Here is a 1,119,364-nt window from a genome sequence, read left to right on the forward strand (position 1 = left end):
AACAAAACTTACTTCCAGGCTTTTGAGATGAAAGCTGAGATGGCAAAATCAGATGGATCACACCAAAGATTTTATGCATGTACACCCCTTGAATGTAATGGGGTTAAACCTATAAAATATGTGTTTCTGCTTGATTTTTCGAGTTCAGACGTGTGTCATTTTTGGACAGTTTAATGTGTTTAGATGAGCAGTGCTATTGCATATTGCTAGGTCAGACCAGGAGATGATTTGCAGCCTCTGTAGCAGACTGCACACTCAGAGCTAAGGAAGGGAAGGAGCACTGAGGACACGTTTTGGAGCACTAAAAAAAACACTTCCCACAGTACCTGGAAGGGACATTGACACAGGTGGGTGGCTCGATGCTGGCAGCAGACACAAGCTACAACCTGCCATGCTGCTGGAGCTGTGACAACACGGGTTTCGCTGCGGGACGCCGGGAGGAGGTTCCTGCACTGGAGCCTTCCCGGGGCTGTGAGTCACGCTCTGTGCCCATGAAAAGGATTTGTCAGCTGCCTGGCCCACTGTCCTGGCTCTGATAGTGACTAATGGTGGCTGCCATGGGAAAGCACAGGAACAGGCTAAGCGTGCTACACCTCACCAAGATGTTTTCCCAGCTGTGGCTCTTTGGGGCTCAGAGGCTCCTGGATCCAGAAATGGCCTTTTTGTTACCCAGTATTTTTTTCCCCATTGACTTGTTGACCTAGAAAGCTGCTCAATTCTCATTGTCCTATGACAAGGCATTCCTCGTGTGACTCCACTGGGTAATGAGATAGGTGCTGTGTTTTAAAACTCTCTCCTACATCTTCCTTTGGCTTCCTCCCCTCCTCCATCCCAGCAGGGGAAGAGACACTGCCCACCTCATCCTCACTCACCTTTTCCATGCCACTTATGATTTTACACTCATGCCAGCCTTTGGTTAACTCTTTTATGGCTCAAGAGGTTCAGCACATTGAGCCATTCCTTGCAGAAAGCATTTCCTACCTTTGATCACCCTCTCAGAATGGGGAAAGATGGTTAAAGAGTGGCTCAGCTCCATAAATCATGCTGACCATCTGGACAAACATGACTAGCATGCTATCAGCTTGCTAATACTCCAGTGACAGGAAGAGAAGTGGGCCATGCACAGCCTGGGATGCAGGAAGGGCAGAGCTGGGCCCTGGCTCTGCTGCCCTCAGTCTCACCAGGCTCTCACAGAGGGTGCAAACACATGAGCTCATGGCAGTGATGGTATCTCCAGAGCACGGTCCCACACACCTTCCCTCCCCCTCAGCTGAAATCACATCATGGGACATTCCCTGGCAGCATTTGGGATGTGCTGCTCCTGGCCCAGGCTCAGCTCCTGCCTCCACTTGTTGCTCCCCTAAGCGTTGGCTGTCGGTGCCTCTGCCCGGCTGGCAGCACCAGGCTGAGCTCTGTGGCCACTGCCAGGCTCCTGCTGCCACAGAAAGCTGGCACTGCCTGGAGGATCCCTGCCAGCCAGGGAGATGGGCCCAGGAACCTTGGGAAGGCACCGTGCTCCGGGAGTGGCACGTCCCTGCAGTGCCTGGAGTCCGGGGCGGTGTCACTCCATGTGTCCCCGATTTCTGCAGCACTGCCCCTGGCACTGCAGCAGCTTTTCCACTGCCAACCCCTCGTTCAATGTGCAGAAGATATTTCCCATCTGTAGCAATCTGGGCTGTGAGCTTCCCTCGTTCCCATCAGCATGTTTTGTGCAGGGACAGCTGCGTGTAAGTGTTCACTGGGTTTTTGGGTCACCCACGTCAGCCGGGAAATCTTAAATGTCTGAGGAAATAGTTATGAGGAAATGTCAGTGATGGAACATCCAGAGAGATGGGAGGGCACAGGACAACACAGAGTGATAGTTGAAGTGCAAAGGCAAAACCAGCTCATTGAGCTGAGCCCCCAAAAGGTTGTGTCAGGACCTGTCAAAGCCCAGATTGTGTCTGGCTCTGCAGTTCTGGGTCAGATCCAGCTCCACTGTAAATGAGATTTTGCCCAATATGTTTTTGTCCTGAGTGCAGACACAGACTCAGGTGATGGATGACCCCTGCCTGCTATGCCTCTGCTCCAGCAGATAGCCCTGTTGGAAGTTCAGGGAGGAGGTTTGGGTGCACCTGAGCCCCTATTTTTCTCAGCAGGATTCAGGTTTGGTGGTGGCATTTTCTTTAATCAGCAAAATTACTTCCCTTGGAACCACAGATTTTTCTATCATGATTTCTCAGGAAAATATTATTTAGCTCATGTAAAACAAGTCTGAGGTTGCATTATGAGATGGATGTGATAGAACACGATGGTAATGAATCACCTCATATCATGTTTTATTGTGATGTGTCAGCTGAGAAAGGCAGAAAGCTATAGGTGTTTCCACCAGCCCAATTATGAAACAACCACTGGTTCATACAGGAATTAGTAAGTTTTTCCTGGGTTAGTTTAGCAGATAGATTTTAGTCTGTCATTTAACAATGTGGTTTTTTAAGCTGCCAACAATGAGCTGCCTCAGAATCTATTTTCCACCCAGAAAAGTCATGGGTCTCTTGCTAGAAAGGGTTATATGTGCTCAGAAACTCCAGTCATCAGGATGAGACAATGAAAGGGGAGAGGTTTTGAGATGGCCTTTATTTTAGAACTGTCTTCTGCTGGCACTGACTCGAAGGGGGTGATGATGCCATCACCTGTTGCTGCTGAGAAGTGAGATTATGGAGGTACCATTTGGAAAGCCAGGAGGTTACAGAACAGGCCCCTGTTCTTCTCAGTTTAACCCAGTGACAGAGGCCTGCACACAGGCACAAGTGCTCAAGGTAGGTTTTGTATTTCTGTCCCTGCTGGCTGTGCTCTTGGTGGTCATTCCCAAGGACAAAGGACATTCCTCCAGGATGCTGCAGAAGTCTGAGTATGAAATCGTGTCTGTGGGATGTGGATGATGGAAGTGGTGCAAACCAATGGGTCTTGGTCCCTCTCCACCAAGGTCTCACCACCTGAGACCTTCAGCCAGGTGCTTTGCTGGCAGCTGAAATGCCCATGGATCTGCCAAGGCTGCACAAGCAAACAGCCTCTCAGCTGGGCAGCCTGCAAGTATCTGGTCAGAGTGGAAAAGCATTTTTTTTGGTAGAAGCTTAGGCAAATATTGAGAATAAGGATGTGTATGCTCAGCTTTTCTTGTGCTGTTTGTTTTGACTGCTAGTGGACTCAGTGCAGGGCCCCTGTAGTTTCCAGCCCCTCATGCAGGGGACAGATCTGGGGTAAGCACAAGTGTCTTCTCTCCACAGCCCTGTGGCTTCTCCTGACCACAGCCCTTCTGCAGTCCCCTCCCTTCAGCCCTGTGTCTTTTAGCAGCAGAAAAAGTCAATTCAGTGAAACGCTCTGGGGCTTTTGCTGTGTCAATAAGCAGAGGTCAGGGCAGGACCTTTCCCTTCATTTCTGTACAATGGTTGGAACTGCTCTTCTCTAAGTGTTGGTCTCACACCATTAACCCCTTACAGCCCTGGTTTGAGGAGAAGGTTTCCTAGTGCGTCATAACTGCTTCAGAGGAGGCATCCAGAGAGGGAAGTTGAATAATGGAAATGTTAACAGACCTTTCATTACACACCTGATACATCATTACTTAATTTTTGTCTCCTGTTTTTATAGGGTTTTTTTCCCCCAATCAATAGCATTCATCCTACTCAGTGAACGGTCTTGATACTGTTTTTATGGCATGAAAATTCCTGTTGCTTTGACTGGCTCCTATTACCAGGTGACACTTCTTGGCAGAAAACAATGAATCTTCCTATTATTTGGAAAATAAATGTGATTTATGGGAGCAGCAATTGATAGTGGTCTGTGCTTTGCCATCAGCGTGCTTGCTTTCCTGAAATAAGGCTTTTACCTTTGGAGCGTGAAGGCTGTTTGTCTAGTGCTGCAGAGCAATTGTAGATATGTATTTTTAACCTCAGATTTCATGAAAAAATGTTAAAAAATATGTTAAGGAAAACATCTGTTACCATTTTAAGGGTTTGGTGCCTATGCAGGAAGCAGTTGTGTAGGTGTGGAGCTGAACGGGCTGGCAGGGAAGGACGTGTTTTGGATACTGGAGATGGTGGAAGGAGGAGGGGAAAGGGCAAAGCTGACCTGAGACCTGCTGTCACTTCCCTTCACTCATGGTAGAGATGATGGTCAGCACTGAGGATTCATTATTAAAACCCCACAATACTAATAACAAAAAATGGACCAATGTAACTGCAGGGAAGGAGAACCTCTTCCCCTAAGAGCTGTGCAAGACATTACCCAGAAATGTCTGGGGACATCCGTGAGGCAGTTTCTGTTTTTTCTTTCATTCTTGCTCTTTTTCAGCTATCTTTGCTCCAGCTGGTTGGCCTTGGCTGTCCTGGGCCAGCTCTCCCCCAGCCAGAACAGAATTGGGTTCTCTCCTCACTAATGCTGAAAATGTCTTGTGCTTCTTGAAGGACAAATAAATTAAGGTCTTGCCTATTTGGGAACACTTTTTTTACCTTTCACGGAGCAAATGAACTAAGAAATCTCCTGTATCTCTTTGGATTTTTTAAAATTAGAAATAGCCATGGTGTGGTGGGTTGATCCTGGCTGGATGCGAGGCACGCACCAAAGCCACTCTGTCCATTCCCTCTGCAATTGGACAGGAGAGAGAAAATATAATGAAGGGTTCATGAGTTGAGATAAGGACAGGGAAAGATCACACACAGATTAACAGCCAGGCAAAACAGGCTTGACTTGAGGATGTTATTTTAATTTACCCATCAGAATCAGAGCAGGATAATGAGAAGTAAAATGAATCTTAAAAACACCTGACCCCCTCCCCCTCTTTATGTCCTCTCCTCCCCCACTCCTTCTTCCTGGGCTGTCTCTTCCCCTGCCAGCTCTCAGGATTTGGGGAGTGGGGTTACAGTCCCTTCATCCACATTGTTCCTGCTGCTGCCCAGGGAGAGAGGTCCTTCCCCTGCTCCAGTGTGGGCTCTCTCCCAAGGGAGGCAATTTTCCATTAATTGCTCCAGCTCTTGGGTCACTCGTCCATGGGGCCAGTCCTTCAGGCACAGCCTGAAATTACTGCACAGAAGCTTGGTAAGTTCAAAAGAGAAAAAGAGCCAATTTTATTTCTGACCTCACAATATATAGAGTTCCAAAAGTGACAGTGGATTGGAGGACGAAATTGCCACCTCTCCAACCACACTGGTCAAACCAACAGTCTAACAATTCTCTCCTTCCACAAAGAAGAATGCAAAATAATCATTATTTACATGAACAATGCGTGGGAACTCCAGCAGAAATATGTAAACATCAGAAGGCATAGAAAACTTTTACAAGAACCTTAAAACGTTCAAAAGAACTATACAAAAAAACGTTACACTTTTAAAAATCAGGGCAACAGCAGCCTGCATCAGTGTGGGTACCCCACAAGGGCCCAATAACTCTTTTTTCTCTTCTCAAATATGTTATCCCAGAGGCATTCCTACGATTCCTAACTGGCCCAGCCTTGGCCAGCAGCACATCCATCCTGGAAGCATCTGGCATTGGCTCTGCTGGACACAGGGGAAGCTTCCAGAAGCTTCTTACAGAAGCCCTCCCTGTAGGGTGGGAATTTTCATCTTCTAGGAATCAACAAATCAAGAAGTCAACAAGCTCTGTCCTACAATGCACTGCATCAGGGGCCACATTATTTTTTTGCAAAATTATTGGTAAAAAATCACACATCCAAAAAGGTTCACCTGCACATTTGTACAGGAAAGGCTGAACACTGAACATACACCTATTGCTGCTGCACAAAGGACCAATGACACAGGGACCAAATTATTTCCCTATACAGAACTGAGCTGCTCAGAAAAACAGTTAATCAAGATATTTTCATTAAGGTATTTTGACAAAGATGAATGTTCCTGGAGGAAGCAGGTACATCAGACAGGAAGAGCTGGACCATTAATTTTAAAAAGTCAATTTTCTGTCAGGTAAAGTTGTATTCTGGATCAGTTTTACTGCTCCTTCCTGCCAGCCTGCTTGCTCTGCTTTGGGGCCAATTTCTGCTCATGCTGAAGTGAATACCCTAAAGTTGTTTCTTTCTTCACAGAAATAAATATTCAAACATACACATCCACATGTATATGGACCTTAAACATCTTTTGGGATGTTCTTACCTACTTTTATTAGGCCAAGAAGATGGATACTATCCCAGCAGCTAGGAAGCTGAAGTGAACTGGAATTGACTTTATCAATCTTAAAGCAATGGCATCAGCACTTTTCTGAATATCTTTGGGCAGAGCCTTTACTTTTCAGGCCTCTGAATTTATGTTCAGGCAGTGCCAAACACTGGAGGGATCTAAGCCTGATTTGGGATTCCTCAGTGGAACTCCTTTGTTTTTGGTCAAGAGGATTATATTATAAAAATCTGATCTGCTCCAATACGTGGGACCATATAATTTCACTTAATGATGCCTGCATTTAAGTTATGATCTCATGGCAAGCCCTGAGTCTATTTCATAGAGAAACACCCATCCACAACTGGAATACTTATCTCTTTTAAGCATCATCCCATACAGAAGGTAATTCAGTTTACTCAGTGCCCCAAACAGCAGCTCCATCTACACAACTGGCTGCAGGGTCTTTGCACAGGTAGGAGCATCTCTGGCCAGGACTAAATGCAGGGTTTGTCCTGAGTTAGCTGCAAGGAAAGGGTTTTAGTGGGGGAAATGGCATAAATACATCTTCCAGGGTAGCTATAATTACACAGACTTTGATAAACATAATTACACTGTTGTTAAGGGGATTTTGGTGTATTTTATTTCTTCCACTTGCAAGAGCTGGATAAGAGATAGAGAGCTGCCAAAGGGAGTGCACAGTTTTGTTTCCTTATCTGAAATTAGAGCCCCAGGACACAGCTGTATTCTTACACTTTGAAGATTAATTTAAAAGAAATACCATGCTTTTTATATCAGACCCTTGCCTTCTGTCTGGGATTTCTGTCACGTGGATGCATTTCCTGCAGGTGCAGCTTTTCCCACTTTACTGCCCCTTTTTGGAGGGGATGTATTTGTGTGTGTACTTGTGTGCTCACCTGGTGCAGGACTCAGCACTGTGTGTTTTAGCACTTCATTTCTAGTTATAAATACCTTTACTGGAATAATGATATGTGAACCTAAAGAGGTGTTAAACATTAATTATATCAACACAGATTCTGGAATTATTTAAGGCTTCATGCATGTAACATAAAGTATTGTTATATGCATCATTACCCTGAGTCTCACTCTTAAGGGATATTTTTTTTGATCAGAAAACAGAGAAGCCAAGTAACAGAAGTACCATGTTGCAACCTCAGAATCCAGTCATAAGTTGATGACATTATCAGGATGTGCCCTCTATAAAAGATCCCCAAAAAATCATCCTATTTAAATTAAACCTTGTGGAGTGCACAATGCTTTTCTGAATGGAGCTAGCCATTCCTTAATTTAGTCCTGCCAGCTGCTGTGCTATTTGCACTAATATATGCTGATATTCAGTGAGTTAAATCTTGATGCAACCTTCCAAGTGCAGTGGGGAAGAAATCCCATCAAGGCACTTTACCCTAAAGCAGCCTTCACCAACTGCTTTGTATGGCTCCAAACACGGAGCACTTTGCTGTGATGAGTGAACTCCAGCACCCACAGTAAACCCCCAAATCCTGACACCATTTCTGAGCCTACAAGGAGCTTTGCTCCACAAAGTTTAACGTGCTCCAGTCAGGTTCCTGACTTCATAAAGAAAGCTGAGGTTGCTGTGTTCCTGACTGTTGTCAAAAGGAAACCAACACTGAAGCAGCTTTTTGGCATCAGCCAAGTGCTTTCTGCTTTGTCAGCTACTACCTCAGCCTTGTTTTTGATACAGCTGCATTTCCCAGCATATTAGCCTGATTTATCAGCTTTGTAAAAAACCAGTATCTCTTTCTTTTGAGTCTTTCTGGTTTTCTGCAATTCCTGAGCATTTGGGCTTGGTGAACTCATTATTCTAGAAGAACCTTTTTTTATTTTTTTTTTTTCTGGAGGAATCTGCCCTTATAGACATGAAAATCAAAGCTGAAAGTGGCTTGTTGTATGATGCACAGCCACATTACAAACAGAACTCTGTCCTTTACAAGGTGGGATTCAGGGTTAAGAGACTGGGACTCGGAGGGTTTTCATGCAGTTCCTGACTCTGCTTCTGATTTCTTGAGCCAATCTTAGAGTGGTTTCCAGTCAGCCTCTCTGTTCCCCCTGTATATCTCTTGCACTTCATTCAGTGCATTTATCTCATTATTTTTTCAGACCAGGAAACCAAAAATGCTGCTTCACAAGGCAAACAGAGAGAAACAATGTGGAATAATGCACAATAAATAGTCTTGTTTCAGCTTATAAATATGAAATTAAACCCTGTAGGGTGTTTCTCCTTAGAGCAACACTGAGAGAGCACATTTCTCCCTGTCCCTGAAATCTAGACACAGCAGAGAGGGAGATGGGTGAGGTCTGCTAAGTGCCCTGCTCCACCCTCTGCCTGTGGCTCTCCTTGTATCCCCTCTCATTCTGAGTAATTGTATTTGCAGTGCAAGTATTTGTACAGCCACAGTCACATCCGAGGGCTTTCCCAGAGATAAGGGGCTCTATTTCACTTCCATCCACAGCTATCTGCATTACAATGAAATTAATTTATCCCTTGTTTGTCAAGAGAAAACAAAACTGAACAGCTGAAATGGTATTTGGAGGAGCAGCACATTCCTGCCCTTTGGCATAATTCAGCCTGTAACTCTTTGTCCAGCTGTTCCTGTGCCATGATGTCCATCCACCACTCTGGGATGTGGCACTGAGCAGCCCTATAGGAAGACACCATCTTGATTTATAGTAAAATTTCAGCACATCCGTTACCAGTTAAGTCATTAAACCAAATGGTAGTTTAATAACCAATTAGATATTAATCCTTCAGTTATTTATCTTCTGTATTTGTGACCTGACCCTTCTGTAGGCACACACATTTTGGGGGTAAGGGTTAGTGCAGAGGCAAAGTTCCCAGTTGTCTTCTGGCTCTCCCTCAGCTGCCCCAGCACACTGGATGTGGGTCCCACTGGAGTGGAACAGACCATGGGACTTTCCTCTCTGGAGGGTTTAAATACATTTTCCTGCTTATTAGACAAATGTAATGGAATTCTAACTATCCAAGACAACAAGTGTGGTAAAAAGATGCTGTAAAAACTCAAGAATCCAGAGCAAAAGGAGGAATGTTTAAGAAGACCCTTAAAGCAGCTATCTTTAATGGAATTAGATATCTTAGCTAAATAAATAAAAAGCTATTGCTTGTAAAAAACCCCAAGACCTCAGTGATTTCCCTTGAGGTAAAATCAGTAGAGCAAAAGAAGGAGAAAAAACCAGACTAAAAAAAAATCCCTCACCATAAACCCCAAAGGGACTTGTCAGCTCTACAGCAGAAATTGGAGAGACTACTCAAGCAAGAAGAGGATTAGGCTATCTCCTATCAAAGCACCCAGGGACTGGATTTTTACAGCAACTTAAACAGAAAGTGTTAGAGTTTTGGGTTTGGATTTTTTTTTTAAATTATTTCCAGCTGTGGCAAAGACTGGAAATAAAAAAATATACACAATATTAGCCCTAAAGTGATGTCTTTCCAGCAGGACCAGTGCCTGTGTCCTCCTTCTAGGTCCACTTTAACCATTTTAAAAATGTGAAACATTTACACCTTTGGGTAAATCTCTGAGGACCCATGTCCCACGCTGCTGAACACGAGAGTGAGCTGGCCTGGCCACGAGAAGGACAGGACACAGCTGGTGACAAAGAGTCCCAGATGCTGCCAGCTGCAGGAGAGCTGGAGGCAGCCACAGATCCTTCCTCCTAATCCTCTCTGCCCTGGGCTCCTGATCCCAGACACATCAGTGTTCAGCTGTTTGAATCTGCTCAGGCTTCCACAGACAGGCATGGCCAGATCAGACCCCTCTCTGCTGGGACAACACGCTCCGAGCTCGCTGGCTCCCTGCAGGAGCCCCACACTCATCCCCCAGGCACCTCCCTGTCCCACAGACACCATCACTGCTTTTACAAGTAGCAGAAATTGGGCAAATTATCACTGCAGTGTGAAGAAATTATTCCTTATTAAAACTCAGCCCTTTTTCACTAAGCCCTCAAGATGGTGCCTGGGTTCAGGTGTGTCCTGGAGTCCAAGCACTGAGGGGAGGGCAGTGGTTACATTGCTGCTCTGCAGTCCTGCTTGCTCTGGCACAAGTGCCCTCGTTGCTCCTCTCCTTCTTTACAAGGAGCTTCCAGAGACCATCTCTAGGCTCAGCCCAGCTCCAGCCCTCTCTTCTTCATTTCTGCAGCTCCTCAGGCTGGGCTGGTGGCACCTTCCAGGACACAGAGAAGTTGGTGCATCCTTTGTCTTTCTTGTTGTATGGCTTCTGCTGTCGTTTGACAGTAAATTGTGCCAGGGCTACTGAGCATCTTCACCTGCCCATCTTCAGACTTGTGTGTTCAGTGACTGGTCCTTCACTGTCCCTCTGTGATTCAGTCCTTTAATCAGTTTTCCCCCAAAGAGAGAACAGATAGGCTTTTAATTTGTAGTCTACTGGGCTTTCAATTTGCTCTTCTGAAAGTTATTAATTCCAGGACAAACACAATTTTCTCTCTCTTTTTCAGCCCAGATTCTGGTGCTGTTGAGGTAATGTGTCTCTGTCTGTCTAGCTTTATATAACTGTCTCCCTTTCTCTTTCTTTTTTCCTTTTTTTTTTTTTTTTTAATTTTCTTTGCCACTTTATCAACAGCAGGAGAAAAACCTGTTATCTCCTCCCTACGGGCAGGGCACCAAAGAGATAAAAAAGTAATTCCAAAGCCAAAGCTCAAAGTCTACCTGCCTAGCCTTCATCCACCAACCCTCCTTGGCCAAATCTGTGTGTCCAAAGCTTGGGGCCTCACCAGGTTCTCTTTGGAGATTTCCTTTAACACCCCTACATGTTCAGCATTCAGAGAGACACTGCCCCAGGTCTGTGCAGCAACCTGAGCTCCTGCGGGGGGTCACCACCAAGGTGCTCCATGCCCATCTCACCTTCAGAGCTGGCCCTGAAAAGGCCACGTGCCCGATTTATGCTCAGGGGATGAAACCTCCTGCTGGGCTGGAGTAGCTTCAAGTTCATCTCCTCCCTCAGCTGCCTGAAGGCTTCAACAGCTTCATCTGCTGCCCACAAGGCTCTGCAGCTGTAGGGAGAAGAGTCACTGGACATATCTCAAACAGCAATTCCAGGATTTCATAAATGTGGGAATGCTTGACCTTAACATCTGGCATCAGCAGAGTTCTCTCCATAGGACAGCTTCATATGGAAGTGGTGTTTTTAGCCCCTTCCCCTATAACATTTTGTCAGTTTACCTTATCTTGATGCCATTCCTTAAAGTGTTTGACTTGCAACAGTGCTTGTTAGGCATTGGAGTGCTCAAGTTCTGCTTATAAATCTAAATAACTCATCCAAGTTAAAATAGGAATTTATTTTGAAGCTATCAATCCAGTTTGAATTTACATCACTTCTTTTTAACCTCAAGACTTCTACAAACAATTGCCTCAGTATATGAATATTATGTTATCAAATAATTTTCAAGGATGCTATTAGTCTAGATAGGGCTGTATTAAGGCAAACTGTATCAAAGAATTCATTGCTTATTGCTCAATATGTGATTACAATGGATTCCATATCTTTACAAGTTTACAGGCATTTTATTATGACTGGCATTAATGGTAACCTTTCAAAAGAAATATATCTGTATTGTTCCACGTTGTTAGTAACGTGATTCTAATCCCTACTTCTCCTAGTTTTCCTCTTTTAAAAATTCTTCAGACCAGGATTTTGCAGACCACTACTATCATTCTTGAATTATTTCAGATTAATAATTTTGATGCCAGGGAAATATTTTACTGATAACTCTCTCACTACCTGCAAAACCCATTCATATTTTAAAATCTTAGAAAGAAACCAAGAAATTTGCCAGTTCCCAGCTGTCATTTGCTCATTATAGCCTACCTTTGGAGTGTTGCCAGAAGTTCTCACCAGCCTGCTCCTGATGTGCATGTGGCTCTTTCAGCAGCATGTATGGCTGGGGACAAGAAATAGGCACATGGGAATGATGGCTGCTGATTTCAATACAGAAATGCTCTTTGACCTTGACCCCTGCCTGGAAACCACAGTATTGTTAAGTCTCTTGTTGTCTCTTTTCTTTACTTCTAATCTGTGTAGGTTTTATTACTAAATACAGTTCACAGATATCACAAACTAGGAATAAAATCATGCTGTTGGCAGGACACCCCCAAAGTCTGTCTGCCAGGGGTCTCATGGGACCTACTTTTTGCACAGCCTCAGAACCTTCCCACTGACCCAGCACAGGAGCAGAACTAATATTAAAAAGCCCTAAACTCACTGTTAGTGTAGAATAATTGTCTTTAAAACCATTAACCCAAATCCCAATTGAATTAATTTGGCAAAACTCGAGCCCTTGGAGTAGCACAGACACCATTTGTGTGTGTGTGTGTGATAGCACAGATTTCTTGCTTAGGAAGATTTATCTGATATAATGACATAGCTGCATTTAGATTGTGTGAAGCAGTATGTGTCATAAACTGCTTGAACACTCGTTACACCTGATGAATGAAATAACCCTCCTGGGCTGGAGAGAGATGTTGCTGTTACAGATTATGATACATCATATATCACATCTGATTGTTATTGTTCTACCCAGGTTATTTTATGTGTAAAAGGGATAGCACCAGCAGGAATAAGTCCTGCTTATTTTGGAAGAAACAGATGCTCTGCAAACAGGAGACAGAGCAAAAAGCTTAGAAATTGGGAAATCTGCTGGGAATTGGGAAATCTGATGGAAAACTCTGACAGTCAAAGGAATTGCAGGAGGACTTGACTATATGGAGAAAGCCTGAAGAATATTATTATAGATCAGTTATTATATTGTGGGTTGTTTTTTTTTCTGAAATACACCAACTTGTATTCTGATTTTAATTCCTTCTGAGTGCTCATCCTCTGGAAATGTTGCCACAGGTGCTGCTTATCCCTTGCTTGGGTCTCTCAGGTTGGAGTCTGGTACTCAATGGTACTGATATGTGTCTCTTCTGTCCCCAGGGTGCACCAGACTGGGGCCCAGATCTGCATTTCAGGGGCTCTTTAAACTCTCTAAGTCTTGGGCAAAGGTAAATTCCCCTGAAATTGCAGGCCAAGCACTGTTCTCTTTGTGTAATCTGTATAAACTCATATTTTTTTATTAACTGGTAGCACAAATCCCCCAGTTCTCAGGTTTACACTTTTGGTTGGCCATGTATCTGTTGGCAGGCAGGGAGCAGCTTCCTTCAGCCAATGCCAATTCCTGATGGAGTCAATGGGTTCTGAGCCAGGCCAGCTGCCCTTGGCTGTGAACTGTAAAATAAATATTTCTCTTAAACACTGAGCATCTTGACTATTCCAAGAATGTCTCAAAAGCCATCTAGGCTATGTCAGCTCTTCTTCATATGCAAAGGGGAAAAATCCCTTCAGAACTGAGGCATGGGAAGTATGTAACACTGAGATGTGTCATTGTCTAAACTCTGGGCAGGGTGGGATGTTAGGGAAGGTTTCCAGGGAACCAGGAAAACTTTCACAAACTTACTGGCTGACATCCGTGGCAAATGTCATTCCAGATATGGCAGCGAATTAAGCAGCTCTAGAGCAAAGTAAAAGCACATCCAAAATAAAAATCATAGCACTTATATTTTAATGTTAAATGCTAAAAAATCAAGTGCTGTAAAAATCAGTGAGCATAGGGAAGAGATTTATAATCCCTAGTAGTATTTAAATGAGTAATTTTCTGTGATTATGATTAAAAACAAGTTAAGTCTTTAGATGCATTCAAATGTGTGAATTGTTTCCTGGCTTTCAGAGGGACCAGTCTTTAAGTTGCACGCAGTGTGCCTTGCTAAACTGTGGTCAAAATTTCTCTCACCTGGCCAGTGATGGGTCATGCTGGGATGTGAAAACAGTGTCTCTAGATTAAAGTGTCTGTTTTAAATCTATTAAATAGATAAGCAAAGCAAGCAAACAAACAAAGGCTGCCTTTCAAAGAAGTCGACCGAGGACTCAAAACCTTCTTACTCAGGCTACATACAATTTTAGAACTGAACATTGTCCTTTAGTGATTCTCCTGTTTTACATCCATTTGCTTCTTTATAATCTCTCTTTCCAATCCTCTCTGGGGCATCACTGGATTTGATCCCAGTGTCCTCCCAATGCTGACAACATCTGGATTACTGGGTTCCTAGGATGGAAAGCACCCATAGGTGGCTGTGTCCTTGGACCTACTGCCTAAGCACCTACAGCAGACAGCAGAGCTCTGGTCAGGGCAATCCATTGATCCACAGGAATACTGGAGATCATCCTGAAGTTCTGACCTGCCTTTGGCCACATGGTTCCCCTCTGGGCTCCAGAGCTCCTACTGACAGCAACTGCAACAGGGTCCTACACGCAGCCACCCTGGCAGATCCCTTGGATCCTGTCCTAAGCAGGACTTGGATCCTACCTTTGCTGTCCAGACTAAAACCCTGGCACATCTTTATGATTGGTCAGTTCCTTTTTGCTCAGTTTTTAATCTTTCCTCACAATGTTTCCTCCTTTCCACATCCTTTCCTAATCGTGGCAGGTGATAAGGCTGTTCTGCCTGTCACTCAGGCTCCCAGCCCAGCCATTGTATGAGCTGGGATTTGGCTCATCTGTGATTACTGAAATCTCAATGCTTCTTCATTTCTGACTTCTCTATCAGCCAACCCTTCCCAGCAATGCCCACAGGCAAACCTCTCCTCCAGGCACCCCATTTTCACACTTATATCCTTGCAGGTTTCTTTCAGCTACCCTTGCGAAATTCATTCCTAGCCTGCTCCTACCCCTGAGCTACAAAAGGTCATTTTCCATCCTGGATTGCCTCTCACCTTTCTTTTTCCACACTGACACCTCTTTCTCAGATACTGAACATCAGCCTGTTGTCTTGGCTCTCTGGGCACAGCCTGGCCAGCTCCCAACCTTCTGCCTCAGCTTCCACTGCCTGTCAATGCACTTCTCCCTGCCAGGGTGCCATCATTCCTGGTTCACTTTTCCAACAAGAACCTCTCTAGTTTCTTCCATAGGCCCTGGGGCTCGGGAGAGACATCTAAACAGCCACAACACGACATCATTATCTGCCTTCAGAGCTCTTATTTTAATTATATTTTGGCACAAGGCTTAAGAAAAAAAACAAAACCCACCTTTGACATAGTACTTTATAGAAATATTTTATTATACAGAATAAATGTAGTTGTTCATGATTTCTTTGATTTTGTGTATATTTTTTATTTTTAGGGTATGAACTACATTCAGGAGTTTGTTATTAGAGAAAACCAAAGTACATCATTAGGATAAATTAAGGAGGGTGGTAACTTTTTCATTCAACAGAAAGACAGGACTAAATTTCCTGTGAGTTGGATATTGTGAACTCCCTTAGGAGCTGTGAATGCAGACATCAGTTTGCCTCATTCATTGGCTTTTTCCCTAAGGTAACAGAGCATGGGGCTAGCTTTGGGACATGTGAGACCACCTTATTTCACCCTTATTTCAGCATAAAACCCTGGCTGCTTCTTCAACGCTGCACTTTTTGGAGAAGCCACTGGAGGGAAACCTCCACTATAAAAACAAACTCAGCTGCAACTGCTCCAGCACTTCCAGCCCCGTCTCTCCTGCTCTCTCTCGGATGGAAGACTCCAAACACAGCTGTTATATTTCTGGCTGCAGATTACTTCTAGTTTAAAATCAAATTTTAACATGACATAAAGTTATTGGTTCTATAGACACAGGAGGAAAAGAAAGATGGGGAAAATGTTTGTGTCACTTTGGACCAGAGTTAAAGCTCACAACTTTAACAAAGGGGAAACAATGTTGGAATTCCTGCTCTGGCAAAGCCCTTCTTGCAGAGCACCTGTGCTGACACAAGAAAAGAATCCAAGACTGAGGGGGAACAGCCATAGCTTGAGTCTTCAGCCACCAGACACATTTAGGCAACCAAATAATCTCTGATGGCCAGGCTGCTCCTCCTGCTGCTGAGGGTTTTGTGAGTGATAGCCACAGCAAAAGTGAAATTATCTCATTCTGGGTCTCTGGAAGCTGCATAATTTCCCTTTTCCACACCAGGTCTACTCCTGCTATTGCAATCACAGGTTCTCTAATCTAAATAAAGTTGTATATATGGCTATCTGCTACTTTTCCAGAAAAAAAATAATAGCCACCAAGAATGTGGTAATCTGGGAAAAATATGCCAAATGTATCTAAAACATATCTGTGCAAACATGATTCTATTTTTGTCTGAAACAGAAGGCAGGAAGCATTTATGTTCCTGAGTACCTAAATTTATCTTGAAAAGAATTTATTGAAGTCACCATAGAAACAGAAATTTGGAAGTATTAGACTTATTCCAGTTGTTGCAATTACTATTTCCTCCACAGCAGGATCTTTTATATTACAAATAATGAACAGATCAAGATCTATTATAATCTTATACTATATATTTTTGCTCTTTAATGGGGGAAGCCCCCAACTCTCATGGCATGAAAAACTTCCCTTTCACACCCCTGCTTTAATTTACTGATCAAAAAGAGAAAAAAAAAACACTTCAAATATTTACTTGGAAGTAAAGATATAAAGAAGTTTGCACATGCTGTGTATAATTTTTGGGCAGTATCCAGGAGTGTTTGTCAGATTTAAAAATGCTGTTTTATTTTCTGATTGATAAGCAAGGTCCATGACTCACTGTACACAGAACAAAGAATCTGCTCAGCCTGGTGGCCCAGTGGTCACTCCAAATTGTGTCATCTGCTGGCACAGCTGCTGCTTGCAAAGCCATTTTAAAAATGACCCCATCGCTGGCTTGCAAAGACCATTTTTGTAGCTTGACTTCTTTAACCACAGCATCCCTCAGCTGTGACCCAGCCACGAGCTGCAGCCCACGCTCTGTCCAAGCTCTGGACATTCCCCCTGGTTTCCCAAGGGGATTTACACACCCCACGTTCCTGCTGGATTGCCTCACGCTGACCACAGCCAAGCCAAGGAGCTCCATTCCAGAACTACTGATAAAGAAGCATCCCACAAATGCCAAACTCTGAAACAGCTGGTTCTGAGTGCTAAAAAACAACTTAAACCATGAAAGCACAAAGCAGCCTCTGCTCTCATCCTTCCTTTGTGCAGCCTTTCACACCAGCTCCTCTGTGCAGTGGCTGTTCCAGAGTTTCACTTTCTAGTATGGATGACACAAATGTCCTGGCATGGAAGCTTCACCTTTTCTCACTGGATGTATTTTCTAAAAGCCACAATGTAATCCTGTATGCACAGGTTATATTTATCACAGCTGGCTTAGGCAGCGACAGAATTAATTAGGAAGTGTCTCAAATGTCAGATCATTAAATGAAATTGTAAAAAGGTAAATTGTAGTCTTCAGCAAGTAGAGATCTCAGAAAATGATCCTTGAAGCAAATTGCAATCGTTGTAAAATATTCATTTCTTCTTTACAATAGGGACAGTGTATATGGCTCCACATAAACACTATAACTTTCTAATTTGATGTGAAGGTCGGTATAGAGGTCGTGATGAAGAATTTCTTTTAGTCTCTGAGGAATGACTAAACACTGAACAAATATTTAATTTGCATTTTACATTACTATTGAATAGACTTTTCTTCTTCAAAAAATCCCTGTAGAGCTTATTTCAGTTCCTGTCAAAAATTTACAGGATTAAAATGGAAAAAAACAAGATATAGAACAGCTAACAGTTGACAAATTCTTCTTTTTTAATAACAAAAAAGGTAATGTAATAGTCAAAAATGGGAAAATGCAGCATATTTCTCTCTTTCTATCCTAACATGCAAAATTTTATAGCCTGAAATCAATATTTAGACTCTCTAATAGAAATACATTTTAAATGGAGAAATTCTTGTAATATTGTTTTAAAACCATGGAGGTGAGGTCTGTTATTTAATGCTCTCTTTGATTCTGGAGACTAACAGGAGATTTCACTCTCAGGATGCCAATTCTCACCTACATTGCAAGAGGTAGCAAATTAAGACAGAAAACAGCATGTGGGGACAACACATTATTTTCCTCCCTTCTCCCTCTTCCCTCCCCAAGTCAATCTGTTTGGACTGTGTCAGCTGTGGTGTCACAGCAGTGATTATGAAAAGGGATGCTTTGAAGGGGTAGCTTATTAAATTTAAACACAGCTCCTCTAAAGCAGGGGTCTGAAATATGGCAGGATTTATTAAAGGGTCTTGTTTTTTCTTGAGATTACCCCCATATCCACAATTTCTGTGTGGGCACCCATCTGCCTGGCCTCACTGTGTTAAAATCTGTGGCTCTTACACCTCCCACACTGATTACTGATAAGAGGGTCTTGAGATTGGCCACCCTCATGGGAACCCTTCCCTGGAATTTCGACTCAGTTGTGTGGTTGCAGAGATGGTCTCTACTCCCTTTCCTCTGCAGAACAGCTTGGACAACCTATTCCTGAACTTAGTGATTGCTTGGAAAGTGAAGCCACTTCAGTGGAAGGCCTCCAATATTTTTTCCCTATAAAACATCTTTGACAGCAATGTTGCTGATCCCTCCTAGAGTCCCAGAATACTTTGGAAGAAGGGAGTTCTCAGCAGAAAAGTGAACATAGATACTTGTGTTGCTGTCCCTCTCTCCTCTGCACAATGCTGGAGAGGGGAGCTCTTTCCCACCTCTTTTCCCAGCCCTAAATTCAGTAAGTGAGAGGTGAGCATGGTCTGGAGCACAGATGTGCCTCTCCCTGGGACTGTGCTGGAGATGGCAAGGGACAAAAGCAGCCAGTGGTGACACGTGCAGATATGGAGCTGAAAACTTTGAAATTCAGGTTTCAACGCTGCCCTTGTGACTCATCTTTGTTAAACTGTGTCAACACCTGGACCCAATGAAGCAAATCCAGAGGAGGGTGATGAAGATGATCAGAAGAGGGTGATGAAGATGATGAGAGGGCTGGAGCATATCTCCCATGGAGACAGGCTGAGACAGCTGGGGTTGATCAGTCTGGAGAAAAGAAGGCTCCAGAGAGTCCTCAGAGCACCTTCCAGTTCCTAAAGGGGATGCAAGAGAGCTGGAGAGGGACTTCTGACAAGGACATGAAGTGTTAGAACAAGGGGGAACAGCTTCAAACTAAGAGGGAAGTTTAAAAAGGGATATTAGGAAGAAATTATTTACCGTGATGGTGGTGAGGCGCTGGCACAACTTGCCCAGGAAAGTTGTGGATTCCCCACCTCTGGAGGTATTTGAGGCTGGGTTGTGGGGGCCTCTGAGCATCCTGGTCTGAGTGGAAGGTGGCCCAGCCCATGGCAAAGGCTTCAGAACTAGGTGGTCTCCAACCCAAAACATTCTATGCTCCTATGATATTGGTCCCCACAGACTCTTATGGCAGCTTCACCTAACCTGACACAGCCTCAACCTGCTGTAACAGAGAAAGTGTTCCCACCTAGAACTTGGCAATTCTCCACTGCACCACCAGACTCACAGCACTCAATGAGACTGGCAGAACATGGCAGTCAAAATGTCTGTGTCCCTAAAGGGACACCAGAGTGACTGACCATCAGTCTCTAATCCTCCACCAGTCTTGCAGAGTTGCTTTCATTCAATCTTCCTTGTTTTCTTACCTGGTATCACACAGACTCCATGCATGCTCCTCCTATTGAAAGCACAAGCCTTGGTCATCTGTCAGGACTTGGAATTTTTTCTTTGTGAACTGTTAAAGCTGCTTCTGCAGAACATAAATGCCTTTTCTGACTCCACTCCTCTGTCTTCATTCTTGATGCTGAGGATATTCAAGGAGTATGGGTCATGTTGCATGAGATGTAGGAAGCTTAATGCACAAATCAAAGACCTTCTGTTTCATTCATAAAGAAATAATATGAGATTTTGTTTTCTCTTAAATAAATGATGATGGGCATTTTTTTAAAAGGAGAGAGCAGTAATAATAGAAAGGTCTGTTTGCTCTTTGCTTCCTATTATACAATGATTTGCCTGAAAGAGATATCAATTATATTTGTATAAGAACATTTTTTCCTCTCTGGTTTTAGCCCTGTGTGTTGCACTGATTAAGGGGAATTGATCTTTGCTGCCACATGGAAATGGGAAAACAAACATCAGCTCAGTGGTTGTATAGGATGTGCTCAAGGGCCATAATTTGAGCCATGAGGAACACTTTGTGGCTCAGACCATGCAGACAAGTCTATCAAATGTACAACGTGTCATATACAGATTTCTGTTTAGTGGACCTTTCTGTCCCAGCCTCCACATTTATCACTGTCTCCCTGACAGGAGCTCTGCCCTGTTATCCTGACTTGTATGTCATTTATCAGTGTTAAGTACAACAAAAGAGTATCTCTTTAAACCCCCTTTACCCTTTCACATGCTTCTACCCTTGAATAATGATATCTGTCTCTGCAGCCACAAATATTCAATTTCATCCTTTCCTTTGTATTACGTTAGTTGCTCAAAAAAATGATTAAAATGGCATTAATGCACTTTAAAATGAAAATGATTATATTATTGTTGGAGTCATGTGTAAGAGAAAAGATAAAAGCATTTGGGTGCTTTTGCCCCCTTTTTAGGTCTGTCAAGGCAAAAGAGTTTTGTATATATATGTATATACATAAAAACCCCATCCACAAAGTCAAAATTTGCAATGCCATTTCAGCCCAAATCACACAGCCCCAAGCCCAAAGCTGAATTTTCAGCTGTGGGTATAAATAGCTGTGTCCAAAGGGAAAAGTGTAAATTATGACATAAACACAGGCATTAAAACAACATTCATGGTCTTTGAACATACTTTCTTGTATGACTATTGCATTTATTTTATTCAAGAATGAAGAGGAAAGAGGTGAAAATGGGCCACAGAAACCTTACAAAGGCTGCACAAAAAGTGTAGCAGCACTGAAAACAATTGCTAGAAGAGATGTTTTCAAGCAGCATTTCATGGCCATGCCTGCTGCCATGTTTTATAACAACAGACTGCCTTTATAGGAAGTTGGTAACATGCTGGGAATCATAAGCTTCACAGAATTTATGTTTAGCTACTGCCTTGCTAGACATTTTATAGAGATGTGTTAGCAACTCTCTATAACAGGTATGGTTCAGGCTCAGGTTATTAATTATAGCTTGCAGATTCAATTTATAATCAATAAAAAACCCAAATGAATTGTCAGTTTGAAACTTTGCTTCTCATTTTCTCGTGTGTACATACACATAAATCATGCAGTTCTCACACCTCCTGCTCTATTTCCCAGACCTATTTCCCAGTTCTCCTTCTGAAAAGCAGAAAACACCTCATCTTTCACATTTTTCCCAGCCTCCTCATGCTCTTGCATTGGTTGGATGCATTCCCTGGCTCTCCTCATCACTGTGCTGGATCCTTTCAGACACCACTTCCAGGATGCTGGGACCTGCAGTCTTGGGCACAGCAGTGAAGGAATCTCTGCAGTGGGAGAGAGCACTGCATGGCACAGCTCCTGCAAAGTGATGGCACTACTCCAGATCTGCATCCTGAGACAGACATCATTTGTGCAACATGTGTCAAAGCCTCTGTGACAAAGAGGGGTAAGTTGCTGTATGGTGAAAGTACCTGATGCTGAAGGAATGCCCAGGAAAGGATTATTGGATAAAAACAGGACACCTGCTCCTGAAGCTGGTACAACACCAGGAATACAAGGATACATAGAAATGGGGGAGAAATTTGGAAGGTAGGGTGTCTCTAGGAGTTCCTGATCCCCAGGTGTGGTAGCTGAAAAGGCTCTTCGGGTGTCTAGGAGCTGGAGGTTTGTTGCTATCCCTGAGCAGATTTGTCTTTTGTATTTGTATCCTTGTGACCATTTGCTTTCAATATTAAGAGCTTGGCCATATATCCTGTTAATTGCCTCCTCTTGTTTTGCCACGGAGTTTACTTGATCCCCTGCATTCCCTGGTCTTAAATACACTTAGCTGAAAATCACTATATTTCTATTGAGTAGAGGCAGGTTCTGGATCAGGTTTTCAGCTGAGGGAAACAAAAAACTCTTAACGGGCTTACGAAAAGGACCCCATAATGGTGTTTGCAGCACTTGTGTGCTGGCATGGCACACTCTGGAGTCTGCTTTGCACTGATGAGTTGCTATCACAAACTGGAGATCTGGGAGCAAGCCTCTCACAGAGGCTGCCAGCTGGCACAATACATTTTCCAGCTGGCAAGCAAGTCCCAGCCCCTGACTGTCCCAGGAGCATCTCTGGAGGGCAGTGAGGCAGTCTCCTTTCTCTGGCTGCTCTGCAAAAGACACCACCAGAAGACCCATCCTGGTGTGACCATCACATGTTTGCAATGCTTTGGATGAGCTCCTCTCATACAAAGCCTTGCTCAAAGCCACTAAGGCAGCAGTTTTTCCAAAATGGGATAAACTGACCTAACAGCCACTTCCCAGTAGAATCAGTGCCTACTCCTTTCCCTCTCCTCCATCTCTGCTGCCTGCTACATACTCTTGTCATTAGCCATGTGGTAGGTATGTGGCTCTCTGGATCCCTCTGCAAATGGCTGCAGCTCATTCACTCAGAAAAACCCCATTTTTTGTTCCTTGGTTACCACAAAATTGCAGGAAACTGGACTGACAGGCAGCAGAAGACCATGAGAAGGGATTGAGGAGAATAGAGATGGTGCACAGGAGATAGTGGGAGCCATGTCTGAGTGTAGGAAAAGGGCACAAGACTCGTGTCTGTTTTTAGGGCAGGAGTGAGCCATTAGACCAGCCCAGAAGATCATGACTCTAACCTTAGCTCTCCTAGGAATTTCTCTCCTGGTACAGCTGAAGGCAGCCTTCTCACAACTGCCCTGGGGCTGGTGGCTTACAGCTGCCACACAATCAGCTCATGACCTTTCAGTCATTTCCATTGATGGGTGTTATTATTTGGGTGTTAGTTCCAAATGTATCAGTTAACATTTTGCACCTTGTATTAATTTTACCCAGTTTCCATTATTTCAGTTTGAAGCATAATGCAATCCCCCCTTGTACCCCATGAGTTCTCTGTTGGGAACACCTCCCAGCTTTGTGCCATCAGCACACACCATCAAATACTCCTGGCATTTGTGCCAATTCAGTGTTTGCATCTAGGGTATGTTTTCAACCAACCCCATGGTACTTCACATACCCTGATGGAGTATGGCATGTTGTCATTTAGTCAATCCTTGGATGTTAAACATCCTCTTGGCAAGATTGTTATAACTCCCACTGAAATCACAAGGGGTCTTGGCAGGGATGAGACTGTGTCAGGCCACTGTGCAGAACAGGCTGGAAAGTTTGGGACCAGTAAGTCTAAGTTTTAAATAAAACATTTTGAATATGCCAGTGTTTTTTTAGGGTAAATTTTGTAGCTTTTTATTGATCAATACAATGGAAACCTCACCACCACCTCCCCCCCCCAACCCTCACCCTGTGTTTAAACAAAATTACAGTGAATTGCTCAAAGGCAAAACAAAATTCTCTGCTCAGCTGTTTGGCTCACATTCATCTCCCTTTACTCCTATACAAGTGACATTTTAATTAACTGTGTCAGGTGGATGTGTAACATCTCTGCTGAAAAGCCTGTATCTGCTCAGCTGTGTGTCATAGTTTCTATACCACCAAGATCTACTAGAGGTCACGCTTTTGTGGCAGGAGTATCCAAACTCTAAACAAATACTTCCTAATACATAATCTGTCTAAGCTTTTCTTCTACTTGCACAAATGTATGGAAAGTAGTGATACACATAGACAATTTTTTCTAAAAGCAAGCAAAAAAAAAATCTACAGCAGGTTCAAAAATCAGTTCTTTGTGAGTAATAAACAGTTTTGCATGGGACTGGCTGGGTAAATGGTAGTGATTTTGTTCCTCAAGTGAGTGCTTTTAGCTATGAATACCTAAGTGTGCAAATGTAAACTGCTGCTTCTGCAAATATATGTGCAGCTCTGAGGTTCATTTTCTGTGAATGTTAATGGACACAGAATTCAATCACATGAATATTCAAAGAAAGTGAACACAAAAGCAGCACAAGGGTGGTTGAAGTGAACAGATGTAAAAACGTAAGCCCAGAATCATGGTTCCCAGCCCCTCACCAGTGCAAGTCCCTTCAACTTTGAGAGCTTTACAGTATTGATCAGATTCTGAATTTTCCAGGTAAATATAAAGTAGTACAAGCCATGACACTCCACAGAGTCTTGTGAGGAACATATCAGTTGTGTCAGGAAGTCTGATTTGGATCTGAAGCCTTCCTAGTCAACTGTCAGCTTAGACCTACATGGGAATGCTGTGGCACAGGAAATACTTCTGCTGGGATGACAAGGATATGGTCAAAGAAGACGATCACTAGCTTTATGAGAGTCCCTTGTCAACCAGGAGTGAGGGAAATGATGTGAAATTCTGTGAAAGGGAAGGGATGAAGGTGAGCAATATTTTTATTATTTTAAAAAATAACAATGTATGGTGGGGTTTAAATTGCAAGTGTGTGCTTTAACATCAGTGAACAGGAGGAAGAAACAAAGGAGGAATGGAAATCTATATATACATTTATACATGGACTTGAACATATATTCTCAATCTAGCACCTTTAGATGTGCCCACTTAGCTGCAGCTGTGAGTGGGAACCTCTGAAAGAGTCACTGAAGCAGGAGTGGGCATACAAATAGAGTAAAAATCCAGGTGGCTGGAGTGCTGCATTTTGTTATTCAGGAACTTTCCTGATGCATTTTAATTTTAACCCATAAAGAAATCACACAGACATAATCTACAGGGAAAGAACATTGGAGGCTACAAACGAAACCAGTTGAAATTAAAGAGAGGCAATTCAGACCTTTGGAAAAGCGAGTGGCATTTTCCCAAGCACATTGTGAACACACAGTCAGTGGGAGCTCACCACACATCAGTAATGTGAGTAAATGGCAACTCCCCTGGGGAAACTGAGGGGAAACTGAGGCAAGTAGATGACTGACTGGAACTCTGTTTCTGCAAAGCACTCAAAATATATCCTTCAAACATGGGCCATCCTCACTGATGTCAAATGATGTTTTCCTGAACTCAGTAACTGTTTGTCCCAAATTCCTTCTCCTTAAAAGAGGGATGATGTGATGGCTGTGCTTAGAATCATTCCATGGTTAGAAGTATGCATCAATTTAGTTTGGTGAGAAAAAAGCTACACATATGGCTGAAGGCCAGGAGAGGGTCAGAGATGGGCTTGAGACAGAAATATTGTTGAGAACATCAGGCACAACTATCACTGGGGTGGCAGTAGGAAGTGAGGAAAAGCAAGAACTGAGACTGGAGGTGACAGATGAAATACAAAAGTATGTAGGAAGCCTCAGGAAGATGCACTGTTGAATCTGTGTTTCTGTTTCAATGGAAATTAAATGTAGCATGCTTACTTACCATGCAGAGTACACAGGAACCAGCCTGGAGCTTCCTAGATAGTCTTGTACTGCATCAGCAAAGTGAGGAATACTGTGGAAAGGCTCCTCTCCCCTCATTCACTTTGGAAGATGGGCAAGACTTGGCAGGGCAGAAATCAGCACATTCCTTTTAATCCTCTTCTTAAAAACTAAGACAAACCTGTGCAGTGATTTGTGCAAGCTCTATGCTCAGAATCTTCATTTCTTCATAACACCTTCATTTCTGCCACACAGCAACTAGTTTCTTTAATAGCTACAGAGGAAAAAAGATTATTTATGTAGCTAATAGGAAGGGTTTGGGTTATGTAGTCAATCTAGTAGGTCTTGAAGCTGTTCTAGCAGCTTAACAGCTGACTACAGACTCTCAGTAATCAAATCTAAATAAATTTTCAAGGAAATTAAATACTACTTTTCATTATTCTATCTTACTGGCACCATGTCAACTGCTATTTTACTGATACTCCAGAAAAATTAGATCTGATAAAAATTTGCATTTCAGTTTACATTATTTATCAGAATTTTAGTTTAGAGTTCATAAATGCCTCATAATGATAATAACTGCAACTCCCTGCACAGTTGCACGAAGACCTACCAAAACTGTAGCACTTATTCTCTGTGTGACTCCAACACAGAATAACTCCCTCTCTACTCCACCTGGTGTCAGCACCTTCTGCCTCTACCAGAAATGCCACCAAATGATTTGAAGATGGTATAAATGTGACTGAAATCAATTTAATCAAAGGAATTGTCCACATTGATACAAGGGGAGAGCCACTGTGGTAACTTACAGAAAATTGTGGGAAAGGCTGGTGCTGCCTGAGTGCTTTTCCTTTATTCTTCAATGAGATGATCTGGTGAAAAAGCAGAATTTGAGTAGGTTGCAACTCCCTTAACTGGAGTAATTTAGGAAGCAGGCATATAGTCTACACCAGCCACGTGGGGTCCCTCTACATTCAGTGAAGAGGAAAGACACCTTCATCCCTCTATTTGTGGCCTCTCAGAGCTTATGCTGAGGGGCCACTGTGATTTTGGCAATCCTTCCTTAGGAAGACTTAATTTTCTTGGCTGGGATTTGCCAAAAATGCTGCCTTAAAAGAAAAAAAATCTCTTTGAGTGTATTTTTCACAAAACGCCGTGTTCTTTGAAAAATGTCTGATCCTTCACTTTGAACAGCATCCAAACTGAAATAAAACCTAAACAATATCTAGTTGCTATTTTTCTTTTTCCATATTCCAATACTCTCTGCCTTCTCTTCATTTTTCTCTTTATTTTCCTTTGCTTTTCCAATGGAAGGAAAATAGATCAGAAAATACAGAGAGTGTGAGGACGATTAAGCTTATTTAACTAACCTGTTAAATGCTTTCTAGACATACAGCCAGGGATCTGCTTGAGACTCTCAGGGCAGCCACGGCTTCACCATAGGATATTCTCTGCAGAACTGTATGGGATTAAGTGAGCAGGGTTACCTGTTCACTTTTCCTCAGCCATTAGCCCGCAGCAATCTGCTCTCCATACTCTCAGGCTGCTCAAAGTTGAAGGGACATGAGAGAATTTACAGTAATGGCTCATTTCTGCCAGGTCTGTGCCATGGTAGCAGATAGTTCCTCTTTCCATCAACCTGGTGGCTCAAAGCAGGCAGGATGCTGCAAGTCAAACAGAGCAGCCTGGTTGATTATCCTGCAAATATTTTGCTTTTTCAAATTTGCTTACATACCAAAATATGGGTTTAGCTGATAAAAGCCAACAGCTCCATCACAGTCCATTACAATCTATCAGGCAAATACTCAGTAATTTCCAAATTAGCCCATGGACTACAATACATTCAAGTCATCTTCATAATCTCTCTGGTGAAAAAGGCCCACCGTTATAGGAATTTCCTAAACATGGATTTACCAGACAGATAGCTTGCAATGTAAATGACTTGTGTTTGCATAGGTAGAATGCATATCAAAATGCATGCTCAAATGAGAGACCATATTGACTGTCTCTGAGTTGTTATGGTCTATTAGATAAATATTATCTTGGTTCAGGATAGTGGTAGTTTTCTATATGCACAGTTTCCTAATAAGCCATATGGACTCTCAGATAAAATTGTGCTTTCAGATTTTAAGAGTGATATGGCTGAATAGCTGCAATGAGTACGAGGAGGCTCCTGTTAACCAATTAATCAGAATGTGTCACGGAATGCCCCCTCCCTGTTTTATGTTAGGATGTGTTACAATACTCACCCAGCAAACATGCACTGCTCAGTGGTATTTTGGCAAAAGCACATGCCAGGGGCAAGGCAGCCAATCCCTGTACAAGAATGGTGGTTGTATTAGTATCCCTGTACTTCTGTGATTCCAGTCATCTTTTTATTATTTTTCATCCTGTTCACACAAATGCACACAGACTTACAGCCACTGCTCACCAATATTAACAGAAAGAATCTTAATGGTGTCAAAGACATGGATTTTCATCACACGTTGCTTTTTCTCACTTAATAATAATGTATTACACACATTTTTCATCATCAGTGGCAAAGATTCAGTGGATTTACATTTCATCTACATGGAATGTAAGCTCCAGAAATCCCTGCATAACCTGTAAAGTGTTCACATGAACTAAATAAGCCTGGGACACAAACCAAGAGAAAAAATAATTTGCTGAAACCAAGTGTCTGAATTTTGTAGGTGACCCCCCAAGCAATTTCTCCCTCCTTAATGAACATGGATATTTGTCCAGTGCATATGTACACTACACTGATGTGGAAAATGATGTTGTGAATTCTAGTTTATTTCAAGTGACTGTGTTTTCTTAGAGTTGACTGTTTTTCTCCTTCTGGCTATACATTGTGAAAGAGGTCTCGTTTCCACAAAAAAAACCCTGTGACTTTAAGAGGACAAAAAAGGACATTATTTTTGGATAAATCAAATTTTGTTCAGCTTTTTCTCATCATTATGGAGTAAATTTTCTCCTGAAGAGCAACAAAAAGATGTGTCTACACAGCATGGTTCAGCATTTTGCAGAAATAACTGAGGCAACCTTAGGGTACCACAGGCCTTATAAATGACATCTGATGTGTTTTCCCATAACTGTCCCCCAGACTGGGCAGCACATCAGTGCATAAATACCTGGTAAAAGGTTTTTAAAAAATATGTAAAACGGTCTCCCAGCAGAAAAAGTGCTGCATGGCTGCTGTGCTGGATGCTCCCAGATGGCTGCAGAGGATGAATGTCACTTTGGGAAAGGGAGGCTCCAGATACAGGCAAGGTCATGAGTGCCATGACATTATTCCTCACAAATGGGTTAAATAACTTTTGGTTTAGACCCTTATTTTACCTGCAGACCTCAGAAGCTAAAGCAGCAGACAGCATATTATAAAAGTAATTTGAAGAGGTGAGAAATGTAACTTCATTTGGTCCTCTGTTCCACTATTCCTTATTATCTTAATATTCTTTAAAAGCAGCTCTGCTTTGAGTGACTGAATTTGTTCTCTGAAGCACACTGCTGAAATGTAAACATCATACAACTTTGATTTCCTCTGAATAGAGAACACATGCTGTTCCTGCAAAGAACATACAAGATTGCTTTTAGAAATCAAATGTTAATTATGACTGGGGATTGGAGGACACAATAAGCTTTTGCCCATTCATTGTGGTCAAAGATAATTTCCAAGCCTCTACAAAAATTGTATTTTGCAGGTCTGTTTGGACTGTTGTATTTTATTAGGAGAGAAGTACTTCCATTTCCTAGTCCTGGCACACTGTGGCTGCAGGCACTATCTAATGCTCTTGCCTACCTTTGCAAAGAGGACATCAGCATCTTGTCTGTGCTCATGCTTACAGCCATCCTCCCATGAAGAAGAGTTAAGATTCTCAGCTTTAAACAGCTCTGCTGTGCTGTAAATGTGCTGTTGAAGCTTTTATAGGCCAAGTTGCACAATGATATCTTTCTTTCTGTGTACATTAGCCTGTATGTCAAACTTCTAATATGAAAATAACACTATTGTAAGCCTGAAGCATTAAGAGGTATCAAAAGAAAGCCAATGGCAAAGTTGCTTTATCTTCCAAAAAATTTGACCACAGGCAAATGAAGATGTGGTCTGGGTTTCCACTAAAACATGTAACTTACCAAACCAAAGCTGCACACTTGGTAGAAGTTTTGGATTCCCTTTGCTTTTCCAGGCTTTAGTAGTTTATGCAGCTTATTTTAACAATGAAAGAAATAAATTAGGAAAGAGCTGAGCATTGACAGTATTTCAAAATTTTGTTTCTGCACCCTGTGTTCAGTGCACCTTTGGCACTGCCAGACTCTGAAGCCAGCAGAGCACTCTGTGGCCAGCCCTTCTGAAGGCAGCCCTCCCTTCCATTCTCTAAGGAATGCAGCTCTCAGGAGATTTCCAGCACAGCCCAGGCTCTGTTCAAAGGCTCAGATAGGCTTGAATAAACATCTGACCTTCTCAAGGAAGAAAATGTAAACTTCCCTCCCCTCCCTTCCAAGCTGGGATTCTTTTGACGTTCTTTTCTACTATTTGTCTTTATTTATCAAGCAAAGAAAATGTGTTTGGCCCTATATAAGAGCAGATTTTCAAACTTGAAGAAGTTTTTCAGCTATAATGGAAAGAAGTGAAGAGTTCAAAATTGTGAATAAAGTTTGTGGGTAGAAGTTTTTCAGGTTTATATATTGGGAAGAATAAAAAGAGTACATAAACCCCCAGGCATACATCACATGATGAACCCCATCCCCAGCTCTGAGAGAGAACTGTGCTTTCAATTATATTGCAAGTTTTGGGGAAAAAGTGCAGAACTGTGTGGCTTGATCAGCCAGGATTTCATGTTTTTATTTTATCAGAGCACTGCTATTTTCAGTGAATTTTAATGTGTGCCATCAAACCCCAAAAGTAACTTAAGCAGATGTTGGTTTTCTTTTTATTAAATGCATAACTTTTCTCTTGTGTTTTTCACTGAACACTTCACGTTCTCCTCCAAATTGTTCTAGGTTCAGCCTCCAAGAGAGTAGTGATGGAAAATCAGGCCATTTAAAAATAAAATAGATTACTTCTGCACAGCTTTCTTTAATCAAAACCATTATAACTGAAGGCTCAGAGCCTTGATTACACCTCTTCAGAGGGCACCCCTTGATTTTTGCACGACATCCCTGATTATTTTATTTACTTATTTATTTATTTATCAGCTTTTACTTTTGACATTGATTTCTAGGTCGCTGAGTTGAGGCTTTTTCTTGCTTTAAATGGACTTGCTTGTTTCTCACTGGCAGGTTATTTTTCTTACAGGGGCTATGAAGTAAACATGCCTCTTTTTCAGAAGATGACAGAAATTCCTGTGATCACATATTCTTGGAGTTCCTTCTCTTTTGCCTTCCCCTAGCCCCTGTGGTGAGCAAGATTGGACCAAGAGTCATTCCTCCCGACCTCTCCCGAGTCCCTGCAGAGCTAAGGGCCAAAAGGTCATTTTCTCAGGTTCCCTCTGGAGGGAGAATCCAAAGGTCATTCCCTCCCTCCCCAGCTTACCCCAAGTGCATCTGAAAGACATTTAAAACTCCTTTGGAGAGGGAGAGGAGAGACCGAGTCCATGTGCTTTACCTACTGCCCCTCAACAGCCAGGAGATGTGAACCAGGGCTGTGCATGAAATGTTTATCATAGAATCCCAGAACTGTTTAGGTTGGAAAAGACCTTTACACCATCAAGTCCAACCATTTTCCCAGCACTGCAAAGTCCACCACTAAACCATGTCCTTAAGTGCCACATCTACATGTCTTATAAATACCTGCAGGAATGACGACTCCACCACATCCCTGGGAAGCCTGTGCTTGATAACACTTTCATTGAGAAAAATTTTTCCTAATACTCAATCTAAACCTCCCCTGGCACAACTCAAGGCCATTTCTTCTTGTCCTACCACTTTTTGCTCAGGAGGAGAGACCAACTCCCATCTGGCTACAACCTCTCCTGTTGTAGGAAGCGATGAGGCCCCCCTCTTCTTCAGGCTGAACGCCCCCAGCTGCCCCTCAGAGGACCTTGATACTCAAACCTACCCAGGTCTGGCCTTGGGTTCCAAGTTTAGCACCGTGAACTTCAGCATGGATGGGCAGAGATTGATCACACTGCTGTGACATGGGCCTAACCATTTATGTTCCTTTCCCGCAAATCAGCCTTTTCCTTTTCACAGCCCCCAGAATCTTTCTTGTCCTCCCAGATCTGGGTTTCACTTGGAATTAACCAGATGCCATTAGGGAGTTATGTTAAACAGCTCTGAACATCCCCATGTTCCTGGTTCTTGGGAATGGGGGCGCAGGGATCATTTTATAAGTCCCCTTAGAAAACAACTCCCGACAGGCTTCCACAGCCTCACCCAGAGCTCCTGCTGCTGCTGCCTGCTGCCCTGTCATCCATAAACCCTGTGGACCAGTTTAGGATTTCCCAAGACAGAAGTAAATAGTTAATGCTAGCTCCTCTACACTTCCTCCTCATCCTTTTAAAGGAAAAAGTCTCTTCATTGCTTGTTCTTTGAATGATGAAGTAAAAGCGAGCGATTTCTCATCGTTAAATTCTTTGAGCTGCCTGAGGAAGGAAGGAAGAGAAGAGCAACACTTATTTCACAAGGTCCCCTGCAGAAGGGGGGCACCAAGGGTCACTTCCTCTCAATCTGTCCCCTCCGAAGGAGAGCAGTCAGGCTGTGTCAATGCCATGGTCCCTTTGTGGCGGGAGGTCATCCTGTGCCCCAGCCCCGCTCTCGCTGGGACGCACACACGCTGCTGAGCCCCGGCTTTCTCTCGCACACGGGGGGCAGGGGAGATTAGTTCTTTTTTCCTCGCTCTGCTTTGTGCAGAGGGAACTCACAAGTCACTACCTGGGCCCCTTTCGAAAAGAGACAATAGCAAAAGGGTTTTTTTTTTTCTGGGGATTTTCCAGGCTGCTGGGACACAGTAGGATTAGCTGAGCAAAGCTTTAAAATCCAAATAAAAGTGAAGTGCTGAAGTACAGGTTTCGAGCCACTTGGAGGTTTTGGTGACATTCTCAGCACAACTGCAAATCCACTGACCTATCCCTACACATCAGCCCAAAATTTGGGGAAAACGCTTCCATGAAGTACTTTAAGAAAGCAAGGATCATGTGAAATACACTGAAAAATTCAGGTTCTGTGTTGTCAGACAAGAAACAACAAATAAAATCACCTATCCTACTTGTTGTTTGGGGTTTGAATTGTTGCAGGTAGCTCCTTTAAAGTCTGATCTCAATCTTTTGAAATAACTCATGTTCTGGCTGAATTTCACAGGCTTTAGGTCAGGCCATGACTGGGCTTCTGTCCTTAAATTAGTCTCTGGGCAGATCTTTAAGGAGCTAATGGGGAATTTTGAGTCAAGAGCTACCTTTTCATAGGTATCTTCTGCTCTTTCAAGTCTGGGTTGAATTTTGTTCAGATAGGGGTTGCAGTTCCTACTGAACTCAATGATCAAGATTTTACTGCCTTCAAAGCAGACCTCAGAGAAATAAGCATGGTTTAGCTGCTTACTTTGTAACGAGAATTTGGACCTAGGATGTAACTAGTAAATACTTTTAACTTGTTAAGGTATCCTACAATTTCAGCCTTCACTATTTTAAATGACACAAACAGCAAACTGCTCAAAAGAGATGTGCAGACGCTCTACGTACTCCTAAGACAAGAGTAGAGAAAATAATTCTCCACTTGCTGAGCAGAGAAGCTAATTCAGCAGCATGAGTTAACATATGCCCAGAACCTCCATGTGAAACTCACTGGCAAGATTGAAAACCTTTTGAAACACTCCAAGACCATGTACAGGAGATGAAATTGTAGTCAAGGCTTCCTTTCCTTTCCTTTCCTTTCCTTTCCTTTCCTTTCCTTTCCTTTCCTTTCCTTTCCTTTCCCTTTCCCTTTCCCTTTCCCTTTCCCTTTCCCTTTCCCTTTCCCTTTCCCTTTCCCTTTCCCTTTCCCTTTCCCTTTCCCTTTCCCTTTCCCTTTCCCTTTCCCCTTTCCCCTTTCCCTTTCCCTTTCCCTTTCCCTTTCCCTTTCCCTTTCCCTTTCCCTTTCCCTTTCCCTTTCCCTTTCCCTTTCCCTTTCCCTTTCCCTTTCCCTTTCCCTTTCCCTTTCCCTTTCCTTTCTTTTCCTCCCTTCTATCCTTGGCTTCCTTTCTTAAGGCACCCCTGCCTTTCAGACTGCAGTCTGCACATCAGAGTGAAATAATTCAGGACTTTCCCTTCCAGCTCTTGAGCTTACACAGAGTTTCTACAGAGGCAGTAGCACTTAAATGTGGAACAACATAGTTTTTATGGCCTAGGTGAAATATCTCTGATGCTGTGAGGTGTGAGCAGTAAATGGTTACAAAGTGCTTCCAGATCCCTGTCTAAGTGTGCAGTATTGTTACTTACAGCATCTCACCACTGTGAAGCTCGGGACTGATGCTGTTCATCAGTGCATCAGAAAACCCCCTTACAAATGAAGATTTTAGCCTTTGCAGATGAAGTGACAGATTATTCCACACACTGTGTTGCAGTGACACAGGTGGGGGTCCTCTGCCAGCACCGAGCCTTCCTCCCCACACACGGAGTCATTCAAGGATGTGAGGGGGACAGGGTCCCCTCTCCTGCACACACTCACTTGACTCATTCAAGCGTGAGCTCCTATTTCCACCTGTGCCTGCGGATCCATGTCTTTGCCCTGCAGTGTTCCACACTTCAAATGGAGCATGTGAAGATTCTTTATGAATTGTGATGGTTTTGTTATTGTCACACAGCGCTGTTTGTTAAAAAAAGAATACAATGAATTCCACTCATTGCAGTATCCTTTCCTCCCCTCCCTCCCCAAATGCAAATACGAATCCACTTAAAAAGCAGAGATCTTTTGACTTCTAACAGAAACTTTTATCCACATAAGAGGATAAGAAATTCATTAGCATCAGTTGTGTGATTGTAACAGCTCATTAGAGAGCACTGTGCCTTTCACAGTGAGCATGCCTCCAGTCCTACGTAGAACCTGTCAAAGTTAAGGATAAAGGTATGGGACAACTTCACCATCTTGGAAGGCAATTTCTGATTTTTAACTATGCAGACCACAAGGTTCATTAAATTATTTTAATGAACAGTCACAGGCCTGATGTTCAAATCTTCATTTGTGTCTAATTACAAGCCAAATATGAAATTGGTAAATTGATCGTTCTTGACATGAGAAAAAAAATTATGGTCATTAATTATGTTTTCAGAATATTTGTTGTTGGGTTTTTTTTAAACTAAAATAAATATTTTGATCTCAGATTTGTCTGCTGCAAAATACTGCTGTGAAAACCCTAACACAGCTTCTCTTCAAACAAAGGGGAAGATGCTACTTCTGAACAGAAAACAAAGTAATTAGTCATACTAATTTGTTGAAAGAAAGGAAAGATAAATAAGAGTTCTCAGCCATTCATCAGATCAAAAATTTAGTGATACAGTATTTTTTTCATTTGTGGAATCTCAGAAGGCATGGCCTTGAGAAGGCAGGTAGTTTGCAACATTATATAAAAATATATGAGGGGAGATTGGAATGTATTTTTCAATCTTCCCCTGGCAGCCTTCACGGCTTTATTCAATTTATACATCATCTCTTGAAGTTCAGTGCGGGGCACTGGGTCCCAAAATGTACTTTGAAGCATCCATAGCAAATCTTCTGATCTCTGCTCTTACTATCTGAGCAACATATGCATTAGAGTGGAATTTGAGATCAGCTTTTAGGTTGAGGGGTGAAGCGCTTACTTAGATAACCCACAGTATCTCAGCTTCAAGTGCAGTGTTCAAGTTTAGATAAATGATTGCTTTTCATTTTCCCTGCAGATAAAAGATACAGGTTTATACTAGGATTTACAGACCTCTCTACCCACATGGACATCAAGTGTTTCTTTTAAAATGTATGTTAAATACAAATATTCAAAGGCAACGACTTCCTTATGACATTCTGAGAAAAATGATACTACTTTACAGAAGATGATGGTTGCAGTAAGGTACCATTGTGTGCCTTCTGCAATCAACAAGCTTTTCTGCCTTCACTGCTCTTATTTAATCCAAACAAAACTCAATCCCTTTCCTCCCTCTCACAGAAGGAAAATTACACATTTTTTGCGTGTGTAGCACAACTGCAACAAGAGTTCACAAAACTCCACGAAGGAATTGCATGTGGTGAGGTTCACTGCTTTCAGCACTTTTTGTTTCCAGGTACAACTTCTACTACAGCAAATTTTTGGGTTGTTTCCACCCAAAAAATCCTGTCACTTGCATTTTTGCTTTGTTCCCCCGTATGTCATCCGAGAGCAATGACTGTGTCGTGTGATAAGACAAGACACGGGCTTGGAAGGGCAAAGCCGCAACGCAATGATTGTTGCTGGAGGGTGCAGTGGAGGGAAAAAAATAATCTGATTTTTAAGCTGATTCTCTAAAAGAGATGTGTCATTCACGGGGTAGCACAGCCCGCTCTCGAGGAGCATTTCTGCTCCGCGAAAACCAAATTAAAAAAAAAAAAACAAAAACAAAAAAAAAACCCCAAAAAAAACCCCTGAAATTCCTAGAAATGGACAAAGAAGCAGATAAATCATCCGCTTCCCGTGCCCACCACGCAGCTCCCCTCAGCTCCGCAGGGCGCGCCCGGCCGGGACTGCCCGGCCGCAGCGCCCGAAGCTCGCCGCGCCCTCACAGCCCGCCCTCCGCTCTGCCGCGCCTCCTGATTGGCCCGGCGGCAGCTGTAAGGCGCCGGCGGATTGGCCGGGCGGCGCGCGCCGTTGCCATGGCTCTGTTGCTAGGGAGGCTCTGCCGTCTCCAGGCCCTGCAGGAAACATGTAATGAATTATGGATGCTCGCTTCGCTCAAAGAGCGCCTCATCTGTAATGCAGATGAGCTGCCAGGCCTCCCCCCCATCCCGTCCCCCACCCCCCTTTTCTTCTAGGTTCTTAAAAAAAAATAGTTAAAAAAAAAAATCGGGGGATGGAGCGGGGGGGAAATCAGTTTTAAATCAGAATCTGCCGTTTGCGCGTCCCCCGCCGCAGCAGTGGCTCCCGAAGCCGACGGCAATTCTCATGCAAAGGCAGGGCCAGAGGTCACTATCTGTTATTTGTTCAGGAAAAGCTTGTAGGATTTTTCACTGAACTCCATGACCTGCTGGGGTATTATTTTTTCCCCCCTCTTTGGTTCGGAGACAAAATAGGATACAAACACCAGAAGTGGCGTTTTCTAACAGCTGGGGAGGAAATCGCCCCCTCGGTGCATGAGGAAGGCAGCAGCCAGGCTGGCTTTGCTTGCCTCCTGGAAGATACCTTTGCCCAGACGTGACCCAAGACCTTCATCGCTGTGGTTGAGAAGCTCGGGCCTCTGGAAATGGTAGCTCAGAAACCTTTGGCAGTGGAGATGCTCCCTGTGAATGCCACAGCTGTAACATGACCGCTTCACTTCCAACAAAGCTGGACCTTGTTCCCCACAGATCACTCCCCAGCTGGAACCCCTCCAGCCCCGCTTGAACAAAGCCTCTGGTGCTTCATACCTGAATACACAGGTTGCTACAATTCATTTATTCCTCCTAATGTTCTTTGAATAAGAAGTATGGTGGATGTTATGCTACAGAAATGATAATATTTGCCTATACCTAATGAATACTGATGTCAGAAGAGACACCCCTCTTGTGCTCATGAAGGGTTTTTGGTTAGTGTTTTTTTTTTTTTCAAACCAGGGACAAATTGTTTCAATCCTTTCTGTGTTAAGCCTCCATGGACAAATGTGATTTGAAAATTTCTTAATTCTACCAAAAATTATGAACCTATTCTTGTTTTGAATCAGCTAATTTTGGTCAGACTCAGCTGAAAGTGGGCACCCATAGCTGTCCAAATATTGACCAGAGCAGAGATCTCTTTGTACCTTGAAGGTTCATCACTGATGTGAGAAATGACATGCTCCTCCTCAGAGCCTTGTTTTTCAGAGAAGTCTACACTAAACAGTTTACTCAGCAAGGAAATTACTGAGCAAGTAGATGAATTTCTATGTATTTTGTATTGTGGAATTTTATGCCTTGTGCACCTAAGATCCCGATTGGTTCATGGTTTTTCCTCTGGGAGAAGTAAACTTCAGTAAGAGCTCTGAGATGAAGACAAAATGTATCCAACCCTCCTGGATTCAGAGTAGAGTGATGCCTTGTATCTAGGATTGTTAAACAAAATGTTCTGTTGTGTAAAAACCATTGAGCACTTAAAAAACAAGAAAGTCTGTGAAACACTGTATACAGGAGAAGAAAACGCTTACGGTGAGTCTGGCCATCAGGCAGTCTCTAAGAGCTTCAGTTGTAACAGTCCTTATGTTTTATTATTTTCTATTATTAAAATGTTTTCTGTTGAAGCAAATGATTAAGGCAAAACTGTATTGTCTATCCCACCCATTTTTGAAAGAGATTTCATCAAATTCCATTAAAAAAATTGAGGCTATAGAATTAGAGAACACATGGTACTTTAAGTTGAGAAGTGTCTGAGATATGTTTAGCTGAAAACATGTTATTAAAATTTATATATATGGATGTATTCATTTTGTTGATTTTTAATTTTTTTTTTTGGTGGCAGTGGTTCCCTGCAACATGCACTAAACCAAAAGATATGTTAACAGTTTGCACTTGCAGGAAATGTAGACAATGATTTTTGTGAACCAAATAATTATGGCTTACACATTTAATTTATTGATCTTCATTTTTGTATATAATACTTTATGTCCAAGGCAGTGGATGATGATTATTCCGACACCCATACACGTGGCACGTACCATGAGATTTGGGATAGCTTAAATAGTCAGCAGAGAGGCAGCAAATGACTTCCTAGCGCATAAGCAATTTAAACAAACCCATATTTCCAGTGCTTGAAATGGCCCTAGCATCTCTCCCATGCTTTCTATTGAGGAATCACAAGAAATTCAACCAGCAGCAGCCAAGCTCTTTCTGTAAGTCTGCTGTCAGGTTGTGGAAAGCTCTTGTAATGATGTCTGCAGCACAGCTTTTGCTTTCATGCATCAGTCCAAGCTTCACCAAAGCACTGCTTGAACCTTCAGAGCAGAGACACCTCAACTCCAGCAAGCCTTGCATCTTCCCCAGGACATTTTGCAGGCAGCTCCTCAGGAGGAACCTTGCTGAGTTCTCCTGATTAAGATTTTGTAATTCCCTTTGCCATGTTTGTGCGCTGAGGGGCGAAGGAGGGGCTGGAGGCCTCTGGGGTATGGACCTAACAACCTGACTCAAATGGATACGATACATACTGGACAATAGTTCAACTGTGAGAAGGTCTGGAGTCACCAACAGGGAGAAAAAAATGATGCAGGAAGCTCTCACAAAAGAATCAGCTCTTAAAGAAAGAGCTGAATGAGGAAAGGGAACATTTTGGTGTATGATGAGCGGGAAGTTGATGTGTGGCCAGGGTGGAGCAGGAGGGAATCTTCAGAAAGCAGGAGCAGCTAGGAGAAACAAAGGAAAAATAGTAATCTATATTTTTTTCTTAATTTCTGTGGCATCTGATTGAAAAAAAAATCAAATAAATTTCAATGGAAAAGAACAGTCATATTTCCCCCAAATTTTAAATGTTATTGTTGTTTTTCTTTTGGTAGAAGTTTCTTTCATTTAGAAACAAAGGGCTTCTTTCAATTTACTTTAAAAAATGCAAACTTGCTAATGCTCCTTTTCTATTAGAACTGTATAAACAAAAAAGCTTTGCATTTTTATCAATAATAGTTTTAAAATTGTGCTTTAGTACAAACATATTCTTCACAAAGATCCTTCTGTAATTTAAAACATTTTTTCCTGAAGTAATTTCAACCAGTTTATGCTATCAGTAATCTTCATAGAGTTTACATTAATCCACAAACATTGTATAGTGTGATGAAGTTGATGAGAATCAACAAAGGATAGAGTATTGCAGCCCAGATAAAGAAACCCTCTGTTTAATGCCAGCTGCTCAGGAAATGTCAAAAGTAAAGTGAGTTTCAGGTCAAGGGCACTGGGAACAGTCTGTTAGCAAACCCTAAGACAGGCAGCTCTTGTTATTAGTATGAACAAGGATATGGTGAGTTCTTTTTAATCTACCCCTGGGCCTCCTTCTGGCTTCCCAGACATGAATTTGTCCCATTTGGGCTCACCTCTGTGGGATTGCTGGGAGTTTTTCAAAACATGCCCTCTTTGCTCTCTCTAATGTTCCCCATCAGGTTCGCTAAAGGCCAGGATTTCAGTGAAAATCCTGCTCCTAGGAGATCTGTGGGCTCATTGCCAAACCTTGAAAGTGAACAACATTGTGGGCAACTGCTCTTTTTTTCACTTGTCTTGACAGCAAGGATTTTCTTCAACCCTGGTTTTTTTTTTTTTGCCATGTACCTGTGAATGTACCTTGTTTATCACCACTTAAGGGAGTTTTACCTCTTGATACAATGCTAAGTTGACAGGTGGGACATCTGAGGAAATAGGACCAAATTGTTGGCAGGGTAATAACTGGATGAACCTCTCTACTGGATGAACCTCTCTATTGGTAGCCCTTTCATGAAGGGTGGGCACTCTTTCATGTGACTGGGAAGCAGAAGAGCTGGTTTGGGAGAATGAACATAGCATATGCTGATGCTGCTTGATAAAAATGTCCCCAGCAAGGTACTGTAAAATGAGAACACTGTTGACAACCCCTCTGGAATGAACAGCAAAGCAACTTGGCTCTGTGAATTCAGAGCCATAAGAGGCACTTTGCTGTAGATGTCCCATGACTGTGCACCAAAAATACAAGGAATTTTGCAATGATTGTTCAGAATTGTGCAGGTTAACAGCACAGTATGACTCTTTTCTTGCTGATTTCATTAATCTCTTCAAATTTTCAGGGATCCTTTAAAATGCATGTTTAGTTCTTGAATGTTATGTTTTGGACCAGAGGAAAAATCCTAGTACAAAACTCTGCAATGTATTTTGTAACATGCTAACTGTAAACGTTCTGTGGGATATGACTTGTGCATCTTTATGATACAGCACTAGGTGAAAAACTTCTTCAGTACAAAGCATATAAGCTCAGCCAGAGCTTATGATGAAGCCTACTCATTTAGAAATTGTCATAATATGCAAATATGTTCTCACATTTTATTGTTTGAATAGTGGATATTGGGAGATATAGATTTGGAAGAAACAGATGAGTGACTCAGAGGCTGCTGGTGCCATAATACTTTATGGTTATTAGAGCCAGATAGTCTTTCAGATTTGGTTCTGTTTGCAGCATAATTGTCCTGTGAGAAAGAACAGCCAATATGATGCAATCTACTATGGATCCAAACCTTTCTGTCCACAGTGACAGCATTTATTTCATCATGTTAGATATTTACAGAGGAGAAATTTACTGCAGATCTAGTGAGCCCAGGCATTGGAGATAAACATTATTTGGCACATAATTTGCTTGATCTATTTAGTTCTGTCTTCCTTAGATTGAGACAGGCCTGTGTCCTGGAAGTAGGTGTGTTGGGATCGGAAGGCCAAAATGAGTATATTGTCAGTGTGTTAGGGTGATCCAGGCTCTTCAGGAAACTCACTTTATATTTGTTTCAAAAGATCTCTGTACAGAGCAGCCAGGGGATCAGGCCCAGCCAGTAAGGGTTTATGAAATGTAGGCCTTGCTTGACCAAGCTCATCTCCTCCAGTGACAAAGTGACCTAAGTGGGTGAGGGAAAGGCTGTAGATGTTTACCAGGATTGTAGGAAAGAAAGCCTTTGACACCATTTCCCATAGCATTCTCCTCCAGAAAGTGGTTGTTCATGGCTTGAAGAACAGGTGCTCAGTTTACTGGATAAAAACTGGCTGGGTGGCCAGGCCCAGAGGGTGGTGGGGAATGGAATTACATCCAGCTGGTGGATGGTCACAAGTGTGCTCCCCAGGGCTCAGTGCTGGGGTAAATTCTGCTTAATATCTTCAGCAGTGATCTAGGTGAGTGGATTGAGTGTGCCCTCAGTCAATTTTCAGGTGACACCAAGTTGGTTGGGAGTGTTGATGTGCTGGAGGGCAGGAAGGGTCTATAGAGGGATCTGGACCAGCTGGACTGATGGACCAAGGCCAGTGGTATGAGGTTCAACAAGGCCAAGTGCTGGGTCCTGCATTTGGGTCACAACAACATGAGGCAGTGCTACAGGCTGGGGACAGAGTGGCTGGAAAGTGGCCCTGAGGGAAAGGACCTGGGGCTGCTGGCTGACAGCAGCTGAACATGAGCCAGGTGTGCCAGGTGGCCAAGAAAGCCAAAGGTACCCTGGCCTGTATCAGAAATGGAGTGGCCAGCAGGACCAGCAGTGACTGTCCCCCCGTTCTGGGCACTGGTGAGGCTGCGCTTCTAATCCTGGATTCTGTTTTGGGCCTCTCACTGCAAGAAGGACGTTGAGGTGTTGGAGAGTGTCCAGAGGAGGGCAACAAAGCTGGTGAAGGGTCAGAAGAACAAATATTGTGAGGGAACTGAGGTTGTTTACCCTGGATAAAGAAAGCTCAGGGGAGACCTTATCACTCTTTACAACTGCCTGAAAGAAGGGTGTAGCCAGGTGGGGGTCAGTCTGTCCTCCCAAGGAATAAGCAGCAGGACAAGAGGGCACAGCCTAACTTGCACCAGGGGAGGATTTGACTGGATATTAAGGAAAATGTTTTCTCTTCAAGGGTTGTTGAGCACTGGAACAGGCTGCCCAGGGAAGTGGTGGAATCACCATCCCTAGAGGTATTTAAAAGATGTGTATATGTGGCACTTAAGGACTGCTTCAGTGGTGAACTTGGCAGTGAGGGGTTAAGGGTTGGCCTCAATGATCTTAAAGGTCTTTTCCAGCCTGAAAGATTTTGTGAAACATCTCATCCCTGCTACTCTTTGCTGTCTGCCACACAATCCTCTTTCACACAAAACTTGTACACAAACCTGGGAAGAGCCTTTTTCTGAATGAGCCAGGAACAGTTACTCCAAAGCAACTGGTTACTGGCCTCCCCACTATTTGAGCAGCAGCTGTTGGTAGGATCATGGCAAGTGGAGCCACAGAATCTGCTTTAACAGCAGCTTGGTAGCTGCTTCAGCTTTCCAAGACAGCTGGCAGCTGAGTTGTGAAGCTGCAGCCAGCCAGCAGTGAGATGCCTAATACATGTCCAGAAATCACTGCGTATTTGCCATGATTACCATAGTGACACATCCCACTGTTTTGTCCATGCTCTGTGATCAAATAGAATCAGTCAAGATGTTGCCATTTATCCAAAACTGGAATAAAACAGTGAGATAAGAGGAATAACAGCACTTTGGATGTGGATCCCATGTGCCATAATTCTACTAGATTACAAACAGCTTCTGTTATGTATGGCCTGGGAAGAAAAGGTACCATGATGGATAGATTCCTTCTGGAGAAAGGACTGTGGTACCAGAATTAGGGATGTTTCATAGAGAATAAGTGCCTGTGTTGCAGAGATGTTGATATGGTAACAGGTGGTGTGAAAAAAAGCAGCATAGATAATTGGAGTGTAATAGTTAAAACATTAGTCGGCTTATTTGCAAGCAAGAGTTCCAATTTACCTTCAGCAATCCCTGTGTAATGCAGTAGGCTGCTGCATTGTGCAGTGTTTGAGCTTTTCAATCAGGTCTTGAACTCATAGCTCCTGGCAAAGGTGGCAGGTTTGAATATCCCTGTGCATATATAGGAATTTTGTTGGCATTGGTATCAAAACTCATATTGTGATAAAGGAAAACAGCATTGATCCTTGATTTCTTAAGAGTAATCCTTATAAAATAGGAAAGCACCATAAGATCCTCTAGTTTGATCTCCTGTATAATGTGGTCTATTCAGTTGTGGTTGATACACAAATATTTTCATGGTTTAAATGATGGTTTTAGTTCAATTAAAGAATTTAATTCTTCAGGGGTAGAAGTTGAATGCCACAGGCATAACACAGAAAGAACAAGCTGTAGTGCCAAGTATGTGTGAGGCTTCAGTGATGATGGAGAGTTTATTAAATGGGACATGCCTAATTGGTCACAATTAGTAAAAGTAGTGCTTTCTCCCACCTCTTAACTATTTTTTTCCCAATTTGACTTGAGAAATTCTTTCCAACTTTTAATCAATACCGTTTTGTGTATTTAAACCAGAAATACATACATAGTATCCAGGAACATTTGTCTCTGTCTGGTTAGAAGCCAGATCTTTGGTGCCTTTTTGTCAGTTATAGCAAGTCTGTAATTTTGAAAGCAAACCTGAACCCTCAAACAGTCAAATAAATAAAAATTCCCAATCTCCATATGCTCAGTCATCTCCATCTGACCAGCTGAGCATGAGAGGGAGAGGGGGAAGGGATCCTTCATGCCCAGGCTTGCTCCTGAGGTTGTATTGAAAGCACATCTTTAGGAAGGTGTGTGGTATTGCCTTGCAGCCTCCAGCCAGTAGTGAGACCCTCACCTTCACTGGTAATCTTTTAGTGTTTAATTACCCTGTCAGCCAGAAAGTTACATCTTGTTTCAAGGTTGAATTTGTCTAACTTTCAGCCATTCAATCTTGTTCAAGCTTTTGTCAACAGAGATTGAAAGCCCTTTATTAGGTGTCTTTTCCACCAAGGAATACCTATATAAACTGATAGAGTCATTGTATAACTTACCTGGTGTTCTGCCTCTAAGAATCACTTCCCAGCTCTTGCTTTCCCTACATCTTCCTGCCTGAGATTTCTTCATTCTACATGCTGGATGGTGAGAAACTGACACTGTCTTCTAATAAGAGATGAGGAAAGATGAAGAAACTATCTAAGAAAGAAAGAGGAGAGGTTCAAAAGGAATTGCTTGGAAGAGGCATTTTCTCTTGATTTCAGCTTATTTCTGCAATACTGAGAAGCAGTACTATGTCTTAGACCACGCCTGGCACAAACCAGCCAACCTCCAGTGGTGGGGTCAGCTCCTCTCTGTGGAGCTGTTGCTCTTTATAGCACTTGATGATGTAGGAAGTGCTTTACAGAGAAGCACATTAGGTTAAGGAACACTGGCTAAAGCAGGGATAACCTGTGTGGTGCTCTGCAGAGTCATGGTGAAATCACAGAAAACCCCAACCACTTAATTTAGCAAGTCATGTTAAACACAAAGGAACAGTTACAATTTCACTAACAATTTGCTGTCAATAAGTAGTTTGTCACTGTACCCCTCCAGTTATTAATTTATATAATCAGCATTTACCTTTCACATTATGAAAACATTAAGACAGACCTGCCATTGTAGAACATCACTAGATTAGGACAAAAATGTAATGCAGTTCCCATAACACCAAAATGTTGATCTGTAATATTAGCTGTTTATCCTGTAATATTCACTATTTATAGCCGACCAGGTCTAAGCATTTAGTGTAAAAGGAGAGAGGAATTCAGAATAAGAAGGTTAATGCAGCTCTTCCCCAAGGAGGAGCTGTGATTAGAATTCAACCTTTGCTGGTGGCGTAGTTTTTGTGTGTACCCTACAGGTGTAAGTTCTGCAGCAGTGCTTTATTTCAAACATCTTCATTTTTCCTCTCAGGATGAAGCAAATGTTTTAAATTACAGCTGTAGCATGGAAAAGAGAATTCAACTGAAGCACGAATATGAGTCATGAAAGTGTTTTTGCCTTATTTTCAGGGTAATCACTAAACACCTGCTAAATTACATTTTAAAAAATTACCCAGTATTTCACAGTGGGTTTTATCCTCTTGTTTATTATTTTCTCTCTTAAGCTCCACTCTCAATCCTTGATCTGCGTGGGAAGATTGCCTCATCCATGCAGAGCTCCCAAAATTCAGCAGAGCTCTGCATGTACTGATGCTCTGCCCAGGCAGGGCTGATTACAGGACAAGGACTGAGTTTTGTGCTACTGGGACAAACCTTGGGGACTTTAGGCAGAGCCTTGGCACAACACTGGGTACACCAACAGAGCATGAGAGAGGAAATCATTACCCAGAAAAAAAACATAGACTTTTTCTGAAAGCTAGTACTGCAGAAATAAAAAAAAATAAAAGTGACTCATCCACATTGATTTTGTCTAAACTTTACTTTCCCACAACTTTAGTGTTGTGAAAATGCCTTGTGGAGGAGAAGAATGTTGTAGATGGGCACTCTCCTCCCTGAGATGTGTAGTGTATACTTGGTTACTGAGCCTCCTGGGAACATTGTGGAGGGTGCATACTCAGTTGTCTGTTTTGCTTTTTATATTTTCTTTAGTTGTTTTTCAGTCTGGCACTGAGTGGGCAGACAAGACTCTTGAACAATCTGTAATTGCATCGTGTCACAGTTGATGAGGTTACAAAGGAGTAAATATCTAGTTGGTTTTAGAGAGGATATTTTTAACAATACTCACTCTACATCTAATAGAGTGCATCTGTGTCCTCTGTGGGCACTTTGCCTTAGATAATATAAAAGGAGAGCAATGGGGAAAAGAGCAGCATAATTATATCTGCATAGTCTTCAGTAGAATCAGTTTCTGCAAATACACACTTGACATTTCAACTGTTTCATACCAGTGCTGCTCCTATTGATGCCAGTGGCATCTCTGTCCTTGAATAGGATTAGGATTGAATTCTGACTGTTGAATCTCTTATGGCAAGAGAGGTGGAAGTTTCCCAGCATGACCTGATTGCCATAGGGAAAGAGAAAAGTTTGATTAGACCATCGTATCAGTAATTCTTGACCTGGGGTCGTGACTGTGTCTTGACAACTTTCCCTTCTTTTGGATCACAAGGAGAGACCAGCAATCCAATATATTTTCCCGTTGTAACATGGGTCACAGCACAGAATAAAATAGTTCCATCAGCCTGCCTCTGCTGGATTGTTACCTGCTGTGTTTCCACTTCTGCTAGCCAAATGTTGGCATCTCAGTGATACAGAGCAGCCTGCTCTGGACAGTATCACGTATCTAAAGTGATATGAAATCATATTGCATTTATACCACTCAGAGCTGAGGGAAAAAACCTTTTAAAGAGTCAAGGGCCACTTTCACTTTATAATGGCAATGTAGAAAGATTTGTTTGAAAGGCTATTGGATACTGATGCTTGAAGTTCTTTGGTGAAGCAGTTACTGGACACACACATGGTCATATTTATTCATTTTTTGTTCTCCAACAGCACCTACTAATACACATGTCTGGTCCAAACATAGAGAGTGACATTGCTTGAAATCCCATCATTTCCAGCTTTCAGGACTGGTATGGGAACAACCAGACAGACTTCCATGAAGCAGCATCAACTCACTTCAGCTACTGCTCTGCTTTTGCAACCTGAGGATGAGACTCAGGCTATTGGGAACATCCCCTGCCTCTCAGCTTCAACATTCAAGGTTTTGCAAGTATATTGACCTTGAGCAATGACAGACTTCCCTCTGCATATTATGATGAAATGGCAGAACTCCCTTCTATAGAGGGATATTATTCCCTGGTTTATAGTGCAGGAAAAATAACTTAAAAATACCTTTAGGAAAATAAGACAAAATTGAGTAAAGGTAATAGTGCACTTAATTTGCTAAAACCAGGATGTAAGTGCAGACCTATTTTCTAGAGTCACTTGCTGAATTTCTGAAGAGATTACTAATAATTTGTTTTTGTTTTCCTAGCCTTGCTCTGTCTCTCTTCAGCATCTGACAATAGAACCACCTATGCAATACAGCAGAAATTATCAAGAAATCAGGGGAGTGGTTAGGTGATAGTCCTCTTGAGCAGCCTGCTAAGAACCATCTTTGGAATGAGAAAATTCAGAAGCAGTGTAGGAGAAATCCATCAGCACTTGCTTGCTTTTTTCCTTCTCTCTTCTCTAGCCACAGGAGACCAAAGCAATTTCTGTCCTCTGTGCCTGTTGTCCTATGGAAGGATTATCCCTTCCTCCAGCATGAAAAGTTATTTGTGTCTTCTTTTCATCTACCATTTACTCTATTTTCCCCGTCTTGAAGTTTCTCCCCTCTTATTTAAACAGTGTTGCTCTGTTTTTGGCAGTAAGGAGTGTGGGATGCAACAGAGCCAGGCCTGCCTTCATCTAAAAGGCTGAAAGAAAAGAGTCCTTTTCCTTCTGGCTTTAACATACTTTGTGACATCTCTGCCTAATCCTCACCATTCTCTTTCTCTGTCCCTGCTCCTCCTTTGGGCTGCCCACTCAAAAACTCCTCTTGCTACTCTTCCCCCTGCTTGTGATGTAAAACCTCTAAGACATCCAAGTAATGAATGCTGTCTCACCTCTTTCTCCTCACTCATATGCCTGCAAGGTGAATGAACATCCTCACAACGGAAGGAGGAGATAAAAAATTCCCCATGGAAATATCACAGATACTTAAAATAATTTGGAGCAAAAATCCCTGCAGGTTTATTGAAACCCTCCTCAACACACAGATATTTATTTATCTGTTTTACTGCATTTTGCTTACGTCAGGAGCTGGATTGCTCCTGTACAGTCCCCTGGCCAGGCACATAATTGCTACATACTCTTTTGTACTGCTGCCACCACCTCCACCATCAGGCTTTTTCCCAAACAATTGCCTGTGCAGCCTCAGAGCAATCCATCTCCCTGCTGACACTGGGATAGCAGTGCTTTGGTATTAGGGGTCTCCTAGGAGCAGGTGAGAGTCTTGCCTCTTTTCTTGAATATCATATGAAGTAAATGCAGTGCATTTCCCCTTCCATAATTAGCAAAGATGTTAAATAAAGCCAGGGTATCTCTCTGACAGCTCCAGCCTCTCCTCGATGTATCTTGTTGGCCATCATTTCCATGCAGACACACCGACCTGATGTAGTGTCATTTATCTTTACCTTTTGTTTACAGCCACTCAGCCAGTTGTCACTCTGTGTGACAGCGCCTGTATTCAAGCCAATATGAATTTATTTTTCAATAAAGACTTTCTGAGAGCAAAGCTTATGCCTCACTAAGGATACAACTAAACTGCATTGTTGGCAAGACCTTTTCCTTCACCATCGTCTATTATATTCATGATTAAACAAATGATAGTGTAACTGGCCTTTCTTTTTTTGCTATTTCCTGCTCAGGATTTCTTCCACATGTTGATACTTATCTTTTCAGCTGAATAGTCATTAAATTCTATTGCTGTGCATTTTGGTAATAACAATTTTTAGGCGTCCTTTGATTTCCTTCACCTGTCTGCAGCTCCTCAAGATTGGTTTCCTTCTCAGCTCCATGGACATGGAACTGTCAGACTCCATTGGCTGTAGGCAGCTGGAGACCCCAAGAGTGCCAGGACTAACTATGGTCTCATGTTTTGTCCTAGGAGAAGGATGCCTGACAAATGTGACATCAGTGTGTGTGAGGCAGGGCATAAACAGCTTTTTGTATGTTGCTGTAGTCACAGCAGTTGGTTTTGGTTTTGAGCTCCTTCCTTTTCTTCCCTTCCATTTTGCCTGGCTGTTCAGTGGAGGTGAGAGGAGAAGAGTTGGGTGCAGGGGCAGCATCCCAGGGAGAGCTGGGCCACATCTGTTTGTCCTCCCCTTGCCTGCACTCTGTGGCAGTGTGCAGGGAGCAGCCTCTTTGCGATGCCCTTGGACAGAGGCAGGAGGATGCACTCACCCACTGGGTTTCCTGCACTGTTTCCTTCTGGACAAAGGCAAAGCTGGATGGAGGCAAAGTGCAGGGACTTGTTTTCCATGGTGCATACCAGAAGCAGGTTCAGCACAAGAGTTTGCTACACTGTAAACAAGTAATGACTCCCTTTTCCCTTTTTACTGTTAATGTATTCATTGCCAAAGTAAATGTTTCATTTCCCAGTACTAATGCAGCTCAAGAACCAAGAGCATGTGTATTCCCTTCCCTAATGTCTCTTACCCCCAACAGCACATAATATATAATTGCACAAAAAAGTCTGGGAGACTAAGGACATACCATAAACTGCTCCCAGTCTGTCTACAACTTCAAAACCAGGAACCATAGGCGGCCCAAATGCACAACTGGATGAACTATTTTATGCAAAACTTCTGGTGAACCAAGAAGTTTTCATGATACTAAATATTTACTGGTAAAAAAATGCTATCTCACTGTGAATTTTGCTTTCTAATTTCATAGGAACTATGCTTCTTTGTAAAACTGTCAGGGTGGTATATTTGATTTCTTTAGTTGGAAAGTACATTTTAGCTAGAAATGACATGAAAATTTATTCAAAAATGTTCTAAATTCTTAACATCAGATGAAAAATAAAATATTTTGGTACATTAAGCATTTTATCTGATATAATGATTTTAAACTATTTTTCTGTTTGCAGATAAGTAACAAAGTAGTTTGTTACTTATTTCAGCATCATTTTTTCAGAGACACTAGATAAAAAAATCCATTATCTGTAAAGCTCAGACTAGAGAATCTAAGTAATGAGAGTTATGTTGAAAGCATCTTGTGGTCTTTAGACAGTCGATGCTGACACATATATATAATATATATGTGTGTATGTGTGTTTATATATGCACCTCTATGAAAGCATGAGCATATATTTATAAACAAGGGCATTGTGCCACAGGGGTTTGCCCTCAGATGTAGTGGCTCCATATAGCTCATGGAGAGGCATGCAGTCAGCATTATTGTGGATATTATTTCTTTATAGCTTTGGACCCAGGCCAAGACTTAAGCACACGGTTATATATGAATATATCAATACTTGCACTGAGCTTTGTGTGAGAGTTTTCCTTAAGCCTTTCCCAAAAATCTTCCCATGAATGCACAGTGTGGGATTTTTTTACTAACCCTTTTAATAGTCCCCCAATCCCCAAATTGTCTTTTGCTTTGGCAACTACTGTGATGTAATACATGTGTGTGCTGGCAGTGGTACATAGGGTGCTGAGGGCAGTATTTACACAGCTCTTGGAGAAGGTGTTCTTGCTGCCATCCCTGGAAAAATCAGGATAGATAAATTCAGTTTCATAGAGAGCTTTCTATGCTGGGCATGGATCCAGCAGCCTGGCCCTGATCCTTTACCCTGAGGCCATATCTCAGTTTTGCCTGCCTCCTGAGTCAGGTTGAGCTGCCTTTGCCTTTATCTGTGGGCAGAGTGTATAGAGTGAGAGGAGCAGCACAGCCTGCTCAGCCGTGCCCAACGTGAGTGCTCCTGGGGCGCAGGTGCCACCTCGTGCTGTAGGTGAAAGGAAAGGCAGGGCAAACAAGCAGAGCAGCCTTTGGCTGCACAGAGCTGCAGATCAGGTCCCCAGTGGCCTGCTCCCTGCTGATGGACAGCAGCGTGTTGTGCAGGCAGTGTAGCATAGCTTGTTTAATGCTGCATTATGGTAATGAATACTGGGGAGCCATTAACACAGGAATCTCAGATTTCAAATATAACGAACCACACACTTCAATATTTTCTAGCAATGTCTTTTTTGGAGCCATAAGCACATGATTTTTTTTAATCAACTTTCATCCCAAAGCAAATTTTCTCACTAAATACCTCTTTAATCAATCTATTCACAAATGTATATATATTTATTTTTAATAATATTTTTTAATATTTTCCAGAAACATAATGACACTGTTATTTTTACCCATGGTATGTTATCTATTTAATATTATACAAACTTTCTAAAACCAAATTAAACAAAAAAATTGGCATCAATCCACTGAATTCAGGTACTAATAGAATAAAGTAGATGTTTTCAAACACTAGAAAGAACGGAAAAATATTGCCTTGACTATCAGATTGCATTTCTTTCCCATTGAAGCTCAGTGGGTTTAATTAAGTTAATAATTAACTATGCATCTGCACAGGTGGGCATTTTTATTTTATTCAACTTATATATTTATTTCCAGCTTGGGACAAAAGAACTCTAACAAGCAGGGAAAACATTCCCCATAGCTCTACTGCAGTGTGTTTTTTACTATCATTTCCATTGGAGTGGTGTTAATTACTTGGGTTTGTAACTCAGGCATAAAAAATTTGCACATGGTGAAATTTCTCAGAGAAGATTTTCTAAGTTTTATTAACTGTTGTTTTTAGATTAGAAAAGCTGAAAAAACACCCACCTTTGTTGCAGGTGCTCTGAGTCTCTCCTTGCTGTGAACTGATTTGGTCCAGTCTGGCATTGGGGTACCATTTCCAAAACCATCTCTGGAGCTGCTGCCTGGACCTTTGCCTGTGGTTTGCATGAGGGCAAGGCAGGTGCTGCTTTGCAGCTGAGGAACTACCCAGATGCCCAAGCCAGTCTGGAGCAAAAGCAGCAATCACAGTTTCAGTTTCTTCAGTTCCCCTTCCAAAGTGCATGTGGAAGTTTGTAAACCTCCAGCAGACATTCTGTGGAAGAAAGTCACCCAAGGCTTCTCCACTTGGAATGAAGCTCTTCCTTCCCATCCTTTACACTGCCCCCCCAAAACTGCAATAGATTTCTCACTGAATTTCCTCTTGCATAGAAAAACCAGGAGTGCTTTTTAGTGCTGCCATTCACCAAACCTCCTTTCCAAGATGGTTTTTACCTCAGTTCTTGCCAGAATCCCGGTACTGGATGGTACAAATGCTGTAAACGGACTAATGTGGGCCCAGCAAGCGCTGGAACTGCTGCTTTGAGCTGAGCTTGTGAAAATAATGAGCTGGGTTGTCAGAGTCCTTGGTCAGCAAGGCAAGAGAATGAGAACCCTGCTGCTTCCCTGCTCAGTTTGCAACTCCAGCTGCTGGCAGTAGCAACTATTCAACTGAAATTCCCTCCAGTGAGAAAGGTCTTTGGCAAGATGGAAATGTTGAGGTTTTTTTTCTCCTCCTCTGTAATTTTTGTAGGTTTTTTGGCATCAGATGCCTTGTGTCTTCATACAAAAGTTCTTTTCTTTTTCTTTTTTCCTTTATTTTAAGCTGACATTTTGATTCTGCCTTAATTAAACCACTTTGGAAGAAGCACGAGTCTGTTTTGGAATGAGTTGCACTGGTACAAATTTTGTGCAGAGGCATCTCTGTTTCAGAGTGACTACATCCCTTCTGACAGTCCTCCCACAGCTAGCCTACCTTGCCTTGCTTCAGGCCTGCATCAGGATAGACTTTTTTACCTGCATGAATCCTACTGCTCCACAAGCATCCTGACCAGATGTCACAGGGCACTTTTCATGCCAAGAGAAAACCTTTTGTGCTTTTCCTTCCTTGCTTTTCTGCTTGCCTCCCCTCTTCCATTAAATTACTGACCCAGTGTGGATGTCATGCTCCAGGATTTCTCAGGGCTTTTTTCTCTCCTAGAAAAAGAGCATGTCCAGTCCTCACTGGATCTGTTCTTTGCTGTGACCTCCCAGAGTCTGGGGCAGAGCATGCAGGAAGAAAGCACTTGTGGGGACAAGGGCCAGCACCCTACTGCATCCAAGGAACACATGTGCCTTTACTGTGATACAAAGCTGCTCTTTAGCTACTCCCTCCACCTTAAGTTATGCACATGATTTTTTCAGGTTTTTAATAGTTATAAGTAGTGGTTGTTAAAAGATAAGTGATTATTTTTTTTTTTTGCTGTTGCGCTTCAAACCTACCCTCCTTCTGCCCTGCTCATATGGTGCTCCTACAGATTTACAATTTAAACAGCTTTGTTTTGTTCCAGGTGTCTAATCTTGCAGCAAATGGCCAAATATCCCACCTCTCCCTCATGTCCATGGGCTTTATCTTTCTCTGTCTTGCCTCTTCAGAAAGCACTGTAGACATTAAAGTATTTTTGCTTACCAAATTAAAAAAAACCCTCAAAATTTGTTCAGAAAAGCCACAAATGATCTGCCTATTAGGTGTTTGTGGTTCTTGACTGATTCGATCAGCAAATAAAGGAATCTCTACTTGCACTTTTGCCAATATGAATTTAGGATGCTTCGAGGGCTCTGAAGGGGCTTCACAGTGCCCAGGTTTCCTCCTCAGCACTGTAAACTATATTTTTAGTAGAGAAAAACTATCTTTTTAGTAGAGGAGGTAAATTGCCAAAATTAAACCATGACAACATGACAAAAACCCATGGAGAGGATAAGGCAGAAATTCCTAGACATCCTCTCTTGCAACTCCAGTTCCAAGCCCATGAACTCATTCCCACCAGCTTGGGATGTATTTCTGAGACTGGAAAGCACCTTCATGAAGAATTTTTTGTTATTTTAGTAAAATCCTTGGAAATTTTAAATCCTTAGATATTGAGATTCAAATGGTTTATTATTAAGTGTAGTTATTTTAAGGTGCACTTTTATGATCAAAAAATATATGGGAGATATGCCATAGCCCAGTTTCTGGGCTGGTCTGTGGAATAATGGACAGCCTCTTCATGGGGCTGAACACTGTTGATTCAGTGTTTCCTTCATAACCCAGCAAGGCCTTTCTGACCACCAATCTGGTATGTGAGCATTGCTCCATTTTCCAGGCTTATAGAACCTTTTAAAGCAATATCCATTTCTGTTCTGCAGCCCAACACTTCAAGAAGTGAAAAGAAATCTGTGGAGGTTAAGAAATAATTACAAATCAACTATTAGAATTACAAATATTTTTACCCTGTGCTGTTGCTTAGTGGATTGAAAATTGAGCCCACTTGGATGAATTAAATGAAATGTGGGAAGAAGACTATTGGGAAGTGATTAGCTGGTCCCTGTGTCCTGGAAGTCTGGTAAGTCACTGCTAGGAAATTCACAGCACCCCTAAAGCCAAACAAGCAAATACTGGATTCACAGGATGTCTTCCTAGGGCCTGCACAGCTACTTTGGAAAAATCCAGCTGTACAGTAAGCATGAAAATGCTCTTAAACTGGTATTAAAAATATCTCTGAATGTGTTAAATAAAAATCTTCTATCAAATGCATTGTTTTAGGAGTGGGACAGAACTGAGTAAGGACATGTCAGATAAAGCTAGGTCATTTCTGGAATTCTGGCTCTGTGATCCTTCTCTTGAAAGAGAGACAGAGAAGCAGTTTAATTCCAGGGAAGGAAGCAGAGCAAATGTTTCTGCTTTGAACAAGCAAAGAGAAGAGGGAAACTCTGATCATTCCCTGCTCTGCCTGGGCTGAAGGGCAACTCCAAGCTGTCTCCTGTGCAAGGCAGACAGTGGAATTAGAGCCAGCATAGTCCAGGCTGCTCACTGCTCTACCAACTATGTTTAGTAGTGGGTATTTTATTTTCAGCAGCAGGATTTTGTCTTGTAATCCACATCACACAGCACCTGACTGGCAGATGTCTGGGTACACAGGGAGGCTAGGAGGAATCAGCCTCCCTATGTTTGGTTTGTTTGGGAGTGCTGGAGTTTTTTTGGATGTGACTATTTTGATCATATTGTCTTTATTGCAAAAGTGAATTTCTAACTACACCCACAGTTCTGGGTGAATAAAAAGCCAGACCTCGCATACAAACAATCCATTTTCTAAAGTTGTTGAAATGGCAAGATCTTTAAAAATCTGTCTGTTCATTAATATATAATAAACCTACACAAGCTTGCCCTGAACTAATTTAGTAGATAAGATCTCCTTTTGCGGATAACTAAATGAGTTTTAGAACATTCAGGGTATTTTTTAAAAATCTTGTTTACATTTACAATTGCTTGTAACTCTTTATAGCCATTTAATGACTAAAAAAGCATGTCCACAATCTGTCCCTGGCTGAATTCCTCTGAATAGTTCAATGCCACTCATTCAGAGCAGCATTGGCTTAGCATGTTGGTTCAGTGACCAGAGTGATTTTTGAATCAATGTAACACAGGAGAGGGTTTACATTACTGCTGCCACAAAATGTAATCAACTGCCTAGCATACTTGTCTGAAGAATTATTAAAGCATAGAATGCAAAGTGGCAGAAATAGAAGTATAATTCTAGTAAAATCATCAAAGGATGCAATAACCGAGTTAGAAAATGCAGTGACAGATCTAATTAACGAACTAAATTACAATTCAGTCCAAAAATAATTGTCATTAGAAGTAAAATCACATTTCTGTCTGAAGCGTCTCAGCATGTTTGCCATAGTGATTGCTAAAACTAGAAAGAAACCCACTCTCATTATTTTTTTAATGCAATTATTACACACAAAAATCAGTCATGAAATCGAATATGCCAGTTTAGCAAGCAATTCTCAGCTAAGAGCCTTCCCTCTCACACCACAAGGTACAGATTTAGGCTGGGGCTGATGGCTTACAGCACTTTGTTTTTGTGCTCATGTTGGAGTCAACGATATTTTTGGACTGAGTCCTTCCTCCCAAAGACCTCTTTGTATTCTGACTTAAAACTACAGACCATTTAATTTTAATATTGACCTAATTGCACATCTGAATCCATTGGAAGCTGTCTAACAAAACAAAAATACTAATAGGACATGTGCCAACTGCAGTTTAAGTTGGGCTGCTTTTAATATAAGCTGAAGAGCTTTTGTATTAAGCTCTAACAATGGCTAATACAGCTGCTGAGCTGATTACTTAAGCAACTTCTGGATATGTTCACACGTCAAATTTGAATTCCAAGTATTTTGCATATTGTTTCCACCTATATAATTGTCCACTGGCCCTTATCATTATTTATTATGCAAAACAGATTTTTTTTTTTTTGAAGCGTGAAGAATGAAGTAATTTAGTATGCAAACAGTTAAAACTCTCATGTGGATTCCGATTTCGTATGTGTTGATAAATTCACTTATGATGAGTGACAGTGTGAGATTTTTTGGGGTCATATCGGTCACTCTTTCCATGACACTGATGAAAATGATAAACTAAATGCCAGAAGTGTCCCTGGCGCATCACAGGATGAAATGTGTAAAATGTCAGTGTCTAGCCTGTGTCTATTAATAACTAAATATGATTGTGTGTAATGAGCAGAGATTTTCATGTTGATTGAAGTATGATTTCTTTTGATCTTCCAGATGTTGCTGCTTAGAAATTCATATTGCTCTTTTGCTGCTAAATGCATAATGACCTTTTAAAACCTTTTAACTGTTAAAACCCCTATTATTTTCAACATAGTCAAGGTTCCATCTTTTTTTTTTAATGTTGATTGGAACTTTCTTTCTCTTCCCATCCTCACCTTCCCTTTTGCTTGCTCTGATCTCATCTTCCTCTCTCTTTTTTAAACCCTTCTTTTCCTCTAATACATTTCTCTAGCAAAGTTCCTAACATCACACAGACTCCTGTGCTCAGAGGAGCAGACAGCCTAAGAGGGCAGGACCCTGTCGTCACTTGCATCACTTCTACCCCCTACATGTCCCAGGCTGTTACCCAGCATTGCTGGAAAATTTGTCCTGAGCAACCATTTCAGGCAAACACCCAGGTCACCTCGCTTCTGAGGTAGAAAAGGAACAAAGGCAGGTGTCAGAAATGAAGAATCGTGTAGCTGACGTTGGTAGTGGAGTGATCTGCTCTGAAGAAAGGAATTGTGGAGCATTGTAAGCTTTCTGCATGAATAATGCATTTGCGTCGCTCATTTTTGGGCTTAGTCACACCCTGCCTTCCACATTTGGCCCCTTTATGGTTGCACCTGTGCATGAATGGTGACTGCCGGAGAGCCTGCAAGAATAAAACGAGTCCCTGAGTAAAGGCAGCAGCAGTAGCAGCAGCAGCAGCATAAACATCTCTTCATTATTCAGCTTTTGTGCCAATCCCACGTTGGCACAAGGCTGTCTCTGGCCTGTGTGACTCAGCCATGTGAATGCAGAGCTGCTTCTGCACCCTGAAGGTGTTTCAGGCGCTTGACTGATTCGATCAGCAAAGAAAGGAATCTCTACTCCTTGCACTTCTGCCAATGTGAATTTAGGATGCTTCAAGGGATCTGAAGGGGCTTCACAGGGCCCAGGTTTCCTCCTCATCACTGCACCACTCCAGCACTGTTCACACCAAAAGGACCTTGGGACACAACCCAGCCCAAACTCCCATTTCAAGCAGGGCCAGCACTGGCTTGAGACCTATTTCACCCAACCCATTTCAAGTATTTAGGAGGGGTCTGGAAGGAGAAGTGCACCTGGCTTTTTATGTTTGGAATGGTGTATACTTAATGGGTCAAGGGCTAGATTCTCCTTATAGTCTTGTTCTGGGAAGTGCAGTGTCTTCAACCAGGACTCCTCTAAATTAGCATGAGGATAAATCTACTTGAAAAACTTTGACCAATTCACTGTAAAAGAACTTTTCTATCTCAATTCTTCTAAACCCTCCTTTGGGCCCACTAGGAGTTGGTTCAGCTCTTCTCATTAGCTGGATGCTGGCACAGGGCCATGCCTCAGGTGTTTTGTGTCCTCTGAAATGGGGAGGTGGCTCATGGATTTATTTAAGCTGTTGTGTAACAGCAGGAAAATGTACCACTTCTGCTTGGGCAGTACATAGGTGGAAGAGACAAGAAAGCAAAGTAAAGCATCTAGCAAAAGAAATCCCATTTCACCAAATTTTTTTACACCTTGTTCCTGGAAATAGTCAACATAGAAAACAAATTATTGTAGTTTGAATTACAGATTCTGTGGCAAATATGACACACAGAGCCAAACCCAAGAAGATCCTAGATCCTTGGAGGCCCAGACCAAGTCTACCATGACAGGTAAAGAGTGTCTGTACCAGATGATTATTTAGTGATTAAAAATGCTGTCTGTCATATGGCATCTTTGCAATGTCATTGTGAAAATAGATGCATCTTTTACTGGTGTCCCTGTGGTTTTGTTTGTCCCTAATGCAATAGTGACAGTCCTGGGGCCCTATTGCTCTCAGCTACCTCTGGTTCCTGTGCAATGTACTGTGTCCTTCATTATATATTCTGGTCCCATCTGGTCTGACAAGCCTTCTCCATCCTCAGAAGCGATTACAAATAATAATGATGACAAAACCCAGAGAATTTTTGCTTTATTTTGAAAATGATTGTTTTGTGTTGCATGGCGGTGCTTGCTGCCTCTCTCTGGGGTCTCCTGGCAACCATTTGCTAGCCTCCTGCCATCAGATCCATATCGAGCAAGGGCATCTGGAAGCTCATTTGGGATGGAAACTGCTCCCTTTCACCATCCCTGCTGGCCTTCTGTGGGCAGAGGTGAGGTTACTCTGCATGCAGTGGATTCGTGACCATCACTCTGATAGAGGCTATTTAAGCATATTGTAGCAGTTTCATTTGAGTGTTGCCAAAATATTAAAAGAAAAGCTGGTGATAATACAATATCAGCCACCAACACTGCATAATTAAGCATGCATTATTTGCAGTTGATGTTTGTCTGTTTAATAGAATTAAGGATAATTAAGAGGAAACTGAGGAGATATCGCTGCACAATGTAGCAATCTACCACAGCAAGTGAAACAGGGGAAGCAATGTCTCTGAGTAGGATTGCTTACCCTGTGTGGTGTTTGCTCCTTTGTTTCTTCAATGGGTCACTTATTATATATTAAAATTATATATTTGTATATGTATATGCATACATACATGGGTTAAGTGAAAAAGGGACAGATCATAGCTAGGGCACATTAAGATTTTATAAGGCCATGCTCAAATTTTGAGAGTAGAGGCATTTACTATGTAGGGCTAAGATGGACATACCCCAACTCTCTCTCATCTGGCATCCTTTCCTTTGTTTTCACTGAGATGCCCTGTGACTGTTCCTGTCTGATCACATTCCCCACTCTCCTCACCCTGAAGCTAACATCTCTGCACTGGCTGGAGTAAGTCCAGAGGTTGTTAAATGCTGTTTTGGCCACTGGGTTTTGCTGCAGGAGTGAAAGTGGATGAATGCCTTGTGCCCATCCATACCTTGGTAAGAGCCCCTTCTGACATCCCACCTTGGGGCTAAGCCTCCTGCCCTGGCTGTGGTGCTGCAGATGTAAGTCACCTTTCTGTAGCTGGGAAGCCTTTTGCTTTAGGTCTGTTCCTTTAAGCAAAAGCAATAAGGACAGTGGAGGGAGTGTGGCTAAAGATGTATTTACTTGAAACATCCAGAGCTCTGAATATATCACCAGCATGGGCCACAATGGCCTAGGGAACATCTGTGCTTCAGCTTTGCTCAACAAAGACAAATATGTCTCACTCAGTGCTTTGTTTTTATATAAGTTTCCATATCAGTAGAAATAATTCAATGTTTCTTGGTAATTCTGTTAAGGCAGGCTCACCAGTTTCTCCACTTCAGATTCAATAGTAATTGTGTTGATATTACCTGCAGGTATCTTTGTAAGATAATGCTGTTAATGTCGCTGCTCCAGAAGCTTTATCAATACATTAATTGGTGCAGGAAAATTGACAGCCTGCCCCTACAAGTGCCTGGCTTTGAGCAACCTGAAACTGAAATGATTATTTGAAATTATTTTCATTTTTGAGGATAGTGCTCTGCAGAGGGACAGCAAGAAACAGCATCCTTAAATGGCAGCCAGGTTTGCTGAGTGGGTAACTAATGCAATCACTATTTTTGTTTGTTCCTGTAGTGAACACATACCCAAGGGCTTTGATGAGGATTAGGGTCTTTGTGCTCAGTACTGTGTTACAAACAGCTTGAAATCAAATGTGGATTTATATATAAGAAAATGAAACTGCTCCCTTTCAGAAAAATTGAATTCCTTTCCCAACAGGTCAATAAGTGACCTCAGACAGAAGTGGTTGAAGAGAAGAGACAGCTGCCATGATGTGCAGCAGAGCTTCCTGATGAGAGTCCTATATCTCTAAAAGACTCCAGCAAGATGAGTCCCTGCAGTAACACAGAGCTTTGGGGGAAAAACATGCTCCAAGATAGGAACTCTGTCTTTATTCCTCCCGCAGTGCCTTTGCAGACAGGCAGAGTTGGTGGTTCCCTGTGGCAGCAGTGGCTGGCAGACTGCCTTGCTTGGACAAGGCACATGGCAAAGCCCTCCCCACTCCCTGGTCCCCAGTCCCTGGTCCCCAGCCCCTCTCTGGCCAGGCTCTATTGCACAGATGCTGGCAGATACTGTCAGAGATAATGATTATTAATCTGTTTCTTCCTCCTCAGCAACAACTGCAGAAGCAAGTCTAGTTCTCCTTCCCAGGCTTGTCCCTTCCCCCTCTCACCTGATCTCCTGTTTCTACCCACAAAGTTTTCAGGCAGATAGCTCAGAGACAGCTTAGAAAAGCAATCTTCCCCCAAACTGGTGTCTCCCAGCTTTTCCTACAGTCTTCCTCTATTTTTTTTTTTTTTTGGTTTTGCAGTATTGAATTTTACCTGTAGTAAGGATCAGCCTTGAGCTGACTTTGCACTCTTAAGCTCTGCTGAGAGCTGATCCTGAATTGCAGATTTTTCCTGGATTTTGCAGAGTTCTCTGAGGTCTAGACCTCCTGACACTGCACAAAAAAGCCCTGAAGAGCGACCACAGAGGGGTAATGAGCATTACTGCCTGGGAAGGTGGTAGAGGCCCCATCTGTGGAGATAGGGATGTTGATGGGGCTCTGAGCAACCTGATTAAGTGGAAGATATCCTTTCTCACTCCAAGGGGGTTGGACTAGATGAACTTTAAAGGTCCCTTCTAATCCAAACTATTCTATCATTCTATGGATCTATGAAAGTGGCCTGAATCCAGCTGCTCTAGCTTGCATGTATGATTAAAATTTTAGGAGCCTGGGCAGAAGGAAAAAGAAATGGATGCAGCTACCTAAATATTTTTAGATTTTTTTTTTTTAATTGCAGTCAGTGCAAAGGCATAAGCACCGATAAAGACTTCCAGAGCTTGCTCCTGTCTCCCATATTTATAATGTGTGAGGAAAGAAGAGGAGATTCACTGGAAATGTTAGTTGTCTTTGTGCCTTTGGAATCTGCTCCATCACCCCTTTCTATAAAGGCAGGATTCTAGTACTGGATGGTGCCATTTGTTATGTTATGAACTACATGACAGAACTTAGAGTACTGATTTAAGATGGGAATCATCTAGCTCTCAGCTTTCCCCTTATGCAGGAAGATCTGGGATCCCATTTCCCATTTACTGTATCCTGGATGAGAGCAATCACCAACTCTTCTTTCCAAGCCACACCAGGGTACAGCCAAGCTGTCAAGAGTCTCATGCAAGAGACAGCAAGCAGGAGGGAGCCATGCATGGTCAGTCATCAGGCATGCACAAGTTTTACCATGGCTTTCTCCTAGTTCTTATCCAGTCACTCTTAACTCCACCAGAAGATCTGTCCCAGCATGGTGCAGCCACAGCAGCAACAGGGAAATATCTGCACCACCCTGGTGGTATCAGAAGTCCTGGCTTACATGGAAGCTGAGAGGGTGCAGGGGCCTCTTGGTCTATGCTTGGGTTGCTTTAGGATCAGTAGCCTCCACCATGCTGCCCACACCAGCCACTGCAGCAAAAAGTGTGGGCAAAACTGGGGCTAAACCTAGGTGGATTTAGCTATCATCACCCAATATGAAACTGTTGAAAAGGAGCAGTTTTGACAAACAGGACCAGTGTCTGATATTTGTAAACCAGCATGTGTCTGTGTTCATATTTATTCACACCATTCTTCAATGCTCCAGTTCCTAGATTGGTGTGAGGATAGTTCCTCAGAAATTAATAACTGTTAGAGCCTTGTGGCTCGGTGGGTTGTTTACTTCCTTACATCATTAATACTATCCTTGTAGGGAGGATGAGTGTTGAAAATAATAAACACTCTTTCCTTCATTAACATGCTGAAGGCTGTGGAAGCAAAGGCAAGACATGACTGCTAGTTACTGTGGGCCCTCAAAAGACACAGCTGGTGCTGGTGCTTCAGTCCATACTCAGGTCTTTTCTCCTTGCTGTCATAAAATAGTGATACAATCACACAAGTCCAAGTTTCTATATTTTCTGGCATGTTGACTCTTCTGCTGTCTGCCTGTCTATCTGTATATGTATTGTATATACATCACGTAGAAAATAGACTGGATTTTACGTATTGGGTGTGGGTATCACTCATTACAAGAATTCACCCTGAGCACTGGTCCTTGGTGGGGTGCTGGCTCAGTAGGTGGCACTATTTCCTCTGGATTTAGGACCAAATCTGAGTCCCAGCACCATGTGTGAGAGCCTTAAGGCCCAGTTTGAGTCAGGTATCAGGGCTGGTTGCTTCTGTGCAGGACATGAAGCAGCACTTCTGGCCATGGGTAAGAGGGGGCCTGACTTTGGCGTTGTAGTCAAAATTAATTTCTGTAGTTTCATTCTGATTCTATAAAGCTCTTCTGCAAATTCAGCTGGGTATGGCATTGGTCTTTTACAGTCTAAAAACTGCTGTCTGGTATTCAATATGTTATAGTAACTCTCTTAAACTAGTTATTACTAGCTACCCCAGAAATGTCTGCATTCCTACAGCAGAAATGTGTCCCTATACATTCCTCCCCTCATAATGTTGAATCTTAATTAATTGCTGCTTATAAAGTGCTTTCAGGTCCCCAGAGGAAAAAATAAGTGGTATGGAAGTGCAAAGTATTGTTAATTGTTATTTTAGCACTTTAAAAAGCATGAACCTGGCCCTGAAAACTAGCCACAAAATAATACACTAATTCCAAATTCTGCATGAGAAAACTCAAGGCCACAAGGGAATTTGAAAGGTTCCTAATTAGGCAAAACTCACAAGGCAGACAAAAACTGGAAGACAAAGGTTAAACAAAAGAGGCAAGAATATATTTCACAGGAATCCAAAACACAAGTAGAGAAATGCAGTGATGGACAGATACTTGGTGTGGACCCGAGGCCAGGTGCAGATGCACAGGGGAGATGCCTGCACATTAGCATACATCACTCTGCTAAACGTGCTGGGCAAACCCAGGCTGAGCAACTTCCTTGGAATGACACCAGGGATTTGCTTGGCCCCTTTTGTTTTGCTGATATCAGAGAAGAGACAGGGGAATTAGACTGGCACTGATAACTGCCTGCCATGCACTCGGGGGAGAGGGTGATCATTTGTGTGCTGTTGGCTCTGCCCTTAAGGTCTTTGGATTTTGTGGTTTTTCCACCCATATTATTATCCTTGCTATTTTTAGAAAATTCTGTAGAGAAAGAACAAGTTGTTAAAAATACTAACTTAAACTAAAAAAAGCGAGTAAAAGCTTTGGGGCCAGATTTACAAGAACAGATCAGGATACTAACAGCCACTTTATGCTCTAAATCTAAATGTAAATTTTTAAACTTTCTTCTCTTCCCTTTAATTAAATTTATTTAAACAGGAAATGTTTAATTCCCTAAATACAAAAGTTTCCACTGCTCAGTTTTTCCAGGTGCCATTGCACTGTGCTTGCACAGATAGACCTTCACCTGCAATTTGATGACTCTGAGATGCTTGACATCTGTTTCACTGATAAATTTTCTCCCTTTCCCAGAGTACCAAATCCTGAAGCCATCCTTTTCCTCCATATCCTTGCATCTTCTCACAAAACACAGCCAAATACTCCTCCCTGCTACACATGTAAACCACAGCTCTTTTGAGTATCCCTGAGACAAAATCCCTGCTTTGTGTGTTTTGGGACAGAAACTCACAGATCTCCCCTCTTTATGGAAACTTTCTGCCAGTGGGGTACTGACTGAGATAGGATGTGGCTGTCTTGGTCAATCCAATAAGTTGTTCTCAATGTAATAGAAGCCTTTTCCTTTGCATTTGCAACTCAGTATGTACAGACTAAGGCAAACAGTGCTGCCTCTCCTCCAGTGCAGGTAAGGATCCAGCCCTCAAGGCTGCAGAATCAACTCTTTACAGCTTCTTGTTCCCTGTGCCTTAATGAATATGTATGTTTTCATTGCAGCGTGGAATAGCTCAGGTCCCATGAGCACAGCAAGCAGGAAAATGTTTGATTTGTGAGCCTGAGATAGGGAGCAGCAGTAGTTGAAATTCAGGTGCCACAGGGATTTCTGTATGGGAGGAGAGCCACGGTATCTATATAATTTAGGTACCAAGGAAGCCTGTAAGATGGCTGGTTTGGAAGTTAGCACATAGACCAGCAGTTAGACACCTCCAGCACCCCAGTGAATCAAGCTCCAGAGGCTTCAGCACAGTATGTAATCCATATTCACATATTTTCATTATTCAAAAAGGTTTTTACCTTGCCTGGAAATTAAGCACAAAGGGCCTATTTCTGGATGTTGCATGGATATAACCCTTGGCAACTATCACTGAAGTTGATCAGTAAAACAGCGTTTCACTTTTGCCTCTTTGAAATGGGATTTGTTCCATACCTAACCACACAGTTGTCATCAGACTGAACCATACACCTGCATAAGAAAGTGTCTCTTTTTTTCCCATTGCCACAGCATTTCCTCTTTAGACATTCACTACACATCTGAAGGCTCCACAGTTTACTCAAAAACTAAAGAGCTACTCTTTCCTTGCTGGTCTTTTACTGATGTTCCTTGAGCTCAGGATGCAAAAGTCAATGCTCATTTCCCATCCCTGGAAATGTTTCAGGCCATGTTGGATGAAGATCTGGGCAACCAGGTCTAGTTAAAGGTGTCCCAGGGATCTATAGCTAGATGGTCTTTAAGGTCCTTCCCCAGCCAGACTATCCTTTGATTCTGTAATGAGTCTATGATTTTCTTGACATAGGCATATAAGTGTAGCACCCTTGAGAGAATGACACAAATACTTTTTGGAGAGGTACAGCATCTCTCTCTTGGGCTGATTTTTGCTTAGTACATGCATGTTTTTAAGGCTAAATATTCTCAAGAAAAGGTTAAGACCAGAGTCAGTTTTCATTTGTTTTCTTCCAATCAGTCACAGCCCAGGTACTTAGAATGAAGTTTTGTGAGGCAGCTCAGCCTTCAGTTCCCCAGTCTGCAAAAATGTTACATCCTCCCATGCAGATCCTGTGGTCTAACTGCTTCCCTTGCATTTACTCTGATATTTGGACCTTGTATCAGCCAGTCTGTATCACTACAGAGAAAAAACCATTAACATACAGGAAGAAAAGCAGAAATGGATGTTTAGTGTCCTAGCTGAGCCTATGTGAGGGATATGGGGTGGGTGAGCACTGCCAGCAGCAGCAGGGATGGGGGCTGTACCCCAGAGAGGTGAGCTGTGAGCTTGCCCTCTCTGCCTGTGAAACTTCCCCCTTAGAGGTGAACAAGTGTTGTTCCTCTGTAAGATCCACCTCACAAGCCTTCCAGCACAGCTCCCAATCTCACATGGATTAATTAGAGCACACTACCATTACACACACCACACAGCAATCTGGGAGGGGAGTGGGAGAGAAGACCTAAGAAGTGATGCTAGCTGTGGCAGGAGAAAATAGATTGCTTTTCTTCTGTGTTTCAGCCTAATTATTGTACTGAGAGTCTGGCTTCACTGGTATCTTAGAGCTTTAGGGCTCAGTGCCGAAAGTAGGATAAGTGCCAGTAGCCAGGGAATGGGGTACTTGGTACAAAACAACAAAAACATCTTCATGAAGGCAGTGATCTGCAGGACTCTAATTAGCTCTGGTAGCAGCAGGGCCCAGCTGTGATGCTGAGCACAGATCTGAAGCTTGAAGAGACTGGCCAGCCACAAGCAGGCTCCAGAGCTGTGCCAGAAAAGAAGGGAACAGAGGAAAATTCTGCCACAGTGACATGAAAGAATGCTCAGAAGGTGTCTTGGGCTCCTGTGCCACCTGGCTGAGTGGCTCAGAGCCTGCATATAAAGACCACTTTCTGGGAAATGGAAATACATCTATGTTTAATATTAGAGCTTGTGACTCATTTTCTCTATTTGCTATCCCAACTGCATAACCAAACAGAGTCTCCAATCTTCCTTCCTATGACCTTCAATCATCTGTTGGAAAGACACGTCACTCGGATGAAATGGAGAGAATTTATTCAGAAATTTCACTAACTGAGATGAAGCAACCTCTGTGCTGCATTTGTCCATCTTTCCTTGAAGACCAAAGATGAGGTGAGTCACACAAAAGGCAGATTTTTCTATCAGTCTGACCTCACAGTGCAGTCTCCATATTTTGTTGAATGCATGAAGCCGATAACCTTATCCTTGTCATGTTTTCACAGATCTGTGCCTCTTTTCATTGTATTCCTTCAGGCAATTCTGTGTCTATTTTGTACTTAACCTCATAGTTTTGATTTGCATAGCAGGTTGCCTATTCCTTTGCTTTTGCACATTTCTTTTGTTTAAGAAAGAATTCCATCCTAATCCCTTGAATTTGCTCATGATTCTGCCATTAATGCCTCAAAAGAAAAAAAAAAGGTGCAAAATATACAAAATCTCTCAGAGCCCAGAGAAAAAGAGTATCCCAAAGAACGTCAGTGTTAAATACTGTTGTATATCCATGCCCTCCAAATGCATTAATAGGTTAGAAAATGGAGATGAGTCTAGGTTAAACAGACAGCTTTGTCACTTTGCAGATGACAGGCCTTTAGACTTACAAGATAAATAAGACAATTCAAGCATGCCTTTACCACTCACTCCTCCTGATGTTCTTACAAAAGCTTATGCAATTGTGTACTGATGTAAAAGGCACTTTCCTGCCTGTGATTATTTATGCAATCAGTAAGACAAAATTTGTGATGAACTAGACTCTGTGGGTCAGCCTCTGATCATTTTAATTTGAATGTTGGATGAAGAAAAAATGTCACAGGCAGCCAGTATCCTGGAAAAGAGAAGATCTGTAGGGTCACTGACAACGGACTGGCAGTGAGTTGTCACAGTAGACTTTGCTGGTTATTTGCTGTCTTTCTGTGAATCATCTGTTCTTTTGCTCCTTGATCACAGGCTTAGGCTCCCCTGCATGCAAGGCAGATGCCTCATTTGTGGGTACCAACAGGATTCATGTCTAAGATGAATGTTGAGCTGCTCAGATCTGTTAAAACTGAGAAACTTCTGGGCACAGCTGAAAATACAACATGAATTGCCTCAGGAACACTGGTGTTCAAGGCTGTGATGCCTGCAGATTTTTAGGTCCCCCTTGATTTCATGAAGAGATGGGGAGAAATCAGTGGTTTGATATCTGGCTGATAGCTGGCAGTGAACAGAGTGCTGGACTCTCATGAAATCCCATCTATGCTTTTGTGTCTGCTTTGGGCTCCAGCTGAAGAAGGAGAGGAAGTAACTGCAGCAGGTGAAATGGTGGACTACCAAAATGGCATGAGGTTGGGAGCTCATTTTCTTGTGAGCTCAAGAGAGTTGAGTCTGTCCTGCCTTTCTGGAGACAAGGCTAAGGGACACACTTGTAGCTAAAAGCACTTGATGGGCAGCTACAAAGAAGACCCAAACCCTTGGTACTTCCAGGCACTATAAGGCTGAGACCACAAAATGAGATTTGGGGTTTCCAGACTGGCTCTGAACATTAAGATTTCAGCAGGAGGTACAGCAGTGGAAGAGTTCACCAGAAATGTTGATCAACCTCCATATTTTGAAGTTTGCACATCTCAGCTGCAAGAAGCCACAGACTGGTCCCTTGTGGGTGATGAGTAGAATGATGGAGACTAGAGATCTCCAGATGTCCATTGCAACCAGAATTTCTGTGATTCTGTGATCTAGGAAGGTTTTAGCACATTTTGTAGCTGAAATGCAGTTCCAGACTTCTCAACTGAGACTAAATTAGAGCAGGAGACTAGAACACAAAGAACAGAAAGCAAAAGTTTTGCTCTAAAAACCAGTGCATCAGAAAATTGAAGGAATTGTGTCCCTATGCTATTGTAATCTGAGGAGTTTTGTGTTTGCCATTACATTGAATGGGCTGACTGTGAGTTTCTCATCATGATGTGATGAGTTAGGAATAACTTCAGAAGGAGCCTGCTGGAAGGAAACTCTGCTTGCTGGAATGGTAAAAAGCTGCCTCTCAGCTGACAGCAGAACAAAGTCTTTCTATGCTCTAAAATGATTCTCACAGAGACCAAGGAGTGAGTGTGTGTGTGTGGCCCCTTCTATCTCTTGACAGTGGTTGTGTCAAGAATAAAATGAATTTTGGAATAAAATGTTGGGGAGAGAGAAGGAAATACCTTGGGTAGAGAAGTCAGCATTCATTTTACTGTTACTGTGTTTTGGAGCAAGCAATACTGAAATCTTAGGCTTGCAGATGTGGTGATAGCCCCCAGTTTAGTCTGCAACAAAGTCTGCTGTCCCTACACAAACACACACACACACATCTACACCTTTCAAATACCCTCTAGCACCACTCACCACATACTTCCTATGTGATTAACACATTCCTGTTGAGTGGGCAAAAGTAGCATTTCCAGTTTTTGCTGTATTCCAAGTCTTTGACTGTCTGGGCTGGCAGCTGCAGGGGAAGCACAGAGTGCACTCAATGTCACCTAATCCCATGTGTCAAACTGAAGAAGGAAATTGCAGCTATGGCAGGCACACAGCGGTGTGCATGAGTAGGAAACCTAAAAAAGAAATAAACTTGTAGATCTCCATCGGTCTATTTAAATACAATATTTTATTCCACTCTGTGTAGCTTTTTATACAGTTCTCATCACCATAGCAACAGAGGTCCAGCACTTCAAATGGAATTTAGGTATCCTTCAGCACCCAGATCTGTCAGCTGGGTGTTATTGCAGTCACAAAATATTATTAAGCTTCCACACACTCCTGTGTTTATTTAAAGTTCCTGGATACAGGTGCTGCCCATAGCTGAGAATGTGCTAAGTGTTCCAGCCCAAGCTGAAACAAGACTTAAAGATCCCCAAATACAGAATTTCCTCACTTCACTATCCAGTACCTTTGAAACTCTGGGGAGATGATTAAATGAGCTGTGGTTCACCCAGTGGACAGCCTAGGGACAAATATGGCCCTGTATTCATTTTTTACCTCTGCCAGTCTTGCCACCCTGGCAGGCCCCTCCAGCTTGCTGGTTAAAGAACTGATGTGTGACAGGCGGGTTCAAATTTTGCTCTGAATCATTTGATGCAGAGAAATATGACTCCTCTCCCACATCCTACTTTAACCCTACTGCCAGCTCTCCCTGTTTGAATGAACATGCTCAAGCAAAAAATTTTCTCTGCAGAATACCTTCCCCTCAGGGGAATGGTTCGAATTTTGCCTCAAATGAAGCAAAACCAGGGAACTGAGCTGGAGTTTCCTGCAGCGCAAGATTAACAATCATCTGTCATGGTTTGGCTCCATTATCTTTTTGTAAAGAGAGATATGTATGCGGGGGGATTTTTAAAATATACATATTTCTGTGTGTATAAATTGTCTCCCTCTTTGCATTCTTCTACTTGGATGAATAGCGTGTGTGTACTTAGCAGCATTGCACAGACTTTGCATGCATAAATATTGTTGTGTACATTTTTTATTTCCCCTCTCTAAATATATGTGGAATGCAGTGACGTTTCTGTTCAGGCAGTGTGCAAGGAAGGCTGTGTGTGGATGTGCCCTGTGTGATGGGGGAAGGGGATCTCCTTGACACAACACTTATTAGTATCATCAATCACTGGGGATGTCATTTCCAAATTCCCTTTCCCTTACCTAATTTGCTAAACCTAATTCTTTATCACACTAAAAAACCCAGCATGAGAGATGGAAGTGATAATAGGAGATGGCTTGCTCTACTGTACCGAGGCAACGTCAGCCTGGCACCTTCTGGAGGGATTTCCCATTTTCTCTCTCTTTCCATGTAGAGTGCTCTGTATGTGCTCAGCCCAGAGCAATTAGAAGCCCATTGCATCCCTGTTTTACTGTGGCTTTATTTACTTCTGGCTCCTCAGTGAGCTCTTTAGTTGCTGGAGTTCCTAAGTCAAGCATTTTGCTTGATTTGTCTGCTGGTGCTTTCTTGGCTTATTTTGCTAATGCATCCAGTTCAGGACACCTCCAGAATACACTTCATTAATCTCAACAACCTAAGGCTGTACATTTTTTTTTTCCAAGTCTGGCACTAAATTAGCCAAAGACCTTTATCAAAAACTTGCCTTATTGAATTTGCCAGTCCTGTCGTACTTGTGCAAATAATTGCATGCCTGTAAAACTTAGAAGGAGGAAAACAGCAAGCCATGTGTGGAATCTAAACTACTGACTCAAAACTCCCATCCCTGCCATGGACAGTGCCAGAATCTCATCTTATATGTTCTGACACATTCCATATGCAAGTCCTCTTCCTGTCAATGAATTTAACTCACCAGAAATCATTGATTTCCCTGAGTTTGTTCACAGGATTGTCCTACACACAGACTCCTAATGGAATGAATGGATCTGCATCCTGCCCACATAGATTATAGCACTGGATTTGGGTTCAATTATTCATGGACGTGACTGTTTCACCAGCAGACCTTAAAAATAAATAGCATCTTCTCTCAGTTGTTATAAAGAGGATGCCAGAGAAAGAGAACAGAAACATATGAAAACTGTAATAATAAGGCAGGTCAGAAGCCATAGGAGGAGATGACCTTCAAAATTTCATGCACATTAAGGGGAAGAAAAACCCAAACAAGCTCTGTTTTTCATAAAGCAGGGATGGTGCATCCAGTGTGTAAAGCTTTTAACACCAGCATAAAGAATCAGTGAAGCCTGACTCTTACATTTGATGAGAAATGAGTAAGACCCAGAATACAAAGTTGTCACCAATTAGCAGCATCTCAACTAAAAGTGTGAATATTTTTAGAAAACTGAAAGGATTCAAGACTTATTTTTAAACAAAGAAGGGGTTTTAATCAGATGAAGGGATGGATATTATGAGAGATGCTTTACAAAAATCCATTGGGAATTTGGTTGCTTAGTGCCAGGAGGAATAGTACTTAACTCTTTTTTTTTTCTTTTCTTTTTTTTTTTTTTTTTTTCACTTTGGACATCTGTAAATCCCCCAGTGACTACAGAGTCCCTTGAGCTAGACCACTGGGACTCCCTGTTCAGATGCTGTCATGATGACATCAGTCTTGGTGGGAGCACAGGAAATATCATTCTGGATCAAGGCACACGAGGGGAGTGTTTATACGAGTCCAGAAAAACTGACCACACTGGGAAGGTCCTACTCAAAAGCTGAAAAATCACCAACTCAGGCTGAGAGCAGTCAGGATTTACTAGAAATTTGGGAGAGAATGTTTCTGACACAGAAGTTGCTATAACAGGAGACATGCAATGAGGGGTCTACTTTGATATCCAAATCTGTGGTGTTGCACCTCACTCACCCTGAGTGACTTCCAGGCAGTCAAGCACTAAAACTTTGTTACTTGAATGCCCCAGGGGTAGCAGCAAGAATTCCAGCCATGAACTCTGCTATTTTCTCAGAGGTTCTAACACCTCCAAAACTGCTGTTCCTTTGCAGAGAAGGTACCTGTTTGCTTATCTTCCTCACTGAAAGCCATGTTCAAACAGCAACAGCTGGGAAAAAAAAAAAAAAAAAAGGCTTAAACAAGGTATTTGAAATTGCAAAAGCTTTTCTGAGAAGGGATTGACTACTACGCTTACACAATGCTCTGCACTCAGCTCTTGGTTAGCTTTTAGGCAGCTCTGTAAAATTTATTCTCCAAGGAAAATATAAAATCTTTAAAGGCTAGAAAGTTTCAGTATATCTATGTGAGAAGTATCTAACATAAGAAAAACCTCTGCTTGCTACAACCCAGATATTTATGGTAAATGTGCTCTGATCTTGTGATTTCACACCAAAAGGGATTCATGCCACTGCCAAATGTCCAAGGAAAGGCACCATAAATCTCCTTGTGTCCCACTGAATACCCATAAAAAACCCTACCAGATTAAGTCTTCTTTTCTAAGCTGTAAGTACCTTATGGAACTTTTAACACAGTGAGGCTACAAGGAATGCAGCAAAACTTTGGCACTGAAAATACAAGTTTCTTTTCAATGGCTGGTTGCATCCCCAGATCTAGAACTACAACTCCTCCCTACAGTAAATGCTCCAATATTCAGACCGTCTGAGGAGTATGGGTATTGATTTAGTCTTTTTAAGAAGAGCTAAAATGTAAAATACTTAAATAAAATTTAAGTGTAAAATTATATGTGATTAGACATAGATAGTAAACCTCAATTCCTGCATATTTTGTGAAGGTTGGCAGGTTTTTTTTTTTGCATCAAATCTGCTATGAGAAAACATTTAAAAGTATTTCACTAAGTAATGTGGCCATATCTGCCAGAAGCAAGGGAGCAAACCCTATATAGATGATGAATTGGAGAGCTGTTTATCTTAGCTAGACCATAAGAACCAACTGCAAAGATGGACAAACTCTTGCCCCTAGTGGCTGGGTTTCCACTCCTCCAGGGCAGGTTGAATTTAGCTAAGTCTCTCTGGTTTTTTCAGTCTGTAGAATATTAAAGATGTCAAACTGTTGCAAAGATACAACTTTCTTGCATACTGTGAAACTAAACAATATTATGCTCCATGACATAGAATTTTTTTGGCAGTTAAGTATCTTATTATTCACAGTTGTCCTTCATCAATCACTGTAGTCCTGTAAAGCCATGTAATACTGTGCCTGGTAAATTTTCTCAACAAGTCTGGAAGATTTGTTGTATTTAGATCAATACCACAGCCATTTGGTTGGAATGTACTAAGAAAAACATTACTTTTGCAAATCCACCAAGTCATGTACTGAGGTGCAATACAAGCTAGGAAGGTTATGAAGGTTATGAAGGCAGTTGTCTCAGTCTTCCTGCTGCTCAAAGGGCTGTACAATAATTTTGGTCCAGGAGCCAGCTTATTTAAAGTAAATAAATAAATAAGCCCAGGCTTATTTAAAGAATCAGCAGCTTTCACCTTGGTGTAAGGTTTAGTGAAACTCATTGTTTTTAATTTGCAGCTTTGAGAAGTGTAACCATCTATGTTTTATAGATTTTTCTTTTCCTGTGAGGAAACTCATCAACTTTGATGTCTGTAACTATTGATTCTCTGCATTAAGGGATTGGTAAAACAGATTAACCACAATAGCGTGTTAATTAAGACCATGTTTCAGCTTTCCAAAATTACTCTCTTTTTGCAGAAAGCTGATGAATTGACTGGCATTAGAGACCATCCAGCCCAAGGAGCCAGAAGGTACAGATCACAGGGGAAATCATGCACATACCCAAGAGAAGGTTTGGAGAGAGTGCAATCCCATTTCCACAATGTTCTGTGTGGGTCTGTTTGTATCCAAATCTGTAGTGATGCTAACAGGATGCTCTGCATATGCACAGCCTGCCAGATCTTCAGCCAGGCTGAGACAGGATTTGCCATGCATGAAAATTCCAGGATAAGGGGTCAAGACTAGAAACAGGACTTTGTTTTAAAGATGTTCTGCCACACAAAGGCAGTCGTATCAGCCCAGGAACATTTCAAGTTTTCTACATTACCTTCAACTAAAGCAATAATTTGCCTCCTTCCATCATTAACTTTCATGCCTCTTGTGCAGTTAGGCTTTACTCTTTGGAGAAAACTTGTGGAGGGTTTGTGCCTGGTCCAGAAGGTGCTAACCTGAGCTGGGACATCATCATGACTGCCCCAGACAAATACTTTTGCTCTGCTCTTGTGAGATTCCCCCTGGAGTGTTGTGTCCAGTTCGGGGGTCCCCAGCCTCGGAGAGACATGGACCTGTTGGAGTGAGTCCAGAGGAGGCCACAAAAATGATCAGAGGGTTGGAGCACCTCTCCTACAAAGACAGACTGAGAGAGCTGGGGTTGTTCAGCCTGGAGAAGAGAATGTTTCAGGAGGATTTTAGAGCTCCTTTCAGTACCTAAAGGGGTGTAAAAGAAAGATGAGGACAGAGGCTTATCAGGGTCTGCAGTGACAGGACAAGAGGTAATGATTTTAAAAAATAAGGGTAGATTTAGATTTGATATAAAGAATGATTTTTTTTATGGTAAGTGTGGAGAAACACTGGCACAGATTGCTCAGAGATGTGGTTGATGTCCCATGCCTGGAAACATGAAAGGTCAGGTTGTACAGGCTTTCAACAACCTGATCTAGTTGAAGTTATCCCTGCTTATTGCAGTGGGGATGGGCTTTTAAAGGCTCTTTCCAACCCAGACTATTCGACAAGCCAATGACTCTGATGCAGGCTGGTAGTTAATGCTGCTATTCATTCAAGTTTCACTTGCATTGAAGTGTTAGTTCTGCAAATGCCCAGTGCTCTTCTGATGTATTCAGCCAGAGAAAATGATGAGAGTTTGCTTTTTATGCAATGATGTGGATTGCTTTTTAAGCTACTCTGTCTGAAAGCGAGAAAAAATTGAATCAATGTCCGAGGGGTGTCTCTGGTGGCAGATCAGGCTGGTCTGATCCACTGCCAGACAGTACCATGTGGGCAGAGAGTCACCTCCAGCAGCAAAACTCCCTCTCCATTTCTTCCCCACCCTCATTGCCTAGTGCAAGGATATCCAGCAGACTCTTGCCCCTCTTAATATCATGCAAGCTGGAATGTTTTTTGTCCAAAAAAACCATTGTTAGCACAGCACTTCAAGGTCACGTACCTTGCTGTACCCAGTTAATTTCATTTTCATGTATATACGTTAAAAAATTGAGGAACATGAGCTGTACAGCTTTTGAATATTGTTTAAAAATACGTCTTTCCTGGGTAGATGGGAGTATGCTAAATGTGTATATCTTTTAGAAAAAGCCTAAATTTTATTACTGCTATGATTTCCCACTTTCACTATTTTCTGGAAGGAACAGGGTTATTTTGTTCAGATAGTATTTTAGTTGCTTCTACCCATTTTCCTTCCCCCCTCCCCAGAAAGCTTTCTTTTAATAACAGTTGTTTTTTCTTTGCAACTGCTGGGAAGAGGAGTCCAATAAACCCCTCCTTAGGTTCCTTCCAGAAATAAAATAAAAAGCCCATCTTGGCTGTCATTCAGGCCTGCCTTTTCATTAATTCTATTTCAATGTATTTTATGTGACCGTGTGCCTGCCTTTGCAACAGCAAGGAATCTCAGTGGGATGGAGCAGCTTAATCGATCAGCAATCCTGGTCACCCAGAAAGAGTGTTAATTGGCCTCAGTACTTGAAGCATGTGACACTGCCTGACCTAATCATCAGAACTGGAGAAGTCAATAAATTAGAGGAGAAATGCAGATGGATAAAATAAAGACCCAGCTCTATACAACACGCTGTGAACATTGTTCCTGAATGGTGCTATATGGAAAAGCCAAGTTAAGCATTTTCTGGATAAGGCCCAGGGGAGCTAAGAGCAAGAATAATTTCATGTTTTCAGAGTTTCACCTTTTAGTCTTCCATCACGTACACTTGATATGTCTCAGCAATTTGTCTGAAATCTCCTAACTGAACCTGTGAAAATTATTCATTCTCTCACTCTAATAACCAGCAGTGTAGCTGCTGCACTCGCTCCTGCACTCCCTGGGGGTGGACTGAGGCTAGCCAAGCCAATATGACCTGGTCAGGGGTTTGGCAGGGACATGCCCAGGCTCACCTCCCTCTGAGAGAGGAGCAGTGCTCCCACAAAATTTGATGTCTGGGTTAAATACTGCAGGTGAGATCTCGGCTCCTTCTGCCACCATGGGAGAAGGTTGACTTTGTCACAGGGTCTAGCATTTAACTACTGATGAGCAAATAACTTCAGGCTGCTAATTTAGACCCATGAAGAAGCTGGTGGGAACACCTCCCACAGAACAGCCAGTGGAGGAGAGTGGATTGCCCTGGGAGATAGGGCAATCCACTGTCAGGGCAGTGTCCTGTCAGCCTTATTGAAAGTTCTCCCTTCCCTGTGCTGCAGGTGGAGGACTTTGCTCCCTGGAGGCAGCAGGGGTGACATTCCAAGTGTTGGCTGCAAAGGAAGTAGCATGTGCAAGCCCAGGCTGTGCCAGTAAACATGGAAAGGACTGCTCCAGTGACTGAAGCATGTGGCATGTCAGCCCAGGCAGAAGCTGGCGGGACAGAAGAGTTCAGAGCCCCAAACCTGCCCTCTAATGTGGAATGGCTGTGTAGGGGTAGAACCCTTAACCACCCTTCTGTGGGACTAGGCAGTGTCAAGATTGGATGTGGAATAATAAAGCTCTTTGTCCTGCCTGCTCCAAAGGCATAGAAAAGGCAATGAGTTAAAGGGAGGATGGTGTAAGGTGTATCACTGTGCTGGTTTTGTCTGGGATAGAGTTAAATTTCTTCACAATTTCTAGAATGAGGCTGTGTTTTGGATTTATGCTGAAAACAGCTTTGATAATGTAGAGATGTTTTTGTCATTCCTGAGCAGGGCTAAACACAGAGTCAAGGCCTTTTCTGCTTCTCATATCACCCTGCCAGCAAAGGTGGCTGGAGGTGCACAAGATACTGGAAGGAAACAGAGCCAGGACAGCTGACCCCAGCTGGGCCAGGGGGTATCCCACACCATATGGCATCATGCTCAGTACAGAAAGAGGGGGGAAGAGGAGGGAGTGGAGAACATTTGGAATGATGGTGTTTTTCTTCCCAAGTCGCTGCTATGTGTGATGGAGCCCTGCTTTCCTGGGAATGGTTGAACACCTGCCTGCCCATGGGAAGTGGTAAATGAATTCTTTGATTTGCTTTGCACATGGTGTGGCTTTTGCTTTACCAGTTGAAATGTCTTTATCTCAACCCATGACTCTTCCAGCTTTTACCCTTCTATCAGATTTTCAGTTTCCTACCACGGAGAACCACCTTGTGTTGGTGGAATCACTGGAGGGGACTGGTGGGAGAGGCCCTGCTGCCAGCTGGTGTGGGGATGCCAGCAGATCCAGAATAACTCTCAGATCCCAGCACAGCCAACGTGATAGTGAAGGGTTGGATCTCCTACACCAAAAATTACATCTGTCCAACCATGAATAAGTGAACATGTGTCTTGTAGGAGTGCTGTGGTACTATTTTATCCAGCACAAATGTCTGGAGGGACATTTATCCATCTGTTGGCCATCCTGTGCTCTTATTTATTCTCCTTGTTTTTTTTTTTTTTTTTTCTGCTGTAGTTTATTTATGTCGAGATCTGTGTGAGATATATCTCTCTCTAAAACAGCTCCAGAGATAGTTGCACAGATAAACATCTGTTGCAAGGTATGGTCCATAGAGAAAAAATACTGTGTTAGCAAAATTGCAGCCAAAAGTAAGAGGCACAGTCCTATTAGTTGCAACTGGTCAACAGAATGCATTTCCAAAAATAAACAAAGCATAGGAAAAAAAAAATATCAGAGAGAAAGTTAGCAAGGCACTACAGACTCGTTTGGTTCCCCTTTAAGTTCCAGATGTTCAGAGACAACAGAACTTCTGATTTTAAGCCAAATATGAAAGGAAAGTAGATTGGATTATTGTAGCCTGGCAGACATGAAAGAATTTAAGGAATAGGAGCAATAAAGTCTCCAGACCAGCCAGGTGAAAAGTGCAAACCTATCCTGTTCCCTCTGTCCATAGCTCACTTTTTCCCAGAGCCAAAAAAAAATCTTTAGCATATCCTTTTCCTGCTGGCCTTTCAGTGGGGCAGACAGGATTTTTAAATAACAATAATAAAGCGTTCCATTTGTATTTTAATGAGGAAACATTTCTTTTTATCAGATTACCAGACCTGTCATGATTCACCTCTGAGCCCTTTGCTTAGCTAATGAATTTATGCCCCTCTCTCTAGGGGAAAAAGATATTTTCATTTACAAAATGATGCCACTGTCAGCATATCTCATGTTGAGATGAGGCAGGAAAAGAAATCCCTGCTCAGCTTCCTTGGTGCTGGTCTCTCCTTCCTTCTGTGTTTGGTGCTGTAAGAGGGTAGACAGACCATTGTTCAGCTCCAACCCTCTTCTGCTCAAGGGCTGCTGTCTGGTCTCAGAGCCTTTGGGGTCAGGAAAGACCACAGTTACAATGGAAAACCTCACACCTTTATCCCTTCTCAGACCAGGAGCTGCTTATTCTGTTACTGCACAAAAGCTCCTTCATTGACTTAACTTTGGCACGAAGTGAGTGGAACACGCTCCCCTATCCTTCACCAAAAGGTTGAATAAGAGTGAAATTTTGGCTGAAACATGGTGAAAAGGAGGCTGGACTGTGGGTCTGGAGGTGATTCTGCTCCTCTGGCATGAGCACAGTGCTAACCCATATGGTAACAAAATCCCCCAGATGGCTTCAAACTTTGCTGAAGACAGTTTGCCTTCCATCCCCATCTATTCCTGAGCCACTTCACACCATGCCAGGGCAGCTTCTCCACTCTGGTTTAGGATCCCAGAGTTGCTGCCCATCACCTTCACTTTTATTGTGGGTAACTGGTGAATTTAAGGGTGAAGATGGCTGAAGAGCAAACCTGTGTCTCAGTACAAGGGGCAGACCTAAGTCCTGGAACACTATCTGGTGTTGGTTTTATAGTCTCCAGCTAAAAAAGAAAAATAGATGTCTTTCTTTCCCCCTACTTCAAAGTGCCAGTTATTCATAATCCTCACACCAATCTGGCCTGTGCAGGGGCAATCCTCACTCTCAGCTTGGTGCTGCAGTCCTCCTGGCACACCAGTGAGGATTTGTGGGAGCTGGGTCTAGCAGCTGCCTGTTGGCATTCCCGTGAGATGCAGGGTCCCTGCTCAGGGCCCTGCACACGCTGGGGAATGGCAGCTTTCAGGGGAGACCTAAAGCCCATGGCAGGTGGGAGTCCTTCCACATCTCATGATGCTTTCCTCCTGCAAGGGAAGCTATTCAGTAATGGCCTGCCTGCTTGCCCAGCCTGTATTTTCCACTGGGAATGGTACTTTTCTGCTCTTAGCCCACAGATAATTCTGGGCTAAGTGATTTACCACTGTTTCTTTCTCTCTGCTGATTTGGAAGGAAGCTGAAAGGATTATCTGGGACTACTACTTAATTTTTAGTTGTTTGGATTAGAGGAAGCAAATCCCACCTTCTACACTTACATTACTTACTGAAGGGTAGGGGAGCAGATGTTATGGGGATAGGAAAGTGTATAAGTAAATACTTATTAGAGGGTTTAGAAAAAGATCTGTTAGTTGTACACTGCTGCCCTCTTACCTCTTGCCTCCTGGAAGATCTAACCTGTCAGTGCATTCCCTCACTCTGAATATAGGCAGGAGATGTTTTTCAAGTTTATCCTTATGCTTCCTTTCCTTCTTGCACAACCCTCTCAATCTCACTGTGCATTGAAAGGAAACTCAGACAAGTAATTAAATTACTTTTCCCTGACTTAAAACACTTAATAATATTAAATGAGCTTTCATGGAAGCCAAAAGTAAAAGCTATAATGGCATTTTCAGCCAGCATTAAATTGTTAATTAATTGACATACATTAGAAATAGTGTAACTTGTGCAGCATCAGCCATTATTTCTGAAGAAACATTTAAAATGGGATGGTCTCAGTGACTCACATTGGTCAGATGCAGCTAGGTTTGTGTATATAGTTACAGGAGTCTGCTTTAGGAGGGAGGACCAGCACTGGTTATGTATGACAGGGCTGCTTGTGTCTGCCATTTACCTAAGTCCTGCTTGTACAGGACTGGAAATCAGAGAGAATTGAATAAGTTTTTTCAAGCCAGAATTCTGTCAAAAAAGGAACCTTTGTGGACATTTATATGGTTTTGTGCACATTAGATGTTGTGTTGGCAACTTACAGAAAGGAAAGTTAGATGCAGCAAAAAAGAAGGTCTGTGAAGATCTTCCTGGATAAATACCTACAACACTGACAAGAAATGTGTTCTTTTTTTTTTACTGAGAAGAAGAAGATTATCAGAGACAGGAACTTGCTCAGCAATGAGATGACAGCTCTGGCAGATCACTACAAAGATGTCCATCCTTTCCGTTCCTTGGTGATGGTACAGGAACCTCTGCTCTAAGCTCTCTGCTGCAGAGCAAGCACCCACATCTTTCCTGCAAGATTCTATTCTTGTGCCTCACATCCTCATGTCAGAGGGGGACCAGCTACAAAGTACATCCATCTCCATCTGGCCTCTTGGCCATGGAGGATAAGGAGGTGGAAGTCGAGCAGGGCAGGAATTTGGCACAACAGAGAATCCAGCATGGGTCTGGTTCAGCAGACAGAGCCATAACAAAACCTTCCAGAAAAAGATACCTGGATGTCTATGAGCCAGTAGTGCATCAAGAAATGTTTTATTTCCCAAGTCAGGTCATTAGCTCATCATGTTGTTATAGTGTCTTTATTCTCTGAACTGCAGAGAAAAAAATAAAAGCAATTGAACTTAGCAAACACAACCAAAGTGTTTCTTCAAAAAGCTCAGCGTTTAGTGCTGTAACTGTAAGGAAAGCCAAATCCTGTCTAACTGCTTAGGAACACAGTTTGGCTTAGTTGCCTGTCTTGAGGGTCTTTGTAATGGAAATATATGGCATGGGCAGGAAGGTAATTAATTTCAGATTAACCCTAACAGATCCCAGCTTGTTACTCCAGCTTCTATATTACCATATTTAAATAAAATATAATGAAAATACCGTGTCTTCTTAGAATGAAGAGTAGAACAGATGAGAAAGTCAATGCTAAAGACCTTCTGTTCTGCAAGGAACACCTCACTGGGTGAGGTCACTCAGCTCCTTCAACCATGCACAGCTAGACACACCAGATGTTAAATCAATCTCCCTTTTCAAAAAGCATTGTGTCATAAGCACTGCTTATGGAAATAATGTCTAAAGAATCAAAGAGTTTTTCTGGAAAAAGTGGAAGTTTGTTTTTCCCTTTCAGCCACTTACCAGAGCTCTGTTTTCCTTTCAGCCTTGGCAATGCTTTTATCAGGATCACAAAGCTGTGGGTCCAGTTTGGCCTCTGCTCAATAGCTCAGGTGTAGCATCAGGAACACCTCAAGAACTGCTCTTGCTGATGCTCTCTGTTGTAATATCCACCTTCAGGAACAAACATTTCTAACTTGGACAATACAATGAAACCTGTTGGAAAACGGAGCAGACTTCCTGCAAGAAGGAAATGGATGCCACATTTAGAAACAAGTGCTAATGGAGCACTGCTGTAGACTAGTTTTTATTTTATATGAACTCATGCTTTTGGCTTTTTTCCCTTTCTTGCTGTCTTGTGTTGGAAAGCAACAGTGCCTCTGGTCCCACACAATGCTGTCACTGGCTGTGAGGTACACAAAGCCTTTTAGTGCTACCCAGCACAAGGGCAGCTCTCCAGCTGTGCCCTGCTGTGGTCATTGCAGCAGCTCGTGCCCGGGCTTGGCACACACTCAGGTAATGCTGCTGAAGTCACAGCCCTGCCTTGAATCCAGTTCTGACAGCAAAATTAGGGTTTTCAGAAGCTGCTGCCTCTTTTGGACTGGTGGATTATCTGGGAAGCTGCTGTTCTGTCAAATTCCCTCCCATACGTTAAATTTTGGTAGAAGATACAGAATCCAACTACTAGACACATGATGTAGGACTCAGATCCCTGAATGTAAGCATCCAACATTATTTGAGGCACTTCAGAAGATTTTAGCCACCAGCACAGGGCTGGCAAACAAGCAAGACCTCAGATTCAGCCATTTGGCAGGAGTGCTGCAGGGTGGGCAGGGGACCCACAGCATCTGCAGTGACATCAACCACTCAGCAGCAAGCACTGAATCCTGCCCAGAGGGTGGGATTCAGCTCATGGATTAAGAATTTATTTTTAAATCCTTCCATGTGTGCTGCTTGCCTGAGTGTGCTCTACAATGACAACCTTGGTGGTGGAACCTACAGAGGGATTTGTCTACACAAGGCATCTCCTTTTGGGGAGCTGGTTGGCAATCAAACAGCATCAAGGGAAATTTCAATGAGATCTTCAAAAGATATTTTTCACAAAGAGGACCCAGAGGAGTCTGCATTGCTGGAGATACTCCAAAGTGCCTGGGAATGACCCTGAGCTATGTGCTCCAAGTGCTGTGTTGAGTGGGGCTTGCACTAGCTGAGCTCCACAGCTCCATTTTTAGCTCATCCAGAAGCTCTCCTCTGACTCTAAAGGGATATCAAAGCTATTTTATTGTGTCCTACTCTATAAGCAGCATCCACACCCCTGTGTCTAGATCCTGCATAACTGATGGTGTAAAGAGGAGGAAGAAGCAACAAGGCTTTTGCAGGGTCAAGTTGTGTTGCAAAAGCCTCCTAAAAGACTTGAAAAAAATCAGTGAGTTCAATGATGTGTGTGATTACTTTGTATTTAGTATTCCTAAAAACATTTGGCAAAAGCTGTCTCATGAAAGGTTCTTAAATAAACTCAGTTGCCATTGCATTAGGGGAAAGTTTTTTTGTGGGTTAATGAAGGATTAAAAGTTAAGAAACACGTTGTGAAGAAAGGGACAGTTTTTGTAGTGATGGTGATTCCCCACTTTAAACAATAGGAAAAAGGAAGAGGTGGCAGATTGTGAAGGACACACACTCTATTACCTATCATTATAAAAACAAAAGTAGCTGTGAAGTGTCCTGGAGAGACCTTGTGATACTGTAGGACTGTGAGGATGGCAGATGAAATTACTGGAGATAAAGTAATTCATATAATTAAATACTTCTTAACAATAAAGATATAAAGACGACCTGAAGAAAAGCATTTGGTGCTGCTGTAAATGAGTGACTGTGAGCAGAACCTCAATGGTCAGCAGTGGAGAAGGGCAACAAAACATTAGACATTCTAAAGAGGAGGAAAATATTTTAAATATCTAAAACCATCACTGTGACACTGGACCACAGCCTGGCCCCTGTGTACCTCGGAGTGTAGTGCAAACAGACTTGGACAAGTTAAGGTGAAGGGTAGCAAGCTGATCAAGGCACAGGACATCTTCTGTAAGAGGGGACATGAGTCATCCCCATAGAACAGGAGAAATGAAGGAGGAATAGGATAAGGATGTCTATAAATTCAAGGTCTATAAAATCAGAAATATTTTCTCTTTTTCATACAAGTGATTCAATTCAGTTTTGAGGGAATAGGATTACAATATAGAAATGAGATGCTTTTGTACTTAGCACATAGTAAAATTTTGATGTTCTCTGTTTCAGGGTATGGGGTGAATAGGATGAATCACCTCATGGTGAAGTGGAAGCCAAACCAGTTAATTCCCACTCTAAAAATGCTCTGTTTTCCTTTATTTACCACAGAGGAAGCTTATGATGAGTGGGTGGTTTGTGGAAGCCCATGAAAAGCTGCTCAGAGGCTGGTTAAGATGAATCCCACCTGTACTATATGCTGGAAATGATGGGAGCAACACAATCCTGTATTTTTGAGAAGTGTGAGCAAAGCTACTGCAGGAAAAATCTGGGACAGTGCAGTACATCAGCCAAATAGCCCAAACCTTAAAAAGCCTGAAGTCCCAGATTGGTCATCCACATTGAGTCTTTTATCTGTATTGCTGATTTAACCTACATGTGGGGGGGTTAACTTGTACACTCTCAAGGGGAGAAATTAATTTTTGACCTAAGAAGAATTTCCCCAAGGACTCAGTTGTTTCGAGCACACATAAACCCAGCCTACCTGCCACCCCTCCCTGTGGCTGTGCAGTTTTTTTGCCCAGCATCCAAAACCAGGAATAGCAGTCCCATCAGCACTTGTTTTTACAGCTGTGTGCACCTGTGCAGTGTGAGGGCAGAGCAGCACTGCCTGCATGAATGAATGATGCACAACTGGTGGCTTTGGTTCCCCCTAGAAGATTCACAATGCTCCAGTATTTATACAGTTAAACACATTTCTCTTTTTGTCCTCCATCTGATGTTACCAGAGTTTTCAGAAAGCTGTCTTGGAGATGAAAGACCTTTTAAATTACACAACAGGAAAATAGCTGTAATGGTGCATATATTTTGCTTCCAAGATGAAAGTCGCCTTCTTACACTGAAAAAGGCACAGATATTAAAACATGTATAATCTACATAAACAAGGTTTAAAAAATGTAAAATGTGATTATTCTGATAGGAAGGAAGCGAGCTGGACCAGGACCACTTTAGGTTTCTGTTTACATTTTTCTAGTGATTTCCAGGTAAGTGGAAAACATATTTTAAGTCTTCTTTAAAACACAAGTGAAATTTCAACACATAACACAGGACATGAAAACTGCCATGCCAGGGCTGTCTAAACCCAAAGACATCTCACAGTATGTATTTAATGGGAAGATCCAAAACCTTCATATAAAGGACAGTGCTTATGGGAAAATTACTTCCTATACCCCAGAAAAAGACCCTTTATTGAAAGCTGTGTTTGTATGGTAACCTTATATTTATTTCTCTTAGCCTTATTTAATATAACAGTGAGAAGTTTCTTTTGCCTATTCAAATACTCCTATGAACTGCTACTATTTTAAAACTATAAATCCTTGGCCATTTTGTGATGGTGTGATCCACCAGCCTTCCCAAAAACATTTTCCTGCCTTTAATTTTCCTGCAAGCAGGTTCCATTTAATCTGTTTGTTAACTTGTACACTCTGTGGCACAGGCTCTAGGTGATCTTTTTCCACTTTCTGGCAATACAAGGAGGATCCCTGGAATTTAGTGATTCTTCTGCCTGCTTCACTTTCGACCTGAGCACAGGAATCTGTCTCAATCAAAATCCTGTAAGGTGCAGTATTAAGGACCACACACCTGAGCCAGAGCTGGCTGAAATCTATTTTCAGAGCAGAAGAAATGTGCATATCCCTCCCTGTGAGCCTCCTGTTCCCACCTTGGTAGTCAGACCCCACCCCTCCAGCAAGAGACATCGGCACCACTCCCACCCCCCAAATAAAAGCAAAGCACCAGCTGTTAATGCTGTATTCACAATACCATACTCCACAGACAACGTGACTTTATTCACAAATATGATTTTTACAGAGGTAGAACAAAATACTTTGTATAATCTTTTTTTTTTAAACTATATACATATAAAGAATATAATAGAATGACGAGAAAGAAAAGGTTGTAAACAAAACAATATTATGCCATCAAATACAGTACAAACAGCATGCATGAACAGCTTCAAATGAAATCTTGCTGGTGTAACTATTTTTTTTCTCATGTGGTAAATGAAAAGTAGTAAAGAGTCATGCTCTAATTGGATTGAGTATGCCACAGCTCTGCAATTTTGTTTTAATTATTTTTTCTTTTACAATAAACCAACAGGATCACTTTCTTTTCACTGTGGTGGGGAATGCTTTTGTAATGCCCAATGTAATATTAACAGAAAAATATAATAATCAAATCTACAAAGTGTACTCTCATTTAAAAAGCAAAACCATAGAAACTGTACAGTTTTAAAAAGCGAATTATCTCAAATGCTTCTTAAGAGAATTTTCTAAAGAAAGAATAAAATATGCAGAATAAAAATGAGGAGAGCTATTGTTCTGTAACAAAGCTAATCAAATACTTGTTTTCTGTTCCAATAAACAGTTTTTTTTAATTAATGACTATTCTGGAAATTATGAAGTGGGCCAGGTTTTATTAATGTTCCACTTGACTAATAAAGCATGAACTCCTTACAGGTACTATAGCTGTCATTCCCCTGGGAATGGATGGGATTGGTTCTGCATGCATGCTGGAGACAGGGACAAGGTTTAGTCATGGGAGTAGATTCTAAAAATATTTTGAAATATGTTAAACATTTAGTAGCTTCTACAAAAATAATCTGGCTTGTTTTGCTACTGGATTGAGATTTGGATTTGTGATTTTCTGCTGAAATTCATTCCTGGCCAAGGACTTCCACTGGGATGGGAGTTACCTGGGCTGCAGCAGGTCCCATGACAGTGGCCAACAGCAATGGTTACAGGTCACACCTGAACACCTGCAGCCAGCAGCAAACCCACACTGCTGTTCAGCCCTGTGCCTCAGCCTGAACCTCGAGCATCTGGGATCTGGGGAGTGGTGCTGCCCTGCCTCTCCATTCCTCTAACTCCCAGCCCATGTGAAGGCTGGAGAGAGCAACTGTGCTTTTACTCCTGTGAAGCATCAGCTCTGGTGACAGCCACCTTTCTGTCTCTCCTATCTGGACACTGTGACTGCACCAGCAGGGGTCTGGTCAGCTCCCTGCCCTGCTCAGGGACAGCAGCTGTGTGTGCTGCCTGTGAATAAACAGAGATTTCTGCCTCTGAGCAGTGAGGAGCAATGGGGTTAAACTGCCCTCCTGCAGGTCACCACCTAAAATGTCACTTAAAGGTTCAAGCACACAAACAGAACCTGTGCACTCAGTTTGTCAAGAATGTAAGCATATCCAATATCAAACACGTGCTGTTTGTGGCCAAGTCAGGCACCAGCCCCAGCTTCAATGGCAATGAGTTTACTAAAGATCAGCAAAAAATTGAACAGAGAAGGATGGTGGGTCTCATTTGACTCTGAGCTCCCAGGTGATCCCAGTGTTCAGGCAGCTCAACTCAACCTGACAGTGAACATGGGGTGCACCCCACATCTAGTGCAAGTGACTGGGGGTTGGCCTGAATGACCTCCTTCACCAGATCACAAGGATTATGTTAACTGCAGTAAAAATAAATTCCTGCCCTGCATGGCAAATCCATCTCTGTGGCTTCATCCATGGCTTTAGCATCTTCCTGGGACATGGATAGTCAGATCCCTCTAGATTGCCCTGGTGCAACTGAAAGCTGCGTTTAACTAATTGACCCTGCAGCAGATTATCACCCCCAGAAGCAGGGCATTAATTGAGAGGTGTGAACAGTGTGCTATGCACAAATGAAACATTCTGTGTGGTTGTTTACAGTCAACAGAATAAGCCTTGCACCTCTTTGTGGAAGAACTGTACAAAACATGGCTGAAATAACAGGATTGTCGATGAAGGTCAGTGGGAGATACTCTAACCCTCTGAGTAAGACTGCATCTTTCTGCTCTACAAGCATGAATAAAACAATACATTCCTGCCCCATTAGCCTTGGGGAAGATTAATGCCCTCTAATCTACTCTAAATAAACTCTGAAGCATCAAGTCCCACACTCAGCTGCTTGTGAATTAATAGGGATCACCCTGAAATTGCTATTATGAAATGCAAATATTTGCAAAAGAACAATTAAAAAATATTCCTGAAGTACAATGAAAGGCTCGTCAGTCATGTTTGTGGTATACACAGGGACAGTAAGGAGGCAAACACTAATGAATCCCAGGGCAGAAATCTGTGGTAAAACCCCATTAGCCCATTGGCAGTGGGTGATGGCACAGCATCTAACACTGGAAAATCATTCCACCCAGTAATCAGAGGGCTTGACTTAGGATGCCCCAGTTTTGATTCTTTGGACAGTTTGCATACACCTGTATTTTCAGAAAGCTGCAGTACGTGGCTCACAGTAAATCTATTTCAAACACTTGCTGATACAGCTCAAACTGATCTCATCTGCCCTGATCTTAAATTTTGTGTTAGCTAAAGTAATAAAAAAATCCTGGTAAACCTAAATTATCAAATGAAAAAGGCAATTTTCTCATTTATACTCCATTAGTTTTTTTAGTTATTGCTAGGAAAGCTCTAAAATGCTTAGGTCATAAAATAAACATGTGGCTTAATGTACAGTATGTGTACTTAAGAGGATGATGGCATCTGCAGTAACTGCTCTGCACTGCTATAGTGATGGGATGCACAAATTAAGCAACAGCATATATCAAGTAAAGCATACAAAAATGTATGGCAAAAAGTAACAAGCCTTTTGCTTTTTTTCTTTACTTTTTTGTTTTTTATTTTAAGGAACTCTTTAATTGCTAAAAAGAAGAAATCACCAATACCCACACCTACAACACAAAATTGCAACATGATTGATTTTGATTGATGCTCATCACCTTTGTGCCAGCAAAACTGTGTGATACTGTTATTTTTAACATTTCACTGATTAGAAGTTTATGAAAGCTCCCCTTCCCAAATTAAATTCAATGATATATTTTCCAGTGTTGAAGTTAAACAATTAGCCTAATACGGTTTCAAGCACACAATACTCATAAGACTTTGGGAAAAAAGCACCCCAGATTCTTACGTCACGGAGATGTAGGATAGCAGATGAAAAAGCATCCAAATATTCACTTTTGAGAATGAAATTAATAGCTTAGATCACTTAGGTGCCTTCAATAATTTTACTCTCAGGCCCTTTGTTCAAACATATCAGAGTACTTTCTATCAATAATGTAAATTCCTTTAGAAGAGTGCCACAACTAAACCTGTGAAATCACAGAAGCAAGATTGCATATCCAAACCATTTACAGACATATTTTAGAAGTACTTTGCAACAGTAGGCATTAGGCTTTTGAGAACACATGAATCTCTGAAATTCAATCTTTGTGCTGCTTTACCCCTTCATGCTCAGTTCAAATAGGTGTCCTGCAGAACAAGGAGTGAGCAAAGCCTCTGCAGAGAGCTGCAACAAATGCCTGGATCAGACAAACTCGATGAGAGTCGTAAAATGCAGATTGGAGATTTCTTCTTCAGCCAGGCTTTTACAGAAATACACTTTCCTGGCTAAAATGGATGGCGCAGCGGAGCTTTACAGAGGGAAATGTAAAGATATAAAGGGGAGAATCCCATTTTCTTCCTCAGTAATCCCATAAAACCAACAATCTCTTTCCATAACAGCTCCAGACAATTACCTGACTGCTGACAGGACCTTTCCCATCACCTGAAGGGAGCCTATGCTCTCCTCTTCTGTGCTGTCATGCCAGGTACATGAGTTGTGCTCATTTTTCCCTAGCTTCCCATTAATGTGACCAACATGTTTTCTCCCCAGTTGCAACAACCATGCAAGCCTCTTTTCTCATAGCTCAGATTTTGTGCCTCTCATGGCACAAAGCTGAAAAGTAAACAACAGTTAAGAAAGCATTTGCTTGCCAAAGCCTGGCATGAGAAGGTGCAAGCTCTCCTTGCCAGAGTCTGGACCTGTGTTTGCTCACACCCACTGCACTGTTTCATGCTTCAGCTTGGCACTATATGGGAACAATCACCATTCTCTTCAGCCCTCACTCTTATTTAGCTTTTGAGAAGTTGAAAAATATAACAGAACACTGTTTTCTGCACTAATTACCCACAATATTGTATATTTGCTATTAAGAACATTAATGTGTGCTTTCAAAGTGTGACATTCAGGGCTTCAAGGATGTAGGAGGAATTAGATGGATTGTTCTGTCACTTAATCCGAGGCTTTGATGTACTTTAAAAAAATTGTTTAAACCCCCAAAAAACAGAATACACATTTTAACTGTTGAACTTTTACCAGCTAAAGCAGTTTGTGAGGACCCTATCACTATGTGGTTACAACAGAAGATACACAGTTAAGGTCAGGTCACGGTTTCCAAGAACATTCACAGGGACTGAGGATGAGGAAAACGAGGGATGGATTCTGCAGGAACCTTCAGGAGACTGAGCTGCTCACTGGGGAAGGGCCTTGAGTATTGCATTCACTTCCTCTGCCACTGCTGTCAAAGCAAACTCAAACTGCTCCTGCGGAGAGAACAAATGCACACCCTGAATAACAAAACAAAACACTTGCCACAAAGCCTGGTGCTCTATTCTGCAGCTGAATGTCCTCAAGACATTGTTAGAAATATGAATATGCACGGTGAACTGTACACTGCAACAGAAAGGAACAAAATGTTCTGGGAGTATTGATGTCATATAACATGTTTGACAGCATCTTGAAGCCAGAGTCATTTTAATGGAGAAAAATGTTAGTAGCAGAGCCCAAGCTATTGGGGCACAGTGATATATTGCCATTGCATGGTCAGAAGGGCTTGGGAGTAGCTGATCACCAACCATTTCCTTCTGACACAGAGATGGGAAGTTAATACATTATTGAAATATGAAGTAAGTGAGATGCTGTAAAGCAGAGACTTTGGCTTTTCTCAGAACTGTTTCTAGTTGAAAGAACCTAAAATACATATCTCCTCCCTTGATATCTATTATATAGAACAATATCTGTTTTTTGGCTTACCTGTCATTGATCTTCTTGAACCTCTCTTTTTAATGTCCATTCCGCACTCAGAAATTATGCAATTTTGTTAAGACCACTCCTATAGAAGAAATACTTGGGAAGGCTTTTCTCTGCTTTACTGTAACCTCAACACCAAAATTATTTACCAGCTTCTGTCCTGGGCTGGCAGAGGTGTGAGGGACACAGCCATGAATGGCTACTTCTTCTAAATGCAACCCTAACACACTCTTGAACTGTGTAGTCCTACAGAAGGACAAAGCAGTTTTAAATCCTCATAGTTAACAGGTGTTGCATTTTCCAAGCAAGTGATTTTTTTTCTCAGTAATTTAGCTTACTGAAATAACTGACAGGGTGATTTGGAGTTTGAGACTTTCCAGTGGAAAGTTTTCTTAAAATACAGGCAAATCAAAGACACCAGATAAGGACTGTGGAGAAATTCCTGAATTTTCTGGAAGTACTCCAGAGGTTTAAGCCAGCTGGAGGAAGAACTGCTGAGGAATCAACTCTGAGGATGCAGGTTTGAGATGCACCCTTCAAAGCAGCCCAAGATCACTGCTGGGACACTGTCTGTGTCTCCCATTAGAAAACTGGAGGTCTGTACCTCTGGCACCTCAGTTGGTGCTGCCAGGGGCTGTGTGGGATGGTTACAGAACACAGCCACCCCCAAAAGTGATCACTGAACCGATAACATTAATTTTCCACAGTGTTTCATTTTACTGCAGAAAGGTTCAGGAAGGATGAAAGAACAAGCTACAGATGTACAACTCATAGTTCAGAAAGGCACCTGACTCTTAATTCCTGCAATCCAGTGCCAGTCTTCTCTGCCTTGTCTTACCCGACTGCAGTCAGCTCCCATGTGGAGATGCTTCAGAGAAGCAATGATGGGCACAGTGCCAGAGCAGAAAAAGCAGAATAAAACAGAATAATTTCTCAGCGACACTGCCATTCAAGAATTTTGCTGTCTGCTTGTTGCTGTCAAAGTGGCAGCCATGTACACTTGCTGGACTGCAGCCAACAGCTTTTAATCAGACATCAATTCACCCTGAAGAGTAGGACTCATCCTCAGAAGGCACTGAAGATGGTGTGCAAGACTGCCTGAGGCTCCCTGCACTGTCTAAGGTCTTTGCAATTAAAGGAAACTCTGGGAAAGATGGGGCCATCCAGGAGCATCAGTTGTATTTTAACTGGAGCACAATGAGTGTGTGAGGGAAGCTGGAGAGCAGCAGGGTCAGAGGGGGCATATATGGGACATTTTGGGGCAGAACCAAACTGGATGCTTGCACCAGCTCAAAAAGCCTGAGGAAGTGTCTGCCTCACCAGGGACTGAGGAACAGGCAGTGTGACCTTAATGACTGAGACAAAACAATTTGCAGAGTATAATCTGCACAGCCAGAGCTCAGAACTGACTGCAAAGGGACAGGAGAGCAGAAATAAGATGTGTGAGGACATGGCCTGTCAGGGATGGCCAGCTGAGCTCTTCCCCTCCATCCTTCTGCATAACACAGCCAGGTGAAAGGCAGGGAGTGCATCTCCCACTGATGTGCATCACCACTCTCCCAGGAAAAGTCTTCCCACACCTTCCACACTTTTCCATGAGGACAACTGCAGTTAGAGCAAATTAATGTCAGTAATTTCTAAAGGAGCTCAGTTTGTTGTTTTGTACAGCTACACTGCCATTCACATGTTTTATTTGCATGTACAAGACTGCCTGGAGATGAATTTTAACATCTAGCTTTGCCTAGAAAACGTAGCTGGACAGACATTCTGTGGTCTCAGTTCAGCTATAATGCAGAGGTGACAAGAATATACTTAATAAAAAGTAACTATGGCTATGTTTCATTAAGTCTACAAATAAAAATTCCCAGGTTCATGTAGCATATATAACAAAGAAAGGAATCTATCTACTATTATAGATTGTGAGAGGATATAGGAGACAGGAAAAAAAAAGAAATATATATTTTTCCTATCACAGAGAATACACTTCGTCCTTCATTACTTTTTCCTCTCATATGTGACATATCAATTCTATTTTACAATTCCCCTGGAAAAAAAAAAATCCAACAAACCCACAAATCCTCTATTATGCTTCTTAGAAATGCAGAATGCTGTTATGATAATTTCATTTCAATTTATTATATACAGTGCTTCTGAATTAAAGATCCCTTCCAGAAGACAAAATTCTGCAAACAAATCTTTCCCATGCCTATTGGAAAGGTGGAGCGCTGCCTGCTGGAAACAAAATAACATTGCTGAAGGAAGTTGGTGTTTATTTTGCCTAGGGATATTCTGTAATTGGCATTTCTAACCTGACTTTTAATCCATCGTTTTAAATTACTCCTAGAGTCTAATATTCCTCATTTGTATTCAGTTGGGAAAGCACAGGGGTTTGTTTAAATCCATCAGAAAAAATTCTCTGGGGATTATGCATTGCTAGCATGTAACCAGATATTTATAATTTGCAAGACATTAGCTTGAATAAGTGATTTGGGTGGTTTTGAGAAAATGACAATGATGGAAGAAGGAGCAAGAGGAGAGATAAGCAACATCCTGAGAAAATTTTTCATTCTGGATGAAAACACAGGATACATTTGTTTTCTGGAGCTCTTCCAGACAAATGTTTGGAGGGAAAAAACATGTATTGAGGGAGATTTTCATGGAATTCAGGTAACTATTGGTGGCTAAGTAGGAGAAGTTGTTCATATAACCACATTCTTTGGTTCTGGAGCAATGTTTTTTTCTTTTGTTGAAGGCAACAAGCCATAATTTCTCTGCCCTGAAAAGGAAACTATAATCTGAGCTCTATGTTGCCACAGAGCTGCTACATATTTTGAATACATTTGCAGAGTAGCCCAGGATTTGCATCTTACCTCAGAGTAAATATATATGACATTGGATACTGTGTGCTATTTGCCTTTTGTTCCAGTTGGAATAATCAAAGCAGAAAAAGACTTGTGCAATTTTATGTCTTCCTTGCAGATAAAGATTAGTTAGATTTGACTGCTCATCTTTATTTTTTATGCACTTACATAATTGGTAAATAATAATTAACATTCCCCAAGCTGTTTCTCAGCAGTACTTTCCCCTAGTATTAGTGGAAAATAACATGATTGAGAAGAGAGTCAGGAAAAATTATGAACCAATGATTCCTGCAACACACATTTATTTCACCTTTGCCCCTCAGGAATTTCAATTCACTGCAGAATTTTCTATCAATTCCAGCCTGGCCAAGACACAGTGCTGTCACATTGCTCTTGTTACTCAGTTTGGGACTATAACTATCATTTGATATTTTATAAGGCCATAAACAGATTTATTTCACCTTCATACCATTAAAGAGTTCTTTTATTGTCATATTTGCAGCTCTTAACTTGTGGCATATATCCCACAATATCATTCCATACATCACTAGACTTGTTAATAACAGAAAGTTTCATTTCTAATTTAAGGTACTAGAATTGCACCATCAGCTTCTATATTTAAAAATTTTACATTGTAGAAAAATGTCAAAACTATTACAACTGACAGGAATTTGAGAATAAGGCATTCATCTCACCAAAGTGTAAAAATATAGTTGCCATGTTACATCCATAAAGGCTGATGCAAGCTCCTCCATTCAAAGATACTAAAGATTACTTGATTCCCTGCAAAGTTTTATTTCCTTTAATTCAAAACTTATGAGTTCTTTTTTTCAGCAAAAAATATCAAATGCAGCAGTTACATTCTCTTTAATGAGTAGAAGCTTTCAAAAAAATATTACATGCCACAGTTAAGCACAGATACGCTAAGAAAATAATCCATAGTTCAGGATGAAAGCAAGAACATTCTTTCAAATGCACATTTTCTTTAGCAGGCAAGATTGTTGTCTTGACTGCCCTTCATATATGATAATCAAGATAGATGCTGGAGATGTTACAAGAAAGAACAGTAAACACCAAAGAAAGTAACCTAGATAAATCTTCAGCATAAATAAACCTCAGTTGGTAGGGAGCCAAACAGAGTAATCAGCAAGCGACCTGCGTTAAATTAGGTCATACCCTTTCTCTTCTGTCATGAAAACAACTACTGTGAAAGACCTTTAATGTATTTAAAATCCCAGTGGATTTATTGACAGTACCTTTGTCTGGACCATGCCTGGTCTCTGGTCCCTCAAGTGCTCCAGGGTAGCAGCAATATCAATCTCTTTAGCACCTGCAACAAACCACAAATTGGGCTGAGTTCAGAGCACAAGATAATCCATGCTGCATCTGTCAATCTCTTGCTATCGGGTTCCCTTTGGGCTAACAGTCCAATTGAAAATTATTACATCCATCTCTCAGCAGACTTGGCAGGCAGCTGCAATTTTTGTCTTCATATAGAAAAATAAGAGGTTGGGGCACCTTTTACTAACATTAATTCAAGAGAAACCAGAGAAAAAACAAATTCTTAAAAATGTCTCTGCACCAGAGCAGAATATATTTTGTGCAACTTTAGGGTCTGTCATGGCAGTGCCACTGAGTGTCCCCTTTGTCACTTCTAAGATTATGCACTGAATAAAGGGCCTGAACCACACAATGATTAATGCTGTAAAAACAAGATTTAGGTGACCTTTTGCTACCTGCAGCTGGCACCCAGAAAACCTGTCTGTGGCTTCCTAGATCAGGACCTTGCTGTGTGGCCACTGTTTCACCTGGCCAGTCTGTGACATTTTCTTTAGGTTCCACTCCAGGTGTCTGGCCACAGCTGCCCTGTAGCCATTGGTAGCACCAGGGCGTGTGAAGCAGGCACAGACAGCCTGGCTGGGACTGGCTCCCTGCCCCATGCACACAGGGGAGCTTTCTTTCAAAAATGAACTATGGAGATCAAAGCAAGTCCTTGAGACTCTTCCCATTCTTATAATCCACAAAGATTAGAGAATTGAAGGGGACAGGGAGATGCTGATTTCCTCCTCAATTTCCTCCAGTGACTGATATTTCAAGATCACCCTCCTCATTTTCCTTAAGTGCCTAATCTGATATTTTATGAAGGGACTGAGGGGGAATCAGGATTTTGGTCCTTCCCGTATGAGCTTCAAGAATAAAATGCTGTCTGGAAAGCCTTTGAGGAGAAAATTTCACATGGAGAATTTGGTTTTCTTGTATCTGCTCCCTTCTGCATCTTGCAAGAACATCTCAGGGTACCAAAGCGCCAGGCAGATGGGCCATTCCACCCCATCCCTGCTCCACTATGCCCTACTGCCCTGGGTGGCTGTTCACTCTCCTAGGGCTGACATGGGCCCATAGCTACAGGAGCTTGGACACATGCTGACCTCAGCTCTCTCCTGTTTTGTACATTCACTTTTGTCATTGGATGGTTTATCAAGAGCAGGGATTGGCCACAATTCTGGAATCTGCTCTATTTTAAGGGATACTCAGTGGTGTGCTCTGAAGAAGACTTGTCAACTGCTTCCTGCTGCCTTCTCCTACAAATTTCCTGAGCCACCCTCTGCCAATTTGGGATTTCCTTCTGGAGGCATTTAAATATCCCCAAATATTCACAGGGGTCTCAGTGGCCAGCTTGTGGGCCATGCACCTAGAGCATTGCTGCTGCAATGTAACTTGTACACATCTAGAACACATACTTGTTGAATTCCCAGAACTAGATTTGGAGAATTGGACCCAACACTTACCACTCTTCCTACAGCTCTTGTAATTTAAGGGCTTGTCTATCTATAGTTGGGGTCATATCAATGCAAACATCATGCACCTCCTCATTTTCCCAACTCAACTTTATAGCTCAACACCATCTTTTAAAAAATCCAGAAAAGCAATGAATAGTGAATGATTTCATTTGGTTTCCTGGATAAAATAGATGAAATTATATTTTAAAATATTATCAGCTCTACAAGAATTATTGATTTGGAATATGTTCTTCAAATAAATGAAAATATGTTCTTCAGCTGTATCAGAAATGGAATGAATTATTTCAGTAAATATAATATTCACAACTTAGAAATGGTATCTTACAGACAGTTTTGCTAATTACCATGGATTGAAGCATTGCACACCTTTTGCTCCCCACCCCTCCCCAGGATTTACAGCAATGAGCTTTGAAAAAAAATAGAAGGTTTTATTTTAAAATTAAAACCCCCCAGATCTCCTTACAACAGAGCAAAGCAATACTTACATACACTGTAAAGTCTGATAACAGTGACAGTAATTATACCTTAAATCTGTTGCAGGTTTTGCAGTGGCAATTAATCTGGAAAGCATCACTAAAGGTGCTCTCTTCACAAACCCTAACACTGGTGTAACACAGTAGCTCTCTTCAGTGTTTGCTCTGACACATACATGTGCAATTATGTGGGATTTTCCTGTTCCACCACAGTTGTGGATGGAAGCAGAGCTATGTGAGTACTGCACATACTTTACAGCCTCACTTGTAGCTTCATTTGATTACCAGGAAACAAAATGTTCCACTAGCATCTTGGTTCAAAGTAAGAGGAATTCTCCTTTCAGAAATTAAGATATGAGAAATATTCAAGACACTGCTATCCATGGACAAGGTTAACCACAGTTCTGAGCTTCCCAGGTGTATGGTGCAAGGATGAACTCAGAGATTCCCCTTCTGCAGCTGGCAGGCTCAAGTACCCATGACTGTAACATGTATGTCCCCCCACCACTGAGTGATGATCTTTATTTGAAAATATTCTACCCTCAGGACAAAAAGAGAAAAGGTTTATGACAAGACATAGTTACACTTTTTAATGGCCATCTGAGTTTACCTTTGAAAGAGTTAATTCCTCCATTTCTGTCATGCAGACTGCGGCATTTACTAGTGAACTGATGTTTGCTTTTTTATCATCATTAAGGGAATGACATGACTAATAGTATGAACAACACTTGATTAAAAAATCCTGATTTAGGAAAACACCAAAGAATATGCATGCACTGGAACATAAGAAGAGTCTTAGTGGTCTGGGGTGCTTAATGGGAAGCTTGTCCTGAAGAGTTTTGTCAGTAAAGTTCCTAAAACATCAGTTTTTACTCACTAGTGTCCCCAGCCCATGTGTTGTGATCAGCAGGTCACCCAAAAGCATTTCAGATGTCCTCAGCCATAGGTAATTTTAAGGAAAAGCAAAGCAAATCAAGTGTCTTGTTGAGATGCCATTGGATTAGAGACAATCCAAAGCAGAGACAGGGATTGGTTTGCTGCACCATTTTTATCACCTCTGAATGCCTTGGATACTACAGTGATGGGAAATACTTAAGTGCCTGGAGAGACTGATCAATGAAACTTAGTGCTGCAGAGACAGGACACTGTTTCAGAAGAAAAACATCTTGGAACAAGAAAATTCACAGGACAGGAGATGAAATCAATGGCATAGGAAAAAGCCAGCATGACTCATTCTCTCTCTACATGAGTAAGCCTCTCTTCCTCCTCTGCATCTACATGTTCTGCATCTATTCCCTTATTGTGACTAAAACAAATGTGTTTAAATATATATTGCTTGTCCTCTACTAAATCTCATTTTGTGATGAGGGCTTTTTTTCTATTCAAGCTTAGGATACTCTGCTATTGGATTATGTAAATTCAGCTCACTGTCACTGGCGTGTGCAATAGTCTGTAAAAAGTTTTCTGGTGACAGACACAGACAAAGACATTTTCAAGGTACAAAGGGAGGTCTGAACCCCACCTGCCTTCACAGGTGAGAAGAGCTCGGTGTTTAAGTGCAGCATGAACTTTCAATTCTCTTTGGAATTATTTTGCTGGAATCTGACACAAATTCAACACTTTCTCTGCCATGCTGAGGCTTTATCTTTAATCTGGGAGTATGACAATATGGCATTCCATTCTACACTACCCAATAACAATTTATTTATGCTTTTGAGCCAATTCAGGTGACAAAAATCCAGCATATGCTGCATGACATTGGGAGAGGGGAATATTGCATCTAAGGACATTAGGGTCAAGTCATGCTTATAGTGAGATGGCTGCAAAATATCCACATACTGCTAAGGCATTTGCAACATTGCTTATCTGGAAAGCTCACACAAACTAAATTTGATGCAGTGGTGTAGAGCAAAAGTTAGAAGAGCTTGATTCACTGATTCCAAGGATATCCAATTATTGGAAGTATTTTGCTTAGGCTTCTGAACTATTAAGTCCAGTAATAGATGCAGATGTAAATTCATTGTCATACCACAAATAATCTAAAGGAAGGGTTAAAAATACTAGGCTGGAGAGCAAGTGACATTTGGAAAGGAAAACAAAACATGTCAAAAATACAGTATTTTCTATCTTTTCTTCCCACCAATATATATGTGTCTGCTAGTGGTTTCAGAAGCTAAAGAGAAGGATAAAAGAAAAAGCATTTATACAATAAAGAACTGCCTTTTCATCTTTTGACTGCATTTCACTTTGCAGGGAATAAATTTGGGTTGTGTTTGAGACAGCCTTTTTCACAAAGGATTTCATTGCTTGTTTTAAACGAACATACCAATGTAACTTAGTGTGAGACTGAGCTAATATTGTACCAACAGTATTGTGAAAAATGACTGTGCAATGTGCTATTTTTTTCAAACAGAACATACATTTGCAGTAATTCACTGTGAGCCAGATACTGCCAGCCTTCCCCTGCCCCTAGCAGCTCAGTGAGCTGGCTGAATAAATACCTCTGAAAGCACTTCCACACCAGTGCAAGCCAGATTTTAACTTCAGTAATTAACTATCATCTTCCTAAAGGCTTGAAGCATTCACAGTGAGTGCACAACAACCCACACCAGGAACATTAACTGGATAAACTGAAAGAAAACAGGAGAAGATGCAAGCTGAATGATATTTTGCCCCCAAGGAGAGAAGAGGTTTCTGAAGTTTAGGGTCATATCCTTTGCAGCCCTTTCTCTCCCCGCAGGCATGAATGCTGGATGCACACTGGCACTTACCAGCTGGTGCTCCTGATTAGCAGATCTCAAGGGGTTAAAGTGTTTGCCCTTAGACAGTTGTGTAAGTGGAGTATCCAGCATGTCATAAAAACATGGGCAAATTCCCCTTTTTTCCTGCAATAAATAACAACCCAGCCTAATTCTGCCGCATGACCAGCAGCTCACAATATTTAAAATCACCGTGTATTACCTAATGTTAGTTTTATGACTATAATAATGAAAGCTTCCCTCTCTTCTCATTCCCCTCGACATGGCAGGGGTCCTATTTTGCTAAGCACAAGACACGTGAGAAACCTTCTGTGGAGGATGGTCCCTTCCACATTGTAGCAGTACTGCTGTCACTATGATGGCACAGGAATATGACAATGTTTGTCAAGAGGAGTAACATCTTTAAATGCATCAGCTGGGAAGAAAAAATGAAGACATAGCATTAAAAAGTTTTTTCAGGTTCAGCAAACTACAGAGTTTGTGCATCTGAAAATGTGCTGGGTTTTTTTTTCAGTTATAAGAGCAATCATCATTGTTACATAAATGCATGAGAAGTTTTAGCTTAATTAAGGTAATCTTTGAGATTTTTATGTAATAGGCTTCAACATAAACTGAAAGTAAAGTCAAATCTTCTGTTTTATTCAGTGCTAATGAAAAGTGCAGTGTAGATTCTGTGAGACTGATAGAATTTTATATTAAGGCTCTGTCTTAAAAGGAATATTTTAGATTCTAGATGCTCTGAATTTCCTGTGTATTTATAAAAATAAAATGATGCTTAAATACTTCATCAAAGCAGTTATTTGTGGGGGGTTTCCTTTTAAATATCCCAAACTGAAGAATTTTCTTTGTGAATCTTGCACAAATACATTTTGCTCATAAATATTAAATTAAAAAGGATTTTTTTTAGTTGGGAAAAACTTCCAGCTATACCTCAAAAAGATATAACTCTGCAGAATGGCTATAAATTTGTTACTGTGAGTCCTAGAGGATGGCTTGGTCATTAGGGGGCTATGTTTAGATAGATTTCAGTTCTCTTGCGGACTGAGATTTTGACTTCCTGCTAAATGATTTAGCCCACTTGGGCTAAATCATTAAATTCACCCTATGTTTCACACCATCATTTCTAAAATGAACCATTTTTTCCACCTACCTAATGAGTTGTTATGAAAGCAAATCCATTAATGATTATAAGGTACTTGGACACTAGAGAGGTGAAGACCTAGATAGATCCTCTTTTTTTTGTCCCAATACCCATTGCACCTTTTTTGTCTGTCTTTCTGTTTTTCTTGACCACAAAGTGATCACAATACTGAATATATGAGGTAGGAGTCATGCTGAGCAGTTGTAAAGGGGGCATTCCTGGCACCTTTACCATTTCTCCTTAAGGAAATGATGATGATCAGTGTGGGAATAAGCATTTTTCCCAACAGAAAAAATGGAGTACTAAGAGCAATACAGAAATGACATGTCAAATGCCTTGCTTTTTGTAGCAGAAAGTACTCAGCTTCATTCTAGTCAGATATTACCTGCCTGATGCATCTTTTTATATTTATTATATTGCATAGATTTTGAATTAGGCCTTGAAGGGCAAAGGGACTTGTTAGCTAAGATTAAAAACTAGCTTGTTAAAATCTTGAAGGAACAGTGCCTTCCTACCACACATCTTTACGCTGCTGTTGCTAGAAGCTGAAGAAGAACCAATTAGTGTTTGCAGGATGCTGCTGATCAGCAGCCTTTAGCCTCGGACCCTGCATGGCTCAGTCTTCCCAGGCAGCCGGGAGTGCTGCAGAAAATACACTTGTAATAATGTGAAACAGCAAAAATACACTTGAGAAAGAAAATGAGGGGAAACAAGTGAGGACACTAAGCTGTCTCATCACAGCGTGCCTGTGTTTAGGAAGAATACAAGTGTTTGTCATGTTTGGGTGATGGCTGCATGACTCATGTCTAAACGTGGCGCGTCACGGTCAGAGTGAATGCGCGCGCGGCGGCTTCATGCTGCCTTTCTTCCCTCCCCATCTGAACTCTGACAAAGAGGCTTTCTTTGGTGCTGCATTTTCTGGTCCTCTTCTGCATTCAGCTTTGCCATAGCAAGGGGATAGTGAAGTATGGAGACCAAAGGACAGGCAGTAAATAGATCCAGGTCTGTCAGGAGCCTAATACACAAACACACCCATCTACGCTTCTGTCTGCTGTAGTGTGTAGAGACACAAGTGGGCTCTCTGGGGAGTTGGGAGGGTAAATCAGCACTCGTGGACTGTTACACTGTCCCAGCCACACTGTTTCCAATGTCTAATGTGGCTGGACATAGCACAGATATGCTGCAGATTTGCAAATCTCCTAAAGCCCTACATGCCTCCAGCTTCCCACTGAGAGCTTCTAACGAAAGGCTCATGTAGCTGCCCCAGCAAGTGTTTGCCCCATTGAGTGTTTAATGTTGCAGCAAAACATTTAATCACACCATATGAGGGGCAAACTCAATCTGATTAAAGAGAAAAGGGTCATAACTAGGGGGAGTGTAACACCACTTCTTCACTGACCATTAGTTTTAATAGCAAACCGGTAATATTTACTAACTAGCTTAGTCTCAAAGGCCCAACCTCATCTCATCTACTCCAGCCATCCTTGAAGTTGGAATTGGAGTTAGTCATCTCCTCTCTCAACAGCTAAGAAGGAGAGGGTAAGCTCTGATGGGCAATTCATTTGCCTGAGAATTATCCTCCAGAGGTGTGTATCGTTCTTCTTGATGACTGAGGAGACCCAGACAACTAGGTTAGGTGAGATGCTTAACACCAGATGTTTTATGTGCCTAAAGTTAGTTGGAATGAACCTGGGCTGAAAAGAGCTGAGTTTCTGCTCTTCACTTCTGGCCTCACAAATGCTAGAATCTGCTAAAGCTTATGGTGTTTGAGATCTGTGCTTTGTGTCTGTAGCCTTCCCTATTTCCCTTACCTCCACATTTGGTGATTTTGAAGGAATGACAGACGAAAGGCAACATGGAACCACACTGAAAAGATAAACCAGCACTGCAGTGTAGTGAAGGCCATGGAAGTGAAAAATGTGTGCTTTGAGTAACTGCTGTTTGTATAGTGCTCTGCTGCAAAGAAACAAGAATATTTTCTTCCTTCTTGCACAAAGTGCCCACTAAATAAAAAACACTTTTAAGTATTAGAGATAAAAAAGAGGCCTGACCATCATCTGGAAACTACAAAAATAAAAGCAACTTTCATTTGTAGTTATCTAGATGTCTACTGCTGTAGCTCTGCTCTTGGCCAGGAGGATCATTTGATGCTTTTCATGGAAAGAGAAAAGCGTCAGCAAAATCCTACTGAGGGGTACACTTTTAAAGATAACAAAAAAGATTAATGTATTCAGGGTCTCATTTTCATTATAAATTCACTCTTTGAGATTAACAAAATCTATGTGCATGTGTGTGTAGTTAGGGATGGACCCAGCCTATGCCTGAGTCAGTGAACTGTCTGTAATTTCAGACAAAATACGTAAGTGCTTCTATGCCCCTAACAACCCAAATTAAAATTTCATTACCTTTATTAAAAAGAAAACCAAACAAAAACAACTTCAACAAAAGCACCCAATGGGCAAAGCAAGCATGTAAGTGTAGAAGGGAGTGCTTAAAGTAATAAAAGCGAAGTAATTAAAATTATTGTGACAGTCATGCACACACAGAGTATACGTTATATATATGCATTACATAATGTGCTACTGTTTACACATTTTGTATTAATACTTGAAGTCTGCATGTAATAAATGTACAAATGTGTAATGGCTTTGTCAGTACACAATCCAAAGGAAGGTGACACTGAAGATGGAAGACATAGGCATAATCTAATATTTTAAAAAATTATACAGGAAAATAATGCTTCTAAGTTTTACACTGATTTTAACAGCCTTGCAGGGATAGAGATTCATTGCTGACATGTCAGTTTTTAAGTTAATATCCTTTGTCAATGCAGAAAAAAACATGCAGAAACCACACATTCTAACTGAATGCAAATGGATGCTAATTTGAGGACCAATCCTTCCTCACTTCCAGTGTGTGTGTGAGAATTGTCACATTGTATTCTATACATTATAGGAATTGTTTCTCTTTTAAAATTAGACTTCCTCCAACCTCCCCAGAAGTTAAAAGTAAAATGAATATGCCTAAATTACTACATAAGAACTGCTATAGATATGGATGCTAATAAGGTTTTTTCCTTATGGGGTAAAATATCCCATGATCACCTATTATCACTGTAGAAAATACCAGTGCATGCATCTAAATTCAACTTACATGTGCATGTGCAGACACACATGCATACACAAAGCACATATAAAGCAGGTACTGTGAATGTGCTGTTACTCCCTGCTAATAGATGTTCCCCAGGATCAGCTCCCATGGAGTTTTACACAATTTACTTCTTTTAGTATCTCTTCCAGAAACTCTTGGTTCATTACCTGGCAGTTGATTTCCATTTGATGAATCAAACACGAACAAAGTTAAGATGCTTATTGCAAAAATGACATTTATGAAAACACATCTCACTTGGCCTTAAAAAAATCTTGAAGTCCCCTTTGGAAAATATACATTTTCTTTCCAGGAGACACAGAAGTAGCTCGCCTACATAAATCTATTAAATTGTAAGAACTACATTTTACATTACTTTCATTTTACATTGCACGTAGGTGGTAAAGCTCTCACAAGACAGTATATGAAGTGACCTGAATAAAAGATGCAACTGTTATGGATTCAATCTTTAAACTATTTAAACAGAGTTTATCCTTAAAAGTGACTAAACTGGTCCAGTTATAGAAATTATGGAATAGTTTTAGCTCCACTTTAGCTAAACTTTAGCTAAACTTTACTTTATCCTTTACTGCCAGAAGACCACCACTGGTCAAATGAACACTCCTCTGCTGCATGAGATTAGCTACCAAAAAAGAAATGGTTTTACTCTCTGTATATAAACTTCCTTTTCCAAACATGTGCTCAGCTGCTTTCAAAGCTGCAGCACAGTACTACTATGACCCAGCTTTTTCACTTTTCCATATCCTAACCTACCCATGGTGGGAAAAACGCTGCACAAATTCCTTATCTGCTTGTCTCCTCCTTAGTTTCAGTCAATGACCTCTTGTTTTCAAATTAGTCACTATCTCAAGCTGCTTACTGACATCAATACATTTCTTTCAGGGTCTTCCAGCACTCTATGGGGACCCCCCTTTGTGCTCCCTCTCCCAAGGAATAGCCCATGCCTGATCAGTCTTTCTTCACAATTTATTTGCCCCTAACCCTGGATAATGATTGCTTTCTACTATACTTTCCTACTCCCAAGTTGTTTCCAATAAAATCCTAAGAATAGCAAATAACTGAAGAAATATGGCTCTTTTAGGTTAATCCCTGACCACTAAATTATATAGATATACATATATAAAAGCTAAAGAAAATGTATCAATAACATGTTTGCTTTTTGCTTGAAATCTTTATATTCTGTAAAGGAAACCCCTAAAAATGCAGACCATACAACATACAGTGAGAAACATCAACCAAGAATACCTTTCCCATGGTCACTAATTCATTTCAGAGCAGAAGCTTGTAGAACATGCTACATTTTTATCTTCCTTTTATAAGCTATTAATCAATGACTCCATACAGCCAATAACATGCGAAAAGCTCTAAAGCTTTTCAGATGCCCAAATGTGTTTTTCAAAGGAAATAAACACTATTTTAAACAGCTTTTTCTAAATAGTAAGAGTTTGCTGAGCACCTCAGGCTGGACTGTGAAAAACTATCCTATACATTCCCTATACACTTGTGCATGTAGCTGGGGGCCCAGCTCTCATAGTGATTAATTATCTGCTGGGAAAGGCTGCAAGAACGAGCACTATTTGCCTAATTGTGTTTCCAGGGTAACTCATTACATAAAAGTTACAATACATAAATGCAGTTCATTGGAAAAACCAGCCTTATAACATACAATATGTTTACATGGACACGAGCAACTTCCTTTGGAAATTGAAACAGCAGCATTTCAGATTTACATGGTTGGCATTACTGCTGCTGAGAACTGAGGCAGTCTTGTGGACAGCACAACGGTAAACAAAAAACCCCAAATTTTTTGGCTCTGTGTTTTTTCTTCTGTGTTTCTAGAGATAATAATCTGTCTCATCCAAATCTCAAAGGCCAGCCATGTAATTAATTCAAATTTAGACCCTGAAAACAATTCTGTTTTTAAGTCCTGAATTTTTCTGCTATAATTTTTTTCCAGAATACCACTTATTTCTAATCCCACTTTTTGACCCTCTAACTAGTATTACCTTAAAAAAAAAAAAAGAAAAAAGAAATCTCCCATTTACACTATATATTGTCTCAACCTCTGAAGGAAAGCAGTATGTTAAATTTTGTTTTCATGGGAGAAGCTTGATCCTGGGCTGAGGAAATATTCCCTCATTCACCAAAAGCAGGTCAGAAATAGTCAGCTCTAGATTTGTATCAGAACAACAGAACAATAGAATTTTCTCAGACTTTGCATAAGGACTCAAAAATAAGCAGATTTAATTAATTTTAACATGACTATGGGCAAGCATTTCTTTTAATAAAATCCTTTCAGAGAGGAGCTAACCTCACAACTTCATTATGATGGTTAAACCCAAACAGCAGATAAGCAAAACCTCAGCAAGGGTTCAGATTAGCCCAAATCATTTGATCACGATGAGTCAGAAGGCGAATTAAGGAATCTTTTGTTTTGCCTTAAAATGTCACGGTATAAACTGCATCTGCTCAGGAGCTGACTCACAAGACCCTCAGACAATAGGGTAGCAGGGGCAAGGAAAGGACTTGGGGAGATAACCTCCACAGCCAGCCCTGGCCGGAGTGTGCATGCTCATCAATTATAATCCAAGCTTTTGAATGCAAGAGAATAAACCATTGGTTCGGCTTTGCTAAATCAAATCTTTTTTGCTGGGTTTTAGAATTTGGAAATCAATACTTTAAAAGGATTTTAAAATTCATATTCGCCTTCCCTTTGACTCATCTTGTTTCAGCTAGTTCAAACACAAGAAAATGGATGGTCAGCAAACCCTAAGCAGCTGCTGGCTGGATGAATATCTAAAAATCACACTATTATCTATACTATCCAACCCTCACAGTTCAGAAAAATGAAAGTGGGAAGACCTCATAATTTTTTTAAAATTTTTTTTTGGTGCCAGAATCACTCAATAAAAATGTCTTGCAATATATCACACTTTTAGTCACTACAATCAGCCTGCGGGAAAGACATGAAATGAGAAAATTCTCAACTTTTCTCTAGATCACACAAAAAGAAAAAAATCTGATCAGCTCAGCATTACTGCGAGTTTGGGGTGAAGAAGAAACATCAAGTAGACTAAATCTAAAGCATCTTGTCTTCCATAGTAACAAAGGATAAAACTTGTAAATACATCAGGAACATTGAAATTCTCAGTAGAAATCAGCCTCAGAGGAAATCAGCCAGTCCCTATAAAAATCCAGCAAGCATTGTTATCTACAAAAACAATCCATTATAATTTTTTGTATTTATTTAAATAATCAAAATGCACATGGGTTGAACAAAATCACGTCTCAGCTTCTAACTCAAAACTAAAGCTTGTCCTAAGATGGCTGTCACTGAAATGTGAGGTGATTTGGTAACTGTATTAAAACTTTAACACCCATGTACAAATAGTTATCATAGTTAAATAGGTGCCGTGGTTGAAACATGTTAAATAATATTAAGATATGTTACTGTAAGGCCAGATTCAACACTGTTTCATGTTTCTTATTGCCTTGATGGATATAGGATCAGAGTCTCTGCATATCACAGAATCAGAGAACACCGGGTTGGAATAGGACCTCAAGGATCAACTTGTCTAATCTTTCTAGGCAACAGCATATGAAACTAGGAAGAAAAAAAAAATACAGTAATAAATGACATGATAAATAGCTACATTTATTATTGGAACAATGAAACAAAAGGATCTACTTGGCATTGTAACTCCCAGCTGACATGACACTGGAATGACAGCACTGGACAGACACTGGTGCTCTCTGCCTATTCCAGTATCTCAGATTATTTCATGTGGCTGTTAGGAAAAGTGCACAGATGCAATCATTGCATTTGCTGCACCGGAGACAGTGGAATTTATTAAGAACCTCCCCCAACAGCAGATCTGTCCCAGTGCCCCTGTGAGCTCCTGCACATCCTTCCACCAGCTCAATTCACCTCTCAAGTACACCTTTGGGAGCATTTCTGCCCTCGTTACCAACTTTTACTGTTCTGCAAGTGCCCTGAGCTGAATTTAAAATTTTAAAATTTTCGTTCCTCAAAATTCCCTTCATCAGAGGAGTTGGAGCCGTCAAATTGATGTGGCAGATGTCAAATACAAAATCCGCCCCAGCTTGGTTTCTTTTGCCCTGCTTTAGTTTTTAGGAACAGGTCCCTTGTTGGTGGCTTTCAGCTTCTAAAATAATATGAGGGTTGGCAACAACAGAGTAGTAGAAGATATGAATTTATAACGCGTTTAATAGACTAAGTGTTAGCACTAATTCAATGAGCAGGAGAAGAAATTGTAAATGACAAAGGCATTTACAGTTAACTGTCTAAGAGAATGCAGGGAAGTAAATCATTACATGATAAAAGAGCTCCTTTGCCCAACCTATTAAAGACCCCACTAAAGAGCCAAGGTATTTATTGATTGCTTTCTACTTTCCCACTGCTGAAACTAAGTGCTCCTCTATTTACTTTGATTTAAAAATGCATTATTGTCTACTTTCTAATAAACCAGACCACGGAACAAGAAACTCAAATTATTCTAAGTTTATTCTTAAAAGTCCGTGGTGGTTTTTTTCGGTTGGGTTTTTTTTTTGCCTTTTTTTTTTTTTTTTTTTTTTTTGAAAGACTGAAGGCCTTAATCCTTAAAAGGCTTTTTGAAAGAAGGGTTCCTCGATGCTGGCCCTGCAGCTGGGCCCAGATTGAAAGTGCACTTACATTTTTATGTTCAGCGCTGAAGGACTCTGAAGTTAGCCCTCGCACTGCACATAAAAGCTTTGGAAAGGGCATTCTTTGCCACTCGTGCAATTCATTCTCTAAGAAAAGGAAATGGAAAGAAAGATTTCATGTCCAGGGCTTCAGGCCTTTGATCATTTGATGAACATTGGATCCTCAACCTGGGCCTCCAGCTTCTCAGGCCAGACAAAGAGCGCCCCGGCCGCACAGGCTGGGCCGCGGCTCCCGCCCGAACAAAACCTTTGGCGGCCGCACAGTGTGACAGCCTGGGAAAGGCCCACCTCAGCAGGGCTGAGATGCCCGCTCTGCCCTTTGATCTTTCATTTAAACTCCAGCCAAAGCACCAGGTCAGGGGATTTCGCGTCGCACACCCCCATGGGCAGAGGGGAGCAGGTCAAGAACAAAATGGGGGTGACCGATCTCCAAAAAGCCCTGTGACGCCTTTCTCTGGCCAGTTTCACATGACTTGTCTGGCATTGTGCAGCGCTAAGCCCACACTTAAAATGGAATTTGACATTACATGGTACAATGGAGTCAATAAATGGCATTCTTCAGTGCTTTTACAACAAAGTCAACCCTCCCTTAAGTGGCTGAAAGCCTCGAGCTAGAAAATACTCCTCATTTACTTCTATATGCCAATAAATTGCATATAGTTTAAATCTAGTTTTCATTATGGCTTCTCACTGCTGATAGCCGAAATGAGTGAACAAACACTTAACAAAGGTCCACATTAATTTTATGATGTACCATTGCTTCTATTTTTAAAGTCTACGTTGTCACGTGGCAAGTAACAAGCATTGGAAATATCTCCATATTCCTTCACAGAGCAAAAACCTATTTTCCAACGAGCATGAAAAACTAATCTCATCCCACTGAAAAATTTATTTTCAGTACAGCGCAAAGGAGAAGGCAAACATACAACTTCTTTTAGCATCAGTGGCAAGTTCCACATGATGCTTGCGGGCAGAAAATTCAGTCCATGTTTGATGAGACATGTTAACAAAATCTGGAGAGAAAAGAAAGAAAAGCTAAAATCTTCTTTCTAAAGGGACCGGATACCACCATGTCCCAGAGGACTGGAATATTCAGGATGCAACAGCAGATGACTGCAAAGCATGGAGAGTATTTTTAAACTACATATAAAAGTACGTTTGTGTTAGAAGATATTAAACACTGTAAAGTGATTAGAATTCAAAGAACTAAATATTGTTTTTCTCTATAAATTTGTATATTTTTACAACTAATCCTTTTTCATTAAATACACGTGTGGGTATAATGCTAGATCTGGCTTAAGAACTCAGGTTAAGAATCAATAAAGGAAAATTTATTTTTGTTTATTTGGTCAGGTTTACAGGCTCACTCTCATCCTCCTTTCTTCTGAAGACAGTATCAGCATTAAAAATATGGTCAGTTCTAACAAAGATGATTTCCGAGTATCTCAAGTACTTCCCACCATGCACAACTTACCAATCAAGAAAAAAAATAAAAATGAATGGTCCCAATCTCTAGATAATCTATAGATTGTTCATTTTAACAAACAAGTTTATGTTTAGTTGACAGATTATTTCCCACATCATAAAATTACACATCACAGATGAGACTTCTAAGAAACAGAAAAGTTAAATACATTGTTCAGTATCAAAGAGATAGTGCCAGAACTGGCAATGGAGATTTATTTTCAGTTCTCTGTCCTGTTCACTACAGTCTTTTTCCTTGTAAGAAACAAATCTGTGCCAGACACGAGGCCCTGTCTGGCACCACCACTTCTACACGCGTTGGTGGCAATGGGCAGCTCCAAAAAAGGAAATAATCACATCTGACCGTCATGGTGGGGCAGGTAACACCCACATGGGCAACAGCCATGACACAGCCTGGGACCTAGCTCCTGTAACCACTAAATTAGGGTTGCACAGCCCCAAGGCATCTCTTGTAAAAACTGTAATAACTATTTTAAATGATAAATTCAAAAATTCAAATACTTCTCAACAGCACAAACACACCTCTCATTCACAAAGCATTTGCGTTTGGTATGAAAATAAAACTACAGAACATTCAGGAAAGAGTACAATTTGCCTCTAATTTATTCTCAGATTTTCTGTGAATATTGCTCCCCCACTGTTGTCATGGCAACACAAGCACATATTTCAGCTCTGAGGAAGTAACAAGCCTTTTGATTCTCACCTTTGGCCATTTTATTGAGAACCATGTCAATTAGAATGTAGGTTCCACTTCTTCCCGCACCATCGCTGCCAACAGAAAAGGAAAAAGAAAAAAATAAAGCCTATCAGTGTGCATCTAGACTCAGCATGAAGGTACCTGTCCTTAACGTTACCGTGTTACACTTGGTGCGAGAGGAGAGAATGAGGGGTTAAAGGAGGGTACTGAGAGGAGAGAAAGCTTGCACTGAATAAACACAAGCTGCTTGTGGAAGATTAACTACTACCCTGCATGGATAACAGGGATTTGTTTTGATTTTTCAAGTTTATGCAAGAGAAACATTTTAAACAACAGTGGAAAATCCTAAACCAGGATACCATTTCTATTAAAAAAGTGTACATATAATTGACCTTACAGTCACTAATATATGAGATGAAGAACTCAGAGTAAGTTTGACTAGAACATTATCCAGAACAGTTAAAAATGCTCCAGATTGCATGTGACCACAGTGATCACAGGGAATGCAGAGATCTGCTCAAGAACAAATATTTAATTACTGAGGACTGCAATTTTTCTTCACTATATATGAGCGGTTTGTTTTTTTTTGCACTGTATCTTTCCCTTTAATTGTTCCCTAGTAACAATGACCAGAAAGAAATATTATCTTGTAATTTTAAGAAATAGCTTTAACTTTTGTGTATCCATAGTCCTTCCTCAGAGATGTGAGACCAAGCCTCAGGAGGAGGAAAGCTCCCTAATCTGAATGCAGCTTGTGTCCCTTTCAGAGAGCAACGTGTAATTGCCAGCGTGATGCTCTTTTAGAGCTGCTGTTAGCAAACATAATTAAGACTTTAAGTAAAAGCTTTTTCTTCTTTCCCTCCCCAAAATTTTTACAAAGGTGCATGTGTGACCCATTAGGCTGGTATATAGTTCTATTAATTAAGACATTATTTTTATTGATAGCTCAATTTGTGTAAAACAATTAATGAAAGAAAAAAAATAATAGAACAGCATGAAGCACGTTATTGTATTCTGTTTACAGTCAGGCTATGAAACTTAATTTCTGTAGACAGATTTTTTTCTTTCAGTTACTAGATCACTATTTAGAGAAAAGGAGCTAGTGGTAATAATTTTTTTTCTCTGTCTGTGAAGGGAACAAAGACACAATCTTATTAGTTAAGCTGAATAATGAGAGACAAGACAGCAATCAGGCCCAATAAAAACAAAAACTCCTGAGCTCATGGTAGATATTTCCATCCATCCCAGTAAGGAAATAGCAGGAAACATGAAGGTTCTTCATTGTGCATCAAATAGCTCCTTTCTGATGTTTCCTGAAGGCAATGCAGACAAACCCACTCTGGAACATTCAGCTCCTGGCATCCTCACGTGAGAAACACATCCCCTCCCTCCTCACTCCCATCCAAAGTGAAGTGCACATGGCAAACATCCTGCCTCTTAGCAGGGCTCTTTTCTGTCTTCATTATCTACAAGGATATTTTTGATAAATAAGTCAGAACCCCCAGTGGCAAAACCCAACATTAATGTTATTATGGTAAACTTTTCCACTGAACTGCCTGACAGCTTTAGTGTGCATCTATCATGTTGTCAGGCCTAAAAATACTCTGTGCTTAAGGAATTACTCAATCCATGGGCAGCCTGGCATTGCCCTCTTCTTACCCTGATCACTAAAAACAAGTAAAGAAGAAATAAAACATAATTAAGTGTTAATAAAATAAAGCAGACTAAATTGGGAGGGCATGCAAGGAACACCTGTAATTTTGAAGGAGATGTATGAAACTGAAGTGCTACTTATACTAGAATAAGTGTGGCCATATGTTGTTATGCCATGGCTCAACATCTAAAAAGTTATATGGAACAATAAATTTGTGATGAAAACAGATCCTAAGTATTAAATAGCATTAAAACTCAATTGAGTTATACTTAAAACTTTTAGCCTACCTCACTGTTTAGTGATTAATGTAAAGCTTTAATTTGCCCATTTTGTTTATATCTGTGTTAAATTCTTGCATATACAGAGCTCTCTAAAGCTATTTTAGAAATTGTACTTGCCTGCAATGAACAACTACTGGACAAGAGCGACCCCTGTAGCACTTGTTTACTTTTCTGAAATAAAACAGACACAAGAAATTAATTAAGCATATTATATACTGTTTCTTTTGCCAACTGTCAAAAATAAGAAATAAGAAAATGCAAATATTACTGTCTTTGAATAAATACTCAGGTTGATAGTTTCCTAATATAACAAGCAACTAGGTAGATAATCTTTAAAGTTTGATTCTGGTTTACTGCCCAAGAAATCCCAGAAAACATTCCATTATTACTGTTGTCCTGGCAAAACAAATGAGCTATTTTCTCAAATGGTTCATTTCTTAGCTGCAAAACTATGATTATCTTAAGATGCCTTGATTTTGAGGAAAACTTTGAGTTCATGAGCTTACTCAAGGAATATCAAGGGTCATCAAACTGAATAAAAATTTTTAAAAGGCTATTCCACTACACCTTGTACAATGTGCGCTGATCTGTAGCATCACTTCTTCCCAGAAAGGCAAATGCCAAATCTCCTGAAACACTTCTTAAAAATTCTAAAATGTAATCTTACCATAGTAAAAATAACTAAACCCATCAGTACGCTTTGGTTCTACTGCTTTGGTTCTACTGCAGAAGTGTTATATATTTAATATTTACACATTGTTGTCTTCGACAGCTTCCTGATTAAACCCTTTCAGTGGCAAGAGAATATATGTGAAATCAATCAATAAAAGTACAGCCACAGAACAGGTCAGCTGATGTGTAAACTCTATGAAGGAATTAATTAACTAGTGCTGAAGTAAAGCAAGATACTCATTCTAAGAATAGAGCCCACAAAATTGGCTTAAATCTATTTAAATTGCCTTAAAAACACCAAAATCCCAAGCCTTCTCTTTTGCTCTAGGATATATTTTGCATGTCAAGAACATCGCAGGCCAAAATCCCGTAAAATATGCACACATATGTTAACAAGGCAAGATGAATAAAGGCTAAAATAGGAAAGCATTGCTTCAAGAAATCAAAACCTTTCATTCAAATTATTTGATGAGATGTTTGAGATTACTGGAGCTAGAAGGTCTCCTGTAAAATAATTTCATAGGGCAGCTGACAAGGGGTGCTCTAATAGTATAAGGTGTGCTCCCCAGCTCAGTGTGTTACACGGGATCCTGATAACTAAAGGGAGCTGCCGAAATCTGACAACAGTGGTGTGATGTTATTATGAATTTTAAAGCATAACTAACCTACTGAATCATTTAGTTCTTGGCTGTTCATCTATTCACTAACATCTGTGCTGTGAAAACATGCACATATCTTTAAACACTGCTTACAGTATAGCCTGAAGATGCCTAAACTTCTGACAGGGTGTTGGGATACCTGGAACTCAACCCAAATGGGCTATGGAGGTATTGGTGATATCCCATGAAACCATGTTATCATATTCTTATTTTTGTTAGTTCAGATTCTAACCAAACTTGAGAACAATATTAAGTTCTTGTTGGGATTCCCTTTAGACATTTGAATTCAGGGACTTTTCACAATTCTTACTCTTTTGCTTACTTATGTAAATCATACTTGCAGAGACATTCTGTCTCTATTTATATTCACTGGATGTAAGTAATTAGTGCAGTAGAACGATGCTCTTATTAAATGAGTGGTAAGTCATTGAGAAGAACATGACCTCAGAAGTTAAATGGACCATTTATATGTCCATAAATATATCTATATGCAGGCAGTAACAAACAAAACTTCAATGACTTGGGCTACAGCAGAGTTTTCACAGGAATAAACCATTCAAATTCTGACAGTCGTATCATGAGGATCAGGTCCTTCTTTATGATACAATGCCTGGTTTGGTTTTTTTTTTTTTTTTTGGGGGGGGGGTTACCTTTTTTTTTTTTTTTTTTTTTTTGTATTGTACAGTAAATTATATTTGAAATGTCTGTACCAACATCTGAAACAGTCAGCCTGCATTCCCCAACTTGCTGCTGGTCACTGTCCCCCCACCCCCATCAAGTGCATCAGTGAAGAGTTGTTTTTCCATTTCAAGTATTAAATAAAAGCTAATCACAACAGGGGGGTATTTACCGTTTCTCTTTCTGCTTGTGTGGTTCCTTTGTTCCTTGCGTGGCACCACTAATATGATATTTGCATGTTGTGACTAGCCATCTACCAAAGTCCTAATACCATTTCAATGACAAACTCGATCTAAATCTATCAGACCTCTCAGTAAATCAGACAGCCAGAGACACATGTTAGGGAAAGACACCTTATGTTTGTCAGTTTTATTGAAGGCGTTTCAAACATTCTCATTATCACACATTTCAGAAAACACATTAAAACAAAGGGTTTCAATCCAGCTGGTTCATAGCTTTGTCTATATATAGCTTATGAAAATATTTAGAAGTGCAGCAACATCTCATTTCATTCTTAGTTCTGGCTAATGAGAGTGAGCTGAAAATTCATCAGTAAGCAAAGTTCTTGAATGTTGAAGAAAATATATATTTTATATATATATATACATATACAGGAAGAATTAACTTAGAAAGAATGATTAGTAATACAAACCAACCCTTGGCTCATTGAGTGAAAAAGAAATCATCATGCAAACCATCAGCAAGCAAAGGTCAGAGGTCGTTAGAGGCTCAGAAAAGGGGTTTCCCACATTGTCCCTGCAGCAGAGTCACAGTTTCCAATGATCACTTTTGTGACTATGCAACTGGGCTCATATTACTAGCTGCAACATCACAAAAATGACACTGGCAACCGCTAATTAGCTGGCAAAATAAGAATTTGTCCATTTTTAAAGTGAGCAGTGTTAGTAAATGCCATTGCACACAGCGAGAAGTGATAGCATAATAGATATATATTTTAAGCAAAGCCCTCACATGTGATGCTAATTATCTTTTAGCTTAGCAGTCCCTCTTTAAAGTGTAAATGTGCTCCCTCTGGGCTTCAGAAATATTTAATGACACATATCAGTGCATGACTAACAAGCTAGTCCAGAGCAATAATGATTGGTCTATTGTTCAAAATGAAATTAGGACTCCAGAAGCATTTAAAACTGACCAGTGGTTTCCTTAGTAGCCTCACCTCTCAGGGACTGTCTTTTGTACAGATTTGTAAAGTATATAGAATAATATCTTTTTGGCAATTTATTCCTACATTATGAAAGTATGATAGATTATTCAGCAAGGTTTAATGTATTTGCTAGATGCAAAATCATCTAAATCACTGTCTGATACACAGTAAGAGAAATGTAAGCTTTCAGTTTTCAAAGAGACTTGCAAAATTTACTTCAATAAAAATGTTGAGGTCCATATTTCCACAGACTCTGGGCAAGGTAATTTTGGGAATCCAATTTTTCTTGGTGATGAATTATAAAAAATAGAGGGTTGGTTATGTATATGCTTAATTTCATATATGTATGTGTGAATATATAAATATACACACATATCCATATATATATACAAACACACTGAATGCACATAAAAACATAGATAAGATTAAAAGAAATGAGAGCAGCCCCTTCCTAGCACTACCCTACTAAGAGTATGGTAGCACTGTCAGACATTTTTCTGGGGGCTTTATGACTCAGCTGTTGTAATCCAGCAGAGTCTGTACTTTCAATAGAAAGCTTCAGGTGCAAAACATGTATTGTATAAATGAATTCCAAATACATTATTTTAGCAATAGTGCATTAGTTTTTTTGTCATTAAAAAAGAACAAAAAAGAAAAAACAACCCGAAGATCAGATGACCAAGAAAACTGAGATTCATAGACCAGCTATTGTGCATGCCAAAATTCCTTTTCAGGTGGAATTTTACTATGCATTCAGTACTATGAGTTCATTGTACAAAATCTGCACGTAGCAAATGATTACAGTACCCTACACTGGACTGTGAATACATGTGAAATGAACACTCAGAATTCAATTAAATCTTAACAGGTTCATTCCCATACTGGCTTAAAATACAAAGATTGGCAGCTCTGCTACTTTTCTCATCTAGTTATCATTTTTCTTTTTCAAAGTATTGCACAACACTTCTTCCACACGGCTATTTAACCCTTACACAATGTCACTCTAAGAGGCGCTTTCCTGGCGGCGTGAACTGTGACTTACTGTGGATCTAATCCTGCAGCTCACGCAGGGACCTCAATCCTTACTGAAACGAGTCAGAGGCGAGGTGCTCTGAACTTCAGATGTCCTGGCTGTACAGGCTCATTTATGCTCCAGTTAGAATTGTGAGCAGATTTGCCACTAACTTTGAAAAGGGCAAAGCCGGATGTTGCACCAGCTCTGTGCTGCAGCCTCACACAGCTTAATGGAACCGAGTCACAATCCTCACTACAAAAATTCACTACAGGCAACTTCCTCGGTGCCACAAGCAAAGGGAAATCAACCTATAAAAATCATATTAAAGTTGAACCCAGAGAAGAAAACCTTGAAAATTCAATTACAATTTCAACTCCATTCTATGGCTGTGCTTCCTTGCTCCACTGCTGCTTTTGTGTTGTGACTCTGTAGTATATCCTTACATCCTCACCTAGCCATAGCTCCAAGTGACTCAGAGCAGCTGCACTCCATTACCTGACCTGCACCGTGTGAGATGTCTCTCTGCTTTGAAAAGCCTTGCAATACGTACAAGAATACTGAGTACATGAAGGGTGGCATTTAGCCCTAAATTTTTAAGGGTAGAATTTTGCCAACAGACAACTGTGCAACCAGCTCCTGCTGGCTGTATGCCAGCTCCTCCCCTCGGGTGCAGATGCACAACTTTGACTCGCATCAGTCAGAGCTCCCAGCGCTCGTTGAAAGAAACAAGTTTGGATCTTTTGAGCTCTGAGCCCCGTGTAATCACTTTGGGGGGTTGTAGATAATATTGTAGAGCAGAGAGAACAGCACGTGATCCCACAGGCCGCTGGTGGATGGAGCACCAACTCCCCAAACCTCCTGGAGATTCTTTTCATTAGTCATAAGCGCGTCGCTGTGGATTAGCTGGTACACGCTAACACCTACACGTGATGCACTGGGCATGGTTTGCAATCAAATGAAGATTATTTCGCTCCAGTATTTATCATGCATGGCTTTCATTTTCAAATTAAAATTTAGATAGGCACAGCAAACATTAGAGAAGGTGGAAGGTGGTGAGGACTTTCACAGCTTTTGCCTTTGTATATTTGTATTTTAAAGCCACACTGACTTTCTTTAAAGTTCCAAAGGGTACCCTTTGTCAATATTTTCATCTGCTTTCTCAAGCTTCCACCTTCCTGCAGCCAAAGGTCTGCAGACCTCGCTGTTGGATCCTTATGAGCAAATGGTACCATGGGAATGATGTTATCACCGTACGACTCCATTGTGATTCTTTTTTTAAAGCTCACACTTTCTAATTTACTTGTGAAAGTCCTTATATAAGGATCTTGGGGGAGTCACACGAAAAGCCTGGAAGTTGCAGAAATTGATAAATACTTGAAAAACAAAGAAATACAGAAGCATTGAGATTATACAAAAGTAGGAAAGGTATCGATCTCTAAATGCAAAATGAATATGTCAAACCCAGGCAGCATCTCTGTGTGAGGCAACGCTAGACATCAACCTACTGACGATATTTCTCTTGGTTTAGCACTTGGCATTACAGGCTGAGGAGCCCACTTTCAACCCAAAAATCTTTAAAGGAAAAAAAAAAAAGCACTAGTTCCTCAGACCCGTATGGTCTTAGAAGAAGCGCCATACTTTGTGCTTTACCTGCGGAAATCCAGAAGGGATCTGGTGGAAGCAGGAGCCCTCTGATCGTTCCAGCTGAGGAAGTGGAACTGGGTCACTGTGCGGGTCTCGTTGGTCTGCAGGTTCTTCAGGTAGAAGCTCCTCACGAGGAAATCCTCGCACCAGATGTGCTCAGAGACAAGATTTACCTACACCCACAGGAAGGAAAAAATGGAGATCAGCAATTCTGGTTGCAAGTCATGTCTCCAGGATTGCAGGTGTAAGATTTCTGGGATGAAGAAAGTTGCACGAAAATTTTATTTTTATTAGCAAATTGGCCAGTATTAAGGGAAAAAAAAATCATTTAGCAATCAATGTAGCTGTCAGAAAGGGGTTAGCTGCCATTGCTCTTGCATAGAAAATATAAGAAAAATCTTGACAATTTTAATGCAAAAGGAAAATTCACTGAATTATATCTTTATAACATTATGTGAACAAAAAAGATATTTTGTATTGAAAATGTGTTAGACTGGCAGCTCTTTTCTTTTCAGAAATGTCTACAAATGCATTGTCCAGCCCACCCTCAGTGGTCTTAAAAATCTGAGTTGAATTCACAAGAGAAGTAAAAATTAGGTTTCTTTTGCTATTAAGAAAAATAAACATTTAAAAATGCAGGTTATTTGCAGAGCTCATCTTTTCAGAAAATGATTTTATTCTCCTTTTAGTTTAAATAACAGAATTACTTCACAATTTCTCCACATTTCTTCATATTTGGCATTGTGGTATTATTATCTTCCTCTACACAGCTGGACCACTGGAAAAATCTGACAGTCGTTGTCAATGTTGCATTGCAACATAACTTGTGATATTTTGGGCTAGAAATGCAAAGCAGAAAATAAAAATATATATTTGTTGTGACTGAGGCAAGAGATAAAAATAGATAGGATTAATTACTACAGCAATATAGAGGTTTTTCTACAAAGATTTACATATGGCTATCCTAAGGCAAAATCCACTAGTTCTAAAAATACTAGTTTCCTATAAAACACAAATACACGCTTTCATATATCAACCACTTGCAAAACCATTCAAAATGCAAACATTATTGTCCTTTTTAATATTGCAATATTTCACCCACTATTTACTATACTTTATTCGGTGGAAAGCACCTTGCTGTTAAAGCTGCACTCCAATTTTTTTTGCAAATACAGAACTATCCGAAGGCACACCAAATGTATTTCAGAGTATGCAGCTCGACCTTCGGGTTAGAGCACCTCCAGCATCCTTCTGCCCTTATGGAATCAGCCCCTGCACTTACTGTCACGTTTGCAACCAGAAATTTTGTGCAGGTACCTCGTAGATGTGGTAGAGGTTTGACCCTTCGTCTGGCCAATAGTGGTAGCACTGTTTGACTCCGTTTTCCACGAGGGGTGTCAGCATGACAATAACGACACAGCCGTTCTCCCAGACCATCTGCAGACAAAGAAAGACACCGTGGCCACATTGTGACTGCCTAATTACTGCGTGACATGTATAATTACTGCACTCAGACACACAATCAAAATTTATTCCATTCACAGGAAATTTATTTCATTTTCATTAGACACTTTTACTCTGCAGCTGCTTTCAAATCCCTGAATAAACTGGTACCATATTTTGCAGGCGGCCATGAAATATTAAAGAATTTCCTGCGATTTCAATTCAGGTCATCCCCAAAATCTCTGCTGGCTCCCCGTACCATGTTCAACTGCTTTTCTGTCCAACTTTTAGATCCACTAAAGGAACACTGAATGATGCTTGCAGAACACCCATCTATTTAAGATATGATATTTAACACTGAAGCAAGCACAGACCTACTAAAGTCACATGTACTGAAACCTGTTTGTGTTCTCAACCCCATGTCTTTTCTCAGTTTGTCAAGCAGCAAAAACCATTAAAGTGCTGCATTGCTGAAACGATCATAAAAGTTGCATCTGAACCACAGTAATGAAGAAAAGGCAGAGAAAATTCTTGTTTTTTCCAGAAACATTTTGGATAGAGAAATCATACCTCCAAATGCACATTTATAAAAGATTCATTGCAAATGTGCATTACTTTCTTTTTCCTTCTTTCTTTCCTTCTAACTTTCCTTTGTCTTCTTTCTTCCTTTGTCCCTTTTTAAATTTTTTTTCTTTTTATTTTCCTTTTTCTTTCCCTCTTTTCTACTTTATTTTTCTTATTTTTTTCCTCCCCTCCTCCTTTCTCTTTTCTAGTTCTGTTTTCCCCTTTTCTCCCCCCTTTTATTTTTTCCTGGAGGTAGAATGAAAGTCCAACTTGTGCTGCAGACAGTGCACTCACAGAGCACAGGTACAGCAGAAGCAGAGGAAAACAGAGTATATTCCTGTCAGCATGATCAGTTAATAATTTAGACCAGCCACAGAGGAGGATAGAAGAATCAAGCACATCCTCAACTAAAGGATTTGTGGATGTCTCTCACAAACACCAAACAAGCAGAAATGCTCTGGTCTGGCATATCTCTGTTCCAAACAGCCCATGACTGAACAAAAAGGCTCCTATGAATTAATACCAAGCAGCATAATCACTAAAAACTGTTATTATTATGCTGTACATTGATGTTATATTTGCCTACAACTTTCATTGTCTTATTGCTAGCATATAAAATTACTAAATGAAGAGTAAACTGCTCTTTTTGTGAAGGGTTATGTTTATTTCACAGAAATATTTATAAGCAACTGTATTGACATGTAAATTTTGTCAACAAAAAAGGCTTTTGTCTAAAATGTGCAAAGAAGAGATGATACATTCAATTCAAGGATTATTTTTTAAATTACATATCAAATAAAAAGGTTTCCCATTCATGGATAATGATGTTGTCTTCTCTTTTAAGAATAGCTTGCATATAGAGAAACAAATAATGTTTTTCTTCCCTTATTTCATTTTGCAGCATAATTAAAACTACTTTTAAAACAGGCTTAGAATTATTTAGAGAAATGAATCTAGGGTTTACACAGAATAGGGTTATTTATCATTTTGAAAAGAAGTGGGGTGAAAAATTACAGTGGAATTTAGGAAAAATATTTTAATTTTTAGCCCCTTAAAAAATGCTTTTTAAATAAAAATGTTTGTAATTTCCTCATCCTCACGTTAAAACCTCACAATGCCACAAAACCATTTAAACATACTTTAAAATTATAGACAATTTACAGATAGATGTATATTTATCATTGTATCTTTTTTGTACTACATTTGTTTCAGGCCACAGCTGGAAACCTTCTTTATATGTAAGGAAGATGATACAGATTTCTTTCATTCTAAAATAGTTTCACCTTTTTCAGTCAGCAATCAGACTAAGATAAGAATTCAAAACATGCATCTTACTTTAAAACTAGCCCCACTAAATCAGTACTTTCATCACATAACGATTTAATGTGCCTCTAGAAGGTATAGAAGCTCATTGAAGCCATTACGAAAATGAGGAGAAACACAGTTTTTATGAGTGTAATAAAAATACAATGATCTAGACCATAAACTAATCATCGAGCACTCTGCTTGTGCCACCCAAGTGTAACGTTATAAAAGCCCACTCATTTAGAGAGGAATCCTTACAGTTTGGCAACCCTGTTCATTGGTTCAAAGACAGAGCATTTCATTAGAGAGGGGCTGTCTGCATCTCTGAAGATTTCATTAAGCATAAATCCAAATGAAAGTTAATTTAAACAAACAATTTCAAAGTTACTCTGGGGTATAATATTTCTTTTAGGTCATTGTGTGAAAAGTAGAAGTCAAATCTACTAAATCAAGAAGGCAATGCAATGTAGTGCCTCCATTCCTGTTACAAGCAACTGCCCCTGCATCTCCTGTGCTTACCATTGAGATGGGATTTTCACTAAGGCTCACCACCTGTGACTGGAGGACTACAGCATTTTCATTGTTTCCTTGCTGATTTAAATATTAGAACATCAGCTTGGTATCTATTACCACGTATTTCCAAATAACTTGGAAGCAGGATGAGTCAAAGGCAGCTCACAGTTTTACACTGTCATCTGTTTACCTCCTCATCTTTCAGCAACTGATGGGGTTTTCAGAAGCTGCATCTCCCAGCACTTCACACTTGGCTGTGCTCAGTGTCCAGACACACTCATAAACTACAAAGTGGCCCCAAGAATGTGTCTTGGTAAAGAAAGAACTGGACTCAGACCTGGTCTGCACAATCCCAGCACAGCCTCTGAAGTGCCTGTGGTTACCAAAGAGACATTTCAGCAGGCCTTGGAGAATGGAGGAAGAAGTTCAACTGCAAACATGCAGTAATTCACATATTTCTGAACTTTGTATGCTTGCAGAGAAGAATAAAGAGGATAGCAGCTCCACAGAGCACAGGCTTTTCTTTTTATGTAGCACCCAGCAAAATTAAGCCTTAGACTCTAAGTTTCTACAAAAACTAAATATATTTATATATATACGCATCATATAATATACACATGTATATATTTGCAATATATAAAACTAATTTTATTTTATTTTACTTTTTAAAAATCACTTAGCACAGGCAGGCTCATGTTTGTAATTCATGGTAATATTTTCAGCAAAAGAAGAAGAAATGTTGAATGGAGTCCTGTGAAAGCCCAAGTTCTGTACAGGAGCTCACTGCAGAGCCTGCAGTGCATTCTTTGCTGAAAAGGGAGGACACTGCATGATTTTGTATGAGATGTCCACCTGTAGGCCTAGAGAATAACATGTTAATGATCTTTAATGAGGTTCTGCTGTATGCATCATTCTCAGAACACTTCTTGGACAAGAATAACACCATCCTGTTCCATTTGCTGCAAATTAAAGGCTGAATCCTGCAACCCAAAGATGAGCAGAGCATTTGTGATCCTCAGAATTCCCTGTTGATGAAATCCACCAAGTGTAGAGACCTCATGCTGTGGTTATCCAGCATTGCCAGCTCCATATAAAAGGCTTCCACATTGGGATGAATTATATTTAGTAAGAATTACTTGAAAAGAAGCACAGAATTGGTTTTTCATGTAATGATAAAAACAAAGTCACAAATAGCAGTGTTACAACAATGCCATAAATCTGATAAAACATCAGTTTTTGATAGTTTATACTTTAAAATGTCCTTGTTTACTAGCTTGTAAATAAAATTGTTAATATGAACCCCTTTTCTTTTTCAGACACTTTATCACTTTGAAGCTTCTTTTTATAATAAATAATTCTTCTCAAACTCCTTTTTCAGCCATTTCTGTCATTTTTGTGATGGGGAAATGACAAGATATGAACTCTGCCCAGACACTCTTCATTTAATGGAGACTAGTAGAGAGATTTCCAAAATGCAATGATTTAGAAGTAGAAAATAGATGGGATAATCAGTTAAATCAATCCAGTTCACTAAATATAACCTGCAAATCACACCAGCTGCTCTCTGGGAGAGACCTCCAGCAAACTACAGAATTTACTTTTTCAGTCTTTTAGGCTTCCCATACAATTGGTATAACTGGTAAATACAAAGACTTGGGAAAGCAGATGAAGAAGCAAAGAGAACCCAAATAATTTCTGATAATCAAAACTCAATATTAATAAACAGGACTCCTAAAAAACAACACAAGGTGCTAACCCTTGCTGCATCAGATAGCATTCATCCCATTACATATTGTGAAAATAATTAACTCAACTGTGATGTCTTTCAAGCTTTTAAAAAAATTAGGATCTTCTAACTGAAGGAAAAAATTGTGTTGAATTTAGATTTTTGTTACCAACTTCACAATTACCAAATTCACTAGTCAGAAAGTCATACAGACTTTTTTATTAAATATTTTGTTTGTAAATGACATAATTTTAATATGAAATGGGTCAAATCTGGCAAGGGGAGAATTGCCATTTGTAAATCATAACGGTGCCTGAAAGTTAAGCAAATTTGTAGAATGAAAGATTAATGGTCAACAATCTGTACTTAATTTAAAAAGTATCTGACTGCAGCTGGAAAAATGACTTCAGAGAGAACCATACATAAATACACACTTGTATTGTGTCCCCTTTCTGCTGTAGCAACACTTATTTGAAAGTCATAGGGAAAGGCAAATTCAAGATGACTGTATGTGTTGCAATAATTTCCCTTTCTGCTTTTTCATAGAGACATAAACTGTTCTTATTCTTCTCAGTAGATTCATAACAAGCCTTATTATTAAGTAATTTAAACATGAGCTTTGTTTAGAGCTGCACCGCTGACAAAACTACATTAAGGAGCAAAAGTCCACCAAAATAATTAGAAATTAGCTTTTCCTTTAGTACTGAAAATGTGGAAACTAAACAATACAGGGCTACAAATTTTAAGGGACCATTTCTAAGTACCTTCTCCAACCAGAGCCATAATTAGAGGGAGCATGGTAAAAGCAGACTCCTTCACTGAACGCTTATGGAATTTCTAATGCTGTATTTATTTCTCATGGCATGACAAGTTACTAGAGCTCTAGGGGCCACTGTTCTGTGCCTATGTCTCCCTTGCTGTTTTTCCTTTATTAAATTAAAATATGCATATTTTACACATTGAATTGCTTTCTGTTGGTTTTCAGCTGCTCTTCTGTCTGAAGGTGAGAACTAATTAGACATGCAGGAAGTCCCATTCCAGGCAAAGAAAATAAAACTTGGGAATCACAACTGCTTGAAAGCCCAGTGTCTGCATAGAACAAAATGCAGAAGAATAATTTAGTCTGTAAATTAATTTCAGCACTCATAAAACGTGCTGAACTGGAAGAACATAAACCAGCATTTAGAGCAGACAAGGGTTTGGTACAGTTGTTCCTACTCAGCCCATGGGCTTGGAACACTGACTTTGCTGGAAGACTCATTCAGCAATGGGGACATGGTCTCCTGCTACTGGGATTTGCCCTTGGAGACTACTGATGACTAATCCTTTTTACAGAGGAAACAGTCAACTGACAATATTTTACTGAATTCCAAAACTGGAAGAGAGAAGCAAGTGTTGCTGATGAGACATGCAAAGATTTGTCATGTCCTCAAGACTGTGATTCAGGAATCAGTTCTTAATATGCCACTGTGATCTCAGAGGAAACCAACAGTCAATTTTTTGGACTGATGCTGTCAACTTACTCCTGAACAGGGGTAGAGAAAAGTAAAAATATTTTTAGATTAAGAAATGCAGGACTGGGGCAACAAAAAGCAAATGGCAGTTGAAGGCTGAAAGGCATTTCCAGTTGCAAGACTATTTCATGTACAGACAAGTAATGGAGGCAAGATGGGTAAGGAAAAGGATGGGTTTGACACAGAATTGTAGGATGATGAAGATTTTCCTTGCTTCCTAGAGGAGCATCCCAGCCACAAAGGGGCAGCACTACCTGAAATCTGCCTTCCACCTCCTGTCTGACTCTGCTGCTCATGAGTGGGGTCTGCTCTGTCATCCTTGCCAGACTGAAGCACTGGGGGATCTATCCAGCCTGAGCTACAGATCTGTTTAGACAAAACCCGTGGAGTTTTCTGGTCTAAACTACAAGTGTGTCCACTATGAAGGTGGACTGTATTTCACTTACTCTCATGACTTACTGCTATAGGTGCACTGTACCTTACCCAGCATTTGCAAAATGAGGAAAATCATATTTGTCTAACTCAGCTGCAGAACTTCAATAATGTTCAGATAATGATTAATTATGTTCTTCATGGAGGGAGGACATCACAAGAGCACAACAAATGCTTACAGAACTATATATATGACATATTATTTCATTTTCCAAGGCAACTAAAGCATGGCATGAAGTGCTTGTTCCCTCCCCATATTTCACTTAATGTGGTAAATTAAAAAAAAAAGTGAAAATGCACTTCCCTCCAAAAAGAAGGAGGGGAAAGAAGGGCAAATGTGGGTAGATTTATGAAAGAAAGGCATTATATAGAATATTTTTCAGAAAGAAAATTTATGTCCTCCTACAGAAATGTTCATTTGGAGATGACAAACCTTAGCAGACATGCAATTTATAAAACCAGCATAATTAAGAACAATTTTTCAGTGAAAGGACAGTTGGTTTTAAGTATACTAACTCTTAGAAATAGTTTCTTGCATATTATCATCCCTTGCTTCTTAGAATACTTTGCAAGTTAAGACATGTACTACATGTCAAATATTTTGTGGAATTATAACCCAGCACATACTGAAAATAATAAAATTTTATGCCTCCAGAATTATTCACAACATGGAACTCCTGCTGCGAAAACTTGTTATAGATCAGAAATGTTCTACATCCTCTTTCTTTTGAATTATGTTCAAAGAGATGTTGAATTTTAATAGCGCTATGTGAAAGAGCTGAGTGAAATCTCACTGAAGCTGCCGGACAAAATCATCACCTTTCATTCAAGATAAATGTAAGAAACAAGCAAACTCTTTTATGAAGCCTGATAACTGAAATTACAGAAGTTATCATCAAAAACAAGAGAAACATGAAGCATATGGACCTGTGAGCTTCTCTAGAAACTGATATGCTTAATGCAGAGAGAGAGCATTAATCAAGGCAAGATGATTAATCCTGATAAGCAGCATAAATGTGTAAAAGGAATAAAGACACCACCAGCAAAGCTCGACAAACTAGCATTGTGATCCTGGTAGAAGAAAAACTGAAAGAGAGGTTGGGGGTAAAACACTGGGTGAATGAGATTTGGAAAATAGAAGTTATTGACTGTTATTTGATTCTGTCTTTGTTCAAGGAAATAAAACTCTGTTATTTCTTTGTAAATAAAATGGAACTCTATCAAAGCAAAACCCTGTCCTGAGGATGAATTTTCTTTCCAGCTGAGAAGAAAACAACCCACAGACCTGACAAATTGTTTAACCACTCAGGTAAAAATGGATTAATACCATGTGAGGACAGTCATCCAGTTTTCAAGAAAGGGAATCATGAGGTGGAATTCCCACTGAACAAGAATAGAATCAATAGAGGATGTATTTCTCAGAAATAGTAATTGGTAAAAAATGAAAACAAGACCAGATAAAATTAAAAGAAGACTTAAATCAGCTGGAGGCTTTTCAAAATTAATTAAAGTAGTGGCTGGAAAATTTCCAGAGTGGTCCAAGAGATGACAAGCGGGTAGAGATGAAATCTCTGCTTGAGCTGCAAACACAGAGCATCCAGACAGATTAAGAAGCCCTGTGGCAAAACAGATCAATGAGATGACTGACAACACAACTCCTGCAGGCTAGAAAGTTTTCAAAGGAATAGGTAAGCCAGGAAAGTTGGAACTAACTTGGCACTTGCTAACTTAGAGAAGCTATGCCAAGAATCTAAGGAGCTGGAGAAATAAACCAGAGGGACACAGATAAGCATGGAGGCTTTTTGCCATTAGAAAAGTCAGTGTAAGATTGCTGCTTTTGTTATCATTATTTTTCTTACAGTATATACAAATTCTAACACCATTTGCAAATAACAAATATCCAGGCATTTGGACCATCTCCAGCTCAAACATGTGCCTTTGAAAGAAAAACTTTCATCAAGCTGATCCTTCAGGTCAGCTTGGAAACCCAAATTAATAGAAAGTTTTACAGAAAATTCTGAGACTAATGGCCTACTCTAGAGGCCCAAATTAAATGGTACTGAAGAATGATACCTGCTCTTCTCCACCCTACCAAAAAGACTCAATCTTCCAAGAGGTGGTCACTAGTGAGATAAATGGAACTGGTGCCTCTTCAATCCCATAATGGTACTAGGCTTAGATCACACTGAATCACACAGAACCACTGGGTTGGAAGAGATCTTTAAGATCATCAAGTCCAACCCAGCCCTAACACCTCAACCCTGGCACCCAGTGCCACACCCAGTCTTTTTTTCAACACATCCAGGGATGGTGACTCCATCAGCTCCCTGGGCAGGCCATTCCAGTACTTTATTACCCTTTCTGTAAAAAACTTTTTCCTAATATCCAACCTATAAATATAGGTGCAGCTTAGACCTCACCTGTACTAAGAATGCTAAACTACATGAGCCTGGGCCAAGCACCATCAGTGTTGTATGAAAAAACTCTGCCTAGTTTGAGAAAGCAAAGGCACTGAGCTGACTATGATCTTTGTTTGGATCTGGGCAACTCAAATACAGTAAATGGGAATTTGTTTGCTAAGTGTCTAACAGCACTTGCACTAAAATACTGGGCACTGGATCAACATAACAGGTTTTAGAGGGGCCTGCCAGTAAAACTAGAAAAAAAGATTGCCCAAAACTAAATTATCTGTTTGTTAAAACCTACAAAGTATTGTGACATTCCACAAATCCATTCATAGCAGGCCAGACTACTTGCTGCTGTAGAAGTAGTCACTGACTGGTGGGAGAATATCATGAAAGCTTGAGAGAAAGCTGGTCTAGAAACTATATCTGGAATAAGAGCATGAAATGCAGACAGTCAGTACAGATCGGAAGCAGTCTGGATTTCATTGTGGATATCAGCTGTGTTGCGAATGCCAAGAAAGTTGCCTTACACTGTCAAGTAAAACAAATGTTCTGTAGACAAGAGTTTTCTAGAAGTCAGCTTGAAAAGCCTACAGGAGTGGAGACAATTACAACAGGTTCTTGCTGGGGCAACCTTTCAGCCAAGACACAACGGAGTGACTGATGACCACTGTGCACCCTGACTGTTGGGAATCTCAGCAGCCAAATCTCTGCAAAATAGGAATCAATACATCCAGCAAATATTGCCATGGAAGGTGGTGTCAAGCTCCAAGAGTTTCTGTTTGACTTGCTAAAGCATGACATTGTGCATTTAGACAAGGAACAGCAGAATAGTCCCAGGTCCCTCTGGAGGCAGCTGCTCTTCTCACTATCAGTCAGAAAACTGCTTCACTGAGCACAAAAAGGGAAAACAGAAATGCAACTCTGCAACAGCTGGCATTAAGTGGAGGAGGGAGAGGGAGGAGAACCACTGAGAAGATGTATCAGGAATGAATAATTGAATCATTAAACAATCCCTTGCGGCAGCATCATGGAAGCACCATAAACAGCAGAAAACTGTATCCAAGTAAATATCAACTGACTGTGCCTTGACAGGAGTTAAGACTGTTTTCCATAGCAAGTTCAGGTTTCCTATGCTTTACATTAAAATAGGCACAATTAGGTGAAAATAGAAATTAACTTTTCTCCTGCAAGTGGGCATAAACTGCAACATATTCAAGCCATGGCTTTTGACTTGCAGACTTCTTTATTTTCATGGTCGTGGATGCAGTGTTCTGCAAGGAACTCATATCTCTTGGCCTGTTTACTACATCTGGTTGACAGCCTGGGCTGTGTAAATGGTCTGGGACAAGAACTTGGACATTGAATTGTGATTGACAGGCAGTTTAAGAAAAGTGGGTCATGGACCAACCCAGGACACTGGCATAGGTAGATTGTTATGTTGAAGTGACAGACATCATCAAAATAAATTTCAAAAAACACCTTTTCTATGGAACCTAACCGAAGAAATAGTAGAAGAGCATCACATCAGAAATGCACACAGGCACACTCAAACCAAAGCTGAACCACGGCTCCCAAACAGCTTTTGGTGAGATGTTTACAGCAAATCTGGTGGAGGGCTGGAGTGAACTTTCACTGATGGATTACTGGAAGAGAAATAGCAAAAGCAGCAGAAGGAAAGTGAAGATTTTCCACACAAAATAGCATGAGGAAATAAAGAAAGAGAACTTTTAAGTATGAAGTGGAATGAAGAAGATGGTGCCACAGAACAAAGTTGTAGTCTTTGTGACTGTGCAAACAGGGTGCCTAACTTTTCAAACTGATGTGGGAGAAATACAAAATATATCCTTCATACTATGTTTGTATGATTAATTCTGATTTCTGCAATGCTTACTCAAAGTGGGCTTTTTAAATGCTGTATTTAAAAACAAGAACATATATTCTTCAACTTGTAAAGAGGCATTTACAGGTCAAAGTACACACAGTGTAGATAAACAAATATGAAAAAAGAAACAATTAAAAACCTGGACCATAGAAATCATAAAATGTCATTAAAGAATAGCTAACATACTATTTGATTTTGCATGTGTAGCTTAACAAATACATTTTCAAGTATCATGCCTGTCAGAAGGAATCCATTTACCAAGCAAAAAAGATCAGTCTTCTCAATTTTAGCTAATTACCAAACAGTGAAGACAAAATTCACAAGCTACTTGAAGATTCAAGCCAGACCAAAAGCTCACCTGACTTCAAGCAGAAAGCATTTACTCTGCCCTTCTAGAAAACAGTCCCAAAATATCTTGGACTGAGCACTTAAATATCCATGCGCCCAAAATTCAACAACTTTTTTGAAAATGTCATGATTACTCATCAGAAAAATCGTGACATGAAAAGAGTCTTCATTTGAGATCAGTTAATAATTTCTAAGGATAGGTCAAGTGATGCAGATGAAGAGATGACTTCAACAGATGCAAGCTCCTAAAATACAATGACACTTCTGAAATTGTCACACAGACATTCTCTTCTCTTCAGAACAAAAACTTCTAAATTCATAATGCAAAACAAAAAATAAAAGCATATGTTCATGTTGATAATAAGCCCCAGCTGGCCTCCTCCCCAGGCAGCTTCTGCAAACTTTCAGACACAGTTCTGTACTTCCAAAGGAATACCTAACATTCATATCCATCACACCATCACACACATCTACAGCGTGTGTATGTCCAAACCTGAGAGCTGCACAGCACTAAAACACCTGCTTGCAAAGTAAGCTCCTAATTATGCATCAAAAACTACTCCATTTAGTCCCAGTCCTGCAAAGAATTCTGCTCCTACTTAAATTTATGCAGCTGGGTCCTAACTGCCTGTGGCAGGGGAAATGCATAAAGATTTAAGCATATTGGAGAACTGGGACACGTGTGGAATAGATTTCAATGGAAAATTCATGGCACTTGGTGTTAGGTCCTTTCTGATCTGGAGAATGACAATGAATTCTGGCTACACTCTTCAGGCCCTCTGAAAATCACTGAATTCTTGGCAGTAATTTAGTTACAGTGACTAGGCATTAAAATATAAATACTTTGCCCTGAGGTTCTCAGTATAATTTTCAGAGAAACTATTCCTTAGCAGGGCTTGTTTTACACATAAATGGCTTGAATAACCATGCACTAGATTTTAAATATTTTGAAATCAAGGTCCATTTACAGTGACTCAAGCACAACATACTTTTACGCAAATTACATTTCAAGAAGTAAAGGAAAACTTGTGACATAAATTCAACTTTCAAAAAGATGTTTAACTTACCTGCCAGAAGTCAGCAACAGTAGCAGGGAGAGGGCCCTGGGTGGCAATATATGCAGGGTTTCGGGGGTCATGGTCCATCTGGAATAAGGAAGAAGAACACAGACTGGATTTATTTGAAGGAAATCCCTTGGAGTGTTAGAGACAGAAAGCTTGTGAGGGCAGAACAAAAAACTTCCTAAAAGACTGTCATATCCATCCACCCTTTATTGGCAAGTAAAGTGTTTTATTTCTATTTGTGAGCTCAGAGGAGAAGTTTTCCCCCAAAAGACTGATGACACCAGATGAATATCAGCACACGTGATGAGCAATGTCCCATGTCCTCAACATGCAGAGGAAGATCATTTATGGTGGCTGACAAAGGCATTTATTTGAGATCAGTACTCGTGGTTTCATAGCAACCTAGGAGCCTTTTGAAACATTTTTCTACACTGAATGTTAAGAATGCTCCACACATCTAAATATGTTCTCCATTTCCACCATGCAAGTCAAGGGCACATGTAACTAAAAAACAGCAAAAATGGGGAACAAATTCAGTTTCTGGCTTTTTCTGGTTAGCTGATTTATCTAAATGCATGGATTTGGCCTCAATGAAGGAAGTTCTGCTTAAAGACCTTAATTATTACGTTTAATTCAAGGAGCAGAAAATTCACTGAGCAGAGAAAATAAAGAATCTAAGAAACAAAGCCATCAGGAGTAAATAGGATTAGTGTGTTACAATGAATGTTTTTGAACTGATGGGTTGTTTTCTTGGTTCTAAATCTTAGGACCCATTCTGCTGAAAAAGAAGATCTGTTGATAGGATTAAAAAACAAACAAACTCATTCTAACCCTGAACTGGGCAGGACAAAACTTTGAACATAAAGAAAAGAGACCCATTTCAGCTCTGAGATGTGTGGGTGTGACTCAGTGACACTGAAGTCGGTAAGAGTTAACTTATACTCATGTAGCTGAAGGCAGAATTTGTCTCAATACACAGTTCTGTTCTATAAGTAAAGATCTGAATAAGAATGAATGTGAGTCACATTCGCATTAACAGGCATCTCCTGAATTTATTGATAGCCTATCAAAATTTTCAGTGATGGTACATGTCAGCGTAAAAAAGGCACCTCATAATTATGTGCAACATAAAAGAGGGAAGAACCATAAAAGAACAGATGTAAGTTATTCTAACAGAACAACAATATGATGAATGTTGTAAAAAGGAAAAGAACACTTTTATGTTTCTAATTTTCTGATGTATAATTAAGCTGGACTTAATATTAAAATTCTCCATGACAACACAACACAGGTAAAAGTCACTGACTCCATTTAGACTAAAAGCTTACTTCTGATTCATCACCCATAGTTACAAAAACACCTTGACCAGGATGTCTGTAATACCATCATTTTATTCCAAGTTTCATTGGGATGCTTCTCTTATCAGCAAATAAATCTTCCCAACAAGCAACTGCTCACTAGAAATGTCAACCTTGCTTTCTTTGCCTTTTGTCAAAAGCAATTCTAATAGCAGCACATTTACTACTGTGGGTATTTTAACACCAATGAAAACTAGCTTTCTTCAGAAATTGGTATTAATAAAAAAGCCCTTAGGAAAAATTTCAAAAGGGGCATTTTTTTTGTTGTTGTTGTTGTGCTTTGCTTTGTTTTGTAAGAATTGAGACTCTGAACTAAACACAGCTGAAAACAACAGTAAATGTGATCAAGCAAAGTCAAGCTTACAAGCAGGGGGGAATTTTATTTTCGGTTACAGTTGAAATAATTTGTTGTTGTCTCGTTTCGAATCCCAAAGATCTACAAGATTTAATTTTGTGGTGAAATGATTTCCTATGCTGGAACTAAAAATCTTAACTTAGAAAAATTGACCTACACCAAGGAGGATATGCTACTCCCAGAGGAAATTGTTGTAGGCTGCATCCACTCAGAACTGATGTCATTTCTCCACAGGCTAGAGCTTGGCTTGGAAAAGTAACCAACAGTAAATGCACCAAACTTTAGAAAAAATAAAATTTACTTTGAATTCTTCCTAAATTATTATTTTTTTAAAATGTAGATATGCCAGAAAACAAAGGCAGAAGAAATCAAGGATGATGCAAATAGTGCTGTCATGGAGGAAATACGTCTCAACATTCAGCTGATAAATCAGGAATAGGCCAATCTTGGCATTTCAGCATTAATCAATCTCTGTCACAAAGGTGCTGTTGGAACGTGGCAGACATTACAATAAGCACAGAATGGTGAAGTGTATCAGCAGTTTAACAATAATTCAAAAGACAATTACAATTATTACATTCCAAGCACATTGTGTTGCACAAAAAACAATTATGAGCAGAAACTCTTCTTGCTTGGAGCAAATAGAAAATGGCAGAAAATGCTATCACACTATTAAATGATCTTTAACTGAACAAAGATAAGAGCAAAGTTTACACTAATTAAATGAAATTCCTGGTTTCATCAATTTTGTATTACATGCACTGTTTAAAAGACCATGGATTTCAAGAAAAGTGTGAAAAATCCCTACTCTGGTCACATTCAATTTAATATGAGTAGGTGATGGCAAGGAACAGTTCTTGAATGTTTTTTCTTTGTTCTTTTTTATTCTCCCAAGGTCAGCAAGAACACCAAGGGCATCTTAATCTATCAAAGTTAACAGAAGTTTGAATAAAGAAATAAAGTCAGTAATGGGTTTTAAACTAACTAATCAAGGATCAAGTAAAAAGTTTTTTTTTTAATGTCAGTAGTCATTATCTTCTTTCAAGGATCCCTCAGATTTCTCACTTCAGGAAAATAAAATAGAAAATGTATTCTCCAGAGAAGAATGGAGAACTCCAGACTCCATACAATCAAGTATTAAAACAAAAATTGATTGTTTGCTAACATTTTACATCAGAACAACCTTCAGAAATCACCCTAATAATAATTGTTCAAAAAGAACATCATTTTTCCCTCTATTTCCACATCAAAGCACCAAGTTCACAAGGCTTACATCAGAATGGGATTGAACAGCCATTGTTGGAAAGAAAAACCTGCAATTATTACAACTGTTCTGCTATGGTGGAATTCTCATTTTGTGCTGCAGTACAGCAAAGGCAAATCTGGTGATAATGTTTCAATCTATTTTTCCATGATTTTATGTTAGGGGTCAAGGGTTACTATAACTGGCCATGCAATTGATTGTGCTGATTTCCATCACTACCAGTATCAAAAACAAATGAAAAGAAAAATGAGGAGCACTGAGATTTCTTCTTAGAATGGAAAAACTAGAGCAAACTTTAGTGGCACAACTTGTGTTTTCCTACAGGGCTTTGCAGTATCAGCTGACTTACAGTACCCTAAAGTAGGAAAATATATGAAGAACATAATCACAACTGGTTGCATCTTGTTAATATCAGACCAGGATTCCACCTTGGCTTTACTGCAGAATAAAAGCTGGTTCTTCCCTCAAGAGTTCAATTATCCAGCTGCCTTATTCTAAGACTTTGCAAGAATTCCCTGAAGAATACTGAATTTTGTTGCGTTTTTGATAGAGATTGTGCTGCTGCATGATTTCACTGATAATGCTGATGAAATACAGAAAAATCAATACATTGTGGGAGTAAATCCTTGAGAGTGGTACATGTAGATTCTTGTTAAGCAGTCTTGTAAAACTGCAAACTGAAGTAAAAGTGTCAATAGGCATCAATGACCATTTTGAAATTTTATGTAAATAATAATACTGATGAAGTCTTTCCCTTTACCTTCCCTTTCATCTTGTCAGATCTTTAATTTCCACAGGGTGAGATGTGGTCTCAGTCACACCATATTTACCTTCCTTTAAAGCCTCCGAGTCCATCTGAAATATTCCTGAATCATGAGATCAGAATGAAATCCAGTGTAGACCAAATATAACAGAAAATAAGTTGAAATCTGATTAACACCTTAAAAATTAGTATGGATTCAACCTTCTGTGTGGCTTCCAGACTTAATGTGTTTACAATACCAAGAAAATCTACTTCCATGCATATATTTATTACACAAAGTATAGATAGTCTTTAAAGAAGAAGTGTATTTGTTTTTGCAAAAGAAAGCATATCCTGCAAATGCAGATGAATTTTGTAATCATTCACCTCAGCATTAAAATTAAAAAGGTACACTAGTCCTCATCTTCATGTTTGAATTAAAATTTAAAACAATTTTTTTAATCCTTCCTTTTAAGCCCCTAATGGAATGAAAGAAGCAAATCTGGTTGCCTATGCCATTATGAATTTCAGAGTCTATTCTTGCTGATGAAATTTGTATGCTGTATTTGAACAAACTGTCATGCTAATGACATTCCTCAGTCTGGTGTCTTCAATAATAAGCAAACTGAGTTTTTAAATGTAGTTGATGGGATTTTTCTCTCTCAGACACCCTATGAGGAAAAACAGAATTTCCCATTTACTTTCATGACCTCTGATTTAAAAGCAAAGATTGCACATTATTTACTACTGGATGATTTTCCTGAAATTTAATGAGGACTAAGTACAAATATGACAGAAGTAATTATCACAGTTTTATTCTGCACAGTCAGGGTCTCCTTGTGCTGTAATTGCAAGCCTTTCATTCAGCTGCCTATACCAGAGTTATTATCATAGTACTTTATGTTATTTCAGAGAGGAGGGAAACAGATTTCTACCTCACTTTTACCCTGCAAATATATCCTAAGGACTCATTTTCCCTGGCCTCATGCTACAGCTAAATAAAAGACATATGGGAAGAACTTGGACTAAATCTTTCCAGATTCTCTTCACCCATTCCCAGCTGCTCTGAGGCCACCAATATAACCTCAGTTTTCACATCCTACTGTGAAGTATTGAGGTATTGAGGGGGGGCAGCATTTTTCAAAAGGAAGAAACATGTGGGCAGGTGGCCAGCTCATTGTCTAGCACAGGGATTTTTTTACAATGTGCTGCTGCACTCATTTAGACTTCAGTGAAGGTTGAGTGAGCCCCAGCTGGAGACTGGACCACTGACCCAGAAGCTGGAGATACCCAGCAACATGTACAGGACTGGCAGCCTCCCTCTCTGAAGCTCAAGTGGAATTACTTTATTTTACACTCTTCCTGCACCAGACAGCTCCCACACACAGGGAGGAAAAAGCCTCTTCCAGTCAGTTCATCCCATACTGATCCTGTGCTATCAATGCCCATCTCACAACAGTGCTCACTCCTCAGCCAGGCACTGCAAAGAGAAATGCACCAGCAGCATCACTGTATTGACAGGATAATTACTGAGGTTATTTAAGCTGAAACAGTCTGAAGGAAAGAAATGGTAGGATTTTTGCAAGAGTGAGTGAAAGCAGTTGTGCTGATACTCCACATCCACTTTGTGCTTTCAGGGACACTCACTAAATGTGTGCCTGCTACCAAAAAAGATCTCAAGCAAACAGCAGTACAAATAGCACATATGTCCAACTTAGGCTTCAATATTTGTATAAACACAGTAAATATTCCAGAATCAAGTGCCCAATTCAGTATTGCAATAGGCATTTGAAGTGGGGAGGACAAAGACTCTGCCACTTTTATATTTGACCCCATTATACAAAAACTACACCAGATTAACAAATATATTTACACTAATCTGAGGATATTTAATTTGGCTCAAAATTCAGCAGTTTGCAGGGAATCTTTCCATACCATGGGCTTGCAAAGCAGGGATTTTGTCCTATCAGCCCCACACTGCATCATCTCCAGGAAACATAGTTTGATCTATTGCTTTCAAAATAGCAAAATGACTACTGGCTAAGTGGAGCAAACTCATGTAACTAACTGGAGCATCTCTTTCCTTGGAATAACAGGTCTACACAAATGTCAGCTGTGGCATCCTCTCCTTACAGTAGGGTCTCTATCCTACTATGAAGAAGAGGAACTTGAATTTTTTCTTGGCAGTTTTTCTTGGCTGTGCAAGTTACTGGGCACTAATCCCAATCTAATGAAACACTTGTGAACCCACTTATTTCTGGGCATAGAAGTATTTCTGTAAGAGATACAAAGACAACCATAAGAATTTTTGGTTCATCAGTGTGACTTGTACTGAACAGAACTCTTGAGTCTGGGATGACAACAAAAAAAAGAAATATGTTCTAACTCTGCAGAAAGACCCTTATTAAGAGCTGATGGAAAGGCAAGATTACAGCCCTTTGTGAAAACACAAGAGTTAAAGCTGTGGGAGTTTACATGCTTGCATGAGCTTTGGGAATTTTGACAAAGCAAACTTCTTCCCAGTTTTGTCAGTGGGATATCCTAGTCCTATTCCTTCACTTACAACACTACTTCATCTAATACTTTACTCTTCAGTGTAATTAAAGAAACAGCTACACTATAATCCAAAATTACAATTGCAACAGACATATACACACATGCAAGAATTCACCCCCTTCTCCAGCCAAAATTGTGTACTAAAACTAGTTAAGCTGTGCCTACACAGACCTTTGGGCAGGTTGCAGAAATCCAGTAAAAACCCAGCAGTTGTACAACACTGAACCCCACCTAGCACTGTCTACAGATGCTGTAATTCCACTTTGATACCACGTTGTTGCCATGTGAATTACAACCAAGCTCTTACAAGAATACAGTATCTCACTCCCAGTTATCACCTCCCACTCCTGTCCTTCCCACAAAACCTCTCAGTTTCTACTATCAGATGAAGGCTTGACCAAACATAACTCACCAGCTGGGTCCTGAAGACACAAACAGAGCACTGAAGCCCTGGAGCTGGACCTCTGTGTATGATTTTACAAGCAGGATGCACATTCCTTGTAACAGGGCCTGTGATCCCCTGATCCTGGTGCCAGACACAGCTTGGTCTAGTCAGAGACATACCTAAAAGCAGTCTAAAAACTCTAATCTGTGCCTATCTACCCTTGTCCTCTGAAATAGAAACTGGCAATCCCTCAACATGCAGGTGCTTTGGCTTCCCCTCTATCCTAAGCCAAAGACAAAAAAATCCCAAAGGTGTTTTTTTTTTGGCTTCTTTCTGTGTGTTTTTTAACTCTTTGAATAAAGCACTTTTATGTGTTGAAGGAAATGAAGCTTTGAACTCTGCTGAAACAAAGATCAGGGAACACTTTTTATGTAGCTGCTGCATGTTTTTTTAAGGAAAAAAAGTATTATCAACAACATTGGAAGTAAGCAGCCTGTAATTTCATGCTGTTGCAAATTGTCAGCTGCCTTGCCCACACAAAGTCATTGAACTGGGGGAGTGATACTCCCCAGGAAAATGAACCAGTAATGGCAAATACAGCCCACTGCAGTGGGAACTTATTTTCCATCCTAAGTTCTTTCTCACAGTTGCCCTGTAATAACTTTTTGGCGCCTAATTAATGTGAATAAGAACTGTGATAAAAAGTGGCTGCAATACCAGCAGTCCCACAAGGTCAAGGACACAGTGCCTTTTCCCCCTCCACTCGGATATCCTGACACTTCCATTGAGGTGCTTTGACAGGGCAATGCCACTGGCATTACTGTACCTGTTGAGTGTCTGCAAATAGAGATCTTTTCTCCTTATCACCTTTCATGGACAAGAAGAGGACTCACATTAACTCACACAGTCATGGGAAATGGCAGCTGGGCAACACTGGAGTGTCTGGACACAAAAATTGGACTGACCTACTTTGCAGTTGGAATGAATACTCAGGGGCTAGGGGATCCTGCTCTTGCTTTCAAAACAGCAAGCTCAGAGAAGAACCAGGAGAGCTACAGAACCACCAGACTGTGCATCACTAGGTCAACAGAATAAGAAAGGTAAGAGGAAATGTCACTTCCTAATGCAGAAGAAGCTCAGAAGTCTGTGGAGCTCAGGCCTCCAGCCTACAGAAACAATTCCTCCTACTGTAGCTAGTAGGACAATACAAAAATGAACAAGCTATTTTTACCTCTCAGGAGAAGGAAAAGCTCCACTAAAGTAAAGCACTGAATTTTATAATATGTAAGTTAATAATTTCTAATATCAAGTACAGAAAAACTGACAGTATTACAAGGTAGAACGAGGGTTATCTAGTGACTTTTTCTTAGTAAATAAACTTCAAGGATTGCATGCATATATATTTCTCTTCAATTTGAAAGGACAGGCTGCAGCACCAGCATTGTGAGGTACTCACAACCTGAGATTAGCAGTGAGGTGCCTGGAGTGACCCTATTTTGGCAACAAGGATCAACTACTTGGAACACTTCTCATAAATTACCATACTTACAATTGGACTGGCATTGATGTAGTCTGAATTGTCGTGGCTACTTTCACCTTTCAGACATATCCTGGAATGGTCATCTGCAAAGGAGAAAACAAGAGAAGAAAGTTTCTACACAGTATTCTACACATTTTATGTTAGACAATTCAAAGCCAGAATAATGTGCTTTTCAAGAGAGGAAAATATCAGAAAGGATGTTTCCTTCTGACTCCCAACCTAGCCATAGGGTGGATACAGCCACAGTAACACAGCCTGACTGAGGAATGAAACAATGGGATATTGCAGAGGCTTGGTATCACAAAGGCTGTGTCCATGAGTTGCACTGATGTGCTACAACCTCTCATAGGAAAAAAAAAAAATCTCTTCTGTTCAGGGAGTTTAAGATTTAAACTAGGCAAACCACTAAAACCCCCCAGTATTATAGCAAACATTCCTGTGCTTGCAGGGTCATGGAAGAGGGAAGCTGATGGGACTTTGTCCATCTGGCTTCTCTAAAATAGGAACAGCAGGGGCATGGAAGTACTGAGAGCTGGGCAGTAAGTTAATCTGTCCTGGTCAAAGACCAGTGCTGTGTGGTGTTCCACTCGTGACATGGAGAGACAATATGACTTGGAGATGATCATGGGAGAGGAAAAATGCCAACAATTTCACTTAAAGCACAACTGGAGCACACACAGATATCTTACACTTCAGACACCAGTGAAGAAAACAGCAATTCTGGACATAGGAGACTCACTCCTGTTTGCCCATCATCACAATTATCACTTTTTAACTTGGAATTATACTGCTGCTAGCTCAATTATATTTAAAGCTGGTACACCCCAAACTCTAGTCCTTTTTTATTTTATAATTATTTCTACATCAGAACACATATAATGGACAGGTTTTATTTGTCTGTACTCAGGCAGAGACAATGCAGATATCTGCATCTCTTCCAATCATCCAGACTCACTTGCTGTTATGAGAAATGTTTCTATGTGATGAATCATTTCATCCTGTTTTAGCTGTCACAAACAGGCCAAATTGTGTTTAAGAAATGCCATTTCTTTCCACTGACTGAAGAAAGAAAGCCCAGACCACACTCAGATAATTTTAGAGATGTCTAAGTCTACATATGAATTCCAAACAACTTGTACCTGATATATAACCAGCACAATTTTTACTTCTCAGGAAACCTATCCTGCACAGTATATGGTAGAAAGAGGTTGTGGAGCTGCCCTTTCTGTAACCCTCTATAGCTGAACACAGATACTGATGTTTTGAGAGGATTGAGGATGAAAAGGACAGGACAGGGAACATGCTCATGTACATTTTTCATTTCCATCCCACTTTGGCACCACTGCACAAAAAAATCCAAAATATAAATAAGAACTTTTGACACCTGAGATCTTGGGCTACCAAATATTTTTTACAGAAGGCTTTGCAATGAGCAGTGTCACAGAGTGCTTTGAAGAATTGCAGCTCTGAAACCTTCTGGCTTTGCAGAGGTAGACAGGTTACATGCAGTAAATGTGGTCTCTCACATACCTTAAGCTAAGCAAGCACTCAGGATAAGCCCTGTTCATTGAATAGCAAAAATGTTTGAACTAATCACCAAAGGAAACGTGTGAAATGTTTTCAGAGGATGAAGGAGAGAGAGCAGACAGTGATTCATCAGTACTTAGCAAACAGATGTCAGGGTGACTCTCCAGTAAGAGTCAGGTGTGAGATCAGTAACTTATGGATCTTTTTTTTTCAAAACATAGTGTTTTCTCCAGACCCTCTGATTTAGTGTGCCATGTCATTATCTTGCAGTCTTGGAGGGCTTATCAGAGGGCAAGACATGCTAAGGGTTTGGTAGTGAAAAGGTGTTGAGACTGTGTTTGCTCTTAGAAAAAAGAAGTGTACAAAAAAGGTTCTACATGTCTTTCTGCGTATTTCAAGAGTTTGCACCCATGTGTGCTTCCATTGCAGCATCAAACATTCATATTGACAATGAACAGATTGTGCTTGTCTGTGCATCTTATCACCTCAAAGCTTCTAGGAACAAGCATAATAGCTCTTCTGAAACAGGCAGGGGAAGAAGAAAATGAAAAAAAACCTCAAAAGAGTACCATGGACACAGATTATGATGTTAACAATGAGCAACTATGGGGAAAATGCCAAATGTACAGATTTTTTTTGTTTGTTTGTTTTTGCAAACTGCATATTGATTATAAGAGAAGCAGGAAAAGCAGGAAATACAAGTAAGGAAGGTATGTCAGAAAAGGAAAAGGAGAGGGGAGAGGAGAGGAGAGGAGAGGAGAGGAGAGGAGAGGAGAGGAGAGGAGAGGAGAGGAGAGGAGAGGAGAGGAGAGGAGAGGAGAGGAGAGGAGAGGAGAGGAGAGGAGAGGAGAGGAGAGGAGAGGAGAGGAGAGGAGAGGAGAGGAGAGGAGAGGAGAGGAGAGGAGAGGAGAGGAGAGGAGAGGAGAGGAGAGGAGAGGAGAGGAGAGGAGAGGAGAGGAGAGGAGAGGAGAGGAGAGGAGAGGAGAGGAGAGGAGAGGAGAGGAGAGGAGAGGAGAGGAGAGGAGAGGAGAGGAGAGGAGAGGAGAGGAGAGGAGAGGAGAGGAGAGGAGAGGAGAGGAGAGGAGAGGAGAGGAGAGGAGAGGAGAGGAGAGGATGGTAATAAGGAAGTGAAAGAAAAGACAAATGCTGTAACTAGCTACTGCAATCTGGCCAAGCTACAACTCGTCATCATTTTAAGTATCTACAATAGCTGCTGCTGAATGCTGAACTGCTTTGCATTTGCTATTGCTCCAGCCAAGCAACAACCAAAAGAAAAGCAAAATGTATAGATGGATCATGTGGCAGACAGAGGCTTCCTAAATAAGAAGGTTAATATTAACCTGTAGCTCCAGAGAAACACAGCACAATGTTGGGTTTTATATACATGTAAAATATAAATCATAACATACAGAGGATAGAGCATCAAGGACATGATATAAGCAAACACACATGAGTTTGCAGTATATAAATCTTAATTTATAGACTGAAAAATCTATGCTTTGGTGTATACACATAGATATCTTCATGTGAGGTGGTTAATGGAGCTTGATTTAGGTAGCTAAACATGAACATAGACTGTTTGAGAAACTGTAGGGTAGATGAGACATTGAACAAGGAAAACAGACAGGACACAAGACCCCAACACTTTTACCCAATTAGACCAGCATCTGAAGCTCACACAAGATACAGTGGCATCCTAAAGCTCTTTATTTCACAATAAAACAAATACCAACTCTGGCCACTGCACAGCTCTCCTGATGTCACTGCACTGACTGGCTCCTCCCTGGCTGTATCAGGGGCTTTGTCACCAGCCTCACATGGAGGCAACTACATGGAGACACTTAAATTCAGGCATCCTGATCTACAGTGTCACAGACTCATGCCTAGTTTCTTCTGATATTTCAGAGTCCTAAAGACACTTGGGCTAGCAGGCAGAGGGTCACAAATCTCCCACAGGGCTGGTGTTATACCCAGTACCCAGTTCTGCCTGGGTACCTTGAGCACTTTAGGCATCTCAAACAACACTGGATTCCTGTGCTTAAATGACTTAGTCAAGCATAAAATGTCATTACTGTCTGAATTATTATCTGAATAATTATTATTAATTATTATTGACCAATACTGAAGTAGTATGTCATCTCAACCTTTTACTTTTCTCTCACTGGCCCTGCATCTTGAAGAAGATCATTTTTGTTGTTAGATGGAGACTGAATGCTTGTAAAATAAGACTCACATTTTCCCTCAGTCTTTTGTTTCCTTTTGATCAGATACTTCTGAAGGAACAGAACCAATAAATATAAGGTTGAAAAAAAAGGAATATGGGCAAATTTAGGTTCTCTGAATCCAGGCATAACAGAAGAAGGCAATCAACCTGGCACAACCTGCCTGGATCATAATTTTCTTCCTTTTAGGTTTAGACTGATTTTTGTGGTTTTGTTGCTGTTTTTTTTTTTTTTTTTTTTTTTTTTTTTCATACAAAGCACTACACAGGACTCCACTGAATTAAGAAAGTGAAGAACTACTGAGAAATGAAAGTGATGCAGCCTGAAGATTATGAAGAATCATAATCTGCTGATTATCATTATTTTGCCTATAGATGATCTGCAGAAAATAGAACTTTTCTTTGCTCTGAACTGCTCAAGTTCATTCACTTCAAAGCACTGTTTGCACATGCATCCATAACATGGATAATGCACACAACTCCCTGCTCAGGTGTTCCCATCTCTGGTGCACAAGCCCAGGCTGTGCTCTTAAGGCAAACAAGACAGGTCTGGGTGCATGTTCTGCCCCTAAATGCTTTGATCTCCTTTAGAGGAAAGGCAGCACAGAAATAAGCAGGTTGCTTAAATATATACCACGACCCATGGACATGACTGTGGTGGACATTTTTTGATAGATGTCCACTGCAAAAAGTTGTTTGCCAAATGTTTAAAATACCTGTATATATTCATGGTGTACATGAATAAAAACATACAGCATTGACTCTATTGAGATGGGTTTGTTTTCCAGAGATGCAAAGGGAGAAAAAAAATTGGAAAGCTTTTTTGAGCTGCTCATCTATTCACAAACAAAATAAGCATCACTAAATTATACCACTAAATATAAACACCATGTGCTCTAAATTGTGGCAATCTGCTTCTTGATTGGATAAAAGGATACAGTTTTGTTAATCTAGAAGGTCCAGGTGACTTGAATTGTTAGTATTTTTTAAACTAGTAATTAGTTAAGTGCAGTGTCAAGGTGTTCTGCTATCAAGTATTTTAAAAGCTGTTTGTATAGAAAACAGAAAAGTTAGGTACAAGAGTAATCTATGATAAAAAGTTTTGATAATAATTAGATGAGCTATATAATCAGTAAAAAAATATTGCATTACTTCAAGACTGGTTCAGAAAGAAAACCACAAAGCAAATACAACATATTAAAGCTTCTTTGAAGCCTTTCTAAGAGGAAATCTTCTATGTGAATTGGCAATCTTGTTCTACCCCTGTCGAGGTGATTATGATTATGAAAGGGGTAGGGAAACACTAACAAGGCATTACTCTGTGAGAATACACTGAATGGAGCATAACCGCTCTGTAGAATATCAAAAGCATATCAGGTTTGTTTCTTCATACATGATTAACCAAATCTATTGCTTTTTTGCTATAGTTTTAGTGTCTAGCACACTTTAAAAAAAAGGTGGGCAAACTGGGTCTTCTCATCTTAGAGTCTAAAATAACCATTGCCTTATCAAAATTTATTATTGTTTAAACTCTATACCATACTTTCCACCCATCAACAAAGTAGTAAGTAGTTCAAACATGCATAAAATGACAGCTGTTTACCAGTGCACAGCAACTTCAGAAAGTGAAGGCAGATAATTTTGTGCAATTCAGTGAAAAAGGAAAATTCTCAGTGCACTAATATTTGTAATAGAAATTTCCACATTGAAGAAACAAAGCAAATGTATCATTTTATCCTTTTAAATGTATTTAAATAGTTATAGTTAAAATGTCAGATAAATTGCAGTCACCCTATCCATGTCTAAATCTTCACGAAATCTCTTTTAGGCAGCACTGATTCAGTCTAGACCCAGATATGGGAATAAAGGCATAACAACACACCATGGAAGAAGCAATGGCAGAGAAACAAAGGCTGCTCAGTGCTGGCTGATGCATCCAGAGCTCCAATATGATGAAAAGAGACAGATTACCTGTCACCATCCCTGAGTGTATTTAAAAGACATGTACATGTGGTATTCAGAGATGTGGTTTAGTGGTGACCTGGCAGTGCTGGGTTAACCACTGAACATGATGATCTCAGACATCTTTCCCAACCCAAATGATTCTATGACACCCAAGTTAAAAATCTCTGCTCTTTAGCACTGTCACAGCCATGATACCTCTGGATTTGGAGGTAGAAAAGTCTAGTCTGAAGGTTTCTATCTTATAGCTCATCATACCATGAAGACACAGTTTCTACATCAGTCAAATAACCAGCACCAATTTCTGCCAACATCTGTAGCTCCCATACTGTCTTCTGTGGCAGCAACCAAAAACAGTCTAGCTTAATTTATGAGCAGGAACTTGAAATATCTTAAGATGGTCTGACTGTAAGTCCATATTGATAGAAGACTTTAAGCAGGAAGATTAACTTGGATCAATACATATTTTCATGGAAAATTTTCACTGCCTACCATGTCCTTTAAGAGCTGTTTTTTTTTTTTTTCAGGATGTAAAAGGACACAGAAGGCTTGCACTACTTTAACTTTCATGGTGAATTTTTTAGAACTTCTCAGCAAGCCTGATCCCCAAACACATGGAAATCAGCAAACTGCTGCTGTTGCCCCAAAAGGCTTTTGACCAGCACCGAATTTACTCAGGAGAATTAATACTGCTAAGTTGCTCTAATCCTCTTCTAAGTAGAAAAGTATTGCAGAAAGAGCCACTACATAAACAAAGAAGACCAACCCTTCTGAAGCAAATATGCAGGGACTGATGGGCTCAGTTAAATTACCATGTCCTTCCAGAGATTCTTCACTCTAAATCTGGCTATGACATTTACTTAAAGTGTTACCTGTCATTTCTCCATTTCTAAAGGAGGAATACTACTTACTCAAGACACTCTTAGGGAAAATTAATGTTTTCAGGGCACCTTAAAAATTAAACCAGCTATATATGTTTGCCAAGCTATCCAGCTGGATTGTGGGCATGCTGATTGAGAGCATTTTGGTTGCTGTGGACCGTGCATATATTCTCAGTTTCATTTTCGTTTCATTGGTTGCTTAATGAAATATGTGTCCATACATTACTAATGTAATCTATAAGATATATATATGTTTGCACAGCAAAAAATATATTACTTTTATTTCAAGCTCAAAAGGCAGCTGCTTACAGGAAAGAGCAGATTCTAGGAATATAAACATCGGGGGGTATTTTTAATCATTATTTTTATTTTTGTTATTTAGAGAGCCTTGAAGAGAGAAGCCAGTTTGCAAACTTATCCACTGAAGCCTAAAGGGGCTCTTTCAGTACAGCTGAGTATCTGATAATCAGATTAGCTAGCTCTGCCTGTAGACTGCTGCTATAACTGCTGGATGGACAAGAGACCAACATGTCTTGGTCAAAAGAAGAAGAGACTTTACTGAATAGCTACAGGCAATTCCAGTACTGACAATCACTCTCTGTGGAATTTGGTGAGACAGCACAGCTGCAGCAGCAGTGTGACGTGGCACAGTTGTGCATTTTTGTATCATAAATGCGACTCACGAGGAGATAAACAGGGCCTGATAAGACAACAGGACACGCACCCAGCCCGCAGTCACAGCCACAGCTCTCCAGTACCCACAGAAACCACTCCAGGTTGTTTACCTGCCCTCTGCAGCTTTCACAGCCCTGGGCAAAGAACAATGCACCCAGAAGTCAGAAGGGCAGGATGAAAGGGAAGTGTACGTACACGGCACCACGGCCCGGCAGCGGTTCTTCTGCACGTTCTCCTCCTGCTGCGCCGCGCTGCTCTCGTTGGGCTCGGCCTGGTACGCACACAGAGCTTCCCACTCCTTCTCCAGGCGGTTCTTGTTTTTCAGGTGATCTTCCATGTAGGACTGGAATTCAAAGAGTACTACATTAAGCAATAACTTAGCTAGGCTCAGAGCTAAGCTTAAAGGATGTTGCTCAAAGCATGGGAATGCTGAGCTTTGGGGAAAAAAAGGGGCTTAGTTTTAAGGTTCATTTATTTACTTAATAGAGTTTACTCCAAGCTTATTTGTGCTATAAAAAACGAGAATGATAAAATGTACCATTGCTAACAGAGAGGAAATGTATGAAACATCCAGTCACTGAGCTTTAGGAGGAAATTATTTCTTCTTTAGTACTTAGAAAACAGAAGCCCAAATGTCTCTTTCATCAGGCAATGAAAAAAACCAAGTTCCATTGACAAAAATTACTACAAATACCTTCTGTCAAAACAAAGGATTTTACAACCAAAGTTCAAACACATACACATGTCAAAACAGTGATGGAAATGTTGAAAAGAATTTAAAAATTGCTAGGATGAATTGTTGAGGCTTAAGCACTGGGTCATCAGAAGCTCATCTTGCAGATGAACAGGCACAGAGAGGGCCTTGAACTGAGGAGATGTTGCTAATTATTATCAATATATGTTGTTATACATTGTACATTGCATTCAGTTAAGAGTATTGGGAAAAGCATCACCGAAGAAAACTGTCTGTGGTGGGAATGATGGGCCATCCAAGTATCTTGGTGCTGATCTTTCGTAGTTCTCCCAAGGCTAGAGCTCCAGTCCAGCAGTGGATAAGAATTCAGCACCAAAGATTTGAGAAAAGTGAAGCAACATGGATCAGAAGATAATCCAAGTATATGAGGGGAGGACAGCAGAAAGGAGGAAGAGTGGGGAAACCCAGAAATCTTCCCTGCCCTTTAGCATGAAAATTAAGAAAGTGATCACCTAGTACTTCAAGCCTACTTATACAGGCTCATTACCTTGCAGAGCCTGCCATCTTCTACAACAAGCAAGAGTCATCTCACGTTACACCTGTTCATATCTGCAAATTAAACTCAATACTGCCTTTACTAGGTAGGTTGAAATTAACATTAGTAAACAGATTTAAAAAGGACAGACTGTTCGGGAGACAGGCTCAGGGCTGAGGTCAGTAGCAGAGCTTCTGGCCCAAACATCAGCCACGGTGGTTATTGCTGGAACTTTCAAGAATACAGCCCAATATGTAGCAAAACTTGTCTAGAAAAAGCTCCCAGAAAGGATTGACTGTAAAGTTAAAAAGCACTTTAATTGCTTAGGAAAAAGCTCCCAGAAAGGATTGACTGTAAAATTAAAAAGTACTTTAATTGCTTAGGAAACCCTTTCCATAGACAATCTCTGTGATGTCAAATTGCTCCTCCCAAATGTGCTTTAAAGAAGAAAAGCTCTCATGCCCAGTCTACAGGTTTAACAGAAGGTGCAAAAAGCTTGCAGCTTGTCCTCTGCCAAACAGGAGCTCTGCAAATCTGTTGTGCCACTGCGCTTCCCACCTGGCTGGCAGGGCAGGATACAGCTCCCTGCTGCAGCTAGAACAGCTTTTTGATGACAAAAGAACCCCTGACACACAGCTTTGTTTGGTGCAGGGTTTGTCAGGCTGTCTTTACACAAGGTTTGTAAATCAAAGCTGGTACTGAAAAACCAATTCAAGAAGCGACGCTTCCAGAAGGGACATCTTTAAGGACACATAAAAATATTGCATTAGAAGAAAGATTTCTAAAGGAGGTAAAAAATAGTGGTGGCCTAGATACAATCAAAACACTGTGTGATTGCTGCTTTTCTATAATGAAGGAAGAAGCATTGCAGTGGACAGAGCTGTGACCTGACAGATGTGGAGCTGGGAGAGCAGCGTGGCCCGGTGTGTGTCAGGGTGTGGGTCTGGTAACACGTTCCCAGCATTAACTTGCAAGTTAACAGGAGGAAACCATCCTCTAATAGTTTGTTTGTCCTTGTCAAAAGGCTGTTGTTACAAGGGAAAGGAGGGAGGCTAAAGATCCTGTTCTTTTCTCCTAGCAAATCTGTGCCTGGACATGTATACTGAAATCATAGTGGAAAAAAAAAAAAAAAAGATAATCCCTCCGAGCAGAGAGTTGCTGGTATACAAGAATTTTTATGAGGCAAAGGGAAAAAATAGCAAAATCTTACAATACCACCCAGCCAAGACTGCTGGCTTCAGAGCAGCTGTTTAGCATGCAGCAGAGATCAGGCAGTCAAGGACCAGCTTGTAGCATCTTCCCATTTTAAACCACAGTTTTATAATCTGATTCATTTTGACATGCCCATCACCAATATCCCACAGACTTCAGGGACATTTTATGCAGATATACAGATCTGCCAACACTGAATCTCTCCAAAATATTGGTAGGTCCACAAAGCTGTACGAAAAGGACCATGAACATTTGATTCCTAAGGCAGGACTGAATGCAGTAAGGAGCTTTCTGTTGACTCCAGCTTGTCTCTCTGATGATTTCAAGGATTGTATTTTAAAAAGAAATTTAATTTCCTTTTTAAATTGTTAAATCTGACACAGTTAAGGTAAAGTTTACTGTTAAGGTAAATTGACTGCTTTTATTGCACATGAACTTTTAAATAACTCAATGTTCTTTAAAGGTTATTACTTTTACCTTCATTTTTCAGGTAATCTTGAGTGTAAAGATACATGAATTTTCAAATGAAAACACACTGAAATCTCTACTTTAACCAACCATTTTTTGTGTGGTTTCAGTTCCTGCATCACATGGATCAGGTTCACAGGGCACTTCCCGACAGACCTTCCAGAGGTGTTTGACTACTTGAATGGACCCATGGAAGGCTCTGCCCAATATGAACATCTGCTTTACACACATTTTTAAAAGCTACTGAGAAAGCAGCTTGCTTTAAAACATTCAGGAGACAGACAATTCCCTCAGAGTTAAGTAATCTTTCATTTACAGTCCTTCAGAGCCCCCACGCTCATCCCCACTTTGCTAAACAGAAGCTTAGTGATTTTGAAACACTCTCTTGGGAGCTGCTGGATGTACATTAAATTGAGTGGAACTTCTGATATTTTAGAGATTGTATGTCTACTCAAATCCACTCCTTAATTAGGATGTTTTGATGAGACATTCTGCAGTGTTTGCGCGGTGCAAAAGAAATTCATTACCAACATGTCAAACACGCACATGATTGTCCTTGTCCCAGAGCAGCAGGTAAAATAAATAAAGGTTGTCACCACTGTTATTGCAATGATCCTCAAGCCTGCTGAAAAAACCAGAGGTCTAGACTCACCAATATGGGCACAACAAGGCAAGTCCTGTAATCCCAAGTATATGCTATTATTTAAACAAACACCATCTGCTTGCACAGATCTTCTGATGCACCTTAAATTCCATTAACCTTACTTTTCCTTCCCCAGGGCCTCACCTGCAAGGACAATTGATAGCCCAGTCCCTACTTTCTCTTGTTTAGACAGAGGAGATAATCTTGCTACCAAACATGCTGTGGGGATAAGGAGATGTGCTGATGTAATGAGGACAGAGTGGATGTATTATAAAATCCATTATTACTGTGTGAGACCTGCCAGTTGCAAGGCAAAAGGGGAGCTTTCAGCAAGAGGATGAAAAGCTGTCCCAGGGACAGTGAATGGGCTAAAGTCACACTGCCAGTGGCACATATTAAGACAGATTCCATATGCCTGAACCCAGGCACAAGGACAGAGCACAGTGGCCCAGCTTGGTTTTGGTAGAACATGGGTTTGTTAGAGCTTCCTGTGTGCTCTGCTGATGCTGTAATATGATGTCCAACTACTTCGGTTTTCTTTTTTTTCTTCTTTACACTTTTATCAAGAGGGGTGTCCAACATATACTCTGTGACTAAATAAGGTTAAAAATGTAACTATTACATTCTAATTAACTGATCAATCTTTAACTCATAGAATCACTGAATCATTTAGGTTGGAAAAGTCTCTCAGATCATCAAGTCCAGCTGGTAACCCAGCACTTCCAAGTCCACCACTAAGCCATTTTCCTCAGTACCACATCTATATGTCTTTTAAATACCCCCAGAAATAGTGGTGACCCCACCACTGCCCTGGACAGCTTGTTTCAGTGCTTGGCAGCCCTTTTGGTGAAGAAATTTTTTCTAATATCCAATCTGAACCTTCCCTGGCACAACTTGAGGCCATTTTCTCTTCTCCTATCACTTTTTACTTGGGTGAAGAGACACAATACTTTCTTCAGAGGCAGTATGGTTTGCATCTGTCAAGATATTTGTTTTAAAAATGTCTATTTTATTAGCTGATGTTCAGTTCCCACAATTATTTTTGACAACATACTTCCAGTACAGTACTTGAGCAGAAACCCTTTTCATGACTGAGGATGCATCTTTCAGTGAAAATATGTACAGCTCTCAAATTGACAGATCTTGACAGGTCTAATCGAATTTCAAATGTCAGCTGAAGATGTGGATGTGAAATTATCTTAATCCTTGTGAATGGTGACTGCTCAAACCCACACTGTACACCCAGCAGTGTGGGAACCACTGCTTTCAAACTACTGCTGCCCTTCACAGAGATGCAGAGGGCCAGGCAGTCCTGTCATGCTTCCCAGGGTTCCTCAGAAGGAGGAGAGAAAATTCTAGAGGAGGGAATTTGTCTTAGCTATTATATAGCAAATTGCGCAGAAAATGCTATACTTGAAAAAAAAAATTGTTTTTTATTCTCGCCACTTAATTTAAATAATGTGGTTTTTTGCCTTTGTTCCTTGCTAACTCATGGGTTGCATCGTTCTGGCCCAGGATACCCCAGAATTCTTGCTACTCTGTTTGAACTTTAGTACACATTGCATTGACTACATGTAAGAGGAATACTTTTCTGCATAAATCCAATTCGCTTTCAACACCACATATGGTTTTGTCCTTCCATTTTCTGGATTAATACCTTATCATTAGTGGCTTCACAGTAAATTTCTCTGTTCCCACTCATATTACTCACAGTGCTATAGAATTCAGAGACAGAAGCAGCCTATCTGATTACTTGCTTCCAGTCTTCAAAGGCCTTGCTTCTCCAGGCCTTCAAATAATGTAATTTCTTGTACTTCACTAGAATCTTTCTAACATTTGGCTGTTCCATATCTAAAGCAGAAGCCTAAAGCACAGTTCATTGCTACTTCTTGGGACTCTAACTGTTCTGAACTATACATTATATACCTGGAAATATACAAATATTTTTAGTAAGGAATACTAGTTTTCATTTGAGATATTTTTTTCATAGGGATGTCAAAAATATTGCTTTTCTATTTCAAACTTAATTCGCTACTCATTTTCAGCAAGCCATGTATTTCAACTTTAGTCTGTTTGCCTGGAATATTGCTGTTCTCCATAATGTCTGCTTGTATATTCCAGTGTCTTCACAGATCATGAATTAATGGATATATGCAAATTATAGATATGTCTTGTGACTCTTTTCTTCAAAGATAATTTCTTTGTTGTACATGTTTCCAGGTTTAACACTTTCAAACTTTTGAATTACTCCTCTGTCATCACGTCTGTGCAAAACTTTAGACTGTGAGGAAAGTCATTGTCACTTCCACTGATTTCCACATCATTATTTAAAAAGTTAAATATAATTGGATCTAGGAGCAATTCCTGTACTCTGCCAGACACTCCTAGACATAGCTTTCTATCATTACTTTTTGCATATCAACCTTTTGCCTCATTTCAATCCACATAATTGTCCTCTAAAAAATTGGCATTAATTTTTCAATTAACTATTCATGAGACAGTGTCACGACTTTATTAAAAGTATGTATAACATCTGTTGTTTTCACTTCATCTACTGGGTTTTGTAGTTTTACTTAAATAAAAAGCAATCAGGTTTGTCCAGGTAAGATTTGCTCTTTAGAAAATTATGCATATTCCTACTCATTGTTCAGCTATCCAATGGAAAGGGTGAAGGAGATTAGCAAACACACAAAGGAACAACTCCAGCCTTCCCCATCCTCTTAAATGACACCCTTACATTTATTTTCCTTTTATGCCCTTGAAAAATCTCTCTCTAGATAATCAGCAACTCCTTTTTTAATATGTGCTGCATTATTTTGTAGGACTAAAGTCTAGACTTGAGGAATAGCAACAGAAAAGTTCATTTCTCTTCTCTGTTCTTGCTCCCCACTCTTCTTTGTAAAAAAATAATTTTTAAAAAATTATTAGTTTATTTTTCTATTTTGGTGTACACAAGCCTGTCTAGATCAAATAAAGCCCCCTGAGATCAGTGTCGCTATCACAACTCTGAGCCATATTCAGATCCTGCAGAGCACCACAATGTTTTTTCTATACTTTTTAAGCATTTCTCACTTCTCAGCACAGTTTCGTAGTAACACTGAAGTTACTTTAGGGTCTTGCTTGCAGATCAGTCCTTTTTCCTCAGCTGCCCTGGTGTCCTTGCACAGACAAAAGGCTGGGAGCCCATCACATGTTTCCAAGAAACTTTCAGTGGTGCTGAAACCTGGGAGCAGAGCCAAACTATGTCCCTGCTTTCCTACTTTTCTTCCTAGAAAAGCAGAACTTAAATAAATAGAGTATGCACTATCTCAACCAATTTCAGTTTTTCCATCAACTAGCATGTTAAGAAAATAATTTTTTTCCAATAAATTGTTGTTCCATGGAAGTCCCACAGTTGTTTCTGGTGCTCTAATCCAACCAACCCCCAGTAATGCAGAGCCTGTACCAAGACCAGCTCCATCTCTGAAGCATCAATCCATAAATGTCAGGAATACCAGCTTTAATATTAAAGATCAATTTCTCAATATTAACTGCAAAGAAGTGTGGCTTTATAGGGGTAGTTATATTTGGCTTATATAGACATATAAAATAAAAATTCTGTCGTGGCAGCTCATTGTCAGTATCTCACAGAACTTGTATCTGGAAGAAATCTCAGTAAATTACCATCTGGCTATAAAGCCTCACATGCTCTCAATCCCAGGGAGTGTTCTGCATCCCTACTTTACTGGAACCAGGATTTCACTGATTAGTCAGTCATTTCAGGCTGAAGGCTCCTTTCTCTTTTCTAACTTGTCCTGTGCCATCTCAGATATCCTGCTTATAGTAACCACAAATGAAAAAATATGGGAAGTAAAAACTTGGAAATTTGTATTTTCTCTTTGCAAAAGACACCGAGAAATTATTTTTCCTCTTCAATTTGCAGCCATATTACTACCATGATTTGTTTTGCTCTAATAGTTCTTGTATTTCTCAGGACATGATTGCACCAGTGAAAAAAATAGTTTTGAAGCTTTTCAGTTAGGTACTGAAAAATACTATGGAGCTCTACTTGTAATTTGGCATGAAACACTACTAATATCATACATAATATGGTAGGTGATGAAGGAAAACTTAAAAAAAAAGCCAGAGAGAGGCAATTCACTGACAAAGCAACTATTCAGTGTGGTTGAGAATAATATCCCTAGATTGCTTCAAATAGGTTGTATTATTCAGAAATAATTTAACTTCCATGGTGATACCAGCCAACAATAAAAATGACATTCCATAGTTTCAGTTTCATATTTTTAGATATAAAGCTCATTGTAGACACCTAAGCATGCACACATAGAGCAGTTGTGCTTTCAGCATGTCATCTTAAATAATGTTAAATTGTTGTCCCTGGTTTGCTAGAGAAGAATCACCTCTGCACAAGAAGTGTAAGGCATTATTTACCAGACTGGACCAGTGTGCAACTTTGACAAGAAAGGCTGTAATTCACAGGCATGTTAGATGGCAACCAATGTTCTGTTTCCTAAATTAATACACCCTTGATGCAGCGTACATCACCATCTCTCCCTCTCCTAATGCTCTGATAATAGAGTTTTGTAACTTGTAAAAGGATTACTTCAATCCAATCAGCAGGTGCTGGGATCACTGTGTGTCACACAAACACTTGCTAATCCCTTTTCTTACAGCTCCCAGCTGCCAAAGGTGTTCAGTGAAATCCCAGTGAAGTGGATGGATACAACCTGGTCTGGACTGACACAGGTTGTCATCTCTGGAGGAAATCTTGGAAAATACATGTGCTGCTAAGAATTGCTTCAACTGGAATGGTGGAGGCAGGTATACTTTTAAAAAGAAATGCAGCTATGAAGTTAAACATTTTAAAAATGGAATGCTTAATTATGAAATATTTACTCTACCTGGCTCTCTAAATATAGCAGAAGATAAAGAAATTCACTCTACAAGGAATCCCTTCTTAAGGAATATCAGCTACTTAATGGTGTCTTCTAGGTCTTAAAATACAACCACCCTCATCTCCTCCTCCTTATCCCCTTTCTTGAAATCTAAATTATGCCTCTGAAGTTTCACCTCTGCAATTACTTTGCTTTAAATAAACCTCAACAAAAAGGAGAAGATGATTGCCATAAAAGGAATATAATTTGCTCCCTTACAATCCCTGTGTTTCTAAAGCTCCTTCTTGTCCAACTGTCTGAAAGTGCTCACATTACTTCTGCAGGGGAGGCAAGTACCACTGCTGCTTCACAGATGGGAAATGAAAGGGCAGGAACATTGAAATGAATTTCCCAGGGTCAAAGAATATGCTCCTAAACCACTAATTTTTGCAGGAATATTCTTGACAGCTGTTTTTTACTCCATGATCATGTTTATAGACACGGCTAAAAGTCAGGACACCTTAATGAATCCATATCTGAGAACATTTTTGTAATTAAAAGTATACCAAATGTTCTGACTGCGATGGAATTAGTACAGATTTTGGGTTGGGGATTTTGTTTAGAAGTACATGGTTTAAGTGTCTGGTGAGTAGATAAATTTATGCACATGCTGAATGCTGTCTATGCAAAGACATGCCAAGGTAAATAATATATATGTAAAAGATGAATCATTCAAAAGCAGTTTCTAAAATTTCTGTACTTCTTATAGTAGATTTCATTAGAAAAATCTTAAATAATAGCCTTCACAAAAAGGAACAATATTACTTTAAAAAATTAAGGTCTAAACCTCTTAGCCAAATACTGCTATTTCATAGCACAAGATATGTTGTGGCATTTCTTAAAACCAAAAATAAACACAAAACAAGAAAAACTCAGCCCAAACCTCCCCATTAAAGACAGCTCTGCAGTACAGGAACTGGCACCAAGGAGAGTGTCAGCTGAATTCTTCAAGTGAGACATTTTGGGAAACATTCCTGGTAGCTTTGTTAAAATGTAAAAGCACAAGCATGTAAAAACTAGCTGGAAAACTGAACTAAAATATACAAATCAAGTCCTTTGACTCTTTGTGATAAATATTGACACCCAACACCACTCTCACAGAAAACTGCTATTTTCTTCTTACACATTAAATCAATTTTTCAGATGATCCCGTCTCACTCCATTTTTACTAATATTTTAACACCATACCACAATCCAAGACATATTTGTGATTCATTTATACATCTGTTGTGTGTCTGAAATGAAAACTTTAAAAATATATTACTGCACACTAATTACCTGGCTGAAAACATAAAACCAAATTCCCTGGCTTCTTCTCGTAGCCCTGCTAACTCAATTAAGCATCTAAATTTGGGTTCCCTGTTGGATACTGTATTTTCAAATTTAAATTTTAATGAATTACAGTCTGTGTTTCTTTTCAGAGCACTTTTATAGTCATCTTCCTTTACTATATATATAAAAATTACCAAGAGATAAATAAAAAATTCTGAAAACATCATGTTTAAAAATAATCCGCTCTTTAAGCGTGGTCAGGTTCTACAGAGATAATGAGACCAGTAAAACCCAGGCAACCATGACCAAGTATATCCAAGTGACACAGAACATGATGTGATTTATAGATATTCTGGAAAAATATCACTATGTTAGACACTTACCATCTTGAGGGCAGACAGGAAAATATTTCTTTTACATACATAATATCCCTGCTAAAGAAAAGGGATAAGTACTTACTTACTGCTACTCAAAAGTCAAAAGTGCTTCACCAGGAAAAAATAATAACTCATACAGGAAAACCCCTCTGCTTTTCAGTGTGGGTTTAGGGTTTTTTTTTGTGTGTGGTGGGGCAAGGTAAGATATTGAACTGAGTGAGTTTGTATCTAAACACACACAGAGGTTGTAGAAAATTGAAAACATGAAATATGAAATCCAAGAAGTCTTGCAATTTGTGCTATACCCACAGGCAGACTATGCATATAAGCACAAGTGACCATCAGGTTACCTGAGAGAAAAAGCAGGGAAAGAACAGACTGGATAATCAGCCTTTTCCTTAGAAATCTCCTGTAACAGAGACCAGACACTTAGAACTCCACAATCATCTTCAAATGATCACATCCCTGCACTCAGGACCATTTTGGAACCACGTCCACTACCTACAAAGTTCCATGTTTGCACACAGAGAAGCAACACTTTGTGAACTGCCAGTCCCATGGGTGCAGAGCAAACTCAGTGCAATAGCAAAAACAAGGAGCTTGACTATACAAGACAACTCAGAAAGCAGGTTGAAAGAATACTGATTTTTTAATGGTTGTACTTGATATTGGAGGTCTCTTCCAACCTAAATGACTTTATGATTTTGTGACAGTAGGAAATGAAGAATTTATTTTTCCACAGAAGCTTTTTCAGAACTTAAGGGACAACACTTCTGCCCTACCCCTTCCATGTCACACTCACAGCCACGTTGAAACAACATGCAGTAGGAGAATAAGCAATGCTGACTGTGAGCAAGATGCAGCTGGCATCTCCCCAGCTCCCAAATCTGGAGGAAGTGTCCCATTTTTCAGGTAACCTTTTATCTATGCACCATGGGATTTTCAACTGATGCTGGCCTAGCTCAAATATTTTTCTCATGAAAGCATTCAAAAGGGATTGTGAAGTGATGATAGAAAAGCTTTAGAAGTGCATAAGCTGAAGACATCCTGCCTACTCCTGGGACTCTTGGGTTTCCATGGAAGCCAGTAAAGAATAACACTTTAAAAAAGTTTGAGGAACACTGGTCTAATCCACAGATGAAAATATTTGAAGTGACAGAGGGCAAAAATAAGAACAGGGGAAAAACAATGTGAAAGAGGACAGAAGAAAAAGCCAAGAACAGACTGTAGAGGTCAACAAAGTAGTGAAATGATGAAAGAAGACACTATACTGCAAAGGAAGAAAGAAAAACAAAAACCAGAACACAGCTAAATGCTACAGCAAGAAGCAAATTTTGGTCATAACTGGTAACTCTCAACATTTCCTTTCATGCTGTTTCTTTTCCTTGGAACACTTCCCTTCAACTTCTGAACAAGGAGAATACATTGAGAGGGTGACAGGAGTAGTTTAGAGTAGACAGTAGGAGTATGGATGACTGTTAAACAGAAAGAAAAAGAACATAAAATTTGGTGCATGTTCATGATTGCTAAGGATTTAGCAGATTGGGTATATATTCTTGAAGAAAACTTATCAATTCAGAGAAGACTAAAAACGTGTGGAAGGGATCCTTTTCTATCATAGATTTCTTTACTATAGACTGCACATCCTCAGTTTGGTTTTCACAAGCTTTTTCAATATGTATTTAATATCTTTCAGTCAGCTCTTCAAATATGGGCTATTTTGCTGTTAGATAATGAGGTGAAAACTAAACCAGGAGAATGAAATCTGACAAACCCAAGTCCAGAATTCCTTTATACTTTCATGTCTTAAAAAAAGAGTTATGAGTGACTTTAAAGGGCAAAAGTATTATCCTTCCATACAATCCTTTTTCTGTTAAAGGCAATAGGATGAGTTGTTAGAGCTCAGCACAGGGACACCAGGGAATGGGAGCCTACTCCTGGCTCTGTTTCCAGCCTTAAGGTTTGTCTTGGTCAAGATGTTTCCCTGCCTGTGCAGGAGTTTCCTGGACTAAAAAGGCAGGATAATGATAGTGACCTTTAAAAAGAGCTTTGAATCTACTGATCAAAAGTAGTAAATAAGCATTAGCTTATTATTATTTGGGTTACTAAAGTGAGTTGAAAGAATCTTGGTGACTTTAATCAAAATTTATTTTATCAGGCGTCAGAATCATACCTGAAGGACAAAGTTTCTCAAAATTTTTTTTATGAGGACACACATATGCTAAATAAAATGCTGGTGGATACCCTCAGATACCACAGAGTTTTCTTGGTACAACAGAACTTCAAATGAAACAAAAGCCATTTATGGACTTTCAGAAGAAGCAGTGTGTTAGGCACCATTAGTACATTTACTACAGCAATTAGACACTATCATGATGTTATCAATCAGATTGCCCCAATGCAAACAAAGACACCCACAGGTGAAGGGAGGCAAAGAAAAATGAAGAAAGCACTTTTCTCAGGCAGGCATTACACACACACACACCTAAGAAGCAGCAGGACACCCCTCTGCTGTGAGCCAGCACTATCCTGGGGATCTTCTTGCTGTGCTTAATAAACCAAACCCTTCCAGGTGCCTTCCCCAGCAGTAGATAAACAGCTGCATCAGAAATACTCCTGCATTTAGAAAAGCTTTGGGTTTAGATTCTGTGTTAACTTCATCCTTGAAAAATTCCATGTTTTAAGTCCACCACAGCCTACTACACTGGCATGGTGACTGTCTCTTAATGCCATGGTCTACACAGTTTGTTGTGATTCCTACAGGTTAAGAAGCACTTTTGATGCCTTTGGCCTAACACATAATTATAATATATGAAATATGATTTTGTGATGAAAGGGCTTCTCTGGTATGATTACTGCATGCTATTTACCAACTGCTATGTTTAAGCTAAAACTCCTTTGGTATTGTCTGGTGAATGAAGTGGATGCAGACTTCAGGATGTGTCCTGATACTCCTTCTGCAAGAATGCTCCAAGGAATGTTGTAGGACTACAGATAAAAGGTTAGTTCTGCAACCTGCAGTTTTTGGGGTGAGCCCAGTGAAGTTCCATGTGCTCCACACAGAGGTAAAGCTTGGAGAAATCTCATGGTAGAGCAGCTACATGAGGGTTTGTTGTGTTGATGGCACTTCTACACATAGTCCATCTACTCATGAAAATAATGTCTTAAAGCATTTAAATGATCTCTATCTATTCTATTGGTAAAATTTGTCACTGGCAAAGACATGTGACATCTTTTCCATTAGCTTTTCTCTGTAATGTGACACAGGCAGATTAAAAGGGTTCTTTAACATACATCTCCTCCAGTACTGATGTGGCTGAGACCACTGCAAATTAAATTTTATAAATTATCACTGCTGTGCTTTTCACCATTTATGTCACTATATATTTGCAATTTCCTCATCCCAAGGAACACAAGCAGCCTTGTCAGCTTCATTTAAAACAGTGCTGTAAGAGACAAAAATTGCAAATATTGCAAGGAAAAGTTTTAAAATTTAAAATGCTGAACAGTTTTCCATTAACACAGAAAAGTTAGTTGTATATATTGTATCTCTGCTCCCAAATGTTTATCTATACCTATAGAGGATACCATTGCTGCTCATGGGATTTGTACACAAGCATGCATGTGGGTAAAAAGCACCCACCACTGAACAGTCATCTCCAGGCACATGATACTAAAACCAATATACAAACCCTAAAAATATACCAGTATTTAAAGGTATAAGAAGGCCTAAATAAACATGAAGTAACACTGTGTCATAAATATAACACCAAGATCTAGGGCCTGATTCTGACTGGGCTCCCACCCGCTAATCACTCGGCTGCAGACACAGCCGTGGGTGCAATTTCAGCTCTCAGATTTTCCTGCTGTAGCTTTTTTCCCCTTGTTATCTCAGTAGACATCTTCACTTTGGTGAGATAGATATTGAGCTACCATCCTGCTACACATTCTAGGAATATGCACACAGCAAGCAGCTCGGCATCAGCTCACACACGAACAGCCTTAGCTCCCATAAAATATTCATTCATTTAAAAAATATTTGCACCCTGCTGTCAAACTTAGACAAATTCATACTGAGCCTCAGAAAATAGCTGTTTTAATGGTAAATGATGTTCCAGAAACCTCTTTCAGGCTAAACACTCTCGTCAAAATTATTTTAATAAGAAAGATTAACAATTTCAACATTAGCTGCTAATCCTCTTTCATTTGAAACTGTGCTGATAAAATTCTTTGCTTGTCATTCAAATAGTAAGTAATAATTATAGATTTGGGGCCTCCATCTCTTGCTTCATTAATAGTAAATTGCATGGAAGTCTGAAGCATAAAGTCAGCTTTGATACATCTCAAAATGCAATTTCCATAGCTTTCCTTTGCTATGTACAATTAATTACAGAGTTAATAAGGGGAATATGTTAATGAAAGGGAAATTATTCACTCAGACCACCTGGTCTTATCAAATTTCTTTAATATGTTTCCTTCTTTCTGTGAATTTGCATGACAGCAAGAACACAAATCATGGTGCGCATTGCTAGTCCTTTAGTATTTTTATTTGCAACCAGCTAAAGTCAGTCCACTTAAATTAAATATAGAAAGAATGAAAGTAGTCAGCAGTAAATAACTGACTGCATTTGTTTTCTCAAGTTCAGTACCTTTATAATTTTAAAATAAAATCGTGTAAATAGCTTTATAATTACCAGACTCTCTTCAATGCTGAAGTACAAATATAATGCATCCAGAAAGGAGACATTGTCATCTTTTATTTTCCTTAAAGAAATGTGCTGCATGTGCACATATTTAATAAAAGATGTACAGAAATGTGCTTCAATTCACTGCAGTCTGACAGCTACTAGAGCTTAGTTTCTATGTGCAGTGGAGTTTTTGGATGTTCATGGGAATATTTTAGTTGGTACAAACAGCCCAATCAGAAGGTGGCAAACCTTCACATAAATCATCTTAAAAATAACACAGTTGTGATACATAGTCAGAGAAATATTTTTTAAAGATGAGTCAAATCCAGAAACCAACCATCTTCAAGAAACCTCGATGGATTTACTACTGACCAGACAGAGGACAAAAACATTTGAGACCTGGACATCAGCCCTCATAATCATTCCAGAGAGAAAAAGGCCAGAGAATAATTCCTAGAGCAGTGGCAGGCTGTGCTTGGAGGAGGTGATGCTTGTGGGCAGTTTATCACTACTCCCTTCTATTCTTAGTTCAATGCAAAGGTCCAACATACAGCCAGCAACAAGAGGCAGCTCATAATTCTCCCTTGCTATGAATAGGGTTTTCTTGGCCAGCTTGGCAACCTAAAGCAGCATTAGCTCATGAGTTTAGGAGAAGAGGATAAGGGAGACATGACAGCATTGAGGGAGAGCTGCCAACTTTAGGAAAAAAAAAGTAAGATATTACTCTGGTCTGAAACAAAAGGACAGTTACATAAAGGAGACAAACTCAGTAAAATCATGTCTTTTATAAAGACATACTGGGGCAGGGATGTAATTTCTGAGGATGGAATATACCTGGTTTTGACCAAAACGTAAAACAGTCCTCTTTAATTGAACAGCAAATACTATGTCATCCACTTCCAAGTAAACTTCACAGATTATTTTAATGTTTATCTCCTAATTTAAAAATGTTGCCACAGCTGCGTCGTGGGTGCATATGCAAAATTTGATCATCACAGGAGCATTTTGTCTGTGTCCTACACATCAAATTTTCCAAATACCACCCAAACTCTGTTACCTTGCTCAGAAAACACTGCCAAATTATGGTCTAATCCCAGAAGGAGTTGCAGAAAGCAAAGGGTAAGAGTTTTTAATCTTGCCCTGAAGAACTTTGTTGAATCAGACATTGTTGAATTGGTGGAGGGGTTGAACTGTCTTCATTACCAATAACCAGACCATGTTCAATAACTTTTGCTGGATGGCCCACACAAAAACAAAGGGCTCTCCAAAATATTGATGGGAGTTCTCCTAAACTGCAACTGGCACAGCAGTGCAAAAACACAGTGCCAATATTGTGTCTCTTTGGAAGTATCATGAAGCAAGTCCTGGCTTCACCCTGAACTCTTATACATTTCAAGGAGCTCTGAAGCTGCAGTCCCATTTACCACATTTGATCTTAGCAGTGTGCCATGTCTAGCAACCCATGTGAAGTAATTTCTTTACCCCACAGTGAGTCAAAACTCACAACCTGCTCATATCTGAACTCTGCCACCAGTTCAGAAATACTCTGTAATGTATATTATCATCTTGGATTTCCTGCCTGAGAAGTCTTCCTGAATTGTCCTCTTTCTAGTATCCTTCTAAACAGGCGTTTCCACCTGCTAGATCCAAAACATGATTAACTGCTGTATCTGCTACAATGAGTTATCAAGGATTTAATGCATGTGATGTGAGCATGCACAATAGGAAAAATACAGCAAGAGCACTTCATCACTGAGGATGCATTTGGAGCCAAAAGACAAGATCTCTCAGATAAATATTAATCTCCAGGAGACTCCATGGTTCATGAGACTCTCAGAAGCAGCTGAGTATCCAGTAACATTCCTTGTCTTCAACCTGAAGTATCAAAACTCAAATAATTTTAATTAAATCCCCATTTATTGCTACTTTCTACAGCTGATAGTTGTCTTGCCTTGACATTACTTGGATGTCCTCTAGAAATGCAAGAAAGCTGGGTGAAACAGAAAAATTCCAGACAGCCACCAAGATTTATCTCAGCCAAGAAAATGATCCTTTCTTTTTACTTGGTGCACACAGTTGCATAACCTAGTTTTGTATCGCATATTTCTCCCAATGTAACACTGTTAAAATTAGTAATCTAGAATATTAAGAGAAATGTTTTCTTCATCTTTCTACTAAAAGCCTTAGGGAATGATGTAAGTTGGATAAAAGCGTTCAACCAAAGCAGCTTAAACAAAGCTGGAATAAACACTGTGCAGTCAAATCACAGAGTAAGATGTAGTCATAGAAATTTGGTGAGTTATTTCTAATCATGAATACATTAGGGGAAAACAACTGGCATGGAAGAATTTAGGGAGAAAAAGCGTTTTGAAATCAATTTCATACCATGTTCAAGAGGAATGTTTTTCTCGATTTAATACTGACTGTGCAATTGTCATTATTTCCTAAAGCCCATTCAACAAAATTAATATAGAAAATGGGGAGCAACTTATTATGAAACAAATAAAATGGAAGAATCAAAGGGTAACATGTTCATGAATATTTTTTCTGAGTTTTATTGATATAATCTATGTAGTACATACATCCATTTATTAGATTTATGGATCTATTAGTAGAGCTGTTTCCATATGCCAGGAGATTTTTTTCCACTTTTCTTTGCAGCTTTTCTTTGCTCGTGTATCTCAAGTCTCAGCTTTAAACAAACACAGGCAAATGTTTCGAAACAACTTAAACATTTGGGGAGGGAAAAAAAGATGTAAAATGAAAGGATAAATACTACTTCATCAGCAGATCTTTCAGGAGGCAGCCAGCTCTGCTTGTCCCTAAAAGCATGACAACTCAGGGAGAGATGGGTAAAGATTTTCCCATCCACAGTGTTTATGTCCTTTTGGGATATTGGCTATCCTGTCACTGAGTAACACAATTTATAACAGCCCTTTCCCTTGTGACTCCTCCTGTCCAACTGTTCATGATGAAATGGCCTTTAGGGCCAAAGCTTTCTTGGGACTTAATTTTGTGAGACTTCTACAACTATTTATACTGGCACAGCTGAAAGATAAGTTGGGATTAAGATCCACTTAGCACATCTGTAAGGAGTTTATGCTTTGAGCTAAACTTTGCCACTGACTTCTTTCCCTTCCCATGTGAGGGAGGATTTTTTCCTTCATTTTCTCAGCCACAAGCTTTTTTTAAACAGGGTATTTATATTCTTGAGATGCATGAAGAGGTAATGCTGGTAGAAGGAGACAGTGGGAAAAAGCAAAAAATATTAGAATCCATTTAATAATCAAACAAATGATTGTGACAAAGACCTTGTTTTCCATACCTGCACTCCTCACCTTAGTCCCTGCCAGCATTAATCACCTCTGCAGCATCTGTGTCCCCAGGCAGTGCACTGCACTCACGCCCTCTGTGCTGCTTTGCTCAGGAGATGCTCAGTGTGTATATGGATTAAGGTCAAGGTGGAAAGTACACATGCTTCTTGCTCAGTGCTATTTGTCCTTACGTGCTGGAGCTACTCTCTTCATTTAGAGAAGTGTGTTTAGATGCCTTTTGCTCCCAATTTTATTACAGCTTTAGGGATAAAATGAAGGAATTTCAGCAAGATGTAATACAGGATCTAGCAAATACCTTTTCTTGTTGCAATGTGTCTTCAGTCACTCAGTTCTACACTCTTCCATATTCAATTTAAAAAAAAACAACAAAACTTTTGCTGCTACCCCACAGAGCTAATTTAAAAAAGAATTCATTCAAAAAATGAGAGTGAGGGGAAAATTGCTAAGAAACCATCAAAAAGTTACTATTGAGAGAGCAACAGATACCATCAATACCATCAAAAACCCCCAAGTTCAATCTTGTAAACTCTTCTCTTTCCCTGTTACCCTTCCCAGTCCTACAGCAATCCTGCCAGTGATTCAGCATCAAAACTAAAGTGGATGAAAATTCAGCACCTGGGGTTTGCCTGTTTTACCAGGCCCCCACCCCATGTCCCCAGCCAAGGCTGTGTCAGCTTCTGAGACACAATCTGTCCCAGCACTTTGACAGAAAGTTCTCATAGGAGGCCATCCTTCACTTCTCTATGGTGAATGTCCTCCTGGTTTTACAGGCATATTGCCAAAGACATGGGGATTAAGCAGGCTGATATCTCTTAGATAAAAGCCCATAGATTTCAGGCTCTAGTTCATCTGTTCTCATCTCCTCATTCAGCCCAAGTATGAAACTTCCTTCTCCTTCTGAAAAGTACATAATCACAACAATTACACATTATTATTATTTCCAATACATAAATCAGTTTCATACCCTCTGGGAGAAGACAGCTAAGATTTCAGCTTACAAAAAAATCTGAAAAAGACCTTTTGTAAATTCACACTTTCTGAAATTCTAATTTATGTATAATGTTCCGATTTCTGCACGTCTGTCTTTACAAGGAAAAAGCCAACAAAACACAGAAAATCACTTCTGCTTCTGCAAATACCCTCTCTTATATGGTATTCAGATAGCAGCCTCATAATAGTATCACCAAAAGCATACATTCTCTTCTTGCAGTACTCTTCTTCATTTAAAACCTCATAAAATATTATAATTATTTTAACCAAAACAAGGCGTGGTAAAAACATGCAGCAGGCGTAGGAACCAATCCACCTTGGTGCTGAGCTTGTGCTACAGCACCATCAAAAAAGACTCCCTGTAAGCTGCAAACATCAACTGGATTGTGCAGCACAAAGGAGGCATCTCACAAGAAATCCACTCTCTGCCTAATTCTCTGGAGAGCTTCAGAGCCACCTACTCACTTCATCAAGTAGAGGGGGTATTTATGGACTCAAGTCAGCACCAACACTTCATTAAATACCTAAAATTCAGGAGCCCAAGTAGGGAGACTAAATCTTTCCTGATCACTTTTAAACCACCTTTGGTTTTCTTGCTGGACTGCAAATGGAATTGTTGCCCTTTATTAGAACTTCTCTTGTCGGCTGCAATATAGACATACACATGAGAATAAAGTGGGTGGAAAATTAAGTTCCTATGCTTTCCCTTGTGGTGGCCTTCTGAATGATGCTTTCTTGCAAAACCAGTGGTGACCAAAATGAGGGCACACATCCTGAGCTGTTGCTGCTGCTAAAACCAGCCAGTCAGTGCCACAAACACGACTGCATTAAACATGCTCCTCTAATTACACTTTCCAAAGTGCTTGGATATTTTAGAAAGACAGAATTAAAATGTGCCATATGCACCACCCTCCTGTTAGAAATGTGATGAAAAAGACAGTGAAAAGGAAAAAAAAAAACCCTCTGAATGTTGTTATCGCTGTCCTTCTGGGCCTCCTGAGCCCTCCCTGCTTCCTCCTGCCAACAGCTCAAACCACCTCACGCTGCTGGCAGCAGTGCAGGGAAGTGGCAGAAATGCAGAAATGCAGGATTTTTCCCTTTGAAGGCTGGTTTCTAAGTGAGGACACTGCCCCACAGCCACAGGGCTTGGAAGATTCCTGGTTCCTGCACACCTCGAGCACTATAAACAATAGGCAAGTCCTCCAAGAAAGCAGTACCTGTGGCTAACCCAAGTTCCAACAAACCCCAAGCTGAGATGACTTAGATATGACTGCAGGTATGACTGATAGCATTTTCCACCAAATTAAACAGCTCCACAGAAATATTTCTGACCAATGCTACCTCTGAATAAGACTGTGTGGAGCCATTCAGCAGTCACACACTTCTAAGCTATTTTCATTAAAGTTTTATTCTCTTTATGAATCAAAAAAATTATTTCCTGCTACCACTTTACACAGTAATCCATTGTTTTATTTTCTCTAGGGAAACCCTGGCACCTATGAGCAATAAGGACTGAGGAACCTTAGTTCAGCTAACTACCACTGCACGTTGTGGAGCTCAAAACCACATTTACAGACCTGTAAGTGCATTTACCCTGCAAAGCAAGAGGGTATCTGCCATTCTTACTAGGCCCTTTGCTAGTATTTCTCAGGTGTTTTTTTGGGCACGGAGACATTTTTCAAAGGAAATACCTACAAAGTTTAAAAGGAAGAACATTGTGGCAGAGGGAAAAGAGAAGAACTGAAAATTGTCTTGTATTGAACAGTATAAAATTGCAGTGTCTCCTCAGTCTCATCCACTTGTATCTGCAAGGCAAAGGGAGGAAGAGTTCACCTCTGGTGAACTCCTTCTGTTGCTGAGGTCCAACAAGCCACAGCATCCCCAGAAGGAGAGAAATTCAGGTAAATAAGGTATTACAGAGATGTGCATTTATTTTTGAGCAGAATATAAACTGGGTCAGCTCTCTGGTTTCATTGTGACCCACAGTGACACAAAACATGAGCATTTCTGATCAAGCCCAATCATCTGCTCCTGTGCTGTAGCTGAGAGATGCTGATCCTTCCATGTAAACCTAACCCTTCTCTGCCTTCAGCAAATCTTGTATTTATGGTTTAACTGCTTCCTTAAGTAAACATCCCACTGCCTGCCTGACCCTCCTATCAGACTTGCCCTGATAGCAAAGATAAATGCATATTTCGATGCTAACACGTATTTTCTTCCTAATTGTATCATCTGAGTCCATTAAGAACAAATATTCCCCATCTTCTATGTCACAGCACATAGGCAGACTCCCCTGAATGACTGATTTTTTTGTTTGTTCAGGTTAGACTTAGCAAATTAACTGTTTTTACTCTCTCTGTGTGGCTTGCACTCTCAAAACCCTACAGTATTTCTTTACCCTTCTTTGAACCCTCCCCATCTAAGATGTAACATCTGCTGTTAGAAAGTTAACACATGTATGATTTCATCCAGGTTTAAGCAGGATTGACTGAATTATGAACACTGAACACTCTAAGAGTGATCTTGACCAACCTGACTATTTTTTAAAGTTTATTTACTGCCATATGAAGACAATTCTTTCTTGCAATTTTGCAGAAATTTGCAGAGCCAAAACAAGAGGTTCCCATATGCAACTTCCTCTCCTTTAAACGTGATTTTGAGATTATATTTTTATATTTCTCAATAATACCACTGAAAGCAATTTTGCTCAATTTGAAGTAGCTGAAACTGTTTGCAAATGTTAAATTAGTATTTCCATCTACACAGGAAATCTTGCTCTTATTTCCATACAAACATATTGCCTAGATCTTTTTGAATCCTTTTTGCCTCAGAATTTGTATTTATTTTGAGACTGGGCAACTGGAAATGTTTGGGGTTCCCAATCCTCCCACTCCCCCCAGCCCCCAAGTATTTTACTTAACTATGAAAGGAAATCAAGTGGATTTTAATTATGGTTAGGCAAAAGTGGAACAGTCAAAACTGTAACAAATGGTTTTCTGTCATGGGAACAAGACTTTCAAGATGCACTTGTCTAACAGATATTAATATAATAATTAATTAATTACTTTTGGAAGGGGATGTATTTACTCAGGATGATAAACTCTGAGGAAGCATCTGGTTTAAAATCCTACCCTGCTTTTGCTCTGTTTTATAGCTGACTCGATCAAGGCTGAAGGAGGTCAGTAACTTGGCTGAGGTCAAATTAGGTTTTTGGATATTGCCTTACTTCATTCCTTTCTCCACAATGGGAGGTTGGCTTGTAAGAACTTGAAAAATACCTCATAAGATAGTACCTTTAAATTTAAGTCCAGAAAAAGAAAGAAGTTTAAAAATTATGACCCAAAAGTATGACATGATGGAGAGAAGTTTCCAGAAATATGGCAAACTATCAACTGCAAAGAATGCTTGCTTTAGGTAAAGACAGAAGTCAAATATACAAGCAAAATAACACAACTTTTGGTCAAGTTCTTCACCACAACCTAACTTCTACTCGGCTAATGTCAATGTACTCTAGAGAGAGTAAATATTTAAAGAAAGATGAAAATAAGGCAGAAAAAATGAAGGATTACTCTACAGCTCTCCCAACAGGACAGAAACAATCTCCACCAGTCCCAACCACTGGACTCTGACTCTTACATGCAGAAAACTCTTCAGGTGTCCATTTTCTACAGTGATACTGGTCTCAAGCTGTCCTTGGAAGCAACCCAATATTTCCAACACAGACTCCATCAATGGAATATATTTGGATCATTTCAAACATGAGAAATCCAACTTGGAAGACACTTATCCAAGGACAAAAAAAAAAAAAAAAAAAAAAAAAAAAAAAAAAAAAAAAATCCAGGCAAAGCTCAAATTTCAGATATTTCAGATCCCTTTTCTGAGGGTGACAGACACAAATTGCTCCATATTATTAATCTTCTGTTGCCTTCTCAGCTCAGATATCTCCACACACTGGAGACACATGAGAAAAAGCAGTGAGCTGATCAGAAATTTGGCAGCTTTCTTCAGTTGTCCAAGCTAAGCTAAACATAAATTAATAGGACAAGAGGACACCACAGGGCTTTTTTTTCCTTAAAAGCAGGCATGCAAACAATTCATATTTTCAGATTAAAAGAACGTTCCCGAGAGAAGAAAAACAAAGATATAATGAAAAAAAAGATAGGAAATAAAAGTGCCTGTTTTAATTATACAAAGTTCAGATTACCAATGAAGCTCAGGAATATTTTTCACTCGTGAAAACACGTTTTAAAGCTCTCCTTCCAACAGCTGTGTGAAATTCAGTGGGAATTTCTGGAAGACGGGAGCGCCTTACCAGGATCATGTGACCGGTGGAGATGTCCATGTTGGACTGGACCGGCTCCTCGCTCCAGGACGAGGTGCTGCTCCGGGCCGAGGGGCTGGGCACGGGCCCATCGCTGAGCTGTGAGGAAACGCTGCTGATTCGGGACGCGCGCGGGGGCTCCGGGCGGTCAGAGGTCTTCACCGCCATGCGCTGCCGGCATAGCTCCTGGAGACAGAGAGAGAGAGGGGAGGAAACAACCTACAGCTGAGTAATTACAGGATAGAGTCTACTAAAGACATATGATTTACAATATGTTTCCAGAGCTGGAAGTGTTTTCCCCCTCACTGCAGTAATTTTTGGGCGGCTGTCTGTTCTGTTAAGCTACAAAGGGATGCTCAATGAAATTACTACACGATGACTACCCTAACCTTTCAAAAGTGGCTGCACGCACATCTCCGTATAGATAACCAAAAATCCTATTTTGGAGCTTGACTCCTCTAGCAGATATATATTTTTTTTTCTTCCCCTAATATTGCCCCACATTCTGCAAAGCCACTTTTGAACCACACAACCTCCTGAAGTTAATGGGGTTGCACGGGAGTAATTGAGAGCACTGCTTGGCCCTGGATATGCAAACTCAGCAAGCTCAAGGCAACTGAATTGATGTGCTCTCCAATGTAAATCCTAGTTGATAGATGCCTCATTTCTCTTCATTAAAATAGCAAACTCGCAACACTTCCTCCCTGATGTGGGGCAGAGAGGATGAAGAATGACATTAACGAAGAATAAAAGCAGAAATCTGTCATTGTATTGTTTAAGCAGCTTTGGCGAATAAAGGAAATTCAAGCTATCACACACACTAATGCAAGTCGTGTTGAAACACCAAAATAGATAGCACTGGGAATACGTATTTTCAGTTGCTCTCATGCATAGAATTCGTGAAAATATATAGAATTCTGGTTAGGTAACAGAAAATCCTGCTGGTAAAACCAACTCCTAATAGTATAAAATTCTGATTCTAACAAGATGAGCAGACCCACAGTTACTCTGTCATGTTGCAATGCTGTTAGAATCAGCTGTAGTGGTGAGACCACAGACACTGTAATAAAATGATCATTTTTTTAACATATGACTATTGTCCATGAGGGGTCCTTGGCTGCTTGGTAAGTCTATAGGATGTGGCCATATTGCACACACAGTGTGGGAACAAATTTATCTCAGATTACTCATTCTGCACAGACAAGTACTAGAAGCTCAATCTTTTGCCTCAGGCTAACAAAATAATACAGGCTGAAAAATTCATACCACTGGAATGCCATGGCTTCTGTTTTCTTATTCATTGATAATTTAGTTGCAGCCCAAGTGCCATTAGTAGGATGATCTGAAAACCATTATTTATCAAGTGCAATAAAATCTTTTCACACAGGAGTTCAAAATATAACTTAAGACTACGTTTAGGGCTTTTTTTAACCTTGCAAACTCTAGGACACTGAAGGGGGATCCTAATCTATGTAGCAGTAAGCATTCAAACAAACTCCCTGAAACCATCATATAGAAACTTCTGTCACCACATGACAATGATTAAAGACCCCTTCAAATATTCTTTTCTACCAAAACTTCTGTCTTATTTGCCATTAGAGGTGCTTATGTGGACTCTTACTATTTGATGGTATTTAATACAGTATGTATATATATAGATACATATATGTATGTATGCATGTACAAATTAAGATACATTGAGATGAAATGTGTATAATTTATAAACAGGATATATTTCACTGAGCTACAAAAACACAGTCAACAGAAGCTTGGGAAGCAGAGATTACTAATTCTATATGGTGTCAGTTGTTGGAATAACTGTACAGAAAACTGCTACCTGACTCCATCACTGCATTTTTTTATATTTATTGATTTTGTCTAGGCCATGAAAGAATTTTTCCAATTTTTACCAAAAGTAGGGGTGTTCTACACTTGAGTAGTATGTATTCTGTCAGTTGGTACCTTTGTAGCATGAAAACATGAAAAATATTAGAAAAATAACTTAAACTTCAAAAGTATGTTTAATTGACTCACATATATTGCTGTTAAATAGGTCAGTTAAACTATCTGTACTAAACCCAAGATTTTAATAAAGGAAAAGATATCTTATATTTTTAAATGTAGGAACAAAGAAAAAACCTCTTTTTCTCCTTTTCTCTGGAGGATCACACACTTTATAAGAAAGGATAGCAATAGTCCTCACTGTCTATTACTAACCTCAGAATGACCCTGCAGTAGTGTAATTTCAAATCCCAGCTTTTAGCAGGTTTGGGAAAAATAATAACAGAGTGGAAGCTTTTTAGACAGAAAAATAAATCTACAAAAAACCAAAAAGCTGCTCAGATGTTTAAACATCAGCCATTCCCAGAGAGAATGGTTTATTGGACTAAGCAAAAGTATAATAAGTAAAGGTATAAAAATAAGAAGTCCATCACATAAAACCTAGAAGGATGTGTCTTCTGGCTAGCATGCCATGTGGCATTGATATGAATTTATTATATTCTAATAGACATCCTGCCACTTGACTCACCCCAACTCTGTGCTAACAATAGCATTTGTACTCAAACAGGATCTTTGTTTTTAAGTTGATCTGTTCCTGCTGTTCATATCCTGCCTCAAGCCATAATCCTCTGCTTTTACAAGTGGTTGCTGTGGAAAGGATTATAGACCTCTGTTAACAAAAAAGAATTGAGATCAAGTGATCTCTAAGAAATTAATGTACCATTTTTACATGAATTATAATGACAAAAAGAAACAATCTTTAGACAATTGATTCTGGACCAGATTAACCTCTAACCAAAATATTTTTGGACATAAAGAATTTAGTATGCTACTAAGAAATGTTGTTTTAAAATGAAGTTTAACATGCTCATGGTCCTTGTGGAAGAAGATGAAGTTGAGAATCCTAACAAATTTAAATACATTTTTTTAAAAATTACCTTCTCTCAAATTTTAACATATTTGTTTCCTGACATATAAAGAACCAAAATAATAATTCCCAGAACTGCTTTTACTGTCAAATACCTCAAACAAAGCACCCACGTCACTGCACTCTGCCGTAAAAAATGCTTAATGTAAACAGGAAGGTCAAATCATAGCTGAAGCAAACACACTTCTGATTTTCTTGACTGGAGTTTTAAATCTCCATGACAATGAATTTTCCTCTGCCTGCAGACAGAAGATTTTGGGTTGAATTTATTTCCAGATCAGTGTGACAGCCCTCGACAACTCTACCTTGCCCCTTTCCCAGCTAGCCCAGCCCTGGCTGAGGAACCTGCCCCATCCCCATGCACACATCAGCCACCTCAGGACAGCCACAGCTTCTGCTGCCCCAAAGCCACCTCTCTGCCAGCCCAACCATTCCAGCTCCCACCTGGGTTTCTAGCCTGGCACTGCAGGGACAACATGTTCAAGACCACCACATGTAAAAGCTTCGAGTGTTTTGAGGAGCCATTTGAGTTCCTCCAGGACAGACGGACAAGGAATGTCCAGCTGAAAGCAGGGAAATGTCTTTACGTGGAATTTGGCATCAGTGTTCCCTTCCTACAAAAGGCATTGGGAACAGCGGGGTCTCAGAGTGTGGGGTGTTTCACACCATCCCATGGCACTTACTGAGCTGGCATCTCTTCACAAATGCAAAAAGCCCTGAATGGTTCAGACCCTCATAAATACAATATCTGTTACTTGTGCACTTCTCTGCATGCTCAGGTATGCTCTGTCTTCCTCTCCAAAATCTTTACTCTCACAAGAATTTTGCAAATCAGCCATTTACTAAACCACAACTAGAATTCATTCTTGACTAAAATGTCAAAGCTTCATACTGTGAGAATTATATGAACTGTATTTCTGTATTGTCTCAGCCATTAAAAATATTTTCTAAGAATGAATTCAATTTACTGCTGCATTTCTATATTTAGCAGAGTGGCTGAGGCTATTTCTGCCATGCTGCGACTCAGTAATGTCTAGCCATTGTTTGTGTATAGTTCTAGTGCCATTCTTCATTTAAAAACATCATTTACACCTAAAAAAGCAACCATAATGCATACAGTGAAAGATGAAGAAACGATCCTCCTGACCTTCAGGCTATGATCTAATGGATGGGTTGGACATAAACATTTATTTAAAAGGTAATTTGAAGTTTATGACATTATTTCCCATCACATGGGAATTGCTATCATACTAAGGCACTTACTCTGTTTTTTATTTCCCAGCATTTATTATCAAACTGATATGGCGGTCACATGCAGTATATAATGGAGAAGTAATATTGCTGTATGCCAAAAACTGCCATAACCAAGATAAATATTCTGTAAATAATGTTGAGTTAAATGAGTTCAAAGCACTGCACCATGATCATCTGCAGCGAGCTTTTTATTTGACACACAATTGATAACCTTAAACAAACCATAAACAGTATTCTTGGAAACCCCTCAATCCTCTTCACAATGAGGTTCTAAAATATTCCTAATACTTGGCTGTCCACACAGAGACAGGCAGAAGCATGAAGTGCAACTATTTCCTCAAGTGCAACAAATAGATTCTCAAATCCATACATTCTACTTGTGAATTAACCACTCTGCAGCATAAATGTAGCTTATCCACATTTAAAGAAAGGCATTAAGAGACTTGCTGCACCTCCTGGACAAAACTGAGAGCCAGTCTTGCCACCATATTTTGTTAGGTGGGTCTCTGAGCCTGAAGGGGTAAAAAACTCTCCTCTCAAACGAGGAGGCATCAAATCTGTTCAGAAATTGAGCCCACAGATACCTGTCCAGGCTGTTCTGGAGATGTGAGTTGCTTACCAGCAGGAGTTTTGGGCTCTGTCACCAGCCAGTGATGGGAGCTGCATCTCCTGCCATGTGGCTTTGTGATGCACAGCAGCCACTGCTGCCACAGAAGGGCAAGGCAGCAAAAGAGAGCTCAGAGAAAATTTTATCTGTCATCTACTGGAAAATCCACTTAAGGAAATTGGAAAATCCATTGAAGCTGCACAGTTTCTTGAAACGTTTGGTTTTAGAGAGAAATATATGTATATGCCCTGGTAAGGATTATGAGTATAGGTAACCATAGAACTTAAACCAGATGTAACTGAGGCTAATGGATAATATTGAATCTTTTCCCTTGATTTATTGGCAAAAATGGAATTTGAGAACCACAGGTGACACAATACAGGCAGGAGAGCTGACTGGAACATCCCAGTTAAGATGCCAACGTTCACCTCAGCTCTGCAGTCATTAAACACGAGCCATTGCACCTCAAAGCTGCCTCCAGAAAGGATATTGCAAATGTTTTATGCAAATTCTCTAAGCAATATCTTCAGGTATTCCAAGTCCAGCCAGTGATGATGGCACATGAATCATTCTCTTCTAGCTGGTACCAGGAACATGATAAATGTTCAGTCCAAAGCAAACAAAAATAGCTTTGCATATAAAGCACTCCTCTTTTTTCCCAGCCACTTTCACCTCAGATCTGACTAACAGGTGATCTGGGATCTGAGGGAAGTGTCAACTTTTCATCTTATTTAGAAAAAGAAATATAATTTCATTACAATATATTAACAAAAATAATCTATTTTGTAACTGATCCCAACATTTTCACAAAACAAAAAATTAAGTCCAGGAAATAGGCATTTCCACACTTTAAATAATTTTTGTTTAGCAAATTACAATGGAAACCACTTTAATTAGTCCAGAAATAAGTGTGGCAAAATTATTCTAGAATTAGCAAAACATAAGAGAGAAAAAAGCTTTCCATAATTATTAAGATAATTATTAAGAAAACGAAGAGACACTAAACCAAACAAATTACTGTTTATTAAAAGTGATAGATGAGTGTACACCAAGCCCTTCCAACCTGACCTGCCTAATATTCTAGCAATCAAGAAACAAATCTGCCTAAGCAGGTCTGATCACAAGAACACTGTGTTAATTTTATATGTGAAACAAACATATTTCACAGAAATTTTAAATTAAAACGCTGACACTTAATTCTAAATAATTCAAGACTACACCTTTTAATAAAATGTATAATGAAGAATAAGAATATAAGTAATCTATACGCTAGGTATGGAGGAATAAGACCTTTAAAATGCCTTTTTTTTCCCCCTCAGCTTCAATGCATTTAATTCAACAGAAGTCTCATTCCCCTTTTCAGAAGGTATTATTCACAGGATGAGCTGAGGTCTGCATGTACAGCCTGAATTTTACTGTTCTGCAATGGGTGCAGTCATCAGACAATGAGATTTTAAAAATGAAAAAATAAGCTCTTTTTTTCAACAAATGGATCTAGGACTATAAACATCATTATTCTCTAACTAAATTTGCTTAGTGTTTGCTTCACCACTACAGGGTGAAGCTAAAGTAATTTGGCCGCCTTTGTTTTGCTTTTGCATACTTGATAAGCTTCCAGGTGTTATAAATTTAACTTTAACTTATTTACTGTATTTGTAGCTTTGGGGATAATTACAGCTTTATTACCATTTATTTTTGAGTTATTGAAACATACTTTCAAGCTTTAGCTTAATTGTAACATACTTTTTGTCCAGCAATAAAAGAGCTGTTTACATATAGGGAATATTTGCATGTATATTTTCTATTCTTCTCAGAAAAGGCAACTGTATCTTATATCTGTGTCCCTTCAGAAAAGAGATAAAGGGTTATATTTGAAAAATGATTAAGAGTAATATATTGAAAGAAACAGCATCAAATGTATAATTACACATCCATACTCTGAACAATTCATTTTTATTTACACTTGTATGTGATAGATCTTGGGAGGAACAGAAACAACAAAAGAAAGAAAGAAAGAAAGAAAGAAGAAAGCTAAATAAATTTCTTTGATTGTCAATGCAGCCTTCAAATGCCCAGTTCAGTTCACTATCTGCCCTCTTGTACCACACTCTGTATATCTGAATATAACTCTGAACCTTGGGACAGGGGAGGATTACTTTGCTTGATTTTTAAATGATCTAAAACCAAGGGATGCCGTTTCTTTTTGAGAGCATCACGGCCAAATACAGGCTTGAGAATCATTCTCCTAACAAAACCTCAATTTTGATTGTGGCTTGTGAAACTTAAAATTTCAATTATTTTAGCATTGCATGTGTTTCCTGGTGATGACTCATCAATTGTTATTTCCCTTTCCTCATGTATACAAAGAAAGTCGAGGCCATGAAGAAAGGGAAAGGCAAAGAAAATATGGCTAAATTTAAACAAAAAAATTACTTTTCCTTTTAAAAAAAAAGTGTTTTTAATTTCTTTGTTTTATTCCCTCTCTTTAAATTCAAACATTTGCACAGTCTTGTCCTACCAAATGGAATGAAAAGCCATCATGGTCTTGTACACATCTCCAGGAGTCCAGCAGACATGAAAATTGCACAGAACCAAAGGTGCTGTCTATGCATTATAGCTTAAGAAAATAGTTTTACTTTCATCCTTTCATCAATCTCTCATCAATGATGAAGCAATCTGAACAGTCCAGAAGCTCCTGGAGGAGGCAGGTATATCCATGGCTCACATGGCCAAGGAAGACATGACAGCATAGGTCTAATGATATTTCTCTGAAATAATGTTAATACTGCCCTGCAATCCATGCCAGGAGAGCACAGGTATCTTTGGGGTAATACTGCTTTCCAGAGGGTCAGTAAAATTTGAAGTTCATGTTTCGTTTACTCAGCTGGGGAATGTTTTCCTATACAAAAACACAGAAACCTCTGACTGACTGGAGTATGACAGTTTGGAGCCTTTATTTCTAAAAGTTTTATGAAACAGATGCTGACTAAAGAGGACTCCAGCACCCTGGTCTTCACAAACAGGAGTTACACAAAGAAAGGCTGTGATTCTTTAGACTGATTTGGAAGAGTATCTTCCTTGCACAATGACATGATGGTGGCTTCCCTAAGAATTTAAAGGGACTACCTGGATGACTCCAAGGAAATCAGTGTTTGTTTTGAATAAGATATATCTGCAAACTATGTACCTGAAGTCACCTGAGATCTACAGGTGTAAAAGCACCCAATTTTTCTTCTCAGGTTGTTCCTGACAATGTCTGAGTTTTCCTGGCCTTCCTGGCGGTTCAGACATCTGCAATTCTGGAAGTGATAGTATATCACATTGACCTACCTGCCACAAAAAATAGTGGTTTCAACCAGTGCTGGTTTCTAAATTGCATTTCAGCTGTGCCTGCATATAATGTTTTACAAGTATATGAATATATGGCAAGTATGAAGCTGAAGAGGAAAGATTTCTTAAAGGAATAACCAGAGAGATAAAAAAATAGCCTGTAAAACACACTTCACCTTTGCCATGTTTCTTTCATCTTAACTAACTCTAATACAAGCTCATGAGGGCACAGCTGCTGCTTAATATGAATTGGCACAGAAAATTCCCCTCTAGCACAGTGAGAGCCACACAGCACAGTATGGGTTACAAATAAACCATAGTAACAATTGAATTAACCTGAAAGGCCATGCAGAACCACGTGTAAATCCATCATGTATTCTGACTTTGTCTAACCCACCCAAAGCCTGACCAGCTTCCAGCAGATGCCAGTGCTCTTAAAGATAACTGCCACAAATGTTTCCTTTTTCACTCCCAGCATTTATAGTTGCCTGGGGCCCAAAGTGGGCAAAAAATGCAGTCCCAAGACAGCTGTAGTTTCTCAGGCAAGCTATACATTAAGGCTGTCTAGTCCACTATTTTATTGCCCTGCAGGACTGAAAATGGAAGATCATTTCTGCTAGAAATAAGAATTCCCAGCAGCCAACAGGACTCAGTGAGCACTTCCAGCCTGGGCAGAAACAAAATAGCCACTAGTTTATGTCTAAAAATGTTATTCTACTCCACTACAAAGATTAGTATTGCTTCTCCCTAAATCTGTGTAACTGCATTCATGGTAACAGAGTTTCTAAAAGCAGTCAGAGAAATGGGAAAAGAAATCCTAAAACTTCTAAAAACCCCAAATACTTTTTTTTTCCACAGAAGGCAGACATACACCAGAGGTGATGCAAGGATAAAGGAAGTATTTACCAAAGATGGCCATCATGACAATTTTTTTTAAAAAACATCATCTAGCATGACAGTTAAAATTGCCAGTCATTACCCACTCCTGATTTGAAAACTAAACTCACTGCTTCTCACCCACTCTCCACTGAAAAAAATTAAATCCCTCATCAGCTCTGCTGGGAAGACCAAATGCAAATTTAGTGCACAAGTGTTAAAAAAGGATCTATAAAGAACAAAGTTACTACTAAGTCACGGTAGGTTATTAAGAGCCAAATCTTTGGTAATACAGAGAAACCCTATTTAAACTATGGGAAAAAAATAGTATGTATAAGTTTCCTTGTGTCTCTGAGTACAGACATTCTATCACACATCACAAAGGTCTTCAAGGATTAAAAAATGATCAATATTTCTACACTTTCACTGTACTGGTGTCATAGGAGATACTGGACAAACTAACAGGGATTTAATACTTGGTACTGATGGTCAGAGATACAGGGAGACCTCATATTTTGGAGAAGACAGCAACAGCAGCAAAAATGCACATTTTTTCTTGGGCTCTCCCATATCTCTCTGTACAGCCGTGCACAGCTGGATCAGGGTTGTGCCCTGAGAGTGCCTGGCCAGAAGAGACCTGCAGCCTCTCCACTGTCCCTGACCTGTCCCATGGCACCAGTTCCACTAAATACCCTGCAACAGCAAGGGGTTAATATGGGTGTTTGCATTCAAATAAAAGGACTTCCCTGCCCATGACTGAGGTTCCTGCAATTTCTTTTCCCAACCCATGCAAGCACAGAGGGTCACTATTATTCCTTGGACCTCTCCACCAAGCACCAGTTTTGTCTGCAAGATGCACCATGGGAACAGCACAGGAGGACAAGTTCAAAGTAGGCCCATTTCTTAAATGGTCACACTTATATTTGGATTATTTTAAGAACTGAGGCATGAAGCTACAGGCATCTTCTAAAACATAATAATGTTTTATTAGTATTTTTTATCCCAGAATATTTTTTCTCATGTGGCTCCTTTGGTTTTTGAGATTCTTGCTAATAACCTGTGCATCAACAACATTCTGCAGAAAGCGTTGCTTGTTGCAGTTGTATTCTGCCGATAGCTTTTTTATTTATTCTAGTATTTTATTTTACATACTTCATGTAACTGAAAATCTTTGTCCTGGTGGCCAAAGACAGAATAAAAGTCTCACTCTTTCTTCAGTTTCTCATTTTATATATTTTTTTCTTTTCTATACTATTTGTTACTATTTTAGAAGAAATAATCTGCCTTTTCAATCTCTCTTCATAGGAATTTTCCATGCCCTTAATCATTCTTGTCACCTTTTCCCTGCTCCTTCCATTTCTGCATTGTCCCTTTGGCGATGGAGTGACCAGCACTCACAGAAGCCTTGAGCATTGATTTATACTTAATTAACTTCTAAAGTCCTCAAAGAAGCAAACAGAATTCTTTGTTAACAATGCCTGCAGAGCAATTGGGTTGATTCAGACCTCCAAAAAGAAGCTGAAATTTGGAACAGCTTGCTAGGCAACCCTTATGTATGTTTTAACTTCACACCCAAGTGCTTTTCAGTGAGGTTAACTAGGAAATGCAGTTCTTTATTTTGTTCTTGGGGGGTCACAATACACAGAATTTACATGCTCAAATTCCCATGTTACTATACATACTGTTACCACTCAGTACAGAGGGAGATGTATGACATAATTTCCCTATATAAGACAAATTTATATGTGTACATTGTTTTGCTCCCAAAAACACATTCAGCTCCATCACATTTCTCCTTCTATTTGGTGTAAATAGCCAGCCACTGGCAGCTTGTGCTGTGAGCCACTGCAGCAAAACCTCTTCCAGCAAATCACTCCATTTGAGGCATTTTTCTTTCCCAGAAGGCCAGAATGAACTCCAATTGAGAAGCTGAAAAAAGTAAAATCCAAGTTTCTTTTTCCTATGCCATCAGAAAGGCACCAATGTAGTGAATTTTACTTTTTCACCATTCCCTCAATTCTTTTCTTGCTAGTGGGGAAGATCAGTATGTCTCTAACATGGGAATATTCTCCAAACACACTTCTGAAGACCAGGGGGATGTTGAGAGCAGCAATACCAGAAAATGGGTGGTGTTGGTCCTAAGGGCTCTAGGGCAGCCCACTTCAAACCAGCACCTCTGCTGCTGTCAGTGGGACCAAGGACCTTCCAACCTGCATGGAGTGCAGGGCTCCCCAAGCCAGGTGACACTTGGTGAGGGGAAAAAGAGTGATTTCAATCAGCCAAGCTAAGCATGTAATCCCAATACCAAAAGTAAGCTTTATCAGGATAATGTTGAGCTGTTCTCACTTTGGAGAGCAAGATCAGCCCTCTCTGAGACTTCCTGAGAGGTTGCCAGAACACGGCTCTGCAAAACAACAGCCACCCTATGTAAAAGGAAAAAGCTGGAATCATCAAGAAACCTGCAACAATGTCAGCTAGACAGGAAAACAGAAAAATAAAAACTGCACTGAAATTCAACAGGGTTTTATCTGCGTGAAAGATTAATTTTTTTAAAAATCATTGCCCTGCTTAAAATCTGTGCTTGTTCAGAATGCAGTCATCCCAACCAATCAACAATAAAACATCACTCATTTGCCTTTAGTAAAAAGTACAGAAACTGGTCAACAAAGCTAGAGAAAACCACATTAATTTCCTCCTTTGGATAAGCCACTTAAACTAAATTTGATTTTCTCCCATTCAAAAGCTATTCTTTTTCACCCTCCAAATTAATTTTGCTTCTTTGAGGGATTTGACTTTTAGGAACATCCTTTTACAGTCTCCCATCTTCAGTCTTGGTTTGGTTGTTTGCTAAGAATACAAGTGATGAAAACTGAAAGCTGCAAACCTGAACTGGAATGAGAAGAGCTGCAGGAATGCCTCAACTGAAATAAAGTACTGGGATGAACTGATAGCTTAGAACATGTCACAGCAAAAAACCCACAGAACAAAGAAAGCAGGTGAGCTGCCTCAGCCCTTTATCATGGCTTGCTGGTGTGCATTAGATCACTCAGATTATCTTTTACAGCTCTTTAAACCACTAGAAAAAATTTAGATCTCTGTTGTGCACAAAATTACAAGAGAAAGAAAATATCTTGGATAGAAGGCCCCCATCCTGGGAGCCAGAGCTTTTTCTCTGTTGAAAGAAATGAAGCTTGGCCTCTTGTCCAGCCAACACAAATCACATCCTCAATGTCTGACTTGTTGTAGCTCAGCACACAGGCCTTCCATGGATCTCCTTGCCTTCACATATCACACACACTCACGAGGCTGTTTGGGATGACACCTCTCACTTGTGCCCTTAAGACTGGAGCATCACGGCTCTAGGAGAGCTCCAGCCTGCTCTACCCAAACTTCTCTTAAGTTTAAGCTTATATCACAATAGAACAAGCAAGCCCACACTGAATATTCTACTTGGCAAAATCCCTACAAGAGTCCCTACAGGGCTACAGGCAGAGAAAAGTGGAGGATTTGAGACTGACTTTTGTCCATCTGTCCCACAAAGCAGCCAAATCCGTAATGCCTTGCCAGGGTAAAACCTCAGGTGGCTGAGATCAGCCTCAAACCCTTCCCAAAGGCAAAGCACAAATACACAGTGCAGGAGGGACAAAGACCCTTGGAGGAAGGATGCTGCTGGTTTGGGCAGGACACAGCCCTGCTCTGCCCACAGGGCCAAGCACAGCACGGAGAAGGAGAAGGAGAAGAAGGAGAAGGAGAAGGAGAAGGAGAAGGAGAAGGAGAAGGAGAAGGAGAAGGAGAAGGAGAAGGAGAAGGAGAAGGAGAAGGAGAAGGAGAAGGAGAAGGAGAAGGAGAAGGAGAAGGAGAAGGAGAAGGAGAAGGAGAAGGAGAAGGAGAAGGAGAAGGAGAAGGAGAAAGAAGCGATGCAGCATTCCCCGTTCCCTTCGACTGCCCACCCTGGGAGACTGGTGTGCAGGAGGAACAGATGTACCAAGAAGAAAGCAGTAGGATGAATGTTTTTATATACCTTACAGACTCCAGAGAATAAACTGCAACCTGTTCTTGCTCAGACAACATGGTCCTACAAGAACTTACAAGCATCATCTACCACAGTTCCTTATGTACACAAAATTATTTCTACTCCCTTTCAGAGGTCCTGGTGTAAGATTTATCCTGAAAAAAACCCCAAAAATTTCCAGTTAAAAACTTAAAAATATATATTTTTTTTCCTTCTAGTGGAGCATTCTGGAGGAATATGAAAGGATCAGCAAGCCAGATTGCAGTGTTAGCTGCTGAGCATTCAGAGAACATACAATAGAAGAATGTGTCAAATCTGAAATGTGATAACAGAGATGCTGCAAAAGAAAAAGGAATATCCTAAAACAGAAAAAAAGGGTAGAAGTGTGTAGGAAAGACAGGCCTGATTATCCTCTACATAACATGGGAAAAAAAAAAAAAAAAAAAAAAAGGCATCGAAGACAGTACAGTTATTCCAGAAAGAAATCAGGACACTTGAGATGATGTACAGCCTGGAACTGCAAATCAAATACTCTCCAGCCCATTAGGCAAGGCTGTGGTTATCTTTGGCTTCTTTATAACGTACAGGCTCTGGGACATAATCAATTTACCAGGGGGAGACAATCCATTGTACTTATCCAGAACCAGCCCACGCTCAACTGGCAAACAGCCTGTGGCACCACAGGGATGGGTGAAAGAAGCTCAGAAGCAGGAGCAGAATGCTCAGGAGCCCAGACCTTGGTGGTCCAGGACAGGAAGCTAGGGCAGATAAAGCAACAGGAATTCTCACCCTCTAAAACCACATGGCTACAGCCAAATTATTAATAAAACTGTTGAGTGAATTTATTTATTTTTCTTTGTTTGTGCTTACTCTGCTAAGAAACTGAGGAAAGTTGAGTTGCCTGACCTGAAATAGTGCCAGGACCATTCAAAATATTTACTGGCTTAATTTACCAGTTGAGATGCAGCCTGCAAGTCCAGAGCACCTCCAGCACATTTTCTAAGAAATGGCTGTTTGGGTAGGAACTCTGGATTTCCCAGTAATTAAAATGAGTCACTAACTTAATTTTGCCTCCTACTATTTTTACTTAGCATTTTCTTACATCCTAGATACACAGAAATTATACTGCAAGATGCTTGGGGCACATTTGTCCTTGCTTCACTAAACATCAAGCTTTTGAAAAATCGTACTTTCAAAAAAACAAACAAAGTTGGCTAAGAGGAGAGGGTCAGCATCACCTTCTCTTTGCCACTTTTTTTGGCAGAAAAATGGACAAGTACTGGAAAAAGATAGTTTTTAAATGAAAATGTAGCATGCATGGCACCTTCTCATCCAAGCACTCCAGGACTTGCATATATGCTCATTTTCCTTCCACACCTGCAACAACCTGCTTGCTCTAATGTAAAGGAGTATTTTACTCCTAGGTGTTGCTGCACTGCCACTGCTGCAGCAACCCATGGTCTGGGCTGTGAAGGTGAAACCTCCTCTGGTAAGGGCTAGTCCATTTCTCCACCTCTGAATAATTCACAGAAGTTATTCATGGAGACAGGAAAAGGCTGGAGAAGAGCCATCAGTCATAAGCCCAGCAAGTCCCTTTCCCATGGCCTGTGTGGTTCCCAGGGCTGCTCCTCAGCCAGGCTGGGTGTGCTGGAGCAGAGGGGCAGAGCAGGGACAGGAGGTGACACGAGAGCTCTGTCCCTCGAGACACACACCACAGGCTCAAATAAAGACTTCCAGAAGTGCCCTCTGAAATCTCTGCCATCAAGCTCCATCCAGCCTTTAAGATGGGCATTTCTCATTAAGCACTACTTTGAAGTTGATTTTAAATGCTGTGTTAACAAATACACCCCTATTTATTTGTATCCTGATTTATTGATCAAGCAAGCTTGATAAATTTAGGCTGATTTATAAATTCATACAGTATTTTGGAATGCTATTTTGAGCACTGCTACCATTTAACTCAATTTTATGGCTACCACAGGAAACGAGGTTGGTGAAAAGCAGCGTCCACTGCACCACAGGAACTGAGGATAGCTCTGAACACTAATCAGATAAAAAATTGACTAAAAGTTAAATCCAGATTTGTACACATCCTGTTTTGCTTCACTCTGTTTTGACCTGTTTGACTTCAAAGAAGTGTTTAAACATAAGGCAAACTCTTCTTCTAATCACCTTGAAACACTCCCCCCTTCTTCTACTCTCCCAGAATTGCAATGTGTGACTACTGTGAATTCTGTGTAGTCACACATATTTTGTACACTGTGAAAACTGTCTCGCCTTAAAGTGAAGTGGTTTATGTAACTACTGTACATACAAAGTATCTGCAGGTTCCTGAGAATTTATTCTGAGACAAAATGCTAATCAAAGAGAGACAAAATTGTTCACACAATACACAATAAATAGACTTAAATGGACAAGAAAAACTCTTCTAATTCATATACAATGCCATGTGTGCTTTATCACAAACAATTACAGCTTGTCCTGTAGCTTTACATAGTCATGAGATGGTCTCTTTTTGCCTCTTTAAATATGGACACAGGAAAAGAAAATATTAAAAATGCATTATGCCCTTTGTTTTCCCAGAAGAGAACACAAGCAAGCCCTTCACAGCATTCTGCCTTAAGGCAAAATTTTCATCTATCCAAAATCCTTAAAAAATTTATTCCTTCTGAAATGTTTACTAAATACTCATGTACTGAATAACTTCATTCTCAGTGATATCTTTTGTGCTTAAGTGTAGGAGGGTCCTTTAAAATTAAGTTTTATAAAGGTAGAAGGTAATACTTTATGGTACACATTATCCCCAGTTTACCAGTTTCCCTTGGTAGTAAGGCTGAAATATTACTGAGAACTTGATAAATACGAACAGCAAAATTTTCCTTTTCCCCACCCCCTGTTTTCACTTAGTCCACAAAATTTCTAAGGAGTTGACATACAGTATTACTATAACATTAAGGTCTAATATTATAATAACAAGTTTGCTTTTGAAATTCAATCTAGAGTGTAAAATATTAAGCCATATTAGAGGTAATGAGTTATCTGTATTTAAACACACAACCCATGCATGATGGTTAAGTAGAGTGTTTGTTTCCAGCAGATTCAGTTGGAGTCTTTTAAAATATTTGCAGCAAAATATTTATTGTAATTGTTGCAAAGAGTGTGTTCTTAACATCTCTAATAAAAAATACCAGCAGGTTCAAATCAGTAAGAGCACGGAGAAGTTCTTAGGGGCTTTGAATCCAGCAAGATCATGTAATTAATAAGACTGTATTTGACAAAGGAATATATAATTTATACATAATACAATACATGTAATAATGTAGAATTTAACATATAATTTACAATTATATGCCTGACAAATCAAGTTAATTGGACAAGTTTTTAAAACAGCTGATGATGTAATCCATCTGCATGTAACCTTGAATACTTCAGGCAGTTTAAGAAAGAACTTCATTGTAAACTGTTTGGTCTTTTCCTCCTCACTTTTCAAAGGAAGTTCTTTTGTCTGAGATGAAGGAAAATTAAAAAGAATGTTATTGACATAAAATATTAAAAGGCAAGCTTGCTGAAGCCAGCTTCAGAGCATTTTAACTTTTGCCTTTTAATTCCATTATGGGCAAGGTTTTGCTGAGCATTATCAGTGATGCAGAAGACCGTGCTCATAGGAAAGTTCTGCAGTGCAAAGTATAAAATATGCTGATGATTTAGCATGCACACGCCAGCGTTCCCCACACAGGGGTCAAAAGCCAGGGTTCAGCTGGACTCACAAATACATCACCCTGAATCAAACAGAGCATCCCTAAATCATAGCAGTCACTACCACACACTCATTACATTAATAAATTGCTCACTAATGGGAGCAGTGACAAGTAAGATGTGCACTTAGTGGCCCTGTTTGCTGCCTGCTCCTGATGCCTGAGTGCCCGTTTTTCTCTGGGTTATGTTCCAAAGTCTTCAAAGTGCATGAAGAAAATCTGCTCAGTGTTGTGAAATAAATCAAAGAGTGTCTGCAGAAAATTCCTAAAACGCTTCTGCCCTAATCTCCTGGACCAGAGAGTGGGCTTGCAGAATGCTAAACTTGCTTTTCAAAGAAGATCAAAGCAATGCCAGCAACAATTAAAAGCAGGGGTGCAGGTGCGCGCATGCGCCGGGGCTCCGCGGAGGCACCAAGAGCCTCTTTTTAGTCATCCCTGAATGCTAAGGCTGACTTATCTAATCATTCCACGTGTGGTTTGAAAGGACAGGAGATGTGTTTGTGAGAGACACCAAAACTGTCCGCCTTTTTGGCTAAAACGTAACATTTTATGAGACACACTGTTTCCATTAATTTTGAAAAGCTCCTCAGCTACTGTCTAAATAAACCAGCCTGTAATTTTGTTGTTTAGTAGAGTCAAAGATAAATGAAGTTTCAATTGTGTAGCTATCCTTCCTCCTGTTACTTAGTCTTTCAGTAGGTTTTCCCTACTTCAACACTTGGAGGGCCAGCTGCTTGCCTCACCCCAACACCTGAATAACCAGGTTTGGCAGCTTATCCTGCACTGCAGCAATTCAATCTGCCTGCTTCAACTTTTACCCAGTACAGGTTGTCCTGCCTTCTTCACACAGTTGCACAAGAAATACTTGTGTTAGTAGCTAAGTGTGAGGAGTGCTCGTGCCTGAGGGAGGGTGATGCTACATGACAAGTGCTACGCCTCCAGTATGGGGGGAGACTTAGCAGCCAACCTGTTATTTCTCTGATAATATGGTTTGTCTGCTTCCCCCTTCTCAAGATGGCATTTCATTGCACAAATGGGAGGAAAAAAACCCCAAGTCCCGCCAAAAAACAGCCATGGGAAAAAACTCTTCCGAGTTCACAGGATAAGGAAGGAGTAAAACCCTGAATGAACTCTCCTGGCTGAACTGGGTTAGGATGAAAAATGCTTCTACTAAATGCTGAAAATTTAGGTCAGTCTTGTTTATGTGAAGATATAAACAACTGACATTTTGAGAAGCATGTGAATTGAAGTGATATTTCTGTGTTCTCTCTGAATCACATTGGGCCACCAGGCACTTTTATACCAACCAATTTCTCTCCCTTCAAATTAAAAAAAAAAAAAAAATCTGAATTGCCATGTCAGCTGTGAGCAGCAACACATTGGAGTACCATGCTTCAAAGCCTAGTGGTAGCAGCCCCTGAAATATTTCATATTTCTAAAAAACACTGAGTTAACTGAGTGGCTATGTGGGAAACATAAATGAGAACCAACTGTTTTGAAAGCTGCCTGCCTCTTTCCTACCCCCATATTAATACAGGTTACATTATTCCCCTACAAGTATCCAGAGAAGATGAGGAAAAAGATAGCAGATACCCTTCTGAGACCTAATTGATGTTATCCAAAACATGCATCACACCAGATATCCATTACACTTAACACAGCTCAACATAAGGTGATTCTGACAATGTGAATAGGGCTCAATCCTATTTCTCTTCAAATCCACATGAATAGTTTATTATGTTCAGACCCAAGCACAGCGATTCATTTTGATAAAATGCTGCTTAGCAGCATCAAAACTGCCTGAGCATTTTGTCTGCCTATACTAGGGCTTCCTACTGCTGCCATTGAAACAAATGGCAGAATTCCCATTTACTTCCATGGGTGAAGAGCCAAGCTCTTAGAAACCTTTGTTTTTAAGGAAAAACATTTTTCCTCCCACTCATGACTGCAGTTCTCCTGAAAACCCAATGGAACCGTTTAAGAAGTCAGGTGGTCAGGAGCAGGCCCAGAGGTCAGGAACAAAGAATATTAATACAGCCTTGCTATTGAAAAACTGAGCAGAAACCTCGAAGCATTGTTGTTGTTTTCAAAACAAAAAATGACATTCTCAGATCTAAATATGAAGATTTTAAAATATATATAAATCTGTGAAGAAAAAAAGGAAGCACATATTTCATTTAATGTCTGGATTACTGATTCTTATTAAACAAACCAAGCTCATTATAAAATCAATATCAACCACTACACTCCCAGGAGAAATGGCAAAAAAGGTCACTCCAAGAAATTCAAACAATTTTCCTGCTGGAAGGGCACGATTTTAATTACAGATACTATTAATTAGAGCTGTCAGTAGGAAGATTGTCCTGTTAATTATCAGAAATTCAGTTTCAAGTGTGGTTTTGGAACCTGGAGGGCTTTTCAAAAAAATTAAGAATTCCTGTATTCACAATTAACGGAAGAAAAGGCTACCTATTGCTTCTGTGCTTTAAATAAACCAATAGCTAGTCACCTATTAAAATCAAACAAAAATATTTATGGCCACAGTCTCATTGGCCAACAAAACTGATAAAACTGCTGTTTTGTTCACACTTTATCCCAGAGAACATTTCCTTTTTTTGTCTTCAGGAAATGCTCTTGTTCTCACTTAGTCTTGCTTTGGAAGTCATTAAATGCAAAGATGTAATTTAATTTTTTTAAAGTAAACATTTCTTTAAAAGTGAAAACTAAAACGATTCCTGAAGATACTAATTGTTACAGTAACATTCATATTTATTATTCTGTACTTAATTCTCTCTAGACCCAGCCTGTGGAGATATACTTAATACATTACATCTTTAACATCTAAGAGATACAGACAGACCCAAACTTTGTGAGGAAATATGAGTTTATTCCCATAATACTCTCAGCTGCCAATTTGAATCTATCTCAGCTCCAGGATACAGAAAGGTCAGAATGTCTGATCCTAAGCAGAACAAGAAAGTAAAGTAAAACTTGACAAAAAAGTGCCATTAGCGAGGCACTGTGGGTGCACAACAGACAGAGATACTACAGAGACAATGTTTACACATTCTCAGATTCTTTTTCCTGGTTACACTCCAAATATTTTTGGATAGCAGACCTGGGCTGTCTGGTATAGGACCATAACACATGCACTACCACACCAATAGCACACCAAGAAATTCATGCCATAACATCTAAAACAAACTTCAGGAAGATGCAGTGTCTCTCCACCCAACACTTTTGAAAGTGAAAGAGAAAGCTCGAGGTTTCTGATTTATTTCCGAGAAGCTGAGTGCAGTCCTCCAGCATTACTGGGTACACATCTGCTATCATTGTTCTCCTAGAACCAGTCCTGGTTTACCTCCCATCTATCAGCATTAGATTTCATTTTATCTGAATAATGGCAGAAGGTGGCAACAGATCGGGTCAAAGGCTCTTTTCATATCAGACCCTGAAGAAGTCGATTACTCAAAAAGAGAGACATCTTCAGATAACTGTGCAATCCATTCCTCATAAATGCTAAAGATTTTCCGTTATTAATAGTGGCAGGGGTGACAGATTATGGATATTAATGCTATTTTTCTGAGAATTCCAATGGCAAGGGCTGGGATTTTTTTTTTTTTTTTTTTTTTTTTTTAATGTTTCTAATTAGGCACAAATTTACAGCAGCTACCAGAATAGCCAAGATTAATACCCAGTAGTAAAAAGCTGCTACACCGAATCCGCGGGACTATGAATAGAAACGGGGGGGGAAGAGTCGGAAACAAACCCACCCCCGCGACTCCCAGGGCGAGAAGGCCCCGGGGGTCTGCCGGGCAGCGGAGGAGGAGAGCTTGGTCCTTACCTGGTAAGCAGTGGGAGCATCGGAGCCGGCGTCAGCCCCCAGGGCCGAGAGCTTCTCCTTCAGGCGGTGGTGGGCGCGGTGGCGGAGGCAGTAGGCGACCCCCGACGCCGCCAGGACCCCGGCGATGCAGGCGAGGGAAAAGAGGGTGAGGAGGAGGAATTTCGCGGACTGCGCCTCTTCCCCGCGCTGCGCGAGCGGCGGGACGTTGCTTTTCTGCAGGGAAGGAGAGAGAGGCAGCGCCTGAGTTGCGCGGTCGCGGAGCAGCGCGGAGCGGGGATCCCGTCGGGGGGAACACTCGGCAGCCCTAACTTTCGGCCGGGGAGGGAGGCAAACAGAGGGGAAGAGACAGGGCTGCTGCCGGGTCCCGCTCCGTGCCCTCCCCTCCGCCGGCTCTCAGTTAACTACCGAGAGGCGGAGGCGGACCCGCTGGATGCGCGCAAGCCCCGCGGAGCGCCCCGCGGCTTCGCGCCCCGCTCGCACCGCATCGAGAGCCAGGGGCTGCGAGGGGCGCAGCAAGGGAAAATCCGGTTTTTTCTTAGTGAAAAATAAAACACAGGGGGAAAAAAAAGAAAGTAGGTGGCGATCCTTCCTTTTGTCTGTTGTAGAGGGAAGCGGCTTAAAAAAAAACCCCGATAGTTCCAAACTCCTCCAGATTACTATTATTTTTGCAGCAATAGGAGAGAATCCTTCTAGTGCATTTCACTTGTCTCCATGTGCTAAAAAGTTGTACAATAATTTCCCCTCATTAGCTTCATTATAACCTATATTAGCAACAATTAAAAACGCAACATGAAAATGAAAAGACCAGGCGCGCAAATTGCAGCAAGACTCATTTGGCCTGCATTCCCCCTTTCACAATTACCAGGGAAATGAATTGAAAAGCACGCCCCTGCCTCAGTCCTGGTTGCTACAAGACGAGAACAATTAGCAAACTCCTTTCCACCACCTAATTTCGCGTGGTAACAAAATGGATTTTTCCCCATGAATGCCTAGCCGGCCTATTCATTATCTCTCCTCTATTAGTAATTTTCTGCTCCGTATTCAGCTAGCCAGCTCTTAATTTCCTCCTGTCTTGCAGTGTACACAGTGGCTCTTATGTCAGGCCCGGTCCATTTTTATCTTGTAATCATAAAGGCCACCAAAGCAATTATCGCTGGTCTTGACTGTAAAAGCTTGTCATTAATTAGCCTCCTTGCCTTCAGTGCTGAGGATTAGCCGGGGCTGAGGCTGAGTTAATGGAAATGCAGGTTCAGTCAGACTCCCGGATTTTCTTGCCCGGATGCGCCGCGCGGAGGAGGATCGCCGGTCCGTGCGCCCCGGCGGGGCGGCGGGGGGCGGGCGCGGGGCTGGCCGCGGCCACCGGCCGTGTGCCGTCCGCGCAGCCACCGCCGCGCCCGCCGCCTCCCCTCCCCTGCTCGGCAGCGGCCCCTCCTCCAAATCCCAACAGCCACCAGGGGGAGGGGGCTGCACCCCCACCCCACCCCGCCCCGGCCGCGGGGGGATCCGGGGCCGCCTCCTCGCCACCGCCCCCGCCGGGCACCTGCCCCGGCTGCCCCGGGGGAGCGCGGCCCCGTCCCGCGCCGGGCGGGGGACACGGGAGGGGCAGCACCGACGGCGCCGCCGCGGTCCCGCTGCTCCCGCCGCTCGTCCCCGGCGGGGTGAAGGGCTGCTGCGACTGCCGTTAGCATCGCCCTGAAAGGCCCCGTCCCCCCGGGGCCAAGGGTCGCAATCTGCATCTCAATAGGCGGCTCCCGCCGAAGCGCTGCGCCCCGGGACGTTAGTCCTTGTCGCCGCGGTGTTTGGCCCCCATCAGCCAGGCAGGGACAAGCCCCGCACCCCCGGACTCCCCCGCGGGCCAGCTCCGCTCATCGGGCGGCTCGGGCAGCCGTCGGTGCTCAGGGGCACCGACGGGAGGAAAGAGGCTGGCGGGCAGTTTCGGACACTGCTCCTGAGCCTTACTTCTCTGCTATCTCCACCACGGTTTTAAACGATTGCTTTTTTTCTCCGGATGCCGTGTGGCAGAGCCGCACCAAGCACACGGGGAAGGGCTATGCGAGAGAAACGATGACAATGATGGGAGCAAAGTGCTGTCAAAAGCTCCGAGTAAACATGCAGAAGAGAAAGGGCGGCAGGCTCTTTCTCCCACCGGAGTTAGAGCTATTTTAGATGTTGCTTCCAACTTTGCCAGGCAGTTTTCCCCGCAAAGCCGAGGCCGCCGTCCCAGGAGCTGGCTGCCCTTGACAAAAGAATTGCTCCAAGACCACCCCCCTACCTACTCCTAGCGTACAGCTGCACTCGGCAGCCTGAAGCACGGGGAAGAGTTAGAAACCTTCCGTGGGGCGTTCGGCATTGCTTACACCTCGGCAAGCATCTGCCTGGGGGGAATCTGTGTAGCCCCGTCCCTGGTGACAGGCTTCGGACGGGCGAGGGCTTACAAAGCCCCTGCACGTCCAGGGGCAGCGGCGCCCACGCCTGCCCCGACCCCCGTGCCCTGGGAGGAGATGGAGGCCCCGCGGCGGGAGGGAAGGGGCGAAGGGCCAAGGGGCCCGGCCGCTCCCCGCTGCCCGGCGGCGCCCGCCACGTCGGATCCGCCGAAGGGGAAGGCAGAGGGGCTCTGCCACGGAGCCGCCGGCCCTTCTCCCGCTCCTTTCCTCCGTCCCGCCTCACGGGGAGCAGCTCCAGAGCAGCTCCGGAGCCGCTGCCGTCGGGGCCCGGATGACTCCGCTCTCCCCTCCCTGCCCGCGGCGGGCTGGTGCTTCGGGCCACCTCGGCCAGCCCCACGCCGCCCAGGGAGCCACCAGCGGCTGATGGCCCCTGCCCCGTCCCGCAGGAACCGCCGGGAGAGGCCGAGCAGGGTCCCATCACCCGCCTCCTGCTCCAGCTCCGGGCCGCGCATCCGCGGCGTCCCCGAGCCCCGGGCTGGGGACACCGGGAACGGCAGAGGGTAGCCCGGCCCGGTCCCCCAAGTACGTCCCATCAGAACACAGCCCCCACTGTCCCCGCGGCAGCTGGAGGAACCCGCTGCACTTTCATCCTGCTCGATGCCTGACCAAACATCACATTATGAAACGGGTAAAAATTAATCCGACGTGTTAGTTACCAGCTCCCTCCGTCCTCCCACCTCTCCCCGCAGCCGCCCCCGCTGCCTCTAACCAGGAGCACAGATTTCCCCACCTCGCCTAACCCCCTGATTCTTCCTGCAATAAGGCCCCAGCCTGAAACGGAGCCCAGGGTTAATTAGAGGCGTCCTGTCAGCCTTGACTTGAAATTGAAAGAAAAGTGTTTAAATATTTATGAATTTGACATTTACAGTCGGATGTCTTTTAAAGCAGAACACCTCTCCCTGTGCTGGCTGGGGCTGCCGTGGTGCGTGTGCCATGGTGCGTGTGCCTGGGGTGGAAGAGGAACAATAGCTATTGCATAACAAGAAAAACAAATTACCTCCCCACCCAAGGCTTAACAAATAAATGGATCACATAAATTACACGCAATTAAATATTAAACTCAGCTACATGTAAGTATGCATTTTTTAAACTTCACATAACGGAATATATTGACATTCCTCTGAATGATTTTCTCCTTCGAAAAGTGTGGACTATCAATGAAGTCCCAATGAAGGAAAATAACTAATTCCTAAATGAATGGCTTAGAAAGTGAATCTGAATGAAGAGGCTTTGGAGGTGTTCATCCAGCCTTTACTTGCTTTGAAACAGCCCGACCTAGCTTAAATGCAAAGAAAGCAAAGAACAACAGCACACCTAACACCCAGTGTTTACTTGAAGTACACTGTTTCTGTGTGGGTCTGTGGGTTTTTTAAGAGGAAAGAAAATTCTTAGGGTCTGATCTCATGTAGGCTTTCCTGGTCCCTCGACAGAACACATTTTATATACACCCAAAAGTGAGTCATTAACTAGAGCAGCCATAACACCGGAGTCACAAATCACTGCTCTAATCAAAGAGCAGCGTCCCGTTCCGCGGTGTCATCCCATGATGCAGCAGAACAGTCGACATTTCAAACGAATCCCAGGCAAATGTCAGTAAATATTTAATGTACGCTTTCATGTAAATAAGTTCTCACACCTATGCTGGAAGTGTTGGAGAAAGTCTTTGTAAGAGCAGAGAGGAGCTCCCCATGAAGTGATGTGGAAGCTCACCATCCAGATGCCTCAGCAGAATTACACTTCATTATTTACTTTAGGACACAGGGCATGATTCTAGTCCTTGCAAAACTCTAACTGAAGTTGAGGTTTTGTTTTGCTTCATAAATTTAAAAATATTTAAAACCAATTTGCCAGTTACTGCACCTGACCACTCTTCCAGTTAGCAATGGAAAAATCACTGAAATTAATTTTTAAACAACTCAACATTATCATTTTTTTTGCAATTTCCACATGCTTCATTTTTTTAAATTTATATTACACAGTTTTGTTTCTGAACAATAATGAAAAATTGAAGATTTCTTAGTAAATATGGGCAAAAAGAGGAACTTCAGAATATGATTGTTTCAAAATATTAGAACGTTAAGAAACTCAAGAAGTGCTATTTTTAATTTGGAATTCACTATAGAATCTAATAAATGAGAGAAGTGAGGCGGAAATAATCATGTATTAATTCTGTGCATTACAAAATCTTTTCAGAAGCTATTATCAGAGCAAGAGGCATTGTGGTTTGGATTCAGGGTGGGAGAAATCCTTTGTGCAACTGAAAGCTATTGTTCCTCTGTGCAGATGAAATTGTACTTGCAAATATGCCATTCAAGGAGGGAAAAAAGTACCTAGGCAGAAAAAAAGAATTCTACAAGAAAACCATTAATCTTAAAATTAAACTTCTCTAAAATAAGTGTTGGTTCATTGTTTGTTTGTTTTCTAAGGAATATCCTGTGTTAACAGTTGCAGCCACTGACATTACATGAAAATATAAAGGATATGCATATTATGTCCTTATATAGAAAGCATGAAGAAAGGGATGTGTGTGGGTGTGTATATATATAATGTGTGTGTGTGTGTTCATATGTATATATACACACATCCGTGTATGTCTGCTCATTTATATAAATCTAAACTTAAGTTCACTTCTAGTAATTTCCCTCTCTCAGGGGTTATCTGAGACTTGTATAGGTTGATACACTCTGCTGGTTAAGTTTTGATAGGTTACTAGAAAACCAGAGAAGCACTTTACGTCAGGAGGAGGCTGGCTACCATAATCTGTCCCCGGGAAAGCTACAGAGAAGATATTTTTACCTTTCATAAAGTAAGAAAACAAAACAGAAGGGAAAGCAGCATCTCCCCCAGATGTAGATGCTGTGCCTCCTCCCCTGCTGTGCCCCCCAGTCAGGTTAGGCAGGGGCAGCAGGGCCTGGGGATGTTCACCTTTTGTGCATGTAACACCCCTTGTGTTCAGCACTGCACTCCCAAGCTGCTTGGTCCAGGCTACTTGTTGGTGCTTTAAATACTATCTTTAGAGTTACTGAGAGATTTCTAGGGCCGCTACCTTCTGACTCCCTGTTCACACCCCCTCCTTCTCTCCCCAGAAAGCTCACCTGATGCCAGGATCACTTTCAGCAAATGTCAGTTCATCACCTGAAACGAGGTCAATTTAATGCTTTTACTCGGGAGGATGAAATCGGATGGGAAGGCACTTTTTGCTTCTTTTAGGGGTCGGAAAGATTAGACAAATCGACAAACACAAAAGGCAGATGGATTTCTGGGAACTGCAGCTTAATTCAAATCACTGAGAAAGGTCACTGCAAAAGCCACAGATCTATTCATCTGTAGGGGTACAATGATCTTTCCACAACCTTCAACACCACAAAGCACTCTGGAGCGTCTCTATACCTTTTAGTAGGATTAATACCATGAACAATGACTGAATACAATCAAGAATTCACCGAGTTCAAAGATCCCTTGATCAATGGTAGATATTTTCTTCTGGCTTCCTAAAGGTAAACATAAGTGAAGTTTCTGGTTAGAGTTACAAGACATTAGAGCTATTATTCTGAATCCCACTACAAGGTAATACCGAAATGCCGGAATGTCCAAGCACCCCGAAGAAGTTTGTGGCATGGTGATAAAGGATAAGGTTGTGAAAGAGGAAATTCAATGAGCTTCAAGATTTTCATGAGCATCTGGGTATTTTTTTAAGTCAGCAGTTAGGTAAAGAGTAAAGCACAAAAGCCTACAGCATCACTGAGACAGTGTAGGGATAACGCACAACTCAGGAAACCGGACATCCACATCCATGTCTGTGGAAGAGGTAGGTGAGTCGGAGATGGAGGAGCGTGGCCCATCCTGTCCGAAGCCGCACAGTGCACCTGTGAGGTGGCAGCAAGAAGAGAGCGCGGAGACGGTGAAGAAACCACGGTGAAGAAACTTCGATCCCCGTCTCTAAGGACTCGGGGGCAGATAGGGCAAAGCAGCAGAGTGGGTGCACCAGGAAGCAGGTTTTCCTCCGCAGCCCAGGCTTTGTTAGCCGGAGTAAAACCGTGAAAGAGAGGGACTCGGCAGGTCTAAGTCACAGAGTGTCAGAGCCCGAGCCAAGAGGACGGTCAGAGATTGCCGAGCTTAATCAAATGTCTTCAGCTAGCAAGGGGAACACGAGCCGCAGCGCCAGCGCTGATCTAATGCTGATGCTGAAGGCACATAATTCAGGGATTAGATAAGGCGCCCTTACAGCCGAGTGCCAGCAAACGAGCCAGCTCTCGGTTACGCTGGCAGGCGTCGGCAGATCCGTCGGCGGAGCAGCCGCCCCGTCTCGCAGGGAGCCGGGCCCGGTCCCTCGGCCGTCCCCGCCCGGGGACGCGGCTCCGCGGCCGCACGCCCGCACCCACCGCGGGGTCCCGAGCCGGGAACACGTCCTCGCCCCGCCGTGCCCGCTGCCCCCTCCGCCCCGCGCCTGTTCGACGGCCCCGCGCCGGGAGCATCCCGGGGCTGCGCTCGGCCGGGGGCGCGCAGGGCTGTGGCGGCCGCGCGGAGGCGAAGCGAGCCCTCCGCCCGCCCGCGCTGCTCCGCGGAGACCCGGCCCGGCCCCGACACGGCTGCGGCTGCCCCGTCCCGGCCGCCCCCCGGCCCACGCCGCGCACAAGGCTCTCCCGAGCGCCGGCCGGGCCGCCTCGAGAGACGCGGGCGCTGCCCACACCCCTCCTCCGCCGCATGTACCTGCTGCCGGCGGGCCGGGACGGGCCCCTCTCTGCGAGGGGTCGGCGCACCTCGGCGGGCTCTAGCAATCCTCCTCCGGTGCCAAAACTTCCCCCTCTCACCCCCCGCCCCTCCTCAGCGCAGACAAAGGCGGCGGCCAGCACAGTCGCCCCTCGCCGCCCGCGGCCGCCTCCCGGCGCGGTGCGGCGGGGGCAGGCGGCGGCCCCGGGCGGCCCGGTGGTCCCCGCGGGGCGCGGGCGGAGGATGCCGGCGCGCCCCGGCGCTGCCCTCCTTATATCGGGCGGCTCGCAGCCCCTGCCGGCTGCCGCACATGGCCCATCCACCGGTTGCTATAGCGATGCCTCCCCTCCACATGTTGCTGGCAGCAATTGGCTAAGGAGGTCTGGGCTGTGCAGAAACCCTTCGCCGGAGTGCGACGATGAATGGACACGGGCTGTGTCACTCATTTGGAGAAGCTGTTTGGGGTTTCTGTTGTGGATGTGCGTTGTTTTTTTTTTTGGTTTTTTTTTTTTTTTTTTTTTTCTTTTGGTTGATTTTTTACGCGCACCCTCCCCCATCTTTTTCTTTTTATTTGCTTTTTAAAAATTATTATTATTATTTTCTTGGTGCCTGTCTTGCAAGATGGAAGTGGAGGGTAGAACAATGACAGAAAGCCAAAAATAAAATCAATAAGGACAGCAAGAAAAAGCTACAAATCATTTGAATCACAATACAGCAAAGGAGCCCACAACGCTTCTTCCTGAAAAGACTTTCCTCAAAAAGAAAAAAAAAAAAAAAAATCCACACACTGCCAAGCAAAGAAGATCCAAACTTTCCCCCCTCTCGTCCTCGTTCTCCAAATGACACAGGAAATTAGGAAGGAGGAGTGTGTTCCGACCAGCCCCGGGACAGTAACGAAGTCCAGTCCGATAAATAGCGAGAGGCACCGCTCGGAGCCGGCGCGGACGAGCGGGGCCGTGCCGGGCCCGGCGCCGCGCACCGTAACTCCCAGTCAGAGCCCAGGGGCCCGGGGCAACACCGACCCTCGTAACGAAACGGACCCTGCAGTCTTCCCCAGCTCCTCAAATTCCCGCATGCCGCTGGCAACACGCTGTGCACCCCCTCCCCTCCCTAAACCCCAGCATCTGCCCACGAAGCGCCCCGGCTGCGGGAGCGGGACGGGAGCGGGCGGGGAGCGGCAGGGGGGCTGCCGGGCGCGGGTGGCAGGTCCCTTCGGTCTCCCTTCCCCCGCCGATGGACAGCCCTCCCGCTTCCCTGTCCCCATTGTTTCCCGCTGTCACTGCGGCTGGGGACGGCAGGCAGGGCAGAGCCGGCTCTCCTCTGTCCGTGGAGGCGGGCAGTCCTTTCCCCTTCCTCTTCCCTTTCCCCTTTCCCTTCTCCTCCCCAGCCGTCCCGCCCCCACGCCGCCTGTGCCCCGGCCTGCCCCGGCCCGAGGGCGGCGGCTGCTCCCGGGCAGAGCTGTCCCGAGCCGGGCAGAGCTGTCCCGAGCCGGGCAGAGCTGTCCCGAGCCGGGCAGCGGCACACACCTCCCTCGGCAGGAACCCCCACCCGCAGCGACCCCCGCGGCGGGACGGAGCGGAGGAGGCAGTGTGAGGGACGGCACGGCACGGCACGGCACGGCACGGCATGGCATGGCACGCCATAGCACGGCATGGCATGGCATGGCCACCCTTACCCCACACCCCTGCTGTCCTGGCAGCCTTCTGGGGCTCGGCCACTGCCGCCTGCCCGGCCCCGGCGGGTTTTGCCTTCCCGGCTGGAACGAGCGGCCCTGGCTCTTCGCGGGTGTCCCAGGGACACCGCATTAGCGCCGTGTAGCAATTCCTTTGCCCCCTTTTCCTCTGCAGAGTATTCATGCTGCCAGCACCCCACAGTAGCCAGCACCTGGGTAAGGGAAAGGGACACGCATCTGTGCGGGGTGCCAAAGGAAGGACGCCTGAGTTCTCAGAGCATCCTCACCTCGCCTCAGAGCGACACTTCACTTAAACTTGCAGGACAGCACAGAAATGTCATCACTATCCCCTGTACAGGAACGTTCTGCCGTGTCCAGAAAGTGCAGAGTGATTTTGCCATGGGCTCCCCCCACTCACAGCCCCACACCCAGCCTTCCCATCCCAGGGCAAGGAAGATGCTCTTTACATCCACCACCGTTTCTGAAAAGGTTTCCAGGCAGGAGAAGTACTCCTCACCTGGCTTCTGCTCATGCAAAATCCTTCACGTTCCCACAGATTAAAAAAAATTTGGCTTCTCCAAACATTTCCTTAGCCACGTTTGTAGTGCTTGGTCTGAAAGCATTGCTCTGTCAGTTTGTCATCCTGAGAGGACCCTCTCCGTCTGATATTCTCCTGTCCCCGGAAAAACCAGAGCATACATAATCTCCTCACTAACCTGCATTCCTTAAGTTGAAAGATAAATGAACCCGCCAAGTGATTTCATTAAAAGGATGCGTGTGTTTGCATATTGATCCTTCTAATGAACTGTCTGAAACTGATAAATACTTCCATTAGCTTTGTAGTTTGTATTTAGTATTTAAAAATATATTCATTAACATATCCTGGAAAAATATTGGATCTTTTCAGAACTGTCAGGTGCTGAATGGGTTCAACATGAATTTGACTGGCCAAGTGTCAAGAGACAGCAAAATACTTGTTAAAACACATATATTTTTTTTAACAGTAAGATTTTGAAGAATTTGTGGTGAAATTTAAAAAACTTTTCACATTTATGTAATTTTAATTACTTTTATCCCATTCTAAATATGACCTTTGAAGTGATGATAGATACTTGTGAGGGTTATGTCACAGGGAGAAATTATTTAAACATAGATTGTTTAACGTGTTATTCATTACAAATGTAGAAGGTGTTGAGAGATAGAAGAAATAATTTTCAATTGTTTACTCATTTTAAATTTAAAATCTGTTTTAAAAGCATCTATAGAACTGTTGGTCACATATCAGTGAATTGACTTACTGATAAATTTTCTCATATGATTTAATTAATTAAAAAATGGGAAAACAAAAAACCCCGTCATCAGCAGCATTTAATTATAAAATTTCTAGAAAGTTTAACGTCTTTTTCTTAGAAAAAAAGTTGACATTGAAAGTATAAATGACTTTGAGACAGTTTCTTTGGGTTTAGCGCATCTAAAAATACTGCTATTTTGAAGATTCACATTAACATTCATCCGAATTCAAGAGCTGTGTCTGAACTATGCCTAAACTCAAAATATTCTAAATCTTGCAATTTCAGTGAGAATGATGCTGAAACATATTCCCATTTTGCACAGAACAAAACTCTTGCCTGAGAACCACCAATGTTTGTCAGGACTCCCCAAAAATCTGTTCTTCATAACTGGGCACTGAAAACCACACTGACCATTTTCCTTAATTTCTGATTACAGATCTGTTTGCACTTCTAAGTTTAGCCTCTTCATTTTGCAAATGCATGCACCATACACAGCATGAAATAGATTTTCATTCTTTTAAAGCATGTATGATAAAACTAAAACACCATTTAATCTCATTTGTTGTTTTGTTTATGAGTTATCCTTTGGAGCCTTGCTCATTAAATACAGATCCAAACATGCTGTGGAGGATTTTCCATAGATTTTCTGTTTATGTGGATATTGAAATCAAAGTTGAATTTCCTTCATTCTGATGAACAAAACATTTTTTCCAAATATTAACTACCTATACCACCTGCATTTAAATTACTTTAACTTTAGGAATACATGTATTAAGAAAGAGGCAGAAGTCCCATGTCTTGAAAACACTACACCATTCTTATAAATAAAACTAACACCTAGGACCATAATTTAAAAGTAGAGTTAGCAGAATTTTAACCACTATACTCCATTGAGTTTTATGTCTTATCTTCTCATGTTCATCTCTGAAGATCAACAACAGACACATTCTACTAGTAAATTCTAGAGCTCTTAGCTTTATTAAGAAAATTATTTCATTCTGGCTAAGATTTGAATCTAATTAATCTGTCTTGCAGTTTAAAAATGATAACTAAATTCAAGCTGCATACTATTCTTCAGAGACAGCTTAAAATATTAATTAAGTAAAGAGTGCATTTTCCATTTATTTTAATTACATTAATACAGTTTCAATAAATAAAATAGTTCAGTGCTTCATCAAAACAAACTTGGATGCAAATTTTCCTATTGATTAGTTTTATGTTCACATTGGCTCTTGACTGTTTATTTTTAAATAGGAAAAATATGCAGAAATGTTTGGGGGTTCCCATTAGTGAAGTGAGGTCCAACTGACTGAAAAGGTCAGTTCAGTCTTCCAGGAGGCTGATGTAGCCCTGTAAAAGTGGCATCCTGATCAAGTATTGCTTATAAAGGTAATTAGTGAGACAAAACTGGATGCATTTATAGACATTTTTAAACAAAATGAGATTTTACTGTATTACGTTTTTCCTGGTAACTTAAAAAGCCCCAAAGCTGTTAGAGCTCTCTCATCCACTAACAAAATATTACAAGACCAGTGGATAAATTCAATTTTTAATATTCAATTTAATTAAAGCTGATGTGTTCTAGATTTGCAGGTGCATCTCTTTCTTAAGATAAAGCACAGGACAAGGGAGAGGATTCTTGTTAGTAGCTACATCAAAAAATAAGTGTAATTCTACTAATTCAGTAATAATTATATCCTTCAAATATTTGAGGAGCAGCATCAGCTGAAGGAAAACTAAATATTGAAGACAAAGTTTCAAAATGCCTTAGGAGTCACAGCAGGTGTTTTGCAACGTGTCCATTATACAGAACATTTTGAGTGTCTTTGTAGGACCCAATCCTGCACACTTCATTTTAAGAAATTAAATACAAATCAACAGAACCAATCAGAATAGCACCTGGAACACAGTAGCCAAAGTTTTCAGAGTGAGGCTTTATATAAATTGGTATTCCACAAAAGAAAAATAAAAATCACTATTCAAACTTTAATTCCATTGTGATTAGGTTTATATGCACAGAATGTAGATATAAATATTAATCTGTTTTCACATAAGACTAAACACTATTATTATGAAAGCCTGGTTAAGAAGCTTCTATAAAAATGTCAACTTAAAACATGTTTAATGGCAAAACATGATGAGAAATGCATGATTTTACACTGTGATCTTGTTATAACAAAATGTGGCTATCATTGAAATGCTGGACTCCTTTTATGCATCAGTGTAGTATGTGCCAAGAATTCAGAGAACTGTGAGGTATCAGTTTTCTCTACTGTAACATCAGCAGATTAGTTTGTTAAAGTGCTGTGGAAAGGGTGTTTGTTTCTTTCCTGAGATGAAAACAAACTAGTACAGTTTAACTATGAAAAAGTATTTTCAGAATAGTAGCTAGTGCTGCAAATCTGAAGGAGAATTGAAATCAGATGTGTTTTTTCTGCCTTTGACACAGATATTGCTCTTTCTATCTTATCTCCTAATACTAGTAGCCTCAGGACAAACATAGATTACATTAGAAAATTGTCCTTCATTATATTGATCGAAATTCACTTCCAACCTACCTCAATCTGATGTTAGAACATTTTTATTAGCTTTAAATTGTTTGCATTATACATTTAAATTAATAAAATACTTTTATAAATAGTTTAAAGTTCTGAAGCAGACAGTTTACAAAGTTCTTATGTACTTCATACAGTCCCATTGAGTTTCTTTTGGCACTGACCTTCCATTTCTGACTGCAGAGAACCACCTCTGTGGAATATTCAGCAATGCCTTCTATGAAAATGGATGGAGACAGCATTTAAACTGGTGTACAAAGTTTTGAGAAAAATTAGAATTGCAGAACACTGTCTGGCCAATTGAAGTTCATTTACTGGAAGAACTCCACTTTATTTTTGATTTCTAGTTGCTGCTACCATTGCTTTAGTGTCCCTGAAAAAAGCCTTGATTATTTGTTGTGATACACAGAAACAGTAGAAGTCTGAGCAGCATAAGAAATATCACCAGCAATACTGGTCCTGGAACTGGGCTTCAATGGATAATTTGGCAAAGATGGCAGACACCCAATAAAATCCTAAATGTACTTGTGCTGTATCTAATAAAGACACCTCCTCCACTCACACCCCACTTCTCTATTTTAGAAAGCAATTTACCAGGGTTTTCCTCTTTTTCTCTTCCTACTGAAGAAATGACAAAATGTCCCTTCTTCGCTGGAAGCAGGCCCTTAGCCAATAAAGCAAGTGGGCATTATGTCTGTGGCATTTGTAATATAACTAGAATGCTGAAAATATTAACACTTACTAAAAAGAGAAGGAAGATCCTGACACTTATAGGAAGGAGGATAGAAACTACATAACTTTCAGAATGTCCCTTTCTTCTCTGAGTCATACAAGCATTTGAGAACATTGAAAAATTTTGCCTTTTCTGACTGCAGAAAAAAAGAAGGCGACATCATCAGTTTATGCAAGTACAAGCTATAAAACCTAGATAAACAATCATGTGTGATAGCATGCTAATGATAGTGTGCTAGCATAAATGTGTCACATAGTCATTTTAAAAATATGTGCTTTAAATATGTAGCTTCAGATTACATATGAAATCAGAAAGGTTGTTGAAAAAGCACCTATCCTATGTTTTCCACTTAATGAGGCATGCACACACTCCCAGCAGAGCTTTTCAATTGATTTCAAAACAGAGTTCAAAATCATAATTCCAGTTAAACCAGTAAGACTTTAGAATCAGTGCTTTACTGACACAGGTATGTCAATCTCCAGCAGATGTGGGTATGGTCCCTGGGTTTTCACTTGGTGCTTGAAGTGATTATCATGAAGTCTCCTTTTTTTTTAAGTAGAAGAAGAAGAACAATGGTGCAATTTATACAAACAGAAGCTTTCATCTTCAGCTTTGGTCTTAGAAGTGACACCTAGAGTGTATTCCCATAACTTTGTCAAAGTTTCAGAAGGGCCAAGAGTGGAGGGGTCATGTCAAAGCCTGAGCAGACGTGCACTGACAAGCCTCTCATGCAACACTAATTGCAGAGGGAAAGCCAGAATTTCTGAGATGTTCTGTTTATCACTTTTTTTTAGTGATTTGCTCAGTCCTTTGAAAGAAAGACCTTCTTGTCTCTTCCCTCCTTTTAATCACTCTGTGTATGATAACTTTGTACAAAAAGTTTTCAATACATTTTAAAGATTTCTCTTAATTCAATATCAAAGTTTAAATTGTCAGTAATACTGATGATGCAGCCCATTCAGACACAGAGCTCAGGAAAATTTGGGAATTTAGCATCCAAAACTATGTACAGAATTTAGTTTTCCACAATGAATTAGGCAGTCTCCAACACAGCTGCTCCTAAGTTTTATGAGTCATATTTTGTTGTAAAATCAAGGAAATTAATGGAATTAATTTATTTATTTACTTATGTAAAATCTTATGTACTTATGGAATCTTTTAATCTGGAAGTCCTTCCAGTTTCCCTCTGCTCCTGGCCTCAGAGCTCCTGAGGGCACCATGGAGATCTCAGGACAGATTTTAAATATACCCAGGGAAGAGCTACAAGCTTGGTGCCTGGATCAATTGTCTGGTGCATGAAAGTGTAACTCTCCCAGAGGCACCTCAGAGACCAGGAAATGTGTGCCATAACCAAAGCTTGCACCTTTTCCTACTACCTAGCCCTGCTAGCAGGAAAAAAGCACTGTAGGGTCTGACTTCACAGGTAAAAGGAAACTATGCCTGAAAGTATTGCACTGTTTTAAAACATACACCTACAGGAAGTTTTAAGAGTTGTAGCTTAATTATTAATTAATAAAATTATTTTTAAAATTCTACTGTTTAGCTCTTCAAGCAAATTGAGAAGATGCTTTTGAGGAAAGGGTGTGTGAAGATACTCCTTAAGGCTTTCATGTTCCTATGTCATTATCGCTAATTCACTGGTTTTAATAGTTTTGTTTCTCTGGCTATGTAAAGCTTTGGGATTGATTATCCTGGCTTCACTAAGCTTCCCTAGCATTATTGGGGATTTCTGGGCTGCAACCCCACTATCTATGTTCCCCAAAATAATGCTTGTTCCTTTCACCCTGCCCCCTGCCTCCAAAACCCCAAGTCAAGTCCATGAACCACAGAAAGTTCTTTTGGTCTCCAGTGAGGGCTTAAGTGAGGTGCAACCCCTGCCTTGGTCCCCTGCTGGTCTGAAAGGGCTTATAACAAATGTAATTTCTTCTCTTTTATGTTCAATATTTTAGTTACTCTAGTGTTGATCACAATTAAAAATCAAATGAAAAAATGTCGTCCCCTTAGAAAAGTTACCATAGAAACAACACCAGAGAATTCCCTTTAAAAATGTCAAGATTTCCCTCACATTTAAATACAGACTCCCAGGCATTACTCATGCCCCATTAAAAACTGTAACACATCCAGTGAGTCATTAGTTTAAAAATACATCTACAAACATACACTCTTTTAGGATAGAGATGTTTTTGTCTCAATAAATGTATATCATGACATGACCCAACTTTTGATTTTATCTTTTCTACCTTACATCCCCAGAGAAAACTTGAACACTGTCGTCTCTTGTTCAAACACCTGACTGAGGAAGGAGAGAACAAAAATGAAGAGTGACAAAACACATAGAATGTAAGCAATGCCAGCAAAAGCTACTGGGAAAGGAAGAATAACTTTGAAAATATATTTACATGGTAGTAGACAAGATGAATGGAAAGAAAATTGTCTGAAATGAGACACAGTACAGACAGAAAGAATTTTAATGTTGTATCTTAAAGTAAGAAAATTTTAAATTGAAAAATGTCCTAATTTAATGTAATCCAGGCCACACTACTGGGCTTTCTAACTTAATTTTCATTTCTTTATACCAATCTGTATCATAACATTAATCTCACATGTGATGCTGCTCCATCCTCCTTCCATGGCATAGCTGGCAAACTCTGACATATTCTGGCAGAGCAGAAGAAGGTCCTTCGCATTAGACACTTTGATCATATGGAAGCAGGAGAAAATAAGCTGTAGTCAAAGTGGAAGGTGCTTCACAAGTAATAATAATGTAAATTTAAAGAAAATTCAGAGCTGGTCACAAAGAAAGCTGATAAATAGTTTATTCATAAACTCTTGCATATTTAGAGGAGATAATAATATAAAGGCATTGTGCCTTCCCTTTGCATTACTGGGTCTGCTGTAGATAAACAGCATGGCTGAATGGAACTAGATTAATGATAATAATGACAGTTTTCTCATTTTCTTTGTAGTAGAGCCAACCTGAAAATGAGGAAAAACAACAAAATTGAACTATTTTTTTGTTCTTCAGGCTCTTATAAAAATGTTACATTTCTTTTTCTTAATGTAGGGAGTCTTAGAAATTTGCTTCTGAATTTTTAGTGGTAAAAGTCCTCCTAATTTTGCTTAGCCCTATTTTCTCCTTTCTTTTTTATCTCTTTCTCTATTTTTTCCTCCCTTACTAAAAGAGAGAAAAAAACCCATCAGAGGACAGATATAAGGAAAACAATAAACCCAGTTTAAAAAAAGCACCAAAAAATCCTGGTTTTCTTTCTATCAATGCTTAGCTTCCACTGAGCACATAAATTTGCCAAAAATGCTGCAAACATTTTCCATATTAAAGAGAATTTTCAAATAATTTTTTTTTTTAATTTATTTTTTTTTTAACACAGAATCACAACATGGGGATGGTTGGAAGGGACCAATAGAGGTCATTTAGTCCAACCTCCTGCTCAGGCAGGTTATGCTACAGCAATTACTCAGGATTATGTTCAGACAGCTTTTGAATATCTCTGCAGAAGGAGACTCTGCAACCTCTCTGGGCAACCTCTTTCACTGCTCAGCCCCCCTCTTTAAGGCTTGTAAAATTCTTCCTTATGTTCAGGGGGAACTTGCCACTACCCACTTACTAATTTATATAATCAGCATATTCTGATTGTTAAAATATAGTTTTAGGTTTTCTGCTATCAGAATTGGGTTCTGTGCTCCCACTTCAGCTGTATGACATGGAAAAAGAGAATAAACCCAAGGAATTAACTGAGATTATATGAAGGTGAAAAGCAGTATCTTATCAGGACAGATGTATGCAGAATACACCATCAGAGAAACATATTCTGGAAGTGATCCCACTCTTTAAATTAACTTAAAGATTTCGATTATAAATTTCCTGCCACTCAGAAAGATAAATGTAGTATTTTCATCCTAAACCCAGGAAGGGCAGTGCATAGTACAGCTGTAAATGAGGTATCCTTGGTATCTTGCTTCTGATTTAGTTTATTGCTATTTCTAAAATGAAAGAACAGGTTTTGGAAATATTTAGATATCATTTATACACTTGGATATAATTTTTCACCAGCACCACTCTCATGAAGGGTTATATTCTGAATTTTACCCCAAATTGTAGCCCAGCCATGCTGATAATAGGCTTTGCTCATTAGGCATTAGCAAGAGGCAGAAATTTGCCACTGCCAGCATGGACTGAAGGGAAAGGTTTAGTTATGAAACACAAGCATATTGTGGCAGGTTTTCAGCTGGAAGTTGATTTCAAATCTTTGGTAATTATGCTTCTATTCAGTGCCACAGAAGGAGTTTCACATAGCAATAGATCTGTTTGTTTCAAAACGCAGTTGATCAACATTGTCTGGAACAGCAAAACACATTTTTTGGTTTATAGACTCAGTGCCATAACATTCTGGGGTGCCTGTGAGAGCTGGACTTTGTATCTGGATATCAAAGGCAGGTGATTAACGTGCTGAAGCTGCCCTGGCAGAGAGCTCCCCACTGGCCACACACCTGAGCACAGGCTATTTTTACATGAAGTGAGAAATTTGCTAAATGGAGGTGCTACTTTCTTCAGTAGCCCTCCTCACCTTATTTCTTCAGCAGGATGTATTTAATTTCTCCATTGTGAGAGTTTATCTGTGTTTACCTCATCATTCATCTGCCTTTAGATAAGAACAAATATGTAATGGGATTAATTCAAAGCTTCAGCCCTGACGCCCCTTCTCCGTGGTCCTGTACCTCTGCCATGTATAAGTAACAAACCTGGTCCTAAAACCATGACAAAAATCTCTGTGCCACTTCTCCTGTCTCCTCTCTGAGAGACAAATCTCTGGAGCTGTAACAGTTTACACTGGGGAAGGTCTGTCCTCATCTATTTTTATTCACACGTATGAATCACACTTCCATGCACCACAGCTAGAAATAAAACAGTAGTCCACCTCAAAGCCTTAAATTACTCAGGGCTTAATTAAGAGGATGATAGAACAGATATAAAATTTAAGATGCAGTCAAGTGGGTAAATTAATGTAGATACAAGCTCGTGTGTCTGCTGTATACCTTAATCTGGTAGTTTCACACAGAACAAATTTCCTACCCCTTTTTTCCCCCTAGATGTACCACAGTGTAACAACCATGATTACCATTATATGACAATTACACAATTTTGAAATTGCAGGGTTTGGAAACATGACTATCATATGTATGGCAAAGAAAAATGGTATCTTTCTGTATCTGTTCATCTCATCCATGAGTGAGTGTTGGATTTTGGCCCACCCCAGTTGCTTTGTGACTCTGCAGTTTTCAGCCAGCTGCAGACCTGGGGTAGGCAGGTCCTTGAGGATTCCCTTGCATCAGAGAGGCAGAAGAGTGGCTGTGTATTGATTCCTGCCAGCCTTTACAGAAAAGCCACTCCTTCAGGATAGGAACAAACTTAAAACAAGAACATCAAGCTTCTTTGTAGAGATCCCCATTCTCACTTTGAGTGGTCCCTCAAAATGGGAAATGTCTCAGGAAGAAGACCAGAAGGCTCCTGTCTTATCCATGGATCCTATGAATCCTGTATACTCTTTGTAAGTTTGAGCATTCATTGAGTTGAGTTTGAGCATTCATCTACATGGAAACAAGAGGTGGAACAAGCTTGCATACCTCATCCCAACCATTTCATCTGGCTCTTCTTTCAATGGGATTCCTTGTTACAATTTGGTTTTTTAACAAGAAATTTCCCCACTGCACTGGGTTACTTGCAATAAATGCAGAGCTGGGGTAAAATATAGCATATTACCAGTTTCCTTGGTAGGACTTTGGTTCTGTCAAAGCTTCTACTCTGAAGCCCAGGTTACTTCAGCTGATGGAGCAGTAGAGGGGAGATGCTTAGGAACAAGCTCTGACTCTTTGCCCTATCAGACAAGTTCTAGTAGAATATTAGACCAGTTTCTAATTTCTCTTGGCATTCCGTCTCACCACTTATGTCTTTGAAACAACCTCTCCATAACACTTTAGATTTTAAAAGGCAATTCATCTGCCTGAAGGAAAATGAGCAGAAAACCTAAAAAACAGATCATCAAGGTCATTATTTATTTTTAAGCTGCTATCCTTCTGTAAGTTTCCTACAGAGCCCTGGCTTTTGCTTTCTGTTGTGCAGAACAGAATTTAAAGGGAAGACTATGGATCCAAGACTATGAAGGCTCTGTTGTTTTATACCCTATTACAACACTGAATTAAGAGATCCAAAAGTTAGGTTTTAATCCTGGTTTTGTATGCTAATATGTGCTAAGAAGGGGAAGAGAATTTCTAAAGATTTTGATTGCAATTTTGTCAACACATTTATCAAAATGAGTGTTGAACAAAATAAACTCTATTTGGACAGAGAGCCTGCCCTCATTGTAATCAAGAGCTAGAAAATAAGAATATTATAAATTGCTTTTCAGTGGCTAAGAAAGGGAATAAGTCCAAAGGGCTTTTTAAAGGAGACAAAATCAAACAACTGTACTATCTCACAGGTATGGTGTATGGTTTAGAGCTCCAATTACAAATCATAATTTTCGAGGGTGTACTCCCTGAAGGGTGACACAGGCTGAGCTACTGCATCTCTCAGGTTTCTGCTGAGGAAACCTGGGCTGCCAGCGCTGGTCCCTCGGCTGCCGGGGCTGCATCAGCCGGTCACTGCTAACTGCAGGGCTGCAGGGATGCTGCAGCTCCTCTCCTGCTGCTCAGAGCTGGGGGCATTCCTCCCTTCCCACTCCCTCATGGTGTTTCCTTGGGGGAGGGCTCCTCAGGACTGGAGCTGTGCCCTTTTTCAGGAGAGGAGGAGGCAGCTGGGAGCAGACTGATGCTGCTCGGAGGGAGGGGAGTCACGACTTCCCAGGAACTCGCACACCATGCTCAGCAGGGCAGGAGCAGGGCTGCAGCTCCAGCCCAATCCTGCTCCAGCACATCAAGGCACTTAGAGAAGAGAAGCAAAGAATCACCTCGGAACCATCCTCTGTGCCTCTAAAAGCTGCTCTCAGCTCAAGCTCAGACCCAGAAGGGACATTTTGTCACATGCTGAGACTCATGCATTAGAAAACTGTGTAAGGGTGGAGTGGGGAGAGCTCGTGCTTGGGCACATCTTTGGTCTCTCACTCAGAGATGAGTGCTGGAGCCCATCACCACCTCTGAGCAGAAACACTGCATGGCCACCACGGGGCAAACTGGCCAGCCAGGCTCACTCACTGAGAGACCTGATGTGGGTAACACAAATCATTGCAGATGCAGTTAAAAAAGTTGATATTGTCTGATACAAGTGCAGATTCAGACTGGATGCCGTGCTCTTGACTGCTGCAGACAAACTTTCCCAAAGGCACTGGGCTGCCCTCAGCAGGCACTGACTGCGTGTGACCACTGAAGAAAGCAAACAGAAATGCTGCAAGAGCTTCCTGACCACACAGAGATGTGTATCACTGAGGGAGAGACAAGTGAGGGCAGCTGGACTACAGTTTTGGATGTTGGCTCTTAAATCCTGCACTGAATTCAGCCCCCAGTTTCAGTGGCAGCTGCATTATGCATTTTCCTCAGAGTGCCAGCTCTCAAGTTTCTCAGAGTAGGGACATTCATCATCTACTGAACTGCTGGATTATTTATCATTGAGAAAAATCAAGGACTCTTAGTTATACATTAATTTAAAATATTAATATCAATCTATTTGTCAGTAAAACTCTCTAAATGGTTATGAAATATGTGTGGTGCAAACAGATTTTACTTAGAGGAACACCAAACAATTCCTTAAGACCTCTTTTGTTGGAATGCAGCTTTAAACCCTGTGACTAAGATGTGCTATGTTTTTAACACCTCTCCAGTGGCTTGCTGCTTCTCTTTATTAAAAAGGATCCCAGCAGAGAATTTTTTCTTGCTGTAGATCACTATTGCCCCTCACAGTAGAAAATGTGTGCTCACACTAATTTCTATATAGGAGATTATTATTATTTTATTGTGATGATCAGATCTGAACAACTTGTCCTGGCAGAATGATTTATGCACCTCATTTCAATAAGAATAGGCTTCCATTTGATTTTAAAGAAAAGATGGGATTTTTTTAAACAACTCTAGTTAAAGAGGATTACAGAGACCTCTGCAAAAACAAAAGATGCAAACATTTTATTTATTTCTTTACATGTGCCGAATAATATTGTCAGCACAACAACAACAGGTTAATTTTAAAGCCTAGAGGTTGATATCATAGGCTTCTATTGGTAGGTATAAGCTAAAGGTGGGGGCATTTAGGCAGACAGGAGGGGAATAGTGGATTTTATGGGCTGATTGGGACTCTAGATGGAGAAATCAAGATACCTGCCTGGGGCTAGGACAAGGCACCTTCATGGAGAGCCCTGTTCATCCTCTTGTGGCCTGGCCACACAAGGAAAATCACACTGGCATAAACCCATCACACAGCTGGACCAATCAATCCACAGCTGGGGTTGGTACCAGTGCACCTACTCCAGACTGGGGGGGAAATCAACACCTTTCTTAAATACAGAGTTTATCAGAGCACCTTTCTGAATCCTCCAAGGTGCTCATCCCCCAATCAAAAGATTTAATTTCATATATTATCCTCTCCTTTTCAAATTAAAGTATGATCAGTGGATCAGATGGAGATGAAAGGATGAATGGGAAGAGCCTGATTTCCATCTTCAGGTTCAAGCCAGATCTCATCAGAGCAGCATAAAAAGCCCTTCCAGAGCTAGCAATGTCAGCTAAGTGGCTTTTTCTCCAGGTTTCCATATGTTTTTGGACCTTGGGAAGGTAAAGTGATAAGCAGGCATTGAGTTTACTTTAGTTTTCTTCCCATGTCTGCCCATGACACTTGGTATAATCTTTCTTGTTATTACATTTATCAGTTCCTCAGTTTTCTTATTTGTAAAATGGACATGGCAGAACTTCAATTCCTCACAAGGTTGTTGCAGAATTCAAGTCATTAAAATTTATAAGATGCAGTCAAGCTTTTAGCCAAAAGTTACCATATAAATGGTGAAGATTGTAACAAAAAAAAAAAATCACATATACAGGTTTTTTGTGCTATCATAGTCATTTGCTACATTTTTCTTTGTGGCCCAAGCAGAAAAGTTATAGGTGGGTATTGGAAATTGGCACATCCTTTTTGAAGAAAGTGTAACTCCCCTTTGGGACCACCAAAGAGAGCTGCCTCTGGACTGCATGGATTTCTAGCAAACACAAGTAACATGAACTCACTGAATGTAAGGTCAGATTCCAAGCTTACTGCAAGGCTTTGATAGGACACTACCAACACAAATTTGAAAACAGGACCAGGCACAGAAAAAATAAAATTAAATTAAGCAAGTATTTTCCAAGTATTTTTACTCTGGATGAACAATAGGCAAGAGGGACATAATGCAGTTAATTTAAATATGACAGCTGATAGACAGATGTTCAGACAGATTCCTGTAACAAATGCCACAAAGCAGGAATAAACAAAGGTGTCTTTGTGAAATATACCAAAACCAAAGCACTAAGGGAACAAAAATGATTTTTCTTTGGAGGGGGGTGTTTATTTTGTGTCTGAGGATTCTAACAGATCTTCAGGATGGCTGAATGGTTCCTTGTATCATTGCAGTGCCAACTCTGCAATTTCATAATCTTCCTCAGATCTTATAATATGTCATGGATATGCAAAGTCAACTCCACCCAAAAGATGAAAAATCTAAAGTATAATGAGATGGCTGCTAAGGGATAGTTAGTTTCATTAGAAAATGACAAAAAAACCTATTTCAATGCAGTCTTGGGCAAAAAGAAAAAAATAAAGAGATAATAATAGTTTGGCAAACCCCAAATATATGAATATCTGAACAATGGATTTGTTACATGCAGGTGGGTCAGAGGGATAAACTGCTTGGTCTAGCTAAGAAAGCCTGATATCTAATGACCCTTACATTCCAGTACCATGACAAAAAAAAACCCAGCCCCAAAACAGAGATGTCAGATACAATAAAAATTTAAGTTGGGATCAGAGCTCTCAGGCTCTATTTCAAGCTCTTGACTCCTCCTGGGAATGCAATTTAACCTCCCAATGAAAGATTTTTCATAAGCACCCGAGGGATTCAGAAGTGCAACTCTCATTAATTTTTATTAGACTTGTGGAACCCTCACTCCTTGGGTACTTTGAAAATCTCCCTCCCTGTGTTTTTTAGTTGACTCCCCAGTTAAATAGACATAATAATTACAACTGATCAACCTGTTTAAATAATACAGTTTTAATATCACTATTATTTTCATAGGTTATACTCAGCACTGAAATAAATGCATCATAATAAATAATGCAGAACTTTAACATCTGTTCTGGTTAGTAAATAATTCACGAGTCAATAATTAATTTTCTAGCTGTTCATTTATAATTCATAAATATTTTCCAAATATTCAGAGTCTGAAAATTTTTATCTGAACTATTATATGAACTTTTCCTTTTAATTATTACATACTCACAATTTGTGTCATTTAGTTGGGCATTTAATTAACACAGTACTATGTTCCTTATCCTGACTGAATGAGTAAAATTTTTCAAAGGTTGGAAAGAAAGTCACTGTCAACACCGAATCATGAATATTCACTTAGCATGACTTTTCAGTGCCCATGAAAGCTCACAAAAAGCTTTGAGGACTCACCAGCATTTTCATGAACAGAATGATTTATGGAGTCATCTTGGTGCAGTTACCCATGTAATGTACACTTGTACTATGAGATTTCATCAGCCAACTCTCCTACTTCCAGTGGTTCCATTAGCCACTTCTCCAGTTTACTCCCAGTGCTTACCTACTTCAACTATTTAACATATTTTGAAGCTTGAGGATCAAAGTTTAGTTTGGAATATTTTTTTAAACAGCAACAATTTTTACAGGGAAATAAAAACTCTTTAAAACATTAATTTAATAATTCCCCAAGAATTTAAATGCCTTTTATATCCTTTCACATTAGGAAATGGGGTAAAAGCACCTTTGGCACACCAGACTGTGACTGTTTTAACACAAAAAAAAAAAAAAATAAAATAAAAAGACCCCAAAGCTCAATCACTGCTTTTAATTTTTTTTATTCTGCAAAGCATGCAGTGCTAAATATTGCAGAAAATCATTACCCTCACTGTGCATTTGCAATGGAGCTTAGCAGCAACAGTCCTGAAAGATTGAGATGGTCCAGCCTGAGGCACCTTCCCTGGCTGGTTAGACTGGGAAACTCGTTTCTGTAGGATACCTGGGCTATGGATAAGAATGAGTCTGCTCTGGCTAAAGTGTTTTGAGGACACGTATCTTGTTCTTTCTCCAGTGGCTCCACACAGGGCCAGAGCAACTTTGCTCTTTGATCACTTCATGGAGAAATGGAGTCCTTAGCTGCTGCCTGAATAAGGCCTTGTTGTTTCAAAAGCAGAACAAATAAATATTCACTTGTTACTTTCCCCTTGAAAGGGAATTCTGCATTCACCAAGTGGTCCTGATTAGGCTGCTGAAATATTCTAGAATCAAAATTGACAGTTTTTGTCTGGTTCTCCAGAGGATGCAAACTATGAAACTATTTTACATCTAGATTTAAATGCTTGTTCAGAATAACATTCTGCCTGCAGCTCGTGCCTGTGTGGGTGCATGGACAAAGGTACAGGGGTAAAAAATGTGTCTGGAAGACAGGCTCAGGGCACAGCCTTCTGTCTGCAGCCCCAGTGGCTGCACTTCTTTCACTAATTAGACCTTGATCAGACTAATCATGTATGCAGTCCTACTGAATGCAATGGGACTACTGCTGGGGACAAAAGTAAAAAGCAAGTTTAAGTGCTGCAGGTGGTTAGATCATCAATAACTGGAGCCAGAACCTTTCATATAACAACTCAAGTAGGGAGAAGCTATCTTCTACCCAGCATTTCCATACCTATTGCTTCACCAGAACCATTAGGATTGTTATACAGTGAATATCCCTGAAACAGCAAAGTATCATTATAATGGATTTTTTGTTAAGTGTTCATAGCATCCATAAGCCTATTCACACAGCAATGTGCAGCCACAAAGCTTTGAAGAGTGAGGTTTAGAGAGTGGAAAAGTAGCACAAAGGTAATTCAATAAGATGTTGGTCTAGCAAACAGTATCAAAAGACTAACTTTTACATAGATCGTGACATTTACTTTTAAAGCTAAGAAGATTTTTTCTTATTCATATTATTTTCATTAGGCAGCTACACTTGTTACGGATTTTTTCCCACTCGGGCACAGATGAATGAGACAAAAAGCCATATATTTAAAACATTAATATAATGGCCTGATACCCTGTAAATAAAGCTTCGTTGATTATCCATTTGCTTTAAGTGTCTCTTTTGTTAAGCCACCAGTTTGTAGGTCATCTCTGCCATTTAATCCAAAGTAGCTGTACCAGGTACTGGCCCTTGAACATAAGCATCACCTACAGATGTAGGAAGCAGATAGCAGGTGTGTTCATTGTGCTCTGCCAGGAAGATCTTTGCAACTTTTAAAAGGGATTTGGTGACACCAAAGATAGGGTCTGTATTGTCATCCATGCTAAAATGAATTTTGAAATAACAAAAATGCTTAGGGAGGTGCCACTATAAAGGCTGTCAAAGGCACTGCCACAGTTTCCTACCTTATCTTGTTTTAGCCACATGTATATTTGTTTAGCAAGGGACACGTGGATCGGGGGGGTGGAGTTCCCCTCCTATGAGGAATGTCTGAGAGAGTTGGGATTTTTAGCATGGAGAGTAGAAAGCCTGGGGAAGATCTTACTGTGGCCTTTCAGTATTTAAAGGGGGCATTTAAAAAAGATGAGAAAGTTATAATAAAAGGAAAAGGAGTAACAGTTTTAGATAGATTTAGATATAAGAAAGAAATTCTTTATGATGAGGATGATAAGACAATGGAATGGGTTGCCCAGAGAGGCTGCGGATGCCCCATGCCTGGAAATGTTCAAGTTGAGGTTGGATGGGGTTTTGAGCAACCTGATCTAGTTGAAGGTGCCCCCTCTATGCCTGCCCATGGCAGGAGGTTTGGAACTAGGTAATCTTTAAGGTGCCTTCCAACACAAATCAGTCCATTAATATATGATTTTATGATGTTGGCCCCTGTAGCCCAATCATTTAATTACTCCATGTACAGTGGAACAACTTCAACAGGAAAGCCTGATAGAAAGCACCTGAGAACATGCTGGTGAGTTACAAACTTCAGACATGTCAGTATATTTCTCAAAGCGTGGAAATTGAATCTGGTTGTCCGATGTCCTTGGTGATCTACAAGTCAGAAGATAAGGCACTGTCCGTGGACAGTGTCTCCAACTACTATTGTTTTCTTTTTCTTGAAATCTGTCTGGTGGATAAAAATCTACAAGTAGAATAAGCTCCAAGGTTTTAATTCCCATCTTGATCTCCTGATTTTTTGTCTTTCCTTTAATATACATGACTTAATCCTCTTTGGCTTCCTTAGGCAGTTCCTAGTCAGTTTTATGGTTTATTTACTGGATCTGCAAACCCTATGCACTGAATGAGTAACCTGCATGGTGAATTTCTCACATATAAATTTGGTTAATAACTAATTGTCATTAGAGAGAGCTTTTTTTTAAACTAATAACACATAGAAGAAAGTTACTTCAGAAATGGTGCTTATGAATTGTGCTGCCATTAGTCTGACCACATTGGTGAGAAATTAAAACTGCATTATATCTAAAGGAATAATCGAAGTCACAAAGAGGTAATTTACTCCAGTGCCTAAAGTATCAGGAGTTTTGTGAACAATTGATAGATCCTGAAAGTGGGCAAACTTTTACAGAGAAGCCCATTTCAGGCAAAAGTATTGGCAGGCTGATTGGGAGTGAAGGAATCCATGGCATTTTGCCCAACCTTCTCCTCTTGATTCTCAAATAATGCGTGGTTTGAAGTGATAGCAAGTCAACATCTCATTATATGCTGGGCCCTCCTCTCACAAGTCACATCAGCACACAGATTCCCAAAGTGCTGACTCTCAAAGGTGCAGCAGACTTGTCCAAGCTGTTCTGAGCATCAAGATGCATTTTATATAACATGATATTGGAAATAACTTCACCCAAAATGTCAAGTTTATCCTAAGTATATTTGATTACAAGAGTTCCTAATAAATTGTAAGATTATAGAATCCTAAGGAAAAGGAAGGTTTGTAAGTCCTTTGTTACAAAGGGACTAGCTTTTAATTTTTTTTTTTTTTTAAGTTATGACATTTTGCCTTTGGATGATTTTCTTGGCAAATACTATAGACCAGTGTCAGAAGGGGAGGAGAAATAGAATGACTGCATGATGCTTTCTATTATATGCATCACACAGTGCCTTTTGGTTCAGTAGACATAAACAGCTTTAAATTTCAAGGCTAATTCAAACTGGATTTTAGAAACACAAAGTCTTAAAATATTTGCACCAAACTAAGGGATTATATTCTTATCTTATCCTTAGAAAAGCTTTTGAAAAATATATGGTATCTCAGATTTTAAATTGGGTCTTCAAAACCCTCTTGTCTGGAGCTGTGTCATCTGCTTGGTTGCCTATTGTCAAAAGGTAAAATGTTGTATAGAGAAAAGGATTTGCATAAATTGCTATCACCTGCTGGCCATCCAGGTTAATGAAGGTGGGGAGAAAAATAAGGCAGGATCCTTTGAGCCTAATCTTTCTTGACTGTTTCTGTGCCAAAACAGATGAGCAAAATATTACTGTGGTGTTCTTCTCAACTTCCATTTACAACCTGGGCCTAGCCTTTCCTATTGCTATCACTGAAATCTTTATCTCCACTGACTGAAATCAGTTATCAGAGGGTGGAGGAACCTTTTGATTGCACAGATGCTTTTAGCCTTGTGCTCCCCACAGGCACCAGAAAAGATGTAGTACAGGAAACTGTGGGAACAAGCTGTACCAAGAGAAAATTCCCCTTAGTGGCTTGAGCAGAGCATAGACAGCAATTGAACAGTCAGGCCAGAAACAACAATATGAACAAAAAGAACATTAGGAATGCTTGTGTTCCTAAATGAATTGAATACTTGGTAAAGATGGGTTAAAAGGGCAACCTATAGCACCCTGCAGCTACCTAAAGGTTAATTAAAGAGGTGGCAAAGCCAAACTCTGCAGCACTGGTAAATGACAAATGAGGACAGTGGTCACCAGCTGTGGCCAGTGAGACCAGGACAGCCCAAGAGAGGCTGTGGAATTTCCACCCTTGGTGTTTTCAAGACTTAGGAGGACCAAACCAGGACTGACCTGAGAATGCATTGGCAGCAGCTGCAGTTTGGAGTTTGGCCTAGAGTCAGAGGCCACATGTCCCTTCCAATCACCATTTCTGTGACACCAAATAATGTTAAGTGAAAGTTAACATGGTGGATATAAGTATTTACACAAAAGATAATAAAAAGTATAGCTCTTGTGAAAGCAGTAATTTTGTTCTAAGGGATAAAGAATGGTTCTGACAAATTATTACAGCATCAGGAATTTTACCAGTCATGTCAAATGAATTGATTTTTGTAGTGTCTGTTCTTTCCTGTTTAGACAATTCTCAAGAAACTACCATTAATATTCATGGGGATTTTATATTTACATCAGAAGAGCAGATAACAAAATAATAGACTACACTCATCTACAGGTAAGTATCATTTGAAACAGAGTCTCCACACTGCACTCCACACTCTATTATCTAACATAGTTTGCCATGTATGACTTTTCAAAGTACACTCTTTTGGGGGTGCAGCAGAAGAAAAGGAGAGTTGCTTTATTGCTGAGGATTTTTAAACAGTTGGTGAGATTGACCAAAGCACAGCCTGGAAATCTGATAGAAAAAGTAATTGCACACATATCAGGCTATTCTGGTTTATGTGCTATGACAAATACATTGCCACATATATTGAAACACATTTAACAAGAATGATTATAGTAGTGAAGCCCTGGATTATGCCCTGTAAGATGATCTATACATGGAAAAGCTGTTTGAGGTACATCTGCATTATTGTTCATGGGCAGATCAGCAGTGCTGTGCTGGGACTGCTGCTCAGTTTGTCTGAGCTGCACCCAGCCCACTGCACAGGCAGAGCAATGCAATACTTGGATTTCCTTCAGGGAAATCTCTGATTGATCTGCAGGAGACTTACACCTGGGTATATGAAGGAGTACAAAAAGCAGTGCAAGGGATGCCCACAGAAGGTTAATCCCCTCTTAGAAGTTGCCAAGTAACAGTACCTGGAGCTCAGGATCACCCATTACTTGACAGCTCATTCCAAAGACTTTGACATGTGATTATTTTTGACTGAAAACTGCTATTTCTTGGTAGTCTGTTTGGGCAGTACAGGTTGAGGGGGGAAAGAGAAAGCCCTCAATTTATTTAGATCGGCAGAGAATCTGACTTGTCTCACAATTGTGAAGTTTGTATTCACATCTCTGTAAAAGCTCCCTAGTCATGAGAAAATACAGTGGCTTCTGGACTGGTATATGCTAATATACCAAATGTTACTCACTCTGGCTACTCTTTAGAATAGCACTATCTCTTTAGAATGCAAAAAAATTCATTAGAAGGCAGGTGAAGTAAATTTGATTTTGTGAAGCTATCATGTGAGTGCAGTCTTACATACAGAATGGAGAACACTTATGTTTTGCATATCCTAAGTATGTAATTTCTGTTTGCTGGAGGTTCTTTTCTGTCTGCCAGGGATTTTTCCTCCACCTTTTTAAAGAAATAATCAATCCCCTCCCAGCATACAGGTAAATAAACATGTACCAGCAACTGGATTAAGGTCAAAAACACAACCAATGTTCTGTAAATACCCAAGATTAAAAAAAATGTATTTTTATTATTTCTGTTAGAAATGTCTCCAATATTTGAATGCTGTGACATTTGAACAATAATAATCTTTTGGCTCTCACTGACATGTGCATTTTTGTCAGCAAATACTGATACATGGTTTTCAGATTTAAAACCTTTATGTAAATTAAGAACAAGACCAAAGCCAAAAGGTCTTCATCTGGCTCACGGCTGCCATTCTAGTATTAGTGAGTAATGATGTACAAAATAGAATATTAGCTAAAGTTTATTTAATAGAAACAAAATGGCCATTTCAAAAGCATTCAAAATAATATAAAAGACATCAATTAATGTAAAACATAATGAACATGCAATTCCTTGTAGTGAAAAACATATTTTACAGGACTTTGGCAGACAGTGTGTATGTAATTGAAATAAAAATCAATATAATTTGTTGTATAACTTAGACTCAAATTAATATATGGGTTAGCAATTTATATGCCAAGTCTCAGTTCTCAGGGATTAGAAACAGCTGAGATATACTGCAACACGCACGGAGGTTTATGATGTGAAAATGCTGACAGATTCAAATAAAACAGCACTGCTGCTATGGCAGGTTGGAAACCTGATCTGTGAACTATTGCTGGTTGGGTGTAAGTGCTTGAATCTCCAGCTTCAGTCTAAAGGGTTCATGTTTGCCCAGAGGATGTTGCCTAGCCTATACCTCTTTGTTTACAACACTCTTCAAAGTGATACTGTACAGTAAGTGAGCTTCAAATTGGCTACTTGTGGAAATATTCTGTAGTGAATCACCAGCACAAGGCTTGCATGACAGCTGAGCCTGCTTAACACCTTAAAGAAGGGATTAACAGATGTATTTTCTCAAGCACTGTGAGTGAGCCTCCTTTCCTATCCTGTCTCTGGGTTTGCAGCACTGTGGTCCCTGCCCTGCTCTGATACCCCAGTGCCCAGCACACCTGGTCACTGCAGCCAGATTTCCAATTCAAAAGCACCCCAATGGAAAATGACATTCTTTCTAAATATATATATATATATATATATATATTTTTTTTTTTTTTTTTGCTGTGGCCTTACCCTGAAGCTGAAATGCCTAGATTATGCAGAAGCTCACAGCTAGACTTCAGGCTAATCCCTCTGGATGAGGGGATGTTGTGGCTTTCACCCTGTAAATCTTTTTGTCAAAGTCATTTTACAGTGCAGCATGTCCCTCTCACTGAGGAGCTCTTCTCATGACTCCTGGCCATCCTGGACAGTTACAAGGGATAACTCAGCCTCAGTCACTGCATTTGATCTCCACTGAGATTATTATGTTTTACTGGTTCCTCAGGACATGGCTAAACAGGGTTTATAGTGCCCTGGGAGTATAAACATGCTTCTTTCAAGGCACATCTCTGCTCTACTTTCTATAATACTTCTCCAAAGTACAAAAAAAAGTAGTAAAATAAAAACAAATTAGCAGGAAGTAGACTCTGAATGCTGTACTGAGCATGCAATTCCTCGAGGTGTGAGGTAATTGCAGCACCTAGCTGTCATGGTAACAGGCACGACTGCAATTAATACAATTTAAAGTGCACTATATGTGGAAGATGCTTGGTACAATCTCCATGAGCCTGCTTGTTTATAGCCACTGCAGCCTTCTTGCTTATCCCAGCTGAAAACTTTCCTGATGCATTTCGGCCAGATTTCCTTCAGGGATTTCAAACCTTGAAGCAAAGCTGCTGCCAGCCATTCATAAACAGAATGACACTAAATTTCTCTGCCCTGAGGAATAGCACCCATGACATAGGATTTGAAGAACTGAGCCTTTGTTTTTCTGTAATGTGTGCTCTTGAATACCAGGAACTAATTTTATACTGCCTAAACCTCCTTTCAGCTGGGCAGCCACCCCATCAGCGTGGCTCTCTAGCCAATGTCAGGCTGCCCTGGAACTGCGAAAATCAATGAAGGTTAAAATCACACACATGAAGGCATTGTGTTGATCGGCACTGCCACTAATTTAAACCATTTGGGGAGGCTAAAAATGCAACCCAATTATTTTCTATTTGCAATTCTAGTGTAGGGCTAATACACAGAGCAATACCTTGTATATAAGGAAATGTAAACCTGTCAGTTTGCTGCTAAGTGACCCAGCTTATACAGATGTAATTAGAAAGTTATTAATCCAGAGTCCCTTTAGCCATGGCTTCAGCTGAACAGCTCTGCTACTAATACTATCCATTAAATTGCATCCATTTATAGCTGGAGCACTATCACTTTTTAATAGCACTACTCCTAACAATCAGCTAGCATATGCTGCTTTAAGCATTAATCCTTGCATGCCATTGACTACTTATAAACACAATATACATTAAAATTAAAAGAACTGCAGCAGCACTACCCTTGCAGGTTGTGATTAGGAGGTACTCCTTCTCTTTGAGGTGTGCAGGTGCCAAGAGCCAGACCTGGGCAGAGCAGGAGAGGCCAATGGGACTACATCGTGCCCCTCTGGAAGCTCACCTAGGGTGATGGCTCACCTGAGCACAGGACTGTGCTGTGACACCTGCAAGTGACCTTGCCAGCCTGGTGGTACCACTGAGGCATCTCTATGATTCCTTCACACCTCCTTTATAGAGTCTGTGACCAAGAGAAGGCAAGGTTTAGCAGAAATCAGACAGATAAGACCTACATCAAAGTGCAGCTGATTTATTTTCTGGGAGAATTTTTGCCCCATACCCATCCTTTCTCAGAACAGCCCATGAGATCACAGAAGAACCTGATTCCAAATGCTAGTTAAACTGGGAATTTAATGGGACAATGCCACAATGGGAATTTGTGGCATGTAATCAGATACCAGGTCTCCTCTGTCTAGTCCTTGAGAAAGGTTGAATCCTATCCCTAGGAAAGATGTTCTCATTCCACTGAGCCCTCTGAACATTTCTGAAGTCCACACTTCTGCACAGGTCTGTACAAGAGTTCATTAGATTCACAGGAAAAGATCTTCAAAATAGGTTCAATTGGAATGCAAATAAAGGCCTGTGGCAAAAAGAAAAATTTCCTCTTTTTGAGTTGACCTTTTCTATTTCCATCCATACTGAGTGATCTTATTAGCATGAGACACAGGATAATTTCAGTTGCAGCCCTTTTTGAAATCAGGTGTTTTCCGAACTCCCTGCTCTTTCAGTGGGAAAGTACATTTACTAGAGATTGAATCTAGAAGCATCCAGGCTTCTGAGGTTGTACTGCATGAAATAGTTTAATTAGGTAATGGTACATCAGTATTTTTAGGAGAACTTTAATTTATTACATGGAAGTGATCATAAAAGTTGAATGAGTTCTGAAAATAACTTGTTCTTTTCTGAGACTATTAAAAAACCTCATCTTTATTTTTGGATTTAAAATCTATCTTAATTTTAAACTGTATGGATACAATGTACTTAGAACATATATAATTAGAAAGGAGAAGTCTAGATTGCTCTAGATCAAGAGCAGTAAAATTTTCCTTAAGCCTGGTAGAGGAACTGAAGGTGGTTTAGCATTGGAGAAAAAAATTGCTTTATCATAAACTGACTTGCTTCTCAAATTCTTTCAGGTATAATCTTCTGTTAGCTGGGTCTGCTGGATCTAACCTCAGTTCTACAGATATGAAGACTAACAGAAATGGAGGAATTCTCACCATTTAATAGCCCCTATATAGTCTTTTCTTTCTATCTTCTCTTCTGCATAGGGTGTGATATTAAACTCTAAGCCCAAAGGTTACATCAAGGGACAGTCCCACACTTCCCATGCAACTGTGGGGGAACTTTCACTTCCCTGGAGAGTGTAGGAACTGTGTTGCTGACAATGGAGTTCTATATATGAATTCCATCAGAAAACTTCCTCATTTTGAACGAGGCATCTTTAAAATGAACGTGTTCAGCTCCTATACTCCAAAAGTATGAAACACTGAAGGGCAAAGAGAGAGCCTGGGTTTTGAGCATTTCTAGGAAAGAGCATGAGTTCCAGCAGATAAAGGTACCTGGCACTGGACAGTGGAAGATCTTAGAAGTAAAAAATCAAACACATTATGTTGTGCTAAAATACTAATAACTGCACGGGAACCATAGGTTTTGAAGCACTAAGAAGTGTACGTGCACTTCTTCATCAGAAACATGGGTACTGAAAATATAAATGTGGAAAGAATCAGTACAGACAAACCTCAGCATAATGGATTAGGCTGTCTTTAACAGGGGAGAGGAGCAATCCTTAATCACAGGTGAGCAATCTTAATTGCCCTGATCTTTGAAATAGCAGAAAACTACAGCACAGAGCACAATATGGCATGATTTTAGATAAGCTGTACAAAATTTTTCCACTGTTGACTCACCAGTACATGCTCTAGATGAGGCACGTATTACAAAAGAAAATTTCACTAGGAAAAAAGTCTCTTCAATTTCTATTTGTTGAACAGTGATTGTATGATTGAACAGAAGATGCTACATTTCCTGCTGAATTAGATGTTTTAAGGTGCCTCATTATAGCAGTTGACTACATATACCTGTATGTTTTACAAGAAAAGGGCACAAAGGGTCCTATCCAAAGAGAACTCCTGAGCCTGCATATTACCCCATTATAATCCACATAACCAGCTCTGACCCAGTGTGGCAGCTTGCTGATATATTGCAGTAACAACTACGTATACACATTGTAATACAGTCCAGGCTATTACCAATAAAAGTCAGTTATTTGGCCTCTGACATTTATACAAGCCATGAATATCCAGAAAAAAGAAAGCTAGATCCTGCTTTCCCCTACTTCTTGTCTTCCTAATGATGCAGTTTTTTTCAAACTTGTTAACAACCCTGTGTCCAAGAGCTGTTCAGCTCTATGCAGTCATTGTGCACATTTCCATTTGCCTAAATAAATGCAAAACTTTTACTGAAGCTCTTTTACAGAGATTTTTTCCTCTGTGCTTTTGACACCTCAGTTATATTCTCTCTACATTGTAAAATGAAAAATCTTAGATGCTCTGACAAATAGTCCAGTTTTGATGTTTGCATGGTGATGAGCTTCCCTCCCAGGAATAATTTATAGTATAAAGCAAAAGCTGGTAGATCAGACCAATTTCTTAAATTTTGCAAAGTAGAAACACAAGACTTTAAAAAAAAACCCCAAACGTCCTCTATACCAGGCACACTTGGACATATGCTGTTTTACACTGACTTCAGCCACTGTAAATATCTTCTACCAGGAATCTATGAAAATTTTAAATACTTCATTCAGCCTTGGCACAGGAGCTCCTAGATCACTTGGTTTAATATCTTTACTAAAACATCTTAAGTCACTTGGTTCAGATAAAACCTGTGTAAACTGAGAGAAGCCTCATGCCATACTCAAACTGTCTGATCTCAGCATCAAAACTCACCCAAATGTACCCGACTTCTGATTTAAAGAGCTGGTGGGACCACACAACTCATCTAACTTAAGACATGGGGTAATGAACACTTGGAGAATTATGCCTATTTTAACACTTAAATACAGGCCTTGCTGCCCAACCTGATTGCCACAGTTACAAATGTGGGCTTTTAGCTGAAAATCTCACTGACCAGTCCTGAAAAAGACACAGCCCTAAAGTTAAAGCTGCACTCCAGAACAATGGGGGCTTGACTTAAGCCTAAAGACTGTGTAAGGACTGTGAGCAACAACCCAGCTGGGCTGTTGCTGAAACCTGAAAAGCTTCAGGCCCTAAGATGTTTTTCCTGCAATGCCAGCATTTGGTCCCAGACTCTCTCCTATCTTGCTGATAACTGAACTACTCACCTCATATCACACTTCTGCCTTGCCATTGTCTTTCAGGACTTCTCCATTTCCGGGTCTTGTTTGTCAAAATTTGTCTTTCACTCTAATTCAGCTGAGTTTAACCAACAGGCAGGATCACCTGTGTCCCAGTCAACACAAACTGAATCAGACAACAGCTTGATTTACACCAAATTTGAGAAACCTGACTGCTGTAAATGTATAGTAAAAGAAACTTGTTGAGACTGGGAGAATCTACAATCCACTCTGGGCATTTTTTTTTTAATTGAATACAACATTATGAATTTTGGGAATGGCACATCTACTCTCCTCCAGAATATCAAGAGGAATGGTGGAGGTGAATTGAAGGGAGAAAAAAATGTATTAAAGGCTATTAAACACAAAGATACCATCTCTGATGCAGGAAGTCCCTGGAACACGAATCACCAGAAGATGGGGAAGTACATCAGCAAAGTGTCACTGGCCCTATTCCATCCTGCTGTTGCCTGCAGCTGAACACAGACTTCCATGGTCCAAGAAAGATGTTTTTATGTGCCCAGGCAGCCAGGGGGAAAATCATCAATATAATCAACTGCATTTTTTGCTAGAGTGGGGCTGGGGTGTGTGTGGGAGAAGAAATTGGGAGGGCTGAAGGTGGGACTGCTACTATCTGCTTCAGGTACCTGGCCTGAATGCCAATGGCACTATCTCAATGTGGGTGTCTCCCCATGAAGTTTAAGGTAATGCCTTTCCAAATGACTGCCTCCTAACCAGAGGGAAGATGGTGGTGCTGGGAAGAGGTGGGAACATGAAGCACTCTGTCAGAGAGAAGGCAACAGGTGATCTACAGACTCCACTGAATTAATTGAAGGGGGGAGAAAAGGGGACAAATTGGAACAGCACCCCCATCCCTGCCAACAGAATGCATGTCTTTTGTTAAAGGCACCACAGAGCAAACATAGTCCCAGGCACAAAGGGAAAGCTGAACTTTTAAGGTCTCTGTTACTAAAGAAGACCTGAAAGAACTGAGCTGGGCCATGATTCTGGATGGCAGATGCCCCAACAGAGAGGAGCCTCCTTATAGATGGTGTATGCCAGGTATAAATCTCTACTGTCAGGACACGTCACTCCTTGAGGCCCCCCTAACAGGGGGTGCAGAGTTAAAGAACGTGGAAATTTGCTAAAAGTCTAAAGAAGATCACTCCATTTCTGAACAACCTGCAAAATACAGGGCCAGACTGTGCACTGACAGAGCAGTGGAGCCTGTTTCACAAAGAAGGACAGGCTCAGTCAGCATTTGAGCTGGGGTAGCACAAATCCTGAGCCCTAACGCTGTTGTTTCAGGAAGCAGATGTGTTTCTTTTATGCTTTGCTCTTCATCTCAGACCCCAAGGGCTGAGGAAAGGAGGGTGCCACCAGGCCCGGAGACGTGGGCAGGAGGTGCGCGGGGCGGGTGCGGAGACACCGCGCGCGGGCGGCTGACACGTCCCATAGCCCCGGGCTGCCTGGATAACCTGAGCATCTGGCAAGTCTGTCTGCTGCAATGTTCTACACCATTTGTCCAAGATATTCTCCTCTCTCCCTCTGTGCCACTCTGTGCAGTGACCTGGTGGACCCCCAGGAAGAGTCCAGCTCCGATGCAATTAGCACAAACATCAGAAAACGTCTCCCTGCTGCACAACTCCGTGCAGCCAGGGCACAGCTTGAACATGTTTATCCTGTGCAAAGCTTATGAAGAATTTGCATTAGAAAACAGAGACAAATGGAAATTTTGGCTTTCACTGCTGTTTTTAAAGGAAGTGCCACCCAAAGAGCTATTTACCTATTATCTAGATTCTGTTGTTGATAGTGCTAGCATTGCAATATGAATTTTTAAAATTTATTTAAAGCAATATTAGGAAATGCATTTTACACCATATAATTATATTAATAAAGAAATTTGTTTGATGTTAAATATTTATTCTTCTCTTCCTGTAATCATACTTTTGATGCTGAATACATTTAAACTGAAAAAATGCAATTTCAAATGTCTTCAACCTAGTTTTATGATTGTTTGTCAATCACAATATATTAAACCATTTATGTTCTGAGTGGAGGGTTTGGGTTTTGGTGTTTTTGTTTCCTGGTGTTTTGTTTGATTTTATTTAGTGGTCTGTTTGGTTGGCACAGTGAAACAAGTAATTTGGGTTTAACATGTAGAATTTAACTAAACTTTATTTATTTTATTGTCAAAAGTAATAATAGGGAGTAATTAAGTACTTTGAAGATGTGCATTTAGTGGCCTTTGAAGCATAATCACATTAAGATAAATAATGAATTGCATCTGAGAAAGACTATGTCCCTTAATGCTTATGTCTATTGCAAGGTGCATAAATCACTCAATTTAACAGCAAAGAAAAATGTGCTGAAGAGCTGTAGTTGCACTGGTTTATTTGATGTTGGGAGGGCCTAATTTTGGTTTTTGTTTGTTTGTTTTATTTTTGTGCAGTAGTGACTCCCAATCATTGAAAACAATGAGGTGCACCAGGCCCAGCATCTCCAGCTGGCTGAGGAAAGGGATTGTCCTGCTCTGCTCTGGGCTGGGGCGGCCTCACCTCGAGTGCTGGGGGCAGTTTTGGGCACCTCATCATATGATGACTATAAAGGTGTTTGAGATCACCCAAAGGAGAGCCATGAAGATTCTGAAGGGTCTATAGGGGAAGCCATGTGAGGAGTAGCTGAGATGGCTTGGCTTGCTCAGCCTGGAGAAGAGGGGACTGAGGGGAGACCTCACTGTAGTCTTCAGCTTCCTCATGAGGAGAAGCAGAGGGGCAGGCACTGATCTCTTCTCTGTGATGAACAGTAACAGAATCTGAGGGAATGGCCTGAAGTTGTGTCAGGGGAGATTTGGGTCAGATACTAGAAAAGGCTTTTCACCCAGAGGGTGGCTGGGAACAGGAACAGGCTTCCCAGGGCAGTGGTCACAGCACCAAGGCTGACAGAGCTCAAGGAGCATTTGGACAGTGCTTTCAGGCACACAGTGTGACTCTGGGGTTGTCATGTGTAGGGCCAGGAGTTGGACTGGGTGATCCTTGTTGATTCTTTCTAATTCAGGAAATTCTGTGACTCTGTGATTTGCATAAAGCCATTCCCAGACATGACCAGTTCCTTCAAATAATCACCATCCACGTCCATGACTGCAAAATTCACTGGAAGAATTTCCCCACTACCGTTTTCCAGCAGGTCATGGTTATGGGATGCATAAAGAGCTTGAAGAAGCCAAGATGGGCTGAAGAGCTAAATGATGAAAAGAATGCAGCAGCCCGAGTTCTAATTTGGCTCAATAAACTGTGCTCCTAAGCAACCCATGGGGTCTCTCACAGACACCAGCATTCAGGATACCAGATGAGTTTAAACTTCAATCAGAGGTGCTGCAGTGCCCCCGAGGAGAGAGATTTTGCTTCTTTGCCAGGAATAGCAGCATGTTTTGTGACGTGCAATAGCTATGAAGTTAAAGGTAGATCAATATTAAGCATGATTTGCCTTTTCTAAGGGCAAGAGGAAGGACTGTGGAAGAACCCAAGGACTGACATAGACTCTGCAAAGGAAACCCCTAAGTTATGGCTCACACTAGCCTGAGGAAGAAGCCATTTCTCTTTGGCATCCTTTCAGGTCCTTGTAGCAGAGACCTGGTGGGACAGCTCTCCATTGCCACTCAGGGAGGATAAATATCACTGCCAGGACACCAGACAGTAGCTCCTTCTGTGTCCTGGCATTACATTTGTGTCAGTCAGCTAAGTCTTCATCCTGTTTAATACATAAGACTAAAGAGATCACATTATGCACTGGTACAACCACAAAATCAGTGCTACTTTGCCCGGCAAATAATGGTATATGTCACTTCTGATTACAATTGGTTCAAGGGGGCAACAAACCTCACAGTGTGTGCAGCCTTCAAAACACCTATTAAAAATACACTTTTATGTTGTAATTGCTCACTAAAAAAGATGCATCGATTTCTTTCCCTCACATCTGAGAAGCAATTGCACAGACCTATTCAGAAGAATGCACATAATATACTTGAAAAACTAAGCGTGAAAAATCAGTTTAGATTTCACTGAGTGTGAATTTGGGGAGAAAAATTATCCCTCCACCTTCTCACTACTAATGCAGTAGGGTTTATTTTTGAATGAAGGCAATATGAGCTTAAATTAAATGTCAAATATAATTTAACATTAAAGCATGAAGTGGCTGAGCATGTGCGTGTCAAAGCTAGCAGCTCTTCTGAGTGGTTAATTGCCATCTACAAAATAATAACCTATAAAAAGATCTCTCATTTTCAGTAGTGAGGCTTAAATTTACTGTACTGGAATAACTCTAACAAAATAGAGCTTAGAAGCCTTTTTAGTCACCCATGCCACATGAAGACACACAATGACAAATAAAAACATCTGCAATCTGGCTGCCTACTTCTCCCGGAGATGTCTAGACTCCTTTTATAATCAGCAATGAGAAATAGACACTTCTAGGCTGTAGTTCATCTTGTCCTAAACTAGATATCTAAAATAGGCCAGAAGAATCGCATCTGAAAAATGCCCGTTTCTCTCCACTGACTGTAAAGGGAGCCAGCAGTGATTAATTCAGAGGTAGAAAGCTACAAGGCAATGTGTAGTTTTGATTATTTTCTGCCAACATGATCAACTGACCAATTCTGCAATTACATTTCTTTTCCCCTGACATCTGATAGGTAACTATTATTAGTGTTAGAAAGTGACTATTTTAGGCAACATGTTGCCCATTTTAGAAAGAAGTGAAATCCTTGCCAAAAGAAACTCCCAGTCTGAGACTTTAGCTTTGGGGCAGAACTCCAGAAAGACATTACAGCAGCCAAAACAGCTAAAACTGAACAAAACATTCCCAAGGGACCTAACCTTCCATGCAGTTGCTCAATTCTGGATACACAAAAAGTCCCTTGGGGCAGATATAGACAACTTTTTAAATGAAATGTTGGCTACCAGTGGGCAGAGTTCTGCGTTCTGTTGTACAGCGGACTGGCTGGAAACCACCACTAAACCAGCTGAGTTCTACTTGAAGGAAGGGGCAGTTCCAGTAGGGGAATAAAAACAGAGACAACACAGGTTTTTTATATTGGTACTCTTCTTTCTCAAGGTTACGAACTAAGTTTCCCTTTCGAATATTTTTTTTTTGTTTGGTGGTATTCCTAAATAGGTAAAAGTAAATAATATAGAAAATTCTGAATCAAATGCATTAGGAACAGCTAGACAAAATCCTGATGTGTGAAGTTAACAGCAAAGCTGTCACTGACTTCAATTGATTCAAAACTTCAGTCCTTCAGTGTTTAGAACAATTAAAAATCTAAGATTTTTTTATGGAATGTGAAATAAAAATACACCATTATAATATCTCTATGCAACTATATCTGCAAGAAGAAAGAGGAAGAAATTTGAGATAAGGAAAACAATAAATTATTTTTGTAAAGGCATTAGCACTGGGGTCAGTGAATATAAAAACAATAAACTATAATTTTCATCATGATTTCTTGTTTGTTTCCGAAGTGTTAAATCCACCAATACAGAAGTTTTGATATAAAAATTGACAAGGGTCATGCAAGTTTCATGATGGAGATTGCTGGAAAGTTAAATTAACATTGGAATTTGAACACTAAATACACCGTAAATAGCAAGAATTACTATGTAATCATAAAACATCGAGATAGGCTTCTAAATGCTAGACATAATAAGGAGTGAGTCATAGGGATGAAGAAAATGGAGGGTAAGCAGGGATCACAGGGGAACGAGTACACAATTCTTGTCCGAAACTTTCTACCAAAACAGGTGTCTCTGAGTACTACCTCACTGCCTTTTTACTTTGTGATTAAAAACTTTGAAATCTAAGCAAGGCCTAATTCTCCCTGAAAATTACTGTGTTTGCTCTCCAGTGTCCAAAGTCAGCACAGACAGCGGGCAGGAGCCCAACACGGGCCAAGGCCAAGGCAGCTCGTGCCCTGGTGCCCCAGCCACACTCCGCACAGCCACTGCCAAAGGTGCAAATCTGCAGGAGGCTTTTACACGTCGGCGCGAGCCTCGGGCACGGCGCTGGCATCCTGCACTGCCGCCGGCTCGGCCACCGCTCGCCGGCTCCGCGGGCGGTCGGCCGCCAGCCATCAGCTCCTCCTGCCCGCTGGGTCTGGGCTCGGGGGCTGCCACGTTGGCTCTGGGCCCCGTCAGGGCGATGCTGAGCCACCCACAGGCCTCGGTCTGCCCAAGCCGCAGGGGCTGTGTGTATCTGGAGGCACAGCGGCCATGGCGGGGAGCCCGCACCCCGCTGTTTGCGTGATCATCCCTGTGATCGCTGGCTGATAAAGACGCTGAGGGCCAGAGCGCCATTTCCACAGTGTGCACAGGACAATCCTCCTCTGCTGCCATCCCTCCCTTTGACATCCCATGAACAAGCACAGGGCTATTTCATGCTCCCAGCTAAGGTCTAAGTTGGTGTGGGTCTGGAGGGGAAGCCATGTGAAGAGCGGCCTGGAGGAGACTGAAGGGAGACCTCACTGCAGTGCCAACTTCCTTCTGACGATAAGAGGAGGGACAAACACTGATCTCTCTGGTGGCCAGGGACAGGACCCAAGCCTCAAGTTGTGTCAGGGGAGGTTTAGGTTGGATATTAGAAAAAAGCTCCCCAGGAAGTGCTCACAGCACCAAGGCTGACAGAGCTCAAGGAGCAATTGGACAGCGCTCTTGGGGACATGGTGTGACTCTTGGGAATGGTCCTGTGCAGGACCAGGAGTTGGACTCGGTGATTCTTGTGAGTCCATTCCAACTCAGTTTATTCTGTGATTCTCTGTATTCATGATTTCCAGTTTGATGACTGCTAGGAGCTTGCTGACATGGCTCCTCCTCCACATGTAGCTTGTGTTAAGCTGTTTACAACCCCAGTGCCTTTCCTGCTGTGTGATGACTTCTGCCAGCCCTCTGCTGTATGGGCTCACAAAGGGACATGGGACTATCTGCCCTGGCAATAGACACAGGTGCACACCACAGAAAGCAGAAGGCTGTGGTAATCATATCTTCCTCATTTCAGAGGTATCCTGTATTTTGATACTTTTTGCCAGCTCAAGATAGGAAAAAACAAAGAAGAAAAAGACACCAACTCAGTTTACTAAAGAAGATAGTGTAACATCCAGAGGATGCTTTACTCTGTGGAGTGACTTGCATTGGCCTTGCATTTCAAGAGGGACTAGAATGTCCCTGTGCAGTGACTTGGTGATTACATGGTGAGAACAAGAAGTGGGTCAGAAGAAAAGGCCTGTTTGGAAACAATGGCAGTAAAACTTGGGCAGGGCAAATGTTACTTAACCTGGCACAAGGACTGCTGACAGCAGTCCCACCAGAAATATTATCTATTTAACTGTTAGTAATTTGGAACTGGTGCAGTGTCATGTAGAGTAATCACTGATTTATATCATCTGGTGGGTCCATTTTAGTTTTGGTTCTCAGATTACTCTACAGATCTAGAGATCTCTACACATGCTACCTGAAGTCTGGTAAGCTGCTCCCATCAATGCCATGATGCTTCATTAACATACTTCACCAGCACCTCTGTTTTCTGTATACCTGATGTCATCCTGAATATTTTAAAATAAGAAGTAAATACTTTGTCTGGCAAGAGAGGATCTGAATACCTTTACTGGTCATCATATTAAAAATCTACCTGCAGTATTTGGTGTATGGTCTCCAAGTCTTACGCAAATTAAACTCTATCATAAATAATTAAGAACTTTGAAACCTCAAGATTTGCTGATTTAACAGAAAAGATATGTTGTAGCAAACAAATTTCAGCAAATTTTGCTGAGGTGGTTTAGATGTTACTGCTCTCAGTTATTTTTCCCATCTTTCTGCCAAAGTTACTGCCCCTGGACAGACGGACAAACTAAAACCTGGGCCCATATCTCAGACAGCCCCTTCAAATTGCTGAGATATCCGTCTGCAAAGGGATGTCCTTGAAGTACAGGTGTCCACTCTTTTTCTGTTGACAGGGCAGAGTTGAAATAAACATCACCATCAAAAGCTTTAATAACAAAATACATAACCCCAAAAATATACAAAAACTACTTCAGTTTTCTCTCACTTGTTCTCAATGAATTCAAGTCACAGCCTTGTATCTCTACAACTGTCCTGTCTATGCTAGCTGCTAATTTTAGCCAGGGTACTCCATTATAGGGCAAGATGAAAAGCAAGTTATGAAAGGATGTGAGGCATAGCTTTCCTAAACCTTTTATATTTTTAAGTTGCTCACTCAGCTCCCAAATACCTTTTCTAGTTCTCTCACAATTCTAGCACACAGAATGGAAACACAAAGTGCCAAACAGATGCAGTTATTTGTAAGAAAAAGCCAAAACCTTCAGTCCTCTCTCAATGATCTCTGACTTTCAGAATCTTGTCTTAACATTCATCAAATATTCCCTTTGTCTGCTGTCATCCCTCTTAAATACATAAAGAGCTCATTCATGAATGTATAAACTTTTGTCAGTCTCTAAAGTAAATGGAGTTTTCTTTTAAAATGCTTTAAATCAAACTCACTCAGTGCATGGTGCTCTGTACTGTTATTCTCCTTTCTTTAGTGTTTTTGATCATTTTTTCCTGACTTCTCCCTAGCACTGATTTCTCAATTTTGGAGCTGTGCCCTGTATTAATGTTTAGGCAGAGTATTTTGATGTTTTTCCTGTCTCACTTTTTAAAAAATTCTCTCCTAAAACTGGTGCTGATAAAGGTTAAAGATACTCAAGGAAAATGTAATTGGGACTTTTGTTCTTCCCCTCCATCAGCACCCCATTTTATGAAGAAATAATCAAGTAAATGTTGAAGGACTAGAGATTCCATTTGAGATGCATCAACCTCTGCACCTGCACAGGTAACAAGCTTTGGTTCATCCCACTACAAGTATTAGGGCCCAAACTCACAAAAGACCAAAGACCACAGTCCAGGAAAATGCTTTTCTATAGGAAGCAGTATTCAGTTTCTAAATTTCCTACTTGAACCTATTGCATGCTGAGGGAATTATGATCTTGCATGGCTAAGCCATTTATGTAATTCTGTGCAAGGATTCCACCACTTTGTATTCAAGAGTCAGGCCATCTCTTCCCAAAAAACATTCCATATTCTTTGGACATTGTTTCATGTAATACCTTTCTCTAATGGTTAAATCCTCTCTATTCTTCTAGTGACAAGGTTGGCAACAAAGCAGCAGACACTGAATCAACTTTAAGACAGAACAGCTGAAAGAGCAAAGAAATCTTTCTTCAGTGTATGTGTGTATATATATACACATGCACACATTTATTTTTGTATAAACTTTTGTATTACACTCACTTGCAGATATAGAGACATCTCTGTTAAGAAGCAATGGAGAACTCTGAGATAGAGTAATTGGAATCGTGTCCTTCTGCAGCTCCTATTCACTGCTGGTGCTCAGCAATAAAAAGAGAATTGCAACCATGAATCACAAACACTACTGTGCTGTCTTAATACTGCCTTTCAAGAACTGAAAAGACAAATACCACTTAGTCAAGGAGAAACCCTCATATATCTGATACACCTCCAAATGCTCTGTGATTAATCTTTTTTCTTAAAACCAAACAAAACCAAACAAACAGTGATTGAACAAAAAAATCCCACATCCGACAATCTAGATTTCTAAAGCTTTGATGGAATGAGGCCACTGGTGAGCAACAGTAGAACTTTACATAGGAAAAAAACCCCAAACACTTTACTAAAGCTATCAAAAGAGCTATTATTTTAGGTAGTTTTTGGGTAAATAAAACAACACTTACTCCTTTAAGTGATTTGTTTGCATTAAATGATTCATTTGCATTTATTTGTCTAATCCCAGAGAGGTTATTGTGCTGCAGCATACTCACACATTCAATTGGGCTATTCTTTAAAGCCAAGTGGTGTGGCTTCTAAAGTGGGAGTGTGGACGCTGGATTGCAGCAGAGTTGGAATCCACTACATAAATTGAAAGAGTTTGCTATTCTTTATTGTCAGTATCACGCTTGCTTGTTGAAAGAACATCAGCCTTTCAGCAGTGGGAAGAGGGTGGCCTGGGGAGCAGGAGGGATTCCTGAGGTGCCATGTGGCCCTTTGGGAATCCCTGTGAGATGTGCTTGCAAAAGCTCTGGTGGCTGCTTCTGTTCTCACTGCGAGTGCCTTTTGAACCGCTTCCATAAGCCTCTTCAGGATTATGGTCTCACAGTGCTTAACTGGAAAGCAGTGAGAGTTTGTAGTGCAGATCCTTCCACAATGGCATGAACAGCCCTCATGCTTCAAGGTAGGATGGGAAGGTTTTGGTTGGGCTGGCTGCCACTGCCACTTTGGCCTACATGCTCATGCTGCTTCTCTTGCCCCATCTCCAGCCCTCATCTGGACCAGGGAGCTGAACCAAGAGACTATAAAGAGTATGAAGTCAGCAGATTTTTGTCCACTTAGCATCCTGGACTGGGTGGATCAGCATGATTAATCACAGGTTTAATGTAAGAAGGAAAAAGGATGCAGATAGCTGGGATAGGTCAGAAGAAAGTTTTTACAATGGTTTAACTATATTCTTAAAACATACCACCAGTCAGTCCGTCAGTCTATCTATCTGTCTATCCATCCATTCTCCCCCACGTGGCAGGATTTAGGAGCTGTGCTTGAAAGAGACACTTACGTAAGTGCTAATGCAATCTGAATAAATGGTGGCATTTAGGCAGGGGCAATGTGGGGGTGAGACAGCCATTACATAATGTAATTGGAGATTTATCCACCAAAGCTTTACACTTGGAGTGGGACAAACTGGGTGTCCCAGAAACCAGCAGTTAAACAAACACTGAATTTGTAAACCCATTCAGAATTTGTAAAAAGTATTGTTGTTTTATTACTGTTATTTATCTTGATCGCGTTTGTTCTGCTTAGAAGAAATAAAACACAGGCACTCTTTGCCTTAATTGCTGGGTCTATTCTTTAGTAAACAATGAAAAGTGATTAGAGATGTTTTTTGGCATGCACAGTCCAAAACCACCTAGTGAGAGTTCAAAGAACAAAGCAAATGCTTGTTGAAAGAAATTACTCAGCTAGCTAAACTTGTATATCTTCAAGTCAGACATTTTTTCGGCATCTTTACCCCATTTATCAATGCACAATTACTGTCACTATTGTGTTGTGTCATTAGGCGTAAGGTTACAAGTGCCAGTCGGAATAAAAAAATTGCAGTAATGTTGGCATAATTTTTCATTATCATCTTCATTAACCACAGCTAGTGGGAGTAAGAGTTTATCCTTGCTGTTGTCATTGTCATGACAACGCTTCCAAAGCTTGTCTGCCGAGAGTTCACCAGATACAAAAAACTGAATGTCCTCATTATTCCACTTCTCACACTCTCACCCATGCCAAGGGTGATCTGAGATGCACAGGGCCCTTGATTTATCCCCTGTGATTTCTCTTGACAGCCTGGTATGGTGTCTCAGCTTAAGGCAATCGGTCTGATTTCACAGTTTAATTACTGCTAATCTGAAGGAGCGTGGCCAATGCTAATGAGCCAGCAGCAATCAAAGCAGTAATGGCTAAACCCACCCTGTTTCATTCTTTTTTTTTTTTTATTATTAAAACACCCTTGTCCAGAAATAAGCAAGTAATTTCTCCTTTTCTGCACAACAGCAGTGAAAGAACAGATGAGCTTCACGTATAATTTGGTGTTATTTCAGAAGCAGATCATAAGATTCCTTTATATTCTGCACTTACACCTCTTCTTAATGTTAGTTTCCAAACAGCTTTGAGTCAAGAAAAGGATCAATAATTAGAAAAGACTCATTAGCAGATTACTAGCTCAACTGCAGAACAACCATGCTGGCACACTGGGCCCAAATTTTGGGTGGAGGTCTCCTTGATTTTTGCAGCTGGGCATCACTGAATTATGCAGTGAATAAAAATATCTATAATGGCACTGCAAAAGAGAACACAGAATAGCCAGAAAGGGAGTTATTGTAATTACAAAACTGGATAACAATCTACCCTGCAAAATGACCTGTCCCTTCAGTTAGCACCATCCGATAGCAACAACTTGCACATTCTCCCTTTTCTTGATCTTCTCTCCTATTGCTGAAATAGACAAAGAAAAGCATGGAAAAAAATCTTCAGAGCTGATTTTTGTCAATCTTGCCAGTCAAATACATGGAATAACTATAGGAAAACAAAAACATTTGGGTGGGCCTTGCATCTGCTTTTCCATACATCCTGCAGCTGTGTTAGAAATTTCTTCTGAAATTTTCCTTGGTTTTCTTCCTCAGTAGACTTCAATTTAAAATGTTTACCAAACTTCACTGTGATAATTTGATTAGCATACAAAACCTTTCACTCTTTAATGACTTTCCAAACAGGAAGTCACCTATTAGAAGCAAGTCCCCCAACACCAGTGTAATCCAGGCTACTTCAGCCACCTTCAAGCAGATATTCCATGTTTACTCTGGAGAGCTGTATGTGGCTTATTGGAATGGAACTATTACTTTTTGGAATGAAGAAGAAAAGCTGTGTTTTGGTGCTACTATGTGTGATACATGGTATATAAATAGAAGGTTAGGCAATATTTTGCTTGTTAAATGACATGGGAGGAAGATGTATAGAGAAATCCTCCATAAAGAAAACAGTTTAGAGAAAATTTTGAAGAATATGAACAGCTTGTCTCAAGCTTATCTGCCATTACTTGAAATTTGGTGTTGCTCAGTTAACCTAAAGGGAAACAGTTTTTCACAATTTTGTGGCCCCTAGGAATACCTCACCAGTGCACAAGATCACATTTTCTTTGCAGGAAAAGATGTTTAATAAACCAGTAAATATTAGGATGTATGATTTGCTTTTTACAGCAGCATCATTTAAATGTGAAATATAGCAAGACAATGGCCCTTTGTAAGATTAAGGCTATTATAAATCATTTAATCTCAGCCATTCATTAAAAAGCTTTTCCATCCATGATCGTTTCACATTCGCAATGTTGTATTCAAAAATACAAAAGTCCAGATTGTAATGCTACAGAGATCTGTTATTTTGCACTATTTAAAAAAATACGTAACTTCTTTTTTCCCTCTTTTTTTTTTATTGTCTCAGTACAAGGAAAATAATGCTATGGGTACTCACAAAATATGGCTAATTCCATAAGATAGAAGAGATAAAGAGAGTGTCACAGGAGGGGAACATCATTCTAATAATATTTTGTACTTCATCATAGCACTGTCAGAAGACGCCAATGGAGACTCTAAGTCATTTTAAAGAACCACTTCATTTACAGGGAAGGAGTTCACTCCTAATTAAGTTGGAAAGCCTCCAGGGCTTTCTTCAGCTTTTGCAATTCTGATTTCCTTGGAGAACTCTTGGTAAATCTAAGAGATCCAGAGATTTCAGTGTGATTAAGACCCTATAGACACAGACATTAAAATGGCAGTAGTCAAACTATGCCATAAATCTTACACTAAAAAAAAAAAAACAACCAAACAGCCTGCTAACAACAGCTCAGGTAAACAGAACTAGAAGTCTGTTGGAATGACAATAATGCAACATAGTCATGGGGAACAAATCGTAAAAAGGAAAAGAAGGAAAAAAATCTAGGTTCAAATCACTTGTCTTCCTTAGTACGGCTCTTCTTCAATACTTATCTTAGATGGCTGAGGAACTAGTAAATCTTGACATAAGCTTAAAAAAAAAAAGCTAAAAATCTAGGAGCAAAATTCAAACTGTGTATGAGGGAGTTACAATTCTCTTATCTTCTCACTTAAAATGGTTCTATAAGGCAAGAATTTAATCTGGTGCCACCAAACTGATGCTGTATAGCTACATGAAAGATCTGAAGTGCTGTAAATAAAACTAACATTTTCATATAAAGCTAAATTCTCTGGCTTGGTTCACTGAGAAACTCCTCAAATCTATCAGTACAACAGGCAGAAGAGAAGGTGGCACAGTAATAATAATAATAATTTACAACTCTAAGATGAGAATCAAATAACCTGATTTCCACTTACACCCCTATTACCTCATTCTGAACTAAACTGTTTATGTCTAACATAGCAGTGGACTGTCCATATATACCCACTCTGACACAGAAGGCAAGGAAATATGCATTCTTATTTGTAGTTTGTCCTTTTTTATTGAATATCCTTCAGAAGGTCTAGGTTGATAAGAAGTTGTCAGTCAAGAGTAAGTAGCAAACACAGAGACTTGGGCAAAATTGAGGCCTTGTAAATTTGGGTCAAAGAGAGCAAGCTGCACTGAAAAGAAGTAATTTTATGTCATTCTGAATAATGGAAAGTACCACAGCCATTGAATTATCCTTCTCTTCCCATAAATGGGAATTACTAGCAGAAGTGGAAAGCCTTTTTGTTACAAAAGTGATAGAAGCATCAAGTTAGAGATGTCATTAACAAATGTAGGGTATTTTAGTGAAGAGTGGTGTGATGGAGCCTGTGACAAAAGAAACACAATGATGAGAAAAGACTTCTAAAAAATGATGCAGGGACACATTAATCACATGGAGGCAATGAAAACCAAAGAACAGACTGCCAAGAAATCTCAGCTGATTTCCTTCTGGATATGGTGAATTAGGAGGTCATCTGTTTCAGTCAGCCATGGACTGGCATCCTGGTACTCTCCCCAAAAAAGGAGCTGCTCAGATAATAAACTACCATAGAGGCCAGACTCAGAGCTGCTGAGACTGCACTTCTTGCAAAGATAGAACTGCTCAATACAATAAAGCAACTACCTTCTATTATTCTAAAATAATGTTACTGCTGAGGTTTTTTCATTGCAAGACAGGAGTGAGACTGCAGTATCAGGTCACTGCTGTGGAAAAGAAGGGATCTGAGTAATCACACAGAAGAGTCAGGAGAGGGGGCATTTGAAAAGAACACAAAGGAAGAAAACGAAAATGAATAAAATTGGAGTGATCTTCAAACAGAAACAAAAGTCAGAGGCAAAGGAAAATAAAAGAAAGCAAACTTGGTTTGTTTAGCCACCAAGACTAATTCCCCTTCCTGTTAGAAAAGACCTTCATAGATCAAAGTATTAGAGCACTCTGAATTTCACTTGGGCTACCAGTGATATCCTGATTAGATTTGTATTTAAACAGAATTCTCATACATTTCAATTATCAGAATCATTGGCGCCAAGTGCTCTTTCAAGTTAGACCTAAATTATCCATTCTCTAACAAAAAGTGAAAAGGCATACAATATTGATACCCAACATTGCTCTGCAGAGCCATATATACTTTTAGCAGTCATAAGCCTAAAGAGAAGTGTTCTGTATTCATACAGTTCCACTGGCAAACTTAACACTTGCTACAGCAAGCAAAAGCCAGCTCATTCTTGGCTTTTAATTTCTTTAATATCTGAAGGCTAAACTTTCATCCTAGTCTTCAAAATTGTTCTTCGGAATAATTCCTCCTGTGTACCCAAAATGATAAAAGAAAATAATTTAAAGATACTACAAAAGGTACTGGTTTTCATGTATTTGGGCTACGCACCTTCTAAAAACAATTGTTTTTAGAAGAAAAAAGGGTGTGCTATTTGAGGGGTAAAACCAGAGGTACCCCAAACCAGGGCTCTCTTTAAACAATGATGTGTGATCTAGGAAGTTGCACATTTCCATATTCCTAGCAGTGAACAGGAATCTAATATCTATTGATACAGCCCTGAAAGATAAACATTTTCAGTGCTACTGACAAACATCATAAAACCACCCAAACACAACAAAGAGAAATGAAAGGCATCTCCATAACAGGTCTGGGCACCAATGGGAATTGTAGTTGTTACTTAATTGCACATGGACATATATAAGGTGAGAACATTTTTCACTTAAAACTCATCAGACTAGGAATTTTGTAAATATGTGCTATTCTGACTTAACACCTACATTTTGATTCTAGGATTTTAAAATTACAAATACTTTTTTGGTTTTTTGCAAGGTCGTTGCATATCGTCTCAACTTGTACTTGCTGTTGTTCAGTATACCCTAGGGGTCATGCTGTTACTATGTCTTACACTGTCTGTAAAATTATGAAGAGCATGCAGGATAATAGGGAGAATTCATCAACACAGTTTTTCTGCAAATAATCTTCCAGATTATACCAGAATTTTACTGCTCAATAATCTTCCAGATTATACCAGAATTTTACTGCTCAAGGATGATTCTGAATCACAATATAGTGAAAAAAATTCATCAGTGCTTGATGCTATTGTGGACCTTTGAGTGCTTTGTGGCTGCTCCCATCCTCCCTACTCTGATGAAAGCTGAAAGCAGCCTCTTTACACTCACTGTGTTTTCTTCCAAATCCCTTCCAAAGTATCTGCACAAGATCCTACTTCTGCTCCCAGACACTTTACTTATTATAGCAATTTTCTCTAGAGGATGATGCTGTCTACCTCATCTGCAAGACACAGTAGAAAGTAAAGATGCTTTAAAATGTCATCCAGATATGTCCTTCTCACATATCCTGCTCAGTGTCACCTGTAAGTTCCAGTTTCTGTGTGGGACCACATACAGTTACCTGGAACAGAGAACAGCTAATTCCCCATCTTACAAGATGTACCTTTGAAACTCTAATAATAATAATGCACTATAATAATTAAATAGCAAAGATTGCTTGCAATTTTTCCCTTATCCTGATGAATTTGAAAGTGAAACATCTGCAATATATTTCTAACACCACACCACCAACATATCTGGATTATAGTTCTCTCTTGTTTGATAGTTTAAATAATTTTAGAAAAGTATTAGGTGAAATGTTAGGTGCACACCTGCTGTTTCCACTGAATTCTTTGTCTGGAAGGTAGGATAACACTACTCACAATTCACAGTTCTCTTGCACAGAAAAATAAACAGAAATTATAGTGTGAATTTATCAGTCAGGTTCAGGTCTTATTTCAAGTAGGTAAAATGTCTGGGCTGTAAAATTTAGATATAATTCATATGTACAGTGTGTCCTCTTGGGATCCCGTAGGGTGTAACTGTCCTTTACAGATCAGCCTCACCAGGTGAAATTCCAGAGTCAAAACCTCACTTTGCTTCTCATCAGTGAGAAGGAAGAATATCAAAGGACTTTCTATTACTAGAGAGAAACAAGGTCATCATCATTATCAGTGATAACAACTCTAAATGGATGTACAAAACTTTTGCAGAGTTGGAAACTTGGCACAAAGAAGCTCAGATGCAAACTGTTTTGTATCATCCAAAGCCTCTGGGCACAGAATTTTTCCTTTTTAACCCTTCTGCACCAAACAGCAGCTCTTTAAAGGATGCCAGCAGCCTCCCTGCCATTTTTGTGGCAATATTTAGTATTCACAGAGTCATGTTTCGAGGTGTCAGTAGCTGCAGCTGTCCTCATTTGTGTGGTCCCAAAAATAAGGTTTGAATAAGACTTCTACCTCCATGGCCTGGTGAGTCTGTCAGCCTGCAAGCCCAACATTTAGCAGATGGCCATGTTTAGCCAGTGAGCCACAGGAATGACAAAGAGCAGGAACCATCTCTCCTTACACCATTTAGAAGGCACTGAAGCACAATTCTGAGAAGGGGCTCCAGGGTATTTTTATATATATATATATATATATATATATATATATAAAGAGGGGGGAAAATAATTCTTAATTCTAAACTGTTTAATCACTTCAGTTGAAGTGATGAGCTAAGTCAGGCCATTCTACCTGCCCCTATTATTTTGTTGTCTCACAAGACAGCCAGTGTCATCCTCTACAATAATCTCTGTAGGACAGAAAGAAAACCAAACACACACCTTCCATTTAAAATTATTTTTAGTCTGTTGTTTGAGTCATCTTTGTCAATATAACCCAGAGGATAATGAACACCTTCAGCAAAGCTAACTCAGGTTATTCTTTCCATCACCACTAAACATATCTAGAATTCATTAAGTCATGCCCTGTAATTTTTAAAATGTTGTTAAGCTTTGAATCCATGTTCTTCAAATAAGAAGAGATCTGATGTTTCTTATATATGTTACTTGCAGACACAAAAAAGAAAAAATGTGCATGAGCAATCTTTAGGCTGCCTATTTGGCATCTTCATTTGATTCAGTACATAGCAAGAGATGTAACACATATGTTTAAACCTAGTTTAGTTGCTACCAAGGAATTATTTTTGCATTATTTTTGTATTGTTTTGTATTTACTCTCCCAACTATGCTAAAACAACACCAGTAGATGGTAACAGGCAGTGTCATAAACATTTTATACTTTATGTATAAAATACTATGTATTAATATTCTCTATTAGTCTCCTTTAAAATCTTCCTTAGCAGTAAAAGAGGCAATATCATCCTAGCTGGACATCAACTCATTAGTGCAATGAAGGCAGTCTGGTTCTTGTTTTAGACCATCTTGTGACTCAGACAATCTCATCTTGTTGGTTTACACTTAATTTGCCTCATTATCATTTCAAGCATAAAAAGATGATAACTTCTTTGCTACATAAATAGAGACTCTGGTCATAACAAAACACTCCCCACAGGCAAAAAAAAAAAAAAAAAAAAATCTCCTGGACATGCTTTTAGTCTGTCTTTGCCTGTTAAAACCACACAAAAAACCCCCAAAGAAACCAAACCAGACCACACTGTAAGGATATTTCTCATTTCTTCTTTGCCTTAGGCCAAAGGCACCTGGGCTACCGAACAAGTAAATTGTCCCTCACCAATGACCAATTTTAGGGTTGTACTCCTTTGTGGCTGTTACTTGAGCCAGTTTAACTGCTTTTTAGCACTAGCCTGAGGATATGCCTCTTCCTGCTTCCAGTCCTTCTCCAAGAATCCTCAGCTTAACATGAAGAAAGCAAGGAGTATGATGGACCAAAAAAAGAAAAAAGTCCCCAAAACAACTATCTGGGAAGCCAGAAAGATGGGGAGAGGGAGAACAAGTTTGTGTTTCTTGAGGTACCAGCAGAGTACACACTGAAAGTAGAGAGGGATGGGATCTTCTTCCCTTTGGAAAGATGGGCAGAGTACTAAAACAATAGTAATACTATTTTCCTGTCTTGGGCCAGGCTGGTCCATTCTCATGAAAGAAAGCATGTAAAATATCCAGACAATTGAAGATATCTGTCCTCATCTAGCCCAAAGCTGCCAGGTGATATTCCCCTAACATAAACTTCTAGTTTCCGTCAGTTAAAAATTTTGTGTTTTCCTGAGCTGGAAGTGGTAACCAGACCACTTTATTTATCAACCTTTTCTGCATCTTTCTGTCTTGAATTTGTCCAATCTTTTCTTAAAGATCTTTAAACATGTGGAATCCAAAGTATCCTGTATCAATGAAATCCTCAATTTGTTTTGCATTAGGCATTAAAAGTGCTTTCCTGCTGCCTAGCAATTTCATGGTGCCCCTGCTTCTTATTCTGTGGTAGCAGGGGATGATCAACTCATCCCTATATCCTCTAGATCATGTATAATTTTGTACATGCCTTTACATCTTTGCTGTTCACAGCATTATGCACATCATGAGACTCCTTTTTCCACCGGATGAAGGGATTTGGTGCATTCAGACTCTACCTGTACAGAAACTGCTCAATTCCCCTGTTCAGGCTGGCACCTTCTCTACAGAACTTCCAGTTCTGTCACATCCAGTGGGAGACAGGGTAACAAAGCTGCACATATCTTATGAAGCACAGGAACATCACAAGTTAGAGCTGGAAGGTATTTTCTTCTCTGTTCTGTTCCTTTTCCGGTAACTCCTTTTTGTCTGATGAAGTTGCATTTTTACAAGCTTCTGGGCTGTGTGCCAGCATGATGTGAGATGACTTGATGTTTTTAGCATTATTCTTCTAATCTCTGACTTTTCAGCAGTCATGTGTCCTGTGGGATAGCTTCCCAGGAAAGAAATGAATTGGCGATGACTGGACTGTCACTGCTACCTGTGTACCAGCCACCTCTGCTGCAGATACCATCTCAAAGCAAGTGTTGCTGCTTTGGAAAGGTCCCTGTGGGAGAAGGCAGGTCCACACCATGGCTGAGCAGCTGCATTAGACACCACAGTATTCTAATGTAATTAGAAAACAGCTGGGAAGGAACAGTCAATTGTTTTTTGGCAGTCACGGCCAATTTTGCACCAATGCAAATGATGAATCAAATCCTGCAAGTTTACAATATCTGCTGAGAGCATAATGGCAGAAGCCATGCTAATGATTTTAAATCTTGTTTATGCCATTTTGGCTGATGGACTAGTCCCCTGTCTCCAAGAAGCCTCCAGTGTGAAGGAATTCCCACACACTGCACCATAAGACCTATTGGGCAAGGAGAGGAGAGCCAATCAGTAGGGTATGGAAATCAGTTAGCCACCTTTTAGCCACAGACTAAACACAGTGTGTTCTTCCTTTTTGGAGCAAAACCCATGCTGTTAAACCTTGCATTACCCAGCCTCAGCAAATATAAAATTTTCGAGAGAGAATAACACAAAGTACCCCATTACTACCAGGCTGCTCCTGCCTGACTATCCAGCCCAGTCCACTCACTATGTAGTAATGCATGAGAAATTGTCATGTAGGAGAAGAGTTTTACTCCTATAAACTTGTTCCTCATACCAGTTTTTTTGGCAAATATTTAGCTCTCTAAAGGCTACCAAATACAGCCTGTAAACTATCATCTGCCCCTAAAATGTGTGCAACTTTACTATCTCAGTGATGATGATAATCCCTAGGGCCACATCCTCTTGCTGAGGCCCCCCATTAGATCTTTTGAAATTATTGCATGTGTCAGTGGGATTGAAAATGCCTCATAGGAGGATAACTGCTAAAAATATATTTTTGTGTTTGTAGCGGTTCCTGTTAACATGAACAAATGGAAAACACTTAGCAATGCTTGCATAAGTGCAAACTTTGAGATAAAGATGTTAGAAACAACATTTCAAAATGGCCCTTTTCCCTTCTTGTTCTGGCCCAAAAATAGCTGCCTGTAAGTCTTGAGATGGCAGTACTTTTGGCCAGATAGTCAATAATTTTAATAGAACTAGCATGGGACATAAATGCCATCCAAAAATGGATTCATGTTTAATCTGGTAATCTGATCCCATATGGCACTTTAAAGAGTGGGAGGAATTAGTGTTTGCTGCTTAAAGAAATTACCCAGAAAATGACTGCTGAAGACAGACCAAATAGTACCTCATCAGCATTCATTGTGAAAAAGGCAAACAGCACAGGAACAAGAGAAGTTAAAAGGTGAGCCAGCAAAGAAAGCCAAAATTTGTTCCTGCATGGCTGGGAAAAGGATAACAATCAGATGATAAAGGCAATTTCACAAAGTACTGGATATAAATAAAGAGGAATTAGAATATATTGCACAGGAGGATAGAAGACAGTTTAAAAACCAAAGCTAACAATAAAGCAAGCTCCATCCTTAAATACCCATTCACCTTCTCTACAGTTCTGAGGTGTTAAGAATGCAGATTTTTGTCCCAGAGTTATTCCTAATCATCCTAATAAGGGAAGCAAAGGCCTCAGGCACAAAGATCATAATGAAAAGCTTGGTTCTGACACTTAACTGGGCTTCATGTCACAGTTTCAGGACACATTTCTGGGAGGCAAAAACAGGACAATGTGCCTCTTTCTGCCTTTGTCCCTCAGTCCTGCAGATGTTTGTCTGTGTGACCTTGTGATGAACTACATCAAGAAAGTGAACTTGCAACTAATCCTGTTAAAGAACTACAAGCAAGGACTGAGTATAGTTTTAATACAGCTGAGGTCAGCCAGTTCATCTATAGCCCTGCAAAAAGTGGCAATGGCACAACTGAGGAGCCACCCCTGGAGTGAGCAGTTGGAGCTAAATGGAATAAACAGATGGAGTTGAAGAGGAGAAAAGCGGGAACAGCTCACGCTGCCTTTGATGCCAAGAGCGACGTCCGCAGAAACACAGCCTCAGAGCTCCCAGTTTGTGCTGTCTCTGGAAGTGTGTTCATATCTGCATAAACACAGTAAATACAGCCTTTGTGCTAAAAAAGAATTGTAATGGCCAGAGAATAAAAATAGCTGAGGGATGAAACGGGATGAACATCCAAAACACTTCAGATTCGGGCAGGCAGAACAATAATGTCATGATGCCTTTTCTGTTCTTCGTCTATCAGGAGGCTCAGCTAGCCTGACCTGCCCCATGTTGGCAAACCTCCTTCATGGCATCGACCTTTCACTTAGCCCACCCCCAAAAATCCTACAAGATACGAGGAGCCTTTCTCTTTTACTGAAATTAAGGAAACTGAAAGGCACCAAAACAATGGCTAGTGAAGTTGCAGATAAACCGGCACATGGTTTGTGGCTTGCAAATGTATTGAGTGTTTCTATAACTTGACATAGCCATGTAGCATAGGTTAAAAACCAAAGAAAAGCTATTTTCACCCTTCACACCTCTCTGGAAAAGAAAGCATTTAGCAGAACAAAACGGCTGTTGTAAAATGAAATAAGATGTGACTGCTCCCATATGGGGATTACACAAAATACACCCCTGAAGAATTATTCTGTTGCTTACTTCTGGGGCAAGAATACAGGATTTATCTGTAAAACCAGCTCAGACCAGGGCAGTGCAGTGGCTAATGAAACCCATGCCAATATATGTCCAAATCCTTTCCTTTGTGTCACCAGTTCAAGCACACCAATTTGTGACAGAGCTCTGAAATGAAAAATCACAGCCCAGTGCACAGAGATAATATAGACAATAACTAAGCTTTTGCTGCGTGCTTATGCACACATGCAACACCCAGCATTCATCTCAGGCAGAGCTTGCTGGCTTGCCAAAGCCAAATGCCCTGAGATAAAGAGTCCAAATTGGGGGGGAGAAAAAAAATAAATCTCTTATGTGCAAGCTATAAATGAAAAAAAACTCATGATACTTTTTAACTTTTATCCTGTGGTTCTGAACAGACACAGCCTCTATGTTCTGCCCCAGTGTCCAATGGCAGGGTTAATGCTATGGTATTACATCCTTAATGGCTATAATTTTCTATTTATATATATATTCTCTTTAGATAATATTTTCTTTATGTATTTCTCTCTTTTCTCTCTCCTTTATAAAAATAATTTGCAGAACTAAACATTTTCTGTTTTGTTTAGGTGGCAGTTGAGGCAGAGGGAGGACAACATCCCTTTTTCTCTAAAAAAATTACAAATCATTGAGTGAGATTCCCTAAAATTAAATATAACATAAGTGCCATAGTAATTTAAGTGTCCTCACAATCACCCAGGTTTTCACAGCCCATGGCTAGTCTGGGTGTCAGAGCAGCAGCTATCAGCTCTACACATTTTAGAAACTTTGATGAACGAAAAAAGAGAACCCTACCACATTTATGAGAACAGTATTTACTCACCAAGGGGGTAAATAAATACAAGTGTCTGTGCAAGTTTGACCTTGCCTGCCCCTTCATACAATTTTCTATCTGTGAGATGCAAAGCTACAACAGACTCTCTCTCAGGGTCCCTTTCAGTAAGGACTAGCAGTTCCCCCAGTCTCATGCCACACCACATTTACATGATTTTATATGGATATAGATTAAGGCAGATTATAGATTATTGCCAGGCTGGATAGAGCCAAGATAGAGGCCTTCCCTAATTAAAAGCACCCAGCTATCACCAAGGACCTCTTCCAGGCTGTACTTGATTTCCCTTCTTCCATTTCTCCTTTCCCTCCTCCAAAGGCCTTTCTTAACTCTTTGCAGAAAAATGACAATAGGTGGGCTGAGCTGACATAAAAACAAATTTCCCTACACTCACATTCTTTGTGCTAAGTTCAGCCAAGATTTCCTTATTTCACCCAAGGGGAAGGCAAAGAACACGTTCCTAAACCCAGCTTTTTATTTGCCCAGCAGTCTGTTGGGTTGTGCCATTATTGGAATGTCCAGCTCACTAACAGCACAGCGTTCACCTTCCATCAGCTTTTGCAGCAAAGTGTTTATTGACAGGTCAGAAAGGAAAAATGGCTGATTGAATAAACCAGAGCAACTGTAACCATAATCCTTTGCTAAACATACCCCAGAAGTGTCATTCACATTCTGCAGTGTGATTAAGAATATCAATAAATTATGGTTTTTATTTCAGGATTTGTCTAAAATAAAGATGATATCCTGCCTTTTTGTGACTGCATATGGTCTTTAGACTGTTTCCCTTGTTTGTGTTGTTTCCTGCTCAGGAGTTCAAGTTCTAATGACCTTCTGTGTGTCAAATAGAAATATCACCACTTTGCATCCTTGAAAGGAATCACATTAAGAAATCAAAAGGTTAAACTCTATTATCTGGAAAGACCAAGTTCCCCTTGTATCTTGACTGCTTTTATGCAAGTTCACATTATTACTTAATATGAAAAGGACAGGCTAGAGATGGGACAGGAGATGTGCAAGATGTGTCATGAAAAAGTTGGAATTAATAGATGGGTCTCATCAATCTCATCTTGTATTTGTGATTAAGACAGTGCAAAGTGAATATACACCTTTAATAAGAAAGAGAATGTCAAAAACATGACAGTTATAAATCCAAGGTCAACTGTAGCCTTCAAGGAGTTTTCTTAAGCAGTAGTGATGGATTCCCAAATTGCTAAAAGTTTTACATAAACCAGTTTGACACTATATTGCCACATGTTCCACAGCATAAGAATTTCAAGGCTTTCAGCACATACATCTGAAGGAGATTATAGAACCTTAGCCTCATTCTCTGTAGCCATGTTATTGAAGCCATGAAGGGGTTCCCAAAACCAGGAGTGCTAAATTTTGCCAAGCAATGGCCATAATTTTCTTTTATAAACAACAGCTTATAGTGCTGTAGCCTTTAGCTTGTCTAAGCTAAAGCCCACAAAACTCTTGGGAAAACCCTTTTAATGTCCTTTTCATCTTGGAGGCCATGTAAGCATCCCATACCAACCTTCATACACTGGTGAAGTTCAGCAGCTTTCAGGCTAGTATACCGTACTATTTAACAATTTAGAGCAAACCTACACATTTCTTTAAAAGCAAATGCAGTCTACTCTAAAACAGCATTTCCAGGGTTATTTTAGGTGGGTACAATATAATCACTTTCACAGTTTAACGGCATATGTTTTGCCTTCAATCTCTATATAGTCCCTCTGAGAACATAACCTTACATAACTCTTTTAAAAATTATTATTTTAAAGATAATCCCTGAAAAAGCTTTACCTTGTTCTCCCACAGCTCTCTCAGTGAATCCCAAAGTCTCTAAAATCCACGTAAAGTCTCCAGCTTTCAGGGAATGACACAGCAGTTCAGAATAAGTTTTCCAGAAAAGAAACCTTCAGGCTGCTGGCATTAAGCACTGCTCTTTGCTTCAGTTCCTGTAACTTCTTCCCAGTTTCATCTTCCTCCCCAAATCAGCCATCATTATCTCTACACTGTTAACACTGCAGCTCATTAGTTGCAGTAGTGGGCAACCTAGCTCTGTATTTTTCTCCTTCCACTGGTTTTCCATTATTCTTTGCCCATCTAAGTATGTTTGTTCATTTCTAGCTCTTCTACAGGAGTTCATTCATGCCAAATAAGAGGACAGATGTAAGATACCAGAGCAGACAGACACACACAGAGATGTATTTATATGTAGGATTCCTCCCAATTTATTTTATGAGAAATTATTTTTCCCAGCATATATTGGGAAATAAACCAAGAAAGCAAAACTACAAATATTAATTCCTCAGAATTACCAGAACAGAGCATTTACACTCGTACTGTGGCTCATATTGGCATCAGTTATAAAACAGCACATCCAGAACAGAACTGCAGCATGTGTCATGGTCTTATTTCTAGCCACAGATTCCAAATTTTAAATCTAGTCTGAAAGATAATTTCCGTGGGCAAACCATCCCCTACTCGAAGGAGCACAACTTTTGGTGCAGTGTCTTTTCAGGGGCCCTGATCCTTTGCTGCCTTGTCTTGATATTGATACTTTTGCTCAAAAGGTATAATGTGCTACACTTCCTGCTGGAGCCCTCACTCCATTCTCCTCTCCTGCTGAGCAGGTGAAAATGAACAAAGAAGCTGCAAGGCTACAGCACTATAAATCCTTACACTTGTATTTCCAAATTCCTTCTATCAGAAACATTATATTTAAAAGTCCTAGCAGAGAAGAGGTTATTTTTAAAGACAAATAAATTAAATTTGTCTGTCAACATTTCAAAAATTCAAAGGGTCCTGTATAATTTTAGTACTATTTTACATCTGATGACATTCTGAAAATAACAGTTACACCTTTATAAAAACCAAATATTATTAGCTTTAAAAAAGTTTTCCAAACACATCCTTTCTTGGAAATATATTTTAGAGTTTTGGTTGAAGGAATAAAAAAGTACCCTTTCCTAGTTTGACTTCTCTCTTGAATTAATTTGATTCTCATTCCGCCTACTGTGTCCCCTTTGCTCCTCCCTGAAGCTCCTAAATGAGCTCTGGAGTGATCATGGGAAGGGCTTGCCAGGTAATGGCAGCCAGAGGCAGCAGGGGGGGCTCACACATAGGGTTACTTTGCTGGCCTTGCATATTTTCATCTTCATTTTCACTCCTTAGCGATGGTAATGGCAGAAGACAGAATTTCCATAGCAGTATTAAACTTTGGAACCTAAATTTTCTGATGATTTTCCTTGGAATTTCTGTACATGAATGCTTTTGATGATAATTTATATCTATTTCTTGCATTGAGACATTCATCAGTAAATCTCAAAGCACTTTAGAAAGGAGATCAATGTCATTATCATCATTTTGAAATTAGCTTACCAAGAGATTATTATTTCTGGTACAACGTGATTGCTGTATAAAAGCAGTATGAGTGCAATGGCATTTGCCTTTGTGCCATAATCTTAACACTGCTATCTAAAGATTTCTTCAGCCAAATCAGAATAAGACTGCCTTAGTCTTTTCTTCTATCTTGAAAAAAAAAAAAACCTCACAAAAACAACAAAGGAAGGATTGAAAGAAATATGAGCCTTTTGACTAAAGGAAGAAATACAAGTTAACATTACTATATATTTTACTTAAATCCAGACATATAATTCCAAAAAGACTGACAGACATCAAAAAGAACCATATTCACTAAAGGAAAGCCTTGCTGCTTGAAGGCTTGCTGAGCTCTGTCCTTCACAGAAAAGACTTCACTGATATATTGTGGAAAAACTTGCCCAATCTTGAATAACTCTGTGCTTTCTCTCTCTAAACAGAGAAAATCCAGAGGCCTTCAGAGAATTTTATGCTAAAATGCCATATAGGAAAGTGTTTGCTGTTTGCCATTCTGGTGCAATGCATCCACTACAGGGCTTAAATGTTACCCTCAAAGTGCAATGCAAGACTCAGGAAACTCCCCAAGACCTTCTTGCAAGAGAGGGAAGAGGAAACATAAGTAACAGCAGCCAAAGCATCTCTGAGCAGTATTTTTTTTATGAACACCCTTAGTACAGCAAAGATCTACACTGAATTTTTGCATATTTTTTTGCAATAAATGCATGAGAAAAAAAAAATAAAGAAAAGCCTATAATAGTCAGAAATCATAATTTTTGCACTGCCAAAAGAAAAAATATGGACAAATATGTCCATATTGTGTTTTGAAATGAAGAAATGTGTTTTGAAGTGAAGAAATATGTATTGTAAATAAAAATGAAAGGTGTGGGATTTAATAACTTGACTGTTTCTACCATTCAAGCATCAGCCTCAAAACAAAAAGCACACAGAGCAAGAGGAAGTTCTGCAACCCTTTCAATATTCTTCATTAGACTCCATCATCCACAGCCCCCAGAGTGAACTGCATCATCAAATCAATTGCACCAAAGCCTCCACTGATTTATGAAATGCCTCACCATGGAGTTTTCATATAGTAGTTATTTAAGTACTGAAAAGTCTTACCTATAGATCCTCAGGTAATTACACACTGAGAAAGCTCTGGCAAAGCAGACTTTCAGCAAAGGGAGGCCACTGTAGGAACAAAAGCCTTTTTACAGCTGAAATCAGGCATGTATTACAGGTTTGTGTTTTTATAGGGCTGCATTAAGAGCTGAGCCCCAAGACTAGCACAAAATGAGAGCAAAGGGACTTTTCCAGTGATAAATCTGAAGAGATAAAAAAGCATTTCCAGGACCATCACTATGATAAAATCCAGATACAGGTTTTTCCTTTACAACTCTCTGTTTAAATAATCATTTGGTGACCTGTGATGGCACACATACATATGCATATAGTAGGTGCTACAAACATCATCTTTCTACAGTTCAGCTTGGATTTTTATTTTTAATATTCTCACCACCTTTATTTCCCACCCTTCACCAGCACAGTCAAAAAGAGCAGCCAAATTTCTGCATGCAGGAAAAGGATCTGCTGCACCCCTGCTTATAGGATTTGAACAGTGGACTTCCAGGGGAGGTTCCCAGCCTCCACACTTGTGGACCACTGTCCATAATGGTCTGGTTAAAAAGCATTCTCATCCCTTTTCTCTGAAACCTGTCCTCCAAACACAGCAGAAATGGAGCTTTACCCACTCTGCAATAGAGTAAAAACAGCACCAGCATCCTTGTCTTCACCAGGGGAAACTATTTTCCTCCTTTCCTTCCCCCTGTCCAAAGTCTCTCAAAAAAATGAGTTGGATAAGTGAATCAGGCCTCATCCCTTCAGAGAAGGGAAAATGACAATGTTTATATGTTTTATCCCCTTTTAAAAAATTTATACACAGTTTATAAACATCGACACATGTTTATGCTCATTTTTAGGAGGGTGGGTAAACAGAAATTTGCAGGATCTTTGCACCAAATTCAAACAAACATAACCCCTCTGGTCAGCTTCAATCAATTCAGATCGCAGCTGTAGACTCACTAATATTTTGGAAAAATTGCTGTGTTTTGTGACTCCCAAAGAAACCTACACCCTCTCAACAGCAACACCTAAATCTATCTACTCTGCTCCAGAGTTACATGAAAAATAGTTACACATCATCAAGCTACACAGAAATATATCTTATATACATTAAATCTCTACCAAAATGCAAATATAATTTTAATGCAGAAGTGAGCTATTGCATCTCTGTGATGCATCTCATATGAGCACAGTCACAAGGTTTAGTTCTTACCTCTGCTGCTTACAGTGATATATTAATAAAATTACCATTTCATTGATATCCCAAGACCTACAGTTGCTTATAGGTGTCCTATTGTTTACAATTATTACAAGTAATTAAATATCATAGACTGTGTGATTCAAAGATGTATCTTTGGTTAAAATCTATCAAAAAAAAAAAGCCCCTCAGCTGCTGGATCCTAACCAAAGAAAATAAAATCTTAACCTAGGCTCCATTTTCTTAGAAAGCACATTATGGGGAGATTAGGAGGAAGATGAGGTACTCAACAGGAAAAAAAAGCTAAAAAGGTCTAAAACTGCCTGCAGGTGGGCTTAATAGGACATCCTTGAGTTTTAGCCTGCATCAAGGCTAAGAACTAGCATGCAGGCAACCTGATCTGAGTCAGCAGAACACTTTTGTTTTGAAGCATTTTTTGAATAAAACATTTTGAATGAGATTTTTTTAGTCAAAAGTTAGAGAAAGCCAGAATCAATATTGCTATCCTGAACAAAACCCCTTCTAAAAAGGGAAGGTATTTTAAAATTATAAACCACATGAATTTGCACTGTACTTGTGCTAATACAGACCACTGACTTCTCCTGGGTCACCCAGCAAAGACTCTGAATATTTATGAACATATTGTCCTTTGGAAGCTGAAACCTCATGTAGTCTTAAGATAGGATTTTCAAAAGATTGAATCCCTAAGTCCATTTAGGATCTTTCCCATAAATCCTAATCCTAACTGCTTGATGGGGCTTTTCCCTGTATACCCTACCTTTACTATTTTTAAAATATAAAGGCAGCAGAGCTGATGTTTGGAGTAATGTAATAGAACTCTGGATAAAAATGCAGCATCTGGTCACTGAGATTTTGCTTTCAGAAGTGACTGATTTGTCACTGAACAATGTGCAATTTATCTTGGGGAAATCCAGATGACACAGTGTTTTTCAACAGGTGTGACTCACTCACCTCTTCCTCCCAGTGAACTTTCAGTGGTAAAATCACCATCAGGTTTGGCACTGGGTGTACTGGCCTTCCTGCAGCTGCTGCTCCTGCAGTGTCAGTGACCTGTGCTTGTGGCACAAGGAGTGGCTGTGCCACCAGGCTCCCCGTGGGATGCTGGAGCTCTCCAGCAGCACATCCATTACCTGATGGCAGACAGCCCTGTCTCCAAGAGCAGCAGCATCCCTCAGCAGCCACGAGCTAGGGAAAAAAAGCAGCTGTTTCCAAATCTTTTTGATATGATATGCAATGCACTCAAGCGAACCTCCCTTCATCTCCCCTGGGATATATTATAAATATTATGAATTTGTATTATTAATACTGTATGAGTGGTGGAATATTTACTGTAAGTGTGGGGCCTTAACATTTGTACAACTCAAGTGTGTCTAGGGAATCTCTCACTAAGTGCTGATATGCAACTGCTTCTGGATAAGTGTAAATATCACAGGACAAGATTTCATAACAGTTTAAGACAGAAAGTAAAAAAATGTTGTATTATCCTACAGGGCTGATGCTGGAAAGCATGCAGCTGTATGACAGGCAGCCAAGGGTGAATTTTGACAGGGTATTAGGCAGCCAGGGTAGCAAAAGTGTAATAAGATCGTTAACAAACAAGAGATCAATAGCCTTTTAATTTCTCCACCTGAAATACTGTAAAATGCTCTCTCTAACACGAGGTTTTTCAGGGACGGATGTCAACTACTCACTAATCAAAGCTACTTTCTGCAGCAGTGCTGTGCCTCACCAACCACCCTTTAAGAAAGCGTTCCTGATTTACTTGTGAATCAAATTGCTCTCCCAGTCCAACGTGGGATTGCTGTAATAGGAGAAAGCAACAAGGGAGGACACCTACTGATACATTACTTTTCTATTTTATTAGCAGGAACCATGTTAAAGCCAATTAAATTTCATAGAACTGAGATCAGTTGTTCTCTTCTGGAGATTCCCATGAAGGTTTAAAGCTAAAATGAAGAGTCTCTCACAGAAACCATTAATTAGAATTGTTCTTAATAAAAAGGGAGCACAAATGCAACCAGAATATGAAACTAGTGCTGCTGATTTGGCATGTCTGCTACTAAAGTTTTGTTTGTAAAGTCTGTTCTCAAAACTGACCTTAGTAGTCCAGTGACATCAAAGCTGCTCATCACAAGCAAGACGATTTTCTGATTTCCAGTGCACATAAATGTACAACATTCTTAATTAACTAGAAATTTCTGTCAAAACTTAGTATTGCATATTTCCAGCTACCAGGACCAGGAAATGGCCATTGAAATGCATTTTTCTCCTTTTGATGCAAAGTACAGACTATTCTGCTGGACCTTTCATAATTACTTGTGAAACAGGTAAATTCTCAACTGTTTGTCTTTTAAAGTGTTCAAGAAAACTAACCTAGAAGAGACAAAGTTGAACCTAAATTCCTAAATATACAGTTCATTCCTTTGGAAATAACAACCGTTTTGGTTTTATTTAGAATTAATCAACTCCCTTTAGTCAAATTTCCCCCTCTGTGCCCCCTCCTCCCCAAAATGAAAAATTGCATTTTCCAATTTTTTGAATGGCATTCTTGAGAAAATGTGATCAGCTGTTGCTCCAGGAAAGAGCAGCCATGCTTGTCAAGCTGCAAGTGTTTCATGGCTCACTCAAAATAATGCTCAGGAGAAGGAAAAGCCAAACTATGCCAATATATTATCACCAAGTTCCCTATAACAGCTGCAAAATTCTTTCTGACCTCAACATGCTCCAGCTTTTCACTCTTGGGAGCTCCTACCCACCTTCTCACACATACCAAGTCATCACTTCAAACAAACTCTCCTATAGTTTCAATAATCAGCCTAAAAAACCCTCTTATTTTAAAAATTGTGCAGGAATTTATTTCTATCACCACCAGAGTTCTACCTCTCTTCCCCTGTTTATTTCCCAGTTTGTTCTGATAAATTTTGATCCCTGGGCATATTTCTGCTCTGTGGCAGAAGTCCTATAGCTTTGCACTGGAGTATTTCAAACCTAACTGCCACATCAGCCTCCTCTCTGGATTTCATCCACTTAGACCTACCCCATTCTGCTTTGTCTTGGTTTCCCATCTCTTCCCTCTGCAGACTTTTTGCTTTTTTCATTTATATTTATGTGTGTGTATATATATGCATAGAAAAATAAATATATATAGATATCTTAAATAACTATACATAGATATCTCAAACAGTCTGATTTTTTTCTTGCCAAAAAAAAGCATTCATACCATTAGAAGAGTTCAGAACAAGATTCTGATACAACTCCCAATTCAAATATATGCGTGGTAGTGAGTAGAGGTGTTCTCTTTCTGCTCTGTCATAATCTTATTTCTCCTACACAGAGGTTTCACACTGTAGTTGTCTGAAGGTACCATGCAGTAAGTAGTATGAGCTCCCCAACTGCCACCTTCTGGAAGAACATGTGCCACAAACTGCTTTAAAATTGGTTTCTATTTATTCATACATTTGGCACTTTAAAGCTGTGATATATAATTTAATACAAAAATATAAAATCAATACTGATTTAGTTCCAACTATAAAGCAAGTTGAGCACAGATCAATTTTCATAACATGCTTATAATCATTTAAACACCAACTGATGCCTGATGAAAAAAAAATGGAGAAGCATTTTGCTGGTTGCTGACTTATGGGAATAGATGAATTCTGTGAGAGAAGAACTCTGCATTCAGTAAAACAGAGCCTTCACCCTACAATCCTCTTCCTCCCCACCACTGCTCTGTTATGGTCACTGTACAAGAAGCATGGGACTAGGTCTTCTCAAAGAACTATTATACTCCAGTATTTCATGAAGGATTAGCAACTTTCAGTCCCAGAAGCTTCCACAGAGCTGTGGACCTGACGTTACATAATCCCCAAAATGCTGGATTAGGTGGGTCATACAAACTTTACTTTTTAGGGCTGCCAGGGACCACATGGGTCAGCCTCTGCAAGCACTGCCAGGACTTGGTGAGTCTAGGCCTTGCACTGTTGAATGTGAATCAATAAAATGGAGACAACTGGGCTTCTTTGTGGCCAAAGGGACCAATTTCCATGGGGTTCTTAGTCAGTTCCTGTAAAATAAATAATCTGAGTACTGACAGAAATGCATTCCATTGCACTTGAGAAAGCCTTGTGAGATGTTAAATTCAGAGTCAGCCCTAGTGGGGACCACCTCAATCTCAAACACATCATCAGCCTCCAACTTGCTGTATCTGCTGCTGCTACAACAGCCCTGGGCTTCTGTGACACCCCTGTGCCCTTTTGGGCTGGAGCTGACCTGGGCCATGGAACCAGAAGCAAACCCAGAAGGGAACACGTGCAGGAGGCTGCCCAGAGGCAGCTCATCACCTCTCGCTGCAGAAGGCAGATGGTTGCACCTCTGAGCTAGGTGGCTTAGCCTTAAAATTCACCCTGCAGGTGAATGTGATGGGTACCTGGGCAGCCTTGTGAGGAAAGGGATCACCTGTTCACCAAGACAAGCAGAGACAGCAAAAGGTTCCAATTCTTCAAGGCTGATTTTTATGACAGCACAAAATACTAACCCTCAATGCAGTAACTACTCATCGTGTAGTGAACACTCAGCAATGGGGAGACCAAGATTTTTGCAAAGGGTGATTTTCAGGCCCTTACTGGGCCAACCCAGCCCTGACACACAGTTCTGGATACATGGGCAAACCTCTATAGCTCAGAGTCCTTGCAGCAGGCAGGTCTCCCCCTCTTCACAAGCATCTCTCCTTCTCTACCCTTGCAGTGGACCTCTGTTTGCAGCCCCTGACCCCTGAGATCTGGTGTCCTGATTTCTGCCACTGGAAAGGGAAACAGCCTTTTTGGAGAGATCAGAGCCAAGATGAACACCTCCAACTTGTCATTCTTTTTGGAAAAGCATACAACACAACACAGCCTGCAAACAAATAAACCAGCTAATTGTAACTTTGCCAGAGTGAGGCAAGTTTCAGATACCTTCAACAGTGTTTAATTTTGAGCTAATATAATAAAGGATTAGTTACCAGAGAAGTTGCTATTCAGTTTTGAGTGAACTTGGGTAAGTGACATCTAACTGAAGTGTACAACTTCCTCAGACATTATGATATACAATTAATCAGATATCCTGATAAAGAGTCTTTTATTTCGGACCAAACTGAGGAGCTCTGGTCAGGGAAAGACAAGATTTTGCATAAGCAAAGTCTTTGCTGGAAAGCAGCATTCCTCCATGAAGAGGTGTAAACTGTGTGAAATGGAGCAGCCCATGATCCTCTTCTCCCACTGTTTCCTGAAGCTTTAAATGTGACTCCTTATACTTTAATTAAAAAATTAGAAAAGCTCCCAACACCCTCAAATCCATGATATTCCTCTTTCTAGTAAACTGTGTTTTGATTTACTGTGAGGACAGAAACACAATCAAGAGTAGCAATCATTTCCCTATTACATTTTAAAATTTTGATCTTATTTCAGATTATAAACAGGAACATCTTCTTAAACCAAGAATTTCAATAAAGAAATGTCACTGCTGCAGTGATATCCAGTGTCATAGATATTTCTTTACATAGTACTGTATTTACAGACCAAAAATCTCACTAATGCACAACTAGCCTAAAGAGGCAGCTCAGCAAAATATTTTGTTAGTGCTGACAATTTACAAGTTCCTCATATTAACACATGAAGTCATGTGGGATTGTGTGAAAGCATTTTTAGGGTCTATTCTGCTTATCTTCATAATAAAACTCAATATTATACATTGCATATCATCTAAAAGATGTTGGAATCCCTCACAAATTAAACTAATATTCCAGCTGGAGAGACAAAAACTAATTCCATACTGAAAGTCAGTATTGGTTTAACAACACACACCACTAAATAGGAAATCATCTTGTACTCTCATACCTGCTTCTGCAAAACATAATAAACCCCTAATGAATGGGAAAAGATGATTTTGTTGGAGTGCAAGGGAAGCAGTTAAGATAGTCTGTTAAAAATATGAAATAAATTGAGACATCAACACTGGTAAAAATAAAACACTTCAGTCATTGATGACTTACCAGAATGGACATCCCCTTCTAAGAGTCATATTTTTCCAACTTTGATGGAAAATAGATGAAACTTTGACCTTTTGTGGGATTTATTCTCCCACTGATACTGGGGTATCCCAATATAAGCCTGTAACGAGTCACACTTGGAAGAAGGGAGGCAGCCCCACAAACCTTTCCAAAGTGGAGGCAGAACAGCAAAGCCTTGGCAGGCAGAGGGGTGTGAGTTATTTTTATCAAAATGGGAATTGTCCTTTCCTGGGTTTACAATCCAGAACTTAGATTTGTATCTGAGACCTTGTTCCTCATGGTCTGCAGGACACGTGTTCCCATATCCAGAGTTTTCAGTTCAAGTCTTGCTTGTTCCATCCTTTTGGAATAATTTGTGAACTAGGTAATTCTTTTCTCTAAATTTGAACAGACCTGCAGTCTTTGTTGAGAGTGCATTTAGAATGTGGGTTTTTTTTGAATAGAAGCATCAATCTCCCAGAGGGTGACTATTTGTACAGCAAGCTAGATAATTCTTGGTAACACTTGCATATTTTAAATATTTTCATCCTTAAATAGTTATTTATAAATACATTTTGTTCTTTATTGACTTTGCTCTTTTCAATTGCACTCAACAACATTAAATTCTGGGTTTTTTTTAATGTTTCTTGCTCCTTTGCAAAGCTAAAATTTTGGAAAAGAAAGAAAAAACAAACTCTCAAAACTTTGTTTTAAATGTATTAAATCCATACCAATCGTATGGAGAGCATTTGATTAATGCCATAATCATTCTCAGAATGTCTGTGTTTCACTTAAAGTGCACCACACAGAATTTAAACATTTAAATGCTGAGCAAATATTGTCATAGAATTTCATTTCCTAAGCATCAGTGTGACATTTTTCACCTTTAAATAATACAAATGAAGCCAGGAACAATCTGCTTATAAATAAGCATGAACCTCTGGAAGCCCTGAATGATGAGCTACCACTACAGGCAGTGGATGTGTTTTCATTCACAGCACTAGGGGCCTGACCCAGACCCTTGATGAGTATTGTAATTCCCTGTGTACACAAAACAAAACAGAAGATGAGTTAGTGACTGGAATCAAGTTCTGTGTCATAGGTTGTCTTAGGAAATGACATTTTTCAGTCCCTTCTCTTTTTGGTTGTTCAAGCCATACCTCTCTTTCCTTGCTCCTTTTATCTCCCTCTTGAATTGCATTTCAGAATCAGAAATGTTTTGCTCAGTGTATTTGAAAAAGAGTTGTCTCATAGCTGCAGTTGTTTCCTACAGCTACAAATCCACATTTGACCTTCACACTGCATTTCAGTACAGCACTGCTTCATTTTTCACACATAATCTGATTTCATTATACAGGTCAGAATTAGTCATAATGAAAAGTTGAACTAATAACAAGGGGCACAATTGATGCCTCTTGTCTCCTCATTAAAGCACAGGACTTTAGTTTATGATAAATGGAACCATAACCAAACATACATGCGTAAGTACCACCAGAGATTTAAGATTTTTTGCCTTTTTTTTTCTTCTTTTTGTTTTCTTTTGTATTTCAATTTTCTGAATAGAAAGTAATCAAGTTGGTTTACTTAGTTTTATTTAGATTGGAAAGACTTTCATTTATCTGCTTGTGTAAGATGTTCCACTTCCCATACAACAGCAGCAGCACATTTTTTAATGCACAGCTCTGCATGAAAACAGAACACAAATCCCCAGCTCTCCACCCACTGTGGAATCTGTGGGTGACAAAGTGCAGTCAGAAAAGCACATTTGCAGCCTGTAACAAAACAAATGTTATGATGGAGAAGAGAGGAGAAAAGGAAGCAATTTTTAGAAAAGGTTTAAACCATCATTTAGCCTAGCAGGAGGATGTGACTGACTTGCCACTTTAAGGCTTTATTGATTAATAAGATTTGAGGATACAATATAGTAAGAAAAGTTTCCTCCCTTTTTTTAAAGAAAAATAACTTCAAAAGATGGTACACAGCTATTCAAAGTTGCTCATATTTGCTTTGGGATTGAAATGAAGCCTTTGAGCATCAGGAATCCGTTCCAGAGGGAATGAATGATGTATTTTGATTTTTAGACTTGCTATTGTACTTTTAACACATCTTTTGGCAACAATTCAAGTTCTTATTAGTTAAAGTTGGAATGCCTTGCTTATCTGTGGTTGAACAGACCAAAGCTGAGGAGCCAGTGTTTCTATATGCTACTGTGGAAAATGGGATGCTTACTGCTTTGAAAATATAAAACAAGGCTCCAGACCTGCAGTTGACTCCAAGACTGAAGCCAGCATAGATTGCAGTCAGTCCCATGATCAGAGGTTACATATTATTTAAAAACTATGTTTTTTTTATTAACCTGAAAAGAAAAAATAAATTTAAGTGTGTGTAAATTGTAAATTATTTTCACATGAAACCCCTGATTTTATTGTCAGTGTACTTCTTTGTCTGAGAGAAGGCTTGACTGGCAAATCTAAGACCTCAGTCTCTAACAAATAGCTTTATGAGAAAAAAAATTAATAGGTATAGAAGAAAAATGGGTAGTTAAATTTTATACCAGTTGAAGAAACAAGTGTTTTCACAAATGGATTTAGGAAAAGAAAATTCTAATGTGACTTCTATTGCCCAGGCTAAGTTAGAGACTTGCCCTGATGGAAAGTTGAAGCCAGAGAAATCTAAGACAAAAAGAGTTTTAATTTCTTCCATCTATATTCTGTTTCACATATTATTTCTTTTATGTCATGTACTAGAAAGGACTCCCTTTCCCCTCCCCCACACAACACTTTCATTAAAAGAGAAATAAAAAAACCCAACCCAACAACAGTAATTCAAAGCTTGGGAAAAAAAAAGGAAAGAATTCCAGATATCAAAAATGAAAGATTTTTCCCTTATTTCCCTCTTAAAATATCCTAGTTAAGAGTTCAAAGCCATTTTTTTTCCTTATAGGCTAAGATGGAATAAAATGCCATGCCCAAGATTTGAGTACAATTTTGAAAGTACATGTAGAATTCTAATCAGCAACAGCAGGAGAGACTACATACCTAAGAAAAATATAGTTATCCTTCAGAGTCACTAACCTTTGCAATTTTCATTCTTTAAAGAATGTGGCTCAGAATTGAAACCACAATAACTAAGCTGCATTTTTCACCCATTTAATGTAAAGAAACTAACCTAGACCTATTGTTTTCACCAGGGATGCACCTGCATCCTTGCCATGTGGTCATAAGCAGGACAGTAACATAGCTGGGAAGTGAATGGAATCCTGTGCCCCAAAATAGAGCATTGCACTCACTAGGCAGGACAGCATTCCCATTTGTAAACAGATCTTAGTGATGCTTCCAGTGTTGCATAAGAAATGGAGGACAACCAGCATATCATAAAAATTTGAAGACTCTCCCTGCATTGAAATGAAAATGGAAGAAATAACAAAAAATCTGTCAAAGAATAACTAGTGATGTGCAGAATTTTCTTTGTATTAAACTGAGTTGGCATAAACCCATTATGAGGGATGTCTCTCTGCTATATCATTTTCACTTACCAAACCTGATCAATCTATATAGGAGTTGATATTTTCCCTGTGACATTTAAAATAGTCCAGCCTCTTACTAAGGGTCTACACCAATTTTTAAATCATAATACTTCCAAGTGCCATAGGAAAGGGGCACATTCTAAATGTAGGAATTTCTGAAGTGATGATCTGTGGTACTAAGGTTGTTTGCTGCACTTTGGACTTTACAAGGGGCATTATTTGTAAAAGCCCCCCATGGCCAACAGTCAAATTTCAGCTATCGATCAGTATTGAGTCCTTGGGGAAACATAATAAACAGTAGAGTTAAATAGAGGTTTTTAATAGCCTGGGATTTAGGTTATGCCCTAATTATGAAGTTTGAATTTGTTTCTGTGTCTGGCTGTGAAAACAAAGCCCCATGCAGGCTATACTATTACAATCCCCACCAGCAGCAGAATGAGCAATCTGCACATTTGCTGTGACTCTGTGAGTGCTGTATCACTTCATAAAGATGCCTGTCATTTTTAAAAGATAAAGGAGCATTCTGCAAGAAACCTCCACCACTCTAATTCAGATTTTTTTCCTCTTCTGGAATGTATTAGAGTCTCAAATATTCCTGTACACAGACATGCTTTGGGTGACAACATGCATTCAAGAATGGTTACTGTTTACATCCCCAGCCTGGGGGTCAGTGATTCAAAACCATTTATAAATTCAAAAAAGAACTTTTGCACTTTAAATGGTGGTGAGCAGCCTAGTATGAAGGACTACTCTTAAAGATTTTCATAACCTCTCTCATTTGTAGGGTTTGTTTTACTCTTTAGGATATTCCGGGTGTTTTGCTATTAGCTTTCTGTTAACACATGAAGTAAATTGCTGTTGTGCATTAAAGCAACCAAATTTGGCTGTTTGAATGCTGAAATGACCAGCAGTTTCTGTTTATTTCATAGCTGATTAGAAATCTGCCTTTTGCACCAAAGCAGTATTTACAGGGTATTCATGTAGCAGACACACAGTGTAATCTTCTTTCTCTGCAGCTGACAGCACACAGAGATGTTCAATGTAAAACTCAATGATGTACAAAGAATTTGACTGCTATGAGATAACTGGTCCTTTTCTTAACCCTCTCCTGATGGATTATGGGAGACAGACAAAATAGGGATCTGCTACCGGGCTGATAAGTCATTTCTGTTCTCTAAAATAGGAAAGCAGGGCCATATTAAAGGTGAAACCATTTATAAATATACTCCTGTGGAGAAGGAGATGGACAAAAGGTTGCATGGGATGTTTGAGTACCTATTAAAAGAAGCAGGAACACAAAAACTGAGCAGATCAAAACATGCCTGTTTGCATATGCCTATTAATTCTGAGACAAACTTTTGAAGAATAGTAGCCAACATATTCCAGCCTGAGTAACAGAATTGGGCTAAGTTCACAGCAAAGCACTTAAATAAATCACTTGATTTTCAGAGGATATTTGAAACTCAAATACAAAATATAATTGCCTACCTTTAGGCATAAAAGAATGAAACTGCTGACAAAATTAAAAGCTCTCAGCAGCCATGAGTTCAAGGAAGGTCAAAGATTGAAACCAAACATTCACACACAGGTGATAATTATTTTTTCTTCCCCCTCCCCGCTCAATGTCTCTATACAATGTCATATGTGATCCAAACATTAAAAAATGCATAATATTGTCTTAGGCACAGCCATACCTGACACTTAGTAAATCTGATGGAAAAGTTCACTGTAACTGGCTACTGCCTCTGACTTTAATCCTTCTTTTGGTGGAGGTTGTCACAGTAATATAAATTTTCTCCTTTAGTTAAATTTGCAACACTGGCATGTGTTCATCTCTAGGATTTAAGTGTGTTAATGAGATGGTATCCCCCCAGAAGTCTTTATATATGAATTTACACTCATGGTATGCACTCACAAGCTCATGTACATGGGGAAGTGCTGATATATTTTATAAGATTTTACCTTGAAATTGTCCTTGTTTAAAAACATTTGATCCTCTGAAAAAGCCCTTGTGATGTTTGTTTATTTCAACACAATAAACCAATGATGTACTAGGAAGTTGATTTTGAGATGCTCTGTTTGGAGGCCCACCTCTAGCAGTTGTAGACAATTTTTCATTAATTTATTTTCTACAGTTTTACAGAGGAATGGAGATACTGAAAGTGCCATAACAACCAGAGAAACTAGAATGGGCCCTGTTTCCAAGTGAAAATGTAATATAATTATCTATCAACAAAATTTTTTTATTAGAATACTTTAAAAAGTTATTTATGTTGGTATGTACTGCAATTCTTCATTTCTCTTGTCTTCAGTTAAACAGTTAATCTCCTAAATGCTCTGTCCAGGATGGTAGAATTGAGAGAGAGACTTTGAAAATCTTATTTTTCAATGTAAATCTTATTTTAAAAATTCAGAAAAAATTCTCTGTCTCGATTTCTTTATAGAAGCCTGTTCTGACAAAACCTTTATATTTTAGATCTAACACTTTTTCTTAGGTGCTCTGATTAAAAAGGACAAACTTCCTCAACACATTTTCTTCTCCACAGGAGCCAGGGTTTGTTTCAGTTTCAAACTTCACTAGAAGCATCAGACATCAAACCTTTGCCCTAGAAATTACAGGCTGCACAGACAGTTTCTGAAGGACGTGCAGGAATTTTATTTGCATGTTTTTTCTGTTTCTAGTACTTTGCCTTTACTACAACTGAAATAACCATTGTGCAGAGAATGTGCAAGCATAAATAAAGGAAGCTGGAGTAATAAAGATCTAAGGTGATATTTACTGGATATTTAAAGCCATTCAGTTATTAATTAAAATAAATCTGGTGGCAGCTGTCCCAAATTTCCTTTTTAAATGCTTTAGGTAGTCCTTTTCAATTCTTATTCTTGAATTGTTAACATCAGCTACATCTGTAAGATGTATATCTGTAAGATGTAAGATAACTTGCATGAGAATGGGAAGAGAGAGAATTCTTTCTGTGAGTTGGACCATGAGGTAAATAATCCACAAAACTCTTCCCTGTGCCTTCTAGGAAGGATAGTCCTCATGGACTGACTCTTCTGTTGGAGAGACAAAAAGACAGTTTTGGTTGTTACTTGGTGCCCTAAAGCCAGGTAGGCTCTTAGAAGCAGCAGCTTTGGGAGCCAGTCATGCCTTCTGTTGCCCACAATAACTGACATGCTACACATGCAGGAGAAATGTTTTAAATATTAGGATTACAGTGAAAAGTGCTCAAAAATTAGGGAACACCAAAATCCATCCAGCTCATAAATATGTATTTTGCTCCTGTCGTTAATTACATGATCACAGACCCCTTTTTCACAAAGTCCTCAGCTGGTGCTTTCTGAATCAGCAACTGCTGAATATTTTACGTTCACTGTGTAGTTTTTGCATTAAGCCTCGGGGGTAAAGTGAGAGAAGGTAACCTGCATTACCCATGAAGTCTAAATACTCGAGGAAATGACTGCTGTGAAGTAACTGAGCATGCTTTTGGTTTGCTCAGTTGGGGTAACTCTTCTGTAACCTACCCAATTAATTGCATTCTTGGAAAGTATCAGCTGGTCCCAAAAGGGGTTTCCTGCGACTGATAGTGCCCCATGTTGTTCAACATCTTCCTGAGTAAACTGGCAGATGGGACTGAAAGCACCAATTTTGCTGGTGACACAAGCCCAGGTGGTGAGAAGAACATGGCAGAAGGGTGACCCACGTTACAGACAGCCCCGGACAGGGTTGGGAGAGGGGACAAGGGAGAACACCACGAAGTTTAACAAAGGCAAGAGCAAAGTCTTGCACTTGGGGTGATATCAGTGACAAGCTCAGCACACGCCAGGCTCTGCTCTGGGGAGCAGCCTTGCTGAAGGGGGCTGGAGATCCTGGTGGGTCACACCCCAGCCAGGATCAGCAGGGCACTTCTGCAGCAGCAAAGGCAAAGCAGGCAAAGCTGCATCCCCAGGGCAGGAGCAACAGAGAGAAGAGCTGTGACCATCCCACTCTGCTCAGCCTGACAGGCTGCACCTGGAGCACAGCCAGCTCTAGTCACCACAATTCAAGAAAGACACAGATAGACTGGAGAGACCCAAAGGAGGGCCCCAAAGGTGCTCAAAGGGCTGGAGCACCTGCCCTAATGGAAAGATTTAAGGAGGTAATTCTTTTGTCCCTGGAAAAGAGAAGGCTCAGGGAGCACCCTGTCAAAATATTCCAGAACTTATAGGGCAGAGAGAAAGAGGATGGAGTCTTTCTCTTCACAAGGGGCCACATGGAGAAGGCAAATGACAATGGGTATAAGTCCCAGAGGAAAAGTTTCACGTCAATATAAGAAAGAAATTGTTTACAGTAAGAACAATCATTAACTGGAACAACTTCCCCAGGGGCATGGTGGAGTCTCCATCACTGGAGGTTTTCAATATGTGGTTGGACAGGAGGCCAGATAATCTCATCTGGGTTCCCCTTCCCATGGAAAGAGAGACCAGATGATCTTTCCAGGTCCTTTCCAATCTGGGCATTTTAGGCAATTGCAATGGTAGACAGCGCTGCCATTCTCCCTATGCATTAAATGTCTTGAATATTTTGCCTATATTTAGTCCCTAGAATTAAGTCCAAGTGATAAAATAAAGACAGAGGCCTATATAGAGGCAGGTAAATTAAATTAATTTGGGGGAAAAGAGTAATTAATGAATCTATTTTAATCTGAAATGCTAAGACTTTTAAAATTAAAACATATTGCTGTTTAATGATCAATGAACACAGAAAGGAGTTTTTATGGGGAGAGATAATTTAAAAAAAGTTATTCAAAAGCAAAAAATAAAACAGCTTAAAACTAGTAAATACAGATTGCAAGTTTTTGAAGACTTAGAGCTGTCTTTATGAAGACAAAGTGTTATCTATATGTAATTGAGATTATTACTGCTGAACTATGCATAAGAGAGTGATTACAACAATGCTTCACTGGCCTGGTTAGTTGGGGTGAAGTACTACTCCCATTATAGTTGCTAGAAAGTTACAGGTTTCCCTTCAGCATTACTGAATTTCTAAAGAAAATTTAGGAGTAGGGTGACTCACATGGTGTTCAGGCTTGATTTGCAGTGAAGATGCCATTAGTGAGAAAGAAGACAGAGCCCTAAATTGCTTTAACTCTTTCCAGTACTTGATTCTTCACTACATGACACACAAACCAGCAGAACTGAGCTGGAAACTGTCTTTTTTGCCTGGTGAATAATTAAGGGGTTTCAAAATTCTAATTTTATTCATTAACTCAAACACAATAATCTGCATTTTGCCCTACAGCAAATTTTAATAAATTATTTGAATGACAGTAAGCACATAATTCAAATAAGGTACAATGATTCACTGCTATTTTGGCAATTTTTAAGTTCTAGATGTGAATTATTATAAAAATTCAGAAAAAAAACCCATGCTGTTATGAAAACATATCCAAGTGTGCATCTCAAAATTCCAAAGCTTATTTTTTTAAAAAAAGCCTGAATTTAAAAAATTCTTTGAAATTGTCTGCCATTAGAAAACTTTTAAAACAAACTTTAAAACAATTTAAAACAAAATGTTTGACTAGCCCAGTGAAGTATACCACACATGCTGCATAAACCTAACTATTAATTCTACTTTTTTTAAACTAAGCTTGGAAAGTAACATTCTGACTGTTTTATAACTGCATTTATTTTATTTTTTATTGTCATTTGGTTTGGGTAGGACATCCAGAAGTGCCTGGCTGGGACCTCAGGTCACTTCCCAACACTCCATGCTGCCGTGCACTTGTTCCACAGTAAATGTCCCCATCCATGTCCTGCCTTCCTGGCAAACTGGCAGACATGTGAACAACATCTGACTGTGCAAGACTCCAAAAAAAATCTTAGTTACCAGCAGAAGCACTCCTTGCAATAAGATCTGGTGGTTTCCTAATCTTCCATGAGCCTTCCCGGGGCTCGACTCTCAGCTTCCCAGTGATTGTTTCTCAGGACTTGTGGTAAAATTAAGTTGAACAGATCTTAAAGGATAACTTCTGTTGGTCACATCATTGAAGTGGTAAGGTCTTCATTCTGCATGTAGCTCTGTTATAGGCCAACTGAAGCACAAGGAAATACATCCAGTTTGGGAAAACTATTGAAATGCAGAGAAATTGTTCTCCCAGCATGAATAAACGTTAGCAGATTTTGGCTAATCTGAGTTAGCAGATTTAGGGTGTACTGTAACTCACAATTTTAGACATTGCACTATTTATTGCCAGTCTCTTTCTTCTTATTTTTTAATTGCAAGGCTAGAGTTAAGGTAATGAACAAGAGCATTTGCATAGCAAGGACAATGGTGGGGGCTTCCCTTGTTGCTGTGCCCCTGCAGCCTCCAGCAAATCTCCTGCCAGCACCAACCACCCAGACAATGCCACCTCCCTCTCTTGCACAAACACTTCACAACCTGTTGATACTCAACAGAGGAATTGGAGCACACCATTTCCATTGCAGCTGTAAATCAGTGCGAGGGAAGCAATTAGAAGTGCCCTAAAGTCTGATTTAGTTAAGACCATAGGAATTACCCAAGAGACAAAAAAAATCATCTTGATTAGCACAGATCTGTTCCAGCAGACCTCCACCAAGCATGGATTCACCACTGCCTTTAGCAAGAGGACTTGCAAACACAATGTAGAGTGTCACATACAGATGATTGCTTCTGTTTGCAAATAATCCTGTGTGCAAGATCTGAACTGTGCTAGCCCAGCACACACAAATCCCTCAAAAAACAACAGAAATAACTTTGTACTGTGGCATTGCAGCTTTGGATGCAGTCTCAGCTTAATTAATAATCAACCCTTACACTTTGGAGGGCCACCTCTCAGCGCTGTCACACATTTCCTTCAGCACGCTTGCTTGCTTTTGGAGAAATAGCTGCAAGAGTGACAAGTGCATGAAACAAAATTACCCCCCTCAAACCAGAAAGAAGGTGTCCTCTCAAGGTCATGCTCAGACAAATGGCATGAGCTGTGTGCTAAATCTCCAGCAATTTACCTGGGCTCGGGTAAACAGAATCCTTCAGTATCCTGTGAAGCTCTAATGCCAACTCCTCCTCCTTTTCCTCCTCTGTCTCCCATATCAAATCCATCGTGAAGTTTCAAGGGGGAAAAGTACTCACAAAGGTTATTCTAAAGCTCAAATCTAAATGCATTTTTAAACACTGCTGAACTCACTGCAGATGCCACACACCAGACAAAGAGCTGCAGAAGGCCCACAATACACTAATTCCACTGCTAGAAGAAAGGCAGAAGACTTCAATCAATCTCAAAATTAACTTTGCATTTAAAAATGTAACAGCCTCTGCACTGCATAGTGTCAATTCTTTTATCATGATTACTTGTTATGTGTCAAACCATTTAGTCTCACCTCCTATTGTGCTGTGATTGAGTTCATGACAGCAAACATACTGGCCATAAAAACAATGGAAGCTTGAATGCTGTCTGAAATATTTGTTTCATCGAAGCTGAATAATCAAATGCACATTAGGATTTTTTGTCAACAACTTTAATTTAGTTCTGTTTAATTGATTGCCTATGCCTTACCCATTTTTTCCCTCTATAAAGGAGGCCTGTAGGACAAACAAGGCTCAAGATAGCTAGCCAAAACTCATATTCTGTAAATAAAGAAATGGCTGAGAGCATTTTTATCTATTTGTTTCACAAATCCTCCTATTTTCTTCTAGTATCCCTTTTGTCCATTTAAAGCTTCTGTATCAAGCTGGTGGCTTCAATCTTTATGAACTGGATGCCTAAAACATTTTTGGTGAGCTACAAACCATTACTTGAATTGCTTGTAACATCTATAAACTTGTTTCTTTAAGACATATTTTGGTGGTCCAAAATCTGAAAAGGTCTGGACTTGCTGGAGCTTACTACTCAGTGAATGTGCAGGATGTGTGGGATGGGCAAACGCTCCTCTCAAAGGGGCTGGAGTAGAAATGGAGGCAAAGCTCTCCTCATCTGCTGTGCTACTGAGCACTGATGACCTGGTAGAGAGGATGTCAGAGCCCCGGGGTCACTGTGCTGCCTGGGGACAGAGCTTGTGAGCATCCCAGGGCTCCTGACTTCTGCTCTGGGACTGTCCCAGTCCCACTCCACACTTCTGGAGTGCAGAAGGTGTAAAAGCACATAAAAAACAGAGAGGAAATTTTATAAGTGGCCAAGAAGGGAAATAAAACATCTTCCAGCACACTCAACCTTGTTATTGGTCTTCCGATAATTACTGTTGGCCACAGCAGCAACAGACATGGGATCCTATGAACTAAAGTTATCTGTTGCAGCATTTTTGAGAGAAAGAGGACATGAGTTATGAGATTTGAGCTACTCCAGTCTAGGCCTCAGATCTGGGCCTTGTGAGGCCTTCAAGCCTCTGACGCATTTAGAAATTAAGAGTTTGTGGTGCAGTTAGAAATAGTATTAAGGTGTGATGGGGACCACTGGGCTGTCTGGGTGTGAATTAGTATAGGTTTATAGTGTAAGGTTTAGGCCACCTTAAGGAAAAGGTAAACAATGTTAGCTTGCCAATCAGAGTGGTTTGTAATCTGTAAACTATGTAGAAGCTTATATAAACTGCCATCTTATCTCGAATAAGGAGAGAACGTTTGATTAACCACATTGGTTCAGATCTGTGTTTGTCCTGTCCAGCTTCCCTTTTTCTGAGATTCCCTGGCTTTTGTTATCTTGAGCTTGTTTGTTTGTTCTACTCTTCTAAACCATTTGTTTTTAAGATGTGGAAAGCTCTGAAACTCATATTGCAACCTTTTAATGAAATGCCTTTACTTGAAATCTTGCGTGAATATCACTAAAGTTTTGATTTCTCTAACAACCAAAGAAAGGCCATGTCCTGTAGCATATTTTTATCAAATTCCAGATTAATTAAAAATGTTTCACTCCTTCTTTGAATTTAGGTGCAAATCTTACCTACCCTGTTTATTGCAAAGACATTTTCACCTAGAGAACAAAAAGTATACTTTAGCCTTGTGGTCCCAGTGTGAAAATTTGAATACAGTCCCACAACTAGATGAAGAAATATACCAAGGTGAATACGTATATAGAGAAAGAAGAAAAAAAAAAAAGGAAAATGGGCTGTTTTGGCTGTGGTTAAAATCAGAAAACAGGGGGCAACACAATGATGGAAGATATGCATTGTTATTCACTATGAATGTCACAGATTATTTTCTCTGCTTCACAACCTCTAAGTGCTAGTCCACTTTTTAACCTGCTCCTTAGATCTGAGAGCACTGCAGATCTGCCCACAATACTACTTTATTAACTGCAGATAATGAGGTATGTAGCACTTCAAATAACAATACATCAGTCAGCAGAACAGGGAGCCAAATGCCTGGCTTGGTTTGGCTTGCTGTTTACCTTTACTCCAGCAATTATAATGGCTTGAGGCTGAGGCTGGAAAAATAAGAGAGATGGTATCATTTATCTTCTTATTTTTTAATTTTTTTCCCCAAAGAAAACCTTTGTAAGAAAGAAAGGTAATGTTATTTTAAATTGAATTCATGTTTCTTATTTATTCTTTATTGTGAGTACCTTTTTGTCCTACAGGCAAAGCCAGCTGAGGCAACCACTGCCAGAGATAATCAAAGGACTTGGGTTCTTTGACCCACTTTGACCATGGCACAGCACTGATCATCCAGAAGGGGAAAATTTAGTGTGTGACTCCTGCTGAGGTGAAAGTTGGAGGAAACTGTTTCTACTGTGTCAGATTTGTTCCTCATATCTCAGCAGCAAGGGCTTCATCCTCTCTCCATCCCTCTGCCACACTTGGCCTGCCCCTGGACTCTGGATTAACAAAATTAATTTTTTTATTTTTAAAAATACTTTACAATTTTTTGACTAAATTTTGGTTCAATTTTTCTATGTATTAACCTCTGAAGGATAAGATGGAAAGAATAGACCATCTAATTTTCCCAGTTAGACAATCAAGCCCCTAACTTATAGTGAGAGAGTAAAAAGTGAGAAATATTGGAAAGATGAGTTTAAGAATAGAGAAAAACTGAACAATTTCCCCTTCAAAAAATTATAATGAAAAAATATTTTTATGTGTTTATTGGCTCATTTTTGAAAATAGATATTAAGTTAAATCAAAACTGTCCCCACTCATATTGTCCAAAATTGAAATACTCACACAACAGTCATTCCAAAAATAAAGTATTAATTGTATACTAATATTTCTAAGGTCATAGAAACAATGTAAGCAAATAACTGTCCTCCAGCTCAAGCCACATTCCTGATGAAGACTGAGAATATGATCAGCAAAAAGAAAAAGACGATTAGTTCTTTGAAATTTTATTTATTTTTGTAATAATAATATTTTCTCCCCATCTACGTTTATAAATATTTTAGACCAAATTCAGAAATTATATAAGTGCTGTGATTGTTTTAATACCTTCACAATTTAATTAAATTGCCTCACTGAAGAAAAATTATTTCCCATTTTCAAAAGGGAAAATGCAAAAAACCCATCACCTCACCCAACCTGTGGCAATTTTTCTCTGTTTTTGTCCACATTTTCCATCTTACTCACAAAACCCATGATTAGTGAGAAAAGAATCCTCTGTTTTTCTGTGATTTTCCATTCAGAAACCACGGCATAATCTGGACTCTGTTTGCTTTATAAGCACATACTGATGAGTGAAAATGGCTCCAAGACTAGGACTGTTTCAGGGGGAAAACTGAGGATAAGCTAGAAATAATCATTATATTATTGGGATTAGTTACAGAACCAGAGAGTTGTTTGCCCACAAGTAAGACATGCTGATACTCCTGCACAGAGGGGCTGGGAAGGGACAGTGGATCCCTGTGGGATGTGGGATGCTGGTGTCCTCCTCACATGGCAGTACCAATGCCTGATCACTGATCCCCTTTATGATTACAGGTCTTTCAACATCCTGGATGCAAAATCCCACAATTAGAAGGGCAGAACCTCCCTCGTCAGGAAGTTTCAAGTCCTAATTCTGCAAATCTGTTCTCAGAGGTCAGACATGCACATGGTCAGCTGTAATTACCCACCAGGGCAACAGTGCTGGGATTCCCTCCTTACTCCTCCTGTTGCATCAACTGCATTCTGGTATCAGTGATATCAGAAACACTTCAATAAAAGAAGCCTCAATGTCAAAAAAACACCAGGTTACAGGTTACAGAAAACTGTGGTTCAAAAGCCCAACCCAATGTGCCAGGTTGTCAGTGCTTCTACAAGTAACAAGTAACACACTTTATAAACTTGTCTGAGAGGCCAGAGAACGTCTGACAGCTGTCTGTTTGCCATCATCTTCATATTAATCTAATACTTATCCTGTGGTCACTAGCTGAGATTGACAGTTTTGTGACAGAGGTGTAGTAGTTTTAGATTCCAAATCAATTTAAATAGCAACCACAAAAAGACTGTCTCGAAATGACATAAAGAATGGCTTGTAGCATCAAGGTTTAAGGCTAAAAAAAGTTACTTTCTGCCTGTATTGAAATGGAAAAATTTTGCTGTATTGATATGGAAAACTCCTCTTGAGCACCTAAAAACAGCTAGGGAGGAACAATAACTACAGATTGCAAACACCAAGATCAATGGTAAATGAAATATATGGTAAAAAGGGACAGTGATGGTGTCCTTTAGAGGAACACTGAGCTTGGCTTAATTTCCATTGAATTGGCTATTGTGTTTTGAATTCAGACTAGGGAATTGCAACTGTCTTTTTTGGCCTTCAAACCTCCTCTGTTTCAGTTCCACAGCTGGAGCTCAAATCCAAAGATGAAGTTCCTGGCTCAAAAAAGGGTGCTGCAGAGCAAGAAGAGAGATAGCCAGACACCTACCTGACACTAGCAACCCTTCCTAGCCAGGAACTGGCAAAACAATGTCTCTTGAAAAAGAAGGGAAGTCAAGGAGATTTTGGACTTCAAAGATGTTTTGTGATTAAATATGTGGGAAACTAATTTTGCATGGACCTATTTCCCAGTAAACTTCAGGACTATGAGACCTGAGGGCAAGGTATTTCCAAATGTGTGTATAAACTAAAGAATTTAAATACTTACCTGGTTTTCAGTTTCTAGATAGCTGTAATTCTCATCCACTAATTATTGCTGGCTAGCTGCTGCCAATTTACTGAAGGCTTCTAAATTGAAACAGATGAATTTGAAAAATACTTGCCTAAGCACTTAGCTAAATTTAGACTCACAAACTTATGTCCATAGGAAGGAGTATTCATTGCAAGTTAATAATGATAAAAGGAAGGCCTAAGACCTGCTTTCCTCCAATAAATGCATTATTTTGCTGTGCTGCATCAAACCAGCTGTCGGTGACATTTCCAATAAGCTGCTGCAAAACTGAAACTAATTATGGAGACAGAAAATACTGACTGAGAAAAAGGACAGATAAGAAAGAAAACACCAAGGTAAACTTCTCAAAAAATCTCTTTTGCATCATCAAGATCTTTCTTGAAAAGCTCCATCTCTGCTCTTTATATACATGGAAAATTAGCATATCATTTGATAATGACCTATCAAAACCTATGCTTTGATTACAAGCAGCTGCTTTTGATTACAATCAATGAATCACTAATTTGTGCTCAACCACATAACAGTTGGACTCCATCTATTATTCATCTTGAAGTGGAGATCCTATTTTGAACTGGATTCCGAATTTGACTAGAGCTTTTTACCCCCTTGGCTATTAATAATTTTGTTTTGAAGTTAGGTCTCTAAGGTTTCATGATGGCCTCTTTTGTTATGATTAAACTCTGGAATAATATGCTCAGCTGTTGCCCAGATCTATACACCTTTCTCTCTGACTTTATGTGTGGAATGGGATGACTTAAGTTTTCTAACAATCACATGATACTCTTTTAAATTTCAAAATATTTGGCTTTTATTACTAGCATAGACTGAGCTATATTCACAGGGGACTGATATGATATTTATTTTCAGTGGTTGTATGAGATCTGTAGATCTCTGGCTTTCTTTACAATGAATATATATATATGACATGATGAAAAGACATGCAAATGTCACATGGCTTCTCAGTTTGAGTTATTTTGCCTGAAGTCATGGGATATAATCCACCTTTGTCATTATATTCTGTGTGCACAAACAACCACATTCTTCAGATAATTCCAAAAATTTCAAGCTCTCAGATGTCATGTTCAGAAGCTTTGATTATATTATTGCTTGTTCAAGATAAGGAACAATATGTTTTTTTCTTAGATTATTGATTATATTGTTCATAAGAGTGTGTGAATGACTTCTGGTGAGGAAAAAAAACTCTCTGGTCTGAGCAGCTTCCAGAGTAAAACTGTCTGGGCCCACAAATCTGTGTGACTCCATCAACCAACACAAAGTGACACCTCATTTGATAAATTAATGATGATTAGACTCAAAATGAAACTAACCCTCAATGTGTGCTGTTTTCCTATCAAACTCAAAATAAAAATAATTCACCATCAAGCAAGTCAATTAATTTATGAGCCCAGAATGTCACAAAATGCCCTGTCATTCTGTTTGGGTGGTGGGACTGATAGTTGGATGTCTGTAATTTAAAAGGTTCTATTCTAGAAACTGTTAAACATGTTTGATTTATGCAGAAACACTTGATAAAGCAGCTCATATCTCAGAGGCTGAATACTGTCCTTAGTCTAAATCTGAAGGCAGCTCAGGATTTGGGCTCAGCCTCGAAGAGCATCACCAGTGCTTGGTGGGGGTGAACACAACCTTGCTCCCCAGTCATGGGTTCTCTTACTCCTCAAACCCCATATGAAATGTAGCAAAACTGTGACCCTGAAATGCAGGTGAAAACCAGTTCTAAGTACCCTGTAAAATGTTAACCTGAGGAAAGAAAATATTAATATCCTGCTTATAGTGGGAGAGTATAGAGAAAAGTATCAGTTTTTACAAGACAGTCTGCTTGGAAAACAATATTCTTCCTTAGATTTACCCTTAAATTGCACTTTACTTCTGTGTGTGAGATTAACCACCCACGAGAAAAAGCTGAGTGAAAGTGAGATATCTTTTCAGTTCAAAATGATGGGCATGAGTAGTTGCAAGTGTAAAGTGGCACCCACAAAACCAAAGATGCAATTTAAAAATCCCACCTCAAGCTCAACAAACATAGGCTCCCAGAGACCCCAGTGTAGCTCATGTCTCTGATGAATTCTTCCTGCTCCTCCAGCCTCTGCCCATTGACTTCAACATGAATCATGCCTCGTGATTTTTTAAATAGTCAACAGAATACTGTAATCTGTAACCCTTGCTCATGTTAATAAGTACTTAATAATCTCAACAGGATCTGGATACACATTGGGACTGCTCCTGAGAATAAATTACTTCCCATTGAACATAAGGACTCAGGCCCATTTTTATTTACACATTATATGTGAGATTCACAAAAAGCCTGTGAAAATTCAGCCTGAGGTCTCATTGCAAGAGTTGCTGGGAGCTAAGTGCCTCTGAATAGTTGGCACGTAGCACCAAACAGCTGACAATCAGTCAATCCATGAGACAAATTTTGCCCTCAGATGTATGTTGCTTCCACTGAAGTCAGCAAGTTACACATACTTCACCAGGGAATTTGATCATAAAATAGCTGCTGGCATTTTAGAGTTCATTTTTAAGCAAGGTGCTTCATTAGAAAAGTTGCCATGTAACTAAATGTTTAACCACAACCACATAGATTTGAAATGTCAGAGAGGAATAAGTCTTTGCAAGCCTTTTTGCTTCCCAGGGAAAGCTACACAACTCACTGGGCCTTTTACAAACCAACAAACAAACAAACAAAAGAAAAAGAAAAGAAATGACTGCCTGCTCAAGAAAAACCTCTGTGAAAGAGAATGGCTGAGTGGAGCCACACAGCAATTCAGCTACAATGGGCAGTAGCTTCAAACAACACAAAGCCTGCATAAATGTCATATTTCCATTACTGGTAGACTGAAATCTTTGCAATAGAGTTCTTTTTAATAAGACTCAATGTCACCATATGCTCTAATTGCTGTTAAAATGAAGTTTATCATGTCTGAAATCTTTCAATTTATAAACACATCCACAGCTCAGGGCAGAGGTAGGTACACAGTGGCAGCACACACTGAAATTACTATCAGCAAAACAAATGTAGGAGGGAAAAAAATCCTTGCCAAAGTGACAGAGTTTTGGTGCTCAATGCCCTCTGTGTGGGAGCAGACCCCAGGCAAAATCACAGGCTCTGCTTTGTAAGATATCCCCTAGAAAGCCAAGGTGAACCTCTGTGGCTCATTGCACAGATCTAGGCTGAGGAAATCAAGTTAATGACATCTTTTTGTTGAACACAAAATGCTCTTTTAAATGTTTTCTGGTTTCACTGAATTTGCCTGAATGCAAGTGGAAATCAACATGTAAAACTGAGCTCAAGCATCCTTGAGTGTCTCATGCTGTTTCAAATATATAAAATAAATAAGATATAAAATCTTGGTGGCAATATAAAGGTATTTCCTATGGACACAAAACACAAGGTGAACAAAACTTTCACTCATGTCAGAGAAGCATTATGAATTATCATTGTTTGCCATAGACTATATATATATATGTACTCACTGCTAGAAAATACATATATACTAAATCCATATACTCAATAGTATACATATATATATATATATATATATATATATATACATATACACACACACACACTCAATCCTAGAAAATTGATAACACTATCAGACAACAAAGATCAAGTGAATTCACTTTAAACCAGGTTCTTTCTGGTCCACAGGGGCACTAAAGAGCTCTGGTAGGTTGCAATGTGGGGTTCTGCTATCAAAATGTGCTACCAAATGATGCAATACAGAAAACATTTGTGGAAGAAATGTGTTTCATTATCAGGATTTTGGACTATGGTGAATCATACCCTAAATTTCTAGAAGCTGAGTGTTGGTGAGATGTGGATGTCTCTTGAAATTTATTTTTGTTCATTTAAAATTCAGTTTCTTTAAATGAAAGGCAGGCACAGAAATATCTACACACAAGATCCATGTGCTCTTTCATTCAAAGTTTATTTTTTTCTCCTAGTCTTCAGTAGCATAAGCAAAGAATTTAAAGACAGTGAAGAAATAACAAAATAATGTAATTAAAAATTCAGTAATTGCTAAGTTTTGAGTGCTGCTTTAGAGCATGAGTGGGGTGCTATTTTAATGCATCTATTAATGAAAGAAGTCCTATAAGTTGGATGAATATGATATGTGCAGCACAGAAAGACAGATATTTTCCAGCAGTAGCAATTATTTGGCATGAGATCTACAAAACACTGGTGAAACATATGTGACTTGACTTTCACATGAGAGGTAACTGCACCTTCTCCAAAGTTCACTGTGATTCCTGGTGTTCTGGTGCTTTCCTCTGAAAATTGACTTAATCAAACTAACAATATGAAAGAAAGAACCTTTTATTTAATAGCTTTCCATTAACTATCATTTTGTCATCTTAGTATACTCTTTGGTAACACGTCTGACCAATCTGCCATGGGATAAGAAATTGTGAGTTGGGAGAGGCTACTGGGAGCAGTGAATAGGTTTCAGAACCTACAGGCATCTCCATATGATATTCTGCAGTCTGCTGTATGCCAAGAGACTTCATCCCTTTGCTTCCCTTATATCTTTATTTCTATTGAGAGCTTCCTTCTGAAGCTGAAGATCTAGGGGTAAACCAAGCTGTGCATATCATCAGATATTTCATAAGAATGAAAAAGAGGACAGGATAAAGGCTGTGTATGACAAACAGCATAAAAACACAAAGCAAAAGGGCAGGTACCTTCAGAAAACAGATTTATTCCCAGAGAAGCACTTTCTGTACCCTAATGAACATTAGTCTTCCTGCCATCCTGCAGCCTAGTGCTGGCTGGTTTTCATGGTGGTGTATTTCTGGAGGCTTCTGAAGGAGATGCAGTGCCATAGCACAACTATGGCACCATTCTGATATAAAAAAAAAAAATAACAAAACTATTGTTCCCTGATATCCAGCTGGATTGGACTGATTGTGAGTGAAAAGGATATAAATTAAAGTTGAAGTTCTAAATATTAAACCTGCAATCATCTGAAAAGCTGGACAGCAGGTACCATCAAAATGGGCAGACATAACTCTTCAGGGGTATATTCCCAGGGGTGGAATGCTGCTCTTCCTACTGGTTTGCATGTCTGGGAGCACTTTAATAGCATGATTAAGAGTTTTTGCCAGAACTGTCAATATTCACTGCCTGCTGCCCAGGGAGCAAAGTGAGTGTAGCTGCATGGGCAAAAAAACTGGTTATGACCTTCATTTTCCAAAGTTTAAACCTGCAAAGAAACACAGTCACCATTTTGTTTCACCTTTGTGGAAACATAGATCAGAGATAGCTTTTCAAATCCAGCTATGGTAGAAGTTTAATTAACATAATGTCAGCATTTCATGTTGCCTTTCCTTTAAAAAATAAATGCACCAACTTGAATATCTTGAATAACCTGACAGATATTTTTTAAAAATCAGTTTGTATTGTGATGCTTGAATTGGTCTCGGAATCATCTCCCTTTTATTATAATTTTCTTTAACTTAGGGAAAGGAATAGCAGAAGGCATGGGTTTTGAGAGAAAAACAAACAGCAGAGACTAAACTTAGGTCTATGTATTCCACCAGTGATGCCAAAACAAGCTATCAGATTACTGCACAAAAGGAATTAAAAGCATGACCTATACATTTATTTTTGCTCACGGTTTTCACTGTTCTGTTGGTTTTTATTGCAAGACTTAATTAAAATTAATAGCAAGTCAGACTGGCTTCAGATTGTTTGGAATCACTACAGAACAATTGGATTGTATCTCCACCTACTGTTAGTACTCAGCTTGAGAGGGGTGTAACTATGGCATTTAAAGCACAAACACAAATGATGGTCTGGGATACCAGCTGGGCAGGTCATGGGCAAGAAAGCAGCAGACAGAAATAATGGAGAAAGCTGAGATTTGGCTAAACCCCATATTTTATTATTACTGTAAAAGGGCTGCAATGGGAGCTTTGAACTTTTGTATGCTGTTTCCTTTCTTGCGTCAAAATCTGGTGCATTCATGCAAAAGGAGCAAACAGCCTTTCCTCTTATTTCCATACATTACTTTGGAGATTTTCTCCTTCTTTGTATCTATGGCAAAGTTTCTTGTGAAGCCAGGGCTCACAGAAGCACCAGCATGCTTTGAAGTGCATAGTTTAAACACACTTCAGAAAAGGTTTCTCAGGAGCAGCCTTGTATTTTACATTAATGAAAAACATTCCTCTGAGATTATGCATATTTCCCTGCAGATGCTACCTAAGAATGTGTGGACTACATCTTGCCATCCCTAAATATCCTTTTTTCCCCCTTGGGCTAAAGCAGCCCAAGAGCATTTGATAAATTCACTGCAACAATTGCCTCCTAGATACCATCCTGCCAAGCTCTGAATTAGGCATTTTAGGGTAAGAAAAATGCTTCACAACTACCACATCACTGGACCTGTCCAGCCTGGCCAGTAGAAGATGGGTACAACTTCAGCCTTCCTCATCCAAGGCCTCACTTACACTTACCTGCGTTCAGGGTTCAGGCAGCCACATAAATTCTTCAGGTGAGCAAAGGAGGTCTGGTCTTCTCCAAGGGCAAGATGATGGTGCCCCTTTTCCTCCACTACCTCAGTGTTTGAAGCATCTGACCATATGATGTGGGCTCCTGCCTTGATCAAACATTTCCTCCTCCCACCTCGGATCCCTCCCACCAGACAGCTGAAGCCTCCAGAGCTGGAGCATCCCATGGAAGCTCCTCATGGTCCATTCTGATGGAACCCTCCCACTTTGTATGGCCCAATTAAAAATTCATTGGGTCAGAGAGTAGTGAGCATCCCACTGTAGCTCAGTAGTTTTGTCAGGCCCTGGAGACAGAGTTCCATCTCTGCTCACATGAATGTTGAAGTTTTTTCTATGGATTTCCCAAAACAGACACAGTCAGGTCAACACACACCCAGGGGGCCAAGCACATGGGTCAAGTGCTGTGATGGGGAGGGAAATCTGGGCTCTGCATCCTGGATCTGGGGTGAAGCTTGAGTCAATTTGTATGCCCAAGGAATGAGATTTTTTTTTTAGATTTACCTGCTGCTCTTGCTTGGACCAAGGAATCCTGGGAAGCTTTTTCTGACAGCACATTTCTCCCTCTCTCAGGATTTTTCATAGAGGTGCACAGAGAGAAATGGAAGAGAAAACAATTTTTATTTCTACTCCTTGTTTTTCTCATGTGGAATGTGTTTAGAAAATTGTTTACCTGGGGTGATTGTTTGATTTGATTCTAGTGAGGATTGTTTGAGCCTGATGGCCAATCCAGCCCACCTGTGACTGGACTCGTGCGAGAGGGTCACAGAGTTGAGTTAGAGAAAGTAGTATGTAGTTTTAGTATCTTCCTTTATATAGTATATTAATGTATTTTAGCATAGTCATAATAAAGAAATCATTCAACCTTCTAAATTGAGTCAGACATTGTCATTTATTCCCATTAGGTTCACCTGTATTTACAATAGCTTTTCTTTAATTACTGAACTAAGTTTGGAAAAGAAAGCACTCAGTGTCAGGAAAAGCCAGGATTATGGTTGCCTCATCAAATCTATCTTGCTCTCTACATGTATTTTGAAATGGTGTTTTATAAGTTCTCCTCTTCGTTCAGGACATCTTATTTTTTTGCACCTATATTTACATTTGGCCATTGGCCTTGTTTACCTCACATTACACAATGCCCTCTGTGATGACAGATGTCAGTTTTGAGGATAGATTAATAATTTTCAATACTTTAATTTCATACTTTGGTACTCATTTTCCCAGTATACAAACACTACATAATTTTAATGAATTTCATATCCTGCTAGTACATGTGGGTATTATTCCCTCTGTACAAAGTGGATTTGAAGCACTGAGAGATTTATGTCAAAAGGTACTCATTAATTTTGGGTACAGTCTGAGCTGTCTCTATATTTTTTAGTATTTCATATATTCACGTACACTCTTCAGTTCATACATTTGCTATGTCAGTGCTCACCAAAATCTTGGGTCAAGCACTATATGGAAGGTCTTGTACATCTAGAAAATGAGAAAGAATTGACAAAACTGGTGTAAGAAAATTGCCCACTGTCATAAAAGTCTCTCTGGAGAAAAAATTAATTTTGCTGTTTTAACCAAGAGACCATCCTCTCTCATTCATTCTATACTTTCTGACTTAACAAAGGAGGTGGGGGACTCTTAATCATTTGCTTTAGTGCAAAGTCCTAGTTCACTGACAGACCTGACTCTTCCTGCATATGAATGAAGCATGATTCTGTAATTAAACAAGCTAGCTTAACAGACATGGAAAAATGAGACAAATTAAGGATGTACAAAAAAATGTAAGTCAGGCATTAAATTTCAAGGGCTTAACTTTGCGTTCTTTTTCCAAAGAAAATATTCTTTTTGGAATAAAAAAATATATCCACAAGATTTTGATTCTGAGAAAAAAGGACTTTCCTCTTTAGCCTTCATACAGACTCCAATATAGCTTGTCACTTGACTTAATATCCATCAACCAGACCTATGTCATTTAGGCTACTGGAATCAAGTACAGAATCAAAGAATCATGGAGTTCTTTAGGTTGGAAAATAATTCTAAGATCATTGAGTCCAGCACTTCCAAATCCAATACTAAAATGTGTCTGAATTCCACTTCTACGCATCTTTTAAATACTTCCAGAGATCTTTAAATACCTCCAGAGATGGTGACTTCAGCACTTCCCTGAGGAGAGTCACTGTGTTACCATCAGTTCCACATCTCTCTGCTGATGCAGGGAGTCTCTCAAACAAAAACCAGCAATGTCAGAACTCACTGTGAAGGAAGATACTCTACATAATGTCTTCCAAATCTGAACCCATCTTTTTCCCAGACCCTCGGTTCTTCACCTACCCAGTCCCAGTATGAAAGTTTCTCTCCATGGTAGTCTTGGTTGTATCTTTCCTGGCCAATTCTCCTGCAGACCAAGGGTGGCCTTGGTGCATTTCTTGTTACAAGATGTCATCCCTGACACCTTTCCAAAGCCTTCTTGACTGCTGTGTCCTGTGGTATTGCTGGTACAGCACAGAGGTTAAGGTCCCCTCTAATAACCAGGTCTGTATTATAGAAACTTCCTTTATTTATTTAGAAAACATTTCTCACCCTGATCATGCAGGATCAAGGTCCACAAGCTCTCAACAAGCATTTTGCTACCTTGACCAATGATGGGATGGATTGTCTGGTGAATTCAGATGCTAAAATGCCACCAACTTCTTCAGGGCATGTGCAAACCACAGACATACACAGATTTATAACTACTTTGGAAAGGATTTCCTGGATTTCCATAAAAAAAGGGCAAAAGACATGGCTTCCCCTACCCATCAGCATCAAACAAAGGTAAAAGGGATGAATCACTGGGACAGTTAAAAGGAAAAAAAAGCACCATAACTTTTTCATACTGGCTTAGGTTCAGTTTTCAACAGTGCAATTTCAAAAATGACTGAGTTGTTTTTGTTGTAATTTTCCTAAGAAAATTCAGCCAGAAGCAGAGAGTATGTTAGGTACTTTCTGATTATTAAAGTTTGCAGCTGAAATTTCTATCAAGGAGTGCCAAGAAACTTTAATGGTTGGTAATTTTGTCCAAGGTATAAGCTATAAACAAAGTAACTAAGAAAGAAATTTCAAGATGCTTGTATGTGGCACCTTTTCACCATATCCTGAAAGTTACCATGAATGGAGACTGTACCTCCATCAAAAGTGCCTTTTATCTTCCAGAGAAAACACACAGCATACAAATGTATCGTCTGTTCTGCTTCCAAAAGCAGAAAAACTTAAAAAACAGATTAAAAAAAAAAAAAAAAAAAAAAGAAAGAAAGAGCAAATACTCAGTAGAATTGCACACTTTTGAGCTCATGTGCGCCACAGTTTCAGATGCAAGTGAATTCATTTAGCAAGTGCAGTTGTCATAATTTTCTGTTAAGCTCTCAGGACTGGTGGGGACAGCCACCTTAAAGGAAGACTTGTGCATGACTAAAAACCAACCTGCACTTCTGTCAGACCCAAAATTAAAAAGAAAACTTTATTAATTTTATGGGGCCCACATATCAGCCTGGTCTTGAATATAAATATGCTAATGGATTTAGGATTTTGATTCAAAATGGATGCACACCTTGCTTTTTATTTATTGGTTATGCTTTCTGGGTTATCTCTTTTAAATTAAGTCTGTGATTAACTTTGATGTGTCTATCAACACTAGATCATAGGCTTACTCATCCAATACTGCTAGGAAGTTGAAGTATTTTAATGACAATCTAGGAATGAGAAAAACATTAAAGCAAAAAAAATTAGTAAGGCTCCAAGAAGGTAACATTGTATTAAAGCCAACTTCTGAGATGTCCATGTACAACTCAAACACACATGCAAAGACAGAGATTATCTTTAAATTTTACTGTTGCTCTGAGTCTGTCAGTTATTGACTATCACTGGTATAATGAAAAAAAAAAAAGAATTGAATGACTAATAGTCCAAAAATTTGATCTTTGCTACAATAATACCAGATCACTAAAGAATGAGTTGATTATGAAGATACAACCCAGCTGTCACATCACTTGCATTTTCAGATCTTATCCAAGCAACAGTATATAAGTTTAAATAATTTTTGTGAGAAAGTCAAACAAGTTGAATGGATCCACTGAAGTGTCCTGGAACATGTATTCCTGATTGACTGAAACAAAACATGAACTATCCTCACAAAGAATTATTTTAATAGTCCCAGGAGTCAGTTTTGTCTGCACAGCACTTTAAAAGAAAACTGTAAAAGCTAATGATAGTAGGAAAATGTGTTTTGTGTCTCAAAATTGATGCAAAGATGATTATATAATTATTATTTAATATAATTAATTAAATATAATTATATTAATTATATTTAATTATATAATTATTATTTATTATTATGGGGTTTGTTTTGTTTTGCTTTTAATTTCTACTGTATCTTTAAATGTGAGCATTTGGTGTCTCCCAATGTGCGAGGCAGGACTTCCTCCTCCCTCAGCCTTCTGCTCCAGAGCTGATTCAGAGTTATGTGCTGGAGCCAGGAATCTGTAGGAAATGCAAGTCCTTAAGAAAATTAGCCTAGTTCTCAAGAAAAAAAGTTCTGACTTAAAAGAGCCCCTCCCCAATATTGTAATTCTAATTTCAAATGTGTATGGGATATCTCCTTTTATGTTTTCCACTGATTGTGCTGATAGCACAAGATAAAGAAGAATGTTGTGTTATTGCAAACAACTATAATTTTGATGTATATAATTCATTTTTAATAAGGACAACTTATTAAAATTTCCCCACATATTTCCCCTTAGAAATGCATTTAAAAGAGTCTGCAATAAACTACATCCTACAAAGCAAGGCTATTTATAGGCAAAAAACTGAAACCCAAGTATGCTGGTTTCAAAGAAATTGCTTAAGGAGGTGCATACTAAAAAGCTGAGCTTGTTTGTGCACAAAAGCTCAAACAAAGATTTTTACTGGTAATTCAGAAACTTGGTGTGCATGTAGGTGGGCTAAAAAAATAGCAAGTACACAGTATTTCCATATCAAACAAATTTTGATATCAAAGATTGCTCCTGCAAAATGTAAAAAAGCAACAACTTTCTCTATAAATAGATATCCTGCCTTCAGAAACAAGTTTTCAGGATAATTTTACTGGAAAAGGAGGTAGGGGACAAAAGATCTCAAATGAGATGTCCAGCCAGAGCAGTTTAGTGTGGCATTTCTGTCCTGCCCCTTTGAAAGCTGTTCCTTTGTTTTCCAAATCTGAGTCCTCCTGCTTTCCTCTCCAGAGTACCTGATGAGAACTGTATTTCTCCCGTTCACAGCTTCCACAGAGGATGTAGAATACAGTGTTTTATGCCATGCAATGATGTCCTTCCACTCTGACTGATAGCATCAATAAACTCTTTACTGACACTTGAACAATCAGGGGGTTTAGGTTTGGATGTTAACACAGACAGAAATCAGGTGTTGCTGTACATCTAGCTGCCTTTAGGTCCTGCCCATCCACCCCCCTGCTCCTCAGCACTGGTTAGGATTTCATCCTCTGATGAGTGTGTGGAGGAAATCCATTGAGGAAAAACAGCCTTTTTCAGCAAACTCATGCAGCCTGGGCTGGGTTGGCTTCCTCAGTGGTCCATTCCTTGCAGCAAACGAACATTGCAGGAGAAGGAGAACATTGCAAGACCAAGGAAGGTGTCTATTTTACCCCTTCTCATGGCTGAAGAAATGAGAAATGTCATATTGGCATTCTAGTTGTGACAACCCCTTATAACAACAGCATGATATATTCCAGGACTGCCTGCTCTCCAAGTCCTGTTTCCAGTGCCTGGACTTGGACCCTCACGTGCCATGCTTGTGTGCAATTAATGGACAGGAGGTCAGTATGAATGCAGGGCCAGCCAGCAAAAAACTGTACATCAAGTTCCTTGGATGCTTCAAGGAAGAGAAATGGATGAGACATCCATTGTGGCCTTCAGCATCCGTTTAAACTGGGATGATATCAAGAATAACAGAATAATAGAAATTTAGGAGTGAATGAATGATGACTCATATGGGTTAAACTCAACTTCTAAAAAATACGTACTTGAAATATTTGGCCCGTAGCCTGCTGTGCATTTTTACATTGTGTTTTCAGAAATAAGAGGATTTTTTTGGGTTGTTCAGAGGCAGCTGTACTTTTTGAAATGGCTTATAGTGTATCTTTACTTTACACTACACTAATGGACTTCTCTGATGCAGCAATCCTAATCCATTTGGGCTGCTATGGATTTCTGTAAACTGGAGATAGTTTTGTTCCCAATTTAAACATGGATTTGAATGAACATTAGTGATGGGCAAACTGAAATTCTGGAGCTGCAGTTCAGTTTGAAAAGGATTAATATTGTTGTTTCCTGGCTTTACACAATATGCAACTGCAAATGACCTCAGGAAGGGAAAACCCTCTGGTGACACTTTCAGCAATTCATACATTTGGGGAAAACTAAACCCACAATGAAGGAAGTGCAAGAGGATGAAAACATATTGTTCAAATGACTATTCTGTTAAAGTTTTGTTAAAGTTTTGGGCTACACCAGACTGCCCAAACTGGAATTGTTACTGGTTCATTTATTCATACTTCAGCATTTTCACACTGCTTGGCTGTACTTTCTAGTTTCAAGGGTGTGCTCTATTGCTCTGAAAGCACCTTCTCAGATATGTCAACGAAACTTCTCAAACTCATAGTATTCTCTGAGGGCAAGAAGTAATTTTCTCAGCACTAAACACTTTCAGCACAGCAGTATTATAACAGAATCATAGAATATTTGGAGTTAGAAGGGATCCACAAGGATCCAACTCCTGGCCCTGCACAGGACACCCCAAGAGTCACACCTGACTGAGAGTGCCTGAGTGTTGTCCAAAGGCTCCTTGAGCTCTGTCAGGCTGGTGCCTTGATCACTTCTCTGGGGAGCTGTTCCAGTGCCCAAACACCCTCTGGGTGAAAAATCTTTCCCTAATATCCAATCTAAACCTGCTCTGATACAACTTCAGGCCATTCTCTCAGGCCTTGTCACTGTCACCACAAAGAGACCAGTGTCTGCTCCTCTTCCCCTCACAAGGAACTGTACCTGCAAATATACTTAATAATAAAATGATATATAAAATAATAACCAGTATAGGACTATATGAATATATACAATTCAATATAAAATATATTTATTGTATTGATTGATTTGTTTATTGGGTTTTGGTGTTTTATCAATTTTTATTTGCAGATGGTCCATGATACCCAGGGACATATCTCCATGCAGTGCTGTAAATTTTTAAGAGGGATAAGCATTTGAACCTATAATACTTGATTTGAATCTCAACATGCTATAAATTAAGTATATCTATTGACTTCTAAACTCCTTACTCTAGGAATGCAGGCAAGAGTTCTTCTCAGAGTGGCAGAAGAGAAGGAAGGCTAGCCTGTAGGCACTGTCTTAGTGCAGAGAAAGGATGTATATGTCATGGACTCAGCCTTCAGAAAGACAAATGACAATTTGGACACTTGTGGAAAGAAGAAACAGAATTAAATAAAAAAAAAAAAAAGAGAATTTCTAAATGTCTTTTGGGAAAAATGTTGAGTGTGTTTTCAAGAGAATCCTTCTTGCCTTGTCACCAATAAAAACTTTATACAAGAGCAAGCTTAAATGATGGCTTTTTTTCCCCTCTGCCTTTACTCCAAATATCTCGAAATTTTTCTTGCTTCAAAAACAGTCAAGTAACTTTTGTCAAAGAGAAAGAACCACAAATCTCTATGCTGCTAACTCTTATTTTTCAAGTTAGGCACAACACTTGGTCCTAACTCAGTGACTCTTGTGTATCACTTTTTTATGAATGGCTAAAAGCAGAAGTGTGCAATTAAAAAAACAAACAAACAAACAAAAACAAAACAAAACAAAACAAAACAAAAAACCAAACCAAACCAAACCAAAACAACCAGCAATTAGAAGGAAATATTTATGCTTTGATTATTGAGTTTGACACAACCTGGAACATATGGCATAAGTACACATTCCTCTTTTTGGGTAATGGAAAATATTTCAAACAATTTATACTGGTTATTAAATAGAAAACATGAGTGCAATAGATAGATTTATGTTTAAAAATACTTCTAAAGACAACAAAGCTAACTGCAGTGAAGTATTGAAGGTACTATCTGTTGTGACCAAGGTGATTGCAACCTCTGGACATTTCAACTCTGTTCCTGACTTTGTCAGGCAACAATCAGTGCCCTGGAGTCCTCTGCTTTCTGGCCTGGCAAAGTTGGTTGCTATCTTCTGTATTATACAATACAAAGTGGGACCAAATGAAATAGATTTAAAACATCTCTTAAAAATAGAAATCATAACAGAAAAATAAAGGTTAATCAGAAAATACATTTTTTTTTCTATTTTGTATTAAAAAATTGCATTTTTCATAGAGCTGGAGATGCCCTTACTTCTTATTGCAGGAACACCTTCAGATTTGCACATTTCTAAATGCTGACTTGCTGTCCACAGGGTACTTGTAGAACAGCATATGGTGCACTCTGGACAATTTCCCCCCCTACTAGAGAACCACAGTACAGCTCTGGCAAGCAAGCATTTTAAGGATCAACAGAAAAGTTGGGAGTTTATTTTCTGTGTTGGTCCAATTAGAGCTACCCTGCAACTCCCAACGTCTTTCTATTCTCTCACCTGCCATAGCTGTCAGGAATTTGGAAGTGTGTACTCATTTAAATCGATACCAGATTGCCTTAAAACCACTCACACAATATGCTCTAGACTGTATTATTCTCTTCAAGAAGGTCTCTGAGTCAGTTCCCTGTTTCCTTTACATAAGGGACTTTCTCAATTAAATTCCATTTAGGCATCTTGTCTGGTGTTGATTATTAAATGAAATTGCTTTTACACTGCAAAGATGTATAAGAATAACACACAAATATTTGATAAACCAAGCACACAAGTACACACAGAGAAAGAAACACATACCAAAATGAACATTTGTCCATGTTTGTACAATATAGAGAGTAAAACCCATTTATAGCATCTGGTTTTTTATTTCTGTGGTTTCTGCAATATTCTCATCTATAAATCCCCCAAAGCACCTCCAGGATCTTCACTTAATGTGTATAGGCATTAGCATATTGCCACTGCAGCTCATAGAAGCCCAGTTTGCTGAAAGTCAAATGTGTTGAATGAAATGAAAGTTGAGACTTCTCAGCATCTGAAGGATGCAGGCTACAAGATAATTGGGATGCAGTTAAACTGGATTTGTAAATTCAGCTCTATTCAGACTTGTACTCCCACTGATCAATTTTTTTTCCCCTGAGTCTTAGAGAGCCTTGTGCTTCTGTATCTGATTTATGGTGTATGGGAGGCTACACAGACCAAGAGAACTCTATACAAGAAATTAGACTAATATAATCGAAGACCAGCTGGCAATACATGTTGGGCAAAAAAGGAAGATGTGACAACTTCAGCTAAACCAACAGACAGAATCACTTGATTTGGTCTCTGCACATCTTTAAAATCATGCTTTGTGAACATTGTTATGACAGGGAAAAACAAGATTTTTTTCCCCTGTAAAATTAAATGTCACTCTTGATAGCATAATATCTGAAACATCATCCTTCCAAGTCCATAGCAATACTTTACACAGAAAATTAAACTCTCTCTCTGTTTATTGAGTGGATAATGCTGTCTTCGAATGTGTGAGAACCCCTGCTAGGTGAGAAATTAAAAAAGAAGCACTATAAAGTCTAATGGTATGTATGAAATACAAAAAAGAGAGAAAAAGGTAACTTAATTGGTAATCAGAAGAAATCATAAAACTAATCATGCAATTAATGTCTTAAAAAGCTGGCATATGAGGTGTGTATAATTACCAGAAAACAATGCAGTGATGGTTTCAAGAATTAATGAATTAATGATTGTTGGGGGGAGGAGGATTTAGTCTGCAATTTTAGATGTTAGCTTTAAATCCATGCTTAAACTATTACTTTACTTTGTTTACAGGAAATACTGTCATCATACACACATAGAGAATTTATCTCTGAAATTAGCATTTTTTCAATATTACATTGGAAACATTTTCCTTGAGAAAGATGCAGATGTGTTCCCTTTTCCTTGATACAGCTCCCCATCCTCCCGTCTTGTTCATGAAAATTGAGGACTCTTGGCAAGAAGAGTTTGGGCAGCACATACATCAAAATGACACAAAGACTAGAGAAATTCACCAATTGCAGGTGCCAGAATAAATTAAAAAATATCTTGACATATATAAATATTTTAATTTTCTCTTTAAAATGTAAAGTGCTACACCACATATTATCAATTGTCCTTTGTTTTGTACACACATTAAAAATAAATTTGTGTTCTGGTGCTGATTGCTAATTTACTGATGATCTTATATATCAAGATGTTAATTTGTTGATAAAATGAGGTGATAGAAAATTACAAATGATTTAAGACTGCTGTACATCAAAACATAAGCATTCCTTTGATTTGGTTGCCAACTACAAAGATTTCAAACCATGGTATGTAAACATTGGTCTTTGTTCCTTTTTTTTTTTCCTTGTCATGTGGCTCAAATGTGTGCATCTGCTGCTAGACGTGATAGCAATGCATGACGGATGGAGGCATGGATGAAAGGATTCCTTTTTTTATGACAACAGAGCCCCAGAATTCAAAAACTTTCAAGGAAGGGCTGAGAGGATGGTCCAGAGAAGAGGATGCTGGCTTAGGACTGAGGAGATCCTGGATACCAAATGCATCCCCAGGGCCAATAGCCCATCCCTGACTTGGCTCCCCATTTGTAATTGAAGGATGCACATTACTGCCCTACCTTCATCAACTCTCATAAAAGTAAATGCCTTTGAGGCTGCCAGGTAGATGGATTCTATAAAATGAGTAGAAAGATGAGTGTACAGGTAGAAGCTTTAAAAGTTGTACAGCTAATAAGGTAGAGATTTTTAAACTGAAAAATGGGTGAATCTTTGCAAAACACACCACTGTAGAAATGTAAGCCTTTTCTATGATAAGTTTGGCAGAGGCTGGGTTCCCACAATGTCTGTGGTGCTCCAGGACTTGATCTGCTCATGGGTAGTTCAGGTCTCAGCTCAGCTCCTCTCTCCACCTCCAGATAATGCTCTCAGTTGGAGAAAAGAGGAAAGGAAGGAAAAAGAACAGGACAGAGCAAAGCAAAGAAGATATGGAAATGAGGCTGAGGATATATCAAGCCAATTCTCAAGTCTGTTGCTGCCTTTCCACATGGGTTATGGACACAGTTAATTTCTCTGTTCCAGCTCCCAGCTGTAGCAGTGGTTATGATACCTGGCTGTACCTCAGAAGGGCTCCACCACCCCTCCTTTAATGGCTGGAGCAGCCACTCAGTGGTAGGGATGGGGCTTTGAGACAGAATAAATATCACAGGTGAAAATATGTGCATATGTGGTGTCTGTGTGTTGAAGGACTGAAATACAGCTGGGGAACAATAGCCACTTCCTATGAACAGCCACCTACACAGAATAATCTCTGAAATCCATAAATCCAGACTGATCCAGCCACTGCTTGCTGCAGCCTCATTCTCGAGTGTCTGCAGGAAGGCATCAGAAGGAATAGGATCATCACTTGTAGGTGTTGAGGCCCCAGGGCTGTCAGCTGCCCCAGAAAGAAACAATTTTTTTTTTAAAAAAATAAGTGTGGTTTTGTTTTCAGTGCATTTTCATTCTTCAGTGAGTATGGGACTGGTTTTGGTGCAAGCTAGAGAGTCCTACAGCAGTTTTGGTATTTCTAGATCACTAATTTTCTATTTTGCTGTTGCTGAAGCTCTCTGCTCCCCTGTGTGTGACACTGACTGCCCTGTCATCCCTGTGAAGTTAGTGGCACAAGGCTGCTGGGAGGGCTGGACAGGACCATATTTTGGTTTGGCAGAGCAATGACTTCACTAAACATAACTACTGAGGGCAAACATATGCCTTTTTCTGAGCTGGCATAGAGCTGGACTTCTGCTGTCCTTTGAAATCACAATATGTGGTGTGTAAATAAGATTTATTGTTGCTCTTTCTGCTGGAAACAGACAAAGGAGATATCTGGAGACAAAAAAAAGACCTAGTCTAAATCATATACATCATCATCAGTTTTCTCTTTTGCATTCTGCAAGATAAGCCTTGTCTTTTCTATTTTTGCACCAATAATATAAACACTGATCTACAATAATAGTATCTGATCAACAAGATAAGCTATTATTTTCTTAATAGCCAAAGAACACCTGAGATGTTGATTTCTCAGTCTTTAAAAACATAGGAGTGATCTAACCAAGTTAGATGACAAATCCAGATATTGAAAACTCTTCTTGTGGCAGCAACCACAGGTGGGTGCTTGGAGAGGAGTAAGAACAGGTGGAGAAACAAGTCAGGACACTTGCACTGGCACTGGCACTGGCCATGTGATGATTCTCTCTCAGCCTCCACCCTGTAACATGGTGGGATTTAATTTGGAGGCTTCAGGATTTTGAGCTCTTCTGTGGATACCACTTGATCTGAAATATGGTCTAACATCCTGGGATGTGAAAGCCTCTATTCCTGCCTCTAAGCAGAGAGAAGAGGAAGGGTATTCCTGAATCTCACACTCTAGAGGTATCCCATTTAAACTGTCCTCATGTACTGAAGTTTTGGAATCTCTTGACAAGTCTGAACCATCCTAACTCTTTCCAAGCTTAAGATGTTAAGAGACTCTAAATCAAGTTCTAATGCATTCACCTTTATCTTGCCTTATAAAATGTCCAGGAAAACCTGATTGTTTTCCTGATGGAAATCTGGTTGCTATGCTTTATCAAGAGGAGCTGGAATTCAATATTTAACACCCAAGCATAATTGTGCATTTTCTTGAGATGAGAAAGGACAAGGAAAGGCTGAACCAACAAATCAATGGCTCCTGCAGTTCTGCAGTCTGTCTCCTTATCCATATTATCCTGCAATATGACACAAAGGTATTCAAGAAATTTGAGAGAGATCTGCTTTGCTCTGACAATCCATAAAGTCAACAAAAATTAACTCCCTCATCTTGAATTTCCCTTGACAAATATCCAACATCAGGAAAATTCTACTTGTAGCACTAGAAGAAAATTTCTCAGTACAAGACTTTTCTAGGCATCAAAGACATTGACAACACTCAGAAATAATCAGAATTATTAATTTTCCTTTCCATAAAAAGTTATTAAAGTCTCAAAATTTCTAACTGTATATTTTATAATCACAAATGTTAGCACTTCATCTTGATGTAACTTAAAAAAATCCAGATCAATTTAAGTAAACTTATTCTTAAAATTTAAACATGAAAATACATGTTTTGATTAATATGACTAGGTAATGCACGAATTAGAAAAATAGATTACTGGAATTTCTATCCTAAACCCACAGTTTACTGTATAAAAAATTTATGCTGTAAAGTTCCAAAAATGAAGCCTCATTTTCAAAATTGCCTAGCATTTTGGATCTCATCTGATTCAAACTGTAGCTTTGAGTACTCACTAGCTTTGAAAATCAAATGACAGTGACACATGCTAAACACTGAGCCCAAATCTAAATAATTCAAAATTAAAAAGTACCTTTGAAACGCTAGTAAGAGCCTTGATAAGAAGTGAAATAAAGTTTTCAGCACAGTGCAGAAAAATTCCTGAATCTTCTAACTAGAAATATTCAGTCATGTCCACAAGACTTCTCTTGCCCCCCAGTCATGATCTGCTTTAGTTTATGCTAATTTCTTTCACCCAAGCTGTTCCTTAAACCTATCTTACTGATTGTTTTTTTTTTTACAAAGCAATTCAGCATGATTTAATCTTACATGACACACAGACAGTGACTTAATAATTAATATGCCGAGGAAAGCAGGTAAACTAAATCACCTCTTAAATTAAGAAACCAGATCCTTTCTATTAGAGCATAAACATAATTTAAAACATTGATCTTAATAACTCATGCACTATTAAGGAAAAAGCAGGTGGCTTAGTGTTGATAATGCTGAATTGATATTACAGAAAAATATCAGAATCTTAGGTTGGTGTATTATGTACTTGAGTTGCTTTCTAGCTGTACCATCACCATTTAAATCGTTAAATTAGATTCCTATTCATGAGACACACTCTTCTGAATTTTAACATGCATATTTTAATTATTTTTAGAAATTAAGGGATAATGTTTATTCCTGGTGGATACTATTTCTTTTATTTTATTATTAAAATAGCATGGTTTTAAACATTAACTATGAAAATGCAGGAAGCAGGGCAGGTATCTCCCTGATAATCAGTAAACAAACATGCTCTTTCCATTAGCAGGTTGGGTGAAAACAGAGGCTGAGCTGGAGTCAGTGCACACTGAGTGCCCCAGCATTAGAAGTTCAGCAAGGGTCACTGATGAGACTGAAGGCAGTTTTATTTAGCTCTGTGCAATGGCCATTTCAAATCTATATTTTAATTTCTTTTTATGCTTACAGACCTGTACCACAAAGCTCCTGTGCACAGTTTACAGCTGCTCAGCATCTCTTCCAGGCAGAAACAGAGAAGTTTGTCTCCTGCCTGCTCCCCAGACCAGAATTCACCCCTAGTTTCTGCAGAGTAACATCATAAATGCTACACTGAGAGCCAGCAGCTTCCACTCTGATACATCCAAAGAGCTGAAAATAGGGACACGCTGTCTCCTGCTGCACTATGTGCCAATTTTGCAGTGTTTTTTTGCACTTTGATGGTGAAGATGTAGCATTTAAATACATATAGCAGAGCAAGGCTGAAAGAAAATGCCTAAATGGTGGTATATAGAATCCACTGTCACATCTTCATGAATTATGAAGGTAAATTTGTCACAATGGTCACTTACTCATAGAACTTTCCTAATTATCCCTTGTATATTTTGAACCTTTGGATATTCCTTCATCTTCCCCCTAGACAAACAAAACCTTTGTTAAAATACTGGTAATATTTACATCTAGATCTCTTTTTCACATTGGGCAAATTTAAAAGATGAATTTAGTTACACAACAACAGAATGAAAATATCAGGGAAAATAAATGCCACGAGGAAAAATCTTTACACTGTGACCTGCAAAATATGATTATTCATTTAGATAAGTGTAGTTTAAAATGCCTTACTGTAAGATCTGCAAGGACCCTGTAAGAAATAAACTCCAGATGTGGATGCAAACTCACCAATTCATGCCAAAGTTTACTCTTTTAGATTAAAAATAAGAAGAAAGAAAAAGTAAAAGCTGTACAAGCAGGGATGTGCCCAGTAGGAATTCTCTAGTTGATAAGTTAATGGTATGGTCCAGGGCTGTATTCTGATTCATCATCACCAGTGCCAAAATGATGTGGTTTTACTACTGTACAAGTTTCATTAAATGTCCTTGTTGATACTGAAGGTTGACAGAAATTGTTATGAATTTAACACTAGGATGGAGGCAAGAGTTAGTGATCTCACAGATAATTTAACTTGTGACAAGTCCTTTCACAGGGAATACAATTTTCTAAAGGAAACCACAAAGAGTTCACGAGTGCATGTGAAGCAAGCTGGGTGTCAGGGGCAGGTGCTGCTCACACCTGCCAGACAAGCATTTGTGTCAGAGCACACAACACAGACTTCAGATAAACCACTTGCTATTTAGATGACATTTGTATCTAGAGCAGTTCAGGTTTTGGAGGGATTTGGATATACAGGCTCTATTCTTAAAATTATTCACTTAGGTGCTGTAAAACAGGTGTGTAAAAGAAGGGAATGAAACCTGCTGTTACCAATGGATGCAGAGGCTCTCAGTTCAAAGCTTTTGTTGAGTGTGAAATGTGGCAATAAAAGAGGATCAAACATGCAGTAAAATACTCTTCTGGGAGCTAAAAAACCCTTCGTGCAATCAGTGTTAAATAATTTGCTCACCAAATTGAAAAACAATATGACCAGTGCCAGACGAGCTGTGTATGTGATGTTGCCACTAAACAAACAGGGGAGTGTTCCTCCAGCACATGGCCCAGGATGACAGGGAGGCTCCACTCAAAATGTCATTACTAACTCCAAATCTGCCTGCTAGGATTTGAACAGCACTTCTTTGAAAAGAATAACCAAGGATATCTGAACATGGGAATGAGAGAAAGGAGTCTTTGGTCCCAGTTTTGGTCTTATTAGTTTAATTTAACAAATATTTTCCCATATCCTTATGCTGCTGCTTGAAAGCTGCTTTTGATGAAAGCAGAAGCAAACCACCTCCCTCTACTTTCAAGCAGGGCTCACATACCACACAGTCAGTTAAAAAGCTAATGAGGCAGGGATGTAGCAACAGCTCCTTCCACTAGACTGATCAACCACTTTACAAATGAACATGGTAAGACACCCAAACATGCTGAAATGATCCTTCAGTCAATTTCCAGCTATATTTGCCCCTCAAAACAGAAAGAAAGAGATGAATTACTTAAAGTTGCTGTAGAGCCGACTGAGAGAAAGAGCCAGACACATGAAAAATGCTATTTTTGTGGAGAATGGCAGCTGCCATGGTGTAGCACCACTTTGTGGTCTGGGGCTGCTGCTTAATAAATGACAGCACAAATCCTGCTGCAATCCTTTAGGAAAACTTCTGCAAGACAAAACATCTTGTATACATGCAGTGATAACCACACATTAGAGAATGAAGCATAAATGGATTGTAGGGCAAAAGCCATCTGTTGTACCTGCAGTTTATATTTAGTACTGTGTGATAAAATATCTCCAAAGTCACATAAATCATTGTGATATTCTAACCCAACCCCTATGATCTCTATTCAGAAACTGCAGCAGCTATCTTTAAAGAGTCCTTCCCAACAATAACAAAATCTGACCCTAATAATGAGATCAAAGTTTAAAATTACTAGGTACTTCATGATGGAAATGATTGTTCTGTTATAATTAATAAAAATTCAACCCTTGCACCCATAAAACATGTTAAATTTTACTAAGTTACAAAAGGATTGGGTTTTAGCTTATACTAACATGTGAATAGGAATTTGGCTTATGGGAAGCAGATATATGTAGTCCGTGGAATAGAATTTACAATTAGGAGCATAAAATTTATAATAAAATTGTAATATATTTTTGTCTTTAGTTCCCAGTAGAAATAAATTTATTTTTTACATTTATGTCTTTGTGAATTCTCATAGACCTTATAACCATTATTTGCAGATTTAAGTCCCATTAAAAGAGACAAACAGAACAAAGCTCTGTCTGCTCTTCCCTGTGCTTGTAAGAATAACTTGTATAGGTCTGTGAGATACCAACTGCAATTTGTTGAAGCCTTAAGAAAGCCCTGGACCTGAAGCAAGTTATATGAAGTCTGGTCTGTGCTTTCAAGCCTAGCAAAAGCTGTGTGGAGTTTGGAACTCAGACTAAGGTCAAGGAGTCCCCACTAAAAAAATCCCGGGGGGATCTTCAAAGAGACCATGGCCATGCCATGGGCAGCTACACCGTGCTTCCAAAGGGAACAGTTCTTCTTAGCAGGGCATTGGCAAACAAGGTTGTGCTCTTCCTTTTGGGATAGCTGCCAAGTGGTGTTTATGACATGCAATTAGACCAAGGAAGTGAACCCAAGGAATATAGGAAAGCTCCTTAATTTTCCTTGTCTTTTTCCTATATGCAAGAACAAATGGGTGTAGTAGACTTTCTACTATTGGTGCTTTATCTTCCATCCCAATGATTCTAATGTATTTGTTTGAGACCTATTCAAAGCATTTCCTCCATTTTTTCCTTAGCATTTTCAATCACAACTGTTGTAGGCAGATGGTCCCAAGCTCCTTCAGAGATGGAAGCAGGAACAGGGGAATAAGCTCTGTCACTGACTGTGTCCAGAACATTTCTAGTAAATTCTAAAAGTTTCTCCAGGACCAAACAAGACTGCACATTTATGCAAAGCCCATGGTTATGTACAGAAAGAAAATAGCTGCAGGGATCTTTAAGTTTGTTTGTTAAGCTAATTCAACCAGCCAGTCCACAAGGTATAGAGAAAGCCATGACAATGATGGCATTCCTCACCCTGCCCAGGCCTGGCAGGACAGGGAAAGAAGGTTTTATGTGATTATGGGTGATTGCCGCCCCAAAGGCATCTGTGGCAGATACATTTATTACATGCAGAGCATTTGATGCATGCCTTTGAGCAGGTGAAAGAAGACAAAGAGAAATCATCATTATTTATCATGTGCCAGATGGCAAGAATGCCAGAACCAGGACAGTTCTCCTAGGGACACACCAATATCACCATCAGTCAACAAAAGACTAAGGACAGAAAAAAATCCTTGGAAAAGGCATGGGACCAGATTGCACAAACAAGTTAGTAACACCCAGAGGATGATATTTCCTTACAGCTAAGGGGGCAATTCCCACCTTTTCCTTCTGCCTTTAAAAATTTGTCCTCATTTTCTAATGATGGCGCTCAAAGTGCCAGTACAGAAAGGAAATCTGATCCAGTGTTGGCAACCACCCCGTTTTGAGCAGGAGATGAGACACACTGGATCTGAGGTCCATTCACACAATCTTTTCAAGGCTTTGTTTTCGCTTCTCCAGATGCTTGTAGAAGCACACAGGCTTTGAAATATGACAGCAATATGAAGAAACTTCACCATAAAAAAGAGAAACAACCTTGCAGTCAGCACTGGATGGGCATTCCAGTCATGGTCATTTGGGCCACAGGAAGAATAAGGTGCAGTTGACAGTTCACCTCTGTCCCTCTTTGGAGCTACAGACTTCATACAGAACCAAATGCTCATGCCTGAAGGATGCCTGGGTCACCTGGGCAGTACAGATGCATTTACCTGCTAATCTAGAGAATGCACTGTTCCAAATTTTATAAATGCATCGCACAGAAAAGAGCGAGTATTTAGAGGATTTTTTGGCATGGTTTTAGTAGAAAGTTAAAAGGTCAAAAAAAGGGTAAAAAAAGTACCCCAAGGAAAAATACCATGTGAAGGGTTGTACCTTGTACCAAAACACTCAAGCACTGCTGAAGGCTTGAGAAAAGTGTATGTGGCAATCAAGTCCCCCTTATACCATGCTGTAATATCTGAAATAGTGGGTCATGAATGCACCCCATTGTCACCCTGATTATTAAGATTTTCTAAAGCTTTCTGAGTTTACATTCTGTTAGAAAACTTTCCCACACAATTTCTATAAACATATTGTTTTGCATTCCTTCATCGGGGTGGAGAAACTTGATGTACTAGTGGTTTGTCCAGTGTCTTTGGAGAGGTGGCCCATTCACTCTCCAAACCACTGTCACCTTTGGAAAAGTATAAAAGCTGGAGTCAGAAAATAAACTTTCTTCTTTACCTTGCAAATAGCAGGTGGCTCCCATTGTGCTTTCACGTGTCCTATAGCGACACCCCATGATACTTCTGCATTTGTGAGATCTTTTCTCTTGCCCAGTCTAGTATGACATGGGAGATGCAAACAGACTGTTCATCATGCAATTCACAGGTAAAATCTAAATTATAAAAATTCCAGAAAATTCCACAGATGTCTTTTTGGCACTTCATAATTTTCCCTTACTAATGTACTTAAGTTGTAACAATCATCTGAAAGACATAAAATATGATGGGGAAGGTGGAGGAAAAGAAGCACTTACTGCTATCTCTATACTGGCAAGATAAACGCCAGTCGTAATCTGACCTGATATTAATTTCTGTATCAGAAGGGGTTTTCAAAAGAAATCAAATGCTAAATACTTCTATGTAATTGTAAAGAAAGTAACCTGAGAAGTCATGGGCTATTAACTAATCACTATACTTCAACTAACAGCAGCATACAGTTGCTAGGTAACCCCTGATAAGTTGTGTTTATTGGCTGGCTGAGAATTGCTGGAGAAAAGTCATTCTCTCTGCCAGCACCACCACCACCCAAACCATCACTGAGTCAAAATTATTACAAAGGAGTTTCTGTTTTGACTGATTTTATAGGAGATAAATGGTGACTACGTTGTGTTTAGACAGATGAAATCTGCACACTGGCTGATAAAATCTAAAAAAATGCAATCAATGAAGTGCATTTGTTGCTTTTTCAATGAGTTCATTTACCCTTGACATCATAATACTGCATGCTACAAATCAGATGATTTATTTTTATATATTGCATTATATTTCAAAAGATGTAAAGAGTCAGATGACTGGAAGCTGACTCTGAAAATCAATGAGGAACAGATACCTACTGGCATATATGAGCAGTGCTTCCCTTCTACAATTTCTACAATTTTTTAACACTTTTTACTCTATTTCACACTATCACATTTATGTGTTTGATAGAAACTGAAATTCAGTTTCAGTTCCACCTGAGTATTTTTTTTCTTTATTTTCATTCACCAAGTTAATATTGAATAAAAATTAATGCTAATTCAGTAAATAACTTTTGAGGAAATATTATACTGACTTGTTCTGAATAGAATAGAAATGAAAACAAGTCTAAAATCAAAACAGAGAAGACATCCCCAATATCAAGAACTACATGGAAACTACTGGCAGAAAGGAATAGGTTTAATTTTTTTATCCAACTGCGTAGCAAACTATTTTGGCAAAGAGACTTGATGACTTCTATCAATGACCTGTAATGCTTTCCTTGCCCTGGAAAATCATACATTCTCAATTAAATTATTTCAAAGCAAAAAAGATAAATTCAAAGGTATTTCATCCTTCTAAATTTCTGAATTTTACATTGTGGGAGAGTTGTCTCCCTCTTCTGGAAGGAAGGAGGAAGCACTGGAAAGAAAGAACAAAAGTAAGAGATGACAACATTATTATCTTTTTCTTCTAAGTTAGCTTTGAGATTCGAGGACGCACCAGGGGTTTCTACACAAACAGAGGAGAACCACAGTTGTTTGCATACATTTGAGTGACATCACTATTTTTGTATCCCCATCACACACCTCCTGTGCTGGCATCAGCCAGGGCTCCTTCCATGGCATACATTGCTCACAGCTTGATGCAATGAACTGCCCGACAACTATATTGAGAAACAGCTTGTTTGGTTTTTCTAATTTGGAAAACAAAGGCGGACTGCAAGCTGCGCTGACTGGGAAGTCATACATCTTTAACACAAAGTAAAAAGGAAAAGAAAAGAAAAGAAGGAAATGTCCTTTAGATACCACAAACACCTTCCTCTTCCCTTGCAAAGTGTCCTGTCAGCATGGCCGACCCCATACCAATTCTCAACACCAGCCAAAAAAGAATGAAGTCTTTATTCTCTTTGTGTTCAAAAGTTAATATTAGGGAACTTGCCAGTAAAGAGAGGGTTTCAAGCTACTAGAAAAGACTCTTGATCAGCTATGAAACTCATGCAGATTACAGACTATTCAGTGCTTAGGCCAGCAGTTTTCAGAGGGTTGCCCTAGAAGGTAAATCACCCACTGGGTCATCAATTCGTGTGCTACATGAAGTGTAGGACAGACTAAAGAGCTCTCTTATGGACTCTTAGAAATGCACAAGAGTTGGGAGACTGGCTGGACTCTGAGATCTGACTGCTCAAGCTCAGTGTGCTCTGTGGGCACAGCCTCAGTGCTCTGTCAAAGATAGCCACAAATGGCTGACATGGAGTTCGGTGATTATTTACACCATTTGCATCTTCAGCCAACACTACTGTGATATCCTAGTTTACCTAGTTATTTATATGACAGAATCATTTTGACATCTTAGACATAACAGAGTTATTCAGTCTTAGCTTTTAATCTGAATTCCATTTAACTATGCAGCCCCAGCTTTTGACTTTCCCTTTAATCAGCGATGGGAAATAAAAGGCAATTCCAATCATAGCTGGACTCTGCTGATTATAGAGCTCAGCTGACTACACTCCTATCACAGATGATTCAGTTAAGTGTCTGTACAGCCAAGTTTGGGGTGGATAATGTCACTTTTCTAATCAGTGGGCTCATATCTCACTGGAGGGTAAGGGTGCAGGGAACTGTGAGCCAGTCTTTCAAAGTGTTGGGAACAGCCAGAGCCAGTCTTATGGGCTGAGATCTGGAAATCACCACTCCTCCAGTGTCCCATGAAACAAGAGCTGGGGTAAAGTTTCTATTAATGAACAGGACTGCACCCAAGAAATAAATTGCATGTACCATTTACCTTCTCAGGAAATAATCCAGCAAACCCCTGAGCATCTGCTAATCTTTCAGGTATTTAGCATGAGGGAATGCAGCCCAGTGGTTCCCTGTACCTGCTACATCATGGTAATTAATAATAAGCATATAAGAGACCTGGCATGAAGCAAGGAAAGGAGCTTCCTCTGAAGGCTGTACATCCTAAATGGGCTGAGCAAGAATACTGAATTCAAATCCTACAAATGTGGTTTCTGTTCTCCCGAGCCAGAAAAGCCACAGTTGGCACAATTTTTCATTCTGCTCTTCTGACTTGTGGTCTGATGGCAGATGTTTTAGACTACATTTTAAATTAAAGGCAGGCGCCAATACAATATAGTGTTGTGACATACAGATATATTAAAGATGGCTTCCTTCTTCTGTTTCTTTGGGTTATTTGCATTCTTAATCAGAGACAGAATTTGGCTGAGAATCTGGGAGTCCCCAGGATGAAGCAGAAAATTCAGCAGAAATTTAATTGCTCAAAATGCATCAAGTTGCCATATTTTGTTTATTTCCTGAGATTCAATTACTAAAATCACCAGTCTGCAACTCCAAATTGCATGACAACTGTTGAACTTACAGTCTCACAAGGATAATCACCCCAGAGCACAACAACATACACATTGCTCCACTGCCATCAATTAATAAAGCTACCAGTAATTAGAAAGGGCAGAATAAACTCCACACCTCCTTTATTCCCTGTCTGGTATAATGAGGATGCCATTCTATTGTCTTCTGGGTGGGTTCTTTTGGTACCTCTGTTGATATCATTTTTTACAAGGCACATTGAGTACAAACATGGTTTCACTTTGCAAAATGTCTCAGTGCCCTCACCAGTCTGTTCATCCTTGTCAAATCAGGATTTCACACATTGTTTTCTGCACAGTCCCTAATCTTAGCAAAAGTTTCATTTCCCCAGCCCATTGCCACCGGCTATTAGTCTGGCACAAAACTCAAGCTCAAAATGAAAAAGATAAAACAGAGAAAAGACAGCAGACACAGCCACTATTGCTCTGTTTTGTCTTGTCACACCTAACAAAATATGGTTAATAGCACTGTTGTGTTATTGGTGAGCCAGAGGGACAACCAGGTGTATCTTATCATGTGCTGTGAACATTACCTATTCATGAAATATTCTGTATCTGCCCATTAGCATTTCCAAAGTTCAACATGTCAATAGACAGAGAAACATTTCATTGTCTCATGGATAAAAACCAGCAATAACAACATGGCATTAGCCACTGTGGATGTTACTGGCCAACAGGGTCACAAACAACACCTGGATCTACTCCAAGCTTTGACTGTTAAAACCAAAATAGTAAAATATTAAAATGGCAGTTTAAAATTTTCACACATTAATAATATATTCTTAAAATTTTATGGCATTCTGATAAAATCTTATCTATCTGACAGACTTTTAGCATTTTTGCCTACTTGGTACTAGCAAAGTAGAGAAATGGAACTTATTTAGAAAGAAGACACAATTATTTTTATTTTATATATTTATTATATATTTAAAGATGTAATGAAACACCATCAATATGTTAAGAAATTATCTGCAGATTCTGGCTTATCTGAGTGAAAAACTCTCTTCTCTGGCTTAGAAAAGAATGATTTTCTTTCAGCATTCAAATTTGCATGCCAATATACTTTGCATATAATTTACATAACATAGAGTATCACAACCACTTTGCCTCTTATTGTAAAATCCAAGATCAGCTCCTAGCATTTCATAGCTAGGATTATTAAAACATTTTGTTAAGTCAAGTCTGAAGATAAGCTTCCATCCTGATTCTTCTGGAATTGCACCCTAATGGGCAGGAAAGGTGAGTGTCTGGTTCTGACACTGGGTAGGACTTTGGGTCCTAAAAATTTCTCATGGGCTTGTTTTTAAATCTGGGTAATTTCATTTAAAATCTTTAAAACTTGTATACTTAATTTTAAAATGAGAAAGGTGATCATTTTTATTCCCTTTCTTTCCTAATCTTGTCTTTTCGGTGATTATCTTAATCACTCAAAGACACAGCTTTCCTGTCACTTTATGTGTGGGCAGGTACCCAGTGAGATCCCAATCCTGTCTAGAAAGCATTACTGTAATGCTCCTGCTAATCAAAACTACTCAGCCTTTTTTCAATTAAATGATTTATGCAAAGAAATATCAATTTGCTGCAGAATTCTTTTTCAATAGGTCCACATAAGTTTTAGGGAAACTTTGAATACAGAATTTCTTTTCATGTCAAAAGCATGATTTTTTATTAATGTTCAGTTGGCAGAAAGCTTTACCACCATCTATAGTTTAGTGTCAGAGCACTCCTATGGGAAACCAAAGTCCAAGCCTTCACCCATCTGACTCAGAAGAAGAATCTTGATATAAACCAGGAGCTATGTTGAACAAATACCCGTCCCAGGGTCTCATAAGCTATCTGGAATATTAAAATAGCTAAAAAAAGTAGAAACTGTTCCAGGAGGGTAATGCTCAGTGTAGCTAATGAGGTTCAGCCCACAGAGAAGAGCCATACAGAAAATCAGTGTCCCTCCTTCTGCATAAGGGCCTACACCTCTCCTCAAATTTGGGTCTCTGTTCTGTTTCTGTCATGAAAAAATTCATCCAAATGGGAAAGCAGTAATGTTCCACAAGCTCTGCAGCACACAGACCTGCCAAGTGTGCACGTGGTACTTTTGTGGGAAGATCAGAGTGCACATCCAGAAGCTGCCTGTGATACTTCAGTAGTGTGCAGTAGCAGCTCCCTGCATGAAGGCGACTGGAAATGGGACCCAGGACCACAGCTGAGGTCCATGCAGCACCTGAAACCTCTCTCTTACCTGTGGTAAGGACCTGAGGATATAACTTAATACACTGCCACCTTAACATTTGAAATTTGGCTGCATAGTGGTGTGAGTACTCATATGATGTTGGATATATTGCTTACAGGTACACTACACTGCTTATCTCCAGATACTGCTTTGAGATGTATTATACCTTAATAGATTATCTGTGGCTGAAATATTTAAGACCAGGCTGGATGAGGCTTTCAGCCACCTCATCTAGTGGAAGGTGTCCCTGTCCATGGCAGGAGGGCTGGAACTGGATGATCTTTAAGGTTCCTTCCAACCCAAACCATTCTATGATGGATGCTTTAATCCATGTAAGAAGGTGAAATGAATAAAGAAGAGCTTGGTTCAAATGATGCTGCTGAACCTCGACACAGGCTCCTGCTGTTCTGCTGCAGAAACTGATGAACTCCAGAGTCTATTCACTGTCTTGGGAAAAGGCAAAGAGAAAAAAAGCAGCTCTCTAAGAACCACTCTGATGAAATGGGAAAGAGTTAAGAGGGGTCATTAACACTCCCAGGCGTGCATCTTGCTGGAGCAGGTAGCACTAGAAGAATGGATGACTCTCTCTTTTTGGAACAAGTAATGGAATTTCCCAGAAAATATCTAACTGCTTTGCATTATCTGGCACCTGCACACCAGACACCTGTACAGCTGAACACCCATCTGCTATATATGCTACATGCATTTCCTTTCTCTTTTTTTAGCTTGGCAAAGGAGTTGATTAGGAAGATAAGGTCTCTGAAAAACACTTTGGACAAAGATGCCAGCACAGATTGTACAGTTAAAGATATCAGGTCTGCCAATACATGCACACCACACTTTTCAGGCTGCTTACACTTGCCTCACAATAATTTATTGCACAAATTACTGGAATTCTGGAAAAAAAAAAAAAGCATATCTCCATATTCCTATTTATTATAGAGTTCATAAAGAAAGGGTGCAGTCCCCGAAACAAGAAAACAAGAAATATTTGTATTCTAACTCTCTTTTCTTGGTCAGCAGGAATATCCTTTCTTTCAGAGCAGGCTCTGCCTATATTTCTGCTCTCTCCTGCTACAGCCAGTATAGCTGAATGTTGCTGATATATTTTTTTGCTCAGTTCCAAATCTTAAAAAATATGCTTTTTGTATGGCGATTTCTGCAGGAATCCAATAAACTCAGCGCAGGCATTTCGAGTGTTAAGAGGACTGACTCACACATTCCTGGTGTGTGCACAACAATCAGGAGCTGAATGGAACATCCCTGGATGTGTTTAAAAAAAGACTAGATGTGGCACTTGGTGCCATGGTTTAGTTGGGGTGTTGGGGCTGTTTTGGACTCAATGATCATGAAGGTCTCTCCCAGCCCAGTGATTCTGTGAATTCTGTGTGTTTGAGTCTGTGTGTGTGAACTGTCCAGTGTCCAGTAGCACACACAGGTCTGTCAGGTAAATGTCAGAAAACACAAGACCCTTCCACAAAAGGACATCCTTTATACACACACACACATATATATGCGTGTACATGTATATATGTGTATATATATGGGGTTATTTGTAGGATCAGAATCTTAATGATGTGCCTAATTTTTTTAAAAGGTCATAAAACCATGAGAAGCACAATGAAGAACAAGATACTGTGTGCAACTACTGAGTATAATAATAATAATAATAATAATAATAATAATAATAATAATAGCAGCAATAATAGTAATAGCAACAGTAAATAATGAAGTATTTCAAGGAAAATACTTCTCTTAGGACAAACCAGATTTTCATGCTAGTAAACAAAAATAAGTATGAAGAAATATTTTAAACTGAGTATTTTAACATGCAAGTATATTAGTTCAACAAATTATTTGATACAGACAACATACTATTCTCACTTTTGGATAAACTTTAATACTTTTTTTCACATTTTTTTGTATGTTGTCTAGTCAGTAACTGCCTGACTGTTCTGTTCAGTGCACAGCACACAAAATACAAGTTACCTCTTCAGGCTGTGCATGTGTGCACACTGATACAGAGATACACACACAAAATCCTAAAGCAGCAAACTGCACTTATCTTCCCATTTTTGTATCATACATATTTCATTAAGCTTCATGCAGAGTGTCTTCTGATTTATGGTAATTGTCAACAAAAGCAAAAAATGCCAACCATTTTAACCCTACAGTACTGAGGATTTAACTGGGATAGAATTAAAATGTTTAAGGGGGAAAAACCCACCACAACACCCTAAGCCACTGGGAGCTTGACCCTTGAGATGTTGTCAATTTTTTATTTAATTTTATTGTGTTTGTTGTCTGTAGAAGCAGATGCCAGCAGCAATATCTGATGTACCGGACACCTCCAGTGTTATCCCAGCATGCTCATGGCCTGGAGGACTTGGAGTAAGACTAATTTCCATATCAAACCCAATTTAGATGAAACATCTTGGTTAAAAAAAAAAAAAAAAGAAGAAGAAGAAAAAAAAAGCCAGTGCATCAATAGCCCCTTGATTAGATTTTCATCTCCTGAGCAGACAAATATGAATATTTATTACCATGAATGCAGATTTCCCTCTTTCCATTGCTCTGATCTTGAATATTACCCACTGCTAATTTTTATGAAAATTTGGGCAACATAATGTTTTCACATAAACTGACAGTTCTTGAGATAATCCCATTATTGTTTGGTGGGAAATGACAGTTTCCGCTTATTCATGTGTTAACGAGGGATTAAATATTGTTTTTCATCACCATAATCTAAGATGGACTGGAAATTAAAATTCAAACATTGTGCATTAGCAGAGCTTTGAGGACCAGAATTTGTTTGCATTCACTTAGTAAAGATCTGTAAATGAACAGTTTAACAATCAAGTGAAATCCATGTCATGAAACCAGCAGTGACATTTGTAAAATGAAGTCATTCCCTGCTAAAGGTAAAGAACCAGACAGACAGACAGACAGTTTGCACAGTGAGAGCAAGTGCACAGTGAGCTGTTGCCAGCCACAGTGGCCCTGGGCATTCCTGGGCCAGGTCACTTTTCTGGGGCACAGAATCACGTCCCTGTGCCTTGTCACAGGTGCACTCACCCTCTTGCTCTGCTCAGGTCACACAAAGTCCCTCCCTCCAATCTCTGCACGGCACTAAAAGCAGCCACGCTGACCCCGGAGCTGTCTCCAGGCCTGGCTGTGCTCAGGTCTGCCTGTGCAGTACAGTACATTTCATTCTTCACTGAAATAAATGGGTGTTTTGCAGGAGCTGCACTGTTCCAGGTCTCTCCTCATCTATCTGTTATCTCCTTGTGCCTAATGCCCAGTAATGCAAATCAGAGACACCTACATGTTCCAAAGTGAAAGTGGAAACCTGCTGGGGACATGCTGCAGTTCAGGAGCCACTTCATTGCTGTTTCTACAGAAACTTTGAGTTAGTAATTCAGTGAAGTATGTTTGCATTCTTATTGCAAAACAACTCCACAACATTTCCCTTTGAAACCAAAGTGCACACAAGACTATGCTTAGTCAAAGCAACTCCAACGTTTTTCTCAGCTAGATCTTAAAGCTATCTCATCAGGATAAATTTGCTGATTAATTCAAAAAAGAAAAAAAACAAGCTCCAACAAACTCATTTATTAGGAATCATCACATTTAAATTTAGAAGCTTGCTTAAAGATTTCTGACAAAAATTTGCTTTAATATGTATAACAGATAAAGCCTTGCATTCTGAAGTAGTTTGAAGTGATGGACACTACAGCCATGTTGCATTTGAGGGTGGAAACTTAGTGATGTACAAGTGCAAAGCAGTTCTGAGAAGGATCAATAAGAATGTGCTATCAAGCCTTCCCAGAAAGCAAAGATCTTAAGTTTTACTGAAGTACCTAAAGCTTAGTACTGAAAACCCTACAATAAATGACACAATTCTTTTAACCCACAGCTGAAGTTTTAATTTTATTATTCTTTAATTTTAACATGCCTTTACACCCATGCTCCAAAGGTGACCACAGTGAAGCTGCCTGATGTGAATGGTTCCTGGAAAGGATCTTGCTTAGATGGAGAAGCAAACAGCCCAAGAGTCCTAACTGGCACAGGACACAATGTGAGTGACTGACAACAACTTGACAGTACAGACAAACGTGGGACCACGATAGGCTCTGGGTCCTGTTCCTGTTCATTTTACCAGCTCTGGGCCCCTGATGTCAAGGATTCCTATAGGAAAGTTGGATGACTTAAGAGTTTGAATCTTAGAACCCTTATTCTCCGTGCTTACAAACCCAGAACAGAGGTCCTGACAGGTTCATTTCCATGTTGACCTATGTGGGAGCATTTCCTGGCCAGGGTCTTCTAGAGAGAGGGCTGAGAGACTGGGATCTGCCACTTCTTCCTCTCCTTAAATAGTTAAATATGTGTTTGAGATTGCTTGAAATCCACGTGTTCCTGACAGGATCAAGCTCCTAGCTGTGGAGATGGAGCATTCTCCCTTCTTTACAATTTCTGACCATCTCTATCCCTCAAACTTCAGACACTTTAAAAGAATTTAATCTGCAGCCTCCCCAGCTGACCCATTACACCACCCAAGATTTTGTTTTCCTTTGAGTCATAATAATCTGTCTGCTGGTAGAAGGAGGTTGCTGAATTTCATGAATCAGTAAGATATCTAGTACAAACAATCATGTTCTCCTATTTAAAGATTCTTTATTAATATATTGAGTGCAGGCTGGCAAATCACAGTTAAGGTGAATAATAGCATTGATTCTTAAAGAGAATTACCCTGCAGTTTGCTCGATGTAGCCAGTGCTAGTATCTAAATCTCTTCTCTCTGAAGATTTATAATGGTTCGTAAGGGAAACTCTGCTTTAAAAACAATGGCATGACACAGCCTAAACCTGAGATAAATCCTTAAAACAAACACATGCTACGTTTTAACCAGCACAATTTTAAAAAAGAGAAAAAAGGAACAACACTGGTAGGATGCATAAGTTCCTGAAGCCACAAGGTAAACCATATCTTGTTTCATTTTACATGATACTGAATAAAAATTGAATTGCTGTAGTTGCCATGGCAACTGCCACATCACTTGGCACTTCTGCTCCTTTAAATCACACAGTGCTACTGTAAAGGAACTCATGAACCAATGTGACACTTGAATACTTGTGCTTTATATACTGTTTCAGGAGGAAAACATAAATCAGTATAGACTGATATCTGTCTCTGAAAATCAGGTTTGCTATATTTTTCTTTACATTATAATCTCTTCATTTCCTTGTCTTGTTCTTTAAAAATTTGTAAAGAAGATGGAGGGTGTTGTCACAATCAGAGCACAAGAAAAGAAATTACTACTGACACATGATTTCCAAACTGAAGCTGTGACCTGTCATTCAGATGTCAAAATACCTCTGCTATGCAATATTCAAATCAAATACAGGGGATAAACATTGGAACTTTGCCCCTCCACAACCAGAGACGGTGTGATATGTGACAGAAGACAGTCTCAGGAGCATCCAGGCATATCTTTAACTCTAAACTTAGCAGCAGCTTAAAAGGAATGCCTAACTATATACTTAAAGCTAAGCATATTCTAAACGTTTGTAGATTTGGGGTCATGACTTATATTGTCTTAGTATGCTCTGTATACAACATGCAGTAACAGAAGATAGTTGACAAAATAATGTGGTAAAATGATACACATATTTTTGCTGCATATTTTTCTGTTTTTAAACATTTAACACTTTTATTAACACTCTGGATGCAATTTACTTGAAAAGCAGCCCTCTAGTGGGCTATGCACTGTAATGAATAGTTAATAAATAGCATTAACATGATATCTAAATATTAGTTAGAATGCATTTTTCAAAAGCATACAAGGTCTTAAATAAATGAGCCATAGATCTTCATCATTCTGTTTGGTGAGATTTAATGTTCTGTTTAGCTTTATTCCTAAAATTTTTTGAAGTGTTACTTCTAAATGCTACTGTGTGACTAATTTCTGATTAGCATAACTTTACTATTCAGGTGTACTTACAAACTGTAATAGTGAGACATTATTCACTGTTAGTAAAATTTCACATAAGTAGTATATTTCTAGTAGAATTCTATGTAAAATACAAATCTAGTGTTTTTTAAAGGTTACACATCTTTAGAATCTGTAATTTGTGCATGTGGGATAAGGTAAGTCTTTCTCATTGTGCCTTCACCAAGAATATTTCAAGGATTGTACTCCTAAAAGCTTTTTATTTAATGCCATTGCCCTTATTTCTAGAAATAAATTTGCATGCCTTAAGGCAAAGAACCATTTTGTGACCTGATCCACACTTTATCCACAATAATGCATGTGGCTCCAAACACTGCCCCTTACCACCACAGCCACAGTGGTCAGCAAAAGCCAACAGCAAGAGCTGGCTGTGGGAGCTCCAGTCTCACATAACAGGAAAAAATAAACCAACTTGTTGATCTTTAAGCCACGGGGTTTGTAAGAAAAAAATGCTGAAGGCAGGCATGGGGGAAAAGCCCTCCCTGGTGCCCTCTGGTCTAAGAATGTTTCCCCTGCAGAGCAGAGGTGTCTGCCTCACATGTGCCTGTGCCTGGCTTCAGCCTGATAAAAGAAGGGTGGGTTTCAATGGAAGTGGAAAAACTCAGCTGTGTCTTGAGCTAAAACTCGAGTATTTGTACATGCACAGCTGCTGTTCATACACCATGTCTCAGACCTACGTCATCTAAGTGATCTTTGGTACAGCATCCAGCATCCCTTCCAACCCTGGATAGCCCTGGGCAGTACCTGCTCCAGGTCAGGAGCTTTTGGCTTGCCAAGATGTCACTGTAACAGAGACAGCTGGAGTAGATCCCAGGCTGACTTGGTCTTTATAAGCCAAAATCCAGCACTTAGCACTTTACCTAGTAGTCAAAGATCAGAAAAAAGGTTTATACATTATTCTACAACAACTGAAAATGATTTGTCGAGTTCTGCACTCCAATTTTTTATGGCTTTCCAAGCCAGTATCATTCTAGGTAAAATCTGGATATATAGGGACAATAGGGACAAAATCTGGCACAATTAAGGAAGGTAAGAAGCTAGAAACCTGACTCCTGCCTCTGAAGCCTGTACATCACTGGAAAGTCTGTCTTATCATGTCCTCTAGCTTCACTAGAATTTTTAAACACAGATTTCTTTATTGTAGTAACATCACTTTATGCAACATCAACATAATTCTACACCTATCAAAATATCTATAAATGAAAATATCCTGAAACATGTCAAAATATCACTGCTCTATTTTAGGACATCTAGAGGTATGGTGAAGCATTCATTCTGCATATATTTTGGGTTATTTCCATTTGCTTTAGAAAACTGTTCTAATTTTTATGTCTACCATATGAAAGCCATGATTCAAATCCTACAAATCAAGTTATGATTCCAGTGATTAATTTCTTCTGTGCATTCTTACTGGGAAATTGAAAGAGGTAATTTAATGTAACTTATTCTGAAGTGGGTGCTGTTTTGCCAGTTCAAGACAGGAACAGTGCCATTCCTTTGGTTTGTTTCAGGCCTCATTCATTGATTATTCAGCTCACAGACTCTTATACCCCAAAAATGGATAACATTTTCTTGACTCACTGGAGAGCCTGACTTGTTACTCTGAAACTGTGGTTGAAAACAAATTGCAGCCAAAAGCTGAATAAACATTTATCTGTGTCACAGTAATTTTGGTCACAGCCAACCTGAGGATGGAATTGAACTTAAAAATACTGTGTTCCTGTAATACTTCAATGGTGCTTATGTAGAGAGCTAGAAGTAGTTATGTTCCTAAAGGATGCTGAAGGGATACCTGGCATGGTGACCCCTGTGCAGGGCTGTGGCTCATGGTGTCTGCTGAGCTCCCTTGGGCTGGAGAGAAACTCCTGGGAACAAATCCAGTTGGAATAATGCTGGTGTGGGATGGGGCTGCTGCTGCTGCTGATTCCTGAGCTCAGGAGCTGTGGTGGAGTTCAGGTGGAGCTGTGCAGCTGCTACAGAGGCTCTCCCTTCATGTGAGACAAAATGTTATCCCCAAGATCTTGCAGGAGGGCTCAGCCATTCAAAGCATCAAGTTCAACTCAAGTAATTGTTCACATCAAGTTGGAGCAGAGGAGAAGAGAGTTATGGGTCCTGCTTAAATGCTGTTTAACTCTTCAGTTTTTTACCATTATTGTGTCTTTCATGGTATTATGCAAATAGACATCTAAATAACACAACACATACATTCATACCCTCATAGACACAGCTGAACAGCTGAAGATGACCTCAGGACTTCAGAGATTTATTTCATGTGTAGGAGATCAAAAGAAAATACCTCAAAGCTTCATTGTATTTGAATAAACAAGAAGATGTGAAATGCTCATGAAGGATTTGTCTGGCACAAACATGCATGACAATGAGACCAACAAATCTCAAATGGATACTGTAGAGGAGTTCTACTGGTTTTTTGGTTTTAGTTTTTTCCAGCTCCTGTTTTAGGTGCTGGAAAACTGCAAATAAAAAATAAACATCTTGGCAAATATAATTCCAGGGATGATCAGTACTACAGCAATGCACAGATTGTCAAGATTATAACCTCAGCACTGTTTTGTTCTACAGCAGAATTATTCTGGTTTTCTGGTAAAATCACCTTCTTGCAAACAAGATAAGTGTCAAAATAATTCTCATTTTAAGAGTGATACACATTATAGCAAACTCTAATCTAACTTTCTGGATCCTTGTACTGTTGAATATTCTGTTAAAAATGTTCAATGTTGAGGTGAAAGTAAGGTGGAAATACTGGTAAAATATGTTCTATGATGGCCTGAAAGAAGCTCTGCTTGCCCAGAGTCCAGACAGTGCTTTGCATTTTATCATTCACACCTTCCCACAAAGTGTACAGAACTTTTAAATCAACATCCTGAAACATGAGCAGCTTCTGAAGTCCCAGCTTAGGAACTCATTTTTAATCCTGCTAAAGCGGAGTCTACCTACACTGACACAAGGCAGCAAGCTCAGGCCTAGCTGAGAGAATCACAAGCTGTGGAAATCTTTTACATGACATAAAGATGATGAACTGGATTGCAGCTGTGGCAGACTGCAGACTCATGTTGTTAATGACTATAGAGCACATGTTTATGCAGTGACATAAAAGCAATTCATCAGCCCTCCCTGGACTTGACTGAATGGCTCAGTAAGCTTGGTGTGAATTTCATAGTCTGTTGTTGCTTTTGAAATGTTTTTTCTTGAGATAGGGGAAAGAAAGTGATGGATTGAGGAGCTCTGAGAAGCATTTCTCATCTCCACAGAGGAAAAGACAGTTTCCTTCCAGCACAGCCAAGGCCTGGGAAGTCACTAGTGTCCACACATTCCTTACAGAGACACAAATCCTGTTATCATAGACCGACACCTAAAACAGATTCCACTGTCCAGAGCCACACATGAATTACTGCTGAGCTTGGGAGGGCTCCTGCATTTGTCTGGACAGTGGCTCCATTTGCCACTACCATCTCTTGAGGTATTTCAGTTATGAAAATTGCCTTGTCATATCAATCCTTTTTATTTTACATGCCTGCACATGAAGATTAAATATCCATTAACTTTGTCATGCACCTCACTGCTGTCCAAACAAAAAGGTAATTTCTCATTCTCTACTAAAGTTTTTCTAAGTACTTTTGATTAGAGCATCTTGACTTTGATTTACTGTCACCATTATATATAATTCCATTCCTAATTCCAGTGTGAAGTAAAAGAATGCTTATTTAACAAAAAGCTCTTTCATTATCTTAAAATACATACTTTCTATAGTTTCAATAATAATTATTCACCAGGGTGAATAAAACACAAACTGCAAAACTGGATTACCATATTTATATTTAACCTGAAATAGCCTGAATCTGATACTGTATCAACAGAAAAAAAAAGCTTGGTTACAGCACTCCTCTATTTTTTTTTTATGTGAGACCACAGAAATGTATTCATTAGGTACACAATCATATCTGATAAGATTTAGAAAGGAGAATTTGCACAGCTGGGAGAATTCACATCCAACAAAATACATAAGCAGCTGAATACATGTTCTTCTATCACCTTACTTGGTCCAAACCACGTGGTTCTTTCTCTGCTGATCACCCTCTTTCAGATATAACCTGGATTGTATTTAGGCCAAAATGTCAGCTTTGCTTGGGTTAGCCAGTTATTACTTTTTGCCTTCTAATAATATATATTTGGTAGAGTGTAATGCACAAAATTCTGTCAAAGTCTTCATTAATCCAAGTTATATCAGTGTTTTTTTATAAAAAATTTACAACAGCCTAAATATATGGAAGGTGAATTCTATATTGACTTTTTCTAAACTAAACACAAGAATCAGGCTGGTGAGGTCTCTGGCCTAAGAACTCTTCAATTTTTCATGCTCTGTTAGATGGTCTTAGAATCTAGGAAGTCCTTAAAGTTATAGCTCCATAACATTCCTAGACTACCATGGTTACAGCAATCCTATTGCTACAATCCTATTGCTATTAATTATACATTTAGCAGGTGAAAACTTCCTGCATTCCAACTATCCAGAAGGGAATTTTTCTTCCATTGACCACATATAATACAAAAACTGATTTAACAGTCAGCATCTAAAGTGGGATTTCATTCTCCAGCTGATTTCACAGCAGACTGGAATCCATTCAATGACTGGAATTGGACAAAATACATGGAGGTATTTTATTAGCATGGATGAGTCCCGTTGGGTAAAATTAAACTGAGTGGCTTCCACAGCCTGTACCCCAGTCCTGGTTCTCCTGCTATTAAACAGAAACCAGGGGCTGCAGACAGCACAGCCACAAACTTCAGCCTGGCCTCAAGTCAGGACACAGCCTGAGGTGCACAGCCCCAGCAGGCACTTCCCAGTTTCTAAGGTTATGCACCCATAAGAAACATTCCCAGATAAATCAGTTAAAGAGAGATTATGGCTTCCATCTTCTGATGATTTCACCTATTTTTGTTTCCAAGTTCCCAATCTTTCAGCTTTGGCCCTCAGCATCACAGCAGGTCTCAGTGTTATCACCTCTTCAAGACCGAGCCTTTCAGTAATGTGAATGAAGCTGCACAGTGAATCTCACAAATCTCGTCAAGTTCTTAGGCATGAAAAAATCAGGACATCCTTAGGCAGGATAATCCTTAGGATTATCAGAAAATAAAAAATCAGAAATAAAACCCCCAAAAATCGGTAAAGAAAGAAAACAACCTATACCTTCAGTATATTAGAAGTTAGTAATTCATTATTTTTAATACTGAGAATAATGCAGTCACGAGAAAAAGACATTTGCCTAGCCTTGTAAGCATTCACCCCTAGGAAAATTACTTAAATGAAAAGGGAAAAAAAGAGATAACTGTGTACACAAAATTAGCACGAGAATTAGCAATCAACTGTAGTTCATACAAGGTTCTTAGCAGATAGCATCATGTTTATTAATAAATGATGAACTGCTTAGTGGAGTTTTTGCTTAGTGATATCACTATAATAACAGAAACATGTTTTATTTATATTTCAAGTTACATCCAAAATAAGTGAGACATTCAGATGTCAGATTCTCTCTAATATCTAAAGATTCTTTACCCCAAATTCAAACTTCCACTGTTCTAGATGAGATAGCACTCCATGAAAACCAAGGGGAATAATATGACGACTTCAGTCACGTTGCTCATCTTTGGGGATTTTTTTCCTGTGATACAACACAGCAAAAACTGCATTTTTTAAAACTGGCTGCACTTTTCTCATAAGGATGGTATTTTTTTTCTCTGTGGGATATAGTGCTATTTGTGCAGCAGATTGTATTTTGACAGATGCAACTGTATCATAAAAAGGCCCTTAGCACCATGAGACTGGTAGCTCACAAACGTTCATGAGCTCCAGAATTTCTTTTAAAAATCCCAATAATGAAAATATTTTTGAGAATGTAAAATGCCTGAAAGGCACTTACCTCCCCCACACCAGTCTGCAGAATTTTCAGTCCAGTTGTTTTTTCAAGCTTCTCTTTGTTTATGGCTGTAAGGAAACATTAAGATTGAGAGAGTTAAAGGAAAACTGGAATATGTATGATTTTACAGCAGTTCCCACCAACCCTCTTTCCTTCATCAATAAATTCATGACAGTTCCTACCTATTCCATCTATGGAATATCTTTTCCTGAGAGCACCTCTGCTAGTCAATTTTTTGAATGCATATTTATGCTATTAATTGCTCATTATTTTGTGAGAAAGAAAGCCAAGCTAATTCTATTTTCTACAATATTACACACATTTAACACAGATACACAATTTGTTTGGAAAGTTCTTTTCTGAGGATACTTCCCACTTGCTTGCATTGAAGAGCAGAGCAGTAATTTACCATGAGAACAGTACTGTCATTGTGTAGGACTTTTCACAACAGGACTTTTCTTATCTCACAGGTAAAAGAGTTTATTTCACACCACCAGGATGCAATGCACAATTAAAAAAAAAATAGTTTTTTCTCTTTATCTCTATATCACTAAAAGCATTAAAAACTAAAATAAAGCAACCCAGCATAAATCAGTTAAATGAAGGTAATAATCACCAAGACTACAATTATACTTGCAACCCAAACCCGCTCAAGGCATGGGCTTGAGCACTGTTGTACAATTGCCCATTCTCTTAAACCTATGCTCTGATATGTGATATCAGGTCTGATATGCTTTTGGCCTGTGACTGCTAGCAGCCTCAAAAAACAGTGCTCAACCACAGTTCTGGGAACAGAAGGATGAGATTATTCCTAGCTGGGTGTATGGGTACTGCCATCCCATTTTGGATGGGAAGGTTTTAACCTTCCAAATGCAAATTTTGTCAGTTGGACTTGTGGCCAAAACCCAGGCACCCGGCTTGATTTATTTATGAGTGGCAATGAAGTCTTGCAGCCTTGTTAACCTCTCCTTCCTTCAGCTGCCTGGAATCCAAGTGAGTCATCTGGGTTCTCTCTGTTGTCTTTGGAAAGGGATGCACATTTAATGTGGTGAGTCATCCCGCACATCTTACACATATCTGCAGGCACCTACCTCTTCTTTGATTATGAACAAAATTTGATAGATGCAGCTTCTCAATTTTGGTTGCCTGAAGCAAACCTTCCAATCCGAAAGGGCAAGTACTAGAAACATACTGCACACTGTAAATTTATATGAAAATACTTAAAGGAATTAACTTTTTTTTATCATTTGTGAAAAATTCCCTTTAATTGTTGTCATTTGAAACATTTAAAACAGCTAAAATTTCAGCAGACATTTCTTGAAGATTATTCTGAACTGATACTTTACTGAGTTTGTCCAAAGTGCAACACAAATGACTCACATTTATTCCAGAGGTAAGTCAGATCATTAGGCTCCATCCCACCACTTATGGAAATATTTTTGTAAGAGTTTTTACATGCAATGGCTCCAGAAGTTACACCTCTAGCAATTCTAACACAAAAACTTTTCTGACTGCCTTCTGCAAGGGGTGAATTTTGCTCCCAATTCAAACAAAGAAGAAAGCTCTGTACACATTTTAGACCCAGACACTCTTATTTTTGCATCCTTTTAATACGCTGATTAAGCAGAGAATACATGGAATCCCAACCTAAGAAAGTTTAAATGCATTTTTCCTGAATGACACCTTAAAACCTGCATGCAATACTCACATACTTAACACCCGAGCCATAATTTATACATTTACAAACATATTTATTCTACCCAGAGCCAAAGGGACCCTGTGAAGGCAAGCTGAGTGAAATATGAAATTTAAGATCACATTTTGCGGTTTTGTATGCCTTGTGTGGTATGAATTTCCAAAAAATAAGTAAATATTTGAAAATATATGTCATGCTACCACACTGACCACCTCACACCCAGAAAACACATTAAAGGCAGATTTCTACTAAATGCAAAAATATATTTATAAAATGAGAATGTTCCACAGCCTCCTTCAAAGAAACTGAATGGTCCAACAAAGGATTCTTTGGCAGATTAGGATAAAGAAAACTGCACAGCAGAGTGGCTGCAAAATAAATGGCTATAAGTAAACAACAAAGCTTAAATCCCACTGTGTAATTTCTTACCACATGAACAGTTAATAGAAAATATTGGGTGTGCTGAATCGCTGAATTTTATAATTACTATTACAGATTTGACCTCCTTTTCATAGGTTTCCTGCAGACATTAATTATTGAAGCTTTGATATTAAAAAAACAACAACAAAAAAGGTTTATTTAATAGCCCTGCTTTCCCCCTTGAAACACAAAGGACGGGTCTGACAGCCATGCTAACACAAACCCTGCCAAAATTAGGAGGCATGAAGGCACGAGGTGTTATTGATTAAATCATAACCGGAAAATGGCCAAGCCAGGCTCTGTCAGCTGTGGAGGGAGGCACGGCCGACAGGCTCCGGCGTGAGCAGGAGAGAGTTTTAGCTAACCTTGAACTCCACAAGCTGCCCAGGAAGGTCAAGAAATTCTGTCAGAAACCGTGCTGAAGCTGAAGCAGTAACCACGTATCCAGCAGCTGCTTCCAGCTGTGGAATGGTGAATACAACCACTTAACCTTTCCTATGCAGGACTATAACGTAGAATTTGAAACAAGAAGACCAAGTCAATATAGATAGATGGAAGAAGTGGTGGGACAATGTATTCAGATATTAAGAAAAGGCTACTAATTCTCTGAAAATTGGCCCAAATTTTTGAAAATATTTTGGTGTACTAACTGCTAGCTCTTATTCAAATACCAGTATACAGCAGCTCATGTTTCAGTTGTAAATTTTATGAAAGTAGAAATTACAATTGTGGGTATCATGATATATTGCACATTTCATCAAGGTTATATTTTTATGGTCACAGTTTAAAGTCCTATAATACTAATTGAGAACTGACAAACTTGTGAGCAAAGAGGCATAATAAGGACTGCTATTCAAAATTAAAAAAAAGCAAACAAACAAACAAAAAAAAAAAAAAAGAAAGAAAAAATGCCCAAACAAAACCCCCCTCAAACCAGCTAGCAAAATAAAAATCCATTTTTTAATCTTCCATTGAAACAAAAACGGCTTCCAAACACAAAAACGGAGGCCTTTAAATTAAATTCACTAGATGAAGGATATGCAAATTACCTGAAGAAGCGGAGCCCTATAATGTTCTCAAAATTCTGCAATAGCCTATTTAATTAGTATTTTAATTTATCAGAATAATTCTTTGCACTTGACAATTTATGTAGTATTCCATATAATTAAGCACGTAGCTACAGTGGAATAATTTTGCCTACTCTCTGTATACCAGTTATTTTAACCTGAAAGAATCTGTGGAAGTCTCTTCTGTGATCTAAATTACAATGGGGACAACTTAATGGCTTTGCTCTATTAGAGAGCATGATGAGGGTGTTACTGAGTGTTTCAGGGTAGGGATTGTCACTGCTCATTCTTCCTCAATAACCTCAGGGAGGCCTGATGTGTTTTCTGAGGGCAAACGTTTATTTCCTTTAGCAAAGTTATCTGTCAGTGGCACAGTCAGGAATTGGAGTGCGTAGGTTTGGCAGGTTTAACCTCGGAATCCATCAGTTATTAGAAGGAGCAAGTTATGGAGGGCTCTGAGCAGAGCTCCAGCCTCATTATTGCACTTCTGGAAGGAGCTTTTCTATCTAGCACAGCTGCAGCCTCAGCTGACTCATGGGAGCACACACTGGCACGAGTGAAGAAAAGGGAACCAGGGAAAGGGTTCAGCAGGAAGCCTCCCCAGCTTGGCTCCCAACCTATTGCAGGATTTACCTTCCCCAAAGAAGTAACCACCCTTAAATACAAAATAATGTTTCCTGGGAAGATGGCATCACTCACCAGGAAAACTTGATTTTTGGTTTGTATCTGACTTTGAGTTGTATTGAATTGAATGTAAGGAGAAAAGTATTTATGGGTACATGATTCCCCTGACCTCTATTACCTGCCCATTTTGGAATGAGCCAATTCATGCTCTAGACTCACTAACTATATTGACTGGACCTCCAGTCAATAAATTGAGGGCAACTAATTCAGATTGAGGCTGTCAGATGAATTCTACAACCACTTTTTTCTTTCCATCATCTTGCTGCAAAGCTCCTTTCAAAGAGCCACATTTAGAAGAATTTCATTTATTTTCCTCTCTGAGGATAGGAAAGAGAAAAGGAGAAAGGGAATTCCAGAGAGACAGTGCTTATTACAGTTTTTAGCTTTTTAACAAGTATCTCTAAGACAAATAAATATTTCATTTATTTACCTCAAGTTGGACTTCTCTTTCTCCTCCCCTACAAGGAGCTCTTGAATATTTGGAAAGGTTCTTCATAGCATGGTTCAAAGAGAGTGCCTTTGTCTTTGGCATGGCTACACACTGTGCCAGGCATATACACAGCAAATCAAAAGCACAACATGGAATATCCCAAATGCATCAGCTCAGAACAAGAATGACCAACTCAAGTGACCAGATAACGTGAGAAGAAGGGTGACTGTAATACATTTTACAATGCAATTAGTGAGAAACAAGTACACAAGCTGCAGGCAGAAGGTATTTTCTCCTCCAATCTTTACAGGGTGATGGCACGGGATAGCTGCTTCATGTGTAATTTCTATTTAACTGGCAGCCAGGCCTGGAATGGAAATGGTTGCAAAAAAGTCAACGCCACATTGCTGTGCTAGCAACAGCCCGCTAAATACTATGTCATATTCAATTTTCAAGTCATTTTTCAAGTAACTTTAATTAGATATTGTTTCAATCTCATGTGCATTAATTTAATTTCTGATATCAACATTTCAGCTTTCAATCTGTTCAGATGCAGTACCTTGCTGCCTGGAGTAATTTAAAATATTGTTTGCATCTCTAGCAATTTTGAGAGCACACATCTTTTACAAACTGCTCCAGCCAATAAAACCAGCAGATGGAAATTCAGACCATGCTCAACACTCCCTGTGCACCTTTGCATTCTCACAGATTTTGGTACGAGGCAGCTAAATCTCCATGCTCACAATCAAGCAATTTTCCATCTCTGTTTGTATTTAATTCTGTACAACAAATACACACAAAATTCCTTTGTAAGTGAAATAGCAACACAGAATGTTTCCCTAAGAGGGAAACTGGGCCATACTTGAATACCTATCAAGAACTGTATATTTTTTAAACTTATTCACTCAAACAATGTCACTTTTCCCACTCTAAACCATCTACCTCTTATATCCATGCCCACGTGATATTAAAGGATAGAGTAGCAATGAATTTATACAGCAGGACCTCAGGTACCTATGTCATTGCATAGATTAGGGATGCATTTTAACACATTCTTTCTGCATGACTGCTTGTATTGACTTATTTCCACTTCTTCAACAAACAACTGCTCAAATGTATGTTTTCCTTTAACTTTCCTTTAAAATTACCACACTGCAATTTGGGAATTATCTAAAATCTGCTATTTAAATTGTATTTAAGGGGTTTGAGATGTATGAAATGCACATTTTTTTATTTCTCTGGAATTTTTTTGCTTTGTGATGGGATCCATCTCTACAGCCTTTGCTGTCTCAACTAAAAAATCAGTCAAATTCCCTGCCTTGTCAAGAGAAGTAAATAGATATCACCAGAGATTTACTTATGCCATCTTGAGATCGTTATAGTTTATATATATATATATATATATATGCCTGGAAATGCCTGCTGCATCAACCAATCCTATTTTTTTTTTTTTGTTTCCACTGGCATTTCCTTGTAAGAAACACATGTACACAACCTCCAAAATACTTCAACAGTAAAACATTTCAACAGACAATGCCATGGCTACAGAGAGGGATTTTTAAGGTGTGGTGTAAGGATGATTCTGCTTCTGAAGTATGAACAAACCCAGTTTATATGAATTAGAACTGTAGAAATTAAAAACCATCATCTATCCTAAATATTTTTTTTTTGGCAGAACATCAGGAACCCATTATCAATAATATTCTCTTAAATAAACAGATTGGTGTCCATCAAAAGAGTTATGTATCTTGTTGTCTTTTGTATATATGTGTGTATATATGTATATATGTATATATATATAGTTATATGTTGCATATGCTTTAGAAACACAAAATATATTTCAATGAATGTTTAACAGTGACAATTTTTAACACTACTGGCCATTTTAACAGTGACAATTCAATGCTGCACATTACTTGACAGAGTGCAATGCATGTATGTATAACAACTCGCTTGCATACTTAAAACACTTATCCATTATTTATAACAAAAGTTGTACCAATTCAGCCAGTGTTAGCAGAAAATGAAAAAAAGAAGTGTCATTCCACTTTTCACATCAAAATTTGCTCACATAAATATTCCTTGACAAGTTTCAGCTCTGAGCAGAAAATTCAGATGAAACAACCAGCAGGGTGTTGAGCTGAAACTGGAGCAGAGCAGGTTCAGGTAGACCAAGGTGTGACTACCAGTGCAGTGCTTCTCTGCAGAGTCATTTCTGGGTGATTGCTAATGTCTGGATCAACTATTAATGGTCCTATTAAAAGTCCCATTTAGCTCAATGTCAAAGTTCACCATCATGAGTCCAACCTTAACATTTAAAAAACAGAAAGGAAGATTCATGGTCCCAGGGGATGGGCAGGCAAGAAAAACCACCTGGACCTTTCTTAGCCCTTCCCATGCAGAGGACTCTTGGCCTCCTCACATTCACCACTCTGTGAAAAGCAAAAGTCCATAAAACAAGCTTAAGGCTACAGTTTTTTTCCTTTTAAATAGAAAAATTTTTGGAATAACAATATAAAGGAACAGGTTTTCTGCCATGTTTTATTTCTAGTCAAGAATTCAACAGATTGCTTTAATTTTCTTGGGCTGAAAATACTACACAAAAAAAGCAGATAATGGCAGTAACTCAGCTTTTCAAGAGTAGCTAATATTCTAGTTTTGTATTTGCTTTTTCATTCTATTTGAATAGCCTCTCTTTCCATATAACATATTTTGGTCCCTCAGGATATCCATTCCATCTCCTCTTTGTGATTAATTATTTTTAAATAAACAGAAAGAACCACTGAAGTCATCCAGAGGTTGATCTTTATGGTTGTAGCTTTGTAGAAGTTCAGGAAAGTCTGTTATCTGGAACTTAACTGTGGTTTCTTTAGAATAGATGATCTGTTACTGGGGCAAAGGAAAGGACTAAACCATCTCTCCAGAAGTCTACAAGATACTTTTTCTAGATTTTCCATTATTAACACAAAAGAAATGGACAGACTCAGGAAAATAAATCCAAAAGTAGTTGTTGCACTTTTAAAGAAGCAATCCACACCTCCCTAGGGTATCCCTGGAAAGTACACTGACCCTTTTTCATATTATAATACATAATATTTTAAAATATCCATATTAGCATCTAATTATTAATCCTCATATTTGTTATGCTCTACTTTTTTATCATTGTCCTGCTTTCACCATTTTGAGTTTTAGCCTGCAACAGTAAGAAATGTATGAATTATTCTTACACATTTAAAATTTGTCAAAATCTTTGGATGGGCACTGTGGTGTATTTGTGCTGGTTTATAAAAAAATTATCGGACACTACCACTAATTCTCAGCTTGCCAAATGTTATTTTTAATAAATACACATTCAAGAACTGTCATTTTTTTCCCAGTCATTTCCTCAGTTAATAAAACAGCACCCTGTAGGTTCATTTCTTTAATGATCCAAAACACAACTTGGAGACACGTTATTTGTTATTCATCTACGACTACACTTAATGTCATCCTTGTGGCACAAATGTAACAAGACTGAGTCATAAAAACATTAGCAATATTTCAACTGACTGGCTCACTAAATCATGAATAGCACAGCTAATGCACAAGGTCATTCACTAACAAAATCTATTTGCTGTGCCTCAGAATAAAATGAAAATATTTATTACCAAGGATGCCACTAGTAACAAGAGTCACAATAAAGCTTTCAGATGAGAGTGAAGAGAGACGATGTTAACTTGCCCATTGTTTCTCAGAACAGTTTTTCATAATTCTGCTTTCATGAAAATTATGGAGGCTATTTCACTACCTTTAAAAGGAATTCTTGAAAATCAACAAGAATGGAAAAACCCTTATATTTCAGAAATACAGGCCAAATATTATTTGAAGAATACAAACTTTAATAATTTCATAAAAAAACATTATTTTTATCCTTGGGTGGGTGAAGTGCAAAATAAGGAAGATAAATGCTTGCCTACAGAGATAACTGTGTCCTAAATGCATTTACAGGATTTGAATGTGCCTGTGTCTGCAGGTATGAACATTTGATGGGAACGAGGAGAAGCACATAACAGGAGAGATCTGAGTGTGTGAAGGATGGCTGCTTTGCAGTACTCAAAACATTATGATTATTACAACCTCCCCTACAATGCTGTTCATGGCCAGAATCACTGTGCCAAAGGCACTGTGCAAACATGCTAAAAGGTGGTTCCTGTGCAAAAGAGCTCGTATCTACCAAATGAGTGGAGACAGTAATTGGTGGCAGAGGGGTAGAGATAACAAGAAATGGATATTAGGCAAGAGAACAGGAGAATGCCAAAGCTGCCTCCATCCACACAACATTCTTTCTCTTATGCTTTGGCATGGGAAGTGATGTGTTCAGCTAAGCCTTATAAATCCTTTACAAGCTGCAGCACTTTCACTGTTTCACTGTTAGGGGCAGAAGAGACTTATTGGCAGAGTTTAAAACAAGGAGAAATGGCAGGAAAGGACACTGATCATCTCTCCCAGAAGTGCTGGAAGCAAAGGCAAAGCTTTCCCATTCTCTAAATGGTGTGATGGAGAGGTCTCTCCTTTGTGGTAGGTTTAACCCAGTGCTCATTGGAATGAGTTTCTGCTGGCACCATCCCTCTTCTAACAATGCTATGGAAACATGTTTAGGACATCCCTTCAAAGTGAAGAAAAGGTTACTTGGGCTGTGCTGCTTCCAATGGTGCCAGCTCCATCTGAGCAGGTTAAAAATCTGATTATAAACCTCTCATTGGGCAAAATGCTGTTCTGTGTCCCAGACCTCTGTGCGCTTTGTGTGAGAATCCTGCATCCCAGGAGCAAAGCATTTCGTCATGCTGTGTTTTTAAAAATAAATCATAAGCAACTGCAAAACATTTAGGATAAAGAAGACAGGTGAAATGGCAGTGAGAGACTGTGGACTAATGCTGTGAATCAGGAGTCTGCCCTGCTAAAACTGTTCACTGTCCATCAAAATGCCAGTTACACCCTCTTATAAGTAGCCCCTTATCCTTTGTATTTTCAAAATGTGCATCATTAGCAAAAAATCTGATATTTAAACTAGTTGAGCCTACTTGGTAAATTTGGCTGGCATGGTTTAGAGAGTGACCACAGAAGCAGTTCCACCAGCCAACACAGAACAGCAGTAACCTCTCTCAAGGGTATGATAACCCCTTTCATTGGCACTGATACATTCAGAAGGAGACATTGGCCCACAGCCTTTATAAGAATGTCAGACTTGTATGGATTATGCAATTTAACACATAGGAATCATAACTGCATACAATTTTTGAGAAATGTAAATGAAATGCCTAATCTGCTTTATGCATACATGGGCACAGGTCACTATTAGAGTGCCAGCAATTTCAAGCAATTTCTGCATGCTATTTTTGGAAAAAAAATAGCACAGTAGCATTCTAATGGGGTGAAAATCTATAGGAGAGTTAAAAGTTCAGTGAAACATTTTCTGACTTTTGTCTGACTGTCCTACCAAGACAGGCTGCAAAGTACCCTAAGACTGTGAACAAAACCATGCTTTCTCCTCCTTGACACTGTGGCCATAGCACAGGTTTGTTTCCAGGGTTTCCCCTTCATGGAAATATATGGAAACTAGCCTTAAAAGAAATATTTGCTACTGAAAAAGAAAGGTGGCCATTGCAAGAGCAGGATAGATAATGACTTCCTTGGGAAATAATTTTGGGAGAAAGTGGTTTGCATATTTCCTGACCATTTTGCTTTTGTAGACTGCTGGATCCATGACTGATTTCTAAAGGAGAGCATGCAGCTGTGAAGGCAATTTAAAATTCCTTTATATATGTATATCTATATATATATATCCCTATGGATCTATATTACATACCAGAGTCCTGTACTTTATAAATACCTACAATAATCTACACATACACACATAACATGCATGTCTCAATGTAAGATGCAAACATATAGCTCTACTCTTCAAAAATGAATACAGAACTGTAGTATAAACATAAATTAAGTATGAGGTATACATCTCCACCCATCGAGATTAATGTATACTATTATCCCTTGACCCCTTCTTAATGTTCCATTTTCCCACATTTCTGAAATATTTATATCATACAGGGTGTTAAATTATAGCAATTAAGACCATAGTATGGTTTTATTAATATTTCATCAGGAATGTTTCATAATTTGAATTTCCTTGGTGCCCTTCTGTTGCTTTGCTGAACACAGGGAATGAAGGGCATTCTGTCTTGTACTTCATCTTTGCAGAACTTTAGCTGCATTTTGCTTTATTTAGCGAAATAAGATGCAGAGCTTTGTAGCTACTGCCTTTTTACCTGGTGACTGATTCATGTGACTGTTCCAGGTGTGTTATGGCCTGTTCTATGTCTCCAACAAAATAAAGACACCAGCAAACCATCAGAGATGGTCCAGAGAAGGGCCAATAAAGGGACTGAAACAAATTCAAGGAGAGGCTCAGCCTGGGGTTTGTCCAGCAAAGACTTCACAGAAGTCTAAATGGTAATTTAACTGCTGCTGGCTGCTTCTTGAGCAGGATTATAAAATAGATGGAATCAGAATTTTGCAGAGACTCACACCAAAAGGACTTGAGGAAAGTTGCTACAAAGGAAATTTTGATTGTACTGAAGGAACAAATTATTTTCTTAGTAAGTGATGACTAAGCACTGGGACAGGCTGCCAGAAGAAGCTGTAGAATTCATTGATATTTTCACAATTCAAGTGGATCAGGGCCCCAAGAACACAAATTTCAAATTTGGCACTGCTTTAGATTGGTTGTTTGACCCAATGACCTCCAGAGGTCCCTTCTGACTCCAATTTGTCTGTGATTATAAATATATATGTATCAAAAACCATTAAAGACAATGATCTTCACAAGAAACTCTTATTTCATCCCAACATTTCTGAAGTACTGACAATTCGTTCCTTGAAATAGATACTACATATTTTTATGATGAAAGGCTGCTGTTCTCAAAAGTACCATCATCAGTCAGACCTTGGATCAGCAAAGCAATTTTATTTCTGGGTCAGTTTGCTCTTATGCAGCCAACCACTTTAAGATGTTTCAGCTGATGAATCACAACCAAAAAGCACTGGAGTAAAGAGGAGAAAATGAAAAATTTGGGAAAATTCAAAACCAACTAATATTTGGGGCATGCAAATCTTCATGGTCATCATAACAGGGCCAAACTAGGTTATGAGAGCAAAACTGGAGAAAATGCAAGGATTAAAAATTGGAACATTATGTGAATAGGGAAAAAATAAAAGGAAAGTTTTTTAGAGAAAAGAAAGGTCTCTTCTTGAAGCATTGTGATGTCACTGCAAAAATGGCAGGTGGTTAAAGGACACTGAGTTTTATCTCAGCCAAAGCATGAGGCAGACACCAAGGGAGAGGAGAAAGAGAGAGCCATGGAAACACAGAGGGATGGGGGCAAGGAAAAAACTACTCAGGACTTCAGATTAGGTTTGGCTACTCCCTACACTTTCCAATCTGAAATTCAAAGGCAGTTTCCAAACGTAGTTTTAGATATCTGAAAATTAGGCATTTAGTTCAAGTTTCTTTGGTACTTCCCTTACAGCTGATAGAGAGAGGCACTTCCAGAGAGTGCTTCATCCTCTCCAATGAAGACATAATTCACACACAAATACAATGCCACCATCCATTTTACATGCAGACATGATACCCTAAAAGCAGCTGGGGATTGATGCAAAAACTCCAGGAACTGACTTTCATGATACAGAAGGTAGGTGATCTTTCAAGGAAGGGGGATATCGAATTAATGGGTAGAAAATCAACATGGAAAGAAGGGGAAATCTCTCCTAACCACAGGCTGACTCACCCAGACTATAAAAAAAAAAAACTTGTAACATTTTAGATGTTGTTTGCCTATGATTCTGAAAGTGCAATTTCAAATGCAAAAGTAATTTTGGATTTTCTCCTAAAAAAAAGAAACCAAAACAGTATTTTTTCTCCATTCATATATTTTTAAAATTTTATATGGTCTAGAATATAACCTAGTAGTGAGTAATACTAACATAAAGTGATAAAATTGACCGAGAAAAATTCAAAGTGAGAGAATAGATGACAAAATGAGAGCTATAAAACATTTCATTAATTTTAAAATACCAAGAATGGTTTTTACTAAGTGCAGACTACAGCATCTTATTTTTGTTTTCTGAATTATTAAAGTGCTTTTTTGTTCTGCAATTATGTTACAATATATTTTAATCTATGAATTCTTTCATTCATTACTCACAGCCTGTTTTGAAGCTAATTGAATGTTAAAGTTTTTTGTATTTCTACTGTGGGTAAAAAAAAACCCAACAGGATTATGTGTACTACAAGATTCAATTTTGATTGATAAGACGTACAAAAAACTTCCTATCCCATAAAATTTGCTGAATAGACAAAGTTGACAAATCCTCAGTTGGAACAAGTATCTCCAGGGTTATGCTGAAAGGATTTGGTTGTTGTGGGAATTAATATAAATGGGGGCCCCAGCAAAAGAGCAATCTCTATATTACATTGTCACACTGCAGGAAGGCTTGATGCTCCTTCAGGTAACAGTGTGCCAAATATAAAAAATGAGCAATTTCAAGCAATTAGTTGCACCAAAGGTTGAATGAGAAGCTGAATGTCCTTCTGCCTTACAAGTGGGGATAGGAAGGAGAAAGGAGGGTTGTTTTTCACCTATGGGATGGGTGAGAAGATGAAGGCAAAATAATTTACAGGTTGCTCCATCCCTTTTTGATGGCCAACTTAATTAGATGTTCTGTAATTTTGTATCTGGATAATTCCTTGGGTCAAGTTAGAAATGCAAATCCTAAAAAACCTTATCTTTAATGGATAAAAAGACCAAGGTCCTGTAAATACAGATAAATGTAGGATGGAATTATATGCAAGGTGTATGTGTTTTGTGTGTACGATGTATGGTGCTGCAATAGGACTTGCATATATTTGAATATTCATCAGATCTTCAATATCTTGGGAAAAAAGTGCAATAAAGGCAGAAAGAGAAACAGAGATAACAGGGAGAAGATGCATCTCCTTCATTTCCCTAATTTCACAGTGTATAATGATCTACCCATCTATTTTCTTATTTAAAAATATCAACAAGATGTTTGGTATTATGAATTACATTAAATAATAGACATTAATAATGCATTATACTCTTGAATCAATTACAATCTTTAAATTAAATTCAAATATATTAATACTTAAATAATAATTAATATAAAATTAACTTTTAAATATAGCACTGTATTACTTGGTGGGAATTATATTAGTAGTTAGAATACTTTAAGGATATAAGCCTATCTAAATAAAATAACAGGCACTGCTGACAATTCATTAAAAGGAATTAGAATATACCATCTATTAGATAACTCTAACATATAATGCCATTATTATATAGATCATATTATGGCATCTACCTCATTCTTTTAAACACTGCCACACTATTACTTGTGCAATTTTACTATGTACTATGCCACACTTTAACATTATTTCAACAGCAGTAGTGCTAAAGGAAAACAGCAATTTTATAGAGCCTAATACATCTGAAGGGGAAAGCACTCACAGTATCTAAATATGTTTTCTACGCAGAGTTTGAACTGCAGTTGTTCAAAGTGAAGCCTTGCCTTTGGTGTGGAACATGAAGTACTTGGGAGAGAAGAGCAGAGCAGCATCAAAGGAGGCCCCACCATCTGATGGCACAGAATGCATGTATTGATTTCAGATTTTGAAAGGCTTCCTTTACCTTGAGTAGTTCAGAGATCCAATGAAAGTCTGAACAGACCCCAATGAATTTAAATGCTGCTCTAACTAAAATGTAGTGTTTGAGAAGGACATACAAGTTATTCTATTATAAGGCTTGTTATCAGTAAGCACGGTAGTAATTCAGAGACAAATATATGACACATTGGACTTTTGGACCAGAGAGATTACACAAACTACAAATATTACTTGTATTTATAATTGTCAGTGGACTGTGAAGAAGAAGCTAAGCTACCTTTTATAAGGTAGGCAGAGGTTGCTTTTTTAACAACAATTAAGTTAAATTACTTAAACAGCCTATTTTTCTGACAAGTTAATATTATACAACATATTTTCAGCCTTCAACAAGTCACAAACCAATTAAAGTGACTTTTGGATTTGACTTTGGCATTAGGTCTTTTTCAAACCTACAGCTTTGAATTTCATATACTGTTTAGTTTAATTAATCAATATTGACTTTCAAAAGGACCATGATTATGATTTTTTTAATTGTAGCAGAATCAAGAGATTCTTGTCATATTCAAGATGCTGATCCCATCTTAAACCTGGGTGCTAGATAATACCACATGTGAAGATGCTCCCAGTAGGGGAGGGAACATTGCACATATGTTAAACAAATTTTTTTTGAGAATGAGGGAAAGTGCTTTTGTGAAAAGTGAAAATAAAATAAGTAGATAACTGTCTTTTACGTCCATTATTAGGTTTTGCCTCAAATTTGTTTTAAATTTGTGCCTGTTTCTAATGGGAAAGAATACCTGTGGGAAGAACACAATTCTTCCCTCTGCTCATGTAATCAGCATCTGACCCACAGTCAAGCTCCCTGGCACATACTTGGGCACATACCTGGGGGATCCTGAGATGTTGCTAATAAAAGTTGCAGCTGGTATTCCTCTCACAGAAATTACAACTCTAGAGCAGAATCTGTGTTTGTGTCTGGGCTGCCAAGGTGGAACTCTGCATCTTGGCACGCTCTGCCCTCTCCGGGCCTGGCAGTGACAAGGGACAGCTGGACACATGCCCCAGCCTGCTGAGCTGCCATGGCAATGATAGCCCTTGGCAAAATGAACAAGTAGGAGCCATACATAACATTTCCCATTTTGCAGCCAAAGCTATCAGAGCATGTCTGCCTCAGTCCCATAGCTGAAGCCATCCCTGTGCATCCCTGCATCTCAATACAGCCCAATTAATCTCAATTTATTAAGAATTCAACTCAGAAAAAGGCATATTTTCCCTACTGAGCTTGCATTTTTTTCCTGTTTTGCAGTTTTATTTGAGCACTCATGAGTTAGGCACAGTGTTGGTTATGTGGCTGATGACAGCAAAGGTGTCTGAACAATTTTTTTGCTCTAGTCATAGTATAAAACAGTCATAGCATAAAATATATAAATACAAATTCATATAAAATTCTTTTATGTGTTTGTAAATTGTCTCCAACATCCTGATCTTATGGCTTTGTCAGACTTAATTTGAAGAACAGTTTTCTGTGCATAACTCCTAGGCCATAACTCAGAGGTTCACCCAGGGCTGAAACTCGGAGTGAGCTCGTAACCACCTCACTGATTTCACTGCCGTGCTCCAGGTAGGTGCTGTCAAGGGGGAACCATATCCTGTTGATTTTATAGGGTCACACTTTCATGGCCAGTTGGTTCAACTCCCTCAAATATAACTGCTGTGCATCAATTTTAGCTAGACATAAAAGTCATATCAAGCTGCTTCTGCTTTGTGACTGGAAAGAGTTGCATAATATAGACACATCCCCTTTGTACAGTAAAACCTGCATCAGTAAAAGCCTTTGTCTTCCATATAGGATAGGAAAATTGTGAAAGAGTGAGATAAAAGTGATTTGTGTAAGTCACCAAGCAGCCTACTGCCAAAACCAGAACCCCTCAGTGTCCTGTCAGATGTTAAAAAATATAATATTTCTAAAAATACTCATAGTTTAACATGTCCACTCCAGCACAGAACTGGTAATCGAACACTACCAAGGGTGCAGGATAAAAATAAATAAGTGAAAGTAAAATAAAATTACAGAGCTAAAGAAAACAGCTGGGCTAAATATTTTTTCTCTTTTTTTACCCTCAGCCTTTTTCCAAAGAAAGGTAAGGAAATTTTCTGTGGGGAAAAGAGAAACCACCATTGGGAAAACAGCAGCAATCAGTGCACAATAAAATAACATTAAGTGAAAGATTCTTTATTATAAATACATCTAACAATTCATTGTACTTGATACTTTGGCCCATTTAAAAACGAGCTGATAAAGCAACATTATTTCTTAGACTGATAACCAGCTTATTGGATTTCAGAGGGGTCAGAGGCTACCTTGTTTATTTAGCTGAAGTAGTCTTTTAGCTCTCTGATCTCCTCAGCCTGTCGTTATTATTAGTCTTCCCTGAGTTCTGCTTTTCAAATACCTTGTCTCCAGCTCACTTTGCATTTCCTATTCAGCAATTTAACCCTACAGACAGTTTATAAAACAAGATAAAAATCCATAAATTAGGCATCCAAGGGTGCCTGTGCCCTATATCTTTGTCAAGGATGATCACAATCAAACGCTTGTTTCTCGAGACAGCCTGTCAGCAAGCACAATTACAGGTTTTCAACTTGCCCTGCCATAGCACAAGGCAGGAGTCTCATGTAGGGAAATAGCTTCATATCATTCTTCAACTGTCTCTTTTCTGTCTCTTTTCTTATTTCTACTTATTTTCTTTACAGATTGTCATTAATACTTCTTTGAGAAACCAAGACTTTATTAACTATGCAATATTACTTATTTATATTTTTATATGGGCACAGTTATTTCAGGGACAGTGTAAAAAAATGGAGTTTTAACCCAGGGAGTTTGGCAGCTCTTCCATGTCACCACAACAGTGAGGGGAGGCCAGTGAGAGGCACGGGTCCAAGATGCCACAGCTAAACTGTGAGCATCACCCCAGCAGTGCAAACCCTTGGAAACACTGACTTCCTCAAGATCCTTTATTTCTAGAGCTGAAGGGAAAATCTTCACACCATAGTGTAGAAATTTTGCCACAGACTTCACTGAAATCCTAATTGTGCAAAAGTTTTTTTCTTGTTTTGTTATTTTACAGTAGAGGAAGATATGCTAAGGACTGAGAATGTGATTTAGAACTATGACTCCTGGGCCTTGGACAGTAGGAATAGTGTATTCAGAAACAACTTTCCTGTGAGTAGTGGCAATTTTTGGATTAATGCTGTGGATTATTCATTATCTGAAACAGCACTTATTCCAGCAAATTCCAAATTGTGCTCTGTTGAGCAAGGAAAGATGATAATGATGTATTAAAAGCCTGTGCAACTGCAATAGTTTTGGAACTCCCTGTTTTGGACAGAGGGTGTGCGTGTGGATGTATAGGTGTGTGGATGTGTAGGTGTGTGGGTGTGTACAAAAATTAACCCAGTCCTGGCCAGAATCAGGACAACACAAGTCATTATGATGAAGTTTAGTATCAGGATAGAATATTTTTGGATTTCTGAGAGAAAGTGGATACATATTTAAAGATTCATCCTGAAGTGAGCCTTCGTACTCTGCTGTAAGGAAAAATAGGATGATGCTATATTAGTTTAGTGTCTTTTCCTCTTAAATTCCTCTAGGAGCCATGATATATTAGAATATTCTGCCATGGTCTGAGGGCTTCCCTATGCCTCAGAGCCCCCTCCAGGATGGTTCTGTCTTGGAGCTCCACCAGGAATACCCACATCACATCACATCACATCACATCATACTTGGCTCCTATCCCTTCTGTGTCTGTCTCATCACCCTCATCCTGATATGGTCCCCAAGGAACACTCACAGGCCAGGCTTGAAAGTCTCCCATCAGAGTCACCATGCCAAGAATCTCTAGGTACATTTGCATATTTAAGACACCTTAACTTCTCTCTCTGCAAGCAGCAAAGAACTCAATATTTCAATAAGTCTCCCAGCTTAATTTTCTATTTCTTTCCTAGAGGAAACAGATCTGTTATCCTAAATATGAGCAAGCATCTAGACAGCCAGGCAGAGCACTGACACAGTGGTACATCTCAGACACTAATTCCAATGCTGTCTCCTGGCTGCCACATTTTCTACTTTTCTAGCAAATATTGCCACTTGCACAAATGTTATCCCACTCATAACAGGCCTCCAGGCAGATTACAAACAATTAATTAGTTCCCTTTGATTCCAATGATCCAGGCAGCTTTTCACCTTTGTACTAATACACTCATTGAGACTGAAATGTCTGAACTGTAAATTCAGGGAAGCTACAGGAGATCATGTCAAAAGTATTGTTTAGGTAAAAAAGAGATAACAGCCACTCTTTCCTGGTTATCCACAGAGCTTGTCATTTCCTTGCAGAAGGCAATGAGGTTGGTCAGACATGGTTAGCCCATGATTAATTCATGCTATCTAGTCCCAGTCATCATCCTGTCCTTCATGTGCCCAGTAATAGCTTCCACTCCATAATTTTCTCAGGGTTCAAAGTGAAGCTGGTCAGCCTCTGATTCCTGGAATGTTCCTTCTTGCTTTTTCTGAATATGTGTGCAACACTGGCTTTTCTGCAGCCTTAAACACCAGTTTTCACAATTTTCAAAGAATATAGAGTGACATCAGCCATGTTTTTGAGTATCCTTGTATGCATCTGTCTTGACCCATGGACTTTCCTATGTCAAGATTTCATAAGAGCTCTTTGACTCAACTGTCTTCTATTATTGCAGATTGCAGTTTCTCTCCTTAAAAACTCTGTCTGCATGTATTGACTTGGGAGACCTTATTTTTGCTGCAGGTCACAATGCTGATATTGAGCACTTCTGTTTATTCTGCGTTTGCCTATTTGTACCATCTGCCCCATTCAGAAGCAGGCATTTTTTCCTTTTTTTTCATTTCCTTTTCCTGTTATTTTTTAACACAGTGGTAGAAGCTCTGCTTGTTAACATGTCCTTCCTGCATACACCCTTTTTGCTCTGGAACTCAGTCCTTATTCCCAAGCCAGTTTCCTGGTACATCTCCTTTTCCAGAGTACCAGGAAAGATCATTCTTGAGCTTTCTGTCTCAGATACCTGCCAGTTCTCCTGAGCTGTTTTTTCCTTTAGAGTTCCCTCTCACAGGATCTTGCCTACCAGTGTCCTGAGAAGCCAAAGCCTGACTTCCTGAATTCTAGGAGGTTTTCCTCAAATTCATGTTTTCCTCATTCCCCTCAGTCTTGAACTCCCTTTTCTCTAGGTCACTAATTATCATAAGCTTAATACAATTATATATGTTGAGATGAGTTCAGAAGCATGATTTCTCACATTCAATATGGATTTCCACTTTTACTTCTTGATTCAAATTGTGCTTGGAACACAATTCATGGAACCTGTGCCTAGGAAGGCCCATGAGGTTTAGAGATGAGGTTCTCCATGTAACTTATTTACATTGTACAAAGGTACAGGTCTGGGATAGCCTCCTTAAAAACATCTGCTTGTGAACATATTCTTTAACTCTGACTGCACTCCCTCTTTGGTTCAAAGTTCAGTGTTTGGGCTCATTCATTGCAGTAGTCCACACCTGGGCACCACATGGTGTCATTTACAGTTTCTGCAAGGTACTTGCCTTTAAATCATACCAGCTGCACAGCTATAAATTAATTAGAGGTGAGGCAGGAGAGGATCAAATCAATGAAACACAATGCAATCACAACTGGTGGTGTCTACATTTAAGAAAGTCTGTTTTTTCCTGGTGAGGCTGAATCTCTTCAGAACTGCTCTCTGTTTCACTGCTTTAGTGATTTTCCTTCTTGCCTTTCTAAAGAGCTTTAAATAAAATTTTGTAGTTCACCATAGTTGGGTTACCATGGATTTTATTCTCCCTAACTTAAAGTTCTCTCTTGTGAGGATTTTAAGTTCAGTATCCTTTAAATTATTCCAGGCAAATAACCCAAAGAAAGCCAAGGCAACAATGTCTGGGGTCTCAGACCTCTTCTGGTCTTAAAGCATTGTATCATCTCTCAGTCTTGCAAAGTCTTCAAACAAGTGCTTCATACACCTATATAGCAGCAATTTTTTTAATGGAAATGCTTTCTGTTGACAGTGTAAATATGATACCATGTGAAGCATTTGAATGATGTAACTCAAACCATTCTACTTTCATTACTTTTAGCAGGAGACTATTCCACAATCTCACCTTTGATAGATCTCACCTTTAGGAACATTTTTTTTTTTTTTAACTTAATATTACTTATCTGAATTCCACCCCAAGACTGTACAGAAATCTCTATAGAGTTCTTTGGATAATTCCTCTTTATACTTACTCGTTTCTTTCAGATCACTAGCAAAGGTTCTCCTTTCCCAAACCAACCTCATGGTCCTTCAGTATTCAGTCCAACTGAAAAATCACTTGGTTTTCAGGAACCAAAGCTCCAGGGTTTTTCATCTCAACTCTTTAAATCCTTAATCTTAAAGGCTGTAGATTTAGCAACTCCTTCTCTTTTGATGGACCTTATTACTAGAACATGCAAGGTCAGAATCTAAGATGACTTTTTCTCATTTTGAATAACTTTATCTGCTTATTTATTTATTACAATCACTTATGATTTCTTTGGTTCTGAGGACATCAAGGAACTGCAGAAATGTTACTCTTTTTGGTCTTTCATTACATGAAGCTTGCCAAGAGTTCATTAAAGCATTTCAAATAAATAAATGTATCATTACAGCTATCAGCATGTGACCCTTGATCTAGCAGTTGCTGTAGCCTTTTCATCAGATAGGAATAAATACTTTGAGAACTGTTGTATAAGGAGCTGCTCAAAAAAGACGATAAATGACCTCTAAGACAAGCTAAGTGTTTTTTTGTTTTTGTTTTAATTTAAAAATTAAAACCTGTAAAATAAACAGTAAGGAATTTCAGTCTCCTGAATGTAAAGCATTGGAAGAAGGAAAATATATGGACTCCTCCCTATGGATCAAGCAGGAATGTCCCATGTTGATCTTCTGCCTTGACTTTATAAACAGCAATCCCCTCCAGAGCTTGCTTCCATCTCACAGTGCTGCTGACTGATGGATCTGTTCCTGACTGAATGAGCCAGAAGGGGAAGAAGAAAAAGGCAATGTCAAGTTGCCAGTGAAGGACCATGAGGTTGGTTTGGGAAAGGAGAACCTTTGCTAGTGATCTGAAAGAAACGAGTAAGTATAAAGAGGAATTATCCAAAGAACTCTATAGAGATTTCTGTACAGTCTTGGGGTGGAATTCAGATAAGTAGCATTAAGTTCAAGAAAAAAAAAAGTTCCTAAAGGTGAGATCTATCAGATTGTGGAATAGTCTCCTGCTAAAAGTAATGAAAGTAGAATGGTTTGAGTTACATCATTCAAATGCTTCACATGGTATCAAAAGACAATATTCACTTTGTCACTTCCACATTTCTTGTTATTATTTTCTTACTATTGGGAACACTTGTATTGCTTTTTGTATGTTTATTTGTTTTGTTTTGTGTTTTTTTTTTTTTTTATGCAGGTGGCAGACAGAAGAATTGGAAAATGCAGAATGTTCATAATGTGGAGTTTCAGAGGTGTTTTTTTCATCCTTCATAGAGTAAAGATCAGAATGAAATTGTCTTCAGCAATTTGAATGTTTTATTTTTCCTGAATGGAAGAACACCTGAAGTGCTGAGGTGTAATTTGGTGCAGAATATGCACTGCCACATTGCCAGGAATATATTTCTCAAGGACCTACTGTCCACTTATGGCAGAGAGAAGGGCACTAATGACAGCAGAAATTACACCTGCCACAGGAGACTGACAATGGTTCTTGCCCTGACACGGCCATTTGGCTACACTGGTATTTCAAACACTCCCTATCTTGTACTAACCACAGGACATTTCACAAATGCCATTTTTACTCACCAAAAATATACACATATGGAAACACAGACATTTAACATTGTTGCATATCAATGCCTAGACTTTAGTAGCATAATTCCTAAGGGAAAAATGACAATGTGTATATGTATAAACACACTTAATATAAAATTGGACTGAAAATTAACAGGCCCTTTAAAGCATGCATCTCTTTGAGCAAGGATGTGTCATTCCCAGTATACAGCTCCAGGACAGCTGAGGCCTTTGGTGAATCAGAAGTGTTCCAGAGAAACCAAGAACAGAAAACCAAGTGTAGTTCAGCTCCCTCTGCCAGCCTGGCTCCCCAGGGCTGCCCAAGGGCCCCAGCAGCACTTTGGTGGTTCCTGGTAGCCCAGAAGATTTGTCACAGCAAATCTGGCAACAGAGATATGTCTTTTAACAGGCTACATTTTGTAGCCAAACCACTTAACCTGGAAGTTTGCCTGGACTACTTAGTCCTGCAGAGAAGATGGGCAAAGCAGTTCATAACACCATAATGCAACCAGCCTGCTCCTTGAACCTGAGCCGGCTTTGAAATGCTACCTGAGGCTTCTGTTCAGGGTGCAGCAATCGTGGGATATTACTTAGAGATGTATCCAAAATCATCAGCCCACAGATGAGGGGACAAATGAAACAAGCTAATGGAAATGCACGAAAGAAGTAAGAAAATAATTTTATTTTGTGTTTAGTCTCTCAAAAATATCATTCTCTTTAAGTGGATCCTCCTGACAAGACAACCCTATTTTCAAATCTTAGGGTTATATGATGGCAAAGTAGTGCAAGAACTTCTATGAATACATATTATGGTAATGTAAATTATTTACCCCAGAAGTCACTAGAGCTATTTCAAAAATATCCATAGGTCATATATTTTCAGGTACATGAATCTTGCCTTAGCATCATTGCTAACTTTTCTTGGCTTATAATGCTTATATTTTTTTTCAAATTCACACAGAAAGTTGAACAGCAAATTAAGAAAAATATTGTAGAAATTGAATAAAAATCAGAAATCTCTTTTAGCTAATTCACTTTGTACAAATGGAATTCAATTGCACTATAAGAGACTAGGCTGGACATAAATGATTTTAAAGTCACAGTGAAATCAGTGATGAGCACAGAACAGAAAAGGTACCACTTTAATTTGAAAAACACAATACCATAAATACTAACTCTAGCTCTAAAACCATAGAAGGAAAGAGGCACTAAAAGCATAATTCTAGGACATTAACTTCATTTTATAAAATGCAAGCATCCTATTTGATACTGTTGGGAGAGAAACATGGAATTGGAGATGTCTGTAAATGTTAAAGTTGTCCTGCTCCAATCTTATGCTAAATTATCCCAGCAATTCTTTGCTTTCCCTCTCCATTCGCCATAATAACTATTTATTACTTAAAAAAATGCTGGAACTTCTAAGATTCTTTGGTTTAACTTAATGTTTGATTCATAGTCATATAAAATATTAACTTAGAATGTTGGGTCACCCAGCAATTTGTAAGAACAAGGTAACAGCACATGACAAAATTATTATTTCTTATTCGTTATTTTGGTATCTGTTCATTATATTAAAAATCCAACTACTCTGGTAATTTGTCCACATTTTTTAGTTGTATGTATGAAACATGTCTTGCACAGATAGTCTAACACTTCCTAAATGCTTTCATGGTTTTACTGCTGCTACTCCAACTCAAAATGCAACAATTTGCTTGGAACAGTATTAAATCTGTGCACACTTTTAATTCTTTGCTTCAAAGAATGTTTTTGTATCAGAGGATAAATCCTATGGCTCTCTAAAGAGTTCCCAAAAACAAAGTTTTATACCTCAAACAACAAGGTCTCATGGTAGCACTTCCCTTACTAGCACTAGCATGCTCATGAGTACCAATGCGTTGTGCTCTCCAAACACAGGAGAAGATGGAAATGCCAAGAAATCTTTGGCATATCAGTGATTAGGGCTTTTCATAGATCACCTTTGACTTGAACTTTTGCATGAGTTATGTTTGGGACTACCCTGGCCCTGAGCAGAGGAAGTGTGGCATAGCAGAAGGAAAAACCTCACAGTGATCAAAGCAAGCACATTTATGTCCTAATTGCAAGTTTCCTGCCTAGGAGTGGGACATGAAGAGACCACATGTGGAAACTGGACCTAACTAATAATTATGGCAGGTATTTTAAATGTAGTTGTTTTCTACTGCTTCATTCCTTTTTTAGAAAAAAATACCGCCACCGCTGTTTATTTCTAGTGCACTCAGATCCAACATCCTGTTGTGCCAAGTTATGCAAAGACAAAAAGAAGCAAACCTCTAACTTTAAAAGCTGAATCGTGAATTCACAATAAACCATAGTTCAAAAGATGGATGTTCAAGCCCACACTTTATCATCTGTGTAAAGACATATGTGGATCTAGAAGGAAAAGCTCTGAAATATCCTGGATACCTATCAAAAAAAAAAAAACAAACAGAGGTATCTAACTCTCTGTACAGACTACAAGGGTATATAAAGTGACTAACTCTGACTTACATGTCTAACTTTTGATGTGTAGATTAGGGCAGATAAATGTGCTCCATACTGTGAAAGAAAAAAGTGACTTAGAAGAATGGAGCAGAGTACAATCAAATACATGCATCATTATTTTTTATTACTATATAAGCAGAATTATAAACACCATCTATATTCATCTCTCTCCAACCTGCCCACTGGTAAGTGATTTATGTTGACACATATTATGAGACAAGATCTGTAAAAGAAGGTAACAGCTTTAATTCAATAGATCATATAGTTGGGGTTTTTGCAGCTACAAGAGTGGGCCCAAGAAAAGCATTTTCATCATTAGAATTCTTCCTCCTCTCACATCCCTAAGGATCAGAACTGTAGGACTATTACCACAAAGAGAAGATGCATGATAGCAGAAAAAAATTTGAAGAAGAAAATACTAGCTAGTGGGTCAGTTCTAGGATACCCAGGTCTCAAGTAAGCCAAAGAAAAGAGGTTTTTTAATAAAAAAATAGAAAATTATAAAATCAGAGTTGTTACAAAATAACACTAATTATACAACCTTGTGAGAATGATTTTCATTCTAGCACATGCACACAGTAAATTAGAGATTGGGGTGCTATCAAACACAAACTCCTAAGAGGAATCATTGCATTTGCTGGTTCTCATCAGGTATTCAATCAGTGCAGAGTTCAAATCAAGCCAAGTCTTGACACAAAAATATATTGTTAGTCTACTACCGAAATGGCCCAAGCGGAGGTTGACCTTCTGGGAGTTGCACCTCCAGTCATCATGGCAATCTCAGCTGGAATCTGAGTTAACCAGACAAATCATAACATCCACTCTGAATAGTCATGCACCACTTCCCTATCTCTGCAATCAACTGAGCAATCCCTTCTGTATTCCTTCCTATGGGACATGTGAAAAAATTGCACTTCTGCCATGCCCTTGTAACAACCTGCATTTGTTAGAACTACAGAGTCCAATAAGCTTCAGTGCAGATGGAAAAGCCAATAAAAATACTGATTAAAGTGAAAGAAATGGCTTTGCTGGTAAAGCACACAGGAGAACCAGCACTTCAGTCCTTGTGTGCTGATTGCCACATGTCTGATAGAATCGTGCTTCATCATTGGCTTCTTTATTGTAAAAACATAGAGAAAGGATAAGAGAAAACAGCTGGGACTTTGATAAGAAATCTAATATGTAAGAAAAATTGGAGCACAAAATCAAAAATAGTGACATTCAGGAAAAACTCTCTGAACCTCCCTGTAAAGGGGAAGGTACTGGGTTGTGGGATTTTTGGCTCCAAGAGTAAACTGAAAAGAAGAGGATAAATTAATCTGCTTTAGAACAGAAAGATGCTTGTGAAAAATGGAGATGACAATAAAAAGGTCCTTCAGCATTTCCTGGAGAAGGAGTGTATTGGGTTTGCATGGCCAGGTTTTGGTTGACAGGGGGCTACAGGGGTGACATCTTGAGAACCTGCTGGAAGATTCCTCCACATCCAGCAGGGTCAATCCCAGGCCGCTCCAGGATGGAGACACCACTGGCAAAGCTGGACCAATCAGAAATTATGGTAATACCTCTGTGCTAACATATTGAAGAGGAAAAAATTACAGATGTAATTGCAGCCAGAGAAGAGTGAGAACGTGTGACAGGAACAATTCTGCCAAGGTCACTGGGGAAGGAGGGGCAGGAGGTGCTTCAAGTGCCAGAGCTGAGGTTCCTCTGCAGCCCATGGTGCCAACCATGGTAAGGCAGCTGTGCCCCTGCAGCCCATGGAGCTCCCTGGGGATGCAGAGATCCACCTGCAGCTCATGGAGGAGACCATGCAGAGGAGGCTGTGACCCTGTGGGAGGCCTGTGCAGGAACAAGGTCTTGGCAGGGACCTGCAGACCCATGGAGAGAGTAGCTCATGCTGGTTTAATGGTAGGACTTGTGACCCTGTGGAGGACCCATGCCTGAAGAACTGTACCCCATGGAAGAGTGACCCACCTTGGAGCAGTTCATGGAGGGCTGTCTCCTGTGGGAGGCCACACACTGGAGCAGCAGCAGAATCAATTTGTGATGGATTGGCTGTATCCCCTATTCCCCATTTCCTGAAGGTTGGCATGGGGAATGGAGAGCCCACGAAAGGAGGGGGAGGGGGGGAAAGGTGTTTGAAAGATTTACTTTACTCTCATTAGTGAACTCTGATTTTGTTAGAAATAAATTAAATTAATATCCCCAAGATGGGTCAGTTTTGCCGGTGGTGGCATGTGGTGAGTGACCTCTCCCAATCCTTATCTCAACCCATGAACCCTGTGTTGTATTATCTCTCCCCTGTCCAGCTGCAGAGGGGAGTGGCAGAGCAGCTTTGGTCAGTGCCTGGCCAAGTCAGGAACCTGGAGAGCAGACCAGTGATGGGGTGGGAATCACATACAGGGGCCAGAAGCAGCAGTGGTGGCTGTGCTCTGCTGGCTGTTGGTGGCCCATGGGACACTTCCATCACCAACACCTGGCTGCCATGTACCCATTTTACACTGACTTGCACTAGTGGTGCTGAGGAACAGCACTTTCTGCACTCTCCAATGGGTTATACAATTTTATGCTTCATCCCCCTACCTCACATCCCAGGGATGACATCCCCCAGAGAACACAAAAGCAGATAAATGTGAAAAAAGTTACTGTATGAGGTCTGGGAGAAGAGTTTTTTCCACTAGTGTCAAGTTAAAAGAGGTTCCAGGTGAGAGGAAGCCAGCTGTGGCTGCCAGGATAAAAAGGCAGCTATTTGAACCTAATTTGATATTTTAATTCCAGCAGCCTAAAAAGCTTTCAGTTAACTAAAGGCCAAGTGATTCTCAGCAGAGGAAAATTAAAAAAAAAAATCTGAACAGAGAGAAGGACGCTTTTTAGTCCCTCTAAAGTGAAATGCTGTGAACCATACAATTCCAATTTCAACCTCCCACTTAAGTATTCATGTGGATATCCTTTGCACTGCAGTGGGAGTAAAGGCACTCCCAAAGTCACAGTACTACAGCTCTTTTTCATGGCAATGTACTTCAAAGGAATGGGTTTACAGATCTACTTACAGGTGCTTAGGATCGATTTGAAAATGTGTGAGGCATTAAGGCTCATCTGACCTCACAGATTAAACATGATATGTCATTTCTACAATAACTTGCAAAATCTTCCCATGGATGCTCTCATTCCCATACATCTTGGGGTCAGCTATCTGAAGAGTGAATAGGAACTTCTGTTTGCCAGTGTCTCTGTACCATATTTGCTCATCAGGGGTCTGCAAAATCTTTCACAAAACCATTATAACAACTGCTAGCAATGCAAAAGAAGAGAACAAATATGAAAACCTGAACTGAGGAAGCACTGTTTTGGTTTTTTGGTCTTTTTTTGTTTGTTTGCTTTTTTTTTTTTTTTTTTTTTTTTAAGATTTTATTCCATCAGATCTAGTAAAAATATATATTTGTAATCTAAGAGAATGATGTTGGGAAAGATGGATAGAATAGGAAATAAATGTTCAGAATTAGCAACAGTATTATATTCTATAGTTTATGACATTTCTCACAGGCAAGTAGAAGGTAAAAATGTTGGCATAATCTAGAATTTAAAATGACTTCAAATATTTACTTCAATAGTATGAAAAACATTACTCTGTAACTTTATTAGTCCTCTTGAAACATGTTTTTAGGCATATGAAGAAGAAGGACATGGATAAGTCAAGAGGAATTCACCAAAGTTATAACACACCTCACCAACCTCACTGCCTTCTACAATAAAATAAATAGATTTGTGTATGTGTTTCTTACTTTTAGGTGCATCATCACCAATAAAGTGAATACACTTAGAAATAATAGGTATTTTCAAATTTTTGGGCATGATTTACCTTCAGATCTCAGCATCTCTGAGATACTGTAGCAAGAAGCTCTGCTTCAGGGCACCCATGTAGCAATCCAAAACTTTCATGTCACCAGGATGATACTATTGCACAAAAGTACATTTTGTTCTGAAACAGGAAACCCTGTTTACATTTTTCCTTTCAGGAGCACTAATATTAAGGAACTCTTATGGTTGGACTAGATGATCCTGAAGATCTCTTCAAAAATCGATGACTCTATGATTCATGATTCTATGAATGTGACTGGCTCTACCCTCCACTCAAGGCAGGCCCTCCATTTCCCTGGGCTGTGCAAAACTTTAGGTATTACCTCATCACTCTCCAAAATGCGATTTTGGATTGTATGAAACATATTATTCAATAATTTATAGCCTTCAAGAATTGTCATTTCATCCTAGACAAGGCATTAGTCAAGCCTGTTGAGTTAGTCACCTCTTGGCTTGGCTGTTCTGATTTCCTGGGTCTGAAACAGAACGCGAACACACAACACTGTTCTTTGAGAATTAGAAAGCTATTCAATCACACATCAGCTTCTATGATATTATTTTAAATACAGAGTATTTATAGGATAAAAAAAGCAGTAATTGTAGGAATAGAATGGAATCACCAAGAAATGCTGATTATTTTGCACTGTGAGGGTGAAGCAAAGCATCCGCCATTTAAACACCTTTGTCTTCTGCAGAACAATATGGTGCAGGAGCCCTGACAGAAACACAAATGTATAATTTACATAAATGTTAATTTACTCAGTGTAGATGGTATTATTTTTTTAGAGATATACAAGATAACGCAAATTAAGAAAAACAATTTTTATTCTACATTTGTCAAAATTCCTCACTATTATTGTAACACATGCTGACCTTGTAAAGGCTAAAAGCTGTAAAGAGCAGCTTTGCTGAAGTAACAAGAGCTAAAATATTGTGAAAATTAACTGAATGGAAGGTAAAAAATAGTCTCAAACTATCAGCATGAGAATATACTCTTTCTGGTGATAAGGAAAATAAAATTTAAAGGAACAAATAACTCTGACTTCCTGTCACTATTAATGAAATTTCATTTACCTTTTCTATTTAGCAGCTATCAGTCTTTATATATCAAATTTAATTTTGCAGTTATACATTATTTTTCAGTTGTATCAAGAAATTAACTTCATGGATTGTAAAGCCAGATGGGACCACTATGAGCATCTAATCTGACCTCATAAACCAAAGAACATTTTTCTTGATTAAGTTCAAGCTGAGTGTGTGTGTGTGCACATATACATATATATGCATATTTTTAAAATTGAGTGTCTGTAATTATAACAACTCAAGTCCTAATCTAAACCTAAGTCTGCTTAAACCACTGGATTATGGATAAGAGCCTTAAAGCTGACACTTCCAAAAAATAAAAATGGGTTTCTTTTTTTTTTTTTTTTTTTTTTTGGTTATTTGATTGCCAGATTGGAAAGACGGTGTCACTTGCCTTTTAGCATTCAACAAATGTATTTCAGTGTGGGAAAATAATCAACGTTTTAAAATTAAAATTCATCGTTACCTTTTACTTACAGCACCTGAATAATTGTTAAAAACAACTAATTACCTGCATACCAGAAAGCACATTTAATTAGCTGCTCATAAACAGAATACATTTTGAAAGCCCTCCAGGGGGATAGGTGCAGAAATTCCATTAACCAAAGTTGTGCGTGAATTTGAGCACTTCGAAAATATACTCTGGAGACCACTTTTATGCATATTAGTTTTTCTCTTCAAAGTACTTACCCCTCTTCCATGTGTGCATGAATGAGGAGTTCTGTCCACCTACAGGGGTATGGGGTTTTATGAATGAAGGAACAATGGGGCTTTTGCCTTTTGGAACTGAGGGAAACAAAACTGATTCAAGGGTCTTTTCTTTTATATACTCAGGGAAAAGTTATGGAAATTACATCAATATAAAATGGGAAATTTATATGCAAGAAATGAGTTTCATTCAGAGAGGGACAGAGTTGGCAGTCACTGGGTGTCTGGCTTTGCCAGGCAGCCCTGTCATGGAGCATGAGTCATTCAGAACCTTCTCTTCAGTTTTGCTACAATATTAAGACAACAGCAGGATAGTGGAAAAACATCACCCCTCTCTTGCCCTAACAATATTACGGCCTCTGGGAGCCACACACTGACACACACGCCTGCACCATCTCTCACATGCATTCGCTCCATCCAATTTTCTCTTCTCTGCAGCCCAAAACGAAGCTGCAGCCAACTTATTGAATCTAACAAATGCATGGGCTCTTTCTCTTTTAAAAGGAGCAAGTTATCTGGGTTCCCTCTTGATGAAGTAATGTCAATCCTTGTCTAACTTATTTCTTTACTGCAGAAGTTGTCACCTTCAAAATTAATGGTCCTTTCCAGAGAAGAGTGCCTATCGCAAAGCATTTATCTGATTGAGCTGGCAACATTTTCTCCAAGTACCATTCTCCATCAGGAAACACTTTTTCATTGAAACTAAAATTTTTACATGAACATGTTGATTTTTATAGCATTTGACAAAAAAAAATTAATGCCTCAAAAAAAACTGGAACATTGAGCTTTCTTACTTGATTTTGTTGTGATGGTGCAGTCTTGTTCTATTTTTATTTGCACTTGTTTTAGAATTTAATTTCTAAATAATGCAATATTTTTCCTATAATTCAATATTATATTCTAATGTTCTGAGATTGTCAGGCTGAACTTTTTTGACACTGCTGAAATGGAAGTTCTAATAACAGTTATATAGAGGTCTAGAAATATGTTTACTTCAAAGTTTCTTCTTGGTTATTCAGTTGCAGTGGTTTTATTCAGTGTTAAAATATTGATATTTCACTGAAGAAGGAATTTATCAAATGTCTAATAACTATGTAAGTAGGTAAGTGCATGCAGACAGTTTTACACATAGTGGTTTTTTTTTTTTCTCTCTTGGCATAGGGAATTCAACATCCTCTGAAATACATACAACATATGGAAAACTTTCACAAACACATGTTCAAATAGGAATTACCTGAAGGCTACACACATTACTGGTTTTCTTGCTTAAAGAAGAATTTCAAAATTAATCTTTTTGTACTGGTTGTAGCAAATTGTTTAAAACTATATGTTTGCATTTGTGTGTGCATCTCTGTATATGTATTCATACTCATCCAAACCCTTACAGTTAGTTTTCATTATACATTTATTTACTTTACTAAATGTTTCCCTCACAGTTTTATACATTATGTAATGATTTGTGAACTGTGATGACTTAGGAAAAAAACTAGGCAAATCCCATGTAGAAAGTCTTGCAGTTTGACTCTTTAAGTGGTATTTCACAAGCTGAAGCCAAATTTTTTCCAGTATTATTGATTTGCTGGAGCCAAAGCAGCTGCACCTTCAGGATCACGTAGGTAGTTTGTCTCATGTGATTTCTGCATTAATGCGCAATTTTATGGTAGTCTTAAACACTGCTTATATTGCAATAACGGTGTCAAATAGCCTAATCATAATGTGATTGATTCCCTGGTCAGAAGAGGTGAAAAAAATGTCGTGTAGGCAAGATGATGAAGGGATGAGACCTTACCATGTGCCTGGAAATACTAAATCCCCCAGCAGACTCCTGTTTTACCCTAGGTAGCAAATGGTGATAACATTTGGAGAAAGCAGCACATTTAAGGCATGATTTTGCCAAGTTTCAGACACCCACTGATGGTGCTGTGGCCCAGTCTCCCAGTTGGTACAATGCAAACAGAGACAGCTCTGTCACCTCCTTTACTTTGCCTTTGCAACATTAAGCTCTACACATACCAAGCCAAACCTTCCCATCCTTCAGAGGAGATATTTGTTTTTCTATCTTTATCGTGCCAAAATTCATATTCCTCGTCCTTAGGAATAAAAATTAAAAAAAAAAAAAAAGAAAAAATACATGAGAAGAGGAAAAAAAAAAGAAGAAAAAAATGAAAGAAAAAAAAAGAAAAAATAAAAATAAAGAAAAAAGAAAAAAGAAAGGATGGGTCAGCACAAATATATCTCTGGCCATGAATTTAAAAAGTCATCTTTCTATCGCATTCTAGATAGAGATGGTGAGCACTCACAGTCTCCAAACTGGGTAGAAATTTGATTTGAAAAGCTTTACTACTTCTTTTGTATAAAAGACAAAATACTGTAGAACACAGAAGAAAAGTTTCTTGGCATTTTTGAGCATATATAGTAAAGAATAATGAGCTTTTATTTTATATTTTTGAAAGTGCTTTGAAGTCATGAAAATAATTTCTACTATCTAGTATTTCTTATGATAGCATTAGTCATGATGAAATCATGTACATCAAACAAGGAGTTCCTTATGAATACCTTCACAGTATTGTCATCATTTCCATAGTATTCAGCATTAAGTGACTGCAAAGTAGCAGAATTTTTAGCATCAGCTGAGAGACAGTACATTTCACATCTGCATTAAGACACATGGATTAAAAAAAAAAAAGAAAAAGGTGTTTCATCATTGTAAGAAAGCCTGTGGTAAAACAGCAAGGCTTTTCTTGCCTCAGGCAACAATAGCTACTAGTTTAACTCAGTGGTCAGAGCACTCCCTGGAGAAACAAAAAGCCTTAATTCTATTGCTGGCACTAACTTTCCCTTTGTTAGTGGCACATGTACAAAATTATTTTTAAAATACCACCACATGTATTAAACACTCATTCCAAGATGACTTATAAAAACAATGTTCCATATGTGCAAATGAGATTTTGGCAAGCACAAAATTATATGCAGAAATTACATTTGGGCATGGAAAAGACTCTTTTCACTAACCCAGATAGATATTTAATTTCTATGGGATAAATTGCATGCTACCTATTCACTAACATAATTTTCCCGCTGATGATTGACATTTAGATATCAAAGAGGAAAAAAGATAGCATAACATTAGATTGCACATCTCAGAGGAGTAAAAGGTATTCATTAGTCTAGGTATGCCAGCAAATGGCATGCTAAAGTCTTGACAAAAATCATGTCAAAAGTCATGTCAATCTTTTTTTTTTTTTTTTGCTACTTCAAAAGCGCATCTGTCTGTGGATGACAATCACTCATTCTGGCACCTGAAATATAACAAATAATATCCACACTCGAAAAAATGAAAGCTGGAATCGATGCGTGCTACCCGGCATTGCTGACCGGAATTCAAGGACATGAAAATGCAAATAGAGAGGGCTTGCTGCTCCCACGGGGAGGGTGGGCAGCTCAGGGGCAGCGTGGAAAGCAGGAAACCATGGCAAAGGAGCTCAGGCCTCCAGAGGCTGTTTAAATCCCCAGAAAGGCTCTGATGCACAAACAGCAGCACAGCCCTGGAGCAGAGGGCAATTGGAACACCTTCCTCCACAAGGCATCTCTCAGCCTGTTCAGAAATTGTGTATCCTGGCTCTAGAGAGAGCCCCAGCCAGTGCCTGGAGCTGAAAAGAAGGTGGTGTCTCTGATGAAACACAATATTTGTGTAAGGGTTAACACAGAGGGGAGAATGAGGAATAGTTTCTTACTCTTTTTTACATAGATGGAAAAAAAAAAAAAATCAGACCTCCTGGTGGGAGAAAGCCAGGACCTGCACTGAGTAAATAAAAAGAGAGCTGCATTGCAGAGTAACTGGACAAAAATTATTTTCTTCCACCAGACTAAACTATTCAGAGGAGATGCACTACATATGAGAATGTGTGCCCTGCATTTGTGTCTAGTTTTCCTTCCCTTGAAAAGAATAATGCTAACAATATAACAATAGCAAAATAAGGGAAGGAGGAAGATTTGCATTATCTGTGCTCATTAACCTAAACTATAATGCTTCTCTTAAATATTAAATACCTTTCTATGATTAGAAATACATTGTGAAAGGCTAAAAGAAATAGATGGTGGATTTTTTTAAAATAATATTTCTCTATGAGACAATGAGAAAAGCAACATAGCTCCTTTAATCCTGTAATCTCTCTGGTAGCAATCAGCTTGGGGTACATTTCAGTTTGTTCACTTGTCATCTACATTAAGAGTCCTTCAATGAGCTTTTCTTTTAAAGTAAATACAGAATGACACATTTATAATTAGATCTCCCTGACCATTCCTTTCTAGGTTTGAAGGATATGAGGTGTGGACATGTCATGCAGACGCTGCTCCTGATCAGTGTGCTAAGGAGCTTAGACTTTCACTGTTGATTAGTGAATTGTAAAGCAACCAACAAAATACACCATGGGTGCTGTTGGTTCAGATATTGTAACCTCAGTTATTCCCTGCATTCAGGAACAGTCAGACATTCAAGAAATGTTTTGAACCACACTGAAAAATAAAAGGAGTTCAAACTATTCCTGAATTTCAAGTAAAGATTATTCAATCATTTAAGAACATAAGCCCTTGTGGGCACAGCAGCAAGTAAGCCCGTGTTTCTGTTGAGCCTAAGAGTAATAAATATGTTTCAAGATTATTAGGAATGCATTATAGTATTATAGGTTAGTATTTGTAATTCCTCTTGATATTCAAATATTTTTTTTAACTTCATGGCCATTCAAAATGTCCATAATATTATTTTTTACTAAGGCATAAAATAAGACTGCCTTGTTTCTTCCCTCTAGTTCAGATTTGTTTTTAATCATTCATGTCTTTGGTATCTATGAGAAAATTTTTCAACAAATGCATGATTTTCTTTCTACTAATAGCTTAATGAACCTAAATTTTCATTAGCTCTTCAAAATAAGAGCTGTGTTCCAATACAGAGATCTATGTTTGCATGCTTTCTTTCTTAATATATATATATATATATGATAAAGAGGTTTTTTTTTTTTACAGCCTTCTTAGAAGAAGAACCAGAGATAATTACCCCACATATGTTCCTTGGTTGCATTCACTGATTAGAGGAAAATACAAGAATCCCTCCTTAGTACTTCAGCTGTGCAACACTAACTTTACTAATGGAAGACCACTTTGGGATTTTAGTGAATCAGCAATGTTCTTGAGCTTTCTGATTTTTAACATGACTATTCAGCATGAACATGGACCTCCTGGAGCCCCAGCTCTTTCACTTCCATCATGATTATAATGCTAAAACAGATATTTGCCACTGTTCTAATCTCCCTCACTGTACCAGGAAAACAGTAGATAACTTCTCACCTTTTTCTTCACAAAGTAAAGCTTTCCATCCCAATTTTCTACAGTTAATAAAATCTCCTTTGCCTGTTTTATTTTGTTCTGCTGTGTATACTTCATCACATTTCCACATTAAATTAATCACTTTACCAAATCCCCACTCAGTATCACCTAGCATTTAAACATCTATATTTTGTTTGTGACTCAAACTGACTATTTACTACCTCTTTTCAATCAAACCTCTTTTCAAACAATAGTACTCTTGCAAATTCTAAGAACTCTAATCCTTCTGTTTTTGTAAGTATAAGTGCTCCAACAATACTAAATAAAACATGGCCAATGACTTAAATTTAGCTTTGAGGCATGACTTAATCTTCACACTGGTCCATGCACTTGCCCATCTCCTCCTTTTGGCTGTTGCACTACTCTGTGACCACAAGACAGAACAATTTAATACTTGTGGGGCAGGTTTTGAGATATCTGAAAAAGGGACTGTGTTGTAGGTCACCAGAGCTTTAGATGAAATATCTTAGTTGGCACCAATTCTCTCTCACATAACCAGACCCTGGAAAGAATGATTACACCATCATTATGTAGATTAGATGTCATCTAATGTTTGGGGTTCTGAGAATGCTGCAGTCCAGTCACTGGTTGCAACACATATTGTCAACTATTCTTAATCCAGCATTATGACACAAAATTAATTCTCAAGCAAGTAAATTTTACCACAATGAAATATTTTACTTACAGTTCACAAGGAACAAGAGAAAATTGTTCACCCGTCTTGTGTAATATTGATTTCCCTGGGCATTATAAGTACACAATTCCTCAAAAGAGAAGGACTTTTTAAGACGTATATCTAAGTATGGATTTGGAACTGGATTTCAGACATTTAGCTTTACAATAGGGAGATTAAAATTCTTGGAATAGTACAAAAGTTAAAAAAAGTAAGAACTTGTCAGGATAGTTGTAAGCGATATAACATGACATACAGAAAAAAAAAATACAGTCAGGCAAAGAGGAAAGAAAATATCAAAAATTATAATTGTGTAATGGAACAAAGGAAGTCTGTAGAGATACTTAAAAAGAGTGAAATGGTCAAATCACAAGCTACAAAAATAAACCTAACAGATACACTTGGTAAACATTGAAGTTATGGAGTTAGGTCTAAGAGAAGATGCAAAGTAAATATGTTTGAAAGTTAGCAAAACTTCTGCACAGCCTATAGACAAAAAAGAAAGAACAGGGGAAAATAAAGGAAAATGGCACCCAAGTCTATGAGGAAGATGTTGTCATCAGCAGTATGCCTTAGCTACCAACACATATCAATTCCCTGGAAGTTACAGGCCATCATCCAAGAGAAGAGGTTCACTAGATTTTAATTTTGCTGTTCAGTTTTTAACGCAACTCTGGGGTACAATCTGCATAAATTAAATGCAATAACTGAGCCAGAAGATTCCAAGCAAATACTGAGGAGTCATTCCATGGGAAAAGTGTGTTTAATAGTTCAAATGAAATCTAAGACTTCACCACTTGTCAGCAGGACACGATTACACTAGGCAAGGCTCTGTGTTAGCAAATCCGATGTTGTTTCCAAACCAAAGCAGTAACTGATGTCATAATACAAGAATCAGAAAACAGAAAATTAAAGAGTCCAGTGACAATACATGGCATGTAAAAAAAAAAGCAGTTATATTCTCTTCAATGTCTGATTAATAGTAAAAACAATAATAAATTTTAAAGGACACTGATGTTTTGAATTAATGGAATTATAGATGAGAAAACATTGGATTTTATTTTACCTTTATCACATTTAATATGAGATCAGAACATCTCATACTGTTATAGCTCCATTGATTTAAATTAATTTAACTTTCTGGCTAACTATAAATCAGAGACCAGAATCAGGACCAATTATCCTCAATGAGCACAAGTATTGCAAGGAGCCAGCAAAACTCTCAGGACTACTTGTAAGGAAAGAGCTTTCAATCTAGGGAATATTTCACATATCTCAGTGGAAGTCACCAACAGTCAGTGCAATCTTTGCATGGATTTTTATATGACCATGTACTAGGAAAAAAAAACACCTTAATTGAGCTAATTTAGAAATGTTCTCCCTGATCAATATATTGATTTAGCTATAATTTGATTCTTAGCCTCGTGATCATCTTTATGTAGCTCTGTAAGTGTATTGTGAATTTGAAATGGACACAAACACCTAATGAAATCCATTAACTAATAAAACAGTGATCAGTCAATTCATGAGAAATGGTGCAGATTTTTAAGACGAATGGCTAGTTTTACATAAACATTGCATAATCTGTTGCTACAGCACTGTCTTGTTTAATAATGAGAGAATGATGATGTTTTAAAGGACATGAATTTTATATTTATCACTACTTTTGGAAGAAAATAAAGTAGCAGGGAATTCTTTTCAAAGCCACAAGGAGAGCTGAGTTTGTTCTTTTGTACTGAACTCCATGCATTCAACAAAATGGTCTATTTCTAAATATATATTCTCTCTTTATGGACCTTTCAGCAAAAAAAGTGTTGTTTTGAAGCACTGATTCTGTGTTTTGATCCACTCGTGATTGCTAACATGCCTATGAATCTGGTCCCAAATCTTAAAGCCTGGTCTTCTGCACCAGACAATATCTTTTTAAGATGTGCCACAAAAATCCTGTTCTTAGAATCAATAAAGATACTTAACTGATATTTTAAGGATGAAAACTAATGAATACCTTGTATTATTTGAATTTTGAATATTGAATTACATCACTGTAATTCAAATCCCTCACAGTCTCTGGAATGAATCCAATTTAAATTAGATAATTAATATTGCTGTCCCGATTTAAATTAGATCATATTGCTGTCCTGATCAGTGTTCCTGATTTATTTCTGCATGGTAGACAACCAAACTATGTCCTGAGAATGCCACAGTGGACTTCAGATCTGGTATTAGTTCTCTAGTTCTTTCCTCTCTTGGGAAATTTACAACCAACCAGTTTTCAGTGACACATCAAAAGCAGAAATACTTCCCTTTTATTTTTTTGTAAATAAACTTCATATATACTGTAAAAAACAGTGGAATTCACTATAATTAGAGAAATTTGACCTTCCTGCACTGTTTTCCAAAATCTTAGTTCAACTACAGCTGGAGGCAAAGATTTTCATTCAGCCTCATCTTTCCGACACTTATTATTTCCTTGCTGGCATGTGTTTGCCTATTGTCAGTTAGAATTTCCATGTCTTTACATTTATAAAGAAAAGTTAAACAATTCGACCAAACCCACAAACATTTTTTTTCCTCTTTCCTAGGGACCAAAGTGGCAGCTTTCTTATTACATATCAATTTGCAGCTCAAAATCAGGAAGAGATCAATGCAAACCATCTGCACCTTGCAAGTTTTAGCAGATCTCCTTTTCGTCACTCTGAGTAAAACAGAGGAAGTTATGCAGAGCATGTGGTCTGCTTTCACAAATAATTTCTATGGAAAACAGCAGTCAGACAGTAATACAGGCCCAAGGTGACCTCATTACTGAAATTTGTTCTAGTTGTCATTAGACATATCACACTGTGTCACTCAAATCGGGAAAGGAATAAGAGATACTGACACGCAGCACCAGTGATTAGAGATGAAAAATACTGTTACGCCATCAGAATCCCTTGGTAGAAAAGAAATATGTACAGTGTTTAAGATTCATTCACCCCCCCGATCTGTCACTACTACCTTCATGGCTTTATTCTTTTGCTACTTGTTAGTTCTCCTTCACAAGGGACAACACCTTTTCTTGAAGGATATTTCAGAGGCCAGCGTTCGCTGGCTGGCAACCTTGCATAAAATATTGCAGAATTTTTGGCAGTGACACCCTCCTGTTGTGTAAGGATATATGCTGAAGTTGCAGCAGGACAACTTGGACAGCTCCTTTCTGGGTTCATCACTGCAGACTCTTGTCCCTGCTTTACTGCAGTCACGGCCTCACTCCTCACAGTTGCAAGTTCTGGTTGGATCAGGCCAAATTTTGCCATGACCCTCTGTAAATTGATAAGCTACAAGGAATGATTCCAGTGACTCAGAAGATGATACCTCCCTTGCCAGAAGCCAAGAATGGTTGGCAAAGACCCTACTGCTCCTGCACAATTCTGATTTCCAGATTTCCCACCTGGTGAGCAAATATCTTGGTCAATCTGGCTTTTGGACCCTCTTGCCCAAAGGATGCACTTCCACCCTGCAGAAATATTCTATTGTTGTGAGTCCCCACAGAGACAACATCCCTTGGGAGTTTCAGGACACACCTCCTGAAGCACAATAGTTTGAATGAGATTGGTGCCACATGCTAAAGATTAGTGAATCAGAGGAAAAAAAATTCACCTCAGTTACTCAGTTTTAAAAGTTTGATCTTCCATGGCCCAAATATATATTTAATTATTTTGCATCATGATTCCCATTTCTGTCCTGTTAAATTCATAATTTCTTTCCAATGCACTTTGCACTTTTTTATATCTATAGTGAATAAGAATGCTGAGCCTGAGTCAACTATTTCCTTACAGAAATTAAAATATTTGCTTTGTCATTCTCTCTTGAAAATATTTATTTTGTCATTCAGATGTCTTCCACAGGTGCATGTTTTCTTAAAACAAATGAATGTATGGTTAACTTCCCTATGAAGTCCAACATTTTAATTACTGTTTAATCACAACTGTTTAATCACTTAAAACTGAAGACTGTTTTAATCACTGTCTTCACAAGGACCACAACTAGATTTTTAGTCAAATGTAAATACAATCTCTATTAAGCTTGTCATATTGTAGAATCTGACATAATACAATATTGTCGTATTCCTCTTTCACTAAAACTCCTTTCAGTGCTAACAGTACTTACTGCAGAGAGTGGAAGTATGTAATTGCATTCAATCACAATGTTGATAAGTTCATTTTTTTCTCAAGATGTATACTTTTTACCCATATACTTTCAGATTGTTGCCTACTACATTTATTAGTCCTTTCTGGAATAGTGGCAGTCCTATTCTACTATTAACTTTACTGGTAGAAGAAATAGGGCAATCTAAAAATGAGAAGTCCAGCCTGTGACAGCTCATCATACATTATAAACCAGCCTCGGCACATCTGTGGGTAAATTGTCTCTTGTGAACTGTTCTACAGCTGTTAGGGTTCATGTTGTTCCCTCATAAACCAGAAATAGGAATTTTTATTACCTCTGGCCATAATTTAAATTACATGAGCCCAACTCCATGATGTAGATTAGTGTACTGTCATGCAGTTCAGCTTTTATTTTGGCACACTACAATGCAGCTCTCACATGAACTCTACTGTCAGTGGACATCTGATAGGAACAGAAAGGATAAACACACACACAGAGTATTAAAAATGCTAGAACAAAACCTTAGGTCCATAAAGAATTATTACTGTACTTGCACTGATTCTCATAGGTTATATTCTTGGCAGCTTTACATCACCAGAGTGAATGGTTTGAGCACTTTGCTCATACTCAACAAACACTCTAAAGGTCAGTGCTGTCACCCTTTCACTAAACATCACCAAAAATAGCTGCATAGCTGTTCCAGGAGCTTTTACTTTATTTATTAAATAAAATTTGAGCTATAAGGTTTTTTTTTCCAGGCCTTACATTGCAAAAAATGAACCCAGGTTTTTTGAAAATGATTAAAAGTTAGTATTTTTGAGTAATCTGTCCAAATAAGAAATGTATTCCACTACAATATTTTAAAAAATAAATTTACTTTTCAAATTTAAAATATGTCACATCAGAACTAAGAATTGCTTTTCTTGTTATAAAAAATGTCACACACTCTCCCTCCTCCCTACATATATTTTTTAACTAGAAAAAGGGGTATTTTAAGAAATATGGAGAGGTTGCAAAAGAAATAAAAAATTACACACTCCAAAATGAAGAGTGGAAAAAGAAGAAAATAATCTCATAAATTCCAGCAAGAAGCTGAAGTTGTCCCTGGCTAGATTTAACCAGAAACTTACACTTTCACAATAAGTTCCAAGCAGAAACATTCATTTGGGACATAATACTTAATGGATGAAATACATAAGTTATGATCTGAATTTTTATCTAAAAAGTCATAGTCCTTTATTCTTCTATTAAGCCCTACACTTCGATATACCTTAGAGTGAGCTGCAGTTTATAAATTGCCAGGATGCAAAAGAACATGAATGTTACTCTAAGCCTGTTCCAGCAACTTGCTTTAGAAAGTCGTAAACATTATGGCTAATTAACAACCTAATGGAATGCTGAGAATGAAGGTCTTGCTTCTCTGTGCACTTCTGGGCTTGCCTTTAATTGGTAAGAAATTTCCAGGGCTATAAACAGAACATGACATCTAAGCAACACTCAAAATTTACTTCTGGCTTTTCATCTCAAATAAAAATAACAATTATCATTAGCTTTCTGATTAATTTTCATAAATCATCATGGCTTGAATAGAGAGTTGCTCAAACCCAAGACTTAGATGAAGGATTTTTGCATGTCTCCTCTTTGATTTTATTCAGTTTGTCATTGTAGGAAACAGTCTCTAAATATATAATTAACCTTTTTTTTTGATCGCAGCACAAAATGCATCATACAATCATGGTATCATATCAAGGAGCTGTGATGGTTAAGCTGTGGACCTATATTCAGAAGCTCTCAGAAGTCTCCTTTCCTGCTATGCCCCAGATTGAACCACATAACCTTGAGCTAGCAGCTCAGTATCTCCACCTGCAAGAAGCATTTCCATCCTTAGTCTCTAGACACTGCAAGGTCAAGAAAAGTGCTGGGGGTAGCATCAAACCTGGATCTGCATAGAGCTCTGGACAGCCCAGCGTACTACTAATTTTACTAAACCATTGCTTACTCTCACCCTCACTATGAATAGTGAATTAATTCAAAAACTTAGTCCACAAGAAACGTCCCCCACAGTTTTTTTAATCTTTCAAGACATGACCTACAACAGGAATAAGCCATGATTACTTTTGGGACTGAATAAACAGGAATATAGCTCCAACCAATCAAAGGAATTCTTCCAAGGTTTGAAAATAAGATACCGTTTTCATTTTGGTTTGTCAGTTTTTGTTGGACTTGTTTGTTTCTTTTTTCCCCAACAAAGAGGAACACAACTAGCTATTCCAGATGTGAGCTTCCCCGATACTTGTTTATTAAGTGTGAGGCCTTGCTCCAGCAATTAAAACCTCTGGGACTGTATGCAAACCAGGACATTTGCATTTGGCCTTGAGCAAGATACCTCCTGCACGACAGTGTGCTCCCCACAGTTTTGAACATGCTGACAGACTAAAGTAACCAAACCACCAGAGAGCCAAGCGCTGGAACCTGCAATAATCCAATGGGAAGGGTCACAGGCTTTATAAATAATAACATGGTAAACTAGCACAAAGTCTGTGAAAGAATCTGGCTCTGAGGTGACCATTACTGTAAAGTTGGAAAGGTTTTGCCATGGATAGCAGCCAGCCAAAGGTAGGATATTTAAAAACAGGGGAAGACTCATTATTTTGAAGCTGATGAATATGATTTCCATGATTGACCTTTCAGGGCCAGATTCTGATCTTGAGGGAATAGGCTAAATGTTATCAACAGCATGGGCTCATGGAGATCTAATGATAACATGGCCCCATGACCTGTCTGGCCAGCTGCTGCCCCTACTCTTGTATTTTATAGTCCCTTGAAATTAAAGTACAATTAACCGTCTTTAGAAAAAATCTAAATAATTTCTAAACAAAGTAGCTTGTATCACCCTGTGCAGAATCATAGCAATAGTTTTCATTTAAATACAAATAAAAAGTAGGCAAAACTGTAGTTACTGTTTCTTGATACTGAATCTTTAGTTATTGCAACTTCTATTTAGTTGCATGTTAGAAAGATTCCTTTATTTTCTTTTTTTTTTAATCTATGGACCTCAAATGGATAAACTCTACTCCTAGATAAGATTAATTTTATTCCTGCAAAATCAATCAGAACATCCTCTTCCTCTTTTAACAGAATCTTCAAAATAGGACTTGAGTGGACACAAGTGCTGGGGGCTGTGCCAGGGGCTTATTCTCATATCCATGTAAACTACATCTCTGGGGGACAGAATTAATTTCTATGCAAAATTTTCCTTATGATTTACCAAGAATTTTATAGTACATATCCTAAGCTGAAATTTAAAAAAGAAAAAAAAAAGAAAAAACAAAATAGAAAAAAATATTATTGGACCAGAATAAATCCATAAAAGAGACTTGAAGCTATAATATTTTTTTAAATGATAAAATAAATTTTTGCTTATTTTCTAAAAATTATATACCTGGATTACAAACAAAGAAACATGTGTCAAAAGCAGAAATCAAGATCAGTTTGGCTTTAATCTCTGAGCATAAATCAGAATAAACACTGTTTAAAAAAGCCAGTAAGGTTATTAAGAATTACTAGAAAATGCAAAAGAAATCCTCTTTGCATGTGAGCTGCAGTTGCAGTAGTCAAATGGAGAAACCTGGCTAAGTCTGAGGGAAAATATGCAATATGCAAACAAAGCATAGCTTTTTTTGCGACCTGACATGCACTAATAGCTAACAAATGAGAGGCTCTTTCAAATGAGCTGGTCCTCCACGGCTGAATTATGATAGGCAAATGGGATAGGAATGAATTAAAGAGCAACGCTCCCTGGCACAATATGCCTTTGCAAAAGCTACTTCCCTTCAGAAGTTATCGGCACCTGCCAAAGCCACAGGGATTACCCTTCCAGGATATAACAGGAGAGGAAATTTTGGCTCCTGACCAAGAAGCCAGAAACTGAAAAATGTCCTAACAAGTGAAGTGAGAAAGCTAAGCGAAAATTCTTTTAGGAAAGTAATAGATTTATCCCTGCCCAACCCTGACTCCTCATTGACATTTAGCCCCTGCACTGCGGCTTTAGAACTGTTCACAGAGGACTAAAGAAAACAGCAAACAAATCCAGGCCTAACAGGGTATGCTTCATCACCCAGCCATGGTTCACTGAAAATCAGCAAGTGCATAGGGAAATTTACTCACCAGTGTACTCTGTCCCACTGGCAGAACATTGTCAGTGCATGTGCCACGTGGCCCAGAAAGCCAAAGCCCAGAAGGAAACCCCATGCCATGGGGAGTACAGGCTTGCAGTGGGATGCAGATTGCAGGATTGCAGATTGCACCTGGAACTGCTGCCTTGAGTTGAACAAAACACCCTGGGACATGTGTCCAAAGAATAGCTCTGATTTGCTGGTCAAGAAAGACAGACCTTGGTTCCCTTTGGCAAGAATTATAGTGAGAATCCCCACCTGGTTGTCCAATTCCATTTACACCCCTCTATGTTCCAGCCTCCTGAAGGTCTTGAACAACCTCAAAGCTCTTCAGCTCCATTCAGTCCTCTTTCTAGTGTCCAAATATGGTTATTTATTGTAATGTCTAGATAAGGCACTCTTTGTACCCTCTCCCTTTTCACTAGCTCTTTTAATTTGCTCACAAATAAATACATACAGCTACAAAAAAAATATTCTGTCCTGAAGTGTGTGATGGCAAAAAAACAGTGAATAAGGGGCAGAACAGGCACAGGATGAAGGGACAAACGAATACAAAAAGAGAGAAAGACAGCCTAGACATACAAGAATGGATGGGTCTGCTCTGTATATCTACACCAAGGTCCTCCCTAGACACATATTTGATGGTAGAGATTTAATACTTTATGGGTTTTTTTGTGAAAATAAGGTGAACTTTGTTTTTACTCCAGTGATTGATTCTCATAAAAGTTAAGTAGCCACCTATGAATAATATTTACTTTAAGACCCCAGGTGCTAGTTGTCTCTACTATAAAGATGAAAATATAAATTCTGATCATCTATGCTCAAGGTCAGTACTGTTCACCACAGTAGAAGTTCTGTTTTACTATTTCTTTTCAAAGTCTTGGAAATAATAACTGAATATCCCATTCAAATTCACATACTCAAGAGATGGGAAATTCTAGATTAAAACTGTTTATGGAACTCATTTTGGACCTCTTGAACATACAGACTACTTTTCCATGGCATAGCTGCAGTGCTTTTTGTGTGCACTGTGCATGGTATTCTGAGAAATGGTATTTGGGGAAAGAATCAGGTTTATCTAGTGAATGAGGCTTTCATTTCTCTCTGCCTCATTTGTTTCAGGAACTGGAAGGTATATAATGAACCAACAAGGGACTACAGAATGGGAAAATAAGATTTAATGGTTAAGGCAGCTGCCACCGAAGAAGTAAATTCCATTTCTGGATCTGCGACAGAGCTCCTATGTGATGTTGGACAAATTACTTCACATTTCCCAGAGATGACCATTAATTTGATGTTCCTCATTTTCTGGTATTTATACAAGGCAACTGAGCTGAGCTATCGAACACTTATAGCTGCAATTGTAGATTAAAACTGTATTCACATACATATAAAGATTGATAAAAATTGTACAGACAATGAAAGAAATGCTATTTAGAAATTAGCTGATACACTGTTAACTATTTTCCTCTGCCACCTGTAGGGATAGCAAACCCATGAACAGCCAGGGTATTGTGCACATAATTTCATTACTGTCTGTGAAGCATTAAGTTATGATAGCTGTGAGAACAATGAAGCAACCAATAATTTTATATTCAGTGCAGGTTTTGAATGATGTGGTGGTGAGGAAAGCCCTGGGGCCACATCCTACATGAAGAGGATGGAAAGAAACACAAGCTAACTTCTGATGAAGCAGGGTCATGTGGAAACAAAAGGTATTAATTTTTAAAAGTATGTCAGAGTTCCTGCACTCCAAGGGGCCAAGCTCAGTTTTACAAGAGCAACCTTAGGCCTGCTAGCACGTAGTTCTTGCATGGACTTGATTTTGTTCTTTTCATGTAGATATAGAGTTGTGTTGTCGTATATATATTATAGGTTTTATGTGAGAAGAGAAGAATCCAGGCACCTGCCCCATCTCCCATTTCTAACCTAGGCCACAGACAAATGGCAGCTTGAATCTAAATTCATACCTTAAAGAGGTGTAGAAGAGGTGACAAATGTGATAAAGATTAATGTCTTAAATTTGGGAATGAACCTCCAGATTGACAAGGCTTGAAATGAGCATGCAGATGGATGTGGCCCCACTGTCTGAAAAGGCTGCATCCAAGGTTGTCCTCAGAAATAGGCCTGACTGCAAAAGCAGATATTCCTGCAGGGAGAGAACAACCACTTGTTATCTGGACAGGACCCACTGTCTCAGCCCTTTCATTCAGGAAGAGCACTCAGGCTGAGCAGCAATGCCCAAGGCCACCAGTGGGCATTCCCTGCTCAGTTCATGACCCAGAGGATGTTAAACCTTAGCTGGTCCATGGGAGATGGAGATGGGCTGGGCAGGCTGAGGTGTGCCCTGGAGCTTGGCTTTTACCTTGCTGCTCATCTGAGCTGGGCAACTCCACCACTGTGTCTGCCCAGATTGGGACAGGACGTGTGGCCAGGTGACCCTGAGGTGTCACTGGCTCACTTCTGTACATGCACTGAGGCTGTACTTGTGCACACTGAAAACACAGAACAATTGTTCTTTCCTATTAATACAGATTCTGCTGAAGGAAGGAAAGAACTGGAGATACTTTGGCAATTCACTAAAACTTGGAGTTATGATAAGGAAATCACAGTGCAGGGAAGTCCTATCTTGTTACCACCTTCCCTATTACATGAAAGGCATGAAAGAAATTAATATTGTGACAGGGTCATGACTTTGCTTATAAAACCTGCATATTAAGTGGTGGAAAAGATTACTGCCAAATGCCTTGTTTTACTGTTCACTCTCTCTTGCAGTCTCCTATTTTGTGATACTTGCTATAGCTGACACTCACTTTGCCAAAATATATTACAGGCCACATGGAAGATCATATATCAGCAAGTAATGGAATCAAGTTAAAATGCAAGTTTCCTATAATGAACTGAGCCAGCCCATTTCAGCATTATGTTCAGGTGTTACACTGGGAGAGAAGATAGGCTTCAAGGTACATTTTAAATTTGATTGCCTGTGAGAAAAAAAATATGCAACTTCAAAATTTCACAACATGCCTGCTTTTTAAAGCTTAAAGCAGTTTCATTCACGAGGCTTATAATTTGTCAAAGTATTTTCACTAGATTTGCATGCAAATTATGAAATACAAAACCAATTTAGTACAGCAAAGAAAATTATTTCAATCACTAAGGGAAATAAAAGTAACTTTTACTTAGAGCATGAGAAGAAAAGAAAAGCAAACAAGAGATTAAAAATATCATCTCTTGATGAATTCCATTGTTTGGCCTAGAGAAGATTAGCCAGAAGAGTAAAAAATATTTAAGAATCTATTCATAAATATTATCAACCCTAAATCCACATTCTGAATAAATTAAACATTCCTAATCTTTCATATCTTCATTCTATGCTTTCCTGATCAGAGCAGACTAGAAGCGATCACCTGGACCTTAGGGCAAAGCAGGGGTGAAATTTCCCCATTCCGAACTCCAGATGGTATGAATTTTCATGGACTCATTGAAGTAATTTCAGTTCTGGTACTTTCCACTCTGTTAAGATTCAACTCCACATTAATTACCTCTATAAAGTAGTTTATAAATGCTTATTTTGGATCTCACCAAATCAGTAAGTTAAAAAAGCAGTGAGTAAATGCAGCCATGATACTCATAGATTATCAGGAAGCCATTACATAAAGCAATTCAATATTGATGGGAAAAAAAAGTGTTTAGCAGATCTCTATCTGGTCACCTGTATCCAAGCCAATGAAGCCCCTTGGTGTTCATGTCTCAATCAGAACAGTGTTTCCATACCAAGGCTGTAGGAGAACACACTGAGGTGATCAGTGTAACATTCCACTGAAATCCTTCACCCAAGCATGCATCTCCACACACAATCTAAGTTTCTCACCTGGTATCTTATTGGTATTATAAAGAAAACATAATTCTCACTTTAAAAGCAGATCTTAGAATCATGGAATAACCTGAGTTGGAGAATCATTATGTCCAACTCCTGGCCCTGTACATGACACCCCAGGAATCCCATCATGTGCCTGAGAGCACTTTTCAAATGCTTCCTGAACTCTGGTTAGGCACCTCCTATCTTAGAGCCCTAGTGAGATAATTTGGAAACAAGTATTTTTAGATATTCAATAGGATCTTTCCTAAAGGAACTATGTAGTTAAAAATATTTTGATACATAAAGTCTTAAAAGAGCCTTGTGTCTCATTGGCATTTGAGTATCAGGAAGGCAGAAGAATTTGGTCTATTTTTGCTAATTTTGCTGATCACCTTGCAAGCAGTGAATGATCCATGAACAAGAGGTATGATTCCTCTGCTATTCCAAACTAGCTATTTTTCAAGTGACAGTCAGATCCAGATAAATAGATTTCTTTGATTCTTGATATTCTTCCATTCAAAAAAAAAAAAAAAGTTAAAAAAAGAAGTAAAAAAAAAAGAATTAAAAAAGTCTGAGGATAGAACAAACCAATTTCAAGCTCCTGGAAAGAGTATAAACATATTCAGATATAAATTTCTAATATCTGGGTTGTTTTTTTTTTTTCCTTTCAATAGACCAAAAAGACCCCCTTTCCTTTATTAAATTCTTCTTAATTTTCTATTATCTGTTTATGACTACAGCCCCCAATGAGCATTATGATTAAATTCTGGTATTTGTCAAAGGAATATAAAAACCTCAAGATTTCCTTCTACAATACTGTCAGGATTCTTCCTGATGCACCCTATACAGTAGAAGAGGAACGATGCTGATGCTGTTGCTGATGATGATTTGGCAAATATCTTAAAAAAATAAGATCACAATAAAATTTTAAGAAAATGAGAAAATTAAAATAATTAGAGGGCAATCTGAGAAAACTATACAATTATCTATGACAGTAAATGCAGAGCAAGAGCAGCTTTAATGCAGATGAAAAGTTTTGTATGGATCCAACTCAAATACAGGGAAGCAAAAAACATTGTCTTCTGCCACAAAATGCATTGGGGAACAAGAGTAGGATTTGATAGGAAAGACCCATATCCCTGTGCTGAATTTATTCTGAAAAGGAGAGAGCATTTCCATACAACTCCAGAGAGCCACCAGAGTGGTGCACAGATGTTTATGTGGCACATAAATGTGGCACAGCACTGCAGAACCCTGATCTCTGTGCACCACTGCAACATGAGCTGGTTCCACAAACTATTTACTCTTGGAGAGTAAGGAAGAGAAATTATGCTTTCCCCATAGGTGAGAAGGCAGAAGAACCTCACACCTACCTCTGACTTTGATTTTAGCAACAGCAGGACAAAGAACATTTGAGAAGCTTCCATTCCAGTTAACAAGCTAGAAGGTGGTATTTGCAAAAATTAAATGCAACATTCCAGTATATGCACATCAGTCTTAAGAAGGACATACTGTGACCCACTCCTTTAGGCAGCACCTTGTGAAATGATGCAGAGGTACTTGCAGACACAGCAGACCATCACCCCATCTTTCTCCAAAGCAATTTCTTAAGAGATGCTTCCCAGAATAGTTCTATTATCTGATAAATGTTTGGAGTGATAAATAGAAAGTCCTGATGTGAAAGTGTCCAAGCCCCCTAACACAAACTGTCACATTGGTTTGGGTCCATGTGAAAACACTGCACTGGGGACATTTGACTTCATTTGATAGAGCCATGATATTCATTCACCAGTGCACAAGGATATCTTCATATCTAGGGTGAGAACTCATAAAATTGTTTCAGAAAACAGCTATCATACATTCAGGCTAAAACTGAGATGTAAATACCTGGGGTAGGAACAACCTGCACCACCTACTTTGAAGTCTAGACCAATCCTGTATATAACTATTTTCCAGAAGAGTGGGGACATTTTTTGTTGTTTGTTTGTCTGCCAACTTGTGTTTCTTTTCTGGTTAAGATACAACAGCTCCTGAATTTAAGGACTATCATAATCCCATATACCTGCAGCTCTCAGCCCCACCATGCTGCAGTCTTGGACTGCTGGCATACAGACACAATGTTTTGTATTGAAGTGGAGGAGCAGACAGCGTCACGAGAATCTCAATATCCATACAGTCCTACAACACAAATAAACACAGTTATTTCATGAATTAAGCCTGCAAGACAATAAGGAAGCTCAGTTTTCACTGCTTTTAATACTAATGCTGATACTCTGCAAAATGATGGCAGCTTTCCTTTTTCATGGGAAGTCCCATTGGAATGTTTAGCAACAATTAATAATGTGGTGTATGGTGTAGATGTACTGAAATATTTCTAAATGCTCATTATTGCAAAGTGGAATTGAAGGGAGAATTTTTTATCCACAGTTATGCAGCAACTTTTGTGTACTTTTCATCATTAATATTTAACCAAACTGTTCACAAATAGGGCTATACTTTCCTGAGATGTATTAGGCCAAGCCTTTTACCTACAGTTAAAAAGGTAAAATATTAATAAAAAAATAGCAATTCCTACTATGGAACCTTAATATAACTGCAGAATGATTTAATTTGCAATTCATCTTAAATGTGCAGTAACTTCTAGAACTACAAAATTAATACAAAGGTGAGCAGTTTACTTTCCTCTAAGTAGAAACTGAAAATAGATTTCTTCACATAAAGAGGTGCTGAAGTGGGACTTGAGTGGTATAACTTAAAGAAAACCATAAAATGTTGCCAGAAATAACAGATAACTGTCCCTGAAGTCAATGCCTCAGGAAAGTACTAATGAAGAGTACATCCCTGGAAGTGCCATTTTTCATACAAGATATAAAATCTTCTGATTATTGTGTAGATATTTTTTGGGTATTTTTTTGCTAATGCTGGAGACCTTGGCCCTTGAATTTGTGCCGAACTAATTAGATTTAATTGCATTCTGCACATCTAATTCCTCATGCAAACTTCTAAGCTATTATGGAGTGCTAACGTTTTCTTCCCAAGTACCTGTTACCCTCCCTTCTAAAAATTTTTGAAATTCTCTGCCTGTATTTCTGTATTTTATTAATAATATTTCCTATATTTTGGTGGAAGGGGGGAAGGGTTATTTTGAAACAACAGTTTTTCAAAATGTAAGATTTTAAGAAAAGAACTGTGAGACTATCAAATAAATACAAACAGAATACAAAATACTCATAACACAATATGTGTGCAAGGATTTTTTGATTCAAATTTGTTTAACATTCTCCTTTTGTGTTGGCTGTTTCTTAAAAAGTAAACGGTACCATCTGTATAGACCATCTGAACTGAAGTGACCCTGAACAGGAACATGAACAGAATGAACCCACAGATAATCCACAGCATTTTGTTAAACCCAAGGATAGCTAATTTACTTCCAGAAAATATGGACAGCAATTATTACTAGAAAACTTTAATGAAAAAAATAATTGAGAAGAATTATTTTAATTTTGCAAGCATTACTTTCCACAGGAGTTTGTTCTTTGGCATAGTTTTCACCAGTTCCAAAATATAAAGAAACAAATCATCAGGGCTGGTTCTGAAACCAGCATCTGTTTTCCTACTCCTGTCAAAACCATTTACCTTTATTTAGTGTGAAGTTTGGCTTCTACATGAGCAGAGCCTCTGATACAGGGTATCAGTACACGCCTGTGAGAATTGTGTGTGCTGCTCAGCATCTCTGCTGAGCTGCCTGTCCAGTCCCACATATGCTGCTGCTTCCACATATGCTGCCAACAGCAGCAAATAACAATCAAAGAGTGGAGATGAAGAATAATTATGTTTAAGGAACAAGGCAAGAGCCTGTAGAAAATCAGAACACATCAGGATTTCCTTGAGGAGATATTGGCTTCCTAACCTTGCTTTCGTGCCCGCTTGGTCCTCAACAGCTCCATCCCCACCTACCCTCTTCCAGCATCCTGCCTTTGGGCACTGGCCCCAGCAGCACTGGAGCCACGATGGAAATCACTGGTACAGCTCCACATCCTCCTTTGCTCCAAGTGCTCAGCTGCTGCTGCAAGACCAGCCCGTACTCTTCTGGAGCCTGTCTCTCCCGCAGGGAAGTCAGGATAACTCGATTTGCTGCTGTCAAGGAAAGGGTTGCCAAGCCAAGAGATCTGCTTCTGCTGAGCCCTTGGCACTGAAATCAAGCCTGTGGTTCTGTCATGCCCTTTTTGTTGCTTGGATTCATGAGGAACTGCTTCCTCTCCCTGCACAGCTAAACTGTGCCACCGTGGGAGGCTTGAACTGTGTTTTTAAACAGGCTCCCTGCTGTTCTGTGTCACATTCTTTCTTCTTTTTCCACAGCAATTTCATATATATTACATTCTAAAACAGAGGGCAAACTCCAGAAACGAGCATCCTGCACACAATTTTCCAACGTTCATGGCCAATTTGCTGCATTCTGCTGTGAATTTCCTGACAAGGAATTCAGAAACTATTAATATTGCATTTGATCCTTCCTCCTTTTTCCCTTGTACCCACCAAGGCTTGTCTATTCACAGTACGTGAAACAAAGGGAGGGGAGAATCTTCAAATTCCAAAATCTTCCTACTTACTCAATTTTACATAAATTAGATTAACCCTGACTTCTTGAAAATGCTGACTTCAAGAAAAAAAAAAATTTGAGGATATAACTGACGGCACTAAAATGGAAACACCAATTAATATATTTAGTCATGTCCAAGGTCTGATCTAATAAAGAATTCAGATTATTTATGTTACATTCCCATTTTCACTTTTCAGTCATTTAAGTAATGTAAAATAAATGATGTGTTAGATTAGCTTATTGGCTTGCATTCTCTTAGAGTGAAGTGTTCTGAAAGAAGCACTAATGATAATCATTAAAGGTAGGAAAAAGTTAAAATTCAAAGGAATCTCTCTAAGTCCCTCATTCTTTGCCAAATGCACACATATCTTTATACATATATATATGTATAAAAAATCAGAGGCAGTGAAATAAAAAATGTCTTTGATTTCATTTCAAGAAAAATGTCAAATGCAGAGATACATCCACTATCCTTTCCTAGATATCAAAGCTATTTTCAACAGAAGGGTCTCTGCTCAGCCAAAAATATAGTCTGTTTCCATACTGCAGATGAAGTCTGCAAAAGCTCAGAGAAAAGAGAGAGAAAAAAATCAGTTTTCATGGCCGTGTACCAATTTCTACAGGATGAAAGATGAAAGCATTTTTGGTTGAATCAGTCGGTATCTTTTAATTAGAAGAAGCATTTCCAAAAGTGTCTAGTTGTCTCTAGGAACACAAGTCTCGGTCACTGACTTCAATTTTGCTACAAAAATTATACTATGACTTAGTGACATCTTTCATGAAAATGGATCAATTTTTCTTTCATAAAAAATGCAAGAAAACCTGACTTTCAAGTCATTTGGCCTTTTATTATAATATATTACATCCCATGCACTGTCTTGATGACATTTACTGTTTCCTATGCAGGATCCCACAGTATGTATGAGTTGTCCGAAGTTCAAAGAGGGCAATCATTAAAATTTGACATTTATGTCAATGTGTGCACAGGGAGTTTACCTTTTCATTAGCTGCATATATATTTTTTATTTTTTTTCTGGTGGAAAAAGCTGATTATGAAGTAATGAAAGACTTGGAGTGATTTTGTGTGATCCCAGTTGAGACTAATGGGTAATTCTTTATTATCACAACTGAGATTACTGGGTAAAGAAATTGATTAAGGATAGGGTTTTTTTGTTGTTATTTGCTGAGTTGTCAGGAGGTGTTGAGTCATGCTGTGAGAAGTTCGAGTGCTGAATCTTCTGCTGGCATATACAGAAATGTCATGTTATATTACACAGCATGCTGAACTGAGTTAAAAAAATTCTTTGTACATCATATGGTAGTTTGGTAAACAAAAACTATGAACTTCACAAATCTGGTTCCCCATCCAATTGTATCTTATTTTTCATGCCTGATAGCCTCAGATTTTTTCTGTGCACACGTCTCAACATTTGTCTTTCTCCAGATGAACAAACTGATTTAAATACTGTAAGGATAGGACTGTTGACAGCCAAACTGTAATAGGTCATTATTTTGGTGCAGAAGTGTTTATCAAACTCCTCCTGATAACAAATTTCATCTGTTGCATCTTTTCCTTGTTTAACCAGGGTACAACAGTCCAGCAAACTTATGCCTCTCAACTTATCCCGAAATAATTTTTTGTAATTGCATTATAAACTCACTGAGAAGACAGAACAATGATGTGATAGCCAGAACCAGCTGACAGACTCAAGGGAGCTTATGCTTGGTCATGGCATTAAGTCAACATGAAGAGGAATGAATGAATTTTTGTGCTGAGTTTTCATTTTAACCAATTTAGCTTTGTTGCAGTGCAGCCAAAATCCCATGCATGTGGGTCTTGGCTGACATACACCTGTGGTCCTGAATACTTGGGAGAGAAAAGGAGAGCCATTCCAAGGAATAAAACTGCCTCTGAAAAAAAAGAATGTTGACCACTTCCCTTCCAAAGCCTGGCTTGAAGGAAACCAAGGACAGATGAGAACAAGGCCATCAACATTCCACTTAAAAACTCTTTCTGAAGGGTTCCAGAAGGAATAGGCAGTGAGACCATCACCCAGCAATATCAAGCCGAAATGTTGTTCTTATTTTTTTAGTTCTTATTTGGTCTCACTTGTTGTTCTTTAATCCTGTGATTAAAAAAGAAGTTAGACTCTACGGGCCTTTAGGAGAAGTTTGCTAAAATTCTCTCTACACTCAGTGGAGGCAGTGGGCATTAAACTCATGTGGTATTTCTCAGCACTGCAGGTACCACCAGCTATCTCATATTCTGTTAAATGCAAGAGCACACCATGCAAGAAGTGGCCACACATTTATGAGGAGTAGGACAGTCAGAAGTCTCAGCACCTGTTCTTCCAGAGCCTGCATTTAGTAGCTCTTATTCAGACTAATTTAAGTCAACTTTGCATTAGAGAAGCGGACCTAAAGATCTTTGCAGACAACATGAGAAGGAAAAGCCTACTCAGGTCAAGATAAAGAGGAAATTCCTACCTTCTAAAGTCTTCAAAAAAAGGAGATTTTCCCCAATGACACCTGTACAAGTGCCTTCTAGATCTCAATTCTGAACTATATTTGCTAATAATTTGAGTGCTTAGTTAAAACAAAAAAAAAAAATCCTTTTTTTTCCTCTTCACTTTTATTGATCTAATTTACCTCAGGAATTTACCTCTCAGGAATGAGAAGCCCTTAATAAGACTATGCATTCCACAATGCAATGTCATCAAGGTATAAATTGGGCCAGCCCATCACACCTTTATGTGTTTTCCCATCTGTCTCTTTAGCAATTTACAATGTAATGTTAGTTATGACATTTACCTAAAGACTTCTATTGCTTCGGTGTCGAAGTAAATATTCTGAAAGTTTTTTTATACAGTATTTACACATAATTATTTCTGTAAATATTTTAAAAGCTGCCCAAAACAGAGAGGAGTTTTAAAAGGCTGCAGGAAGAGGTTTTGCTTTGTTCAGCTTCCCACTGCCCTTTTTACTAACCAGCCTGCAGCTTCTAATGCGCTGCTGACAGCCACCTTTCAGATTTCTATATGTCTTGTAAAGACAATTACTGAATTTATCCAATGAGCCAGACTAGGAACATCCTAATAGCTGTGTGAAAGGCTAACAAGCTGGAAGCCTTTGAGGTTGTGTCAGTGTCTCACATCCCTTGATGTCAGAGAGTTGATAAAACTGTTACTAGTTCAAGAAGGCACGCACCCATGGTTTCTCCTTTCAGTCATTCCCTTCAACCAAGGCTATGCAGTTAGGGTTTTGTATCTCAGATGTGGTAAGTGGGCTGAAATGCCAGAATTCACTCCTCAGGAACTTCACAAACAAGGGAGTTTGTGTTACAAAGAAGACTGAGCTGTTAGCAGGGGGAGAAACTGTCTCTCTCATTTCCAACTCACCTATTTATTATAATTATTTTTAATAAAGGGAACACCATCTTAACCCTCTTTCTACCCATAACCTGAGCAGGATGTTGATGAAAATATAAGGCTTCTTTATAGATTATTCTTTCTTGGAAGCACCAAGCATGATGCAGCTGTTACTGCATCATATATGGTCTGACAAAGTTCAGCTGTGAGCAGAGATATCCCACTCCTTGTTTGGCCCAGGAAACTCCTCAAGCCTGGGGAAAAAATTCAGAATTTAACTTCTCAGAGCTGACAGCCTCCTAGCACTGACTGGAGTCAGCCACTCTCATTTCCGACCAAGCTGAACAATACCTGGGCTGAGTGGGATGATTTCAGCTACAGGTAGTGCTCGGTGTGAGCCCAAACAGCAGAACTCACCCAGAGCTCCCATCAGTGATCATTACAACAGTAGTAATAAACTCACCAACTTTTATGTTCATAACACCATGTGTGTACCCATTATCACACAAGAAATAATGCAGTAATGAATATCACCACCACTACAAGCCATTAAGAGTTCAGGAGATCACAGCACTACAGTGTAGTAATCTAGGACAACATGTAGTGATTGAAACAGTTGAGTCTAAAAGTATCATTTGCATAGAGGCTACCTACTGAAACTGAGTATAAACAAAGGTACCAGTCCTGGTATCTGTATAGAAATCCACTTGCACTGTGTAAAGGCCTGGGCTCAGACAGATGCAGAGCAAAGAGTGCCACCTACAGAACTGCTGGGAACAGTCACTTCGGTGTGCTAGGTCCCCTTGCCACTTGCAGACCATCTATGATGATGTTTAGTTAGCAGCTCTGGTGAGATTAAGTCCAGGCTGCAGTGCTCTCAGAGCCAACAAATTAAACGAAAAGTGAAGCAACATAAGAGCAAAGCTGCTAAACAAAAGAGATGTTTGAAATTTTTTCTAATACTGCAGCTATAAGAAATCATCTTGCCGGCTCAGAGCAATCCTGCTTTGAATGCATACTTCCCACGTGTTTGACATCCTAACACAGCTCATTTAATACTTGCACAGAATCCATAATACACAAGAAAATCTCAGAAATGCTACCATTGCCATTTTACTTTCATAAGGGTGCCCTCAATGAAAAGAAGCGCAGAAGTTAAAATCTGTGCATTCTTCCTGCTTTGCCACCATCAGTTGAAGTCTGCTGCTCACTGGGGTTAATGCGATGGCAGCTTTTTTGGTAGCTAGGGGCTAGTTGGCAGCTCAGAAACAGATGGCAGGTTAAATAGTCTCAGCTGGAAGGAATTTTTTGCTTTGGCCTTTTCTACCTCCCTTTAGACTAATGTGTGACCATATCGTGACAGGAAGATTTTAGGTGGTGTCAAAAAGTACAACAGCCATCCCTTACCCACATGCAAACATTTCTCTATCCAGCCTATAAACTGCTGTCATGCATTTAATGATGACCACACTGTTGACTATAATATGGCTGGACTGTGAACTCCCATTTCTATTAAGAAATATGCTTGTTCTGGAAGTCTTAGTACTCAGATATTGGGTGTACAATAAAAAATTAAAAGAGGCTGCTGTGGCAGTGGAGAGAGTAAAAACATTTTTTTCCTTTCACACCTGATATTTGTAAAAAGCTATGATACCCTTGGGTTTTGTGTGTCAGATGGCTTGCATATCCTGAAAAATCAGATTATTTGGGGCTAAACCTGGTCAGTCTGCTCAGCTCCTGTGTGTCTGCCAAGGTTTGAGCCAATAACATATTGCAAGAGCCAATGCAGTAATTATACAATCTGATGTCTGCATGCTACCAAAATAAACTCACAGCTAATGATGGCAGTGGTACCATCATTTAGCAGGTTGAAGAAGTGTGCCATATTTAATGCTTTCTCATGAGATTGCCCTCCTAATCTGAAAGAGATTTAAGGCACTTAGAAATGTGCAGCTTCTCCTTTCTGCTGTTTTCCTGGTCACATTGGGCCTCTATGCTCTATCCCTCAAATAAACAGAAAAGCTGCTTTCACAGCTCATCTACAGATACGAAATTACTTTCACGGTGGCTGAGTGCTCTCTGCTATCCAAATTTCTCACAAAAATCATTGCTTTCATTTTCTTGTGCTACTGAGCTGAACAAAGATAAAAGAAGTCAAATAAAGATTATTGATTTATTGTTATCATTTCTCGTCCCTTCTCCTCCTTAGGAGCATCATTGTGTATTTTATATCAACATATGCAGCAGCAGCAGCAATGCCACAAACGAGTCAGCTTTGTGACTCTCTGCAAGCTTGAGTTATCAGCAGCCACCTGTGCCATACTCTGTACTGAGGAATTAGTGATTTGGAAAATTATCCAATCCATACTATCAAATCAAGGGAAAGATCTCTTGTTTGCAATTACTCCCTCAGAGCTTGCTGCTGCTCCTTCCTGCATTTGATAAAATTCAGGTAGTGGAACTACAGCACTGGACCTTTACAGTGACAGTTCACTGGGCTTTACAAGTATATTCTCAATGCCACGAAAGATGATAGAATTATTACCAGAGGGTAATTATATTGATTTTTTTTTTTTTCTCTCAGGTTGAAGGTAGGTTGTATAACTGGGAACTTACAGTTAAATTCCCATTCCTACTATGCATACAGCACAAAAGCCAGGAATGTTTGAAATCCAGTGTTGCAGAGGCTAAGACCCACTGCCATGGCAATAACTACAAAATAGCAGATTTCTCCCATCTCCTGTTGATGTATCATGAGTCAACTTCTCCAGAGCCAGAATGGGAGCAGACATGAAGCCTTACAGATGCCTTTTCAAAAGAGCTATTGACATGAATCCATTAAATATTTCTATGAAGGGCAGTAAAATTAGGCCCAGTCCCCAGCTCAAATTTCTTTTTATTTTTTTTTTTTTAGACACAGAAACTTGAAGAAGCCCTTGAAATAGCTGATGAGTCAGCATATAAAATCTGTGCAACTCAAAAGAAACCCAAACAAACAAAAAAATGCTGCAAAATTATCACATAGTTACAAGGCCTTGAGAGAAACCCAACCAGTAAAAGTCACCAGCTGTATTTTATGAATGCAGAATACCTATCAGCATCTTGGAAACAACTGGATGAACTTGTTTTCAGAACAACAGAGTTTACATTGCAGTAACTAAGTACACAATTTATCCTGCAGGATGTCTTTTATGACAGATTGGGAATAGAAACAGGCTAACACAGTTCCCTGGTTAGGACAGACACCTCAGGCTGTGGTAAAACATGACCTTTATAGATATCTAGCAAAAAAAAACATTTAAGAAACAGATATAACATCATGACCTTTTTAGATACATAGCATAAAACATCTAAGGGAAAGTTCTGCCCCTCTTCCCCTCTGCCACTGAAGCCATGGACACAGCAGGAGCTGCCCAAGGGCCACTGGTGGCACTGGGAGCTGCAGCTGCTCCTGAACCCTGAGATGACATAATGGTGCACTGATTACACTGAACTTTGCCACCTATGTGCCTGTTGTTCTGACTCCCTACAGTTGCTGGAGGGCAGGCAGGCAGCTCCAGAAGTGGGGTTTTACATAAATGTCTCAGGCAGAATACAGGAAGTCTAAAACATACTTTATGAGTTCTTCTTTGGGGACTCTTCCATGGCTTTGACTACAAAGGGGCTGCTAATGGCTAATGAGAGTTCACTTGGATGAATGGCACTCAAGGGATGACACTTACACACCCTCTGGGGTGACAAGGGACTGCTTCTGTGGCTCCAGCACACAGAAAAGATCACATTTTAGTGGAATTAGTGCAGGATACAGGATTTCCTCTATCAAACAGAAGCCAAGGCTTAACACTATTGCACTGCACTTTTGCTTCTTAATGGAAAATTATCTTGCAAAACTGGAATTACTTCTCTGACAGACTTTTGTTTTTCTCACATGAAAATAAACCAATATAAAAAGCCAAGAGTTTTTTTCATTAAGACTGAGAAATTGAAGATGTAGCACTGCTAATGACAGTGTTTTGCTGCTCCTACAGTCCTACCCCAGTCAATCCCATTCCAGATACAGTCTGTAGGGTATTTTTAGTAAAAACTGTTCACTAATGCCATGTTAGTGAATATTCAAAGGAGAAATTTTTGAGAAATGATAGGCTAATCAGAACTGGAAAAACAGATACTAAATAAAATCTCCACTAAGAAACCAAGTGCATTGAAGAAATCGGGAAGAAAATAATAATTTAATAATCATTAATCATTTTAATAATAATTTTAAAAAATAATTCAGGATTAAAGATACCAGTAAAGTTAGGTGGAAGTTAACTAAACTCTGGGAAAAAAGTGTAGAGTCCCAATGGAAGTCAAGAGACATGGCCAACACTCTAAAAGAGGAAAATCTGAGAGTCTAAAACTATCTTTGAGTGAAAACCAAATCAGAGATACTCAGAGGACATTGGAATGAGGAGAATGAGAACAATTTGCTGAAGACTATCACAGGTTAATGAAGCAGTTAAGGAAGAGAAAGGTCCATCTGAGAAGGCAAATGATCCTTTGCCTCAGTGAAACAGGAGACCCTTGCTCCTTTACACTAATTAAGAATAAATTCTACAAAAGAGAGGTGCCAGGAATTCTGGAGCAAATATGAAGCTTCTGAAAAAGCATCTAAAAGTCATCTGAAGTGTATACAATTCACTCTGTGCTTTTTTGACGTGTGCAGCACAGTGCAGCTGTATTTAAAATCAGTGCAGAGATACTGAGTCACTCCAGGGGATTACTGACCAGTGAATGTAAATGGCAGCTCAAATCACAAAAACAAAACACTTGGAAGATGATGATAATAAAGGGGCTAATCAGTGCTGGTTTTTCTGAAGAAACACCATATCTTTACTCAACACTGTATCTCTATGTATTATTTTCTAGAAAAGCCATCTTAAATGCCCCCAAACCACTGTTTCCACTCCCCTCACATATATTGTAATGTCCTTACCAACAATTGTGCCACTGTAATTTTTGGAGAACCTCAATTAGATTGAGTACAATAAGCTTCCTTAAAAATTATATTTATATTTAATAACAAAGACTGTATAACCCAGCTCCCATAATGTTTACTATGCAGAAGGCATCAATAGGGGCACAACAGAAAAACAAGTTCTTCAAGATTAGTTTAATTTAGAAGAAAACATGTCTTAGAGTTACAGTCTTGGAAGCCTTGCGATATGTTGATAAAATAATGAGGAAAGAAAAACCTTTTGACAAACCTTAGTTGGATTGCTAAAATTATTTTTCAAGATCTTTTATAATAGATGAGTATAGGTAAGAAACTAGAAAGTAAAGAGAAAAACAGAGAACTGCCCCCTCTGCAGTTCTGCCCACAGAAGCAGCCTCTACCCCCAGAGAGCAAATGACCAGAGGAGAAAAAAGCCAAAAGATATGATTAAATGGTGCATTTTTATCATGGTGAAAGGCTAATGACAGGCCATCCTGTGGTTACTTTCTAGGTCACTGGCTATTTAATAGATTCATTAATAATCTAGGAAGGGATGGTATGTATGTAGGCAGAAAATCAGGCACAATGTAATTTTTCAGGTAATCATGACAGAGGACTGAGAATTGAGCAGAGCTTTGCCAGAATATAGGTTTGCCTTTTTTTGACAATTTTGCCCTAACTTATCACCAACTAATACAGTATTAAAACCACAGGCCTGCTCCATACAGAATACAACAGTTTTATCATAATTTTATTCTTTATGAGTTCGATGCTATTTTCATTTTAACAGATAAGTCCACAAGTTACACATATTTTTTATTTCCTTTCCTTGTTTTTTCTTTTAGAAAATCTCCCAGAAAAGAATGTAGAGTTTAGCAGTAAGACTAGTAAAATATCAAGAAACTCCAGAAATCAAGTGTAATCCAATAACGTAAATTCATCAATGCTGAGCTTAGATTATTTTTTATATACCAATACTCCTCATCTACCCTATCCTTCTCTCAGTGGAAGGGAAAGAAAATAATATATTTTTAAAATTAATTTTCATTCTTTCAAAAAATAAAGTAAAAAGCAATAATCCTATTTTTAATTAAATTAAACTCAGATATGAAGCTTTTATGCTTAAAATCACCTAGAAGTCGATTTTGTAAAGAAATATTCACACAAAATTATCTTTATAATATAAGATTTGAGACTTTTGCCATCATTCTATTTTGTGCAAATGCACAGGTACTAAAGTATACCTAATTTCTTTGTCCCTCACAGCCCTAAGAGGAGAAAAATTGTCAAGGTCTTGAAACCCGCACAGCAGCCGTACCCTGTATACAAGTGTGGAATCATAAGACTGCTTCTTAAGGTCAGTGCAGCTTATGGTAATGAATATGGAAAGGTTACTATTGTTGTCTTTTGTTGATTTCTCCTCAAAAAATGCAAAGAACAAAAAGGTCACTAAGCAATGTTTCTAAGCTACTTTGGAATTTACTAATCTATCACTGAAGAAAATAAAAAAAAAAGGGTTAATAAAATATACTCTAGACACAGAAAAGCAGATTAGAAGTGGCATTTAACTGTGAAACCATCTTTAGACAGAGAAAAAATAACCCCCAAATCAGAAAGGAAAGCTACTTTCAGACTTTGATCACTAAATAAATATTTACAAACTGAACAAAGCTTTTTAAAGTACAAGGCTGGAGCCCCATGACACGTCATTGAGGAATACATCTGTGACAGTGGAGCTGACATCTCTCACTGTAATGAGTGCTACATGCAACAGCTCTGTGAAAAGTGTGCTTGTCCAGACCAGTGGCAGAAATTACTGTGCTTGAGTTTTGCAGCCCAGCCTGTCCTGGAAGTGATTGAAAAAGCCAACAGGGTGACAGTGCAATGGTGAGAAGAGACCCCAGCATGGTGTACAGAATTACCAAATTGTGAGATATCCAGCAGGGATACAAACCTGCATTTTTGAGCTTGGATAGCGAGGTGTTTGAATTAGGGGAGCTTTGAGGAGAAACCCTGTCAAAGACAGTCTGGATTGGCAAAGGGATAAAGGAACCAGGACTGCAAAATATGTCCAAAGGAACTTCTCAGTCTTGGCTCCAGGCTGGGGAGACTTAGATGTAAATTTAAAACAATATCTCTGTCCTCTGACATGTGTCAGTTCAAAACAAATTATAAAATGGGTTTCAAGTCATTTTTTAGTTGCCACCAGTGCCTTCAAGTGGAGGGATCCACTGTGGAAACCTCTGGTGATGACTAGGGTCAGGAGATTACCTGAGAGGGATAAACTTGTAATTCAATCTCAATAGACAGAGCTAGGGATAGAGAAGCAGAAGTGCACTCTGAGATGTACATCTCAAACAGCAGAAATAAAAGGTAATCTTTTTCTAAGAAAAATTAGTAAGAAATTATTGGTGTTTGTATATGGATAGTCCAATATATCTGTCAACAGGATACACAGATCATAGATTCTGAATTATTGCACATATTTGTATTTCTGTGGTTTTCATGTCTTGTGTGGCCCTTTAGCTTAACTTGTCTACAGTGTTTGTGCAGTGTGATGACAGAGTGGAAGAAGCAGCATAATCTTGACATTTTGGCATTACTCTTCATCTATCATGCCTTTTGTGGAGGTTACTATATTATTTAAAATGCCAAATGCTCAGAACAATATAGATAAGCCAAATTCTATGAATTTTAATGGGAATATTTTATACTTCAGATTCAAAATAGGCTTCTTGTTTGAGAGGAGGATCAGCTTTGAAGGTAACTGTGCAAACAGTGGCATCGTCACACTGAGCTGTTTGGTAGAGTAAGTTTTGAATGAACAAGAACATGTAAGAAGTATTTTCATGAAACAGCCCTTTCACTGATAGGGGATAGGTTAATCTATTTTTGAAATTCAGAAGTCACAAAGCAATGGGTGCTTCCTATGTAATGGATTGAGCTGCTGGACTTATGTGATCATTTGTTTGCACTTTGTAAAAACAGAGTTTACGGAATTAAGGGACATAATTACACATATTGAAGAGGAAATAAGCACAACTAATCTATCTCTTTTCTATTACAGAGAATGACAACTTTAACAAAAGGAAATTAAAATAGAATTTTAAAACTCTAGGGCCATTTTCTCATGCTGAGCATATTCTTTTATGTGGGCACATATATAGGCAAAGGTTTGAGTCTGAATTTGCTTCTCAAGCCAATTTTATGTTGAAAGCACATATGATGTTATGGTCAAATGGAATGCAGAGAGAAGAAAAGAATTTCAGATTTCATCTGCATTTTCATTTCAGTATATATGTCAAATGCTTTCCCTTCTTTAAATAAAGGTCATGAAAACACAGAGATTTTCTTTATATCCTAAGAGATTCTGTAAAACAAGGAAGATGTGGGTGGAATGATTTGGAAATTAATTCTTTTTGAAATACTCTACTGCAGTCAATTCAGGACTGATGTCCTGAAAAGACAGTATAACTCTCGGAAAATTAAGCACACAATTAAGAATGAGATTTTGGAGAAAGTTAGTTCTGCATATCATTAAATGGTATGCAAAAAATATGGAAATTATTTATTGAATAATTCACAAGGCATTGTTATTGGCAAAATAAAAGGTATCTTAAAAAAAGTTTTGATATGTTAGTAGAGGACAAATGTGTAAGAACAGAGCTGAAGGTCAGCCACAGTTTGAAAACAAATTATCTTCATTTTAACTTCTTCATCTCTCTGAAATTACAAGAGATCATCTTACTTTTTTCTGAAACAAATATAAGGTTGATACCTGTGGTTGTGGTGGGTGCTGTAATGATTGGCTACCTCAGCCTTGCACAGAAAGGCAGAACAGCCACGCATCAGCTGGACAAAATCAGCAAAGCCCTGCAAAACTGGTGATGGAAATGACTCAGCAGTGATTCACTACCACAGCAGCCATCAAGGTTAACAAGGAATGAACAAACTACTCCAGTACTCCTGAATGTCATAATGTCTATTCACTCAATATGGTTAAAACAAAATTAAAAAAAAAAAAAATATGTTTTGGGTCTTCCCTATAAAAGAAAGCTCCACAGTGTATAAAATATATAAAACCACCTGGATCTCTTTTGCAGATTTTTTTTGTCTCTATAGATAAACTGGATTGAAAGCTTATATAGAAAGAGTTTAACTAAAGAGTAACTAATGAGATTTCTAGAAATAATTTTCCCCAGACAAAGTGCATAACAAACCAAACAGATAACTCAATTTCAATGATAGCTAATATAAACAAAAAAATTGTTCCAATTCTTGCCACAATTTAAATAGGAGAGGCAATTTCCAGAACAGACTATTCAGGTGGACTAGAAACAGATTTTTTTTCTTTCTCTTCCCAGATATTAGAGAATCTAGAAAAAACTGAATTACTGGAAGAGTCAAATCAGTTGTATCAACAAGTACATGCTCAAGAATAAGAATACATGACAAATTCAACACAAATTCTTCCACAGAAATGTTTCTTTAGTTTTTACAGCAGATACTAAAAAGGGAACAAAAGACCTCTGAATTTTGAAAAATTGCCGTTTTTCTCATCACCATGAAAACTGAAAATACTTGGAATGTTTTGTGAAAGCGACCTTAATAAAATATTTTATAACAAATGGTAGAGTTAATTATGTTTTCATTCTGTTCAAATTTATTAATTTTCTATTAAAACATAAGACTGGACCTTTCAGTGCATCTTGATGCAAGTATCCTTATATTTGAGAAATGGTTCAACTGTGGTCTGTTAAATTAACATCAGCAGAAATATTTACAGCAATAGAGACATGGAACACATATATTTTAGAATCAGATATGTAGGAAAGATCTTTTTTACTGAAACATAATATACACCTTTGCAAACTGTAAAAAGCAGTAGTACTCACATATATCCTTTTCTCATTCAGCTTTTCAAAACTCAGCTTTCCATTTCTGCTCCCTTATGGCTTTTAAAGTGCAAATACATTTCCTGTAACCATGCTTTTCAAGCAGAAAACAGCCAATGGATTGTTTTTTTTAAAAAAGGAGCTTTTTCAGAGCCAACCCTAACTGAAAGAAATGGGACAATTTAGAACTTTGTCCTTCTGCACTGAAGATTTGCAATTGACTTCACTTGCATCGGGACTGGGGCTCTAAAGGAGATGTAGAAATTAGCTTTGAACAGCTTACTAAGTAAGTAGCCATAACTGCACTCCTTACTGAGATACAAAGCTGATCATTAATAACTTGGTAATTTAGGGGAAAAAATCAGGGTTCTCAAGCACCTTGCAGAAGCAGACTGGAGGACTGCATTCAAGGAATAATGACAGAAATAAAAGAATAAAATTGCAACCGTCTTTCTTCCACTTAAAAAAAAATAAAAAAAGAAAATCAATTTCTGGATAAGCCCAGGGTCTTGGATACTCTTCACACAGCAGAACAGAAAGCACTGTCATTATTTTTTTAAACATATATGAAGATAAATGCCTTAATCGGTGAAAAAGAAGCACATGATGGTGATTTGAAGATTTTTGGTTTTGTGAACATAAGTCAGCTCCTGTAAGGAAATTCAGCAAAACTTCAAAGAGATAAAAAACCCCAAACCAGTCCAGCTTTTACTTTATGCATTTTTCTATCTCATCAAGAGAAGAATTCAACTCCTGCATGAAAATACCTGTTTTGTTCCAATAAGAGACAGCAGCTCCCTTCCTGAAGCCCTCTCACAAACAAACAGTTCAGAATTGCTTCCATGGCTAAGTTAGCTCACGGCTCTGCTCGACTGGAGCAGCTGCAGCCAGCGGCTCAAATCCAATTCATAACATGCAGGGACTGATATTTTCAAAAGAAAATAACAGCTAATATAGATGAAAATAAAAGAAGGCTTGATATTAATCTCCAAGTTATTTAATTTTTAAAGATCAAAGCTTGGAATAGGGAGAGGGTCAAGGCTAGAAATGAAGCGTTCTGAGGACAAGGAAATTTGATGCCACGCTCAACAACCACATTTTGGCAAAGACAAGTAGGAGGGCAACAACCAGGAGGGATGGAAAGCTCCTTTCTGAAAATGATTAAAAAGAAATCTCTGTGTGAAGATCTGACATAAATATGACTGCAGCTCAGCTAAAGAAACACCTGATATCCTAGCATAGAGACCAGTTTTACCTCTTTTTCCCAAGAAGGTGGTGTTGTAGCCCTGTGGGAGAGAGAGGTGCAGCAGGAGCCTGGTGTCTGCAATAGGTTCAGGCTGGTGCTGCTTGCTGAGATTTGCAGATGTCAAGACCTCACCACCAGGAAGGTTTGCAGGTCTGTGGTGTTTCCACTGTCCTAAGCTCTGACAGATGAGATCACAATAACAGAGATGTAGCCCTAGTATGCTAATTATCTTATTTCTTCATTAATGACTGGAATCAAAACTTTGGAATCAAAGATTTTAAAGTGAGGAAATCAAACTTCAAACATCCTGATAGGCAAAACAATTTAGCTAGTTCTCTCATTTAATAGCAGTTATCTTTAAGCCTCTTCTATAAATTTTCTTCTGCTTCAAGAACTTTCCTTCTTTCTTTTTGGTGATCTTCACCATTCACACTCATTGAATGTAGGTAGCTTAATCACTTCTGAATTTTTATATTTCTTGCCTGTTTTCATCTACTATGTCCCTTAACTGTCCTTTTAATTTGTGTCTTAAATGCTCAGATGTTGCTCTGTTGGATCTCTCTACCTTTGGAGCCTCCATCTTCCCCTTGGGAAGTCTGGGATCGGACTGCAGGCCACTCACAGAGAAGGAGAAGCATGGCAACAGATTTCTCTCTTGTCTGGGCAAAAAGCAAAAACCTCAAGGGCTGGCAAGAGCCCAGGGCAGCAGCCAGCCCTTCTCCTGTATCTCCAGCTCTCCCACAAGCTCCATGCCATGCACCCCCCATGCAGGAGAGAAGAGATGCACACCTTGACAATGCTCCTCCAGCACCTTCCCCTTCACCTCGAAGCTGAGGATTTTTACTAGGTTAATGCTTCATTCCTAAAGGTCAAAATTATCCCTGGTGGAGACTGAGCTGAATGTGCACAAGGCTGAGGTGTCATTTGGGCTGCAGGATTTGAAACCAAACCCACAATCCTTCTCTGTATGACAGCTCCTCTATTAATTGGCTATCCTACAGCACCCATGCATGCAGTGCTGGTAATTAAGGCAGAGTCAACACCCCCAGATTTAAAGAAAGATTGCTTGGTTAATTAGGATGCAATTTGTTTTTGTATGCTTCTAGAAATTGCTCCAATAATAAGTTTGTGTACTATTACTACAAAATTAAAAACTGTCAGCAAAGCTGCTATAATTAATGTCTCTGACTTAAAGGCATAACTCTTGAATTTTGAGAGTTACCTTTTCTAATAGTAAGAGAAAAAAATTGCATAGGTTCAAAATATTGAGATTAAATCTGTTTGTTTATCAGGAAGATGAATATCACGTCTCCCTATTCTCCCAGGATAACACATCCTATTACATTTATCTTTTTCTAACTTTTTTTTCTTTTAGAATCACTGCTATTTTAAAGTAACCCATTATTAGAGACAAAAGAGTGACAAATTCCCTCAGCTCAGCAATACAAGAATTTCCAGCATAAAGACCTCACCCTAAAAACTTTACATCCCGTATCTGACACACAGTCTACCAAAGATGTGTATCTAAGCACTGCAAACTGTCATTTTTGGGGCAATGCATAGCAGGGAACAACAATAACAAAGGGGAAAAAAAAAAACCCCAACCCACCTGACAACAGTATAAACGACAATAATAGAGTTTAGGATGTAATCACTTAGCTGCTGTCTCTGACCACAGTGGTGGAATACTACTTTCCAGCTGAGTTTAGGCTCTGAAGGTCATTAGAGATGTGTACCAATAAACATACACTCTGCTATCAGATTAGCAGACAAAACAGTTTCCATGGCAACCCTTGGACTAGAGAGCTTGCCTGCATTCAGCATTCATTTAAAATATATTTTTTTCCTCCCTCAGTCTCCTTGGAGTCAGTCCTGTGAAACACAAGTGCTTGCAAGCTCTCTAATCTGCGGCTGCCTTTGAAAACCCATCCAACGGGTGTTGAAGCTGAGCCAATTAACAGGACGAGAATTGGGTGAATTGCAGAGAATCTGGCAAGGCTGTGTTTACCAATTAGGGTTTTTTTTATGATGCAAATGTCAGCTATGCTGAATATGAAACTGTTAATTGCATTTTTCAGAGACACGGCTACAAGGTGAAACTAATCATACAAATGATAACTGGGTTTTACCACCTACAGTGCTTTAGTATTGCACTTGCACTAATCTGTATTAAAATAGCCCATAAATTTTTACAGCAAAAGAAAAAGCAGGCCTTAATATACCCTCCTGAATTTTGGGGGACATAAGGAATCAGGGAAATAGATACATGCAACAAGGAAAGCAAACAAATTATTGCTAACAAAAAAAATAGCAACTTTTTTTTTTATTTTTAAGAAAATATGCCTTTGTTACAAAACAAAGAGAAATAGAATCTAATAAGCTCAAATGAAAATCCTCCTGGTAAAAGAAACTGGTAAAGATGTCAATGAATAGGAAGTTTTCTGAGGGAATCTGTCCAAAAGAATATTTGGGATGAGGATGGAAAATGCTTGAATCAAAAGTCCAGAAGAAAAATGGGTATAGTATATTTATGGAAAGTTTTATAAGATACTTTAAAAACAGCGGGAGAGTTCGATATATAAGACCCCAGACTGCTGACAGGATTTGGAAATACTTTAGTCTGAATGAAGAGGACATCCTGTTTAACTGGCCCAAGTTTAAATACAATAATTCAGTACAGGAAAGAGCAGGTAAATGAATTCTTTCATCTAGACTTCCTCATAACTTAAGCCTTATTTCTCCAAGGGTAAAACCCACCCCAGTTATGGGAGACCTCAATGTGAAATACTTAGAAAAAGTAGTTAAATTAAATCCTTTAATAAAATTTTTGATGAAACAATGAAATCTGATTTTATCTTCAAGGATTTCTCAGTATGGAAAAATAAACCAAATAAATGTTCTACCATTTTCTCCAGTAAATGAGATGCTGAAGTTTTATCATTAGATAAAATTATGAGATTACATTTCTGACGTGCAGCTGGTGAATATTTAGACAGCAAACCTTGCCATTAATAACACAAAACTACTAACACTGCTACTACCATTACCTCTTCCAATTAGAAGTACAAGGTACTTTGAGCACACTTGGTTAATTTTTTCCTGTGACAAACTAAATTAAACAGTGATGAGAAATAAAATGAGGTCCTAATGACATCTGAATATGTTCAATTGTCTTCAGGTAGGATTAAAACCACAATAATTTTGGGATCCAGATTCCCACAATGCTCTAGAAAATTTAATCAGTTCTTCACTGAATCCTTATGAGAAAAATAAAAATAATTATGATCTTTCTCATTACTTAGATAATTTCTGTCAATCACAGAGAGTCAGAAAGACACACAAAACCTCCTGTCATCAATTAGGTTGTCATAAATGTATCTCTATGCCTGTACCTTTGTCTCTTAGAACACAAAGCATGCAGCACAGCAAACATTTGGAGAGCACAAATATTTGCTAAACTAATGTATTTTGTGGTCAGCAATCACGTGTACATGACACTTAGACAGAAAAGAAAAGCATCAGGCAGAGAGGGTTTTCAAATGTTGCATTTGAAGACGAGGATCAAAGTAAACACTGCAAAGAATAACCACAACTAGAGTAATACACCAGACAACTTCAATTGAAAGTGGCATGGCTTAAAGTAAGATAATAGGGTTGAATAATGCAAATGACCATATCCCATGTGGGTTTGCACAAGAGATCCTAAAACCACAGAAAATTAGGAAAAAGGCATTGAAGAGCAGATTCTTTAAGAGATTTTCTTAAAAGAATAGAGAAAATGAGGACAGCTGGGAACCTTGAATGCACAGCAGGATGAGGGGCAAGGGAATGATTTGCTCTGTAATAAGAACTGAGGGAAACAGTGACAATTGTAGAAAGTGCATGACGAAAACTAGCCAGGAATGAATGGCCCATGTGTTTCTGAGCTGCACTGGCAATCAATCATCTGTTTTCCAGCAAAAGACAAAATAGAAATTTGAATCGCAACTGCTGCCAGGGTGTGCTTAGCCCACATCAGTCCAGCATTAAGACAGCAAGAGAAACTCTGTCAGACATGATAAAATGGTTATTAGGAGGGACATGTTTTCATGAGCTCCAGAAGACAGATGGGTCATGTCAGAAATGAACTGCATCTAAATGACATGCTTCTCTCCATTCCTTTGTGTATTTATTTACCTGAGCTTCTCATATTCGTGGGCTGATTCACAGGATGCTAAAGACATCCAGTACCACTGGTATATACACATCTGATAGCTGAACATCTGAATTCTCTTCAGAAGTTTCTTCTAACCAGGAAGTTGCTGGAGATTTGTTCACTTCCACTCTCCATAATGTTAAATGACATGGATTTGTAAAATCTGTTTTGCAAGAATTTAGTGGCATTCAAATGTGGCCAGAAATCATCTTGATTTCAATTGTTGCAATATATGAATTCAAAGACCTTGGATTTTGGGATTAAAGTGAAAGAGAAAAAAATAAAGTAATTGAGATAATGATCAAAGGATAACAAACCACAGTTGTTACTGAAGATTATAAAGTGCTGAAAAATCTGACTGATTATCTCTGCAAACAAGCTATCAGATTGCTGGAAATTGATGGAAGCACAGAGGCTATTAGGAAAAAAAAAGATAGCTTTGCAATGAATGACAAAATTAGGATCTGCCTTGTATATCCCTGAAGTTGTTGACAGATGAGGAACATATCCTCTGATTCCTGAGAAAGAAACATTACTTTAAAATTACTGCATGAACAGCAGTTCAGTATCACAGTATGAGGAAACTCATAATTTTTGAATAAATCTTTCTGGCCACAGAACGCAACTGTGAAGATTAGGAGCAAGAGCAAACATTTCAAGTTATGGTTTTAGAGATATAATGAGTGAGATGTAGGACAATTCCCAAAGCTTAATTGACCAGTTGGGAATACTTAATATGCTCAGGTTAATAAACTCAAGGAAACAATTTAGGACAGAATATGTCATAGACTAAAACTGGAATCTTTCAAAATGATCTATTTTTTCTTCAGGCATGACTTTTGTTCAGGTATTTTGCTTTCTTTTATTTTTTTAATTATTTTTGCAAATAGGAAAATTCTGCTTTCACATTTAAAATCCTGCCTTTTAAAGCTATAATGTAGAAATAAACAGTTGCTACCACATTCAGAATACATGTGCTCAAAAAATATTGTCTTCCTTGAAGATTGCTTGATATTATAAAGACATAGAGGAGGGAAAAGGTGAGAATGAAACATGAAAGTCACTAAAATGGTAACTGGACCAAGTTTTGTCATAGTGTTGCTTACCCTTGAACATACTTGGCTTATTCACCTTCCTGGGGACATAATGTTCGTAATTCTTGCTATGTGTTAGTAGGACTTTTAATATAAAGGATTCAAAACCAGAAAATAATTCACATTAAGGAACTGAATTAGGAAGAGATGTTCATCCTCCTAAAGAAGTCTGAGAAAGGTGTGGCTACAATAACATCTATGACATGGATAAATCAAATAACAAATTATAAATTATAAGAAGAAAGTAACATTTTCTATTGGTGGAATTCTTATGCTTCTTAGTGTTGCTCCAGGTTTGTAATCCCATCATAATGAAGTAGGTATATGCACAACAGGTAAGCATTCTGAGTATACAGGAAATCTGATTTTTTGTTATTTTCTTCTCAATATTGCTACTTTTAAGATGTGATATCACAGATAATCTTTACTATGTTAACAGGGAACTTCTCTAAACTGGTATCATACAGAAATGTTTTCTCTCTCCCAGGCACCATGGTGACTGCAGCATTAAAAATAAGCACTGTCTAAAGAGAGATGAATGAAAACCTGAGCGTGGCATCCTGCAAGCCACAGCCAATAAAACCACTGAAAGTTGGATTAAAACTATGTGGAAAGAATACTCACTGTAATTTTTTCAACAAGCATCTGATATGCAAGTGTCACAGAGCTGGAGCTACAGCAGTGTGAGTCAGGAGCATCCTACCTGTCCTTCAACCAACTGGGACATTTTCCACAGACTTCTACACACACACGACATAACTGCGCTTGACTCACAGTCCAAATGCTGTGGTAACCCTAGGGGTTGTAGTATCCTAAGGTTACAAGGTTTAGCACACTATAATCATGATAAACCTGGTAAGTAAAACACCTAGACACACCTCTGGCCCAAGGTGAACCCCATTGCTGTGACACATCTGCTTCTGAGTTCTGATTGACTTGAAGAAAAATTTGCATTTTCTGAATGACAATGTTCTGTCCAATCTGTGTTAGAGTAATTAATCTGATGAATTACATAACTCCAAACAACTACTGGATGTCGAATTGGAAAGAAAAGCTGAAGACTGCATATCTTGAGAAACATTTTAATCAGGAGGTATTTGAATTTTTAATCTGACTCATGTTGTTTTGTGTTTACTACTTGTTTCTTTGAAAAGTTTTCATAATCCTAATGTGAAAAGGAACTTTGTGGATCACTGAGACTCCAGAGAGAGTAGACTCAAAGTCCAGGATAAGTCTAAATAGTATAATTTACATAAAAAGCAGAAAAGTATTTCATAAATTTACAAAATAATCATTAATACCATTATAACGTAATAGAGAAAATAAAGCCCTGGTTTAACCTTGCAAGGTTTCCACAAGTAGAGTTTACCACACTCATCCCCAGTGGATAGAATATCTAAATTTCTCCTACAAATTAGAAAAAAAAAGTCCCTTCTGGGTTAAAAGTAAATGAAAAGAAGGGATGCCAAAACATCCTTTAATCTGTGTTCCTAGAGCTGTCTTAACATTATGCCTTTCATTCCTCCAAATGATATGGTTGCCATGTCAAAAGCAAGCCTGAAGCACAATACCTGAAGACCATGACATTTTTCAAGAATCTGAAAGGCAGAAACTTTTGAGAGTGACATTATTTCACATCCTAGGTATAAAAAACTCTACACAAAGTGATAACTTGCAGTTTTGGAGTGATTGAGGGAACAGGGGAAGCCAGTTCAGACATCCCTGTGAATGTGAAGGTTTAGGAGCAAACCAACTCTGAGCAGGAGAGGACAAACCAAGTGAGGGACCTGAGGGTCACTACAGGGATCTGCCAGCACATGTGACAAGACTGTTGATTTGCTTGTGTGGACTCACTGTGAACAAATTAATTCATTGAGTTGAGACCATCAGGTGAGATGAAAAAGATAAAATAAAGCAGGCTTTACAATAGGGTAAACTCAGTAATGAAGTTGGAAATATGCTTATTGAGGTGTTGGTACTGAAGATTTAAATTTGCATTGAAAAGCTTTGACCTAATTTTAGAACCTATAGATAATTTATTTTATAATAGATTCAGTTAAAATACATTGGTTAAATATAATTGTAGCTATTGAACCTGCACATAACTTAGAGAACTTCATGTAACACCTTTTAGACTTAGCAAGATGTATGACATATAAATAAGAAATTTTTATAGTAGATTTCTCTAGTTAGAAATCTGTAATATTGATTACATAAATAAACATTTCTTCATTTTAGTCTTCCCAAAGTTACCAGTGAACAGAATGAAAGAATGGAAATGCATGAGGTTTAAATAGCAAAATGAAAACCGACATAGAAACTAAAAAGAAAGCCAAAAAGGCAAACTATTCCATTTGGCCACTTTCTTTCCTTCTTCTAATTATTTTTAAAAATATCTTCTCAAATAACAGCAGAGTGAACAGCCGTGATTGTTAGAGTGTCTGCTCAAAAGTTGCAAAAGTATTTTCTGGCAATGGTCATGAGATTTTGAAAGTAAAAACAAGAAGAGATGTACAGTACATTTCATGTATTGATTGACCTTTGTATGTGACAGAAAAGTACCTTCACTTTGTGAGCACAAATTACAACAAAGTTTAAGGCAACACTTCTACCTTTGTACTCACAGATCTCAATTTTCTTTTCAAGACTATAATAAAGTCCAACCTGCAGTTCCACTACCCTAGCGTAAGCACAAATTGGCTGAAGTTTGACATTTCCTAGAGCTTCCCACATTTTGGGAAGAAATGCGTACTGGCAAAAGTGTTATCACCTCCCACATGTTCCACTATATCCCAGCCTGGGTAGAAGTGGGGATCACAGCTGTCCTCAGGGAAATAAGAGCAGAAGAAAATTGTATCCAGGGCACTGGAGCTGCACACTGACTGTGGCCAAGGTTGAAAGATGAAACTCGCCCTCTCCAAGACACAGAAGAGGATACTTTCTGAACAGGCAGGGCAGGTTTTTTTAAACCTGGATCACAGAAAACAAGTTGTTCTAATTCACAAGTTTTGTAGCTGGAACCTGAGGTTATATACAAAAAACATGTCCTCTAAAAGTAGAGAAATAATGGGTCAGAGAATCATAGGATGGTTGGGTTGGAAGGGGCCTTAAAGACCATCTAGGGCCATGGGTGGGGAAAACTCCAACTGGACCAGGTTGCCCAAAGCCCCATCCAGCCTGGCTTTGAACACTTCCAGAGATGGGGCATCCACAGCTCCTCTGGACAGCCTGTGCCAGTGCGCAACTCAACTCATTAACAGCTGAGTGGTTCTTTAAGGAATACTCTGAGATTTAATAAAATTGTTCAGCCACATCAGAATGTCTTAAAAAGCAAGCATATCTATTTAAGCTTTTACAGAGCTTCTACTCAGAAAATATAACTATTGTATTTTGCCAGAGAGAACGTTTTCAGGCTCATTCTGTCCCCATACATTTTCAGCCCTGGCTGAAATAAGCATAACCACATATCAGTTAGGAAATTCTCATCAATCCTTAAATTTCAGACAGAGCTAATAATTTTATTGCATCATCTTGGAACACATGTCACTAGTCATTACATTTTATTTCTCTGTTTTCATTTCTAGTACTGCATACAATAATTCAAATTTCCTCATATTTCCAGGAACGCAGTCAGGTAAAGGAATGGATCTGTTATTACACTTTTAATAATTGGTTCAAAATCAAATTGTTGCTGTAGATATGGATACATCCTCAATATATTTCTAAAAATGGGAGGGGAGGGGAAAAAAGCAAACCAAAGCCTGGGACTAAAATAATTCCAGAGATCAAGTCCACTTTTTTCTAGAAGGGATGCAGTATGTTGTGAAAAAACCTTTATATAGCAACAAAGGTAAAGACCAGAAAGAAATGTAAATAAATAGAAAAGCATATATTACCAAAGTTAAGCTTTATGGATGGATTAGTGAAAGAGAACCCTGCTACGGTTCCAGAATAAAAATTTCCTTTCAGTTTATTTTCTGTTGTATAGGTTACTTTTCCATTTCAGTGGCTTCTGTAACAGAGGCAATTGGTTGTTATTGACCATTTGTATGGGGTTTCATTGGCAGTAGCATTTTCAGGGAAAAAAGTGCCTTTCCAAAAGATCCTATGTTGCTTTAAAGCATGTAGCAGTTTCAGTATGCCAAATGCAGGTCGTGCTGTGAGCCATCACAGCAGTACACAGATATTGATTTAGATAGAGACTAGAGAGCTGGGGAAGATAGAAAGGGCACAGTGTGCTTTCTGATGCGTATGCATTATTTAGCTTTCATAGTTTCATCTGAAGTTAGTGCCTATTTAGATAAAATTATAGAATCGGTATCATTGCGTTCAATACAGGTACATCAAATTACCTCTGAACCAAAGAGATACAAATGATATGGCTTATTTCTCCTTGGAGCTACTACAGAAACAGCTTTTAGTGAGGATCCATTTTTTTTTTCAGCTTGAAAAATATACCTGCAAAAAGTACCATGTTGTGACAAACAAAGAAAAATGGCTTCTTACCCGCTTGGTTCCAGAGAGTTACACTAGAGAAATCTACCACACAAATTCCACTGATTCCAATACTCATGAATGTCAAATGATTGACTTGACACAACTAATTGGGAAATTCCCCAATACTGAAACATGCTAATTTTCACAGAGCAAGGAAGAGAAAGGCAAAAGAAGAATGCAAGGAAGATTTATTCCACTAACAAATGTAGAAAATAATAAAGAGGTCACAAGAGATCACAACATTTACATTTGTAGCTTGGATTAAAGTCCCAGTATTTTATTTTTACTTCCATACTCTCTTAATAGGTCTTAAACTGGAAGAGAAAAATAGTAGACTCAAATCACCATAAATCATTCTTTTGGGAGGGCCATATCTTGTACTTGAAAATGAAATTACAATAATTTTGCAACATTTTCCACATGCAGAAATAACCACGATAAAAAGATGAAGCACACACACACCACTGAGAAATATTTTAAATAGAGTTTTCTGTTTAGAGTTTAGTATTTTGTAATTCTTTCCAAATTTTTGTACTGTAATAGGGTCATGTAGAAATGACTGACAAATTCTAACATTGCAGAAGATGGACTTCATCCTTATGTTCATCTGTTCATTCTGATCCTGACCTACCAGCCATTTGCACAGGAACATACTAATTAGCAGTATTAGCACCAAAAGGATTATTGTGTGAATAAGCACTTGCAAACCAAACTGAAACACGCACAACCTCTGATAACAAGCTGACCAATAAATATATTCAAAAGGAAACACTTATTTGACTTAGCAGTGCAGAAACATCAACTTCCAGACAAACACACAAAAGCAGAGGATTTTTACACAGGAACCACTGAGAGCTGAAACCCTCTAACAACGAGCCATTTTCTAATAAATTGTTTCCTGTCGTATTTTTCTACCAAAAAATTAGATATTTACTTGATATTAAAAATTACCTTATGCTTCACTTGACAAGCAAGCTCATCTTTTAAGGAAAAATAACCCAACTACACCTGTCACAAGCATCATCACCAACTGCACAGCACATATATATTTAGTAGAGGTAAAAACCCCAACACACTAATTCCGCCAAAAATTTATGCAATGGCAGGTGATTTTTTCACAGACAATGATTATTTGCAAACATCACAACAATAGGAATTACTACAATTTTCTGAATAAAAAAAAACCCCAATAACATATGACATAAAGATAAGCCTAATTCAACCCAAAAAGAAAAGTTTCCAGTTATAATTAATACTGGTCATTATCTTTCATAATGTAGATGATGTCTCAGAAGCACAATATTGTTCTGGGCACATTTGAAGTTTTATCTTTAACGTTACTATTCTATATTTACTAGAGGTGGTTCTGACACGGAAGTGCACAAATAGAAAGATTACATTTTGCTGTGGAATTACATACCAAAATCTTGCTGTAGTGGCTTCTTTTTTATTTTCCATTGCTTAGTTTAAAAGTCCCTTGAAGATTTGGCTAATTAATGAATTGATATCAAGCAAAACTTCAAAATGGCATTTAAATTATGAAATAACCAGTAATTTATTATTTAAATGGGGTTAAATCCCATTTTGTCTAAAAGGATACCACCAAACAAACTTCCTGTGTGCTACACACAAATAACCCCACACTGGATCACAGCAAAAATTTATTGGGAGAATATTTCTGATGGCAAGACAAAGTTCTGAAAGTAGTTCTCTAAGTAAAAACTAAGGAGACAAGTCAGGAGTGGAAAATCACTCCTTTCCATCTTTAGATCCTGGAGAAAACACTACAATTATGATGCTGCAGTTCATTATTTGGGGACCAGGTCCTGCTGGTCTTTTCTGCACACTTTTCCTACTGAAAATATCACAAGGACAGCTGCTTTCACAGGATTTTTCAGAGAGTCTCAGGAGATCTTCGTGTTATGCTACCACAGTACTTTGAATGACAGTCAGAGAGCAAAAACAACAAGATCCAAAGAGAGGAAAGCCTGAGGATTGGGATTGTAAATAGGCAGGGAAGTATAAAGAAAGATAAGGAAAAGGATTGTGAAAAGGGAAGGATCATAAAATATCAGCAAAAAGATGGAGTTGGGGAACCAGAAAACTAGACAAAAATAGAAATTAAGTGAAAAGGTTTACAGCAAAGAGGGAAGGGAAGGGAAGGGAAGGGAAGGGAAGGGAAGGGAAGGGAAGGGAAGGGAAGGGAAGGGAAGGGAAGGGAAGGGAAGGGAAGGGAAGGGAAGGGAAGGGAAGGGAAGGGAAGGGAAGGGAAGGGAAGGGAAGGGAAGGGAAGGGAAGGGAAGGGAAGGGAAGGGAAGGGAAGGGAAGGGAAGGGAAGGGAAGGGAAGGGAAGGGAAGGGACCTTAACATAGACTAATTAAAATGGATGGTTTGAGTAAGGCCTGACTGCAATTTGCAGTAAGAGGCAAGAGATGAACAGAAACCAGATGCTGTGTAACTAGGAAGACAGACTAGACAAATTGTGAGTAAATGGCATTTACAAAGAAAACCCAGCTTAGAATACATGTGCTATTTTATTTTCCATTAGTAATGGAAACATTTGTTGAGTCTTTAGTATCCATTTATAAATTCACTAAAATTTTGCAGAAGCAGGTAGGACTAATAAGAGCTTGCCTGACACAAGTCTGGTAAACAATGATTTTTCTGTATTCCCATGCTGTATTTTTGGTATGTGTTTCTTCCCTTCTTTGCAATAATGTTGACACCAAGCTAAAAATCACTCTCTACACACACATACAAACACAGAAAGTCAAGATGCAAAACTGTTTGCTTTTTTTTCACAACTAAAAATATTCATGTTATATAAATTATGCCCATGGGAGCCTGTTTCTTCAATGAGAGTGCATTTAAAATTTGATTCTCTTCCTTTCCAGGCACTGGGGAATCTGGCATTTACGTGTGCAGTGACCATAATGGTGGATATTCAGATAGGAGAGGGAAGAGATGAGTCATGATTTGAAAAGAGGACTTAAAAAGGAATTAAAGGTAGCAGCAATCATTGTGTGCTTTAAGCCTGAACCGAGGGCCAGGGATGTCAAAAGGAGTGTTTTCATTAGCTTCAGTGCCCTCTGACTCAAGTTCTTTTAGATTCTAGAGGGCAGGAAGGATTATGTTTTGGAAGGATGTGAGATTGAAATCATACACAGGCATTAAAAATGCCTCTTCTCTGCCTCAAGTGTGGCACAGTAACAATTGTGTGATGGGGGCTGAAATAAGACTGGCTACTCACAGTTATGAGAGCACAATCACATTCATATCACTTACCAGAGTTGAAAAACATTATTATGTTTTTCCTCAAGTTACTTCTCTACTTATTTTCTCAATTTTTTTCATTTTTAGGGATTAAGCACAGAGAGAAAAAAAAAAAAGACTAAAATGCCTAGTACTGTGTTCTTTCTATAAAACAATCACTCCATGTAGACTCTTACAGTTAAGTAAAGCTACAATTAAGGCAGTATTTTGACTAATTGCAAAATGACATTTCCTCAATATTAGTCTTTCTTTTTCCCTCAATATTGCAGAAGAATTATATCATTTTAATAGATAAAATTTCTTAAGTCTCCACAGACAAAAACATCTTAATAAGATGCAAAATGTTATACTTCTTCTAGTCTGCCTCTCTTCTCTTTCTCCCCATGTCCAAATCCCCAGAATACATGTGGAAAAAATTAGTGACAGCATGAACAAAATAGTATGACTACAAGTATGCAGATTTATAATTTTCACACTTTTTCTCTCATGTAGTTTTCTAGAATTAGCTTTCTAAAGAAAAAAAAAAGGAGATGCATTAAAATTTCTAAATCTCTCTTTTCCATCTTAAAATATTAAAATATTGCTAGTACATGAAGTGAGAGGGTTATGTCTATTTTTACTTTAGAGAACATAGATAAAAGGCAGGCAAAACAGCTTTTTTTTTTTTTTCTGGACTGCTTCACATGCACATACACCCCTTTCCAGTGTTGTTTTAATCTCAACTGGAGGTGACTACTCATTTGTAAAAGAAAAGAGGTTAAGAGGCACTAAATAAAGATGACAGATAGCTTCATAAAATAATTTAAATTACTCTGAAAAAGAACTGGGCAGAAAACAAAGATGACGCTGTTTACAGTAACAATATTTAAAATGTATTAATTAAACCCAGAGCAGAACTACAAAAGGGAGAGGTGCTTTGAAGATGGAAAGCTCTGAATGCCACAGAAAGCTTTGAAGTTTCTCAGTTTCCTTTGTTTCTCACTCATAATACATGAGGACACTCTGCAGTAGCTAAGCTTTAACTTTCAAGGGACCTTTTTCTGTTTGTTCCACCATTAATGAGAAAAAAAAAAAAAAGAATCATACCCTTCTCTTGCTCTTCATCTTTAGAATTCATGGCAGAGCGATCCACTGCTGCCATGAGAGTTTCTGGTTCCTGTTTGGGAAGGCTGATTTAATCTGCTGAAGGTTACACTGCCATCACTTGTGCCAAATCTGTGCCAGCCTTTAGCACAAATTAATCAAAGCAGTCACTTAGTACAACTTCCACTGCACAGGAGAGGCAAAGGCAGCAGAGCCACAGCCTCAAAGCCTTAAAACCAAATCTAAAAGTTTTGGTTTCATATTCTACTACTTGATTTTCTCTCTGTTCCTCTCCAAAATATTTCCTCTGACAGTCATTTTAGTAGAAAGTTAGATCAATAGTAGGACAAATTTTCTACTGGTACCTTACTCATTAATGAGGATGTACAAATCAAGGGGAAAGGAAAAGTTAGAGGAGTTTTTCACTTGCTTTTCCTCGAAGCTGTCCTTGAGTTGAGTATTGAATCAAAAGGATAATTCACATACATCTATAGGTTTCTTGACCTTTCAAGAGGAAAAAATAATTTATTGCTTATGATTCCTGCAGTAACAAAGGTGATTCCCCTTCCTCCATTACACTTTATAGATGTAGGTATAGCAGCTCCACTATGCACATTACATGCATTATCTCCTGAGATAGCATGATCACATTGTCATGCAAACATGCAAATCACCCCTTCTAGTTGCCATGGTTTTAAATTGAAACCCTGGATCCTTTTATCATGGCCCAGCATAACTTACTGTAAAAAAAATGCAGCAAGTCAAATCTGCAGGCCCATCCTGCATTACACCAGAGGAATTCAGACAGCTCTAACCCACCTACTATTTAGAGGACTAAATCCTAGGTATAGTTTTTAAATTCCTCTAGAACTTCTGATGCTGCATCTGAGTCCTGTTAATTAAAGCATTTTTACATAAACTGGCTCACATTGCCTCTAATTTAAGACTAAATGAAAGGAATGAACGTCAGGTTCCCAGCCACAACACAATACCACTGGGAACGTGCAGCCTTCCAGTTTTAGCACTCATAAAATCCTGCATTAATGTGGTCAGAGCAGATTTACGTTAAAAAGGAAATTTAAAAAAAAAAAAAAAAGCTTTGCAAGTCTATTCATTGATTGCTTTTACAAAGGCTTAGGAATGAAATACCACAGAAGAGGTGAAGTCCAAGGAGGGGCAGCACAAAATTCTGTGTTGCCCTGCTTGAAGTGCTCCTGTAACCCCCATGTATGAGCCAGACACAGCACTCTGAGGTTCACCGCTCTGACTTGTGCCAGCCCTGTGTGAATGGCTGGAGAGATGTGAACAAATCCACTGGAAACAATATGAAGACTTTAAACTTTCCTGTGTGAAATTACCTAACAGCTGCTAAAAGTTTTGGGTGGCTATTAGCAAAAAATAGGTTCAAAAGAAGAAAGTTAAGTGCTGTCTCACATCTCAACAACCTGTGTTTCACTGCTGGACAACTCATTATTGATTAATTAGATTAACTCATTAATCTAACTTGTGGTCTGTTTATGAGAAAGTTAAATTTCCAAAGACCTCTGCAAGAGAATGGAGAGAAAGAACCTCCTACACAGGGTGAGTCAGAGCTGCATCTTAACTTAGATGCTCTGAATTGTCCTCTGGGGAATCTTCCCTCAGTTTGAGATCTGTATAAGGTGATTGTGCTTCTAATTTAGCCATATGAACTGTTTGTCCTGAATAACGGGGTCATAAACACCTTCCCAAAAGCTCACTAATACCTGTCTGGACAGGAACCAACACGCAGAATCAGCCAACAGAGAAATAAAATATGAAGGCCAGGTCAGATAAGACAATCCTGCTTGTGGTGAGCTTCAAGGATGAAACCTGAGAGCCCTGGTTGTCCCCTTCTCAGAGTGAGGGAGCCTGGACTGGATCCTCTGCATTGCTGAGCATGGAGGAGCTGCTGGTGCTCACAGGAATGTGAATGTGGAGGGAGGTGCCTTCCTCCTGCTGCCTGTCCCAGAACAATATTTTCTACAGGTCTGTGCCTCCTGAAGTTGTTGTTTGCTTATTGTAAACTCCTAGGAGTTGTTGTTTGCTTGTATTTCACCCAAGATAAGAACAATATCAGCCAGGTGAAAGTCAAGAAACCCCATATGTTCTAAGTTAAAAAACAGAAAGTAAACTATTAAAAGTATTTGCTACATAACCATCCTCACTGTTATCTTCTCTCACCAAAATTAATATTTATCATACTTAATTAAACTCTCTTTTACAACCATCTATACTCCACTTCAAGCCTGAATACTAAATATTTTTAATAACTATGGCTAGTACACTGATTCATGCAAACACAAGTCACACATCTCTAGTCTAGAAAGGTGGTCAACTGTCACGATGGGATGTCCCATGACATGAGCTCTGCACTCCAGATTTTATGAAAGTTTCCTGTGTGTTTGTGACTTCTTTCAGTAAGTTAAAATGGAATTTAACTTCACACCACCTTGAAGCCTCTTTAGCTTATCTATAGTAGGTTTAAGGTAACATTTCCACCGTCTATGGCACTCTCATGTCAGTGCCAGAGGATGTTTGTTGCTGTTGTTTTTTATTTTGTGATTTTTAGAGAAATGTGATCTCTCTGTTCACCATTAAGATGACAGAACATAGTCCAGAAGTGAGTGTTCCACCAGTTATTTTAAGACAAACCATTCGCTTCCAGTGTAAGAAGGCCTCCAGTGGTCTTTCTATACTTTTAAAATTAGGAATTAAAATTATGAAAAAATGCTAGAAAAAAAATGCTTTTCCACCTATAATCTCTCGTTCACAGGTAGCTATATGCCTCAAACAAGAATTCAGACACTTTTAAAACAACCTATATCAAGTGCTATTCTTAAAAAATCTATAACATAACAATGTATAGCTCAGAAAGTCATAAATCTATTACAAATGTAATTATTATTTTTAAATAAAATTGATGCAATTAATATTCATGGCTGTGAAATCACAGAATCCCAGCTACACCCTGGGGCTTTTTATTAGTCCCTTTGACTAGTATCCAGTTGCTTTCAGTTTCATCTCTCTCTTCTTTGTAAATAACCTGGTTGATAGTCAGATTAAACCAAGCACTTCATGGCGCCCAAAAGAAATTCTGATTTTTGGAGGCTGAGTCTCATGCACTCAAGAAGCTTCACCATCCTTTTAAAGAAGAGTTAATGAATATTTCGCACTCAGGAGACACACATGTAAAACCCATATATCCAAATACTAATTTATTCTACTTATACTTTAACATATGATACTTTCCCTGGGGGAAAAAAAATGAAATTAAAAAAAAAATTAAAAAGGTAGCATATGACTTGTCTTAAGTAGGAAAAGCAGCATAATTTTAATGTCTATTTTTGTATTAGTCTTCTATGACAAATGTTCTGCCCCATCTGCCAGCATAAACTAAAAGGCTCCAAATTCCCTTCCTCTCCATTTCTCACTGATGTTTATCTTCCTATGTGTTCTCTGCACCTACTCTTTCTCTGCAAATTGTGCTGGTCTGATGATTTGGAAATATGTAACTGCCTTGTGGCTACTTTGTTTGAAGTAACTTTGACATTCACATCTCTGTAACATCTTCGTCTTTGAAACCAATGGAGGAAAAAATATCCTAAGGGAAAATTTATTACCACTGTTACTTCATTGATTTCAGATAAATTCAAGTAGAAATAAATCTGGACCAAGCATCCAAGACAGCATTATTTTGTTACAGCACTTAAGAATATACTAATTAGTCCAAATTGCTATTATGGTATCAAGCTGCAAATGCAAACATCCCTTAAATACAGAGACACAAATGCAGTAATACAGTGCTAAAAAGCCAAAAAGCAGGAAAAATACAGTAAGTCTGCCACCTGATAAAACAGTTCATGTCATAAATAATTTTCTTAAAACCCCATCCCCAACAGTGACTAATCCTAAACACCGAGGCAAGCCTATGCAAAAACGAGGCCTTGTAGAAACAATTTCCAGAACAGTGCTGCAAAACAAGTTAGGAAGTTTCTAAGTCAGAGGTGGTGTTTTTCCTTTTGTCAATTAATGTCTTTTTCTTTCACTAAATTGTGTATCAGGGTTTTTTAAGCAACATAAACTATAGTGTTAAAAAAAAAATTAGCAAGGGCTTTGCTCAATAGTGCACTGTCTGCAAAGCCCCTTCTTTCTGCTTGTTATCAGCTTGGTTTCACACAGTTACCAATGAGGATGCTGTACATACAATGTTAGGACTGTTTACTATATAAAACATTACAAAATTGATGGTCCTTGGTTCCTGTTCTGAAGACAGAAGAAATCTTCAAACCCTACACAATGACTCCATGCCAGTCATGATTTCACAAGCTTCTCGCATATCTTTCCATCAGTCATATCACTTTTAGCAGGCTCCTATTCTATTAAATCTTTCCCTGCACACCAGATGTTCCAAACCTTTGATCTTGCTTGTCACGCCTCTCTATATCTCTGCCCATAATAATATACTTTTTGGAGGGGAGTGGAACAGAGCTTCATGCATTTAGGAACTCAGGCACAGCATGGTTTTCTGTGATCTGTTCTCCTTTTTCCTCTCTTTCCTTCCCTAACAACAGATTTGCTTTTGTTGCTGCTATTGAGCACTGCACTGGTATTTTTATAGAACTATACATTAAAAGCAGAAATGTCATTCCCAAGTACTTATAGTTAGCTCACTGTCCATCACTGTGTTAGCAAAGTTAGAACTGAAGGTTTTTTCAGCCCCAAGTATCCTATAATATTTATAAAAAATGAATTTCATTCGCTAATTTATTGCCCAGTCACTCATATGTCCTTCTCCAACATTAAACAGTCAGCCCTTGTCTTGAATATCTTGAATATCTGAACATCCTCCACAAGTTATTCTGTCCTTTTCACAGATCACTTATGAATCTCTTGAAGAGCACAAACCTCTGTGGAATTCAGCTGGCGACACCTCTGCATTGTGAGAAAGGAACATTTATTCTTACCCTCATCTGCCTCTCTTTTTACTGGCTATTTATCCCTGTGAAGACCTCCCTATTATCCCTGAGCAACTTAGCTGCTTTGTTGAGAGATATTGCTGAAAGCCTTTGGAATTCCATGGGACCCATTATCAACAGTATCTGCCTCTAACACACAATTGTTGCTGAATTCAAAGGCCTGAAGCTGGGAGGCAGGACTTTCCTTTTTAAAAGTTGAGCCATCTCTAATGTGCCATACACACTCACTAAATCGCTTTCTGTGATTTCATATTTGGAATCATTTATACAAATTTATAAAAATACAGCTATTTGGTTCAGTGATTTGTCATTTCTGTCAATCTTCTCTGTGACTCTTTTCTAGAAACTATTGTTCTATTTACTGTGTTCCAATCTGTACCAATGGGGCTTCGCCATGTCACCCACTGACTCAGATATTTCATTCTGGAGAGTTTGAATTATTTTGAGTAATTATAATCCAGCAAAAATTACCTACTATTCTTAATTTTGTCTACTTGCTCCATAGATTCAATTTCAGACATTGTATGGGGAATTTTCCATAATAAAAGATTATGGTGTCCTTTTCTTAGAGCTACTTTTCAAAACTGTTGATCCTGTGGAATCTGTGAGAGGTTTCCTGTCCCCAGTGAGTTTGAAAATTATTTATTATTGGTTTCTAAGAATCTGCGAGTTGCTTGATTGATCTTTTTCATCTACTTTAATACATTTTTATACTTCATTTGTTATTACCATCCTTTCTAATTTTTCTCTTGAACATACTTCAGATTTCTTAACATATTTTCAAGTAACTTCCATTTCCATTCTGTTTTACCATGTTTTCTATATTTTGGTCTTCTTGAAGTATTTTTACTACATAATAAGAATTCTGCTGGAATTCCTAATATGATTTCTTTAAATAATCTCTGTAGAACTGGAATCCATCTAATATTTTTCACAGCTCCTTTTGTATATTTTTAGCTATATTTTTATATATATATATATTATTTCCCCTTAAAGAGGTTTTCTGTTTCTGAAATGAAGAACAGGAATAGTAGAGTTTTATTTTTTCATTTGATGGCATGTTGAATCTGAGTAAAACATGGTTTCTCTTACAGAGCAGTTCATTGAGAGAAACATTATCAGTCAAGTCTTTCAGCAGTGCTCAGGATCAAGTTGAATTGCTCACAGATTCCCTGACTGCCTACTTCCATCAAACAGTCATTAAGGGGGTCAAAAAACACAGATGTGGCAATTACTCCAGAGAGGACAGAGCATTTATAGTCTCATTCAGCATGTCACTGCATCCATTGTAATTCTATCATATTCCCCCTACTATTTTTCTTATTTTATTGCTTGTTTATGTATTTTGAATTTTTATTTTTATTCTGTCTTCTCTATTCATTTTCATATGTAGAACAGCATTTCAGTCATAACTCGCTGGCATGGCTTTTCATGATGTGCTAATCTGATTTGATGATGAGCTTCCTTTAATATAAAAATGTTAAATTAGAGTTTCAGAAAATTCAACAAAGGTTGAATTGTCCTTTGCACATTTGGTATCCCAGAGTCTTAGAATCATGGAATTCTTTTCACCAGATCAGGCTGCCCAGGGCCCCACCCAGCCTGGCCTGGCACACTTTCAGACAAGGGACATCCACAGCTTCTCCAAGCAGCCTGTGCTAGTGTCTCATCAACCACACTGTAAAGAATTTCTCCCTGATATTTATCTAAAACTGCCCTCTCTCAGCTTAAAACCCTTGTTCTATCACTATCTGCATGTATAAAAACTTCCTCATTTTTATTAGCTTCATTAAGGCTTCAGTGAGGTGTCCCCAAAACCTTCTCTCCTCCAAGCTGAACAATCCCAACTCTCTCAACCCATCTCCCTGGGAGAGGTGCTCCAGCCCTCTGATCACACCAATCAATGATCAGTGATAAATGATAAATGATCAAGGCCATTTATCTAGACACAATCCACCAATAGAAACATTTAAAATACTATTTACAGTTCAGAAAACTATAGTGTGATACATAGAGATTTTAATGAGATTGCAGTCAGGCAACAAATATGCAGAAGCTGAAGCATGGGGTGTTTAATACAAAGAAGCCTGAGCAATTTTGTGCTATTACCATGCTGTAGAAATCTCAGTAAGATCCAAATGGTAAAATATATTTTCCATACATTATAGATGCATACACAACGTGCAATTTTACATAACTTGAGTACCCTCACTTTTCAAGGGAAAAAAAAAGAGAACACTTGTTCTGGCTTTGCCTGTGTTGAAGATCCAGACTTTTCACCTCAAAATATTAAATTGTGCAGAAAAGCTTCCTCACACTTCATGGCATGCAGAGGAGGTGCTCACTTTCCTGCCACCTTAGAAGGCTGACACACACTGCTGAGAGTAAAGGAATGTAACTCTTTACTAACCTTGTCCAAAGATGGTGAGCACTAGGAAATAAAAGCCAGTTCCTGGTGGATATTAAGCATCTGGGCAACCAGAGATGTGTTTTTCATCACCTCATGTGACAGTTTCAGCTTCAGCTCTCCTCTCTATGGACTGCACAGCTCTTTGCAAACTTGATTAAGGCTCAGACAACTTTCTGTGTTAGGCCTTCTGTTATTTTTCCCACTCAAAAGAAGATATAGGGGACTTTTTTAAGGCCACGCAAATGGCAGTGGTTAAATTAAAGGTGTTTGTGACAAACTGGTTGAGTTTAATATGTGGAAGACTGTGACAATGACCATTTACTGTCTTCTCAGCTTCTCTGTCCTCAGCCAAAAAGCAAAGGAAGCTACTGTAAACAAAATAATAGTGTTTACAGTAAAATCCACATCTTAATTAGGCAACTTTAAAAATACTTCATCTTAATGATTTAAACCAATTACTTCCTTATTTTATATTTCAAATAGTTTTTTACTTTCCTGACACATGTATTGGTAAAGAGTAAATTAAGGCAACAACAAGAAAATTAAAATTATGTATGATCATCAGAGTATACTAGTGTTGTTACCGGAAAGCATTGGAATTCTCCAAACCAAAAAAGCACAAATGTACCAAATCTCTTCCTCCTTCTTTCTTAGTAATATATAAGGAAAAGCTCTTCCTAACAGTCCTCTAATTATAATTATGGTCATTAATACGAAGGCTACATATGAAATCACCCAAACCATCTGATACAAAATATACATAAATAAATTAAAATATGAATGTAAGACTGAATGTAGGAGGAACTATAATTACATTCAAATATTTGGTAATTAGGACATCCAGCAGTAAAGGAAAAAGCATTCCTTTCTCCAAGAGTCTCTATATATTGTTATACTCCATCATCACTGAGAGGTACAAAATCAGTACACACAATAATCAAATTTCTGAGTTCTTTCCTATTGCACTTTGACAGCCCCAAGCCCCAGGGCAGCATCTGGCTGTGTCAGGCTGGGCACCCCTGGAGCCAGTACTGCTCAGCTCCAGATGTGTGAGGCAGGTTTTACAGGAAGGACAGAAAAGATGTTTTTTCTTCCCCTTTTCCCCCTGTAAATGCCCAGTAGTCTGCTCTCCAGAATCAGGTTCAAGCTTGGGAAAAACGGGGGTTTCCAGTCTCCCTGAGGTGTGATATCTGTGGACTCTCAAGGAATCCAATTTTTGGGGAAGAATCATTATGGTTTTTTCCTTCTGTTTATTTTCATAAAGAGCTCTGTTCTCAGGATTCTCAGTAAACCTCATTTCAGCTCTATCCAGGTAGCTAAACTCTACTTAGGTAAGAAAACTGAGATAACTTATTTATCCATTTTCCCCCGCTGGCTAGCACTGTTGGCTTCCAGCCCATTATTTAAAAGTTTTGCATAATTTTCATTGCTTCCCCTCTCTTGGACTAAATTCAGGTAAAAGGCTTCCTTTTCCTTCCAAGGTAAATCCCTTAACTTGGTGATCCTGTGGCCTTCCCTATGTCTGTAATTGTCTGGGGTTTGTGTAGTCAAATCTAAGTAAAATATTGGAAATTAAGATTATTTCAGTAAAGGCCAGAAATGAGTAGTTGAATCAGTCTGGAAATCTAAGTGTGTTAAACTCATACTTATGTTGTGTTATGCCAGAAATTATGTAGGTATAGTGATCCGCAAGAGAGAAATTAGAATGAGTCTGATGTGATCATGAAAGAATAGATCCAGTGGTATGTTTTACAAAAATTGTTAAAGGCTATCAGCTTTAAAAATTTAATTATCAGGGAAATTCAGGTACATAAATAGAAGAGAAATGGGAGGGTACTGTAGGCTCATACATGCAAATATGTAGTAGCTAGTTTAGACTGGCATGGCTTGTTTTTGCTTGAAAGTGAACCACTGGCACCTGAAAAAGTCAGAGCTGCTTATAAAAATATATATTGAAAAAAACTATATTCAAAATGCTTGAGCAAATCCCCAGGGCAGACAGAGCTGAAGTCTAAATGTCAGTGCTCTTTTAGAGACAAGATCAACCTATAACCTTATCAGAACACAAATTATGTCAGTGAACAACATCCAAAACCTGCAGAGGCATTTGAGAGATTTTTGGCATTCTAATTTATGGATTTCAGTTGCTGTTTTCTAACTTTCAGGCTGCTCAGAAAAAGACTTTTTTTTCTCTTTAGTTCTTTTTTTTTTTTTTTTAATTGGTTACAAAAGTCCTGGAAATCTACCACTTTTATCCTTGTGCATTTTGATGATGCGTATTACTGATTAGGAAGTGTCTCAGCTGGTAATAAGTTCCCTTCATAATTTTTTTTTCAAATGCTGTTTTTATGCAGTTCATACAGGAATCCAATTAGCATATCATTGTGACTGATTAAATATGCCTCATGTAAATTTACATGTCAAAATACATACTGTACTTAAACAAACAGACAAGGATGCCAGTCTTCTGTAAACAGCTTTGCATTCATAAGCTAACTCAGGAACACAAAAGCTTATATTTAAATTCTCATTGACTACCTGAATAGAGAGAAAGGAAGATAGAAAGGTAATGTTACTCATGCATGAAGTGAGAGAATGAATATAGACATTTGTTTCTCTTTGTCTCTGAAGAAAACTATTGACAAGAGATTCCCCATCTGCATATGAGGCTGTCACGTCAGATTAGCTCATCAGGTAATGGAAATTTGGCCTCTGATCCAGAAAAGGTCCCTATGCACTAAGAATCAAGACTGTTTCAAAGAGATTGTATTATCTTAGACAGCAGGATTAAATTAATATGGGAATGACTTCTACTGGAGGAAATTTTTTGTTAAACATGTGCTAATGTTTATTATGCAGAGCATCCACTTCTCATAAGTGATCTTTCTTGACATTTATTCATTACTTGTTGACCTTCCTTGCAACTGAATAACAAACAAGTAAGTGGACCCCCTCTGAAGCATGGAGCCAAGACCTCTAAAGATGCATTCATGCTAGCACAGATTATGAAACAGTAGAAGAAATGACACTGATCTGTTCTCAGACAGATCAAAATGATCCCCAAAAAAATGAAAAATTCCTGGGATCAATCAATAAGGACTGGGCTCACAAGTGGATGTTGTAGCTACCCTCCTTAACCAGCAAAGAGAAGAATTCAGTTTCAACTATTTTTTCAACAAATAGTTCACTAATTTACATTAAATATACAACAAAAGGAGGGACTTGGAGATGTCTCATCAAACTGCTACAGTGCAGTGTACTCTTTGCTCTCCTGCACTCCAGGTCAGTGAATGTTCAATTATTCCATGCAAAGCCTAACAGCTTCTAGTGGAAAGGCTGAGAATCTCTTCCCAGAACTTTACTAGCATTGTGATTAAAGGTTCAAACTTGCTAAAGCACAGGAAAATAGTGAATTCATATATTCATCCTGACCAAGTGAATTCCTGATAATAGACTGAGACTTCATCCATATAAATTAATCAGGAAGAACTGATTATATAGATTTGTATCATGGTCTGTAGTACAGGCCAAAGGGAATAAGCACACCAGGAAGAGTATCAATTAGCTGTAGAGAAAATGCCTATGCATATTACTAGATATATTCAGCAAACAATTCAAGTTGAAGTTGTGTTTTAGATGTGTTTTCAATTGAAATTAGATTAGGGTACCACTGAGCATGGCAGAAAAAAAAAAAGCTTACCTTAGCTCTGACTTTAATGATGTCTTACACGTAAATAAAATGTTAATTTGTTCCATATAATCTCCTTCTGATTTCATACAAAACAGAAGAGGGAAGGAAAGAACAAAACATAGCATGGAGATATTTTCTGCACAGCAATGGTGTGTCTCTGCCAGAGAGATAATCTATCCAATTGCATGTGCTTATTACTCCATCTTATGTGTATTGCGGCACAGAGAGATGAACTACATAAATCACTTCAGAGTCTGAAATAAGAAATGAAAGTGAGAGGCACTTCAAAATAAATGTAGGATGTTGAAATAGTGAAATAATAGAAATATCTGGACAATGAAATAACATCTTGATACTGAAATTACAAAAAGCACATGTCTCATATAGTATAAAGTAATTGATATGTGCCTATGGTTGTTATTGATTCCATATACTGTTTCTGTTACTTCATTTAATATATATTAAAAAATTAGAACAGATTTCTGCATTCTCGAGTATCTAAAATCAGCAATTTAGAATGTTTCTTTGACAGATTTACTACTGACAGAATAAAATCCAGTTTATTTTTTAACCCAAATGTGAAATGTTTTTAAAAAGGTTCAATCTACATCACAAGCTTCAGTCTATATTAATAGGAATCTGAATTGTGAATGTATTAAAATAAACAGGAATTTGTTGATTAGCTCTAACTGCTGTCAAAAGGATAACATTATAACATTAATAGAAATAACTGATGTAAAATTTTCAAATATGGCAAGAAGAAAACTGTACTTTACTAGAGTCAAATCAACTACCTATCCATTTATTTTATCTTTGCTGGAAATGTGGTACAGATGTTTAGTAAAAGTACAAACCACTGTTGTTGGAAAACAACAGGAAAAAAATTTACCTGAAGAAAACTTTTTGCTTCTTTTACCTTCCTAAAATTTAACCATATGCCTTTATGAAACTTTATCACTATTTAATATCAAGCAACTATCAATGTTTTAATTATTGACAGAAAGCCCTAAATGATCTCTTATTTAGATAATTATTTTAATTTCCTAAGCCTTGTTTAAGACTAACTTGCAATCTTACATGTGTCTCTCACAGCTTGTGAAGAAAAGCTAAGGAAGACCTACACTTAATAAACACAGACAGCTTTTTTAGTGCTTGTAACTGAGAAACATTAAAGTGCCAGAGCATCACATTCAGAGGAGGGTATAGGTGGAATTCAGTTCTCAAATTGAGACATCTAAACCAAAGTGTCTGCAGAGACATGCTGACATATCAGTTGGTTGCATAAGCTCCCAATGTAGTTAATAAAAGGCAGAAAAATGGTGGCATAGATCAGTAAATATCCTTAACAAAAAGATGTTTTGCTTTTGTTTATTGAGAGAAAAATTCCACTATTACCCATATATGCAGTGAAAAAAAAGCATACATAGACAATTCTCTAGAGGGGATTTCTCTTTGACAGCAGTGTGCAATTGCGTATCACGTGGATAAAAAAAGATGTCATTTCAGTTTATCTACAATAATGATTTACCTTACTGTATGTAAAAGAGAAATTAAAAAAAAAAAAACAAACAGTTTCACTGGAGAAAAAAGTCTTTCACATGTTAATAAAGCTGTATAAGTTGTGTAAATTTTAACTCTCAGCACCGTAAGAGTCATCCTATATAATTTTCAGAGAATGTATAAATTTTTCAGCTGGTGACTTTGAGGCTCTATTTGCCTGTAATAGGGAGATGATTCAGTCACAGTTCAACCAACAATGCATGTAATATTGTCTCTATTAAAGCTGAGAAAAATCACAAGAAAATACTGAAAAATTGAAAAGCACATTGAGTAAAAGTGGCAAATATCACATCTGTGATTTAGTAGCATATGGCTTTTTCCTTATTTTTTAAAGGCAATGACATTTAAAGCTGCTAATTAAGATATGTCCAAAATGGCATTCCTTGAAATTTTTATTCACAACACAATTAAAATTGAAATTGTTCTTAAAATAATAAAAAATATTGTTTAATAACACAGTAGATATATTAGGAAATGGCACAAATAAAAAGATGTTGCATACTCAATGAGGCTAATGGTCTAAGTTTAACAGCTGATAGAATTTTATTCACTGAAATATTTGTTCTCTTCAAGTAGAACATCACTTTCCCTCACTCTCCAAATTCAATGTTGTTGTGTTTTGTTTGTTTGTTTGTTTTTTTTTTTTTTTAAGCAAAGCACAAACCAGAAGGTCTCACAGAAGGTCTGCTAACCTCCAAATGTCTCCCTAACAGAGGCTAAGCTTCACACTCCTCCAGCAGGTTTATAATGATGTAAGAATGGTTTTCCTTGGCAGCCTGCTTTGTGCCCAAATTTTTTGCAATATCCTGGAAAGGGGATAGACAAAGTAAAGCTTCTCCTGAAAGATGGGAATCCTATGGTGTGATAATGAGCAGAGACTCAAATTACAGCTGAGTTAATCCCTGAAGGGGTCTCCTTGCCTCTATTGCTATAAATATTGTCAGGAAATAACAAAGTAAGGATTATTTATCTTTTGAAATCACTAAAGCCTTTGCCAAGAATCAGGAACAAGTTGAGAGGAGAATTTTAGAATGTATGCATTTTGGATTTCAAGTTTCACTGTTGTGTTTTGCAGTTCTTGTCAGTAATTTAGACAAAGATTTGCTTATACGTATGCAGTTTGTGCAGCAAACAGCATTATTTATCTATATTGGATAATTTTGTAGAATCAGATGCTCCTAGAAGAACACTCAGAGATGCTCCAGGCCACAATAATGCAAAGCACTTCTGCAGAGGTGGAAGGAAAACAGGTTGGGGGAGAAAGGTTAGAAGAAGTGACAGTGTATATCAAAACCAAGGTAGCCTTTAAATAAATCAATTTAAATATCAGTTGCAACCTACCAGAAAACATTTTTCAAAAAGACCTGCTGTTCCCACACATTGATGTGCAAACTGGTGACATTCCATCACAAACTTCACTTGCCAAAAAATGGCAGCCTGCTTGGAGAGGAGTCAAAGGCAACACCTGCTGCAGAACTGAAACTGCTACAGTAATTTCTGAAAGAGGGTCATTAAGTGCCCTAATTTATTTTTTTTTTTTGAGTGAATGGAGTCTGCTCTTAGTAGAGGCTAGATGTGCACTGAAGTAGAATAAACCATTTGAAAATTACTTTTAAAAGCCACTGGCAACAAAATATTACCCTTTGCCCTTTTCTCCCACTTATTTATTCTGTTGCCTAAACACAGCAGCACATGCCCTTTGAGGTGACCCAAGCACCTAAGATATCAGTATGGGGTGGCCAGAGGTGACTGAGGGCCATGAGAAAAAACCACTTTTCTGAAAGAGCTTCTGGCAGCCAAAGTATTGCTCAGTGCCCAGAATGCTACCAGACCATGCTGAATTTAGTGAAGTACAACCCATCCTTTTTGCACAACAGAAGGTGGAAATACCTTGCTCCAAAAAATGCTGCCCTTCCCTTAGCAAAAGATTTCCATGGCCATATTAATTCAGAAATGTGCTCTAAGGGTGCTTGAAAGAGATCTGAGGGATTTGCTTTCACTGGGAGATGCTGTTTAGTCTGAAATCTAAGCAGGACTTCTGTTGTAGTTAATGGAGAACAACAGGATCCTCAGGGGCATGGTACACACTTGACCTGTCTTAGACACCAATCATAAGTGTGATAGACATGTATGAGATAGATGAGCTAGAGGAGTTCCAGATGAGACAGACACCTCTCATGGGATGAGATGTATTAGCCTCTGGAAGCACTTATTGCACTGCACTGATTGCAACAGCAGCCAAGGTTGACTGGCTTATACTTAAAGCAGCTAAAACGAAAGGCACCTGAGTTAGAGGAGACAAAATCCACTCTTACATTTAAATGTGATTACAAAGAATTGAGTTAGCTGACACAACACTGACCAGGACTGATTGGGTCCGTGCTTAGAAGGACAACTCCAATTCAGCACTGAGCTGCAAGGTAGCCACTGTAATTAGTTGGCATGATGCTAAACACACTTGTTTTCTTCCAAGGCATTCAGTCAACTCATTTTTAACATGAGCAGAATCATTCACCAGTGAAAGGATGCAGTCTCAGAAATATGGGACAGTTACGAATGATCCACCTGAGGTATTTATGGAAAAAAATTAAAATTCTATTCTGAACACTTCAAAATATGCAGTGGCAATGAAGAGAAAATATTAACTCCCATTTTAAAATAGGAAATTACATATGTTCTGATGAACCTATCAATTAGTTTGAAATAAAAATTAGAATTCTGCATTGCTAAACAGAAATCTTTTTTAAAAAAGTAGAAGCGTATGAATGAAAAAATCAACACATTCTGCCAATGCAAACTGACAATATTTGAAAGTGTTTTCTTTAAAATAAAATGTGAAATTAGCCTGTATTCTGTCATAAGTTGAGTGAAGCTATCTTAATTTAAACCACCAAAATTTGTGTTGCCATAAGGACAGACAAGGGAGTTTATGCATGTATTGAAACTTTTAAATTCCAGTGCCACTTACACATATGAAGATATTTATGTAAAATAACAGGCATATAATTATAAAGAGAAACAAGTGACAGCAATAATGCATTAATGGTATTTTTTGTTTTGCTAAAGATGACTAATGAACTGAATTTCTATGGAAATATAGGGTGCCTGACATTCTCATACCTACCCAATGAGTTCATAATGATTACTGCTATTACAATGAATACAAAATTAATGAATAATAAATTAAATCCTTACACTAAATTGATATTAGGAGCCTCTTTAAGTCATTTTTTGTAACAGTCAAGTCACAATCCATAATAACCTTCTGAGAATAACAAGTTATGGATTTAATTACAGATAAAAAGAAATATCTTCTATTAAAATGTGGGAAATTAAGCCTTAAAAAAATTAAAAATAGAGTAGATTTTGGAAAGTAGCAAAGAATGTTCATAAACTAAAATAATAAAATTAATGAAAAAGGAAATTAGAACGTCATGTTTTTACATATAATGTTTTCAAAAGAAATATGCCAGGGTTAGGATAAAAGATGAACTAGCCAAGCATACTTATGAAAATTTGTAAGGGTTTATGACATATAAATTTAAAAGAACTCTCTCATTTCTATATACAAAAATCCTCTCAGAAGAATTTAGCTAACAATCAAAATAAGTGTCATGTCTAAATGTGGTAATCATCATTCAGAATTCATCAGAAATCTAAAACATTGAAGAGAATTTTTGTTCTTATAATCTTTCCAGAAATTTTCTGGGGAAAAAATAATTGTCACCTCCAAAATATATAGCATTTTGAAAGTTTAAAGACTCTTGGAAATAAAAGATGGAAGATATTTTAAGGGGACAGGACCTTCCCCTGTGTCCCACCACATTTAGTGTTAGAGGTTCTGTATGACTATATTTAATTAATCTGGACATTTTTCAGAATTAAAAATAATTATTTCACCATAAATCATAAACATTTTGATTTATCATGACAAATACCAGCCTGTTAAAAGTGATTCTGACAAAGTCACTGGGGCAGCTTGGACTCCCTGGCATGCTGCTGGAGACCTGTGACTCCCACTTCCCTTGGCACAGGAACAGAACCCATCTGAACATTTTGGAACATGTTCAAGAACTCTTTAAGATCTTCAGAAACAGAAGATGCACTCAAGTACATTTCCATCAGGTACAACAGTTCCTGAACAGAATGGTGAAGAGTGAAAATTAATACTATAACTGAAGTTTCAGATGTGAGAAAAAGAATTCAAGAAATAATTGTCTCAACACAGAGAAGGACAGAGCACATTTAAAATGTGTAAAAAGTGATTTTGCCCTGGAGTTGGTTTCTATATGAATGGCTGTATCTGGTTCCTTTAGCCATGTATCATATCTCCAGCAGTTCTCAGAAGGAAGAGTATGGAAATCAAATACAACTGGTTCCACCTTTTCCAAAAAATGTCTACATTAACTTCTAGGAATTCTCTTTTTAAGGTGATTAAGGTGTCAAAATAATGCAGAGTATAAAGGGTATAAATGTGCTATCTAACTTTAGCACGTGTAAGCATCAACAGAGAATCTCTCCCACAACAGTGCCTGGGCAAGGGTAGGGCTTGACCAGCAATAGATTTCATGTTCCAGAAGGGATCTACCCCAAACCCAGCTTTACCTCTTATGCTGCCACTATTCATTAAACCAGTAACAGTCGCTTAAAGAACAAGGGTGACTTGCAAGTTTTTATCCAGAACAGGGACTAGGAGCATGAAGGATGCTCATCAGTGGCACCAGTGATAACCCAACAGCCATTACCAGATGCACACTGCTAAAAGCCACGCTGGTGCCTATTCCTAAGGGTGTCAGAACTTGCACTTGAAGGTGTCCATGTGATAGTGAAAACATGCTGTGACTGTTTGCTGTGTTACTGACCATTCTGTCCTGAGAGCTTCCATTTCCCCCTTTTTCTCAGTGAAGAAATCTGAGATGTAAACATCTTTTGGAATGAGAATTCTTAGATACTTACTGCCTTCTGTCTAAAGCAAAGATTTATTTAACTGTATGGCAATATTCCACTAAGTTTGTTTAAAACTCTTAAGGGCAAGTTATAATTCATTTTGGTACATACGCCTCTACACATAAATATCTGCCAACTGTAGCATTTATGGTTGTTAGCTGCATAACAGATATCAGTTAGTAATGGATAACAGTTTAACCAAATTAGAGCTCTTAAACTTTCTGATGCTCCTTACCTACATTTAACACAGCAAGAAACCAATATTAAGTGGATGCACTTATTCAGACTGGCAAAGAGTATCAGATAAGCTGAAGCAATATGTAGAAAAATATGCAATAAATACCCAAACACAGCCTCATCACCACTTTAATAACCAGAGAAGACAATCAGCTCCCTTGTCCATACTGTCACTGAGGCAAACATCTAGCCAAACCTGCTTTTCTAGCCTGACCTAGGTTCCAGCTCTTTTTTGTCCCCACTACTGATTTCAGATATTTAGTTATTCTATGAGAGTTATTCTATTTTCCTGCTGCCAGCAGGAAAAAGAGCCTTGGATAGAATGAGAGGAAAAGGAATCAGACAAGCAAAATTGCAAGAGGAGTGAGAAAACCATTGCAAATATTTGGACCCATCCATGTTTACCTCAGAAAACCTGAGAGGGGCATCTGATTCTTCAACATAAAGTTAAAAAGACATTAACTTACAAAAAAAAATTATTAACATATTTTACTAAACCTTATAGAAAGCAGAGTATTTGGAGCTGCCAAGTTAAAACAGCTTACTTGCCTAAAATGTCACTTTGAAAATACTAAGTTGCAACATAAAAGGTTGCATACAGGTTCTGTATCAGGTGGATTTCTCAATCTGAAACACATTAAAAAATAATGTTAAATTACTCTTAATTTAATGTAAAACAACTTCATAACCTCTCTGGCTCCCCAGTTCTCAAGTGGAAATAATTTCCTGTGAAAATCCATTTTACAGCCAAGGATAGTAACTAGACCCAGTGTGGTTGATTTTAGCTGCACATTTCCCATTAATGCTAACTTGAGATCCACAGATATATTGCTGCACATGGGTGCAGGATATACCCTCAAGTTGTTAAATTAATGAAGAGAATTAATACATGGTGATTCCCATAAACAGAAAAATATAAAGAAAAAGAATATCATAAAGAATAATATAGTACACAAAATCCATTCAAAGAAGGAATGATGGGGAGGGAAAAATAGGAAACATTTTCTGATCTCTTCTCAAAATCTGTTATGTTCTGATCTCTTTTCAAAATCTGCAATGACATAACAGTTGAAAAAGGCTTAACCTTTTCCTATAAAAATTCAACAATGAAATCCAGAACAAAAATATAGTCTTTTTCTCAATTAAAATTTATGTTTCAGATTAACCGACTGTTCTTTAGACCTAGATTTAAAGCTTTATCTCTTTTTGCTCTGGATGATATGTAAAGGCAAAAAGTGTCAGAAGAATATTTTCCTCAAAGTTTCTGTGGCAGAACTGGTCAAGGTTAAAAACCACTCAGCAAACCACCAGGATGTTTTGATTGCTACCAATGAAGTTCTACTCCAGCTCCAACTGCAACCACTAAAATATTGCAACCTTCTCTCATCAGGTTTAAGTCTAAGATTTGGCCAACAGATCCCTACTTCCATTGCCAGAGTACACACCAATCAGTCCCAAACCATTACTTTTTGACTGCATTACTTTTTGATTGCATTCTTTCTCCATGTACAGTAAGAATTTCGTGGTCACCAAATACATATACAAACACTAAATTGTGTGTGAAATCAATGCAGACCTGAGGGGCTGTCTGGAGTTCAGGATCATAGCTGAACACCTTGAACTCCTCTGAAACCTTCCCTGTTTCTATCTTATACATATATATATATATATATATACACACACACACACACACACAGAGACACTTTCAGTAGCACAAAGAACACCATGATAAGTGAAAACAATAATTTCTAGTTTCGTCTGATAAAGACATGAATATATCAGGAAAAGACAATCAACATCATAAAATAAATTATACCTATTATAAAAAGCTTAATTGTTTTCATAATTGTATTAATACAATTATTTGTTCGGGTTTTTTTCTTTCATATTTTCTCATACCTTGCTAAAGCACTTTAGCAGTTTAAAAGCCCTCTCTATTAAATAAATCCACTCACAGAGTAGTGCTGGATGAAGTGAAAATGCCCACAAGAAAAACAGGAATATTTTGCATGCATTGAATTTTTGTATTTGAAATTTCTAGCAATTTTTTTTTATTTTCAGCAACTTTATTAAATTCAATAAGTGCATCCTTTTCCTTTTCCTTTCCTCTTTCTTTTATTTTTATTAATGTTTTTCAATGTAAAATAATAGTATTATAATTATTTATCTCTCTGTACATGTATAGCCAAATGCACACATGTATAATAAACAATACTGATGTTTATATATAATAGATTTATATATAATGCTATATATATAATACATACTCTGTGTATATATATATAATACCACATATACATATATATATATAGAAATATACATTTACTCTGTACCACAGATTTCACATATTTCTCCAATTTTATACTGGATGTTTACTCCTAAGCACCCATTTAGTTAATTTTTGTGAACTCTGATAAATGAATTTACCCTGTACTATTAGTTCACATATGCTCAGTGCAAAACTACAGTGAAAACTGGGTTCCACAACTTCTAATTACAAACATTAGCTACCTAAGACTTCTCCAGCTGAGCAGATTAGCATAGATCTTCTCTGCTGACAGCTTTGACCTTCACTCCAGCAAACACTTGTCAAAATGCCAAAAGTAATTACCTGGCTGTTTAGGAAGGAGTAATGGGGTGTAGCTACCTACCTTTTCTTGTTACTGATCTAAAATATCTATAAAACTTTGCCAAGAGGCACCCTCTGGATTTTGGCATATACATTTTTTTTCTCATCTGTCTTTTTTTTTTTTCTTTTTTTTTTTTTTTGGTCTTTTTTTTTTTTTTTCAACAGAACATCAAATATTTGCTATATGATCTCCTGCCAGCCAATCCCATCACAATCCTGGGGGGCAGTCTAAATAACCCACTAGATGGATCTTTCAACCAAAACCATTTTATGACTGCTGTCATCCTGATTTTGTTTCACTGATGCAAGCAGGAAAAAATATATTTAAAAACAGCAGAAGCAGCACAGAGACAAAAGGTCATAATTATCCTATGGTGATAGTACTGTCTATCCTCTGAATTATCTTATACAGTATAGCTTTTTTTTTTTTTAATAAAAAGCCTTTTACTGTTCATATTTCTGATTTACAATTAAGAAAGCTGAGCTGCAGAGAATTTACAGGTATTACTTGAAAAATCTATGGCTGAATCTAAATCTAAATCTAGAATCTAAGCCTAGAGATGTCTTCTGACTTCAGACAACATAAATTCATACAATTTCTCTTTATCTGGAAGGTTCAAATTTATGGAAAGTATCTTTTAAACATAACAAAGGGATTTAACATTTTCCTGAGGACTAGGTAATTCTAGAAAGATTTAAGTATTTGCAGATTATTACAATGGTCAATCACCTCTAAATCCTGAAAACAACTTGTCAGCCTACGGAAAGCATCATCCCCAAATAAGAACAAAATCAAATGTGAAAAATTCGACTCAGTCTTATCTTGCATGTCAGAATGGATATGTGAAGCTCAGGAAAGCTCAAGGTGGGGGTAAAACCCCTTTCTTTAGAAATAGATAGTGAGGAAAACAAACAATTCATGCAAATCAAGTCCCTGGCCTTGCAGTCCCAACATTCCCTAACAACTGTGCAGTGTCAGGCAGGAGCTGCTGCTGGTGAAGGAGCCTTCAGCCCACAGGAGAAAGACTGCTCAGAATGAAGGCAATGTTAACACAGGTCTGAGCACTGCTGACAAGTGTGCCCTTGTGAGCACTGCCAGAAAACTCTCCAAAAACTCTCCCAAAGCTCTCAGATACTTCCTAGTCCAACTATCAAGAGCTCATTACTTTCAGATACATCCCTCCACAAACGATCAGCAGTAGAAGGTCATGCAAGTGCCTATTTTCATGGCAGATGATCTGTGAATCCCCTGGACCTTCTAACTAAGCCTTTCTCAGCCAGAAACCCCCCACCTGCCCCTTCATCCAGGGTCACCTCCCTCCCAAGATGTCAACCTGTAAATGCAGTTTTACGAAGAGAACAAATTGCTCCCAGGTTTAGGGCAGCTGTCCTTACACACTGTTACCAAAACACCACGTTTCTGGAGAGGGGTCTTTCCATGTTATTACTTCTCTCCAGGTAAAAGGGACAACAACCTGATTCTGAGATTAATATATTGATTTTCTGTTTTTACTTTAAATGCTTTAAATAAAAACTATTTTTCATGAAGTAGCTATTTTACTCCTGAAGTAGCACTGCTTTCACTCACAATTTTTATTCTTTGGCTGATATGAAAGCTATCAGCTAAAATCACAAGACTGCTAATCATCCAATTTCATATATTAAAAATAGGATATTTAGTTACATCAGATAAAGTCTATTTTCCTGTTTGTACCAACTGAAATAGAACACTATCTGTTCCACATTATCCCTGTTCCACATGGTGCCTAGCATTTATTTGCATGCACAGTTTAAAATCGTTTGGTTAATCTTGTTGTTCCACATTTTGAGAAGTTATAATCAATCTCTCTAATAGGGGAAAAAAAAAGGTGCTGTCTGTTCTTTCCAAGGTAAAGAAGGTTACAATGATATCTGACATAAATCAGAGTTTCTTCAATTCCCTTCTTTATGCTTACCTAGAAAGTAACATAATCATCAAAAAATATTACAAAGCCAAACTATTCTTTATATAAAAGCTGCCTGGTATATACTCACATTACCAGATTTCTTCTAACAGTCACATTCCTAAAATTTGTTTTAACATGCCTGGGATGTGCTGTAAACAGAGATAGCATCTTAAGTATACTGCACAAAAATGCATAAAACTTTATTAAAGGACTATAACATTTAGAGATGTCTGGAATTGTATTTATTATTGCTGTATATGTCATCTTGCATATGTATTTAAATTTTCCTGGAAAATGTGCTGCTGCTCACAAAAATGTGAAATAGAAGCAATTTGGCTAAATAATATGGTGAATTACAACATTAAGCAATTGTCTTGGGATTGGGGATTTCTGCTTGCTTTAAGTCAGAAATAAAATAAAATTAGTTCTCAAATATTTTAGTGTGGGGACTTTTTGATGCAATGTCCACAGTGGGACCCCCAGCAGTGCTGCTGTATGAAAAATGAAAAAGTATTTTGCTTCAGTCACATATTCTCTGTGTCATGGATTTTAGAGCAGCTATTTGCTGATTTTCACCAACTGAAAACTGTCCAACATATAAATTGTATGGGTCAGTTTCAAATATCTGTGCATGGAAATCTCTAGGAAATATAAATGGAAAAAGACTTTCCACTACCATAGTCAAAAATGTATTGGGAGATTTCTTTGGCTTGAAAAAAAATCACTTTGCACTCCAACTACAGGGCAGTTTCATCCTGGATTATCAGCTCTGTAGGTGTGAAGAAGTCAGCTGCAAGAATTTGGTTATTTAATAGTATCACACATGGTAATATTTATCAAAATTCAAATTTTTGTATTTTTACTTGATCTTAAACTAATTTTGAATTCTTAAAGAGCTGTCAGCAAAGAACAATCTGAATAAAGGAGACTTATGTAGAAGAAATCAGGATTTGCAGAAATCAGAAGACCTTAAGGGATTGATCAATTAAAAAAACCCATATTTTTGAGTACCAAGCAGCAATTACAGGAAGAAGCTTTCCAGTGTACTGAATTCTACCACCCTGACTTCCACCAATCTTCTCAGATTTACATGCAGGATCTATGTATGGGAGCTCTATCTTCAGCAATGTCTCAGTGATTCTGTGGACAATAGTGATGATTTCTCTCTCAAACTTTTAGTCACCTATGATAAATGTCACTTCAGATAATCTATCTTTTCTCTTTGAATGTAGAGGCAATCTAGACAACTATTTTTTAATAAATGCCTAATATTTAGACAGCTGCAACAGATTTAGATCAATTCTATCCTCACTATTAAAATGCATTTAAATATAGTACCAGAAGTCTCTTTAAAAAAAAATCAGCTTAAAAATCTCTATTAACCTCCAAACCACAACATAAATTACTTAAATAGAAGACTCATTTTTACCAGTCTCCATAGGCCTGCTTATAGATTTCAGAAAAAAAACACCTAACAGAAATACATGGGTTTCAATCTAAGCTTCCATTCTGCTATTTCCATTGAACTTGTGTTGTTCAGGTATTCATTATTGTATTCCACAATATTCTAAGACCTCTTCTACACCAATGGTGTGTTTCTCCTTATTCTAGTTTAATTGACAAATTTTTATTAATGGGTGTAAATAAGAGACATGAGAATGAAACAGTATAAACTATAATTGCTTTAAATTAAAGACAATTAACTATATAATGCTAATTAGCTCTTTTTGTTTTACTCCCCCGTTCTACAAAATTATTAAGCAGCTTTACAATTCTCAATAAGGAGCTGGATTTAAGGAATTATGCTGGAATAGATGACATGACTTTATAGTTGAACAGAAGAAAGTTCTGCAATTTTCTGTTAAAACAGAAAGTGGTTTTAAAGAAAAGAAATATTTGTCTCTAAAATTAGATACTTCACGGTTATTCTTAGAGGAGAGGGATGTATGTTCAAATGAATTCTACCCTTACTAATCACAGCATTGAACACCATAATTAGAAGGAAGTCCATGGAGAAGAGTCATAACCAAAGGTACTGGTTATTCTTCAGGACTGAGACACATTTTCTGAATGGTAGCACTTATTTCTCATTTGTTCTATTTTTCAACAGAAGAACAAGGTAGGAAAGAAATGCCATCTTGAAAACTCATTAATCATTGTATCAGACATTTGGTACTTCAGGAGACAGTTCAGTTTCTGAATAATCTTCAAAACCATAATGACATCCTTTATTCAACAATGGACACATTTGAGAAAAATAATTCAGATGGATTTGATGGTACAGTAGTGAAGGGAAATCAATCCATTACAGAGGACTCAGGAGGTGAAAAAGGACAATGTGAACTCAAGGTTTGAGGAGAAGGAATCAGGATTTACACCAAAAGACTTAGGAACTTAGGAACAGAAAAATACCTGTCAAGCCTTTATGTTTCACATTATGGACCAAAGAATTGTAATCCTACTTAAACCAGGGACATGGCAAGTGAAATTCAGATGAACCTCACAACCTCCTGGCTACGTTGTTCAAAGTTTCTGACACAGAAGCTTTCACTTCTCTTCAAAGTTGAACTTAAAATTATTCACAGACACATTCTTTGGTACCGTCTCAGAGAGCAAGATAACTTTGGTCTACAAAAATCTAAATAGAGAGAAGGAATTCAACAAAAAACTTTAAATTTGTTCTGTTTACTTCATCACAGCTGAATTATGATCTGACAGTGAATGACTAATGAATATTTTCAAAACAACCATCACTGCTCACAGCTGTGGGGTAGAAAAGGGAACCAAGACACTGCCAGCATGGACATGTTGGTGCCTGAAGCAAGAGTTCATCTTGCTGAGACTTCTCACAAGACTTGCAAAGCTTATGCCAAGAATCAACAAGAAAACCAAGGCTGGCTATAGTGATTTTGCTCTTTGAAATTGAAGTTTCCTCATTTTGATACCACAGAATTCAGATCTCCTGCACTGACAGCCACCATGAAAAACAAGGTGGATGTTATTAGCAAACCAGCACAAAAAAAAATACTGTCAAATTTCATTATGTCAGCAAGAGAAGCAGTACATTGGAGGCAGAATAAGGCATAAATGCTTTCTTCACCAACTGGATGCAGGCTCACAAGAGCTCGGCCACTTAGTCATCCTAATTAAGAGCAGAACTATGATATCTTGGACCACTCCAAACCAGACACCAGCAGCTGAAAACAATACACAGGGCAAGTTAACTCTAAGGGGTTTAAAGTATTCATTTAACTCAAAAGTACAGTTTAATGCTAAAAGCTAAGGATGGTGTTTTGCCTGTTTAGAGCTGCCAACTCCAACAAAAACATTCACGCTCAATGTCAAAAATTCGATTGCATATTTTTTGTCATGGATATTTCAGCTGAGCTGAGATGTGACCAAAATTTATAGATGTTAAATCTCAAAATATGTAAGATTACAGATTTAATCATTTGCAGTAATTTAAAGCTGATGAGAAATTCTGTTTTAAAATCTATTCCAATAACTTTGAGGCAGTGTCTTTATTCAAATTAGCTTGTTATATTGCATAATACAGTAAAATTTGAATAACAATATATTATGTTTTGCATTTTTGTGTTTCAGTAGAATTAATTTTGTGATGTTTTATTTTCAGAATTAAATCATTCACAGAGAAATGATTTTTAGACAAGAATTTCATATGATTCAACAACCTACTCTCTAAGTCAGGATAATAGTCCCCTTCAGAACCATCTGCATTTTGAAAACGTGAATTTCACCAACAGGGCAACAGAAAGTTTAAAAAAGATTAAAAAAAAAGAGAGAGAGAAAAGCCAACCACAAAAACCATCCAAACCAATGGTTTCATTAAAAGTTATGAAAATTTAAAAAAAAATTGAAAAGTTTATGTTCCTATATATACATTAAATAAATCAAAATTTCTGACTTTCCTTACTGGTGTCTATCACAAGGTATCTTAGACACAAGAACCTGCACACAAGACCTGTTAAGTGCCTAATACCTGGTTATGCACAGCCTTTCAATGTGCTGTCTGTCCCCATCACTACCTTGCCCACACTATGCCCACAGCCCTTTGCTTTTCAGTCTGCACCTGAACACCTAAAATGTTGCAATTCAATACAACACAGAAAGAAATAGAAGCATGATTCTAACACTAAAAAAAATTTCAGCAGTGCTGAGCACCCAAAACTCTCCTACATCTCTTTTCTATGTGTTCAGATTATATATATCTGCCCATTACAAGCACCTGATGTCAAAATTCTTTCCTTGGAAGCTTCAAGAAGTTTCCACTTTTCTAATTATCACTGTCCTTGCCTAAATGGTAGAATTCTGGACTACATATAAAGTAATTTCATTCCTCATTTTTACATCAAATATATTACAATTTTATATAGAGATATCTTACTGATAATTGTTCTCTGCTAGGTTTCTCCTGACCTTTAAACTGAAGAGAAAAAATATACATTTGTTTGTCTAAATGATGACGTGCCAGTTGTAATTACTCCTAGAGCAGGTAACTTATGTCTTGAGAAAGTTTGTTTCTTCAAAACATTGGGATTAAATTACATTGAACAACCAAACTTGACTTATTAAACAGAAATAGGCTAGAGGACAGCTACTTGATGAAAGATGTATTCTATCATTTGAATGTCAAAGTGTGTGAAGCTGGCAAAATGTTGGTTTTCTGCTCTAGAACAAATAAAGGTGTTGTTAATGTGAGAAAGCAAGCTATTCACAATTTTAAATTACTCTGTTGTCAGCTTCCTCATATAATTATATAGCCCTAGAAACTGAAAAAAAAACCCAACCAAAAGTAATCAAAACATTTACACAGAATTGGAACTGTGAATTACTGGGGAAAAAAGTTTAATCAGCAAGAATGTCTCTAAAGGATTTTAGAGAGCTTATTTTGCCTCAAGACAGGTCACGTGTTTATTCTTCACCAAGAAGAATAAACCTCAAACTCCAAGACAACAGAGGCAACCATTTTTATTATCATACTTCCATATCTCTTGTTTTTAGTGGATATTTTAAGTTATTCACCTCCCTGCATAGTTGCTAAATAGTCCCATGTCTTCTCTAACTTGCACATTTTTCAAACTCCACAGAGGAAGATGGAAAACTTTAAATATAGTTCCCTATATTTAAAACTTAAATAGTGCAATTAAAATATGAAGTGTATCCATTTGGGTTACAAAAATATATGCTACGTTAATAATAAGACCCAACTGCTGCACAGAAACTTGTGGCTATCAGTGAGACTTGCACATACATAACACCTGCATGAATAGATTCCTTTTGCAAATCTGAATAATTTACATTCCTGTACTTACTATGGCATCTGATTACCTCAATTTCCAAATTCTTTTAATTTCTAAGGATGTTACAGACTGTGAAGTTCTTCTGTCCATTTGGTCTATTCATTTCTCTAAACAAGATCTTCTTTCCAAGCTCCTGGAGGGATGTCAAGTTACCTAACAGCAGTACAGCATGGAATTGTGCATTTACCTGGGCCTACCTTGGAAGTATGCATTGGTTTATTCTCCTTTGGCTTCCCTTGGTAAATTAAGTACTTGGAATGCTTTTCTTCAAGATATTGTTGATTTTAAACATTTATAATTATAACTACAGCCTGAAAAAACTTCTTATGTAAGTATATATTGCTGTTGATTTTTTAAGAGAATTTATTTTTGGCTTAGAGATCTGGAAGTAAGACGTTTGCTTAAAATAAATGAATTGATTAGTGAGTACATTGACAAGCACTGCAACTTCATGAGTTAGAAAGGAAAAATAAGATATTTTTAAAATTTAAAATATTTGAGGGATGGATAGAATTGTGAGCGCTTTTTATTTTTTTTTTTTTATATAAAGAACAAACACAAGGTTTAGTTATGACAATACTATGACCACACTGAAATACCAAGAGGAACTTATGTAAAACTCCTATAAACCTCTTTCTGCAGCCATCAAATCCTGAAAGTTTTAATTCACTAAGCAAACAGAAGTAAAAAAACTATTTGGGATATTAATATAATAAAGAGTAGATAAAATTACTGCATAAAATATGAATTTAAATTGGTGAATCTGCAGAAATTCTTAGAATCATAGGAAATTATGGTTGGAGAAGACCTCCAAGACCATCAAGTCCAACCTTGACCAAATACCACCTTGCCCACTGAACCATATCCCAAAGGGCCACATCTGTTTGGTTTTGAACACTTCCAGGGATGGTGACTCCAGTCTGTTCCAGTGCTTAGCCACCCTTTCAGTGACATTTTTCCTAATATCCAATCTGAACCTCCTTTGGGACAGCTTGAGGTCATTTCCCCTTGTCCTGTCAGTGCTGGCCTGGGAGAAGAGACTGACCTCCACCTGGCTACAGCCTCTGCTCGGCAGTTGTAGGCAGTGATAAGGTCTCCCCTGAGCCTCCTTTTCTCCAGCTCTCTTGGACATTCCTCCCAGGGTTTATGTTCCAGATCCTTCACCACTTTGTTGCCTTTTCTCTGGGGTGGCATTATTTTGTCCCCAGAACCTCCCCAAGAAAAATACTCTTGGTTTTTTTTCAGTAGCATTTAAGTTAAGGAAGTTGAAAACAACTACTTTGATTTCAGTGATAAGAAAAACCAGAATGTTATATCTGAAATAATTTTGCTGAAATAATGAATCAACATTTTTACTTTTCAGAGTAACTTGTTAAGAACAGGCCAAGGCACATCAGGAATCTCCTGGACTTGACAATGTTTCCACAGCCTTGCTAAATTTCAGTGGATGTCAATTCCTTTAATTTCCATATGTGTAAACTTTTGAATACGTCTAAGCTTCATTATCCACAACTGGAAAAATTATAAATTGCATTCTGATTTATTTTAAACCTGCCTTCTGCCAGTTTAATCTGTCCTTACAATTACACATTCACTGTGCAACTATAGAGCTGACAGACCTTTCTCATACCATAGTCTTTTTTTTTTTTTCCAAAATAAATTTTCCTTTCTTACTGCACCACTGGTTATATGGAAGATATTCCATACTTACAGTCATGACTTCTGTCTTTCCCTGAATCTTTCCATTTCAACCAGAATTTCAAATCTGTCTGAGGTATGAGAAGCAGTACTATGTGTGGTATTTAAATACAGGCAAATGACATATTTATGAAAGAACAAATTATATTATTCTGTTTTCTATTCCATTCCAAATAATTCTCAAAAACAATTTTTCTTGTTCAACTGATAATGGAGACTGAACTGTCATTTTCATCAAATTACCTATCACTACACTAAGTACATTACCAAGTAGACCTTGTATGCAAAGCTATTTTTTCTCCATATGAAATTTTTTACAGTAATTTACAATTAAATTCATTTTCTATTTTGAGTCCATTCACTCAGCTTTATACATTTCTAAGACCAACTTTCACCTTTAATACTGTGAATAATTCAGTATTAGCAGGATTTCTCACCATCCTGCTCACTCTCTTTTCTAATTCACTTATAACTTATTCACTTATAACTTGAATGTTACAGTCCAAGCAGAGACCCTTCCACCTTTTTTTTTTTACTATCTTAGCCTTTTAGAAAACTAATACTTTTTTCCGGATCTCTGTTTCTTGCCTCCTAACCAATTAGTGATTCACCATTTTTCTGTTCCATATTCCACATCCTAAGAAACTATTGTTTTCCTTAGCAACTTCTGGGAAGATCTTGTCAAAAACCTCTGGCAATCCAGTCAGGCTCTACCATTAGCATCATATTTGTTGACCCTTTCAGAGAGATTCAATACGTTTACAAGACAGGGAAGATCATTATTATAAAAAAGCCATATTAATTTTTCCCAGGGAAAAAATCATATCCATTCATGAGTCACATAATTAAGTGTTTATTGTAAATTTGGAGTTCTGACAGTACACATCTAGGGTTTTTTACTGTTGCTACTCTTTAATCACCAGTTAACAAGATCCTTCTGCAATGCAAAGCGTTCTGCAGAGGAAAGTTCTGGTCTAGGAGCTACCCCAGTTCTTTCTGCAACTATATTCATCCATGGTGAAGCAAAAGGAGAAGTTAATTAATAGATTGGAACTCCTAGTGTTTATTTACATTAACTTTTCTTGTTTCTGTTTTCAAGCAATATCACAACTCATTTACTTCTGATTTTTAAAGCCTATCAATTGAGTAATTTGGAAACAAATCAGTCATCAATTCAGATACTTTGCAAAAATTGTTTTTGCAGTCAACAACTCCATAATACAGTTAATAGCCAAGCTGAAAAAGAGCCAATAGGAGTCCTTAGAACAGTGGTACTTACTCAGAAGCATCTTAATTCTAGAAATGTTACCTTTACTTCCAAGATTAACTTGCCATTGAAATAGTTGAAGCAGCAAAACAACAAAGGAGTATTTTACCATTTTTTGTTCCAGAAATTAAGGCTAAGGTGTAATAACATTTTTGTTCCCTGAGAAAAAGTATCAGAAAAGTGATAATCTTTTACAAATGACTAATGTGCTTTTATGTTTTTGACAACACTGAAGAGTTTTTCACCGCACTGGAACTCGATGACAAGCTTCTATTTCATTTTCTTGACAAACAAGGTAGTCTCAAACAGTTTTAATGGACTCAAAGATGTTAAACTTCAATTTTTTATGTGCCACTCACCTCTCAACTCTCTCCCCCTTTAAATGTCAGTGTTCTGGGAAAACAGGATGTGTCTGTGCTTTTTGCAGTGGTATTGACTGCTAAACAGACACATGGGTGGTCACAGTTTGGGAAAGGAGGACAAGGACTTACCTGCTTCTTTGGCAACATCTGCAGTTGAAATATTTTGGAGGTTTGAGTGCACTCGGAAGGTCACAGCTGGTCCCAGCACGCTGAAAGAGATTATTAAAAAAATGTAAAATTCATAATCAAGAGACATGGCATAATATCCCTTATCAAAATAGGTTTTTAAAGAGAACCTATTAAGACACCATTTAGCCCTCTTCCTTTTGCTTCATTAGCTACATTTGCATAAATTTTTATACCTCTTGTGGTTTCCTGTGTGTATTTTGTGCCCGTCTGAAAGAATTTCAATGACATTAACTAAACTTCAGAACACTTCTGTAAATACTATTCTTATTATGAAGATGGCAAAATGGAGGCACTGAAATTGTTATTCAGTCAAGTTCAGCATAGATTATCACTGGAATTCAGCATCCAAAGAAGATTACATGTATATTCACATTTTATATTCCCAATATCAACACAACTTCAGTTCCTGTTTTTACAACTGTAAGTCAGAGGGACAATATAAAAACTCTGAATATTTATCTTAATCATATTCTGCAAGAATTTGTGTAGAGAAGAGGTTCTGGACATATCTGATCCAATAGTTGGTTTTGACCAGAAAAATACCTCAAGTATTTATCATTTGACAACAGAGGGGATCACAATTTTTGAGAGGAAAGTATGTGAATGTGTGAAGACCTTTCTCTGTGTAGCCTGATGGTCCTTAATGGTGCTAAAATCTATAAGATATTTACAGAGGAAGGTACTGATTAACCAGATGTAGAATGGCAATGTACTCAGGGTTTCACCAAAAAATATCACTGTGTAATTTTAAGGAAAAATAAATCTGTATTAGTAATGTTGCATTCATTCTCCATCCCAATAAACATCCTACATGTACATCTGATGAAAGGAATTTCAGCTGTGATGCCCTTAAAACTATACTTAAATACTTATCTACAAAACACATAAGAAAAATACACACAAAAATATAGTGAATGTATTATTAAAGAAAAAATTCTGGGGAACAAGAGACCACATAAATTATGGTGCTAGAATTTACAGAGGAGAAGAGCATAGTGTCTGAAGAAAAACAAAAATTAACAATATTTATAAAAGTTTACTTACCTAATATGTACTATGCAAGTTCCTAAGATTTTTCAAACTCATGTTATCAGTGAAAAGAATTACATTTATACTATGAAGAGCAGCCCTGCTTAGAAGGTGAAGTGCATGGGCTAGAACTGCTCATGTAACAGCTTTTGACTTCCTATAGCCGTGCCTTAGGAGAGAATGAAATCTGAAAAATTGCTGCATAAAAGAAATAACTTGAAAAATATTCTGTTTCAGGGCTTGAAATGAAGTGTTAAGTTATTCTTTTAGTAACACGTTCATCTCTTACAGTCATAGAATGGACTGCACTTAATGAAGTGTGCTTAATTGCATCACATATATCCTAGACAGAAATACCTTTAAACTTTTTCCATTTCACACAGAAAAAACCTTTTCTTAACTATAAGACTTTGCTTTGAGGTTACAAAGGGAATCCAAGTAAGAATAAGAATAAGAAATATCTTTTCATCTTTTACTAGCAAAGCATGCACTGCACACATTTTATTCTGGAGTTAACAGGGACTACCATTAATCAATCATTTTTCTTGAAGTACACTTGGATGGAGGGGAGAAAAATAAAACAGATTCTATTGTTAAAGGACTCTCTAAAAGCCTGGTCACTAATGGCCAAAATCAACTTCTAATAATGCCAGGCAAGTATAGAACATTTGTCAACATCATATTAATATTATGGATTAAAGCACTCAACAATTGCAAGTACTTTTTATTTGAGATAACAGCTTTGCAAAAATCCAGACTGTTCTGTCATTAACCCTGAGATTATCAACCATAAAATGCATCTGTTTCGGGATACCAAACACTGACTTCTAACTAATCTTGCACTGTCCTTTCTGTGTTGCCAACCTAAGAGAAATGCTGATTCCTCTCAAGTGCTCAGATATTTACAGTGCCATCAGCAACCTGCTTTAAATAAAAGCAGCATCACCCCAGTATGTAACTCTTGCATAACCAAGATAGGAGGGAAAGAAAAACCAGTTTCAGATATTCCCCCCAAATATTCACTGTATTACAGAACCTAGAACCAACACAAAATTTCGACCACAATGTAGTTACACTTCAGCTCTATCAACAAAGAGAAAAAGTTTCCTGCCCTCCTTCCCTTACTTGAATGTTTTACTTTTACCTCTCAGCCACTCCCCACTCCCTCCCACTTACCTGCCCTGCCCCACTCCCAGCAGTCTTGCACTTCCTGGCATCAATTAAATCCCACAGACTAAAATTGGGATAATTTCAGTGCCCAGGCAGTGAGAGACAGGGATTGCCAAGGAGTGAAGCCTGCCAGCAACCATCCCACTATTTTCTACTAACTCCACCTGGATAATCCAGGAACACGGGAAGATCTGAGCCATGCCCACAACAGTGTTGCCACAAGTGTTGTCATTTCTCCTCACTGCTCAGGGAAAACAAGAACAAAAAACAGGGCAAGGAAAAAAATTCCTTACGCAGGTGGGATGATACCGAGTTAAGACCATCCTTTTGCAAGAAAGAATAAATCTCAAAATCATTTAAAACACCCACTAATATGTTGCTCTGTGGGTCATTGTTTTCCTCTACTGTAGCAATAGAATTATTGTATGTTAGAAATCACCTGAGCACCACAGCAGCCTGGCTTCACTAGGAATATTTGCAAAATATAGAAAACAAAGTGGCTTTTGTTACAACTTCTTGCACATTGGCATTCTGTTTATTTAAAAGCAAACAAAAGACCTTGAGATTACTTGGTCAAAATTGCATTTCTGCTTGATGTTTTGGGAACTGACTGCTTCAGGAGCTCATAAAATGAGATTTTTCTCATGGGGGCTTCTGGCAAAAGCACTCAATAAATAAACATTTCAATAACAAAAGATGCTCTTTAGGGAATTCCTCACTGTTCATTATGTGTTGGATGAGAACATTTAAACAAAACCAGTAATTATTTGACTGCAAAATATTTTTAAAATACTTTTTAACAAGAGGTCAAGCAGCCTGAAAAAGGGTTTCAAGATGCATAAAATGCAACTTTGATAGGAAATTTGTGTTGGCTAGATGAGACTGCTTTCCTGTGTCAGACCCTCTGAAACCTGGCTAACATTAATGGCAATTGTCTTCAAATTGTTCTAAATACAAGGGCTCACTGAGGTGCATACATTTGTTTTTAAGGTGATGAATTGCAAGCAAACCATTCCCACAGACAAGGGAAATGCTGGGGGAGCTGAGACATCACCCCTGCTGTACCTTACCCTAACCCAGCTGGGCAGGAGAAAACACTCACATAGAAACCACATGGACCAGGCTGAAACCTCACCCACCTCTGACATCTGCTGCAACTGAGGTTAAAAATGTTAGGCAGTATTTTTTGTCTATCCCTGTCCTACTATAGTTACCTGCTACTACAATTACCCCCAGGTAAATCTGTAGTCACTTTTTTCTGGCACAAATGAACTTATACTCACTCAAGTGAAGATTGTGAATTTTAGAAGGCATCTGGACTATAGAATGTAATTGCACTGATCACTTTTTCCTTATACTTTCTTAATTATTTTTTTTAATAAAGGTAAGCAATTCTGGCTTCAAGGATAAAAAATAGTGACTTCTCCCTGCACAAAATTTAATGTCTGTTGCAATGACCTGCTACATTTATTATTTGAACTTTACCAACTAATTACCCTCCCCCGCTGGCTGTCACAACTTTTGCCTTTTTTTTTTCACTTACAATAATGTTGCCTTCAGTCATAATAAGGGTTTTTTAACAAAGACATTCTAAGCATATTGCAAATTGTCACCCTTATGTGCTGTTGTCTTTTATTCTGTTTACTAGAGATGAAATAATTACAGTGTTTATACCAAAATGACTTGAAGGTTGATTGCTGATTTAATAATATCCCCTCCCCTTGGGTTTATATTTCCCATCTGAAGGTGGGAGGGTGCACAGCACACACAGAAACAAAGAATATTCTTTGTATAAAATAGAAGTATTTCCTTTTGTTAATTATTTTACAACAAACAGCATTCTTATATTTTCCCCGTCAACAAATGAATGATCTGAATAAACAGAGCTGGAGCGTGATCAATATGGCAAGGTCCATATCACTTTCAAGCCGTAGGTTATAATTATATTTATGAATGACAGGATTTGAATCCCCATAAATGATGTAGCAAGCTTTGCACGCCTGCTCCTCTCCCTCGTGTGCGCGTCCTCCAGCATCACGGACCGCGCCTCCGCTGAGATGCAGGCGCAGTCTATCGTACCCCCTAGTGGAAAAGGATTTCTGAAACAAGTGCCAACATGGCTCTGTGCACTCTTGAAGATGAGACATAGAGCCAGATGGAAATGATTTGAGGTGGCATCTCATTTTTAAGACACAGGCAGAGTGCAATTTCTCAAGACTGGAGGAAGATGAGGAGATAAGGATTGGCTATTTCCAACATGAAACATTCTCTTAATGAGTCGATTTAATAAAACAGGGCCTGCCTTAATAAAGCTTAGATTTGAAATTAAAGTCACTACTTGTCTATATGTTCATTTCAAAATCCTTTAATCTCTGGAGGTTAAGAAATGCAATTAGTAACGCTCCAGAGGACTATGCAAAGCAAATTTTATTGCAGTGAAGGTAATTGTCTCAGGAAACGTTTGGTGGGCTTGAACTAATGACTTGCAATGTGTACACATTTCAATGCCTTCTGTGTTTAGGAATTTGAAGCTTATGTCCATTGTTTATATTGCACTGAAATCTCCTTTTCACCTTCTCAATTTTAGAAAAATTAAGATGCTCATGTTACTGTAAATGTTTTATATATTATATTTAGAGGTATATAAACATAGTTATGTCAAATCAAATCAATGGGGAAAAGCACATAATTAGCAGAGGCATCTTTATACTACAGTATGTTTCTACAACATGATTTACAGAGAAAAGCAAAGGCAGAGAATTTCAGCTGGACATTGACACATAATACATGAATGGATTAAGATATGTACATAGGCTGTCTTGTTCTTCTGATACTCAGCGTAGCTGTAAATCAGTTGACCACTTGATTCAAGTTTGACCAACATTTTTACCAGAACTCTTGACCAGAATTTATTTTGTGAAGCATTGCATCATACTGTATTTAAATTACAGAAGCAGATACCTGACTGAGCTTCAAAGATTCAGGAAAGCTTGCAAAGGATGTGTTGTGCTGACCTGCTACAAAATAACATCCCTGAACTATTGAGTAGAGAATTATTGATCATCACTCAGACTTAATACTAAAAAGACACACATCTCTCACTCTTTAATATCTTTATTGTTCAAAGATTTGCTTCACTTTGCACCTGGACTGCAGAAATATCAATGTAGAGCTATATGTATTTTCACATTCTTATTGACAGGTATGTATGTACAGCCAGTGATCAATTAAAAAAATCTTTTTCTGTTTTAGCAAAATGAGTTTTTTAAACCTTTCTCTGTAAACTCGCAACATGCTCCCTAAAGTGCAGAATGGTGCACAGTGTTCCAGAACACCCTGCAACACAGCAAGTATAATATTATCTATTTATATTTATATCCTTCATATACACTAAGCGTGAACAATTTGCACCATTCTCTGAAGTGTTCTTGCACTAAACAGTGCATAGAGAGAGAAAGTTAAAGATTTGTTGGACTGGCATTCCACCTGGTGTTAGACAGTGACCAGGAACTAAAGATGGAAAAGCAAAGTCCCTGCTAAGGGAAAGACACTAACAGCAGTGCTCACCAGGTAGTGGCTGATTTCATATCACCACTTGAATTTCATTAGAGGGGTTTCCACCAGGCAGCTGGGAGGCAGAACAGGTAGACCACAAAGATTAGAAAGACTGACAGTTTCAGAGCAATCACATCTGGCAAATGCAGCTACATGGAAACAAAATTTAGGTCTGGATTTGATGGTTGCAGCCCAGATTTACTTCTGCAAGTTACATTCTTCATAAATCAGGTAAGGCCTTGGGCACTTTGTCGTGCCCTCTTCTCTCCCCCTGACATGAAAAGCACTGAGGAGTGACTGCACAGGGCAGCATTTCAGTGGCAGAGATGAGGCCACGACAAGGTGCTCAAATAATGACACACTACTGGCATTAGAGTAATTTCCAGACTGAAGTCACAGGAAAGGGATGACTGGTCCAGAAAGGGACACTTTCCAAAAACAGCAATCTATGTCTGGTGAGTCTCTGATACTGATACTAAAAGATGGAGCTTTAATTATTTTACATTAATCATTAATTTTGTATTAATCATTTAATCTAATGCATCAAAATCGTGCTAAGTACACTGATCCTAATTTACATTGCAAAAGATGATGAAAGAGTATTTTAAAGATTTTACAACTTGCTTCATCTGAGGTGAAGATTATTTTGCTAAGACTACAATTTAAATGATTTAAAAAAGAGACAACGCTTAATTTAGAGATTGATGCTACACTCAGTTTGCCCTATTTTTATTCTTCACAAAATGCAACTTTTGATGATTACTCAATATCTATGAATAATTTGCAGAGTTTTAAAATAATTTTTCTATTAATCTGTCACAAGCCATGAAACTTGACATTTTCACCACACTGAGTACATGAAAGTTGCCAGCTTTGCCTGCCATGCAAATAAGGTTCTTAATTACAGTATTTAAAAGAACAAAACATACAAGTGCTATAATTTCTTATGGTAAAAAAAAAAAAAAAACAACAACTGTTTGGACCCTGTGAGGGTGGAAAAATGGTCTCAAAAAGCTTCTTAAATGTACAATGGTTTTTCTTGCACTCCCCAAGGAATAAGCTGCAGGATAAAATTTATGTCATAAAAAAGGAAAAAAAAACATTCTATTTATATTTCCTTTCTCCTTCTTTATACCTTTGTATCTGCAAACAGCAGAAATTTTTCATTTTCACTCAGTAAGCCTTCAATGCATTTTACTGGCCTCAGCCCTACTCACCCTCTACACACCTGAGTTGTTAATGGAACTGGCTGAAAGCACATAGAAAATTTGTCTGCTGGGATGACAGGCACCTTTTGCCCTGCTTGCACAAGCGACTTTCAATCCTTAATGAGGAGCATGACTCACATGTTAGGGTGGCTACAGAGGTACAGGTTCAGAATATTCAGAGCTTTGATAGGATCCATGTAGGACACAAATTGCTTGCATCAGTATTAGGCAGCACAACCAAAGACCAAAAGAAAAAAAAAAAAAAAAAAAAAACCACCCAAACTTTGCAACAGTCTTAGTTCAAAAGGCTACCAAATTCTGAGTGCTACAACCAGAGCTCTCCTGATTGTCTCCATAAGGACCTGTTGGCTTCTCCTTTAGCTCTGAGAACATCAATGAGATTTGTTCTTGAGGCTGCCCTGCCAGCTGTGAGGTAGAGATATTTCCTTGGCAAAGGAGGCACTGCAAGTGGAATTTATTGGACTTCTTCAGTTGCACCAACAGATGCATATTTGCTCTGTCTTTATGAATCTTAAGGAATACAAACCCTTCCACAGGCAGGTTGTAATTCAACTTATTGACCTGTTTATGCAATATTTACTGGCTAGGCTGTAACAAAAATGCAAAAGAATTCTTTATATTTTTTTTCCCTGGGTTAGCAGGTCTGAATGCTCATGCAATCCAACCACCCAGGTCACAAAATGAAAGTAAAAAATGTGTGTTTGTACTTCTAGGAGAATCAGGCAGCCAAGGGCAGGAGGATCAAGACAGACATAGACATAAAATACTTTTTATATTTCTTCTAAGAGGTTATTCTCTAAGCAAATCCCAACATGAAAATCTTTTTCTCATTTCTAATATTAGGAATTCTATTTGTGGATGAAGCTTTAGTTCAAGAGTGAGAATCACAGTTCTCTGTTTCTATTCTCATATGTGTCATCAAGTCCTGTGCCATTTTAGGGAAAATGAAGAAAACTGCCTTGGGTTTCAATCTACCCATCTGCAGAATGGAAATTATTACCTGTTAATAATATGTGAAGTGTTATATAAATCAAATGCAATGGCACACACTGAATGACTTGCTTGAAATAAAGGAGTAGATCCTGCCTACCCTGTAATGTTATGAACTTTGATTTTATTAAAAAAGGAATATGATGGCATTCTCAGTCACACAGAGAAATGTGTAGTAGAGAAATATGAAGTTAAAAAATGTTAGACTTCAGAAGTTCACATATTTGTAAAAACCTTTTCTTGAGTAGGAAACTAAGAGTTCATGGAAATATATCAATAACAATGGATTCATTCTGCTCTTGATTACAAAGGTGCAAATCCTCTGTTTTAATGAGATGAAATGTTGTAATGGAAAGCCAAGCACCACACATATTATTTTTAAGAATCTCCTTAGATTTTTATTGTCTTTCTCTTTTGTAACCTAGAATTCATAAAATGCTGGAGGCCAAAATCCTTCCTGTTACTTTAATGACTTTTATATTTTTCTAGGAGGAAAGTTATAGTGGAGAAGGCAAAATTATCTTGGTTATATGCACATTCATTTAAGAAAAGAACACAAAATGTATTGTACCTCAGGGGGAAAAGCCACAAGACTAATGTAATGCTAAGGTTGTGGAATAACTCATTTTTAAGTAAGGAAATGCATCGTTTAAATTTTCACCTTTTTTTTTCCTTATCATCATTCCTCTAAAAAGTGATGAATCTTTATATTATAAATTAGTTGTCAAATAAGACAATATGTACCAGAAAACACAATGTAATTTCTTATAAATGCCTGCATGCAATGAGTTATAGCAATACATTTTTCACATAATTTGTTTCCCAGACTCATTAAATCTGTGGGAGAAGTCAACTTTGAATAAAAGGGGTTCCATTATTTCTGAGCTATGCTTTTATAACACTTTAAACAAGATTATGTCAAATAAACACAGTTATTTTTTTGCTATTTAAATTCAGAGAGCAGATGACAAATACTGCTCAACTTTCTTGAAAGGTCTCTCTTTTTATTGAGACTAAGCATGCTACAGTTCAAAATGAAATAAAAATCTTGCTTAATTTCTGGACAATAAATGGAGTGGAAATAAAAAAAATCCATTTCTAGTTAATGAATGAGAATAGGATGAGTTACAGAACATTCCCCTCAGTAAATCTAAATGACATAGACAAGAGAATCCAGAATCTGCCAATCTGGAAAAAAAAAACTTTGCAAGAATATTAATCCACAGATGTTCAACATACCAGAAAAGATTAACCACACCAAATCAAGGAGAATGGAATAATGGAGAATCTGCACAATGGAGAATCTAATAAGACCCTGTGCTACCTGTCCTACCACTGCTCAGTGGTTAAATATAATCTTCCCTCACACTGTCCTGCCTCTCAATAATTTCCTGAGTTGTTCACATTTAGAGCATACACACACCACATGTCATAACCCATCAGCACAATGGAGTGAAAATGCCAAGTATTGTTCCACTGTTTAGGTTCTGGATGACTGAATATGATTAACTGGTTGATTGAATTTTTCAGGTGTTATAAAAGTACCATGACAAACAATGAACAGAACCTACAGTGCATGATTAGGACTCTACAGCCAATGCATGTGTTTATAATAGGTGAGGCTGGGAGATCCACTCCCCACTCTGCCTGCCCAACACTTCCAATTTGGAAGTGTTTTAAGCTTCTCCAAACTTTCACCACTTGGTTTGATTTTCAGATATCTTCCTCAGTTCAAGTTCTTTTCATTGGGATGGTTGGCTGGCTTTTCAAATTGTATTTATTCCAGCCCAACCGTTCCAGCTCTTCCTAAGAGCAGGGATAGTCATCAGCAGGGTTTGATTGTGTAAGGCCTGTTCTTTGAAAAGGAGGTGCAAAATGTCTCTAACCCCAGTACTTGGAAAGAAGAGATTTGAAGTATGAAAAGAATGTGCTTGTAACTTGTCTTCATGATAAGCCTTCCAAATTCAAGCTTTTGTTAAAATCACTGTTAACACAAAACTGGTAAAAAAACATGATTAACACTATGGATGTGCTACTGTATGGCAGGAAAAATCTATCTTCAAACACAGAAATACAGCCTTTCATTTTAAAGTGTTTTTTTCAGTAGGATCCTTGAAATACAAAGATGGATGGTAGTCAAGTAGTAAAGAAGACTAATATCTTCAGGGATCTTAATTTCAATTTTATCAGACTTCAGGAGGTATGTTGTAAAAGAAGTATGGAATAACAAAGATTTAAAGGTCCTGCTGTTACTTTAAATCCTGTTGAAATCATTCACTTCAGACTTAGACTCGGTCTCAGTTCATTTGAGGGAAAATAAGTAAATAAAAAAATACATAAATTACTGAAATTATGTTAAAGGTCAAACACCATTGTCTGAATGAAGAGCTGATTCCTGGGACTGCAGAATGCTCAGGGGATGGAATGCTCAGCAGATTGGAGTCAATGGGATCTCTGTTCCAGTCAGGGTAAGTTCATTTCAGAGGAGGCTGAGTAAGCCATGCAGTGAGACATCACGCTGGACACCTCATAGTGGTAAAAGCTTTGACACTAATCTTCTCATGCATAACTCCAGCTCTGGATAGTCCTAATAAAACTCCATACCTCATATGAGTTAAATATATCAATTCATGTTTGCCAAGCATTTTGATAGTGGAGTGAAGAGCACTATAGGAAAAAAAAAATCCAAACAAAACCAGAAGGAAATGGGGTTTCTGACCTCAAAGCAGAATCTGAATAAAGTGCAATAAATAAAACCTGAAGCCACACATTGAACAATGAAAATAAAATGAAACATTGAAGAGCTACTCATTAACTGAGGATTTCTTTTCTGCTGATGAATAGAGCAGTTGGCTGTAGAAAAATATATAGATGTGATTCAATATTTCAGAAGTCTATCATAATTAGTGTTATTCAAAAGATTGGCCATCTGAACAAAACAAAACAAGAAAATGGCTCGAGTTCAGTCCAAAGTAATTTTTTTGTTTATTCTTATCACCTAAAATAAGTCAAGCTTAGTTAATATTTGAAAGTAGTTATTACTTTGAATTTATAGTATTTTCTTTCAAAATGTGAAATCACATAGCTATGTCTGCTGCAAAATTTGAAAGCTATTTTTCAGCTGAAGTCTTCATATGTTTAACCTGAATTTTTCATTTTTTATGTAATAAACTATTTCAGTAAACACTGAATTCACCTGTAGTCCCAGTGTGGGTAGGGAGCACTGTGAGGGGAAAGCTGAACAACCAGCCTGAATCCTGAGTGATGGAGATTTAGACTTTGAAAGATGAGGGATTTGGTCTTTTAACTTAGTTTTGGATGCACAATATAAATGCATCAATCCATGATAGGGGAAGAGTGGTTAAATGTAATGGACATTAAATTAGATAATAAGAATCAGTCTTTTCAACTTAAAAAAAATCTACTTATATTAGCATTTCAAATTTAGCCTAAGTGTCCTGCTCACTCTTAACATTATATATATAGATTATATGGTTGTATAGTGAATTGTTACGCTTCAAAACAACAGTAGCAGGTTGAGATTAATGTAGTTTTATGGAATGAATAAAGAATGCTCTGCTAGAGGTTTTCTGCTGAAAAATTATATATTAAAATAGAAATGTTGGTTAAGTTAGCACATCTTCTGAAAGTTCAGTTTTTTGAGTACTGAGTTTTGGTATATTAGAAGGCAAAAATGAGGAAACTGTCATTAAGATAAATGGGTGGAGGAAGCTAAAGTGGAACAAAATGGAGGAAAAAGAGACACCTAGAGCAAAAGATCTTCAATGGCAATTGGGAAAATCATATCAGTCTAGAGAGAATGTAATATTCAGCTGAAAATCTCACTCTTACCTGGAGGCTGTGAGTGGAAGGATATAAGGCCTGAAATACTATGAAATCAGAATAATCTGTTTTCTTTCCATACAAAGGTAGTCACCTAAGGTCAGAGCTGATACTTCCCCTTTACAGTGTTGGCAGGAAATACCCCAAATGTGAGAACATAAAATACAAATTCAAAAATTATTTGTATTCTCATCAGAAACCAGTTAAGTCATTTATGCTCTAATCAATGACTTTGACTATTAAGTCTGTGCCATTTCCACTACTTTCAAAGTTGAGCTTGGAGATTTTGACATCTTTCTTATATTTGGATGTTTCTTGATAAAGTTTCATGTTGTGAATAACTCAATTACAAGAAGAAAGCCAATGTTGCAGATTGCAAAGTCAAACTTTTTTTAAAGAAAATAGATATAAACCCTCCTAAACATAAGTACCCCTCTGACTTCAATCCCTGATACCAGTCCAACAATCAATCACCAGGGGCATTGGACACCCATAATTAGATTATAAAATCATAACTATAGTAATTTTACGTCTGCTTGCATAATTACATCAGCATGCTAATATCCTTTTAATGGTCTCTAATGATGGAATAAGAAATAATGGAATTTATTTGACAGCTACATAACCATTAACAAAACATATTAAGCATAACTATTACTCCCATAAAGATTCTGTCTGTATCCAAAAGTGACAACTAACATGTTGGGTCTTATTTTCAACGTTGAAATATTTCCAATTATGAATTCCCTAAATCTATTCCCACTCATCTGCTTCACAGGGTGAGCAGAGTTTTTGTCAATGTGAACTTGACAACAAATCAGCTGTAGAGATGGACTGAATGCTCTGAAGATAAGCCTGGGGATATCCTGTGAACTGAAGTCTATCCTTAAAGTTGGCAGACAGAAATTTCATCTTCTGTGAAAGACAGAAGATAAAATAAGCTGATGGCTACCAAGCACCAGCTAATCAAGAGCTAACACAGGGTGCTGGATTCCTATCCATGGCAAAAGCAATTGATCACTTACGTAACTCCAAAGCACAGGGAAAAACTAAAAATATAGGGAAGAGTGAAAGATATTTGCAGACAAAACTAACCAAAGACAGTAATTTATTAGTGAAGCAGTTACTTAAAATTTTCTCTGTTTGGTTCTTTTTTGGATTTTTGGGGGTTTTTTGTGTGTTCTTGTTTGTTTGACTTTATTTTTCTGATGAAAGGACTATAAACTGATAACTGATAATTTAAAGAATTTTAAAAGAACTCATCTTTTACCCTCTCTCCTCAGTTCTCACACCATTCCTATTTATACTCTCATATTAACCCTGTGATTCCCATTAATGTCATTACTCTGAAATGTTTGCAATGATCTAAAAAAATCCAAGTCTACACTGTTACTTTCTAACCTTGGGAATTCTTGGACAGAAAATAGAGAATTGAGAATTCTAGACCAAGTAAATACTCAGGTCAGAGTTAAAGTAGGTTAGTATGACAAATTCTCACCCCTTTCATAACTCCTCTTTCCCCAGGCTGACTGATAGTTTTTTCTACATAACTTCCCATTTTTACAAAAAAAAGAATCTTTAAAAAAGAGGGTACTTTTATCCACCAGTGAAATAAAATAAATCGCCCATGATGCCTTAGCCCAAGTAAGAAGCATATTTCCTGATATGTCAGTGGTGATTATGGCATGACATCAGGTTTTTCCTGGAGCCCCTCTCCATTAGGCCACAGAGAAGATAACCAGAGTACTCAACTTTGTAGTTTTCCACTGATAGTCGTGCAATGGCAAGAAAATAACTACAAAAAGTGTTAACTCTTTTTTTGGCAAGGCCTTTGTCTAAAGCTTCTACTACTGCTTTATCTACTAGTCAGGTCCACCTTCCTTTAGTACTTTATGGGCTTAACTTGAGTCAAAGCATCTCATTCTCTTGGACAAAGAAAATTTACTATGGATGAATTCTTCACTAATTTGAGATTTAGGATAACCCTTAACAGACTTACAGATTTTTAAAAAGGCAAAGACTGGTAAAAACAGTGTATGGATGGAAAGAATGCTCAGTCCTGATTGGACTTCCTGTAATTCATACCACACTTTTAAGGTACTGACCATACAAATATTTTCAGTACAGTCACGTGACTGTGTATTAATAGATGCAAAATAGGCAGCTAATTCTGCACATTAAAAGAAAGGTCAATCACAGCTGGCTGTACCACTGGAAGGATATTTTTCATTAGAGAACAAGTCTACAGCCTATCAATTGCAATGTGTTGTGATTTATCAAACAATAAAAAATAACAAAAAGGCTTTATATTAAAAATTAGAAAGGTAGGTAAAAGTGCTCTTGTACTGTAAATAAATGAAGTTAATGAAGCTGAACCCACTGATTCAGCAGAGAAATTGTTCCATGGGATTTCTCCTTTAAATGTGCAATAGACCTTATCTGCTAGTGTTCAAAGTCAAGTTCTTTACAAGAAAGAGAATAGAATTTCTTTTTATTTTCAATTTAAAAACTCATTATTCATACAAAAAATGTATTTCATGAGATACAACCAAAATAAATTAATCAAAATAAACAAAATATGGAAATATTTTCCTTTTCAATAACTAAAGCCAATACGTATTTTCCAGGTTTCTGAAAAGATTTTCTCACCAGTAGTCAATATCTCCATACAATACAGTTATAGAAGAGGTAATTTTTTTTCCTTTTACAATCAAGAATAAACACTTCCACTAAAGACGAAACATCATCAGAGTATGATTTTAAAAAGAGTATTAAGCAATTAATTTCATTCTGTTAATGAAGATCAAACAGTAGCTGATGGCAGCAGAGGTGAGGCTGAGAAAGATGCTGCAATTCAGCAACCCAGCTCATGGGCCAAGGCAAGTAGTCCCAAACCTGCTGAAACACAGGCAGGAGCTGGATGCTACCCAGACATCAGTTATTTCCTGTGTGCCCAAAATGTGACTTCTTTTCTCAAAACCTTCCCACAGCTGACCCTTCTTTTCAATTACCTTTACATCAAACTCCTTATGTTCTATGCAGAGAGGCTGAAGTATTGTGAAATACATGTTTCTACCAAAATGCCTTCAGAAAATCCTCAATCTAAAAATCTTCACTAGACATGGCAGGTCATAACCTCCTAGTTAATGAGATTAACAGGCAGAGCATTCATCAGGATGATTCATAGAAGGAAAACCAGTGTTCAGCATAGCTGAACTCCCTGTGACTTGTTAAATAAGTAGCTGACCAAAAAGCATGACCTAGTGTGCCATGTGCCAGACTCAAAGCCAGGCACCCAAGTTTTTATCTATCTCTGATGTCTTTTTTCCCCCTGGCAATTCTGGGTAAAATGACCCTTCAGAAGACTTTCCTTACCTATAAATTTTTAAATAAAGTTGGTAGTATTTGTATGGCATTTGGAACAGAACATTTTTCCCTATGAAAGAAGAAAAAAATTTCATTCTTTCTAATTTTCTCAAAATACTTTGTTCCCATGTGTAAGTAATGTTACAAAGATCATCAATATTATTTTTTCCCCTCCTGCCCATTCTTGATTTTGACAGTAAAGATCAGATATTTCCTTGTAAGACAAACTATTAAAAAATGAGTCATCCAATAAAACAAAAAAGGAGAAAATACCATGTACATACTTGACATCATCGAAGACACTCATCTGCAGCTTCAGGAGATCTGCCACTTCCTTTATTAACTCCAAGCCCTTTTCCACACTTAGGGGGCTGTTGAAAGGGAGCAAGAAAACAGAACATTAAAAAAATGGAACTCATCAATACTTGAGAGGCTAAAGGTCCCAAAAGAGTTATCACCTTGGCCTCTTTGAGTCTGAAAGCCACCACTAACTGTATTCCTGTCACATAGTGATCGTGATATCAAGGGAATTGGGATCAGGTGCTTCTTCAGGCATGATGAATCACCTGAATTTTCCAGCAATAAGACAAACAATAAGGTGCAAATGGAATTGTTAGGAAGTGTAATGGGCCCATGATGCAGCAACCAGTTCATCTCAGTCCTCAATAAAAAATGTAATAAAGTAAAAGGACAGAAAGAAAGAAAAGGATTGACGAGACAAGGAGGGAAACAAACAATGAAAGTCAAATTGCAGGCTCGGTATCAAATGGACAAGTGAAAAGCATATTTTTAAATTCATTAGATTTTAAAATGAATCTTTGCACAGTGAAAGGATACAAAATTATTATGGATTTGAAAGTAAACAATGGAGCAAGACACACAGTCCAGAGGACACTGATTAGATACATAGGATTTAGTTTAGTGTGTGCATACACTGCTGACAGAGACCCCTTTAAATCTTTTTAACCTTTGTCAATGCCACATTTACATTTTTTAATTTAGAAAACAGGTTGCAATCAAGCCTAACACAATATGACTGCTATCATTTAAAAAAGCATTTATCCAGATGCAAAATTTATATTTGCAAAAATTTCAGGTGATTAGGGCTGATACAAGTCCAAATATGTATTAAGAACATTCCATCCCTAATACAAAGATCCTACCTTACTTAGTTGTTCAGTACTGTGGAACCAAATAAAAAAGTATTAAATAAAAAAAAGATACAGAAATTATATAACAGTGTCCAGTGAAACAACAGAGACAACATTCTCTGTCTAAATTATGGTCATAGATTTATTCTCAACATTGTTAAAGCCCCAAAGACATAAAATTATACCTTACAAGTATATCTAATTTATGCCACGGTAAAGCAGAAACAACTTTGCTGAGATTAACCCACAGGAAAAAAGAGGTTCTGTATTTGTTCCTTCAAGGATTTATAATAAGTAGGAGAAGAAGGTGTCAAAAAAAGCATGTAGTATTAGACACAATCTTTTCAACAAAACTAAGGGAAAAATATTTTTCTCAAAGCTTTTTTCAAAGGTCACTATTTCTACCTCAGAGTTAAAGCTTTTTGATCTAATTTTACATCATGGTAATTCCTTGCCACTATTTTATTTATTGTCTGCAATGAACACTGGGTTTGGGTTTTGCTTTTGGTTGGTTTTCTTTTTGGTTGTGGATTTTTTTTCACTGGTTTCTGCATGCACTGCCCTAAGGGCACCTCTATTTAAATAATGGGATAACTCATGTGGATCTTGGTTAGGATGGAATTGCTCAGCCTCCCTTCATGCTACTAGCCAAAAATGCTCAAGAGACCTCCTGTCACACAACCAGAGGTAGCCCCTCAAGGCACCAGATAAATATAGAGATTTTCTAGATTTCTAAGACAGAAATGTTCTTGTGTGAAAACAACAAAAGGATCTGATTGATTGTGCAAGGGGAAAAAATGTACTATAGATTATTCGTAAAACTGTAATACTTCAAGGACTGACAGTGGATAGAAACGTGATTATTCTCATCACTATGAAAGCAGATTGTCATAGTTACTCTGGGGTTTATGTGTTAATTAAATCTTCTCTCCCAAAGAGGTTGGCTTAAATTTTACAGAAATGATTGGTGTCAGCAAGTGGGCTTTTACTGCAATAGCAAGTCTGATGCAGGCAAAGGCTGCTGTGTCCATTGGTGTTGCTTTTTAACCAGAGCCTCACTTGCAAAGCTCAACCTCCTACTTCCAGCTTACCCCTCCCCGCTCCTCTGAAAAAGCTTTCCCCAGATTCAAAACCAAGATATGCTGCAGTAAGCCAATGCAGCAGCAGTAAATGGGGGGTGTAATCAGAGCATTTAAATGCTACAAACCAGCAATAATGCTGGAGGGGAAATGGATGAGAAAGTGGTGCAGCAAGCCCATTGTTTTGCAAGCCTGAGCATCCAAGATCAGTCCTAGTAACTCTCATGAAATATCAAACTCAAACACAAAGGTTCACATACTCAGATGCAGTTTGATAGGCTAGGAAATTATCATTCATAATAGCTCAGGATAGCTGCAGGATGAGCATTCTATGGTATCAATACTATTGCTGATCCCACAGTCACATTTGAGGATTCCCATTAAGAATGATTACAATCACAATATTTTCCAATGCAATTTTTCTAACTTCCCAGAGTTGATACAATTTAGTACTGTTTATTACAGTTCTATGACAGCTGTGTTGTAGGACAGGAGACTATTCAAAACCTTTCTCTAAAAATGCCAGGCCATGAGTTTCCATGCTCAATTAATGCTTTACTTCTCTTTAGTGTTTAATTTTGCTCATTGCTGCATGGTTTTTATGGTGATTGCCTTTAACTTTGTTTACATGGCGAGAATCACATCATTTCCACCAGCACAGTGCTAACCAAACTGGCCTACCCTGTAACTGCACTGTTCACCAACATCACCCATCTCATTTCAGGCTTTCACAAGGACAATCTTCCAAACATCACCTGTTCTCCCACCCATAGCCCTGCCACTCATCCTCAGTGCAACCACTCAATACTTTTAGAACAGATGATTTTGTGATGTTTCACATACTACGCTTAGTTCTCAGCCTGCTCAATTCAGTTTCTGTATTAGGGAGTAGGGTTTTTCATAGAAATATGTCTTGTCTATTGACTGTGAAGGTTCAACAGCTATGGAATTAATTCAGCAGGATGTGTTAAGACAAACCAAGAAAGAAAGACAAAAAAATAAGTGTTGAGATAAGGCGCAAATAGTGAGACACTCCAGACTAAAGTTGTAACAGTAGAAAGAAAGCTCTCAGACAACCCTGACAACTGAAATATCTCATCAAGGCCAAAGACTTGGAGAAAAATTGTGGGTAGGGTTCACACTGCTCGGTCTGATCTGTCAAGATGGTCACTGCAGTTCCCAGGGGGGATCTGGGAACTCCTTGGGTGCTGTTTGGTCCTTGCTGGCACCCCAAGCAGTACAGCACAGAGGGATCCCTGGGCTGTGGCCCCTCACATTCCAGGGCCAAGACAGGTCCAACTCAATGCAATTTTTCCAGGAGTGTGTGATAAGGCATTTCAGTACACCAGTAACAGTGAATCCTCAAGAGAGAAATCAAGAGATAGGCCTCAGAGATACAAAGCATGAGCTGGTAAAGAAACAATAGTAGAAGAAGGACCTTTCATGGATGCTATTTACATTTCCCAAATTCTCTCTTGAGGTTGGCTAACCCCTTCTATGTCCAGGAAAACACATGGTTTCTGCAGTGCCTTTAACACCCAGCTTGAAGGCCACTGGAATTGGCTTCCACATCACAGCATGCTCAGCAGAGTTCAAGTGTTTGGACAATATTCTTGGGCACATAATATGATTTTTGGGTGTCCTGTGCAGGAGCAGGAATTGAACCTCATGGGTCCCTTCCCACTGAGGATATCCTATGATTCTATGATTTGATTTTACCACTACATTTTTTATTTCCTTGAAGGTTTCTGATCACCTTTGGGCTAGATTTTGGCCTTAGGAACTGCTGGATGGCAAAGCACCTTTTTGCAGATGATATAAAATTGCCAGCCTGAGACAGTGCTTACTTTGGGTTTCCTACCTTTGCTCTCATTCCATTTGCTGTAGATTTCTCTTTTGCACCTTCTTTTAAGGTAAGTAATAACAGCAGCTAAAAGAAAATGTGATACATCTCACTGTTTAAAATAATTCTTTTGAGGTCCTTTTTAGGTTTTCATCTCCAGTTCTCTTGGAAGATGAAATGAGAGTCAGAAAATGTATAAAATTAATGTATAATGTACTTCCTTCCATTGCTTTATTTTCTAATACCATATCTATCTGTGAGTGCTACCCTGTTATTTTTTTAGTTGATAGATTCAGACCCTACTGCATCAGTAGCAGAACTCTGTCTCACTCAGATGCCAATCTCTATCTCATATTATTGGTAGAATAACTTTGACACACTAATGACAATGAATAAATAAGTGGAGAATTAAATATAAATATTTCCTTTGGGGTTTATAAAGATACATATAGATAAAGATAGATATAGTTTCAAAGTCTTTCAGAGTGTCATCTGCAAAATATTTCACTACTGCTTTTGTTAGTTCACTTTTCAGGGCAGGGCTCTTGCATTATTATACCTCCTGGATAATATGGCTTATATCTCTGCTAAAAATAGCCAATATTATATGGCAGTACTGCATTATCCCTTCAGATGAAATTACTCCCCAGCTCAGCTCAAGACTCTGATGTCATGATTTAATGTCACGACATAGCCATGAAAACTTCTGTAGCCAGTTTAATCATGTCAAAAATAAATCATCCAGTTCAGATCTACTTGGTTGACCTAAAATAATCCTGAGCCAATTAGCTCACTATAAGTTCATTAGGAGTTTGGTCTAACACAAGAAAAAAAAAAAAAGCCCCAAAAACCAAACAAAACAAAACAAACAGCCAAATAAAAAAAGGCAGGATCTAGCCTATAAAGCTATCTTATTTAGAGATGAATCTGAAATTAAAACACATGAATAAATATCTCTTAACTTTAATGTGAGCTGTTGAGCACTTCTGAAAATTAGTGCAATCCATTTAAATGCTCAAGAGTGGATTTGGAAGCCCAACTTTATGTAATTGTCAAAGTGTTTCCACAAAGCGTACTGGACATTGAATACCAGAAAATTAGATTGTCTGGTGAAAATAAGATTTTGTATCATCCAGTGTCTAGGTCCCTCCCAGTGAGGAAGCTGAAAACAGAAATATTTTAAGGAACAATCCACTTACAGAGGTAATTTAAATAATACTGCACTGAATTATAATCTTCCCCTGCTATTGACTATTAAGATTTAACTTTTCAATTTACAAGAAAAATGCAGTGATGAGAAGTAATTTTTAGAATCTGCTCCAAGGAAGTTGGCACAGCTTAGAACAATCCCATTAAGTGAGTTTCTCCTCAGTTCGAGATACAAAATGCATAGTAATGCTAGCATTTTTTTTCTTGCCTGTCTAAACAATCCCACTGTCTTCAGTGGTTTTATACATAAATGAGAGAATACCTGTAGCTAAACAAGTGAGAAACAGAATATGTCTTCATCTAGTAGAGGTCTATCAAGTTACCCCAGTCAAGACAATTTCTTATCTGCAATTCCACTGTCCATAAAATGAAGGCAATTATACCAAAATTCCTTGTCAGCTGCCTGGTATTTTTATATAAAAGACAATAATGTTATTATTTGACTTGCATCCATTATGGGTCTAAGAGCAGATGCACCAACACTATTGGGTCTATATACCACTCCCTACCAAATATGAAGGAGATGTAGTAGCAAATACTACGCCTCCTGAAAATTAACTTAAAAATTTCACTTATTCCCCCTACCAAAACTTTTGTTCCAAACTATGTTAGCACAGGGCCTCTGACTGGTTTTAGAGCACATCTTGCTGATTTTAGAGTATATTTGGAGCATCCTGATCCCAGTGAAGTTAACTTCAGACTCACTGGTGAGTTAGAAGTCTTGCTAAAGGCCTGCTGTGGGCAAATAGAGTAGGAGACCAGTCTTATGGGCCAGGCTTGCTTCATGAATGGCCAGTTAGAGCACTTTAACAGAAAAGCAGAGCTGCATATTGGATGCTGATCTCAGAACCAGTTCATCTTCATGCTCCAATTCTCTGAACAATGTTACACGTCTTCAAGAAATTCCCAAGATTAAGTACAAATCTGATGAGTGAGAACAAACATTTTGAATAATGGCCTATTTTTGACCTGGACCTAATGATTTATGCATTCAAGGCTCAAAGTTTCCCCTTCTGGTTAAAGAACAAAAAGGAAACATGTAAATGAAGGCACAGGAGTTCTGTGGGGACACTGGCAGCATGGCCAGCTCTGCATGCTGAGATAAATGGAGCTCAAACTCTAATATGGGCCAGTGGACAAAGTCAAAGGGAACAAGAGGAAAAACAGAAGTAAACAATGATGAAAACTATATGTTCTGTATTTCCCAACATGCCTGTCAAAACAATCCCCTAAATTGAACCATTTTGGTAGCAAGAAATCTGATGCAGTTATACAGATGGCTTGATTGCTGGTGTTTGCCAAGCCTGCTCTCAGCCCAAGGAGAACAACATGTAGTTCAGTATTATGCTGAGGTTATGTCAGTCTCACAAGCAGTTGCTCTCACTTGCTTTTCCTCCTCCCAATTGCCAAGTGCCATTGGAAACCCACTTACTGGAGACTGAAATGCTCCCTTAGTGCCATCATTCAAATTATGTATTGTCTTTACCAGACTGTACCTAGTGCCCTTCCAATAGTGTTTAGCAATTTAATGCAGCACGGTGATGGACATCCAGTCAGCCCTGTCAGATTAATTCAATTGAATCATTTTTGCAAAAATGAAGAATAATATACAGTACAGAAATGTGCCTGACATTGGAATTGCACTCTTTAAACCTCAATGTCAGTCTAATCCCCAGTAAAATCTCAAGTAAGGTAGGGTTCAATCCACCCAAAATTTGCTTAGATCAGAACACAGACAATGATGGCCAGTTTGCCCATTTTTGAGAGCAATGAGCACTACAATAAAATTGCAAGGCATTTCTTTTTAGACTCAGAGTTGCCTGAATGCTTAACTACAGTATCCTCCCAGCAGTAAATGTATTTTCTGGGCAGGTAAATGCCACTCATACCCAGCCCCTTTTTCTGTCCAAATTTATGCACATTGGCATGGACACTCCGTTTATGTCCTGTGGAGAATCTTCAAAAGTTTGGCTACAACTGAGCTCAGCTTGAATAGTATTTAATACACATCTAAATCAGAGAATGAAGCAGAGTTTGAAACCAGAATCTAGGAATTTTGGGGAGGACACATTTTATTCAGACTTATGCTGACATTAAAACCACTTTCAATGCACACATGCTCAAAAAACTAAGTTTGGACCAGCAGTCTTTCTTACTCCTGAGTGTTGCAAGTTAAGAGTCAGGTGCATTATTTTTCTGTTACTTTTAGGCCTGAAGACAAACCACTGGGCCATCAAGAGGATGATGGACAGCGTTATCTCTCATTTCTGGTACACAGAACACTCTTCCAGCATGTGGGAGTTAAAACTGCTCAGACCAACTTCAGTAAGGTCTCTTCCATCTCCTGCTTCACTTCCCAAGCTCCAAGTGACAAGCAGAAGACAGACAGAAGATCCTAGACACAGTGGCTGTCAGCAGAGCAGCACTAGGCATGCTGGATCCCTGAACATCCTACTTTGTTTGGCATGTCTCAGTGAAATGGAGATATTTTGCAGACTGGGCTGTCTTCTGGAGTCTTCAAAGGCCCCTTCTAATCAGTGGAGGAAAGAAGGTGTCTAACCTCCCTGTGTGGGTATGTCTTCACCTGTCTCTCAAGAAGCTCCATGATGTGAAATGAAGTGGATGACACCTTGGGGAACATGTGCAGCATCCAGCAGTTTGGTACCTAAATGAGGCACTGGCTTTCACTCTAAATTCTGAAATAACCACATTTCTGCTTTACACCTAGAAATAGACCTTAAAGGGAAAAGATATTAAACACATGGGGAACAAGACACATACTCAAAGCTCTTGAAAACAGAAGCTGAATGGATGAAATCTGTTGAAGAATTTAATTTCAGTAATCAACTTTTATTAAACAATGGGAGCTACACACAGATTATGCCCTGCAGCCCAAAGTGTTGTGTTTGAATTGTAAGCTTCTTTCTCATTTGGTTCCTTATCCCACAGATTCACTTGTTAGCAAAAAAAAAAAGTCTACCAGAAGGTCTGCCTGGATGAGTTCACCAAAGATCCATGGCTCCCTGTGGTGGTACTTTACTGTAGGAGCTAATCTGAGTTTTGATCTGAAAAATAATTTTGTTGATCCTGCCTTCCACTATATTTATTTTGAGTGTTTCTATTTAAGATTTTTTAACAGTCATTCTCTTAGTGAACACAAATAGGAACTGTTTTTTACATTTAAGATTTTTTTTTACTGCTGAGCTGAGAACTGGGAGTAGTTTTTACTCAGTAAAATTGCTGAGAATCATTTTTTTCTCACTAGTCTTTCTAAATACTGAATTCTAAGAAAGATGAATTTCCAAGTTTAAAATAATTATTTAAGGAAGTTCCACCTGGCCATTCCTCAGTAATATCCTTGTTTTGATTGACATCAAATCAGCTTCCTGTCACTGACAGAGCAACAGGCTATAACGGTATCACTTTCTTAATATGCAGCACAGTGTCCTTAGTACTGAAGATAAAAAGCTAAACCTAAAAAAAGAAAAATCAAAGTTCAGAAATATGAGTCTGGACTACCATATGGAATGCATTAGAGAGTCAAATAAGGAGTCTGTCTTTAGGATGAATAATGTTGAGGACCAGTTTTCTCTGGCTGCTAACACCATTTGGCAGCAGTATGGACTTTGACTGGTGCAGGCAAAATCCCTGCTGGTGGTAAGCTGGGAGGGACAGCCTGGCCAGCCCCAGCCAAGCTGCCATCCTTCCTCCATGCCTGGAAAAGAGCAGGAATGTCTGTCACAGGGCTGAGGCTGAGGGATGAGACTCTGAGGTGTGTGGAGTATTTCAGAGCTCCTGTAAAATGACTTACAGGTGTGCTAGGAACCATTTGCTTAGGACTTGCTCTAATAAACATAAAGTATGAAATTCAGTAAAGGAGGAGTGTGGGAACAGGTAACTTCTGCATTTTTAACCATCCACCTTCATGGGCCAGTCAGTCTTGGTTTCTTTCCCTTCCTAGCTCCCCTCTCAGTGCACTGCTTGGCAAGGAAAAGCAGAGGAGCCAGAATGGCAGGACCTGGGCACTGCCTGTCCGTGGGCAATGGGCTGGTGCACACCAGCCATGATTGCTTTGCCTGCTAGAAGCAGTCAAGAGAAAAGGATAAAGAGCAGGAAAGAAATTTCCAGTTCCTGCTGCTGGGATCAAGAAGGAGTGAGAAGAGCCATGCTGAAGGAAGCACATTCCCAGCAGTGCATGTTAACCCCAGACCCTGAGTCAGTTCTCAGCAGCAGCCACCAGCACAAGACTGGAGATTATTGTAGACCACCTCAGACATGCTACTGCCTGATTTTCTAAAACTAGCACTAAATACAGCATAGCTCAAAAGTAAGTGCTAAGAAATAAAGTCCAAGATAATTCTGGAAAAATTCTAAGAGAGGGCAAGAGAAGTGGTCAGCTGTGATCTGCCTCTGTAAGTCTGTAAGGACCACCTAAGAATCCGTCTATCCTGGGAAAAACAGTCCTTTGACAAACAATATACTCCAGTTTCTAATGAACATTAGTTCTTTAGTTTTCTTTCTTTTATCTTATTTTTTTTTTTTTTTTTGGCTTGGGCACTGTTGTATTTGCACCACTAATAATCAAGAAAGAAAGAGGGAAAGACATTAAGAGAGTTATTCGGTAGCAGTATTCAAAAAATAGTATTTCCTTAGTTCCCTGAGGGAAAATTGAAACAGTGAAAGGGTGTCTATGAAATTGCCATTATTCAGGCACTTGCCCAAAACCCAGTCAAAAAGTAGCAAAACACAGATATTCTATCCCAAGAGTACTATGAACACCTGACCAAATAAATTAGAATATTATACATAAAAAATCAGTCTAACTGATTCATTCTCTGACTCCAGAGGTCAGGAATGGTGCCACGTTTTCCTTACATGATCCTCATGAAACATATGAACCTTGTGTTTAAAAACAGTATCAGTCAAGCACTTTCTGTGTGTCACATGTGCACTGTAGCCTAGGCCAAGAAAAGACAGATACCAGTGTGAATTCCTCTTGCCTTATACCCTGCAGCAAGAGTATCCCTTCTGAAAAGAAATAAGATTATGGTTATAATTCTACAAACAATTACTTAATATGATTATGTATCTGCTTAGCAATTAGAAAAATCTCTCTTTTTTAAAAAAAAATCTCCTCTTGAACTCTTGACCCCAGTGCTACATATTACACTAGTTTGTGTTTTAGACATATTGGGAAATGGGCCACTGCCTTCAGGATTTGCATGCTTTCTTTTAAATTTTCAAGTCTGAAAATATGTGCCACCATATGAAGAGCAGGATTCATGTATATAGATATAACAAATCTTCTGTTCAAATTTTTACAGCCTCAGAGCACAGACTATGAGGAGTTTAAAGAATAACTTTGCTTTTTCTTTCTTTTTCCCCCCAAAGTATTATTTTTGTTAATGTCTATTATTCTGTCACACTTATTCCAGCTGAATCTCATCTACCATTGTACTCCTTAATCCCTCAATGTATTTAAATCCATCTGGAATTTTTCTAAATCCTCCATAGTTCTCCCTAGCAGAGACAATTTGCCGATGGGGTACCACTAATCTCTGTACACGCTGAGGAGCAGCAGTTCATGACAAATCTTCCTCTTCTATCTCATAACCAGCTCTTAATCCACAGTGACACTCTGCCCCTTGCTCTGTGACTCACTCTCCTTAAAGTTAATGTGAAGAGCATCCCATTTATGTCCTGTTGATTTGAAGGGTAGGTACAACTTGTGGTTTTGCTGTGACAGCAGCTTTTCTCCCAGGAGAGTCTGATGTATCTCAGCAGAAGATGCTGAGGGTCTTCCATGTGTGGTGCTGCCACAGAGGAGAAGAGAGGGTCCCTGGCACTGCCTCCTGGAGGCCCAGGCTCAGTGGTCCTCACATACAAATAGCCAGGACTTAAATTGTGTAGCATTAAATAGGAGCTTATAATTAATGTGGTCTCAGATCACAGCACTTCTCCATCTCACATGGTTTAATTATTTTGGATTTTCCTGGGGTTTTTTTTGATTTTTTTTTTAATCTTTTTTTTTCTCCTCTAAGATTGGTAAATATTTTAACAACCAAAATAATGGGAAACTCAGCTACTGATGTATGAAATAGATTGATGTGAAACTCCTTGTGTGCAAATTTCAGTAATAACTGAGGCATGGGAGGGCTGCTGATGGTACTGTAACAAAAAGATACAGCTTTATCAAGGTGCCACTAGAGATTTTCACTCCTCTCTTCCCAGTGTCTCCTGTCTCCAGGGAATTGGCTTCATGGCACTTTTTAGTACACCAATACCATGTGTACCAATGTTCTCTGAAGTGAAAGGTCATTTACCAAGCCTGGCTACTGCCAACGTCTGAGCCACCCACCTCACAATCCAAAGGAAGGATGTCACATTTACCTGAGGAAGGAATAAATGGAGAAAGATATCATCTATTCCTGCCCCAAGGATGGAGCATGTGCTTCTGCCACCTCAGGCAGCACACAGACTGCTGGAAAGGACAGGGCAACACAGTGACATGACTCTGCCATTCCCATCAGGCTGACAACCACCAGTATAAAGCTATCAAATCCAGCTTTCTCCAGCTCCTACTCCTCTTTTTCTAGACACAAAGGAAGTTTCAGTCATCACAAGAACAATGCATATTATCCATACAATGGAGAGAAATGGAGACCCTAGAGGGGTTTTCTGGAGGTCACAGAGGAGGTAAGTGCCATGGCAAGGACTACTGGGAACATTTTTAATAGAAATTTTATAGCATTGCCATTAAATTCTTTTTAAGCCTACCAAGCCTAAGAAAAATATTTAGACACTGAAACTGTATTTATTTCTCTTTTCTGGAAGTGCCCTGAGAGTAACTCATTTGATAATCTATAATAAAAGTCCTGGGCAGTGATGCTTTAAGTCCATGGTGTTAGAACAGCCTGCCTTGTCTGTCTGAGATTTTTGTCCATGCTTCAGTGTACCTTCATACATCTTGGAGCATACATCTCCAGTAAAGACTGGGAAGGAATGCATTTCACTGATTCATTTTGGTTTGAACACAGTCTGTGTCTTACATTAAGTTAAATAATGATTAATTTTGTAAATGGTTCACATTTATCCAGAATTCATGAGAGCAACTGAATAACTTTGAAGCACAGAGCTATTCACTGGATTGTTTGAGAGCTGTCTGACTTCACAGCACTGTTATTGTAATCATTTTAAGGGCACTGCAATTTTATTGCATTGGGCTGCACTTTGGTTTTTTTATGCTTGTTTCCTCAAAGGCTATATTAGCCATAAAACCTTTTTAAGCTTACTTCTGTTTTGACAGCTCAGCAAATTCCCACTTTCTGTAATTTTTTCCCTCTTTTCCCACCATCAGTAAGTGTGAATCTAAACCTCTTAATACAGAGAGATTCAAGTCCAGACCAATTTGTAACACAAATGACACTTGCTAAAAATCAATGGCAGTGGTCGGGCTATGAAGGTCAGAGGAGATAACAGCATCCTGCAAACAGGAGAGAGAGAGAGAAGTTGAGAAGGACCAACTCTCTGGAGTTATAATCAAAGTGTGACACTGTGCCAGCCTGTGCTTGCATTACTTCAAACATTCAGTACCTCCAGCTGTGTTAATAGTAACAAATTCATACAGATGCTTTGTCGCCTGCAGAAGCACAGAAATAATGGCAATAATTTGTGCCATGATTGTGTTGCCCTCCCTTCTGAGGCTGAAATGGACCCCACCAAAGTACTCCCTAATGCATTTTAAGCTGAATCCTGGAAACAGCTACAGGGTTTACTTGTCATGCACCCTGAATCTCTGATGCAAAAAAGCCTTGAAAATGCAAACCTGTTCTTTCATATCAAATTACTTCTTCATACAAGTAATTAGTAAATGTGATTGAGCACAAATGATGATACACATTTTAATGCACTTTTGACTTTTTATTCTTTCCCTTCCTTCCTATCTTCTATCTTCCCTCAAGGCAGCATAAAGCCCAGACCAATTTATAATGCAAAATGACAAAGAATATCCAACAATACAGTGTTCAAAAAAAGGAGTTCAAGAAACAGAAATACTCATTCATAAAGGGACTAAAGCATCTCCTCTATGATGACAGGCTGAGGAGGTTGGGGCTGTTCAGCCTGGAGAATGGAAGGTTGTATAGGGGACCTCAAAGCAGCTTTCCAGAGTCTGAAGGGGACCTCCAGGGAAATCAGAGGGGGCTCTACATCAGGAAGTGTAGTGACAGGACAAGGGGGAATGGCTTCAAACTAAAAGAGAATTGGTTTAGGCAATATATTAGGAAGAGATTCTTTACTGAGACTCTGGCACGTGTTGCCCAGAGAACTTCTGTTCAAATTTATTCACTGATTTTCTATTCATGAAATTACTTCATTCTAATTTTTAGTGGTTGAGCATTTATATTTTATACACATAATGTGAGTTAAGAAATTTTAAAAAATAAACCATGAAAATTAAATGATGGCATTTTTACATCTGAGCTTCCCAGGACTGGGCAGAACAGCACTGATGAAAAAGTACTGGCAATAGACTGCACTATGATTCAGTATGTTGCATTCCCAGGAATCCTGATCTTTGGCTTTCTTGTTCTCACTCATTTCAAAAGTTTAAAATTCATTACTGTTTCCTAATGACCTGAATGGTAATTACCCTAAAAGCACTGTGATATCCTAGAAGAACTGACCATATGTTATTGTGAGATATTGCAGCATCTCAGGGTTTTAACAACTCCCACTGTTTATAAAAACAAAGCACAGCCCCCAGCCCCATCCTTATTTTGGTCATATTTCATGTGTAATTCTGTATGACCTGAACCTGCTTACTGAGAGGTGAAGGAGCTGGACCTGAACCAAGGACATGGAAGACCCAAACATAGGGTGCTAAAGGAGCACAGAGGCATGGAAAGAGGAATGAGAATGTCTGGGAATGTCTGGCCTGGGAAACCAGGCCAGCAGCCATTCCTCTTCCACTAAGTGGAGTAATACAGATCTGAGGGAGTTCTTGTGGTGCTACCAAGGACTCCAGGCACATTCCCAAAATTGTCCACTGCATCAGGACCAGAGTGAATTCTTGCCTTTAGTTGTTAGTGCAGCGGATTGGATGGTCACCAGCCACATTAGAAAATTAGAAAAATTAGAAAATTAGAAAATTAGAAAATTGGAAAATTTTCTCTCTATGTTCCTCTAGAAGTAAAAATGCAGAGCTGGGCCAGAAAGAAATGAGAGGAAAATATGTGTGAAAGCAAAGCCCTTCAAGGAGGGAAAGATGGACACTGGGAAGGACTCTTGTAAAATTATCATCAGCAGGTTGAGAATCACGTTCTGTCACAATATATTTCAACAGATTTTGAAAGCACAAAAGCTAAGGGCAGCTGAAGTAGAACAGATTCTTATATCTCTGTGCATAGAAGAGATAATAAAAATATACAAAACTGAATACACACATAAAAAAAAAGGCAGTATTTATTGCTCTCTGTGACAAAGCCAGATTAACTACTGCTGTTATTTTTTGTGGATGAATAGGAAGCATAAAGCATCATTTTCCTATGGGAATATATAATATCAAAATTGAGACAGTGAAGCAGTAATAAGGGGGGTATGATCTCTGTCACTTTCTAAGAATCACAAAAAACTGAAGAATTATAGATAGAAAAAAGATTTCATGTCTAAAAAACTCTAGGGACCATGAATAATTATGCATGAAGAGTTGGCAACAGAAAATTCTAGAATTATGTCTCTCTACAGGTTTTGGTGCTGAGACAAAGACCAAATCGTGCCTACTGGATAATAGTACAGGAAAGGATTTTCCATGTGTATTATTCAGATAGGGGGTCAAGCAATGTTGTCAGAAGCAAAACCTTTGGCTTTAAAATCAATTATGGACACTTAAGGAACTTATTTATACAAGGGAGGAGTTATATAAGGGAAGTAAAAAATCAGAGATAAAAATTTTACATTTAACTTTTTTTCTAATGTCAGCAGTGCTATTCTTTGATGATTTTAACAGACTTCAGTAGCAGCAGATTTTCTGGTTTATGTGTGTTTATAATTTCTCTTAATTTTTAAAGCTAGTTGTAGAAATTAAGTGAAGAATATGAATAAATCTCTTTCTCTTAATAAAGTGCACTTGTAAGTAGAATGATGATTTCAAAAAGAACAGTAAGATATACAGAGAAGGTCAAATCAGTGTTTCTTTTTGAATAGATGTCTTAAAAGACAAGAACATTCTGTTATTATTTTCTAAAAAGAGCTGCAAAGCCTCATGGAATATAAATGCTCAGCTTCTAAAAAACATCAAGATCTATTAAGTGAAAATGATAGCAGCCTTTTTTCATTGCTGTAGATAGTGTGATTAATTTTTCCTATTTATTTTAAATTTAATTTTTAAATGCAATTAAAATGCTTCCACCTGGTAGGGGAAAAATAATGGAGATCATAAAAATACAATTATTTAATGATATGCCCAGGAAAACAGAAAACTTGAGGAATAAACCAAGACTTCTTTACAAACCAGCTTCAGGGTCCTAACCCGAATGCCATCCTGAGGAAAGTAATCATTATATGCAAAGCAGTATCATTTATCACATTTGTAAAGGTGGAGAAATAATATCAAGCATTTGTAATTAACCCAACCCTTCAGCACATTAAATGGGTCAGACTAATCATATCCCAAAGCAACTTTATACTGTGAACACAAGCCCCATTTCTTCCCAGCACCTGAGCTGAACTGCAGTTCCCTCCAATGAATGAGCCATGCATGCAGCATCCAACTCGGTTCACGTGGTGGGAGCAGATTTACAACCTATACAATCTTACACAGACAGTCTGCAATTGGGAGCCAACATATGACAAAACATGAACTATCCTGGAAATGTGTGACACAGCAATGCCAGAAGTTGGCTCGCAAGCTAAGAGAGCTGCCATGAGCTGCCTGTGATCTAGTCTTTCTATGAAAAACTTCAAGCACAAGCCCTCTGATAAAATCACAAAACAGGACAGGATGCTCGGCGTTAGGTGTCCAAGCATGGTTTCAGACAAGCATGACTTGATTTTGAAGCTTGAAAGACTCTGTGATTAGCAGCAGAAAGAGATGAACTTTCAAACTAGGATTTTTCTTAGTGCATTTAAGTCTAGCTACTCAATCTCATATTTGACAAATTGCATGCCAGCTTGGCTATTTAAACTGCTGAGCATGCAGCACCTTCCATTTAGATTTACTGGAGGTGGTAAGAACTACATTTTCTGGAAACTCAGGCTCTGGATTTCCTCATGAGACACTCAGGAGACTAAACACTGTGCAAATGTTTTGATTGTGGGATCCAGGCCCTCATTTTAGAGCAAATACTGCCAAACAAATGGGAGAACTGGCATTCTTCAAAGAAAAAAACATTTCCCAAATGTGAAGCACCAGAATTTCAGAAAATAGAAAGAGTCCAAAGGCAAGACTTCTCTGACTAGAGAGCACACACTGATGTATCCCAACTATAACAGAGGTACTTTATAATTATGGCAAAAGTAGAACACAAATGAAAATAACATCTTGTAGATTAATTTAAAAAAATAAGATTACTTCAGAATTTTAGAGTTTAAATTAATAAAACACTTCAAAGCTTCAAATTACACTGAGAAAGAAAAAAATCTTACATAAATACTCCAGCAGTAGAATACCAATTTTTTGAAAGAGAAGAGAGTAAACAAAGTAAATCACCAATTTGATTGGTTTCTCAGAATAATGAAATACTGAAGCAGCACAGTGGAGGATTTGCTGGACAATTTTCTACACTGAAAGTGTCAATTCATTCCAAAGCTTAGCACTGATGGATAATATGGATTGGTATGGATTGCAGTGCTGCAACCATCTGAAAGGTCACTTCACTTGACAAACACAGCAGGAGTGACCCACTGTTCTTGCCATTGACAGACTGCCATTTTGACAAATCTTTAAAGTATCACAAATCTTTACTTCAAGTATTAGATGGAAATGCTTATATTTGGTTTGTGGCACAATTAAATGCTGGCATCTTCCAAGCATTTCATGGAGCTCAGTGCAGCAGTGCTAACACCTCCTTGGATTGTGCTTGAAAAACCTCAGAAGCTAATAGGGAATGGATCTCTCCACAAATGTCAGCTATAGCACTGAGCAGAATCATAGGATCATAGAACTATTTAGGTTGGAAAAGACTTCTAAGATCATCGAGTCCAACTGTTAACCCAGCCCTGCCAAGTCCAACACTAAATCATGTCCCTAAGTTTCACATGTACATGCCTTTTAGACACCTCCAGCCATGGTGACTGTTTCAAAGCTTGACAAACCTTTCTAACCTTTCTAGTTTTTCCTAACATGCATTTGGTGCAAACTGGGCTTTTCCCTCTGCAGAGCCTTCCTGCCCTCCAGAAGATCAACACTCCCTCCTAAATTTGTTTCCGCACTTGATCCCTTCATCCAGATCATCAACAAAGATATTAAACAGAACTGCCTTCAGTACTGAGCCCTGTGGAACACATTGCTGTCTACTCAGAGTTACAACCATGGATGTAACTCCACTCCCCACCACTCTCTGAGTCCGGCCACCAACCACTAAAAACCATTAAAAATGGTAAAGCTAACCTATCTTTGTGTATATGGACTCCTCTAGAACCAAGAATCTTTGGACAAAATACCTTCTTCAACAAGTTTCATTGAAAAATAACAGACATAATTCAGAGAAAAGTCATCAGTGGGAGACTAGCTAGGAAGAAAACCAGGTAAGATGATACAGTGAAGAATCTCCAGGTTGTGAACACTGAAATTCAGAACATCTCCCATTTCACAGAGCTCTGGCAGTTCTAAACTTTACTGCATTTATGAGCCAAATAAGTCTGGATAGCCAAATGAGATGGTGTCATTATGATACTCTTTGGAATAAAGGAGTCTTACAGACTGATATGAGTTAAAAGAGCTGGGGGAAAAGGGAAGTAGTGCTGAGCTGGGGAAAAACTGTCTTCTACCGCATTACATAACATTCCTAGACAGGAATGAAGAGGTGCAGTTAAAGGGTATTCCACCAGTTTCTGGTCTGTTTCTAATGTGCAGCCACATGCATTTCAATACAACACAGTATAGTAAAACCAAGAATCCTCTACAGTTCTATTGCCTTCAATCCCATTAATAAGTTTAAGACAGTCAAAAGAACCAGTACATGCTAAAGAAATTTCTGCTTCAGTTTTTCTATGATGCTGGACAGTGATTTGTAAGCTCATCCTAGAAATTCCCAATTTCTCACAGAAGAGGAGTCAGGATTGCTAATCAAACATAACACTGTTTTACAGAGGGGAAAAGGATATGAAATTGCCTACATGGTTGCCTACATGGTTCTAAAATCCCAAATCCTGTAATGAACTGTGCATCATTAGGGGGGCTAAAGTTGCCTTTTTGAAAGTATAGTATTAAATGTCAAATTCATTAGTGGCATGACTTGAAAGCATTAGGCCTTTCTTTCGAAACTAGCTGCATATGTGATGTTTGGATTTCTATATGTGTTATTTTCAGATCAAAACAAAACCACAGAGAAAATACTGTGCTGTATTATTGTGTGTCGTTTTCTGAAAGAATGACTCAGGCATTGATATTTAGACTACTTTCAAGTCAAATATTTAAAGCTCCCATCCTAACCATAAGCACACTTAGTGACATATTGGAAGGTCACTAGAACATGAGAAGATAGAGAGAGGTCTAAGCAAAAGACCTACAAATTTAATGTCTTCTGCAAGGGAGGAAAGGCAACTGTAAGAAAATGGAACTGTTTGCTTGTATTTTCATCAAAGTACTGAACAGGTTCCAAACAGTTTCAGATGTATTAAAAATCAGGCTGTGGCATTTTCCTCTTGTGCATTCATATTTCACTAGGTGCAATAACTTTGTCTTTTCCCCCGTTAAAAATGCCATTCAAATTGGCTGCTGTACTTACTCTTTCACTGTCACAATATAGCCATATTCTTCCTCCTGAGAAGATTTCACTTCAAGTTGTAAGCCTTGTCCTGTGTTTTTCTGAGGCTTTTCATAGGAGTTTCCTTCCTGCATTAAAGCATTCTTAATCCAGTAGCTGGTCTGGCTGGGGTCTTCGGAGTCAGATTCACTGTTCTTTGCAGTTGTCAGCTCCCTTGAGAAAGTCTCACTTTTTACATTTTCCACACCAGCATTTGTTTCTTCTGAGGAAGAAGGGTCAGTTTCTTCAGATTTCTTAGTTTCTGTCTTTGTAGGTTCTTCAGCAATAAGGTCTTTATGAATATTTTCAGCTAATGCGTTCTCATTCAAAAATCTAATTAGTTTTGCAGTGTTCTCCTGTATTAAAAGAATAACATTATTTTTAAAACTAAACACAGGAAGGTTATACTCACCAAACCTGGATACAATTTTTTCAAACTCTTATTGGTATGGTAGAATCTACTCATACAACTGTTGCATGGTCATTTTCTTAATTTCTATAAGCTGCTAGACTATGTTAAGAACATGCTGTTTATTCAGTAATAATAAAAGAGCATTAAATTATGCCACAATAGTTTTTTTAGTAGTTTCCATGTGTCTTTGTGTTTAAGTACTGACAGAAATTAAACTTTGTTATCACATAAGTTAATGAAAAGGACAAAAAATAGAAATGTCCATCAATATTCCTGGGTTGGGCCTGAAAACTTTCATACCTCTTGGGTCTCACAAGTTATAACACCAGAAAAGGAACAGATATTATCTGACCAATTCTGTTTCCCTTCTTCATCTCTAGAAATGGTGACAAACTGTGTGTGGATGATCCAACAATCTCAACATATGATCACAGAAAACCAAAATCTGTCTAATAAATCAACAATAAGCAAATGAACCAGAGTCAAAACAGGTGCCTCGAAAAATTCATTAGTTAGCTTCATTACATAACTTTATTGCAGCCAAGCATTTGGGAGGAAATGATGGCTAATGGGCACTTTGTGCTCTGTGTCACATGAAATTCTATTCAAACATTCCCTTCTCAAACTGTCACTAAAAAATTTATATATGAGATCCACAGTAAGTCTGTTGTGACTACAGCACTTCATTCCTTGATGATTTTCATGTGGGTGTTTAAAGCTCCTGCCACTCTGTGTGTGCTTCCCTTGTTTGGTGGAAGGACCAAAGAGATTTTACTGTGAACACAAGAGGATTTGCCCACTTACGAGTCTTGCAGTATTAGCTTTTCATAGAGTACCTAGTAGGAGAAGTTTAACACATTTTTTAAAAATATTTCTTTGAAATTTTTTTGCTCCATGAAATGGAGAAAAAGAAAGATGAATATACCTCAAAAATGGCTAAATATTGGACAGCAGTCCATAGGATAAAACTCAAAGCTCAGGAGGAATATTGTAAAAGTAATTTGGATTAAAATGCTAATTTTGGTGTTACTAGCTAGGGTGCAAGATGTAATGCCTAGAGCTTTTGTTCCCTAGAGCTGATGTTCCCCAGGACTAAAAGCCAAAGGGGAAAAGAAGCAAATCTACTGATTTGAGGAAAAGCCTGAACTTTGTGAATCTGTTATAAATTCTGTCTATTTAAAAATTAGAGAAAGGGGGGAAAAAGGACTTGATTTTGATTTTTGAACATCAAAACCCATTTTGGTTAAGGTTTAAATAAATGCTCATTTAATATTTCAGTGCATTAAAACAACATGTGTGTTATTGAATCATAGCCACACAAAACTTAGAACAAGTCTTGTATTTCAGAAGTGTGAGTTTGTCTCTCACTGCGTACAGATATTCTGAGATGGAACACTTTTTTTTGTTAAAATACTGGTACTATACCTCTTTATCATTTCTCACACTGGCTTCGTGCACTCCATTATCTGTAGGATATAAAAAGCACAAATATAGAGTTATGAAGGGCAAACATCATATACAAAACAAAGACTTCTCATAGGGTGCTTTTTAGCAATGTTTTTTTTTTTATGTGATTTAAACATTGAGACATCAAAGCTGAAAAAGCAGAGTAAGGAGCACTGTATAATTTGTTATTGTTATTCTAACCCCACTTTGATATCAAATTAATGTGAGATCAATAGACAGAATACTTCAAGAGCCAATGTAATAGTGTTATTTTGCTAATTAAGTGTCAAATCATCATATGAGTTTACCAATATCTGAGGAAAAAAAAACCAAAACAGAATAAAATGGCTCTAGCTTGCTGGATGGACATTTATGGTAAAGGAAAAGGAAACATGTACTTCCCTTATATCTATTTTGATGGAAGAAAATGAAGTATTTCAAAATATATCATTCACCAAAATCATGTTACAGTTTAACTACAGTGATAATATTCAGTCAGTTCCTTAACCTCAGTCAAATAATACTGGCTTTTTGCTTTATGAACTGAATGTCATTCATCTTTCCCAGCATGACTCAAGATAAATCCTCAAGTTGGCTCCTTTTAATCTACAACAAATCAGAATAACCAGAATATCCCTAGCTAGTAAGGATTTCAGTATACCACCATGAAAACAGTTAAAATCATTTTTTATGACCTACAGTACACTTTTCTGACATACTAGATATTACAGCATTCCTAAAATAGAAAAAGGATGAGCAGTAACTTATGCTCCACTGTGGTATTCACTCATTAATGGTAATTACTGTGGCTTCTGAATCTGCATCACCAGGAAAATATGTGTGCTGACAGAAACAAATAACCATAATAACTCTTCTTATTCCCTAAGAAAGAAAGGGAATGAGTGGGTTTCTACCTGTAACTTGTCACAGATTTTTTTCTGCAAGTAGCTGTGGCATGTTAAAAAATGACTATCTGTAAAACATATCCTTTTTCTCTGCATATTTTGAAATACATCTTGTAATATAATAATTTCCATTATCATTTTGCTTAAACATCTCATTTTCAAGAATAGGAAATTATACCACACAGCAAAGTGGAAATTAGACCAAAAGCAATTCTTATTTCAATATAATTGAGTGTGTAGATTTATCTTGTTTGTGAAGCTTGAAGACCAAGTGTTCATAAACAGATTTTTTTGGTAAATGAAGAACCTCCTGTAAAAAGAAAAAAAAAAACAATCTAAAATTCCACAGCCATGCGGGAAATACAGAAACTTTCCCTCACACTTCTTTAAAACTGATTTTTAGAAGTCTAGCACTAAGGTGAAGCAATAGAGGAAAATCAGGGTAGCTGTCTTTTGCTGTACTTCTAAAATAAATACCTGGTATATTAACACTGTTTTCCATTAATCCAGTCTGAAGCTCTCCCCTTCCTTGAGAATCTCCTTTCTTCATTTGTGCTTCTGTTTTGTCTTCTTTAGTTTTTCCAGCACTTTTTTCTGTTTCTTCCTGAATGTCAACACTTTGGATTGCAGTGGCAATGGTATCAGCAATTTCATCCAGTTCTGTTGAGCTGAGATTCTCCACATTCACTTGGTGTTTCTCTAGGTCCTTCAATACATTTTTAATCAGTGTCTCTGGATCAGAAAACAACATAAGCACATTTAGCTGCATACATGAAACACATGTGCTTATATTTTTCCTAAAAAGTTTTGATAGCTTTCTCTTCATGGAGAGTATCTGTTTTTTAAAGGAAGGTGAACTCAATTCATGTTGCATTCCTTACAGAAAACACAATATTCCTACTGGATGTTAAAGTTTATGATGAGGTGAATCTGTGCCAGGAAAGGGAGATGTATGCTGTTATAGCCCAGCAAGTACTCCTAGAGAGAGGGCATGAAATGATCACTTTTTCTTTACATAAAGAACATTCTTTCCTAGCCTAAATTGACTCAAAATACTGAAAGCAAGTGTTAAAGTAGCCTAATTTCTTTTTTTTTTTTTTTTGAGCTGCAAAACAGTACAAACAACATTATTGTTTCCTAGAGATCAGTTTTCTTTGGTGATTTGCTTTCACAAGATAAGTAGTTATACAGAGTTCTGGGAAAAAAAATGAGTCAGATATTTTGTCTTTTAATCAAAAAGCTCCTCATCAATTAGAAGGGGATATAAATATATGTCCATTATATACATGGATATGTAATGGACAAAATATCTAAATAGTATTAATCTCTCTTGGAACATATATATTTTTTTCAAATATAAATTTACATATATAGATAGATATAAATATAGATGATATAGAGAGATATATAGAACTTGTTTTGGTTTGCCAGCTATGAATGTTTTACCAGTCACATTGAGAAAAAACAACAAAACCAAACAGCAAAACAACTTTGATGTGATAAAAGTTTTGAAGATAAGGAAATTGAAGGACAATGGATATTAAAGATGAGTCAGAAGATGAAGCATAACATCTCCCCAGGGGAGGCACTTTTCTGACTGCAATTGCATCTCCACTATCAGTCTGTAGAGATCTGCAAAACTCAGCCTAACGCCCCATGGAGTGTGGAACAATAAATGTGCTTACTGTAGCACACCAAAACCATTTCCAACCATGCCTCTGTTCTGATTATTCATTTTGAGAAGAAATTTAACATATTTATGCATATACATGCAAGCAAGAAAACTCTTTCACATAGTATTGTGTAGGAAGAGGAAATTAAGGGCTGCTTTTAATTCTCTGTTGAACGTATGAGTTTACATAGAAGCACTCTGAAGGTGCCATCCAACCTTTTTTCTCAATATTAACACTATCTATATTAGGCCCAGTGGTTGGACATCATCATCTGTGAGCAAGACTTTGGGATCGTGCTGTCAGCTTTCAGGCTCACATAAAAGTGAATTTAAAAGTAGCGAAACAGGGAAAAACAAATGTCATAAGAAGGGCTAAAAATAAGGATTTTTCTTTTTACTCACAACAAAGGAGGAAGAAGTACATAGAGACTAGAAAAGAAGTTGAAGTAGTTAACAGACTTCAGGGAAGAGGCAGTGGAACATCTGTGATTTTGCAGGGTGACAAGCATCAAGAACTGTTTTTCACTGGGAATAAAAGGCCAAGTCCTTAGACACATCTGTCATTTTTTGGACCCTTCAGCATCTCACCATCAGATTCCTAATTCCATCTCAAAGCAAAGACTAATTTCCCCTGACCTGACCCAAAATTCACCAAAAAAAATAATGCCATTTTTCCTTAACTAATTAGTCCATAAAAGGCAAAAGAGCTTAAACAGCTTAAATAATAGATTTACTGTGAGTCTGAGAGTGTGTTGACATATGGGGAAGGTGTTTCTTTTATGTACTTTCCAGGTAAAAAAGGAAATATCTTTCCAATAATCCACCATGATGTTATTACAAAATTCTACTTCTTTGATTATAAAATTCAGTAATATAAAATACAATCTAATCTTGTAAAATGTGAACTTTTAAAATTTCCTTTAAAAAGCATAGTTATAGGCACACTTAATTGTGATTATCAATAAAAAAGATAGGTTATATGTGTGATGTTACTTCAAATTGACAGCTGACAAAGATTTTGGTACCATACTGGAATAGCAGAGAGCTTTGTACAGGAAAGCAAGTGTTCAGAAATTGAATCAAAGATGTAAACTCAATCTGTGCCAAACTCTCTGGGCCAAGATATGTGGCAGCAGCAAAATTAACACTGAAGTTTGATGGAAGCTTAGCAACACTTCAGAGAAAAAACTGAAAAATTTCCTTTCATTTTATTGTACCCATCCCCTGTCACTAATTTAATAATACAGTAAACACATTGTGACCAATACTTTAGTTTAGAAAGGCAATTTACAGGAGCAAATTAAATTGCAACAAAAATTTTTAATAGACTTGATCAACCTGAGTTCAAGACACTTTTTCAAGAAGCACAAGAGCTACCTGGCAGAAAGGTGGAGTGTTACACAAAGCAACAATGCAGAAAACTAAGCTGTAGGAAGAAAATTGTACTGTTGCATTACCACAGGAGCCTTGTGTCTGCTTAGGTATCATTTCTGATCTTATCTTTTTTAGAACTATTGGACAATATCTTGACAGAAAAGCCTAAATTATTGAAGCAGAGCTAATAAAGTCAGCAATGAAAAGACAGAATATATGTCAGATCCAAATCAAAACTAAAACTTTACAAATAAAACATCATTTGAAGACAAATGATAAAAGAGAATTATATTTCAGAACATATATAATTAAATTAGTTATATTAATGTAACACAACTAGGTTTTTGTTTATTTCATTTGATTCACAGCCAGCTGTCAAGACCAACCACTGAGCTACTCTGCTACTCAACAACATGCAGGCAAATGTAGCCTTGTCATTTCCATTCCATTTTTTCCAAACTAACTTTTTCTCTTTACTTATATTCTTAGCCCAGTCTTATCTCTCCATTCTGTCTTCAGATTAATATTTAATACCCATTGTCAACAAAAAAGCAGTCTTAATCTCAAACAAATGGTAATGGGGGAGCAGGGCAAGGAATAACACAAAAAAAAAAAAAAAAAATTGCCTCAGACCCTGTTCCAGGTAATACTGACAGGCTCATTGGAGGTTCTTCTGGCTCACTAAAACCTCAATATTATAATATAACATTATATATTAAATATATATGTTATAATATATAATATATTATAAACCATCCTTATATTATAACAATATAAAATATCTATATTATATATGAGATAATAATATATAATTATATAATTATAATATAATAGTATATAATATTATATATTATAATATATATTATGTCATATATCATATTATATAATACTGACATTCTTGCCCTGGTTATTGCCACCTGGGCACAGTTCATCAAACAGATTCCTAAATGCTGCATTGATATGAGTAAACTTTGGCATTATATCTACTTTTACTGAACAACTACAATGTGACTTAAAATCCCAAGGACCAAAGGTAATAACCAAAGCCAGTAAGTATGAGGACCATCATGTTTTTAGTACCCCAGGAGGGTCAGTCACCAAAGTGTCTGTAACATCCTGGTGAAATGCAGGTCTTCATAAAGAGTCTTGCTAACTTCATGTGCCTACTGATATGATACTAATCCTTGCCCATGGTAAATATGGATATTTACACTTCTTGTTATGGCACTTGTCCATGTTTGCAATAATTTGTAAATTACTGGATAACACTGATAAACAGATAAATATCATTGCATCTGTTTGCAAGCACCTTTGGGTAATATGATGTATTTATTAAAATCAGAAAATATTGTTGGAGAAAGACCAAAAACCAGATGGATACTGCAATGGCACAGCACTTAAGCAGCACATGTATTTGAACATGCATTTACCTGTGCACAGCTTTTATAGTCTCCCACTGACTCCCTTCTAAGTAGACTCAGCAATGCTCAGTCATGTTTCACAGGGCTTGCAAACTGCAAACCAGATTTCTCCCTTAGCTCCAGCTTTCCAGCTGATGAATTCAAACTTCCTTTTATAGTTACCCTGGAACCATAATGGCAGTAAAAGCATGCATGTCCTAGAAGATGTAATTTTTCATATAAGCTCCACCAGAATGCCCTAGTAGGAACAATAGCACCTTATACAGGGAAAACAGCTTTTTATTGTATAGCATATAAATGATGCCTCATATTCTGCTGGCACAAGATTCAAAGCCAGCTTGTCTGACAACCACATGGTATGGGAGCAGTGACTTTGTTAGAAATTCCACAGTGTGGTCTGTGTTCTTCAATCCCATCACCCTTCTGACCACATGTTAGCTGCCTCAGCAGCTGAGCACCATACGGAATGGTGATCCCAGCTTTGCCAGAGAGAGGATGTAAAAAAAAGAAAAAGTATTTTTGTTCCATAAACATGGAAGTTTGCTATTTTTTAAAGACATCTGAATTACTAATTCTGTGACCTTTTCAAAGGAACAGAGAGACTCATTCTGTAATATTTAACACATAAAAAATCAGTAGACTAGAACAAACCACACAAAACTGAGCCAAATGCTAAATACGGCTGGTGCAGAGGAGAGATTAATAATTCCAGCGTTCCACAGTGACTACAAAGGCAGTACCCACGCACATCATGCTACTCCTAGTGGTAACAACTTCTAAATCTGATAGAAAAATAACTCCACATTTCCTTCTTTTGTATTTCTCCCTCAGGGTGCCTTGTTAGAGAATTTACCTGCCACTCTTTTGCAGCAATTCTCAGTACTAATCTGCTCAGTACCTTCTGGATTGTTCTCCCAGCCCAGTGCCTTTGTCTAATCCTCTGTCAGATGGATCAGAGAATTTAGCACCCCATCCATCCAGATTTTAACAGTTCTGTAGTTCACAGAGTGCAAGAGAAAAACAAACCACAAGCCTACAATAATCCATAAACACAAGAGAAATTGGAGAAAGGTTAACAGCAGAAAGAGGTTGTGTGGTCATTCTGGGAAACCTGAATCTAAACCACTTTCATTCCAATGGACATTTGGACAGCATTTTAAGCAATTAATATGCCAGGGTCTGTCCTCACTGCCATTCTTGTGAGATTATTAAGGGGCTCAAAAATAAAAAGGAAACCACAGTATTTCCTACTCAAATAATTCATAATACCTTGTCTATGCAAAATTTAATAGCAAATGCAATGGCAGAAGTTCCTATAGGGCATATTATGTATGAGAAGTCAAAGTAGTACAACCCAATGAATTGTGAAACATGTTATTCTCTGTAAGTGTTAAGCATTTTTTTCCCAGTTGGCTCCTACCAGGAAAGGTGAAGTGGAACAGCTGGAGGATAATGAAACCAGCATGTGCCTAGTTTGTTTTGAGTCTAGGAACAAAATTGTCTAACCTGTGCAAGAGACTTACAGTGCCACCTGGATTTGATTTTACATTATAGTTCATTCCTTGAAACCTATTATCTCTGGGCACCATACCAAGAATGCTTTCACTTCTGAGCATCCTTTAAACTGCAAGCTTTATCTTTCCTCTGCTGAAACTCTGACATTTCTGTGTGTTTGTGTGTGTTCTGGTTTTGGAGGATATTTTAAAAAACCACCCAAAACAAATCAAAGAACACTACACTTTATGGATGATAAAGAGGGATTCAAAGGAACCCTCTTACATATCACCAAAACCCATTGGGGTATTGGTGACTTCAGTGTAACAGATACAAGTGCTTGACAATGGCTGGGGATCAAGTCTTTCATTTTTCAGGCATTCTGAGCCACTGTAATAACATTGATAGATTAGTTTAAAGAAACAACAAAATGAATTGTAAAGTCTACATGATCCCCAAGACTCATCTTATAAAGCAGTGCTTTAAGTGCAGCACAGCATGGGGATGTTACTTTCCATTTTAATTTAAATATTTTTTGAACTATCACATACCGAATAAACTGCGATCCAATCATTGTTAATCAGCATTATCAAATAAAAGATGAAAGCCCAGGAATTGGGTTCTTTGTTACAGAATGTCCAGACAAAACTAGATGCAACCCCACTTTCTTGTTCACCTATCCATGGAACTGACAGACTCGTCCCTTCTCTGTGTCCTGCACCAGAATTCATCTCACTGTTAATTTCTGTGCTTAACTTTGAACTTTACCCATGATCCTTGAATTTATAGTTAAAGAGATGTGGAACAAAACCAAGCATTTCTGTATTATCTATATATATAGTGTGGGATGAATGCATAAAACCAGATTTTGATAGCGAAGATATACCCGTAATTATGCGTTGTTTGTAAAATGCTTTGAAAATATAATAAATTACATAAACGCTATGTCTTACTTAGTGCCATATATTTCTGCACACATATGGAAGGTGGGCTGAACAATGTGGGTAGATGTTTGCAGGGAAAGAGTAGCTGGAATGGTGAAAATTATTACTGCGTTGTGGCAGATATAAATATGCCAATACTAGGAGATATAGCAAATGTCTAATTTTATTTTCTTTTTCTCAAAAATGTTCAGTAAACAAGAGGGAAACTTCAGGTAAGCAACAATAAGTAAATATCAACTTTACCATCCACAATGCTCAGAGGGTCTTGCTGGGGAGCAGATTTGTGACTCAGCATCTCTGGGGTTGGCCTCTGCGGGAACAGCTTCCGCATTGGGAAATCTTCCGCTTTGCCTTTGGCAAAAGTTCCATCGGAAGGACTGACCTGTGTAGAGTACAATCTCTCAGGATAGACCTGGGAGCCTTTAGTCCTGCTGTGAGGGCTGTTCCCACTGCTCTGTGCAGACAGGTTCTGGGTGATGTAGGAGTGCAGCGCGGCCATCAGGCTCTGCTGCTCCCTTCCCTTCTCCGGCTGCCGCTGGCGGAGGCTCCGGCCACGGGCACTCTCAGGGAATTCCTGCTGGGATTTCGATGCGTGGGCCAAAGCTGGTGATGGCTCCTTGGGGTTCTGCCTCGTGTAGTACCTCAGAGGGTCATTGTAGACGTAGCTCTAGAGAGAGCAGAAGGTGGACAAAAGGAAAGGGTCAGAATTGCTTTGTAATTATCGTGCAGGGATTTGAGGCAGAAGCCTTCGTGCTTTACCAGCCAGGAAAACAATAACTGGAACTTGCCATGCAAATGTAAACTGCAAACCACAGACTGTAAAGTGTGCTTCAAAAAGGCACAACTGTTCAATGTGCAAACATACAGTTTATCAAATTGTTAAAAAGCAAGAGCAAGAGATTAGAGACAGAATAACATAACTCAGTGTTACCTATGTGTGAACTATTTCCATTCAGACAGAGAAAGAAAATTTAATAAATCTACTTTCCCTTTTCCCTTTTTACTTAACCTGCAAAAATAATTTTTCCAATTACTTACCAAAAACTAGCATGTCAAATTAAAAACGTCATTTTTAAAGGAACACCAAGTAAGTAAACCATTTTATTGCATATATTAAGTACTTTGTTCTATTTTAAATGAAATATTTTTCCACTAAATTAAATCACTAATAAATATATCATTTGACACTGGGAAAAAAATGATAAACATTTAAATTGTTTTTTAATTAAATTATTCTTTTCAGGAAAAGCGCCACAGCAAATTAAACAACAATGTTAAAAACATGTCAATCAAGCTCAAATCACATTTTTACTGAAAAAGTGCTGTGGAATAAAAAGTGGAAAGGTGGGCTTGCAGTACAATTTTCTATTTTCAGTTTCTCTTCTCATGGATACTATCACTTAATCCTAGAGGCTTTTTTGCTCTGATCACAACCTGAAGGCAGGCCTTTTCATCTATTAGCAAATGAGTTCCATCCTCCTAAATAATTTCAAAAATCATTTTTCTTCAGTTGTTGCTAAATACAACTTTGAACTAAGAGGTTTACTTATATCCACAATAATTCTAATTAGATTCTTGGTTTATGATTCCCTGAGGACACTTGCTGAGGTTACATCCCTTCCTGTATGTTTGCTCCAGGATGGGTCCTGCTTCTCAGCTGTGCTCTCTTGGTTAAACTGTCAAACTCCATCACAATGTGGCAACCTTAGGACAGGAATTATGTCAGCTCTCACTGCTATAAATTATTGTGAATCACTGGTGTCCCTGTGCACTGATGACACAATGATTTAGGACAGAGGGAGCTGCAAAATACAGAGGGAATGAAGACACTATACACTCCAGAGGAAGGCAATTAGAAGGATTCAGACAGAAAAATCATGATTTATGTATTTGCTAATGTACTTTGCAAAAACAAAATAAGTAAGATTGATAAACTCCTCCAGAGATGAAGAATTAGTTTTAGATTTTATCTAGGTCCTAATTTCTGGACAATAATTTTGCTCTCCATCTGAACAATTTTATTTCTTCTGTGGACAGTCAGTGGATTTTATATGTTAATATATGTTCATACCTATTTCTTTCCAAGAGAGTTTTCTTCCCCTTAAGAAATGATTGAAGAGGTTCATTCCATGGTTCCATATCATGATTTAAACAGAATTATGGTATAGGCAATTTTATTACAGAGACAAAAGGCACTTTGGTTTGTGACCTACCAATGCAAGGCTTTGGATTTCTGCAGTTGGTCTTTAACATAGAAATGTGCTTTGTGAAAGCCAAGAAATTGGGCTGCAGTGAAGCAGTGTCAAAAAATCAGAGCTAGAGATCAAGCAGCTTTGTGTATGAAATATTTCAGTGTCCCCTGGGAACTCTATCAAACAGCAGCAGTGCAGCTCTGGTTCAGTGCTCCAGCTGCAGGGTAGGCATTGCTCTGATCAGCTCCAAGGGGGAGCCAGTTGTCAAAATGCAAGCTGAACACTGTTTACATGCTTAATAGCAAAGCCTAAATATGAAAAACTTCCAGTCAAATGCATTTATCTCCCTTTTTGAACGGGTCTTTGCCTAGGGTAATTAAAAACCTCTAATGAAACTCACTCCAGAGTGAGGAGGAGCTGCAGAGGATGACACAAAGCTGCCCAGGACACCCTGAGCAATTCACTGAAAATTCACATAAGCTGCCATCTGCCTTGCCCACTCCTGTTCTCTCTGTCTTGCAGCCTTCCAGAGGACCTCCTGGGCTGAAGGGAAGGAAGAACAGGGAGCTGGGAAAGGGAGAAATGCAACAGGGGGAAGAGGACATTCCCCATTCAGTCATGGAAAAACAAGAAATTGCTCAATCCAACTCAGTAACTGCACCCCAATTTGGATTGATGCCCCATATACAGCTCTCTCTTTTCTCCTAAGCTTTATTAGTAAGTGTTAGAGGGGAAGAAACTGCTGGACACTCACAAACCTTGTGAAAGATTAGGGCTAGGAGATGTGGGCTGGCTTCTGATGAGTTATTTAACAAGTCCAAGCGTTGTTTAGCATTAACAGATCAGTGTTTTACTGCTCTTGCAGACAAGGAGCACATCAACAAAGAAAAGACCACCAACCCACCAAGTGATCATGCACAAACTGGATAAAGGTGTGTGCCAGTCCTGGGCTCAGAGCTGCACCTCTGTCAGGAAGGAGCAGCCTCTCAGCAGCTTGACAGGTCACACTTTGGGCAGTAAGGGATGAAATATTAGAAGTTCTAATTAAAGTAGAGCACTGATAGCTCAGCTGTCTTCACTGATAGCAGCCCTTCTGATGTAGTTTACTCTGACTTTAATTAAAGGGGTCTCACAGCTCTATGGCAATTTCCCACCTGCAGGAGCAAAAAGTCCCCTTCCTTGCTGCTCCCATCTCAAACACAACACCAGAAGTACATGTGATATGCAAGAGGAAATCCAAGTAAAATTGCAGCACTGATAAATACAATCCTAAACTATGGGTTTGCTTAAGTGGTATGGGGGAAAACATCTAATTTTTATGGCAAAATATAGAACAAAAATATCAGTAATGTGTAATTTAGAATCCAGATACAATTTACATCTCGAGTTATTAATAACAATTGCAGAGCACTGTGATTATCTTATTGGAAGTGGGTTTTGCAAAACCCACTCCAGAACATGGACACTGCTAGTTTGATTAATGTCAAAGTTAAATAGCATAGTCCATGGTTAATGAAAAGAATATAAATTCCCATACTGGTGCCTTCTAACATTATGGAGAAGCAGAGGGAAACACAGAGCTGGAAATTTTTGAAAGAAAATACATTTCTGGATTGATTACACAGGACTCCATATGATGTACTGCCAGTAATAGAACAAAAAACCCCACCCCAAACAAACATTAAGTGGAATGTACAAGAATAAAAAATACACTAGTTGCCATATAGATGGTTTATACTGAGAAGGGTATACAAGCCCTGGTTACTGTGAGGAACATTTCATTTTTTAATAGGTAAAATACTGTTCAATTATCTCATGTCACTGATACAAAGCCTTTGAAAAGTATTCTGAATTTATAAACCCCTCAGTTTAAAAAAAATCTTATTTCTCCATCTGCACAGGATTTCCCTCTCCTTCATCACCTTTCAAATAAGCTATCTCAATAATTCACACATTACAAAAATCCACACACACTAACCTTTCTGAAGATGGAATTGTTAGGGCAATGTCTTGTATGGTTTAGGTATGTAACTAAATTACATTTTCTGCATGAAAATTCATGGAAGGGCACATTAAATTACACTGCAGACACACTGTGCAAAAGTCTATGAACAACATATTTTATTAAAAAAAATACAAATTAAAAGAGTGGTGCAGGATTAGATACATAAAACATAATGCTCTTCAATTTATCCACTAAAGGGTAGATTGACTTGAATGTTTTGCATATGTGCAGAAAGAATGGAATCAAAATTATAACAAAATACTTCCTTTCTTGCACATACATTTGCTAAATCTGGAAGGCACATAAAGCTAACAAAAATCCTTTTGAAACTTATAATGAAGGAATCTTCTGCCCTCAATTTAATTTATGTTTTTGTGTTTGATGCATTTGCAGACATTAACCCATGTTTGCTACCACTTAAATTTGGCTGAAGCATGATTCCACCTACAACTCTTAATTTACTGTGCCTATTTGACATATTGACATTATGGTCTCTGAAATTAGAAGATAGTACCATAACAAACACTGGAAGGCCCATCTTTATGGGGGGATAAAATAACATTTTCCAAAGACTACTAGAAATGAAATTACCTCACACCTTAACTGACTGTGTGGAGTGAAAGAAGTTTAGTTTTTTGTACCAGACACAGTCTGGATGCTCTGTGACTCACACAGACTTGCCTCATGCAAACTCACCACATGGGAGATACCTGTAGTCACGTGAACCCCCAAAATAAACACCAGCACAAGGGCACTGCCTGATTGCTGAATCAAAGGGTAGCCTTGGAGCTTGTACTGCTCAATTTACCTTTAAATTGATAGAAATCCACCCAGAAATGAAACCTGAGGGCCAAATGGGTGTCAAGGAGGGAATGACAGCATGAAAGTCCCAGGGGTAGGGCTGAGCAAGCAGCACAGCTCTGTCCCCAGAGCATCACAGCTGAAGCAGCAAGTCCTGTGACAACAAAGCCTTAATTCCTTCAGCTGGTGAGCTGCTGTGGCCACACAGTGCTGTCCTGTCAGGATATCTCAGCAGGCTTCCAGCCAGGTTCAAGCTGAAAGGGGGAAACCCTTCACAAGCTCTGCATGCTGTAGACATGACCTTACACGCTCTGCACCAAATTCAGTGGTAGCTTTCTCTGAAAAGAATAACTACAGCCAATGAGCATTTTCAATTGTTTGAGCAATAATGAAGCAAAGGCCTTTTCTACCAGCTGCTAATGACCTTTTCACTAACTATAATATTATACCATGCACAAACCCCAAGAATTTGTAAAACTAATTCAGAATCCAGGAACTGGAAAAGAGGCCAAATCAATGCTTCCTGCAGTGATGGGACAGCATCAGGCCATGGCCTTTCCACAGATTCATAGATTTAAGGCAAGAGGCAACACTACAGTTATCTCACTTGACCTACTATTTCATTGATAATTTTCTGTAACTATCTTTTATTTTCTTTCTGAAAAATACAGTAGCTTTGAAACCACTTAAGAACTACATCAGAGAAGGTGGCAGAGATTGTTAATTAATATTATGTAGTTTGGAGTGTCAAAAACTTGATCAAACAAAAGGAGCCTTTAGAGTCTGCTTTGATTGAAGCTATTCACAACTTTGTTTCCTAATCTTTGTTATGAAACCACAGTGCAACAGGACCATCCAGGCTCTGACTCTCAATAATCAATAATCTCTACTCAATAACCTCTACTGCTGTAATTGATTTCAGAGATTTGGTTTCTACTCTTAAACAAAAAAAAAAAATTCAAAAAAGAAAAGGCAAAAAAAAAAAAAAAAGAAGAAAAGAAAGGACAATACACTGGCTTCTTTCTGTGTAAGTTACTACTTAACAAAATCTCTTTTAAGTCTCAGATGTTCCCAACCATTCTTGATCTCCTTTGGAATGATCATATCCACTTGACTACCCTTCAACTATCTACAACAGACTCTCCTTCATGGATAATTTTTATTGCCAGTTGATGTTACTTACTGTCTTAAGTTTTCATAACTACCTGTTGTTTTCTCTCTTTCCCTCTGACACATCTCCATTCTGTGGGCCAAAGCAACATTTCCTTTGGTGTGGAAGGAGTTCTGGGTGGTCTTTTCTCAGCATTCATGATTGGCTCAATATAAACAACAAAGGTCAGTTTTACACACTGGGACACATGGCTTGTCTCCACACATAAAGGATAAAACACCTGGGAAAAATGAAGGGTTGATGACCCCCAGTAACCTGATCAATGGCAAGGGACCCCTGCCCTGGCTCCATCCAGGGCCACCACAGTGAGCCATCAGCCATCACGTCTAGGAGTGCCACCCACCAGAGGGCTGATGGGAAAAGCTCTCTGCACCACCCTGCAGACTGAAAAGAGTTAACATTTGCAGGGGTGTGGGACTCCTTAAGAGATGCAGGACTCCTTCTGGGTGCCATCTTGTCATTGTCCGAGGCACACTATGGGATGTTTAGGAAAAAGGAGTAGTCTGGAATGGCAGCATGTAAGCAGGCTGACCAACAGACCTGTCTGAGCATGGCTCATGTCTGTCCTGTCTTCTCAGCAAACTCCATTTCTAACCATTCTCTCTTATGTACTTTGTGTCCTGTGGTGCCTCCTGGCAATACCTGCTCCACTTGGCCACTGCCTGGACATGGGGACACAAGACTTGAGGCATCTTTACCTCTGCATTCAGGAGCTCCCTGACAGTGGGAACCAAAGAGTGACAGTCAGCCCACAGTGATGGGGCAGCCCAGAGATCAGTGCTGACGGCTCCACCAGGGTGTATCAGCTTCCCTTTCCTGAGAACATTTTGCTCATAGGCCAATAAGTCTGTTACTCAAAGTTTCAGTGAATGATGTTTAAACACTTTTCTGTAGGCATATGCTAGTATATTGAGCTATCTCATTATCTAAAGATGATTTTCATAGAAACATGACGATCTTCAACTGCCAAAAGTTAAGCACATTAACATCAATTCAATATATTTATAACTCCAACACATGAATATAGAAAATACTTTTATCCTAAGAAATGCAAGTGAATAGAGATCTGCAGGATTGATGTCCACAACATTGCTTTACAACCCCATTGAAAATAACCTTCCACTTGCTGGATAACTTCTAGAGGTCAGCTAAGGTATTTTTCCACACTAAAAATAAAGAAATTGTTGATCCACTGTCCTGAAATGTCTACACCAACATACTCACACAGAGGTAGATAAAGTAAGTTTAAATTTCTGTGAGCTCTACCCTCTCATTTGATAAGTATAACAGAAAAATAAAAATGGATTTTAAAATTTGTGTCAGCTTCATCATCTTCTATTTACTGATTTCAATGTACTGAAGTACAGGGAGTAAATATTTGCAAGACAAACAGCAAACTCACAGGACAAATTACAGAAGCAAATTCCAAACACATGGCATTTGAAAGAAAAAATAGTTGGTTTTGAAGGGAAGGGTCTGAAAAATAAATAAATCTTATTATCCAGTCAGTATTTGAGATTTTAAAAATATCAATCTATGTTTCATCTGGGAATTACTAGAAATTAATTAACTGCCCTTTTAAATAAGACTCCAGACTTGACACAGATCATTTATAATAACATTTCTATGGCACTTATATCTTCTAATAATTGAAAAAATAATTAATCCTTTTGAGATACCTGTGTGATAAGGGAAATGGTGATTTCTATGTTAGATGTTGAAACTCTGTCATTATAACCTGTATAAACTGATGGGTTGTAGGTAAAAGTACTGGTTGGATCTAAGACTTGAGCATGATACTAGCACCAGAATGCTCCCTTGCTAAATTATTAGTTCAAAAAATAAATCACAAGTCACATTAGATCACCAGACTGTGCATTTATGCCACACACAATATGATTGCAATTTTACTAGGCTTTGTGTCCATGATTCTATTTGAGCTTTAAATGTGTGCATACCAGTCCTTCCAGAAAAAAAATCTACACCAGATTCCTGCAGAATGGCCATGAGGATGGAAATTACAGCATCTCATTTTCTATATTTAAATTAAAACAGATGAATCACAACTTGAAAACTCTCTTTTTCCCTCCATTGATCATGGAATGAATTTAGTCTGATGTGCACCAATACAGACATCTTTATATGGTCAAATGATTTCTGCTCCAGTGCCTATGGAGGTTTGTTTGTTGGGTTGTTTTGGTTTGGTTCTGGATTTTGTGGGGTTTCTCATTGGTTAGTTTGGGCTTTTTGTGTATGTGTGTTTGTTGATTTTTTTAAGGAGGATTTATTATTTCCATTTTGCTATAAGAGCCATGAAGACGAGAAAGATCTGAAAGATTAAATACTTTTCTGGGATTTGTGGTTTAGCTTTTAGTTTATGCTTTACCAAAAAATTATTGCATAACCTCAGAAAATCTGTCTAATCTGTCTGTGAAGTAGGGGCATTTACTCTTCCCCACTTTGTAATGGCTGCAGGCAAATGGATCCACCAATGCTTGGGAAATGTTCAGCTATCACTGCATAATTATGCCAATAGAGAGGCAATTCTGCAGCTTCAAGGACACATTCCTTTATCAATGATTCTAGAAATATTTTTATTAAAGTGTTCAAGCACAGCTGAATTATATTTTTATACATAATCTCTTATATATGAAATATTAAATTTCACCTTTATACAAACAGTTTAAATATATACACTGCAAGAAGTTTTTTTTTTTTTTTTTGTAAAAATTTTGATGAACTTCATTCAGTCCTCCCTGTATTTAAATCAGTGTTAGATAAATAAAGGTGCTGCTTTTTTGAATTAAAGCTCAAGGTTAAAATGTGCAATGACTAAGTAATTTCTTACTAGTTAATCACAATAATTATTATTTGCAGAGAAGCTCAAAGCATGTCTTTGAGCACTCATGCACTCAGATTTTCTAAAATAAATAATAATTCTGTTCAATAATTACCACATCTCTTAGTTCTTTTGGTGATCAATTACAAATATTCAAACAATTGATTTTTTAGGCCGGCAAATATATGAATTTTTAGTTTATATAATTTATATAATTTTTACTTGCAGCTTCTCCCCTTTCAGCACAATTCCACTACTGAGCCACAACTCTCTGGCACTAACCCATCACTTTACCTGTTTCTTTTCCCCCTCATGATTTGAAAAGGCCTTTATTAGCCCCTTCTTTGATGTAAAGATTCTGTTTTGTTTTGGTTTTTTCACAGAAATCTTTACTTTAAAATTTATAAGAATACCTAAGATGCAGAGATTTCTATAATCACAATAACTACAGAAGAAGTCTACCATGAAAATGAATGCAACTAAAACACAAAGAAAAGTAACAACAGAAAATTCATTAAATTCCCTAATGTATCTGCCATAATTTTCTCTTCTCCCCATCCTACCCACAAGGGCCTGAATGGCACACTGGCCTGACGAAAACCTCAGCAGCAGGTGGGACCAACCCCATCTGAAGTCATCAGGGACCAGGTCAGGGGAAGGAGAAAAAGCATCTCCATGAATTGCTTCAAGCCACAAAACCCAAATCATAGGGCAGAGATTCCTGCAACAAGAAATACAGCCACAGCACAAGTGTGATGGCAACTTCCTAATTCCTACAGCCTGTCCAGCAGAAAGTACATTTGGGGCAGGCTTCAAATAAGTTCTCTTTCTGTGATAAGTAAAACTTTTCTTGGTCAGATGAAATCTCCCATAACCATTCAAACACAGGCGTACACACCAGCAGCAAAGGCAGCAAGTTCTCCTTTGCAGCTCTGAGCTTTAGCAATACCAGCCATGTGCTGTCTTCCTAATCCAACAAAACCCTGAGCCTCAGTTTCTGTAGGAATGTCAAAAGTGCAGTGGGTTTTTCAGGGGTTTGGGTGTTTTGATATGAGAGGGGTTTGTTCCAGCTGGAGTGGAGAAGGGACAATTCACACATGACTTGAAGCCTCTGCATTTCTCACCTCTGTAGCTAAGATAAACCAATTCTCATTAAAATATATGCCTGGGTATTTGTTATTTTCCATACTGCATCCAGGTTTAGTAGAAAGGAATCACAAAGACTCACAAAGACTTTGTGAATGGTAAAAATTTCATAAAGCCCTTTCTTAAAGTGTGTGTAGGGAAGACCAAGAAAACCAAACACAAAATCCCACTAGCTAATGCTTGAGTAACAAATGCCACCAAGTGCCCATTTCCTGAACAACTCTTTTCAGCTGAACTAAAGTGAAATATTCTTTCCAACTGTAACCAAGACACACCAAACTTCTGATTTGCCTCTATTTACTGTCAGAGTCACTATCAGATGGCTAGATTACAGCCTGCAGTAGATACTGCCTGTATACTGAGAAATAATTCTGAGTTAGTGATGAAATTCAAGTGCTTCAAAAATCACCTGAAGAAGCTCTTGCAGTAAATGGTAGATGCCATAGGAATTTTGTCAATCACATGATTTAAGCTTACTGGTAGTGTTTCTGTCACTGCTGTATAAGCCTCAAGCTGACAGTTGCTTGAGCAAGGGAAATAGAAAAAGAGTTACCTGCTTTAAATTTTGTGATGCTTTATTTTACAACTTTTTTCATAACTCTGTGTGTGATGTCTATTCAGTAATTTTGAAGCTCTGTAGTTTTATTCTGATAATACAAGTGGAAGACGGTACGGCAACTGAAGACTGAAAGTTTGTAAAATATAATCATGTGAATATACAAAATAACACTTTCAGAGTATAAGGAACATTTTCAAACCTCTTTATCTTTTATCTCTTTGTTTTACATTTGGCCAGAGACCTCTGATGTCAGGCTTGGACCCTGAATCCATACAGGAATTCTGTCAAGAAGCACTAAATTTCTGCAAGATTCAGACACGTTTCACAGCACGTAAGGTATCAAAGCAACCAGAGTAGTGTTATAGCCCCTACTCCCCAACAGCAGGAATGAAGTGACAGAGGTAAAAGAAAATTATTTTTGAGAAGGGCAAACCCTAAAAGCTGCAGTTCTAAGTAGTGTAAATTGCCTCTGTCTTGTGCTTATTTTAATTAGAGAAGGACAAAAAAGTTTAAAAGATCAGATCTTGCTACAGTTATTTAATGTGGGTTTGTAATCTACATATTAAGCACAAAAATAAGGTACCAATATTTTGCTGAAGCTTGCAATTAAAGTGCACAAAGTAGCTATCTTCAATTTCAAATGGTACAAGCATATTAGAGGTAGCTCATCCAGTTACTTTTCCACCTTCTCTTTTCAAATTTTTTAAATTTTATGAGTTTTTTTCTGTTTCTCGGAGCAGCAAAAATTCTGGTTTTGTCTCTTGTTTAAATGCTATTTCACTAACAAAACAACAAATCAAGATAAAAATATTACGTCCCTCTTGCTTTTTCAAGAAGAGCGGTTGCATTTTATTTGCCAAGGATAGGGAAACATCTCCAGGATCATTTGAAATTCACGGCTGATCATTAGTTTTTAAAATAATTTTTCTTTTTCCTTTTTTTTTTTTGACTTTCAATTATAGGTAACACATCTGACTCAATGTCTGTTGTTTCAAAATGCTCCTTAGTAAATAGAGGTGTACAGTTTGCTCCTATACGTGCTTCATTCCCAGATTTTCTCCTCTTTATCCCACTCCCCCAGGCTTCAGAGTACACATCTCCATGGCAACACTCGATAAGGTTGGTGGGTGGTGTTATCACAGCAGGCTTCCCCACAGAAGGTCTCAGCCATATGGATTATTTATGAACTTGCATGACAACACCAGACCCACTGAAATACTTCTTGAGCAAGTTTTTGTTGAAAGCCAGTGACACAAAACAGAGCATCCTCACTGCAGCCAGGAGGAGAGTGGAGGAAAAGCAGCACCAAGCAGCTCATCAGGAGGTTCCTGATCCCTCCACAGAGCTGCCTTGTCACTGCCTGGAAGCTCCTCTTGCCCCAGATGAAATTTATGTGCCATAAATCACAAGTAGTGTCTATAAGTCAGTGAGAATCTGGGACATTGTGCTTCTGACAAGAATAACAACCATGACCAAATGGTTGCTACAACTGGTGCTGTTGCCAGGAGTTGTTGCAGATTGGGTGTCTCTGAGTTAGTCCCTGAATTAAATTAAAGCAGTTTGGCTTTGGCACTATAGTTTCTTCACCTGACATTTTTCCTAAAACTTTAGTATATTTTTGGCAAATTTTTCATTTATACTGATGCATTGAAATAGCACAGGCAATTTCTTGTAAAGTATTGCTGCAACAGCAGCCCAGTTCTTTAAAATCAAAGAGTGCATGCTTTGCTTTTTGAGCAAAATCTACAGGGCAATAAGGGCCTGCTGTATGGAACCCCTTCATCCAATAATTTAAATAAATTTAACAAGTTGCATCTTAGAGTGAGACTGATTTTCTCTAGAAAGGGAAAAATAAACCCGCTTTAGTTCTCAAATAGGCATGTCTGTAGTTTTTGACATAGTCAATACTCAATGGTTGTGATTTATCTGCCCAGCTATCTGTACATTTAAAATGTATACATATGAACCTTAACTGGTCACAGTGGGCTTCCTTATGATCAATAAGAAGTAGGAAATGTGAGGCACAATTTAGCAGACCCATTTTTAAAATCTGCTTAAAGATTATATGAATTGTAGCCTAAGCAGCACAAACACCAGCAAGAATTCACATGGTAGCTCAGCCACGTTTTTGGAGAGTAGCTCAGATGCAGTTTCAGATCAGCCAGTCAAGATGCTACCACCTTTATCCCACTCTTCCTTCTTCATCACATGCTATCCATCCCTAATTAAGGTAAAATGCTCCAGATTTGACAAGCTGAAGCATTTACAATGCTGAAGGTGATTCATTTTGAGAAAATTTAGTGCACTTATGATAATCAATTGGAGTAAATAACAATATCTGGTCTTCAGACAGAGGGGAAATTTCAAAAATGAGAACTTGGAGAAAAAGGAAGCCAAAATCACATAATGTAAGGACCACATTAAAAATACTACCTTGATAGAAGCTTTGTCACTTGTCTTCCATGGATACAAATTCTTAGATGCAGACTGGGAGAGAATTCTGAGATATTTAAGGTATTGCTGAAGAGACTTGGCCAAGTTGACATTATTTTCCACATCATAATTTCTTTCATTATCTTCATTCCATCCCAAAGTCCTGCATAGCAAAAGCATGGAAAATAAAGTTACCAGCCTGTCCAATGTACAAAGTGGCCAACTAAAAAGGCATTGCAAGCCAGTGTAGTTCAATACATAACAGGTAAGTCACTCAAAAGATTAGCAACCACAAAAGTATAGAAAATTCAATCTCTCAGCAAAAGTCAAGAAACCTTGCACTATTAACAATTTATTTCATGAATCTAATTAAATAAAAGTAAAGCAAATAAAATGCTATATCAAGGCAAAGCCATATTAAAAAACAAAGAAAATGCCTGTAAAAAGAAAATGCACATGATTAAATTGCACCCTAAAGAAACATGAGATGGTTCTAAGATTTAAAAAACTTGCTGGGTGATGATGAGATTCAATGCCAATTTGGCCCTCCACCAATGTAAAGAATAGAAGAAAGAGTACTCAATATGCAGAAATAATGGAGCAAGTAAACACCAGTGAAAGGCTTGAAAAGGGAATAATGAGATGGAAGAATATCTCTTCTGATCTTCTAATGTTCCTGGGATTCACAGAACAGTGGTACTTCCTGAGTGGTTTAGACAGATTTTGGTGACATTTGCAAAGAAAAGCTAGAAATGAGATTAAATGATGGCAGTGTGGAGGTGTTTATATGGGATTCAGAGTGCTGTGTGCAATGAATCTGAATTATTGCCAGCTGTCCTCATCTATCTCAACAACACATAAATGATGATGATAATTTAAATGTCAGCATCGGTAACTATTTCATTCCTTGTGCAAGAAAGCAGAGAGAAAGTTCCCAGCCCTCTTCCTTCCCTGTGAGTGAAGCTGTTTGAGGGAAATCACCTTTTGGTATCACCATTTCCTGCTCACATGCCCACACACTTCTCCAGTGAAGAAGAATTCCAGGTGGAAGAGCTTTACAGCTCAGTGAATGAATTTGACTTTCAACATCTTTGTGCCACTATAAATAAAATTTTATTCTACCAACCCACATCTTGGCACTAATGTAGAGGCACAGCCTGAGAGAGCAGCATTATATCATTTTCCAAAGCTGGGGTTTAATTATATTACTTTAATCAAAAATTAACAGACTTCCTTCCATGCTCACAGTTGTACCAAATGTGTGTCCCTACTAATTTAATACTAATAGATGTAATTAATATTCTAATTTACTGTGGTGGCACTGCAACCAACAGTGCTCACAGGTTTGCTCACTTTGAAACACCAGAAAAATCCTCCACTTCTCCCCAGTGTATAACAGCAGGTTCCCATCAGGGACACAAATTCCAGGAAAAAGAAGGGTTACTGCACAGAGCACTATAGCAAACCTGATATAATTTACCATCAGTCTTGCTTCCTTCTCATGCTGTTTGCATTTTTTTCTTATTCCAGAGGTCTAAATTCTGCCTTCTGATGGAGTGTGGACATGTAGGTAACAATATCCACCTTCTTTTCAGCTTAAAGCCAGACCAAAACTATTCTGGAGTTTCAGAAAGACCTGGGCACTGTGCTTGCTGCTTCAGTAGAGATGAACTAATCCAAACAGGCTCTCTTCATAGGGAGGATCCCAGTTGCCAACACTCACCTTTCATTCACTGATTAATTCCAACACTTATCTTCTGCTTTCTTCACTAATTTTAAAAGGAATGGAAAAGGAAAAAAAAAAAAAAATACAAAACACAGACCAAATTCTGCCCAAAGGATATTTCCACTGGAGCTGATGGGAACTGAATGCACAGACAAAGGACAGTATTTAGGTTGGCTTTTCAAACCATTATTTACAATATATAGTCACTGTCACTGGTCTTAAAAGTCAAATCTGGGATCTAAGATTTCTCATTTTTCATATGGAGACAATAATTGTACTCATATATACATTCCACGTTAGATATAATATTTTATGTTATAAACATTTAAACAATTAAAATGTAAAAGAATACAAAGCTTTCTATTTCATTTGATGACAACTTTAATAAGGTACTATGAATACATCTGAAAGATTTAAAAAAAATTTTCTAGTTCATCACGGTATCAACTTGTTAACTCAGGAATGCCTTAACTGACCAATTATAGCAACTAAATTAAAATATTTATTTTAAATATGACAAAGTTATACTGGAAAATGGATGGAAGACAAATATATAAAAGCAGTTGGTGAGTAGAAGAAATAACTGTCAAATGAGTCCTTTTTTCTGCCCTTATTTGGAAATATTTTCAGTTTTAATTTGCTCTGAAAGATGACTTTGCATAAAATTAACTTAAGAGTGTAAGGACAATACCACATATAATTATTTATCTACAGAAATAATTATGTATTTCCTACAAAATCTATCATTTTAGAATATTTTTTTGTGGAGATATCTAAATCACTTCACCTCTGCTATTTCTGGAATGTTCCAAATTAATAGAAACCACACATTTTAGAATAAATTTCTCCCTTTTAAATGCTGAGAGTATCTTATTACTGACTTAATGAAGGTTTTATTACAGAAATAATACTATGCCCCATTTCATACATTGAAGTTTGCTGGAAACGTTTGTGGTTTTGCCTAATTGCACCAATGAACACAACTGACATTTATTCCCTCTGTGCAGAATGGACTTTTTTCCTTTATCTTGAGCCCTCTTTCAAGAGAGGGTTTTTTGAAATTTAATAAGGACCCAGGAAATACCATGTACACTCCAGTTAGCCAACAAAGAAAGAACTTTCATCTTGAAATCAAACTCCCAGTTTCAGCATTTTTTTTTTAGATGAAATCCATGTCTTCTGTTTCATCAGATTTCATATGCACTAATTTAGCCTAAGTCAATTTACCTTTCAAGTGTCTGAGTCTATTTTCTTGCTCTCACCAGCTCTGTGGGGATTAATGACTCATTAGTATGACTTCATATTGTCTTATTACACACGTTAGCCTTAATAAAAGGTCTTCCTGACATAATGTTTCTTTGATAATTAGATACCTAGTCTAAGTTGCTTTTTAAATTATTTAATTATTATCTGATAAGATTTTAGCAAGCACACAGAGCACACTGAACATATAACACACTTCATCAGAATCTACAAGACACCAGGTTTCCTACTGTTCTCTGACCTACAAAACACGTTGCAAATGGACAACTAGAAAAATCAATTAATGCTTTAAACTGTTGGCACATAAGATAATGCTTTCAGAAGCACAGCTTGGTGACTGCAGAAAATCTATCCACAATAGGAACTGCTTTATGTGAACACATTTGAAATTCTGATGTTCTTGAAGTATCAACATACAAAATGTTGCAGATTTTTTTTAACACATAGTTATAGTTAAAAATGTAAAACATCTCAAACTTGTTAAAAACAGGAATTCTTAAAAGTGAGCATTTGTTTTCAACCTAAACCTTAAATAATTTTTTAATGTCTTCTTATATTTTTTATTTTTATATAACTACAAATCTGGAACACTGCAGAATATGGTCTTGATATAATGGAAATCTGGCTTATTTTATTTTACTCTCATGAATAAAAAATTTTAGGTACTCTCTTAAAAAAAAAATCCCCAGAAGATATTGAAGATCATTTCTGATACCATCTACTGAGAGTAATCCATTCAATACTGACATTTTGTGTATCTAAGCAGTGAAAACATGTTTATGGATTCAACCACATGTTGTTATCACCTTTATGGTAATCTTTAGATCACTATCTTCTTTAGACATTAAGTTTCTACCTTACTGCACTTCTGAAATGGTGCTGTGATTTTCAGAAATGCTTTTGAATCAGCAAACATGTGAAATACAGGGTCAAAGACTATGAATTGAATTAAATCAAAACAAACGGAGGCAAAAACAGTTGAAGACACTGGGAAGTGTCTTCATTTCCAGAAAAAAACAATAAAATAATCTAGAAAATAAATGGTTTGCAGTATATGCAAACCACATACTGCAGTGCAGGAAGATCTGAATTCCAACATTCAATATTTTGCCCATCAAGACTAGAAGCTCAATTTTATGCCATTATGATGAATTTTTTTTTTAACAAAAAGCCCTTTTTTTCAATTTCACTACTTTTGAGAATATAATTCTTAAAATTACGTAAGAGAAAGGAAAATTTACATTTTTAATGGTTCCTAAAATTTCATTCTGGGGCTTGTGTGGTTGGGTTGCACTTAAAATCCTGCAGGACACAACAGACCAGGAAAAGAGTCTCTTTATATGTGCAACTGTATACAAAGATGATATAATTGCAGGTTCTACAACCATATTACAGGTTCTACAGAATTACTGATGTGTGTTGAAACCAATTACTGCAAAGTCACCCCCTCAATACCTTTTAAACCATGTCTCAGCATTATTTTCTGTCATGGGAACTCACAGGGGTATCTCCTTCCTGAAAAAAATTGCAACTATCACTAGGAATCTATGGACTTCAAATCAATTACAGGTATGTTTTGGAAGAATTTGACTTTGAAAATATGATTAGTCACTCAGAATGTCATTCAATGCTTAGTCCAGAATAAAATATCTCCTGTAGCTGAGCTACTACTATAAGTTTGGTTTTTTAAGCCAGTCATAAGTAGGGATGGCCAAACTGACTGTAGAGAGTGCATAAATTGAATGCAAGGCCTGATGTTTTGAATTCTGACACCTCAATTAACAATAGAAAATGTAGTTCCTTAACTTGATGATAAACAGAAGAACAAGGTCCAGGGTTTTAATTCATTCTGGACCCTGAACACTGGTGGATGCCTTTATCATATAAATAGTGGCTTTTTAAATTTTTTTAATTCTGCTTCTGGGCCAACCTCTTTCTTATCATTTGCAAACCTTTCCAAAACCCAAGCAAAAACACTGCAGAAGACTTACCTTCCTGTGTCAGATCCTTCAGATGCAAATACATCAGGGCGTCTGCTGTGGATTTTGTGAATGCTTGAGAGTTCCTGACCAATAACATGCTGTGTGTAATCGTCTCGCCAGGTAAAACCTGATCAATAATGAAACAAACAAAGAAAAACAGAATGAAAAAGATTCACTATTTAACAACTTGAAAGTTTGGCAAAAATGAGTCCTAGATAAACAACGTTATAAAAAAAAAGAAAAAAGAAGCCTCACTTGGTTGGAACCCACGAGTGAAGTACAGATTCTCTTCCGTATGAAAACCTGTTAATGGAATTTTGCTAATGAAACCTCCTTGCAATAGAAGGAAGACAGTAAATCATGCAAGGACATTTTGAAAGCCTTTGGTCTTAGCAGAATCTTAACTAGTTGCAAACCATTTTTAATAGATAAAAAAGGGTTATTTTGGACAGCTATGGAAATTATCCCACTAGCTGGTTGAAAGGTTGCTCCATGTCCTCCCCATCCACAGCACAATGCCCCCTCTCTGTTTTCCCCATAAAAAATTAAGGTTTCGAACACTGAGGAGCTAGTACTGCAAGTTTTAGTGAAACACAGGTCGGAGTCAAATTAAGTTATATTTAAATGTTGCAAAAAAGAACTTTTCAACAAGGGGTGAGTGCAACTATGTAGACAAATTACAGCGACTACTCCTGAAGTAGGTGCATTTCCAATCTCTCAGTAATTATACTTGAAATAATGATATAATCACAAACATAATTGTTACCTGATTTGTACATCTTACAAGCTTTTTACTTTGTTACCTGGTTTTTTTACATGTTCTAGTAACACTTTAGATCACAGAATTTGCTGATGCAATTCTCTGTAAATATCTAATAGCTAAATACCACACAAGTGAAGAGAATTTCTGCTGTTATGCCCTGTGCAGCCAAACACTACAAATCTCTCAATGGCTGTTGACAGAAGTTCCAGATATGGTTATCCTGATAGTATCTTTCTGTAAGAAACCATCTAAAGAAAAATCCTCTCTAGCTCTGGATGAAGACAGTCAGATCTGGTTGTTAGAAGCAGGAAGGGAAGCTGCTAGAATTTGAAAGGACAATTTCTGGTTCAGTCCCTATTCTATGTACAAATTATAAACTTCACCACCATCTGGAGTCAACATGAGGTTTTTTGGTGTAGGCAGACCCTTAGGATGAAGATAAAACATCCTCAGCCTCAGCAGAACTCAGAACTTACTAGCACCAACTCACTAACTGGGATGGGTGCTTTATCCATTGGGCACTTCCAATTTTTCCACTTAATTTAAGCAGAATTATTTCTTCATTTACTAAATTCTGGAATTAAAAAGGAAGCCTAAATAGGACATTCTGCCTAAATTTCTCCATTCTGCCCAAGGATGCCATTCTGAGCATGCAGAAGCAAAAATTACTTTAATATTTATCAAATTTTCATCCTAGAGAGGAGACACTTCTGTAAGTTCAGCATACGTTTAGGCAGGGCTAGACAACATTAAAACTATGCTTTTGTCTTGGATTTAGAAAAGATTTAGGGGAGAAAAAAAAAAAAAAGAAAGGTCCTACTTGGGCAAGATTTAGGTGGGCTGCATCCCAAACTTTTTTTTCATTAATGAAATTAATAATAATAAAAAAAATTCTGAACCAATGTAAGCATGCATGAAGGCTTTAACAAACAAAAAAGCTTTGTAACATTCAACTTGTGATCCTTTCTCCTTTCCTTAAATAAAAATATTACTCAAGTTTATTGAGGAAACACTTCACCTGAAGCCATATTAGATGTTAATGGCTACAGTAAATGACTCCAGACACTTGGGAGGAGAAAGAATATCTGTCTCTATCTAATCTGGTTTTATTTCTGATTCATCCTTTTCAAATGCAAATATCACCTTTTCAAAGATGCCATGTAAGAAGATGGATTCAAATAGTTTTAAAAATCTAAATCTAAGGCTGCTCAGTACATGTTTTTATGTGAACACACAAAAATGAGTCACCATGCACCTATGATTACTGTGATCTATTGTAATTAAAATTATTTTAAAAACAAAGTTGGGACATATTCCATACCTATTTATATATGTATATATATATAAATGTTCAACTTTACTTCTCTGTTGTCTAGCACTACACATTTCTGTTTGTTTTATAATCTCATGAAGAGAAAAAAAACAAGATAACTTTCCATTTTAGGAGAATGTGCAACATAGAAAGTTCAGCTAGAATACATATATAGTAAAATCATTAGCAAAGTGTTAAAATTATGAATTCATGAACTGTGAGTCCAAAATTACTACAGTTTCACTCTCTAAGCCAATACTAACCCTATTAAAGGCTAAAGAATACATAATAAATACACAAACTTTGAAGAAAAATACATTTAATTATTCTGAGGACCTTTTCTCAAATTAAAGCAAGAAGAGTTCATCCATGCTACCTGCATACAGATAAGAAATTAATCTCTGAATCCTGAGAAATACAGAGTTTTGTGCCTACAAACCCCAACATTTTCAGTAAAAGAGCAGATGAAATAATTGTGATGCCTGTTCTCACTAGTCAAGAGAATGGTATGTCTGTTGCTATCTTCAGTGCATTTTTTTCTATTGCTGCACTATTTTAACATCTTTTCCTAATGCATTTGAAACCAGTAAAGATGGACTATCATCCTTAATGCATTAAAAAAAATGTAACTATGGCACTAAAGAAGAGTAAATAGATGAAAGAAAGACTACTTGTTACTGAGGTAGAAAAAACTGAAGAGAATATGTCCTCTCAGCTGTATCTTCAGCATTTGTAACTCACTTCAGTGTTAAGACAAGACATGGACAAAACCCACAAATTTTAAGTAATTCAAAAATCCCCTTGCCAATAATTTAATATTGCTGTCTCTTAAGCAACCATCTCGGGAACTACAGCCTGCCTAAAGTTAACCTCATGCCAATCATTTTCCAGCATTGTTTCAGTTTCAAAAACATATCTCCCACACACTGAGCTGAATAAAACAGCACATTCAAGAGCCACAATGGCACGCTGACAGCTGCAATCAGAATTGAGTTTGAGAAGGAGCACATGACGCCGCGTGGCCATTTCCTGTTCCCTTTGTCGGTGCCGTCACCGCTCGCGCCCATTGGGCGCCCAATTATTGCGATTTGTGTGCGGCGGCTGAGCAGGATCACAGCAGAGCCCCGTGCGCGTTACTTCCATGTCACCAGCCCCCGGTTATCCGTCCCCCCCACGGCTGCAAGGCCCAGGCCCTGCTCTCCCAGCCCAAATTCCCACAGAGGGACAATGTCAATGTCTGGCGGACACCGAAACGACGCAAACACCGTGACAACAGCAGCAGACACAAAGCTGCTCCCAGTTGAAGGCCATTGATAATAGGGAGACCCCATGAAAAACAGCCATTGGTACAGGCTTTCCCCACATTCCCTACGCCATTTTCATTGGTGTCGGCGCAATGTTTAATTTTTTTTTTTTACATTTAGTTGGAACTCTATAACCTAAATGTATGTGAAAAGGGAATGCCAGTATAAACACAGTGAAGACTGAAACATAAACTTTAAGGAATTTAGAGATTCTAGAGGAGCTAAGATTTTAGTTAGAAATAAGCCTTACTAGAGTTAATTAAAATAATAATAATAAATGAGTAGGCCTTGATGAAGTAAGGAGTTAGTAGTTGACCAATAATTGATTGTTTGTCAGCACAATGTTTAGTTAGCTGGGTTTATAATGAAGAATATAGAAAGTGACAAAGAGCTTTTAGGAACATAAGACAATTGTGGGCCTCCTCTGTTCTGAAACCAATTGAAGACAAGGAATGGGAGTTCTACCAACAGTTCATTTGTCATATTTGCATTGAAAAGGTAGAAAGGTCAGAACGAGGAAGACTTCATTTACTTCCTCATTTTGGGACCCCTCCCCATGAAAGGGACCACCGACCCATTTCAAGGAACAAACTAGGCATGCTTAATAGCTTTTGGAGTAATCAGCATACAAAGCGGGGAATGGGATGTACCAAAATTATGAATATGTATTTGTATTTTGGTATTCAATACTTGTATGAATAAAAAGACTCTGTAATCACCTGGAAGGCATGGTGTGTATTTGGGAGCTATCCTGCACGCTGCCTGGCGTTGAATAAACATACACTTTCTAACCTTAAACTGTTTGAGAATTTTTGTCCATCGCAGTTGGATATCAGTACTAGATCAATATCCATATTTTTTTAATAAATCAAGACAAGACATTAATACCTTCATCAAACCCAACTGGAAGGTCAAATCTAATGGAGGTCGTCTGGATGTAGCATAGTCTTTCATATCATCAGGTATCTCACCAGGTCTTTTATTTCCACATCACAGTCTTCTATTATTATTATTATTATTATTATTATTATTATTATTATTATTACTATTACTATTATTATCCCCTACAACTACAAAACTACAAAACAATAAAAAATAACTACAAAAAAACCCTACAAAAATAACTAAAATAACTAAAAAATAACTACAAAAATAATAAAATCGTTTAAGTCCGCATTATATTCAACACTTAGCAATGGCTGTGTCAACAGAGAGTACTCTTCTAAGAATTATTAGCTGAAATCAAATCAAAAGCAAGCAGTTTAAATAGTGAAGAAAACAATTTCAGAGATTCCTAGTGGTGAAGATGTAGGATTATGTCTACAAAATTAAAATAAAAATTACTTTCAAATTCAACATAAAATGTCACTTAACCTGCTTAATTGTCTTTGATGTTATCATAGTTACAGAGAATTATTGAAAAATAATTCAAGTATGTATTTTCTTGTCTCTGTTGATCAATTTTTCTAAGCAATTGCATTTCTTGTGTGGTTTTGACTCTGCTTTCCATCTTAGAGAAACTTGGTGTCTCTCCAAATGTACCTGACCACATCTTTAATGCATGTCAATTATAACAGCAGCTTTTGAAAATATTTATCTTCTACTTCTGTGTTTAAACTTATTATAGTTCAGACTTAATCATACAAATTAATTTCCCTCCCTCTGAAAGCCTAAGCAAGGAAAACAAAAGCTTTTTAATGGTTTGGAGAAGTTCTGGTGTAAATCAGAAGAGCTCAATATAAGTCCTTTAAAGAAACAACAATTCTCACTGCCCAGGGATTTGGCTGTGCAAATCTTCCTGCTACTGCTCCCAACCAGCATGGCTGAGGCTGAATGGGGTTCTGCAGGAAAGTCCAGCAGAACCTTTGTCTGACTCCTCCAGTTCTTGTACCAATCAAAATCTAAAATTATTAGTTCTGCATCAATATATTATCAACAAAATTATTTTTACATATCAAAATAATTAAAAATTACAGGAGATTATTCCAAATTTGCAAAACCTCTATACTAAAACTTGATCCTACTCTGTCAGGAAAATGCACTTTATAAAGGCCCAAAACCCTTATAATTATTCAGAATTAAAGACAGAATATGCACTGTTTCTGAGTTGTGACATTATTTTTTTTCTCCAGTTTTTGGTAATGTTAGGCATTTTGTCCCAATATGATAGATTAAAAATATATTATTTTCTCTTCAACTGCTACTTCATTTCAGCCAGGAAACTCTCAGCTGTAGAGCTCAGAGACTTTCATCCCCCATGCCATGTGTTGCAAATTGTTAATGCCTGCTTTAGCTGTCAGAACGTCTGCAGAATTGGGAATGATTTGCTTTCTTCCCTATTTTCACAACAGACAGGTCAGGGTAACGTATAGACATGCCTTTCTGCAGGCTGCCTTTCCACATTCTCCAGAGGAGCTGCTCTGTTCTCATTCCAGACCTCCCTTTTCAGAGCTCAAGGACGTATCCAATAATGCTCACATATTTCAGCTCTACCTAAATCAAAATTGCAGATTTAATGCTGAGGTTGCTGTGCACAACAGAATTAAGTCTTTCAATTACTATGCTGTATTTCCTACCTAAGATTGCAACCAAAAATATTCTGGTGTTTTCTCTTAAAATAAAACTTCACCCAAAAGCAATTTTTTAATACATCTTGAAATTACAAGTTAATGGCAAAAATGAAAATAGAGAAGTTAAACCCAGTTCTTATACCACAACATTTTAATTTCCCCATTTCTTTGTATTGGAATATTCATTTTTAGTGAAAATTTCTACTAAGATGTTTTCTACAAAGATGGAACGATGTCTGCCAAAACACTTTGTATTACACTTCCAGAAAAACTTACTTTAATGGAATTTTTTTGCTCTGGTCTAACTTTGTGTTTGCCTTCTAGATGAAAAGATAATCTGGTTCAGAATTTATTTGAAGTAATGCCTGGGGCCTATAAGCAGCTATCATCACTCTCGTCCAATCCATCTCAGCTGGAGCTGTGGTCATCCTCTCCTGAAAGTCCTCCTGAGCTTTTTTTTTGTTTAATTCCCTTTTCCACTGCCAGGTACCAGGTTTACATTGGTGATTTTTTTGCCTTCTTATGGAGTTTCTAATGAGACTTTTCTAATATGGAAGAATTTCATTTGCTGCACTCAGCAGCAATTCACTCACAGGCAAAGAGCTTCTGTTTGAATGAACAGATGAAAGGGCTACCTAAGGATTACAGCTTCAATTTTTCATATATTGTTTTATTATACATAAAAGTGATAATCTCCATAGAATTAAATTACAACCCTGATCTGCTTACAGTCCTGATTTTAATTTACTCTAAGCAACTATCCCAGAAGGTAGAGGGAAGGCTTTTCTCTTCAGTTTTTGAAATTTTTCTATTATTTGAAAAAGTCAAACGAGTGTTTCATTTGCCAAGATTATAAAATGCTCTCACAGGACTCAGTATGTCATGTCTCCATACCTTTATTTCAACTCTTGAAGAGAGCTACAAATAATCGAGTTTCTTCAAGAGAAAGTTTCTAAGTGTTACATAAGATTTTTCTGGCACTGGATCTGATAGTAATAAAAGCCTAATATGACAACACAAAATATATCTCCACACTTCCACACAGAGCAGGTTGCTTTCCAAAGACTGCAACAGAATGGATACATGATTCCCAAATCCTTGAGATGAATCCCGTGCTATTCACCATGTCATATAAACCTTCCCACAAACTATGGACCCTCAACTCAAAAGCATTCCCAGAAATGCTTTCTAGGAAGGGAGGTTATCTTGCATCGTTATAACTTTATATTAATGTTCAGCTTTAATTTAACCCATGGCCAATCCCATCTTTGACTTGATTATCTTTCTGCACGGTCTAGGCTGTGATATACTTATCAAAAAACAATCAACTCTAATATATGGTGAGAAAAGGTGCATTTCCTTCTGTCCCTGGACTATGCAGAGACATTTCCTCTGTGCTGTCAGCCCAAGGAGTTTCATGAACATGAGAAAATATTCACATGCACTCAAAACAGTGACAATAAAATAAAGATGAGACTACTTTGCTTGTTTCACTGAGCTTTGAACCCAGATGCAGTAACTAGCACTCACACCAAGATGCATGTAACTATTCCAAATTTAACACAAAAAAGGTCTGATATTAGTTTCACACTGCAAAACAACTCTTTAATATATTAATCATCCACAATCTCCTTTTAGAGTAAGAAGTTATTATCTTTTCTTTCTATCAAAATTACTTTCATTTTTCTGTTCCTTTCTTTTTCCTTTTCTATCTTATTTCCTTCCAAGATGTCTTACACGACTCTACACTTTCATTTGAACTCAAAGTTTTTCTAAAACTCAGGCCAAGTTTGCATAAATTGGTAGTAATGCTAGATGGTATGATTCTAAGAATGGAGATTTTGTCCAAATAGTAGTTATTAATGCATTTAAAATCAGCAGGTTTTCCTTCTCATTTTATTTTATCCAATTCATTTCATGCTATCAGTAGGATGACAGCCTTATTGTCACAAAAAATATAGTTCCTGGGAAAGGACTTTTGAAGTGTCTTCAGTCTGGGAATTAAAACATCACCTGTAACAAGGTAGAATTGGTTGAAAATGTGCCAACACTTAAATCAGTACAGAAAATTAAGTGGATATACAGGTTACATTTACTCTAGCAAATTCATCTCAGACCTACAGTTCTTCATGTATTTTTAAATGCTTATGAGCAGAACTGTTCTTTCAGCTCCACATAGTGGTTCTCACCCCCATTTTATGTAACTGTTGGACTCTTTGATGTTTGTGAAAATCAATTTTCGGCTGTCAGAGCAGAGCTCTTGGCTGCAAAGCCAAACCCCAGGGGTGGCACCCCAGGCTGGGCAGCGAGGGCTGCAGCTGCAAGGGCACCTCCACCTTTGGTTCTGAACAAATTCCCCCTGACCAAAGACCAGACCATGCACAGCAGCACAGAGCAAAGGATTCTCCAGGACACTCCCAGCCTATCCCAGCAGGAAATTCAATATTCCTGAAACCCTTGCCCTAGGAAGGAACTTAGGTCTGCTACTCATCACACTCAGTGCTGCATTATGACAGATGCAAATTATAGCAGGTAAAAGGCAATTTGTTTATACTAAAGGACTGGAAGAAACTCTACACACTGTGTAGAACCATATCTTCCATTTTCCACTTTTAAACCATTTCTCTGAGACTGTAAATTCCTCCTGGGAAAGGTCATATATTGCATGCATTTGCAGAGTCTCTTTCTGCAGCAATAACAATAACAATAATTGTTATTGTTGCTATTATTATTAATAAAAGCCCAGCAGTTGCAGAAGAGAGGGTTCCCTTAGGAAGCTTGTAAGGATCTTGGTGGCTGAAAGCTCAGAGTTTTCCAGGGAACTGAGCTAGCCAAGTCAGTTTGCCTGCAGCAAAGATGAACAATCTGCAGGGCATGTTGTTCCCCAAAATCTGATTAGAGCTCCTCAGGTTTAATTTTGAATTCACCCTGAGTAGAGAAAATACACACACTGAATTTGTGCAACCCTGAAAGGCATTTTCATCTGGAGGAGTATTTGAATTATCTTTTTTATTTTCTTGTGCACATAAAATTTTTGGGTATTGACCCTCCAACCAGCTGCAATGGAAGGTGCAATTACTGTACATTGAATGACAGAGAAGTTATTAATTAAAGACTTTATGGTCTTTGCATCTCAGAGCTCTGATTTGCCACTCAGTTACAATTAAAAAACTACTGTACCACTTGTAAGCCAAGGTACAGTGTCTGCCCATATATTAAGCTGTTGTCTGTGGGTAAAAAATCTATAATTTGACTTATTTTAGCCAACAATGAAAAGGATTTCATAAGGGAAACTCTGATTGACATTATTTCCAACATGGTGCTCATTTTGCCTCCCTTCTTTCATGTAGTTAATACCTCAGTAAGCTTTAATAAAATTTTTAGACAATTCATATAGTGCTGATTCATGGATTCCCACTGATGCTTTGTCAGCTGCACACACTATTGTTTCTTTACTGCTTTCTGGGGTTGATTTCTCTGAACACTTAAAATATGCCATGATAAAGCTGTGACTCAATTTTACCACAGTATACCACAATGCAAGTAAATAAGGGTTTTTTAAACCTCTAAATTAGTTTTTGAAATAGACTGTCAATGATTAAAATATTTGCACTGGATGCACTGGAACAAGCTCATCAGATATGAACTTAAAGCCCTCAAATCTAAGTCTTTATGGGGACGGTTTCTGTTGGCATCTATTCATAACACATAACTTCATTCAAAAAGCTTCATCAGTTTTTTGTTTATAACTCTAAAGAGCTAGGTTAAATGTAATTTACTGGAAACTCTGGCACTGACAAAATGCCTCTAAAAGAGAAACAGTGACACAACGGTGAAATAAAACATACAGAGGGACACGAAATTCCTATCAGTCTTGGGAGAAATTTTATCTTTGTGACTTCTGTGCTCAGCTATAATCCAAATATTCTAAAATAAAAGCTCTGCTAATTTCATGACAATAAGTTCTAACACTAATTACACAGACATGCTCTTCCCAGTGTGTTCACTATGAACTCAGAGAACTTTCTCTGGGCCCAGGCCATGGTTTGAGGTGTAGGCTGGACCTGCAGGCTGAGCCCCAGAGTGGGGAGCCCCAGGAGGGGTGACCAGAAGCACTCGTGCCTTCTCTTGGATCTGCCCTTCCACTTGCAGTGCCACACCAGCTGTGTGGCTCATTTCTCTATCTGCATCGTAGACAGAACAAAACACAAAACACAATTTCAGGGGTTCAAGTGGTACTGCATTTCATGAGACCTTTGAATATTATAGAACTGGGTAGGCATAAACAAGGAACAGTGGCAAAACAAGGAGCAACTGCAATGTGGTACGAACCAGGAGGCAGGTACTTGGATTTTTTCTTTAACTTTGGTGTATTTTTACTATTTAAGGACTAGTAACTAATATCAAGGAATTTAATATATTTTCCAAAACACCATTTATTCTAGAAATTTGTTCATCAACAGCTCTAAATGCTGTAAAAAGCAGCAAACCTGCTTTTAAGCAAGACTGAAGTGAAGCAGCAATGATGTTAGAGCATTACAAAAACACTTGTGATGTAGCTCTTATGTCTCACTGTTAGTATTGTTACAGAGGATGCCTTCTGATCAGTGGCTCCCAGCTTTAAGAAATAATGATATATTTCTAGATAATCGACTGCTACCTATTACCATACTTTTGATGTGGTGGAACGGTCATGTGCCTTATTTTCCAGGTCCTCAGGGTATCCTGGTTAAATGTCACATGCATTTTTCTCCCATGTTAAGAAAACAAAACCTGCATATTAATTCTTTTTAAGGGCGGCACAAAATGCAGTAAGAAAGGAACATTGATTATTCTATTCATCTATAAACTACTCCAATAGACATATAAATAATACTGGGAAATGTAATGTAGCTTTAATTAACAGCAGTGCTCCCCCCATGTTATAACAGTCTTGATAGATGAAATCTGCAGCAATCAATCTGATTGCTCTGAGAGCAGTTTAAGCTAATTCACAACAAAAGACAAAGTTAAAAAGCCAGAATATCACACAATTTTTACAAGTATTTTGTTATTTAAATTAAGATCTATGTGTCACTGACCAGGTTTCTTAGTAGAGAAATTATAAACAACCCTCACTGTAAATGTAACCAAGAGCTGAAGTGTCCAAGAGTTCCATACACTCCTTCATGGCTGTTCCAAATATCAGAATAAAATAAAAAAGAACTGCCCTCTTCCAACTCCAAAATGCTTGTGGTTCAGTTGTCCAAATCTGTAGTTCAGTAAAGCAATCTACCTACAAAGTGCTATCGTGGCCCCAAAAGGCACAAAGCTTAGAAAGGAAAGAGCAATGAGTGAATTTCACACAACATTCACAGTTTCAAACAGAAAAAAATACTTTATCTAGAGAAACAATCAGTTAATTTTTACACTTCAGGACTATTTGTTGAAAGGAGGAAACTAGCATTAACTTCTTTTATTTACTATGGCAAATAAAAGAGAAACAGGGCATTGCAAATTAGATGATTTATTGCTATTTTCATATTCCTATTCACCATTTATTTCTATCTCTATATGTAAAGATAAACCATATTTATAGTTATTAATTTACATGCATTATATGACATTAAAGAAAATATTTCCTTCTCTCAATTACTTCTCAGCCAAATGCCAAAGGTTCAAACATATGGACTGAATATGTCTGTCTTGACAGCCAGATAAGATGGAGCTTTTGTACTTTACATTAGATTTAGCAGAGAGTCAGGTTTGGTTCATTTTGCTCCTATGCAGTCCTTAATTCTATAACATTTTTAGAAGCCAAATATATCCGATGTTACTCAGAAAGATAATTTTTGATCAACCTGTTTGCTTGAAAGTACATTAGAATTGGTCAAGATTTCCAAGATTACAGCAAAGATATTTTTATTCACACTGATATGAAAAAAGGACAATTAAATCTTTTTCACATCTGTTCTCTATTTAGTTAAAAAATCTGTTTAGCTGTGATGTTAATATACTTTGTGGATGTAATGCTCTGGTTTGTGATTTTTTTGAGGTTTTTTTTCTGTGATCTCCATTACAACGAGGTTAAATAAGATTGTGCAACCATAGCAGATAACAGCTGTGCAGGTACCACCACTGCAAGGCATGATGCACTCCCCAGGTGTCTCTGTTCTAGAGCTCCTCTCCTGCACACTCAGATGTCACCTGGATTGTCCCAGCAGTACCTGGCACAGAAGCAGGGCCATTTATTTCCCAAAGCTCTCCTTGAGACTGAGCAGGTTATGCTGTGTGGATAAGCATGCTCCATAAAGCCTTTCTCTCCATCAGTACAGAAGTTTAGCTGGAAGTGTTGCCCAAAACAGGTCCTGCCCCATTTTTGGTGTAGCCTTGGCTGAATGGGTGCAAGGAAGCACTCCTGTATGGGAACTGGTGCAGATATTGTACTGAAAAATCTAAACTAGACCCTTTCCCACTCTCCCCACATTATGGCCTTACACTGATCACAGGAATAGGAAGCAGAAAGTAATTTTTTTTATTATTCCTGTTATCATCCACATTAATGCCATACCAATAGATCTGGTAGTCCAAATCATGATCATAATGGCTGTAAATCCTGTTTACTTTTAGTGCAAGCTCTTCAAAGAGCCTTGAAAAATGAAAGGCATTTTTCATAAAATATAAGTCAGGTGCAGGAAAAAAGAGCTTCTAGTCAGGTGTTTAGGATTCAGTTATCCCTAGCTATTAAACAAACCATCCTCATATATAAAGCCTGGATATATCCCTTCTCTACTATACTTTGCATCATTTTTGTTGGGCAGGGAAAGTTTCCCTGACATAGTTTTTACAATCCCACAATTAATTTGTCTTCATTTCATTGTGTCCTTAATAACACTATGTAGGCAACAGATTTCAAGCCTTTCCAAGTGGAATGAAGCAGAAGTGAGCTCACATCCCTAATAAATTGTTTATTGAATATTTATTTTTACTTGGATGACACAGCGCTTGTGAATCTGCTGGTGGTAAAGCCCATGCTTATATGCTACAGCACAACATTTATTGAAGCAGATATTCCTGCCAAATCTATATTGCATTTATAAATCTTCAAAACAAGCTGGTAAATGTCACTTCTTCTTAAATGCTTGGTGGAATCAATGATAAGTGATGCTGCCTTCACCCTTGAAGAATTCATGTGTTTGGATCTGAGGCCAAATCCTAAAAACCTGTTCATAAACACACGCAACATAAATGCACATGCAATGCACAAGAGGCACTGATGATGGGAAGGAGAAGTTACTCTACATGCAAAAGTTTAATACAAACAGGAAAGTTTGTCTATGTCTTTTTAAGACTTTCATTGTAAGCTCTGTGAAATGCACTACTTAAAGCCCATTACCTTCTTTCCATTCTGCATTGGAATATTTTGCAGTGCCATCCATACACTACCCAAAAGCAATCAGCTCATTTTGATGTGGCTTTAGTACCTCATTAGACACCTCTTGAAACAAGTATATATAAAGTAAAAATCCAAATATAGTCTTTCATTATATAATTCTAAAAAAAAATGTAGAAGCTATCCTGGCATAACATCAGGCAAATGCTATGGGCTGCATACTTGTGCTTCCTAAGTATGAAAGTAAGAAATCCTTCATTCATTATCCTTCATTTTCTGAATGATAAATCTGACTTTTTTTTTAACTATATCTCCAACTTCCAAGAGAAATAAAACACAAAAACTGAGCAACACAGTAAAAAAATGTTCTCTGTCCTCTAACTTCTTGCATGCTGCCAGAGAATTGTGGAACAGTCTGCTCAGTGTCAGTGGGATGCCCATCTCCAAAGAGTGGAGCTGCTCTGTTAGCAGCACAGTCCAGATTTGCTGTCATGCCTGGCATGGCACAACCCAAATGCTTTTCCAAGGAAAGCACTGCAGCATCCTCGTTTTCCATCTGGTTTGTAACAGCAATGGTTTAAAAGGGTATGGGGTAGCCTAGTCAGGGCTCTGAATTATACAGCAAATTGTATTCTTCAGGAGCATGTCAGCTGGCTTAGGCTAAGGACATGTTTCTGTGGCAGAGCTGCAACTATATTGTCTTTTTTGCCCAGGGTAGATTTCTCAGAGTTAGGGGAATTTCCCTGAGGAGAAATGCTGTCAGCACAGGGCAAGGAAAGAGATCAGACAAAGAGAATCCATGGAGATCCAGCAGAGAAAAGTTGCTCTCCTTCAGAGTTATAATCCCCACGGCACCTTGTACCCTCCAGCCACACAGAGTCTTCCTCCTTTCATAAGAATATTTTCTTCTGGGGAGAATCTGGATCCGTGATTCTCCTGACTGGACCCACAGCTATCTTCAGGGCACCTCCCTCACTAGCCAGAACCAGTATCTCTTCTCTTTTTAGCAAAACCTACACTTGCTGAAAGTGTTAATTAAACAGAAAATAATTGGCAGAGCTTGTCATAGAAGTGGCACTGCAATGACACACGAGATCTTGGGGCAATATTAATTGATAAAATACAAAGTGAAATGGAAAAAAAGATTGGCTCAAATCAAGACTTTCTGTTTATTGGTAGAAGCTGGAAAACTGGCTTTGAAATGGGAAACAAAATAGGAAACAATAACCTATTGTTTCAATAGGAAACAAAAACCTCACAGCCTAGATGGTGATGATGAGCAAAAATGACTTCTCAAGCATGCTTCCAGGAAAATGAAGGACAAAAAAAATTATGAGATACTTTGCTACTTTTCATTTCCAAGTTAAACAAAGCACATTCCCCCTGAAGATCCCACTCCCTGCCAAAAAAAAAAAAAAAAAAAAAGACAAATAATATGTCAGCAATTTTACCCTATTCAGTAACATCCCTGGGAATGATATGTTTTAGTAGGTATGAAAAGGTTTCTTGGGCTACATGAGACTTTAGAAAATGTGATTATTACATTAATGCATTGTTTTACTCTAAATAATAGATAAAACCATTGCTTTTACAATTTTGACTTGCATTTGATGTCTGCACACACTGATTTGTAAAGCTTATAAAAAATGCTTAAGCACACACCACTTCTTTTTCTCTAATTCTTGTATGCTTTGTTTAAAAGTTGTCTTAATGCAACAACAGCAGGATATTTTGGGTCTTAACAGAAGAGATGGATTACATGGCAGCCACTAAATATTGGCAAAAGCATCACACATTGTACAAAGTTTTCAAATGTGTAATGCAAAGAGTCTTTCATTTCATCCACCAACCCTGAAGATATCTCAACTGATAAAAAGAAGTATTCCAGCTGCCTCTTTGAAAATTACTGAAAGCCAGGTGTCAAGATGCTGGAAAGCTGCCCTTTCATCAGCTCTCTTGGGCTATGTGACAGTGCAGTGAGAACCTGCTGGAAGAAGGAAATGATTCTAAGGTTCTTCCCAGTCTGTGCAATTGACTCCATACAACTGTGACTGACAGCCTTGATTTGGAATAATTTGGGGAAATATTTAATGTTTCCTAAGTACAGTGAATTAAAGGGTTAGAATAAAATGGGAGGGAAGAAACACAACCTGTTCATGGGGTGGATTGCAATGAAGTCTAAATCTGATACAATTTCTTATTACATAAGAATGTGTTTACTCATCTCAGATTCTTCACAGTGTATGTATGCCCCCAAAAAATGTTTAGGGCTGTATGACAGCAATGAAGTGTGACAGCTCCTAATCTGCAAAACAACTGAAAAATGATATTTTTTACAGAGGCAATCCCACATTTGCCTGCTCCCTGATTTAAAGTTTCCATCTGGGCAGCTGGCAGCCATTCCCTACAGCTCAGGCTACCTCAAAACACAGCACAGAGGCTTTGGGCAAACTCTAAGTTAGATAATAAGGGAAGATTTTTCTCCCTAAAATCACCTCCATTTTCAGATATTTTAATCAAATGAACAGCAGTTTCATGTCCATTATTCCAAAAGAGAAATGTAGAAAACCACTTGAAAGCTGAAATTATCATCAGAAGTTTGTTGTGTCCTAAATCTCTAGACACAATTTGAAATAGACAGGTTTTGTCCATTCATTTCTCTCCATCCTTTCTTCATCTAGAAATAGATTTTATTAGGAGAGTTGGGAAAATGAAACCAAGAAATCTGTGTAATGAAGAGAAAAAGCCCTTATTTCTAAAAATATTATTTCATTAGTGGCATTCTCTGAACAGCACTGTTCTCTGCATTACACACCAAAAAATGGAAATGCAGATGTTTTTTCCTCTTCCTACTTCTGCTACCATGTTGTTAATTCCAACTGCAAAGCCACTGATCCTTGAAATTATTTTCACATGCCTGGAAAACACATGTGGCTTTTCCTTACCTTTATGTTTTTTAGAATTGCTCCTTCAAAATTTAGTATGTCCTCTAGAAAACACTGATTCACACAGGTGAATTAACAAATATCAAAAAAACTTGGCCTTTGTTTTAGCCTTAGAGATCTAAAACCCCTAATGATGAAATTCTGAGTTCAGCTTGCACTATTCCTCACTAGAAGCACAAAACTAGATTCAGTACATGTAACACTGCAGCTTAGGCACAGCAAGATACACCCTGAACTTGCAAATCCCTTCTTCTTATTTGTACAAGCCAGGCTATGAAAACAGACACCTCTAATGAATTCACTGAGAAGTCCTCAGTAGAAGTAGCAACAGCAGACTTAGAGCTATAATATTTAAAGCAACTGCAGAATTGTGCTTTCATCAGGGAAGGAACAAAAGCTTTGTTAGTTTTGAAGCTTACATTTATATTCAGCATAATAATTCAAAGTATCATTGCCTGCCACTATTAGGACACAGAGGTCAAATATGGCAAGTAAAAAAAAGATTACATTCACAAGCTATACAAAAGAGAAAATAGGCTCAAATTGTATGAAGTGCAGTGACATTATTTAAATGTCTTTGTTAATCAGGGTCCTGACATAAGAGATGGTGCTGAGAAGAATTTGCTCTTCAGACTCTTCTCAGCATGGGTCAAATCTGCTTAATATTCCAAACGCTGAGTCTAGCTGAACTGCGTTACCCCTTTATGATCTCTCATCTATTTTTTTTTCTCCTTTGAATTCAAGATGCACTGGTATTTTCAGTTTTCATCACTGCTAAAGGGCAGGCAAGTTATAGTATAAACAGTGAAGTTCCTTTCATGCCTTGTTTATAATGATTTATACATTATATAGCTGTTGGACCCACAGAAATTTTTGTAGAAATTCAGAACACACACACACACACACAAAAAAAAAAAAAAAAAGAAGTTTGGGAATGTTTACCTTTAACCTTATGTATTTTTTTTTTCAGTTGCTTGACAAGGGACAAAGAATATTGTCAGAATAATGTGAATGTGCTGATTCACACATGAGAAAATAAATGTAATCCAGTTTCCATCCTGTAGAGCCACAAGGGCATGGAGCCCATGCAAAGCAAACAACAGTGGGGCCCACAGTGCACTTAAGGTATAGATGCTGCTGTTTACTTATCTACACCAACATCCCACTTGAAGTACACCCATGAGGCTGTGAAGGATGTTTCAGGTGGTCAATTATCACTCTTACATGGAAGAATAGAAAATAAACAAAAAGACCAAAGTCAAGCAAGTGGTACATCTTAGCCAGTAAACTGGTCTCCCCATTCACCAGCACTGTTTGTGGGGAGCAAAAAAGGATTCCTTAAAATAAAACCTAACTCTGGTCCTCCTGTTGACCCCATACTGAAAGGATGTGCTCTGCAATCACAGGAACAAGACCTTGTGCTCTTCTGCCATTCCTTCTTCCCCCAGCCATCCACAAGCTTTATCCCTGCCAGCTGCTTTCCCATCACCCAGGCTTGCTACCTGAGGGCTCTGGAGGCTTTTGTTGTTTCCCTGCCAAAACATTCAATCCATAAAAGACTTTCTCCCATTTCAAACAAGACATACAGAGCACTGAGGGGACATGGAAAGAGCATCTGGCCAGTTTATTTTGATTTATTGGAAACATTATAGGATTGCCCAAAGGCCTTGGTCAGAGTCCAGTTGTGCTCAGAGCTGTTCCAGCCTGTCTGCAGCAGTGCAAAGCAGGAAGACAGATGAGGTTGCTCAAGACAAGACAAGATCCAGCCACTGAGAACAACTCTTCTCACAGTGGGGATTTAGGAAGGACACATTACTATAAAGACCAACTGCACAGCTGTTGAAGATTTTGATAGCCTGACCTAATTGCAAGATTTGAGAAAGTGCAACGACATAAATCAGACTGTCTGATATGACCCTTTCAGGTGCTCAGATAAATGAACTAAGTTCTCACAATACTGACCAATATTTGTTAAAAGCTGGTTTCCAAAACATTCCTATTCAGAATCAAAACCAATTCAATATTAACTACTCACTGCCCAGAATACTATATCCTGTATTTATACCTAATGGTTATTTTTTAAATTGCAGAGAGAGAGGAGAATGCCTCTTCAACTCTGAGACGAGTTTCACCAAACCAGTGTAGGTCACAAGGATCTCCACCCATGATGCAAAAAGATAGTGGCATATTGATCAGGTGGCTTGGGTTAGATAACAGAAAATTTTCTATGTTTTCAATAGGTTCAATATATATTTCATTATTTTTTGTCTGCAGTTCTGATCCGTGTTGTAGACATCAGCACCAGTGAGAGCTTAGGGGCTATAATTAGAGCTTTGCAAGTTAAAAGGAGACATAAAAAGTGTTGGAAAGGCTGTATATATTTTAATACCTTCTTCCATGACCAACACAGGTGGCAACAGCCAGGTGCTGTAGCTGAGACATTTCTGGGAAGGAGAAGGGTGCCCAACATGGTCAATAGACAACGTAATATAAATGCACTGTGTTTTATTAGAGATCAGATACTCGCACTTCATTTATTTGAAAATCCCTCAGAAGAACAAAGTAAAATATAAAGAATAGATCACAAGGAGAAAGGGGAGATAACAGGAGGAAGAATTTGAAATAGAAAGAGGGAAAAGAGGTTTAAACTTCTTTCTTTCTCTCCTTACAATTTTCTTCATGGTGGTTTTACCTTTTTCAGAACCAGCTTCAGACAGGGAGTATTTAAGCATCAAAAAAGAACTCTTCACTTCAGAGAACCAGTTTCACTAAATGTAATGTTGACAGGCACTGTACAGCTACGGTGTGTATTTGGGAAGACATAATAAATACGATCTGAAAAGGTCACATCTCACACAGGCACCTTTGACGACTCATGCAGACTCTCAAAATACAGCTCAGAAGTAGATACAGTAACACATTCCTTCCCTCCAGCGTTCACAGTAAGTAGGGTTTCAAAGCCACTTAAATTTCCTATTAAAAATCTCAATTCAGGAATATACCCCACTTTGATTTAACACATTCCTAGAAAGACAGTTGTGCTCCTATATTCCATGCAGCAGTCCACATTCAATATGAAATTATTTCTTTTCATAACAAAAAAAAAAAATTGCTGTTTTCAAAGGAAGAAACAAATAGGCAGCAATATATTTATGACATCTTACTCCTTCTTGCTCACACCCTTCTGCTATTAAATATTTAAGAGATAAGTGACACTTCAAATTATAGGAAAATGATAAAAGACTGTAGTGCTTTTAAATAAAAATAATTTCCCACTTGATTCCTCTTCTTTTTTCTCAGCTGTTGGGATTGAAGGGGTTAATTTATTCCCTGAGACAGAAGACCTTAGATAAGCTTGCTGGTTATGTAGGCATGTCTGGGTTGCTAGGAGTTTAAACTATCAGCTTGCAAATGGAGCTATTTCAGATCCCAGGTGATCCAAAGAATAGGTCTCCTCCTGCACTAAACGATGCAGGGATTATGTGGGAAAAAAAATTGTATGTGATCCTGTAATCAGACAATACACTGTAACACATAAGCAAAAAGATGCTGAATTAAGGCAGTGTAGGATGTGCCAGAATTACATTTGTATACCTTCTGAATGCTTTATTTGCAGTCTCAGGAGGTTTTTATAATATTTTTAGTATTCACAACTGTTGTGTATAACACACAAAAAATATGATACAGAACTGGGTAATGATGACACCTCTGGTGTGCAGCTCCTGCTTTCTTAACTGCCCCAGCATTTTTCTTATTCAGACATGGATATTCCAGTGTTAATATAATATAATATCTTCAGTATATCAGCTCACTCACGCATATGACCACTTGATTGCCTCCCATACACTGTTTAACCTAATTATCATGAACACTGATGTCTCAAGAATTTTCTGTGCCTCCAAGATCTGCGCTGTGGCAAACGGGCATTACTCTCTAATCAATTTCTGAGCTTGGTCACAACACAGTAAACCTGAGCCACTTGGCTAAGCCAGATGCATCCTTGATAAACACTGCTGAACCACTGCCAGCAATGTTCTGTGCCCTATGATAAGTTTGCATTAAAGCAAAGGCTAAAACATCTATAGAATAAGAATAGCAGGAGCTTTGGGGAAAAGGGAATTGCTGCTGTGGGGTTTTTCTAATAATTTATACAAGAATGAGAAAAACCACAAACTACTTAGTAAGTGGAGGGGGGAGGGGAAATGTAGGCTTGAGTTTAGCTGACAATGAAAGTAATCAGAACCTGCCACACAGTATATAAAATATGTGCAAACACATAGTTGACTGCAATTTATTGGTGCTAAAGCTCCCACTGAATTAAACTGGAGTTCAGGGTGCTAGCACCCCTGTAAATCAGAAGCTTCGTGCACGTGCAATTGCAGTCCTGGGCTGCCTGCTTAAAAGGAAATCACTTTCATCATCATCACAGCAACTCGAGGAGAGGAGCCCATGGCCAGAATGCTCTTCTTATCTTCTGAATCTGTGACTCTGTGTAAACTATTTCGACAGGAAATAAATCTGTAAAGGTGGCATCAATTGTTACAGTTTCAATTAAGGTTTTGAATGGCAGGAGATGCCACACGTAACAGAAATGACTAATTTGAAAGGGGAATAATGTCCAGTTTTTAGATAAAGCTGAAGTAATTTTTTTAAAAATAATTTACCCAGGATATTTATTCTCTTTTCAACAAAGGAGATGACAGTATCCACACGTGATAAAAATCTTCTCCTTTCCTAGACAAAGGTAGAGACACAAGGCTGGTTTTCATATTCATCAGTTATTAGTTTTGCTACATTCCCAGCTCTTGCCAAAAGCCTCAGATTTCCCCTTTTCCTTGAAAATCAATGTAAAAATCCTTAACGTGTGATTCTGAACTGAGAAACCACACAGAGATTGACAATATACATGTGCTTGCACAAGTGTTTAGATCACCAGAAATTAATAGCTTGAGCACAATTATGCGAAACCATTTCCATATTTGCCCACATGATACATGATTGTTGGGTTTTACATTAATCAAAACAACAAACTATCTGATTTGTAATGTTCCGAGTTAGTACAAGAGTTTGAGGAAAAAAGCAATGATGGCAAAATTAATTAATTTGCAGGAATTACACAGGAACGGATCCAGTTTCCACTGCATGCAGTAAAACTACTCCATGTGCTATATGCACTCCATTTAACTCACCTCCCAGAATCACCAGCAAAGTGGTTGGCAATGCAGGGCATTCTTTACAAATGAAAAGTTGAAGTGACAGTGCTGCTAATAACACAATGTCCTACATTTACAGAGTGCCTGCCACCCCCAAGGATGCTGGAATATCCAGATCCCTGGCATAAGGAGTAAAAGTCACACAAAGAGAGCTGTCCACTCACCTCCCTATCACTGACTTTGGTCCAGGACAGCAGATCATTTCTCTCAAAAACCTGCATGAAATTTCCCACTCAGACAAAAAGGGAATCTCTCTGGTCTCTCAAGACATGAAAGAGCAGCCCACATTTAACTTCATACGACTCAGATTCCTCTCATGCCCAAGTCTTTTTCCTGCCTATATTTCTCTGCTTTTAACTTTTCTTTCCCTCCAGTCAACTGTGAACATATATATGAAGATTTTTGGGAAGCACCTTCAACTCGATTCACTTCAGCTGAATCTTCAAATGCTCAGCCTCTTTGACTATCAGGCCATAAATATGAAAGAAGTAAATATCTGTGCCCTGCAAACTCTCCCTTTCTCTCTTTGTGACAGTGCTGCTCATGGCTCCCCCAGGGACTGATTTATCCACAAGACTGGCATTTTAAATTCAACAATATGTGATTTATTTCATAGTCCTCAAAGATAACAAATACTCAGTTTTAAAATACTGAATCATTCACTTAACTTAGTATGCCTGAAAAATATTTTTATGGAAAGCAATAAATTGTAATTGCAAGTAATAAAAATGTAAGTAAAGAGAACGTTTGGATGTACCACAGAGGAAATACCTCATTCTGTAAGTGAATGTCTTTAATTAATGATAATTTCTAATTGTAACACATTATTTACAGAATTAACACTTTTTGTATCTCTCTGTTAACCCCAATTTTAAAAGTTATTTCAGCTGTGAATGATGATGCTCATTTCTCTGAGTCCAGCCCTCCGGGAGCAGCAGGAAGCACTGAGCATTTTCAAGTGGGCACATAACTGCTTGTCTGGAGTCATGCAAAGGTTCATTTTCAGACCTTGGACTGCCAGGTGATGCAGAGACTCCTGAACACCACAGAGTAAGAAAAATCAGTCTATTGAAGTGGCAGCTGAAATTGCACCAGTGCAATCCAGCTCAGGATCCTGCAGGTGCTGCAGTGCCCATTGCTGGCCAGGTCACCTGGGTGAAGCAGCAGTGCTGGACACGTGCTGGAGCACTGGCCTTGTTCTGAGGACACAGGCACCTTTCTAGGACAATAAAAGCCTTTCCAAACTCTCCCAAGTGGTCTTATTCAAAGGCCATATCCTGCTTAAGAGACCAGCAAAGCTCCAGTTGTAGGGAGTAATCTGTTCACACTGGTTGTTGCCACACTGCCTGAACAAAAAAATAAACTATCATATTTATCAATGCTAGTGGCTGCTAGTCTGGTATCATGATTTATTAATGTGAGATTCAAAATTTACTGGTGATGATATTCTGTCAATGTAGAATAATCCTTTGCACTGTTTATTTCCCATGTTTGGCAATAATGATACTGCCTCATTAAAAAAAAAATAGCATCTTGACTTTCATTTTTCATGAAGCATTATTCTGTGATTACAGATACTTTTGGTTTTGTTTGTTTCTGCTTTCTCATTTGAATTTATCTGGATTCAGCTTCCAGCCTACTTCAGCCAAATCTTGTCTTTCTCTGCTAGATTACAGAGGTAACCAATATTTTCAACATATTAAGGCCCTTCTGAGCTGTAAACAAATTGTCTCTCCTTGAGAAGAGCAGAACAGATGGAGCTCTAAATTCCTCACTAGAAGCATTCTCTCAAAATTTTTTTCTTGCAAATTTTTTTTACCTACTTCAATTTGTCAACATAATTTAAACAAATGTGGACACAAAACTAAAAAGATAGTCCAGTAGTTGCCTATCACAACATATGTAGACAAAATCACTGTTTTAATCTGTGTATCTATGACCCACATTAGCCTTCTTTGCCCCAGCTCTCACAGAAAGTCCCAGTGAGCTGCTGGCTTGGTTTGACACCTTTCTCAACAGAACAAATATCCTCATTGCAACTCCAGTCTCCATTCTCATTTTTTTGTCTTTTTGAATGGCCCAAGTTTTCAACAATTCTAAATTCTCTGGTAGAATTCTCAATAACTATTAACCATTCCAATAGTCTATCAGTCATCTGGAAGTTTCTTTACTGGCAGCTAGAACATGTATATCTCCAATTTATTGACAAAATTGTGGATGAGAACTGAGCCAGCATCTATCCCTAGGGAATTTCACTACAACAATCTTATTTAAATCTCATTATTATTTTCAGAGTGGAATGCATAGTTCTATCCAAATAAAGAATAAAATATCTAAAAATATTTTTAAAAATATGCAAAGCTTGTCTTTTCAAGGCATAGTGAAGGAGCTTAATTATGTAGAAATGTAAAGGCTGTGTATGAAAATACAATTTGAGAATAAATAACTGTCCTTAAAATCAGGCAGTTTTGAGCAAAAATCTTGTATTTTCCACAATTTAATGTGCATAAGAACACCAAATAATTCTACAAAAAAAAAAAAGTACATATTTATACTCATTGGGACCACAAATACAAGAATCAGCAAAGTATTTCAAATAACTGTAATATATATGGTTGGCATAGTAGATGGAAATACATTAATGCTCTGTAATGCTGACATTTTATTCAACATGGCCTCTGTCAAGGATATAAATCCTTTTTGCCTGTCTCTGGGGTCCCCAGGCCCAAAATAGCATAAGATTAACTTTCATAACAGACTTCTTATTTTGAGGAGGAGAAAAAGAAGGAAAAATGCTGTGTCACTCTGACAGAAGAAATCTCAAAACAGATATGAGTTCATAACAGGAAAAGAAGTCAAAATATTTACTATTTTTCAGACTACTAGAACTGCAGGATTCAGGAAAGCTCTGAAACATGAAGCCCATTCATTCCTCTGGATGCAGCAAATACAATTTACAGCAATACTAAAACATTTCTTTGAGAGAAAAGCTTCTAAGGGGTGTTCATGGTACTCTCCTGACTCCTCACTTCCTCCTCCTTTGCTCTCTGCTGACCTACAGAGGTGGCCAAGACAGCACATCTCTGGGTGAAATTTGTGGTATATTCAGTAAGATGCCACAAAGCTGAATATTTGATGCTGGCTTATTATTCCCATTGTGCTTCTGCAGGTTGAGTCTCCCTCCCCCCAGCCTGCTCTCTTCTCTCTCTTCCCCCTCCAGAGGCACAAACAATTTTAGCTCAAAAGCTGCATTACCTCTCATTTTATGAAATTTCTGCAAGGAATAACCTTTAACCCATACTTTGCCTCCTCCCCTTCCCTGCCAAAAGCTTTATTCATTCAATCCTTTTTCAACCTCAATTACTTCCCATTTAACAAATGGTTGGTGTAGCAGTGAAGCACTACAGTAAGAACAAAGGTTGGTGCTCCATTGCAATCTCTTCAGGGTAGAATTAAAGGCAAATTCTCTATCAGAGAAAGCCACCTCTCCTCGATTTTTCTGTCACCACATTATTATTATACAACTTGTCTCTGAAAAGAAGGCTCTCAGGATGTCATGAACTCTCAGAGAATTTCTAGTCTACAATGCCTTTCAGTAAAAAAAGAGAATGCTCCAGAGAGAAAATAACCTTTGTGTAAGGAAAGGTTTGTTCTGCAATATTGTCTGAGCATTGGCTTTACAGGGGAAGAAATGAGTCTTTGCATTTGCATTGCCAGAGCACAGGAACTGCTCCAAAGGAACATGAGTGTGCACAGCCTGAGCTGGGCTGCTCCCTTCCCTCTGTCTGAGGGATGGGGAGGCTTGAGCAGGGTTAGGCAGCACATGCAACCCCTCCTATGGATACATGTCCACAGCACAACACACACAGCTGAATTTGGAAAACAGGAATCCTTTTCACTGAAAATGGTATTCCTTAATTACACAAAAAAATATGCCATGTCACTTATATCTCAATCCTGATCTCATTTGAAGGATAAGGCATGAACATATTCCTATTCCTTGTCCTTCATTCCTAAATTCTTGTATTTCTTCCCTGATTTTAAATACTTTAAATGCAGACATAAATTCCTGCCTCTTGCAAGCAGATCTACACCAGCAGTTCATGTTGTCAACAGGACAGCAGCATCCTCATGGAGACAAATTAGTGATATTCCAAAAGAGTGCTAAGGTGTCTTGTCTAGAAAAAATAAAGACAGCTTATGGCAAGTATCATTCATACAAATAGAAATATTCACAGCACAGACAGAAGTCAGAGACGTTCTTAAAAACAGAGGAAATCAGGAGACAGAGTCCAAGCTGTGCAAATTGTCCAATGCTCTTTAAAATAAAAGGAACTCTGGTAATTATATTCAGCTAAAGATCTGCCCCTGAGAAATAAAAAGCACCTCTCAACCTGCTCAGAACCTACTTTCCCAAGTTATTTTAATTATACAAAAATTTAGGAGGGTTATTATTTTTATTTCATATAACTTAATGTATTCCAGTGGTCATTGTAAAGAATTTTGGTTTTCTATTTCTAAGTGAAGAGTTTTCTTCACCAAAATAAGAACAAGAATGTTGAAAGGTAAAGTAAGGTGAAATGATTAATAGAATAAATAACTTATAAATACATAGGGAAAAGTAAACAAGAGAAAAAGAAAATTAAATTTTGTAGTATTCAGGTTCAAGCTCAACAAGAAGTGTGATCAAAATGTATCCTCCCTTGAGAGTTACAGATTACTGAAGACAGTGGCACTTCATATGCTTTTCTTAATACTGTTTACAAATTACATCCTTCTGGGAGTTGTATAAAAAAAAAAATTATACTTCAAAGGCGTGCAAGTGGGTTATTAGCTAAAGTTAATGGCCACCATTCCCACATAACTGAAAGACTCTTTCTTCCCCCTGAAAGAAAAATAAGCCAAAGAAAAATGGTATAATGCTTGATGTTCTGCAAACATTTTAATAATACATAAGGCTGAGTTAGAAAGGAAAACAACTCAAAACCAAATCAAGAGAGTCTGCAAAACTAAAAAATTTCAATTTAGCCTCCAGTTCTCTATGTCAGTGTTTACTGCATGTCGTACAGGCTTCACATACCTGCATGCCTGGGATATTCTTAGTGCTGTAAAGCCTTTAGATGTATCCCAAATGCTGAGATAAGGCTATTTAAATCTCTGTAATAATAAACAATTAAAAAAGCCCCACTACTGCTGTCATTCAATGATACTTTAAAAATAGCACAGCTAAGCAGGTGGTGAGTAGTGATTACTGCGCTAGCTGTCACCGCCGACTGCAGATTGTGCACACAGCACACCTAGACCAAGATATCCAGTTATTTCTGTTACTCATCTTCTCCCTTCCTACTCATCAACTTTACCTAAATGTGTTTTTCAGCTGTAGCATGCTGAGTTTTAAACTGCAGCCTCCTCAAGGCAGGGATTATCACACTAAACTTGGCTGCTGCCCCTAGGACGGGTCCTAGACTGAAAGCTAAACTTTCAGCCTGTGACACTGGTAATCGCTCTATGGCATCTTCAGAGACAGATTGACCCTTAAGGGTAAACAGAGCAGTAAAGAGTTAAGTATTTTCATTTCTGAAGACCTCTTGACAGTCATAAGTGCTGAAAAAATAAGGAAACTGGATTTGGTATGCAGTGAAAGGAGCAACCTGCAGGTTGTAAAATTTTAGATTAATCATTTGTTAAATTACCATCTATTTTTAAAATTATTTCAAGTTTGAGTGGGATGAAAGATGAAGATAGACATAAATTAAGTACACTGCAGTTACCTGCAGCACTTCACAGTTCATTTCCAGAATATTTTGGGTCTTGTACTCTGTGGCTCTTTTTTATAAATGGTTCACACACTTGGCCAGCTCATCATGACAGTACTTCTCCACTATGAGGCAGGAGAAATCATAAAAGGCTTTTAAAAAGAAAGGAAAAGGAAAAAAAAAAAAAGAAAAAAGAAAAGGTTTTCAAAACCATTGTCAAAATGAGGGTCCAGAAATCAATTTGTAATTATCTGCCAACACATATCTAAAGGCTTTTCTGTGATAAGGGTGGTAATACATAGGGCTGTAATGTGAATTATTTCAAAGAATAAAAGACTGATTGTCTTCATGACCTATATAGCTTTTAGTGAGCTTTAAAACAAAATTACATTTTATACTTCTCGTGAATGGTTTTCTCCCTCCTCTTTCTCCCTTTAAAAATGCAGGGGTTTTGTCCCATCTAGGAGGCTTTCAGCTTTAAATAGGACTTGGCTTCTTCCAATGTTGATATATTTCGTTCCACTGAAAGTGAAGACTCTGGATTTGCAAAAGAGCTGAAGCTTCCACTGTACAAAGGCAATCCTTTCCAGTGTTTTAAAAGCAAATTAGAAACCATATGATCATGTTATTTTTACACAGATGCTCAGGGCTAAGAATCTTTTCTCTTTCCTAGAAAACTTTTGGCATGAAAATAAAAGAAATATCTCACAAGGCACAAAACCATCAGGAAATAGCTCCTTTTAGGTAAAAAACAAAAGGTCAAATGAATATGAGGGGAAAAAACACAGGGCTGAGTATTGGCAACAAGTTGAAGAAAAAGACAAAGTGCAACATTTTCAGAGTGTGAGGTTCATATTCAGATCGCTGTGCTCAAGCACCTCTGCTCCTCAGCCCTGCTGTCACAGGGTGATTCCAGACTCCAGGGCTGGCTTTGGATCAGCAGCACTCAATGGGCAGCGCAGTCCTGCAGATCCAAACCTGTGGGAACCCAGAGCTTCCCTCTGGCTGCCCTGGCAGGGGTCAGGAACCCCCCTGGACAGAGCCCCCAGAGACACTGTCTGGGATCTCTGCCCATGGAAAAGAGTTTTCAATCTTACAGGATGAATTACAAGCTCTGAGTGTTTGATATAAGTAATAATTAAGTGTGGCACGGGTGCAAAAGTAAAATTTTAGGATTCTAGATAAGAGGTCCAAAGGGGACAAGATGGAGGAAATTGGGTGTGTCTTGTCCTTTTTCTCCTTCTCCATGCCCTCCATGTTTCACTGTGGTGTTGGCATTTTTCTGTTGGTTCAGCCTGGGGACACACTGTCCAACGTAGGTGACAGATATTGGCACGTTATTGTCAATCCAGCCCAGGGAGTTTCTGGTATTTAATGTTTGTAACATCCCACTGAGGGCAGAGCCCCACACGCTGCCCTGCAGGACAGAGCTGGGCAGGGCAGCAGAACATGTGAGAGATAAACAGAATAAACAACCTGGAAACCAGAACAGACCAATTATGGCTTCTGCTTTGGCAACGGGGCAGAAAGAGACTTTTTACAATCTTGGGATCATCAATACTACAGATTCCAACACAAACCCTGAGAGACTCTGCATGCATCACCACTTGCAACCTTCTTCTGCACAGTTGCCCCCACATGGTTTTACTTGTGCCTACTGCCTGCTTGGAAACTGCTTTCCAGAAGCTTCCATGGTAGTTTCAGTGATTTGTTACATTAAGAATATCAAACATCTTATACAATGCATTTTGTAGAGGGAATATCTCTATTAAATAAAATAATTTAAGTTTTTGAAAAAACTGTTTGTTTTTGTTCCATTGGCTTATCCAGAGATGCAAAAATTCAATTATTACATAAGTGTATCGGTCGGACAATTTTTTGAATCTCGGGAAAGAAGAGCTCCCTGGGATGAGTACCTGTATCCTACTCTTATTAACAATAAGCCAGATTCTTAAGTCAAGTACCTGCTGTTGTGTGTGTTGGGATTCCTTTGCACTAACAGCTAAGTACTATTTTGAAAATGTAATTAATTTCTTTGCCAATCTATGGTTCTTAAAACTGTACCAAAATTCATAATTATAAATTTTTAACAACTGTTCCTAAAAAAAAAAAAAAAAACACCCAAAAAACAACAACTTCCATTGCGTTTTTGGTTATTTTTTCTGCTAATAGACCAACTTTGTATAGCAACTACCAGGAAATATTACAGATCCTTCTCTACTTTGACTTCAGGCAAGGACCTCAGAGAAGGAATTCTCTCCTTTTACATAGTTTTAATCTTTAGGAAATGGTTTTCTAATCTATTAATATGAAAGCTTGTCATTACTATATTTACTGATTTTATCAGAGAGGATTTTTCATATCATTCCTATTCCATTTTGTAATCCCTTCCTGCCTGTAACACAGCACACAATTTGTGCATTGACCCTCTATGTTCACACACTGCCTCCAATTTTAAGGCCATATTCAGAAGCCCTGCATGAGGCCTTTTAAATAATAAATAAAAACTACAGTGCCAAGGCATCCCTGCCAACTTTTCTGCAATTGGCAGGCACTGCTCATTTAATAACTTTACTTTTCACTAGAGAGTAAACCTGTCCCCATAAGCCATATGTCTTTTTCCAACATTTTTTTCCACTTGAACCTAAATTCTAAAGGGACAGTAAAGTACATAATGTTACACCAACTTGCTGATATATTTTCTAATGCTGCAAGCAAGGTTATCCAGTCTTTTCTTAAGCTCCAAATAGTTTCTATTGGGTCAAAAAGGTGGAAAGAAAGCAAGGAGGAGATTAAAACTCTGTAGTTCCTTCTTATTTCCTAGCCTAGTGAATTAATATTGGGTTAAAAACATAATAAAAGCACAGACTGGACAGTCCATTTAATCTGATGCAAAACTACCCAAGAGACTTTGACCATTTCTCTTCTGTGTTATGACTCTTCAGGAAATGTTATCTCTGAACACAAACAGAGACAGCTCAGAGGCTTTTCTAAGCCACACCACAGAGAAGGGAAGATGTACATAATCAGCTGGCACAAACATAAGGACACAGAATTACCTTCAGCACTTTATGCCTCTCCCTGTCATTCAATCTGGCCATGGCATCTGGTCTGTGCACCAGCCAAATGTGGCTGAAGAGAGGAGACAAGTCCACAAAACTTCTAGAACAAACTTTGGAAACACAGAAGGAAATCTCACTGCACTGTTAATCAACTCTTATCTTTTAGGAAGAAAAATGCAAATGTAACATCATTAAAAAAATGAAAACTTTTAATGAAAACAAGAATTACTCATACTGTTCCACAGAGGATAAAAGATCTCTCTTTGGATTCCACTCTAATCTACTTTCAGGGTAATTGTTAAAATGTTTGAAATATCTTATCTCTCCCTCCTCCCTGTTTATATTCTCAACTTCTTTAACACACAGATTGCTTTTAATTTGGTTGCTTGGGATGTCAGTTCTGTATGAAGCTCTCATTTAAATTCCAGTTTTATGAGTATTTCTCAAGAAATAACCTTCTGTTCCTTTTTCATTACAACACCTTCAGCCCAAAATTCCCACCCCAGTTCACATCAAAGGAAATTTTATTGTCTTCTCCTCATCCTATTTTGTAAGTTCCTTCCCAGAGATGTGCAAGGGAGTGTGTGCTGCTCCCCAATCTTCTGATTCTGTTCAGAGGAACCATCTGGCTCCAAACCATGGTGTTAGATCCTGGTTTACTTCTCCATATTCCTGATTCTCAGTGACATTTGTGCTAAGTAGTTCAGATTTTCTCTTGATAAGTAGTGTTTATTCTGCAGAGTGAATCATATGGCCTTTATGTAATTGTCGAGAATGTACACGGTAAACTTCATATACTATAAGGATTTATCATTATGTTATCATTATGAAATCTACTGTACAGTCTTGTTCACTTCAGTTACTGTCCTGAAGTTGTCACCCTCTGTGCCTTTCAATAGTCCTGTATTATTGCATTATTTTTATGACTGCCTTGAACCAGAGATCAGGGGAACTGAAACTTTCATGTCCCAGCAAGAGACCACTGGAAGTTTCTCAACTTATCAACAATTTCCTCTAAGCAGTCACCCCAGTGCATAGGAGAAACAATAAGGGCAGTGCAAACTACTTGAAAACATTTGTTCTTTTATCTGGCCGTATCTACCTCAGTAGGAAATGATCCCAACGACACAGAACAGAAAAATGTGTTAGGTCTGACAATGTATCTTGTAGTTTGGGGTCAAAGCTTTTTTGGTTTTCTTTTCCTTCAACAAGATGCTGGGCAGCATGTGGTAGCTCAGCACGTTTGTCACAACTTCTCACCTCCAACTCTCCAGCTCATAGCAAGCTGAGAGCTGAGGAACACTACGGAAGATTTTATCGCATGGATCATGGAGCAAGACCCAGTGTTTGTGCTCTCTGTACACAAAAAAAACCTTCTGGCTGCTGGTACTAGGTTCAATTTCTCTTCTCTTTTTTCAGACCCTGAAGTATTGATTGGTAAGAGGGCTACAAAGAAGCTCATTCAGAAATAAAACTTTGAGTGACAACAGAAGAAAATTGCTGATAATCACAAGAAGCTGTAATAATTACCAACATTTGACTGAGTATTATTCAAGTATGCAGCAATACTTGAAAAATCCTCTCATACCAAGGTGGATTTGAAAACTATCCAACCTCTGCTGCACACTCAGAGGACAAAGCAATCTACATTATTCAGATAAATTATAAACTCACAGTGATTCAACCCACCATAACCCTAATTTTTTCCACTGAACAATTCAAAAGCAATGTTTCTCACCAAGTCTTATTTGAAGGCAAGAAGTTTTACCCTCCTATGTTTTCATTAATATTGACTCAAAGCCAGTCATCCCCTCTGTAACTCAGTCTCTCTCAGCAATCCAGCCTGGCCCTCCACTGCACTTAAGTCACCATTAGCACACATTAGCTGAGAGGAGTTCCAAGATCAGAGGTCACTCTGTGCTAAGATGGTTCCCAGAATCCTTAGAAAGGAGAGAATAGCAAACACCTTTGCTCAAGTGTCCTCTCACTTTTAGCCTTCATCACCTCTCCCTTCTACACTGAAAAAGGTGTCTTTATGTATGTATCACCTAATGATTATTTAAAGCTTTATATTCTTCCTCCAACAATCCTAATAACATGTTTTGACAACTTGAACTCCATGACAATTATCCTTCAGGGAATCAAGAGAACACCTATCATCAGCTAGGAACATAACCTTGAAGAAGTACAAAACCAGGATTGTCAGCAATGTTGGGGTTTTTTATGAAACATCTGACTGAGATCTTACAGAGGGACTGACAGGAGGGACACTGCTGCTCACTGAACAAGTGTTGGTGACCTGCTCAGCGTGTCTGACAGCACCACTGAGTGGGTTTTGGAACATCACTATTATTATGCCTATCAGGAGTTGTTATAGAGCCTTCTTAGATTCAGTCAATGGGGGAGAAACAATCTCTCATTATGTATTTGTATCACGTTCGACACAAGGGGGTCCCATCTTCATGCTAAAATTAATCCTATTTACATCAGCAATAAACCACTGACAGAAAAGGGCTACTGCTTCCATCATTTAGTAAACACACTTTTTTTTTTTGCAAGGTTATGAGTTATGATTATCTTTTTTCCATCTCAGGATGAAAATTTATCAGACTGGTACGAATCACTATAAAACAATAGCTGATTTTTCAATTCTTTTCATTCTAAGTATCTTAGATTCTGAAACCATTCCCTGGAATCACTATTGCTTCAATGGGGATTGTGAAATCTTTTTACTGGTGAAAAACATCACTATAAAACCATAGAATGGTTTTGTCTGAAAAGGACCTTAAATATCATCTAGTTCCAATCCCCAGCTGTAAGCAGGGACACCTTCCACTAGAGCAGGCTGCCCAAAGCCCCATCCAGCCTGGCCTTGAACACTAAAAAAAGCCAGAGATGATGTTATGTGAGAACCCTGGGCTTGGTCAGGGGTCTCGTGTGGTGGTAAAGTCTCTCCTCCAACCCGTGCTTCCAAAGAAAAACTGCACAGGCTCTTGCTGTTTGGTCTCAAGGCAGTTTATTGCAAGTTATCTAAAAGATTTTCTTCTCGGGCTGTGGCTGCTTGATCAGCAGCTCAGGCAGAGGCTCACACACACCCTGACATCCTCTCTGTCGGCTGTCCTCTTCTTCTCTCCCCCTGCCCAGGGCTGCTGCTGTCTTTTATATGATATATTACGTGTTCCATATTTACAGTTTTTCCCCAATACCTGCTACCTATATTACCAAGTGCTTTTCTACTCTAAACCAATCTATAAGTGCCAGCATCACCAAGAACATGGAGGCAAGGAAGAAGAAGGAGGAAGAACAGGATCAGCCCACTTTCCTCCATCTTAGAACTTCTGACCCCCATGTACAAAGTAAAAAGCCCCCTGTACATGTGCTAAAACACCCCTGTACAATACTAAAAAAATTTCCCCTCTACTTTGTAACTACTTTTACTTTGTGACTGTTTGTTTGACCTTCAAAGTTGGTAATTCATTCCATGGCTCAAACTCAAAATCACAGCTGTTTCCAGCTGCCTGCCAGGGTCTAAAATGCTTCTGACCAAGGCCTGGAACCTCTAAAAATGTCTGAGGGACATTTGGAGTTCCAACAAGGTTAAAGTGCTAAATTGCAGGGAGATATCTGAAAATTGTCACACAGGAAGACATTCCTCCTGCTAAAAGACAGCTGAGAGGAACCACAGTGGCTCACAGCAGTGACATTACTGCTGTCAGATACTGCCATGTAAGAGTAACTCGGATTATGCAAACAGCCCCCGGGACATGGCCCACACTCAGGTCACTGAAAATTTAACTGCACGGCATCAAATTTACCAGAAAATCACAAGGGCAATCACCAGATGATCACTGGCCATTACTAGAGCATGATCATTCTTTCTAATGACATCCCCAAGCCATATAGGATGTTATCTGTTTTGGTCAATTGCCAGACAAAATAGTTTAACCAATATTAATGCAATTTAGAGTTTAATGCTCCCTCACCCAAATGCTTTCTCTCTCCACTCCAACAATCAACAATCTCTTTTTTCCATCTCATTTGAAGCAGTGATTTTCTCTCTGAGAGGTATACATACCTGGGGTGATTCCTCAGCTCTACTGAAGGGTATTTCAGCTTTAGGTCTGTAAGATGCCCAATGAGACAATTCCATGTACTGAGAAAAAATGTTGGAAAAGCAAAGTATTGTACTGCTGTTGGTTTTGAACAAGTAACAGTGACTACTCAAAAGGAAGCATGATTTGAATGTTGTATTAGCTTAGAAGTTTACAGAGACAGAGGTTCTGTTTAGAAAACATTCTGGAAAATACCTGACAGCAACCTGCTTTCCTACTCTTTCACCTAACAAGAAAAGCTGTACAAGAAGTCCTGGGATCTCCAGGCTGCCAGCTGAAAGACAGGAAATCCTGAAAATTCTCCAGCTCACAGGAGCTCAAGCTCCAAGGAGTTCTAAGTAGATGGTGCTTCTCAAGCCTCTGAGCTCTAAAATAATGACTTATATGCAATTTATTTCAGAATTATCAAAGTTGCCCCCCAAGGATTTCTCACAGATGAAAATTTCCAATATTTGATTAGTTCTACTCTAAATCCATTGTCCTGCAATTTGCTCTGGCTCAATACTGCTACAATGACATTCCTGATTTCATTTATTCCAAGTTAGGATAAACATTAATTCCAAGTTAGGCACATATTTCCACATTACTCAAAATTTAAGAAAACAGACAACATAATGGAATTATAACTTCCCTTCCAGTCCATCTCACTGTGCATACACAAGTTACTCAAATATGACAGTTGTACAATATATTTGAGGGAAAATACTTTCAAAGACAATTTTAAACAATGACCAAACCTCTATCAGACTCACATTTCTCTGGATTTCTTCCCATTGCCCTCAAAAATGTGTCTGATTTTAACAAGTCAGCTGGTAACAGAACCACATACACTCATTTTTCTTTTCTCATTTCAAGAGAAAGCCAAAATCCCACCACTACTTTTATATGCACATTTCGCTCATTGAAATGGCACTAAAAATTAAAGAATGAGTTTTGAAAATAGAAAATAAGCCAGAAAATAATCCATCATGCTATCTTGTACTGAAAGCAATTTGGTTTTAGATTTGATCTTGCTAGTAATTCTTTGAAAAAAGAAAAAAAAAAAAAGAAAAACACAGAAAACAAAATACCTGGCATTGAGCAGCTCTTTCATCTAACAATGCATCATCTTGCAGAAAATCTGTGGAATGTTTCAAAGAACTTGTTTAGATATATTTGTTTTATTGCCATGCCCGTGAGAAAAGAGAGCTTTCTTCCCTGACACAGATTTCTATAATTCAGTGTCAGGTACAGCAGCTCCCTATGCAAAATGACAAGCAGTTTCTGCTGGGAGTTAGGTGATATTGTCTGCTTGGGCTGGAGTTATCCTGTCCCTTTCAGAAACAAACTCTTGCCCAGCTCCAGTCATCTTAATGACCCATAACCTTTCAGGTGAGGGAATAAATGTCCAGTTCTGAATTAAGACTGTAAAATAGTAGAACTTTCTATGTGTTCAGGCAGTTAAAAACATTATTAGGCAAGCATATGAACATGACATCCATGCTGGCAGTGCCTGATTGAATGAATGTGATGCTTTACAGCTGCTGTAATGTCATGGTGGTGTGGTCCTTCACCTCCCCTTCCTTTCCTGCTTGAGCAATAGCCACTAGTGGCAGCCGTGCTGGCTGCATCTGGCTTGAGTTGGACTCTGGGAAGACAGAAAAATCCAAAATAGCTGAAGGCCAAACCCCTTACTTGACAGCTGAGGGCCAGTTGAGCATGTGCCAGCTGAAATATGTCCAGAATGAGAATATGACTATAAATTAATCACCTTATTCCACAAAAATGGACAGCCCAAGGGCCCAGTGAGCATTCCCAGGATCCCTTCCATGGCAGGATTTGCCCTTGAGTAGAGGCACCTCTTGAGGCTACACATTGAAACTGAGAGAATGCTTATCACACCAGGTACTCAGCAAGTGAATTGGAAATAAGAGTGCTGAGACTTTGGAGTCTTAGCTAAGTGATATAAAGGGTTAATGTGCACATATAATCATTTAGAATAAACCGTTAAGAAGCCTGTGACTAAGTCTTGAACCAGCCACACCTAAACTCCCCTCAGAAAGTAGTTCAGAACACAAGGGGATTCTTTATAAGCCTCCTTACTCAGTGGTAGGGTCTTTCTGGCAGTTTTGTCTGACTCTGTCCTCTATGCAGTAAATAATAAAGTGTGCTTTGCCATTGAATCTTGTTAAGCCACTGTACCCTTTACTATCAAACTTTGTTAAATTGCTGGTTTATATCAATAAACATTATGCTACTTGTCCTACAAGTGAAGTGTGTCACTGCATCCGTGACAATGTTCATTTGTTACTCTTTTTGTGAGGCCAATCATTTTTCCCACAATACATTTTTTTTCCTTAAAATGTATTTATAAATAACTGTGGAGAAATAATGTATATTGGACAATCATTTATCTGAGACTACTTTGACAAAATTCACTTGTGTCCCTTAAGGCAGATTAGATAAACTACCATTTAGTGGTATTGATGATGGATACAGTAAACAGCTTTAGGCCTGGGAATATAATCTATGATTCCTAGAGAATGTTAGTGTAGCAAGGAACTCATTTGCAGCATTTAGACAGCACTAACTATCAGCCTATGCCATGTTAATGGGAGGAAAAGGTTGTATTTTGGGATGCAGAGGACTCTGTAAAAGTGAAAGGGCTGTGACTGGAACCACAGCCACTCCCTAGCGAGCACTTCCCAACCACCATAGGCAGGGCAAAGGCTTGGATCAATTAGAAAGCAATTAACATTATAATTGGACACAGACAGAATACATATCACTGGCAAAACTTTTTTCATCACTGCTTAAAAAAAAAAAAAACCAAAAAAACCTCATTTTATCTTTTCCTCTCAGTTAAATTTCTTCTAAGTTTACTAGGCAAAATTCCTGCTTGTGCTCAGGGTGATACAAGACTAATTTCCCCCTCATTTCCCATTTAAATTCCATCCATGGGGAAACACCCAATGATAGCCCAATTATTTATAGCTAATATGGCAAAAAAGTTGTTTTAGAGAGCATCTAAACCTTGAATTATCTAGATATAAAAGAAGAAGATATAAAAGAAGAAGACTGTATACTTTTAACCAAAACACTGATTCATTAAGTTTGAAAAAAGAGTGTATTCAGCTGTTCACCATTCAGTCCAGGGTTTGTTCATGCACCAGCTTCTCTACCAAAACCAGATGCAAAGATTTTGATAGGGATGTTTTTATATCTTGGACAGTCCATATGGAACTGGATGACAAATTTTAAAGCCTACAGAACTGCTAGTAAATAAAAGGAAAATAAATCTCTTGTGTGTAAACTCACTATTACACGAAACAAAAAAAAAAAAAATTCTCAGAGAAGTACCAGACAAAAAAAAAAAAAAAAAAAAAAAAAAAAAAAAGCATATGGTGCCTTTGAAGACATTGCTCTGGGTTCATTGTATGCAGATTAAAATTTTTTATAAGAGGTTAGAGTCCCATGGTAAATTAGCAATAAACTCAAAATATTTCTTCTGTGAACTGAGAAGAAAATCAGCAAACTGGATAAGGCTTTCACATTTAAGGTAGTTTAGAACAGGAAGTCAATACATGTAGGCTGTATTTAGAAATCTAGTTAAGCAATAATACTCAACCCACTCTACTTCTAATGATCGATACGATGAAATCACTAGAAGTAAGCAAAGCTCCAGGAAATAAAAAAAAAACCATGATAAACAAAAAGCTGATTACCTGAAAAAATCAAATAGAAATTTAAGGTAAAGACTTAGCATTTATAACACCAAGAGAGTTTAAAATTGACCATAAATAGCATATCTACTCAATAAATGCACTACCACGAAGAGCTACTTAAGTTGGCACTGTCAAAGCTATCCTGTGTACAAAACAAAGCACTGCAGAACTTAGCAGGGCTAATGAACCCAGGAGCAGCACTATGCTGACACAGTTACACTGAATCCATCCAATCCCATATATTGTTCAGTGCATAACCAGGATGCAAAGACATAAAAGCATACTCTACTTCTCTAACAAAGACAAAAACATCTTGGATGTTTTAACTAATTATTTTAACGTCACAATTTCTACCTGGAGACACTCACTTGAAGTGGCTGAGCACGTTGAAAGATGAACATGGTGACCTGTAATAAAATATTGGTGTACTCATCTCTGTGGCAGTAAGGGGAATAAAAATCAGGTATGAGATGGAAGAGGAGAACAGAGACTTCATTTAGAGTGCTCTGAGCTCATCCCATCAGCCTTGCAGCCTTATTGCAGTCACAGTGAGATTTCATACAGCTGCTTTCTGCTTCTCACCTTGCTCTTCCAAATCTTGTGCAGGTGAGCCTGCCAATTAAACTTAAACTGAGATTAGGTGAAGGGGATCAGGTGCATTACAGCTCTTATTTTATCATATTTCCCTTTCCTAGTTAAAAGCAGAGTATGGCAATCTCTTCCCTTTACATATATTTGTTCTGCCAGTAACAGACTTGGACTTGTGTCTTCTCAAAGAACAAAACCTTTGCTAGAACTGCAACACGATTTTGTTACAAAGGCAACCAATGAGGGCTTGGGAAGAAGCTTTGCTAATTAACTCCAATAATAATTATAACTTCTTTGTAGAGCTCCACAGTTGCCTCTTTGCCTGCAGCAACCAGGATAGTGCCCTCAGTCCCAAATCCCTGGGCCCCACCTAAAACCAGAAGATTGTACAATGCAGCATCTCTCCTTAGAGAAAACCTGTCTTGACAGGTTTTATTTTTTGTTTGAGATTTTGTTTCTGTAATGGAATATTAAAGGATTTTAAAAGCAAAATCCATGTTTGTACCATTCTGTAACAACCATGGCCTTAGTATGAATTGTATTTCTAAAAATTATTCTTGATTCAATAGAAAAAAATCACAGTTTAATTAAAACATTTTATAGACGTGGTTTACCCCCTAATTTTTCCATACAGGAACTTTTACAGACTTTAGCATGGGTAGATTTCTTTCAGAGCAGCACAATGCTCTTTACCACTTCCCTTTGGCAATGACAGGTCATTTTGAACACTTGCCCATCCCTGCCTGGATCTGATGCTCTTGACACCAGACACACACATTTTAACAGAATTTCTAAATGGGCCGTTTGAAAGACAGGTAACCTGACAGTAAAAAAAAATGTTACTAAAAATCTTTCACAGTACTTTTCACATGAAAATCTGTTGTGTAGTCACATTGAAGCTATGCATACTGTTAGAGCTTCAATACAAATGAAAAACAGAAGAGGGGAAAAAAAAAGAAAAATCACTTATGGGAGAAGTTTACAGAAGCCTGGAGGATAATATTACATTTATCTAAGAAAGCAATCACATTCTTTGGTATTGAATATGTTATTGTACATAATGTAAAATAGTTTTCAGTGAAAATATTTTGAAATCACAAATATGCTATTTGGTTTCACTTTAGATATATTTTAGGGTTATGAAAATGAAAGGAACAAAGGAATTTCTATGGATAAAGTGGGAATGAAAAATAAGCCGTTAGCTGGACCTACAAAATATTACTAAATCAAACAATATTAAGCATAAAATAATTTTTATTACTGTTACCAACAACTTTTAGTATGAAAGCACTGGAAAATTACAGCACGCTTTTTTTCTTCAGCTGAGATTAATATGTTGCCCTCTGAGGTCTGGAATACAGTGCTTGTCTGATAGCATAAAACAAACCTCAACAGCTGATAAGGGCAATGATTAAATAAATATAATGGATTTTATACGGGTGTGGGAGGAATTTGGTAAAGAAAATTGTCCAAATTAAGTTTGTGTCAGTCACTGAAATTTATGTGCTGCTTCTTGCAAAAGGTGTCTATCATCTTTAAAATCCAGAGGGGATCAAGGCATTATACTCTGCAGTGGCATCTGTGTCTGAAACAGCACATTCCTCTGTAGAGCCATGCTGGATTATGGATTAAATGTTAAATAGACCCAGAAAGAAGAAAAAAGATAAAACAGAACAGCAGCAAGACAACTGCTTTGTATATCATCTTCAGTTTATCACTGGTGGTCTCCATTCAAGAGTTGACTTAACTCAGCCTCAGTAATTAACTCTTAAATTTTGATTGGTCTGACCTATTCAGAATTATATCAAAACTCCAACCCACCAGAATAATTATATTTCCTTTTCCAAATTGAAAAAAAAAAGAAAACAAGCAGAGCCATTGAATCTCTTCCTATCAGTACAGGTGATTTTTAATATTCCATACCATTTGGGGATTTCTCCTTCCCCCCCCACTTTATGAAATCATGACACTTTTTGGTTTTGACATATTGCTCAATACCTAACGAGAATCTCACCAGAAAATAAATCCATAGTTGTTTTCATGACAGCAAATTACATGCCATAGTGTGACATTTAAATGTTGAATTTTAATAGCTTGTCAGCAGAAGTGAAATGCATTTAAAAAAATTAATATGTGAGAGAACAATGTGTCTGTCTATAAAATAATTCTGTTCATAGTAGACATGAATGGTAAATACAGTGTCAAATGCATTCTATTTCTCAAAGAACATCTTCATTTAGTGAGAAAGGAGCTGTATGAATAGGGGTTAAATTTGCCTCTCCTGCAGCTGCTCTGGATCTCTGCTGCAGTGACACAGGTCGGGAAACTCCCACCAATATCCATTTCCAGGAGTCTCCACGTGCAGGGTATTTTAGCAGAGAAGGTAAAGGTAAACTGGGCATCTCTGCCCAGTTGTGACTGCCACAGTGCCTCCCTCAGTTGTGGCTGCCACACACTTGTTGCCTCATTTTTCCTTGGACTGAAAGAAATGATTGGCCAAATTTATTCTAATCACGTTTAGTGACATGCAAGCGTTTCCCCTTTGCTATTTATTTTAAACACTTCTATCACTAAATTTTTCACTTGCTACCAATAAACACTTGTGTTATGGAAAATGTTGATATTTAACTTAAAAACAGCAGTAAGAAGAATTCCATTTCCATCCTGCATTTACAATTATATATGTTTTGGTTCCATTTCAGTTCTCTTGCTTACATATAAGGTCCTTTAGAGTCTTTGGATTATTTAATAATGGTCTATAAAGGAGCTGTGACAGGTGGCAAAGCTATCTTCACAGGTTGGTATATACCCTGAAATTAAGGAAAATCTGACAACATTGTGAAAAATCAGCTTCTTAATAGCATGTGGGAATCTGAGAAAACAAAGTTAACTGCTGAAAAATGGAAATTTTTATACATTGGACAAAATAACCTATAGCTATACTTTGCTGAGAACAAATTTAATTATCTTCTTTTTGGGGGAAATAAATGGAAAGCTTAGCTATGCATAATTATGAGCACAGGAAGGCTATTACTAGTCCTAAAATATTGAAATATCTGAATGCCCTACTAAAAAACTCTGAGAAGCGCTGGCCTGCTTATCCAAAAGCAAACAAGGAACAGATTCAACACCAGACAATGAGAATGGCTAAAGACATAGAAAAAAGCTGAAGCCTTTATTCCTTAAGGTTCATATCCCACCTCCATGGGAATACCAACTCCCTGTCATGCAATTCTGTTCCATTCTCCTTAAGTCACCACAGGTCCTACACCTTTATTTACACTTCTCCTTCCTCTAAAATGTTGTTTGTATTTCAGATGCTCCCCTGCATCCTGTGGCTGGTTTCAAAATATCTGTATCACCAGCCAAACACATCAAGGAAACCCTCAGTAGGAATATTCACTTGGGAGCACTCCTTGAGCCAGCCACCAAATGTATACACTGAAGGTATTTCAGACCTCGGCTTTTTGCCAAAATTCAAAACTTAATGAACCACTGAGCTGAATGAATGCAATGGGCAGACAGTGGTCATCCTTGAAATGCTATGTTTAAAAAAAAAGAAACAGCAAAATCACATCAGGTAAATAAATAATTGAGAGGAATTCACTGATACCTGACTTGATGATTCTGGTAGGAGATTAACACAGGGTATTTGTTTGAGTAAATACAAAGGTATTCAAGGTTCTATCAAACAGGAACAAGAGACTTCTTTTGCAAAGTTGGAGACACCTGCCCTGCAGCACTTTTTCAGAGCCAGTTACCAGAGGAGGGGGAAATGCCCAAATTCTACAATCTACAGAACCTCCAAAGTTTTCTTCACATGTCTTATCCTGACACTGTCAGAAATGAGACACAGGCTTAGATAAAACAACAAGGAATAGGAGTTTTCCCACCTCCCTGGATAATCAAAGTAAACAGATTTAAGTGAACAGTGCATTTATCTGATCAATTTGCAACTTGCATTTTTATTCCATGTACAGAATTCCATGTAAAGAAAGTTGTTGGCTGTTTGTTTGTTTTTTTTTTCCCTAACACTTAAACAGAGACGTTTCTTCTTCCCCAGAAAGATTCATATGACTTCTGCCAGACTGTCAACATTAAATGCTAAAACCTCACCCACAAAACAATCAGTGCAGGGAAAATAGGAATGCACAGTTCCTTCAATGCCTTGACAGTATGTCCCCACCTAGGGGCTCATCACTCCAACTCCTGTGCCTGTTCCAAATTTATTCTAGAGGAAAGGCTGACATGTCAGAAACTTGTCTGTTTTTTATCAAGTATCTCAGCTACTGCAATAATTATATTATCCTTTTCTCCAAAGCATATCTCACTCAAAGAGATCTTAACTATAACTTCCTTCATATTGCCCAAATTATATAACAATAAGGAAATCCAGATCACCTGCAGTAAAATCTAAGCCTGTTAACCCAGAAATAAAAGAGTTGCATTCATACCTAGCATCACTGTAACACATTTGTTCTGATATATGTTGATACAATATATATGATTTATATTTTGTTATATATAATAATACCTTCTTTTAAGCTAGTTTCAAAGTGTATTTTTAAAGGAGACAAAGACCAATCTGTTTTATTCTTTAACTTTTATCTTTTTTATTTGTGGTTAATATACTGAATTTTTTTTATTTAGGCTATATACCTCTGTCTCCCTTTATGTCTATAGGTGTCACTTGCACTGCTGGCAATGAAAAGCCAGATTAAAAAAAAGGTGGCACTAAAATCATATCCATTGCATGGCAGTGAAATTAAATATATTTAATCAGTCAAGCTTCTTTAGAACAGATGAAATGAGATTCAAATTAGATTTAGGATTTGCAATTAAAAATATTTTGGTCTGTCAATCAAGCCTCAGCCAATTAGCAACATATATATTTTATTTCTAGAAAACATGTGCAAACATGTTTCAAAACCAGGCAAATCAAAACTCTCTATATTGCCAGTTTTCTAACTGAAAAGACTTTTTAAATTATTCTGAATATCTATACACTGAATTTTCATAAATACTCGGGCTGTAGACCGTGTTACACAAGTCACAATGTCCACAGGTCCCTGGAAAAGTCTGGTATTTTACAAGTACAACCATCGAGCAGGACTGTTGAAAGCAACATTGTCTAATTAAGCAGCAGCAATCTGACAGAAATGTCTTCACTATGGCTTCAGCCTGCAAGGTTTTGAGAAGCTCACGTGGAATGGTAACATAAATACAGGCAGCTCCACAGTGAGGATGAAGGCTTGTCAATACACTGACATTAGCATGCACTTTTGATTTTCTCCAACTAAACACTTAGTTTAATAAATTGAAACCATTTTACTGCTCTAAGTGGTAATATCAAGATATCGGATTAAAGGAATCCATAACAGAATGGTAATGAGGCTGCAGTATTGAATTTCCACCATTAAAATCCCCAGATCAGTTCTCAGTTTTCTGGACTTTTGATGGAAGAAAAAAAATCAACCAGAAACCCCAGGTATAACCTACTGATTTCCTATCACCAATCACTTGGAAAGTACAGAAGTGATTGAACTGAGAAAAATGCCTTTGTATGTAGCAGACTTGAGGTATCTCAAATTCTTGCCTAGAGCTGTATGTTCAAGCCTTGACAGAATGAACTGTGCATGCAAAGACATACCACCCCTTCCTCCTCCCTGCAGAGCTCCTGCCATAGCAGAATTACTGTCATATGCTGACCCACATTATTTTAGAGTTTCCAAGTGCTGCACTGATGCTCTTTGGGGTCTGGCTGTTGTCTCTGGAGTTGTAGGTTCTCCAGAATCTGCCCATACTGAGCCTATTCTGTAGCAAGCCACACAAAGTCTGCCAGAGGAGCTTCTAACACCATGACAATACTGCAGAGTTTGGTTTAAAAGAATTAAAATTCTATTTTTTGAAATGTATTAGTTTAATTTTTCACTCACGACTTTTGATTAAAAAATAAAGAAATAAAAATAATCTGCCTAATTGAAACTGAAAAAGTCTGCTTTGCTGTTCACAACTGTGTTCACCACAGGAATCAAAGACTTATAAAAATATAGATGCCAAATAAGTAATTATAACCTTATACTTCAAGATGAAAAGGACAAGAAAAAGCTGTTCTTAGGACCAATCCAACCTCAATTTAAATCAGTAAGCCTGCATCACATGCTACCTTCTTGAATTCAGAAGTCTTACATTTGATGGCCAGCAGCCTTTTTTCTATCAATTTTCCCACTGTTTTTTCTACATTGTTTTTTAAACAGTCTTTCCTTTACTCTTCCTTTTTATATTTAACACACAAAAGATTGGGTTTTTATCACTCAGGAGAAGAAAATACCCTTCCTGTAATAATCAATACAATTATGCCATGATCTTACACTTTGGTATTTACATTTTTCTACAGAATTAATTCAAGTAACCTTTGTTGCCATATCAACAGCTCTTATATCAAAGAGGAAGAAAGAGACCTTACTTATTTATTTTCAAATCAGATCTGTGTTCCCCAGTGGTGAAACTGAAGAACAGAGTAAGATCTTCATCACATTTTGGAAGGTGTTTTGACCTGCATGTTATTGCCAATGCTGCGAGTGTCAGTGCACAGAGGACAAAAATAGCAGCAATATCTTTTTATTGATACTATATTCACTTTATCCCCCAGTGTTAAATTTACAGCTCTCCCTAGGGAACTGATATCACATTCACATCCCCAGCATTCCAGCTGTATGAGGACCCCTTAGAGCCAATATCAATCACACCATATGTTGGCCTGAAAAGCTGATAGTGCAGACAGGTCACCTTACCCTCTGACCTGGAGAAATAGAGTTTAATTAGGAACACAGGCTCCACCTCCTTTGTTTTCAATTGTGGGACAGCACAAAAGAGGTTATAAACATTCAGAAATTATTACTTTTACCTATTCTGCTTTCCCTCACCCCCTCACCCCTCCCCACAGTTCTTCTGATACTGATTCTTTTAGCAGTACAGAGAGATTTTAGTGCTGACCTGAAGCTGTATCTCCTCTAGCTTTTGATCCAACAGCAGTGCCCATCTCCCAGAAAGCACTAGGTCACTTGTAAATGCCTTTTTAAAGTCAATTCTGTTTTATAATGCCCAAGGCAAACAGCTATCAAAGCAGCTTTCTCTACCTCTGTCCCATTATGCTAAAACCAGCTTGGTGAGAATGGAAGGCTTAGACTTCACATAATCTCAGCAAGCACACAGCAGAAAAAGATGAACTCAAAGAACACTAAAGGGTTCAGATCCCTTTGTCACTACTGATTTCCTGTAAAATGTCAGTTAATCGCCAAGGTCCGTGACCAAAAACATATTTAAGCATCTTATGTAGGTAGAAGACTTGCTACTGAAATCAACGGAAATATAAATATTTACATATCTCTGTGATCCTGACCCTTTAGTCCTTCCATGTCCCATCTGTGAAATGAGGATAACATTAATTCTTTATCTAGCAGACATAGAGAACACAAATACTGAAAATTAAAAGGTGCTTAGATTTTACTGTAATATAAAAAAACAAACAAAAAAAACCCAACCAAAAAAAACTCCAAAAAACCACCAAAACAAAACAAAACAAAAACACTTCTCAAACAAAATAATTTTAAATGGTGGAAAGTCTCAAAACTGGGGAAGAGCTGGGATAAATATGCTCAACGATCTGTTAGCCTTCAGTGCAAACTTTCTAAATACAAAGGAAAGAGTCTAACTTCACTTGTGCTTTTATCTTATTGCTGCTTTTCTGGAATATGCTGCCCTGATTCCTCCACAGAGGCTGGCAGTATGTGATACAGCAGATGCTGAACCTTTTAAGTCTTTGACAGTTAAGGTTTTTTTCATAAATTGTAACATTAAGCCCAAACACTCTGCTTCATGTTTATGCTGCCTCATTTAGTTGAACCTGCTTCTCCAACAAGAACACAGGAGCAAAATAGTCAAACTAATTCAGTTCTGCATTATTTGCCTGGCAACATGTTTCTATGAGATCCTGGAACATTTTTGACATCTCTGTGAATAAGGGAGAGAGACCCTTAATACTCCTCAGCACAAAGTGTCTCCCATCCAGATGTGCCTGCTCTGCTGTGGACAGCATCAAAAGAATCGATGCCACCTCCATCACTTCTCCAAGCAAAAGGGAGGCACAGCACACCCCCAGTAAATTTTGATCATATGTGGGCTCTTCTTCGAAAATCCATTGGGCAAAAAACTGATGAAAACACTTTGAGAAGAGCACCTGTTACCAATTTATGTTTACTACAGTTAGCCAGCCTTATAGAGAGTTAGTGGGCAACCAAAAAAGTTTCTTAAAAAGACATCCATCCAAAATAACACCTCTTAGAAATGATAACAAAGACATTTCAGGTAAGGAGACACAGCCCAGATTCTGCTAAACCATTGTGGGACAGCATCTGGAGTACACTGGCACATGTTTTCTGGCAGGTTCACAACACTGATTTTCTGCTGCCAAATGCTTCCAAAAAATTCATCAGCCTTGTCACTGATTTAACAAAGAAAAAAAAAAAATAAAGAAAATGGAAAACAATCCCATTTCTCGGTGTAGCAAAAAATACTTTTTTCCCCCCTAGAGTAATGAAAATTCACTACAGAACATTAAAAATGAAGCTCAATCCCAGAGACAGCAATAGAAAATAGGGCCAACAGCAGTGTTTCAATGCAGCCAGGATTTGATACTAATTAACAGCAGTGTAAGAAATTAAAGGGTAAATGGACCTATTAGATTATCTACTAAGTATACTGTTCATAAAGAAACAGCTTTTCTAACATTCAAATGATGTATCATATGGCACAGTCACTCTGAATCCCAAAGCTGCCCATCCTTAGAGGCTGTAGAGTTTCTTAGTGAAAAATAAGCCAAGACACAGATTTCAAGGCAGATGGAATGCAGCTTCCAGGAACTGAGTTTGCAAAAGATTAAGGGGCAAATAATTGGGTCCTTTCCACAGCTGGATCACATTTAATCTTGGGCTGCCAAAACAGGATTTGGAACGGGTCCATGGCAGATTCCATTTTGCTCTTAACTTTCCTGTACTATTCTACATCATCATCATCATTTCAGTGAAATCAGTTCATCTGCTTTCCCTGCCCAATCCAGAAGGTGCTGGTGTTTTCCTTTTCCATTAAAAGCACAAACATATGATGTATGAAAAATTTATAATGAGAATCAGTGGTGATACAGCCAAAAGAAAGGATCCAGAAGATATAGTGGATACAGCTATGTGATATCCCAAAAAGGGATGCTGGGACAGTGGCCCAATGGTTCATTACAGTGAAAACCTAAAGCAAGTCTCCTATGAAACATGCTCCTATTGTCCATATCACCACTTACAAACCTTCCAGAAACCAGTTCATTTAATTTATTTTGAAAACCAATCTTTACTCCTGATAGGCAAAAAAAAAACCCACATTAGGATAAAAATACTAGACCCAGGTTTCATTTACATCATACTGCAGTAATTACAGTTAAGGAGAAAGTGTCCTCTGGTGTAGAAGGTGGAGGAGTAGCTCTCCCTGGGATCTTTCACCAGTGCAGTTTGTCCTTGGAAATGCAGAAAATTTTCCAGCTGTCATTCTACATTAGAATAATTTAGGCTCCTTCAAGGGGTACCAAGAGGTTGTTCACAATGAACTCTGGGAACCCTGGCCAGAAGAGGAGACTATTAACTATTTTAGAAGTTATTTCAATGGAAAACAGAACAGCCATTCCAAAAATGTGCTGTATCATTTTCTCAAGAATCTATATGAATAATAAGGCATTTTCCTTGAGAAAAGGCAGTATTCCAAAAAAATGTCACTAATATTCAGAGACTGCATTTTGGAGACTGACTATCACTATTCTATGAAACACTTTTAAGGGAACCCGGTGCTGACAAGATGTAATTATTTCTCATCTTTCCTCCTATTTCATCACATCATGGCTTCTTTGCTTTAATGGCAGCTTTTAGTTGCTTCTATGTATTACAAGTAGTTTTTCCTTAGTAAAATACAAGAATTGTGAAGTCCCTATAAAATCTGAGTTTCAGAAGTGATACAAGGGAAAAGCTTATTCTATACTTACTCAGTGTCTCACACTTCTGAAATCTACCACAAAGCATCTGCTACCAATCACTGTCAGAGGAGGATGTTCAGCTGGATGAATCACCTGAGTGAGCTAACACATCATTTACCAGCCCAGAGCAATGGGTTTTTACACTTCTCCAGCCTTGCTAGCTGGCTAAACCAGACAATTGCTTCTGGAACTTTTATTTCAGTCTGCAGAAATATGTTAGCAGACCTAATGGCTTAACAGGGAAGGGCAGGACAGATTTGTTTGCAAATATTTTCCTACATGTGTACATTTGTTTACAAAACCCAAATGGTGTTTTGTTGCCATGAGATAATGTCAATACAAGCCTATTTCAGAGTCATCTGCACCAAAAAGAAGCCAGCTACATGATGGGACTGTGCTTTTTACAATTTCCAGGTATCATCTGACAAAGCTTTGCCAAGACATAAAAAACAAGTTGGATTCTGTTCTGAATCCAAACAAAAGGGAAGCCAAACAGAAATGAGTCACTTGAGGAACTCAAAGACTCCCTTTGAAGAAGCCCATTGCAGGTCAAGTCACAATGCTCAATTTTAGAAATGCTGGATGCAATGATGGACAATAGAAGGAAATGGCCAAAGGTTCCAAGACCCTTCATCTTTAACTTGTAAACAATGCAAATAGATACAGAGGTTAATGAAAATGATTACTGAGGTTGAGAATGTAATTTTCACAGTCTTAAAGCTACGACTCACAAGTTAATTCCTGGCACAAAGAGCCATGTAACCTTACCTGGTGTTGTGTGAGACCCATCCTGATGGAATGAACACCACTGGCCTTCTCACTGTGTGTGGCCCAGCTACAGCAAACCCACTGATCAAATGAAGCTTCCTCCCAACATACACCAGCCTACAAACATACACACACTCTGCAATCATTGACTTTTTATTGCCTAACTAACTCAATAAAACAAAGCTGAGCAATTCCGCAGCCTGGGAATGAAGGATGTACTGTAATTTGATCTAAAGTTCCTTAAATCTCATATTTATAGGAGCTGCAGTAGGCATTTCATAAGTTGTAAAGAATGTAAATATCACTTGTGCAACAACAGATGATGTTTAATATGAGAACTAAATCTAGAAATACTGAACTTAAATCCATTAATCAATACCCTAGCAAAGCAGGTAAGGAGACTGATTGTTGATTATTCTCTATATATCTGTGATTCAACTCCAGATGAGTAATTTTTCTCTCAAAAATAGACATAGACACCTGATGAAGCCTACACAAATTGAAAGAGCACACACAAAAGATAAGGTTCATTATTCAGAGTGTAGAGTAACACACCAAGTACCACCAGGAAGGAAATGCTAAGTCCACACTACAATTCATAACAGGGATAATAACGGCCTCAGGTTATTTTTTCTCCATCTCAGAACTGGTGACACTACTCTCAGGGCTCCTGCATTTTGTTTAAATTCTGATTTGTGGGATTCAAAGGCCTGCAGTGACAAAATCAATACACATGCTCCACCTGCTGCTCGCTCTTCATTGCACCACTGAAGTTTGAGCATCTATGCAGAGTGATATTCTGGATGTTTTGGAAACTCCTATAAAAAGTTATAAATGCTCTGACTCAAAAAGTTTCACCAGGTTTCTGATATAATACCTGGTTTTCATATCTGAAATCACCTGTAAAAGCATTTTATCAACTTACCTAAGTACATTTTCATAGCACACAGAGTCAGAGTCAGCTAGCCAGACCTTTTAGGAGATACATTTGAGAAATTATGTATGCAGAAGAAATTTTTGAAAGGGAAATTATTAAATTTTAAAAAACCTGTAAATATTGATAAAATAATACCTGTGCAAAATAAATTTCTGCTTCGTTCTGGATGGAAACAGTGTCTACACCATTAGTCATTGGAAGTATAATAGCAAAAAGCCATATTGACTTAATAATACTCTGCTTTCCAGGAAAAAAATTGTCACACTTCTTCAAGAAGTTATATATTAAATGAAGAGCTTGTTGGCCTATCGCTCAACCATCTAGGAAGGAAACCAAGAGACTCAATTCTGGCCCTTCAATCCCTCAAGCCCTAGGTGGTCATAGTGTTTCAAAACTCAGTTGGGAACAGGCAGTTCACTCAATCCTTCCAACGTCCTAGAACAGATCCTCCTGAAAATAAGGCCATTTTTTTCAGGCTTGTTTTGATTTCAGCATCCTTGACTTGAACTTCTGAGTATTTTTCTCCTATTTTTCTTGAATCCTTGAAAAAAGAAAAATTAAAATAAAGAGGAACATCCTAAAATACTCCTGTATGACAAAAGTAGAAACTCAATGTCGTTTCCTTCTTAGCATCACCCACCCTCAGCTGCATCTTGCTCAGTGAAACAGCAGGGAGGTGAAAGCATCTAAAATGGTAGGTTTTATAAAAATTGATGCTTTCCATAGCTTTAGCAAAGAATTACTAACATAGAAACAGAGATAGGTGCTGTATTTTTAAATTAATGAAACACTACTAAATAAAGACATTCCAGACTCATTTTTAAGAGGGAAAATACTGCAGTTTAACTATTTCAACAGATCTGCTTCTACAACATTTATGTGACAATTATAAAATTGCTTTCTCTCCCTACAAAAAATAATATTACACAACATAGTCACTAAAATATGAAAGACATGCAAACAGGTTATCTTGTCCCTAGTTCAAAAAAAAAGTGGTGAAGTACAAAAATAAGTGAAATTATAGGATCACAAGAATGGTCTCAAGGCAAAAAGCAGAACTTCTTCCAGTAAAGATGAGTTCATATCATCAGTTGTCAGGCAGGGACCTGTACCATGATCTGTCCAACTGAAGTTCAAGAAAAAAACAGGATCTATTCTACCATAAGTTGAACAAAGAAGTTCATGCCAAAATAACACAGCAGGATTAGAAATTGCCTGAGCCCCTGCTATTCAACAAAGGTCAGAATTTGAGTGCTGATTAGTTTATGCTGCTACATGGATAACTGATGAGTACCCAGAGGATTCCAGAAAAATAATTAAAATGTTGCAAGAGCAAGGGCCAGAGCAAACTGCAGCAAAGTTGAGGTTTTTTTTCTTTTTCAGTGACCCTTGCACTGGGAATTTGAAATTGTTTCTCAGGTTCTGTTCAGTCCGAAGAGAACTACTAAAGCTGTACCCCGAAGCTACTTATCCTTGAAGTACAAGGGAATTCCTCTATTCCACAGGGCCTGGAATACAGCTGAACTTAAATGCTGCACTCAGAGAGACACAAAGGACCAAATTTGGGTGACTTAATGAAAGACAGAGGTAATCAGCCAGAGACTCTTCAGTCCATGGACAGCTAAAGTAATATTGTCAGTGAAATCAAAGATATGATTCACTTCATCCTACAATTTTCTGAATTTACATCCTTTTAGGCACCCTAAAAGTGCCTGTTTCTCTCCTGTTTATAAAGAGCCCCAGGAGAGAGAGGCTGCAGAGGTCTGTGTGTGTGAGCTGGGTCTGTCCACCCCACAGGAGCTCACAGTGTGGGCTCAGCAGCTGCAGGATCAAGCCAGGGTGGCAAAGTGCTTCAAGAACCATCTTCAAAGTCACTGTCATTAAAAATGGGATGAGCTGTGCCAGGGAAAATGGAATGGGATGTGATGGGAGTGGGATGGGAAGTGAGGAGGTGGAAGATTAACAGTTTTGTAAATCTACAACCCCTTAGTTATTTATATTGAGTCAAGCTGGCCCACATAGAGCAAATGTAAGCCTGCTTTCAACAGAGCTGCTAAGAGCAATTGAAATAACATCTCCAGCCATTTAATATCAGCTGGAATTATTGGAATGTGGATCACCCATCTACACATTAAACAAGCTGGCTTAAGGAGCAAGATCTACTTCCTTACCTGGAAACAGAGGCTTTTGCTACGGCTTTCTATGACACTTAGCTGCTGGCCTAAGAACAAGACACAAATGTCATGTCTTCCCAAAGTTCCAAGGAAAACAGTTTCGCAAGGAACCTGGGATGAGGTGAAGGATTACAGAATAGAAGTAAAGACAAGGCCAACAAAGAGAAGGGCAAAGTCATGTGCAAAAAACAACAGAGATATCTATCTGCACATCTCCTCCAGTCACCATAACCTGGTGAGAAAAATAGAGTGGATTTTACCAGCCTTAGAACCAATGTTTGTATGTTGACATATTTTTATACATTAATTTTCACACTGAAGGAATGTCTCTAAGACACCCCAGAACAACGCCAGTAATGCTTTATTGTCAATGGCAGGTTGAGCCTTCAAACAGATTTCTAGCATAATGCAGGAAGGAAATCTGTTGGTTCCTAAAGGAGATAAATGCAGTAGAAAAGATGAAACAATAAAATTATTCAGAAATATTGCAGCAGAACAGGTAAGTGACCAATTTCATCTAAAATCTTATCAAAACATGAAGTGGGATTGCTTATATACTGAGTGCTAAAGTTGAGCACTTAATTAGACTGTCAAATCTGGGAGGACCAGAAGCAGATTAAACTTTGGATACTTCTATACAGTGATCAGACACTGCAGAGCAAAGGAAAGATTAGATGATCATAACTAATCTAAGTTTTAATTAAAATTTAAAAGCAGACAGGTTTTGCACTGCCCACAAGGGAGAAAAAGCAGTTACAAGATGGGTTCAAGAGTATTTTTCTCATTTCTGAATCGAATTTGGTATCCACTTTTTTCTAAGGTTATTCTTAGCTAAAAAAAATTCTCTCAGTTTAACTACCACTGAGGACCACATTCCATTTTAATTTATTGACTGGTGGAATTACCTCACAGGTTAATAAGGTAGTTGGAAGTTTTCCATGTTGATGAGCATTTTTATTTTAAACTTAAATGTAGTGTCTTGATTTCTGAGCATTGACCACTGTCAGCTCAAGCCTGCAGGCAATGTCAGAACAAAGTTCACTTTGATGGGAGAAAAGGGAAGAATATTGTATCATTGTCTCTCCCATATATATACAAAAATGTTAATGCCAGTCTTGCAGTTTTCTATGAAGATTGTTGATGATGTCCGAGCCACCATAACCCAAAACATAAAATAATGTGTTTTCCTTCCTATGTAGGGCGGATTGACTCATTTATTATGGTTTAGTTAGGCAGAGAGTTTAACCCTTCTTCTATTTAGAAACTGTTTGACATTCAGTTCTAATTTCTGTAAAAGTATTTACTACCCATAAATATTTTATGGAGGGTTAAAGCGAATTTTTTCATCTCTATTTAATTTTCTAGAAAAGAGCAGCCTGGTCTTAGTCACATAGAACTGACCTTACCAAGTACTTTCAGTTCATGATGATACTCATTACAGTTAGGATACATAGAGAGCTTTTTCTGAAATGCAGATAAATATAATTAAATATAAATATAATCATTTCATAAATTAATTAACCTATTAATTTTAGGTTAGAAATTTATGGATGGCAAATATCAAATACATTTGAACACTCTAAATATTATCATTTAAAGAGCAATTGTCCAAACCTTTAGAACTTGTTTTTTTTATATTGCAGATCAAATGGGAAGCCTGGAATTTCATAGAGAACAGACCTTCATGATGGAAAGTTGTAAAGAGAAAAGGTATGTGAGTGAACAAAAGAACTGAGCTTTTGACCATGTAGAATTTTGAATTAGGTTTTGCAATATTGGCTGGTATTAAATCCTTCCAACATCTTGAATGTGACTATGAGCTGGATGCCTGCTAAAACCTAATAACTATAAAAACAATGAAAAGCTCAATGTTTAACACTCTAATGAGTGTCATTAACTATAAAATTATCAGAAGTGAACACAGTTCAGTTAGAATTTACCTGGAAGGACTTGAAATTCATCAGCAATTAGAAAAAGCTGAGCTGGAATACTGAAGTCTTTTACTTCATTACTCTCTCTACTGAAGAAGGGATGAAGGGACACCTAAAGACTCAACACAGCTTTCCAGGAATGTATAGAGGATGCTCAGGCAGGAATTTTAGCTCTTCAAAAGAGCCACATAAAAATAAAAGGAACAAAAAAGTTAAGTTTCTGAAACATCACAGACTCAGGAACCTTAACAGTTTCTCTCCCAGTCAGAGGTTTTACATTGCTGAGTAGCTCACAGATAAAATAAGGAAAAGAAAATCAATTATCTAACCATGATAAAGAAATGTGAGAATACAGCATGTGAGGAAAACCTCACAAACCTCAAAGTGGGATAAAGAATAAAATGTAGTTTAATAGCTAAATTCATGACATATGCTAAGCCAAGCAGGAAGAACATTCAATGCCTTCCTAAAAGACTAGAAATTATTTAGCAAAAAATGTAGTGCAGGTCTACGCAATGTTTAATTAGAAACCAGACAACAATAGGAATAAAGACTAAAAATAGGCGGAAACTCCTTTTTTGCCAGTTTAAGGCTGGGAGAAGCTGTAAAAGAAAACTTGAGCAACAGAATCCTGGAGGGATACTACAATTTTATTATCATGAACTGCTTCATCTATCTGTGTATAGGCAAAACAAAACTGAAGGGGAAGCCTGAAATGTGATGAGTACATGCTAAGAATCAGCATGAAAAAAAAAGCAAAAGCGGAATTTTAAAAGAAATTTAACATTACTCAGCATTTTCCAGGAAACTACTATGTTTTTCAGAAGCACTCTGAGCACCATGCCACAGCCATGAGGTAGAGATGAAAACACCTTAAGTGGAAAATAAAAACCCACCAACATATATTATGTATGTATATACACATACACACATGTATATATAATTTTTCTACAGAGAAGGGGAAAAAAGAACTTTTGTTGGAATTCACACTTGTTACTAAACCAAAGTAGAGCTTCAATCTTATCATGATTGTGCAAGGGACAAAATCTACCCACTGAAGTTTTGTGTTGATAAATTAAATAATGATTTTGATAAATAAGGTTGAAAGTTCAGAATTTAGAGTACCTATTAAAAAACTAAAAACTTATGTCAAACACTGGGTATTATTAAGGGCTGATATCTTAAAAGAACATGAGGCCATGTAGATAGAGATTAGAACTTCAAATAAGGATATGCAATGAATATAGAAATAGACAAGGAAACTATTCCCTAGTAATAAACAAGTAAAAAAAAAATTGGTAGTGTAATGATAAAAAACAGTCTTATGTTGAATATGTAAATAGGCTATAATTACAGATTAATGGTAGAAAATGGCATAATTAATCTGGATATGCTATATTGTTATTCACAGTTTACAAAAGTGGTGTTATTAGAGACTATAGCACCTAAAGAAGTAATCTCATGCTTGAATTGAGACTTGCTGACTTTCCAAGTGTGGGAACAACTGATAACGAACTGCAATTTGATTGATGCATTTTCAAGTGTGTTTTAAAAATATATTAGGCACCTATATCGTTTCAAGCCTGGTGCTTGTCCAGCCCAATGGTCCTGTGGAAGGGGTTAATTTTTTTATGCTATCTAAGAGAGTAAGAATGAAGTTCAGAGCTCCCTGTGTCATCATTAACAGGGGAACATATTCATGAACATCCCAAATACAAAGACTTTCAGCAGTTGAGCTACTGCTCAATCCGATGCTGAGAACCATCCAGAGGATGCCTGTTGAGCTTGCTCAGGGAAGTCCAAAAGGAAAAATAAGAGGCATCTGCAGCTTCTTCCACAGAAGGAAGAAATAAAGACAGTCAGAACAAATTGCAAAAGAGCCAGCACAGACATGGAAAATATAAAACATTAATGCAAAGTTTAAAATCCACGAGGTGCTACACAGATCTTCTAAACAAAGTAAGCAGGGCAGGAATTGATCAGCAGCCTCAGATATTTGCATCATATTATCACTAATTTCTAAGTTTCCTTTGGAAGAAGATCTGTAAAGTTGGCCACAAAGAACTTTATATAATTGTCACTGCTAGTTGATAGAAACATTACCTTTTCTCCTTTGTACCAAACATATTAGTTAATGTATTAGTTTATCAAAACCCCAAGTAAAAGCTCTGGTTGGTCATTCTTTTTAAACCAGATAATGTGGTGCCATAACAATGACATATATGTCTTCCAAAAAAAGAAAAAAATCAAATTATGCAAAATCAAAAAACTTTACACAATGATGTTGAGTAGGCAAATAAAACACTATGTAGATTACAAAAAGCTTTCCTCTGTAATTTTAAATATCTTTCCCAGAATACGTGGAATCTGTTTCACTCCTATAATAATTTTCATAATTCCAATGCATTCTTCATAAATACAAATTCCCTGAAAAGATCATTTTTCACAATTATATTATATTGTATCTGACAAGTCAGTGCCATGTCAGATTACGTCTGGTAAGCAGAGCAGCCATACAAAGAACCAAACGGAAAAAAAATAAAATAGGGGTTTTTTTGGTTCTGTACTGTCTAACACATGAGTGTTCAAAACAGGATCTGCTGCTCTGTAAATAAATCTTCTTGCTTTTTCTGAAACTCATTCTTTTCTGAACTTCCATTTAAGTCTTTGAAGACCAGAAAATGTCAGTGGTGTTTCAGCACTTAACAAAGGCAGGAATTCTTTGCAACCTTTTCAGCACGTTTTTGTCCATTGAGCCAAAAAGTTCAGGCAGTGTGACAGTGATACCAGGAGAAAGTAAATATGTCCAGTCCCAGCTGAGTTCCTCTGCTGTAGCTCATCATGGGAGTTATGCTTCAATTCCTGGCTTCAGCAGCCATCTAGCAGAAGAATTTGCTCCATAGACAGGTGTCTGGAGCAGGCTGATGCCCAGGAAATTAGATGCAAACTCTCTGCTCTCTGCCAAAGAAGAGTTTGCCTTCATTTATATCAATATTTCAATTTAAAGAAAAACCTGCTTTCTCCTACCTCTCAGGATTTCAGGTTTCTGTATTCCTCCATAATGATGTGATAATCACCTCACAAATATGTGCAAGAACTGCGCCATTCCTTTTAAGTTTATTTCAAATCTGAGCTTATAAAGACTTACTTTCAACTCTTTCCTTTCTTGGAGTAAAAAATTATACTTTTTCTTGAAAAATAGTCCTGACTGAAAAAAATACTTAGCAACCCTTTTGTAATTCACAAGCTATAAGTGACAGGTCACATTCATTTCAATTTTCAAGTTAACGGATTGTAAATCATTTCCATTTTTTAAACAAAATGCTCTAAGAGTATAAAATTATTTCTAGCAAAGTTATATTAATCACCTTACACTTAACTGGTCAGAATTAATTTAAGACAGATAATTTTTTCTCCCTGTCAAGGGCTTCCTGCATTGCAAAGAAAGCAAACAAGATGGAAAAATACTATTTTTTTCAAATAGTCTGTAAATATGTTGCCTATTTCCACAGTCCATTAATCTCTCCAGAATGTCTTGCTGACTTAAACTACATGAATTTAAAAGCACATCCTACTCATTTTGGTTCTTTTAATATTACTGTTGATATCCAAGTATCTTAAGCAGGACTTTCTTTACAACAGAGTGAAATAAACTGCTTTCTTTTAAACTATCATTTTGAACAAGGTATTATTGAAAAAATTAAGTGGCAGCAAGCATACTGAGGAATTATTTAGGAATGACTCCAGCTCACATAAAAATAAAAAAGAATATATATAACTGATCTGTTTTTCAGTCACTCTACACATTTCCTGCAGAAAAACAAAAAAAGCTCCTCCCTCAGGGAATGCCCATTGCTGTGGCAGCTGCACACTCACAGAGTTAGTGCCACCTTATCATTTCTAACCCCTGCTACTATTTAGAATCCCATGAAACACACATAAATACCTCTTGGAGCATGCAAGTTGAAAAATACTACTGTTATCATCTATTATTGCCTATGGTGGTGTTTCAAGTACTATTTATGCTTCATGTTTGAGTTATAATGTCCTATATTCAACTCTCCTATTTCATCTTTTCGTGGCTCTGATTTACAGGTCAATAATCAATGCGGAACTGTTTCCACAAACTTGGTAAGAATCTTATTTTAGTGAATATTTTGCCTTTACAATATAAATGTGACTATTGTAGGGACAAGAAAAAAAACAAAAAATATTAATAAATTGAATGCACTGAGGAAAAAAAATTAGGAAAAAGTATTTTCTGCATTTTAGCTCAAACCATGAAATGCACACATGATTTATCATTCTTGTATACTCAAAAAAGTATCTTCTTCCAAGTTGGACAAGATGATGCAGAAGACCAACCACAGGGATAAGTATCTCCCTTTCCTTCAGGCACTACTCATACACCCCTCTACACTGATACTTTCTTCACTTCCCTTTTCAAATGATTCAGACCCATCTACATGGCATACTTCTGACTGCCCTGTTTATCAGACAATGAAAAATTTTTCAATTCCTCATAAATTATTGTGGCTTATGACATAAAGTACCATCAGCTTCAGAAAGTGATTTGTCATGTTTCAGCAACAGTGAGAAGGGTTTTTCCCATACAGACAGTCTCATTTAATAATCTGAACCTTCAGAAAATCTTCATGAGTGTTTGAAGGACTCAAGGATAGTGTGAGTGAAAATGACATGTGCAAGGGTATTTAAAAGCTAGCAGATAATTTATTTTTAGGGAAATATCTAGTATTCCAAGACATTCATTTCTACCATCAATCTGCCCAGTCAATAGTGTGGACAGACTCAATGTGTAAAGAAGACAAAATCTGTATCATTATGAAACCTGAATTCAATATTAGTCAAAGTCCTTTATTAAATAGATTATCATCAGGTGTGTCACTCATCTAAGCCTCTGTCTTATTCTTCCCCACTGTAGTAAACATTTTGAGTTGGCAGAGTCACAAATTCTGTTTTCTATTCACATCACATTGCCCTTTGTTTTATACATCTCACCACAAACTCTTCCATTTGGGCTATAATTCAAACATAGGCACCACTTACTTACAAACAATCAACAAAGAGGGATGGAAAAAAATGTACATTTTCAATGGTTTTCTATTGCTTTTTAAAAAAAATCCTATGGAAATAGATGTCAGCAGTATTTTCAGGGTCGGGGAGGAAAAGGAAGATCTTAGTAATTCTGCAAGAATACATCAGGAAGGAAATGAAGTAGACAAACCATGTCACATTAGAAAATTAAATAAATAAGAACCTAGAAGACCACTCAAGTTAATTGCCCCCAGAATTTTTCATCCTTAACTGTATATACATCTAATAAATGTAGAAAGGGTTCAACATAGGCATTACTAAAATTTTAGTAATCAAAAGACCAGCGGTAGTCTTTCATGGGAACAGTGTCCTGCTGCTCACAGAAAGTAGAGAATAGATGCTGTCCCCTGTCCTTTCCAGGGAAGGTGGTGGGCACCACCAAATTGAGCCAGACAGAAGTCTTTTGGAGTTTACAAGAATGGGGTATCACACAAATAAAGGAAATAAGGCCTCTGAAAAAATTAATCCCTCTCTGGTGGTTGCCTGAAATATTTGTGCAGTCTTGACAATGTTTTGTGTATCTTTACTGCAGAAATGGTTATACCATTTTGCACACCATGTGCAGGAGAGCAGCATTAACTGTCAGAGTGACCATCACAGCCAAAAAACACAACCTGAGGGCTGGATGTTTTACATCTAATAGCACCAGTAAGCAGCAGAGTCTTGTCTGAGTAACCTTGCGTCGGTAATCAATCAGTTTGACGGTATTGATTCTACTCCTTCCATATTTCTGTCCCCACTAGACAAAATTTGCAAGATACTAAGAGTAAAAAGAAAAAGTGATTTAATCACATCAATGATTTGAGCAAGAGCATTCCAGAATTCTCTTATGTTTCATACATATATTTAAGATTCCCTTCATGGGGATACCCAGAGACCACAAAAACAGCTTGCAAAAGTTTTATATCAGTTTGAATTCACACATTTGTGTATGCACCTCTGAATGTCATAAACAAAAACAAAAGTCCATTATTTCCACCATGGTTTCAATCTGTGTTTTCCTTGTAATTTTCTTGCTATAAAAAACTATGAGACAAGACCAAATTTCAATGTTCAAGTTTCCTTAAAAGAAGCATATTATTGTTTCCTGCAACAAAAATGTTAAATTTAGGGGGCTGGGTTGTGGATAACAAAGATCCTGGGAAGGGTGGGTTTATTGATCAGAGGAGTACTTAGAAGGGGAGGCCACATCAAATCCTTTGAGCTAACCAAAATCTTATGGGAAGCAGGGAAATGGAGGTAGGTGAGCATCCTTTGAGATAGTCCCCCTCTGAATGTTCCTTCCACAAGGACATCAGTCTCCTGCAGGTCTCTGACCTCAGACATCCTCATAGGAGCAGCTTTACACAGGACACCTGACCTACAGCAGGTGATGTAAATGACTGCTGCCTGTCCATGTGTGCATGATCACTTTAGGTATTTATTTAGGTGACTTAATGAGATGAATGTGTCCTCTCCTCCTTCCTTACTATGTTCAAACACAAGTTTTTTCACTCAGTGTTGCCCTGACAACAGAGAATTTTCATAACTTTGCTTGCATTACTTAGCCTTTAGAAAATGACAAGTGAAAGAGCCACAAGTACTATTCACATGTAACTGTTAATCAGGCAGGAGCTACTACAATCAAGTTTTGCTGAGTTTGTCTCATTTGAATAGGCTGCTGGACAGCAAATAAATCCCTGGAAAATTCTCTCTAAATGAGTGTCCCAACTAGAAGTACAGTCTCTAAACAGGGTCCCAAACTTCTGATAAACCATTTTTTTCTCATAATTAAACTATCATCATGCTAATACAACATTACTACTTTGTCAACAAGATTGTGACTGGAAAATATTTAGGTACAAACACCCACACAGATGATGCAAGTGCAAAGCTAAACATTCCAACAATATTCTTGGAACAATTTAGATTACAAAAATATCTTGATCCAGTGACTGTCTACAGGAGATGTTTATTTCATGTATTAGTATCTGAAAGGTTTGTTCGCCTTACTGGCTTTCACTTCATTCAAGTTTTGATTTGTTAGTTCAAGTTATGCCATTCAAAAGCCAGAAAATCCTTTCTGGCTTCGGAAAGAGTAGAGAGATTAACATTGGAAAGGTGAACAAAAATTAAAAGAAACAGACCAGCTGCAGCTGGTAATGAAATCAGAGCAGTTTTTTATCCGAATTCATTAGAAAGTTCAGAATTGTTCCCAGCTAACTGGAAGTTTTGTGTTTTCTGCCCATGCACCCTAAAATATGCTGTGGTGCAGAAGGCAAACTTTTTTTCTTTCCTGCTGATTTATTTGACACCAGCATTCATGGATGCTAACATTTTTTAGTACAGTGTCAGTCCCAGACATGTGCTATACAGGGAGGAAACATCTCCCCTGGAATTGCTTCCCCAGGTCCTCCTGGCAGATTCAGTGAATCCAAAGGCTTTTACTTTTATAATGCCTGCACCAACAGGGCTGAAACAGAAATGTGTTCAAAAACTTCTGGAGACATCATCTCAGAGGGAGCACAAATAATTGTAACCCCCAGTGTGTCGAGCCCCACTCTAGAGTTCTGACTGTACCTCTGTGTGAGAGCTGCTCCAGGATGATCCTCAGGTGCTGCAGAACGGGGGCTGAAATGTCATATTTATAGATGTCTATTACTGGCATTTGCTGACATCTCCCAAATAGTCCATCTGCAGGAAAGAGAAAAAAGAAAAGGAAAAACACACATTTCGTTTTCTGAGAGGAAGAACGGCGTGATGAGATGCGCATTTCCAATGTATCCTAATTATATACTGAAGGAACCTTTTAAAAGACACTTTAAAAAGCTATCAAAGGACCAGTGAAGTCATGGGACAGAATATTTTCTATCTAAATAAATAAATACTGGAAAGAATATTAGTTGAAGGAATATCCTAGTGTATGAGATAGGAATACATGTCATACATTTTATGAAGTATTTTCAGACTTATGCTTCCCAAATCTTTAGATGTAAGACTTCTTTACTGACAATTCAGTGAGAGAAAACCTTAGTGTTCAATGCCTACTATGACATGGATGAAAAGTGCAGCATCCAGAAATATAAATATTAATTTGCAGAAACTATGTGAATTTGCTGAAACATTTTTAATGTGGGAGCTGTGTGTTAGGCATTGGTAAATGAGAACTGAATCCATAATGGCTAGTAAAGGCTCATTTCAAGAAGTACCCTCTAATGAATGCAATAAAAGAAAGCTCCTCACAGAACAATGAGATATTAATGTGGTCTAATTTATTTAGCTCCATTCCATTTGTCTGAAATGACAGACTCTTCTCATCAATGTCTTTTCAAATCACACCTTCTAATTAATTTAGCTTCTTATTAGTCTTTATTTAGAGAATTGTTCATTTTGAGGCAAGCTTCCTGTGTGTGTGTGGGAGGAACAGGGAGTTCAAACATTCAAATTACCTTTCTCCCTTTCATACAAAAGCCTAATTCAGAGTCTAGGTGCTTCACATACAATCTGACCATCTGCAATTCTGGGTCTTGGAGAAAGAAAGTGGTTTCATTTATTGTTTAAAATAGTTCTCTTCTATATAGTGATCCAAAGGAAGCAATTTAAATGCAACAAGTTTAATTAGCAAAATATTCTACTGCAATCCTAGTTTTAACACAGTAATTATTTCTGCTCCGATACTACATCTATGCTCCAAAAGGAGAACTGCATCAGATGAGCAGAAAATAAGGGAAAGCATTAATTTGCAAATGTCCATTACTTTCTGTGCTACTTTACAGAGCTAAAAGACTACAAATGGGAACTACTGGCCCAGCTGTTCACTAAACACAAATAATGGCATAAAAGAAAATAAACCAAACTAGGATGCAGAAAAAGGGCATTATTAGCCCTCACTGTTAAACACAAATACCTCATTGAAATTAGCCAACTTTTTCTTTCTTCTCTTTTCCAATTCTCCTGTCACTTACAACTGCCAAATTAAGTTAATTCAAATTAAAACCCTACATCTGAATCTAATTTTGCTATTGGAAACTAGGTTTAATTTGGAAACCACATAGACAGATAGGGTTTGGTTTTCTGACATGTAATGTGAAAAGCAGCCTAACGGCAGATTAAAATATTCATCTCTGTTTAAAAACCTGCTGCAGTTGGAAATAAGCAAAGTATATAAATATCAGTCAACTTGTAAATGGATGGATAACAGAAAGGTACAGAAGAACATCTCAGTGTTTAGGAACAAGATTATTCAAAATGAAACATAACCTGAAACAGCCAACTCTATTTTGGAATACCACCATTGGTGGCTACAAGCAATTAGGACAAAATCTATGTTTACATAAATAACTAATATTCCATGCATTTTTTAGAGATAATGTACCTTAAAAATAATTCTAATCTTATTTAGAGTCCAGAAAAGGATACACATTCAGTAAAATGAAAGATTTTTCTATTATCATTTAAGGATATCTCCACGGATGCAAAAGCTAACTCACTCACAAACTCTAAAAGAGACCAAACCACTTTCCTAAAATCAGAGTTTTCAGAAACCTTCAGCCTACTTCCTTTGAATAGAACAAAACCCATTTAAATTCTAAAATTAACAATTAGCACATGAGCCTGAGCTGCATTATACAATCTATCCAAAAACACTGGGACTGCTTAGGGAGAAACTGTAAGTTACTTTGGCTTTTGTACTTGAAATATGGGCATAATAAGCTTTGGAGGGGCTGCAACCACAAATAGTGCTCAGCTCTGCTAAATGCAGCACAAGGAGAGAGGAGTGAGAGCAGAATGCCCCAAGGAGTGGTTGGCAAATACCAGCTCTAAAATACAGAGGATCTTTGTGCTGGGGATTACAGTTGGACTGGAGTCGTGCAAATAATACATTTCATCGTTCAGCTGCTTTTTCTAAAAAAGTAGGAATTTTCCCAGATTTTTCTGTTTGCTTGAGGCTTTCTTTTTTTGGTTAGAGTTAGTTTGTTTGGTTTTGGGTGTGTTTTGACTTTTTTTTTTTTTAATTAATAATGTTTCTGTGGCAAGATATATGACTTAAAAAATTAACTTGAGGTTGAGCGTTCCGTTTTCAGGGTGTCTTTTAAATAAACTTGCTTTCAATTACACAGATTGCAGGAGAAGAAAAGGCAAGGGAGAGCCATTTTACCAAGAACAGCTGTCAAAAGTGTCCCTCTTTTACTTTCAAGAAACCTAAATGGTAGATGTGGGGTAAGAAATGGCTTAGGTCCAGCACAAAGCTCATTTTTGCTTGAAAAACAGATTAAATTAAATTACATCTAATATTTAAAATGTCCAGCTTAGTCTGCCATGAACTATCCCAGTCACTGTGGGATTTACAAAAAGTACATGGTGTATCTTTCTGGACCCTGCTGTGTAACCAGCTGGCCTCAAACAGTGGGAGAAATGTCCAAAGCTGGGCATAATGCAAAAAAGAGAAAGTGGAAAAGCTCCCAGATTTTACAGATATATCAGGGCAGAGGAAGTCCAAGGAGTGAGTGATGTTTTAGTAACACCATACTCTGTGTGCCTGTCGCTGCTGAGAGTGTGCTCACACTGAATTTCCACTGGAGCTGTGTTAGGAGAGGGAACGGAGCTCGCCAAGGACATCTGCAGGGAAGGAAGAGGGAAGGGTGACACTCAGCAATAGGAACACATGTTTCATATTAAGGGGTTATCATTTGCTGCAAGCAAAAGGTAGAAGTTTCCATAATGATATCTTAACAATTATACTTAGAACTGGAAAAATCTGCATTAACAGCATGCTCATGTTGGCTCTTACAAAGCTGCTAGATTTGTTTTCAAAGAAGAGAATAAACCAGAAGAATAATACACCCAAGGAAGCAGTGAAATGTTTCTTTATCCATTTGACTCTTTTGCTGATATGCTTAATATTTGAAAAGAAACATAAAATGTTACAAGTTTTTAGTTAAAGTCTTGAATTTTGACAATTATTTATGCACTAAAGAGTTAGATGCTAAGATTAAAGGACACAAATTTACTGTAATTCAAATAGTGTCAGATGTCTTTTATTAAAGACAACTTCCTGGAGCACGGTATACATATTTACACTGAATATTTATCAGCTTCTAGTGAAAAAAATAAAACTGATAGATTAAACCATGTGCAAGTCAAAACACAGGTTCTGAAAGGCTGATCATTGAGAGAAGTGTAAAAGGAAATGGAAAACACCCATCATGATTCATTATTATTGCCCATTTGTCATGAATTAGTGCATACATATGACCTCCATTACCTACTGAGAAAGTGCCATGTTGCATTCATGACTGACATCCAGGTGCGGAATTATGAAAAAGGAGAACACAAAAACTTAATAGTTTGAAACAGTTTTGAAGAGTTGGTTGCGCCAGTTCGTTCACTTTGTAAAGGTGATGGGCATCAAGTGCTTAAGAGGTACTAAAAAATCTTTGGAAACTTGTGCTGAATGTCAACCTTCACCTTGAAGGCAACCCTATTTATTGGGCAGCTGATTCATGACGCTCTCTTTAGGCAGTCGTTCCTCATTAAAAAAAAAAAAAAAAAAAAAAACAAAACCAAGAAACCAGCCAAAAAAAAAAAAAAAAAGCTGTCCTTGGCAAGAGAAACATATCCCATCCTGGAACTACTACGTATACCTAATCTGGTGACTGAAACTAAGATGCATCCAAGATATGGCACAGTTTTGAGTAATACCAGCAAAAAATTCTTGTTGAATGTCTTTGCTACTGAGCAAAGGTCTGGAGACTGGTAAAGATACTGGAGTTTGTCTGCAGGCAGCTGAAAGCTTGATATACGTAAATTAAAAGATTGTGCTGTGCAGTAATTAATTATTTAGATCTGCATGCTGTGAAACTTTCACAAGGCACTGACAAGTGACCTTTGCCAAGGAGCCTTCAAGCAGATGCTTTGAAGCACCTGGTTCTTCTGCTCTTCAAATTCCTGCAGGAGCCAGAAAGGAGCAGCTCTCCAGACAGTGTCAGTAGCCACACTTCAGCTTCCTTGCACTAATTACCTGACAATTGTTAACAAATTAAAGTAAAGCTCTAAATAAAATTCAAGTTTTGTCCCATACTGCAGTCACTGTGCTTTGTTCCTCTAAAAAATAAAGTCCACAGAGCCAGTGGTGTGTGTCAAATGGCAAGTTCTGCCACCTTGGCTTGCATCATTTGTGCTCTTGCAGCTAACGAGAGAACCTACTATAATGTTTTCAATAGGCATCATTCTCCAGCAACTTAACCTTCTGTAAGAAAAGAATCCTTTCTTCTCACTGAATATGGACATCACACTCCTTCCCCTAGCTAGTAGTTTAAGGTGCTATAAGGCCCAGAGCTAATAAAAAGGTCAGTGTTACAACCCACAGTAAGAGCCTGAATTGCCTACTGGAGAGATTAAATCCTTTTCCAATGGGAAGCATAATATTTGCATCTCAAAAGTCTCAAGATACTGAACTTCAAGGTCACATATGTTAAATGTTTAGGAAGTATGAAGGAGATTATTACAGTATTTTATTCTTCTCTCCCTGCTGCTTCCCATAGTATGGAGTTCATTTTCAAAATCCATTTTCAAAAATTAAAAAGGAAAATATTAAATGTTATTGTTCCTTGAAGAGGACATTAAATTGTATGCCAGGAGGCTTATTTCAAAAGATATAGTCCACAAATCCACATTCAACATTTACAAGTAAAGTCTTCAGCAAAAAACCATATTTTTAATATTCCATCTATTAATTTTTTTTCATAATTTATATCTCTATTTTTATATTCACTTTGCAAGTAAAGCAGAGATAATACAGATAGAGCAGCAGTGGCTTCCACAGCATCATTACTCATACAATGTTTTGGAAACGTGAGTCCAGTGCTTCCAACAGCAAACCCTGCAGTGGCTGAGCAGAGAAGCTGCTGTTTGCAATCAGGGGGAGAGCAGCTTTCCGAGGGGCAACCTCCCCCTGCTCAACTTTTAAAACCTTTCTGTCATTTTATTTTGCTTATCTCCCCAGTCCCTGGTTGTTTTCCTCAGTGGCCCTGGGCTGTTCCCGTTTTGGAGCAGTAATAGTGGCATCTAGTGGACAGGGATCAGTCCTGGAGCACAGCTGCTCACCTCCCGAATTCCCTGAATTCCACCTGCCTTCATCCCAGTACAGAACCAAGCACTTCCAGCCACCCTCCAGCCACGCTGTCCTTCCCCATCCCAATGGCTGGCAGGCAGGTGGAAGACTTTAAGGCAGCTATTTAAAATCATATCTCTTAATTTTAAAGGCTACCATATTTGTTTCTAGAAATAAAGCATAATAAAGACAAGTAAGGAAAGTGCATTGAAACTGTTTAACAAGAGCATGTGGTGGCATTCTGCTTTTGCTACCATGTGAGGCACAAAACATTATGCAATAAAAGTAAATCCTCAACTTCAAGGAAAACACAGCATATTTTTGTAGATTTCTTTTTTAAAATATAATAGAAAAACCATAAAAATGCAGGAAAAAAAAATAAAGTAGGACATTCTAAACATGGAAATTTTTTTACCCAACAAAAATTTGCCATGCAGTGGATAACTAAGAGTCCAGTAAATCCACTTTTCCTCAGCTACTGAATAAACTGCTGTCTGGAAGGCAAAGGTAACTTAAAAAAAATCTGCTGCAATCCAGGTCACCAAACAGTCCTACAAAAGAACTCAAACAAGATTTAATGCCTCTTCTCACCTCTCTGAACCCAGATATTTAAGGGAAAAAGGTGGATAGCTGGTCTACTTTAAAAAATTCCCCAAACCTATAACCTCCGAATATTTCTGCTGATGGAAAGAGTCGGGTAGGGTGTTAGTGATTATGAAAGTGCTCATATTAAAAGATAAAAGCTAACATTAACAGCAGCATTAGTTAGCTGTTGTGCAAATAGTGTGATAGGTCTGGGATTTGCAAAGCTCCAAATCATTCTGAGGCATGAATGGTTCCTCTGGGCATTATGGTCCCCTTGTCTCAAGGAGTAATTCTAACTGCAAGTTCTGGAGGACTCAGTCCTTCCTTATTTAAAAAAAAAAAAAAAAAAAGAAAGAAAAAATATATAGTCTTCAACAGAAGACAAATATAATTTCAGTAACTATTTCTGTGTTAACCTCCTAGTTTAAGTGCTGGATTGTACAGTCCTAAAACACTATGCACACTTAGAGATTTTTAAGTTACAACAGAAATATGTAAATTTTAGAGAATGTAACTAAAAATTCCTCAGTACAGCAAAAGGAGAGAAAGAAGGAAAGGCCTGTGAAAAACTGTGTTACAGGCTGACAAAGCAAGAGGAGAGCAATCTCCATGAAGAAAGTGCTGCCTGCTTCCAAAAAGCCCTTAAGTTATTCAGCTAAGAGAATGAGAGGTCCAGATTTCAATGCCTACTTTATGTGATTCAGAGCACAGAAATGAAGCTTAACAGGTCATACTTAGGCCTTGCAATTGAAATAATGGCCATGCCTTGGGAGGAGAGGGCAGGAGGGACTTTAAGGAAAGGAAAAAAAGTAGAGATGAAAAGAAAGCAAGTCTTGAAATTTTGTTGCTAGACCTAATGTTCAAGCTGAATAATGCTTCAATAACTTGATACTTCTTAGAGAACCAAACTTGATCTTTCCACAGCTTAGGTAACTACGTGGCAGAAAAGTTATGTTTTGGCTCTGTGATGAGGATAATGAAGGATCAGAAAACGGTGACTAAATCAACATCTTCCACATCCAGGTAACCACTGCACTCTGTAACCCACGGAACCATCTGCCTCTAATTTTGATCCAAGGGAAATCCAGAAATCCTTTGAGGAAAAAGCCTAAGAACTTCCAATTTTAATATGTTGAGAGGGCTTTTCTAAGCAAAGATATGCCTTCAGTATTAGCTGTGAAGATTCTAAGAAAAAAGAGCTTGCAATCAAAATCCTCTGTGCGGCAACTCGCTTTCTGGTCAATACTGGTAGTAAAGAGAAAATGAAGGAAAGATTTAAACATATAAATCCTCCTCCAAAATGATAAATACTTTAAATTCAAGTATAAATCAAGTGTTAGTAGGCTTAAAAAGACCTTTTTTTTTTCCTCTAACATGTTTAGCCACTGGACTGCAAGATTAACATGTAGGTTTACCATACATTGCTATTTCAGTACTGAGAAATCTAAGCCATGTGCCCACCCCTATTTAGAAAAAGCCTTTTTTTTCCCTAGGAAAAAAAGACAGAATTCTGCATCATATTCTGACCACATCATTATCAGAAAGATATGAATAAACTAGAGAAGTTCTGAGAAAAATGAAAGAAAGGAAGCAGTCACATAGAGCCTTAAGCATTGAACTACCTGATTCTTCACAAGAAACACTAAATGTTTATGCAACATGGTTGATTAATAATTTATGACATTATTGGGAGAAATGGAGTGCAAAGACAAAAAATGAACATTCTGAATCAGAACAAGTTTCAAACAGGGAGAAACTATTCTGGAGCTGTTCAGCTTCCTCCTGGAAGAGTAATGGAGCTCCTATTGCTTGCACTGTTTAAAATTAAGCCAGAGCAACAAGGAATGGTGAGACATAAAAAATTCTTTTTTTTTTTTTTTTTACACAATATGCATTTATGAACAGGGGTTACTGGAGGGACTACGAATTTATTTATGGAATCAATGAGATGCAAATACACTAATTCTTATTTATGTACACTAATTTTCCAAGTATCACTGAGATGTACTTCAGTCACTTCAAGGATCCCCATTACATTTTCGGTTGGTGCCAAGAACCACTTTGGTGCTGGCAATGTCTTCACTGTGTGATCAGACTGTAGCTGCTCTTGCATGTGTATTCCCAAGGCAAAAATAACTCTGCAAGGAAACATGCTCAGCAAAATGCGTTTCTGCATTAATTTTAATTTTGTATTAAAAACAAAATAGTGAAAGTTTTAACTTGTCCTAAGTGCCAAGAGCTTGTATTTTAAAAGTTAGTTATTATGTGTTTGCAGGAGACTCTGTTCTTGTGAAAACATGACTAATGACCATTCCATTCATATTCACCAGCTGCAGTGTCTAATAGAGCAAACTAGGTTTATTTCTGTCCTTTGCCAAACTAGAAGCTTTCGAGACCTTTGCAAGACAATATTTATTGAGACAGCAGATTGCTTTTGTAAGCTGAGTTACTGAAATAATTCCTAAATGGAACTGACTTCAAACGTGCACAGAATTATAGTAATAAAGAGCTCCATCTTTTTCCCTAGCTAAAAAATATTTTTTTAAATTACGGAAAATTATGTTATGTGAAGCTGAAAACATCAGCAGAAAACTTAAATGTGATCTGGAGGGGAGGGGAAATCCTTATAAACAAGGATAAATTCAGAGTTTACACCCTGGGGTCTGATTACAACTGTTTGGAGCTATCTCAGAAATCTCTACACCTTGCTCAAGTCTGAACTACGCCTACAGAAGCCACAGCACATCAAGCTGCCTCTGCAGCTTAGGCTTGGGCACTGGAACAGCCAAGCACCTCACTCAAACTCTGACATCAGGATGCCAACAATTTCAACTGAACAGTTTGAAGAATATGAAAAACCTGACAGTTTCCAATAAAACTGTGCTTTGAAATAGCTAAATATGATCCACATGCCTCAGACCATGTATCAGAAGCTGCAGCCAGAAAAGTTATTTCTGTTACAATTAATTTGAGGTCCTGACACAGTTTTTCCCCAGCTGTGGGACAGACCCAGGGCACTGCCTGCAGCTTTGCTGATGGCAACAGGTGAAGGGCAGCACAAGTTCAAGTCCTCTTGCCTGAGTCAAACCCCAGTGCTCAGCCTGAGACAATGCGAGGGCAAAAGCACAAAGAAGGTTTGGGGATATATGGAACAAAACAGCAAGAAGTGGGAACAAGGAGGTGACATCGTTCAGTGTGCAGCACTGGTAAAGTCAGTATGGGAATGCAGAGTTCTGGAGTTCAAATCTGAAGATGAATGATAAATTTTGGAAAGGGCATTGAGAGAGGCAAAGATTATTTATGGGCTGGAAAATGTCCTATGGTGAAATGCCTTTCCAGCACAGAAGTCTCCAGCACAGCAGATGATCTTTTGTCTCTCTAAGTAAGCCCACAGACAGATGGAATGATACAGGAATGGGGATCAGGAACAGAGCTGGGAGCAGTTTCAGAAATATATATTCTCCTCAGTTTTGTGTGCTACTATTCAAAACAACTTTTAAGACCAGCAATATCTGAAATTATGATAAGAAGGGATCTGAAAAGAAGACTTCTTTTGCTTTTGCAATGTGTACAGAGACCCCTCAATATATGTGATATATGCAACCCGAAATTGTTTCCTATTTTACTCACAGAATACATACAACTCACATCAAATGCCTAGAATTTCTGCACACTTCTAAGTTGTAATGAGCTTTTTAAAATACTGTATATAATTAAACCCCATTTTTTTACTTGGATTTTGGGGGCTGGATTTAAGCTGCTCACGTCCTTAGAATATCCTGGAGTGGTTAAGTACAAATTGTACACTCAGCACATATACTTAAAAGAAGACAGAATAAATAAAAATCATTTTGAACAAAATATTCGTGCTACAAATTAATGAAAAAACATTCATCAAAGATACAAAATAAAAAACTTGAAAGCCAGGACTTTAGAAACAGCAAAATAACCCAGTGAAACAATCTATCAAACTATCTTTCTAAATGTCTTCCTGATAATATATTGCTTCCTGATGCTATATTCCTGATACTATATGAGGTGCCAGATTCCTGATTGAAGTAACAAAACAACACAGAAAATATTAACTATTGTTGCTTCCTCTTTCCAGCAGAATGTTCTTCCAGCAGAAGCCATCACTGTTTTTTAGGATGTTTTGATGGATCTAACAGAAAGGGGTTGCCATCCTACCTGAAGGAAAATGCCTCTAACCCAAATGTACTATTCTGAAGCTTCTGCTGCATTATTTACAACAATCACACACATTTAAACAATACTGCTGAATTCATAACATTTATTAGATGGATAACTATTCACCCAGACCTCTGCACACAGATAACTTTTCTTAAGCATGTCAACTCAAGAGTTTCATTCTTTTGTCAGTGCTTTGCTATTCCTCACTTATCCAACAACCAGCCCAGCCTATGCTCCTGCTCTGGCCAACAGAGAGGTTTGCAAAGGGCCAGGAGATCCAGGGTGGTGGTGTGGGCATCACCAGAGACCTCCCCAAGGTCACAAACACAAACAGAACTGCAGACTCACTGATGAAAGCAAAGGGATAAACCAATATTTTTAAAATGGCAAAGGAAACAGAAATGCAAATCTTGAGGAAGGAAAAAGTCACCAGTTTCTCTCCCTAGTCATATTTCAGCACAAATTTTCCAGTCAGCAACAATGCTTCTGTCATTAAATGTAATGTGGATATGCTGAAACCAGAAAAATTTCCAAGCCATGTACAGACAGAAGCAGATTTAGATGTATCCAGATGTTTTTTTTTTTAATATACAATATCATTCTCTCTAAAGCCATCAAAATAGTAATAGTAATTTTTTATTTTTTTAATCCAACTTCTGCATGCTTAGTAGCTGCAGTAATTTTACTTTGTAGCTTATGTATTCTTTCAATGTCACTGAGAACATCAGCAAGAGAATACTGCTAGTAATATTTGCTACTACCTTCAGTGTTTGTGAACCAACAGGACATCCCATTTCTCCCACATCTGGAGCAACACTCTTTCAAATAAAAATGCTCATCCCTAAACTGAGGAACTACAGTCCATAAAACAACCTGCAAAATTTGAATAAATTCAAGATTTTAACGTCAGCACCCGAAGTGTTTTGCACAAATTTCATTTGCTGCAAAGTTCACATTCTGCCTAAACCACTGACTGCTGTCATATTTGGTGCAACTTGTTATGGGTGGAAAGATAAGCAGCAGGGCAGCAAAAAGAGGAGGTTTATCTCTGGCAGCTAATCTCCTCAATCAACAGCACTCAGCTCTGCTTAACAGCCGTTGCCAAGGAACGGGGACCAGCTTTTCTTATCGGCTTCATAATGTTTCATTGACTATTCAGACTAGAATAGAAAGCTGTGACACTCAGGGTTATAAGCAGCACAAAATGAAAATGGCATATTATGTGGTATGAAGAAGAGAAGTCTTTTAGTCCTCACCTTATCTGGACAGCGACTGTTATTTGGAAAAAAAAAAATCATCTATCATTTTTTGCTCTGCTTATTTTAATATCACAAAACAAACAGAAAAATATACCCACATAAATAAGATTAGTTTTTTAACATTGTTGGCAGGTCCTCAGCAATTCACTGGCATCACTGATACATCTTATACAGTAAGACAAGGGTTGTGTAGATCCCCTATTACATTACTGAAAAGCTAGTGTTAGCTGCTAATTCTAAAGCTATTGCAGCAACTGCAATGCTTTGAGGGACTTCTCATAGGAGCAGGGATGTTCCTCAGACCTTGATAACCATGACCAGAATAAGAATATCCCTGCAAAACCAACAACATTTCTTTTAGAGTATCACTGCTCTTCTCTCCTCTCTTCATGTCTGCACAGATTTTGATTTGCAGGCTTAATATTGATACTCTTCATGTACTTGAACAGGAATAAAAAGGCCTTATTGCATCTCTTCTGATTATGAATTTTTAGTATAATAACCTTTCCTGAATATCTAGTTACTAAAAATTTAAATCTGGTGCCATCCACATTCATGATGAATTGTAACTGTCATTGTATTTGCATCTTACAATCAGCAAATACAGAATTACATCATTATCCACCACTGGAAAAAGTGGTAAATAAGTAAAAGAAGATACTTAGACACTTTTACTGCATCAGAATGAATCACTTAATGAAGTACATCCAAAATTAGAAAATAAATGTGTTTACTTTTATTCTATCCCAATGAATGACTAACCATCCTCAAGGCTACATATCCAGTAGGCTATGATAGATATTTATAGATGTCCAGAAACTGAAAGAAATATCCTGGAACACATTTTACAGTCATGGAATTCTCTACTTTTCACACAAAATTTAGGTATGGACTTAAGACAAATATTCATAAGCATTTGAGGCTGCAAGTACCTCTGAAGGATATCAAGTTACCCAGACTCTTTCTGTACAAGCTCCAATGCATCCAGTTACTATTCAAGATGTGCCTACATTTCCATTTATTGCAAGCCTCCCAGGGGCTACTGGGAACATTTTTATGCTTAAACAGAACTACTTGCTTAGCAGTTGTCTTTACTGAAGCCTCAGACTAGCACAGCTCTCTTGCTTTTTCACAGTTTCAGGAAAAAATGCAAAAATATACAAGCATTTGCAAAATGCCTCTAGGATCATACCACAGCCTCCAGGAAATGTTAAAGCTTTGCTGTAACACAAAGCCTGTGGAATGAAGATGCAATGAGGTAGAAACACACTTTTTTGGCACTGAAGCTTCCTCTGCAGATGTGATTTCAAAGTTCCGCCCATGCCTGGATTGAAGTATTTTGGGTGGTTATGGCACAGTGGGATGGGACTCTGGGCTCTTACATTCAGCCTGGGATAGATTAATTCATTTCACAAAAACATAATTGTTGTCATTTTAGTGAAAAACAACTTCTGAAATACCCTCCCAAAGCTCACCACACTCCTACTAGTAAACCTGAAGTTTTATCTAGACAATGTCATTAGATTATCTGGTGCAGGCTTATCAACTTCTCTATTCATTTTCTTCCATTTTCTATTATTAATGAGAACAGACAGTTTTCAAATAAGAAAAAGTATTCTTTCTAATAGCAAAAAAATCAGCATTTCTTTTTATGAAAAGTAAATGGCCTGATTATTATGAAGTGTTTTTAAGTCTGACACATCTTAGCAAACCTGCCATACAAGATTGGACAAGTAATTTAGGGGTGTATTTGTGACAGATTTACTCCAAAGATACCAAAGAAGCTGTAGGTGATTTGGCCAAATGAAAATCTAAGTCAATAAATTGAAGAGATAAATGCCTTGATACAAATAAGAGCATGAGGCAGAGATGACTGGATTAACCATAACAAAAGAACAAACTCCAAAAAATTTCAGGGATCCAGCCTTAGCTGAGGTGCTTCTATCACTTTGCATCCAGTTTGGCTTTTTAGCTAGTGAACACTAAGAGGAGGTGTTACACCTATTTCAACTTCTTTGACTACAATCATAAAGAGAAGATTCAAGTAGAGAGGTACTGGATTTTCTTCTATTAGTGAAATAAGTAAAATTATAAACTTGAATCTACTGCTTGATCATTAATTGCATATATTTGAAATTGCTACTGTTTAAATAATTTGGTTTTATATATGTTTTTGGTGTGAAAACACCAAAATGTGTTTCCAAATATTTTTACTTCACAAGACTTCCATGAAGATATATAAACTACAGAAAAAAAAACTGGGCACATCGTTAATTTTGGTTCTAAAGACTTGCTTTTTGCACTGAGGCAGGAAGTGACTGCAAAGATCTTGGTCATGGAGAGCTGACAAGCTTCACTGGAAGCAAATGTTGGCACAGAGAGAAAGAAGCAGGATGTGTTTCAACTCTTCAGCTCAGAAGCAAATGCAGCCTGAGAGAGGAGAGGCCTCTTCAGCCATGACCACACAGTGCAGCACAAAAGCTCTGCAAGACTCAAATTTCAAGTCCCACCAAGAAGGGGACCCATCTTGGGACCAAGTGCTGTCATGTACATCTTGAAGTTGCTACATACATCTTGAAGTTGCTTTTTAAAATATTACTACCAGAATAACAGCTCATTCTCTGGCAGTTCATAAAGAGCATTGTATCTCAAAAATCCATTTAAATTTCTTTGAATAATGTATAATTGTTTCCTTACTCCTGTGCCATATCAGTAGTGACACTCCATTTGGACATTCACATAAGGATCCCTAAGGGCCAGGTCTTAAAAGCTGAGCACAGACACTTAAGGAGCAAAGGAATAAAAATATCAGATAAGCACAGACATGGAGACTCACAATTTTGTGTGTGCATAAAATCAGTCTCACAGATTGTGTCACAGGCAAGTAAATACTAACTGCAAATGCAGATATGGGAAGCATTTCCATATTCTACCCATGGAAGATGGGTAGACCAAAACCAGGTTTTCTATTACTTTGAATTCTAGCTGGTAGAGATTCTGTTCCAAAACTGTGATTTTAAAATCCCTTTTGTGCTGTTTCTGTCCCTTCATGGTTTTGGTATCTGAAGTAGAAAAAAGTGGGAAGGAATTGGCTGCATAGAAACTAATAGTACTAAAAAGAGAGTGGAATAAAACATTTTGCAAAATAACTTGGAAAAAAACTAATTTCATCTCAAGTGTAAAATATTATACTCAAGCCCAACAGTAATTACAGAGATATACAGTTTTCACACAGATCCATCATTAGACATTCAAACAGAAACATTAGAAGTGCCCTCTTTTTACCCACAGGCAATGCCTTGTGCTAAGCTGCCTCCCTACATTTAAGGAATTGATTTTAACGGCACTCTGGGTTTGTGTTTCTTTTTTTTTTTTTTTTTTTTTTTTTTTGTGTAAGAAGGCTTCAGAATAATTTCTACAAAACCAACATGGATCATCTTTAATTACTGCATTGCAACCATGGCTATTTAAAAACTCAGTCTCAGCAAAGTAGATGACAAACATTAATGAGCAGTAATGCACACATGGTATTGTAAATGAAAGGATAATGAAAGCAATTTATTTGAAAATTAAAATATGATTAAGAATGGCAGTCTGTACTAGGACCCCAGATGCCAACAGAAAGCAACCAATGTGCAAGCAGACTGTCATTAATTCCGGAACCATACGAAATTGCTTTCATTTCTTTGACAATTTTTAATATAAAGTATCTTAACTAATAGGCAGCACATATACCCTGGAAGCCACAAGACCTATGGAGATTTTTAGAAGAAATTAAGAACAGCACAGGGAAAGTCTCCAAGAGGAGACTCTCCAAGAGAAGGAATACATTTGGAAGCAATTTCTGATTTTAGGAAGGATGGATTACACTCTGCATAAGTGCCTCTCTACATTGGCTGTGGAGAACCTGTCAGTTCTTAGCTCACACTCAGCAGAGAGCCTGAAGTGAGGTCAGGTGAACCTGGGGCAGATGTCCCAAGCAGGTGCTCACATCAGCACCTGAGCAGGACAGGGGTAAGCCCAAAAAGCAGGTGCACTGACTTAGCCAAATGCATGCAGAGAAGTCTAGCAGCAATTTGCCCACAATACCTTTCTCCTTCACATAAAAAGTCTTTCTGAGATTATGCATGTATGTTCAGGATCTAAACTGGTTCCATCTGCACAGTGTGGGAATGCTAGTTCAAGTGTCCATCACTTAAGGACCTCTGAATTTTTCTTCAAATCCAAGTATAAAATACCTTGAAAACATGAATTATTATTACATATTAAAGTGAAAATGCTCTTTTCTTTTTTGAAGTATGTGCCTACCCCAAGCTGACACTGACACAACAGCAAACCACACTCAGAACACTGCTATTAAGTTGTCACATATACTCATAGTTAAGCATTCAAGTTTGAAAATTTCAACTAAAATAACTTCCTCAGACACAGTATGTCAGATGTGCTTGAGTTCTATGACCAAGGTCACTGTATGTCTCCAAGACCTACAAATACACCAGGATTCATGGCAAAATTCATTCAGAATGGTCTCTCTATTATAAAAAGTCTGATTAAAGACAAGTTGGAGCTCTGCTGAACAAAGTGAGATGACTGCTCCATCTTGAGGGTGCTGAGCCCTGGTTTTGTTCCAGATGCAGCAGTTCAGGTATGGAACATTTATCAGTCCAATTACAGAAATTAAACACAGTTGTTAGCTGTTCTCAAGATCAAGCTCCTGCTAAGACACACCCTCTGTTACAAAAATCCACTTTATAAAATGTAATAACCTCAACCTAACACAGCACAACCAGCTGCTCAAAACAGACAATTATACCTGAGTGCTTCGTGCAGTTCTGGGCCCTGCAACTTAAGAAGGATGTGAAGGTCCTTGAATGCATCCAAAGGAAGGAAACAAGCTGGTGAAAGGGCTGGAAGGTGTTTTGGAGAGCAGGGAAGAGCTTTGAGTCACCTCAAAGGGTGACCTTGCTGCTCTCTACAGCTTCCTGACAAGGGGAATTGGAAAGGGATGTGCTGAGTTTGTTTCTCTGGGATCCAGGGTTGGGATGCATGGGAATGGTTCAAAACAGTGCCAGGGAGGGTTAGAGTGGACATTAGGAATCATTTCTTTGCTGAGAGGGTGCCCAAGCACTGGAACAAGCTCCCTAGAGGGATGGTTGATGCTCCAGGCCTGTCAGTGTTTAGGAGGCATCTGAACAATGCCATAAAACTTTTTTGGTTTTACTTCTGATCAGCCCTGAAGTGTTCAGAGAGTTGGACTGGATGATCTTTGTAGGTCCCTTCCAACTGAAATATCCTACTCTAAGCTCCACAGCAGAACAGAATATTCTGCTACTATGAGCAGCAGCTTGTTTATCTACTGAAATGTTTGTACAGTGTTCACAAGGTATGTAGAGTATGAAAAATCAAGGTGATCAGTCAATAGCATCTTTCATTATCCTCTTTCTTGAATAAGCTTATATTTTATGTACATAAATTATTTATCTCCCTAACAAAAGACACACCAGAAAAAAAAAAAAAAACAACACATTTCATCAATATGGCTCACAATAAAAGCTATTTTCCACTCTCTCTAAGGTAGGATGAGAACATCTTAGGCACAGTAAACACAAATTCTCCTGTCAAGGATGTAGACTATTGAACACTGCAGACATATTCCATGCACTTTTGTCCTGAATTTTACATAAAGTATGTATTTATTGTAACTGCAGAAGTAAATATTTAATTACCTACAACAAAACTGGCAAGATTTTAGGGGTAAGAGCAGTACCCCAGCTGAGCTGCACTGGTTTCTTCTCACCACTAATGCACAGAAAAGACAAAGAAAACAATTTTGTCTACAGAACTCCTTGCATTAACAAAAGGCTACTCCCTGGCCAAAATAGATTTTCCCCCACACCTCTTTTTTTCCTTCTTTCTCTACTATTGCATTGCTTTAGATATTACTAAACTTTACAAAGATTCCTAGAATTTTCTGCTTCTAATTATTTCTTTTCTGTCAGTCAAGCAAATCACTCATATCTTCTTAAAAACTGCTTCGGTCTCTGTTCGAACAATGCCACTTTTGGGTAGGTGACAAGGGCTAATCATCAATGAAAAAATATAAATAGAACCAATGGCTGCTTAAAACTATATTTTAATCCTTAGGAAATCCACTGGGATATTAACAAAAGATGGTTTTGTCTGCAAAAAGGCATTAACATAGCCATTTATAAAACTAATAGGAAAGCGAGCAGTGCTCCAGTAATAATGAAAGTACACTGCAGAATAACATTATGGAAATAGGATACCAAATTGAAGAATTGACCTTGGGGCCCTGGCTTATCCTGGATGAAGATGACTTGTGAAATGAAAATTTGGCTGTAATTTGCTCTTGCTTTCCCTAAAAGGTTGAAGGCATTTCTATTTCAAATGAATAAAATGACTGTTAATTTCCTAGCATTAAGCAGGATATTCTTAAATATAGATATTTAAGGGGTTTGAAATATATTTTCAAGTCTTATTCTTAGGAAACTTGAACTGGTTTTCTTTGATTTTTACCATAGTCAATTTCTAACAGCTAATTTTTAAATCACTTCAGGGAGAAATGTATGCTGCAGCTGAATCCGTTGGCTGCACTAAAGTATCAACTGTTTATTCTTAAGAGGACACATTGGTCTGAGCATTTGATACTATAAGTGAACATGTAATATAAAACATGAGGATATTCCTTCAAATAATCCTATCACTTTTAAATAATGATAAAAAATTATAATCTGTTTTAGAAGACAATAGCTAAACGTATGAGCTTGATAGCTTTGTTTAACATGAGACACTAAATTTCAGGCATCCCATTTCAGGGAATGGGAAAATTCAGTCTCAATATGGTGGCTGAAGCCAAAACTGAAATAATAAAAAAAAAAAAAGCAGAAGTTATGGGAGGATAATACTGTATGCAAAGTCAAAAATTTGCATAAAGTACTGTTAATGAAGGTAGCAGGCATATATCAAATACCACCAAGACTCACAAAGGAGAGGAGCATGTGCTATAAGATCCACAAGTCTTAAAATGTGCCTTTTATATCAGCAATTTTAATTATTGGTATCATTGTAGTGCCTAGCATCTTCAATAATTGTTCAGGGAACACGTTTAAAATACAAATATACAACAACAAAAAAACACGATCTCTATATATTGACATATAACTGTATGTGTATATATATGGACATATACATTTATAACATAAATATGTACTTTACATATTACATACCCATATGAAATAAAATAACAATCTAAAATACTCTTCCCCCAAGGAGTATTTAAGGCATTTAGACACAGATACATGAAATAAGAGCTTGGCAATACTAGGCAGAATGGCAAGTGACACTAAACACAGTCCAGTTCCCAGAGCATACTTTGTATGCTCCACAGAGGAGCATTTCAAGAAGGAATCTGAAGGACATCTAAGCTCATGAATGGTTACAAACAGCATCTGTCAAACATGGTGGGTATGAGAGAGAAGAGCAAAGGTGCATATTTGAAAATGAATACAAAGAGAAATCCTGAAGTAACTGGTAAAACAGAAAAGGAATTAAAACCTGTATTAGTTATTTAAAAAAAATAAACTTAATACATTCAGAGTCTGATTTCAATATAAGAAAAAACTCTCAAATTACATGTCTAAACACAAAGAATGTAAAATTGTCATTATTTTACCAAATCTCTAATTTAAAAAAATTAGCAACCTCTTACAAGATCTTACTATTCAGTATTATTTTCATTTGTTCACTAAAGTGGAATTAAGTGCAAACAGTGAAAACCTTTCAGAAAACCATGATTTCTAGGACAATAGTACTCAGTAGCAACTTACCAAAGTCTCTTAATTTTTTTTTTTCATGCTCCATTCCACAGTAGATTAATATTTTATCTACAGCTTTACACCAAAGCTAACTGGATAGTTCATGGGCTGCAGCATTTCAAGGCACACCTGTAGGAGTTGGTGCACATCTGGTTGGCTTTGACTGGAGATGGATCACTCTGTGCAGCTCAGATCTAGGGCTACACAGCGAGTCCCAGGTATTTCTGCAGCCCCTGTGGTCATGTCTTTTAGGACAGTGGATATTGATTCTGCCCTGAATGTTTTCCTTGAAACACGGAAGCCTCTCACAAGTACCAAGCAGCATTAACAGAAGCACAATTCTGTGCAACAGGCAGCTTAGCAACTAAGTTCAAAGGCAAGTGTAGGATAAGAAAAGTGAAAGGAATTTCCTCTGTGCTGCATGTAACACATTTGCTCTGATATAAATATACCAGGCTTCACCTTCTCACTGTTTTGTTCAAAGTTCCTATATGAAAGGTGGCTCCAGACTTCTCAGAAGAATCCTCTAAGTCTGGCTCTGAACCTACTCATGAGTCATTAGTTCTCATGCTAATGGTTAAACAGGCCTTTTATCCCCCTGGTCCTTTATCAGCCACAGACTGACAGATATCAGCTACATCACCCTGTATCTCCTGCCTATCTGCAATCATCCCTCAAGGCATAGTGTGCAAGGCTAACTAGGATGCCCTCCTTCAGTTTCCTCATTGATTAGAAACTTCACTCTCTAACCTTATCAACAGCCTTTGTTTTCCCATCCTCCAGCTTCAAATGAATTATCTTCAGTACATTTAAAAGAAGATGTCCATATGGGGACATTTTGTTAATGTTATGCACATTGTTACTTGTTTCTCTCTTCCTCCATGTCCCAAATTGATGCATTCTAACATTGTTCACAGTCTTTCATAGTAACACTGTAGTAAATAAATGAAAAATACATACAAACCCCTGTCCTTCACCATTTCCAACCGGGAATGTTCTAATAATAGTCAAATTTGTAGTCCCTGGCTGTATTAACTTTCATTCTGTACTAATCATATGAGTTTATTATTCTACTTCTCACAGGTGCACATTCTTTTCATTGTAATCTTTTTCTTTTTTTATCAAGAAAGAAGCACTGTTTCCAGACAGTACTATCTTAATATTTGCCCTAAAGTCAATAGTAAGAATATAGAGATCTTTTAGAAAATCAATTCTTTAGAAATTCTTTTACAAAGCTCAGTCCAAGTGCTTCTCTCATTAATACTTCCCATTGACATATTCTATTAAGACATTGTATTCATTTTATACAATTCCTTCAATAGACTTTGTATTCTGAAATTTAAATAAAAGTTTCTTATATAGACCAACCAATGCTCTGCTGACTTCTAGTCGATGCCATTGCCTCCATTTCCTGCCTAGAAACTTAGTTCTCCTCCAAAAGTAAGAGGACAAAGCAAAGCAAGGCTTTTCAGGTCATTGGTACGATTCATCTTGGGTGGATTATATTATTGTCTTCCACTTTAGCTCAGATCCAATTCCCCAGCTTGTGTTTGCCCTCCAACATGAGCACTACTAACTCTGCTCCACCTGCACTGCTGTGTTTACATCACCTGCTGCCAGAACCACCATTCTGCAAAGTGAAATGGAGATTTTACAGCATTGAATCCTTTAGTCGGAGTAATTTCTGGCTTTGCCAGGGTTTAGTCATCCCAGTTAACGTCAATCATATTAAAAAAAAAAAAGGCAAATCATTAATAGAGCCATAGTATTGTCTCCTTTGAAAACTTTCCTTGGCATGGAAGCACTTCAGCTGGCAAATCTGTTGCTGTCTTATCACCTGGAATATTAACTGGCAATTGTAGGAACTGTAGTTTTGGATATCTCCTGTGCACTTACAAGGTCTTTTTTGGAGTAACTACTTCCAGAGGGATATTTTATTGACATGTGGTCCACACAAACTCAGCCATTAACTAAACAGAAAAAAAAAAAAATATATATATATATATACACACACACAATAGTATATACCTCTTTATCCTGATAATACATTTCTTGACTAGTATTTAGAGGATTAAACAGAAAAGCACTGGGAGAAGAATCAGAAGAGGTCTGATATGCTACCAATGGTGTCTTTCAGCGGATTTCACATGCTAAAAGAGAAGCCTAATACATGGATGCCCTGAGGAGATTTTGTGCTTCAAACACAGGCTCTTTCTTACTCAATCAGCAGAAACCTCTCAGTCTTTTCCAAAATACAGCAACTGAGCTGATGGCAAGAGGAGCTTACAGCTCTTCACACTCACAAGTTGACATCTTCTTTCCAATACTTGCACACCTATTAGTTTTTCAGGAAACACTACAGCAAAGGATACTACAGTAATGAACATGATTTCTGAGCCTCTCCTATATGGCTGCACATAGCAATACCTTAATAATTTCTTCAGAAAACAGATGTAACTATTACAAAACAAGGGCATGCTTGTAGGGACATAAATACAGGTATTTCTCATATCAGTTTATGTAATTCACTACCAGATAATGGTATTTTGTCAAAGAGTTCTTAAAGAAACACTTCAGTTTTGATTCATGAAACTACAGAACATGCAAATTCCTAAATAGGATTAAAATATATAAAGTCAATCTATCATGTTTCATGATAAAGACCAGCAATGTGGTTAGGAAAAAATTTCTGCACTGAAATTAGCATGTGGACTGACAATGGTATTCGTTGAACCTCAAAGTGCTACCATTTTATTCTATCAGGAGGAGAATTGTTAAAGATAAAAGAATACATCAATTTTTTGCTGGCTTGCAAGTTCAAAGATAACAAACAAATAAAGAAAAAATCTTGCAGTTTGTTAGAAGTCTGAGATATAGAATATTTCCTTTCTACTTCAATGTAATAGCATTTTTATTACTAGACTTAAGCTGGAAGTCTAACTAAAACAACAAAAAAAGAAAAACAACAGACAAAAATAAATGACAAAAAGCTCTCACTCTCTTCAGTGTTCAGAAAAGTGAATTAACATATTTATTGAATTACATTGGCAATGAAGACAGCAATATATTGAAATTCATTGATTTTTTTTTCTTGACTTAAAAGCAACACAGATGCTTATTACAAAACAGCGGTTCCTCTTCTCATTTTTATCAACCCTTTTTTAACAGCCACTGACATTGACAGTTTCAAGCTTAATTGTACATTCAGCATGTACTGTTAATGACATTAGATAAATGGATCACATCAGAATGCAGTATCGTCAAAAGAGACCACGTGCCAATCTTACAAATTTAAAATCAAACAAGCTACTCTGTAGACCCTGACTCTTCAAGTTGTTTATCAACTGAGTACTAGAGAATATTTTGAATGTCATTATACATCAAAAGATGAAAGATGTGCCTACCACAGCCCATGTTCCATTTATACAATGAAATTTAATTACATGTTATAACTATGCTGTCTTAGAACTATGGTAATTAAAGGGGTACAGTACATTGGTGTTTTATTCATTGTAAGCCCTTATTTTCAGAGGGCTTAACTCAGCCATGCAAATTTACTCCCTTATCAAAGGGAGGAGTCTGTCACAAACACAGCAACGCTTGCTGCGACTATGCTAAAACAGAGTTGAAAGTTATTTGCAGCATCATTCAGGGTATTGTGAGAGTGAGCCTTAAAAATATTTTTCCATTGCAATGTATAAGGCCTCAGAATAATACCTGCTTAAAATACCAGTTTGTGTTGAGATGAAAGTTTGGTTTGTTGACATGTCTAATCAAATCTCTGAGCAAAATAGTTTCAGCCTTATGCAAAATGTTTCTGCAAGCCCATTACAAGCACAAGTAGTGAGCTTCCCAACCACTCTGGAGGCAAAAAAAAAAATCTATGTCCTTAAGCAGCAGGATGTTTGGGTAAAATTTTCACCTGTATAGGCAGTTGCAAATTACAATCCCTTGCATCCACATGGGCACCCGAGCAAGACGGGGTGGCTGAGTGGAGGCAGCTTAATTGGCTGGCCGTGCTCCACAGGAGCAGTGGAGACTGCCTTGGAGAGGTGCCGAATTAACACATCTCACAGATTTCCCAGTCCTCATTCACTGCTCTATAAAACCAGCCCTGCCACCACAAGTCTCCCAGACACCCCAGATTATGCAGGCTGCCTCCGTGAACGTGCGGCAGCACGGAATAGCCGGATCTATCTTCCATGGTGTGTGCAGATACACCATGAAATAAGCACTGTGCTTCCTCCCCAGACAAACTCCCTGTTTGTGGTCTCACTTCATGAATTTCCTGTGAAAATGAAACTAATTCATATCAATTCCCCATAAACTATTCAAGACTCACATTACCTTCATTAGCCAAATCTAATATTTCACCTGTTTCTAATGCAAGGATCTGTGAAATGTGTGGGTGAGAAGCTTTCAGGGACTCTAATCTCACCAGTTTATTGCTTCCACTCAAGTTATGTAGTGTGAGGTGTGGGGCATTTCTTTGTTGGGCAAATGCTTCTTTCTCCAAACATACATACAAAATATAGAAGCATAAAGCATCAATAAAAATCCCTTTATCCTCAATCCACTGAAGGAGGCATATGATTTCCAATAAGCAGTCATCCAGTGTAACAAAATCCTGTGGCAAGCAACAAAAGGGGCAATTTAAGGATGGAGCATTGCCTTGCTTCTGCAGATCTAAGACTTATTTTAAGCTTTTTTTGTGCACGATCAAATCAGCATCAACCCAATTATGCCTAAGATCTATCTTCTTGTTAGATGGCAGGGTCAGTCACAAATGAGCAGCCTCTTGCAATTTTCCATCAAATCAGCTCTGTAATTTGAGAGCTAATGCAGACATCTCATGAAAACAAATCATCAGAGAGTGTCGGTTCTCCCCCTCCTTCCCAAAATGAAGCGTTAGGAGGGATTTGGGTTTCTCTTTAAAAGCCAATTCCCATCTCGTGAAAGCCAAGGCAATCTATAGTAAACAAAAGTCAGTAGTCATTTTTAGACTTCCATGAATATTTCAAACCTCTGAGCTCATCTTCTGCAAAAGCTTTCTCACTTTGTTCAGTAAGAGACAGATTATAAAATTTAAGTAAAAAATACACCCTGGAAGTAAAGGTATTTTGCAAGAAAAAAGACATTTGCATGAAACTGCAAAATGCAAATCTGTTGTCATAAACTTACTTGCTGAGAGCTCAACACCTTTGAAATAAAAACAGAAAAAAACCCCAAAACCTTTATATTAAGTGTGTCTCATAATCCATAAATACTGGAAATCTTCAGAAAAACCTTATTTGTAATGAGGGGAGGAAAATGTTGTGTATAATGAACTACAGACAAACCCAAACTGGAGCTGTTCCAGTCGCCCAACCTCTGACTTCTTTCTGACAAACTAAGCCACTGACTCTCTACATCTAAACTGCCAAGGTAAACAGTAAGATGATAAGGAAGACCCCTAAATTATTCAAAGTGGTTTCTGGGCTTCAAAAGACTCTTTCACTTTGTTCCTTTATATATCTTCAGCTATTTAAGTTTGCCTGCGGCTCTGACACAGACAGCATTGTGCCTGTGATGTTGAAAGAGGGTGATTCTGTAAGTTTGGGCAGACACTTCTCTGCCAGAGCACAGGTAGGAAGAGATGGCCACTTTGGCAGGCGCTGGGATACAAGGATTGTGGCTCTAAAGAAGCCATTCTCTTCTGTCTGCTTTTTTATTTCTAGTTTCTCACCCACTACAGTGCTTCTACGTATGCCAGACCAAGTTTGCTAATCTATAAGGATCAAAAAGTTAGGTGGGATCATAGAATTGTTTAAGTTGGAAAAAACCTCTCAGATGATTGAGCCCATCCAGTAACCCAGCACTGCCAAGCCCAAGTCTCCCCTGTACTGAGAAGAGGGGGACAATCACTGCCCTGATCCTGCTGGCCACACCATTTCTGATACAAGCCAGGATGACTTTCTTGACCACCTGGCTCATGTTCAGCTGCTGCCAACCAGCATTCCCACGTCCTTTCCCTGGGGTCACTTTCCAGCCACTCTGTCCCCAGCCTTTAGCACTGCCTGGGGTTGTTGTGATTCAAGTGCAGGGCCCAGAATTTCGATTTGCTGAACTTCTACAATTGTCCTCAGTCCATCAATCCAGCCTGTCCAGACCCCCCTGCAGAACCTTCCCACCCTCCAGAAGATAACACATCCACTCCACAGGGCATCATTTGCAAGCTGACTGAGGGTGTACTCACCCCCTTCATGCAGATCACTGATACCAACATCAGCACTGAGCCCTGGGGACACACTTGTCACCGGCCACCAGCTGGATGTAATTCCATTCCCCACCACTCTCTGGGCCTGGCCACCCAGCCAGATTTTTACCCAGCAAAGACTACACCCCAGAGCAGTCAGCTTCTGCTGGTGCCAAAGGCTTTATTGAAGTCTGGGTAGACACATCTACAGCCTTTCTCTCATCCACTAAATGGGACATCAGGTTGGTCAAGCAGGACCTGCCCCTGCCCCTTCTGAGCTGCCCTTTCTCCCAGAGGTCATAAACTCTGCTTTTTTTTTTTTTTTTTTTTTCCCTGAGTTCCAGTAAAAACTCTCTGTTCAGCCAGCCTGGTCTTCCTTACCACCAGCAAAGATTATTTTATGGCACACTGGGATGACCCACTCCTGCAACTTTAGGATTTCCTTCGTGACCCCCTTCACATTTCAGGACAGTCTTCCAAGGGACAGTCAGCTCCTCTCACAAACAGGATGAAGTCAGCCCTCTGGAAGTCCAAAAGGCAGCCATTCTGCTGACCCCCTCCTTACTTTTCTGAGAATCAAAAACTAATCAGTGCTATTAACATGTGCTTTGACTGCCTAATAGCACATAGACAGCACTTCCAAAGGGGGGCTGAGGCTTCTGAGGAGGAAAAAAAAGAAGATATCAGAGTCAACATCCTGCCCTAATTCACAGGTCTACTGCTGGTCGAGCCCACAAGTGTTATGCTGCTTTTTTGTGCTTCTCTAATGTCAGCAGCCCCATTCTTAACAGCAGAACAATAGGCTGACACTGAGCTTAGGCAGGTTTCTAGCACGTCGCCTCTTGGATAAAGACATCTTTTTATTCTCATATCTGCAGAAAAGGAAATATCCTTCTAAGGCCTGCCAGCTGCTGGCAAAAGGCTCCAGAGCATAGAGCCTTTCATACAGTCTCCCACTGAAGTCAATAGGATCACTCACATGAATGCAAAGTTGCTAAACCAGGCACTCCAGAGGAATTGAAAAACCATCTGCTAATTAATTTAAAAATCTATTTTCACAAGATATTGAATATATTTTATGCCCTTCTCTGTGTGCTCCTCAGATTTAGATCCCAAAATGCAGAAAAGGACCAGGACCTGAAAACTGACAGGGTGAGGACTGGGACCTCATACCAAGAAAGAAAAATGTTTAATGCAGAAGCTCATAAAAACTTTATTCACCAGCTAACCACTCACAATGCAATGTCACCAGTGTAGTGTAGTTTAATAAGAAGTTTCCAGTTTGACCCTAAATTCATTATGTGCACAGTATTGCTGACACAGAGATGGCAAAAGTGGAATGGCAGCACTGTGGAGAATTTTGATGCCATTGCACTTGGAAAGATCTTGGAAAATCAGTCATGACTCAAGGTCAAATCACAAGTACAGTCAAGCAAAGGATATGGTGCCTTGCAAAGCAACAAACACACTCCCCTGAATTACCATCTATTCCCAATTTCCATATTTAAAAAAAAAAAAAATGGAAGGGGCAACAAGAGGAAGAAAAAACCTCCCCCAACCCTCTGGAGGATAAACATTTTATTTTCTTCCAGAGAGCCCTTTAAAGCTGTTTTTCAACAGTGGTCTGGCTCTGTCTCTGCTTCCACTAGCAGTAACATCAGTGAGCTAAGACTTAAAAGAAGTGAAGGTTGCTTTCTCAGATAAAAGGGATTTTCTAATGCCTGGCCTTCTGGACGTTTCTTGTGTAGTTGTTTGGCATTCAGAAATACTGCCTGGTTATTTCTATTCCAAAAATCTTTTATACTTTAGCAAAGATACTGCTATGCTCCACATACTCACTGGATCTTGTATGCTCTCCCTATAACACTGTGATATATTGAGAATAAAAATATTTCTCTGCAAGCCTTATAAGCAGGCTTAATTTTTCCAACACATCTGCCACAGTAGATACCTTAGGTAGGTATTAACGTGATATGATATTGTCTATACAAACACCCATGTATTGCATAATAACATATCTAGAGATACTATGTACCTTTACCATGGTGCAGCTTGACACTCAAATGACATCAGTTTTGGAAACATCAGTTCAGCATCAGCAACTACTAGCTATATGTAAAAATCAAAAGCTTTTAAAAATCAGCTTCTTGGTGGGTCTGCTAAGCTGGACATTGCAGATACCCACCATCCAAAGGAGATTTTGACATATATAGATGAAAGATGTCATAGCTTCATGTTGTTTATTTTTAAACATAGATTTGAGGTCCTTTCAAAGATTTTAAAGGTCTGAGTCTGTGAATGTAAAAAGTATATAGTAACTAAATATTTATCATTAACTTCTAATAACTTTAATGCCCACAATAGAGATATCTTTAGTAATATTTTACAACACACATTTTTCTGAGTTTGTGGTGTTACACATAGGTTAGTAACATCCATTTGTGACCGTCTTTCTGTCCACATCCCAGAATTACTCAGTAGCAGCCAAAAGAGGACAAATCACCCAAGTGAAGATGTAGCTGTGGTACAATTTCCATCATGACTTTATTCATGTGAAATAGGGGCAGGAGGAGAAAAAAAACAGCAGGAGTTGATATAGCATTTACAGCCAGGGCTGTGTCTGTGCCTGCATTAAAAGTCATGTCTCTATTTCTAGTGCCCTGGATCAAAGCAGATACTGTCTGACTTGCCATTTATTTATTCACACTGGGTTTCAATCTCCAAGGTGCAGCAGGAACAGAGTACTGGAGGGTTATTTAATGTGGGAGCTGACAAGGCTTCCAGGGAAAAAAAAGTTTCTTATTCAGTAACTAAATCAGTAAGAAGTGTGCTTAAAATTACCCCAAACACACTTCCTTCTCTTAGGTATTTCCATTCCATGTCAGACATCTGACTTTTCTTCTTACACCTAAATCTTTGAATCAGACTGGGCTGACAAATTCCTGCAATTCTGCAAAGGCCCTTTAAAACCAACAAGCATCACAGAGATTCCTCCTTGCAAGGGCTGAGTCAAGGCTTTCAATGAGGCCCTGACTAATTCCAAATTGGTGAGCAGCAAACCGTAACTAAGGGCTGACAATAAGGAATATTGCTACGTGGGGCAGGAAATGCCAAGGTCCTGCCACAAAATCCATTAATTGTACACCTCTCACAGCAAGAGCTGCACCTCAGGAAGACACCACTTTGACTGCACACTGCAAACCACCAAGTAATTGCCATGAAAACAACCTGTGCATTTCTTTGCAGACAAAGATGTAGAATGAGAAATTATCTGTATCGTCCAAATGACAAAGGTGCGGGACTGAGGCCTTTTGATATTATGTTTGAAATGGGGAGAAATATTCTCATGAAAATTCAAAAGTTCTCACCTAATGAAATGCAGAGTAAATTATTCTGCTCTTGCATGTTCTTTTTCTATCTTCTAGGAGATGATGAGAACAAATCTCTAAATATAATAGTCATATATGGGATCTAGAATGTACTCAAGTTATAGGGTAAAGAAACCCAAAAAATAGCAGCAATTACATGCACTACAAAAATATATTTTCAGTTGTTCTGAAAGCACCTTATAGAAAATTTGCAAAGATATGCACTTTGTAGCCTACAATGACAACTGAAAGAAAAAGAATATTAATCTAGGAAAAAAATCCCAACCCTGCCATTGTCACAGCCATGATACAACTGTAATTCGAGCAGGTTAGGATGAAGATATAATATAAAGCAAAGCACTAATATTATTTTCTTTCCCTTAGATCCTTTTTTCTTCTCAGTGGCTTATGCCACTACAGTTGCAATATCAGTTATTTTTCAATCTTCTGCAAATGGAGAAGGGGGAAGGGGAAATAAAACATCTCTTATTCACTCATGTTTGGATTTTCAATATTTTTTTCTCTTGATAGCTTCTCCTTTGAGCAGTAGAAGTGTCAGTTCCCCAGGGGCAGAATTCAGGTCTCAGAAATATGTACACAGCATACAAATCTTCCCTAATGCTCTTTCTAATAGTTTGTTAAACTCTGAGAAATGCTATCTATGGAAATACATATATGCATTTCATAAGCCCAAAGCCAGGTACTGATGCCATCTGCATTGAGCTATAACAACCATTTATTTGCTTTATAGAAAATGCTCATCACTTATACAAATAACCAAGTTTGAATGGCTCCTGCCAAGATGAATACAGCATCTACCAACACACAGACTTCTCTGTGCAGTCCCCAGGAACTGTCTTCCATGTGCACATGGAAGTGTTCACAGGCTGCAACTCTGTGAAATATTTCAGAAATTACTGGGCAGGCCTGATTGCAAACTTCCAGCTTTCTACCAAGTTGAAGAAAGCCCTTTTTGTACAGCTATCCACCAACCTGTCTCAAGCCTGAATCTATTCCTATTGTCACTGAAGGGCAGTCCTGCTTCCATAAACTCTGAAGCTCTGAATCCTTTTGCTTATTAGGATAAAAGGTTGTGCTGAATTCATGGTGTGTGGTATCAGAAAAGAGTAGTTATCACAGTCACAGTGGTCAAAAACCACCCCAAACCAGAAAAAAACTGCTAAATACTCCTGATTACAGATTAATCTGCTGATGTACAAGCAATAGATTGAGGTAATGAAATTTAACACAGCAGACTTTTACATAGTATATGCCACTGTTACACTGTACAGAGTGAAGATGATTTACTGGGCAGACTGCTATTAAATCAAGTCTGAAGGTTTGCTGCAACAAAAGCACCCTGCTGACAAGAATTTCACCTGCATGCATTGTTCTCAATTTTCAAAATCACCCACAGATAGCTACCTTGAGCAAAAATGCAAACATTAAGCAAAATGACAGCATCTACATTGGTACAATTCCAGCTTACCTCTGAGTAATATTTCAACTCTAAACATTTTGTTCTATATAACTATCTCAACAACCATCCCAAGGCCTGAATATCTTTTTTTTTCCTCCATATATACTTCTAACAAGCATTGAACTCTGCTTCTTATTCTAAACCTTGCCCTTCTAGTTTATTAGTTTAGTTTGAAGTCACAGCCTGAAGATGAGCAACATGAGTCTTTTATCAACCAAATATTATTCTGGTATTTTCTGAGAGAGGTTTTAAAAAGTTGAAACACTTTATTGAAATTATTTAATGGGTATCATTTATCACTAGCAATGAATTTAGAATTTCCATATTCTCATCCTTTACAAGTCATTAGCTAGAGATAGCAACACACACATATCAATGCCTTTAGCTTTGCTCACCTGCAGGAACAGTCTTTATGAACTACTTCTCTAAAAGCATTTTCTTACTGTAGAATGGAATTCATTTGCAAGGCACTGATTTAGAGCCAGGACTGACAAATATAATGAAGCAGTTCTCTCTGCAATGCTGTCTCAGAGGGATCTCTGAACACCACCTCACTGCAGAAACAAAGTCCACAGCATGAATTAGTGTTACATAGCTGAAACACAAAGCACAATGCCACTAACAGCAGTGAAAGTTCAAAATAGCCATTAATTCTGCAATTGTAAGCCTGGGTATCTGAAAATAGCATATATACTCAGATAGTGAATGGTTTTTGAATGCCTTCCTAGTTCTTTGGCCTTTATACATAACCTTGACTGACAAAACACTTCTTAATTTTATTAACATATAATATGCAAACTAGATACAGAGATAGATACCATGGATGTGTGCAAAGTCTATCACCAGTTACTAAAAATGTCTATAGGATCATTTTATTTTTTTTTTTTAATTAGCCACTGTCAGACAAAGCACAGACAGTGACTGCCAGAGCTTTGGCTTAGATTGACATAGCAGAAAGTGATAATGGCTCTAAGCACAAAGTGAGCAGAATAGCACGTTCCTAGATGTGCTTTCTGAATCTAAGAGGCACTTGAACTTTTCATGGAAGTTTGGTTGAAGCCCAAGATAAAAAAATACGAAAATACTATAAAAGATTACTATACTACTGTTGATTAAAGATCAAAATTTATAAACAAAAATCAAGACTACTGTTATTTTATATTGGGTTTATGAAAATAGCCACACTGAAGGAGTTACTGGAGCCAACCACACATCCCATAACAACAGGATCAGTTGAGGAACAAAGCCCATGTTGCTGTCAAAACATGCTAGCCTGAGCCATCATCCTAAAAACACATGATCTAAATTGATGTGCTAAATAAAGCGGGCATTCGTATACTTTATAGATATATTATCTACCTTTACCTTAATTTTACATACAGTGCTGTCACATGAAAAAATTGGCCAAGTCTCATGGTTTAAAAGAAATCAGAGTTGAAGCAGCTTATTGATTTATTAATGGGACATAATTAACTGGCAATCAGTGAGCTATACATTCAGGATCAATATCAACAAAAGAAACAGATAAACCACAATACCAGGCACTTACCAAACAACAGCAAATGCTCACACTTTTCTAAACAGTCTTCTACTGCTAGACCCCCAAAATTTCTAATTCCCACGGCCACATTCACAGTTCCCTGCACACTCACAGGCAGAGTACAAGGATTTCCCTCTTTTGGGATACAGATTCCTATTTACAGGCACCCCTTTCAGGAGATGTGGGGGCTCCAGCTTGGCACAAACCTGTCCTGCATTCCTCAGCTGCATAATTTGCAGGCAGGGAACAGAACCTCCCAGAGCCAGGTGGGAATGCCCAGGGTATATCCCAGCAGTGCCAGACACCACAGCCTCCAGCAGGGAGGAAGCACCATGCAGGACAGCCCAGGGCATCCTCCAGCAGTGCAAACACCCTTTTGATGCTGCTCTCTTCCCACTTCTGTCTCCCTGCCCCAGCAGGTTTTCATGCTTCTTTTACACTTCTTTTCAAGCTACCCCTCTTTTTTTTTTTTTTTTTTTTTTTTTTTTTTTTTTTTGTTTGGTTTGAAGCTCCCAAAAGTCTCTAGGTAACTCCCTAGTTACCATTTCAACTAGCTAATATTCCTTTTTAAGCAAACTTCATTCTTTTTAATTTCTGCTTTAGCAGTACCAGGCTCTGGGCAAACATCCTCTGAAGCAGTTTTGGGTGTTCCATTCACACAAGCTGTTTACTCTTGCATTCCTCTTTGCAGTTCTGCAGGCTCCTAAGAGAAGGAGCCACCCTGACTGATTCCATCTTACCAATAGATGATTATAATTAACAAACCTATTTTTGCTGGGCGTAGAACAGGAGCTGTGACAGTTAAGACAGAGTTTCATGGTTGAGTTCAGCCAGACTGCAGCAATGTTTATGGCTACACCTGTTGGCCCGCAAAAACAAATAAGTAGGATATTATACTATCCTATAATATTATATAAATAACTAATATGAGAGCAGCCCTGAGGAGGATGTGGGTGGATGAGAAGCCCAGTGTGATCTGGCAATGTGCATTCACAGCCCAGAAAGCCAAATGTGTGCTGGGCTTCAGCAGCAGCAGCAGGGGAGGAAAGGGATTCTGCCCCTCTGCTCTGGTTTCATGAGACCTCACCTACAGTGCTGGGTCCAGATCAGGGGCCCCCAACATAAGAAAACCATGGAACTGATGGAGCAAGTCCAGAGGCCACAAAGATCATTGGGGGTTGGAGCACCTCTCCTATGGAGACAGGTTGAGGGCGCTGGGGTTGTGATATCTGGAGGCTCTGGGGAAACCTTCTAACACTTTCCAGGATGCAAAAGAGGCTTCGAGGAAAGCTGGAGAGGGACATTTTGCAAGGCCATGTAGTGAAAGAACAAGGGAAATGGCCTCAAATTGGCAGAGGGCAGGTTAAATTAGATGTTAGGAAGAAATTATTTATTGTGAGGGTGGTGAGGCACGTGAGCAGGTTGCCCAGAGAAGTAGTGGATGCCCCCGGATGTTCAAGGCCAGGTTGGATGGAGCTTGGAAGATGATCTTTAAGGTCTTTTCCACCCTATTATATGATTTCATTAATTCACAATTCCAAGTGATGCTTCTTTGGAAACCCCCTCTCCTGCAATGTACCCACAACCCTCGGGAATAAAAAAAAAAAATTATTTGTACATACTCAGTATTGACAGTCTCAGGCTTATTCCCCCCAATTCCCCTTTCCCAATTGATTACATATCACTTTTCCCTGTTTAGTAAACTAATTAATCATGTTGAGAAACATAAATAGTACTGAAGTGATTGCTATTGCAACATGGGACAGTTAAATAATAAATAGGGACTTAGCACAGGGGATGGATATGCTGTGCAGCATTCACAGGCTGATGAAAATAAAAATAAATATATCTATGAAAAACAGAATAGGTACTGTTTATTGAGCACAGAGAGGTACCCTCACACACTTAAATTCAAACAGCTGTTTAAATGTGGACTTGCATAAGCAGAGATCTGGTACTGTGCATGAATACTTTTGGGGACTTGGTCCACTGATTCTCAACCTCTTCCAAGAATGAAGCCACAGGTCAGAAAACTGCAATTCTCTCTCCAACTTATGCCCAAAATAAGTCAATTCAGAATGTTAGATAATAAATATCACTCGTGACATCATCCTAAAGGGTAAGAAGCGATTTATATTTATATGAATAGACATGGAGGACAAATATGACCTATGGGAATATGTTAAATGTCTTCATGTGAAAACCAGAACTCTAATATTAACAGATAAATTGTCTCTCCAAAAGATATCTTCTTGCATCCCAACCAATATCAATATACACATCTGCTAGCATTTGTGTTGAGTAACTAGATTCACACACCTGATCATCTTTCAAAAGGGCAAATGCCTTGGTTTCATCAATGATATACAAATACTTGAAAGGGAAAAATTATATATTTAAGGTTATAGATCTACTAAACTGGTTTGGAAACCAGCAATATAAAAATTCAATTTCTAAAATTCTCTGTGGTTTTGAAACAAAGAAATATCATTGTTACCTATTTAAACAGACTTTGCAGATTTATTCACGTTGGCAGGGAAATGGATTCGGACCGTGGCGTATGCATGGTAAGTAAACATCTCTGAGAAAAAAAGCAGGTCACCAGTGCCTAAAGTAGATTTGGGAACTGTTTAACTATGTTTCTTCTCAATATTCATTGCAGCAAAGCACCCAGGGCATCTATTTGACTTTGCATTGTTTATTGCAATTTCCTCTCCTGAGAGCTTTAGACCTTGACAGCTGAAGTCACAGCGCCAGCCCCCAAACCCAATCCCCCAAAAAGAGCAGAGTCCACATTCAGTGTGGCCGTGGGACCCCAGTGAGCCCCACAATCCTCAGCCCTGAAATGCTGCTGGGCTTTGGTCTTGACACTCAGCAGTCACAGTAGCATAGCAGACAGAAATCTCTTTGATAGAGACTGACTTTTCAGTGAGTTTAATAAAGAAATACTTCTGCTCATTCCAAACTATATCATGTGATGTAATTGACTTTCATGACATTGGTATATGGGACTGACATAGAATAATTTTGGTAATTCTAAATTTTGTACTTTCATCAATAGAGTATTCAGTTGCATTTTTTTCTTTTCTCTATTTTGTTTTGGTTTTTTTAATGAGTTTGACCTTAATTATCAGAATAAAGCTCTGATAATTGGGAGACTTCTCTAATGAATAATAATTCCCCTAAATTCAAAGCCCTCTTAATTAAAGACATGGTAGCTAGGAAAAAAAGTGTCAGTATTGTAACTCAACAGAAACAAATCAAAACACTACTGGAACTCTTTTTTTTCCTCTATATTCTTCATCTCACTCAGGAAGGATTTACTATATTGTTAGTTAACGAACTACTTCATTTTCCACTATGTAATATTGGGTAGCTGTTAATTTCCAATAATTAAATAGTTTCATAACTAGAAAACAAAAAAGTGCACAGGGTTTTGTAACTGCTTTTTCCCAAGAGCAGAGAGGGCAAGAAAAAGGAATAGTAAGACTAACAGAACAAAAAATTAAAGAGTAAGAAATGGTATACACAGACACTGTAAGATTATTATGCACAAAAGAAATTAAATACTTCCAACAAGAAGCAGCACTTCTCATCACACCAGCATAGCTAGAAAAGGGCCAACTCAGGAATCTTCAAAAGGGTGGAAAATATAGGTTTCAGTGATCTAAAAGCTTTTCTAAAGTAGGAAAGAAAATTAAAATAATAAGAGAAGCTCTGAGCCTAAGTTTTGTACTTTGACCTTGGCTTTTCTAGCCCATGAAGTTACATCATGCTTTTGGCTTTACTGATAGTCAACTGATGTCATAGTACTCAGATTTTACTCCCCTGCACGTACATGAAAATAACCCTGCATTTTCTGCAGTCATAGATATGAAAGGTCACCTGAATTAATTCTCCTGATGCTCTCTGACTATTCTTTAAATTGTTTTTTGTCAAGGGGGTTTCTAAGCTATGAATGGTTTCATGGAGCAGCTGGGATGGCTCATCTTGTGTTTCTTCAGCCACCCAGGGCAGACAAAAGGAGGAAGGCAACCTCATGCAGCCTTTTATGGTAGAGCATTTCCACATAGGGAAGACAGAGGAAATGTGAGAAGAACAGGGCAGTACATGCTCCTAAAACCCTAAATCTGTATTAAGATTCAGGAGAAAAATCAGGATGTAACTAATTCCTCTACAGACACAGCAAAATATTCAGGAAGAATCCTAGGTTTTTGGAAATAAATACAGCTGTACAGACATGGAATTCCATTATTAAGTATTCACTAAGAATTTAGCATACACCTAAATACTGATGCTGAATATTTAATAAATTTCCATTATTTTTCCTTCCATTCTCCTCTATCCCAAATAAAATACTACACTCAGTATAGCTTTATTTCACATAATGTCATAAAAATACTCTAGGTTAAGGCCACAAAAGCAAAATCTCTTTCTTGCAGAATTTAAATTTGCCATTCCACAATTTAAATTCAAGCAGGGACATATCTTCAGGCAGATATGAAGGCATGAGTAGTGCAACAACATAATTTTTGAATCATAAATGGAATTTTTTGACTGTTGTCAAAAAATTAGAAGGTCTTTGGCACAAAAGCACTATATTTTATATTCAAAATGCAGTCATTGGTTCCACACAAAGCCAACAGCTCCCTAGTGATACAGTTCTCTCTGAATTTTCTTCAAAGTCTTCATGGTAAGAAAATAAGTTGGTTTCATTCAGTAGCTGCAAACATTTCTACACAACTACACAGTGTTATTCAAACTGACAACAACTGACTCATATACTCAAGTATGGCTAGCAGTTTGTGACACCTGCTATTCACAGAAAAGAAAAAAACCCAAACCAACAATCCACTGATCATGTCTGCCTCAGATGCTTTATTTCCAAACATGTCTAAGCTTTACAGGTAAAAAGAATTTCCTGAGAGAGGAAAAAAAGAGGATGAAATAAAACCCCCAAGTTTGTATATTTGTTGTGAATATATATATTAAATACTATTAGCAGAAAGAAGGAAATTTATTCTTGTTGAATTTTTACCAGCCAACATTTCTGCTAAAGATTTTCTCTCCTGCCTTGCATTTTTTTATGTGCTTTACAAAGAGCAAAGTTTGGAATGGCAAAGGTATCCTCATGATCTACACATATAGAAGAAGCTGTAGGAAAAATATTGACTTCAAAGGAACTGGCTGCAGCAGAATATTAGTGAATTCACTGCCAAGATAACGTCAAGCCTAACTTGTATTAAAAGTGCCTACAGCTTTTGGTCTAAATTTCAGACATATAAGTTCATTAGAAAATGATTTATAATGCTTTCTTCATACCTTGTCAGTTCAATTAATTCCTTGGCTGAAAAATGGAGAACACCAGACTGTGGAACTTTTTAAATTTTTTAAGATATTAAGTAATATGACAGGTCACAAACTTGACTTGACTTATGAGACATTCCTTCATCCCACCATTAGACCACCCTTCTAGCTATGTAGTTAATTATCTATTTTTATATCTATGTAATACATATATTATTTATGAAATTATTCCTGTAGATCAAATCAATATACAACTGAAGTATTCCTGCAAGAATCTGCTAGTTTTCTTCCATTTCTTTATGTGAAGCTTGAGACTAAATACCCAAGCCACTGAGGATCTGAAAGACTGACTTGGATTATCACTTGGAATTTTATTACTAAAAATATTGGAACTGGCACTGACTGACATGAAGAACAGGCTTTGTCCATATGATAACTCTGGGTTTATTATTTGTTTACAAACATTTCCTGTGTAAAAATAAGATTAATCATTAACTCAAAAACCAAAGTGTAAGAGTCAAAAGATGTGGCTCGTAGATTTTTTTTTAGCTTTCTGAAGTTTTGTTACTACATCCAGAAGAGAACACATTAACAATATTTGGCAAGATGCAAGTTCTGGTAAACTGCTTCCCTTCAGCTGGCTGGGATACCAACATTCCATGACATTTTTCCTTTGAGTCTGCTCTAAAAGGCACAAGTGAAATAGGAAAAGACAAAGGCTACATAAGGGGAGCTCAAATTATAGTAATCAATTCCAACTCCCAAATTCACATGTGATCTTTTAAGCAGAGCTTTCATTCTGGGGCGAACCTCAGAGCTACATCGAATTCAGTCTTAGCTTGATCCAAGTATCCACAATGCACATCCACATTCAGCTTATCCCCACTGCAGTACTGCCCCAGCTGCCAATATGCAAAGGATTCCATGTATCATCCCAAGACTATTGGCACCAGCTCCATAACTCAGTCAGCTAGTGCAATCTTGTCTCATCTTCACTACAATTCCAATTTTCCCCATCAATTCAGTGAACTGCTTCCACCTTAAAATATTCTAGAAACTGTTTCTCCAAGCTGAATTTTATCTTTTCACCAAGAATTATGATCCTTTGTAGACCTGGATATTAGCACAAGCATCCCTTTGGGAGGGCTGCTCTAGGGCTGGACACAAGGAGCACACGGCAGTAGCACACCCATTCCCTCTCTGGGTATGGAATAGTGTGTCTAAGGATTAACCATGGGGCTTTGGTGGATTGGACCTGTAGAATAGCCTGAAAGTTTTGGAGAATGACCACAGATGCCCAGTGTCTGCAGCAGATTGAGAATGTTTGTGCAATCAAAGGGGCCCATAAGTATTTGTATGAGGAGCCTGTCCCTGCTTCTTGGTGACAGAATTACAGATAAGCACAATCATGCCATCCATTATCATTTACCATAATTTGTTTTTATATTTTTATCTGTAACTTGCTTACCTCAGATTTCTACAGCTCAACAGATCCTTGTTTAAGTAGACAATTCTTTGCCCGGCTTTCATTAGGATAAATTTATTTCCCAATTCAGTGATGCACACCCACAGCACTCCCAGTTATTGTCCTCACTGAGCTCTCAAGGAAACCCAGCACAAACCTTTCATCATCTGGTAGGTTACCAAAACTATTTGCAACATAACATTTCTAATGAGGTGCTGGAAGATACAGTGGGAACACAGTTACTTACAAACTCACTACATACTGTGTGCTGCAACCTAATCCATTTACCAACACTGAGAACACTGACCTGCATCACCCCAAAAACATTAAATGTTAAATTTTAAAAAGCCTTCCAACTCAATACAAAGGTTTTCAGACTTGGACAATGGACATGCTGAGGCAGGCAGTGAATGCAGGTCCATATTAACCTTGCAATGCTGTTGCAGAGATACCGTGGCTCAATTAGGTTGCTTTTATTTAAAAAGTAAATGTGCTTGTTCCATAGCAAAGGTGTCAGTAAAGCTGTAGTCTTCAGTTCTGTTTTCTGCTTAGAAATATTTGCAGGGTTGTTTTGTTTCTGTTACAAGTCAAGGCATCAACACTCGAGACAGCCAAAATGCTGTGACAAAAATGTCTGAAGTCTTTGAAACAGATCAAAAGTACAGTGATTTGTTTGATCTAATTTGCTTTAAAAGTGAATATTGAAATATTTAGTATGCTTAGCTCTCACATAAGAAAACTACTGTGCTATTCCTCTCTTTCCTCTCTCTTTAGCTTTTTTCCTGTAAAAACATTAGTTCTAGATCTAAATATGGTAATCAACAGGAAGAAACAAAATTAGAATTGTGCAGCTATATTCCTTTCCACAGTAGTTGAATTCACATAACCTCATGATCAAGATGTACAGTACACCTCACTATTTGCTCTCATGTTTGTAGGAAATTAATATTCTAGCTAGGTGCACTCAGTGTGTGACTGAATTTACAAATGATGCTATCAACAATAAAATAAATAAATCATGTTTCATACTAAGACATCATGGCTATTTTTTAGATGAAAATTATCCTTGAAAACAGGCATAAAGCATAATCAAATAGACCAAGAAAAGAATGAAAGAAAAATCTCAGAAGGGTTTGAGTATTTGAGATAAAAGACATATAAAGCAACTTTGCATGTAGAGGAAAAAACCCACATGAATAAGAATTGAGAGAAATACTGAACAGGAGCAATACTTTTGTGCTTCAGAGTCTTTTTTCCTTTTAGTGATCCCAGTGAAACCAGTAAGAATTTATACAAATATGTACTGGAAGAGCGACAACAAAATACACAATAAACATAATAGGAGAAACCCAAAGATTTCAAGTACCCTCGCTATGGGATAAGGTATTTCCTTAAAGACTATAATTTATACTGGTATTTTATAAAATTCTGTCAACAGTAAAGCATGAATTACAGTGGAGAATGCTGAATCAGTTTTTCTTACCAATATGTAAACATTTTCATAAACCACCAAAGAAATCGGTGAAATTCATTTTTCATACTAGATATTGGAGCACTACTATACTACTAGATTCTTTAAAAAACCTTGGCACAGTGTACTTCAGTACTTTTATCTCAGCCATACATTCACAGTGAGATTCCATTTTACTGCCTAAAAATTTAGTTTATAAAATTCTTCTCAGTCACTAGTGCGGTTTGGCAGGGCTCCATTTTAGGGCCAGTGCTCTTCAACATCTTCATAAACAATTTGGATGCAGTAGTTGAAGGTATATGTAACAAAGAATAAGTCCCACATGTCAGACACTTCCATGTTTAAGGCACTGTCACAACCTTTTCTTAGTGGCCTTAACAGCCCTCCTCTCATAATACCCAAATTCAACACAGGACAAACTGCTCAGTGCACATGCAAAAGGTGGTATTTTTTACAGATGTCAAAAAAGTCCCTCAGTTCTCTTAGGGCTGGGACCAGCAGCAATGTCATTTCCACACTGATGAGAGGTAAGGACTGGACTGGCCCAGTGAAATCAGCACTTCAGTGGAAATGACAACTGTGGGTCTCAAATTCAGTCAAAGAAAGAAACTGAGAGTTTCTAGCCAGGCAGACGCCTGGGAAAGAGCTGGAGAAGAATGTAAATAATTCTTTATCTCTCTTGTTTTTCACATTGTTTATAGTTAAGCTCTATCACTGTGCGTCAAACGCTCTGCACCAATGCTTTGGGTTGTTTTCACTTCAGAACCAATGGATTTGGTCCTTACGAAGTGCTGTATAAAAGAGCAGTGTATTTTGAATAAATCAGAGTCTTTCTTTCACAGCCTTCTGGGTCAAGTCCATCCATTCCCTTCCTGCCTCGACAGCGACAGACAAGTGTTATGATATTGTCCATGAACTGGATTCAGAGCCTGGCATGGGTATGGAAAAGTATTACGTTCCCCACCCTTCTGAAATAATCTTGTTGACATTACTCTCAGAGTCAATTATCCAAGTGGGAATTGCTGGACAGCTTGCTGGGGAGCTGAGAACCCACAGCCTGGACACTGCCCAGCACCTAAGCTGTGTGCTGCCTGTGCTGCTCCCTGTTCAGGAAGAGTTTGGCCTTAGGGCAGAGCAGCATTCCAACACCAAATGTTTTTCCTTTGTCTGAATAAAGCTGTAGAAATTAATTCACAAAGCAAACACCTGGGGATTACTTGGGGCATCCCATCTCCCAGGGCACTTCATTTTACATTCTTTGGGACTAGTTTTAAATATTTTAGAAAAACGTTCCAGCAACAGCAGGAAAAAATATAAAATCCAAGTTGAAGCTAAATCATCCTCGACAATCAGCCTTTTGAAACAGAAGCACAAATTAATCCAATAATCAATAGGCACTGGAACAGGTGTTTTTCTACAAGTCTCTGCCAGAAAGTTAAAGAGAACAGGGGGACTCTACAGGACTAAAAACTGGGACCAATGATGAAAGATGGGCTGCACTCAGACTAAGTCATCAACAATGCCTTTCAACTTGGCACAAGAAAAATTAGTGGAAGTTTCCTAATTAGCTAAACCACATCTGCCTAACATTTTGACAGAAGTCTGTTGCTGTCACTGTGGCATGTTAATAGAGATAAGATAACTTGCATGATTATAAGACAGTCATATTTATATACATTTCTATGAGAAGTAGCATTTTCAAAAGTCTAAAGCTCTAAGACCTTGAATGACACAGCTCTTTTTCTAAGTGAATCATAAGTAATGGCTCCACAGATTTATTTCACCAGGACGTTCCTAGTGAGCTGGAATGACAGAATAGTACCCCACAGATATAAATAAGTATTCCTGCATATGATAAAAACAAACAAAAATAAACAAACCAAAACCCAAACAAACCTACAAAACCCAAAAAAAAAAAAAAAAGGAAAAAGTTTTTTCTGGACCCTTATTTTCCCCTTCAAATGCATATTTACTCAGTGCAATGCAACATCGTGTCAGAGCTCAGCCAAACCAGCACATTTATACAGCACCATGCAGGGATATTAGCTGAGGTCTCAGAGAGAATATAACCTCGTTAGAGCAACATTGTGCATGGGCTAATTAGGCCTGCCTCTCAAGCAAAGCTAATTATTCCCCGTACAGCACCATAGTGATACCACTCTGCTGCTTCTTGGTTGTGGAGCTCAATTTTTCAGCAGTAGCTCAGGGATCAACACCCCACACTGTATTCAAAATTATAAACAAAATCATGAGAAATGGATGTATCCTTCTGAGATAGCAGCATGATGCACTGCACTGTCTCAATTAATCTACCAAGGACATCAAAATGAAGGATTATCATGTTTGTGCACCAAGATCTTCACTTATGTAGGAAGTTCCAGCACTAGACCAATAACTGTAGCACAGAGGAAAGTTGGGAACAAATATCCCAGGACTGGAGTCCAGAGTGGACACAATCAGGTACACGCCACACTCAGTAGGCCCTGAGAAAATTGGTAAGCAAGGCTAAAGAGAAGCTCCAAACTTCCATTCTTCTTGGAAGACAAGCGTGGAGTAAAAGCTAGTGCAAAACAAAAGGTTTCTTATTCTGCTGGCAAGGCAGGTCTCAAACTCCAACTGCAAACAGGGCTCCTGTGCTGCAGCACTGAGCACAGTTAACCTGGGCAACCTCAGGACATCCCACCACAAATTTCAAGGCTTAGGAGAGTTCACCTTTGCTGCTTCAGATGCTAAAGCTGAGAGCAAATCTGTGTCAGCATGAGACCTCACAGAGCCCAAACAAAAAAAAGAACCAAAAAAACCCAAGAGAGCTGGGAGCAGAGCCAGCTGCCCTGGAAACACGCCAGGTCCCAAATCCGGAGGCAGCTGCAGATTGGACTTTGTGCATCAGGTGGGCTCAACATAGAACAGAGTGATCTGCACCAAACAGGGAAGAAGGGACCATCTGACAAACTCTATAAAAGGAAATTCCAGGCTTGTACATAAAATACACATTGAGGACTCAGCACAATTTTTGTGCCCACGTTGGAAGTTTTGTATTTGTTCAGCGAAGTTTTCTTTATACCTTAATTCAGCTATCTTCTTAGGAAAAATAAAAATCTTTAAAATCAAAAGGTATGGTGAGGTCTGTCACATCAGCACAGAACTGCATGCATGTTGTTCTCACACATTTCTAAGCAGGCTCAGGAGCAAGAATGAAGACAAACTCCTCCAGGATTTGAGCCCTGTGTTGCTGACACACACTTCTGTGATAAGACAGGATTGCCAAGAGCCTGCTGTAAAGACAGTGGTTTTGTTCAGCTCTTGTTGTGATGCCAGGTAGCAGGAAATCTAGTGCACAAAAGAAACTCTAATAGGAAATGTGAAATAATAGAAATGTGATGCCAGTATCAAGATTTGAAAGTACAAGTAATATCTTCGAATGAAAATGAAAAAAAGGAAAAGAAAAAGAAACAGAGCTGAAAATCCAGGTTGGTCTCTAGCATTCCAGTAGAATTAAACAATCAGTTTTGATGAGGGGAGCACAGGGACAAGGCAGAAAAGCAGCATCAATTTCAAGTCAATTTAGCTTTGTGGTTATTGGGCTGTACATGAACAACTCTAATAGCATAAAAACAAAGAGTTCATTTGGGGTTTTTACTTAATACCTGTTTTTTATAAAAGATAATAGGCAGAAATTTGAAATCTTGGCCAATATGTAATAAATCACAGAATACCAGGATTAATTTGGTCCCACCCCCTCTTTCTATTCTACCTGTTCATTGTAAATATTTTTTATCTTTTTTTTGTTTGTTTGTTTTAGCCATCAATAGAAGACCATACATTACATTGTCCACATCTCTCATGGCACAGTTTAGCCCCCTACCAATGTCCAACACAGCATTTCAACTCCAGCAGAAGAGTGGTAAAAGCCATTAAGACCAGTAGGGATTGGACTATTGCAAATTAACACACACAGAGGCATGAAAGACAGAAAGAGCATAAAACCTTAGACATTAGGAATCACTGATTTAGGGAACAGAAAGAGGAGAAAACCTGTTTGAAAATACTTAAATCATTAAGAACATTTTAAAATCCCATTATATAGAAAGGCAAATGCTGATTTTAAAATCCCAGCATATAGAAAGGTAAATGCTGATAACAGAACATTTAAATTTTAACATGTATATTTATTTTCCACCACATTTTCAGCAGTGTCGATATCTATTCTGTATCAGTTGACAAAATGCAAGAGTTTAGTAACTCAAAGCTTATCCCATCCAACCTCTGCACTTATATACTGTTTAACCTGCTAGTGCCTGATTGTTCCTGATAAAGAGATATCCTATAGCTTGCTAGAGCTGGTGATGTGCCAAGTACTCAGTGACACAGTGACAAATTGCCTTCTCTATTCCTGACAAAATACTCCCTCTGCTGTACAATGCACACTGTTACATAAAGCCCAATGCACAGCTATACATATTTAAACTATGGGTATGGAAAGGATTCATAAACCAGAGAAACAATTTACTCTTCCAGAATGGTCTTGCTGAAAATGGAAATAACATTTGTATCCATAGAAATGGAAATTTATTTGTGGCTTAGCAAGCAAATAGGATGAATATACCACAGTATAAACTTTATGGGTGCCTGGGCTATAAAGACTATAACATCCCTAGGTTACTTAATTTTCTAGTGAATAAAAGGTCAGATGTCCTGTTAAGACATAGATAAGTCAAAATATAAATATTTAATATATGGCATGCAGAATGAAGGAATTTATTCAGCCACAGTTTTGTTCTGCTTTCCCTGTATTTTACTGCTTATATTACATATCCAGAATTTGCCTTGATTGAAAACTGCTCTGTGTCTACAGTTTCATTGTGCTTCTATATAAAAGAACAAAGAGCCCAACAAGACTGGAAAGCTTAACAATTCTTATGGGCTGGAACAAACCTTTTGAGATAAATTTTCCAGTTAGAAATGATGACTTGGAAAATCCAAGGCTTTCAGGACGCTTCACCTGGAACAAACTGAATCCGCTGTGTCAAGGGTACCCCAATGAAGATGTGGTTGTATCATGTAAAGCCCAGCCTACAGAACTCCTGGAGTGACATCCACCTGCCATCCATGTCATGGAGTCTCTGTGCCAAAAAGCTTGGAATGACCTCTCCAAGATTATATCTCAAATCTGTTTGAATATTTAACAGACACAATCTCTCCTCTCCCTCAGGAGCTGAACCACAGGACATACACAGCCACAGAATAAAACATCATTACCCATAAACAGAGGTATAATTTTCAGCTTTTAAATAAGTTTAAATTAATTTTAAAGGGTAGAGATTAGTGGTTTTTTGCATTCAGAGAGTCCACTAATCTCTTTTAATTTATAATAGCAGTGCCTGACACAAACACTTTGTCTCTGCTCCAGGCTTTACCACTTGTACAATTTCAACTCCTAGAAAGGTATTTAAGAAAACAGCAATTGGGAAACAAAATCATCTACATCTCATGTTTTCATTAGGTATGTTTTGGGCTTCTTCCACAGAGGTGTTAAGAAATTTAAGTTCTGAGGTCCATCTTAAGGTATATTGTCACTAAAAATTCAAATTTTTATCTGTCATGAAGACAACTTAAAGAAATTAACCATTCCAGAGTAGAAAGATTAATACACTACAATAAAAAGAATGCAAGCTTATCTGGGAATATAAAGCCAAAGAGAATTTCTTCCCAGAAATTCCATTAATAGGATTCTTTTTAAAGTAAAAGCTAAAGAGAAAATACTTTTAAGCATATTAAGTAGAACTCAATTGTATGAGGTTTTTTTAAATTTATCATTAATAGTTAATATAACTTCTTTTTATTTCAGAAATGAATCAAGAATATAGAATTATACGAAGAGCTGTAGTCAGAAGAAATTCACTTCACATTTTCCTGACAGGAAGGACAATAAGCATCATTTTCTCATGAACCAGAAACAATTGCAGCTAGATGCAGTGTGTGCTAAATTGCATATACAAGGGGGAAAAATCTATATGGTTGATACCAAGTTTGAGTATTTCTGTCACATGGATATAGACCAGGAAAAACAACTCCATTCAAAAGCAGGACCAGGCTGTGATTCATCACAGCATCACTCTATAGTCCATGTTTAAACAAGCCAGGACAGGCCCTTTGCAGTGCATCAGGATTGCCACGGGATGGCAGAAAGGACATCTGATAATTCAGTGCTTTTTTGAATTCCCAAGATGCTGCTGAAAACCTGTAACCAGCTGAATCCTCTGCTGCCCATGTTCTGTTGCACTGCACAAGTGCCCATTCCATGCAGGGGCTCACCAGCAGCAGCTCACACAACAGTGTGAAAAGCCTGAAATATTGTAAAAATATTGTGGTTTTTTGTGCTACTCATCCATCTCATAATCACTTCAGAGCTACAAAAACCTGGTTGCAGTTTATACCTTGCTAGGAAAGAGGAATCAGCTGAATTTTTCACACCTTGTCAGTTGGTTGGTGTCAAGTGGGATAACCCCTTGTGCCAGTCCTGCAGCAAAATTCCCCTGTGCTGCACCTCTGAGCACACAGTGCCACTGATGGAAAACTCTGTCAGGTAAATCTTCAGGCCTCCTGTTCAAGGGATGTTGTGTGTACACGACACAAAGGAAAAGCAGGATGCTGTGGAGAACAAACCACCAGCACACTCACATCAGAGTGCTCCTTGGCCTCAGGCAGAAAGTCATCTCAGGAGGTATTTTATTTTTCCTTTTCAAGCAGTTTACTACCACTAACAGGCATTTAAGAGCTGTAGAGCAACTTGGAGACTTGGTAAGAGCCTGAACTAAAGGGACATGTGCCCTAAAAGAAGAGCTGGCTTGAAGGGACATCATTGCTGCCATAGTTTGCATGTTCCCCCTGTGCTCACAAAATCAGCAGCTCAGGATGAGCAGCAGTGGCTCTTTACCCTGCTCTTTTCTTACAGCACTGGGACAGGGGGCCTCCAGGATGCTGCCACACCTCCATCCACAGCAACCTGATGCTCTACAGGGGAAAGTTTGGGGAAAAAATTAAAAAAAAATACTGTGGGAAACTTCTAAAGTTTAGGAAAAGGAAGCAGAACTTTGTTTTTAAGCAAGGATTATTGGATCATACTTTTTTCAGTGTAGTAAGCTAAGGAGAGAAAAGGATAGAAAATTTTCATCACAGACCCCATGGGAGATTTTAGACAGAGTTTTTCCCCCTCAGAAAATAATATTACGAGATTTCATCTCAGTGCTTTTGATCCTCACTGAAATTATAAAGGGATTTGTTTTTTAGGGTGGATGGATAAAGTTTGTTGTAACAACAGTTGAGACTCATTTCTTGCCTGCTGCATCAAGAGAATTTCATTTAATTTCTATCTTTTTCCCTGGTTCTCTACCTACAAAATCAAAGACTTTTCCCATTTAAATTGCTATATCTCTTTCCTTCTAAAAGAAAAAGGCAAGGAAGTAACTGATATTGCAGACAATATCTCGGCTTTGGCTGAGAAGAAAACTGCTGCTTGCTGAAAGACATTATATTAATTTCAGAATACTGATAAGAACAAATAATAGCTTTTTCCCCGTGTTTTGGACTAGGATTCAGCAGTTTCAGTGAAATGAACAATTCTTCCATTTTAGCTAATCCAAGGGAATGAAAGTGCTGTTTCTACTACTGGACTTGAGAAAAATACTAACCATAGCCCCAGTCCAGTCCTTCCTGCAGTATTTGGAGTGACTTATTTCCAGTTGTTTTGCAATAGACTTGCTAATTATGTTCAGCTGGTTCTAAAAATCTGTTTCCCCAGCAGAAAATCCATTTCTGGATTTAAGCAAATGGAATTAATGAAAGCCTCTGGAGCAGCTTTTCTTTTTCCAGACTCCACTCGTTTCCTCTTGCATCTTCCTAGGAAAGTACTGCACTCTGCTTTAATAAGGCACTGACTTAACCAACGTGAACCCAAGAATGGTCTGAAATTAATTCCAGTGTCATCCATCCCCTCCCCTGACATCTGAAGATGACACCTCGTGGCAGGTTCTCCTTTAGCAATGTCTTTTAAGAGTGATACATTACTGCAATTTCCTTCCATTTTCTGGAGCTGCCAGCATAGCAGCAAGCCTGGGGGCTTTTTGGGTTTGCTGATACTTTTGATGATGACAGATACACACCTTTAACACTTATGGTAATACCAGACGGTGTGGTTGAAAAGTACCCAATTTTAACCTGTTCTGCAATTCTGTGTAGAACTGTATCCTCATTTTAGGCTGCCCCACTGGCAAAGCTACTAGTTTTTTCATCATTGCAAGCCCTGGTTTTGTTATCTAACTAGGCTTGAAACTTGCTACATTTGGTTAAACAAACAAATCCTGGATTCCAGCTGGCCCTTTGGGATCTGCAGTCACATGCAGACCTTTGAGGGTGCAGCCATTTCTAGAACACAAACTACATAGGATAGTCATTTCTCTTTTTTTTTTTTTTTTTATTTTTTCTCCAATAAAAGAGAGTTCATTTCACTTGACATTTGCATAAAATTCTTTCTTGATTTGCTAGATCAGGGAAGTACATAAGTGGGCACTGCAAATTGCTTTTTCCTTCTTTCCTTCAGCAAATCTTTGAAATTGCACAGATTGCCCTAAAAGCAGCAGTAGAGTCTATACACTGGCTCTGGAAATAGTATCTTTGCTAACTGCTTTTAACCATGTTTTATTCATAATTTAGTGAGGGTTTAGATTTGCATTTGAGCAGTGTCACGTGCTCTATAATGGTTTCACAATTGAAACGTCTTGCTTTTCTGTTATCTGCCATTGATTGCTTCAAGGGGGTTTAATTTATTTAGTGACTATGAAGACAGCCCATAACATTAAATAAATTTTCATGTTAAGCCCAACATAAAGTTAAGTTAAAAATAAACATGAAATGAAAATCATTGCAACAGTACATCATACACTGGAGCAGCTCTCTTAAAATAGTAACTGTATTGTGAGCATGGATGAATCAAGAACAATTGTAACACCTCTCCACTGAGCGTGTCACATACACTTTCTTTTTCCCCTCACCCATGAATCAAGAATAATTCAGTCCTTACATCATGACAGGTGGGGAAAAATATTACTTTGAAGTGAATTTCCAAATATCACTTTGAGTTTCATTTCAGAACAATAGGTGGCAGATATTTCAGCGATGTTCTGCTTAACTCACTCTGTCAAGAGACTGGGACTGTTGTAAAGAAGCACAAGGCAAATCAGTGCTGATGCCTGAAAAATACCTCAAACCTTCCTGTTCCCAGCAGCTCTCCAAAGTCTTGCTCTAGTTTTTTGTCTGTATGAGACATTGAAAACTTTCCTAAGCATTTCCTGTGATGGTAGCACTTTTCAGAATGCAACTCACTTCATGCTGTAAATTAATGGTTATGCTCAGCACCTTTACCACCAAAAGGTAGTAGACACAAATCTGCTGGATTCTTACATTTGAGGCCTCTTTATGGGTCTCCCCTGACCCTCAAAGCTCTGAAATATCCTAATTTAACAATCTACCAGTAAACATTAGATAACCTTTGCATTTGCTCATTCAACTTTTCACACAAGAAAACATTCCAGAAGACAAACTAAACCTAAAGCTAGAAGCATGTCATAAACAACAAAATAGAATAAAATAGACCCATCTTAATGAAATTGAATTTTCACTTTTAAATTTAAAATTTTTGAAGACAATTTTATGAAGCAAGTTGGAAGTATGTTTCTTAATATCAAATTCTTCATACCTCACGCTTCAACTATCTCTAAATAAGAACTTTACATGAAAAATACTGCTAGTGATCTCACAGAAATCTACAAGAGAATGATCTTTCAGTATTAAATCCAACAGTCTGCACCAAAGTTCTTCATATCAGTTGTGTTTTCAATGTCCAGAAATGGATTTCAAAATAAAAATCCTTCAAACACTATTGGGATCACATTATTTTAAGCAAACCAATTACTATATACAATTTTATCTACTATCTACTCATTACAGTAAATACTACTACATTTATCCCCACTGTGTTCACAATTTAATATCCATTTTCATAGCTAGTGGTTGAGAGAGATAAATCATGGTAATGGAAATTTTGATTTCAGAACACAAGATGGCAGCCTCCAAAAGGGAATAGGAAGTCATCCCAAAGCACTTCCAATAATTATGGACCACAGTGACTGCAAGGGTCCAAGCTTTACCATCCCCTTCATAGGCATTCATCACTGAAATCATTATTAAAAGCCAGGAAGTAAATATAAAGCTAATATATATTCATTAAGAGAAATGCATATTAAAAGTACCTTATGGGAAATATTTTGCACATTCCCATCTATGACTTCTCAAAAGGCTTTGCTTCCAAAGGCAAAAAATGCATATTAGTATTCCACAATCAAAAATGGCAGGTAAATTTTTTTTATATATATGTGTAAGATCATCCAAGAATGATTCCCAGATTTGCTATGCAAAAAAATAATTCAATAAATGCTTCTTCCCATAAACAGTCCAATTTTATATGTGCATGACTATATCATGATTTACAGGGAAGCAGGTAAAAGCCAGATTTCAGTTACAAAGCTGGATAAAACTAATCCCCAATAAACTTCATTGACAGTACTGATTAGCTGAGACTGTGCTAAATATGCTATAAACTGGTACAGTTTACTTTCCTCCTTAAGCAACATGCAAAATATTTGCATGCAAGCTCCATGGATGGGCTTCATCTTCTGTAACTTCTACTTACCAAAGTCAGACAAGTTCTTTTAGACACTCATGTATCAGAAAAGAAGATTAAATTACAAGTGTTACAAGGAAAGATGATGGAAACAAAACCTAAAAGACTTTTTTTTTTTTTTTTTTTGCCTTGTTAAACTTCCATCTAGCTTATTTGCACAGTTCTGGCTCAGTCATAGGTTGCATATATGATCCCACAACAAAATACAAGTAACTATTAATGCTGCTCCATTTGAATTCATATCACAGTAATAATAATGACCTAATTATGTCCTAATAAGTCAAAATATCTTTAAAATACATGTATGACTAAGTCATAGCATAATTATAATATAACAACTACTCAGCTGTTTTTCATCTTCTTAAGCAATGCATATTCCAAAACTAACAAACCTATAAGCACAAAATTAATTACCTTAATAAAGAATAGACACTTTCCACATCAAATACAAGTGACATTTTTCCATTCTTCTGTAACCAAAGTTTTTACTTTCTCCTTTCTTTCCAGATTCAAATTCCTTTCCTCCAAAATTAACCACTAAATCCTCATCCAAAGGCACATATTGCCATCCACTGCCTGAAGGAGAAACCTAGAGCTGTTTAGGCTAAATACCTAAGCCTCAGATTTGCTAAAACTATGTGACATTATCCCATATTCATTCCAGGAGCATCCAGTTGGATAGGTCCTGTGGTGACAGTAAAGAATACCAAGGTCAGTGACTAGAAAATTAGATTGTACTTAAGACATGATTTTAGAACACACAAGGAAGCAATTAGAACAACAAGAACCCTACAAAAGAACCCCTTTATCTGGAAGATTTCTATTCTTCCCCCACAAGCCACGTGACTCCTCAAACAAATTGCAATGTAAAAGACCAAAGTGGCTGAACTTTAAACTTTCTGCTGAAGTTTACAGACAATTTAAAGCTGGAGGCTGGGCTACAAGAGCAGCGTGTGGGCAGGCAGAGCCTTCGCAAGAGCAAGGCCTGCCTTGCTGCAGGGAGCTTGTCACCAGCGTGACAGATGGCAGAGCACAGCACACACTCGTGTTCTGGCACACTGCAGGCACTGCCTATCATTTGGTTGCACCTGTGTCTTTCTCTACTCAAAGATTAAAGTCCTGGGAAGCTGAACATATTTTGCTTCCATTTTTTGCCTCTTCCACACAGTTCTGCTGGCTCTCGACTCTCCGAGGTCTCCACCCAGGCCAGCTGGCAGCTCAGGGAAAGCGGGATGTACATTCAGAGCTCCTGAGAGCAGACAGCCCAGCACCCACCTCCAGGCAGATGCAAAAACCCCTAATCCATTCCTATAGGCTGTGCCTCACCAGGAATCCATTTACATACTCATTGTCTCAAGCTTTGGACATTTATCCTGGTGCCTCCTCTTGACATCCCATGATGTAGCTTAAACGACAAGATTTTGTTCTCACTGTAGGGAGACCCTTTTTCCTCTCTATCAGGATTTTGTTTTTCATATCACGGATTCTTTCACTGGTATTTCTTCACATCATTGTTCAAGCAGATCCCTTCCAGCACCAAACAGCATTACTCCAGAATAAGCCTCCCTAAAGTGCTGACTAAAGTGAAAATATTATCTCCCATACATTCACCATAACACTCCCTGCTAAACATACCTTTGGGATGCTTAATATTTGTGCAAAAAGGTGACAGGACTGACTCCAGCACAGTTAGCAACACATTTTACATCCCAGAGTGTTGCCCCCTCCTTAGTTAGTCTTGCCCCTTCCTTTGGGCTATTTCCCCAAATATTTTCTAAGTAGTTTTAGATTTCAAGTGTCTCCTTTCACATGTTGACAGCCCACCTGTACCTCCCCCAGCAGATTCCATAAGCACATCCTGAGGTGTATCGTGCAAATCATTGCAAAACGTTGCAAAGCACCAGGTAAGCATCCCCAACCACACAGAAGCTGCTGGGCAGTGACTGCCCCCAGTCACTGAAAAAAGGAAGACATTTGCTCAAGTCACAGCATGGAAGGACTCAGTGCCAGCAAAACCTGGGAATCCTGCTGCCCATGGGATGTCCAAAAGTAGCAGGTCCCCTCCTGGAGTGCTTCTGCTGCAGCAGGTTAATGATGCATGCACCAGCTTAGGGACTTCCACACAGACATTATCTGTACAGCTTCCTTTCGAGAATCCAAGTCTCAAAAACCTCAAACTCATGATTTAATCATGCTTAATGTGTATGCTTAGCCCAGTCAAAGGACAAAATTAGGTCATATGAAATCCTTTGGGTTGTTTTTTTTTATTTTTTGACAAATGCATCTTATCTGTTTGTTACTATCCTACTTTTTTTTTCTTTTTAATCAGGTAGAAACTTATAAGCAGACAGATGAAGTATACATACTTAAGTATTTTCCTAGAAATTAAGGTTATTTTTTTTCTGGAGCCTTTCTATGACTTCTCAAAAATTGCTGCTCTAAGACTGTATTGAATAAATTTCACTACAAAAGCACCTGGAAATAAAGTGAGGTAATCTCAAATTATCTCATATAAAGAGTTTCTGGCTTTTGCTGCTACCCAGTTCCAGCAGTGTTGTTACTCCTCTGCTGCTTGCATCAACTATGCAGAGCTAATCTTTTTTGCATAGTATTGAAGGAGGGACAGCAAACCATTTTTGTCCTCACAACAAACTTCCATTTTTATTTCTACACTGGGTAGCAAAACAACTTTGCATTAGTCCGTGCAGCAATGTATGAAGTAAGAGACACATGAAGTTTGAGCTCATTTTTTCTCAACTAGTCAAAATTTTATTGCACTGAAAGGTTGTATTTGTTTGTTTAGCTTTGCTTTTATTCCTAATAAGAGTACCCATAAATGGGTTGGAAAAAAAAACCAGAAAAGCTCCTAGATGACCTGCCAGAATCTCAGGTCTCTAATACTGCAGAGGCTGCACAGGCTGTTCGCAACAGAAGATAAAGGTTAAAGTGAAATTAGATTGATGTACAAACCTGCACAAAGAAAACAGGCAGAAACAGAAACTGAAGACAGTGTTGTGGGAAGCAGCTCAGCTATGACTGTGGGAAACAATCAATAACCCTGAGAAGGAGGAATGCTATTGAGAAATATAACAGTAAAAACAACAACAACAAAACACCTCAGGAACCAAGGAGTGCAGCAGTAACTGTCAATAATAGCTTGGTTTTGAAGCACCTCTGTTTTTGCTCTGTTTCAGAGGATATTGTCAGCACTTGTTAAAAAAATGCTGACAATATGTCAGCATGATTTAAAAAAATATCCAAAGAAATTCTTCTGCCCTCCTTTTTTTACAAAATGATCATATAATAGTTTATGTAATTCAGGTTTTGGTAAGCATTTCAGTAACAGATGACGGTGTTAGTAGAGTACTGCCACCTTCCTTGCTTTTCTGTCCAGGAAAGTATTTTAATATCATACTAGGAAATATATTTTAGACAAAACCCAAGTTTGGATGAGGTTTCCACAAGATATTTCATATTGTAAGTTTGGATGGGGTTTCCATAAGAAATTTCACATTTCAAACACAATCTTTGGCACAAAGACTTAGAAAAAATGGAAGAAGGAAGGTGTATTTACAGTACTGTTTTATTTCAGAAGACATATGTTTCTGCAGCAAATCTCTGCTTCACCATCACTGAACACACTTGGGTTTCCACAGAGGAGTGTACACACTCATGTTTTTCTTGGAAATAAGAACTAGTGACTTTCAAGTCCTGGCACTGGACCAAAGGTGTTCCAAGGGAAAGTAGCTCCTGAGATCTGTGCAAGCCTGGATGTCAGGTTTGCAAATCAAGTGTTTTGCTTGGTAGGTCTGCTCCAATTGCACCACATTATGTACCAGCATAAACACAGCCAGAATCTAGCTGAGAAACATTTTGTCTTCCTTCAAAATCTAAAATCACATTTACACAGTCTCTTTCTCTTTCCTTTGCAAGAAAACATTCTGTCATACCAAATGTTCCCACACTATTGATATTTAGGCTTTCTGTGAGTTTTGTCCTCTCCAGAATGGTAAAGCTCCTTCCTAATTAGGATCTCCTCACACCAAATACTTTCTTCCTTAGATTCAACCACACTTTCTGTCTCCCTCTTGTGGGAGAAGGACTGAAGTTATACAGGAGAGGGCAGGACAATATTTGAACCTACTAGGCCTTTTCACACTGCAGTAATCCTGTTAGTTGACATTTCAGCACAGGAGCTCTCAGCAGTGTGAGCACCGAGCTGTAACACACACAGCTCTGTCCCACAGCAGCCCCAGGCTAAGGTCAGGGCACAGGTGGGGTAAATGGAAGAAGAACCCAGCAGAATTGTTACAACCACCCAGTTTGCACAACAGCCACTCCAGCCAGCACAGACGTATCCTCAGGGCTGTGGCACGGACCAGATGGCTTTCCATTCACATTTCCTGCTGTTCTCATCACATGGCTATCCTTAAAAGGATTTATTGCTGAGTAACAAATGCACCTATTTTCCTGAATAAACTCCCAAACAAGCGTGTTTTAATTTTTCTGCCAAACACAGCCCAACATTACAAATGTAAGGCTTTGTTATTTGCAAATAAACAGAGAGCAAGAGGTGAAAGTGAGAATAACAAGGTATTGGAGAGATACTAAGATATTTCCTTCCATCAGTGCAAACCATGGATGGCAACAGGGATAAAACTACTCTTGACCTACTTTTGTCAGAAAAAAAGAATGGAATCCTGCCACTTGACTGTACAGAGATGAGGTGCTGGAACAAACACATCAGATGAGAAGAAATAATGCATAGGTAACATCTTCAGAACCAGGATTCAAACAGACAATTATGCCTGAGGTGTCACAGGTAGGCACGACAGGGTAGGAGAGACAGCAGGTGATATTTTGACTTTGCTGAAATCAGTAGGATTTATGCATCAATCTGATTCAAGGTGTTGTGCTTCAGCATTTCCACAAAGTAAATCTCATGGACTAAAATGTATTTTTTGCTATTTTTATGACAGATCACCCACCCAACTTAGTATGGGAGTCTTAAATACTTTGTATTATAAAGCTTCCATGCTAGTATTCAAAAGCTTATTTTGCAAATAAATTGAGGTCAAGCCCCTACAAACCATAAAATGTTGTACATGCTGATGCCTGAATATCATAGCATCACCTGTGTCATACATATGCCTTGTAAAGTGAATTACAAATATTTTCAGAAATTATGCATCTGCTCTAAAAATGTCAGATCTTGCTGACACTAGGAAAAGCACAGGAAGAGTTATGGGAGCAATATGCCACAGATGAAAATTCTCCAATGAGAATGTTTTGATTAATGCTGCTGCTGCTGCATTCACTAATGAATGACAGGCAAGGTGACAAGTAATTTCAGTAGTCCTGTATACTACAATCCCTACATGAAGGAAGTCCCAAACATTCCAGGAGCTTTTCCCTGAGATTTACTAAAATGCTTCAGAAACCAATAGTATCTATAAAGCTGTAGAACTTAGCTCAGATACTTGGTTATATAAAGTCATAAGAAATCATACCTCATATTTTCATATGAAAGATCAAGAAATCTTAAAAGTCTCAAAGTTATTAAACTCATTTTTCATTCTAGAGAACATTGTGCAAGTAAGACAATCTTAAGAGCTAAAATGAAATGTTCAGCTTTAAACCAATGAAGCAAAAGTCTGAGGACAGGGACTACCTGGCAAAGCTGGATCATTATGTTACTCTGCCTACTGAGAAAAGCTTAATTAAAATATGCCTGCAAAAACTCTCTATTACTTTTTATTTGAAAAGTAAATTATAAAACACCAGAAATCCATAAGTTACTTGTAACTTCCTGCCACTCAGACAAACCCCATTTACACAAGACTTAACTCCGGATATGAGGTGAGATGTGCAGTGAGGAGTTTTTAGTTTATCTGCATTTCACAAGATTAAATCCCCATGAGGGAATACCAATTTTATACTGTAGCTTTAGCAAGTCCACAACAGCATGCTTAACTATTTGAACTCCCTACACATTCTTCACTCTCACACTAAAATTCACCTCAATTCATTAACAGCCAAGAATGATTTCTGTCACATCAGCTCTGAACCACTCCAGCTTGTTTGTAACAGATGTTATTGCCAGTAAAGAAGAGCTCTACCTCCAAACCGTCCTCTCCCAGCAGTCAGCATAAAACACACAGTGAATAAATATTATCTCTTCAGCCAACAATTTTATTTACCACTATTCTAAGCAGATTAAGAATGCCAAAAGTTGCTTACTTTTCAGATATATTCAATGCCACCTGATTTTATATCTATATCAGCTGCAACTTCTGCTTTTAATATCAACCACTCTTATTTACATAGCTAAACAGAAACAGACTGCTGCAGAGACGGGAAGAAGGAAATAATACATTTTATGCATTTAGTACCTGGCCATCTGGTACCTCAGAATTCTGTTCAACTTCAAAACAGCAAGAAAATAAAATGAGGGAGCCAAAAGAGGCTTTGCTGAAGCAAAAATGTATTTATTTATATAAACAGCAATTGGCAGGTGATGCAGGGGATACACAAATCCAGTTGCTAATGCACAGGGTTGTATGAATAGTAACACCATAACTAAGCACTAGCAAAGGAAATTAGAATGAAATCTCTGTCATTGCCATCCCTATCTAAATTATTCCCCCCACACACCCCGAATTTTCTCTTCTGCATATCACTGGAAGAGGGGCAAGAAAACAGAACCCTTAAGGTGTTTCCCTTCACCTAGGGAAGAAAATAGAAGAAATGCAGTAATGCTTAACAGCTTCAGTGTCCTCAACTTTTGGTGGATGTCTCAGGAGAAACAGAGTAGGTGAAATTTCTCATTAGAAGATTACATGACTGCAGCAGTGAAGAGAGAGGGATTCATTTTACTTTGACCAAAAGTCAAAGTCAGGTACAGATAAATAGGTTTATCTGTAGAGAAAGGCAGTGATTGCATCACAAAAAGAACTCAGACTGGAGAAGGCTCTTTACAGCTTTCATCAAACTCCTGAATTTCTCTGAAACTCTCTCTTTTTTGCCCCCTGAAAAATACATGGGAGAAAAATGCATCAAACCATGTTTAATATGAAGCCAGAAGTTTTCTGATAGCTGCAAGGGAGTTATAATTATCTAATTTCCCTATATTAATGATTTTTAAATGAATTTAATTAATTAATTTTAAATTAGAATTTTTTTCTGCTCTCATCTGCACTTGAACTGCAGATTTGTGATTCTTGCCACACACACACAAAAAAAAGCTAGTAAAAAAAACAGATGTCAAAATGGCAGAAACAGAGTGGAGATACTATACCTGGTTGGGGTAAAAAGTATGAAGCAGTACAGGGTGATTCTGGAGATAAAGGTAAAATCTGTATAATGTAATCTAGATTGGATATTGGTTTTAATAAAAAATTACTATTTTTTTTATGTGAGTTCACCCAGAAGCCATTTGAAATTTACAATTTTTACCAGATATGCCAAAATATTTTGCTGCTCTCAAACCCAAGTCCTGTAATATTTCAAGATGAGAATCTCAGTTTTCACTGTCAAGTAAGTTCATACCTTACTCAGCTGTTCAGTAATTGTATGGAAAATGAAAATGCTCAGAGGAAGGCAAAGCTTCAGCATACAACCTTTTCTACCACAAAAAAAATTAATAAAAGATAAAAAAGATTCCTTAAAATTGCCTTAGTGTTTAACTCTAAGTTTATTGCAAATTGTAAAAACTTGACTAGATATAATGAAATTACAATCTTCAAGTAACACTGTTAGACTGCAAAATAGGTACCAAGCTTTGCCAATTCTGAGTCCAAAACAAAGCTAAATAAACACTGTCCTTGCAGTTTGCTTGCACTTGTAGGCATACACAGTTCCCTTGGAATATATTTGTATGGATACATACACTATCAAACAGCATTTTATAGGTTTCTAATGCTTTATAATCAATTACACCAAATAAAGGAAAAAAGTCAAGAACACTAAGTACAAAGAAAAAGAGAACTGCCAAATGCTTGCTGGAAGCAGAATGAAGCAGGACACTTTGGGCTGGTTATTTATATAAAAACATGTGACAGCAATAGAGAAATACACTCAGTAGCTTCTTCTGGGAGTAAAGAAGGGCTTTTCAGGACCTGTCCTAGAAGTTATGGTACAAAAGATGGCAAAATGGCAAAGGTCTGTCTTTCTTCTTAAGAGAAATCCAGTGAAGCCTGTATTCCAGAAAGTCTCATTGTGCCTAGAGATGGTGGGTAGATAAATCACAAGATCTTCAAAATAAACCACTTCAGAAGCCAAGTTAGTAAAAATAGCAAGAACACGATGGCACAAAAATCAGAAAAATGGAAGTGTAGCATGTAACAAAGGAACAGATAAAAAGAACATGTGAAAAGACACAGGAATAGTATGAAAACAGTCATAAAACAGATTATTCAATCCTTCCCAGTTTCTCTTTCTATGGTTGCTAGATCACCTGAATTTCCCTCAGAAAAGAGTCCATATATAACAGTAGTGAAAAGTGACAAGAAGTAATGGTTCTAAACTAAAAGAGGGTAGATTTAGATTAGGTGTAAGATGGAATTTTTTTACAATACGTGTGGTGAAACACTGGCATGGATTGCCCAGAGAAGTGGTGGATGCTCCACCACAGAAAAATTCAAGGTCAGTTTGAATGGGGCTCTGAGCAATCTCATCTGATTGAAAATGTCCCTCCTCATAGCAGAGAGCTTGGAACAAGACAGGTTTTAAAGGTCCCTTCCAGTCCAAACCATTACATGATGAAAATTACTGACTTTGAAAATATTTGTACAATTTTCTGTGTAGAAAAAATGGAAAAAGAAAAAAAAAAAATCCTGTTGTTGGTTAAAAATTAAGAGCCATCATAGTTATACACAGGAAAAATACATGGATTGTTTTTAAAAGATTAGGCAATGCATGGATTTCTCTGGGACCTTTTTTATAAAAATATGTGCATTGAAAATAAGAACTGCACGTTAGTCAGGAAAATTACAAATAGATGACCATGAGAAAACACTCAAACTGCTTCAGCTTCATTTTTCATTAGAAAGAAACCTGTAATCAGACAATTAATTACTCTGCACTAGGAAAAAGAAAACGAAAGCTAAAATTAATTAAGTGAGCATTTAACCATAGTCTACATTTTCAAATCACAGGCCTGATGAAATGAATTTTTAGAAAGCACACTAAAGGAAACTTAGAGCACTTAATACTTAGGAAGACTTGTGGGAAAGAAGTGTATCTCAAGGAGGTTGGAAAAAGCAAATCAAAATACTTCTCTCTTCAGAAGGAGAAAATTGAAAGTTTTGGGAAATATAAACTACTCAGTTTAAGCCGAGTCTCAGAAAAACACTGGAGCAAATAAAAAGCACCCAGAAGACAGGACAAGTTGCATAAGTAACTTGAATTTTTAAATAACAGATAGCTGAATCAAGATGATTTTCTCAAAGGCAGATAAGAGCCCTTGTGCAAAGGAACAAGTCAGTAGATATATTATTTTCACCTTAGCAGGGCTTTTGGTACCATCTCACATGACACTCTTATTAGCAAGCCTAAATGAATCCTCTAAAATTGATAAAACTATTTCGAAAAACAAATTTAGACCTAGCAATGGATAAATGTCAAAACAGGATGGCAGAAAAGGCAGTATCAAGGCAGGTTGTGAGGTGGGTCTGCCCTGGGTCTAGTAGTACTTATGGAGTAATTTCATTAATCATGCAGATGATGGAACCTAGTGAATGCTTATCAAATGTGACATTTCTCTGTACTCAGTACAGGCCTGCAGTTTCTTTCAAGCCCCTAGAAAACAAGATTAGGATCAAAATAATCTTTTCAAATTGGAAAAATGGCATAATATAAAGGACATGATTCAGTAGGGAGAAATTTGAGATGCTACGCCTGTACCTAGGTAGACAATCAGCTGTACAAGATACAGAATAGTCATCTTGAATCTTCCTGATGAGAAATTTAGGAATTTTAATAGACTACCTACATGAGACATTATTATCACACCTTTACAAAGCATAAAGTTTAGTAAAATAGTACTTGTCCTTTCTTAAAAAAACATTATTACGAGTCCTAATGTATTAAAATTTTCAAAATATTTAGAAATCCTTGGATGGAAAATAAAATGCAAGTTTACAATAATTCTGTATATTTTTTGTGAAAGATTTTTTTCTTCCACAACACAAAAATATCAGGTTCATGCGAGGCAGAGACTCATAGAATTATGTAAAACTATCAGTCAGGGATGAATCATCACCAAAACAAGGTCTGACAATCTCTTTTCACAAGTAGATGGAGGAGCTGCTAGTAGCCATCTGGAAGCCCCAATTTCAGATGCTCACTTGATAACTCAAATCAAGTACAAGACTCACTTTCCCACCTTTGGGGCAGCAATGCCATCCTCAGATCCATATTACCAACAGAGCATGAGCATACTTGCTTATCACAAAAAAAGCTTCCATTTGGACAGCTGTAGCTTCCAAAACTTGAGCAAAACTCAAGAGACCAAAGATTTAAATAACCTGCCTCAGAACAGATGAAGCAAAATGGTTCTCTCCTGTTGTTACAATTATGCTTATAAATACCTACCTATAGCTTCCATGAATATCCCTTACCTGATTTATTTTCTCTGCAATGAATTTTCATTCTGTAAAGTACTTAGTTATTACAGTTTTCAGATACCTATGAATTAACAGTTTGGTTTTTGCTTAGATCAAGGGGAATGGCAAAAGTGGCAAAACCAGTCCACGTCATATATTTAGTTTCTACAGCCAGAGCACCCTTCCAGCTGCTTATCTATAAGATTACAACTTCCAAGATTCTTTGAGAGAAAGGCTTTTGAGGAGAAAATATTTAGTCCCAGGGAGAAAAGATAACAAAATCTTTATAAATGTGCTACATCTTTTTAATCACACCAAAAAATAACACATGCAAGCTTATATCCAGAATTCTAAAAACTCCTTTTGATTATTTAATGATCATACATATACACTATGCCTCTAAACCTGTTCTAATTCCTGGCCTTTGCTGAGTTTTTATCCCACACACAGATATATTAGTGCACACACACAGAGCATAACCTGAAGCAGAGGCAAATGATGGATGGGCTGTGAGGCCACGTTGATTCCCTCTGCTGCAGTGCAAGTCAGAGTGAAGCACAGCATCCTTATTAAAGATGCTGTCCATTAACTTCTCCTTGCTCTACAAGTCCTTAGTTATAGCATATTAGCAGTGTATGCCTGAGTGAGCACTGCTCTAATTTGAAACTGAAACAATGCTTGCATCCCACTGTGAGCAGTATTAATTAACATCTTTCTTCTGTTTCCCCTGAACTCTCCTCCTGACATTTCCAGGTAAAGTTAAATAAAAATGTATGTCAATATGTAAAAGCTGGCTATTGGCAAATGTGTCATGTAATTGAAGTAGCGGATGTTGAATGTCAATTAAAATAGTTTCCCTTTGGAAAATGAGCGTGTTTATCTATAATATATCATGTTATGGTCTTTTTTAATAACAGTGATCATAGCAGGCAGTCTCTGCACATTTGACAAATTGATAATGTCACAAAAGATATAAGCTTCTTATAAGCTTCCTTAAGTAAGCTCTTAAGTAAGGTGAGACCTCACTTGTACATTTATTGATAAACCAGCTAAATCCAGAAAAGGAATACACAGTTTAAAAATTTCAAATTCAGGTGGTCCATTATTGTTCTGATGACAACCAGATTAAGCACAATCTGACTGTGAGATGCAAAATTCAAATTATGTAAAATTAAATGTTTTCTAGAAATGCCTCTCATTTGAGAGAATACAAATTGTTCGTGAAGTTTTTGTTCCTTTTTTATGAATTTTCTTTATTTTCAGTTACCTGGATAAAAGATCTCAAAAGTGTAAAAAGGCTGTACTGAAACACCTTTTAAAAATAGTTTTTTCCATCAGAAATATTATATTCCTATGTAGCATACAAAAAATACAAGTATATCCATCAACAGTAGCAGCCACTTCTGGCTTTTTTTCTGCTGTCTGAAAACAAAGCCAGTAGGATGTTTTAATGGAGCACCCTTCTTAGACAACAGGTTTTTTTGTAATATAATTATCTAGTTAAAAATATGGAAGGAGTGCAAAAAAATATAGGTTCTGATCACCTTTAACAAGAGGAACTCAATTTGTAATTTAACTGTCCCCATGTAACTTAATATAACTTAGCAATATATTTTCAATTAACATGTGAGTACATTAAGCTCATGTAAAATTCAAAGAGCAAGAAAGTGAATTAAAACAAATACAGTTCAAAATCTGGGAGTCATTCCCATGGCAAGCAGAAACAGTCTTGTGTCTCACCTGCTATTAAGAACATATACAATTCCTTACTATAATTTAGTAAACAAACGGTTTTCCCTCATTTCTTGTGTAAAATACCTGCAAAAGGATGCAAATGTAGGGTGCCACACCACCAGCTCCAGTTCCAGTGCTGGCTGAGATGACAACATCACCAAACTGCAGGTGGTCAGTGCCACTGATCTCCCATTACCAGGTGAATATCACAGCAGATTACTCACACTCAGCTTCCAAAGGGGCAAAGGATCACCTGCAAGCCCCAAGATTCAAGAGCTGGTCCCATCTGGATCCAGGCACAATCCCAGCTTTTGTGGCTTCACCTGTCTTCACAAGTCCCAGCTGTAAGATAGTGATTTTGTGCCCAGTGCCTTCAAAGAATCTTCATGTGGCTTATAAGCCAAACAATTATCAACTACAGCAAATGAAAGAAGAAATGCAATGCCTAAATATTGATTGGAGGCAATGTTTTAAAAACAAGAGGTGGCAGAGGTTTCTGAGCAGATTCTGGTGCAGTGCCAACCAAGTTTTAATGGAACAGTTCCAGCAAGAGTTCAGGTTTTTCTCATTGTCAGGGCTATTTCTGCTTTACTTCTGTTTCAGAAGCAAGATAATTCTTGTGTTTATGTGGCAGAGAAGTAGATTCTCTAGAAGGCAAGTGGCAGAGCTCACATTTCTTCTGCTTGTACTTGACCCAGAAAATTTGCAGGACTTCTAGGGGAGTGGCTGCAGGGATTCATGTAACACAGCTTCTTAGGTGTTTTCTGACTGCTGGTGGATGACCACTGCTAATTCACAAAGTACTGTGCTAAAACAAAAACTAAAACTAAAGTCACACCTAAAAGTAAAAAGTAGACCTCATCCACTTAGTAAACCAAGAACTTCACAGAGTCTGACATTCTATTAATTAGTGCTGGTAGGACAAAGGTAAATGTTTTATAAAGTAGCATTCTTGGAACCACAGCAACAGTACTTGTTATATGTGAATAAATTGTATTTTATATACTTTGAAAAAGGGTATGAGAATGTAGTTGAAGGAAGGAAAATATTGAAAGCAAGCAAACTTTGGTCAGTGTTGTGGTAAACACCAATGGAGCGTTATGACAGCAAGTTCTACAGATAATTGCTGCAGTATTTAAGGTTAAATCCAGCCACTTTCAAAATATAAAATGATTCAAGCTATTCAGAAATATCAAACAGCTTTCCACAAAACACTTCAGTATTTGCACAACAAATTTTAAACAAACCCACTTACAAGTAGGTGCAATTCCCACAATAATGATGTCCATGTATTTAGTATCAAGCCCAATGATTCATAAACAAATGTGCTACTAGGTGTCTTAATTGCTGCCCTTTAACTAAAACTAAAAAAAGACTTTTGAATCATATATAAATATTCACCCAAAACCAAATCAGACTGCTGTGCAATCACAAAATAAGGTACTGCTCTACTCAGGAATTTCAACATGCTAGTGGAACACAGCTCCTTTCACCATCCTCAAATGTCCTCAGACTTATTCACTTTAAAAATAACCTAGGAAGAAGTCAAACATCAAGCTCATTGAGTTTTGTCTCAAAAAGGAAAATATATTTCTTTTTCCAGCTTTACATAGATTTAAAGAATATCACCTGCTGCACTGTATACCTGTCTGTGAGTCAGGACAAAAAATATCAGGAAAAAAAATCTAATTGTATTTTTGTTAAAACATAAAATGCACTGCAAAAAATATTGATAACCTCAGTATAAAAGACCAAAACCACACAGTCCAAGCCACTCATTCTTACACAGACAATTTACTTTTTTAATTCTTCCAATCTGCATTTAATACAATAAGCAGTATTAAAAAAAAAATCAGACAAATTATTTACAATATTCTCATCATAGATCTGAAATCATGCCCTCCAGTCCAAATCTGTGATATAAAAGCAAACCTTATGAAAGACTACAGAATGCTTAACATCCAAAAATACCACAGTGACTTGCAGCAGTGCCCAAGCCAGTCATATCCCATGGGCATGCTCAGAACAAGGCATCAAACTCCTTTTCTGTATCTTGTCAGGGCAGGAATTATAGCATCCCCCAGTGGGCATAACCAGAGAATTAAAACCACAACATACATTTTTACACAGATGCAGCACAAGTATCACCCTCATTTATCTGAGGACAGTGCTGTGTGCCAGTGCCAATCCCCAGTATGAAGTCATTGGGAGCCAGAGTGCAGCTGAAAATCCACCCCATGCCTAGAAAATAACAGCAAAGCTCTGTATATTTTTGCTTTGAAAAATATGATCCCCACTACCATCATTCTTGGTGGCAAACTGGAAAGGCCTCTGAGCTAGGCAGGAGTCCAGTTCACTGAGTGTGCTGAGAGCCCCAGCTGGAGCCAAATGCACAGAGGGAGAGCATTCTCAGCACCTTTCTTAAAAGCAGCTCTTGGCAGGCAGGAAGTCTGAGGAACTTATACTTAGGCATAGATATATATAATTTTTTTTAAATAAATATATTTTCATATAGAGATAAACTACTCACTAGCACTTGTACTCGGGAAATAAGAAATTTGTGTTCTTCAGTCTGAAGGTGGTTCACTCCCTGATCTGCCATATCACAGGATAGACCCAGGCTATTAGATTTTAAAAGAGTTTGGGACAGGTCTCCTTTATACTGAAGCCATGTCAATGAATAGAAAAGCTGCATAGAGCCAGAAAGGGAGTAAAAGGAAAAGTATGATTCTTGTACCCTAATAGGATATTCAGCTGGAGAGAATGCAATTATAATTTCCAGCTTCTTCCCCCAGGATTGTTAATGTATTGTACATTGAGCAGCTATTCAGTGAAAATTTGACATAATCTTGGGAACAGGACTCAATCAGAGCATAGCCACAAGGGTACAATCCTGATCCCTTGTCTTCTTTTTCCAACTCTGAAAATCTTGTCTTTTCTATACAGTGGCTTTAGCAAAAGGCAAAGTCTGGCTTTGCTCCATGCAGTCTGGAGCTTAGCAATTATTGTGCTGCTCCTAGGAGTTAATAAGATCTTAGGCTGTACTTGTGGGTGTTCCTGCTGACACTTTTTAAACTGCTGGCATGTCTAACCAACCATGGTTTGAGAGGGGAAGGGTGCAAGGCAACATCTCCCAGAGCCAGCAAAGCCTGTCCTCCGTGTTTGCTCATGGTGCCAGACTCCGTGGGCAAGGTTACTCTGAATTTTGCTGTTCACTTGCCCAACATGACTGGTACTTGCTTTACCTAGTCAGAGCAAGCTTCCTTCACAGGTGGTAGATTTTCCATTTCCCTTTCAGACGATCAAAGGAAGGAGACAGGATTATCCTGGAGAGTGCTGACTGCATTAGGTACTTGGTACCTGCCAGATCTTTTGTTTTGCCTGCCAGTACCAGGAACTGGCCATTATCCAAGACAGCATGGATGGGATTCACAAGGTTAAAAACAGGTCTCAACAGCAGACCCAGTCATCCTATCCACTGTGTTTGCAGAGCTGCAGCCAGGGGAACAATTTATCTTCTCTTACTGAAAAGATCTAAAGCATGTTAGCTCAGCTATCACCTAAAACCTGCCTGTTTCACTCTCAACTATACGGCAACATCTGGGCAACCAACTCAGAGGTTGACACCCAAACTGCAAATATCTAAGGTTAAGGCTGATTAATCCCCCTCCACATGAATCTTTCTCTGACTTCATCCTTTCTCCACCTGTATGCTGATGTGAAATACTGACCACAATCCTTTTTTGGGCCAAAGCAGAAGACAAAGCAGTCCCTGAAATACACTGGTTATTTCATAGCACTTTGGGTAGATTTCAGCTTCAATAAGCACTGGATCAAATCTTACAAACTTAGAAGTTCTCTTCCAGGATCTCACTCCCTACTCAGCTCTCACTAATTTTAATAGCAAATTGAAGTAACTCTCATCATTAGAAAGTTCAAGTACTCATCACAAATTTGCAATTCAACCATAAACTTCAATCTGTATGGTGTGCCCAAAGGAAAAAAGAGCACAGTTCACCCATTAGATCTAATGAAAAATTTCAAAAGCCCATCACTAATTTTGCAAAGGAAATTAACATACATACCTACTTTTTAAACTGTTAAAGATGTTTTTCAAACTGGAATGTCAGATTGCAACTTGCCTATACCATTGATGTCCTCATCTATGGCAATTTCTTTTCAATAAAGTATAATTGAATGGACTAGGCTAGGAGTGGCTATTACACATAACCCTGACTTTTTAACATGGTACGAAAGCTAAAATAAACCCATAAATTATTCTGAGACAAAATTTATGCAGAAAAGATTAATTAAGAAACCTGATTAGAATGTCTCCAAAGGGAGTCACTAGACTTGGCCAGGAAAAAAAGTGTTCAATCCAAAGAAAGCAGTGAACAGAGGACTAATTTAGAAAGTGACCCAGGACTGAAATCTCCTGGTCTTTCCCAAACTTCCTCTGCTCAGGGTATTTTAATGAAAATCCTCCCCCATCCTCATTATTGTAAAGTGCAGTCCTGCTGTTAATGGCAAGGCTATGATTAATGCAACAGCTCTGCTGCAGGAATTGGGTTATTTAGATCTGAGGTGGCCAGATCTGATGAGGACCATGTTAAAAATGAGTGATGGCTCAAAGCCGTGTCATCCACAGTAGTATGCAGCTCAGAAACAGCACAGAACATGATTTATCTTGTTCCAAAATAATATTCCAAATGTCCTTTAGTGCAGTTAGAGAAACCTTTATTCCTGAATTGCAGTCTGTGTGCTCCTATGCACTGATATAGCAAGTGACCCAAACTGCTCCTTTGCTTTGTAAAAATCGAACAGCCAGAGTTCAGGCCAGAAGAGATGATTTGGCCATTTAACCAAACTGCTCATGACTCAGACTCCAGTTTCACTCCTCTCCCCATATCAACTGCCCAAAATTGCAGAAAATACACATGGCATCTCAAATATATATTAAAAAAAAAAAGAGACAAAACAATGAGGCTTATTTGAAGACAAATTATAAATAATCTATTTACCTATTATCAGTCTTTTCTCACCAGTTCATATTTACACTCCTCTTTCTTTGAAGAGCTACTAATGTGTGCTATCTGCTGACCATTAAAATACTATCACACAATAGTCATGCATTCCCACAATATTCTTTGGAAAAATGAACAAACTGAACTTTATGTACTTTATTGTTTTCTCTAGTTTAAAATAATTTAAGCTACTCTTGTCTGTCTCCATTCCAATTTTTGACAGCAATTTAAAATGTTTGCATGACAGTTTGTGCAGCATTCTCATAGCAGCCTTATCATTAGACTTGATGAGAGCTAAAGCAAAGCCAAACCCCAAGTCCCCAAATTACTCTCTCTTCTCACACCATGAATCACGTTAACCTCTTTTTGCCACAATGCCAGAGGAAAACCTGTATCAAGCTCTTTGCAACCTCTATCCATCACCAAGGACCTGCCTGGGAGACTGTGCTCACCTGCTCTGCAGCTGCCCCTTCCCCTTTGAGAAGTTCCTCTTTCCATTTGGGTGCTTGGAAGCACAAAACCAGCCATGCCCTCATCATTACCCAGGTCACTCACAATTATTTGGTTTTAGGAAAATAATTATATATTTTTTCATAATCATTTTCTAAACAGAATAAAGCTAAATCCTACATTAAAATCTAGTTCAGGGCTACATTGACATTGGCAAACTCTAGCTCAGAACAAGGTCAAACCAACCAAGTCATAGTCCTACGATTTTTTCCCTAGCTCCTACTTCAAAATATTTTTGTGGTGTAATTTAAAAATACAGATATCTATCTGTTAAATGAATTTATATCGTGGTTAGATTTTTTTCCCCCCAACAATTATACTGGATTCATGTCCCTAAAGCTCTTTGGGAATTTTTATTCCCTTAATAATAATAATAATAACAGTGAGATTAACCGTGACAATACAGGTGAGGTTTTTTTACTAGAGATCTTGAAAGGTAAGACAGCAGAGAACATGAAATGATAATTAAATTCTGCGTAACTCAAAAAATCTTTACCCTCATTTATAGATTTAAATAATAGTTGATAATTTAAGTTAATTTAATTAACTATTTTTAAAGTATTAGAAGTATTAAAGAAGCAGAATTTAATAAAATCAACAAAAGCTTCATAGACCCACATCCTGGATAGACAATTGTATTCTCAAAGTATACTAGATTATTAGTGCTTAGCTTTGTTTATGCTTTTCTCAGAATCCCTGCCTGTCTCCCTTTGTTTCCCATGTCCATTGGAAGGAGGCAAGGAAGCTCCTTTCCCTTCTGCCTGTGTTGTATTTACTGCATGACTGGAGCTGTACAAACAGTGAAAACACAGAAGGCATGCAAGATGTGAATATGTTGATTATTCATTTATATAAACAGATACCATACCCTCAAATTCACATGTTTACAATTGTTCACTATTGATTTTTTTGAAAAACCAAACCAAAAACCACAAATCCCCAAGTCCAGCTCTGTGTTCACTACAGTCTCTGTTGCAAGTACAGATTCAGTTAGTTTCCTAATTTGCTTTCTGAGAACTTAAACTACTGCTTAACTTAAATTTAGGTGCCAATTTCATTGCAGATGTTCAGCTTGCTGCTTGGTTAAAGGATTTGCAGTTTCATTCTGTAGCTCTATTATCAATAAAGCAGAACTAAGTTCTGACTCAGTGTCATCCCTGCCTTCTTGAGTTATGCATGAACCGGAGCTTTTAGTCTGTTTGGGAAGAGCAGCTGCAATATAGAAGCTTAATTTATTGAAAATGAAAGAAAAAATTAAGAAGTTAAAGAGATTTTTAATTTGAGCTTCCATACCTTAAAAAAAAAAATCATTTTTATATAAACTTCATGCATGTATTTGCTTGCGGAGTTTTAGGTGTTTGAGTTGTGGGGGTTTTTTTTGTTGTTGTTGTTGTTTTTTTTTGCTTGCAGCACCTGGTCATTCAATATGCAAACCTTGCTAAATTTAATTATGATACTGTACACCTGCACTTTTGTTGGCAGAAGGTATCCCTCCCTGAAAATAAAAAGAAAAAAGGAGAGAAAAAGCTGACCCTGCAGAAGGTTTGTGCTTTGGCATGGCTGCCCCTTGCATTACCAGCAAGATTTTTTCATTTATTAAATTATTACAGGCCTAATTTCAGAAAAAATCAAGTAATTCTAGAGAAGACTAATGATAACCAGCTTGTAAACACTTGTAAGGATTTCAGATTTAATTTTTGGCACTATAACGAAGCAATCCAGGGCCTGTAATGTTAAAGGCATTACACAGTTGGCCTTCTCACACTGGGGCACCTGGATTTTGGGTTTTTCATTACACCATTGTACTGGGGTTTAACAACCTTTAACATAATGACTACTGGTTTATAGAAAAGTGATCTGATGAGTCCTGTCCAGCCTTTAGGGGACAGAAACAATCTACCCTACATATGACATTTAACAATCCCAGCTAGAGTTCTGGGTAGCAGTGAGATCAGCACTGCCTGGAAATGCCTGGACAAAGACTGATTTATCTTTTCATTCCCAGAATGAAGCACTCAGCTGAACCTAAGTAGCCTGAATCCTCTCTGAAAAGCTATACCTAAATTCTCTTCAAAATTCAAATGAAACCATAAAATCCACTTTAAAAATATATATTTACCTATTCCAATACTACTGAAATTTCATTGAAACTTGGCCAAAGTTTCAGGCATATTTCAATGCCCAAACTCTGATCCACAGGAGTTCAAATTATGCACTAGACTTACACCTTTACAAGCCTTATTCACTGCAAGATAAAAGCAGCCAGCTAAGTGGCTGCATCCTCCTACACCACACACCTAACAGTGAGTAAAGAACACCAAAATGGTTATGTAATTTAATTACAACCTTTGATAATCTCTTTAAAAGCAGGTTGCACTTTTAGGGATTGGAAGCCACGTAAAGCCTTCAGAGAAGTGCCATGAGTCCAGCACTCATTGCACAGACAGCACACATTGATTCTGTCTTCTGCTAGAACCAAGCTGACTGTGACGTGAAAAATTTAGAAAGAATTTCAGTTATCAGCCATTTTGCATACTTAACTCCAAATTTAAACAACAAAATCTATTGCTAGCAAATATTAAACCTCCACATATTCTCAAAGTAGAGAAAGTTTAATACAGTACCTTGTTTGTAAACAAAAAAAGCTCAACTCTTGCATAGAAGTTCCAGTTTATTTTTATGCAGCCTGTTTCCATTTTGGAAGAGGCTCCTCTTTTGGGGAATCACTAGAGTTTTAAATAGCACAATTATTTATTCCCTAATGATATATTATAAGAACACATTTATTCTGTGAAGAATGCAGTCCAGCCAAAATAAGTTATTAGAGACAATGGTGAGCTTTTCCATGTCCCCAACTGTGTTTTAGGTTGCTGACTCAAACACATTAAATAAAAGAGAGCAAAGACTTAATTTATTGCTCAAGTGTCTCTTAATTACCTCCTCTGAAAAAAAAAAGAAAAAAAACTAAAACTGAATTAACTTGATTTTGACCTTCTATTCATTTATACTATTTAGTTTCTAATGTGGAAAAATTGAGCATTTCAAACCCCACACTTCCCGTAGCAGCACATGAACCACAATGCAGACAAGTTCATTAAACTCCATTATTTCAAGTGAGGTTGCAGAAGAGGAGAAGCAGAGGCCATGGCTCAGACCTCTGCAGTGAGAGCCAGACTGAAATAACCACACAGAATAATACTAGAAATAATTCTAGTTCTGGAGCTGAGCTGATCAGGAGGCTGCTCAGCCCCACAGGTAAGGCAAAACTGCAGGCAGGATTTGTTCCCTGCTCCCCAGCCAGCCTGTTGAGGATGCCCATCACCCTCCCTCACTTAACTATGCAGGCATGGTCCTTGTCCACCAGGCAAACTTAGAGAATCCCAAAGGACACCAAAACCAGAGAAGAAAGGTCTGACCCAAGCAGATGTTCATAGCTGGGGAGGAAGATGACACAGGAGTCACCCCAGTTGTGAACTGCACCCTAAAATTCACCTCTAAGGAGAGCAGCTTATGGCAAGTACAACAACACCACGCAGCTGCACAGATCTAGTTTTAAGATCTGTATGGTCACGTTCATTTTGCTAGAAAATAAATTAAAACAAAAGTTTTTGTGTGTTGCTGACATAATTTAGTGTGCTTTCTTTGCAAAGGTAAAAAGTAAATTTAATGGAAAGTCTGAAATTAGTGAATGTAGCACAGTATTCACAGAATTCAGGCAAAGTGCTTAATTTTGTGACATTTCTTTCACAGAAGATTTTTCCCCTCAGACTGAGCTGTGCATGGTTTCCTTAGCTCAATTATGGTGCCATTTACAAAGTAAAATGGGCAGGGAATTAATAATTTACATGCTTATGTTGAAATCATTACTCTAGCTTTCCTGTTGAGAAAGAAAGCACAAAACAAAACAAATGAACATCTAAATTTGTCATAAAAATAGCTGCATGTTTGGCACAATTGATTTTCTCATTGTAAATTAAGATGAATGGTTTCAGATGGACTGATCTAAGATATTTTTTTCATTTAAGGTATTTACCAATTTCAAAAAGGTACATTATTCATGCTAAAAGTACAACCCACCTCCTCACTTCTACTCTTCAGTTTTCTTCTTCATATGCAATACAATAATCCCATGCATGAGAATTTGGAAGGTGGAAACAACCCCTGGTAGGCATTTACATTTATTTCAAGTGTCTTACTAACAGAACAAGCCTTGCAAATTAAAGCATTTACTATACAGAAGGTAATATGACTGTGGCTGCTCTTCAAAGTATCTCTCAGAAACAGAAAATTGCACCTGAAGATTCTACGTGCTATGTCAAGCGCTGAAAAAATAGTAAAACTTATATATGTCATACTCCTTAAACCAGTGCTTTGTACCTATGTGTTATGAAACAGTATTTTATCCCCTAAAACTATTTCCTCATTCATAGTGTTTTCCCCATTCATCTCGATGTAGCTGTAGAGGGTGTGAACTGATTTCTTGCTGGATAAAACCTTTGTGAATTCAAAAGTAGTATTTCCTTGTGGATTTCCATTATAGGATCTAAGATAGATGCAAGATACGGCCATAAATGAACATGGATAAGCAGGGGTTGCAATTCCAATAGCCTTAGCAGTAAATAGTCTCCTGTGTGGTTTGAGTTGGGTCTCTAATGGTTATTACACACTCCATTTCTGCTGATTTACATGACATATACTTGGTATAACTTTGTGCTGACACACACTTGAACAAGTTTTTGATAAACATGCCTGCAGCTGCAGAACACAACACCAACTACAGAAACCTATCCCATTTCACACTTGTGCTGATATGAATTAAACTCCTCATTTCTATATTCTGTATGTGCTCTCCTACCACCTGACTGCTAGAGAGTGGCATTTTGGTCTCTGGAATTTTACACTGCCAACAAAAAACACCAACTTGAATCCTCACCTCAAAATCTGAAATCCAGTTACCACATCAGGGCATCAAGAAGAGCAAAGCTTCCCCACTCTCACCCCTGGCTTTCCCAAACACAGCTAAATAAAGACAAAAGGAAAGCAGAGATAAAAAATGACAGACCCAAAATTGTCGGAACTCAAAATGTCCCTCAGACATTTTTGGGGGTTCCAGGCCCCCAGTCAGAAGCATTTGAGACTCTGGCAGGCAGCTGGAAACAGCTGTGATTTTGAGTTTGAGCCATGGAATGATTTACCAGCCTTGCAGGAAGAACAAGAAGTCACAAAAGTTTAGATATTATAGTAGAAGTAGTCACAAAGTTGAGGAAAGAATTTTTGAGTGTTGTACAGGGGGGTTTTAGCTCTTGTACACGGGGGTCAGAAGCTTTAAGATGGAGGGATCTGGGCCTGTCCTGTCCTCCCTCTCTCTTCTTCCTCACCTCCACGTTCTTGGTGATGTTGGCACTCACAGATTAGTTTAGAGTAGAAAAGCACCATTTAATATAGATAATAGGCATTGGGGAAAAACTGTAAACATGCAGCACGTAATGTACCATATAAAAGATAGAAAATCACCATTTAATATAGGTAATAGGCATTGGGGAAAAACTGTAACCATGTAACCTGTAATGTACCATATAAAAGACAGCAGCAGCCCTGGGCGGGGAGAGAAGAAGCAGTCGGGAGTCAGAGAGGATGTCAGGGTGTGTGTGAGCCTCTGCCTGGGCTGTGAGCAAACCACAGCAGCCCCAGAAGAAAATCTTTTAGATAACTTGCAATAAACTGCCTTGAGACCAAACAACAAGAAACTGCTGAGCCTTTCTTTGGAAGCACAGGTTGGAGGAGAGACTTTTCCACCACATGGAGCCACCCCTGACCTAGAGGTGAGCTCCGGCACAAAATGACCTGCTACCTTTCTGAATCCACTCCTCCTTTGGCACTTGTGGCTGATGAGGGTTAATTAATAGCCTCCTCACACCAGTACAAATCAGTCAGAGCTCACTGTCAGCTCTCCAACTCTTTTGGCAAGGCAGTTCCTTGCCTGTAAGCCTTCTGCAGGATTTGCTCCTGCAGGAAAGGTGCTGCACAGCCACCAAGCCTGGGCTGCTCTCCAGTCAGCTCATCCAGAGATGCTCACAGTGAGCTCATCGTGCCCAAGCCTCTCAGACTAAGGTTTACTTTTCAGTCTCGCTGCCTTTCTCTGGCACAGGTACAAAATATTTTCCATACCATCTGCTCATCTATGATATAAACAGGGTCAGCAAAATGTTACATCAAAGTAATTTACACCTATTGGTGCTGAATTCTCAATAAGTAACACATCAGTACTGAGATAAAGCTATCTACAGCCTTCCAAAGGTGGGCAGGCCTTTCTGAGAGGCTCCCCTTGCCACACATGTAACCACCAACCACACAAAATAAAAAACTTTACCAGGTACCATTTGCTCCAGCTACCTTTGAACACTTAAAGGGCAGTTACACTGCTCTTAGCTGTAACAGCCCTAATTTTAATAACTCAGCTCCACAGCTATTGTAAATGCAGGTGACCCAGTGGGAAAAAATGATGATGCCTGACTCCAGTTCAGAAGGCTGAATGATTTCTTTATTATGACTATACTATAATACAGTAATATACTATTTAAAGGAGATACTAAAACTACAAACCTACATTTTCTAGCTACCCAATCTAACTCACAACTCGTGACCCTGTTCTCAAGACTCCAGACACAGGTGGGTTGGATTGGCCATCAAGCTCACACAATCTTCACCAGAATCCAATCAAGCAATCACCCCAGGTAAACAATTCTCCAAACACATTCCACATGAGAAAACAAGAAGCAGAAATAGAAATTGTTTTCTCTTTCTTTCCTTTGTGCTCCTCTATGAAAAATCCTGAAAGAAAGAAGAATGTGCCTGTGACACACAGCCTTCTAATAGGTTGCTTTTCTATTGAAAACAAAACCAAAACACAAACAAAACAAAAAAAAGCACAAAACCCTATCCTCCCTCCCCGCAAACAACAGAGGTCAAATCTTTCTCAAATAACTGAACCAAGATGGGCTGTGGGGAGAGGTGGCTGGTTTGTTGTGTTTTTAAAACTTGAGTTTCAAATTTCCCTTTCTTTGTGCACTTTCAGGATTTATCACAATGGCCCAGACTATGAATTCTGGCATGGAATCAGCCCTACCCATGACACTCTTCAATGACATTCACAGGGCATATTTGGATCCTGGGTTCTCCAGTCTTGCACTTGCTTCTGAGGGATTCCTGCCTCAGCAGGGTACAGGAGGGAGAGGCTGATGAGGAGCCAAGAGACAGAGCTGCATTAATGCAGAAAGTAAAAGGTCAGTACTCAAGGAGGGACTAATGAAAGGGAACAGGAGGAGGGAACAGTTCATTCTGGGAGAGAACATACTGTTTGCTATTTTAAATTTCATGTGAAGAATTTTCTCTTAAAATAAATTATTGGAGTTGTTTTCAATACAACTGTACTGCTACACAAATTCCTTTTCAGTAAAACATAGTCCTCTTCTAATGAAAAACTATGAAATAAAATCCCACTAAATAATTATAATGCAAAATATCACATTTTGCTGAAACATTTCATTTCCCCTCTACTACTTCCCAGAAAAATATTAAAAACTGTAAAATTATTGATGTATTTCACCAGTTTTCCCTACTTTTATCTGCAACTATTTCTCATATAAAATAGCAAATAAAACAAACTTTTTATCATATAAGGCTTTATTCTGCCTATCACTAAGGATGAGTAGCTACTTAAAATACAGTTTGCATATATTTGTAACACCTTGAAAAGTGCTGACAAACCCTTAACAACAACAGGTCCCCTAAGCACCTCTCATATAAATTCATCTGTTTCATAAGAATGTCCTCTAATAAGCAGGTCAGGGAACTGCAAAGCAAACAGGGCAGCTCTGCTGCTGCTCCCCAGACAATACTCTCATCTCATCTGAGATAACCATTATACTATATACAGGATTATTAGAAAATAAGTCATTTTAGATGTACATTTTCTGGATACTGAACACTGATGTATTTTTTCCTTTAGAAATCAATTAGTTTGTGAAAGCCATACTTTCAGATGTGAGCACTGCATCTCCCCAGACTCTCTGAAAACAGAACCTTAATTCTGCATCTGTGACTATTACAGCAGAATAAATCTCTGTGTGTATGGGAGAGGGAAAGAAGGGTCAGAACAGTCCCCCAAAAGGTACAGAAATATTGACTATCAACAAGGTAATGTTATGGTCCACATTATGCTCCCAAAGTAACTTCAGCAAAAGTCTTTTTGATGGTTTTCAGTTTGGTGCTGAAAAAAAAAAATAAAAATTAAAAGTACCACTTCTGCTCTGTTTTTAACATGACTACAATGGCCTCGTGCTGGTGGGCACATCTCCAGCCACAGGAGGATTTCCCAAAGCCACACCACCAGCCTGGCAGGATCTCCTGCAGCTGGGAGATGCCACCTGCAGCAGCACAGCCACAGGCACAATCCAGACCACAGGCACATGCCCCATGACCCCCAACACAAATTCTGGCTCACCTGGCAATCATACTCCTGTAGCCAGAGATGGGCTGTAAATCTGGGTATTTGTTGGGTCAGGAGAGGGAAAGGACATTTCCCAGAGCAAAAGTGGGATTTGTGCTCCTGCTCATGGATTTTCTGATCATCTGGATCATCATGGGGTGTGGAGCTGTGTGAAGGGCAGGACACACTCTAAGCTGGGTTTAAATCCCAGTATTACCTTAGCTCTGTGCTCAGGGGTTTCTGAGGTCAGCACAGCAGACTTCTAGCTGACCTCTTCAGATGGTCACAGAGATCACAGGCAAGCTACACATGGACACGTTAGCCTGGTCAAGTAGAACACACAACCCATAAGCTTATTAACCAATCCTAGTCCACTTGTTTTTCAAAGAAAACCAAAGCCTGAAAGCTTGAGGTATTCCTGGGATGAAAGGAAGAGGTACACATCAATGGCCAGAAGAAAGGTTTCCATGTGGTGTGTCAAAGCCAGCAGGCAACGTTCTTCATCCTAATGCCCACTGCAGAGCCCCCACAGGACATGACCCTTGCAGGATACAAGGTAGAAAGGTGACCCCACATCCTACCTGCTAGCATCAGCCACTGAGATGGACAATCCAGCCACAACAGTCAGGGAACAGAAAAACACAAGCGTTGCTTTCAGAGCAGCAACATTTCTGGCCAGAGAAGGAGAAAACTAAAAGGCAGAGACTCATGAGAACAGCCAGGCTGCCTGCTTTTGCTCGTGAAGACGCAAAAGAAGATGATCCAGGGAGGATGAAGGAGGTTGGAGAGAGTAGCCAGGAGTCTCAAACAAAGCTTTTAGAGCATCCTGGCCACAACAGCACAAATAAGGTGGATTTGAAAGAACAGTATCTGCTGAGGCCATGCCCAAGACCACAATACCTTGCCCAGGTAACTTCTTTTAAATATATCAGTTTTCAAAACCTATAGTAAGTATATCACAGACATGGATAACACAAACAGAACAGTAACTTCTCTTTTGTGTAGTCAGAACAACTCAATGTCAACTTTCTTTGACTTTTTGCACATCACATTTGTCCATGTTTATTTTTGCTTACAAGTACACAAACATTGTTGTAATACTGATAGCATGAAGCACACCAAAAAATAATAAAAACTGCATTTCAGCAAGTTATTTCTAAGACATTAAAAAACTTCTACATTTTTCCTGATATACCAGTGACCTTACACCCTACAAAGAGAAGCCAAACACTTTTGAACAAAGTATCAGTCACTGCTTCCCCTTGCAGCTGATGCTGAATCATTTTAAACAGCAAAGATCTGCAGGTGTCCACACAAATACTGTAAAACTTTGCCATCCTGACCTGCCTTTATAAGTATTGGTGATTTTATTCTTTGTTTTCTTATCTGCCAGCTCTATCAAATTATCTGAATATTCTGCAGCTATGAAATTCTTTGCTACCTATACTGCCTATCACCAAAACCATACCTGAATCCATCAGATTTCCACAGCCCATTATGACATTGCACCTTGCTATTGCACACCAATTTCACCCATTCACTTCCATTCTCTGACAACTAATTTTAATGGGAAAGGTACATGGCTGAATATATAACAGATTAATCAGCATTTCTAGCTCTCAAGGTAATCGTAAGCATTACAATTTCTTTGGATTTCCTTTCTATTACACATAATGCCACACTTATGTCACAGAATGAAAAGAGAATGCACATCAAGTACTAGAAATTCAGTACTAAAAGATACTTTCGAAGCCATATTATTATTATTATTATATTAACAATACAATATAATTATATTATGTTATTATTCTTACTCAAGCTGACCTTAAAGCAAGCATTTTTAAGACAGTAAAACTTTTTGGAATAGGGAATTCACCTTTGCAACTTTCTTACCAGTTCCACATTGTCTGTCGCTGAAATAATGATAGATATGCCAAGAAGGCCATTAGGTAGTTCTGGAGTAGAACTTGGCATCTGACTGTATCCATTTATCCAGGATTTCCCACAGTATCAATGGAGCTGCCTTTATGGCACCCATCCACCACTCCACACTGGCACCAACCCCTGACAGAATACATTGCTGCTTAAGTAATGGGGTTTTTTCTGCAGACTCACAGGTTATGTTGCTCCATTTTTGCTTCTCTTTGCAGTGATTTCTGTCCTGACCCTGACACTATGGGGCTGTCACTCTCCTGCTCCCAGCTGTACCCTGCTTGTACCCTTCAGCCTAACCTAGCAATCCAACACAGGCACCAGGCAAAGAGATGCTGATGGGGTTGAGAGGTTACCTTATTCATCCAGCTGCTGTTGAACCACTTGCCAAAGGCAATAAGAGCAGACTGAACTTGTCTAAACAGGAGTGGTGATGGACAGAGGCAGACAGAAAATGAACACACTGTGCCTGCTACTGCCTTCGCCCAGCACTGGCGACAAACAGACTCAACTCCCACAAATCAGGTAAAAGTCATTAAAAAACAACTGACCATATCAGCTCATTGTCACACTATGACACGAAATAACTCACACAAGCAGGCTAGATGTAAAAGGAAAGAAAAAGAACCAAAAAAAAGCAAACTTTATTTTCTGACTCCACAATATATACAATAGCAAAAGTGGCAGTGGATTGGAGGATGAAATTGCCACCTCTCCAGCCACACTGGTCAAACCAACAGTCCATCAAGTCTCTCCTCCCACAAAGAAGAATGCAAAACAGTCATTATTTACATGAACATGTGTGAGAAAATTCAGTTGAAATATATACATATCAGAAGTCATAAGAAACTTTTAGAATAACTTTAAAACTCTCAAAAGAACAGGGCAACAGCTCATAACAATTTTTCTTTTTTTGACTGACTAGGAAAACAAACAAGCAAAAAAATCAAACTGACCTCCCACAACGCAGAACCAAAGGGATGTCCATACAAGTGGAGTTTACAGCCTTTTCTGACATGTTCTTGCATAAGCTCTCACTTTAGACAAAATTTTAATTTGCAATCTTTTCATCCTTCTTATTCTCTCAGAATAAGACTTTAAAAGCATACAAAATATTCAGGAAAAGAAACTTTTTTTTTATTATGTGTCTATCTTGGATAATTTTGCAGTCTTCTGGCACTGAAGCTCATTCACTTCTCCCAAGATTTTTGGCCCTTTCCTTACACAAGCACCCTTGATCCAAATGAGCAAACAGGAGCTTATGGAATAAAATTAGGAACCAACTGCATAAATTATTTTTTCCAAGTGCTTTGTACTGTTCCTGCATAAAATGCAAGTTTCCTATTTTAAAATTAAACACTCTTGTAAAAAGATGAAAATAAAATACTTGGTATATTTTAAAATTATAATAAATTATGGATTTAAACATAAGAGTTAAAGGCTGTTTACAGGAAAAAGTATGTAGATCTTATTTCTGAATAAATACAAAAACTCTTATTAATTTTTTTTTACAGTTTTTTTCCTTGAAAATTGCTGGTGATAGTTGTACCAAACATTATTTATCTTTCAGATCCATATAAGCTTTTGGAAATGCCTAAGCTACTAATATACCCTGACACCTGCCTCAGAAGTCGAGACCTAACACAGTGAGATGTGTGGAGGGCTCCTCTGAACTCAAGGAGCAAATATCTGAAATTAATATTAGTTTGGGTTAACAATTAACCCCACAGATTTGGGGATGGAAGCAGAGTATAAGGTAGTGTCATTGCAAATAGGGTCCAAAATTTACCTGTAGAGATGTGATATGCTAAATGATTTCTGTGCTTTTGACCCACCTGGCTGCTGCAGAAGACAGCAGGTAGATTTATCCAAGAACCCAACAGAAACAGCTTCTTTATGCCAGTCTTGATGATGCAAAAATAAAAGTTACTTACACCCCCCTGTTCCACCATCAGGCTTTCTCCATAGGTGCCCTTCTCACATCTTCTCCTCACCCAACTCTGAGGCTCCTTTCAGTGCTCCAGAGCTCCTCAGCTATGGAGGCAAAACTAAATTTCAGTGTTGGTGACACCTTGGGAAGGAAGGGTGAGGATGCACATGGGAAGGAGGCTTGGAGGAAGCCAAGGTTTCCCCAGCCTTTTACGACCTTTGGGATTCCCTCATCTCTTCCTCCATCCTGTGCATGCCTCCAGGCTCCCTCCACAATCCTAAAGAACCTCTTTTCCACCATTTAGGATCTTTTCAGCATCCCCACACTTAATTTGTAAAATCAATTTCTTCAAGTAGCAAGTGCTGCTCACAGAGAGGATCCCAGGCTCTGGCAAGGAGAAAAGGTCACAGTCAGACTCTGCTCTGATAAGGCAAGGACACCACGGCCAAATGCAGAACAACGAGGCTGAGGAGATCTGGGGGACAGAGCTCACTGTGACCCAGGTGAAAGAAGAGCAAACCACAACTTCTGCTGCCCCATCCCCAGTGCCAACTCTTCTGCAAGGACAACTGAAGTCAAAGTCTCATCATCCCCTTCTCTGCCTTGAGAGAATGAGCTGCATTCCTCAGTTGAGTCTAAAGTTTATTCAGATATTGTCAACAGCAACAGAGGAAATTTTGAGTTGTTAAAGTCTCGCTCAGATTCTGTTCCACCTTCCATAAAAACAACCACTAATCAGTATTTTCAGAGTGGCTTCAAGTGCAGCAGTGCAAGAAGGGGGGAGAGTCAGCTCTGGGCACACAAAGCTCAGCCCCAGCCCTGCCAGACAGCACGGCTCACGGGCACAGGCAGTAAACAAGGAGAAATAAATCAGTCTGTTCCCCCATAAAATTGCTGCCACTTGAGTTGCAGCATCTCACGCACTGATACTGTAGATAATTCGGTTTCATCTCGATTACGACCTGTATTAACACTCAAAGTAATAAAATCCTTCACATTTTCATTTTACTGAAGCCAAAGGACAAACCTTCTGCAGTGACATATGGCTCTGCTCCTCTGCAAGTATGTTAGACTGCTTACAAAATCTCCTTGTCTAGCAAAGGATAATGCTTTTTAAAACAAATTACCTGCATTAATTTGTATTTTCCACCAAGAAAACCTCACATATCATCATAATCATCTATCTATACAGATATATGAGTTTCTCACATTGTTTGCACCTTTTTTTTCCTTTAATGGGGTGATTTTAGACTATGTCATTGATTATATAGCTGTAACATGCAATTTTTTCCAGCACAAGAGTCTTGGGGCTCTCAGACTGCAGAGCAATTCCTGCATAGTTCAAACAACATTAAGAACAGTCTAGGGGATGTGAATTGAGATGAGACTAAGTTTTGCAGAACTTGGAAAACAAGAAGTATTTCATAGCTGATTACTTAAGTATGACTTTCAGCCTCGGGGGACTTGGTATTACAGAGAGATTTATTTTTTTTTCTAATCCAAAAGCGTTCTCTGTAGTGTGTGTATTGATACACTGTTGCATAAACTTTGGGTTACTCACTTTGATTAAAGACTCTCCTGCTCTTTTCCAGGCTGCATAATTCCTCTCCACAGCCCTGCAAGACGACCAGCTGCTATGGGGAGAGTAGAGATTATTCTAGAGCTCTGTTCTTGGAGCAAGAACTGACACTTCCACCTCTGTGAGACAGACAGAGACATGAAACCATGATCCCCAGTCTCCTGCAGGAGGGCTCCTTGTAAGATTTCTTTGTGGCCAGGGATCAGATTTTATTTTTGTGATGAGAAAGTATTTCTCTGCTTGAAGATGCAGGTTCAGATTTAAAAAAATAAATAGGCAAGAAAAGGTGAGAATAAAACTATATATACCTCCACTTGATTTTCCATCAAAAAACTATACTTCTGAAAATAGCCAATTTCAGATGAAGAAAATTCTGTTTATTCGTTTTTAATAAAAAAAAAAAATCTATCTGTACCAACGACTTTTAAATAGCAAACAGGATGTGAACTGCCTGACATGCAGGAGTTGATTTTGTTTAGCAAATGCTTAATGTCATTGTCATGGTTCCTCAGAAAGCAGCTTGCAGTGGCACTGAAATTTGCAATTACTGCAGCTTAATTAACAAATGCCCATTTCCCATTTACATCTACTATGGAGACATTCAAGTCAGAAACATGGAAATATTTATTCCTGTACTACTGTACATCAATGAAATGCACAATGAAAACCCCTTAGCCCTAGAATTTTGAACTATCATTTCCTTTGGTCTGTGATGAACTAATGAAGTTGTTCTCCCATAACTGGGGAGAAATCGTAAGGTATTATTTGAGCCAGCTGATCTGCAGCATTTGTAGAAATCTTGTCTAAGCAAAGCAGGAAGGAACCACAACATTAACTTTACAAGCCATTACAGCCCTGTGAAACCATGCCATGTTTTAACCCAGCCAGAACTTAAGCACCAAAGAGCTGCTTTTCACTGCCCCCCCAGCAAGATGGAGGGGAAAAGAATCAATGGGGTAAGAGCAAGAAAACTCCTGGTTGAAGTAAGAACATCTAAATATAATTGAACTCAAACAACATCTATAATCTATCTGAAATAAAAGAATAAATTGCAATGAAAAGAAAAAGAACAAAACCAAGAGAATTAAATCCAAGAAAGAGAAAATATGCAAATGGAAACACTCTCCCACCACCAACCAACTGGTGTCCAGCCAGTCCCTGAGCAGCAGCTCCCAGGTTACAGCACCCTGGGGTGTGGGACATGCGTGTGGATACCCCCCCTCCCACACTCCAGAGGTCTCCCAGACCCTTTTGCTCCCCAGACTCCTCCCTGTGGGGTCATATGAGGAGCAGGAGAAGCCTTGATACTGTGCAAGCCCTGAGAACATGGGCACTGTGCTCACCATCTGAGAACAACCCTGGGTCACCAACACTGACTCCAGCTCGGATCCAGAATAGCCCCATAGCAGCTACTGGGATGAAATTTAACTCCAGCCCAGCCCAAGCCTCTTCAGAATCCAGGAATTAGTTAATGTGTTGGTGAAGAGATGCTTGGGGATAGGAAAAGAATTCTGTTAGACTGATTCTTCCCACAGATTTTTGAGAGGAAATAGCATTTTTTAAGTTCTTTCTTGCCTTCTAAAATATGCCTTTGACGTCTATGCCAGTCATAACTTATTTTCAATTACCATGCCAACAAAATACATTGAGACAAGTAAATCTTTTTTACATCATATGTGAAGGGTAATATTTCACAGAACAACAAAATAAGTTTAATCAATGATCCTATTTCTGGGAGAGGAGCAACCAAAATTTTGGGACTGCCCAAAATAAGAGAATATTAAAGCTCATAAAGAGCATAAATCTCTCGAGATGTTTGAAATAAAGCCCAGAAGGAGGCCTGACTTCTAATTGGGAATGCAATGGATCCAGAGACATGAAATGGGCACTAACTGCCTGATTACCATTTTAGTGAACATGCATTTATAATTTGTACTGCAACATTAAGCACATCTATCAATCCTTTGCCACTAAGAAAAACAATGGTGAAAGAGGGATCCTTTTCTGCCCAAACTTGTTTCAGAGCTCTCCATTTCTTCAGTTATAGTAATTTCTGCCTCAAATGTTTGGGTGGGAAGCTCTAAATGCAGGAGCAGAAAGACAATGGAGAAATCTTAGTGTTAGACAACTTCAAACACTTGTAACAAAAACACTGTGTGGAAGTTGGACATCTAAAGTTATATTTACCATAACAAAATTGAAATTAATAAAAAATAATTTGAGACATGGAATAGGCTTGGTATTTCTTCACTGTATATTGATCCATTTTTGTCAACTAGTATTTACAGAAATTTTAAGTAACGAAAAAATAAGTTAAAGAGTTCAAAAGTCCAATACTTCTAAAACAATCGTTCACCAAACACATCAATCAAAATTACAGTTAAAAATTGAGAGGAAAATTTTATAACAGGTGCTGTCAGTCAAAGAACAGTTTGTTCCATTAAATTACTCAGCATAAGCCATCACCAAAATTCTACTGATATGAAGGCAAGCTGTCAGCAAGTAGGAAGTCAGTTATTGTAGATTTACTAGATTTCTACAAATCTCTAACTTGGGAGTGAAACAAGATCCTAGAAAGAGAGATTAAATTAGAAGACTAACAGGAGATATATAATTTGGAAAGTTTTGGGGGTTTAAGTCACAGTAAATAAGAAGTAGTCAAGTTTGCTACTTAAAGCTTGAAAATAATTAAAATTTAAAAACAAAGTACTACCACTTTGAAAACCACTTCACCTCCAAAGAAAACAAATCAATTTAATTTTGGAAATACAAAAGCCATTTAAACTGCTTCCACTGTGACTGGGTATTGCAGATTGCTTTTTTTAAGTGTTAAATAAACTATGAAACTATTAGCAGCCTTGCCATCCAAAAATCCATTCATCAAATTGTCTCCCAATACCTTTCCTATCTTAACCTCACAGAAACAGAGATGCAGCAGCATAATGTGGAGTACAGAGAGGAATACAGGACAAAGACAAAAACCTGAAGGAAGGTCTCAGTAGTTTTTCAACTCCCCTCAATTTATTTTTCCCCACCAGTACATTATAGTTTCTGTCTTGGTAATACACCTCTTTCTCATCTACTGTAGAGTTTATGATAGAGAAAACATCAATAGCAGCTCAATGACAGACAGAGAACCAAAACCAGACATTTTTGCCATTGAAAAATTGCGCAGTGTGCAGTTGCTCACAATCATACCTGTCCTGTTTCTTCCAGGAAAAATAACTATGCTACAACTTTTTCTCTGTAAGACTCAGTCAGATAATGCAGTTAAAAGTCTAAATACAATCTTAAGAGAGTTAGCATTAAATAGAATAAATTAGGTATACATTTTAAACCTTATCATAGTATTGCAAATTCATTACTAACACAAATGTTTAGTGCATTACATTAGAAGCATTTTCCATTGTACCTTGAAGAGTTATGAGTCCAAACATGAAATGCTGTATTCCCTTACTCAGACTCACCATCCTCTGCAGTTATCAGCCTTAAATCACACTGATCCTACTACAGGGCACTAGAGGAACATGCTGACACAGCAGCAAAAGCTACCAAATAGTCTCAACTAGTGCAGAGTAGCAGCCAAAGCTATTTCAGTAAAGACCAAATTACAATAAATAGTTTGGGACTATAAAATATATTTATTGTTCTGTCTATCTCTAGAGCAACTTTTGTTGCTGTTGCCATGGGGTTGGAGGGAATGAAGGCAAACTCTGTTTAAATTAAAGGCTTGGAATGCCATACAATGCAGGATGACTTTTCATTAACAGGTCTTTACCTGTTAATCAACAGCACCATAATTAGTTCACTTTCAGATTGCTCTTGTTTATTAAATGAGGACATATAACAATAAAAGCCTCTCACAGTTCTTTATTACGAAGCATTTGTTCCAAGCACTAGAATAAAGAGAGGATCTATTTTCTTGTTCACTTTGGAAGAATCAATCCAAATCAAGGACTCTGATAGTAGGCACACAACCTGGGGGAAAGCTTCCACATTGTTTACTTTAAAATATCTTTTTAAAAAAGCAAATGTTGAACCTCTTTAGTACATCTATTCAAAACAATCATGGTAATTAAAAGGTATTTTTGTATATTCTACATTTATGGTTTTCATGTGCATATAAACTTGCATCTCCTTTAGATTATTATAAAGCAATACCATCCTCCTTGCTTCTTGCTTGACAAAATGGATGTCAATAATTACTGCATATATTTGTCACACACAAGCTGTCTTGAGACTATTTCATGCAGCCTCATCACTTTTGCTTTGCTGCAGTGGATACACTGTCTTGTGAACCATGTAGGAAGTTTTGTACTCATTTTTCCTATAGTCTCTAAGAAGCTGCTGACCCAGGAGCACAACATCGCCCCCATAAAAACCAGAAGTATTTTTTCCCATTATATTTACTGTCTAAAGGCAGATTGAGAGTTAAAAGACTATTAGTACCTGTCAAATGCTATGAAGTCAGAAACAAAGTGATGTTCACTAAATTATTAGTGCAATGCAACAGCTGTCAGGTGATGAATAGTTTGTGCAGCAAACAGGGTGAAGAATTTTAAAAGAAAATTTGTAGAAAAAAGGACAGAAAAATAGGGGGGGGCGGTGGGGGAAAGGCATCTTCTACACAGAAAAACTCGTAGCTGTGAAGAACATCCAAAAGAATGTTATTCAGAATATACTTAAGAAATCTACAGCTTTGCCTCCTACAGGCTCAAGAAAATGCAGAGAGTGAATAGTCATTCATTAATGTTCTTGCAAAATTGGTATATTTTGAAAATATATTTGATTCATGACCTCTTGTCTTCATCTTATGTACTATAAGACAGGATTACTGAAGCTTTCAAAAATAAAGACACAAGCAGCATGAATATTTTAAGAAGCACCATTTTCCCAAGCAGGGGATGGGTTCAAAGTTTTCTCCTCTGTCTCCTTTCAGGCATTCCTATCAATGCCTCAGTTAATTACCAAAGTACCTCAGTAATTAATCTGATTGACCCAACTAACCACTGCTACACGGAGACAACTGAGTCACTGATATTTAGGGCAACAAAGGCAAACACCAGTTTCCCTTCTGACAGAGGACAGATGCAACCCAAAATAAGCAAGTAGTTGTTAAAGCACTTCATTTTTGGAATGACATTTTTAATCAACTGGAATGCTAAGCTGAAGGTATCCTTTAACATCAGGAGAAAAGGTCCTGTCTCACTTAAATCTGGGGCTGCCCAATAATCACAATATGGTTGTGTAGCCATCACTGCCAACTCATTTCACATCTCTTCTCTCTTGATAATTTTTATTACTACCTTTTATTCATAAAAAAAAAAATTATGCTTTTTCTTTGTTAGTGGGCTTTTGGTTTGTTTTTTTCTTAGTAAATGTGAACAGTTGAAGAAAAATCTGCCTGCTATTCCATTTTTTCAAAAGCTGTAACCAAAACTCTTAATCATCATGAAGTGAACCACGCTCGTGAATGTCCCTTGACACGAGAAGAGGACAAACTCTGATGGATTTAGAGCAGAGACACACTGCTGCAGTGTCACTCCAAACCAGGATTCATTTGCTTTCCACCTCATTGCCAGAACATTATCCCATGGTGTTCTCCTCTTCTCCCCAGACCACACTGTCCTTTTCAGGCTCTTGTATTTCATCATTCATCAGGCTCAAACCTCACTGAGACTCCCTAATGCCTTTATCAAGCAGGCTTTACTTTTCCATGACCTCTCAAATGTTAAAATTTTTTTTAGCGTAATACAATAGTGAAATAGGGAACATGTCTGAATATGCCCAGAGAATGTGCTGCTATGTAGCTTACCCAAAAGGTGTTAACAAAAATGTCCACTACATACTGATAAGATACATGATAAAAACAATATCTCTAATATTGTTTAGCATGCTAATTTAGCATAAGTGTTCAGAATTACCCTAAATTGCACATATAATGCCTACATGTCCAAAAAAAAACAGCGGAAAAATAAGATTTGGTTGTATTTTTTTAATTAACACATCTTGTAAGGATGAAGCTTTCATATCACCTCAAATATTGTAGGGAGAAATACTGAATCTAAATAAAATAAAGGGTAACTCCATAAATTTCAGAATTTTAATCCTACTTAATATCAGATCATTACATTAGATTCATCCATCTTATCACCACAAATGTATAATTCTGAATAGAGAGATACCAGATAACTATGGTTATTCTCCAGTGTTGTCCACCAGACACACCTTACATCCCCCCAAATCTGCAGGGGGGAAGGTGAAATTTTGTGATCAAAATGCTTGGATTGAACACCAAAATGGCCCCAAAATCAAGCATTTTCTTACAATGCTTGCCCTGGTTCTGTGAAAGCCAAGAAAATGCATTACCACAAGTTACAACACTAAGAACTAAAGCTTCCTTGTGACAACACAGCAAAATTCTTGCCTGAGCTCTGAGCAGAAGCAGGTCTGTCGACATGAAATAACACTGTGCAGCACTCAGCAGCTCCAAAACTTATTTACTAGCACAGGACACAGGAATATAAAGGATTACCCATGGCTGGTGGGAAATTTATGGCTGCCTCTCACACCTGGTGCTGAGCAGTGCACTGCCAGTGATGTCTCAGTGATGCTTCTCTGCCCTGCAGGAGCTGCACCCCGAGATGCTCCACAAAAAGAAGCCCCCACAAAGAAGTTTTTACAGACAGCTGGGGCACTGGATTACCACAGTTGCATTACCATGCCAAACACATTTTCCTAAGATCACTTGATCAATTTGATCACTGCCCCAGTTCTAAATCCAGTTGTGCTGGACATTTCTATCCCACCATCACACAGGCAGCTGTTTTAACACCACATTGAGACAAACACAAGACACAGATGGGGCTTTTTTCAATGAGGAAAAAAACATGACCACACTGTTTCAAAGTAAAGGAGATGAAGTCATCACTGCATTGACTTTTAACCTTAAGTGTTAATTTTTTACCTCCAGTACCTCAAATAGCTCAGGGGAAGTGAGAGCCAACACACAGGAGAACACAGGCTAATGGGAAATTGAAATCTTGCTCCCAAACTAACTCCATTTCATGAAGTTCCTCCTATTTTAGAACTGTCACACAACCTCATGAAGAACAAGTGCGGAGAACTTAAAAAAAAATACAGTCAATTTCAATCCTGGTTTTATATCCACAGACTTGTTTCAAAAGGTGTGAGCATTTCTTTAAAAACTATAAAATATTCCTAATAACTGAGACACCATCCTGATATCAACAGATTGTCAGGAATATTTAGGCGTTAGCTCACCCTTGGTTTCAGTTGAATGGACTGTGTAAATACTTCCAAGGATGTGGATTTTCAAAATACCATTATACAATGGCAGATTTTAAGTTTTACTCCTTCTTGAGTACCACACAAGATTGAATAAGTAATGTCAGAAGAAGTCACAAAGTATATTTAAAAATAAAGGTCAGGAAAAAAAAGTCCCATTATTTCATTGGACTGGTACAGAAGAACCACTGGAAGTAAATCCTAATATTTAATTAATTGGTCAGATTTTTACAACAACAAAACATCCATGTGCAAACATACACACACACTCATTTACTTCAAAATTCAGGCAATAAATGGCATCAGGTGGTAACTGAACTTCAGCTATTTGTGAAGATTCCCCACATCCTTGTAAAGCACATAAATTCTATACAAACAATACAGCAAGGGCATGCAGAGGTATCACTCAGTGTTACTCCTCAGAAGTCTGGATTTAGTTATAACAAGTACTGATGGTCACTGGAAGTGCTCAGATAGCTTAGGCCCAGATTTATAGTGTCATTTGACAAAAATTCAATAGCTTTGGGAGAGCAGTGCCTTGCCAAGGCAGATGTTGCTGCAGACATCTGTTAGCTCAACAATGCCGAGGTGCATCTCTCTCTGCAATCCCACCCTACCAGGCAATGGTCTGGAAAACCTCAAAGCAGAACACATTAAGTTCAAGAAACCATTTCAGGGATCCTGACTTCTCTCCCTTATCATCTGTAGCACATGTTTATTGTTTACGGCTCATCACCAGCACACACAATCACTTATATTCCAAATGCTCAAGGAGCTCTGTAGCTGAGGAAGAAAATGCATTAATATGCTGAACTACCTGCAGAGATGCAGGCTTGGAAAGGTTCACGATTTCGTACTGCAATGCCTGGGTGCCTCCGACACACCGTGCTAACCTAAGTGCCTCCTAACAAGTGCAGCTTGCATACATAAAGCAATATTGATTCAGCTGTGAGCTCTGTTTGCCCAGCCTTCCAGCAGCACAGCTTCTCCAAACGCTGCTGCAGCCAGCAGAGCGCGGCTGCGAGGAGCAGGGTGGTGCTTGCCAGCCAGCCTGGGCTTAACGATGCACTCTGCGACTGCGTTTAATTAACTTGCCTTGCTTGGCCTCACAGAGTTGTTTTCTACTATCTGATCTTGTCTGCATGAGCCCCATTCTGAAGTCATGCAGGAAGGAGGCTCACAGCCACAGCCTCTTTCATAAATAAAACTGCCCTGACTTAGAAAGGATGTGTTGATAGGAGCAAAGATATCATGGTATCCATGCCCGCATAAAACACAGCACAAAACTGCTTTCTGAAGCAAAATATCTGGAGATTAAAGCTAAAGGAAAGAATGCTACCCTTCAAAATGAGCAGTTCAAACGGTTTAACAAAGAGGACATAGGCCAATAAGGGATGGTTATTTTGACATGAACACTTATCTGTACCACATGGTGTCTTTCCCAGTGGCACTGCTAGAATTCAATAGCACGGTTTCATGAGAAAGAATAAGAACTTGTCTTTGCTTTGCTGTTTACAGGAGCCAGTTTGTTTAAACCTTCCAACAAGGAAGATAAACGAGCTGATGTTTTACATGAACTGCTTTATCTGTCACTTAAAATGCAAAACAAAACATGACATATTCCTGCTTATCCAGCTGTACTAAATTTAGTATATAAATACAAGGTCTGTTCAAGGGTAAGCAAAGAATTTCTGTCTCAGAGATCCTCTAAAAATTCCTTCTTGATGCTGTTTTCTTTCCTTTTCATACAAACATTCAATGCAGAGCAGTTAAGGAAAAAAATACACTTACAGGCAAACTCTTGCTTGAACTTCTAACCCAGACAGCAAAGAGTATGTGAAGGTGTGAAAGCCACACCCCTTTTCACCCACAACTGTGTCACTACACTTACCATCACTGCAAATACTATTCCTCATATTATTTTTTCCTTCTGTATATGTTCTTTAATCAAGATGTTATTTGCTTCCTGGTGTATTTGTAACAGCTTTTCAGCATTTATTGGGGGGACAAGCATTTCCAAGCTTCTACTATGCCAGGTTACTTTCTATCAGTCTGCAGCTCTCTCGGGCATATTCACCTTCCCCATCAAGTCTTTTTAGCTGCAGGCTTTCAAGCTTCAAGCATTTTAGATGGACAAAAATGTCAGTTCCTCCAACGCTAAGAAAGAAGCAATAATGTACCAGAAGATAGATAAATAAATGACATTTAAGTCACTTTACCTCTCAAAGTTCTGGCTTTGTAAAGGAAGAGTCCAGGAAAACTAACTCAGTCTTTTTGCCTGGCTCATCCTTATGTCATGAAAATTAACATGAAACAATATGTTCCTTTTTAACCACTCAATGAGTCAGTGCAGCTCAGAAAACTGATAAAAGGTTTGTGGAAATAAATTAATATTGCATGAATGCTGCTGGAGCTATTAAACAAGCATAAGCAAGAACCCATCACTGAAGCCAAAAGAGACCTTTATACCATGAGGGAAAGTGGCAGAAAAGTCAACAATCATTATCACAGCAGGTCCTTTGCCCTGCAAAAATGTCCTGTGACCAAAGCAGATGTAAGCAGCCCTTATCTCTGCTATAAACAGTTATGCTGCTTATCTCAGTTCATACAATTCTATTACATTGCTTTTAACAATATGAAACCCATTCTTTGAACACCATTTTTTTTTCTTAATGGAAAGGAAAATTTATCAAAATCTTTCAGTAAAAATCTCTCTTCAGAAGCAATGAGAAGGGAAGAAGAGTAGGGGGGGATTTTTAAGCTATGAAATAGCTCAGTTATTAGTGTTTTGGTTATACTTTCACAAAATGAATGATGCATGAAATACACTTGAAATCTACAGCTGATGACAGATGTGAGACAGCAAATACTGTGACTTGTCTTCAGTAGGCAAACTTAGTTTTATTTCTGCAAATGTGGTCAGTTTTCTCTGCCTCTGCTGAAGGCAGAGAAAAATATCAGAAATATCAGCCTTCCTGCAGGAGCCAGAAGCAGATCTGCAGATCTGCTACCAAAAAGCAGCTGCTGGTTCTTACCCACTTTCACTCTGTACTTCAGCAATACCCACTCATGTGACAAGAAAGGAGGCAAACCTCTCCAAAGGGAGCTCTGCTTCTGAGCACAGTGACCTCCACAAACTTCAGTTCCTGAGCTCTCAACCCCTCAAATTTTAATATATCAGAATGTCTGAAAAATTTCAGAGATACAGGTGATTCAGCACCACTTTGGGCAGGAAAATTGTGAAGGATTGCTCAGAAGCAAGAGGCCCACTTCCTTACTACTACATACAAAAAATTCTGATATTTTTTAGTATTTCACTGCACAATATCCCAAAGATCCTGTTTATTGTCTCAAGAATGGTTTATCTTCACTTGCATCAAGGACAGCATATAAAATACGCTCAGTGGAACAAAAAAGAATAAAGTATTTTACAGTTACCTTAAACACTTGGACAGAATCTGTGCAAGTATTTTTTTAAAACAAGTTCAGACATTAGAAAATAATATTGATCAACTCTTATTCATTACTGACATTTCTTTAAGTTATGCCAAAATATGAGCAGTTCTACACAAAAGGTTCATTCAAATTCAAAGATACAACTTCCATAATTTAATTTTGCATGTTAATGAGTGTTTTACAAACTGCGTCTTAATTTTAGAAAACAAGTAGAGCAAGAAGTTAGGAAGTTACTTTCATAGGAACAGCAAAGTCTTCAATAGACACATCCCTAAAGTACAGAAGTTGCTATTATCTGCTGCATAAAATCCCTATTATGCACTGCCTGCTGCGTATAACAGTTACCTATGATTAAACCTGACTAAAACTGATTAAATCTGCTTGCACTGAGGAAGATTCCAGCCTAAGTACTGGAAAATATTGATAGTCAGCAAAATTCAACCTGTACAAATCTGTCACTGCCCTTCCTGGTGTCAATCACGGGAATTGTCAGTACAAAAGTCTTATAAATTTGCATTTGTCTGATGTTAAACAGTACTGGAAATTTAATCTCATTCCATCTTAAATGTTCATTAGCTAAACCTTATTAATATCTTAATTTATGAATAGGCCCATATTATTGATTCTGTGTTTGATGGAAAATAAAACTTCTCCTTTACAATATGAAGTCACAAAAAAATTTCACATACAATACTTAATTTAAAAAATTAATCCCTCTTAATACAGATATACATTTTTGCCATATATTTCCATGTCAAAAGACACTACTAAAACTACTCCCTTCTTCCTTTCATCACATATACACATATTTGAAAACAGTTATTGTTTCAAAGATCTCTCTCAAAAACTCCTCTGTTCTTCACTGGGAGTGGAATAATTTCATATAGCACATTTCCAGTCTTCAGCTATTATTAGAAAACATCTTTTGTACTATTCCATTAGCCTCATTCATATGTTGTGTTGGCTTTTTTGACTTACTGAAAATAAATTATGCAGGACAGCAGAAGAAAGCTGTTTCTGTATAATTCAAGTAAAATCATAGAAAAAGGAAGCAGTATAATCAACAACTGCAGTGTTCCTTTGAGACTTACTTTCTTATTATAAAAAAATAATCTTTTGAAGACAAGGACACTGATAATTACTCAACATCATATTCTAAAAAGAGGAAGAAACTGAAGGTAACAAAACAGTTATTTCCACCCATATTGAGACAAATTAAATATTAGCATATTTAAGTGTGTTTATTTACATTAAAATCTATTTCACATTAAAATAAATGGTTTTGCTCAGGTTGAGAAAATACTTTTTTTTTTTAATCTATTAAATTTTTCCTAACTGCTGACCAGAATAGTCATACCTGGTACTTTTCCTTTTCCCCTCCTTCTCACTCACACATGTATTTGGTTTACTGAATTAAACATGTAGCAATTACAGAGTGGAGGACAGACCAACCAGCAAACAAAACATGGAAGACTTACCATTTACACAGACTTCAAAAGACTTGCAAAGGTCATCCTCAAACAGGCAGCCTAAAAACACAAAGGAAAGGTAAAAATTAATACAGGTTTAAAACTGTGGATAATTAGTGCATATTGAAGACCTGTTAAATGCTCTGAAAAAGTCAGACATTTGGTTTGCCTTGTGTGTTCAAACTGGGATGTAGAGGAAGTCTGGAGCAGGTCTTATTAGACAGCACATCTTACTAACTGGTTATGTCTAGAGTAACCTTTCGAGTTTTTCCTCCTCTTATTTCTTTACTGAAGGTTCAGTTTTTCCATGTATTTGTCTCTCATTTAGTAATTTGAGGGACCTTATGTTCTCTTAATTTTGAGCACATTATTATACCATAGCACAGTAATGCTGCAATACGCTACAAGAATATACAGAGCAAGAAACCAAGAGCATCCTGACAATACTGCAACGAGACAAGCCTATAAATCAGCCTATAGACTGCTCAGATTAAGCTTGGATTTAGGAATTGCAACCACTGACCAGGACTAAGACTTCAGGTGTGCTAACTCCTTGGAGAAAGGCTTCCAAATTAAGCCAGCCCTTCAAAATTAAGCCAGTCCTTCCAACACCCTAATGTGGCAGCAGCTGTCTGGCCACAGAGAGCAGGCACAGACTTTCTCAGGCATGGGTCTGGGAAGGCTGTGAGAAGATCAGAGAAAAGAATGAGAAACAGTTCTTATCTTCACTTGCTACACCTGGTATTGTGAACATGTGGAAGGTGTGACAAATTTGCTTACCAAAAGATGGTTTCTTAATTAGCCAATGGTGATGGTGTTTTAATTAAAGGATCAATCAAGCCCAGCTGTAGCAAATTAGGGTATAAAAAAAAGCAGTGGTCTTCTTAATATATTTACAGCCTTCTGTAAATGCATGGAGTCTATATCAATTATTACCTGGCCAGGGTCCCACCTGTGTTGACACCCTAATACCTGTCAGGTATAATATTTGTCAGGCAGCTGCCAAATCAGTACAGGTCCATTAAAAAATCCTTAGATTTTTTTTTTTATTTAAAATAGGAAATTTGATCACAAAGTTGCTGCTTGATGAGCCCCTACTGCACAAGCTCCACTCTTCACCCTGGGAACTTCATCCAGTTTGGCAATCCTGCTCCTTCAGTTGTACACATCTTCATGGATAAAGTGTTCTGTTCCCTTGGTGCCACCCAACCAGGGAGAAAAAAGTGATTATTGCATTTGCTCAACCAAAATGAGTCCCTGCTGATAGCTGTGAAGGCAGCAGGGAAGTGGGCGAGATGTGCCCCTGTTCTTGTCCTTCCACATGGGGCACAGGGACAGGTTCAAAGGCACTGTGAAATAGCCTGCTACTGCTAAGGCCACTCACTTTGTTTATCCAACCAATAATTTATTTTCCGACAAAGCTAAAGACTTAGGACTGGAGCAAATCTAAGGAATGAAGCTGTATGTTGGATACAAACACTGCCCTTAAGAACACGTTTTCACAATTAAGCTCTTCAATTTTCCTGGAGAATGTCTTGTTTATTAATGGCCACACCGAGTTATGATATCAAGCAGTATTGAACTTTTCCACACTTTGCATCAAGAAACCAGCCAGGAACTACACCAGATGCAAACAAATGAGCAAATCCTCTCTCCCCAGCCACGCCTATCTCCATGAAAGCAGAGTACAGCACCTCTCTTCACCAGGCAGTCCAGTGAATTATGTCCTGTGGATTTCCCTAGAAAAAGAACCGAAAGGCTGAGAACCCTCTGACCACAAATTACCTGGCTCCTAATCCTGCTAAAATAAAAGTTTTGGTGAGATAGAGTGATTTAGGAATCTCTGAAAAGCCTTTCAGCAGATAACTGTATTAGCACATCATTAAGCATGAACTAACATGCTGTGTGTCTCAGCAGGATTTAGCAGCACGTGCTAGTTCTGAGCTAGACCAGCCCAACTATTGACTTCAAGACATGTTGGAGACCCAACAGAGTCCTTCACATCCATCCCACACCTGCCTGCAAAGACCACATACACATAATCTTACACAGATTTACAATATGCACAGGAATAAAAGCATTCTCTCCTTTTACCCATGCCCCAGTAAACTGGTACCATTTACCCTGTAAATTTGGTACCTTTTGAACGAGACGTTTCAGAGCAGGAAAGCTTCTTCACACAGAGCGTGGCAGAATGGCTTGTGCTCACACAGTACACAAAGTGTGGTTTGTAACATGTTCTTGAGATGTGGATGGTTTTGCTCCAGGCAAGTCTGCTGTAAGAACCATTTGACCTGGAACAGTGTCTGGAAACTCACTGAAGATACCTGACTGCAGTCCTGCTACTGAACCAGCCAAGCAGGAGGATGCCTGAACTGCACATTGCACCAATATACACTAGATGTGGAAATGTATACTTCAGTGTTCCTGTTTCTAGAAATCTGAAGTTAACTGTTCTAAAAAAAAAGGTTTTATGGCTAGGAAAAAAAAATCAGTATTTCTTTTTTTCCTGAAGAAAAAAAAAAAAAAAATTAAAACCAGAAGCCTGAAATATCTGTGACCAGCAAAATGCTGCTGAATTTTCCTGTGATGGTGGGAAGACAGGTAGTTTTGTGGTTATTTCCCATCCCACAGTGCTATGGATCCAAAAGGTTCCAGATGAGAAGTTGCAGCCAGGAATATTTCTAGTGGAGTGGCACATTAAAACAGTGACAGGTTCACCTGACTCTACTGATTTGAAGCACCTGGGAGCTGGGATTACAACCACCTGCTGTCTGTAGCCACCTGCCAAAGAGAGGCCATCCTATAATAACACACTGATATTCTCAGAAGCAGAAAAATACAGATACAAAATGTACAAAATGAACAAAATTAGCCTGCTTAGGTACAAAGAAATCAATAGTCATGCTACTTCTATACAGAACTCTGATTTTGCTTTATTGAGTAATAAATTTTACATGAAAAGCACAAAAGAAAACTGGCATTATCATGTTTTAGTTTCTCTTTTAATAACTGTTGTTTATTTGATGCTCACCACAGCAAAAAATCTGATGCAATCAGACTTGTAAACCAATGTCTTGGAGAGCAAATTAATGACTCAATGCATAGTAAACTATATCCATGTAGGATTACTCTAAAATAGACATGGACCTCCAAAATGCCTTGCAAAAATATTTTGTTTCAAGGTATTAATTGCTAGAGTTGATTGTTATGCATATTTCACTCAACCAGTCAATATGCTAATTTAGCTACTAATTTATCTCCTGCTATTTGCTGGAACACTAAGAAGTATCATATTTCATTTTAAATATCATCTACCCACTATTAGGAATGGTGGTAATAAGTCAACTCTGAAGAGTGAATTGGTAACATCTCCAAAATATATTTAATTCAGTTCATGCCTTATGGGAACAAAATTACATTGCATTTTCTATCAAAAAAAATCTCCCTACCACAAAAAAATCTCCCAGTACACATAAACTGTTGATACATTACTTTCAAATGCCAAACCTAAAGCCCCAATCTCACTTCACACAGCAGCCCTGAAATAACAAAGTCTCCACATAATTATCCAGCAAACGCTGCCTTGCCAAATGTAGAATTTAAAGAGTTTTCTTACCAAAATTGCATTGAAATTTAACTCTTTGCTAATACTTGCACGGTCTCCACATCTCAGTAGTGACAAATCAGGTCAATATACTGTATATAATGTACATTACAGAATATTTACATGGTGCATTATTAAATAGCCACAAAAAGAGATTCCATAGGGCCTTGCAAATTCTTCTGCCTCTCCTCCCCCTCTGTATCTCCAGTGCTGTTTCTCAGAAAGGCAGCAAAACATAATCACAAAATACTGCTGCAAGTATAGGATCTAAAAGTTTATGTTTCTTTTTTCCTTCTCTTCATCATACAGCAGTTCTGCTTTCCTAAAGAAAAAAATACGAAAGCTTCAATTGCACTGGAACATTTTGTTTGTTTTGACTTATACAAGGAGCCTCTGAAGGTTAGGACAGTCAAGGCAGCAGATGAAGTCACTTGAACTTCATATAGAAAAAACTGTAAAAATTCTCTTATCAGGAAAATATTTTTTCAAAAATTGACATTGACTGATGATTCAAATAGATTATATTATGTTAATTTCTCTGTCCTTTCCCCCATTAACCAACTCACTATGATCCTAAACATCTCTCCAAAGAATACCATCAAATCCTGTAAGCATTTTTCTAAATTAAATTTTTAAAGTAGGTCATAGACCCTGTTTATCAAAAATTGACTTATAATCATCAAAACAAAAAACCAAACAACAGGCAAAACCAGCTACATTTCTTCTGAAACTGGGAAAATACAAACCTTTTAAATCTTTTGTGTTATTGAGGGTTCCCTACCTTTTCCTTTCACTCTCTTTCATTAAAGCACTTAATGTCTCCTCACTTTTGCAGACCTTACAAACCCCTGCCATCACAAAATTATAGCCACTATATGTTCCCTTAATCAAAATATGCCAGCAATCTTTAGCATTTTAATAGTCCAGAACGAAAGTGCAGCCTACATTTACTTCTTTATTTCACATTTCGCTGCAAGACAAGGTCAGGAGACCTTGCAGGATGAGCTCATCACTGCTGGTGAGGGTAAGAAATAAGGAAACACCTGGGCAGGTCAATGCTTCCTTGGGTCTTCAGCCCCAGCTATGGAAGACTCTAAATAGTGAGTCACATGTTTATTTTCCTATTGTAGGATTAATAAATATGGTTCAACAATTGCATTTTAGAAGTGCTCAACTCACACAGCTGGGATAGTTTTAACTGAAAAAAACAAGATGGTGCCCAACAATAATGAATGATAATCTGAACACAGTGGTAGGAAAAAATGAGACAAGGTTTCTTGCAGAAAACTGATGGGAGAAGTCATCTGTTCGAGAGAAAAATATTCTGCTCACTAATAGAGGTGAGATATAAATTTGCTCAGCCTGCTAAAACTGTGATCTATTCAACAGATCCTCATCTGTCTGTCATACACGTGTGCTTAACCAGTCTAGAATTACCCAAAATTGCAAGAATCTCTGGGAAAAATGTTCTTTAAGCTGATCACAGGCTTTAAGCAAATTTCATCCCAGTTTTCTAAACCCTGGGGTTACATAGGTATGTGCACATGCAATGTAAGTATATACTCATTACTCAAAACTTACCAATTGCCTGTGAAAATCAACTGATTAACTGCCTTGTTTGCTTTAGTTTCATTTTAGCATTCACGATGATAAAAACTCAGGATGGCTCTACCTTTTAAATTTTCACTCTTATCCCATTGCTTATTTTTCTGTTTCCAAACTCCTCCATGCTCTTCCTGAGAAGTCTTTCTCTAACTTCTACTCTCAAAAAAAACTGTCCCACCACCAGAATGCAGCTGCCCCTCCCTGACCCTCCCAAACACGTGCATGCCATTCCCAGGCACTGCCCCTCCTACATGGTACCTGTGACAGTCACATTCTCTGGACAGAAAGACATAATTCTGTCTCTCAGGAGAAGCACAGAGAGAAGAAGAGAAAACAATCTTTATCTCTGCTCCTTTGTTTTGCCTATGTGGAATGTGGTGTGGAGATTGTTTACCTGCAGTGATTGCTGGGTTGGATTCTGGTGAAGGTTGTTTGGGGTCAGTGACCAATTGGATCCATCTGTGGCTTGGTCTCCCAGCACAGAGTCACAAGTTTTGGTAGTTAGGTAAGTAAGAAGTATGTAGAATAGTATAGTATCTCTTTAAATAGTATATTAATGTATGTATAGTATCTCTTTAAATAGTATATTAATGTATTATAGTATAGTTTTAATAAAGCTATCCTTCAACCTTCTGATCTGGAGCCAGACATCATTTCTTCCCTCATCCAGGGTTTGCCACATTTTTACTCTACGGTGCCCTCTCACTCCTCAGGTGAGCAGCAGGGTCACTGTCAGGATACTGTCACCTCATCAGTGCTGATTGCTGGCAATTCTTGGCAGTCCAGTCCCACCCATGCCCACAGGTGCCCTCCACTTCCCTTCCAGCACATTCAGCCATTCCCCACCTGCCTCCCTTCCAGTGCGTGACTGGGAGAGAGCTGAGACAGGAGGTAAAAGAAGGGCAGAATTTGCTCTGTCTTGCTACATTAATTCAGAGCTCTTCCAAGCAGGAGTAGGTTTGGTTGCATTCTGGTGTCTCCTCAGGTTCTCAGGATATCTGGAAGGTTCTACACTGAAAAAGATATTTTATCAAGCCCTTGGAACCTGTGGTGGTTTGTCAACAGCTGCTTGGATAATAGTTAAGTGATGAAAGAACAGTAAATCAGTGTGGTCAAGAATAATATTAAAGTGGCATATAATGCTAAAGGGGGTCTGTCTCCCAAGAGGGAAAGTGACAAAAACATTTGTCAGCATAAAATACACTGAGCTTTGATCTTCTTTCTGCACTCCGCCTTTTATGGTTTTTGAGTGTAATATGTGCCTGATGATTTTGTAATACTGTAAACTCTTGAGAGAAGGGTTTTTTCCTTTCTTTTTTAATTATGTGCATGTACAAAGCTTCATACAAAGGAGCACTCATCCCTGGTGAAGAATCCAGGCTTTTCTCTAATCCAAATTAACAGTCATAAAGATGACAAAAGAAATCCCTGCAGTGGTTAACAGCAGGACTGTGCAATCTTTTACATGAAAAGTTTCCAAAGTAAAGTAAGGAAAGATTTCCCACAAGTGTTGCCATATGCTGCTAACACTTCCTCATCTCAGATTTACCCCTTCTTTCAATCATTTTTCATACACACTGCTTTGAATATTGAAATATTCCTCTAGCCAGAATAATTCATCGCAGAATAGTTTTCATTCATTTAGGAAAAATTTCAGTACTAAACTTAATGCCAAGATTTTCCCCTGAAGCCTCAATGACATTACATAGCAGTACTTCAGCTTCCTCCTTTATATCACTTGCCCTTCAACATGTATGGATTGGTGCATGAAATAGGCAACATAGTACAGAAATGCTATGGTGTTTATTATTATTATTTCTCACTATGTAAATCATTACTTTGTCCTTTCTGCATTTAGAGGAAAAAATAGATCTCTAACTTCACAAAGTAGTCTGAGCATGTTCACCACTAAAGAAAGGAATTGCTTTGTGGTGAGAATACTATTAGCTTATCTGATTACTAATGCCATGATTGCAATGATGTAGGGCTTTTCTTCTGGGGAGCACTAAGAAAAGGTCACTGCTAAGAATAATTGAAGATGTGAGCAGTAATAACAGGTCATGAAGAGAAGAGACACTGAAAGTCCATCACTAAGAAAGATTTAGCATCTGCATTTGCCCAGCACTCAGAAAGTGGCTCATTCACCATTTGATGAGCCATTTTGTCATTTTTTTCACAGTAATTATTAAAAGAACTTGCATTATCTCCTCTGAAAAATTACAATTCTCTCACTGCTATATTGTCTAACTCCGTTTAGCAAGACTGCCATTCACTCAAAGGAAAATGGGGAGCACAGATATAATCTGCCAAACAAGTAGCTCCACTGATACTTAATTATACTGAACAATAACATGCTTTCTATTTATATTGTAAAAAAAAGGAAGATGAATCCATTATTGTAGAATAAATAGAAGATAATTTTAAGACATTGCAAATATTACCTCTTAGGATAATGACTGAAATATTTTACCTGAAATATTTTACCTTTAATTGTGGCAGAGTACTCGAGTAACACAGCCCCAAACAAAAGATTTTTGCCATTTTGGTGTCCCATATTTGGGAAAAAATAGCATCTTTACAATACAAAATGTAGGATCTGTTCCTTCAAAATTCAAAATTGTTAATTGGAGTACTCACAAACTGTAGACAAAATGTCATAAAGGTCAGAGCAGGCATTCAGTAACTGCAATAAAATACCTTCTGGTCACCAGTTGCTAAAATTGAATCCATTTCTGGGCAGGAACTAAAATCACCCAATGCCCACTGAAATCCCAACTGCAGCTAAGCAAAACTTTATTTTGTGCCTGGCAGAGATTCTAAAAGCTCAACACCACTGAATCTAAATTCCACTTCACTGTTTAAATACATTAACAAGCAGCCTGATTTTTTTTTACCTGCCATTGCATGTACAATATCCTTGCCCACAAAATCTGCTGGCAGCAAAACCTTCTGGTATTATCCATAGCCAAAAGATATAACACTGAAGCCTACATGCAGCAGAGTATGACATTACCAGCACTGCCTTCCTCAATATCATTGCACACAAGCCAGCAGGCATTGCACTGCAGAGGCCTCTGTGATATTTATTCTGTGAAAGAACTGCTGCCATCATTATATCTATCAACCTCATTTTGCCCATCACTAACTGCCAGTCTATTCCAGCATACTTGTTTTACAAAATTGCAGTACAGGAGTGAATTCAAAATCCTAATTATAACATAATTCTAGATGTCTTCCACAGTGAGGGTTAAGACAAGCTGGGTCAAAGAAGTAATGAACCTATTAGCTAGAGGAAACAGGAACTCTGTCTGGGGCCTATGTGCTTTGGAAGATAACTCTTTCAGGTAAAATATTCAAAACACTTACATGGTTAAGGAACTTATGTCCTGTTCTCTGAAAGTATTCAGTCTTCAAGAGCTGGATTCAGTGACAGAGGGTTTTTTTTTTAAATGGTTCTTTAAAGTTGTGTCTTCTGTTTTGGGAAAACTCCCATTATTTCCATAATCAAAGGAAGGAAAAGAGACATATTTCTCATTTCCCTCTAACAAGTGCCAAAATTTTCTTTTCATTATTTGGCAGACATTCTTAATGAGTATCTTCTTGGTGCTTAAAAAAACATAACTATAATTTACAGCAATTCTCATACACTTATATTGCCTCTAAAACTAACCAATTACCCAAAATTTGGGGGTAATATTCATTTCCCAACAATATATAAAGCAGACTTCAAAGGCAGAAACCATTTTTTGCAGAGAACCTCTCTGCTATTCTTAGCTTTTATGTTCTGTTTTACTCAGAAAACAGCAAGGGGATAGTTCAGAGTCATTTATTGAAGGGAAATAATTCTGATCTGGACAACAGCACCCATGGATGTGGGAACTACACATATAGAAGAGCTCCAAAAAGGGCAGGCAGGACCCAAACACTGGTCTAATTCTGTCTATTTCCCTGTATCCATATGGAGGTCTGATAGATGTAGAAAACAGGAAAAACTGCTGTTTGGAAAAACAGCTTCATGCCTTTATCATGCATTTCTGAATCACATTAGAATGTTAATTTAGAGTGTTGAGCTCACCTGTGTTCATCTAATGGAAGAAACACTATTTTATACACTTGGTAATTTCTTTAATAAAGAGTTTAAACAGTCCAGAGTAATCCACATTAATTATTCATGTACTGGAGAAATATAATGAAAGCCAATAAAGAAAGTCATAGTCTCTTGGAGTTCTGGAGGGAAAAATAATAATATTAGGTAAAATTCAATGGACTGTGACATCAAGATTTATCTCTACAATTTGCTCTGGGAATTTGAATTGCGAATGAAGCTGCAGAATCCTCTAGGATGGGACAGAGTTATGAGAAACAGGTCACACAAGGATATTGGTAGCACATCAAAGTTAACAGTTCTTACTAAGATGCCCAAAACTCCCTTTCCAGAGGGGAAAAAAAAATCAAAAATCATAAAAGTGTTAATCTACTAGATATTTTTTAAAAGCTACCAAGGACTCAGCTGTCCCTATCTATACAAATAATTTCTTGACAAACAATCCATGTGCAGCAGCACATTGTGGCTTTGTGAAAGTCCTGTTGGGCTGCAGCGTCTATAACCACCTACATGGGCATCACAATGACAAGGGACAGAATTAGGACAATGTTTTGCTATGCTGATAAAGAATTCAATCTATTCTGTAGTGATTCAAAACTCATTGTAGACAGATGTTTAAATTTATCACAGAGTAAAATGATCTGCTTCTACTTACTTTTGTGAAATTACACCTATTTGAAAGAACTGAGAGTGAATGGCCTTGATTTTGACCAGTAATTGAGCTCTAATTACTCCTGACTCACCCTGATGTTTCTGAGGCTGGCAGTAGAGCCAGCTGTCCTAGAATACATCCTGCTGTTGTGTCTGTGAAGCAGCTCTGCCTACTCTGTGAGACCAGTGAGATGTTTTTTCCCTAGGCTAGTTGTTGAGAGGCAGCCACAATAATGACACACATCAGAGATGTAGTTAAGAAAAAGCCTGATGATTAAAGCAATTTGGGGAGGAAGCCAAGGAAATTGGAGATTATTCTGAAATATGACAAATAGCGTGCATGCTGAGTAGCACCAGAATTCATCTTCTGTTTCCTTCCTAAAAAGTACACAAAAGATCTGTCTGGAAAAAAAGAAACAAGATCATTAGAAGACTAGACCTCTCTGATTCTGGAAGTTCATCTCTTGCACTCCTGTAACCACCAAGGAGAAACTGCACTTAACCAAATCCATTTATGAAGGAAAAAAATCTGAAGGCTGGATGCTGTCAGGAGTTTACATAGGTGCTTTACCCATTAAGATGAGAAAAAAGCCTTTGCTACTCTGTAGCCATAGAGACACCAGCTCTCATTAACTGAGCCTCCAATACCTGTTGATTTTGATGGAGTTGAAATATCTGAGCAGGGAAATAGGGTCCAAATGCCTATTTTCTTTTTTCTCTTTAAGGTTTTTTTTTGTTGTTGTTGTTGTTGTTGTTTTGGTTTGGTTTTGTTGTTGTTGTTGTTGTTGTTTTTGTTTGTATGTTTGTTTTTGTCTTTGCTGGTTTTCCGTTGTAAAAAAAACAAGGAAAAAAAGGGAAAAAAAAGTAAAATTAATTTCCACATTACAGACTTCTCTGTGCTCATTTCCTATCCTCTCCTGGATATTCTTTGCTACTGAGAGTTACCAGGCAGGAGGCACATAATGGAAAAGAGAAAGGAATGGGAATTTTCACATCATTATTGTATAATCATGAACTTCCTCTCAGCTTCCACCACTGCTCCAGCAAGCTGGTCTGAACTCCAGAGCTGGTTCTGTCTGCTGAATCCAGCCTCTCCCTGGTAATGATAATTAGCCTAGAGCATACACAATGAAAAAACAATGGGACCTATTAATTCATAAAGGAATTACCAACGTTTACTTCAGAGGGTTTTTTGGTTTTGTTTTGTTCTGGTTTTCTTTTTTTCCCTGTATGGAAATTTAGAGAATCAAGGAGGCTGAGGAAACTTAGACAATTGGAAACAGTAAAAGGTACAAATTCAGAAGAAAATACTGGAGGAAGAGCAGAGGTAATAGTGAACACTTCAGTATGCAACACCTGAAGAATAAAAATCTACAAGAAAAGAAGAAATGGGAGAAAATAAGAGGGTCTGAGAAAGGAATTGCAGAATAACCCCCACAGAAATGTCTGTAATGCATGATGTGTTAAAAGTGATAAAAAGTCCAAGGAGCAGACATAAGCCAGTGGCAGAGATAAGAACAGCCCTGAATTTCCTTGCTAGCATCTTGTACTGACTTTACAGGATGCTGTCTTGGGATTCCTGAGAATTTAGAGGAAGGGGACTCTCTCATTTCTTGAAGGCATCCTGAGAACAGAAGTTGTTTTGCAATAATCCCATTGATAGTTTTGCAAGTTGATTCCAAAGATTCATTAATTAAAGACTTGATTTTATTTTTTCCTCCAGAAAATTCTTGATGTTAATATTTCATGAAGTTCCACACATGAGTCTTCAGTCTGCAGTTGACCAGCATTTGCATAATTCTCTGAGACATGATACAGCAAGGTTTAGAATCAGTCTGGCACCTCATATGGGAGCCCTCTTAAAAATTCTTAAATTATTCTAATGAACCAGTATTATTCAAAAAAAATTTTTTTTTCCTTCAGGATTTGAACTTCATCCAAAACATTAAAACATAATGTTTAAAACTATGCTTGGAGACTTTCTATTTGATGAATATATTACAAATCTAATTTTGTGTTGTTTCTGAATCCAATACTCTGCAGAAAGCAAGGAACAATGTGCATGCAATGCTTTCTACATCACTGCAGTGTTTACAAAAAATCCTAATTATAAGACCTTAAAAAAACACACACCAAAAAAACCAAATAAATCACCCTAAAAATCCAAAGTTTTTTGACCTTTATTCCCTATTCTATCATGCACCAGAAGTAAAGGCAAAAGGACATTACAATTATGCCCAGATGAGTAATTTTTAGTTTTTTACTCTGCAACCTCATTTGAGTACTCCTTTACATGGGACTGTGACAAGAATGCCTGAAAGATCTGAAATTGTTTCATTAATGTTATGTCAAAAAAAAACAAAGTGTGATGTGCTGTTACACACTACTCTGTACAAGGAAACAATACCCAGCTACTTCTCTTCATTTAGCTTTGTTAAAAATAAAACTTAACTATCAGATTCACATCAAGCACTGACCTGTTCTGAGAAGGGGACTTCAGTTTCCTGCAGGCAGTTGGAGAGTATCAGGTCAAGGACCAGAATGAGAATCTCTGTATCTACAGTTCTCTTCCTTTTGTACAACTTCCTGGAACATTTTTACAGGGGGGTACATAGGAAGAAAATGGTGCTCATGGAATATTTTTTAGCATTTTTACAGCTAAGGCATTTGGCTATCAATTCAACTCACCTTTAGCTATTCATGTGATGGCAGAACAACAAAATCAAAAAACCTTTTGTGCCATTTCTTGAATAATTGCCACAATAATTTTTAGCAATTTTACATAACTAAAAATATTAAGTTAACACATATGTTCAATGAAAAAAACAGTCCTCAAGTGGTCCAAGTCTGCTGGAGTCTTACATCAGAGCAACCCAGCTATTCATGTTCCCAGTTTAAACAAAATATGAGGACAGGGAGCAACTGTGAGAAAGGGGGAGAGAGCTGCTCCTGGCTGACAGTATGTGGACATACCTGTATCCTCCCCACCTCTCAGAGAATCCTGTTACACTCAGCAGCTCTGCCCATTGACATCTGATGATGTAATAACACACAATTTATGTCATTTTGGTTTAAAGGTAGAACACCTATAAAAGATAATTACTGCTCAGTTAGTGCTGCTTTTAATTGCAAAACTTCAATTCTATAATGGATATGAAATTGTCCAAAAGCTTTCAAGTGACTGGGATACTGGAGAATTTTATAATTCCAGATCTTCCAAGCTTTTACCTGCACTTTTGGTAAAACCTCTAAAGATGCGATTCCTTTTTTATCATTTTTTGACAACACCATGAATTTATTCTAACCCATTCTCTATCTCCACCACACCTGCTGAAGCCCAGACCCAAAAGGTCCTTATGGGCAGGACAGTGGCCTTAGGCCATGTATTATCCCACCAGCCCCTACTTTCCCAAATGTGTGAAAACCTTTATTACTACTGCTGATAGTCCAGTGTAGAACTAAAGAATGCTACAGCCAGCCTCAGAAAAGATTTCCCAGTCTTTTTTCCTCTTGCAATCCACATAGCTCACTTCACAATATTTGTGTTCCCAGGTGGATAACTGATTCTTTACCCTGAAGAAGTTAAAAAGAAACATTAAAAAAAGCAACTGAAATATGTCACACAGAAAAACTTACGAGTTCATTACTTCATAGAAGCTTTTTTAATATAATTTTTACTAAAATATCCTAAGAGATTTAGGGTGACTCACAAACACCTAAAAATATGGAAGCTATTTTCCTGCTATGTTCTTTTTTTCCTTTATGATGAAGGGAAGCTACAAGTACTTTGCTTTTATTTCTTGATAATTTTTGCTTGGTTTCTCCCTCCCCTTTCTGCGAGAATAATAAAGTACATTATGTTTTCACTTGCAAAGCTCCTGAGTGTGCAGTGCCTGCCCCAGCGGGAGGCACAGCACACAAAAGCACGAAGCACACAGCTGCAATTACACACCAAAGAGGATTGCTGATCTCCCTGACTGCTGCACCTCTGCTCTCCCACCTTCACTCAGTGCCAAGCACTCTGCAAAGCTCAGTATCAGAGTTTGTCTTTGCAAACTACAGGTATATATACCTCTGTATTATACCTGCATGGAGACAAATATATTAAGCATGTCTATAGGATATATATATTAAAAACATATTCATTATTATTGTTGTTATTGCAATAAAATGGGGTTGGAATTTGTTGTCAAAACATTTTCTTCTACTGCCATCTAAGATACCACAGACTGAGATACCCACACAGCACTGAGAGGTCTGGTAGGAGTCTCAGTCCTTCCTGGAGTGTCAGGGACATTAGGCAGAAGTCCCACAGCCCCTGAAGCAATTCAAGGTGCCCTTTGTCATGCAACTGAACCCAGACTTCTTTTCTAAAATAATCTAAGTGAGCCATGCTATAAAATTTCTATTTTTTTCAACTTGTCTTGCAGGTTTCTCATAGTGATCTTACAGTTACCTGAGATGAGACCTCTGTACTCTGTTCCTTAAGATGTCAGAAAACCAAAAGTCTACTTCTTCAAAACTGATAATTTTGGTCAAGACTCAATCATCTGAATACTTTTGAAGAATACAGATTCAGGCAATACAAGGACTCAAGAGGAAGGAAGAACTAAAAAGGGAGGCCCTGTACATTGTACTGACCTTGTTCGTGAGGTTTCAAGGTTTGCTGGGTGTCTCTGCCTGATACAAGTTCTTGTAACCTTCACTTGCCTGCTCCTCTGTGCCTGGTTTCCAGTGTTGCAGGGGGTCATATTTCCACAATATAGAGTGGAATAGCCACCAGGGAAGTATCTTGTTCCTGGTATAGGGACTGACAGGCCTTCACTGATTTTTGAAATAAGAAGTTTGGTTCCTAAATGTTGAAGACAGGAACAGTAATTAAAGCAGACTGGGAAAATGCTTCTGCTGTATTATAGAAGAGATGCTGTTCCTCAACTAAATTAGGAATATAAAAGTGAATTAACCTTCCTCTCTACTTGAAAAAGGAGAAATATGCTTCCCCTTCTCTATATTTTACTCTAGTCACACAGAATTCCTTCTGTTATTAAATAAGCAACTCTGTGAATCAGAAATAATTCCAAGCTGGAAAGCACACAGTTCATCCTGGAAGTATGATGGTACAGATGGGGGCTTAGGACAAGAGAGAGCCACATGGGCTTTTATAGGAGAAGATAGAAAACAGCTAGCTAACTTTGTATTATCTTTTTAGGATCCATTCTTAAAAATACTAGACATTATCTGCATATTGTGTGAGATCTAAAAAAAAAAAAATCTAAAATATGAAGGTTTTCCATGGAGACCTAAGGCTCAGAGATGCAGTCACCATGCCAGGTCACTATCATGGTGGGAAAGAAACAAAACTAATGGGTTTATTTTTAAATACAAGCATTTCATAATGAATATTCAGCAAGACAGCTGCAGTCTAAAAATCATCCTGGATACAGAAAAGAATGGTTTCAAATAATCATTGCACATATGAAAAAATCCAGAGCATTCCTCACAGGTTTACCTCTAGGCTAGGAATTTCAGATTATATTTTTTTTTCTATGTGTGATATCTATACCTAAGCAGTATTTAAAGGCAATTTAGAAAAATGAAAAAAAAATGACACATCAGGAAGTAAGTAAGATTCTTGATTCCAGAAATAATCATTTGCCACTTGAAAATGATCATGTGTGGGAGTAAGAAGATAATTTAGAAACCTTAGCTTGGGAGTTTTTCTTCTTTCAACTCAATGAGAAGGCAGAATCTCATTCTGTACTTGTGCAGTCAACATTAGAACTAAAATTGTTTTAGTGGTGTTCACCCTACCTATGCTGACCTCTTAAAGAACAGGAGAACAAAGAAAATTAACATTTCAAACTTCCCTGAATCACCACTTAGTCATTGTAAAATCATGGGGTAATAAACCACAGTCTGTGGAGAAAAAGTAATTATACTGCAAAATTCAAGCAGGACAGCACCCACCCCCCTCAAATGAGGGTGGATGGCTTCATAGTTGTGTATAAGGCACTGATGTTCAATATTTGTCCCATCTAGAAAGTTATTTTAACTGTATACAGAGCAATGTAATTCAGTCGCCTTAAAATTAATGGCAAATTCCTGCTTGTTGCAAGTACCATTGGAACCAATAATGTTATTTTGCTGATACTACTGATCAAAACATGAAATTTCCTTGTTGGCTACACTGAATAAGTATGAACAACAGCATATTTTTAGCCCATCATCTATGCTGGTAGCAATTAGGCTTAAAAAATAACAAAGATCTCATTCACAGAAAATTTCCAGACATTTCTCTTTTCAAATTATAAACTTGGGTATCACTTATTGAATTATTCATTCTGCACTTTCTGTGTAATACAGAAAGTAGGCATGAAACTGGGGATTATAGTTATCCAAAGCCATCTTAGTTCAGAAGGTTAATTTTCATTTCTACAAGTGAGAGATTCATTCTCTATTTCTGTGCCCCACTGCATCTGAATCCCTGAATGATCCCTACAGAAAAAGTGTAAAGGAGCAAAGCTGTAAGGCTATTTCAAGTCTATTTCAAGTACTGTAGGAGTTTGACAGTATTTCATTTTTCAGCATATGCTAAAACACCGTGGGATGACTTTTAGTTTCTGCAGCTTCATGCAGATAAATATGACTAGATAGGATCTGGATGTTTCCTGCAGTCAGAGGGATGTAAGCACAGAACCAGCAGGTTCCTTTCTGCAGTGAGGTCCTAATAGAGAACAGCCATGCAGGAGCCCTCCATAACCAGTCACAGCAGCTGGAATCCAAGCACAAAGAAACAGAGACCACATCCAAGCTCATTTGCCCTGTTCACAAAGAAAGGCTATGCAGGAGCTGAATTATACTTTACTGCAGCAGCCTACTTCACTTGGGGCAATACCTCAAACACTGGTGGATCACTAATTTATGATGACTAACTGAAGATGTCTCATTTTTAAAATAAATGGTTCAAAGCCAGAAGAAATAATGAGAAAGGGGGAAAAAAAATCCTGTTATGTGACCCAGTTCAAGCTTAACTCTATATATGCTATTCCTGCACAGTGAACTTTTTGGTCCCATTTTATTTTCTGTTCTCCTATTCTGTTGGAGGTAGTGCTGTCAACCATTTCCAGCTGAGACCTTTTCAATTCTGGTACTCCAAGGGCTCTTTTATATCTCCTCAGCTCAGCAGAAGGAAGCCGAGGCAACAGAAGATAAAATGTTTTTCTTCCCCTTTTATGACTGTTGCCATTCAGTCAACTGAGGTGGCACTGATGGCACAATAAAACCACCACCATGAAGCTTAACGAGTCCCACAGTAGTCTGCAAATTTTAAGAACATCAGGCTGGCCATTTGCAACAGGGGACTTCTGTCTGGACCTGGCTTCTGGCTATGAAAGTGGCCATCAGCAGATGTTCAGGGAGAGAGCATCACAAGGCTGTTCCAGTGAGAGGCAAGACACTGTTTAGAAACCTACAGTTAAAGGCTGTGTCTGGACTGTGGTGTCTGAAAAGCACCAATTCACCTCCAGGGCTCATTTATTCCTTTGGTTTCCATAAGGCTCTTCAAAGCCCTAGTGACAGGCAGGTAAATAAATATTATCTGCTTTTAACAGGCAGAAGAAAATGTGTTCTATAATGTGTGCCAGATGTTGTGAAAACTAAGCAATTAACAGTCCTAGCAGTGGTCCATGTGCCACTTGTGTATCTCATTTTGCCTTAAAGATCTTACAGTCTAGACAGATGGCATAAAATTCTCCAACAGAACAGAAAAGTGTCCAGCCTGACACTTGGAAAAGTTTTTGGTTTTGGTTTTGTTGGGCTTTTTTTTTTCTTTTTAATACAGGATTACTGACTGTTTTTTCCTTATATTTCAGTGCATTAGGCCTTCTGGTTCCCAATATCTGATACAACCCTATTAGATCAAAATGCTTCCCTGTTCTCTTACTTTCTCTGTACATTTCCTTTTCACCATAAAATAGTCTGACAATTTTTTAAGCCATGAGCAGAAGATTAACTGTTTTACACACCAGAAAGCATGGCCATCTTCACTACACTCCAATTACTTCATCAGTAAAATGAATTTATTATTTTCTTATTCTCCAGTCATAAGTTCTGAGGTCTAAAAGAGACAAATGCAAGATTTCTGGCTAGTCTGGAAATCAGGTTTCAGTGTATTTATCTCTCTAACTTTGAACAGCAATTTTTACTTTCAGCTAATTCAAAGGCTTCTGGGATCTAAAAGCCAAGGAGATTTTGGAAGGGTAGGGTATTTTGTGCTCAAATGGGGAAAGTAATGCAAACATGTATAGGTTATATCCAACCAGCAGCATTTTTCATGCTTATGATATTTTCTTATTTTATGCACAAATATTTTCAAGCTGAGTATGTAAAAAAACCCACAAAGTTTTTCTTTTCTTTGAATGATTGTAAAATTTCTGGCTTTTCCTTTCCAATGGGCAAACATAACATAACTCTCATTTAAACATATGAAAGAACTTGCCAGCTCAGTTTTTCCAAGCAGATGAATCTTCTTGAAAGGACAAAACTTTTAGTTAAAGCTCTAGAAATGAAACTTTTGGAAATGTATTAGCATGTGATAAAACAGATTAAGAACACACCATTTTACTCCCTACATAACCTGTGTCACCAACTGTCCCATAAAAGTGCTCACTTTTCTTCTGCATTGTTTCTCAAGTTTTAGGTGAGTAGAATATTTTCAATAAACCTGAGGATTAATTAATACAGCCAGTACAGTATAACTTCTAATGTTTATAACATAAAGCATAATTTCTAGTGTTTATAATTGTGTACCACAGGTCTATCACTTTGTGGAAAGACAATTTACTTGATAAATTTATCCTTGGTATTTATCCTTGATAAAAGAGCATAGAGCACCCAACTGTAGCAGTACTCATGAAAAATGTCAAGGGGTATGAGAGTTGCCTGAAGTTGCTTGTATTCAGCTTTCCATGTGACAATAATAACCATAATTAAACTTCATTGCAAGAGTAATTACAACTTACATACAGATTGAGGAAAAAAAATAAGCATCTGAAGATGTATTTCCAGCTAAGCAATAAAATAATGACTGGCATCTTCATTACACCTATGATTGCTGTATAGATTTCAGAATTTCAAATTTTCAAATTCAAGCAAAACCTATTATATTCAGTTAAACAAGGACACAAGACTCCCACTTTGAAAAGGGATAAAAGATATTTGTCACATGCTCTTCACAACATTCTCAACAGCCTCCCTCAGCAGAAGCCTCTCATCTATGGCAAAAAAAAAATAACTGTGGATAACATTTAAACTGATTAACAAGCTTGTGCCTTCTGTTTTGCTCAAAAGAAATTTCCATTCTGCAGAGGATGACTTAAAAAAATTATACATCAGTTCCTTCATTTTGTGAGCAGTTGTGGCCATTCTGTCACCTGATTAGAATCACATTTGAGAACCCTGGATAAAAGGCATAACATTTTATTATCAGCAAATGTCTCCTGCTTGAACTCCACCTATTTTTAGCCACCTGTGCTATTAATCAGCAGCATGGATCCCCACCAGGGTAACAAGCCCAAGCTCCTGACACTGGCCACACAAGAGATGGAACAGAAAGCACAGCATGAGCAAAGTGAAGGTGGCAGCCGTAACGCAGGAAACAAAACAGAATGTGAGAGAACCCAGCTCTGTGGAATAAACAGGACTCAAACCCTTCACATTCACCTTCCCTGTAATAACTGTGCACCAGAGACCAGAAACAAAGCAGAAATGTTTGTACAAAAGTAAAAATTAGCCAATCCAAAAAGAGTAGTCTGGAGAAGTGCTAAATCAAACCAGGAGGATTATTCACTGCTTTGGGAAAAAGGATAAGCACCCAGGAATTTGAAACCAAGAATCAAATTGCCAATCTATAAGAAGCCTAAGTACTACAGCAGATTTTTATAATTTTTAAGAAATGCTTAAGAATTACTTTGCTTTTATTTCTTAGTGAATGAAAAAAAAAAATATTCAAAACTCGTTTTAGTATCAGGTAAAAAACTTCATTGAAGATCTTGTCTCCATTTTGCAGCTCTATTACCTCCAGACTTTCCTGCACACTGAATGCATTTCATGGCACACATCATCTGTGCAAACTGAGATAAATACAGAACAGGAAAATGGAAGATTTTAACCTGACCTCTTATTTCTAGTAATTCTTTTCTTCATTAATACATAACCAAAATGCAAGCAATCTTGTACTGGTATTGCTTGCACCTTGTAATTTTCCTTATGAACTTCTAAAATAAAAATTAAAAGAGATCTTCATTGCCTTGTACAGTTTGCTCTTAACCAGTCCTCACAGTCAATATATTGCTTGAATGAAACAAAGCCACATGCTAAGAATAGCAGAAACAGAACACTGAGGATGATAAATAATACACAAAGTATGAGTACAAGTCAGGAAGAGCCCTAACATAGGCTTCTGTCTTAAACTGAATTTACACTATTCATTTCCAAGTTATCCTGACATGAAAGGATACTTCTGAAAGAAAAAAATTGCAGTGTAAACTTATTTGTAAACAACATGTTTAAAGTTCATCTTGATTAAATTATTCCATATAATTTTCTAGTGTGCAAGAAATTAGGTACCATAGATTCAGCTACTTTTTCATGCCAAGAGGAAAAATTACTATATAAATAAATAAAGAGATAAGTTCTCTGCTCTGCCAGAGAAAGAAATGCTTAATGAATCCAAAGCTATTTAAAATATTTACACCCTAAGTAAAATTTCACCAGTTCTAGCAAGTCCTTAAATTACCAGGTGACAATGCCTCTGACTGCACACATCTTTTCCTCTAGAAAAAAAGTACATAGGGGCATGTTTGCAATGTGTCATTTAACACCACCATCATAATTTGTTAGGAATGTCTTTATGGGTTCTTTGTGTACTGGAATTCTGATAAATTGCCCCAACTTCTGCATTTTATTAGCATGTAGTTGTGCTGTTCCCAAATCCCAAGATGGGCGGTAATATCTGCATTTGATTATTACAGTTTTTATCCATAAGAAGGAGGGTCAGCATGTCATCTGAGAGGGATAACAGAGTATCTGAGGCTGAGCAGCCTCTGGGGTCCATGGCTGCTGTATCACTGAGCACCAATCTGGGAAAGCCAGAGAGGTAAATTGCACTGAATTTTCAGGTGACTGCAATAGCTTCAGTTCTCCTCCTGTTCTCACAACCAGCCTGAAGTCATCACTGGATCGAAGACCAGATGGCTAATCCCAAAGCCAGAAATGATTAAGGAAATATTGTGGAAAACATGGAATAATTTCCATTAATGTGTAGAAATTCCAGTACAGAGAAGGGCACGGTTAACAGTGATCTCCTTCCTAGCATGTCTCAGAGAATATATATATTAATTATACATTAGCATTTCTGTAAATTTAATTTCCAGGTATTTATAAAATCAAACTTCTAAAAGCTAGAGTGGTAGATGTGGCCATATAATCTTAAATAAAGTCTTACTCACTGAAGACATGACAAGAGAGAGAAAGCTGTGGGAAAATGGGCCTAAAGTACATAATTTAAAAATTATCCCAGTGTATGAGTCAAAGGAAGCAATTTAAAAAGAGGTGTTTTCTAACCTTAAGTGCCAAAGGCTGCCGTGAAAGATTTGGTCCATATCACAGAGGAGGTTAATGTTCTGTGCTTCACTTGAGGAGTGTTTCAAAGCAGTGATTCAGGGCTGAGACCATACCCAGACTGCTGCAGAGGGACAGAGCCAAGGAAGGGCCACAGGGATGATGAAGGGACTGGAGAATCTCTCCTGTGAGGAAAACTGAGACAGCTGAGACTGACACGCCTGGAGAAGGCTTGGAGGAGATCTGATGCATGAATATCTGAAGGGAGAGTGCAAAGATGGAGCCAGGCTCTTCTCACCAGTGCCCAGTGAGGGACCAGAGGCAAAGGGGACGAACTGAAACACAGGAGGCTCCCCTGACCATCAGGAAACACTTCCACCACAAGGACAGCAGCACCAGCCCAGGGGGACCAGAGACTGGGGCATCTCCTCTGTCAGAGGTGCTCAAAAGCCAGCTGGACACAACCCTGGGCTTGAGGAAGCCCTGCCTGAGCCTCTGCATTGGATGTGAGCACCTCCAGAGCTCCCTGCCAACCTCAACCATACTGTGAAGAAAAGGCTTAGTCAGCAGTTAAGCTGAACTCAAAGAACATCACTTTACTTCTGAGTGCCCACACAGAGTGTGGGTGTTTAACAAATGTGGCACAACAAATCCTCTTTAAATTCACACTTTTAATAATTCAGGTTATCTTGTTTATGTAGGCACAAGAAGCAAAATCCCTAAGCAGTGATATTTTCATATTTGGGGGATGTGTTTTCTTTAGGGTTTTTTTGGGGTTTTTTTAAGGAAAAGAAATCAAATTATCTGCAACTGCTGCATATTCTGTGCATCAGCAGCTGAAGAGGCCCTTACCACTTAATCTATTGGACTATACCCTTTGGCTAAGAGCAGCAGAAGATTGAGAGCCTGGCACTGCTTCAAGCTGACCTTGAGCTGGGAATTAATTTTTAAGAGTCCCTTCTTTCCTCTCATTGTTCTTTAATAAATTTTAAGCTTTACTTCTTCAAGGATTGTTATTACAAAGCTGGTGTGCAGTTACACTAGGGTGGTTCATTGTGTTATTCCATGTTGGAGATAAAAGTGCAAAGAACACTTTCTGAACAAAACATCTGTGTAAAAGTTTAATTAGATTTCTAACTACATCACAATAATTATTCCACAAATTGGGGGAGCAGAGAAGTTCTGTACTTTCATTTTAAAAATACCAAATAATGCATGATTGCATGCATTCTTTAAAAACAGTTTCTGCCTGAAGCTATAAGTTACAAGAATTTAACTAAAGCAAAATGAAAGCCATGTGCCAGCTAGTGCAAGAGATCATCATCAAAGACATTAACCAGGTAAATGTTGCAACAAGAATAAAACAAAATCACAATAAATACTCCTTATTTGCTAATCTATTTTATTTTAAATGGGTATACCTGTCAGTAAAAGGCCATTATTTATAAATAACTTTCCCACTGAAAGCAATTCTTCAGCCTTTCTTTATCTCAATTAATATAAATTTTCCTAACTTTCTATAATGAGAAGGCAGATGCACATAACTAAAAGCCTGTCACTATTTCAATTTTAAGACTGCTCAAGGAGAAGGGACATCACACTTAGGGGGATTCCAAGTTGTCAGCAGTGCCTTTTTTCACAGCTAGGTCCTTGCCAAGACATTTAAAGGCAAGCTTGCTATTTTGCATATCACTAACACCCACCCATCCTTCACATTTCCCTCCACTACTGCCCTTTTGTATTATACATCAAAGCACAGACCTCTTAAGTAGCATGATGGAAAAAAAAGAGAGACACTAATGTTACTTACATTCCATCACACTGTTACTCCTTGCTTTTACTTGTCATTCCCTTTGAATCCCCTATTGATGTGACACACTGGGATGTGGATGTATTACAAATGCAGCATGATTCATCAGGAGTACATGGCTCCACTTGCAGCACAAAAATGCTTTTAGGAGGTACCCGAGTTCATTGACTCTGTGTTTCTCACTAGGAGGTCATTTTAATCTTTTTCTTGGCTTTCCCAGACCACTTTTCCTGCATCCCTGCTCTGCAGTCACGGACTGTGTTCTTAAAGAGCTGTGGGCAGTGGGCTGAAGTAATGCATGCTGGATTGTGCCCTTCTTTCTGCCTTCAAATACCCTGAGCTGGAAGGGACACACAAGAATCACAGAAGCCCAGCTCCTGGCCCCATGAATCACACTGTGTGCCTGAGAGTATTGTCCAAATAACTGAATCCAAACTTCTAGGTGGGAGAAACCAGAGCAACCTAATCAGGGTAACACAGCAACAAGAGATAAAAGGACAGAAGGCAAAATAAAATAATTCTAATCATTTGAGACAATAATAATACGTAATTAAAGATTTTTAAAACACACTGTTGACCGAAAATGTTCAGACCTGGTGGAAATTGTGACTAGATCTGATGATCTCTTGAACTCCTGACACCTGAAAAGTTAATAGAGTCATTTGTGCCCCTTTACCAGCTCCAGATACTTTCATTTTCTAAGAAATAACTTTCCTGGATCAAATCTTTCTATGACACAAAAATATAATATCTCCTTGATGATGAGTAGCCTTGAGGAGCTTATACTGTGGCTCTGTCTCAGGAAAAAAGAGGTTATAATTATCTGCAGAGATAGAGAGAAGAAAAAAACCACTGGAAAATAACAAGTTCATGAGCATTTAATCCTGGCATAGAGTGGTGTGGTCACAGCCCTGACTGTTCATTCCTGCCTCTTTCATCTCTGGCTGGTTTTAGGTGGGTTTAGTTCTCCCAGCCTGCAGAGGAGGGGCAGCACGAGGACAGCACAGGAGCAGAACTGCCCAGGAGAAGGCAGATCCATCAGACAGCTTTTTCAGCACCAGGGGAACTTTGTGTTACCTTAAAATGTGCATGAAACTGCACTGTTAATACTTGTGTTGTCAGAACTGAAGAGTGCTATTTTGTTCTGTAGTCCATTTCCTATAAAACCTTGGAATTCCACAGGATGAGTACTCAGATGTACTATTCCAAGTGCTTGACTGTAGGTTGTGGCCAAACTAAAACTGAAGCCAGCTGTATGCTTGCAAATTACCACTGCAAGCCCTGTGCCTTCCTACTGCTTTGCAATTCCATTACTCTCTGTAGTTTTGCCAAGTTTGCTACTGCATATAAAGAATATAGGCTTTCATTTTAAAGAAAACATACATATACTCAGTAATCTTTTATGAATTTTGTTGTTTCAAATAACTGAGGACTGATGCTGTTGAGGCAGGACGGGAATGAATAGGCTTTTTTTCAGAAGGCAGCAAGTATAACTCTGGTTTATTTTAAAATACATCACTTTTTTATACAGAGCTTTGTGCAGACCAACTCTATTGGTCCTGAAGTGGGAACAATTGACTCTACTGGTGTACAGTGCATGACACGCAGTGGTAGAACTTAATTATAAACAATGTGAACAACAAGAAAGATAAAGAACTTATTTACATTCTTCTCAGCAGTTTCTCAGGCTTCTGCCTAGTTAGAAATTTTCCCTTTCTTTGACTAAATCTGAGACCAACAGAGGACAAATCTGGCTTCCAATTTCTTTAGAAGTTTGTCAAACACTCCCTGCAAACCCCTCAAACAGTAACTTGTCAAAAGTTTCACTGTTGAAAACTTTTTGAGATGTAAAAATCTTTTAAGCTACACTACACAGACAAAAACTTACAGTTATCCAAGGAGGCTTTGGGACAAACCAGAAGATGGAGATATTTCTTACAAGGACATGCAGTGACAAGACAAGGAGGAATGATCTCAAACTGAAAGGGCAGGTTTAGATTAGATATTACAAAGAAATCCTGCACTGTGAGTGTGGTGAGACACAGGATCAGGTTGCCCAGAGGAGCTGTGGATGCCCCATCCCTGGAAGTGTCCAAGGCCAGGCTGGATGAGGCTTTGAGGAAGCTGGACAAGTTAAAGATGTTTCTCCCCATGGCAGGAAGGTTGGAACTACATGATCCTTAAGGTCCCCGCCAATACAAACCATTCCACATCTCTAGCAAAATAACTAGTGCTGCCAACTCATTAAACTTAATTGCTAGCAATGAAATACAACATAACATAAAATAACAGTATTAGTTCCCAACAATAAGCTTCTACTGCTCAAAATTATGGAAGAAATCTGTAAAACATGATTTAGATTACATTACAAAATTGATCCTGACTTAGGAAGCATCTCATAATATTTCCAACTTTTGCAATACTGAGTCTATAATATTTGCAATCCTATTTAAGTATTTTAAGATGTTACCTCATTTTATTTCTGTTTTTATTAGAATGAAATTTCTAAATTCCTAACAGAGCATGTCTCTATTGCATTTGTTTGAAATTCACGATTAAAAATTATTTCACTAAAAAATACATTATAATGTAAAGAATGTATTTGAATGGCATTCTAAAATATAAAAACTAAAAGTTGTATGAGCAATGGGAAAAGTAACTGGACACTGAATAATTACAGTAACATAAAAAGAAATCAATATTAGAGGGACAATCATTGAATGAAATGGAATGACAGAATTAATTACAGCTTAGGCCTCAGTTTTTACTAAAATGCTAAATCAAATTTTAAAATCATCCCACAATTTCTGTCAAAATTAAACACTACTCCAATTTTAGAAACCTAAGTAAACAAGAGAGAGTGGAAGTAGTAGCACATTTATAAGCCTCAAAAATTCCAGGGTGCAGACAGAAGAAGTTACTTTTTGTCCCCTCTGATTCACCTCAGTAGGAGTCTGGAACAGTTTGCTTTAAAAGCTGTTCAGTAACCAAATGTGACAGTCCCTAACTGCAAGATGAATTAAAGCTGCTTCCTGCAGGAGGTCAGTGCTTTAGCTCATCCCTGTATTTCCCTTAAATTCAACAACTAAATATCACACATCCACAGGACAGATTTAAAGGGATGAGAAACGTGTCACCTGATTTGAGATATAGCCAAACAGAAGACAGAGATGACTTCAAGCTGTGATTCTGGGAGATACTAAATAGCACTGTGTCATAATACCTTTAGTAAGTGATGATACAAGACACAGAAAGTATGTTCAGAGAATGAAGAATACATTCTTCTCCTGGGATGCTTGTAAATATTTAAAACTGGGGAAAAGACAAAGTAATTTATTGGTGATTGTCAGAGGAACAGAGGAAGAAATTCTCACCAGTAAATCACTGCTCTTTCTGCCAAGAAGTAATCAGTTATTCCACACTATTACATCTCAGCTGCTCTTACTTGTCACTGTGATGTATCTCCACTTTGAAAAAAAGTTTCTAAATACAAAATTTATAATACTTTGTAATTAGTGCAGTTTTTTCCTTAAGCTCTCATGCAGAGTTACTATTGTAGCTCAGTGGAAAAAAATATAATTGGCCAGATTCATTCCAACATACTTTGTGCAGAATGCAAATCAAAGCTGTCACTGTGTCTGTGATGATTAAAGGGAACAGTGCAAACCACAAAACTGAATCCTTTGGGATGAAACAGGTAAGGAGAACTGCAAGCATCTGGTATCCTGATCTTCATCCAGAGCTCGAAATGAGAGGTGAGAAATCCCAGATGACCTCACTTCAGAAGCAACTGGTATATGTCATCTTACTTAAAACCTCTGTTTTCAAAGCTGGCAGCTCTGCTCCAGGCTATATGCAAAAATAAAATTTAAAAAAAAATTAAAGGAAAAAAATACCTAAAAAAAACCCAAAAACAAAAGAAACCATGAATTAAACCTGACATACCATCATGAAAAGAGAAGTAAGATATCCTTGCAAAGCAATCAAAAAGAAAGAACTTACATTTTTGGTCTAAAACTTTTTTGATTTTTTTACATTTTTAAGTAGAAAAATAAAGTTATAATCGAGGTTCACTTAATATCAATGAAAATTTATTATTCATATGAATAAATCCAATCATAAGCAGGACAAAACAAAAGAACTATCACCTTCAAAGGAAAATTTCCCTTCAAGATGACAGAATCTCTTTAGAGTTAAAACCCCAGCTTTTTCAAGTTAAAACTTTTGCCAGAGCTATATCCCAACTCACTTCCATTCAAAAGCTTCACTTATTATATGGGCCTTTTTTACCTCCACCATTTTGTTTGTATCAAGCTTTTCCAACCTACATCAATTAATATAATTCTACTCAAATATTACACAGTTACCATTTTCTACTTTTTGCAGTTACCAGGAAATTTGGAGATTTAGAACTACACTAGTTCAGGGCAGAGCACCATCTCGTTAATTTAGAATTTAATTTTTCTAAGTATGTCCCATTTATTGCTCTTTAGTTACCATTAATATCTATGTCTAACCTCAAGAAAAACTGATCTTTTGTTTTTACTGTAATACAGCAATTAAAAAAAAATATAGACTAACGTGCTCAATTTGTATAAATGGTCTTTAAAAGTCTTCCCAGTGTTGAAATGAGTTTAAATTTTCCACTTGCCTATGAAATTGGATTTGAGTAAAACTGCCCTCCAAGCTCAGTTAATCAATGTCCTCTGCCCCACAGCACTATTTATTTTAGAGCTGATTTACTTAAACATTATAAACAAGCTAATGAAGAAGCCTCAATGCAGGAGTTTTCATGGGAATCACATCTGTTTCCTATTGATTTAGAAAACTGCTACCCTTAATTTTCTTCCCCTCAGAAAAGATAGAATTACAAAATATTTCTCAGTATCAGTAAAGTCCAAAAGCTAAAATTACCACTATTGTGAAAAATTCCTTTTATTAACATGTTTCTTATGAAGTTTATTTGCCATTAGTTCAAACTAAGATTAGAATAACAAAATTTAGGGAGTAAATTGTATTTGCCAACATAGAGATTAGATGAACAGAAATTCACCTCTCCTTTTAGAATTATTACTAGGGAACAAAATCTTAGACTTATGCCACTAGGTTCCAAAAAACATGTTATGGACAAATAAGTAAATCCAGAAAAAACAGTGAATGGATTCAGCTTGTTTTCCAACTGGAGGAGTGAGTGTGTAAAACAGAAGGATTAAAAATTCCTACATAGCATGGAAAATATAAACATGAAGAGCTAAGTTCACCATCCTTGTCAACACACAAGAACAGTTTTTTAAAGAAGGACTCATAAAATTCTAGAAATCAATAAGCAAGACTCTGATATAATTTTTGATTTAGCACTTTCTGAGCTGAAAATTTCTGAAGGCTGGAAAAATAAAATAGAGAAATGTGAATGTGTTTGCCCTATTCTTTTGTACTCTTTTAGGTAAATGCCATAGGCCACCAATGCTACAGGTAAATGCAAAATGCAAAAGAGAATGTATAGGTTGTGTGTGTCCTGCTCTTATCAAGTTCACTGCTAAGCACTGATATTCCACAGCTAAAAATAGGACCAAAGTTAAACTGAAGAAAATATAAGCCAAAAATAGCTGTAGGACTTTCATGGGATATTCAATTCCAAGTCCTGTTTCTAAGAGCACATGGATACAGATGATCAGCTGCCTATAGATCTTGTAGTCAAGGGATTTGTATTTTAATTAGAAGAAATAGTCAATAGGGTAACCAGGGTATGCTAGAGATCATTCTTAACCCTTTGCTTAAAATACAAGTGTTGCAGAAGTTTCTTGTGTTGAATTTGACAAAAAAAAAAGGCATATTCTCACAAAGAATGAAGCAGCTGTGATGGGTGACCAGCAGACACAGCAGTCACAGAAGTTCATAGCTGTCCAGCTCACTCTAAGTGAACTCCCCACATCTGATCAGCTGAAAAGGCCTCTGACCTTGACATAATGACTATAATGAGAGCTTAGGTAATTAATTCATTATAGGCACCTACATGGGCTCATCTAAACATGGGTGTCACAATCTGATCCTCAAAACAGCCACACTTAATTCAAATGTGCCTTGACTATTCACATTTAGGTAATGCATATTATGATGCTTTATAACTTTATTATCTTCCAGCCAGACTTGAATTGCTGACCCCATTTAGCTTTCCAGTTAATAGCTGTTTGATGATTTGCCAAAACCAAAATCATGTGTACAGATTGTTCTTTGCTGAATTGATTGATTCAGGACTTATTTTCAAGATCATGTCTGCCCCATTTGCAGATGTTCTGTTCTCCTTAATAAAGACAGGAAAACTGACAAGACTTGTTAGAAAATTCATATCACTTCTCTTCTGTTATTCCAGTCTGCAGCTTGTCTGAAAACTTGCTGTTTCTATTTTTTTTTTTTTTTTGTCAGAACCAATAAATCCTACACTTCATCCAATTTTTATTTTCACATAGGATTTTCAAAGAGACTTAAGGGATTCTCAGGTCTTATTAGAAGTCCTTGGGAACTGGGCTTTTAACTTTTTGAAACTTCTTATCTTGCTCCTGTAAGCTTTCACATTCTGCAGCCCTGACTCAACACAGACAGAAGGTACTCTCTGACAAAGCAAGGTTTAAAGAATGGGTTTTAAATCAAGGAGCTACTTACCTGACCACAACCAAAGCTGGTGCCTGCACCATTGCAATCTTGCTATCAAGTCTTATGATTACTCAATACATAACTTCAAATGTCAAGATAACTCTGGGATGCTGCTACCTGTCCTTTCAGGCTGCTCCTAAAAATAAATTAAATGGGCCAGCAACAATTTTCTGACTCTGGGATTTATCAGCACAGCATGGCTCACATGCATTTGGATGACTTCTCTCACTCTATCTCCTTTTTCTCCAAAATAAAAGAGCTGCATCCTGCCTCCCTGGATCCTTGGCCCATAGTAGATTCCCAGACTTTGCCTAGGTACTGTCTGCAAATGTGCTTATTTAACACTCCAAACTGCACCATGGACATGACCATGCTGGCAGTTCAGGAGTTTGGATTATCTCATATCTGTGCTCAGGCCCAAAGCGTATCCAGGATTAGTTTATTAACAAAGACATAACCTCATTCTCCTAGAGGATGATCCAGTTTAGGTGACAGATTTTTTTTTTTTTTTTTTTTTTTTTTTTTTTTTTTTTTTTTTGCCTGGAACTGTAAGGAAAAGTAGACTAGTGCATTTCACTGAAGTTTGGTTTGTTTGTTTTTATATAAAGCAATTATATTCTTCCCTGGGGAAGCAGCTTCCTCTGTCCTGTCTTAGCCTGAAGACATAATGACATTATCTGAAAATGGAGAAATCACTCAAAAATTACTTAGTCATCTCTTCAGTGTGGTGGGCTCCCTCTGCCAAGGGTTGGCAGTGTGAGTTCCACAAAACAGCCTTAACAAACCCCTTAACAAAAATATTTTGAGATATGTCTGTTTCATTCACCATCACAGTGTCAAAGTTAAAAGGTGAAGGCTTGCAGTCTCAACATGAAAGTTTAACAACAACTGAGACAGGTACCAAATCCAGATGATAGAGAGTTTAGAGTTCTGCTTCACTTCAGCCCCCCAGTTACTGATGTGGATTTCCATTCTTAAGAACCCCATTTATATCAGGTGCTTAACTTCCTGTTCCTTGTTTGGAAAACTCTGTTGCCTAAACCAAAATTGCTTAGCCAAACAATTTATATGCATGTCTGGAACAGGTGGTCTTAAGAGTGACCAAATTCTTTGGATCATTTTTGCTGCCTTTTCTTGCCTAGTGCAGATATCACATTCAACTTTTCCTGTGCTATTGTCATTCTCAGCCTCTTATTTCTCTGGTTTTAGTTCTCTCATTTTGAAACCATCAATTAATTATTCTTTAAACAAAGACTATGTTATTCCACATTCTTCCTTTCCTCTCTTCTGCAACTTCTCTGGGAGAAGGTGTTCCATATCTCAGGTCTGTTATCTGTTTCTCCTGCCATACATTAAAAAAAATTAATCTGTTGCCTTATTATATTCTGATTTTATGCTTCACTCAATCTTCTTCTAGATATCTAAATCGTATCTTTTATATCTGAGTTCTTCTTTATGCAAACCACCATTTTACTGTGATGTCCTCAGGACTCTGATTTCTCTCCCCTCCTAGAAGCAGCTTGAGGCCAGTTCACTACTTTCAGCCGTTATAAAAAAGAAGTTGGAATTGGGGACTTCCCACTCCATCTCTTGGGAGCTGCTGTTAAGCTCAGACTGTGTCTCTCGGGGTCTGTGGTGTCAAGGTGACCCCAAGATTGTAAAAGTCCTTGTTCTCCCAGTCTGTGCAGCCAAAGAAGCTTGAAATGCATAGGATCAGCTTCTCAAAGTTGTTTATTTTTCCTTATCTATAACATTCTTTCTCTGACCTGCTGAGCTCTGTGTAGCATTGGCATTCTGTCTGCACTCTAGGGCAGTGTTTACATTTTACACCAAAAAACTATGTGTACTATGTTTACAATAATGTGCCAATATCTATCATTTATGTTAGACAGTGTGTCCCTACCTTAAACCAATAGAAAAGTGTCACCATCATAGCAAGACATGGAGGACAACAAGGAGAAGAAAGTCAGGACACACCCAAATCCTTCCATCTTGTCCCTTTGAACCCCATTCTAAAAACCCAAAAATTCTACTTTTTCACCCTGTGTTAATTCAATTACCACACTACTCAAACCCTTGTGGCTTGTAATTCCTCATAAAGAGTTGGCAGTTTTTCCACGGGCTAAAATTGAAGCCAGAGGTGTTTCTGACTTCGTGCCAAGGTCTCTGAGCCCCCTGCCAGGGTCTCAAGACAGCCAGGGCAGCCAGAGGGGTGTCCTGGACTCCGACATGTGTCCCCTGGTCTGAACTCCACTGCAGTTCTTCTGCCACCACATGAGTGCCTTGACATGCCCCCTATTGATCCAGACCCTGATCCAGACCTTCAGATTTAATGTCTCAGCCTGGTCTCATCACCATGGGCTTGCTGTGGCCCAGAGTCTCACCTAAACCTGGGTGGGGTCATCAGTCTGTCCAGCTTGCCCTGCTCAGGTGTGGTGGGACTGGCTCCTGTTCGTGAGGCTCCTGCCTGTGCCAGCCCTGCTCCCATCCTCAGCTGCCCAGGGAGCATCTGCCTCTGCTGTTCCTGGCAGAGTCTTCTGGGCCATTCTTCATTCAGACTTTTGCTTCTGCTGAAATAGCACTTGGCAGCTACTGTGTGAGAGATAAATACATACAAAAAGCTCTTGCTTTTTTCATTAGTCTTGATTTAAATACTTTATTTAGATAGTGTGCATTGATGACAGAAGGTTTGGTTTTTCTCTGTAAGTAATCCTTCAGGAAATAAAATGGAGATTTTATTCTCTTTTTAATAAGCATCTCCCCTGAGTCTAGCAATTTCCTTTTTAGCACTTTCTAGTGCTTTCCTTCTTTCACATGCCTTTCCTAAAGTGGCTTTCCTCCTCAAAGCTACAGCTTCTATTCTTAAATCAAAAACATGCCTTTCCAGTCATTCAATATTACCTTTACTACTACTTCCTTGCTTACTGGTATTGACCCCCAGGAGAGAAATAGTTGAACACAAACATAAACTAGAAAAGCCTAGTTTTCTTCAGTTGTCACCTGTATTTACAACTACTTAAAAGTTACTTTTAAGTAACTGCACTCCTATAATTGAAATGTGAAGATGTACTATAAGACCTGGTCTTGCTAGGAACTCTTCAGTTATTTAATATTGTTATAGATACTTTTATATCTTTTGTTTTTTACTTTTTTCATATTTTTACAATTTTGATTATATTTCAACAACTTCTATTCTCTTTAGTATCCATACAAAAACTATATGCTCACCAACTTACTTTGTTGCAAAAGCTATTCACTGTCATACCCTCCTATTGTTCTTAGCTATCTTTTAATTTCAGATTAAGGACTCACAGAATCACTGAATGATTTGGATTGGATGAGACCTTAAATATCATCTAGTTCCAATCCCCCTGCCATGGGCAGGGAAATCTTGCACTAGACCAGGTTTCTCAAAGCCCCATCCAATCTGTCTTTGTAAACTTCCAAGGATGGAGCATCCACAGCTTCTCTGAGAAACTTGTACCAGCACTTCACCACCCTCAGAGTAAGTAATTTCTTCCTAGTATCTCATCTAAATCTGACCCCCTTCATCTTAAGACCATTCCCCCTTGTCCTATCACCCCATACCCTTGAAAAAGTCCCTGTCCAGCTCTCTGGCAGCCCCTTTAGGTACTGGAAGGTGCTATAAAGTCACCCCAGAGCCTTCTCCAGTCTGAACAGCCTGTCTCCACAGCAGAGGTGCTCCAGCCCTCTGAGCATCTTTGTGGCCTCCTCTGGACTCATTCCAGCAGGTCCTTATGCTGGGGGCCCCAGAGCTGGATCAATATTCCAGGTGGGGTCTCACAGAGCAGAGCAGAGGGGCAGAATCCCCTCCCTCACCTGCTGCCCACGGTGCTTTGGATGCAGCCCAGGATGTGGCTGGGAATCAGATACAAGCATCTCGCTGTTTACTCCACCCAAAAACCTCAATGGCTCTCTAAAGCCTCTCCTGTTCTTTCATGTCCAGGAACACATTATTCTCCTTCATAAGTTTATTATGGAGAATGCAGGATACTTATGCAAAACATAAGTAATAAATAAAACCATAAGACTAAATTAGAAAGTACATGTGATTTTAGGTTTTTTTAAAACAAGTTCTTCGTTTCGCAACACAAATGTTGCATAAAAAAAGACTGTGTTAATTGGGCCCCTGGAACACATCTTTATTAAGAACATTTACTGTCACTGATTCAATCTTTTTATGAAAGAATTGATACCGTCATAATCTGCATTTGTGTAAAACCCTTTGCTCTGAGTCATTCAGTTGATGGCTACTTTCCAAAATGCTGAAATTACTCACCACAAATCTACTGCAGTGACAGAAATGTAAGTTTTGAATAATGGATTTAAGAAGCCTGTATTACATTTTGGCTCATAATCTGTATTACCATAAAAGAGACATTAAATATATATGTGCAGTACAGCAAGTTCTCAAAACTCATCAGTAGGGTAACAAATTACATGATAAATTTAAGGTTTAGAATTTCCGAAGTCAGTTGGGACCCAGTTTAGAAAACATTAGTCTTATGATCACAGAAAGAAAAGAAAATCTTTAACACCAGAATGATTATTACATTCAAAGGAGATGTTATTTGAAAGCCTTCATCTACTTTTCAGAGCAATGAATAAACCTGGTGACAAATTTGAGGTATTCTTCATGAGCAAAAGTAACAGAGGATGCAGTAGCTTCTTTCTACTTCCTACCCTTCTTCTTCCTCCTTATTCTGATATTCCAACCTTCTACCACATTCTCCATATTAAATACAGGCCAAAGAAAGGCAAAAGAGGACAATCCTTAATAAAACCCAACAGGTTTCCTCACCTTCCTATGCTCTAGACAGGGATTATATATTTTTTTCTGAGTACAAGGAGGGCAAAAGGAACTGGAAGAAATTTTGACAGGCCAGCAGCAAAACATTGAGGGTCTCATGAGCAAAACAGCCCTGGGGGAGTGGAACAGGGTTAATGTTATTATTGCTCTTGGTGTTCAGGATGCAGTTGGGCATTAGTAGGCAGGACTCTTGAGTTTACTTAATTCTGTCAATAATTCACTGTAAAGCACAGAGAAATGTTCATCATGAGAATTAGTGGCCTCACCACAATGATGAATCAGCCTCTCAAATGTTTTAATATGTACTGACATAGGGGTGGTGGGGGGCTGGGGGGACACAGAGAGTGGAAAAACAAAATAACAAAACAATAAGTTGTTTTTTTTTTTTCCAAGAGTGAAGAAAGCTATAAAACCCATTGGCAAAATATTAATCCTTTTTAAAAAGCCTTAAATAAGTAGCCATGGACCTCACTAGCAAATCATATGGTGAGAATCATGAAGAGAATCATGGCTCTGGCTGCCAACTTCACAGCATTTTGTTTTATTAACATAATGGTAAATGCATGTTCCTGGCAACATAAGTGGTGAAATATATTCTGAACCAGAACACTACTGCCAATCTGACCAGTATAATTAGTATTATGTGCTATTTTTATTGTATTTGGGCAGTAAGAAAAGTAGAAACTTATAATGCTAGACTCTCCATTCTAGAATGAGATTTAAATATCCTAGCTGTCTTGGGAAGAGTAGGCGCTTCTGCCTATATTGGGATTTTTTGGACACTTTGGTGAAGTTTTCATGGAAACAGTCCATTTCAATCCACATATGCCAATAACAATAAGAAAATATCTGGAATACCATTGGTCTTAGTCAAAGATTATGATAAAATCAGGAAAAAATCATATGAAGGTTTTAAAACAGGGGTTTGGCATTTTATTATTTTAAAAAGTAATTTCTATCATTTCAAGTCATGAATAGTCTCTCACTATACATTGAAGAACCTGTCTACACTGCAGAAATAAGACAAATATAAACTCATTACTCTTTTCTGGCCTTTGGAGGACTTATGCATTTGAGAAGTTTTTTAATATAGGCTTACAAGCACTGTCATAAATTATTCAGAGTTTGATTTTATATTGGATTTGTTCCACAATGCAGTGATCAATCTGGGCTACTTTCAGAAATGAGAGCGGCAGTTTCTGTGAAATACATAAGTTAATAAATTCTGTTTTATTGTCTATAGTGTGTCACTGTGGGTCAGACATTTGGTTTATTAGTGCAGACTCTGATCACTGTGTTTTGCCACATAATCAAGAACGAGTTTCTCAGTTCACTTCTAGTTTTTCACTTAATGAGATAGAGAAGAGACCTTTCATGAGTGTTGGCTTTTCTATAACTCCACTGGCTTGCAGGTTTTGCACAGGATTTAATCATTAGCAGATAATTACCATTAACACTTTCTGTATATTGCACTCCTGTTCTCACTGTAGTCATAGGCACTTCATTTGACACCTACTTCACTTCCATAACTATTTTAATATCAAAAAATTTGCTAATTTTCTGTGGATTAGGAATAGTCTATTTTACTCAGGAGATAGCTTGCCTACAGAGCAGTATGGTCAAAGAAAATAAATTACTATGCCTTCCAGCTAAGGATAGATGGCCTCTCATGTATCTGAAGGAAATGTGTCAGTAATACATTACTGCTAAAATAAGCAACACATAGGCAAAAATGCTCCTTATCAACTTTGATGAGATGTGATAAAATACATCAACATTTCTCTTCCTAAACACTTGTAGATTTTCCTACATGTTTTCCAATATTGTCATAATCTTAATATTTTTTAGTAGATTATTATCAATCTTTCTAATTTTCCTCTATCCCTCACTCCTCTTCTTACTCTTGGTGATCTGGGTTTTCCCTCTCTCATGTTTTCCTCATTGATCCTTTCAAAACTTGTTTTACTTAACATTGATTATAATGTTCTCAAAAAATAAATTCAGCAGTCATATAGAATAGAATAGAATATTTCAGTTAGTAGGGACCAACAAAAATCATCTTGTCAAAATAAATGACACAGAAAGTTGCCAGTTAGCCTTCTAAAATCTCAAAATACGAGATAAAATCACAGTTAATATCCACATTAACAACTGCAAATAAACACTTCTTCTTTCCTTCACTGTAAATTAAGGTTTTAATAGCAATAGAGCAGCATAAGAGCACTATATTCTTTTCAGATTCAGGAACAAATACAGCCCATCTGAATGAGGAAGCTGTACATCTGGATGGGTATGACATGGAAGTGGCTGGATTTAGCAGCAGGTATAGATTCCTTCATCCCTTCAAGTAACCTGTACCTGACAGTGGTGACAAAATCCTGAACAGAAAAACAGATGTAATATAATAGAAACAACAGAACAAATGCATGAAGAAAACAAGCAAATATCTCCTTAAAAATAATAAATTTCGGTAAAACCAAATGAAACTCTAAACCAGACCAGTTTTACTGGGGAGACGTGGCTCATTTTACCCATGTTGATCCATGTACAAGTTAGATCAGCAGTATATGATCTCCCTGTGGTACACAAGCACGTCAGAGAAATATTCATCAAGACAAGCAGCAACAAAATTGTGTTTATGAGCTGCCTTCCATCCAGCATTCACACATAATCTTTTTGCAGAAATCATCTCCATGATTTGTGCAACTATACAACATATATAAACCTATAAATCTTATCTTTTCCTCAAGGTCTCCAAGCACTCCAGGCTGCCTGGAAAAGGTATGCGATTCCCAAGATTTTTATATGAGTTTTGCAGTTGTTTGTTTTTTGTTTTTTGAAGTGGAAGATTACTGACAAAATCTCCAGCCACTCATGCTTGATTATGGATACAACATTTATCTGCCTTATCCTCAAATCCTATTTACCTTGAACTATAAGAAAAATGTTGACCAAGCAAATATACCAAGCCTGTGGTATATTTCTCTTTTAGGTATATTTGTAATTGATTTTTATACAGCCATGCAAACATACTTCAAAGCTTCCACCTGACTTTAAAGTGTAGAGTTACAGATATGGGCCAATCCTCTGCTGTTTATTCCAAAAGAAGTCAGACCCTCTCAAAAAAAAAGAACCTCTCACAAGATGATTGCTGTACTTCTATCAGATGCTCTGGCCTTTTGCTCAAGTCCTGGTATGTAAGATAAGCTTTTCATTAATGCTCCTATTTTCCAGAAAGCTTCCCTGTACTCCTGAGCCAACAGGACTCTGGTCTTCTGCCTTGGATATCATCCAAAGCATTAACAATGATTGCCGGAATTTGCTTAATACCTCAGTAAATAAACGAGTTTTATGTTCTACCTTCCATGGCTGTCAGCCATCACCTGTGTTACTGCTGCAGCAATGGGCCAGCAGTAGGAGTTAGCTGCTACCTTGGAAGAAATGGATCTGTGAATATCTCTTCAGAAAAACAGTTCATCAGGCTGTCCTCACTTGCATGGCAATCTTAACACTGGTTTTACTGTGGGTTTCACTGTGAACTCTCTATTTCCATAGCAAAACAGATAACATTAATTCTAATAAATGATTTTATTATCTTCTGTTCTCGTACTAAGCCATATATTAACTCCATGAGTTAATATAAATTAACTCATGAACATCATTTTTTCATATTAGCAGTAGTGGGTAAGAAAGACAAACTGTTTAGGATTCCAAAGGAGAACCACAGGATGATTTATTCACACTGATTAAATTAAACCCTGAATCTTGAGTATCTTTTATAATTAACTATGTGATTTATCCACACTGGTCTATTGGGTTGGTTTTACTGCATTCATTTTTTTCACTTGTATACACTTTAGGTCTAACACAGATCAGACAAGTCTAATGGCTCTTTTTAGTTTAGCTTTTCTTTTTCGCTTTAAATTGTGTGGTTTTTCTCAGTTGCTATGTGATGTTTGAAAATCAATTCATTAGAATGCACACTTTTCTCATGCAACTGCTGCTTCATATTTGAGTAGACATATTTAAAGGGCTTTTTCAGCTGAATAGAGCTGTGCCTCCCCAGCAAAGAAGCTAGAAATGGTTTCCAGCTTGGAATCACAGACACGTCACGTCTGTCAATGTTGATCTTTTCAACTCACTGCTAATAAAGCCTGAAACAAAAAAAAAAAAATTTAAAGATAAGAGATGGAAAATCCTGCATCTGTGGAAAAATAAACCTTTTCTATCTGCCCAGCCAGATCTGCATCTTCATTACTACTGCATCACTGAGAACATATATTAAATCATAAACTGGCTCTAGTAAGATGCTCAGCATTTTCTGTCCAAAGATAAATGTAATTTCCCAGTAATTTTAGAAAGGGTGGGAATTGTGGAAGTACTAAGATCTAGCTGGATGAATAGAAATAGAGAAAGCTGAAACAGAGACAGTAGTCTTGCTATTTTTAATATAATCACTAAAGACATATTTTTCATTAAAATCCCCAATAAGGATGGACATTTAACTCTCTTACATTCCTTAGAGAACCAGTCCAATCTTACTGTTCTCCTAATCCATTTTACAGGTAATAAAGGAAGACTGACAAATCCCCTATTACAGAGATTATAAACAGTCAGTCTGCTACATATTTACTGTTGAATAGCAAGACAGCTCCTGAGATCATTCAACATCTGCCAACTAGTTAAAACTAAATCACAGGAGACTTTCTGGGTATTTTAGCCTTTCAAGTGGGAATCTAAATTCTATGCAAAGAAGTCTGTCTCACATTGCTTTTGTATTAGGTCTCACACCTCAACAAGATGTATTTTGCACTTCCTTTCTATTCTTAAAAGAAAAAATCAACACACAAAGCTGTATCAAAATCTAAAGATTTCCTTCCTTAAGCAAGAGAGAATGGATAGTCCAAACTGCCAGTTCTGGCTTTCTATATTTTATCAGTGTCCCTCACTCCAAGATAAAAGGAAATATTTGAATCAAGAGTGTGTTTCCTGTAGGAAGAGGAAAGCAGAGAAAACCACATTGTACATGGCCACTTGCAATTTTATACAAACCAGAACAATTGACAAGTACACACTGCCTGAACAAAGATATGCAGCAGAAATAAAATATAGCTGTTGACACTTATTACAACACTTTCAAATGGTCAGAAACACCATGTTCAGTCCTCAGCCAGTAAGGTGTTTCTGTCTACATGTGTCATCTCTTACAAATCACTAATTCAGACTGCCACATATTAAATTCTTTCAGTATATGTTCATGAATCAGTCAACCTGATATAACTGCTCCAAGCCAGGCTCTGTACATCTATTTATCTCCTTCATATGTGTCTCCTTCTGAGCTGCTTACACTTGGAAAATTGACATCTGTTGGAGCCAGGGATGGTAAATCATTATAACATTGCAGCTGAGCAGGAGTGTGGATTTGTAAGAGTAGTCAAATCTTGCTTGGAAGCTAAATGAGCTCTATTACTTGGGGGAAAATGTGTATACTACTTTCATACAATTAAACTCTTGCTCTATATTAAATCTACTATAAACCAAATATACTTAAGTCTTTGACATCACACTCAAAATGATATGTCCACATTACCAGCTCATCAAAGAATTGCATGGATCTACAGAAGGTGGAATTTGTTCTGTAAGCCACCTAATATAACCCCTTATAGAGTTACTCCCTTTATCATAAAAAGCTTTGGAAAAAGAAAAAAAAAAAAACAACCCAAACTAAAGCCTTAGACATTTACTATTCCAGCCTGTAAAATAAATAGATACAGAGTTTTCATCTAAGTATAAAAATCTCATTCCGCTTTTTTTCTTACTGTCCTAGAGATCAGCCAGTGGAACTCAATGTCTCTTTTAATCTTCTCTTTCTTCATCCTGTTCTGCAGGTAGGTTCCTGCTCATTATATAAACTCAACAATAGCCTGTGAAAAATTGTATTTGACAGCTCATTCCAATCTGTGCCTCTAGGACTGCATAAAGCAGCAATTCTCAAACTTTTTGGAAATGCAGCCCTCCTTTGGTAGCCTGTCTTGGGTATGATAGCTCCTCTCCTTGACAGCTACTTAGGTTTAACCTAATATGCAGCCTGATCCAGGAGTGTCAGATTTCATAATTGTTAGCTAAGGAGAGGATCCTTCAAGACTGCAGGGTGAGAAGAAGCTGTAATTACTAGCTATAGGTTTTTTCCATTTCCCATGGAGTTGTTAACTATCAGCAATTAAAAATAGGTACTGCTACTATGTGAAAAAAAATAGAAATATCTGCTTCTAGAAATGATAGCTGCTTGTAGTTCTCTTTCCTGGAAAAAAATGTGCTGCTCCTGTCTTACATGAGTAGTACTCCTATGCCATACTCCTAGAATCTCATCATAGTGGTGTATGGCAGATTTGCTGCCTGAATGAAAAACATGGATTTATTCCTCAATTTAAAAGTAAGAAGTTTTTTAAAAAAAACCAAAAATAAACTAATAATCTCCACCTTGTTTTCAAATACTAGTTAATCTAGCTAATTTTTTCACTGAAGATTGATTCACCTAAGACATTATTTCAAGCCAATCTCAGCTCCATGAGACCAGCTCTAGCTCAGTAATTTCAGAACATTGCAAAGAGTCCTGATGGAGAAATCACAATGTGGTTGGGGTTTTCTGCTATGTTGCACCTTACCAGTGAGGTCTATCAAGAAAATGTGAGCATTTTGAGAAAAAAATGGCCTTGCAGCCTCACTGAGACAAACAACGTGCACCCCAGTTCCACTGACAGCCCAAAGCACCCAAACCAGCAGCAGTTCCACTGGTTAACCCCTGGTTGGTGCATGCAGACCACAGGAACAGATTCAAGAGGACCAGCTCAGCTTTGAGTACCTTTAGACCTCAGAATTAAATAGATCAGCTGAAGAGTCTGGTGAGAGAAGCAGAAAGCACCATCTTTACCATCTTTTCTCTTTTGGAAATTATGCCTAAAGCCTCTTGATAGTCCAGCTCTTAATTTCTTTTTGTTCTTGTAAAATCTTTGCATTTTTTCCTCAAAGTGCATCTAACAAAGCAGGTTTAAAAATCAAACTATTTGATTTCAGGTGACATAAATTTGTCACGATTCAGTCCCCAACAATTTATGTTGTTGTGACCACGCTGCCTTTTACTATGCTTCAGCTAAAGCAATTTTATATCTCAAATTTATGGATTCTACTAAAACAGTGTCCCACCCTCACATTTTACTTTGTATCTCCAGTGATCTCATGTACTAAATAAAGTGATATAACTTTCAATTCTGTTAAGTCACTCAAATTTTGACTACCAGAAGCAGAAATGTCTCCTCTAGAAATAAGTGGCACCTCTGTCAAGAACATATTCTTTCCCTCACAGGTAGTTGCACAAGGGTCATTCTATTCTGGAAATAGGTGAACAAATCTTGTAAGAATTTATATTTAATTCACTGGTGTTAACTAAACCAATAGACATGGAAAGTTTTCAAATGTCCATAATTATGTAGATAGAACCACACGTAAGTGCTTTAAAATTTAGGTTTTTCCATAATTCATAATTTTTTTTAAAATTCTCTCTTTTCCTACACCAAACTGCCCTCCATAATGTTTTAAACCTTCATTTGGTGAGCTCTGAGAGTGTGCTGTGTCACAGCAAAAATTTCAGTAAAACTACCCCATGATTCTGAGGGGAAATCTCCCAACTCCAGAATCATCTCACTCCTAGCAAGGCAATTCTCTCACTCTTTTAAGTAACTCAGATTCAGAATCAACACACACTGCCAGTGAATCTGGCTTCACATGCCTGTGTTGCACCAAGTACTCAGATGTGTGATGATTTCTAAAAGAGAAGACTCTCTAAAAGGCATGCAACCATTTCTAAATATTGGTATTTCTAATGTTGCTAGGAAAATTTAAAAAAATAAATATTATAGATTAAAGAATAGGTCTTACTAGGTGAAATAAAAAATCTTCCCTATGAAGCAACCAGCAAGTTGTGTGACCAGGAGTAGCAGAGGTAGGTAGGTCAGTGACATGGGTGACATGGGGCCATCACCAAGAGCTGGCCTCTATGTCACCAGCCACACAAAGCATTTCTTGCAGCTCCAGGCACGCACCCACAGATATCAGCAACATGGTGATCACTGAATATATTCTCTCTTTGCTTCCTTCACTGTCCAAACATTTTCTGGCTCTTTTTTCCTGCAGCTGTGACACTTTTGCACCATGAGCTCACCCCAGCTGGAGCTGCCCATACATTGAGACTGGGTCTATCAGGACATGCCTTTCTTTAGGACAATGTGCTAGCACAGCTCACTATTTGGAAGCACCTCCTAACTATGACACTTATCTCTAATAATTTTGAAAGGACAGAAATATTTCAGTAGCTTCATTACTTCAACTATAAGATAAAAACTATGAGATAAAAATTTCAATAGCTATAAAAAATATATGCAATAATATGAAATAGAAGAAATGTCTGCTGCTTCAAAATAGCTGTTCTTGTCTTACTTTTTAATAGCTGTATCTTTTGGCATAAGAAAAATCATACTATTATTTTTCCACAATGAAAGCCAGCAATTTATCTCCTTATTGACATTTTAAGTCACACAAATTTCTATACCATAAAATGGAAGCAAAATACAGTGAAATTGTTTTATATCTCCAGTTTTATTATCCAAGACGCAATTGCTCCTGCTCTCAACAAGAGAAGTTTAAGTTTAGTACTACTGAAGAGTGTGCAATCTATTTTTGCAAAACACAACATGAGCTGAGTGTCAATCAGACCACAGCTCCTAATGACTCACATTCCATTTGTCTCTACAACAACTGTATTTTCAAGGAAAATATTTTTAATAACACACTTTTTTTTTTTTTCCTAGGTATGCTTTTGTTGTTACATATAAGATTCTATTTCAAACAAGCTAAGGCAGGTGATCCTTTCATGCTTCTGTAGTCATGGCCATTTTTTTTTTTTTTTTGCTATTAATGTATTGCCTACCAGTTATTTTTCATGTAAATTGTATGAAACTTAAAGCCAGCAGCAGGAGGTGAGTCATTAGGAGTCATTTTTAAAAATAAGAAAATTTTATTGTCTAATCATAAAAAAAATCAGACAACAAAGTACTGTCTAAAAAACTTTCTGTTCATTTCTGAAAGATGACTGTATTTCAGCCTCTTCTTGCTCCCTAAAAATCTCTGCAGCAGTTGCAGAATGTGAGCAGATAGAAGCTCAGATACATTTCTCCCCATGCAATATGGGAACACCTGCTGCCTTTTCTCTTTGATATAGAGTTTGGCAGGGAGTAAGAGACTGAAGCTCTGTATGAGCCAGTGATACAGTGCCTTTTGGGGCATGATCCTGTACTGACCTGAAGTCACAGGACTCATTCTCTCATTCTCTTTCTTCAGTGAGGAACACCACAGAAAATGCAGAAGAAGGCATAGAAATCTGCACTGCAGCAAAATACCAGGCCAAACCAAATAACAACCCCTTTTCCATCAAAATAATAAAAATTCATACAGTGCTTTGGGGTCAAAAGCTATTATTGCTACATTTTAAATTCAGATTCGTCAGCTTTTTCCCTGTGTAACCTCCTTCCTAATTACCATAAAATCAGCTGGGCTGATTTGGACTGTCTGACCTCAAACGCTGCAGAGGGAACTTAACAGACAAGTGCAGAAGAATCCAGAGGTAGCTCTGATGCTTTGTAATGCTGGTGGTGAATTGCAACCAGAACTCTGAAGAAGAATTCAGCGTGGAGGTGTCTGTAATGCAGCGAGTATCTAAGGACAGTGAGCACTGCTGAACCAGAACATGAAAACATGAGAACTCTGGGCTTGATGTGAGATTAATAATATATATATGTACATATACACACATCTGTGGAAAATTGCCACTCATTGAGGATTTCACTCTCCCAAAATGTATCAGCTTAGACTGAGCACTACAAGTGAGATGTGATATGGGGCTACAAGGTGATGTTCATTCATTCTGATTTTCAACATAAAACAACTAGATGCTCTCACTTGAGTACTATCTTGATAGGAAATAACTCAGAATAGTTTTGTTCTGTTGAAACTCCACTAGAAATGCCACTACATTACTAAAAAAGAACAAAAATAAAAGACTAAGTAACCTCATAAAGTTCTGGTGGAGCTGAAAACCACTGTTCTCAAGGGCAAAGTTGTCCTTGGAAAAATGAACTCCTTTCCAAGACTTGCTCAGATGAAAAGCAAGAACTAGAAAAATGTCTTATGGCAGCTTATTTAAGAAATAATTTCTCTGGTTTACTACTCAGGGATTTGATTTTGTTCATTGAGTGCCTCAGTGTTTCACAAGCAAGCCTTCAAAATCAATTTTAAAATAGTACAAAAGGTAAAAAAATATTTTCCACTTCACTTTTGTTATTATATAAAAGGACCTCCATCCTTTCCTTCTGCAGTTGGTACAAAAACAATAAGAAACATTTAGCTATGTTTTCTTATATGACTACAAGCCATAAATGACAAAAGGATGAGTACAAAATTACCATCCACACCAACTTCTACAGTCAACCTGTTAAAAAATGCATTCAATAAAGCATTTTGCAATCAAATGAGATTTTAAGTTAAGCTGATAACCATTTTTGTCTTTGTATGCTGGTAAGATGGACAAGATTTTCTTAGACCTTATTATTTAACATCATTAAAAATTGCTTTCTTTTAATAATAAAACAACCATAAAATCATTTTACTACAGAATTAATAGGTACCACCATTCACACTGTGTGAATGGTAGAGGAACAGTGAGGAAATAAAAAATCTGTACAGCACATTTCACAGTAATGCACTCTGTCATATGAGAGTGATTGATAGATTTCAAGGTCAGAAAAGACCATGGTGAGTACATTCTACATTCAAAACAACAGAGAATGTCATCACCATCATCAGGTGGTCACTGCTATTAGTCCACAACTTCTGTTTGAATTAAAGTATTATATTGTATGCCCCAGTTAAATAATTTTGATGGCTTATCATCCCACTGATTAAAAAACCCCTCATCTTTTAGCAATAATTTATTCAGTTTCAGGTTAAATTTTCCACCATTTCTTATGGCTTTGTTTTCTTGACAAATTAAATGAAGTTTTGCCTTTACCAGAACTACAAAGCTGTCAAGTAAATTTCCCAAAGTCTTCTCAGTCCAAATCTCCATGTTTCAAAACCAACTTTTTGTGTGAGTAAGTAGAGATTTTATTACACTGGACACTATAAATATGTTTTTGGTCATAAAATCACAGAATAATTGAATATTTTGGGTAGGAAGGGACCTTAAATATCACCCACTTTCAATCTCCCTGGTGTGGGCAGGGACTTTTAGGACTTTTCCCTAAATCAGCTTGCTCAAAGCTCTATCCAGCCTGGCCTTGAACACTTCCAGGGATGGGACATCCACAATTTCTTTGGACAATATGATCCCTGTCTCAGCATCCTGATAGTAGATAATTTTTTCCTAATATCTAATCTCAGCCTACTCTTCTTCATCTTAAGGCCATTCCCCCTTCTGCTGTCACTACATGACCTTATAAAAAGTCCCTCTCCATCTTCCTTACAGGCCCTGCTTCAGGTACTGAAAGGCCACTATAAAATCACCCAAAGCTGAACACTTCCAACTTTCTCAGGCTTTCCTCATAGGAGAACTGTTCCAGACCTCTGATGATCTTTCTGGTTCTCTGGACTCCCTGCAACAGTTCCATGTCTTTATTTTGAGGACCCAAATCTGGATGCAGCACTGCAGTTGAGGTCTCACTAGAGAGGAGTTGAGGGACAGAATCCCCTCCCTGCCCTGCTGCCCACAGGGCTTTGGATACAGCCCAGGACACGTTTGGGTCTCTGGGCTGGGAGTGCCATGGCTGGGTCATGTCCAGCCTCTCACCCACAGCACCCCCAAATCCTTCTGGGCAGGGCTGCTCTCAGTCTGCTCATCCCACAGCCTGTGTTGATAGCAGGGGTTGTCCTGACCCAGGTGCAGCACCTTGCCCTTGATCTTATTAAACCTCAGGAGATTCCCATGGGCCACTTCTTGAGCTTGTCTAAGTCCCTCTGGATGGATCCCACCCCTCAGGCAGTCAAGCACATCACTCAGCTTGGTGCCATCTGTACACCTTTACACTCTGTACATGTGCTGAGGGTGCATTCAGTCTCACTGTCTGTGGCATTGGTGAAGACATCAAATAACACTGGCCCAGCAGAGACCCCTGTGGGCACTCTTCTCACTGATCTTCATCAGGATCCCAGAGACCACTACCCTCTGGATGCAACCATCACTGGACAGTCCACGCATCATTGGAGAGAGAAATGCTTCTCTCTCCAATTTAGAGAGAAGGGTGTCATGAGGGACTGTGTCAAAGGCTTTATGGAAGTCAGATGAATGACATCTGCAGCCCTTCCCTTGCCCACTGATGGAGTCACCCCATCATTGAAGGCCACTAGATTGGTCAGGAGGGACTTGCCCTTGGCAAAGCCATGCTGGTTATGTCAAATCACCTCCCTGTCCCCCATGTGCCTTAGCATATCTGCTAGGAGGATCTGTTCCATGATCATCCCAGGCACAGGCTGAGAGTTCCCAGGGTCCCTCTTTTTACTCTTTTTTAACATGGGTGCAACATTTCCCTTTTTCCAGTCATCTGGGACTTCACCTGACTGCCATGACTCTTCAAATATCATAGAAAGTGGTTTGGCAACTACATCACCCAAATTCCTCAGGACTCTGGGATGCATCTCATCAGGTTCCATCAACTTACATCTATTCAGGCTCCCTAGGTGGTCATGAACTTGGTCCTAACTTACAGTGGGAAACACTTTGCTTCCCCAGTCATAATCAAAAGTATAATTTCAATAAAAATACAAGTAATATTAGCAGCAAATTGTTTACTTACTGCAGATGAGAGAAATATCCAAATACCAACAGAAATAAAAACTGTTTTAGTTTTAATTTACCTAAGCCACCAACTGACTCAACAACCCACAAACTGACTCATTCACATATAGGTTTTCTCCAGATCTCTCAATCATTTTGCATAAAATGTTAACTTCAGAAAAGATAAGTTTTCTCAAATGTCAGTAAAATTATTACCATCTTCAAACGTGAGTTCCATGGTATTTTTATAAAGAACTTCTTGTCATTATGTGGTTTTGGATTGCTGTCATATCCAACTGTTTTCCAGGGCATTGACATGTGGAATTGACATGACTAATATGTAACTATGAAGTTTTCTCTCTATTGCTCTCCTTCTGTGTGAATTTCTCTCAGTCTTGCCCATTCAGTTCCAGCTTACACACCAGGGTGTAGGTTTGAGCTTGATCTGTAGGAAACCACTGTTCAAAGCAGAATCCAACTCCCCTCTGCCTGTGCTGCTGAATTCACCCAGTGCCTTTTTGTGGATTAGCAACCCTTTACTAAAGAAGGGTAACTTTAAACCACAGAGTATTATCCCAGTGAAATCCAGATGAGAGGCAGTGAAAGGATGTAAAATCCAGCTTTGGTCATCATCTACCAGCATGAGACATGGTATTATAGCCAGCTGGACAAGGGAGACAGGAATTCTTACAGATAATATTGTGTGAGCTCATCATGGATATAACAACAATTCTTGAACTTCAAACAGACTCAATTCTTAGTATTTTTTAACCTTCAAGAAAGGAAATACCTGTTTAAAACCAAGTATTCCCTCCAGAACGTTGTACTTTCTCTGCAGTACTGCATTTTACTTTTACAAACTATACCATTCTGAGCATCTTATGTAGCAGGTTCTTATTTGGAAAATAAAATCAATACATGCACGGATTGTTTCTGCAGCTGGCAATGATATTGTACATGTTTCTCTTATGTAATGGATAGGGACACTAAATTTAACACAATATAATCTCCTACCTATGTATTTTAAAGAAATTGTTAGGATCATGAAGTGCAAAGAGGACACTTCCTCATTAGCTATTCAATATGGCTACAGATTAGAAAGAAAATCACCTTGTAGAAACTTGCTTTCCATAAATAAAAAGCTTTGTATACAGAAATCAAGCTCTGCAGAAATCTTGATTACAGAAAAATATGTTAATGAGTACTACAAAAAGTAAGTTCAAGGAAAGTGTGACTCTAATGCTTTTACATCACCGTGTTCATTTAGGAATTTTTTAAATTAGTAAATTAAATATCTCATTTACATTGCACCAAGATCAGAGCTGCTGCCACAGTTTGCTACTTGGCATGCAAGCATTATCCACATTTTCAACTCATAAAAACCAGATAAATGTCATTATTTGCCTAATGTCACATAGCAGGAAATGGGAATCAAATCCTGTTGTATGGCCACTTGACATTCAAAGCCCTTCACAATCTGCTTCCTAATATTTCTCTCTTCTCCCATCACCCTCACCTCTCCAGTCAAACAACTTGAGTCCTCCAACTCATTTTACTTTTATTTGCTGTTGTCTTCCTGTCAATACATTTAGAGTTCCATTTCTGAACCAAGTTACAGCTTCTCCTCTATTCATTAAAGCTCATCTTAAAACCCAGTCCCTCAGGACTGTCATGGGCCAGCACAGAAGATGTCCCTGTGTGTGACCAGTTCTCAATTTCTCCTTACCCATATCCATGGACTTCTCAGCCCTCAGACCTGGTGCAGGTGGGTTTTCAGCCCACAGTGGCAACAATATTGTTCTTTCTTCAATGAGTTAAATATTTCTCTTCTTACTACAGTGCAGAAAAGGATTCACTGTCAAATTAAGTTAATGTAACCAGAATATTTTTAACCATCTTTACACTACTATTAATCTATACAACTTTTAAATCCTTGCATTACTTATATATCCTACCTTATTTATCAACCCATTCAGGCTGGAAGTGCATCTTTTCAAAGATCTTTAAAATTTCCAGCATGTTAGGTGGCAACATAAAATAAATAAGTACTATATAGTTCACTATAGATATTTGAAAAAAAAATGCAGTATTTCTATATAAAAATCAGTCTGCATCAGATTTAAAACAGGTTTATTTTCTAATAAACACAGGTGAAAGAAAAATCCCTAAAACATATCTCTGAACATTTTACAGTAACCCAAGATAAGTTAGTACTGGGGAAAAAAAAGCTATGCTGAACATGAGCAAAGCATATAAAGTAAATAATCATCAAAAATTATGAAACTTGTTATACTGTAGAAGAAGAAGTAAGGAATGTATTTGCAGCCAAGTGTGTCTGTGCTGGTGCATTTACATGATTATATACCATGGCCAAAAATTTTTTTGAGCTCAGAAACAAACTGGAATTTAACTTCATCTTTTCAGTTTAAAGTTAGTGATTGCTTATTGCTTATTGCTTATTTCAAACTAAGAATTTATTTACAAACAAGATTACTTTTTAAAAAATGTCAATATAATTTAATTTTCAAAAATATAATTTAATCCCAAATCATAAGATACTCCACTACTGTAGGGTCAAATTGTGCTTCAAGAGAAGGAAGACAGTGCTATCCTCTTACAGAGCTCCTGTTACTGTGGTTCTCTTAGTTTTAAAAACTGCATGAGAATATATTTACCTTCTATGTGATATGTTTTAGGTGTAAAAAAGACACCACTAAAGATTATAAACCTTAGCACTACAAAGTACTCTTAAAACAGAGGATTTGGAAACTATTCCATTTGAAGTTAAGATGCAGATGTGAAGTTTAAAAAAGTTCATGGAGATATTTCAGAAAGTGTGGATGGGAGGTCATACTCCTTTACATTTCTCTAATACAGCCTTTGCTCCCACCTTGGTGCTTCTGCAGTTGAAGGGAATGTAGCCAGTTTGCCACATATTCCTGGAGTACCACTCATCTCCTCCTAATTCAGACAGGTAAAATAGGTCAGATCAAACATCCCATGAGTACCTCTTCCCCTTCAGTGACCATAAATGGGAAAGAGGGACTGACTCAGCTGCAGAGATCTGATGTAAGATGAATCCTACACCACACAACTAACAATCCAGCAAGTTTTCTCAAAAGAAAAAACTTGAAATGTTTCTTATCAAAAGCAATTTAAGAAAAAAAAAAACAACAGAATTTTAAATATCTAATCTAACACAGTCTTACTTCTGAATACTAAATTGCTAGAGTTGAAAAGAAATTTGGTGCATGTTGCTATTTCTCATGAGGTTTGTCAATAGGTGTAACTTCCAGCCTGTTGGGGATTAGAAAATAATTGAAAAATTGTGCAGAACCCATTTTGCTGTAATTCTCACTAGAGCACAGATACTTACACATGTTGTAATATTTTTTAAAAGCTGGAGCTTTTGAAAGCATGTAAAAACACACATTGTTTTTAGTGAAATCAAAATATTCTTTGAAGACAGATGAGAAACAGGATTTCTTTTCCTGGTATTAAAAAAAAACAGACCATGTGGCAGGCACCTCAAGAAGCAGAAGTAAAAAAAAAAACTAACTATTTTCATGAAAATTTCACTCACATTCCGCTCTTGTGTAAGAAAAAAATAAAAGACTACTTTATTTTGGGTTGTTTGGGGATTTTTAACAAAATCAGTTGGCTTCTCTGAACATTCTGATCCTTATATTAACCAAGGCTGATGGAGACTGTCAAGAGCTTTCAAAGAAAAATGTAGCTTTGAGAAAATGGAGATTCTACAAGATAGTTCTAATAAAAAAAAAAATAGAATCAAAATATTTCATTTGAGGTAAATTTAACACTACAATGCATCTGAGCCAGATGTGAATGGTGGGACCTTAGATAAAAGAAATTGGATGGGACTCTGAGCAACCAGATATGGTTGAAGATGTCCCTGCTCATTGCAGGGGGATTGGACCAGGTCACCTTTAAAAGGTCTCTCTCAACCCAAGCCATTCTGGGATTCTATTCTGATTTTGTGACTTTTTGGGTCACAAATTCCCCTTCCAGAGTATGGCCTCCTGGATCAGGTGAGCAGGGGAGCCTGGCCCAGTGACAAGATTGGGTTCTCCTGCCCATGGTGGACACACGAGATCTGAGGTTGCAACTCTTAGGATGAGGACTATCAAATCCTTCACTCTGCCCTTGGGCTGACAAACCTTTCAGCTCAGGCTGAAAAACTTCAGTGTTAACATAAAACCCCCACATTTTAAAATATTTCAATATTTTACCTTCTACAAAAATAAGATTTTAAAGTGGTTTATTCCATTAATATATTTTAATTTTCTATTTTATTTTTGCTCTGAGATGGAGTAAAAACAAATGTTAAAACATGAGAGACTCCTATAAAGAAAAATTCCACATGTTGAGCAGATAAAACTAAAACCTCTTCAAGGAATACTCTCTGCTGCAATTAAGGAATGAAAGTAAAAAACCACAAAAACTATCCAGGCAAAACCATCCCAAAATATAATTATTTCCTTGTTCTGTTAGGTCATGTAAAACATAACTTTAGTATCTGTACTACACTGAAGAGTTTTAATCTAATGATCACACAAAACCAGTGGCTCAAGAACTTAAATACAGCAGCTCTACACAGCCACACTGCACTTGGGAGCAATTTCAGATCTCTTGCTCTTCAAGCAAAAACTCACAATCATTGCTCAAATAACCTATATGCAACAGCCAGCTTTAGAGGAACTGCCATTTTATGTCACTGTAGTAATTTTTGAGGGAGAGTCAAATGTTTCCTGCAATATTTTAATTTTAAAAAAGTGATAAACACATTCCTATAAGCTTGTTTTAGAACAAGCCTGTTCTGACAGCTGGAACATTCAAGGAACTGTTCTGTTTTAAGCTGCATATTCAAATAACTAGAAGTGCTATTAAAAGAAGCAAATTTTAATTTTTTAAAAAATCTTTCACCTTCCTCCTTTAAAGAAGCCTTCAAAAGTTATGCTTCTTTAAACTCTGTGACTTCAAGGTTATAAAATAGTAACAGATCTTCTTGAATGTGAAGTGCCTTTCTCATTAATATCATCATCCTTGGTTTGCTCGTCTCCACACTTATTTTTTAAGACTTTGTTCATTTGTGAAAGTAAACCAAGGCAATGAAAAAAAATTGATTCAGCTGTGGTTATAATATCCACCAATTTGATATAAGACCATGATAAATCAGCACACTTACTGTACCTCTTTCTACTTTATTCAATTGCCTATTTTCTGAGTGCCCTATTGAACTATTGTCTCCTAAAATTCAGCACACTTGCAATTGAATCTTCCCTCTCACACAGATCTTATACACAAAGATGCACTTGTATTATTTCACACCCAAAACTGTTCCTTCCCATCACCTGGAGCACAGAAATGAGCTGAAGGCCACATTGAAATCCCACCTGCACACTCCAAAGCCCATGTTTTCAGCTCTCACATGCTGCTGGATCCAGAGCTGCCACTCAGCCTGAAAGCAGGGGCAGAAGGATGCAGAGGAGGTCTGGCTTAGTGGGGTAGAATGATCCAGCTCAGCAGACCATAATAGTCTGTGTGTTCTGCCTTGATGTGACATTTTCCTATTCACACTTTCTTACCTGGACTGACACTCCACTTACAATGCAAATACAGGGCTTTTCCTCTCACCCAAGATAGTTCCATGGCTACAGGAACCCAGTGGGGCACTGTCACCCTGATTCTTAAGACTTCCTAAAGCCTTCTGAGTTTACATTCCTTTGGAGAACTTTCCCACACAATTTCTGTAAACAACATATTGTTTACATTCTTTTATGGGGGTGGAGAACACTTGATATACTGGTGGTTTGTCCAATGTCTTTGGAGAGGTGGCCCATTCACTCTCCAATCCAATGTCACCCTTGGGAAGGTAGAAAAGACAGAGTCAGATAATAAACGTTCCTTTTTTTACCTTGCAAGCAGCAGGTGGTCTGCGTTGTGCTTTCACGTGTGCCACAGCAACAGGGCACTTTAATATGGAGACTTCTGGCCAGAACACAGTTACAAAAAACTCATTTAACCGCTGTATTTTCTGCCCACACTTAGCACTGCATTAGCAGCTCAGTAGCAAAAATCCATGGAATTTTGTTTCTCATTAAATATTTCTTATTCAGGGCCTGATGAGCAAATACCAGCATAAATTTTGATTCACAATTACTGGGACTATATATATTTCTTTTTCTTCTAAAGGAAAGGTTCTGAATTCCTGCACCTAGAATCTTTGTCAACATCAGAATTGTTCTATCATTCCCCAGAATACCCTCAGCACTGCAGCCTCCTGGCTCCTTCAGTCTGTAAGGGAACCCAAGCATTATTCAGGGCTGCTATTTGTGCTTACTCGGTTTGCTCTTCTCAAAAGGGGCAAAAAATACCAAGAACCAAATCAGATTAAAACAAAATCATTCTCTGACAGAAACTGAGGGAAAGAAGGCAAGAATGGGGCAATAGATCATTACAAGCACATTGGTATGACCTTCCCAGCTGCCAGCCATCCATCACTGTGGAATATCCTCAGATCTGCCAAGCTTCATACCAGCCTGGAGAGCTGATCCACCAACAGAGGGTTCCTCAGCAGACCCATGAAAAAGCAGGAATCATCACTTTATTATTATTTTAAAGCCTCATATAATGGAATGGCAACATATTACAGCAGGTAAGATTATTTTAAAAAATCATTATCTGAAATCATCCTTTTTGTCTTTGCACCACTTGACTATTTTTTGGTAATTCATCCAACAAATACCATATGTGACTTTGAAAAAAATTCATACTGTGAAATCTGGAAGATACAGTCAAGAAGGACATTAAAGCTTTTTGTCAAATCTGAAAAATATTACTTTCCTGTTGCTACAGTAACATCTTCCTAACAAGCCCTTTAAATTTAAACACTGTCTTAAGAGACTTCTAGGTCAAGTTAAAAAGCACAGTCAAGCTCCTCAGAGGAATCCAGTTCATATTCAGCTTGGGGAAGGATGGAACAGAAAAGGTGAACTAAAGTTTTAATCTATTTCCATAATGACTTCTCACTTGCTGTGGTCTGTCCTACTTTCTTTCCCCTTAGCCACCCCAGTAGTCTCTCTTGTGAGGAGAGAATTCTCAATGGTCTCTAAGGAAAATTCCCTAATAATTTTTTATCCTAGAGCAACTTATCATCTTCATTAAAAAAAAAAAAAGCTTACATTTGCAAAAAGATATATTTGCAGAAATAAGTTTTCACCTCCTGAGATGAAACCAAGACTAAAAAGCTATTTCTAATTTGTCACTTATGGAGAATAACTACACACAGATAATATATTTTACTGAGAAATTACAGAGTGAATTCAAAATTCATTCATGAGGCACCTGGGGATACTGTCAGGAATTTATATTTATTTTTTCTGCAACTATGCAATTATCTCACTGGATTGTAAGGTAAGGTCCAGAGCTCAAGTCATTCTTCTGGGGAAGCACTGGCAATATGCATACTGAGGATCATCTTTGGAAAAGGAGGAATAACCTCTTTCAGTTTTCATGCATTTGTAAAGCATCAGTTAGTGGATTTTTGGCACCAATCTGATTTCAGATAAATATTCAGTTCATTTGCATCATCCCAAATGTAGGTTTTACAGTCCTTCCATGTCAGCAGACATCCTACTCATTGGAGAAGAATGAAAACCAAACCTTCTAGCTCATCTATATTTGTGCCATATCAAATTTTTAAAAGTTAAATACACAAAGTCTTTTTTATTGCACAAGGCACTACAAACAGCAGATTCAAGGCAATTTTAGGAATGTCTATCTAGTCTCATTTTAGAACCCTTTTTAAAACTATCTTACTTGGAAATACAATGAATTCTTTGAGTAACCTTGAACATGTATGCAAGTGACAGCACTATGAAGTTGGAATTACAAGTTTTTCTAGTATGTAAAATTTTGATGTCATCCAAGTGCTCAATTACCAACTAAATGAGTGGAATAAAGGTCGAGATGCTACAAAAATTCAAAGAACAAAACTGCTGTAACCTGTATTTTTCCATGCTGAAAGCATAAGGAGTGAACACTCACGTTTACTAAGTGACAACATCATTTACTTATAGTTGGGCACATGCTTAACTCTTTGCATTGGCAATCAGTACCAAAATTAAACAGACAGACTTAATCACAGCTTTCAGGTAATAAATTATAACAGAAATAGCTTTTCTTTGATTTATGTAGTGAAAAAATATCATCATAATAAGTGATACACATTATTCACAAATGAAATGTGACTAAAATAAATTATGAATAAATATAATGTAAAATACTGTGATAGGAAGAAGTGGTAAGAAACTACTGAAATTAATCTATTTCCAACAGAACTTGCCAGTTCAACTTTTACTTACAAAAACTAGGAAAAAGAGCTGTTGCACACTGGCTCCAACATAACAGATTAATATTAGAGTACTCTGACTGCCAGCTTAATAATGTGTGTTCAGGAAGAGCTGTATTGGTAATGTGTAAATGGTTTGGGAGATTTTTTTGGTTTGGGTTTTTCTTTTTTTTTCTTTTTTTTTTCTCAAAGTAGTGTTTAGTTGACATTTGTACAACTGGGAAGGAATTTCCAAAAGTTCCATGGCAATGACAAAGCTGGTCAAACATAGTTCTGTTAGCACAGCTGAAGGGCTGGAAGGTGGGGAGAATTCCCAGGTATGAATGAGCCTTCTCCCAAGAGAAACCACAGCAGAAAGGCAGGTTCTTCCTGTAAAATCAGTCTGCATTTTGGGGGATGAGATTTGACCAAAATAATCTGCCCCTGGGAAATGTAATTAAGCATTCTGATAATTACTCTGACAGTCTGGTAAAGATTACAGATTATGGAATGTTATGTGATCTTTCTCCACACCTATTCCTTTGTACCATAGTTGTTTTACTGAACTGTGCATAGAGTAGAATACTTGTTTTTCATTTAAACATGAACATTGTCCAGGCCTGGGGAGTGACTTGGGTGTGGCCAGCTAAGGGAGCACTGCCCCATTCTATGGGACCAGGGGTGTAAAATTGAGCTCCATCAAACCACCAAAGCCCATCATCTGGCAAGAAGGACTCCCCACACTGAGAAGAATTAAGCAGAATATCTTGATCAAATAGAAGGAAAACATGGGAGCTCCAGAGCCAAGTCTGTCTTCCAGGCTACAACAGAGACAATGGAAAACTGACTCAAAATAAAATGTCCAAATATTTATTTGGTAATGCTTTGTCTTAAATAGAGCTAAACATATTCTATAAAATCAGGCAAGCCCTGTTTAAATATTTGGTGTCTTAAATCCCCTTAAATCCAGGAACCTTTGACTAGTGGCATCAAAAGGAACTGAACCTGCAACCTCTCTAATTTACTCCAAACACAGAAACAAACTCAGAAAACTGGTGAAACTACTCATTAAAAGTTGTATTTTATATGCCTCTCTTGATAGCACGGATGAACTGATCAAAAAGCAAGTTGCTTTATTCTAATCCCAGATGGAGAAAAAGAAAGACTCTGAATGACAAGAGTGTCAGGTGGCCAAACATATGTAACATAAATTCAGATTCTGGCAGTTTCATGAAAACTTAGGTGATGCTCATCCCCTTTTACTGCACTACTATTTAATTTAGTCTCTCTGGCATGAGTCTCCCTAACTGCAAGAGAAAGAAGAACAACCACACTCCTTTTACAACCTTCGTGGCCACCCCACCAGTGGGTAGCTGATCCTTTCAGAGCACTTCCCTACCTGCTAAACTGTGAAAATAGTTCCATAACCTGAAGAGGATAACACATTGTTCTAGAATTCTCTCAAGTAATTCTGCAATTAGGAAAGTTTGACAACTGGGTGTGATCAGTTCCTTCATTCAAGCTGAAACCAAACTGTGTGTTCCACTTTCTGAAACAGCAGCCATTTGACAGCTGTTTATTCTCAACTCTGTGTGTTGTGCCCATTTCCTCCTCCCTGCTCAGTTATTTACTTTCAGATTACAAACTCATTAGAGCAGGTGTTACTCAGAGAAACAAAAGCAAATGGACAGAAAATAACCCGCCCTCATCCCTAGATCTTTGCTGGGCAGCACAAAACCCAGCACATATAGTACTAAAACAACCTTCCCATTCTGCTTTTCAAATGTCACTTGATTATAGCATTATAAATTTTATATTGTCTGAAAGTGTGAGTGGTTGCTTCCAAAGAACGTGATTGTTTTATTTTTCTGCAGCTCCTACAATGAACAACATCAGTTAACTTTGGGTTTTCCTTCAAAATTTCTGTTTTAATTCTTGTCACATTTATTCTGAATGCACATTTTTTATTGCTGTTTTTTGTCCTTGGAATTTAGCCCCTGCATCTAACATATGTTGGTAAACTGTAATTATGAGCTGACCTAGTTAACTAAAATAAATTTCCAGGTAGGTAGTACTAACAGGAATATTTTAACAACTTTAAAATTGAGGTAGACAAATTTGCAGAACCTGACCCCAGTTTTCAAGAGGAATAAAAAATAGGAGCAAAATAAAACAAACACAGCCAAACTGATACTTTTTTAATACAGACCAAACAAAAAATCAAAATTTAATGAATACTCTGCACTGAAAAATATTTGGGGTAGAGTTATGTTTGTCAACTGTGTCACTACCTCCCACTACCTAAATGCTTGATGATATTTAGCTTTGTATCTTGTTTTCATTAATATTAAACTATCTCCAAATAGACTAATTCCCAAATTTCATTTTTCCCTCCTTTTTTTTCTTCTTTTAGGATGACAAAGTAAGAACTGGGATAGTCAGCAGTGAGTACAGCCATCTCCAACAAATGGAGGGAGTTGCATCATCCACAGATTGATGCCATGAAGAGAAGAGCCAGTGTTTAGCTGAGCAGCTGGGCTGGGAGGTGTGGCCAGGCCTCAGAAGAGGCTTGGTGGAAGATTTTTCTAGTTTGAGTAAGGCACTGACTGACTACATACTGAGACTACTGAGCTTTGCTGAAATCTAGAACAGGAAGGAAGATTTCTTGAATAATAGCTCACTGAATGTATTTGATAGTTAACATCTATCATATCAGATATCAAATAAAGTTGAAACATAAATATTTTATATATAAAGTATTCCATAATACAAATTAAAATTATAACAAACCATTTTTTCCAAGAAAAATAAACAATAATGTATACATTCTTAAAAGAAATACAATAGACATTCACATTATTTGGTGGTGATTTATCCACATTAATCAAGGCCTATAATCTTTGATACTATTTTTAAATTCAACACTAAAATGCAAATACAATTTAATGTGTGACTTATAAATCTACCCCCTTAGAGGGGCCAGGCTAATAGGAGACTATCTTTTACACAGACATAAGTCAAGATTTCATGCCTTTCAGACCTTAAGAGAAATAGTGGCATAAACTAATCCTACTCTCAAAACCCATTTCCCTGTTGCCATGTCATGGACACCAGCACTAATACCAGCACTGGTTTCACTGCTTGTAAGCAAGGCTGTGGTTTAAGTCCATTTTTTTTTTATTTTATCCAAACCAATACCCTTTACAAAAGCAAGATCAACAGTCACTGTCAGAAATAGCATAAAATTTTGTTACTGCCATTCTGTACTGCAGGCTGGCAGTAGTTTAAAAAAACACAGACAATTGCTTAACACACAAACTCTTCCTCAGGCCTGAAGATGAGGCATGACCTTCCAGGTGAAGTAAAGTTGTTGCCTGAAAAAACTGCTATGAGCTTATCTGAATTGTATCAACCAACTAAAAAGTTGTAGAGAAAAGACAACTTCTGCTCTTGATGCAGAGCAGAATAATAAGATTATAAAGTTATAAGGTTATAACATCTTTACCCCTTTTAGGGCAGCAACACACAGACAGGTAATCATCTTCTGCAGAATAATGTGAGCAGAAGATTTCTGGGCACCAGAAATTCAAAACACCTCATTCAGCATCCACGACTGATTTTCATTAGGTACCTTGTATAATATGTTGAGGTTCAAACTTGAGAGAGCAAAGATTAATTGTGGAAGAGGGAGTAAAAAAGGGGGGTTTACATGTATCTGGGTATTTCCTAAGGTTTGTTGAACTTATTCTGTTCATTGCAATACATAATGTGTGTTTGGTCCCCGCTGCATTGTTTTCTATGAGGACATCTGGAAGTCTGTGACATTTTGGGAGACAAAACCATCCCCGCACATTACCTTGTTCTTTCTGGCTGTGATTTCGAGCTTATGTAACCATCATTGCATGCTGCTAAGCTATGACTGAAAGAAGAGACCTTACACCCACTACAACCAGCTGTACTTCCCATAAAACTTCTAGTTACTCATTTTACATGTAAAAACAGCTTGTTTAATCAATATGTTACTTGGAAGCAAAATAGACAACATTGTAAGCACAAACTCTCTGTCCAGAGAAACTGTGTATCAACAAACTATTTGGTTTGGTTTGGTATTTAAGTACCATTTGCTGAAACAAATATAGGGGGGAAAAGACACAGTAAGATGTGGTCATTTACTAATCTACTTCTCAAGAAATTCCTTCTCAAAATGAATAAAATCTATAAAGTTAAGTTCCTCTAATCTTCAGAAATAAAACCCCCTAACTGTTGGATGAGTACAGCTGTTCTGAATGGCAAACTCTTACTGGGAGTGCAGGAATGCATTGACACTGTGGAATGGTTGAGGTAGATATAGAACCCTTCCACCACCTCACAAATAAAGGCCTTAAAACTCACATAAGAAAGCTCATTAATGTATGTACACATTAACATCCATTCTCTTCATGCTTTCCCTTGACTGTCCATAACTCATGTCTTCATGGTCCCCTTCCTTCAGCCCTCTAATACCACACCCCTGCCTTTTTCTCTGTTTTGCCTGCAGAGCTCCTGCACATTTACCTGTTTTTCCCCTTGGCTTGCTCATTCTGTTATGCCCATTTCTCCTCTCTCTCATTTGGAGCTCCCCTTCACTTGTTTGCAATTACCAGAGGCTGATTTTCTCAGAGACATTTCTTTCAAGTATTACAATTATCCATCAGCCACCTCACTTCAGTCCCTTATGTGACAAACCTGCTTGAGTACTCACAGAACCTCCCTAAAAAGCTCACTGGCAAGACCTACAGATCTCAGAAAGGTTTTGAAGAAATGTAGCTGGTGAGCCTCAAGCAACCTAACTTTAGTTTAAGCTACTTCATCAGTCTCACCTAGTGGGGAAAGACAGGTGAATTACTCTCCAAATGTGTTTAACTCTTACCCAGTTTAACCTGAACATTGCTTTTTGAAGAGCTGAAGTGCAGTGCCTACCATGTAGATATTTAGAGATACTTGCCCTAGCCTGGGAAATGTATTTAAGATAATGCTAAGTGGAAAGCAATAGCTGCACTCAGGGAGACATTTATCTGACCTGTGTTAGATATGTACAGTTGGGTAAAATTAATTGAAATTTATAAACTAGAAATAGGTTAAAAGGAGCCTAGAGTGATTAGCTCAATTAATTACATTTAGTTAGACAATTCCCAACCCTTACATGAAGAGAAATAAATCCTTTCTATTCCCAGAGCAGTTTCTCATAGTGTATATGCATTTCTTGACTCCACTTCTTGCCACAGCTTTGGTCTGAAATAATGAATTAATAGTTTTATTTTGCAAATCTCTTATCCTTCTACTCACCTTCCTTCATGTTCTCATGCCTCAGACTTGCACACTGAACATCTCAGATTTGCTACTGCAATTGACTGTTTCTTCCAAGAGAAAAGGTAACTCCATTTAATCTTAAATTTACATCTTTACAGATCATATATAACTGACTAGTCTCCATTTCTGATCTCCTATTCTAAAGAATTAATTTCTCATTGTGTCCTTTAAATATCCACATTCCAACATGCTTCTCTCTATTTCTTGGCTTCTCTTCTGCTTGCTTTCCTTCTTCATCTGCATCTTCACCTGCTTACTCCTCATTTGCAAATATAAAACTGTTTGACAAACAACAATATTATTCATCACCTTCCTAGATTATTAATAATGACCATGCTGAGCCCAAACAAATACACATCCAGCTCAGCACTTCTGTAATGGAAGCTAGCAATGAACTTTGCCTCTTGGAGACTTTCCATCCTCTGCCAAAATTATGATCAAAACCAAGTAGATCTTTCCTCCAGTTACTGAATTTCCTCCCAACTTTGCCTGCTTTGCCTAAACACCAACACAGGTTTTAGCAATACAGTAGATACACTGATTTTGTACTAATAACTGCAGAAATTTTAGCTAAATTTTAGGCTACATTGTCAGTGGCATGAGACCAAAATATGTCTCATTCTCAGGCAGCTGGAATATACACTGCCTTTTGACTTGCACAAGTCTCTTTACGGATTTGGACACATATGAATGATGGCAACCACCTACAACTGAGCTCATGTTCTCATGCTCTCTTTCCAGGCAGTGGAAATCTGACTGACACAGGGGACCTCAGCTCCTCTTCTCCATGAGCTCAGCACCCCCAGGGACTGCAGCTGCCCTTTCCTCTCCGTGGCAGTCTCAGCACAGTGCTGTCTGTAACCCACCCTGCTCACAAAGTACACAGCCTGCCTATCAGCAGTGTGTCAACATGAGCTGCCCTGGGCTGTGTCAGCAGAGCTGCCCAAGTGTTCCGGGATCTCACTGCCAGGAGGAAGGCAATTCCCCCCAGAAGGCTGCCTGACGTCATGGAACTATGGTGGTGTGCTCTGCTGAGGTTTAGAAGGGCTGGGGCACACTCAGGTAGGAAGCAGAGACAAGACTGTCTTGCCAAAAGCTTCTCTGTTTTCTCTTAGTCACTAAAACAAACAAGAACACAAAAAAAAACCTCCCGGGAAATCCCATCCTATGAGCAACCTTGAGCACTGTGCAACTGCGTCCTTTGACTGATAGAGAAATAATTCACCTCCTGTCCACTTGCAACTTTGAACACAAACAAGTTACAGTAAAAAAGCTATTGTAGAACAGTCATGGCATGATGCCAATAATATTAATGCATGTTCTTACCTGTAATTCAGCAGAACTGACAGGTAGACATGCTTTGATATCAATCTACCTTAAAGCTGCTTTTTAATGTAACTGATAACTTAAGAAACATTTCTAGGATATGCAAAAATATTTTTGATGTGGGGAAGAATCTAGTTTCCTACACTGAATCCTTCACATTCTGAGCATACAAACTTGTCTTAATTAAATAATTTTGCTGTTATTTTTATTTTCTAGTATTATATCATAAATTACACACCACCATCAATAATTACATCAGATAAATACATTATTAAAAAAACAGAGTGCCTGTGAGAAGTTCCAAATGAATGCAACAGGAAAGTCAGGCAATTTCTTTTGTACTGAACAGATGGTAAAACTCTAATGCTCCTACTTTCTCAGCCAGCCTGCTGCAAGCCCCAAACCAGAAGTTTGGTGCAAATGCTACTGAAGTCAGTGGGAAGGTTGACATTGACTTCAGTGAGCTTCAGCTCAATTGCTGCAAGAAGCAAAACTTCTGTCCTCATGGATCTTCAAAGCAGTGAACAATGATGGCTGAGAACAGCTGTGGTAGTTCTGTTAAGGTAACATCCACCCAACAAGAACTAAATCAAGATACAAGCTTTTAATTCTTTGCCATTCCTCATGCAACGCCCATAGATGAAAGCTCTCTGTCACTGCCTCCTTTGGACAGTGTTCAAAACACTGAATGAAATGCAAAAAATCTAAATAAATAATTTTTTCATCTGTCCTGCTCTGTATTTCTCTTGCAATTTAAGAATCAACACTGAAGAAATACATTTCACCAACAGTAACTGAAGTCCCTGCTGTTGCAGTTTCTTAATTCTGACTAAATTTAGTCACTTGCTACTCCTAACCCACCTCTAAAGTATTTTTTTCAGTGGTTAAATATGCACACGGTACTTTGGGAAAGTACTAAACTTAACATGCAATATTTTTTAAGTATTTTAGTAAAGTTGCTATCCTCAATTAAATTTAAATCCTAGACAAATGTAAGATACTGTCTTTGCTCACTGCATGTATCAGGAACTCACAACTAAAAGTTTAGCAGTATATTTATAATCTGAAATATGACTTGGTTTTTTGTTAGCAAGATAAAAACTAAACTCACACACTCATTTGACTGACATAAATTCTGCCTGTGGTTAGTTAATACAACTCTGAAGAAACTTTTACACAGTGTGTGGAACAAATCTACGTAGAGTGTGGAACAAAGGTTTCTGGAAATTTCCACAGCATATCAATGTACTCATTTAAGAGGAAAAACGCATACTGAAAAATGGGATGGCACACAGCACAAAAGATCAAATTATATTGCAAAATCATATTTGGTGAAGGTTATAAGCATCATTTTACACATTAAAGGTCAATGTGAAGGCACTGCAGCATGCACATTTACTCTTTTCTGGAACATATGAGGACAACTTCTGCTATAAAGTACCGGTGTTTTAGTACTAATGAAAGAACGTGATTAAAAATGTTCACAGCTTACTTTGTTATCAAGTTCTCTATCTCACCCAGCCCACCTAAAATGAAAGTAAAGTACCACTGCCACTTTCTGAATCAATTAGACTACTTATAAGGCTGTACAATAAAAATATTTCAGTAGTTGAAGCTGCAGTTTTTACTGAAGGTATTGTTTAGTGTTACGACCATCAACACAAGAATGGAATGACCCAAACCTTTGGAATTGAGCAAACATGGTGAGGATGTATTTTTCCACAGATGATTACTTGTAAAACACTTAAAAGGAAGTTCCATTATCTTAAATGAACTGTCTTATAAATGAATAAAAATTTCTTTAGAATAGTAAACTCCCAACCACAGTGTTTCATTAAAGACTGATGAATACTACTGTGTATTCAGTTGATTTTTATTTTTTTTTTTTCTGTGAAAAAGAGAAGAATCTCTCTGCTGGCCAAGACCTAGACAACAAAAAGACAGAGAGAAAAGACTTTGCTTTTCCTTATTTGGTCACATTTAAAATGCTACTATAAATCATCACAGAATGATGAATGATGAAAGGTAAATGTCAATAAATGGAAGAATATGTGCTTCTGTTGGTAATTGCACCTTAACACCTCACCACAGGAAGGATCTACAAAGCTTCATAAATTATAGAGGCAGAAGAAGCAGGAGTCCAAATTGTGTATCTCAGTTAACTCCAACTTTAAATCTTCTAACTTCTTAAATAATTTTGTAATTATGTTGCAAAATAAAGGTCAACATTTAAAGATGCTCACTATACTGGAAAGTGCAGACAAAAGTTGACCATAAAAAAAGAGGGAAAGATTGAAACTGGATTAATCCATTGCATGAAACGGTAAAGGTCTTGAACTTCTGCTTCTCAAACAACTTTTAGGAAGACTTCCTGAAATAATGGGGGGAAAAACACCATAAAAATATGTTTCTATAACTACTTTGCTTTTAAGGCAGTTTTCAGCACACATTCTAGGTCTCATAATGCATCTGTCTTCATTTTCAATTAAAGAAGATGGGACTGCACACAAGAAGAAACCAAATTAGTATCTTTCACCTATAACTGCAAATAATCCCAAAATTCAGATACCTTGTACAATTACAGTTATGTCCCCTGATTGTGTCTAAAAATGGTACTCCAAAATTGAACAGAATCTACAATAATAAATAGTTTGAACTCCAGATTAATGAGATCTGAAACACTGGTCAATAAAAGAAATAAAGGAGCTCTGATGGAAGAGACAGGCTAAAACTGTTTCACTTTGAGCAATGCAAACATTTTCCTGCATCCTGTCAAACACAATCAATCCCTTCCTATCTTTCACAGAGATCCCTGACATGTCAGTGAGGTCCCTATCCCAGCAAGAAGTAGGGAGGCTCAGCTTGTTTTGCTGCCATTGAAATGCCTCCAAATTGTACCTCCAGAGCAGTGGATTCACTTTGTAAAATCAAGGCTGCTCTTCCCCCAGTCCCTTCCATGCAAGGACAGCCTTAACTGGCAGGCAGGGATCCTTGCCGAGGCAGGAGCACAGGGAAGCTGGAGGGAAATAAACACACACATTGTTTCTCTGTTCCAGCTACAACAAACTGAAAAATACTATATGACCCAAACTGATTTGCAGGTTTTGTATAGGGAGAGAGAATCAAAATCTGACTATTTGAAAGCACAGTGCAGGCTATTGCATTATTAGAGGTAAAAATTACAGCTATTACTTGCAATATTTTTATGCAAGCTTTCTCTTCAGCAGATTAGGAGAAACAGTCTATATCTATAGCAACCAGGAGAGAGGAGAGATGGATAAACCCAGTCCAAGCCATTTCTCCTTAAAACCTTGCATCACTACCTTCACTATAGCAAGCATAATAGTTCATTTTTATTGCCACTTGGCTGAAGCCTCATTATAAACATGGTCAGCTGATTTTAATTCCTTCTTAATAAACAGAATGTGCATGAGGAAAACTGCAGCAATATTCCTCTGGATGCCTTTCTTTGTTTCTTAAAGGAATTTAATTTTTTTGTCTTAGAAAAAGATTTCTTAAGGATAGTTTGTTTAGCTTTCACTCTGATCTCCATAACCCTCCTAAGTAGATAATAAAATGAGAAAAAATACAAAATTCTCCTAGTTATGACATTCTTGACTTAAAGTGAGCTTTGGGAAGATACTGTAAGTGAAATGAGACTGACTCTATTAATAGATATTAGCAGACAATTCAGGTGAGCATACAGTGCTGAATGTCTCAATGCAAGGAAAGAGCTGCCAGGGAGAGTGTCACAGGAGAATTGCATCGATTTGAAACAGACTTTGTTTTCAGGATCCCTTCATGCCGGTATGGGTCCCTTTCCAGGTGGGGATGCTTAGTGCAGATGACACCTTCTAAATGAAGAAGGGGTGAGACAACAATGTTGAGACAACAATGTCTCAACAGAAAGCGGCTGTTTAATGGTCCGCACCGGGGGTTTTCTGACAGCTCTGAAAGAGCCTTAACCCGCAGCCAGTGCTGACTTCCACCTCCAGCAGCACGAGTTGGAGGGGGGACTCCACCAGAGGCAGCATCTGGGGGATTATGGCCCGGAGATTTCCCGTCTCCTTGAAATATACGGGCAGTTCAGTGGGCTGAATCCAGCAAACCGGGAGAAGGGTTAAATATGTGCAGGCTGCAAGCATTTTCGGGGACTCGCCACTGGCGCACCTCGATTTTAGGGGCTTCGTGTGCTCTGGCGGAAGTTTCAGCGTGAGGGGACAGCGGGCGAGAGCCGCCCGCAGAGCCGGGACACGGGACACGGCTGGGCAGGGGCAGGAGGTGCGAGGGGCCGGGAGCGGGTCCTGGCAGACCGGGGGACGCTTATCCGGAGCCGGCGGTGAGGGACGGAGGACGGAGCTCCGGGGCCGGCGGTGAGGGACGGAGGACGGAGCTCCGGAGCCGGCGGTGAGGGGCGGAGGACGGAGCTCCGGAGCCGGCGGTGAGGGGCGGAGGACGGAGCTCCGGAGCCGGCGGTGAGGGGCGGAGGACGGAGCTCCGGGGCCGGCGGTGAGGGCCGGCCGGCCGGGCCGCTCCGCCGTGCGGGCGCGGCCGCGGGGCCCTGCCGCGCTGCCTGTGGGGAGGCTCCCGGGCAGCAGCGCGGGCTGCGCTCCCCGCCAGCCCCGCTCCCCCCGGCCCCGGCCCCACTCACCGATCCGCGCCTCGGCGGCGGCCCCCGCGGCCGGCGGCTGGATGCGCGGGGCGGCGGCGAGCACCTGCGGCAGCGGCGGCAGCAGCAGCAGCAGCAGCGGAAGGACGGAGCCGAGCGTCCCCATCATGCCTGGCCCATCGCATGCCCCGCTCCCCTGCCCGCCGCCGCCAGCCCTCACTCCATGCCGCCCGCCCGCCCTGCGCCTCCCGCGGCCGCTCCCCGGCTCCGGCAGCCGCAGTAGATTCAACACCCAGGACAGCGACCAGCGCCGCCCGCCCCCGGCCCCGCCCCGGCCCGCCCGGCAGCCGCGATGGGGGGAGCGCTCCGCTCCGCCCTGCCCGCCCCGCCGGGACCGCGGGGAAGCGGCTCCCCCGGGCACGGGCAGCGCCGGGGACTCCTCCGGACACGGGCAGAGCCGGGGCTCCCCCGGGCACGGGCAGCGCCGGGGCTCCCCCGGGCACGGGCAGCGCCGGGGTCTCCCCCGGGCACGGGCAGCGCCGGGGTCTCCCCCGGGCACGGGCAGCGCCGGGGTCTCCCCCGGGCACGGGCAGCGCCGGGGCTCCCCCGGGCACGGGCAGAGCCGGGGCTCCCCCGGGCAGGGCAGAGCCGGGGACTCCTCCGGGCACGGGCAGCGCCGGGGCTCCCCCGGGGCACGGGCAGCGCCGGGGCTCCCCCGGGGCACGGGCAGCGCCGGGGCTCCTCCGGGCAGGGGCAGAGCCGGGGACTCCTCCGGACACGGGCAGCGCCGGGGCTCCCCCGCCCACCTCACTCTCACCGACCCTGGCGGACACCGGGATCCTGCCCACCTCCGCCGGCAGCCCCCGTAAAGATGACTGGGCATAGGAATTGAGTTAATGTGCTTGTTTCACGCACCTGTACGAGGAGACAATGGAGCCGTACAGGGGCAATGGCCGTGAACTGAAACACAAGAAGTTTCACCTCAACGAGAGGGAGAACTTCTTTGCGTTGAGGGTGTCAGGGCACTGGAACACGCTGCCCACGGAGGTCATCGAGCCTCCCTCTCTGGACACGTTCCAAACCCTCCAGGACACGTTCCGGTGTCACCTGCTCCGGGTGACTCTGCTTTGGCAGAGAGGCTGGACAAGGTGATCTCATGTCCCTACCAACCCTAGAGATTCTGGGATTCTGTGAAATCAGTCCACCCTATCAAAGTTTTGTCCTGAAACATGTGCCAGCTGAGTGGATCCTCCCTGTGGTCTCCTCAGCAGCTGCTTGTGTACCAATGCTTTCTCCACAGAAAATTACTGGCTATTCCAAAGGATTTAAAGAGCCTTCAAGTAAACACCTCTGTGTGTTTGCCTGGGAGACATCCACATGCGTGACATGTTCATCCTCCCCCTCCTGTCCCCAAATCACTCAGTGCAAGTGGGAGCATCAGTCCAGGCTGCCAGGAGGGATAGGGAGGCTCAACCTCATGGAGTCCCTCCTGGTTCACAGACTCTCCTTCTCTCACAAATTCACCGTAGCAATACTCAGCCTTTAACAGAGCAGTCACAGCCACCAAGGTGACACAGCACAGGTGCCATGTCTCCATTCAGGGGGATGTATTTTTGGCCAGGACAACCAGCTCCATGATGTTGGTCCCAGCCCCCTCTGTCACCTAAACATCTACTTTATTTCTCCCTGAAGTTTAAGATTCCCACGACCTTCTTCATACTTCAGGTAAACAGCTCTAATTATACCTGACATGCTTTATCTCTGGCTTTAACCAGACTGAGACATGCTCAAGGTATTTTAATAAGTAAAAATTTTAGTACATGAAGTGGCTTTGCCATAGAGCAGAAAAGCAAATGACAAAAGTCCACAGAACAGATTAACCCTGGAAGAGCAGAGACCTTCCTCCTTGCTCACTTCCAAGGCTTGGGGCAGGGGGGGCTGGGTGGGAGCTCATGGGGAGAACAAGGGGCACTTACAGACAGCTGCTGACAACTCTTGTCCTCTCAGTTTTGCTCTGTGGGAAATCCATGAACCTCTGTGCTGGAAAAAAAAACAAACTTCATTGCTTCTAGAACTGGTGCAAAGTCACCTCCTTTCCTTTGTGGTTAAGGTTGGTGACTCAGATGCAAAAAAGGGCAATACTTGATTCAGAAAACAGAAATTTCAACAAAATGCATTGATACTGAATGGTCTTTTTGAACATTTCTGCTCTTGAGGTCTGTTACATGACTGTTATGTCTTGCAGGAGAGTGGTTTTGCTAAGCCAAAAGTCCCTTTGCCTCAGAAAAATCAATTTTGACGACACTGGGAGAAATCTGAGCACTAAAAAAGGAGAAACAAAAAAGGAGGGAAAAGCATTCTGTGGAAAGGACAAGATGAGAAATGAAAGTGCTGAAACATAAATTAGTATATTCTCATGGGTTATGCAAACCATCTGGCTTTAAAAGCTAGTAGTGGGAACAAGAAAAAAGGTCATCAGAATTAGCAGAGAACTGCAAAACAACTGAAGGTAAGAAAGCAGCAAATGGCAGGCACAGCGAGAGAACAAGTTGTACGTCAAAATACAAAATAGCAGTGATATTACTGGGAATCAGTGCAGCTCTGCAAGGAATGATTTACATAGTTCCTGTGAATTTATGATCAAATACTATGCAGATTTTAAACGGAAATTAAAATTCTCATAGCCACTCTGTGCAGAGGATTAGCAAAATAACATTTGTTCACTAGCATTTGAAGCAATGTGAAAAATCAGGACAAGAAAGGGCATTCATCGAGGACAGGAAGGAATCCTTGAATATACAAATCCAGTAAAAACAGGAGTCAGGTGTCAAGGAAAGAGTAAAGAGTCAATCAGTAGGTGAATTAGGCATTTAGCGAGAACTCAAGTAGCACTTCTCAGGACTGGGAAGTGCAAGGTTGTATTTTACAGTTTTGTAGTAGGCTTCACCTAACAAAGATACACAGATCTGTCTTAAAGCCCCAGGAGCAGACAGATTGAAGTAATGGGTATTAGGTATAATGAATTTTGTTAATGAAGTGTAAAAACTGCAAGGCTTGAGTCTGTGTGCAAATTAGATGAAAAACAGTATCACAGTGTAAATAACGTGTCACATGCATCTTCCTTGCTGGTTCACAGTCATTTTATCAAGACAATTATCAGTGCCAAGGTTTTCAATAGTTCATATAACAAATTAAGCATCCATGTTTAGGTCTATCAACCTTGTGAGGTTGTTTTGATTGTGGTTTTTCTTATCATGTTTTCAATAAGTTTCTGGACTCTGGAAAAAGAAATCCTAAAGTGTGCAAGTCATTTGTGAAAATTTCTGGAAAGACTAGAGAAATTACTCCATTCCTGAAGTCAGGGATGTTATGGGGCTCAAACAGAACTGTAGGACTTGATAGTTTTTTAAGAACTGTATCAGCAAATTATTTATGTAAGGGCATATTTAAATATTTTTGGTAAGGGATTCTAAAGATACTGAGTGGTAGGGTAGAATATCAGCTCTCCCTTGCTAGTGTGTCTAGAGGTGAGTGTGAGGCTTCATGAAAGAATGACAGAACTGAACAAAAAAATCAGCCCAGTGAAAATCCAGTCCAACACATTGAGGTTTAGCATGTCCTTAATTGCTGGAGCTAAGTCTTTTTATGATGCCCATTTAGATGTGAAAAACATGCTAGGCAAAGTAAAAGGAGAGCTGAATAATCTACATGATTGTATGCATGTGAAAGATTTACATCCTTATCCATGGCAACCACAGTTGAACAACAGTTTTTCAAGGGAACACTTTTGTGTTTGAAAATGCTGTGTTGTCTGACTAAGGCTTTTCATACTTGAGAAATATACTTGTTTTAATCAAAAATCCACTAGTGAAGGTTAGAAAAAGAGATCCAGAGGGGACCAGAAATGGTCCCAGGATGGCTAATTAGCCCAGTAGTCAGGACACCTGTGCTGCCTGGTATTTTAAAGGTTCAAATTTTTGCTCTGGTTGATTCAAAGACATGAACTAACCACTAGATATTTAGGTCAGCCTCTCTCAATTTCACTGGGCCATTCAAGATTATATTAAGAGCAAATGACCATGCTAGAAAAGACCTTGTAGGTAGTAGTTTAGCATGGGAGAGGCAAGATCATTATAGGATTTATTTTGTTGATTTATTACTGTTTAGAATGAAATATTAGGAGTAGTGAATTAATCAGCTGGGAATTGAGTTAATTGTAGAATTTTTTAGAGATGTAAGAACAAAAAGTGCCAAAATTACACAAACCAGACATTGTTTGGGTGTAAAAAAGAAACACAGGATTTAGAGTAGAACATTGCCAGAGAATAAGTTAGGCATAAAGATACACAAAGGGAAAATACTCTTAATACTTATCAATTTGTAAATAATTGTGATATTAATAGAAATACAAGAATTTAAATACAGGGTAGTTAGAGGCTAAGTATTAGAACTTACAACACAAAGGTAACCTCTGAGTTTTACTGTTCTGTGTACTTAGTTACTGAGGTTGTCTTTGAAAGCCTTTGCAAGTCTGTTTTCTAATTTCAAATAGGACTTATATTTATAAGCATAAGTACACCTGTGTGATTGCAGAAATTGTATCTTTTTACTGTGCATGTTTCATCCCAGGATCATGGAGCTATTTGTCAGTTTATCCAAGTATAAAGAGCCTGAACAAAAGGTCAGTTCCAGCTATGCTAAATACACTGTACCTGCACAGACAAACAAGCCCCTAGAGAAAGAAAAAGCATTAAAATTACCCTCTTCATTTTCTTTCTTCCTCTCATTCCCCTGTCCCCTCCACCCTCCCCTCCCCAAATCAAGACTTCTGAACACGTTAATTGCAGATCATTTGTCCTGCTAATGGCCCCAAAGTCCACAGGGAACAATACCTATCAGGCAGTTTATCTCTCACATTCAGTAACCTAGATATCTTGGCAGAGCTTTAAGATGTATTGGGGGGTTAAGGGTGAAAGAATAGAGAAAGAGATAGAGAGGCTTGTGCTGTATCTGTGCCCAGAAAAGACAGAATTTGTACTGTTTCATTATTTCCATGTTCTGGCTTGAGAGGATGTAGGTAAAATATTCAAAGCCTGTAGATGTATCTACAGACACTGAGGGAGATTTTGAAGTCTTTGATGCACGTGTGAGATCCACCACACCTTTCTGAGGGCAGAAAGAGCTGCTTAAGCAGCAGTGATCCTCCTGCACCTTGTGTCATTTGAGGACTTCTTTCACAAGACTGTGAAAAATGAGGCCACAAAACCCATCTCTAGAGCCACGTCTTGGGGTGCCATGGTTACAAGAGGAACAGCACCAATTGCCACTTTGCAGGTTGTTGGTGTGAGCAGTTATAAACTCTGCTCTGGCAGCTGACATGCACCAGGCACTCTTCAGGGTGATCTTGCAGAGACACTCAAACAGTGACTGCAGAACTGTTCACAAATTCATATCCTGGCATATTTTAGTTACATTTGTTCACTATTGTTGATGAAAAGTTTAAAGTCACAAAATTGATATTCAAATTATGTGAAGGGCGGTATTGCAACTGTATTGCAGAGGCTGTAATAGCCCTTGGTATTAAAAATATCAAGAAAGTTTAATAGAAATGTTGTACTATGCACTTAACCAGTAACTTCTTTTACTCATGTATGTTGAAAAAGTACAGGTATGGTTATATAGCTCTGTGTATTTGATCATTTCAGTAAAAAAAATATATAACTTATTCCATGTAAACATTTTTTAAATATAGAATTTAAATAGTTAATATATTAAAGCAATTAAGAAGGAAGGCCTTTACTCTGCAATAGTTATAAACAATATGTCTAAAAAGCCATCTAGTGCCTGAGACAGTAAGAGTACTTAAAGCATGAGAAGCTCTACAGAAGCCTGGATTACTGAGACCTAAAGTCATACCACTCTCTCCTTAGCAGTACAAATACAAACTTAAATCTCTAAAGTTTGGTGGTTGTATTCTGAATTCAGGGACAAAGATTTAGGACAAGAAATAGAAAGTTCCTAAAGGGAAAAGTTTTTAATTGGTCTGAAAATGTATAGTCCAAGGTCACATCAGCAGTGATTGTGGTCTTTTTCAATTGTTGAATGATTCATAGTGTAACTAAAAGTATTTGAGAGGATTTTAGCATTGGATACAGAAATTACTGATTTTCAGTATTTTTTATTTAATGTCTATAAAACTAGCAGAGCCTTAGAATTTTTTGTTTAATTCATACTGAATACAGTTTAGCTTGAAAATAAATATGTGCAGGATCTAGAAAATATCAGACTGCTTGATGGAAGATAGTGGTATGATTAACTTTATGAATATCATATCAATTCTTTTATATCTAAGAATGACATTGAGTGGCTGTTCTCAGCTATTTTAAAGCCTTTTTTCTTGTTTCCAAAATTGTATTAGAAAATGCCTCTGCTCTGGTGCACACTAAAAGTTTTACTCTAGATATTTCAGCATCACTGAGGAACAGGAGTTCAATACAGAGCCAGACGGAAAAATTCTAGAGAACTGTGCAAGTGCATGACTGATGAAGTTTAAAAGTGGAAAAAAAAAAAAAAAAAAAGTAGGTTGCTTTTAGTTATGACTGCTAAGATATGAGCCCATGTTTTATTCCCTGTGCTGTAACTGAATGATAATGGTTTTTATATGTTTCTGGAAATGAGCCTAAAGTGGAATGTACAAGGCCTAAGAGATGAAGTGCAGCTAGAGAAAATTACCAGTGAGAATAGCAAGAGATGTGACTTACATTAACTGAAGACCTAAACATCTTCATATATGAGTGCTCAGGGCTGACTTCCAAGGCTGTAAGAAGCCTTGGTAACAGACCAGCCACTTCAGTGTGCATGTGTGAGGAAAATTTCCATAATCTCTCCTGCTGGTTTGCTAGGGATGCTGGAGAAGCATCTTCTGTTAATGTAGGCATTTGCAGGTCTGGATTGAACCCAAATTCATTTAAGGCTCATCTAAAATTCTAGCTGACTTGTTCAAATATCACTGATGGTAATACCTACAGGAAAAAGTTTGCTGAAGCTGCTGGCATGAAGCTGTTGGAAGAAAAGGCAAAGGTGGAGTGAAGTAACAATGTGTGGATGTCCGGAACCTGTGAAGAACAGACCCCTGGTGTCTCAAGGCAGGGCTACAGTAACTGATGAATCCAACTCTTGAGGCCATTCTGGCATCTTTATATTGGTGTCAAGCTATAAAAGGGAATTTGAGCTTCCCTGGGAGAGGGATGGCCTCTGTGAGAACAAGCACAGGTGGCTGAGGTGCTCTGGAGCTGGTCCTTCTGACTGAGAAAGGCTGTATTTCCTGCTAACACCCGCTGTCACCTCAGTCCAGCACAGGCTGAATTGGGACTTGCCTGTTTTGTAGTCTCTGGAGACAGATTTTAAAACAAAACCACATGAATCTCTGCTGATTTTCATGGGCATTTAGAGGTCTCAGCACAGCTTAAAAAATTGCTGTCTGAGCACACTATGATGGGATATCCAAGTGAAAGGATTAGACAATTGTAATGTTTTTTAATAACAGGTTCTTGTTCTTCAAAACCATCTTGAAATCCTTAGGTGTGCAATGAATAATTAGATTTGGTTGCCATTGATCAAAATTGATTTGAAATGTCAATAGGGAGACAATTTTTTTAATTAATTAGGTTCTTTTAATGGGAGGGAGTTCAAAAACAGTTTAAAAATTCTTTTTTCATCCATCTTTGCTAATCTGTAAGACCTGATACTTGGTGAATGGATTTTACAAGCAACTATCCCCTGGGATACCCACTCCTCTTGTACTCAATTAAAGGATGAATGAGATTACTGCACTTTGTCGTTCTGAAAGAATTGGCCTGTAGCTGATTGAAGCTGGTTATGTGTCCCCCACTTGCAGTACCTGCCTCAGAACCTGCAGCCTGGTTCCACTGCTGAGCACCCACAGCTGGAGATGGGTGTCTCGAGGAAACGAGTGTTATAACCTGGCAAACATGAAAATCCATGGAAATTTTTACCTTAATGTCACTGCATTTTTAAGATGGTGATAAAGTAAACCTACAGGGAGCCGGGAAGAGACATGAATCACTGTGAAATTCAGGGAGTGCTGTGAGTAGTGCCATAGTAATGCCATTGCAGGAGCTGGGTATGCACAGCAGGCAGCAGGCTCAGTGTGGAGCTGTGTGCTGAACCATGAGGGGATAAAAGCACTCACCATTTGCTGTGTCATCAACAGCAAGGGCTTTGCATGATCCATGGAGCAGGTACAGGGAACAGTTCGTGTGGAATGAGTAACTTCTCTTAATATGATTGAAGATGTGTCACTTGACACATAATCACAGGAGAAATTTAAGCTGTGCATGCCTCCACTTGACTTTTGAGTGCCTGAAATTTCAGCTCTAATAACACTCTTAAACCATGTCCTCATGTGTTCATAGAATCTTTAAGGTTGGAAAAGACCTCCAAGATCATTGAATCCAACTGTCAACCCAGCAACCCTGTGTTTGCCACAAAACCATATCCCCAAGTGATACATCCACACATGTTTTGAACACTTTGGGAGATGGTGATTTCATCCCTTCCCTGGGCAGACTATTCTAATGCTTAACCACCCTTTCAGTGAAGAGAGTGATCCTAATATCCAATCTAAACCTCACCTGGCACAATTTGAGCCATTCCTCTCATCCTGAAAACATACAAGGGAGGATCTGATTTCACAAAGCACAAAGTGCAGATTCTTGCATTTTTCAGCCCCTTGCTGTGCTGGTGAAAGGAAGTGTGGGACAGCAAATTTTCAAGAAGTCACCTGAGCTCCCCTTCATTCTTTTCTCCAGCATCATTCCCTCACTTTGGCTGCCTGTTACTGGAGACAATTTGCCTTGGGGGTAAGCTCATCCTCAATGTTCTATCCAGGAAACATTGTCCTGCTTACTGTAAAACACAGAAGCAAACCTGGTGGTTGCCCAGAGGTTAGAATATTTGTTATAGCTGCTGTGTCTCTATAAGCTTCAGGATATTTTCGTCCTAGTACACTGTAAAGGAAATGTAAAATTGACCAATATGTTAGATAGCAACCCAGAATGGAGCAGGAGCAACTGAGTTCAGACCCTTTTCACTGCAATTTTATAACAATACTTATTGACATGGGTTATTTCAAATAGCTAAAAATGAATAAAAAACAAAGTAAGCACATAATTTCCAGTTAAAAAATTAGAAAGTCTTGCTGAAAGCATTCTGGTATCTCAGAGAACAAGACTGCTTGGGCCTACAATGCATTTCTTTTAAAGGAAGGTCACTTTTTGAGAATACGCTGTGATCTGGGAAAAAAAAAAAAGATAGGGAAAGTTCATGGTAATGACAGCTGGGGAGAGGAACATTGTTTAGACTACAGTGAAATTACATTATGTGTCTCTGCAAGTACAAGATTATGTTGAGAACAATCACGGTTTTGGAGAAAGTATTAAAAGTTGAATAATAGAAAAGACAAGGCTCTTATTCTGTTCTGAATCACTACTTTAAAAGCCCACCTGTTGCTCCCTGTTGTAGTTCAGAGTGTTCCAATGGAGCATCAAAAACCAAACAAAAATACCTACTTTGCTTCTCTAGGGAATCTCCCTCCTAGGCTGGGCATTTCTCATTAACTTTTCTGCTCTGTAAAAGAGTTTCTACTGTGCATGATGAAGAGGTATGCAAACAGATGAACAAGAGTCTTGCTCTGAGGTGTGTGATATTCTATCATTTCATCTCCTAGGCTGCCAATGGAAAAAGGAATATCATGGTGAAAAAATGGTAAAGGCACAAAATTCTACTGGCAGGAATTACATTAAACACAATTAGAAAAAAAATCCAAGACAAAAATAAATTTGTAACTGGCATTTGCTTTCATAAGCAGATTAATAAAATTAGAGATAAAAGAGCTGTCCTAAACTGGAACTGCAACAGGAAGCTTGAGAGCCAAGAGAACAAAGATGGTCTTCACAAATAGGTTTATGAAAAAAAAAAAAAATCTGCTCCCCTCTCACTATAATTAAAACAAACAAAAAAAAGGGAGAAAACAACAAAAAACCCCCAACCAACCAAAAAATGGTTCCATGTATTTTCTTCCACACTCAGTTTATTTCCAGAGTCAAAAGCATCACACCTGCTCAGATGTGCTAATTGCCCAGGAGAGTCTCATCAGATAGCACAGAGTGCTTTCTAATATTAGATCACCCTGGAACAGGCCTGCTTTTAAGCATTCAATCAATGCATCATGATCAACTGATAAATTAAAAACTGCAGGCAAGTTTCCCTGATCTCTATGTGCTACTCAGGTAGTTTGAGGCCCTGTGATCTCAACTGGGAAGATAAGAATCCCCCAGAGGCTGGCTGACCTATGATGGATGGCTTAGGAACTAAAGTTTGCTGTCAATTCCAGTGTAGATCAAATCAGGGAACCAGGAGGCTGTAATCAGATCCTTGAGCTCTTTCTTGCATCAAACAGTTCTCAATTTCATGGCACGTAACTGGTTTTGTATTCTTTTTGAGCTCTAGCATAACATTAACTTTTAAAATTCTGACAATAGGAGTCACAATAGGAGACAAAAAAGGAAAAAAAATCTGATCTGGAATATGGTAAACCCACCTTTAAGTTTTCATTTAAAAATCAGATTCTTGGAACACAGAGGGCACCATGCAAATCTCAGACATTTTTGCTACGGTCTTTCAGTTTGCATATAGGTGTTGTGGTCATTGCACATTTTCCAGCAGCTCTTGTTCACAAACTCATCTGCTGTGCCCAGTGACCAGCTCAGGCACTGGCAAAGAAGTGATTTACACATCGTGGGGGGACAGACCCATGAAAACCACTGTCCTGCAGACCAAGAGAGAAGCCCATGAGAGGGAAACTGGGGACAGAAGAGAAGGCAATGATTTTTGTCAGGAAGAATGATCCCCTTTAAAAAGGGGACCACTTTTAAATACAGAACAAACCTTAGAACTTCTCTTTGTGCACAACTGAGAAAATACTGAGAGTAAAAGCCTTTTCTTTATCCTGTGTATTGGTAGTGTCCACCATGGAGGCTGGTGTAAGAAAGGACACAGTTTTTGTCAGTGATCAGTAAAAGGAGCCTATCCTTTCAAAGGAGCTTTTCCTTCAATGCAGGACACTGTCCCCAAATAGCCAGAACTAGAGCAGGAAGTAGAGTTACTTTGGGTTTTCATTTTTGTTTTGTTTTGTTTCTAAGTACTGACCTAGACTGGTCTAATTGAATTTGTAGGCTCTTACAGATGCTGTATTTTTCTTTTAGAGGCTGTTCTGAGAAAATAAAGTTGCAAACACCTATTTTTAATAACCATGGCAAGATTTCAGAAAGGCCTGTGCATGAAGCCTGAATTTCTCACTAAGCAGCTTGTGCTCAGGTACAGTTTTAGGCAGTGGGTAAGTAAGGATGTCAACAGTAGGAAACAACGACAAAAAAAAAAAAAAAAAAAAAGGGCCAAATCAATATTCTTTTATTCAGATGGAAGCTGAGCTAACACAAACAGTTTATCTAAATGTTTAATAATTACCCCAAAAGGCAGGAAGCACACGTCATTACACATTGCAGAGAACTCTGAAGGAGGCTGGGCTGGCTTTATCCTTTATGTCCTTTGATGTGGGCATGGGGTCACACAGGATTCAGGCACCTCTCCAGCAAGAACTGCTAAAATGTACCTGCTTAAAATGTAAGGCTTTACAGCAGAGCATCTGCTACTGCAGCATAATAAAAATGTATTAACCCAAGACAAGGATTTATTGTAGGTGTAGTAAGATGGATAAGCAACCAACTAAACAGAAGAGGGAACTAGATTAGGCTGAAAAGTAATTACTAATTATGTTTTGGAAAAGCATCTTATTTAATATTTTCATTAATGACAGCACAAAAAATCAGCATGAACTAATGAAGTTTGAACATATATTTGAAACTGGGGCAAGCTGACAGAGTATAAAACAAAATGCTAGAATTTTACATAGGAAAAATATAGGAAATTGTCATTTTAAGTAATGTAAGCACCATGAAAAAAGCAATTGTCACATTATGTATTTGAGAACCAAGTTATTTTGCTAAGAAAAAGGTGATCCTCTGGTTAAAAAGAATGACACAAGATAAAAAGATTGGTAAATTTCTGCTTACTAGAGTCATGAACAGTAACAAAATAAAAGTAACAACTCCTACTGCCACACTGTTTTCAAACACTGGTGACAGATACAACAGAGAGTGAAACTTCCTCTGTGCCACAGCATATAATTTTTGCTAGAACCATGATACGGAACTGGAGAGACAAAGGACTCTGATTAGAGAAGACCCAGAACACATCTATGCTGAACACCCTAACCAAGTGAAAATTCCCCAGTGACTGCTGAGGAAATTAAAGCCAAAGCTACAGCACTGCTGGAAACCTGGGGCTCTGGCTTAGGTCATGCTCAGACAGGCAGCACACAGAGGCCAGGACCAATTCTTATCCAGAGCAATTAGGCAAGATCTGTGCCTATTTACAAGGGCTTAATGAACCTGAAGAACTGCTGGCCTCCAGTGGAAAGCTCTGCAGCTGTTCCTGAAAGCTGCCCTTGGCCAGCTGCTTGTCCAGATGCCAGTACTAAGCCATGCTCTTCTCTCAGACATGGGCAGCTGCCACAACGGGGCTTCTGGCACAGGCACAGCTGGACTCTTCAATGGTCTTGGTCTGCAAGACACTGGAGCAGATCAGCAAAGAATATGGAAAGTTCACTGCTGTGTGTCATAGTTTCATATCACAGTCATTATTAGGAGTAGCTGTCACTAAGCATCCTTCAGGTAAGGTGAAAGATTTGGTCAAAATTAGTCTGATTTCCTTCTGAAAGTCAAAAGACCTCAGAAAACTTGAGAGCAGCACATGGGAGTTTAAATATAAAGTGAGTTGCAGCTCTCATGAAGTAAACAACAGGTTCAAAATGGAATTTTTTTAACTTCCCTGGCTATTCTGAAAGTTTGTGTGCTTAGATCCATACCTGAAGATATTTATTTGCTAAGAAGCTTGGGAATTTATCCTGGTTTTCCTTAGCTCACAAGTTGAAGCTGTGATAGGTGGCAGATACAGGGTTTTGTTTCCCATCCAGACAACAAAGCAAATGAACATTGTCATTACAAAAAGGGCCCCAGTCCTTACAAACAATGTTGATTAATGAAAGTAGTTCAAAGTTATTGCTTTTTTCAGTCTCATTGATCCTGAATGCATATGCACAAAGGGAAAAGTTCCTAACATGGCCCTCACAGGTACAACTGTGTCCAGAATGCTTCTTCTGCGGGTGGCTCTTCATCACCAACACCTGCCAGTGCCAGTGCCCAAGGAGTGTCATAGACTGTTGTTTTCTTGCTCATTTTTCAAGCACTTTTATTAATCAAAGTGAGGTTCAACTTCTTAAAAAAGCTGAAGAGATCCCTAAAATTAAGGGAAGTTTTCAAACACACCCATAGTGTGGTAGATAGGGACAGGCGAACAGAAGATTTCGGGATGTGACAGAAGCAAGGCCCTTCCCCCTCATCCTGTAATACGTGATCCATTTACCCCTGAGACACGTAACCCCACCTAACCCAGTAGTTTTCCACTCCTTACTAACCCTAGAGACCCTACCTTCTTCCTTTGACGTAGCAAAGTCCCCCTTGACTATTTAACCTCACGAGATAAAGTAATAAATGCCATTTGACCACCCACCACGTTGGTGTCTGTGCATGTCTGTGGCCCGGGTGGCCCAGGCGAGGCCGGGCTGCCGTGCTGTCCCTTGAAACCAGGTCACCTTGCCTTCTCATCTGAAGGCAACACCAAAGAAAAACACTTCTTCCCCAACAGCACTTTTGATTAATAAGATGAAACAAATCTGTTTTACAGGTTTACAAAAGATAACAGCTTAAGAAATGTCCTATTTATTTGTCTCTTCCAAACAGAAGGAGAATGTAGATTTAAAGTTTTGCAAGATTGTTTGCAATCAGAACAGCAAGTGAAACATAGAATTCCTCCAATATTCTTGTGAAATTTGCCACAAAGGCCTAAGGACAAAGCCCTGACAGACCTTGACTCAAGGAATGCCACCACCATTATTTGTGTTAGAGAAAGCCAATGATTTTTCACAGCAGAGCAGTTAAGTAAAGCTGGACTAGAAATTGTGCAGAAATACATTCACCAGATGCAGGACTAACAGAAAATTATTTCAACCCTCTCAAGAATCACTTGAGTACCAGCCATCAGGAAAACAAAAGTTTATCTTTAAATATTTTACCCTACCTAGCAGTATCACCTCTGAGTTCTTCAAAGGAAATCCACATTTCTTATGTTGATGGAATGGCCTTTATTTCCTTCCTAGCTGACAGGGCTATTGCATCTGTACCATGAATTCCAGGAAAAAAACAAAGCTATACTCTGAGGAAAAACAAGGCAGTAAATTTGGATTATTTTCTAATCTAATGATATGAGCAAATACTGAGAGAATGAGAAGCAGAAAAAAGAAACTTATTTACATATTCATTGAGTAATTTGTATAATCAGAAGATTTAAAAGGTCATTACCGGAACACCTGCCTGTTAACAGATGTAGAAGAATGAAGGCCAAAGAACACAGTTTTTATAAAGATGCTGATAGATAAACAGCTGGCAGATTTGCAGCTACCTGCTGGGCCAGCATTAGTTCCTTTGGTCAGGCCACTGTTGTGGATGAGGTAAATCTGGAACTCATGAATCCATGCAGACACTGACTATCCTGTTGCAAAGCTTGCCAGATTATTAAGAACTGTATTGCTTTTAAATATCAACATTCCAGGTAAAACAGCTTTTATCCAGTAAGGAAGTTTTATATATCAACCCAGGTATGGGTCTGATGTTTGCACTGACAGCAGATATTGAAAAAACCTTACAGTCTCTTACCACAGAAAGAAAACCAGCAGAGTAGATGCTTGTAGAGTAGATGTTTAGACAGATGGGAGGTACACCTTTGCACAAATCTTAATCAAGAATGAAGAGCTTGTCTTAATTTGGCCAGATTGGTTAACTTCAGTGTCAGTGCCACTCAGTAACACTGGAGACTCAATAGCCATTGGCACAGGCCCACAGGTCAAGCCTATGTTTAATAATTAAGACATTTCTCCAGAGCATACTGGGCATTGAATCACCTGAATATTCAAGTTATGAGGAAGCTAAGGGGAGAATCTGGTCCAATCCCTAGCTCAGCAGGGTTAACTCCAAAGATGTAACACCATGGATAGTCAGAGCTCTCCCTCCTTGTCAGCCACGTTCTGCACATCTCCAAGGATGGGTATTCCACAGGCTTTCTGAGCAACCTCTTCCAGTTCTATTTCCCTCTCATAATGATTGTTTATCATGTCCAATAAGAAATTCTCTTGCTCAAGTTGTTTCTGCAGCCTCACATTCTCATTCATTCATCTCTGGGGAAAGTCTTTACTCTCCTGCAGGCAGGTGCAGGCAGCAAGAAGCTGCCCTCATGCAGGTACCTGTGTGGGTGCTGCAGGATTTGTCCCATCAGCTCCAGGTCTTTGCTGAACATCAGGAGATGCCCCTCGGTGTCAGCTGTGGCTCCCAGCTGCTGTCATCTGCCATCAGTCCGAGGTTGCTGCTCACCCTGTCACCAACCTGCCCTGGCAGCAGGGCCTGCCCTCAGCAGTGCCACAGCCACCAATCTCACTCCTTAGCAGATTATTCCTCCACTCTGACAGTCCAGCCAGTTTTCCACTCATCTTCCAAGTCTATCCATCCATCCCATCTCTCTCCAGTTTGGCTGTAAGGATACTGTGCAAAACCGTGTAAAAGTCTTTGCCAAGGATAGGAAACAGGACATGCTGTGCTCTCTCTTCTTCTACAAAAGGGAGGGAAGTCAGGTCAGTTAGGCAGAGTTTGCCCCTGGTAAAGCCATGATGGCTACGCTCAGTCACCATTTTCACCCTCACATATATCAAAATAAGATTCATTTCCATAACCTCTAGGAATATGCTCTAGTCCTCCCAGGAACTGAGGTTACATGCAACTTCAGTCTCAGGAGTATATATGATACAATTATTTGTTTTACAAAAACAAAGATACAAAAATATTTATTTTGCACTCCCCTCAAGAAGACATTTGTATACAGAACAACCCCTTTGCAGCTGTTTAAAAATCTTTACTATTACCTAATGTCTATACACACTTTTATACATTTTCTTACTTTAAATGTACAGAATAACAGAAAATAATCTTAAGCAATTCAGAAGTTTACAAGGTAAGTTTTTTACAAAGCAATACATCTTCTCTCAATTTTCACGACAAAAGCTTCTGCGTGGTCAAGGATTCAAAAACTCATCCAAAATTTTCAGAGATGATTCATACAGGAATCTGAAATGCCATAAAACAATGCGTAACAGAATTAGAAATGCTAAATGCCAAAGCAATCTTCAACTATTTGATTCTCAGGGTACAGCTACCACATGATTTCTTTGACCTGTTAGTCCATATTAGTTTATTAAAATGCCTTTAAAAATTACTTTTGAAATAGCTGGATTCTTTTTCTTTCAACTTTTCCATTTCCTCCTGGTCATCTCTGTCATTAGAATAACCAACAGCAAACCAGTTTAAATTACCATGTCAATTCAAGCACATTTTCTAATATTTCATCATCTAGTTAAAGAACCCACTCGTTTTCTGCACAGCATTGTTCCTCCTTTGTTCAAACAAAACAGTGAAATCCTTTACGGATAATTCATTCTAAGACCACTTTTCATTCTTTTACTTTCCTGATTTCTCCCTCACTCTTCAGCCTTTATATTTTTTCTTCTCACCCAAGACAACTGCTTTCCAAGCCTGAGCTTTTGCTGTTATCCTTACTAGTGCTGCCTCCTCGAGCTGCCCTCACACTCCTCTCAGTCCCACTCTGACTCTCATCTCTAATCTCACACTCCTCTCTGCAGTGCCACAGCCTTTAAGCCAGGATGAAACTCCAGTGTCAACTGAAGGTAGTGTTACAAGGTACTACAGAATTAGTTCTGTGTTAAGTTCCGTGGCATTAGGCACAATGCTGCTTTGTAGAAATTTTATTTTCTTACAGTTCAAGGCTAAAAAACCCAATGGATTTGTCATGTGGTACCACTGGCATGTTGGCCAAAAGCCATCACTTGGGATAACTCTGCTCCTCCCAGACAAGCTGAAGTCAGTTTTACCAAGTACCTTTCTAGGAAACTTAAAGATGAGAGGCAGAAAAATCACACCCAGAGTTATACACCAAAACAATTCAAGAGCCATAATTTACAGACGCAATGAGAGTGCAATAATGAATTTTGAAACTAGCTAATTGATAATACTAAAAAAAAATAAAAATTCTGCACAGCCGTTAACTAAACTTAAATTCTAATATTCATATATCAAAATTCTAAATAAAGTAAATACACAGTATTATGTAAAAGTTACTATCCTATAGCACATTAGGTTTTACAGAATGTGAGACATTTTTCTCTAGCCTCCAAATGGTTTATCTGCATTTTTTTGTTAGGCATAAATATTTGCATTTTATAAACTAATATGTGTGCCATTACTCTTGAGGAAATTCTCTCAATACACAGTATGTTGTCCAGAATTTTTAAATGCACTGAACAGCATTTTTAAAATAAAGACCCACAGGACTATCTGAAACCACTAGCTCAGCTGAAGAGGGAAAAGTAAATTGCAGTGAAAAGTTTTGCTTCTGAATTAGTGTACCAATTCCTTGTATAAGGGCAGCACCTTAATTACCACACCAGACAGCTTTTTTACTTTTTTCTTTCATTGCTAATATGTAAGAGATTACTCATAAGTCTGAAGTTAAGATGCTGGCACAGAATACCAGTTCTCTTGGGAAATTAACGAATGTCACCATTTCCTGGTATACCTGGGTATTGAATAAAATAATCCCTCAAGGAGTTATTAGGAGATAATGCATTCAGAAGCAAAAAATAGTAATATTATTAAGAATTAGTTAAAACCCAGTATTTTAGCCAGCAGCAGCACAGTAATGTGTGTTAGAGGACTGCTTTCAAATTAATGGCCAGAGATCTAGCTTGCAGCATACCATAACTAAAATTTGGTAAGCAGAACAGGATGATAAAATAGTTTACAAACAATAGGGCACGCTTTAGAACATGTGTAATCACATTTTAGCTACATTAGCACACAAACAGCAGAGCACTACAAATGGCACATCAGAAGCCACCAGAGGCCCAGCCAGTCTGACGTTCTGTCTTGGCTGTGAGACTGCAAACACACTTCAATTCATCATGCAAAACCTGATCACTGCAGAACTTCCTCCAAACCTCTTTCCAGAATCAATTATTTTACCCTTCTGGGGGGAAAAATTCCCCAGCATAACTGTACAAATATTAAATCCCCTCAAATTCTGCAAAGCTGATAGCTTCTGAATTTTATCATGGTGTGCAATTCTGATTCATAGAAAAAAATCTTCCCATTATCATATTAATATCCCTAACCCTTGAATTTTGTCTGGAACTGCCTCCTGGGTTGCTATTATACAAAGGTAGCCACTCATATATCATTAAATTAAAACACTGTGTAGCATCTTATACTCTTCATCTGCCCAAACACGCAGGTTGATTTGTCCCAGTTCACTGAGCAGAGACAATCATATAGATTCATAAAGCAATTATCTGTGTTCTCACTGAAATTTATAGTCACTAGTGCTCTCAAGTGGCAGCAATTATTCACTTTAATGTGCCTATTTATTTAATCATGTTAAGATTCACTTTAATTTCACAGTGTTTTCTACTGTCTTGATTAGAAGAAGTGCAAACTGAAACACGATACCCTGCCGCTCTCCTTCTTTTCCAGATAATTATTATTATTATTGTTAAAAATATTCTAGTAGGACACTTGGCAACCCATTGTAAAGTAATTTCATGAGGAAAAGAATGGGGTTTTGTTTATTTGTGTTTGATTTAGTTTCTAAGCTAGCTCTTGACCTAAGCAACTCTCCAGCTTTCCTGCAGGCTCCTTTCAGGTCCTGGAAGGGACCCAGAGCACCATCGTCTGGATGGAAGCACAGTTCAGCCACCAATTTCTATGTCAAGTCACTAAAATGCCAGGGAACAACGTGCCTCAGGCCAAGGATCCATAAGAAGAGAACAATGGGAATGTGTGCTCAGGCTAGGAGAGCTGTGCAAGAAACTATTGAGTAAATGAAGCTCCTATACAATGAGGTTCTTACACAACAGGCTTTTTGGCTTGTTTGGGAGTCTCTGGTTTGGTTTCTTTATTTTAAAGTCTGTCTACATCCGTTGTTTGATTCAATGTAAGGATCACTAGTTTGAAGAATGAAAGATTGCCAGGGGCTCTACATGTTCAGGCCTCTGTGGTGCATTGCAAACTTTCTCAGTAATTGTGGATTAATGACCATAAACTCCAATCTGGTTTCTTCACATTCTGTATTTGTGGTTATAATATCTCCTTTGCACACTTTTTGATTCTATGGGCAGTTCAATAACTAGGCAGAAGTCAGGTGCTCACAAATTTTAAGACTTAAGCAAGTTTGAGACACTAAAGGCTAAAGCATTCATCATCATCCTCTCAACAGGTCTGAGATAACTGATTGCAAATACAATGCAGCCAATCACTTTCAAAAAACTTTTCACAAAAGATACATAAGATATGATACTTGAAATTCCCTGTCAACAAAAAGAGCAAAATAAAACCACTTGTGGAAAGGTCTCAAAGACATTGTTATATTCAGTTAAATTTTTACTGCCTGCATAGATTTGGATTCCTATGCCTAATGCCAAAGTGGGAGAAAAATCTTCTAGTAATAAGAAATAGGAACTGGACTATTTGCTTTGTTCTACTGCAAACAGACCTGGATTTCAGAAGTGAATGCTGCAATACACAGGATCAAGTGATAACTGCAATACACAGGCTCAAGTGATAACACATTCAAATTAAATGAAAAAAGCCTGAAGCTAAATATGTAAAGATTGCAATCACAGCAGATACAAGGGCAGGAAATTTAATACTGTGCTGGGCTCAATACCTCCCACTTTCCCTCCCAGTATTTTAAACCTTGCCATCAATCACTCAGAACACTCTTAACAGTGTTATGCAAGTACAGTACACAGCCAATTATTGCAGAGAGGGGATAGGAGTGCTCAGTGCTCCTTTCCTACAGTACACCCACCTTTCAGTGCTGCTGGATTCTCCTGTGGCAGTGTCCTTGCATATTATTAGCTTCGTTTGAATGGCAGGTGCAATATCCTTTAGAAGTGAAGTTTTGTGCTTACCTATTTGAAATGAGTTGAAATGTTGGACAAAATAATAATTTATCAAACAACAACCCCACCCTTCCATATTTTCAGATGATAATTTTAAACATAATAGATTCCTTAATGGAAGATTAGATATTAAATTGGATTTTCACTGTCCTGGATTAATTACTGTGTACTTCAATGTAGTACATAAAAAGAAAGATGGAAAAAGTACAAAGATGTTTTAACTGACCTTTAATTACAATCACAATGCAGACAGCAGCAGTTAGACTAAAAATCCCTTCAATTTCTTTAGAGAGAATGCACTCCATTAATTCTTTTAAAACTGACCTAAGGAAAAAAAATAAAGACAAAAATATGTCATAAACTACATTTCTTTCAAAATAGAACAGAACATGTTTGTAATTATGCTAGTTTGCCACCACAGCTTCAAAGATACTATGCAGGACAAAACACTGTGACTGGGTAACTGAAAACTATGTGCTGCCCCTGGATCTGAGAATATCACAGCATGATGAATTGCTTGGGAAGAAAATACAAAAGTCTGCAAACAGAAAAATTGGTTGAGAGAAGTGAAGAGCTTGGGATATATTTTAGCAAAGTCAATACATCAAAAACTACTGGTTCTACTGGAATTTAATTAATAGAATTTGTACTGAAATTTCTACCTCAAATTTCTACTCAAGTTTGAAAAAATATAGTCTATTACTCTATTGGTTTGCTAGTACCTACTAAGGCTTAATTAACATTTTGACCTTAAATGTGTTTTTCATAAATATTAAAATATATGTTTTTCCAATTACAACCCAGTGAAGATAATTTATAACTAAACAATGCTCTGAAACACTTCCAGCAACATCTTAGTTACTGAAACTATGGACAGAATAACAGAACCATGACAGCACCTCCTTGTAAAATACTAACTCAATATGTAGCTTAAGAGATATTGTGACTTCTAGCAAGAGATATAAGTATTACCAGCAAACTCTAGTGGTGTTTTGGGATATATGTCAAGGTAAGAAAAATAAAATGAGAGTCTCAGATAGGGTCCAGCAACCAAACTACACTGCAGTAGGGAATAAGTCAATACCACAGAATGGAAACTAACTGGTCATTAGTGTTTGTGGTAAAAATCCCAAATTTAACTCAGAAGCAATTCTCAAAACCAGAGAAAAATAAAAGAACAAGAGGAATAAAACAGGAGATGGAAGAGATCCATAATCCTGATACTCCTCAGAGCACAAAGCAAAATGCTCTGTGAAGAACTGAAGGGAAAACTCAGAGCAGAATGTTACAGAAACCTTCCCTAACATATTTCAAAAAAGCCTTAGCAATACTATTATCTGTTATGAAAACTGAACATCATACACTGCCAGTTCTGACTTCAATTGTTCTTCAGGCTTTTATTGTGCTAAGATATCAAAATGAAATATGCAGTTAAGAATCAATTCAGTAAAAACATTTTGCAGAAATTCAAATATTGCTTCTAAGAGCTGAAAAAGATGAAAAATCTTTAGCTTCAGAAATAAGCATTATGAAGTTGCTCATGCATTGCTTCAGTTTCATTGTATTATTGTGGACTAATGTGACCAAGCATTCTATTTCACCTTGCTCTTAAATTGCTAATGGACAGTACTGGGATCAGAGTCCTGACTTTGCTGTTATCATTGTTTGGGTCACTAAGCACACTCTTAACCTCCATGAAGGAACACTGGAATTTTATTAACCTGTAACAAGACTCACTGAAGCTGCCTTTCCCCACCTCCTTCTGAGAAAGGGTCACATGAGCCTGCAGGCAAAGATAAAATAGAGCAAAACAATAAGCTATTTAAAAATACATATAAGGCTCAGAGGTAAGGAATTGGTTCCTATACAGATAGTTCCCTAATAAAATGAAAGATAAACAATTGGACAGATATTGCCAAGACTCCCAGTACTATCACTTCTAAGGAGATTGAAATTCAGTGCTAGAGACTGACTGGTTAGTATTGAAAATAAAACAGATTCTGCAGAACTCAGAGCAAGATGACTCTCAGCTCACAGAGCAGAACCTCACATTAGATTTTGTAACATCAAAGGCTTTCATGCTGACATAAATATTTCTGAAATACTGAACCATTCACTACTGAACTCTGATTATGGCCTATCAATACAGATTTATAAAAGTGCCTTATAAGTAGTCTCAATTCTGAGGCACCAGTAGAACCAGATGGAAATTATCTCTAAATCTTTGCCCTAAAAGGATAAATACTAGAAGATACATTTTTCCCAAGTACTCAGAAACAATTTGGGCCAAACTTGCAGTTTTGTCCACCAAGAATGGACAAGATTCACCTAGATTACTACAAGAAAAAGTCTCACAAGAATTAACCGATTTTCATCTCTTTTGAAAAGAGATGTGTAAAATAATTGTTTCACTAGAAGAGAACACCTTGAGTGCTGCCTCCTGGAAGAGCAAGATTTGGATTAGTTGGACTATTGCTGGAGTCTCTGGAGTCTTTTATTTTGCAAGTTCAACTAGAATTAGAGAAGGATTGAGAAGAAAAAAAAAACCTCATGACAGCAGAGACAGGGATATTCAGTGCCTGTCAGATGAAGAAGTCAAGAAGAGGAATTAGTTGTGGTAAGTCAGGGAGAGCAATAGAATTTCTAAGGCCCTTTATAATTTAAAGCAAGTGTAGTGTGTATAGTCATGTTAAGAAAAATTGAAATTCAAAATGAAATTCAGTTGTGACAATTTTAGAAGATATTTAGGGCCTCCACTAAATAGAGCAAATACCCTCCTCCCTCCAGTTTAAGTATTAAAAGATAAATAACCTAAGCTCACTTTTGGAGGCTTTTAACAGTTACATACTTTCTATTTTGATGTTGTGACTTTAATACAGCCATAGGTACATGTCACCTTGTTAGAGATGTTCAACTAAAGGATTAATTCTATTTCTGGCAAATATTTTATCTCATCTTAATATCTCTGTGTTGAGGGGACTCAGCTTTATAAGTATCTCATGAAAGAAGCAAGCCAAGATGTATAATTAAAAAACTCATCATGATTAACAGTCTTGTAAATAAGAAGCACTCTTGGTTAAAAAAATGGAATCAACCCCAGAAATCAAACCCGACAGGCTATATGTCAAGAAAAAGGGATTATTAAATAGTCCAGATAAATTTAGAAAGTAACTAGTTCTTGAAAATTAATTTGAATTTAGAAATTAAAATTTTATTGAAAACATATAAACTGCTCTATACTAACAAAAACCTTGGAAAAATTAATATAGAAACATTTACCTGACAACATTAACTGACTTCATAATGACAGCCATTAAACTGCTTGAAAGAGGGGGAAGATCTGAAATAGTCTTTGGTATAATCAAGTCTTTTTCACTGGAAGCCTAAAAAAGAAAAAAGTCAACAACCGTTGTAGCTCAAGAAAGATATGTATGCAGAATATTGTATTTCAATAATTACACTAACCAGGGCCTATCCTTAAACAATTAGAACATACACAAGTATTCTTTGAATAGCTTTAATCTAACTGTGTTGTGTCCAAATAAACAGAACTAATTTAAATTAGAAAGACAAAAACTAAACCACATAAACAGCATTTGTATAAAGGCAAATATTCTCTGCAGTTGCTTTCACCAGAAGTTTCATTAAACTACACTGGTGGTCGCTCTTTATAAGGCACAACCTATTAAACACAAGAGAGTCCCCTCTGTGGCTCCAAGTTGAAGTGTGCATCCACGATTTCTAAATGTAACTTTGACAGTGATTTTCTGGACACCTGCTCTTTTTGGTATAAAGTTCTGAACAGATGACAAATATTTAGTTAGAACTGAATTTTGATTTACAACAGCCTGGGGGCAGGGAAAACCCCAGCTCAGATAAGTGACTGGAATGAACACTCAATCTCTGAGTGTGAATCTCCAGTATATTCAAGCCCAGAAATGTTTACTCTGCATCATCTGTAAAGGACACCTGTCACCCCACAGCCTCTCAGCTGATACATCAATATCTGCAGGCAAACAGCTGGGTCTCCTTCAGTGCCTCCTGTAACAGAACCTTGGAAGCTGCTCTGTGGTTCCTTCTGGCAACTGTTTCTTGCTCTGTTTCTGACACAAGCAGAACCCACAGCAAAAGTACAGCCTCTACTCTTCCTTTTCAGGTCTAAAAGCTTCCAATCTTACTAATCATATTTGCTCCTAACACTATCCGCATTAGAAAAATGGGGTGGGAATGTTGCCCTTCTCCTTCAAGGATAGTTGTGGTTCCTGAGACTTTCAGAACATGAAATAACTTCTGTCTACACATCCTTTTCAGCATTAGAGACTTTTTATTTACTTTCCAAAGCAACATAGATCAGATATTTGGAAATCCTCTGCACAAAAACCAAAGGAACCAAAAAAAGATGCAGCAGGTGAAATGTCTCCGTATGGAAGTAGAGAATACACAAGTGATCAGTGCCAAGCAGGGCATCAGCCTGCTTTGAAACAGGACCACAGAACCTTCTGGGACCATTTAGGGAATGGGAATCTGTCACACATCAGTGGTTCACTTCCAAAATTCCCTAATGCTGGGTGAGATGAAGTGAGGTAGGTTTAGAACAAGCCCCTGTCCTCCTCCTTCCCCTGAGCTCTAATTGCTGAACACAGTATTTCAAGCCTTTGATCAGTTTGGGTCCATGGTCTCAGCTGTGTTCCCTCTCAGCCTCTTGCCCACTGACAGCCTTACTTTTTTTTTAGAGTGAAGGTGAAGGAACCAGGGAAACATTGACACTCTGCAAAGCACTCTCAGCAGCAGCCAAAACAAACTGGTGTGTCCTCAACAATGTCTTGGCCATAAATGCCAACCACAGCAGCACAGGGACTGCAGAGAGAAAAGCTGACTCCTTCCCAGACAGACCCAGTACAAAAGCACAGAGGGAATATTCCAGAACCCACGTTATTAATCCCCAACACTGCCTAACTGCTAAGCTCTCCTGTCAGGGGCAGATACTGAAATAGATATCAGGACAAGTCTGTTCCTCCACAGCTGTAGTCAGAAATCTGAGAGATGAACTCTAATATGAAATTATAGCAAATAAAATTTCCTGTTTGTTCCATGCCAACACACACAAAATCCTAATCTGCAGTACAAAGATCAATTTTCCAAATAAAGCTCTGTCGTTCCAACATAGCACTTAAAAAGCAAAAAGGCGTTAAATAGAAAAAAGAAAATCAGGATTAACTTTACCTTCTGTAGCATACAATTTATCTCTGCTACTATTGCAGCCAGGAGAGTGGAGAGTATACCCCGGTGAACTGCTGGGAATGAGGAATGCCAGCACTGCAGTGCATGGATGAATTCTCCAAGAGCCATCTGTATAGAGTGAATCAACTAAAACCAAAAAGAAAAACACACCTGTTTTTTCAGACTGCTTGAGTATAACTGAAATATACTAGCAAGCCTCTCTGTCAAGTGCAGATCACACCTTGAAAGCTTTAGAGGTATTCTAGTCACTGGGATCGGAGGGGGAATCAGCAACACCTGGGAAGTCTACTCATAAATTTGAGAAACAAAGCAGTGGTTCTTACAAAAAAGAACTGAATGTTTTTCAGAAGTCTTGAAAAGTAGATCACTAAATTTCTCAGATGTGAGATTTTCAAGAATTTTAGAACATCACACCTATTTTGAAGTTGTTATCATTCAGGCTAAAATAAATAAATAATAAAGAAAATTTCTCCTCCCTCCAAGATCATAATATATATAAACAAATCCTTTGCTCTGGATTGAGGAAGTTCATCTAATTGCAGGTAAAATTAACAACACAGAAGTACCAGTATGGTCCAGAATCACTGGCAACAGAATGCATTTGTTCTGCAATTTAGTGGTCCTTCTGTCATGGTGAGACCAAAATGGACAAAAAAATTGGTAGCAAGAAAACTTAGAAAATTTAACTGAAAATTTTGTCATGTCTACCCAAACAGCTGGTAATAGAGGTAACAACCTCAGAGTGTCTAAGTATACCCTTTTGCATAAAAATTATGGAGTCATCTACACATTAGCAATTACATCACATTTTGAACTGTAACATAATACCTGAATTCCTCCTTCCCGTTCTTTCTTAAGTCTATGTGCCACACATTCTAAAATTTTCTGAAAGACATTCTGTAGAGTGTGGAAAAGATTTGTCACTTCCTCTGTCTCAGTATTCTGATTTAAAGAAGCTTCAATAATTTCTTTTAGAGTACACAGCAACACTGGAGCACAAGAGCCACCTCTCTCTAGAGAAAGAGATAAATACCATAATATAAAAGTTGTAATATTCATCAGGTACAAGCTTAGCATGAAAATCAGATACAACAAATAGTGATAGTTTACAAGTGTAGACAATACATTTCCTTTCTGAGCAACCTTAGCTGAAATTTTCATACAGTCCAATTAACATTTTAAGTATGAATCCAATGTTCCCTCCAACTCTTAAAAGTAAGGGATTAACTAACTTGCTAATACAAGAGAAGTCAGCAAAGTATAAATGCAGATGTTGTTATTAGTACAAAACAGGGTACCTGTTTGCATAATCTGAAGGGCCAATTCTAAAAGGTGTGCTTGAAACGTGACATTTCCCAGGCCCACCATTATGACATCTTTACACACTGTCAGGTAGGCCTAGAAGAGAGGTACATAATTATAGGAAACTCAAACTTTATGTAAAGTAACCATTCTAAAACTCAAAATAATAAAACCACAAACTCTTAGCCAAGGTGTGAACTGAGAGCTGGTATACCAAACTGGAGTTACTCAGTTCACACCTGTTGAAAAGCACGAATTCCAATCAGTCCTTCAAATGCTTCAATTACCCTTTCCCAACAGTAAATAGTTTCTCAAAAGGCACTAAGTCCTCTCTTTTTCACTCAGGCTCAGATCAAAGGCATTGACACTGATCATTTACTGAGGCAAAATATGACATCTCTACCTGCCTTTAATAGCAAAATTAAAATCAGCAGACAAAAAGAGCTTTTCCCTACAGATACACTGGTTGTTACATACTAAATAGATTACGAGATGGAAGCATAGACAGAGTGAAAACTTTTAATCAGTCTGTGTATATATGAGCTGGGTTGTTCAAAGACACTGACTAGGAGTGAAGTTAGCCAAATCTTTCACCAAAATCTGGTAAAAGCTCAGTGCTAAAATCCATCTTGGGTTAAATGAAATGTCAGAGGAATGCAACAGAAAACAATTCTGAACTAGCTAAAACCTCTCCCACATTATATCATCAAATGCTTTCTTTGAAGGCAAATCAAGATCAGGGGTAAGGGACACTGTGTGTCAAGTGATGACACAAATGCCAATGTAGTTTGTCTGAAAATTGCTACACCTACAGCTTTTCAAATTGAAAGCAGCTTGATTTATATTATAAGAATCCTCTAACCTGGATAATTAATTCGGAAACATCGCTGTGTTTTGCAATACCATCCTCTTGACCACTTGCTAATAAAAAAGGTACAACTTGACTTCTTATCCAAGCACCTGTCTCCTTCAGAAGTGAAAGGTGATCTTTTCCTTCTTCAGAAAACTGAAAAAAAAAAGAAACCCAAAGGTAAGTTTACCAATTGTCTCTCCAGTTGTTTTGGAACTTCCTTTTACTGTCAACTGTAACTCCAGCTTATTTTGGAAAGCTTTAATCATACCTTCTGCTGAAGATGAATACTCAATCTGCAAAAGAGGCTGAAGGCTCTTAAGCTGGTTGCTTGATTCCAGCCACCAGAATCTGTTCCCTTCAGAATTGAGCCAAGAACTCTCTGAAATATCAAGATTTACATTTACATTTTTCAGAAACACCTGTCAAATGTTTCTTTACTCAACAGCTTTAAACAAAAGGTTAAAAAAAACCCCAAACCCATAAAAACAGCAAAGCATCAACCCCAAATAATCAACAAGCCTTTTTCAATGCCATAACTGATTTTCAGACTATTCCTTATTCACATATTCTAAAAATCAGGTCCCTTAAAAACACTCAAAACTAGATCACAAAAATTTTGAGACACCTAAAACTGAGAAGCTGGTTAAAATCTGCCATCTATAAACAAATCTGAACTACTTTACTTCAAGTTTAGAGTATTGGAAATACAAATCAAAAGGAAAATCTTTTTACAAAGGGAAAGGGGATAATGAGCTTCATTTATTTGTTCTTGCAGGCATTTTAGTTTGCCTCAGGCAATATATGATGTTAAGCACTAATTTTATAAGCAGTTTATGATAAGGAGAAAACTACCTTTGCAGTACCAAGGATTTTCAAAAGCTTCTTCAGTCTATTTTTAGGAACAGAAAGGAGGAAACCACAACTGACAGGATTGGTCAATAAATACTCAATGTAATCAACTGCCAAGTCTGGCTTTGATTCATGTGTTACATGGATACAAACTCTTCGCCCAGATGTTTTAGTATTCTGAATTGGAAGAAAGAACAAAACCAGCACAACTCTGTTAGTATCTGACTTTAGAACTGATTTCAAAGCAGAATAATACAGCATTTAAAAGTCTTATTTTATTTAAAAAAACATGATGCCTTAAAGCAGTCTGGAAATTCCCCGATTCCCTGTCATATGCATAAGCACACCTTTGTTGGGGTGAGCGAGTCAGACAGCCAATCGCAGGCTAATTCCATAATGTGTCCCACTTGACCCCAGTGGCACAGGCAGTCGATCAGCATAGAATATTTGCTTTGGTCAGCTCCACTGTCAATATTTCTGAGTCTGGAAACCACACCACAGCTTAAAAGAAAACAGACAGACAGATACATTACCTTCACACCCATAAATGCAGAAAACATTTAGTATAATACAAAAAAGGATTCACCAATGACTTAGACAGACTCGAACATCACACATTTTACTGACTTATCACAGTTTCAGTGTCTTAATTTACCCAAAATATATCAGATTGTGAAAAATGAACTAATACAGCCAACAAGAAACTTCTTGTCATTTGCATTTTGGATTTCTAAACAGTACCTGAATGTAGGAATAGCACCAGGGGGCATAAAAGATGCCAGAATAATCAAGGGAGCCATGCACCGCTCATCCTAGGATAAAAGAATTACACTGTATGATGTAAAAGTGCACACATACAAGCAAAATTAAAGACATTACTGAAAAATTGTAATTACATTTCCTCAAATTCAGGATTTCCCTTTTCCACTACAAATGGAGCTGAAACTCAAAACAATATGTGGCTTGCAATTGGAAATGTCTGATTCTTGTTTTTGGAGGTCAATTACCAATTATCATATCCTTCACTTTTTGACAAACTGGCAGAATAACTACCATGAATAGTCATGGCTCCATTAGGTTAATACTCATTGCAAAAGAAATAGCAGCTCCACATCACTTTTTTTTCCACCAGAGACTAAGGTTTAATTGCACAACCATGACACCATCTAACTATTCTCAATCAGTGCCTTAAATTAATTCACAAGACAAACTTATTGAAAGGACTCTAAAGAAAAGGATTCTTATATAAGGACGGCAATGTTTAACATGACATAATACATGGTCTAGGCCGCAACATAATCTCACTCAGGTTATACAGAAACCAATCTATGTTAAGAACTCTTTAAAAATGATTTATCTCTATGTACAAGCTTCATGGAAACAGCCAAATGAAATTATCATCTACTTAGCCATTCCAAGATCTAAAACCTTTTTTTAAAGCTCTTATTTTTAAAAGAACTTTTAAAATATATTTGTAGCTTTTTCAGGAAAGAGACAGTCTGCTTCACTACTTTTAGGAACTAAGCCTCTGATGACAGGTCCTTTTAGATCCAAGCTGCCTATTCACCATATAAGAATATCAAAGAGGTTGCTTGCTAAAGCTGGATATCTTGTCTGTTCACAAGACCCTTTCAGAAACGATAATACATCCTCTACAAAAAGATTTGAACATCTTTGACAACTTCCAAATGCTTTCAGGATACAGAGCACTTGTGTATCTGTGCTGTAGAATAATATGTAGCAATGAGCTGCTTTTCACTCCCCGATTATCTAAAGCAAACTTGCAGTTGCAGGAACAGCCACTATATTTCAGGATACCTCAGCATAAAAACAATCAACTAAGAAAAAGATATCTGTACATAATCCATCCAAATTCACTGTGGATGGAGCAGCCACTATTGGCCACCCTCAGGATGGCATCGTTCTCAAGAATAACACTAAAATAATTAGAGAGAGCAAGGAGACTGACAATTTGAAAATGACTAATTTTAATTAACTTCCTATGTTGAATGAAAGCAATAAATAAATGCATCAGATCATTAGAGTGTAGATTCAAATTAGCAGAAACCTCAGAATCACAGAATGGTTTGGGTTCAAAGGGACTTTAGACCCAACCACCCTGCCATGGGTAAGGACACATTCCACTTAACCAGGTTGTTCCAAACTCTATCCAACCTGGCCTTGAACACTGCCAGGGCTGAGGCATCCACAGCTCTGGACAACCTGTGCCAGTGCCTCACCACCCTCACAAAAAATAATTTCTTCTTATATTTAATCTTAACCTACTTTCTTTTAATTTGAATACATTCCCCCTTGTCCTGTCCTTGCACTCCCTTGTAAAAAGTTCCTCTCTGTCTTTCTTGCAGGCTCCCTTCAAGCACTGGAAGGCTTCAATTAGGACACCCTAAAGCTTTCTCTTTTCCAGGCTTAATCCAAATTCTTTTAGCCTTTCCATTTAGGAGAGGTGCTCTATCCCTCTCATCATCTTGGCCATCCTTTGGACTCACTCCAGCAGGTCAGAAGGACATGTTTGGTTTTCTGGGCTGCAAGTGCACTCTGCCAGCTCATATTCAGTGTAAAAAGTCTCAGCTGCTTCAGTTGCAGCTGAATCATAAGAAGTGGTTCTGGTGGAAGAGTCTGGGGGACAGTGGGTAAGGAAAGCAGAATTTATTCTGCAATAGCACATTTGTATTTGCTGTTTTCCAAAAGTTCTAAAACATTCAAAATAATAAAACCCTAGGAAAACCTTACAAGGAGAGAAATTTATTGCATAAGTATTTTGAGCTGACTATTTAGATAATGGTTCATCAGTCAGACACTGCAGTTGGAGAACAGTTTCTTCCCATTTGTGGGATTCTAAGAAAATTGCTGCTGTCTATAGCTTATAGCAACAATGAAAGAAAATACTTAATGCCATAAAAATAGATAAAAGACATAAAACATGAAAGCATCTGAAGAAAATACTGAGAAAATAGAGGAAAATCTAGGCTTTCATTACCTGAAATACTTTAAAATATTCAGGAAGTACAGAAGCAAACTTCCTGATAGCATAATCCTTGGCATCTTCATTGTGATCTAGTGCTTTGCGGATGCTTCTCCAGAGTATTACAGTGATCTCCAACAAACTTGCCATGCTGGCCACATCATTTACTGACAACACATTATCCAGCACCTGAAATACAAACATTTAGAGGATATTACCCATTATATTTTCAAATAAAAATTTAAATTAAAATAAGGCTTTAAAGACACTAGAAGTCCTTCTAGACACTTTACAAAGGCACTGTGGTTGCTGTAGAACAGGAACTCCACAATTCAGTCTTAATCTCTCCTAACTTCACATATCTTCAATGGTAATTTTTAAAATAATTTAACTGCAAAATCAAACCAGTTTATAATCAGCACTGCAATTAGTCAACTATTAATTTAAAATATCATTTATATTCCTTCTATCTTATTCTAGCTACTTAACCAGACTTATGCTACTGCAGGACATGAAAATCCAATAATGGCAGTTCTCCTCTTCCAATTCCAAAGATGCCCAAGGGCATTTCTGTTATATTCTGTCTCACATTAAGCACCACTGAAAAGAAGTTACCAGAATTTAGAATAGAGTGGACTTTCTTACACTGGTGTTCTCCTTTTCATTTCCATCTTCATCATCATCATCCCTGCTATCATTAAGACTCTCTTTCACTGCTTTCTGGATGCAGGCATTCAAGCAGCTCCGAATAGTGAGCATCAATTTAGCTACATTTAAATAGAATAAGAATAAATGAGACATTTACTATTTGCTAAGAATGTTGGTAATAAGTGTTTCTATTTACAATGCTAAAAAGCCAGTATTAAAAAGTAAGAAACAGAACCAGAAACAGCTATGAAAAAATGGAGAAAAATTCCTTGTAAAGGAAATGGAAAAAATGTGAATATGTTTTATATCCTCAAGTATGAAGAAGAAATGACAACATTATCATCAGGCTCTTTAATTTTATTATTAAAACAGTATACTAAAAAAACTCTAAATAACCACCACCTTATCAAGTCAGAATCAGAGGAAGCTCCCACAACTCCTATATCTAATCTGGCACAGCTGTTAACTGAATGACCCACATTCAAGAACATGCTCCTTCTGATGTCAATGTTCATTCCTATGTCAATTCCCATTCTTTGGCAAAGATGCCATCGCCCAACCACTGCATTCCTGAACAAGGAGCTCAGCTCTAGAAAAAGTGAAAGGGTTATGCCACTCTGGTAGAAGAACAAGAAGCAGATTTCATAATTGTGATTTCATAACCTTATCAAGATAATCAGTGAGAGGCAATGGTTTGGGCATTTTACCCAAATCACTCCAAGCTGATTACCTGAGTTTTAACAGAATTTTTCTGAAACAAAATTTTCTTGATTTTAATTGTTCCAATAGGACTGTTCTAAAAAGCAGTGACATTCTGGGCAGTATATGCTCTCTTCACTGAAACTTTCAGAAGCTTTCTGAAGGAAGACTTTTTAGATTTTCTCTAAGCAACTTGAAAATACTGATCCACAAACCCCAGATACGCAGATTATCAGATGTAAACACTTTTTCAGTTTCTATATAATCTTTCACATGAAGATCTCAAATCACTTAAGGCATCAGGATATTTGCTACCCTATTTCTACATGAGAAATAGGTATAAACTGAGATCATTTTAAGGTACGTGTAAGGAGAAAGGGGAACAGAAGGACCAGGTACCACCATAAGCTGGAATGTACAGTACAGCATCTAAGAACAGAGATGAAAAGCTTTGATCTCCTGATTGTTGAAAAAGCTGATGAATCTGCCTGCTGTGCTTATTGGTGATGTCAAGAATTTCCAAAACTACGAACTAATATTATACTAAATCCCCCAAAAAACTAGCAACAATGCACCACTGTTACAGAAATAATAAGAAAAAAGCATTTACATAGCATGACATCAGTAATTCCAAACGCTCAGAAAGTTTTGTGCTTCACCTATATTGGTGGGGGCAGTGAATTCACAGGCATATTGATAGAACTTCCTGGCTGCTGCTGGATTCATCTGGATCAGAGTGACACAGCGCTCACACCACACATCCTCGGGCTGGGCACTGGGGAAGAAGGAGTTCAGCAGGAGGTTCACAATGCGCCGCGACACCGGCCGAGAGTCAGCTTCAAGGCGAGACAGGAGATGCTCCATGGGAGAGATATTCCAGAACTTTTGTGAAGTGAGAAAAAGATATTCAAAAAAGTTAAACAAAAATAGAGGAAAAACCCATCACCTTCATTAAGTGATTTCCATGTCAATAGTCTAATCAGATATAAAGAATATCAACCTGGAAAACATGAGGATTTTTTATTTTTACACCAACTTGTATTGGAGGTCAAATTCTGTTGCAATAATGTTATTTTGCTGTGCTGATGTTTTAAATCTCCTGGTATCTCTGACTCACTGCTAAAACTGTGGTTCAAGTATTTCCAGTTCAATACACCTGCAATACCAATGCAATTTCATAGATACAGGGAAGAACTATTTACTCTACAAGGATATCACCATAAAATATGAAGCATGGCACATAATGACAATAATTGTATTCTCCTCACAGGACAAAGTAGGACCAAACTACCTACAAGAATTGTGTACACCTTAAAACCCTGTATGGATCAACACCCTTTACAAAACCATCCCAAACCTTACAATATTGAATGCATCCCATTCTTAGCAGAGCTCTAGTTTACTTGTACTACAGAAATCAAATGCTATGAAATTCAGAAAGACTACACAGCTGTTTTCCAGCTGTAACACTACATTTGTAGTTTTTGTGAGAAGATTCTGAATTAATTATGCTGGACAATTTCAAATTAAAACAAAAAAATATTTTTCAATGTTAAGGAACCTATTTTACTCTTGAGTAGAAATATTTGCACCAATAATTACCCTGTGAATTCAAGCTATGGATGTTCCTATTAAAACTGTCATAAAAAATAAGTTTAAAGTGATCCCAGGACTTACCAGAGATACACATTACAGTTCTTAAATCAATAGGGAGTTACTGAAAAACATCTAACAGTTACTAGGATTTTTTTTCTTTATATAAACCTGATCTTTCCTTCCCCTAAAAAATCCCTGACATTGAGAATTATCTTTTTTCTCTGTCTTTAATGGCAGCAAACTCAGAATAATTCAAAAAGTGACCTCAGTCACTCCTTGTATGGATTCCCCTCTACAGCCACCTTCAGAGGTTCCTCTGGATGCTTTTTTATGTCTTTATTAGGCTTAGCAAGAGACAAAACCATTGTTAAATTAAAATATAATATTGAGAGTAAGAAATTATTAACATTAGAGATTGGAATAAGAGCTCAAAGATGCTATAATGCCTGTGGCTGGACAGTATTGCCCTAAATAAGGGTGCACAGCAGAACACAAAATACATTACAAATTATTATAAAAAGACACCAAAATCCAAAAGATGTGCTCATAAAATAAAAACAGGCATTATAAAAATAGGAGAATAAAAGCAAACAAGGTGCTGGGTTAAGGTGCCAGGCATTTAGAAGAGTTGAGTAGCTGAGGGAAGTGTGGCTGTAACCCGCTGCTCTCCCCTGCCCATCCAGAGAGAACAAGGGCCCACAGAGCACTCAGGATACCACAGATGTTAAGGGTATTACCATAGCAAAACAGGTTATTTCTTTTTTAGGAACACTGCAGCAGTCTCAAAATGTACTTTTCTTTTTTTTTAAATAAATGCCTTGATTTTGTCTCGTTGCTACTTAATCAAGTGTCATTATCCTACCTTAGCAGCCTTGGTAGCCTTCACTTTGAGCAGCATGTCCAAAAAAGCCACTCGCACCTTCTCAGAACTGTCATGAAGACTGTGTTTGGTTGCAGGCAGGAGCTGTTCCAAGAGTGGGTGACTTAGCTTGTTGTCCAAAATTATTGGTAGGCACTAAAATAAAAAAATCAAATCCAGAAAGAGTAGAGCTGAAAAATCTGTAGCTAAAAATTGTTGAGAAGGACTATGAAACTTCTCATGTTAAACAAAGCAGGGGCAGATACTGTGCATGGTTACGTTTCTTGTAATATTCTTTGGTAAAACCTGCTTTGATTACTTCAAATTTACAGTGAACAGTGTTCAGTGAACTCACTTCAGCTGAATCAGCTTCAGAGCTACACTAAGACCATGGTCTTGCCCTCTGCCTGAGGATACATCAGCTCTCTAAAATATGCTGATTTCAAATTAAAAATACATGTTTCTTCCTAATTCATTTTTAAATCAGTACTTTCTGCTTATCCAGGATAGCCCCACCATGAAGCAGTAGTGCAGCAAGTGAGGATTAACAGGATGACAGCTTCAATTTAAGGCTGAACTGACACAGACACAAAATCTTCAAGTGAAAATGGTGCCTAGGGAGTTCATTTTTCTGTCCACGCTATCAGTTACTTCTCACATGCCAGAAAGATGTAGATGAACTATTCCTAACATAGTGAGCAATGCATGGGAGGAGGCATCACCAGACAAACTGTGGAATTATTTTCATCCATTCAAACCTCAGACACACAAAGTGGGATACAAAATCCTTATTATGCATGTCTTAGGATGCCTTCAATCCAGTGATGTAAGAAATCCTGGAACTCCATATAGTCTAAGCATCATTTCTAATAGCAAAAAAAATTTAATTATTGGGTTGAAACAGTGTGTGTACAAGTGGAATTGAAAAACCTTAGAGTCAGAAAGCCAATCAGTTACTATTTCAAGACATTTGTATTTTCCAAACATGTGGCTTTTACAAAATGTGCAAAACTTCTATTTATTAGGAATTCTATTGCCTAAGACATTTTGAAGAACAAGTAACTTCCTTGATTTAAAGTGGCCTATACTAGAAACCTGCACATCAAGTAAAATAGAAAAATTACAATCATGATAAAAAACATTTACTTTAAAAACAGAGCATCGAACATCAGCAGATGTTATATCACATGCCAGATCTCCAGTTATCTTTTTTAAAAGATCAGCAAGAACTGTTGGAGGAATCATCTCCCAGTATTTGGATATGATCTGAGTAACTCCAAGTATCCCTGTAGAGCGGACAACTGGATGAGGATCTTCTAAGAGATTCTAAAGCAAACAGAAAAATAATACTGTGAGCATATGGGTTATTATGACTCTACTGCTGTTTGACCTGAGCCTATCATAAACCAAATGCATTCCATTACCTTTCAATCATTATGAAAACTGTTATACAATAAAAGAACTGTAAAATTAATAGTCCCTCAATGCATTTTACTATGAAGAAAACACGGAAATTTAAATCAGAAGCAAAATTCAGATAACTATTGGCCAACCTTTTTCATTGGACTTTTGAATTTTTTTTTTTTAATAAATCAAGTCTTGCATTTGTGACTTAATTAAGACTATTTGGACTTCTATTTATATAAGTCTACACTCATCACTGTTCCTATGGAACAACATAACAAGTTTGAAATTCATTCAGTTATCTGATGTCTACTCAGCAATTCCCCAACATTTTCTTAATGAAAATACTATGTCCATTCTCACCCATCTGGACTGGTAAGGAGATTTTTAGGTTCTCTCCATTATACTCAGTTTCAGAAGTATTTAGTAATACAGTACTGAACTTTCATTGAGTGCTTCCATAGTAACGGTGAAACTCTCCCCCACAATCCTAGGTTAAGTAAGGATCAAGATCATTACTCAAGCATTTAATCTTTCAAAGGCATCTCTCATTCACAGATTAATGAATAACAAACCAAAATAGTTCCTTTTTAGAGTTTAAAGTGCTGTATAGCATCTGAAGAAAACATACTATAGAAATTTAAAATATTCATTTACTTTTATATTTTCTGTGCCACAGACCTCTATTTCCCTACAATTATCCAGAAATTCCATAAATTTTAATTGCATCAACATGTTTTTTCTTGAGCTAGTTCTGACAAAAGTTTCATGTTTAACATTTTACTTTCATTAAAACTTACAAAAAGTTCTTCAAACTGTTTCTGAATTTCATTGTCCATCTCGTCAGCAGTAAAACTGGGATCACGAACAGGAAAAGCATCAACAAACAAAAATGCTGCATTTGCTCGAACTTCTGAGTTTCTGGCCTGTTAAAATGGAGGAGAAGATATTTTTTCCATAAGGACCAACTGTTAATATCCAAAGGTATATCCTGCCAAATACTGTTTTCCAAACATTTAAACAAGTGTTTTAAATTAAGTAGATGGAAGAGATGAATCTATAAATGGATGGAAGAACTTAAAGTCACATATTAATGTTATTGTTTTATCTTACATTTCTACCCATTCAATAAAACCTGAGTTACTGTTACTATCAGCTTTCAAAGCACATTATCTTCAATGACCCTGAGGAATCACAGTCAGGGCCCTTCTGCTTTCTGTAATGCTGAATAAATTAAAAGCACTTGGGATTTCTCTTGGTGGCCTTATAGCTCCTCTTCAGGACAGAAGACTCCTGAATTCAATCAGACTGGATTAATTAACTTGCTTGTCAAGAGACAGGTGATTTAATTGAAAAGCTCCCGTCTATTTCTTCAAGCAAATAGTATTTAGTAACTAAGTACCAGAAAGCTTGGAGCGTAACTTGTCCAGCAAAAACATATTCAGTTCTGCATCTCTGCACATAAGTATTAGGACCATGTTCTGAGCTCCAGGCAGCTCATCAAGTATCTATGGGAAGCCTTACAACATTTTCCCATGTTTAACGATTTTCAGTGTACCATATATTTTACTGGTTGTAGAGCCACAAATGCAGAAAAGGAAAAAGAAAAAGGTGCAAAAAGGGTGCAAATTTAGACACTTATTCAGTGAAAGATAATTGATCCTGTGGACTCTTAAAGGACAGAAAAAGAGAGCAGGCAATGAAACCATGAAGAAATTCAAGGCATCTCAAGGAGAACGCTGAAATCTAACCACCTAACTACATTTTATTTATCAAAGATAGCAAATGCGGTGATTAAGAGCCTCTACTGACTTCTCTTGGAAAGAAGACTTGGAAGGAAGAATCTGGTCCAGATTTTGGATCCAATTAAAAAAAAAAGTCTCTCAATATAACAAGCAAAGTAGGCCTAATTTTAGCAGCAAGTTGAACAGTTCAGGGAGATTCCTGATTATGCTAATAATTTAATTTTCTTTTTCCCTTGTCATAAATCACATTGAGATCAAAGGCAGGGAAAAGAAACATGGTAATAACCATGTAATATTTAGACTTAAATAAACTAATGACAAATAAAACCAGAAAAGCACAAAAGAAATGAACAACAGTTACTTCATTTACAATCTGTCTTGGGTTTCTCTTCTTGTCCAATCCTGATATGGTGGACTAGGACCATAACATTCCAAATTCTTCAAGTCAACAAAATTACTAGGAATTTTAAATTGAATACTACAGAAGCAAATAAAGTACATACATACATTCTTTAGTTATGGGCTTGTATTCTTCTTTATTTATTATAGATAATGCAAACATTTTAAAGGTGAAAAGATTGTAATTCTTAATTGTATCCTATAAAGTTGTAGAAAAATCCTTTAGCTCTGAGCTTGTCTATATTTAAGAATCAACACATAACAAGATAATATGTGAATTCAGGGTGAAATAGCTCTTCTGCACTAACATTGCATGTGAAAATTAATTCAAATATGGTTTTGTGCAATAACCTAGACCTTGTCTACCATAGCCATTCCAGAAAGTTAATTTCCATAAACTTTTTAAGTGCATTACACTGAATTCCATTAAGCTCACTTTTAATTCTGCACTTAGTACCCACAGCTTAAATTCCTGCCTTTAATTAACTGGAATTTATCCCAAATGTATTTGCATATTCAGGCTTGTACAATGTCTTCACAGAGGTAAAACCTAAGACTTTAAATTCATGGACTGTTTTAATCCATACTGACTTTTCCATGCCAGAGCCTGCAGTAATTTAAATTACTAATATTTCTTTACCATTATGCTTGTACTATTTTGAGAAACTTTCAGAATCTTTTGAAACAATATTTTAAGTTTTCCTTCAGTTAATTTTCACATCTTTCTTTTAAATTTTAACTGGTCTTACAGGTTCTGAAATTAACTTCAAATTATTTAAAACACTGCATCCCCAGAACATGTTCATTTAAACATGTGGGATGTTAAAAAAATTTAAAAGACAACTAAACACTTTAAAGGAGTCACTTCCTTCAACAGCTTGAATTTTTGGAGGAGTGGTTCTTGACTTTTTCAGCTTGATAAGAAATAGCTTAATCACTACTTATACCAAATAATAATGTTTTTATAACCATATATCTTCTCATACTAACGACCAATCACTGTACATCTCTTTTATGTTTGTATGACACTTGATTTTCATAATAAGAACATGAAAAAAAGATTAAGAAGATACATATGGGTTTATATTATAAAAAACTTAGGAGTTTCATAAAGGGTTTTATAAAAGATGTGCTGGTAAAAGCCCCAACAGAAGCTTGTGCAATTTAAGTACTTGCAAGACAAGGAATTGAAGAAAAAACAGAGATCTGCATTACAAATATGCATTCTCAGTTTAAAGATTTCTGAGATGAAATCAAGTAGTTTTAGCATCAACAATTCTGGAATTCATTGTATTCTTACAACTGAAGTATTTTTGCTCTCTGCAAGAAGGAGGAGTAAAGAGGCCTGGTGTGTCCTTTCTGTTTCATAAACAGTGTTCAAGAACAGAATTTGTTCTTCACTATATTAAATTAGGAATTTGGCTAAAATAGGAGCATCAAATTGGTTATCTAAAATTAAACTGACGTTTCAAGCTTTGGAGTTGAATCCGTAACAGTAAGAACACTTATAAACTTCCCTTCTTAGTTCTGCATCTTAAACTACTGGTGATTCTGAGTCACAGCAACAGCTCAAAAACCCAAATATTTAATGCAGTACTCCATGATTTGCTCTAGCAATGGAATCATTAGTGATGTGAAAATTGTGAATAGCAGGTGTTCAAAATTTCAACAATTTCTGGAATTCTCCCATTGTCTTGCTGCAAATCAATCAGTACCCTTTTTTCCCCACCTGCCACACCTTCTGTTGTATTTCTCCAAATAAATGTATGCAGATTTCATAAGGTTTGACAGAATCTTCCTCCAAAAAGTAGTCCAGTCTCACATTTGAGTCCTGGGCTTTGGCAAGTGACTATGACTCTCCACTGACAGGCAGCAATTCCCTTAAGAACGGAATACTGTATTTTGTTAACTCACAAAAATGTCCATAAAATCCAACTAGAAAAAATGAATTCCTAAATTAATACTCTAATAAATTCATTGAGCTGTATTCTAAAGCTGTATTCTAAGGTAATTAATCAACAGGTGAGACTAAACCATCCTCTGAACATTGCTGGCTTTGATCAATAAAACACTGATAATTCCCTAAAGATCTTGGAAAAGATAATACAAGGTTACACAGAATTTCACACTGAAAAGGTAAGAATACCAACTGCAATCCTGGAAAGCACTCTAGGTACCTGTAAACAAAAGTGCATTTTACAAGTAAATTATATTAACAAATTAGAACATTATTGTGCATGCTATGCCTAATTACAACTTGCAAAGTTACTCAGTTACATCTGTGATGTTAAATACTCATTTTGGTTTTTGTGGCTATTTCATTTTAAAAGCAAATAATAAAAACAGAAGATGTGGAAGGGACCCAAAATTTAATAGCTGAAGACAGACAGTTGTATTTCTAAAAAGGAAAATTACCTTTAGTGCTCTCCAGAGGATGGGCTGATACAATCTATAGAGCATTTCTTCAACTCCTTGACGGACTTTACTTTGTTTATGAAAATAGCTCAGCATCTAAGAAAAGACAAATAAAACAGGCCCCAAAGCCATTTTAACAATCTACACTCAGGAAGTGGTAAGGGGCTGTTACATTTCATAATTATCTAAGACCAGAGTTTTCATGCTATGGAAACGATAAAATGAAACACATTAATTGACCCTCTATCTTATTAGGAAGTCTCAAAAATAGTAAAATTTTAAACATCTAATAAATATAATATTTTATAACTTTATAGAGTCAATAAGTTTATATAAAGATCAACAACTAAGAAAAAAACATGGCTAGAGAAGTTCACAGAAACATCTAATTTTTTGGTACTGTAAAAAATTATTTTTAAAGTAATTGGCAAAAATACTTTGAAACCATGAAATTATGAACTGCAAATAAATAAGCTTTTTCTCTGTTAAGAACAAAGGAACTTATCTGGTAAGTGGAGTTATCCAAATATACATGTACAAACCTAATATATTTTTTATGCATAGATGAAAAGCAAGTATCAGCACACTTTGGGACTCAAACCAGTGCTTAATTAGCTAAAAATCCTGTTATTTTCTGTATCTGAATTATGCAGAAAAAAAAAAAAGAGAAAGTTGAAGATCAGAGCAGAGAAAGAAAAAGGACATAATGTAACTTGATATGAATTCCTTCACTTTGAAACACTAAGCAGTTTGAGCTGTGTTCTAAGGTTGGTAATTAATCAGAAAGTGAGAAGATATCATCCTCTGACCATTTCTGGCCTTGATCAATATAGCACTGATAATTCCCTGAAGATCTTGGAAAACAGAATACAAGATTACACAAAATTTGCAAAGAAGCTGACCCTCTAGTGGTCAGTTCAAATTTATTCCAAGACCTACTCCTCTTGCAGCCCAAAGACATATTTTTTCACTGTCCTCTTTCATGATCATAAGCCCCAGAGTCTGAAAAACATGAAATGCCCTATCAAAAGCCTGTTCCATCAATCAGGAATCACAGGACAAGGAAATCCTATAGCTATGAGAAAACAAAACAGAACAAACCCCCTAAAAAAACCAACCCCAAAAAATCCAAACCAAAACAAAAAAAAACCCCACTATAGTATTGTACACTGGTATGTCAAGCTGTATACTGCACACAGTATACACTCTAGATTCTGGGTATTTGGAAGAAAGCATTGGAGGGAAAGGGGCATTGATCAAATAAAAATGTCTTAAAAAGCCTTGTGCATGTCTCATTCTGCTTCAAATGTTCTGCTCAAGACTGAATGCCACAGACAGACAACTAGAATCAAAGCTTGTCCCTATAAACATATATAAATCCCCTACATATAATAAAGAAAAAAGCTAAGTTTCATTTCAGACCTGTCTACTAAATTTTCCTCAAGAAGGTTATGACTTTTCATCCCTGTGATCATCTATGGAAAGGTCAATTCTACAGGTAAAGAAAGTTTAGATAACAGACTGCAAAATCTATTTCTGTCACTCTGGAAAATCCTCTTCTACTTTTGAGCAGCAAAGACAAATCTGGTGCAAAACTATAAGCATGTTCCTCCTAAAATTTTTCTAACACTATTTCTCAGAATATGCTATTTTTAAAGTATTTGTGTTGGGTTGACCCTAGTCACCAGCTAAGAACCCACAGCCATGCACATTCTCCCTGCTCAATGGGGAAGAAAAAGAATTGGAAGAGAAAAGCAGTTCATGGGTCAAGATAAGGAGAGTTTAATAAATGAAGCAAAAAGGACCAAAAAATCCCCAAAGGAATGATGCAAATGCAACCATTCACCACCTGCCACAAGCAGACCAATACTCAGCCAGCCTCCCAGCAATGGCTGCCTCTCCAAAACCCACCTTCCCTCAGTTTGCTGAGGGAATGATGGTTATATGGCATGCAATATCCTTCTGGTCAATTTGGATCAGCTGTCTCAGCTGTGACCTCCCAACTTCTTGCTCATGCCCACCCCACTCCCAAGGGAAAATGTGCAGAGGAGAAAGCCTTGAGACCACACAGGCACCGCTCAGCAGCAGCCAGAACATTGCTGTGCCACCAGCACACCACAAACAGGCACACACAGGCTGCTATGAAGGAAAGTATTTCCATTCCAGCCACACTTGGTATGGTATTTTAGTATGAAATGGAGATTTTCCACTTTATAGCAACTGATCTCATTTTGATGCTACTAGTTCATGTCATGCTTTCCTGGAACTTACTTCTCTAACTTTCGAATGAACAGGAGAACTTCTGGGAAGATGAATTCCATGATGCATGAAATCTTGAATGCAATTGTATTCAATAACCTACAGTAAAACAAACACATGTTCCTGTTAACACAATAAAACAATAATAAGTACTGTAGCTGTTCAGCAACTATATCTTTCCCTAAAACAAGCAACTGAAAATAGTATCTGCTATTATTTCTTACTTGGCTTCTGCTTTGCCCAGATTTTTCCATGCTGGGGGCCTCAGTTTGTCTCAACTTATTTTAAAAATTTCAGAATATACATAAATATATATGTGTGTATATCCAATTGTCAGAAGCTAAAAGCAGAGTAAATAAGAGTATTTTGGTATCTGAAATTTTGCTCTAGCATTGTTGTGATCTGTAATTATGCCTTTAATAATTTCCATGGAAATCCACAAAATGTAGATACATACTTGAGCTATCAACTATACAGACTTGCACATAGTGAATAAAAGCTTCAGTAATTCAGCTAACAGGTATGTTTATGAAAAATGTGTATATGTATATTTGTATGAACCGATATTTCAGCAGCAGAATTAAAGGTGTTTAACTGCAGCCAAGCTGATCTCAGTTGGGAAAACATTCAAAGCATGACACATAGTTACTCCTTGACACTGCTGAAGAGGCCCTTTCCTTAGGGGAAAAAAAACTCTTTAAGGCTTGTTAAAGGAACCTCTCTGGTGGAAAATCATGAGTCTTTCCCACCTTGAAATTCAAAACTATCCGAATGAAATTTCAAGTATAGTGTTACCTCTATGAATTCTACTGACACCTTCTTCCAGGCCCTGAAGTAAACTTCTGCAATGTATTCCACCAAGGCTCTATTAACATATAAGAAACCCTGTCAAGAAAGCATGCTAACCATATCTGTATAATTCATAAAGGTGAAACATTAAGTTTTGCATAAGAACCAATACTGTTCTTAATTCTGTGCATCAAATTGGTTTTTAGAAGAAATTATCTTGATTTCAAGTCTACACCCATAATTACCAAGTTAACTCTTAATTAATGAACCCAAGCACTATTACATGATACTTGAAATATCTCTTATGATAGGAGAGTCAAAACATTCAGAGAAATACTTGACCAGTTATGTCATGAAGAGTGCCTTAAATTCTTTATAGACATGTACAGGAATATATTATTCTTCATGAACGCATTAGAAAGCCTCTGATTTTAATACATAGAATTACTTCAGCAATATTTCACTGAATAAACAGAGAAAAAAAAAATCCATATTTTTTATCCATCAGCCAAGTTCTCAGGCTATGATTTATCCTGCAAGCCACTTCTTATTAGAATGCTTTATATAGAAACCTAGAAAATTAAATTAGAGATTACTCATAGGAAAAATAGAAACCCTTTACAAAAGGAGAAATGGTCCTGAATCCTAACACAAGCACAGCAAATAATGCAGACCAATTTCTATCCAAAGTAATTTGCTTTAGCTAATGGCAAATAAACATTTACTGCTACTAAAACTGTACACCCAGGCATGTCAGAGCTATTATTAAATGAAGTTGTTGAAACAATATAGTAATATTCAGAAGATTTGTGGGTTTCTGGATACTGATTTTTTTTTTCAATACACTAGGTATTTTTAGAGTAAGATAAGATTTTAGACAAGCTCTTACTAATTAAGTACTCTAACTGGGATGCATACCTTGGAAAGAATTGTAATTGGTTTTTAACAGTCCCATGTATCATTTTAATGAAATTTATATTCCAGCTGAACAAAAAACTTAAGAGTCTTCTTCCCTGTGGAGAGGGAAAAAGAGGAAAAATCAAACAGAACTCAAAGCTCAGAAGAATACCCAATTTAAGAGCTACCGCAAAAATCAGCAAATACAAAGGAAATCCCATCTCTAATTTTAAAATGCATAGGTGAAATGGAAAAAACTATTTAAGATTCTTAATTATTAAACAGAATTCAAGCACTAGTTTTATTCATACTGTAGAAAAAACACAAAACAAATGAACATGTGGATCATGTATCTGCCTCCACTCTTTCCATGTCCTTTCTGTTTTGGTGTGCCTTCAAGCAGCAGTCCAGAATGACAGCAGACTGTGCAATCAGCACCCTCATCAAGGCTGGATCAGCGAGCTCTTCCAAGTGCAATATCATCCCTGCATGACACTGGAATGACAGCGAAGGCATAAATAAAACACCACAACTCTACCAGCACTGGACACAGAAGTATTTTTAACAAAGCCACAAAGAACAGCTGGGCCACTGAAGAAATTAAATGGCTTGGTCAGAAAGGACAATTCCTTTCCTCTTGCCACATGAAAGGTAATGTTGCGAACCTCCTGGAGCTGCTTTCATTCATGAAATTAGAAACTATTTTTCCCAAATTAATTTTCTTCCATTTTAACAAGTCAGGAACAATGATGACAAATCTGATGTGCAATAGAATTTTGTAACAAAAGGCAGTGGAAGGCTGTGGATGAAGGAAATAAGCCAATCCTCTTCCAGAACCAGCAAGATCTATCCAAGGAATTGGAGTCTTATACAGTATGTGTACAGGCAGCTTCACTCTGCCTTGTCTTACAGGTGAGGGTAAGACTTCAAAATGTCAGATCACACATAAGGGTAAGTCAGCCAGTTGTAAGGATCCTTTTTATCTCTCAACTTTCTAGCTAAAAGTAAATTAGAAATATTAATAAAGGAAGTGCCGTAGTAAAGAGCACATTGGCAGAAGTGCAAAAGGGTCACTGAATAAATAGCAGAGGTCCAGAGGCACTTCCATCGAAAACTGGCCCAAGAGTTGTGTTCACACCTAAGACCAAACAGAGAAAATAGAATGCCAGACACACTTGGAGTTGGGGAGGGAGATGGAAGTCACAGACTAGGGGAGGGAGATGGAAGCACATAGCCAGAAACTGCACAATTATAGCTGAAATGCCTTTGGGTGAAGAAGGAACTCAGAAGCTCATAAAAATCAAGACTTAAAGGCTAAATACAATGTCAAGGTTTTTGGCTTCAAGTCTGATGGAATCCTTCCTGTTGTCAATGAGAGTTGTCTCTATCTCCAACTTTGGTGGCCTAATATAAACATAGAGGAGTCCCACTTGGCATGTCACACATCAACATCCCTGACAAAATAAAAGGTCAAGGGCGTTTTGACTTACAGTTCTTCCCTCCACAAGGCAAGGATGAGGACAAACTCATCTCATTTTCTATAACCTCAGCAGCAGGATAGATGATAAAAAGTCAAAAAATAGATTTAAATGAATTCTTTTTAGCCTTAGGTTTTAAAAGATTGAGCCTGCTCCTGAAAATGATAAGTGCCTCTAGCTTAATCTGCTGCTTGTGATTAATGGATCTGAAATAATTATTGGTAACAACATTCTCATTATTGTGAGAGGTAACTTGGTGATAGGTGAATCTGTTATCTGTGAACTTGTCATATTTGGGACTAATGCAGTATCAGAGTGTTGAGTGTCTGGTACTGCTGTGCTTGTGGACACAGAGCATGTGACTTTGTTGTTCTGCACACACAGAGAAGGTGAGCAAGGAACGAGTACAACAGACCCACCTCTAAAACACAGTAGCGTGCTCTGCAGCTGTTTGACTGGAAACCCCATCTGACTAAGAATGCTTTCATAAATCACAGAGAGATGAATTCAGAGGATCACTCCACTAATGCAGCCTGATGGTAAGCCTCTGAGAAATATTACTGTGTGTTGAACAGCACAGCCTGGGAAGGCAGAAACACTGAACTCCCAGATCTTGCAATGAATTATAAATGTGCAGTTCTCTATCAATTTGATCTGATTTAGAACAGATAGACTGCATTCCTGACTCTTCCCTTCCTTCAGCCTTGCATATAATAAACCATTCCAGACAGTTAAGCTGTCTGAAAAATAATCTTACTAGGAGAAAACAGCTACCTCCTTCAATCAACCCATGACATTGCTGCTTGAACATTACACTATGAAAAGGAAAAGATAAATTCTAGTCCATGGCAACACAGGATCATTGCAACCTGGAGTTACAGCAGCTTAAGCTACTATGGTGCTGCCCTCTGGGATACTGTATAAAAGCTAGGATTACTTTTCTTAGGAATTGCAGAACAAGTCTGCAGACACTAGGCCTGATACACAGAAGCTCACTTTCAACTCAAAAGCAATTAATACATCACGTTGATACTTGGTATTACTACAAGCATTTTAGAAGCAATACAGGATGCAAAAAAAAGTCCAGCAGAGATACTGGGGGAGTTGGCTGGTTTCTTGCTGCTACAAGAAATCTATCATTAGTGAAATGAGCCGGGAAGGGAAATTAGAGAACATGCATGAGGTGCATTACCACTGCAACTGAACTCCCACAGCATGCAAATCCCAAACAAAACTACTTGCAACTGAAGTACAATGGCCTCACAGCAACAGGAAAATGCTTTGAGCACTCTGAATCTCCTGTCTGCAGAGCTAGGAAAATCCAAGTCAGTTCCCATTCTGGGTAAGTACTGAAAGTTCATATAGTGAGACTGGATTTCTGCTCACAAATCTGAGATATGTGAATTTGGATGTTTAAGTCCTTGAAATGTTAATTGTCTGGAGAGTAATTTATGTGATCAGCTGTTTAGTTACTGTTTTATGGAGCTGAATTGTTCTGTTGACTCTGCTTACTAGGGTTAATATGGCACACCCTAAACAGAGAGCAATTTTACATGCCCAGATGGTTTTCCAGAAGGCAGAGATCTATGACAGTGTTTAACGTGCCAGCCCCACATGGATGTCTGAAGCAACTTAGGTCATTTAACGTAGCATGGGTCATTCATTAGGCAATCAAATCCTCCCCAGAACCCGTACTGACTATGCTCCTGCACAGATGTCTAAATTTATTTCAGACACTTAATTTAACTGAACCCTGTCCTGGGATCTTTCCAGAATGCTTCTCCTTTTATTTTGAACTGCTATCCTCCAGGATGTAAAGTGTCTTGTGTTTTCAGCTGGCATGGCAAGGGTTCGGTGGTGGAGGCCTGCAGAGGTGGTTTCTGTGCCAGAAGCTTTCCCTGTGTTGATAGACCCAATGCCAGTGGGCTCCAAGGCAGACCCACCACTGGCCAAGGCTGAGCCCTTTGGCTACAGCTGGGAGCTGCAGCCTTCAGCCAGTCCTTCCAGCCAGAAAGCAAAGTATCCAGAATTAAGGATTTAAACCACTAATGATCAGACAGAGCAGAGAGTGCAATAAGGTGCTCTCTATATCCACCCAGAAAGAGATGGGCCTATGAAAATGCAAAGGCAATAAAATGTCAAGAACCAGAAATCCCTGGGAGAGTGAAGAGAAAAATGTGCAGGAAAACGAAATGTGCAAAGCCTGGCCAAATCCGCACATTCTTGTGGAGCAAAGTGGATGAGTTTTAATACGCCAGGAAAAATATTCATTACTGATTACCACTGCTTTTCCCCCCCATATTTAAAATAATACCCACAACAAACCCACAACTTTTATACTCTCTCACTCAAAGATTCAAGGTGCAAGCTTCCTTTAGAAAAGCTGTGTATTAATTAGCACATTATACTAAAAGTCTCACACGATGTGGAAGAAAAAAAGAACTACAAGTATTTGCTTCTGAAGCCTAGCTAGCAGTTGTATTTTACATATATTTACCAATTATTTACTGTGCCTATAATGAAGATGAAATATTAATACAGTGGATTCAAATACAGCTAATGCATTTTAAGTACTGTGAACACACACAAGTACACACTTTTTCCAGATGACAAAAAATGGCTTAAATACACCAAGGACACAAAATTAATTGTAAACTCTGTCAATAAAGCCTTTCCTGTCTTTCCTCTTTCCACCCACATTTCCTCTCCTTCCATTCTCACCTCTCATATTGCCTTGGTACATCATAGTTTTAGTCAAAACTAAAACAGCTTAAAATATCGTATGCAAGTAACAAAAGCCCCACCGACTTCATGGCAAGTATCCAAACATTTGGATGTTGGATCCAAACTCTGTCAAACACTTCACATAATTCCTTTGCTATCTCCATTTTTAAAATTACATAGCCTTACACCGTCACAATTATGCAGCAACCTCAGGGATCATTTTATGACAGAAGTTCATATATTCCACAGGAAAAGGAATACATCTATTTTACACATGCAGGGAAGAGTCAGCACTTCAGAGACAAAGTCTGGTGGTCTGGCCACCTAACCAGAAAAAAGGCTTGGACACCACAATTCTGGTGCACAGGCACAATCTAAAAACAACAAAACAGCAACTGTTCACTGAGAGAAATCTATGTAGTTAAATAAAGTAATTCTCATTTTTCTGTAAAGTTGGGTTCTTTTTATGGCAACACAATCTTCTAGATGGAGTAATTTAGAAGGAAAATTATTTTGCTACAGTTACTTGTCTTGAATAAAACAAAAACTGCTATAAAAAAAGAGAATTACACCAGGGAATGATTTTAAGTATCCAAAGAAATTCACTAGAAGCAAAGCACTTGATTCTTATTGCCTCAGGATAAAAGAACTGGACTGAAGATTTAGACATAAACTTTCACACTTTTGTCTGGAATAGAAACAAGTTTTACAAATGAAACAGAGTATCACCATTTATAGCTTGGAGTCAGAGCTGATTTGTCTCACGTTGCTATCTACTGTACCATAAAAAAGACAAACTGCAAAACTATTAAAAGCAACCAAAGCTCACTGGCACAAAACCACAGTAAGATAAAAGCTGGCTTACCTCTTCTTTCTTAATGTGTTTTACACTCATAAAACACTGAAGCAACAAGTCCTTGACTTCATTACTCTCATCTGAATCATAATCAAAACAAAATAATGCCTGATGTAGATTCCATACACGAACTATATCTGCACCCTGACAGGAAAGAAGAAGCCCACATTAGAGTGGAGTAGCTTTGCTTTAATGCAAAGCAGCATTGAAAGGATTTTAAATAATGATCTTGAAATGCATTGTTACAGACTGTGAAATTATGGTTATTAATTTCATCACATTACTGTGAAAAATATTTGTAAATGTAGAAATTCTGACTTTCAACAAATGAAGACATGCTCAAGTACAGAAAATTGCCATTCTGTGCAAAATATGGAAAAACCACATCATTTCACTTTTTAAACTTCATACAATTCATGCAGTTAACAAGAAAAAACAGGGAAAAGACATAAGGATACATCCACTGGGTTAGTGCAAAAGATGTGTATCACAATACTCCAAGTAACTCACACATTTTGAAAAATGAAAAAAATTATTTGTAGAAAGATAAAAAGCAAGAGAAGGTGAAGCTTCCCACAAAAGCTGTTTCTATGCTTAGCTGAATGCAGTACTTAAAATTTGAGCTGACAAAAAGTTAATTGCAATAAAAACCCTGGTCATTGGACTGGACAAAAGAGTGAAAAGATGAAGAGGAATGCAAAAAAAATTAAAATCCAGTTCACTTGTGAAACTGATGCCAAAAACCTTTAAAACTTGTTCTAGAGAAGGCAGTGTTTTATTGGAGGGATTATCTTTCTTGAAATATTCGACAATAACCTGAAAGTCAACAGAGCCTCAGCCTACCGTAGCAACTTTATTGAGGCTTTTTCTCAGCAGAATGACAAACAGAGTCTTCCCCAGCTGCTCCTTCCCCTCCAGTCCCTTCTCCCACCACATTTCACACACACGTTGGATGGCATCCTGTAGGATTTTTTCAGATGCAGATAATGCAGGAAGAATACCTACAAGAGTAATGAAATAATTATTTACTGCAATGAACCAAGTCATTCCTGTAAAACAGTAGTCTGTTAGCACACTAACTCCACCTCACGGTGTCAGCTTCCTCCTGCCGCATTTACACACTTTCATGGCTTTTGATTACTGCAGTATTTAGGCAACTCTAAGGTTTGGCCCAACTCTTTGGATCAGTGACAATGAAATATTGAGTTTCCCTTAAAAGTATTATAAATCACAGGATAATCAAAGTTTCCTTCCACTGGGTGAACAGCTGGGAGAAAGAAAACTATTTACATTCCAACTTTGAAATTGTGCAGCTGATTTTTAGGTAAACACTCCCTTAATTTTGTCTCATAAATACGAACTCAAACCAGCACCAACTTTTCTCCTGTGAATTCTGTTTCATAGGCCAGCTGGATTTCAGTCAGATCAAACAGCCTCTGTAAAATGCTGCATTCTGTACAGAGAAGCACTCACCATTTAATATAAAAACACATTCTACAAGAGCTCTGTAGTTTACATTTTCATCCACTGCAGGTATGGAAGCAGTCACAACAGCTGCCACTCCTTGGATCACTGCTACAGTCTGTTTCTGAAAGAAAGCAATGCTGAGGAAACACTTCTGCCGTTTGTTTTGGACTCAGAAAATAATTCAAACAAGAAATGAACCTTAGCAACAGAGAGCAAAGCTGAATTGTTAATATGCTTCCATTTTGAAGAAGGAGTATACTGGCACCCAAAACCTATCAAATAAGAGGCAAATGGATAGATTTTTAAAGTACATAGTTTCAAAAAGTTTGAAAAGGGTTTTCAGCTCCAGCTAGTAGATAACTTTGTGACCACACATGTGCATCCATTCCTGCACTAAAACCCTCACCTGCAACAAACCCACTCAAACACACATCCACTTCAGAGCTGAAAAGGCCCTAACTAGCAGGGTCTTGTGTAGCTCAGGGATGTGTACATCTGGTGACTTTCACTCCAAGTGTAATTCTACAGGCCTCTGAACAGATGACTGATTTTTCTACTAGCCTCTAGGTTTCTCTAATGATTTTCCCACTGCATGTATTTTCTTCCCCCCCAAAATTAAATAACCTTTTCCCCCAGTATTCTCAGGGCTACACAGAATACAGCATAGAAGGCAGTACATAAGGGTCTGAGTCAGAAAAATTCTATATATTCTAAATTTGTGGAAGAAGCAGTCAAATCTAGATTTCATGATGTACATTAAATAAAATGACATTACAAATCAGGTAGTGAATTTCTTATACTATATGCCAGCTACTTAAACTTAACATCTACAACATTAACATTTGTTTACTAACATGAGACATAGAAAAAGCCCATTCAACTCTAAGAAAACTAAGTCACATCTTAATTAAAATTATGAGCACATCTAGTCTTTTAGAGCATAGACCAATCATAAGTTCAGCTTAACATGAGCATAAATTAACTCATTTAAAAAAATGAGCAGGAAGGTGATATTTGGAACTGATTTTATTTGATAACCCTTGCATGTTTTCAGATGTTATGGAAATATTCCATTTTATTTCCCAAAAAACACAAAACACTCATCATATTTTCATTTTACAAGATTCTTACCATTTCTGGAACTATCTCAACTTCCATGGCATCATCACTGTCACCATCTCCAGTCCTGTGCCATGTTTCCACAGGATTCTCCATTAAGCTCTCTGTCAATAGCTGTGTCAACCTCTGCCATAGCACTTCTTTTTGCTTTCTTGGCAATTCTTGAAGTAGCTCATTCAAGTCAAAATTATCAAATTTGTTTTTCTATAAATCATCAGAAGATAGTACACAATCTCAGATCAGCAAAGTGGCTTATATTTCATCATCATATTTTCTACATTTAATCTGGGTTTTTACATTAATGATTGACTTATATTCCTCTGCATTTATAGAGATAAAATACCTTCTAGAAGTTATATTTTTTCAAAATAGCAAAAGAAATCCCTGCTAATTAACTCTTTATCATGAAGCAAGAGTGCTGCTTTTAAGACAAAGTCTTTAGCCCTTGATAACAATGAAGACACTTCCATACTCTCAGAAGTTCAAAACTGCACAGAATTTAAGTCCCTGATTATGTCTTTGCTCTCTTATGTATCAATTGATGACGGCTGTTGAAAGAAAATCCTTAGGCAAGGACTGGAACTGTAGCAGTCAGTAGAGCCATAGGGACAGCACTAATATGGGTTATGATCTCCCCACATCAGAGCTCTGCACCCTGCTCTGTCTTAGAGCCCCACATCAAACCCAGCTCCTGAGCCCATTGACCCCACACCTCTGACAGGAAAGCCACCATCAATCTCCAGTAGAGACTGCACCACAAGGCTGAGCTGAACTATTTCCTAGTAAGAATTCTGCTAGAAAAATTTACCTTAGAGACACAAGGAATCTGTTAGCTCCAAAGAAGGAGCTAGGACAGGGAATATGCAGAGAGAAGATAAGAAGGAAGACCAGGCCTAGTCAAGAGAAAGAACAGGTAATTTCTGAGATGTAATTTCCAATATGGAAGTGAATGTTTACTGGGTCAAAAACACTTCAGAGCAAAGAGGGAGAATGTCCATGATCTCAAAATAAATATATTTTTAGCTTGCAGATACACTGCAAGGCATCAAAAAGAGACAGTCAAAGGTAAAAACTGAAAAGAATGAAAGAAGCAGCAGTAAGTATCAGAAAGTTCTCAGAAGGATATGAGAAGAAAGATCCTGTTACATATTTATCCTATCCTACACCTGAAAACAAATACAATAAACCAAAGGCCTCACAGGGAGTTCTGCAGCCCTGTGCTTTAAACAAACCCAAAAGATAGGATATTAAGATTGTACCGTTTTGAACAGAAAGAATCAACTCGTAATAAGATCAGTGCTTTTAGATTTTTCTTTGGGATGATATGAGACAGAATTATTCCAAAATCTATGAGGAGAAAGGATGACAGTGAATGACAATCATATCTGTGATTCCTATTTTTCTGTCTAAGAAATTATTCTTATATTCTTATTCTAAGAAATTATTCATATATTTTCTTGAATTGGAATAGGATTTAGTGGAAAAAACTAACAGCATCTGCTGAAGATCTCAATGAAGAGCACCACATTATGACCTTTTTAAAATATTACAAAGGAAAAAATGAAAAGCCCATGAGAAACCTTGACAGAAAATTAGTAAAGCCCTGGAAATCTAGAAGACACAGATGAATCTAAATATTTATAGAGTGTGGAAAAGAAAAGTTCAAGGGGGAAGCAAAAAGGGGGTTGGGGCGTAGGTAGAAAACAGACACTGAAAGAAGAAGTGATGCTAAATACTGAACTTTGAAGAGAGTTTAAAAAGTAAATTCTAAGGCTAGAGTACCAACTAAGTACCAAATATAATACACAAACTAAGGGAAGCAGTGAAGCTTTATTGATGATCTATTTAACCACAACCTCCTCCAGAAAAGCAATCAAGAATTTTTCAAGGGAGATCCAAAAAGGAGGATCCTCATATTAAGACATGGTCACGCATCCTCCATTGTTGGAGGTTTCAAAAGGAAATTAATAAAATAATTGGAGTACCTTGGACAGTCAAAAAGTCATGTGAATATTTGTGCTCCCTTATGCTCCAAAGACATGAAGACAATTTTAATCAGCATACTCATTTTAGCTGGTGACATAAAATTTCCAGAGATATTGGCAACAGCTGAAAACTGCTGCAAGAGAACTGTGAATTGGTGGTGAAAAACTAAAGGATGAAAGAAACCCCAACCATTTTAAATCCAAATAGCTCATGGCACATTAAAATAAATTACTGATTGCAGATGGCAGAATCAACACAACCAAATCAACTGAAAAAGAAACACTGTAAGTGAATACTAAAGTGAATAGTTTTTTGTTAAAGTGTTCAGATTTAAGGAAAAATGGGAAGGAGACTTTAATCAGAGGCAATCTGGTAATAAAGTTGTCATCCATACAGGAACACAAATGAAAGGAATAGCAAATTTCTTGGGGAAAGATTCAAGGATGTTTTGGAGACAAACTCTGTAAGCTTATTATATACAACATGATGGTGAGTTTAATAGTTGCTACATTAAATCAGTTCATGCCTCTGTGCACACAGAGGTCAACTGATCCACTTTATCCTGGCACAGGTACTGCCAGGAAAATACCCATTAGAAAGCTTAAGAAATAACTTGACAATTCCATTTATGGCAGCAAGCAAAAGATGTTGAGAAGAGTTCAGCTATATCTTAACACCAGACAGATTGAAGGTGAGTGGAAAACCCCTCAATGCAAATTATTATTTCTATTATTATGCAATATATATATAATATGAGAATGAGCTTTCAATACTAGATTTCAGGGGATTTGTTTTGTTGTTCCTCCCTGTTCTCTCCACACTTCCTTTCAAGAGAGCAATCTACCCCTATTCTAAAGCATTCAGTGATAGAAAGAACAATCAAGTAAAATTAAACATGGACCAAAGAACAAGTGGACAGCCCAAACTTTTAAATGGATGAAGAAATTCTAGTGAAACACAATTCTGCTACGTTTGTACATAAACTCTTATTCATCATATACCAATACTCTTTCATGGGTTGAAATTTAACAATGCAATATTTCAGCAACACGAAATTAATATTTGTTTAGAATTAATTACACAAATACTAATAATTTATTCTTTAAAAATGGTATGTGGAACAACCAAATCTCAAAAAATCAGTTGGCTTATAAACATTCATATTTCAGATTCCACCACTTTTTCAGCCTATATTCCCTCAAGTGCCACTTGAACTTATTTTCTACAGCAATTACTCCCACATATCAGACAAATAGTTTAGTTTCTGTCCCTTTGTCACATGATTTCTGCACTTGTAAGAGACTTATGACTCCAGGAGTGATAAACGTATACACTGGCTCACTTACACGATTCTGAGTGTAGCACAGGAAGTCTTCAATTGTCTCTTTAGACACAACTTGCAAAAATGCTTCGCGTTTCATCCTGGAATTGGTCTTCCCTACTTTATAACCAAAACATAATGTTAGAGAAGGTACTGTACACCAAAACAAGATCATTTTGGTCTGTTGTAGTCATCTATCAGTTATATACATAGCATTAATTTATATATGTTATATATTACAGTAGTTATACATGCACTACATAGTTAAAGCAGTTTTCCCCTCCAACATATTTTAGTTATCTAAATCAGGATTTAGATTCACAACATCACTAGGCTGCAGGGCTTGTTTTCTTTTTCGTGGTGGTTTTTTTTTTTAGTAAATAAGTCTTAAAGCAGAATAAATTGCTAATGAATACTCTGATTTTTAAAAAGCACAATGCATTCTTAAGCACAAAACCGCTATTTAAACTGGTTATCAGTCCCAACAACAGTATTTATTTATATAAGAAGCACTAAGGGGTAGTAAAGAAAAAGAGAAGTAATTTCGTCTATCAAGAGAAAACCATGGGAAATGGACAAGGCCACCAAGAGCCTTATTTGCGCACGTTAACATTGCCTCCATGCTAGGTGTCTCCCGACGTGCTTTCCCAGGTGGGAAAGTGACTTACACAGCATCAAGTCACATCACAGACCGGGGCGGGGGCCGCTCCCGGGCCCCGTCCCGGGGCACCCGGGGGCTCGGCCAGGCCGGGCCGAGCAGGCAGCGGAGAGCCGGACGTGCCGCTTACCTGGGGCTCCCTCGGAGCGGCCGAACCCTCACGGATCCGCGGGACGCCTCAGCCGAGCGAAGAGCCCGCGGCGCACGGCAGCAGCGCCGGAGGAGACACCGGCCCCGGGAGCCGCTCGGAGGGGACACCCGGGGACACCCCGAGGCTCCGGGGACGCTCCGGGACCCTGCTGGACGCCCCGAGGCTCCGGGACGCTCCGGGACCCTGCTGGACACCCCGAGGCTCCGGGGACGCTCCGGGACCCTGCTGGACACCCCGAGGCTCCGGGGGCGCTCCGGGCCCCGCCCGGCCCTTCCCTCACCCGCCACTTTTCGAATCCTCCCGCGGCCGGCGTTGAGCGCGCGCCGCGGAACTCCCGTCCCGTCTCGCGAGAACTCGGCCGCAGCCCCCGCCCCTTCCCGCGCTGAGGGCGGCTGGGGGAAAGGAGGCCGTGAGGGGGCGCAGGGTTCCAAACTCGGGGACGCACGGTTCCAAACTCGGGGACGCACACGGTGAGCTGGGCTGGAAAAGGCTCCTGAGGTCACCGAGTCCAGCCGATGACCCAACATCACCAGGTCAACTAGACCATGGCACTGAGTGCCACCTCCAGTCTTTCCTAGACACCTTCAGGGAGGGCGCCTCCAGCACCTCCCTGCGCAGCCCATTCCAATCGGCCTTTCTGTAAAGAAATTCCTCCTAATGTTCGACCTGAACCTCCTTTGGTGCAGCTTTTAACATTTTAATAATAATAAAATGGTTATAAAATAATAATATAATTAGAGTAATAAAGTTTAGAGTTAGGATAATTATAAGACAATAAAAAGCAAAGAATTACAGACCTTAGGATGCTCTTGGACACTAAGTCACGAAAAGCATACCTTGTGAACAAAGGAATAACCTTAAAAGCAATAGCCTGTTGCATATTCATATATCTCATACATGATGCATAAATTTTTTGCAAATTAAGAACTTTGGGTTTTGTCAACTTCTCCTTAATTTTGTTGGTTCTACAAAGATGGAGAGAAGGTGGAAGTTTCTGACTTTTTATGGGCCCTGCTCGCTGACATCTCTATGTGAAGAGTTTCTTGATTATCTCCCTGCTTGAGCTTGTAACAAATCTTATATCGCAGAGTTTCTATTTTAAGATTATGCTGTAACTTAAAACTACATTTAACACACTACATAAGAAAATGAATACAGCATAACTTTCTAACATTACACATATTTATTGTAACATTTGCGAAAAGCCAATCATAAAATTTTTTCATATCCCAGCAGCTTTGGCCACGCTGAAAGCTCCTTCCTCTGCTGCTTTCTGACCCAGGCTGGCTGGAGGCACGGTGACATCCATCACTTACCCAGAGGCAGCTGCCATCGTTCAAACCCACCGCCCCGCTCACTGTTGCCTTTCTGTACCTGCCTGCAAAGCGTCAGTGCTTCCAAATGGGGGTAAGACATGATCAGTTAAATTCATTTTCATGCTTAGGAAACAGAATTCCTTCCTCCATGGATCTCTGGTAACGTGGACATAAATGCTTTTATAGAACATCATGCATATGATTACACTGGTGGCTTTTTTCTCCAATAATGTTATTGTTGCTATTGCTGACAGCTATGCTTTTCCTCACAGTCCTGGTGAACAATATGAGTACTTTGCACTCTTCATCCAAAAGCAATCAAGAGTTAAACAGCCTATATGCGAGAATGTACAGAATATATGCCAGATTATGTAAACCAGATAATATTTAGAGTTTGATAACTAAGGATTTTTTTAATGTATCAGGAAATTATATCTTCTGTTTCTTCTTTGCAGTGTTTGGAAATAGAGTTAGATTTTGAATTCTATAATATTCCCCATTCCATTTATTTGAGATCTTCTGCAAACCAAAACAGTCAAAGTGTATTGTTAAGGGCTTAGTTTGTATCTTTCCACTTGGCATTTTCAGTAGTGTTGGCTGTTCAGAAGAGAGCAGTACATAACTGAAGCAATTTACTTCCAGTCTGTAGAAGCAGTACAGAATGTGCTGCTCTACTGTGCAAACAAACAGAAACCCAACTATAATTTCCATAGAAGTTATCATATCTGGTTGGACTTTTCAGGACTGTAATTTTAAAATATATTATGTAACTCAGAATTTATTTCATATTAAAGATAAAAATTCACTCCTTTAAAAGTAGCATTTACATATTCTGCTGTTTTAATTTTTAACATAGATTCTTCCTTAATGATCCTGCCTTTCACAGTTTTAGTTTACATTAAAAAATAAGATTTTTTGCATTTTCTAGCACATTTATTTGATAAAAGAAGCTGGCTTTTTCACATCCTGTGGACCTGACTTTATATCCCAAGTTACATATTCAGCTAAGTGCAAGGAGCCTGTGAAACAGTTTGCTTGGAATAAGTTGGATGGGCAATCAGCATACCTGTAGAATTATAAAAACAAATTAAAAAGTATAACCCCTAAAATTTATACATTATGCTAATGTATGCTTATATTAAAAATTTTCTGCATATATTAAAAATCTTTGCCATTTTAGATACAAACTGATGGATTTATTATCATGACTCATGTAGGCTGAATATTTCATTAATACCTTGATTTGTCTTTTAATTAGATGCCACTTTAGTCACCTGGTTACTGTTTATTTAGTTGGGCACGTATCATTTTAGCAAACAAAATAAAACATATTTTAGTTTTTAACTTCTGTTGCATAGCAACCACAGAATGGTTTGTTTCACAGTATTGAAACTAGAAGTTGACACAGATAACAACAGGCTGAATAACACCAAGTGATTCATTTTAATGGACCATATAGAGAAACCAGAGAGACAGAATAATGTTTTCTAGGTTTTTTTCAAGAACTGTGCATGAACTGCAAGCCAGTAATAAACCTACAACTCTATTTTCAGTTTCTCTAATATTCTCCCTTTCAAGATTACCAAATTACATACCTCTCTTTGACATATCTGTTCATCTGTTCAAAATAATCTATACACTGTGATAATAATCTCATATTTATTATCATTTTCCTGTCAAGTTAAGGCAAAAATGAAAAATGGGCCTTTCGCACATGGTTGCTGAGCAACAGCAAATAAAGATTTGCTTTTGTGCTACTGCTTCATGAACCAGTCTTTATTCTTGTTGGTGGTCTGCATTACAGATCTCGGTTACAGATGGCTCACACCAGAATATTGTTTGGACTAGAGCAAGCATTCCATTTCAACCCATAAGAGTCAACAATATAAATAAAAAATAAACAGGTAGTTCCCTGTACGTCAGCTACTTTCTTGACAATATTTTCTTATATTTACAATGTTATTTTGTAGATAATATTTTCTTATGAGATTATTTCACACGTTATCTACTACCATGTTGGAGTTGTAACTTCTTTTTCTTTGAATATGTAATAAAACTTGTTATAGTTAAAACAGTATGAACAAAATCTGCTCATCCTCTGAGGCAGGCTGTTAATAATTTACATGCATGCGTTTCCCTTGATTTTTTTTTTTTTTTTGATCTTCACATACTTTGATAAATAATCTGAACAGCATGGGAGAGAGATGAAGTTTCACACTATTCCACTTCTCTCCAGATCTCTCCTTGCCTGAAGGTAATCCTGCCAATCATGCCATCCTTTATTCAGAGGCAACTGTCACTTCTCAATGCTGGTGTGATTAGACCGTGAAAAGGCTTATTTCCCTTAAATTATTAATATTAACATGAATCAATTTTAGAGTTTAAGAGATTAAGTAGGGAAAAAAATCACTGCAGAAGAAAAAAAAACGTATCCTTGTTAACTCACATAAAAATAAGGAAACAAAATGCGCAGAGGGAAAGCAAAAGCTGCTGGGGAGAGCCACTCCCTGGAGCCGCTGCCGACGGAGCCGCAGTCCTGAGCTGCCGCCCCGCGGGAGCTCCCCGCTACTGCCGGGCTCTGCCAGGAGCCACACCCAGTCAGTTTAAACCAGGAAAACACTGCAACTTGCATCTCGTTGCTTTGTTGTGATGCTTTGTGACAAAATACTTAGTCATTACATCTTGAAGGGGGCTGGAGGATGGAGACGGGCTGAGAGAGCTGGGGGTGTTCAGCCCGGAGGCCTGAAGCCTCTGGAGAAACTTTAGAGCACCTTTCAGTGCCTAAAGGGTTTACAAGAGAGGAGAGGGAATTTTTGTAAGAGCATGGAATGGCTTTAAACTGACAGAGGGCAGGTTTAGATTAAATACTGAGAAGAAATTCTTTATTGTGAGGGTGGTGAGGCACTGGCACAGGTTGTCTGCAGAAGCTGTGGATGCCTCAGCCCTGGCAGTGTTCAACACAAAGTTGGCTGGGGCTCTGAGCAACTTGGTCTAGTTGAAGGTGTCCCTGCCCAGGGCAGGGGTCTTGGAAATAGATATTTTTTAGGGTCTCTTCCAACCCAAACCATTCTATTGGCCCTATAATTACTATTTACTGTATTACTATGCCATTACCATTATCACTTGTTCCTTATAAACAATGTTATAAGTCACTGTAATTTTTCTCTGTTCACTATTAGTACCATGAAAATGGAAAGATTTCTGAAATGTTATGAGATACAAAAAAAAATTACAATAACAGTATTTGCATAGCTGAATCCACCCCACTGTAAAAAAAAAGGAAGTGGAATTTTTCATTACAACAACAGCAAACATTTTCTAGTATAAAGTCATCGTCATCTTTCAAAATACTATGTATCATTTAGTAAATTTATAATACTAGTTTGTCAGTTAATTTGTTTCAGATATATAACACTACAGTTACAAATGCTATGTCTGTATTACTTTAACCCTATTAAATTACATTCTTATAGAGATTTACTGCTCTTATAAGTGTCCTGTCTCCTTGCAGCTCTCATTCTATTTTAGTCTTTAAGAGAAAAATCACTTCTAAGGTACAAAATCACTGTTATTATTAATTTCACAAGTGCTCTTGGAGGTTTCATTGTGATAGACATACATCATTTAGATATGACACCATCTCTTTTCCATCTGTCTAGTACAAAACATGAAAATACAGTAAAAATATCAGAATGGTCATGATTTGCTCATCCATATTAGTTTATACATATATAAACATACACAAACACACAACCAACTGCTTTACATTACTTGGGCATTATAAGAATTAACTTGTCTCTCACATCTGTGTTGGCTTTGCCAGCAGGGGTGTTCCCCATGTCCTTGATCCAGACCAGGCACCTGACCAAAACCCAGTGGGGTTTTTTAAAGGCTGCACATCCTGCTGCCTTCATGCAGAACTGACAGCAGTGTAGGATCAGCCTGGGGGGAAATGTGGAGCCAGGCACTCATGAGGGCTTCCATATCCACTAAGTTTAGACATACTTGTCATTTATTCCTGTTCTGGGCATCAAACAGTTTTATCATCGCAAGACCTGTGTTTTATCCTTAAACAAAGGAAAATTGATTCTTAATTTATTTTTTCTAGTAGAATTTTATCTATCTTCCCATAACCCCCATGTTGATTGCACTGCTCCATGATGGATTTCATTGTTAGCTATCCTGAGTTCCTAGCCATGTACTTGAACCAACAATTAATACTTAAATCATAGTGATGTTTCAAATGTGCTGGCCATTTTCCTTGTCCTGAACTGTAATTTCACTTCTGCCTGCTTCTGATTAATTTCAACTTTTTACACTTAATCTCATTAAAATTGTGTCAGCGACTCAAGGGAGGTCTAGAATCAAATCTAATTTGGTATCTAAGGCATGAAACACCTACAGTGAATTGCTGACAGATGCATGCAGAATTTCGGGTGAACTGAGAACCTTAATCTTCCAGAAGTTTCATGTTTTCTCACATTATGGACCATTTTTAAATTTCCCTGTACCTCATGAACTAAATACCTCTACAAAACCATTTTGGCAAATTAAATCCCCCATTATGAAACTCAATTATTTTAGGATCTTTGGTGCCTCAGAGGAAAAGGGGAGAGCAGAGCACGGTGAGGACCATGCCTGTTGTTCACTGCTTTTAAGCCAGGGTGACTCGAGGCTGCACTTTCAAACATGCCTCTCATCCAGACCACTTCCTTATTGTACAAGAAAGTGCACAGGCAGCAGAAAAGGATTCTGAGAATAGGGTCTGCACTACCATCTAGTGGAACATAACAGTACCTTCAGAAATAAACACTAGGCACTAATGACTGTACATGGAAAAACTTCAATGTCTCAATGTGAAAAGCAAAATAAGCAGAATTGTTTTTAGAAAAAAATTATAAATGAAGCATTTTTTCATGTCTCAAATAATCTGAACTTGGAAAAGCATATTGAATAAAAAATATGGCATAGAACAAAGGTGCCTAAAACTAAGATTGAAACTTGTCAGAAAGCTAATCTTAGTATTTTAAACTTTTGATTCCAACTTATTTTACATGCAAATTAATTAATGATTTACTAAATAAAACAAAGAAGCAGCATTGCTACCAATACCATTCCTGAGGCATGAATATCCATTTCCATTAACCCATTTTTATTTCCCTTTATTTCAGTATCATCCCAATGATAAATGACAGGTTTAGAGACATTCCACGTCCTTTGTTTGGATGCTATTGTCAATTCATCAAATGTACCCAGTGGAACACCGAGCTGAAAGTTACAACAGAGCACTCATTCAGTGGCTATCATAGTTACTTGTGCTCAGAGAATTTCATGATTCATGCAAAACTAGATTAACTTTCCTATAAATTGTAGTTGAAAAACATTGCAACACAGTAACTTCAGCTTAACCCAAGAGGTAGCAACAACAATCATGCAAAATACATCAGGGATTTCAGCCTATCAGTTGAAATTTTTCTCCCATAGGAAGTCTGCATGAGACTGTCTTGCAAAATATTCTGTATTAAATTATTAATCATTGTGACATGCTTAGTAAGCTCTAGTTGTCAGAGTCTCAGAGTTTGTATAATAACACACTATCTTGCAAATTCAACTGGAATAACAGAACAAAAAAACTCGTTTGAAATTTCATGCTGGAAGAAACCTCTGTTAAATGTATGCACCCTTTTGGGGTTTGGGGATCTTGTCCCAGTTATCGAATAAAATTACCGACCATCTATGTTACAACTCAAGTTCTACACACATATTAATGTATTTTTAATTCCTATCAAATTTTTGCATCCTAATTCAGCAAAGGTTGCAGCTCCCAGCTTTGTGACTCCTTGTGCCTGCCCAGCTGGAGTAGCTACATGCCCATCCCTGAGAGCTTAGGCTCAGGAAGAAGAATGCCCAGGAAGTTCTACAGCACAGGCCAGGAGTACACAGAGCTCCAGCACATTTACTGAGTTTACCTTAATGTTTAAAAAAACATACTTGAGAGACATAGAATTGAGGTTGGAATGGACCTCACCAGTTCATCTAGTGCAACATCCTCTAGAAAGGAGATACTTTGCTTAAATAATTAATAAATAAAATTGATCATCCATTAAATCCTTACCACTCAGCTGATGAGTGAATTCATGGGACACAGCTGGGTGCAGGGACATCGCAACTTTCTTCTGTCATTTCTTGCACAGAGGCTGAGGTGCTTGGTGTCCAGCTCTGAGGGTTGGGTTACCAAGTCCTGCAGGAATGGCCCACGTGTCTCCAGGCCACAAACCACCCTGGCCTGCCTGGGTGTGAAAGGCTGGAATCTTGCCTAGCTTTGGGCTGTCCTTGGATCTTCCTATATGGATCTTAAAGGGAAGAATGATCACTGTTAGGCCTCAATTCCCTTGATATGAAGTTTACAGCTCCTGAAAACTCAAAGATTAGCATGAAAGACAGGCTGGCTTCACTTTAGTGGTGTCTGAGGAAACAGAGATGCAGAAGCCTGCTCAAACTGGATTCCACTGTAGATGACTGGCATGCAGCAATGTTCCCTGCAGACAGTGAGAACAGAGAGTATCACCTCTATCACATGAATACAGATTAGAGAACTTTCCTCCCAGAGCTGCCATCTACTCTGGCAGCTAAATTTACTGCATAACACTGAAAGAAATACAAGTGAATTTTTGCATTTCTCATAAAACGTATTTCAGAAGGTGCCTGAGAATATTGTTGAGAGCCTGACTGCCTTAGAAATCAGTAGGAAAGCATATATAACAGTTGAACTTCAGAATATAAAAAGCGACCATTAAATAACCTGACTGCTTCAGCAGCCAGCTACAACCACAAATGGGTCCAGGACAATCTGCAGTTTTGGTTCTTTCTACCAAAGGTGCCATCCAACATTCTGAGTTTGTTTGAGGGAGAATATAAACAATTAAATTGATTAAAAGAGGTACTTCATAGAAAAGAAATTTTGTATTTTGCTCTTAGCTGAGAAAATACTGAAAATAGCCACATTGGTAACTTTATTGGCAAACATTGCTCCTAGGTGGAGACTGGGTGAACTAAAAGCCCAAACCAATTTAAACAGTACAGCAAAATACTAAGAAGAATCCTGGGCTGGGGTGAGCCCATCAAATTAATACCAAAGCCATTTGTAGAAGTGTCTTGCATAGTTATTTCTGCTCTCTAGTAAGATCTGTGAATACACAGGCAGTGCTGATCCAGCTACCACCTGTCCTGCAGGACTGAATGGAAGGTTTGATCTTGACCCAAGTCAGGAAAATGCTGACACCTGATCAGAACTGGCCCTGCCAAGGAGTATGCAATCCAGAACCACCTTGCCACGAGGGAAATGAGGAGACAGCCATACTTTTCCTAGGCTTTAGCTGCCTTGCCATTGATTAGCAGGCACTTTTTATTCTGCTAAAAAAAGGGACATATCTCCCTCGAAGGAAAAAGCCTCAAACCAAAGTGGAACAATTTTGTAGTTAGTAACACTGAAGATTATCCAGTGGTGCCCATTCTAAATGGGATAGTGACTGGTTGATGAAGTTTTGCAGCTTTTACTTATGGCTGATTAAAACTGATTGAATATTATTAATTCAGACAAGGTGTAGCTGTTTATGGGAAGAGGTATCATAATTAATTACAGAATTATAACTAATTATAAATTAATGTTTAATGCAAAGAGCATAATTTCTGTGCCAGTTTTTCTGGAATGCCTAGAGGATACAACACCCTTTTTCTTATTTATGCAGTACATCATTATATTTTCCATCAATATTTGCCTCACCAAGCAAATGAAAGAATAGGAAAGAATGCCACAGGTAGAAATATGCTGATTCTAAATCTAAGGCAATTAAATACAATTCTAGGTCCTTTTGAAAGCATAATTAAAGATAATTAATTAATAAGTGCTAGAATTATGACAATTTGTTCAATTGATCAATTTGAGAGAAAAATAAAATTTAGACACTGAAGTTGAACAAACGACCTACTAATTCTTATGTGTAAATCTGTTCCAGAACAACAAGCACAGAAATCCCCATGAAGTGTCCTGCACTTCTCACTCCACTTTCTCTCATATAAGACCCAAAAATCTGCCTACAGACCTTACATAAGGCTCTCTAGGTTACAGGAGTCTGGATACAGGACTATTTAAAAAATTCTCTTCACTGTATTACCAGTTAGAGCAGGGATGTGCAAGAGGGGAGAAGGGGAGTTTGTGTGTAGAGGGAAGCAACACACCGACTTCCATACGAACCATTTATTGAATAAATACATGCATCATAATGTAGAATTACATGAGCAAAAAAGGCAATCTGTACAAAATTGATTACCCTTTGTTCTCATTTTAACTCTCACCATTTGCTGCAGCTCTGATAAAGGATTCAAGACAGAAAATTAAAACTCTTTTAGTCCACCTCCAAGTGATATGCATGCTGATTTGAGTTCGAGTTATACCACTGCTATAGTTAAGAAAGCTGGTTTTCTTGTCAGTGAAGCAGAGTAATTCTAAAAACAGTTTCAATAGTACAGAACATGTGTTGGTACATACAGGTAACAAAGCTTGTTTTTTAACCATTTCTTAAACATCTTCATATGTTCATATTTTAAGGCACAGGATAAACAAGAACTGCATGAAAAGCTATCAGTTGACATTGAATAAATGACTTGATAATGAGGTGCAATTTTTGCCCAGAGGCAAAATTGTCCTTCCTACTTCCATATAAATGGAACAACTAGAATTTGGTAATAAAGAAGTTGCATCCACTATCCAAAGAATCCATCTCATCTAGGCACTCACAGTCTGATCCAAATTCACCCAGGAGAATGTTTCTGAAGATCTGGCACCCAGAACTGATTACAGACTATGGGAATTCCAGTTGCTGAATTGCAATGACAGTTCAATCTCTTCATTTCAGATTCCTAAATGGAAAATGGGATCTCTAAAAACCAATACATAATTTTAGGTAGTGAGCTATTTTGAAAATCTGCCCTATATTCTTTATTCAATTACTCACTTTGTGCTATCCTTTCACATTTGCCTGAATACGGCATTATTTTCCACCTTGAAACCTTAGAAGACAGAATTTTTTTTTTTGTTCAAGTGCAGTTTTCTGTCCCCAGACTTCACTTAAGACTTGGAGCACTGAATCAGTTTAACACCCTGTTTGCTGGCTGCAGATCAAACTCTGTGCAGTTGCCGGCCAAGATGTAGAGCAAAAATCCTTCCACCTCAGACTGAACAAAGGCAAAAGACAATTATGTTGAACTGCCATGCTTAGACCTGATTTATTCAGATCAGCATTTGGTTTCTTCATTTTCATTGCATTAAGAATAATTCTCTGTCTTTCCATTCATAACATCTTAATGGAGAACTAGCAAAGAAAATAACTATTTTGTAATATATTTTACATTAATAGATGAGTGAATCTATGGCTACTCATACATTCCAGTATACAGTGAAGCCTTCAAATGGAAATGTTTTCTTACAAAGAATCTCTATTGCCCAGCCCAGTAACAGCAGTTAAAGTACAATTTACAATGAAAGATTGTTTGATAAAATTGTTGTGTATAAAATGTGGAAATGAGAAGGCCATCACTGTATAGTGGTGTATGGTGCAGGTCACACATATCCACAACAAATGTTCATGTTAAATTGAATTTAGATAAACTTAAATTTTTAGACTTGAAAAACACAAAAAAAGCTACATCTATGGTAGGCACTTTGGTACATCTAGTAATGTAGGCAAATTCTACATCTAGAGTTAAGGTTCTGTCAGTTTTCTTACAATAAAGCTAATTTCAGGAGTTTATCATTCTGCATTAAAATTCTTTCTTGGCTGAGATACCATTCTAGAATCTTAGCTAAATAATATACTTTGTCTAATTGCATACTTCTCCAAGGATGAGGACACTGGCTTTGCAAAAGCCAAGCTGTTCTCTTGGATTCTTAATGCACATTTTTCTAACAGTCTGAAAAAACTTACCAGAAAAAGAAAAATCAGTTCTGAATACAAAAAAATAGTCCCATAATTCAAAATCTTAGCGTTATGAGCTCAGCTGTTGGGGCTGATAGTCTCCCTTCAGATCCTGCCTGCCTGGATCAGTCTGTGCTGACGGTGTTCCTGCTGCCTCCTGCCCAGCCCGCAGCAATGCTTAGGAGAAGGACAGCATTGCTCAGAAATCTGCCTGGACCACTGATGTGCATGTTGCTCATGCACCAAACATACCAAGCAGCAATGAAGCAGCTGTCAAAGACAGTCAATTTCATCTCAGTTCCCCACTTTCTTACCTACTGGTGTTCATGTGAGGATTACAGAAGGTATCGCATAAGATACTATTTTAGCACAGTACTGTATAATAAAAATAACATATGTCTTGTACATATGCCTACTATATGAACTTAACTTGCAAGCTGATTTGTCTGCTTATAAATCAGTGAAACATGGTGGTAAGGACAGTTTAAAGTGGTTAGATATCTTCTTTATAATACAGAAAAATCCATGTCCTCATACCTTCAAAAGATCACATGTCTAGTACTCCAGAGTATAGGAATAAATAACAAAATCCAACCGAACCTGTATAATAAAACTGTACTGTTTGTTATGTTTACACAATTAAATGAAAACTCAGATGTAGAAACTGTTATTTGTGGACCTCATCCTCTATTTATACAATATTTATAGATTTTTCATTTTATTTATAATATTCTATAGCATGATTTCCCAATAATACATTTATATATAAATATTAAAATGTTAATGTTTTATACATTTTAAGCTAGCCCCACTGGGCCAAAAACACAATAAAGTAAAAATGTTTTTCTGCAGTTTCTTTTTGCAGAGTATCACAAAATGATTAAGACCATTGTGCTGCAAAGACAAAAGAGATTCATCTGAAGAAATTAACATGCATTTAGAAGAAAATATCTGTATCCTTTATCTAATTTTCCTCTGAATTCAAACCAGCATGAAAGAATTATAAAAAAATAGTATATATTTACATGGTACAGTATACCTTGGTGAGATATAAAACAAGGCAGGAAAACAGCAGAACATGTTCTTTTCACTTTCTAATAGGTACAGCCATCATAAAGATCAATTTAAACACAAAAGGTTACTTTACTGTACTATTGCACATTACAGAAACACATAGAACTGTTTAGCAAAATAAAATATAAAGTTTAACAATGAGGAAGGCTATGTCTACATAAAATGACCAAGTGTTATAAAATTATTGGGGATGTGTCTAAGAACTAAATCAGCAAAGCTATAAAAATAACATTGGTACATCTCTGAAAACAACGCGTTAAAAATATATAAAGGTTGGCAAAATATGCATGAGGAAGTCCTGGTGTCCATGGGCCTAACTTGCACCATTTGGTTTTGTACCATCTTCTGTCAAATCATACCTGAAAAAGAAAACAACCAAAAGATTGCTTTTTACATTTAGCATGTATTATTAAAACTATTATTAATACAATAGTTGTTACTATGTAGTATTATTATTAATAACAGAAATGTTATACTTACCACTGGGTCCAGCCTTTAGCAAGTTCTTCAGATGCCAGAGGTATTAATAACTGTGGAAAGTTAAATTACCAGTCAATGCACCATGTGTGCCTTTCATTCTATTTCTATTAAAGATCAAATCTGACAATCCTGTAAACTACAGGGTAAGCAATGCCATTGGTAAATGATGTATTTTATATTCTTGTCATCACAGCTCTCTGCCATCTGCCTAAAGTTCCAAGTTGCTGATTTTGACCTTAAAATCCACACCCTTCTGTGGTACAGTCCCAGACCACGTCAGTGGCAGTGGCAAGGCAGTGGCAATCAGCAGATGTGTTCCTACTAACAGCCTTCCAGATGAACAGGAAAATTGAGGACACTGTTCACCATGAACTGACCATGATTCTGTATCTCTCATCTTCTTCAAGAGCTCAAATATGGCAATTTGAAAGGGTGTAGGAATTTACTATTCATTTTTCATGCTCCCAATCATGTGTGTAGCAAATTGGGTGATTTAATGTGTGCCTATAGAACATTGAAGTTACAAACACAACAGCTGGTGTTGGCATTGGGAATGTCTCCAGTAGCAGCCCTTTCTCATGGATTTTACAAACTGGGAATTTAATTACTTGTGTTTCCCTGAGTATTTGTTTTCTTTCCAGTTTTGTCTGAACATTTTCTGCAATATTGCCTGGTTTCTACAGGTTCTTTCCTTTCTCTGACAAGCACATTTCTTTTGTTACTGTGAACTTACCATTGTCTAGAGAAGATTACTGCCTCATCTTTCTAAGTCTCACTCTGTAGTTTGTTCCTTCGCTTATTGAAGCCTGACATCTAAGGCACCTATAATTTTTGATAGCTTCATACCAGGCTTCAGTCAACACTAACTCATATGCCAAGAGGATTTTTGCTTTATATAATAAGCTGTATTAACAGAATTTGCTTATTGCCAACTTACTTTGCCAAGCAGCCCTTTATCTTTGGACAGGAATCCACCACTGTTCTTCACTGCTACATCTAGTGTTCTTCTCTGTACTTCAGGCAGGGAAACACTGAAATCAAACCTGACAGGCAACGAGATGCTTTAGAGGGAATTTTGTACCAGAGGTCCAAGTTCAGTTCCTACAGCTAAACTGCCATTCCAATCAAAACCAAACCATCTCCCTCCCCAAATTAAAAAATGAGGTCTGAGAAAGTGAAGAAAACAACCCCAATGTTTTGCCTAACTTTTTTCTTGAAAATTGTCATCAGTATCAACATCAAATGTTTGAGACTTCTGTTACCTTTGGCCTCTAGAGGCCACTAGTAAAAGCAAACAAACACATGAACAAGACAAAAGGAGGCAAAGATCAAGCAATGAGTCTAGAGAAGAGACTGTGGAATCCTACTGTACTGACAGCTCAGTATTAGCATTTTCCAAAAGGAAAAGATTGGTCAGTCTTATTGATCCTTGGTACTTGATAACCAGAGCTCCTTTTCTTTCCTGGCTGGCTTAAAAAAAACTATCAAAAATAGTTCTTTGCTAGAGCTGAAACTTAGACAAAGTCAGGACAAAGTTATACCACAACTTACATCTATTTGTCACTACAGTTCTTAAACAGCTTTATTGCTTTGCAATACATTTTCCTTGGAAAGGCACGGAAATAAATCTATTACCTGGAATGAACAGGAGAAATCTGCACTACCGAGAAAATCTGCTAGAGCCTCTAGCTAATGATTTACAGATTTGCCTTGGACAGAAAGGACTGGATTGGTACAGTTCTGAGTTCATTTTCTGTCTGTAGAGAAAGGTCTTTATGGAAAAGTGATGAGTAGCAGAGTAAGGGGCAGACATGTGAGGGAAACTACTATCAAAAAGATGAGTGCAAGGATAAGGATTTTTATGCAGAATAATATTGCACAAGTTGGTACAACTTACAACATGTGGGCCAGGATATAACCTACAAGTAAATTTCCTGACTCCCTGGATGCTGAGAAGTACCACCGAGTGACTGAGCAATGTGACTATGCACAGGCACTGGCTGGCAGCACCAGCCAGGCACTCGGCCAGCCAAGCTTTCTGGCAAGAAGGGAGATCAGCAGCACTGGCCAGCTAAAGGCACTCGTGTTCTCACCACCTGCCAGGAGAGCAAATCCTGCAGCTGAGCTACCAGCATGGAACTGGTGTAGGAAGGCAGCAAAGACAGAAGTGGCTGCTAACAGCAAGAAGGGCTGTAGTGATAACAGGGAATAGAAGGAGAGAAGAACTGTTACAGCAGAAGAGAAAGGTATGATCAAGTCTAATGGTGACAACCAGGAACTTCAAGTAAGCACAGAAATCTTGATTTGACAGCCTTGTAATTACATGATACAAAACTACTGCATATAGTTTAGAACCTACATTTGATCAAACACTGGGTTTAATGTCTTCTTTGATACATGTGTTTTTCTTCTTCCCGATCGTCTCTTATCAGGCAATAAATACATTCGCACATAGGGATCAGATCCTTCTTCGGAAAATGCTATTAGATTTCTGTGGAAGTGAAGAACAAGGAAAAGCACTTAGAAAATCAACAAGACATTGTTAAATGTAAGTGTCCACACTACCATCACTTAATTTAGTACATGAAGCAATTCCCCTGCACAAAATATGATATGGAGTGACTTGCACAAGAGCAGATGACCAGTAAGCAGAGAGCAGAGGTGGAAATGCAATGTTCCCTAAATTCTAATTTGAAGTTTAGATATGGTTTTTTAGAAATCACGTGTTTTGGTCATTCTGTAAAAAATTCAGTCTCTGTTTAGTTTTCAGATACTGCTGATAAAAATCTAAATGTCATTTTCGTTTAAAATCTGACAGAGGCATAATAGACAAATATAAAATCAGAGCCAAATCTTCCACAAAGTTGTTACTATTCTGAGTATAGTGCTGTATATTTTTTTATTTATGCATATGTTATTTTAAAAGTAAGAAAGATTAACCAATCCACTTAAGAGTAAGTCAGGATATGTATTATAAACTTTATAAAGAAATATGCCCAAATATGAAATTGTGTATTGTATGCTCACCTGCAGGAATGCACTACCACAATCAGTTTGTTTCTTTGTGAACTATGACGAATTGTTAGCTGAATCTGTCCTAATGGAGACTGCCCCAGAGTTGTTCCACTGCAGGAAAAAGCAGAACAATATGCTTAGTTTTTAAAATGCACATTAAAAGTAAGACTTAACTGAGCAGTTTTTCCAGAAATCATGTATTATCCATTTAACTTCCCTAGACCAATGTGAAAGAAGAGAACATATGTGTGTGAGCATATCCTCATCAGATTTTTGTACTTCAATTCCTTGGCCAGCAACTCTGCTCTTCAAAATAGGCCAGGTATTCTTGTCACTATGAATATGGGACTTTACTCATTACAAGTAAAAAACTTGCTTGCCCTAAAATAAACATCAAAGCAGCATCTAGGAAATTGGAAAGAATAATAGTGATAGCTGCAATGAAAACCTCAGGCATGGGCCACTCTTACCTAAGGCTGGAAGCCAATTAGAAGACCAGCTCATTCTTTTCTAAATTCTCTTATCATAGAAATGTAGATATTCTTGGGATTCAAATAGTGATAATTTAAATCTACTTCCTGTCATAAAAGCTCAGTACAACCACAACCATTTTACTTTTCCATAGTTTATATCACCATGAAAACAAGATTAAAATAAATTTACACTTACAGGTCATATTTAAATAAAAAGCAAGCACCATGCTTAAGAACTTGCGTTTCACAGAATGGCCAGCATATGCAGTCCCCTCATCTCCATGAAATGCTCATTTTAGTTTGTGTGAACTAAGTATTTTCCATATCGTACAGGACAGTATATGCCGTATTTGCCATTTCTCAGTCACTTGAAAGGTATCTTATCTTCAAGGGAGAAGAGTGCCTGTTTTGTGAATATCTACTACAAAGTGATTGATCCATTAAAATCCCCAAGTCATTCACTTTAAAAAAAATAGAATGAAGACTTAATTTCAGTATTTTCTTAGTTATTAAAAAAAAAAAAAAAAAAAAAAAAAAAATCAAAGTACCTAAAAGCATTTGGTCTGCAATAAAGGACCTCATTACCTGTAGCTTTACCACTCTTACCAAATGACAAAATATGACACTTGTGCATTACGTGAGGAGTAGTATTTCAATCTTTATCACAATTAACAAACTAACTCAGTTTTGGACCAGGAGAGAGCCTGACCAAATCAAAACAAGTTAGCATGTGACTATGAAGATAAATGGGGGTCTGGAGCACATAAGCAGGTGGTGTATTTGTACAAATTAAAGAGAGAGCCAACAGCAGACTCAACTGCAGCCCTTCCACTACTTAAAGCAGACATTTTAGAGAAGACCAAGTCAGAATCCTCATGGCTGTACACAGTAAAATAATAAGAGGCCATAGTCAAGCTGCAGCAAGATAAATTTCAACAGAAATAAGGAAGAATGTTTTAAAAGTGGAGTGGTTAAGCACTGGAGTTGCTGAACAAGTTATGGCATCCAAATCCTTAGAGATAACGAAAAGTTGTTTGGACAAGGCCGAAGAAGCCTGATCTAACTTTGAAGAGGGATTTGCTCTGAGCAGAGGGATAATCAACCAGAGATTCTGACCAACATCTATGACTCAGTTGATTCTATGAACTCTGACAGAGAAAAAGAGGAATTAGTTAAATCCCTTGCAAATAAAAAAAGAAAATCTTTCTACTTAGATTCACAGAGAAGGGAATGAATAGTTTCCAGTCTCTTATTCAGAGCGGGATGGCTGCTCAGCTGTCTGTACTTGGTAAGTACAGCTGCCCACTGAGGCAAGTAAAAAAATTCAAGAATTTAAGAAAGCATGTCTGCAATAACTTCAGTGACTGCATAGTAACTGCCTACCCATTTAACATTCTTTATAGTTTAATATCCCTCTGAGTTATTTAAAAAGATCAACCATTTCCAGCTTAATTGGCTTAATTAATGCTAATAGGATTCAGTGGTGAAACAGGCAACTACTGCCATGAAACTACAAAGTGCAGCTATGAGAAGAAGTGGGACTTTATCTAGCAGACGATCACAATGGCAAGGAACTTCTAATTGCAGCTTCTGTCTGAGATACCAGGAAGAAGCAAAAAAACCCCAATGACTGAACAGTAAAGAACATTTCTGGAATGTGAACTGAGCACTCCTGCTTTGGTGACACTCTTTGTGAATCGGCTGCAGCCATCGGTGCAGGCCGTACTTCTCGAGCTGCCGGAGCCTCTGGCGCAGCTCCTGCGTGGCGATGGGCAGGGAGATGTCCGAGGCGATGCTGGGCGTGGGCTCCTTCACCGACAGGTGGCTGGGCGAGCAGGAGAAGTTGGAGGCGTGGAGGCTGGAGGAGCTGCGGCTGAGATCTGTTGGCCACTGTGGGCTGGCATTGGGAGGCTGACTTTTATCAGCTGTGTCAGTCTTTTTATCACTGTCAGTCACTGGGGATGCTGGAACAGGCTTGTTGGGATCAGATGTTGGCGAGACAGGAACCTGAGGCTTAAAAGATGATTTTCTTGCATCTTTGGAAAGAGATGGCCTTTTTACTTGGGCTGAGTGTTGATGATCTGGAGATCTTGCCGGCTTTTCAAGAGAAAGGACCTGGATACAGGAAAATACACATAATGTTACTATTCTGCAGTATAAGAAACAGGAACAAATCACAATACTGGTTGTTGACAAGTTGTAAAGTTAAGCCACTAAAACAGGACCAAAACCATTCACAATTGCTAACTCTACAATATGAAATGCTTTACATGACAAAACACAACTCCACCTTCTTCATGGCAACTGCAGTAACTATAAAACAATGTGAAATTCGCCATACATTAAGAATCATTCCTCATTATTCCCTTCCCGCATTCTATGCACTTCTGGTGTAAATGCTATTCACTTTGCAGTTCTAGCCATCTGGAAAGACATTCTGTAATTTTTTTCTTCCACTCTCTTGAAATTTAATTTTACATCACAATATTTTCTCATTAATTTTTCTTACTTTCTCTTTTATATGTTGAATTTATTAATCACACATAAGCAACCAAGTGCTTTAGAAAGAAAAATAACAGAAGCGTTATAATGAAGAGATATAATACCTTATTAAAACAAGTAATTTAGATGGAGAAAAAAGACAAACCAACTTTCAGGTATGCAAGTTTTGTTTTCAAAACTCCAACATCCTTGAAAGCTGGTTTGAATTTTTCCAGTACTATGCAGGTACTTCCTTTCCTGATACACTTTATATTTTAAAACCATCAAAACCTCACCTCCATTTCTAGATAGAGGCTTTTTCACTGATCTGTAGCCCACTGGGTTCAAAAGATATTTGAAGGAATTCAAATTCCAAACATGATTTCCAAATCTAAAACCACAGGGGACTTCAGTTTTAATTAATGCAGATGACAATTGTTTAACTTTGAGCATTGTACAGTTTTCAAATGGAATATATTTAAATTAGAGGCTATCTCTGTGTACTGATAGCTCTGCACAACCAAGGACACTTGGCAGGTGACATCAAAGGAAATGTACTGGCTTCTTCAAAAGCTGGAAGACCAGGAGTCACCACAGCCCTAAATATGCTTTCAGATGTTTACAAAGGGCAAGGTTTTAGAGTACCCTGAGTGCAATCTTCATGTTTATAGTGCTGTTGGGACCAGAGTTGCTCAGGTGGAATCGCTGATGCATAGTTAAATCTTCACTCTCTAGCAACTGGCTTAGAGGCAGCTTGAAGTTCCCCAAAGAACACTGGTGCTGTTCATCCCTCACCTGAAGGAACACAGAAATTAAGTCACTTTGTAACATCTGCTTTGTAAGAATTCAAAGAAAGAAATTAGATTTTTGTTTAAAAATAAAAATACAAACAATATTGAAAGTAGTTTGTTCTTAAACCAAGTTTTCCTGATTTTAAGATAACTTTACACTGAAGAAGGAAAAAACAAATATACTCAAAGCCTCATTTCTTCAACCTTACCATCTAAAGCAAAAGTAAGATAGAAAAGTAACCACCACATCTACATCTACCAGACCTTTGAACAAATAATTTCCTTGGTATGAAAGAGGAAATATTCCTAGTTCCAAACTGGTATACCAAATTTACTTTTGGATTTTTTTTTTAATTAGACAACCATTAACTGTTATTCATGTGAGAGCCTGGTTATAGTCTTTCTTCCTTTTAGTAGTAAATAGAAATAAACATCTCATTGCTTGGTATTAAAAAATACTTTAAGTATAATTTTAATAATGCTCACATTATATTTAGTGTCATTTCGTAACAGCCTTTAATGTGTGACTTTTACTGCTACAACATCTTAGAAAAGAAAGGTGTCTAAAGAGAGTGAGACACATACCTCAACTTCAAGATCTTGTCTTTTGGGATTGTGTACAAAGAAAGTAAAGTTTTCCTCCCATACTGGTTCATTTGTCTTGTATCTAATCTGAAGTTAAGAAAAAAGGAAGCACACGAATTATCAAACAGTTTGTCTAACAGAGGTGGTGTCAAGAGATGAGCACATTTTTCATTTTGCCGTTTTTCATGTTTTGTTTGGTGTGTTCAGAGAAGGGCAGCACGGCTCGGGAAGGGTCTAGAAAACAAGTCTGATGAGGAACAGCTGGGGTTGCTTGTCTGGAGGAGGCTCAGGGGAACCTTACTGCTCTACAACTCCCTGGCAGGAAGCTGCCTGAAAGGAGGCTGTGGCCAGGTGGGGGTCAGCCTCTTCTCCCAGGCAACCAGCGACAGGACAAGAGGACACAGTCTTAAACTGCACCAGGGCAAGTTTAGGCTAGACATTAGAAAAAAATTCTTCACAGAAATAGTGACTGGGCACTGAAATGTGCTGCCCAGGAAGGTGGTGGAGCCACCATCCCTGGAGGTGTTTAAGAAAAGACTGGATGCAACCCTTTGTGCCATGGCTTAGTTGGTAAGGTGGTTTTAGGCCATAGGTTGTAATCCTTGGCTGCTCATTGCCAATTTCAGTTCTGGTGGCAACTTAATGTGTGCATATGCTCCATGATTTGGTAGCCAAATGCCAAGCTCACAGACCTACCAAATATGTGAAGACAAAGCCAACTTTAAAGGGTGGGAACTTACCTTACTCTCCTGTGCCTTGTGTCCAACTGACAGCAAAACAAGTGGGTTGGGATTGCTGTTTATTTTCTTTCCTGACTGGTAAAGAAAAAAACGAAAACTTTGCTTTCAGAATAAAGCAAAACTTCTCCCCTCTGAAACGTAAATGTTTGCATCTTAAAAATACAAATCATATGCATTCTACTACATGCTTCTCTATTATTCTCAGTATTTTACTCAGCCGGCTGGAATGGCAGACTGGCGAGTAGCTGGTGAACACATCAGCATGAAGGCATCCAACTACCTGAATATGCTGAAGCAAAATGCTACTAATAAGCAGGAGTTTTAGACACATTTCCATTTTCTTTAAATGAAACTGGTAAGATGCAAATTCTTATCTTTTAATGAGCATTACAATCCCCAAAGCTAATGAAGCATAATTAAATCTGCAAAATGAATATTGCATGCAGATGGAAGATATGAAGAAAGCACAAACTCAGGAACTTCATATACAGTGCTGTAGAACTATTAAATTGGATGTGGTATCCAACACTGATGTTCCCTACTTTTCAGTTTGGGGGAGAAAGAATATGCACTACAATGTATGTGAGGGATATTTCTACAGTTTACCAAATACTCTTTATTAGAGAATCAACCATCTGCCATATCTGAGCCTTGCTCATCAGCTGTATAGCATTACATCAAACTGTGAAAACAAACATCAGTTTAGAAACAAATTATATATGCAAAGGAACATTCCAACTATATGTTTCTTTCATGAATTTCAATTTAAACTAACAAAAATTCAATTCAGAAAGAAAATTTAGACATGAAAGTTAATCATCTCAAGCAGGTGTTAATGCAGTTTAAAAAGCCTAGAAAATGTAGGATACATGATTACTTTGAGTTCTACCCTGTAGGAAAATCAGATATATCAACAGATAGTTAAAATCCTCTTAATGCATGTAAGGTCACAATTACAACCAAGTGATTAAAATATTTTATATTTTTAAATTAAGAAAGTGCATAATTTAGATATATTTTTTTATCTGGACATCCTACTTTCACTAATAATTCTCAACTTTAATGTCACATACTGCTTAGAATCATACTTTCCTTTAGAAATAAAGCTGTTAAGAAAGCACTCCTTTCTTGGATGAATGCTGCCTTTCTTTTTTTGTCATTTCTACTTAAAAAAATATTTAGCTCTCAAATAAAACTGAATACAAAGGTTTACAGAACAGAAAGAAAGCCACATTACACTGCAGCTGATGGTGTTTTAAAATGGCAGGTGACATTGTCTTCGTTTTTTTCTTTGTCCACAAAAAGGTGCCTGAAACTTTCTTCATAAAATGATCAAAATACAGGAGTTGACAAAAGACTCTGTCACTTATGCTGGTATGTAAATAGGAATAATTTTAATTCAAATTAAGCAGGTAGCAATGTGCACACACACATATAATGCACCGCTAACACCAGGTAGTGACAGACTTGCTGTGCACAGCCTATTAAAGTCTGTCCCAGCTGAGCATCAAGCCCTTTCCAAGTCTGCCTACCAAAAAGCTGGCCTAATTTTCTTTAGCACTCATATAAAGATGTAAAACCTTCTAAAAACATCTAGTAGGAATAAGATTATTCCAAACCAATCATTCAGAGCTGAGTGATAAGGTATCACTCAGTATGTGAACGATGTCTTAGCTTTCATGTCAGCTTCATTCTTTAGTTACTACTACAAATTAGTTCTCAGCACTTTTCCCCAGTCTTCTCAAGCAGCCTGTACTCCACTGATCTGATCTAGAGTTCAAATTACCAGAGAGCACAATATTTTAACAACATCCTGACACTGGCTTCTTGAAATCAAATTCAAGTGAAACAGAATCACACTAACTATGTATCTGGCAATAGAAATCTCATCCAGTGCTGGAAGCAGAGTGTTGCAGGCATTCGTGCATTTCCAATTACTTTTGTGACCTTAAATGGACAACTATATTAATGTTACCTTTAGGGCTTTCTGAACAGCAGCCTTCTTCAAGCCATCAGGGTTAAATTCTAATGGATTATTCTTTTAAGTCAGGAGAGAATGAACATAGGAAGGGTTAATAAGACATGCAATGAAGCAATTTCACTAGGTTAATTAATTATGACATGACAACATAGGACAAAGCAGGTGAAAACAAATCAACCTAAAAATAACCCCAAAAAACCACATCTATCAAATAAAACAAAACAATGAAGGACCACAACAATAACAGAAAAGTTGGACAAATTTTTTTTTCCTCTTCTCCTCTGGATAATTTTATTCTGTTTTAAAACTAAGATACCCAATTTCCGTCTGCTTGTATTTCTTTGCTCATTTTTTTTACCCTAATAGAGATAATTCACAAAATATTTTTATTTAATGCCTGATGCCCTATGAACTGCCTTCTGAATGATCCCTTTTAGAATTTGTTTGAGCATATTTTCACAAGCCAGAAGTTTCTCTGATGATAAGTCAAGTAATTATGCAAAGGAGCCCTTTTATGGGAGAAATTACAACATCTAATTGATAGGGATTTATATCATTATAAAAGTCAAAGTTCTTTAGAGCCTCTTCAGAAAAGTGATGCAAACACTGCATGCTAACTAGAATGAAGGTCTGCTGCTTCACTCAGTTGAATGAAGACACACAAATACACTAAAAATAGGAATTTAAACTGGCTAAGCAGGACAACACCTCTGACTGCTTTCCATTAAATATGGAAATGTTAGAATTTTATTTTAAGATTAATATATTGTTCTTTAAGTGACAATAGTGTCTAAAAAATTTGCATTAAATTAATAAGAAATCATTTCAGAAAATGAGATTTGGAAATAAAACAGACTTCAAATTAGTATACTTATGGCTGGCTTTTTTCTTTAGGGACACATTTTTGTTTCAAGGAATAATTCTTCTTTAGAAGCTGTAGCTTGTGACAATAAAAAAATTGCATAGTGGCCCTTTAAAATATTCTTGTTTATGAACAGGAACTGGTAATAATGCTTTGCCAAAAGAAATGCCTTTCAGAAATTAAAATCTAAGTGACTAAAATTTGAAGAGATTTAACCTTTATGCAGAAATATTATTTTGCAGATTCTTTTAGGATGTCATATACTCCAGTTGGCCAAAATATTCCAAAGATTCCTGGCATCTCACTTGAAAATTTCTATTTCAGAAGGAACATATAATCCATGACAAAATTACAGAATATTTTGAGTTGGAAGCAACATCAAATCCAACTCTTAAACTTGAGAGAACCCAAAAATAAGTTTGACTACTTTTGTGGGGTATTTTTTTTAATATTATATTTCTTACAATACAATCAAGGATTTGTCCACAGTTATTTATCTGATACATTAGGAACTTAGTATTGTACTTGCAGAACTTCAAAGATGGAGACTGCACATTATCCCTAGTTGAAACTAATTGAAACTAACTATTCCTTATTGAAACTAATTTTTGCTGGAGATTGAAACCATTCTTTCCTGGAGTTTAAGCACCATTCCCTGTTTTCTGACAAAGGCAAAAGTGTCACTTTGTTTGCAGCAATTGTGGATTCTCCATCCCTGGAAATGTTCAAGGCCAAGTTGAATGGGGTTTTTGAGGAACCTGATCTAAGTGTCCCTGCCCATGGCAGAGGGCTTGGAAGGAGATGATCTTTAAGGTCCCTTCCAACCCAAACCCTTCTGTGGTTCCACGATTTATTTCCTAAGGCTGAAGTCCCTTTCTTTGCTAGCCAAGGTTACTGTCTCATCATCAGTGCTGTGCTCCAGACCTTACATTGCTACAGCCAAGATCAGGGCCTTGGTAATGGCCAAGTAGAACAAAAGGATTAGGCCATGCTTCTCACAGGCTGCATTCCTCTTTCCTACATAGAGCACAGTGTTTTCTTTCATGACAATATGACACAGTGTGACTACAAATCTCTTTCTGTAGAAAGATCTCTTTTCAAATCTCTTTCTATTTCCATCCCACATTTATAAGGATGTAATGACTTCCCTCTACAGAGAAGTACCTGATTTATTCAAGTGGCAGCTACAATTCACCAATATTATTTTGAATCTTAAACTGCCACTCAACTTACTGGACTTTTTTTCCTTCCCATTTGCACCTGCATATTCAATACGAATCTTTCCCCTCCTATATTATTATTTCAAGGAATTTTAGAAGTCAAAACTTCTACATAACACATACAAAACACTTGTATGTGCTCATACAACCACTGACTCCTGGATATTGAGCATATCTCAATTCCTCTGGAATCATAGCAAGGATAGGCCAGGAGGGATATCAGCTGGGGCAAATATGTTTTAAGCCAGGCCTCAGGTTTCAAGGGAAGAAGCTGCAGGTTCATGAAGATGGTGGCTGAAAGGCTGGGAGGAAGGAGACTCAGAGGAGAAAAGGGGATACTCAAAAAGGGAATGTCTTGCTTTGCGTGACAAAATAGTCTTGATATGGTTCTGAATGTCTCTGCAGTACAGGAAAAGAGGATGGGTTATCCAAGAAATATACTGAAAATGACACAGTGGCATTCTCCAACAGCCACTGACATTTGCAGTAAATCCTAATAACAAACCCATAAATTACAAAAGTAACAAATTGCCTTGTTATTCAGCCAGCTCCTGATTCAATATGCTTCAGAGAATGACTCATTATTTCTTTTGACTCACTGAGTGTTGCTTGGGGTATCTCTGAGTGCATCCTCACCAGATAACCAGAAGACACTACATTTAAAAGCTCATTTAAAATATGGATAATTTATATATTACACAGACACCAAGACTGTTATGAATTACTGATTATCATAAAACTCATGTCATTTTTGGAAATTTAACTAACACAATTCTTATACCTTAACTTCAGCTAAATCAGATTTAAATGGGTGAACGTCTTGGTGTCACAAACCTAGGTCTGCAGCAGTGAATAAACTATCCAAAAAGGAACAGAGATCACTCAGAATTTTCCTCTCCCCATAGGAAGTGAGCTCCCTTTTCAACACTTCCTCAGTAACTCATGTTACACGTTAGAGACTGAGCTTGCAGGTGTGAATGTTTGTGCAACAGCCCATATTTAAGGATGCCCTGGGAACAAGAGCAGTTCTCGGGCTGCTGGAGCTGTTTTTATCCCTGGGCCACTACAGACCTCTCCTCTCCCCTTGCCTTCAGCCACAATCCTCTCCTCTTGCAGCAAGATCAGCACCCAGGACACTGCAGAGCCAGGCAGCTCCCAGTGCTGCAGAAGGGAATCCAGACCCAGCTTTCTTTGAACAGCTGCTGCTCCACTCTGCCTCACAATCAATTCAGGGATTTGGAATTTTTTTTCTAAATAAATTTCTAAATAAATAAATTTCTAAATAAATGCTCTATTCAGACAACCTATCTTAACACAAAGATCCTAAGATCCATAAAAACCATCAGGCATCAGGGCTGCATCCTTAATCCAGCTTTTTGTTGTTGTTGTTGTTTTTTAATAATAATTACTTTAAATATATATGTGGTATCTGTATAACTAAAAGAAACAGCAACTCTTTAATAGTTTTAATACCAAGATGATGGAACTGTAGGTTATAAATTGTCTATCTCATTCATTACTTTTTAACAAGATTATAGAACGGTTATAAATTTTTAGATACTTTAAAATTAACCTCTACAGAGAAACTAATAGAAAGGATTTTGCTGGGCTTTGGAAAGGTGTTTTAAAATCAAGGGTTATGATGTAGCCAGCCAGTTACAAATTGATCTGCACAATCTTCAAAGACAAACCCATCTCCCTCTGCGAAAAGATACTTATTCTGAACAGATACTCAATTTTTGAAGATACCAAGGCTGAACTTCCAGATTTAAGTGTAAGAAACTCAGAGGCTCATCAGTTTTTAATAGTTTTGTAACATTAAATTCAAGCAAAAAATAGTACTTGGTAGTTCACCCTAGCCTGGATTCTCCCAACTACAGACTAATTTCCAAAAAAGAAAAGGAGCTTGGGAATTTGCAAAACAAGGAGCATCATGGAGTGAGATAGAATTTACAAGGGAATTCATAGTCTGGAAAGCACCAAGAACTGCGCCCATTTTTAAAACAACTTGAACCAGTGTGGAGAGGTTGCAAGTTCTTACAAACATTGAGTGTGTCACCTTTTGAAGAACTATTGGTTGCAATATTTATTATTTTGATTTATTTACAAAAGAAGCCAACAATTAACCAGCATACAGTGTGCTAGTACAGTATTCATTTTATTTCTCAATGAATCAGCAATTTAAGTTAAATGTAAAGAGCTTTCACAATAAACTTATCTTGGGTTTTTATCATAAAAGGTTAATTACTTACCCAATGATATGCTGATCAATGAAATTTAAGTAGCCTTTAAAATGCAATAAAAATAGCACAAAAACAATGCACACTTGTTGAAACCATGCAGGAAAACAAATTGCATGCTCTCATTCCACTAGAGTGAGTGGCTTTAGTAGCACTAATCCACACTCTGGCAGAGAAAAGGTACAATACAAACAATACCAGAGAACTCACAAATAGTGCTCTATAGAGTGAGGTAGTGTTTTCACAAAAGACTAGTCCCGATGCTCTCCTCTCTTTTAAGTATCCACACCCAAAGTTTCCCTCGTAGATACTCTTAGGAAGATGGAAATGGAAGGAGAAAGCAGAGTGATGGGATTGTGGCAGAATGAATGCATAAGCAGCTTTACTACACAGAAAAGTTAAGGAAAATAGTCAAAGGATTCCAGAGAAAACAGCAGGTAACAAAAAGTAAATATTTGTCATTACAAATAGTTTCATCTATTAAATGACTTTCTGTAGCACAGCAAGGTGGAATGCTTTTTGAATTTTATTTTGTTATTAATTACTCAACTATATTATTAACCCACTTTCCAGGCTCACTCTTGGTAGCTCAGATTTATATGGCAGATCCAACTAATGTTTACTAACTTAGACACCAGTGTTCTACACCATTTCTATTTCTTTTCCAGCTCAATCATCCCACAACTATGATGCAAAAGAAAGGCCTCTGTTGTGGTAACTCAACACTACAGCTTGAACAAAACAAGGTTATAGGCATGACCTAAAATGTACAGTGATAAGCATTCACTTAAGGCAATTTTCAAGGTCATAAAAGGTAATTATTCATGTAGAAAACATTTCACTGTAACATTAAAGTGGTGCACAAAAGTCTTCAAACTATTAATAAAAGTCAGTGTAATTTTAACCATTCTCTTTGAATTCTCTCTTCTCCATAAATACAAGAAATCCAAGAGATTAATTTGCTATTTCTCTACATAACCCCTACCACTGAACTTGAGCAAAACATAAGAAACCAACAAATGTCATGTTTAGTCTTGTAAATGTTGCTCCATATTAGAATCCTATGGCTATTAAAAAGCTCTATTTACTACAATTAACTGCAGTTCTTGTAGAAGCTCCATGACATTGTCTTTCTGGCATGTACAGGAACATTTTCAGTTCTGCATAAAAAAAGTATTCCCGTGGCATTTCCCCCGTTTGACAAAACTGTGAAGCCTTTAGGTCTCTGGTTTTGGAAAATTTGATTTAACACAATATCATATTATTATTTTGTAGTAAAGTTGTACAACAATTATTCCACGTTACTTTCTATTATATTCTTTACAACACTGGAAAGAAAATGACTTGAAGTTAAATATTGAGTCGTTTGTTGCAACTGCTTTTGTGGGCTGGTAGAGGAAGAAAAGAGTAAGAGGATTAAACAGGTCCCACACTATGACCATCATTCTCAGCCCACCCAGGCAATTCTTTACTGTAGACAGAATATCAAATGCAGCAATAGGAAATTCAGAATGCTGTTCCCAAATTTCCTAACTGGTCTGCTTTGTGCAAAGAACTCCCCCTTTCTGTGCCCTAGAATTTAGAGATCTACTGATTAAATGAACTGAAATTAAAATCCTGTCTGCAAAAATAGGTAGAACTTGAGACCTGCAACCTCATCTTCCCAAAATAAGGAGACAATGTTAGAGAATGTTTGTTTAAAAGGAAAAAATTTAATTTATGATAGCCTCAGAGTACTTGCTGGAGAATGTAACATAGAGAATCAGAGCTATGTGGAAAAGACTGGAATTGGTGTATCAGAGAAATTTACACCATTTATTTTAAGTAAGAGGCTTTAGTGTGTTTTACCAGACATTAACTTTGTAGCTATTTCAGTAAAATTCAGTAGTTGAACAAGAAGACATATGAATTGGTTCAATTGAATCTAGTACATAAAACATATGGCAGACAGACTTTTTCTATCTGTTGCAGTTCTCTGAAACTGATGCTAAACACACCATAATTCTATTCTGTTCTGTTCCTGCTTACTCTATACTGTAGCAATTCTTTTTTTTTTTTTATGCTAAGTTTCAGGTTTTGCCCAAATTCAATATACAGTGAGGTTAAAAAGGAAATGTGAGGATCTATTCCAAATGAGTCTTTTTAGCTTTTAAAATAGCCTAGAGATACTACCTCCAACCTCTGCTCTATAAACCCTGGAACAGACATGAAATCACTAGTCAGTCATGTAAATTGTTTGGGCTATTAAGGTTTCATTTTTTACCTCTCTAATTTAACTTAATTTTAACTTGAATTTCAGCAGACAAATCTGAAAAATGCATGCAAAAAATCCAAAGCTTGAAAACCGTATTCTCTAATTAATGTTTTAGTTGTCACTTCCAGAACTTCTAATCTAATAGCAATACTGTAAACCAGCAAACTCAGTTAAGTTTCACCTATCTCTTTGTGGTAGAGTTAACCTTATTACTGCTATCAGTTACAACCAGAACAGTACTTTACTAACCTGAAATAAACTCTAAAACAAGTTATTTCACAGTCCAATAGGATAAATCCATAGAGAGAGAGAACATGATTTATTTCTATGTTTTGCACAAGCAAATAACCCACCCTGCAAAAAACAATCTGATAGAAATCTCCTACAAGTATTCTGGTACTGTAACATCAACTGCACAGTACTGATTTCATGGTGAGAACTTCAGTACCTTCAAATCTCCAGCAATACCCTAAGCCAAAGCAAGCAAGTTAACCTGAACTTAAGGAAGTGGGTTTCTTTCCCAGTTAGTTCCTTAAAATTCCTCATGCTAGTCCCATACCATTTAGGGAAAACATCATGTAATAAAAACATGCAGCCTTTCAAGTCCAGGAAAGGAGCATTCTTTAAAGAAAAACCACACTGATTAAAGAATAATGTTTTATTAAATATATAGCTAAATACTATGCTACTAAAAAAGTGGACCTTACATTACAAGTCTTGAAAGGAGAGGAATTATAGAGAAGGTGGCACAATGTGTGTTAGTAAAGCAGTGTGTCACACTACCAAGCAAGACATGCTGGGAGTACCCAAGAGGCTCTGTGACAAAAGGGCATCCATGAGAACATAACTTACAGGCAGATTTCTTGCTGAGTCCAAATACAGAATAAGCAATGCAGATGAAAGCCCATCATTAGCTTGGTCTTTATCAGCTCTAATGCTTGTTAGCACCTACAACAAAAACACACTGTAAGCCCTTCTGGAAACCAAGTATTACTATTTCTATCCCATTTCTGGGGAAAAAAAAAAAAACACCAAAAAAACCCCAAAACAAACAAACAAACAAAACCAAAAACAAACCACCAAAAAACACAAAAAAACCCAAAACAAAACAAACAAAAAAAACCAACAACAACAACAAAAAAACCCCAAAACCAAAAAACTGTCTCCCAAAAAGCAAACATTCATAAATTAAGAGCCTGAAACATAGTAAGTATATTTTCAAGACTCATACAGATATTTCAAAACCATTTGCATGGCAACTTGCACCCATTTCCTACTTATTGTTTTTAGATTGGACAGATTGTAGTATCATATCCACCTTTATCTCCCAGACATTCTCAAACACTAAGAGAAGAGAACCACAAAAGCATATGGAAATCTCATTTAAACCATTGACACTTATGGCTGCTTTGAGATTTCTAAAGACAGAGAGCTTCAACTAAAGCTACAAGTTTCTCCAAATTCACAGCAGATAGAAAACCGGCTAAATACTTAACAAACAAAAAAGTCACAACAAAATCACCCCAAAACAATTAAGATTAGAATGAAAGTAATGTGTTCCTTTAATACCTTGTCTAGATTGTCAGCAGTTGGCATCAATGTGAGCCATTCCAGTTTTAAATGCAACTTTCCTTTGGACACTTCATCTAAAGTAAACCACTGAAAATAAAGCAAAGTAATGTGAAATAAGCTGGCAAACAAATATATGATTGCAATTGGTTCTTCAGGACATTTAGGAAGCACTAAAGTCTGTTAAGAATCTCTCAGAGGTGAATTCCACATAACCTGAAAGATCTGATCCATTATGTCATGTTTTGCATAAAGTATTACAACACAAAATGATAAAACCACCCAGACAAACCTCTACATTATATGATAAAAGCATATTTAAAACACCAAGAAAATTCCTAAAGTTCTGTAGAGATGTTCTGGGAAAACAAACCCGGCAAAATGTTCCTATAGAATCTCTTTTACATATAGGACAAAAATTAAGTCTGCCCAGCAATTAACTATTCTCTTGCAAAAAAATCTTCTCACCAAATATCTAAGTTACTATTTTTTGCATTTGCATAGGAATAACCTTAAAACTCCAAGACCAACAAAGAATGTAATTATTTTTCAGATTTCACCAGTTTACATATCTCTGAAACCACTGTACTGATCAACAGGACATCTGTTTCTACAGCATTAGGGTTATTCATGCACATACAGGAATTATGCACAAGAAAAAAATAATCCAAGAGCAGCTACATGTACAACATATGGGCCTTGTTAAACCAAAACCTACTGAACTTGATTACCTCATCTAGAAGACGCTCCTTTTCAACTTCAATTAAATCAATCATCAAACTAGAAAAATGGAGAAAAAGAAGCAGTATTTTAGCCAAGAAACAAAAGATCTAGCACAGAACTCAAGCACCACTCTGTGCTTGCTGAGTATCCACCACTGAGATCAAAAGAGCAGAATACTATTCTTTTAGCACCTAAGAACAGAAGGAGCAGGGAATGAAATGGCTGAGCAAAGATGAGTGCAGGGTAATAGAAAAATGCCTACACTATAGAGGCCACAAGGGCAACTGGCACAATATAACTCACATATACATGACCAAACTCTCAAAACAGAGCACATCCAAAGACCCACTGCAATAGCACCTGGACATATGCTATGAACAAATTCATGTTTGCAGTGTTTGGGAGAGTTCTAGTTCATACAAGCTAAAAATGTAGCAGGGAATGAATCTGATAAAAATTAAGCAGAGTAGACACCTGCATGCCAGCACATGAACATTTGTCTGGCTTTTTATTTTATTAGTACTGATGTACACATTATCTCACTTCCTCCCACCGTCACTTCAGTGTAAGACTAGGGAAGTGCAAAGAAAAAGAAGTCTTTTCCTGCTTTTCTACTTCTTTATTTTAATGAGAAGTAGGTATTGCTGCTCCTGTTAAAAGAGAAGGAGCTGGAAAGGTAAGGGAGCTCTACTCTCTATGGAAAGCAATAATGAGAAGTTCCAAAACTCTGCAAGAAATAAAGGTGACAAATTACTGGAGAAAGAAGCTGCCTAAACTCCTGAAATGTTTATGAGTAAACACCTATGGCCTATGGAGTCAAAGAGTGAGTCATGTCTGTAAAAGCATTACGCTAAAATTTTTTTCTTTAATCAAATAGTTAAGATCAGCACTTAAGAGGAAAAACAAACTGAAGACAGTCATTTAGTAACTATGAAGATGAAAAAGATATAGAGTTATAAAACTATATTAACTTTGCCTGAAGAAAGAATTAAGACTTAGTACTAGCTTACAAACATTAAAAAGCTAGGGCATAATTCTGGGTACCCACAATATTCATCTGTTTTTTTCAGAAAAGATGTAAACATATAAACATGTATCTATACACGCAAGCATATTTGCATATAAATGTATTTATATACATAAAGTAGTTAGCTACCAAGATAATTAATTTATAAATACAATTAGATAGCAGAACAACTGCAATAAAATAAAAATAATAATTGAAGAAAAATTCTCTTTCCAACACCTACAAACATATTCTCCATAACATTTACCTTCCCAGGAAGTCATCTTTATCTGGATCTTCATCAAAGAGCTCAATCTCTAGCTCCTGTCCTGGATGTTCATACACTAAAGCCTGGAATTTCAGTGAGAGGGCATTATCAGTAAAACTGATCAGCTTGGTTAAATGGCATAACAGTAAAACACTGAGCTGCAGTACCTTTGTACAACAAAATACATTAGTTAAGCAAATGCTTTAAAAAATTACAATTTAATGAGTAGAGCACTTTTGAGAGCTTTTCAGATAAAATTTGTCAATGTTGGCTCGAAAAGCCCAGACTACTTTTTCAGAATTCCTGATAGTCAGTCTAAACAAAAAAAAAAAAAAGGAAGAACTTCTGTTTTGTTACAGAATTTTGGGCTTCTAGAATGAGATATCAAGAAGCTTCTTAAGCACACCCCCAAAATAACCTCTCTTTAACAAAAGATAGAAGATATTTCTTCTTTTGTTTCTTCTGCAAAGAAGAAGATACAACAAGGTATTTTTATTGGTTATACCTCATAAACTTCATTCCATTTTGGATTGAGATTTTCTTTGATGACCTTGCTTTGGAATATTTGGTTGCCTACACGGATGATTCCATAAGGATCTGACTTTCCTTTGACAATCCCTTTTAGGTAAGTATCTTTCCCCTCTAAGTCCTGAGCTTCAATGAAGTGTATCCTTAGAACACCCTGAAAAAGGAAAAGATGAGTTTGCATAGTAATCCGAAAGCTTCCATGTCATCACAATTTACACAAAGATGTTTTATCATTTCCACTGCCATTTCCTTAACGTGTTTTGGACATACTGTAAATAGAAGATATCAGTGATGATCCACACACTCAACAGACCTAGCACTCAAGAGACTCCTGAAAAGAAAAACTCTCATCAGCCATCAGAAACATGCCAGTTACATCAAGAAATACCAGGTTTCTGGAAGTGAGTAGCAAAAAATAGCAACAACTGTTTAGTGAAGCACACTAATAGTAATTTTCCATGGTAATATAAAACAGATGCTACTTTTTTTTTTTTTTACTCTATACAGTTAAACTAGATTGTAGCAATCTAGTGATTGTAAAAGTAATATGTTTAAGACTGCAACAAATAATAAATAAATCTTTAATGGTGTTCTTTTGAAACATTAACTTCACTGAAACTGTTTATAAATTAAATCAGTTATTATCAGTGATTGAATTCACAGCAACTTGTACCAGTGCAGTAACTGTATTTCAAAATTTCTCCAGATTAGAAGAAACTAAATGCCCAATTATTACTGTTACCAGAAACCTGCTTACCTTTGGTATAGGAAACCGCAGCTGAGCAATCTGCACTTCACTGACGAGGGGGACTGTAATTCTGTTTGGAAGGACCAAGTAGTTGGATATGATATCCAGTATTATTGTATCTGATAAGCCACTGTTGGAGAAAAGAATCCTCAGTTACTTAAAAAAAATATTCATTTTGCTGCTTAACAACCTAAATGGAGAAAAATTTGCCTTTCTGGGAGAGCAGAAGACACACCGGGTTTGTAAACTTAAAATAAAGAATTCTTGCCTAAATGGCCACCAGGTGGAAGCAGATGACACTGAACAGCAGAAACCACAGAGATTAATATAAAGTTCCCATTTCCCTGCCACAGCCAAATTTCTCCCTCACTCTTGCCTTTTAAAACCAGCCTGGGTAAAAGGCTATTGCATAAGTGCTCTTGCCTCTAATGCATATAACCAAGCACATGGTAACTGTTTAATTACTTTTGTACTTCAGTAATTATTTACTTTTCCTTGCAAGTTTGGCTACCCATTCCTGTATTGTTATGAAACCACTTGTCCTCTTGAGCTGGGAGGACCATCACTTAAACCACAGACACAAAGAACACAAGCTCATGGCTGAGTAAAACATAGCCTAGGGAAGCAAAACTGGTTTTGTTCAGTGAAAAGGGAGTGGCAGTGCAACCACACTGGTAATGAATCATATAAAACCCAACCCCACACCCCTCCACAAACACAGAGAAGAGAACAATTTCCTAAGCTACAAGGTCACCCAGCTCAGGTCTGAACTGACAACAAATCGTTGTCAGACCAACAGCAATGATTCCACACACTGCCTACACAGGCAGAAGGCAGAACATGGAACACAAGTGCCCAGGACACCCCAGGAGGATTTACAAAGGTTCAGAGAGGTCATCACAACAGTACTTGAGATCCTCTGAACTGCAGAGGTACGTTCTCACTAAAGCTGGTGGAGCTGCAGTTTCTCCTCCTAAATACACTCCACGATTCCCTTTTTACAGTCTTTGTGAAATCAAGATGCAAATAATGTTTGATTACTTTGAACATTTTTTGGATGAAGCACTTGTGTGTGAGCCTTGTGATGTTTTCTAAGACTGAATATGAAGCTGGGAGTAGCTCTGACCCAGGAGCTAGCATGTAAAACCACAAAAGCTGCTGTGAAACATGATGTGTTACAGTTTCATTTGGAAAGAAAATGTAGTCGTGAGCAATTAACATTATGCTAGAGATGGGCAACAGAACAAACCCATTAAATACAATCTGGCTCACTAGAAATGCACAGTGATGTTCATGCCAGAGATTTGCAACCTGAAGAGCCTGCAACCCCTTGGCTGCCCACTTCCACTGTAAATCCAGGTAACTACAACACATGATGGAACATGGCTGATTTGTAATGGTACTCAGAGCAACAGGAACAGAAGGAGCTCAAGGCTGCATCAAAATCAATGGACAGGTCTGTGCAGGCTTCTGGTTAGAAAGAAAAAACAGTGGATAATGTTAAGATACTGCTCAGAGGAAAAAAGTTTCCTCTCTGCTTCTGAGTTAATTCACATGTGCCCTAAAGAGTCTTCCTTCCCCTCCCTTTCATGCAGAGCTTTTCCAATCACATTTACAGAGGTTTTCATTCTATGTGAACCCTAGAAATTCAGTTTCAGTAAATCTTAAGACAAATACTACAAGATAATCATGTTATCTGAAGAGTAGCTTCACTTAGCTATCATTTTAACATATTGCTCTTCAAATTTTCAAGTTTCATCACGCCAAACATCTAGCTTTCAGTTTTATATGCTCAAGTCTCTGAAATGAGCCAAGAAAATAGAAATCATTATTTTGTTAAGAGGTGACAAAAAATTGAAGATAAACATCTCAATGAGTCATAACATTAAAAGGAAAAGAAAAACCAAACCCAAGCTGAAGTGATGGTAACTACAAGCAACAATTACACTTTTCAAAATACAAGTCTAATGACAAAACTCTAGTATAGAGATAAAGTAAGCTTCTTTGTTCCTGCTTTTGTTAGTGTCCCTGCTTGGCAAGAAGAGAAAGCTCTGCCTTTATGCTCAATCCCTTAAGAACAGATAACTAATGGAGAAAATCAACTGACAGAAAGCAAAGGAGCAGTGCAAGGAAAGCAATAGTATCAGAGCTGCCTTGAAAGAAAGGCTGCCCTATCTTCCTTAAAATCAGACTTTATGTGATCACAGGCATAAATAAACCTGCTCTGGACTAGAGAAAGACTGACTAATGTTCAAAGAGCTACAGCAAATCTCCTTAAGTAAAAGAAAGAAACACAGCCCAAGCACTGAGAGAACTGACAATCCTTTATGCCAGAACCAAACCCCAACTCTGGTTCCAGAGGTCAGTATCATAATTTTCTCCCAACATTACTACTTGAATTTCATAAAAACACCTGAGAAAAATAAGGCAGCATTAATGAAATTTCACCAAGTTTTACATGGAGAAACTGGACTCCTAGAAGGTAGCAGATACCCTAAATTTAAATATAGTGATCTGGAAAGGAAGACTGAAGACTGTATGCAACTAACTAATGAATTAAATTAATTTTATAACAACAAAATGCTTTCAAGCTGTTTAAATCTCATCTATATCAGCTGGGGTGTTCCTGGATGCAAAGTATTCTTCATGAATACAAGGCAAAAATTACAATCTTTTGCATTTTTTGTTATCTAAAGTCTGATCTATGGAAAACGGAGACAAAATGCTGCAAGCAACAGAGAAAGATGCATTAATATAAATCCTTTGTTGATGCATCATTAAAAAACAGCTTCCTAAGATCATAAAACTTTAGTCAATGATTCTACATACAATTATTTTTTCAGTTCAAAAAGTGAAAGAAGTGTGCAATGTTTCATATAGTTTATTAAACTGTCTTCAAAAACTCAATTTCATTGCAGAAAAATAATTGTTAGTTGCCTACTCTTTTGTGTTGCTCTCTACTTAGCTCTACTTAATTTTTATCAGCTGTGTATTTTTCCTATGCTATCTTTATTCATACTGCACAGACTGCATTTCTGACTGCATTGAGTGTTTTGACTATATCTCAAGCAACTCCAACACTTTCCCAACATCCACATCCCCTCCTGAAATCACCTGAGTATTCTCACAGCCTGGCTCCTGCTCACACGGAGATTTTAATTCCACCTCTCCACAAGCTATACTAATGATGGAATATGAATTACTTGTGTGTCCTTCTCCTTGTGGAGTCATACAGGAAAAGCAATGAAAAAAATGTTAACAGCTGACAGGGAAGCTTCCAGCAGCTAATGCTGAAATTCAATTAGCAGAAGACATTTGCAAACAGTAGAAATAAGCACTTTAGTGTGCAGCCAACAGCCACAGGACTATAAAGGTACCTGTGGTGGCACCAATCTCTTGTTCATCATTGTTTATAACAACTACAATATGTCAAGTTGTCAGACCAAAATACACAACTTATCTATACAGATAAGAAAAACAAATACAGCACTAAAGAAACCTCTTGGCAAGGCAGAGCATGAGTCACCCCAGTTACAGTTACTATAGAAACTATACCACGTCTAGATGGCACTGGTTTGTGCATATGTGGCCAAGTTTGGTTGCTCTGGAAACCATAAACTTGAGATATTTAGTGAGACTTTGTTTACATCTGAGGTTTTGTGTTTGCAGTCAGGCAAATATGTAGCAGGATGTGAGTCTCAGGAGCCAGTAAAGTTAAGTACTAAATGTAAATTTAGTCATGTTAAACCAAAAAGGGGAATTATTACTCAGCAGCTGTATTTTGGAAGCCATTTTCTCTCACTCATCAAGAAAACCTCTTTCCTCAGAGGCAGCCTAAGCAGACTTGAAACATGAGCAATTCTTGGAGCCATTAACCTACTTAATGCAAGTTCTAATTTCAAACTGTTCAGCTGGGATTCCATGCAGTGGCTTCACGTGTCTGAGGCAAGCAAAACCCACTTCAGTCATGCAATTTATTTCTAGGGATTAATTTAATACCTAAATTCAAACTCCTGTTTTGAAACAATAAAAAAATAATTCTGGAGTCAGCCAACTCTTGAGAGTGTGGGATCTAATAAAAGGGATAGTCACAAAATCCAGATCTGCCATTATCTCCTTTGCCATTGTCTCCATATTAAAAAGCCCCAAGGTAACTATTAAAACCTGATAAATATGAATATATTAATGGATTTAACTTTATCAGGTTTATAATGACTGAAAGCAGCCTGGCTTGCACCTCTCTTGATGCTTTTTAATTTGGGATTTTATCATGTGGTATTAGGAAAAGCTCTAAATAAGCTAAGCTATTTTATACCTATATACAGTCAATTTTTTTGCTACTCCACTTATCTTCACATAATAAACTGAAAGCTTTAAAAGTAAACACTTGACAATATTAGAAGCTGTATTTAATTTGAATAATCTTAAGGTATTTCTAATGGCCTTTAAATAGAGATGGACTGGCATACAAAGCCAAGAACCCAGATATCATGAACCCACTGGCATGAAAGGAAGGCTCTGTCTTTCTGCTGTCACACGAGATGGCAAATAGGAAATTCACAAGATTCTGGAAAGGCTGAGAACACTAAAAGAAGTACATTACAAATTGTATTTTCAAAGTATTTTTCACAAGACCCACTACATATATTTTTGGCATACTTTGACTTGTGGTGAAATCACTACCTTCTGCAAATTGAGCAATTTCATGTAATTCTATATTAAGAGAGAACTGCTCAGTCATATAACCTAGAAACTATTCAATTGATGATCTTGAGATTCTCTGGGCTTTATTGGGCTGCAGATATATCAAGCACTGTTTTAGGTATACTCACTTCAGTCCTGGAACATCCAAAAGATTGGTCAGTCCAGTCCAGTTAATTTCCAAAAGCTGTAAAATGCAGAGAAAAGGGGGGGGGGGAAGGACAGAAAAAAAAATACAGAAAAGCAGCTTAGAATTTGTAACACTGAATAAATAAACACAAAGAAATAAACACAATTGTTACAGATTTTGATCCATGGAGAATTAACCAGTTTCCAGGATATTCTTAAACAAAACAACCCTCTTCCATTCTTAAGAATTTTTAGAAACAATTTTTAAAAGTTATAAAAAGTTTCACCATTCTCTTATCCACTCTTCCACCATTCATATAAATATACACAAAAACACAGGATCTCCTCTGTACAACCCATAAAGAATTATGAAATGAAGAAATATTTCTGGAGTCACAATAGACCTGTTAGAGATGAACAGTCATTAACATGAATTTGCAAATTATAATAAACTGGCAAAGAATCCCACATGAGACCAGGAAAATAAGAGATCTAGAAGACAGAGGCAACAGAAAGCATGAAGAATTGGGATTAAGAAGGTGGCAGGAAGATGTGATAACAGCTTGCAAACATGAGAGGCTGTTTTCAAGGCACAAGTTCATTCTATTACTGATAAAGAAAAAGGTATCAACAGGATTAAGTATCAAAGTGAGAAAAATCCTCAGAAATAATTAAAAGGGATAACTCATTGCTAGGTCATGTATACTTTCTTCACTGAAAATCTTTGCAGAATATTATGCTGCACAAAGGTACCTATTCTGTTTCAAGATTCTGGTATTAGAAACTAAGATAAAAACATCCTTTTTGATCCCATAATATTCTAATTCTAGATAACAAAACCAACAGATCTGAATTCCCATAGTTCTCTATTCACTGAATGATTTCAATTAACTTCACAGAAGTTAACAGAGTATTTAAGCAAGAAATAAATCCAAATCCATCCAGTTACCACAATGTTTCCAAATCCAACTCACCTAATCTAACTGCATGACAAAAGGATTTTGATATTCCTCAGTTAAGAAACTAATTGTGGTGGTTCATCTAAATGCTAAAACAAAACAACAAACCTCTACAAGAACAAATGTACATTTTCACAACAGACAAGAATCATCCGACCTTCACTTTATTTTTTAAGAATAGCATGTACCATTCTTTTACAAAGGATCTATTAATAGTTTAATTAGTGATTTCCTTTGCAAATATTTCCAGTAAAGATAAAACATAATAGATTAACTCATATAAGGAGCACTATTACTTCATATACTTTTGTAATGGTGAAAATATTTCAACAATGTTACCTATGAACAATGTTACCAGGCCTACCCGTAACAAATAATTAAGCATGGAAAAAGAGAATCATTATCCTTTCAATGAAAAAAGTAAGATGTAATAACCAGATATTCCAGAACAAAAGGCAACACACATCACGGGACCTACTGTGAGAATCTACATGAGCACCATGCCCTTGCCACAAACAGGGCTCAGACTACCCTGGGCATCATGAAGATAATTTAGGAACTGGAGCAGGGTGTCATGAGAGATGCCCAATACCTTCATTATTTTTGTGGCCCTGCACTGGACTTATTCCAGCATGTCCCTGTCTCGAATTTGAAAATTAATTGTACAAAATTTTAGTATATTTTCTCAAATTTCCTCCTCATCTTAAATCTGGAAAAAAAAAAAAGTAAAGAAATAAATAATTGAACCAGGATGGAAAGTCCAACTTAGTCTGAAAAATTTCAGTTTTATATTACTTCCTCAATCATGCAAACCCACAGATGTTTAAGTAATATAGCAAACAAGTAGCTTGGTAGTAGCTGATAAGACTAACCACAAATTGAGTATTCAGACTAATTCTCTTGTTCTAATCACAAGTTTTGACTGTACATTATGAGATGCTTTAAAAATCTATGCCGTCTACCTAGCTTCTAGAAGAAGTCATTTTATACTGTTTTAAGACAAAGAACCCAGTTTATTATATTATTTATTTTTTCTTTATTCACAGGCAAAATAGAAGCAAATGGACACCATAAATACCTTCCAAAAGTGGTCCCTATCCTGAGGTGCTCATACCTGCATCCTGTATTTAACAGTTTTACATAACGATTTCAGATTAAATAGCAAATGAGGAAAGATTTGCATTTCCTTTGGTTTTCATATTTTGTTCAGTGTACTGCATACAGCAATTAACACAGTAAGTCCTGTGTTGTCTCCTAAACAGACTTCACTGAATAAATGCATTGAGCAACACAATGCATGTTGAAATTCAACATTGAGAAACATCTCCTGCACTGGACTGAAACATTTATCACAGTGGTTTCTGTATTAACTGCCAGAGCCCAAAAGAAAACCAAGAACAACTGAAGAGATGGTACTGAGAAGTGACACTTTGCACTGACATGACTAAAAAGCATTTCAAAAGGTTGCAACACAGCCTATAAAATAACAACACCGGGCCTACAGTACAACCTCACTGTCAATAATTTGATTATTACACATCTCTGCTAAAAAACAAGCCTACCCATTCATTTCATCATCAGTCCTTAAAGCATGACACATGGAAAAACAATGACACAAAAAACCTGAGATGTTTGCTACTAAGAGTGGTCATTTAGACAAGAAATACATATAATATCAGAAATTCTCTTCATCCACCTAATGTACAGGAATAAAGAAAAAGACCAATTTCAGAATTGTTAAAAACAAATTCTCTTCCATTAGAAGCTGAAGTTCAGAAGTTAAAAAACATTACTACAGCTAAGAACTTTACAGGGTTATTAAAAAATCTTTGCAAATAAATCTTAAACCATGAAATGTTTTGGAAGGAATATGAACCTTCAAACTCCTGGCATAATCAAGCTTTCACTGGCTTTAAAGGTAAATTCCCCTGTCAGATAAAGTTTGTTGCATTTGCCCACCTCAGAGATTCCTTCCCAGTTTTATCAGAAGCACCAAGCAGTAACACACACTCTAATCTTAGTCTACAGGTATTAGGGAGAATTGTTTCTTTTGTTTTCTTCTTTTCTGGTTCTTTTAGTGTTCTATCCCCTCTAAATTCACCCCACATTTCCTTTCAATGAAGTTGTTTCAAGTCTGCACTTAATTTCCAAACTTAATCAGACCAGCAATAAACAGACACACTGTTTGCACCTCAGGAAGAGTTTTCCAAAAGGCAACTCAGAAAAAAAAAATCCTTATACCTGCAGAAGTATAGAAATAACAGAGATAGCAGATACACTCACAACAGAGGGAGAAGAAAGGAGGCAAAGAATTTCTTCATAAGCAGAAGGGAACCCCCAGCCACAGTCCAGCAAAATAAGGGATTTTCATTCTGTACTTTGGGCACTGCCATGCCATGACTTCCTGGAGAAGAACAGGATCCCCTAACATGTGGTTCTGACAGAAGTTACAGCAATGTTGCTATCAGACCTAACTGAAGAGTCCTACGGAGAAAAAGGAAGCAAGCAAAGAACTCCCAGCTGATGAATCTTTTATAAAGCACCAAACCTAAAAACTTTCCATATTTAAAAACTAGCTTAACAATATGATTTCCTCTTCTGTCACCATTCTAAACAATGCATAATTCTTTTAGTTTAGCTAAATTCAGAGAATGCCAGCTGGTTCTCTGCAGCAGAACTAACAGAAAAATTTTCCAGAACATTGAAAAACTGCGTGCAGAATTTGTAACTAAATGAAATTCTGTCAGAAGCCAGAAATGATGGTGTCTTTCCACAACACACTGCAACTGAGAGAGGTGATGTGCCTTGCAGACTCTACCAACCAGCTCACTGGACAAAGGCAGGATTCCAGACACCAGTTACACTTTCCAATGAAGTAGTCTGTGTGTCTTGTTACTCAAACCTCTTACAGTTCTTCCTCTGTTCAGAAAAGCAAAAACAAAATTCGTTATCTGCTTGAAAGCCAAGAAATACACATCTTACCAAAGCTCTATACTGAGAACTAATGCAACACATACTGTGGAAGAGGTTAAAAATCACATTAAAAAATAAACGCCAATAAGAAAAGATAGGCTAAAAACTAATGAGCATCTCTATACATATTCGGTGTTCTCAAGACCCTAGAAACCTTTACAAAGGGAAAAATACGTGCTGTAATGTAGAATACACAGGGCCATAAATAAAGTTCACAGAAGTACAAAAAGCAGCCTCTGAACACTGCCAACCTTGTGGCTTGATTTGGCTGCCATAAACAATACTAATTCTCAGTAGAGAAGCCACAGCATGTTTTAAAATGCTGATTAACAACTTCCTGCTAAACAAGTTATGGAAGTGCCAAGACTTTTGTAGGAAAACTTAAGATCTCCTACAGGCCAGGAGGATACAATTCCATGGGATAAGGTGTGATTATTCCCAGGAGTGTATTACAAGGAGGAGACTAACATGCCCTCCTCCCTCTACTGTTACTCATGAATGGCCATATAGAAACACGGTACAATCTGTTTGTTAGCAGAGCAAAGCCCATCACCACCTACAACGCTGAAGTGCTGGCATTGTTGTAATAATTTAATATGTAACATTACCCAGTGTATCCCCCAGGAAATACACAATAAATCCAATCTCTCAAACAACACTACAGTGAGTAGGAGCTGTAGTATTCCCACTGGTTGCTATGGGAAACACAGCATAGCTCTGCACAGAAATGGTGTTTAAAAGTTTTTCACTAGTAACTCTCTGAAGATTTCAATAAGACAACTGCTAAAGAGGTTAAGATGTATACTTGAGGGGGTAGAAGACACAACAGGCAAGTGAGCTGAAGTGACCAGAAGCAGGATCACAGTTGACTTTGCACAAATCCAGTGCACCTGCTGTGCTCTATAGTGTCAACTACTCACAGCTTCATTCAAGCCAATTCCCTCCATCTCCTCTACTCCTTCCTATCCTTCTACCAGACTGCATTTTGGTTCACACCAGTCTTGACACTCTTTTGACTTTAGTGAGCTGGCAACTAAATTACATCTAGGACAGGAAACTGGGCATTTCTTATGGTGCTTAATATCGTGCCAGCCAGCTTCCTCCAGCAGCTAAGTTTCAAAACTGGTGTAAGAGTGACAACAGCATTGAATGAAAAGATAAATGGGAAAAAAAGAATAAGGTACTGTGGAAACATCAACTGTGATGGCCCTTAAAGCATCCCATAAGCTACCAAAATCTAAAATCACTGAGAAAAAATGTAAGTTGCAGCGAATTTTGAGTAGCAGTGCAAACCATTCACTTCAAAAGCAACAAGACTAATTCTTAACAAACATTATTTTAACAGTAGCTGTGCATCAGTGTGGGAACTCAAAATGTCTCTCAGACATTTTTAGAGGTTCCAGGCCTTGGTCAGAAGCATTCTAGACCCTGGCAGACAGCTGAAAAACAACTGTGATTTTGAGTTTGAGCCATGGAATGAATTACCAACTTTGGAGGTGGAACGAGCAGTCACAAAAGGTTAGATAGTATAGTAAAAGTAGTTACAAAGTAGAGGGGAATTTTTTTTAGTATTGTACAGGGGGGTTTTAGCACATGTACAGGGGGGTTTTCACTTTGTACATGGGGGTCAGAAGTTCTAAGATGGAGGAAAGTGGGCTGAACCCATCCTTCTTCCTTCTTCTTCCTTACCTCCATGTTCTTGGTGATGTTGGCACTCACAGATTGGTTTAGAGTAGAAAAACACTTGGCAACGTAGGTAGTAGGTATTGGGGAATAATTGTAAACATGTTATACGTAATATATCTTATAAAAGATAGCAGCAACCCTGGGCGGGAAGAGAGACGAAGAAGACAGCAGATAGAGAGGATGTCAGGGTGTGTGTGTGCCTCTACCCAGGCCGCTGATCAAACAGCTGCAGTCCAAGAACATAATCTGTTAGATAACTAGCAATAAACTGCCTTGAGACCGAACAGCTAAGCCTGCGGAGTTTTTCTTTGGAAGCACGGGTTGGAGGAGGAATTTCACCACCACATGTGGCCCCAAAACAAGGCTGGGGTTCTCACACATCAGCATTTATCCAGGTGTTCCACAAACCTGGCAGTCCCATATGTACTAGATGTATTCTATACATTCTATATAACCACTTTGTTTATTTCCAGTTATTTCACTGAGACTCATTATGGCTGCAAGCACTCCTTTTTGAGTCTAATTTTCACCATGACTTGTAATTCTGAAAGTCCCATCCAGCCAGTTTTCCAAATTCAGACAATATTAAATTAAACTGATACAAAAATGAATCAAAACTACAGTACAGAACCAGTCTGTAAAGTGAGTTGAAGGAGAACAGTACTCAAGTCAGCAAGTGGAAGGCAAAATTGTGAATCTGAAAATAAGAGCTTTGGAAGAACTGCCCATTTTTCCTGGAAGCTATCCTGTTTTCCAGCCATTGTTCTTTTTGGAACACTAGTATGTGTTTGTCTTATTGGGAGGGTTTTGGCTTTTATTAAGAGAAAACAGTTGGGTTAAGACACACCCTCAATTCTGAGTGTGCCACTGAACACGCTTTTGAAGATTACCCATTTATACTACAACTATAAGCCATATAAACTTCCATAACTGAACAACAAATCAAAATAACTATGCACTGATTCATGCTAAGAGTAAAATAACTAAAACTCTGAGAACCAACTATCTGGTAAATATACATAATGCTAATATAGTGAGAAATATGCAAAGAACCTCACAAATCATGACTGTTAATCCAGTGCCACCTTCTCTCTAGCACTGACACTCAGAGATTTGAAAGACTACTTCAAACATTAGAATGCACGTATTTCCCTCCCTTGAAATGTCCTACATATTTGGACTTATAAAATAAGCTGATGAAACTTTTAGCACCTTCTTCACAATAACAACAACAAAATACAGTATATAGAAAGTTTCATAAGATGTAAGAACTCTTGAAAGATCAAAAATTTTATGTATTACTCAGAAATATGAGACTGGTAAACTCATAGGCCATGTTGCCTTATATAGTCATTAAGTCCAGCAAACAGATGATACAGAGCAAAAGGAATTGTTGCCAGTTACTTTAGACTGGAAAATATGAGAACAAAATCTAATGCCAGCTGCCAGCTAATTCCTCGTCTCTTCTAACAAAAATATTTAAGAAAAGCTTTCTTTGGCTGCAGCCATTTGCTCTCTAGTAAGAGAACAGAATTTGGTTCTTGCTATAATAAGATTTTACATTTTTCTACAGAAGTTAGAAAAATAAACACTGAGAAAACACACTGCGGTGGGGAGAGAAGTCTGTTTGGAAAAAGCTGAACAGCCATGGGTAACTGTCAAAGTTATGGGCTATCTCAGAATATTTTTTGAACCATCCACCCTTAGGTTTGCTTGGACCTTGACCACTACCTTAGTTTTTAAATGAAAGAAGGGTGAAAAACACTTTTTACATTTTTGTAACTGAATGCTTCTAGGGTGGCTTGACATTTTAGTCCAAGCTGATACTCTGCTCTCCCATCCTTTTCTGTCCCACTAATAAAGTGTCAGGGTTAGGACAAAAGACAAAATTACTATGGACAAAGTATTTCCCAAAGTTCATAAACTGACCCCAAATGAGGGGTGTTTCACTTGATGTTTTCAGATTCTTCTCTCAGGTGCAAGTTGTCCTAGTTCAGCATCCTGCAGATGTATCACACTTAGAAAAGAGTGGGCACAGGTACCAGAGTTAAAATCTACTGGATAAGGCTCTGGGAGTACCAGAAGTGGAGGGTTTGGATACCTCCTACCAGAGCAGGATGCTGGGAAGCAGAGAAGTGCCAGCAACTGCTTCTAAGGATTCCTGCTGCTCCTCTCTCCCTCCTACTCTTCCAGCTTCCCCCCTTTTCCCCAGAAGGCACCAAACAGGAGCATCTGCAGGAGGTGCCCCAGGGCAATCCAGACAATACTGGGTCGGGTCATGGCTCCAGCACAGTGTGTCAGCATGGCTTCTGCAGAAGGACTGTACAAAACAGAACTGAGAGAGAGACAACACAAACCACGTCTAGACAATGCAGAAACGTTATTCCTGTAGGGGAAAAAGAGGGAGCACCACACAGCTACACTTTTCTCCCTGCTCCTCTAAACCAGAATGTTTGCATTTAACTTGTTTATTGGATGGTCCCTGGAATGATCCGGGGACTGTACTGAGTATGGAAGCTGTTTAGCAGAGGATTAAATAGCAAAACAATATCAGAGAGTATGCTAACAATTACATAGTGCAAACCAGCGTAAGACAGCATTCAATCCTTTTCAGGGCCAAGCTTACTTTGTTAAAATAAACATGAAGATTAACAGTTGTCCTACACTCAAGGCTCAGCCAGAGATTAAAAATGAGGTGAAACTTAAGCAGACATCTCCTAGTGTTTAAGCTCACTTCAGAGAAATCTGTGGAAATTCAAATTGGTTCATCCCAATGTACTTTCTCAACTATAAGAGCACTGATGTTTTATCAGTTTTGCATGAACTAATTCTCTTTTACAAAAAGACTGACTAAATCAGGTACAAAATATTTCCAAATTCTTACATATTTTACTAAGATTTAAGTCTCCATTCCTTCTACCCAAGAACACATGGTTTCTCTAGACAGAGGAAACAAGGCCATACATAAACACCTAAAACCAAACATATTTTTCAACATGGTAACAAAAAATTATCATGAAACATTTGTTCAAAAGAACTGTATCACAAGAATGTGATTTCTTTGAAGAAAGCAGCAATGTACCTCCTAAGGCTGTTGAAGAATTCACTCTCACCCCCGCAAGCCTAGATCAACTTTTCAGAGTTTCAGACTGCTGATGAAACCAAGATGATCACTTTGTTATGTCTAAACACATGCACTTGTAAATTGTGACCTGCCAGTCTGAAACTGTTAAACCTTGACATACTAAGTTTTAATGTTTAGCTAGAACATATTCAAGGAAAGCTTCCAATGGAAAATATACTTTCAAGTAAGAGATGGAAACAATTAATTTCTTTAAAGAAGTCTATGGAGCATAAGAATTTCCACGTTGTTCACATTTTCTCTTAAGCTCTTATGGATACTTATTAAAAGCAGCACCAAACTTCAAATTGCTAAAACTGCCTCACACACACATACACAACATCAAAGAGTTCTCCACCAGCCAAGTACAATGTGTATTATGTTATCCTTTCTACTTTTATAAAAAAAGGTTTGTTGAAGTGCTGTGCCTAAAACTGAAAGCATTTGAGGGCTGTCCTTGTTTCCACATGCCAGTTTGGCTGCATCATTTTCATACCAGCCAGACCTTGGTGGCTCACCTTTGTTTTACTTTTATTCCTGCCCAAACAGGCACTTTAGCCTAGTGCATTTCCCAGCTGAATTCTGTGACCTTCTCTCTGCTTTCCACTTTTGCTGCTCTCATGATCATTTTGAATTCCAACTCCATCTCACTGTATGCTTCATCCACCCCCATGCTTGGATCACTGGTAAATGTAATGGAAATTGCCCACTTGCTACCTAGGACAAAAACTTACAGTAGGTGGGAAATTTCCCATTCTAATTTTAATTTGTGCTAACACCAGCATTAGTTTTCTTAACAAACTTGCATAGATCCTGTGAAATTTTAAGTTAGAACTACAGAATATCAAGAGACCAGCAACAAAAGCTTTTTTACAACCAATCTAGATGGTCTCCATTGATCTTTCCTTACCCAGAGGACTTCCAAGAAAAGTCTTGACAGCTTTCACAAGACACACTTCCAAATTCCAAGGTAATTATTATCCTTCTTGGTTCCTGCTACATCCATAACATTTTTCCAGTGCTTATCTGTCAAAGTTCAACCAAACACTTCCCAAACTGTTTCCTTTTGCTGCTTAATTCTTGCTCCATCATTTTCTAACTACCATCATCAGCACTCTAAAAAAAATTGGAAAGGGAGATAAGTGCTTACAGGTTTCCTAAGGAAAAAAAGGGATAATGCTCCAATTAGGGGCATGTCCCCAATTAGTGGTTCCAGGATAACCCTCATGGTGCCATGGATCTGTAAAAGAGAAAGAAAAAAAAGACAATTTACTTTAGTCAAGTTTTAAATAAAATTTATTTGCTGGCAATGCTCACATGTCTAATTCATTAAATTCTTGCTTACGGAAGAATTTTATATATATATATAAATACTGTCTTTATATGTTATCCAAGCCAAATAAAATTAATACAAGCACTTAACAGTTGTGCTTAAAAATTCATTACATTCATCTGTATCATGCAGTGTCATGTTGGTGGTAATTTTTTGAAAGTGTGAAGTAGATTATTTCTACAGCTCCATGCAAACAAATGTGATAAAAGAAGCATAGTGGCATCCACAGGTATCAGAGCAAAAGCAGGTAAATGCTTACAGGTATGTCAAGACACATGCAAATGAGCTAATTCTGCTCCTTAGGGAGAAATCTGTTATCAAAAAGTTCAGGAAATCTCAGAAACAATATCAGAAGGCAAATCTACTAGCAGTAATTGCATCCAAACCAGTAATTCTAGCTGACACTTAGATATCACATGAAATAAAGTTTTAAGCTCCATGGTGCCTTTATAAACTGACACATCACTTGAACATGACCCATCACATTGGCTTGATGTGCAATTATCTCCATTCCTGTAGTAAATGTTACATATTTGTTCTACATCTTAAAGGAATTTTTTTCTTATGTTAAGACATGTCATGCTACTGAAATTCTAATGCATTATCAATACTATTCAAATGAGAATAAAAAGCTGGAAAACTACACAATATTACTGTTGCTTTCTTATAGATTATTTAATCTGAAAATAGTGATTTAGTGATATGAAAATCAAAAGAAAAAAATTGAATTTCACCTGTATGCTTTTCACACCAGCTCTGCAGAAGTATCTCTTGATCTCCAAATCGATTTCACAGTTTCCAACAAAACTAAACCAAAAAATAAAGTATACATTTCACTTTTATGAACTAAATTGCAGTAAACTGTTAGTTCTGTTTTGCAGTGTCATGACAATGTATTTTGTCTCCCAGTGTATGCACAAAAAATGCATGTTGAAATATTAGAACATAAAACAATGCCAGTTTGCTAAAACACCCCCTTCAAAACATCACTGTGATCAAAATTACTCAAATTAATACCTAGGATTGCTACCATCTCCAGATGGATGCATAACAGGAAACAAGCAAGAGGCCCTACTTTTGGGAAATAATGGACACAGAATTCATACTCCATTTCAGGAAAGCTCTCCACAGATCTCATTGATTGTAAATGTACCCAAATCCACTCTCATCTAACGTAATAATGAGAAGTACTAGACAGAGATGGTAGTTATGCTAAAAATGAAACTCATCTGAAATATTCATAGACTTGCAAAGGCAGTCATATTCAGAATTTCAATAAGCAGGGCTTGCTGAGCTGAATGATCTTCTAAGCAAGTTCTAAGCCAAAAACAGTTGAGCCCTTTCTGAAGGGAGAGAAGGCAGGAAGCAATTAGAGAACATATTAAAAACTATGCATATTTTTCCCTGAACAGTTCTTGCATCCCATTTTTGGGGATGCAAGTTCAAGTGATTGAAATTTTCCAGATGCTGCCCTGTATTTCAGATTTGTTGAAGTTGGTAAAAAGAAGTCCCAACTATTTTGCCCATGCTACAAGGATACAAGATTGTTCACACACAACTCAGGCTTGGATTTTTAGCTGCTTTCCCTGAAGCTTCATCCAGGTCAAGCATGTACCAGCAGAACTTAGCAACTTTTCTTTCCAAGAGCTGGTACTGCTGTGAGACACATTGGTTCTGAAAACAAACTAATTTTGAGACTCAGCAAGGAATTCAGGAAGAAAGCTTGAGACTCTGATTTAGAGTGGAATTAGTCAATGATTCTACAGAATGAGAGCTAAAAGCAAAACCCAACAGTTGAATTCCATGCTCGAAATAGGGAGAGATGAGCTGGACTAGGACATTCACTAAGAAGATAGAGGCACAAATGAAATTTGAAGAGCTTTCTGAACAGACTGCCCAGGTAAAAAAAAAATGGAAGAAGGAGCCAAGTGGGATGGAGATGAGCCAAATTAAAGCCAGACACTGCTGGAAAGGAGGGGGAAATTGTTTCCTCTGCAGGGCATCCTGTTCCAGATTCTGCAGCAGAGCCCAGCTTTCTGCACATTAGCTCCTCAGGCCTGGTCTGTACAGTGAAACACTGTTAGCTGTGCTTGGGAGTATGAAGTAATCTTATTACGAAAATGCTTGGGGAATTGTGAACAAATGGAATTGCTCTCTTCATTGGCTATTCCAGGCTCAAGTCAATATAGAATAAATTACTCTTACAGTAAGAGCAGAACAGCAGGATTGCTGTTGCCTTCCCCTGAGCCTGAGTGGCACAAAGTACTACCAAAAGAAAAAACAAGGTGAGGGCTGCTGCATTCCACATATTCATTATCCAAATCATCTGTATCCTCCTCTGCTCTGTGTGTGGTGGTGCTGTCTTTGGGATTTCAACAAATGCAAATCTTATCAATCCCTTAAACAGAAATAAACAATAGTACCAAGACTTTCCTGTAAACATCAATCACTGGAATTTATTTTCAATTATTCAAAAGATAATACTATGTAGAATTTTTTTGTTTAATGGCCAGTTTGGGGAACTGGAAGACAACAACATGATGGGGTCTATGTCAAAGGAAGGTGACAGTTGCTTTCCTTGGAAAGAATGTAGTGTGACTGTACAGTTTAAAAATAGGTATGTAACTTTTAATACACAATTTAAAACTATGTAATTTCTATTTTTAACCTACCTAACTATATATAGAGATAGTAGAGATATATAAATACACTCCCCCATATATATATATAAAAATAATTGCATAACAACATGACACAGAGAAGCAAGGTCAATTAAAACCTGCAACTGAATCTCGGCACTCTGCAGCATCAGAACTATTTGTGTTATGAAGACTGGGAAGCAATATGCTTGTTTGAAAATCCATAACAACTTGATGACAAACTGAAGTAAAAATAGTAACAAACTGCATTTGAGGGGACTAAGTCAACAACATTTAACTTTATAATAAAGCTAAATATGGTTTTATCCCCTAAGATATTTGGCTGGGTCCATTAACAGTCGATAACTACAGAATTCCACTGTAATACACCATACAACTTGAAAGCTCATATACTAAGCAAATTCCATACATTCAGATCAGAATATCCCAGTAATATTTATGATCCCTTTAAGGTACAGAACACTAGGATAGATCACAGTTTAATGAGGACACTCTTGTAGGAATATTAACAGCAGCTGTACTGAATCAAAAGAGAAGCACAATGTACTGCGTGTGGTCATTGCAGCCCATGGAAGATACCCAGAAGAAAAAGAAGAAAAAATAAAAGGTTATGGAAAAAATATTTCTTCTATTTCAGTGCTATGTTGTTCTGTACACTGGACTATCTTAATTGTCTTTACAAAGTCTTTAGGCCCTATTTTTACATCTGTCTTCTGCCAGTATAATGTAGTGAATCTCCCCATTCAAGTATTCCACATTTTGAAAAAATCTGCCATGTGTTTCAATCTGCAACCTAAAACTCTTTCCAGTACAATTTTTTTGTGTCATGAGAAGCTGAAAAAACTCAGGCTATTTACAACTATTTCTTCCCTCTCTCAATCTTCCTTGCTTTCTTTGCTACAGTTCACATGTAAATTGACTGAGTTTATCTTGTTTTCTGTTGATCTATAACCTTTACCCAAGTATTTACTACATTCACACACTTTAGCAAATCTAAGGTTTCTTTTTATTAACAATTTCTCTAGATTTTATTTTCATTTGCTCAAGTGGTTGAAATTTTTCCCTTGCCCATATTTTTCATCGAGATCTAGACTTTTAAACTGTAATGAGTTTTGATAATTTTTTTTAACATAAACTCCAAGTAAGAGAAAGGCAAAGCATTCCCTTCACAAATATGGTTCTCAAACTGAACCTTTAGATACATTACCCAGTGAGTGCTTTGTGGATTAGCTATTCAAGCTACTTAGAGTGAGGTTCTTAACTGGCCTCTGAGTGATACCCAAAACTTGTTCCAAAGAGTTCTGAAAAATACTCTGAAGCAATGATTATAATGCACTTGGTATCCTTGCAGAAACAATAGAAACTAAACCAAAACACACTCCTTTTGCAATTAAAATTAAAAGCAGACCAAAGGAAAAAACCCTCAAGGATGATGCAAAAAAAAATACTCTAGAGACACATGGAAACTACTTAAATGCACTATGGAAGGTCCAAAGCAAATGCACACACCCCACCACAAACAACTGACAGCAGAAAGGGCTAAAAGAAGCCACAAGAGTGGAACTGCAAGATAAAAGGGGATTCTTAAAAGAATTAATGTACTTTAAACTGAAAAAAAATAAATAAAATCTTTCCTTCCTTCCCTCACCACACACCCCATAGGGCTTGGCTTCCTACAACTATTCTTATAAAAGTTTAGAGAGATTGGTTGAGAGGTCCTTCTCAACTGTATTTAGAGAATGAAGGGTTTATAGAAAGCTCCTAACTTTAAACTTAGAAATAAATTAAAGTTATAACAACTAGTTTAACCGGTGATTAAAATATACAGGGATAAATACTCCAAAGGATGGACTTTTCTCCAGCAGTGAGACTGCTCTTTATAGTCTTGCAAAACTGCAATGTAAAACATAATTTAGGGTTGGTATCTGTATTTAACTCTATCTAAATGCATCAAGAGGTAATTATTCTTCCTGTTGTGACTGAGGTAATATCACTGATAAGACTCTCAGCGGTTATATGAACCAAACTACTAAAAAGCAAACAACATCAAACAGTTAACAACTGGTACAGGGGGCTGGGGGACTCTCTGTCTTAAACTTGCATACTAAAAGCCTTTGAAAAAGAGCCCTTTCTGAATGAGGTGCCAAGGACAAGTCTTAAATATGAAAAAGGACTTCCTTTGATGATGGTTTTGTCTAATCTTTAATTCCTAGAAGCTGTGATAGTCACTCCAGAGCTCTCATTTCCATTTTCCTCCTGGAAGTCTGTGCCACCTGCATTAGGGACAGGCTGTTGGGATCATCAGGCACCCAACTGACCCAGCCCTATTATTGTTATTTAAACCACTTCAAGGAATTCATTTTGGCCTTTTAGACTGGATTCTATTGCAGCTGTCTACCACTTCTCTAAGTAGGTTGCAAGGTAATACAATGAGACATATGGGTAAAGATTTCCTTCAGATCTATGTTAACAGGACATTATCCCTGAATTTTTTGTACAAACCTACTAGCCTTTTTACTTTTATCTACTTCATGAGGATGAGCAGAAATTAAAAAAAAAAAAATACTAGATTTACTCTGTCTTCCTGTGAATAGTTCTGCCTTAAAGGGAAGAAGTGGTCTTGGAACAGAAACAGCATCTCAAAAAAAAATTCTATGGACTGTTTGGTCAAACAAGAATGTTTTCCTGCGAGCTTATCTCTGAAGAGGTGAAGCTGCTCTCCCAGCTGCTGTCAGAAGAGGCAACAAAGAGAAAACTGAAGGAAGTTGCTCCATTAGGGCTAACACGTTCTTCCAGTGAAATAAACTCTCAAAAGCCAATCCTGCTGTATTTTGTCCAGCAACACCAATCCCTGATTTAGACAGCTATCTTTTTCCTACAGAAATAAAAAGATTCAATTCACTACAGACTGGGCTCTGCTCACAGATGTAGCCCTCACCTGCTCTGGAACCCAGGGAAGGAGACAGCAGTCTTTTATCACTCTGGGGCCTGCCCAGCTCTGCCAAAGCAGCAAAGGCTACAGCATAGCTGTACAAATAACTCAAATTTAAGAATAACAAAGAATTCAAATTTAAGAATAACCAAGTTAGAATTTTGGAAGTGCCTCTGAAGCTGAGATGTGCCTGATGACCCTCCTGGCTACTGCCAGAGAAGCAGTGAGGAACATAGAAGGCTGCTCCTTGCTGGACTGTCAATGACTGACAAATTTGGCTTTTCCATAGTCCACAAGCAGGCCATGGTAACACAGACCTGTGATGGTCAACTATAAAAACATTGCTGGATTCACTGACTGAAGTTCCAAAAAACCCTGCAACTGCAGATTCTGTTGAGAATGACTTGGGTAAATGTAGGGTAGATCTAATGAGAAATCTATATAAGAGAAGTAATGAGGAAATAGCAAAGAAAGCTGAAGCAATGGAGCACAGTCATTCTGGCATTTTATAATACACAGATTTACTCTGGTAAAGTAAGCACATTATCTTCTGCAGCTATCATTATTTTTTCCTAATACTATGTTAATAAAATACTCTAAGTAACTGAAAAAAGTAAAAAACACAAAAAATATTACATCTTAGATTTCAGACTACATTTAATTACAAAGTATTACATTATGGGAAAAAGTCAAAGCTAGTGCTTTATCTTTGGAAAGTATTTTTTTATTAACAAACATGCATTTAATGATGAAAGCACATAGAGTTGATATTCCATTTCCCTCACAAAAATGCTACTTACAGCATGCAGTTTATTCCTCCATTCATATACAATTACAACTAATTATATTTTCATGATGAAGCAGTTCTCCTTTCAGGCCAACATTAACTGCCAAATGAAAAAATGTGCAAATTATAAAGCATAGACTCCACTGTAATATAGTCAAAGTTTACCTGATTTGAAGGTCCAAAATGATCTGCCTTTTGTCCACATTTTCAGTGTACACTTTTACACCATTTATCCTCAGAGGCTGGAACAATGAAGCAAGTAAAAGTTGGATTCTTCTACAGAAGTATATTAAACTCTTAACTTTGAATTAAAGGTGATCATAGGCATATTAATACCTGAAGTTAAGAACCTACTATAAACATTACAAGGTGTGAAGTAAGGTTATAAATTTAGTTCAAATTCTTATTTCAAGGGTAAAAATTACCTTGCTGGGATACAATTAACCACAATCCTTCCACAATTACCCTGAGCATGGACCACTAACTTCAAGATTTACAAAATATTTAATAATCAAGCTTTCCTTCTACCCTGCATAAACATCTGATTTCTCTGTAGAGGTGTATGTCTGATACTCCCAAAGCATTCTTTGCTGTGTAACTACAACAACAAGCTAAATTTAGTTCACAAAAAGACAGTTGCCTTAAGTGGAATTTAGTGAGATTAGATGGAAAAGAATCCATGATTCCCATAAAAAGTTGTGTCAACCACCCTGTGCTATCACTCTAAACCATTGTATTCATACTCTCTCCTCTCTCTCTCACACAGAATTAACACATACCAATCACACACTCAAGCCCCAAATATCCATCAAACACTAGGCAGGAGAGGATGACTAACAACCTCACTTTTGAATTTTTCCTTCCTTGAAAAGTTTTCATATTTCTATTTACAGCTTTTTGATAATTTCTGTAAAATCAAAATCTCACTGCTGTGTTGGGATTGTGCAGCTCAATCAACTCAATCAAGGCTACAGTATAAAGTAAGAATAGCTCTTTGTCATGTCCAAGGTTACTCAATTCAGCTGCAGAACCACGGATTTAAGTTCAGTCTGGAAGCTAAAACCTACTTAAAATTAGTACATCTTAAAAGGAATGCTACAGTCTGCAATACAAATATATCTAGGGCAGGACAGAGGCCCTGTGTAAAAGGTTTTACAATTTATAAAAATAATAAACCCAACACACAAAAAGTGCAGTAAAGCATAATGAACTATAACCTACATGAAATAGAGTCACAAAGAGAGGGAACACAATTCCCCTCTATCACATCTGAAAAGTAATTTCAGCTTTCCTAACATTTGAGGGTGTGTGGGGGTGTTGATTTTTAAATCCTTATTTGACATTCAATTTATGACAAGCAATAGAAACACAAAAGACAACTTCAAACAAAAGCTGTTAAACTGCATCTCAAAGCAGTAAAGTTCAGGTTAATTCAGGGAAGATTAAGTAGTGCTGAACCTGCTGCAAGCAGAGGGGATGATTCTCAGCTTGCACTGGTCAAACAGGCTCTCCTGCAGGCATGGACCCCTTCTTTCATGGGATGGAACAGAAGACAAACATCTGTTTGTCCCTTTATACTGTGTTTTGTGCAGTCCTTGGAAAGCCAAGCCAGCAGCCATGTCACTGACTCCACACAATGTGATTAGAAGTGCATCTGTGACAAGAAAATTGCACTTGGACCATCTGGCAAACGGATAATGGTTCCTGCTCACTTAATGTAAAGCACTGCATGAACAATATTAAAATCACATTGCTGTGAGCTCTTCATGTGACCAGGCATTTCTACACTGAGTCGTCTCCAAATTCTCAGTCAAGTTTCTGAAGCATAGATCCCAGGAAATACAATATAGCCTCTGCTAATAAACCCACACATTTTTATTGTAATGTTACAACACAAGTCAGAATCAGGCTTATGGCCAAGTGTCACAGAGAAGTATTTCTGTGCAGATTTGAACAGGCTATAAGAAAATGTTGTGTAAAACAGGGTCTCTTAAAAAAAACCTCACCAGACACTGACCTGATGACCAATATCAATCTTTGTAAAACTGAAGGTACTGAGGTGGTTGTTTGCTCCTCTTACTGCTGGTTCTATGGTTTCTCGGAAGAGTTTCTCGATGAATTGACAAATAAAAGGCCACATCTGTTTTACAGTCTAAGGAGAAAAAACAATCTGCATGGAAGTACAGTTCTTAAATACATGAACAAGTTATAAATGTAAAAAAATCAGAACTTCACTGCATCTGAATTTTCTATCTGAAAATTCTATATTGCTTTTTTTCTTACTATTTTCCAATTAATTAATGTTCTTCTATGCTCTTTGAATGAAAGGTATTTTTTAAAAAGTAAGCTACATAGATTTATATCTTAGATTATCACACACACAAATCAAAACTGCAAATTTCATTTATTTTTAGATTGTAGGTCAGGAACCTACAGTAACTGGAAAGTATCCCAGACAAGAAGAAAATTAAAGATTGTGTTTACAGCTGCTATGAGTTCTACGCAATTATAGCTGTCATTACTGTAATGCCACTTTAAATCACTCATAAAACTCACAATTTCAGGACCATGAAACTAAATTTAATCTTTCTTGTGACTAACTGGATCAACAACCAGAGATTTCAAGTGTATAAATCCTAAAGTTAAAACTACTCTGTTCTCAGATTCTTGCCTCGCCTTTTATTTTAATCTCAGCCTTCCTTCCTGCCTCTTCCCACTTGAGATCAATGTTTCTCCTTACCTTGTTGAGCCATTCTGCTCTCTCTGTGTCTGGAAAATGCACCTAAAAACCAAAACAAACACAAAACAAAAAATTAATACAAATACAAACTACTTTTTAGTTAATTGTGTCCAGTTATTTATAATACTGGAAAGCTTAGGGATCTCCCTAGACGGTGGACAACATATTGAGTAGTCAACACTCCTGGCAAGAGAATTAAAATACAAGTAAATTAAAATAAAAACTCATTTCTGAAATACATAAATATATGCTTGGACTTGTTTCTAGTAGTAGTACCTGGAATAAAGTCATACTGTAACACCATGGACAAACTAAAAAACCAGCACAGCCAACCCGGCTTGTGTCAACCAATATTAAAACGACAGAGGTGACTGCCAGAGTCCCCACTGCACTTCTGCTTCCTTTCATTCATGCCAAATCTTTTTCAATGTCAATAAATCACAGCTATGAATATTTAATCAGTGAAGCTGAAGCTCAGGAATATGGATTTAAGTTCAGCCAAGAGCCCTTTGAAAGGCATTTCTAGTGATTTCTTTTCTCAAACTGCAGAAACCAGTCAGAGACAGTGTGACAGTTTATATACAGGGCAGAAAGTACCTGTGGCAATAGGAAAACATCAATTCAATGCTGGAAGAACAGACACAGTTGTCCAGACACAGGAGAGCACAGTTAGTAGCTTTATCTTTTACAAATACACATACATGCAAAAAACCCAATCAATATTCCCTCCAAACAAAAATAAAGCCCCGAAGAAGCAAAGCTAACAAGAATTTCCTTAGAAATTCACAGGCAGAACAAGATGCAGATCACACTTCTCAAACACAAAAAGCCTTTGAACACACAAAAAAACCATGACCTACATATAGTGACTTTTGTGAAGCAGTGTCTCTACTTAACCAAATTGCCAAGTCTTAATCTCTTCATAGCATAACAGATTGCACCACTGGCTTTCAACAGCAGCTATATTTATTATGCATATCCCAGATAGGAACAGTCAGTGAAAGACCTACTCTTTAAACCGTATTTCCAACAGGATGAATTTGAAAGCAAGTCCCATTAATGACTTTTCAGTTTTTCTTCACTTCTTGCATTAACAATCAGCACTAACATATTCTTCACACACTCAATCTACTCTCAGAGCAACCCTTAATTTCATCTAAACCCCTAAACTTTTGCTATATAGTTTTTGCTATGCTGCCCCTCATCAGCATAATCAACAGTGTCAGAGGTATCTCTCCAGTCTGTTTCTTTTTCAACAATCTCAGGTCAACAACAAAGGTAAGCCCCATGTTTCTACAGATACTTGAAGAATTACAAATGCTGCTGACTTCCACTGTCAAGAAAGGTTCTCAGCATCTTTATCAAGTATATCACATATCTCGAAAACTTTATAAGTGGTGCAGAAGTGTCCAGTGATTTGTTCGACTGAGAAAAAACATTCAACATGATTTATTTTACTAAAGTTAAAATAACAGAATTATTAATAACAGATGGAACAATTTGGGAGCCATGTTATTTTATTTACTTAGAATTAATTTCCTGGAAAATTATGGTGGGTAGAATGTCAGAACTCTGTATTTAAGAGAGTTGGGGATGGTGTCCACTTTTTGAAAACAAAAAATACTTAATTGTTTTTTACTTTTGCAACACAAGTAGTTGCAAGTATGTACATGAACTTAGAGCTCAACAGAGTTTACACTCAGTTTTTGTCTTGCAGGGTTCTCATGTTGCTCCCAATGGTAAAAAAGCCAAAGAAACTGAGAGAATGAACACTGTTAACCCCAACACTAATAAATAACATCTTGATCTTTCCTTTAAAATATTTGCCTTATGAATCTGCAAACCGAAAAAATGCCAGTTCTCAGTAATGACTTCTGCACGATGTTGTGCATAATGTTGAATCAACATGTTTCATTCTAATTTAGGTAGGAGAGATCAGTGATGTTCAGTTTCACAGGGTGAGAGCTGCAGAGCTGTTCCACATAGGGAACACCAACGTAATCCAAGAGGAAATGGTCAGCAACCTGCTACATCACTTAGACAAGCACAAGCCTCTGTGGCTGGAAGGAATCCACCCTATGGCACTGGGGCAGCTGGCAGAAGTGCTCACAGAGCCACTTCTCCATCATTTACCAGCAGTCCTGACTAACTGGGGAGGTCCCAGGTGACTGGAGGTCAGCAAATGTAACCCCATCCACAAGGGCATGGGGAACCACAGGCCTGTCACTCTGACCTTGGTCCAGCAAAGGTCATGGAGCTGATCTCCTGTTATGCCAGCATGACTTAGTGGATGAGGGAAAGGCTGTCGCTGCGTTCGGTGAAGACTCCGACATGTTCTCCCCCAGCGCTCTCCTGCAGAAACTGGCTGCTCATGGCTTGGACCAGTGTACAGTCAGCTGGGTAAAAAACTGGCTGGATGGCCAGGCCCAGGGAGAGTGAAGGAATGGAGTTACATCCATGGCTGTAACTCTGGCCAGTCACAAGCATGTTCCACAGGGCTCAGTGCTGGGGACACTCCTGTTTGTCATCTGTATGAAGGGACCAATGGCACCCTCAGTCAATTTGCAGGTGACACCAAGTTGGTTGGGAGTGTTGATGTGCTGGAGGGCAGGAAGGGTCTGCAGAGGGATCTGGACCAGCTGGACTGATGGACCAAGGCCAGTGGTATGAGGTTCAACAACGCCAAGTGCTGGGTCCTGCATTTGGGTCACAACAACCCCAGGTAGTGCTACAGGCTGGGGACAGAGTGGCTGGAAAGTGGCCCTGAGGGAAAGGACCTGGGGCTGCTGGCTGACAGCAGCTGAACGTGAGCCAGGTGTGCCAGGTGGCCAAGAAAGCCAAAGGTACCCTGGCCTGTTTCAGAAATGGAGTGGCCAGCAGGACCAGCAGTGACTGTCCCCCCGTTCTGGGCACTGGTGAGGCTGCACCTGGAATGCTGTGTTCAGTTTTGGGCCCCCCAATACATGAAGGACATTGAGGTGTCCAGAGAAGAACAGTGGAGCTGGAAAAGGGGCTGAAGCACAAGGCTTAGCTGGAGCACTTGATGAAGCTGGGGTTGTTTAGTCAGGAGAAAAGGAAACTCAGAGGAGACCTTTATTGCTCCCTACAGTCACCCAAAAGGAGGTTGTAGCCAGATGAGAGTTGCTCTCTTCTCCCATGTGGAAAAGAGAGAGGATAAGAGGAAATAGCCTTAAGTTGCAGGTTGGAGGTTTAGAATGCATATAATTAAATTTTTTTCATTGAAAGAGTTGTTAAACATTAGAACAGGCTGCCTAAGGAAGTAATAGAGTCACCAGTGCTGGATGTATTGCAGCTGTGGCATTTAGGGTCATAGTTTAGTGGTAGATCTGGCAGTGTCAGATTAATAGTTGGACTTGATGATCTCAGAGGTCTTTTCCTAAATTCTATGATTCTACAGGAATTGCAAAAAACAGCAACAAAATAAAATAAATAGAAACAACAAATTAAACACTCAGATGAGGAAAGGAAAAGAAAATTCGTGGAAATACCAAAAGCAAACTTGTCTGCTGTGAGTAATGCAAGATATAACAGTTGTCATGTTCACAATTCATTTTTAGTCTTCTGTACAAGTATCCAGTTGACATTCAACAGAAAAGACACACTAGACTTGAGAGAGGCTTCCCACTCTAAATATAACCTCAGCACAGATGAAATTCACCTTCCTCCAAAGGGTGATCAACTTCCCAGATTCAGAGTATAAACTTCTGAAGGCACAGGCCACATTCCCTGCACCATGCACACAGCTGACATGCAATACACCTCTGTGGAATGAGGAAAAGAGGAAGCATCTCTCTTGTACCTATCACGCACTCTTCACATTCAGTCTCAAATTAAGCATAAACACTTCAAATAGGTTGGGAAACAAACAAGAGGCCACAGATACTCAAATCTATCCATATATGTTAATTTATTAATGTTTTATTTTATCTACTGTACAGTCTTTATTAAGACCTTACTTAACAGGACATGACTCTTAACTTTTACAGAGATTTAATAATTACTTGTCCTTTGGTGTGCCACACCTATCATGCTCCAATAGTTACATGAATTGGCACTAAGCCTGCTCTTCAATTATGTAAGCCTAGTTTACTCCTGCAGTTGATAACAGGCAACAAATAATACAGTATCTTCTATTCTTGTTTCTCATCCCTTTTCCATTCCTGCTTTTCTGCTCGCTCACTCAAATTTTAATGCAGTTTGGTGCCTATTCTGACACTCAGAGCAGAGATCATTTTCAAGACTCTGAAATTTTCAGTTAAGCCAGCCTTGAATCAAAAGCTGGGCTTTGCTTAATCCTTAGATGCTCCAAACCCAGGTTGTCTGAAAACAAAAAATAAAATATTTATCCATCTACTAATCCCATAAATTTTCAGCCTGCTATATGAGACTGCAATAATAGTGGTAAAATTATTTTTTGCTTTAAGAGTTTTTGACTTCAAATACAATTTTATGCATAGACAACAGGAGAAAGCCTGAGGACAGAAGCTGGTACACTGAATCAGTCAGGACTGAGACAAGAACATTGAAGCAACTGCACAAACATTTTTATGGCTAGAAGCAAGAATCAGACTAACTGATGTGCAAAATGTGTTAATTCTCATATCAAAATCTATTGACAAGCATGACAGAAAGAAACAGAAGTCAAGATTTCAGCTAAGACAGTTAACGACTAAAAGCATTTTCCTCTTGGCTTCTGTTAATAAATTACTCATGCAGGTTTGGCAAGTAGTATAATTTCAGCCACTTGGTGTAGCAATTCAATATTGAAAGCAAAGTATAACAAGAGAGAACTGTTGCAAGAAATGCCCCGACGACGTGTTCCACACCAAAAACATAATATGTTCCAGGAAAGTTCTATTATTAAAAGTTATTTTGCAAAATACTTGGAAGTGCTCAAAAGATGCATTTCTGCACATTAAAAAGACACTATCTGGCTTTCTCACACAACTGCTTGTGCTTAGCTCTAAACAACTTCTATATTTACTTTCTATTTCTGATCCTGCACTTTCAAAAGCTCAGTTCAGAACACAGAATTTTTGTAATTATCAATAAAATACCAGAAAGGGCCCAAGGAATGCAGTTACTTTTCTCCTGGAAGACAATAAAAGAAAAAAGGGACAAAAGAAAACCATTTACACTAACAGTAACAACAGAAGAAACGTTTCTTACCCACAACTATTTTGTTTTTCAAACTCTCTACATAAACTTCACACTGGCTAAATTGACTCAGTTTTCTGGCCAGATTATCATCTGCATATGAAAGGCTAGACACAGAATAATAACTATTATACTCAAATGCCATGGACTAAGGATGGATGGGAACTTGAAAAGTCAAATAGCAATCAGAAAACATGAAATGAGATTCAAAGTGCAATTAATAACATTAATGCCTTAAATATAATTTTTCATTCACATAAAGGAAGTTTCAATTATCTACATAAATTTTACTAAAAGAAAGCATTGACAAGAAATTCCAAAGGAAAGACATGACAACAACCTCCTGTAATTAATGTTGAATTGTTTTCAAAACAAGTCACAGGTACTAATAATCTACTTTAAAATATAAATTGCATAATAGCTGTTACTTTTCACTGATCCCCTCACTGTAAAACATTTTTCTTTTAAAAATTATCTTTGAAAGCTTCCTCCATCCTTAAAGATATTTATGAAACAACTCTAGATAAATTTGACATTTATTTGATGATTAACACATAGGCCCTAAATATTATCTACATAACTCAAACAAAAACCGGAGCATCTACACTGAAAGTACAAAACTACAGGTATTAATCAGAGCATTCCAAAAACTGAAAACTTAATTTGCTACAAACAAACCACTTTTCATGAGCTGTGTATTACAGCAATGGAAGAAATGGAAGCAATAAAAGCAGGTTAGAATTTTAAAAATAAATAAATAAATAGCCCCAAACAAAACCCCCAAAAAATTTGCATTTCTTCCATTTTACATTCAAAGATTAATGATAAGACTTCCAATGCTCTCAGGAACATTCTGTGATTCTTGTGGTGCCCTTCATAGGGCCAGGAGTTGGACTCAACAATCTTGACAAGTCACTTCCACACACTGTAGAATATTCTACATTAAAAATAATGTACTATCATAGCTATGTTTAAAAGATACTTCTCTGACTCAGCATTACTTAATTTAAGCTTAGTTCCTTCCATTTGCACTGATTATTTGTTGCTCCAGACGTAAATCTTAAAGAAACTATAGCAGTCACTTTAAGGTTACACAATATAATCAAGTTTCTTGGTATAGTTAAAATGCAGCAAAATATTCTTGAGCACTTTTCCAGCCATTTCACAAATATCTCTTCTATTAGATACTGACCCCTTATTTTGGAAAGCTAAATTTATATATAAAAATCCTGTACTCTATCAAAAGTGCATTTGTCTAGTTTAAATGTAAAAATGTATAAGGGTATCACAGTAGTTTTGATAGTCTCTTCATGCATAGTCAGTGGATAGGGAGACTATACCACAGAAGAAAATTCAGGACAGGAGCCCAAATTAGGTGCTCTAAAACCTTCTGAATGTACAGCATAAGCAGTTATTTAACCATTAAGCCTAAAGCCAGTGGCATGGCAAAAACCCAAAACACACTAAACTTAAATTTTCCTTTGAATTATAGCTGACAATTTGTCTAAACTCACTGCACTTGTAACTCAAAAAGGCCAGAGAAAGTCACTAAAAGAAGCAGCCCAGCATGGATAGAATAAATTGTGTCATATAGTGATATTCAAGCTCAATTTAACATCTATTCACTCCAGTGTTTTCCAGTTGGTAAAGCAGGCTGGCCTAAGGACATTTTAGGTAAAACAGAGCTGAGCAGGGCTAATAGCTTAATCCCATGTACTCCAGCCAGCAATCCCCTCTCAGTCTCTGAAGCAACAAGGAGCAGCAATAGCTGAGCTATTTGCTCCTTTCCACGGAGGAACTGACCCAGTGTCTTCTGGCACTTGACCCAGGCTGGAGAGGCTTCTCCTCCAGCGCTGGTGAAGGGAGGACCCCTCCCTTCTGACAGGAGCTGGAGAAGGGAGGCTGTGAGAGCACAGCAGCCAGGCTCTGTCACTTCAGTAATTCACCTCTGGGGTTAACCGAGCAATTTTCCTACTTCTGTCAATACCAGAAACACCCTGGCTCTCTCCTCTTCCAAATAACAAGAAAAACCCACAAAATATTTACTGCTGCAGAACTGCAGGATTCAGTATTTCTGAAAGAAAAGGTTAAATGCCAATATTAAGGTTTCCTTAAAAATCCTGTGGGCCCTTGTTACTAAACTAACAATCAACTGTTATTTCTATTACGTCTGGTAATCTGATTCAGTTTCTGTTTAGCATGCCTTGGGATGGATTTTGGGTTTGCAGTTTTAAATATATTAAAATTATTTGCCTTTGCACAGCAAAATTCATGCTCAGGACTACAAACGTGATGCGTTTGCAGCATGAGAACTAAACCAGGACTCTTGAAACACTTTCCCTGAGAATCATTACAGATGAGCTGCATGTGCCACATCTTTCAACAGAAATATCTGGAAGGTCCAGAAGCAGACTAAATATAGAAAATCAGTTTTGTCAAACACACTATTTAGGTCCATAGGATACTTCACAAAATACCAGTTAGAAAGACTCATATAAATCAGTATCAAATAACCTAAAAGGGTTACAAAATAAGCAATACAGGTTTTGACAATAACTGCCCATAAACGAACAAACAAAAAAAAAATGTTTTTAAAAAAATCAAACATCACAGAAGTAAGGGTAGAGGAAAAAAATAAAACTATACCCTCTACACAGAGAGTACACAGAGTAAGATACAGATATAAAGGAGGTGGGGAAGGGCCCTAAAATTTTTGCCATGCCTCTATGATCATGATAAAATCTCACAGTAAAACCGAAATATTGGAAAAAGTGGAAACATACTTAAATGAAAGAAACAGCTGTAATAACAAGCAAGGTTAAGGACTGTATTTATTTATAAACTGGAACATAAGCCATTTAAGTGCTTGGACAACACACTGGAAAACAAAGTAAACCTTTATGAAAGAAGCAATTAAATGTCCTTTGAGTCAGATTTGCACCTATAAGACAAGAGTGGCTTTAGAAACACCTACTTGGTACCCCACCAAATGTTCCCAAAACACTCCACCAGCACAAACACTGTCATCCCACGTGAGCTGCCTCTATCAGTTCAAGTCCTGTGAGGTGCCACAACAAATTACAGACAGCTGTTCAGCAGGAGTTTTCCAGAGTGATCTCTGTATTCCCCCCTATCCTGAGCTATCTGCTTCAGGCATTGTGAGTGTTCAGGTGAAAAGTAATTTCTTCAACAACATAGCAATTAAAGACAAAACAAGCTGGTGCTTGGAGAAATTGAAACAAACAGCTTTTCAACACCTCCAGGATTCAATGCTAACACAGGAAAGCTACTACAATAGAATTCATACACCTCGAGTAATAAAACTGACATTCTTTATAAGCTACAGAAATTTTAATTTCCTTACAACCTTCCTTGCTACCTCTGTTCCTCATCCCTTTCAGCTGTTCACATACACAGAACATTTCAGCATCCTGGTATGGCCTGAAGGACATTATTTCTTAATATACATTCATAAGTGTATATTTATATTTATGAACACATATATACACCATACATGAGTATATATATATCATATCTGGGGGACAAGGAAAACAACTAGCAGCACATAGGCTGTGTCCTGTAAAGTCAGGCTAAACTAGCATAAACCAGATGCTCCCAAAACACTGCCAAGAGTCACCATTGCCCATGTAAACACCCTTTGGATCTCACTAGAACCCAAACTCCATGGAGGGATCCCAGATCCAACCTGCCTGCTGTGCAAAAATTAAAGCATGCCATTAATTCAAACTATAAAATGCCTTTTTTACAATTTACCAATAACAATAAATGTATCTATATTTCTCATTTAAATACTAAAAACATGTTATTTTGCTAAAATTATTTTTAAAATATATTATATATTAAATACATATACAGGACTGTAATTGAGAGAGTGGTCCCTTGGTTTTCCTTCTCATTGCAGAATTCATTGGAACAGCATTTAGAAAATCAACAATACTCAAATTTTTGCTAGCAGCCCATCAAAAGCCTAATCAGCTTATAGTTTTGGCAGCTGAGGATTCAGAATCCATCCTTATGCAGCCCTGCAAAATCACCAGAATATTCTCACCTGGATATTTCTCCTCAGCTTCTATGGCAAACAATGTCTTTGGCAATGCAAAATAATGCTGTATTTGAAAAAAATAAACTCTGCCTAAAAAGAGGCTCCAGAGCTCTGACTGAAAAAGAAGCCCAGAACTAAGTCCTGCAATTCAGAAGTGAAGGATGCCATTTCAAAGCACAGCAGTTTCATTTTTTTCATGCACATCTTCCACCTCAACATCTATTAAATATGCTTCACTCACAGTGGCAATGTAACTTGTCAAAAGCTGCATTACTTTTCAGCAATTTAACTCACCAATACCAAAACTAGATTACATTTGCCTAAGTGCTGCTATTTTTGCAGAGATGGAACAAGCATGCCACTATAGAAAGTTACCCAGAGACCTCCTACTTAGCAGCAGCTTGCTCTAACAAAATCCCCCGGGATAGGCATTATAAGCAGCTGCTCTGGAAGAATGACAGAACAGTAGCCTGCTAGTAAGGGAACTGGATAATCCTGCTTCTTCTAACCTGACACTCAGCCTCTGCAGCCCCAACCAGAGGGAAGAGGTTCAGTCTAGAAATTAAAAACTAATCATCATTAACTTCCAGAAGCATCCAGACTTAATTACCTCACAAACAACTTGAAACAAAAATCCCTTTCTCTACCAGTAAAGGTTAGAGTTTCCTTCCAAATAGGTGGAAGTACATTGGCATGGTTTTCCCTGGTGTCTGGGTACAGAATCAACCCTAAACACAGCACACGATGTCTGCCACAGGGAACCACATGGGTTTGCCTTCCTCAGCTGTTACCTCTTTCTGAACAGAAAGCTTGAAGCTTTTAGTCCACTAGCACACATTCATCTTCTAGCACAGTCTAATTTCAGAATTATCTTCAAGTTCTCATATATATATGTAATATATATATGTAATATATATCATACCTCAGGCTTCAATGTACGGATGACATCAACTCTGTAGCCAAACTGCATTAATTTCACTGCAGTTTAATATCTTGTAATATTTCCTGGATTGCCATGTTCACATTTCTTTTTCACTTTCCATCTCAAAAAGGACAAAGGCAAGTTTTCAGTGCTTAGTTTGGAGTGAGACAGGACAGTAAAAAAATAATAAAGAAGTAGAAGGCTTATGGGGGCATTAGGTTGCAGGAACCTTTTAATGGTTTTCACTTCTGAGGGACTGACATCCAGAACCTCTGACAGAAAACTGATAACCCGACACAGGATGAGACATTTCTCACACCTGTTGAGCACAACTTAAAGTGAGGAAACATAATAATTTAGGTTTAACATTTTGACTGCTTACTATCCACATTTACAATAATGTTTTTTCTATACCACCTCCCCATTCAGAGACCAGAACCCATGAACTCTTAGGACAACAGGATGTCCTTCTCCAATCTCACCTCTACAAGCATTTAAAGCAGTAACAATTGTATTTTATAAATGCTGATGTCCAACAGATGGCCAGGATGAGCACAGTTTAAAAAAAAAAAATAATTGGTAGCATAAGACTCTACAACTGGATTTATACTGCCCAAAGTCTTGCTCTCATGTCATGTTATAGAGAAATAGTGCAACCAAGTTTTACAAAATGAAATGTTTAATGTTTCACAAGCCTGCATTAGCACATCACCAAATTCCCACAAGCATTGCAATTACTGAAAGCAAAGACCTAAATCTTTAAACTGCTAAAAGGCATAGGATGAACCACAGCTCTCAGGGCTCCACAAATTTTACAATTTAAAAAATCTTGCACAGTACTCTTTTTTTGACATTATTAACTTTACCCTTTTATTCCCAGGTGTAATTTAATTTGTTCTTCTCTTTATAAAAATAAAGTCTTAATACCTTGAAATTCCAGCTTTTGGTTTTTAAAATAAAATTATAAAAGTATTAGCATGATATTTTCAATTTGTCACATTTCAAAAACATGACCTCTTTTGTACTTTCTAGTCTCTATAACAAATTCCTTTTCAGTTCCCTTGAGAATCCAGACATGTTCCCACCCCACTGCATGCCAGAGTGTCTTATTCTCTTGACAGTCAAGAGAAGACAAATTTTCCTCTCTGGACTACTAAACATTAGCTTTCAAAACAGCTTATACAACCAGCATCACAGCACAACTTACTATTCTTTGAACTGTCTACAGCTGTGAAAAGAAGTGCTGGGCTCTGCACCAAATGGTCAGCCACTCTTGTTGCTGGTATCTACAATAAAACATTGAAGGTTTCTTCACCTTTTACTCCACTGACCCGCTGCCCGAGTCCCTGACCCTGCAGTCAGTTCTGATCCAGAGACTGAGGTTCCTGCAGCAGGGAGAGCTCATTCCTTTAGCACTCATTAGCTTGCACAGTTCTTCTCTCTAAGGGAACCATGCAGGTGCTCTGTGAGAGCTAAAAATGGGCATCAGCTTTCAGAAAAGGCAAGTGTTAAGAAGCAATGATTACCTTCTGCTAGACTCCTCTTTCTCAGGCAGATTAAATCATCTTCCCTGTCTTTAGCCTGAAATATCTCCATGCACTGAAGCCCAACCTTCTGTTCTTTTTAGTGTCATCTATAATTCACAACACATTTGAAACAAATAAATGTGAACTATGACAAGTATAATTCACTTTGTATTGGTTGGGAATGAGCAAACTGCAAATCTGTATTTGAAACTACAAAAGAGCAAAATGAGAACTTGGGTTTTTATTTTTTTGTGGTATCCAAAAAATGCAGCATCATGACATAAAAATTCAAGCTAGGTTATCCTGTATCTAGGAAGTCTGTACAATATGCTCAGTAGTTAAAACTTAATGCTTGTTTTGACTGACTCTGACCCAACACCAGCAAAGGTGTTTAACTTCTGAATACTGCACTGCATCCAGTATTATCCAGCCAGAGCTTATTCTTAATATTAAAGCATTTTTGAAATATAATCAGAAATCATGCAAGATATAACAGGCATTTTAAAATCCCTGTTTCATTTCTAGTCGAAACACTAGGAACACACTATGTAAAATCTAGAGAGTATAAAGAATGCAGACCAACAGTCTGGGAATCGTGTGAAACTTTTAAATAATCCATGATTAGCCCTCTCTGAAACTATAAAACTCTGCTGACAAAGTAAGAGAAAGCAGAGCATTCTAATAAAATGAAAGCAAGAAGAGCCCACAATGTTTAAATCAGCTCTCAGTTAATGCAGTGACAAACAGTGGGGAGGAAAGCCCCAGTTAACCTGACAGCACCAGGTATCATATGACAAGCTTACATGTGTAACTCCTTCTGGTTCTTTCATTTAAGGATTTAATCAAATTCTTATACCAGGTTCATAAACAGAGCTCAGTATTTCTACTAATTAAGTAGGTGCTAAAATTTTTAAGGTTTATAAGATTTGTTCTCCCTTCTCTCTAGAACAATTCTGGCCCCCTCAATGGGCTGTGTATCAACACCGCTCAGTGTTTTCAGTAACAGAACAGTGTTATTTTTTTAGAAAGAGATATGCAAATTATGTCATACATTTCACTGGCAACACATTGCATAGCAACTTCTGCACTAAGCAAGATCAAAGGTCCAGCTAACACAGCATTGGAAGTGATGTCTAAGGAAAAATCAAACCTAAAACAGTACTATGGAATTATCCTTCCCAGAATGCCCTCTCAGCTTCTGCAAAGGATGGCTGCAACCCTTAGCAGCTGATGGCATCCTGCAGCACTCCCTGCCAAAAAAAAAACAAGCAAAAAAAACCCACAAGCAATTCCATTTCATCAATACTCTTCAGGTAAGTTTACTTAAAAATGATGTTCTAGAGTTTTAGTGCAGCTCTTAACCTCATATAGGATCATAATGAGAACGCAAGACCAACAAAATACGTAATTGAAAAATACTCTGACCACTGAATTCCAATCCCCTACAATTGCAGGACTCATTATCCTATTTTTCTTTATAAACTCCACCTTAAAACCACAGAGCTTGCTACTGTTCCTCAGTACAGAGCACAAAGGGCAGCTCTGGTGTGTTTTGATAGGCTGGGTTGCTAAGGAAAGACACTGAAAGCACTCCCTGCTAAATCAAGTTTCTAAACTTAGGAATGCTACATCATATGTTTGAGCTACAAGGTGGAATCAAAACCCAGACTGCCTCCCCAGCTAAATTAACTATTATCCTTATCCTTCAATATAAGCCTTACTATTTTGAATCTATATGTTAACAGAATGTACTTTAGAGGAAAAAAAGTCCTCAAAAATGACAGAAAGTAATGTCCAACATAAGCAAAAATTCCCACCCAGTAATATCACTTTGTTTTGAAACAGAAAAAGTATTTTCATTGTTTATTGAAAAGATTCTACAAACACGTAGAAAGATTTTTAAATTTGCACCCACAGCCTTTAATTCTTGTATTCACACAAATCAAGTTTGGACAGCCTATCTTCCAGCTGGACTATCTATCCCATGACTGAGCTTAGCACCTCTTATCCAGGAAGCTATTTTAGAAAAAGCAGAGTAAGTGTACTTAAATCAAACCTGCAGAAGGACAAGCTGCTACTGAAACTGCATCCTCTGAGGAAAATTCAGGTGCTTATGTTACTGGGCTGGCACATACAGCATCTGCACAGTGGAACATCCAGCAAGCTGCAAATCTCCTGGGCCTGCAATGTCTCTCTAGAACAGTATAATAATTTTCATCAGAAAGTGAATTTAACACCAAAGTACACTATCCACAGCACTAGGAGGTTTATGCTCATCTACAAACAGATGGACACTGCCTGGCAGACACATCACAGTATGAAATACATTGAAATCCACATTTAGCAAAAATGATGATAAAGCCCTTCAAGTGGAACTGCAGCAAATGAGCACCCAAGACTGGCCTGTACTGTTTTTTCAACAACACAGTACTACATGTTTTAATATTATAGTTAAAACACACCTGGATATTCGGCAGTCCTGTTGATCCTTTGACTTTTATAAACAGCAACATTTGTTCCTAAGTTTTTACAACTCAACAAAGCCAAGGGAGGAAAAGAAATACTGCTAATATGTAGGAAATCTGGAGTTTTAAACCATCATTCCATCTTTTGGGGAAACAAAAAAGGAAAAATAGTGATGAGGTTTCAAGATGCTGATGTCTTTTAAGACATCAGTAGTAAATACAAAAATACAAAACACTAAACAGAAATTAAAAGTCCAGTCAGCTGGCAATGTTCCTGTCCACCCTACCAAAATTCCTCCAAGCCCTTCTCCCAGGAAACATCTAAGATTCCAGCTTCCTGCAGACACAGACACTTTCTCTCATGTCATGACTGCAAACCATCACTGATACAGTCTTTTGACACAGCTGTCTTGCAATGCTCTGCATCAAGACATTCTTCAGACTCTGTTAAAAAGTTTTTCCATCTTAAAAAAGCAAGCAAAGTAAGTGATCATAAATTCTAAAAAATGTAAATCCTCTTTCTAAATTAAGCTGTTTTTAAAACAATACTGGAAACTAAACAATCTGCTTTGTCCCATGTTTTGGGAAGTTTAACATTTGGCTATATATGCTTTAAATGATACTCCATTTCCATTTCTCTGCTTCTAATGTAAATTCATTTATTTTATTTGCATACGCTTGGAGAGAGAGTTGAGAGAGAGTTCCTGTGGTTTTTTGAGAGAAAATACTCTAGTTTTCACAGAAGCAATTACAAAACCAGCCCTTCAGTGGAAGCACAGACTGTGGACAAACTCCTATCTTGAGTCTATACCTAAGATTTTCAATAACGCTATCAGTTCACCTCTAGAATGGCCAGTCAAGTGTGCAGTGCTGACCTGAATGACATAACCTTGCTTCTATAACAGCCACTGCTTGAAGATGTTTTACCCACACCTGAAACCAGCCCTTACATAAAGGCAGCCTCTGCCCTTCAAACAAACAATGGGTCACACAGCAAACACCTGAATGATTTAGATTCAGTATCTTCTTGGCCTAGAAGGAGGAATGTTCCAGTGTTAGAATTGTTGGGTGTTTGATAGACAAGATGGAGAGGTGGAAAGAGTGAAAAAAGAGGAACTGGATACATTATCCCTCTTATAAGTGCAACACAGAATAGTCACCTCTCCTATTACTGATTATCATCAATGCTGAAGATAAGCCAAACATTTGGGGATCTCTTGAATATTCTTTACCCCTAGCTCAACTCTTACAAACACACTACGTTCTTTCACTTTGCCATTTAGTAGCAAAAACAGACATCATAAATCAATACCATTTTAATTAATGACAGCAGTGGGCCGTGTCATGGTATAGAGATACTGCCTACAATTAGTCATGACATTACACATCTAAGAGTCTTTTAAGACAGAGAAGTTTATAACTATACTTAAACTCACAATTTCTGTATTTTAATCCGCATCTACTGTCCCACTTTGTGTATTTGTACAGCCCATAGCTGGAACTGTGATAATCAGATCATATCCACTAGATCTTGGTTGTAGTTTAAGACAAAGAAAAGATAAAAAACTTGAACATCTCAGCAACCCTTTTACCTACGTATGGTTTCAGAACAATTTCAATGATTTCCAGTTTTTTATACTCAAATATTGTTAATCGGTAGGTAATTGCAACTGATGAAATCACTTTTCTCTAATTCTCAAAATTCTGTCTTTTATATGCCCAAGAATAAACAAGTCACTCTACACCTGCTTTATCATCAATTAAAGAGAAATAAAGGCCTCTGGAGAGAACCATCTGGCATCTTGAAGATTTCCTTATTGTCAAATACAGTCCTCTGGAGATATGTATACTGGCCATAAAGATAAAATCCAACTAATTTGCACCTATATGTTTAAGTTTAAGTTCAGTAGATTCTAGCTCTAAGGGAAAACCAAACACCTAGTGCCTAAAACCTAACGTAGTAATAACTCTGTAAATGAAATTTCCATTGATTCTAAGACAACTGCCTGAATTGCCAAAAACCACCTAGTAAGTCAGTTGTCTAAAATCTAGCTCCAAGAAATCTTGCCCATGGCAATGCCAATTTACTTGACTGCTCCTAAACAGAGCCTCCCTTAAGCTGAATTTTTCTTAGAGAGGTTAATCTTTGTGCCCATTCAGGGAAAAATATGTGCAGCCAAGCCACTGTCAGCTCTGAAACTCTCAGCAGATTTTACAACAGATGCTAGTAATCTTTTTAGAAGTTCTACCACAGAATATTTACTACATGTATTAATTAAAATCTAAAAATTGGTGACCCAAATTATTCCTTGATAAATTTAAGCATGTAAAAAGCAGCAGTGTAGTTAGGACCTCATTATTATAGGTTCTTATTACACAGAGAAAAGGGACCTCCTGTAAAGAGGTCTGTTCACCCCTTCCCATTCATCAAAGGTAGGTTCCAGGGAGAAGTCTTTGTCCCTGGAACGAGGTGCCCAAGTATGGTACCTAAATTTCAGTTTGCTACAGGAAATGTGACTGTGTGTATTAATTGGCAACAGATTCTCTTACAGGTTTTACTGTTTATTGTGCTCTTCCAGGCCTGAATCCCAGTCCCGTACAGCTACCTGATATTTTTAGCAGCCTTAGATCTGTACTCAGCTTTTAATCACATGTAATAACTTTCTTGCAAAAGACATCACTTGAGTTAGAAGAATGCAGTGATGACAGTTAAAATGAAATCAACCCCCTTGAGTAAAATGCCACAGTTATTTTCAGAGATCTGCATAAATAGCAGCTAATTTGCAACTATATCTTCCCAGCTCAAAAAAGTATTTTCAAGAATTTGATAGTCTTTTCCATGTACAACTAGGCTCTGAGGAAAAAAGAAAGCAAGTATTTTATTTCTTTTCAACATCAAGGGATGCTGAAGTCAAGTCCACCACCCTTGTTGCCATATATGATTTGCCTTATCTGATACTGTCCTGACTGCTCAAAGTATTTGAGAAATCATTATGACATGAATATTCAGCTGCCAAACTTCTCATTTTTTAAAATACATTAAAGAGGTCTGTTTTAACTGAACAGTTTAAGATTGTATTGAGGGTGTGTGACAAGGTTTTCAGAGCAGGTGGAGGGTCAGGGCCACAGGGGTGACTATTGTGGGAAGTTGCCAGAAGCTTTCCCTATAGAGTTATTTCCCTATTTCCCTCCCAACAGAGACAATGCCAGCCAGCACCCAAGATGGACCTGCTGCTGGACAAGACTGATCCCAGCAGTAACAGTGATGTCACCCTGTTCTTTTAAAACTTTTAAAGTTCTTTCAAAAGTTTTCTATGCCTTCTGATGTTTACATAATTCTACTGGAGTTTCTCACGCAGTGTTCATGTAAATAATGATTGTTTTGCATTATTCTTTGTGGGAAGTGAGAATTTATGAACTATTGGTTTGACCAGTATAGTTGGAGAGATGGCAATTTCTTCCTCCAATCCACTATCACTTTTGGAATTCTATATATTGCGAGGTCAGAAATAAAATTTACTCCTTTTACTTACTCTTTTGCATCTTAGAGTAAGCGCTTGAGTTATTTCATGTTGTAATGCGACATCGTAACTTACTTCAGAAGGAAAAAAAAATATTTCAAAAAAGTAATTCTGTCCAGGGAAAAGTGAGAACATGAGAGAAATAACTCTGCAGACACCAAGGTCAGTGAAGGAGGGGAAGATGCTCCAGGTGCCAGAGCTGAGAATCCCCTGCAGTCCAAAGAGGAGGAGACACTGAATCAGGAACAGTGAAGCTCAGGAAGGAGGGAGGGGTAGGAGGAAGGTGTTTCTAATATTTGTTTTACTTTTCACTATCCTAGTCTGATTTGATTGCTAAAAATCTCTGGTGATTTCTCCAATTTGAGTCTGTTTTGCCCGTATTGGTAACTGGTGAATGATGTCTCCCCCAGTCCTTATCTCAACCCTCAAACTTTCCCAATGCACTTTTCACCCTGTCCAGCTGAGGAGGGGAGTGACAGAACAATTTTGGTGGGCATTTGTCATCCAGCCAGGGTCAAACTACAACAACTGAAATTAAATTGTAAACTATGTTGGGAAATACATTTGTTTCAATTGCCACAAGCTCATATAGTTACTTTCTTTTAAAATAGTGACATCTCAAATCCCTTGTAATCGACTAACCTGGACTGCTTCAAGCCAAGAGTTTTTTCTATTTTACTTACTCAGTGGGAGATCACAATGTAAGAGCTTTACTTATACATTGCCTTCTCCACTGGAACAAGACAGAGAAGAATGTTATTCCCACGTGGCTGACAATGCAAACAACCACTGTGGCAGAAAGCAGAGCTGGAGTTCGTAACTTTGCTAGAAAAGAAAACTAGAACAAATGAAAACCCTCCAGACAACTGGGTTTAACAAAAAGAAAAACCATTTCCCCAAGTACTGCAATTCACCAGCAAGAAAGCAAATGACCTTCTAAGCTCTTACATGTTAAAACTAAACTAGAATCTTATGTGTTCCATGGGGATCAAAACTCAGAACACTGCAGCAAAGGAAATTCCAGAGTGATTTGTCAGAGCTAAAAAACCCATTAATTTTAGGAACACTGATGAACTTCTCTCTCTGGCAAGTGAATACATTCTACTGCTCTCTAATAAATTGAGCCTACAGTTTACCAGCTTGCTACCTGAGGACAGAGATGTGAATCAATCTTATTTCAGTCAAGGATAAATGCTTTAGAGATGCAATCACTTCCATCCCTTTACCAGAGTTAACTTCAGGCACAAATACCTCTACTTCTTACACTAAAAAAAGTTCTACAAAATATCTGCTAAATATTCTGCATCCCAAATACCAAACTCACTCAAAGTGAATGAAGATGAAAGTTTAGGTGTGTCCCACCAGAGCCAATACAGACTGCCTTCCAGTAGCCCTTCAAGTCTTCCTATTGCCTATTTTCCTTGGTAAATGTTTTAGCATCATCTAAAATTACCCATTAGTCCTCAATGGTCTTGTCTACAGTTGTTCTGCTGAACTTAAGAACTGCTGCCTACAATCATCTGCCACTCCTGCATCATATCCAGAACACCACAGTGCAGACCCTCTCTCCAAACCCAACAGAGGTTCAAGCACTTTGTCAGGCTTCCTCACTGGCTGTGCCAGAAAACCAAAGAGTTCTGCATAAAGGCAGCAGGCAGACCAGTAAAAACTTGTGTGCACTGGAAGCAAATCACAGAACACTGAAATATTGTTTAAAATAACACTTTTGTAATTCTTCAGCTCTCAAATAGCAAAATTCAAGTACACAATCATATATGAAAACTTGATTTGTAAACTAAGCAACCTCCAAATCAGATCTACTGTCAGGCTGTCACTATGGTTCTGTGTGTAATGGATTGCCTTAATGACCTAACAAGAAAAAAACTTCATTAATGGAGTTTTTCTTCTGGCAAATCAAAAGTAACAAAATGAACAGATTTGTAACATTTTGGTTATTCACTTTAATAAACGAAAGATAGGACACAAGGGAAAGAAATGTCAACTATAGTTGCAAAACTTTCAAAACACAAAGGAGCTGAAAAACAATTCTTGGCAAATATTTTTTCTGTTATTAAACATCTATGTTAAGACCGGAAAACAACACAAGCATATATTATATGCAACTTCTTATAAAGCTTTATACATAGCCAAACCAAATGTACCATAAAATTAATTCCCATTACAAACACTTACATGAACATGACAGAAATAAGTGATTTTATCAAATGAACAAGGACAGTTAAGGCACATTCATATCAACACTGTCCTCATACCTAGCACACCCTTAAGAGAAAAAGAAACCCAAACACTTTCAAAAGCCCAAATATCTTCCCTGAAATATAAACCAATATAAAGATTAGTATGAACAAATAGAGAAAAGAAATTACTACAATTTAATCCAATATATCAATCTCTATTGAATATTCTTTTAACACATACAAGTCAGATGACTGAGCACTGGTTCTCTGTTCCCCCCATGAAACACTCTCTTATCATTTCCTGGCTGCCATTTGATATTTAACTGGCAGAGGGTGGGTGGAAAAGCATTCTTTTTCTAGTTCAAGTATTTTAGGAGAAAGGCACTGAGTGAGGAACACCACATTTTAGGATACAAATTTAGTCTGCATTATAAAATTTATTACTAGACTAAGGCAACTTCCTAGCCACACACAAGAGATAATTTAGCATTCTAGTTCAACAATTAGCAAGATGAATCAACAGCCTGGGGGAGGAGGGAAGACTTGCCTCAAAACAAACTACAATTTTTCAAAATTCTGGACCAGCAAGCTTACTGCATTAGGAAATACTAACAAATGAAGAGAAGACATTTCCTCATTTTAATCATTTGTATCATTACATTCATTATATTAGCAGTCAGCTTGAAACATGTAGAGAGCTCAAACATGCTAAATACCAAAAAGTCCTGACAGTTTGCCCTGTAAGTCTGCACAGAAACTCACAGCTCAGAGCATGTCTTCTCATACTCTTCCCTGCAGAATAAAAACAAACACAGTTCTTGTCGAGCTTTTGGATATGAAGCTGTAAACTTATTCACTAGTCTACAGAGTGTGCTATGAAGAAGGGCATCTCAGAAAGCACAGACACATGGGTTTTCTTCTGTCAAGCTATGCAGATCTGAAATAAGGCATGAAGAACCATATACTACAAAGAAGCAGTAATAATGCTTAAATATAAAGCAAGCTGTGAGTTCTCTGAGCTGTGAAGTTCCATTTCAGCTCTCCCCACAAAGTTTTCCTCCACACAATTAATTTGGTTTTAGTAATCTACTTTTTAAAATATCATCTACAAACTTTTAAGAGCAGAATTGTGGACCATAACACTGCATAATTAATTCAAATCTGAGCAAGCAAAGTTTTACAGCTACCTTCATGCTTCAGCATGTTCTGTGTTTACTTTTAAAAATGCAACAGAAAGGCACTGCATCCTTAAGACATTCACCTTCCCATCTTCCCACTAATGACTGACAGTGACAATACAAGACAATGGATTGTCAATACAGTCAATTTTACATTCTGTGTTGCATCTTTCGAAATTTTCTCAGAGGAAACTCTTTCAGTCTGCTTGGATAATTCACTGAGCCAGTATCCAACTAAAGGAATGCAAACAAAGGTTATGAAAACAATAGTGTAGTCTGTACTAGACTCCAACTGACGTTTTCACATAAACAGATGCCAAAAGTTATGCAATTTACACTGCAAATATAAATCTCTCAGGTACAAGTGCTGCAACTGAACTAATGTAAACTCGACCCATGCTGCTATACGATAAGGACAGCCAAATGACAATGCAATTCTTGTCTGTCATATGACAGTTATTTTCATCCAAGTAAAACTAATTTTGTGTTTCTAGTATAGTAACAACTTCATGGTACATAAATCCAGGCTGCTTCAGCTGAAAACCATTAGTCCTGTTTCAGATTTTCAGGTCTTAAGGAAAATTCTGTAGTCACATCAGGGTGTAGCAGACAAAACTTTGTGCAATGACTCATTAAATGGGAACGCTGGTCTTACAAAGGTTATTTATATAACAGGAGTTCCATTTGAAAAATAGTGTGTTTTAACGTTTGCTGTACAGAACTTTTAATACTAGCTACTTAGCTGACAGGCATCTTAATGCTTTAAAAAGTGTCACAAAACACCTTTCTAAAGATAACCTATTTTTAATTTTTTCTTGCTAGTACACTAATATTTAAGCAAATACTTGTATTTTATGCAGAAAGGATTTCTTATCATTTGTAAGCCATAACTGGAGACTGAAAGCTAATTTAAATGACAGCTTAAAACAAAAAGGAAAATTATAGAATAATTCAGGTAAGAAAAGACTTGTGGAGTTGATCAAATCTAATCACGCACCAAAAACAGTCAGCTTTTAAGCTGAATCAAAATACTGAGAGTTTATATGCCTAATGATTAGATAACATGTTTTAAAATGTTATAAAAGTAGATATGCAAATTGACATTATAAACAGCTCTGATTCAAACTCTGCTTCCCCACAAAGATACCTCAGCAGCATTATTTTCTACCCTTTTTCTAAGAACAGCCTCTTTGTGCAGGCCATTGCTCCATCTCACTTTAAACCTGAGCACAGGCTTCCGCCACTTCCCTTCTGTAGGCATTGGCACTTTTGTGGTCTCATAGTAAACTCATGAAACTCATCCAGCTGAACACCACACTTGGCAGAAAACTCAGAATTAGTTGGCCAAGTAAATTCTAATGTTGGCATGAGGTGGCACTGGGAAAGTGCAGTTGGATGCAGAACATCCTTTTTGCCAGGAGTGCACATTTACTTCATTTTGAAACTGCAGAATCAGTTTCTTTACTAACCTCCCTTATCCTCTCTGCCACAAGCATGAATGCAGGAATGCAGAGCAGAGCCTACAAATAAAATTATCCTAAATAAGGACCAAGTAGAATAAAGCTTTAATATTCTCGCTCCTGCTCTAACTTTTAACTGTAGCACAGGAAGCATATAGAGAGAACAAAACCAAAGCAACCACCCCAAAAAAACCCATGCCATTTAAATTGAAAGGAAAATAAAACTCCATTAATGTAACAAAGACTGAAAGACTGGTACATTAAGCTTGGTAAAGCTGTTGGGAATAAAACACTAGAAGTAGGTTGGGGATGGGGATCAAATGATGCACAAGAAGGCTTAGGAACATGTCTTCTCCTCCCTCTCCCAGGCACCCTATTAATGGGATTCAAGGAGATGGAACACTGCTTTTTACCTGAACCCTGACATTAGGATGGAACGATAAAGGAACAAGGGATCAAAAAATACCTTGCAAAGCTGAGGTAAATGAAACAGACTTCCCAAGGCTAGTGTGCTGGTTTAACACAGGCCCCATAAGCCAGGAAATTACTCCTAAATCTTGAACCTCACTTTTGTAATGAGGTTTTTACAAAGCAAGTTAAATCTGAATTAATTCAACTCAATGGAGTAGAAGCCTACTATCAGGTATGCCCCTAGCTGATGGGGCAAGTTTGTACAACCCCTCTTTCCACTCCTGATGATCCATTATTGCCAGCTCAGAAACAAAAAACCCACAAATCTGGCAACTGGATTTCACTATTTCACACACTTTTAGCAAATTCTTGGTTTAATTCCTCCCTCTTGTTTCTTATCAAATATTTTCTTTCTCGACTTCACAGAACTCTCTCCTCATTTAAATGAAAAAAGTCTTTCCCAGAATCAAAGTGCCATATGATCTAAAAGCTATACAAATGAAAAAAAGTGTCAGACTTATCTAAACAGTTCCTTTTCAGAATTTACTGAATTCAAACAGTTGTTTCAAACAAAAACACTCTTCCCCTATTCTTATCAAAACACTGTTTCTCCAGTGTTATTCACATTTCATTCTATGTTGAACACACCAACTCCTTTATTTTCATTAAGTGTTCACAAACAGCAGCAAAAGATAAGGATTTAATTTTCTTCTTTGAAGTGGCACAGTATTTACCTTGAATGCGCAAAAGCAGCCCCACACATCCTACATTTGAAATTCTGCTGCCCTTTCAAGCTTAGCACATAACCTCTAGAAGCTGGCCCCTGCTAGGCCACAGGAAAGCTCCAAAGGTGCTGGTGGGGTGTCTCTTCTCCACTTCCTTAGGAAAGGGTAGTATCAGATTTAATTTATATAGTCCAAGAGTAGAGAAAAACAAAGATAAAGATAAGCTACCACAGGTCAAACAACTCTATATAAACTAACAATGTCTCATACCAAATCTATCATTTCTGTAGTATGTCCAGAAGAATTATATTCTTTTACTGATTTCCTTTTATCTACATATCAGAACATACCAAATCAGTTGTATAGATTAATTAATAATCATTAACTTTTGCTTTCAGAACCTTATATACAGTTATAAGACTCTGACAAACTCATTTCAGACACTACAGAGGATATTTAGAAATTTGTGCTCTTTTAAAACTTGCTATTAGTTGAAAGAAAGTTTTTTTAAAATAAACAGATTCAGTATGGGTATATGGCCAGCAAAGCTCAAAGGAAGCTATGCCAAAGACAATTTCAGCAACTAGAGAATTAGTGATGAATTGATAAATGGGAGATAAATAATTTATTACATTAAAGTTTAAATAAAATAATCTTACCAGAAACAACAAGCCACTTCTTTTATTTTGAAGAAAAAGAATAGGAAACCAAAGAATTGTTTTGAACACTTCAAATGTATAAAACAGGCTTTCATTACTATAAACTGCAATGAAAATGTTGCGACAATAATTCTGATTCAACTTTATTTCCCAGAAAGCTCTCATGTTAAAATAACTAAAATAATCTTAGCTGGCATACCCCACTACACTATGATATGCCAACAATCTCAGAAAGCAGTTGTAATTTAAAGTGAGAAGAATCTTGTAGAAGAGGTAGAAGAGGTTGACTGTAATCCTAGATACCTTTTTCTTCCACAAAAACTCAAGTCTCTACAGACAAGATCTTTCTGACTCCTGCATTCTCAAACATGATTTAGGATGGGGCAGTCCTTATATGCAAAGGCACTTAGGCACAGAAACAACACTACCGGACTAAAATGCAAAAAAAAAAAAAAACCCCAAATGAGCAAACAAAAACTAAAGAGACCTGCACACATCTTCCTTAATTATTCAGACAAACTGCATATTTAAATAACATTTACAGTAGTCCCAAAATGCAGTAGTAATTTCTACATAATAATAATTTGTTAGATGAAAAAATAATGTATTATAAGTGCATATTTAGAAAGCCACTGTCACCTACAAAGAATTGAAGTGTATTAATACTTTCAGGCTGATGTTTTGCTTTAGCAGCTTGATATAACTTTTACAAACATCAATTCAACATGTGGATTTCTACCATAAATATTTTGGAAAGGGATCTTTATATATGAATTACATAGTGAGGCTCACCATATTACTGTGTGAGACAAGGTGTTTTGGGAAAGACATTGTCTCAGCATAGCTTTAACACACTCAACTTGACAACTCTAAGAAACAGGGAGATAGAGATATTAGACAATTGATCCTTTTTTCTCCGTTTGGTTCTCCACTCCCAAACCCATCATTTATATTTCTCCTAACAATGGGGTACTCTTTGGATGTCACTCAGGTTACCTAAATTTCAAGAAGTAATACTGAAACAAATTAAACTTCTTCCTTTAAGAAGAAAGCCCAACCACAATAACACACACAACCCACAATACACAGATGTGCATATTCATATACTATGAATCAGCTACAACAGAAAGCAGTTTAAAATGAAAAATAATCAGGCAGAAGAAGGACAACACAGAGTTCAGTGGTTAAGTACTCACAAGTTACTACTCTATTCTTACTCACACCTCTTCACTCTTTCCAGATGCAGGCTGGCAGCCCAGAGCAATGGCCACTGCAGTACTCATCACCCAAACTGATGAGATCCTGCTTAACACTAAGTTACTGTACATGGGAGTCGTTTTCCTTATAAATCACCCCTTGGTAAATTCCACCTAACATGCTCAACTAAGCTGGAGAACAGATCAGAAGAACGTGTCACAATGTCTCAGTGTCTTCAAATTTCATATGCTGTAGAAAAATCCTCCTACAGTTCCCACAGCTGCAGCAGTAACAGCAGCAACCACAGGTATAAGGAGAAGAGGAACATCTTTTTATTCTACAGCAAATAACACACATTGTATTGCAAAAGTCCACCTGTTTATCAGGTTTGCTGAGTCCATAACATCCATCAGCAGGGATACATTGGAGATTCCTGTCCTGAACCATCCATCTAAAGGTCTAGATGGCAAGTTTGATTCTGTATCAAGTAATCTTCATTATCAACTACACACAAGAGCCACCTTCTCTGCAAACATCACTCGGTACAGGTGTGATCCTGTAATTAGAGCTACCAAACCACTTTTCTTCCACAAACACTGGCACTGCTTTTCCAATACCAGTAAAAACCAAAGTCTTTGTTGTTCTAACTGTATAATTAGACATTATCTCCTTTCTCTAGGTGTAGCAGTGGTACAGCAGTTCAGTGATGACCCACAATACTAAAAACCTACAAAAACTTCATACAGTTTCTTATGAGAAAGACCTACCAGATTTCTTTACAACAGTACTCCAAAAAAGTTTAATTAAAAAGGTGATGACACCTATTTAGATTTATGCAGGCTTTTTCCTTTTTCTTAAGTAGATGAGAAAATAAAACAAGAGGAAGAATAACTCCAAACTAGAGCAGAAACTTAAGCAAATGTGTAGGACCCAAAATGGCACAGTAGACTTGTAATTAATGTCCTAGCATACCACTACTTTTACTACAATCACATACAGTATTTCAGTTTCTGTGTAATACATACTTAGGATTACAAAAAATTGTCTAAATCTGTTTTCAGAATAAACTCTTTAAAAATGCTAAGATTTGTTCCTATTTTGGTCATCTGCTGGTTGTTGACAGACTGCACATAGATACAGGTCTTGGTACCAGGCCAAATTTACATTTAATTTGGGGAAAACAAATCCAGTGTGGCTTTTTATCTGTATATTGAAGAAAACAGGAGCCAAAGTTTCACTAATCCAAAAACATGTTGAACATGATATGTTGGCATGTTATGAAAGTGGCACTAAGCAACAAGAACCACTGCTAAAATGGAAAAATTAGATTAACTTTTTCAGCTGATCTGAGAAAGAGCAAAATAAATTTGTTACCATAAGATTATGAAATTCCACTACCATTTTTAAAATAAAAGGCAACATGATACCTGCCCTTTAAAAACTTAAGAGTCTTGTTTTCCTACCTTTCCTCCTCTATGTTGTGATACTTAAACTGCCACTTTCCTTATATTATATGTTTGTGTCTAAATTACATTAATTCCAGTATAAAATACATCTGGTGCATAAAAAATGCTGCAAATAAAGGGGAAATGTCTTTTGCTGAAGACTTGCTCAAGTCTTAAAATGTCTCTATTTAAATACAATTTTGATCTCCAACTCTCCCATTGTAAACTCTTCTGCCTAGTTCTAAATTATTTGGAAAAGCACCCACCTCTGCTCCCTCCTACCTCATATAATCCGTGACACCTTTCAAACACAGCAGCACAGTTATAACTACATGTTAGCAAGTCTATGAGTACAGATCTTAATTTTTTAAGACAGTAAATGTGGTATTTTTCAGTGCATATGTAATTCTGTGTTGACATTTTAAGTAACATAACTTGTATTCACATTGAATTAATTCATTTTACATGCACAGTACAGAATATTCCTGATATATAACCACCTGCTCATGGAAGAAGTAAATCTGATTTAGGAAACTAATAATTAACATTACAAACTCTAGTGTGGCAGCCCAACTGTACAGTTTTCCAACTGCAACTGAGCATATTGCCAGCAGAAAAACATTCTCTTGAAATGATCACTTTCTTAAAAATAAATAACTCAGTGCAGTATTACTAAATACTTAATATGAACCACTAAAGCAACCGACAATACCAAGGTGTGTGGGGAAAGGGAATCATACCTAACACACAAAACTAAAGCTCTTCTCCAATCAAGGGCACAGGAAGATACCACATGTCAAATCTTTGAGATATCACATAATTTTAGTTGAAAAATGGTTTATTACACCTCAGTATCAGTCTCAAAACAGTACAAAGTTTCCTATATTTAAACACAGCCTTGTCCTACTCAAGCAATTTAAAATTTATTTCCATAATGGAAACCAAGAGAAAACACTTCAGTTTGGAGCTGACACTGACATGGATAAAGCTGGTCCCTACCAGCGATGTCAGGTTCCATCCAGTAGCTGTTATTTCAAGTATGACTGAAATTCACAAACCTCCAGGAAAATACAAGTAATGCAGAAGGAAGAAAAACAGAAGTTTTTCAAGATGCATTATGGAAGCACCATAAGACTCGTATAAACCTTAAGGACTACAGCAGCAGACATTGAAGACCACTCTTGATTTAAGCAGGTCTTTAGTCTGCAGAAGTGTTCTGATTTCCAGATTACATTTATTCTGGAAGCTACTTTTATTTGAAAGAAGGATGCTTCCAGAACATAGCAAATACATCAGCAGAAAGAAAAGAACCAAGACCTTTAAAATATAAGAATATGGATAAAGAAGGAAGAAAAAAATAACCAAAAAAAAAATCTACATCTATTTGCCAACTGGTGTCTGGGTCACACTTTTGGGACACCCTGCATATTGATAATTGCTTTCTCACTATGCCATAGGATATATGCAGGTGCTTGCAGCCAGCACTCGACTTTTTTTTTTGCCTCTGATTTCAGTCAGAAGGCTTTTTTCCAAATCTTTAGTTATTTGGACAACTTCATGCAGAAATTAATTGCCATTCTATCAAAGGTAACTTAAAATAAAACTTACACACAGCACTAAGCTTGAATATCTGCAGCTTAGTTACTAGCAGATTGTTACTATATACAAGCCTCTACTACAGATCTAACTTCAATTAATTCATTTTAAATGCAGTAACAGAACATTTCCATTATTTTGCTGTGTGATTACAGGAAAAACCAAACACAACACACAGGTAATGTAAGAGCTATTATTTGAGACTCACATCTCTGCTTCAAGAGGCAAAAACATTTAATCTCTTCTGTACACTGCACTTATTTTTATCACAATCTTCCACCAGAACTTTGGCAAAATATATGATGGAAGAGGAGTAAAAGATTCCAGTCTCACACCTACCCACTCTATTCTCTCTTATAACTTCCTTAGTAGAGCTAGAACAGGTCACAGGTATTGCAGTCTGATCACATGAAAACAGCTATTTGGACTCCTATCATCTCCATACTGCTGGATGCACAGTCACTGCAAAGAGTCCCTAGGAGAGATGTGGGTGACTGCAGGTCAGGAGCAGAGAGTAGTCAATAAAGGAATCACATGGAAAGAATCAGCAGAAACCCTCAGGACCTTGGGTATGGGCACTAAGAGCAGCAAGCTCTGCACAGAGCATCACGGGGCAGAGCAGGGCACAGGCAGGCCCGGATTCACACTGGCGCTGGCAGCTGCATCAAAAACATCGTAAATCCTCCAAAGGAGAAATTACTAACAAAAGGTATGCAACTTTGAAGCTGGATTTAAGCCAAAACAAACAAAAAAAGTAAGTAACGTTAGTTCTGAATACCTTGTAGAAAGCCTAAAACTTTCAAAGAAAGATTTTGAGAAAGCCTTTAAAAAAACCCACCATATCAATGCACAAATAAAGCCACCACGGCCCCTTGTACCTTAGACCTCATGTCACAGCCCTGAACCACTCGGAAACACCACCTCACTTGTGGTTCATCCCCGTTTGGCAGCACTCTACTGAGAGATCGAACAGCATTAAGCGCCCGATTCTATTTCCCGCTCGTCCCAAGTTCGTAAGAACGGCCCAAGCCGCGACATCCGCGTTCTGCAGGGACCGCGCCAGAACCGAGCCGTGCGCGCCACTGGCACCCGAGGGGAAGGAAACCCAAACCCTGCGGTAAAGTTTCTTTCTGCCAGCAGAACCCCGGTCACGGCAGGCTCAGGCTGTCACCGCCGCCTGCGCCGCGGGCGCACGGCGGGGACACGGCCAGGCCACCCCGGCGCCCGCTCCCGCTCCCGCCGCCGCTCCGCCTGGGAAGGGGCTGGCGAACCGGGACAAGCAGCGTGGGGCGCGGGAGATGCGCTGCCCTCAGCCTCCCGCCAGGCCGGCTGCGGGGCTCCGGCCTGCGTGTCCCTCGGGTCCCGGGGAGGTAACAGGCCCGGCCCGCCGGGCGCGGGTGCTCGTGGCAGCGCCGACGGGTGTTGGCCACTCACCCACGCAGGCAGATCCGCGGAGGAGACGCTGAGCCGCACCGCCTCCTCCTCGTCCTCCAGGAAGGCGAGCGCCCGGCCCAGGCGGGAGCTCTTGCCGCCGCGGTGCCTGCGGATCCAGAAGAGCCCGCACAGGGCGATAAGCACCCAGCTGAAGCTCAGCCCCAGGTAGCCCAGCACATACACGGGGAAGATCAGCACGAAGCTCCTCGCAAACTGCGACACCAGTCCCGTCACGTCCACGCTCAGCAGCGGTGAAGGCGACTCCGGCGCGGGGTCCGCAGCCGCCGCGTTCTCGGCGGCGGGATCCGCGGCGGACCCCGCGCCGGGGGGCTGCTTAGCGGCTGCCCCGCTCATGCTACTGCGGCGGCGGCTCCTACTGCTGCTGCCGCTCCTCCCGCCGCTCCTCCCCCCGGGGCGCTGGCTGCGAGCGGGCAGGGGGCAGGGCGGCGGCGGCGCCTCCTCGCATCCCGCGCCCGGCCCCGCTCACCGCGCTCCGGCACCACCCGCCGCCGCTTCCGGGCTCGGCCGGCCCAGCTCCGACCGCCGGGAGGAGGCGGCTCGGCCCCGACCGCCGCTATTGGCGCCCGGCCGCCGCACGAACGCCCCTGCCCGCCGCCGCCCCCGCCCCGGGCAGCCTGTTCCCCTCCCCTGTGCCGCTCCTCCCTCCCTCGCAGGCCTGCCCGGGGAGCGCGGGTTCGCGCTGCCGCTCGGGGCCAGGGCCATCGCCCGCGGCCTCCGGGAGCGAGGGAAAAGCAGCGCGGCTCTGGGGCCGCCGCCAGGAAAGGGCTCTTGGTGGGTGGCAGGAGCAGAGCGAGCGTGCCGAGGCGTGTGTGCGCTTCCTCATGGGCAAAGCACAGCGCCTGCCCTTCTCTTCAGTCACTCACGCGGCTGGGCAGTTTCTACCTGTTACGCCCTTCGATAACAACCTTCCTGTCTTTATTCCCTGTTGATGGTACTTTTAAAGGAAAGACTGATCAACGCCTCAGAGCAGCCAGACGCTGGTCACTCCGCGCCTTAGCTACAACAGGTGTTTCCTGAAGTTTTGCTCGCACATCCTCACATAAAGCTGCCTCCTCTGTCATCTAGTTAGCACACACGAGGGTGGCACCCACTGTCTTGGGATTTGTTAAATCGAAAAAGCTGATTTTACAACAGGCTTGTGTCGTGTATCCCTTTAACACCTGGTTTTCACATCATTCCTCCTATCATTTCTTTACCTTTTCAAACAATTTTGATGCAGCTACGAGTTTCATAAGAGGCAGCTGATGCTTTTCCTTAGCTAGCAGATCCTAATCAATTTGCTGGTACACACAGATTAAACTCAGCATTTACCAGGAGTTTGTGTGGGTTTTTTGGGGTTTGTTTTGTTGTTGTTGTTGTTGTTGTTTTCTTTAAATAGCTAACCTTTCACTTAGTGGGAATCAGGATCCTTTCTCCTCTCTTCAGATGCCAATTTTCACAAAATGTGTAGGACTTTGAGACTTCATATTTGCAGGCAGTAAAGAGGGGAGAATTACGTTAGCCAATAGGCTGCAAAGTTATGAAAACACACACAAGTGGACAAATAGGAAAGCTATATAAGCTTTGTTTGCTTAGGAAGTGCAAGTAACCTCATCTCAATTATCCAGAGAAGGTCCAAAAGGCAATGACATCAAAGGAAAAGTTGTTTGCTTAATGTGGCACATCAGAATTGGAAAAAGAATCCACATTTTGGCAACTGAATGTGGTATTCTGTTTTCTCATCTTTCCAAAATCCCTTCATGCCTGGCATCACACTGAATGGACCACTCTAAATTAAATTCTGGGTATAGATTCCTGCTCTTCTTCACCTCCTCTTTACCACTGACACTGTATGTTCCCCATCTGTTTATTTAGATTACTCAGGGTGAATATTCAGAACAACCAAATGATACAAAAAGATGTAACAAAGTCAGTGATTTACAACTAGGTGGTAATCCAAGTTTTGAAATTATAATTTACCTTGAGTTTTCTGGAAAACTCAAAACACCTTCAGGCTGTGACTGTGAAGGAACTCAATGAAGAGCACCATAAGACCCTAGGAAAGCTTGTGACTTTAAACTGAGGGTATCAAGTATGATGCTGTGAACCCTTTGGACACCAATTAACTTAACTAGAGTAAATCTGAGGGATTTTTTGCATTTATTGAATTCCTCTTCCAGTTACTCTGATTATAATGTGACTTTAATGTCACTCACTCCTGAGTTTCAGTAACACCTAGTACAAATGACTACATTGTATGTTGGCTCCCTCCATTACAACCAACACTATTAATACTCTCATTTTTTTCAAGTCTTTTGTTCTCAGCCTTGGAATCCATTGTCCATTTTATTTCCCTATCCGGCCTCACAGTGTCTGAGTCAGAATACAACTGTACCACAAATTAAAATGAAAATTCAAAATGAGGGGGAAAAAAGTGATAGAATTAATGTGATATTTGGCAAGTAACACTTTACCATAAGGTACATATTATTCTGCTCTCATGTATGTCCAGCATGTATTTTGAAAATGAGCTGGATATAGAATTTAGAGAAGTTCCCCATACGGTCAAATTCAATACAATGGAGAAACACAACAGGAAATAAAAATTAATCTTGTAGTAGCATTTAAGATGACAAACATAATATAATTGTAGACCAGGCAGCCTAGTACTGATCCTGCACAGAGTAATTCATTAATCAATGTGGAAGTTTGATTAATTAGAACTAAAAGTGCTTGATTATGTGCCAATCAAATAGGAAAAGAGAAGTAAGATCTTGTAGCATGAATTTGATAATGTTTATCTGTAACATCTAGAGGAAGTTCTGATAAAGAGTAAGACTTCTGACTTTTAAGAACTTTTGTAGATAACTGACTTGGCCCCACACAATATTTTGATGAAGAAACTGAGTGGTATGAAATTAGCATAGCCATTGTTGTAATAGAGACAAAGGAATCTTGTTAAAATCAAGATATAAAATCTGCTGCTAGGGGATAAGTTAGGGTTAGTTACTCCATTATAAAATTTTAAATAAAATGTTCCAGATAAACACTAGTTATTTGTTTATTCTAATATTTTGGTGCAGATAAAGGGTTTAATAATTTGCTCAAGAATCTTGAAAATGTAAATTCAGATATTTCCTGATCCTATATTTTAATATTTAAAAATGTGAAAATTAAAAAAAAGTAATATTTAAAAATATGTAGTTTAAAAAGGTAGTCCTTTGTGCATCAGGAACTCCTGAAGATAATTATTCATGGCCCAGAGATTGATCTGGCTTCTTCTTAAGCATCTTCTAATCAGTTGTATCAGTTACACAGCTGATTATATTTACTTCATTTAGACAACATTTATTCTTTCCACATCCTGCCTTTTTTAAGCCAGTTGTATTATTAGAATTTTAATTAATACTTTTTGTTAGCAACATCCCCTTATACCCATTCTTAGCCATATGTGTTTGCTTCTCCTTTTTGCTCTTTCAAATGCTATATCTTTCATTGCAAAGTAGTGTCATCCTATGTTTATCTTTACATTGCATCACCATCAGATTGCCATGATGATTTGTTTTCCAGTAAATACCAGCACTACTCTCCCAAATAACTTCCTGAAAGATCTTGTTTATACATAATTTTTGACCATAAGACAAATTGGGAAAATTCAGATTATGTGCTAAAAAAAAAAAAATCATTTTCCCAACTTCTCTGGAGTTCACACAAGAAAACATGTTTTGGAAGCAATTTTAATTGTTACTTCATGACCATTTTCAGTAACAGGACAATATGTGGTATTACACCTAGTTTTACCCAACAGCGTTATTTTAGTCTAATGGTTCTCTCTAGACATTTTTGCCATTTAAGAGAACTCTTTATGGAATAGAAATCTGGGAATTTTTGCTAAGGAACATCATCCTTAAAAAAATTGAATTATTAATGAAAATATAATTTACATGAAATTTTATCCTAATAGATTCTCATCATGGAATACTCTCTACTTCTGTGCTTGATTTTATGCACTTCTCTCAACCTGCTCTAGGTTATCTAGCATAGACCACTAATATTTTTTGTCTGCTTTGAATTATCTAATATATAGCACAAAGAAGAGCCTAAAGACTCTAACATACCTGAGCTTCTGTTCTTTGGAGAAAAACTATGTATGTTTGATCCCTGCTATCAGCCAAGCTGGCTTCAGTTTCACTGAATGCATAAATTGTACTCTCATAACAAGATCCTCAAATATTTATTGTTCCTGAAGACAGAAATACTTTCCACTAAGATGTGTTTCTTTACAAGTTTTCACAATAATTATAGTCTCCTTTTTCCCCCTCACTGGATTCTTACAAGCTCAAAAGACAAAAGCTTTACTGCAGAGATCCACATTTTTCCTGTTTCTATTTATGAACCTGGAGGACTAACAAAAGCATTTTGATACTTTGCAGATCATTTATGCACGTCTGCTGATAGAAATATTTAAATTTTCTTCTCAACTTCAAAAGGCATCAGGAAAAAGTGGTTAAAAAGGGAGGGGGAGGGGACCCTACAAAGCCTGGATCCTAACAAGTTTATTTCTTCATTTAAAAAAAAAAAAAAAAATTTTTTTTTCCTTTTTCCCTAACAATAGAAGAGTCTTGATTTTTAAGCCTGGTATAAAGTTGCCATGTTGTCCTGTTGTCCCTCTGAGGGGTAATATTTTCTTAACTTTTTGGTCTAATACTGTGATGTGTCATTCCATAGAGGTGAAGAAAAATACAATGCTGCTTCACAAGCTTAGAGGAACTTTGGAAGATAAAAACAAAACAAACAAACAAACAAAGCTACTTACTAGAGAATATAAAAAGCTGTGCTATTTTATCTTCCTGTTTTTCAGATAACAGTGCAAGTGGAGAAGGAGATATATGAACCAAGCCAGACAAGAGAAAAACCTGTAAATGCTAAAATTGTAATAAAATTCTCAGGGCTACCAAAAAAACATTTACAACACTTTTCTTGGAAAGAAAATCTAGGACATCCTTTTATGCTGGCTTTACACAACAGATATGTGTCATTTTATTGCCTGTATTCACTTGAGTCTAACACACATTTGTAAAAGCAGTCAGACCACTGATGTATTCATTTTTTCCACTACATTGGTGACGCACTGTAGTTTATTTTAATACATGATGAATACATTGAGGCAGGCACAAATTCTAGTATTGTTATTCCAAAGGTGCTATTCTACCTTGTATTCTCATGCAGCAGTTAAACTTCAGTTTGATCCCTAGATTTAAAAGTTTGAAAACTTTGAAAAGTTCTTTCCAAACCCTTTAGTGGCACTTTCCCACATCTATATTTTTTCTCATCTCAGAGATGCCTGACTAGTATACTATCATAGGGCTAAGAAGAAAAGCTATTAGCAGCCAAACTTGGTATTTTAAACTGGTATTTTTCACTGCTTTTTTTTTCTCCAGTAAATACATACAGATGCATGTTCTAAAGAGTAGACAAGAGAAACAGAACTTGAAAAAAATCTGCATCTTCTATCCAGTTTTTGGCATTACTGTCATATTTGCCTATTTAGTTATAGGTATTTGCTATATTGTTGTTAAAAATAAAATCCAGTTAAAAGGTTATTTTGTCCTTCAGTCTCTATACATAGGACAGCATTTCTGTAGAGATCCCTTCCTAAGCAGATGCTTAGTTCCATTTGTTTATACACTGTCACCACTGTGGCTAAAGAGCTCTTTGAGCTAATCCAAGATGGCTTTTATGCACATTTTTATTTGTTCGGGGAGGAAAATATAAAATCATAGAATTATAGGAAAATTTGGGTTGAAAGGGACCTTTAAGATCATCTAGTTCCAACTCTCTTGCCATGGGCAGGGACATCTTCCCCTAGTCCAGGTGGCTCAGAGTTCCATCCAATCTGGCCTTGAACACTGCCAGGGATGGGGCATCCACAGCTTCTCTGGACAACCTGTTCCTGTGACTCACCACCCTCACTGTAAAGAATTTTTTCCCAATATCTAATCTAAACTTACTTTCTTTTAGTTTGCATGCTTTGTCCTGACACCACATGACCTTGTAAAAAGTCCCTCTCCAGCTTTCTTGCAGGCTCCCCTCAGGTATTGGAAGGCCACAATAAGGTCACCCCAAAGCCTTCTCTCCTCCAGGAGGAACAATCCCAATTCTCCCTGCCTTCCCTTGTAGGAGAGGTTCTCCATCCCTCTGATCATCTTGGTGACCTCGTTTGGACTCACTACAAGAGGTCCATGTCCTTCTTCTCCTGGGCACCCCAGAGTTGGATGCAATATTCCAACTGGTGTCTCACTAGAGAGGAGCTGAGGGACAGAATCCCCTCCCTGCCCTGCTGCCCACGGGGCTTTGGATGCAGCCCAGGACACGTTTGGGTCTCTGGGCTGGGAGTGCCATGACTGGGTCATGTCCAGCCTCTCACCCACCAGCACCCCCATATCCTGCTGGGCAGGGCTGCTCTCAGTCTGCCTGGATTGAAATCAGGGGTTTCCCCAAACCAGGTGCTTATAGATTATCATTGTTCTGCCAAAGCCACATAAATAATCCATTAGAAGGCTTATAAATATTTTAGTATCCATAGATGTTTATACTTAGTGGATACAATTTAGCTCTTAAAAGTAATACTTACATTTAATGGTGTGTTTAGGCTTTTTGGTTTTTTTTCTTGGTTGGGTTTTTGTGTGGTTTTTTGGTTTTGTTTTGTTCAAGAAAATATCAAGATGGGGTGTTTTTGCTCATAATTGCATGCTTGATTTACTTTTCTGCTACATGAGAAAGAAAAATATTTCACAGTTTGGACAAGGGGAAACTTTCACAGCATTCTTAATTTATTCTGGAAATATGAATACAAGGCAAGGTATCACGAGTTTATATGTATTTGTCAATTGACTACAGCCAAGTATAAGGGGTTAAATTTTATCTCTGAAGCAGCCACAAACTCCCATTGAACTATGGCAAGAATGTTTCTAAAATGCAAAAATACCTCTTCCCTTGCTTCCCTCCTTCCCGCCCCCAGTAGTCAGTTTTCTACAAACAGCAATATTAGCAGTAGCAGTTACATATTAACTTTTTTTTTTTTTTGCACTCTGAAAATAGGGAACAAAGTTAAAAGAACCCAGAGGAATTTTCACTTGGTCTTTTAAATTGCACGTGTTAATATGTTGTAAATATTTGCTGTGAAATGGCACACACCTTTCCTGCAGGCAACCATCGAGCTCATTCCAGGTGTGTTTGGTGAGCTGCCACTTGTGCTTTGTTGCAGAAATCGGCTCTGGTACCTGTCACTGGGGGAAGATTATTAGCATTTTAATTTATTTATACAACTGTTCTTCATACCTACCTCTACCCAGCATCTGGATAAGTGGCAGATTAAGCATAGCACCCTTTAACGTTTTTTTTTGCCCTGCAGTAATTGTGCACAACTTTATTAAAAGTGAGTCAGCCACGATGAGGGATGGTTTCACGATCGTAGAATATGTCAGAGCTGCAGAGGAGAACAACAGTGCTTGAGGGCTGGGGGGATGTGTCCCCCATCCCCAACTCACGGGGTCTGAGCCCTGAGCCGCGGAACCAGCTCAGAATCACAGAATGGGTCGGGCTGGAAGGGAGCACAGTGGGTCATCTGGTCTTTCCATCACCAGTCATTAAGTCACCTCTTTTCAGCAAAGAGGCGATTGATGACTACAGTTATTGAATTAGAATATGACCAGTGGGTCATCTGGTCCAACCTCCCTGCTCAAGCAGAGCACACGGCAGAGGATTGTGCTCAGGTGGTTCTGGAATGAGGGAGTGAGGAGTGAGGGACACTCCTGTGGAGTGAGGGAGACTCCACAGCTCTGGGCAGTCTGTTGCAGTGCACGGTCACCTGCACAGTAATGAAGTTCTTCCTCACGTTCAGGTGGAAATTCTGTGCATCAGTTACTGCCCATCTGCTGGTGGGCACCACCCAAAGAGCCCTGTCCATCCTTTTGGCACCCTGCCATAGATATCTACACACATTTACGAGGCCCCTTGTCACTCTCCTTGAGGCCGAGCAGAGCCAGCTCCCTCAGCCTTTTCTCGAAGGAGAGCTGCTCCTTCATCACCTTGGTTACCCTCCGCTGGATCCGCTCCTCGTCTCTCGCACCGAGGAGCCCGGAACCGGGGCAGACCCCAGCCGTGTCTCGGTCGGCTGCCAGAGGCGCAGGCGGGCCTCCCCGCCCCGCTGGAGCCCGGGGCTGCCCGTGCCGGGGCGGGCACAGCGCGGCAGCGCGCCGCATCCATCGCTCGGCGCGCGGCTGCCGGCCCTGGCTGCCGGGGCGGGCACAGCGCGGCAGCGCGCCGCATCCATCGCTCGGCGCGCGGCTGCCGGCCCTGGCTGCCGGGGCGGGCCCGCGCGCGGCGCCCGAGCCGGCCCCGGCGGCGGACGCGGCCTGCGGCCCCATGGAGGGGGACAAGGTGAGGGGCGGGACCGCGGGCAGCGCCGCGGGCTCGCCTGCTGCCCCCCAGAACCCCCGCGGCTCTGCCGGGGCCGGCCCGGCGGCTTTGTTTGTCGGTGAATCCCCCCCGCCAGAGCCGGGAATTCCTTATCCCGAGGCAGAGGGGGATAGCTGGCTGCAGAAATACCCCTTGTTTCACGTCCTAGATAAAAGCGTGTTTAATTATTGATGCTCCTGCTAATTGCCGGGCTTTAGTTCTTCGGGAACACACGTAACTTGTGCATTAAGGTGTTAAATTATTGAAGGTTTGTAGGACTGCGGAATAAAGGGAGCAACCCCACACGCGCGTGCTAGCATCAATTCCCGTGTGACGTTTTCACCTGCAAAAGCAGTGAGCTGTGATGGAAAAGTGACATTTGATCTGAAATATCTCAGGTGTGTCGCTGTGAGGGTGCCAAAGGGCCAGAGGCAGGAGCAGCCACCCTGAGTGAGGAACCCTCCTTTTGCTGCTCCTGTCAGCCCTGCTCTTACCTATTTGAGGGCTCTCAAATTGGCGACTCTTTCTGCAAATAAGGAAGATAAATGTTTACATGCAAAAAATAAAGTACTTTTCTCTGGCTTAAAGACAGAATTTTGTCTTTCTCTTCTGTGTCTTGTTATTTAGAATCACATTGAACTGAGTTGTTAAATTAGATAAAAACAGTATGTTCTGAAAATCTCTTATCTTTCTAGTTGTGAGTGAAGAAACCCGTGTTGATCTCTTTCAAAATTTATCTAAACTAACAAGGTTTCTTTTTCCACTGACTGCTTTATCTTTAGATTAAAGGACAGATTCGTAACTGGTAAAAACGTTCATAGATTTTTTTGAGTTCAGTAAATCTGTGGCATTTCATATGAGCTGAATGCTCTCAGGTGGATGAATTAAGATAAACCCCAGTGTCATTTAAGTAACAAATCTTAATCTGGAATTAAATGAGTATATAAGTACTTCTAAATTAGCAGACAGGTGAGAAAGTTCAATAAATCCTTTGAAAGTTTGTTTGAAACATTATTGTGTAGACATTTACTTAGAGGGACAAAGGACTTGACCCTTTATAAAATATCTCATTTCCCCTGTTTGTTTATTATACTTCTGCAAAACCAGATATTTAAGTGGAAAATCATTGTACACAAAAGCAACAGCTTCTGGTTGTGGTGGGGAGGTGAAAACTGCAGACTCCAGAAAACTGACATATATATTATTGGCTGCCAGAGAACCACCTGTGAATGTGTGCTGTGTGCTTTTTGCCTCAGTTTGGAAATGAATCTGAAGCTGCCTCATCTGATGTTGTCTGTTGGTCATGCTGATTTTATGCTATTAACATCATTAGCATTCTTTGTTTGCTGATACATACACAAATATTGTCTAAATCCAAAACATGATTCTAAATGGGTTATTGTTTGAACATTCTGCTCTCTTCCCATCCATATCTTTCCTTCCAGGTGGCTTTCACACAAGTTCTGTTGAGTTTCTTAGGCTTTGTTAAATCTTGACTTAAGAAAATTATCAGCTTTGTTTTTACTTTCTCATCTGACTTTCTGCAGTAGTAAATATTTACATTCTTTGTTTTTTCCCCATTTTTTAAGTATCAGAAGAAACTAAACTGAAAGGACACTTTATATTTGATATAAATACTGCCTTCTTGGGACTGCTCATTGACTTCAGAAGTTTACCAGTCCACTACAATCTTCTTTAAAATCCAAATTTGAAAAGACAAGATCTTTCTCATGTAGAATAGTAGAATAGTTTAAAATATATATATGCTGTTAAAATACTGCCTCCATATAATGAATTAACAAAAAAAAAAAAAATTGGCACCCTATGTTTATTTTCTTCCACCAATGCAGCTCATCATTACAATATTTATGAGTGATTGTTTTGTTAATCTTCAGTAGCTTTTGCCAAATCTAAATTTGAGAATAAGGATAGCTTGATCATGTCACGTTGGATATGGTCTTCATCCTTCAATGAACTAGTTAAAATATTCAATAGATTCTAATTCCTCCTTTCCCTTAGTAATCTCAAACAATATGAATTTTTATTTAGTCTCTGTAACAGCAATCAAGCAGCCAAGTGGAGGAGCTCTGCAAATGCAGATAGAAGAAATATAACTTATTTTATTTAGAGCACTCTTGTGAAACAATCGTGTCCTTTGATTAGTTTCATTATCTTTTTGTTCTTCTTCAGTGCTACATACAAATATTTCATGTTCAGTCAAGTTACACATGCAGTCTGAGCTTCAGGCCTCTTCCAGGTCTAGGAAGGTGAGATTTACTGAGCTAAAACAAATTATTGTTTGCATGATCTTTTCAGTGAGACTTGCCATATGTACCTTGATCCTTTCCTAAGAAATATGATTCATTGTTAAATTATTTACTTTGTCTCACCACGATACGAAATAATTCACGCACTCACACTGAGATCAAAAGAGCAAAAGGAAGTAACTTTTTTTTCTGACCTCACAATATATAGAATTCCAAAAGTGACAGTGGATTGGAGAATGAAATTGCCACCTCTCCAACCACACTGGTCAAACCAAGAGTCCATCAATTCTCTCCTTCCACAAAGAAGAATGCAAAATAATAATTATTTACATGAACAGTGTGTGAGAGTTCCAGTAGAAATATGTAAACATCAGAAGGCATATAAAACTTCTTTTAAAAGAACTTTAAAACTTTTAAAAGAACAGGGTGGCATCACTCCTCTCTGCAGATTGGTTACTCAGTCTTTTCTGCATTTTCTGTTCTAGAAAAGAACCAAAGAAGATACTTGGAAAGCAGAAGAACTTAGGAAACATCTAAAGGTGGATTTATTTTATTTCTGCTAGTCTTCATGTTAAGCTGCCTTACAGCACTAGAATTTATTGGTGGTCTAAAAACATAAAGAGTCGACTCTTTGTTCTAAATTAGGTAAATGGAAATAATGCATTGTTACAGTAATCACACAGCAGTCAATGGGGTGTGATTTGCTGGTCACCCAAATCCAAATGACAGTTCTGCTTTATATATATTATTCACTTTCCTAAAATACATGTTATCTATTGTATTTATGATTATTAAATCATATTGTATTTATTATCATTATCTATCATGTTTGTCCTGTGTTTTTAAACTGCTTAATTACATTATCCCCTGGTCAAATAGACATTCAGGCTGCAGTCAGTTACATCATTGATATTTATATTATGTTTGTGTTGTATTTTTTAAAAGCTGTTTTCCAGTATGTGTTATTATTATTCAATTTATTAGTTTTCTTCAATAAGCACAGACATAATGTTAGTGTTTACAAAGTAAACCTAGAACTATATCAACATTTTAATACAGTTTGGGAAATTAAATACATATTTAGTAATCTGGCTTTTTTTTTCCCCCACATGAATATAGTCCTATCAAAATAGATTGCTGAATTATAATGATATATTTTAAAATTTTATTTCAGGCATTACTACCAGATAGTCAAAATGAAGACCGAAAACACAGAGAAAAGAAACTGCAGAGAGAGAGGACTGTTCATGACACAGACCCTAACAGACATGAACGCAGAGACAGAGAGAAGAGCAAGGAAAGAACAAGAGAGAGAGAGAGGTTTAAATCCAGTGAAAGGGACAGGGATAAAAGGAGAGAGAAAGAAAGGGAAAAAGAACACCATAGAGGAGACAGAGAGGGACACAAAGTTCAAGAGTCATGGGAGGAGAGACACAGCATACTAAAACATAAAGACAGGGAGTCTGGTAGAGAACGAGACAAAAAGCACAAGACATATGAGATAAAGCAAACAGATCCACAAAATTATCTGAAATCATTGGAAGGAGGAGATACAGAACATCACAGAAGAAGAGAAATCAGGCATCGTTTGGGTAAGCAACTTTGGGTTGCTGTTGTACTTGGAAATATTTGATATTTAGATAGGAATACTCTGAAACCATATCCCGTCTTTGCAGAGAGGATAAAACAGGCAGGTGTGAGTACCTACTGGCATGTGTATTTTATGGAATATTTTTTTTAACTTAGTTTTATTTTGATGCATTTAAAAAGATTTATGCTTATTTCCCTTCCTCTGAAGAGAGGATGGACACCGCTGGTATTGTTGGTCAGTGCCTAGACACTGTCCTGAGTGATCCCTTCACTTGCAGGGTGATTGCTGAGATCAGTAGCATGTGTCATTACTCTTAGCATGACACAAACCTGGAGGGATTCATTAGGAGAGAAGAAGGAGTAACCACCTTTGGAGAGAAAATTTCAACAGGATTCCTTTTTAGAAAGCTCTTACGTAAAAGAAAGCAAATTGCTAAAATACTATTTTCTACATGCTAGAGTTAATTGTGTACAGAATTGGAATATTATAAAATCTGTTCCCTAATTTATACATCTGTTTTCTAGAGGAGGAGAAAACAAGAACTGAAGAGCGAGAAAGAAGACATAAAGCACTGAAGGTAAAGGAAATTAGTTAAGTGTTTCCATAACAGAATAAGATAAAATTGTAGTATAATGAAGAAACTGGATCAGACTGTATTTCCCAATAAATCCAAGAGATGCATAGATAGTAAGGTGATGACAAGTGTACAAAACAAAAACAAAATATATCTCAGATACCGGATTTTAAAGACATATTTTATTCTCTTTTTTAAAGTAAACATTAAATAAAATTTTTGTAGCAAAAATTTCTTCATTTTTGGTGAGTTACATCAAAAGTTTACATCTGCTATTTATGCATTTATTACAAGGGTAATTGATGAGTGTACATTCTACTTCAGACCACCTAGTAGATAAGAATTACTTTTTTGTGTGAAGAACATATAATTTAAATAATTTCCTGTAGCAAAGTGTGCATTGTCCTAGAAGAAGCACCAGAATCTCAAGTGTAGTCATAATTTTAAACTTGTTATTATAGGAAATTTAAAAAAATGGCTGGAAGAACCATGTAGCACAAAGATTAAGTACTTAAAATTCAATAATTTTAATGGTCAAATATGGATAGATTTGTGAAGAAAGAATGGTCTTGGGGAACTTTTTAACCATTTAATATTATTTTCCTCTTTGCAGGATAATGATTTAAGAAAGAAAATTGAAAAATTTTTAGCATACAAAGTTGAAGAAGGTGAACATGTGCAGAAATTAGAGAAACATCAAGACTTGGATAAAGAGAGAGAAAGAAAACACAGGCAAAAAAAAGAACATTCTATTGGGGCAGAAAAAGAGAGACTTTCTAAAGAGAAAAGTCATAAACATTATGGAAAGGAAGAGGAAGAAAAACATAAATCAAAGAGATCTAAAGAAAAATCTTCCCATGGAGGCAGAGAAGACCCAGCAGCAGAAGCTGATGAGAGAGTAAAAAGTAGAGAAAAGGAAAGAAATAAATATGATATAAGGGTAGGTTTTGCTAAAACATTACCTTACCACTTACTTTAATTCTTAGTATATTGTTAATAGAGGAATAATAAAATTGGTAGAATTTTAAGTCAACATTTTCTGAAATTTGAGGCTAAAGTGGTGTATGAAAACACTACATCTGCATTTAAGTATGCTAATTCAGAATTGATTCCTTCCATAAAATTTGAACAAAAAAATTGCCTTTATGTTAGAAATAAAATTCTTTCTTGAGGTCCATTAAAGTTTATTGGCTGCCTTTTTAGCAAAAAAAGTTTAATAGAGGCTACGTTTATGTTGTCTATGAAGGGAGCACAACTATCCAACTCATAAGTAGGCAGGTGAAAACAGACCCTTTATATTTGTGGTGTTTGCCTCTACTTCTGAAGCCATAGAATATCTTTTACATTTCTAATACAGAGCATGATGTTATATCCTAGAGACTTAATCAATAATTTGTCATTTTTTACTAATTTTATAACTATTTATTCAACAAGACTGAGAGAAGGAGTCTGTAGTCATATGTAACTTAAAATCGAATTAATTTTATGAGACATACAGCATTTGAGATGGTCTAGGGTAGTTTCTTCTGTTGCCTAAAGAGTGAAGATATACAAACTTCTTAAATAAAAGTTCAAATATACATTTTCTAGTGACAATATGAGTAATTTTCAATGTAGGGACCCTCCATGAGTGATTCCTAAACTGACTGACTGCAGCAGACAACAAAAGTCTATCAAGGGCTTGCTTAATGTTTGACTCCTTGGAAATGAACTCAGGTATCTGTTAGAGAACACACCCACTAATGCTTCTGTTCCAGAGTTGTATTTTATTTTCTGTTTCTGGATAGAGACAAAGACCTTTATCTTAAACAACCTATTGAATACATTTCCAAACTTAAGCAAACCTTCATAATACAGAAATTAAGATTCAAGTCCCTCTACAGAGGATTAAAAGTGCCTGAGACTGTTTTTGTCCCTCCATCCAGTTTGTGTGAATTGTAGTGCATACTGTTAAAGTCTCATACTGTAATTTTTTGGAACAGGCTGGCCACAGCCTTCCAAGGTCAGCCCTTAGGCCCTGCCAGTTTTTGAGAGCATCTTTCAAGCAATGACTGAAATAAAAAATAGTCTGTAATTGAAACAATTCATTAGCAACCTTTTTTGCTGTTTGATGAGAGTACTACTAATACAGGGTCATATACATATTCCCTGCCAGCATTTCTGACTCATGAATATTGTGACTTATTTCACAGAACAGTGAATACAAAAAGGAGGAGAGGATTCAAGAAGAAATGAGCCATCAGCTTGTAAGGTAAATTCAGAGATTTAAGATAATTATATACTAGATGGTGTCTACTAAGATTCAGTCACCACCAAACCTATATGCATAAATTCTTAATCTCACATATCTGGGTATAATGTAATTTTTTCCATAGGCCCAATAGTACAGCAATTAGAAAAAAATCTGTGTGTTTCCTCTAAGATGATTCAGATAAAAAAATGTATGTATTTGTATTCCTTTAATTATTTTTCTTCATTAGGGTAACAAGAAATATTTTTCAGTCAAATATATTAATCTGGGCACTTAGTTTTGGAGACAGATGTGCTGAATTTTGCCACCTGGAAATTCACTATTTAGTCAAGTGGACACATGTAAGGTTCATGATGAACTGCATCGGACTCTGTTGTTTAGTTTAATTTGAATATCAATACTCAGTTCCTATCCTAGATGATATCTAATACATTATATTTATATATATAGTAAGTTTGCAGTTGAATATGAAAAGAAAAATTCCAGATACCCTCAGGGATTATATTTCTAGGTTTTATTACTAGCATTAGAGAACTTTCCTGTATATTCTAGCACTTAGCTGAAGGCTCAAGGCTACACAACTTTCTGAAGTCTAATTCTCTGAGTACATGGTTGGTTGCAATCCTCACTCTTAAACCCTAATTTAGCTTCCTGGCTCAATACAAGTCTGGCTTGTTTGCTTCTGGGGAGACAGGCAGTGGAGTCATTAACAGTGTTGGCTCAGTATTACTAATGTTAAACCTGGGACAAACCACTTTGGCTGAAGTGAATTTGTGGAAGTCTGATGCTGTGCAAAACTAAAAAATGAAATATTTCAGAATACACACATTGGGATGCTACCTGGCAGCTGCACTCCGCTGTGTCAGCAGTGCTGAATATTCAGGCAGTGTTTTGTTGTTTGTTTGCCTGAATATTCAGGCTGCTGGGGCTGTGGCTGAGTCATTGTTTTTGCAGAGCTTGGGAGAAGATTTTAGCCATTCCTGAATGGCAGGGAAGGCAGTATGGTTTGGTGAGATGTCCTGGAACCCTGGTTCTGCTTCAGGCACAGTTAGTGTTGAATCACTCCAATTTGTTATGACACGATCCAGCCAAATTTTAATTTTTATTGTTTCCTTTTCCTGTGTTTGTCAATCCCAACAGCAGTAGATACAAATACTCACATAAGAAATAAAATATTCTCTTCTTGAAGAATGATACTCTCTGCTTACTCTCTACTTATGAAATAATCAAATAGATTATTGAGGAGCAAAGCTTGTTGTTGATTTGCTTCTGCTCTCTGACCCTGATTGTATTGTCCTCATAAAGAAGACCCCTGAATGAAAAACCAGGTTTGAAATCAGTCTTTGATTTATAGCTTTTGAGCATATTGCACCAACCTGATCTTGATCTCTGGTTTGCTGCAGATATTAATACAAGCAGTAAATGTGTGGAGTTATGAATTTTTTCTCACTACTTTTTCTTGCCTTTTGATGCAATTATAGGTGTTACATTTGGACAAAGTTTCTCAATTCTTTGCCATTAATCACTTGGTTATTTCATTATCCTTTTGTATCACAGAGATCTATAAAAATACTTGTAGAAATATTTCAGTTAAGTGAAAATTTCCAACTGTTCTTTCCTTTTCAGGAAAAAAGCTTTTTTTTTTTTTTTTACTAAAACAAAATCCCAAAAAACCAAAACTGAAACAGAACTGCTTTCTTATGAGTTAACCAATAGCATTGTTGTTTCTTTTTTAATAGGACTGTAAAAGATAAAGGAAAATTTGTTGAAACAGAGAACATGGACACAAGACAAGAGGTAAAACTAAGGGAGAGGAAATGATTTTTATATTTTGAAATTATTTATTTTAATATTTTTAAATGGACATGTGCAGACAGAACCACATTTTCAGCAAGTCTGAAGCTGTAAAGACTTGGGTTTATTTGGAACAGTCTGTGCAGATACAGCTTAACTCTAACATAAAAACTTTAAGAAGTTTTGTGATATTTTCAGCTTACTGATTCAGCTCATCTTTAGGTGTGAATTTCTGTGGTGAGGATCCAAATTTCATTTGTAGTTTGTGGAGAGAAATAGGCAGTTCAGTCCTCTTATATTTAGACTCCTTTTCCATTATCTTTTCTGTCTTCATTGGCAATAGGAAACAACCCAGGAGGGTAAAATTCCTGCTTAAGACCTGACTCAACAGAGAGACTTAAATTCCAGGGTTTGCATTCTATGCTGTTAATTTTTTTTATATTTACTGCTCCAAATGCCACAGTCTTCAAGATATTCCAGCATGACTTCCTAATCCTGCTTTATATTGACAATATATTGTTTTTCTTTATAAATTCTTTAAATTAGGAACCCAGATAACTACTGACAGGTGGAGATTTTTAGTGTATAAAAACTGTATGTATACCAGATGCATCTGTGTTATGAATAAAGATGACAGCTCTGTAGGCATTTTCTGAGATGATCATAGGTAAAAAAAAAAACTATAAAGTAGCCTAAAGCCTAATAAAGACTCACCTTTGAGTGTGTTACTAAAGAGGTCTGACTAAATGGAATAAGGATTTTTTAAAAAATCATATGAATTAAGCTATATGAATTAGTTACTGCTGATTACCTGCAACCTTGCAGGCAGAATAAATCAGAGAAAATTCTCAAAACTTAAATTATACTGTGGGATTCAGTCTGTTAATAAAGCACTGCAAATGTTGAAACCAGGTAAGTTGCCATAAATAAATGGCATTATTTTAATCAAGTTGATAATCTAGAGAAGGGAAATGTGTTTGAAGTTATTGCAGGGATACCATAAATATTATTCCATGTAAATAAAGTAGAGGATTCAATGTAAGCAAAATTGACGTATAAAAATTATCCTATTCTCCTGTTACATCCATGGCTCTGCTTTCCTGGTCTCAACATTTGCACTATTTTATTAAAAGATTGAGTCCTCCAGTATAACTTAGGTGTAGGGATAATTTTTTCTAGTCCTCAAAAGGGTGGGGCAATCTTATTTTGTTGTTAGCACAAGCAATTAAATTGTGGGCAATGCAGCAATTTTTATGTCTTTTTGAATAAAAATACTGTTAGAAAAACTGTTGATCTTCCCAAAATAAGCTTGAGGTCTGTTTTTCTTCCTGTACTATTAGTGTTTAATTAGTACTTAGTTTAATTAGTAATTAGCACTTGATAATATAAATTTCTTTATCTGTATAAAGTACATGCTGTATGTTTGTTTGAAAATGTAGAAATATCTGAGAATAGTAACTATTAATCTATTGTATGCTAAGATTTGGCAGATATTTTTCTGGGGAAAGATTATTGAATGGTTTAATTTATTTTTCTGATTTAGGAAGTGAAAGATACACACATCTCTAATCCAGACACAGGACTTGAGGATTTTTCACTGAATTATGAGGATGACTTTGAAGTGAGTAAAAGTAGACAGTTGTCTGTCTGAAGTAATTCTTAAGTGTCAAAATAAAGAATAACTTTGTTCACAGAAATAAACAGGATGTTACATGGCTTTTAGTTTTGGTGACAGTGACCTTAATGTAGCTAACAGTAGACAGTGAATAATTAAAATGTTATGTAGAAACTCTATACTATATATTTAGTTAGTTTTCATCAGAGGTTGGGAACCAACTTCTGTTTTTTCAGTTGAAGTATTTAAAAATGTTTTCTCTTTTTTTGTGGATTTCAATTATTTAAGTAACTTTCTGTGAAGATGCTGAATTATTTAAATAATCAGAGCTAATAATTTCAGATAAAAAATAAAAAAGCTGTTCATTTATCATTGAAAAAAGATAATAGAAAAAAGGTATTGACACACAGCATTCACTTCACTAATTTGTTTAATTGAATTCCCTATTTTTAGCTGTCTTTTGTCTACTTTAAAGATATAAGAGTTTGTGGCATGTGCTTTTCTTGAGCTGAACTAGAATCATCTTTGTTCAGTGAGGTAGAATTCATCTCCAGTCATGTCAGGAGTGATGATTTCCACTGTTGAGCTGGTCACTGCAGTAGTCCTTTACTATGCAGTGATAAGAAATAAGCACATTTAAGACTTTTCATACCATATGTGTTAGGTGAATATTTTAGCATGACATTAACTGTCTTAGTTTGGAGAATTTGTTAAAGGCTGACCCTTAGGCATAGACAGGGAGTGTGGCAGTTTAGTAAATGTGAGCCTGACATTAAAGGACAGCTTGAATTAAAACTGTCAAATAAATAACATCATACATCCCTGAAACATTTATGCCACTGAACACTCTTATTTTATTTTTTCAAAGAACATATAATTCATCTAAACTTACAGTATCTATTTTAGGATATTATATAGGATATTAAAAGACTTTAGGATATTAAAAGACTATTTTGGGCACTGTAGAACAACACTGAGATTATCTTCTCTTCATTAAAATTACTGCAGAATCAAGAGATGCTGTTTTCTTTCCATCAGTTATTTTAGAATGCCTTTCCATCAGAGGATTTATAGATATCTCTATGAGGTTTTTATTTTGAAATTTTATAATTTCTGTAAAAGATCTTGAAAAATGCATCTATAGTCTGGGTTTACCAAATATTGGAAGTTCTGTTACTTTCAAAGGTCTATGAAGATGATTTTGAAGATGATGAAGACAAAAGTGGTGAAGCAGGAGATGCAGAAGAAAACCTAAGAGATGTTCAATTTTCCAGAACATCAGAAATTGAAGAAATTCAAAGAGCAATTACTGCAGAGAATGAGAGAATTTTTACTCCATTGCCAAAGAAACTAGAAAATGAAAAAAAGGAAGCAGACATAGGTATGTTACTAGATACCAGCCTTTTTTTATTAAATGTATGAGTAACACATACAACTTACAAGTCAGCTGGCCACTTTTTCTAACATTCTGCCTAAAGACCAAAATCTGGTCCTCTGTATGAATCATGTAGATTTGTGGTAAGCACTGTAACGTCCCCATTACTAAATGATTCATAGGCATTACTAATAATTTAAATTGTGAAATATAAAAAGTACAGACTGACATTTAGTACATCTTATTTTGAGTAAGAGGAGCATATGAGAGTCTGGATTTTGAAAACTTGAGGAGTGCTGAAACAGTGTGGGGCTTCCACTGGCATTAAATTCACCTTTTACTTTTAAGCAAAGTTGAAGCAACTGTTCTGGAGAGAAAGCAAGAAAAATATCAATACTACTCAAATATATAGCACTTTATTAAATGCAAGCTCTTTCTGAAATGTCTGGCATTCAGTTGATCTGAAACCTGTGAGTGCCAGAGCTGCTTATTTAAGTACGGTTGTGGTTCTCCTTTGAGGTCTACACTGAAGTGAACAACCACACAGAATCATTGAGCAAAAGAATATTAAATAGCTTTTTAGTCTGGTTCATAGTACAGTCATGGAAGGATAACATGGAGTTTCTATAAGTCTTTACAGTATCTCTTAAAAGTCTTTTCCAGCCTAGAAGAGTCTCTGATTCTGTCAATAGATTTTCAGTTAATGGTCATTGCAGCAGGAACCAGCATACTGTAATGTGAATTTCTTCTTGCAGAATATTTATGCAATTATTATTTTTCTAATGAACAATACAAAATTGATAAATATTTTTCACTTTCAGAATTGTAGCACTTGGTGGTTTATTCTTAATTACTCAACACATTCTTTTTTTGATGAACTTTTGTTCTTGTTTGCTTAAAATGGTGATGTATCAGTCTGGCAATTATTTTTGTAAGTTAAAAAGCATTTTGCAAGTATTGCCTAAAAAGGTAGTCATCCTTTGAGGAAGTGAAGCACCAGTAGTCCTGACTGGAAGTTGGATCTTAAGGTCAGCTAGCTACAACCTAGCCAGGAAAGGGAGTAAGGTAGACATCACATCACTTGCTGTAGTAGGTCTGTTAACTGTGGCTTTTCAAGGAAGTTTCAGTGTTTTCCTTATTCATCTAAGGATATTAATTAAGCCTGTGTTGATGAGGCTCTCCTCTATCTGAGTTCTTACTCAGATGTAGTGTGCACATGGTGAAGTCTGTGTGAATTTAGTGCAATCTTTAGAATTGATCACAGAATGTTTCACTGTACACAAGGGAACAAAGCACCTGCTGATGGCAACACAAAGAGACACTTTCAGCATCAGTCTTCTAAAGTAAAAATTACAATGATCAGTCATTTTGAATAAGTTGATAAAGAACCATTTTAAGGACCACATCCTGGCCCATGACTGATGTTAAACTCATTGTACTGAAAATGGTGATAGAGCACTTTGTGTAACATGTGAACCAGGAACTTTTAGTAGCTGTGTTGTAACAAATCTGCTGCTTTTTAGATTTACTGCTTAACATTTTCATACACTTTTAAGTGTGAACTGTAACACAGTGTTTTACAATATCACAGAAAGGCAAGATTCTTCTGTCAGAAGCTCTTTTTGTGGAATATTCATGGATTTCCAAATGGCAAACCAAAGACAAAGCAGCCGAAGTATGGCCAGTAAGCAGAAGTAAGTGTATTTTAAATAATCCACAAAAATGACAGCTCACTATGTGAGATACAGCAATTTTTTGTTATTTTCATTGAAAATTCATTTTTTCATTATTCTAATTTTATTTTCATTATTTTAATTGAAATATGTGATACTTAATAAACTTGAGTCTTATGGAATCGAGTATTTTATTAACTAGCAGTAATTAGTTCTTAAGTGTGTATAATTTACAGGTATTGCTACAAGTCATTTTATAAGACAAATGTATCTATATATCAGTTTATGTGCATCATTTTATTTCAGAACGTGTTGCCAGGATTGTAATTTCTTTGTTTAATACTTCAGTCATTTAATTAGATATTGACTTAAAGTACTAAAAAGCAAGCCTTTTAACTACCATTAGGTCTCTGCAGAACTGTAACTTATTGAAATAATCAAGAATATATTGTGCATAAAGTTGCCAAAAGAGCACGTTCCCTTTCAGGAATGTGCTATTAAATAGCACATCCCCTTTCAGGGCATGTTTGTTGTTTTTACATTGATTGCTGTAAAAACATGCTATTATTGATCTAGATTTGAGATACCTGAGACATCTCTGTCTTTTACAGAAACAAATTGATGCCTGTTTTTTTGTGGAACTTGACAGAAGCTCTAGATTTGTCTGAAGCACTGTATATATCTCCAACATTCTTTACAATGTTTGGATGCATAAAGCAAGATTATTAAATGTTATTGTTAATACCAGATTCCAGTGTTTCATGGCTTTACATCAGTGGCTAATTTTCACATAAGGGAGATTTTATTGTCTAAGTTATTTAATTCACATTGCCTAAAATTATATACTCAAATGTTACACAAGTTCATTGTCTAGGCTTCCTCTCTAGACTGTAGAGACAGATTAAGAAACTCAGAAAAGCATCTCTGGAGAGTTGACTTCTGGAATGTTTGTCAGCCTCTGATGATTAAGTACCATGACTGATTGACTATGTTTATAACTCTGTGTGCATGCTAACAGCATACATAGCCTGTGAAGATAATGAGCATTTTCATGGGAAGAGGAAGGGGTTGTGGAATTTAATGTTGTGATAATACATTACTGCCAGTAAATAGACTGAAAGCATCCCATAAATAAGTTGTGGCACTTGGGAGTTGTAAATTATAAATGCAAGCTTATTAGTTTATTTTAAGATTTCTCTGCCTGTATCATTCAGATTTGTAACTAGTAAGCAAGTTTCTTATGTTTGAGTTATATCTCTGCAATCTGTGCCCATGTTTTTGAAGAGATGATACATTAGGAAGCACAAGTTAAAGTAAAATATGTGTAAGAATATGCAATAGATGTCATCAAGTACGAAAAAGGAGATGTGAAAATTGTCCTTATGCATAAAGAAAAAGTCACTCTAAAATACTGATAAAATTCTAGCTCTTGATACTCTAGTATTTTTCCTTTTCTAATACCGTCTTGCCTCAGCAAGAAGCTGTAACTAGAACATGCATCTCCAAGAGTGTCTAGATATAGAATTGCTATAGATCCATAATTATATCTGGTTTGTCTTTATGTATCACTTTTAAGTACATGAAAAACCTGCAAGAGAGAGAAAGGGAGACTGCAAAATTATCTAATTGTCAAAGACTGTACTACAGCAAGAGCCTGGAATTGACTTGTAAGCAGACATCTTTGTGTAATTCAAGCAGTTCACTCCAGAAATGAAATATATTAACAGCTTTATGACATTAAAGTAGATAGATAGTTGGGTCAATTGTGACAAGGACTTGCAATCTTTTCCTGCATATGTGTAACAAAGCTAGGACATCATGGAAGATCTTTATAAAGCATGTACACATATGAGTGATGTGAGTTAATAAAATGAGTTTAGGAGAATTAGCCACTGTCTTCGCTATAGAAGAAAGAGCCATTCATCTGTTACCTCATAGAACAGCTTTGGAATACTTAGGCAAGATGATCTGCTGAGCTTTTGATAATTTGGCTTTAGTAATAAACCATTTGAAGTTTTCCATTTGCAATTAGTATTGCATTTTCAAATAAGATCATTATCTCAATGTAAAATTGAATGAAAACTCTAAACAATAGTCTATGTATTTCTATTGTTACATTTTTATCTGCTAATTAATTTTGGTACAACTTCAATTCCCATAGATTAAAGGATTGTTTAGATGCAAAATCAGGTTTTCTTTCTTTAGAAATCCCAAATGTTTGTTCTTAACCATTTTTCTGTTTCTCTCTTGTAATTAATCCTGAAGAAAACGGAGTTCTGAACTTCTCCCACTAATTGACCTGGATTTCTCAGTTAGTTTTTCATTACTGGATTTGCCCCCTGTCAATGAGTACGACATGTACATCAGGAATTTTGGTAAAATGAACACTAAGCAGGTGCGTAACAAACACCTAGGAATGTTTCAATCCTCAAAAGCTGGATTTTCCTTCTGGAAAAGAATTGTCCTTAAAAAATAAAGTAGCTAAAGCTACCAGGACATAAAGTAATAAATTAATCATATTCATCTCTAAGCCTCAATTACAATAAAGCAACGACCTCAGAACTTTTGGCCAGATAGGCAATTTCCTTTCTGTATTAGAAGATGACTCTCATTTTCCTTCCCCATTTTCTAAAGGGCTTTTCACCTGTCTGTGACTCAGTGTCCCCAAATATGCTGGGTTTGATGTTTACACATCATGGAAGGCATTCTGTATTTTTACAATATTATTTATTTAGCACTCTGGTGTGAAATGTGGTAAAATGTGCATGCATGAAATAGTGACAGTGTGTCAGTATGCTTAGATCTGAAATTCACAAACAGAAGAGTTTTAAAATTACTAAGTTCTATTCAGTTATGTGCTGTCAGTCTTAGCTGTCTCACCCCATATATTGATAATTTAATCTTTCTACTTTAGGCATATGTTCAGTGTAATGAGGACAATCTTGATAGAGACATTCAGACTGAGGAAGTTGAGACACTGGAGAAATGGACACAGCATCCAGGAGAAAGTGCTCTTGTATCTGGAGGTGAAGAACATTTTCATCTTATTCACTCATGGATGAGTGCATGTCATATAAACCTTCTCTTTGGTATCCATTACTTGTGAGAATCTATAGAGTGGCAGGCTGCATTGATAGCAAGCTGACATAGGCACTCTGAATCCTCATGTGGAAAGTATGAAAAATAAGTGGCAGAAATAATTTTTCCTTCTGGCTTGATGTTTCTATTGGCAGCAACAACAGATCTTGTCCTTCAACGCTGTTATTTGTACAGAAGATAAATTGATTCCTGCCACTCTCCTCTTGCTTAAAAATGAAATTGTCCTTACACTTTTATTAACTGATTCTCTTTTGAAGCCTCAGGTTTGTTTTTTTGTTTGTTTGTTTGTTTGTTTGTTTGTTTGTTTTTTGTTTATCTGTTTTTCATAGGTCCCATAAACAGCCAGGATACATCAGTGCATGGAGCTCCAACACCTAAAATTGACTCACAAAGATTAGCAAATTTTCTCCGGTCTGCCTGCCAGGTACGCTTATATATCTTTAATATCCCTTATGAGCTGTGTGATAAATCACTTACAGTTCTTGTTCTATTTTAAATGAATTACTTAAATAATACTTGTTATCAAAGAGAATAATCTCTCTGCAAAGAAATGGAATCAGAGATGTGCAACTTTTATGTCTGTAAAGCTGTATTTTCAAAGTTACAAAATTAACAAGACAGTTGATAAACTTTTATGAAATTAATCCACATAACTTTAGAAAGCTACAATAATAGCAAAGCTGGAAGATAAGATGACCCTTTTATTTCTATAAATGTAATTATGTTTGAAAGGTGATTGCTGTTTTGCTAGAGGAAGATCAAGTTGCAACACAGCCCAGGAAACTAAGATCTCGACAAACCAGTCTGTCTATTAGTGATAGCTGTTTCCAGTTAAATACTAACCAGCCATTCCTCCATGGTAAGGGAACTTTATTCTACACTTTTTAGTGTACAGAATGATCTCTTATTCTACACTTTTTAGTGTACAGAATGATCTCTTCTTTCTTAGGCAAAGTGCCATGTTCTTTGTCATTACTCTGCAAACAGCACATATCAGGATATACAGATGATGTAAACCCCACTTTCCTTTTAATTGCACTAATATTGCTGGAACTCTGTGCAGACTTGTAAGCATCTTACAAGAAATATATTCCATCTATTCCTACCAGAAATAAAGCCAACAATTAACATGATGGGTGTAATTTCTTGTTCCTGTTGTTGAAAGGCCATCCCAAGGGGTGTAATTTTTGTTTGGGCTCTTTATGCTGACAATAGAGCCAAAGTTACAAATAAAGGCAGGTTATTCAACAGGGACACTGTAGCCTGATATATTTGTAAAGCAATTATATCTTCTCCATATAAACAGTAGCTGTTCAGATGAAAAGTGAAAAATAGAGCATCTGTAATTATGCAAGTAAGGGCTATTATAACACAGAACCCTGTGTCATCTAATATGAATATGTGTAGATAAAACTAAAACCAAAAAAGCCTGGCCTGTGCTGTTTCCCCTTTGAGACTTCGATTAATTTTCAGTGTATATATTGACATCAGATCAGATTGGCTTGCTTATGCCCAGAATAATTATTCTATTAATTTCCTGACTCTCTTCCTTTTTACTTTCTACTTCTAGTATTTTGAATTCCTTCTCTAGTCTCTACTTTTTTATTGTATAGCTTCAAAAGAAACACAGTGTTAATAGAAATATTCTTCATAATTGCATCTTAGTTTGTTGCTATAGTAGCTGAATATGCTTTTTCATCTGCATTGAATATGCTTTTTCATTTATTGCTTTTCTTTCTTGGCTTTTTTTTTTTTTTTAATTTTCGTTTAGGCCGAAAAATACCCTACTTATATGTCTCCCAAGTTCAGAGGCAGACACTACTTTCTGCTCATGGATTACCTGAAAAGGCAGATGTGGATTTGCTGAGCAGAAAGAGCCTTATATGTGTTTGGAACATCTGGCAGCCCTCCAGTCCTCAGAAAATTTTAATATGTGATTCAGAGGTATGCTTTACTAACATTGTATATTTTTCCATCAATTACAGGACTTTATTAAAAAAATGTATTTTTACTTTTGTCTTACTACAAAATATGCCATCTTCTATCTTCTTTACATATACTTGAGCCTAGTGAACAAAGACTGTTCTTGTTCTATTCTGTGCTCCAGAACCAGTTTGTAGTGATGGTCATGTTGTTTTGTTGGTTGTTTTGATTGTTTAATTTTGACCCTATTTCATGGTTGAAGAGTGAATAGAAGTAAACATCTGCTTTGGATGTTGTTAGGACTTCTCTCTGCTCATCATTCCCATACAGTTGAGTCACCTCTTTCAGCTTTGTGAGAGTAGATGCAGATTACACAAGGATTGTTTTGAAAAGGGAAGGCCTACTGAAAGTCTTGTATCCTACTTCACTTTTAAAATAATAGATTTCCCTTCTGCCATAAACATGTGTAATCTGTATTTTCTGGGTTTCCATGTTAACAAACCTATTTCAGGCTCATCAAACCATTGATCTTTATCATAATATCAACCCTGCATGCTTTTACTGTTTTACAGGTGATATGTTGCTGCTTTAGTCCCAGTAAAGCAACATTAGTTTTTGCTGGAACAGTAGATGGTTCATTGTTGGTGTGGGATCTTCGAGAAGACTCAAGAATGCACCCTTGTATGATGATCACTGGAACTGAGTGGACATTTAGAGTTCCCACATTTTCCACAGGTGAGCATCTGTGCATCCTGGTCAGCCACTTTGTGCACAGTGAAATTGTCACCTAAATCTTGATGTTTCTGTAATGTTCATGCAAGGCATCCTAGAGTGAAGAATAACATACAGCAATAGTTTTTTAAATAATTTTATTAGGAGTGTAGGTTTAGGTTAGTTATTAGGAAGACATTTTTTCCTGTGGGAGGCGTGAGGCACTGACACAGGCTGCCCACAGAAGTTGTAGATGCCCCATCCCTGGTAATGTTCTAGGCCAGGCTGGATGGGGCTCTGAGCAACCTGGTCCAGCACAAGGTGTCCCTGCCCACAGCTGGGGGTTGGAATCAGATGATCTTTAATATCCCTTCCAGTCCAAACCATGGTATGATTTTCTGATTTAACTTTGGCTGTTGTACTATTATTTTTCTAAAACACCTCACTACACACATTTAAAGAATCCTCTTTCTCCACAAGTGTTGCTAATTGCAGAAGCCATGTAAAAGTAAACAATAGTTGGTTGTAGATAGACTTTAAATTTTTTTAGTAGGTCAAAGATGCTTGATGTCTTGTGTTGCACACTGGTAGTCAAATGGATGTGTACAGTTTCATGTAGTTGCTATATAAGCAGACAGGTTTAATGCTGGATACTTAGGAAGCTTCAATGCCTTCAGTCTTAAATGAGATTAAGTTCAGTGCACAGGGCAAGTCCAGAAATTACTTGAAACACTCATTAGCCTTAAAATGTTATTAAATAACATATTCTCTTCTGGTGAATACTTTGTTTCAGGATTTTTCAGGATACTTTCTACTAAGAGTAACTTTTCTTCAATTTTGTCTTCTTTTATAGTACACAGTGATTTATTTCTACCCCTGCTGTTTATGGAGCTTGAAGTAATCCTTTCCATGCTAACCCTAAAATGGCAGATTTTAATGAAATGTCTGGTACAGTGGCATAAATGGTACATCAGTAATTTGGAAAATGAGAAGTGAATAGAAATATTGAAACACTGATTTATCTAGTAGTATTTTTTTAATTTAGCAGTTTGCAGTATTGTATTTGAGAGTTGTGCAGAGTTCATTATTCACCATTCTTTCTTTGTAATTATCATTCTCCCATAAACTGAAAAGTGATTAAGATTTTGTTGGGTTTTTGTGGAAAGTACTAACTTTCATTATCCTCATTTACAGATGGCATTCTAAACTCAGTAAACCACACCTCTCCTATACTGGCACTGGAACCTGTCTCAACTTCTCTCAACAGTGACCACAGTTATGGGCTCTCAAGCCTGTCTTATCAGGAGGGTATGTAAACTGCTTTTCTAAGCATCAATACATCTGAGTCTTTCTTTAGTTATCTAGTGAAACAAATATAGCCAAAATCCAGTTTATAATCGCAGTCTGCCTCTTTAAGTTGTTTGTAGTATCAATTGCACTCAATATTCATGTTTGTTTTCTGCTCTCATTTTTATGTAATGTTCGTTCAGTGCAGCTTCACATCAGATGTGGTTGTGTGCTTGTTATAAAGTCTGCTTTCTAGACTATATTTCCATGATAAAACAAGTTATCGCTCAAAAACTGTGTTTGGAAGAGTCTTAATGCTTCTCTAATGTCCAAAAAAATCCCTGTCTGAGTCAGTGGAGAACCTTGCTAATATCTGAAAGCACTTTAAATGTGTGGCTGTAACTAGTGGTTTTTCCGGTGCGTTTTGCCTGTTCTTTTTATGACCAACCTTTGCAAAGAAACTCTAATCCTCACATCCTCAAATTCTCAGACAGTGTGCTAGGGAAGACATTATCACTTCCATTACACATTTGTACTTTAAAATCCATAGCGGTTTGAAGAAATGTGCTGCCTATTGCAGGTTTTACAAGATTCCATCTGTTTCACTTTATATTCCCTTCCAAAGTCCACACAGAATCCAGACATTTTAAAAAAGATGCAGACTGAGATCATTTGCCTTTCTGGTAGGACAGGCTGCAAATGCTGGAATAGACCAGACTAGACCATGTAGAACAGAGTGTTTGAGTTGCAAGGGTCCTACAAGGATCACCCAGTCCAACTCCCTGATCAGTTTGGGGCTGACCAAGTTAAAATGTGTTAAGGGCATTCTGCAAATGCTTCTTCAACACTGTCAGGCTGGGACATTGACCACCTCTCTAGGAAGCCTTCTCCAGTATTTGACCACCCTGTCAGTAAAGAAAATTTCATTACCTTTTTTCCCTTTGATAGAATTAGGGCACTTTCCCTTTTTATGCAGCAGAGAAGATTGCAGACTTTTCAGAGGATGTATTAATGTAGGAAAAGTTTCAAATCCTTTGCTATTGTTCAGGAGGAAGGTCAGTCTATGAATATAAATTGTTGCCATTCCTTCCATAGAAATGTCAGGCCCTACATTTCAGATAGCTTCAATGGATGAAAATGGAATCCTCAATATGTGGGTGAGTATGCATGAAAAGAGAGAGTATAATGTGTAATAAAATACTTCAAATACAGCAACCCAAATTCAGAATTTCTTAGAAGAATTGCCTCCCTGAAAAATATAGCAACACTAACCATTCTGTTGGAATTCTCCTTAAAAGTTTTGATCTGATTCCCAAATGTTATCTTTAGGCAAAAGTATTAACAGGTACATGAATTCATGAAAAAAGGCAATCAATTGTTTTACTTCATAAAAATATGTTCACATATTTCCAATACTTGATTAATAGTCCTCAGTCATCTTTCACTCACCTACTTTAATTTTAAAATCACAGTTGTGTCAGAGATTATACTGAATGTAGGGGAGAAGTTAAATTCCTAATTCATATAAAACAAATGTTAAAGAGATAAAAAGTGAAAATCAAAGGATAAGATTTCCTTGACTAAAATATGATGGTTAGGAAAGCACTAGGTCCTCTGCTCTTAATTACTGTCCTGACAAATCTTCTATCACAAGTTTCAAGTGGCTTTTTACCTGATGCAGCTTTGGCCCAGCTGCTGAACCTGTGAAAAATAAGGGATAAAAGTATTTCACCTCCATGTCAGTATTTAAGTTCCTTAAAGCCTTAGCTGTAGTTAATTTAGTAACTTTAGTAGCAACAGATTCAGGCCAAATGAACAACAGGTTCAGGCCCTTTTTATTTTATGTATAGTTTGTGTATAGTTCATTTTCTTCATGTATGGGAAAGCACAGGAAATGTGTTACAATTCCTTGTTTAGGGTGGGTTTTTTAGTGACTGACCAAGCCAACAAGATGCCAACTAGCAATTAAGTGTAGAATGTAGCTTTCCATGTTCTGCTTTCCATCAGGGAACATCCAGCAGGCATGTGAAGCTATTTTTAGAATTGCAGGCATTGACAGGGAATCTACCTGTAATCATTGTAATGTTAGACCTGCCTCTCCTAACAGTCCCTTAGAGTTATTGCTTACTATTACAACTTTGAAGCCTGGTAAATATTGATTGTTTATTAATGTTAAATATTGACTTTTCAGGTAGTTGTTGAATTGCAAAAAGCAGATCTAGCTGGTTCACAAACTGACTTAGGTGAGTACTGTACTACTGTTAGAAGTAGAATAAAATGCTCCAGTTTTGACACTATGAAGTTAAAAGAGAGAGGAAGAGTCAGTGATGGCAAGAAGTAGTTTAGAAGAAGGCAAAATTACTGAAGAAAATATTAATTCTGAGTAGTTCATATCTGATGTTCGGGGTTATTGGTTAGGTAGGAGAGTTATTTTCAGTGCTAAATCTTTTCTGCTAATTGTGTATTGCTAATTGCCACTAGACAACCACATTTCTTACAATGCCAGAGTAGTTGTCAACAGTTTGTTTTTATTTTTCAAAGAATGTGCAATTCTTATGTCTTTGGTCATCCTTTAGTTTTAACCAAACCTGTTATAGTGCTTTTGTTTTTGCCTGTGTCTCCTTTTTGAAAATTGTCCTGAAAGCTCTTTTTTAGATAAGATACTTAATTTAGCATGAGAAAAAATTTCTGTGAAGACACTGAAGAACCAAGTCCATTCAGCCCTTTTTGAGTTATGTAAATGGAGAAAATTGCATTCTTTGTTCTTTGAACAAATTTACACTTACATGCTTACCTAACTGGAAAAGGCTGTGACTAAAATCCTTTTACATTTGAAAATACATAAATAAACAATGAAGTAATGCCAGAAAAGTAGAATTTTTGATCAGTTTCTATAAGCTCATGTACAATGTCAGACTATATAAAGCTGCTAAAGCTGGGTATTATGTCTGTGGAGAGGTACATTTTAAACCTGTGGTCATGTGTTGACACATTTTAACTGCAACCAGCAGTAAAATTTTTTCCTCTTCAAAAAATTTTTGTCTTTGGAGGATTTACATTATTTGCATTGTTCTCTGCTAACAAGTAACACAGACCAACTTCGTGGATGTATTATTGTACTATCTCATACCTGTAATTCATTGTCAAAAATCCAAGTAACATAAATGTGTGCTTTAACCATTTCTAGAATTGAGTTTTACAGAGAGAAAAAGCAATGTGTAACTGTTTCTATTTCTGTCAAAGATCATAACTCTTCAGATTTGAATTCTGAAGTAAATAGCTCTGAATTATTTAAGATTTTTATGTCAAAGGCTGTATCTGCAGTAAACTAATTATGAAATATCCTTTTACTTATTAACTTATTATTTAATTTATTGATTGTGCTTTTTTAATGCAAAGTGGTTAAATCAGTTAAAATAATAATTTTTTATAATTTTAGGCTTAGTTCCTGGAGGGAAAGTGAAGTTAGTACATAGCTCTACTATGGAATTGAGTAAGAGGTAGGAAAACTGGAGCATTTAAATTTTACATATGTTATCTCACAAAGCTATTTTTACCTTTACTTTACTAATTTGCTGTTACATAAGATATATTTAATATATTTAACATTTAACATGTTTGTGGGTTTTTTTAACACACATTTCTTCTTAGATCTAGTCATAGACATCTTAGATACAGAATTTCTGTATGTACTTGCACAGCTTTAGGAGACAATTCCCTGTGTTAATGTCATCTTTTGCCTTTGCCATTTTCCTCAGCCTTTTCCCAAAGGAAATTAGCCAGAGAATGCCACAGACACTGACTATTAAATTTCTGTCTTCTAATCCAAATCACTTCATTGTTGGAACAAACATTGTGAGTACCATCCTGGAATTAATCTCGTTGTTAGTTTTTTAGTTTTGAATCTGTCTCATTTAGTTGGGATTTTACCAGTAGACTGTATAAAATCTCTAATTTGAGCCTATATTATTTAAGTCTGTTAGCTATTAAAATTTGTTAGCTAGTAAGGATCTATTAAAGTATCAGCTCATTAATTATTTAACTCTTTCCTGTAATACCAATAATGCAACTTTTTTTGTTTTGTTTAAATAATTTTCTTTGTATTGTTCATAGGGTCTGGTAGGCCATGGTACAAGGCATGATTTAAAAGTTGTTCCAAAGCTATTCAGGCCCCAGGAGAGCAGACTGAGATCCATAAGCATCACTGCAATTGATTTCTTCCCTTTTGGAAAGCCACTGTTTTTGGTATGAAAATGTTTTAATGGAAGTTTCATTTTTAATTACTTGCTGAGGGAATAGTTCTAATTTTATGTATTTAATAGATATGTTAGTAGATTTACCTCACTAATTCAGATCTGTCATGAAGGATGACAAAAAAAAAAAAAAACAACACATAGAATATTAGGATAATTTAGGTTGGAAAATCATGCTGTTGAGCCAGGGACAGGTATGATTTCAGAAGGCAAATGAATGTTTATTCAAAAGCACTTCTCTCTTTTATAGAGAACATTGTGAACATTAATTCCATTGGTCTTAAAGTAAAAACATTTCACTTGATTGGTATACTGGACTTAGTGTGATAGAACATATCTATAAACAATATGAAAGGAAAATAATATAATAGATTGTTTACATTCTTCTTGGACATTTTCCCAGGCTCAGCCTGGCAGAAATCTTTCTCTTTTTCTCTCTGACTGAACTGAGAATATCCACAGGAAAAGACCCCCAAGATGATCAAGTCCAACCCTTAACCTATCACTGCCAAGTCCACCAGTAAGCAATGTACCTAAACACCACTTCTTATATCTTGCTTAGTTAGTTTTGTTCCAGAAAGTATTTTCTTTTTATCTGTGGTGTAGGTTGGCTGTTCAGATGGAAGTATTAGATTACACCAGATGACATCAGAGTATCCTCTCATGCAGTGGAATGACAGCACAAAGGGCCAGCCAATTATTGCCCTGCAGTGGGCTTTGACAAGACCTGCTGTGTTCTTTGCCCTGGATGCATCATCCAATATTTACATTTGGGATCTTCTGGAAAATGATTTGTTGCCTGTGGCCAAGCAGACTATCCCATCAGAGAGGTAAGGGCTCTCTTTTTAACAAAATATTGATATTGTTACTTGGGTTTTTTTGCTTGATTTTGAATGATCATTAGAATTTGCTTTTCTAACTGTTATATTGTGAACTACTGAAGGTGTGGAAACAAACTACAGTGTGCTAAATTTTGACTGTCTTCTCTAGGCTGAAGTTTGCCTTGCTGAATATCCCTCTAACTAAAGGTTTTCCTTGAATCCTTGTTAACTGTAGCAACATATTGGAGAAGTTACTACAATTTTTAAATTTTTAACATTTTAAATTACTTAAATTTTAAATTTATTACACTGTACTGGAAAATGCCATCAAACATTGTTCATTTTTGAAAACTTGAAATAATTTAAAACAGGATTAGAAATTAATGATTAAATGCATGGGGGAAGATATGCAAGTTATATTTACATTAAATGGTCTCCACTGGTGAAAAGCTAAAGAGCACACTGGGGCTTGAGCAGAAAACAAGAATCATTTAGTTGACTGTAGGTAACCTGATACAAATATGATTGAAAGCACCAATTTCTGTGTATTTTCCCTCAATTAAAAACCACTTCCTTGTTATTTTGATTTCAGGGCTGTAACTATGACTCTGCTGGGAGAGCCAGAAAAAGCAAATGGATTGTTAGGAATTGTGCTGGCCAAGGAAACTGGGCAGATAGAAATTCAGTATGTAAAGAAGAAGTGGGCATTACCTCAGCCTGAGGAATCTGACAAACTGTATTCTATTTTATTGCAGTCTTTTTAGAAACAGGGTTGTACAGTTGATTGCAAAATATATAGTTTATTTTTTACTTCAATTAAAAAATTTAATGTAATTTGTATGTAACTTCTGTATATTCTAAAGGCTATCAATACAATATTTCAGCTGAAACAATATATTTTATCATAAAAATGTCAGAATCAAATTTATCATTACTGTACTCAAAAATATGTTGATTGTGTTTCATTACTGAAAGTACTCTAGATGTACATATATTTTTAAAAAATAGCAAAAATGCATTCCTATAAATTGCACTGTTGTTTCTCCTCATTTCACTCTGAAAGAAATCACAGCAATTCTTTGGCAAACATAAAGTTGTGTTTCTGTACAACCCGAGTGTGAGGAGATTTCCACCCCTGGGCCTCTTAAACATTAATGCTTAGCAAAAATTTCTTGTGTCTGCCTAAAGACCATATGCAAACATATCAAAACACAAATTACATCACACATATCTATCTTCTGATTTTGACTCTGAAACGGTGCAAAAGGAATACCTGACTAACTCAGGTTCTGAGATGTACACTCCCTGTTTGGATTGATCTATGTGAACAATGTGCCTGGGAGATTTACTGAAATTCTAAATCTGTTGGGATTTCTGACATAAAACAGAAAGTACTTACCTGTTTAATTCTGCAAATAATTTCCAATGCTCTTGTAGTGAGGAAGAGGATAGCTGTCTAAAATATGATATTAATTTTTGTACACTCTTGGTAAGGGTTGGACATGAGTAAAACCTTGATTAAACAAGCTCAGATTTTGTGAAAAAAAAAGGACAATTGACAGAAAATGTATTCAGTATTTAGTGAACAGATATATTTAAGATATGTACCTTCTCCTTCTGAAATATATTAAAATATTTCTAAGTTTAAATTAATTAATTGCAAATGCTTTTCTGTGTAAATTTTCACTTAAGTTGAGAAAACTCAAAGTGGCCACATGATGGTGCCAAGTCACAGCAGTAAAAAATGAATTCTTTATGAAAACAACATCCACCACTTGGGCAGTGAGTCTGTTGTCCATTGCACAAATCCAGACAACCCAAAGAACTGCTGGAAAAATTAATATTTCAGAGATAATTTTTGCAAATCCCAGTTCCTTGATTAGCCATGGACTTTCTTTTTCATGTCCATAAACACAAGTAACCCTTCTTATCTTCATTGCTGGCAATACATTACAAGTTAAATAAGAATAGGTTTAGTAATCCAGTTAAAGAAAGGGCAGGTAGTTTTTCCAGTAAGGTGTCAGAGCATCTCTGCTGACACCCATCATAAAAAAATCAAACCCAAATCTTTCACTCTTTCCATCCCAAAGTGAGAGACACACACTCCACGACTCCTTTCTCGTCGATCAATCTTCTGAAAGAAATCCAACATAATTTCATAACTTTCAGGACTTCCCATCCTGAATTTTCTCTACTGTACCCTATTCTGTGCATTCAACCTGCAAGCAAAGGGTTGGGATTTTTCTGCCTTGTGCTGCTTGCAGTTGTGGTGGGTTTTTTCAATACGCAAAAAGGAAAAAATAGTGTCAGGTTTTGCACAGAAGTACTTGTCACTACTTTTGAGCAGTTAGGTATACTTGAATTAAAATGTCCAAATATTTTATTATCTTGTGCTTGTACTGCCTGGAGAATCAGTTCCTGCAGTGGGCCTGTGCTTTTGTCTAAAGGATTTTCCTCTTTTGAACTGGAAACCAATATAAGAATATCAGTAATGATAAATGTATCCTGGGGTGACAGTTGCTGTTACAAGAATGTGAGGAAAACATTTTGTCCTTTTTTTCCTGCTCTCAGTGGTAAGTGCAGATCACTGGAGTGCAGGCCATGCAGTCTTAGCAGCTGGACATTTGGATATAACCTCTGTGGAGCATATAGCAGCAAAGTGGGAAGTATTGGCAGGCCACAGTACAAGGAAGCAATTCCTGGCATAAGGATTTAAGAAATTGTTTCAAACAAAACGTTTAATTTTCCATCAGCTGCCTCTAATGATTGTCAAGTTTTACTGGATTTTATTCATAAGAAGGCAACATGATTAATTAGAAATGAGTCTCTTATGAAAGAAAAAGAAGTTCACTGTATTTTCATATGTATATAATTTTTATTGGTACCTCTGGGATGAGTTCACATGCACACACATTCAGTTGAATGATCTTTATGTAGGATATAAACATTGCAATCACAAAACATTTCAACCAGACCCAGTAAACATATTTTTTCCCACCTGTGGGCAATTTTGGAATAAATACCCATAACAGTATGAACTGTAGTTGTAATTAACTAGTCCACATAATAGAGAACATTCAATGATATAGAAGTTCACCTATATTAATAACTTCTATAAAATATGATTGCTTGCTCTTAAACCAACAAATCCTGGCAGAAAGGAGGATAAATTTTAACTTTGCAAAAGGGCAGAAAGTTTTGGATAAACTGGTGCTTTTATTTTCCACTTTATGAACATGCCTTGAAAGCCTTTTTATTTGGAACATAAATATTAATACTGTTTTCATTCCATTTTGTCACCTCACAGATGGGAAAATCAAGTTTTCAGTAGCTGAATAGGAAGTTAACCAAGGAACAGAATTCTTGAATCAGATGGCTGATTTCTTCCAACTGTTTAGAAATGCTTCTATTAACCTGTTAGGCTATATTTCCATCAGAGCTTGGAAGAACAGGAGTAGAATGACTCTTCTTTAGTCCCAGAACATTTATTTTTATTTGTACTGAAGGTGACCATCCTACCCAATGCAATTTTGCCTTAATTAAGTGTAGCTGTCATTTAATTAAGTCATATTGAAGGATATGGGAAGGGAATATTCTGCAACCTGCAATATTTTTACCAGTACACAATTAAATTGTAAAAATAGAAGCTTTCTTCTGAGGAGTTGAAAAGTCCATCTAGGTCTGTGTTAGGTGTAGAAACTGGCAGGACTAAATCAAATACTGAAGTGTCATTAAATTGCAGAGACTGTTGGAATAGGCCCATGTAGAATTCACTTAGGATGTAACCAGAGCATGGCCATCAGTCATGAAATACAAACCAGGAAAAGTTGTGAACATACCAGGACAAGGAAATGGCTAATGAGACATATTTTCATTATTATCTTCTATTATATTCTATTTACAGACAATTGCATGCTTGTCTGTGTTTCTGAGCCTCCTCAGCTGTGAGGAGGGAGGCAAATAAGAGTCAAATTGTTTGGTAGTGTTGACGGGCTCGATTTTGAGCACAAGGAGATCTGTGCTTTTTTCATATGGGTTACTGACATAGTGTCAAATACAGACTCAAAAGCACTAACATTTGCACATAGTTAGAAAAATCTGTACTTTTCATGGATGTAGCTTAAACTTTTTAACACTGTGCCACTGAACTGATGGAATTTCAGCTCCAAATAATTTATATCCTATTATAAATTAAAGCAGCCTAAGGGTTCTGTTTCCCAGTTTTACACTGGTGCAACCTAACAGAAAATTGCAATGATACCCTATTAAAAGCAGGAGTAAAGCAATACAGTAATAGCCTGTACTACCCATTGACATTTAAAACATGATTATTTTTCACCTTTAGTTGAACCCTTGCTTCCCTTGCATTCATTAAATTTTGTGATATATTTGCTGCCCCTTTTCTCCCAGATGTCAAGTGGGTTTTACTTTTAGGAGTCTGAAATATAACAGCTCCACTGGAAACTAATCCCATGCACAGGTCAGACAATCTGTTGCTGCTAATAGGTTCAATACAGTAAATAATAAGCAGGTAGACTATATTATTAGCCTTTTTAGTCAGGCCTTGAAGTGCTACAGTGTTCTTAAGAGGTCTTAGCCAAAAGCTCTGCTCCACCAGCTGATAATTTCACTGCTGTTCCTCTTTTACATTGTGTGTCTTGTGACCAGGCAAAACCATTGAACTTGTCTACCCCACAATTGTTGCACATCAGGGATTTCATAACTTTCCTCAACCTCCAACTGCAATGTTTTCTCTCTGTTATATAAAAAAGAGAGGCATAACACAGTAGTTTGCTAGGCACATCGTTTAAAAGCCACATTTTTAATCTGCTTGCTATTTCTTGGGGGAGAGAAAATGAAAGAGTTGGGTAAAAAAGTGTTGTTTAGGGAGACAGGGGAATTCTTCCAGAGGCATAAAGAACAATCCATAAATCCACAATCAGACATTTGCTGTAATTTTGAGATAGCAGAGTCAAACAATGAACCCTTACAGTGAGTTAAATGAAGTTGTGCATTACTCTGACTGCACTCAGAACTCCAGATTTCTAATGCCATATTTTAAGGACAAAGAATTAAGAGAAAAATTTAATAAACTTTCTTAATCTGGAATTACTTTTATCAATCATTTGGGAATCAAGTTCTATTGCACTATTGAAATAAGTGACCAAGAAAAGTCTTTGTCTCACAGAGCTTATATGAGGTAGGTGGAAAAGATTTTTTATTTGATTTCTCCATTTATTTGCAATGGTGATAGGCTACTCTTAATGCCCATGCAGTTGAGCCAAAGGACAAGCTGATTAATACCAGAAATGCAAGATAAAGAAAAAAATTGATATGAAACTGCCCTTCTAACCTTCACTTAGAAAATTAACAATTACTTAGGTTACTTTAGATATCCAGCTATTTTTCACATTATGAGACAGTGTCAAAGGGCCTCATTTAAAGATTAAGTCACCCAAAATGATGAAATTCACTTTGAGTAGAAGGAAATTCCTTCATCAGTGCTGTGGAATACAGGACATAGGTTAGGCACTACATTATTGTAGATTCCCTAAATTCCCTGAGGCTTTTGCTTTACTTGCTCCATACTTAGCATTTTGGGAGTTGTGTGAGGTTGATTCATTAAGCAAATTCATTACTAATTATGTGGGTGTTGCATGATCCTATCAAAAACTACCTGTCCACAATCTTCAAAGACATTCAGTATATTTTTCATTTGTTTAAGTTCTGATTTGCATTCTTTTCATACTTTACAAAACTAAGGATTTTACATTATACTACATTTCTTCATATCATTGCATCCATGTCTTTAAAACAACAACAACAAAAAAATTCTTTAATGTCATTACTAATCTCTGAAGTTTAAGGTCTTTCTGAAAAATCTATCCATACATGAAAACAGCTGTATTCATTCAGGTTGATCTTACCCTACCCACAGGGGCCAGGAGCAATTGCTGAAGGAAAACGAGTAACAGGGGAAGCAAGAGGAACATGCAATGACACTTTTCTTCCAAGTATGGTGTGTCTCTCAAGCTTCTGGCAATCTGGAAATCAGTTCCTTGGTGGCAGAGGAATTTTCTGATTCAGATGGTAGCAGATCACTGTGCTTAAGAGAAAGGAAGGAATTTTTTTTCACAGTGATTCATCCAATAGCTTTTAAAAACTATTTTTATTTTGTCTCTAAAATATTTTGTGGCAATATATTCCACCAAATAATTAGACTGTGTAAATAACTACTTCTGTTTCAAGCCTGCTGGCTGATCAGTTAGCTAACTACCTCCTTCATCTTGTATTATCTGAAAAGTGTTACCAGGAAATAAGTAGAAATATTCTTATTTCTTATATTATCTCTGTCTATTTACCTGCTTTTAAAAATTCTATTCTAATTTTCTCATAGAGAAACTTTTCCAAATTCAACTCTATGTTGAGGTGAATTGCATTTAAGCTATGATTTAGGCTCAAATATCTCGCTTTCAGCTACAAAGGTGTTTCCTGTAAGTCATGCCTGGAAATACCTGTAAATTGCATCAGACCCTGCTCCAAAGATCCTTGTTTAGATGTGTGTTGAAATTAGCCTCAAGCTAATTATATCAATAAATGGAAGTTTTAAATATCAATGCTAATTGAACAATATAAATATATATATATATATATTTCTCTGTATCTACGTCTTAGACACCTCTGCCCAAGCAGACTTAGCAGAGGAGAAATCAAACTATAATTAAAAAGCCAAATCTTTCTCTTGAATTATTTGTAATATCAGGCTGAGAGATCAAACAAGACCCATTTACTTGAAACACTTTGAATACTTCATCATCCTGTGATGCATGATCACACCATCTCCCATCATTTGCATTTATTAAAGGGGAAAAAAACAACCTACACTTGAAGTGTTTAGAAATTGACTTTCAGAGCAACAAATGTATGAGCTGAGACCTAGTGGAAGAACTCAGAAGGAGATGGACTCCAAGCCTCAGATAGATGGGATGTTTAGAAATAATGGATTATAAAAAAAAAATGCTGGAAGTACCCACCAGCCTTAAAGTTGAATTGGTTTTATATTTAATTTATCAGTGCCTTCTTGTTGTCACTTTGTAATGAGAAATCTGATTGCTCATCCAGCCCAGATGAACCATTGCTGGTGTGCACTTGCCTTGGGTGTGCTAAAGGTGACCCTAAAGGAGAAGCCCACAAATTACAAACCCTACTCTGTAACAATCCCCAAGGAATCTACGTGCCCCAGCAAGTGTCTAGGGTGTCCTTAGGCAAAGAAGGTTTGAGAAGGAGGCTCCTCATGGATACACAGCAGTGCTGGCACTGCCCTGAGCTCCAAGCAAGCCTTGAGCAGTGACAAGTGCCTCACCAGGGCCGGGCTCTACTCTGTGGTCCTAAGGCAGGTGCAGCACTTCTCCTGGGATACACAGAAAAGGCTCGCTGCTCCTGGAACACCAGGCTCTCAGTGCTTTCCCACAACTTCATCCCTTTCCACTTAGATATGTGCAAACTATCAAAGCAGCTTTTGGGTACAGAAGTCCATGTTTGGTAAGTTATTTTTAGTTATTCTATCTATTGAAACTCATCCAGAATCTAATCTACTGTACCAACAATGTAAGACGTGTTGTGAGAAGAGGTCAAGCATTGCATTTCTGTTCAGCTTGTATTTCAGAGCCTCATATTAAATTCTGCTGAAGGTTTTGGGAGTTTTACAATACCATTATTTATTTGTGCCTACTAAAACATTCCAAAGTAACTGCAACTTTTTATGCTGTCTCTGCTGTCTTTCAAAATTAAGACTCTTCTAGGGGTTTTGCTCTTGCTGACACCCAGCCCCAGGTTATTCACATTCTATCAGAAAAGAATTAATGCATTTGATTTCAAGCACTTTCATATTTTGGCTAAAATAGTTGTCACTCATTATTTTGTCAGTCTGTTGCACCCATTGCATTCAAGGCATAGCAATACCCAAGTAACCATGTTAGTGGGCAAAATCAGAAAGTTTGATGCCTGACTTGAAGAGCACTATGGCTTATAAAACTCAGCTACTCTGAAGCAATTATCAGCTTCTGAAATCACTTCAAAGTAATTTTCTGTTCCAAATTAGAGTGTATCTTTGCAGCTTAATCAAGTAATTTAATTTACAGCCAAGTTATTATTTATAGCTTATCATTCATATATTATAAGCAGTTTGCTGCAAACTACATTTGTAATGTTGATAGGTACATTAACATACGTAATTTAAATAAATAAATTTTAAAAGAACATCCCTAATGGACCGGTTAACAATTACTGTGATGTCTTCAAAATATTGTCAAAAGCACAGAGATTGTCTCACAAGCTGTTTGCATTAGAGCACATCTATCAATTTGCAATAGCAGCAATAGCATTGCTGCTATTGCTAGTTAAAAATGCTTCTAACACAGAATAAGATCATTAACAGCAGGAAGGAAAGGAAGGGGAAGTATTTTATCTAGGTTTCTTCAAGGATAGGCAGATATATCCAAATACAAAAAGTTGCCCACAGAGGGTTTTAGAGTTCAGTGACATGTGTGTTGACAGATATATAAACTAAAATATAGCAGTGACATCATGGAATTCTTTTTCTTCCATCTGTCTGATAAACTTTTGACTATCATCTGAATAAAAGTTATTATGTTTTCAACTCCTAAATGCAGTGACAGCCTGGCCACCTTGCAAGGAGCTTCAGGAATGTCACTCACTGTATTTGATGCTTAAACACCATGGAGACAGCTGCCTCAAAAGACTCTCCAGAACAGTCATCCCTGCTGATTGAATCTGTCTTTCCAAGCACTGGGTTGTAAGCCTGTGAAAATAATTAAGCACAGGTGTTTGAGCAATATGAATGTGCTGCTGTAATGGTATTTTTCACACACCTGTGTGAATAAAATACCTACAAATAAGTAGCAAATAAACATAAAATTCTACCAGTTTCCCTTCTTCTAGTTCTGCAGGAATGCAAGGGCTGAGACAAGGTGGGCACTGACAGATCAGGGCCTATGGGCTTGGCAGGATTCAGTTCTTTGTCTATTTTCTCAGCACATCAGTATTCTGGTATCTATTATTCTCTCATCTGGGCAGCAGTTTTCTTTGTTCACACTCATCGTTTTGCCTTCTCGTTTTGTCTTTCATTCCAGATTTCACTCCCTAGTCCACCTTCTTGCACAAGCACATTGTGTCACCATGCTGCCTGTCAGGCTGGTCCCAAACCTGGCAGTTGCCTTTCCACAGCATCCTCCAACCACCCTCACAGTCAGTCTAAATGAGGCCAACAACCCTCTAAGATGTAATCTGCCCTCTCCTTCCATACAGCTACAGTGACTACAATCTATCCTCTCACCATTTTGGATCTTTCTTTTTTCTGTTCCCATTACTTTGACGTCAATGAAAATAAGTAGATGAAAAATTAAGTTGTCCAAAGAGATAAAAAGTGTTCATGAGAATTTGGATGAGACAACATTTGGGAGGTAAATCAGAAGTTGCCATTCTGATTTGCAAATGGCACATGGAAAATTTATGGTTTTTTTCACCTCAGTGAAAAGCAGATTCAGCCTGTTGCTGAATTCCATAATGGGCATTCAGTGCTTTTCCATCATCAACAATCCAGAATTTTCCAAGTATTAGTCTGTAAGGGTTTTAAATACATTTTTGCTTTTGCCTTCAGGTTACAGGTATTTAACTTTCAGGCATCCACCCAAGCTCACAAGTCTCCACCTATGGAGTGAGAGAGATGTCCCTCCTGAGATCTGCTGATTTAAATGTGCCTCAAGCCTGAAACTTTATCTCTGGGTTAGCAGTGGTGGCAGCCTTTTGCATCTGGGGCGTGGAGCAAAGCTTGAGCATGACTTTTGTTGGGAGTTCACAATATATTCTGTTCATTCTCACCCCAGAAATGCCCAGCAGCACTGAGAGAAGGCTGGCATGGGCTGCTGCTCTGCTAGGGGAAAGCTCCTGCTGGGATACTTCAGCCTCAGCTGGAAAGGGGAGGTGATAGGTACCTCCTGCAAAAGGCTGCTGCTGCCAGCTCAGGGCTGCAGCCTCAGGAGGTAAATACATTATGGATAGCACACAGATATCTTCAGGATCAAGGGCTGGTTCCATAAAAGAGCACAGATAAAAAAGCCCTGTCTCTCACCTCTGAGTTTTTCTGTGTTTGCATTATTTCCATTTATAAAATGCTAATAGATTCAAAAGCATTAGAATAGCTGTAAAAACTGTCACCATCCAATGGCTTATCAGCAGTGCAGCTCTCCTGGAACTTTTTCCACTGCGCTTGCATAGAAGAACCCATTGGTACTCCATCACCCATGCAGACATCTTTGGACGGTGGACTATGCCAGCTTTGGCTGCACATCTGGGCTGCTGCAAAGGATAGGAGGTTTTGGGGGCAGTGCCCTTTCCAGAAGTGGATAGAAATACCTGTGGTACTAACTTGACCCCAATTCCATGGCCATCATTTCTTGTGTATCCCTGCAGGATTTTCAGGGCCAAGAGGCAGTCACGGGATTTAATTTCACATTCCTTTGTCACTTTTTTTTGGTGTAAGGTGATTACTTCAACTTTCTATCTGTAAGAAACAGGAAAATCCATAATCAAAGAGCAAATGCACAGTCTTGACCAGGAGATGGACACTTACTGGTAATTGAAGCAGTCAAAGAATACTAATGTGAACTGATGGAAATAAGTATTCTAGTAAAAAACATAAGGAATAAGTTCAACTGGGGGGAACATGAAACTTTTTATAAAAACCTGAATCCTGACAGGCACTAACTAAACGTAAATCAAAACTGGCACATGGCTATGTGCTGGATCCAATTAACCACTTGACATATCAAGAGTCAGGAAAGCCTAATCATCAATCCTTCATTAAAATAATTTGTGCTTCTATGTCCCAGCTAATAAGGTTCCTGGAAAGAAGAATTGTTGGTATTCAGTATGGGGACACCTGGATGCTCTCACAACACTCCTGTCTTTAGCTCCTGGGGCCAACACTGGCTCAACCATCAGAAAACACCCAGGGAAGGACCTGCATGCAGGAAAACTCCCCTTGGATGGGTGTTTTCCTCCTCCCAGCCTCTGCAGGTGGAACACAGGGGAAGAAGCAGCTTGTGCAGGCAGAGAGGAGCTGCTTCATGGTCTGGTTTCATACATGTGGCTTCCTTCACCTGCAATCCCAGATAGGCAGGATTTGTGCTGCCTTTCTTTCTGATGACAGCTGCTCTTCCTTTGCAGTTTGCCTACCAAGTAACTGTGATTAAGAACCTTTTATCACCAAAAATTGTGTCACTGTCACAAATAACTAGAATAATGTAAAACAATTAATTGTGCTGAAACCCACACTCTAAAATGTCTGAAGTAATTAAACATGTTGTTATAATGAAATTACCTCAAAGTATTTTCAATGCTATGCAAACTGATCTTGAGGAGGAAGGAAGCTGGTTGACAGTACTCATTAATGTTTATGATGGGATTTTCAAATGCTGGAGAATGGAGGTGTTTTGAGCTGGTGGAGGGGCCAGCATGATGCCTGCTGGCAGAGGAGCCATTCCCTGGGAATGGGTGGGTGCCAGCTCCCTGTGGTGCCTCTTGCAGTGACTTTGCTTGGATTATTGCCATCTCTTTCTGTTTCTGCAAGAGCACTGAGTGCAACTCTGGAGCAGCTGCTGACAACAGAGACAGCAGAACATGTTTGCAATTCAATACTTAAAACAGCTATCTTAATGACCTTGAAACTGAAAAAGAAGTGATAAATTGGAGAAAGACAGAAAAAAGCAGTTTTCTTATGTTTGGTTTAGAAGAAGTGGTGGGCAGGTAAAAGCAGGTGGGAAATTCAAAAGCATTTCAGTGAATTTTGTGCCATTTTAGAGGTGCCACCAATACTTAGAAGATCATGAGAGGTGTCAAGTTGCCAACAGTAACAGTGACATTTTCTACTGGACCTGCACAACTCACTCTTTCTGGTTTCTCCTAGAGTTTCACTTTGAAAGCTTTTAATTAAACTTAATTTTGCACATGCTGTGTTGCTGTGTGATGCCTTGGCTGCACCTGTTTCATGATGAAAGCTGTCTGGCATTTGGAACAAAAAGTTTAGAGCTGCAAGTTTGCTAAGAGGAGTCGCAGGGATTGTGGTGTCCACTGACATCAGCAAAGCCCCAGTGACCCAAAGCTCAGTGGGAAGAATCATGCATCCCACAGCCTTCTGCAAAGCCAGGTCATGCTAAAATATGAAAAAAAAAAAACCAACAAAAAAAAAAACCCAGTAACTTATTTCTGGTGTCACTTAGGACAGTTCTGAGATTTGCTCTCCTTTACCCACATTATCCCTGCACCAGCCTTTTGTACTCACATGTCAGAGACTGAGGGGTACAGGACTTTCCTCTGAGCATCATAACCAGAGGGGAGAGACTGCATGCCAAGATGAACCAAATCCCAGAGAATGGTGCCTATTATATGGGCTGTGCCTGAAGATATCACTATAAATAAGGGGGGAAATGCATGCAAAATCAGTAATAACCTTAAATAAACTGCAATAGTCTAAAATATACACCTGGAGTAGATCCACTGTCAGGTGGAACAAAGCAAAAAGACTTTTAGAGCAGATAAATGCTGATCCCATTAAGTAAAGCAAGGAAGGAAGGAGGTATCTTTCAACATCTCTCTAAGACAGAATAAATGGTTCCCTCACATCTCTATGATGATTATCAAAAGTTCTTGTGCCTTCTGCCTCAGAAGGGTGAAATCAGAGTGTCTCCTCCAGAGGCCAGGTTGCATCTGTGAAAGTATGGGCAACATTTTAATAACAAATTACATTTCTTTTCATTTTTCAATACCCTCCTGGAAACCAGAATGCCAAGATAATACAAAGAAGAATTAGGATGTTTTCCTAACTTGACAAAACACTACTTAACATCTTCAGAGAGGCTGGAAAGTGGAGCTGATAAGAGTCTCTTTAAGTGAACCTCAACATAGAGGGAGAAGCCACAGGAAGGACTTTTTCAGTTTTCATACAAATGCAGCAAAACAAGTGCTGGTAAGTAGTGTTGAAAAGACCTCTGAAATGCATGGGTACAATTTGAAGTAAATTCCAGATATTTCCATCAGCATCATGGGAGATTTCCAGCTGTGAGGTTGTAATTTGGTTTGTTTCTCTGAAACTTCTGCCCGAGGGCCAGAGGACAGTGAGGGGCAGGACCTGACCTGGTGACTGCTCAAGGGGAAGGAGCTCTGGAACTGAGCACACCCTTTTAGAATGTAGTGGCTAAAGTCAGCTAATCTGACTTCTCACACCCAAATCCTCCTCTGCTAGGCTAATCATGGGCTCCTAATTCAGGCCCATTGAAACTCAGGAATATTTTTTCCTTTGGGGAAGTGGGGTTAAGTGGAGTGAGTAACCTCTGCTTGCACATACCCAATTTACTCCCAGCGAGAGTGGCCTTTGCTTGTCTCTGGGAATAGCACTTGTTGATAGTCTGAAGTCATAAATGCACTTATTTTGCATGTCACCACCACCCCTCTTGGCCATGATAGTGCTGCACTCTCTATCACACAGAGCTGCTGCATGATGCTCTGCTGAGTGCTGAAATTCCTCCCTCTGCAAAAATAACACACGGGTCAGCCCACTTGTTTTCAGCTCACAGCTTTTCACCACCCTGCAGTACAAGCTGTAGTGAAGTATCATTTAAATGTCTTTTGACACTTCCTGCTAGGAGCACAGCATGGTGCCTCTGCTTCTTGCTGGTGTTTGAACTTCTGTAAATTGTTTTCCTCCATAGACCTGCAGGAGCTGGGAACTGTCCAGGATCCTGTGTGCCTGTGGCAGAACAGAACAGCCCAAAGACACCAGCAAAAGTTCAGATCCCTTTTGGAGACTGGTCATATGGTATGAGAAACAAAAACTAGATAAGCTCAACATGAATTATTAAGGATGAAGTCACTGCAGACTCAGGGACATAAGTTAAGCTGCCTTTGTTTTGTGTGTGCTGCTGTCTGTACAATTAGCACAGATATAATTTCAAGTGGTTTTTTTTGTTTGTTTTATTTGTTTCTTTTTTTTGTTTGTTTTGTGTTGTTTTTTTTTTTTTTTTTTTGTGCTTGGTAACATCACTGATCATTATTGCAAGCTGAAATATATAATGAACCTTGAATATCTGTACATAAGTGTTTGTTTTCACAATCAGTGCCTGGCTGGGATTGCTCTGTAAAACCCTTCAATTACTTTTTGAAAGTACAGTTCATTAGTGTATGCAAAAATTGGTTTGCGTAAAAGCAACGGAGAATACATTTTTCTCTAGCTCCTTCTCAGTCCTCAGAGCCAAGTTAGCTCTCTTTGGCATTAATTTAGGTTAGGATCACCAAACCCTTGATGACTCAGGCTTTGTTGGTTGAGGGTGAATTTCAGAATTCCCTTGAAAGCAAGTATGAGCTGCTGTGCCTGGCTGAATCATTGCTCGGTTTCTATTAAAGAACCAAACCTCAACCAGATCTCTGAGTCTCTTCTAGGTGGCTTTAGGGCTTTTCTCTGCTCAAGAGAGAATAACTGCTCCTGTACATTGGTCACCACTCACACACATCCTGCTTGCAGAATAGAAACCCCTGAAAGATCCAATCTCCCATTCTAGCTGCATTTCCCTGCCTGGAGCTCTCTGACCTCTGGCAGAGAGGAGCCTGAATGTGAACCAGCTCATACTTTGCATGGACGGTGAGGAGGGCAGAGTCTTGGTGCAAAACTGGCTGTGCCTCACCATGACAGAACAGACCAGTTGTCTCTGTATAGTTTTGCATGTGCTAAAGTCAGCTGATAAGCCTCCTCTCTTTATCTCACTGTTCATAGCCATGGTGGCAGTTTGTGTGGACTGTTCCCAGGAGAAAAAATGCTGTCACAGATGGGCCAGAGCGTTCAAAGCAAAAAATCAGTCTAAGCATCTGCTTCTTGTAAAAGGATCATGAGAAGATAAAAAATCTGAGTATGTGGATAGTCCTTGCATCAGAACAAGTCACGTTGCATGTGCAAACAGCAAAGCAAATTTTGCCTTCTGGAGTTAATTGATTACTGAATCTGGGGCTGTCCCAGAGTGCTGGGATAAGTCAGGTGGTAAAAGCAAACTCGTTTCACTCTGCAGTTAAGGTAAGTAAAAGGCAAGTGTTGGCTCAGCTGCTCTGTGGACATGGATGGAGACACAAGCAGCAGTAGCTCAGTTTCTGATGGTTACAGAGCATCCCAGAGAATAATGAAGGAAAGTCAAGCAGAGAAATATGAAACAGTTGGGTGTGCAAATTTGACAAATTTTTCTCCTACTGATTAAATTGTTGTTACAGTAAAGAGATGGGAAGGCTAGTTCAAATTTTGTGGAATGAGTTTGCATATTTTCTGGAAGTCACAAGTTTTGATTAAGAACCAGGTGACCTCATAACTCATATGTGTCCTGCAATGTCTTTCTCTAGAACAATTTTTTCCAGTATTTTATAATTCAAAAGTGCAGTAACCACTTCTAAAATGAAAAATACTTTCTACACTATTCTTTTTGTTTGGCTACTTTAAAAATACCAACAATATTTTCCTATTAACTTGGCTCAGTTTCTGCTCACCTTATTTTGGTCTATTATTGACGTATCATCTACAGGCCTGGATGGTTATTTTTATATGCCAAACTGCTGTTTACAATTTCATCTTAACTTGCTATGTTGGATTTAATGTATTTCTATTTGATAATTTCCATCATCAAGACACTATTTAGCCAAGCTGACCTTTGCATATTTATTATAGCTAATTATAAAAATAGCATCTCCTACCTTGTAAAGAGTCTGTACCTCAAATTATTAGAACAGAAATTCATAAATAACATGTGGGAAACCTTTTGATATAGCTCTAGTTAAATTATCTGTACTAAAAATAGTGGAGGTAGACTTTAAAAAAAGTTATTCAAGAGAATAATGCAGTGGCTATGAATGTATTAATAAACAACAGTAAGTAATGGAAAGTTAGAATAATTGAGGTTTACATCACTGCGTGCAGACATACCAGTTTAAACTGAAGTCAAGAGCTCAAACAGAGCATAAAAGAAAGACAATAGAAAGTTTAAAAGTAAAAAGGAGTCAGTAAAACATACCCAGGAATGCTGAAAGAAAATGTTAGTCTTCTGAGCATCTCACAGCATCTTGAGGAGCCTTAGAGAAGAGAACAGGTTTTTCAAATATTCCTTTTTAATGCGTGCTGAGGAGGATGAAGAGAAGTTTGTAGATACTTCTGACTGGCTGAGTGCAACTGAAGGGAATACATGGTTGTGATGCTGGATCCTTAGGAGGGTTTAAGAGAGTGAGAAAGTCAGTGAGGTCAATACCACAGTATTTCTTTAGTTTCCAAACCAATTTGATCAAGCTGCACATTTTGGAAATCCCACTCGTTTTCAAACTCTAAGACATCAGGAATTGGTAAGAAAGGAAAATGGTGGGTGACATCCTGAAAAGGCTGCTAGGTAGAGAATTAAAGGCCAGTAGCATAGTCAGCTCCAGCAGCAGGTTTTGTATTGAAAACTGACCAAAATAATGGTGATGGAAACTGTCTTTGCCTCGGGCTGTGTCACAGGTAAGGCAGGCAGGAGTGTGGAGGTGGCAGCTGTGGTACCTGGTGTGGTACCTGGTGTGGTACCTGGTGTCACTCCTTCAGCTTGCTGGGGTGGGTGGGTGAGATCCAGGCTGGGCCATTTGGCAGGGCTGACTCTGCAGAGGAGAGCTGCAGGAGCAGGGAAATGAGAGGGGGTGAGAGAAGTGTATAAACCTGCACAGGGCTGCTCTGCCATTTTAATGAGCATATCAAGGGCCAGTAAGGGAACTAAGGAGGATCTCCAGGGACTTTTAGCTCCCATTGACTTTCTGAAGTTATTCCAAACACAGCCACTGCCAACAAAGATTGGCAGCTTGGTTATATTCCAAACAAGGACCTGAAGGTATGGTGCACAAGCCCAGTATGCCTTATGTGAAACAGGGAAAATACTTCACAGCTGTCATGTCTGGTCAGATGAGCTTTTACAGACTACAGAGAGTCAGACTATTAATTTAGTTTAAAACAAGGTTGTGTTCCCACAGACGAAAATGATGGAATTGTTGCAGACAGTTTGCAGTTAAATGTTTATGGTTTTTTATTTTTTTTCCTCTAGTGCTTCTCATTTTTCTAGAATGTTAAGTGAAATATCCAGGGCAAATAGCTGTACTATAGCAACAACACTGTGAAATAAATTGAGCTGTTTAAAGGGAATGTAAACATAGAATGACTTGCACTAAAAAATAAAATTATTTCAAATTGCCATTAACTACTTCTATCCCAATTCTCACTAAGTAAAGCAAATCTGTCATTGATTGACCTGCTGCCAGTAATACAGCACCACTTTATACGTTACTATTTAAAAGACAATTCAAAAAATATTTGTCCTTTTTCTCTGTTTTCTTACTGTTCCCATCCAGCAAGACACTTCCAATGGCATCAGTTTGGGTGGTGCCATTTGGCTCCTGCAGAGGAAAAAATGGACCAGTTTTTCTGCTATGATGGCTACCATTTAATCCTGATTTATTTTCTACCCTAAGTCCTGACATCATCTTTCAAGTTTTGTGGCCTTGCGAAGACAAATTGAAATGCAACTTGTCTGCATTTGAATAGCTGCATGTCTGCCACTGAGTGGTTAGGCTCCTGTCCTGACTAACTTCACTGGGTGGCAAGGGAGGGTTGCACATGCCACAGCTGGGGCTGGAGTGACACCTGGTCTAACAGAGCAATAAGAAATATCTAGTGCTTATGTCCTCCCAAAGATTAATTACTCTTGAAGATGAGAATAGAATCTCTCCAATGATTTGAATTTGTACCTGGACCAAGAGGTGTATCCTTCCCTTTCTCTGCTAGCACTTATTCTCTGCAACTGCCTGAAAGAGAAAAAAACATTTAGCTGGAGATAGATGATAGTACAAAGGAAATTTTTGTTTCCATTTAGGTGTAGAAATTGTGCTCTAGTGCTGAGACTTTGAAATGCACAGGAGGCTGATGTGCAGTAGGACAGAAGCCATCTCCAGCTGTGGAATTGGCCAAAGTCATGAAATAGGAAGTGCTTGTTTTAAAGTGTGTGAGACGCTGTCCTGGCTCGCAGCACAAATTATGCATCTTCCCCTTCCTGCAGGCCTGCACTGTGTGTCCATGGCTGAACACAGAGTTCTTGGCCACAGTGGCTGGATAACAAAGGAAATGGAAGATTTTCTACTGGGCAGAGCAGTCATTTCTCACTGAGCCTTGTCCCTAAGGACATGGAGTGCTCTCTAGAGATGGATGCTGCTACTTTGCTGAGAAAGGAGCACTGTCTAAAAGCAATCACTGCTGCACTTCTGACAGCCTCCCAAGTAATTATCACCTTGGTAGGTGGAAGGGAAACAAAATTCAAAACACTTGAGGATAACTCAGTGTCTAAAAAAAATTTTTTTAATGCTTTCTCATTCCAAACTGCGCTATCTTATTGCCATAATGGCCAAACTCACTCAGACCAAACTCTCTGCTCCTCTTCCACTCCCACAGAAATACACCATTGGTTAAATTTGTATCCAGACCTGGTCTAAAGCCCAGTCCCCTTTAACAATCACAATGTAGAAATTAGTACTTAATATTATTTGAAATGATAGTAAATGCTGCCCAAGGGAGGAATTTTTCACTGCGTAACCTGTTGACTTGGCTGTTCCTGTGAAATGCAATTATAATGAACAAGGGACAGCAAAGGCATGGAGTGACTTCAGGGACAGGGGAAGCCAATGGATGAGTTGGTTGTCCTGACTGGCTGAGCTCTGTCTCTGTAGAGAAACCCTCAAAACCAAGGGAGGCAAACAAAAAGACAAAATGTTTGTCCTTGGCTCCTGGCTACAGTGGAAAAGTGCCAGGGAAGTGTAGCATCCCTTCAGGTGTCATGGGAGATACATGACATGTATGTTACAGCCAAGAGCAAGCTGTAAATGTAAGAATAGAGCAGCCATTAACAAGGCACTGGCCAATTTAGTTTAAATTAGAGAACAGTCAAGCTATGGCAGTGATACAGATCAAATTTCTATAAAACACAATCCTATCTCCGACCCTTACAGAGCTGTCCCTTTATATTCATTGTCACAAAAGTTACTAACTGCAAAATACTGCTTGGCCCTCATGAAACTACTCAGTTTTTGAGTGCTTTATTTATGGGATAAGTGGTGTGATGACATTTTAAATGCTTTCTCTCTGAATGGGGATAATGATCTAATGATTATTTAAGTGATTTTCTCAAACAGTCCTGCACTGAAGAAACTGAAATATGTGAAAAGTATTGCCATGCAAATGTCAGTGAAAGTAATTAAGCAGCGAGAAATTTAAGAAGGTATAATTTGTTTCATTTTCCCCTCTTCTGTGGAGATTTTAAAAATGAGCAGAACTAAGATGTCTTGGGAAATATTATGGGATAATAATATGGCATGATTTAAGGAAGGTTTCCATCTCCATTGCAGTTGGTACTTGATATTTCTTTAAAAAATTCAGAATTAAGTAAAAATGAACTGTACACTAGATCCCTAAAGTTATTTAATGGCATACATTCACTTCTGAGTGAAAACTGCTATATCCATTAGAGCAGAAAATAGTTTATCAAGGGACTACTCACTGGAAAGTTACTGAATATTTAAAAATAAAAAGAAATAGGCTGGTAAGAATGTTGCCGAGTAACTCTATGAAGTTCTGTTAATGGAAGATTTTTAATACAGGTAAAGCTACATGTTTCAGAAATTGCTTAGTAAGGTTTATCAGGAAAAGTCCTTCAGTCTTCACAAAAATTATGAACTAATGGTACAGATTGAGCTGATCCTTGAGAACAGAAGTTGTAAGTCAGTTATTTTCAAGAGGTCTTTTACAGAGGATTGAGGGTTCCTTGATTCTCTGATATTTTTTTAAAATCCAGTCAAATTGAGAAAAAAATGACAAGGCAGAAGTCTGTAGAACTAGAACAGATTTTCTAATAATTTTCTAATATTTTTTCTATTTTTTTTTAGGTTTTGTGTATATATCACTGAGATGTTATCTTTCTTTTTTTGTATGTAAACAAAAATGCAAATATAGTGCTAATCTGTCTGTATCTGATTCATTTTTATATATGCCATGTTCTCTACTCAGTGAATCCACTCATTAATTTTCTATGCAGCAGCTTGTATTTCATTAGACATTTTTTCCCTCCTGCAGGCAGAAATAGCTCTGAAGAAACATTTATCACTGATTCTTCCAGAAAATATTCTTGAATTTTGAGCAGCATAATGTTTCTCTTTCTGATTTCTTCTGATTTCTATTCTGTTTTTCATGTAAAAGTTATTTCCAAGACAAAACCTTGGAATGTGTGGCCCTTCATTCAATGACAACTGATTATTATGTTCAATTCTTTTTCTGCCATTAATGAGGCTGCATTATTTTATTAATATTTCCATTACTTTATAGAGACTATCATGCAATTTTTTTATCTTGAAGAAATTATGGCTTTGCTATTTGCTTAAATAGATATTTTACTAACAAAACAAAATAAAAATTAAGAAACCATTTGTTGCATGTAAGTAGTGTTTTTCCATTGTTAAGGTAGTGCATGTGTTTGTGTTGTGAATATACAACATCCAGATATATAAATGAAAGTAGACAACCATTCTGTATCAGCAGCTTAAAAGCTGAGATTTCTGTAATGGATGTTGGAAATTATATTTGATAAATAAATACTTTGCTTCAATGTTCAGAAATCTGCCTGGCCTTAACTGAAAGCAGATTTATCCGATCACTAACAGAATGCCCTGCAACATCCTTGCTAAGCATGGGATTCCTGATTCAGGCAGGGTACATGAGTTCTGGTGAGTGTTCTGGGAAAAAGAGGTGGCAGGGGTGGGAGTGGTGCAGTTTAGAGTTACTGAGAAGGCACAGCTTCTTCCAGGGGATGTGACTTGCCTGGTAGGGACCAAACTCAATTTTTATTTTCAGGTCATTAACAAGCATAAAGGTTTTACAGTTAAAAACCAACAAACCAAATAAACTACAGGGATTTTGAAAGCTTCCTAACACCCCCAGAGTCAACAGTAGATGAAAAGATCTTCAGAAATAAGGTCCCCACATGAGGTTGCAATGAAAAGGATTTCCCCATGCCAGTATCTTACACTTATATCCCCAGCCCCCTATGTCCCATACATCCAATATAGGACTGTTTTTGACAAAATTGAGAAAAAACTGTTTTAGCACTCCTCTCATCTGTAGCAAGCCTTGGTTCACTGGGCAGAACCTTTTGGACCTGCCATGTCTCAGTCTGAATTTGCACATGGGCAGAGAGGGACGTCTCAGCTCTCAGCTAGACCCAATGTGCAAAATTTTGCTCTGAACTTTGATTAACAGAAAACCCTTAGGAATATCTGCATCTTCAGAAAAGATCTGGTGCATAATAATTTACTCAGGAGTGTGAGAAATGCTATGAGCCTGAGCAAAGAACCCAAATTATTCACTGCCTCATCTTCTTTTTGCTTCAAAGCCTAGCCATGACTCTGGACATCCCATTCCTACACTAAAGACATGTTTACCTCCTGCCTTTGGTACAGTGGGAATTTCCCTCACCCCACACTTCATTTGGATTGCCAAACAATCCTAATGCCAGGAACAAAAGGTCTTTGTGTTTGATTTTCTGTGAGCATATTTCATTCAGTAGTTTCAAAGCTACATATTTTAAAAACATTAGTTGGATTTATCGCCTGTGACTTCATGATTTTCTTCCAAGAATTCTCTCTTTGAAGTGCTTTTCCAGAGAATATTACAATTACGTCTGGTCCTTTGTAAGCTTGCTACTCTGTCTTTTCAGATAGATAACGCGAGCAGTTCCCAGGCTGCTATAATTTAAACTCATCACTTAAGCATGCCCCAGAGCAGTATAGTGAATAGATATCCCTGATGTCTTCTCATGCTATGGAGACTCCAGAGCCAATGGTTTCTAGGAAAGGAAGGATCCCTGCCAAACTTGTACCTGGTCTAAACCCTGGGACTTGTCCTATCCAACTTCAGATGTTGGTACTCAAGGACATGGTGCTCCTGAGGGTAAAACTGGAGGATGGAGATGGGGTTGGATATTATAAACTCAGAGTTGGGGCTGTTCCATCTGGAGAAAAGAAGCCTCTGGCTTTTTTTTTTTTTTTTGGAGAAAAGAAACTCCCAACCTGGCCTGGAACAATTCCAGGGATGTGCCAGCCACAGCTTCTCTGGCTGGCCTGGGCCAGGGCCTCACCACCCTTACAGGGAAGATTTTCTTACTAATATTTAATCTGTAGATATTATGAACTCAGAATTTCTTTGAAGATCTATAATGCTCCATGAAAAAAAAGTGAGGTCCAGGGATTCCTGTGCTCATGAGGACAACAGAAAGGCCATAGTGCCAGAGACACAGTATTCCTGTCATTCTGACATTGGTGTCCATCTTATTACCTCCATTTCTACATTTGTGTCTTAAAAAAAAAAAAAAAAAAAAAAAAAAAAAAAAAGAGAAAATTCTCTTGCAGAGAATGAGAAAAGAAGAAGTATCTCCCTCTCTCTACATGGTTTTCTGAAAGCAGCTTTTCAGGAGGTGAATCCCATCCCAGCCTTCAGTTCAGCTTAAAGGATAAGGGAGCATTGGCCTATCATCATGATTCCACCCTGAAGTACTGAACTAACAACCTGGGCTCTTGCTCTAGGAGTTACCATCTTGGCATATCATCTGCTTCTTCTCTGAGTGCCTGCTGGCTTTGTGTGCTTGGTCTGCCATTGTAGCAGTAATCACAGAACACCTGATCTGGTGGAAACAACTCATGAGAGGAAACCCGAAAGTCACATTAACAGTAGGATATTGAAATACTCTTCTAGACTGAGCACAGAGTGGGTTAGGATGGAAGGGACCTTAGAAACCATCTCATTTCAAGTCCCCTGCCAGGAACACCTTCCACTAGACCAGGCTTGTCAAATCCCCATCCAACCCGGCCTTGAACACTTCCAGGGATGGGGCAGCCACAGCTTCTCTGGCCAGCCTGGGCCAGGGCCTCACCACCCTCACAGAGAAGAATTTATTAATAATATTTATTCTGAATCTACTCCCTTTCAGTTTAAAACTATTGCCTCTTGCCCTATCCTTCCATGCCCTTGTGAAAAGTCCCTCTCCAGTTCTCTCTAGTAGCCCCTTCAGGTGCTGTAAGGTGTTTTAAGGTCTCTCTAGGGGCTTCTTTTCTCCAGGCTGAATGACCCAAGTCTCAACGTGTGTCCATGGGAGGGCTGCTTCATCCCTCATGGTCCAAAATGTCCCATTTCTTTTGATGGAGCCTGGGATAGTTGAACACTGAGACTTAGCAGGGTAAAACAACTCTTCTAATGAGGGAATAAATATTACTTAAAATATTTAAAAGCTTGATTGCAGAGGTTGTAGAAGATGTTTTGGTACCTAAAGACACTTCAATAGAAATTTGAAACATGCTAATAGTTTTGAAAACTACTAGGGATTCCATCTTGACTTTTATCCCAAATGCCATAATCCTCAACACTGTTAAATGTGGATTTGTTACTCTTGTAGGTGCCCTTTGTTTTGCTCTTACTGATAACAACACTGTTCCCACAAAATATATTACATTTTGTTCTTTAATGATTAATCTCTCTACTTTCCTATTAACAAAACAGTAAATGGGATGCTAGTTTCCTTCCTCCCTGCTGAGCAGATCATTTTATGCCGTTTCCTCACAACAGACATTAAAGGACAAATAGAGACTGGTTACTGTGAATTGCTGCTATGGATACAAGTATCTTCCATTTCTCAGGGTTCTGAGACTGCATGGAGTGCTTGTTAGCATATTAGCCAAAAGGCATTCAATGCTGTATTGTGTTGAAGTCTACTGCCCATCTTATTTTGTAATAGTCTATTTTGTAGAAACAAATGGCAAAGGTTAGTTTTCCCTGTTTTAACAGTTTTGCTAAACTCCAAGACTAAGACATACAAAGCTTCTGTGTTGATGTTAATGAGAGCTGACAGCCTCATACAGGGCATAAAAAAGACCAGAATTGACTAAAGAAGAATTTATCATACATATAAGCCTCTACCACCCATATATCAAGCATTTTAAAATAACTCTTTAAACAAAACTTGGAGGAAATTAACTTCTGCTATTGTTCATAGAGTGATCCTTATGCCAGTGCTGACATATTCATAGGTCACAGCTATTTAGCTGCAGAACTCCAAACATTGTCTCTTGCCTAAAGATATCCATCCCTTTGATGTCAGAAAGCTCAAACATAAAAGCAGCAAGATAAACAGGCAAAAGAGATCAATTTAATTCCCCACTGGAAGGATAGGGTTGTACTTCTTAATAAGATTAAATAAATGAACACTTAAATGACTGCACTGTGTGAAATGACTTGATTTTCTTTAAAGTATCCACTCAGTGTTGTGTTCGTAGAAAATCTTACATGAAGGATAACAAAGGAAACAGTTCTTGCATCTGTTATTTGGTTGTGATAGAAATACAATACACAGTTACTGTGAGTGAAAAGTTACTGATGTCATTCTGTAAGTCTCTCTGATACTTCTTTCATTTTAAGCTCTATGTAGGTGATGTTTTCAAGAGCCTTCACCACTGAGTCATGTAAATGATGCAAATGAATATTTGCATAATTGAACTGTGCTCTAGGACACGCAAAAATATTAATTATAACCATAAGATTTTTCCAGTTTGCTTGAGAAAAAGCAGCTTGAGAGGTGTACACTGAACATTTGCACCCAATGAACACCTCACCCTATTTTGAGTGTTACTTTTAGTGTCAAACCACAAACTCAAATAATTGGAAGATAAAACCAACAGAAGGTAACATTTTAACAGTATATAATATTATTTTCAGGACCTCTAATAACTAACCATATGGAGTGTTGTATACCCTCTCTTTACTCTGTTGGTTACGTAGCTTTTATAAAATAAAATGTCAGGATCTTTTCAAGTTCATGCTAGTTACGATAGTGTTTGTTTTAAGGAAGTAGACCACTGCAGTCTGGGATTTGATCCAAAGTCTATTTAAATCTCTTGAAAAATCAGGTGATGACTGCTCATGCTGCATCTTGGGCACATGTTTCATGTTCATGGGATTCTTAATCAAATGTGTTTTTCCAGCAAAGCAAGCACATGAGTGACTTCCTTAGTCAAGGTCTGTGAAAAAAAGAGATTATCCTGTTAGCACATAATGGTAATTATTTTGTGCTGTTTGGCTTCTGAGGCATTTCCTTATAACTTGAACTTATTCAATACTAACTCACTGAATACACCAAACCATGGATATTGTGACATGAAATTAACTTAAATATATTTTTGGTAACCCAGCAGCAATTCAGCTGGTATTACAAATATCTTTATCATCCCTCATTGATTTTCCCTAGTGTCCTTACAAATCCATGTCTTTTACTGGAGCTACTGAATGAGAGATTAACAGTCCAAATAGTCCACTTATTTTCTTTGAGCAGCGAATAAAATTATTTCAAAAAATCAATTGTGTTTTTTCTTCCCTTGATGTTTGATCTCACAACAATCTTCTTAATGCTGAGATATGAAATGATTGCAAAATCAAGTTTTGCTTTAAAATCATTGAGCAAATTTTGAGACTGTCCAAGAAGCAATTTAATTACCTGTTCTACAAATTGCATACAGCAAACACAACTGCAGACCACAAGACATTGCACAATTACAGGTTTTGTTTAAAAACTGTCAGAGCAGGCAGACTTGGATTTTTCTGAACAGATTTATTTACTTTGAAACTTTATGCCTTGACTTACTTCATTGATGTACTCAGCAGATGAGACATTTCATAGATGACTTTTGGAGTAACCATGTGCTAATATTTATAGACAAATGTCTGTTAAAAACATGTTCAAGTTGCATTTTGATGGAAACCTTCATGAAGCAAATCCACTCCTGGGAGCTGTTGCTAAGGCATAACACATGATTAATGGACAAACTGAGGATGAACCTTGATCACTGTGAGGGGCTCTTAATGAAAAAGGCTAAAAAAAATCATATTAAGATGGAAATTTATTATCTGGCATTGTTTAAGAATAATCCTTACTAAATCCAGGACAAACAGGCTGTCATGGCTCTGAGAGCCAGACCGCAAGGCACTGACCCTCTGCCTGCAAACAGAGCCTGAGTGGGCAGATAAATCAGTGAAGATTTAAAGACTTTATTTAAGAATTAGATAAAAATTGGCCAAAACGACCAAATGGACCTTGGGGATACATCAGGCACAAAATCCCTGGCTGATCCAGGGAAGGAATTCTCCTGCTCTACTCTGCCCTGGTGTGGCCTGACCTCGAGCATTGTGTGTAGTTTTGTGCAGCACAATATAAGGAGGAATAGCTATTGGAAATTCATGTCCAAAGGAAGGACATGAAGATGGTGAGGGCCTTGAGGGAGAAACAAGAAGTGGCTGAAGTCACTTGGTCTGTTCAGCTTGGAGAAGAGGAGGCTGAGGGGAAGAGGAGGGGCAGGCTCTAATCTCTGCTCTGTGGTGACAGTGACAGGACCCAAAGGAATGGCCTGAAGTTGTGTCAGGGCAGGTTTAGGTGGGATATTAGGAAAAGCTTCTTCCCCCAGAAGCTGGTTGGGAACAGGAGGAGGCTGATCAGGGAAGTGGTCACAGCACCAGCCTGGCAGAGGTCAAGAATCATTTAGACAATGCTCTCAGGCACAGGGTGTGACTTCTGGGGATGGTGCTGTGCAGGGTCAGGAGCTGGACTCAATGATCCCTGGGTCCTTTCCAACTCACAATATTCTATTATCCCCTGATTCTATGGAAAAGACTGAAAGTGCCATAAGAATTCCAGATCACCACATTTTATTTAAGATATTAGTATAGCATTAAGATTTGTTGTGCAGATAAGTCAGTTGCTGCTAAACCCTGCAGAAATGAGAAAAATATCTCAGATAGTCAAGTGGCTGAAAGATACAAATTAAAAACTGAAAATGTAAAGTTGATTTGAGGATTTTCATTACAAAGATGAAGGTAATGATGATGATGCCAGCCACTTCCATGGCAATAGTGTGGTATGCTTCTTCTGAGAAATGCTTATCTGCATGTTATGCTTTCTGTACTGGGAAATACTCTAGAGAAAAGGAGCCCATTATTTCCATAAGTGAAGGTTTTGCAAGAATTATTTATTGCAAAAGCACAAAAGGAGAATTAAATTTTTTTGTGTCAGAGAATTTAATTACACTAGAGTGTGTGGTACTAAAATCTCTGAAATGTTGAATCATTGTAAGTGCAATGACAAAATACACAACAGCCAGTTAAACATCAGCAACAAATGACTGAAGTGCCCTCAAATAAAATAATGTAAATTTTAAGCCAATTATAGAAAAAGGGAATATTAAAGTCTGTATTCCTCCTTCTAAATGTTACTGCAGAAAATGCCATTCTAGTTGTTGCAAAGTTTGTTTCTTGCAAGTTCTGAAATTATGAATGTCATAACTGTACCTGAACTGCAATTATGAGAAAGCCAAAATCCGAACAGCAATAGAAGTGTGTGTTGGAAAGATCATCAGTCGTAGCTATAAAGAAAAAGAACAAATAACAAGGAAAGAACCTGTAACATGGAAGTAAATGTGGAGACAAAAACAGAATGGAAAAACCCAGTGTTTTCATGATTAAGGCAGACTTTGGAAGGACTTGGCAAGATGGATAGTGGCTAGTCAAAATAACAGTGATTAAAGAGGTGTCTCCTCAGCACGTCAGGGCTGGCTCTGGCAGGTCAGTGCCTTCAAAGGCAGCTGGGGCTCGAGAACATCAGGACTGGGTAGAGAGGGGAAGCAACACAGACACTCATTTGCCACAGTGTTTTTCAAACTGATACTAGCACTCAGTTAAACTGAGATAGGATGGATGTTGCCTTTTTTTTTAATTTATTATTAGTAATTATATATTTGCAAAGAGAAAAATGGTGGGATTTCTGTTGGGTTTAAAACACTTAGCAACCATGGACCATGCGTCTCTTTAGTAAAGTCCCTCATTAGATATTTTTTATTAATTTGATTTAACTAAAAAGAATTCTATGAGATTATTCTCCTGCTCATGTTTTTTCCATTTCTAAACTGTTCTGATAATTCATGATAAACTAATAAGCATGAATTGCTTTTCACTGAAATTCCTCTCATAGTCTCTTAAGCATTTCTGATCATGATGAAAAGTGAAAAGACCAATGAATAGGAGTTATGGCTAGTATTTGAGAATTAGAATTTATGGTTTTATTTATTGAAATAAAACCATTTATATTAAAGGAAAAGGCTTTCTGTTATGACCTCTGAAAATACAACCACACCAAAAATCGGTAGTTGAAATAACTGTTTTCAGTAATTGAGTTTGATTTGGGTTTTTTTGTCTGTTTGTGTTTTCTTAATTTTGTTGGTTTTGTTTTACCTTGGTCTGTGGGTTTGGTTGTTTTTTTTTTTTGTTTGTTTTAAATTTCCTTAGGAATCATATTGCTCTAATTAAGGGATGCATTGATTTTACTGGACTGTAATTGCAGTATTTCCTAAGACAGGGGTAAAACCACATAAGAAAAAAAAATGAGATGCTCATAGAAAGATGTGTATGAAAATAAATGTATATTATATACAACATTTTACATTCTGTTTTCTATTTATTATAAATTACTTTTCAATCAACTCAAAATATTTCTGCTATGTCATGTAATGAAAAGAGAAACAAAATGTTCCAGAAAAAAAAATTCTACTGACAGAGAGATTCAGATTCATATTCAGTAATTCCTTTTTGTTCAGATATTTCATGTAAATTCACAGGACTTCTGTGCTGTAAACTTTTCAAGGTAGCGTGCTCTGAAAAGAAGAAATTGAACACATTCTGAACAAGATTCAGAGAATCCTGATGCATTCTTTTCTGAGGCTCATTTTGCTTTAAGTCAGTTTTGTTCTTGAAGATATGCCCGTCGAACGATGAGCAGTAAAGCCCCCAGCTGTAGGTCTATATGGCATAAAATGATCCACAAATATAGCAAATGTGTTCTCTCAGAGAGGTGCCTTTAGATAATTTTGTAAAAGTGCTGTCTTGCTGCTTAGTCAAAAGTCAAAGAGAATATTAAATAAGGATCTTCAATTAAGATCCCTTAGTACATATTTCTTAACAAACAGTAATCATAGCTAAGTCATAGAAATCAGTGGTGGAGCCGTTTCTTTATCACTATGTGCATCTCTGGTTCCTTTTGGGAAGGAGATGCAGCAAAGCTAGAGATGATAAAAAGAGGGCAGAAGGAAGGGTCAGAGGGGCAGAGCTTCTACTGCACTGGAATGCAAAGATTTGATGTGGATTGACCCCAGGAGACAGAGCCCCACACAGCCAGGCACTGAGCCTCCCTCAGCAGGAAGGGGACAGAAACAGGAGGGTGAAAGGGAGAAAACTCATGGGTTCAGATAGAGGCAGCTTAACAGGCAGGATAAAATCCATACATGCACAAGCAAAGTAAAACAAGGAATTCATCCCCCCCTTCCCATGGGCAGCAGGTGTTCAGCCATAGCCAAGAAAGCAAAGTTTCTTCACACATAACAGCGACTTGGCAAGACAATAATTCCAAATGTACTCCCTTCCTCCTTCTGCCCTCAGCTTTTATTGCTGAGCTCTGTGGTGTGGGATGTGCCTTTGGTCAGCTGGGCTCAGCTGTCCTGGCTGTCCCATCCCATCCCATCCCATCCCATCCCATCCCATCCCATCCCATCCCATCCCATCCCATCCCATCCCATCCCATCCCATCCCATCCCATCCCATCCCATCCTGCTGTGCACGCCCAGCCCGCGTTGGTGAGCCCCTGTGAGAACTGGAGAAGGCCTTGATGCTGTGATGGGCTGCTGAGCAGCAGCTGAACATTCCTGTGTTATCAGCAACAGGATTTGGTCACAAATCCAAAGCAGCGCCCTACAGATTGCTGTGAAGAGAATTCATTCAGTCTCAGCCAAACCCAGGAGAGTTTGCAGGCACTAACTGGTTTAGAAGAGTGGTGACTGCAGAGACACTCATCACTCTGGAGCCAGCTCATGAGGCAACAAGGGAAGTGTGTTCTTGACTTCCCATAACAGAAAACCTAAGGGACACACAACTGAATAATTAAGTTACAGTGCTAAAATAAAAATAATTACATTTTCTGAAAATACATAGCAGAATTGTAGTACTCAGATTTTGAGGATGCTGTGGCAGTCAAAAAGATATAATTGTGTTCAGGTAATGGAGGACAAGGCTAACACTAAGTGCTAACACTGGATAAAACTTTGACTCAGGATGTTTCCAGGAGTATAATAAGCTGGAAACTGGGAGAAGAGACTCAAGAAAGAATGCATTTACTCACAGTTTTCTCCCCATTCCTTTTTCCTCCTGCACCCACCACAAGTTCCTGCCAGAGGCAAACTAATTACCTGGGCTGATCTAATTACCTGAGTCAATATAATATGGCATTTATGTTCTTATTCTCCACAAAGTTTTTAACAGGTGAGCACAAAGCAAGACTGAGGGAGGGAAAATCATCATGTCTTGGATATGCTGGTGTGGCTGCAGCCACCATGAAACATCACACTCCAGGACATTAAGAAACTCAGCTCAGACTGCACATAAATAACATCTCCAAGAAAAGACTGATAATGCATCTGTAAAACTAAAGCTCTTTGGAGATGGGAATTAAACAGTGTCACCTTGGCAAGCAAATATTTAGAAGAATGGAAAAATCCTCAATGTTATCTACATATTTATATAAGCAGTAAATGCAGGTTTTGAGCGGATGTTATCATAACCCAAGCTCACAACCACCTTGCTATTATCTGCAATTGCCAGGGGAAAACATTGCTGCAAAAATATAAAGATAATGGCTCAGTTAAATTTAGTAGACTATTTTAATCTTAAACTTCAGCCTCTAAACACATGTAATTGATAGTATATGAATGAGTCATGGAAACTTGCTTTTTATGAAGAAAATTACTAATGTTCAGCTCTGGCTCTTTTCATTACTTTTTTTATCACTAGCTTTCTTCCAGTATGCAATTTAGTGATCCTTGATCCTCAACATTTACAGCAATTTAAATATAATTCAGATGCTGGTAACATGGCTCCTGCCATTTCAAATGTTCATGAGTTTCCAAGCGATTCTGCTTCCATTTTTGCTCTTTATGAGCAAATCATTATTTATTAAGTCTTTAATGATAAACTCCTGCTTTCCTTAGGGTGGAATGCATCCCTTTCACAGACAGCTTGCCAAGTCTTCTGCACTGCACTTCCAGTGCAGCACAACTGGGAAGGGCAGCTGGGATCAGCAGAGAAAAGGCACTGGGAGCAGAAAGGCAAAGGAGGCTCTGGGAATCCATGGGGAGTACCTTGATGAGCTCAGACAGCAGCAGATCACAGAATCACAGAATCTGCTGAGCTGCAAGGACTCACAGGGATCACTGAGCCCAGCTCCTGGCCAGAACCAGCCCCAAGAGGCACACCATGGGCCCAAAAGCACTGTCCAAACACCTGAGCAGTGATTTCAGAACATGTGGGTTTCCAAATTTCATATTTCAAGAAAAGCAGGTTACATCAGAAAGATTTCACAAGAATAGTCCAAGCCAGTCTACAAAAGTTTAAGTAAACTAGTTTAAGTAAAAGTTTAAGTAAAAAGTTTAAGTAAACATATTTCATGAACAGGTGAAAGCCAGAAGACAAATGGCTGATTTGACCTTGTCATCCAGAAAGGGAATAGATGATGTCTCATCATGTGCAGTTTGCATGCAACCCTGCAACATGTCCATTTAAAACTTTCAAAAATGTCAGTATTATTCTTAAAGTTTCTGCACACTCTCTTCCTTTTCAGTGTCAAGACAGCCAGTCTGTGGGTAGATCTGGGGTCATGTCCATGCAAATTTTCACCAAGAGCTGCAAAAATTCATACTGTTAATCTTCTTTTTAATTATTTTTTTGTTATTGTTGTTTTTTTTTTTTGTGGTTTTATTTGTTTTGTTTTTGTTTTCTTTTTGTTGCAGTGGTAAGAAAGAGGAGGGAGAAGGAAGCTCTTTTGGATTACAAAATATGACTCAAGTCAAGTCTAAGGAAAGCTGAATTTATAGTTAAATACAGGGCTGATATTCAGAAGATCTGGATTATATCCTGGACTGCCACTGACTTCCTGCATGATCCAGCCATATGAGAAATATTCAGTTTTCTCCTAGGAAAAATGTGATTAGTACTATCAAGGTAATAAACTGGGAGAATTTATTAACTAATATTTTTCAAATACTCTGACATATTTGTTTGAGAGTCACAAAAAATCGATATAAAATATATTTCATTACTGTGCATAAAATAGTGTCTACACCTGGAACTTATTCTTTTTCTTGGCAGGAGTGTAAATTATTCATGCACTCCACATTTTTACTATTAAATATTAGTATATTCTTATTTCTCACTTGGTAAAATTAATTTTCTTCGATTTGTCTCTTCATCATTCATTTTCCAGCCCTTTCTCTTGAAGTTACTAAATTTTCCCTATATTAATACTTTACCAATTGCTTCTATTCTATGGAGATTCAAACTGCAGGTCCTCTGAAAGGCCACAGGTAGGACTTTATATTGTCCCCACACATGGGCATAGAGTGACAAGTCTTTCTTTTTTGCAGATTCTGGCCCCCTTTTTTCATCTCCTTTCCTTTGTCAACAACTCTGTGTGTCAAATTAACCATTTGCAGGGGAAGATGATGAAGATAAAAATAACCATATTTTGCTGGGTGATTTTCTTTTGGGATAGACATCCACGGACAGAATGCTGCCTTTGCCAAGGTAACAAAGAGAAGGTGAAACTGGTTGTCACACTACAACACAGAACAACTCACACATTCACTCAAGATGCAAAAAAAGGAAAAGAGCAAGTTTTATTTCTGACCCCTCAATATATAGAATCCCAAACGTGACAGTGGATTGGAGGATGAAATTTCCACCTCTCCAACCACACTGGTCAAACCAACCATCCATCAATTCTCTCCTTCCACAAAGAAGAATGCAAAATAATCATTATTTGCATGAACACTGTGTGAGAACTCCAGTAGAAATATGTAAACATCAGAAGGCATAGAGAACTTTTAGAAGAACAGGGCAATAGTTGGTCAGCAGCACCTCTTGTGTCTGTGCTAAAACTCACTGCCACTCCCTTCCCTCGCCTGCTGGCCAGGGCCTTTGAAGATTCCTCTGCATCACCTCCAGCTCCTGCTTTTAAAGACAGAGGCAGAAACCCATCCCCAGATTTCAGCTCCACTTCAGTGAAACTAATCTTACACGTAATGAGGACTGACAGCCCCTTAAGGATCATTAACCAAACCGTTGGATTGTTTAATTAACTGCCTGATTAGTCTTGCTCCTCTCCAACGAGAGCAGTTCAATTGTCCCTTCCAGGTCCATGAAGAAGCAAGCTGATCTTTCCACAAAATCACTCAGAGCTGGCAATACCTGGGGTATGCCACATTATTTGAATTCTGGATTCAGAAATAAATGCTGAGAGTTGCAACCCATAACCAAGCCAACATGCCCATGATTTATTCATGAATAGAACAGGATATGAATGCAATCCTAAACACCATGTATTAGGGGAAAGGATATTAGTCAAATGAAGTAGCTTTGTTTCAATTTCACCACCTGTGGTATCTTTAGATCTTTTTCCAGCCTCACAGGCAGAAAACAGCTTTGAATCTGGCAAAAAATGTGCTTTGAAAATTATTCATATGATGTTACAAAAGGTTTTACTAACCATTTTCAAAAGGACATGATATATCAAAGAAAAAAAAAAAAGGTGAGTAAAAAGTATAAAATGGGAACTATTTCACAGTTTCAAAGAGAAAATTTTCCTTGTTGGGAAAATAATTATTGTAGGACAACAACCAGAAACAAACAAGCAAGGTTTTGTAGCAGACAAATGGGTACAACAAGGCTTTCTAGCTTGCATGAATGAAAGAAAATTCTGGCTTTTGGTCCTGTTTTATAGAGGACAAAAAAGCAAGAGAAGGCAGGAGTCTTAAAACTTCATCCTAACTTTCAAAATTAATTCCACCTTCATTAACATTGGGATGAAGGAGTCAAAGAAATCTTTTATAATTAAATACATTTAATTGATATTATGCAATTTTATTTTTTCTTGCATACCTGTAAGGTTTCTGAGCTATTTGATGTGTCTTGAAGCTTTTTATTCTCCTGGGAGTGGAAATCCTGAAGAAAATCATCGGTGCATGGGATTGATTTCATCTATGTAAGCAGCCTGGGAACTGCTATCCTAAGGGCTGGAGAAGGGCAAAGGGTATCATCCAGCCATCATCAATAGCAAGAAAATGTCTTGGTGTGCAGGAAAGCAGCATGGAGCTGCACAGGGAGGTGTTTCTGCCTGGAATTTAGTAAGGAAATGCAATACCTTAATTTGGAGACTTCAGACTAATGTAGCCACTGTATTATACAGCAAAGAACTATGGAACTTGGAGAATGCACTGATCAGCTCAATAAACAGAGCTGAAAAGAAAGTTACCATTTAAAAGTCTACAGTGGGTAGGATTGGCAAACAGAGAATCAGCCTCAGGAGAGTGGTAGAGAAGAGTTGAAAGGCAGCACAAGGAGCTGGTGTCTCGTGGGTCTGGGTGTGAGTTGGGAACTCTGGGTTAGAAAGAGAGAAAGGAAAGGTTGCACAGTAAAAACGTTGATGGGTTTTTCCTGAAGCTTTTGCTATATGTAGCCATTGATTTGCTCCACTAGCTGTGATATAGCAATGCATTCAGAAATGTTTCTAAATAGATAAATAAACAGAAAAGCCCTCTTGAAAATTTGCAGACATACACACAGTTTATACTCAGTTTATAACATGCAGCTACAGTCTTTATTTTACACCAATTATTTCTCTTTGTAGGGACATCTCATAGAACCCAGTTGAATGATTCTCAGAGTAAAATGGTGTTTGAAGTAAATTTATGAGCATCTCAACAGTGTACAGATAAATAGAAAGCCTCATTTTTAAGCCCATAAAATTGTCTATTTCTGGAACACTAATTTTATTTATAAGCAAATCTGTGTATTTCCATCACTGCTGACTTGAGAAAGTGAAGTCCAAGCTTTCTAAATTTTCCCCATCCAAGACATGGCTTTAGCAACAATTATTGCACTTGGATTTTGTGACTTAGTGGAGATCCTTGAGTACTTTAAATGCACTCAACCATTCTCAAGTGCACTCATTAATTGCACAGAAACTTCTGCACTAATTCAGTGTCTTGTGTCAGTGATTTAAATCATACTTTTCAGTGTTCAGGCATCATCTCTGGGGTTTGTAAATCTGGCACTAAAACATCATGTCATAAATCACAAAAAATATTGCTGGGGTCGTGGAGGGACACAAGAATAGACAAAAGAAATATTATATATGGGAAATAAAGCTTAGGAATTAATATAAAATGTCATTCAGGATTACTATTCTGTACAAACAGTGCTATAGACTACTGTTATTGTCCATCCACAACATACAAACATTTTAAAAATAGGCTTGCATTGGAGGTTGCAAAGAAAACCTAGTAGGCTTCTCTCTCCACTTGTTTGAACTCCTCATCTACAGTGCAATGTCTGGTTTTTAAAGAATGCTAAGTGATACTGAGACCTAGATGGACTTGTCTAAGTGTTAACTTGTGTAGTGTCAACTGAAATTCAGCTAGCTTGCTTCAAGTTATTATTCACCAAGAAAAGAAGAAACAACATTGGGCCTAATGTTTGTCTGCATCTTGGCTGGTTCTGCATCCTCCAACTCTGAGACTGCTTTTAATTAATTTACTCAGTATCTCTTCTTCTACAGTAACAAAGTCATAGGCCTGGTAGGAGTATTCAAAGTATCTCCTAAGTTCAAGTTCTTAGTAATTAACTATGATAAAAACCATCTTGATTTAAGTAACTGCCATGAAATTAAAATAAACATTTGCGAGGCGATATCTGAAAGAATAAACAGAAAATCTGAGCAATGACAGTGAGACTTTCTGATGTGTGAGCCAGAAATCCTGATGGAACCCACAGCTGGGAGGTCATACTGCACATCTGGGGCTGTCTGCACTGCTGTCCAATGGCCCCAGACAAGGTTAGGGTGATTCAGTCACTCACTGAAAAAAGGCAGCTAAAGCCTTCAAAAGTCAGCTAAAGCCTCCCTTAGCACTGCTGCAGCTGATCCAAGCTCTCCCCTGATGCTCTTCTAGTGGGCTGTCAATTTATGTCAACACCAAGATCATTTAGGGAAGGGTTTCAGACCCCTCTGTGGGTGGCACTGTGGTATCCCTTGGCTCTGCCCATGGCAGGATGGGTGCTCAAGGCTCATTCCTGCTGCTTTGCTCTTCCAGCTCCCTGCCCTGGCACTCTTGGCTCCGTGTTCCAATCTGTTTTCTTCCCTGAAGGGTGTCATGACTGTCTTGTCTCAGCTGTTGCTGTGATCTTGTTTTCCTCCTGCCATAAAAATTCTGAAAAAAACATCAAGAGACAATAAATATTCTATCCAGATAACAATGTCAGCAAACATGTCCATATAAATTAAAGGGAAATATGTACAACATCATAAAATATTCACAATATTGTAAAAGTACAAACTGCATCCTTGGTGAAATGCAAAAGATGAGGTACAAATATGCTGTAAATGGGTAAGTATTGGTAAGGGATTCTCAAGATCATATATAATTTACACAATGGAAATCATAAAGCATAGGCAAGGATGAGCAAGCACTGTTGCTCTAAACTGTGTTTATGACCAGCAAAACACCAGATCAGCATCCTAAGTTCTGCTGATGTCTCAGAACTTAAGTATAAGCTTAAAGCTTGAGATGTACTTAGCTGGATACCTGAATGAGCCTGAGAGAATGTGGTTCTTTTGTAGGAAATGAGCCAATATTCTTAGCTGGTACCAGCCTGTCACTTGTCCCCCCAACAGATACAATATAGTAGCTGAAAATTTGAATACTTAAAAGCAATAAAAATTTATGGTAAACAGATATCCAGATGCTTTTGGGTTTGGCTCATTGTAGAAGATGAACTAAAACATATTGCAGAAGACTTATTTTAGAGCAGCAATTAATGTCCTTCAAATGACTACTATGTGCAATGGCATCTGTGGATCTCATTGTACACAAAGCACAGGTGTTTCTCCAGCCAAAGCTTGTGACAAAAGTCTTCCCTGAGAGGATTTCTGCCCTCTTAAATTGTTCAGTGCCTGTTGCTGAGGGACATGAAGTACAAACTGAATAAATATTTCAGGAATAGCAGAGACATAGTTAAGGCTGGGATAGGTCACAGGTCATCTTGCAGGAATTTGACTCAGCATGTCCAAAATTCATGGTTTTACAAAGGCAGATGGCAGACTTTAAGCTGTATTAATAACAAAACCAAATGCTAACTATTTTCAAGTAGAAAATGGAAGGGCAAATTAATCAGTTGTGCTCAAAAATTGACTTCCTACTTAGCTGGTGTTGAGCTATGCTTTGGTAGTTGGCAACCTGCTGGCTACTGGGACTGTACCTTTAGTGAAGCATTTGCAATTAAAACTGGATACTGGTGGAAGACTGAAAGCCAAAATTATTGTGTTTTGGTTTGGGAGAATCATAAAATAAATATTCAAGACATGTGAAAATACAGAGAATATTATTTTTTCATTAGTGACTTTGGCTGTGGAAATCACAGTGCACATAATCTATCAGCTGACACAAATAATACCACAGTGTTTAAATTTGGTAATGAGATCAAGATTCATTATTTATGTTTAATGCCCCAAAATGTACTACCTTATTAACTTATTGGTGGAAAAATGTTTTCTTGCTCTTGTGGTGTGAAGGTTTTTTGCCTTTTCTCAGAAGATGAATCAATGCTTTCCAATTCTCTTATTTACTCAGAAAAGTTTTCATTTTTTAATTTGTAGAGAGCCAAAAAATAGCCTTCATGTAATCTAAAACTTGTAAAATTTCTATGTAAAAGGACAGGAAGGTAGACCATCAGTTGATAGGTGGATTGTACCCCAAAACCTGAATTTTTCAGACTGTATTTCTTAGCTGCCAACTGGAGCAAAACTGGAAAGGTTTAATATGCAGTGCATGTTTCTGAAAATTCAGGTTCTACTTTATCTTCACACATGCACAATGGAAAATATTCAGCAAGATCATTCACAGTTCCTCATGAAAATGGTCCTCAAGTAGTGATTGATTCAAATGGGATCTTCAGCACAGCTCCTTGCTTCCTATCACAACCTATTTTCCACCCACTTTGTTCTACATGTAGCCTCCCCAAACCAACCCTCCCTTTCCACTTCCATTGTCCCAGAGCATGACTGTATTTCCTCAAAGTTAGATCCTAGCTTTTACCTCAGTTTATTCCCCAATTTTACATCCTTTTTCTTGATGTTTTTCTTCTAATTTACCATTTTGCACTAATGTGAATTTTTGAAATATGCTAAAACACTGAAAATCCAGTCAACCACAAGTTAGTTGTGAAGGTTAGAAGCCATTTTCCACCCTATAAGCCAACCAAATACTTCAGTACCCAGATTGTCCAAAGAAACTACTATTTTTGAAACCTGATGACACATTGCATGAGGAAAGTTAAAACCACTTGTAAACACTGCCAAATGCTGAGATGAATAATTACAACTCAGAGGAAATAAACTATTCAGCACAGGCATTTGGAGAACATATATAGCAGTACAGTGTACTATTCATGGATCGTTATATGAATAGGAAATTGGAAGAACTCTTCTAGGCTTGTGATGAATACAGAGCACAATAGAGGGAGAAGATGAACTGAGACTAAAAGTCTCTTTATAGGGCTCACATTTCTTCCAAAGTATCTACGTCACAGCAGTTTCCATTCATCCAGGCACAATGGAGCAGCACCAGACTGAATCTACAGCTGAAATAAGGGACTGAAATGGCATTAATAGCAAGTTTTATAATAGCAGTTGACAACAGATTAAAACATAATGATTTTTGTGACTAGTTCATTTGTCTTAACTCTCTGATTTGTGTAAGTTTATAATTTTTTCCTGTTTCTTTCCAAAACTTTGGACATACTAATGCAGTTAAGATCCCATAGCCAGAAGGGAGTGTAGGAAGTATAAGTGTACGGGTCATGAGGTTTAATTCCCTGTTGTTTTAGACTCCTAACATGTTACTCCTCCTAAGCCATGTAAAAAGGAATCTAAAAGTGGAATTTTCATGAGATGCCATGAAGCTTTTTAAAAAACTCACTCCTCTGTCTTTTGCAAATAACTTTCTAGCTTCCAGCCTCAGTTTATTGTGATGCCAGTCAATATTTGACTTATTCTTATATATAAATTTGCATAGGAACCAGAACCATAAAGAACACCTGCTGCTGATTTTTGTGCATCCAGGAACAGTTGTAACTCAACTTTAATCCTTTAAATCCATTATTATGTTTGAAAGCATTGCTCTAAATTCTATATTTCACTGCAGTGAAACCAGAAAGGGTTGTAAAGTATCTTCCTACTGGATACCATGAGAGTGGATTAATTAAATGAGGGATCTCAGGGTTTAAATTAAGGCTCAGATTTTGTAAGCTGCTGAAAGAGTGAGAAAACCTCCCCATATCTATGGCACAGCCCTGGCAGAGTAGCAATGAGAGGGGAATTTTGTGTGAGGGGCAGCAGCAGAATTGCTGAGCCTCTCTAGGGACATGGGACTGCCCATGGCAGCCCCTTGGAAGCACCAGGCACCTCTGGAGCAGGCCATGAAATGTCCAAGAGGCAGGAGCAGTGCTTGGGCTGGGTTTTTAGCCTTGCATTCAGTCAAAAGGGGAATTATAAATAGAAACCTTAATTGAGCTATTTCAAGTCAGACAGAAATGGACTAGGCCTCAATGATAAAAAAAATCCCAATATTCTCTTTGTCTTTCAAGCTGCTCTCAGCTTATGTTTGGGGCATCAGGACAAGCAACCAGAGCTCTACATTGATCAGGGCATACACTGGGCTTTTAAAAGGTTTTTTAAAACTCCCTACTTATTAAAAATATTAATTCCATATGTTGCATGACAAAAAGGTACTTTTGAGTGTCTAAATTGATAAATTATCCTAGCCCAAGAAACAGGATGTTATGGCCTTCAAAAGCAAAATGAAAATTATTTTTAAAAGATGTTGTGTATTTGATAGAAACAGTGTTATTCTTCATGTTTTTGTTGTTGAGTAATAAGGTCAGGTTAAGTGTTTTTTGAAACAGGCCATATGAGTTTGGTACTTATCTGACTAACAGAAGCCATAATCTGCAGGAATTATTAAATTGACCAATTAATCACCTGGCTAAGGCACAAACATCCTCTATAGCACAATTTTGTGTATTACTCAGATTATGCTTTAATTTTCAAATTGCTTCTCGTGAATGCAGTTCTGTGTAACAAAATGTCCCCTTGTAGTCAGAGTCCATTATTAATTATACTGTTATAAACTTGCTTACTAATTCCCTCATTATTTCCCTCAGTATTTTTTCATATCCTACAGAGACAGGCAGGCAAAGCCCAAGGCATTAATTAAAAACAGGTGAAGAATATAAGCAGGAAACCAGGGATAAGCAGTGGCCAAGGGCTATTACTAAATAAAGCCTTTCTGAACAGAGAATTTCACAGCTTAATGAGATTGTGTTGAGAAGGAGTCTCAATTACAAAGGCACCAACTGAGAAATCCAGAAGGGTTTCAACATAAAGCACAGCTCTTCATTTCAATTTCTGTTGCCTTCCAAATCCAATATCCATATTTAATGGAATATCCTAGGGTAATTTGTAGGCTATTATATGAAAAATATTTATTTATATAAATAAATACATGTATGGAAAATCTATAACTATTTTGATGCAACACAGTTATTTAATGGTTTGATGCAACATATACTTATTAAATGGTTTGATATAACCATTCAACCTAAATTGCATGTCAGCCAGCTCATAATATATCACAGTCTATGTTAAGGACATTAAAATATAGTTGGTTGTAAATAATAGAACTTAATTAACAGGTAGCATTTTATTTTATTCAGTTGGACACATACAATTTGATTATTTAGGACTTGTTTAACATTGTGCAGGGAACCCATTGCAAACTGGAGTGACCTGTACCTCACCAGAGTGACTGCTTTAAAAACTTACCCCCAGACTCCACAGACAGGGCAGTGTTGCAGGGGCCACACTCAGATTTGGCCTCTGCACAGAGGCTGCAGGGTGTGGGGGAGATGCTGCTTTTCCTGAGCAATGGCTCTCATGAGTGCCCTGTTCCTCCTCACGGTCTGTGTCACCCCCTTTTAGATTGTCACTCTGCCTCCTAAGGGCTGTCTAGCACTCAGACTGGGAGATAAGTGGGATTTGGCTTATGCACTGCCAGGGGAAAGAAAACAAGGTGTTCTCTAAAAGTAACCTCATTCTACAATCCACACCAAGCTGGAACACACACACATACACAGAGTGTGCAATACCTTTCCTCTGTGTGCTGCAGTTCTTTGGTTCAGCTCTCTTACAGAGATGAAGACAGATGCTCTTTCTGACTCTTCCACCCTCCCATCCACGGATCTCCTTTACCTTTCCAAGTGTCCCAGCTAGAAGTTCCTTGGTGCAATCAGAGGAAGGGGAGTGTGTGTGTTCACATGCAGTTTGTGCTCTGTTTACAGCTGCCTGGGGGCCAGTGGCTACAAGTACAGAGCTGAGACCCCTGCAGCTGCTACTGCTCAGAGTGGCCAGGCAGGAGTGGTCAGAGAAGTGTTTCCTTCTTTAAGCTGCTTCTGAAGTGCAGGCTCCCTTATTCTTCCCCTCCACAGTACACTGCTTGTATTCTGGGGATAACCATTCCTCTAACTACCCAGAACTTTTCTAAAGAATCCACTTCTGCACTTGAGAGGACTCAGGCTTGCCAGGGAAACCTGCAGGTGCTGTGGCCAGAACTGATGGGAACTGGTCCAGTCAGTGTTCCTGTACGTCTGCACCCTGGCTGTCCTGCATGCTGAGGCTCAGCAGCTCCAAAGCAGCTCGTGCAGACATCAGGGGGATCTGGCCCCTTTGGCTCTGAGGGACAGAGGCCATGCATGTGGGCAAGGCCACTGAAGGGCTTTGCAGATGTGCTGTTGGTTGCCAAAGGGTCCAGACTGATGCAGCTCCTCCAAGAACTCCCATAGGAGGGAGAGGGTGAGAGCTCAGGTCTCCCAAAGGAGAGACACCTTTGGGTGGTGTGGCATCTGTGATTCACAGACACACACGGGAGGGGATGGACATTCTGGTCTATGAGAGACACCAAAAAAGGCTCCATCCTCTGTCCCTGCTTGGTGTCACTGCCCAGGCAGGATTGCCCCACAAGGTGCCACCTTCTCCCCCACATGTACTCCCCTCTCTGGCCCCATCAGCAGCACACCACTGCCAGTCTCTTTCCTGTGCTCATTCCCATTACAAGTATAGAAACAGACACAGATATTTTAGGGAAAAAACCCATGATATATGGTGTTGCCTCTACAGGAGAGACATCACAGCTTTCCTTTGCTCTCACTGCATTATATTGTACTCCAGACAGACACCTGTACTTCTGACAGATAACTGTGCAATCAAGTTTTGAGCAAACTGTGATAAATGAAAAATAGCTGCTGGCCATGGAGATGGTGGCATACACAGCATATGGGATCATTTGGTTCTGCTCTAGCTGTGTGCCCCTGTAAGCACATCTAGGTTACAGAGAGCTACATATTCCTCAGTGAAGCTAGGGGCTGTTTTTCTTTGTGTCTAACAGCTGCTGAATTAAAAATTGAGATATTAACTTAGCCACATCCTTCAGCATGGCCATGACTCACTGAATCAGTAAGAAAACTGTATCATTGTACAGAATTTTTAAAAAACATAAGTAATGGAATTTTTGTGCAAAACTTTTAAAATTTTTATTCTCTGATTCCTCTTCAGTCCATTATGGTGTTATTGACTAATATTATCTGTAATAGCATAAAGATGTAAACACTTATTTGTTCACAGCTTTATATATAACATCTCAGAGAAGGCTGTTAGGCTTGTGACATTAAAAACTGAAACCAGAAAAGAACAAAAGAGCAAAACCAGAAGAAAACTATAGTGAATTACAGTATGAAACCTATTTACACACATTAATCTATACAACATCATAATCTGTACATTTTGTAAAAAATAATCACATTCATTTACATACTCTTTAATTTTTACCATACTTGACAGATATAAAGTTATAACAAAGATGACACAAGAGAAATTTGAAGTGATACTCAAAAGCTGCAGGTAAACTTATTACAATGCTTTTGGAAATAGAGGGATTTGGGACATTTCAGTCACTTTTTTTTTTTAGCTGAGAATGGAAATGTTACTGACTTAGATTTAACTACACCTGCTATCATTGGGCAGAACGAGATTCAACAGAGTGGCAAAACCATATCACAGAATTCTTCTTTTAAGTGTTATCCTGATGTACTCTTGTAACATACATATTAGAACACTTTTAAATTTTATTTTTTTTTTAAGCAACAGAATAGCATTGCATCCTAACTTCTGTATTTGGTCATGTCAGGGTAGTACTGACAGCCCACAGATGATATAGGCACTCATGGTAACATGAAGGTATTTCTGTGGGTAAAAGTATTTCCTGTATCACTGTGCACAGACAGTAATTGCTCAGATGATGACCCTTATACACATAGCAAGTTTTTCTGCAGGTTATTTGCCAGTCCTTTCTTTTTGTCAGACATATTTAGGGCTTGATTTTTCCTTAAGGATGTCTGAAAAAAAAATCTGTATAGACTGAATTTGGACTTTCTCAATAACTTTTCTGGACTGGGCATATTCACAGTTAACAGAAGATGATTTTTAGAAAAATAGAGGACAAATGATGCAGATGATTTATCTTAGTCTTTGCACATGGACTGTGTGATACCTGCACCTGGCAGTGCCCTATTTCATCAATCGCTGTCCCAGACAGTCTCTGGTTTGCTGAGGGTCTGTGCTTGTTGCTTTCCCCTTCGGCATGTTAAAAGAAAAGGGAAGCCTAGGGTGAATCAGGATATGAAGCAGATGCTACAGAGATGCTACTTGACTGTAGAAGGTTTTTTTGTAATGCTATTTGCCACCAATTATCTATTGCTGCTACAGTACACCCCATCACATCTTAAATTGGGTATTCTTCAGCTGGCTACCTGCAGTACAACATAAAGAAAATTTTGGGTACTGTAAAACTCTTTCTTTTAGCATATGGCCCCTCCTACAAAAGGCAAAATCCAAACACCTTACCCAAAACAACTAAAATTGGTTGGAAGCTGAGGCCAGGCAAATCAAAATGGGACATAAGGCTGTGGGCTTTATCATGGAAGGCAGGGAGACCTGACCCAATGAACTGTGGGATCCTCCACTGCCTGACCTTTTGAATTACACTGCACATTTCTTGGAGGATAACTTTGGGCAACCCAAGGTAATTGGCTTAAAAGGGTATCGGTCTAATATCACCCAGAGAGTTTAATGATCTCTTCTGGAGGGATACATCAGCTGATTCTATCTCTGGAGTGAGAAATATAAGTACCAACCAGCTACCCCAGGCTCATTTTATAATAAGTACAGAGAAAAGTAGGTCCAGCTGATCTGCCTCAGATGCCCAGCTGAACATGGAAGGAGTCATCTTCAGCTAGTGCTTATTTCTCTGTGATGACTGTGGAAGGCACTTTAAAAGTGTCTTTAGCTCAGAGACAAACATGCAGCTTTTAGACACCAAAACCAGGGCAGATGAATTTCACCTGAGTTTATCAGGCACCCAGTTAAAACTGGCTTTGCAGAGGAAAATTTAAGTCAGTGTCCAGATATATTTTTTAATTTGGGTTAGCAAGTGGAGAGCAAGCTGTCACTGTGTTTCTCAGGCATCAGCAGCAGGTAATGCTGACAGAAATCACTCAGAATTAATGGTGCCTCCAGGGGAGGTAAACTACAACAATTAACCATAGTACTGGGATTGAAATGTATTATCATTCTTGTTCAGTAAGTACAAGCTGTGCTTCTGGATTTTCAGTGGGGATGGACAAAAAAAACACCCCAAGTTCCCTGCCTTGAAGACTTTACAACTCAGTTTGGCCCCTGATGCAACCAAAGGGAAAAAGGCAGTAAAGGAATGAAAAAGGGAGGTGCAGGGAAAGGCCATGCTTGTCTTGCAACCTCTGCCTCCTCCCCTGATGCTGCTAGGACTGAGTGAGAACTAGGATTAGGGATGACAGAAGGCCAAAGGATGTTTCATTGCATTGTTGTTTGGACTCTTTAGAGCCAGCACAGCACAGAGCAAGAGCATTTAATCCCATACTTCTCAGCAAAATGCAATGAAAGACAAAGACATGAGAAGCTGTCTTGTTATGGATGTTGTAAAGATGAAAAACACTGATCAAGTTCTATATTTGCCACACTGTTCTGCACCTTTTGCTGATATTTTTATATCTGCCCATGAAAAGGCAGCTGAAAGTCAAACTGGTGATGATAGGGTTGATGCTATATTTTTGCATAAAATTATTTGGAAATCAGAAATTTTCTGGGAGTAAAAACAAGTGAGCACAGTGCCCTCTGTCTTTACTGCCATGATAATGCTTGGACAAAGTATTATGAAGTTAAACTGTCTCCCAGAATAGTATTTAGATTATCTGCTTTTATATTATTTATAAAGGGATGAGGTTCTCCGAAGTCCTGTACTTTTCACTGGTTTGAAAGAAAAGTATATACAGCACTTCTCTCTCCTGTGTGCCAATCTTTGCATGTCCACATTGTCCTTTACAAACTTAGTGGTACCTCTATGTCCTCCCACTGCAAAATTCTCATGTGGCATTTCACCCTACATGAAAAGTAGAATCAAGCCCAAATGCATCTGCACCCTGTTAAAGGAAACAATGATGGTTTGTTGCAATATAAAATGTATTTTCTTATTAAGGCTTTTCTTTTTTATAACCCAGAAATAATTAAAATGCAGATTTTTTTCACGCTCACCTAATTAGAACAAAGACAGTTTTCTCTAAGATACAATGTGTTATAAACACATATAATTGGTGATGCATCATGCAGAACAGACTGATGGAAATGATTGCCTGAAACATCTATTTCTGAGCTATCATTCTGTCTGTGTGTCAACTCACTCACATAACCTCATTTGAGCACAAAGATGAGCACACTTGAATGCTTGTCACATGTGCCTTTCTACCCCAGAAATTAAGGGGAAAAAAGAACATCCTGCACGTCACATCTCAGGGAACTGAGCAGTCCCAATGCCACTGCAAACAAAGAATCCTAATGTGCACAGATGTGTTTAATTTAGGTGTAAAAGCAGCTCCCAGAGCTCCAGTGGGTCTTCATATATTTGCAGTTAAGAGCTTCTGATAAGTTTCTCAAGAGATCCAGGAAAAATATTAAATTTTAGCAGTCTTTCCTCAGTCTAAAGTCTTTGGGAATATACTGAGTTTAAATACATGTGGAAGGGCACATCTTTAGACCCCATGGGAATGTTCTTGGTCAGCCTACTTCCATCCAGAATCTCATAGTTACTTTGCCAAACAGAAAACATTATGGATGATCTGGAAGTGATCAATAGCTCCTTTAAATTCAATTTCTGTAAGTAACAATTCTTTGAGTGATTATTGTTTAACTCGAATGATACCTACTGGTGTCACATAATATTCACCAGGTTCTGCAGTAATCATGTGAACCATGGGGCCCTTTCTATCTTTGGTCTGACAAAACTTTGTGTGACTCCATGGCAATCCCAGTAAAACAAATTGTGTTGACTGATAAATAGCTGGATTAAATCAGACCAAGGATTGTAATACACTTAGACAGCTGCTGACAATATTCCCAGTACTGGCAATATTTTCAAGGATGTACAAATATGCCTGCCAAAAGATGCCCTTGCTGCTGTTCTTCCCTTTACCTGACAAGAGTAAGGACCTTGGATTCTGCTGGCTCCATAAAATTTGTTATCTGAAATATGAAGGCAATGTGGAGGTACTCATGCAAATGCATATTATTCCCACTTGCAATGTAGGGTGGACATGGTTAAATGTTGACATGGGAAGAGAAACATCACTGGGTTTATTTCTTTTAAAGAGTGGAAATGTTATGTATATTTTTATAAGACTGTCAGTTCCCTGCCTTTTTTTTTTTTTTTTTTTTTTTTTTTTGACATGGCTACATAAGTCCCTTGGCATTGTTAAAAATTCGTTCTTTATGCCTTTTATGGTAATTTTTAGGGATTATGGCTATTTTTTTTTTTCTGGAGTCATGGTCAGGACTAAATTTTAAATAATTTCCAATAGATATAGAACTGAATAAACCTAAAAGCATTTGCATATTTTGTTAAATGTGACTTGTAGTTTCACTGCAATATTCCTTTTTTGCAATCAAATTTGTATTTTGCAATCAAATATGTAGTTGATAGAGACAGACTTCAATGATAATACTGTAAAAAAATGGTGTTTTCAATGTGTAATGAGCTATCCAAGGCTGTTTATCCTATGCCAGGCTGCTTTAGCAATAGAACATACCTCTACAGAAAATTCCTTCATGAAAAATCACAAATCTCTGACTTTAAACAGAAGAGAACAACTGAGAACTACTATATTCAAAAGTAATATAGTAGTTTTCTCTGTATGGCCTGTAAAGGTAGCCATACACTCTGCACCAAACATAAAACCAGGCACTTTTGAAAGTAATAACAGGATTGGAATCAAACTCTGTAGAAAGTAACCTCTGAAATTTACACCATTAGCCTAAAAATACTACCTTTTTCCCTCTGTGTAAATCATGTTAATGATTTCTTGGATTAGCACACTGAACTCCCAGTGTGGTTAATTATGGTCTTCGTTTTGTTTTATTTTTTATTTTCCATAATTAGAAAAGAATTTCCTAATCCTTAAGGCAATGTCTCATTAAGTATAAATAAAGTGTAAGAGATTTTCTTGCTTCCCATCTTAACCCTTACATGTGCCAAAGAAATCTGCATTGAGGATACCCTGCATGGATCTTGTAGCCATTTTGGAAGGTAAAGGGACCTTTATGGAAAATGAATTTTTGAATTGTTACAGCTAATAAACTGCAAGAGAACATCAGAATTAATATGAATACCATTTGAACAAAAGAAATTATCCATGGAGCAGGCTTCTCTGTTATTAATAGGTTGGCTGCACAAACCAATTCCCCAAATACCAACAGGTAGAAAAGCAAAGCACTAAACTGTACACATTATAAAATATCACATCAAGCTGCATAATGAATGATATATCCCACAGTTTTTCATTATTTGGAGGACCCAGCTCATTTATATCATGGTGGTCTCCGTCTGCATAAATGAGTGAGCTCTTGAATTCCTGTGGAGCTGGGAAACACTTTCTGACCCATTTCGAGAAATGGAGGAGCTGTGGAGTCTGTAATCTCTGCCTGCTGTCTGCTTCCAGCACAGACTCCGCCACTTTCTTTTCAGCTCCCCCTGCACCTAAAAGAAAATGCACAATATGAGCTGAACGTTTTTTTTTTTTAATGTGAGGAAATTTTCCATATCTGTTTGCTGTCACATGGGGATCTCTAGGAACAGAATAATTTTGGATTGGTACAAACTTTTAAAGATTATGTCGTTCTATCCACTTCCATGGGTAGGGACACGTTCCAGCAGACCAGTTTGCTTCAGAGCACCATCCAGCCTGGCCTTGGGATGGGGCTACCACAGCTTCTCTGGGCAACCTCTTACAGTGTCTCTACCACCCTTACAGAAAAGATTTTTTCCTTCCTAAATCTACCACATATCAGTTGAAAAGTGTCCTGACACTACATGCCCTGCTAAGAAGCTTTTTGCCATCTTCCTTATAATCCCCCATTTATATACTCTAAGGTGCTATAAATTCCTCCCAGATCCTTCTCCTTTCCAGGCTGAGCAATCCCTACTCCCTCAGCCTGTCTTCACAGGAAAGGTGTTCCAGCCTTCTGATAACTTTTGTGGCCTCCTCTGGACCTGCTCTAACAGGTCCATGTCTTTCTTGTACTGGTGACAATTCACCTCTCTTGAACTGCAGGCCATGCTTCTTTGAATGCTGAATGGAAGTTCAGCATTAAACTTTTTGGGCTACAAGCACACATTGCCAGCTCACAGTCCATTCTCCATCCCCAAGTCCTTCTCTGTTGGATGCTCTCAACCCCTCCATCCCTCAGTCAGCCCTGCACAGACCCAGGTGCAGGACCTTGAACTTGGCACTGTTGAACCTTTTGAGGTTCTTTTGCCTCTCTCCACAAGCCTGTCATGGTCCCTCTGGATGGCATCCCTTCCCTCTAGAGTATCCAATCAATTTGGATACTCCCTCTAGAGTACCCAAGCAGTTTTACAAAGGTCACCTAACTGAGGCAAAGACTGCCTACACTGTGTGTGAAGAGGTGCCCTAAGGCCACTTTCAAAAATCAAATTTGTATCACTTGTACTGCAACATTAGGTTTTGGTATGGAGCTATTTATCTCATGCACTTAAGGCATAGAATCAAATGATTACCCCAAAATCAGGCATCTCATGAATATCAAAGACCTGAGCAGCACTCAGGAGAGCTGAATGTTAATTGTCTGTGCAGATGTCTTTTTCAGACACATTCCTTCTGTCAGACACTGCATAGTGGCTGAAATCAAAAGGAGTTCCTTGCATCTTTCTCAGTGGAGACTATGAAAACTATGAGGTGCTGAGCACTTCTGAAAATCTGCTGCTGTTCTGAGCTTTAGGTACTGACAGAACCTGACATTAGGAACTGACATTACCCCTAAGTACTTACTAAATGGTATTTCAAGTTCCAGATGAATTTTCAGGCCTGTTGCACCTCCCTTGCACGTTAAATAGCAGAAGACATTAACACAGTTTGCAAGGAATTAGATTTTAAACAGCTCTTAAAGCTTCTCACCCAGCTACCCTGATTTCTCCTGCTGTATAAAAACTGTCAAAAAATATATTCCACTAATAGGAATGCAGACATCTTCTAAAACAGTTTCATGTATCAAAGCAGAATTATAGGGGTGCTTATACATTTACTAAAACCAATATTTAACATTCTCAGTAGGAAAGATGAGACTTACTTCACTGTTCAAAAAACAATACAGGACTGCAACAATCAGGCCCTGGAAAGAGACAACATTCCTTAGTTAGTTTGCAGCACTCATCTAGGTCAGTAAAACTTATTTTGAATAAAAACCTTAAAATTTACCTGAAAAGATCCCAAACACAACTCAAAGATTATTATATAATTGTTGGAACTGCGGTCAGGAAACAGAGCAAACACTGTGTAGTGAACTCCAAATAAAGGAATAAGCAGCAACGTGGATTTTGCAAGTCTCCTGGGTAAAGGAAAGAGACAAAGCTGAAATTTATTTATGAGCTCTTGTTTTACTGAGATGAATGTGTAATTTTAGGGTTAGTCTGTACATTGCACATGCACATTTTGCAAACAGTACCTAGGAATGTAATCCAGAATCATCTCAACTAAGAGAATTTCATGAAGTTAAGTTTCCTTACTGAAGTTAAGAAAACAGAACTTTAAATTACTAAGCAGAACTGTCCTGACAAACAGGTTGTGAAACTACTGGAATGATAAATTGATACTTTTACCTTATGTGTAATTTATTTCACTCTAATAACATCAGTTTTATATATTATACAGGGCCAGACATGGATTGGCCAATTTTGGATGCCTGATAAAATTTGAGAAGTTATATGCTGAGCTCCATAATTCATCACTATATTGATGAATATAACTTGATTCAACAATGAAAGGATGTTCCTGTGAATTCAACTATTTTAACAGAAAAGGTATTTCAAGTAGTTTTATTTTTTCTGTGTCAGTCTTCATAGACTTGCTTTTTTCATAATGGTCCCAGAAATGCATCTGTTTATGTGGAAATTTTAACTTCTGACAGCAAAGCTTCTCAAGAGTAGCAAACCCTTCACATCTAAAGATGATACCAAAAGCAGGAAAAATAAATTAATTTACAACTGGAGGAGATGACATTGACAGCAAATTTCCTGCTTTCCCAAATGAAATGGAAAACTGATTTTATTTGAACTTAGCCTTGTCCACTGCAAAAGTAAAATGAAGAACAAAAAGAATGGAACCAGCTACAAGCATATTCAGAGGAAGGGAATAAAAATGGTGACTTGCATAAATAGTATTCATTTTAGATTCATATTTCACTTTCACTCTATGCTTGGCTTAGTAATTTTTGTTTAGTTGATGCTACTTTCTCTATACTGCACTTATATTTCAGAAAAGGAAAGGGACAAACAAAACAGCCTTATGATTCTCTGCATTTTTGAAAATGCATTTGCAGTTTTATAAATGAACCTCTCAGATCTTTTAATTTGCTCTGTAAATGCAGTTTCTTGAGGAGGTTAATCTACTTTCCCATGGGTATTGGCTAAAGACCAGAAATACAAACTTAATCAGACAATCAAATGCTAAAAAGAATTTACGGGGCTGAATAATGAAGGACAAGGTTGCTATTAATGTGACTATTTCATATTATAAAGTGCTACAGTAAGATGTGGAAAATGGTGGGTCTGAAAGTAAGAGAATTCCTAATTTTCAAAAATTAAATAAATACTACATGGAAGTAAAGAAAACTTTATGTCACAAGAAGTAAACTTGAAGGGATTTCCTGCCTATAGGTTGGCCATTGTGCTACACAATAATGTGATAACTGCAGTTTCATCTAGATTCAATAAGCTCTCCCACATGTTTAGATAATTGAATCAGCAAACACAAAACAAGGCCCTTGTAGCTCTGCAAAACAAATGTGCTTGTCAATCCAGCTGTGTTGACTTTTTTGTGGCATACCAGAATTTTTTACTTTTTGCATCAAACATGTCACATTGTCTACAAAACACATAAGGTCCTGCTTCTCTTGGCTTTAAGGATGTTCTTTATTTCTGCATACCATGTTTTGTCAGCTATTAGAACAGGAATTCAGTATTTTTTAAATGAAGGGAAAGTGTTATCCAGGAGCACTTTCAAAGGCCACTCTCCTGGCTTTGAATTTTCAAAGTTTGAATTTTCAGTGTTCATGTGAGGTTTTGTCACTTAAGTATCATATTGACTCTGAATTGTCAGAGTCTGTGTCTGGGCTTTAAAATAAAACCTTCTGCAACAGATTTTATTGCAGATTATTACTTATCCAGCAGCTCTTATAATAAACAACAATAACAGTGGATATGGCAATGAAGAACAAAACCAATTTTAGCAATGCATTTGAATTTTCCCCCAGTATCCCTTGATTTGAAAGCTGTGGAGATATTTTAGTATTTGATGCTCACACCAAAACACAAAAGAGGAAAGTCTGAACAGAAATTAAGTTGTTCTAAGCCAGAAACAACTGATCTCCTCTAAAAATATAAAGATGCTATGTAAAATCAGTATAAAACACTCTATTTAATTTTAAAACTTTTTGTAAAAATCAGAATTTTTCAGTTATTAAAATATATGTAAGTATTATAGAAATTAAGAAGAAAAGGTTTTAAAGAGGTTGAAGGAAAATAATTTAAAAGTATTTTAAACATTTCTTATGTCAAAATGAAGCATTTATATATTAAAAGGAAAATATTACTCTCCATATATTTTGTATCAGCATATTCATTTATGGATTAACTTAAATTCAATAATAGCTTGTTGGTCTTTCTAAATTAAATAGTTTTATTGAATTTAGTGTTTGATAAAAAATACATTTATCTCCATTTCAGCATAGTTGTATTTATTAAACAATATCTAAAAGTAGTTCCAAATTAAATGTAATTATAGAAACACAGCAGTTGTTGGTTTTCAGCAGATGGAATCTTAAAGAGATTATTTTGGTTCTGTCTATAATATCTAAAAATATATGACTCACTTGTACTGTGACTGGTCATTTCCTCCAACATCTGGAGATCTTAACTTCTGCAGTAAGATTCTTATAATGCTAATGAAAAGTATAAAATTCACCTGTAAAGAAAACAAATATAACGGTGATCTCTGAACTGTCTGCTCAATCTGAAGCAAAAAATATTCAAATATTCTTACCAAGTCAGATAGGAGCCAGGTCAGCGTGGGAGTCACTCACCTCCCTCCAGACCCCCCCAGCTCTGCAGTGCCAAACCTCTCGTGTTCTGCAGCACCACTTTTGCCTTGTCCAGCAACCACTGCAAGCCCACCACTGCAGCTCTGGCTGGCAAAAGTCTCTGAAAGCCCCAACTTTCAGAAGTGTCCTCCTTGCACTGCTTCAGCTGAGGACAGGTTTCCCAGCAGGATGGGATGCTGGATGTGGTTTTCTGCAATCAAGCCCTGTCCTAAATGGTCGCGTGGATTCACAACTGGAAGCCCAGAGGCAGTTTTGACCCTCCCTTGCTCCTCACCTCAACTTTCAGTATTTTCTGTCTGAATTAGAGAATTAAAGAAAATTGTGCACAGCTGATCTGTCTACAACAAGCTGATTGTCTTGGATATTGATGCTGATGTTATGAATGAAGGAATCACAGAACAGCTGGGGTTGGAAGGGACCTCTGGAGATCATCTAGTCCATCTGAATCCCTGCAGCCTAATTCTCATGACAGCCCTCTAAGACAGAAGTGTAGCATTTCATTTTGTATTTTACTTCATATTTTATTTTTCAGAAAGGCACTTGCATAAAAAATCATTATGATCAGGACCTAATCATTCTAGAAAATTGAAGTACAAAACTCAGTATAACCTAAGTCTCACTCCCTTTATTTTTTCAGCCTTGACTTTCAGCTTCCTCTGGTCACCATCCCTTCTGGGTTGGATTCTTTGGTGTGGTCTAGAAAACTGCACACTAAATACAGCACATCCATGCTGAAATAAGGGAACAGCTGGAACCCACACATTTATAATGTGTTCTGAAAACTGCAACTCCAGCTACACAAACAGCTGCATGAAATTGTACACAGAATAAGTTAATCTAGAGAAAAATTTGTATCACAGTGAAAATGAGAATTTTGTTGTTTTAAACTAACCCCATCCTAAAGCAGAAAATCAGGAGGTGGGGTACCTAACCAGACAGTGCCTCTCTCACTGCTATAAATCTGTCTTCATGTATTGGTGGAATTCTTCTTTCTCCTAAAAATTTGGTTCCAAGCTTTTCAAGTTCAATTAGTTTCTCTGTCTTCTATAACACGCCCTATAGAATTTGGGATACTAATAAATAAACCCTGGTCATAGCACCTGCATGATCCTTAGTTTTTAACATTTTGTTTGAAATGACAGATGAAAGCTAGTGAAAGGAACAGACAGGGATGAAATAAAAATTTAGGAAAATTATATCTATTGTTTTTATAAATAATAAAAAATAAATGTTAGAAAATATAGGCTTTTGCTGAACATAACGTACATTTTTTCAGGCAGATGATTACTTAGAGGCTTACCTATAAAAGTAACAGACAGAAACTGTAATTGCAGATTTTATCTGCAGACTTAATGCAGTTGAGTACCCACAGCAGGGAATATTAACTTGCCATAGGCACTGGAGCCAGTATTACAGGACAAGGAGAGAACAGGGGTAACAGCACATTCATTTGGAACAGCCACATCCAACTGAGTAACTCTGAAGTGTGTACAGCATGAAGTGTGAGCGTCTGCCAAATGACTTCTCTCAAGCCAAAATTCCCAGGAGGAGATGCCAGGGAGGGTTCTGACACACTGAATTAACTGAAGCCATTCCCACTGTGCACAATGGTATCAGAACTTGCTCTCGCAATGCTGTTGGACAGATCAAACTTTGCTGCCTGACCAAATATCCATTTGACTTCTATGCCAAGGCTAAGATCCAGCTGTGGTTCAGGTCTGCCAATGTGCCCTGGGATAACTTCCACTTCCAGCTCTAGGACTGCTTTGGAGGAGCACATGGAGCCTTCTGGCACATGAAGCCTCAGAGAGCTGTTCAAACTGAGCATCCAGAGAACAGGGTTTCCTGTAAACACCAGGTGGTTTGTTTTGCTTTCATCTTCCAACATATGTTCTTAACTCTGGATTGTTTCCCATTCTCCGGCTCCTTTGAGGTCCAAGTATTCCCTTCCTGCTGTAGTTCTTCTGTATGCTCATTTCTTCATAATATAAAACTTCTTTAAGGCCTTACCTTATGTCATTTCACACACATGGTCTACTCTTCTGTCTCTTCAAACTGCAGAATTCACTTGGATTGTGATGACAGGAATTTCTCCCAAAATGATTTTCAGCAGGCACAGATTGAAAGGCAAGCCCAAGCTTAATGCAGACTCCTGAAATCTTGTGTAATCTAATAATGCCCCAGATCTTCTGCCTCCAATTTTAAAAATGAAGAAAGGATATCTAAAATACATTCATTTGCTCTCTATTTTCAGAAATGGACATATAACCATAGTATATCATGCCCAAAGTTAATTACACAATCATTACAGTGAACAGGAATATTATTACACTACTCCAGAAATTCTAATGAGTTCCAAACAGGAAAAACCCTTGTGAAACATTCTCAAATGGTATTATTTTGCAAATACTTCATGTTCAAGATATATTTCAGTAGGCTACCAATTAAAGAAATATATACACAGCCATAATTTTTTTGACTAATATCAGATTCTCAATTGCAAGACTATCTATTTACACACAAAATCAAATCTGCAATTCATTGAGAAGCATAATTAGATTTTTCCCTTCCCCCAGGCTTATAAACAGGAGAGATATTAAAGAAAAAACAACACACAAATAAAAGCTACTGCTAATTTAATAGGAGGCAGATAAATTTTGAAGGCAACAAAATTTAATGGCCTTGGCATCTGTTTAACATTTCTCCTGCAGCACAATTTCTTTTCATTAAAACAGAATTCTTGCCTATCTGTAACTAGCAGTAAAGAATAATGGCTACATGCACTGCACAATGCTGAACAGATCTATAATTCATGCTTCAAATTTTACTTACTATAATAGAAATTAAAATTGGTATTCGTATAACCCACCAGGGACCACCATGCTCATTTGTATCCCAGCAGCTATTAAAAAAAAGAGAGAAAATCATGTTGACATTAATATCACCTGGCAAGCAAGACCTATGAGAAGTATTTCTTATAAACAAGTCAAAGCACACTAAAATAATGCCTGCTCTAGCCTAGAATTTGGCATTCAATAATTTCCTGCTATTAATTTTATTCCTGTTTATATGCACACTTGGTTTCCCCACCAGGAGCACTGTGTCCAGGTGTGAAGTCCTCAGCATCAGAAAGATGTGGCCCTGTTAGAACAGGTCCAGAGGTGATCACCCAAAGATGATCAGAGGGCTGAACACCTGCAAAGACAGGCTGAGAGTCCAGGTTGTTCAGCCTGGAAAATACCAGGCTCCATGGATAAATCATTGTGACCCTTCAGCACTGAAAGGGGACTTATAAAAAAGAGAGAAGATGGCATGCCAGGGAATGTGGTGATAGGACAAGGGAGAATGGTTTAAAAATGAAAGAGGAGAGATTTAGATGTTAGGAAGGAATTCTTTGCTCATAAAGTTGCAGAATCATTTAGGTTGGAAAAGACCTCTGAGATCTTTGAGTCCAAACTTCAACCAAGCACCACTAGACCGTGGCACTGAGTGCCACATCCAGCCATTTCTTGAACACCTCCAGGAAAGCTGACTATACTACCTCTGTGGGCAGCTCATTCCAATGCTTTACAACCCTTCCAGTGGAAAAAATTCTTCCCAATAGCCAAACTGAAGCTCCCCTGGCCCAGATTGAGACCATTTCCTCTTGTCCTGTCAGTGGTTGCCTGGGAGAAGAGAATGATCCTCTCCTGCCTACAGCCTCTGTTCAGGCAGTTGTAGGGAGTGATAAGGTCTCCCCTGAGCCTCCATTTCCTCAGACTAAACATCCCCAGCTCCCTCAGGTGATCTTCAGCAGACTTGTGCTCCAGACCCTTTCCCAGCTCTGTTGCCCTTCTCTGGATACACTCCAGCACCTCAGTGTCTTTCCTGCAGTGGCCCAGAGCTGGACACACATCTCAGGGCATGGCCTCAGAGAAACTGTGGATGTCCCATCCCTGGAAATGCTCAAGGCCAGCCCAGAAGGGGCTCTGAGTAACCTGCCCATGGCAAGCAGGGTTGGAACTGACCAGTCTTCAGGGTCTCTCCCAAACCAATCCATTCTATGATTCTAGGAAATCAGCTAAAACATCAAGCACACTGGGCATTAGACATCCATTAGACATCATGGAGGATGTTGACCTTTGTGGGAACCAAGCCCAGTTTCACTTTGTGTTAAGGACACTTCTCCAGTGTGCACTTAATGCTGACCTCTGGGTAGCAGGAAGATCTAAAGCAACTGACAGGTGCAATTGAAATTACGTAATTTCTTGTGGGATATGAAGATTATAGATGCCTGGAACTTGTCTGTGAAAATGTGAGACTGAACCTAAAGTTCTGTATGAAAAATTGAATATTTAATTTTCATCCTGGGCTCAGCCCTTTTGATCCAAATACTCTAAGTGCTCTGGAAGGTTAGTCAGATTAGAGATTAATTACCCTTCAGACTTCCTCTGTAATCATAATGACAAAGGAAAAAGGAGTTTGTCTTTGGTTTACACGTTAGAGGTCTTGCAAGGAAAGCCTTGAAATTATGTAGGACATGATTTTTCAGTTTAATTACAGAACAAATTGAAAAATAATAGTTGAATAAAACAGGACTGTGCAAACTGTTAATCCACTACTTAGGAATGTTCTCCCATTCCTTGGGGGCAGCAGGATCAAGTCTGATTTTCCTACAGAGTTCTTGTTTCAGTTCCCCTTCATATACCAGGAGCCAGGCTTAGCTCTAGTTAGCTTTAACTTTACCTGGCTATGTGCATCTGACACACTTTTGGGAATGTAATTTATATGTACCCAAAGCTGTCTACACTTCAATCTTCTGAGCTGCCAGTTAGCAAATTAGAATGGCCAGTGCCTTCCTGCACATTGCAGCACTGAGCCCAAGGACACCACTGCTGTTTCAAACATTACTTCGACTTCCCAAGCAGATAGCTCCAGATGTGGGTGCCAAGGAGTAACAGTAGTCATAACTTTGCTGTCTCCTGCTCTCTGAGTTTTTCAAATGAACATTGAGCAGAAACCACAGGCGAAGAGCTCCCAGACACCTACCCTTCTATTGACATCTCTGAAATTTCAGTTCTCCAGAGCAGCAAACCACCTCTGTGTGAGCAGCACCATTCCCTAGGCAAGGATTGCACAGGCATGGGGGGGATTTAAGCCTTCTCTCCCACACACACTCACCCAGTGTCCTCTAGAATGATCCGTGTCACTGTCCATGTGATAATGAATATTGTAGGGATTCCTGAAAAATGCCAAAGATGTTTGGAGGATGATGACAAAAATGCAAGTCCACAAAAAAAAAAAGTTTCAGTCTGCTAATAAGCAGTTATTCCCCAAATACACAGCATATACTAAACAGTTCAGTGAGTGGAAGGAGGGGTCCATCTGATTAACTATTTGATAGCTTGTATACATCAGCAATGTATAACAAACAAAGACTGCAGGGAAATTAGTTTATTTCTCATAGAAATGCAGTCATAATTACTGATACACAAAAACATGCCTTTCTTAGGTTTCTTACAAGGTGTCAGAGTGACTTACAGGGAAATAGATACAAGTTATGCATTCCCAATGCACCTCCAAGGACTGCAATATAAAATAGAAGTATAAATCATTTCATAAGGATCCTTGTCCACACACTAGTTTATTCCCATTTCCCAGCAGCACCCAAATGTTTTATGACCACCTATTACTGAAAGTATTAAAGTGTTTCATATAAATATCATGGCACTTTCTGTAAATGAAAGGAACATATGTATTTAAAACCAGATGGACAGTATTACTGTGCTTTTCAAAAATGAAAATTGCATAGTATAGCTCATGGCTGTGCAGGGGATCAAGCCAGCAGTGAGGAATTGTTCCAGCAGTTTTGTGCCTGCTCTGTGCCATGCTGCAGCAGCTGTAACCTGTGCTGGAGCTGAGCTGAGCAATCTGTGAGTCTGAGGAGTCACCACCAGAGACAGCTCAACCACCTTGGTATGAAACACTGAACCTGACCAACACACACACAGACAAAAATGAATATTACTGGGAGATGTGTGAGTTCTTACCCCATCCTATCAGCAGGTAGATCGTGAAGTGTCTGTTGGGGGAGAATATCAGCACAAGGAGGATGTGGAGGTAAAGTCCTTCCACTAAGAGCCAGTAAAAGTTTGCCATAACACCATACTGAAAAAACACCAGAATTGCCTTGCAGCCCACCTGAAATATGAGAAAAAAGATCAGGTTTGTCACAGGAAAGATGCCATATTATTTTTATTACTACAGCCAAAAATATTGTCTTTGTAGTATCAATAAACCAGGTCCAGTAGAAATTTTTATCTGCAGTCTAGCAAATTGCAACATTATAAATGTTACTGTATATATTAAGAGAAAATGAATTATTAAAAATTATTTGGATGGCTCTCATTGCAAATTCATTCATCAATTTTGAAAACTTCATAGGATAAATATAGAAAAACATAGTGCTTATCAATAAATGCACATTTTTGCAACAGTTTATTAATAAATGGCTATAAAATTAAATGATCATCTACTCAGAGTCTAATAAATGCATTAAACCTTCACAAGGCTTCCTAACACAGTAAAACTTAAAAAAGAAACTACTTCATAATTTTTTCAAAGCTAAATGTGAAACTGAGTGAAAAATATAACTTTATGTGATGACTCAGTAAACTTGGAAAAAAAAGTTGGCTGAACTTTTAAAAATAATGTTTTCCCTTTAGAAAATGTTTTAGAGTTTCTTAGTTAACAAAACACATAGACAGGTATCAAAAATATATACTTATGGACTGTGTGCTGCTCTTCAGAATTAATTTTCAGATGTCTGTGCTGCTGATGTTCCACAGTGCTGGCTGCTGCTACTTTGGTACTTCCCAGCAGGAATTTGGGATGTGACAATTGAATATGGAAATGTTCATATGGACTGAGAATGTGCAGAGAAATGTGATAATATGGTGAATATAACAGACTACACAACCTGTACCAAATAAAATCTCTTAGCTTAACTCACTTAAAAAATAAAATCTCTACCGGCTTAACTCACTTCTCCATTTTAAATACCCTTCATACCTGCATTTTTCTGTTAAAATTCCAAGTACACCAGATACCTAAGCAGGTAACTTACTCATTTTCAGTGATTGATTCCTCTCTCTATACATAAATGTTTATTAAGAAGTAAGATGCAGTCACCAGCTGCTAAGCCAGAAGGGCACAGACCTCCTCAGGGAGACTTTGTATCCATGAATTGATTCCATCCTTGAATTCATTTCACCTGATTTTAGCTGCCTACAACCAAAGTTTGAAAGCTAGCTAACTTTGATAAGACTGATCTTACCTCTGAACTTTGGGACCACTGCAGATCAGCAATGGGCCAGAAAATGTAAGACGGATAAAATTAAGCATTTCAAAATGTGTGAAAAGTTGAAATTTCTGAGCAAGTTCAAATTTGCTTTTATGCTTAGGACTTTTTAGAATCAGATCAGCAGTGAAAATTTTGTAATCTTTTATGAATTTCAATATTACATTGCATTGCATTCTGAATTTACATACCAGAAACCTGCATCAAAGTATTTTCCCTTCCTCCTTCAGGTAATCCTGGCTCAGCTGTATTTACCCATTCTGAACAGTGAAGGTATCTATCAGTAAAGTTAGCCAAAATTAATTCTCCATGTAATCCAGAGCCAGGACCTACTTACAGAGCCTTAAGAACTGTGTTTTAGACCCCTGTGAGGGCAGCAGAACTGTGGAACATCACACACATGTGACAAAAGGGGCAAACCCTGAGTGCTGTTATGTGTCAAAGGCAGCACCAAGCCAGTGCAAAACAGGCTGCTGCCAGATCATCCCAGGTACAATGCAACAGAAATTAGCCAGAAGTCCACAAAATCTGACATATTTAAATAGGAAAGTATAAGGCTTTGTAGCCAAGAATAACTGGATAATAAATGAAATTGCAGAAACCAAGTTATATTTTGAGAATCCACTGAACAGTCTTTCAAGGATTTAAGAACTTCTGGTTACCCCTGGTAATCTGTCTACTATCTACTTTGCCTAATTGGGGTCTAACACAATTGCTGTTTTTCTCCATTAGAAATATCCCAGATTATGAATTCCTATATACAGCTTGGTATTCACTACTAAGAATTTAATGTTTTTCAATATGGCTTCATCAAGACACAAATATCTTATTCCAATTTTTTTCTCACAAGTTCAAACTATTTAATTAAAATTAGAAGGGGTATTTGACTGAAACAACACGGCAATGAATGGGCATATCATATAGAGGTCAGTCTTTTAACAGTGAGATGAGATTTTTTAAAACCCTGTACATGAAAATGCAATAAACATATTAGCTTGCCAAGAATGCAGATGATAACACTTCTGTCATAGCCCAGAAGTACTGCAGAGTTAATGAAGACAACTCCTGCAAATATTTAATTTCCTGAGTTATTCCCTCCCTCCACTGATACCTGTCCAGTTCCTGGATCCCTGATAAAGCTGTTGGAACACTTCCAGAGGATCTGCCTTTAATCACTCCCAGCTGATGGCACTCCTGTTTGTCTTCAACCCTCCCAGCTAATTAATGCAGTGGTCATGTTTATTCTGAGCTGTATCTGGATATGATTTGTCTTGGCTGATGACAAATTGTCCTTCATGGACATGCAAACAAAGTTAAGGTCTCCAACTTGTGCTGAAACATTCTTTATCTGGATACATATATCACACCTTTCTTCTAGTCATGTTCTCTTCAGAATTGTCTACTCTGAAATCTTGCTACTCCCAAATATTTAAAAGGATTAGGGAGGAAAGAAAATTCAGTGACAAAACAGTGTTAAACTAGGTAGCAAATGAGGTTTATTACCCATGAGGTTTGATCCTCTGGACAGTGAGCCGTGTTGGAGCTGGAATAGAGAATATCATCCTTGACTAGAACAGAGATTGCTCTTAGAATGAAAGAGAGGAACAGGTTCAGATGGATGTAATTCCGAGTACAATGAAGTTTTCTAAAAAGAGATTTAAAAATAAGCATTTGAGATTATGATGTAGAAACTGTTGAGCAGGATTCCATTACTCTGTGGACATTTCTTAGCAATATGAGCCTTGAGTAAGAGCATACTCTTTCCTTTTCAGTCATTTTTCCAGGGCTGCTTTCTTTCATCTCTTACTTCTGCTCAGTATCACAGATTAAAAGATCCCAGTGGTATTTCTCTCATATTTTAACATAACATAATAAACTGAAATAAACTGATATAATAAGCTGACAATAAACATAGGCTATTGTATCCTTCTGTGTGTGCACTCATTCCAGTGTTTTTCTTGCAAATACAACTTTGATTGTCCTGGATATATTTCAGATGTGCTCTCACCTATTATTTTCTGGTTTCATTATTTTATTTAACTCCTTTATTTTGCTGTATAGTGATTTTTGATCCTATGATGATGGTGTTTGCAGGAGCAATTAAAAATGCATTCAGAGCATTTGATCACCTATCCTTTCTATCCAATTAATGCAAAACTTGAATCTGGCAGCCATGTGAAAGCCTTACAAACAAATGACAGATTAAATATTCCATATAAATGAATGAGTACTCAGGGGAAGTAAGCTATATATTGATGGCTTTTCCCTTAAAATACAGTCCCTTAAAGATTTTCCTATTTAAAAGATTCTTTTAATAGAAAATCCCTAGAAACCAAAGTGCTAAGAGGTTTTTGTGGTCACAACCAGCACCTTGAGCTGCACCTGGAAATAGAGCAGAATCCAAAGTATTTTAGCAAGCATGAGTACTGAAAAGAAGATGCAATAGGCGTAATGGCAGTGTGCAGTGGCAACTTACAGGTGTTCTTCCAGTTGTGAGCTTTATCAAACATACATAATCCATTCTGAAATTACTGAAGCAAGCGTAAGGAAATGAAGAACAGATCTGCCATGCTAGCCCTGAATTTGGCAAAGGACATAATACCAGGCTGAATTTTAAACAGCTGTCAAAAATGCTGTGGACATGCACGTCCTTTGCTGAAATACCACTATTGTATTGGATTGCATCACGTGTTCCAGTGGAACTCAGAGATACATGCAAGCTGCAAATAGGAGGAAACTATTTTTCTTTAATAACTCATGTAGATGATTAGTCATTCATCCCATTCAGTAGCTCTAGTAGATAATAAATGTTGGATATATACAAGACTGTCAAACAATTATTTTGGAGTATGTGGACAGAAATTGATTCCTAATTCAACTCACTATGTTGAGAGGCCCCAGTGTTCCCTGAAAATAACAGAGAAAGATTCTTCTTGAAGTGGGGCTTAGAAGAACATATGTTGCCTCATGAAAAAAAAGTCTGTTTTTCCCTGACTCAATTGGAAGACTGGGAAAAAAAAATATCTCTAGTTAGATATTTGAATTGAAGACCTCTTAAATGCCTGATTTGTTGCATCTGACTTCTGGTGATGGGTGACATTTAGATATCTGTAATTCTCTGTATTAAATGTGGTTTTAGGTTTTAGCAGTTTTGAAACTGCAGCAATCTGCATTGGGATCTGCCGGAGCATTTGCTGGTAGGAGGAGGATAACCATGACTGGCTCAATTCATTTTTTTAAAAGGTATTTCAAACATAATTATGGGTTATGTATCTGCTCTGAATGGTCTCTGAAGATTTAGATATTGAGAATATCTGATGGCAGACTAAAAGGCTTACAGAATGCTACATAGAAATATTTCATGAGAGGAATGAGGCTATGACAAACAAATAATATGCTGTTATCTATGTATTATTTGTATTTCCTTTCTATCAAAACTGTGAGATGCAGTTTCTTGGTCCTAAGTGGAGCAGAAAAGCTGTTCATACTGAAGTTCATACTGGAGAATATAAAGGCTGTTCTGTTAGACAGGTGGAAGTGATACATAAAGGCATGAAGGTGGAGGGACTCAGAAAAACTGTGATAGTGATAAGACCATTTAAAAAGTTATTTTATTAGTTGAAGATTGCCTCCAGTCTGAGAAAAGTCACAGGAACTAGGCAAAAACAGCAGGCAGTACTGCCTTTCCTCAAACTGCCTAACAAAAACATTGCAGACCCAGCACAATTACCCACACCTTTACTACTGTGCTTGGAACTGGTGAGGCTTTACCTTGAGCACCATGTTCAGTTCTGGGCCCCTCATTTCAAAAAGGACATTTTTGTGATGCTGGAGGGTGTCCAGACAAGGGCAACGACCTGGTAAAGCGTCTAGAAAACATGTCTTGTGCAGAGCAGCTGAGGGAACTGGGGTTGTTTTGTCTGGAGAAGAGGAGGCTCAGGGAAGACCTCCTTGCCCTCCACAACCACCTGCAAGGAGGGTGCAGCCAGGTGGGGGCTGGTCCCTTCTGCCATGATCCAAGTGAGAGGATGAGAGGAAATGGCCTTTAGTTGCATCAGGGAGGTTTAGATTAGGTATTAGACAAAAAAATTTTCACTGAAAGAGTGGTCAAGATTTGGAATGAGTTGCCCAGGGAGGCAGTGGGGTCAACTGTCTTTGGAAGCATTTAAAAGGTGTTTGGATGCAGCACTTGGGGATACGGTTTAGGGGTGATTATGGCAGTGCTGGGTTGATGGTAGGAGTAGATGATCTTGAAGGTCTCTTTCAACCTTGGGGATTTGGTGATTCTGTGATTTGCAGTTGGACAAATTAGTGACTGCCTTTGATTACAATACCCCTGAAACCACTGGGAAGCTTCTGCAAAACACGGCTGCACTCCTGTCCAGTGGTAAGGTCAGCACCCAAATAATTCACAGGAGCAATTCAAGGTGTTGATTTAAATAACCAAATATAAAATGCTTTAGGTAATCATTCCTAATTTATTGTTCCTTCTTACATGGGCTGTAATGCCTGTAAATTTGTAAAATTATTTGAAAACTGTTAATATGATCATTGCTAGCAAAAATCTAGTTAGCATTACATTACTGTCAGCTGTTTAACTGTAAAAAGTGTAAATTCCTTTTTCTAAATAGCTGAGCAATGAGACAAAGGTTAAAGATGTCTTGTCACTGTTAATATTTACTCATGAAAAACACATACCTGAAAAGGCAAAGAATTATGCTTCCTGTTGTAAGAGCAATCAGAGATACGCTGTGTCCAAGGGTATAAATTGCTTTCACCCTTACATAGAAGTTGACCTGCACAGAAAAATATATATGCAGAAACTACTTACTGATACATCAAATTGTCTGTGAAATGATGTAATTGTCCATTAAATAGCTCTGAAAGTTATAGCATGATTTTCATCTTTGCTCTGCAGTACATGATGAGAATGTTACATCTCTATTCCAATACATTTTGCAAGGCAACATCTCAAGAAAATTGACTTCAGTAGAAAGTTCAGCCTCAGGAACTCAAAACTTAGACATACAGTCTGGTACCATTCCAGTTGATTACACCATGTCAATGAGGTCAAATAAAGTATCAGATTAATCAATTTTCATTAACACTAACTGGTAAGAGCAAGTCAGTTTGAAACAATGGATTATCTCTAAAAGAGAGAATTCCCCCCAGTCTTTCTGCTCTAGAGTACTTTGCTATGCAGTTATACATGAATTTAATTTTAAAGATATGTTTAAGTCTCATTACTTTCTCATTCTAAATTTTCAAACACTTCATTAAATGGTGACACAAACCCTTTCTTTAGTAAAGTTATTTGCTAAAACTTGGAAAGGAAGTTTTTCAACAGAGGAAAAGCAGGCTGTAATGCACAGTCTGCTGATTAACTGCATATATCTGTAAACTCACCAGCTACACACTACATTAAATCCTACTCTGAATAACAACATCAAGAAAAATAGGGCCAAATATTTTCAGGATTAAACTGCTTCTCCATTTATGCCTACAACAAAGTCATTAATCTGATATTAGTTTCCATCAAGCTAAATAAAGTATTAAAACAGTGAAGTTTTTTATTACATTATTAAATTAAGGATTTTAAAAGCAACATAGACCATGCTACATATAAGAGACTGAATTTAAATATTTAGTGTACATGGCTGTCATTTGCCTTCCCAAATGAGACTGGTAAAAAGTAGCAAGGAAGCAATGCTTTTAATTAAACTAACATAGCCAAAGGAATGTCAAATTACTTTAGTGTATTTATTTTCATAGAACTCAAAAGGCCAAGTAAGGATGTTATTTTAGTAATCCTGATTCATGATGAAATTAGCTGAACAGTCCCTTTGCAAACGTTATACAGATATGAAAAAGGTAAAATGAAAAGTGAAGTGAATGAAGAATTTTGCAACTGCGCTGTTGAAGATATGGTTAAAGTGGAAAAATATGGGAAGCAACTGCCATGGATCTTAAGTGCATTTATAGCAATTGTTGTGTTATATTTCAACCATTAGATTGTAAAAATTGTCGTCGGTACTTTGGTATAAAGAAGTAGCTGTTCAAACTGCATTGGGATGATTGAGACATGCCCAACAAGAAAGCTGGACTGGTTTAATTTTTCATCATTCCGCACCACTTTGAAAATTCTGTCCAGATTTGATTTCAGGAAAACACTGACTGAGCCTCTTGAAATTGGAAATTGAAATCAGCTTCAGAATTCCTAAATGAAGGGAAAAAAAGGTGGAAACCCTGCATGAACTTACTAACAAAGCATCAGTTGTCCAGCCCCAGTGCTGTAACATTGCCTTGGATTTATCCCCTGGCCATGCAGTCTGAGACTGTCAGGCTGCTGCACATGAAGTGACTCTCACTTCGCCCTGCTAGGGAGAGCAGAAGAGGTTGTCTTCTGCCAGAAAATACCACACTATTTCATGTAATGTTTCTGGCATTCTGTACACACACATGACCCCTACAACAAATAGTCTGCCTAAAACCAAAAGAAGAACCCTGTGTAGTTTTAGCCCAGCAAACAGCTGTCGGTATCAGCAGCGCTGAGTCTCCCTGCTGGCCATGCCTTGGCCACAGATGAATGTGAAATAACTGCATGGAACTATCTCAGGATTGAAATTAATCAGCCAAGAGTGCTTGGACATCACCTTAATGACCAAGGTCATTAACTCAAGCTAAGCACAAGAAAATAAGAAATAATTACACAGTAGAAATTATTTTATCATATGATAATAATTATCATTATTCTATACTTGAAATGGTAGAAATTAACACCATGTCGCCCTGTTCTTTTGAGAGTTTTAAAGTCCTTCTAAAAGTTTTCTATGCCTTCTGATGTTTACATATTTCTATTGGAGTTCTCATGCATGTTCATGTAAATAATTATTGTTTTACCTAAGTGGAGAGAATGGATAGACTGTTAGTTTAACCAATATGGTTGGAGAGGTGGCAGTTTTACCCTCCAATCCACTGTCACTTTTGGAATCCTATATATTGCAGAGTCAGAAAATAAAATCTCTCTTTTAGTTCTTTTCTTCCCTCTTTTACATCTAATGTGCATCTGTGAGTTATTTCGTGTCATAGTACAACACCTTTCCCTTTTTCTCTGACATTTTAGTGGTTTAGTTTTATAAGGGACAGAAATCTTAGATGCTACAAATTTTCCTACTGATCAAAAGTTAACCCTGTGTCTCCAACTGTTGCAAAGGTAAGTAAACACTAACCCATGTGAATCAATTGCATCAAAAATGACAATTATTCAAATTCATATATTTTGATTTTCCAAAAAAAAATTAGATTATTAGAATGCTTTAGATAATTAGCATGAAGCACTTTATCAGATTTAGCACCAAAGATGCTGCAATCATACTGCTCCTTACATTTCCTGTATGAACATAAAAGATGTGTCTTAATTTGCCTGTAAGACCTCTACAACTCCTAGTGACTCCACAAAAAAAAAAAAACTAGTAAATGGGGTTCTCAAATTATATGTCATTTAAACACACAAACTTCATAAAGACAAAGAATTAAATTCCACATTGTGCTGTGGCAATGGAAGACCAGGAAATTCATTAGACTAATATTGACTTAATCACAGCTATTAAATATTTATCACTCATCTGTATTTAATGTAGTACCTTTTAAAACAAACTCTTTGTATGTTGTTGGTGCAAAAGAAACAGGCAAAGCAATGCCAAATCTGATAGCACAAAAAAACAGTGACTTTTATACAAAATGGGATGTCTTATTTATTTCTTAATGCTCTGTGTAAACAGTAATTACCCATGTCTCAAGTAACATTTAGCTTTAACCTCTAAACTTAAAATACAAATGTGCAAGATTGTCAGGAATAAAATGACTGCAACAAAGGTATGGATTGACCAAAAGAGTATTTCAGAAATTATATTTTCAACATATTTTAACACAGAAAAAAATATTATAATCCCTTCAGATTTTATAGCTCTTTTCAAAGGAAAAACTGATTCAAGTTATACACATGAAATTGAAATCCCATTATAAAATTGAAATGACATGAACTTTTCTGCAGGTATAACAAAATCAGAACATAGTAATAACAGCTGGCCTCTGCAAAATAGTCACAGGATTGTTTAAGCAATGCTGACTTGTAAAATGAAATACAATTATGTATTTTTAAAGTTCTGAGGAAAATATTAAAATTACAATCCCTAAGACAAAGTCATTAGATGGTTAGGCACAGAAAAAAATCAGTGGCTTATGAGTTTCTGAAAAAAACAATGGAAACGGTTATAGGAAGTGTAAATGTTTCCTAAAGAGCTAATCCTAAAATGTTTCCTCTTTTTCTGCAGCTGCTTAATAAGTATTAGAAGGGCACAAACAGCCACACATAAAATGCGACTGGATTAGTACAAGTTTGCTTAATTAGTCTTAACTTCAATAAATTTTTTGCAAAGCCTATTTTAGGCACTCTTGTGGCTTGTTTTCTTAGAAAAGACACATGGTTCTGCTAACGTTTCCTTTAAATTTAGTTTCACGTTATTTTTACTCATGTCAGGAGACAGAATTCTTCTGTTTCTTTATGAAATAGCACAGGAGAGCAGAGACACTGGCTAGGCAAAGCTGGAGTCACCGGGCAGAGCCGCCAGCCTCGGGTCTGGACGGACCTCTAGGGGTGAGAAGGTTCCTCAGAGCTGAAGGAGGAAACACTGGAGAGACTTCAGGGCTTGAATCTTTGTCCAAAGGGTTTTGCTGTTGACTAGAATTCACCCTCAATGTAAAAGAAAAGCCCTCGAATTTTTATTCATTTCATTCAGAAATATAATTTATCGTTGCTAAGGAATAGATGACCCTCATCATCCCAACTGACTCTTCATTTTGTTTATTCTGTGGGATATAGATATCCTATCTTATTATATTAAGATAGGATATCTATATCCTATCTTAATATATAGGATTCTATATAATCCTATATATTAAGATCCTGTAACACTGCATCTAGGAGTTTCCTCTATACATATATAATGACTTACAACTGTATTAAAATTTGTGATCCTAAATTTTCATGATCCATGTGTCAATATTTGAATATTTCATAATATTTGAATATTCATATTCAAATATATCAGAAAATTTTAAACTGTATAATGAAAAATAAGAACGGTGTCTTGCAAATAAGTTGAGTGCCTTAGAAACACTGAAATGAGCAAATGCAAATAGAAATGGTGTAAAGAACTCTAGTTCTTTCCTTCTGCAAAATTAACTTCAACAAGGCAGTAGCCATTTTTAAATCTTGTACTTACATAAGAATAAATATAAACTGAGATAAAGAGATGCATTACATGTTGTGGAAAATTAAATTTTCTCTTATAGGATACTTCTAGACATTTTAAAAGAATGTATGTAGAGAAGAATAGAATTTACTAAAAGACACACAATAAAATTTGTATTCCTCATGGTATTTAATAATCTTTATACAAGTAATTAATGATATCCTTTTTCAGGCATTTTTCCTTCAATTCATTTTGAGCCTAAATACCACCCAGAAAAAAGATGAGATCAGCGTTGCCATAAGTATCCCTTAGTAATAGTGACATCATTAATTTTAATTATGCCAGTCAGAATTTCCTCTTATTCTATGTTCCCTAACCATAACGGGAGAGATAACAACATTGTAAATGCACAAACTTCCACATTTTCCTGTGTAAGCATGTATCAGCAGATGAATCTGTGAATGTGAACCCTCATGCACTGGAATTAAGCAGTTTATTAATATTCTGCGATTAAAGCAAATTCTCTCCGTGCTCTACAAGAGAGAATATCAGCTAATATTTGAGTCCTAGTCCTCACTTGAAGTCAATGGAAGATTTTATTTTAAGGAATACTGGTCTCTTAATCACACCTCATGGAAAAATATTAATGAAAAATGCAGCATAACATAAATAAATTTAGTATGACTTACAGGCACAAGGAAACACATTGGTAGATGTGTGCCTTGTTTCAGATTTTGGTGGGAGGCAAAGATTCCATTTAGACTCACTGCAAACAATGCATTATTCCAGAGCAGTGATCCCCTCCCCAGACAGCAGCAAAACATCTGTTTTCTAAAGGCAGCCACAGCCAAGGCACTGCTGGTGTCACTGCCTGCACTGCCTCAGTTCCCCTTGTCTGGGGAGCTGCTTCTGCTCATCCAGGGTGAGGAGAACACTCCAGGAATTGGGCAAATGAGGGAGGCTTCTTCCCTGGATGGTGCTTCTACTAAAGGCACAAGCTGCAACAGGGTCAGCACACTTAATAGCCCTGAGGACCTTTCTCTCCAAGAATTTCTCTTTGTATGACACTACACATTCAAACCTCACAGTCTGAAACTTATATATAGTGGGGCTTTTGTGTGATCTAATAAATCCTGGGCCTAAGGGCATACAAAGCTGTATTAACTGATTCAGCCATTATTTTAAATAAAGTGGACACATTTCAGTGCTTTACATTCACCAGACATCTTGCTGTATATTGATAATGCTGACACAGATTTAATACCTTCCGACAACAGCAAGGACATATCTCCAGCTTGTTCAGTCTGGGTAGAAGATGTCAAAGTATGTCAAGGAAAGACTGCAGTGAAGCTTGAGTTTGGTTAACACACCTTGATGTGTGTTTCTAGCATGGTCAAATCAAGCTTGCTTTTTTTGCTGTTTGTGTGTTGTACTGCTACAGAAATATAAAATTGAAAAAAAAATATATTTATCTGAATACCTAAGATGAACCCAAAATGTGATCTTGAAGGTTAGCAGTAACTAGTTTACTTACAGAAAAAGGTCTGGAAGCATATAATAAAGGTTTAGATCTGCACTTTGATACCATAACAACATAAAATATTTTTTCCAGACATTATCATTGTTGTGCTTTAATGCCAGTGGCAAGAAAGCATCACACAACCACTCCCTCCCTCCTCCTCCTGCCATGGGGTGGGGAGGACAGCTGGGAGGAAGGGAAAACCTGGGTTGGGATAAGAAGACAAGTGATGCCCAGCTCCATGTTCAGCACCCCTGAACGATGCCCAGCCCATTCCTGAGCAGCAGCTGGCAGCTCCCAGCCAGCTCCTCTGGTTGATATACTGGACATGAATTCTGTGGTGGGGAATGTCCCTCTGGCCAGGTGGGCTCAGCTGTCCTGGCCATGCTCCCCCCTTGTGCACCTGCTCGCTGGCAGAGCCTGGGAAGCTGAGAAGTCCTTGACTTAGGCTAAGCACCTCTTAGCAGCAGCAAACCACCAGTATAATCAAATTATACCAAATAATCAACATTATTCTCGCACTAAAATCTAAACACAGCTACTAGGAAGAAAATTAACTCTATCCCAGCTGAATCCAGGGCAGTAATATTTATCAAACTGATTTCACATTTATAATGGCAAGAGCAGTAGAGAACACTAAGATATAACATAAGGTAAACCAAGGGTTTTGTATCAAGCAGTTACAGTTTATTTCAAAATGTTAAGCAAATAGTTTCTTTTTATAGACCCTGCTAATATATCATTTAAAAATTAATAAAAATGGAACATTTAAATTTGAATATAAAATCAATAGAAACTGTGGAAGCATGCAAGATCTTTCAGTAAGGAAATAAGAGGTGACATGTTTATGCTATTTTTTAATAAGCTTCCTCATTTCAGTGCATTTTTAAGCATAGCAATTTGGTACCTGTTAACAAATTATTCAGTATTTGCTCACAGATCTTTATTATTTAAACCTTCTCTAGAATATTCAAAACTGCCCAAAATAAATGCATATCTGCAGAGAGATATAGGAGATATATGCCTGTGTGTGTACATATATATATATATATACAATATGTAGAATATGTACAGAAATAAATCCCCTTTAGATTAAAGATAAAAGTCTGTGTCTTAAAAGACAGAAAAAAAACCCCAGAGGAATAAATACTTAGTTGGATCTCTAATAGAAATTCATTCAGCAGTGAAGATGCAGGCACCAAATTTGCACCAAAGACAGTTTCTACTCCTTTAACATTGTCTTCAAAGCAAAACATAAATAAAGAACACTTAGGACTCACTCTAGGAAAACTATTTTGCCACCTTCCTTAAAATATGAGTTAATGTAACTTTGAGGTCAATCTAATATACTTCATACCCCATACTGCAGAACATGTTTTTGTGTGACATTTTTGTGCCCAGAATACTCAGTATCCAAATATTAGGACTTTATTTTTAGTTCTCATAATTGAAAGATTAGATTTTTTAAAAACCAACAAACTATACTGATTTATGATGAGTAAAGATTTTGGTTTGAGGGGCTACCATTGAGCACCAAGATCTGAATTCAAGAAAACATCTTCTGTGAAAACAAGTAGCTGCTGCAGAACCTCAAATACCTCCTGAAATCTCACTACTGCATGATACTTGCATTTTTCTATTTTCTCTATGCCTTATATTGTATGTATATATTGATTTATATTGTATGTATGATATTATATTGATTGTATGTTTCCCAATATTTTCCAGTACCTGCTTTCCACATCCCTTCCTGATTTTCATCCTCACACTTTTATTATTTGCTTTTTTCAAGGCTTTTGCAAATGTTGCTGCTGTATCTTATTTCAAGCTGTCTAGGTTAATGCCTGCAAGTATACTCAATTTGCATTTCATTCACCTCCTTCAACTTACTAATGAATATGTCAAACAAGAAGTGCTTTTCTATTATACTAATTAATCTTCTGACTGTTTTTCACTACTTGGAATATTATATTTTGTTAATTTGAATTTTTATGTTTTGACCCATTTTCAACCACATGGCAATTCCTGGGTTAAGTGACAATGTTTAAAGTGGCTGTTTTAAAAGTAATACATGTGTGTTCCCAAGCTGTCAGATGACACATATATTTTAGAATTTGTCTTCGGAAAAGTTGGGAAAACAATATATTCTCCCAATTTTTCTCTATTTTCAACTACAGTATATGGTTGGGGTTTTGTGTACAGAAAAAATGCCAAAACCTTCCTGCCTTGGCTGGAATACCAGGGCAGCTCTGCAAGCCAGACAGAACAGATCTGGAACAGCTATTCCGTGGACACTAAAATCCAGGGAAAAAACCCAACTGGCCAAGTACCTTTGTTCATGAGAGAACTTAATCCACTTTAGGTAATAACAGTTTTACTGACAATATGAGCTCATCCTTGTAAACAAACTCTTGCTCTGTTAGCCTAAGCAGGAAAACAGACAGAAAATAAATAAAACATGATGGTAAAAACCTTTCCCTCAACAAAAAGAGATAGTATCTGCAAAGTGAACAAATTAACTTTTCCATGCATAGTGCATTTAGGATACCTTGATAGCTTTCTGAATAACTAGCACAATTTCAAGTCCAATATAAATCTGCCAATAACTCAAATTACCTAAATCAATATAACTTTAACACATAGCATCAACCAAGTGGTGCATGTAATATTAACATATTAAAACAGATTATTAATATTAGGTTTTGTGATAACTTTGTAAAAATACTCTTTTGAAATAACAAATTTCACGATGCAAAACATATGGTGCATCAGCTGAGTAGCACTTCAATATTAGATATACAGATGCTTCACTGCAATTACCAACTGTTTATAGCCTTGAGTTTCAAACAGCTACTGAGTTCTAGATTCCTGATTTTATCTCATTAGACAACTGCAATCCAAGCATATTGCAACCAATGATATGAAAAATTACTACAGATTTTCATTCAATAGGTTTTTTATTCTATTAAAATGGGATTTATTTAGAAGGAGATTATATCTGATAGCTGTACTGAACACCACCATCTAAATGAATAGTAAAAGTATTTTTCCTACCTTATAATCGTCTTCGTAGTCATTATATCCACACGTACTTAAGATGTCAGGAAATATATCCGACCATCCATTGCTCGTACAATTTTTGCTAATGTTTCCTGCAAAGCAACATTAGAGAGTTTAAATCAGAAAGATTCAAAACTCTCCTCATCAATGACTCCTTAGACTATCTAACTGTGTCATTAGCTGGTCACAACCTAGATCTTTTTCCTTTGTTTCCTTTATTTCCCAGCCGTTTCCTTTCATGTTCTTTTCATCCATATTACTTTGGCTTTTACTCTTCCTTGGAGTTGTCTTTGCACTACAGAAAAACAGCAGTAAACCTGAGACTTTTCCTTTGGTGTAACAGCTATTTCTGTTACACCTCTGCAAAAGCCTAAACTGTTCTGCTGTTTCATTTAAAATACTCAGAAGGGAGCCATACAGTTCACTCTGTAAAGGGGCTTTTTGTAGGTAATTTGAAAGAAAAGTTATTTCAGTTAGTATTGTTTTAACCTCCTATTTAAGCCTTCTGAGAAGCCAATACTGAGGAATCTACTGAAGACTTACAAAAGCTCTTAGACATTGAGGTGATCACTTTCTGTTACAGCAAATGTTGCAACAAATACTGGTTAAGTTTGGTAATGAAGTTTAAAGGACAAATTATGTCATGGACTGAAGAATGAGGTAAACTTGTATGCTGAATTTCACTCTTTGAACCACTGTTGAAACAATGTCGTACAGGGAATGTACAGGACATGTGGAAGTATGGTTGGAAAGGAATACAGAACATATATTTATCTCAGAAAGTTTCTGTTTGGAGCTGACAGAAAAAGTTGTCTCTTTCCAGAGATGAAGTCACACAGATGAGATGGGGGCAACCCATGATTCTGCTTCTTAATCTAATTAAAATGAATTAATTTTCATACAGTATGGAACAATTTCAAGAAGGCAAAACAGAAAAACCTGATGTCAGACTAGTCATCATATTTATTATAACTTACTCTTACAATGTTAATTCATACCCAACTTGCCCTCATATTTCTTAGAGCAATTTGTATATCTATGATACTTGAAATCTATAATAATACACTGAATTGGTTTGGAGTTTACCACTGGTCTATAATTGACTTAAAGATGCCTGGTTTTCTCCATAGAAAAATAAATTTATGTGCCATAGGTCAGTGTTGGTCAAGAATAACCAAACTTGTTTATATACACTCCAAACTAAAACTTTTGAGATCTTAATTTTCTTCATTGGTTACTGGAATTTCTTCTTTGTATAAAGCCTTCAGTGGAAAGTTGTAAATATCCCATAAGTGGCTCACCAGCCAACAACCAAATCTTTCCAGCTAATAAAAAGGCCTTGACCTGAACCCACGATCTTCTCAAACAACAGGACCACTTTTGCAGTTTGGCATAGAAATGACATTTTAAAAAGAAAATGTAACCTATTTATACACTGTGAAGAGTCTTCACTTTAAAAGTACATCAAGATTCTCTGACCAGGCAGAGCAGAGGAATGTGTTAACAGAACCACAATTGCGTCAAAGCCAGTTTTGCAATAAAAAATTCAATGTACTCAAGATGCTGAAGTATTTTCTACTTCAAATCCTGCAATACCTTCTAACCTAAAGTGAGTTGGGCAATGTTCTATTGAAGGCAATATTTACTTCTATATCATCTTTTCATGCAATTACATATTTCAGATGGCAACCTTATTTGAAACCCATAACTTGACACATACATTTGAATAAAAACTTTACAGAATAACTTTCTGAGACTAATAAACTTGTAAAATACAGAAAAAACATTATAGGATAATGTGATTGCTTTTACAGTAAAAACTCTTTTAATCAAAAGTTACTAAAAATTCAATACAGAATTAATCATGTAATATGCTTTAACTATAACATAGAGCACCACAGAAGAAATTTAGAGCCAGTTCTCCAAAAAGATGAGAAGATAAGAAGACAACTATTTATTAAAATTCACAATTTAAACTGGGAAATCCTTTAAGAAATTGATGGTATTTAAAAACCTACTTAAGGTTTGGAATATTTGCATAAAAATAAAGTAGTCTAGATCATCCTGAAGTAGAATTTTAACTCCTCTTAAACACTAAAAGCTAAAACATATATCTCACAAACCTGGCTAAATAAAAAGAGTGAAATTTCTTGTTTGAAGGTATTTTCATAATTTTCCACCATAAGAATGAAGTTTATTCGTAATGTGCTGTGTATTAATTAATAAATTACATATTCCTGAGCATAATCAACTTATGAAAGTACCAAGATGCTTCATTAGCTCTTAATTGAATCAACTATACAAAATGTTTGTTGTCTTTCTTCTCTGAAATTTTAGAAAGACAAGGTTTAAAAAACACTCTTAAGTGGACAGGAACCTCTAAAAATCAACCCTGTTAGTTCCACAAGCAGGAAGTAAACAGGTAGCTATGAAAAAAAACTGGATCTAGGAAAATTATAGCAAACTATAAAATGAAGAAATATCTCAGTCTTGCTGACACCATGGTGAAGTGAGATAGGGTTGTGATGCACTGTGAAGGTTTCAGACAAAAATATTTATTGCAGTTGTTCTATAGTAAAATTAAAATATTGTTGTAATATAACCAAAGTTTGTGAAATAAACTCCAGAGAGAGTGTGCATAATCTAGTTTTTGGCAAATAGACAGAAGCAGTGTGATTTAATTCAGATTTTGAATTTTTGATATTTATTAGTTTGCCTTGTCTCATGAAAACACATTATTATCTTTGTTTGAGTAATTTGAAAACTTTTATAGATTTCACAACATTTAGTGACGATTACACATACTTTCCCCTTTACAAATTGTTTAGACTATCCATGATAAACTAATCAAGATTCACCAGTTCTAGGAATGAAAACCTTTGCTCATCTGTAGATTGTTTTACTTATCTATTTTTTACTGAAATAAGACTTTTTTAACAGTTTTGAGTCTAAAGGTATTTTTGTCATACCCCAGATTAGCCTCCAAGTTAAAAGTAATATTTTTAAAGCTCTCCATGGAAATACCAACCCCTCTCCCCTCCCCTCCAAAAAAGAATTACATAACTGTGGTAAGTTTTTAACCTCTCACCAGCTCTTCATGACAATGGTTTCCCACCTGAGCAATGGGGATAAGATTTTTCAGCAGCATTTTGAGATACATGTGAAATACTCTGTGTGCATCATCTGTTTTCAAAACCCCACTTAAATGCCACAGGGCAAAAGATGATGTATTGACGAGATGGTGCAGAAGATGGGAGACTTAAACTGGTTAAATGTTTCAGCAGTCTGAGACACTGATCAGCTCTTTTCAAGTTCCATTAAAAAGCAGAATAAAAGGTTTCATAATAACTGCCTTAGATTGCAATAGCAGTAATTTTAGGTATTATCTGTTAATGTGAGCTCTTTATTCTCATGATGGCAAGGCAGAGCTCCCCTCCTGAGACACAGAGGGAACAACCTACATGTGGCCTGCTGGCAGCTGTTAGAGATGTCAGTCAGGCTCAGCTGCCTTAATAATTAGCAAAATAAGTCAAAAAAGAGCAAGCAACGTCGGCAGCTTTGGTGAGTGTCACTGTAAATACTGAAATATGCTTAGAACCTAACTCAAAGAACACCGCACAGAACACGAAGATGATAATTTGGTCTTTTCACGGTGTATCCTGAACAGCTCTGACAAGAATTTTTAATCTACAAAGAAAATTAAACCCCCAAATAAATAATTTTTAGCACATTATATTACAGAAGACCAGAGAGAAGCCAGTGAAAATACACCTTAAAATAAAATACCTGGTTTTCCAGAAAAAAGGCTAAATACTTTTGGACAAGGGACAGTGACAGTCTCTCCAATCTTCGCAGGACGCCAACAGGTGATATTATCCCAAATTCCAACACAACCTGAAACAAAACCAGCATTAACAGACTTGAAAGATGGGTTTACCTTATAAAGACCTGGTGAAAGCTTTGGACAAGTGGTTCAAAAAATATTAGACTCCTTCAAGAAAGCTGCAAAGATGCTATTTTCCATGAAAACTTTAAAGGAATCATAAGAGGCTGCTAATTAACCAGCCAGTTTTTAAGTCAGTTAATACATTGTTTGCAAAATTTCTCATTAAAACAATGTCATTGTGATGTGAGGATGCTAAGAAAAAATAAGAAAGATTAAAAAGTAACTCCTGAGCATTGATATGGATTATTAAGAATTGTAACATTTTGAGAATTTCTTAATTACAGTTAAAATGGAGTTTTCTATCAAGCAGATTGAACATCACAAATAAATATGTAAGTAGGTCATTGGACTCAGCACCATATATGATAGCTATTCATCCTGATTGGAGAGTGTTTGGAACAACAGGCATGGATTTACAGAATAATCTCTCAAACTGAAAACCAGACATTTGAACAAAGAATTCTTCTATATATTGGTTTAAGGAAGGGCAGGGGGCCTTCAAATCTCATAGACATATTTTAGTGGCAGCAAATGCTTCCAAGTAGAAAGTAACTTGCTACAGCTTTGCCCATGTTGATATCCATATCAATGTGGCTCAAAGGCTGTGTCTTGTGAATGAGTGTAAATCTTCCTATAGCTGCTATAGGCATTTGGCTCAATCATGCCCTGTTTAAAGGTGTTCTTTAAAAATAAAGACATTTTTAATATTTTTTATATTTTTATAGATATTTTTGTAATGCTTATCTTCTCAGCTAAGCAAAGAACTATGAAAGTTGGTCAACACAAGCCTTGAAGGACAAAGAAGTAAGGAAATGTTATTCATATTATCTCAGTTCAAGTTATTTAACAAAAAAGAAATTGTGCCAAATTCTGGGCATTTATGTCTTCAGATAAGGCAATTAAAAATTTTAATTTGTAATTAATGTTAAAGACAGAAATCAAACTATTATACCACTGGTGTTATCTCCATAAGATTTCTAGCAGTATAAGGGACAGTTTGTTCCTTTCAGTAGAGAACATAAAACCTGGATTGGGAACCACTCATAGCCATATTATTCTTCAGAATATTTCTAGTATTAGCAATTCATTATTAGTTTATTCTGTGCTAGTGAGGTCATGCCCAAAATCAAGCCACATGAGTTAAATGAAACTTGAAAAGGAATATTTAGAAGTTCTATATTTGTAGAAAACTTTTTAGTGCGATTAAACTTGGACAGCTTGTGTTGACTTAAAATATGCAGCATCCTGCTTTCAAAGTTTAAATTACTTTCAAAGCACACATAAACTAGAGAAGCAAAGAATGTGTAACAGGACCAGCAGCTGGATTTGTCCCAGGGCTATGTCCTAGCTGCAGAAGGAAAGCCAGTGGCACAGTGTTCCCAGGGGCCTTGCTTTCCTTTGGAAACATCCACCCAAGTGTGATAGCTGTGAGGGAGCCTCTGAGTGGCACAAGAACAAGGTTTGGAGATGATAAATGAAGACAAGAGGAGGATTATGGGGAGAATTCTGCATTTGATCACCAATTCCACAGAGTACTCTTCATACAGTTTCCCAGGGAAGTGCAATTCTCTAGAGGATTCACTTGCTTATGGCGATTGGGTCTTCACTCCTCTTAGGATTGTACAGTTCTAAACGCAGCATCTGTTCTATATTTAGAAATATTATACCAAAAATAAGGGATTACTAAATAGAACACTTCACAAAGTTTGTCTCTATGCATAGATACCATAATGCCTCATCCTCCACTGCCCTGTGTCCTGCACCAGCCCCTCTTGGCGTTACCAACAGAATCCCTGAGAGATCTCTGATGGTGGCTTGGCCATCTGTACACAATTTCAGAGGTTTACACTGAGCAGGTCACCTTCAGAGCCTTTGAAATGGAATTCCAACATGCTTAGGTCCTTCCTGAGCTGCAGTTCTGGGTCAAAATCAAGCTCAAATCTCTATGATGCAGCACAAGCACTTACTCAAAGTAAAAGAACTTTCACCTGAACCAATTCAGGTCATGTTTCCTCCCCAACTGATTTTAAGCCAAAACCAACATCAATAACACGACATACAAGTAATCAGAAAGACAAAGAAACTATTTGGTTCATCTGCCAGCACTCAGAACTACAGTGACAAAATTAAATTATTTTGGCTTTGATTGATGGACCGCCTGAGCCAGCATAAACAAGCCCTGGAGTACACAAGAATAATTATCATCTTGTAAGACCTCAGACATTTTTATTTCAATGCCATTTCTACTAACAGTGAGAGCCAAGATGAGTCATGAAACTGTTCATGCACACCCATGGAAGCTGAGGACTTTCTGAAATTTTCCCTTTTGTTTACTCCACTCTCTGTAAAATGCTGGGCTTGTTACAGTAATTTGCAAGCAACTCAGAGGCCTTTATAAATTTTTCCTATGCTGCTGTATATTGACTGGGCTAAGGTTTTGCCAAACAGGCAGCTGAACAGTATGGACTTCAGAGCTCCCTTGCTATGTTTTCCACAGAAAACACTTGAAAATCTTATTCAAGCCTCAATTGCATGGAATGCTATATAGAAAAATTGAAGTTAAAGTCCATTTGCTACCAAAATTAATCAAGACAATTTATCACATCTCAAAGCTTGCTGGAAGGAACTCATTATATAAGCTTCTGATGTTCAAAACATTACAAGTCACTAATGTTTTTTTCCTTTATTTTTCCTCAGTATTTAGGACTTTACAGGCATCTATGGCCCAGGAGAGAGTGGTAGCATTTCAGATCCCTCAAATCAAATGGATGAAGTAACACCAAAGACGTATTTCCCACATGTAGACTACATTTAAATGTATCACAAATCATGTGAGTGAAACTGAAGTGGCTGTCACCAGAACTCCAAGAACATTAAGCCTCAGTTTATGTATATCTATGGGCTTATTGATAATGGTACAGGACATCTGAGAAAACTGCTGAAATGTCCTGGAGGCATTCATAGTCACTGAATGACTACAGTGGGCATCTGAAAACTGGTCTAGTCTGAATGCTGAAATGGTATTACTGGTGTAATTACTGCTAGAATTACAACTAACCAGCAATGCACCTTCTGGGCTTTCAAATCACACCTTCCCTCACTTCTCCCTTCTTCCAATTACTGCAGATTTTTAACAATATTGCATTCATATATCTTCTTTTTCTCTTAGGAAAACATATCCTTATGCAGAGGTGGGATACAAGTAACTTGACTTCACCTTAAAACACATGAAATTAGGCCAGATTAATTGCTCCCGACGATTGCCTGTTTCTTTCCAGCCACCACAAAGCAGTCTATGGTGCTTTATGTGCTTTATTTTAGTCTATGCTTCCCACTTTGCTGAGAAGTGAAGGTGTGGTAAATGCTATGTTAAATGTTTCTGTTTCCCTACATAGGGTATCTAACTCGATCCAACTTGGTAGTCTCCTCTCTACTCTACAATTCTCTGTCCAGACATTAATTCATTCAGTGTTAGGATTTCTCGACTGTCATCCATCAGTGCATCACTCATAAAATCATTATTTAAGGTCTCATTTTTGGAAATTTTACCCATCTCTCACATATATAGACCTGCTTCCTACTGTCTCTGAAGGATATTAAGTCAGGTAAAAAATATTCATATTTTTAGGTTTAAATAAGCTTTTACATTCTAGTTCTGATAACAATTTTACCAGTAAAATTATACTTTCTATAGTTAGCTTTCTATTTCTTTCTGTAGCTCACTTTTAAGGTGAAACTTTAATTGCTCCAATGTTTATTTCCTATAATGTCTGTAATTTTTATTTATGTTATTTTTAAAGTATTCTAAGTACCCAGACGTACTTTAATGTACATATTTTTTTCTTTTATGTTCATTATTAGATTTAGTCTCCATGTTTTCACCATGCTTCAATAATTTCTCAAGTGTTGAGTGTTTTTGCCCTTTCACTTTGATACGCACACATAAAAAGTCAGTTCAGCTTAGATTTGTGTTAGCTCCTCAACTTTTTCTGCATCTCTATTATTATATTCTTTAGCCTTTTCTTTAACTATTCGGCTGGTTCTGGCTGGGATAGAGTTAATTTTCTTCACAACTGCTAATACAGGGCTGTGTTTTGGATTTGTGCTGAGCAGTGGGTTTTTGCTTTCCCTGTTAAGCTGTCCTTTGCTCAACACAAAAGTTTCCAGCTTTTACCTTCCCAATTCTCTCCCCAGTCCTGCTGATGAGAGAGTGCTTGTGAGGGTCTGGGTTGATCTCTGGGGTTAAGCCATTAACAGCTGTTAACAAAATGAGCAAAGGAAGAAAGAAAGATGGTTCTTGATCCCTGATTCTGTGGTGTGAAGAAGAACAGTCCTGCAGCCTGTATAGAACGATCCCTTTTCAATGTCTTCATCTGCACCATTTATTTCTTTGATGTGTTCTTCACAGGACATCCAAGGAAACAACCAAACTTCCCTGAAAACCTTTGCTCAGCGACTCGCCCAAAAGTCTCTTCTCCTGCTCCTCCAGAGGATGCTGCAGATGCTGTTGTCAGCTTTCAGTGAGATCACTTACTTTATTTGAATGTTTGGTCTTTAATGCTTGTCATGCATTTGCAGATACTTCATAATTAAAGGAAACATAACAGACTATAAACAACATTTTGTTTCCCATTTTCTTCAGCTTACATAAGTGCTGCCACCACATTCATCATCCTGCTTTTTGAGATCCAGTCTTTGAGCAGCAAGTTCACTTACCTACGTGTGCTTCTTTGTCTATAAAGACATGAAACACTGGGGCTTGTGCTGGAGAATTTTGTTTATAGACACCTTTTATAAATATATATAACCACTAGGTGGCAGTTTGTATTTGGACTTAAAAATTGTCACTTCCAAAAGACGTTTAGCATTTTTCAAAACTGTCTACGCATGCATAAAATATGAAAAAAAAAAAAAAAACCACCAACAGAGTGCTTTGAAAATGAGTCAGAAAGTCGACAGCTAGCCTAGGGTTTATTTTTCAATGTTTTGATTTTTGTACTTGGCAGAGCAGGAGCCATCTCACCTCTTATGGGCAATGATTTCTGGACTGCAGGTCTGTGTGCCACAGCATGGAACTTAGGTCGCATGGGAATTATGAACATATATGGACTGACATTCCTTCTGCATTTTCACATAAGTGATAAAAAAGAAACGAAAAGGAGGTGCTGCCCAAGTAGCAAACTGGGAGCAAGCAGAACAGCTTAGAGTGGGAATAGGAATGAGACAGTCCCAAAAAAGGCTATTGCCCCATGCTGCCTCACTGAGGGTATTTCCCACTTGCTTTTGCCAGGGCTCTAAGAGCACAAACAGAACTTTGGCCTTACTCTGGGGTCCCACGCGGTGGTGAAATTCTTCCTCTAACCCTTGCTTCCAATGAAAAACTGCACAGGCTCTTGCTGTTTGGTCTCAAGGCAGTTTATTGTTAGTTATCTAAAAGATTGTCTTCTTGGGCTGCAGCTGCTTGGTCAGTGGCCTGGGCAGAGACACACACACCCTGACATCCTCTCTGTCTGCTGTCTTCTTTTTTTCTCCCCCCGCCCAGGGCTGCTGCTGTCTTTTATATGATATATTACGTATTACATGTTTATAGTTTTCCTCTAATACCTACTACCTATATTACAAAGTGCTTTTCTACTCTAAACCAATCTGTGAGTGCCAACATCACCAAGAACATGGAGGCAAGGAAGAAGAAGGAGGAAGAACAGGATCAGCCCACTTTCCTCCATCTTAGAACTTCTGACCCCCATGTATAAAGTAAAAACTCCCCTGTACAAGTGTTAAAACTCCCCTGTACAATGCTAAAAAAAAATTTCCCCTCTGTTTTGTAACTACTTTTACTATATTATCTAACCTTTTTTGACTGCTTGTTCCACTTACAAACTTAGTAACTCATTCCATAGCTCAAACTCAAAATCACAGCTGTTTCCAGCTGCCTGCCGGGGTCTAGAAAGCCTCTGACCAAGGCCTGGAACCTCTAAAAATGTCTGAGAGACATTTTGAGTTCCCACAGGATGGGGCTGCAGCTGCCTTCATCCTCCTCAGAGCCTGTGCCTTCCTCTCCCCCTCCCTGCACTGCAGCCCTGCCCAGCCATCCCAGGGCTCTGGCAGCCCTGGTGCCTGTGCTGGGTCCTGGCTCTCCTCTGCAGGCTGATGTCCCTGTCCCAGGGAGGTGACACCTGCCTGGGGCTGGAGCTGCCATGAGCCAAGGGGAAGGAGCTGCAGATCCTGGCTGCCCAAAGCCCTCTGCCTGCCTGCAGTCCTGTGACAACACAAACACTGCCCACACTGGGGTCTAGGAGCAGCCCCAATTACTCAGAAACACTGAGGAAACTCCAGTGTAAAAATTCTTCATTTCTGGTCAACAACTGCAAACAGAAATGTGAAATTCTACAGTATACATCAGGTTGGACTAGTTTAAACAGAATGATGAAAACAATAGAGTTTATTTCATATTAACCTAAAATATTTGAAGTTTGTGGGTTCTTCGAAAGCCAGTTCTACTATCAGGAATGGCAAAAATATGGTTTCCAAGATTTCCAAGGGATTTCTGGATTTTAGTGAAATTAAATGCTCCAGAAGAAAAGTCTTGTTTCCCTTTTGAATAACAGTTTCTCTTTGGACAATCAAAAATCTATTGGCTAGCTTGTACTTAATGAAATTTACATATTTTTAGGGTACTGTGGGGAAATATGGAAGTTGCCAGCTAAAACTTTGGAAAAAATCCTTCTCAAAAAAGAAAACAAATTTTCATCCGAATTTTCCAGGTAAATCCTGCTTTCCAATTACTCAAAATGTCCTTTGAAGACAAGATAATTTATTTTTTTGACTGAACATCATGATGATCTTACCATAAGAACATTCTTTTCTATTCTTATGCAAATATATTAATGTGTATATAGCCAATGCTGTAAGAGGTACCTTCATCTTTATGTTGCCCCAGTTCTGACATGCTGTACATTCTTGAAAATTACCATTAAAAATCAATCTCCTGTTCATATAAACCCTACCACAAAACATAAATGTCTCTATTAAGAAGTAGGACCGCATATTTCTGCTAGTACGTATTATGTCTAACCCGTGTGCTATTTGTTGTATTAGCTGAAGCTCTTTCAGTGTTTTGGTACTCAAAATTCCTTCTTTGTAGTATTTCACTTTGGATGTGATGGAGAATATGCTACCATGACCACAGCTGTCCTTATCAGGACTGAAGTGCAAGACTATGCTGGGCAGTATTTCCTTCAGAATCTTCCTGAAAACACAATAAATTCACTTATGGATGTGCATTTTCCTTCTTCAGGGCTACAAATGCCATATATTAGTATCTACCGCCAAATTTCTATTTAAATTTGGGTAGAGCAGAAATTTCATGTCTTCAAAATAATTTTGGGCATCTGGTGCTTCTCTTACTTTCCAAAAGGGTTTGTTATTGTCACTCTTAATAAATTTTATTATGTGAGATTTTTGAATGAAGCTGATCAGGACATTTTCTTGGTCTTCATCATTTTATTTACAGTAAATTACTTTCCAGTAGGCAACTCATTTCATTCAAGCTTTCTCACCTTTCTCACCAAGCCTCCTTAAAAGACATAAATATCTGCCCTCAGATATTTAAGAACAGTTTCCACAAAGCCCAGACATTGTCAATACCATAAGGGTCAGATTTATGTGGTGTCATTAATGATGACACTTTGATCAGTGAAAGCCAAAACATAAAAAAAAAAAAGAAAAAAAAAAGAAAAAAAAAAAAGAAAAAAAAATGTGAACTAAAAAGTAGCAATGTACATGCACTACACCTGCAAAAGCAGCAGCACAGAGATTTAAGGAAGCTGAAGCTGTGCTTCCAAGAGTTACTGGTGCTGCATATAAGAAGTTCCATGACCCCACCATCTCATTTAATTCTGCTTTGAATGCTACTTCAGAGGACTGCCAGCACTACTGCAGTCTGATTAATTTTACAGAGAAAATAGCTTCAAAACTAAACAAAACCTGATGCAAGACCTTGATGAGACAGGGAGCATAAGAAAGGGAGAACCTTGAGGAGATTCCTGTTCATGTAGCAGAAGAAAGGCCTCACCTGGCTTTGTGTCAGTCTCCTCTTTACTGACGTGGGGGGTAGAGGGATCACGTTGGTGTAGCTAAAGAGAGAGGGGTGTGTATTATACACAAAGGTGTGGGGGCGTGTAAATGCAAAATATGCACCTTTCTTCCTGTAAAAACAACCTTAACAGGTAAGCTAGTCAGATATTTAACTTCTGGGCGGCTTGCCATGGGTCTGACACTGGGATGTTCATCCCACTGTTCTGAAGAGCTCTGTTTCACCCACAAGATCATGAACTCAGTGCTGGAATCACTGAGGAAAATTCTATTGACAGTGCAATTCAGGAGATTGGATTACACAGCAATATTGGTCCCTCTTTCTTTAAACTTAAGAATAACTGAGAGCATCATTTTGGCATCTTGTCTCTTTTAATTTCCTATTACAAGCTGCATTATGAAGCTTCTCTTTGAGAGGTTTATGAAATTCTTTCCAAAGCCATTTTTCTTTTTGTCTACATCCCTTTCTTAAAGTTAAAAAGTCATATCTAGAATTAGAAATGTTGTCTGACATATGGGTCTAACAAAAACATATTTTGGAAATTAAAATCTGAAAACACACATTTAACTGTGCAGCCACTCAGTCCAAAATGAAACAAAAGTCCCTAAACTTCTTTTCATAATGAAATATTTTTTAGAACTTTTTGTTGTAGTGCCGTGTTAAAAAATCTTCTGAGTTTTAACATTTTGGACCACAAGATTTCATTTTTTCACTTGAAGATAAAGAGAAATGAGCTAGTTACTTTATAAGGAAAAATTCTAAAAACTCTATAAAGGCAGAAATTTGCAGAAGGACAATTTTTACGTATTTTAAATCACTCTTCCTGGGAACTTATTTTTTTTTTTTTTGTTAGAAGACGAGCCATTGGTAGCTGATAAAAAACAAATCTGTTTTTTTTTTCCATATAGACCTCAAAAATCTGTAGCTATTATGAGCTAGTTAGAATGCAATTCATCTGCCTTTCAAAAATAAAGAAATGTGCCTAAAGATAGAAGAACCTCTCCTAGGCTTCCAGCTAAGGTGCATCCACATCTCAGGGACCAAATTATGGGAGGAAAGAAGACAACAAATGTGGATAGAAGCTAATGCAGTCTTCATAAAATAAACAACCAGATGTTCTAAAGAGCACTACAGAGAGGAAAGCACTGCCACAGGAGTTTGGAGAGTGACTTCTCCCCTAAATGGAGTGTAATGCTGTCCACTAATGGAAAAGTATGTGCTAATGCCTGAAAATCCCCCAAAGGGTGCAAAGCAAGTGGTTTGGGTGTCTCAGAGTTTGACATTGGCAAATGAACAGAATTTAGACCAACTCAGTCCCTTGGTTTCAGCATATCCTTAGCATTGTTCAAAGGATGCTTATGCTGTCTTTATAAAATGTTTCTTTGCCAAACACACCACTGTTTTATTAAGCCATGAAGTGCTTTATAGACTTCATAGTCAGTGATTTTAGGTGCAATGCAAAAATTATTCAGCAAAATTCTTCAGCCCATGTCTTGAGACAGCTCAGGTGTAAGATCATTTTATCATGTCAAAGAAACCCAAATAACCCTTAAATGTTTCATTTTTGCCTCCCTAACTGGGAGCTGAGAAGATGAGATAAGATATTCATAGCAGCAGCCCTCTGGCCACAGAGAGAAACAGGCACAACTTTCCCAGGCATTATCCTGGGGAAGGCTGTGAGAAGATCAAAGAATGATAAACAATTCTTATCTTCACTTGGTGCACCTGTTGCTGTGAACATGTGGAATGTGTTATGAAGATTTTTTTATTAAAGGGTGGTTTCTTAATTAGCAATGGTGATGATGGTGTTTGGACTGGAGGACCAATTAGGTCCAGCTGTATTGTAACTGTCTATAAAAGTAGTGGGTTTCCTAATAAGGATAGAATAATAAATAAATTGATCAGGCTTCTCAGAATCATGGAGTCAATGCTAATTATTACCTGGCCAGGGACCTGTGACGACAGATATTTAATACAAAATTGTCATCTAGTTCAAAGAAGAAACTCCTTGTCCCACTCAATTTGGATCCTCCAGAATTCAGAAGCTGTGCATGCCAGCCAAATTCTGGACCATGTGGCATAAAGGTGCAAAGGTTTCCCAGATGCCCAATGAATAAATGAAAAGATTCCCACTGATTCTGATAATGGCAGTCCAAGCCTTCTGTGGAAAAGCTCAGGGAACCCTTATTTTCAAGATCAAGACAGCTCCTTCAGAAGATTTCATTAACAGCTTTTGTAAGTCAGATAGCACACACTAAAGCTAGAAAAGTATGACAAGTACAACCATCTTCCACATTCAAGAAAAAGTGGAATAGCATTTGGGAATTTATTGTAAAGAATTATGTTCCAAATGTATTACAAGTTACACGTGGAGCTACAATTTGGATTAGTTCCAGCTTGTCAATTTTCTTTAGTAATTCTACTTTTTCAGCAGTCAGAGTATTGCTGTTCAAAAGAGTCCTTACTTCTTTGGATGATTACAGAGAGCCTACTAGGAAAACAAGGGCACACAGAGAATGTCTATTTTTGTAAATGTAAATGCATATATTTAACATAGGCTACTCACTGGAGGTTCTTGGTGAGGGTATCTGTAACAGAAAGCATAGAACAAATTCTCCTGTACTATTAAACATGCAGTTTTCATAAAGCAGGGGCTTTATTCCAGTGTCCAACAAAATGAAATATTCCTTTATTTTCAGATGGGCATTCAAAAAATATTCTAAATTCTTTCACTGCTCTTTTGCCACTGTCTGCAGGTTTGAATCAACATCATCCTGTGTCCTTCCAAGATACAAGTTTTCTTTCACAGCAGTTTTACTTCAGGAGGCACCCTTTTCCCAGTGAAAAGAGGCTGGGAAGAAAATACTGACAGCAAACTTCTTTCTTCCTCTGGGAACCCAAAATAAAACAGGTGTAAAGCACAAAGATACCTTTGGAGTAGTCCAGCATCTGGATTACAAAAGTGTATCTTGAGGGAAGCTTTACTTTCAAAGCCATGTAACAGCTAACAAGGAATTTATTGGTTCATGATTTAATTCATTAAGCTGGCCTACTAATTATTTCTCCATGTGGCTTTACACTAGTATTATTTATGTAACAGTCATCTTTCTTTACCACTCATATATAAATAAAAGCCTTAAATTTAGATTATTCCAGTAATATTTTACATTTTTTTAAATTACTGATCTTGATTAATAAAATGGAGAAATCAGAATACAAACTGTTGATGACCCTTTGAATTTTTTTATACAAATTAGTATTAGATGTGCACTGAGAAAGTTACACATTTAAATTAAAGAGAGGTGGAACAAGCATCATAAGCTGAGACTCATGCAGATGGCAGGTCTCTGAGGTCCCACAGTCAGTCATCAGGGTGTATTCAAAACAAAATGGACACAAAAAGCCCAAATAAACCACGTATTGACAATCTGAATTTATCTGTCACCTTTTTATTCCACTTGCTGAACAAATGGCTTTAACAGCAGCTTCAACTTACAAGTGTTATTTTTCCATAAACTTTTCTTCTCCTCCCATGAAAATGTAGGAAGGAAATCTAATAAAATCTAAAAACTCAAAAAAACAACATCCCACCAAAACACCCACACCAAACAAACCCCAAGCCCAAAAATGTAACAAAAACCTCTACATCTACTATTCTTCCTTCCACTAAATTACAGTTTGCTGTATCACTAGCTATATATTTGTCTTTCATGCAGAAAGAAAATGAAAAGAATAAAGTGACAGAGAGAGTTGAGGTTTTGGGCATAACATGAGTGTCCAGTTTTCCCTTTGCATGACTCCATGTTCCTCTAGGTGTGAATCTGGCCTTCAGTCTGAAACATTGCACACTTGGGAAACCCAGAGATCCTTCCTGCCACTAGCACTTTGCTCTCAGCCATAGCTAGGGAGAGATGCTTGGATCCAGATTTGAGCTTTCCCTCAGATTTGCTCTTCCTGCTGGTCCTGTCATCACAGCTGCTCTGCCAGTCAGAAAATGTTACAACAACTTCTCAGCACATAAGAATGTGTTTGCTCCCAGCTGGTGTCCCAGCCAGGGCATTCTTAGCACCTGCAAACCTCTCACCAACATGCTTGCTGCAGCAGTAAATTTAATGAAAAATTGCATAAATTCTAAAAACCATAAAATCCCAAGCACGGTTCAAACAACTACAGAAACTGCAATCACAATGAAGGTAAAGAGAGAAAATCTTCAGTACACCAGTTATCTCTACATTACAGGTTTCTTACCCTTGTAGTCCACTGGCTTTGCATTCTTTAGAAGTTCCATGCACCTGGTTTCCTCTTTGTGAATCTCCAGCTGAAATCTGCATTCTGGATGGACACCATTCACCTGTGTCAAATTAACAAATGGGTTGTTAATTGAATGTCTTAATGTCTTGAAACTAGAATGAAAATGCTTCATGAAGAATGCAACTACCAATAACGAAATCCACAACTTTAACTGGCACGCGTTTCACCCAAGCTAGGCACACTCAACCCATTTTAGCTTCTCACACATTGACTTTTCAGAACAAAATGTTGAAACAATCTACTGGCTTCTTCCTGTAGCATTTATTTAACTTTCTAATGCATTCCTCAATATTGTGCCACCAGATCTTTTTCTCCAGAAAATCTCTGAGCTGAAACTGAAAAAGGAGAGTAGATACATTTGCTCTTTTCCCCTTTTGTAGTAAGCTAGGGAGCTGAAAGTTTAATACAAATCACAGAACATGAAAATTGATCAAACTTCATTCTCTTTGACATGGTAAATTCTGGTTTTCTCCCACCCTTTTCCACCATGTATGTTTTATCTCCTGAAGGCCCCAGATCATGATTAGTTGATTCAAGCAAATTCTACACAGGAAGAAAACCCCACTTTTAAAAAATTAAAGCACTAAAGTCTTTACTGGTTCAAAGCCCTGCCCTCAGTTCTTTGGTTTTCAGAAAAGTTTATATATGTCCACAGGAAGAAACAGGAATGCAGCAGTACTGGAGAGAGAAATGAGACCCTGGAAAATTGTACTGGGGTCAGCTGAATTCAGAGGCAGTCAGAGCCGTACTGAGAAACACATGGAGTCTGAAAGAGACTGCATGGGAGAAATTACTGCAGGAGGTGACAAATGGAAAAGCTGGAAACATCAATGGAGCTGGTGGGACAGTTTGATAAGCTCAAATGAAATCACATCTTAAATAAATAAAGCGGGAATATGCAGCATTTCAGTCATCCTCACACCTCACACTTGTAATTACCAAGAAAAAGGTGGTCTCTCTCCAAGTTTCTGTCTTTCACATATTTTAGGAGACATTTAATAACACAATCTGGTAATGATATCTGATGCATGACACAGCAGTTTTAAAAAAATGTTTATAATTAATTAAGTTGTGATTCTGGGCCCAGAACCTCGGATCCAGAGTTAGGACTGAGAACCCGATGATGCTGCAGTCTTTTTGTGGACAAACCACTTGCACAGCTTTTAAAAATACAGTGCAAGAGCCATAAGCATAACAGCAGGGGCTGTTATGAAAACTCACAAAAATCTGTCTCTTCTCCATATGTCTCATTTCACTGTCTGCAGCATCAGAACCTGACTTCCCTTTCCATGTCTTTTCTCTATGTTGAGTATTGAAATTATACAAGTGCATTCTTTTCCTTTCAAAGACACATATTTAACATAAATGAGGATTTCTAGAATTTGTAATTTAAAGTTCAGCATTATACTGAAAATATCTACATTTTGGTATGTATAATCCTTTTTGCAGATAGTGGCCATGTAAAATAAAAGTCCCATGCGTACATAATGTTTTTTAATAGCACTTCCCTTTCATAAAACTAATTTTTGTCTACTTTTCATTTCCAAGTGCAAACACTCAGTAACTGACAGTGGATTTCCTACTCATCAAGAAGTATTACAATTACTGGGTCTTGGAAAGGAAGGTTCAATAAATAAAAAAGTTAACTAAATGAAGGATAAGTCCAAATAGCTACTGCAATTAAGAAGCCTGATGAGTGAACAACTTCTCTTTCTGACACTTCTGAAATATCAGTGATTAATAGTAAAGTTTTGTTAAAAATTCATTACTACCCAAAGGCAGCATATTACTTTTCACAGCTGGGCTACATGCTAAACTGTACTATACATCCAGTTCTAATACTATAATCTGTACTATACTATGTTCTAATACATCCAGTTCATTCAGAGGGATTTCACAAAGCTAAAGAGATTTAGTGTTCCAGACGATGTGACTCTGACCACCTCCCGAAACATATCAAAATTTTGAGGGCACTCACCACTCTTTAGGACTTGTGCTCATCCATATTTCCCTCTGCTTAACCAGTGGTAGGTTATCCTTAGTCACTGGTGAATACAGAACCGCATGTAAAGGTGCACACCGAGCTGGAAATCCAGCTCAGGAGTTTCTCTGCATTTTAAGCAGCTTAACAATTTCTGAAGCATCTAGACCAACAATTTGATGAATAAACATTTCCTCTAACAAGCAGCTTGCACTGACCTTCAGAATGGTTTCCCGACTTCTAGTGTTACACACAGTAGCAAAAACATTTAAAAGGCTTAAGTTTTTTTGTGTGTATCGTATTTCCATCAATGTAACTGACTTTTACAAACTATTTGAGAAACGCCTGAAAATATAAAGATGATAAAAGCAGGCGCCCTAAAGAAGACTTCAATATTCTGACTACTTTGTACATCTCAATCCCATTGTACATATTACAGAGCAGTTGTGAATATGGGGCTTCTCCCCCCACGACGGTGGTTAGTGGCCTCTGGACCGCTCCCGGGCGGCGCTCCGTGAAAACTCCTCGCAAACAAGCGGTGTCCACCGGCTGCGGGGAAAACCGCGGCGATCAAGCGGCGGCTCCGCGGGCTGGGACCGTGTCCGTGGGATGCGGCAGGGAGCGCAGGGGGAGCGCCGGGGGTCCCGGCGGGGAGCGCACGGGGAGCGCCGGGGGTCCCGGCGGGGAGTGCCGGGGGTCCCGGCGGGGAGCGCAGGGGGAGCGCCCGGGGGTCCCGGCGGGGAGCGCAGGGGGAGCGCCCGGGGGTCCCGGCGGGGAGCGCAGGGGGAGCGCACGGGGAGCGCCGGGGGTCCCGGCGGGGTGCGCAGGGGGAGCGCCCGGGGGTCCCGGCGGGGAGCGCACGGGGAGCGCCCGGGGGTCCCGGCGGGGAGCGCAGGGGGAGCGCCCGGGGGTCCCGGCGGGGAGCGCAGGGGGAGCGCAGGGGGGTCCCGGCGGGGTGCGCAGGGGGAGCGCAGGGGGAGCGCCGGGGGTCCCGGCGGGGCTGCCGTCGCGTTCTCGGCCGGCGGCCGGCGGAGAGCGGCAGCGCCGTGGCGGGGCTGTGCGCGGGGCCCCGCACCTGCCGCGCCGAGCGCCCGCCCCGCCGAGCTGCGGGAGCGGCCGCAGGGCTCCGCAGGGCTCCGCACGGGCTCCGCAGGTACGAGCCGAGCGCTCAGCCCGGCCCGCGGTGCTCCAGGGCGGGCTGTGCCCGGGGCGGGCTGAGTGTGAGACTTACCAGGCTCCAGCAGAGCGAGAGCAGGAGGACGGGCAGGGTCCTCATGCCCGCCTGGTGCCCGCTCGCAGGCGCCCCGCGGGCCCCGGTGGAAGGCGGGGAGCGGGCTCCGGGTCCCGCCCGGCACCATAGGGCCCGGGGCCGCTGCCGGCTCCCCCGCCGCTGCCGGCTCCCGCGCCCGCCCCGCTCCGACGCCTCAGCTCCCGGCCCGACCGCGGCCGTGCCCGCCGCCGCTCTGCGCGGAGCTCCTCCTCTAGCCCCCGGCTCCTGTCCGCCCGCCCGTGTCTCCCCAGCCCCTCTCCTCGCCTTCCTTTTCTCCTCCTCCCTCTCGCTGCCGCCGCCGCTCCCCCCATCAGAGCTGCGAGCCGCTGCCCCGAGCCGGGACGCCCCCCGCCCACCGCAGGTGCCCCCCGCCACCCCCGGGCTGCTGCCGGGCACTGCGTGCTTCTTACCCCTCGCTGCGCGCTCCCGGGTGCCGGAGTACCCTTTCCTCGCCTAGGGAGCCTGGGTGCCAGCCCTGGCAGGGCATCGGTGCCCGCACCGGGGTGCTTTTTGCCCATGAAACCAGTAAGATCATCAAACACAGACCCCTCAAGCCAGGCACGCACGAAAAACTTGAGGGACGAGTGAAGTGATCCCTGGCAGGGCCCGTTTTACCACTGTGTAGAGCAACAGCTGTATCTTTCTTCCCCACAACTCTTTTTTTTTTTTCTGAGTTCTCAACAGAGAACCAAGAGTTTAAGGCAACTCCATGTTATTCCCTGGCAGCTTACACCAGGCATGGATCTAAGTTTTGTCTCACAAGGCATAGAAAATATACAGTTAAGTGACGTGTTAGCACACACCTTGTGTTATAGAAAAAGAAGCATTTATATATTTGCTTTTAGCAGAGAATGGGGATATATTACAGTTGCCTGTCCATTGACTTAATATGTGTTGTAATGTATGTATATGTACTAAAAGGGACTGAGGAGGCAACATAAAACTCTCCTAAATAGACCCCCAAAATAACCAGCTACAAGCAAAGCAAGGATACTTCTATGAGAAAAGCTAAAGAGAATTTTAATTTTTTAATGTGTATGCAAAATTATTTTCATATATTAAGAATAAATACCTAATTATAGCATCTTTGGTATAATAAAAAAGAAATACTACAAACTAATTAACAGTATTACAACCTGCATGCTGAGAGCAGAGGGAAACATTAATGTAGAAAGAAAAACTTGTAGGATGGTATATTGTAAGTATTCTCATTATAGCAGGAAAGCGTACCTCTTTGGATTGACTTTGATCTGTGTGTGACAGATGGACTAAAGGGCCATTGCATCTACTGACACAGCTGGTTTGCAGAGGAGATTGGTTATGCCATTAGCTCTGATCTTCCTGGGCAAGCTCTCAGGTCAAAACTCCTAGACATGGAGAATTGCACAGTGCAACCCCTCTGATTTCCTGAAACCGGTGTCCGAGATTCCTCTTCAAGCTCTTGGTTGACACAGGCAGCCTGGATCTGCTCCTCACAATATCTTAAGAGCTATCAGTCTTTCCCAAATCACAACCTCAAAACCATTTCTTTTATCATTCACAAGTAGATGATGTTTTATCACTACTGCAAGGCTTTGGAAAATCCTTCCAGTAGTGTCTCTTTAGAAGTCCTTTCTTCCCCTTTGTGATGACTGGCATCCCGCTAAGAGAGCAGTCGTTCTCATGAGTGGAATTAATACATGCCAAGGCTCATCAGGGTCACCAGCAATAAACCCCAGGGCAGTCCCTGTGCAGAGGAGCCACCAGGCAGGCTGTGCCCCAGCTGGGCTGCCCCAGCAGCTGAGGACACCAGAGTTGCCAGACACCAAACCCCAGTGTTTAATTCTTCGAGCAAATAATTCATTAGGCTGTTGAAGCTGAGTAGCCTGGGAAACCAATTAACAAATTGCTGTTAACGTTCTGTGTAGAAACAGTCTTGGGAACTGTCATCATTATTCCTTCTGTGGAATGACAGAAACTAATATCTCAAATATTAATAGTCCACATATTCTAGAACTAGCAAAGAAATTTTGAAACTTACATCTGTTCTATCAGAAGATTGTACACAGTCAGATTTTGTGATGTTTTGTTTTCAATGAATCAACATTTTTAGGTGAAAAGAAATATCATCAGTTATTTCTCAACCCTTTCCTCTGTTGCTGTTCTCAGTGACTCTGACATGAAAGAGACAGCAGATGAAGGTGATGCACAAAATACTAATATTTTTGTTTGTATATAGCTAAGTGCTTATTTTTCCCTAAGAAGAAAAAAAATTCTTGATGGATGAAGTCCAGAAATCATGGTTCAAGTTCTTTTAACTTAAACATATCACAGTTCAGCACTCTCTTACAATGGATGTAGAAGGGAAAAAAAGAACAAGAATGAAACAGAACAGCTGTTGATATATAGAGGTAAATACAAATGAGACTGAGGTTCTTAATCAGCAAAGAACAGATAGGTTTATGAAAGAACAAATGAGTCGTATAAATTTAGACAGAGTCGATTTGATGACATTTCAAAGAAGGGACTGTCAAATCAAAAGGAAAAATTTTGTGGAGATATCCATGAAGCACAGGACTGCAAACACACAGAGAGAATGGAGTCAAAACATGGACAGAAATTCATCACAATAGAGGTGGTAGAGAAGTAAATGCCTTTTGACAGAAACAAATAATATTTTGGATCAGCTGAGCCTGGGTGCTCCTCAGAGGGCAGTAAAAGTGGAAATAGAAAGTTCAGTGATGGGCAATGGACCCAGTGGCAGGCAGTGCCAAGGTACAGCAAGTTCTCTGCTCTCACAATGCATTCAGGACCCAAAAGCTTTTCCTCAGTTCCAGCTGTTGGAAGAATCTGCCTGCTGAGCAAAGGTACATGCCAGTAGAGCTGTAAGTAACAATTACTTGCTGCCTGGCCATCTGTCTGTTTGGAATGCTCTAATACAGTGCTGGCAGTAAATGGCTGATTTAGAGTTTCCATACTGAAGTAATGACACCGATCTCCTTTGAGCTCAATTCTTATTTAAATCGTTTATGGAGTTCAAGATGCTTTGAAAATTTGTATTTTACTCACAAATCTCCATGTTCTGTGTATAAAGTCTCCAAATCCATTGCTTTCATTTTTTAAAGAGTTTTATTTTGTTCAGTCGTCTAACAATTATTGCTCACATAACATAGAGTTGTCAGAAATACCTAAACTGCATGAAAAGTTTTGAAGGGTTTCCCTCAAAGCATGTGTACAAGCCATCCTGAACAACGTGCCTTGCAGGCGTGTCTGTCTCTTGAGCTGCTCAAGCTGTTTCTAGTGTTTTGTGCCCTGCTTTCCAGACTGCATAGAGTTTGTGTGGAATGCTGCACTAAGTTTCATTGCCAAAGGAGTGCTCCTCCTAGGTGTTCACACTTTTCAAAGACACTAGGTCTTCATCAGATATTCCTAAATCTCCCAAAGGCATTCTCTACTGTCATCCTGCATTTTGTTGTTTGTTTGGGTATTTTTTCCTGCAGCCCAACTATTTAAGGAAAGATTCCATCAGCCTTGGAAGTAGATTTTAGAAATGGTTTCCAAGAAAGAAAGATTGCGACTAATGTATGTGCAGTTTGGATCTTTTATACTGGAGAAAATTAAAGTTCTGCAAAATTTTAGTGTCTTGATCTTGCTAAGCCTCCCTCAATGATCAGACAGAATACAACAAAGACAGTTGCAGGTCTGAGTGAGGCAAACAGTATGTGTCCTCCTTGTGACAGTGGCATTTCAGACCTGGGACACCCTCCAGGGGATGTTTGCCTGCAGCACCGTCTTTTGAGAAGCAGCACAGTGATGCTTCTGTCCAACTCTCCAGCATCAAACACTGTAGCTGCAGTAAGAGGAGAAAATGAAATTCAGGTTCTCTGTGTTTTATCTGAAGATCCAGATGGTGTTCAGAAGTTCTAAAATTTTGTCACCATTACCAATAATATTATGTGCTCCTAATCTCTTGAACCCTGTGTTGTTTTCTAAGCAGAGAAGGAACACCACACAGAATTTTCTAAGGAAAAGCTGTCTCCAAGTGTTTCACCTCAGCTTTTTCATTCTCCTCCCTCTGAGCATCCCCAACAGGGTCCAGCTGTGTCTGGCCATGAAGAGTACCTTTATGATGTAGCTGAGGGTGCATCTTGTAGTGGTGAGGCTCAAACTGCTCCACAAAACACTTTTTGGCAGAGGCCTGTGGAGTTGCAGTTTGCCAATATCAGCACCCCAACGCAGAGATTCCCAGCCAGCGACAGGCATATGGAGAACCCTCTGGAATTGTCTTTCTGTAATGTGCAAGTGGCTTGGCTACAAAAAGATGTTTCTGCAGATCACAAATACAAAGAAATTCAGTGAAAACAAAGACACTTTTCTGTCTGGTTTTTTAAGTTCAGCACTGCTTAAAGTGAGGTCTATAACTATGAAATCTTCAGTCAGAAAATGGCACAGGGATGCCGTTCACTGAAGACACAGAATGTAGTCTACAGTACTTAGTGTAAAGTGTGCAATTTTATTCTTCCACTCTTTCAAATTTAGAAGACTTCTATGTAATTTCAAAAGAGCAAGAGTGATCCCTTTAGTATAATGAACTCCTTCAATTTCTTGGCCAGGGTATCCAATTTTTCTGATTTCCATTATACTCAGATCCTTATTATACTCATTAAACTAATAGGCATTCAGTTACATTTACATGTGTAGGTGAAGTAGTATTTGATCTTTTAAATTTATAGGTTAAATTTAAAATAAAGAAGTCGGGTATTTGGCATAATGAAAAGTACTTGGCTAATGTCATTTTAACTCATTTGTTTCAAAGCTACGGATTTGGTCAGTGCTTTTTATTGAGAGTTTACTGGACATGAAAACATGAAAATTCTCTCATTAGTTTTAGGCGTTTTGTAATGGTTAGTTAGTATGTTTGGTTTTATTTATATTTTTTTTAAAATTCAAAGTAAAGGGTAGATCTTCCCAAAAAACGGTAGAGATAAAACACAAAACCTACAGAAGAAATTAACTGATAAAGTGGCATTAAAGGCTTTAGAAGAATAGATGAGGAAATGCAGAAGAGAAAATAAATGAAAAATAAAATACAAGTAGTGTTTATTAAAGGGAGGTATCCTCTCATATACCAAGAGATGATACTTTACTGAGAAAAAGTAAGAAAATGTCTTTGTATATGAAGATAAGTCATTAGATTTGTTCTGGATAGCTGTCAGTAATGTGTTTGATATGCTGCCATAGAAATTGCTAGTTGAATTGATGGAGCTTAACTTAATGAAATATCAATTTGGTTAAAAAGTGATTAAATAAGCCTGACTAATAATGCTGATGTATAAATAGGAGAAAAAAGGGAAATAGCAGTAAAGTTCCTCAGAGATCAGGCCAGGGTCCTGTTTTATTCCTTTCAGTAATTATTTTCATTTTTAACAAAATAAAATTTGCTGCTGATTCAAGGTGCTGCCAGTAGTAAGCACTATCCAGAACTGGATCACCTGAAAATGAAGTCCTAAAAAGTAGCTGGAAATTTAATAAAGCAAGATGTAATGTCATGCTAAAACCAACAAATAAATATTACTACCATAAGCTAAAGGGCAATAGCAGGAAGTCCTGTGTATGCAGTCAGTGTGTGGCAAATATGAGTATTAATGTGACATGGCTGTGAAAAATAAGTGTGATCTCAGGACACATGAGACAGAGATTTGTAGAGTTAAAAAGCAATGAATGAGGTCAGGTAACACACAGAGGTCTGGTCGGGTCTTATCCAAAGCACTGCATGTAAATTTAGCAATCTGTAGTCAAGAAAGATGAATTCAGCAGATAAATGATATATTAATGAAGACCTAAGCACTTAAGAGAATGTTTGGTGCAATTGCTGGTGAAAATGTAAATTGATATTAAATATGTCATCAGAAAAGGAACTATGTAGACTAAAGGAAATTTGGCAGAAAAAAGGGTGGATTAAGCTAGGTGAGAGTAAATGTGCAGATTCATATCCAGATGCCTGTTCTGGACAAATATTTTAACAGCAAAGACAAAGAATTTTTTTTGCCAAGATAGAACATGATCAGCCAGTTGAAAGGATTTTTCTGTGGCTCTGTGCACAAACAATAGACTGTGATTTTCTCTACGTCTTTCCCAAGTCCCTATCCTACTTTGTCATATATAGTCCTTCTCCAAATTTTCTGAAAAATCACTGTTCTACAGAAAATCAATAGCTGGATTTTTTTTTTTATTTTTAGACAGAAAAAAGTAGTTTTCTATACAGAGTACACACCTTTGTGGAAAATTCTATTTTTCATCAAAAGTCAAACTATTTTTGCCAGAAATACAAATATTTAGCTTTTGGATAAATATTTCTATTTGAGCCTTTTCAAAACAAGCATAAATTTTCGCTAGAGAGGAAACAAAAGTCTCTACTACACTCTACTTTCTGAAGTTTTTTTGTCCAATGGAACCTTTTCTTGGAGCAGAGCAGATTTTAGGCAAATTTGCTAAAACTGCATCTGGATCCTCATTTTTTGGTAATCTGGGAGTATTTGTATCAGGAAACGTGTACTGGCCACTTCTCCAGAAATAGGGAAAAATAAAACATTTAGATTTGTACTAAAGCATGATTGAAAAAAAGAGATGAAGAATCCCAGCCATCACTAGTCTTGGTAAAGGGAGAAAGGGGAAAATTGCTTTTATGTAGTCAAAAGATTAGGTGCTAGTTTTTCACTATTTTAAATCTTGGAGTAGAGCCAAGTAAACGTATAGTGAATTTTCAGTCAGAGCAAGTTGCAGTTCGAAATTGTTTTGATTGTCAAGTTTTTGTATCTTTAAGATAGAACATTGTTTACACTGTGGTGGTTTTTTTTTGCCACTTCAAGAAGAAGACTGAAATGCCCCTGAAATTAAGAACATCATTCTGTCAAAAACTTTGAGCCTAATGGATATAAATAAAGCAACAATTTTAGAAAGAGGAGAGATGAGATTTCAGTGTAGTTATCAATATGAGGCTTGGTTTCTGTTGCTTATGCCAAGCCTACCCAGGAGATAGGAAAGGAAAAATGTCATCATTGATGTAATTGAACTTCTAAACACTCTAAAATTACTGTCTCCATTAAAAGAAAAAATCATCATGTAGCAAAGTAACAACACTGTAAGTGAAGCCTAATTGTCCAGTGTAACGTGATCTGAATGACACTCTGATCAGGAAAGGATTACTGAGGCTTGTATGAAGAATTTTCCCACATAGCAGGAGGGTAAAAGAAATACATATTGACAAAACAAGCCCTTGTAATCCACGGGAATGTTCCATAGACAGAATCAGTACCCCCCACTTCAGGTCCCAAGTTAAATAGAAATCACCAGAGAGGAAGGGAAAGGCAGGGCAGTGGTGCTATGGGCTGCCAGCATTAGTGGGTGAAGACAGATGGGCATTCAGGGGAGCAGGTGCTCTCTGGAAAATATAGTATTAGGAACAGAGGTGTGCTCTGTCCTTCTCTAGATTGCATCTGTGGTACTGTGTCTTGGATTGAGATGGGCTACCTGGTTTGAAAGTTGTTGGAAAGGGTTGGATAGAAAATGAGAGCCAGACCCATGGTGGCAGAGTGGCCTGGCTTCAGGGGGACACAGGGGGGATGTCACTGAGCCCAGAGCCTGGTGGATGGGACAGGCAGGAGTTGTGTGCTTGGACCTCCCAGGCTTACATAACCCTGGATGCCTTTCCCACTTTCTGGAAAAGTGCATTTATTGCTGTGGTATTACACAGAATATAGGTATTTACAACTTTGTCTCTAAACAGATGAAATAAAGTGCTTGTAGACCCTATATGCTTGCATTTTGCTGGAAAATGGGTGTCCATGGATGAGATCTTGCCCCATATTTCCTCAATTATTCTTTTAACAAGTGCTAACTCAACCCTGGGAATGTAATTAGCTCTGGTCCTAGGGAGGTGTTGGGAGTTCTTGGGTTTGTGCAGCTGCACTAGATATTGAGAAAGTTCAAACTGGAATCAAGGAACCCTCAAGAGAAACTTGGGTATTGTCTTAATCTTTAATTTTGGGTCCAGCCCTGTTCACCTTGAGATCAATGGCAATAATTCCATTGGCTTCAGCCGGGAACAAAATCAAGCATTTGGCTGCGAAACCATGTAAATTCTACTCAAATCTAAAATTTCCATAAATCATGCTGCTCTTTTCAAGGTGAGCACATAGCTGGCTGGGCTTCTGACCACCAGAGAAATGATGGCACAGACCTTTCCTTTTTAAAGTATCCTATATCCTATAGTATCCAGCTATAGTGTGGGGCATCATATAGTGTGTACTGAGGAATGATATGCACTAAATATTCCAGCAATTAATTAGCTCAGTCTCAACCATTGAAATGCCAGTAGAACTTTTCCCCTGTTGCAATGCTGTTTTGGACTGCGAACCTAGAAACTGATTCTAGAAGTAATTTCTCTGCTTTAATATATACTATTTTTAATGGAATTGTGCAGAATGATTAGTGAGAGGCAAATGTCAAAATACCAGACAGAAACTGACTCACCAGTCATAGGATTTAATATTAAGGTCAGGCTATAGAAAGAACAATGGTGCTCAGTCTTGATTATCTTGTGCCTTGTGCAGTGATTTACATTGGAGAAAAATGACTGGAGTGGATATAATGTGCTAATTTTCCAAATTTGGTTGTATTTATATATTCCTTCCACACTTGTTAGCAATGACACAAGGCACAAAGCAGTTAAAAAAAAGACAAGAACACAAAACAAAGGAACAGGCTCAGAATGTCCTAGAAGATTATTATGAGCAATTGTCTACAGTGATTTTAAGGTTTACTCTTTTTCTTTTTAGGCAAGATTGAAATGTTGACATTCTGTCCAAATAGAGCATAGCAAGAGCACACAAAATTCACGCTTTCCCTTGCTAGCCATTCCAATTTCCCCTGCTTTTCCTTAATGCATTTGCATGTGCCAATTGGTAACAAACCTTTAATGTTGATGCTTTTTATTTTAAAAACAGCTTTCATCAGAGCTTTGATTGCATGGACTGCTCTATGGTAAATGAGCTTCAAATTACATTATGCTTGAACTAACTGCATCTGCTCACTGAGTATTTCAGGCCACAGTGGCACAGGAAGACATGAAAGGCTGTCAGGTCAAATGCTGATACCAGCTTTCAGGCAGTACTAAGCTTCCATGTTAATGATACTTGATACTCCTTCTGTATTACTGAAACAGCCCCAAACTCTCACCCTGTGTCTTTGTAAATTCTGTCCCTTCACTGCTAGTCATCTCTCTGTGCTGCTGGTTTGTGTTTTGGCTGTAGAGTGTTGATGAACTACAGGCTTCATGTTCTCAATTTTTGTTGTGTTTGATTATCTCAAACTGTGTTTGATTTCTCCACTGCTGCCTGTCTGCCTTGTACTGGCTGGACACTAGATAACATTGGTAGCAATTTCACTTTTTTTTCCTCAACACCTTCTTATGGTCATTTTCCAACTATCATTCATCAAGCCATGATGATAACTTGGGAGTGCAGTGTTTGGTCAATATATGGATTTTAGAATAGCCAGTGGCTATGATTTTGACTGCAGTAGCCACAGCAACTTCAGTACGACTTTATTTTGAATATATTGTTCATAGAGGTCACTTACCTAGCTGAATTTGAAATTAAGAGCCTTTCAGTTATTTCTGAATTATGTGTTTCTGAAAATTAATGGTATGTTTTTCTATTCTCTTGTAGATACTCTGAAATATGAAGGATTTGCCATTCTGCCAAGGGCTGAGTGCATTGATTATGTTAATGCAGAAGGGAAGAAAGATGCAGATGTGACACAGCAGAAATGATGCATAAGGGAAAAATCAAATTCATAGAGGTAATACAAAGTTGAAGAAATAGTTGATCATGGAATGATGCAATCAAATAAATAAATGTTCATGGAATGCTAAAGTATGGAAAGGTCTATAGGATGATCTTCAGCAGTCTGTCACTTTCTTTGGAGTGTGATGCCCCTGAACCTCCGGGTTAAAGAACACACGTTGTCTCTGTGTAAGGCCTAAATATTAGTGTAACTTTCAAATTTGGTAGCAAGTACATAAACAAGAATGCCACACTTCTTATTTTCAAAAACAAGAATTACATACAGGGGAGGAAGCTCAGTTAAAGGGATAGCCAAAGGGTAGAGCCCTGGTGAACAGCAAAGGCTCTTCAAAGACACCATATGGGAATTCAGGCCATTCCATTTTAGAAAGAGAAAAAGAAATCCAGCATGGCTGGACAGAAAGGGTAGGAAAGGTTAATAGATGCAAGAACATTCAAAAGCTGAAAAGATAATAACAAAAAAAAAAAAATCATAAAACTCCATATAATACATATGAAGAAGTAGAACAGGACAGGAGATGAACTTCCAAATTACTAAAGTCTTTTCCACACACATCAGAAGCAGCAAACCTGATGGAACATCAGCATAGCAAATAGAGGATGAGGATGCATCAACATTTTAAAAAAAGATAAACCTTAGAAAAAGCCCCAAATGGATTCATTCCACCTGTGTAACAGTGAATGAGTGAGTATAGGGAGCTCACCATGGCAGAACCTTGATCATAAGTAATGTTTCAGGAAAATCTGTCTGTAGTCAAGATTTTTGTAGAAGTTTATGGACTAAAGAGACAGGAAGAACAGTAACTACCAGATCTGGCAATATTCCCAAAAGATCTTAGATGAATTTCCAAGTGAAAGAGCTGAGCTGCTAACTGAGCTGCTAATAGTGTGTGATGTTTCACTTAAATCTTTGGTGCAGAAGGCTGGCAGTGAGATAATATGATACAAACTTTTAAATGGTACTCCAGGGAAGGAGTATGGATGTCATGAAGATGAATAATGAAAGTTTACTGATACTCTCAATACAAAGATTAGTTAGGACGTGAAATTAAATTACTAAATACCTTTTTCACACAATGCACAGATGATTAGACATTTCTAGAGGATGCTGGATGCTAAAAATGAATATAGAATAGAAATTGGAACTAATGGAAGGAAAGTTCAAAGAGGGTTAGACACAAAGATATTACCACTGCTTTAGGAAACACTTTAAATGCAAATCACTGGATTCTGGGAGAATACTCACCAAAGACTAACTGTCCCATTTTAACACTCTTCTGTACATATTTGCTGTTTGCTGCTGTCTGAGACAACGTGTTGGAATAGTATGGAGTCCTGGTGTTAGCTTTTGTTCCAATGGTTTTATGAAGCAAATTAATTTCTGCTAGCTATTTTGCAGGTAATTAACAAGAAGAGGGCAGATTCCTTCTCCAGAATCATCCTCAGTAACCTGTATCTGCACAAGATTTGCAATTAGAAGTTACTCCATGGAAGATAAACAAATGAGACCAATAATTCCTGTCTGTTTAACTCTTCTTCATCTCTACCCAAAGTATGTAAGAAGAACCTGAAAGATAAAAAACAAATAACAGGAAAAAGGAAGGCAGTATCAAAACTCTGCCTTTTAGTTTTGTTTTTTTTTTTTCCACACTAGTTTTAGGTTTAGTTTTCCCTTTTGATTTTAATACACTTTGATTAACTGTGTACACATTAGTAAATACTAGTTTAAGGTGCACATTTATTTCTTGCTGACAGGCAAAATTATTAATATTTTTATCATAATATATTTGTCATCCAGTTTGCTTAAGCACTTTTTGTGTCCACTAAATTGTAAGGAAATGGAAAACTGAAATCATACCAACCTCAAAAGAGTTTATTAAAGGGCAGAAACAGCAACTAGAACTATGTGTTAGCCAAGACTGTTATACACTGTGTTCCCAAACTAGCAAGCACAGTAAGATCTATTTCAATTGATATTTTATTTGGCATGTAAATTTACTCTTATACCACTTATTTCATAAATTAATCAGGTACAACATACCTCATACAGTCTATGGATCCCCTCATGCTAGAAGTTTAAAATAATATTCACAACTGGAGCTCCAAAGAATTGCAGCATGTCTGGAATGACCCATGGTATTTCTCTACTCTCCCCTAAGAATTTGTATTAGCAACCTGCTACTGCAGCACGGCTGGCCTGTCTCAGAGGCTGAACTGAAAGATCTTCCAGGATGGTCTTTATTAGCTCTTGGCAGCACAAATGTGATATTCCTGTGATATATCATATTTTCTTAAGCCAAACTAATGTAAGGAATGTCCATATAACACATCTCCTTACACAGGCTAAGTGATGGAACAAAAAGTAGCCAGAATATACAAAAAGAGACAATGCACCTCTTGAAAGGAAAATCAGGATTCAGTTTTCCAAGGGGCCATGCAGAAGAAAAGGATGGTGCTCTCAGGTATAGTGCTACAGGTAAAACCATGCTTGGGAGAAAAAGGCTTCCTCACAACTCAAGTATAGAGCACACAGGAGAGAATGACTTTTGCAGACACTGTTAAGACTGAAAAACCTCCTGAAGGGAGCTGTCCTCGTATAAATGTCTGGTGCTTTTGGACGGTCAGTAAACATCATCCTGGAAGAGCTTCTCGTTGATACTTTATCAGTGGCAGGGGAGAAACTGATTCAAGAAACACCAATTAGTAATTTGGGAGCACGTTGTTTTCTCCAGTGCAGGGTGAGTAACTGGGTAGAAAGAATCAATTTGCTTCCATGCTGCTGTGGGAACATGGGACACTTTTCATGGATTTCAACATTGCTTACGAGTTTGAGCTGGTAGGGCTGCTACACCAAAGTAGATGTGTGGTGTCTTGGTAAAAATTCTGTGCACACAGAAAGGACTACTTACTTCCTTGAGTCTTATGAGCCATGTATGGATATCATAACAATATGGCTGGGTTTGACTGTCTTATTTCTAAAGACTATCCATATCTCTCTCACAGTTAATTTTTATTTTTTTTGGAATCAATAAAAATATGGCAGAACATAAGTTTAAAAAAAGTTCTCCAAAGAATGGTGGAAAGGAAAGTTTTAAATGGAAACAATCCCAAAAGCCCCAAAATCTATTGCTAATGGACAAAAGAACAAAGATTTTCAGAAAATTCCGGGCTCAGTCTTAGTACTTGCAGACTACCACAATGAGAAGAGTTGCCAGTTCCTGCTCATTTTTCTGGAAGATTCTAATTTCCAAAAGCATGCATCAATGTGTTGCAAGATTTTGGCTATGATTTTAGGACCCCATCCTAAAAATGTGCTGCTAGGTGAAGACTAACCAGCTTTAACACTACAAGACTGGATTGAGTCCCAATACAAATGCTCAAACTGTTTAATTATCTCCAAATGTTTATACTTAAAAATGTAGTTCAGTAAAAAAATGTGTATTGTTTAGTAACATTTTCTCTGGAATTGCCCAGAAAGAAAAATATAAAGAGAAAAATAATTTTCTGCAAGGTCAGTATTGCTGAGATGAATACATATCCTTGTTTATTATTTCTGTTTCAAACTGATTCATTCCTCTGTAATAACTTTCTCTGGGAGATAAATCTAATCTCCAAATCCCTCCTACTGAATTGTAAACAAATCAGATAAAACAACTATAATCTAGTTTCATTCACAAACAGAAAATGGAGATATAAAAACTTATAATTGGGCATCAGGAAAAAGAAAATTAAATACATTCCTGAATGCTAGTACAGGTCTTTGTTTCCAATTCCTCATTCCAGATTTTCTCTTTGAAGGCTTTGGTAACAATGCTTGGTTGTGAGACCAAATACTGGACATTGGATGGCTTTCATGTCTTTCTACCTGATCTGCACTCACCAGCTTTAAATAAAGTTCTGCCAGAATGGGTATTGCAAACATTTCAAATGTTCCTCAGAGATGGCTTTCCTGAACTCAGTCTGTGGGCTGGGGGCTGAATTTTACTTTCCTGAACCTGAAGGCAACATTTGGTCTTCCCTTGGAAAATCAAGAGACATTTTTCTTAAAATTTCCTTGAGATTAAATTGCAGCATCTGCTCAAAATCCTGAGGGAAGTTTGAACCAATAAAATTACTGCATTTCCAAAAATACCAGGATCCAAGAAAATACACAGTTCTTCTGGGAGTTTCTTATGTTTTAATTGATAATTAAACAAGACGTAAAATTTCTTTCAGCAGTTCCCAAAATGAGGTTTAATATCTCTCATGAACTGTCTTCTATACTCCATTTTATAGGCCCAGCCAATAAAATATCTTCTGCCAATTCCTGCCTCTGAATGAATAAAAATATTAAGACCAACTTTATTAAAATAACTGCATTAAAAAGATGGCAGAAACTTTTTGAAATGCTGTCAACATAATTTTGATTAAGGTTATTTCAGTTTCACAGCAGTTGACCTCAAAATAATGATACAAACTGTTTTCAAGTTTCCAATTTCTATAGTATTACCCTGAAATTTTCATTTTTGACCCATATTTTTATAAGCACTTCTTTATAATATTTTTCACTTGCTGTACATGGAGAGAAGTGTCTATTTATAGAATGTAATGCATATGTCAGCTGAGGTCTCAGCTTTTTAAAAGGAAAAGTTTTCATGTCTTATGAACTCATACTAAGATTTAAGATAAAGAGGTTTATTGAACATCACAAATTTGAAGCCCTGTCTTAAAGGTGGTCTGCAAAAATTGTATCTAATTTTCTAAGGCTCTGAGCCCTTTGTGATGACACTGGTGGCATGTATGTGCTGTCTAACATTCATTAAAAAATGAATGTTCTAATCCCTTAATAAATGGGATTTGAAGATAAGACAGTGGGGGGGGGGTATTTTTTGGTTTTATTTCTTTTTTTCCTATTAACTTAAAAAAACCTCAATAATTATCAACTCTTACTTTGCTTTGTTTAATTATTATTTTGAAAAATAAGTATACCATCTGTTAATACCATTTTTCAGATGTGATGCCAAATACTTTTCAAAAGGCCTCCTGAAGTTAAGTAACAAAACATAAAGAGCCATGAATACCCAGAACTTTTTTGTTAGTATGAGAGAAAATTCTTTCTGTCTGAATAGCTTCAGTTTCACTCCCTTTGATCTCAGGATGTCACTTCTGATGTACAATATTTCACCATTGTACTAATCTTTTCAGACAGACTTTACAGTCTGCTCATATTATTAAAAGGGATAGCTGCAACCTCATTAAACCCCATGTACTATTGAGAGAGGAAATTTTATTGTAGCTTGTGTTATCTAGCAAAGAAAATCATAAAGGAAGAGTTGACATTTTCCATAAGTATTTAACACATTTGATTAAACTACTTTAAAAGTTGCCACCAAAACTGGCCACAAAATTTTCCAAAGTACAAAACGTTTATTTTAGACATCTATAAGCTCCTAGAATCTTAAATCCAAATAGGATCAACCAGAAAAAAAGTAATTGCTGGACCAGTGGAAGAGAACAGCATTTTAAAGGATGTGTGTTCAGTGTGTTCAGCTTTAAATGAGAACATTGGTGAAGGGAACTCACATGGAAGAAAAATCTTGAGGGAGGAATGCATTCATCAGTGCCTAATAGGGTAAAGTTCCCACTGACATTTTTCCCGTGTTTAGAATATTTCTAACATTTCTGTATTGCATAAATTCTCTATTTCATATCAAACTACTACTGGTTTTTCTCTGGGGATGGATGAACTGATGGAATACTTCCCTTTTGATTCAGCCATTTTCATAAAATTTCTGGTAACTTAGGATTTATGCTTCTGCAGTAATAGGGTAATCTGGCTTTTTGGGGGTTGTACTTGAATGCAGAAACCTCTCCTTGTTATATGGTAATACATATAAAATCCACTGTAAACAAAGAAAAAAAGGAATTTAACAAAAATATTATTCTAGATATAGTTTTTAAGTGATAAAATTGAATTCTACTGTTCTAAGAATATATCCTCAGGTCTAACTTTATTTTAAGCATCAGCCTAAATTATATGATCCTATATACTGGCAAAGGTGATGACTTAAAATTTGCATAGCCTTTGCTTTCTAAGCTCAGCTGATATGTCTGTTTTCATAGGGAGGGCGAGACACACACACACAAAAATAAAATAGTAAAATAACAATAAAATAAAGAAAAATAGTAAAAAATTATCTATTATATCCAGTTTTCTATATTTTACTATGTTTCTGTTTTTCATATGATTTTGAATATAAATACTCACATAGGAAATATTTTGGGTTGGGTAAAATCATTATATCGACAACTAGACATGTATTACTTTGAGACTGATTACTTCCCTTTTTTCTCCACTGACCTGCTATGATTCTTTTGAGAGGAATAAAGACCACATTGCACCTTGGAAGTTGCAGTTCAACCAGGTAACCTGGCTCATGGAAAAGAATGAAAACAAAGCATGTTTGAAATGCATTTCCAAGCACTAAAGCTGCAAAGACAAGGATTTAAAAGCTTCAGAAGGGAAGACTAAAGGTTACATCTAACTTTCGGTTGACCTTCTGGGTGTGTGCATTACAATTCAGACCTTCATTACATAATGGTATTTTCCCCCCAGTTGTCTATCCCTCATTCAGTTCATGTACATAGAATAATTTCTTTTATTTTATTCAGTATGTGACCTTAGCCATCTTACTTAATTTGTGCTATCCAAACCCTCCTTAGAACAGAGATTTCTCAATTTTCTCAATGCCTGTTCTGCTATGCTCAGTGTCAGAGTATTTGGATACTTCACAAATGGAATGGATTAATTTTCACAGCACCCAGATGAGGTGGTGCATTATTAGCCCTTTGTAGGGACCTTAAAATGAAGATCAAAAGGTGACTACCTAATTTTGTGTTCCAAGCCAAAATGCCTGCAGCTTAATTGTTTAGGACTTCATATGGTACTTTTCCAGCAACCTACAAACTGCAATTTTAAGATACTTTGGTGAGAGTGCTTCAGCCTGTCCAATGAAATCAACACCAGGTTCCAGGCAGAAGCTCCCAGAAGGGCACCAATCTCACCAGCATCCTGCAAGGACGTGCAGAGTTTGCCCCTCATGCCCACACTGCTCAGCCTCTCCTGCTCCTGCCAGACTTTGGTGGCAGAGAGGGAAGCCAGGCTGGGCTCCAGCCTCCGTGGTGCCGCTTAATTCCGCTGCATCTCCCTGGCCTGTCTGCCCCAAGGGCTGCTGCGAGAGGAGAACTCCTTCGTGGTCTCAGCTTTTTGGAGGGACAGCACAGAGAGAGCTTTGACTCCAAGCCAGGCCTGCCAACATGCCCCAGGTGTGTCATCCTCTGGGGAGAGAATGCCACCTCCTGCAGGAAGTCTTCATGCCTGGTAAAGCAAAAAAACCACATCAGAACCTCACAGGGTCCCTCAATGAGAGCAGCTGGGCAAGCTTCCATGGCTTTTTGTGAATGTGAGAGGTCTCTGGGACATAAACCATTATTACACTATTCAGGACAGAGCAATTCTGATCTCCCCAGTGAGTGTAGAAATAGAAGCCCTGATAACCATCTTTAAATATTAATTGAGGCCTTTGCTTCCACCAGAAAAGCACTTTCCTCTGTTACCTAAGAAAACAAAATAAATAAGACACCAAATCCTATCTCAAGCCTCCCTTTCCTTGTAGTTCAGCCTTCAGCTCAAAGTAAGGGCTTATTTTGTCCCATAAAACTGAATGAGTAGAAAACTACCATTATTAGGAAAATAACCAAATTAACTCCAGCACACCTCTACCTCCAGCATGCAACAGCCTCACCCCCCCTGGTTGTTCTTCACATACAAACTCTCAATTGTTGTCATCATTCAGCTTACATGGCTCTGGTGTCAGTGGTGGCATGAGGAAGGTCTTGAGCCTAAATATTCCTGTGATAAATATAACAAAGGGTCCACAGGTGATTTGTACAGCTTGTCATCAGAATGTAAGCAGTGAAATAGAGAAGAAACTAATTCATATAAAGAAATGTTTTTTCCCTCCCTGGTGTTGTGAAGTCCCAGGACAGAGCTAACTGTGACAACAAATTTAGGAGATGCTAGGGAAGAGAAGTTTTTGGGTGGAGAAGTAAAAACAGCCAGATGCTTTTACCAGAGCCAAAAGAAAGGAGAAATCCTCACCCTGCTGTCGGTGTCTGCAGTGCTCTGGAGCCATCACAGGTGTGTGTGGGAGAGCTCCCACCAGCCCAGGAAATTGCTCTGGGTGGGCAGGAGATGCAATGACACTTAGGTCTCAAGGACCTCAACATAACACTTGTGCACATGACACCTTTTCACATTTTGTTGTATTTCTTATTTTTGAATGGCTGAATTTCCATCCATTACTCTACTTAAGTTTGGATGTTATGAATTTCTGAAAATGATAAATTAACATCAGCTTGGATTATTCCTCTTAAAATGGTTGAAGTATTTATCATGGATTTCACCATGCTCTTCTGTAATGTGCCCAGGATTCCTGATTTCACTAATTATATGTAATTTTTGTATTATGTCCTGAATATTTTTTCTCTGTTTCTTCTGTTTCTTTCTTATGTGCTTCATGCAGACAATCTCTCCCCTAGTTCCCATGCCTTTACTTTTTCTTCCATACAATAGGTACATGGAGAGAACAGCAAAACCTTCTTAATGCTTTTAGCACCACCATGAAAAAGAGCAATTGAAGGAAAGAACAGCTCAAGCTGTGCAGGTGTGGACTGCAGCATAGCAAGTGTTAATAAAATCCCAGGATACTTACCCAGTTATTAAATACTGACAAGATTATATTGCTGACTGATTTTTTCAGAACTTCACAACATACAAAATTTTGAAAGATTTACTTAGGAATGAAGCCAGGATAACCCTCCAAACCACAGAGGTCCCCTAATTTCATTCAGTTTGATGAATTCATGTTTGTTTTAATGTGCAATTGTTACATGCACACCTCCTACACCCACTCACAACCCTCCCAAGCCTGTCAAAGTTTAAGAGTCATTTGAATAATGCCCTTAACAACATATTTTACTTGTGATCAGCCCTGAGGTGCTCAAAACATTTCTTGTAATGCTACTTCAGCCTTATCATCATGTTGCTGGCTTTTAGGAAGCAAACCTATTAATCTGCAGTATTCTGCACTTTTTATTAAACAGTTAATAATTGCAGTTGTGTATGACAAGGAAAGTGCTGGAACCATCTCTTAGAGTATTACAAAATAATATCAAGCGAGTTTTGAATATTTTCTCTGTAGTACTGTTTCATTGGAAATTGGCAAGTTACAGAGACTTGGGAACAGTAAGTACCTCTTTGAGGAATAATTAAATGAAACAAAGAAACTGCAGTCTAGAGGTTAAGAGCTTCACAGTTATTAATATATTTGTTTCATAAATGCTTGAATATGCTCAGCATTTTAGAGACTGCAGTGGTGAACCCACATTACATGGCAGCTCAAAAGAGGAGCAAAATAAGGCTTTTTGTACTGAGTCTGGAAAATCAACATCCCTAAATACTTCAAGAAAGCAATTATCTTCTCATTTCAAGGGTAGTGCACAAAGCTCCCTCCTTGGGTTTGCTCTGATTTGGTTTCATCTCTAGCTGATATTTCTGAGTATCAAACCATTGTCATCAAACCTATGCAGTGTCAGTGAACTCTCTGAAATTGCCAAGCACACAACATTATTAATCAGCAAAAGATCCATGCTGAATCTTTCCTTATGCTTTATGAACAGAGAATAATAAGCTTTATAAATTTATTTAAAACTTTCCAGAGAACACAACCATAGAGATATGATTATCTAATTAATTTTGCATAATTATTTAGTACTTTTTGAACTATATATTTTAAATGTTTTTATAAAGTTAATTATTTCACATAATCTTCCCTAATATTTCTTTAATTGCAATTAAATTGCATTGAAATTTTACATAGACATTGGTATGCTAATTCCTGTAAATTCCATATTAGTTTGAGGGAGTAAAAATATTTTTACATCTATAGTTAAGTCTTCAAAACCATGTCTGTTTCAGGCTCATTCTTATTGAGGAATCATGCATTTCTAACTTACCACAGTCGGTCTGGTCAATGTTACTCTAGAAATCCACTCCCTTTGTCCTTCCCACCTCTACACTAAACCTGAATACATATATATGCCTGATGGAAGGTCTTGTTTATTTGGTTTAAGCTGATGGAATGTTTGTAAATATACATATTTTTTAAAAGTATCTGCAGTGTCATGGCAGAACACAAATGTGACAAATTAGAAATGGTGCAGTATTTGTAGGCACAATGGAGCAGCTCCAGGTGCCAGCAGGACCTCAAGCACTTTGTCTCACTGCCTGTTCCAGTCCTGAGCCCTGGCGTGAGAGTGCAGTCAGGGGTGGAAGAAGAAGAGGATGTAGAGGAGCAGGAGTGTGTGTTCACAGGGTCTGTGAGAAGTGGGTTTTCCCCATGAAAGCCAGCATTGTGGCTGCTCTTCATGGCCATATGGCAAGCCAAGACTTCAGTCTTCACCATGGGTCCAGTAATACCAAAAAGCAGAGCTTGAATGGTGGACTCAAGTTTTGAGTGAATTAATGAGCTTTTTGAACTACTTCAAATCATTTTAAAGCACTTGCTGGAGTTCAAGAATGTGCCAAGCTGTTTCTGCATACACAACCAAAGTGTTTTCTTTGTTGCCCTGGTGAAGGTTTATATGAAGACGTATGCTATCTGGCCCCAAAAGTTTTCTCTCACAGCCTTCCTGAAGTCAAAAGAAGGGTTATAGGAAGAAGTCAGGATGGCTAAAAAGGAATTAAAATTGATACCCTGAAGTAATATGAAACAGTTTTGTTACAAGACTTATTTCAAGCTATAGTAATCCTTCTCAAAAGGAATAAAAATCACAACAAAATAGATATATTGGATTGCTGACTGCTAGTGGTCATTGGTTGCATACTATGTCTCTTCTGACATTTAATGTAGAGTAGAAAACATCTTCAGGTGCTCTGAAGTATTAATGTATTAATTATATATCAAGAACTGTCTGCAAAATCTCAGGGTTGCATTGTGATATGGCAAAAGACATCAGTGCAGATGAGCACTAGTGAACTGTGTAAATTCACAGCTACAAAGTGTTTCTATAGCATGAAACAGATGAATGTAGATTAGATATTAGGAAGAAATTCTTTTCTGTGAGAATGGTAAGACACAGGATATGGTTGTTGAGAGGAGCTGTGGTTGTCCCATCCCTGGAATTGTTCAAGGCCAGGTTGGATGAGGCTTTGAAGTACCTGTTCTAGTGGAAGGTGTCCCTGCCTAGGGCAGGGGAATTGAAACAAGATGATCTCAAAGGTCCCTTCCAACCCAAACTCTTCTATGATTCTATGATTTAACTACTTTTCTACAGTCATTTTTTTACAACTGTAACATGGAGTCAGGAAGAGTTCGACAACAGTCTCCCTTTTTCAGAGGGAGAATTATGTTCATCTGTAGCTAACGTAACATTGGATGACTTTTCCCACGTCCGCTATTTATTAGCTAGAAAATATGTTTTTAAGTAATCTAAAACACTTACAATTGCATACCGAAATCAGAGAGAAGATGTTCATGAAAAATATTACTTATTATTCCCTTATTGCATACTATGAAAAGTTATTAGTACTTATTTTCTCTTTATATTAAGATAATCTGATCAAAACAGTGAAAGAGAAATCATCAGTTAGAATCAGAAAATACTGGAAGAGGTTGAATCCTTTGATACAGATTTCACCCAAGGAATGGAGAACATGAATTTCCTTTTCTTCTTTAGATGTCTAGATTCACCTCTTCCTCTTTCCAAGCATCTCCCTCCCCTGTGCATAGCCTGCCACTAACTATACTGTACTAATCACAGAAATTATGTCACCAAAACATGCCCACACACAGGAAGGAACAACAACCACCCTGTGAAGTGAGTCTTTGTCTCAGTGACAATATTGATATTTTATACTTCTTGCAGAGTAGGGCAGGAACGTGGTAGGAAATGTGGGAACCTTTTAAAAATAGCAGAGGAACCAATCTTAGAGCTCTAACAAAGGGTGATTACTTAATTTCAGTTTACAGAGCTCAGCATCACACTCATATTTTCATCACAGGAGAGGCTGAGACCTGATATTCAGGCCTCATTAACTATCATTTTATTGATAGTTAAAAAATTTAATTCATTTTTTTTATGTTGAAGAAGGAAAGAGCATAATTTTTTTGTCTTTTGTTCTTTCCTACTGATTGCTTGATTTTATGAGCTCTACCAAGAAATAATTATGTTCACTGTGGACATTTATATCTTTGATGTCTTCCTCAATACACAAGAGCAGGAGAGGCAATCATGGAGTGAACTGCTTTCAGGAATAAGGAATTACCTTCAGTTCAAGAACTGAAAAACAGTTAAGGAATGCTGAGATTGCAGTTTATATCATCTAAGGAAGTTCGGAGGAAAAAGTGATGTATGTTGTGATTTCTGGCTTGAGTCTCTAGTGCTCTAATCCATATACTACTCACCAGTAGTGAGTGCTTATTCCTTTGTTAGTGAAATAGCTGCAAAAGTATTTTGTCAACCAGATTAACATTACAAATTAGCAGCATTTGTATTACATTTCTATTTTCACAGCTCCCGTCAGAGCAAGATCCTCCTCTCTTATGCTAATTGTACAAACAAACATTTCTGATCTCTAGAGCTAACAGGTTGAATTCAGACACAGTGTACAAATAAAATAAATGGAGAGCCTGGAGGAGAGGACAGAAGGGAAAAACGATAAGGATACTTAGTTGAATAGACCATGTTCATGCATAATTGAGGCTCTATTTATAAACTAGAGCTAAGCATGAGATACTAAGGAGGTTCGTAATCCCTGCTGGCCAGCGGCAGAGCTGCTAAAGGAAGGACAATTTGTCTTTCAGGACAGTGGTCTTGCACCCCACTGTGTGGCTGAGTGGTGTTTTATAAATGCCATAGAGTTTATGCACTTTCTTAATTCTGCTGGCCTTCCCTTCTTGAGTCACGTATGCAAGGATAAAAGTTGTACCTCTTATGGCTATATATACTCTTTAATCTTCTTTAACACTTACAGCATATTAGGGAAGACCTTTTCCACCTCACACTCTACATGGAGACCATTTGACATATTGTGAGAGAACAAATAAGTTAGTTTTTTTTCTTTTTACTACAGGCCTTTTCATAATTTCTGCCTTACTAGCAATAAAAAGCTGTTGTAATAAGCAGATATATTACACAGGACCATAGAATGGTTTGGGTTCAAAGAAACCTTAATTATCATCCACTTCCAAAATCCTGACAGGGACACCTTCCTCTAGACCAGGTTGCTCAGAGCTCCGTCCAAGCTGGCCTTGAACACTTCCAGGAATGAGGCACCCCCAACCTCACCAGTCTTACAGTAAAATTTTTTCAAAGTGTCTAATCTAAACTTACTTTCTTTTAGTTTGCATGCACTCCCCCTTGTCCTGTCCCCATATAATCTTGTAAAAAGTCCCTCTCCAGCTTTCTTGCAGGCTCCCCTCAGGTATTGGAAGGCCACAATAAGGTCACCCCAAAGCCTTCTCTCCTCCAAGATGAACAATCCCAATTCTCCCTGCCTTCCCTTGTAGGAGAGGTTCTCCATCCATTTTGCCATCTTGGTGACTTCCTTTGTACTCGCTACAAGAGGTCCATGTCCTTCTTCTGGGCACCCCAGAGTTGGATGCAATATTCCAGCTGGTGTCTCACTAGAGAGGAGTTGAGGGACCGAATCCCCTCCCTGACCTGCTGCCCACGGGGCTTTGGATGCAGCCCAGGACATGTTTGGGTCTCTGGGCTGGGAGTTCTTCATCCCATGGGAAGGGGCTGTATAGCTCACATCCTGCATAAGTAGGGCTCAGCACTGGGATGCCCACAGGAAAGCCCTAAAATACAAGAGCCAGTGGGAGCAGAGATAGATATGGGCCTGTTCTGTTCTCATACTTTTAACCTGGCTTCTGCATCTGGTCAGGTATCAGGCCAGACAAACCTCTGGTCTGAGTAGGTCTGTCCTTTTATTTCTGTGGTCCTGTCAGCTATCATCCTATATTCTTATATTAGGATATAATAAGGCATCTCAAGTCAAAAACCTTCTATCTTCTAAACATCATCTATCTCACTCCTCTTTCCTCCACTTTCTTAAATGCACCTCTCTTTCAACTTCAAGCTTTTGGGCAATCTTTTTCCATCTTTGTTTTCACACTGCCCCAGCTCTCTTGGGATTAGAATGGGAATAGCCAAAACTCTATGAGAAAGCCTTTTCTTGGGCTATTTACAGCTTATCCAGAAGCAGAAAGTACTTTGAAAAAAATCCTAAAAAACCAGTTCTCACAAGACTGCCTAACCCAATTTAGCAGATAAAACAGACTCTAATAGTTCCATGAACTATCCAGACTTTTGCCTGGTTCTCAGTCCTGAGCTTTTTCAACAGTTTATAGTTTACTGACCACCATCTCTATTTAGTATCGATGTTATGACATCAAGATTCGTTTCTCAAGATTGGGTTGCCTGCATGGAAGTAGATTTTACCTTTCTTTTTGAACACAGTGAATTTCACAGTCAATTAAGAGAGACAGGTGCTTAACTTACATGCTTTGCATCTTCTTCTGAGCCATAGCAGAGATAACACACTAGACTTGGCCTTCTGATTTAGGCATCTACTCCATGCCTAAGGTTTAGGGTACTGAATATTCCCTTCAGCTTCAAAGGAAAAAAATCTTGCCCTAAACCAGGAAATTTCACTGTGGAAAGTCTAAATATTATGGTTGCACTCAACAGTAAAACTTGCTTTTCAGGCCATAAGCAAAGTTAATTGTGAAAAAAAAGAAAATTTTCAAGCTTCCGTGTAGTGGCTTTTCAGACACATGGCTCAGAGGCTGTCCAGAAGGTAAGAAGAATGCTCATTTTCATATTTCATGCCTTGCTTGGAAGCTAAAGGGGAATTGGTATTGGAGATGATCCAGTGCTTTAGTTTCTAGGCTTTCCCTATGTGATAAGAACAGATCCAGCAGGGTTATAAGATATCTACAGTCCCTGATGTGCAATGTTGGTCACAGTAAATTCAGTGGCAGATCTCCCACTGACTTTAGCTGCAGTCAGGTTTTTCCCAGAAAAGCTTGTCAAGAAAGGTGTTTTTCCCTTAGGTTCTTTAAAAATTAATTTTACAGAAATTTGAAGCAGTGATGTGATTCTAAAGAGCATCCAAACCTGTCCACTGACCAATCAACCCTAATTCCCTGAATCCCATATGAAAATGAGCTTTTGCTCCTAAGTTTTGAGCAGAGGAATTCTTGCCTACTCAGCAGTGTTGTGGTATCCTTCAGTGGAGTCACTCTGGTATGAAGGACCTTAACAAAGGCTGATTTACCATATTGAGAAGTCTGCATTGTGTTCATACCCATCATTGTAGTCATACCCATCACCATTAATTATAAATCTAAAGAGGATTAGGAAGGAGAAATTATTGGACTATTAGCCTTATGGAAGCAGGCTGTAGTTGTACAACAAAATTATAAAATGAGAAGCAGCAATGAAACTGGTGAATTTGGGGCTTTTCAGGCTGAATGACAAGATCCTTGGTGGAGTACAGTGCATCATTTCCTGCATAAAAAACTGAGGCTGAAAGATCATCTCCTTTTTAGGCTACAGCTCAAATCTTATGTATTTGCAGCAACACTATAGCTACCAGCTAGCTCAGCAAGACAAACACAAGGAGGTTATCACTGTGTTTCCTAACAGCAGATTTGGGGACCTGTTTTCTTTGCACATCACTTGTGTGGATAATGTTTACTTTGTGTCTATGGCATAATATGCTATGGTTTGCTAAGTTAATTCAAAATGCTTTGCTAAGCTAATTCAAAGTCCTTAAACTGTCTCTTTGCATAGATGAATATCTTGACCAAAATATAATTAGACTCTATGATGATCAAGGGAGCCTGGCAGTGAAAGGAGAAAATAAGCTGGACAAGGTTAAGTCTGCATTTGCAAAGATCTTGTATAGCAAAAACAGCTAAAAGAGACTAGGAGAGATATGGGCAGATTCAATGGAAGTCCATTGAGAAATAATGACAAATTCTAATTGGCTTTTTCTTCCTCTCCTTCTGAGTAATTAGAGATGTCCAGGAGAAACAGACAGCTATTCCAGGACACAGGCAGGAATTTCCACAAGGTGGGTGGGATTTGGGGGCAGTGGTGGGGAGGAGAGCAATGGCAAGGAGCCACTGGCCATTTGGTGGTGAGGAAGGAATGTAAGGCCAGTATGGGTGATGTCAATGTGAAAAGCTGGCACAAAAACAATGGAAAGCTTTGGTTGCTTGTGCATATCCAGTGCTTCAGTCAGGAGGTGACTTAATTGTGTTTGCTGCTATGCTGACCCAAGAGAAATCCTTGTCTGGATGATACAAATATCTGCTCTGCTCTGTTTATAGTACTTTCAGTCAAAAATAGCCAGGCCAGGAGGGAGTCATTTAAGGAAAGCATTTTGCTTATGAAAATGCATTTTCCTGTTTGTATATAACTTGTATACACACCCACACTCTCACACGTGCAAAGCCACGTCTCACAGATGAGTTTTTTCCTAAAGCTGCTCAGCAGAGAAACTACTCACAATTCTTTCTCCCAGCTTTGCTTACTAGCAGTGTTTGGAACAACGATCCCAGGTCAAAGCCCATTGGAGGATATGGAAAGATGCCCATTGACTTCACTGAGATCTGGATCAGGTCCCAAGTCTTTCCCTGTTTAGAAGCTGGAAAATAAGCTGCAATTTCTCAGCTGTATATGCTGGACTAACTGGGCCAGAAACTCAGTGCACAGGGCTCTACCTTGTAAATAAGTCTTTTGTTTCTGTCTGTTCACGGATCATTGGCTTCTTCAAAGTCAGACAAACAAATAATGCTCCTAGTCATTGGGTTTTCTGTCATTACAGGGTTTGCAGTTGTCATCTGCAAAGATGGAACCATCCCTGTGGACATGCCAGAATATACAAATTTGGTCTTCTGCAACAATGAAAAGTAGTGGATTTTTTTTTTAAATTTAGGAGTAAGAAATTTTGAAGAAAACTTTTTCAGATCCTCTTCTGCAAAATAGATATTCTTCATGAATCCAACTTGAATAAAAAGAAGCATCCATGGCTTAGTCTTGGTATAATCAGATAAATTTCTTTCTAAGGTACAGTTTTATCAAAGAGGATTTTCAAAAGATTTCAAATAATGACAAGTGGAAGCTTTTGCATCATGAGGGATGCATTGACCGTGCTGTTTTTGATCCACTTCTTTAAAATGAACTGACTACGCTCACTCTTTATTTTTTTTCCCAGGCTTAATTTCATTTTTTTTTCACTGTAATAGTAATCCAGAATGTTAATTTTTGTTTTGTTTTTATTGAGACATTACAATTATTACTCCTGCTCCTGATAAGGGGGATGAACTAGATGATTTTTAAGGCCCCTTCCAATCAAGCCCATTCTATGAACAGACGTGAGGAGGTTTGCATTATTTTAAGGCTTTTTAGCATCACAAAGAATTTTTCTGTTGATTCCAATGTGAATTTCATTGTTCTGAGGCTCAGGGGAAGGGCTGATGGGGGACAAAGGTAGCTTTAAGCTAAATGTCAGCACTGTCTTCTGCACCAGAGGAATCCATTCCAAGATTACTGTTTTATGCAGTGATACATTACTAAAGTGACATAATTATGGGCGTGGCATAAGAGTTATGATATCCTTATTTATTTATTTATTTAAGTTTTTAGGGATTCCTCTTAATGTGACAGATGTACACTCTTGTCAAGGCACCAGCTGAAGTGTCTTTTACTATTTTAATAAGGTTATTTACTTCTGGGAAAAAACTCAGACATAGACTGTTGTCAATTTTTTTTTTTTTCAGTTTCAATTTCATTCAGACTCATAAGAGAGTTTGTCTAATTTTCTTATCTTCATTATATTTTGGTGACAACTTTATTATTTTAGAAAAATTAATGATTACTCCACTTCTCTGTGTTAAACATGAGATGAGCATTATACACTAATTATAAGGAATGAACTACAACTGATGTCAGCTGAATTTGACTGCACATATTATAAATTAAATCAGAATATTATACAACAGCTGGAAGACAGTCTAAGAAATAACTTTTTGAATGCCATGTTAAAGGACATGCTGACTCACCCATCCATTTAATTCAAGAATCTCTACACAAATAATATTCTTGTCTACTGACTTTTGCATAGCCTGGAAAATGTAAATGAAATTATTTCCATGGTAGTTCTGGCCAAATGTAGTGATTCCCATTCAAATGCATCAGTTGTACTCTGATTAGGAATTGGCTTAAACTGCAGTGAAGTCTGGCTTAGGCAGAGCCTGAAGAGCTCAGGGCAGCAGTCACACCTATGGTCACTGTGTGTGCAGCCAGTGAAAGGCTGGGAAGGGAATTCATCACCAGCTCCAGGATTTGGAGAAACAGGTGAAGTTCAGCACCCTTCTTGTTGTGCTCAAGAGCTCATTTTGATGGTCTGTGATCAAAAAGGGACACTACAGCTTTTGATCTTCAGCCACATTGATCCTGCTCCTTTCTGGGTATAGGGGATTTTCTATTTTTGCAGCACTACATGAGCTGGCCCAAGCTCTGCCTTACCAGAGATCCTGCAGACAAGAATGGCAGGAATGGCAGGCCTGGAAACAGTGTTTTCTGAAGTAAACAGTGGGCTCATTCCTAGGATAAGGAATTTCTTAAAGTGGGTGAGAATGAAAGAAAATTTCTCCTTTCACACATAAGCAATCTCATAAACACTGATTGAGCAGTGTTCACTGCACACTCCAGTCCCAGTACAGATATTAATGTGTGCAGACATTTGAGATCAGACCTCTCCAAAGCCCCCACCTGTAAGCTAAAACAAGAATCACCACTAACATCTGCTCAAAGCATACATGGTAACTAAAATTATAACCAGTCTTCATTGTGCAAAGTCTTTATTGTCCCTAGCACACTGACATTCAGGATTCCGTGCAACAGTTTGTTGGGAAGAGAGTGGCAGAACCAAGTGAGTGTCTGCTGAGGACCAGGTCCTGCCAGACTCATTCCAGAAAATGGAACATAAATTGTCCATTAGCCAAACACCATTTGTACAAATCATTTGCCTTGCTGACAAGATTATATTGGAAGCTTATTTTGACAGGTTATTAGTTATATGTAAGGTAATGTCAAGGACCTTTATTTTCTCAGGTTTTTAGGGGGAAACTTTTATTTTTTTGCTGTTGCCATATATTTTTCATTTGTGCCTGAAGAGAATTTACTTTGGTAGACTGTAAAGCTACTTATTAATTTGATATGGCAATTCAGTCTATAAAATCTTATCCTTTATTCCAAAACTTGGATTTTCCATGTGGTATATATATTATTCTTTTATTAAATGGTCAGTGAAGACTATATTAATATTCTGCAAGACTGTTGAATATTAGATACCAGAAATTTATGTTTTATTCCTGCTGCTGGTACAATGATTCTTGGCTGCAGGGGTGCAGACTGAGTTGTGTAACTGAGAGTCTGGAGCTGTATGCTTGATGTTGCATTTTCATGTCATAGGTCAGGGTAAGGGTAAAAAGAAACCATCTCACTGAACACAGAGCCAGCCTTCAGGGGCTGAGAGGTCCCACTTCAGCCCCCCAGCATAGGTGACTCCTAGGAAACAGAAAAAGTGAATGGAAATATTGTAATCCTTCTTGAAGAGTAGCAATCCTCTTGAATACATGTCTTGAGAGAGAAGAGTGTCAAAATATTGTGGTGGTTTTTTTTTTTTGTTGTTGTTTGTTTGTTTTTTCTGAGTTTATAGGTTATTCCCATTCTCTGCATTTACCTATGAATAATACACAGCAAATGCTGGGACAATAGTCTTCTTTTAATATTTTCTCTGATCCTTTGATAAGCTTCAAGCCCACAATGGAAAGGGAGGGAAAATGGTATTTATCTTTGCTTTTCACTGTGAACATAAAGAAATTTCCTGGTAAGGAAAGAGATAAAATCATTTGGCACAAGGGCTTCTAATTCACACTGGAAAAATTCAGGACAGTGTTATATATATATATATATCAAGAAATAATGATGGAGGAATTTCCTTATCTGACAGTATTTTCCCAGACTTCTAGTAACAAAATACTGGTTAAAGATTTATTTAATGGAATGCAAAGTTTGCCAGGACTCTAGAGTGGTAATTTAAGAGAAGTGTAAGTGCTGATATAAATATATTTTACCTATATAATTTGATATCTTACATATCTATGTCTTATCAACCTTTATCTTTTAACACATACACACTCCTGGCAGGCAGGACAGGAGCACACACATCACCCCTGTGGTTACAGACCTGTTTCTGTAAAATTTGTAGCTCATATTACTTTGCATCAAAACACTTTTATCTGAGTGTATTCAAGATATCAAGGACAAGGTTTGGGAGCAGATGTTGGTGTCTTTTATGGGAAAAGTTAATATCTGTGGAAAAACACAAATTTGGGGAAAAGGTTTCTTCTTAATCAAAAGGGCAAGACAATAAAAAGTTACTAAACTGTAGCAAAACAAGTGAAATTTAAGTGCGCTTAATCTTACTGCAACTAAGATTTTTTTTTTCTCTCTTGGTAACTTTGATGAAGACACCTGGAGCACCAAAATTTGTAATTTCCCCAAGTATACAGTTTGAGAAAATGGAAGATATAGTAGTTTCTAATTACCTGCTTTCTGTGTCTTGGAGTAAATTCAGCTGGAGCAGCTTGCACCACTCCTCCAGGCAGCTCACAGCTTTGCAGGGAGGACATTTTCCTGAAAGATGGGTGCAGAAGTGCTGAGATGAAAACATGCTTGGATTTCTTTCTCTCTTTTAGGGTTGTGTATCCTATAGTACAAAGGTGTAAAATAGGGAAGGTTCCTATGTTTTGAAAAGCAAAAAAGTTTTACTCAGGAAGAAAAAGAAAGGAAGAGTGACCTACACATGCTTCTTCAGAGTGGTTATAGACTACAGAACTTGAGAATACAGAGTGCACAGCCCTGGGAAATGTGCTGCAAGGTGGGTTGTGTTCCACAGGTAACTTCAGAGCTCAGTTTTGGTCTGCTCGAGGGGTCTCCATGGTGGGTGTGACAAGTTGGGTGCTCATCCTCTGGGGCAGCTTGGTGAGTGCAGTGAACTCTGTTCTGGGATCAGGTTTAGCAGATCAAAATTAAAGCATTTAACTATTGAGTTCCTAAATCTTTAGGTGTATCTCTAAAGCTTTCATAATATTTTATTATCCCAGGAGGTGTGAAGAAATAAGGTCATCCAACAGCCTTGGTAGTCTAAGGATTATTTGAGACTGAGGCAAGAAACAAATTGCCTTTTAAGGTTGCGATAATTGCTGTGTGGTGAAAATGAACTTTATCAAAGAACATTCAGGAATTCCCAGGGTCTGATGGGCTCTAGTTTCTGTTAACTACTGAAACCTACCAGTGTGCTAAACTTATCACTCCTATCCAATTTTCATTATATTTGTTTCTTAAATATTTTCCTCTACAATGTTTCATGTGTGAATAGCAACTTATAAGTATTTTGTAGTGAGAAAGATTACCATCCATCCAGCAGTCAGTCCCTATTTATCTTTCCAACAACATGCAATCTTTAAAAATTCCCATAGCTACCTGATATTTATAGGCACATTTATTATCTTAACCATAATTTTACTTGTGGGAAGGCACACAAATACCCTACATTGCAGAATGCCTGGTTTGTTGGGTTTTTTTTTTCCACTTTAGTATTTAACTGAATTTATTAATCTTAAATGGGACTCAATTCACCTGACAGGAAAATATTTGAGTAAAACCTTTTGTGTCACCTTTTCCCAGCAATTTATAGAAACAGACAGCAGGGAAAAAGAAGCTCATCCCAACAGTCTGGGATGTCTGCTTCTTTTCAGGAGGTGTCTTTGACCCACCACTGAGATGGAGGGCTCTTAGATGTCCTGCTGACCTTTTAAATGGTGCTTATTAAATGAGGTGAACTCTCACTGCTAATTTACAAAAATACTTCATTCATTCTAAGTAATATTCTGACCAATATCAAAATTGCATTTAGATTCTGATTAAAGGGGTTTAACCTTTTTTTTTTTTTAATATGAAATCTTGGCTCTCAATTATTGTATCAAAAAGTATTTTAATATAAGGAAAAAAGAGTTAATGGTAACTTTAATTACACAAACTTACAAAGAATATCAAGTGCATTCTCTTTTTATCTGTGTTTTGGTTCTGGCTTTAGTTGTGCTGAATTTCCATTCACAGTCCTGTCAGAGTAGTGTCCTCTATCCCCTATTTTTAAATGTGAAAATGTCTATGCCAATATTGAAGTATTTTGGATAACAAAGGGATTTTTGACAATATGGAAGCCAAATATGGGACAGAACAAGGACCAGGCATGCAACTAAATGAGGCAGAATTTCATTCCAGACAATTGAAAATGAAAAGAAACAAAAATCCTGTCAAGTATGTCTGGCCCTCTATTTCTTGTTAAGAAAAAATGAGAGATTTCCTATCAGTGGCAAGAGGACTGGACTCTATCCAGACACAGACCTCAGCTCTGACATTCTGGGACCTCACATGGTGTTGGAGGAGAGAGGATGTTTTAATTTTCCCTTTCTGATGCATATAGGGGAGCACACTTCCTATCTGCAAAAGACAAAGAAGTAGAGGAATTCCAGCCACCAGGTACAACAATGGCATTAATACCAATTGCTCTGATGCCCAGGCATTAAATCATAGCTGTATAGCTGCTCATTCCCTGTGTAAGGAAAGAAGAAAGAACTTGGATCCCTGGAAATTCTGATGGCATGGGAAGATTGGCTGAATTAAAAACCATTTTATTATTATTTTAAAATTTTATTTTCATTAAAATTTTTGCCTCTATCTTGTGAACACAAAGATTGTGGACATCTTGTGTGGCTACATTTCTCTTGGGCTATATGTTTCAGTATACAAGGCTGTGTGCCTGGAACTCACAAAATCTTTAATGAGACAAGCAATGATATAACTCAGATCCTTGCTTTAGGTGAAGACTACTACAGTAGATTTTTATTATTTTTCAAAGTGTTGGTGGCAAGCACTACTGGAGAAGCAGGGTATCCAGTTCTCATTTTGCTTTTGTAAATCCACCAGTGCTTCATTGTAAATCTATCCCTGTTTAAATCCCTGAACAACACCAACCTTCTGTAGAAAACAGATGAAGCAACACCTTCTCTTACTGAGACTCCAGTAACTAAACAGACTATGATGGACCTTTCCAAAAAGCAGGAAAACTAAGCAAAAGAAATACTTAAAACATTGGCTGAATTTGGCTCTGAATTACCCTGATGTAAACCAAAGCGCTTTCTTACACTTAGAGTGGATAAACTTCATTTGGGTGCTATGTTTTGAGATACATAGCCAAAATTTTTTTGAAGGAGGTTTCTAAGAAAATCACAGATTTTGCCATATTGATGCAAAGGCAGAAATCTGGAGTTTTGGGACACACAGCAGAAAGAAAAAGCTCCTAAGGTTCTTGACATCTGCCAGCTGTCCACACTGTCAACAGAATTGTGGGCAATAAAGTATGTATGAATATATTTCTTTCTCTTAACTCTCTTTGAGGGAAACACACACAGTACAGGAACAAAGTTTGTGCTGTCTTTCATCTTTCCACTTCCCAGAAACTGGACAAATTTTTGGCCTGCAGCTGTCTATTACTAACTTTAACTCGTTTAGTTGCTTTCTTGCACTCATTTAACCAATTCATCATGACAAATGCTCCGTACTGACTCCAGAGTTGCCACATCTGAAAATATTTACTTCCCCTATATTTTTAGTTATTGTTTTGTCTCATCTACTATTTTCAAAATCATAATACACAGGATATGGGCCAGTCTTCCCATCAAATTATGCTTGATGTGAGAATATTCTTAAAATATACCTAGTAATTTAGGAAACAGATAGCTGTTATGCTGATATTTTTCCTGAACATTTTTTATTTGCTTGGATATGAAAACCACCCTGAACTGCATAATTTACTTGTTAAACTTGAGTTCCTTCAGAGACCTGAACAAGAAGATCCTACACCAACTCATGAGACCCAACCAGAAGGGTTTGCTTTCTTGCCTAGGATCTTTTGATTTCCTAGACTAATTTGCTTAGAATGTCTTCAAGATTCCTTTATCCTATGAATTAAAATCCATATATCAAAATATTGTACAATCTATTGTGTATGCATACTTTCTTTTGTTTGCAGTTCATTTAGATTTATTTATTTATTTATTTAAGAATAAAAAAGGATTTTGCTTTCAGAAAGCCTAGAGTGTTGGTTATATGACAAAAATCCTTTTGCAGTTTTTTGCTAAGAAAGGAAGCTCCATAAGATGTACATTAGAAGCAGCCTAGAACTATGTGATGATACTGCAAAGCAACACAATTTGTTTCTGTGAACCTTCAGTTTTGGAGCTTGTTGGAAAATGTTGGACGAGATATCATAGTATTGATTGACTGATTTCTTTTTTGGTTTTTGGTTTTGGTTTGGGATTTTTTTAAGAGCTTATTTTAATTCCTTTATGCAGATCTAGAATACCTACTCTAAAACATTAAAAATATAAAGTTTTTTTCCTGGAACTGTAATTTAGATCAGCCCTTAGAAGTAACTTATCTGAATCAAGTTCTCTCCTTCTTCCATCTTCTAATCTATAATATCTGAATTTATACATGAACAAGCAGAAGGAACAGATTGCAGCTGAGGGAAAAAAATTGACTTGCTTATCTCTAAGAACCATATCTGAGCCAGGACATAACTGCCAAGGTCTCAATCTTAAGACAAGCTGATCAGGAAATTATGAACAGATTACACTAAAAATATGATAGATAGTCATGGTAGCTCAACAAAATTTTTAATATTTTTTTTTTTCTGACTAAACTGGCATTTCTTCCTTTGAATTCCCTTTCCCTCATTTCACTTTAAAAAATAGCTTAATGGAAAAGACAATAGAAATTACAGAATTCACTGAACTAAAAGTAATTTTTTTCACAGGGAAAAAAAAAATTTAAAAAGCTATCAGGAAGAAAGCAAAACTTTTCAAAAATGCCCTCTATGGTAACCTTAATCATAAAATAAACCATATATCAAGAATGAGAGAATGAATTTTCGTTCACTCAAGTACATAAATAAATGCATATCCAGAAATGTCTTTCCAGTTTGGAAAAAGGCAGATTGAAAAAGTAATCCTTTCAAATTCAACTCATATAGTAGAAAGTCAGAAAAAGGATTCATTCTGACATATTTATGGTTTAAAAGCACTGAGAACTTCCACATATTTCAAGGTTAATCATGTTCAGAAAGGACTTAGCCTTGGAGCAGGGTATATATATTTATAGTTATTCCGTAATTCTTCCAGTACTAAGAAATGAAACACTAGACTACTCTTTTTTTTTTGTTTTGTTTTGTTTTTGTTTTTGTTTTTGTTTAGCAAAGCAATCACTGATGCACTTAGGGATGGCAGCAGTAATATAGAGACACAAGAGACACAAAAGACAGTGGAAACAAGGTCTCTGGTTTCCTAGGCAGCATACTCAAGTGATTCCACCCAGGTCTGGGCACAGAGCTCTGCAGGTGGGACACTGGAGTGGGTCCAGGAGGGGCTGTGGTACCACCTCAGACTTACTCCAACACAGCTAAAAGCAGGATTGTGCTCTCCTACTTTGCCCTGTGAGACATGTATACATTGATACATAGGTTTCATGGAATCTCAGGAATCATAGAAACTCTTGGATTGGAAGGGACCTTCAGGATCACCCAATTCCAAAGCGCCTTCCCCAGACAAAAGTGGCACCCACTTCACCAGGTTGCTCAGGGCTCTATCCAGCCTGGCCTTGAACTCTTCCAGAGATGGGGCATCCACAGCTTCTCTGGAAGTCACTGTTACAGTGAGCTCATGGGCACTCTGTGCCCCCTTCCCCGGGACCCTGTGACTCTGATCAAGATATCCCTGGACCCCTCCTTCCTGCCCCAACGGGGCTGGCGGAGAGCCAGGGAAGCCCACCCTGTCCAAAGTCTATACAGACCCCTGACATTTCCTGTTCGTGCTCTTTTGCCCCGCTCTCCCCTTGGACACTACAGAATAAAGAGAGCTGAACCAAAGTATTTCGAGGTAAGAGCCTCTTTTGGGAATCTTTGCCATCTCCTGGTATTCCTCCCCTCACAGCCTCAGACCTCAGGCTAGCCTGATATTCAGGGGCCTGTGTGAGGGGGGGAATGTCAAGTCACCTCACAGCAGATGGTTGGTATGGATGGGGGTGATTCTCAAAGTGCTTTTGCTGCTCTGAGCTGGCTGGGCATGAAGCTTAGTCCAGGCTGGGATCATTTGAGGACGGTTTGCTCCAGCAGATCGTCTACGTGGCTGGCCCATCCTGCCCTGAGCCTGGCCAGGCTTGTCTGCAGTGCCTTCACAGACAATTTCAGCTCACAGCTCCAGCTCAGGGCCTCTCAGCAGGGCAGACACCATTTCATTTTAACTTTCCTGCACCAGGTTTGAGGAACAAGGACTCAGACTTGTTGATTCCTGCTGAAAAGTGAGGGAAGGAAGAATGAGAAATCAAAGCCAGAGGTCAGAGGCAAACTAAAGAGCAGCACAAAGATTTGCCTGCCAAGAAGAGAAGGTGGGAGCATTGGCTCCTGGTGGAAGAAGGGCTTACCAGGACCCCTGCTCCTGACTTGTACCCAGCAGTGTCCTGTCAAGGCAGCAATGCCTCCAACTTCCCAGGGCTCAAAGGCAAAACAAACAGGTTTTGGTCCCACAGTGGCTTTAGAGGACCGTGGGTCTGCCTGTGCCATTCTGCAATGAACTGGTCTGAGTGCCCTGATGGATCTCATGCACCAGCTGAGTGTCCCTGCAGGCTCAGGCTCTCTCCTGCTCAGCCTCTATCCCTTCACCAGGAAAAACAACTATTCTGGGCTGTACGTGGGGAGAGGGGAGGGAGGGTGTGTTTGTCATGTACAAAAATAGTTCTGTGGAAAGATAAGCTAACCCTAATGAATTTCAAAAATTAATACTCCATATCACCAAAAGAAAAAGCTATGAACTTTCTATAGGCATTCCAAAGTGCCACTTACAACTATAATTCAACTAGCAATTCAATTTTTCCAAGGTCTAAATTCAGGATATGATCTGTGAAAAGAGCCCAATTCAAAAGACATATGAATCAAATGGAAATGCAAGCCTGTGTGATTCATTCTGTCAGCATCATCAGCTTCACAAATGCAGGTTCAAAATACCCAAGGTCAATATTTCTCAGTTATTAAGTGAAAGGAAACTGCATTCATGAAAATCAACAGTAACTTCAGAGCTATAATGAGGGATCTTGTGAGGAGTAAGAGCTTCTTTCTTTCTTTCTTTCCTCAAGGCATGAAAGGTAACTGTAACTGCAAAGGACTGACTGTGAAAATAGTCAATGGCTTTTGTCCCATACAATCAGAAAATAGGAAAAAAGAAGAAAAAAGTTTTCTATTCCCCATTCCTTTATCCCATTTATGTTCTCTCCACCAAACCTTCCTGCATGGGAAGTTACTTTCTCTGACCCTTTTCCACGTTTTCCTGTCAGGCACTCATATTCCCTGTAGCTTCATTTCAGGACGTGCTGGAATTAAGGAATTTTAGGATAAACCTATCAATCTGTTGTAAATTAATCTCTGCTCAGTATTTACGAATTTTCTATAGCTTTTAAAATTATGGAATCATCCAAATATGAATTTGGAAATTATTTTCAAAACAAGGATTAGTTTGGTCTTGAGTTACTAAATTTGCAGTGACCACATTTCTTTTGACTCAATGAATGATGCAACTCCAGTTCATAGCTTTTCATCTGATCATTTCTCATATCTACATGAAAGCAAATTGTCTTAATACTCAGTGCCCTTAAGCACAGTGCCAAAATCAGAAAATATTTGGGTTTGACTGCATTGTTTTTACGACTACTTATTAAGCCACATTTTCTTATTGTGCTGTTTCACTTTCCTGTTAGCTGATTGACATTAGAAAACATAAGTGGTGTTCTGTTGTTGGATCACTCTGTTCTCACTTTCTGTCTGACTTCAGCATAAAACTTGTATTTTCGGAGCCAAATGCCACACTGAGAGAACCTCTCTGACATCAGTGCTACTGTTGTTGACATAGAGTACACTTCATCTCTGCAAGATATGCCCTGGTATAAAACCATCTAATATTCTTCCTGCTTACACAGTATTCCAACAAGATGTATTTGTTGCTGCTTGATATATCTCTGACATAGTCTTTTATGGCTGAAAATGTGCTTGAAGAATGGTGAAGACCAGCCTTGTTCTTGCTAAGTTTTTTTTCATTCTTTTTAAGATGCTTTTGTAAGTAACCTATTTGTCTTATAACTGCTGTTATTGAACTTTTCCTAGATTGAGTTCTATAATTTATTTAGCTCTTATAACTTAATACTATAGAAGTATGTAAGCCTTGTGAATTACTACCACATCTTTTAACATTTATATAAATTTTTTACTATTCATGTAAATCCTCTTGGAGTTTTCTGTGTTGATTTTGCTTCACAGTAAAGAATTGGGAGTTGGAATTTTAAAACATTTTTTTGAAAAGTGTATTTTGGCTGATTTCTTTTAGTAGAGCTCGATATCTACCCATGCTGAAGGATTGCCTCTGTGGAAACTATTATTTTTTCCTGAATTTATGATACTGTCATAGAGAAAAGGCTTCAAGATGTCAGTGTTGATGGCCTGTGATGAACAAAGCTTTCTTCATGTGAAATATTTAATTCAGTTTGAAAATGTGCAGTAAGCAGCTATTCTTAGTCCTCCATGATCAAATTACTCTTTTCCAGCTTTGGGTTTTTTCCTTATGTTCCATCTGCTTTTTTATCACATATAGTTTGTTTTATTTGGTTCTGAGGATTAGGATTGTGGCAAAGCCAGATATTCATGTAAGTTTTTTCCAATACATGCATGGTACCTGGTAGCTCTGTTGGGAGAATTCCAAATTACTTCATGTATTTCTTAATGAGGAAATGCAATTCATGAGCTTCTGTGCCAGAAACAACTCAGATTTCTGTGCATCATTCTAGTTTGGAAAATCATGCTATATTTGTACATTTATTCTGAGTTGTTTTCCCAGCCACTGGGTCTGAAGTTCCTCATTAACCTCACTGGAGATTTATTTAAGTAAACTGGGCTTGGAGTTTATGTGAAAACAGGAAAAGTTTTTGCCTAGATTCTTTGCTTAGTTCAGATTTGTTTTTCCTTTATTTTTATTTGTTTGTAAATTCTTTTTTTCCTAATCTAAAAATGAAAACTCCCTACAGTTAGATTTAGATACAATTACAGGAGTGGAATGAGACACAGTCAGTCATTAATAAGTTAAAAATTTCTTTAAATTATTTCCCACAATGTCTTTGACAGTACATTTTTTAAAACATAACTTAAAAAATTACAATGTTTGTAATCAGGAGGTTCTCAAATCACCAGACTGTGCTACTAAGAGATGGCATATCCTCATGGTGGACCAGCTATGTGGGGTTTTCCAACAGAGCCTCACTCCATAATCCCACTCTACTGAATTATGCTTAAACCTGGAAAGTAAAAGTACATCTATACTTAGCCAAATCAACCAATGCTGCCAATTCCTTAACTGAAATGTAATTTTTATTAGAATTTAGAGGGAGATCTCACTTTCCTTACAGTCAGTGACATCTAGGGGATGCAACCAGTTACAATAAACAGTAGACAGGAGGGGTGACATTACCATAACCATGTTAATTTCAAATATTTAATAATTTTTTTAGTGCAGTATTGTTGATATGTACTAGGAGTTAGTAGCACATGTGTTTATTTATCTTACCTCCAGTAACCAATTTGTATTTCATCTCCTCCTGTATATATGACAAGAATATACTGCCATGGATTCAAGAGAGAATTAAAGCAGAGCAAGTCAAATTGGAAAGAGGTCTTTGGAATACAGTTACATTCACCATATGGTATGAGTTATTATTATGCAATTTTCATAGGTATTGGTATAAATTAAAACATTTAGAAGGGCCTTCTTAAAACCCTAGATGTTATTAAACAATTCATCCAAATCCCTAATCCCTGAAAGGCCTTTTGGACCATTAATCAAGCCATGCTGGCTTTTGCCCTGCACATTTTTCTTCAGACTAATCCACAGAAACAAGCAAATAAATTACACATTAAAATTTATGAGTACAAATTTTTCCTTCCCTCTAACTAACGTGTACAATTTTCCCTGGAGAAATTCCCTCCTGCATAAGAAATTAAAGCTTTTAAGCAAAGAATATTTCCATTGACAGGAAGAAAAACAGAACCATTTCCATAGCCATGACATTTAATAATACTGAATACTATATTGCTGATGTGAATGAGGGCTTATTAACATATATAACCATAGCAATACATATAACCATAGTTAGCTCCTGAATGTTGCAGCACTGTAATACTGTAGGAAAAAAAATTCTTTTTTTTTTTTTTTTTTTTCCTGCCAGAAAGGAGACATTTTAACAGTTTGTTCTTTAGAGAAGCCTCAAAAGGAAAAAAAAACCAAAAAACTCAAAGCAGCAAACCTTTTCCCTCTTTTGATCTCCTGGCAGCTGAAATCAACAACTGCAGAGCCTAGGGACACTTTGGTTTCCAGCCTAGATGATGGACTACATTTACAGAAGGTTATTATCTCTTTGTTGGGAAGAGACGGACCAACCAGTTGCCTGAATTGAGAAGGCTGTCTCAGTTCAGATTAAAATTTTCCTCAGTTTCTGAAGACTCAGCAAAACTCAAGCATAGGTTGCTGTTTTAGTCAAGAGTAACACTTTGAGGTCAAAATGTGCCTTTTTAAAATAATAAAATTGTGGATGTAAGCATCTTAAAATCCTACTTGATAAATTACCACAATATTGCCTCTGGAGGTTACTTCAACATATTTATTAACAGCATTTTTACATATTAATGCTTTTGAAAACCAGATTATTTGTGCAGAAAAGTAAGGGCATTATCTTGGTTTCCAAGAATATACCCAGTGCAGTTATCTGCTACACTATAAATACACATTGTGCAAGAGGGAAAGCAGGAAAGCATAATTATCTAATGCCATTGGAGCTGATGGTTAGAAGACAGTTATTTTCTTGGATCACATCAAGATGGAGCCTTGATTAGTTCTATATTAAGCAAAATTATTGCTTCAAACACTTGAGCCAAGCAGGCGTTGTTTTTAGCATTATGTATGTAAGAATTTTATCAATAATGTAACTTTCAAGTTGTAGAATGGAAGGACCTGCCAAGGAATAACCAGTCCATAGTTGCTGAATTTTCACCTGGTACTTGCCCAGCATTTGAAACAGGTAAATTTGTGTGTGGAATGTAAATTTGGCTGTGGGCTCCCAGCAGTAAAAGGCCTTGCAAAGCAGAGCAGTGGGCTGAGAGTCTCTTTGCAGTCAACTTATTCAATGTTATTACACCTTCCTGTTGCTCTGATAGGTTCCACTGAAAGGCAGAACAAGAAGGACTTCATTTTATTTGAATTACCTGTAAAACAGATTTACTGAACTCAGCTGAGTATTACACATAAAAATAATAAAATAAAATAATTTTAGAATCCTAATTTCAATCAGACCTATAATAGGCTGGGAAGTGGTTTTATTCTATGCAGTGCAAAAGCAGAAAGATTAAATGTTTTTGCCTTATACAAAGATGAAAATAAAATATTAGAAGTTATTAGAACGTTTGCAATTTCTCATTTTATCTTCAAGACTTAGGGGATTTATTTAGGGGACTCGAGACTTTTTCAAACTAGGGGAAAGTCTAAGGCTGGATTATTAGACAAATCGCATAGATGTTTACTTAGTAGCCAGACACCAAAGTAGAATTTGGAAGGGAAAGACAATCCATTTTTTAGATAACACTCTAGTAAGTCTTTAAAATACAGAATTTGTCAAGCAACTCCGTGTCTGATCCTGACTGCTCCACTCCCAGCTTTTCAATTTCAATGTGAAATTGAGTGTTCTGTTCAAGGCAGAGGTTTCCCATGTTCCACAGTGCTCAGAGGAGAGCCCGCTGTGCTCCAGAAATGAGTGCTGCCACTTTCAGTGGGACCATCAGGCTGCATTTGTTCTCTGGACATGCTGAAAGACTGAGAACATGAAGGTCTGTCGTGACTTATTCCTGAGCTTTAATGCAGAAAGAGATTTAGTGGACCCAAGAGATAACACAGCTTCATATTTTTTGGGAGAAAATAGTTCTCAGGAAAGAGGAACATTTGTTTTTAAAATAACTCGGTGGCATTTTGGGGCAGCTTGGGAATGAGAAGGTCTTTCACATAATGAAAAAAAAGATAATGAATAGCCAGAGTTAGATAAATGTTTATGACCTAGCCACATTCTCAATTTGATTAGAAGAATTACAGAAATACAGAAAAAAAAGCAAAACATGAATACAATAATTTTATTTTAGTCTTTCCAGATCTGCTTTAAAGATTTAAGAAGCTCAGTGAAGCCTCTGAGACTTTGCATGCTCAGTTTAAAACAAAACCAACAGGCAAAATTTTGATACCTAACTCATTACAAGTACTGGAAACAAACATTATCTTTGACCTAAACTGGTACTACTTGTTCTCCTAATTTAGAGGAGAAATTGAGGGGGTTGCTTATTTATTTTGTTTGTTTGTTTGAAAACATATGAAAATTGCCCATGGCTGTGGGAATGGGTACTCATAATAGCAGCTTTTCACGTTTCCCTTGATAAGCTTAATCAAAGTATCTGATTATAACACTTCCCTTAGCACTTCATGTATTGTTTCCTTGGGAGCACAATAGATGTAATTTCACTCTTTCAGACTAAATTATTTTCATGGTAATTTCATTGCCATTATCCATCCCACACGTGGTGGTTTTGTATATAAATGTGTCTGACCCATGGCTTCTCACTAGTAGTCTGGAAAAAGTAGCTTCCAAACATAAAAGGTACAAATCATAGAAGAGCTAATAACAGCAAGTACAGATAAAAAGACATAACTTGGACACAACAAATTTTCTAAATAGAAGATGAGTAAGAGGAGCATTATGAGTCCATACCTGATTACTCTTCAGTGGCAATAATTCTTGTAAATATATCATATAAGTTAGCTCTTGCTAGATTATTCTACACCTCAAACATTTCATTTTCATAAAAGGCTGATGCATATAAGGGCTCTCTGTGGAAGATATATAATGCGATTAATCTTTGGTTTCACCATTCAAGTATTACAGCTAAATCTTACAGCTTACTCTTGTGAGGACCCTGATTACAGGAAAATTCAAAATTCAAGATTCCCTTTACAATGCACAATACAAAGCTCTCCTGTTTGGCTGTGCTGTTCCCCAACAGTGTGAGGCATCACAGCTACTCTGGGGTTCACAGCCAGCCCCTTCTCCTGCAGATAACCAAGTTAACCAGCTGTATCTGTTCAGTCCTTTCTCATAATGCAGACCCCACCTGAAGATGGGGCTGACACGGCTGCATGGGTAAATGGGAGTCCTGAGTTGGTTCTCTCTCTTCAGGTGGCTGAAAACAATGAAAACTCAAAGCAAGGTCTTCCATCTTGCAGGTATGTACCATCAACACTGATATATTTGGTTTTGTCACACTGAAATGCAAGACACATAAGTGATAGTCAGAGAAGACTTGAGATTGTGCTGAATCTCAAGAGAAACTGAAAATCCCACAGGGTGATGATATGTGGGCTAGAAAACAAGGGACTTTTGCTTCACTTCAAAAAATATATTAAAAAAAGAGTGACCTTACTACTTTTGCCCTTTCAGAATGTTTCCCCCCCCAGTTTACAAGGCACTTCTCCTTCATGTCTAAGAGACTGTACTGGGCTCAAACTTTTTTTACTGTTATAATTTGTCTTTTCACCAATCAGGGAAACAATCATGTTGACCAACCTGGTAGAGTTGGTTTTCCTGTGTACAAGGTGGCATATGACTGTGAAATACTCAGATTGGGTCAACGTTTCACTTAAAATTCCTCTGAGGACTTCAACAGCTTGAAAAAAATTCACTAAAATATAATGGTCTGTGCTCATATGACTAGAGCTAGGCATTAATGACCTATGCTCAAGAGAAAAGCTTATTTCTCTAATGCATGGGAAGAAATATATTTTCATTCTTCCTTGAGCTGTTGAAGCTGTTTTAAAAGCATCTTATATTTTATTTGTATTTTGTTGTTATTCTTATTTTGAATTTCACTTCAGTATGTGTGTTTGACAGAGAATGGTGTTGAGAGGGCAGGTAAAAGAAAAATTTGAAGTTGTTTAAGTGAAGAAAAAGCCCAGTTGTTACAGAACAGCTAGTTCATTATATTTAATCCATTAACACAGAAGGTTTTAACATGCTTCAATACACATTCACATTTTTTGAATATGATTTATACAAAGTTTGGTTCCTTTTTTAAAAGGACAGAGAACTTTCTTTGTGAGAAAGAGAGATATTTGAAAGTCAGAAAATATACTAGGATGCAGTTTTAAATTACTTTGCATTAGTCTGATAAACACACTCTCCCTTACTGTGGAGTGACACCCTACCATATTTGAGCAATCATGATAGAAAATATACCACAAAAGTATTCATTATTTTTCCAAATGCATAATATATCATGAAGAAACCTGAGCTTTACTTCAGCCAAACCTGAATTCCTTGAAAGACCAAGCTGAAATCACCCAGCCCCATCAGGCACCCTGGCTCTGGGGTAAGGTTTCAGTTTTTATGGGGGCAAAAACATGGGGAGAGCACCTTGGATGGCAGCAGATCTAACACAACCTCCTTTCTAAGGGCTGTGTCCTGTTCCCAGTGGACCCCTTAGGTCCTGACTGCAGCAATGTGCCTCTGGTATTCCCAGTCCTGACTCTCTCACTGTTCCCATGTTTGGAGAGAATGTCCCTTTGTGCATGTTCCAGCAGAACCATTCACCATACATTCGGGCTCAGTGGCTGGAGTTTGGGCTGGAGCCAACAATGCTTTTTGTTTATTCTTGGTGCTTTGAGAGCAGTCCTTGAGCCCACTCTCATGGCCTGGGTGGACATCCAAGTGAGGCTGGGCATTGTCAATGTCATGAGATGTCCCAGAGCCCCCTCGTCCCTGTGTGACAGGTGATGGGCTGTCACCAAACTATAGATGGGACTGTTGTCATGGAAACAAAATGGCATCAAAATACTAAAAATAAAGCTGGCCAGACAAACTTGATAGTTTTTAGGCAGAAAACTGGAGTCAGAAGCTGTCATGGATATACTTGGATTTTAGACACTTAGGCATTTGCTAAGGAAGCATATGATAGTCTAAAGAGAAAATTAAATCAGTTTGGCTTGGACAACAAGAAAATTGGTTCAATCAAAAGCAGGCTTGTGAACTCGTGACAATGAAAAATCATAAACAATCTAAGAAGAGAGAAATTGGCTGGTGATATTACATAAGAATCAGCATTGAGCTACTTGTTTAAAGTTTGGACAAAGAGATCTACAAAATTCTATAAAGAATGATGAGTTATTCAAGATACATGTAGAGGAGAGAACAATTTGGAATAATTCGCTGAAGTAGGGAATAACTCATTTGTATCCCAGTACTAACTGCTGTGAAGTGAGTATGTGGGTGCTTATTAAAATACATGACCAAATTCTCCGGCCTTCCCAACCTAAACACTTTGGGCTTTTATCTGTCAGTGGAAGCTTTCTGTAGATAAGCCTGATTTTACATGTCTCCTGCCAGCAGAATAAAGATAAAGGTCTCCTTGGTGGGAGAACCCAAAAATCCTTCAGTCACAATTTTCTCCCATTTAGACCTACATTTTCCAGTATTTCCTTTAACAGCAGCCACACCAAGTAGCAGCATAGTAGATAAACCTCCCCAGAGCTGTGGGTCCCTGGGCTGATGTCCAGAGATGTGTTGAGGATCCTTCTCCATAGTCAGGTAGCTCAGTATATAATGGCAATTTTATTCAGCTGTGTTAGCATGTGTGATTAAATTAGAAGTCTGCTAGTAATGTCTATGATAGAAAAAGCTCTTTACCTTCTTTATGACAAGAATATTTTTACTATCCAGTCTCAGATAGTGCTGACACCTCAGCTGTGGGAAGCATGGTGCTAATAAGGTAAATGGACTATCCAGAAACATTTGGGATGGCTGTAGCTGTCTCATCCTTGACTTTGCTATTAATCATGTAAGTAATCCCACTATTGCAAACGTCAACTTTAAATAACACCAACAGCTAAACTTATAAATATATCAGTAGTCAAGGCTTGTTCCCATTTGGAAAAGTGGTGAAATAGCCAGAATAATGGTTCCATTATAAATCCTCAAATGCTCACTGTTTACTGAGACAGCCATATCACTTAATTTCTGAAGGCAGAGAACCTTTGAGTCATCAAAACTATCTTCATTGTCACTGAACAGGGATTTTCAGATACTGAAAATTTATTTTATATCTCTTCCTAGTCTTCTGACCTATCTATTATTCAAGTAACAGCATTTTCCTCTGCTCTTGAATTATTTAAACTGTTGTGCATGCAGACAAACACATTTCCCAGCTCTGAAGCAAGATTCTATTATAAGCATATACTTGTGTCTATTCACATGCATTAGTGAACTTAAACACTGAACACATCCAACATTGTGATATTTCTTGGCTGCAAACCCCCATCAATACTATTTAAAAAATACTTAAGGCTTTCACTTTAGATTTTCTATACTAATATTTTTTTTGTAAAGGAGCTAATCTGGCTGTGCTAAGTGTATATTCTCCCAAAAGTTAATGCATGGAATCTCAGGCTGAAGGCAATTTATATTTGTGATTTAAAACTACCATCTTAATCAGAGTATTAGTGTTATTATAATAATATTAATGTGTTTCTCATAGATAATTTAAGTATGAATCAGTGCCCAAAAATAACTGATTCCTCAGAGATTAAATAAATTAAGGAATTGAAAGATGTAAATAAAATCTCTTTATTTCAAATTAAAGCAACAGCAGCATAATTAAAGTTTAATCTGAGACTATTATGCATTGGTAATGCAGGGAGAACTTGTTTAAGAAAACTCAGCATGAAGTATATACTACATTCTTGAGAGATTCAGTTTTGCCATGTAGAAGAGAGACAATTCTAACTGCAAAATGTATGAGAGTGGTTGGGACTACATTGTAAAACTTCTGTGGTGAGAGAGAGGGAGGCACCTGGGAGAGTCAAGGTGATTATATTCAAAATTATAAAGCAGAATGCCCATTGCAGACACTAAAAAAAAAAAAAAAAACAACACATTGGGGTTGAGCTCCAAAGACTGTGAAAGTCTTTAAATGACTGGAGAGCCTCCACCTCTCCCTTTGCCACCAGGAGAGGAGAATGCTCAGGATAATAGCATTCAAATAATAAGGATTTTTGGTACAGTGGTCGCCATACTATTTTTCATGGAATAGATATGTTCTCTAATACAGAATCTTCTTTCTTTCCCTTGGAACCATTGATGAGACACAATTCAGAGGCCCTTTCAAACTTCCCAAAATCCCATTTGTGCTATTCTTAAATTAGTTTTAGGAGGTTTCCATGTGGTTTCAATGGCCCATGGCATTAAGTATACTGTTAAGTATACTGTTCATGTGGAGGCCTCATTTCAACCTGTTTTGTACATTCCATACATCTTCCTGGTAGAGGTATTTTGTCATAAAAGTAATATTTTAAGAAAGTATCAACAGTGATACACATTTGGCTACTGAGAATAAAAAGAAATTTTAGAGGAAAGGATTTATGTGTTTAACTTAGAAGCTAGTGTTCCATGAAAAGAAAAGAAAAATCTTAGAGACTTCTAGTTACACAGATCATTTCAGAAGTATTTGTTTGGCAAAAGTTTTCCAATTATAAACCTTATAAATGTAGATAGAAATGAGCAACTGCTACAGTGTTTGAACAATTTAACACAGAATGTTTATGAATCCTGTGATTCTATAAATGTGTAGCCATAGGATTGTACTTCTACATTCTGCTATATATTTTCTGCTCTTAAGTTATTTAGTTTGTGATAAAATATAGTCTTTTCCTAACCACTGGAAATAACAGGCTTTCTGAGCCAGAGGTGATGTTTCTTCCAACTCAAAAACCTTCAGTAAACATTGTCTGAAGTTACAGTTGTGTAGTGGCCCCAGCTGACATTTTAAAGATTCAAAACTTTGTATAAAATATCACTTGGAGACCTCAGATTTTATGGCATGATTTTTTAAAACTGACCAAGAGTAAGCTCTCTATGGCTTTTGCTGTATTTATTGTACTGAAAAGTTGTTCCAGACCACACTGCTTTGATGAGTAAAAGGAACCCTGACTGCCAGCCCACCTGTATTCCTAGACAGTCTGGATTCATAATTTCTCTTGTTAGTTATATTAAGTAATCCTAAGAGCTCTTTGTTTTTACTCTCTTTTGATATATTTCCAAACCCATGATGTTCCCTCTCAGCATTTGCTTCACGTAGTTAAAGAAGATGAATCTCTTGTGATCTTTTTTCCCCCTCTTGGTTGCTTCCTTTCTTTTCATGGAGACTTGAACTTAGGTGATTAAATTTGCGTGTAATAATCCATCAGGGTCCAGCCATACCTTCCACCAGGTCTTTAAAACTACTTTTCCTCTAAAGAAAGGACTCAGCCTACAACAATCCTGACTTTCATTTCTGATGGTTGCACATAACAATGGATCAAGATCATTCTGTGACCTAAGTTAGCTAGATTTGTTTTTATTTCAGTGCAAAGAGGAAATAAGCAGCTACAGCCAGTGAACCAGTTTGTATTATCCCTATAATATATATACAGTGTGCATTGCATCAGCTCCCAGATTTGCTACTTCAGCCTGAAAAAAAAACAGTTAAAATCCTGAGGATCACAAAGGTCACTGCAGCCAAGTGACAGAAAACTCCAAAGCAGACCAACAGGGAAATCTGAGCTCAAGAGGGTTAAAACAAGGAATGTTATTGTAGAAAAAGTCACAACATGCACCTTATTATGGTGTTTTACCCTCATGTACATGTAATAACAATGTATTCCTAATTGCACAAAGACACCTTAATGTAGATAAATCACAAGATAGAAAAAAAAATTACTGCCATAAATCTTAATGTAGGAAATTCACAGAACTGGATTCAAATGTGTTGAAACATTTTCCTTAGAAATACAGGTCATTCAGTGTTATATAATAGTGTGCAGAAAAATTTGGAGGAAAGTGCTATTGTGATGCAACAAAATAATCTGTTCCTTTATAATTAGAAAAGCATTTTGAAATTTGCTTCATTTATAACATGAGCAGTCATGAGTATAAAAATAGATGCATTTTGGCTTTTTAAGAAAATTATGCCCTCATTTTAGAGCCCAAAGTGACGTAAATCAGTTAGTTCTCATGCACTTGTGTGATACTCTGAGGTATGTGTATCCAGCATGGCAGAAGCAGGTTTAATTAAAAAAAATATTATTGTTTTCATTCACATTTTCAAAAACTTTGTAAATTTTCCTATCCTGATTAGTCCATTTTAGGGAGAAATCTAAAACTCTGGGTCTTACATTGCCTGAAAACTCTCTTATCATTGTCCATGTTACAGGCAGTAATCTAACCAGAGAGGCCACTGGTGAACTAAAGAAGAAAAACGAGTATTTCTATTTTAAGAGACACATGAACCTTGTTGGAATTAAAATACACTGGAAATGTAACCCCTGAAGTGGCAGAAGACTTTTAAATGGTTTTCTGAATTTTCAATGGAGCTGCACATACAAGTAAATTACTATTTCTGGAATTCCATCAAGCCCCTTTCTCCTAAAATCCAAATTCTCTGTATGTTTTTTGCCAAAAGATTTGCAGGTGACACTCAACACCTGAAGCAGAGTTTCAAATCTGAAAATGCCTACAAATGCCCTGCCAAGTAGGCTTACAGCCAGCTACAGAGTATTTTTATAAGACAAGAATCAATGCAAGCCTTGAGTTTTCCCCAGGCTGAGAAGTAGTAAATTTTCCTCTGGATCCTTCATTCTTGTTGTAGTACAAAAGACCCGTTTGCCTGGATCAAAGTGAAACAAAACTATTTATTCACACTGCAGTGATGAAGATGTCAGTGTTAGGAAATATTAGTGATGTCTGTTAAAAATCATAGAAAACCACCAAGACTTCCCACCCCAGACAACTCAGAGACTAATGGATAGTGCTTTGGATCAGCAACTTCCATTGGTTCCAAACTTAATCATGAATTATTAATTATTATACTGAAAATAGAGAATCCTGATTTGTAATCTGTGCTGCCTGTTTTGAGCTGAGCACTTTAATTTTTCCTGCTGGAAAACCTTTCCTCATTTCTTGTGACATCCACGCTCCAGAGCTGGAAGATACGCAGGACAAGAAGAGATGGAAAAGAAATGGAGACGAATTTCACAGAAACACCATTGCTCATGTGAACCATGTGTGAGCTGTGGCATAAAGTGAACGAACCAGATTTTGTTTTGCCATATTTTTCTTCATGGAGGAGCAGGACACTCTAGAAAGTGTGGCCTTGGAGGAAAGAAAGTACCTGGAGCAGTGCAATGAGAAGCAAAAAGAATTAGAAAGTTCTGCTAAGGACCTGGAGTGGCTCTGGCTCCAGCTGTTATTCACCTCCAGGAACAGTACCTGCATGCTCTGCTTGATGATTCAAGATTGAATGCAGTATTTGCTGTGGTCCCATTTCACAGGTGGGTTTGGAAGAGTACTGGAAAAAAATTGAGTTTTGGAGGCTAAGTTTTGGGGAAAAAAAGAAGAATTTATCAACAAATTGACACATTCCTCAAAATGTTCTTTTACCTGCCTCTGCTTCTCACTTCCCCAAAAAGCCTGATTTATTTATTCCAAGATAAAACTGACCAATTCTAATGTGTTTTTCCATGTATGCTCAACCCACTATCCTTAACCCTCTTTCCTGTGCTTCTCCACAGTCTTTACTTACTGACATAAAGTAAGTAAACACTCCTATCTCTCAAACAATACTTTTTGTATGTTCTTCAGTGTGTCCTTGCCTTTTTCCATCCCCCTTTGGGGATCTCCTACAGCTCTGTTATTTCTGTGTGTCTTTTTAATGTAAATGTCATCTACAAACAAAAATTCTCCCTTGTGTCTACCCTGTATTCTGTGTCCACAATTAGGATTCAGGTATCTGAAAGTAGGTATTTATTTCTAAAGAACCCATTGTAGGGTGTATGTGTAGTCTGAAAAGCAAACCAATAATATTTAAAGAACTGTAGAGTTGAATTAATCCAAGTGCTAAAGAACAACCTCTCTGGCAGCTGAATGATGATCTAACTGTGCATCTTTCACTATGAAGGGTAATATCTACATGACAGCTACTGAAAGTTAGATAGGATAATTTCTATACTTTTGTCTAAACTAGAGTTCTAGACCCTCTCTAACACTTCTTTGTAGACATTTAAGCTCAATATAGCCACTATAAAAGTAATATTTTTCATCATATTTTTTGTCATTTCTCGTGGACAGAACTATTAAGCCACTGATCACACAGGAACATAACCTGAGGCCTTCACTGCCTTCTGACATCTCTAAAATAGTTTCTGATCCATTCACTCAGACATATCCAGGCTCTGCTGTCCTGCATGTGGCATGCTTTCTTGGGACTGAGTAAATCCCATGCCTCCCCTCAACAACCAGAAGATCTTTGCAAGGATAATTTTCTCTCTGAGGTTCCTCCTCTCTTTCATATGACAGAAAGGCTACTTAGAATTTTCCCAGCCAACAACAGCATTTTTCTTCTGATTTGGCCCTGAAGCCAGCTTTGGGCTTTGTTCAGATCATGTGGCTTGCTTGTGCCTAGCTAGATTTTCAAAAAGCAGCTTTATTAGTTCTTTCCAGTCCCTGCTAATGTTCAAGAACAACCTCTTAAAGTATGTGCAGAACTGCCCAGTATGTCTTCAAACTCTTTTCTTAAAACATCTTTTTCCATAATGTTTCAACAGACCTTTGGCTTATTTGATAGTTTCCTTCAGCAGCTGTCCCCTCTCCTGCTGACAAGCACTTGTGAGACTTTTGGAAACGCCAAGGTCCCAGGACATGTGTTCAAGTAGAATATATCTCCTCTAGCTCAGCAAATATACAAGATTTCAGAAAATACTATGAGGGTTTTTACCAGTATGTTCATGAAGTATCTACACTTCCAGAATTGATTTTTTAGTAGTTATTTCTTTTCCCAGCAGAAGTTTCACTTACAGAGCAGAAGAGATTGTCAATTTAGAGCATACATTTTACATTTATAAAAGTATACATGACTTGTCCCAAGGCAAAAGGCATTAGAGGAAGCTCAAGTTTTATTGTAACTGTCAGTCAAAGAGGAAGGCAAGAAACCCCCACAGGTTTATTTAATTATTTTTGTTTGGATTTATTTTGCATTCTTGATGAACTAAATCAAATAACAAGAGGCTGCTGTGAATATTCTACAGCTGGCTTGGAGGTGTAGGGATAATACTGTATGTGGATTTTCTAATTTCCCTTGTGGAAATAAAGCTTTTAGTGCATAGTGCACTGAAGCAAAACAAAGACAGCAACAGATGCTCTCAAAGTGTTTCTTAAGTGGACAAATGGCCTTTATAACACAATAGAGACTCAGAGTGCTATTTATCAGAAGCTCTGTAAAAGCTGACATTCAACTTTATCTTGTGGAGCTGGAGTCCCATTTTTCTCTTCTGTTGTAAGGCAGCAATTAGTTCTGAAACGTGCAAGGTCCTTCCACAAGATCATTCAGGTGCTACATCAAAGATTAGCAATAATTGCTGAAAAGTCCAGTAGACTGGGCTAATTAAAGATGAACCAAACAATGTAAAAAATTCAACTATTACTTGCTTAGCTAGCTTCAACTAATCAAAACTGGTCCAAACAATTAAAAAATTAGAAGGATACTAAAAGGAAGTCATATTAGCACAAGGAAAACACTGTCCTTCATTCCCTCCTCCATCCACTTCAAAAGCAGTACACCTTGTTAACTGGTGTATTTCTCCTCCTGTGCTGCTTGGATGAACCTAATGACCAAGTCCACCAAGTATTCGTTAATTATTTCTCTTTCCTATACACAGGTATAGTAATTATAAAAATAGTTTCAACCTCATTATTTCCACTTTATTACAAGAGATTCAAAACAAGATAAATTCAAAAGAAAGGCATCTGCGCTCCTCTACATAGGAAAAACAGAAGATTCACTGAAGTGATTATGAGATGAAGGCTGCTATATACCAAATATAAAATAATGTTCCTTGTAAAAGGAATCAGAACATATTAAAGCAGCAAACATAAGGCAACAAAATGTAGAACTAAAAGAGTCTTATGTGTATCTGTGAGGGAAATCACAAAGAGGAAATATCCACTCTTTTTAAAAGGTTTAAGCTAATGTAGAAGTGAGAATAATAGTATGCTTTAGTAATAAATAAAGTCACTGCATGTTGTCACAGTAGTATAGGTTTACAGTTGCCCTAGTACAATAGATACCATTTTCTGATTTCATTTTTGGTTTTTTTTTCCTCACAGTAATTCTTAGTTTTCTGAGCTTTTCTAAAGACTGGTTAAACAGTATATATGTTTTATATATATGATTTGCATATACGATATATGTTTTTGTCACACATAAATGGTCAATTATTCTCAAATTCAACGCCACTTAAAGTGTAGTTTGAACATGAGTAATAATGTGAGCATCAGTGCTTTAAGTGTCCTGCAAGAGATTTTTAACAGCGTGTAATTTGTAAGTTCAAAGAGAACTGAATGGGAAGATGAAATTTGTTCTGATATGAAGCAGTCCTTGTTAAGTGGGGAGGCCAGCCAGTGTGGCACCCACGTATCAGAAGGGCTGGAAGGAGCATCCAGGGCACTGACGGCCTGTCACACCTCAGTGCTGGGGAAAGCCATGGAACAGATCACCTTGAGTGCCACCGTGTCCAGCTCTGGGCCACTCACTCCAAGAAGGACATTGCAGTGCTGGAGTGTGTCTGATGAAGGGCAACAAGGCTTGTGAAAGGTCTACAGAAAATGTCTTATGAGGAACACCTGACAGAGCTGGGCTTGTTCAGCCTGGAGGAGAAGAGCTTGGTGGAAACCTTGCTCTCCACAACTGCCCGAAAGGAGGGTGCAGCCAGGCTGCACCTGAGGAGTTCATGTTAGATACTTGGAAATATTTCTTCCCTAAAGAATGGTTAAGCATTGGAACAGGTTTCCCAGGCAGGTAGTGGATTGGCCATCCCTGTAAGTGTTCAAAAAATGAGTGGACAGGGTACACAGGTTTAGTGGGAATAGTGGCATTCAGTCTAAGGGTAGGCTTGGTGACTTGGAGGTCTTGGAGATCTTCTCTGACCTTAATGATTTTATCATTCTTTGAATAGAAAATAACAGTTCTTAAAGAGGGAAATCAGTTTCAACTGTTTGAAATGGAAGGCCACCTTCTGAATGTAGTATCTCAGAAAGCCTGCGGTTTAATTAAATTTTTGTCAAGTAAAATAATTACTACCTTATACATTTTCTTAGTACCGTTTTTGCTGTTCATGTTGTACATGTGCAAGTACTGAAATCAAATGAAATTCCCTGAATGCTGAGAACTACTTTGAGGGTAAAATCAAGGATGCCTTGAGGAACCAAAAGAACCAAGTAGTTAGATGATTTCTTGGTGGACCACCCAGTTATGTATAGACACCCAAACTGCACCAAAGCTGCTTTTGGAGATGCACTCTCACTGAAGCAAGGAACCCAAAGATGAAATGATGCATAGATGAAATGCCAGCTGTCAGATCTAAGTGGTGGAAATCTTTCCAGCATGAAAAGCAGAGCCTGGAACTGTAAAAGTATACCAAAATATAACAGTAAGATGTAGCAGGTGGCAAGTCTCAGTTTGTTGCTCCATTCTTACAGCTTTCTTATGTAATGACAATGTATATTTTTAATAAAAATAATAGATAAGCAGAGGCCACTCTGGTATCCCTGAAATTGTAACAGGCTACATGTGAATTCAGTTCTTTAATATTGCCATTATGAAGCAGGGTGGCAGAAGGCCAACTCTTGCTAATTGGGGAGCAATAAAGCTAATTACTGCTAACTGCATCTGAACAGTCACCAGACAGCAAAAAAATTCTCTTTCATTAATGGCTGACTCCCATCCTGAATTTCATTTCACTTCAATCTGTTCTAAACAGTGAAAAGTTGGAGCGTGACAAAATCCTTTCCAAGGGAGCTCCCGGAGCAGCAGCTCACAGGCTTCTGTCAGCTACAGTCTCCTGCTCTGGTGCAGCAGCCAAGAGACACAGAAACCAAACTGGCATCCTGGTTTCTTACCCAGAACAACTCTCCTGAGCTCTCATGGAGACTTCTCATGAAAATCTTTCAAGTTTTAAAGATTAACACGCTATATTCCAATGATCCTTACTCATTTCTTCAAACACTCTGAGTATTACCAGACTTGGAAAAAACAGAGATGGGCTGCTAGACAGAGCTCTGTAGGACTTTTTTGAGGGAAATAAATGTGAGATAAACATATCCCCTGAGGTCTCAACAGGAATTGTGGGGATAGCTAACAACTATGATTACTCCTCAGATACAGTAGAGTTTTCTCAAAATTTATTCTAATTATGCAGATCTGACCCTGCTTCCCATTGTCTGTTGTAAAATGAGCTTGGCACACATCAATTGTTCTTACATTTACAGATCACAGACATAAAAGGTTCTTTTATCCTACATATGAAATATTTTTTGAGTGTAGCAATGTTGAAATACACCACATTAAATTAAATACTAGAAAGAGAACAAGTGGTCTCTCTATGCCACTAAGGTTTCTCCAGAAGGATCCATCAGTTTTTATCAGACACTTCTTGCTGTCTTGAGTCCTCTCTCAAGGCCTCATGAGGGACATTTGTACCACTTCCCATTAACCAAGTAAAATGGAAAACAGCATGAATTCCAGAAGTAAAATTCAGTACATTTTGGTGATCAGATTTTGTCACGCATAAACGTATTTTAAATCAACTAATCCACTGAGTGCAGAGGACTGTTTGCAGAACTAAACCTATGAGAATAACTAGTTGAAGCCATTTATATGGAAAAAGGGTAGGAATTAATGTACATTCACCACTTTAGCTATTGTTCATGCCAGCACTCATATGTAACTGGCCTTATAACATTTGGCCAAATAATGTGCTTATGAACACTTAAATTCTGGAACATGAATCAGTGGTTTGGGAGGAAACAATATTCAGTAAGACCTGATTCAGGATATGGATCTTTACAAACTTATGGCATCTCCTATGCATTTATTAATCAAGAGGCAATCAGGATTCAGTATAACTTTCAAAACCATTTAAAAATAATTCAAAATTTATCACAATCTAGAGATGTTACTGCATAATGCATTAACATTTGGCACCGTAACTGTTGCAAAATTTTCTAATTAATAACCTGTAAATTAGTCCTTTCTTGTATTGACATGAGTGATATAAATCCCTGTGTTATTTTGAGCAGTCTATTTTGTCATTCAGTGCTCTCCCAGCAGGAAAACTAATTATTTTTGAAGACAGGACTGCAATTCCACAGCACACAATTATTTTCAACTGTGTACACAGGACTTTGTTAATGGGAGACAACTTTCATTATTTCAAATGCTATTCCAGGTGAATTGAATCATTCAATAGGAAATTTTGCATTTGTTTTCCTCCTTTTGCTGGGCTTCTCTGACAGGAAAATGGCCACACTGCCAGAGTAGAAGATAGCATCTGGAAAACAGAGAAAAAAAGAGAAAAGAATGCTGCAAGTTGGGTTAAGAGTCCTATTCTTATGAAAACAGAATCAAAATAGACCTCCATCACAGAGAAGTTACCATGAAGTATCATAATTTGCATTTTTTAAGCTACTGCTATATCTAGATAAAGAATGGGAAATTACTGGATTTATTTTTCTCTGTATCAGACACTAGATTAAACACTTTCTCAACAGACCTGGATTTCAAATCTAAGCCCAAGGCAGAAGGACTGTCTTTATTGAGCAAAACAAGACCTTTTGGAGGCGGGTTTTGGTGAGTTCCTATGAGATAGTCAAAGAAAAAATGAGTTAAAATGTGGCACTTTGTTCTTGGCAAAGGCTTGTTAGTGCAGGGCCAGAGGGCTGACCTTGGCCCGTTCCCCTCTGGGTAAAATTAAACCTTTTCTCTTTTCCATTCTCCCTTGGGCCAGCACCCACTTTACTTATAGAAAATAAAAAGCCATGAAGAAATTTATAGGAAAGCAGCTTAGTTACTTTTGAGAAACCTCCCTCTTGTGTTTCCAGTTGATCTTTAGGAATTTAAGTGTATATCTGCATACTCCAAGATTGAATCCTCTTTAAAATACTTAAATAGATGAATCACATTAATAAGCAGGAAATACAGAGACAAATACAGCTTAGAATCTATGACAAGAGATTTAAAGAATATTTTTGACTCTTTTCTACTTCCACAAGGCTGATGCTCAGGCTCAGCAATATGAAACAAGAGAACCTAATGATAATAATAACATTCATAGATTCTCTTTAGCTTCCCACAGATCAGAAATGGAAAATAAAGTAACCCAAGATGGGTTTATAAACTACTTGCTTGAATTGAGAAATGTGTCATGGAACTTGGCAAATTTTCTCAGGTCACAGACTTTGCTACCACAGTGCAATGTGCGGAATTTAACCAATTGAAGTAAAAATAATAATTTCCTATTCTTTAATCATAAAATGTTCCTGAGCAGAGCACAGGTAACTCCCCCAACATAGCACAGAGCAAGTGTTGTAAATGGGATTTTTTAAACACATGTGGTAAGAAGACAGACAACTCAGTAGGTTTTAAGTTGAATTTGCATTTCCAGGAGCAATCTCAGATTATACCTTTCACTTCCATAAAGTAAACAGGAGGACTGGCAGATGTTTTCCAGGCTAATAGAAGAAATTATTTCCCTGGTAGCATCATCCTTAATTGAGGGCTCTACTTATCTTGTTCCTAAACTGAAAGAGGAAAACTACCTGAAATACTTGTAGTTCCAGCTACTGTTCTAATTAACCCCTTTGAGATGCTGAATGTGAGCTTCCCTATGCTCGTTGGAAGCCAGCATGGTCTCTGAGACTTTCTCACTCTGAGAATTCAGTACTCATTAGTATAATCTCCTCACTGTGATTTAAAGAAACCTTGGGTTTGCAGCTGACTGCAAGCCATGGACAAGGGGAAGGCTGGAAAAGTTCATCTAGGCTTTAATTACAGCTGAAATAATGCTAACATTTAGAAGACATTTAACAGCAAGGTTAGCAGATGAGTATTCCTGCAGGGCTCTGCTCATTTTTTATTGTTATTTTTGACAATTACAAAGTGTTTCAAAAACAGCAAGATAAGTTCAGCCTGCATGTAAGAATGCAATGATAGCTCTGTTAATCATCCAGAAATCATCTACTTGGGACAGTGTGATAAATAACAGGCAAACTACTCAGCCAGTTCTTGGAAGCAGAGCCTCTGCTTTGGAACAGTGTTAAACCACAAAAACTATCCATGTGCAAACAAATGTGACTTACAGTTTATCATTTATATTCGTGCTGCCCTGAAAATGTCTTTCCTCTTCCTGGATCATTAGCTGCTCTGAAAAAAAAATAGAATCACACACATATTAGAAGAGGTCAATAGAGGAGAAGCAAATGACAAAAATTAAACAAAACAATAGGCTGTGTTATGTTTCCATGGAAAGGCAGCAAAGGAAAAAAAGAAAGTCCAAAAAAAGAATGATGAAAGGATTAAACAGAACATAACCAAGATTTCAGTAAATGGTGGCAGGTTTCTCTTCCCTTTGCAAATGTTTCTCCCGTGTCAATAGTTACAGGTCTTACCATGGGCAAGCTGGGCAGAGCTCACCCACAGAATCACAGAATCACAGAATCACAGAAAAGGTTGGAAAAGACCTTGGAGATCACCAAGTCCAGCCTATGACCTAACACCACCTTATTAGCTAAACTGTGGCACCGTGTGCCACATCCAGTCTTTTTTAAAACACCTCCAGGGACGGTGATTCCACCACCTCTCTTGGGGGCCCAACACCTCTTTCTGTGAAGGTTTCTTTTCTAATATCTGGCCTAAATTTCCTGCTGCTGGTTGCCTGGGAGAAGAGGCTGACCCCTACCTGGCTACAGACTCCTTTCAGGCAGCTGTAGAGAGGGATAAGGTCTCTCCTGAGTCTCCTTTTCTCCAGGCTAAACAGCCCCAGCCCCCTCAGCTGCTCTTCATAGGGCTGGTGTTCCAGACCCTTCAACAGCCTTATTGCTCTTCTCTAAATGTGTTTGAGCATCTCAAATTCCCTCCTAAATTGAGGGGCCCAGAACTGGACACAGCCCTCGAGGTGTGGCCTCACCAGTGCCGAGCACAGGGGAAAAATGACCTCCTTGCTCCTGCTGGCCACACCATTCCTGACACAGGCCAGGAGCCATTGGCCTTTGGCCACCAGGGCACACCTGGCTCATGTTCTGCTGGCTGTTGGTCAGCAGTCCCAGGTCCCATTCTGCCTGGTCACTGTCCATCCCACCCAGGCATCTCCTCACTCCTCTTTACACACCAATATACTTGTTATACATGTTAGTTTGAAGGTTGCTTTTTTTCATTTCTCAAAGCCTCCTCATGTGTTCAGAATTACATTAACACAAGAGAAAAAGATGGTGATGGCCCACTTACATGAGTGGCAGACTATTACAGATGTAATTACACCCTGAGTCTGCATTTGCAGCATATTCCCTCTCACAGCTTCAAAGCTTCTCAAATCTGAGAGCTCTTCCAAGGAGATGTTGAGCTTGCCATTATCTTTAGAGACATGGCTGAGTGAGAAAAACTAAGTGGATGCTGGTGTTTATATGGAAGCCTTGGGAAACAGAATCCAAGGCAGATTTTCACAAAACGTATTGCCCTGGTAACTGCAGAAGTGAAAAAGAGTGGGTAGTTGGGAACACAATACCAGTGGGCAAACACAGAGAAATGTTGGGCATGTTATGGTGCCAGGAGAAAGTGAAAATTGAACCTGAAATGCCAACATTTATTTTATGGTAAATGTTCAAGGAATAGCTGTGTGCTATCCACTCTGATTACACATGGAAATACATTTTTGCAATGTGCTGCTCTGGTTTTGTATGTGCCATTAACACATTTGCATTTTGAAGATGCAGAGCAGAGTTTGCTTTTTTTTTTCCACATGCAATCAGTTTTGGGGGCTATTTTTACCAAGTATTAAAGCCATAAAATAAACATGATTATAAATATTTGTGAACAATTTTCCTTTTTTTCCCATGTTGCATTTATATACATGGTTTTACATTTTATTTTCATTCTTCTGGGTCCCATTCAGAAAAGGAGCTAAAGTGCAGGAAGAATGATAAAAAGCAGACACTATACAGATTTTGATTTTCTGCATTTTACTTTCTTTTGCAGAAATAACATGGAAATAAGGATATACCTTCCTTTAGAAATTTAAAATAAAATAGAGAAAAGAACAATGCAAGTTCATACAGAGGTGATGCCTAGTTCTTGTGGGCTGTTTTCAAAAAGTTAAAAGTGGTGGGTTTCATCTGCTGTTCTGATAACAACACAAATATTTGTACTGAAAAAGAGCAAATTAGAAGATCACAAAATAGGTCATAACCAGGCAAACTATGTCTGGCATTACTCAAAAAACAGTTGCAAAATTTCTCTGATGTAGGGGTTGTAGCTCCAGCCTGGAGGCCAAGGACCAGCCCCTGGTAAATGGCCACAACCCCACTGAAGTCAGAAATGCTTCCTCAGTTTACACAGGCTGGCCTTTTGTTTAGAAAATCTTGAAAAATATATACTCTTTAATTAAAATTATCTAAACATATAGGCCTGGAAAGCCCTTTAAAGAGAAGCTGAATATTAATCCCTGATCCATGAAAAGCTTTCCACCAAGACTAAGTCAAACAGCTGCTCTTAAATATTCACTGTTGAACATGCCTCTAGCAGATATCAGTACAAATTAACTCATGTTCTAGATGTTATATTCGAATTTGTAAAAGATGTAACAAATTCTTCACTGAGCACAGTACTATGCTTAGCAATTGCTGCATGAACTAATTATCAGAATAATTTCATAATAACTGAATTATCAGAAAACTAATTATCAGAATAACCTTGCTTTTCATCTTAGCAGAACAGGCTTGGGGCTCCAGGATTTTGTCACTGCAGAGTGAGGAAGCGTTTTCTGCTGCAGCCTAGGACGTGATTGCTTCTCAGTGCTGTGGGAATCCTCAGGAAAACATGTTTTTGTTACATCTGGGGACTGATGCTGCTAGGTCTGGTTTCTGTTAAATGAAATCTTGTATGCTGTCAAAGTGCAGCCACAGCCACCTCTGCTACCACTGCAGATTTGTGCGTGTCACTGTCTGGTCCCTCTGTGCCACCTGCTGGGATGTGCCATGGAGAGAGACCTCATCCTCTGTGCCTGCTCTGGGTTGCACTGAAGGCTGTCCAAATGTTAGAAGAATAGGGTGAATAAGCTTTTGGTGTTAAACAAACTTGGAGACACTACTAAAGATCTGCATTTCAGGCTCTATAACCTGTGTCAGGTGTAAGCAGGTGGCACACAGCACCTATACTGACCATTAATCACCTTCTATCGATGCCTCTTCTTAGAGCATTGCACCCTTTTGGTGAATTATGTCCAAACAGGGCTACACTTTTAGCCCTGTCTTCTTGTAGCTGAGATTCTCTAATAAATAGTTTACTGAATATTTGTCAGTGTGTGTATGTATAGCTTAAATACATACAGAGGATTTTATGTTGCTTACTGATTATTGGGAAAAAAGTTGGTTTTAAATTCACTGCCAGTAATGTCTGTGCACCTTTTGTTTCATATATGGCCAGGGACCTCTGCACATGGTTGTGCCACAGCCCCAGCAGGATGCCAGGGTTACTAATCAAGAGCATTTACTTATCAGGAGAAGGAGAAGGGGAAGAGGAGTTGTTTCTGAAAGATGCTGCCAAGAAATCTCAGCAGACACAATCTCTATGTGCAGGACCTTGCAAAAGGAACTCAGCTTCTCAGATCCATGGTAAGGAAACTAGAAATGGCTCACTCATTTAACTTTGTGGAACTATGTGTACCTGCCAAAGGCCACATAATGACAAGAATTTAAACTTTGACTTTTTTAATAAAACTACTTTGACAGGAACATCCAAAAGATCCACAATTTTTTTTGTGTGTGTTTTCATTATATTCACAGAAAAGCAAAAAGCAATTCCATGCAGTAGCAAAAACACAGATTACACAACAACTGATAAATAGAATATGACTATTTTCTAGTTTTTCCCAGGATCCAAACCTGTGTGAAACAAATGAAGAAGTAGATGTCATACTGGGAGCCCTTCTAGGAAAAAAAAAAAGAATTCAGAGGTAGCACAGCTCTCAGCAGCACCACTGAGCACTCAGGATTTTGTTCTCCTTCAATTAATAAACTGGTCTTGATGTATAAAACCTGGCTGTTTCACAACATTTTACAAGTACAGAGTTTCTATTTTTAATCCAGATGGATGACACATATCATCATGACAGTTCTGATGGGCAGGAGAAGGATTCATTTTTTAAATGGTTTTCACGATCTCTGTTTTTCTATTTTTTGACTCTCTAATTCTAAAAGTTAAAAGGACAACTACAAAGCTGTATTAGGTTCCCTTTCCTCTCCAAAGAGCACTTAAAAGCTTAGATCCTCCTATCCCTGCACAGTGGATGGCCCTTTGCACCCAGAGAGGAGTGGAGGTAACTGAAGACAGCCCTGAGGCACACAGATACCCAGGTGTGTGAAGGACCTGAATTCAGACACTGATTTTACACTGCTGGGCTAAATGTCTTTTGAAATACCTTCAGGGATAACAACTCTACCACTTCCCTGGGCAGCCTGTTCCAATACTTCACCACCTTTTTGGAGATGAAATTTTTCCTAATGCCCAATCGAGACCTCCCCAGGTGCAACTTGAGGCCATTTCTTCTTTTTCTACTACTTATTTCTTGGGAGGAGAGATGAACATCTACCCTGATGCCTTGGAAAGGCTACTTAGAACAGAGGCTAGACAGAGCTAAAAGGATAAAGTGGGTGTTTATTAAAGGCGTCAAAAGATACACCTTGGGCAGCCAAAAACCTTGCAGAGGCTACACCCAAGATGGACACTGGTCACAAGTTTTTCAGACAGCTGTAAGTTTGGTCTATTTGCATATCAGGCATTAATCTTCCAATTGCAGCTTCAGGTAATGAATATTCCCCAGTTTTTCTCCTCCCTCATTCACTTTTTGGGTCTGAGGCTGTGATAGTGATCTTGGGTCTCAGGCCTGGAAGAAATGTTTTGTCTGAGCAAAATGTGAAGCTCCATATAAGAGCTTACTAACACTCTATACGGAGTTCAGAGTTATACACCAATGCAGTATAGGATCTGAAAAATATAAAAGCTAAAAACTTTAAGCTTCAACCTTGCTACAACCTCCTTTCAGGAGGCCTCCTTGGCTTGGTTTAACAAAAAAAAAAATGGTTGTGGAGGTGTGAGCAAAGCTGTAGGCTGAATCCATGCCAGGCAAGAAAAGCAGGAGCAGAGAGGTATTTTTTCTGAGAGACTAGTGTCAGCTCATTGAGTCAGGAGGAAAAATCTGATATGACAAGGTAAATATAGGTATGACAGTGTATAAAACCCAAGGGGGGAAAGCAGGGTGTAGGAAGATGGCAGCTCATCAGCACAAGGATCACAGAGGACACTCCTTCCCCCAGGGCTGACATCTGCGCTGCCAGCAAAGGTGTGCAGGGTTTCTCACTAGAGGCAGTGAGACACATCAGTGCTCAGCTAAGTTACAAGTCCTTGCTTCTGCTGTGTGCATTAGCCAGCAGATAATTGCCCTCTTCTCTGAGGTGGGTATGTCCCTCTTCATGTCCCTGCTCACAGCAGTAGGTGATGAACCAGATGTGAGCACTGGGAGAGGTTCTGCTCTGCTACCTGGGGCTGTGGCAGCCCGAGGGCTCCAGGGGCTCCAGTTCTCCCAGGTGGAGGCAAGCCCAGGACACCAGTGCCAATCACAGCTTTCTCCTCTGCTCAGTGCCAGGAGTTTGCTGCTCTCTTGCTCTGAGGAGTTTTCTGTAGCTGGCCTTGAAGAAACTCTGCCTTCTGCCACATGTTCTAGTGCTGGCAGTTCATTCCCCAGCATGAGTCCAGCTCATACACAGAGATAAGGCCATAAAGAGAGGCAGAAGAGCAGAGACCAGGTTGTGATATTTCCTCCTGGTTTGTGCCCTGATGTGTCCATAGCCCTCCTGAGCCAGGTTACAGCAGTGCAACTCTAGCCCTTCCTGAGCCTGCCCAGCCAGACCAGGGTCTGGCTGCAGGTCAGCATCTGAAAATTCACTGCAAGGTGCTTTCTACACATTGTGCCTCTTGTAACCCAGATCCTGAGCTGGCTTAGGTGCTTTCACATTAACACGACAGGAAATGATGCTCAAGGTATTGCAGCAATGAGAAACTAAACCATGAAGACCTCTCTATTTCTGCTGTTTCTCTGCTTGGACAGCAAACCCTTATCAGCTCTCTCCTCTGATGACCCAAACCTGGCAGACAATCTCTTGGCTTCAGCATTTCAGACCCCAAACTCAGCTCTCTTTCTCTTGCACCAACTATGGCTCAAACAGCCAGCCTGAACTAACAGGGTTTCTCACAGCTCTTTAAAGAGGAAAAAAGGTGGACAAAATGTTTAAGATGCAACCTTGAGAAAGAAGATTTCTTACTTATCTGCTTTTCTACAGAATATTTTTCACTGGATTTTCAAGTGAATCCTTAATTACTGTAAATAATGATTTTCAAGTCTGTAAACTCTACCACTATGCCCTTGGATATAGAATTATGGGCCTAGTACTTGTTCCCTGCCAGAGCACTCAGAGAAACACTTGTGCAGGTAACAAACAGACAACTTTCTTTTGAGAAGTTTTTATTCTGTTCTCTCTTTCACAAGGAATTAAACACTTGCTGTTGACCCAGAACTCAGTAAATCTGAGACCAACCTCTAAGGTTGATCAACTACAAGAAACTAATTGGCATATGTGGTGAAGTCAGCCTCTCTCAGCTGAGCTGCCATAAGTGCACATGGTTTCCATCTTCTGATAATGTGAACTATAATACCCTTGCTTAAACCATTGTAAAAGGTTCTAGTGCACAAGTGAAGATAGTCAGTAAAGCTGTTTTATTTCCACTGCAATGGGATTCGTTTCTACACAGGCAGCCTTTGTACCTGGGCTTCAGAGCAGCCACTTTCAGCTGACAGTGGCAACTTCTGTTTGCTGAAAACGCTGACAAAGAGTCTGTATCCTCTTTTGAAACCTCCAGCCCTTTGCCTTGAATGAAAGCTCTGGCTTTAAAGTCTCTCCCATCCATTTTAGGGCAGTGTGTAAGGCAGTCACACTCCCAGAGAGGAATACTGGATGCCTTTCTTAGCTTCAATCAGGGTTTGAAATGGCCATAGGAGTTTTACAGAGCTGGGCTGCTGATATTCATGTTCTCTTTCCCTTGTCCAGCTGAGCAAGATGGCTTTGCTGTGATTTCCACATGGTCTGCACAAGGACTTGGACACTTCACTACTGCTAAAGCTTTAATTAATGCATTATGAGATACACCTTTCAGGAACTGTCTAATTGAATTTTTTCTTTAGGCATCTAATCTAAAGGAGTAACAGAGATATTATTCTCAAGATGGAAAATTATCCTTACTTCTTGTTTCCTCAAATACCTGTGAAATGTTCTAGCCTTGATTTTTATGGTCAGGCAGCTCCATGGCATTGTACTGTTGTGTCTTGTATGTGTTTAATGGTCCTTTGCTCAAAGACACCTCTTGTTTTCCACACATTCATTCATTTCTTGGATGAAAACCAACAGAACTCCTTTACATTGAATAAGGGAATCTCTAATTTCATATGCAGTATTGCTGTTTATACGTCAGCATTTGCATACACGTGCCTAGTATAGGTGCTATATGTGCAATACAATACTATAATATAACAATACTCTGTATGATGTTATATATTTGTCCTTCTCAGGGATGGAGAGGAACTTTCCTACCTGTTGTCTGTAAGATTAGAGAAACTTGGTTCAAAAAGTTTTATGATGGAGGGAGGAAGATAGATTGCATTTTTCTTCAGTGCTCCAGTTTTCATTTATACATTGGAAAAATTAACCAGTATTTCTGGATTCTTGGCCTACCATAACCTGGATATCACTGCCCAAATGAGGAGGCCATTTTTTTTTTCCTGTGGAAACTGAAAACCCTGGTTTTCATCCCCAGTGCATTAATAAATGATTTAGTGAAGTGTTTTTCTTTTACAAATTTATTTGTTTATTTCCAACACAGTTTATTTAGACCAGTGCCTCCAGTCAAGGAGCCATCTGTGACTCTTATGAAAGACAAGTCAATTCCCAAAGAATAAATAGAAAAGGGTTTATATGCCACAGATTTTTCAATCACATCCATCTCACTTAAAGATTTAAATTGTAACCTGAAATTTGATCAGTATTTCTATTAACTTACCCCTTCATCTTATATCAATAAAGCAATTATTTTACCTAATGAAGATTATGGATTATGAGAAAATAAAGGACAATTAGAAGAAGAAAGCCATCTATATTAAAGTTGCACAGATAATATCAATTTGTTCAGTTGTGAAAACATGTGGTGAGTCACTGTAGAAAAACTTAAGTGTTACCCACAGAGAAAAGAAGTCTAATAAGAGATGAGTTTAATGGGTTTACATGCCCTTGATTCCTCCCTCTTATTGTTTCTTTGTCCTAAAACAAACCTGACACTGTGTCTTTGGATCATCAGGTTAATCAAAGATATGTACATTGTGAAGGTTAAATAAGACCTCTGGTAAAGAATTTTCACCAGAAAAGCCTGAAGCAATTAGAATTTTTCTTTTGCTTCTGATTCCTAATGCATCCACTAAAGAGGCAATTTGACAAACATAAAGTGCTCGGGGCTCTTTGTCCACAGTTGTCAACTGGTTTTTGTTCAGTAAAAGCCCAGTGGAAAGAAAAGGCTTAAAACAGTGATTTTGTTATCAGAGAACTCAGAATTAATCCCATGCATCTGTCCCCAGTGGTGCTTTTAGCACTGTTCTTTGGAGCTGTAAATCCCCCATATGAGGAATGTGCAACCTACACATGGGAGCTCATCTGGCTGCCCCTACTGCTGCTGCTTTTAGAGTCACCAGGGGAACACAATGTGAAAGGGCTTTTGGAAACAAACAACCCTATTATGTGGGGTATTCTTACTCCTACTTTTTGTAATGAACTTCATATTTCTCAGTGGATACATTATTTTTTATACATCTATTTTTGAGTTCTATTTAAAAGCTTAAATAGAATTGTCTACCAACATGGAAGAGGAAAACCCTCAACCCATAGCTCTGTGAACATTTAAATTTACAGAGAAGTAGGAAGGAAATAACTCAGTAGTTAGTTTCCTGATTTTTTTTCTAAAATCTTTGATCCCTCATTCCTTTCATGCAGAAAATAAGGATACTTAAGAGCTGGCCTGTCAAGTAAGACCAGTGGTTCATTAAATGTACATTCTCCTCTTCCAGTGGAAAATGTCAAATGCTGGCATGAAATTATTTGGCAGATAATTATGGATTCCTTTACATTGGCTTTTGTTGTTGTTGTTGTTGTTGTTGTTGTTGTGGGTGTTTTGGGATTTGTTTGGTTGTTTGGTTGGTTTTTTGTGGAATAACCAACCAACCCACAGGGAAATGCCAATTTACTTGTATACTTCAATGGCAACTATGGAAATGTTTGAAGATGTTTGTATGTCCTGTTTCCCAGGAGCCCAAGGCAAAATGGAAACTGTAGACACTGTAGAAATTAAAGAAAGCTGCAGAAAATGGGCAGGACCCTCAAAGGAATTGCCTTATGGACTAGTATTACTAGCTTAATTCCACATTTAAAAGATGAAATATTACATTTAGGAACAATGATTTCCTATGGCAATAGGAAACACTATGGCAATAAAAATTCATTATATACGTAGAACCTTAAAAATTTTGAGAGTTTAAAATTAGCTAGTTTCGTTATTCTTTAATGCAAGTTTCTCTCAGCAACTAATAAATGAAACATGATTATCCACTTCTACTGACTCTCACAGATCCAGGATGAGCTCTGGATGTGGCACCTGGATGCCCATTTAGATTGGCTTGTAAAAACTTTTCAAGAGAGAATTGGCTGCAACTTTAATCTGAGTCAAACCTTACCTCAACAGTAAGATGTGAGATCCTAGGGAATGAACTCGCTTGGGAGGAGTCTGTAATGCTTCCCAAGTGTTATGGGCACAGAGATTTTCTTTGGAAAGAAATGATTCAACAAAGCATATAGCCCTTGGAGAGTAAAGCCCAGTATTATATATGAATAGGTGTTAAACTTATTTTTTTCCAAAACTGGCCAGCAGAATTTAAAGAGGTGTTTGTAATTTAAAATCTCTGCTAAGAAAGAGAGGCAGCTGGTCATTACAGTTATTGGTTTTTTTATCTTCTGATCATTATAGTTTGTTTTTTTTTTTCATAAAATTTAACATGTAAAAATTGATTGGACATTGAAGAAAAAAACACACAGGCAAGTCCAGTTGTCAATGTAATTTACAAAACCCCCTTAAACTGTTAAATGCATATTCTTAAGAACAAATTTTGACCTTGCCTCTTCTTGGATTACTAATAATTAATTTTCCAGAGGAAATGGATTTTGCAAAAGCAAATAACTGAAACTTGCTTTCAGACCTTCTAACTCTAATATGGTGAGGGAAAGATGGGCTGATATTAGGTTGTATCAACAGATGATAAAATCACTGTATTTGAAAAATGCTAGTAAAAATCAAGGAGTGGAATTATAAGGGAGTCTAGTTTGCAAATAGAAATGAGAGGGAAAACGTGGCTTGATTTCTAGACTTTCTCATTGCAGAAACATATTGGATATACTTTGCCAGCAAGAATTATTCATAGGATTGTGATTGTCTCTCAACATCAAATCTTTCCTATGGGCTTATTAATTCTACCTAAGAAGCACGCACCACGATTCATTCTCATTGAAATATGAGAATTTTTAGGGTTTTTTTCCTATGCTATCTTTCTCTCTCTCTCTCTCTTTTTTTTTTTTTTTTTTTTTTATTGCATGATTCTGACCATATTACACATTCTCCTGGTAGCTCCTCACAGTTGCAAGCCCTCCGTCTGTTTAATGAGCATTCTCATTCTCTGTCCTTCCATAGTTAATGATAATGGGCTCCACAGCATCCCCCTTCATTATCACTACAGAGTACACATTTCCAGCCTGTTTTATGCCTCAGCCCTTTGTAGTTCCATTTAGAAATACATTTGCAAGACCTGTCTGTGAGAATGCTCTATAAAGCAATGTCAAAAGCCTTTTTACAGACACCACCCTGGTATCTTCTGCTTGTCTTCCATCCATAGAGCTGCAGGAGGAAGTTTGAAAAGTCTGACATTATTTTTTTCTTGCCAAGCCTGTGCTGGCTGTTGCTCAGCTCTACCTTCAGCTCCCATCATTCTCCCTTCTGCTCTGACTCCTGTGCAGTTGCTCTCGCCTCTGCAGCTTTGGTTCCAGCACTCTGAGGTCCTTTCCACAGACAACACTTCTTGCTGTCTGTAGAATGCAGTTATTGTTCCCTTGGTTTGTCATCTGCACACTTTGACTCGCATTTCCTGTCTCCCCACATTTTTCTAAATATTTTAATGTTTTTTCTATCACTTGAGAAAAAAGTTATGCATTCATTCTTTGCTTCTAATTATATTCCATCTCTCTGGCTGCTCCTTCAACTTCTCTGTTGTCTGTTTTCTCCTCTGCTTCTAATCCTTCAGACCACCCTCTGACTTCTTTCTCCTCTTCCAAGTACCCCCACAGCTATTTCTATCATCCTTAGAATCTTTCCTTTAAATGCCATTCTTGCTAATTCAAAACAAAAAACGAAAAACCTCTTTCACCTCATCTGGATCACATTACCCTCCACCACTGAAAATGAATAAACTTTTAAATATCTTTGTCGCTTCTGAAAATGAAGAGGGAAGATTAATCACTTTTACTGATTTAACTGGGGACCCATAAGCACTATGGTAATCCAGGATTAGCTTCTTGGGGTTATTTTTTAAAGCATGCATAATCATATTCCTATTTGCTAGTTTGACAGATCACAGCAACATAGTCATAACTTTTTACAAATTGCCAGTAATACCAAGGCTTTTGTCTTCTCAATAAGGCTATTCTGAATTTCCAACTCTTATAAAGTAATTACGTTTTGTACTTCATTTACAATGAAAATGGATGAATTCAGTCTAAAGAAATAGGCTTTTTCAAAGGAAATCAGATGGAGCGAAAGTAGCTTTGCAATCTGAGAATTCACACAAAGCAAGCAGCTGATCTTGCCGACACACGCTGGGCATTTCTGCTAAAAGGAAAGGTCTAATTACACTTTGCACTTTGAAACCAAATAATTCAGCTTTGTTGTAAAGTGACATAATTTTTCTGAAACTGCTGACATGGGGCATAATGTGTATTACCTGCCATCTTCTCACCTCCAATCCAAAGTTATGAAAATATAATAGAATTTTTGTTCAATTTTTAATGTCAGAATTTTGGCATTTTCTTTTGCAGCATTGTGTCAGTGAAAAGACTTAGAGAAACATCAGGCCAGGATAACTAATGAAAATTGAAGGGCTTGTTTAATCCCCTAAACTGTGGTAATAAACTCAAAGCAACAGTATTTATGCTTCAAAAGTATCATTTGAAGAATTTCCAAATGGTATTTTTAAAATCTGACATATAACCTAAAGAGGTAAATTCACTTAAATCATATTTTAAACTAAATGTCCTTCTTCCTGTTCACAGCAATATTCTCCATTCACATATCAGAGTTTCCTGTAACAGACAAAAAAGCTCCTAAGTTCATGCTTGACTGCATCAGTGATGCACATCAGGGCTGGGGATGCAGGAGAGAGCTGTGTGCTCCAAAAGGAAGATTTCTCATAGGTAGGACAAACAGCTGAACTCTTCAGATTTTCTGGGTGGAAAACAGGTGGGACCTACCTGGCCCCAGTCTTTGGACAGGGAAAAACTGTGAATGTCATCTGAGAAATGTGGTTAGTAAAACATACCAGTGTATTCATGAAGGATGAAAAAGGGTAATTCTAGCCAGGATAATGTTCTAAGTCTTATCTAAGTCTATATTAATAACTGATAACTATTTAAAATGCTTTTTTTATCCCGCTGAGGTCTGACCTTTCTATCACTTGGTAGTCCAGACTGATTTTTTCTGATTTCAGCTCTTTTAGTTTCATAATCTTTTATTTAAAACAGATTTCTTCAACAACTTTTATGCTGTAATTATGAATTTAGAAGTTTCTGATTCTTTAAAGTACAAGGACTTTAAGTGGCTCCTTCAAGTGGCTTTATACTTGGCAAGCGGTGTCTTCTTCCTAAAAATATTTCTAATGTTCACGGATTTATTAAGGTTGGAAAAGATCTCCAAGATCATCAAGTCCAACCATTGACTGCCATGTTCACTAAATCATGTCTACAAGTACCACACCCACACATCTTTTGAAGACTTGCAACAATGGTGACTCTATCCCTTCCCTGGGCAGCCTTGATCTTGTTTGCAGTTTTATTGTTTGTCCTTTTTTTCCTTTGTCTTACTGCCATGGACTCCGAGAAATGTTATCCCATGACCCCCCCTTTTATTAAGGGCAGCATGAAGTTAAACCTCCTGGTGACTGGGTCCACTCCTTATTCTTGGGTTCCTCTCCCTACATTGGGCTCTTCACCAAACCCTGACTTCCATTCTGTGTTGATTCTTGTGTCTCAATTTAAAGCAGTCTGAATGGCAGAGTCAGCCTATTCCTGCAACCAGGCTGTTTCTGAGCTGACTGAAAAGCAATCAGGAGTACATTGTCTGAAAAAATCCAAGCTTTAAATGTCTTCTTGGTCCTTTGCAGTCAGATATCAAACAGCTGCACAGCATTAACACAAGTGCATTGCGAACATTTATATTCTGATGAAAAGAAAAATTCTGTTTCATCCCCGTCTGCCAGAATTGTCAGTGATGAATGACAAAGTGTAGGAAAAAATAGAGAAAGAAAAGGACAAAGAGAGAATCTGCTTCTCTCTGTGTTTACAACGGGACCAATCAATTATCCCATGGTGAGGCTCACCCCACCTGCACAGGAGGGATTTGTTCTGGCAGTGCACCCGCTGCCTTGGGACAGGGCACTGCAAGGAAGGACCTGCTCTGCTTCCAAGCCCTGTGCACAATTTAAATTCCAGTAGCACATATAAGCCTCTCAGGCAGATCTACAAAAAAGAGCAGTGTGCTTCCTGAAATGAAAAGCATTTCTATATCTGCTCAGATGCTACATTCCCAAAGAGGCAACATGCTTCTTAAGTTTCCCAGTTCCAAATGAGGAAATTTTGGAATGAAATCCCCTGGTTTCCAAAAGCTTCATAGCCTCAAAATCCACATGCGCTTGGGCCATGCCTAGAACAATATGTCTCAATAGTTCTGAGCAATTAGGCATTTAGGTAATCCCAAAGTTTTGAAAATATCCAGAAACTCTTCTGAGGCTGGATTTAGAAGTCTTGCTCTGAAAATCCTGACCTGGGCTGGACTTGTGCAGTGCTCTGCTTTAGAGATGGGATGGCCACACTGCAGGATGGGAGGTGAAAGAGAAATTATCTGCCAGGGCATCTCAACCCAGTTTTTCTCATTGATAGTCCTAATTCACCAGGTTAAAATATAGACTGGTTTTGTGACCCAGCTTGTGGGAGGAGTGCTCAGATGAATGAGAAAAACAAACATGCATAATGCATATAATTAAGAAAAGGGTAAAGTGGGGACAATTATTTTTCACCCTCATGGTTCATCTGGGATCAAGGGCATCTGCTTTTCAGTCCCTGCTCCTAGGAATATATATACAATCTGTTTCAAGATCTTATGTTCCAGCTTGTAAAAAATGTGCTTTTAAACCCAAGAAGTGTTGGACTACACAGTAAATGTGCACTTAAAATTGCTGCATTTGGGATGTGATCATTTTTAAAGAAGATAACATCTGTTTGAAAGCTGAACAAAAATTGAGCTCATGCATTTTCGGGAACTTATTAAATAACATAAGACAGATTGTCTTTCTTTCATATAAAACTTTTTTTTTTCTTTAGAAGGAAAACTACAAGCACTCAAGCACTACACAAAATGAAGTCAAAGGCTGCTAACACTTCCACTCTACAGATAGTTTTTACTAGTAATTGCTGGATCAAGCTGGTAGTAGTGCTGGTGTGTGCCCACTGATGAAATAATAATAATAATAATAATAATAATAATAATAATAATAATAATAATAATAATAATAATAATAATAGTAGTAGTAGTAGTAGTAGTAGTAAATCACTGTCCCTGTCTCTGCAGGTTTCTTTTGCTATAAGCAGTGGTAGACCTTGCACACACAGCTGAATACAATGGGATTTCAGCCTCCTCTCTACAGCATGTTTTAAAGCTGGAAGGTGTTTTCACATCTATACATCAATTGAGTTCTGGAGGTCTGATCTTAAGAAGGGAAAACAGAGAGTTTCTGCAGGATTATTGCAGCTGGTATGTAAGAATTGAAGGATCTTTCTTTTTATCTTATAGACCTTAGGCTTACAAGGGTTCCATTGTAAATAATGTGCAATAAATAGCTCATGATCCATAGTAAATAATTTGTAATATTTGTAATAATGATCCATAATAAGTAATTTGTATCTGTAAATCAGACACAGTGTATGTGTACATTTTCCTTCTCTAGAGGGAGAAAGAGACACCTTTGAAGCCTCCTTTGCAAAGGGACATCCCACTCACCTCATTCAAGTGCTTATATTTTTTGTCTAATTGCATATGCAGAAATACATATTCATCTACTTACATATAAAATTATAAAAAAGCCTTTCAGTCAGAGTGGGAAATTAGTTTCTCCTGATAAATGTGTGATGATATGTTTGGTATATTATTTAGATTATATAAAAGTATAAAATATTTAGTGTAGAATAATGATCTGAGGACAAAAGTGGGTGAGACTCCTATTTGCATGGTACTCTTGATACATTTAGTACTCTGAATTGAAAAATCTCAAAAAATCCAAACCAGTCCTAGAAGAAAGGTGTCTCAGGTGTGACCCAGAGGAGTCTCAGGCCAAGGATACAGAGAGTGGATGCAGCACTGTTTTGTCAAGGCAGGCTGCACTGCCTGCCAGGACTCTCCTCTTGCTGCCCTCCATAGACACATGCACACAAGCCAGTTAGGCACACTGAGTCTCCTGGAGGACTGAGTCTCCTCTTCCTCTCCCCATGGATAGGACAAAGAATTTACACATTGTCCACGAGTAAACTAAGAGTAGGAGAAAATTAGTTACTTGGGTTTGTGGTGGGGGGGTCTCACTAAATGGAGGCCATGACAGCAGAGATGCATTTTCCTGCAAAATGAGGAAATAGAATAGCTGTGGCTTTATCCTAGCAAGATTTACCTTCAGTGACTCCAAGACTATTTATCTGACTTATAAATGCCTTTCTTTTTTATCTTTCTGTTTGAAATGTAGTTCTGTAGTTTTTGTACCCAGAATATTTTCATACATTTATCTGTCTGCCTGTAGATGTTTTTCTTTTCTGCTAGGTCAGTTTGCAACAAGATATCAGTATTTCACTATTTTTGAAATTTCTTCCTTATTAGTCACAGAGGTTTCTAGCATTGATGTACCCAGCAGTGAGGAGGTAGAATGGGGATTGAAAGCTAAAAACCTGCTGAGGATTTCTTAGGTCTGCTGGGACCCACAGCTTCAGTGCTGGTGAGAAATCTGGGGAGCAGGAGCTGCTTGAAGAGGGGCAATGAGATGCCTTTGAGTTTTGTGATAAATGGCATTATTGGGATGAGCAGCCTTTGAGGGTCCAAGTCAAGCAGTGAAGCATGGGATAGGTAAAGGAGGCAAGTGAAGGAGTGAAAAAAAAAAGATAAAACAACTGGTGCAGCCAGGCCCAAATAATAAAGCTTCTGGTAATCTTCACCCTTGAACATGCTTTAAAGCTGGAGAAATTCATCACAGTCATGCAGTAGCACAACTATTCTTCATATTGTATAATAAATGCTGTCAGCTGCATAAAGTGACCACATTTGCAACCCTCAGGGAGAACTGGACTATTTTCTCATCACAAAACACAGATATTTATTGGACAAAAACAAATTATGGGCCTTGAATGTATTTATTTTAATTTGTTAAGTGTTATTTTGTAGACTTGAAGGGATTTCCTAGATAAAAATATTAATCAGTGGGATAACCTTTTTTTTTCCTGAGAAGCACTTTGCACTGATGAAAACATTTGCTGACAACATGTGCAAGCAAATGCAACAGTGACTTTTCTGTCAAACTCAAATTTCTGATGCCCTTTTCATTTGCCAATATGATTTGCAGGAGTTAGCCAAAGGACTTATTTTTTTCAACTTCTTTAGTTTAATAAATTTCTATTCTAAATATGTGGTATATTGTCATGGTGGACCACAGGTTCTGCAGTTTGTGTTTGACAAGTATGAGGTTATGTTTTAATTCTGGGGCAAAACCTTAGGAACATCCAAGTGCTTGGGAGCAGCAGGAGAGTCAGGCATGAAAGAGCAATGTCCAGCATTGTTCAGAGCAACAGTAGGTTGCATGTGCAGAACAACAAAATGTTGGTTTGCTGTGAGCCTGCCAATACTGTGAATATCTGAAATGGTCAAACCTTCAACTCAGATGCAGAAGAAAGCCAATAAAACCTCCCCCTCTGAAGTACTGGCTCTCTCCCTCTAGTATTTAAGCTGTTTCTAGCCAAAAGAACTGAGCTATTCACTGCATAAAATTTTTAGGTTTGCCTTGTTTGCTTTGTCATGACTTTGTTTAATGGCAGTTTGCCATTATCTGAGTTCTGAAGGATCCTGAAGCACTCCACAAATCATAATACAAATTATTAACTGGGGTTACTCTGTTAGCACCCAGGGGCAGCTGTCCCTAAGGCTCTTCAATGTTCCTTTTTGCCCAATAAATCTATTTTGACCTCATAGTTGAGTTTTTAAATTATTATCTTCTGAGTCTTAGTATAAAAATACTCTAGACAGTAAACTTCAGTCTGACAAAAATTCAGTCTTTAAACATGACATTAATATGTACCACTATAATACCTTGTCTTGAAACACTCAACTGGAATTAAAAGTATTTACCTGCTAATATAAAATAGTTCTCCCAATATATCTATAGATATATTTCCCAGGAGAGAGAGAAGGGAGTAGAAATGTCAAAACATCTATTCCCACCTGTTTCTAAACTTGTGCATTTGTCTTGTTCCATTCACTGCAGACATTTTCTTGTTTTTCTCTCACCTGTCTGCAATAATCCAATACTCAAAAGACAAAGGGATAATTCAGCCCATTTTTTATTTCAGTAATAAAAATAAAACTTACTTGCTGCTCCTATGTTACAGAGCAGATATGAAACCTTCACAAGTTTCACCCCTGTAATTTTACTAGTATGACTTTTAAGACAAATCAAGAGACCTGTAGTTTCTGCCCATATGAAGTTTCTACTGCTTTTCACTATTTATTACTTACTCATAATTGACCATTTTCAATCAGAACTCCTCTCAGTGCTCTTTTCAGAAGAATTCCTGAATGTACAGAATTCTACTGTACTGCTCTTACTCTTTCATACTAGTTACTTATTCCATTATCAAAGATTGCCACTTTTCCCTAGGAATCACTCCATTTGGATGCATGATACAATTATTTTCTAAATGGCTGAAAATAGTATCACAAATCTCAGCAAGGTGAATCCATAAACTTATGTCTTAAAAGAGAGAAATTATCAACTTACAGTGTGGTAGAGATATAAATGGAGATAATTTATGAATCTTCCTAGGCTGTAAGCACAAAGAAAGGTAACCTGGCACTGGTTTGGTGTTATAGGCCACCCTTCAATAAAGCAAGAAAGCTCATATCATCTTAGACAAAAAAAAACAAAACAAAAAAAAAAAAAAAAACCAAAACAACCAAAAAAAAACCCCTCCACACCAAATGCCTCCCTCCCCTCCCCCCCAAAAAAGAAACAAAGAAACAAACAACAACAAAAAAACCAGCAAAACCAGCAACAAAACAACCCAAAAAACCCCCAACATCCAAACAAAAAACATTTTATCCTTATATAACTGCATTTACGGCATAAGCATATATCTATCTATCTAAAATATGCCAAGGGCTATCAGTCTCAAGCAAAGAATTTGCACATTGATTTGCAAACATATCTCTTTACAGCACATTCTGGACCCAGTTCTCCTGATGGGAATGTCTGCATAAGACATTTATTGGAATCCGAGTCATTACAAGTCCATTATTCAGAATTAAAAAATAATATATAAAAATCCTTCTAGCAGAACTGATTCTGGAGCAGGGTATGGGAAGCCCAGACTTCAGTAACCAGAGGCTAAATAAGCTCTGTGCAATAGAAAAGTACTCAGAGGAAATTGAAAACAGTTTTGAATTAGGAACCTGTGAGAGAGAAAGAGAAATATTTTCATCTGCAGGCCTCCGATTAGTTTATTCGACCAGCTGATTTAGCTTATGTTTGGTTTAAATCCTTTTTTTTTTGCCTCACTTAATACTTACTTTTGGCATAGCAATTTAGGTGTTCATCAAAGCATTGTGAATTCTTGGTGCCAGACAGCTAACACTTGGGAGCTGCAGCAGCGAATATTTCATTGGATTTTTGATTCTTTTCCCAAGAGCAATCATAGTTACAGGATGCTGTGACCAGGAGCCCCGTAATTAGTCTTCCTGCAGTCATCAGCTTCTCTTATACAAAAATGTGACCTAACCAGACTGTACTCCTGAGCTTTTATGATCCACTTTGGTTCCATGACCTTACTGTTCTCTCTGTGAAGCATCCTGGACTCCACCACTGCCCTAGGCTCTGTGCCAGAGCAAGAAAAATGGTGGTTATCACATTTTACACAGCCCCATGACCTCTTGGAGGGCAACAGCAAATTGCCAGTGCAGCTGTCAGCTGGGAGGTTTGTGTCTGGCTGAAAGCAAATGTCAATAATAATCAGCATCTGTTTTGGGTCTCTCACTGCTGGGCACATCTTCAAGTGTGCAGCATAGCTCCAAGTAAAGCCACTTATTTAGCTGCCTAAATATGGATCAGGAATGCACATTTATTTGTCGTTGCTGATCATATACATCAGAAGTGATGCATCTCCATGCCCATTCCAACCACCTTGGACTAGGGATGACTAAAACATGTGTAAGAGGAAAGTTTCTCTTAAAATGATTGAGTGTCAATGCATAGTGAATTCCTATACTATGGTACTGACTAAAGTTTGAACCTTGTCCTGTTTCACAGAGTAAAGGAAGTCTCCAGCAAGACTTTAAGGTACTAAATATGATACTTATCATTCAGTTTACATGAGAAATCTCATAACATTTCATGTAGTTTCAGACTAGAAAAAACTGTGATATATGTTAATCTAACTTCTTGCATAGTGCCTTTTGCTAAAGACTTGACCTACTGACGACACTCCAAAATGACCGCAGTGGCAGAGAACCAATTAGGTCAGATCACCTTAAATGATCTTTCAGACAGTCTTTCCACAGAGAGGACAGGGGAAAAAGCCAAAATTACCTCCAGATTGAGAACTTGCACTTCAGATAATTCTGGAAGCAACCAACCTGTGTCTTCCAGGGATTCTGCCACGATGCAGGTACAGCCCAGATGACACCCCTTGTCCTCTAGCAACAACTCACAGTCCCAGAAAATATTTTATATCCATCCCTAGGTCATCACATTTTAAAAAATATACCAAGAATAGAACTCAAATAAGGAAAGAAAAGAAAGGTTCCTGGAGAAATTTCCTCAGTCCTTGTGAGCTGCCATTTACCCATGGAATCCAGGTAAGTGCAGAACTAATCCCTTCCATCTCAGTATCTGGTGTCAAGGATGACAGCACAACACCTGGACATAAATAAAAGTAGGCTACTCTTTATACTCAGGCTGATTCACTTCCAACAGGACACAGTTCTTGATCACTGTTCATTCCCAGGATTTATAGTTATGTAATAGGTTTCGTAGACAAGGATTCCTGTGATATTTATAGTCAGTTTTTCTTTTTTTTTTTAACCTCCCCTTTTAAGAGTTTCAGAACTATTTAACCTCAAGGTAGCCTTTCTCCCCTTCTCTTTCTCCTTTTGACAAGAACACTTTTCTCTGCTCCTTTCCTCCTGCCAGTTGAACAGCTGCTGGTGAGAAGATACGTCCTCAGCAAGAGAGGCTCTGAAGATGTGCTCAGGGCAGATACACTTGGCTCATGACAGGTATCACTGAAATTCATGGAAGACTGAGCATCTTATTCCTCCAGTGTCCTTTGAAAAATCAGTCAACTCTTCTAAACATCAAACTCTCCTGATTCAGTCTTTCTGCTGCCTCACACTTGTGATACAGTCTCAGATTCAGACTCCAGACTCATTGCCAGCCTACATGAAGACTATGGAGGGTAAAGAAAATGACAAGACATTTCATACTTATGTGTGGTCTATAGTTTTCAAGGTAGTTTAAGAATCCATGTCCTGCCAATATTTTATTTATCCTCAGATGTCCCACTAAACTCCCATTTCAGCTTCTAAAATAACCTCATTACAGTGCAGTTTTTAAATGACACATCTGACTGTTCAGCAAATGATAAACATCTTCAGATTCATTTGCTGTCTGAGTCTTCAAAATGAGTGCTATAGATTCTAAAGGAAAGGAAAATAATGTCTCTCACTGACTGCATTGAATGCATATACCACCCTCTTTAATACCCAAAGAATTTGTTATGATTCCTGTTATTCTTTAGAACACATAAATTAAAACAATAAGACAGATAGAATAAAGTGTTACCAAATCCTAATCTCTAAAAGTGATGTGAAATATTTTCCAGCAAATAAAAGAGAAAGAACTAATGATCCAGAGCTTTTAGCCTATTTATGTGAAAGATTAAAATAAACCTAGATTCTAACTCCTGATCAATATAAGAAATGTGTGGTCTAAAAAATAGTCTAAAAAGTGCATACATTGGTCTCCAGCTGAAAAATGTGGACATTTTTTAGTTAAATATTTTGGTGGGGGAAATTCACTCTGCAGTTTAGGGGGTTCTGTGTTAACTTCAAAAGAAATGTAACTATTTCTGGTTGTTATTACAAGAAGCCATTCATAGGCCTAGACCTCTTTGGAAAGAATGCTAACAATTTCAAATGTCATAGGCCAGTATTGACATGAGCTTTGAAAAAGGATCACATTCAGTGCACTGAGTCAAGACATTTCTTTCCAGGTAATAATTAATTCTCTTTATACAATGTAATTGTGCAAGGATACAAAAATTCATCTTTTCATCAGAAGGAGGAGGAGGAATTAGTTAATGATGAAGGTTTTTCCACCTTCTTTGAGAATCCTTTTTTGTCTGTGCAGGATATAGTAACACAGGTGCTTAAACCTTGGATGCTTGTGACAGAGAACAAAAGCACAGATTTCTCATCTTTTCACTTTATATTGCAAGTAAAAGTCACTGTTGCAGTGTTTCATAGAATAGGGGCCAATCCTCTCTAATGTCCTTATTATTTAATTTACAAGTGATAAGGAAGAGGGGGACACTGAGGCCACCACGTTCAGTGGGGAGGTGCTGGTGACATCATCCCAGCAGCTCCTGTAGAAGGGAATGTGCTGCATTATGCAGAGGAGCATGTTGACACTTTCAGGCTTTGCAGCCCTTGGGACACCTTTGGCTGGACAGTGCAGGTGACTTTGACAATCTCTGGGCCAAAGTGCTCCTGAGCAGCACCCGTGTCACACTGACTTTCCCAATGTCAGAGAAAAAAAGCCCTAATCCTATGATTGATTACTTTTTTCTAGTCTAAATTTAGGATGTAGGTGAAATTTAGCTGGGGATACCCCATGCCTTTCTGGAGCCAAGAGAGCCCAAGGCCATTGAGTGTCTCAGATGTCTCTACACATCGATATGTGGGCAAATTAATTAAACACTTACCATTACTGATTTAGATACAATAAAAAATAAGATTTTTTTTTTTTTAATGTGGATTCAACATAATTCTAAGTAGTGCACTGACAGTATTGCTTGCACACTTTTCCTGGTGTCAGCTGAAAATCTTACTGAAACTAGTCCCTTTACTTGTCCCCTGCAGTCACTTGTTGATCTCTACTGCCTCACCAGATTTTGTACTTTTTGTTGTTTGTTCTTGGCTCAGCAGATGAAGATTAGTTTAGAAAAAAATATAAGAGGATTCAAATACAGACTCTAAATAAAGTAACGCATGTTAATGGGCATCCTACAATTTCTCCCACTTTAGCCAAAATTGTCTCTAACAGTGAATGAAAGGAAGAAGATGGGAAGCAGATGTTTTCTACTGTCTTGAGTGCAAACTGGCCTGACACTTCCCCCATAAGAGTTTATCAAGAGAGTTTGATTCAGTGAATCAGTCTCAAACCCAGAGCTGAAGCACCAACATAGCCAAAGTGATCAACTTCTTGGACCTTATGGGAGAAGAAACAAACAGACCAACCAGAGAAATTATTTTTCCCCTACAAAGACATATTTATTTTGTGACAGGCAAATACTTAAAATAGCAAAGGAATCCTGAAGGACAGTTACACCTCACATTAATATCCACGGAGTTAGCTATAGACCTCTGGGAGTCAACTTGGAGTTTTAAGCTTTTCTTTAAAAGCAAATTTAAAACTTGCTTTACTCTGGAACATGTTCCTTTGTAAGATAAAATAGTGCCAGGTGGAAGGAGTTGCCACCTGAGTTCAGATACAGCAGAAGACAGAAATAACTGATGCCACAAGTCAGTTGTGGGACATATGCTGGGCTAAATGAAAGGAGAAAACAAAGACACAAAAACCTGAAGTAACTAATCTCAGTTAAATTTTAAGTGAATTTTAGAGTTAAACTGTATTCTAGTCATTAGAATTTGGCTTATTAAAGATTCAGAAGTGAGATGAAAGTAGGCTCTAATGTTAGATTTGAAATACAAATCAAAACATAAAATAGAAGAAAATTATTTTAATGCAGTTATTTTAATACATAGCAGTGAAGACATACAGAAACACTACTTTAGCTTGTCAGAAAAACAAATTGGAATAACAGTTATAGTTCTCATACAGAGAACATAAATAAATAAAAGAAAACTAAAAACCATATGTCCTTATTTTGGAGGATGAGGAAAAGTAAAACAGCCAAAGAAAGTATAATAGTGAAAACAGCATGGAGATAAAAATATTAAAGTAATGGGATATAAATGCTGCTGCCAGAATGTTGCATAATGACTGCTTTTATGAACAAACAGAACTAGAAATGTTGCTTTCTTGCTTTCCAAGAAACCTCCAGCAAGTCCAGAATGTGACATGATTAAGCAGGAGGACAATTTTTCCCTCTGAAGCAGTGAGGATGGGGCACTTCATGTTCTCTTGGAGAAGTACACATGCTCTTCTGGGTAGCTTTTCAACAAGCCTCACGTTCAGTCCATTTTCTGTCAGCTCTGGGGAATTGAGCAACACACTTTAAGGATGATGGAACTTGAGAGTTCATAATCTTCAGATTTGTAGAGTAATAAACAATATATCAATCATAGTCTGGAATTGCATTTACTTTCCCCAGCAAATCTGCAAAATTTCAGTCACAATTATTTCCCTGGATTTTTCTGATGTCCTTTTCTTTCTGAGATAAGATGGAAAACACAGACTCCGTGCTGGAAAGAGGGGTTGTTCCACTACATACTCAGTGGCACAGATGAGTGTTTTCCATGCCTTGAGGTACACCCACTGAGGAAGCCATGATAAAATCTGAAGAAGATTAAGGCTAAAGAAGTTTTTGACGAAGAGAAGAGAAGAGAGAGAAGAGACAGAAGAGAGAGAAGAGAGAGAAGAGAGAGAAGAGAGAGGAGAGAAGAGAGAGAAGAGAGAAGAGAGAAGAGAGAAGAGAGAAGAGAGAAGAGAGAAGAGAGAAAGAAGAGAGAAGAGAGAGAGAAGAGAGAAGAGAGAAGAGAGAAGAGAGAAGAGAGAAGAGAGAAGAGAGAAGAGAGAAGAGAGAAGAGAGAAGAGAGAAGAGAGAAGAGAGAAGAGAGAAGATATTATCACTGCTGGAGCAGGGGCAAGCATATGCACTCCCTTGTCCTGCTCCAGTTGCCCTCCTTGTGATGGAACTGTTGGCTGGAAAACACAGCTCTGGGAAGTGTGAACATTGCAGCCAGCACATATGGGCTGTTCCTGGGCAGGGATTTCATGTGGCACATTGTAGTAGCCCTGCAAATAAAGGAGTGCTTTGTTGTATTCACATTCCCAGCTGTGTGATCTCCCACGCACATCCATCTTCATGTCTGGACTGTGGCTGTCCCTCCATCAGCCCATGCTGAGGACAATATACCTTAAAATAGTGACTGCAATGGTGGAACAACATTTCTGTGATGGGTGGATATCTGAAGAAGGGAGAGAAGTCCTCTGATGGGGAAGAGGTGGTTAAAGGAGGACAGATAGGCCAGAAGAGAAAATATGTATATAACACACCTGAGCATGGTATTTTCCCTCTCTGGGAAGAAGAAAGCCTTCTTATTTTTAAGAATTTCCATTTGTGTGAGTGAACTGCTATCCCATAATATTGTTCTACTACGTGTTAACAGGACAGGTCACTGAGGTTATGTCTGCATTAGTAAACAACCAGTAAATAGCAGTGATAAATAACACAGAGCAGTACTGTATGGGATTTGTATAAGTGTCCCCTCCCATCCAGAGTGAGCAGCTGCATCCAGACCCCTTAGCAACAAGATTTGCTTCACATCTCACATCTCATAGCAGAAAACCACTTGGAGAAAGAGGCAGTCATGCCAGGCCAATCTTTATAGTTAATAATATAATATCTTCACAGAATCATAAAGGTTAGAAAAGATCTCTCCCTTTAGCCTGTAGTAGTGCAGGACCCAGACTTTGCCTCACTGAAGGAAACATTTCAGATAGCATTCCTGCTGCACAGGGAAAGTAAATATTTAAAACTTATTCTGAGGGGTGAGAAGGAACAAAACGTGCAAATTTTACATCTTCTACAAAACAGTAATTTAAATTCACAAATGTAAGAGTTTCCTGTCAAGACACTAAATAACAAGATACTATTTGATAGAAAATAGGCCAAGCTGCACCAAGAATAGTCTATTATGATTTATTTTATAAGAAGTCCCAGTGAATTGCAGCAACTTAATCTAAGATCATGTCTACTATTAGGGTTGTAGGAGGATGCTTTGTTCAAATTTCCCATTATTTCATTCACTTCACAGGTAAGTCTCAGAGTGCATAAAGATTTTTCTTTGGGTAAATTCAGAAGGTAACTGCAAGCACATTCCTCGTGGGCTCCAAAGGCACAGGGTAGCTCAGCCCAGGGGCCCTGGCCATTGCTAACCCAAAGCAAATCCCACAGAAGTGTCTATAGTGTGGAAAACAATACCAAATGTTTTACCTGTCTGCCCTATTTGCTGGTGTAAACATAACCTAGAGTGCTTTCTGTCTACAGCTCAGATATTAGCATCTTTTTAACATTTAAAAAATAAGTAGAACAAAGAGGCAAAGAGGAATTTTAATGTGCTATTTTGGAAAGAAGTAAGGCACAAGTATTGTACTATAACATATTGAAAGAAAATTCAACTTTGACTCTTCCTAGCATCAACTTAGCTTTCCATTCCAATTGACTGAGACAGTTTTGACTTAGCCAGATGCCCTGGTTGCATGCAAACACTTACCTATGTGCACTGCTGCCATATCTCACAGTGCAGTATTTGATTTTTGCAGAAATACATGTACTGGAGTCTGTGAAGCTGTGCAAAAACCTGGAGCTCCAGGTACTCACCATTCTAATATCTTCATAAGCTTTTCCATTGAATAATAGTCAAAAATGTTTAAAACCCATGAAATAGGCTGTAAAGGAATAATCAGTGGTCATCAGTATAATTCTGAAATGAAAAATCTTGGGGTGTACATTTTTAGGGGATTTGGTAGTCCCAAGAGAAGATCAGAGCAGGCACCCAATAAGCAACCCTCATTTCAGTGCCTGCAGATGTTGGTAGGAAGTTCTTTGGGTCATTACAAGAAATGTTTTCTTTAAATAGCAATTTTCAGGTGCAGAAGTAAGGCCAGTCACAGCAGTTAAATATTCTCTTGTGACTTTCTAAATATAAGCACATGCATCACTGGGTTTTATTTCTGTACTAACAGGATGCTGTCGGTGCATGGTACAAGTGAATCTGCTAGTCTAACACTTAAATGCTCATGAAATGCACTTATCTGAGAAGAGAGGTGTTATGTACTCTCCACGGGCTTTATAAAATAAGATCTGAATATGGGGTCTATTATGCTGCCTCATGTGTAGAAGCATCTACTCTTTTGTAAGAGCACAATAAAACTTGAGATAATCGTGACATAAAGTTACTAATACTATATTCATGTACAGGATTATTCTTCCAGTTTTATTGCTAAGCATAAAAAAAAAAGTTAATAACTGAGCTAGAGTCTAAATTCCTCACTCCCCTTGCAGATCAGCTACTTCTCTGAGTATTTCCCCATACATACATATCCAGTTTTCACAGTGTGCACCCATACTACAGGAGCTTATGTCTGAGAAGTTGGAATAAGCCATGAGAAAAAAATCTGATGCAATTGAAAGGCTGTATCTGAAAGGGCATCTGAAAATACAGGAGATGAAGACAAATGAAGCAAAGCAGAACAGCTTGGTGGGAAATGAAATGGGGATGAACAAAGTGCACAATGGTCAAGGTGTTGAAACAAGACACCAGCATCTACAAGAAACAGGTCACCAGAAACCAGATGAGCAAACTGAGACTTGGGGTCTACTTTCCAACTGATTTCTATGCTTATTTCCTAGTGACAAATTACCCTTTTAAGAAAGAAAGAATATACCCTGGGTTACTTTTTTTCCCAAACAAAGGAGACAGCTAATGGAAAGCTGGAGGACAGAGAGAATCACTTATGGCAGGGGAAAGAAAAACAAAACTGGAGGAGGCAATGTGATAAATGAATGCAAAGAGAGTCTTACTAGGAAGTCCACATCATGCCAAACAACTGAACTACCATGAACATGAATAAAAACCAAATTCACTCTTCAAAATGTAAATACAACAGAGATACACATCGATGTTCCCCAGCTGTTGTGCTATAAATAGCACAGAAAAGGTAGTGGGAGGTCAGAAATCATGAAAGCCATCCAAGGACAGGTTGAGAGAGGCTGAGAGAAGGCCAGATTCTGCAAACCACAGAAAGCTGAATTTTAGTAAACACAGGAGCACAACATTCCTGGTTTCAGGAATGAGCTGTTCATGGGAAGGTTCCCTTGCACTCCTCTGGTCACCCTTACCACCAACACAGCAGGTACAACTCTGTGTTCTACCACTACATTTCTGACTTGGCAATGTCCTCTCAGACAGATGTTTTTTCTATAATTCCAGTTGTCAAATCCTCAAGGCAGGGTAAACAAGATCTTGCTGGCAGCTCTCCTCCATCCTGGATCTGTTCATGAGATCTCGTGTCTAGATCATTTCACAGCTGCTTTAAGGGTTCTGCAGCTTATTACACAAATATTTACTTTTTCAGAAGGAGAAACCAAGTGCATTAGACCCAAGTTTGAAAAGCTTTGTTTCTTTCAGTCCCTTGCTTTGGGGGCTTGACAGGCTGAAAGAAATGAATGTGAAGACAAGGTGAACAGCACAGCGAGTCATTAAAGGTAAGAGTAACACCCAAGTGCTGCAGTGCTGCAACATCCCAACAGCCAGCAGAGCACAAGGAAATGGTGCAACTGCAAATTCCATCAGAAGGACCTCTCCAGCCCCAATAGCCAAAAGAAATTTACAGTGGTCTTTTGGAAAACAGCCTTCAGCACACCCCACTGAAGTCCAAGTGAGGCTTGGACATGAGCCATTGGCTGTAGGGAGATACTTTCTGATCCTCAGGGATGTACCTGCACTGTCCTTGCAGAAGAGAAGAGTTTCTGAAAGTTGTCAAAATCTCTCTGTGGCTTAGTATCTCAAGTTTTTTCTTCAAGGCAACCTATGGTTTGAAAACAAGGTCACGGTTCTTCCATCATCGTAGACAGTCTGAAAATGAGTGCTCAGAATTTTGGGAGTGAGGCACATTTGAGCCAGGTACATTTGTATCACTGAAAACAACCAGACAGAGGGCCTAAAAAAGCAGGTACCATTAAAGAAACACGAGATTACTCAGGGCCGGAAAAATCACACATTACTGATTGCCTTTGAAAAATTGTGGCCACACCGCTGTTTTCATGCTGTAATCATACATCACATAAATCTAGATCTCAAAATTATACCAAACAGAAAGTGTCAGACTGGCCCGACTTCAAGGTATTTATTTCCATTTAAATCTTATGCAGACAAAATTATCTCAGGTTACTATGAATAAAGACAATTTGTATGATACAGCAATGGATAAAAAGTATGTCAGCTCTTTTACTTTCTCAGATACAATCTAATATTTAAAAATAGCTAATATGATTAAGTAGCATTTATTGGCTATTATTGGCAAATGCAAATGAAGCTCTTACTATATCAATACTGTTCCAGAGCAGCCAGATTTAATTCTGCTCTGTAAGCAATAGTGTCAGGTACATGTTAATTTATTTCTTAGGTGGTAAAAGTGAAAAAAGTCACACTGTCACTTTAGGGGAGTTCACAGTTGTTGCTTTTGAAAGATTAATTTTCATTTTGCAGTGCCAACAAATCTCATATAGAATGATGAGAAGTCCCCCTTGCCCTGATTTTGTTTTTTTATCCTCTCTGGGTTGGTTAAACTAAACTTGTAAAGGTGTAATGTACTACGGAGTAGACTCCTTAAACTGAATTCCCTGCAGATGCATAAAGAAATAATGTTAGGCATGCAACACATAGTAAAATTAGCAGCATATTCCAGGCCAGGATGCATATTTCACCAAGAAACCAGTGGCAAAAGTTTAGCAGTGGTATCAACAATCATCTTGGGAACCAGCAGTGCCAGATGCTTAGATTTATGTAATTTCACTGACCTGGATTTTGGGATTTCCAGCTTAACTGGAAACTTTGTATGAAAATACTGGTGTGCTATATCTTAAAAATGGCAATAAATCTATCACTTCACTTTCTCTATTAAGAAGACTGTGTCCACGTTGTCTTCAAAAGTGACATTCCTGAGAGCCCCCTTCCATGGCATGGTGGGACAGCAGAAAGAGCAGAGCATGGCACGGACTTCACTTCTGCCAAACAGGCTTGATGAGGTGGAGTGATTTCCCAGAGAAAGCCCTGCCAAGAGTTCTCTGCCCAAATCACTTGGGCTGGAAAGTCACATTGTTGTTTTCATTCCCAGCTAGATGAGAGGTACTGGAGACAAAGCTCACACTGCCGAATTCAGCATAGAGAGACAGACCATTAGTCAGTCAGCTGTGAAATGTAAATAATTCTTGCCTTACAGAATATCCTCCCTGATTCTGTCAAAATCCATCATGCACAACTGCTTATTCAAGCAAAAGGTAACACAAAGTAAATATCCCCCAAACTTACAGTCTAGCAGGGAACATCTTAATTTCAGTCCATTATTCTTCTTATGACACTTTGGTAAAAAACACTGTTCTTCCAATATCAGTCTGTCCTTATCACTTTTGAAATAACAAGAGCTAAATCTTTTAACAATTAGAGACCTCTGGTTTCCCTCATGAACTGTGAATTGGGAATTACTCCACTGGTCTCACAAGCTATGTTACTTAATTCCTAATTGGAATCAGGGATAATGCTTGGCCCACAATCAGTGAAAAGATCAGAAAAGGCCAAACTATGGACAGCCTCCTGGTCTGCTTGTCAGGAGGTCAGTGACCCCTCTGGGAGTATCCCCTCTGCCTTTGCAGGAGTGAGAAAGGGAGAGGAAGAATCAGATTTGGGAATCAGCTGGCTGGGCCTTATTTTGTTATTTTCCTCATTGGATTCATAGGCTGATCATGTGGAAAGTTGAATTTGATTGTATTTAAAAGATGCAGTGGATCCTGACAGTGTTCACTGCTGGATGCTTTCGAAGGTCCAGTCCCACTGCAACAAGAAGGGCAGGCTCTTTGTGAAACATGTGAACCTCCTGAGTCAAGCACATATCCATAAATACTTACCAAAGCTGATATTCTGACCATTTGGCTTTTCCAAATGGTTTGGAAAATGGTTTCTCTTTTGGCTTTTTCTTGCTGGGACCCAACCAGCAAGAGTATGACCATAAATTGTTCTTTAAAATCCTTGTAGATGGAAACTAAATTTCACAGAAGATTTAAATAAAACTTAGCAACTTAGAACAAAATAAGTATTCTGCTAAGCCACATTTAGGGTTATTTAAAAAAAAAAAACGAAAATACTAGCATTAGCTGAAAGTTAAAAGAGCTATAAAATCAGATTAAATGTAAAGACTGTATCAATCTACTAATATGTGAAAATAAATACATAGAAACATTGAGAAACAGCCAAATATGTTAAATGATTCCTTGGAAAGGCAGAAAATAAAGCTTAATCTGAATTTCTGTTTTGATATTAAAGTTGCCAAAACCAATGCCTGCCTTTATCAGACAGATAAACTGTGCTCAGGCATAATTGCATTAAAACCATCCATAGGGACAAAGTCTCCAGGATGTCAGCACTGAGCCTGTCTGTAACTTTAGGTTTAGCACTCTGTCTTTTTATCTTTCTTCCACTTATTAGTTTGTGCCCTAGGACATCATCCCCAGTTACTGAGAGATTCTGACAGGGAATCTTTGCAGAAGCCAACAAGCTTAATATTTTGGTCAGTGATAGTGAATGCTTTCTTTAATCTTATGCCCTCAAAAAGAAAGCATCTACCACATTCTATGTTAGCAGCAAAGAAACGGTTCTCCAGGTTAAATGTGATTGCTTCCATCAAATTTGAGATTTTTTTTCTCCATAATTTTCCTCAAGGTGCACAATATTTTCATATGACCTGCCAAAGCATGCAGAATGTCAACTTAATAATACTGCTCTATTGAAGGGCCTCAGAAGAAGTATGGCTATTTTTTAAACAAAGAAGCAAAGAAACAAGTCAGACCATATTTCCTTTTAGGAATTCAATAATTAATTAATTAATTAATTTTCATTAATTTTACAGACCAATCTTTCTCCCACCAATGTTGTCATGTATCTCCTAGTGTAGTAGTTAAATCAGACCTAGAACTCAAATTATATTCTTTCATCTACTAAGTCATCATACAACTTTATGATTTCCAGCTGTCTTGGGAATTGATTAAAGCTCCCTAGAATTCTAAAACCACAGAATCATTTAAGTTGTTCTTTCAATTAAAGTAGACTTCCAGTAACCCACTTTTCTTTATTCTGTGTTCATTAACTTGTTAAAGCTGCATGTTAGAAATCTATTTTATTAAGAATTCTTAATTATAATTAAAGAAGTCCATCCTGCTGACTGACTTCCAGAAAAAAAAAAAATTGTCAAAAGGAACAACCATGTCAAGTTTTTAGTGTTGCTACAGGCAGCTTCTGTTTGAAATAACAAATGTTATGCAACAAAAAGATGTGGCTTCTTTTCCCCATGCTCCCCAACATCCCTCATATCTCCCTCTCCTTTCCCCCTCCCCTAGCCCCTCACAGGTGATTAGATTTGTCCTGATAATCAAATTCTTTAGAAAGAAAAACCCATCTGGAAAAACCCTTTTCATCTAGTTTTAAGCAACCAGATTACAAAATACCTCCTGTTCCTGTACAAATTCTACTTAGCCAAGATGGTGATGTGCCAGCAATAGAAAATCAAGGAAGGGTCTGATAGAGAGTAGTTTGGAGACATTAAGGAGGAAAAAAGTTCTTTGTAGATAATCTAAATCATTTCTGTAACTAGCTCATATTTTGCATGACACATGGATCTTTCAAAAGAAGTTCATTTTGAATACACCTGGATGTACTCATTTTTCTTTTCAAGATAAGAAAGATTTATTTCTCAATTTCTAACTTTCATGTCAACATATGCTACACATCTGATCCTCTTTTTCTGTCATTTTCCCCTTATGCATCTGCTGCTCTTTTCCCTGCTCTAAACAGTCAGCTTTTGGTACTCAAGTGCCATCCTGCAGCCAGGGTGATGCAAGGGCTGCCCACCTTCAGCCACAATCTGGGCACTGCAAGAAGGATGGCTCAGTGCTCCAGCACTGCCCTCAAGTCCCTCAATCTCTGTATTCTGACTCAGGCAGAAAGAAAAAAATGCCCATATTGCATTATAACACAAGTTCCCAGTACCAAACCATGTAAATGAGTGTATGCATGTGAAAGTGCTTGTTGCAGAAGGTAAGGAGAGAAAGAAATTAATCTTGTGAATAAGGTTACTGGTCTCCAGCAAAGCTGGCTCAAGCAATGTTTTGTCTGTGTGTCTGAAGAAGAGTGAAACACAGAAAAAATGGCAAAGCAAATTGCTTGATGGATTGCTTTGAATACTGCAGATTACTTTTAGATTCAAGGTGGGGAATGTTTAAGGGCACCCCTCTGCAACCCCATTCCCTGGCCTGGATATTACTGGAATTCTCCTTTTCTACCCATGGGCTCACAGCACTGACTCTGTGTGTCCTCCAAACAGAGGTTTGGACCTTACTCCAGCCAAAAGTGGGGCACAGCCAATGCTGACCTCTCTTGCAAAAGCAGTGCAGAAAGCACAGCCTACCACCAGGCTGATGATGTTCACACCCTTCCCTTCCTCCTTTTTTTGCATAATTAAGCACTGGTGCTGACCCATGAGTTGGTGCCTTCTCTGCTGCAGCTGCCCTGCAGTAACACACTCTGGAACAGTGGCCTGCTCCACAAACCAAGAGAAGATGACTAAGTGTCACAACCCTTGCCTATAACATTTAATTACAATTTAATTTTAAAAATTAACTACAATTTTTTTACCTAGTTTAGATACAGAAGTGCAATCAGAAATCAACCATGGTGCAAGCAACACTTACACAGAGTTTTCAATTAAAAGACCATCCACTTGTACACCCGTGTCAAATCAAGGAGCTTCAACCTCATCATAACAATGCTCAGCATTTTCTGTTTTGTTTTTCACAAGTGTTGTACAGTCTAACCCTAATTAATCTTCATGATAATAAGAAATAGAAAGGTTAGATTTATTTGGTGGGTATACAAAAAAATCAGGTAGCAGAGCTGGGATAAGAATTTCTGGAGAAGACAGTCTTAGTCCTGTACTAAAATCATAATTTTTGATAACTTTCCACATATAATTTATTTGCTAATTTTGGTCTAAATTTCCATCTTTTGACTCCAGTAATTATTATTAACTGATGCAGTGTCTGTAATGTAATCAACACTTTCCAGACATACAACCAAGAAAAATTATTTTTACAAGAGTGTCTATAAAAATACATTGCATTTTTGAGATAACTTTGGATTAGTGAGGCCGAGAGATTTTAAACATTGGTATGCACAATGTATGCAGTAAAACTATGTGGATTGGTAAAAACAAACTTTTTTCTTGTTTTTTTTTTTTTTAGTTATCAAGCACAGCATGCTCCAAGTTAGTAAAACTGGAGTTTCACTGACATTGGAAGTACTTAAAATTGTATGTTTCTCTCCCTTTCACAGTCTGATGTCAGTCTCATTTAATCATAGATTTTTACCAGTATACCTACCTTTAGTACAGACAAAACAAACTACCATCAACTTCTGGCAATGAAAGTAAGAAGAGGATTAAATTCAACTATTTTTGCCTTTCTGCTGTTTTCTAATTCCTAGGTACAGTAAGGTCCATCCAAAACTAAAGCCATGTTTTCCTCATACTTATCAGAAATCTACATTTATAAATGCTATATATATATATATATATATATGTATGTGTTCATTTATTCTATATATTTGTATTTAAATACTTCCAGATGCTTATCTATTTTAATATATTTATATATTTAATATATTATAAATTTATAGAAAGTACTTTACAGAAATACCAGGAGTGAATTTGCCTGTCAGATTGTGTCTGCAGCTGTCTGTTCTCTTCTGCCATCATGTGGGTATTACTGAAGTGCAGGAATGCAGCAGCTGTTGGGAGGGCATGGGAGGATGAGAGGGTGAGAAATGCTCCCGTGCCTCCCAGGTATCTCGGGCAAGCTGGGATAGCTGCATTCTCACTTCAAAATTGTCTGGCATGAAGCTTGAAATCTGAAACACTTCTCCATAACTTCAGGTCTTTAACAATCTAAAAATATATGAAAATTCATAAATAAAATAAAATATAAAATAAAATAAAACAAAATCCCAAATACTTTTCTGCAGGCATGTTTTATTGGAATACAACATTTCTTGGAATGATTGTGATATTCTGGGTGTTTTCTGCAAGGAAGTCCAGGAGCTGAACTCCAGGTTGGATTCTGCTTTTTTCTCAGGGACCATCCAAATCTCCAGAAATGCTATTTTTTTTTTTTTAGAGGTCATCAGAGATTAAGGAACTGTTTTATAGATATGTTCTAAATATGGCTGTTACAGATTAGTATTATTAATCCTACCTCCCTGTGATTATGCTACTGACAAAATATATAAAATGTAAGATATATACAACAGAGCTACTTTAAATAAAGGCTCTTTTGACTTTACAACGGGTTAAACAAAGAATTATGTCTAGCTTCTGACTCAAAAATTTTCTGCAAGCTGTTACTTCTCTAGTAAAGGCCTAAATGGGATAAAAATGTTTTATTATTTTATTTATTCTATAATTATTTAAAATCACAATCACTCCAGAACTCTTGTATAATGGCATTCAAATTGCTACAGTTTTCTCCTTAATTAGCAAGAAACAAATCTGATACATCTTTTGGCTAATGCTGAACGAGTGTTAATGCAGTAAATGTTAGCTTTTAAATACTGCATTTGAAGAGTCACTGTGTGGGGATTTCACCCTTGCATAAACACTGGTATTCTGGGTAAGTGCATAGTTTGTCTTTCTATTGAAAATAACAAAAGAGGAAAAAGTAAACTTATGTCTTGTCATTAAACAAAGGATACAATAATGCCTTCAGAAAGAAGCTACAGAAGTGTGGGGTTTTTTTCCAAGTATACCCTACTTTTGCAAATAGGTAATATTTTCTTTAACACCAGTCAATCTACAAATATCTTTTTGACCTTTGGATAACAGCACACTTAATACATCTGCATGTCAAACACTGCAAGTTTTACTTTGATTCACCCACTTTAAGATAAGCTATCATGTGCCAGCCAGCTGCTTTTTCTCATAGCTTCCCCCATAACTAAAACTTCTACATGGATACAGAGCAGAAAATGACACCAGAATCACAAAGCAATATGTGCATTTCTCAGGACTAAATGGCTTCTGTTACTTGCTCCAGCCAAATATAAACAGTGCAAAAGTACACTAACTTAGCTTCTGAAAGCAAATGTCTTCTCAGAGTGTTTCACACTAGTAGTAAACTCTCCATCTCCAGATTTTTCCTCCTTCACTGATTGTCTGAAGTAAACATTGCAAATCATGCAACTTTTATTCAGAGTGGTAAATGCAATTTGAAATAATAACTCTCTTCAATACAGAGACCATTTTCCATGACCTAGATAATTCAATATAATATTTTAATGTTAAATAATTTGCTGCAAAATTCTCACTATATAGCAGACTCTCTGCATCTATTCTTAAATATCTGCAAGCACTTTGTAAATATTAACACATTAACATTAATTTTATAAATGTGTTAGCATTTTAAATGTACTAAGAATGACACAGGTATTTATAAAGGGCAAGAAGTGTCCTGAAAAATTATATACTTCCAATGCAGGCACTGCAGTCCCTAAATATTCAGTGGCTGGTATCAGAGGTTGATTTTAAAAAGCCAAGTTGAGTTTTAGGTCGCTCTGTACAGTCAATGGGAAGAGTCAGGTCTTTCCAAGGTCAATGGTCAACGACTGAAAGGAATTAAGTCCCTCTAAGGGACCAACAAAAACTGGACAGTTCAACAAAAACTGCTTACAGCTAGAAAACAGGAAATGTCTGCAAGAAATCAGAAGGAAAACAATATAGAGTGCAAAGCTGAATTAACTGGGGAAGTGAAGCTAGGAAAAAATTTGCATGGTCTGAAGAGGTGCAGCAAAAATAGGAATGGTTTTGAACAAAGCAAGAATGGTGGGTTAGAATGTGATACCTTAATCTGAGTGTTCAAAAAGTTTCAAGAATTTAATTAAAGCACGTGATTTTGAAAGGTTATTATCAAAGCCCTAAAAGCTTTGTAAACTGATCAAGACCTAAATGATGTTGGAAATATGGCAAACTGCAACTGGAAACCAAAAGGAAAACTATTCCCTGTGTACTATGCAATATATACAAATGCATGCATAAAATGGTTTGGATCAATAAATGATTTGGGTTTTTTTAGTGCTTTCATCAAACTGGAAAATACTACATTTGTTCATCATCTCCTTCTGCCAAGCAGGTGGAACATTTAAGAGCGGATGGCAATCACTGCCAAGGTTTGCTTAGCAAAAAATGTTTTGCCTGTTTTAGCTATAAATAATGCTCACCAAGTGTTTACTAGGCAAGGTCGTGATTCCCTTTCATCTCAGCTTGGTGAGAGACAAACCAAGTAATATTGAGAAGATTTAATTAATCCATGTGTAAACTCAGCAGATGCTAAAACTCAATAGGAAGCCAGAAGCAGCCTCACCAGAGAGGGAACTCTCAAGCCCTACCCATTGCCAGCAACTTATCTCATACATTTCACATGCAATCAGCATTGTATAAAAAATACAATGAGTAAGAAACACAAAAATAACTATTGCAAAAGGGCAAATAAGTCCAGACTTTCCCTCAAAAGAAGGCTACAGTCAGTATTCATTTTTCTCCTTTTACTTCACATTTCAGTTTTAAGGGGGAGCTGTCCTGGAAGCCTCTTCCATAATCTGGTGGTTTGGTCAACCTCCTGCAATCCTCAGTGCACCAAGACTGACCTTTCAGCTTGCTGGGTTGGCCTGTGGCACTGCAAACCCACAAAGTCCTTTTGAAGGGCTGGCAGAGGAGTCTCCTCACCCCTTGCAGAGAGGAACCCAGCAGCTGTGCCTGGATTCAGGCACCTGCTGAATGTTATGGTGATCTGAGCCAGATGGAAAAATGTGGGAGCTCCTGACCAGAATCATGGCAGATTTCACCTGTGAATGAAGCACCTCTTTTCCCAGAGGGCTCTTCCTGTAATCACTGACATACCTGACTTTGCAGTCCAAAATGAGATTGTCCAGAACATTTGAGGATCTCTGAAATGCAGGCCACTAGGGCCTTTTGTGGATTTCAGACAAAACCTGCTGTGGGCAGCCTCCTTTGTTCGTAACTAGAGTGATTTGTCCTTGTTCTAGGAGTTAATGTTGTGTTTGGCTGGCTCCTGAATGTCATTATCCTCCTTTGCTTACCAGTCTTGATGCCCCCTTCATCTTTCTTACTCAAGTTTAGTTTTCCATGATGTCAGCAGATTGCAGGGAAGCTGCTCTGCTGATCTCTTCATTCAGGGACTGAATAAATGAGACTTGCTAATGTTACATTATTATTATTTTTCAAGTTCCCAGAGCTATGGAAAGTCCTGACAGCTCATGCAGAGTACAAGGCTGTTCCTACTTATCTTTTACTAAAATACACTAATGAGAAAAATTCTCATCAGGTCTCAACAAGAGTGTTTTGTTCCTTATAATGTAATGTTGACATATTTGTGTGCTGCTGTTCTGGGTCTGGATGTCAAAGCATATTAGACTTGTAGATTGTAGCCATGAATTTGGTCGGTAAAAAACAAATTAACGCTTACTTTCCATGGTTCCAGTTTGTTTTTCAGTATTTTCAATTCAACATGGCATGTTCATAAGCAAACATCTGGAAGAATATTGGCATAGATTAGCCAAGGTCATCTCTCTAATCTGAAATCACCAAGAATCTTGAAATACAGGGAAATTCAGAAGTATATTTGAAAACAGATCAAGTTCATCTACAGGGTCCTGTCCTAACTCTTCCTTCATTTATCAAATACCTGGAAAAGTGATGACTTTAGCCACCTCATTAAACATACAGATTAAAACAGGGCTTAGTCTGAGTTTAAACTGGTGACAATTAATATCTTAGTCTCCAGTGATAAATTGCATGCCAGTTTTCCTGCATTTTCAGCCTGGGAAGTAACCCCAAAGGGACTGGGGGTGCAGTGCTTATCTTAAATGTATCTATAACATACATACAGCCCTTCACAAATGCAAAGAGGATGGACCATGTCATCAGACATGTACTTCCTAAGCAGGGTTCTAGCTGACAGTAATGAACTCTGACGGCAGAGCAGAAGTTATTTTTGTCCTAAATGACAAACTGCCATGTCCTGTTATCTAGAAGATTTAAGGCCTGACACACTCTACTTCATCTAATGGAAACAGTTTAAAAGGAAAAGACAGGTTAACATATGCCAGTAGGAATGGATATAGAGCTGTATTTTCCCAGGTAGCTAAGTACTAAATACCAGTTATTTTTCTAACCATGGTGGTTTTTGTCAGTTCATTTTATTTCAAGGTGTGCTTAAACTTTGAAAAAGTACTGGTATTAATATCCCAGCATCCCCTCAGCTAGCCACTTTTCCCAGGAGAAGATAGAAAATGGCTGAGGTTAGCACAAGTTATTACTCCTGACTGACCAGACATTCCATTAAAAGAGTGACAATCACCATTTTAAACTAAGACAAGGGATGATGAAAGCAAACACCTAGTACTTCTTTTCCTGTTAGAACTGGGGGTTGTAGAGTAGTTCAGACTAGTGCACCACCTTAGATGAGCCTCACAGTACAATGCAGTTACCTTTTCCTGAGGGTAACTTCATTTAGTATTTAGCTCTTAGCCAGCCTTTTGCCTTTTGTCTGATATTTTGTATTTTCAGTGCCATAAGGCAGTGACTGCATTTTTGCTCTGGTTTTATGCAGTTCTTGAGCATGATTAGGATTCCTGCAGCAGGTATTGCTACCAACATTGCAGAACCAGACATTCAAAGTGTCCTTTGCAGGGGCTTCTCTGTCAGATTCATATTTCCAAAATTCAGCACAAAGGCAAGAATTTGGCCCAGAGACTGAAATTCCACACAATGTTATAAACCATGGGAGTATGACATGCCCTAGAAAGATTCTGTGCCCTGGTTCATCTTTAAAGACTCCTCCTTTTTAATGGAATTTTATCTTCCCAGACATTATGAAATTCATTAAAGTGAAAAAGACTTCTTGCAGGTTCCTGGAAGTAATTAATTAATTTATACTTAAAGTAAAGGGCAGATATTGTACTAAGTGTAACTGTCAGAAAAGAGGACACATTAGAAAGGCTCAGGAAATACAGGCTGTGTTCCTGACAAGCAGCTGAGGAGATGCAGGGAATTAACAGTGCTGGGTCTGGGGACATTAAGTTCTTTTATATCATATTAACAAGAAGGATCCTGAAGTGTGGTTTAATGACAGGATTCAAACTATACAAAGATTCACAATATCCTTTTCCAAAAGTATTTGAGCATGAGGAGACTATGACTTAGTTACACAGAGGTGAACCAAGTATTGTGCACTCACCAACACCAAAAATGTCCTTCTGCAAACATTGCAGCCTTCACCTTCCTCATGAGGGGAAGAGGAGGGGCAGACACTGATCTCCTCTTGGTGACCAATGACAGGACCCAATTTAATGGCCTGAAATTGTGTCAGGGCAGGTTTAGGTTGGATATTAGAAAAAGGTTCTTCACCCAGAGGGTGGCTGGGAACAGGAACAAGCTCCCCAGGGCAGTGGTCACAGCACCAGCCCAACAGAGCTCAGTGAGCATTTGGACAGTGCTCTCAGACACAGGGTGTGACTCTTGGGGATGGTCCTGTGCAGGGCCAGGAGTCAGACTTGATGGGTCCCTTCCATCTCAAGATATTCTGTGATTCTTTGAATGAAGTTAGAAAAAATAATTATGCAGAAGCAAAGTAGCAAAATGCTTTCATACGTATGTAGTAAAAGATTTATCACACCGAGAGCCTAAATGAAGCATGACAAGTCACCCAAGACCTACTAATCACCTTGAATACAAGAGATTCCACTAGAAACTTTCTTCTTCTGGGTCTATCTGTATCAGAAAAAGCAAAACAGGAGTCCACAAAAGTATAGGTCCTGCAAGTGGGTGAATCAGATGGTCCAGTAATATTGGATGGCCTAAAGACAAGTTCTTGTGTCAAGATGTACCTCTTCAAGCTGTTGTTTTGGGGGGTTTTGTTTTCTTTTTTTACCTATAATGGAAGTGGCAGATTCTGTCTATCTGGGTCACAGTTTTCAGAAACTCCTGAAATGGTTTTGAAAAGGAATCTCATATTTCCACTTTGCTTTTTGCAAGCTCTACACACAACCATACTTAATTTTAAGATTTCCTTAATAGGACACTAAAGCATCTTTCCATCTTCCTATCACAGAATGGTTGGGTTGGTAGGAATCTTGAATTTCCCCTTGTCCATGGGCAGGGACAACTTCCACTATCTCAAGTTGCTGCAAGCCCTGTCCAATGTGGCCTTGAACATGTCCAGGGATGTGGAAGCTACAACTTCACTGGGCAACCTTTTCCAGTGCCTCACTGCTCTCACAATAAAGAATTTACCTATGTCATATGTGTCCTTAGATTTCTTTAAAAATATATTAATTTTCAATTTTTCTCTATTAAGGAAAAAAAAAGTTCTTTTCATTCTAGACACCAATGCTTTTCTCTCTGTATATAGTATTTCTGTTTCTATCTATAGATACAGGTTGGAACAAATGGAGACAGTGCTAAGGTATAAGTATGTTGGAGGATAATACATATTCTTTGCTCTTACCACAACATCTGAATTTGTAGTTCAGAATCTCTGGCTGTTTGCATTTATTTCCAGTCTGGACCTGTGTACACTTTGCTGGAGGGACACACCAATACAACAGTTCTAAGCATGAAAATAGCTTTACTATATTTTTTATTGGATTTTACATTTAAAGTAATTATGATTCTCCACTGCATAACTCTCATATTCATGTTTGCTATCTGATTATTGACTGAATAATTCAAAACCCTAACATTGCAATACCTGTGAATTAACTATTATAATATTTTTTTTAAATGAACACAGCTTCTAATTGCACTATTTATCTTAAAACTGAGCTCCAGTCAAAATGTTCATATCCAGGTCTCAATTTCCCTGTTTTTCATGTGATAGAGATGTACTGCTGGCTTTTAACTTACATCCAATTTAAATAACCTTTGCAGTTTTGTTTTTGCTTGTTTATCTTCATCAAGACAAAATAAACTTGAGGATTCAAGTGACATTTTTTTAGGGACTCATCAAAGAAGAATAAAAAATATATTTTTCTGAGATAGTGTGGCTGGGCTGAGCTGAGGAGCAGGTGTTTGGAATGCATGCAGAAGGATTCACTTGCTGCCAGTGTGTCTAAAGCTGGAGAAGCCAGCCAGCACTGTGCTCTTCAGCTTGTAAACTCTGGTTGCTGATGTGATGAGAAACAGTGAATGTTCTGCTGACAAATTTAGACCCTTCATCCCAAGAGGTTCCTACCAGATCCCAGGCTCTGTGACAAATCCAGGTTCTTTTTTCATGGCCTATATATTTCAGAACAATAATATATGTTATATGTGTGCCTTCTGGAAGCCCAGAAGAAAGTGATTTACTTCTTGTGCAACATGAGCAGCTCTTTCAGTCTCCATGAAGAAAAGTCACAGGGCTCTCTGAGAACTGGGAGGGAATAAATAGAGAATTGGAATATATATGTTATTTTTTCTGTCAATTGTTCTCTTCTGTGGTTTATAAGACTTGCCTTTCCAGTTTATATGTCAATATAGGTAAAATAATAATTGCAAGATAATAAATAATGTATTATGTGAAGTCTAATAAACTGGGGTTGTGTGAGAGTTTGCAGTCAGAGTTCCACCAGTCATCTCCACTGCCTGGCTGGAAGCAAAGCACTGAGTAACACCCTTCAGAGCAATTCCTTGGCTCAGGGCAATCCCAAGTGCAGGCTGTGCAGGGAATGGACTGTGAGCAGCCCTTGGGAGAAGGACGAGGGAGTGTTGGTTGATGAGAAGCTCAAAATGACCCAGCAATGGGTGCTCACAGCCCAGAACTCTAAATGAGTCCTGAGCTGCATCCAAAGCACCGTGGGCAGCAGGAGGGGCAGGGGATTCTGCCCCTCTGCTCTGCTCTGTGAGACCCACCTGGAGAGCTGCACCAGCTCCTGTGCTGGCAGCAGGAGAAGAAGGAGCTGTTGAAGTGAGCCCAGGGATGCCATGAAGATGATCAGAGGGCTGCAGCAATTCTCCTATGGAGACAAGCTGGGAGAGTGGTGGCAGTTCAGCACAGAGAAGAGAAAGCTCTGAGGGGACTTTCTACCATCTCCTCAGGAGTACAGGAAAGCTGGAGAGGGACTTTTGCAAGTGGAAAGGACAGGTGGAATCACAGGACAAGGGGCAATGGCCTTAAACTGGCAGAGAGCAGGTTTAGGTTAGACATCAGAAATACGTTCTTTACTGTGAAGGTGAATCACTGGCACGGGTTGTCCGGAGAAGGTTTGGCTGCTCCATCCCTGGAAGTGTCCAAATCCAGGTTTGATGGGGCACCCTGGTCTAGTGGAATGTGTCCCTGACCATGGAAGGGAAATTGGAACTTGATCATCTTTAAGGCTGCTTCCAACTGAACCCATTCTGCAATTCAATGATTTACTATTGAATACATTTACATAAATAAGGGTAATGAATGACATAATTTTGCACCCTTTTTCCTTCTTATTTCTTACTTCAGAATTATAAACAAGCAAAAAAAGCCAAGTTTCCCAGTAATATTCTTCATGGATTAATAAAATTATGGAGGGAAAATGTTGGATGGAGCAGAGAAATCTGTAGACACCAGAGTTTACAGAGACAGCAGAAGACAAGGTATTATGAGACAGCACACATATGAGATTTTTAGTAAAGTGAATGATGCATGGCAGGAAGCAGATTAGGAGAGGAGAAAATGCAGGAGCCTGAATTATTCTGCCTGCAAGACATTTTGAAAAAGATAGAATATATCTTCTGAAGAAACAGTATAGATGGGAAAAGTCCAAAATTATTAGAAACACTATTTTTCTTCATAATCTTTCATGTTTATGAGGGAAATCAGGGCAGGAATGCCACAAAAACAGCTGTTGCTATGTACTCTATAAATAAATTGTACTTTTTGCACTGTCTCAAGCCAAGAATTAAAGAACCATGACAAAACCAAATAGAAAAAAAAAAAAAAAAAAAAGAAACTTCTTCCAACAAAACCAAAACCTGAAGATAGAAGCAATGAGCTTATACTACCCACACCATGTTTTAACCTACATCAGCTCTTTGTCACTCAGGAAATGGTTTATATCCTGACTTCTGGAACAGTTGGAATAAATAAATCACCCGAGCAACAACTGCTTGAAACACAAATAAAATCTTATGAGTCGGCCTGATATATTATTACCAGAAATTATTTTGGCTCCTGAAAATTGGCAGTCATGATCATTTGAGTTCATAAACTGTCAGTTCCTTCCAAGGTGCCAGCATATTACCTCCAGAATATTTTAGTTCCAGAAAGACAATATTGTAAGAGATTTTATCATAATATTTATTAAATTAATTACTGGAAAAGTTGCTGTTATTTGTTTTATTTAAAGGAAGTTTATAGGTAAAACTTGTCTAGTTTCTGTATATGTATTAAATGAAACATTATCTGTGTTTCTTTTAGAGATGGATTGTGTGAACTCTTAAATATTTTCTCATATTAATTTGGAAAAATAACTCTAAGAATGCCATTAACTCCACATTTCTGCAGAAAAAAAATTACATACACTGAAAAAAAAGTAAATTACTACATTCATAACCACTGTAACAAGGTTACAAATTTTGCATTTTCAAACATTCACTAATTCTATCATTCACACATGCCTATAGTGGACCCCATGGTGAAGTGTCTCTGCCAAACAACCTCAGGTTTACAAAGAAGCAATTTTACAGAACACAGAGGATTTGTCATGCCAGGCATAAAGACAAAACAAGATCTGTTTTTCAAAGCTACAAGCTTATTCTCCCATGAGCTGAACATTGGCGGAAATTTTTACAACCCTTTTAATCTGTCCTTTACACTTTTCCTTTCTAAAAATATCTGGTACATCTTCCTGGCACATACAGGACCAAAACCCTTATGAATTTATAGTGAATACACAAAGCAGAAAATCTGGAGTTTGGTGTGATGTCAGTGTAAGGAGGACACACACAAGCCACTGCAAAGGCCTTAGCAGCTCAGCTGGGAGCTTACAAGGTTTTCCTATACTCATGCATGAGGAATGCGACTCCCCGTGAATTCAATTGTGGATCAGATTTGTCTTTTGAGATTAAAGCCCTCATTAATACATTGGGAGATGTGAATTCAGAGGGAGTTTGACAGTGACAAATGTCACTGTGCACGCTGAGAACTCCTGCTGCACATTGCATTAATGTGGATCTTGCAAACATGTTCTTGCTATAAATCCACCCCAAGTTTAAAAGAAACTGCCACAAGGCTGGTCACCTTTTAAAGTTTCCTGCATTTTGAAAGATTTTACTGTTTTGCAAAAGGTTCTTTGGATAACATGCTGATGCCAAGAGGAGTTTTGCCATTGGTTTTAGCAAGGTGTGGCTGACCCTGGCTGGACACCAGGTGCCCACCATGGCCCTCCATGGGCTGCAGGGGCAGAGCTCATCCCTGAGGTCTTCAACACAGCCTAAAGGAGAATCTCCACTCTGGCACCTGGGGCACCTTCCCCTCTTCTTCACTGATCCTGGTGTCTGCAGAGTTGTTTCTCTTGCATATTCCCAGTGCTTTCTCCAGCTGTTATTGCACAGTTTAAGGGGTTTTTTACCCTCCTTAATTATGTTATCCAGAGGCACTTGCAGCTGCTGCTGATGGGCTCAGCCTCAGACAGCAGTGGATCTGTCTTGGAGCAAGCTGGCACTGGCTCTGTCTGGTATGGGGAAAGCTGCTGGAGGTTTCTCTCAGAAGCCACCCCTGCTGCATTGCCATCAAAACCCAATACACAAGGCCAGAATTTGCAGTCCCATAGCTGAAGAGGATATCTGTAAAACCAGCAAGGCAAGAATTCAACCAGTTACTGGTTAGAACTTGCACTGATCTATGCTCTGGCTACAGCTCAAATCTGCAGTCTTCAGAAAATTCGGTTATCTGCATGCAAGCACTGGTTTTTGCAAATAGACTTCCTATTTCAACCTAAAAAACTATAGTAAATTGCAAGTCACTGTGCTCTGTGAATTTTCTGTGAATCTGAATTTAAAAAATACAGCCCAGAACTTGTGAACTAAGTCTTGCTCTGTTTTCCCAAATGCATTTCTTCAGCAGAGGAAGACACAGCAAGGAAAACACAATGTGTTGAGACCTGAGTGAAAACTTGAGGACAGTCCTTGCCCTTTGGCTCTCCCAAGCATACACCCCTGCTTGCCCTCTGAGTCCTAGAAAAATAACAAATCAGTAAATGTGGTGGTTTGCTGTGAAGACTGCACCAGTGAGACAGTGGCTGTGCTGATGGTTAAAAATAAAGTGCCTCCTCAGACTGGCACATGAAATTCAGGGACAGTGAACAACACGTGCCTGCAGCATGGTCTTTGTACCTCTGGGGCTTTCCCTGGATGCTCCTCCAAGCCACAATTTGTGTTGCAATGAGGTGCTGAAAAAAAAGACAGCCACATTTTTGTCTCATGAAACAAACCTCACACAAGCAATCTGACACTCAGGACCCCTGGATATAGAGAAAGTTTTTTCTTAAAGCTTATTTGGCTTCAAGGTTACAATAATGTTAAACATAATTTCTTTACATGCAACATAGAATCTACAGGCATTAAACTGAAGAAGCAACTTGCCCATATCTTAGAAATACTTAGTCAAAGTTTGGGACTTGCCTCAAGACTAAAAATTCTAAAAAATAGGTCACTCAGAAATAGTCCAGGTATCTCATATTCCCAGTTGCTGTTTGTTATCTTCCCAAAAACATATGAAACAAACCCCCTCCACATACCATCTTTCAAAATATTGTGAAAATTATCTTAGTGTCAGCCGAAGACTTCATAACATCCCTACCAGGAAACTGGATTGAACATTTCTGGGGAAAATAAAATTCAGCATATATCTTTCATCCTGTTTTTATCCTCTTTCTCCGTGGAAAATATTCTTACCTTGGCTGCAAATTTAGATAAAGTTTCAGTGTGTGAGAGGAAAATTATGCTGTGGTGGGTTTTTTTTGGTTTTTTTTTGTTTGGATTTTTTTTGTGTTCTTTTCTCTACTGTTTGGTAGAGAAACCAAACAGTATTTCTAATCTTTCTTGGAGACCTGATATAACCCTACTTTTAATCCTTCTTGGAGACCTGATATAACCTTAGTTTTCTACATTTTTGCACTTGACTCAAATATCTGACTGTGATAAATTGCCACAATGAAGCTCCTTGGAAAATTGAGCTGTATCACTCCTGCCTCTGTTGGAGAGCTCCTATATAAAAAATTATAAATGTTTTTTCCTTACTACTCCATCTCTACCAAAAGGAAAAAAAAAGAATTATGAAATGTTGATGTCCTCTGACCAGCTGATAGTTTCATTTGCTATTTCTATTCTTAAAATTTGTTACTTTATTTAAGAGCTGTTATTGCTTTTATGTGATGCTTCATTCAAAAAGGGCTACATGAAAAATTCAACTCAGCTAACCAGCATAACTAGCTTAGTGATAGAAATTTCCCATTAAAAACAGGGGAGACATAGAAGGAAAGAAACAAGCAGAAATACCTGATTTATTTTTGTGATCAACTACTGACTTGTGGTAATTTGGAAAAATTCAGAACAAGCAGAAACAACATTGGCAGGACAAGGAAAAACTAAATGCAATCAAATGATATTCCAGTGCTCACAAAGAAACCATTGCACACTGCACTTGATAGGATTTCAATCCTCAGAGACAGACAGTTGATTCAAATGCCAAGGTCTTTTGAAATTGTCATTCACACTTGGACTTAAAAAGATGCAGATTTTGATTCTGTGTCAGCCCCCACCAAAAGATGTGGGCTTTGAGCCCATCATTTAAGGCATTTAATCCCCTTACCTGAATCTTCATAAATTAGATTCACAAAACTTTTGAAAGCACAGAATATTTCATGTGATCACCTCAGAGAGCTAACACAGGGTGCTCATAATCACACAGAAATCTCCAAAAGGTTCACCTCTACCTGAAACTGCTTTGCCACTGTCTTCCAAGACCTTAGAGAAGCAACAGGGAAGCTGGAAATACTCTCTTCACTTGGATGCATGATAGTAGCTCAAGAGACAGCAGGTACATGTTTTTCCAGAGGAATTTTCATTTGGATTTAAGAAATACGATTATTCATCTTGAGCAGAATTAAACATTGGAACAGGTAGCCCAGCAAAGTGGTGGAATCCCCTTGGCTTACAAATATTCCTTGGCTAGACACTCCTCTGGAAAATTGAATCTAAGGCCTGGCTGTTGGCTGGAGATTGGTACAGATGATCTCTAGAGGTGCCTTCCAACATGGAATTTTCTGTAATTCTAACCCATAATTCACCGTTTCCATTATTTTTTCAAATTATATTGGTAGTGCTCAAGAAATAGTAAGTTGTGAAAAGCATATGTTTACCTAATGTATGAAAACACGAGAGAAATAGGATCATTAAGCTCTGTCCATCAGATTCAGACATGGCTCAAAAGTCAAGCCAAATGTTCAGCTGGGGTGAGAATCTAGAGACCCTGCTCAGGAGTGCTGTGTCTATCCCAGCTGAACGGGGGATGCCTGGGCACAGAGTCCATGAGGCAGGGAGGGCTCTTTGTGTTAGCAAACTGTCATTGCCCCAAAAGAAGGACCTGCAAGCCAACACTTCTTTGGGCAGGCCAGTCCTCACTGCCAGGAGCTCCTCAAAGTTCAACCTGGGACAGGCAAGGCTGCTGCTAGATAATGTTCAAACCATTTATCAGACAGGTAACAGCTGTTCAGGACCAGAAATGTCCCTGGGCAAACCATGATTTCAAGCCTAAAAATATGAGAATAGGAAGAAATAGGTCCTTATTTCACTGCACGTAGGCCAGCAACCAAACACAAGTTAGCACAAAGAATTAATTAATTACCCTACAAAGGCAAAAGTTTACTTTCAAACCAAAATAAAAGGTACTTAGCTTGCAGAACAGATACGGCAAAAGTATCTTACAGATCTGTAAAATATAAAATTCTACATATTAATGGCTTTATTAGTCAAGGGAAGGGTGGAAAATTAAACAAACAGAACGTCCTTGCTGTCTGAAAAGAGATAAATTGCTCAAATAAGTACATCCAGTGTTATGGTGGATTGAGACTACCAGTTTGACTCATCACTCTTTTTTGTCAGGACCCCGGCTCATTGACAACACCATTATAAGACTTATTTCCTAATTCTTCAACAGGCTTGCATTGGGTTTGTTTTGTCAGACTTTGGTAGTGGAGGCCTACAGAAATGACTCTGAGAAGCTGCTGGAATCTTCCTCATGTCTGAGAGAGCCAATGCCAGACAGCTCCAAGGTGGACCCACCAGTGGCCCAGGCCAAGCTCACCAGCAGTGGCAGTGATGCCTCTGGGCCAATGTATTAACAAGGGGAGATAAAAGTGCTCAACTTCTACAGCAGTCAAGAGAAACAGGAGTGAGAATACACAAGAGGAACAGCAATGCAGACCCTAAGGTCAGTGCAGATGGAGGGGGAGGAGGTGTTCCAGTCCCTTGCAGCCTCTGGTGCAGGCCATGGTGAGGCAGCTGTGTCCCCGCAGCTTGTGGAGGTCCATGTTGGAGCAGGGATCCACCTGCAGCCCAGGGAGGATGCCATGCCAGAGCAGGGGGATGCCTGAAAGGAGGCTGTGACCTCAAGGTTTGCTTGTGGCAAACACATTTCCCTCTCTCTCAGGATTTTTCATAGAGATGCACAGAGAGAAAGAAAGAGAAAACAATTTCTATTTCTGCTCCCTGTTTTTCCTATGTGAAATGTGTTTGGAGAATTGTTTACCTGGGGTGATTGCTGGATTGGATACTTGTGAGGATTGTTTAAGCCTGATGGCCAATTCAATCCACCTGTGTCTGGACTCTTGAGAATGGGGCCACGAGCTGGTGGTTAGTGAGATACGGTAGTTAGAAAAAGTAGGTATGTAGTTTTAGTATCTTCCTTTATATAGTATATTAATGTATTTTAGCATAGTTATGATAAAGAAATCATTCAGCCTTCTGGAGCCAGATATCGTCATTTCTTTCCACTGAGTTTGCCTGCATTTACAATACATGCTGGAGCAGGTTTGCTGGCAGGACCTCTGACCCATGGTGGAGCAGCCTTTTCCTGAAGGACTGCACCCCGTGGAAGGGGGTACACATTCCAGAGTCCCATGTGCTGTTCAGTGGCAGACATGGGCAGGGAACATCACTCTGCCTGAGCCCAAAGAGAAGGCATGCCTCCATCTACCAGTCTGCTGGGGAAACGTGCGCATCTCCCCCACCTACTGCTGCTCTTTCACAGAACAAATGGCCTAGAGCTGCGCCATGTGCTAGAAATCTTTCCCTGTTTTTTGTAGAAGCAAGTCAGGCGGGCAGGGTGTCAGTTTATTGGGTTTCCATGGCACATCCTGGGGGAGCAGTGGTTACAGCTTTTCTGTACAACCCACTTTGGACACTTTCCCTGGCATTGTGCTGTGGACTCCTGTGGGCATTCAGAGAGACAGGAAGGAGAACCCAAAGGGATTAGAGGAGTCCTGACAGCACACATGGTGCTGAAAACCACAGCATAGATCAACATGTGATGACACCATTACTTTTACATATCTCTCACATGGTGTCTGAGGTAGAACCATCCCACTCATCCAAAACCAAACCTTCCACTACACAGCAGGGACTTTCACACAGCACTTCTGCCCCTGCCGGCTCCACCTGCCTCTTCCACAACTCAACAGCAGCCACAGACATTTTGTATCACAGCCGTCCCTACCACACTAAAGACATTTCTCTCTGACAGACTGTTACCTCAGAGAGCCGAGTCTGGGCTCAAGGAATGAGGGATGATAAAGGCTCCATGTGCACAGCATCCCTCAATCTCACGGGATGACCTGCCAGACTGCAGCCAAGGGGGGTGTGTGGGGATGCAGTGGGTCTCTGCCCACCTGCCCTGCTCAGCACTGCTGCCATGTGAGAGGAGAGGAGCGCAGAGATGCCCTGGAGGCAGCGCTGTGTGAGCAGCCCCAGCGCATCCCACTAAGGGCTCTGGCTGCCAGGACCTGAAGGATATGCAGGAAAGTTTGGCACTATTCTTGTGGCAGCTGAACAAATGCTATGTGTGTTCTTACACTGCCATCTTGTGACAGGCAAAAGTAACATTTGTGCACTGACACTTGACAAATAAATTTATTACAATCATTATAAAATGGGCGTTACAAGCAATTTCCAACAGCATGCTACTGAAAAGTAATGCCCGAAATCAGTCTGCTAATTAGATTCATTACTTTTAGTTTTGTCATCTGAATTTTTGAGCATTCGTGTATCAGTAAAATCTTGAACATTTTTTCAAACATAACAAAGTCACATTCTCTTAACATCTGTATCTCATTTTGGACAAGGATGAAGTCTGGGAACAATGGATACATTTTGAAAAGGCCATGGTAATTATTAAAAGCCAGTTAACTTTTTTGTTTGTTTTATTTTTTGAGGGGGAAAGCTGGCAGAGTTTGAGACTTTGAACATCCTTCATTTGTCAAAAAGGATCTTTCAGAATGCAGTGTTTCTCAGTAAGGACCTACTTGATGCAACCACTTTCTTGCAAGTTTCTTGGAACTTTCTAGCTGCCAAGGCTTTGCCTTCAGTTCTCAGATGCTGGTCTCACACTCTGCATTGTTCTGCACACTGATTGTCTAATAAATTGACATTTTAAAAAAATGGTTCCTTCACATATATGGTGGCATGAGTCCTACACTGCTTGGAAAATTAGCACTAAACCTTAAACTGACATTTTCTGGAAGCCAAAGGAGGGACTATAACCTGGGGCTAATGCTCCTGCTGTTATCTTAGCCATGAGAAAGGCTCTGCATCAACTTCTCAATTGGATTCAACTACAAATTGAATTTCAAACAGTTATTTGCTCCAAAACACCAGCAATGCTGGAATTTGGGGTACCTTAGATTAAAAATTAGGGTCAGTAGAATAGTAATGACAAAAGGCAGTTTATGAGATTGCTGAGGCAAAAAAGATACAGTTCCATGGCAGACACTGAATTTTGTCATATAGGGTTCTATATCTCTATTCTGAATTACACTAATTACCTGCAAAGGTAAACAAGGTAAATGGATGCACATTGATTCATTTCCTCAATAATCGATGCAGCTCGAGCTCCTTGGATTACCAGAGATCTCCATCTGGAGGCTGTTCTACATCTGCTGTTGCCTCCTCTGGAAAAGTTCCTTTTGTTCATTGCCAAAGAGACTGAGAGGTGACACACAGTGATAAAGTCAGTGATATCAGAGTGCACAGCCTCTGACTCAAAATTCGAGGGGAAATCAAAAGTTCCATTTAACTCCATTGTTAAATGGAACTGGGGGGAGGCAGAGGGGAACTGCAGTGCAAATACCCTTGTGATAGGCCCAATATAAAGTTAATGGCATTTCCATCATAAAAACAGAGTATTAACACATAAATAAGTATCAGTTTAAACAACAGTCTCATTTTAGTTTCAGTTCTTCATTTCAATCAATGTTGTATAATTTTAACATGTTTTATCAGGGCTTGTTGCAAGACTTACATTATCTAAATTGATTTAAGTCTGACACACAGCACAGCCACCTCCCCCAAAGCCTTTCCTAAAGCTGAATTCTCTAATCTGCAAAGGCTGATGACAGTCCCTGCACAATCTCTAACATTTACCTGCATTTGGGACAGTTTAGAAACAGAAAGTTGTTTGCATGGTGTGGCAGTGGCTTCAGCAGAGCAGGGGGGAAATCCACAGAAGATGTACTCAGTCTTCTGGAGGTGGCAGAGGAAGGGGAAAGAAAATCTTTTCCTCATACTTACAAAAGAAAGAGCTTCAAGCAGACAAATTATTGAAAAAACAGTCCAATCTCCTCTGGGTCTATTAGAAGATCTCAAGTATATTATTGTTATTATTATTACTATTATATATTGTTAGCTGGAATTTGGCAGGGTTTTCAACCACATTCACTGGTTTACAGAGAGGTACGTAGAAACTCCTACAGAAATGTTCTGCCATAATAAGCAAAATATCAGAGTCCAGCTGTGAAACATAGCAGATTTATAGACATGAAAGGTTTCAATTTTACTGAATGATTAAAAACATAGCTTGAAAAATTTCAACATCAGAAACCATTTTTATTGGGTTTGGCTGGTTAGTTGGTTGTCTGGAAACTTACTTTACAGTAGTTAAAAAAAACACCCAAACCAAACGAATCAACCTTTATTTGTCATTATAATTAAGCTAAAACTGTACATTATTATGATATGCATCTAAATATTATTAAAATTGTACTCAATTTCTACAGCTCAATCATAATTGTATTGCCCTTACAGTATTAGACGCACATTGCTGAAATTCATTTTGTTAACAGCATCTAACTTTAATGATTTTCTCTACGGTATATTTTGACAAAGCTTTGAAACTTAATGAATTGAGTTTCACTTTTCACTTACAAAATTAAATCAAAATACTGACCAGATTCTAGAGAGTGAGAAGTAAAAGTACTAGTTTCTCTTCTTTACAGGAGAAAAGCTAGAGTTTTCCAACTGTTGTGAAGTCATGCAAGGTAACACTTAAGTCCAGGCAGTTTGCAACCTTGACAGGAGCTGTCAGGCCAAAATAAGCTCATAGGTACAGTTTTTACTTGATCTACTAACTGATGTGAAAGCTAAAAATAGAGCTTATGTTTCAATAGAATTTAATTCACCACAGATGATTCAATTAGGTAAAGCTAAAATCAATTTTTTCGCCCAGAAAAAAAAAATACAGCCAGGGTTATTTCAAAAACTACATTTATGATGTGTTTAGTATCTGCCATTCAAGTCACATGATACAATAATTCTCAGCAGCCTAAAAACCAAACACCTGAAAATCTAAGATGCAATTAGGAACATTTTGCCCAATTTCCTGAAACCCAGCTTTTGTGGTAGCCTGTGTGAAGCTGGAATGGTACTGCACCTGCTGAAAGTTTTCAATTGAATTCTATTGAAAAAAATCAATAACAGAGCTGCAGATTAGGAGAAAAACAATCTGCCCTAATCTTTGAGCAGCCCATTGTCCTTCATGTACACGTGTCATTATCTCAGTAGTGCTCATGAATTTGGAACCATGTGTCCAGAGACCATGCCTGTCTCTGGGACCTCTCTGAGGGATATTGAGTATTTGCAATTGACCCCTTATTGACCTTAACAAGTTTTGGGTCTCAAATACAGCAATTTTTTGGGTTTTCTATAGCAGTGTGTTGTGGCATAAAATCTAGGCTGTTAAAAAGAAAGAGGAAACTTAAAAAAAAAAATCTGAGTTAGACCTGATAAGCTTTTATGTAGGCATGGTCTATATGTATGCAGGTCATCATACTGGCAGAGATTGTTCGATCAGGCAGTGTCAGAAAACAACAAAATTAAATTACAGTGAAAAAAGAATAATCACAATGCTTTGAAAAAAATCATCAGTAACATGTTTTATGCAGTTAAAAAAAATTTCTTCACATTTTTGTTCGATTCATCTTTCTTTGAGTTTTATCCAGTAATGCCTCCCTCCGACTCCCTCTGTCTGGAATAATAATCTAATTCTTTAAGTATTTCTCTTCAACTTACTTTTCAACTCTGTCCCCAAAACTGAAATTTCAGTGACTAATTGAACAGAATTTGGAATACTTCCAAGCCTACCTCGTCCTCATTGGTTTGACAACGTTCCTGTGCTCTGGTCATTAGTACAGCATGACCCTGCAGAACTAACTCAGCCATGAAGCAAGTTAATCAGTAAATGAATAGAGTTCTTGAACAGAGAAGTTTTATCCTGAGTTCACCAAAGCAATTATGTGTTAATTAATTCTCTGCCAGGCACAAAGTAAGACAAATATAGGAAGTATGATCTTGAGAGCAATAATTTTCTGGGGAGAAAGTCAAATCCTAAACTGATGCAAATTGTCAGAGCATGCTTTACTTACATTGAGCCATTATGATTTATACCTTCTGGGGATCTGGCCCAATTATAAGAGGATTCACTTTTTAAATTTTATTCTTAATCCTAACAACCAATAGTAAACCCATGCCAGATAAGCCTTTCTTCAAAGGAAATTAGTTTCCTCTGAAAAATTGCTTCATGTGACTTAAATCAGAAACAACCAGACTGGTATATCTTCATTTCCTAGATATACATAGAAGTGTCTCAGTAGACAATATTCAAATATCTAAAGCCTGATGTTTTAAATGTATATAAAAAATTAAAAATATATACATATAACTTACTAAACTGGGATAGCATTAAAATCCCCAGGAATATGCAGACTAAAACTTGGAAAAAAGCTTTGGATTGTATCTTTTTAATATATGAAATCTTAGACCCTGTGAGCATAACTCAATTAAACCATCATTCAGAATGCTGCAGAAGAAAAATAGCTTGCAAATTCAGACACAAAATACATCAAGAATCTCTTCTTGTTTCCATTTAAACCAGTAAGATATTTACCTTTCAGTTAAATGGAAACAAATGCATATTTTAAACCAAGCAACCTCTTCTTTATTTCAGAACCCAGTTTTTAAAGATTGGACAATGACTGTGGTTTCCAGGTTTTCAGATGTGCTTTTTGTAAGTTTTTGAAGGGATTTAACATTCAGAGGATTGACAGGTTTAGTCAATAAAATCTCAAGGCACCATTACTTGAAGTCATTTTGGAATTAAGAGAGCATCTAATCCACCAGCAGAACCCTGAATGTACACAACTCATTAATCCTACGATTGAGAGTCTAGATATAAATTGATTATTATCAATTTTTTTTACACGAAAGCATTTTGTGTGCTGGTTCTGCCAAAGGTGCTGTTTAGTGTGGTTGTCCTTCTCACGAAAGGTGATGTCAAGTCTTTGTGCTCCAATTCCATCAGCACTCTGTTTTATTGCTCTCTGTTGTGCTTTCAGCTCTGTAATCATGTGAGAGTGAGATGAGAAAAGCCTTTTTCAGAAGAATTGCACAGGTGTAGTTGAAAGCAAACTGCTTCATGCCAAAACTTTGTATTGGAGGTGCCTAAGGGGTTATGATTAATAAAAGCTTCTAAATGTGTAACACTGAAATGTCTTCACTGGGAAATTGATTAAAATTCCTCTAAACTAAGCCAAGTCAGACATATGTGTCTCATCTATAATTTTCCTACAAAATCTCCTGTAATACTTCAATATTTTTTTGCATTCCTGATAGTCGAACACAAACAGAATAGTAGTGATAGATGTGTCTTCTCAGAAGCTATTATTACTTCCAAGCTCACTGCAGTACCCCCACAGGGGTGCTTCTGAGATTCTTGCAGGACAATGGGATTCGTGTTGTTTGCAGACACAGCAGATTGAACAATCAAAGGTGACAGAAGGGTGTGTTATATGCCTGGAGGCAAACATCTTATTAACTATCACTACTAGTCCTGGAAATATTGCTTCTGTAATTGCTTGGATTCCATGGGACCAGCTAGTTATTTTACCACTCCTGGTGATTTTCAACATTTAATATTTACCAAATGTTATTCCTTTGTTTGTGATTAATCCCTTGCTGAAGGACATAATTTGTTAAAGAAAACAAGAGTGTTTTAAAGAACATAGAAAACAATTTTAAAAATTAAGTGCTCAACTGCCCTATTGCATATCTAGACAGCCCAGTTCCTTTTTCAGAGCACATTAACTATTAAAACTACAAATATATGTTATATGATGAAACAAAGTGACAGCATAGATCTTTATCAATGGGCAAAAGCAGTTCTTCAGAGACAGGAGCCACTTCCAGTAGCTTTTTGTAGTAATGTGGATCTGGATAATCTCATAAATGTTCTGCAGACTCTCCTCTCTTCATCCTACTATAACTTTCCACAAAACTGGTAACAATTTTTTTTCTCTCTCTTCCTCTCTCTCACACAAACAAAATAAGATTGTGTGTTTCCTTAGTTTCCTTTTTCCTTTAAAAAGGGCTTTGTAGAACAAAACAATAAAATGATAATAAGTGGTTACATATGATCCAATAAAATACAAGTAAAAACCAAAACTAAAGTTGCACACTAAATATTTCTACATACATAACACATCCCTTCTCCCCGCCTTTTCTTTCTCCAACCCTAAAGACGACAGAGTAAGACCTTTAGGAAGGAAAATAATTTCTCTGTATTTTCTTGAAGAATCCAGTGGGCCTAATCCCTTTATGGCTTTTGAGAGTTAAAATAACACATAACTTCTAGCTGTCACAACAGTAAAGTGAACTGGTGCCAAAAGAAAGCCAAGAATATCTACAGGGACCACAGTGAATAGGAATTAACAAGTTTTGTGAACTTCAATCTCCCAAAATGTGACAAAAATTCATGTTCCCACTTGTTTGCAATTTGCTGCACGTAAGAATTACTTTAATTATTTTCCCCCATAATGTTCTGAAATTACACAGCCCTTTCATGCACAGACGAGCCCACTTTTGTGATAACAAATTGCTTAAGGTAAAGAAATTAAAGGTAAGGAAACTGTCTCCACTTGCAACATTTGTCTAAGCAAAGGTAGTGGAAGATTACAGAAATTCTTTATTACTTCTCTATAACCCCACTACATTCTTGAAACAACTATTTTAGCTACTTGCCTATAAAAAGTAGGTTAAAATATTCTTTACATTCCTTTTGCTCCTTGACCACGACATACGCAATCTTTCACAATATTTTTGCAGAAGAAAATATGCATGTTTCTTCCAAAAATTATGTCAAGTTTTCTCCTTTAACAGATGGTGACAGTAGTCCTTATCATATTTCCTCATAGCCTTAGATTTTAAGCAAAACATTTTGGCAGATCAAGAGGTATAAATAAAGATTCAGATGTTTATTGAACACCACATAATTTAAATAAATCATATTTATGAATGTCTGGCTGAGCAGAATTGATTGCAAACATATACCCTTTGGGCCTGAGTTTGTTATCTGATGTTTATCTCAGACAGGAAAACATAGTATGTGAATAATTTATCCCTATTTGTACTCTCCTTTTTCCCCACTTTCCATTTTTTTTCGAAATCACTAAAAACTCGATTTCTTTGAAATGTACTCTCATGCTCAATGAGTTTGGTATGTGAGAATCTGAAATAATTGATACCCAGTAATTACCAGATAAGTTAATCAAATAAACCCTCACTAAATGCCCCATTTTGTCTCCATAAAAATGAACTAAAAATCTTAAATCGCAACATTGGGCTTTTAAAAATGTATAATTTCCCCCTTAGTAAGCAGGCTGCAGAAGTATAAACTCCCTGCTAAATAAGCTCTGAATTCTTGAGAGGTGTGATGCTGGCAAAGTGCACCAGCACATCAGACACACGAGTGCTGTGAAGGGACACTACAGGAGCAGTGATGCTTCAGATCCCCCAGCCTGGGGCAACTCAAACACTGCCAGCCACGCTGGCAAAACCTGGAGGAGTTCTCACATCCTCACCAGTACTGCTAGTTTTTCCAAGCTGAGCTTCATTATTTTACTCCCCTAAGTGTTGTCAACAGCTGATCTAATATAACACTGGCAGCGTCAGGAAGAAACAGAGAAAAAACATTTTCAACACTACAGGCCAAATCACAGGACTGGCATTGATAGTAGCCTTGCAAGATAAGCAATCTACACAACTGAACAGAAATCACAAATATTCCTTAACTTGCCCATGTTCTTTCAAAGTGTAGAAAAAAGAATCCAACAAAGACTATCTAAGTATCCCCCAAGATATAAGAAATAAATCTTAAAACCACATAGTGAATGGATTTTTATACTTTATTTTTATAACTTCAATTGCAATGAGACTTAGTAGGAAAAACTAGCAGTCTTTTAAGATGTTCATGCAAATAAGGGGCACCTAGGTTTTTTAGCAGTTCATACATGGCAAATTCATACAGTCCGGTATACAAGTGTCAGCATCCAGAGGAAGATTTGATTTCCTTCTCATTTACATTTTGATATGTGTACTAAAGTGGATGGAGTACATTCAGCAATGTCCCAGACTCATTAAAATATTATGTGTTGTTTCCACCTCTTTTCTGCACCAAGTCTGAAAGTCTTCTGTCTTAAAAAACTTTCATGGTGGCAATTATGTCTCCTTTCCCATCTCTTCAAATTCTTCATCACCTCCAGCAATCTCTCATTGCATTATAATTTTTATATTATTTGTTACTAAAGACCTCACTCTTTCCAAAAGAGAATTTCTCATTTTTCATTCTTTGTTTTCAGAATACTTATAAAATTATTTTAGATAAGAATATTTAAAATAAGATACACCTCAAAATTAATGTATTGTCATTGGTTGAATTTGGTTTAAAACTAGGAAAGCAGCAATTTTCTTCAGTATTTGAATCTCCAACCACTAGAATTAAATAACATTGTTCTCATCTTCATGTTCCCAAATAAAATAGTGGTGGCTGAAAAAGAAAATTATGACTTTGTCCTGGGTGGCAACAAATAGAACCAACCTCTGAAACACATTTTTTAAAAGTGATTTTTTAATTAATTCATTCAAAAGGCTTCCACATAGAGGATATCAAGAGAACCTGCTCTTCTTGTTTAGCAATCTAGTCTCAGACTGAGCATCTGTACATATGGAACTTTATGCAGAGATCAGAGAAACACTTGTGTCCAATGGCTATGGTTGCTATTCCATTTAGCAAGAAGCTACTGAGCACCCTTCTCAATGGTTTTGAGGCATATAATGAATTGTAGCAACTTTCTCTCCTGTACTGGTTTTGGCTGGAATGAAGTTAACTTTTTCCATAGCAGCCTATTGAGTGCTGTTTTGGATTTGTGACCAAAACAGTGGTGGTAACACAGGGATGTTGAAGCTATTGCTCAGCAGTGCTTACACAGAGACAAGGTTTTCTCTGCTTCCAATCCCACCCTGGCAGTGAGGGCTGGGGCTGCATAAGATATTGGAAGGGGACAGAGAGAACCCATCTGACTGAGGGGTATCCCACACCATATGGAGTCATGGTCAGCTGGGAAAAGAAGGAATGAGGAGCATACTTGGAGTGATGCTGTTTGTCTTTCCAAGTCACTGTTATGCATGAGGGACCCCTGCTTTCCTGCCTGCCCATGCAATAAGTGCATGAATTCCTTATTTTGCCCTGCTTGAGACTGGAGCTTTGGCTTTCCTATTTAACTATTTTTATCATTCATCTTTTCTCGCTTTTACCCTTCCAATGTTCTCCTCCTTCCCACTGGGTGTGAGTGAGTGAGTGAGTGAGTGAGTGAGTGAGTGAGTGAGTGAGTGAGTGAGTGAGTGACTGACTGACTGACTGACTGACTGACCATCTCGAGCTGATCTTCCCAATGGGGTTAACCCACAATATCTCAAAATTATAAAATCCTTCCTTCTGATAGAAAAGCATGCAACTATTCACAGGCAGTATAATCACCCTTCTATTTGCAGTGCCTTAGCAGGACAGAACAAACAGTGCAGACCTGGTCACAGTTATACATCTTTGGAGCTGGCAATGAGAATGGTATCTTAGACCATACAAACCAGAAGCACCAGTGCTTTAGGGTCCATTGCTCTGGCAGTGAGCCCCATCTGCCCAAGATGATCTTTCTTACTTTGCTTTTAGCTGCTCTTGCATGGAAGTCTTGTGATTTTCTTCTTGTCAAACTCAAGGAAAGAGGTTAGGAGAATCTTATTTATGTGCAGTGAAGTAGAAAGCAGTGGTTTGAAAGCAATCACCAGTTTATTTTGGCAGTATGTACTCTCTGTTTGCCTGCCAGGCATCTATTTTACATTTTGTACAAATATACAGGGCTGAGAGTTTTGCACAAAGGCTTTCCTCCTGCCCTTCAAGCTTTCGATTGCTTAGAAAATACACAGAGAAGAAAAATCTTAGAAAATAAAATATGACCCAGTTGCAGCCAAATGTTTCTAAGATTTAAAACTGTAGATTCAGCCAAGGCCACACCAGCATAATGTTGATGCCACTCCTGAGCAATATTCACTCAGACATGAAGGTCTGTGCCTCCAGTGTCTTCCTTGCACCCTTGAAGTTCATGTAAGTCCTTCTCTGTGATGGAACACACACAGCTGGTGCTCCTTTAAGCAATACTGAAATTGGTAAAGAGATAAAATCATAGAACATAAGCAAGACAACGAGGTTGATTAAAAACCCCATGGCTCTCCTGGCCTGTCTTTTCCCTCCTGTCTCTGTTGGCTGTGCAGTTGCTGATCTCTCCACTTGAGCAGGGTCTTACATCCTTCCTGCCCTCACTTTCCTGGCTGTGACCAACACCAACCCATAGGAGACAAAAAATGGATATTGCTCTCCCCAGATACACGGGCTTGTGCTTGTTTTCTCCTTTAAGAATCACCCATGATGCATCATGGGTTCTGTAAGTGATGCATGTGATTTGTGACTTCTTTCCCATTGTGTAAGGCAGTAGACTCTCTCTATGCAGTTTCAATGGAATTTAGATTGGGTTCTTCCTATATCACAGACAAGTTTATTTCATCTCACATTCATCTTAGCATTTACAAAAATTTCCCAGATAACAAGCAGGCCCCAGCTCATTTACAAGTGAGACCTTCAGCAAACTCTGAAACTTAGTAGCATGAAAGTGATTTATTAAGTTGCTAGAAAGAATGGAGTTTCCTGTTCTGCCTTGCTAAATCGCTTTTGTAAAATATTAAAAGTGAGCTCCTATTTCTCTTTTATATTCATGACTGCCAAAACAACCTCCAAATCTATGAGATTATTTTGCTAGATTTTAATGTAAACAGGAGAAATGGAACAGCTCTAAAGGCATCATTCAGACTAGATTTTCTTGACTTCAAGAGGGCTTTAAATTATCTTTGTATTTAGAGATGTAAAGTGTGGCTTAACAGAGGGTCTGACTGTACAGACGCAGTGGAAATATGAAAGCGCAAGAAATCAGTCACGATTTTTCTTTTGTTTTTGGTCTCTCAGAGTTATACTTAGAAATTCTGGCATTGCTGGAACACTTACTATAGTCTAGAAAGCACAGTCAAAATTCTACATATTTTCAAATGGTTCTCAGCAGGTATTTTAGAATGGCATTGTAGCCAGGATGTTCTGTGTCTCTTTACCAATGCACCATTTTTAAGGATATGAAATTTGTTCATGGCCAAAAAAAGCGATTTTTTAAACATATATTGTTATACCTCTATGTAGATATCTAAGTACTAAAACTTCATGGCCTTAATAAATGAGAAATGCATATGCTACTCCTGACGTATTTAGAAAAAGATGTTGGGGACCAGATCCTTTTTTATTCCCATTCCAAAACTCCAGTGAAATTTACATATGACTTGTTGTGCTTTCCAAATGCTAGCACAATTAACATTTATACTATCTGAAAATCAGAATAATTTTTCCAAAAATAAACTGTGGAACAGGAAAAGAGCAGTAATATCTCTGTGTAACAGAAATAATCACTAAGATCTGTGTTCTATTGTTGAATTAAATGATTCACACGTATCGTCCTGCAAGCCACAGACAAGCTGAGCAATAGTCTTCTGCACTGCAGATCTGGTCTTCTATGGTTCTAAAATGACAAATGGCAGCAGAGTTCCACTATCCCCTCTCTATTTCATAGTATCACAGAAGGAATGCTGTATAGTATCTCCAAACATTTTTATTATAAGCCTAAATTTAAAAACATGTAATTTGTTGGATGAAATCTGTCATAGCTACTTCCTTCCCAGGACAGCTCTAAAGCAAAGTTTAATCAATTCTATTTAGCCATTTTTAATATCCAAGAGAGACAAAAATGAATACATGACAGCTGTTGCTATTAATAAAGGACCTACATTTTTAGTTTCCATTTTTCACATTATGTTCTTTCAAAACAAAGGAGCTTAGGGTTGTATTAACTTTTCTGACTTAGAAAACTTATTTTTATACATTTATTTTTAACATTTCTGATGTTGTTGACTAAGACAGGTTGTATGTATATGCTCAAATATTAAGATACTATTGTGCTTGCTAACTCATGCATGTCTTGACAAGTTAAAAAAGTAGTTTAAGAAATAAAGTTCCTAATTGCTTGCAAATCATTGGCCTTCCATACAGAGAAAGTAAGATTTTCAAATTTTCAATGTATATTATGAAGAAAACTAGAGTAAACAAATTAAAGTCTTTCACACACTAACAGGAACTAGACATGAGGCACTAAATTCTAGTAATTGTAAACCGTATTTCCATGGATGCACATTCCAATCAATCTCTCACTGCTTGCTAGACTTGTAGAAAACAGTTTGCTCACAATAATAGCAACAAAGTTATTTGTCTAGGGCAATGGTTATTGGAATTCTGCTTTGCCTTTAGGGTTGTCTGTGTAGATTATTTTAAGATTAACTGGACTCACATACATTTCTATCAATTTGGGTATGCAGGCAGTATAATGAAGAAGCAACATCTGTAGTGATAAACAAAGGAGTGCTAAGGTCCAAGCACAGGCACTGGCATGCAGTCACAGATTCTGTTAAATGGTTAACATGTTTTTTGAAGATTAAAAAAAAAAAAAAAAAAAAAAAGCCAAGCCAGATTTAAGAGCATTACTCCCAATAGACTGTTTAGATGAGAAAACTGTATTTTGCAGGTGACAGAATTTAGCCACCTGAATGTAAGGCATGTTGTGTAGGTTGTTGCCAGGGCTAGATAACAGTGAGAAACAGATTTTTTCATTTATTCATCAGAAATAAATTAAACTTCTAACCAAACTTCTACCAAAAAAATTGTACAGATGTCATTTTATTCTGGCATTTTATTCTTTACTACCTCTTTTTGAAGTCTCAGGTACAACAACAATGTTTAAATATACCATCTAAACCTTAAGTAAATTGTGTAGAAACTTTGCTGTAGACCTACTGCTTCAAATGTAGCAAAGGCTTTTTGGGTTTAGTTTGGTCTTCAACTCCTTACACCTCCTGTAATCTGTTCTACTTTATCTTTCTTATTGCAACAGTATTCTCCTTTCATTAACTACACAAGTTCATGTTCAACTTGTTATCCAACATGACTATTTGTTCCTTTCAGAGCTACTAAACTACATGTCTTACATTCTGTAGCCATATAACTCTGGTCTTTATTCTTTGTTTCTCTAAAGAAGAATGATATCTTTGATTTAATTTTTATTTTAAAGAAGTGGCCATCTATGAAAAAGCTTGGAGGTATCTTTTTGTTAACACTTTTAACAGCTTGTGAGCTTGCCAATTTTAAAGACCTTTTTGTATTTTTCAGTATCGTATTTGAACAGGTATTCCTCAAAAAAGATAGTACAATTACATTGTTGTCATATATAATGAGTTCAGGTTTGACTTAAACACTACCAGGAAAGTTCTGCTAGAATTCAAGGGTAGAATTTTGTCAGTCTTCGTTGTGCCATGCATATGTAGTAAAAAATAATAATAAAAACCAATCAAGACTCCAATTCTCTGAATTAATCTCTCCTTATCCCATTTAGTTTTCATGAAGACATTCCAACAAAAATGCCGTGATTACTTCATGGCAAGTGAATTCCTTACAAATAGCTCATACCTCCCCATGTCCCCTCAGCCATGGAGTTCCATGGGACTGAATGAAAATCCTGTAAATAATGCAGTTTAACAATTCCATAGTGTTCTGTGAGGGTTTTGTAGTTTATAATTTTTTCCCTACGGATATAATGTCTTAATATAGTGTGCATAAATCCGATCTATCTTTTCTACCATTGGGGGACCTGAACAATTTCACTGGGGAAATGAAAAGGCAAATAAGTTCCCTGCTAGCACCAGTGTCACCTCTCATCTAGGTGCCCTTACTAACCAGTAAAACATGAAAGAGGATATAAATTTGGGACATTTGACTCCAGGATTCATTAATGTGACCAGCAGCCACACTGCTTGCACAGGGATACTTTGAGTTCATTCTAGTCACTAAATTCATAGGAGAGGGAAGATTTTATTCTTGTAGTCCTTGCTTGAACATGTAGCTTGCAATTTGACAAGAAGGATTCATTTATCTCTTCAGGAATCCCTACATGGACATAAAATATTTTGAGATACTTCAGTCTGAATCTTCAGGCTATTTAAAAATTATTTGTGTTTTAGTTTTAATTCCTTTTTTTGCCTCTCCTAATAGTTTTGATCCCCTGAGAGAGTAATCATGAGTCCTTTGATTTTAAGACACATATTATCTTCCTTATTCCCCATATTCTTGGTATCCTCATATGCTCACAGCTCAGCAGCTGAAAGCAAATACAACTTTTTAAGTGAATGGTCACCTTCTTTGTAAACTAATTGATACAATGTTTCATTAAAAACCTCTGCAAAATTTTCTTACAGATAAAAATTAGTGCAGGATAAGAATTCAAACATGGCCTTTTGTGTGAGTTGCTTTGTCCTGTTTTTATAACTTCAAGCACTATGAGTTTAAAATGCAGCACACAAACTAAGAGGATGGGGGGGGGGGGGGGTACTCTGCTCCCTTTTCAAATAGAGACTCCATCTGGAAACTCAATCCTTTTTCCAATAATAATATTATGAGGAATTACTACAATGCTTTGCTGCTTGATGTTTATTTCAGCATCCCCTTTGAATTTTTTTGTCAATTCCTTGCAGCTTCCTGAGTTTTTATCAGCAGAGAACTGTGTTGTTCTCTACCATGTGTACACCTACCACTTTGCAACTTTTCTGAATAGCATTAGAAAAATAGTTTTAAATATAAGAAGGATTATGTAATACTGGTTCTGTTGATTCATTTTCTCAGTACAATTCTTTCTATTTTTGGTATTTCACTATTTTTTTGCTTATTTCATCCACAAATTCCAGTACTAACACTATGCTTTATTTTTCTTTAAAAAGTCACACAGAAATTGCTTAGACTCTAAAATTCTAGCCACACATCCTATTTAGCTTGATCTTATGTAATGCATAAACAACTACATGAAGTGGGGTTTTTTTCCCCTAAAAATAAAAAAGAAAACAAATACAACTCTTATTTAATTGGCACTTGGGCAGGATTCCCTAGATCTCTAGAGAGTTATGGGAGAAAGAAGGAAAAACATGTCTGTATGTCTGTCCCAACACCTTGGAGTTGTGTTAAACCATTCAAAGGCAACATTTCCAAAGTGAATGCAATATAGTTGTCACCCAGAAGGAAAAACATTCACATAAATTACTGAGATGAAAAGTAGCATGACCTATAGTGAAGAATTGAAACATGGGGATGATAAATCTTTCCTTTTACATTAAAAAATCAACAAAATTAGAACTAGTCCAGCACGAAGAAGAGACTATAAAGTATGCAAATACTAGAAATGAAATATATGGATTTATGTCTCCATTTTTAAAAATTTATTAAGAAAAGGTATTGAACAGAAACTATATTATCAAGATTGCCCTGAGTGACAGACATGTACAGGATGTCAAAATCTGATTCCTTTTATTTTTTCAACACAGGATCAAGAAAATAAGGTGGACTTTTTAAGTTCATCAGTGCATCATATTTAGTTACTATTTCAATGGTAACTGTAATTAGTTACCCTGCTACTAGCTAACCATGGCTTTTGATTAGCATGCCTGGTAAATTTACAAGATATTTTAAACCCCCATGTTATTCTTATTAAAGGTAACTGGGTGCTAATAAAGTCTTTTTCATAAATGAAAAATTTTTAAGTGATTACATAGCCATATGCTGAACATAATGCAACTATTAACTAAGATAAATAGGTAAATAGACAACTATGTAAATGAAATCTATCACTTGTGAATTATACATAATACATATTCTACATGACATGTAAGATCAAGTAATACACAATCTATTCTTCCCAGTACTCTTTTCAAATCCAACAATTTCAATCAGTCTCACTCTCTAAGTTCCACTTTGGTTAACTTGTCATGGCATTCTCTTCCAATTCCATCAGCATAAGAAGGTTGGTTGTGAAAGGACAATTAGACTTGAATATTACAATTGATTTTAAGCACGTGATTCCCTACAGAATGCAACACAAATTAAATTTCTGATAATGGATCCAAACTATTATATCTTATCCAACATATATCTTTACCTTTGGATAACAAAAAAAGCTTTCAAATAAGGTGTCTGAAATACAGTATGACAGATGTGGATTTTTTTGTTCCTACATTAGCTTTCATCTTGACCATAATGGTTCAAAACTGACACAAATGTTGCTATTAATTAAGCCCATCCTTGTACAGCCAATCAGTGATATCACTAAGACGGGTAGTCAAGCTGCAGATGATATCAGGACACATCAAAGCTCCAAGCACATGAAAATGGCTTCATGCCAGGCCAGCTTCAGTCTGGTAAGGATCTTTAGCTCAGGCAATATGTTAGATGCAAGAACAGCTCTGTTCCAAAAACAATTTTGCCTCTTTTGTGTAGCATCACAACTGGAAAAATAAACAGAGTGAGACTGGAGCTAATGCTATGCAAAAGAGAGTATTCCTGGAAACTGGAGCTTGGGAAAAAGCTGCACAGAGCCACAACTGTGATCAGCTCTGGCCTAACATGGCTTATTAGCTTCAGTTAAGTACTAAAGATAACACATTCTCTTTCAGAAACATCTGGATGTCTCTGCTCTGTACAGGGACAGAAGTCTGTACACTGGAAGGGCTTGTTAAACCTGGAGAAATTCCTCATGAATGCACAGAACCAGCCTGGTTCCAGCACTACCTTGGAGCTAACA

At 38.3% G+C, this 1,119,364-nt stretch overlaps 5 protein-coding genes and 2 long non-coding RNA genes across 14 annotated transcripts; 3 read left to right on the forward strand and 4 right to left on the reverse strand.

Moving 5' to 3' along the window:
* The first annotated feature begins 54,608 nt into the window (after window positions 1-54,608).
* Window positions 54,609-82,293, forward strand: LOC146768108 (uncharacterized). The gene is made up of 2 exons (XR_014953207.1): window positions 54,609-57,910; window positions 66,003-82,293. It is a non-coding gene; the product is annotated as an uncharacterized LOC146768108 (long non-coding RNA).
* A 2,493-nt stretch (window positions 82,294-84,786) lies between these two features.
* Window positions 84,787-721,172, reverse strand: PTPRN2 (protein tyrosine phosphatase receptor type N2). Its single transcript, XM_077789214.2, has 23 exons — window positions 720,317-721,172; window positions 652,891-652,941; window positions 557,841-557,954; window positions 495,593-495,710; window positions 490,613-490,775; window positions 477,710-478,133; window positions 471,039-471,293; window positions 469,636-469,676; window positions 467,781-468,154; window positions 448,837-448,923; window positions 433,311-433,390; window positions 320,570-320,634; window positions 190,513-190,725; window positions 169,897-170,091; window positions 146,632-146,779; window positions 139,180-139,253; window positions 130,974-131,051; window positions 119,089-119,208; window positions 117,778-117,944; window positions 112,056-112,109; window positions 110,010-110,074; window positions 94,035-94,108; window positions 84,787-89,430 (listed from the first exon to the last, which is right to left on the reverse strand). Exons 1-23 carry the CDS (start codon window positions 721,155-721,157, stop codon window positions 89,359-89,361), a joined length of 3,873 nt encoding a protein of 1,290 aa, XP_077645340.2. The 5' UTR covers window positions 721,158-721,172; the 3' UTR covers window positions 84,787-89,358.
* An 11,021-nt stretch (window positions 721,173-732,193) lies between these two features.
* NCAPG2 (non-SMC condensin II complex subunit G2) lies at window positions 732,194-777,596 on the reverse strand. Of its 2 annotated transcripts, none has more exons than XM_085572943.1 (28): window positions 777,230-777,596; window positions 776,467-776,561; window positions 773,147-773,338; window positions 772,022-772,136; window positions 771,392-771,549; window positions 770,558-770,692; window positions 765,512-765,606; window positions 764,600-764,669; window positions 763,817-763,903; window positions 761,546-761,641; window positions 757,787-757,912; window positions 756,729-756,908; window positions 755,586-755,738; window positions 753,787-754,009; window positions 752,426-752,547; window positions 751,796-751,969; window positions 749,539-749,609; window positions 749,145-749,298; window positions 748,801-748,974; window positions 748,217-748,327; window positions 747,958-748,101; window positions 747,092-747,191; window positions 746,622-746,806; window positions 745,776-745,919; window positions 743,832-743,935; window positions 740,779-740,876; window positions 740,459-740,561; window positions 732,194-736,644 (listed from the first exon to the last, which is right to left on the reverse strand). In XM_085572943.1, exons 2-28 carry the CDS (start codon window positions 776,539-776,541, stop codon window positions 736,593-736,595), a joined length of 3,441 nt encoding a protein of 1,146 aa, XP_085429069.1. In that variant the 5' UTR covers window positions 776,542-776,561; window positions 777,230-777,596; the 3' UTR covers window positions 732,194-736,592. The 2 variants fall into 2 exon arrangements, with proteins under 2 accessions (XP_085429069.1, XP_085429070.1); XM_085572944.1 differs by having other exon boundaries at window positions 776,467-776,558; window positions 777,230-777,549.
* Window positions 777,465-787,032, forward strand: LOC146768109 (uncharacterized). 2 transcript variants are annotated; one of them, XR_014953205.1, is made up of 2 exons: window positions 777,465-777,720; window positions 778,484-787,032. It is a non-coding gene; the product is annotated as an uncharacterized LOC146768109 (long non-coding RNA). The 2 variants fall into 2 exon arrangements; XR_014953206.1 differs by having other exon boundaries at window positions 778,487-787,032.
* Window positions 786,809-865,968, reverse strand: ESYT2 (extended synaptotagmin 2). 5 transcript variants are annotated; one of them, XM_021526535.4, is made up of 24 exons: window positions 865,578-865,968; window positions 835,600-835,641; window positions 834,877-835,011; window positions 833,025-833,101; window positions 827,215-827,287; window positions 826,298-826,387; window positions 816,411-816,466; window positions 811,588-811,708; window positions 810,808-810,984; window positions 810,303-810,385; window positions 809,037-809,085; window positions 808,306-808,395; window positions 807,589-807,684; window positions 804,693-804,794; window positions 800,155-800,217; window positions 798,180-798,254; window positions 797,440-797,526; window positions 796,709-796,858; window positions 795,309-795,697; window positions 793,122-793,220; window positions 792,454-792,585; window positions 791,032-791,137; window positions 790,095-790,144; window positions 786,809-789,973 (listed from the first exon to the last, which is right to left on the reverse strand). In XM_021526535.4, the coding sequence occupies exons 1-24, from the start codon at window positions 865,929-865,931 to the stop codon at window positions 789,928-789,930; spliced, it is 2,742 nt and encodes a 913-aa protein (XP_021382210.1). In that variant the 5' UTR covers window positions 865,932-865,968; the 3' UTR covers window positions 786,809-789,927. The 5 variants fall into 5 exon arrangements, with proteins under 5 accessions (XP_021382210.1, XP_085429074.1, XP_021382213.1 ...); XM_085572948.1 differs by lacking the exon at window positions 865,578-865,968 and adding an exon at window positions 865,022-865,340; XM_021526538.4 differs by lacking the exon at window positions 804,693-804,794.
* Window positions 865,969-873,944: 7,976 nt separating this feature from the next.
* Window positions 873,945-900,299, forward strand: DYNC2I1 (dynein 2 intermediate chain 1). The gene is made up of 24 exons (XM_021526534.4): window positions 873,945-874,019; window positions 876,790-876,843; window positions 877,479-877,896; window positions 878,420-878,472; window positions 879,083-879,409; window positions 880,662-880,720; window positions 882,460-882,517; window positions 884,058-884,135; window positions 885,315-885,510; window positions 887,096-887,198; window positions 889,443-889,572; window positions 890,092-890,203; window positions 890,606-890,700; window positions 891,009-891,135; window positions 892,048-892,220; window positions 892,772-892,934; window positions 894,105-894,218; window positions 895,293-895,354; window positions 896,389-896,440; window positions 897,637-897,697; window positions 897,956-898,052; window positions 898,311-898,442; window positions 899,057-899,280; window positions 899,864-900,299. Exons 1-24 carry the CDS (start codon window positions 874,005-874,007, stop codon window positions 900,033-900,035), a joined length of 3,075 nt encoding a protein of 1,024 aa, XP_021382209.3. The 5' UTR covers window positions 873,945-874,004; the 3' UTR covers window positions 900,036-900,299.
* Window positions 900,300-947,416: 47,117 nt separating this feature from the next.
* VIPR2 (vasoactive intestinal peptide receptor 2) lies at window positions 947,417-993,369 on the reverse strand. Of its 2 annotated transcripts, none has more exons than XM_021526532.4 (13): window positions 993,215-993,369; window positions 989,940-990,042; window positions 977,437-977,544; window positions 973,645-973,742; window positions 964,516-964,613; window positions 961,321-961,462; window positions 958,508-958,658; window positions 957,639-957,699; window positions 955,311-955,380; window positions 952,251-952,342; window positions 949,580-949,709; window positions 949,452-949,493; window positions 947,417-947,841 (listed from the first exon to the last, which is right to left on the reverse strand). In XM_021526532.4, exons 1-13 carry the CDS (start codon window positions 993,257-993,259, stop codon window positions 947,668-947,670), a joined length of 1,314 nt encoding a protein of 437 aa, XP_021382207.1. In that variant the 5' UTR covers window positions 993,260-993,369; the 3' UTR covers window positions 947,417-947,667. The 2 variants fall into 2 exon arrangements, with proteins under 2 accessions (XP_021382207.1, XP_021382208.1); XM_021526533.4 differs by lacking the exon at window positions 993,215-993,369 and adding an exon at window positions 991,981-992,023.
* Between the last annotated feature and the right edge of the window lie 125,995 nt (window positions 993,370-1,119,364).

This window comes from Lonchura striata, chromosome 2 (genome assembly GCF_050655825.1).
Source record: "Lonchura striata isolate lonStrDom1 chromosome 2, ASM5065582v1, whole genome shotgun sequence".
Taxonomy (NCBI): Eukaryota; Metazoa; Chordata; class Aves; order Passeriformes; family Estrildidae; genus Lonchura; species Lonchura striata.

Bases quoted from the DNA above. Each gene is read 5' to 3' on its own strand.
- PTPRN2 (XM_077789214.2), bottom strand. From the start codon at position 721,157: ATGCCCAGTCATCTTTACGGGGGCTGCCGGCGGAGGTGGGCAGGATCC. The intron at 117,945-119,088 runs GTACCTGCACAA...CTGTGGGTGTAG, and splicing joins ACCTCTACCACATCTACGAG to GTAAATCTTGTCTCTGAGCA. The intron at 112,110-117,777 runs GTAAAGCACAAA...GTTTTATTTCAG, and splicing joins TCCCTTCTGGATTTCCGCAG to AAAAGTAAACAAGTGCTACA.
- NCAPG2 (XM_085572943.1), bottom strand. From the start codon at position 776,541: ATGAAACGCGAAGCATTTTTGCAAGTTGTGTCTAAAGAGACAATTGAA. The intron at 773,339-776,466 runs GTAAGTGAGCCA...GATGATTTATAG, and splicing joins TGTGCTACACTCAGAATCGT to AAAAACAAATTTGATAATTT. The intron at 757,913-761,545 runs GTAATTTTCCTT...CCATTTTAACAG, and splicing joins TCCTCTGGAGAGCACTAAAG to GCCAGAAACTCAGAAGTTCG.
- ESYT2 (XM_021526535.4), bottom strand. From the start codon at position 865,931: ATGAGCGGGGCAGCCGCTAAGCAGCCCCCCGGCGCGGGGTCCGCCGCG. The intron at 826,388-827,214 runs GTGAAATTCAAT...TCTCTTTTACAG, and splicing joins CTGGTGTGAAAAGCATACAG to ATCCATGGCACCATGAGGGT. The intron at 816,467-826,297 runs GTAAGCACTTAT...TGCATTTTACAG, and splicing joins TTTTTTTCCTTAGGAAACCT to CTTTTGGAAATTAACTGGAC.
- DYNC2I1 (XM_021526534.4), top strand. The intron at 877,897-878,419 runs GTAAGCAACTTT...TCTGTTTTCTAG, and splicing joins AGAAATCAGGCATCGTTTGG to AGGAGGAGAAAACAAGAACT. The intron at 896,441-897,636 runs GTGAGTACTGTA...TTATAATTTTAG, and splicing joins TGGTTCACAAACTGACTTAG to GCTTAGTTCCTGGAGGGAAA.
- VIPR2 (XM_021526532.4), bottom strand. From the start codon at position 993,259: ATGAGGACCCTGCCCGTCCTCCTGCTCTCGCTCTGCTGGAGCCTG. The intron at 973,743-977,436 runs GTATTTTATTTT...GTTGCTTTGCAG, and splicing joins CCTTTTTTCTGGAAAACCAG to GAAACATTAGCAAAAATTGT. The intron at 952,343-955,310 runs GTAAGTAAAATT...TTTTCTTTACAG, and splicing joins CAATTTTAATTTCTATTATA to GTGAATTTTATACTTTTCAT.